Source organism: Bombina bombina, chromosome 4, assembly GCF_027579735.1.
Source record: "Bombina bombina isolate aBomBom1 chromosome 4, aBomBom1.pri, whole genome shotgun sequence".
NCBI lineage: Eukaryota > Metazoa > Chordata > Amphibia > Anura > Bombinatoridae > Bombina > Bombina bombina.
This window is the reverse complement of record NC_069502.1, coordinates 1,016,880,488-1,018,033,920: the sequence shown is the minus strand read 5'-3', so window position 1 is coordinate 1,018,033,920 and position 1,153,433 is coordinate 1,016,880,488.

The window sequence follows — 1,153,433 nt, the reverse complement described above, 5'->3', positions numbered from 1 at the left end:
GTTAAATATAATTTTTATCTAACGAAATAAATTAACTCTTATTAAATAACTTATTCCTATTTAAAGCTAAATACTTACCTGTAAAATAAATCCTAATATAGCTACAATATAAATTATAATTATATTATAGCTATTTTAGGATTAATATTTATTTTACAGGCAACTTTGTAATTATTTTAACCAGGTACAATAGCTATTAAATAGTTAAGAACTATTTAATAGTTACCTAGTTAAAATAATAACAAATTTACCTGTAAAATAAATCCTAACCTAAGTTATAATTAAACCTAACACTTCCCTATCAATAAAATAATTAAATAAACTACCTACAATTACCTACAATTAACCTAACACTACACTATCAATAAATTAATTAAACACAATTGCTACAAATAAATACAATTAAATAAACTAGCTAAAGTACAAAAAATAAAAAAGAACTAAGTTACAGAAAATAAAAAAATATTTACAAACATAAGAAAAATATTACAACAATTTTAAACTAATTACACCTACTCTAAGCCCCCTAATAAAATAACAAAGCCCCCCAAAATAAAAAATTCCCTACCCTATTCTAAATTAAAAAAGTTACAAGCTCGTTTACCTTACCAGAACTGAACAGGGCCCTTTGCGGGGCATGCCCCAAGGATTTCAGCTCTTTTGCCTGTAAAAAAAAACATACAATACCCCCCCCCAACATTACAACCCACCACCCACATACCCCTAATCTAACCCAAACCCCCCTTAAATAAACCTAACACTAATCCCCTGAAGATCTTCCTACCTTGTCTTCACCATCCAGGTATCACCGATCCGTCCTGGCTCCAAGATCTTCATCCAACCCAAGCGGGGGTTGGCGATCCATTATCCGGTGCTCCAAAGTCTTCCTCCTATCCGGCAAGAAGAGGACATCCGGACCGGCAAACATCTTCTCCAAGCGGCATCTTCGATCTTCTTCCATCCGGTGCGGAGCGGGTCCATCTTGAAGCAGGCGACGCGGATCCATCCTCTTCTTCCGATGTCTCCCGACTAATGACGGTTCCTTTAAGGGACGTCATCCAAGATGGCGTCCCTCGAATTCCGATTGGCTGATAGGATTCTATCAGCCAATCGGAATTAAGGTAGGAATTTTCTGATTGGCTGATGGAATCAGCCAATCAGAATCAAGTTCAATCCGATTGGCCGATCCCATCAGCCAATCAGATTGAGCTCGCATTCTATTGGCTGATCGGAACAGCCAATAGAATGCGAGCTCAATCTGATTGGCTGATTGGATCAGCCAATCGGATTGAACTTGATTCTGATTGGCTGATTCCATCAGCCAATCAGAAAATTCCTACCTTAATTCCGATTGGCTGATAGAATCCTATCAGCCAATCGGAATTCGAGGGACGCCATCTTGGATGACGTCCCTTAAAGGAACCGTCATTAGTCGGGAGACATCGGAAGAAGAGGATGGATCCGCGTCGCCTGCTTCAAGATGGACCCGCTCCGCACCGGATGGAAGAAGATCGAAGATGCCGCTTGGAGAAGATGTTTGCCCGTCCGGATGTCCTCTTCTTGCCGGATAGGAGGAAGACTTTGGAGCACCGGATTATGGATCGCCAACCCCCGCTTGGGTTGGATGAAGATCTTGGAGCCAGGACGGATCGGTGATACCTGGATGGTGAAGACAAGGTAGGAAGATCTTCAGGGGATTAGTGTTAGGTTTATTTAAGGGGGGTTTGGGTTAGATTTGGGGTATGTGGGTGGTGGGTTGTAATGTTGGGGGGGGGTATTGTATGTTTTTTTTTACAGGCAAAAGAGCTGAAATCCTTGGGGCATGCCCCGCAAAGGGCCCTGTTCAGGGCTGGTAAGGTAAAAGAGCTTGTAACTTTTTTAATTTAGAATAGGGTAGGGAATTTTTTATTTTGGGGGGCTTTGTTATTTTATTAGGGGGCTTAGAGTAGGTGTAATTAGTTTAAAATTGTTGTAATATTTTTCTTATGTTTGTAAATATTTTTTTATTTTCTGTAACTTAGTTCTTTTTTATTTTTTGTACTTTAGCTAGTTTATTTAATTGTATTTATTTGTAGCAATTGTGTTTAATTAATTTATTGATAGTGTAGTGTTAGGTTAATTGTAGGTAATTGTAGGTAGTTTATTTAATTATTTTATTGATAGGGTAGTGTTAGGTTTAATTATAACTTAGGTTAGGATTTATTTTACAGGTAAATTTGTTATTATTTTAACTAGGTAACTATTAAATAGTTCTTAACTATTTAATAGCTATTGTACCTGGTTAAAATAATTACAAAGTTGCCTGTAAAATAAATATTAATCCTAAAATAGCTATAATATAATTATAATTTATATTGTAGCTATATTAGGATTTATTTTACAGGTAAGTATTTAGCTTTAAATAGGAATAAGTTATTTAATAAGAGTTAATTAATTTTGTTAGATAAAAATTATATTTAACTTAGGGGGGTGTTAGTGTTAGGGTTAGACTTAGCTTTAGGGGTTAATACATTTATTAGAATAGCGGTGAGCTCCGGTCGGCAGATTAGGGGTTAATAATTGAAGTTAGGTGTCGGCGATGTTAGGGAGGGCAGATTAGGGGTTAATACTATTTATGATAGGGTTAGTGAGGCGGGTTAGGGGTTCATAACTTTATTATAGTAGCGCTCAGGTCCGCTCGGCAGATTAGGGGTTAATAAGTGTAGGCAGGTGTCGGCGACGTTGAGGGGGGCAGATTAGGGGTTAATAAATATAATATAGGGGTCGGCGATGTTAGGGGTATCAGATTAGGGGTACATAGGGATAACGTAGGTGGCGGCGATTTGCGGTCGGAAGATTAGGGGTTAATTATTTTAAGTAGCTTGCGGCGACGTTGTGGGGGGGCAAGTTAGGGGTTAAGAAATATAATATAGGGGTCGGCGGGGTTAGGGGCAGCAGATTAGGGGTACATAAGTATAACGTAGGTGGCGGTCGGCAGATTAGGGGTTAAAAATTTTAATCGAGTGGCGGCGATGTGGGGGGACCTCGGTTTAGGGGTACATAGGTAGTTTATGGGTGTTAGTGTACTTTAGGGTACAGTAGTTAAGAGCTTTATAAACCGGCGTTAGCCAGAAAGCTCTTAACTCCTGCTATTTTCAGGCGGCTGGAATTTTGTCGTTAGAGCTCTAACGCTCACTTCAGAAACGACTCTAAATACCGGCGTTAGGAAGATCCCATTGAAAAGATAGGCTACGCAAATGGCGTAGGGGGATCTGCGGTATGGAAAAGTCGCGGCTGAAAAGTGAGCGTTAGACCCTTTCCTGACTGACTCCAAATACCAGCGGGCGGCCAAAATCAGCGTTAGGAGCCTCTAACGCTGGTTTTGACGGCTACCGCCGAACTCTAAATCTAGGCCCTAGGGTGGCACGCCAGATTCTATATCTAAGTAAGGAAGATGAAGGGCTGATGTCCCTAACTTAAGAAATTATTACAAGACAACTTTGTTAACAAGAATCATTGCTTGGAACCATAACAATCCCTCTAAACTTTGGATCCAAATAGAGGCATACTTGTCCTCTCTAAATTGTATGAGAGATGTCTGTTGGATGCCTGGACAATACAGGTCAGAGCGAATCCTACATAACAAACTCATAAAGGCTACCTTAGATGCATGGGATAGTGTAGTTAAATCAGTCTCAACACCGGTATCACCTCTGACCCCACTATTATATAACCAACTCTTCTTCTTGGACTGCCCCTTCCCATATAAGGCTGAGAAAATAGAACACCAAAACCTCCCTATCTACTTACTAACAGAGGAACAACATATTAAAGATAGAAAAACACTTAATGACTCCATAGGCCCACAATTTAATACATGTTATGCATATCTACAGACCAGACACGCAATCTACACCAGTCTACATAAACATAATATTTTACGGCCACTTACCATATTTGAAAACCTGTGTATCAACCCTAAAATTTGTAAATCACACCTAGCCATCACATACCTCACTTCTCATAGAATTAGAGAGATATTCACAAATGCCTCATCTAGCTTCTGGAGGAGATGTGGAGGAATAGGTACTCACTCTCACATATGGTGGACCTGTCTCAATCTCAGACTTTACTGGTCCCAAGTTGAGGTATATAATAATAACACACTAGGAACTCAAATCCCTTTGACAGCTGAAATTGTACTCCTTAATTTTCCCACCACTATCCCCTGTATGTACAGACAAAAACCTTTTCTGGTTAATGGTCTCCTGTGCCAAAAGACTGATCCCAAGTTTTTGGAAGCAACACATCACACCAACTCTGGGGCAATGGATATCCGAAATAAACCATGTTTTATCTCTAGAAAAGATGCATTATTGTTTCATAGGCAGACGCAATTATATTCTATATGTCATGTTTATTTGGGACAGAAGAAAAACCTAATGTCCTTATTCTGTACTAATAGATTATATGGCCGTTACATCACAAATCCCAACTGTATCTATGTGTACTCTGGTACTCTCCCACCCCCCCTTTTTTCTTGTACCCTTTCCCTAACCCCACCCCTAAAAATCCCAAAACTTTTTATGTAGAAGTCTATAAATAACACGTCTGTGTAATGTGTCAATATTAATATTTACTGTAAATTGTGACTATAACCTAATAAAAAATTATTGAAATTAATTTAAAAAAAAAATCGATATTAAAGATTATTCAATAATGTAAGAGAATATAATATTATCTCCAATTAAGAAAATAAATTCCTAATATCAGATAATCCCAAAACAGCCACCATATATTTTTAATACCTAAAATACATAAAAATATCAAATAACTCCCAGGAAGACCTATAGAGGCCAATTTAACAAATCTCTTGCGGACCTGATCCGACAGTTTGGATCAGGTCCGCAAGACATCGCTGAATGCGGACAGCAATACGCTCTCTGTATTCAGCATTGCACCAGCAGCTCTTGTGAGCTGCTGTTGCAATGCCACCCCATGCAGATTTGCGGCCAATGGTCCGCCAGCAGGGGGTGTCAATCAACCCGATCGTACTCGATCGGGTTGAATTCCAGCGATTCCTGTCTGCCTGCTCAGAGCAGGCGGACAGGGTTATGGAGCAGCGGTCTTTGTGACCGCTGCTCCGTAACTTGTGTTTCTGTCGAGTCTGAAGACTCCCCAGAAACACGGGCCCTCAAGCTCCATTCAGAGCTTGATAGATAGGCCCCATAGTCTCCGGAAATGAGAGCCTAACAGAAAATCATAGATCAGAGACTAAGGGAATATCTATACACGCTAGTATCCTACATCAGAGATACAACAGAGGTACTACAAAAATTACAGAATATCCATGTTTCTCAACAAACATGGATGGTTGTAGCAGATGTGGAATCACTATATACCAGTATCAAACACACTGATGTGATTAAAGCTACAAAATATTTCCTATCAACCAATAATGACAACAATTCTGATCATAATGTATTTATCATCAAGCTTCTAGATTTCATTCTAAGGCATAATTATTTTACCTTTAAAGACCTTTTATTTATTCAAACACAAGGCACAGCAATGGACACAGTGTGGGCCCCTTCATTTGCAAATTTATTTCTAGGCCATTGGGAACAAAAATCAGTATTCACATATGAAAATGATGAATACATGGATCTCATCCCTTTTTGGGAAGTAAATCATGACAACTTAGAAACATTCATTAACAAAATCAACAATAATGATTCCAATATAAAACTAATATTTCAAGCCACTCAAACCAGCATTAACTTCTTAGATCTCACCATAGAAAAAACAGATAACGGTACCTTAGAAACCAAAGTCTACCAAAAAGAAACAGCTAGTAATACCTTATGACATATGACTAGTGCACATGCCAATGGCACAATCAAAGCTATACCACAAGGAGAATTCCTTAGACTAAGACGCAACTGCTCAAGCACTGAAATATATCAACATAAAAGTAAAGCACTAATATTGCGTCTAGTACAGAGAGGATTCAGTAAAAGACAAATCAAAAAAGCAAAATATAAGGCCCTAAAAACAGATAGACAAGATCTGTTACAATCCCAACAGAAAAAGACTGAGAATGAGATTTCTAATTCAGCCTCAAGATTCATAACCACATACTGTCCACAAACCAGAAGTCATAAAAATTATAAATTCCAATTGGCAAATTTTAAAAAATGACCCTATTATAGCTAGCTCAATTGGAGACAAAGTAACCACAGGATACAGAAGACCCCCAAATCTAAAACAACAACCTGTCCAAAGTCATTATATACACCTACCAAAACAGATACTATTGAATCCTGGAATGCATCCCTGTGTAAACTGTTCAATCTGCAGTTATGTCAAAACCATGAATTCCATAACAGACAAATCTGGCTTTACACACTCAAAAGCAAAGTACCCAGGATGGCTCAATGTCATGCTAAAAATAGATTTATTTTGGGCATTTAAAATATAAGCGTGGGCACGGGCATACTCATAAAAGAAGGAGAGGCAGGGTTCCCCAACTGATGCGTTTCGGGATTACCCCATACTCATAGATAAAGGGGAACTCCCATAACTGCATGTTTAAAACAGAGTACTATCTTGTGATTGGTTATTGGCATACAAAACATTCATGTATTGCAAAACATTAAATAGCCAGCAGACTGATACTACATAGAAAATGTCTGAGCTGCAGCTCGCATTATTTATATATACATATACTATGTTTTACACAATCTTCACAAATGTGTAGATCAGCTGCATATGAAAGATCTTTTATGACTAGACATATATTGTAAGTAGTCACATATGTATAACTTTCTTAAAATTACACATAACAGAATGGCTATTGAAATTATTATTTGCAATACATATAAAGTTTATCATCATATATAATATACCACACATATCATTTGTTACTTATATGATCGAGGTAAACTAAAGCTATAAATGCATAATTACCCCTAAGTTACTTATCTTATAGCTACATCCTAAGTACCGCAAATAGTTAGTACTAGGTTATTCCAGGCAGAATATAATTTATGTGAGTATAGTTGCATCAATCATTAACAGTGTTTCGATATGTTACATCCTAATTAAAGCCTCTTGGATATCTGGTGCACAGTTTAAAAAAACAAAAGAGTTTAGTCTTATCTCCACCTCTAGAGGGACATGTTACATATTTTATTGCCTGCCATCTGAAAGTTTCAACCTTAGTGTCATGCACATGAATACAAAGAGCTGAACATTCCCTCTTACAGTTTATGTTACTCAAATGTTCTCTAATCCTGGATCTCACCTCTCTAGTGTTGAGACCCACGTATTGTAATTTATATAAGACACATGAAAATAAATATATGACAAATCCCCTGGTACAATTAATACACTGTGATGTCTCATACCGCATCCCTGTCCCATATGATTCAAAATACCCGGTCACTGAAATGAAATCACATGCTTTACACTGGGAGCTACCTCATTTATATGTTCCATTTATAGGTTTCCTTATGAGTTTTGGATTTTCAAATTGAAAACAAGAATACCCTTTGGGCTCAATATGGGCTCAATTCCTATTACGATTTAATAAACTTTTGGGAATAGGTTCTGCTGGCTCTATTATATAATTAACCAACATATAAAATATTCTGTTTAATACTTTGTTCTCTGATTCAACATGGTTTGGTACTGTGTGTTTATGCAATCATTGCAAAATTCATGGTCTTTACTCTAAGTAGAAGATGAGTAAGGGCATATATATGCTCCCCTGATGATTTGAGAACAAAATATAACAAGGATATTAGAATGGATATTTTGTTGTAAAATGAATGATGCTGCAGTACTTGTGCTCTTTATTCAAGTTATGTACCTTAAAACGTCAGTCAATTACAATATTAGTAAAAGAGTACATTGATACATTTTCCTATGAATAAGGAACACAATGGGGCCTAGTTATCAAGCCGTCAACCTCAAATACGCTGGAATACCGCAGCGTATTTGTGGCGAGGCTGATTCGCCTTAGTTATCAAAGGCTCGAGACCGGCAAAAGTAGAATTTTGTGACGTAAGCATCGATCCGCCGGACTCAGTCCGACACAGATCGATTCTTACGTCACTCCAGATGTTCCGCACACAAGTGCGGCACAATCTCACTACTTTGCTAGCTATCAAAAAACTAGCAGGTACGCTCGGCACTTTTACGGCCCAGCGTACCTGGTTTTCAATCTGCCACCCCTGGAGGCGGCGGATCCCATAGGAATCAATGGGAGTCTGACCATAGCGAAAGTACAAGTTCGCTGCTCACAGACATCCCATTGATTTCTATGGGAGCTGTCTACACCTAACACCCTAACATGTACCCCGAGTCTAAACACCACTAATCTGTCCCCCCTACACCGCCGCAACTAAATACAGTTATTACCCCCTAAACCGCCGCTCCCGGAGCCCACCGCAAGCTACTCTATACTTATTAACCCCTAAACTGCCGCTCCCGGAGCCCACCGCAACTATAATAAATGTATTAACCCCTAAACCGCCGCTCCCTGAACCCGCCGCAACCTATATTAAATGTATTAACCCCTATCCTGCCCCCCCTACACCGTCGCCACCTATAATAAATTTATTAACCCCTAATCTGCCCCCCCTACACCGTCGCCACCTATAATAAATTTATTAACCCCTAATCTGCCCCCCCTACACCGTCGCCACCTATAATAAATTTATTAACCCCTATCCTGCCCCCCACTACGCCGCCGCCACTGTCATAAAATTATTAACCCCTAAACCTAAGTCTAACCCTAACCCGAACGCCCCCCTAACGTAAATATTAATTAAATAAATCTAAATAAATTAACTCTTATTAAGTAAATGAATCCTATTTAAAACTAAATACTTACCTTTAAAATAAACCCTAATATAGCTACAATATAAATAATAATTATATTCTAGCTATCTTAGGATGTATATTTTATTTTACAGGTACCTTTCAATTTATTTTAACCATGTACAATAGCTATTAAATAGTTAATAACTATTTAATAGCTTACCTAGCTAAATAAAGAGAAATGTACCTGTGAAATAAATCCTAACCTAAGTTACAATTACACCTAACACTACACTATACTTTAATAAATTATTCCTATTTAAAAATAAATACTTACCTGTAAAATAAACCCTAAGATAGCTACAATATAATTAATAATTATATTATAGCTATCTTAGGATTTATATTTATTTTACAGGTAACTTTGTATTATTTTAGCTAGTTAGAATAGTTATTAAATAGTTATTAACTATTTAATAACTACATAGCTAAAAGAAATACAAAATTACCTGTAAAATAAATCCTAACTTAAGTTACAATTAAACCTAATACTACACTATCATTAAATTAATTAATAAACTACCTACAAATAACTACAATTAAATACAATTACATAAACTAACTAAAGTACAAAAAATAAAAAAAGCTAAGTTACAAAAAATAAAAAAATAAGTTACAAACATGTTACAAATATTACAACAATTTTAAGCTATTTACACCTAATCTTAGCCCCCTAATAAAATAACAAACCCCCCCAAAATAAAAAAATGCCCTACCCTATTCTAAATTAAATACATTTCAAGCTCTTTTACCTTACCAGCCCTTAAAAGGGCCATTTGTGGGGGCATGCCCCAAAGAAAACAGCTCTTTTGCCTGTAAAAGAAAATACAACCCCCCCCCAACATTAAAACCCACCACCCACATACCCCTAATCTAACCCAAACCCCCCTTACAAAAACCTAACACTAATCCCCTGAAGATCATCCTACCTTGAGTCGTCTTCACTCAGCCGAGCCACCGATGGAACTGAAGAGGACATCCGGAGCGGAAGAAGTTAATCCTCCAAGCGGCGCTGAAGAAATCTTCCATCCGATGAAGTCATCTTCCAAGCCGGGTCTTGAATCTTCCTTCCGCCGACGCGGAACCACCTTCTTCACCGACGGACTACGACGAATGACGGCTCCTTTAAGGGACGTCATCCAAGATGGCGTCCCCTCAATTCCGATTGGCTGATAGGATTCTATCAGCCAATCGGAATTAAGGTAGGAAAAATCTGATTGGCTGATGGAATCAGCCAATCAGATTGAGCTCAGCATTCTATTGGCTGTTCCGATAGAATCCTATCAGCCAATCGGAATTGAGGGGACGCCATCTTGGATGACGTCCCTTAAAGGAGCCGTCATTCGTCGTAGTCCGTCGGTGAAGAAGTGGTTCCGCGTCGGCGGAAGGAAGATTCAAGACCCGGCTTGGAAGATGACTTCGCCCGGATAGAAGACCTCTTCAGCGCCTCTTTGAAGATGACATCGGACGGATCGAAGACTTTTCTTCAGCGCCGCCTGGAAGATGACTTCATCGGATGGAAGATTTCTTCAGCGCCGCTTGGAGGATTAACTTCTTCCGCTCCGGATGTCCTCTTCAGTTCCATCGGTGGCTCGGCTGAGTGAAGACGACTCAAGGTAGGATGATCTTCAGGGGATTAGTGGTTAGGTTTTTGTAAGGGGGGTTTGGGTTAGATTAGGGGTATGTGGGTGGTGGGTTTTAATGTTGGGGGGGGGTTGTATTTTTCTTTTACAGGCAAAAGAGCTGTTTTCTTTGGGGCATGCCCCACAAATGGCCCTTTTAAGGGCTGGTAAGGTAAAAGAGCTTTGAAATTTATTTAATTTAGAATAGGGTAGGGCATTTTTTTATTTTGGGGGGGGTTTGTTATTTTATTAGGGGGCTTAGATTAGGTGTAAGTAGCTTAAAATTGTTGTAATATTTGTAACATGTTTGTAACTTATTTTTTTATTTTTTGTAACTTAGCTTTTTTTATTTTTTGTACTTTAGTTAGTTTATGTAATTGTATTTAATTGTAGTTATTTGTAGTTAATTTATTTTATTAATTTAATGATAGTGTAGTATTAGGTTTAATTGTAACTTAAGTTAGGATTTATTTTACAGGTAATTTTGTATTTCTTTTAGCTAGGTAGTTATTAAATAGTTAATAACTATTTAATAACTATTCTAACTAGCTAAAATAAATACAAAGTTACCTGTAAAATAAATATAAATCCTAAGATAGCTATAATATAATTATTAATTTTATTGTAGCTATCTTAGGGTTTATTTTACAGGTAAGTATTTATTTTTAAATAGGAATAATTTATTAAAGTATAGTGTAGTGTTAGGTGTAATTGTAACTTAGGTTAGGATTTATTTCACAGGTACATTTCTCTTTATTTTAGCTAGGTAAGCTATTAAATAGTTAATAACTATTTAATAGTTATTGTACATGGTTAAAATAAATTGAAAGGTACCTGTAAAATAAATATAAATCCTAAGATAGCCAGAATATAATTATTATTTATATTGTAGCTATATTAGGGTTTATTTTAAAGGTAAGTATTTAGTTTTAAATAGTGATTCATTTACTTAATAAGAGTTAATTTATTTAGATTTATTTAATTAATATTTAAGTTAGGGGGGGCGTTAGGGTTAGGGTTAGACTTAGGTTTAGGGGTTAATAATTTTATTACAGTGGCGGCGGCGTAGTGGGGGGCAGGATAGGGGTTAATAAATTTATTATAGGTGGCGACGGTGTAGGGGGGGGCAGATTAGGGGTTAATAAATTTATTATAGGTGGCGACGGTGTAGGGGGGGCAGGATAGGGGTTAATAGGTTTAATATAGGTTGCGGCGGGTTCATGGAGCGGCGGTTTAGGGGGTTAAACTATTTATTTAGTTGCGGAGAGGTGCGGGGATCAGCAGGATAGGGGTTAATAATTTTATTATAGAGGGCGACGGTATAGGGGGGGGCAGGATAGGGGTTACTAGGTATACTGTAGGTGGTAGCGGTGTCCGGGGAGCGGCGGTTTAGGGGTTAATACATTTATAAGGAGTTGCGGCAGGGTCTAGGAGCGGCGGTTTAGGGGTTAGTAACTTTATTGAGTTGCGGGAGGCTCCGGGGGCGCCGGTATAGGGGGTAGAACAGTGTAGTTTAGTGTGAGTGCTTAGTGACAGGCTAGCAATAAAGCTGGGAAAAAGCCGAAGCTGGATGAGTGATAACTGTCACAGTCCGCTGCTCATCGCCCCGCGGCTTTTTGACAGCTTTATTTGATAACTTAGGCGTATTTTTTCAGGTCCGCTGCGGCGAAGGTAGGCGAGCTTAGGCGGGCGTATTGGGGCCGGCGAAGCAAGAAAAGTAGAACGGCTTGATAACTACCCCCCCAATGTTCTGAGCGTTTAAAGATTGAAAACTTGTTATAATTAAAGGTCTAATGTTGCCCTGATATACAGTGTGTTGTATGATGAGCACTGATACTGGCAAACATATATATCCAAGATTTTGTTACAATATATATTCCTGCTGTTATTCTGGCATTTTAGATGTTTATACCACCTAAGAGTTTAGAGGTTCGAAGGTATAGGTTGTTTCGTTTAATGATGTTTTATCCAATCAGTGAAAGATCCCCTTTTATAACTTGTGACAGGTGTGATAGAGCACAAGGCTATGACACTTCACCAAAAACGCGTAAGCCGTGCTTTTCACACAACCTTCTTCCTCCTTGGTGTATGTGTCTCCTATTTTTACTGTGGATTAACCTAATAAAAGTGAAGTTGTACTCATCGAACTTTGGTGCTTGAACGTATCTTTTTTGGATTTACTATTATTTTTAGCACAGCTCATTGGCAAACACACCCCCTTCCACTACCTGCAGCTGTAAGTCCTGTGAAGATTTGGAAATCACACAGGCTGTGATGTCATTCAACGGCGACCGGAAGAGCAGATAGAGAGGCTGACAGAAAGCCACATGCGGTAGATGAAAGGGAGACGAGGTTTCCAGGAGTAAGGAGAGTAAGGTGTACACATTCCTCATAGAGGTGCAGTGTGTGCGGCCTCCTTACAAAGAGATCCGGACTTGATGCTCGCCTGTTCCGCAGTACTCCTTTCGGCTCCAGAGGTCTGGTAAGAAGACACTGTGTTTAACTAAGGGACATACACGTTGATATTTGTTGAGGTCACAACACTTTTTTTTCTGCATTGACATTTATTTTGGGTACACGCTGAATGTACCATTAGTGTCTAGGCCTCTCTGTTGTAGGAGAATATTTTGTTTGCAGGGGGTGTTAAATATTAAATATGGAGATCACACCACAGTTGTTTTTGTTAATGCAGTTATGGCTAGAAAATGTGTATCAGAACCTAACCGCATATTTTTCTGAAAAAGTCACAGATATGTCTTTAAGTGAACTCTTTGATAACATGTGAAACAATCAGCTAGATTACGAGTTATGCGTGCTATAGGAAAATTAACTAACGCAACAAAATTTGTGTTATTTAACCCCCTATAGCGCAGCTATTACAAGTTTTTAAAAAACCGGCTTGTGCGTGCGATATGGTGCTTTTAAGCTCCATACCGCACACAATTCAAGCGCTGTTTTGACGTGCTCATGCACGCTTTCCCCATAGTCATCAATGGGGATAGTGGGTCAGTAAAAAGTCTAATACCTGCGATTGCGGCATGAAAGCTCCGTAATGCAGCCCATTGATGTCTATGGGGAAAAAATTAAGTTTAAACCTAACACCCTAACATAAAACCCATATTTAAACACCCTTAATCTGCCCGCCACCGACATCGCAGCCGCCTACATAATGTTATTAACCCCTAATCTGCCCCTCCTGATATTGGCGCCACCTAAATAAAAATATTAACCCCTAATCTGCCGCTCCCGATATCGCTGCCACTATACTAAAGTTATTAACCCCTATTCCCCTGCACCCCAACATCGCCCACACTTTAATAAATCTATTAACTCCTATTCCGCCACTCCTCGATATAGACGCAACTAAATAAAACTATTAACCACTAAACCTCTGGCCTCCCACATCACTACAACAAAATAAATCTATTAACCCTTAAACCGCCAGCCCCCACATCGCAAAAATCTAAATTAAACTATTAACACCTAACCCTAATCCTAACGAAATTATCCAAAAAAATAAAAAAATATTCCTATTCTAATACCCTTTAAAAAAAAAAAAAAACACCCCAAAATAAAAAAGCCTAATCTAGAATTAACTACCAAGGGCCCTTAAAAGGGCCTTTTGTAGGGCATTGCCCTAAAGTTAACAGCTCTTTTGCTACAAAAAAACCCAAACAACCCCTAACAGTATGCAAACCTCCACACCCCAGCCCACAAAATAAAAAGAAAGTAAAACCTAAACTACCAATTGCCCTGAAAATGGCATTTTTATGGGCATTGCCCTTAAAAGGGCATTTAGCTCTTTTGATGTCTAAGCACTAATCTAAAAATAAAAACCCATCCCAAAACGAAAAAAATACATTACACAAAATAACAAATGATCAAAAATAATAAAAATTATTCCTATTCTAATACCATTTTAAAAACAAACCCACCCCAAAATAAAAATACCTAATCTAGAATAAAGTGCCAATGGCCCTTAAAAGGGCCTTTTGTAGGGCATTGTCCTAAAGATATCAGCTCTTTTTATGAAAAAAAAAAAAAAATACAAAGACCCACTAACATTACAACCCCCTTCCCAAACCCCCAAAATAAAAAAAAAATATCTAATAAAACCTAAGCTAACCATTGCCCTGAAAAGGGCATTTGTAATGGCATTGCCCTTAAAAGGGTATTTAGCTCTTTTATAAGCCCAAACCCTAAATTAAAACAAAACACCCCAAAAACCTTTAAAAAAACCCTGAAGATCCACTCACAGTTTTTGAAGTCCTCCCGGCGGTGAAGTCCTCATCCAAGTGGCGAGAAGTCTTCATCCAGGCAGCCTCTTCAATCTTCATCCAGACGGCATCTTCTATCTTGATCCCGGCAGAGCAGAGCAGGTCCATCCTGAAGACATACAGCACGGAGCATCCTCTTCATACGGTCGCCGCTGTACTCTGAATCTTCAATGCAAGGGAGCCATTTCAAAATGGCATCCCTTGTATTCCTATTGGCTGAAAAATTTGAATCAGTCAATAGGAATTAGAGCTGCTAAAATCCTGTTGGCTGATCAAATCAGCCAATAGGATTTACTCAGCTCTCATTCTATTGGATGATTCAAATAAATTTAATATAGTATTCGGTTTATAGGTAGTTAATGGGTTTTAGTGTACTTTGTTGCAGTTTAGTTATGAGTTTTATGTAACAGATTTGTAGCGTAAAACTCATAACTAATGCTTTTAGATGGCGTTACGGATCTTGTCGTTTTAGGCTGTAATGCAGGTTTTTAGCCTCACCACAAAACTCGTAATGGCAGTGCTATGGGAATCCCATGAAAAAACTTCATTTTTACGAGTGTGGTACTGACATTGCGTTACAGGCTAAAATGCTTGTGGTATAGATATACTGACAAGACTGGCTGCGGTGCTGTTTTAACGCTGAAAATTCAATTTGTTCAGCGTTAAAGACAAACGCACAACTTGCAATCTAGCTGATTGTTAATTAAGGAAATTAAAATTCAATGGGACATATGGACTTTTGACAGCTACACAAAAATGCAAATTATATCAAGGAGTCTAAAGATCTACATATTCCCTACGTTTGAAATCACTGATATAGACTTTATCAATAACTGGAACATGATATTATCTGAGTGTTCCTCACGTTTAATGATGATGTTGCTTGATTACAAAAAACATTTGTTGACAGGTATATGTAAAGAAATTGATGTATTTCAGCATGAATTGAATATACGTAGCCAGTATCAGGAATTTGCTAAATTTGATGAGATTCTTAAGAAAAGTTTTAACATGTGAAAAAAGTAACATTATGAAAATTAAGCATATTTAGTATGTACGAGATAGGTCCTGATTATACTAATAATACTGTTTACATCTGGAACAAGCAAGCCAGAAACAAATACAGACAAACACACAAGAAAAATAGTGCCAAAAAATTTAAGTTTAGTGACACAGACATGTACTCAGATGACACTGCAGGTACAAGTGGAGATGAAAACTTAACATCTAATAATGTGAGCATACTTAAGAACACTAATTCTGCTACCGAACAAGGTCAAGTAGTGAGACCTAAATAGTCAATTAATTATGGGAATGCAGAGCAGGCAGATCTCAATCAGGTTTTTCCCCCACTAACGCCAGTTGAAACAGGGGGAGGGAATGTCAAACAGCCCCATGAGAGATATCCCTTGAGAGGGAACTGCTCCCAAAAAAAATACAAATAATTAATGCGGTTTTAAACCTGTCAGACACAACCTTAAGTGATACACAATACAAAATCCTTGGTTATGGTCTTAACTTTTCACCAAGTACAGGTTTTTAAACTTATTCCAGACTATACTGGATGTCAACAGGCTCATCCGAACCATTACCCTAAGAAAACATTTTCAGGGGTCTAATGAGGACCAAGATGTATAGCTATCAGATGGAGCCCGCTATGACAACCAGTATTAATGATTTAACTTTTTCTGAAAAAGTTGATGTTTTCACTATGGATACCTTATACGGTAAGGGTAATGTTGAGGAAACCTCAAATAAGACAAGTCGTACCTTTAAAAAGAAGTCGGATTTCTATCCCATACACAGTAGGGGGCAGTATCTGGAATATTCTTTAAGAGGGTAGAAAATGATTTAGTACATCTTAAAGAGACAGCCACAACACCCTAAACACAATCTAATTAAGGAAAAACACCTAGCACTGATTAAATTACAAAACTCCCAATGACCTTGTCATTAGAAATGCCTGACAAGGGGAGGTACTATAGTCCGTCCAGAACAAAAGCGACTATGTTAGAGAAGCATTACGACAATTGTCTAAAAGATCACGTAGTTGTCTAATCTCAATGATTACCAAGTCTTGACTAAAAATCCTACTGCGTTGTATAAAAAAAAACTACGTGATCTTTTGAACAATTGGAGTAGAACAAGGTTTTCATTAACACTGACATGTTGCCCTATCATAAGTGGGATAGAATCCCTTACCAAGCCCTCTCTCAATGGTTGGCACTCATTGCTATAGCCTTTAGTGGCCAGACAACCAAGCTACTTGAGAGACACCAAACATGTAGTACAAGTACTGGAGAATTTTAAGTGGGGTGAAGGTTTTGCTTGGCTGACCATTGATGTTGTGGCTTTGTATACATCCATACCTAATGCGTGTGGCTTGGAAGCAATTGCTGAGACTCTGTATAGAGATATTAATTTCACTCCTGCATTCAGGAATTCATCCTGAGAGTTAAAGCCTTTCTTCTTACCCACATTTCTATGAATTTGAACAAGTGTTTTATTTGCAAAAGAGAGGCACTGCCATGGGGTGCTAAATTTGCGGCCACTTTTGCAAATTTGTTAATGAGGCAGTGGAAAGAAAGTACATCTTTTGGGTATCCCTCTGGATACAGCCAAAATATGACATATTTTGGTAGATTTATTGATGATCTGCTTATAATGTAGTCAGACAGCGAGAAAGAGGCATGTGACTTTGTGAAACATCTGATGAAAATTATATGGGTTTACAGTTTACCTACCAATACAGTAGGGAAACGGTAAACTATCTGACATAAGCCTAGTAGGCAGTAATGATGGCTGAATTGTATCCCAAATTTATCGTAAACCCATTACTGGCAACACGGCCTCTCCATGTGAAGAGCTGCCTCCCGAAACACGTACCACATGCAATTGCAAAAGGGCATTTCATTCAAACACGTAATTGCTCTGATTTCAATGTGTATAAACAGGAAGCTGACAAACTCGAGTGCAGACTGAAACAGAAGGGGCTATAAATATAGCAAGATAAAAAGAGCTAGGAGGGCTGTTTGACTCTATGGACAGAAACTTCTCTTTTAAGAGAAAAGAGAAGGGAGCGGCCATGTAACCAATTTAAAGGTGTTAACTTTATTACAGACCACAGCAACAATTACACAGAAGTATGTAATATTGTAAGAAAGCACTTTGGTGTACTTGTGGCTGATGACAGATTGACAGAATTTGTTAAAAATGGCCTTAGATGTTCATATAGGCGAAGCAAAACAATTGCAATCTCATCTCACCCTCTCCGATCAAAATCACTAGCCCCACCAAGTTCATGGTTTCAACATAAAGGGAATGTTTAGATGTGGGCGAACGTAATGCAAACCAGTGTGAACATGTCCTAGTTACAGATAATTTTTCATCCACTAAAACCAAGCAAGTGTTTAAGATTGATACTTGCCTGAATTGCAGCTCACGTATGTGATCTATCTATTGATTTGCAATTTATGTGACATACAGTACGTAGGCCTCACAACACAGGACATCAATTTTAGAATTAGAGAGCATCTATCGACTATAGGTGCAGGTAAATCCACAACCCCTCTTGTTCAGCATGTTGCGATACACCACAATAAAAAAGTAGATTCACTGAGATGGTGTGCAAGTAGAACAAGTCCAGCATCCCCAAAAGAGAGGGGGTGATCGACAAAAGATGCTACTTTATTGGTAGGTAAACTGTAAAACCCATATCATTTTCATTCAGATGTTTCACAAAGTCACGTGTCCTTAATAATTGCATATGTTTATCATATATATATATATATATATGTGTGTGTGTGTGTTTGTGTATATGTGTATAATATATCTGTTGATTAGTGTATGTATGTGCGACAAATATATATATATATATATATATATATATATATATATATATAAACACACATATACGTGTATATATAAAGGAGTGCAGAATTATTAGGCAAGCTTGTATTTTTGAGGATTCATTTTATTATTGAACAACACCATGTTCTCAATGAACCCAAAAAACTCATTAATATCAAAGCTGAATAGTTATGGAAGTAGTTTTTAGTTTGTTTTGTTATAGCTATTTTAGGGGGATATCTGGTGTGTGCAGGTGACTATTACTGTGCATAATTATTAGGCAACTTAACAAAAAACAAATATATACCCATTTCAATTATTTATTTTTTACCAGTGAAACCATATAACATCCTCAACATTCACAATATATCATTTCTGACATTCACAAAACAAAACAAAAACAAATCAGTGACCAATATAGCCACCTTTCTTTGCAAGGACACTCAAAAGCCTGCCATCCATGATTCTGTCAGTGTTTTGATCTGTTCACCATCAACATTGCGTGCAGCAGCAACCACAGCCTCCCAGACACTGTTCAGAGAGGTTTTACTGTTTTCCCTCCTTGTAAATCTCACATTTGATGATGGACCAACAGGTTCTCAATGGGGTTCAGATCAGGTGAACAAGGAGGCCATGTCATTAGATTTTCTTCTTTTATACCCTTTCTTGCCAGCCACGCTGTGGAGTACTTGTACGCGTGTGATGGAGCATTGTCCTGCATGAAAATCATGTTTTTCTTGAAGGATGCAGACTTCTTCCTGTACCACTGCTTGAAGAAGGTGTCTTCCAGAAACTGGCAGTAGGACTGGGAGGTTGAGCTTTGACTCCATCCTCAACCCGAAAAGGCCCCACAAGCTCATCTTTGATGATACCAGCCCAAACCAGTACTCCACCTCCACCTTGCTGGCGTCTGAGTCGGGACTGGAGCTCTCTGCCCTTTACAATCCAGCACGGGCCCATCCATCTGGCCCATCAAGACTCACTCTCATTTCATCAGTCCATAAAACCTTAGAAAAATCAGGTCTTGAGATATTTCTTGGCCCAGTCTTGACGTTGAGCATTGTGTGTCTGTGTTCAGTGGTGGTCGTCTTTCAGCCTTTCTTACCTTGGCCATGTCTCTGAGTATTGCACACTTGTGCTTTTGGGCACTCCAGTGATGTTGCAATATGATGTTGCAATATGAGTTGAAATATGGCCAAACTGGTGGCAAGTGGCATCTTGGCAGCTGCACGCTTGACTTTTCTCAGTCATGGGCAGTTATTTTGCGCCTTGGTTTTTCCACACGCTTCTTGCGACCCGGTTGACTATTTTGAATGAAACGCTTGATGTTCGATGATCACGCTTCAGAGCTTGCAATTTTAAGAGTGCTGCAGTCCCTCAGCAAGATATCTCACTATTTTGACATTTTCTGAGCCTGTCAAGTCCTTCTTTTGACCCATTTTGCCAAAGGAAAGGAAGGTTGCCTAATAATTATGCACACCTAACATAGGGTGTTGATGTCATTAGACCACACCCCTTCTCATTACAGAGATGCACATCACCTAATATGCTTAATTGGTAGTAGGCTTTCGAGCCTATACAGCTTGGAGTAAGACAACATGCATAAAGAGGATGATGTGGTCAAAATACACATTTGCCTAATAATTCTGCACTCCCTGTATATATGAACACACATATACCTGTATATATATATATATATATATGAACACACATATACCTGTATATATATATATGAACACACATATACCTGTATATATATATATATTGAACACACATATACCTGTATAATATATATATGAACACACATATACCTGGTATATATATATATATATGAACACACATATACCTGTATATATATATATGAACACACATATACCTGTATATATATATATGAACACACATATACCTGTATATATATATATATGAACACACATATACCTGTATATATATATATGAACACACATATACCTGTATATATATATATATATGAACACACATATACCTGTATATATATATATATATATATATGAACACACATATACATGCACACACACTTTTGATCCCTACCCAGTCAAATACCTTGAAATATACAACAACATTTTTAAACAATTTTAACGTGTGTTTTTTTAAGAAATACTTGAAATTCCAATGTTTTTTACTTAGAAGAAAATGTTCTTTTTCTTTTTAAAGGGTCATGAAACTCAGCATTTTTCTTTCATGATTCAGAAATAGCATGCAAATCTAAAAACTTTCTATTTTACTTCTATTTTCAAATATTACTTTAATCTCTTATGTTTTGTTGAAAAGGTGGATATAAGCTCAGGATCATGCACGTGTCTGGAGCACTATATGGCAGCAGTTTTCCAAGAATCTTATCCATTTGTAAGAGCACTAGGTGGCATGTAGTGCTCCAGACCCCTACCTATCTGTTTCTCTTCAACAAAGAATACAATGGGAACCAAGCAAATTTGATAATAGAAGTAAATTGGAAACTTTTTAAAATTGTAGGGATATCTATGAAGCCGTCAACTTTGTTGCATTCAATGGCACCAATACGCTCGCCTAACATCGCCTAACATCACGGCCGCGGACCTGAATACGCTCTCCATATTTATTAAAAAGCTGCGCTCCAAGTACGGGGCGATGAGCATCGGACTGTTGTTAACTAACAGTCATCAATCTCGCTACTATTCGGCTTTTTACCAACTTTATTTATACCCTGTCACTAAACGCCGCCACTATACTAAAATGTTAAACCCCTATCCCGCTGCTCCCGGACCCCGTCGCCACCTAAATAAAGTTATTAACCCCTATTCTGCCGCTCCTGGACCCGCACACCACCTAAATAAAAAGTATTAACCCACATTCCGCCGCTCCCGGAACCCGCCACAACTAAATAAAAGTATTAAACCCTATTCCGCTGATCCCGGACCCGCCGCAACTAAAAAAAAGTATTAACCCCTATTCCGCCAATCCCGGACCTGCCGCAACTAAATAAAAGTATTAACCCTTTTCTGCCACTCCCGAACCCGCCGCAGCTAAATAAAAGTATTAACCCCTATTCCGCCGCTCCCGGACCCGGGTGGTACGGGAGCGGCGTGGTGAGTTTTACTATTGGGGGTGTTTGTATTTTTTTTTTTTACAGGTAAAAGAGCTGATTTCTTTGGGCCAATGCCCCGCAAAAGAACCTTTTAAGGGCTATTGGTAGTTTATTGTAGGCTAGGGGTTTTTTTTATTTTGGGGAGGGGGGTATTTTGATAGGGCTATTAGATTAGGTGTAATTCGTTTTTATTTTTGATACTGTGGTTTGTTTGTTTTTTGTAACTTAGTGTTTATTTTTTTTGTAATTTAGTCATTTTTAATAGTAGATTTAAATAATTTGAGTAGGGTTAGGTTTTTGTAATATGTAATATAGTTAATTTAATTGGTAATTTAATGTAATTTAAATATAATGGTTAGGGTAGGTAAATTAATAGTTTAATATAGTTTAATTTAATTCTACAGGTATGTTTTAATTTATTATAAGATAGGGATAATGTAATTTTAATGTAAAGTTAGCAGGTTGTTAGGTTTAGGGGTTAATAGCTTAATTTAGTTTATGGTGATGTGGGGGGCTGGCGGTTAGGGGTTAATAGGTTTAGTTAGTGGTAGTGATGTGGGAGGCCAGGGGTTAATACGTTTATTTAGTTGCGGTGGGGTCCAGGAATGGCGGGATAGAGGCTAATACTTTTAATTTAGTGTGGCGGGGTCTGGGAGTGGTGGATAGGGGTTAATAACTTTTAAAGGTGTCAAATACTGCTGAATGTGTATTCAGAACATCTGTAATGACTTAAGCATCGATCTGTGTCGGATTGAGACCGGCGGATCGTATGTTACGTCACAGATTTAAACTTTTGCCGGTCTGTAGGCTTTGATAACTAGGTTGAATCAAGCTTGCTACAATTACGCTGGGGCTAGTGCTCCAGCAGGAGCGAATGGAGAGCTTCTTGATTATGCCCATCATCATTGTGAGTGCCCATAATTTTAGAAATTCTGGCACGTGAATGGGGGCCCATTGCTGCTTTGCCCAAAAAGACTGAGGCTTAGCAGCACGGAATTGCTGGGCATATACATTAGTTTGGGAGACAATGTTCCCCAAAACATCATCCCCAAAAAAAACTGCATAAATTGAAGGGGGTAAATCCTGTGACATCCAGATTGATGCCAGGATTTTCTGTGAAAGGAGGGATATCTGGCCTCTGGAGATTAGGCACTACCCACTCCTCAGCAGCTGGAGCAACACGTCTCCTTCTGGCAGGGGGCTCAGCAGCCATAGATACATCACTAGCGCTAGATACATTTCTAGATACACATATTTCACTAAATTATGTATTTGAGCACTAACCAGGTTCAAAATCAGAGCCGTGCAGTCAGAGGCAGAGGCACAGAATCTGAAGCGAGGATGGCATAAGCCTCATCAGGCACTATAAAAACGTTCCATTCGAATAGATCGAGCTTTAAATATTAAATTACTAACTAGACCATACGTATTCCTTTTGAGTAATGTCCCTAAGATTAAATGTAAATTACGAGCCAGGCTGTTAATCATTATGCTCAATTGTGCTAGGAGATTAATCCCTAGAAACTGGAAATCAACAAAAATACCCTCTCTTTCTGATTGGAAATCGTTTGTCACGCAAACGCTATCACTTGAAAAATATCATTATACAATCACAAAAAGGTTAGATGACTTTCTGAACATGCACTTTATCTGGGATGAGTACTGTAACCTGAAAGGGTAAAATGTTTTTGTCTATGTTTAGGCCTACTTTTATATTATATGTTTATATTTATGATTTAAGGTCAGGGGGACGGAGAGTGGTTTAGGTATAAATGTATGCTTACTACAAACTGATGTAGAGTATTGTAAAGAAAATGTTGTAAGCTAACCAAATCTCCAATACTTCACCTACTGTACATTCCATGCAACCCTCCCCTTGGCATACTTTGTTTTTCATTCCTTATAATATGTACTGATACCCAACAACCCTTTATATTGGATATTGATGGACACAGTGACCCCAGGGATGTGTCCTGCATATGTTTTTGGTTCAGGTTCATCGTATCTTGTTTCTTTTTTCTCTGTATATTTGATTTCTTCAATAAAAAAAAACAAAAAAAAACAACAACAACAAAATAACAAAAACGAGCTGTGCAGTATAAATATTTAGAGATCAAGTGCCTAAAGACAGTGATCTACAGCAAAAAGGGGTTAATGGCTCGGTTAGTAAGAGACTTACAATAAACATAAATAAATATAAACCAATGCCTAAAGCAGTGATCTATGCACAGAAGGAGTTAATGGCTCTTACAAAAAAATTCAATACATTTATTACCAATGCCTAAGTAGTGATATCAATGACTAAAGCAGTGATCTGTGGCACAAAAGGGGTTAATGGCTCTTAGAAGAGACTTTGGGTCTTACAATAAAATTAAATAAATATAAATCAATGCCTAAAGCAGTGATTTACGCACAGAAGGGGTTAATGGCTCTTTGAAGAGCCTTTATATCAATGACTAAGCAGTGATATTAACGGCTAAAGCAGTGATCTAAAATTAAATAAATGTAAATCAATGCCTAAAGCAGTGATGTATGGCACAATAAAATTAACAAAAAAAAAAATGTTTTAAATCAACCCCTAAATAAATGCACATACAGCAAAACAAAAGGGCTGCTGTGTGCTCTTGTGCAAGATCAATGATAATGCTTATGCAGTGATCAGTGGCAGGAAAGGGGTTAAATATATATATATATACATATATATATACTAACAGTATAGTGGCTTTGAAAAGTGCCTTTGGGTCTGACAATGCTCAAATTTAACTCTCACTAACACTCTCCATCTCAATACAGATCTGTCTCTCTCCCTCATTAACCCACAAGTGAGGAGAGGGAGGCAGATCCATGGTAGTCAGAGTCAATATTTACAAATATTGACCTGATCAGGCAAATGGTGATCACTCTAATGAGTGATCACATTTAAGGGCAATCTCTGAATGGAGGTTCCTAGCCCACCTCTAATGATGAGGCAAGATAGGAACACCCTTCAGACTGAAGCCATGCCCTTAGAAGGGCAGCACTGAGCACCATCTTGCCTACAGACACTATCTTGTCTGCAGGCAAAATATATAACTTTTTTTTTATTATTATTATTTTATGTTAAAATTGTTTTACTTTTTATTACATTTACTGAGTGCCTCGATCCAACAAGGCACTCAGCATGTTAGCCACCAGCATCGGAAATGATCAATCGCTTCCGATGCTCTAAACTGCCGGATGTTTCATATCAGAAGCTCCCCGGCAGTTTAATTAGGTATTGCACAATGCCTTAATATCCAGGCATAGTAGCAATATGGTAAGAGCAGCTGAAAGCGATTCACCGTTCGCTTCCAGCGTTCGTTTACCAGAAGGACTTACCAGGTACTCCTTTGTCATTAAGGGACACTCAATTCAATAATTAAACTTTTATTATTCAGATAGAGCTTGCCATTTTAAACCCTTTCCAATTTACTTATATTAAGCAAAATGTGCAGTCTTTTTATATTTAAACTTTTTGAGTCACCAGCTCCTACTGAGCATGTGCAAGAATAAGTGTGTATGCATTTGTGAATGGCTGATGGCTGTCACATGGTATGTGTATGCATTTGTGACTGGCTGATGGCTGTCACATGGTACAGGGGGAGTGGAAAAATATATAACTTTTAAAATTGTCAGAAAAAAAAAAACTACTACTCATTTGAAGTTCCGACTAAGTGCTTATTGCATTGGTCTTGTTATCTTGCATTTGTTGATTTTGCAAATCTTACTGTGTTGACTGGTCCTTTAAGTGATAATTCTTCTGGGACGTACCTGGTACGTCCAATGCCATTAAGGGGTTAATATTAATCAAGCAGATATTTTTTCAAGAGAATCAGCAAGCCTTTAGCATTTTATTGCATTGTTTTTCCTTTTTTTTTAGCTACAGAAGGATTAAAATAATCAAACTTGCTTTAAAATTCCATTTATTCAAATTTGTTAAACACCTTTTTTTGGCGTTTGATAGCTCTTTTTAAAATTCTAAGCCCTTCCATTAAAAAACACCCTTCAAGCCATTTTGCATGATTTTTTAATGTTTTAAATGTAAAATTGATACACTTTGTGTTGGCATTTCTCATATAGTATGTCTAGCTGATAGCAAAGCTTTTTTCTGATGACATTTTTACACATTTTACACATGCACAGTTCACATTAGAATGTCCTTATTTTAGCAAGAGTAAGAGAAGCTAGCCTCACTTGTTGTCCCTCTTTCGAGTACAGCTTCATATATAGGTTGATACCTGTGTATGAAGCTGCACTCGGAAGAGGGACAACAAGTGGGGCCAGCTAGAGAAAAGTACTCTGCCAATATAAGAGGAATTAGTAAAAAAGTCTTATCTTTTTATTACGGCTGGGACAGCAAGGAGAGTGATTACTGTCCATTAAATGTTGTAGTGAAGGGGGTTTAAACGAAACAGAACTGCTAAAAAATTAAAATTCTTTATTCCACTTGTAAAAATTGTATCACATGTTAGATAAACTAACATGCAGACATGTCAGGCCAGTCTGACGCGTTTCGGCAGCTGACAGCCTTAATCATAGACTCAATTTTCTGTTGACACCTGTGGAGCTTAAATACGCTCCCTCACAATCTCATTGGTTGCCCCAATGTCTATATCAACTTCATTACTTGGACTTAAAGTGACAGTGTACCTCCATCAAAAGACACTTTCTTTCATAAAGTGCATTAACACTTGTTGGTATACCATTAGATATATCCTACCCTAGTTGCAATTGCTGCATTATTGCTCATCTATTCCCTAATGTTGATTGGTTACTATGCATTAATTCATTGGTTTAAATCTATGTCCAATTGGACCATGTTGAACTTTTATATTTGCATCATGTCACCATATTGGTTTTTATCACCACAATTCTCATTAATAGGGATAGGACAGCCACAATTCTGTATTACCAGTACTAACCTAATCCATTATATATCTGTTAGGTAGTAAAAATACACTAAACTTAAATGTCAGTGTCAGGGAGTTAGTACTGTGAGTATATGTGTTTAGGAATCTACTGGAATATATGTTGAATATTACTAACATTAGACATGAGCTGAACCTCATTTTTAGAACTATATTATCCAAAAAATTAAAAAAATGAATAAGTAATTTGACAATGTTTGTTGTGTCATCAAATATTCTCTATTGCCAGAAATTAATAATATATCACTCTTTGTTCATACCATGGGGTCTATGTGTTTTTAATGTGAAGATCCAATACACTTACTTTTTGAATAGATCCTCTATTCTATCACCACCTCTTGGTTTTCTTCTCTATAGATCAATTATCATCCAATTAAATGTCCTAGTGTCAGCCTGGTTTTCATATTTGTAGTGTTTTGCAGCTCCTGTAGTGGTTCTTCCATTCTCTATGTCATTAAGGTGTTCCCTTATCCTGACCCTTGTTTCACGTGAAGTGCACTAGACATGTGCATGGCGGTAAAATTTGGTTCGGTTCGGATCGATTCGGATGTTTTTGAATTTCGTTCGTATCGATTCGAATTTCGGAAAAATTTGAATGAATTTGTTGCGGATTCGTTTCGATTAATTCGGATTCGAATAAATTTGGCTGTATTCGGTTCGGTTCGATTCGGAAATTCTGAATTTCGGTATGTGTTAGGTGGGATGTGCTGTGTATTAGACTAATATTATGTACTGTATATTAGGTGTAACCCATAGCAGAGTGATATAACCTAATATACTGTACAATACTAGTGTAATCCATGGCCATCTGAATCTACTGAATAAATCCGAACTAATTTGGATTTATTTGGTAGATTCGGTACTACCGTAATTCGGAAATTCGAATTGATCCGAATCGCCGAATTTAACAAATTTGGACGAATTTCGATTCATTCCGAATCAAAACGCATATGTCTAAAGTGCACCCTATATACTGTTTCTGGCAGATCATGTATGATATCATGTATACTGCTTAATCCAATTTACAATTTGTGCAGAAACCACAATTAAATACTTTCTATGTGCTAAGGGACTGAAAGATTGTACTGATCTATGTAAAATCACACATTGTGCAACTGCGTATTTTCATGTTCCTCTTTGAGACAAAATTATACCCTTTCTCTATTACTTGCTCAAGGTGGTCGTCTGCTCTCACGATTTGGAGATTCTTCTTGATTATATCACAGATGTTTTTGTATTGATTATTATAAGTTGCCACAAAAGTGACCCCACTCTCTTTTGTATACAATTCATTTTCCTTCACTGATTTCTTGGGTTTTCAGTAAGTCTTCCCTGGGTGTATCATTGACTTCTCTATAAGCTCTCATAATTGGACCTTCAGGATAGCCCAGTGCCCTCAATTTGCTTAATGATACTTTGCTCTCTGCTTGAAATGTGCCCTCTTCTGAACAATTACGTTTGACTCTGGTAAGTTGGCTCTTGGCCACTCCATAGTGCATATGTCGTAGGTGACAACGTCTTGCATGAAGCAAAGCATTTGCAGTGATTGGTTGCAGTGATTGGTTTGGTATTGAGAGATGTTGTAATTTCTCTAGTTGTTGGATTACCTTCTAATGTGACATCCAGATATGGTACCTTCAAACTGTCAAACACCAACCTGAATTGCAGTCCTTCCCTATTCTGGTTCAAATATGTAACAAACTGTTCACTCTCTGACTGTGTACCACACAAACAACAGGTCATCAATAAATTGCTTATAACCTATTACTGACCCTCTAAATTGATTCTCATCTGCATAGACATGAGATAGCTCCTACCAACCCATAAAAAGGTTGGCATTTGTGGGGCAAATTTTGCCCCCATAGCTGTCCCACTTCTCTGCAGATAGAACATATTTTCAAATTCAAAGTAATTGTGGGTCAACAAAAAACTCACAGTTCTTAAGATTACATTTTTCAATGCCTGATCATAAACACTAAGGAGGTCCATCATGTGTTTTAGTGCACTAGACCATCCACATGTGGTATTGCTGAATAAAGGCCCACCATATCTACAGTGAGTCAGCCATAGTCCTCCTGAAAATACTATTGATCTGTTAAATTCAGTAGATGTTTTGTGTCTTTAATAAAGAAGGGAAATTTCCACACTAGGGGTTTTAATTGGGATTCTACCAATTATATAGGTTCTCAAAGAGCGAGCCTATCCCTGACATGATAGGTCAGTCCCTTACATCAGTGATGGACTTGCGGACCTTCAGCAGATAGTGAAATATCGGGTACCATCAGATCATCAACATATGTGAAACTCAAAGGTCAACAAGTCCATCACTCCTGACTCCAACCCATCATCCAACAGATCTCTAAGTTCCATTTGAAATTGTAAAGTGGGGTTAGTGTGTAGGACTTCATATGCATCTTTGTCATTCAATTGCCCTAGTGCTTCTTGCACGTATGATGTTTTATCCATAACCACTATCGTACCTCCCTTATCTGAGTTTTTTATAACTATCCCCCCCTCTTTCTTTACATTTTTTGAGACCTAATCTATTCATTTGGGTAAGATTGTTTTTATGATTCTTTGTGTCTAACTTTAGTTGTACCAAATCTTTCTCAACCCTCCTATGAAATGATTCCAATAAATTTCCCCTGGTCTGAATAGGGTAAAAAACTGACTTGCGTTTGAAACCACTAAGAGCACTTTTAACCCTCTCTGGGGGATGACTCTCTCCAATTGATATAGTGTTACAAAATCTACAGCATCACTGAATACAAAGTGGTCATGCACAACCATCCTCTCCACAGACTCCAATGTGTCATCTATCTCTGCTCCTCTTTTCTCACTATGGAAGTGCTCGAACAAATTTGTTAACATCATTCAACATTTTAAAAACATTGAAGTCTGTTGAGGGAACAAAATTCAGACCCAATTTTAGTACTTTTAATTCTTCTTCACTGAGTTGTTCTGACAACAGATTAATTATTCAACACATAGGGTAAGAGATAGAATTGTTGAACACAAGTCTAACATTCGATGTGGAAATAGGGATGCCCCAGTCTCAAACCATTTCTTACAGGCAGGTCATACTATCTCTCAATTGAGATATCAGGTCATCGAACAGATTAGGAGACCCAGGAGGGGGGGTGATAGACAATGTATACTTAAAAGTAGAGAAACATTCTGGATCTACACACTGCAAACACTTACCCCTTTGGGAATGAATAAGGAAATAGACTGGCAAGTAACACTATGAATATCTTTTCAATAATGAGTGATATATATTTTTAGTTGTATGGATCTGAATAAGTAATTATTAGAAGGAGGTGATAGTCGTTTCATAATTGAACCATCTGTATCATTGATGTTTTAATAATGTATATATTTAGATTGTGTCTTACAGGTCATTATAGAGGTTTAAACTGAGGTGTCTTTACCCAATAGAGGGAGTATGAAAATTGTATCTTGCATTGTATAAGAAAGGGTTAACTATAAAGCTCCACACCTACACAGGTATTTGTAACCCCTCCCCTTATGGCTATTTAATGAGTGTGTTTGGACATTTCTGTATACAACATGATTAAGGTCAGGTGCTGACCGAAAACGTTTTTTTGTTTTTTTTTATGTTTCTTCATCAAAAGCAGATAATAAGCCTTATATTTTGGTGCTGCTACCTTTTCCTCATATTGGAACAGATTAATTATTCTCAGATCTTGTACTTGTCTCCCCCTCCTTAATGGGTATTATTCCCTCTGGGCCTGTGGTTATTTTCCCCTTCCTCCTCCTCCTCCTCCTCCTCCTCCCAGGGACATGCACTCAAAGGAGGCAGGGGAGGCAGTGCCTACCCTGCCATATGTGGCCAAAGCTTAATTAAATTTTAATTAAAAAAAAAAAAAAATTAAAAAAAAAATATTTTCCCCCCATGTAATGCTATGGAGAGGCAGGTACAGGAACGCTTCTCTTCCATTGCAGTACATGGGTCAAAGGAAAAGATGTGCTGCAGCGCCACCTGTGTTCTGTCAATATATTAGCAGCAGAAATTGGTACCAATAGGAGGCACCCCTCTTGATGCCTCCTAGCAAGTGAAGGAAATATAGAATAATCAGGAGGATGCAGTGAGCAGGGTCATGTGACACAACTGGAATCTGAGGTAACCTAAGAACAGATGACACCAAGCAGAAGAGTAAAGTAGTATTCTACATCTCTTGTGATTCACAAATTGTGTTCAGATACAGCTAATTAACAGGGGGGACAGTAAGTGAGCATAACCCAATACTGACATAAAGTCAAAGGGTCAATTCAAATTAAATCCATAATTTAAAACCCAAGTTTGAAGTTAAGTGTGCAGTGTCCACATTATTTAAATTAAAGTTTTTGACATTGAATATAGCTAAGCCTCCCTTTTTCATTGTTATTTGATTTAATTAGGTACAAACTCCATATATGTTATGTCTGTTTAGTCAGAGGATGCAGTATCTATTTATTTTTCTCTGTGTCTCCTTTTATTTAAAGACTTCTGTTAACTTGTAATTCACAAATCAATTGAAAGCTGTTGCATTGTGTTTTTAATATGTGCTACTTTTATACAAGTTTATATTAATAAAAAGGAGATAATGACTCATTAAAAAATATATGTAATTATTGCAGTTAAATGTTTTTAGAAATAATGCCACTGTAAAGTAACTGGTTAAACACATAGTCAAAGGGAGACATTTAAAATTAAACTTTCATGATTGAGGTAGAGCATGCTATTTTAATAGACTTTTCTAGTTATTTATATTTTGAGAATTAGCATCAACTGTTACGGGCCCCATGTCAGCAAATCAAATTAGTTTTTGAAAGGAACATGAAAGTCATAATTACATTTCCATCATTCAGATAGAAATTGCACAAAAAAATAAATAAATAAGCTTTCTATTTTACTTTTATTATTATGTACTTCATTCTTTTGGTATCCTTTGGTGTCCTTTGTTGAAGAGCATACCTAAGTGGGATGTGCACTTGTGTTTCTTGAACAACCATATTGCGAGCAGCTGTGTTGGCAGTATTGATAACTTGTCCTTTGTGTAAAACTCGTATGGTAAATTATTTCTATTTTTACAATACAGTAGTGAGTAGAGAAGAGATTGTGTATCATTCTAATTGCTTAGTAACTGGCACTGTGCCACAGAATTGTGTGAGTGTGTATGTGAGCAGAGTGTGTGTGGGTGTCAGTGAGCAGAGTATGTGTGCTTTATTCTCCAGGTAATCAATACATTTCCGATGAGCTGCTGCTTTAGTGCAGTGTTTCTCAACAATGGTCCTAAAGTACCCCCAACAGGCCAGGTTTTAATTTTATAGCTGAATCATTGCACAGGTGAAGTAATCAACTGATCAGTAACTCAGTGGTTACTAACTTGCTCTCACCCATCACCTGATTATGTCACCTGTGCACTGGTTCAGCTATCATTTAAACCTGCCCTGTTGGGGGTACTTGCGGCCCTCTGTACATGTGCTTCTCTGGCGTATCATATCTAGTGCCTCACCAGTCTCTGACCTCACTGCAAGTCCACTGCCTCCTCCTCCCTGCCCCCTTGCCTCTTCTTCCAAAAAACCTGGGTATCTGTGTTATTTGCTCTTAAATTTGGGGACGGTTGTGAGCCTAGGGCCCTAGTGTACTCCCAGGTTTAAGGATTCCTGAGGACATCACTGCTTAGGAGGAGGAGGAATGAGTCAGACTAGTTGTAGATGGAACAGTCGTGGGACTCTCATTAATTTCTTGTGTGTAGCCCTCCTCTTCTGAGGATGTGCCACTTGACATATATTCCACAAAGTTACAAACTCCTCTATTTTGTGGATTTTCACAAAAAGAAGAACAAAGCAATCCCCAATTTGAAAAGCTTTATATTATGTTGGCTTGTAACTATAGAGCCTGATAACTGCGCTGCAGCTTTAGAGCATAAATTGCATACATGAACAGACAAAAAAAGTTTACGCTGTAGTTCAAGGTTACCATACTGCTCACAGTGACTACACCACCTTGAACATCTCTGTAAGCCATTCCTCACCTCTCACATTTTCTTGTTCCTCTGTGCTGTCCCCTGCTCTATTCTGGTATAGCTGGTATGAATGCAACAAGTGGAAATCCCCCTAACTCCTCTCAGCATGGAGCTACAATCCACTATCAGCGTCTCACGTGACTTCTGTATCATGTGACCGCAACTCAGCCAATGATACTACCGCTTGCTCTCACTCCTGTAGGGAACTGTGGATGGTATCCCTGGCAACCTCTCTGTGTGTCACTGATCAAGGCAGCTGTTAGTTAAAATCCGACCCGGAGACTCAATGGGTCGGTGAGCGTGTATCTATTCTAGCAGTTAACCCACAGCATTCTCCATTGCTGAATAGTACAAAACATTGGAGTCTGTGGAGAGGACGGTTGTGCATGATCACTTTGTATTCAGTGATTCTTTAGATGTTTTAACACTATATTAATTGGAGAGAGAGAGTCATCCCCAGAGATTATTAAAGTGCTCATAGTGGTTTCAAACCCATGTCCGTTTTTTATCCTATTCAGACCAGGGGAAATTAATCATTTCATAGGAGGGTTGAGGAAGATTTGGTATAACTAAAGTTAGACACAAAGAATCATTAAAACAATCTTACCCAAATGGAGAGATTAGGTCTCAAAAATTAAAAGAAAGAGTGGGGATAGTTATAAAAAACTCAGATAATGGAGGTACGATAGTGGTTATGGATTAGGCAATTGAACGACAAAGATGTATATGAAGTCCTTTACACTAACCCCACTTTACAATTTCAACCTGAACTTAGAGATCTGTTGAATGATGGGTTGGAGTCAGGACTGATGGACTTGTTGACCTTGGAGTACACATATGTTGATGATCCGGTGGTACCGATATTTCACCATCTGCTGAAGGTCCACAAGTCCATCACTGACGTAAGGGGCAGACCTATCGTGTCAGGGATAGGCTCACTCTTTGAGAACCTATCTAATTGTATAGAATCCTTATTACAACCTCTAGTGTGGAAACTTCCCTCCTTTCCCTAAGACACTAAACATCTACTGAATTTGATGGATCAAATAGTACACTCAGGAGACAATGGCTGGCTCACTGTAGACATGGTGGGTCTTTATTCAGCCATGCCACATGTGGATGGTCTTAGTGCACTAAAACACATGATGGACCTCCTTAGTGAATACGATCAGGCATTGAAAAATGTAATCTTAAGAACTGTGAGATTTTTGTTGACCCACAATTACTTTGAATTTGAAAATGTGTTCTATCTGCAGAGGAGTGGGACAGCTGGGGGGGGGGGATTTGCCCTCGCATACGCCAACCTTTTTATGGGTTGGTGGGAGCTGTCTCACGTCTATGCAGATGAGAATCCATTTAGAGGGTCAGTTTTAGGTTATAAGCAATTTATCAACGACCTGTTGTTTATGTGGTCAGGTACACCGAGTGAACAGTTTGTTACATATTTGAACCAGAATAGGGTAGTACTACAATTCACTTTGATGTTTGACAGATTGAAGGTAGCATATCTGTCATAAAATACAACATCTCTCTATACCAAACTAATCACTGCAACCAATCACTGCAAACTTTACCCCATGCAACCAACACTGCAAGCCCCCACCACAAAAATTATAACCCCCACAAAACCCCTTAACACAACATTACTAACTCCTTTAAGTAAAAATAAATGAAATTTGCTTATAATTAAATACAAGCTTTAAATCTGAACAAAATAAATAAACAAATTCCCGAAGACAAACTACTTCCAGATACCATGTAGTTTCCTTTTTCTTAGTCTATCAAGAAATGTGCAAGCTAAGGGGCCGATTTATCATATGTCTGTCATCGCTTCACCGACAGACATCGCTGAATGCCGACAGCACACGCTGACGGCATTTAGCATTACACAAGCAGTTTTGGTGAACAGATGTATTAGGCACCATACGGTGCATAATAATTCAGCCCCATAGTATTAAAAATAGTTCCTCCTATTGTAGGTATGTTTTTTTATTCTTTTATCAATCCTGACTGTTACTCAAGTGCATCAACTAATTTTTACCATTCACGATTGTATATAGTTAGGGATAACTGACAAAATTGAAGCGGAACCAATATTCTGATTGGTTCATGAAATATGTCAATCTAGAATTGTAGGTGAGTTCAACTTTAAAAGATCTCTGTCAGTGTATCAAAACCTCATGAAAATTGGCCAAGAAACTTAGAAAAAGTGGTGTCAGACCACAAATTAAAAACAAAACAAAACAAAAAAAACTAACATCAGATGTAGGAATTAGGTAAAAAAAACCCAGATTGTATCTTAAGTGTTGATCAGGCATTTAATAGAGGTGGAGACAATGCCAAAAACCATATTACAATTGCCAGGCAAGAGGTCAGTGATACAATTCTGTCTAGGTTAGTAATGGGCAAAGCAGAATCAGTATCCGATGCAAGCCAGAGGTTAGTAACACAGATCAATCCAGGTAAATAAAAGGCAAGCTAAAGTTCAGTAAAATAGTTTAACCCAGGTAAGCCAAAGCAGAATATCTAAGAGGCAAGTTAAAATTCAGTAACAATGTTAAATCCAAAAAGTAAAGAAAAAAAGCATAGACAAAGTAAAAATCCAAGCAAAAGTAATTATCAAAGAACAAACATAAAACCAAAGGCCCAACATGTCTGCCCACATTTCTATAAAGTGTAAGTTTAATTAAACCTTAGTATAACAATATATATTCAAGTTTCCCAAAGTGTTTGTCTTTCCCTCCTCTAATGGAGGTTTATTTCATGAATCTAGTGCCTCACCAGCCTCTGACCTCACTGCGAGTCACTGCCTCCTCCTCCCTGCCACCTTGCCTCTTCCTCCCAAAAAACCTTGGTATCTGTGTTATTTGCTCTTACATTTGGGGAGGGTAGTGAGCCTAGGGCCCTAGTGTACTCCCAGGTTTAAGGATTCCTGAGGACATCACTGCTTAGGAGGAGGAGGAATGAGTCAGACTAGTTGTAGATGGAACAGTCGTGGGACTCTCATTAATTTCTTGTGTGTAGCCCTCCTCTTCTGAGGATGTGCCACTTGACATATATTCCACAAAGTTACAAACTCCTCTATTTTGTGGATTTTCACAAAAAGAAGAACAAAGCAATCCCCAATTTGAAAAGCTTTATATTATGTTGGCTTGTAACTATAGAGCCTGATAACTGAGCTGCAGCTTTAGAGCATAAATTGCATACATGAACAGGCAAAAGAAGTTTACGCTGTAGTTCAAGGTTACCCTACTGCTCACAGTGACTACACCACCTTGAACATCTCTGTAACCCATTCTCACCTCTCACATTTTCTTGTTCCTCTGTGCTGTCCCCTGCTCCATTCTGGTATAGCTGGTATGAATGCAACAAGTGGAAATCCCCCTAACTCCTCTCAGCATGGAGCTACAATCCACCATCAGCGTCTCACGTGACTTCTGTATCACGTGACCACAACTCAGCCAATGATACTACCCGCTTGCTCTCACTCCTGTAGGGAACTGTGGATGGTATCCCCTGGCAACCTCTCTGTGTGTCACTGATCAAGGCAGCTGTTAGTGAAAATCCGACCCGGAGCCTCAATGGGTCGGTGAGCGTGTATCTATTCTAGCAGTTAACCCTCAGCATTCTCCATTGCTGAATAGTACAAAACATTGGAGTCTGTGGAGAGGACGGTTGTGCATGATCACTTTGTATTCAGTGATTCTGTAGATGTTTTAACACTATATTAATTGGAGAGAGAGAGTCATCCCCCAGAGATTATTAAGAGTGCTCATAGTGGTTTCAAACCCATGTCCATTTTTTATCCTATTCAGACCAGGAGAAATTAATCATTTCATAGGAGGGTTGAGGAAGATTTGGTATAACTAAAGTTAGACACAAAGAATCATTAAAACAATCTTACCCAAATGGAGAGATTAGGTCTCAAAAATTGAAAGAAAGAGTGGGGATAGTTATAAAAAACTCAGATAATGGAGGTACGATAGTGGTTATGGATAAGGCAATTGATTGACAAAGATGTATATGAAGTCCTTTACACTAACCCCACTTTACAATTTCAACCTGAACTTAGAGATCTGTTGAATGATGGGTTGGAGTCAGGACTGATGGACTTGTTGACCTTGGAGTACACGTATGTTGATGATCCGGTGGTACCGATATTTCACCATCTGCTGAAGGTCCACAAGTCCATCACTGGCGTAAGGGGCAGACCTATCGTGTCAGGGATAGGCTCGCTCTTTGAGAACCTATCTAATTGTATAGAATCCTTATTACAACCTCTAGTGTGGAAACTTCCCTCCTTTCCCTAAGACACTAAAAATCTACTGAATTTGATGGATCAAATAGTACACTCAGGAGACAATGGCTGGCTCACTGTAGACATGGTGGGTCTTTATTCAGCCATGCCACATGTGGATGGTCTTAGTGCACTAAAAACACATGATGGACCTCCTTAGTGAATACGATCAGGCATTGAAAAATGTAATCTTAAGAACTGTGAGATTTTTGTTTGACCCACAATTACTTTGAATTTGAAAATGTGTTCTATCTCTGCAGAGGAGTGGGACAGCTGGGGGGGGGGATTTGCCCTCGCATACGCCAACCTTTTTATGGGTTGGTGGGAGCTGTCTCACGTCTATGCAGATGAGAATCCATTTAGAGGGTCAGTTTTAGGTTATAGGCGATTTATCAACGACCTGTTGTTTGTGTGGTCAGGTACACCGATGTGAACAGTTTGTTACATATTTGAACCAGAATAGGGTAGTACTACAATTCACTTTGATGTTTGACAGATTGAAGGTAGCATATCTGTCACAAATACAACATCTCTCTATACCAAACTAATCACTGCAACCAATCACTGCAAACTTCACCCCATGCAACCAACACTGCAAGCCCCACCACAAAAATTATAACCCCCACAAAACCCCTTAACACAACATTACTAACTCCTTTAAGTAAAAATAAATGAAATTTGCTTATAATTAAATACAAGTTTTAAATCTGACAAAATAAATAAACAAATTCCCGAAGACAAACTACTTCCAGATACCATATAGTTTCCTTTTTTCTTAGTCTATCAAGAAATGTGCAAACTAAGGGGGCCGATTTATCATATGTCTGTCATCGCTTCACCGACAGACATCGCTGAATGCCGACAGCACACGCTGACGGCATTTAGCATTACACAAGCAGTTCTGGTGAACAGATGTATTAGGCACCATACAGTGCTTAATAATTCAGCCACATAGTATTAAAAATAGTTCCTCCTATTGTAGGTATGTTTTTAATTTTTTTATCAATCCTGACTGGTTACTCAAGTGCATCAACTAATTTTTACCCATTCACGATTGTGAATAGTTGAGATAACTGACAAAATTTGAGCGGAACCAATATTCTGATTGGTTCATGAAATATGTCATCTAGAATTGTAGGTGAGTTCAACTTTAAAAGATCTCTGTCAGTGTATCAAAACCTCATGAAATTGGCCAAGAAACGTAGAAAAAGTGGCGTCAGACCACAAATTAAAAAACAAAACAAAACAAAAAAAAACTAACATCCGATGTAGGAATTAGGTAAAAAAAACAGAATGTATCCTTAAGTGTTGATCAGGCATTTAATAGAGGTGGAGACAATGCAAAAACATATTACAATTGCCAGGCAAGAGGTCAGTGATACAATTCTGTCTAGGTTAGCAATGGGCAAAGCAGAATCAGTATCCGATGCAAGCCAGAGGTTAGTAACACAGATCAATCCAGGTAAATAAAAGGCAAGCTAAAGTTCAGTAAAATAGTTTAACCCAGGTAAGCAAAGCAGAATATCTAAGAGGCAAGTTAAAATTCAGTAACAATGTTAAATCCAAAAAAGTAAAGAAAAAAGCATAGACAAAGTAAAAATCCAAGCAAAAGTAATTATCAAAGAACAAACATAAAACCAAAGGCCCAACATGTCTGCCCACATTTCTATAAAGTGTAAGTTTAATTAAACCTTAGTATAACAATATATATTCAATTTTCCCCAAAGTGTTTGTCTTTCCCTCCTCTAATGGAGGTTTATTTCATGAATCTAGTGCCATCACCAGCCTCTGACCTCACTGCGAGTCACTGCCTCCTCCTCCCTGCCACCTTGCCTCTTCCTCCCCAAAAAACCTGGGTATCTGTGTTATTTGCTCTTACATTTGGGGGAGGGTAGTGAGCCTAGGGCCCTAGTGTACTCCCAGGTTTAAGGATTCCTGAGGACATCACTGCTTAGGAGGAGGAGGAATGAGTCAGACTAGTTGTAGATGGAACAGTCGTGGGACTCTCATTAATTTCTTGTGTGTAGCCCTCCTCTTCTGAGGATGTGCCACTTGACATATATTCCACAAAGTTACAAACTCCTCTATTTTGTGGATTTTCACAAAAAGAAGAACAAAGCAATCCCCATTTGAAAAGCTTTATATTATGTTGGGCTTGTAACTATAGAGCCTGATAACTGAGCTGCAGCTTTAGAGCATAAATTGCATACATGAACAGGCAAAAGAAGTTTACGCTGTAGTTCAAGGTTACCCTACTGCTCAAAGTGACTACACCACCTTGAACATCTCTGTAACCCATTCTCACCTCTCACATTTTCTTGTTCCTCTGTGCTGTCCCCTGCTCCATTCTGGTATAGCTGGTATGAATGCAACAAGTGGAAATCCCCCTAACTCCTCTCAGCATGGAGCTACAATCCACCATCAGCGTCTCACGTGACTTCTGTATCACGTGACCACAACTCAGCCAATGATACTACCGCTTGCTCTCACTCCTGTAGGGAACTGTGGATGGTATCCCTGGCAACCTCTCTGTGTGTCACTGATCAAGGCAGCTGTTAGTGAAAATCCGACCCGGAGCCTCAATGGGTCGGTGAGCGTGTATCTATTCTAGCAGTTAACCCTCAGCATTCTCCATTGCTGAATAGTACAAAACATTGGAGTCTGTGGAGAGGACGGTTGTGCATGATCACTTTGTATTCAGTGATTCTGTAGATGTTTTAACACTATATTAATTGGAGAGAGAGAGTCATCCCCCAGAGATTATTAAGAGTGCTCATAGTGGTTTCAAACCCATGTCCGTTTTTTATCCTATTCAGACCAGGAGAAATTAATCATTTCATAGGAGGGTTGAGGAAGATTTGGTATAACTAAAGTTAGACACAAAGAATCATTAAAACAATCTTACCCAAATGGAGAGATTAGGTCTCAAAAATTGAAAGAAAGAGTGGGGATAGTTATAAAAAACTCAGATAATGGAGGTACGATAGTGGTTATGGATAAGGCAATTGATTGACAAAGATGTATATGAAGTCCTTTACACTAACCCCACTTTACAATTTCAACCTGAACTTAGAGATCTGTTGAATGATGGGTTGGAGTCAGGACTGATGGACTTGTTGACCTTGGAGTACACGTATGTTGATGATCCGGTGGTACCGATATTTCACCATCTGCTGAAGGTCCACAAGTCCATCACTGACGTAAGGGGCAGACCTATCGTGTCAGGGATAGGCTCGCTCTTTGAGAACCTATCTAATTGTATAGAATCCTTATTACAACCTCTAGTGTGGAAACTTCCCTCCTTTCCCTAAGACACTAAACATCTACTGAATTTGATGGATCAAATAGTACACTCAGGAGACAATGGCTGGCTCACTGTAGACATGGTGGGTCTTTATTCAGCCATGCCACATGTGGATGGTCTTAGTGCACTAAAACACATGATGGACCTCCTTAGTGAATACGATCAGGCATTGAAAAATGTAATCTTAAGAACTGTGAGATTTTTGTTGACCCACAATTACTTTGAATTTGAAAATGTGTTCTATCTGCAGAGGAGTGGGACAGCTGGGGGGGGGGATTTGCCCTCGCATACGCCAACCTTTTTATGGGTTGGTGGGAGCTGTCTCACGTCTATGCAGATGAGAATCCATTTAGAGGGTCAGTTTTAGGTTATAGGCGATTTATCAACGACCTGTTGTTTGTGTGGTCAGGTACACCGAGTGAACAGTTTGTTACATATTTGAACCAGAATAGGGTAGTACTACAATTCACTTTGATGTTTGACAGATTGAAGGTAGCATATCTGTCACAAAATACAACATCTCTCTATACCAAACTAATCACTGCAACCAATCACTGCAAACTTCACCCCATGCAACCAACACTGCAAGCCCCCACCACAAAAATTATATCCCCCACAAAACCCCTTAACACAACATTACTAACTCCTTTAAGTAAAAATAAATGAAATTTGCTTATAATTAAATACAAGTTTTAAATCTGAACAAAATAAATAAACAAATTCCCGAAGACAAACTACTTCCAGATACCATATAGTTTCCTTTTTCTTAGTCTATCAAGAAATGTGCAAACTAAGGGGCCGATTTATCATATGTCTGTCATCGCTTCACCGACAGACATCGCTGAATGCCGACAGCACACGCTGACGGCATTTAGCATTACACAAGCAGTTCTGGTGAACAGATGTATTAGGCACCATACAGTGCTTAATAATTCAGCCACATAGTATTAAAAATAGTTCCTCCTATTGTAGGTATGTTTTTAATTTTTTTATCAATCCTGACTGGTTACTCAAGTGCATCAACTAATTTTTACCATTCACGATTGTGAATAGTTGAGATAACTGACAAAATTGAGCGGAACCAATATTCTGATTGGTTCATGAAATATGTCATCTAGAATTGTAGGTGAGTTCAACTTTAAAAGATCTCTGTCAGTGTATCAAAACCTCATGAAATTGGCCAAGAAACATAGAAAAAGTGGCGTCAGACCACAAATTAAAAACAAAACAAAACAAAAAAACTAACATCAGATGTAGGAATTAGGTAAAAAAACCCAGAATGTATCTTAAGTGTTGATCAGGCATTTAATAGAGGTGGAGACAATGCAAAAACATATTACAATTGCCAGGCAAGAGGTCAGTGATACAATTCTGTCTAGGTTAGCAATGGGCAAAGCAGAATCAGTATCCGATGCAAGCCAGAGGTTAGTAACACAGATCAATCCAGGTAAATAAAAGGCAAGCTAAAGTTCAGTAAAATAGTTTAACCCAGGTAAGCAAAGCAGAATATCTAAGAGGCAAGTTAAAATTCAGTAACAATGTTAAATCCAAAAAAGTAAAGAAAAAAGCATAGACAAAGTAAAAATTCAAGCAAAAGTAATTATCAAAGAACAAACATAAAACCAAAGGCCCAACATGTCTGCCCACATTTTCTATAAAGTGTAAGTTTAATTATACCTTAGTATAACAATATATATTCAAGTTTCCCAAAGTGTTTGTCTTTCCCTCCTCTAATGGAGGTTTATTTCATGAATCAAACCACCCTTCCTGTGACACAATTTAGTGAACACAGCCAAAAGATTACAATATATGGCCTAGATTTAGAGTTCGGCGGTAGCCGTCAAAACCAGCGTTAGAGGCTCCTAACGCTGGTTTTGGCCGCCCGCTGGTATTTGGAGTCAGTGATTAAAGGGTCTAACGCTCACTTTACAGCCGCGACTTTTCCATACCGCAGATCCCCCTACGCCATTTTGCGTAGCCTATCTTTTCAATGGGATCTTTCTAACGCTGGTATTTAGAGTCGTTTCTGCAGTGAGCGTTAGAGCTCTAACGACAAGATTCCAGCCGCCTGAAAAAAGCAGGAGTTAAGAGCTTTCTGGCTAACGCCGGTTCATAAAGCTCTTAACTACTGTACCCTAAACTACACTAACACCCATAAACTACCTATGTACCCCTAAACCGAGGTCCCCCCACATCGCCGCCACTCGATTAAAATTTTTAACCCCCTAATCTGCCGACCGCCACCTACGTTATACTTATGTACCCCTAATCTGCTGCCCCTAAACCCGCCGACCCCTATATTATATTTATTAACCCCTAACTTGCCCCACACAACGTCGCCGCAAGCTACTTAAAATAATTAACCCCTAATCTTCCGACCGCAAATCGCCGCCACCAACGTTATCCAATGTACCCCTAATCTTCTGCCCCTAACATCGCCGACCCCTATGTTATATTTATTAACCCCTAATCTGCCCCCACAACGTCGCCGACACCTACCTACACTGTTATACTTATGTACCCCTAATCTGCCGAGCGGCACCTGAGCGCTACTATAATAAAGTTATTAACCCCTAATCCGCCTCACTAACCCTATCATAAATAGTATTAACCCCTAATCTGCCCTCCCTAACATCGCCGACAAACCTACCTTCAATTATTAACCCCTAATCTGCCGACCGGAGCTCACCGCTATTCTAATAAATGTATTAACCCCTAAAGCTAAGTCTAACCCTAACACTAACACCCCCCTAAGTTAAATATAATTTTTATCTAACGAAATAAATTAACTCTTATTAAATAAATGATTCCTATTTAAAGCTAAATACTTACCTGTAAAATAAATCCTAATATAGCTACAATATAAATTACATTTATATTATAGCTATTTTAGGATTAATATTTACTTTACAGGTAACTTTGTATTTATTTTAACCAGGTACAATAGCTATTAAATAGTTAAGAACTATTTAATAGTTACCTAGTTAAAATAATTACAAATTTACCTGTAAAATAAATCCTAACCTAAGATATAATTAAACCTAACACTACCCTATCAATAAATAATTAAATAAACTACCTACAATTACCTACAATTAACCTAACACTACACTATCAATAAATTAATTAAACACAATTGCTACAAATAAATACAATTAAATAAACTATCTAAAGTACAAAAAATAAAAAAGAACTAAGTTACAGAAAATAAAAAAATATTTACAAACATAAGAAAAATATTACAACAATTTTAAACTAATTACACCTACTCTAAGCCCCCTAATAAAATAACAAAGACCCCCAAAATAAAAAATTCCCTACCCTATTCTAAATTTAAAAAGTTACAAGCTCTTTTACCTTACCAGCCCTGAACAGGGCCCTTTGCGGGGCATGCCCCAAGAAGTTCAGCTCTTTTGCCTGTAAAAGAAACATACAATACCCCCCCCCAACATTACAACCCACCACCCACATACCCCTAATCTAACCCAAACCCCCCTTAAATAAACCTAACACTAAGCCCCTGATGATCTTCCTACCTTGTCTTCACCATGCCAGGTTCACCGATCCGTCCTGGCTCCAAGATCTTCATCCAACCCAAGCGGGGGTGGCGATCCATAATCCGGTGCTCCAAAGTCTTCCTCCTATCCGGCAAGAAGAGGACATCCGGACCGGCAAACATCTTCTCCAAGCGGCATCTTCTATGTTCTTCCATCCGATGACGACCGGCTCCATCTTGAAGACCTCCAGCGCGGATCCATCCTCTTCTTCCGACGACTAGACGACGAATGACGGTTCCTTTAAGGGACGTCATCCAAGATGGCGTCCTCGAATTCCGATTGGCTGATAGGATTCTATCAGCCAATCGGAATTAAGGTAGGAATTTTCTGATTGGCTGATGGAATCAGCCAATCAGAATAAAGTTCAATCCGATTGGCTGATCCAATCAGCCAATCAGATTGAGCTCGCATTCTATTGGCTGTTCCGATCAGCCAATACAATGCGAGCTCAATCTGATTGGCTGATTGGATCAGCCAATCGGATTGAACTTGATTCTGATTGGCTGATTCCATCAGCCAATCAGAAAATTCCTACCTTAATTCCGATTGGCTGATAGAATCCTATCAGCCAATCGGAATTCGAGGGAACGCCATCTTGGATGACGTCCCTTAAAGGAACCATCATTCGTCGTCTAGTCGTCGGAAGAAGAGGATGGATCCGCGCTGGAGGTCTTCAAGATGGAGCCGGTCGTCATCGGATGGAAGAACATAGAAGATGCCGCTTGGAGAAGATGTTTGCCGGTCCGGATGTCCTCTTCTTGCCGGATAGGAGGAAGACTTTGGAGCACCGGATTATGGATCGCCAACCCCCGCTTGGGTTGGATGAAGATCTTGGAGCCAGGACGGATCGGTGAACCTGGCATGGTGAAGACAAGGTAGGAAGATCATCAGGGGCTTAGTGTTAGGTTTATTTAAGGGGGGTTTGGGTTAGATTAGGGGTATGTGGGTGGTGGGTTGTAATGTTGGGGGGGGGGGGGTATTGTATGTTTTCTTTTACAGGCAAAAGAGCTGAACTTCTTGGGGCATGCCCCGCAAAGGGCCCTGTTCAGGGCTGGTAAGGTAAAAAGAGCTTGTAACTTTTTAAATTTAGAATAGGGTAGGGAATTTTTTATTTTGGGGGTCTTTGTTATTTTATTAGGGGGCTTAGAGTAGGTGTAATTAGTTTAAAATTGTTGTAATATTTTTCTTATGTTTGTAAATATTTTTTTATTTTCTGTAACTTAGTTCTTTTTATTTTTTGTACTTTAGATAGTTTATTTAATTGTATTTATTTGTAGCAATTGTGTTTAATTAATTTATTGATAGTGTAGTGTTAGGTTAATTGTAGGTAATTGTAGGTAGTTTATTTAATTATTTTATTGATAGGGGTAGTGTTTAGGTTTAATTATAACTTAGGTTAGGATTTATTTTACAGGTAAATTTGTAATTATTTTAACTAGGTAACTATTAAATAGTTCTTAACTATTTAATAGCTATTGTACCTGGTTAAAATAAATACAAAGTTACCTGTAAAATAAATATTAATCCTAAAATAGCTATAATATAAATGTAATTTATATTGTAGCTATATTAGGATTTATTTTACAGGTAAGTATTTAGCTTTAAATAGGAATCATTTATTTAATAAGAGTTAATTTATTTCGTTAGATAAAAATTATATTTAACTTAGGGGGGTGTTAGTGTTAGGGTTAGACTTAGCTTTAGGGGTTAATACATTTATTAGAATAGCGGTGAGCTCCGGTCGGCAGATTAGGGGTTAATAATTGAAGGTAGGTGTCGGCGATGTTAGGGAGGGCAGATTAGGGGTTAATACTATTTATGATAGGGTTAGTGAGGCGGATTAGGGGTTATAACTTTATTATAGTAGCGCTCAGGTCCGCTCGGCAGATTAGGGGTTAATAAGTGTAGGTAGGTGTCGGCGACGTTGTGGGGGGCAGATTAGGGGTTAATAAATATAACATAGGGGTCGGCGGTGTTTGGGGCAGCAGATTAGGGGTACATAGGGATAACGTAGGTGGCGGCGGTTTACGGAGCGGCAGATTAGGGGTTAAAAGTGTAATGCAGGGGTCAGCGATAGCGGGTGGCGGCAGATTAGGGGTTAATAAGTGTAAGGCTAGGGGTGTTTAGACTCGGGGTACATGTTAGAGTGTTAGGTGCAGACGTAGGAAGTGTTTCCCCATAGGAAACAATGGGGCTGCGTTAGGAGCTGAACGCTGCTTTTTTGCAGGTGTTAGGTTTTTTTTCAGCTCAAACAGCCCCATTGTTTCCTATGGGAGAATCGTGCACGAGCACGTTTTTGAGGCCGGCCGCGTCCGTAAGCAACTCTGGTATCGAGAGTTGTATTTGCGGTAAAAATGCTCTACGCTCCTTTTTTGGAGCCTAACGCAGCATTTGTTTGAACTCTCGATACCAGAGTTAAATTTATGGTGCGGCCAGAAAAAAACCCGCGGAGCGTTAACAGCCCTTTTACCGCCAAACTCCAAATCTAGCCGTATGGGTGGTAACATGCAGAATAACGTTATAAAACCTGGCATGCAGAATAGCTGGTGACACCAAAAAAGAATGACAAACAAAAATCACGACACAAAAAAAAAACAATACTTGCTGACAATTTGACTAGCCATAGGCCAGAAAGTATATAATCTCCAACATTCTTGTCATCCAAGATACATCCTTTTTAGCCTACTATATCTGACATGTTTTAGTACATCATAAATGTTAAATTTGTTAAATTTGCCAAGTTATAGCTTTCTACCATTTCTACACTACTCAGTCCCTAAAATGGAACACATTCCCTCAGTAATTAACAAGCCTCCCCTGCTCAGCCACTGCCACCAGCATTTCCAAACCACTACCATTTAACTGGTAAAGCCACAATATGAATCTTCACCCCTCTCAATCTGTATTTAACCAGACATAGCCACTTTCAAAGACCCTGCCCCCTTCACTAATCCTTAATAGGAACTACCCCTCTCAATATCTTAACTACTCTCAAGATTCTAATCCCAAATGACCATGCCCCTTTTTTAGTATTCACAATAACACCAAGTTATCAAGCATAGCCGGATCCCTGTTGAGTTGTCCATGTGACTGTTGTTTCTATAGTAACAAAAATGAAACATAGCAACTATGGCTAAAGGCAAATAAATTACTTTGTCATAGATTTATGATCTATCTCTATAACATTTGATTGATAACCACCTTTTCTCATAGTAATTATCTTTTAATTGCATACAGCAGTATTTCTGAACATATTTATATATGTAGCATCTGAAATACCAATATAATAGACATGCGAGTTGTAATACTATTTAAAGGGACAGTCTAGTCCAAAATACACTTTCATGATTCAGATAGGGCATGAAATTTTAAACAATTTTCCAATTTACTTTTATCACCAATTTTGCTTTGTTCTCTTGGTATTCTTAGTTGAAAGCTTAACCTAGGAGGTTCATATGCAAATTTCTTAGACCTTGAAGGCCACCTCTTTTCAGAATGCATTTTAACAGTTTTTCACCACTAGAGGGTGTTAGTTAATGTGTTTCATATAGATAACACTGTGCTCATGCACGTGAAGTTATCTGGGAGCAGGCACTGATTGGCTAAACTGCAAATCTGTCAAATGAACTGAAATAAAGGGGCAGTTTGCAGAGGCTTAGATACAAGATAATCACAGAGGTTAAAAGTATATTAATATAACTGTGTTGGTTCTGCAAAACTGGGGAACGGGTAATAAAGGGATTATCTATCTTTTAAAACAATAACAATTCTGGTGTAGACTGTCCCTTTAAGATTTGTATATTTTTAATCGTAAGTTAATATTATTATTTGCTGTTTTTTTTTTTAATAAAAAGACAATCACCTAGATTACGAGTTTTGCATTAGCCTTAAAAAGCAGCATTGAGAGGTCCCAACGCTGCTCTTTTCCTAACGCTGGTATTACGAGTCTGGCAGGTACAGGTGTACCGCTCCCTTTTTTTCTGCAAATCGAACATACCGCAAATCCACTTACGTCAATTGCGTATCCTATCTTTTCAATGTGATTTTCTTAACGCCGGTATTACGAGTCTTGGAAAAAGTGAGCGGTATAGCCTCTCCTGTCAAGACTGATACCGCATTTAAAAGTCAGTAGTTAAGAGTTTTATGGGCTAACACCGTAGCATAAAACTCTTAACTAAAGTGCTAAAAAGTACACTAACACTCATAAACTACCTATTAACCACTAAACCGAGCCCCCCCCCCACACACACACACATCGCAAACACTTAAATAAAATTTGTAACCCCTAATCTGCCGACTGGACATCGCCGCCACTTTAATAAATATATTAACCCCTAAACCGCCACACTACTGCCTCGCAAACACTAGTTACATTTTATAAACCCCTAATCTGCCGTCCCTAACATCGCCGCCACTTAACTACACTTATTAACCCCTAATCTGCCACCGCCAACACTATAATAAATATATTAACCCCTTACTCTAAGTCTAACCCTAACACCCCCCTAATTTAAATATAATTTAAAATAATCTAAATAAAATTACTTTAACTACCTAAATTATTCCTATTTAAAACTAAATACCTACAAAATAAACCCTAAGATAGTTAAAATATAACTAATAGTTACATTGTATCTAGCTTAGGGTTTATTTTTTATTTTACAGGCAACTTTGTATTTATTTTAACTAGGTACAATAGTTATTAAATAGTTATTAACTATTTAATAGCTACCTAGCTAAAATAAAGACAAATTTACCTGTAAAATAAAAATAAACCTAAGTTACAATTACACCTAACACTACACTATAATTAAATTAATTCCCTAAACTAACTACAATTAAATACAATTATATACAATTATTTAAATTACAAGAAAAAAACACTAAATTACAGAAAATAATAAAATAATTAAAAAAATTTAAAACTAATTACACCTAATCTAAATCCCCATAATAAAATAAAAAAGCCCCCCAAAATAAAAAAAAGCCCTAACCTATACTAAATTACAAATAGCCCTTAAAAGGGCCTTTTGCAGGGCATTGCCCCAAAGTAATCAGCTCTTTTACCTGTAAAAAAAAAAATACAATACCCCCCTCAACATTAAAACCCACCACCCACACACCCAACCCTACTCTAAAACCCACCTAATCCCCCCTTAATAAAACCTAACACTTGAAGATCACCCTACCTTGAGACGTCTTCACCCACCCAGGCAGAAGTGGTTCTCCAGATGGCAAGAAGTCTTCATCCTATCTGGGAAGAAGAGGTCCTCCAGACGGGCAGAAGTCTTCTTCCAGACGGCATCTTCTATCTTCATCCATCCGGAGCGGAGAATTCTATCAGCCAATCGGAATTAAGATTGGATCAGCCAATAGGATTGAGCTGGCATTCTATGATCTGATTGGAACAGCCAATAGAATGTGAGCTCAATCCTATTGGCTGATTGGATCAGCCAATAGGATTGAACTTCAATCCTATTGGCTGATTGCATCAGCCAATAGGATTTTTTCTACCTTTATTCCGATTGGCTGATAGAATTATATCAGCCAATCGGAATTAAAGGGATGCCATCTTGGATGACATCACCTAAAGGTACCGTCATTTAGTGTTAGTCGTTGGAAGGAAGAGGATGCTCCGTGTCGGATGTCTTGAAGATGGACCCGCTCCACTCTGGATGGATGAAGATAGAAGATGCCGTCTGGATGAATACTTCTGTCCTTCTGGAGGACCTCTTCTGCCCAGATAGGATGAAGACTTCTGGCCATCTGGAGGACCACTTCTGTCCGGTTGGGTGAAGACATCTCAAGGTAGGGTGATCTTCAGGGGGTTAGTGTTAGGTTTTATTAAGGGGGGATTGGGTGGGTTTTAGAGTAGGGCTGGGTGTGTGGGTGGTGGGTTTTAATGTTGGGGGGGTATTGTATTTATATGTTGTGGGGGCTTTTTTATTTTATTAGGGGGATAAGATTAGGTGTAATTAGTTTTAAATTTTTTTAATTATTTTATTATTTTCTGTAATTTAGTGTTTGTTTTTTTCCGTAATTTAGATAATTGTATTTAATTGTATTTAATTGTAGTTAGTTTAGGGAATTAATTTAATTATAGTGTAGTGTTAGGTGTAATTGTAACTTAGGTTTATTTTAATTTTACAGGTAAATTTGTCTTTAATTTAGCTAGGTAGCTATTAAATAGTTAATAAGTATTTAATAACTATTGTACCTAGTTAAAATAAATACAAAGTTGCCTGTAAAATAAAAATAAACCCTAAGCTAGATACAATGTAACTATTAGATATATTGTAGCTAGCTTAGGGTTTATTTTATAGGTAAGTATTTAGTTTTAAATAGGAATAATTTAGTAATTAAAGTTATTTTATTTAGATTATTTTAAATTATATTTAAGTTAGGGGGTGTTAGGGTTAGGGTTAGGTTTAGGGGTTAATATATTTATTATAGTGGCGGCGACGTTGGCGGCGGCAGATTAGGGGTTAATAAGTGTAGTTAGGTGGCGGAGATGTTAGGGATGGCAGATTTGGGGTTTATAATATTTAACTAATGTTTGTGATGCGGGAGTATGGCGGTTTAGGGGTTAATAACTTTATGTTAGTGGCGGCGACGTTGTGGGCGGCAGATTAGGGGTTAAGAAGTGTAGGTAGGTTGTGGCGACATTGGGGGTGGCAGATTAGGGGTTAATAAGTATAATGTAGGTGGCGGCGGAGTCCGGAGCGGCAGATTAGGGATTAATAATATAATGTAGGTTTCGGCGTTGTCGGGGGCGTCAGATTAGGGGTTAATAAGTGTAATATTAGGGGTGTTTAGACTCGGGGTTCATGTTAGGGTGTTAGGTGTAGACATAACTTTTATTTCCATATAGGAATCAATGGGGCTGAGTTAAGAGCTGAATGCTGCTTTTTTGCAGGTGTTAGGGTTTTTTTCATCCGGCTCTGCCCCATTGATTCCTATTGGGAAATCGCGCATAAACGCGTTTAGCCAGCTCACCGCTACCGTAAACAGCACTGGTATTGAGGTGAGATGTGGAGCTAAATTTTGCTCTCCACTCACTTTTCTGCGGCTAATGCCAGGTTTAAAAAAACCCGTAATACCAGCGTTACTGTAGGTGAGTGGTGAGCTGAAACTGCTCGTTAGCCCCTCAAGCCTTACTGACAAAAACGCGTAATCTTGCCGAATGTTTTTACAACCTGGTTTTAAACTTACACAAATCTCTGTGTGTATGTGTATGTGTATTTGTTCTGTTTAGTCTGATTTTATAAATCTGTATTTCTTTTTTACCAGGACTCAGTGTCATTATGCACCAATACTTATTTACCCTGTTCTATGGTGGCGCTAATAACAATAATAATAATGGTGTATTTAAATTTTTTGCTGTTCTAGGCACATAGATATCTGTTATTCCTTTAACCATTATACCAAGCAAATTTAGCTCATATTTATTTCACATATTATATGGAAGAGTTCTGCACTTACTTAACCAGGGAATAAAACATTTTAAGAGCATAATAGTGGGAAGGCCTCATGCCAAAGAAGCACCTCTCAAAATGTGATTCCCCCCTCAATTCCTGCTGCCCTAGGCACATAACTAGTTGGCATAGGCCAAAATATACTAATAATAACCATAGTTAATAGAATAACGTATAGTAATACTGTAGCAATATTATTACCAGACTGTTACTAATATCAAACATTAAATAATGTCTAAATCAATTGAATAATAAGGATTCATAAAAATATTCTATAGTGCTGCAACAATGTACATTTGATTAAATAGTGGTTGTGCAGGAATAGGCAAAACTGTTGTCATCTGCTGGGAACAACTGTTTGTTATGTAGTCCTAACTAAACTAATGTGGATGTGAACTAAATCAGAGATCCTTTTGTCATTATTATGTTTCATAAAATGTATATACAACAGAAAACAGACTACCACAAGCCACTTAAGGGAAATGTCATTGTTAGGAACAAAAACAAATTAAAATAAATTATGTGCATCCTTGTCTCAAGTTAAGATGATGAATTGTAACCTTTGTTCTTGTCACAGTTTCATGAGGACAAAAGCTGACTTAGCTTTTTTTTTTTATCAGGTCACCATAAGTTTTCAGAAACCTCCTATCACATTGTAAACAATTACACAGTCATGTTAGAGCACAGTTACAGGAACTTTAAATGTTCCATGTTTAAGGACATTTAGCTTGACCCTTAGGTCAATCTATAGTACGTAAGTGGAAATAACAATGATGTTTATATTTGGCATCCTCATTTATTTAGGAATTCTTATAAATGTTTTTGTAATGTATTATTATAAAATGATTAAATAATTAAAAATTTAAAATTCATTATGCAATGTTATGCATTCTAAATCATGCTGACATCTTGAAAGTTTATTTGAATTATTAAGACAAAGCATTGCTTTTATATAGAGATTTTAGAGATTTGTTGTGCTTCGGACGAATCATTTTTTTTTAAAATTGATTCAAACTTGGCAATGCTTCCACTTTAGAAGCAGATGAATACATTTTTGGATAAAACAGACAAAGAACAAAATATTGCTTGATCAAAACAATTTGTTCGTTCATACTACCATTTGCAACCAAAAAAGTGCAGTAAGGGGCAGGAAAACTAGAAAGATAATATATATATGTTTTACTAATAAGATACATATGGCTAGATTACGAGATTTGCGGTAAGAGCGGCTCGGTGCTAACTTGCAAGTTATTTCCACCGCTCACCTCTCTATAGCGCTGCTATTACAGGTTTTCATAAACCCAGCGCTAGCAGGCAATATTGCAGCTTTGAGCAAAATTGAGCACCATACCGCACACAAATACCAGGGCTGCTTTGAGCTGGTTTTACGTGCTCGTGCATGATTTCCCCATAGACATCAATGGGGAGAGCCGGCTAAAAAAAAGCCTAACACCTGCAGTAAATGAGCATATCTCCGTAACGCTGCCCCATTGATTCCTATGGGGAAACAAAAGTTATGTTTACACCTAACACCCTAACATAAACCATGAGTCTAAACACCCCTAATCTGCCGCCCCCGATATCGCCGACACCTACATTATACTTATTAACCGCTAATCTGCCACCCCTAACATTGCCGCCACCTACATTACACTTATTAACCCCTAATCTGCTGCCCCTAACATTGCCGCCACCTAAATTATACTTATTAACCCCTAATCTGCGGCCCTGACACCGCCGCCACCTACCTACACTTATAACCCCTAATCTGCCACCCCCAATGTCGCCGCCACCTATCTACACTTATTAACTCCTAATCTGCCGCCCCTAACATCGCCGCCACCTACATTACACTTATTAACCCCTAATCTGCCTCCCCCAACGTCGCCGCCACTATACTAAAGTTATTAACCCCTAAACCTAACCCTAAGTCTAACCCTAACTCCCACTAACTTTAATATAATTAAAATAAATCTAAATAAAAATTACTATCATTAACTAAATAATACCTATTTAAAACTAAATACTTACCTGTAAAATAAACCCTAAGCTAGCTACAATATAACTAATAGTTACATTGTAGCTAGCTTAGGGTTTATTTATTTTACAGGTAAGTTTGTATTTATTTTAACTAGGTAGACTAGTTACTAAATAGTTATTAACTATTTACTAGCTACCTAGTTAAAATAAATACAAATTTACCTGTAAAATAAAACCTAACCTGAGTTACAATAAATCCAGGGCATTTAAATTATTCAAAGAAAATAGTACAGTCTCAAAATTCCATATTTATAAGGAATGTAACAAAGCATGCAAAAAAAGCAATCAAATTAGCCAAAATTGAAAATGAAAAATTAATTGCAAAGGATTCTAAATCTAATCCTAAAAGGTTCTTTAAGTACATAAATAGCAAAAAATCTAAGAAAGACAATATAGGTACATTAAAATGTGTGGAGGGTAGCATGATTAACAGTGACAGGGAAAAGTCTGAGATACTAAACCAGTTTTTTTCTTCAGTATACACAAGCGAGGAACAATTGGATGATATTTTGGAACAAAATAGAACATGCCAGCCCATACCACTAACTGGGTTAAGTATAGAGGATATCAGGAACAAATTGGATAATATTAAGGTAAATAAAACTCCAGGCCCAGATGGAATACACCCAAGGGTGTTAAGGGAATTTAGCACTGTTATAGACAAACCTCTACTTAATTTTTCAAGACTCATTATCCTCAGGCATGGTACCCAAGGATTGGCGTAAAGCTGATGTGGTGCCACTCTTCAAAAAGGGAAGTAGGGATGATCCAGGAAGCTATAGACCAGTTAGTCTGACATCAATAGTGGGGAAGATATTTGAAGGGATTATAAAGGATTATATTGATGAGCATATTCGTGTAAACAAGATTATGAGTTCTAATCACCATGGTTTTATGAGAAATAGATCATGTCAAACTAATCTAATTAGATTCTATGAGGAAGTAGGTAAAACTATAGATAAAGGGGAATCAGTTGATGTGATATACTTAGATTTTGCAAAGGTGTTTGATACAGTGCCACATTAGAGATTAATGCACACAATTAAGGGACTGGGAATAGCTGAAAATGGTATCTTATGGATAAATAACTGGATAAAAGATAGGGAGCAATGAGTAGTAGTAAATGGATCATACTCAGATTGGACAAAGGTAGTGATATCGCGAACATAAAAATTTGGGTTCGCGAATGGCGAACGCGAACTTCCGCAACTGTTCGTGAACGGGCGAACCGGGCGAACCTCCATAGACTTCAATAGGCAGGCGAACTTTAAAACCCACAGGGATTCTTTCTGGCCACAATAGTGATGGAAAAGTTGTTTCAATGGGACTAACACCTGGACTGTGTCATGCCGGAGGGGGATCCATGGCAAAACTCCCATGGAAAATTACATAGTTGATGCAGAGTATGTTTTTAAGCCATAAAGGGCATAAATCACCTAACATTCCTAAATTGTTTGGAATAACGTGCTTTAAAACATCAGGTATGATGTTGTATCGATCAGGTAGTGTAAGGGTTACGCCCGCTTCACAGTGACAGACCAAACTCCCGTTTAAAGGGAAAGTCAACACCAGAATTTTTATTGTTTTAAAAGATAGATAATCCCTTTATTACCCATTTCCCAGTTTTGCATAACTAAAACATTTAAAATAATATACATTTAACCTCTGTGATTATCTTGCATCTAAGCCTCTGCAAACTGCCCCTTTTTTCAGTTCTTTTGCCAGACTTGCAGTCTAGCCAATCAGTGCCTGCTCCCAGATAACTTCTCGTGCATGAGCACAGTGTTATCTATATGAAATACGTGAACTAACACCCTCTAGTGGTGAAAAACTGTTAAAATGCAATCTGAAAGAGGTGGGCTTCAAGGTCTAAGAAATTAGCATATGAACCTCCTAGGTTAAGCTTTCAACTAAGAATACCAAGAGAACAAAGCAAAATTGGTGATAAAAGTAAATTGGAAAATTGTTTAAAATTACATGCTCTATCTGAATCATGAAAGTTTATTTTGTCCTAGACTGTCCCTTTAATGCACCGCAAACAACCGCAAACAGTCCATTTGCACAACCGCAAACTCCCCATTTGCACAAGATTGGATACCAAGCTAGCCATGTCCCATTCCTTGTCCTCACTGATGTCATTGAAGGTCTCTTCCTCCACCCAGCCACGTACAACACAAAGGGTCCCCGAAAGGTGACAACAAGCCCCCTGGGACGCCTGCTGTGTTTGGTCTTCCACCTCCTCAAAGCCACCTTTCTCCTCTGACTCCTCTTCTTCAGATTCCTCTCTCTGCATTGCCTCTCTCTGCGTTATTATAAGGTGTGTTAAGTAGTACTATTCCTATCAGTTTAATCCCTGTTACGTCCCCTATCAGGGGACATGTATATGGCATCGATTATAGGAACCAGGAGATGGAAAAAGATGCTTGGTCGGTCCTCCTACTTCAAATTTGGGGCACTGCGCGTGCAATCTAATGTGCCACCAGATATGAGTGGTGTGTTAAGTAGTTCTATTCTTATCAGTTTAATCCCTGTTACGTCCCCTATCAGAGGACGTGTATATGGCATCGATTTTAGGAACCGGGAGATGGAAAAAGATGCTTGGTCGGTCCTCCTACTTCAAATTTGGGGCACTGCTTGTGCAATCTAATGTGCCACCAGATAGGAGTGGTGTGTTAAGTAGTTCTATTCTTATCAGTTTAATCCCTGTTCCGTCCCCTATCAGGGGACGTGTATATGGCATCGATTTTAGGAACCGGGAGATGGAAAAAGATTTTTGGTCGGTCCTCCTACTTCAAATTTGGGGCACTGCGCGTGCAATCTAATGTGCCACCAGATATGAGTGGTGTATTAAGTAGTTCTATTCTTATCAGTTTAATCCCTGTTACGTCCCCTATCAGGGGACGTGTATATTGCATCGATTTTAGGAACCGGGAGATGGAAAAAGATGCTTGGTCGGTCCTCCTACTTCAAATTTGGGGCACTGAGCATGCAATCTAATGTGCCACCAAATAGGAGTGGCGTGTTAAGTAGTTATATTCTTATCAGTTTAATCCCTGTTACGTCCCCTATCAGTTGACGTGTATATGGCATAGATTTTAGGAACCGGGAGATGGAAAAAGATGCTTGGTCGGTCCTCCTACTTCAAATTTGGGGCACTGCGCATGCAATCTAATGTGCCACCAAATAGGAGTGGTGTGTTAAGTAGTTCTATTCTTATCAGTTTAATCCTTGTTACGTCCGCTATCAGGGGATGTGTATATGGCATCGATTTTAGGAACCGGGAGATGAAGAAAGATGCTTGGTCGGTCCTCCTAGTTTAAATTTGGGGCACTGCGCGTGCAATCTAATGTGCCACCAGATATGAGTGGTATGTTAAGTAGTTCTATTCTTATCAGTTTAATCCCTGTTACGTCCCCTATCAGGGGAAGTGTATATGGCATCGATTTTAGGAACCGGGAGATGGAAAAAGATGCTTGGTCGGTCCTCCTACTTCAAATTTGGGGCACTGCGCCTGCAATCTAATGTGCCACCAGATAGGAGTGGTGTGTTAAGTAGTTCTATTCTTATCAGTTTAATCCCTGTTACGTCCCCTATCAGGGGACGTGTATATGGCATCGATTTTAGGAACCGGGAGATGGAAAAAGATTCTTGGTCGGTACTCCTACTTCAAATTTGGGGCACTGCGCGTGCAATCTAATGTGTCACCAGATATGAGTGGTGTGTTAAGTAGTTCTATTCTTCTCAATTTAATCCCTGTTACGTCCCCTATCAGGGGACGAGTATATGGCATCGATTTTAGGAACCGGGAGATGGAAAAAGATGCTTGGTTGGTCCTCCTACTTCAAATTTGGGGCACTGCGCCTGCAATCTAATGTGCCACCAGATAGGAGTGGTGTGTTAAGTAGTACTATTCCTATCAGTTTAATCCCTGTTATGTGCCTTTTTTATTTGGTATTTGAAGCCACAGTGCAGCACCAGAGGCCAGAAAAATTAGGCATGTACACATGCCTGAAAAATTAGGTAGTAGCGGCCAGAAAAATTGATGTTTGTTTCCCAGGCAGAAAGTGCCCTAAAACATTGCGGCTTGAACCCGAGTTGGTGGCGGATAAGTCACGCAAGTCATCCGGCATTCAGAGATCAAATACAGCAGCGTGTGGACCATTTTTAGCCCAAGGCAGCTCATCTCATCAGGCCTTTTTTAGTCGAATGTATCGCCCACTGTCAGTCCCTTCGGGATCCATCCCTCATTCATCTTAATAAAGGTGAGGTAATCTAGACTTTTTGACCTAGGCGACTTCTCTTCTCAGTGACAATACCTCCTGCTGCACTGAAGGTCCTTTCTGACAGGACACTTGAAGCGGGGCAGGCCAGAAGTTCTATCGCAAATTGGGATAGCTCAGGCCACAGATCAAGCCTGCACACCCAGTAGTCAAGGGGTTCATTGCTCCTCAGAGTGTCAATATCTGCAGTTAAGGCGAGGTAGTCTGCTACCTGTCGGTCGAGTCATTCTCTGAGGGTGGACCCCGAAGGGCTGTGGCGATGTGTAGGGCTTAAAAAGCTCTGCATGTCCTCCATCAACAACATGTCTGTAAAGCATCCTGTCCTTGCCGGCGTGGTCATGGGAGGAGGAGGATTACGTTCACCTCTTCCCCTGTTAGATTCCCGTTGTGCTGTGACATCACCCTTATACGCTGTGTAAAGCATACTTTTTAATTTATTTTGGAACTGCTGCATACTTTCCAACTTGCAGTAATTCGGTAACATTTCAGGCACTTTATGCTTATACCGGGGGGTCTAGTAGCGTGGACACCCAGTACAGGTCGTCTCCTTCAGCCTTTTTATACGATGGTCCCTCAACAGGCACGACAGCATGAAAGACCCCATTTGCACAAGGTTGGATGCCGAGCTACTCATGTCACGTTCCTCGTCCTCAGTGATCTCACTGAAGGTATCTTCTTCCCCCCAGCCACGTACAACACCACTGGTACCAGATAGGTGATAACGAGCACCCTAGGATGCCTGTTGTGGTTGGTCTTCCTCCTTCTCCTCAAAGCCACATTCCTCCTCTGACTCCTCTTCAACACAATCCTCTTCCAGCGTTGCCGCTGGTACAGCAAGCAATGCTGATAAGGCTGTTTCTGGTGGTGATGGTGACTACAACTCTTCCTCTTCACGCTCATCTACGGCCTGATCCAGCACTCTTCGCAGGGCACGCTCCAGGAAGGAAACAAATGGTATGATGTTGCTGATGGTGCCTTCGGTGCAACTGACTAGGTTTGTCACCTCCTCAAAAGGACGCATGAGCCTACAGGCATTGCGCATGAGTGTCCAGTAACGTGGCAAAAAAATTCCCAGCTCCGCAGAGGCTGTCCTAGCACCCCGGTCATACAAATAGTCGTTAACGGCTTCTTCTTGTTAGATCAGGTGGTCGAACATTAGGAGCTTTTAATTCCAACGTGTCGGGCTGTCGCAAATCAAGCGCCTCACTGGCATGTTGTTTCACCACTGGATGTCTGCAAAGTGCGCCATAGCCGTGTAGGAATGCCTGAAATGGCCACACACCTTCCTGGCCTGCTTCAGGACATCCTGTAAGCCTGGGTAATTATGCACAAAGTGTTGTACGATCAGATTACACACAGGTGCCATGCACAGCACATGTGTCAACTTCAATGCCGCCACCAAATTTCTTCCGTTGTCACTAACCACTTTGCCGATCTCCAGTTGGTGCAGAGTCAGCCACTGATCCACCTGTACGTTCAGGGCGGACAGGAGTGCTGGTCCGGTGTGACTCTCTGCTTTCAGGCAAGTCAACCCCAAGACGGCGTGACACTGCCGTATCCGGGATGTGGAATAGTACCTGGGGGGGGGGGTGCCGTTGATGTGGAGCAAGACACAGCAGCAGAAGAGGACTCAGCCGAGGAAGTTATGGAAGAGGATGGAGTAGGAGGAGTAGAGGAGGTGGCAGCAGGCCTGCCTGCAAGTCGTGGCGGTGTTACCAACTCCTCTGCAGAGCCACGCATTCCATGCTTGGCAGCCATCAGCAGGTTTACCCAATGCGCAGTGTAGGTGATATACCTGCCCTGACCATGCTTTGCAGACCAGGTATCAGTGGTCAGATGGAACCTTGCCCCAACACTGTGTGCCCGACATGCCATTACTTTTTTTTTCACAATCGAGTACAGGTTGGAGATTGCCTTTTGTGCAAAGAATTTTCGGCTGGGTACCTTCCACTGTGGTGTCCCAATAGCTACTAATTTTTTGAACGCCTCAGACTCCACCAGCTTGTATGGTAAAACTGGCGGGCTAAGAGTTAAGTCAAGCCAACTGTCAGATGCCAGGGAAGGGGGTGACTTTGTGACATTGGCTTCTTACGCTCAAACATGTCCTTGACAGACACCTGACTGTGGGCAGATGAGCAGGAACTTCTCAAGGCGAGACACGGAGTGGCGGATGGTTGAGAGGGGGCAAGGAGGACAGCAGTGGTTGACGTGGCTGAAGATGCTCGACCAGGAGGAGGATGGCGGCTTTGAGTTTGTGTGCTGCTTGTACTCATGTGTTGATCCCATAGGCGTTTGTGATGTGCGTTCATGTGCCTTCGCAAAGCAGTTGTACCTAGGGGGGTGTTGGACTTCCCACGACTCAGTTTCTTTTGGCACAGGTTGCAAATGGCATCGCTGTTGTCAGAGGCAGACACACAAAAAAATGCCACACTGCTGAGCTCTGCAATGACGGCATTCTGGTGGTGGCAACAGCATGCGTTGATTGGCGTGCTGTCTGGCTGACCCCTGGTGCCGATGCATGCTGTCTGACTGTACCACTAGCTCCTTGTGATGACCTCCACCTCCTTCCAACTCATCTCCTCCTCCTCTCTGTCTCCCCATCTGAACTTTCCCCCTCTTCTTCTTCTCTTCTAGCGGGCACCCACGTGACATCCACGGACGCATCATCATCATCAATCCTCCTCCTCCCATGACAAGTCAACAAAGTAAGCAGCAGCGGGTACAACATCATCATCATAACACCGTACGTCCATGTGTGTAATTCTGCCTGACTGAGACATATCCCTGTTATCTACATCCTCTTGCAATAATGGTTGTGCATTACTATCACTCATTTCTTCCAACTGATGTGTAAATAACTCCTCTGACAGATCAAGTGAAGCGGCTGTGGTGCTAGTGTTGGTGGTGGTGGCAGGCGGGCGAGTGGTAACTTGAGAGGTGCCCGAAGCTAAACTGGAGGAGGATGGTGCGTTAATGTTCCGAGCGGACGCTGTAGAAGATTGGGTGTCCTGTGTTAGCCAGTCAACTATGTCCTCAGAAATGTTCGAGTTCGGGGTACGTGGCCTCTGAACACTGGGCATTATTCTAGGGCCAAAGGGAATCACAGCACCATGAACACGACAGCCCCTGCGGGTGGCCTGCCTCTGCCTGTCATTTTTTTTTCTGATTAGTGGTACTATGCGTGCAAGCTACTGTGACAACAGATATGAGTGGCACTGTGCACTGGCAGAAGTTGGCAGAGTAGACGCTGTAGGCCTGACACACACGCTTGCAGACAACTAACTGCTATTCAATCTATTTCAGTCAAAAAAATTTTTTTTTTAAAGGTACACCACTGTTACACCAGATATGAGTTGCACTAGGGTGACACTGTGCCCTGGCAGGCAGGCACTGAAACGCACACGTGTGATGGAAACTGACTGCTATTATTTAACACAGTCAAAAAAAGTGTTGTTTTTTTAAAATCTACACTACTGTTACACCAGATATGAGTTGCACTGGGGTGACACTGTGCCCTGGCAGGCAGGCACTGAAACGCACACGTGTAAAGGAAACTGACTGCTATTATTTAACACAGTCAATAAAGTGTTGTTTTTTTTTTAAATCTACACTACTGTTACACCAGATATGAGTGGTGGCACTGGGCAAGTGGGCACAGTATACGCTGTGAGCCTGACACACACGCTGGCAGGCAGGCAACTGCATTTAGATTACACAGGGAAAAAAAAAGCAGACATGTTCTAGCCCTAAAAAGGGCTTTTTGGGGTGCTTTCCTTACAGCAGAGATCAGATGAGTCCTTCAGGACTGTAGTGGACACTGAATACACTAGCCTAGCCATCGATTTCCTTATTCAATCAGCAGCAGCTACACTTTCACTCCTCTCACTAACAATGCAGCTTCCGAATGAATCTAAAATGGATGCTGTCCAGGTGGTAGGAGGGTCTGGGAGGGTGGGTCTGCTGCTAATTTGCTGGAATGTGTCTGCTGACTGTGAGGTACAGGGTCAAAGTATTACTCAATGATGATGAATAGGGGGCGGATCGAACATCGCATATGTTCGCCCACCACGGCGAATGCGAACAAGCTATGTTCGCCGGGAACTATTCACCGGCGAACTATTCGCGACATCACTAGACAAAGGTAATCAGTGGAGTCCCCCAGGTATCAGTACGGGGCCCTATTCTTTTTAATATTTTTATAAATGACTTGGAGCAAGGATTAAATAGCGACATCTCTATTTTTGCAGATGATACTAAGTTAAGTAAGGTCATTAGGTCAGCGCAGGATGAACTTTCGTTACAAAGGGACCTGCAAAAATTAGAAGTATGGGCAGGTAAATGGAAAATGAGATTTAATATCGGAAAATGCAAGGTTCTACATTTTGGAAGTAAAAATAAGCAGGCAACATATTATTTAAATGGGACAAGACTTAGCCAAACACAGGAGGAAAGGGATTTGGGGGTAGTAATAGATAACAAGCTAAAGATGGGTGCAAAATGCAGGGCAGCAGCTTCAAAGGCTAATAAGATACTAGAATGTATTAAAAGAGGCATTGATTCAAGGGAGGAAAGCATAATTCTGTCACTCTATAAAGCCCTGGTAAGACCTCACCTTGAGTATGGAGTGCAGTTCTGGGGACCAATCGCAAAAAAAGATATTGCAGAACTAGAAAAATTTCAGAAAAGGGCCACAAAGCTAATAAGGGGATTGGAGAATTTAACCTATGAGGAGAGGCTAGCCAAACTTGGTCTGTTTTCTTTAGAAAAAAGGTGCTTAAGAGGTGACATGATTACTTTATATAAATATATTCAAGGCCCATATACAGAGATGACAGAAGCTCTGTTTATTCCAAGAAAATTGTTTGTGACCAGAGGTCACAAATTAAGGTTGAAGGAAAGGAGATTTAATCTCCTGCAACGGAAACGTTTTTTCACTGTAAGAGCAATAAAATTGTGGAACTCATTACCAAAGGAGGTAGTGAATGCCAATACCCTAGATACATTTAAAAATGGTTTGGATACATTTCTGTCTATAAACAAAATTCATGGATATGATTCCTAGTATTAAATGGGTCACCTTTTAGTGGGATTATTTAAGATTAACTGGAGCTTTTTGTATATATTTTAGATTTGATAAGGTTGAACTCGATGGACTTCGGTCTTTTTTCAACCTCATCTACTATGTTACTATGTTACTATGTATATTACGCTAACACCTAACCTTACACTACAATTAAATAAATTACATTTATTAAATACAATTAAAGGGACACTGAACCCAAAAATGTTCTTTTGTGATTCAGATAGAGTATGAAATTTTAAGCAACTTTCTAATTTACTCCTATTATCAAATTGTCTTAATTCTCTTGATATCTTTATTTGAAATGCAAGAATCTAAGTTTAGATGCTGGCCCATTTTTGGTGAACAACCTGGGTTGTCCTCGCTGATTGGTGGATAAATTCATCCACTAATAAAAACTTGCTATCTAGAGTCTGAACCAAAAAAAAAAGCTTAGGTGCCTTCTTGTTCAAATAAAGATAGCAAGAGAACGAGAAAATTTGATAATAGGAGAAAATTAGAAAGATGCTTAAAATTGCATGCTCTTCTGAATCACTAAAGAAAAAATGTGGGTTCAGTGTCCCTTTAAATAAATTACAAAAAAACAAAACACTAAATTACACAAAATAAAAAATAAACGATCAAATATTTAAACTAATTACACCTAATCTAATAGTCCTATCAAAACAAAAAAGCCCCCCCAAATAAAAAGAAACCCCTGGCCTACAATAAACTACCAATTGCCCTTAAAAAGGCATTTTGCGGGACATTGCCCCAAAGAAATCAGCTCTTTTACCTGTAAAAAAATAATACAAACAACCCCACAACAGTAAAACCCACAACCCACACAACCAACCCACCCAAATAAAATCCTATCTAAAAAAACTAAGATCCCCATTGCCCTGAAAAGGGCATTTGTATGGGCATTGCCCTTAAAAGGGAATTTAGCTCTTTTTCTGCCAAAACCCTAAGCTAAAAATAAAACCCACCCAGTAAACCCTTAAAAAAACCTAACACTAACCCCCGAAGATCTACTTACAGTTTTCGAAGACCAGACATCCATCCTCAATGAAGCCGGGAGAAGTCTTCATCCAAGTGGCAAGAAGTCCTCAATGAAGCCGGGAGAAGTCTTCATCCAAGCGGCAAGAAGTGGTCCTCCAGATGGGCAGAAGACATCCGCGCCGGATGTCTTCAAGACATCCGGCGTGGAGCATCTTCTTCTTTCCACGGCTCTTCAAGAATGAATTCTCCTTTAAATGACATAATTCAAGATGGTGTCCCTTGAATTCCGATTGGCTGATAGAATTCTATCAGCCAATCGAAATTAAAGGTAAAAAAATCCTATTGGCTGATGCAATCAGCCAATAGGATTGAGCTTCAATTCTATTGGCTGATCCAATTAGCCAATAGGATTGAGCTCGCATTCTATTGGATGTTTCAATCAATGGAGCATGATCTGCGCCGGATGTCTTGAAGATGGAGTCGCTCCGCGTTGGAAGAATGAAGATAGAAGATGCCGTCTGGATAAAGACTTCTGCCCGTCTGGAGGACCACTTTTTGCAGCTTGGATGAAGACTTCTCCTGGCTTTGTTGAGGATGGATGTCCGGTCTTTAAAAACTGTAAGTGGATCTTCGGGGGTTAGTGTTAGTTTTTTTTTAAGAGTTTATTGGATGGGTTTTATTTTTAGCTTAGGGTTTGGGCAGAAAAAGAGCTAAATGCCCCTTTAAGGGCAATGCCCATACAAATGCCCTTTCAGGGCAATGGGGAGCTTAGGTTTTTTTAGATTGGATTTTATTTGGGGGGGGTTGGTTGTGTGGGTGGTGGGTTTTACTGTTGGGGGGTTGTGTCATGATTCCACCTTTACTCATTGCTGTCCACCTTAACAATTGCTCTATATAAATCTATCACAGACACCTGTTCAATGCTTGATTATTGTTGTGTGAATCAGATGAACTTCCTGCATTCAGCTACTTTTCCTCATCAAGCCTAATCCTTGCTTTGTGCAGTCACCATATCTGACTATTTTTTGTGCATTCATATCCTATTCAATCCGGAATCTACTCAATAAATCTGAAACAGGTAACTACCTTGCCGTTTCCCATAGCTGACTCTGCTGACGTCATCACTCTCAGACTGCCAGCTGAGTCACACACTTGTCTGTGGTACCTCTGAGCCAGCCGGCACCTTGTTGTGTCTGTCCTGCTGTGTGGCCACAGCACACGCCATCTACGGAGTTCCTGTCACTCTGCCAAAAGCCGACTCTGTTCACAAGTCAGCGCCGCTGAGACGCGGAACACACGCTTCCCTGCAGAAATCCTGTCTGCTCTGCAAACTCCAGTCAGGTATTTTTTCACTCTATTCCAGAACTGTGATGTTTGGTATTTGTGCCTCTTTTGTTTAACCAAAACAACGAACTACCTTTCTGCATTACTCCATTTAACCCTCAGAGTGTTTATACATTGTACCAAGTATTCCAGCATATTTACTTTTGTGTTTTGATTCTCAAATATAGCAAATAAGTTTTTAAGCGCATGTCAGCTTAAATCCTCTTCATTCAATTACTAATAACAAATTCTGCTTAATCCTTTTTCTTCAGACATCTAAGCTATATGTTCTGAACATAGGATCAAGCTACAAACATATTTTTATAATTATTAATAATTTGATCATTACAGAATAATCAAGCCCAAAAAAGTGCTAGGATTCACACTGAATTATGGATCCTGCAGCCATGGCAAATGAAATCTCTAGTTTAAACCAGAAGGTAGAAATTTTGGCTCAGGGTTTAACTGAGTTAAAAAATGAAAATAATACATTGAAGCGTATCTTAAATGACTTTGTTACACAAAAGGCTACTGAACACCCTGAACCAAAAATTAACCCTCCAAGTGTCTTTTCGGGTGTTCGCACTCGTTTTCGCGAATTTCGCAACGCCTGTTTACTTATGTTTTCTATGAAACCTAAAACATATTTTTCTGACAGAGTAAAGGTATGTACTGTGATATCCTATTTAAGTGGTGAACCCAGGTTATGGGCTGATAAATTTTTTGAAGTTAATGATCCCATATTAGGGTCTTTGGAGGATTTCTTTAATGCAATGGCCTTACTGTATGAAGACCGCAACACCCAACTTACAGCAGAAAACAACCTGAGAACACTTAAACAAGGAAAACGACCAGTTGAAGACTACGTTGCAGAGTTTCAGCTATGGGCCACAGAGTCTCAATGGAATTCTGTCTCCTTACGTAACCAGTTTCGCCTGGGACTGTCCGAACATCTAAAGGATGAGCTCTCCAGAATTGAGTTTCCAGACACCCTTGAGTCACTTATAAAGATTTCCATATTTATGGATAGGAGATTCAGGGAACGCCGAGCTGAAAGGGTGCCATCAGAAAACTACCCAAAGAAGTACCACCTACCTATAGTGGAGAAACCTGCATCTGGTTCTATACCCATGGAAATTGGAACAATAAAGGGACCATTGACTTATGAAGAAAAACAACGAAGAAAGAATTTGAATCTATGCATGTACTGTGATAACAAGGACCATACTGTATCCACTTGCCCGATTCTACTGCGACAGAAGAGGGGTAAGATAATGATAGTTAACCCCCAAATAAACTCTAAATTGATATCACACTTAACCATTTCATTGTCTTTGCAGTGGGACCAACAACTTCTCCAGAATGAAGCCATGATTGATTCAGGGGCTTTCGGTATTTTCATGGATCAAAGTTATGTTACCAAAAATAAAATACCCTGTGTGTCAAAGCAATTTCCTGTGTATATAAAAGTTATTGATGGCACCACTCATTTAAAAGGTCCAATAACACATCACACTATTCCACTACTCACTACTACTGGTAATGGGCATACTGAATATATCACATTCGATATACTACCCAAATCCATACACCCTGTTATTTTAGGTTACCCTTGGTTACATCAACATAACCCCAACATAGATTGGGCTACTAATACATTACAGTACACCTCTAAATACTGTAACTCTACTTGTTATCCTACACTTTTGTTGAATCACATACAACCTCAGATACCCTCAGATTACATTAAATTCTCAGATGTGTTTAACCTAAAAGAGGCAGAAAATTTACCGCCACATAGGCCATTCGATTGTCCTATAGACACTAAACCTAACACTACTATACCTTTCGGTAAAATATATCCTATGTCTAATAAAGAATTGCAATTCCTTAGAGAATATCTTGACGATAATTTAAGAAAAGGATTTATATCAACTTCCACTTCTCCAGCAGCTGCTGGAATGTTTTTTGTGACCAACAAGGATGGTACATTACACCCAATCATCGATTATAGAGGTTTAAACGAAATTACAGTAAAAAACAGATACCCGCTTCCACTCATCCCCGAACTTCTTGAAAGATTAACTGATGCTCAAATCTTTACTAAACTTGATTTGAAAGGCGCATATAATCTCATTTGGATGAGAAAAAGGGATGAGTGGAAGACAGCATTCAAAACAAGATATGGCTTATTTCAGTATAATGTCATGCCATTCGGGTTAACAAATGCACCAGCGACATTTCAATTTTTCATTAATGAGATATTCAAAGATCTATTAGACTCTTGCGTAGTGATATATTTAGATGACATCTTGATTTATTCGAAATCCATGACTGAACACATTAAACACGTACGTTGGGTATTAATGAGATTAAGAGAACATCATCTTTATGCAAAATTAGAGAAGTGTCAATTCCATGTAAAGACAATCAAATTTTTGGGTTATATCATCTCCCCAAATGGAATAGAAATGGACCCTGACAAAGTGAAGGTTGTTCTCGAATGGCCCGTCCCTACCAGTTTAAAGTCTCTGCAGAAGTTCCTTGGATTTTCCAACTTTTACAGAAGATTCATTCAGGGATATTCATCCCTTGCTCAACCCTTGACTAAATTAACAGGAAAAAATAAATTTCATTGGACGAAAGAAGCAAATTATGCTTTTGAGCATCTGAAAATACGTTTCACTACAGCGCCAATTTTACAGCTACCCGATCCTGAAGCAAATTATACCTTAGAAGTGGATGCCTCAAACATTGGGGTTGGGGCCATTTTATCCCAACAACGCACGGAATCACAGGAAAGACACCCTGTTGCCTTTTATTCAAGACTTTTAACACCTGCAGAAAGGAATTATTCAGTAGGTGATCTTGAACTCCTGGCAATAAAGGTTGCCATGGAACACTGGAGACATATCCTAGAAGGCACATCCAAACCCTTCCTAGTTTTAACTGACCACAAAAACTTACAGTACCTTAAAAGAAACAAAACGTTATCCTCACGACAAGTCCGTTGGTCTCTTTTTCTCGATCGTTTCAATTATCTGATACACTAGAGACCAGGATCAAGAAATACTCAAGCTGATTCTCTATCCAGAATTTTCCAAAATATTCCCGAAAAAGAAGAGGTGCAAAATATCATACCTCCGCATAAATTCTTATCCTCTATTACTTCGTTTCATTCTGATCTATTAACAGCTCAACTTACTGATTCAACAATTCCTACATTTTGTAAAAAATATTGGAAGACTGATTTGTGGTATTATGGCAAATGTCTTTATGTACCACCAACACTGAGAAAACAATTACTTCAACTATTCCATGACAATCCTTTATCAGGACATCCGGGAATATCTAAAACCCTAGAATTGTTGAACAGAGAATATTGGTGGCCCAAGATGAAGCAAGATGTATATAACCATATCACAGATTGTCACGTTTGCTCCCGAAACAAAAGAGTAGCACATAAACCATTCAGTTTATTGAATCCGTTACCCATACCAGACGCACCTTAGCACATGATATTGATGGATTTCATCATAGAACTACCCCCCTCAAAAAATCATACCTGTATCCTAGTTGTTGTGGATCATCTTACTCGTATGGGACATTTAATTCCCCTTAAGAAGATACCTACTGCTACAACCACAGCAAACTACTTCATTTCTGAAATTGTGAAATTACATGGTCTACCTCTTTCTATAGTTACTGATAGGGGTACACAGTTCACCTCCAGATTCTGGAGGGAATTGTGCCGTTTGATGAAAATCTCACCCAGATTCACAACTGCTTTTCACCCACAATCTAATGGTTTAACAGAACGTTTAAACCAAACCTTGGAACAGTATCTCAGATGCTATATCTCACAAGTTCAAGATGATTGGATAGACTTGCTTCCAATGGCGGAATTCGCCTATAATAATTCTGTTAACACCTCCACTAAAATGTCACCTTTCTTTGCTTCTTATGGATACCATCCGAGAACGATACCCACAGTTAACATCACATCTACCTCTCCTTATGCTAAGGAGTATTTCACCAAATTGAAGAAATCTATACCTCTTTTGAAAAAACATTTGGAAATTGCGAAAGAGACGCAAAAACGTTACTTTGACCAGAAGCATATGCTTCCTCCTCCATACAAACCTGGTGATAGAGTATGGTTGTCAACCAAAAACTTAAAACTAAAGGTGCCCTGTAAGAAATTGGCGAACCAGTTTCTTGGGCCTTTCCGTATAAAGAAAATTCTAAATGCTAACGCAGTAGTTCTTCAATTGCCGGGACATCTACGGATTCATCCATCATTTCATGTATCTCTCTTAAAACCCTATTTGGGTACTTCGGATTCTTTAACTGAGGAGGTTGATTCCAATACCTCTTTGTGTGTTGACCAATCTGAGTTTGAAGTGGAAAAGATCTTGGATTCCCGCAACCGTTGGAGACAGGTGGAATATTTAGTTTGATGGTTTGGATATGGTCCCGAAGATGACTCCTGGATACCTCTGCGTGACCTACACGCTCCTGATCTCCTGAATGATTTTCATCGTCTTCATCCTACCAAACCTGGTTCGGTGCCCCCGTGAGGGACACTTTGAAGAGGGGGATCTGTCATGATTCCACCTTTACTCATTGCTGTCCACCTTAACAATTGCTCTATATAAGTCTATCACAGACACCTGTTCAATGCTTGATTATTGTTGTGTGAATCAGATGAACTTCCTGCATTCAGCTACTTTTCCTCATCAAGCCTAATCCTTGCTTTGTGCAGTCACCATATCTGACTATTTTTTGTGCATTCATATCCTATTCAATCCGGAATCTACTCAATAAATCTGAAACAGGTAACTACCTTGCCGTTTCCCATAGCTGACTCTGCTGACGTCATCACTCTCAGACTGCCAGCTGAGTCACACACTTGTCTGTGGTACCTCTGAGCCAGCAGGCTCCCAAACCATCCGGCACCTTGTTGTGTCTGTCCTGCTGTGTGGCCACAGCCCACGCCATCTACGGAGTTCCTGTCACTCTGCCAAAAGCCGACTCTGTTCACAAGTCAGCGCCGCTGAGACGCGGAACACATGCTTCCCTGCAGAAATCCTGTCTGATTTGCAAACTCCGGTCAGGTATTTTTTCACTCTATTCCAGAACTGTGATGTTTGGTATTTGTGCCTCTTTTGTTTAACCAAAACAACGAACTACCTTTCTACATTACTCCATTTAACCCTCAGAGTGTTTATACATTATACCAAGTATTCCAGCATATTTACTTTTGTGTTTTGATTCTCAAATATAGTAAATAAGTTTTTGATCATTACAGGTTGTTTGTATTTTTTTTTTTACAGAGCTGATTTCTTTGGGGCAATGCCCCGCAAAGTCCCTTTTATGGGCCATTGGTAGTTTATTGTAGGCTAGGGTTTTTTTTTTTGTTTTATTTTGATAGGGATATTAGATTATGTGTAATTAGTTTAAATTTTTGATAATTTATTTTTTATTTTGTGTAATTTAGTGTTTGTTTTTTGTAATTTAGTTAATTGTATTTAATTAATGTAATTTATTTAATTGTAGTGTAAGGTTAGGTGTTAGTGTAACTCAGGTTAGGTTTTATTTTACAGGTAAATTTTTATTTATTTTAGCTAGGTAGCTAGTAAATAGTTAATAACTATTTAGTAACTAGTCTACCTAGTTAAAATAAATACAAACTTCCCTGTGAAATAAAAATAAAACCTAAGCTAGCTACAATGTAACTATTAGTTATATTGTAGCTAGGTTAGGTTTTATTTTACTGGAAAGTATTTAGTTTTAAATAGGAATTATTTAGTTAATGATAGTAATTGTTATTTAGATTTATTTTAATTATATTAAAGTTAGTGGGTGTTAGGGTTAGACTTAGGGTTAGGTTTAGGGGTGAATAATTTTAGTATAGTGGCTGCAATGTTAGGGACAGCAGATTAGGGGTTAATAACAGTAATGTAGGTTGTGGCGATGTTAGGGACAGCAAATTAGGGGTTAATAACAGTAATGTAGGTTGCAGCGATGTTAGGGACAGCAGATTAGGAGTTAATAATATTTAACTAGTGTTTAGGGGTTAATATGTTTATTAAAGTGGCGGTGATGTCCAGAGCATCAGATTAGGGGTTAATAATTTTATTTTAGTGTTTGCGATGTGGAAGGGCCTTGGTTTAGGGGTTAATAGGTAGTTTATGGGTGTTACTGTACTTTTTAGCACTTTAGTTATGAGTTCTATGTTACGGCTTTGCAACATAAAAGCCATAACTACTGATTTTCAGTTTACGGTATGGATCTTGGCCGGACAAGCAAACTCGTAATACCAGGGCTATGGAAGTCCCATTGAAAAAGGACTTTTTGAAAGCTGCGGTAGTTACGTTGCGTTACGGACAAAAAAGTGTGCGGTACAGATATACCTGCAAGACTCGTAATACCAGCAGTAGTGAAAAAGAGCCATAACGCTGCTTTTTCACTCATACCGCAAAACTCGTAATCTAGCCGATTGTTTGTAATGATGAACAGAAGCTCTGACTATTCATGTGTCCTTGTCCCATGTCCAATCCTGCCATTGTATTACTAATGATTGTCCAGTCAAGCCTTAACCTGTCATAGGAAGATGGGAGACTAGGGGACTCTCAGACATTCTCAATCACTTTGACTAAAAAGGGTTGGGTGCAAATCACGAGGTTTCAAGAAAAAATGTCCATAGACTTAATAGTAAATTATGTAGAAAAATCAATACATAAAGTTTTATGATTGTATTTAATAGGTTTGAATTTTATAAGATTTTAAAATTAGTTGTAAATTTGTCATTTCCATTTGAAGTAACGGTAACAACAAATCTGAAAGCAATATGCTCATATGTCTATAAAACATCTAATAAAATAAGACATAATTAAAATATAAAAAAGAAAAGAAAATTACCATGCTAGTTTATTTTTTTTAATCTCCCATTATAAATTGTTATCATAATATCAATCTTGTTCTTTGAAGCAATACAAAAAAAATCTTCAAAGAACAGTGCACTGTATATTTTAGACCATTTGGGGCCAGATTACGAGTAGCGTGCTAACAGTTATGCACAAGTTAAAAGGGGTTTATCACACCTGATAGCTATCATTGGGTGTAGCACTCATAATACAGATTGAAAGTAAACGCAATCGCTTAAACCCAATTGAAGTTAATGCTTGTCGGGATATTGCATCCTCAGAGCTCTGGTTAACTGTTTTGCGAAACTAAAAATTGTCACAAAACACATCAAAAATACATTTAAAAGTAAATTTTCACTCATAATAACGCTAATAAAAATGATTTTAAAAAAAATATTGCACAAAAAAGTTATGTGGGCTCAAAGTTATGAGGTCTCAGGTCTTAGGGAAAAAAAGGCAGGCAAAAGGCTTTAACATTGAGATACAAACATATACATGTCTAAACCTGTATATATATATATATATATATATATATATATATATATATATATATATATATATATATATATATATATATATATATATGAAAAAGATATATCTCACAGCACAATTATACATATAAGCCAGAGTAATCAACCATGATCTGCAGTGTGAGTATGTAGCAGACCAAGGATGCTGGACAGTAGTGTCGTATAGGATAAAAGACAAAAAGGCCCATTTATTAATCAGTGCAGGCTATAGTAGACTTGTGGTTTTTAAACCACTTTTTCTCTTTTTGTCTTTTATATATATATATATATATATATATATATATATATATATATATATATATATATATATATATATATAAAGAGAGCAATAGGTCCAGCACAAGTAACAGTTCAGAGTTGGTTAGCAAAGTGCACGGTAGCCAGAAGGTCCTGCTCACCTCTCATATATAAGTCCAAAAGGAAAAAAGTGAATGGCTCCAGCACTGTTTCTTTAAAAGTGAAAAAACCTTTATTAAGGTGACAAAATGAACAGACAGCGACGTTTCGGGTAACGCAGACCCTTAATCATGCTATGTATTGCTCTGCAGCACAGCTTTAAATAGGCCAGATGGCTTAATTACAAACATGTTAACTCCATATTGGCTAAACTTTTTTTGACCATTGATAGAGATTACTACTGCCATCTATTGGGCCAATTCATGAATTACACATATAGAAAAACATATTTTTTTTAAATCTAAACAAAAATGTTAAGTACATAGGTAAAGTTAAACACATGAGCAGTGATGCAAAGTTTAATCATGACATCCAAAATTAAAAATGCATATATATATGAAGAAAGATACATTTATAAAAACAAATGGAGATCATAATCTCTATTCAGACCTACTGGATGTAGAGTTTTTAGTTGTTGAATCCACCATATCTCTCTCTTTTTGAGTTCAAGTTCCCTATTCCCTCCTCTCCTAAGTTTAGGGATATGATCTAATATTTGTTACCTGAGTTGGCTGACAGTGTGTACCATTTCAAGAAAATGGGAAGAAACTGGAAGGGTTTTGTCTTGGCATCTAATTGAAGATTTATGCCCACTAATCCTATCTCTAATGGGGCGTGTAGTTTCCTCTACATAGCCGCTCCCACACGGGCATTTTAATAGGTAGACTACAAAGTCTGTGTCACAGGTATAGTACCCATTAATTTCTCGGATTGAAATTCAATCCGATTGGCTGATAGCATCAGCCAATAGGATTTTTCCTACCTTAATTCCGATTGGCTGATAGGATGCTATAAGCCAATCAGAATTCTAGGGACGCCATTTTGGATGACGTCATTTAAAGGAACCTTCATTCTTTGTTAGGACTTTGTTTGAAGAGGATGCTCCACATCGGCTGGATTGAAGATGGACCCACTCCACTCCGGAAGGATGAAGATAGAAGATGCCACCTGGATGAAGATTTCTACCATCTGGAGGACCTCTTCTGCTCCGATCGGATGAAGACTTCTGCCATATTGAGGACCACTTGTGCCCGGCTGGGTGAAGACGGCTCAAGGTAGGGTGATCTTCAGGGGGTTAGTGTTAGGTTTTTTTAAGGGGGGATTGGGTGGGTTTTTGAGTAGGGGTGTGTGGGTGGTGGAGAATAAGGTGAGGTAGCCAAGCGCTATGACAATCCCTTTAGCTGAATACAAATGAAGGGTCTAACCAACCCCCAAAAAAAATGAACAGGTAGTGAAGGAATATGTACAGCGCCAATACAGGCTAAGGGATAAATATAAACACTAAAATATACAATAAAACACTAAAGAAATCAAATATATACCTGCTAAGGCTAAAAAGGATTTATTACAAATAAATAGGTACCGATAGAGGATAAAATGCTTAAAAACAATGGTAAGATAGAGTCACAAAGTGCAAATGACAATGAAGGGTTTGTTACAAGTAAAAAATATAGGTACCAATAGAGGATAAATATTTGAACACAATGGTAAGATGGAGTAATGTTCTAAAAAACTCACTCACAAAGTGCAAATGACAATGAGGGTATAAGAAACTATAATGGTGAATTCACATGTGGGTGTGGGTACACAAATGGCAAAGTGTTTATGCAACAAAATGTGCAAAAATGTGTTTATGCAAAAATTGTGCAACTTAATACAAGCATGGATGTGCAAATGTATTTATGAAAATAATAGTGGCATGGATGTGCAAATGTATTTATGAAAATAATAGTGAACACTAATAATCAAAAAATCACAAAAAATCACAAAGAATCACAAAAATTATATATAAATATAGTCCTGAAAACACTGCAGTGTAAAAATAAGTCACAGGTAACTTAATACCAACAGGTGACAAATGTGAAAAAAGGTGATGTGAAAACAAAAATAATCATAAAATAATCAAAAAATCCAGTGAAGAAAACAAAAATCAAAAAAACAAAATGATGTTCAACAAAAGATCAAAAGAGAACAAAAAACGGGGTATTTGTAATCCAAATAACAGTAACTTAAAAAGGGATCAAATGAAGGAACCTTGAATCCTGAGGGGGAGAGTTCCCAGGCAAATCCTAACAACAGTCAGCTCTTTATCCAGTGTCCTAAGAATGTCCCTGTAAAAAAAGAAGTAACATAGCGTAACAAGTCCTCAAAGTGGTTAGAAAACTTGGAATAGTGCTTACCAACAGGTCTACGCGTTTCGGCCCCAAAAATAAGGCCTTTATCAAGACTGCTGAAGTGGTAAGCTAAGTGCCTTTAAATAACAGTGTCACTTAAATGACCGGATATGGCTCTAGGGTGCACTTCCGGTTTCGCCATAAGTAAAAAAGAGTTAAACAGAATTTTTACCATGTGTAAAATGTATAAAAATGTATAAAAATGTCACTTGGAGATGGAATAGTCTTATATTTCAAATTTGTGTATCTGTATTCCATATTATTTAATTACATGTGTTTTGAGCTCCCACGATCATGATGTCACTTCCGGTTTACCGGAGTACACATTTTATAAGATCCTACGTTTTGGTGGCATCAGTTTAGGAACTTTAATTAAAGGATATACTTCAGAGATGTATTTTAGTATATTTGATGCTCAATCACCTATATTTTGGTGGTGACGATTTTATAGTGATTTGATTGGTCATGGCATCGTAATCCATTTCTATGATCCTATTGGTTTAGGAAAAAGGTGTGTGGGTAATAGTCCTCCTGATTGGGTATTGTGATGTCAAATAACTTTCTGACGAAAGGGGACAATTTTTTCGATAACAGAGGGGATAAAAAGGGTGATAGAGATCAAAAAGCCCATTTTGGCATTAGAGAAGCCCATTAGCTAAAATAAAAGCCATTATGAGTAATTAGCCGTTTCAAAATAGAAAATAGGAAACGGCTCTAGATTAATTGGAGATACTTAATATATCTTCTCCATTATTAGTGCATAATTCATGTATTCTATATCGAGATATAGTTTTGTATATCTTATCCCATATTATGTACTTTCTCCAATGTATATGTGCATAGTAATAAACGATATGCTTTATATTTGATTAAATGAGGTCTATTTTTCTTCTGTAGACTAGTGCTGCTTTAGGTATTTGTGAATGTTTATAAGGTACAGCAGCATAGTGGGAAATATTAAAACATCAAAGTTGGAAAAGATAATCCAAAAGTAACATAGTGGTAGAATAATGTAACAAAAAGGTCACTATAAACTATAAATAATCTTACACTGTCTTGAACAAAAGGGCTGTGGTTTTCTAAAAAAAACCACAGCCCTTTTGTTCAAGACAGTGTAAGATTATTTCACGCACTGCTAAAGCATATCTTCTCTTAAACATGATTAAACTATGTGATTAGCTTTATAGTGACCTTTTTGTTACATTATTCTACCACTATGTTACTATTGGATTATCTTTTCCAACTTTGATGTTTTAATATTTCCCACTATGCTGCTGTACCTTATAAACATTCACAAATACCTAAAGCAGCACTAGTCTACAGAAGAAAAATAGACCTCATTTAATCAAATATAAAGCATATCGTTTATTACTATGCACATAAACATTGGAGAAAGTACATAATATGGGATAAGATATACAAAACTATATCTCGATATAGAATACATGAATTATGCACTAATAATGGAGAAGATATATTAAGTATCTCCAATTAATCTAGAGCCGTTTCCTATTTTCTATTTTGAAACGGCTAATTACTCATAATGGCTTTTATTTTAGCTAATGGGCTTCTCTAATGCCAAAATGGGCTTTTTGATCTCTATCACCCTTTTGTATCCCCTCTGTTATTGAAAAAATTGTCCCCTTTCGTCAGAAAGTTATTTGACATCACAATACCCAATCAGGAGGACTATTACCCACACACCTTTTTCCTAAACCAATAGGATCATAGAAATGGATTACGATGCCATGACCAATCAAATCACTATAAAATCGTCACCACCAAAATATAGGTGATTGAGCATCAAATATACTAAAATACATCTCTGAAGTATATCCTTTAATTAAAGTTCCTAAACTGATGCCACCAAAACGTAGGATCTTATAAAATGTGTACTCCGGTAAACCGGAAGTGACATCATGATCGTGGGAGCTCAAAACACATGTAATTAAATAATATGGAATACAGATACACAAATTTGAAATATAAGACTACTCCATCTCCAAGTGACATTTTTATACATTTTTATACATTTTACACATGGTAAAAATTCTGTTTAACTCTTTTTTACTTATGGCGAAACCGGAAGTGCACCCTAGAGCCATATCCGGTCATTTAAGTGACACTGTTATTTAAAGGCACTTAGCTTACCACTTCAGCAGTCTTGATAAAGGCCTTATTTTTGGGGCCGAAACGCGTAGACCTGTTGGTAAGCACTATTCCAAGTTTTCTAACCACTTTGAGGACTTGTTACGCTATGTTACTTCTTTTTTTACAGGGACATTCTTAGGACACTGGATAAAGAGCTGACTGTTGTTAGGATTTGCCTGGGAACTCTCCCCCTCAGGATTCAAGGTTCCTTCATTTGATCCCTTTTTAAGTTACTGTTATTTGGATTACAAATACCCCGTTTTTTGTTCTCTTTTGATCTTTTGTTGAACATCATTTTGTTTTTTTGATTTTTGTTTTCTTCACTGGATTTTTTGATTATTTTATGATTATTTTTGTTTTCACATCACCTTTTTTCACATTTGTCACCTGTTGGTATTAAGTTACCTGTGACTTATTTTTACACTGCAGTGTTTTCAGGACTATATTTATATATAATTTTTGTGATTCTTTGTGATTTTTTGTGATTTTTTGATTATTAGTGTTCACTATTATTTTCATAAATACATTTGCACATCCATGCCACTATTATTTTCATAAATACATTTGCACATCCATGCTTGTATTAAGTTGCACAATTTTTGCATAAACACATTTTTGCACATTTTGTTGCATAAACACTTTGCCATTTGTGTACCCACACCCACATGTGAATTCACCATTATAGTTTCTTATACCCTCATTGTCATTTGCACTTTGTGAGTGAGTTTTTTAGAACATTACTCCATCTTACCATTGTGTTCAAATATTTATCCTCTATTGGTACCTATATTTTTTACTTGTAACAAACCCTTCATTGTCATTTGCACTTTGTGACTCTATCTTACCATTGTTTTTAAGCATTTTATCCTCTATCGGTACCTATTTATTTGTAATAAATCCTTTTTAGCCTTAGCAGGTATATATTTGATTTCTTTAGTGTTTTATTGTATATTTTAGTGTTTATATTTATCCCTTAGCCTGTATTTGGCGCTGTACATATTCCTTCACTACCTGTTCATTTTTTTTGGGTGTGTGGGTGGTGGGTTGTAATGTTGGGGGGGTATTGTATTTTTTTTTTTTACAGGTAAAAGAGCTGATTACTTTGGGGCAATGCCCCGCAAAAGGGGATTTTTTTGGGAGGGCTTTCTTATTTTATTAGGGGGATTAGATTAGGTGTAATTAGTTTAAAATTCTTGTAATTCTTTTTTTATCTTCTATAATTTAGTGTTTTTTTTTCGTAATTTAGTTTATTTAATTTAATTGTAATTAATTGTAGGTAGTTTAGGTAATTAGTTTAATGATACTGTAGTGTTAGGTGTAATTGTAACTTAGGTTAGGATTTATTTTACAGGTAATTTTGTACTTATTTTAGCTAGGAAGTTATTAAATAGTTAATAACTATTTAATAACTATTCTACCTAGTTAAAATAAATACAAAGTTGCCTGTAAAATAAAAATAAATCCTAAGATAGCTACAATGTAACTTTATTATAGTGGCGGCGACGTTGGCGGAGGCAAATTAGGGGTTAATAAATTTAATATAGCTGTGGCGATGTTGGGGGGCAGATTAGGGGTTAATAACTATAATGTACATGTCGGCGTTGTTCGGGGCAGCAGATTAGGGGTTTATAAGTATAATGTAGGTGGCGGCGGTGTCCGGAGTGGCAGATTAGGGGTTAATAATTATAATGTAGGTGTCAGCGATAGCAGGGGCGGCAGATTAGGGGTTAATAAGTCTAAGATTAGAGTGTTTAGACTCGGGGGTTCATGTTAGGGTGTTAGGTGCAGACGTAAATTTTCTTTCCCCATAGGAAACAATGGGGCTGCGTTAGGAGCTGAACGCTGCTTTTTTGCAGGTATTAGGTTTTTTTCACCCAGCTCAGCCCCATTGTTTCCTATGGGGAAATCGTGCACAAGCACGTTTTGCCAGCTTACTGCTACCATAAGCAATGCTGGTATCGAGTTGAGATGTGGAGCTAAATTTTGCTTAACACTCACTTTTCTGAGGCTAACGCCGGCTTGCAGAAAACTCGTAATACCAGCGTTGTTTAAAGGGAGCAGTAAGAAAAAAAGGAGCTTTAGCACCACACAGCCTTATCGACAAAACTCATGATCTAGCCGTTTGTGTCCTGCCTCTGCGAAGTGTCTGGTCACTGTTTGATCAGATGGTCCCTTTTCCAGTGCTGACCTTATTGCAGACTGATGGCTGTCCATCCTTGTAAATCATCCACCATCTTTCCAACATAGAACATTCCACAAATACACTTCAGTAAATAGACAATATATTTTGTCGTGCAAGTTACTATGTTTTATCTGGAACTTCTTGGTGGAGTATGGGTGGCTGAATTTGCTCCCTGTGGTCAAGCCCCCACAGGTGGTGCATCCTAAGCAGCGAAAGCAGCCTGGTTTAGTTTTCAGCCAGGTGGTATTTGTGTAACAGTTGACAGGGTCAGTTTTTATCAGTTGGTCGTGAAGAGATCTTGCCCTACGAAATCCAATTCTAGGTGGCTGCATATTCTTCAAAGGTAAATCCTTGTCAGAAGTCAGGAGGGACCAGTTTTGGCATAAGGTCTCACAATGCCATGTTTGCCTAACGTGAATGTTGTGGTAAAAGTCTATCGGCTAGATTACGAGTTTTGTGGTGTGAGTGAAAAAGCAGCGTGGAGGCTCTTTTTCACTACCGCTAGTATTACGAGTCTTGCAGGTATTTCTGTACCGCACAATTTTTTGTCCGTAATGCAACATAACTACCGGATTTTAAAAAAATTTCAATGGGACTTCCATAGCGCCAGTATTACGAGTCTACCTGGGTGGGCAAAAAGTGAGCGGTACAGCCTATACTGTCAAGATCCATACCGTAAACTGAAAGTCAGTAGTTATGAGTTTTACGCTACAAAGCCGTACGATAAAACTCATAACTAAAGTGCTAAAAAGTACACTAACACCCATAAACTACCTATTAACCCCTAAACCGAGGCCCTCCTACATCACAAACACTAAAATAAAATTATTAACACCTAATCTGCCGCTCCGGACATTGCCGCCACTATAATGAATATATTAACCCCTAAACCGCCGCACTCCCGCATCGCAAACACTAGTTAAATATTATTAACCTCTAATCTGCTGCCCCCAACCTTGCCGCCACCTACATTATACTTATTATCCCCTAATCTGCTGCCCCTAATGTCGCCGCCACCTACATTACAGTTATTAACCCTAATCTGCCGCCCCCGACACCGCCGACACCTACATTACACTTATTAACCCCTAATCTGCCTCCCCTAACATCCCCGCCACCTACCGACATTTATTAACCCCTAATCTTCCGCCCCCAGCGTCGCCGCAACTATACTAAAGTTATTAACCCCTAAGTCTAACACTAACCCTAACACCCACTAACTTTAATGTAATTAAAATAAATCTAAATAAAACCTTCTATTAATAATTAAATAATTCCTATTTAAAACTAAATACTTACCTGTAAAATAAACCCTAAGCTAGCTACAATATAACTAATAGTTACATTGTATCTAGTTATTAACTATTTACTAACTACCTAGCTAAAATAAATCAAATTTACCTGTAAAATAAAACCTAACCTCAGTTACACCTAACCTTACACTACAATTAAATAAATTACATTTATCAAATGCAATTAACTAAATTACATAAAAAACAAACACTAAATTACACAAAATAAAAAAGAAATTATCAAATATTTAAACTAATTACACTTAATCTAATAGCCCTATCAAAATAAAAAAGCCCCCAAATAAAACCCTAACAAAAAAAACCTAAGCTTCCCATTGCCCTGAAAAGGGCATTTGTATGGGCATTGTCCATAAAAGGGCATTTAGCTCTTTTTCCACCCAAATCCAAAGATAAAAATAAAACCCACCCAATAAACCCTTAAAAAAACCTAACACTAACCCCCGAAGAACCACTTACAGTTTTTGAAGACCCAACGTCCATCCTCAACGAAGCTGGGAGAAGTCTTCATCCAAGCGGCAAGAAGTCCTCACTGAAGCCGGGAGAAGTCTTCATCCAAGCAGCAAGAAGTGGACCTCCAGACGGGCAGAAGTCTTCATCCAGATGGCATCTTCTATCTTCATCCATCCAGCGTGGAGCAGCTCCATCTTCAAGACATCCGGCACGGAGCATCCTCTTCTTTCCACGGCTCTTCTCGAATGAAGGTTCCTTTAAGTGACGTCATCCAAGATGGAGTCCCTTGAATTACGATTGGCTGATAGAATTATATCAGCCAATCCGAATTAAAGGTGAAAAAATCCTATTGGCTGTTCCAATCAGCCAAAAAGAATGCAAGCTCAATCCTATTGGCTGATTGGATCAGCCAATATTATTGAAGCTCAATCCTGTTGGCTGATTGCATCAGCCAATAGGATTTGTTCACCTTTAATTCCGATTGGCTGATAGAATTCTAGGGAAGCAATCTTGATGACGTCACTTAAAGGACCCTTCATTCGAGAAGATCCGTGGAAAGAAGAGGATGCTCCGTGCCAGATGTCTTGAAGAAGGAGCCGCTCTGCGCTGGATGGATGAAGATAGAAGATGCTGTCTGGATGAAGACTTCTGCCCGTCTGGAGGACCACTTCTTGCTGCTTGGATGAAGACTTCTCTCGGCTTCGTTGAGGATGGATGTCGGGTCTTCAAAAACTGTAAGTGGATCTTTGGGGGTTAGTGTTAGGTTTTTTTAAGGGTTTATTGGGTGGGTTTTATTTTTAGCTTAGGGTTTGGGCAGAAAAAGAGCTAAATGCCTGTCAGGTTAGGAAATATCCAGAAGTAGACCCAAATGCAAGGGCGAACTTAAACAACACCCTTGCACTCTGAGTTTAATCCAGGATGTGACCCCACGACAACCTCCAAAAAACTAAGTACTCACGATATGGAGCAGGGTTAGCCTGTGCCAAAGTAATTCATGATATCAGCCAGATAGACTTCTGAATAAGGAACTGGTTTCAGGAAATGCCTTCCACAGAATCAGGAGAGCAGGGGTAGTCACTTATACTCAGACAGAAGAAGGGTAAAACAGGAAACAGTTAATAATGCAGGAGTAAGTCATTTGTTATCAGGCAGTCTGAAGGTTAACACTGTGTAGACAGTCTTTGCAGAATATGCAACAGGTAATCAGGCAGTTTGAGGGTTAACACTAAGTAGACAGTCTTTGCAGAGTATGCAACAGGTAATCAGGCAGTTTGAGAGTTAACACTGTGTAGACAGTCTTTGCAGAGTATGCAACAGGTAATCAGGCAGTTTGAGAGTTAACACTGTGTAGACAGTCTTTACAGAGTATACAACAGGTAATCAGGCAGTTTGAGGGTAAACACTGTGTAGTCAGAACTTGCAGAATTAATAACATGTAATCAGGTAGTTTGAAGGTTAACACTGTGTTGTCAGAACTTGCAGTGATAGCAACAGGTAAGCTGGTAGTTTGAAGGTTAACACAGATAATCAGTACTTGTGGAGATTGGCAACAGGATATCCAGCAGTTTGAAGGTTTACACTGAATATTAGTATTTGCAGAGTTTGGAAACAGGTAAACATGCAGATTGAAGGATTCACAGAAATAACAGTATTTGAATAGTTTGCACTACACAGAGTAGTCTGAATATGCAGGGTTTGCAGCAGGTAAACAGGAAGTTTGAAAGTTTCACAAAACAAACAGTACTTGCATTGTTTGGAGACAGGTATTCAGGAGGTTGAAGGTTAATCCAGCATAGTAAGTCCTTGAAGAGATTAGCAACAGAAAAGCAGCAGTTAGAGAGATTCCTCAGCAAAATCCTAACAGAAGCCTAAAAGTTAACAAACAAACGGACACTGGAGAAACAGGAAGCCAGAATAAAAAGCCTGGTTGTGACATCATCAGGAAGGGGTGGCTCAGACACCTGTCAATCAAGCACACAGAGAGGACTGCAGAGCTTCCCAGCAGCTGAGCGTGACAGTGCCCCCCTCCTCAAGGACCCCTCCGGGGGACCCGACCAGGCCAGGCAGGGTATTTCTTGTGAAAAGACTTGACAAGAGCTGGAGCATGAACATGAGAGGACGGTTCCCAAGATCGTTCAGAGATAGGATAACCCTTCCAATGGACCAGGTAGTACAGCCGATTGCCCCGTAGCTTGGAATCGAGAATCTGGCTGACTTCAAACTCAGAAGTTCCCTCTACGGAAAGTGGAGGAGGTGGTTTACTCTTGATAGAGTACCGATTGTAGATGACTGGCTTGAGTAGGGAGACATGAAACACTGGATGGATCTTGAGAGTCTTGGGTAAGGCCAGGCGGTATGCAGAAGAACAAACTCTGGAAACAATTCGAAAAGGTCCAATGTACTTAGGACCCAACTTGGTACAAGGTTGTTTCTTATGTCTTAAGGAAGAAGAGAGTAGATTTTGACGAATGAGTTGCCAGTGATTACTGAGATTTTTCACTATACGATCTGCTCCAGGGACTTCAGTAGAACTGGTAATCATAAGAAAGGTTCTAGGTTCAAATCCATAAGCTGCCTTAAAGGGAGAGGTCTGTAATGAGGCGTTATAACGTGAGTTGTGAGCTAATTCCGCCAAAGGCAATAACTGAGACCAGTTGGAGTGGTGATGGTCTACATAATGTCTTAGAAGAGATTCCAAGGCTTGATTTACACGCTCAGTCTGTCCGTTGGATTGAGGATGGTGTGCAGTAGAAAGTGATATGTTGATTCTGAAGTGTTTACAAAAAGACCTCCAAAATTTGGAAACAAATTGGACTCCACGATCTGAGACTATGTCAGTGGGAAAACCATGTAAACGAGATATATGTAGAACAAAGAGTTCAGAAAGTTTTTGAGCTGTAGGCAAGCCTGGAAGAGGTATGAAGTGAGCAGACTTGGAGAACCGATCCACCACTACCCAAATGGTCGTATTTCCAGCAGAAACAGGAAGATCTGTAACAAAGTCCATGGATAAGTGAGACCAAGGGTAATGAGGAATAGGAAGAGGGTGTAATAGACCAAATGGTCAATGAGAAGATTGTTTGTTCGAAGCACAAGAACTACAAGCAGCAATATAATCCTTAACATCCCTCCTCATAGTGGACCACCAAACATGCTGCTTCAGTTTCCACAATGTATTGGTTATTCCCGGATGACCTGCTGAAATGCTGTCATGAGCCCAACGTAGAAGCTGAAGACGTAATCCTTTGGGTACAGGATACCAGAAGGTAGTTTACAAGAAGATGGTACCCGGACTTGAGCAGCATGTAAAGCCTGTACTGGAAAAGAGGATACTTGAGCCAAAACTTTGACTGGACGTAGTATAGGTTCTGAATCCAATGGAGAGGGTTCAGAAGATTGGAAATGCCTAGATAAAGCATCTGCCTTGGAATTTTTTGAACCAGGAACATAGGAAAGTACAAAATTAAACCTGGAGAAGAACAAGGCCCACCGAGCCTGACGAGGATTGAGACGTGTAGCTATTTGGAGGTATAAAAGATTCTTGTGATCTGTCAGAATGAAAAAAGGTTGACTGGTACCCTCTAACCAATGCCTCCATTCATCCAAAGCTAATTTTATAGCCAAAAGCTCCTTATTGCCCACATCATAATTTAACTCGGCAGGATTGAATTTTTTCGAAAAGAACGCCACAGGATGTATCTTGCTGGTAGTCGGATCACGTTGGGAGAGAACAGCTCCAGCTGCTATAGAGGAAGCGTCAACCTCCAAAATAAACTGGAAATCAGGAATTGGATGACTGAGAAGAGGTGCAGAAGAAAATGCTGATTTTAGCGTTTCAAAAGCCTGTACTGCCGAAGAGGACCAGTTCTTACAATTTTGCCCTTTCCTAGTAAGAGAAGTGAGTGGAGACGTGATGTCAGCAAAGTTCTTTATAAACTTTCTATAGTAATTGGCAAAGCCAAGAAACCTCTGCAGGTATTTGAGAGTAGTTGGTCTGGGCCAGTCCTTGATAGCCGACAGTTTAGCAGGATCCATCTCAAAACCTGATTCAGAAATGATATACCCCAAAAAGGGGATGGAACTCTGATGAAAAGAGCATTTCTCCAATTTAGCGAACAGGGAATTGTCTCGTAACCTCTGAAGAACCAGTCTTACATGATGTACATGTTCCTGTAATGTTTTTTAATAGATTAGAATGTGATCGAGGTAAATGATAACAAATTGATTTAGATAATCTCTGAAGATTTCGTTAACAAAGTGCTGAAATACTGCTGGTGCATTGCACAATCCAAATGGCATTACTAGATACTCATAGTGACCAAATCTAGTGTTAAATGCCGTCTTCCATTCGTCTCCTTTACGGATTCTGACCAGATTGTAGGCCCCACGGAGATCTAACGTGGAAAAAATAGAAGCACCTTGAAGACGATCGAATAACTCAGAAATGAGCGGCAAAGGATAGCAGTTTTTGACAGAAATCTGATTCAAGGCTCGATAATCAATACAGGGACGAAGACCTCCATCTTTTTTCCCAATGAAGAAAAAACCTGCACCCACAGGTGAAGAGGAAGGACGAATGAATCCTCTGGCTAAGTTGTCCTTTATGTATTCCTCAAGAGAGACATTTTCTTGACGAGAGAGGGGATAGGTCCTTCCCTTAGGTAGAGGAGCCCCTGAATACAATTCGATAGGACAGTCAAATATCCGGTGTGGAGGTAACGTCTCAGCCTATTTTTTAGAAAACACATCACTAAAGGCATGATAGTAATTGGGCAATGATTCAGGAACTTCCACCATAGCTACGACAGGACAGGATGGTTTAGAGGGATTTTGCAGGCAATGTTTGAAACAGGTAGTTCCCCAGGAAATAAGTTCTCCTTTAGACCATGAGAAAACTGGATCATGAAGCTGCAACTAAGGTAACCCCAGAATCAATGGTATGTGGGGAGAAGAGATGACATCAAAACGAATAATTTCAGAATGAAGTATGCCCACAGTAAAAAGAAGAGGAATGGTAGAATGTTTTATGATACCAGTACCTAGAGGCTGTCCACTGACAGCAGTTACCTTAATTAACTGTTTCTTGGCTTGAAGAGGAATCCTGAGAGAGTCAGCAAAGTTTGAATCAATGAATACTCCAGCAGCTCCAGAATCGATGAGAGCTTGAGCTCAAAACTTGGTGTTTCCAAAAGAGATAGTTACAGGAACAAAAAGTTTAGAATTGAGGGAAGACATGGGATTCTGGCTTAACTCTGTCCCTCTATCAAAAGTTAAGCCTTGGCTTTTACTGGCCGGATAGGACAGTCCTTCAGTAAATGTCCTTTGGTACCACAATACAGACATAACCCAAGAGTACGCATTCTATGGCGTTCAGCTTCTGACAATTTAATAGCTCCTACTTCCATGGGTTCCACAGACTCAGGAGATTGGGAATTATTATTAGAAAGACTTGAGGTTCGAATAGGAGGACGAAATAAAGATTTAACAAAGGATCTCTGATTCCTATCTCTCTCCTGAAGACGTTCAGAATGCCGGGCGTCAAGAGTAATACATAAATTGATAAGACCCTCCAATGAATCGGGGAGTTCCCGAAATACTAGTTCATCCTTAAGGCGTTCGCAATGTCCTTTGCGAAAGGCTGCCCGTAAGGCTCCATGGTTCCAATCAGTTTCTGCGGCTAAAGTCCTGAATTCAATAGCATATTGAACTACCGAAAGGGATCCCTGTCTCAGATCCAACAATCCTGCCTCAGCAGCTGCAGACCTCCCAGGCTTGTCAAAAACAGAAGAAAAAATGGACACAAATAATTCCACATCCTGTAGTAATGGATCATTCTACTCTAAAAGAGGGGACACCCAGGCTAGAGCCTTACCCTTCAAGAGAGAAATAATAAAGGTGATTTTGGAAGTAGAATTGGAAAAAAACTTGAGGATTGTTTCTGAAGTGTAAATGACACTGATTAAGGAATCCACTGCATTCTTCAGGATTACCGTCATATTTATCTGGAAGTGGGATTCGTGGTATATTCTGTCCAACAGTTTGAGGTGGATTAAAGACAGCATTGGTGCTAGTAGCAGTGGCAGCAGGAGTCACCATCGCTTGAGAAGGAGCGGAGAGGTTATGTAGCAGAGCAGTAATCTGGTCAAGCTTGGAATCCAAAGATTGCAAATGAGCAGAATGATTTCCTAGAAGTTGCCCTTGTAGAGCCACAGCCCTGGATAACTCGTCAGGGTCCATATTATGGTCCGTTTGTACTGTCAGGTTAGGAAATATCCAGAAGTAGACCCAAATGCAAGGGCGAACTTAAACAACACCCTTGCACTCTGAGTTTAATCCAGGACGTGACCCCACGACAACCTCCAAAAAACAAAGTACTCACGATATGGAGCAGGGTTAGCCTGTGCCAAAGTAATTCATGATATCAGCCAGATAGACTTCTGAATAAGGAACTGGTTTCAGGAAATGCCTTCCACAGAATCAGGAGAGCAGGGGTAGTCACTTATACTCAGACAGAAGAAGGGTAAAACAGGAAACAGTTAATAATGCAGGAGTAGGTCATTTGTTATCAGGCAGTCTGAAGGTTAACACTGTGTAGACAGTCTTTGCAGAATATGCAACAGGTAATCAGGCAGTTTGAGGGTTAACACTGAGTAGACAGTCTTTGCAGAGTATGCAACAGGTAATCAGGCAGTTTGAGAGTTAACACTGTGTAGACAGTCTTTGCAGAGTATGCAACAGGTAATCAGGCAGTTTGAGAGTTAACACTGTGTAGACAGTCTTTGCAGAGTATACAACAGGTAATCAGGCAGTTTGAGGGTAAACACTGTGTAGTCAGAACTTGCAGAATTAATAACATGTAATCAGGTAGTTTGAAGGTTAACACTGTGTTGTCAGAACTTGCAGTGATAGCAACAGGTAAGCTGGTAGTTTGAAGGTTAACACAGATAATCAGTACTTGTGGAGATTGGCAACAGGATATCCAGCAGTTTGAAGGTTTACACTGAATATTAGTATTTGCAGAGTTTGGAAACAGGTAAACATGCAGATTGAAGGATTCACAGAAATAACAGTATTTGAATAATTTGCACTACACAGAGTAGTCTGAATATGCAGGGTTTGCAGCAGGTAAACAGGAAGTTTGAAAGTTTCACAAAACAAACAGTACTTGCATTGTTTGGAGACAGGTATTCAGGAGGTTGAAGGTTAATCCAGCATAGTAAGTCCTTGAAGAGATTGGCAACAGAAAAGCAGCAGTTAGAGAGATTCCTCAGCGAAATCCTAACAGAAGCCTAAAAGTTAACAAACAAACGGACACTGGAGAAACAGGAAGCCAGAATAAAAAGCCTGGTTGTGACATCATCAGGAAGGGGTGGCTCAGACACCTGTCAATCAAGCACACAGAGAGGACTGCAGAGCTTCCCAGCAGCTGAGCGTGACAATGCCATTTTAAGGGCAATGCCCATACAAATGCCCTTTTCAGGGCAATGGGGAGCTTAGGTTTTACTTTTGGGGGGGTGTTTGTATTTTTTTTAAAGGTAAAAGAGCTGATTTCTTTGGGGCAATGCCCCACAAAAGGCCCTTTTAAGTGCTATTGGCAGTTTAGTTTAGGCTAGGATTTTTTTTTATTTTGGGGGGGGGGCTTTTTTATTTTGATAGGGCTATTAGATTAGGTGTAATTAGTTTAAATATTTGATAATTTCTTTTTTATTTTGTGTAATTTAGTGTTTTTTTAATTTAGTTAATTGTATTTAATAAATGTAATTTATTTAATTGTAGTGTAAGGTTAGGTGTTAGTGTAACTCAGGTTTGGTTTTATTTTGCAGGTAAATGTGTATTTATTTTAGCTGGGTAGTTAGTAAATAGTTAATAACTATTTACTAACTAGTCCACCTAGTTAAAATAAATACAAACTTAGCTGTGAAATACAAATAAAACCTAAGCTAGATACAATGTGTAACTATTAGTTATATTGTAGATAGCTTAGGGTTTACAGGTAAGTATTTAGTTTTAAATAGGAATTATTTAGTTATTAATAGAAGGTTTTATTTAGATTTATTTTAATTAAGTTAGTGGGTGTTACGGTTAGGGTTAGATTTAGGATTAATGGTTAATAACTTTAGTATAGTGGCGGTGACGTTGGGGCAGAAGATGAGGGGTTAATAAATGTAGGTAGGTGGCTGCGATGTTAGGGGCAGCAGATTAGGGGTTAATAAGTGTAGGTAGGTGTCGGTGGTGTCAGGGGCGGCAGATTAGGGGTTAATAAATATAATGTAGGTGTCAGCAATGTCGGGGGAGGCAGATTAGGGGTGTTTAGACTCATAGGTTTCCTCATAGGAATCAATGGGGCTGCGTTACGGAGCTTTACACTAATTTATTGCAGGTGTTAGGCTTTTTTTCAGCCTGCTCTCCCCACTGATGTCTATGGGGAAATCGTGCATGAGCACATAAAACCAGCTAACCGCAGCTCACCGCAGCACTGGTATTGGAGTGTGGAATGGAGCTCAATTTTGCTTTACATTGCAATATTGCCTGCTAACGCCAGGTTTTTGCAAACCTGTAATACCAACACTGTAAGGAGGTGAGCGGTGACAATAACTTGCAAGTTAGTACCAAGCAGCTCTTACCGCAAAACTCGTAATCTAGCTGATTCTTTATTCTTCTACTTGCGCCTTCGAGGTTTCCAACAGTTCAAATTGAGTATTCTGTTCAGAGAGTTCTCTCTTTTTTTTCAGAGTTTCCCTGTGGTACCCTCTCCATCTGAACCTGACTTCCATCTTCATCATCTTTTTGGTCCTCAAGTGCATATCCGTGTTGTTGCGTGAAACTCTCTTCAACTGAGAGATTTGTAGTGCTTGTTTCAGGCTAGGCAGATGGCAGCTAGCTGCAACATAGGATAGAATTTTTATCAGTAGGCTTACTGTATAATGTGGTCATGAGTCTGTTATCTTTCTTGAGAATTCTCAGGTCCAAAAAATCAATTACCTCTCGGCTGTAGGTGATTTTGAACTTGACCATTGGATGTGTCATATTCAGTTCCTCGAACCAGAGTAGTAGATCCGCCTCTGTTCCCCTCCATAGGAGGAACAGATCATCAATGTACATCTTGAAAATGTGTATCCTGGTGTCCTTGAAGAGATAGGTACCATTAGATTCCAGTTCTGCCAGAAACAAGTTGGCATATGATAGGGCCATATTGGACCCTATCGCCGTGCCTGCTATTTGTAGGTAGTAACCCCTCTCAAACCTGAAATAATTCAGCTTTAAGCACATCCTTAAGTATTGCTTCAACTGGTGGCCCTATGAAGGGGTATTTGTATAGTTGTCATCTGACAGCTGCTATCCCTTCATGATGGGGGATCACCGTATAGAGACTGGTCACACTAGAATCATGTCATCATCCATAGGTGTTACTTTATTAGCTCTCTGATCATCGTTATAGAATCAAGTAGAAAATAGGGAATATTGCGGACAAGTGGTTGCAGAATATGATCCATGTAGGTGGCGATAGACTGCAATAGGGAACCTACAGCTGAGACTATAGGTCTCCCTGGAGGTGTCTTCAAACATTTATGCACCTTCGGCGGCATATACAAAACAGGAATTCTGGGAAAATGTGTAGTCATATATACACTGGTGTCCTTGTCAATATAGTTGTGAAGTAGTAGGACCTGTATCATGTCATCCATTATGCTTTTAAAGCTTTTTGTAGGGTCTCCCTTTACGGGTGTGTATGTATCCTTGTGTTGGTGTTGTCGCATTACCTTCTTTTTGTAATCTTGTAGAACAACAGCACCCCCCTAATGTGCTTCTCTTACAACAACAGAGTTGTCTTCTTGGGGTATTTTGAGTGCTTGGCAATCTTTATGTGTTAGATTGTGCCTGTATTCCGTAGTATCTGCACATTCCTTATTGGTTTCTTGTAGTAGTAATCTTGTGAATATTTTGATTGATGCATTGTTGCTATTTGGATCATAAGTGGTTTTCCCTTTGAATTGTTTAGCTTCTCCGATTTTGTTGCCAAAGTGTTCCTTTAACCTCAGGTTTCTAGAAAAAAAATTTGCACGTCCACATATAGGTCAAATTCACCGGCCTTGGTTGTAGGCATGAATGAGAGGCCCTTATTGAGCACACTCCTTTCTTCACTCATCAGGATGTGCCCACTGAGGTTGATGATTAGTTCCTTATTGATCTCCCCCTCTTGGGGGGTCTGGGTGGACTGCTTGTAGCCCCCCTCCTGGTATGGGTCCTCTGCCTCCCTCATTTTTTTACCTCGTCTGCATTCCCCCTTTGGTCTCTATCTGTGTAGATGTCATTCTGTTGGCCCCATCTGAATCAGAGCTTTTGCCCAAGCTGTCCACTGTTCCCATAGATCTAGCTTGATTGTACTTATGTCTCCATGTTCTGTTTGCTCTGTATTGTGTCCTCTCCTCCGGACTCGTCTGCCAGCTATACACGCTTTAATTTTTGTAGTCTTGTGTCACATCATCAAGTTTCCGATTTTTAAAAGCTATCAGCTCATTTACATATTTTTCAACCTCCTCTTTTAGTTTGCTGAGCCAATTTTGGCCTTTTTCAGCCTCTAAGTTGCCAAGATGTTGATCCTCATATAGTTTTGTTTCTTTTCTATTTAGCTCCAGCAGTCTGTCACTAGTAATATTTGGTACAGGGAGCACTTGTTCATTATACTACACCATTTAGCACGAAACAACAGGATTATTTCTCCCAATAGTGGGTGTATTTCTGATCCTAAAACCCCTAGGTATACATTTTCCTCTGTGATATTCAGAGAGGTATGTAGAGTGTAATATCAGGTCTTTTTCTTTTATCTTAAGTTTGGCCAATTTTTCATGGATTTGTGAGGTTTGTTCCACCCTCTGTGGTATAGCTAAAAACTGGATCCAGAGGCATCCTTTTCTGTAAAGTAAAACTCCTCTGCCCCCTTAATATCCTCATCCATACCAATATCCTCATCCTGCAAAGTCTCCATAATAACACAAGCATACAATGTATGCTATACAAAAGTCTTACTTGTAGGGAACTGTAGATGCTTGTAAATAATCTGGGTGCTTCAACAAGAAGAATACAGTATTTAGAAAGGTAAAATCACTCCTGGTAAGTCTGCAGCAACTGCCTGTAATGCCCTAGGTGCACTTCAATAGTAATATGAGCAATGCAAAAATGGAAGGCACTCGCAGGGTCTTAGTAATTAAGATCAATTTATTAACTGATGTTTCAGGGTCTCCCCCATTCTCAAAGTAAGGGAACAAACATAAGCCAAAACTCACCCTTTTATCAACAGTACCCGCCTCAATTACGCCATCTCTGGAGGCGTCCCGGAAGTTGCCAGCATCACGTGACCTTTACGTAAAAATCTCCATCATCATGGCAACCAGACGCCACACCAGGATCAGCTGTGTAAGTTAAAAACATAGGAGAAGTGTTAAAACAGTAGCATAATGCATATCAACATAAAGTTCAAACACTAGTATATGCTGGAATATGGAGGATAAACAACAAGGGAATAAGTAATAATATAATCAGTGATATCACAATACTAGACCATCATCTGCATAAGAGAAACAATTAAGTTAACATATTACAAGAGTTATCGCTACCTAGATTGACAGGCTTCTGGAATGTTACATTTCTCTTGTAATATGTTAACTTAATTGTTTCCTAAATCAATGAGGAACTAATCATCAACCTCAGTGGGCACATCCTGACGAATGAAGAAAGGCCTGTCCTCAATAAGGGCCTCTCATTCATCCCTATAACCAAGGCCAATGAATTTGACCTATATGGGGACGTGCAAAAACATTTTCTAGAAACTTGAGGTTAAAGGAACACTTTGACAACAAAACCGGAGAAGCTAAACAATTCAAAGAGAAAACCACTTATGATCCAAATAGCAACAATGCATCAATCAAAACCTTCACAAGATTGCTACTACAATAAACCAATAAGGAATGTGCAGATACTATGGAATACAGGCACAATCTAACACATAAGGATTGCCAAGTACTCAAATACCCCAAGAAGACAATTATCCCAGAATTCCTGTTTTGTATATGCCTCCGAAGGTGCATAAATGTTTGAAGACACTTCCAGGGAGACCTATAGTCTCAGCTATAGGCTCCCTATTGCAGCCTATCTCCACCTACGTGGATCATATCCTGCAACCACTTGTCTGTAACATTCCCTCTTTTCTACTTGATTCTACAACGATGATCAGAGAGCTAATAAAGCAGCACCTATGGATGATGACATGATTCTAGTGTTACCAGCCTCTATACGGTGATCCCCCATCATGAAGGGATAGCATCTGTCAGACAACACCTAAACAAATACCCCTTCATAGGGCCACCAGTTGAAGCAATACTTAAGGATGTGCTTAAAGATGAATTATTTCAGGTTTGAGAGGGGTTACTACCTACAAATAGAAGGCACGGCGATGGGGTCCAATGTGGCCCCATCATATGCCAACTTGTTTATGGCAGAACTGGAATCTGATGGTACACACCTCTTCAAGGACACCGGGATACACATTTTCAAGAGGTACATTGACGATCTGTTCCTCCTATGGAGGGGAACAGAGGCGGATCTACTACTCTGGTTCGAGGAACTGAATATGACACATCCAACTGTCAAGTTCAAAATCACCTACAGCCGAGAGGTAATCAACTTTTTAGACCTGAGAATTATCAAGAAAGATAACAGACTCATGACCACATTATACAGTAAGCCTAATGATAAAAATTCTATCCTATGTGCGGCTAGCTGCCATCCGCCTAGCCTGAAACAAGCACTACCAATCTCTCAGTTGAAGAGAGTTTCATGCAACAACACGGATATGCACTTGAGGACCAAAAAGATGATGGAGATGGAAGCCAGGTTCAGACAGAGAGGGTACCACAGGGATACTCTGAAGAAAAAGAGAGAACTCTTTGAACAGGACACCTATCTCGAACTGTTGAAAACCACGAAGGTGCAAGTAGAAGAGGTAAGAATTACGTTTGCCATGACATCACATTAGGCAAACATGGCATTGCTGAGACCTTACACCAAAACTTATCCCTCCTGACTTCTGACAAGGATTTACCTTTGAAGAATATGTAGCCACCTAGAATTGGATTTCATAGGGCAAGATCTTTTCTCAACCAACTGATAAAAACTGACCCTGTCAACTGTTACACAAATACCACCTGGCTGAAAACTAAACCAGGCTGCTTTCGCTGCTTAGGATGCACCACCTGTGGGGGCTTGACCACGGGGAGCAAATTCAGCCACCCATGCTCCACCAAGAAGTTCCAGATAAAACATAAAGTAACTTGCACGACAAAATATATTGTCTATTTACTGAATTGTATTGGGTGGAATGTTCTGCGTTGGAAATACGGCGGATGGTTTAAGAACAAGGATGGCCAACCATCGGTCTGCAATAACGTCAGCACTGGAAAAGGGAACATCTGATCAACCAGTGGCCAGACACTTTGCAGAGACAGGACACAGCGTGTCAGATTTAAAGTAAATCATTATCGACCATATCCCACCACTATCCCCTGGTGGTGACAGAGCGAGGATGCTCTTACAAAGGGCGTCTAGAAGGATATACAACATAGGCACTATGGCCCCACGAGGACTCAATGTACTTCTTGACTGCCATTGCTGCTTGTAAACTCTCCTTCTGTCTTTAACCAGTGTGGCTTTGTTGGTGTTGCTTAACATGGAGTATTCCCCTGATAGCCCTGTAATCCCTTTGCTGCTCGACACCATGAGCATATTGATATTCCCCTCCCATAACTATGCTTTCACTAGGGATTGATGCCACTTATGATTATGTTTTTTACTATAATTCCCTGTATAGACTTATGTCCCTTATTTGATGGTCTAATATTGTGATATCGCGGATGTTATGTTCTCATTAGAAATTGATGCAGCTTATTTACTACTGTTTTCCCCTACATAGCCTTAGGGCCCTAATTTGATATCCAGGTGTAAAGTTATCGCTACCTAGATTGACAGGCTTCTGGGATGTTAAATTTCTCTTGTAATATGTTAACTTTATATGTTATTTTTTTTTTTTTTATCTCCTCTCTTATGCAGATGATGGTCTAGTATTGTGATATCAATGCTGATATTATTACTTATCCATTTGTTGTTTATTCTCCATATCCCAGCATATACTAGTGTTTGACCTTTATGTTGATATGCATTATGCTCCTGTTTTGACACTTCTCCTATGTTTTTAACTTACACAGCCGATCCTGGTGTGGTGTCCGGTTGCCACCATGATAGAGATCATGACGTAGAAATCACGTGATGCTGGCAACTTCCTTGACGCCTCCAGAGACGGCATAATGTTGGCGGGTACTGTTGATAAAAGGGTGAGTTTTGGCTTATGTTTGTTCACTTACTTTGAGAATGGGGGAGACCCTGAAACGTCAGGTAATAAATTGATCTGAACTATTTAGACCCTGCGAGTGCCTTCTGTTTTCCTATATATAATCATATATATATATATATATATATATATATATATACAGGGAGTGCAGAATTATTAGGCAAATGAGTATTTTGACCACATCATCCTCTTTATGCATGTTGTCTTACTCCAAGCTGTATAGGCTCGAAAGCCTACTACCAATTAAGCATATTAGGTGATGTGCATCTCTGTAATGAGAAGGGGTGTGGTCTAATGACATCAACACCCTATATCAGGTGTGCATAATTATTAGGCAACTTCCTTTCCTTTGGCAAAATGGGTCAAAAGAAGGACTTGACAGGCTCAGAAATGTCAAAAATAGTGAGATATCTTGCAGAGGGATGCAGCACTCTTAAAATTGCAAAGCTTCTGGAGCGTGATCATCGAACAATCAAGCGTTTCATTCAAAATAGTCAACAGGGTCGCAAGAAGCGTGTGGAAAAACCAAGGCGCAAAATAACTGCCCATGAACTGAGAAAAGTCAAGCGTGCAGCTGCCAAGATGCCACTTGCCACCAGTTTGGCCATATTTCAGAGCTGCAACATCACTGGAGTGCCCAAAAGCACAAGGTGTGCAATACTCAGAGACATGGCCAAGGTAAGAAAGGCTGAAAGACGGCCACCACTGAACAAGACACACAAGCTGAAACGTCAAGACTGGGCCAAGAAATATCTCAAGACTGATTTTTCTAAGGTTTTATGGACTGATGAAATGAGAGTGAGTCTTGATGGGCCAGATGGATGGGCCCGTGGCTGGATTGGTAAAGGGCAGAGAGCTCCAGTCCGACTCAGACGCCAGCAAGGTGGAGGTGGAGTACTGGTTTGGGCTGGTATCATCAAAGATGAGCTTGTGGGGCCTTTTCGGGTTGAGGATGGAGTCAAGCTCCACTCCCAGTCCTACTGCCAGTTTCTGGAAGACACCTTCTTCAAGCAATGGTACAGGAAGAAGTCTGCATCCTTCAAGAAAAACATGATTTTCATGCAGGACAATGTTCCATCACACGCGTCCAAGTACTCCACAGCGTGGCTGGCAAGAAAGGGTATAAAAGAAGAAAATCTAATGACATGGCCTCCTTGTTCACCTGATCTGAACCCCATTGAGAACCTGTGGTCCATCATCAAATGTGAGATTTACAAGGAGGGAAAACAGTACACCTCTCTGAACAGTGTCTGGGAGGCTGTGGTTGCTGCTGCATGCAATGTTGATGGTGAACAGATCAAAACACTGACAGAATCCATGGATGGCAGGCTTTTGAGTTTCCTTGCAAAGAAAGGTGGCTATATTGGTCACTGATTTGTTTTTGTTTTGTTTTTGAATGTCAGAAATGTATATTTGTGAATGTTGAGATGTTATATTGGTTTCACTGGTAAAAATAAATAATTGAAACGGGTATATATTTGTTTTTTGTTAAGTTGCCTAATAATTATGCACAGTAATAGTCACCTGCACACACAGATATCCCCCTAAAATAGCTAAAACTAAAAACAAACTAAAAACTACTTCCAAAAATATTCAGCTTTGATATTAATGAGTTTTTTGGGTTCATATATATATATATATATATATATATGTATAGATATATATTGTACCAAAATACCATAATATATATCTAGAAATATGTATTTATGAATACATAGAACATATTCTGCTATGTGAAGAACATTGGGATGTGAAATATTAATATTTTAATGTCAGATTAGCGCACTTAAGAATATGCAATTGGGTTTGCTTGCACCATGGACTTCTATCTACGCAAGCACAATATTCGAAGTTTTGGTTTTTTCGCACGTTGAGTTAGTGTGCAAGAGAAAACTTTTTACTTTCAACTTGTAATACGAGCACTAACCGACGTGCGCAAAAAACCTTACTTCTAGCAGAGTTAGCGCTCGAGTGGGAGCATTAAATACTGCTCCATTTCTAATCTGGCCCTTTTAGTGTTTTCCCAATTACTCATTTTACCTACTGGAGTATATTGAATTGTTTATTTTTTATCTTTAAACTAAGGGCTGTTTCTTTTTTAGTTTTTTTTAGTTTATGATTTTATCTCTAACAATTTAGAGTAATTCACTACCAGATGCCCTTTTCAGGGCAATCTATTTTTTAGGTTTGAGTTTTATTTTTTGGGCAGCAAAAGAGCTGTGGGCACTGCTCTACCAAATGCCCTTCTAAGGACAATGCCCAACTAAATGCCCTTTTCAGGGCAATCTTTATTTTAGATTAGGTTTTTATTTTTTGGGCAGCAGAAGAGCTGTGAGCACTGCCCTACCAAATGCCCTTCTAAGGACAATACCCAACCAAATGCCCTTTTCTGAGCAATTTTTATTTTTATATTATGGCTATAATATATAATATATATAAATATTTTTCATGAGGGTTTTTATTTTGGGGGGTGGGGGGGTTACTTTAATTTTAGAATGGGGTTGTAGCATTTATCTGAAAAGAGCTATGTCACTTTAGAGCAATGCCCTAAAAAAAAGCCCTTCTAAGGGTTATTATAGTAAATTTTAGTTTAGGGTTTTTTATTTTGGGGTGAGTTTCTTTTTATAATGTGGTCCTTAGTTTTAGTATAGGCATAACTGTGGGTTTTTTATTTTTGGCAGTGCTGTATGTTTTTTTTTTTATAATGTTAGGTTTTGTTATTTTTTTTGTAAATGTAGTGTTTGTTATTTTGTAACTTGGATGTTTTTAGGTGGGGGGGTTAGGTGTTAGGTAGTTAAGTAGTTTAGGGATAGTTGGTGGGTTGTGGTGGTGTAGGGGTTAATAGGTTAGGGGTATTGGCAATATAGGGGTTAAGTAGTGTAGGGGTTATTGCAGTGGACTATTGGCTGTATAGGGGTTGAGAAATGTAGGGGGTGTTTGTGGTGGCCTATTGACTGTATAGGGTTTAAGTAGTCAGGGCCGGATTGGGCTATCGGGATGCCGGGACTTTTGCTGATAGGTCGCAGTGGAAAGCAGGGCAGCTGCCATCAGGGGGTGACCAGAGTCAGGGGCCCGTTGAATGCTGGATGCCCTCCCACCCGGGCGCCCGAGCAGCACACAATTAGATTTTTACTGTGAACAGCTTTTTATGTATGCTGCGAGCTCTGCATATGTCATTGCCCAAAATGAAATGCGGAGATGCAACGAAAGCCCTGCGCTGCCTCTGTCTCACCCATAACTTCCGGAAGGGGTTCAGGCAGACTACTAGTGTAATGCTGTTGCTGTGCAGGACAGTAAGTTTAGGAGGCGGGAACTCTAAGTGGGGCTGGCACAGGCATTTCACCTGTTGGATGGTGATAATCGGATCGCTATGAGTTCATTATGGATGGAGGTAGGCAGGCCAGGGCAGGGGGCCTTAAAAGAAAGGGAATTTGCACTGCTCCAACCATTATATTTCTTTTTTTTAATAGTATTTATTTTTATCGTGAGCTGGCTATTGTAGATGGAAGAAAGTGAGTGTAGGCAGCTTTAAAATAATTAAATACTGTATATTTATAGTTTGTAACTGAGTCTCCCCTGTCACTTTTCTATGAAAGATCATGTATAGCTTCTATCAATGTTATTGGGGCTATATATAGTTTGTATCTGTCATATCTGTGTTATCTTATTAACCAGTAATGAGTTTATATATAAACAATGCTGCCAAAATCTTCTAAGGATTCTTTAGTTTTATTGCTGTTCATTCACACTTAACTTGGAGAGAGTGAGAGACAGCAAGCTTCCAATCTGCAGGTGTGCAGGGAGTTTGAACTATATTTTCTATAAAGTCTCAGCTGGGGCAGGCAAATATTTGTTTTATATATATATATATATATATATATATATATATATATATATATATGTGTGTGTGTGTGTGTGTGTGTGTATTTGTGTATGTGTGTATATATATATACCACTATGTTAGCTCTTGCTAAGTCATTCTCATATGAAACCCATATGTGTGTATATATATATATATATGTGTGTGTGTGTGTGTGTATAAGCATATAAGTGAAACGCGACCGCGTCAGGGTCTCCGTGTTTATTTTAACTGCACTCTGTTAATTTCAGACTATCTACTAATTGATATTTTTTATTTGTTGTTGTAACATTTGTTGTAACATTTGGGGCATATTGTGGGAAGGATGGGGAAGGGAAATATAGTATATTTAGTGTAAGAAAATGGCTTATCTGCCCTAATATAGGGCAATACAGGACACAGTTCCTAAATAGAGGCTCTTACATTTACCTAATATCGTTGATTATTTCCCCTCCTCCTCATATGTGATAGACAATCAAAAATCAGCAACATTGAAGTACTTTATACAAGTCACAGTTACAGAGTTGTGTTTTTAACTATTTTTCTGGCATGCTAGATACAACTTCTATTTCTGCTGCTTTTTTTAACTATAACTAGTAAAAGTAAAATTTTAAGTGGAAAAATATATACTTTATGTGTAGAAAGAGCATACTTTTCCGTATTCTCTTAATAAGGTTTTTTCCTTGATTTAAATGTTGTAATATGCTCTAACACTCCCAGCCAGTTACCTCTTTCTATATTATAGACAACAAGGTCAGCTGGGAGACAATATCTGGGATATATATACAGGTATATATATATATATATATATATATATATGTGTATATATATATATATATATATATGTGTGTGTGTATATATATATATATATATATATATATATATATAAATCTTTTATGAATTATAGGACTGTTGGGCTAGTCTACATACAATTTTTCAAGGGCTGCTTTGTATTCCCAGTCCGGCCCTGCAAGTAGTGTAGGGGTTGTTTGCAGTGGGATATTGGTGGTATAAGGGTCAAGTAGTATATAATTGTAGTGATATAGAGGAGCTTGCAATATGGTTTTATTCACTAATGGTAACTGTGATAAGGAATTGGAGTGTTAAAAAAACACTAAAGTCAAAATTAAACTTTCATGATTCAGGTACAGCATGCACTTTTAAATAACTTACCAATTTACTTCCATTATCAAAATGTGCACAATATCTTTACATGCACACTTTCTGAGGTAGCAGCTCCTACTGAGCATGTGCAAGAATTTATGTACATTCGTATTTATGCATTTTGTGATTAGCTAATGACTATCACATGATGCAGGGAAAGGAAAATGAAAATTTGACAGAACACTCATTTAAAATTCAGACTTTTGCATTTTCTTTTTTTATGCATTTGTTTTTTGTGCAATTCTAATGTATTTAATAGTTATTGAAGAATGTCCAGTCTGCCTTTGTCCCTGCAATGTGGCAAGCAAGCTTGCAATCTAATATTATTTAATGATGAGTGCGGTTAAGAATGCATTGTTTGTCCTTCTTCCTGCAGTGTGGCAAAAATAGCTTCCAAAATTTTATTTTTATTTTATAATTTAAACTGAATTGTAAGATTGACTTCAATTTTATTTTTTACCTTTATTGTAGATACTGTTCAATATTAAATTTTATGGTGCAAAAATTATTGTTACTATTAGAACAATGCATGAAAAAGCAAATATAAGACAGTTTGGTATTCTGTGAAGATGGAAATTATTTGTATAGCATGCATTCACTTTACTACAATAGCTTTTGTTGTCATCAATCATTAACACTCTAATCTCATAAGATTTATGTCTTTGCACTGAAGGGAAACATCCATGCCTGTACTAAATTACATGCACTTAAGAATGTCAAATATCCATGTTTTTTATTTTAGATCTTTAAAAACTGTTGATGACTAGAAAAATGAATTGTTTAATGGTGCAATGTAAATAGAAAATACAAGCGCACAGCTGTGGAAAGAAATAGCAGCCAGACAACATTTAACTAGTCTGTGTTTTTTCCTGCATGTTTTTCACTGTCTGTCTATTATTGTCATAGACTAAAAGAAGTTATTAAATAATCCATCACTTGACAAATTATGACACAGTTGTCAATTACACACATCTCTCTCTCTATAGCCTAGCAAATATTCAAAGCTAATAATAATTTTACAACATAACCTAAAACAAGAATACTTGCACAGTCTAGAGTCCCTCTCCAAACGCCTAATTAAAGTCTGGCCAGACACAACACATTTCAAGGACACACCACTTAATCAGGTGACTTTTTATGGTCACCAAGGAATTTATAATTGTTTCAAGATAGCGGCATTAGCGTATTTTTATTGGTTAATTATCCCTTTTTTCTTTTAGTGTACATTGTTAAGTATTTACATATATATATATATATATATATATATATATATATATATATATATATATATATATATGGCCAAGTAGGAGCCAGTTGAAAAAAGGGGGAATTGGGGGAAGTAGGGCAAGAAGGGGTTAATTAGCACTCATTACATTTAATATTGTTTCGATTGTTGAAACAAATTCAACTAATAGTTGCAAGGATAGATTAATTAAAACTTACTATTTTATTAAACCACTACTAAAATGTAATTAATATTACAACTGGGAAAGTTCCCATATACCTCTTGGTTAACCACACACACAGAAATTCATTACCATCTGCAATGTACCGAGAAAATGAGCGTAGCTCCAGCCACCCCCCTGTATTCCTGGCCAGTAACAGGATACTCTGGCTTCAGGTGACAGGGATGGCCTTATTGCCACGCTCTAATCTCTTGCAGACAAATTCCTTATTTGGTGGATTAATCAATATAAGAGTTTAAAATCAAAAACACATTCACACTAGCATACCAAACACACAAACGCGTTTAGGCCGAGTAGCGGCCCTTCTCAATGTGTATAATCAACTGACAAGACAAGTGTTACACTGAGGATTCTTTAAATACCCTATGGGTTAATGTCTTGACCAATCCCGTCACGTGTTGTGTACACGCCCATCCATTAGCGAATCACAAGCGACATTTATTCGGCTGAATTACACACGATGTGAAGATTATAACAGATAGCAAACTTGCTTACATACAGATGCTGTCCTTTCTATCACTCTGTTGGTGCATTATCGCTGAATTATGTTTAATATAGGTTATCCAAATAATCACATCAAAAAAACTTTCCCATCATGAGAGTCCACCGATGCTCATAAATAACTTATTAATATCGGTACGTCTAGTTACCCCCTCTGATAACATCTAAGAGAATACACTCTCCCAACCTGCAACGCCATGTATGCAAAGTGATCACAGCCATGCTATTAACATTTGACTGTTAAAATCAATTCATCTGTGATAATTTTATTGTTTTAAATAAACAACTCTGTATGAGTCCAATATTGACGCCTTCCTCCATACTTATAGTTAGTGACTGTACGGTCTCATTGTCTCTAAGTATATTATTACCGTTTCTTATGATTAGATGTGACATGATATATTCCTGCAATGTTCTTTAGTGTATACATTTTATTTTTACTGTGGTTATGAGAAACCCAAAGAATGAAGATAAAGAACAATTATTGCCATGAGAATATATTACAATCTGATTGTTTATTGTCATCACTAGTAATGTAAGAGAAATTAAAGACATTGCGTGCCAACAATCCCACACATAAGAGAATATATAGGCGTAATAGAGTATGCATAAAATATTCACAGTGAAGATGTTTATATTGAACCTAAGCAACATGAATAGTGACATCATATTAATCATGTTGTTCTGCAAGTTATAGTATTGTGACATAAGATGTCATTTTAATATAAAGTCATATATTTATATATTATGGATATACCTAATGGAACTTCTGGGTGCACGTTTTAAAAAAGGTACCAATTCAACGTATATAAGATGTATCTTTAAGGTATTGTTTATGAAGTTGAAGAGTTAAAGAAATGAAACCTTTGTTACAGGAATGCCCAAAAATTATTATTCTCATTCATGGCATTTGGCATTACAGTATTTAAATTAAATATCCATTTAGCTTCTTTCTTTAATAGAATTTGTTCCATGTCCCCGCCCCGGATACCTGGACGTACTGCTTCTAGTCCCCAACATCTAAATGTACCAGTTTTCCCATTATGATGGTTTAGATGTTGGGGACTAGAAGCAGTATGTCCAGGTATCCTGAATACGTTCTTCATGTTTAACAAAAAAGCTGACAAAAACCCGAGCACCAAGTACGGGGCGATGAGCAGCGGACTGTTGTTAACTAACAGTCATCGATCTTGCTGCTATTCGGCTTTTTCCCAGCTTTATTTGTATACTGTCACTAAACACCCACACTATACTAAACTGTTTAACCCCTATCCTGCCGCTCCTGGACCCCGCCGCAACTAAATAAAGTTATTAACCATAAACTGCCGCTCCCGGAGCCCACGCCACTCTAATAAACTTATTAACCCCTATACCTCCACTTCCGGAGCCCACCGCCACCTACATTATACTTATTAACCCCTAATCTGCCGCCCCCTACACCGCCACCACCTACATAAAGTTATTAACCCCTATCCTGCCGCTCCCGGAGCCCACCGCAACTAAATAAATGTATTAACCCCTAAACCACCAGCCCCTCACATCGCCATAAACTAAATTAACCTATTAACCCCTAAACCTAATAACCCACTAACTTTATATTAAATATTAACTCATCCCTATCTTAACTTATCTTTAGATTTAAAGGGACAATATACACTCATTTTCATATAACTGCATGTAATAGACACTAATATAAAGAATAACATGCACAGATACTGATATAAAAATCCAGTATAAAATGGTTTAAAAACGTACTTAGAAGCTTTCAGTTTAGCTCTGTTGAAAATGCAGTTGGAAAGCCCACTGCAAGTGGGAAATAAGACACTCCCCCCCCCCTTCTTTTGCATATGAAAAGACCCTTTACACAAACAGGAGCAAGCTGGAGAAGGTAGCTGACGGTATTCAAATAAAACTTTGGGGCTTGGTTAGGAGTCTGAAAATCAGAGCAATGTTCTTTAAAAATAAGCAAAATTATACATTTAAAAAAAAAAAAACTTTATGGGCTTTATAAATAGATCATCTACAAAACATGTATGCAAAGAAAAAATGAGTGTATAATAGCCCTTTAAATTAAACTATCTTAAACTATTAATTAACCTATTCTAACTATTATAATAAAATTACTTTAAACTATATTAAATTAATAATTAACCTACGCTAACTATTATAATAAAATTACATTATACTATATTAAATTAATGATTAATCCAACCTAACTTTTAAACTAAAATTACATTAAACTATATTAAAAGAAAAATTAATCTAACCTAACTTTTATACTAAAATTACAATAAACTACAAATTATACAAACTATATTATATATATTTAAACACCTAACCCTACTCAAATAATTTAAATCTACACTAAAAAATTACAAAGTTACAAAAAACTAACGGCTAGATTTAGAGTTCTGCGGCCAAAGGGGTGCGTTAGCTAAGCATGCTTTTTTTCCCCCGCACCTTTTAAATACCGCTGGTATTTAGAGTTCACAGAATGGCTGCATTAGGCTCCAAAAAGGGAGCGTAGAGCATATTTACCGCCACTGCAACTCTAAATACCAGCGCTGCTTACGGACGCGGCCAGCTTCAAAAACGTGCTCGTGCACGATTCCCCCATAGGAAACAATGGGGCTGTTTGAGCTGAAAAAAAACCTAACACCTGCAAAAAAGCAGCGTTCAGCTCCTAACGCAGCCCCATTGTTTAATATGGGGAAACACTTCCTAAGTCTGCACCTAACACCCTAACATGTATCCCGAGTCTAAACACCCCTAACCTTACACTTATTAACCCCTAATCTGCCGCCCCCACTATCGCCGACCCCTGCACTTTATTATTAACCCCTAATCTGCCGCTCCGTACACCACCGCAAGCTACATTATAGCTATGTACCCCTAATCTGCTGCCCCTAACACCGCCGACCCCTATATTATATTTATTAACCCCTAATATGCCGCCCCCGCTATCGCTGACCCCTGCATTTTATTATTAACCCCTAATCTGCCGACCGCACACTGCTGCCACCTACGTTATCCCTATGAACCCCTAATCTGCTGCCCCTAACACCGCCGACCCCTATATTATATTTATTAACCCCTAATATGCCGCCCCCAACGTCGTCGCTACCTACCTACACTTATTAACCCCTAATCTGCCGAGCGGACCGCGCCGCTATTATAATAAAGTTATTAACCCCTAATCCGCCTCACTCCCGCCTCAATAACCCTATAATAAATAGTATTAACCCCTAATCTGCCCTCCCTAACATCGTCGACACCTAACTTCAAGTATTAACCCCTAATCTGCCGATCGGAGCTCACCGCTACTCTAATAAATTTTTTAACCCCTAAAGCTAATTCTAACCCTAACCCTAACACCCCCCTAAGTTAAATATAATTTTATTCTAACAAAATAAATTAACTCTTATTAAATAAATTATTCCTATTTAAATCTAAATACTTACCTGTAAAATAAACCCTAATATAGCTACAATATAAATTATTATTATATTGTAGATATTTTAGGATTAATATTTATTTTACAAGCAACTTTGTATTTATTTTAACCAGGTACAATAGCTATTAAATAGTTAATAACTATTTAATAGTTACCTAGTTAAAATAATTACACAATTACCTGTAAAATAAATCCTAACCTAAGTTACAATTAAACCTAACACTACACTATCAATAAATTAATTAAATAAAATACCTACAATTATCTACAATTAAACCTAACACTACACTATCAATAAATTACTTAAATAAACTACCTACAATTATCTACAATTAAACCTAACACTACACTATCAATAAATTAATTAAATACAATACCTACACATAAATACAATTAAATAAACTAACTAAAGTACAAAAAATAAAAAAGAACTAAGTTACAAAAAATAAAAAAAATATTTACAAACATTAGAAAAATATTACAACAATTTTAAACTAATTACACCTACTCTAAGCCCCCTAATAAAATAACAAAGCCCCCCAAAATAAAAAAATGCCCTACCCTATTCTAAAATTAAAATAGAAAAGCTCTTTTTACCTTACCAGCCCTGAAAAGGGCCCTTTGCGGGGCATGCCCCAAAGAATTCAGCTCTTTTGCCTGTAAAAAAAAAACATACAATACCCCCCCAACATTACAACCCACCACTCACAAACCCCTAATCTAACCCAAACCCCCCTTAAATAAACCTAACACTAAGCCCCTGAAGATCTCCCTACCTTGTCTTCACCACACCGGGTCCCGATCTGTCCAGAAGAGCCTCAGATGTCTTGATCCAAGCCCAAGCGGGGGGCTGAAGAGTGACGTCCATCCTCGGGCTGAAGTCTGGATCCAAGCGGCGGCTGAAGAAATCCATCATCGGGCTGAAGTCTTGATCCAAGCGGGCGCTGAAGAAGTCCATCATCGGGATGAAGTCTTCTATGAAGCAGCATCTTCAATCTTCTTTCTTCCGGAGCCATCATCTTCCAGCCGACACGGAACATCCTCTTCTACCGACGCCTACTCGCCGAATGACGGTTCCTTTAAATGACGTCATCCAAGATGGTGTCCGTCGAATTCTGATTGGCTGATAGGATTCTATCAGCAAATCGGAATTAAGGTAGGAAAATTCTGATTGGCTGATGGAATCAGCCAATCAGATTCTAGTTCAATCCGATTGGCTGATCCGATCAGCCAATCAGATTGAGCTCGCATTCTATTGGCTGTTCCGATCAGCCAATAGAATGCGAGCTCAATCTGATTCGCTGATCCAATCAGCCAATCGGATTGAACTTGAATCTGATTGGCTGATTCCATCAGCCAATCAGAATTTTCCTACCTTAATTCCGATTGGCTGATAGAATCCTATCAGCCAATCGGAATTCGAGGGACGCCATCTTGGATGACGTCCCTTAAAGGAACCGTCAGTCCAGGGCGGCGGATTGCAAACCAGGTACGCTGGGCCAGAATAGTAGCGAGCGTACCTGGTAGTTATTTGATAAGTAGCAAAAGTAGTCAGATAGTGACGAATTTGCATTTGGAACATCTGTAGTGACGTAAGCATCGATCTGTGTCGGACTGAGACCGGCGGATTGTATGTTACGTCACAAAATTCTACTTTTGCCAGTCTGTAGCCTTTGATAAATAAGGTGAATCAAGCTCTCCACAATTACGCTGCGGAATTCCAGCGTATTTGCGGTTGACGGCTTGATAAATAGGGGCCATAGAATTCATAAGAATAGCAGCACCACCTAAATAAAATAGCAACATTCTTAATTATGCCAAAAAAAGTTAAAAACATGTTTTTAAATAACACTAATACTACTTAAATACTTAAATAACACTAATACTGTAAAATGCAAAATTATGTTTTTAAAGTAAATACATACATATAACAAACAATATACAATACACACACCCCTAGGCCCTCTAGGTTAATTATTCTTTTTTTTTTTGTTCTTTATTAACAATGATCATTGCATACAAAGTAAATGTATAGGTGTTCCATGGGAGTAACCTGAATTTTATTGGGGAAACATTGCTGCTAATTTCTAATGTTGTAAACAATATCAACCAGCTTATATGCACCTTTTTCAAATATATCTGTCTTGCCACCCTTTCAGAAAGAAATATGCTGAATGTATCTAGAAACAGTTTGCATATCTATTATTTGAACAAGCACTAAACATAAACCATTTTTCAATTTAGTAATTGCACATTCTATGTTGTGTAAAGATGTTTTGAAAACATGCCCCCCTCACACTGCCGAGATACGCAGTCAATGGCAATGTGGGTGGATTGTTAAACAGGCAACAATCCCTATAGTTTCCTACTAAAGACACATCATTTGGAATGCAAAGGTCAGTCCACTTTTTTACAACATTTTGCCTGGCGGATAGATTGCAAGACTAACAATACTGAAATAAGGATTTCTCACAAATGTGCATGTTCTTTAAACATCCATCTGGATTCAAGAGCCCAATGCCTTGAACTGGGTTCCTATCTTCTGATCATCTTCTTTTATAGACTGGGCCTTCATCATTTTCTGTCTCCTCTTCAGGCTTCTTAACAACCTCTGACCACCATGAAACATGCACATTTAAGGAGAGCAAGGATTCATGTTGCAGATAACCTGTGTGATAAGATAATCAAGGAAAACTGTACCTAGACCAAAACAACTTTTTCCATTGTGCGTATGCATTTTTTGGGCAGTATTTTGGCACAGGGCCAAAAGTAATTATCTCATACATTTATTGTTTAAAGGACTTTTTAGTGATAACATTTCATGTTTACCAAAATGTTCTAGGAAAAAGTCCAAAATTATTACCGGAAGTTAGAGAAAGAAACGTTTTAATTGCTAGCAAATGTTTTTTAAGATAAAATGTTTAGAACTAAAACCAAAATATTGAGATATTCTATTCCTCTCACAGTTTCCAAGCTGCTGTGTAAAATAGTTTTGGGCAACCAGCGATAATGTCAACAGTTAACAAAGATTCTTATTCAAAAGTGAAGTAATTCAGCTTAGAGGACAAACTGCTATTTGTCAAACTTAATAACTAGACTGGTAAAGAAGGGATATAAACAGCGAAAAAGGCAATGAGTTGTGAAGAGTGATAATTGGAAAGTTTCAGATTTTCAAGGTTTTACTTTTTTTTCTGAATAACATATGATCCTGCTTATATTGAGCCAAAGAAAGCAAGTAGAAATCCTCAAGTAAACCACTTTGTACATATGTAGAAAATTTAATTCCTTAGAGCCTTCCAAATCTGGTAATCTGAATTCTCCTGACATGTCTTCCTCAGTTAAATCTTGCATGCTATAGTAGGTTAAAAAATGTGCTGTTTCTCCTGTCACCAAATATTCACTATATAATATGTCAAATGCAATGAACACTTTATCTGATGAAGTTGATCAAAAGAGATCACCGTTCTATTTCTAAATTCCTGAAATCAAAATGATGGCCTCCATTCAAAGTATAATAGTGGGGCAGCTCCCATTATCCTTTTTTTTTTTTTTTTTTTTTTTAAACCATCTAAACCAGGGTTCTTCATACTTTTTTTCCCAGGACCCATTGCCATCATACCACATACCTCTATTACCCTATTTTTATGCTTGGTCTGAAAATTTTTGAAGTAATATACAGAAAGATAGCGGCAATTTTTGGCAAAGTAACTAAAATGTATGCATACTTTATACCTGATTGTAGTCAAACTTGAAAATGTTGTAAAAGGTGATAACACACACAAACTGTCATACAACACACACCACACACATTCTCATGCAACATACACACATTATCATAGAACACACACACTCACAGAACACACACACATTCTCATAGAACACACACACTTATACAACACACACACATTCTCATAGAACACACACACACAAACTCTTATACAACACACACATTCTCTTAGAACACACACACACTCTCATAAAATACACACATTCTTATAGAACACACTCATACACACCACACACACTTGCATACATCACATACATTCTCATAGAACACACACATACTCTCATACAACACACACCACCCACACTCTCCTAGAACACACACATACACATCACACACACACTCATACAACACACACATTCTCATACAACACACACACACACACACATTCTCATACAACACACACACACACATTCTCATAGAACACACACCACACACACTCTCCTAGAACACACACAACAAGTCCCAACCCAGTAAACAGAGTGTTGTGACCCAGTAATGGGTCCTGACCAGTGGTTGAAGAACCTTGATCTAAACCATTAAAAGACTTGTTGTTTGAATCAGTAAAACTGCTCAAATTAGTAAATGATACTAAAGGAAAATGTGCAGTTACAATTAGAGCATGTCATTTTTCAACTATTATGGTAATGATGACATGTATAATATAAATATAAATGTATAATATAATATAAATATATACTGCCGTAGGCAGTTGCACACACATCCTCAATGGAATGTTGGCAGCGCGAGGCAGCCCACAGAATGTGGGCTGCGCGCGGCCAAAATAATTCACCTGGATGCACCGAAGCTGCATCCAGGTGAATTCTGAAAATGGCAGGGTGGTGAAAGAATCCACCAAAGGTGGATTCTTTCACCACCCTGACATTTTCAGAATCCCCCTGGATGCAGTGAAGGCAAACGGAGCATTACACACAAAAAAAAACTGCACCCGCACTAAGTATAACAAAAAAAACTAACCTCCCACACAAAGTATTAATACATACACCGCAAACCCACACATCGCAAAATAATAAAGTAATTAACCCCTTAATCCCTTAACCATCAACCACCTATATCGCAATAAACCTAATTACCCTATTAACCCCTTAACCGCAAAACACCCACATCGAAATAAACCTAATTACCGTATTAACCCCTAAACCGCAAAATCCCCACATCGCAATAAACATTATTAACCTATTAACCCCTAAGCCGCAAAATCCCCACATTGCAATAAACCTATTTACCCTATTAACTCCTAAACCGCAAACCCCCCACATAGCAATAAACCTAATTACCCTATTGACCCCTAAACAGCAAAAGTCCCACATCGCAAAAAACCTAATTAACCTATTAACCCCTTAAACCGCCAACACCCACAATGCAAATAACTTATTAAATTACTAAGTCCCCTAACCTAACACCCCCTAACCTAACACCCCCTAAATTAACACAAATTAACTAAACTAAAAAATACTAAAGTTAAAAAAAAAGCTAAGATTACAAAAAATAAAAAAGGCTAACATTACAGAAAATAAAAAAAACAAATTACCAAAGTTTACAAAATTAAACCTAATTGCTATGAAAATAAAAAAGCCCCCCAAAGTAAAAATACCCCCTACTCTAAAAATACACTGCCAGTAGCCCTTAAAATGGCTTTTGCAAGGATTTTCCCCAAGATAAACAGCTCTTTTACATAAAAAGTCCCCCCTAACAGTAAACCACCCACCCACCAAACCCCCAAAATAAAAGAACCTGAAGTTCGGTGGAGAAGGTCCTGTTCCAGGTGGTGACCTCTTCTTTCTTCTTCCGGGAACAATCCGGCACAGAGCAGAGGAGCTGAAGACCGGAGACCCTGGAACTGAAGACCGGCGACCCTGGAACTGAAGACCGGCGATCCTGGAACTTTAGACTGGCGACCCTGGAACTGAAGACCGGCGATCCTGGAACTGAAAAACGGCATCCCTGGAGCTGAAGTCCTTCGACCGCGGAGCCATGAAGCGTGGAGGATCCTCTTCATATGATCGCCACCATACACTGAAAAGTGAATTCAAAGTATGTGATTAAAGATGGTGTCCCTTGAATTCCTGTTGGCTGATTTGATTCTTCAAATTCAAAGCAGCCAATAGGATTAAAGCTACTGAAATCCTATTAACTGATTTCAGTAGCTTTATCCGGACCGCCTGGAACAGAAACTTTCTCTGCCGGACTTCAGGAACGGTGAGTACCAACCTGGGGGTTAGACTTAGGTTTTTAAAAAAAATTTTTTGGGGGGTTGTTTTATTTAGATTAGGGATGGGCAGTAAAAGAGCTAAATGTCCTTTTAATGGCAAAGCCCAAACAAATGCCCTTTTCAGTAGCTTTCATCCTATTGGCTGATTTGAATTTGAAGAATTAAATCAGCCAATAGGAATTCAAGGGACGCCATCTTTAATCGCGTACCTTGAATTCACTATTCAGTATATGGCGGAGATTGTACAAAGAGGATCTTCCATGCTCCATGGCTCCATGGTCGCCAGTCTTCAGTTCCATGGTCGCCGGTCTTAAGTTCCAGAGTCGCCGGTCTTTAGTTTCAGGGTCACCGGTCTTCAGCTCTGCTCCGCTTCTTCCTGGAAGAAGAAAGAAGAGGTCGCCGTTTGGATGAAGACTTCACCGCCTGGAATATGACCTTCTCCACCATACTTCAGGAATGGTGAGTACCAACCCGGTTGTTAGACTTAGGTTGTTTTAAGGGTTTTGTGGGGGGGGGTGTTTTATTTAAATTAGGGATGGGCAGTTAAAGAGCTAAATGCCCAAATAAATACCCTTTTCAGGGCAATAAGTAGTTTAGTTTTTTTAGTTTTGGGGTTTTTTTTACTGTTAGGGGGGACTTTGTGTATTTTTAATGTAAAAGAGCTTATTTATCTTGCGGCAATTCCCTTGCAAAAAGCACTTTTATGGGCTTCTGGCAGTTTATTCTTAAATTAGGGGGGTGTTTTTATTTTGGCGGTGCTTTTTTATTTTCAAAGGGATTAGGTTAAATTTTGTAAACTTTGCTAATTATCGCCTAGATTTAGAGTTTTGTCTGTAACGACCCGCGTAGCTAACGCTGGCTTTTTTTCCCCCGCACCTTTTAAATACTGCTGGTATTTAGAGTTCACAGAATGGCTGCGTTAGGCTCCAAAAAGGGAGCGTAGAGCATAATTTACCGCCACTGCAACTCTCAATAGCAGCGGTGCTTACAGACGCGGCCAGCTTCAAAAACGTGCTCGTGCACGATTCCCCCATAGAAAACAATGGGGCAGTTTGAGCTGAAAAAAAACCTAACACCTGCAAAAAAGCAGCGTTCAGCTCCTAACGCAGCCCCATTGTTTCCTATGGGGAAACACTTCCTACGTCTGCACCTAACACCCTAACATGTACCCCGAGTCTAAACACCCCTAACCTTACACTTATTAACCACTAATCTGCCGCCCCCACTATCGCTGACCCCTGCATATTATTATTAACCCCTAATCTGCCGCTCCGTACACCGCCGCAACCTACATTATACCTATGTACCCCTAATCTGCTGCCCATAACACCGCCGACCCCTATATTATATTTATTAACCCCTAATCTGCCCCCCACAACGTCGCCGCCAGCTACCTACACTTATTAACCCCTAATCTGCCGACCGGACCTCACTGCTACTATAATAAATGTATTAACCCCTAATCCGCCTCACTAACCCTATAATAAATAGTATGAACCCCTAATCTGTCCTCCCTAACATCGCTGACACCTAACTTCAAGTATTAACCCTAATCTGTCGACCGGACCTCGCCTGCTACTCTAATAAATTTATTAACCCCTAAAGCTAAGTCTAACCCTAACACTAACACCCCCCTAAGTTAAATATAATTTTATTCTAACTAAATAAATTAACTCTTATTAAATAAATTATTCCTATTTAAAGCTAAATACTTACCTGTAAAATAAACCCTAATATAGCTACAATATAAATTATAATTATATTGTAGCTATTTTAGGATTAATATTTATTTTACAGGCAACTTTGTATTTATTTTAACCAGGTACAATAGCTATTAAATAGTTAAGCTAATAGTTACCTAGTTAAAATAATTACAAAATTACCTGTAAAATAAATCCTAACCTAAGTTACAATTAAACCTAACACTACACTATCAATAAATAAATTAAATAAACTACCTACAATTATCTACAATTAAACCTAACACTACACTATCAATAAATAAATTAAATTAAATACCTACAAATAAATACAATTAAATAAACTAACTAAAGTACAAAAAATAAAAAAGAACTAAGTTACAAAAAATAACAAAATTAATTACAAACATAATAAAAATATTACAACAATTTTAAGCTAATTACACCTACTCTAAGCCCCCTAATAAAATAACAAAGCCCCCCAAAATAAAAAAAATGCCCTACCCTATTCTAAAATTAAAATAGAAAAGCTCTTTTAACTCACCAGCCCTGAAAAGGGCCTTTTGCGGGGCATACCCCAAAGAATTCAGCTCTTTTGCCTGTAAAAAAAACATACAATACCCCCCCAACATTACAACCCACCACCCACATACCCCTAATCTAACCCAAACCCCCCTTAAATAAACCTAACACTAAGCCCCTGAAGATCTTCCTACCTTGTCTTCACCATGCCAGGTATCACCGATCGCTCCAGGCTCCGAAGTCTTCATCCAAGCCCAAGCGGGGGCCGGGGATCCATCATCCGGCTGAAGTCTTCTATCAAGCAGCGGCTGAAGGGGTCCAGAAGAGGCTCCAAAGTATTCATCCTATCCGGGCAGAAGAGTAGATCCGGACCGGCAACCATCTTCTTCCAAGCGGTGACAAGCGGCTCCATCTTGAAGACCTCCGGCGCGGATCCATCCTCTTCTTGCGATGTCCTAAGTCCGAATGAAGGTTCCTTTAAATGACGTCATCCAAGATGGCGTCCGTCGAATTCTGATTGGCTGATAGGATTCTATCAGCCAATTGGAATTAAGGTAGGAAAAATCTGATTGGTTGATGGAATCAGCCAATCAGATTCAAGTTCAATCTGATTGGCTGAACCAATCAGCCAATCAGATTGAGCTTGCATTCTATTGGCTGATCGGAACAGCCAATATAATGCAAGCTCAATCTGATTGGCTGATTCAATCAGCCAATCAGATTTTCCCTACCATAATTCCGATTGGCTGATATTAAATAATTTAATATAGCTGGCGGCGGGGTAGGGGGATTAGATTAGGGGTTAAATAATTTAATATAGCTGGCGGCGGGGTAGGGGGATTAAATTAGGGGTTAATAATTTTAAAATAGATGGCTGCGGGGTAGGGGCTCACTTTAGGGGGTAGTTTAATATAGTTGGCGAATGTGTAGGGGGATCACATTAGGGGGTAGTTAATGTAGGTGGCGGCGGGGTCCGGGAGCGGCGATTTAGGGGTTAATAACTTTATTAGGGATTGCGGCGGGGGATCGCGGTTGACAGGTAGATAGACATTGCGCATGCTGAAGTCTCACTGAAGCTACAGTTAGAGTCTGATTTAACATTAGATGGGGCTATTAGGATGGTCCGCCAGAGTGAACTGGTGAAAAAGCAAAGTGCTGATCTGAGGTCTGAGAGTATTGCGGATGAATTCAGCAGGAGAGTTGTTAGTGAAAGGCACAGTGTGAGCAGTAGACCTAGGGCAACAGATAAGCCCAGAAGTGGATGGGCGCAGCATGCCCAATGCACATGGTGCAACCGTGCCTATGATCAGAGTGTCATATGCCCTGCTAAAGACAAAAGATGTAGAAAATGTAACAGGATGGGCCATTTTGAAGTGGTGTGTAAGACTGAATATATTAAGGAAATGCAGGTGGATAGCGACCAGGAGGGTCAAGAAGTGTCCTTTGTGGGGTCTGTTGATGAACGGCCAAGTTCAGAAGATGATTGGAGGGTTACCTTTACTGTAATGGGAGCCAAAGTTGCCTTTAAGATTGACACAGGAGCAGACATCACTGTAATGTCTCTTGCAGCATTCATAAAACAGCCTCGACAGCCCCAGCTGGTGAAAGTTACAACAAAAGTCCATAGCTGCGAGTACAAGCAAAAGAAATTCACCATGTGGGTGCATGTGATTAGAGGTCAGTGTGTTAACAACTTATTGAGCAGAAAAGCAGCCTGTGGTTTGGGCCTAGTGGCCAGAGTGAATGAGATCTCAGAAGACATGTTTGGTGAATTGGGCCTACTGAATTGCAACCCTGTCCGTATATCACTTAAAGGTGATGCAGTCCCATACAGCATTACCACTCCCCATAGAATTCCGTTCCCGCTCATGCCTCAAGTGGAGAAGGAGCTGCTGCGTATGAAGAATATGGGGGTTATTGAATAGGTTGTTGAAGCAACTGACTGGTGTGCCCCCATTGTGCCCATTGCAAAGATAAACGGGAAGGTAAGCATCTGCCTAGACTTGAAAAGGCTGAATGAGGCGGTGAAGAGAGAGAGAGATATGTGCTGTCGACACTTGAAGACATAGCTCTGAAATTGGTGGGGGCGAAGTTCTTCTCTACATTGTATGCTTCTAGCGGCTTCTGGCAGATACCTCTAGATCCAAAGTGCCGCAAACTGACTACCTTCATTACACCAGTAGGTTGGTTTTGTTTTTGCAGACTCCCCTTCGGGATATCCTCTGCTCCTTAAATCTTCCAAAGAGAAATGTGTTCTCTCCTAAGAGACCACGTGGGCACGGCCGTCGTCATGGATGACTTCTTAGTGTATGGGTCTACATTGGAGGAACATGATCAGCGATTGAGCTTTGTGCTGCAGACTATCAGAGAGTCTGGGCTGAAGCTAAACAAAGAGAAATGCCATTTTGGGAAAGCTGAGTTATGTTACTTTGGGCATATCATCAATGGGGATGGCATCAAGCAAGACCCCGAGAAAATTTGTGCTATTGAACAGATGAAAAATCCTTCTGATGTACATGAGCTGAGACAAATATTGAGCCTTGTAAATTATGTGGGCAGGTTCCTTCCAGATTTTTCCACAATACTGCACCCTATCACAGAGTTGCTAAAGAAAGATGTTGCCTGGGTCTGGGGACCTTCACAGGAAGAATCTTTTATGCAGGTCAAGTCCCTGCTGGGGTCTGCCCCAGTGTTTGGGCTCTACGACCCTTCCCAAAAGACTGTGGTTAGTGCTGATGCAAGCAGTTACAGGTTAGGGGCCGCCCTCCTGCAGCAGAATGAAAACAAACTACAGCCCATCGCCTACTGTTCCCGTACACTGAACACCAAATTGAGAAAGAGTGCCTGGCAGCAGTTTGGGCCTGTGAGCGCTTTCATCGTTACCTAGTGGGTTTAGAGAAATTTAGTCTGGAGACTGATCATAAACTGCTAGTCCCTCTAATCAATTCCTACGATATTGACAAAACACCCATAAGATGCCAGAGACTTCTAATGAGGCTGCTCAGATTCAATGTTCAGGCAGTGCATGTGCTGGGGAAACAACTGGTTGTAGCAGATACACTATCCAGGCTCCCGCTGGCTGCTGCTGAAGAGTCTTAAACGGAATCAGATGTGAAGGTGTATGTAGATTCAGTTCTGGCCTCCAAATCGATTTCTTCAGGGAAGCTGGAACAAATAAAGAAAGAGACATATTTAGATACAAACCTTCAAGAAGTTATAATGTACATAAAAGAAGGTTGGCCCGAGAGTCGGGCAGCCTGGATGTCTTTAAGTTCTTACCAGTCAGAAAGGTCACAGCTCACTGAGCTGGATTGGTTGGTGCTGTTCCAGGACCACATTGTTATTCCTGTCAATATGTGGCAGGAGATGTTAAACAGGATTCACGATGGCCACTTAGGCATTACAAAGTGCAGAGAAAGGGCAGCTACGGCAGTATAGTGGCCTGGAATCAGTTCCAACATTGCAAGCCATGTGTCTAAATGTGCCTTTTGCCGGGAACGCCTGCCTACTCAGAGAAGGGAGCCCTTGATTTCAACTCCGCTGCCTGCAGGCCCATGGCAGAAAATAACTGCTGATTTGTGCAAAGTGCACAGGGAAAAGTTCTTAGTTGTGATCGACTACTATTCCAGGTATTTGGAAATTGCACCTTTGAATGAATTCACAAGCCAAGCCGTTATCACTTGTCTAAAGAGCTTGTTCGCCCAGTGGGGCATACCAATGGAGCTGGTGAGTGATAATGCAGTTCACTTCCACAGAGTTCAGTTCTTTCAGCAGGGAATATGATTTTATACATTCCACGTCAAATCCACATTACCCGCAGGCCAACGGAATGGCTGAAAGGGCAGTTCAAACAACAAAATTCATTTTAAAGCAATCTGAGCCATACCTGGCCCTCTTGTCCTATAGGGCAACTCCCATTCAAGCCATGGGGTTTAGCCCAGCACAGCTGATGCTAGGACGCCAGATTCGCACCACCATACCCTCTGTGGGTGTCTTCCAGCCAACTAGCTCTATTCCTCGGGACGAAGTCCTTAGGAGGGATGAAGAGGCAAAAAGGGGCTATCGATTCTTCTACGACAGGAGGCATTCTGTGAGGCCCTTGCAATAGCTGAATGCGGGGCAAAGTGTCAGAATTAAACTTGATGATGAGAAGAAATGGAAGATGCCTGCTAAGGTAATTGGATGCTCTCCAGAACCAAGGTCTTATGTAGTCCTTACTGATGGAGGGACAGTTACACGCTGTAACCGAAAACATCTTCAGCCTGTACCTGACAGTTTGGAACTGGATGCCTCAGTACCACCGTCGGTGGGATCCCCTGTTTTAAAAGGGGTGCCTTCCCCTCAGCAAGATCACAGCGGGGATATGTCTTTGTCTCCAGCAGACTCTCAATCATCTTCTTCTGTATCAGAGGACAGTTCATGTAGAGTTACATTAAGCGGAAGAGTGGTGAATCTTCCGGCCCGATATCGGGATTAACTTTAGTTAGAACAGTGACTGGAAGTATGGGCAGAATAATCCCATGGTCACTGTGGACTAGGGTAGTCTACCCCGATGTTCAAGTCAGGATGTAATTCATGTTGTTTATATTTTCTGTAACTTGTTATTTGTTATATACTATACAAAATTGTTGTTGTATACTTTTGTTATTTGTTATATTCAAATGAAAAAAAAAATGTATGCTTTGTCCTTTGAAAAAGTTGAAGATGTGATTAAAGTGGGAAGTGACGTCACGAGATTGGGGGCGGGGCTTAGGCCCGTTTGTCTGTGTCGCAGTTAGCTAGTGAAATCAATGCTACCAGATGTATATTTCCATGCTCTACAATAAAATAGAGTTGTACCATCTTTGCTGTGTCCTGCATGTGTCCTGCATCTCATGACAATGACAATAAACAGTACATAAAATAACCTAACTGTTCTCTGCTCTTCACTGCAGATACGTATTTATTATAGTAGAGGTACATTTACTCGTCGTCTTTATTTAATTTATTAATTTATCAATTATTCTTATGCATTTTTTTTTTCTTTATACTAATTTTTATTCTTAAATGCATAATTTTTTTCAAAAGTCTTTTGTAACTTAATTATATCTTCCCCTCTGACCCTTTTTCATGTGTACCCCTCTTTTTTAATTTAGTTCCAGCAGGTTTTTCTCTTGTTTCACCTACTAATCTGCTTCACACTTACAATCCCAACTCTCTCCAATGTTGCATCACCCATTTAGTGGACCATCATTCCCTTCCAGTTTTCTGTTGCCTTTTTAACTGCCTTTGATCGCTCATGCTATTACGGCCTCAATTTTGTAGACCAGCTTTTCCTCTCCATTTAAATGACATCACCTTAGCCACCCTTTTTATTTCTGTAAATAGAAATTGTTTCAGGTCCATATTTTACATTCTTTTATATTTTCATTGATATTCAATCCTTAAAATATTATGTCCTCACAAAAGTATATAATAAAGGATAAAAGATCTACTATACAACAACTTGCTAAGCTTAGGAAATATAATAAAAAGAGAAGCACATTTTATCTTTATCTAAGAAGAATACTACCTCCAATGTATGCCTGCTTCATTTGCCGATTCAGTGTTGTATGTATGCAGTCATCATGCATTAAAAGGACCCTCAGGTCAAATTAATTTTTTTTCTATGATTCAGATACAGCATGTAATTTTAAGCAACTTTCCAATTTACTTCCATTAAAAAAAATGTGCACATTCTTTTATATTTACACTTTTTGAGTCACCAGTGCCTACTGAGCATGTGCAAGAATTCAGACTATACGTATATGCGTTTGTGATTGGCTGATTGCTATCACATGGTACAGGGGAAGTGGAAATATACATAACTTTGAAATTTGTTATAAAAAAATCTACTACTTATTTGAAATTTAGAGTAAATGCTATTGTTTTGTCTTGTTATCTTGCATTTGTTGATTATGCAAATCGACTGTGTTTACTGGTCCTTTAAGTACAAATGCAGAAACCAGGCACCTCCAAGTCTTACTCACTATATATTAATACATATTATGACTCTAGTCTGCCAAAAAGAAAAAAAAATATTCTTCTTCTTCTTCACCTAATTCCTCCTTATACTTAGAGAAAGATTAAAATTCTGTTAAACCACTTTAATAAGATTTTTCTCATCAAGATTTTATCACAGATGATTTCATAACAGACATAAAAAACTCTAAAAGAGTTAGGCTGTGAACTGATTGCCATGGATGTGCATTTAGTAAATGGTTTCCAATTTGGATGGGACAATAGTCCTTACCTAAAGTGAATACCGCCAAGAGAGCATAGATCCCAAAAGTTACCTGACATTACCCACCTGAATTGAGGTTGGTTTTGACGCAGCAGGGTGTTAGTCATTTTGGTGTGTATCAACTCTCCACTGAAGATGTACACTGTGTGACACTGGTGAATACATGTTTTTGTTGTGTCTTGCTTAAGACCTTGTATACCAATAATTTTACATATCTGTATGTTAAATTTAATAGAATGATATATTCCCTTACTTTTCTATGTTGGAGTATTATCTCTATACCTATTTCTCTCTTTTTAGATGAAACATAAAAAAACTCTTAGGTTAGGTCCCAAAACGTCTCCAAACAAGCCTTTTTTGATATTTGCGGCAAACATTTATTCAGACCTGCTGAAATAATTAACCCAAAATTGTTGACTTCAATATTCCCAAACCTCTTTCAAGGAATAATTTCAAATTGCCCCCACCCTTCCTTTCCCAGCAATTATACAATAACAACTGATAGCAAACCAAATATTATAAAAATTTACATGAAACTAGCAGTAAGTGCCAGATTACGAGTGCCAGGCTGCCAATTACGAGCTAGCGAAAAGGAGTTTATCAAGGGTGTTTGCGTGCATTGGGTTTAACACTCGTATTACAAGTTGAAAGTAAACACGAGCATATCAGCACAATAGTGAATAACGCTCCAATGATTACATCGTCCTCAGTGTTTAGGTTAACTGTTTTGTGAAACAAAAAAGTGTCACAAAACACATAAAAAAATACATTACAAAGTACAGTTACACTCATAACAACACTATCTAAACAAATATTTTTTTTAAAAAATTGCATAGGCAAGTTATAAGGGCTGAAAGATATGAGGTCTCAGGTGTTTGAAAAAAAGGCATAAAAAGGCCTTTAACATAGAGATACACGCACATATATATATATATATATATATATATATATATATATATTTATGTTTATATGAGTGTACATATGTATTTACTGTATTTGTGTGTGTATATATATATTTTTATATATATATATATATATATCATATGTTTCGCTCCATAAGACGCACCTGATCATAAGACACACCTAGGCCTAGATTTAGAGTTTGGCGGTAGCCGTTAAAACCAGTGTTAGAGGCTCCTAACGCTGGTTTTAGGCTACCGCCGGTATTTGGAGTCAGTCAGGAAAGGGTCTAACGCTCACTTTCCAGCCGCGACTTTTCCATACCGCAGATCCCCTTACGTCAATTGCGTATCCTATCTTTTCAATGGGATCTTTCTAACGCCGGTATTTAGAGTCGTGGCTGACGTGAGCGTTAGAAATCTAACGACAAAACTCCAGCCGCAGAAAAAAGTCAGTAGTTAAGAGCTTTCTGGGCTAACGCCGGTTTATAAAGCTCTTAACTACTGTGCTCTAAAGTACACTAACACCCATAAACTACCTATGTACCCCTAAACCGAGGCCCCCCCACATCGCCGCCACTCTATAAAAAATTTTTAACCCCTAATCTTCGGCTCCGTACACTGCCGCCAACTACGTTATCCCTATGTACCCCTAATCTGCTGCCCCTAACACCGCCGACCCCTATATTATATTTATTAACCCCTAATCTGCCGCCCCCGCTATCGCTGACCCCTGCATATTATTATTAACCCCTAATCTGCCGTCCGCACGCTGCCGCCAGCTACATTATAGCTATGTACCCCTAATCTGCTGCCCCTAACACCGCCGACCCCTATATTATATTTATTAACCCCTAATCTGCCCCCCTCGACGTCGCCTCCACCTGCCTACACTTATTAACCCCTAATCTGCCTCACTAACCTTATAATAAATAGTATTAACCCCTAATCTGCCCTCCCTAACATCACCGACACCTAACTTCAAGTATTAACCCCTAATCTGCCGATCGGAGCTCACCGCTACTCTAATAAATTTTTTAACCCTAACCCTAACACCCCCCTAAGTTAAATATAATTTTATTCTAACTAAATAAATTAACTCTTATTAAATAAATTATTCCTATTTAAATCTAAATACTTACCTGTAAAATAAACCATAATATAGCTACAACATAAATTATAATTATATTATAGCTATTTTAGGATTTATATTTATTTTACAGGTAACTTTGTATTTATTTTAACCAGGTACAATAGCTATTAAATAGTTAAGAACTATTTAATAGCTAAAATAGTTAAAATGATTACAAAATTACCTGTAAAATAAATCCTAACCTAAGTTACAATTAAACCTAACACTACACTATCAATAAATTAATTAAATAAACTACCTACAATTATCTACAATTAAACCTAACACTACACTATCAATAAATAAATTAAATACAATTCCTACAAATAAATACAATTAAATAAACTAACTAAAGTACAAAAAATAAAAAAGAACTAAGTTACAAAAAATAAAAAAGAACTAAGTTACAAAAAATAAAAAAATATTTACAAACATCAGAAAAATATTACAACAATTTTAAACTAATTACACCTACTCTAAGCCCCCTAATAAAATAACAAAGCCCCCCAAAATAAAAAAAATGCCCTACCCTATTCTAAATTACAAAAGTTCAAAGCTCTTTTACCTTACCAGCCCTGAACAGGGCCCTTTGCGGGGCATGCCCCAAAGAATTCAGCTCTTTTGCCTGTAAAATAAACATACAATACCCCCCCCAACATTACAACCCACCACCCACATACCCCTAATCTAACCCAAACCCTCCTTAAATAAACCTAACACTAAGCCCCTGAAGATCTTCCTACCTTGTCTTCACCTCGCCGGGTATCACACCGATCCGTCCTGGCTCCAAAATCTTCATCCAAGCCCAAGCGGGGGCTAGACATCCATCATCCGGCGGCTGAAGAGGTCCAGAAGAGGCTCCAAAGTCTTCATCCTATCTGGGAAGAAGAGGCGATCCGGACCGGCAACCATCTTGATCCAAGCGGCATCTTCTATCTTCATCCGATGAGGACCGGCTCCATCTTGAAGACCTCCACCGTGGACCCATCTTCTTCTGACGACTTCCCAACGAATGACGGTTCCTTTAAGGGACGTCATCCAAGATGGCGTCCCTCGAATTCTGATTGGCTGATAGGATTCTATCAGCCAATCGGAATTAAGGTAGGAAAATTCTGATTGGCTGATGAAATCAGCCAATCAGAATCAAGTTCAATCCGATTGGCTGATCCAATCAGCCAATCAGATTGAGCTCACATTCTATTGGCTGTTCCGATCAGCCAATAGAATGCGAGCTCAATCTGATGGACTTCCGACTTCAGCCAATGATGGATTTCTTCAGCCGATGATGGACTTCCGACTTCAGCCTATGATGGATTTCTTCAGCCGCCGCTTGGATCCAGACTTCAGCCCGAGGATGGACGTCACTCTTCAGCCCCCCACTTGGGCTTGGATCAAGACATCGGAGGCTCTTCTGGACAGATCGGGACCCGGTGAGGTGAAGACAAGGTAGGGAGATCTTCAGGGGCTTAGTGTTAGGTTTATTTAAGGGGGGTTTGGGTTAGATTAGGGGTATGTGGGTGGTGGGTTGTAATGTTGGGGGGGGGTATTGTATGTGTTTTTTTTACAGGCAAAAGAGCTGAATTCTTTGGGGCATGCCCCGCAAAGGGCCCTGTTCAGGGCTGGTAAGGTAAAAGAGCTTTTAACTTTTTTTAATTTAGAATAGGGTAGGGCATTTTTTATTTTGGGGGGCTTTGTTATTTTATTAGGGGGCTTAGAGTAGGTGTAATTAGTTTAAAATTGTAATATTTTTCTGATGTTTGTAAATATTTTTTTATTTTTTGTAACTTAGTTCTTTTTTATTTTTTGTACTTTAGTTAGTTTATTTCATTGTATTTATTTGTAGATATTGTATTTAATTAATGTATTGATAGTGTAGTGTTAGGTTTAATTGTAGGTAATTGTAGGTATTTTATTTAATTAATTTATTGATAGTGTAGTGTTAGGTTTAATTGTAACTTAGGTTAGGATTTATTATACAGGTAATTTTGTAATTATTTTAACTATTTTACCTATGAAATAGTTCTTAACTATTTAATAGCTATTGTTCCTGGTTAAAAAAAATACAAAGTTGCCTGTAAAATAAATATAAATCCTAAAATAGCTATAATATAATTATAATTTATATTGTAGCTATATTATGATTTATTTTACAGGTAAGTATTTAGCTTTAAATAGGAATAATTTATTTAATAAGAGTTAATTAATTTCGTTAGATTTAAATTATATTTAACTTAGTGGGGTGTTAGTGTTAGGGTTAGACTTAGCTTTAGGGGTTAATACATTTATTAGAATAGCGGTGAGCTCCAGTCGGCAGATTAGGGGTTAATGTTTGAAGTTAGGTGTCGGCGATGTTAGGGAGGGCAGATTAGGGGTTAATACTATTTATTATAGGGTTAGTGAGGCGGATTAGGGGTTAATAACTTTATTATAATAGCGGTGCGGTCCGCTCGGCAGATTAGGGGTAAATAAGTGTAGGCAGGTGGAGGCGACGTTGTGGGGGGCAGATTAGGGGTTAATAAATATAATATAGGGGTCGGCGGTGTTAGGGGCAGCAGATTAGGGGTACATAGGGATAATGTAAGTAGCGGCGGTTTACGGAGCGGCAGATTAGGGGTTAATAAAAATATGCAGGGGTCATCGATAGCGGGGGCGGCAGAATAGGGGGTTAATAAGTGTAAGGTTAGGGGTGTTTAGACTCGGGGTACATGTTAGAGTGTTAGGTGCAGACTTAGGAAGTGTTTCCCCATAGCAAACAATGGGGCTGCGTTGCGGCTTTTTTGCAGGTGTTAGGTTTTTTTTTTCAGCTCAAACAGCCCCATTGTTTCCTATGGGGGAATCGTGCACAAGCACGTTTTTGAAGCTGGCCGCGTCCGTAAGCACCGCTGGTATCGAGAGTTGAAGTTGCGTTAAATATGCTCTACGCTACTTTTTTGGAGCCTAACACAGCCATTCTGTGAACTCTCAATACCAGCGGTATTTAAAAGGTGCGGCCAGAAAAAAGCCAGCATTAGCTACGCACCCCTTTGGCCGCAGAACTCTAAATCTAGGCGCTAGTTTTTAGAGAAGGAAAACAAGAAAAAAATATTCTGAAATGCCATATAGTGCTCTAGACATGCCCACACTCCTGAATCTACCTAATTTCAACAAAGGATACCAAGAAGAGATTGGAGTAAATTTTAGAGTACAAGTAAATTATAAACTTTCTTAAAATTGTATGAATCAGAAGATGTTGGATTTCATATGCCTTTATTTGCCCATCACTGCTTTAGTGTTTTAAAAGGTTTAGCAATTCCTACATGGTATTATTATTTTAATCTCTCTTTGTGTTTTAATAACAGAGTAGTTTTATTTATATTTTTAAAATGAAGAGCAGGGTACATAAGTCTGCAGGTCAAGAAGACACATACGTTCCATAACTTGTTAACTCTCTCAGTCTTTGCTTTGATTACTGATCCGGTGCCGCAAATTCAGTAGTACTGTGTAATTGTATTGACAGTGCAATTACACAGTACTACTGAATCTCCGTCACCGGATCAGTCATCAAAGCAAAGACCGAGAGAGTTAACAAGTTGTTCTGAATCGGATTACTTATCAGCGGTCTAGTTTCAATATTTTATAAGTTATCTGCTTGCCATAGCAGAGAACTTATAAAATATTGAAACCACTGATAAGTAATCAGATTCAACAGGCAGACCCTAAAGGCAGACCTTAAACTTACAAAATGGATGCTCCTTCCACCTACAGCAGACGAGTTCAAGAATTGTTCAACTCACAGTGTCACACTCTCCAGTCTCACACAACGATGTGTTGTCTTTGCCCGCGCTATCTCAACTGAGCAATGAGGGCAATTTGTCGCGCTGGTGGCTCCAGACTAAACAACCCCCATTTGGTGCACGGGAATAATTAACAAGTGCGCTGGGTCATTAAAATCAATGCACGGCCGTGCTCATTAGAAGGAACATTGCTATGCGGTGTCATTCATTTAATATTTTTTTTTATCAGTCACATTCGCTCCATAAGATGCACAGACATTTCCCCTTACTTTTGAAAGGGAAAAAAGTGTCTTATGGAGCGAAACATACAGTATATACACAGAATCTATAAATGAAATCAGACAATTTATAAATTGTAAATCTAATAATGTTATTTATCGTTTGTACTGTCCATGTCCATTATTCTATACAGGCAAAACAAAGAGAATTTTGAAAGACAGAATAACTGAGCATCGCAATGATATTGCTAATGCAAGAGAGGGGATCATAAATAGCAATATAGCACTACATTTTAAAACCTGTCATAATTGTTCAACTGAAGGTCTAAAAGTTATTGGGATTGAGAAATGCTCCCTATATGGTAGAGGTGGAGACATTGATAATCTATTACTTAGAAAGGAGGTAACATGGATATATAGATTAAAAACGCTGTCTCCAAAAGGATTAAATGAGAAATTAAACTTTGCACTTTTTCTTTAAAAATCCAATAATTCTAATAATAATATATGATCCATCTCTCACTAAAAGTGTTGCCATCGATATAATAAGCTAGCAACTTAGAAATTCTGTGACTATTATCTGCATTATACGCTTTGTTTAATATGTAACATGTCTATGTTAGTGATATACTAATATAGCTGTCTCACTGCTCATCTTTTTCTCACGAAGGCTGACATCGATGTACAAAGCTATAATTAAAACTCCAGATAACAAAGGACTGGTATTTTTCTATTTGAATGTATAAACATATCTGTATTAGTCTGTTTTAGTAGGCTTTTTTTGTATTATTATTTTTTAAATTATTACACAATAAGTATTTCACCAATCCGAAATAAGGGCAGGATTTAAAAGGCTTACACATGGAGGTCTGTAATGTACGCCCTGAGGAAGCCCCTATGACGTTTGGTCACGTGGGGGGGTGAAACGGCCATTGGCGTGTGACGTCAGCATCTTAAGCGGTGAACCGGCTGTCCAGTTTACATGGATGTTTGTATGTGCAGCTGATTGAGCGAAAAGCTTTGTCTTCAAACATTTGCTGTCGTTTCCCAAAGTGGAGGACTCCTGTGATGATTAAAGCCAACAGTAACATATTAACGAAATAACTGTGTAGCTGTTTACTACAAGATGGCTTTGGAAACAAATGCTTCAAACTAATAAGCACCACACCTGCAATTAAGTGCTGAATTTCTGACATCAAATCAAACTGATACACTTACCAGCACTATGTGGAGTTCTTGGGAACTTTGGCATTGATACAATGTTTGACTCAGCATTTACAATGCAAACTTTTTTATTGCAAGCTTTTGGTTGGTTATTATTACCATGATAGCAAGTACCTTCTAAATTTGAGTGGTGCTATCCTCTGGTTTTGGTGTTGTTCATCTAGTATAAATGCGTAAATTGTATTGACCTATTATTGTATACGGCTATATGTCAAGTAAAACTGTTTATGTTACATAGTTACTTGGTCATTGGTATAGACCCTCTGGTTGTCTCTCATGATAACAGATTTCCAATCTTTTTTGGGTTATCCTCTGAGAGACGTGTTGCCATTTATTAGTCATTATAACGTACTTGCATGGACCCCCATTTATATAACTATGATAGCAGATTCCTGTGGGAGTACAGGGCTACCCTCTGGTAGGGGTGTTGCAAGTTTAGCAATCGTCTGCAATTTTTGTAAACTGGTTGTAAGATGGTCATGCTTTTTTAACCTAAGGTGTAATTTGTATATTACACAATAAGATATGCATTATAAACATATTTATGTAATTACTATGGATGTGGTTCCTTCTGGGAGATCCGCTTGTTGAGTTTATGCACCTGAGTGAAAGTAACCAAAATAAATTACTAAATAGTTTGAAACAAATCTGTGTGATAAAGTTATTTATAAATATATAAAACTTTTTGAGTGCTGAAATCCCTGGCTTTTGAGAGGCTACGTAAGTGTATCCTCTTTCTTTTCTCTCTTTTTCTTTAAGAATATATAAATGTTTTCAGGGCCTGCACCACACTAAAACTAATTAAACTTAACTGCTAGTCTCTCTCCGCATTTCCTTGTTTTATATATATATATATATATATATATATATATATATATATATATATATATATATATATATATATATATATAAAGAGAGAGAGAGAGCAAAGATGAGCACTCTCACTTCAAACTTCAGCAGCCAGGGTGCTAGTAGGTAATAGGTATATATGGCAAGAAACTTGCACTCACTGGACTTTTTTTCAAAACACCAAAATTTAATGTGACGTTTCGGAGATAGAGTATCCCCTTCCTCAGGTCAGATACTCTATCTCTCTATCTCCGAAACGTCACATTAAATTTTGGTGTTTTGAAAAAAAGTCCAGTGAGTTCAAGTTTCTTGCTATATATATATATATATATATATATATATATATATATATATATATAGAGAGAGAGAGAGATAGAGAGATATAGATATAGAGAGATATAGTTATATATATATAGATATATATATATAGATATATATATATAGTTATATATATAGATATATATATATAGATATATATATATAGTTATATATATAGATATATATATAGTTATATATATATATAGATATATATATATAGTTTTATATATATATATATATACACATACATATAGTTTTATATATATATATATATATATATATACAGTTATGGCCAAAAATATTGGCACACCTGCATTTCTGTCAGATTATGCACCACTTCGCCCAGAAAATTGTTGCAATTACAAATGTTTAGGCATTCTCATGTTTATTTATTTTGTTTGTATTGGTATGACACAAAAAAGTGGAGAAAAAAAGCCAAATCTGACACATTCCACGCAAAACAAAAATGTACTGGACAAAATAATTGGCATCCTCAATTTAATACTTGGTAGCACACTCTTTGGAAAAAATAACTGAAATCAATTGCTTCCTGTAACCATCAATGAGTTTCTTACACCTCTCTACTAGAATTTTGGACCCCTCTCCTTTTGCCAACTGCTCCAGGTCTCTCGGATGGGAAGGATTCCTTTTCCCAACTGCTGTTTTGAGATCTCTCTATAGGTGCTCTATGGGATTGAGATCTGGACTCATTGCTGACCTGTTCAGTACTCTCCAGCGCTTTTTCTTAAACCATTTCTGGGTGCTTTTTGACGTGTGCTTTGGGTCATTTTCCTGCTGAAAGACCCATGACCTCTGATAGAGTCCCAACTTTCTGACATTGGGCCCTACATTGCACCACAGAATTCTTTGGTAGTCTTCAGATTTCATAATGCCGTGCACACAGTCAAGACACCCAGTGCCTGAAGCAGCAAAGAAACCCCAAAACATCAGTAAACCTCCACCATGTTTGAATGTAGGGACTGTATTATTTATATATATATATATATATATATATATATATATATATATATATATATGTGTGTGTGTGTGTGTGCTAAGATTAAAAGCAAAAATGGAAGGGTTAGTTACCTGGGCTTCTCCCATTTGGCCAAATGCGGTAACTAACCCTTCCATTTTTGTTTTTAATCTTAGCTGTGAGCTTGTGAGTGCTGGACTTTATCTGTGTGTTGTATTAATTTGTTTTGTAATTTTTCCTATGGTTTTAGCACCCAGACCTGTTTGGGGTTAACGGCCTGTGACTCTGGTGACAGCACAGCTTCCTGTGAGTGCCAGTGTGCACCCAGGGCTGAGCATGTTGCAGGGTCATGGGATGTGTACCCAGTCCAGTCTGAGAGTGCAGTCACCTTCCATGTTTTGTATATGTCTAGGGTGATTACATAAGCCTGTGCATTCTTCACTTGTTCCCAGCTTGTTGGATTGAGAGCTTGCATCGTGTGGCTGTTTTAGGATCCCAGGTTTTGGAAGGGACCTTGACGTGGTACCTGGGCTTGTTCAATTTGGCCAAATGCGGTAACTAACCCTTCCATTTTTCCTTTTAATCTTAGCTGAGAGCTTGTAAGTGAGTGCTGGACTCTGTGTGTTGTATTCATTTGTTTTGAAATTTTCCCTATGGTTCTTGCACCCAGACCTGACTGGGGTTAACTGCCTGTGACTCTATATTAACTCCTCTAAGTGAATCCACCCTCCTGGGCCAACTGCCTGGGTGCAAATATGTAGTGTATACAAGCCAAAAAAGATGCACTTACATCAGAATGATGAAGGGGATCATTTAATCCCCAAAACAAATACATTTTTTACACTTTGGTTGAATAAGTCCTGTGAGTGTACCTTTTTTTTTACTTGTATGTGTGTATATATATATATATATATATATATATATATATATATATATATATATATATATATATATATATATATCAGCTGCAACTGTCTCACAGACTGATTTCTGTTTGGCAAACAGAAATCAATCTGTGAGAGGGTTGCAGCTGAGCCCTCTAACAATGCTCACTGGATAAACAGCTAGTGGTTCAGATACAGGCAAGCTCCCAGTGGGGCAATTCCTGAGATGATACACACCACAGGACCAACAGAGGTTTCAGCTATGGCATTCCCCAAGGGGGCACAGAGGTGAGCCGTTGAGGCAAACTACAATCTAGGTAGGTGCAGAAATAAAACTGTGATGTGAATATATTTATAGGAGATGTGATTTTCCACCCTGCAAGGTAGGTGTCCTCATTATGTTCAGCTGTAATACCTTGGGGTATCATGAATCGCTCCTTGTATCGGTATACCTACCTGTGATGAACTTTTGCAGTGCTCAATTAGTATAAGCTGTATTTATCAATGTTGATCGCGTGAGCGATGAGCCTTTAATTTTTCTCCCATTTTGCAAAGAACATTCTAACATTGCCCTATTACTATCATAAATTTGAGTTAACAGAGATTATTATCCTTATGTTGAATTTACACTTTGGATACAATCGTCACGGGATTATTGAAACTAATGTTTAATTATTTGATTAACCGTCAGGTTAACCTCTAATCTTATAAGTGGGCCCACGTTCGTTTATATATTTTCTTTTCTGTGCAATTTCTGGTGGCAATTAATGTATCACTTAATGTATAAGTAGAATCGATTTGCAGAGTGTGATATAATTATTGATTTTCTTTGTCAGTTATATTTGGGAACTTCATGGGGAGCTCTGTTTTTACCAGATGTTACTAGTTAGTTTGAAAGTAACCTTAAACTCTGATGCCGGAAAAAGGGAACTATATGTGTGTTCTGTTTAGGCCCATATATTTTCTTCTTTCATGTAACTATATATATAAATATATGCTCGTGCACGATTTTCCCATAGGAACCAACGGGGAGAGCCGGCTGAAAAAAAGTCTAACACCTGCCAAAAAGCAGCGTAAAGCTTTTTAATGCAGCCCCATTGATACCTATGGGGAAATACATTTTATGTCTACACCTAACACCCTAACATGAACTCCAAGTCTAAACACCCCTAATCTTACACTTATTAACCCCTAATCTGCTGCCCCCTACTTATTAACCCCTAAACCTAAGTCTAACCCTAACACCCCCTAACTTAAATATAATTTAAATAAATATAAATAAAATTGCTATAATTAACTAAATTATTCATATTTAAAACTAATAACCTATAAAATAAACCCTAGCTAGCTACAATATAGCTAATAATTACATTGTATCTAGTTTATGGTTTATTTTTATTTTACAGGCAAGTTTGTATTTATTTTAACTAGGTAGAATAGTTACTAAATAGTTATTAACTATTTAATAAACTACCTAGTTAAAATAAATACAAAAGTACCTGTAAAATAAAACCTAACCTAAGTTACAATTACACCTAACACTACAGTATAATTAAATTAATTCACTAAACTAAATACAATTAAATATAATTAAATAAAATTAGCAAAAGTACAAAAAAAACCCTCACTAAATTACAGAAAATAATAAACAAATTACAAGATTTTTAAACTAATTACACCTAATCTAACCCCCCTAACAAAATAAAAAAGGCCCCCAAAATTAAAAAAAGCCGTACCCTACACTAAATTACAAATAGCCCTTAAAAGGGCCTTTTGCGGGGCATTGCCCCAAAGTAATCAGCCTGTAAAAATTACAAATCCCCCCCAACATGAAAACCCACCACCTACACAACCAACCCGACTCTAAAACCCACCCAATACCCCCTTAAAAAAACCTAACACTAACCCCTTGAAGATCAACTTACCGGGAGAAGTCTTCACCCAACCGGGCTGAAGTCCTCAACGAATCCAGCAGAAGTGGTCCTCCAGATGGGCAGAAGTGGTCCTCCAGACGGGTAGACATCTTCATCCAGACGGCATCTTCTATCTTCATCCATCCAGCGCGGAGCGGGTCCATCTTCAAGACATCTGGCACGGAGCATCCTCTTCTTTCCACGGCGACTGAAGAATGAAGGTACCTTTAAGTGACGTCATCCAAGATGGCGTCCCTTCTATTCCGACTGGCTGATAGAATTCTATCAGCCAATCGGAATTAAGGTAGAAAAAAACCTCCTATTGGCTGATGCAATCAGGATTGAGCTGGCAACAGCCAATAGAATGCCAGCTCAATCCTATTGGCTGATTGGATCAGCCAATTGGATTTTTCCTACCTTAATTCCGAATTCTAGAATTCTATCAGCCAATCGGAATCTAAGGGACGCCATCTTGGATGACGTCACTTAAAGGAACCTTCATTCTTCAGTCGCTGTGGAAAGAAGAGGATGTTCTGCGTCGGATGTCTTGAAGATGGACCCGCTCCGCGCCGGATGGATGAAGATAGAAGATGCCGTCTGGATGAAGACTTCTGCCCATCTGGAGTACCACTTCTGCCGGATTCGTTGAGGACTTCGGTTTGGTTGGGTGAAGACTTCTCCCGGTAAGGTGATCTTCAAGGGGTTAGTGTTAAGTTTTTTAAGGGGGTATTGGGTGGGTTATAGAGTAGGGTTTGTTGTGTGGGTGGTGGGTTTTAATGTTGGGGGGGATTTGTAATTCTTTTTACAGGTTAAAGAGCTGATTACTTTGGGGCAATGCCCCGCAAAAAGCCGTTTTAAGGGCTATTTGTAATTTAGTGTAGGGTAGGGCTTTTTTTAATTTGGGGGGGATTTTTTATTTTGTTAGGGGGATTAGATTAGGTGTAATTAGTTTAAAAATCTTGTAATTTGTTTATTATTTTCTGTAATTTAGTGGGGGTTTTTTATACTTTAGCTAATTTTAATTGTATTTAATTGTATTTAGTTTAGGGAATTAATTTAATTATAGTGTAGTGTTAGGTGTAATGTAACTTAGGTTAGGTTTTATTTTACAGGTACTTTTGTATTTATTTTAACTAGGTAGTTTATTAAATAGTTAATAACTATTTAGTACCTAGTCTATCTAGTTAAAATAAATAAAAACTTGCCTGTAAAATAAAAATAAACCCTAAGCTAGATACAATGTAACTATTAGTATTAAATAGGAATTATTTAGTTAATGATATGAATTTTATTTTGATTTATTTAAATTATATTTAAGTTAGGGGGGTTAGGGTTAATGTTATACTTAGATTTAGGGGTGAATAACTTTAGTATAGTGGCGACTTTGGGGGCAGCAGATTAGGGGTTAATAATATTTAACTAATATTTGCAGGGCGGGAGTGTGGCGGTTTAGGGGCTAATATATTTATTATAGTGGTGGTGATGTCCAGTTTGGCAAATTAGGGGTTAAAAAATGTATTTTAGTGTTTGCGGTGGGGGGGGTGGCCTCGGTTTAGGGGTTAATAGGTTGTTTATGGGTGTTAGTCTACTTTTTAGCACTTTAGTTAAGAGTTTTATGCTATGGCATTATAGTGTAAAACTCTTAGCTACTGACTTTAAAATGCGGTACCAGGCTTGACAGGAGAGGGTGTACCGCTCACTTTTTGGCAGACTCGTAATACCGGCGCTATGCAAGTCCCATTGAAAAAATAGGATACGCAATTCTTGTAAGTGGATTTGCGGTATTTCCAAGTCTGGCTAAAAAAAGTGAGCGGTACACCTGTACCTGCAAGACTCGTAATACCAGCGGGCGTTAAAAAGCAGCGTTGGGACCGGACAACGCTGCTTTTTAAGCCTAACGCAAGACTCGTAATCCAGCCAAAAGAAAATACCCCCATCCTTTCAAAACAAGGTATGAAAATAGCCTATACAACTTATGACAATTCTACTGTATAAGCCAAATGTTTTTGTAAAAATGTTTAATTTTGCCCCATTATTAATATGAGAACACTAAACATCTTTGTCTCTTATCATCATTTCAAACTGGAGGGCATTCTTCTTCTTGTTTAGAATGTATCAATACCAATGATGTTTAGCTAGTTTTCCCAAATCACCCTTCTAATTGGAAATATCTTACGGCTAGATTACAAGTTTTTGTCGGTAAGGCTTGCGGGGCTAACAAGCTTTTTTTTCCCACCGCTCCCTTAAGACAACGCTAGTATTACAGGTTTTTTTAAACCTGGCGTTAACCGCAAAAAGGTGAGCGTGGAGCAAAATTTAGCTCCACATCTCACCTCAATACCAGCGTTGCTTAAGTCAGCGGTAAACTGGCTAAACATGCTCATGCACAATTTCCCCATAGGAAACAATGGGGCGGAGCTGGTTGAAAAAAAACCTAACACCTGCAAAAAAGCAGCGTCCAGCTTCTAACGCAGCCCCATTGATTCCTATGGGGAAAGGAATTGTATGTCTACACCTAACACCCTAACATGAACCCCGAGGCTAAACACCCCTAATCTTACACTTATTAACCCCTAATCTGCCACCCCCGCTATAGCTGACACCTGCATTATATTATTAACCCCTAATCTGTTGCTCCGGACACTGCCGCCACGTACATTATCCCTATGAACCCCTAATCTACTGTTCCCAACATCGCCGACACCTACATTTTATTTATTAACCCCTAATCTGCCCCCCCAATGTCGCCACAACTATATTAAATTTATTAACCCCTAATCTGCCGCCGCCAACGTCACCGCCACTATTATAAATTTATTAACCCATAAACCTAAGTCTAACCCTAACCCTAACACCCCTCTAACTTAAATATAATTTAAATGAAACAAAATAAATTTACCATCATTAAATATATTAATCCTATTCAAAACTAAATATTTACCGATAAAATAAACCCTAAGCTAGCTACAATATAACTAATAATTACATTGCAGCTATCTTAGGATTTATATTTATTTTAAAGGCAACTTTGTATTTATTTTAACTAGGTAGAATAGTTATTAAATAGTTATTAACTATTTAATAACTTCCTAGTTAAAATAAAGATAAAAATACCTGTAATATAAATCCTAACCTAAATTACAATTACACCCAACACTACACTATAATTAAACTAATTACCTAAACTACCTACAATTAATTACAATTAAATTAAACAAACTAAAAAAGGAAAAAAAACAAACACTAAATTACAGAACAAAAAAAGAATTACAAGAATTTTAAACTAATTACACCTATTCTAATCCCCCTTATAAATTAAAAAAGCCCCCCAAAATAATAAAATTCCCTAACCTACACTAAATTACAAATAGTCCTTAAAAGGGCCTTTTGAGAGGCATTGTCCCAAAGTAATCAGCTCTTTCACCTGTAAAAAAATACAATACCCCCCAACATTAAAACCCACCACCCACACACCCAACCCTACTCTAAAACCCACCCAATCCCCCTTAAAAAATCTAACAATACCCCCTGAAGATCTCCCTACCTTGAGCCGTCTTCACCCACCCGGGCACAAGTGGACCTCCAGAGGGGCAGAAGTCTTAATCCGATCCGGGCAGAAGAGGTCCTTCAAGCAGCAGAAGTCTTCATCCAGGTGGCATCTTTTATCTTCATCCATCCGGAGCGGAGCAGATCCATCTTCAATCCAGCCGACGTGGAGCCATCCTCTTCCATCGACGTCCTAACAAAGAATGAAGGTTCCTTTAAATGACGTCATCCAAGATGGCGTCCTTTGAATTCCGATTGGCTGATAGGATTCTATCAGCCAATCGAATTAAGGTAGGAAAAATCCTATTGGCTGATCCAATCAGCCAATAGGATTGAACTTCAATCCTATTGGCTGATTGGATCAGCCAATAGGATTTTTCCTACCTTAATTCCGATTGGCTGATAGAATCAATGATTGAGCAGCATATTAAAGAAATTGAAACTATACCCAGGCAATCTATCCTAAAGGGTCAATATAATAAGAATAAGAGAAAGGAGAAACTTGAGAATACGCGTATGATTTTTGTATCCCAATTTAGCCCTTTAAGTGGAATAATTACTAAGATCATTAAAAGACATTAGTCTATTCTTAAAGATTTGAATCCTTATATTGTAGAATTCCAAGAGACACCTATGCCTGCTTATAGGCGTTCTAAGAATATTAGAGATATACTGATTAAAGCAGACATTGGTTCAAATAAAAGGAGTATCCAGTCTGTCCTCTCTACCCCCAAATTAGGTTGTTTTCCTTGTTTAGGATGCTGTAACTGCAACAATATAATAAAAGGAGATATTTTTGTCCATCCATTAAATGGGAGAAAGTATAAAATTTCAGGGGTTTTTTACTTGTAATTCGGATTATATTATTTACCTTATCAAATGTCCTTGTTCCAAAATCTATATTGGGGAGTCCACTAGAAGGATTAGAGATAGGATAAATGAACACAAATCTAATATACACCGTGGTAATAGGGAGGCTCCGGTCTCCAATCACTTTCTAAATGCTGGGCATAATATCTCCCAACTAAGGTTTCAGATAATAGAACAAGTTAAGAGACCGAGAAGAGGAGGAGCCAGACAAAAATTGTTAAAATGTAGGGAAACTTTTTGGATTTATACCTTACAATCTCTTATCCCCTTTGGTATGAATAAAGAAATAGATTGAATGTTACATTGTACATTTTTCTCTGTACTGTTGCTCATATTATCTTTGTTTGATTGTGATACATTGGATTTGTTACATTTATCCACATTTTATAGAAAATTATGATGTATAGAAAACTATAAGTAAATTTATAAAAAATTAATGATTGTGGTATTCTAAGTAACCACTAGATGGAGTTGTAAGTTTTCTGTGATTGAATGTTTAATATACACCTGAACAGGTAATAGACACCTCCTCTTAGTTAGGTATAAAAGGAGTGGTCTTTGGGTCCTGTTCTATAACACATGATTAAGGTCATCTAGACCGAAAAGTTGTGTTGCTGTATTTGCTGATGTCCCAATAAAGAAGATTTTACTTGCTTCCCTGTATGGTGCTGTTCCTTTTTGGACTTTGATCCAAGACTCGTAATACCAGCGTTAGGCAAATCCCATTAAAAAAGATAGTATACGCAACTGAGGGGATTTACGGTAAGCTCGAGTTGCGGAATAAAAGTGAGCGGTACACCTGTACCTGTCAGACTCGTAATACCAGCGGGCGTTAAAAAGCAGCGTTGGGACCTCTCAATGCTGCTTTTAAGGCTAACGCAAGACTCGTAATCTAGGCGTTAGTTTTTTTCTAGAACAGCTGCCATAGTAGATTTAATTTATCCTCATTGTGGTCAGCCCCTGGGAGATTTACCAAAATCCTGAATAATATTACTATTTAATAGAATTGGTTAAGATTATGGGGAATTTGTCTAACTATTTAGATGACATTCTCCTGATGAACCAGTATAAGCCTCCCATTAAGACCAAATAAATCTGACCAGCTTCTTTTGTAGGGAATTTTGCTCTTTTAACCAATGGGCAGAAATTGATTCTATCTCCCACTTCCTTATTTTTAAGATCCATTTTGCTTTAAACTAGCAAAATACGAGTTTCAGAACTTCTAATAAAATTCTGGTTGTACTATTTTTAGTGTATAGTTAATTTAGTTTTTTTATTGACAATTCTTTCCCTTCCCAGCTTTGCCTTCTTCTCAAACTTTAATTTCTTTCACTTGTGTTACTAAACAAAAAAGAAAACATTTAATATAAGAAACCCAGTACTTTTCTTATATTCTTGTATTTTTATTTTCAATAAATTGACCATTCAGTACTTCTTTTTAAACTATTCTAAAAATAACCTTTAAATCTTTCTGCTTAATGCTGTCCTGGGATCATTTTACTCGGCTATATTTTTCTGGATCTATTGTCACTTTTGTTACTGTTTTCCTGAACATTTTAACTTATGTTCCACTAGGGTTTAAATATCCATGCTATTTATATGTGGATGCAGAAAAAAAATCTTATTATAAAAAACAGCAATGGGTTTCAACATTGGTTAATTAACAAACCTGATCTATTACAGTTTAGAGACAAGTGCAGAGGAAAAAAATATGCTTACTGCATAGTTGTAGCTCAATGAAAAAAAACCTAATTGGCTAACATTAATTAAAGCTTAATCATTTATGTGAAGTTTACCTTATCAGTGGGGGTTTAGAGTTTTCCATAAAATACACAGTCTCACACACAAGGGTAGCGCTACATGAGGTGGGGCCATAAAGCATATAAAATAACCACATCTTGTCAAGGAGGCTGTCCTAACTGAATAGAGAAGTCAAGATACTGGCAAGAGTGAGACCAGGGGTAAATTAAAGGGCCATGATACCCACATTTTTTCTTTCATGATTTAGAAGGATAATGCATTTTTAAACATCTTTCTAATTTACTTCTATTATCTAATTTGTTTTATTCTCTTGATATTCTTTGCTGAAAAGCATATCTAGATATGCTCAGTAGATCTGATTGGTTGCTGCACATAGAAGCCTCATGTGATTGGCTCACCCATGTGCATTGCTTTTTCTCCAAATAATGATATCTAAAAAATGAAGCAAAATAAATAATAGAAGTACATTGTAATGTTGTTTAAATTTGTATGTTCTATCTGAATCATGAAATAAAGATTTTGGGTTTAGTGGCCCTTTAAGTGGGTATATTTACAATGAACCCAAGTGAAAGAAACCACGCTATTGATAAGTATTAAACAAACCTACACAAATCTGTGTTATTAATATTTATGTTCTTTGCATTTATGCTTTAAGATTTTTATTTTGATCAAATTAGCTAATCCGCTCTGATTTACCTTTAAAGGGACAGTCTACACCAGAATTTTTATTGTTTTAAAAGATAGATAATCCCTTTATTACCCATTTCCCAGTTTTGCATAACCAACACAGTTATAATAATATACTTTTAACCTCTGCGATTATCTTGTATCTAAGCCTCTGCAAACTGCCCCTTATTTCAGTTCTTTTGACAGACTTGCAGTTTAGCCAATCAGTGCCTGCTCCCAGCTAACTTCACGTGCATGAGCACAGTGTTATCTATATGAAATACGTGAACTAACACCCTCTAGTGGTGAAAAACTGTTAAAATGCATTCTGAAAAGAGGTGGCCTTCAAGGTCTAAGAAATTAGCATATGAACCTCCTAGGTTAAGCTTTCAACTAAGAATACCTAGAGAATAAAGCAAAATTGGTGATAAAAATAAATTGGAAAATTGTTCAAAATTACATGCTCTATCTGAATCATGAAAGTTTATTTTGGCCTAGACTGTCCCTTTAACAGCTACAAACGGTTTTCTTAGGTACTTCCTGAAAATCTGGTGTTGTCTGTTTTCTTATGCTTTGCCATGGTTTTTAGCTTACCTTATTCTTCCCAGCTATGCAGAGAATTTAAATAACAAACATTTCTGTTGATATCTTAAGCACACAAGCTATTGCAAATAAAAATAATTTAGTGAATGTTTTCATTATCTACCCTAAATCATTAAATCATTTGTAGTGATGCATGTTTATTTATTTGCTTTATTTAAATATTGCTTATTATTTTCAATCATTCTTTTAATGGAAAGGAAGAAAGTGAAGAAGTTTCTGTAACCCCATCCCAATTTATATTAATGTTTTTAATAATAAAAGGCTAGATTACAAGTGGAGCGCTAATTTATCGCATGCCCACAAATGGGCAAATTTGCACTTTTGCAAGCGCACAATAAATAACCAGCCATTACAAGTGGCTGGTTATTGCTACTGCAAGCTCGCGTTAGCAATTAGTACTTGTGTGCTTAAATTATGATTTATCCTGTGAATATCTAACACGATTTTTATTCCTGAGTAAATTACATACAAATTTAACATTTTTGATCAAATACGATTTTTGGTGAAGAATATTTTTACGATTTTTGATGCACTTTAACAATTATTCAATTATTATTTTTGTAAGATTTTTAAATGACAAATTTTATTGAGCACTTTTATAATGTCCGCATCTCCTCCCCATGTGAAAATGCAGTATACACCCCTTACCGAGACACTCTGTTTTCAGGGTAAAAAGTGTCAGTGTTTAGATCGGTCCACCAGTTAAACAGACGGACTGGCAAACATTCTTAAATAATCTCACCAGCCCAGAGACCTTTAGATCATAGGGACCTATGTCTGTAAACTGGGCTGTTTACCATTTCAAGTGCAAGTATTTTGGTTTTTAAATATAGTATTTTAAAATATTTTAATATATCTTGAGCAATACGAAGTTTGTTTAAAAATGGAAGGTTACAATTGTTAATTAATATTTAATAATTGCAATCTCAATTTGAGCGAAAGTTGGTAAACAATGTTCTGAATTCTCACTGTTTATTGACACATTTTTATGGCCATGTTCACAGTTAGAAAGACTTAGTATACCCCCAGACAACACTTTTTAACTTATTACTAGGTCCCCAAAAATGTTATCTGATGTAGCACTGCTTTTGTGAATTGACATTGCCCTGTCATGTTGGCCTATAAAAACGTATTTGTTAAACTAATATCAAACAGTAAAAATTGCTGCAGCATTGGCACTTAAAAATGGGACAATTAAAAAAAAGATTTGTACCGTCCCGTCGGTAGATCATAAAACCAATGGAGTTATTTATATCTTGCAGCCGTTACCTTCTCACTGCACAGAACAAGTTTTAATGTGCAGGAAAGGCAAATATAAATTAAAAAACCCATTACAAAACAAATTAATAAAAATAAAATAAAACAACCTCTAGATATTGATAAGATAAGCAAGTCTGTTCTACCTGCAGGCTCAACCCATTTGAGTGGGAACAATCTAGAAAACAAAGGTTGTTGTTACAATGACCATCAACTATTTCTAATAAAAATTAAACCTAAATTAGTAATTTCCCATACTTTTCCTGTGGTTGGTAGAAGTCATTTGAAATACATAAACGGGAAACAATTTTAATATCTGAGAACGGCAAAGCATCTAGTGTTGTCATGGAAATGCATACAGAGTCACAATTTGTTGAGCCTGTTAAATATCACCTACTTGCTTTTGGTCACCTGAAAAGAAAAAAAAGCTAATCATAATACATAAAAGAGACTGAATAATAAAAGAGTATAAAGTGCAAATATAAGCACCTCTTTCATTTTTTTTAATTTTCATAAATACACTAATTAAAACACTGACAATTAACTTAATTCATGTAATTGGCAAGAAATACAAAAACGTAAGGCAACTCTAATTTAATAAGCTTTTATCTATGTCTTGCAAATTACTGTCCCCCGTTCTAGTCCATTAGTTATTACCAGGCATTATCTTTATTCAGCTAAAGATTTTTGGCTTCCTTTAGTATGATAAACCTTTCCATTAGGAGCTTCACTAGTTAAGCAACCAAATTATATTGCACACAAACCCGATCGCATATTTTAATGTGCGCTAAACCGACATGCAAATATGAATATTTCACATCCCAATATTCTTCACATACAACAATATCTTCTATTTATTCATAAATACATTATATATGAGATGGTATTCTGGTACTATAAATATATATATATATATATATATATATATATATATATATAATGGTATTTTGGTACAATATTTATTTATTTATATATATGTATATATATATATATATATATATATATATATATATATATTTATATATAGGTATAAATACAAATATATAGGAATATCTATTTAAAAATACATATAACATGTGCAGAACATTGGAATGTCAGATATTTACAGTATATGCAAACTATAACACTTTATTTTTTATATATATATATATATATATATATATATATAGACATGCACATCTCAAATATACAGTCTGAAATATACAGTATATATATATATATATATATAAATAAATATAAAAATAACATTTCATCCTACGTGAAAAAAAGGAGTGTAACAATTATTACTCACTTCGGATTAGCGCTGTAGGTGGTGGGTTATTGCAAGAGATAGGTATAGAAAAAGTTAGCATGTGTCGGTTTTCACTCACATGCAATTTACTTTTAACTTGTAATGCAGGCGCTAACCCGCGCTTGTTAAAATTTACTTCTGGCGGTGTTTGCGCTTGCTAAATAGTGCACCACTTGTAACCTGGCCCAAGGTGCTCGCAATCGGAAATAAACAAAATCTGAGCACTTTCTGACCCTTGATTGGGTGACTGGTGCATCCTAGAATGTCTAAATAGAATATTTAGCTTTACATGCTCTACCAGTCACCACAAGAACTATTATTTAGTTAGCTATATGCTTTTGTTATTATATAATGTAGGCATCTTTTAAACTTTTTTTTTTTGTTTGTTTGATTATTATCCACAAGGTTAAACCTGTATAGCTAAAAGTAGACACAGGGTCTGTTTTGTATATTTTGATACTGTCCTTCAATATGGAATACAATTGTTTATGCTAATTTTGAGCTACATGCATCATTTGGCATCTGTGTTTATCATTTATTTTTGCATTAGCTCCCAGAATTCAAAATATGTTCCTTTTTTTTTTCTCTCACTGAGCCAACATCAGAAATGTTACAGTAATGGGGGAAATATGTAAATTATAATTCAAAACTAATATACAACTTCCTTTCTATATCGTATACACGAAATTAGTAGAAGCTGCTCGCGCTTTATGGATTGGAACTCTTTACATGATTTGTTTTAATAAATTAAAGTTGAAGAATTGCATGTGAACGTTACACTAAAATACACTGAAAAGCACGAAAGATAAATCATTACATGAATCTGTTTCTATAGCAACTAATGTTTACCTGAATACCTTATAGATTGTTTAGTATGAATGAACTATTTTATTATTGTTAAAAGCATTATAAGTTCTGGATCTTTTGTTTTGTAGTTCAATTTCTGAGCTTGCTTCTGGTACCACCCTAAAGCCTTAAAAAGGCATTGCCAAAGAGCAGTGTTCCCCACAGGATCTATATAAGGCTAGCATACAAGTGGATCACAATCAATAGTGTATTACAAGTGGATGGTTAAATATTTTATCTAAAGATAAAACTTTTAAACATGCCTTATACTTTTAATGTATAGCACAGGGAGAGCTATTTACACATTCATTGCCCCAACATTACAAGTGGCGAGTTAAAGAGAAATGAAACCCCAAATTTTACTTTCATAATTCACATAAAACATACAATTTTAAACATTGTTCCAATTTACTTCTATTATCTATTTTGCTTTGTTCCTTTGGTATCCTTTGTTGAAAAACATACCTAGGTAGGCTCAGGAGCTGGGATGCTAGTTGCTGATTGGTGGCTTCACATATATGTCCCTTGTTATTGGTTTACCAATGTGTTCAGCTCGCTCCAAGTAGTGCATTCCTGCTTCTTCAACAAATTATACCAAAATAATTAAGCAAAATTGATAATAGAATTCAATTCGAATGTTTAAAAATGTTTGCTTTATTTGTATCCTGAAATAAAAATGTTAGGGTTCATGTCCTTTTAAGTGCTTTACTCAAATTCAATTCAAAATACAGCTGTAAAATTAAGTGCTTTTAAGACCTAAGGTAACCAATTGTAATTAAAAGGACATAAAACCCAAACATTTTTCTTTCATGATTCAGAAAGAACATATGATTTTAAGCAACGTTCCAATTTACTTCTATTGTCAAAGTGTCTTTGTTTTCTTGTTATCCTTTGTTAAAAAACAGGAAACAGTTCAGGAGTGTGCGTGTCTGCAGTACAGCAGCAGTTTTGCAACATTTTTATACATTAGCAAGAACACTAGACGGCAGCACTATTTCCTGTCATGTAGTGCTCAAGCAATGTGCAGGCTACCTATCTAGATATCTCTTCAAGAAGGAATAACTTGAGAAGATTGCAAATTTGATACAAGAAGTAAATTGGAGACTTTTTAAAATGATATTCTCTATACGAATCATGAAAGAAACATTTTGGGTTTCATGTCCCTTTAATAGTATAGCACATAAATACAGGAATAACTCCACCACTTGCTCACCCCTTCCTCACCAGTTTAAAAGTTTATTATACAAGGGATTTAGCACACCACACTATTCGGCATTGCTCATGAGATTAAAAATAACTTTGGTCTTTGTAACATGAGCACAAACATAGATGCGCTATTGATTGTGCTACAGCGATGTTACAAAAAGACTAATAGTTTTGCTGTCCACTTGTCATCTAAGCAATTATTGGGCACACCACCAGGCTGATTTTAGTGAACATTAGGCTGAAATGTAAGCCAATATTAAAGGGACATGAAATTCATTTTGTTCTTTCATGAGTCAGATAGAGCATACAATTGTGAATGGCTTTAGAATTTACTTCTAATAATATTTAAGCCTTATTCTCTTGCTATCCTTTCTTGAAAGAGCAGCAATGCACTATACTGGGAGCTAGCTTAACACTTCAATAAGCCAATCACAAGAGGTATATATTTGCAGCCACCAATCAGCAGCTAGCTCCCAGCTCCTGAGTCTACCTAGGTATACTTTTCAGCAAAGGATACCAAGAGAACAAAGATAAAATAACTAAATTGGAAAGTTGTCTAAAATTGGTATGCTCTATCTAAACCACAAAATAAAATGTATGGGTTTCATGTCCCTTTTTAATAATATATATTATTATTTTTTTTTTCTTCAAAGTTTGTTACACAAATAATTATTAAAACAATGTATGTAAAATGATGCAATTAATTTATGCTTACAATAGCTTAAGTAATATTTATTAATAACAGAAAATGTTATAATATTGAAAAGTATTACCCCGTACCCCGGCCGGCTATAATGCCACATGGCTGACAAATTTTTCTGTGAAGAAAACTTAATACGGATGCTGTTGCTGTTGTGGAAGGAAGTTTAAAGCATCCAGCTGAAGCAGTGATTTTCTGGTCATCACATTAATGATGTTGGCTTTATTCATAGTCTGGCATTTATCAACTGCCGGACGGACAGTGTTCGCTCACGTGAATTTGTCCGCCCAGAATCGCAGAATGTTGGCAGTGTATTGCAGAAATACACTGATTGTATTTAACATTGTAAAAAGTGTTTGCTTGTGCAATTCCACCCACTGCTCGTGCTAGCCCACTGGCACTCAAGTAGGGGTTTGTCAATCACACTGGGTGGAACATACGCAGAGGGATTTAATCCATGAATTTACAAGATGGCGTACTGGTTAGGAAGCTGCGTACTGATGACGGATGCTACCTAAGTTTCAGCTGCAGGCTTGCTCATGTGAGACTGCAGTGATGGGACCCCGGAGCGGCATAAGCAGCTTGATAAAACGGGGCCATAGAAACCTCAAGTAGGTGATGTTTGTGTATACTGAGATTTGATTGACATAATGAATAGATAAGTTGCAATGCATAATTTGTCTGAGCAAGCATCTTAGGAAAGGTGATTTCAGGTTGACATTCATTAATTAACCATTCGAAGAATTCATTATGATATAAAAGTGTAAAGTTGCCTAAAGGCTTGACTAACTAATACTCTGGCTCTTAAAGGGGCAGCAAATAGCTTAAGATTTTCAAATAAAAATGTTATCACATTATGCATATATGCGTGTTTTGCAATGTGTTTCATTACTTATCTTAACCACATGAAATTTAGTTCTGAAAAGTGCAAATGTTCTAATCCTCATTACTGCAAATGTACACTGCAGACTTCTTAAAGGGACAGTGTCCTGTAAACTTGTATCTCCCTTTAAATTTAGTGTATTCATTTGTTTACACTTATCTGTTACCTTTATTTTGGCATTTTAAATAGCCGTTGTTGCTTGTGCTATCCCCACCTATACTAAATATTTAAATACAGTGTACTGTAAAATTGGTTTCTCCTAATGTGTTCCTATGGCTTGTTGTACCAGCTGCATAGTGTAAAATGTATGTTAAATTGCCCATTTGTGTATATTTTTGTAAATTAAATAGCTAGATTTGTTCTTTCAAACCACAACCCATCAAAATAGGCTAGGCTTGCAGAGAGATCAGACCTCCTTGTGGTATCACTCAAATGCGTCCCTTTCTTATCTCTGTCTCATATACAATTGAAAATTCACTTGTTAACTTTATCTATTACACTCCTACCTGGGAGTGTAATTTCTGCTGCTGGCTGTGTTTATATAATTTGTCAATAGCCGATTCTTAAGTATAGAAACTTTCAGTATAGGTAGGTATACCACAGGCAAAATCAGCTATTTCACATGCTGATATAAAGTCAAAGGATTAATTTGTGAACAATTTAATACACTCCAGCAGGTAAAGTGGATAATTCGGAAGAAATTAAAAAAGAAAAATTTAGGGCAAACTGTCCCTTTAAGTATTGGCTATAGGAAAGCTCTATGCAAATAAATCCAGCAGAAGAAGTAGGAGAGAAAATAAATAATTTTTTTTTTTTTTTTTTTTTTATAATTTTTATTGAGGTTATGAAAAGATACAGCATGTGTAAAGTGCCACAAAATATAGATATCAAACTGTAAGATAAACGGAAACACTTTGATTAAAGCAAAAATAAAACATTCAATCTGTGTGGCTAGTCATCTTAAACCTCTGTTTTATATTATATATTGAGATGAGTTCCTCTATGTAAGCAACGGGCTACTTTTGAACCCAACCAAGCTGATGGTCACTGCGAGAGGAAATTGGCATTGAGAATGGTCTCTTTTGGACCTAGTACTGAAAAGAGCGAGATGGGGAAGATCAGCAGACCCTAGCTGCTTTAAAGAGATGAAGAAAAGGGGGAGAAGAAAAAGATGAGAAATAAAAAGGATGGGAAAGAGAAGGGGAGCGTGACCTATAGCGTAGGGGCATAGTGAAGTTATTATAGTATGACTTTGCAGTATCATTACTAAGGACATTATACATCTAATGAAGTGGTTAAGAGAGTGACTGGGTATTCAGGAAAGAAATAAAAAAAAAATCCAAATAGAAATAAAAATATTGTGTTATCGTTTGAGGTGTGGGATTTGACTCTATTATATACAATGTTCTAGTGTATTACCTGGGGCGTAATTATTAAGATGGGGAGAAATATATGAACGTATGGACATAAAAGCTTGATGAAGTAATTTTCTCAGATGAGGGACATATGCTGCGATTACCTAGGTACATGGACAGTCTATTCATAATAAGCCATATGACACACTATAATGACATTAGACTACCTCACTTACATAGGGTGTATATGATCTCCCGGTGTGATAGGAGATAGGTGAGGTTAGAGGGGAGATGGCTAGGCCTGGGATAGGTTGTTTGTCGTCCTGGGGGGGTTGCATAGAATGTCAATATAAAAGAGGCTTAGAGGCTATTGTTATGAAGGGAGGAAAGTTTCAGGTGTGTGTGTCGTCATATGGGCTAGCAGGGATGTGCATGGTGTCCCAATAAAGTGATGTGTAGGAGTACAAATTAAATGGGGGTGACATATAACTTAGGCCATTAATATGAGCTTAATCAGTGCTATAAAGATTCTCCTTTGAGCTGAAACATCTAAAATGGGTTGCATATATCTCTAATTATAAGTATAGATATTATACATAATGATCCCTTATATGCTACTGACAGGTAATGCTAGATTAATTAGAGTTTACATCAGTACTGTGTTCACTGTTATAGGTAAGGTTATTACATACATTAGAGCTAAGGAACATAAACTATCTCTGTGAGGTAGGGGGAAACATTCAACACTGATCTCTTCTAGGTTGAGGAAGGTAGCATATAACAATAAGGAATTTCCTCTATATATACTTATCCCAAGTTAGGAGATCTAATAAAAAGTTAAAACATATTCCCATATCTAGATTAAAGCTAACAGGCAACAGTGGGCATTAGCCATCGCATGGTCATTTAGTAAGCAGCATAACATTAACTTTGTCTATATTAAAACTATAGTATTGAGCAATACAGAAACATAGTGCAAAGTGTTCAAGGCTCAGCTCAATGTCCCTTATACCGGATTTCGGGAGAGCATCTGCCTAACCCACCCCGGTATCTTGAAATTGTTCAAGGGGAACCCCTCCGGGTTGGGGACGTGTGTTAGCCAAATTTAACTTCAGCACGATTGCTGCTTTCATTCGATCCAAAAAAGATATAGGGAGTAGCGCTATAGGCATTGCGCCAAATCCAGAGGTGAGCGTATACTGTGGCCTCCGTTTCTTTCTTGTAGGGGTGTCTGGCGAGATCCCGGTAGTGGGCTTATTTACTGTGATGTCTAAGGGGGCTCTCCTGCGCCAATATGCTGCTCTGTTTATCGGTCTTGATCGTGGCGTCTCTGTGATCATCTCGGCGCTTGGGTCCTGTTAGTCTTGTCCACTCTTAAAAGGCTCTCTGAGAGGCGACATAGGTGATCTGTGGAGTCCAAGTCTGCCGCGGCTGTACTGGGAGAGCTGCGGTAATCCTCCCCTTCACTTGGCTTCTAGATCTCCGTGGGGGATGAGCGGTAAACTGTGAATTATTCCATTCTTGGGAGGCAGCTTGAGGAGTATAGTTGGGATAATTTGGCCATGTAGACTGACGAGATGTTGTTTTGAGATCTTCCGACAATGTCTCGTGTAGTGGGACTATCGGCTCCTTAATGGCAGGGGTTTCACTAGTTGGTCTCACCATTGCTGTTGTTAGCGTGTTAGTCAGGCTCAAGAATTGATCGTCCATCCGACGGATCAAATCTTGCAGTAAGGTCTGTAATAAACTTTGATCTTCTTTTGTAAAAGTCATTTTTCTTCCCACACTGGCTAATAGGTCACTTAGGGCTAGGATTATAAACGGCGCACCGGGAGACAGGGCAGAGAATCCTGTGAGTTTAGGCCTTATCTGATTAAATCATATCAGAGGCGTAGAAAAGTTTATAACGCTGAAAAGTTTTATGATCCTCGGGCTTAGTGTATAGAGATAAACTCGATTCTATCTTATAAGCTAACTAATTTTCAGAGAAAATAGAGGTATTTAAAGTCTCTAGTTGGAGTATGCTTATTTTGTGACTTCTCCCGGTGCTGCCTGGCCACGCCCCCCAAAATAAATAAAATTTTAATTTTTAATTGATTTCTCTAAGTATTGTACTTTGAAATACAGACAGAGCTAAGATAAGGAACTGTTTTATGAGCGCTAAAAGTTATTAAATATGGAGATCTGATACCCCTGCAAGCTCAGACCATTTTAATAGGTTGTGGTGTCAAAGAACAAAACCAGCTATTTAATTTACAAAAATAAACTTAAATGATCAATGTCTCATGCATTTTATACTCTGCCGCTGGTATATCAAGTCATGTGAAACACATTAAGTGGAAACCAAATTTATAGTAAACTGACGCTTTAATACTAAACGTGCTGCAAATCTTTCAGCTTATACTAGCATTATAACTGTCGCGATCGCTCAGCTACTAATCGCTTCCTCTGTCTCAGCGCTGTAGCGCTTTCATTGGCTGCTTAGCAACCCTGTTCCTGTCGGCTCTTCCGATGACGTCAGGAGGCCTTCTTATTCCGGCGTCTCCTCTCATCGGTGCCTGTTTGTTGTTACTCGTGGGCTATGTGAGTACAAATTTATTCTTGTGATTCCTGAATTTGTGCCTGCTTATTCTAAACCCCTACCTGCCTGATATCATTGCTGGACACTGCTTACCTGACTACTCTATTGGTTAACCCCTGCCTGCCTGATAATACGTTGCTGGACACTGCTTACCTGACTACTCTATTGGTTAACCCCTACCTGCCTGATAACACGTTGCTGGACACTGCTTACCTGACTACTCTATTGGTTAACCCCTACCTGCCTGATAACACGTTGCTGGACACTGCTTACCTGACTACTCTATCGGTTAACCCCTACCTGCCTGATAACACGTTGCTGGACACTGCTTACCTAACTACTCTATTGGTTAACCCTTACCTGCCTGATTACACGTTGCTGGACATTGCTTACCTGACTACTCTATTGGTTAACCCGTACCTGCCTGATAATACGTTGCTGGACATTGCTTACCTGACTACTCTATTGGTTAACTCCTATCTGCCTGATTACCCGTTGCTGGACATTGCCTGCCTGACTACTCTATTGGTTAACCCTTTCTACACAAAGTTTCTTCTCCTGACCCTGCTGTGTCATCTTCCAGTCTATTACTGTGAGTATATTATACTACAGCTGTCGCAGGGTCAGGTCCTGGCATATACTCACTGTGCTAGGGTGTTATTAACCTCATTCTAGCATTTGGGTCTAACTCTGGACTTTACCTATCCTGACAATAACCGTAGCTAAGCATGTCTTCCACAGAAGTGAGCCCCAATTGTCTCCTCCAAATAAGGCAAAAGGTGGGTCGAGTGTGGCTGTTGAAAAACAACTGCAGCAAATGAGACACTCATTTATTTTAAATTGTTTTGACTTTGATTTCTAAAGCAAAACAAAAGGAATATCTTGTATTTACAAGTTGTATATTTTCCCTTTAAACAATAATGTTTCCACATGGGACCTTTATTTTTATTGTTTGTAGCATACATAAAAGTCATGTCAAAATATATTAACAAGAACTTGGCTATACCCAAGCATAATAAATAACATTAATATGTGTCACTTCTTTTTAAATTCAGTAGGATGTACAGCTTTGTGGTAATTTTCCTCTGCTGCTAATATACCTCCATTCTTACTTTTCTATAGCAAATGGGAGTAATTCTGAACAAAAAAATAAATCAGAACTAACTCCAGTATGTAAGACACCTTTAATTCATTTCTTCTTTATACATCTTTATCATACAAAAGAATATCAACACTAGAGTTACCATGGAACCCCTACTGCCAGTATTTAGTTTTAGAACTACCAGGTGTCCATTATTTGACTAAACATTCTACAACTGGGTATCCAGTAAATTATATGCAGAAATCTGTAAACTGGTTGGGTCTGAGGTCTGAAGTGGGAGTATAATGAAAATGTTCAAAATGTGTTTTTACCTGAGTATAGACACATGCCTGGGCAGGAGCTGACTGCCATGGATCTGATGTGAAGTCCAATATGGGTAATGGGTTCTGAACTGAGGTGGGATTTAGCCTAATATTTTTCCTGGTCACCAAACTGGCCTTCCAGTATTTCTGTGGATGACAATTGTCTATTATATACCTAAAAAATCTGCTGAATTATTTACCCTAGTCCAGCCAAAATCAACTTGACAAAAATGAATCCTTTATGAGGGTGTGGGTATTTGTGCATCAACCACCTGAAACGTCACTACACTACAGAAAGTAATAAAACCATAGGCATACAGATATAAAGTTTTGTAAATTGGAGGTTATAGTTTGAGGTTATAGCTCTATAGTTTTCCATATATACAGTGTGTGTATATATATATATATATATATATATATATATATATATAAAAATATATATGAGATGAATATCAGCGCATAGAGTAAATATATGCAGGACTAATTATCTATAAATATATAATATCACAACACTTCAATGTGTATATTCAATATGAATTAATAGTGTATTTAGAAAGATGTTAATCTCACTAGTCCATGCACAGTTTTGAGTGGATAGTCCTTGGAGCAGTAACTTTAATTACAGTCCACGGCTGTAATGAATCCACTCTCTCAGAACCAGCTAAATGGTTTATACAGGGAGTGCAGAATTATTAGGCAAATGAGTATTTTGACCACATCATCCTCTTTATGCATGTTGTCTTACTCCAAGCTGTATAGGCTCGAAAGCCTACTACCAATTAAGCATATTAGGTGATGTGCATCTCTGTATCTCTGTAATGAGAAGGGGTGTGGTCTAATGACATCAACACCCTATATCAGGTGTGCATAATTATTAGGCAACTTCCTTTCCTTTGGCAAAATGGGTCAAAAGAAGGACTTGACAGGCTCAGAAAAGTCAAAAATAGTGAGATATCTTGCAGAGGGATGCAGCACTCTTAATATTGCAAAGCTTCTGAAGCGTGATCATCGAACAATCAAGCGTTTCATTCAACAGGGTCGAAGAAGCGTGTGGAAAAACCAAGACGCAAAATAACTGCCCATGAACTGAGAAAAGTCAAGCGTGCAGCTGCCACTTGCCACCAGTTTGGCCATATTTCAGAGCTGCAACATCACTGGAGGCCCCAAAAGCACAAGGTGTGCAATACTCAGAGACATGGCCAAGGTAAGAAAGGCTGAAAGACGACCACCACTGAACAAGACACACAAGCTGAAACGTCAAGACTGGGCCAAGAAATATCTCAAGACTGATTTTTCTAAGGTTTTATGGACTGATGAAATGAGAGTGAGTCTTGATGGGCCAGATGGATGGGCCCGTGGCTGGATTGGTAAAGGGCAGAGAGCTCCAGTCCGACTCAGACGCCAGCAAGGTGGAGGTGGAGTACTGGTTTGGGCTGGTATCATCAAAGATGAGCTTGTGGGGCCTTTTCGGGATGAGGATGGAGTCAAGCTCAACTCCCAGTCCTACTGCCAGTTTCTGGAAGACACCTTCTTTAAGCAGTGGTACAGGAAGAAGTCTGCATCCTTCAAGAAAAACATGATTTTCATGCAGGACAATGCTCCATCACATGCGTCCAAGTACTCCACAGCGTGGCTGGCAAGAAAGGGTATAAAAGAAGAAAATCTAATGACATGGCCTCCTTGTTCACCTGATCTGAACCCCATTGAGAACCTGTGGTCCATCATCAAATGTGAGATTTATAAGGAGGGAAAACAGTACACCTCTCTGAACTGTGTCTGGGAGGCTGTGGTTGCTGCTACACGCAATGTTGATGGTGAACAGATCAAAACACTGACAGAATCCATGGATGGCAGGCTTTTGAGTGTCCTTGCAAAGAAAGGTGGCTATATTGTTTTTGTTTTGTTTTTGAATGTCAGAAATGTATATTTGTGAATGTTGAGATGTTATATTGGTTTCACTGGTAAAAATAAATAATTGAAATGGGTATATATTTGTTTTTTGTTAAGTTGCCTAATAATTATGCACAGTAATAGTCACCTGCACACACAGATATCCCCCTAAAATAGCTAAAACTAAAAACAAACTAAAAACTACTTCCACAAATATTCAGCTTTGATATTAATGAGTTTTTTGGGTTCATTGAGAACATGGTTGTTGTTCAATAATAAAATTAATCCTCAAAAATACAACTTGCCTAATAATTCTGCACTCCCTGTATGTTGCTCTTTTGTGAACAATTCCTGAAAACACTATCTCTTTTCAACAGAAAAAGTCACAGTGAGCAGTTAATAGACAGTAGGATTGGTTATAAAATAATCTCTGGAGTAACTGAGATTTGAATAAAACCAGGCAAACACTCAATGAGATAGAGATTTGATTATAGCTTGTATAATGTTGATGATTTTCAGTTAAAGGTTCAGTTTGCTTCACACACATTCACCCATAAAATATATACAGACTCACTCACTCCATAAGGTTAAATCGGACTTAAGTTTGTTCACAGAATGCACAGTCTTATCACACTGTTTACTACGATCAGTAACGCTTTGATATTAACTCCAATAGCGTGTGAAATAACAGCAGTAGATGGATATATGTATTCCAATCTGAGAGTTTAACAAGGAGAAAGGCAGACTGACTTAAACAATGTAACCGTTGATCTGTAGATATGTTTACCTGAGCGTGATGTGAGGAGCTGCCAGCACTAGCAGAGCAAGACTTGCATGACTCACTTCCGGTATTATGATCCAGCGTCGGGATAGCTGCAGCGGCACCTGAGTTCCGAGTCAGAGGAGGGTAAGAGCTGCAGAGAGAGATCTGATGCAGAGCTTGCTTTTGTGAGATATATTCACAGGCTGGGATAAGCTGAGGAATAAATGTACAAGGCAAAATAGTTAAATCCACTTGGAGACAAAAAGTAAAGTAAAGGTGATACTCCAATGAGGTAAACCATTAGGTAGATAGGAGACCTGAAGACTTAGCAAAGGTACTGCCTCAAGGCAGTGTAACTTCAATAATCAGGCGAGGAATGAATGTAGGAGGCTCCGTTTTAAAGGATCAGAGAGCATGAAGGGAGATACCTTAAAGGTATATCACATATCCCCCACCTTAAGGGTGGACACCAGGGGTGCAGAGATGCGGCTTCCCAGGATAACGATGATGGAAAGCGGACAGCAGATCAGGAGCATGTACATCCTCATGCGACTCCCAGGAGTTGCTTTCAGGACCATAACCCTTCCATCGAATCAGGTACTGCAACTTACCGCGACGTATCCGGGAATCGAGAATAGACTCCACTTCATATTCCAACTGATTCTGATGATAAATAGGTGGAGGTGGATCCACCTGACGCACTAAGGGATTGCCTTCGTAGGGCTTGATTAAAGAAACATGAAAAGTTGGATGAATTGCAAGATCCTTAGGCAAGGTCAACCGGACTGCGTTCGGGTTCACAACAGATTCAATTGGAAATGGACCAATAAATTGGTTAGCCAACTTCTTACAAGGCACCCGGAGCTTCAGATATTTAGTGGATAAAATAACTGAGTCTCCTATGTCATAGGTGGGACTGGGGGAGTGATGCAAGTCGTAATATTTCTTTTGATGTTCTGGTGCTTCCAACAGATGTGTCTTAATCAGTTGAAGCCGGTCCTGCAAGGATGTAGTGAAATCTGTTACGGCAGGAAAATTCACGGTAGTATGAGATATCGTGATGGTGGTTGGGTGGAAACTGTAAGTGGCAAAGAATGGCGATACTTTAGTTGAAGAAGAGATGGAGTTATTGTAGGAGAACTCTGCCATCGGGAGATAATCAGCCCAGTTATCCTTGAGATGACTTAGATAGCAATGTAGAAACTGCTCCAAGGTTTGAGTCAGACGTTCAGTCAGCCCATTTGATTGGGGATGAAAGGCAGTGGTATATCGTGAGTCAATTTGCAAAAGTTTACAGACAGACCTCCAGAAAGCTGAGGTGAACTGAGTACCTCTATCAGTGATTATAGTGGAAGGTAGTCCGTGTAGTTTTACTATGTTATCCAAGAAGACTTTTGCAGTGATTATTGCTGTAGGTAGGCTTTTTAAAGGAATGAAGTGACCCAGTTTATTTAAATGATCTATCACCACTAAAATGGTAGTGTAATGTTGTGAGAGTGGTAGATCTATAATAAAATCAATTGATATGGTGGACCATGGCAACTCTGGTATCGGCAAAGTGGTTAATAAACCAATAGGTTTTTTGTGTGTTACTTTATTTCTTGCACAGGTATCGTAAGATTTTATGTAATGTATGACATCTTGCTTCATCTGAGGCCACAAAAAATATCGTTTGATCAAGTCAGTGGTCTTTTGTGCACCTTTATGTCCGGACAAAACATTGTCATGATAGTGATTCAAAATTATATTTCTAACAGCTTTGGGTACATATATTCTATTATTACGACACATCAACCATGATGTGGAATCTCTCACACAACAAGTAGGATGATCATTCTCGGTTTGTGTTTCGAGAAGTATTTCTTTCTCTAAGTTTGAAAGTGAGCTAATAAATTTCTTTTCTGGAATGATGGGATTAAGAGTCTCAGAAGTATTGGCAGGGTCAAACATTCTAGAGAGAGCATCAGCTTTTATGTTAGAGTGTCCCGGTCTGTAGGTAATCAAAAAATTGAAGCGATCCAAAAAGAGAGACCATCTGACCTGACGTGCTGATAGGGTCTTACTTCTTTTCAAATACTCAAGGTTTTTGTGGTTAATGAAAATCAAAAAAGGTTCTTTAGACCCTTCTAATAAATGCCTCCAGTGCTCTAGTGAACTTTTGATTGCCAAAAGTTCTTTATCTCCGATACTGTAGTTAGTTTCAGCTGGAAGTAAAGTTCTGGAAAAGAACGCCACAGGGTGTGTTTCTTGAGTTTCTTTACTTTTTTTGTGATAGAACTGCACCTATTCCAGTGTTAGAGGCATCCATCTCTAGTATGAATTGTGAGTTATAGTCTGGTAATGTCAGAACTGGAGCAGTGGAGAAGCAAAGCTTCAATTTGGTGAAAGCCCTCTGAGCTTCATCATTCCAGTGGTACCTATGAGACTTCCTTGTGAGTTGGGTTAACGGTCTTACAATGGTAGAGAAATCTTTAATAAATTTTCTGTAAAAGTTCAAAAACCCCAGAAACCTCTGTAAGGCTCGAACAGTACGGGGTATGGTCCATTCTTGAATTGTGTTTACCTTTTCAGGATCCATTTGAATCTTTTTAGGAGATAAGATATAACCGAGGAATTTAATCTGTTTAACATGGAAGTTGCATTTTTCCAGTTTAGCGAATAATCTGTGTTGACGAAGGCGGGTGAGAACCCATCTTACATGTTTTTCGTAATCTTGCAGATTTGTGGAGTAAATAAGAATGTCGTCCAAATAAATTACAACACATATGTCTGTTAAATCTCAAAATATTTCATTTATAAAGTGTTAGAAAGTTGCTGGTGCGTTATTTAATCCAAACGGCATGACATTGTACTGGAATAGCCCATAACGCGTTCGGAAAGCTGTTTTCCATTCATGCTCCTTTTTGATCCGAATTAAATTATATGCACCCTTCAAGTCTAGTTTGGTGTATATGGTGGCATCTGTAAGTCTTTCCAACAATTCTGGTATCAAAGGTAAAGGATAACGGTTTTTAATTGTAATTGCGATTAAAGCTCTATAATCTATTATTGGTCTCAAACTTAGATCCTTATTTTTTACAAAAAATATACCAGCTGCTGCTGGTGAAGTTGAGTGTGTAATGAAACCTTTCTTAAGGTTTTCATCTAGATACGTACGTAAGTGAGTGAGCTCGTCTTGGGACAGGGGGTATATCTTGCCATAAGGTATTTGAGACCCTGGTATCAACTCAATAGGACAGTCAAATTCTCGATGTGGTGGCAATGATTCAGCCTCTTTTAAATCAAAAACATCTACCAAATCAGAGTATGCCACTGGTACACCAGTCTCAATGGAAGATATAGAACAATGTGGATAACAAGTATTTATACAATATGTAGATGTTAAGCTAATTTCATCTTTTGACCAGTCAATACTCGGATTATGTGTTTTTAACCAAGTGTATCCCAAGATTACACTGTGTCTATCTATAGGGATGATATCATAAGTAAGATATTCAGTATGACCATCTTTTGTTTTGTAAGTATGGGTATAGTGTGGTGTGTGATAGGACCTTTCTGGATTAAAGTACCATCTATTATTTAACAAAAACCGGTTGCTGTTTACACACTGTGGGTATTTTATTTTTCTTAACAAACATAACATCAATATATATTCCTGAAGCCCCAGAATCTATTAATGCGTCACTCTGGATGTGAAGTCGATCCCACTGTAGGGAGAGAGAAACAGTGAGTTGAGTAGTAGTAGACAGGTTAAGTAATGATACTACATTCTTTGTCTTACCCTTCTTTTGTTTTGATAGTAGGGGAAAGGTTGCAACTGAATGCTCTTTGTGAGTGCAGTAAAGGCATATATTACCTAGTCTTCTCCTAGTTTTCTTCTCTTGAGTCAATGGACCCTTGATGGCTCCAATCTCCATTGGGGTGCTAAGAGGTTGGTTTCTTTCTTGGGTAAATGATGTTGGATAGGAGCGTCTGATTGATGGGTCATACATGCTCTTTTCAGCTTTCCTTTCCCTCAGACGTCTATCCAATGTGGTACTTAGTTTGATTAATCCAGTGAGTGTTTCAGGAAGTTCCAAGCGAGAAAGTTCATCTTTTATTGACTCTGACAAACCGAGACGGAACTGGTTACGCAGGCTTACCTCATTCCAAAGTGAGTCAGAAGCCCACATCTGAAAATCTGTCGTGTATTCCTCTACGGTCCTTTTCCCTTGTTTGAGTGAACGTAGTTTTGTCTCAACTTGTATTTGGCTATTTGAGTCCTCATAGAGATTTGTCATGGCTGAAAAGAAATCAGTTAGTGAATCTAGGATAGGATTGTTTTGTTAAAAAAACCTGTTAGCCCAGGTGCGCGGTTCTCCCATCAGATACGATATTGTGGTACATACTTTAATCCTTTCTGAATGATAGGTGCAAGGTTTTAGTGAAAATAACAAACTACAAGCATTTTTAAAATCACGGAACTCAGACCTTTTTCCAGAAAAGGATACTGGCGTATGCACTTGTGGTTCTGGTATTTCCACTTGTTTAGCTGTTATACATTCTTTTAACATTGCTTTTATGGTTGTATTCTCTGTCTGGACCTCTTGTAAGGCATGTGCTAAGTAGTCTAGTTTCTGATACACATTAGTGAATTCATTTTTTATTTCTGTGGGATCCATGTTTAAATTGAAAACAGGAAACAATGGCCTGATTATTATGTAACGAATCCACTCTCTCAGAACCAGCTAAATGGTTTATCTGTTGCTCTTTTGTGAACAATTCCTGAAAACACTATCTCTTTTCAACAGAAAAAGTCACAGTGAGCAGTTAATAGACAGTAGGATTGGTTATAAATTAATCACTGGAGTAACTGAGATTTGAATAAAACCAGGCAAACACTCAATGAGATAGAGATTTGATTATAGCTTGTATAATGTTGATGATTTTCAGTTAAAGGTTCAGTTTGCTTCACACACATTCACCCATAAAATATATACAGACTCACTCACTCCATAAGGTTAAATCGGACTTAAGTTTGTTCACAGAATGCACAGTCTTATCACACTGTTTACTATGATCAGTAACGCTTGATATTAACTCCAATAGCGTGTGAAATAACAGCGGTAGATGGATATATGTATTCCAATTTGAGAGTTTAACAAGGAGAAAGGCAGACGGTATACTGACTTAAACAATGTAACCGTTGATCCGTAGATATGTTTACCTGAGCGTGATGTGAGGAGCTGCCAGCACTAGCAGAGCAAGACTTACGGTGAATGCGTGACTCACTTCCGGTATTGTGATCCAGCGTCGGGTAAGCTGCAGCGGCACCTGAGTTCTGAGTCAGAGGAGGGTAAGAGCTGCAGAGAGAGATCTGATGCAGAGCTTGCTTTTGTGAGATATATTCACAGGCTGAGGAATAAATGTACAAGGCAAAATAGTTAAATCCACTTGGAGACAAAAAGTAAAGTAAAGGTGATACTCCAATGAGGTAAACTGTTAGGTAGATAGGAGACCTGAAGACTTAGCAAAGGTACTGCCTCAAGGCAGTGTAACTTCAATAATCAGGCGAGGAATGAATGTAGGAGGCTCCCTTTTAAAGGATCAGAGAGCATGAAGGGAGATACCTTAAAGGTATATCACAACGGCACTGGTTCCTATGTGCCTGAAGCCTCAGCAGTTTGTCTGAAACAGAGTTATCCTCTTTGCAGTGAGGTCCCTCCAAGAAAATCTGGTAAAGTGTAAGAATAGACATGCGCACGAGAGGCACTCCTAGTGTAATATGTCTTAAAAAAGATGCACATATAAATAAAAATAAATATCTGCACTCACTTGGTTCCACCTTATTCACTATGAGGTATTTAAACAGCTCAGTGGTAGAGATGATGTTTCATCGATATAAGCCCTCACAGTCCTCCCAGGGTCTCCTTCTGTGGTTGTTTGGATCCCAGCTTGTACTGCAGTGCATTCACTCCAATGATAATAAAGAATGGGGTACGCAGCTAATGATTAGAGGGTTCAGGGACTAATAGTAAAGTAAAGCTTTATCAATATGTACAAAATCTATGTTTATTTATAAAACAAAAGATGTTGCTCGAATATACAAAGTTCAATAAAAAGTCCAAGCATGGAATTGCTCTCCAGTCGAGGAGGTACAATCTAAAAATGATATGGCTAGCACACAGTTAACCTACCAATCAGTACTGAACATGGCAATCCAGGAGTATATATATTGACACCATGGGATGTCAGCTATATTGCGCTCTGTGTTTTGAATCCAAAAGGCTAGGAGCGTAAGGGCATCAACACTTAATGTACTTTAAAATGTACAACAGCTGATGCACTATTCCACTGCGTGTGTAACCTGTGAGTCGTGACGTATGGCGGGGGGCAGAGTCTAACACGTTTCACAATACCATTGGTTGCTTCTTCAGAGGTGACACCCAGACCTTGGATATAAAGCATTAGTTACCTGGCAAACTACATGTTATCTGCCCCTAGTCGCCATCTTAGTTATTGACAAATAGACTGCATTATTAGTTCAGCCCTATATTAAAAATATAGATATATAAAATTATTTTGCATCTGTTTAAAACTTGTACCTAGCACCTAAAATCTACATAGTATTCCTAGAAAATTAATTCATTAATTCCTAAAACATGCTCTTCAGTTATATGCTTAAATAAAATACATTATACATTAATCATATTTTTAAAAATTATTTAATATTGCCGCTGTACTATCAAGTTTAGAGTTACTTCCCTGAATTCATATGGCAATTTTCTATTCACAGATTTCTATATTATTAAATATTTCTATCTCCAAATTTTTGTTTTACAAAAAAGAAGTAAAACATGATATTTATTCCATTATCATAGTTCTGTATTAAGAATCAATATGATGTTAGCATTTTTATATTTAGTTTATATGTAACAACTGGGATTTGGAGGTCTATATAAATACTTAATATTCATTCAAGCAGTCATATTATAGAAAGGCTGCCAAATCTATATCTTTATTTAACCCTCTGGGTTCCAAGGTGTTTAGTGCATAGATCCAGAAGGTTTCTCTTTTTCTCAATTCTAATAATCTACTTCCCCATCTGCTACCTTTCTGAACCTGTTCTATTGCCTTAATGATGAAATCATCTTTGCTATTACCATGTACATGTGAGAAATGGGGGGGGGGGGGGGGTTTTAAAATACCGACCTCTATATTTCTCATATGTTCAAGACATCGGATTCTAAGACCCCTCTTAGTGCGTCCTATATATCTCATAGGATTATTTCACGCACATTCTAACATTTTCACTCCGTAATCAGATTTGCAATTTACCATACTTTTTATTGGAAATGTATCTACCCCCTTTCCACTATCAATACATTTATTAAACTTTTTAGTTTATGGGTATGTTCACAGCAAACACAGTTTTTGCGTAAGCATCTAAAGAAGCCTTTTACATTAGCTATCGTCCCATCAAGAAAAAGAACAATGGGACGATAGCTAATGTAAAAGGCAGAGGGGGAAGTAGATTATTAGAATTGAGAAAAAGAAAAACCTTCTGGATCTATACACTAAACACCTTGGAACCCAGAGGGTTAAATAAAGATATAGATTTGGCAGCCTTTCTATAATATGACTGCTTGAATGAATATTAAGTATTTATATAGACCTCCAATTCCCAGTTGTTACATATAAACTAAATATAAAAATGCTAACATCATAGTGATTCTTAATACAGAACTATGATAATGGAATAAATATCATGTTTTACTTCTTTTTTGTAATGCAAAAATTGGGAGGTAGAAATATTTAATTATTTAGAAATCTGTGAATAGAAAATTGCCATATGAATTCAGGGAAGTAACTCTATACTTGATAGTACAGCGGCAATATTAAATAATTTTTAAAAATATAATGATATATGTATAATGTATTTTATTTAAGCATATGACCGAAGAGCATGTCTTAGGAATTAATAAATTAATTTTCTAGGAATACTATGTAGATTTTAGGTGCTAGGTACAAAATTTAAACAGATGCAAAATAATTTTATATATCTATATTTTTAATATAGGGCTGAACTAATAATGCAATCTATTTGCCAATAACTAAGATGGTGACTAGTGGAAGATGACATGTAGTTTGCCAGGTAACTAACGCTTTAAATCCAAGGTCTGGGGGCGTGGCCCTCACCTCTGAAGAAGCAACCAATGGTGTTGTGAAACACGTTAGGCTCCACCCCCATCATACGTCACAACTCACAGGTTACACACAGAGCGGAATAGTGCATCAGCTGTTGTACGTTTTAAAGTGCAATAAGTGTTGATGCCCTTATGCTCCTAGCCTTTTGGATTCAATACATGGAGCGCAATAGCAGACAACCAGTGGTGTCAATATATATACTCCTGGATTGCCATGCTCATGCTTCATACTGATTGGTAGGTTAACTGTGTGCTAGCCATAACATTTTTAGATTGCACCTCCTCAACTGGAGAGCGATTCCATGCTTGGACTTTTTATTGAACTTTGTATATTCGAACCACATCTTTTGTTTTATAAATAAACATAGATTTTGTGCATTTCGATATAGCTTTACTTTACTATCAGCCCCTAAACCCTCTAATCATTAGCTGCGTACCACATTTTTTATTATCATTGGGAGAGGATGCACTGCAGTACAAGCTGGGATCCAAACAACCACACAAGGAGACCCTGGGAGGACTGTGAGGGCTTATATCGATGAGACATCATCTCTACTACTGAGCTGTTTAAATACCTCATAGTGAATAAGGTGGAACCAAGTGAGTGCAGATATTTCTTTTTATTTATATGTGTATCTTTTTAAAGACATATTACACTAGGAGTGCCTCTCTTGCGCATGTCTATTCTTACACTTATATACACTTATATATATCTCAAAATAACAAGAGTATTGCATTGTATACACAAGAATGTCTTCCTTCCTTATTGCTTCAGACTTGAAAAAGGAAGACATTCTTCCGAAATCTTGTCATCTTATAAATGTATAGTTAGTCCAATAAAGCATATCATTGCTCAATGCAATACTTTTTTGCTGCCCCCCCCCAAAAGACATCCTGCACCAGTTTTGGGATATGTGTGTATATATATATATATATATATATATATATATATATATATATATATATACGGAAAACAAGGGTGTAGGTGACCAGCGCTCTGTAAGATCTGGTAATGGATATTAAGTCAGATATCTAGGTACAAGTATGGATTGAACAAACTGTGTCTGTAGATATCTGTTATTTATGTGTGGTATTGTGCAGCTGGACCAGAAAAAATGTGTACCCCTAACACAATGGGTGAAAAAATAATAAGGGTTTTTACAGGCTGTGGGACCCTCTGGACATGTATAATGTGATAAAGCTATGAATTACTACACAAGCGATTCTTCCTGTAGATCTGCTCTGTATCAGCTGCCACCTCCTGCATTCACAAAAATGAGAGCCTGAGAGATCCTAATCGAAGTACCATACTCCTATGAGTCACTGAGACTCCAACTATCTGAAAAGTTTCTATCGGGCAAAGACCATATATACAACCACAGAGACGGACCCTGAGAGGGAAATACACTTCCCCGGCTTGGACCTATACGTCTGCGACATCTGGACCAGTGGTCACTAAAGACAAGACAAAGACACTCCTTACATGATCATACCTTACCTCATACAATTGGGGTAACATCCGGTAAGGAGACATCCTTTCACCTATCTACATATATAAATATATATGCAGTAGAACTCTACTAAGATTATTTCCACTGTGGATAATAACAGCTAATAAGATACTAGACTGTGTTTCTACTCTGAGCTGTATTACCCAGATATATCTTTTCTCTTTAATTTATTTATATATATATATATATATATATATATATATATATAAATACATACATACATACATACATACACACACACACACGTGTGTATGTGTATATATATATATATATATATATATATATATATATATATATATATTTATACATACACACACATATACTATATATAAAGATATATATATATATTTCCACAGGACAGTGATTTAACTCAGGTTTAGTTTAATTCATTTTTAATTCAGGTAATCAAGGCATGAAAGGACTACATTGCCATTAGCTGTTACCTTGGCAATCATGGGGTTAAATCACGCTTGCATAACAAACTTAATTTGTGCAAGACTATCAGGGGGTGGAGATAAGGGCTGAGGTGGAAAAAAAGGCTAATTATTTTAACATTAAAGTGAAGGTAAAGTTACAGCGTTCATTTTGCAGTATTGTATTTTTAAGCATATGAAATACAGAGTCGCTAAGTTATTTTTTTGAAAATATTAATTATTTATATAATATTGGGCTTTGTTTTTTCCCTACCGTTCCGTTTGAAACTCCTCCCATTAGCCATTTCCTGTGTTTTGATATTGTAATGTATAGAGCGGTCCCACCCGCTCTATAGGTGTCTACAAGGCTCGTGCACGGCGAGTATACAAACTGCGCATGCGCATCAACTCTCTGATGCTCAACAATGCGCATGCGGTAATCCCATCCTGTATGTTTTACAGTGCAATTTGTATTAACCATGCGCGAAGCGGGGCCGCGCTCGCCTTGTCAGTATGACCAAAAAAAACTAACGCATGCGCATATCGTCCAAGACCATGCTGACGTCAAATGACGGCCGCCTAACGGCCATAAAGTCAATTGGCTGGTGAAAAAACGTGACCAGCAGGTAGAAAAAAAAGAAAAATAACGGGCTGATTTATGAGATAGCGAGCTGCAAAATAAAAACGGAGATAACAAAGGATCAAAGTAAAAATATAAATTTTAATGAATGAAAGTGCCATTTATTTGTATTGATATGTATAGGATTTCATTCAAAACAATCGAACTTTACCTTCACTTTAACAGCGATTAAGAGCAATAAATTATATAAAAATAAATTGTATGTGTGTTGTTATATATATACTGTATACATACACACACACATGTTGCAGTCTATGAAAAATATATTGTACATAATTTTCACTGCAAAATTTAGATATTATGAACATTACAATTTTATTGGCAGAGATTTAACAGTAAAAAATATATACTTATTAAACAAACAGCTTAAGCCCCTTGACTGTCAGAGAGGGCTGCATATCTGCTAGACTTATGGCTCACTCAGAGTCACAGCCTAGATATGATGACATTCCACAGGGCTGGGCTTCCCTTCTTTCTCCCTGGGCTCTTACTTGGATGCCTCTCTCTCTGCACAAAGCAAAGATGCCCCTCCCTCACAGCACCACGGACAGAGAGCTCTGACAGCTCATAAAAAAACAGACACAGCCAGGACTTCTAAAATGTAACACTGCGCAGTGTGCACTGGGAGGGAAGTCACTGACTGCAGGAAAGTGAAACTGAACTCAGACGGACCTCAGCACAGTTTCACTGCCTCTGCGCTTAATTTCCTCTGTTCTGCAGTCCTGCTTACAAATCTAAAACCCAGTCAGGCTGACAATGTAAAATAAATACGTAATGTACAGCCTGCATTAGCCTCTCCAGTCATAACTTGTATGAAATAATGCCAGGTCTGCCGGACATATACAAACAGCAGCCTACTGATGCTCTGCTTGTTGGCCCCCAGGGCCCCACCGCTCTAGTAGTTCTACCCCTGCTGAATAATGAAACTCAAGATTTACTAACTTGGTGGCTGCAGGTTGCCTCCCTCACCCTCTTCTCTCCTGCTGCTGCATGTGGGGCGCACTACCCTGGGAAGAAGTGATGGGGGGAGCGGGAGGCCACATGACACAACACGTCACTTTTCAGTTCCCCCAAACCAGGCCATTATAGATCTCATGGGCCCCTGTTGCTCCTCCCACCCTCAGCCGGTCAGTAGAAGCATGTCCTCAAGTGCATGCAGCGACTGTGAGACAAACCTGCAAGTAAGTAGATGCTCAGTCTCACAGCCGCTGTATGCAAGTAGTCTGTGTCTGTCCTCTGCCTCCTCACTCACGGCCGTGCTGTCCTTATAAGGCGGCCGTTTTACAGTCAGTGCAGAATATTCACACCAGCACATTAACATTTAACACACTATAGTAGTATAATAAACATTTTCACTCGGTATGCACAGAAAAATAGTGGGCGGGGCTAAGATAACCGGCCGCCCACCGGGCTTTTGCCCGGTATGCCCTATGGCCAGTCTGGGCCTGAATATGTGTGTGTGTTTGTATTGTGTGCAGTGTATGAATATGTATGTATATATACATTTGAGTCCTTTTCATTTAAACACCTTGTAATATACCATATACCTTTTAACCTTTATAACTTTTTTCAATACTTACATGAATAATATTATTAGATAGTGAATATATGAGTGTAACTATAAAATGTAACATATTTTTGTTCTGTTTAATGCAACTTATTTTTTTTAACCCTAACCCTTTACGTGAGGCCTTCAGTCACACTAACCCAACAAGCGCAAATTTAATTTGCGCAAATGCGGTCGCATTCACTTTCAACTTGTAATACGTGTGCAAGTTAACGCAGGCAGGAAATTTTACTATTGTGCGCTAAGGTTTGTGTTTATGTAGCAGTAGCATAATACAGTGTGGGCATGTGTATTGTGAATATAATGTGAATATAGTGTGTGTGTATACTTAGTGTACTGTAGGTGTACTCTTTTGTATGGGCTTTGTGTGTTTATGTGTTTGTGTGACTAGTGTATGAGCTGACTTCCACTTTTTATATTTCAATAACCAAAGCTTGTTTGTTTAATATTCACCAAACAGAAAAGGCATATGCAGTCTAGGGATGGGCGAATGTTTCTAAAAATTCGAAATTTAAAACAAATTTTGATACATTGGTTCATTTGAATCGAATTTCGAATGTTTATATAACATTCTAACATTCTATTTTCAAATTTTCGTTTTCAAATTTTTCAATAAAATTCGAAAATATTTGTTTGAATAATAGAATGTTTAGCTATGTATTCATTCAATTTCGAAATGTAATATTCGAATTCGAATGTGACATTCAAATTCGAATGTGACATTCAAATTTGAAATAGTATTTCTAGTCTACAACTGTGTTTAATAAATGTAATATTCGAATTCGAATGCTACATTCGAATTTTAAATAGTATTTCTAGTCTAATACTGTGTTTTAAATGTGATATTCAATTCGAATGTGATATTCGATTCGAATGTGACATTCAAATTCGAAATAGTATTTCTAGTCTAATACTGTGTTTTAAATGTAATATTCGAATTCGAATGTGACATTCAATTCGAATGTGATATTCAATTCGAATGTGACATTCGAAATAGTGTTTCTAGTCTACAATTGTGTTTTATAAATGTAATATTCGAATTCGAATGTGATATTCGAATGTAAAAATTTGAATATGACATTCGAAAACTGTAAATAACATTCGAAAATTGAATTTTTAAGAATATTCGTTCTTATCAACATTCTATTATGTAAATCGAATTTCTACAATAACATTTGTTCTAACATTTGAATTTGGATATAAACACATTCGCCCATCCCTAATGCAGACCATAAAATCTATTTCTATTCCAAATGTTATAAAGATTTGTGCAGCAAATATAAATATAAACTTATCACTGTAATATTTTTTCTTCATACATATATACTGTATGTATGTATGTACATATATATAAATATATACAGTATATATATATATATATATATATATATATATATATACTGTATATACAGTAAAACATGTTTATAATAGACTGTATATTTTTTGTGTGAAGGGTGTGATTATGATGGAAGAACAAACCAAGCGCTTGGGGTGATCCCTAAAGTCGCTCTACACAAAGGTGCTCTAGCTCACCTATGAGGGGTAATGGAAATCAAATAAACAACGTGTAGAGCGCCAATAGGTTAAACAAGATATATATAGGTTTAATATAAAAAGATAAAAGTATATAAAAACATATGGTCTATCTAACCATCTGAGGATATATCCAAACACGGTCACAATAAATAGAACATTACACAATGCTATGCAATAGTAAAAAAGCAAAAATTGGGTGCACCTAAAAAAGTATAGAAAAACGTCTAAGATAAAGGCGGAGATATGTCCTAATCCCTGTAATCCATTTAGACAGAAACAAAGTCAAATACAATGTCAATTGTGTCCAGAAAGTAAATAAAGTGATGAGTGGCTCCGGTATGTGTTCGTGAGTAATCCAGTGAGTGTACACAAAAATAGAGATAAAAATAAAAATATAAAAAAGTAAAAAATATGAAAAATCTCAGGAAGATGTGTTAAACCTTCATGAGGGATCCATATGTGACAAAATCTTGAAAAATCGTGAAAAGTGATAAAATATGTGTTAAAAGTGAAAAATATATAAAAACAAAATATAAAATATATAAAAACCAAAACGATAAACAGAAAACAAAAAACAATCCAAAAAGGAACTAGTGGTTAGTGATCAGAGGACGTTCCTTTGATGTATGAAATCTTCTATTAATCTTCAAATACCTGTGGAAAATAATATGACATAGTGCAATATTGCTAGTGACCCAATATAACAAATTAAACCTGTGATAAGTCTTGATAAAGGCCTATGATAGAAGGCCGAAATGCGCCAACAGTATTGGTAAGCCTTATTTCAATTTGTTATATTGGGTCACTAGCAATATTGCACTATGTCATATTATTTTCTACAGGTATTTGAGATTAATAGAAGATTTCATACATCAAAGGAACGTCCTCTGATCACTAACCACTAGTTCCTTTTTGAAATGCTTTTTGTTTTCTGTTTATCGTTTTGGTTTTTATATATTTTGTTTTTATATATTTTTCACTTTTTACACATATTTTATCACTTTTCACGATTTTTCAAGATTTTGTCACATATGGATCCCTCATGAAGGTTTAACACAGCTTCCTGAGATTTAGATTTTTCATATTTTTTACTTTTTTATATTTTTATTTTTATCTCTATTTTTGTGTACACTCACTGGATTACTCATGAACACATACCGGAGCCACTCATCACTTTATTTACTTTCTGGACACAATTGACATTGTATTTGACTTTGTTTCTGTCTAAATGGATTACAGGGATTAGGACATATCTCCGCTTTTATCTTAGACGTTTTTCTATACTTTTTTAGGTACACCCAATTTTTACTTTTTTACTATTGCATAGCATTGTGTAATGTTCTATTTATTGTGACCGTGTTTGGATATATCCTCAGATGGTTAGATAGACCATATGTTTTTATATACTTTTATCTTTTTATATTAAACCTATATATATCTTGTTTAACCTATTGGCGCTCTACACGTTGTTTATTTGAAGGGTGTGATTAGGTCATTGAAATATTAGATAAACAGGACTATTAAACTGGTTAATTTATTAAATTACTGTTTACAGACAGAAAATAAACTTAAAGCATGTCAAAATAAAAAGAGCACACACACAGAATAAAAAAGGGGCTCCTTTGCTCAGCAAGGAATATAGTGAATGTCTCAAGTATAAAATTATACTGTCTGACTACGAAAAAATAGCATAATAGTTTTTCTCAAAATTTTTTATATTTCTTTAAAAGAGATATTTAATTGGAAAAGATGTTTGAAATAAAGATGAATTGAATGTTTTTAAAACCATTATTAAAGGGACAGTGATGTCAAACAAACTTCAGTGAACTGGATGGAGCATGACATTTGAAACTCAGGAGTGTGCATTTGTCTTTAAACAACTGGCAGCAGTGTTTGCAACAATGTTTATACCAATGTAATACATAGTTTCAAACACTGCTAAAGACACGTACATGAGCATACTCCGGAGCTCCTATGAGCTTACCTAAATTTACTCTTCATCAAATGATACACACAAAACAAAGGCGGTAATAGAAGTAAATTGGAAAGCTGTTTATAACAGTATATTCTTTTAAAACCATGAAAGTTTAATTTTGACTTTACTGTCCTTATAAAAAAAGGTTCTGCTAACATAGACAAATCCTGACATTTAAATAATTCAAGAGAGGGACCTGGTCCTCATTAAGATAAAATTTAGATGTTGCTTAGAACTGTTTTAACAAATTTTGGGTTTGATCACAATCTTGTGCTTGTTTTCGCATAACGAGTTCTGGTCTTCAGCCTTTGTTATTTCTCCAGTGATTGCAATCTCAAAACACTTCTGCTGTTTATACCTTTGCCGCTGCCTCCTAAAAACAACACAAAATCATTATCTGTGTTCATAATTTTGTGATTTATACTAGAAAATTAAAATGTGCACTATTAGGGGCCAATTTATCAAAGGCTGAATGGCCCCTGATGCCCCTGTTTCTGCGCGAGCCTTCAGGCTCGCCGGAAACAGCAGTTATTAAGCAGCGGTCTTAAGACCACTGCTCCTTAACTGGTCCGTCTGCTCTGAGGCTGCGGACATCAATCCACCCGATCTTATACAATCTGGCTGATTGACACCCCCCGCTAGCGGCCGATTGGCTGCAAATCTGCAGGAGGCGGCATTGCACAAGCAGTTTACAAGAACTGGTTGTGCAATGATAAATGCCGACAGCGTATGCTGTCGGCATTCATCGATGTCTGTCGGACATTATCCCTTAACCTCAAAAAATGACTGATTTAGTAATCACATCACAGGCTAAATGACCTCTATGTTGATTCACCTCTTTCAATAGTGTTTAGTGATGTTAATCGATCAGAGTGCAATAAACCTGCTGTGCTCCAAAACCATAGAGATTATTAATATAAGGCCAGATTACGAGTGGAGCGCAGACAGTTGCACCAGAGTGATGGTGTTCTTCGGTCTTTCTGCTGGTATTACAAATTGAAAGTAAACTCAGACCACTTGAACGCAATCGCCATTTATGCGTGAATGATTACTGCATCCTCAGAGCTCTGGTTAACTGTTTCTTTAAACAAAAAAGTGTCACAAAACACAAAAAAAAATACATTACAAAGTACAGTTACACTCATAATAAAACCATCTAATAAAAAAATATTCAAATAATATTGCACCACAAGTTGTAAAGGCTTAAAGATATGAAATATCAGGGGTTAGAAAAAAAGGCAGGCAAAGGGCTTTAACATACAGATATATACATATACATATTTAAAATGTGCAAATCACGGAAGGGGACTGCACTCTCAGACCGGACTGGGTACACATCCCATGACCCTGCAACATGCACAGCCCTGGGTGCACAATAGCACTCTCAGGAACTATTAGAAAAGAGAGGTAGAAAGGTGCGCTAGGCCAAACTGATAACCATACACCCCCTTAGAAGACAAAATCCCTGCAGTTGTCTAAAATAAAGTGAAAGATAAAATAGTAATAAGGGAGGCGCTCAAAGCCAAAGGTATCAACACTAAAACAAGTTTAATAAAAACAAAAGAATAAACAGTAGTACATATATAAAGGGACGTCTCCCCAGACTTAAATAAAAGCTATAATCCTAAAAGGTCTAATATGACTGATAAAACTTCCACAGGTCTAAAAAACAAACATTAGTAATCAGCAGTACTTATATAGTTTGTTGCAATTAGTATAAATGTTAATGTCTTTTCTCCATATAAAACTGAATCGGTAGTTAGCGTTCCGTTATTTAAAAATACCACCAAGCTGCCAAAAAGAGTAAAGCCGTAGCTGCCAAATATAGTGTCTAGAAAAAGTACATTCGAAATCCAAAGCTCTCTTACTGTGTAAGATATCTTTAAGCCAAAACCATTAAGCCGTGTACTTTACCAGATATTGATTCGTAAGGTGATTTCCCCCTCGCCCGGTCCTCACCTCGAGCGGGGCTGACTGCAACTTTTGGCATCTGACGTCACAGAAAGGTGTTCCGGCTAGAGGAAGAGGCCGATTCCTGCGCTCACTTCTATGCGCTGTGATCCCGGTCCTCTTTGATGAGCCCTGCACTTAGTGCTAATAGCACGCAGGGGACTGGATAACAGGGTGATGTAATAGATATCCAAAACTGTATTCCCAAACACAGAGGCTTTGCTCCTTTTGAGAAAGAAAATGTCCCAAAAGTATAACCCGGGTTATTAAATGAGATTCCAAAGATAAGATAAAGCCCATAGGAGGGCGAAACGCATAGTATGTGTTGGCAGTGTTGTTGTTATCACCTTTTTGACAACTAATCATATCTTTGAAATCTCATTTAATAACCCGGGTTATACTTTTGGGACATTTTCTTTCTCAAAAGGAGCAAAGCCTTTGTGTTTGGGAATACAGTTTTGGATATCTATTACATCACCCTGTTATCCAGTCCCCTGCGTGCTATTAGCACTAAGTGCAGGGCTCATCAAAGAGGACCGGGATCACAGCGCATAGAAGTGAGCGCAGGAATCGGCCTCTTCCTCTAGCCGGAACACCTTTCTGTGACGTCAGACGCCAAAAGTTGCAGTCAGCCCCGCTCGAGGTGAGGACCGGGCGAGGGGGAAATCACCTTACGAATCAATATCTGGTAAAGTACACGGCTTAATGGTTTTGGCTTAAAGATATCTTACACAGTAAGAGAGCTTTGGATTTCTAATGTACTTTTTCTAGACACTATATTTGGCAGCTACGGCTTTACTCTTTTTGGCAGCTTGGTGGTATTTTTAAATAACGGAACGCTAACTACCGATTCAGTTTTATATGGAGAAAAGACATTAACATTTATACTAATCGCAACGAACTATATAAGTACTGCTGATTACTAATGTTTGTTTTTTAGACCTGTGGAAGTTTTATCAGTCATATTAGACCTTTTAGGATTATAGCTTTTATTTAAGTTTTGGGGAGACGTCCCTTTATATATGTACTACTGTTTACTCTTTTGTTTTTATTAAATTTGTTTTAGTGTTGATACCTTTGGCTTTGAGCGCCTCCCTTATTACTATTTTATCTAGCACTCTCAGGAAGTTGCACTGTCCCCAGAGTCACAAGCAGTTAACCCCAGACAGGTCTGGGTGCAAGGCCCATAGGGAAAATTACAAAAAAAAATAATACAGCACATAGAGAAAGTCCAGCACTCACTTACAAGCTCTCAGCTAAGATTAAAAGCAAAAATGGAAGAGATAGTTACCGCATCTGGCCAAATGGGATAAGCCCAGGTACCATGTCAAGGTCTCTTCCAAAACCTGAGTCCCTAAACAGCCACACAATGCAAGCTCTCAATCCAACAAACTGGGAACAAGTGAAGGGTGCACAGGTTTATGTAATCACCCTAGACATATACAAAACACGGAAGGGGACTGCACTCTCAGAAAGGACTGGGTACACATCCCATGACCCTGCAACATGCACAGCCCTGGGTGCACACTAGCACTCTCAGGAAGCTGAACTGTCCCCAGAGTCACAGGCAGTTAACCCCAGACAGGTTTGGGTGCAAGGCCCATAGGGAAAATTACAAAAAAAAATAATACAGCACATAGAGAAAGTCCAGCACTCACTTACAAGCTCTCAGCTAAGATTAAAAGCAAAAATGGAAGAGATAGTTACCGCATCTGGCCAAATGGGATAAGCCCAGGTACCATGTCAAGGTCTCTTCCAAAACCTGAGTCCCTAAACAGCCACACAATGCAAGCTCTCAATCCAACAAACTGGGAACAAGTGAAGGGTGCACAGGCTTATGTTATCACCCTAGACATATACAAAACACTGAAGGGGACTGCACTCTCAGACCATACTGGGTACACATCCTATGACCCTCCAACATGCACAGCCCTGGGAGCACAATATCACTCTCAGGAAGCTGCACTGTCTCCAGAGTCACAGACAGTTAACCCCAGACAGGTCTGTGTGCAAGGCCCATAGGGAAAATTACAATACAAATTAATACAGCACACAGAGAAAGTCCAGCACTCACTTACAAGCTCTCAGCTAAAATTAAAGGCAGAAATGGAAGAGACCTTGACATGGTACCTGGGCTTATTCCATTTGGCCAGATGCGGTAACTAACTCTTCCATTTTTGCTTTTAATCTTAGCTAAGAGATTTTAAGTGAGTGCTGGACTTTCTCTGTATGCTGTATTAATTTGTTTTGTAATTTTCCCTATGGGCCTTGCACCCAGACCTGTCTGGGGTTAACTGCCTGTGACACTGGGGACAGTGAAGCTTCCTCAGAGTGCTATTGTGCACCCAGGGCTGGGCATGCTGCAGGGTCATGGGATGTGTACCCAGTCCATTCTGAGAGTGCAGTCCCCTTCCGTGTTTTGTATATGCCTAGGGTGATTATATAAGCCTGTGCACCCTATATATATAGGTTTAGATATATATAGTACAAAACACCATTATATATACATACATATATATATATATATATATATATATATATATATATATATATATATATATATATATATATATATATATATATATATATATATATATATAAAGAGTAGCCGGTAGCCTAGCACTCCTTCCACTCTTGTACAACCATGGCCCGTGTGCAGTCCTCAGAATAATGAATAGGTTAGCTAAGTAGATGAAGGGCACTCACAGGACTTATCAATATTTTTGTGCTACGTGCACTGAAGTTAATAAAAATCTGTCTTGAAGAAGGCCTTTGAATGGGCCGAAACGTCGACATTGTTTGAGTTATTGTTACTTTTGGAAAATAAAGATTACTGTCTTTTATCTATTCTACAAGTCCTGTGAGTGCCCTTCATCTACTTAGCTAACATATATATATATATATATATATATATATATATATACAGTTAGTATATATAGTATATATACTGTATATATATTGGAATGCAAAATATTCATATTTTCATGTCAGGTTAGCGCACCTGAGAATATACGATCAGGTTTACATGAGTTAGGTGTTTTTTTTACACTTTTTTCGCCTTTGACTTCTATGGGATAATAAGTGAACATGCACGCGATATTGTAAGTTCAGATTTTTGCGCTCGTCGGGTTAGAGTGCTTGCCAAAACAGTTTACTTTTAACTCATAATACGAGCGCAACCCAACAAGTGCAAAAGCTTACTTCTAGCACAATTAACGCTTGAGCTGGAGCATTAATTAGCTCTCCACTTGTAATCTGGCCAATAGTAGGCATGTGTGCTTGTTGAATTATTAATTCAATTGTATTAATTTGAAAGTGCTTGTTATTATTTATTTTTCAACTGTAATTGTAGGAAGTGTTGTGTATATGTTGATTAACAATGTAATTCAACATAGTGGATGTACAAACCAAATGATACATTTAAAAAAAAATTCAAGTATTCATTAATAAGTTGAAAATTGTTGTCGACGATTTATCAAGTTAATTTGGCTGTTGAATTTTATAACCGAAAATTGTTCCATAAATGTATCATTAGGTATAAAGAATTTGGATTAGAAAAACCAAACTGGAACATGTTAAAGGGACACTGCACACTAGATTTGTCTTTGCATAAATGTTTTTGTAGATGATTCATCTATAAAGCCTATCTGGGAGAGCTTTGTAACAATGTATAGTCTTGCTTATGTTTTAATAACATTGTACTGATTTTCAAACTCCTAACCAAGCCTAAAGTATCAGATGTAGACCCAAGTCTACAAACTCCTGCTTGCTCCAGTTTGTGTAAGGGTCTTTTCATATACAGGTGAGGGGAGAGTGTCTGCTCTTCCTGCCTTCTCAGCCCTTTTCAGTAAGTGTCCCAGCCTAACCTCATCAAAAGTGCTAAACTGGGACCTTCTAAGTAAGTTTTTAAAAGGTTTTATTATGAATTTTTAGATCAGTATCTGAGAATATTCTTCTTTATAGTAGTGTCTTTAACATGCAGTTTTATTAAAATTGGTGTATACGGTCCCTTAGGGCCATTTTTCACTGAAAGAACAATAAAAAGGCTGCCAAGAAACAATAGAAATGGCTCATTGTGATTATGTCAAAAACAATTAACATACACAGGGGTGACTTTTAAAAAGAAAAAGAGGAAAAGTTGTCTTAAGGCAAGGTTATGAATACCAGAGTGACTTTTAAATTGTTTTTGCATTATCAGTTTCAGGCTTTATTTTCTCTCAAGGAGAACTGCTTCTTTTTGAATGTTTAAGTGTTTAAGTAACAGCAGAGATGCTAAGTCTTGGATAATATCTTTGGAAACTATATAAAAGGATAAAGATCTGCTTGTCAACAGTTTCTCTTTTCACATGATCTTAAAGAAGAATAGATGCTTTGAAACCTGAACAGATAGTTTGAATTTTACTTAGTTCATCTTCTCTAGAACTGACAGTGTGATATTCCTTTTTTTTTGTTTAAGGTAAAATTAAGCTGGCACAATTTATTTTATTTTCAATTTTGGATAATGGTAAACAAGATTTTTTCCTTTTCGAAAATCAATTAAAGTTTTTTCACATTAAATTAATCAAAATATTTTTTATTACAATAATATTTTGTAAGAGCACTGTAAACACTTATTAATTGTTTGCTGCATTTTTTTTTATACTTTTTATCCTTTTTTTTTTAACATGGAAAGATCTGTCAAAAAAATATTAAGTCATGCTCACCTGCAATGCCTGCCAAAAATAATGATAAAAAGGTAAACATAGTAGTGAGATCATGTTAGAGGGCTCACAAGATCAGTGGAAGATGAGCTCTATTGGTCAAGATGCACAACATTTGGTAAAGCAAAATTTCCAAATAATTATGCCACAACTAAACAAACAAAAAAAGATCTAGCACCCCTCTCAAGTGAAGTTAGAATTTGCAAATAGAATAGTGTATCTTATTTAGAGGATGGATCTACCAAACAACATAAAATATTACAGGAACTGAATAAGAATTAGATGAGTACAAGGATAGAGCTAGAAGAAATGACATTAGAATAATAGGTCTCACAGTATATTTAACATTCTCATCAATACAAATACCAAAAATGCTGAATATAAATTTTCCTTCTCAAGGTCTAATTGTAAAAAGAGCACAAAAAACAGATCCTGAAAATTCCCAATTTGCCCGTTTGTGAGAGCGCAATAATTAACCAGCCATTACAAGATGCTGGATATTGCTTCCGCAAGTTAAAATGAACCAGAGATTAGATCTATGGTTAATTTTGTAAAAGTGCCCTAAATGTACTCAAAATAGAGGGCATTAGTACTAAATATTTTTATGCACTAGGGATTTTTTGGTGCTTTAAAGTCGGTGGGAGTCCGGTGTTAGAAAAATCAATGGCACTGAAAAGTGCCTTTACATTGCGGTCTTTGTGAACTGTTCCCATAGACGACCTCAATGTACTTGTCAGTATATTTATGAAAATCTTAGTGGTATTCTCCAAACAATGTTTGAGTATATGGCAGGGAATATATTATTTATTTATTTTTTTAAAAATAATTTTTTATTGAAGTCGTGGTCAGATACAATATATAAAAGGTATGCCCAAAACATTTACAAATAGATGTATACACAGTACCATTAGTAGAGTAACATATTCAAATATTTCAGGCGTAACTATAAAGTGTGGGCTATCTTATAAAGGGACTTCAGTTTTGTCATAGAGTATCATAAAAGTAACAGAAACAAAAATGGACCTCTCCCAGCTAAATAAGAGGAAGATTACGATATCTACTCATATAAAAACAGGACTAGGGAGGGGATAGCTCTAAAGTTTTATGGGGAGGGGGGATGCAGCGGGCAAGAGCCGCTCAATATAAAATAGGAGAGGGGGGGGGGAGGGCAGAGCCAGGTAGCATGTGAAATTTGTAAATGTACTAAGGAGTTCGAGCTGTTAAGTATTCTATTAAACAGAATTCTAACGATATTGTTTAGAAACATCTAAGTAATGTATTTTTTCGCCTGGGAACGGACAGACCAATTATGAACAATAGATTTAAATATTTGGGATAATTATAGGTTATATGCCAGAACAAGAGGTACCCCTCCACAAAATTTGCATAGGGTAGTATTGAGTTAGTCAAGAAGTGAGATACATCCAATTCGTGGCGATATATAGGAGTTTGAAAAGAGCCTATACCAATAGTGGATAAGAATACTGGGTTATATATATAATACTAACTATTGTAGGAGCAACATGGTGATAGTCTGTTGAAACATAAATATAATGAGGCTTGAAACGTAACTCTCGCTGTGAAGGTATGTTAGATACCGGAACCTCATTGAAAGCTTCACATCTAACATTTGAAAAAACAGAGTAGGCTTTAATAACACGCCAAAAGGGAGTAGTATACTAGAGGGGTTAACATGGTAGGATCTGGGGAGGAGGGCACTGGAGTATACTCTGGAGCTATTCACACATTGTCTCATGTTACAAAGATAAGCTTACCTCCATGGCTATATAAACTAGTGGTGAATCATAGGCATACATGGTTAAACAGACACACACAATATGAACTCAAAACATAATAACTATTATAACCAAAAATAAATAGCATTGTCTGGGGTGCTGGTAATCAAATCCTGCACAATATTCAGCTATCTGCCAGTGTCCCTGAACACCACCCTATATGTAGGAAGCCCTCCTAGAGAAGCTAGTAAGCATATTCTATCCTTGTAGCCCAGAGTCCGAGTCCGATATTCTTAAGTAGATGAGTAATAGTTAAGCCTATGCCTAGGGATAGATATATATAGCGTTTACTGTTTCTCTAAGGTGTGCATCTGCTAAACAAAGATGAAGTGCAGAGTGAATCCAGAGGCTCAATTCCATGTATGATGTAACGGGCTACTGTGTCTGCGCCTTTCGTTTAAGTCATGTTGGCTCCTAACAAGGCTAAAAGAGTACCCAACCGCCTGGGTCAAAGGGGTCCTCCATTCGTTCAAATAAGGCTGGATAAAACAGTATTCGAGTACTCTGCCGCCAGCTTAACCTCTCAATCTCAAGGAAATGGCCGTTGCGGCTATTCAGCCCCACAATCGGAGTAGTGTGTGTATAACTTTTCGGGAATGGCTTCCTGTAGATTTTTGCCATTTTCAGTGGTGTTTGTGAAGCTGCAGGTCTCAGAGGTTTCTCTGGATCTGTTGGAGCGTATACAGCGTGTGCGATAGATTGCACCGTATCCTCCAAACAAAAGGCCTAGATTTGGAGTTTTGTCGGTAAGGACCCGCGTAGCTAACGCCGACTTTTTTCTGGCCGCACCATAAAAATAACTCTGGTATTGAGAGTCCACATAAAGGCTGCATTAGGCTCCAAAAAAGGAGCGTAGAGCATTTTTAACACCTGCAAAAAAGCCGCGTTCAGCTCTTAACGCAGCCCCATTGTTTGCTATGCGGAAACACCTCCTAAGTCTGCACCTAACACCCTAACATGTACCCCGAGTCTAAACACCCCTAACCTTACACTTATTAACCCCTAATCTGCCGTCCCCGCTATCGCTGACACCTGCATTTTATTTTTAACCCCTAATCTGCTGCTCCGTAAACCGCCGCTACTTACATTATCCTTATGTACCCCTAATCTGCTGCCCCTAACACCGCCGACCCCTATATTATATTTATTAACCCAATAATCTGCCCCCCACAACGTCGCCTCCACCTGCCTACACTTATTAGCCCCTAATCTGCTGACCGGACCGCACCGCTATTATTATAAAGTTATTAACCCCTAATCCACCTCACTAACCCTATAATAAATAGTATTAACCCCTAATCTGCCCTCCCTAACATCGCCGACACCTAACTTCAAACATTAACCCCTAATCTGCCGACCGGAGCTCACCGCTATTCTAATAAATGTATTAACCCCTAAAGCTAAGTCTAACCCTAACACTAACACCCCCCTAAGTTAAATATAATTTTATTCTAACGAAATTAATTAACTCTTATTAAATCAATTATTCCTATTTAAAGCTAAATACTTACCTGTAAAATAAATCCTAATATAGCTACAATATAAATTATAATTACATTGTAGCTATTTTAGGATTAATATTTATTTTACAGGCAACTTTGTAATTATTTTAACCAGGTACAATAGCTATTAAATAGTTAAGAACTATTTAATAGTTACCTAGTTAAAATAATTACAAAATTACCTGTAAAATAAATTCTAACCTAAGTTACAATTAAACCTACCACTACACTATCAATAAATTAATTAAATAAAATACCTATAATTATCTACAATTAAACCTAACACTACACTATCAATAAATAAATTAAATAAAATACCTACAAATAACTACAATGAAATAAACTATCTAAAGTACAAAAAATAAAAAAGAACTAAGTTACAAAAAATAAAAAAATATTTACAAACATAAGAAAAATATTACAACAATTTTAAACTAATTACACCTACTCTAAGCCCCCTAATAAAATAACAAAGCCCCCCAAAATAAAAAAATGCCCTACCCTATTCTAAATTACTAAAGTTCAAAGCTCTTTTACCTTACCAGCCCTAAACAGGGCCCTTTGCGGGGCATGCCCCAAGAAGTTCAGCTCTTTTGCCTGTAAAAAAAAACATACAATACCCCCCCAACATTACAACCCACCACCCACATACCCCTAATCTAACCCAAAAACCCCTTAAATAAACATAACACTAAGCCCCTGAAGATCTTCCTACCTTGTCTTCACCCTGCCAGGTTCACCGATCGGTCCAGAAGAGCTCCTCCGATGTCCTGATCCAAGCCCAAGCGGGGGGCTGAAGAGGTCCATGAGCCCGGCTGAAGTCATCATCCAAGCGGGAGCTGAAGCGGTCCATGATCCGGCTGAAGTCTTCATCCAAGCGGGGCAGAAGAGGTCTTCCATCCGATTGAAGTCTTCATCCAAGCGGGATCTTCTATGGTCATCCATCCGGAGCGGAGCGGCAGGATCCTGAAGACCTCCGACGCGGAACATCCATCCTGGCCGACGACTGAACGACGAATGACGGTTCCTTTAAATGACTTCATCCAAGATGGCGTCCCTCGAATTCCGATCCAATCAGCCAATCGGATTGAACTTGATTCTGATTGGCTGATTCCATCAGCCAATCAGAATATTCCTACCTTAATTCCGATTGGCTGATAGAATCCTATCAGCCAATCGGAATTCGAGGGATGCCATCTTGGATGACGTCATTTAAAGGAACCGTCATTCGTCGTTCAGTCGTCGGCCAGGATGGATGTTCCGCGTCGGAGGTCTTCAGGATCCTGCCGCTCCGCTCCGGATGGATGACCATAGAAGATCCCGCTTGGATGAAGACTTCAATCGGATGGAAGACTTCTTCTGCCCCGCTTGGATGAAGACTTCAGCCGGATCATGGACCTCTTCAGCTCCCGCTTGGATGATGACTTCAGCCGGATCATGGACCTCTTCAGCCCCCCGCTTGGGCTTGGATCAGGACATCGGAGGAGCTCTTCTGGACCGATCAGTGAACCTGGCAGGGTGAAGACAAGGTAGGAAGATCTTCAGGGGCTTAGTGTTAGGTTTATTTAAGGGGGGTTTGGGTTAGATTAGGGGTATGTGGGTGGTGGGTTGTAATGTTGGTGGGGGTATTGTATTTTTTTTTTTACAGGCAAAAGAGCTGAACTTCTTGGGGCATGCCCCGCAAAGGGCCCTGTTCAGGGCTGGTAAGGTAAAAGAGCTTTGAACTTTAGTAATTTAGAATAGGGTAGGGCATTTTTTTATTTTGGGGGGCTTTGTTATTTTATTAGGGGGCTTAGAGTAGGTGTAATTAGTTTAAAATTGTTGTAATATTTTTCTTATGTTTGTAAATATTTTTTTATTTTTTGTAACTTAGTTCTTTTTTATTTTTTGTACTTTAGATAGTTTATTTCATTGTAGTTATTTGTAGGTATTGTATTTAATTTATTTATTGATAGTGTAGTGTTAGGTTTAATTGTAGATAATTATAGGTATTTTATTTAATTAATTTATTGATAGTGTAGTGGTAGGTTTAATTGTAACTTAGGTTAGGATTTATTTTACAGGTAATTTTGTAATTATTTTAACTATTTTAGCTATTAAATAGTTCTTAACTATTAAATAGCTATTGTACCTGGTTAAAATAAATACAAAGTTACCTGTAAAATAAATATTAATCCTAAAATAGCTACAATGTAATTATAATTTATATTGTAGCTATATTAGGATTTATTTTACAGGTAAGTATTTAGCTTTAAATAGGAATAATTTATTTAATAAGAGTTAATTAATTTCGTTAGATTAAAATTATATTTAACTTAGGGGGGTGTTAGTGTTAGGGTTAGACTTAGCTTTAGGGGTTAATACATTTATTAGAATAGCGGTGAGCTCCGGTCGGCAGATTAGGGGTTAATAATTTAAGTTAGGTGTCGGCGATGTTAGGGAGGGCAGATTAGGGGTTAATACTATTTATTATAGGGTTAGTGAGGCGGATTAGGGGTTAATAACTTTATTATAGTAGCGGTGCAGTCCGCTCGGCAGATTAGGGGTTAATAAGTGTATTCAGGTGGAGGCGACGTTGAGGGGGGGCAGATTAGGGGTTAATATATATAATATAGGGGTCGGCGGTGTTAGGGGCAGCAGATTAGGGGTACATAAGTATAACGTAGGTGGCGGCGCTTTGCGGTCGGCAGATTAGGGGTTAATTATTGTAGGTAGCTGGCTGCGACGTTGTGGGGGGCAGGTTAGGGGTTAATAAATATAATATAGGGGTCGGCGGTGTTAGGGGCAGCAGATTAGGGGTACATAAGTATAACGTAGGTGGCGGTCGGCAGATTAGGGGTTAAAAAAATGTAATCGAGTGGCGGCGATGTGGGGGGACCTCGGTTTAGGGGTACATAGGTAGTTTATGGGTGTTAGTGTACTTTAGAGTACAGTAGTTAAGAGCTTTATGAACCGGCATTAGCCCAGAAAGCTCTTAACTACTGACTTTTTTCTGCGGCTGGAGTTTTGTCATTAGATTTCTAACGCTCACTTCAGACACGACTCTAAATACCGGAGTTAGAAAGATCCCATTGAAAAGATAGGATACGCAATTGACGTAAGGGGATCTGCGGTATGGAAAAGCGCGGCTGAAAAGTGAGCGTTAGACCCTTTTTTGAGTGACTCCAAATACCGGAGGTAGCCTAAAACCAGCATTAGGAGCCTCTAACGCTGGTTTTCACGGCTAACGCCAAACTCCAAATCTAGGCCAAAGTTTCTCCCATGACCTCATAGCGCTCATGTTCTCCCCGCTGCATTTGTCTGTCCCGTAAGAGATCCGGAGGGTCATTGGTGGTATAAAGGTCGGCTAGTGGGGAAAGAGGTGAACCAGCCGGAGCCTGCAGAGCGGCCGCGCAAGCTACATAGTGCTGGTCTAGGCGGGTGGAGATATCTGCCAGGAGAGAAATGATTTGTCTCAGGGTGCCTGTCGGGCACACAGCATCATGGGAGCTCTCCATGCTAGTGGAACAAGCTGCAGGCAGTATGTTTGTATTCTGTTATGTTACACAGGTCACAGGTTTTCAATTTCCATCTGAGCCCAAATAAGCGGAAAAGAGTCCTATATTTGCGATAGTGACATAGGGATGTTTCTAGGGTCTTTCAAGCGGTTGCGTGTATCAATAATAGATCCAATTATTATAGCCTAATACTATAGTCCCATGTGGGGGTGCACAGAAGATATGTTGCGATAGTATATTATAAGTTGCTGCATAACTTTCTATCTGTTGGAAGATCTGCTTGGAAACACCATCTCTTTCCTCTGCCATCCTTTGAAATTTGAACATACATCGCACAATAGGCCTAGTGCATCTTCTCACTTTCCTTAACGTAACTTCACCATCTTTGTGTGCAACCCCTCCAAAGTTATATCCATATGTTTATAGCATAATCCTGTGTCCGGTTCTCACTATGATGGCTTGATTAGTACCCAGAGTTTAACTAAAAAGTATGCAGGAAGAGTCTGTAGCTATGGAGCTTCACTTTTTAGCGGCCATACTGGATGACGGCTGACTCCGCCCTCGCAGGGAATATATTTAACAATCTTCCTTTAGACTGAACCCACAATCAATATACTTCTACTAAGACAACAAATAAAATTAATATAAATACCTGAACTCTTTTATTTAGTTAATATCCATGAACATTTTTTAAATATATTTGCAATAAAAGGAATATGAAATAATATTATATGCGCTTGAAAACTATTTAAATATGCTATGCAAAGTTAATACACGCTTACCTTTAAAACCAACCTTATTTATAAATAGCCTTTAACATCCAAGCCAAAGTGCTTATAATCAATAGGGTAATATATATATATTCTGTTATTTAACTGCAATTTATCCTAATACAAAATTAACTTACAATATCAGAACTTGCACAGATGAGTTACTTAACAAATCAGATACAGATTTAAACAATATATAGGCTGTGAAATGCTAACTTAAAATCCAAACTATTTCTTAACTGCTACATACAGTAATAGTAAATGCTTACTTTAAAGTCTTGCATACAAATAGGCAGGCTAAGAGCTATCTAAAACAATGACACACAGTTTAAAAGTATAATCTGCTCTTTAAATCTATTAACTGTAATGGCTATGCATATAACTTATCTTACAATAAAACTTTGTATACATCACCAAATAAACAGCAATCCAGTTTCCAATGTTTCTTAACAGATCCAATTTCACCTCAGAAATGCAAAATTTGGGGATAATGCATATGGAGTCCAATAGTAGGTGTGTGCTTTAATAATAACTGCCGTAGTTATTCCTTCAGGAGTCAGCCAACCACCTATCAGTCTCTATGCTGGGGTTTAAATCATCTGATTTCACCCCTCCCCGTTTTTGATTATTATCAGTCATAGGTGAATATTGGAAACGCCCATTGAGCCTTGTCCCTTGTCATTGGATAATTGGAATATCTTATTTTTAACAGCCAAAAAGCCTTTTGGTTGTAGTTCTCGTATGGAAACACTGGGTGGCAGCATTATAATCAGACACAGCAATATATGCAGCAATACCATTTCTAAAAATTTGAATAACTTAAATCAGTATTTCTATGAAATGGTTATTCATTTTATCATAATTTACATCATAATCACTGTATGATATCCTTCCCTAGACACAATGTCTGTGTCACGTGTATTCTGGTGTTATCAGCCACACAGCCTGAGTCACTTAACAGGCAGCTGTCAATTTTCAGCTCCTTTGTTGGCAGGAAGTCCATATATGAGTGTGTATCCAGGCTCTTTGTCTCTTGCTCACCACATGGGGTACAGAGTGCTATGAAATTTGCACTTCCTAATTAAGAAGCAAATGTTTTCCTTTTGTTTCTTGGGACCTGTTGTCTGTAGCTCAGCCTGGAGATGTATATTCAATTTGTGAAGGTTTCTGAGTCAAATCCTGACATCAGAATTTAAACCTTATTCCAGTAATATCTGATACAAATATGGTTTCATACTTAAACATATTTCCCTGTCCTATTGACATACATATATATATAAATATGTATTTACCTGTGCCCTGACATAATTCCCCCTTTCAAATTCAAATATATGTAGGACACATGTATTTGAATTGGATCAAAGTCAGTGGTACTCGGTGAGGATATTGGTCGTATACATCATAGGCAGTCCTTTAAGTAGAAAGTCCGTTATTTTTGAGCCAGTCATCTTCAAACTACAGTATGTCTTTAGTGCAGTTGGGGATATGACACTTCATTCTCCCTCTATAACTTGTAGTTGGGATCTTGGATGACATGTTCGCAATTGATTGATATGGACCCATTTATCTATGAAACTTTCATTTTTGGGGATCCGTATTTTATAGGCCATTTAGTAATGACAAAAGGACCTTTCCATGAGGGAAGAAATTTCTTCTCCCTAACCTGATCTCTTCCAAAGTTATAAAGATAAACTTTATCATTTATTTCATATTCCTTTTTGGATGTTTTCAGATCATAATAGGTTTTAGTGGCAGTTGCGGCTCTTTCTAAATTCCTTTGAGCAAATGCAAAGGCATATTGCAGGTGCTTTCTTAGGCCTAGATTTGGAGTTTGGCGGTAGCCGTGAAAACCAGCGTTAGAGGCTCCTAACGCTGGTTTTAGGCTACCGCCGATATTTGGAGTCACTCAAAAAAGGGTCTAACGCTCACTTTTCAGCCGCGCTTTTCCATACCGCAGATCCCCTTACGTCAATTGCGTATCCTATCTTTTCAATGGGATCTTTCTAACTCCGGTATTTAGAGTCGTGTCTGAAGTGAGCGTTAGAAATCTAATGACAAAACTCCAGCCGCAGAAAAAAATCAGTAGTTAAGAGCTTTCTGGGCTAATGCCGGTTCATAAAGCTCTTAACTACTGTACTCTAAAGTACACTAACACCCATAAACTACCTATGTACCCCTAAACCGAGGTCCCCCCACATCGGCGACACTCAATTACATTTTTTTAACCCCTAATCTGCTGACCGCCACCTACGTTATACTTATGTACCCCTAATCTGCTGCCCCTAACACCGCCGACCCCTGTATTATATTTATTAACCCATAACCTGCCCCCCACAACGTCGCCGCCAGCTACCTACAATAATTTACCCCTAATCTGCCGACCGCAAAGAGCCGCCGCCTACATTATACCTATGTACCCCTAATCTGCTGCCCCTAACACCGCCGACCCCTATATTATATTTATTAACCCCTAATCTGCCCCCCACAACGTCGCCTCCACCTGCCTACACTTATTAACCCCTAATCTGCCGACTGGACCTGAGCGCTACTATAATAAAGTTATTAACCCCTAATCCGCCTCACTAACCCTATAATAAATAGTATTAACCCCTAATCTGCCCTCCCTAACATCGCCGACACCTAACTTCAATTATTAACCCCTAATCTGCCGACTGGAGCTCACCGCTATTCTAATAAATGTATTAACCCCTAAAGCTAAGTTTAACCCTAACACTAACACCCCCCTAAGTTAAATATAATTTTAATCTAACAAAATTAATTAACTCTTATTAAATAAATTATTCCTATTTAAAGATAAATACTTACCTGTAAAATAAACCCTAATATAGCTACAATATAAATTATAATTATATTATAGCTATTTTAGGATTAATATTTATTTTACAGGTAACTTTGTAATTATTTTAACCAGGTACAATAGCTATTAAATAGTTAAGAACTATTTAATAGCTAAAATAGTTAAAATAATTACAAATATACCTGTAAAATAAATCCTAACCTAAGTTACAATTAAACCTAACACTACACTATCAATAAATTAATTAAATAAAATACCTATAATTATCTACAATTAAACCTAACACTACACTATCAATAAATAAATTAAATACAATTCCTACAAATAAATACAATGAAATAAACTAACTAAAGTACAAAAAATAAAAAAGAACTAAGTTACAAAAAATAAAAAAATATTTACAAACATTAGAAATATATTACAACAATTTTAAACTAATTACACCTATTCTAAGCCCCCTAATAAAATAACAAAGCCCCCCAAAATAAAAAAATGCCCTACCCTATTCTAAATTACTAAAGTTCAAAGCTCTTTTACCTTACCAGCCCTGAACAGGGCACTTTGCGGGGCATGCCCCAAGAAGTTCAGCTCTTTTGCCTGTAAAAAAAAAAATACAATACCCCCCCCAACATTACAACCCACCACCCACATACCCCTAATCTAACCCAAACCCCCCTTAAATAAACCTAACACTAAGCCCCTGAAGATCTCCCTACCTTGAGTCGTCTTCACCCAGCCGAGCCAAATTCTTCATCCAAGCGGAGCAAGAAGAGGTCCTCCATCCGGTAGAAGTCTTCATCCAAGCGGGGCAGAAGAGGTCTTCCATCCGATTGAAGTCTTCATCCAAGAGGCATCTTCTATCGTCATCCATCCGGAGTGGAGCAGCAGCATCCTGAAGACCTCCAACGCGGAACATCCATCCTGGCCGACGACTGAACGACGAATGACGGTTCCTTTAAATGACGTCATCCAAGATGGCGTCCCTCGAATTCGGATTGGCTGATAGGATTCTATCAGCCAATCGGAATTAAGGTAGGAATATTCTGATTGGCTGATGGAATGTTCCGATCAGCCAATAGAATGCGAGCTCAATCTGATTGGCTGATTCAATCAGCCAATTAGATTTTTCCTACCTTAATTCTGATTGGCTGATAGAATCCTATCAGCCAATCGGAATTCGAGGGATGCCATCTTGGATGACGTCATTTAAAGGAACCGTCATTCGTCGTTCAGTCGTCGGCCAGGATGGATGTTCCGCGTCGGAGATCTTCAGGATGCTGCCTCTCCACTCCGGATGGATGACGATAGAAGATGCCTCTTGGATGAAGACTTCAATCGGATGGAAGACCTCTTCTGCCCCCCCGCTTGGATGAAGACTTCTACCGGATGGAGGACCTCTTCTTGCTCCGCTTGGATGAAGAATTTGGCTCAGCTGGGTGAAGACGACTCAAGGTAGGGAGATCTTCAGGGGCTTAGTGTTAGGTTTATTTAAGGGGGGTTTGGGTTAGCTTAGGGGTATGTGGGTGGTGGGTTGTAATGTTGGGGGGGGTATTGTATGTTTTTTTTTTACAGGCAAAAGAGCTGAACTTCTTGGGGCATGCCCCGCAAAAGGCCCTGTTCAGGGCTGGTAAGGTAAAAGAGCTTTGAACTTTAGTAATTTAGAATAGGGTAGGGCATTTTTTTATTTTGGGGGGCTTTGTTATTTTATTAGGGAGCTTAGAGTAGGTGTAATTAGTTTAAAATTGTTGTAATATATTTCTTATGTTTGTAAATATTTTTTTATTTTTGTAACTTAGTTCTTTTTTATTTTTTGTACTTTAGTTAGTTTATTTCATTGTATTTATTTGTAGATATTGTATTTAATTTATTTATTGATAGTGTAGTGTTAGGTTTAATTGTAGATAATTATAGGTATTTTATTTAATTAATTTATTGATAGTGTAGTGTTAGGTTTAATTGTAACTTAGGTTAGGATTTATTTTACAGGTAAATTTGTAATTATTTTAACTATTTTAACTATTAAATAGTTCTTAACTATTTAATAGCTATTGTACATGGTTAAAATAATTACAAAGTTACCTGTAAAATAAATATTAATCCTAAAATAGCTATAATATAATTATAATTTATATTGTAGCTATATTAGGATTTATTTTACAGGTAAGTATTTATCTTTAAATAGGAATAATTTATTTAATAAGAGCTAATTAATTTCGTTAGATTAAAATTATATTTAATTTAGGGGGGTGTTAGTGTTAGGGTTAGACTTAGCTTTAGGGGTTAATCCATTTATTAGAATAGCGGTGAGCTCCAGTCGGCAGATTAGGGGTTAATAATTGAAGTTAGGTGTCGGCGATGTTAGGGAGGGCAGATTAGTGGTTAATACTATTTATTATAGGGTTAGTGAGGCGGATTAGGGGTTAATAACTTTATTATAGTAGCGCTCTGGTATCGAGAGTTGCAGTGGCGTTAAATATGCTCTACGCTCCTTTTTTGGAGCCTAACGCAGCCATTCTGTGGACTCTCAATACCAGAGTTATTTTAAAGGTACGGCCAGAAAAAAGCCAGCGTTAGCTACGCGGGTCCTTACCGACAAAACTCTAAATCTAGCCATTAGGTTCTCCACATATTGATGTGTATTGGCAGCGTTTATCAAGTTTTGGTCTGATGTACGGTACAGCAGATGCTGAGGTAGAACCATTCTTCTACCAGTCATCAGTTCAAAAGGTGACATCTTGGTAGCACTATTTGGAGTTGCTCTTAATGCCATTAAGACTAGAGGTAGTTTTACATCCCAGTCTTTACCCGTTTCACTCACAAACTGTTTGAGGATTTTAACAATGGACTGGTTGTAACGCTCTACACCACCACTTGAGGCAGCTCTATAAGCAATATGGAGCTTTCTTTTAACCCCTAATATTTTCCACATTTTGGTCATCACTTTGCTAGTGAAGTGGGTCCCCCGATCTGACTCGATTCTTTGGGGCAAACCAAATCTGGAAAATACATGGTTGATGAGCAATGCTGTACATGTTTCAGCACTATTGTTAGGTGCACTAATGCACTCTACCCATTTAGTGAACAGGCATGTCACTGTTAACATGTACTTTACCTCTTGATGACCTTGTTACCGGACCAATAAAATCAATTTGTATATCTGACCATGGCATTAGCATCCCCCTTTTCTGCAATGGTGCTCTATGCATTGGTGCAGTGGGTTGAAACTGTGGGCAGATTAAACACCCTTGACAGTAGGTTTGAACATCTTTCAACATGTGTGGCCAAAAAGCGTAATCACGTAATATTTCATACGTGAGTTTGGCACCACGATGACCAGATGTGGGAGCATCATGGGCATGTTGAAGCATTAGACCTCTGAACTTGGTGGGTACTACCCACTGCTGGATGCCAGTTTTGGAGGTTCTAATTAACAAACCATCCCATAACTTGAATTGTGATCTAGATTTTATTAAGATTCTAAGATCTTCTTTGCCAATACAATCATCTTTTGAGATGGGGTTGCTTTCAGGATCTTCTATGTGTTTATAGAAGATGCCTACAATGGGGTCTTCTTTTTGACTAGTGATCAGGTCCTCACTAGGAGAATCCTGACTCCATTGTACCAAGTTAGGCTCACTCTGTTGTTTTGCCTGGTTTCTGGTAATGGTTTCTACCTGAATTGCACCCATTAAGTGGTCAATATTAAGGAGTTCTCCAGTTATGGCTCCTTGTTTGGCTAATGAATCCGCAAGGTCATTGCCTTCCTTATCCGGACCTAGAACTCTGGAATGACCCTTGGTCTTTTTCCAGTCTATGGTTAAATTATTGGATACCCCCAGATTATCAATCTCGCAAAACAACTTACCATGCTCGACTGGTTTGTTATTGCTTTTCTGCATGCCATTTCTTTTCAAAGTTGGCAGGTATTCAACAAAACTGTCACACACATAATTTGAGTCAGTTATGATCACAAATTCATGAATACCATGTTCAATAGCCATTTCAATGGTTTTGAAAACAGCAGTTAGTTCTGCAACTTGACTGGATCTTGGTCCAATGTTGAAACCTATAGATATATTTGGGAATCCATTTGCCCCAGTTATACCAATGCCAGTGACTAATCTGCGCTCATTATCAATAGTCTCATGGTAAGAACAACCATCAACATACACCCAAGGTAATGTTTGACAATGGTCCTCATTGTACATTTTATATGGGGAAAGCAATTGTTCCTCCAGAAAATCATCTTCTGATAATTCTTCCCCTGGATCTCTGGCAGTACAGTCGTGGAGCTCAGCAAGCAACTGCGACTGATTTCTTTTTATTCTGCTTGTAGCGAATTTCTAATGGCCAGCCTTGCAAGGAAAGAGTCCACGCTGTTATGCGGCTATTCGACAAATTCCCATCTCTTATTCTTTCACTTTGCAAATATAGCAAAGGCTGGTGGTCCATTTCTACAATAATTTTCTCGCCCTGTATATAGCTGCAGAAATTTTGTAGAGCCCATACAGTAGATAAGAGGGCTTTTTCGCAATCGTTAAATTTTATTTCTACTGGGGATAGATTTTTGCTCGCATAAGCAATGGCTTTGTTCAAATTATCATGCTTTTGGTATAAAACAGCACTCATGCTTATATCTGTGTAACCTGTCTCTAAGAAAAAAGGTTTACCACCTTCAGGGTATGCTAAGCAAGGTGCTTGAGTGAGTTTTCTCTTCAGCTCTCTGATGGCTGTCTCTTGAGACTCACTCCAGTGCCATTTCACATCTTTCTTTAGAAGAAGTAGTAGTGGTTTAGCTAATTCCACATAATTATCAATGAATTTGCGAGAATAATTTGTCATACCCAGGAATGATCTCAATTCCTTTAAGTTAGTTGGGTTTTTAGAATTCACTATAGCTTCCACATTTTTCTTCTGGGGATTTAATCCTTCAGAGGTAACTTCATGTCCCAAGAAATTTACACGAGTGCGGCACCATTGAGCTTTTTGTAGGGATAATTTGACACCTGCCCTTTTAAGTTGGCTGAGGACGTGTTTAAGCTCTGCGACGTGTTTTTCAAAGTCTGTGCTTTTGATTAAAACATCATCAACATAAGATAAGGTCTCCCTTTCCAGTGCATCAGGCATAGCCTTATGCATGAATACAGCAAATTCATGTCCAGAATTTATGTATCCAAAAGGAAGTCTTTGAAATGCATATTGAACCTTTTGGAAGGAGAATGCCAGCTTATACTGGTCCTCTTCATGTACCTTTATGGTCCAATATCCCTGTGCACAATCAATGGCAGTGAAAATTTTTGATCCCTGCATTTGTGCTAGGCACTGGTCAATGTATGGTACTGGCCAACCAGACATGTACACTCATTTGTTTAGCTGTCTTTAATCAGCACACAAACGCCATTGTCCATTGGGCTTAAGGACACCTAGAATAGGATTATTATAAGAGCTATGCACCTGTCTGATAATACCTCTTTCTTCCAAATTCCTTATGATCTCTGCAAGAGAATCATATGAGGCTAAGGGAAGTCTGTATTGTTTGACAATTACAGGTGGCGCATCGGGATCTGTTTGTATTCTTGCAATGTGCAAGTCTGTAGTACCACAGTCATAAGAATCCTTAGCAAAAATATCCTTGTACTCCATCAGGATATCTTGCAGCTGTTGGCGTTCATCATCGCTGGAACAGCCATTAGCTAAGGATATTTGCTCTTCGACTATTTGCTGAAATCCTGTAAAGATTTCAGGCTGTCCTATTTCATAGGCTTCTTCCAGCCTAGAGGTGAGATCCCCTTGATTATAATTTATATTGCCCCCATGACTCTGGGAATTGGGGTAATCTTGCTGTTTGATTGGCTGATCAAACACTAGAGAGGCTTCTTCAATTTTACAGATGCCTTCCTCTGAGCTGAAGGGATAAATGGACTGAATATTAAATAGACCCTCTGGCATAGATGCAAAGGATTGTTCTATTAATTGTTCTTCAGTTAAGTATCCTTCAGGTATTAGCCCAATTACATTATTCTGGAATCCAAAAGTGTAATAACTTGATTCCAGTGCATATCCTATGGTAGTTCCCTTGGATAATGTTATATCCTGTGGGGTCATGTTATGCCCAACCATATGTATGGGAACAGTTCCAATATTCACCATAGGAGTGTAGGTCACTGTGACACCCAGATTTTGTATTCTATGGGAGAGGCAAATCAGTGTTTCAGAAGTTTTTAACTTCTGACCTCTCTTTACCTGTAAGGGTAAAAGAAATTTGTCAGCCCCAGCAGGGATTATAACATCGCTAGACACCTGCATTTTTACAGCATATGGCAATTGCTGGTTTGATTTCAGGGCTGCATTTTCATCCTGAAATACTCCAGGGTCCCCCTTTAACCTGCTCCAGAGGCAAGAGTTAATCAAATCTATTTGTATGGCATATCTATGTAAGATATCATTGCTAATGTATATTTGAATATGGGGAGTATTTAAAACTAAAAACAGGTGCTTCACTGACTTATTACCAATAGAGATAGATAATAAGCACTTAGCTGTGATGTTATAGCTTTCAGACCTGTCATCCAGGCCGTTGACACAGTGGTCTTGGGGAGAAAGATATTTAATCACTTTAGGTTCTACTATCTGCGCTAATAAACCTTCGCTTATATAGCTGGCTTCCTATTTTAAGTTTATTTTAGCATACTTGTTTTTACCAAGGTCATGCACTTGTATAGGGATAAATAGATCCTCTTTAACTCTCTCAATCCCTGTGAGGTATTGAGCGTGGCCTCCCCCCTTAGGGATTTTATGATCCCCCTTGTGGAGTGATATGGTTAATACATCGCCATCTAGGGAAATATTCGCTATATTTCCAGGCGAAATTTTAAAAGTATTACCATCAGAGCAACTAAATGGAGTCTGATCATCTATTTGTAAAATAGTGATTTCAGGTACAGAGTTATTCCTGAAATGAATCTCCACAGCATCTGGTTTCTCTTCCACCACGTGACAGCTATGTCGGGTGCGAGATATACCAGATCTTTCATAATTGATAGGCCGTTTAACTTGTGACCAAATTACATTATTCATGCAATCAATTATGGTGCTTAATCGCTTCAGGAGATCACTACCAATAATTAAATGATCAGTTGGCAGATCCACTATAATGACAGGGTGTCTTATGACCCTGTTCCCCAATTTAAATTTTAACCAGGCAGTACCATAGACTTTTAGGGAGTCACCCCCAACACCTATTAGAGAACCGTCAAATTCTTTTATTTTAGGTTTGTGGGGTGTTAGCTCATTTAGCTGTGAGTAGTAGCTGTGGGATAAGATAGTTGCCTGTGACCCAATTAATCCCCTGATAGGGTTGGAGACTGAATATTGCAGCTCAACTAATACATAATACCTTCCTGCAGTTTCTACCATTTCACACATAAAGTTGGCGTTATCATACATTTTTGGGCTTCGCCACGTGTTACCTGAGTTTGCCATGCTTTCCGATGCAGAAGAAGCTTCATACCTACCGGTCTCCTCTATGACAGGTTCGGCTGGATTCTTGTGTACTGCATCTGTGGAGATAAGGTTAAGAGAGTGCTGCAAGGGAAGAGGTTTGTTAATTTTTCCCGGATGAGGTTGCCTGTCATCACAGCTAAATTGTCCGTTTTCGGTCTGTGGGGAGAAAATATGATTAGAATCATTGATATTTATTACTACATTTTTTATATCTCTGCAGTATTTATGACTGTGCCTGTGGTCCACTGCTGACCACTGGCTGCACCCCTAGAAAAGTATTGTTTGGTTGCTGAGCCATAGAAATTTGACTCATATTAGCGAATTGTTCGCTCAACCGATTTAACTGGGTAAACAGCATATCTATCTGATTGTATAAGTTACCTCTGCCCCTGGGCCTATCTCTTGGTGCCCCATAATAATGATTCCTGGACCATTGGGTTCCCTCAGAATCAGGGCCGCTATTTCTATTCTGGCGTGGTTGCCCCTGGGGTTCAGCTTGCTCAGTATTAGTACTTTGGGGAGCATTATATACCTGGGGTGTCTGGTTACCCTGAGAATATCTTCGCCATCTATTGTATCTACCCTTGCGCGGATACCAATTATTTGGTGAGTATTCTCTTTGTGAGTAATTATTCACCTGATTATGTCCCCCACTTTGGTTATAGTCTCCCTGCGCCTCAAACTGTATAGGGGAGGAGGCAGAGTTAGACCTCTGTGGAGATGGCCTGTTTTGACTGGCCACCTCCGCATAGGTCCTCTTTTATGACTCCAAATTGAGGGGGCTAGGTAACACCCTAGTTTCTGCTACAATTTTGGGTTTTGACTCCTTTTTCACCCCCTGTTCACTGGACTGCTGAATAGAGTATAATTTTGTACTCTCTTTGATCAGCCATTCCAATGAGCAGTCTTCATCAAAATCTCTAGCTAAGTTAATTTTGATGGGTGTAGGCAATGCTTCAAAAAATAAATTTACAAATTCTGAGCCATCAAATCTGGGATTATCTTCAGCCATACTGTACGCATTTTTCAATACAGAAAGGAATTCGATTGGACTCTGATTCGCACAACACTTTAAACCATATACTGCTATTTTTTCGGCAGTTTTAGTGCGATATTGCCCGAATTATTTTCTGCATTGTCATTTTATCCCATTCCAGGAATGAATATTCATATCATTTAGTGAAGCAAAGAATTTGTGATGTTTACTGTCAAATACCCAAGGCAGAAATTCCATTTTCAATTTCTCACTTGTAACATTCATTATAGCTAACACATTTTCAAAAGCCTCTAAATGATCAATTACAGATGTTGTTCCCTTATTGGAGAATATAGGTACTGCACGTTGTACGAAGGTGATTATTTTATGGGAATCGTATACTTTATTAGAATTATTTTGGGATTCTCTGTTAGAGTTTCCCTCCCCCGCGCCAGCTGCGTTACAGCATTCCTCTGGATTGCTATCATGAGGTGACTGCCTATTTGGGAAATCTATTTCTGACCCATTAGGGGTCATTTGTCTATACTGTTCCATATATTTCTGTACCTCGTCCCTGACGCGTTCGCTAAAGGAGTTAGCATTATCTGCATTATTCTCACTGTTAATATAAGGGTTTTCATTATGGCGATATGACCTTTTTAAATCGCTTAATTCTCTCTGGCTTTGCGCAAGCTGTTTATTTAAATCTTGTATCTGCGCGATTAAGTCTATATTATGCTTATCTAAGGTGGTTAGGTTTTGGGCAAATTCATCCATTTTATTTTTGGCTATTTTTAAATCCTCTTCGCGTCTGCGTGAGGAACGAATACTATTTTCTAGCTCCTGTATTTGCAATCGTTTGTCTGTGACACAAAACGACATTTCGTCAATAATGCATATTAAAAGGGGCCAAGATTTTAGTATTAGTTCCTCTCGCTTTTTGGGAGTTTTGCATTTATTAATCATTAATAATTCCTGGAAGAATTCATTCTCTTCATTCCACATATTATTATTAACGGTAATATTTTTAGCTCTAGTTTCAAGTATATCCACAAAATCATTTAATTTACCAGCAATATTTAACTTCCCTTTAATGTAACTTAAGATATCTTTCTTAAGGACCTGACCTTTAGTAATAGGTATGGTAATGGGACCATTTTCATCGCTATGTATAGAAATGAATGAGTCACTTCTGGCTACAGACATTATTGTATTGGTTTAGTATTTAGTTGAATTAAAACGCTAATACAATTTTTGCCAAAAAAGAGAGAAAAGAAATTTATATTTCCAAAAAAATATTATTAATTTTGAAATATGAAAAATTAATATTTCGAAATATGAAAATTAATATTTTTGATTAACTTTGAAAATATGAAAAATTTATATTTTTGATTAATTTTTAAATATGAAAAATTAATATTTTTATTAATTTTTCAAAAATTAATCTTTAACAATATTTCAAGATATTAATATCAATCTCGAAATATGAAAATCAATATTTCAACCTTTCAAAATTTATATCTTCAAAATATTAATATCGAAATATGAAAAAAAAATTATCTTTTATAATAATTTCTATTTACTACAAATATATTATATTAAATATGATGAAAATTAATAAATCTCAGCAGTGCCTCCATATTATTATGTCAGTATATTTATGAAAATCTTAGTGGTATTCTCCAAACAATGTGTGAGTATATGGCAGGGAATATATATCTTCCTTTAGACTGAACCCACAATCAATATACTTCTACTAAGACAACAAATAAAATTAATATAAATACCTGAACTCTTTTATTTAGTAAATATCCATGAACATTTTTTAAATATATTTGCAATAAAAGGAATATGAAATAATATTATATGCGCTTGAAAACTATTTAAATATGCTATGCAAAGTTCATACACGCTTACCTTTAAAACCAACCTTATTTATAAATAGCCTTTAACATCCAAGCCACAGTGCTTATAATCAATAGGGTAATATATATATTCTGCAATTTAACTGCAATTTATCCTAATACAAAATTAACTTACAATATCAGAACTTGCACAGATGAGTTACTTAACAAATCAGATACAGATTTAAACAATATATAGGCTGTGAAATGCTAACTTAAAATCCAAACTATTTCTTTAACTCTGCTACATACAGTAATAGTAAATGTTTACTTTAAATGTTTGCATACACATAGGCAGGCTAAGAGCTATCTAAAACAATGACACACAGTTTAAAAGTATAATCTGCTCTTTAAATCTATCAACTGTAATGGCTATGCATATAACTTATCTTACAATAAAACTTTGTATACATCACCAAATAAACAGCAATCCAGTTTTCAATATTTCTTAACAGATCCAATTTCACCTCAGAAATTCAAAATTTGGGGATAATGCATATGGAGTCCAATAGTAGGTGTGTGCTTTAATAATAACTGCTGTAGTTATTCCTTCAGGAGTCAGCCAACCACCTATCAGTCTCTATGCTGGGGTTTAAATCATCTGATTTCACCCCTCCCTATTTTTGATTATTATCAGTCATTGGTGAATATTGGAAACGCCCACGAAGCCTTGTCCCTTTTCATTGGATAATTGGAATATCTTATTTTTAACAGCCAAAAAGCCTTTTGGTTGTAGTTCTCATATGGAAACACCGGGTGGCAGCATTATAAACAGACACAGCAATATATGCAGCAATACCATTTCTAAACATTTGGATAACTTAAATCAGTATTTCTATTAAATGGTTATTCATTTTATCATAATTTACTGCAACAACTATTCACAATATTTGTTTTGGATAAGTTATATCTTAATTAATTTTCTGATCATTTTGATATGAAACATCAAACACATCTAACATTATATTAAAATAATTTATATTTCATTTAGCCTAACAGAAAATTTATATTTCATAGTCATATCACATCAAAGTAACTTCCATATCTTCATCTCACTATATTTTAAGAGATGTATTTAAAACTTTATAAACATTTATTGCACATTCATATGATATGACTTATTTCATTTCATGCAGGCATTCCATCTCTTTCTAAGTGCATAGATTGATGCCCATGACCAAAGGCTGTCTGCAATAAAAATAGAAATAATTATTAGAAATGATCCAAGCATTCATATGTATTTGATGTAGTCATTACACAACATAGCAATCATTCATTTAATATCAAATGTCTCAGTCCCATATATATACATATCTGGGTTATTTGAATTTTTCCAAACACATATGAAACTACTGTTGTTCCCTTTGCAAAAATGTATTTATTTTTATTTAAAATCTAAGTACAGTTGCTTTGAAATCATAATGTAAGCCATGTGCCTTCACTGTATGCTATCCTTCCCTAGACACAATGTCTGTGTCACGTGTATTCTGGGGTTATCAGCCACACAGCCTGAGTCACTTAACAGGCAGCTGTCAATTTTCAGCTCCTTTGTTGGCAGGAAGTCCATATATGAGTGTGTATCCAGGCTCTTCGTCTCTTGCTCACCACATGGGGTACAGAGTGCTATGAAATTTGCACTTCCTAATTAAGAAGCAAATGTTTTCCTTTTGTTTCTTGGGACCTGTTGTCTGTAGCTCAGCCTGGAGATGTATATTCAATTTGTGAAGGTTTCTGAGTCAAATCCTGACATCAGAATTTAAACCTTATTCCAGTAATATCTGATACAAATATGGTTTCATACATAAACATATTTCTCTGTCCAATTGACATACATATATATATAAATATGTATTTACCTGTGCCCTGACATACTGTATGCTTATTTACATCTATCTTTGTGTTAATATGTGTATATACACATATTAACACATAAATACATATGTATATACATATGAATGTGAATATGAGTATTCCAATGTTCTTTACATACCAGAATAGGTTTTATTTGTTTATATATATATATATATATATATATATATATATATATATATATATATATATATATATATAGACATATACACAGTATATATTAAATATGAATATTGCATTGCATAGATATGCCTTTATATGTTTTGAGCTAATTGACAGCAAAGGTCTCCAATGCACTTTTATACATATATATTTATGTGTTTATATGTGTATATATATCTGTAAATACATATGTTTACCTATATAAATATATATATACATATGCACACTACTTCCAACACGCACATAGTCGCAATATAGCCATTTTCACTTGCGTGCAACAGTTAGTGTGCCACTTGTAATATAGTCCTATATTGGTAAGCTAACAAAGAAAACTCAAACCTGGGAATTACAGCTCTCAAACCAACTAAGGAATTCATTCATTACATTTGTTAAAATCCCTAAAATTAATAATTGGGAAATATATAATCATAAAAAAAGAAAAATACTTTTTTAAGTGAAAAATGGATCCAAGAGGAACTAAAAATTAGAGCACAGTATTATACTTTTGGGCCCAAACTAAGTAGGACACATGCAAATTAAAAAGAAAATTGAATACCGTGGAATCGATTAAAATTATTAATCACCTAGATTACAAGTTTTGCGCTATACTGGGTGTAATAAAATGAGCGGTCCGCACTTTCCATAAAACTGCTATTAAGAGTTACTGAAAAACCTCCTGTGCTGTGCGGTATGGTGCGTTAAGCTCCATACCACACAAAAGCCATGGGCTGAGTTAACGTGCTCATGCATGCTTTCCCCCATAGACATCAATGGGGAGAAGGTGTTAGAAAAAAATTAACACCTGTGATCGCGGAATGGTAAATCACCGTAATGCAACCACATTGATGTCTATGGGGGAATGGGGGAAAGAACGTTACGGTGAAACCTAACACACTAACATAAAACCCTAGTTTAACACCCCTAGTCCGACGGTCCCCAACATCGCCAACACTAATAAAAGTTATTAACTGCTAATCTGCCACCCCCCAAAATCGCTGACACTAAATAAAATAATTAACCCCTAATCCGCCACCCCCCGACATTTCTGACATCAAAATAAAATTATTAACCCCTAATCTGATGTGCCCCGAATCTCTACACCTAAATAAAGTGATTAACCCCTAAACCGCCGCTCCCTGACATCGTTGACACTAAATAAACCTATTAGCCCCTAAACCGCTGCCCCCACCACAATGCAACTAATAAATAAACCCAATAACCCTTAAAACAGCGGACCCCCACATTGCAAAACACTAAATTAAACTATTAACCCCTAAACCTAACACTCCCAAACTTTAAATTAAATGTTACAAAATAACTATCTTAATGTAAATAAAAACATACCTGTGAAATAAAAAAAAACTAACATTAAACTATAAATTAACCTAGCATTACTATTCTAATAAAATTAAAAAACTACCAATTAAAAAAACCTAAATTAAAAATTTTAAAAACCTCACTATGAAATTTTTTTAAAAAAATCTGACATTACAAAAAATAATAAACACAAAATTAAATATTTTTTTTATAACTCTGATTACAAAAAATAATAAACAATATTATAAAAAAAACAATTACACCTTATCTAATAGCCCTATAAAATAAAAAATCCCCCCAAAATAAAAACACCCCCTAAGTTACAATAAACTACCAATAGACCTTAAAAGGGCCTTTTGAAGGGCATTGTCCTAAGTTAAACAGCTACTATTACTCAGAAAAAAAAAAAATACAAAGTCCCCCAACAGTAAAACCCCCACCCAACCAACCCCCCAAAATAAAAAACCTAAGTCTTAATAAAACCAAAGCTACACAGTTCCCCTATAGGGGCATTTGTATGGGCATTGCCCTTAAAAGGGCATTCAGGTCTTTAACTGCTCTTAAAAGGGCATTCAGCTCTTTTACTGCTCTTAAAAGGGCATTCAGCTCTTTTAACACCCCTATTGTAGGTTAGGGAGTGTTTTTATTTGGGGGGTATTTTTATAGGGCTATTAGATAAGGGGTAATTGTTTTTATTTTTGATAATTTCATTTATTATTTTTTGTAAGCTTAGAGTTTTTTATTTTTAGTAATTTTAGTGTTTTTTATTTTTTGTAATGTTAGATTTTTTTATTTTTTTCGTAGTGGTAGGTTTTTTTAAAATTGTAATTAAGGAATTTTAATTGGTAGTTTTTTAAATTTTATTAGAATAGTAATGTTACGTTAATTTAAAGTTTAATCTTAGTTTTTTTTTATTTCAAGATTATTATTATTATTTTTTTTTTAAAGATTTTTATTGAGAAAAATAAATGCAAACATGTGAATAAACAATATCCGCGCAGGGATAACATTTGTTCCAATAAACAAGTAACTTCAGATATAGTCGAAGAAGACATTCAGTCAATAATACATTATAACAAACAGTCGTAGTGGGGATCTGACATCGTAAGACTATCTATGTGGAAAAAGGGTAAAGGCCCAAACTTAATGACTGACATGACACTGGTAAAAACATGACCTAAGGTTACATAAATGATTTCTCATTTTCTGATAATTATTACTTATGTGCAGGAACTTGCATTTTCTCATGGTTCTCGTAGATGGGGTGTATGAAGAGAGAGAGAGAAAAAAAAAAAGGGGGGGGTGAAGGAGGGGGGAATGAGGAGAGAGGGGAAGAGGAACGAGGATGAAGGCTTCGGGGAAAGGAGTAGGGAAAGGGGAATCCAAGGAGGAAGATTAGGTTTCTGAGGGAGTGAATTTCTCTACCCATGGGCGCCATATGTCAAGGTAAGTGCCAGATGAATCTATGGCCACATGTGCGTAGGATTCCATCTTGTGTATGAATGAAGCAGTGGCTATGACCTGTCTGATGGATGGGGGGGGGATTTCTGCTTCCAGGCCTTCGCTATCTCTAGTTTGGTGGACATTAGTAGGTATATCGTTAGGTATTTTTGTGCAGTAGTGAGCGGAGGGAACTCTAAATGTAGAATACATGTCTGGGGACTTAGGCCTAGATTTGGAGTTCGGCGGTAGCCGTCAAAACCAGCGTTAGAGGCTCCTAACGCTGGTTTTGGCCGCCCGCTGGTATTTGGAGTCAGTGATTAAAGGGTCTAACGCTCACTTTTCAGCCGCGACTTTTCCATACCGCAGATCCCCCTACGCCATTTGCGTAGCCTATCTTTTCAATGGGATCTTTCTAACGCCGGTATTTAGAGTCGTTTCTGAAGTGAGCGTTAGAGCTCTAACGACAAGATTCCAGCCGCCTGAAAATAGCAGGAGTTAAGAGCTTTCTGGCTAACGCCGGTTTATAAAGCTCTTAACTACTGTACCCTAAAGTACACTAACACCCATAAACTACCTATGTACCCCTAAACCGAGCTCCCCCCACATCGCCGCCACTCGATTAAAATTTTTAACCCCTAATCTGCCGACCGCCACCTACGTTATACTTATGTACCCCTAATCTGCTGCCCCTAACCCCGCCGACCCCTGTATTACATTTATTAACCCCTAACCTGCCCCCCACAACGTCGCCGCCAGCTACTTAAAATAATTAACCCCTAATCTTCCGACCGCAAAGCGCCGCCACCTACGTTATCCCTATGTACCCCTAATCTGCTACCCCTAACACCGCCGACCCCTATATTATATTTATTAACCCCTAATCTGCCCCCCTCAACGTCGCCGACACCTGCCTACACTTATTAACCCCTAATCTGCCGAGCGGACCGCACCGCTACTATAATAAAGTTATTAACCCCTAACCCGCCTCACTAACCCTATCATAAATAGTATTAACCCCTAATCTGCCCTCCCTAACATCGCCGACACCTAACTTCAATTATTAACCCCTAATCTGACGACCGGAGCTCATCGCTACTATAATAAATGGATTAACCCCTAAAGCTAAGTCTAACCCTAACACTAACACCCCCCTAAGTTAAATATAATTTACATCTAACGAAATAAATTAACTCTTATTAAATAAATTATTCCTATTTAAAGCTAAATACTTACCTGTAAAATAAATCCTAATATAGCTACAATATAAATTATAATTATATTATAGCTATTTTAGGATTAATATTTATTTTACAGGCAACTTTGTAATTATTTTAACCAGGTACAATAGCTATTAAATAGTTAAGAACTATTTAATAGTTACCTAGTTAAAATAATAACAAATTTACCTGTAAAATAAATCCTAACCTAAGATATAATTAAACCTAACACTACCCTATCAATAAATTAATTAAATAAAATACCTACAATTACCTACAATTAACCTAACACTACACTATCAATAAATTAATTAAACACAATTCCTACAAATAAATACAATTAAATAAACTAGCTAAAGTACAAAAAATAAAAAAGAACTAAGTTACAGAAAATAAAAAAATATTTACAAACATAAGAAAAATATTACAACAATTTTAAACTAATTACACCTACTCTAAGCCCCCTAATAAAATAACAAAGCCCCCCAAAATAAAAAATTCCCTACCCTATTCTAAATTAAAAAAGTTACAAGCTCTTTTACCTTACCAGCCCTGAACAGGGCCCTTTGCGGGGCATGCCCCAAGAATTTCAGCTCTTTTGCCTGTAAAAAAAAACATACAATACCCCCCCCCCCAACATTACAACCCACCACCCACATACCCCTAATCTAACCCAAACCCCCCTTAAATAAACCTAACACTAAGCCCCTGAAGATCTTCCTACCTTGTCTTCACCATCCAGGTATCACCGATCCGTCCTGGCTCCAAGATCTTCATCCAACCCAAGCGGGGGTTGGCGATCCATAATCCGGTCCAGAAGAGGCTCCAAAGTCTTCCTCCTATCCGGCAAGAAGAGGACATCCGGACCGGCAAACATCTTCTCCAAGCGGCATCTTCGATCTTCTTCCATCCGGAGCGAAGCGGCAGGATCCTGAAGACCTCCAGCGCGGAACATCCATCCGGACCGACGACTGAACGACGAATTACTGTTCCTTTAAGGGACGTCATCCAAGATGGCGTCCCTCGAATTCCGATTGGCTGATAGGATTCTATCAGCCAATCGGAATTAAGGTAGGAATTTTCTGATTGGCTGATGGAATCAGCCAATCAGAATCTAGTTCAATCCGATTGGCCGATCCAATCAGCCAATCAGATTGAGCTCGCATTCTATTGGCTGATCGGAACAGCCAATAGAATGCGAGCTCAATCTGATTGGCTGATTGGATCAGCCAATCGGATTGAACTTGATTCTGATTGGCTGATTCCATCAGCCAATCAGAAAATTCCTACCTTAATTCCGATTGGCTGATAGAATCCTATCAGCCAATCGGAATTCGAGGGACGCCATCTTGGATGACGTCCCTTAAAGGAACAGTCATTCGTCGTTCAGTCGTCGGTCCGGATGGATGTTCCGCGCTGGAGGTCTTCAGGATCCTGCCGCTTCGCTCCGGATGGAAGAAGATCGAAGATGCCGCTTGGAGAAGATGTTTGCCGGTCCGGATGTCCTCTTCTTGCCGGATAGGAGGAAGACTTTGGAGCCTCTTCTGGACCGGATTATGGATCGCCAACCCCCGCTTGGGTTGGATGAAGATCTTGGAGCCAGGACGGATCGGTGATACCTGGATGGTGAAGACAAGGAAGGAAGATCTTCAGGGGCTTAGTGTTAGGTTTATTTAAGGGGGGTTTGGGTTAGATTAGGGGTATGTGGGTGGTGGGTTGTAATGTTGGGGGGGGGGGTATTGTATGTTTTTTTTTACAGGCAAAAGAGCTGAAATTCTTGGGGCATGCCCCGCAAAGGGCCCTGTTCAGGGCTGGTAAGGTAAAAGAGCTTGTAACTTTTTTAATTTAGAATAGGGTAGGGAATTTTTTATTTTGGGGGGCTTTGTTATTTTATTAGGGGGCTTAGAGTAGGTGTAATTAGTTTAAAATTGTTGTAATATTTTTCTTATGTTTGTAAATATTTTTTTATTTTCTGTAACTTAGTTCTTTTTTATTTTTTGTACTTTAGCTAGTTTATTTAATTGTATTTATTTGTAGGAATTGTGTTTAATTAATTTATTGATAGTGTAGTGTTAAATTAATTGTAGGTAATTGTAGGTATTTTATTTAATTAATTTATTGATAGGGTAGTGTTAGGTTTAATTATATCTTAGGTTAGGATTTATTTTACAGGTAAATTTGTTATTATTTTAACTAGGTAACTATTAAATAGTTCTTAACTATTTAATAGCTATTGTACCTGGTTAAAATAATTACAAAGTTGCCTGTAAAATAAATATTAATCCTAAAATAGCTATAATATAATTATAATTTATATTGTAGCTATATTAGGATTTATTTTACAGGTAAGTATTTAGCTTTAAATAGGAATAAGTTATTTAATAAGAGTTAATTTATTTCGTTAGATAAATATTATATTTAACTTAGGGGGTTGTTAGTGTTAGGGTTAGACTTAGCTTTAGGGGTTAATACATTTATTAGAATAGCGGTGAGCTCCGATCGGAAGATTAGGGGTTAATAATTGAAGTTAGGTGTCGGCGATGTTAGGGAGGGCAGATTAGGGGTTAATACTATTTATGATAGGGTTAGTGAGGCGGATTAGGGGTTAATAACTTTATTATAGTAGCGCTCAGGTCCGCTCGGCAGATTAGGGGTTAATAAGTGTAGGCAGGTGTCGGCGACGTTGTGGGGGGCAGTTTAGGGGTTAATAAATATAATATAGGGGTCGGCGGTGTTAGGGGTAGCAGATTAGGGGTACATAGGGAGAACGTAGGTTGCGGCGGTTTACGGAGCGGCAGATTAGGGGTTAAAAAAAATATGCAGGGGTCAGCGATAGCGGGGGCGGCAGATTAGGGGTTAATAAGTGTAAGGGTAGGGGTGTTTAGACTCGGGGTACATGTTAGGGTGTTAGGTGCAGACGTAGGAAGTGTTTCCCCATAGGAAACAATGGGGCTGCGTTAGGAGCTGAACGCTGCTTTTTTGCAGGTATCTGGTATCGAGAGTTGCATTTGCGGTAAAAATGCTCTACGCTCCTTTTTTGGAGCCTAACGCAGCATTTGTTTGAACTCTCGATACCAGAGTTAATTTTATGGTGCGGCCAGAAAAAAGCCCGCGGAGCGTTAACAGCCCTTTTACCGCCGAACTCCAAATCTAGGCCTTAGTGGGCAGGTGATGCATAATTGTCCGAGTATGTTGAAGAGTTGGGTTCAGAGGGGAGTAATAAGTGGGCAAAACCACCAAATGTGACTCTGTGTGCCTAGATGACCACAGCCTCTCTAGTAGGTAGGTGGATGGGTGGTATATATCTTGTGGAGAGTGACTGGGACTAGATGCCAATGTACTGTTATTTTGAAATGTAGTTCCCACAAAGTGACACAGTGAAGGATTTTCCTAGCAATTAAAATTTCTCTATGCCAAGTATATATATCGCAGATAAAACATAACTCTTTTTCCCACGCAATATGTTGGGATATTTTATGAAGTGAGTATGGGTCAATGAGTGAATTATAGTGATATGAAAGAGCTCCTCTGATCTGTAAAGAAAGCGACCAACGTCTTTCCCAGTTTGTTGTTTCCCTGAGGGCTGTGTTGGGAAATCTCCACGATTTAAGAATAGAGCAGAGGCGAAAAGCCTCAAAATTCAAAGAACGAGGCAATTGAAGGTTTCTGCATAAGTTAGTATGAGAGAGCGTATTAGATCGGTCATATAGGTCTGAAATGCATTTAACATCATATTTAGACCATGTAAATATATGGGAGTCTGGTAGACATATGAGAGTGCTAGATATTGTCTGTTGTGGGGAGGGGTGGGGAGCTATATTAGGGGAGTGCCTGATTTGGTCCCAAAACTGTAGGGTCTCAAAAATTACTGGATGAGTCAATTTAAGGTCTTTTCTATAGTGTGTGGGTACCCAAGGTAGATCCTGTTGCTGGAGGCCGTCAGGTAGTAGAGGCCAAGTTAGATGAATAACTCCAGCTTAATAAATGAGTGAGGCGGGCTGCTTGGCAGTATAATATGATGTTAGGAAGACTTAAACCGCCGTCAGATACATGTCTCTGGAGGGTGTGTGTGGCCGTCCTGGGTTTTTTGCCTTTCCATACGTAGGATGTGATAAGACTCTGCATTTTGTTTAAAATCGATCTGGGTAAGTTTATAGGGAGGGACCCAAAAAGATATATAATTTTAGGAATGAATGACTTCTTGATCGCTGCTATCCTACCTGTCCAAGATATCTCCCAGAATTCCCATGAATCTAATAGCTTACGCCACTCAGGGAGCCTGTTAGAATTTTTTTTGGAGATAACAATGGAGGTATCCATACTAAGGTGGGCTCCTAACAATTTGCTGTGCAGACCAATGAAAATTATATAGTCTCTGTAGGTGGATGAGGTCAGAAGGCGGTATGTGTACATATAGAGCTTCCGTCTTAGAGAAATTTAATTTATAATAGCTTAGAGAAGAGAAGCGCTTGAGTAAGTCGAACACCGCAGGAAGGGACCGAAAGGGTTGTGTTAAAAGTAATGTGATGTCGTCAGCATAAAATGATATTCTATGCTGTGTTCCCTGGGTAGAGAACCCCTCAATATTCGAGTCTAGTCTAATTGCCTGCGCCATGGGTTCTATTGAAAGCGCGAAAAGCAAGGGCGATAGAGGACACCCCTGCCTAGTGCCATTGGATATTTTAAAAGGGTCAGATTGGAATCCCACACCCCTAACCATGGCAGAGGGGCTTGTATAGAGTGCCTGTATGGCCGTAATAAAGGCAGTTGGGAATTGATAAACTTTCATGGTTTCCCATAAATAAACCCATCTCACCCTGTCAAAGGCCTTCTCGGCGTCCAGTGACAGGGCAAGCATGGGTATCTCTAATTCGGCTGCTTGAATTAAAATGTCCAATACATATCTGGTTGCATCAGGTCCCTCTCTCATGGGGATGAATCCAACCTGATTAGGGTGTACCAGGGACGGAAGTAGTTTGGATAAACGATTAGCTAAAATTTTAGCATACAACTTTGTGTCAAGATTCAACAAGGAGATGGGACGGTAGCTCCCACAATCTAGAGGGTTTTTACCCGGCTTAAGAATAGTAGTAATAGATGCCACTAAATATTCTGCACGGAAGGAACCTTTTCTCATCACCTCGTTGAAGACTCTGCATAAAACAGGGGCTACTATGGCAACATAAGTCTTATAGAACTGGCCTGTAAATCCATCTGGGCATGGAGACTTAGAGATTTTGAGATCTTTAATGTTATCACTAACTTCTTTCAGGGTGATCTGGACAGTGAGGTCCTGAGAGAGCTCCGGATTAACCAAAGGAAGGTTAAGAGACTCTAAGAACTTTCGAATCTCCTGTGTCTCAAGGAGAGGGGTTGGATCTGAGTCTGATAGATTGTACAAGTCTGAGTAGTATGCTCGGAAGGTCTCCCCAATGTCCTTTGGTGAAGTGACCACACCGCAACTCGAATTAATTCATACGATTTTGGTCTGTGCGGTTCTGTGTCTTAGTTTAGAAGCTAAAAGGGAGGAAGTCTTATTACTTTTATAGTAGTAGATTTGTTTAAATTTTTCCAAGTTTACCTGTGTTCTCTGTAGTTCTAAGTCCTTGATCTGTCTTGTCAGATCAGAAATTTGAGTATTTAAGTCAATAGTATAAGAGGTAGCGAGGCAACTTTTAAGTGATCTAAGATGACAAGTTAGTGTGGCTAGGGATGAGTTTTGTGCCCTTTTAAACTGAGCTTCCTTAGTTATGTAATGCCCCCTCAAAAAAGCTTTTAGGGATGCCCATATTACTTCTGCAGAGATATGAGGAGTATCATTGACTTCAAGGTAATTCCTTATTAAATCTAAGGATTCAAGTTTGAGTACTGGGTGAGTGACTAAATAGTTTTTAAGTCGCCAGGTATAAGGGGGAATGAATGTGGGGTGTAGACCCAATGTAAGTAGGACGGCGTCATGATCAGACCAAGAAATTGGGTGTATATTAGTTAGAGTCACTTGTTCTAAAGCCCGTGAGCTCATAAAGAAGAAGTCAATACGACTATAAGAACGATGTGGTGGGGAATAAAAGGTAAATACCTTGTCGAAAGGGTGTAATGCCCTCCACACATCATACAAATCAAATTTTGCGAGCAGTTTCTGAAATGATACTGAGAGAGGGTGTGTGGATCTCTCACCTGACGAGATTTTTGGGCCTAATCTATCTAACATTTCATATTCATATCACCTCCCAATATCAGCTCACCCTGCTGGATAGTCAACACTAAGTCTAGTAAATGTCTGAGAAATCTAATTTGTTTTGTGTTGGGTGTGTATCCGTTTACAATGGTAAAAAGTTTATCATTTAATCTACATATTAACACAATGAATCTGGCTTGCGGGTCAATTTCTGTGTAGATTGGCTCGTAAATTACCAGAGAGCTAATAAGGACTGCGACCCCTCTAGATTTGGTGTTGAATGAAGCTTCAATAATTATTGGGTATTTCTTATATCTGCGAGAAGGGACCGCGTTGGCGAGCCAATGTGTTTCCTGCAGCAGAGCAACATCTATCTTAGTGCGTTGTAGCATATTTAACATAAGGCTGCGTTTGGTAGGAGAGTTGAGGCCCTGAGTGTTAAGGGTTAGGATACGTAATTGGGCCATAACTACTATATGGGATAGATAGAGAAGGTGAGAAGGGTAGGGTAAAAGAGAGGGAAAAAGGAGAGGGGAGAGAAGAAAAAAAAAAAGAAGAAGAATTTATATATAACCTCAGTGAATCTACGAGAACAACCAATTAAACTGTATGCACTATAACACTATTAAAGTCGAAGTAGAAGGAATGGATGGTCAGCGGACGAGAGCCACTCGAAGGTTAAGGAATTGGGAGGTAATGAAGGGGTTAGGATAATACAGATTTAAAGTAACTATTAAATTAGATGGAATAGCTTAAGTAGTACTTTATTTAAGTAGTAGGAAATGGGAGATGAGGAATGAGGGGGTTAGAATGATACGTAATTATAAATATAACTAGGCCAGGAAAAACATCATTACAAGTACGCAATGTTATAGAGATGTTTGTAAACCAAGTGCTATAAGGGAATATAAGTGGAGAACGTAAATTAGGATGCTTGTATATCCAAGCTGCAAATACTAGGAATTAGTATAAGGAGAAATAGGTAAATGTAATGATAAGGAGGGGGGAGAAAAAGTATGAAAAAAGTATGTAAAAATAATAAACCAAATTAAGCAGGAGGGAGGAGAAAAAGTATGCATATCAGTCATATTTACATAATATAGTTGATCATATAGCATATATCGATGTTGAGATATAACAGGATCTATGTAAATAGACAACAGTAGCAAAACTGGCAATGTAATAACCACATAACAGATAAGAAAAAAAAAAGAAAAAAAAAGAACAACAAAAACAGGAAAACAAAGCTAACATCACTACATTACCATCTTCAGTGTGATTCAACCATATGATTTCTGGGGTGAAGATTGACTAAGTTATGTTCGTTTAGTAGGAGGGTAGAGGGAGATAGTTAATGTGTGGAGAGTTCTGCACATAATTGATCATTATAGCTTTACTGGTAATTCAAGTAATGTATTTCCCACTATGTGACTGTGCCTTTGAGGTATTATCATAGGTTAAGACAGTATGGGTCATATATTAATATTGAGATATGACAGCATTTATGTAAATAGACAACAGTAGCATAACTGACAATGTATTAACCACACAACAAATAAGAAAAAAAAGAACAATAAGAACAGAAAAACAAAGCTAACATCACTACATTACCATCTTCAGTGTGATTCAACCATGTGGTTTCTGGGGTAAAAGATTGATTACATTATGTTCATTTAGTGAGAAGGTAGAGGGAGGCAGTTAATGTGTGGAAAGTTCTGCACACTTTTGATTAATATCAAAGGCCTTCTTGTAGAGAGTGAAGTTCTTTTCTTTTAGCTTGATAGCTGAACCATTGTGGGAGGGGCCTCCACTCTGGAGCAGTGGCATTAAGTTTCTCAGAAGAGGCTGCAGGATCTTTGGGTGCATTTTGGGAACGAAGGAGTCCTGCTGTATGAAGGATTTTGCAGCCTTGTTCAAGAGTGGAAACAATGTATGATTGCTCTTCTATCTGGAAAAATAGCTTAACCGGAAAGCCCCATCTGTATTTAATATTGTTTTGATGTAATATCTGAGTTATTTGTTGAAAGGAGCGTCTTTTGTTCAGCGTATGCGTGGATAGGTCGGGAAAGATCTGGATAGATTGGTATGGGTCTTTTAGCTGTTTATTTTTATATGAAGCTCTGAGTATTTTTTTTTTGAACGTAAAAAAATGTAACCTGAGGATGACGTCTCTGGAAGAGCCAGAAGGTGCAGTTCTCGGCCGTAGAGCACGGTGTGCTCTATCAATCAGGGCCTCCTGTTCCTGGACTGACCCCAGTAATTCTTTGAACAGATCTAAGAGATATTTGGGGAGGTCAGCAGTGCCCACTTCCTCTGGTATGCCGCGGATTCTTATATTGTTGCGGCGGGACCTATCTTCAAGGTCCGCCAGTTTCGTTTCCAAATCTGTAATCATTTCCGCTAGTGACTGCGTATATGCCAGCAAATTAGAGTGGTCTAGATGAAGGTCTTCTTGTTTTTTTTTCTAAATTTTCAGTCCTTTCGCCTAGAAGGGAGATGTCTCTTTTAAGTTCTGAGACTGAGGCTTTTAGTTCTTGTTTTAGTGAAGAATGATGGGAGTCCATCTTGTCAGATAGATCTTTGATAGATTCTTAGATAGAAGAGTGTTGGGTCAGCGACCTGTCAGTAGGGTGGGAAGCAGATCTATGAAGGTCTTTCGTGGTGGTAAGGGATTCCCTGGAATCCTCATCTGACATGTCTTGTTCGTATGTAGACTTGTGTAGAAAATGGTCAGAGAGGGTTCTTTTCGGGAGATCTGTATGCTTTGTCTTCTTTTTTTGTGAATGAGACATGTTCGGTGCAAGATAGATAGAAGGTAGTGTCAGAGGTACCAGTTGAAGGCTACGGTCTCCAATGATAAGTATTGAATGTAGAATGAGTAGAATTAGTGGTTAATGAAATGGGGGGTGAGGGTTATTATGCCTGTATTATATCTATAGCGCGGTGGCCAAAATAAAGTTCTACCTCACTCACCAGGGGTATGCGCTCTCCCTGAGCAGGTTAGGTAAAGGGGATGTGGGGTATGACCCGTAGGTAGTTGGGGCCTATTGGAAAGGGAGGTGAGGAGGTAGGGAGGCTGTACCTGATAGATAAGTGGCTCTCAAAAAGAGGGCTCAGAGGTTTTGGCCTTAGAAACTGGATTCCTGGTCAAATGATTATGGCATTAGAGAGTTATTCTTCTGGTGTATATCTCTTTAAAAGCTGCCAGGAGGAACATCCAGCAGACCTCCTTAGTCTGAGTTAGAGATACAAAATGAATTCAACCAATTATAATATCAAATGCAGGTAGGTCAAACCAGCGTTTTTTAGCCAGAGAATAAAATTATTGATTATGGGACTGCAGCTGTGTAATGTTAATGCTGCTAACTAAGCTGCAGAGCGTCTTTTTCTTTTTCTTTTTGATCCCCCTCACACACAATCTAAAAAGGTACCTTTGTCTCCACAAGAGCCGTAAAAGTTAAGCGGTTTCAGGGGACTTATGGGGTTAAGGAGTTAAAATGAACCCCAGTCGTGGTTTTAGACTGCTCAGTACCGGGAGCTTGAGAGAGGCCTTATGAAGCAGCCACGTGGGTGCGGTTCAGGGGCACAAGTAACAAGTAAGTCTCTATTTCTATTAGGAGCTCTCCCTTAATAAATTTGAGAATACCTGTGTGCGGTAGGAGGAAGCTGGGGTCCTAAAGATACTGTAGGTCACGGAGCCAAGGGCTATTAAGCCGGATCGTTCAGTGTTGGCTCCAAGTTTACTACGCCTCCGTCGGGAGGTATGGAGGCCTATCTTCTCCGAGGCGGAGTTCTCTCAGTCTGGGCAGTGTAGAGCGGTGTGAACGTAGGAGCCGCTGCTTGTTAGAACCTGGTAAGGGATCTTGGGTTAGAGTAGAAGTTGCTCCAGGTTGCAAGATGTAAGTGGCCAGGGGCCGTGGTAGGTGCCCGCTCTGTTCCAGTCAGCAGTAATTAGATGCGGCTGCGGCCTGACCTCCCAGTTCTTTTATGGGGCTCTCAGTTAGCCTACTACTCTCTCTCAAATGTGCTGGCTCGGTAGATAGATGCCAGAAAGCTTAGGGAAGCAGGTGAGGTTGGGGTATTAGTCGAAATCAAGAGGTTTAAAGTAAATAATAGCACTTGGGATATGGAGTAAGTTAGAGATGCGTCCTCTCAGTAGTATGGCTGGCTCCGCCACCATTTCAAGATTATTTTAAAGGGACACTGAACCCAAATTTTTTCTTTTGTGATTCAGATAGAGCATGCAATCATAAGCAACTTTTTAATTTACTCCTGTTATCAATTTTTCTATGTTCTCTTGCTATCTTTATTTGAAAATGAAGGCATCTAAGCTTTTTTTTTCATTTAGAACTATGGACAGCACTTTTTTATTGGTGGATAAATTTATCCACCAATAAGCAAGAACAACCCAGGTTGTTCACCAATAATGGGCCGGCATCTAAACTTACATTCTTGCATTTCAAATAAAGATACCAAGAGAATGAAGAAAATTTGATAATAGGAGCAAATTAACAAATTGCTTAAAATGTCCTGCTCTATCTGAATCACAAAAGAAAAAAATTGGGTTCAGTGTCCCTTTAAGATATTCTAACCTTTAACTTAAAGTTAGGGGGTGTTAGGTTTAGGGGTTAATAGTTTAATTTAGTGTTTTGTGATGTGGAGAGCCAGCAGTTTAGGGGTTAATAAGTTTAGTTTATTAGTTACGATGTGGGGGGCTGGGGGTTTAGGGGTTGGTAGGTTTATTTAGTGTTGGCGATGTTGGAGGAGCGGCGGATTAGGCGTTACTAGATTTATTAAGTGTTGGCGATGTGGATGGGCGGCAGATTAGTGATTAATAGATTTACATAGTGTTGGCGATGTTGGTGGGCAGCGGATTAGGGGTTAATAGGTTTATTTAATAGTCGCAATGTGGGTGGGCGTCAGATTAGGGGTTAATAGGTTTAATATAGTGTTTGTGATGTGGGGGTATGGCGGTTTAGGGGTTAATAGGCAGTTTATGGGTGCTAGTGTACATTTTAACATTTTAGTTATGGGTTTTGTGAAACATTTTTGTTTTGCAAAATCCATAACTACTGGTCTCAGATGGAGGAATGGCTTGTGACGATATAGGCTATAATTGTTGTTGAGAGTTTATCAAGTTAATTTGGCTGTTGAATTTTATAACTGAAAATTGTTCCATAAATGTATCATTAGGTATAAAGAATTTGGATTAGTAAAACCAAACTGGAACATGTTAAAGGGACACTGCACACTAGATTTGTCTTTGCATAAATGTTTTGTAGATGATTCATCAATAAAGTCTATCTGGGAGGGCTTTTGTAACAATGTATAGTTTTGCTTATTTTTTAATAACATTGTACTGATTTTCAAACTCCTAACCAAGCCTAAAGTATCAGATGTAGACCCAAGTCTACAAACTCCTGCTTGCTCCAGTTTGTGTAAGGGTCTTTTCATATACAGGTGAGGGGAGAGTGTCTGCTCTTCCTGCCTTCTCAGCCCTTTTCAGTAAGTGTCCCAGCCTAACCTCATCAAAAGTGCTAAACTGGGAGCTTCTAAGTAAGTTTTTAAAAGGTTTTATACTGAATTTTTAGGTCAGTATCTGTGCATATTATTCTTTATAGTAGTGTCTTTAACATGTAATTAAATAAACATTGGTGTATACGGTCCCTTTAAGAATAGGGCCATTTTTCACTGAAAGAATAATAAAAAGGCTGCCAAGAAACAATACAAATGGCTCATTGTGATTATGTCAAACAATTAACATATACAAGGGTGACTTTTAAAAAGAAAAAGAGGAAAAGTTGTCTTAAGGCAAGGTTATAAATACCAGAATAACTTTTAAATTGTTTTTGCATTATTAGCTTCAGGCTTTATTTTCTCTCAAGGAGAACTGCTTCATTTTGAATGTTTAAGTGTTTAATTAACAGCAGAGATGCTAAGTCTTGGATAATATCTTTGAAAACTATATAAAAGGATAAAGATCTGCTTGTCAACAGTTTCTCTTTTCACATGATCTTAAAGAAGAATAGATGCTTTGAAACCTGAACAGATAGTTTGGATTTTACTTAGTTCATCTTCTCTAGAAGAACTGACAGTGTGATATTCCTTTTTTTTTTTTTTGTTTAAGGTAAAATTAAGCTGGCATCATTTATTTTATTTTCAATTTTGGATAATGGTAAATACATTTTTTTTCCTTTTAGAAAATCAATTCAAGGTTTTTCACATTAAATTAATCAAAATATTTTTTTTATTTTTTATTACAATAATATTTTGTAAGAGCATTTACTTTAAACACTTATTAGTTGTTTGCTGTTTGTTTTTATACTTTTTGTCCTTTTTTTTTTTTTTTTTTTTAACATGGAAAGATGTGTCCCAAATATTAAGTTATGTTCACCTGCAATGATTGCCAAAAATAATGATAAAAAGGTAAACATAGTAGTGAGATCATGTTAGAGGGCTCATAAGATCAGTGGAAGATGAGCTCTAATGGTCAAGATGCACAAAATTTGGTAAAGCAAAATCTCCAAATAATTATGCCACAACTAAACAAACAAAAAAAGATCTAGCACCCCTCTCAAGTGAAGTTAGAATTTGCAAATAGAATAGTGTATCTTATTTAGAGGATGGATCTACCAAACAACATAAAATATTACAGGAACAGAATAAGAATTAGATGAGTACAAGGATAGAGCTAGAATAAATGATATTAGAATAATAGGTCTCACAGTATATTTAACATTCTCATCAATACAAATACCAAAATTGCTGGATATAAATTTTCCTTCTCAAGGTCTAATTGTAAAAAGAGCACAAAAAACAGATCCTGAAAATTCCCAATTATCGTGTTCCCGTAAATGGGCAAATTTGCCCGCTTGCGGGAGCGCAATAATTAACCAGAGATTACAAGAGGCTGGATATTGCTTCCGCAAGCTAAAATTAACCAGTGATTAGATCGCTGGTTAATTTTGTAAAAGTGTCCTAAATGTACTCAAAATAGAGGGCATTAGTACTAAAATATTTTTATGCACTAGGGATTTTTTGTGCTTTAAAGTTGGTGAGAGTAGAGTGTTAGAAAAATCAATAGCACTGAAAAGTGCCATTACATTGCGGTCTTTGTGAACTGTTCCTATAGACGACCACAATGTAAATATATATGTACTGTATGCTTATATACATATATCTTTGTGTTAATATGTGTATATACACATATTAACACATAAATACATATGTATATATACATATGAATGTGAATATGAGTATTCCAATGTTCTTTACATACCCAAATAGGTTTTTTTTTTGTTTGTTTTTTGTTAAATAATTTTTATTGAGGTATTCAGAACATACGGAAACAAAATCAGATATTACTCGTGGCAACACACCTATAGACAAGCAGCAGGATTCATACATATAATACATAGGCATGTCTGAGAAACCTTGAACAACAGTAGATTCTCAACAGGAGAATATGCACAGAGCCACGTGTGCTACCTCATTTTATGTATAAACATGTTAGCTTGGACAAGTCAAAAATAACTCAATAAGTGTAGATTCTGAGACCTGGCATTTGTAGAAGGGTTTTGAACAAAAACATGTAGGTCCTTATGCGTCCACATCTTTTACCATCAGATATTGTAGGAAACATCCCTCTAAGATATAAAAAGGGCACATACCCCATTAAAGGGATAAGTGGTGAGGATTACAGTGAGAGGGCGGTAAGTTTAGTTTCTCCAAATACCCTAATGGTTACTATAGGCTTGTTTAAGCCTTAAATTACAAAAAAATTAAGTAAAGTACTAAAACCTGCTAGCAAGTGCATAAAGAATATAACATCACTGGTTTCATACAGTTACATCAGAACATTCAAACAACAAGAAAATTAATATTATAAATTGCATATATTTTGTTCTAAAAAACATGAACTTAATAATTAAACATTTAGTCCCCAGAAATTTAAACTTACTAATAGGCAAAGGAGACTACTTATGGTCCAAACTCAGCCACTAAGCTAATATGAAATTATATGCCAGAACAAAACAGAGTAAACTTCCCCTGGACTTAGAGAAAAAACCCACACAGAATACCGTGGATTCTAGGGTAGAGATTTACTCCATCCCAAAGGGAGAAAGGTATGGGTCCTGCCACACTATGCAAGCTCCATCTGCACCCAAACTAGTTAATGAGCTTAGGGTATATCTAGGCCACGTGCACAGACAAAATTCACCTAAGATCTCTATGTATCTCAATACATTACCAGAGCCCTGGGGAAAAATTATGGGCCACACATACTGTCTCGGCCGACGACAGCACGTTAAGGCTACTAAAAATTATACTGAGGCATAGAGACCCATCTAGGTAACTTAATTAAATCTTGTGGCAGATTAGCTATAGTGAGGTGTAAACCCCTACCCACCCCTACCAATGGAGGCACATATATGGCAAGTTCAGCCAAAGTCAAACAGTATACTGAGGAAAGGGTTAAATTAAGGTCAAGGTGCTATTGTATCCAAGGGAATATACTTATGAGGTTGCAGTATGGTTCAACAGGAATAAACAACTGAAATAATGCAATGTATATTAAAAATATAACTCAGCATAAAGTTCCAAAATTAGCATCGAGAATTGCTGGCGATATCCAGAGGACATACTGGGCTTTAACAATTAATCTTGGCTATCACAGTTGTAAATGAAAGAAGTCACATAGATCCCACTCTCTGATCACACAAATACCCCCAGGCTTTATAACGTGAGAGCTCTGTCCTTGCAGGTTTCAATGCGGTACAGTTCACACAGTCCGGCAGGCTAAAGGGATCCTGCCGGGTCCCGGTCTTTTAGTTCACAGTTTACCCAACCCCAGATCTCACCGCCTTCAAGGTATAGGGGGCCTCAGGGCCCTTGGACCACCATCGCTCCCGGCCGGCCTTAACATAGAGTAGGACCAATTCGTCCCCATCCAGATCTTGGCATCGGGAGTCAGGAGGGCAAGTAGATGATCTGTAATCCTTGTGACAGCCCTCTGAGATATGTATAGCTGTCACAGTGTGATCTTTCACTAGTCCAGTTCTCCCGGTACCTGCGTCGCCCCTGGTAAACTCAGCAGAACAAGCAGGAGCCGGTCGCCCGGCCACAGAGGCCGCAAAGCGTTTCCTTGTATTTTGCACTGGGCGCTCCGTTGCACATATTCCCATATCTAGGTTAGGAGAACCAGCCTGAAATAATTCTTCCACGTCTAAGTGCCTTGGGGCAAACCCCTGGGCCTCACTCTGCCGTGCATCTTCCATTTGCGCAGCAGGTGGGGTTACAATACGGTCAATCCTTTCACATATCCTCCTTCCATGCTCCTCCAACAATTCCCGAAGCAGAACAAGTAGCTCCTCCATTATATGAGGGTTATCGAAAATCTTTGACAGAGGATGTCAGTATACTCTGTTTACCCGGTTGCCCGGGGGGGGGAGCTGAGATCTCTCTCCTTGGAGGCCGCCAGAGACACTCAGCGGTCCGGTTTGGGAAGTCCTGGTGTTACTTAGCAGAGAAATTTTTATATAGTGACATTCAGCTAAGTGTCCTCTATGATATAAGATATAAATTATTGTTGGATGGCTATATAATCCACAGATTACAGGCGGAATGTAACTCTGACTAGCAGAGCTCCCAATTTAGCAGCCATCTTAGGCCATAGCCCGGACACGCCCCCCACCAGAATAGGTTTTATTTGTTAATAAATATCTCTCTCTCTCTCTCTCTCTCTCTATATATATATATATATATATATATATATATATATATATATATATATATATATATATACAGTATCTATGTTTATTATTAAATATGATTATTGCATAGATATGCTTTTACATGTTTTCAGCTACTTGACAGCAAAGGGCTCCAATGCATTTGTATAGTTTATATGTGTATATATGTCTGTAAATACATATGTTTACCTATATATAAATAAATATATATATGCACACTACTTCCAAAGTGCACTACTTCCAACACGCACATAGAGCCGCAATATAGCCATTTAGCCATAACAGTTAGTGTGCCACTTGTAATATAGTCCTATATTTGTAAGCTAAAAAAGAAAACTGCCTGGGAATTACAGCTCTCAAACCAAATAAGTAATTCATTCATTACATATGTTAAAATCCCTAACATTAAAAATTGGGAAATATATAATCATAAAAAAAGAAAAATACTTTTTTAAGTAAACAATGGACCAAGAGGAACTAGCAATTAGAGTGTAGTATTATACTTTGGGGCCCAAACTAAGTAGGACACATGCAAATTAAAAAGAAAATTGAATACCGTGGAATCGATTAAAATGAATAATCACCTAGATTACGAGTTTTGCTCTATACCGGGTGCGTAAGGAACACAATAAAATGAGCGGTCCCGCACTTTCCATAGTGCTGCCATTACGAGTTACTGAAAAACCTCCTTGTGCTGTGAGGTATGGTGCGTTAAGCTCCATACCACACAAAAGCCAAGTGCTGAGTTAACGTGCTTGTGCACGCTTTCCCCATAGAAATCAATAGGGAGAAAGTGTTAGAAAAAACTAACACCTGTGATAGCGGAATGGTAAATCACCGTAATGCAACCACATTAATGTCTATGGGGGAAAGAAAGTTACGGTGAAACCTAACACACTAGCATAAACCCCTTGTCTAAACACCCCTAGTCGACGCTCCCCAACATTGCCAACACTAAAAAAAGTTATTAACCCCTAATCTGCCGCCCCCAAAATCGCTGTCACTAAATAAAATTATTAACCCCTAATCCACCACCCCCGACATTGCTGACATCTAAATAAAATTATTAACCCCTAATCTGATGCCCCCGATATCGCGACACCTAAATAAAGTGATTAACCCCTAAACCGCTGCTCCCTGACATCGCTGACACTAAATAAACCTATTAACCCCTAAACAGCTGCCCCCCCACAATGCATGCAACTAATAAATAAACCAATTAACCCTTAAACCAGCAGAACCCCACATCGCAAAACACTAAATTAAACTATTAACCCCCTAAACCTAACACTCCCTAACTTTAAATTAAATGTTACAATATAACTATCTTAAAGTAAATAAAAAATTACCTGTGAAATTAAAAAGAACTAACATTAAACTATAAATTAACCTAGCATTACTATTCTAATAAAATAAAAAAAACTACCAATTAAAAAACATAAATTAAAAATTTTAAAAAACCTAATACTATGAATTTTTTTTTTTTTTTAAATCAATTTTTTTATTGAGACATTGAATGAAAATAACAAAAGAGAGGGTATGTCCCAGCACGAAACAAATACAATAAAAATAACTGGTACATTTCACATATGGAAGGTATATAATAATTTTAACATTGGTGTGCTAATATAGTATTTGTAATAGTAGTATCTAGTCAATAGAAGTTCAATATTTATATAAAAGTAAAAGTCAATGACATGAAAAATAGCTGGGTCGGAAACAGAGGGATAGCAGTTGACATAAATTATAGCACCACCTTTATGACCTTAAATATGAAGTGCAAACAGTATAAACAAAACATGTGTGACTGGAACATATAGGAATGAAGCCTCAATTTTTTAATAGAGGTAACAAGTGGTCCCTACTCCCAGATAAGAGGTGTTCTATAAGCTAAAAATAGTGAGAGGAAGGGAACTGGGTTCTATCAGGCCTCCCGTAGGCCTGAGTGTATGGGGGGTTGGGAAATGCAGCGGGCAAGAGCCGCTCATAAAGGAGGGGAGAGGGGAGGAGGGGAGGAGGGGAGGAGGGGGGCGGAGCTAGTTAAATTGTTATGAAAATGCAGACTACAGGGCTATTTAAAATGGAATGAAATTGGATCTCAGGGCTTTTGAGTACCTTCCTAGACAACACCTCTAGTAAATTAAAACTAGGGCATGTGGGAGTAGGGGTAGATTGCCAGAGAGGATACAAACAGGGGGGGGGGGGGGGCATTTCTGTAGATACGAAAGGTAAAGAACTACTGCATGAGCCCCTCTCCTGGGGAGGTGCCAACTATAGGCGATGCGGGTAAAAGGAGTAGGGATATGACCCACAGGTAATAATCGCCGGCGGGAAAGGGAGGAGAGGGGTCCGATGTAGATGGGAGGTGTCTGAGAAAGTTATATCCTGAAAAAGCTATAGGTCCCTCATGTAGAAGCTTAAAAGAAGTTAGTGTAGACATAAAATGTATAGCAATACCTAGGATAGCGCGTGGTATATTTTTGCCCTTATAATAAGGCTTGCAATATGGCTCACCCATATATCCCCAGTTTATAAAAGATGGGATACACATGGGAGCCATAAATAGAGTGGGAGCACACTTGGGGATTTTCCCTTAAACTATGAAAAAAATTTAAAAAATCTAACATTACAAAAAATAACAAACACTAAAAGCCCCCCCAAAATAAAAACACCCACTAAGCTACAATAAACTACAAATAGCCCTTAAAAGGGCCTTTTGAAGGGCATTGTCCTAAGTTAAACAGCTCTTTTACCCAGAAAAAAATATACAAAGTTCCCTAACAGTAAAACCCCCACCCAACCAACCCCCCAAAATAAAAATCTTAAGTGTTAATAAAACCAAAGCTACACAGTTCCAGTAAAGGGGCATTTGTATGGGCATTGCCCTTAAAATGGCATTCAGCTCTTTTACTGCTCTTAAAAGAGCATTCAGCTCTTTTAACACCCCTATTGTAGGTTAGGGAGTTTTTTTATTTTTATAGGTCTATTAGATAAGGTGTAATTGTTTTTATTTTTGATAATTTCATTTATTATTTTTTGTAAGCTTAGAGTTTTTTATTTTTAGTGATTTTAGTGTTTTTATTTTTTGTAATGTTAGATTTTTTATTTTTTTCGTAGTGGTAGGTTTTTTTTAAATTGTAATTTAGGAATTTTAATTGGTAGTTTTTTTAATTTTATTAGAATAGTAATGTTACATTAATTTATAGTTTAATCTCAGTTTTTTTTTATTTCAAGATTATTTTAAGATAGTTATATTGCAACTTTTAACTTAAAGTTAGGGGGGTGTTAGGTTTAGGGGTTAAAGGGACACTATAGCCAAACATTTTCTTTCATGATTAAGGTAGAGAATATAATTTTAAACAACATTCCAATTTACTTCTATTACCTAATTTGCTTTATTCTTTAGATATATTTTAATGAAGGAGGCATTTATGTGCAGCTACCAATCAGCAGCTACTAAGCATATCTAGATATGCTTTTCAGCAAAGAATATCAAGAGAATGAAGCAAAATAGATAATAGAAGTAAAATAGAAAGTTGTTTATAATTGTATGATCTTTCTAAATCATGAAAGAAAAAATTTGGGTTTCATGTCCCTAGTTTAATTTAGTGATTTGTGATGTGGGGAGCTGGCAGTTTAGGGGTTAATAGGTTTAGTTTATTAGTTACAATGTGGGGGGCTGGTGTTTAGGGATTAGTAGGTTTATTTAGTGTTGGCGATGTTGGAGGGGCGGCGGATTATGGGTTACTAGATTTATTTAGTGTTGGCGATGTGAGTGGGTGGCGGATTAGGGGTTAATAGGTTTACATAGTGTTGGCAATGTGGGTGGGCAGCGGATTACGGGTTAAAAGGTTTATTCAATAGTTGCGATGTGGGTGGGTGGCAGATTAGGTGTTAATAGGTTTAATATAGTGTTTGTGATGCGGGTATGACGTTTTAGGGGTTAATAGGCAGTTTATAGGTGTTAGTGTACTTTGTAACATTTTAGTTATGAGTTTTGTGAAACATTTTTGTTTCGCAAAATCCATAACTACTGGTCGCATTTTAGCCAGACCGCAGAATCTGTAATACAGTACTATGTTACAGGCTAAAATGCTTGTGGTATAGCTATACAGTTGCGACTCGTAATATGCATTACCGGCCATTCCAGCACAATGGCCAATTTTTTAGCAGTAATAGCCATACTGCACTGTAACGCAAAACTCATAATCTAGGCAACTGTAAAATATACCTCACAGAAAAAATCAGCTGATATTTTTTAGATTATTTTCAAAACCTTTTTAATTTTTACAAGATTAAGGAGCATTATAAAAAAAGATTTTTGGAGTAATATTAATCTGGCTAAACTGATAGAAGAATAGATTCAGCAAATTAACTCGTCAGTGACTATTAAAAAGGCCTCATTAAAGGGACAGTATATACCAATTTTCATTAACGAGATAAGCCTGGGACACCCACTGAAAGGGGCTGATAGCAGAACCTCCCCTGCATATGAAAAGAACCATTATACAAACAGAAGCAGTCTGAAGTCTGTATACATCAGTCTACATCTAACACTTTGGGGCTTGGTTAGAAGTCTGAAAATCAGCACAATGTTATTTAAAAATAAGCAAAATTATAAATTTTTCCAACATACCCAGATGGGCTATATAAATGGATCATCTACAAAACATTTATGCAAAGACAAATCTAGTGTATAATGTTCCTTTAAGGCATCGGTTTTAAAACCTGCACTCAGGCCTCCCTAACAGGCCACATTTTGAGGATATCTGAACTAGGGCACAGGTGAAACAATCAGCTGATTAGTAAACATATGGCTAGATTACGAGTTTTGCGTTATGAGTGAAAAAGCAGCATTATGGATTATAACGCTGCTTTTTCACTACCGCTGCTATTACGAGTCTTGTCAAAAAAGCTGTACCGCACACTTTTTTGGCCGTAACGCAAATTAACTTACGCAATTTGCGTAAAGTCTTTTTTCAATGGGACTTCCATAGCGCCGATATTACAAGCTTTTTCTGGGAGGCCAAAAAGTGAGTGGTACAGCCTATACCGCAAGATTCGTAACGCAATCTAAAGTCAGTAGTTATGAGTTTTACGCTACAAAGCTGTAGCATAAAACTCATAACAAAAGTGTTAAAAAGTGCACTAACACCAATAAACTACCTATTAACCCCTAAACCGAGGCCCTCCTGCACCACAAACACTACAATAAAATTATTAACTCCTAATCTGCTGCTCCCAACATCGCCGCCACTATAATAAACATATTAACCCCTAAATTGCCGCACTCCCGCATCGCAAACACTAGTTAAATATTATTAACCCCTAATCTGCTGCCCCTAACATCGACGCCACCTACCTACATTTATTAACCCCTAATCTGCCGTTCCGGACATCGCCGCCACTATAATAATCATATTAACCCCTAAACCTAACCCTAAATCTAACCCTAACACCCCCTAACTTTAATATAATTAAAATAAATCTAAATAAAACCTACTATTAATAACTAAATAATTCATATTTAAAACTAAATACTTACCTGTAAAATAAACCCTATGCCAGCTACTAATAGTTACATTGTATCTAGCTTAGGTTTTATTTTTATTTTAAAGGTAAGTTTGTATTTATTTTAACTAGGTAGAATAGTTACTAAATAGTTATTAACTATTTACTAACTACCTAGCTAAAATAAATACAAATTTACCTGTAAAATAAAACCTAACCTGAGTTACACTAACACCTAACCTTACACTACAATTAAATAAATTACATTAATTAAATACAATTACCGAAATTAAATACAATTACCTAAATTACAAAAAAAACACTAAATTACACAAAATAAAAAAAGAAATGATCAGATATTTAAAATAATTACACCTAATCTAATAGCCCTATCAAAATAAAAAAGCCCCCCCAAAATAAAAAAACCCTAGCCTAAAATAAACTACCAATAGCCCTTAAAAGGGCCTTTTGCTGGGTATTGCCCCAAAGAAATCAGCTCTTTTACCTGTAAAAAAAATGCAAACAACCCCCCAACAGTAAAAACCACCACCCACACAACCAACCCCCCAAATAAAATCCTAACTAAAACAACCTAAGCTCCCCATTGCCCTGAAAAGGGCATTTGGAGGGGCATTGCCCTTAAAAGGGCATTTAGCTCTTTTACAAGTGCCCAAACCCTAAACTAAAAATAAAACACACCCAATAAACCCTTAAAAAAAAACTAACACTAACCCCCGAAGATCCACTTACAGTTTTGAAGACCGGACATCTATCCTCAACGAAGCCGGGAGAAGTCTTCATCCAAGCGGCAAGAAGTCCTCAACAATGCCGGGAGAAATATTCTTTCAAGCCGGCAGAAGTTGTCCTCCAGACAGGCAGAAGTCTTCATCCAGATGCCATCTTTTATCTTCATCCATCCGGCGCGGAGCGGCTCCATCTTCAAGACATCCGGCGAGGAGCATCCTCTTCTTACGATGGCTCTTCTGGAATGAAGGTTCCTTTAAGTGACGTCATCCAAGATGGCGTCCCTTGAATTCCGATTGGCTGATAGAATTCTATCAGCCAATCGGAATTAAAGGTGAAAAAATCCTATTGGCTGATGCAATCAGCCAATAGGATTGAGATTGCATTCTATTGGCTGTTCCAATAAGCCAATACAATGCAAGCTCAATCCTATTGGCTGATTGAATCAGTTATTAGGATTGAAGCTCAATCTTTTTGGCTGATTGTATCAGCCAATAGGATTTTTTCACCTTTAATTCCGATAGGCTGATAGAATTCTATCAGCCAATCAGAATTCAAGGGACGCCATCTTGGATGATGTCACTTAAAGGAACCTTCATTCCAGAAGAGCCGTCGTAAGAAGAGGATGCTCTGTGTCGGATGTCTTAAAGATGGAGCCGCTCCGCGCCGGATGGATGAAGATAGAAGATGCCGTCTGGATGAATACTTCTGCCCGTCTGGAGGACCACTTCTGCCAGCTTGGATGAAGACTTCTCCAGGCTTCATTGAGGACTTCTTACTGCTTGGATGAAGACTTCTCCCAGCTTCGTTGAAGATGGATGTCCGGTCTTCAAAACTGTAAGTGGATCTTCGGGGGTTAGTGTTAGGTTTTTTTAAAAGTTTATTGGGTGGGTTTTATTTTTAGGTTAGGGTTTGGGCACTTGAAAAAGAGCTAAATGCCCTTTTAAGGGCAATGCTCATCCAAATGCCATTTTCAGGGCAACGGGGAGCTTAGGTTTTTTTAGTTAGGATTTTATTTGGGGGGTTGGCAGTGTGGGTGGTAGGTTTTTCTGTTGGGGGGTTGTTTGTAATTTTTTTACAGGTAAAAGAGCTGATTTCTTTGGGTCAATGCCCCGCAAAAGGCCCTTTTAAGGGCTATTGGTAGTTTAGTTTAGGCTAGGGTTTATTTTTATTTTGGGGGGGGGGGTTAATTTGATAGGGCTATTAGATTAGGTGTAATTAGTTTAAATATCTGATCATTTCTTTTTTATTTTGCGTAATTTAGTGGGTTTTTTTTGTAATTTAGGTAATTGTATTTAATTAATGTAATTTATTTAATTGTATTGTAAGGTTAGGTGTTAGTATAACTCAGGTTAGGTTATATTTTACAGGTAAATTTGTATTTATTTTAGCTAGGTAGTTAGTAAATAGTTAATAACTATTTACTAACTTATCTACCTAGTTAAAATAAATGCAAACTTACCTGTAAAATAGAAATAAACCCTAAGATAGCTACAATGTAACTATTAGTTATATTGTAGCTAACTTAGGGTTTATTTTACAGGTAAATATTTAGTTTTAAATAGTAATTATTTAGTTATTAATAGTATGTTTTATTTAGAATTATTTGAATTATGTTAAAGTTATGGGTGTTAGGGTTAGGGTTACATTAAGGTTAGACTTAGGGTTAGGTTTTGGGGTTAATATATTTATATAGTGTTAGTGATGCGGGAGGCCAGAGGTTTAGGGGTTAATAACTTTAATATTGTGGCGGCGACATTGGGGGCTGCAGATTAGGGGTTAATAAATTTATTTAGGTGTCGGCGACATTGCAGATGGCAGGTTAGGGGTTAATAAGTGTAGGTAGGTGGCGGCAACGTTGGGGGTGGCAGATTAGGGGTTAATAAGTGTAATGAAGGTGGCGGTGATGTGAAGGGCAGCAGTTTAGGGGTGTTTAGACTCAGGGTTTATGTAAGGGTGTTAGGTTTAAACACACATTTTCTTTCCCCATAGACATCAATGGGGCTGAATTATGGAGCTTTACGCTCCGCGATTGCAGGTGTTAGGCTTTTTTTAGCCGGCTCTCCCCATTGATGTCTATGGGGAAATTATGCACGAGCACGTCAAAGCAGCTCAAAGCAGCGCTTGTATTTGTGTGCGGTATGGAGCTCAACGCAACCATATCGCCCACACAAGCCAGGTTTTTGCAAACCTGTAATAGCAGCGCTATTAAAGGTGAGCAGTGGAAATAACTTGCAAGTTATTACCGAGCCGCTCATAACGCAAAACTCGTAATCTGGCTGACTGATACTTAAAAGGTAAAGACCCAGAAAGTATGTTCTCCTACTGACTATAACATCTTGACAACTATTATTCAAAAGCTTGAAAAAATATTGAATGGATTAATACATGAAGATCAGGTAGGGTTCATGACAGGCAGGAATCCATATTTGAATATTCACAAAGCTCAAAGAGTGTTAGATTATTATTGGAAAAAATAAAATAAAGAGGAGTTTGTAATGTTGATAATAGATGCTTAAAAAAGCATTTGAAATGGTCTCTTGAGACCATTTACAGAAATCTTTAATTGAATTTGACTTTTCTGGTTACTTTAATCAATTTATAAATGCAATTTATAACAATGCTTTCTCAACTCTTCTGATTGATGCCATCTGAACTGAAAGATTTTTCCAGGAGAAAGGTAAAAGACATGGGTATTGTCTCTCCCTGTTTTTATGTATTCTAGGGATAGAACCATTTGTTATTCTTTTAAGGAGAAAAGAGATAAAATTGGTATTCTATGCTGAAGATGCTTAGTTATTTCTTAGAAATCCCATACCAGTTTTTTTTTTATATCTAGCTACTCATTTCGGTTCATCTGCAGTATATAAAATAAACATACAAAAAACTGAAATATTATGGATAAGTAAAAAATTGCACGATGGGACAAGCTTTTCCTTTCAAGGTAGTAAAAGATAAAATTAAATAATAGGTTATTATGTTAGAAAACCCCCCAGATAAATGGTATCAATCAAATATAATGCACTATTTAATACAATTTATATTCGTATTTCATCCCATCAGCTTATATATCCGATTCTACTCCTATTGTGATACCTAACCAATTTTTTTAAAAACAAAGAAGAGCTAAGCACAAAATGCCCCAAGGGTATGGTAGAAACAACTAAGAGGAGAAGTTTGTTTGTTTCTACCATACCATTGGCGTACCTTGTGCTTAGCTCTTCTTTGTTTTTAAAAAAATTAGGTTAGCTATCACAATAGGAGTAGAATCTGATATATAAGCCGATAGGATGAAATACGAATATAAATCAGAGGCTTTTTATCTTTAGATTTAAGATTTGTTTGCTACACTAGCAACATTCTCCTTTCAGTGTGTTCCTTACTAGCATGCACTTATGCTTTTTATGACAGGTGGATCCCTGATACTGCTGCGATCTTAGACTGACATAGTGTCCATACGTTACCATGGTGATCTCAATAATACTCAATATGCCAGCTGAAGAATGGTCATATACAGGCAACTGGCTGTTATGCTGTATCGTGCACATCTGCTGGCTCTGAGTTCGGCAATCACCATGATGACGGACCTGCTCTGATGATGTCCACAACGCATATGTTTCCAGTTTGGATTGATGCGATGAGTCACGCGGTGGTGTTTGCGGTATATCAGTTTATTCCCTGTGGGTATATTAGGCATTTTTGTAGGGGTGTGTTATTTTACAGTGTTTGTGTATTACTATTCATGTGACCAAGGCCTCTGTGGGGGACCGAAACATTATGTGTTTGACACAATAATGGTGTTTGGAACAATCTGTGGTGCCTGCTTATATGTTGGGCAGTTGGGATCTTTGCCGAGTCCTGTTCAGCATACCTGTCTAATTTGTTTTTAGCAGAGCATACAGTGGTTGGAGGTGCTGGTGAGTGCTGATCTACTTGGATTTTTATATATATATATATATATATAAAGAAATTCACACTGAAGTAGGATAGGTAGGACCCGGTGGTGATCCGTTTGGTCCCACGACAAAGAAAGCCAGCACCAGAGATTAATGTATCACCAGTTTAATGCCAGATAAGCATAACGTTTCAGCCCCCACTGGAGCCTTGATCACATGCAGCAATTCACAAGAAAAAAATGTTCACATTAAAGGTGACTGATTTTCACAAGACCTTTGGAGTGCTTTTCTGTCTGACAACATATATATACAGGGAGTGCAGAATTATTAGGCAAGTTGTATTTTTGAGGATTAATTTTATTATTGAACAACAACCATGTTCTCAATGAACCCAAAAAACTCATTAATATCAAAGCTGAATATTTTTGGAAGTAGTTTTTAGTTTGTTTTTAGTTATAGCTATTTTAGGGGGATATCTGTGTGTGCAGGTGACTATTACTGTGCATAATTATTAGGCAACTTAACAAAAAACAAATATATACCCATTTCAATTATTTATTTTTACCAGTGAAACCAATATAACATCTCAACATTCACAAATATACATTTCTGACATTCAAAAACAAAACAAAAACAAATCAGTGACCAATATAGCCACCTTTCTTTGCAAGGACACTCAAAAGCCTGCCATCCATGGATTCTGTCAGTGTTTTGATCTGTTCACCATCAACATTGCGTGCAGCAGCAACCACAGCCTCCCAGACACTGTTCAGAGAGGTGTACTGTTTTCCCTCCTTGTAAATCTCACATTTGATGATGGACCACAGGTTCTCAATGGGGTTCAGATCAGGTGAACAAGGAGGCCATGTCATTAGATTTTCTTCTTTTATACCCTTTCTTGCCAGCCACGCTGTGGAGTACTTGGACGCGTGTTATGGAGCATTGTCCTGCATGAAAATCATGTTTTTCTTGAAGGATGCAGACTTCTTCCTGTACCACTGCTTGAAGAAGGTGTCTTCCAGAAACTGGCAGTAGGACTGGGAGTTGAGCTTGACTCCATCCTCAACCCGAAAAGGCCCCACAAGCTCATCTTTGATGATACCAGCCCAAACCAGTACTCCACCTCCACCTTGCTGGCGTCTGAGTCGGACTGGAGCTCTCTGCCCTTTACAAATCCAGCCACGGGCCCATCCATCTGGCCCATCAAGACTCACTCTCATTTCATCAGTCAATAAAACCTTAGAAAAATCAGTCTTGAGATATTTCTTGGCCCAGTCTTGACGTTTCAGCTTGTGTGTCTTGTTCAGTGGTGGTCGTCTTTCAGCCTTTCTTACCTTGGCCATGTCTCTGAGTATTGCACACCTTGTGCTTTTGGGCACTCCAGTGATGTTGCAGCTCTGAAATATGGCCAAACTGGTGGCAAGTGGCATCTTGGCAGCTGCACGCTTGACTTTTCTCAGTTCATGGGCAGTTATTTTGCGCCTTGGTTTTTCCACACGCTTCTTGCGACCCTGTTGACTATTTTGAATGAAACGCTTGATTGTTCGATGATCACCCTTCAGAAGCTTTGCAATTTTAAGAGTGCTGCATCCCTCTGCAAGATATCTCACTATTTTTGACTTTTCTGAGCCTGTCAAGTCCTTCTTTTGACCCATTTTGCCAAAGAAAAGGAAGTTGCCTAATAATTATGCACACCTGATATAGGGTGTGGATGTCATTAGACCACACCCCTTCTCATTACAGAGATGCACATCACCTAATATGCTTAATTGGTAGTAGGCTTTCGAGCCTATACAGCTTGAAGTAAGACAACATGCATAAAGAGGATGATGTGGTCAAAATACTCATTTGCCTAATAATTCTGCACTCCCTGTGTAGGAACCCACATGTACATAACTAAAACATGACAATGTATTGAAATTAAACTAATGTGGGTAATTGTTAAATGCCATCCTATACTTAAAGAAGAATGGTAACTCTATAGATTGATAATTTTACTAACTATCTTATGTAGCTGACTAGAACAAAGGCATAAGAAATCAGTGATACAGTTATAAAAATATAGAAAGTATTAATATACTGAAAACTTACAGATATAGGTATATAAATACCACTGTGGTAAAACAACAACCGTAGTCACAAACCACATTTGTAGAAGCCAGGGTGATGACACAGCCATAAGAAGCAGGCAATTAATCTCTCTATATTGGTAATACCAAAACCTTTCACTTATCTGTGCCAATAGTTTATTATGTCAAATTCTGAGTTGAATTAAGGCAACCGAGTTTATGTATCCAATATATCTCTTGCCTGGAGAGTATATGGAATTTATCGCCCCCTCTCGGGGGTTTACCAATCTGCTCAATTGCCTGCCACCTGAAGGAGCCAACTTCCCCATCATGTACCTCAAGAAAGTGTTTGGATAAAGCTGACACTGCTCTATCATTAGAAATATAGGACAGATGCTCCTTAATTTGTGTTCCTATCTCCCTCGTAGTTCTCCCTACGTATTGTCTACAGCACGTGGTACACTCCACCAGGTACACTATAAACTTGGTACCACATTTAACACAACCTCTGGTCTCAAACTTTTCAGCACTATTGGCTGAAACAAATGTGGATGACACATTAATGTGGTCACATGATCTACATGACCTTTTACCACACTTGAATGTACCCTTAAAGTGTAACCACAAGCTCTCACGCTCCTCTTCCTTGAGTGAACTAGGAGACAGTATGTTCCTTAGATTCAGGTTTTTCTTGTAGACGAAATTACAACCATCATTAATCACCTCACATAGACCTAGATTTGGAGTTTGGCGTTAGCCGTGAAAACCAGCGTTAGAGGCTCTTAACGCTGGTTTTAGGCTACCGCCGGTATTTGGAGTCACTCAAAATAGGGTCTAACGCTCACTTTTCATCCGGGACTTTTCCATACCGCAGATCCCCTTACGTAAATTGCGTATCCTATCTTTTCAATGGGATCTTTCTAACTCCGGTATTTAGAGTCGTTTCTGAAGTGAGCGTTAGACATCTAAAGACAAAACTCCAGCCGCAGGAAAAAAGTCAGTAGTTAAGAGCTTTCTGGGCTAACGCAAGTTTATAAAGCTCTTAACTACTGTGCTCTAAAGTACACTAACACCCATAAACTACCTATGCACCCCTAAACCGATGTCCCCCCACATCGCCGACACTCAAATATTTTTTTTTAACCCCTAATCTGCCGACCGCCACCTACGTTATCCTTATGTACCCCTAATCTGCTGCCCCTAACACCGCCGACCCCTGTATTATATTTATTAACCCCTAACCTGCCCCCCACAACGTCGCCTCCACCTACCTACACTTATTAACCCCTAATCTGCCGACTCCACCTACCTACACTTATTAACCCCTAATCTGCTGCCCCTAACACCGCCGACCCCTATATTATATTTATTAACCCCTAATCTGCCCCCCACAACGTCGCCTCCACCTGCCTACACTTATTAACCCCTAATCTGCCGACCGGACCTGAGCGCTACTATAATAAAGTTATTAACCCCTAATCCGCCTCACTAACCCTATAATAAATAGTATTAACCTCTAATCTGCCCTCCCTAACATCGCCGACACCTAACTTCAATTATTAACCCCTAATCTGCCGACCGGAGCTCACCGCTATTCTAATAAATGTATTAACCCCTAAAGCTAAGTCTAACCCTAACACTAACACCCCCCTAAGTTAAATATAATTTAAATATAACGAAATTAATGAACTCTTATTAAATAAATTATTCCTATTTAAAGCTAAATACTTACCTGTAAAATAAATCCTAATATAGCTACAATATAAATTATAATTATATTATAGCTATTTTAGGATTAATATTTATTTTACAGGTAACTTTGTATTTATTTTAACCAGGTACAATAGCTATTAAATAGTTAAGAACTATTTAATAGCTAAAATAGTTAAAATAATTACAAATTTACCTGTAAAAGAAATCCTAACCTAAGTTACAATTAAACCTAACACTATACTATAAATAAATTAATTAAATAAACTACCTACAATTACCTACAATTAACTTAACACTACACTATCAATAAATTAATTAAATACAATTCCTACAAATAAATACAATTAAATAAACTTGCTAAAGTACAAAAAATAAAAAAGAACTAAGTTACAAAAAATAAAAAAATATTTACAAACATAAGAAAAATATTACAACAATTTTAAACTAATTACACCTACTCTAAGCCCCCTAATAAAATAACAAAGACCCCCAAAATAAAAAAATGCCCTACCCTATTCTAAATAACTAAAGTTCAAAGCTCTTTTACCTTACCAGCCCTGAACAGGGGCCTTTGCGGGGCATGCCCCAAAGAATTCAGCTCTTTTGCCTGTAAAAAAACATACAATACCCCACCCCAACATTACAACCCACCACCCACATACCCCTAATCTAACCCAAACCCCCCTTAAATAAACCTAACACTAAGCCCCTGAAGATCTTCCTACCTTGTCTTCACCTCACCGGGTTCACCGATCTGTCCAGAAGAGCTCCTCCGATGTCCTGATCCAAGCCCAAGCGGGGGGCTGAAGAGGTCCATGATCCGGCTGAAGTTTTCATCCAAGCGGGAGCTGAAGAGGTCCATGATCCGGATGAAGTCTTCATCCAAGTGGGAGCTGAAGAGGTCCATGATCCGGATGAAGTCTTCTATCAACGGCATCTTCAATCTTCTTTCTTCCGGATCCATCTTGCAGACCTCCGACACGGAACATCCTGCTGGCCCAACGGACTAACGATGAATGACGGTTCCTTTAAGGGACGTCATCCAAGATGGCGTCCCTCAAATTCCGATTGGCTGATAGGATTCTATCAGCCAATCGGAATTAAGGTAGGAATATTCTGATTGGCTGATGGAATCAGACAATCAGAATCAAGTTCAATCCGATTGGCTGATCCAATCAGCCAATCAGATTGAGCTTGCATTCTATTGGCTGATCGGAACAGCCAATAGATTGCGAGCTCAATCTGATTGGCTGATTGAATCAGCCAATCGGATTGAACTTGAATCTGATTGGCTGATTCCATCAGCCAATCAGAATTTTCCTACCTTCATTCCGATTGGCTGATAGAATCCTATCAGCCAATCGGAATTCGAGGGACGCCATCTTGGATGACGTCCCTTAAAGGAACCGTCATTCATCGTTAGTCCGTTGGGCCAGCAGGATGTTCCGTGTCGGAGGTCTGCAAGATGGATCCGGAAGAAAGAAGATTGAAGATGCCGTTGATAGAAGACTTCATCCGGATCATGGACCTCTTCAGCTCCCGCTTGGATGAAGACTTCATCCGGATCATGGACCTCTTCAGCTCCCGCTTGGATGAAGACTTCAGCCGGATCATGGACCTCTTCAGCCCCCCCCGCTTGGGCTTGGATCAGATGGATCAGGACATCGGAGGAGCTCTTCTGGACAGATCGTTGAACCGGTAAGGTGAAGACAAGGTAGGAAGATCTTCAGGGGCTTAGTGTTAGGTTTATTTAAGGGGGGTTTGGGTTATATTAGGGGTATGTGGGTGGTGGGTTGTAATGTTGGGGGGCTTGGGTATTGTATGTTTTTTTTTTTACAGGCAAAAGAGCTGAACTTCTTGGGGCATGCCCCGCAAAGGGCCCTGTTCAGGGCTGGTAAGGTAAAAGAGCTTTGAACTTTAGTTATTTAGAATAGGGTAGGGCATTTTTTTATTTTGGGGGGCTTTGTTATTTTATTAGGGGGCTTAGAGTAGGTGTAATTAGTTTAAAATTGTTGTAATATTTTTCTTATGTTTGTAAATATTTTTTTTATTTTTTGTAACTTAGTTCTTTTTTATTTTTTGTACTTTAGCAAGTTTATTTAATTGTATTTATTTGTAGGAATTGTATTTAATTAATTTATTGATAGTGTAGTGTTAGGTTAATTGTAGGTAATTGTAAGTAGTTTATTTAATTAATTTATTGATAGTATAGTGTTAGGTTTAATTGTAACTTAGGTTAGGATTTCCTTTACAGGTAAATTTGTAATTATTTTAACTATTTTAGCTATTAAATAGTTCTTAACTATTTAATAGCTATTGTACCTGGTTAAAATAAATACAAAGTTACCTGTAAAATAAATATTAATCCTAAAATAGCTATAATATAATTATAATTTATATTGTAGCTATATTAGGATTTATTTTACAGGTAAGTATTTAGCTTTAAATAGGAATAATTTATTTAATAAGAGTTAATTAATTTTGTTAGATTAAAATTATATTTAATTTAGGGAGGTGTTAGTGTTAGGGTTAGACTTAGCTTTAGGGGTTAATACATTTATTAGAATAGCGGTGAGCTCCAGTCGGCAGATTAGGGGTTAATAATTGAAGTTAGGTGTCGGCGATGTTAGGGAGGGCAGATTAGGGGTTAATACTATTTATTATAGGGTTAGTGAGGCGGATTAGGGGTTAATAACTTTATTATAGTAGCACTCAGGTCCGCTCGGCAGATTAGGGGTTAATAAGTGTAGGCAGCTGGAGGCGACGTTGTGGGGGGCAGATTAGGGGTTAATAAATATAATATAGGGGTTGGCGATGTTAGGGAAGAAGATTAGGGGTACATAGGGATAATGTAAGTAGCGGCGGTTTACGGAGCGGCAGATTAGGGGTTAATAATAATATGCAGGGGTCAGCGATAGCGGGGCGGCAGATTAGGGGTTAATAAGTGAAAGGTTAGGGGTGTTTAGACTCAGGGTACATGTTAGAGTGTTAAGTGCAGACGTAGGAAGGGTTACCGCATAGCAAACAATGGGGCTGCGTTAGGAGCTGAACGCGGCTTTTTTGCAGGTGTTTGGTTTTTTTTCAGCTCAAACAGCTCCATTGTTTCCTATGAGGGAATCGTGCACAAGCACGTTTTTGAGGCTGGCCACGTCCGTAAGCAACTCTGGTATCGAGAGTTGAAGCTGCGTTAAAAATGCTCTACGCTCCTTTTTTGGAGCCTAACGCAGCCATTCTGTGGACTCTCAATACCAGAGTTATTTTTATGGTGCGGCCAGAAAAAAGCCGGCGTTAGTTTTTCGGGTCGTTACCGACAAAACTCCAAATCTAGCCGATAGGTTTTTATCCCCTTCGTAGAATGTGTATATTTTTCCTTATGACATTGCATACTTGATGATACTGATAAGAGTATGCTGTCACTAAGGTGGGTTACTGTTGACCCCTACAGCCCCTCTTTGTTCTTGTTTTTGGAACAGAACAGTTGGGACCTATCCATTTGGTTTACTTCCCAAAGTGCTCTGTTCACCAACTTTTCCGGGTAGTTTCTGACCAGCAGACGTTGTCTGAGTTTCTCGCTCTCTCCATGGAAATCATCATTCAGGGAACAATTGTGTTTAATCCGCATAAATTAACCCTTAGCAATCCCTCTAAACACATGATGGTGATGGCTGCTGTTGGCATGCAGAAGAGTGTTCCCTGAGATGGGTCTCCTATAGAGAGATGAGATTGTCCTCTTAGATTCAATGGCTGCAGTTAAAGTGACATCCAAATAATTAATGGCCTTGTCGTGCCATTCAAAGGTAAATTTTAAACCAACTTCATTATCATTTTGATAACCCACCAATTCCTGAGCTTGCGACTGACCAGAGGCCTAGATGATCAACAGATCATCAATGAACCTCATATATTTGATGATATATCCAGATAACCTGTTTCTATCTCCATAGACTAGAGGTTGGCATAGGAGGGGGCAAATTTAGCACCCGTTACAGAGGACTCCGGAAGGGGCGGAGGGTGTAGGAGACACGGAAACCAGCACACCACTTGCTCAGCGTGCCACAGCTATCCCATAATGCCATTATCCTTGGCCGATAAGGGATACTACAGTCTGGATTAAGGGACCTATCAGGTACGCGTTGAGGAGTCTTTCCATAGCCTTGGTGGCTCATTAGGCCGAGCACCCTCTGAGCCCCGCACCTGGTCTGATAACTTCATACTCAGAGGCACGTCAGGAGCTGCAAAGCAAGTTGAGTACTGTGAAGCTGGAGACGGGTAAATCCCGTGGATTTTTGGACTCTGCCATCACGGTTCTGTAAAAAACATCCACGGTATTAGGAACTTCAGCATGCTCAGTGCCTCCAGCTGATTCCAGGTATGGATAGATGGATAATGTTTTACTCCACACACATTGCATGTAAATGACCCCCTGCTTATGGAAACTAAACAATCGTTACACTGATCAGAAATTGGGAAGACTGCTGATATAAAACATACTTGTGTATATTGAATTGTAGTTGAGAGTGGCGCTACTAAAAGCTAAAAAGTATTAAAAACTAGGATATGAAATAAATATGTTACCTACTGATTTTATGTATATATTTTACCCAAATTAATAAAAAATCAAATTTCCTTAAAAAAATACGTATACCTCTGATAGATTATGAATTTAGAAAAAACACAAATGTTCTATTCATATAAATTTCAAATACATTTTAGTATAATCAAAAGTTTTTATTAAATTACAATCATATGCTAAGAAAAAACTAAAATTTATCAGATAAAATACACAGCTGTATATCTATATATATAAAATATTTCACTAATGACTCACAAAGTAAAAACAGATATTAATGTGATAAAATATGGATGAGAGAGCCCAGATAATTTTGAGTCTTTCCTAGTAAAGTAACGATGTCCACAAATATTACTTAGAGATGTGGTCTGTATATTGAAACAAAAGGATTTGTTGAATTTGTTGAAAAGATCCTTTTAGTACTATAATTGTTTCAAACAGTTCATATAGTGTCCAAGTTCAATTGATAAAGTATCAAAGCACAGATGATTAGGGTGGCAGAATTCCCGAATAAATGTTAAAAATCCAGTGTTTAGCAGGGCAACAGTCTTGCTTGTGTGTTATTTACAGTAGACTTAAATGACACTTTATGAGGTATATAACTTTAAGAGGTGTATCTTAGCCGCTATATAAGTGGTCTTACCTCCTCCTTCACGAGTTAACCCCGCTTCATGGGTGGTCTTACCTCTTTATGAATGGATTTGAAGTCTCTAGGCTTACCGGTCTTTTTAGTTTGGGTAAGCGTAGCGATGCAGCGATTCGGTTTTCTTCAGCTTGCGCAAGCTCTCCTATAAACCGATAACTTCTTCACCTGCTCTTAGTACACTGGTGTACGCAGGTGTAGATCTGTGTGAGGTCCGTTAATCTTCCTGCACTTAGTACTCTTTGTACGCAGGTTCCAGACAGGTGATTGGTTTCTTTAGCTCCGACCAGTATGAAAAAGCCCGGAACGCGGGTGAAACGCATAGAAAACTGTGATAAAAAGTTGTATTACAAGGAATCCCTTTGCCAACCCAGACTGTGGAACCCATTACAAAAAGGTGTATTATCATACTGGTCGGAGCTAAAGAAACCAATCACCTGTCTGGAACCTGCGTACAAAGAGTACTAAGTGCAGGAAGATTAACGGACCTCACACAGATCTACACCTGCGTACACCAGTGTACTAAGAGCAGGTGAAGAAGTTATCGGTTTATAGGAGAGCTTGCGCAAGCTGAAGAAAACCGAATCGCTGCATCGCTACGCTTACCCAAACTAAAAAGACCGGTAAGCCTAGAGACTTCAAATCCATTCATAAAGAGGTAAGACCACCCATGAAGCGGGGTTAACTCGTGAAGGAGGAGGTAAGACCACTTATATAGCGGCTAAGATACACCTCTTAAAGTTATATACCTCATAAAGTGTCATTTAAGTCTACTGTAAATAACACACAAGCAAGACTGTTGCCCTGCTAAACACTGGATTTTTAACATTTATTCGGGAATTCTGCCACCCTAATCATCTGTGCTTTGATACTTTATCAATTGAACTTGGACACTATATGAACTGTTTGAAACAATTATAGTACTAAAAGGATCTTTTCAACAAATTCAACAAATCCTTTTGTTTCAATATACAGACCACATCTCTAAGTAATATTTGTGGACATCGTTACTTTACTAGGAAAGACTCAAAATTATCTGGGCTCTCTCATCCATATTTTATCACATTAATATCTGTTTTTACTTTGTGAGTCATTAGTGAAATATTTTATATATATAGATATACAGCTGTGTATTTTATCTGATAAATTTTAGTTTATTCTTAGCATATGATTGTAATTTAATAAAAACTTTTGATTATACTAAAATGTATTTGAAATTTATATGAATAGAACATTTGTGTTTTTTCTAAATTCATAATCTATCAGAGGTATACGTATTTTTTTAAGGAAATTTGATTTTTTATTAATTTGGGTAAAATATATACATAAAATCAGTAGGTAACATATTTATTTCATATCCTAGTTTTTAATACTTTTTAGCTTTTAGTAGCGCCACTCTCAACTACAATTCATTTTAATTTCGTGACCAGGAAGGGGGTTCATAGAGAGAGGCAAAAGTATTTTAAGTCCAAGCGCTGTTTTATATATATCTTCATCCATACTTGTGTATATTAATGCACCCAAAATACATACACAGGTCTTGGCTCCCATAACCTATTATTGGTAGGAGCCTAACAACATGTGGGACTGCGGTGCTCTGTGTAAGAGAGGACGCCAACATATAATACAATAAGAACTCCACTGTGTCCTGGGAACACTGTGTCTATAATCCTGGTTAATAAGAGCCTCTCTGAGCTGCTAACCCGGACTCTCACGGGTCAATCTAAGTCTCCTCTATTATTGCTGGGTAAAATATAACAGATGGGAGGTTGACCCACAACAACACCAATCTTACAGATTCAACCTGTGAAATTTGCGTGCACTAACAAACAGCATATAGGAATAGTGACTGTCCTGCTATTAATATACTGTCTCCCATAACCCTAATCAGGGTAGGAGAAGAGACTGGGGAACTCTGACTTCACAAATATATGCCTAACAGAATATTCTGCAAATATAACAAATTATTTTTGGCTATATCTATACTAACATTGCTATGCATGTCTATAGCTATTCTTGCTCTGTCACTCCTGTTAGTGCGTGTGACCATACAGGATTACTGAAGGGACAATGAGAAGCAAACAGTAGGACATGACTCACTGTATCCTGACATAGGCCTAGATTTAGAGTTTGGCGGTAGCCGTGAAAACCAGCGTTAGAGGCTCCTAACGCTGGTTTTAGGCTACCTCCTGTATTTGGAGTCACTCAAAAAAGGGTCTAACGCTCACTTTTCAGCCGCGACTTTTCCATACCGCAGATCCCCTTACGTAAATTGCGTATCCTATCTTTTCAATGGGATTTTTCTAACTCCGGTATTTAGAGTCGTGTCTGAAATGAGCGTTAGAAATCTAACGACAAAACTCCAGCCGCAGAAAAAAGTCAGTAGTTAAGAGCTTTCTGGGCTAACGCCGGTTCATAAAGCTCTTAACTACTGTACTCTAAAGTACACTAACACCCATAAACTAACTATGTACCCCTAAACAGAGGTCCCCCCACATCGCCGCAACTCGATTAAATATTTTTAACCCCTAATCTGCCGACCGCCACCTACGTTATCCTTATGTACCCCTAATCTGCTGCCCCTAACACCGCCGACCCCTATATTATATTTATTAACCCCTAATCTGCCCCCCACAACGTCGCCGCCAGCTACCTACACTTATTAACCCCTAATCTGCCGTCCGCACGCCGCCGCCAGCTACATTATCCCTATGTACCCCTAATCTGCTGCCCTAACATCGCCGACCCCTATATTATATTTATTAACCCCTAACCTGCCCTCCCTAACATCGCCGACACCTAACTTCATTTATTAACCCCTAATCTTCCGACCGAATCTCGCCGCTATTCTAATAAATGTATTAACCCCTAAAGCTAAGTCTAACCCTAACACTAACACCCCCCTAAGTTAAATATAATTTTAATCTAACGAAATTAATTCACTCTTATTAAATAAATTATTCCTATTTAAAGCTAAATACTTACCTGTAAAATAAATCCTAATATAGCTACAACATAAATTATAATTATATTATAGTTATTTTAGGATTAATATTTATTTTACAGGTAACTTTGTATTTATTTTAACCAGGTACAATAGCTATTAAATAGTTAAGAACTATTTAATAGCTAAAATAGTTAAAATAATTACAAATTTACCTGTAAAATAAATCCTAACCTAAGTTACAATTAAACCTAACACTACACTATCAATAAATTAATTAAATAAAATATCTACAATTACCTACAATTAAACCTAACACTACACTATCAAAAAAATAAATTAAATACAATACCTACAAATAACTACAATGAAATAAACTAACTAAAGTACAAAAAATAAAAAAGAACTAAGTTACAAAAAATAAAAAAATATTTACAAACATAAGAAAAATATTACAACAATTTTAAACTAATTACACCTACTCTAAGCCCCCTAATAAAATAGCAAAGCCCCCCAAAATAAAAAAATGCCCTACCCTATTCTAAATAACTAAAGTTCAAAGCTCTTTTACCTTACCAGCCCTGAACAGGGCCCTTTGCGAGGCATGCCCCAAGAAGTTCAGCTCTTTTGCCTGTAAAAAAAAACATACAATAACCCCCCCCCAACATTACAACCCACCACCCACATACCCCTAATCTAATCCAAACCCCCCTTAAATAAACCTAACACTAAGCCCCTGAAGATCATCCTACCTTGTCTTCACCATACCAGGTTCATCGATCCGTCTTGGCTCCAAAATCTTCATCCAACCCAAGCCGGGGCTGGCGATCCATCTTCCGGCGGCTGAAGAGGTCCAGAAGAGGCTCCAAAGTCTTCATCCTATCCGGGAAGAAGAGTAGATCTGGACCGGCAACCATCATTTTCCAAGCGGCATCTTCTATCTTCATCCGATGAGGACCGGCTCCATCCTGAAGACCTCCACCGCGGACCCATCTTCATCCGGCGACGTCCAACTGAAGAATGACGGTTCCTTTAAGGGACGTCATCCAAGATGGTGTCCCTCAAATTCCGATTGGCTGATAGGATTCTATCAGCCAATCGGAATTAAGGTAGGAATATTCTTATTGGCTGATGGAATCAGCCAATCAGAATCAAGATCAATCCGATTGGCTGATCCAATCAGCCAATCAGATTGAGCTCGCATTCTATTGGCTGATCGGAACAGCCAATAGAATGCGAGCTCAATCTGATTGGCTGATTGGATCAGCCAATCGGATTGAACTTGATTCTGATTGGCTGATTCCATCAGCCAATCAGAATATTCCTACCTTAATTCCGATTGGCTGATAGAATCCTATCAGCCAATCGGAATTCGAGGGACGCCATCTTGGATGACGTCCCTTAAAGGAACCGTCATTCTTCAGTTGGACGTCGCCGGATGAAGATGGGTCCGCGGTGGAGGTCTTCAGGATGGAGCCGGTCCTCATCGGATGAAGATAGAAGATGCCGCTTGAAAGATGATGGTTGCCGGTCCGGATCTACTCTTCTTCCCGGATAGGATGAAGACTTTGGAGCCTCTTCTGGACCTCTTCAGCTGCCGGAAGATGGATCGCCAGCCCCCGCTTGGGTTGGATAAAGATTTTGGAGCCAGGACGGATCGGTGAACCTGGTATGGTGAAGACAAGGTAGGATGATCTTCAGGGGCTTAGTGTTAGGTTTATTTAAGGGGGGTTTGGGTTAGATTAGGGGTATGTGGGTGGTGGGTTGTAATGTTGGGGGGGGTATTGTATGTTTTTTTTTTACAGGCAAAAGAGCTGAACTTCTTGGGGCATGCCCCGCAAAGGGCCCTGTTCAGGGCTGGTAAGGTAAAAGAGCTTTGAACTTTAGTAATTTAGAATAGGGTAGGGCATTTTTTATTTTGGGGGGCTTTGTTATTTAATTAGGGGGCTTAGAGTACGTGTAATTAGTTTAAAATTGTTGTAAGATTTTCCTTATGTTTGTAAATATTTTTTTATTTTTTGTAACTTAGTTCTTTTTTATTTTTTGTACTTTAGTTAGTTTATTTCATTGTATTTATTTGTAGATATTGTATTTAATTAATGTATTGATAGTGTAGTGTTAGGTTTAATTGCAGGTAATTGTAGATATTTTATTTAATTAATTTAATGATAGTGTAGTGTTAGGTTTAATTGTAACTTAGGTTAGGATTTATTTTACAGGTAATTTTGTTATTATTTTAACTAGGTAACTATTAAATAGTTATTAACTATTTAATAGCTATTGTACCTGGTTAAAATAATTACAAAGTTACCTGTAAAATAAATATTAATCCTAAAATAGCTATAATATAATTATAATTTATAGTGTAGCTATATTAGGATTTATTTTACAGGTAAGTATTTAGCTTTAAATAGGAATAATTTATTTAATAAGAGATAATTAATTTCGTTAGATGTAAATTATATTTAACTTAGGGGGGTGTTAGTGTTAGGGTTAGACTTAGCTTTAGGGGTTAATACATTTATTAGAATAGCGGTGAGCTCCAGTCGGCAGATTAGGGGTTAATAATTGAAGTTAGTTGTCGGCGATGTTAGGGAGGGCAGATTAGGGGTTAATACTATTTATTATAGGGTTAGTGAGGCGGATTAGGGGTTAATAACTTTATTATAGTAGCGCTCAGGTCTGGTCGGCAGATTAGGGGTTAATAAGTGTAGGCAGGTTGAGGCGAAGTTGTGGGGGGCAGATTAGGGGTTAAAAAATATAATATAGGGGTCGGTGATGTTAGGGCAGCAGATTAGGGGTACATAGGGATAATGTAAGTAGCGGCGGTTACGGAGCTGCAGATTAGGGGTTAATAATAATATGCAGGGGTCAGCGATAGCGGGGGTGGCAGATTAGGGGTTAATAAGTTTAAGGCTAGGGGTGTTTAGACTCGGGGTACATGTTAGAGTGTTAGGTGCAGACGTAGGAAGTGTTTCCGCATAGCAAACAATGGGGCTGCGTTAGGAGCTGAACGCGGCTTTTTTGCAGGTGTTAGGTTTTTTTTCAGCTCAAACAGCCCCATTGTTTCCTATGGGGGAATCGTGCACGAGCACGTTTTTGAGGCTGGCCACGTCCGTAAGCAACTCTGGTATCGAGAGTTGAAGCTGCGTTAAATATGCTCTACGCTTCTTTTTTGGAGCCTAACGCAGCCTTTATGTGGACTCTCAATACCAGAGTTATTTTTATGGTGCGGCCAGAAAAAAGCCGGCGTTAGCTACGCGGGTCCTTACCGACAAAACTCTAAATCTAGCCGATAGAATATAAAGTTGTTGTAAAAAGGTGCTCCCAAGACCCTGATGCAGGACAGGAGCAATCACTTCTCTGTCCAGATGATAGTGTCTGGTATTTGTTAAATATTCTGAGATTATACTAAATAGAAATAGCTGCCTTCAGAAATACTAATCGGTTACTTGAAGTTTGAACTTGTCTGTAGCTGACTTTTGTCCCACTGTTTTTCTCTTTTCTTTCCGCTCTTCTGCTTCTATTCCTTTATATGCATGGTAATATTGTTAATAACCTGAATATTTGGTGTGATCTGTTCCTTTAGAGAGACTGAAATTTAAGTAACTAAGCTTATCTGCATCTAAACTGATGGTGCTAAGTGCACCTAATAACTTAATTCTATTGTGGGCAAATGGACATATAATACACTTTTTTTTTTTTTTTTTTTCACGCCCTGTCTCTGCCCCTGCCCCTTTTGCTTTTTGCGTGATTTTTTTTTTGTAAATTGCTAATATGCTGCTCTCCATCGAGCCCTAAACAGATTTCAGAACACACACACACTGCACTCATTAGTTCAGCACCGTTCTTCTAATCGTCACAACACAAATAAAGTGTTTATACCCATAGATAGATTTGTGTCACAATCTAAAGGTAATTCACCAGCCATGGCCCCCAAGAATAGAGAAAGAAAACGCCTAAACCCTTAGTTATTAATTCTGACTCTTTTTCTGAACAGAATGAACGTCTGCCGCTAAATTGGGAATTAACAGAAGTAATCACACAAATATCACATCTAATTACTCCACAATTAGAGAGTCTTAAACAAGAAATTAAAATGGATATTAACAATTTAACTACTGAAGTGAGACAATTTTCCTCTAGGATCACCGAGGTAGAGACTAGAGTATCAGAATTGGAGGATAGAGCAAATATAATAGAAGAAGACAGTCTGTCCTATGATAGGAAGTTATCCGCAGCCCTGTTGAGGCTAGAGGATCTTGAAGACCGCTCATGGCGGAATAACCTCCATATCATAGGATTACCTGAAACTCCTGAACATCAGGATCTCTTGGAATTTGCGGCAATAAAACTCCCAGAATTATTAGGAATGCAAGATATAGGCACCCCAATACAAATCGAAAGAATTCATAGGGTTGGCACACAACGAAAAAATGTGAATGGCACCTCTAGACCCAGACCAATAATCATGAAATTCTTGAAATTTCAAGATAAGTTAGCGTATCTTGCTCAGTATCCGAAAATTACATCTCTTATGAGTGGTCAGAATAAAATTCTCTTATTTCAAGATTTCTCTGCAGATACTTCTTTAAAAAGGAAAGAAATGTTGCCTTTTTGCACAAGGTTACTGAAAACAAATTTCAATGTCAGAATGCTTTACCCAGCAAAACTGTTACTCCATATGGATGGAGAAAATAGAATCTTAAACACTCCTGCTGAGGCTAAGCAATTCTGTATAGATAATGGTGTGGAATACATTTTATGTATTCTAGCTTGAAATGTTATAGGAGTATATCAAGAATGGTGTTATTGTTATGTTTTGTATTTTTTATTTGTTTGCCGCTCGTTTCCCTTTTTTTCTCTCTATATTTTGTCCCCCCCCCCCCTGCTACAGCTCCGACCACTTGTATGATGTCTCACTGTTTATTATTTTATAAACTGCATCAAGGGGTCACTTAAGATACTATCCTGGAATGTGGGGGGGTTACATCCCCCATTAAAAGGAAGGCTATAATCAAACTTTTAGGGGTGCATAATCCAGATATAGTTTTGTTACAAGAGACCCACCTACAACTTCAAGAATCGGATAAGTTTAAAAATAGATTAGTAGGGGAAGTAATTGCTGCACCAAGCCAGTCAAGAAAGAATGGGGTACTGATCTTAATAAATAAGCGCTTAACACGCAAAATTATTGACCATAGGGCTGACCCGGAAGACAGATTCCAAATGATCAATGTTAAAATAAATACGGCATTAATTAGCCTCTGTAACATATACGGCCTCAATAACATTGATAAAAAAATTTGGGATGACCTGGCCTTAATATTATTTAAATATAATGGACAGAAACTAATTATTGGTGGCGATATGAATCTCACATTTTTGCCTAACATAGATAAAATGTCCAAAAAGAAAGAGTTTAAACGTGAACGGAAAGTGCGGATTCTTAACAAATTTTGTAACAAAGTTGGGGTGAAGGATATTTTGCGTATCCAAAACCCCAATCTTAAAGCCTATACCTGTATGTCTAAGACTCATCAATCCTTGTCAAGGATTGACATGTTCTTAATATCGTAACGCTTGCTCGGATTAGAAACAAAAGCCGAGATTGAAGGGATTGTTTTGTCAGATCACACCATTATATCCTTAGAACTTAAACTCAGAGATATCCAAATAAACTCTATCAATAACTTTTTTTCCCTAAAATACTTAATCCATAATAATACATTTCAGAACTGGTTAAACCATAAATGGAATGAATTTATGCAATTTAATAGTACATATTTAGATAAAATAGAGACCCTGTGGGAGACTAGGAAATCTGTGCTGAGGGTAGAAATCAAGGCCTATTTGTGTACGCTTAAAAAAAAGTAAAACAGAGGGAAATTCAAGTATCTAATAGAGTGAAAAATAGCTATAATGCATATACTGCCAGTCCTACGAGAGAACTCTGGGATAGATATATCAATCGTAAAACTCAGAGATCTAATGTTGAAACAAAAATGTGCTCTGGAAGACATACGTTTAAGATCTTTGTATGGCGGCTTTAGGGGTAGAGCTGCCAAATTCCTGGTAAGAATGACTAAATATAGAACTAGTAATTATATTCCAGCAATTGAAATCGGCCAGAAAAGGGTAATAACCAATCTATAGATACAGAAGGTCTTTTTTGAGTTTTTCCAGAATCTGTATAAGGCTGGTGTTCCAGATGAAGCTCAGAGATTCAGATTCTGGAATAATTTAAAAATACCAAGGATTCCACAGGAAGCAATGACCAAATTAAATCTCCCAATCACACGGGAGGAGATTTTAAACGGGATTATGCATGCAAAATTAAATAAGGCCCCGGGCTCAGATTCACTTCCTGTTGAGTGTTATTGAATATTACAAGAACAAATTATACCTTAAAAAAAATATCACCTTAATATTAAAAAAGGATAAGAAGGCAGAAGACCTAGCATCATATAGACCTATATCCTTGCTTAACTTCGACTACAAACTACTCCCTTCTATAATTGCCAAGAGATTAACCCCATATTTATCTGAGATAATACATACAGACCAATCAGGTTTTATGCACAGTCGGAACCCTGTTAAAAATATACGAAAATCCATGATAGTAATGGATTATTATTGGAATAGGTATAAGGCAGATCAACAAAAGATATCAAAGGCCGCAATATTAATGCTTGATGCAGAAAAAGCCTTTGACTATATTGACTGGGACCATCTTTTCTATACATTACATAAATTTGGATATACAGGTAATATTAAACATTTTATACAGTTAATTTATAATAAACCCTTCTCAGCTATTATTGTTAATGGGGAAGTTTCTGAAATATTGGTGTTACATATTTAATTTGGCATTGGAACCGCTAGCAATTCTATTATGACAACAGTTGGAAGGTATACGTATAGGTAATAAGCACATTATTCTTTCACTTTATGCAGATGATTTGCTTTTGTTCCCGGGTAATGTAGAATCAGATCTAGACAAATTGCTTTGCAATATTCAAGTATTTGGATCATTTTCCGGATATGATATTAATTTTGGAAAGTCAGAACTCCTTCGGCTAGGCAAGTCACCAATTCATGCCTTTAAGCATCCATTTAAGAAAGTAAATTAAATTAAATACTTAGGTATAATGCTGCCAAGGAATCCTGATGAGTGATACTCGTTAAACTTCCCCAGTTTCTTTACGTATTGTAAAAAGAAATTATCTGACTGGGGAAATTTACCGATTTCGTTAGTAGCATGAAGCAACCTGATTAAAACAATCCTGTTCCCTAAATTACCTTATCTTCTTCAGAGTATAGCAATTTTTCTGCGTATGTCAGATATAAAGGACTTTAATCAGGTATGTACAAATTTTATATGGAAGGATAAAAGACCGCGCATCACTTTGAACAAGTTGACCCGTCGCAGGGAGGTAGCAGGTCTAGCGTTTCCAAATATTAAGTATTATAACTTGGTGACAATCCTGAAGTTTGCAGTCGACTGGATAGCAGAAAAGGAATATGTGACGTTGTTAGCATGTGAAGCAGATTTAGCTGTGCCATTTGACTTAAAAGCTATTCTACATTGTCCAATACCAAAAATACCCATAAACGTCACTTGCTTGATAACTCTGAAAAATGTAATTATCGCATGGCAAAAATACTGTAATGAAATTAATTTAAATCCACACTGGACGAAATTCCTCCCAATTGTAGGTAATTCAGAATTTATTCCAGGTATATATGACCCTATTTTCAAAGATTGGAAGAACAAAGGTTTAACACAGGTTAGACAACTTATTTCATATGAAAACATTATCTGTCCTTACCATAATATTATGAATCGTTTTCAATTAACGCAAAGGAACTTTTTCGCCTTTTTGCAACTGAGACATTATATAGTTGAGCTGAGAAGCAAATATGACTCTGATTAGTCCTTGGGTCTACTGCATAATGGGATTAAGTTATACCAAGATGGAATATACTCTATCTCTCATTTTTATAATATAGTAAATACTTTCGCAGATTCACGGCAGTGGGTAGATATTGTAGCGAAATGGAGGAAGATTTTTCCTGAAATTGAGCTACAAAACATCCAAAATAGTTTTAAGTTGATATATAAATCTTGGGTTCCAACCTCATGGCAAGAATCACATTTAAAATTAATTAATCAAACTTATATTACCTCAGATAAGTTAACTAAATGGTATAGATACCAGGTTTACTGCCTAAGTGCAATTGTGACCATGCAGATATTTTGCATTATTTCTGGACATGCCCTAAGATTGTTGCGCTACTCAATAACAACTATAAAATCCTTTTGACTATTCTAGCAAATAGACTTAAAAAATCCCTAGGGACCTTAATCCATGAGGGTCAAGTTGGATTTATGAAAGGCAGAAATATTTCTAAAAGAACTCTTATGGATAAAGACCCCAATTAAAAATAACTATCAGGTACCTTTTAGAATAATGGATACCATTAACTACCTAGGAATTAAACTCAGTAGAGACCCAAACAAGTGGTATCAATTGAATTTCCCTCCTATACTTTCCAAAGTGGATGAAGACCTCACGAGATGGTCTCAATTGCCAATTTCTTTGTCTGCCCGTGTTTATTTAATTAAAACCTTTATATTTCCTAAAATATTATATCTGTTACAGAATCTCCCGTGCTTGATAACTCGCAAAGATATCCACAAATTTAACAACAGTGCAGCTAAATTTTTATGGCAAAAAAAAAATAAGAATCTCAGCTATGAAATTAAGTTTATATAAATCGGCGGGAGGACATAGGCAAGGAATATGTCTACAATATACAACTAGAAACTAATTTAATAGCACCATTTTCATTAAAAGCCATCATACATTACACACATATGGAAAATTTGAAACAACTTTTAAAAATGTATGTATTTAAAAGCCCACTGTTAGCCTGGCAAAGGTACACCCAGGAAATTAAGGTTGATCATAGAGTATCTAAATATCTCCCGATAAAGGGTAACCCTGAATTCCTTCCGGGAACTTTCTCCTCTGTATTCGAAGACTGGAATAGAAAATGCCTTATAAACTTAATCCAAATTAAAGAAAAAATAATAATAAAATCATTTAAAAATCTTAAATAAGAATACAACATCCACAAACATATTTTTTTTTGCATATTTACAGTTAAGACATTTTTTTTACCACCATATAGGTAAATGTGAGCCTAATTGGGACTTGGGAAATCTAGCTCCAGTAATAGATCTTTACAACCAGGGATTATATACTATCTCCTTCCTGTATAATATTTTGATTAAGAACCTGGGCACAAGACATCTGAATTGGCTACAAACCAAATGGGCCAAAGATTGTACATATATAACAGCAGATGAAATAGAAAGAAGTCTAGAAATAGTAAGCAGATCTACTAGAATAGAATCATGGAGAGAATTTCAATGTAAAATTATAAATAAAATCTACATAACACCCGCACAAATAGGTAAATGGACACCTAATAAACTAATATTCTGCTCTAGATGTAATAACCCCAAATCAGATCTTATCCATGCTTTCTGGAATTGCCAGAAGATTAAACAATTCTGGAATAAAGTCAATTCTTGGTTAAATAAGACATTAGAAAGAAAGCTTGACTTTTTTTCTCTGTACACCAGATAAACACAGAAATTTTAAATTAATAAATACAGTAATTTTATTAGGAAGGAAATTAATATTGGCAAGTTGGAAAGCTAAATATGCTCCTACTCTATCTATATTTATCAGAGAGATAAGAGACCTTATTATTATGGAACAGTATCTTCTCTCTCCTACCATCAAAAAGGCTCTAAAAATCTATTTTGGAAAATGGCTAGGACCAATAAAAAAATTTCCGCTAGAGGATCAATTACAATTAATAAAACCCCTGAAGAAGCTTGAGGCATTTGAAGAGCTGATACAAAAGGAAATTCTTCCTGAGAGCTGGAAACATTAATAACCGGGGGGGAGGAGGGAGGATTCCTCTTTTTTTTTTTTTCCTCTCCATTGGAGCACTATAAGAAAGAATTATGTAACTTCAAAATTAACATTTGTATATTTATTTTCTTTTTTTGTATTTAGGATAAAAAAGGAAAACACATAATTAATTTAAACGTTTGAAAATTATTACAATCAATTTATCTTTTTTGTTCTCTTTAATATGGCCCTGAGAGGCGCAGATTGATAAATGTTAAAAAATGTTAATCTTGTTATGGAATAAATAAAAGATTTAAAAAAAAGATTGTTCAGCTATGAGATTAATTACTGGATAAATAATGTACTTGGTGTAGATTTCACTGTCTCCTCTCGGCACATCTTTTTCTTAGCTTCCTACTCTGAAATAGGTAATAATCTCGATCTGATTAACACAATCATTCTATTAGTACGAAATCTCCTGTTAAAGAACTGGTAAGCGAGTTACGCGCCCAAATTTACTTATTTCAAAAAAGAACTAATTAGACAAATGATATTAGAACAATATAATATTCAGAATCCTGAAAATAAGCGTTTGAAGTACTTCTTCTCCAAATGGCTTAAAGTCATTCAATCATTTCCAAAGGATTCCCAAATTCAACTAGTTTGGCCTTTTAATAAGACAGAATATGTACTTCAGAGTATTCATGCAGGGTATTTCCCTATATTTTGGGCCCAATAATTACAGAGTCACTATAATGAATTATGACACTTTGTGGTCAGGAATACAAAAGGACCTAATTTATGTGGTGGGTAGGGAGGGGGACGGTGTGCGTGGCTTCTCTTCCTCCACCCCTTTTTTTTTGTCTGCTTGTTTTATTATGTTCTGGCTTACTGAGGTGCCAAGCACACTTATATGTTTATTTTGGACAGACTGTATCAGCTAGAAATACCACACGGATTCTGTTGGTGAATGACCTGTGTTTATTGGTACAATAAGCTAACTAGGTAATTAATTTTTCTTTCTTTCTTTCTTTTTTGATTTTATGCTTTTGTGTTGATATGTATTTTGACCTGCGATTATCTAGTGATAAAATGGAAAATATCCCAACAAGGTGAATGTAAAATGACAAAGATTTATGTTTTGGATTAAGTTACTGATATATGGATGCTGTATATATGAGATGTACTTAAATGCCATTTTGCCCTGTGTGGCATCAAATTTTGTGTTTATGTTGTACTCACTTTGTTGGGGTGAAATAAATAAAAATATATAAAAATAAAAGAATAATATCTTTTGAAACATCCAATTTGTAGCATGTTGCTAGTATCAGCCGTAATGGTAGTGAAATACAAAGGATTCATTACTAATTATATGGTTAAATAAGGTATATGCATTACATGTTTGACAAATTATGTGGTTCAATCAATATATATATATATTTACTATTAAGGGTTACATATGTGAGCACATTTTTCTTGGCAACTCCTAAGGGAGGAGTTTAGAGCTTTTAAATATGTCACACCTGATACTATGTTTTATGTCTATGACTACAGTCTACTTGGCCGAAACCTTTCAGACGTTACTTTGTTAGCACATATATTTTTTGTATGGAGTCTGCTACTACCATTTTTTATATATGGATTAAATAAAGATTTTTGATGTTTTAAACAAGATATCCACTGGCATCTCTTTCCTTGCATGGACACCTTTTGGTAACTTTTTTTAACCTCATTATTTATGGAGTACTTGGACTCCATTCCTATGCTTTGTTCCTAAGCAAGACAGGGCTGTTCTAAGCGCTTCCATCATACCTGGAGGAGGAGATACTGAGCATGACATGGAGCGGAGCTGAGCACAGTGGCGTCACTAGGGGGGGGCGGGCCGCACCCGGGTGACACCCTCCAGGGGGTGACGCCAAAAAATTTTTTTTTTTACATTTTATTGAAATTCAAAGAAATACAATGTTGAGATGCATAGATTTTTTTTATTAGAGGGGCTGGCATTTGTGAACATTGGTGGGACTGGGGAAGTTGTAGCCCCTTGAGCCAGTGCTGCAATTTCAACAAATAGTTTTCCCGGCTGCTTTTGCTTGTTTGTACTTTGCTTCTCCCCTGCCCAATTTCGCTATGAATGTTGTGGGCATGCTGTGGGGCTTGCAAAGTTGCGCTGCTAGCCTAAACCTGCCTGCCTATCTGTGGTCACTGCTCAGTGACATGTGGAGCAGTGGAGTCACTCACTGCTGTGCTGTCTCTCTAAACGGGAACTGGCAAATCATGAGGGGATGCCTGGCACCTGACCGCATGACTGTTTGACACTGTCTTTAAAGTGAAGGAGCCACGTATGATGCCCACCAGACCATTACGGTTACGGTACACTAAGTGCACACTGAACAGGTAGGAGGGCGGGCGGGGGTCTGGGGTGGGCAGAGTGCAGAGGTGATTGGCCATAAGAAGCGGTAGGCACGCGGCCCAGGGCTGTGTACTGACAGGCTTGGAACAGAGTCAGAGAGCAGAATTTTCATAGTTTGCGCCTAAACCTTTTCTTTAGTGAATTATTTTTAGAGTGCTCTGTTTATCTTTCATTTGATGCTCTGCTGAGCCAGGGAGCAGCTCTAGGCATGCGCTTTATAATTAATGCAGTGCCGTTTACATATTTTGTAAGTGTGTGTCTGAGTTTTTGTGTGTGTGTGTGTCTCAGTGTTTGTGTGTGTGTGTTTTTGTGTGTGTTCCTGAGTGTGTTTCCGAGTGTTTGTGTGTGCATCTGAGTATGTTTTTAAGTGTGTCTGAGTGTTTGTATGTGTGTGTGCCTGTGTTTTTGTGTGTGTCTGCTTTCTGGGGGGGGGGGTGACACCATAACTTACCGCACCGGGTGACACCAACCCTAGTGACGCCACTGGCTGAGCAGAGTTGGAGTGTGTAGTAACAGAGAAGGAGACGCTGCAGCAAAGCACCCACTAAGAGGAACATAAAGGCTGGATTGAGGGCTCCATTTGTACGGCTGACTGAGAAGAATTGTATGGTAAACAAAGTTTTTAAGTTGTAAGGCTTTACTAAGGAGGTGGGCACAACTCTATAACAAGGGGGCTGGATACCGCTAGCTGTGGACCTCTGAGTTTAAAATAAGTGGTTGTTACTCTGCCTCGTAAGCCTATTTGGAAAATTTACCACATATACACATGTTTACTGAACATCTAATAACTCATTTTGGTACATAGCCTGTACGTGCCCTCAGCATTGCAAATGTATTGCACATGAACTGCATAATATTTTCTAAAGCTATACTCCCTCTGCATGTTGCGTATGGTAACGACTCCAGACTCTAACACTCTCACATCACATTACACTGAATTTTGCTGTTCTCTGTGTCATTATATAAATGAGTACTTGAGACAACTCAATGACACTACTACATACCTGTGTTTGTATAAAAATCCATTTAATGTTTTTAAAAATGAAATTGAGACATTTGTAAAAACTGATTTCAGGAAAGGAAAACTTCTTGATTCCTAGATTGCCTTGTAAAAACTGGTTTCAGGAAAGGAAAACTTCTTGATTCCTAGATTGCCTAATATTCCAACTTTTGATGTACTTCCAAAAGTACATAAAGATGTACTCAACCCACACTGTAGACCCATAGTTTTTGGGAATTAATTTGATTACTAGTAACTTTTCACATAACATCAATAAATTATTACAACTATACGTCATAGAGGGAAAATTCTATTTAAAGGATACACTAAATATGTTGCAAATCTTAAATAACACTTTGTGGGAACCAAGGTGGTGGTTGAATGGTGACGGCTGACTTCACCTCACTACATACTATAATAGAAATAGACAGAGGTTTAAAAGCCGTTCAAACCATCATCCTTGAGGCCGCGAATGCCATAGAAATCAATGGGAGTCTAAAAACACAGAAAGGTTATGTTCGATGCTGCAAGACAATGAAGCATATTAGATAATAAAAGTAAATTAGAAACTTTATTAAAATTGTATACTCTTTCTAAATCATAAGACAAAATATGGGTTTCATGTCCTTTTAAGTTTATTTTATTTAGCCCTTATTACTAAATAAAATCAAGTAGGGAGACGTTACCCTACTTATGGATTATGTTACATCTTTGTCTCTCATTACAAAGCAAGGGGACAATATTATTGCTTCAAATTTGGTGCAAAGTATTGCTTCCAATTTAGTGCACTAGTAGATATAGGGATAAAAATTAAATAAATACATTACATAATATAGCTAACTTCCTTTTTTTGATAAATCTATTTGCACCATGTTTAATGCATGTAATACAAGTTCCACTCTCCAATTCGCACCAAATTTGACGCAACACTTTTCGCACTAAATTTGACGCAATACTCAAACTCCTGAGCAAAACACAAACTAGTAAAGTTTTCCACAACTTCTTATTGGTAAATGCATAATCATGTGATTAATGAAATCAGCCAATCTGATTGAAATATACATTTTCTATTATCACTAACAAATCAAATTGCTCTATACTTGTCATGATTCTGTCTTGCTCTCTCAGTGTATGCCTTTAAGACCTTACCAGTCAGCTATTTAAGGCTCCTCCCCCGGTTCCACTTTGCTAGGTAATTTGCTTCAATGGTGGAAGTTCTGCTAACAACTTCCGCTACTAGCCTCTGAGACGCTGTCTCTCTGAACACTTAATTGTTTGTGATCACTCCTGTCTCTTTTGGTACCTTAAACCTCGCTCCTGAAAGTAATTGGGATCTTCACTCTTACTCTGCATTTGTCTCCCGCAAAGTCCAGTCTCATCTTCACTCTGGATCTACTGTGTTTGCAAGCAGTCTCCCTGTCAGCCGCATCTGACGTCATCACCGCTGCGGCTCAGCTTCTCCCTTACAGCGCGTCAGGCAGACGCTGAGGATTGTCCGATGCAGAGGAACTGGTAACTTGTATCACGCTCACTGCTTTCTCCTGTGCTACTTTGATACTCATTTTCTGACTGTGACTTACCCCTAATTTTGCGTGCACCCGGTCATCCTGAAATCAGCAACGAATATTTAACTATTGCCTATCAACTATTGCTAATACCGTGTGAGAATCAGGAAACTTGTGTAGTGTGTGAGTGTGCTTACCTTGGTCTCCCTGTACGCCATCCTAAGTACTTTTCCTGTATTTGCCGCTATCTGATGGTTGAGATTAACTACTAAGTAAAATTTTATGATATGAACTATTGAGCATTGGACTTTCCTCAACTATATCTTTTACATGATTGGTGACTGTTTTGCTTAAGGAAACTTAAAGGGACACACGCTATCTTATGATATGAACTATGGAGCATTGTGACTTTACTCAACTATATCTTTTACATGATTGGTGACTGTTTTGCTTAAGGAAACTTAAAGGGACACACGCTATCATATCACACTAATTTTGGTTGCATAAACTCTAACCTATATTCTGTGTACTATTCTCTGTAAAATGACTATATCGTCATCCCCCAGTCTGTGAGCATATCAGAACTCTGATTTACTATCTATAGAGTTCAAGGTTTGGTGTGAGACTGGGTGGTAAGAACAGGTTTAGTTCACAATCAGGTCTCTATAGATTAGGAAGAAACATGGTCATTACATATTACCTAGCCCTAAAATATAATCTATCTGAGACCTGTATTAGCCAGTATGGATTTCACAGAACTAGCCAATCGGGTTGGCACTCTCTCCCATAATATGGATTTAATGTTACAGGGGTTAAGAGAGATCCAGACAGAACATTAACAGTTAAGAAAATGCATAAGTGATCACATTCCCCCTACAACGCCTACAGCTAACAGTACACCCGAACCACAGGTGTCCCCCCCAGAAAAGTTCACTGGGGTAAGTGCTCATTTCCGGGATTTCAAAAATTCTTGTACACTCTTTTTCTTGTTAAAACCAAGAACCTACCCCACAGAGAAGGTTAAGGTCTTGACAGTTATATCCTATCTTTCTGGTGAACCCAGGAGATGGGCCAACACTTTTTATGAAAATAATGATCCCATCTTAAACTCGCTTGATAATTTTTTTGACGCAATGTCAATCCTCTATGAGGACTGTGATAAACAAAACACGGCAGAAGCCTCAATACCCTCCCTCCGCCAAGGGAGAAAACCAGTAGAGGAGTACATAGCCGACTTTAAGCGTTGGGCACCAGATACTCAGTGGAATTCAGCTGCTTTAAAAAAACAGTTCCGTTTTGGCCTCTCCGACCCTGTAAAGGACGAGCTAGCTTGCACAACCCTACCCACAGACTTAGACACACTTATATTGCTATGTATCTTTATTGACCACCGCCTTCGTGAAAGGAGGTCTCAGAGGGGCCCTTCAGACGTAACCATCAAGAAGTCTTACTACCAAACACCATCAACCCCGAGCAGGGCTGTTGAGGAGCCCATGGATGTGGCATTTGTCAAGGGGCCGAGAAGAGGTCGTGCTGCTACAGGGAACTTCCACAGGAAGGCAGAGGATAAGGGGAACAGACCAACTCCAAAAGATAGGGGTGTGTGAAGCCAACCAAAAAGCCGAGGACAGCCGCAAAGACTCAAACAAAAAAGAAGGATGGCTACTGAGCAACATATAAAAAATAAATTTATTCCACTATAAAAAAGGAGAAAGACACAGCAAGTCAAACAAGGGTATTAGCTATCTAACATGTTTCTTAAATAACACTTTGTGGGAACCAAGGTGGTGGTTGAATGGTGACGGCTGACTTCACCTCACTACATACTATAATAGAAATAGACAGAGGTTTAAAAGCCGTTCAAACCATCATCCTTGAGGCCGCAAATGCCATAGAAATCAATGGGAGTCTAAAAACACAGAAAGGTTATGTTCGATGCTGCAAGACAATGAAGCATATTAGATAATAAAAGTAAATTAGAAACTTTATTAAAATTGTATACTCTTTCTAAATCATAAGACAAAATATGGGTTTCATGTCCTTTGAAGTTTATTTTATTTAGCCCTTATTACTAAATAAAATCAAGTAGGGAGACGTTACCCTACTTATGGATTATGTTACATCTTTGTCTCTCATTACAAAGCAAGGGGACAATATTATTGCTTCAAATTTGGTGCAAAGTATTGCTTCCAATTTAGTGCACTAGTAGATATAGGGATAAAAATTAAATAAATACATTACATAATATAGCTAACTTCCTTTTTTTGATAAATCTATTTGCACCATGTTTAATGCATGTAATACAAGTTCCACTCTCCAATTCGCACCAAATTTGACGCAACACTTTTCGCACTAAATTTGACGCAATACTCAAACTCCTGAGCAAAACACAAACTAGTAAAGTTTTCCACAACTTCTTATTGGTAAATGCATAATCATGTGATTAATGAAATCAGCCAATCTGATTGAAATATACATTTTCTATTATCACTAACAAATCAAATTGCTCTATACTTGTCATGATTCTGTCTTGCTCTCTCAGTGTATGCCTTTAAGACCTTACCAGTCAGCTATTTAAGGCTCCTCCCCCGGTTCCACTTTGCTAGGTAATTTGCTTCAATGGTGGAAGTTCTGCTAACAACTTCCGCTACTAGCCTCTGAGACGCTGTCTCTCTGAACACTTAATTGTTTGTTATCACTCCTGTCTCTTTTGGTACCTTAAACCTCGCTCCTGAAAGTAATTGGGATCTTCACTCTTACTCTGCATTTGTCTCCCGCAGAGTCCAGTCTCATCTTCACTCTGGATCTACTGTGTTTGCAAGCAGTCTCCCTGTCAGCCGCATCTGACGTCATCACCGCTGCGGCTCAGCTTCTCCCTTACAGCGCGTCAGGCAGACGCTGAGGATTGTCCGATGCAGAGGAACTGGTAACTTGTATCACGCTCACTGCTTTCTCCTGTGCTACTTTGATACTCATTTTCTGACTGTGACTTACCCCTAATTTTGCGTGCACCCGGTCATCCTGAAATCAGCAACGAATATTTAACTATTGCCTATCAACTATTGCTAATACCGTGTGAGAATCAGGAAACTTGTGTAGTGTGTGAGTGTGCTTACCTTGGTCTCCCTGTACGCCATCCTAAGTACTTTTCCTGTATTTGCCGCTATCTGATGTTTGAGATTAACTACTAAGTAAAATTTTATGATATGAACTATTGAGCATTGGACTTTCCTCAACTATATCTTTTACATGATTGGTGACTGTTTTGCTTAAGGAAACTTAAAGGGACACACGCTATCTTATGATATGAACTATGGAGCATTGTGACTTTACTCAACTATATCTTTTACATGATTGGTGACTGTTTTGCTTAAGGAAACTTAAAGGGACACACGCTATCATATCACACTAATTTTGGTTGCATAAACTCTAACCTATATTCTGTGTACTATTCTCTGTAAAATGACTATATCGTCATCCCCCAGTCTGTGAGCATATCAGAACTCTGATTTACTATCTATAGAGTTCAAGGTTTGGTGTGAGACTGGGTGGTAAGAACAGGTTTAGTTCACAATCAGGTCTCTATAGATTAGGAAGAAACATGGTCATTACATATTACCTAGCCCTAAAATATAATCTATCTGAGACCTGTATTAGCCAGTATGGATTTCACAGAACTAGCCAATCGGGTTGGCACTCTCTCCCATAATATGGATTTAATGTTACAGGGGTTAAGAGAGATCCAGACAGAACATTAACAGTTAAGAAAATTAATAAGTGATCACATTCCCCCTACAACGCCTACAGCTAACAGTACACCCGAACCACAGGTGTCCCCCCCAGAAAAGTTCACTGGGGTAAGTGCTCATTTCCGGGATTTCAAAAATTCTTGTACACTCTTTTTCTTGTTAAAACCAAGAACCTACCCCACAGAGAAGGTTAAGGTCTTGACAGTTATATCCTATCTTTCTGGTGAACCCAGGAGATGGGCCAACACTTTTTATGAAAATAATGATCCCATCTTAAACTCGCTTGATAATTTTTTTGACGCAATGTCAATCCTCTATGAGGACTGTGATAAACAAAACACGGCAGAAGCCTCAATACGCTCCCTCCGCCAAGGGAGAAAACCAGTAGAGGAGTACATAGCCGACTTTAAGCGTTGGGCACCAGATACTCAGTGGAATTCAGCTGCTCTAAAAAAACAGTTCCGTTTTGGCCTCTCCGACCCTGTAAAGGACGAGCTAGCTCGCACAACCCTACCCACAGACTTAGACACACTTATATTGCTATGTATCTTTATTGACCACCGCCTTCATGAAAGGAGGTCTCAGAGGGGCCCTTCAGACGTAACCATCAAGAAGTCTTACTACCAAACACCATCAACCCCGAGCAGGGCTGTTGAGGAGCCCATGGATGTGGCATTTGTCAAGGGGCCGAGAAGAGGTCGTGCTGCTACAGGGAACTTCCACAGGAAGGCAGAGGATAAGGGGAACAGACCAACTCCAAAAGATAGGGGTGTGTGGAGCCAACCAAAAAGCCGAGGACAGCCGCAAAGACTCAAACAAAAAAGAAGGATGGCTACTGAGCAACATATAAAAAATAAATTTATTCCACTATAAAAAAGGAGAAAGACACAGCAAGTCAAACAAGGGTATTAGCTATCTAACATGTTTCGCGCAAACAAGCTCTTACTCATAGATGCTAAATGCAAGTAAGGACAGCTGTTGCATTTAAAGGGCAAGGCACCAATGAAACAGTTTGTCTGTTTTGTGACGTAATTCAATGAGTGTCACACAGGCTCCTAGTAATAGTTTAAAGTGCCCACCCTATAAAAGTGCAAAAGCTTGAATATTAAAAACATACACATATTACTTGTGAAGAAATGGCAATACTTGGCACATTAAAAGAGCAACAATTATATAGATATATGAATAAAAATGTATAAATTCATATGATTCAAAAAACAGTATTCATGATAATAGAAATTGTTCTCATATCAATGCATAAAATTCTGAAATACAATAAATTTGATAATGCATATAATTATCTATGTATGACAAAATTATATTAAGATATGTATACATGTGAATCAAAAATAACACTGATGGAAATAGTAGTGATTAACAGTTCATGAAAGACAACAATATAACCATATGAATAATGCATTCCCTTTATAGAAAACATAATGACAGAAAATATGTTGATGGAAAATAAAGCATAATTGGCAAAATTAGCAAAAAGAGCACATATGGATGTATGAGTAATATTCTACTCCAAAATTAGTCTATCTCATATAGATAAGCATATTGGTATGCATATATGTGTGTACATATGAGTTTGTGACCATATGAATGTATAACCATATGGGACTGTCCTACTGTCCAGATACATTTGGGTAAAGTCGAGTTGTCCATACAAGGGGTATATAGTGAAATGCATACTAATATGAAAATATATGTATGGATACCAGTATATTTGTTTAACTATCTAGTCGACAAAATACCTCATATCCCATTCCAGATTCATGCCTGATGGTGATTTGGATTTCAATTTATATATAAAAAAAAAAGCTCTTTCTTATCTAATACCTTGGACACATTGCCATCACGTTGGGGAGTTCTGGCTATGTCAATAACCTTGATTCTGAACTTAGGTATATTAGTGAAATGGAAGAGATTAAAATGTTTCGCTACAGCTGAGTCTTTATTAAAATTCTTTATATCTCTCAAATGTTCTCTGGTACGGTCTCTAAAAGTTCTAGTTGATTGTCCCACATATTGGGCCCCACAGAGTTGGCAATCAAGTAGATATACTATATAATTGGTAAGGCAAGTAGCATAAAAGTCAATCTCAAAACATTCAACCATAGCTGTGCTGCAGAACTTATTAGTGTAATCCATGGTCTCACATGTTAAGCAGTTGGAAAAATGTGCTCTGAAATTTCCTTTTCCTCTGAGCCAATTGGCATCTGTCCTAATCTTAGAATTCACTAGGCTCGGCGATAGCTTGGAAGCTAATGTTGGTGGTTTCTTAGCAACAAATCTACAATCCTATTTAATAAAAGGCCAAGTGTGTTTGTCCGAAGCTGTCATGCGCAGTAGACAGCACAGCACGAGGACAAACACACCTGGCCTTTGAGAGTCCCTAAGTCTCTGCTCTGCAGTGCGAGCAGAAATGTGCGTGACCGAGCGTGGCCGGGGGCATGGCCGAGCATGAAGGGGGCGTGGCCGAGTGCGAGGGGCGTGAGGGGGTGTGGCCAAGCGTGAAGGGGCGGGGCCAGGCGGCCCGTGAAAGGCTGTGCAGTGAGAGCTCAAAACAGCTCAAAAGAGGGGAGAGAGGGGGTAGGGAAAAGATAAGAAAGGTGAGAGAGAGAGAGAGAGAGAGAGAGAGAGGGGAGAGAGAGATCAAGAGGGGAGATAAAGGGAGCATAAGAGAGGGAGTAAAAGAGAGGGGGAGAGACAGCAAAAGAGAGGGGCAGGGAGAGCAAAAGAAAGGGGACAGAGAGATCAAAAGAGAGGGGGGGAAGAGAAAGAGAGGGGGAGGGGGAGAGAGAGAGGGGAGGAGAGAGAGAGAGAGAGAGAGAGGGGGAGGGAGAGAGAGAGGGGAGGGAGAGAGAGAGGGGGAGGGAGGGAGAGAGGGGGATGGAGAGAGAGAGAGAGGGGGAGGCAGAGAGAGAGGGGGAGGGAGAGAGAGAGGGGGAGGGAGAGAGAGAGGGGGAGGGAGAGAGAGAGAGGGGGAGTGAGAGAGAGAGAGAGGGGAGGGGGAGTGAGAGAGAGGGGAGGGAGAGAGAGAGGGGAGGGGGAGAGAGAGAGGGGAGGGAGAGAGAGAGGGGAGGGGGAGAGAGAGAGGGGAGGGAGAGAGAGAGAGGGGAGGGAGAGAGAGAGGGGAGGGGGAGTGAGAGAGAGAGGGGGGAAATAGAGAGGTAGAGAGAGAGAGGGGAGAGAGAAAGGAGAGAGAGGGGGGAGAGAGAGAGAGAGGGGAGAGAGAGAGGGAGAGAGAGGGGAGAGAGAAAGGAGAGAGAGGGGGGAGAGAGAGAGATGGAGAGAGAGAGGGGAGAAAGAGAGAGAGGGGGAGAGAGAGAGGGGGATAGAGAGAGAGGGGGATAAAGAGATAAAGGGGAGAGATAGAGGGGAGAGAGCGCAAAAGAGGGGGGGAGAGAGAGTGCGCAAAAGAGGGTGGGATAGAGAGAGCACAAAAGAGGGGGGATAGAGAGAGCGTAAAAGAGGGGTGGAGAGAGAGAGCGCAAAAGAGAGGGGGAGAGAGAGTGCAAAAGAGAGGGGGAGAGAGAGAGCTCAAAGAGAGGGGAGAGAGAGAGAGTGCAAAAGAGGGGGGGAGAGAGAGCGCAAAAGAGGGGGGGAGAGAGAGCGCAAAAGAGGGGGGGAGAGAGAGAGCAAAAGAGAGGGGGGGGAGAGAGATCTCAAAAGAGAGGGGGAGAGAAAGCGCAAAAGAGAGGGGGAGAGAAAGCGCAAAAGAGAGGGGGGAGAGAGAGCAAAAGAGAGGGGCACGGAGAGAGCGCAAGGGTTGGGACTGCTGTACCCTGCAAAAAATGGCCCGTGTGAACGGGCTTTAGGACTAGTCTTTAATAAAAGGCTGCAAAATTTCTTCACCCTTTAATACATGTAGATGTTTTTTAATAATGCTACATATTGAATTATATTGAAGTGAAAATTCAGTTGAAAAGACAATACTATGTTCGTCCAAATACTTTTTACCAGTTCCTCCCTTGGTCACACCAATGCTACTGATGTTATCTATCGGGGGGATTGATTCTTTCAATTTTGGTTTCCAATATTTAGTCTCCTCAAACACTTTGTGTAGTTCTCTTTCATTGTAGCCCCTAGCTTTGAGTCTCATAATTAGATCCTTTCCACCTTGAATATAGTTTTCAAGTGTACTGCCATTACGCCTGAGCCTGATAAATTGACTCCTGGGAATTTAATTTACTAAATGCTGAGGGTGGCACGAAGTGACATGAAGAATGGTATTGCCCGACGAATCCTTTCTATAAGTACTGGACAAAATTTTATGTGTAGTAATATCGCCATATAAATGAAGATCTAAAAAGTTAACTCCCTCATAGTGCAAATCCCCAGTAAACCTGAGATTGACATCATTGTCATTCATGGCAGTCAGAAAATCATCAAAAGGAAAGTCATCCTTCACAATAAAGATCAAATCATCGATATACCTCATGTACAATAGGATGCCAGACCTGAAAGGCTCCCCTATGTCATATATGTGTTGGAGTTCCCACCCACCCACAAACAAATTTGCATAAGAGGGGGTGAACTTTGCCCCCATAGCTGTTCCCTGACATTGTAAATAATATATAGAATCAAAAATAAAATAATTGTGAGTGAATAGGAACTCCAACACTTCCAAAATGAATTGTTTAACTTCATCTTTATAAGATGTATTTCTATTCAAGAAGAATTCCAAAGCCCGGCATCCATGCACATGAAGTATAGAAGAGTACAAGGATGCAGCATCCACTGTTACCCATTTATAGCCTTCCTGCCACTCAAAACCTTTTTAAAATGTATAAAAGATGGCTTGAGTTCCTAGTGTAGCTATACAGATTTTTCACCCAAAAGGGAGCCTATGCCTGAAATGATTGGACGACCTGGGGGGGACAAAAGACTCTTATGTGTTTTTGGAAGGTAGTGAAAGATGGGTGTAATAGCATGTGTGGGTAAAAGATGTTTGGATTGTTCTACTGTAAATATAACCAATGAAACTGCTTCCTCAAGAAGTTTGTTAAGTTGATTAGAAAAGAGGACTGTTGGATCAGACTCCAGTTTTCTATAAGTGGTTCTGTCAGATAACTGTCTGATAGTCTCTGTCATATAGTCAGACTTGTTGAGAACAACGACATTGCCCCCTTTGTCAGAATTATGAATGAAAATGTCGTAGTTCTCAGCCAAGTCTTTCACAGCCTGTCATTCTTGGGCAGTCAATTTTTGTCTATATTTATAATTGGCAGAATTGCATGTTTCCTCCAATTTTAACACATCCTCCTCTACACGCTTGTGGAAAGAATTAATAAGGTTTCCTCTGAACTGCCTAGGATAGAAATTAGACACATACTTTTTTGGAATAGGAAGAACCTCCCTTTTTGAACTGGTTATGTCAGCCTTGAGATTATCTATAGTTTCAATAAAACAAATATCTGAGAAAGAAAATAATTTATTCCAATCTACATTTTTATCAATGCTGTAAACCATAGGGTTAGGTACATCATATGTAATTTTGTACTCAGAATTGTGAAAAAATCTTTTAAGTGTCAGTTTTCTAATAAATTTATTGACATCTATAAGTGTCCTAAATGCAGAAAACTTATGTGTTGGAGCAAATTCTAGTCCTTTTTTCAAGACTTTTTCATGCTCCAAAGATAGTTGTGCATCAGAAAGATTAATGACATTTAAAGTTATTTCTTTTTCTGTGACTTCTGATGTTTCCCCAAGGTGCCTTCTCTTCTTCTTCCTTGATCTTCTTGTCCGTTTCCTAAAGGGATACTTGACTGATTTTGAGTCTTGGGACGGACAACCATTTCGTTGTTGCCTTTATCCTTCTTAGATGTAACCTGTAAAGACAAGGGAAGAGAAGAAGGATTGGGAGACACTGGAACAGATGTATCATCACTGGATCCTGTGGAGTCAGAGTCACGATCCATGGATTCAGGTTCAGTGGATGAGAAGACCACCCTACGTTCTCTGTCTTTTTTCAAGATAGGTTTGAGGGGTTTATTGTCTTCCACATCATTCGTTCGCTTCTTTGAAGGTTTTCTTTGGCGTTTGCGGAACCTCGACCAATCGTATACCCTGTTATTGTCATAATCTTCACGGTCACGTAAAAATTTGTTCTTTTTCCTAGCAGCAATTTCTGCATCTGCTTTTTTATCTTATCTTTCATTTGTAATTTTAATTCAGCATATTGTTCATCTGTCTTATGTGTTTTCAAATCTGCTTTTGTGGTCAGAATTTTTTCTTTAAGATTGTCTCTTTTCTGTTCCTTGCTTTTGATCAGGACCCCTAACAGTTTTAAAGAACATTCATTTAAAGCTGTATACCATTCATCCTGGAGATCACTATCTTCTAGGTCATAATTAGGGTATTTCTTTAGTCTGAGGCCCCTAGGAACTCTTTTGACATCAATATAGTGTGTTAGTGTGACAACATCCCACATAGATCACAGATCTGATAACAATAATTTTTCCAAAGTATTGAAAAGATGCTTTAAATCACCTTCACATGCAGTATTAGCAGAGGTTGAAAACATAGTATCAAAGAATTGTTTCCTGTTTTGAATATCAAAAAATGTGGCCAAGTTGCCGCCTTCACCCTCCATGACTGTGTGTCTTATATAATACTGGGAATATAAATATCTGTTGCTACTCACACAGAATAACTCCTAATTTAAATATTGGAATAAAGGGTAGTCTGTAACGTTACAATGTCCAATTCAACTGAGGTAACTTGAATCATCAAATGTTGTAAACAAAATCACCCCTTTTGTAAATCCAAAGAGAAATAAACCAACATAAAGGCCACTAGTTATCAAGCCGTCAACCTCAAATACGCTGGAATTCCGCAGCGTATTTGTGGCGAGGCTCATTCGCCTTAGTTATCAAGCCCTAGACACCGGCAAAAGTAGAATTTTGTAACGTAAGCTTCGATCTGCCGGACTCAGTCCGACACAGATCGATTCTTACGTCACTCCAGATGTTCGGCACACAAGTTCGGCACAATCTGACTACTTTTGCTAGTTATCAAAAAACTAGCAGGGACGCTCGGCACTTTTCTGGCCCAGCGTACCTGGTTTTCAAACCGCCGCCCTGGAGGCGGCAGATCCCATAGGAATCAATGGGAGTCTGACCATAGCGAAAGTTCATGTTCGCTGCTGCCAGATATCCCATTGATTCCTATGGGAGCTGTCTACACCTAACACCCTAACATGTACCCCAAGTATAAACACCCCTAATCTGCTCCCCCTACACCGCCGCAACAAAATAAATGTATTACCCCCTAAACCGCCGCTCCCGGACCCCGCCGCAACTAAATAACTGTATTACCCCCTATACCGGCGCCCCCGGAGCCCCCCGCAACTAAATAAAGTTATTAACCCCTAAACTGCCACTCCTAGACCCCGCCGCATCTATAATAAAGTTATTAACCCCTAAACCGCCGCTCCCGGACACCGCCGCAACCTACATTATACCTAGTAACCCCTATCCTGCCTGCCCCCCCTATACCGCCACAATCTATAATAAATGTATTGACCCCTATCCTGCGGATCCCGGACCTCGCCGCACCTAAATAAATAGTTTAACCCCTAAACCGCTGCTCCCGGACCCCGCCGCAACCTATATTAAACTTATTAACCCCTAATCTGCCCCCCCTACACCGTCGCCACCTATAATAAATTTATTAACCCCTATCCTGCCCCCCCTACACCACCGCCACTACAATAAAATTATTAACCCCTAAACCTAAGTCTAACACTAACCCTAACACCCCCTAACTTAAATATTAATTAAATAAATCTAAATAATATTTCTCTTATTAACTAAATCAATCCTATTTAAAACTAAATACTTACCTTTAAGATAAACCCTAATATAGCTACAATATAAATAATAATTATATTGTAGCTATGTTAGGATTTATTTTTATTTTACAGGCAACTTTCAATTTATTTTAAATAGGTACAATAGCTATTAAATAGTTATTAACTATGTAATAGCTATCTAGCTAAAATAAAGAGAAATTTACCTGTAAAATAAAAACTAACCTAAGTTACAATTACACCTAACACTACACTATACTTTAATAAATTATTCCTATTTAAAACGAAATACTTACCTGTAAAATAAACCCTAAGATAGCTACAATGTAATTAAGAATTTATTTTTCAGGTACCTTTGTATTTATTTTAGCTAGTTAGAATAGTTATTACATAGTTATTAACTATTTAATAACTACCTAGCTAAAAGAAATACAAAATGACATGGCGTCTTCAATCTTCATCCATCCGGAGCGGAGCGGAGCCATCTTCAGACGAGCCGACGTGGAGCAATCCTCTTCTTCCCAACGACTAAGGACGAATGATGGTACCTTTAAGTGATGTCATCCAAGATGGTGTGATCGGAACAGCCAATAGAATACGAGCTCAATCTGATTGGCTGATTGGATCAGCCAATCGGATTGAACTTCAATCTGATTGGCTGATTCAATCAGCCAATCAGATTTTTCTTACCTTAATTCTGATTGGCTGATAGAATCCTATCAGCCAATCGTAAATGAAGGGGCGCCATCTTGGATGATGTCCCTTAAAGGAACCTTCATTCGCCGTTAGTCGTCGGGAAGAAGAGGATGGCTCCGCGTCGGCTCGTCTGAAGATGGCTCCACTCCGCTACGGATGGATGAAGATTGAAGATGCTGCTTGGATGAAGACTTCAATCGGATGGAAGACCTCTTCAGCGCCATCTTGGATGATGTCACTTAAAGGTACCTTCATTCAGTAAGAAGACTCCGGATGAAGAGGATGCTCCGCGTCGGATGTCTTGAAGATGGACCTGCTCCGCGTTAGATGGATGAAGATAGAAGATGCCGTCTGGATGAAGATGCCGCCTGGAGGACCACTTCGCCCGGCTTGGATGAAGACTTCTCCCGGCTTCGTTGAGGACTTCGGCCCGGTTGGATGAAGACTTCTGCCGCTTCCTTGAGGATGGATGTCCGGTCTTCAGAACTGTAAGTCGATCTTCAGGGGGTTAGTATTAGTTTTTTTAAGGGTGTATTGGGTGTGTTTTATTTTTAGGTTAGGGTTTGGGCCTGCAATAGAGCTAACTGCCCTTTTAAGGGCAATGCCCATCAAAATGTCCTTTTCAGGGCAATGGGGAGCTTAGGTTTTTTTAGTTAGTATTTTATTTGGGGGGTTGGGTGTGTGGGTGGTGGTTTTTACTGTTGGGGGGGTTGTTTGTATTTTTTTTTTTTACAGGTAAAAGAGCTGATTACTTTGGGCAATGCCCCACAAAAGGCCCTTTTAAGGGCTATTGATAGTTTAGTTTAGGCTAGGTTTTTTTATTTTGGGTTTTTTATTTTTATTTTGATAGGGCTATTAGATTAGGTGTAATTAGTTTAAATATCTTGTAATTTGTTTATTTTCTGTAATTTAGTGTTTTTTTTGTACTTTAGCTAATTGTATGTAATTTATTTAATTGTATTTAATTTAGGTAAGTTATTTAATTGTAGTGTAGTGTTATGTGTTAGTGTAACTTAGGTTAGGTTTTATTTTACAGGTACTTTTGTATTTATTTTAGCTAGGTAGTTATTAAATAGTTGATAACTATTTAGTAACTATTCTACCTAGTTAAAATAAATACAAACTTGCCTGTAAAATAAAAATAAACCCTAAGATAGCTACAATGTAACTATTAGTTATATTGTAGCTAGCTTAGGGTTTATTTTATAGGTAAGTATTTAGTTTTAAATAGGAATAATTTAGGTAATGATAGTAGGTTTTATTTAGATTTATTTAAATTATATTTAAGTTAGGGGGTGTTAGGGTTAGGGTTAGACTTAGATTTAGGGGTTAATACATTTAATATAGTGGCAGCAACGTTGGGGACGGCAGATTAGGGGTTAATAAATGTAGGTAGGTGGCGGCGATGTTAGGGATAGCAGATTAGGGGTTAATATTATTTAACTAGTGTTTGCGAGGCGGGAGTGCGGCGGTTTAGGGGTTAATATGTTTATTATAGTGGCGGCGATGTCCGGAGCAGCAAATTAGGGGTTAAAAAATGTATTTTAGTATTTGCAATGCGGGAGGGCCTCGGTTTAGGGGTTAATAGGTAGTTTATGGATGTTAGTGTACTTTCTAAGCACTTTAGTTATGAGTTTTATGCTACGGCGTTGTACCATAAAACTCTTAACTACTGGCTTTAGAATGCGTTAGGGATCTTGGAGGTAGAGGCTGTACCGCTCACTTTTTGGCCTCCCAGGACAGACTCGTAATACTAGCGCTATGGAAGTCCCATAGAAAAAAGACTTTACGAAGTTTACGTAAGTCATTTTGCGGTAAGGCCAAAGAAGTGTGCAGTGCCCCTAAACCTGGAAGACTCGTAATAGCAGCGGGCGTAAAAAAGCAGCGTTAGGACCTGTTAACGCTGCTTTTTTACCTTAACTCACAACTCGTAATCTAGCCGAATATATCTGCAATATCGATAACTCTTATTATCAACAATCCGATGCTCATCATGCCATACTTGACGCACATGTTTTTGACAGGCTTTTTAATAAATAAGGCTGTTGCTTGTAGATTTGCGTCAGCAATGTCTGGCAATGTCTGGCGAGCGTATTGACTCCAGCGAATGTGCCGAGATTGACGCTTTGATAAATCGTCCCCACAGCGTGGAATTACTTGGATCCTCCTTAGCTTACCATTATAAGAACTATATCCTTTACAGATTTATGCACTTTTTGTTGGACATTTTATTTTAATACTGTTTTTGTATTTATGTGAACACTGCAAACTGTTTGGTCACGTTCAATAAAACGGAAATACTTCTACACATAAAGGGTTCATTTTAAATGAAAACTTTAATTAAAATAAAATCAACAGGCCTATGTAATCAGTCAAAGCTATACCCTCACTGCAATATTATTATTATAAAGCTCCAACTCTTTAACACTAAAATAAAGAAAAAGGAATTTTCTGGTCTCAAGAATGCTCTGTCAGGATTGGACTGGGGAAGTTGTACACATAATAGTCAGACCTCCTATTCATCACTGCAAACAAAGGAGCGGAATTGTCAATCAATCTCAGCTCCTTTTCCCTCTCATGTGGTCTCTGCCGGTGTATTTGGTACCCAAAATGCCAAATGAAAACTAAATGAATGTGACTAATAAACATGAAAAATTTTCTTACGGCCCTAATTCAGTCCTAATTTATTCATCTACTCACTATTCCACCGAATGGACAAATGGGCCAATAACACATCTGAAAACGAATGCACATATCTACTTCAGAGTATATCATACAGCTATGATAAAGCGAATAATACTATCAGAACATTTGATTTAGATATGTGTGTTTTGTTTTGGCCGAATTTTTGCTGATTCGGATATTCAAATACATACGATTTTCTGGATCGGCGCCATAACTAAAATCCAGAAAAATTCGGAAAAATTAATAAATCAGTTTACGAATTTTCAGTTCCATTATTCATATTCAGAATTTTTCATTGTTCTAATCTAAACCGCAGTTCCCCGACATCGCCGACACCAACTAAATCACTAAATAAAGCTATTAACCCCTAAACAGCAGTTCCTCAACATCGCTGACACTAACTAAACCTATTGACCCCTAAACTGCCGTTCCCAAACATCGCCAACACTAACTAAACCTATTAACCCCTAAACTACAGTTCCCTGACATCGCCAACACTAACTGAAACACTAAATAAACCTATTAACCCCTAAACCACAGTTCCTCAACATCGCTGACACTAACTAAACCTATTAACCTCTAAACCACATTTCACTGACACTAACTAAACCTATTAACCACTAAACTGCCGTTCCCAAATATCGCCAGCACTAACTAAACCTATTAACCCCTAATCCGCCGTTCCCAAACATCGCCAACACTAACTAAACCTTTTAACCCTTAAACCACAGTTCCTTGACATCGCCAACACTAACTGAAACACTAAATAAACCTATTAACCCCTAAACCGCAGTTCCTCAACATTGCCAACACTAACTAAACCTATTAACCCCTAAACCACAGTTCCCTGACATCGCCAACACTAACTGAAACACTAAATAAACCTAATATCCCCTAAACCGCAGTTCCCCGACATCGCCAACACTAACTAAACCTATTAACCCCTAAACCTCAGTTCCTCAACATCACCTACACTAACTAAACCTATTAACCCCTAGACCACTGTTCCCAAACATCCCCAACACTAACTAAAACTATAAACCCCTAAACCACCGGCCCCCACATCACAACAACTTAAACTATTAACCCCTAAACCTAACACCCCCTAACTTTAACATAGACCTAAATTAAAGTTACAATTATTAACTGACTACCGATTTAAAAATAAATACAAACTTACCTGTGAAATAAAAATAAAACCTAAGCTTACACTAATAAAACCTAACATTACTAAAAATAAAAAACTAACATTACTAAAAATAAAACAACTTAAGATTACTAAAAAATTAAAACTACAATTACAAAAAATAATAAACACTAAAAATACAAACAAAAAATACCATTACAAAAAATAACAAACAAAATTATCCAAAATAATAAAAAATAAAAAAAACACCCCAAAATAAAAAACCCTAATCTATAATAAACTACCAAGGGCCCTTAAAAAGGCCTTTTGTAGGGCATAGCCCTCAAGTTAACAGCTCTTTTGCAAACAAATAAAAACAAACACTACCAAACATTTCAAACCCCCCAACCCACAAAATAAAAAACCTAACTAAAAAAAACTATCTACCTATTGCCCTGAAAAGGGCATTTGTATGGGCATTGCCCTTAAAAGGGCATTCAGCTCTTTTACTGCCATTAAAATAAAAAAGCCCTAATCTAAAAAAAAAAAAACACCCCAAAAAAAACCTAACACTAACCCCAAAATCAGTACTCACAGTTGCTGATGTCCGGCGAAAGATCTTCATTCCAGCGGCAATGCATCTTCATCCAGGCGGCTCCATCTGTATCCATCGCGGGACCGGCATCTTCTATCTCATCCCGGCGGAGCGGTTGGTGGATGCTCGGAGACTGAGGTCCAGGTGGAGGTCCTCTTCATATGATCGTCTGCCGCACACTGAGGATTCAATGCAAGGTACCCTTTTTATATTGGGGTACTGTTGCATTCCTATTGGCTGAAAAATTTTAAGCTGTTCAAATCAGCCAATAGGATTTAAGCAGCTCTAATTCCTATTGGCTGATTTAAAATTTTCAGCCAATAGGAATGCAACGGTACCCTATTATAAAAGGGGTACATTGTATTGAATCCTCAGTGTGCGGCGGACGATCGCATAAAGAGAACCTCCTTATCAGACCAATGGACCTCCGCAGGGATGAAGAAGATGCTGGTTCCGTGATGGATGAAGATGGAGCCACCTGGATGAAGATGCTTTGCCGTTGGAATGAAGAGCGTTTTGCCGGAGTTCAGCAACTGTGAGTACCAATTTTGGAGTTAGTGTTTTTTTGGGGTGTATTTGTTTTTAGATTTGGGCTTTTTTTATTTTAATGGACCAAAAAAGAGCTGAATGCCCTTTAAAGGACAGTAAGAGAGCTGAAAGTCCTTTTAAGGGCAATGCCCATACAAATGCTCTTTTCAGGGCCAAGGGTAGATTAGGTTTTTTTTAGTTAGGTTTTTTTTATTTTGTGGGTTTGTAATGTTAGGGGGTGTTTGTTGTACATATTTTTTTAGCAAAAAATCTGTAAACTTTAGGGCAATGCCCTAAAAAATGCCCTTTTAAGGGCCATTTGCAGTTTATTATAGAGTAGCGTTTTTTTTATTTTGGGGGGAGTTTTTTTGTAAATAGGGTATTAGAATAGGAATAATTTATATTATTTTGGATGATTTTGTTTGTTATTTTTTGTAATGGGATATTGTTATTTTTGGGGTGTTAAATGCCCATACAAATGCCCTTTTTGGGGCAATGGGTAGATTAGGTTTATTTTTCTTTTGTGGGTTTGGGGGGTGGGGGTTTGTAAAGTTAGGGGTGTTTGTTTTTAATTATTTTTTTTTTCAAAAGAGCTGTTAACTTCAGGGCAATGCCCTGCAAAAGGCCCTTTTAAGGGCCCTTGGTAGTTTATTATAGATTAGTGTTTTTTTTTTGTTTTTTGTTTTTAAACAGGGTATTAGAATAGGAATATTTTTTTTTTTTTTATTATTATTTCGTTCGTTATTTTTTGTAATGGTAGTTTTAATTTTTCAGTAATATTAGGTTTTTTATTTTTAGTAATGTTAGGTTTTATTAGTGTAAGCTTAGGTTTTATTTTTATTTCACATAAGTTTGTATTTAATTTTAAATAGGTAATTAGTTAATAATTGTAACTTTAATTTAGGTCTATTTTAATTATGTTAAAGTTAGGGGGGTGTTAGGTTTAGGGGTTAATATAGTTTAATTTAGGTTGTTGCGATGTGTGGGCAGGCGGTTTAGGGGTTAATAAGTTTAGTTAGTGTTGGCCTTGTGGGTGTACGGTGGTTTAGGGGTTAATAGGTTTAGTTAGTGTTTTAGTTAGGGTTGGTGATGTTGGGGAACTGCGGTTTAGGGGTTAATAGGTTTAGTTAGTGTCGACTATGTGGGGTGATGGCGGTTTAGGAGTTAATAGCTTTATTTAGTGTCTGCGATGTGGGTGGTGGCGGTGGTTTTAGATAAAAGAATTTCGGCAATCCCCAGCACATTAGTTATGTTTATTGAACACAAAGTAGAATATCGCTAAAGACTTGCAAATATCCACTTAAAAGTATGCACATAAAGCACTCTAGGCCCAGACTGGTGGGCAGTAAATGAGGTACTAGGTTTATAAAATTTAACTTTTATTAACTTATATACTTAAAATAAGGGTAACACACAATTAAAAAACGACACAAACACTCTTTGGTGTGGTATAGAACTATATGTATCACACTTGGGGGAATTGATATTATATCAATGCCTATCTGTAGCTGAATATCTACTTCCCCAAGTTCAATAATGCTGGAATGTAATGTTGTATATTATGAATTTTATTGTTCTGATAAACAATTTATTTGTCACCGTAATATATTTGCTTCTCGTTATTCAAATATACTATTACAGTCGCTCTCATTAGTGTTTGAATACAACTTGTTCTATACTTAGTCAAGGTCTATGATTTAATATTGTAAATGCTCCTGTAATTATGTGCTGAAGCAGTATAAACGGCTACTAAATAACCTGGAACAACCATCATTAGGGACTGTCAATCACCGGGAGTGAACAGTGTATGAAGCAGCGGTCTAATGACCTCTGCTTTTTACATTGCGAGAAGCAGGCTCACAAGGGCTCCGGAGCAGCTTATGCTACATGTGTTTCTGATTTTTTTTTTTTGGGGGGGGGGAGGTACGGAATTTATAATAGATGTATATTGTATTCTCATTTACAGACACTGGGCTAGATTACAAGTGTTGCACAATTTAGCTGTTTAGTTTGAATGTAAACACTGCCAGAAGTAAACGTTTAATGCGCGTGAGTTAGCATGCGTATTACAAGTAGACAGTAAATGGTTTGCAGCACGAGTGAACTCCAACGCACGGATGTGCACCAATACTGTCTGTTTTGTGAAACTATTCAGTCTCATTGGCAGCACTATCAAAAAGTTTAATTACACTTTTTTGTAGGGTGGGCTTAACCAAACATTTTGGGCCAGTTTACAAGTGATGTGCTATTTAGTGTTTTCACTCATGCATAAACACTGCTGGAAGTAAACTTTTAATGTGGCTGGGTTAGTGGGCAGATTACAAATTAAAAGTGAATGGTTTGCACACTAACTTTAGGATATAGCAACTACAACTCAGTCCTCCTCCTTTCCCATAGTGTTACTAATGTCTGCCGCCTCTACTAAATGCGCACTACACAGATAAAATTGTTGCGCACGGCATGCAGGGGTGAAGCTGAGCAGCCAGATGATCATCAATATGTGGACCGGATTCTGGACTTACACACCCGGCCAGTCGACATATTGCATTTGCAGGGCAGCGCAGCAGTCGGTTCCAGTGTGCCAGGACTTGTCACTTACCTAACCGGCTCCTTCATATTAGTCCCTTCAAGGAAGTCACACGCTCGGATGCTTGCTTCAGCACTAACTATTAAGTAACTGTACACACTGCACACTTGACTCCACTTGACGGCCGCACATATGAGAGCCCCCCCCCATCAAGAAAAAAAAATTATCTAAAGGCCACTGGGCCCTCGGACAAGGGCCGATTTGCCCAACTTGTCAGTCAGCCCCTGATTAACGTTATCTCCCCATGACTATGATGGAGCTCGCTAAAAAAAAAAAAACTAATACATTGCTCACTCACAAATATGACTTTGCACTAGACCAAGTGTTCTCAACCCAAAGATAGTTATGAATATTTTACATTTAAATGTTCTTCACATAGAAGAAAATGTTCTTTTTATTTTAAAATATATATTTCTATATATATGATGATTTTAAATATATACATATATTTATATTTATACTTATAAATTTATATGACTATATACAGTTATATATATATATATATATATATATATATATATATATATGAATATAATTTTAAAAATACTAAAAACAGTTTCTACTATGTGAGGAACATTATAATGTTAAATATTTACAGTAAATACACAGTAAAACACATAAAATATAATTGATTAAAAATGATTAATTATTTTTAAGGTATTTGAGTGGAAAGGGCTCCAATATATATATATATATATATATATATATATATATATATATATATATATATATATATATATAGATTCACAGAAGAAATGTCCATAGTTAAGTACACAAAGACTGGCAGCAAAATACACAGGAAAAGTGCAGAGTAGGTTAGCTGTGTTCCCATGTGGCAGACATGTTTCGTGCCTGTATGCACTTGTTCACTGCTCATGGGAATCCCAGTATATCCCAGCTTAAATAGGCTCAAAGGTAGAAGAAATTTACATAATTAATTGATTAATTGTTTGCAACCTTTCTCTGAAAGCAAATTTTCTAAGCAGATACAACATCAATGTATATATCCATTTTATAACTTAGTGTTTAAATATTAAATACAATTCCTTTGATATGGTACTAAAAAACACAATCAGTTATATTAATTTATACACAAAGATCAATGTCTCGTCTAAAATTTAGTCCATATGGTACACTGCTGTTTAATGTAAAGATCCAGAATATTTCTCTTGTATCCAATTTAGTTTCTCTGTCACCCCCCCTTTTCCACATTGGGACATGATCAATAGCCTGTACTGTTAACAATTTAGTGTTAGAATTGTGATTTTCTCTGAAGTGTCGTGCTATGGGAGTGTCTGATTCTGGGTCCTCAATGGACCTAAGGTGGGCTAAGAACCTGTCCTTTAGGGGTCTCTTTGTTTTTCCAACATATATATATATATATATATACATGCATACATATTCTCACAATATAGCCCTTTCTATTCAAATTCCTTGTCATAAACCATATCTAGATTGCACTAGGCGGTTGTGATATTGCTAGTGCACCACTTGTAATCTAGCCCACTGTGTTTGATTTAGAATTCTCATCTAAGTCCGTGTATTGTTATGATTGAAGAATTTAACATGATTTTATTTATTTTTTGTCTGGATTATTTGTTAACGCCTAGATTTAGAGTTTTGTCGGTAAAGACCCTCGTAGCTAACGCAGCTTTTTTTCCCAACGCACCCTTAGGACAACGCTGGTATTTAGAGTTGTCTGAGGGGCTGCGTTAGGCTCAAAAAAGGGTGCGTTGAGCCTAACTTAGCTCCACTTCAACTCTCAATACCAGCATTACTTACGGTAGCGGTAAACTGGGAAAACGTGCTAGGAAACAATGGGGCTGAGCTGGCTGAAAAAAAACCTAACACTTGCAAAAAAGCAGCGTTCAGCTCCTAACGCAGCCCCATTGTTTCCTATGGGGTAACACTTTCTAAGTCTGCACCTAACACCCTAACATGAACCCCGAGTCTAAACACCCCTAACCTTACACTTATTAACCCCTAATCTAATCTGCCGCCCCCCCCCTGCTATCGCTGACCCCTGCATTTTATTATTAACCCCTAATCTTCCGCTCCGGACACCGCCGCCACCTACATTATCCCTATGAACCCCTAATCTGCTGCCCCTAACACCGCTGACCCCTATATTATATTTATTAACCCCTAATCTGCCGACCGGACCTCGCCGCCACTATAATAAATGTATTAACCCCTAAACCGCTGCACTCCCGCCTCGCAAACACTAGAATAAATAGTATTAACCCCTAATCTGCCCTCCCTAGCATTGCCGCCACCTAGCTTCAAGTATTAACCCCTAATCTGCCGACCGGACCTCGCCGCTACTATAATAAATGTATTAACCCCTAAAGCTAAGTCTAACCCTAACCATAACACCCCCCTAAGTTAAATATAATTTTAATCTAACAAAATAAATTAAATCTTATTAACTAAAGTCTTCCTATTTAAAACTAAATACTTACTGGTAAAATAAACCCTAATATAGCTACAATATAACAAATAATTATATTGTAGCTATTTTATGATTTATATTTATTTTACAGGCAACTTTGTATTTATTTTAACTAGCTACAATAGCTATTAAATAGTCATTTACTATTTAATAGCTACCTAGTTAAAATAATTACAAAATTACCTGTAAAATAAATCTTAACCTAAGTTACAATTAAACCTAACACTACACTATCAATAAATTAATTAAATAAATTAACTACAATTACATACAATTAAATAAACTAAACTAAATTACAAAAAAACAAACACTAAATTACAAAAAAAGATAAAAAAAGATTACAAGAATATTAGACTAATTATACCTACTCTAAGCCCCCTAATAAAATAAAAAAGCCCCCTAAAATAATAAAGGTCCCTACCCTATTCTAAATTAAAAAGTAACCAGTTCTTTTACAAGCCCTTAAAAGGGCTTTTTGCGTGGCATGCCCCTAAGTAATCAGCTCTTTTGCCTGTAAAAAAAAATACAACCTCCCCCCAACATTAAAACCCACCACCCACACACCCCTACTCTAACCCAAATCCCCCTTAAATAAACCTAACACTACCCCCCTGAGGATCTCCCTACCTTGAGTCGTGTTCACCCAGCCGGGCAACGATGGACCAAAAGAGGACATCCGGAGTGGCAGAAGTCTTCATCCTATCTGGGCAGAAGAGGACATCCGGACCTGCAGACATCTTCATCCAAGCAAAACTTCTATCTTCATCCATCCGGAGCGGAGCCATCTTCTTCCAGCCGACGTGGATCCATCCTCTTCAACCGATGCCTACTCGGCGAATGAAGGTTCCTTTAAATGACGTCATCCAAGATGGCGCCCCTCGAATTCTGATTGGCTGATAGGATTCTATCAGCCAATCAGAATTAAGGTAGGAAAAATCTGATTGGCTGATTAAATCAGCCAATCAGATTCAAGTTTAATCCGATTGGCTGATTCAATCAGCCAATCAGATTGAGCTTGCATTCTATTGGCTGTTCCGATCAGCCAATAGAATGCAAGCTCAATCTGATTGGATCAGCCAATCAGATTGTTCCTACCTTAATTCCGATTGGCTGATAGAATCCAATCTTGGATGACATCATTTAAAGGAACCTTCATTCGGTGAGTAGGCGTCGGTTGAAGAGGATGGATCCGCATCGGCTGGAAGAAGATGGCTCCGCTCTGCTCCGGATGGATGAAGATAGAATATGCCGCTTGGATGAAGATGTCTGCCGGTCTGGATGTCCTCTTCTGCCCGGATAGGATGAAGACTTCTGATGCTCCGGATGTCCTCTTTTGGTCCATCTGTGCCTGGCTGGGTGAACACGACTCAAGGTAGGGAGATCTTCAGGGGGGTAGTGTTATGTTTATTTAAGGGGGATTTGGGTTAGAGTAGGGGTATGTGGGTGGTGGGTTTTAATGTTGGGGGGTTGTATTTTTTTTTACAGGCAAAAGAGCTGATTACTTAGGGGCATGCCCCGCAAAAAGCCCTTTTAAGGGATGGTAAAAGAGCTGGTTACTTTTTAATTTAGAATAGGGTAGGGACCTTTATTATTTTGGGGGGCTTTTTTATTTTATTAGGGGGCTTAGAGTAGGTGTAATTACCCTAATATTCTTGTAATCTTTTTTTATTTCTTGTAATTTAGTGTTTGTTTGTTTTTGTAATTTAGTTTAGTTTATTTAATTGTATGTAATTGTTGTTAATTTATTTAATTAATTTATTGATAATGTAGTGTTAGGTTTAATTGTAACTTAGGTTAGGATTTATTTTACAGGTAATTTTGTAATTATTTTAACTAGGTAGCTATTAAATAGTTATTAACTATTTAATAGCTATTGTACCTAGTTAAAATAAATACAAAGTTGCCTGTAAAATAAATATAAATCCTAAAATAGCTACAATATAATTATTTGTTATATTGTAGCTATATTAGGGTTTATTTTACAGGTAAGTATATAGTTTTAAATAGGAATACTTTAGTTAATAAGATTTAATTTATTTCGTTAGATTAAAATTATATTTAATTTAGGTGGGTGTTAGGGTTAGACTTAGCTTTAGGGGTTAATACATTTATTATAGTAGTAGCGATGTCCGGTCGGCAGATTAGGGGTTAATACTTGAAGATAGGTGGCGGCGATGTTAGGGAGGGCAGATTAGGGGTCAATACTATTTATTCTAGTGTTTGCGAGGCGGGAGTGCGGCGGTTTAGGGGTTAATACATTTATTATAGTGGCGGTGAGGTCCGGTCGGCAGATTAGGGGTTAATAAGTGTAGTTAGGTAGCAGCGACGTGGGGGGGCAGATTAGGGGTTAATAAATATAATATAGGGGTCGGCGATGTTAGGGGCAGCAGATTAGGGGTTCATAGGGATAATGTAGGTGGCGGCGGTGTGCGGTCGGCAGATTAGGGGTTAAAAAATTTTATTATAGTGGCGGCGATGTGGGGGGGCCTCGGTTTAGGGGTACATAGGTAGTTTATGGGTGTTAGTGTACTTTAGAGCACTGTAGTTAAGAGCTTTATAAACCAGCGTTAGCCCATAAAGCTCTTAAAGGGACATGAAACCCACATTTTTTCTTTCATGATTTAGAAAGAGAATGCAGTTTTAAACATCTTTCTAATTTACTTATATTATCTAATTTGTTTTATTATCTTGATATTCTTTGCTTAAAAGCATATCTAGATATGCTCAGTAGCTGCTGATTGGTTGCTGCACATAGAAGCCTTGTGTGATTGGCTCACCCATGTGCATTGCTTTTTCTTCAACTAAGGATATCTAAAAAATTAAGCAAAATAAATAATAGAAGTAAATTGTAATGTTGTTTAAATTTGTATTCTCTATCTGAATCATGAAAGAAAGATTTTGGGTTTAGTTACCCTTTAACTACTGACTTTTTTTTGCAGCTGGAGTCTTGTCGGTAGAGGGTCTACCGCTCACTTCAGCCAAGACTCTAAATACCGGCGTTAGGAAGATCCCATTGAAAAGATAGGATACGCAATTGGCGTAAGGGGATCTGCGGTATGGAAAAGTCGCGGCTTGAAAGTGAGCGGTAGACCCTTTCCTGCCTGACTCTAAATACCAGCGGGTGACCAAAAGCAGCGTTAGGACCCCTTAACACTTCTTTTGACGGCTAACGCAGAACTCTAAATCTAGGCGTAATTTTGGCTATTTATGTGATGGAATGATTCTATACCTCAATAAAAAAAATAAAGATTTTTCACTTGCACAGTATTTTTGTTCAATTTTGGTATGAACTGAGAATACGCAGTCAGCAAAGCAAATGTTTTTGTAGCTTTGGTTTATATGACAATAAAATAATGAGAATGACAGTTTGCTCCTTTTTCATTACAGCAGTTGGGATATGATATGTAACATTCCAACGGGAAACTGTTTGTGGTTTTCTGTTGGCAGGAAGTCTCTGTTTTGTGCTGCAGCTTGAACTGATTTCTAACTGATCACTTAAGTTGGTGACAATGTAATTAGTGTATAGTAGAATAAAACACTCATCGAAAACCGTAATTTAAAGGAACAATGTACACTATTTATATGATAAAATAAATGGTAAGGTTTTTAAAGGGACGTGACACCCCAATTTATTTTTTTCATGATTCAGATAGAGAATACAGTTTCCAATTTACTTCTATTATAAAATATGCATCGTTCTCATGTTATTCTTTGTTGAAAAGATATCTAGGTAGGAAGCATGCACAAGTCGGAAGTACTACATGACAGAAAATAGTGCTGCCACAAAGTGCTCTTGCTGATGTATAAGATTGTTACAAAACTGCTGCCATATAATTCTACAGACACGTGCACACTCCTGAAATTACCTTTTTGCTACTCAACAAAGGACAACAAGAAAATGAAGAAAATTTGATATCTCACATCTTTTTAGACAAAAAAAGCCTAAAAAGCTCTTTAATATTGATGATGGATACTTTGTCACTTTAAATAAACATTAAACTTAAACGGAAATGAAACACATTTTTTTATTTCATGAATCAGAGCATACAATTTTAACTTTCCAATTAACTTCTATTATGACATTTGCTTCATTATCATTCATTGTTCAACAACAAACTATCTGGGAACTAGCTGTAAAAAAAGCCAGATTTTAGTGGCACGCTATTTAGCTCTATCGCTCGCCCACAAGCACAGTAAGACGTTCTTGTGTGTATTATAAGTTGCTTATGTACATCAATGCATTTCCATATGTTTTAATCTAAATTTATCTCTGTATTACATTGTCATTTGTTGCAGTTTAGTTTCAAAATGATTTGTAATAGACACCCCCAGAGTGAGTTGATCTTTTTATTATTTTATCTAATCACGCTGGTTTTCTACATATTTAAAGTATAGGTGTTCTTAGACAGGTTAGCCTATGATTATGGCTTGAAGCCAAAATGCGCCAGCCACCGCCCACCCAAGGGTAGAGTTCACGCAGTGTACCTGATTGCCATGTCTTCGTACAAGGTTTTGTTTTAACTTGTTCTAACAAAGACTTGTTTTCTATGGATAGTATACTGTGAACTCTCTAATTGTGCTGGATATTCTACTAATCACAGAGCATCATCTGGGGCATGCTACCAGATACAACTGATTTTTCCTCATGTTTGTCAGTATATTTATAAGAATCCTAGCAGTGCTCTCCAAATAATATGTTAGTATATGGCCGGGTTATAACTGATATAATTAGCCATCTTTCTATAAACTAAAACCCACAATCAAACATACATTAGCTAAGACAATAAAATTAATATAAATACCTGAATTCTTTATTATTAGTAAATAACTATGAACACGTTGAGATATATATATATATATATATATATATATATATATATATATATATATATATATTTGTAATTGTAAGGATCAAAATAGGAGTCAATATGATATGTGTTAAAACAAAAACTTTTTAAAATATGCTATGCAAAGCTCATGCGAATTTATCTTTAAAACCAGCCTTACTCACGATTGAATTTCATTCAGTTAACACAATGAGGCTAAATATAAACCACTAAACATTCAGACTGGCACTATTCTAAACAGTAGGACAGTCAATATACTCTAATTTAAACACTAGAAGTTATATATATTATTTATGTAAGAACCCAATTCTGAGTTATAACTATATATTTGCACAGATAAACAACTTAAAATTTAGGATTAGTTTAACCATATACAGGCTGAAAATAAGCTAAAATATAAACTGCTTTTTAACTCTATTAAATACAAATTGACTATGTTCTCGCCAGTAACCCTTGTTTCAAATTTAAAAGAAATTTAGAACAATTATACATCACCAATTTGAACCAATTTCTAGCGGTCTCTAGGTCATCTCATTTGAAGGAAAGTTATTGCATATATAAAGGTAAAGTTTTCAGCTTCTTGCTTAGTGAAATGTTCCCAGCAGCCAAAATCAGCTCACCAGTCTCAGCAAGTTACAGAACAACTGTCCCTTGTGCATTCACTACTCCTATTATATATAATCATTGATGACCTAGTTCGTTCATGCCCTTTGCTTGTCCCTTCTGATTGGTTCACCCTGTGAATGCAGGTTGCCAAGGAGATGCATTCTTTAACAGCCAATCATCTCCTGGCTGTAATACCTGTGTCGCAACACCGTACCTTGTCCATTGGGTGGCAGCATTACAAACAGACACATGTAGCATGACAAACAAACACAGCAATACATTTTCTACCCCACATTGAAAGAAAATATTTCTTTAAAATGTGTAATAAATGTCATAATTTCCTTACATTAATAAGTTATATGTTTGTATGCATTGGGCTAGGTCACAATATTTATTCTGATTATTTTGACATGAAACACAGTATGCCCTTAACACCATTATATTATATTAAAACAATTTATACTGCCAATTATTTTGAAATTAATGGCATTTATACATTCTGTTATATATGTTTTCACATAATTTAGTATGTTCTATGTCTCCGACAATTTCTGCATACATGAATTGATGCCTGCAAAAGAAATGGAAACAATTGTTAGAAATGATATAAGCATTCATTTGTCTATGGTTCGTCTGAAATAAAATTAAGTATTATTAATCATTTATTTTTAGGTTCACACATATCTTAAAAACACAGAGGCTAAGACCTTTTATGTTTTTAAAAAAAAAAAAAAAATATATATATATATATATATATATATATACACATTGATTTCTATGCAGATCTGAAATTATATAAAATCCAGCAGATTATGCATTGTTATATATCTATTCACCCAGATATCTCATTAACTCAGTTGCTCTTATAATTTTCATTAGATTTCTGGAGAACAGAGAAAATAAAAAGAGAATAAAAAATGTTTTTTTTTTTTTTGTTTGTTTTTTTGTAGTCCATAGTTCAGTGCTTGTATATTTGACACAGCATGGATTATTTAACAAGTCTATGTTAATGAACAGTTCCTAGGGATTTTTACTAGTTTATGCTCAGAACTTTGTCTCCATCCATTCTCTGTTTGTTATAAAGACTATGTTATCTTTTAATTAGGATAAACAGGTTTTCATTCAGCTAAAACTATTTGGCAAGGGGGGTTTTATAGTAAGTAGAATTGTTGTTATCCAAAACTTATGAGACACAAAATACAGATGGTTTTAGAGTAGAGATAGGGGTCAGCGATTATCTGATAGAGATTTTAAATTCACACCTCAGTGGGACATCTTTTGGGAACAGTCCTTCCTTTGAAATGATTTAATGGCCCTATCCTATCGCCACAGTTTAAACTCTGATCTTCCTCCAAGATAGAGGTTAATTAGACCAAACGTTTTATTGGATGCATTCTAAATTTTGTATACTGAATGTGGGAGGATGGGGCAGGAGTCTCAAGTAAATTTTCTGAATGAATTGAATCATTTTCTACTGATCAGTCAAACATATAATCAAAATATGTACAGGGAGTGCAGAATTATTAGGCAAATGAGTATTTTGACCACATCATCCTCTTTATGCATGTTGTCTTACTCCAAGCTGTATAGGCTCAAAAGCCTACTACCAATTAAGCATATTAGGTGATGTGCATCTCTGTAATGAGAAGGGGTGTGGTCTTATGACATCAACACCCTATATCAGGTGTGCATAATTATTAGGCAACTTCCTTTCCTTTGGCAAAATGGGTCAAAAGAAGGACTTGACAGGCTCAGAAAAGTAAAAAATAGTGAGATATCTTGCAGAGGGATGCAGCACTCTTAAAATTGCAAAGCTTCTGAAGCGTGATCATCGAACAATCAAGCGTTTCATTCAAAATAGTCAACAGGGTCGCAAGAAGCGTGTGGAAAAACCAAGGCGCAAAATAACTGCCCATGAACTGAGAAAAGTCAAGCGTGCAGCTGCCAAGATGCCACTTGCCACCAGTTTCGCCATATTTCAGAGCTGCAACATCAGTGGAGTGCCCAAAAGCACAAGGTGTGCAATACTCAGAGACATGGCCAAGGTAAGAAAGGCTGAAAGACGACCACCACTGAACAAGACACACAAGCTGAAACGTCAAGACTGGGCCAAGAAATATCTCAAGACAGATTTTTCTAAGGTTTTATGGACTGATGAAATGAGAGTGAGTCTTGATGGGCCAGATGGATGGGCCCGTGGCTGGATTGGTAAAGGGTAGAGAGCTCCAGTCCGACTCAGACGCCAGCAAGGTGGAGGTGGAGTACTGGTTTGGGCTGGTATCATCAAAGATGAGCTTGTGGGGCCTTTTCGGGTTGAGGATGGAGTCAAGCTCAACTCCCAGTCCTACTGCCAGTTTCTGGAAGACACCTTCTTCAAGCAGTGGTACAGGAAGAAGTCTGCATCCTTCAAGAAAAACATGATTTTCATGCAGGACAATACTCCATCACACGTGTCCAAGTACTCCACAGCGTGGCTGGCAAGAAAGGGTATAAAAGAAGAAAATCTAATGACATGGCCTCCTTGTTCACCTGATCTGAACCCCATTGAGAACCTGTGGTCCATCATCAAATGTGAGATTTACAAGGAGGGAAAACAGTACACCTCTCTGAACAGTGTCTGGGAGGCTGTGGTTGCTGCTGCACACAATGTTGATGGTGAACAGATCAAAACACTGACAGAATCCATGGATGGCAGGCTTTTGAGTGTCCTTGCAAAGAAAGGTGGCTATATTGGTCACTGATTTGTTTTTGTTTTGTTTTTGAATGTCAGAAATGTATATTTGTGAATGTTGAGATGTTATATTGGTTTCACTGGTAAAAATAAATAATTGAAATGGGTATATATTTGTTTTTTGTTAAGTTGCCTAATAATTATGCACAGTAATAGTCACCTGCACACACAGATATCCCCCTAAAATAGCTAAAACTAAAAACAAACTAAAAACTACTTCCAAACATATTCAGCTTTGATATTAATGAGTTTTTTGGGTTCATTGAGAACATGGTTGTTGTTCAATAATAAAATTAATCCTCAAAAATACAACTTGCCTAATAATTCTGCACTCCCTGTATATACATTCATTAATCTTTACACATACCTTGACATGTTCATTAACACTGGAGCTTTACCAGAGGCTTGAAACAATATCCCAGCATGTGAAATAAGTGAAGCTCCCTATTAGTACCTCACAGACATTGATTTGTAGACTCTTGACTATAAAGCAAGATATTTTTATTTTAAAGAAAAAAAAAATTCTATGTGAAGAACATTGGAATTTAAAGCATTTCTATTCAATACACATTAAAATGAAAACAAATTATTTTGCATGTTTAAAGGTATTTTACTGGGGAGGGCTCAAAAGGGTATACATATGTCCATATAAGTGTATATATATGTATTTATGGGTAAGCAAGTAGAATGTTACACACCAGATAATTGGAATGAAAACAAGCAGCACTAATAGGTATGCGCCAGCATATAAGAAGAAAAAGTTGCAGCTATTGGGATACAAATAGAACAGGTGTTAGTGAAAAACTTGTAAATGTAGAAGGAGGAAGGCTTTCAACAGCGCAAATATTTTCTATACTATAACATGAAAAAACATTAGAACATATAAAAACAAATATAAAATAACAAGAACAATGTATAAAAAAGTAAATATCAATGATAATTATCTCTGTATAGCTGATGATTCCAATATGAAAATTAGATGGATATGTATTTATGTAAATAAAAAGAGAGAAGCGCTCAACCTGGGAACAAACAACAGCATAATAGCTTGTTCTATGGCTAGTTACCACCCTAGAAGCAGTCTCTTTTTGCTTTACATTGGCCTTTCACAGAGAAGAACTTTCCTGAAGCATATCAGTCTGATCCTGACTTAACAGTACAGTCCAGCCCTGAAATGCCAGGCAATTCCTTTCAGAACGAGAGAAACTGCAAAACCCCAGACGTATGTTTCGGCCTATTGTGGGCCTCGTCAGTGAGGTGCAGCCATATCACTCTAGGCACACTGAGCAATGGGTCCACATCTGGATTCCCGCATCATACTTAGAGAGACTTACCTAAGAGTCATAATTTGCATAAATAAAAAGAGAGAAGCGCTCAACCTGGGAACAAACAACATAATAGCTTGTTACATGGCTAGTTACCACCCTAGAAGCAGCCTCTTTTTGCTTAACATGTGCCTTTCACAGAGAAGAACTTTCCTGAAGCATATCAGTCTGATCCTGACTTAACAGTACAGTCCAGCCCCGAAATACCAGGCAATCCCTCTCTGAACGAGAGAAACTGCAAAACCACAGATGTACGTTTTGGCCTATATTAGGCCTCGTCAATGAGGTGCAGCCATGTCCCTCAAGGCACACTGAGCAACGGGTCCATGTCTGGATTCCCACATCACACTTAAGGAGACTTCCCTAAGAGTCATAATTTGCATAAATAAAAAAAAGGAAAGTACTCAACCTGGGAATGAACAACAACATAATACCTTCTTCTATGGCTAGTTACCACCCTAGAAGCAGCCTCTTTTTGCTTAACATGTGCCTTTCACAGAGAAGAACTTTCCTGAAGCATATCAGTCTGATCCTGACTTAACAGTACAGTCCAACCCCGAAATACCAATCAATCCCTTTCTGAACGAGAGAAACAGCAAAACTCCAGACGTACATTTCGGCCTATTGTGGGCCTCATCAGTGAGGTGCAGCCATATCCCTCTAGGCAAACTGAGCAATGGGTCAACGTCTAGATTCCTGCATCACACTTAGGGAGACTTTCCTAAGAGTCATAATTTGCATAAATAAAAAGAGAGAAGCGCTCAACCTGGGAATGAACAATAGCATAATAGCTTGTTCTATGGCTTGTTATCACCCTAGAAGCAGCCTATTTTTGCTTAACGTGTGCCTTTCAATGAGAAGAACTTTCCTGAAGCATATCAGTCTGATTCTGACTTAATAGTACAGTCCAGCCCCAAATTACCAGGCAATCCCTCTCTGAACGAGAGAAACGGCAAAACCCTAGGCATACATTTCAGCCTATTGTGGGCCTCGTCAGTGAGGTGCAGCCATATCCCTCTAGGCACACTGAGCAATGGGTCCACGTCTGGATTCCTGCATCACACTTAGGGAGACTTACCTAAGAGTCATAATTTGCATAAATAGAAAGAGAGAAGCGCTCAACCTGGGAATCAACAACAGCATAATAGCTTCTTCTATGGCTAGTTACCACCCTAGAAGCAGTCTCTTTTTGCTTCGAATGTACCTTTCACAGAGAACTTTCCTGAAGCATATCATTCTGATCCTGGCTTTACAGTACAGTCCAGCCCCGAAATACCAATCAATCCCTCTCTGAACGAGAGAAACGGCAAAACCCCAGACGTACATTTCGGCCTATTGTGGGCCTCATCAGTGAGGTGCAGCCATATCCCTCTAGGCACACTGAGCAACAGGTCCATGTTTGGATTCCCGCATCACACTTAGTGAGACTTCCCTAAGAGTCATAATTTGCATAAATAAAAAGAGAGAAGCGCTCAACCTGGAAACGATCAACAGCATAATAGCTTGTTCTATGGCTAGTTACCACCCTAGAAGCAGCCTCTTTTTGCTTAATATGTGCCTTTCACAGAGAAGAACTTTCCTGAAGCATATCAGTCTGATCCTGTCTTAACAGTACAGTCCAGCCCCGAAATACCAATCAATCCCTCTCTGAACGAAAGAAATGGCAAAACCCCAGACGTACATTTTGGCCTATTGTGGGCCTTATCAGTGAGGTGCAGCCATATCCCTCTAGGCAAACTGAGCAATGGGTCAACGTCTAGATTCCTGCATCACACTTAGGGAGACTTTCCTAAGAGTCATAATTTGCATAAATAAAAAGAGAGAAGCGCTCAACCTGGGAACAAACAATAGCATAATAGCTTGTTCTATGGCTTGTTATCACCCTTAGAAGCAGCCTATTTTTGCTTAACGTGTGCCTTTCACAGATAAGAACTTTCCTGAAGCATATCAATCTGATTCTGACTTAATAGTACAGTCCAGCCCCAAAATACCAGGCAATCCCTCTCTGAACGAGAGAAACGACAAAACCCTAGGCATACATTTCAGCCTATTGTGGGCCTCGTCAGTGAGGTGCAGCCATATCCCTCTAGGCATACTGAGCAACGGGTCCACGTGTGGATTCCTGCATCACACTTAGGGAGACTTCCCTAAGAGTCATAATTTACATAAATAGAAAGAGAGAAGCGCTTAACCTGGGAATGAACAACAGCATAATAGCTTCTTCTAGGGCTAGTTACCACCCTAGAAGCAGTCTCTTTTTGCTTCACATGTACCTTTCACAGAGAAGAACCTTCCTGAAGCATATCAGTCTGATCCTGGCTTTACAGTACAGTCCAGCCCCGAAAAACCAGGCAATCCCTCTATAAATGAGAGAAACGGCAAAACCCCGGGCATACGTTTCGGCCTATTGTGGGCCTCGTCAGTGAGGTGCAGTCATATCCCTCTAGGCACAATGAGCAACGGGTCCACGTCTGAATTCCCACATCACACTTAGGGAGACTTCCCTAAGAGTCATAATGTGCATAAAAAAAAAGAGAGAAGCGCTCAACCTGGGAACAAACAACAGCATAATACCTTGTTCTATGACTAGTTACCACCCTAGAAGCAGCCTCTTTTTGCTTAACATGTGTCTTTCACAGATAAGAACTTTCCTGAAGCATATCAGTCTGATTCTGACTTAACAGTACAGTCCAGCCTCGAAATACCAGGCAATCCCTCTCTGAACGAGAGAAACGGCAAAACCCCAGATGTACATTTCAACCTTGTGTGGGCCTCGTCAGTGAGGTGCATTCATATCCCTCTAGGCACACTGAGCAACGGGTCCACGTCTGGATTCCCGCATCACACTTAGGGAGACTTCCCTAAGAGTCATAATTTGCATAAAAAGAGAGAAGCGCTCAACCTGGGAATGAACAACAGCATAATAGCTTCTTCTATGGCTAGTTACCACCCTAGAAGCAACCTCTTTTTGCTTAACATGTATCTTTCACAGAGAAGAACTTTCCTGAAGCATATCAGTCTGATCCTGACTTAACAGTACAGTCCAGCCCAGAAATACCAGGCAAAACCCCAGACGTACGTTTCGGCCTATTGTGGGCCTCGTCAGTGAGGTGCAGTCATATCCCTCTAGGCACACTGAGCAACGGGTTCACGTCTGGATTCCTGCATCACACTTAGGGAGACTTCCCTAAGAGTTATAATTTGCATAAATAAAAAGAGAGAAGCGCTCAACCTGGGAACGAACAACAGCATAATAGCTTCTTCTATGGCTAGTTACCACCCTAGAAGCAGTCTTTTTTTGCTTAACATCACACTTAGGGAGAGTTCCCTAAGAGTCATAATTTGCATAAATAAAAGAGAGAAGTGCTCAACCGGGGAACAAATAGCATAAAAGCTTCTTCTATGGTATTGGCTAGTTACCACCCTAGAAGCAGCTTCTTTTTTTTTAGCATGTACCTTTCACAGAGAAGAACTTTCCTGAAGCATATCAGTCTGATTCTGACTTAACAGTACAGTCCAGCCCAAAATACCAGGCAATCCCTCTCTGAACGAGAGAAACGGCAAAACCCTAGACATACATTTCAGCCTATTATGGGCCTTGTCAGTGATGTGCAGCCATATCCCTCTAGGCACACTGAGCAACGGGTTCACGTCTGGATTCCTGCATCACACTTAGGGAGACTTCCCTAAGAGTTATAATTTGCATAAATAAAAAGAGAGAAGCGCTCAACCTGGGAACGAACAACAGCATAATAGCTTCTTCTATGGCTAGTTACCACCCTAGAAGCAGTCTTTTTTTGCTTAACATTTACCTTTCACAGAGAAGAACTTTCCTGAAGCATATCAGTCTGATCCTGACTAAACAGTACAGTCCAGCCCCGAAATACCAGGCAATCCCTCTCTGAACAAGAGAAACGGCAAAACCCCAGACGTACGTTCCGGCCTATTGTAGGCCTCATCAGTGAGGTGCAGTCATATCCCTCTAGGCACACTGAGCAACAGGTCCACGTCTGGATTCCCACAACACACTTAGGCAGACTTCCCTAAGAGTCATAATGTGCATAAATAAAAAGAGAGATGCGCTCAACCTGGGAACGAACAACAGCATAATAGCTTGTTCTATGGCTAGTTACCACCCTAGAAGCAGCTTCTTTTTTCTTAACATGTACCTTTCACAGAGAAGAACTTTCCTGAAGCATATCAGTCTGATTCTGACTTAACAGTACAGTCCAGCTCAAAATACCAGGCAATCCTTCTCTGAACTAGAGAAACGGCAAAACCCTAGACATACATTTCAGCCTATTATGGGCCTTGTCAGTGATGTGCAGCCATATCCCTCTAGACACACTGAGCAACGGGTTCACATCTGGATTCCTGCATCACACTTAGGGAGACTTCCCTAAGAGTCATAATTTGCATAAATAAAAAGAGAGAAGCGCTCAACCTGGTAATGAACAACAGCATAATAGCTTCTTCTATGGCTAGTTACCACCCTAGAAGCAGTCTCTTTTTGCTTAACATGTACCTTTCACAGAGAAGAACTTTCCTGAAGCATATCAGTCTGATCCTGACTTAACATTACAGTCCAGCCCCGAAATACCAGGCAATCCCTCTCTGAACAAGAGAAACGTCAAAAGCCCAGACATACATTTTGGCCTATTGTGGGCCTCGTCAGTCTGGTACAGCCATACCCTCCACATATTCACCCTCCACACAGGAGGAGTGTTAACACCCATCACTATATCCTAAAGGTTTCTACCTATACCTTACATAGAAAAAGCTTACCATACTCCATAGAGGAGAAGTTTACTATACCTCATACACAAATAAGAAGTGTACCATACTCCGTGGAGGCGAAGTACATTACTCCACGCAGAGGAGAAGCTCACCTTATCTGACAGAGGAAGAGTTTACCATACTCCACAGAGGAGAAGTTCACCATACCCTCAACCTATTGGAAAAAGGAAATGCCACACTCCAGCTGATCACTCCGACGGTACTTGAAGAAGGAAGAACTCCGACCACAAGGGAACACTCAACTGATAAAATAGCTTTAACACAGATAGGGATTAAAATTCTCCCCACGCTTCCTACATACCTCACATGTTTGAGGTCTCAAAAGGTGAGCAATATTCTTTGACTGTTTTGTCATATAAAATACCAGTGTTTTCATACTGCACCATAATTTTTTTCTTTTTTTTTTGTTCTCTCCCTTCTATGAGCGCTGATATCTGAACCTCATACTATATATATATATATATATATATATATATATACACACATCAGAGCCCTTTCTAGTCAAACACTTTGCCATATACCATATCCCGTTTAACCCTTATAAAATTATATATATATTTTTTTTTTAAATGTGTATATATGTGTGTAATACTTTATTTTTTTATTTTTGAGCAACTTGTTTTTTTAACCCTTACAGTTTACTTCAGGTTTCTAGCAGTCAGCTATATTTTCCTTTCTTTGGTTGGTTTGTTTTACCATGGACTTGTAATATCAAAGTTGCACAATAATGGTAGCATGGTCCAGCAATGTTAGTTATTGAGCACAAGATATCATTAGCACACCACTTATAATCTAGCCTAATATGTTGCATCACTCACTACAGAGTTCCAAACTGTCTCTGTAAGCAACATCACCACAAGAACTATGTGTCAAGAGCTTTATTAAATGATTTTCCATTGCAAAGCAGCTGTACACAAGCCTCACATTAATATGCGTAATACTAAGCATCAGTTGTTATGGTGTCACCACTAGACTGAGACTCTGGAGCAGTGGAAACATGTTTTCTATCTAGAAATCTAATGGAAGAATCTGGGAATGGTGGTTGCCAGGAGAACACTACTTACCAGAATGCTCTGTGCCTACTTTAAAGTTTCGTGGAAGAGGGATAATGGTCTGAGGTTATTTTTTAAGGATTTGGCCTAGGCCCATTAGTTCCATTATTGGATCATCTTAATGCTTCATGAAACAAATACATTTTAAACCACTGGGTGCTTCCAACTTTGTGGAAACCGTTTGGGAAAGTATTTCTTGTTCCAGCATGACTGTGTCCCTGTACACAAAGCAAGGTCTATGAAGACAAGTTTGGTATGGACAAACTCCAGTGGACTGCACAGAGGTCAGTACCTTTTGGGATTAATTGGATTGACGATTCCAAGCCAGACAATCTCACAAATGCTATTTTGGCTAAATAGGCACACATTCCCATAGACAGACTCCAAAGTCTGCTGCCAAGTCTTCCCAAAAGCTGTTAAAGCTGCAAAATGGAGCCAACTACATATTAATTCCTATTGTTTTGTAATGAAATGCCCAACAAGCTCATATAATAGTAATGGTTAGGTGTTCACATACTTTTGGCCATGAAGTGTATATTATTACCTAGTCTATTTGGTCATACAAATCAAGATAAGAATCTAATACTCAAAATTCTTTTTAAAAAAAAAATATATATATTTTTATTTGAAAAACACATTTGCTTTTTGTTTTTTTGGAAAGAGGTTTTACTGAAAGTTGTGCAGCAACAACATTGCAAAGTTTAATTCACATGATATTAATTAACATAAGGACTGGTGAGACTAGAGAGGCTGAAGACCGTAACGCGCTACAGTTAGTGCACCACTCGTAATCTAGGCGATAGAAAGTGACAAGAATAAAACAATTTATTAACATTCACACATATTAGTGTGTTATAATAGTAAGTTCAGCCCTATCTCTTTCTATTCAAACTGGTACAACAACATTAATATAGATAGTATATAATAGTCCATGGGGCAGTATTAATTTCACCTTGAAGTAGTACATGATATTGTCTCTTTAATAAGCCTTTTCTCTTTATTTACTTTGTTTTCTTTCCCTAGTGTTTTTTTTTTTAATACAATATTTTAACAGGCTTATGAGGCTTTAGTGAGCCATTTTGAGTAATGTTTGTCCGTAGGCATTTTTATGCATATTTTTAAGTTGTGATCAGTGTTCCCTCTAAGGCTAGTTTTGTGTGCGGCCCAGCAGTGAAAGTGTTATTTAGGTAACCGCACTCTGCAATTAGCAAACACTGCACAATGCAGACTGCACGGTGTCGTTCTCTAATTAACTCTTTCACTGCTGAACCACACACAAAACTGGCCTTAAAGTGTTCACAAGTGGGTGGAAATGGCCACTGTATAGCCTATAGTAGGAGAAATTGCATCAGCATTGATACGGTCGCAAAGAAAGATGTGGGCAAGGCAATGGCATAACATTTTTTTTAAATTACGAGACAGCAAAAACAGATGCTGTTCCCACAAATGATGCAACAGTAAACAGCTTACAGGAAACCACAGCGAGACAGGTATCACAGTGTGACAGGTATTATAGGCAAGGTCCAAATATAACGCAATGTACACCTTAAATAGCAATTATAGTATCAGGTGTGGGAGAAGAAAAAGAAGAACAAAAAAGTTTAAAATATTTTTAAACATGTATTTCACATGCAGTTCTACTAAAATAATGTAATTAAATTCTGATACCTATGTTTGTATGTATAAAATTACTTTTCCATCCCTTTAAGTTTAGAATTACCTAGATTGTGTTCATAAATATAGCCACATAAATTCACCCATTTCCTGTCTTTTAATTACATTTATTAAGATCACATTTCTAGATTTCTTTAATATTATTGTAGGACATATATGTAAAACACAAATTAATTTAAAAAAGTTAATAGTAAGATGAGCAAACAATGTGTTGTGCCTCTTAATAAATATTGTGGGCTAGATTACGAGTGGAGCAAAAATTTTAAGCTTTTGCGAGCACAATATTTGTGCTCCACTCGTAATACCAGTGCATGCTATTGTGCGCTGGCATTAGAAGTGGTTCGCAATTGCATTCACATTGCATAGAAGCTTTGTGCTCACGAGAGCGTGCTTTCACAGGATACAATGGGAGCCTCATTCTCGTGCCAACAGACATGACATAAGAACCTAGCGCAGCAAAGGGGTTAGTCGAGCAGCGATAGGGCAGCAAATTGAAATATATATGTATATGTATATATACATATATATTTATGTGTTTATATGTGTATAGACAACACACAGCTCCCCATACACCGCTATTTAAAGGCATTTTTCAGTGTCATTTTTTTCTAACACCCTAGACCCACTCACCTTAACCGCTAAAAACTGCTTTGGGCAATTTTTGTGCAATTAAAAAAAAAAGTTTATATTTTTTATTTTAAAAAAGACACACCACACTGTATTTTGGGGCAATTGAAGCACTTTCTGAAAAATTAACCAGACAGCTAATATAATGATGGTTATTTATTGCAAATTAGCCCATTTACAGGTGTGTAATAAGTTAGCGCTCCACTTGTAATCTAGCCCTGTGTATTTTGGACTTGGAACTACTACAGACTGAATGTGTTATAAAAGTTCAGCTTTATATACAATCCAAGATTGTTATTAGAATTCCATTATACATTTTATGTTGAATAAATACAAACCACCCAAATTAAAAAAAATTATAGGAAACAATTGGCTAGATTCCGAGTTTGGTGTTAGGCTTAAAAAGGACTTCGGCCCGGTTAGTGTTAGTTTTTTTTAAGGGGGGATCAGGTGGGTTTTAGAGTAGGGTTGGTTGTGTGGGTGGTCGGTTTTAATGTTGGGGGGTGATTTGTACTTTTTTTTACATGTAAAAGAGCTGATTACTTTGGGGCAATGCCCAGCAAAAGGCCCTTTTAAGGGGTATTTGTAATTTAGTGTAGGGTAGGGCTTTTGTTTATTTTGGGGGGGCTTTTTTATTTTGTTAGGGGGATTAGATTAGGTGTAATTAGTTTAAAAATCTTGTAATTTGTTTATTATTTTTTGTAATTAAGTGTTTTTTTTTGTACTTTAGATAATTTTATTTATTTGTATTTAATTGTATTTAATTTAGGGAATTAATTTAATTATAGTGTAGTGTTAAGTGTAATTGTAACTTAGGTTAGGTTTTATTTTACAGGTAAATTTGTCTTTATTTTAACTAGGTAGTTATTAAATAGTTAATAACTATTTAATAACTATTCTACCTAGTTAAAATAAATACAAAGTTGCCTGTAAAATAAAAATAAACCCTAAGCTAGCTACAATGTAACTATTAGTTATATTGTAGCTATCTTAGGGTTTATTTTATAGGTAAGTATTTAGTTTTAAATAGGAATTATTTAGGTAATAATAGTAAATTTATTTAGATTTATTTAAATTATATTTGTTAGGGGGTGTTAGGGTTAGACTTAGATTTAGGGGTTAATAACTTTAATATAGTTGTGGCGACATTGGGGGTTGCAGATTAGGGGTTAATAATTGTAGGTAGGTTGCAGCGACATTGGGGCGGCAGATTAGGGGTTAATAAATATAATGTAGGTATCGGCGATGTTGGGGGCAGCAGATTAGGGGTTCATAAGTATGAGAGAGAGAGAGAGAGAGAGAGAAGAGAGAGAGAGAGAGAGAGAGAGAGAGAGAGAGAGAGAGAGAGAGAGAGAATCACAACGAGAATTACAACACGGCCCGTGTCAACGGGCTTTAGGACTAGTTATATTATAAAGCATTAAAAATTGCTTTATTGTTCAGTTAACCAACACATTGCAGTTTAACTTGTGCCTTAGTGTAATTGTCTAATTTAAAATTTAATTGTATTTAAAAATGATCTGCAGAAAAATTTTCACTAAAAAAATCTCATTGCAGAAAGTGAAGAAAAGTTCTGCCTCTGGGGTTAGGAGCTAAACGCTGCTTTTTTGCAGGTGTTAGGTTTTTTTTCAGCCGGCTCTCCCCCATTGATTCTTATGGGGAAATCGTGCACAAGCACGTTCAGCCAGCTCACCGCTAATGTAAGCAGCACTGGTATTGATGTGAGATGTGGAGCAAAATTTTGCTCTACGATCACTTTTTTGCGGTTAACGCCGGGTTTGTAAAAACCCGTAATACCAGCGCTGTCTGTAAGTGAGCGGTGAGCATAAACTTAGATTTAGGGGTTAATAACTTTAATATAGTGGCGGCGACATTGGGGCGGCAGATTAGGGGTTAATAAATATAATGTAGCTATCGGCGATGTTGGGGGCAGCAGATTAGGAGTTCATAAGTATAATGTAGGTGGCGGCGGTGTCCGGAGCGGCAGATTAGGGGTTAATCAATATAATGTAAGTGTCTGCAATTTGGGGGGCGTCAGATTAGGAGTTAATAAGTGTAAGATTAGGGGTGTTTAGACTCGGGGTTCATGTTAGGGTGTTAGGTGTAGACATAAATGTATTTTCCCCATAGGAATCAATGGGGCTGCGTTAGGAGCTAAACGCTGCTTTTTTGCAGGTGTTCGGGTTTTTTTCAGCCGGCTCTCCCCCATTGATTCCTATGGGGAAATTGTGCACGAGCACGTTCAGCCAGCTCACTGCTAACGTGAGCAGCACTGGTATTGAGGTGAGATGTGGAGCAAAATTTTGCTCTACGATCACTTTTTTGCGGTTAACGCCGGGTTTGTAAAAACCCGTAATACCAGCGCTGTCTGTAAGTGAGTGGTGAGCATAAACTGCTCATTAGCACCGCATAGCCTCTAATGCCAAACTCGTAATCTAGCCGAATGCTTTTTCCCTATTTTCTTTGTACCTGTTTTGTATATGTATTGTATATGTATTGTATTGTATATGTATTTCAAACATTATTGTTTTTTTAAAAGAATTAACCTCATTACATAAAACCGGAGCACAGTAATTGCTAATTCATTTTACATTGATGAATGCTATATTAAACAGACATTTATCTTCTTTTTGACACTAATTTCCATTTAAATGTTTTCTATTATTTTAATAGTTCATAACGTGGATTACAAATGTTTAAACATCTTGGCAACACTTCCTATTAATACTCTCATTTCTTGTGTTTGGATATTAATTCTTTACAAAATAATATTGTCTAGACAAACCAATATTAAACAGTGTAGTATTGCATAGTTAAGAAAAACACATTTTAAGGCATATTAAACATTTGTTCTAATATAAAATATAAAATTAAAATCATCTGTCCTTTATAAAGTCATTAACTGTAAGCGTTCAAACAAACTTTTTTCAATAACTGTATTAAAATCTCTTGCAATAAATACCTTTACTGAAAGCAATTAAGAAAAACACAGGGTTCCTTCTTCAGGCAAAATTAACAAACTCAGTTAAATGTATGAACTCTTGTTGCTGTACATCAAACAATTATCAGTAAACCCTCCTGTAATACTAATTTATAATCCAGTAAACTGCAGGGATAATAATAATACAATATCATATATACATTACAGAATAATTTTTATGATATTCTATTAAAGTCCAGAGATGTTTCATTCTTAAAAGCCCAGTCTTTTTTAACTTCTACTCAGATGGTCATGTCAGGTAGTGTAAAGCAGCAAAATTGCACTTGCCTTTAGTACTCTATGGCAGCAGAGTTTTCCAACATTATTTGTAGCTTTGTTGTACAATGTTGCAAAACTCTACTGACATAGGGCGAGATTACAAGTACCTCTGTAATTCTAAATTTTTTCGCTAGCAAAAAAAACGCTAGTGAAATGTTTTTTGCGCTTCTCGGGATCCGGTCGTATTACAAGTTGAAAAAACATTAATTTTATCTACAAAAAAAGATGGGGAAATAATGAAACAGCTTTGGTGCTGAAAAATGCGTTGCATGTAAATAAGGAGGGTCACCTAATGCCCTACCTTTTGGTTCCTGTTTTTATTGTTTTAATAAATTTTATTTTTATCTAACATTGGAACCTTTGCTGAGTGCGATATATATCTTTACCACCTTCCAATCATCATCACTGGGACCGGCTCTGCTTTATGTGGAGGTCTCTGTGTGTAATGTCCCTTTAAGACATTCCACTCAATTCCTCCTGCCTATAAAACCACTCACCTTTCTTCAGATCATTGCTTGATTATTTTGTTGCTTAGCCTGTTGTGTTCAACTTGTCCACATCAGCCACTTTCAAGTCTGACCTCTAATTCAAGTGCTTATTTTATTTAAGCAATCGCTATAGTTATTTACTGCTGTGTTACCTTGCTAACTTTTTCAACTCTGAAGGATTATTACTTTGGAACCTGCTTCTCTGCTTCAAGCAGCTCAGCATACTGGATCTTTTTCCTTTTGGATTCCTACGCCGCATCAAGTTCCGGCCGCAAGGATCACTTCCTCATTTCTGCTCACTTGCTGCTCACACTATCTGCAAAGCTCTCATCTGTTCCTCCCAGACCTAGCAGCAACCTCTACTTCTTACCAAGTTGTAAGTAGATTGTTATCTAAACATTGTTCACTGCTCTGAAAACCGGATCCAGTCCTTTCTTCATCTGCAACTAAGGTACAAACATTCATTAACTATTTATGCCATATCCTCCACCTTTTGCAGGCATAACAAGCTGTTATAACCTATCTGTTTGCTTAAGCTGCTTATTTCATCCATTGACTCAGTAATCACTTATGAACTCTCTTTAATGACCAAGTGAAATTCATTACCTGTGACTCTTTACCTAACAACTCCTGTTCATAGTCGCATGAGATTTCTAAAGGCACAGATTGTGATATTAACCTATATTTTGTCTGCTATCCATTATGTCTTATTAACTTGCTGGCACAGTTTTTACCAGTTGTTACAGAATAACATTCTGGTTTCTTGTCCAGCTACATTTACAGCCTTACACTGTGTGTAATTTGCAGCTTGCCACTGATCCCCTGTTGGCAGTCTATACCAGCTTTAGGATATTAGAGCCAAAGTGTTCCTGAAAGTCCAGCAAGCTGGGTTGCTGTTGATTACCCAGTCTGCGCCTGATAGCACTGTCTGAGTGCTCCACTAACATGTGCGTACACTGGTGTGGGTGAATATAAGCTGCTTAACCTGCTAAACTGGTACACACAAGCGCCTCTCTTTTTTCCCCCATCTTTTTTGTAAACTGTCATGAGATGCAGGACATATGTAGAACACAGCAATGATGGTACAACTCCATTTTATTACAGAGCATGGAAACATAGATATAGTCAGGTTGATTTCACTAACTGACTGCGACACAGACTACCGGACCTAAGCCCCGCCCCCAAACTAGTGACATCACTTCCTGCTCTCATCACATCTTCCCCCTTTTCAAAGGGCGAAGCATACATTTAAATATAACAAATAGCAGGGTATACAAAGAGCATACAACAACGTTTTTGAACAGTATATAGCAAATTGGTTACAGAAAAATAAACAACATTAATTACATTCTGACTTGGACATTGGGGTAGACTACCCTAGTCCACAGTGACCATGGGATTATTCTGCCCATACTGTTCTACCTAAAGTCAGTCCTTATATCGGGCCGGAAGTTTCACCACTCTTCCGCTTGATGTAACTTTGCATGAACTGTCCTCTGATACAGAAGGAGGTGAATAAGAGTCCGCTGGAGGCAAAAACAATATAGATAAAACCCCAGGTGCCTCTCCACGGAGGCAAGGGATATAACAAATCTATGAATTGAAAATAGAGTGCAGTACAAAAAATTACTTTAATACAACAGGCTTAAAAATCATGGATCCATGTTACAAGTAAAAACAAGATATAAAATCTAAAGGTAATAAACAGTAGAGTAGAATGCAGTTAATAAAATACAAAAATACAATCAAAAATGAAATAAGGCTTGGGGGGTGCTAATTCCCCACAATTGGTTGAAGTGCTAGAAAATAGTTTCAGAGGATAAATGTCCCATAAAAACTGATTCAGTTCATCTGTTAAAAAATATGTGAAAAAATAATAATATGAAGGTGCTGAAGTGTTCAATAATCCTCAGTGTAAAAAGCTTTCAAATCAAAAAAATGAATCCTCAGTGGGAAAAAAGTGATAAAAAAACTCCAGTGAAAAATACTTCAGTGCAGAAGATGATTAGATGTTAATGTGGAAAAAATACTACTGCGAAAGTCAGTGTGAAAAAAATGCTGGTGTGGAGAAAAAAATAAAAAAATTGATAATAAATCAATCCTAAAGTGTAAACAATTGAGGGGTGAAGGGGAAAAACTCTGAAGGCAGGGTGACTTGTAACTCAGTAGGATAAAAAGATACTGAGAATTATGAAGAAGGGATGCTGCTCATACGAAGTAACTGCTAATGAATCAGCAACTGATGTGTGAAATATCCTCAACCTAAAAGAGATAAATAAACACACATAGCGCAATAACGTACTAAAATCAAGGAAGTATAAGAATGAGGCTTACCAGTCGGTCTACGCGTTTCAGCCCGTGATAGGCCTTTATCAAGACTGGTTTTCAAGTAGTATCTGGTAGCCTTTTAAAGCCAAAAACTGGATGTGCAAAATTAATTGACTTTCGGTTTACAAAACTTGTGGTGTAAAAGTTTAAAACATATTGATAGTGTTAAACATATTGGAAATAAAAAAAAATTGACAATTCTAATCAGTAAATAATACTCACTTTAAACATAACGAGTGTAGATCGCAATGTTTAATAATGTGCCTTGTCTCCGTATTCAGTGTGACCTCACTTCCGGTCAGAAATAAGAACGAAATTATTTGATCTATAATCATACTATGTATAGGGGTTAACTGTATTGAGGAAAAAAGGTAAAAGCCGATGCCAAAATATTTTGATTGCTAGGTAAATTGGACTTTATTTTAGGTCCATAATTTTAGCTAGCTGATTGGTCATGACGTCACGGTAGGTGTCTGGGCTTGTAACTGTAGAAGAATGAGGATGGGATAAACCTGGTTATAGAATAGGGTAAAATTCATGTTTTATTTATAACATGTTAAAATGAGAATAGATAACTGATAACCAAGAATCTTAGACTCACAGTTTTTTATATCAAGTACAATTCCTTAGCTCAATATCCAAAGTAGTTCCGAACATTTATTATGACCGTCCTTTTTATTTTAATTTTTCTCTATTATTATTTTTTTTTCTTTATGTCACCTTTAGAAAATGGTCACCATTTGCCTCAGGTCACCTATTCCATATATTAACAATTAAGCATTGATCTCTCCTTATTTATAGAATGTTGTTTTAACATATAGGGATATCGCATTGGAATACATTCCAAATTATTTCATCCAATCAAATCTAGATAAACATACACACCCATCCTAGCACAATGGAAGTAGTACATAGGTTTGTCCAATCCTTCGATCAGGTTCATCTCACACCCTCATTTTCCTCCAATTACTAGTTCAGATGCCTAGTAAGACATCATGGCCAATCAACTAGCTCAAATTACGGACCAAAAACAAAGTCCGATTTACCATTCTAAATTTCAACATTTTGAGCTTCGGCCTTTATCTATTCTCATTTTAACATATTATGAATAAAACATGAATTTTACCCAATCCTATAACCAGGTTTATCCCATCCTCATTCTTCTACAATTACAAGCCCAGACACCTACCGTGACGTCACGACCTAGCTGAAATTACGGACCTAAAATAAAGTCCAATTTACCTAGCAATCAAAATATTTTGGCATCGGCTTTTACCTTTTTTCCTCAATACAGTTAACACCTATACAAAGTATGATTATAGATCAAACGATTTCGTTCTTATTTCTGACCGGAAGTGACGTCACACTGAATACGGAGACAAGGCACATTATTAAACATTGCGATCTACACTCGTTATGTTGGATTATTTACTGATTAGAATTGTCAATTTCTTTTATTTCCAATATGTTTAACACTATCAATATGTTTTAAAATTTTACACCACAAGTTTTGTAAACCGGATGTCAATTAATTTTGCACATCCAGTTTTTGGCTTTAAAAGGCTACCAGATACTACTTGAAAACCAGTCTTGATAAAGGCCTATTACGGACTGAAACGCGTAGACCGACTGGTAAGCCTCATTCTTATACTTCCTTAATTTTAGTACGTTATTGCGCTATGTGTGTTTATTTATCTCTTTTAGGTTGAGGATATTTCACACATCAGTTGCTGATTCATTATCAGTTACTTCGTATGAGCAGCATCCCTTCCTCATAATTCTCAGTATCTTTTTATCCTACTGAGTTACAAGTCACCCTGCCTTCAGAGTTTTTCCCCTTCACCCCTCAATTGTTTACACTTTGGGATAGATCTATTATCATTTTTTTTATTTTTTTCTCCACACCAGAATTTTTTTCACACTGACCTTCGCAGTAGTATTTTTTCCACATTAACATCTGATCATCTTCTGCACTGAAGTATTTTTCACTGGAGTTTTTGATCACTTTTTTCCCACTGAGGATTCATTTTTTTATTTGAAAGCTTTTTACACTGAGGATTATTATCTTTTGGACACTTAACACTTCAGCACCTTGATATTATTATTTTTTCACATATTTTTTTAACGGATGAACTGAATCAGTTTTTATGGGACATTTATCCTCTGAAACTATTTTCTAGCACTTCAACCAATTGCGGGGAATTATCACTCCCCAAACCTTATTTCATTTTTGATTGTATTTTTGTATTTTATTAACTGCAATCTACTCTACTGTTTATTACCTTTAGATTTTATATCTTGTTTTTACTTGTAACATGGATCCATGATTTTTAAGCCTGCTGTATTAAAGTAATTTTTTGTACTGCACTCTATTTTCAATTCATAGATTTGTTATATCCCTTGTCTCCATGGGTAGGCGTCTGTGGTTTTATCTATATTGTTTGTACCCCCTCTGGTGGTTACTAGGGACCACCACCCCCAGGCTTTTAAGGGCTCTTTAGTTGGCGCTGGTCTATATATCTCTCTTTCCGCTGGAGGCAAAAACATATCCCCGCTATGATCTTGCTGAGGGGAAGGCACCTCTCTTAGAACAGGGGATCCCACTGGCGGTGGTACTAAGGCATCCAGTTCCAAACTCTCTGGTACAGGCTAAAGATGTCTTCGGTTACGGCGCGTTACCGTCCCTCAATCAGTAAGGACTGCATAAGGCCTTGGTTCTGGAGAGCATCCAATTACCGTAGCAGGCGTCTTCCATTTCTTCTCATCATCCAGTTTGATTCTGACACTTTGCCCCGCATTTAGTTCCTGTAGGGGCCTGACAGAATGTCTCCTGTTGTAGAAGAAACGATAGCCCTTTTTGGCCTCTTCATCCCTCCTAAGGACTTCGTCCCATGGAACAGAGCCATTCAGCTTGAAGACACCCACTGAGGGTAAAGTGGTGCAAATCTGGCGTCCTAGCATCAGCTGTGCCGGGCTAAACCCGGTGGCTTGAATGGGCGTTGCCCTGTATGACAAGAGGGCTAGGTATGGCTCAGATTGCTTTAAAATGAACTTTGTTGTTTGATCTGCCCTTTCAGCCATTCCGTTGGCCTGCGGGTAATGTGGACTTGACGTGGAATGTACAAAATCATATTCCCTGCTGAAAGCACTGAACTCTGTAGAAGCGAACTGCATGCCATTATTACTCACCAGCACCATCGGAATGCCCCACCGGGCGAACAAGCTCTTCAGATGAATGATAACGGCTTGACTTGTGATATCATTCAAAGGTGCAATTTCCAAATACCTGGAATAGTAGTTGATCACAACAAGGAACTTTTTCCCGTGCAGTTCACACAAATCAGCAGCTATTTTCTGCCACAGCCCCACAGACAGCAGAGTAGAAATCAAGGGCTCCCTTCTCTGAGTAGGCCGGCATTCCCGGCAAAAGGCACATTTAGACACGTGATTTGCAATGTCGGAGCTGATCCCAGGCCACCACACAGCTGTAGCTGCCCTTTCTCTGCACTTTGTAATGCCTAAGTGGCCATCGTGAATCCTGTTTAACATCTCCTTCCTCATGCTGACAGGGATAATGATGCGGTCTTGGAACAGCACCAACCCCTCCAGCTCTGTGAGCTGCGACCTCTCTGACTGGTAAGAACTTAAAGACATCCAGGCTGCCCGGCTCTCGGGCCAGCCTTCTTTTATGTACTTTATAACCTCTTGCAGATCTGTGTCCAAGTATGTCTCTTTCTTTATTTCTTCCAGTTTCCTTGAAGAAATGGACTTTGAGGCCAGAACCGAATCAACATACACTTTCACATCAGATTCGGTTGAGGATTCTTCAGCAGAAGCCAGGGGGAGCCTGGATAGTGTATCTGCCACAACCAGTTTCCCCGGCACTGCCTGAACATTGAACCTGAGTAGTCTCATTAAAAGTCTCTGGCATCTTAAGGGTGTTTTGTCGATATCATAAGAGTTGATCACAGGGACTAACAGTTTATGGTCAGTCTTCAGACTAAATTTCTCTAAACCCACTAGATAACGCTGAAAGCGCTCACAGGCCCAAACTGCAGCCAGGCACTCTTTCTCAATTTGAGTGTATTTTGACTCAGCAGCTGTCAGTGTGCGGGAACAGTAGGGGATGGGCTGTAGTTTATTTTCATTTAACTGCAGGAGAGCAGCCCCCAACCCATAACTGCTTGCATCAGCACTAACCACAGTGTTTCTAGAAGGGTCGTAGAACCCCAGCACTGGGGCAGACCCTAGCAGGGACTTGACCTGCATAAAAGATTTTTCTTGTAAAGGTCCCCAGACCCAGGCAACGTCTTTCTTTAGCCACTCTGTGATAGGGTGTAGAACTGTTGATAAATCCGGAAGAAACTTGCCCATATAATTTAAAAGGCCCAATATCTGTCTCAGCTCATGTACATCAGAAGGACTTTTCATCTGTTCAATAGCACAAATTTTCTTGGGGTCTGGTTTGATGCAATCCTCATTAATAATATGCCCAAAGTAACATAATTCAGATTTCCTAAAATGCCATTTTTCTTTATTTAGCTTCAGCCCAGACTCTTTGATAGCCTGCAGCACACCACTTAAATGCTGATCATGCTCCTCCACTGTAGACCCATACACTAGAATGTCATCCATGATGACTGCTGTGCCCACGTGGTCACTCAGGAGAGAACTCATTTCCCTTTGAAAGATTTCAGGAGCAGAGGATATCCCAAAGGGGAGTCTGCGGAAGCAAAACTGACCTACCGGTATGATAAAGGTAGTTAGTTTGCGGCACTTTGGATCTAAGGGGATCTACCAAAAGCCGCTAGAAGCGTCCAATGTAGAAAAGAACTTCGCTCCAGCCAACTTTGGAGCTATATCTTCTAATGTCGGCAGCACAAATCTCTCTCTCTTCACTGCCTCATTCAACCTTTTCAGGTCCACACAGATGCGCACCTTTCCGTTTTTCTTTGCAACAGGAACAATGGGGGCACACCAATCAGTCGCTTCAACAACCTCTTCAATAACCCCCATAGACTTCAAGCGCATAAGCTCCTTCTCCACTTGAGGCATGAGCGGGAACGTAATTCTACGGGGAGTAGAAATACTGTATGGGAGGGCGTCAATTTTAAGTGCTATACAGACTGGCTTGCAATTCAGTAGGCCCAATTCGCCAAACATATCTTCGGAGATCTCATTCACTCTAGCCACGAGGCCCAAGTCACAGGCTGCTTTTCTGCTCAATATATTGCTAACACACTGACTTCGAATCACATGCACCCACATGGTGAATTTCCTTTGCTTGTACTCACAGCTCGCAAGACATTTCCCCGCACAATCAATGCAGCCACCAGGACTATGGACATTTGTAGTAGCCTTCGCCAGCTGGGGCTGTCGAGGCAGTTTCATAAATGCAGCGAGAGACATTACAGTGATATCTGCTCCTGTGTCAATCTTAAAATCAACCTTTGCTCCCATTACAGTAAAAGTAACCTTCCAATCTTCCTCTGAGCTTGGCCGTTCCACAACAGACCCCACAAAAGACACTTTCTGACCCTCCTGGTCACTGTCCACCTGCATCTCCTTAATGTATTCAGTTTTACACACCACTTCAAAATGGCCCATTCTGTTAAATTTTCTGCATCTTTTATCTCTGGCCGGGCATATAACACTCTGATCATGGGCATGGTACCACCGTGTGCATCGGGCATGCTGCGCCCATCCACTTCTAGGTCTATCCATTATTTTAGATCTACCGCTCACACTGTGCCTTTCACTAGCAGTTTTCCTAGACTGTTGCACTTCATCCACAATACACACAGACCTCAGATCAGCACTTTGCTTTTTCACCAGTTCACTCTGGCGGGCCATCATAATAGCCCCATCTAATGTTAAATCAGGCTCTAACTGCAGCTTCAGTGAGACTTCAGCATCTGCAATTCCAATAACTATTCTGTCTCTGATTTGCTCTTCTTTAGCAACTCCAAACTCACAGAATTCAGCTAGTTCATACAGGCTGCGCACAAATGACTCCACAGATTCTCCCACACGCTGATTACGTTTGTACAAGCTCTCTCATGAATCACATTTCTTTTGGGCACAAAGTGGGCACTGAGTTTATCCATAACTATATCAAAGTTAAATTCTTCCCCTTCTCGGAAAGTAAAAGCATTGAACACTGGCTCCACATCTTTCCCCATAGAGTATAAAAGAGAATTAACCTGTACTTAACCACTTTCCTTGTCCAGCTTGGAAGCAATCCTGAAGCGCTGAAACCGTTGACGCCATGTGGACCAAGCTGCAGGCTGAGAGAAGTCAAAAGGCTAAGGTGGGGTAAACTTTGACATTGTCCTCGATCAGGAACAGAATCGCAGGCAAGAACTTCTGACACCATGTCATGAGATGCAGGACATATGCAGAACACAGCAATGATGGTACAACTCTATTTTATTACAGAGCATGGAAACATACATCTAGTCAGGTTGATTTCACTAACTAACTGCGACACAGACTACCGGACCTAAGCCCCGTCCCCAAACTAGTGACATCACTTCCTACTCTCATCACATAGACGTCATACCCTTCTGATGTGAGGAGAGTGCAGCCTGCTTCTGATAAATTTCTACACCTCCGACAACTTATATACATCTGTTCCACAGATCCTTTCCCTTTCCCAGGATTTGGGTTCATCATTGGGACTATTTTAAATAGAGACTTTGTTATTATATTGTCTTGCAATTGTTCTTTGGAATACTGTATATACTTGTTCAGTAGTTTGTCACACTTACAGGGGGGTTTGTGCATTGTTTTATGCTATATGTGAGTATACAAAGCGCTACAGAATTTGGCGGCGCTATACAAATAAATGATAATAATAATAATGATATTCCTGTATCCCACTTGGTCCTGGCTTTATACCTTTATACACATATATCTATATAGGAACATAATATAGAATTACACTTGGTGTACCCCTCTTTTATTTCTCACATAGAGCGCCCCCTATAAGGATATCTTTTGAGAGATACCCATTGTTTAATTTTAACTAGCAGTAGCCCGAGAAGTGCAAAAATTGATAGCAGAGTTTTGGCGTGCTCGTTTATGTGTTCCCCCATAGAAATTAATGGATTACAATAAGCCCCTAGCCTAATAACCCCTAATACGCCATACTCCCCACATCGCTAACACTAAATAAAACTGTTAACCACTAAACCGCCTTCCCCCCACATTGCAAACTATCTAAATAAACTATTAACCCCTTAACTGCCATTCCCAGACAATGCAAACTAACACCTAGATTACGAGTTTTGCAGCACGGCTATACTGCTGAAAAATTGGCCATTGCGCGTGGAATGGCCAGTAATGCATATTATGAGTCACGGCAGTATAGCTATACCGCAAGCATTTTAGCCTGTAAGTAACGCAACGTCCATTCAGCACTTACTTACGTTTGAGTGCAGAATTTTCCATAGCACCGTATTACAGGTTGTGCGGTCTGGTTACAGCCTATACAACACTATCCATTCCGTGATCTGAGACCAATAGTTATGGATTTTGTGAAACAAAAATGTTTCACAAAACTCATAATTAAAATGTTACAAAGTAAACTAACACCCATAAACTACCTATTAACCCCTAAACCGCCACCCACCTGCCTCACAAATACTATATTAAATTTATTAATCCCTAATCTGCAACCCACCCACATCGCCGACACTATATAAACCTATTAACCCCTAAACCATCGGCCCCGCACATCGCCAACACTATATAAATCTATTAACCCCTAAAGCGCCGGCCCCCCACATCGCCAACACTAAAAATGTAATTATGACATTAAGATAACAGTACAAAATTGTCAATAGTGCACGTCATGAATTGATTTTATTTGTTAAAGGGACACTGAACAAAAATGTTTTCTTCCATGATTCAGATAGAGCATGCAATTTTAAGCAACTTTCTAATTTACTCCTATTATCAATTTTCTTTGTTCTCTTGCTATCTTTATTTGAAAAATAAGACATCTAGGCCTCAATCCAATATGCAGCGTCGCCCGCAAAAGCCGGCAACGCCAAATTTGCGCTGGTTTGGTATCTCATATACGGCGTAAGCTAGAAAGTTTACACTCGTATATTTCTGCCTTCAGCAGTGGTTTTTTTGGCCCATAGACAGGTATACCAAACCAGCACAGTTTGGTATCCAATATACAGCGTAAAGGACTTACGTGGCGAAAATGGAGAAATCTTACTCCATTTTCACCTCGCCACAAATTGCAGGCGTAGTAAGCCTTACGCTGTCTATTGGAGCCCCGTAACTCCCTAAACTACCTGCAAAATAAAACCTAACACCTAACGCATGCGCAATGTCTATCTACCTGTCAACCGTGAACTGCTAAATAAAACCTAACACCTAACGCATGCGCAATGTCTATCTACCTGTCAACCGCGATCCCCCGCCGCAATCCCTAATAAAGTATTTAACCCCTAAACCGCCGCTCCTGGACCCCGCAGCCACCTACATTAAATGTATAACCCCCTAAATGTGAGCCTCTACACCACCGCCATCTACATTACCTACCCCCTAATGTGAGCCCCTACACCGCCGCCATCTACATTACCTACCCCCTAATGTGAGCCCCTACCCCGCCGCCATCTACATTACCTACCCCCTAATGTGAGCCCCTTACACCGCCTACATTAACTAGCCCCTAATGTGAGCCAGTTACACCGCCGCCACCTACATTACCTACCCCCTAATGTGAGCTGCTACCCCGTCGCCAGCTATATTAAAATTATTAACCCCTAATCTAATCCCCCTATACCGCCGCCACCTATATTAAATTATTAACCCCTAATCTAATCCCCCTATACCGCCGCCAGCTATATTAAAATAATTAACCCCTAATCTAATCCCCCTATACCGCTGCCACCTATATTAAATTAATTAACCCTAAAATACTAAACTATCCGCTACCACTAAACCTAAGTCTAACTCTACAAATAGCCTGAAAAGGGCTTTTTTGCGTGGCATTACCCCAAAGTAAACAGCTCTATTGCCAGCCCTTAAAAGGGCTTTTTGCGGGGCTTTGCCCCAAAGTAAATCAGCTCTTTTACCAGCCCTTAAAAGGGCTTTTTTGCGGGGGCATTGTCATAACAGCTCTTTTGCCTATAATCTAAATCCCCCTATACCGCCGCCCACCTATAATAAATGTATTACCCCCTAATCTAATCCCCCTACACCGCGGCCACCTATATTAACTATATTAACCCTAATTGTATTAGGGTTTATATATAGTTAATAAGTTATTATATTATATATATATTAAGTATAATAACCCTAATTATATTAGGGTTAATATAGTCAATATAGTTATTATATTATATATTTATTAAGTATAATAACCCTATCTAACTCTAACACCCCTAACTAAATTCTTATTAAAATAAATCTAATTAATATTAATATTATTAATTAAAATATTCCTATTTAAATCTAAATACTTACCTATAAAATAAACCCTAAGATAGCTACAATATAATTAATAATACATTGTAGCTAATTTTAGGGTTTATATTTATTTTACAGGTAACTTGGTATTTGTTTTAACTAGGTACAATAGCTATTAAATAGTTAATAACTATTTAATAGCTACCTAGTTAAAATAATTACCAATTACCTGTAAAATAAATCTTACCTAAGTTACAATTAAACCTAACACTACACTATCAATAAATTAATTAAACTACAAATATCTAAACAAAATACAATTAAATACACCTAAACTAAATTACAAAAAAAACAAACACTAAATTACAAAAAATAGTAAAAGAATACAAGAATTTTAAGCTAATTACACCTATTCTAAGCCCCCAAATAAAATAATAAAGCCCCCCAAAATAAAAAAAAATGCCCTACCCTATTCTAAATTAAAAATTATCCAGCTCTTTTACCAGCCCTTAAAAGGGCTTTTTGCGGGGCATGCCCCAAAGCAAACAGCTCTTTTGCCGGTAAAAAAAACCCACAATACCAACCCCCAACATGAAAACCCACCACCCACATACCCCTACTCTAAACCCACCCAAACCCCCCTTAAAAAAACCTAACACTAAGCCCCAGAAGATCTCCCTACCTTGAGTCATCTTCACCCAGCCGGGCCAAACTCTTCATCCAATCCGGGCGATGTCTTCATCCAAGTGGCAAAGAAGAAGTTTGCAATTGCCGGCGGGTTATATTGGATAGCTCGAGTTGCGAGCTGAAACTACAGGCGGCGGGGGGTTCCCTCGCTTGCGCCGCAAACTACAATCTATATCGGATCGCGCCCCTAAGGTAAGGAGCCAGCCCATTTTTGGTTGAGAACACTGGACAGCACTTGTTTATTGGTGGGTGAATTTATCCACCAATCAGCAAGAACAACCCACGTTGTTCAAAAAAAATAGGCTGCCATCTAAACTTACATTCTTGATTTTAAAATAAAGATACCAAGAGAATGAAGAAACTTTGATATTAGGAGTAAATTAGAAAGTTGAATCATGAAAAAATTTGGGTTCAGTGCCCCTTTAAGTGGAAGATCCTGCACTCTCACACCTAAAGCATTCATCACTCATAATTATTTTGGCAATAAATCACTTTTTTAATTGATCCCCACAAAAATCTTTTTGAAAATTTTTACAAAAGACTATTTATAATAGTTTTATTTTAATTGTTTATATTGTTTATCCAATTGTATATTTTGGCAGGCTAACATGAAATATGCTTTTCAATGGACGCCTTTATACAATTATTTGATCAAAGAGCAGTTTTATGGCTTTAAATTAATACATAATTTGGTCCAGAAATAAAAGCAACTCTGGTTACCAAAGGCTAAGATGTGACTTTAAATTCATACAGTATGTCAATGAGAGCTCTAGATATACTGTACATTTACTGGTTATGTGTAAAAGTTTTAATTTATTTTTGGCAGCGTAAAATTCCTTAAAGAGTAAACAAATTTAATTTAGCTATCAACATGTTTATCTGTCTTGGCTCGTTAAGATGAACAAGAGGGTTTTTAACTGTCAACTCACCCATGAAACACTTAAAAAGATTAATTATCCAAGGTCTGTAAACAATACAATATCATAAAAAAAACTGAAGCCTAGAGATGTATTTTGTACAGAGGAAATTGTGGCGTTTGACCCTTTGTTGTCTGTGTTGTCTTCTATTCCTCATCATGGTCCAGATTGCGAGTGGAGCGCTAACAGTTATGCAAAGCAATAAGGGGTATAAGACTGGTGTTTGCACACGTCGGGTTTTCCCAGTGGCGTCACTAGGGTTGGTTTCACCCGGTGCGGTAAGTTATGCTGTCACCCCCCTCCCCCCAGAAAGCTGACACACACAAACACAAAAACACAGGCACACACACATACAAACACTCAGACACACTTAGACATACTTAAAAACATACTCAGATGCACACACAAACACTTGAAAACACACTCAGACACACACACACACACACAAACACTCAGGCAGACACACAAACACTTAGACACACACACACAAAAAACACTCAGGCACACACACAAAAAACACTCAGGCACACACACACAACACACACACACACAAAAACACTCAGGACATACACACAAAAACTCAGACACACACACATACAAATATGTAAACTGCACTGCATTAATTATAAAGCTCATGCTAGAGCTGCTCCCTGGCTAAGCAGAGCATCAAATAAAAGATAAACAGAGCACTCTAAAAAATAAATCACTAAAGAAAAAGGTTAAGGCGCGCAAACCTATGACATTTCTGCTTTCTGACTCTGTTCCAAGTCTGTCAGTGCACAGCCCTGGGCTGCCTGTCGCTTCTTATGACCAATCACCTCTGCACTCTGCCCACCCCCAGACCCCCCTCCCACCCTCCAATCCTACATCTTCAGTGTGCACTTAGTGTACCGTAACCGTACTGGTCTGGTGGGCATCATACGTGGTTCCTTCCCCTTTAGAGACAGTTTCCGACAGTCATGCGGTCAGGGTGCCAGGCATCCCCCTCATGATTTCCCGGTTCCCATTTAGAGAGACAGCACAGCAGTGAGTGACTCCACTGTTCCATACGTCACTGAGCAGTGAGCAACAGATAGGCAGGTAGGTTTAGGGCTAGCAGCACAACTTCGCAAGCCCCACGGCAACGCCCACAACATTCATAGTGAAATTGGGCATAGAAGGAGCAAAGTACAAACAAGCAAAAGCAGCCTGGAAAACTATTTGTGGAAATTGCAGCGCTGGCTCAAGGGGCAAAAAAATTAAGTGTCTACAACTGTTGGCCCCTCTAATAAAAAAATCTATGCATCTCTACATTGTATTTCTTTGAATTTCAATAAAATTAAAAAAAAATAAAAAAAAAAATTCTGGTGGTGTCACCCCCTGGAGGGTGTCACCGGGTGCTGCCCGCACCCGGCCCGCACCCCCCTAGTGGCGCCACTGGGTTTTCCACTTGTATTACAAGTTGAAAGTAAACACGATCACTTGAGTGCAATTCAAGTTAATGTTTGTTGGGTTAGCAAGTCCTCAGAGTGCTTGCTAACTGTTTTGTGAAGCAAAAAAGTATAACAAAACACATCAAAAATACATTACAACGTACAATCATAATAACAATATCTAATAAAAATTATTCAAAAAAAATATTGCACCAAAAAGATATAAAGGCTCAAAGAAATTACACCTCTGATGTTAGAAAATAAAGGTAGGCAAAGATATTTAACATTGAGATACATATACATGTCTAAAGATATGCATGTGTGTTTATATATTTATATATATATATATATATATGTGTACATATGTATTTATATATTTATATATGTATTTACAGACATATATACACATACACGCAAGTTTCAACTTCTATGGTGGAATAGGTTATCGATCACCTGATATTTGAGCTTGTCGGGTTAGCGTGTGAGCATAAACTGTTTACTTTCAACTCATAATACGAGCGCAAACCCAATGCACGTACAAATCTTACTTTTATCCCAGAAAACACTCGAGCGGTGAGCGTTAAATAATGCTCCAATTGTAATCTGTTCATTTATTTTATACTAGTATTTATACCCAAAGTGCTTTAGGTCACTGTGAGCACTTCTCACAACAACCTATAAGCAGTAATGTCACATTACAGTTGTGTTTATTGGGTCTGTTGTAAAGATCGGTTACTCCCGTGCATATATGTTTGTCCTTTTCTCCTTATGTCTGTATGTTAACTCATTACAAGGCTTTATGCCTACAGTATTTCTTGATCCCCAATAAGCTACATCTGCTACCTCAGACTTAAAAATCCAAGTACTGCAAAACCATGCAGTAAATGTTCTCAAAATCCTTTCATCTTGTAATTTCTCTAGTAATTTTAAGTTTCTGGGTAAAAGACAAGGTAAAAACAATCATGCTGCACCTCAATTCATTAATACAAACAAACATCTACTTATAAATGTGGAAGTGCCATTGTGAATGAGTGCATGGTCAAATTTTGATTATTGTATATGCCGAATTAATTCCTTCCAGACTTTATTCTTTTTTGTGCAATTAAAGGGAGAGAGGTTCTTCTGTTTGTGTCGTTAAAGGGAGTTTATTACATGTATTAAACAGGTAAAACATTATACCTGTTGAAACCACCACATATACTGAAACTTTTGATACGCACTAAATGGGAACAGAAAAGAGCAAGCTGTTTGTAATTATCCTCCAAGTGGGGAGGGATAGAAAGGTGCTTAAATGCTAATTTTCAATTTTCTCTCTAAGGGTCCCAATTGATCTAAAAGTTCTTTTCTTTGGTGAGATGATCTAAGAAGTCTCGTCATTATTGTGAGTTTCCTCAAAGAATTTTAGAAAGGCAAATTAAACACGTAGAGAATTGTATCAAACTTTTTGTAGTAAGATCTTTAGATTTGTCATTGTTTATCCTGGTGAAATAAATCTTCTGAAAATAGAAATATTACTGTATTTCATCTAAGTGGAGATACATTCTTTTGATTCCTTGCATTTTGACTCCCTTGAGTAATTTTTCCATCTAGTGCTTTTTTAGTGTCGTGCATACTACGTTGCTAGTGATTCTTCATTTGTAGCTACAGTCAATACTTTTGTAACTGAGCCTGAACCCCTTCAGGGATCTGCACCTCCTTTTATAACTTTTTACATTTCTGTGGGTCTGTAGAGAGACTCGAGGATTGGCGGAGGCCATATATAAGGGGGAACACTCCTATAGCCATATATTTTTTTTTTTTGTGATTTGTATTTTACAGTTTTGTTTATTTTTTTGGAACTATAAAAACATGTATGAAAGAAGAGAACAGTAGGTTAAAATTAGGACCACTAAATGCAGTAGAATTGCATATTAACCAAGTGCATAATAAAAATCAGTAGATTTCTTCTGGCAAATTTAGTTTTTTTCTCCCATTTCCTGTCCTCCCGTATCATGTGACAGGCATCAACCAATCACAGACTAGTATATGTATATCCTGCAAGCTTATGCACATGCTCATTAGGAACTGGTGCCTTAGAAAGTGTGCATATAAAAAGACTGTGCAAAATTTGATAATGGAAGCAATTTAGAAAGTGTCTTTAAAACTGCAATGCTCTATCTGAATCATGAAAGTTCATTTTGACTTTAGTGTCCCAAGTCTAGTGGTAGGGATTGTTAGGAATGTGTGGGGATTGGTCCAACAATGATACAAGGAGGATACATTAGTGAAAGGCAGATTTCATGTGAAACTTCTTTATTACAAAACCTCCCTATAACCAGCACCAGTGACATGGTTACTGCAAAAAATCAGACTGCTTGGGTGAAGGTGGTAGATCTTCATGAGCTGCAGTGTTTAGTGACAGCAGCTACAAATAACAGTGTACTCTCCAAATTTATTTTAAGAGACTATTTACATATAAAAGTTGAGACTGTAAATCAAATTTGTAATTGAATAGGAACTTGGTGATTTTATTGTTTTAATGTTTTTGTATTGTATGTATTTGTGCACATATTTTTTATATATATATTAATTTGTATTGCTTTTATGAGATAACAATACAGAGTTACCAGGTACAATAATTTGGTATTATACCAGTTCTAACAAATGTAGAGTTTGGTATGCAGAGGAACAAGTGTCCATTATACTCTTTCTTATAGTTCTTGGTGATAATTGTAAACGTCCTTGTAGATTGTTTCTGATTGGTTGACTCTGTTCCGATGTATGGTCAACATTTCCTCTGTTAAGATCTATCTGAAATTGGAAAGGGACTTGGAGGGGTTGATGGGGTCAAGAGAGGAGGGAGGGATATTGGATAATGATGGGCAGAAGAGGAGGAGAGACCTCCACCCGGAGTATTGCTTGGCGAGTTATTTAGATTGTGCCGATTATGATGTTTCTAATGTGTTTTTGTTATGCTGAGATCATCCCAAAGGAATTGTGCTTCAGCGTAAGAAGTGTTTTTGTTGTATCTCTTATGGTCAAATTCCTTTAATGATAATAAGTCCTGCATTTTTTTCTAACCCACATAGATTCGGTGGGTGTAAACGCTGTTTTCCAGTGTTTAGCTATCAGATTTTAAGCTGCATTGATACCATTTGAATGAGGAGTAATGATAAATTTACATGGTATTTTTGGTAGTTCATTGAAAAGAGTAATTCTTGGAGTTACTGTTAGGTCTTTGTGTAGTAACATTTTAAAATGTTTTTCTACTATCTGCCAGAGGGAGTGAATGTTGTCGCAATGCCACCACATGTGAAGTAGAGTACCATTATTTCCACATCCTCTCCAACATCCAGCTGAGGCCCCAGGGTAAATGCTGTTTAATTTAGTAGGGGTAAGATACCATCTAAGGAGAATGTAGTAAATCATTTCTAAGATTTGTGGGGAGGTGGAGGATTTGCAAGTTTATCTATTTTTGTGGTAAGGTCTCTATGCTACCTAGCAGTGTATTCAGGGAGAAGGGTGTGTCTAGTTGTTTGTAATATTTTTTTTGATAGGGAAAGATGATTTTGAATTGGTTTTTGGTGGTGGCAAAGAGATTCAAATGTAGTCAAGGGTCTGAGTAACTCTGTTTTGTATGGGCTTGTATTAATGAAGTGTGACATCTGGGCGTATTTAAACCAGTTGGTGGAAAAAATATTCTCTTGGTTGGAAAGTTGTTCTCTACTTAGCAATTTGCCATCTTTGATGAAGTTGGCTATAGGGACTGTGTGTTCCTATTCTTGTACTCTTTGATAACCTTTGTCTATACCACCCACTAATTCGGCATTTAGGGGAATGGGGAACATTGATGAGCGTGTAGATGTAATTTGGCACCCCGATATAGCTATGTGATCCCATTTGTGAAAGTGATGTTTGTAGATATCTAGTTGGTAGCATTGGGGGGAGGTCTGGAATCTCTTGGCACCCAGCAGAGTGCACCTACCCTTGGGACTTTCAAAATATCTGAGTCTAATGAAACCCACGCCTTTGTATCTGTTGATATGTGCCAATCTAATACTTTTTGCAAGGTCACCGCATTGTAATAGCCTTGAATGCACAGGAGACCCAGGCCTCCTGCCTCTGTGGTTCTGTAAAGTGTTTGTAGTTTGATACGTGGTTTACTTTTCACCTAGACATATGCGTTTATTGTTCTCTGTAACTGCGAAATATACCAATTTGATAGATGTATTGGGATGGATTGAAAAATATACAGGATTCTTTGTAAAGTCATAATTTCAATGTACTGTATATGTCCCCACCATGAGATGGGTTTTAAAACTCCATTATTTTAAGTCTGTGTGGATATTACGGAGTAGCGCTGTGGAATCTGTTGGCGCTCTACAAATAACCGCTAATAATAATAATAATAAATAGTGTGGTGTATTTTTTTGAATGAGTGTTATGTTGCTGGAATATATATAAGTTCTCAAGTATTTAATGGCTTCTTTTTGTAACCAAAGTGGGCATAAAGTTTTTAAGTGGTCAAATTCTGACTGAGAAAGAGAAATATTCAGTATTTCTGATTTCTGCATATTTACCAAAAAAACAGAGAACCCCTCCAAAATGGGTAAGTTGTTTACAGATCTCCTGAATCGAACCTTCAGGCACTGTAGCAGTGAACAAACGTTGTCTGTGTAAAGCCCTATTTTGAAGTCATTATCTCCTATTTTTATTATTGAGGCTAGTATTTCCATTGATAAGATAAACAATATGGGAGATAGGAGACATCCCTGTCGGGTACCATTGTTAATTTGAAAAGGTTGGTTCCATTCACTTTAACCTTGGCTGATGGAGCAGAATATAGGCTAAATATATGCATTACCATAGTGTCTCCAAACCCGAAGCCCTCCAGTGTCTTTTTTAGGAATCCCCAGTCTATCCAATCAAAGGCCTTCTCTGTGTCGGTGGCGAGAAACACTGATTTATTTTTCTATCATGGTCATTGTCTCTATTATAGTTATTGGACTAAATAATGTATCAGCTTGTGTTCTTGTAAGTTTGGGGATGTCTGCTCTTTGTATATACTTCAAAGAAAAAGGGGTTGACAAAGACTGACGTTAAAAAGTTCAATTTATTTAAATATAAATGTTGACAGGCAGAGGCACTCTCTAAAACACCAAAGGCTAGGACAGCAGTCCCTAATTGGCTGCTCTGTATATACTTGTCTCTGTTATCTGTATGTATTAGTGAGTTGTTTTATCCAAATTATATAAAAGCTTATAATATTCACTGAATCGATCTGCTATCTTTTTCCTATCGTATTTCAAAGAACCTATCACTAATTTTAATTTGTGTATATGGTATTCAGTAATAGCTGCTTCTAATAGTTCTGGCTAAGAAGCTACTCGCACAATTTCCTTAGTAAAAGAAAATGTTTCTTATATATAGGGCTTTTCTTTGTGCTTCTTTCATCAGAATGAAGCTTAACTCTTTCCTTGCCGCTGTTAAGGATATTAGTGTCTTGGTGTCTTTAGGGGTGAATTTATTGTATGCATTCTTCATTGCCGCTGCTTGTTTATAACTGCTTTATGTGCCTCACATACTGTGAAGGGTGAAATATCTGTAGTGGTGTTAAGGGCAAAATATTATTTGATGTTTTTTGTGAGGTGAGTGAATGTCTATGGGTTAAACAAGAGGGAGACTTAAAATGTCCAAATGTATGGGGTTATTGGGCAATTGGGCCAGTCTAGTGTAAGTGATACTGATGCAGGATCTGACCATACTATTGGACCAATGTCTGAGTCCTTGGCTAGGTTTGTTTGGTCTATAAATAAGTAGTCGATTTGTGAGTATTGGGCCCATGGATTGGAATAAAAGGTATAATTTTGTTGCATGGGATGACAGATCCTCCAAACGTTTATTAAGCCTAATTGTTTTAAGAGATGTTATATTATGTTGAGGGGTCTGGATGTTGGGTTTGGTTTAGTGAATGAGGAATCCAGTGTAGGATCTAGGATTAAATTGAGGTCTCGTCCCATAATCAATACTCCCTTCTTATGTTCTAAGATTAATGCTAGAAGTTTTCTTAAAAAGGAAACTTTGTTCTTGTTTGTGGCGTATAGATTTACCAGTGTAACTGGGCATTTGAATAGGAGGCCTGCTAATATTAGTATCCTGCCATCTTTGTCTGTTATTTTATTATTTAATTGGAATGGAATTTGACTATGAAAAAGTATTTCTACATCATTTTTTTTAACGTCTGTAGAGTGATAATAACCTAGTAGGTGTGTTTTGGAGGTGAACTTCGGTTCTGCGTTTATGTTAAAATTTGTTTCCTGTATAGAGATTATTGAGTCTTAGGGGCCAAATTATTAATGTATGTCCTACACGATACGCTGTAGCGCATCATGTCCAATAGACATCGCTGAATGCCAACAGAATATGCTATCAGCATTTAACATTGCACAAGCAGTTCACCAGAACTGCTTGTGTAATGCCGCCCCTTGCAGATTTATAGCCAATCGGCCGTTAGCAGGGGGTGTCAATCAGCCCAATCATATAGAATAAGACGGATTGCAAACCGCAGCCTCAGAGGCAGTAGACAAGTTATGAAGCAGCGGTCTTAAGACAGCTGCGTCATAACTGCTGTTTCCAGCAAACCTGAAGGCTCGCATAGAAACAGGGGCATCAAGCTCCATTCGGAGCTTGATAATTCCGCCCCTTTGTGTTTTCCAAACCATTTTAAAGCTACTGATCTTTTCGTGGGTGAATTTAGTCCTTTTACATTTTGGGAGATAATCTGCAGTGAGTGTTTTTTTATTTGTATGTTATCTGCCATTATATGTGAGTGGTTGGTACTTCTTACCTATCACTCTGGACAATCCAGGATCTCCTCCTCTCCCGGGATAAGAAAAGGGGATGGGTAGGGGTCAGGGTACTGTTTTGTTGAGGTAACTATGTGTTCTCTCTATATGAACATAATATAGTTAGCCATATAACAGACAACGAGTAACAATAAATACAAAATTATAAACTTTCAACATTTGCATGTCAAAAACTGATAACATACATAAACTTATCTAGCCATAACACTGGGATAAGCTAGAATCAAAGATAATTTGGGGGGTTGAGGGTAAGGGCATACCAATATTGACTAGTGTTAGTCTTTCATGTGCCATGAAATAATAACTTCTATGTGCGGCTGTAGAAGTAAAGGGTGGTATAATGAGTTGGGGTTATTGACCGTTAGGATGAGTTATGAACATGTTCTTGTTTAGAAAGTGTGGGATTTATCTAAAGGCTGTGTTTCATTATAAACAAGCATATTAACATTCTAATTGTTACTTATCTAAGTAGGTTGACATTTCAGTCAATTCTAGGTGAATTATAAAGAGTTCTCTCAATTATCTTTGTCAACCTAGTGTCTCAGGTAGGTGCTGTTGGATGATGTAAAGATGTTTGTTGTAGTTGTGACTGGCTTTTCTCTTCTTCTTTGAAACTTTTATCCAGGATGAAGATTGTGGTTTTGTTACTGTTGACTGAAGTTTAGAGGTGTTCTCTTGTCCTTTTAAGTATGGAAGTTTTGGCTGTGGTATGTTCAAACAAAATTCTGCAATGTCATCTGGTTCTTGGTATATTATCAATTTGTTGTCCTTGATGACTCGGAGTGAGAATTGGAACCCCAATCTGTATGGTATAAATGCCTCTTGTCATTTAGTTAGTGTCACTGGGTTGAGGTCTAGAAATATTTGTAGCTCTGAATCTTCGAAAGAAATAGAGGCCTTTTTTCTGTCAGCTGCAAGGATATTTTCTTTATCTTGAAAATTATGGAATCTGATGATGATATCCCTTGGAGGGTCTGATTATGAGGGTTTGGGTCGTAATGCTCCGTGAGCTCTGTCCATTAACATGCTTTCAGGTTCTCTGGTTGTTAATAAGTGGTTAAATAATGACTGCAGATATTGAGGGAGGTTTATAGCAGAAAAATCTTCTGATACACCCCTCATTTAAGTTTATTGTGATAGAGTGAGTTATAAGAAACCCACAGTTCTTTCTCTTTTCTTATGTTAGGCCCATGAAGTAGTTTTATAATTAATGCTGTTATGCCATCCACAATAGCTATGTGTTCATCGCAGTTTGCCCTTTTTTTGTCCTTTTCTCATTTATTATTAAATAGATTAAGGGATCATTTTACATCCTAAAAGCTGACCCAATATTAGGAGATGCACTCCCTCACAAACCAAGATTAATTTTTAAAAAGACAAAAAAATTTAAAACAATACTTGCGCCTAGTTCACGTGAGACAAATCAGAAACCAAATTTCATACAAAAAGATTTACAAGGGGGAAAAATTATGCAAGGCATGTACACATAGTGATAAAAGGAAAGTTATTACCATTCCAAATTCAGGAGAAGAAATCACTATTAAGCAATGCATTAGATGCACTACAAAGGGGGTAATTTATATTCTTAAATGCACATGTAATTTGTTTTATTTTGGGGAGACTAAGCGTATGATCAAAGACAGGATAAGAGAACACTTATTATGCATTGAGAAGGGAATGGTAGACACTAATTTATATAGGCACTTCAAATCTGTACATAAGGGCAATACCAAAGATTTAAAGTATTGGGGTATACTTCAAGTTAAGCAGAATTGGAGGGGGGGGAATTTAGAAAAAATTCTAAAAATCAAAGAGGCTGAATTGATTTATAAACATAACACTCTGTTCCCGGCTGGTCTAAATTCTGAACTAGATATTTCCCCATTTTTATTTGACTAATAGCAGCTATGTAATGCACGTTTTTGCACCTTATTATATTACACATATAGTATTAATTTAGACCCACAATATGACTATCTTTACTATGCTCCAAGTACTCACTGTTCTTAATCATTGTTTTTTATAAATGTTCTTATTAATTGTTTTTAATTAATTGTTTTTAATAAATGTTTTAGTACATAACTTTAATAAAAATAATTGTCTAAATAGACACAATATTAACTATAGGGATCATTTTTAAGGGAGCTCTGTGAAAATTAGTGATAGAGACTACTCTTCTCTATATAGTTGCTTGCCAATACCATCTTAAATATTAAAGACCGCCTTAGGTAATACTCCCAGGTGTGTTATAACCAATAAGAAGCAAGCTATACCTTTAAATGGAGATACACCTGTTGCAGATCATTCATCTTGAGAAAGCCCTGTAAAGGGAGAAACGCGTTGATGTACTGCAACAACCACTAAGATTTACTACTTGTAGCTGGAGCTACCAAAGTGTTCACTGAGGATTGTGCAAATTCGCTAATATAATTAGCTATTGGAAAGACTTGCAACTAACTCTCTGAACTCCTTATCAGATAATCAAGTCCGCTCACAGCTTTTATTTTGTACCTTGCGTGCTATCTAGCACTAAGAGCAGGTATCTGTCACTGGAGGATTGCTATACCATAGCTAAAAGAGTCACTATTACCGCTGTCGGCTGGTTCCGAATTTGGTCCAATCAGAGAGCCCGTCTGGGACAGCGCCCACATAAGGGACGTCATCGCGCTAACGGCTGTAACTTACCCACAGAGAACATCGAGTGGAAGGTCTGGGGTAAGCCCTTGTTTGCTAGCAAACCAACACGGAATAGAGCAATTGTAAGTGTACACTGGACTATTTCTATTTGCACCACGAACTCTTTCTGCTATTGCAATATTTATATGGCAGCAACTTAAGAAGTTTTTACTTACGGAGACATCCGTTTTTACTTGTTATTATTTTTGTCAATTAAATTGTGTCTCATTTTAGATACGTTATTGTCCCTGTCATATTTCCAAGTATCAAACATATTGTCTTATTTTTTAGCACCTTTAGCTGTAGCGCTCCTGGTTCATTCCCCCTTTCTGATCATTTTACCCTCATGAGCCTTGTGGCTTTTACTTTAGGCTCCAGGCCTCTAATATGGCACCGTTCAAATCGGCATCTTAATCGTGGCCGTAGAGGTTGGTGTGAGATGTCTGAGGTCGTTCTCGGGTGTCTTTATGTGGGAGGTTTAGCGGTGATCTCACTTGTGGATAGTTTTTGTTATTTAATTAAGTGCTGTTATCCTGCAAGGTCCATTGCCGCTCCAAATTTGTAGGCCTCAAGACGATGTCCTGCACCAGTGTTAACCAGTGTCTAGTGATTCCAGAGTTACGCCAGTTTTGTCTCTAGGTGTTGATGTAATCCTGGCTCTATTTTGCTGTGTGCTTGTTCTACAGCTTCCAGGACAGCTGATGCACATGAGGTCAACACGGAGTTTACTCTATCATGGCCATCTTCCTCGCCGGTCTGCTCCACCCCCAAAAATTATTATTTTAAACGCAAGTTGAATAAAGTATGTAGTCTTTAACTTGATTAAATAAAAATAATGTACCACCCCAAATTTTACAAGGTACTGTCAATTAATGCATGCCCGTATTCTATGTATCCTACCTTGTGCACATATTTTTATAGTAATATAATATATTAAACAAAAACATTAAAAAGCTTTGACTAATACTGGTATTTAGACAGGAGAAAGATTAGTTTGTAAAACATACTTTGTATTAAGCAGACTGTAATTTTCCTTTTGTTGTTTCACAATTTCTTCTCTTCATATTTTGTAAAGAAATCTCTTCATAATTTTATAAATATTTTATTATATCTTTTCATGTAACAACACTGAAGAAATTACACTTTGCTACAATGTAAAGTAGTGAGTGTACAGCCAGTATAACAGTGTAAATTTGCTATCCCCTCAAAATAACTCAACACACAACCATTAATGTCTAAACCGATGGCAACAAAAGTGAGTACACCCCTAAGTGGAAATGTCTAAATTGGGCCCAAAGCATCAATATTTTGTGTGGCTATCATTATTTTCCAGCACTGCCTTAACTCTCTTGGGCATGGAGTTCACCAGAGCTTTACAGGTTGCCACTGAAGTCCTCTTCCACTCCTCCATGACGACATCACAGAGCGCTCCCGCACCTTCCGTTTGATGATGCCCCACAGATGCTCAATAGGGTATAGGTCTGGAGACATGCTTGGCCAGTCCATGACCTTTACCCTCAGCTTCATTAGCAAGACAGTGGTCGTCTTGGAGGTGTGTTTGGGGTCGTTATCATGTTGGAATACTGCCCTGCGGCCCAGTTTCTTAAGGGAAGGGATCATGCTCTGCTTCAGTATGTCACAGTACATGTTGGCATTTAAGGTTCCCTCAATGAACTGTAGCTCCCCAGTGCCAGTAGCACTCATGCAGGTCCAGACCATGACACTCCCACCAACATGCTTGACAGTAGGCAAGACACACTTGTCTTTGTACTCCTCACCTGGTTGCCGCCACACATGCTTGACACCATCTGATACAAATAAGTGTATCTTGGTCTCATCGAACCACAGGACATGGTTCCAGTAATCCATGTCCTTAGTCTGCTTGTCTTCAGCAAACTGTTTGCGGGCTTTCTTGTGCATCATCTTTAGAAGAGGCTTCCTTCTGGGACAACAGCCATGCAGACCAATTTGATGCAGTATGCGGCATATGACAGACAGACCCCCCACCCCTCCAACCTCTGCAGCAATGCTGGAAGCACTCATATGTCTATTTCCCAAAGACAACGTCTGGATATGATGCTGAGCACGTGCACTCAACTTCTTTGGTCGACCATGGCAAGGCATGTTCTGAGTGGAACCTGTCCTGTGAAACCGTTGTATGATCTTGCCCACTGTGCTGCAGCACAGTTTCAGGGTCTTGGCAATCTTCTTATAGCCATCTTTATGTAGAGCAACAATTCTTTTTTTCAGATCCTCAGAGAGTTATTTGCCATGAGGTGCCATGTTGAACTTCCAGTGACCAGTATGAGAGAGTGTGAGAGCGATAACACCAAATTTAACACAACTGCTAACCATTCACACCTAAGACCTTGTAACACTAATGAGTCACATGACCCAGGGGAGGGAAAATGGCTAATTGGGCCCAATATGAATATTTCCACTTAGGGGTCTATTCACTTTTGTTTCCAACGGTTTAGACATTAATGGCTGTGTGTTGAGTTATTTTGAGGGGACAGCAAATTTACACTATTATACAGGCTGTACACTTACTACTTTTCATTGTAGCAAAGTGTCATTTCTTCAGTGTTTTCACATGAAAAGATATAATAAAATATTTACAAAAATGTGAGGGGTGTATCCCACTAGTAGTCAAATACAACCCTACTATTGAAGGAATATGAAAAATCATAAAAGACTTTCTTCCACTACTCAAAGAAGATGCCACACTCAAAAAAATATTTCCACAAACCCCTATCCTGACATTCAGACAAACACCTAACCTAAAAACTGGTCCACCTAAAATCTTTCCACAACCCCCTATCTTGGCAATCAGACAACCACCTAACCTAGAAACTGGTCCACAGGAAGCTACCCTTTGAGAAAAAGAACAACTCAAATCACAATAACAAATCTTATGGCATTAAAGGGGCATACTCATATATATCTGCAAATGTGGTATACATGATACATTGCACTGCATGTGAATGGTGATGTTATATTGGAGAAACAAGCCAAAATCTGCACTTTCAGATGAACTTACGCAATGAATCAAAAATCGCTGTGAAACAAAATACTGTTCCCCTGTTGGTCACCATTTCACCCAACCGGACCACTGCATCCAAAGGGGGATATTTATCCAGCCGTCAACCGCAAATACGCTGGAATTACGCAGCGTAATTGTGGCAAGCTTGATTAGACCTAGTTATCAAAAGCCTACAGACTGGCGAAAGCTCATGTTCGATGCTGCCAGATATCCCATTGATTTCTATGGTAGAAAACCAGTAATGTTTAAACCTAGCACCCTAACATAAGCCATGAGTCTAAACACCCCTAATCTGCCGCCCCAACATCGCCGCCACCTACATAATGTTATTAACCCCTATCCTGCAGCTCCCAGACTCCGCCGCAACCTAAATAAAGTTATTAACCCCTATCCCGCCGCTCCCGGAACCCTGCCGCCACTAAATAAAGTGATTAACCCCTAAACCTCTGGCCTCCCACATCACTACCATTAACTAAACCTATTAACCCCTAAACCGCCAGCCCCCCACATTGCCATAAGCTAAATTAAGCTATTAACCTCTAAACCTAACAACCTGCTAACTTTACATTAAAATTATAACATCCCTATCTTATAATAAATTAAAACTTACCTGTAGAATTAAAATAAACTATATTAAACTATTAATTACCCTACCCTAACTATTATACTAACATTACATTAAACTAGAAATTAAATTAACTATGTTACATATTAAAAAACCCTAACCCTACTCAAATTATTTAAATCTACTATTAAAAATGACTAAATTACAAAAAAATACAACACTAAATTACGAAGAAAAAAAAAACACAGTATCAAAAATAAAAACGAATTACACCTAATCTAATAGAAAAGCCCCCCCAAAATGAAAACCCTAGCCTAAAATAAATTACCAATGGCCCTTAAAAGGGCCTTTGCGGGGCATTGCCCCAAAGAAATCAGCTCTTTTACCTGTAAAAAAAAATACAAACACCCCCCAACAGTTAAACCCACCACACACCCAACCAACCCCCCAAATAAAAAGCCTATCTAAAAAAAACTAAGCTCCCCATTGCCCTGAAAAGGTCATTTGAATGGGAATTGCCCTTAAAATGGTGTCCCTTGCATTCCTATTGGCTGAAAGGTTCAAATCAGCCAATAGGATTAGAGCTGCTAAAATCCTATTGGCTGTTCCAATCAGCCAATAGGATTTGAGCAGCTCTCATCCTATTGGCTGTTCCAATCAGCCAATAGGATTTGAGCAGCTCTAATCCTATTGGCTGATTGGAACAGCCAATAGGAATGTAAGGGATGCCATCTTGGACAATGCCCTACAAAATGCCCTTTTAAGGGCTATTAGTAGTTTATTGTAGGATGGGGTGTTTTTATTTTCTATAAATAGTAGAGAGAAAGTAGATTTCACAAAATACGTGAAATCTAAAAGTCTAGGGCCTAGATTTAGAGTTTGGCGGTAGCCGTCAAAACCAGCGTTAGAGGCTCCTAACGCTGGTTTTAGGCTACCGCCGGTATTTGGAGTCAGTCAGGAAAGGGTCTAACGCTCACTTTCCAGCCACGACTTTTCCATACCGCAGATCCCCTTAAGTCAATTGCGTATCCTATCTTTTCAATGGGATCTTTCTAACTCCGGTATTTAGAGTCGTGTTTGAAGTGAGCATTAGAAATCTAACGACAAAACTCCAGCCGCAGAAAAAAGTCAGTAGTTAAGAGCTTTCTGGGCTAGCGCCGGTTTATAAAGCTCTTAACTACTGTGCTCTAAAGTACACTAACACCCATAAACTACCTATGTACCCCTAAACCGAGGCCCCCCCACATCGCCGCCACTCTATAAACATTTCTAACCCCTAATCTTCCGCTCTGTACACTGCCACCAACTACATTATCCCTATGTACCCCTAATCTGCTGCCCCTAACACCGCCGACCCCTATATTATATTTATAAACCCCTAATCTGCCGCCCCCGCTATGGCTGACCCCTGCATATTATTATTAACCCCTAATCTGCCGTCCGCACGCCGCCGCCAGCTACATTATAGCTATGTACCCCTAATCTGCTGCCCCTAACACCGCCAACCCCTATATTATATTTATTAACCCTTAATCTGCCCCCCTCAACGTCGCCTCCACCTGCCTACACTTATTAATCCCTAATCTGCCGAGCGGACCGCACCGCTACTATAATAAAGTTATTAACCCCTAATCCGCCTCACTCCCGCCTCAATAACCCTATAATAAATAGTATTAACCCCTAATCTGCCCTCCCTAACATCACCGACACCTAACTTCAAGTATTAACCCCTAATCTGCCGATCGGAGCTCACCGCTACTCTAAGAAATTTTTTAACCCCTAAAGCTAATTTTAACCCTAACCCTAACACCCCCCTAAATTAAATATAATTTTATTCTAACGAAATAAATTAACTCTTATTAAATAAATTATTCCTATTTAAATCTAAATACTTACCTGTAAAATAAACCCTAATATAGCTACAACATAAATTATAATTATATTATAGCTATTTTAGGATTTATATTTATTTTACAGGTAACTTTGTATTTATTTTAACCAGGTACAATAGCTATTAAATAGTTAAGAACTATTTAATAGCTAAAATAGTTAAAATAATTACAAAATTACCTGTAAAATAAATCCTAACCTAAGTTACAATTAAACCTAACACTACACTATCAATAAATAAATTAAATACAATTCCTACAAATAAATACAATGAAATAAACTAACTAAAGTACAAAAAATAAAAAAGAACTAAGTTACAAAAAATAAAAAAATATTTCAAACATTAGAAAAAAATTACAACAATTTTAAACTAATTACACCTACTCTAAGCCCCCTAATAAAATAACAAAGCCCCCCAAAATAAAAAAATGCCCTACCCTATTCTAAATTACAAAAGTTCAAAGCTCTTTTACCTTACCAGCCCTGAACAGGGCCCTTTGCGGGGCATGCCCAAATACCAAGTTACCTGTAAAATAAATATAAACCCTAAAATAGCTACAATGTAATTATTAATTATATTGTAGCTATCTTAGGGTTTATTTTATAGGTAAGTATTTAGTTTTAAATAGGAATATTTTAATTAATAATATTAATATTAATTAGATTTATTTTAATAAGAATTTAGTTAGGGGTGTTAGGGTAAGATAGTGTTAATATAGTTAAGATATATAATATAATAACTATAATAACTATATTAACCCTAATATAATTAGGGTTAATATAATTAATATAGGTGGCGGCGGTGTAGGGGGGTCAGATTAGGGGTTAATCTATTTAATATAGGTGGCGGCAGTGTAGGGGGATTTAGATTAGGGGGTAATACATTTATTATAGGTGGCGGCGGTGTAGGGGGATTAGATTAGGGGGCAATACATTTACACCCTGTTCCAAATTATTATGCAGTGATATATTTCTCATTTACCTAATATTAATGTAAACAAACAGTCAGCATCATTCTCATGTATCAACAATTAAGATTACAATTCAAATTTTATTGAACAAACCTCCTAATGATAACAGTATTTTTTTTCAAAATAAACTTACAATGCACTGTTCCAAATAATTATGCACAGTAAGTTTCAAAACACTTTAATAGGTTTAAAGAACTGAAAATTGTCTTTTGTTGTGTTTGCAGCATATTTACTGAAATCAAAAGCTATTTCAATCAAACTTTAAACAACATTTTAACTTTTTAAACATTTTAACTGGTCATGTTACATTTTAACATAGGACCCCTTATTTGATAGCAGATTCACAAGTCTTGCATTCATTGAACTTGTGAGTTTTTGGACAGTTTCTGCTTGAATTTGTTTGCAAGATGTCAGAATAGCCTCCCAGAGCTGCTGTTTGGATGTAAACTGCCTCCCACCCTCATAGATCTTTTGCTTGAGGATGCTCCAAAGGTTCTCAATAGGATTGAGGTCAGGGGAGGATGGAGGCCACACCATGACTTTCTCTCCTTTTATCCCCATAGCAGCCATTGATGCATAGGTATTCTTTGCAGCATAAGATTGTCATGCATGAAGATGATTTTATTACGGAAAGCATAGTTCTTCCTTCTGTACCAGGGAAGCAAGTGTTCAGTCAGGAACTCCACATACTTTACAGAGGTCATCTTTACACCTTCGGTGACCCTAAAGGGGCCGACCAGCTCTCTTCCCATGATTCCGGCCCAAAACATGACTCCACCACAGCCTTACTGACGTCGCAGCCTTGTTGGAACAGGGTGGCCGTCCACCAACCATCCACTACTCCATCCATCTGGACCATCCAGGGTTGCACGGCACTCATCAGTGAACAGGACTGTTTGAAAATTAGTCTTCATGTATTGTTCTGCCCAATGCAGCTGTTTCTGCTTGTGAGCATTGGTTAGTGGTGGCTGAATTGAAGGTTTATGCACAGTTGCAAGACTCTGGAGGACTCTATACCTTGATGTCTGTGGGACTCCAGAGGCACCAGCAGCTTCAAATATCTGTTTGCTGCTATGTAATGGTATTTTAGCAGCTGCTCTCTTGATCCGATGTATGGATCTGGCAGAAATCTTCCTCAATGTTCCTTTATCTAAATGAACCCGTCTGTGCTCTGAATCAGCCACAAATCTCTTAATAGTGCAATGATCAGGCTTAAGTTTTCATGAAATAGCTAATGTTTTCATACCTCGTCCAAGGCATTGAACTATTTCACTCTTTTCGGCAGCAGAGTGAGACCCTTTTTCTTCCCCATATTGCTTGAAAATGGTGCTCTGCTTAATAATGTGAAACACCCTCCTTTAGTAGTTTTTCCTTTAATTGGGCTCACCTGGCAATCCAATTATCACAGGTGTCCGAGATTGTTTTCAGTGGTCAAAAGAGCCCTGAGACACAATGCCATCCATGAGTTAAACTGAAAAATAAAATATTTAATCTTTGTGACACTGAAATAGAATTTGCATAATAATTTGGAACAGGGTGTATTATAGGTGGCGGTGGTGTAGGGGCATTTAGATTAGATGCAAAAGAGCTGATTACTTTGTGACAATGCCCTGCAAAAAGCCCTTTTAAGGGCTGGTAAAAGAGCTGGTTACTTTAGGGCAATGGCCCGCAAAAAGCCCTTTTAAGGGCTGGCAATAGAGCTGTTACTTTGGGGCAATGTCACACAAAAGGCCCTTTTAAGGGCTCGTAATAGAGGTGATTACTTTAGGGGGATTAGATTAGGGGTTAATAATTTTAATATAGGTGGCGGCGGTGTAGGGGGATTAAATTAGGGGTTAATAATTTTAATATAGCTGCAGCGGGGTAGGGGGATTAGATTAGGGGTTAATAATTTAATATATGTGGCGGCGGTGTAGGGGGATTAGATTAGGGGTTAATAAGTTTAATATAGGTGGCGGCGGTGTAAGGGGGTCAGATTAGGGGTTAATATAGTTTAAATAGGTGGCTGCGGGGTAGGGGGCTCACATTAGGGGGTAATATAGTTAAAATAGGTAGCGGCGGGGTAGGGGGCTCACATTAGGGGGTAACATAGTTAAAATAGGTAGCAGCGGGGTAGGGGGCTCACATTAGGGGGTAATATAGTTAAAATAGGTAGCGGCAGTGTAGGGGGCTCACATTAGGGGGTAATATAGTTAGCGGCGGTGTAGGGGGATCATATTAGGGGGTAATATAGATAATGTAGCTGGCGGCGGCGTCCGGAGAAGCGACGGTTTACGGGGTAATATATTATTATTTAATAGTGAGAGGGGGGATAGCGGATAGAGGGGTATACGTGTCTGGCTATGTTTGGGAGGCGTGTTAGACAGTACGGGTGATTTAATAACTTAGTCAGGTTTTTTATGCGGCAGCAGTTTTTAAAGTGCCCTAAGTCACTGGCGACTCCAGAAATTTGTACTTACCCAGATTTCTGGACATCGCTGGTTTGTTAGACTTACAGCACTTTAGCCTCTGACGGCGCTGTATATGTGATAGCTCGAGTTGCGAGCTGAAACTACGGGCGGCGCAGGTTTCCACGATTGTGCCGAAACCTGCACCGTATATCGGATCACGCCCCAGATAAGCAACACGGAGCTCTTCTTCATGCGGTCTCCAGCCACACACTGAATAGTGAATGCAAGGTACCCTTTTTATATGAGGGTACCCTTGAATTCCTATTGGCTGATTTGAATCTTCAAATTCGAATCAGTCAATAAAATGAAAGCTTTTTTCTTTCATTCTATTAACTGATTTGAATTTGAAGATTCAAACCAGCCAATAGGAATGCAATTTCCTTTCATTCTATTAACTGATTTGAATTTGAAGATTCAAACCAGCCAATAGGAATGCAAGGGTACCCCTATATAAAAGGTTACTGGGGGGGGTTTCACCAAAAGATCTAATCGCCTTAGGGCAATGCCCTACAAAAGGTCCTTTTAAGGGCTATTGGTATTTTATTTTAGAATACAGTTTTTTTTATTTTGGGGTTGTTGTTTTTTTAAGGGGTATTAGAAAAGGATTACTTTTTTATTTTTAGTTAGTTTTTTTATCTTGTGTAATGTTAGTTTTTTTTCTGTAATGTTAGTTTTTTTCTGTAATGTTAGATTTTTTGTGGAATGTTAGGTTTTTATTTTTAAAGGTAAGATTAGGTTTTTATTTAATTTTACAGGTAATTTTTTTTTGTTTTTTTTAAGGTAGTTAGGATTTTTTTTTTAAATTTAGGAGTATTTTAATTTGTGTTAAGTTAGGGGGTGTTAGGCTAGGGGGTTTAGATGTTAATTTATAACTGCATTGTGGGGGGTAATGTTTAAAGGGTAATAGTTTATTTAGGTACTTTGCAATATGGAGGATGGCAGTTTATGGTTTATAGTTTTAAATTAGTGTTTGCTATGTAGGGGGGTTGCGCTTTAGGGGTCAAAAGGCTAGGGAATTCTATGCTAGGGGGCTTATGATAGGTTGTCTAGGGGGAATGCAAAAATTTGAGGTCGTTTGCACGAGTAGGATTTTTTCCCACTTTTTTTTTTTTCAGCCGTATGCAAAAACTCTGCTTAGGATTTTTGCACTTTTCAGGTTACTGTTAGTGAAAGATAAGTTATTTTACAACTTGTTAAACCAGCGGAACCCAACAAGCGCAAAAAGCCTAACACTAACGCAAATATTTTTTTTTTACCACAGCACTTGCAGTCTCCATATACACATCAGAATTCCCATCCAATACATATGAAGTGGTACATTTTGCCCATTGTTATCCAATATTACTAAAAAAAAATAGTTTGTATAAGAAATAAATAATTTATGGCCACTATTATGAACGCTTGATACTCTCATCATAATTTGAAAATATTGTGTAATTGTAACACACCTGAAATGATATTAAAATTATTAGTTAAATCTATTCCTACCCGCAATATCTATCCCTCTGCCCGTTTGTTCTTCTAGCTGTAGTGGAACAAAAAAAATGGTCTCACCTACTCTATACTCTCTATACTTGCACCCATCCTAGATCAGGCAGGATCTTTATTTTTGTAAAAACGTATTGTGGTGGCTGCTCGGCATCTGGAAGCTACAAACAAGCTAACAAGGATTTAAAGGGACAGTCTACAATAGAATGTTTGTTATTTTAAAAGATAGATAATCCCTTGAATACCATTTCCCCAGTTTTGCATAACCAACACAGTTATATTAATATACTTTTTACCTCTGTGATCACCTTGTATCTAAGAACCTTCTGACAGCCCCCTGATCACATGACTATGTATTATCTATTGACTTGCATTTAGCATTGTGCTAAATCTTAAATAACTTTCTGTGCCTGAATATAGTGTTATCTATATGGCCCACATGAACTATCAAGTCTTTTGTTGTGAAAAGCAATTTAAAAAGCATGTGATTAGAGGCAGCCCTCAAGGGCTTAGAAATTAGCATATGAGCCTACCTAGGTTTAGTTTCAACTTAGAATACCAAGAGAAAAAAGCTAATTTGATGATAAAAGCAAATTGGAAAGTCAATTAAAATTACATGTCCTATCTGAATAATGAAAGTTTCGTTTTGACTAGACTGTCAATTTTAGTAAACAGTGAATTAGAATATGATTGCCTACTTCCTGTTTGCATCTACAAGATTTTGTGGCCATGCAGCACGCACACAAATTGAATCTAAAGGCTGCAGACTATAAATAGGGGGGGGAGGGAGTTGATTATATGGGAACAGGGGGTTGGGGCCAAGAATATTCAAGAAAGTTTAATTTATTTACAATAGTTTAAAAGAGCTTTATTTAATAAGAAAAAAGGTGTTCCAATAGCACAATATCTCAATTATAGCTCAAATCACCCTCCTCAGTAGTACTGCTTGAGGAAGCAATACCATAATTATTGCAAAACGGGTTCAGCATTATTTGTTTTTAACAAAGCTATTGGCCTCTAGTTATCAAGCCGTCAACCGCAAATACGCTGGAATTCCGCAGCGTATTTGTGGCGAGGCTGATTCGCCTTAGTTATCAAAGGCTAGAGATCGGCAAAAGTAGAATATAGTGACGTTAGCTTCGATCCGCCGGACGCAAGGTCGGCACAATCTGACTACTTTTGCTAGTTATCAAATAACTAGCAGGTACGCTCGCCACTATTCCGGCCCAGCGTACCTGGTTTTCAATCCGCCGCCCTGGAGGCGGCGGATCCCATAGGAATCAATGGGAGTCTGAAAGCAGCGAAAGCTCATGTTCGCTGCTGCCCGATATCCCATTGATTTCTATGGGAGATGTCTGCACCTAACACCCTAACATGTACCCCGAGTCTAATCTGCCGCCCCGCCACTGCTGCCACCAACATTATACCTATTATCCCCTAAACCGCCGCTCCCGGACCTAGCCACAACTATAATAAATATGTTAACCCCTAAACTGCTGCTCCCGGACCCCGCCGCAACTATAATAAATATGTTTACCCCTAAACCGCCGCCCCCGGACCCCGCCGCCACCTACATAATACCTATTAACCCCTAATCTGCCGCACCCTATACCTCCGCCACCTATATTACATTTATTAACCCCTAAACCTAAGTCTAACCCTAACCCTAAGACCCCCTAACTTAAATATTATTTAAATAGATCTAAATAAAATTACTATTATTAACTAAATTATTCCTATTTAAAAATAAATACTTACCTAAAAAATAAACCCTAAGATAGCTACAATATAACTAATAGTTATATTGTAGCTATTTTAAGATTTAATTTTATTTTACAGGAAACTTTGTATTTATTTTAACCAGGTACACTAGTTATTAAATAGTTATTAACTATTTAATAACTACCTAGCTAAAATAAATACAAAAGTACCTGTAAAATAAACCCTAACCTAAGTTACAATTACACCTAACACTACACTATCATTAAATAAATTAAATAAATTAACTAAAATTAAAAATTCAATTAAATAAACTATAGTACAAAAAAAACAAACACTAAATTACAAAAAATAAAAAAATAATTACAAGAAGTTTAAACTAATTACACCTAATCTAAGCCCCCTAATAAAATAATAAAGCCCCCCAAAATAAAAAAAATGCCCTACCCTATTCTAAATTACAAAGTAATCAGCTCTTTTACCAACCCTTAAAAGGGCTTTTTATGGGGCATTGCCCCAAAGTAATCAGCTCTTTTACCTGTAAAAAAAAATACAACCCCCCCAACATTAAAACCCACCACCCACATACCCCTACTCTAACCCACCCAACCCCCCCTTAAAAAAAAACTAACACTAACCCCCTGAAGATCACCCTATCTTGAGCCGTGTTCACCCAGCCGGGAGTGAATTCTTCATCCAAGCGGGGCAAGAAGAGGTCCTCCATCCGGGCGAAGTCTTCATCCAAGTGGGGCAGAAGAGGTCCTCCATCTGGGTAGAAGTCTTCATCCAAGCGGTGTCTTCTATCTTCATCCAACCGCGACTCCATCTTGCAGACCTCCGACGCGGTACATCCTGCTGGCCTGACGACTACCCGACGAATGCAGGTTCCTTTAAGGGACATCATCCAAGATGGCGTCCCTCGAATTCCGATTGGCTGATAGGATTCTATCAGCCAATCGGAATTAAGGTAGGAAAATTCCGATTGGCTGATTCAATCAGCCAATCGGACTGAAGTTCAATCCGATTGGCTGATCCAATCAGCCAATCGGATTGACCTTGCATTCTATTGGCTTTACCATACACTTGTGGAACATGCTATGGTTTACTGACGTTAATCTTAAGGATCCTGGTTACCAGAGAACAGAGGTGAGCTAGCTGGGGAGCTCTGGAATTGCCCAAACTTTGTGGTAGGAGCATTTTGCTAGTGAATACCCTTCCTTTGGGAGCACTACTGATGAGGGTGATTTGGGCTATTGGAGCAACTTTTTTTTTTCTTGTTGTTTCAGTGAATTGGATGCTTGATTTTAAGAGGAGTTGACCGTGGCACAGAATTAAAGAAAAATCAAGAACTATCATCTATGGCCTTATAGTGGTGCCTCTGTTTTATCTTATGGATCAACTTAAGAAAGTGGGACTAAGAGATTTTTGTAACCCTTTTATGTTATTTACCTAATAAGAATAAATGCTTTATAATTGAATAAAAGATAATACTACTATTTTATTCACTATCCTAATATATTATTTACAATTACTTCAGGAGGAAGTAAATCAATCAACTTTAATTTTAATGTTTCATAAGCAAAATTTACTGTTTCCTATTTTACATGCTTCTCTAATACTGTTATTGCGCCTCCTTTTCTGTGTCACCTGTCTGTGGACCATGCCAAGTTGTCTAAAAAGTAAATTGTACACTTGTTTCTCCTTAGCTGTTTTTTAATAATAAAAATTTTAAGTAACTGAAGTGTTACGCATTATGTAAAACAATGAATAGCTAATAGCGTATGTCATGTAACAAAACTGCAACCACTAGATAAGGAGACAAGTTTTAGGTCTTTGTTAAATTTAAATTAAGGATTCTCTAGACTAATGTGCTTACACTAATATTCATACAGAAAGTAGTTTAATTATAATGTAATGTATTTAAAAATATTGAAAAAAAATGTATTTAAAAAAAATACATAAATACATATGTACACACACACACGCACACATATATATATATATATATATATATATATATATATATATATACACAGTATCAATAAAAGAAATAGTCCTGACTGACTCATCAATGCCCAGCTCAAACTGTTTAACCTAGGAATGTAAAATTTGAAGGTACATTGTTTTTATGATGTAGGAACCCACTAATGAAGAATTTTTGGAAATTACGTCCCCAAGGGGGTGAAAAAGGGGGGTGCATTTTTGTATGAGAATACCTATATCTCAAAAACCGAAGATGTTACAAACATTAAAATTGGTATTTAGATTCTCCTTGAAAAATAAAGAAACATATGTTTTACCATTTCCCCAAAATCCACTTAGGGGGTCAAAAGGCGGGGCTGATGTCTGAGGATACCTATAGCTCAAAAACCAAATATGTTACAGATGTGAAAATTGGTAATTATGTTCTCCTTGAAAAATAAAGAAACTCTTTTTAACATTTCCCAAAAATACAGTTGGGGGGTCACAGGGCGTGTGATATATGAGGATACATATATCTAATAAAAATATATATTACAGACGTGAAAATTGGTATTTAGAGTCTCCTTGAAAAATAAAGAAACACAGGTTTTACCATTTCCTCAAAATTCACTTAAGGGGGGTCAAAACAAAAGGGGGGCTGATTTATGAGGATACCTATATCTCAAAAACCAAAGATGTTACAGATGTGAAAATTGGTATTTAGATTCTCGTTGAAAAACACAGAAACACGTGTTTTAACAGTTAAGAAGATGAAAACATGTAAAATCATATTATACAGTATTCATATTTAATAATGTGTTATAGTATGTATTTATTGTAAATATTTCACATTCCAATGTTCTGCACATAGCAGAATATGTTCTATGTATTTTTAATAGATATTGCTGTATATATCTATACTTATATATAATCATCTATATATAGGTATAGATATATATTGTACCAAAGAACATCAGATATATGTAGAAATATGTATTTACAAATAAATAGAACATATTCTGCTATGGGAAGAATATCGGAATGTAAAATATTCATATTTTCATGTCGGGTTAGGATCTATCTGATTCAGAAGATACTTCCTCAGACATTGACACTGACAAATCTACTTATTTATTTAAAATAGAGTATATGCGTTCTTTATTAAAAGAGGTGTTAATTACTTTGGATATTGAGGTAACCAGTCCTATTGACGTTCAGTCTAATAAACGTTTAAATGCTGTTTTTAAACCTCCTGTGGTTTCCCCAGGGGTTTTTCCCATTCCTGAGGCTATTTCTGATATGATTTCTAGAGAATGGAATAAGCCAGGTACTTCTTTTATTCCTTCTTCAAGGTTTAAAAAATTGTATCCTTTACCAGCAAAATCTATAGAGTTTTGGGAAAAAATCCCCAAAGTTGATGGGGCTATTTCTATTCTTGCTAAACGTACCACTATTCCTATGGAAGATAGTACTTCCTTTAAGGATCCTTTAGATAGGAAGCTTGAATCCTATCTAAGGAAGGCCTATTTATATTCAGGTCATCTTCTCAGACCTGCTATTTCTTTGGCTGATGTTGCGGCTGCCTCAACTTTTTGGTTGGAGAATTTAGCGCAACGAGAATTGGATCCTGACATATCTAGCATTACTCGCTTACTGCAACATGCTAATAATTTTATTTGTGATGCCATTTTTGATATTATCAAAATTGATGTTAGGTCCATGTCTTTAGCTGTATTAGCTAGAAGAGCTGTGTGGCTTAAATCTTGGAATGCTGATATGACATCTAAATCTAGATTACTATCTCTTTCTTTCCAAGGTAATAATTTATTTGGTTCTCAGTTGGATTCTATTATTTTAACTATCACTGGAGGAAAAGGAGTTTTTTTGCCTCAGGATAAAAAAACCTAAGGGCAAATCTAAGGCTTCTAACCGTTTTCGTTCCTTTTGTCAGAATAAGGAACCAAAACTCAATCCTCCTCCCAAGGAATCTGCTTCTAGTTGGAAGCCTTCCTCAAATTGGAATAAATCAAAGCCATTTAGGAAACCAAAGTCTGCCCCTAAGTCCGCATGAAGGTGCGGCCCTCATTCCAGCTCAGCTGGTAGGGGGCAGATTAAGGTTTTTCAAGGATTTTTGGATACAATCTGTCCAAAATCATTGGATTCAGAGCATTGTATCTCAAGGGTATCAAATAGGATTCAAAGTAAGACCTCCTGTGAATCCAGTAAAAGCTCAAGCTTTTCTGAAGTGTGTTTCAGACCTGGAGTCTTCAGGGGTAATCATGCCAGTTCCTCCTCAGGAACAAGGTTTGGGGTTTTATTCAAACCTATTCATTGTACCAAAGAAAGAAAATTTGTTCAGACCAGTTCTGGATCTGAAAATTTTGAATCGTTATGTAAGAGTACCAACTTTCAAGATGGTGACTATAAGGACTATTCTGCCTTTTGTTCTGCAAGGACATTATATGTCCACAATAGACTTGCAGGATGCATACCTTCATATTCCGATTCATCCAGATCACTATCAGTTTCTGAGATTCTCTTTTCTAGACAAGCATTACCAATTTGTTGCTCTTCCATTTGGCCTAGCAACAGCTCCAAGAATCTTTTCAAAGGTTCTGGGTGCCCTACTATCTGTAATTAGAGAACAGGGTATTGCGGTGTTTCCTTATTTGGACGATATCTTGGTACTAGCTCAGTCTTTACATACTGCAGAATCTCACACAAATCAACTAGTGTTGTTTCTTCGGAAACATGGTTGGAGGATCAATTTACCAAAAAGTTTCTTGATTCCTCAGACAAGGGTCACCTTTTAAGGTTTCCAGATAGATTCAGTGTCCATGACTCTGTCTCTAACAGACAAGAGATGTTTAAAATTGGTCGCAGCATGCCGGCACCTTCAGTCTCAGTAATTCCCTTCAGTGGCTATGTGCATGGAAGTTTTAGGTCTCATGACTACAGCATCGGACGCGATCCCCTTTGCTCGTTTTCACATGAGACCTCTACAGCTTTGCATGCTGAATCAATGGTGCAGGGATTATACAAAGATATCACAATTAATATCCTTGAATCCCAATGTACGACACTCTCTGACATGGTGGATAGATCACCATTGTTTGGTTCAAGGGGCCTCTTTTGTTCGGCCAATCTGGACTGTGATCTCAACAGATGCGAGTCTTTCAGGTTGGGGAGCTGTTTGGGGATCTCTGACAGCACAAGGGGTTTGGAAATCTCAAGAGGCGAGATTACCAATAAATATTTTAGAACAATTCTCAGGGCTCTTCAGTTTTGGCCTCTGCTAAAGAGAGAGCCTTTCATTTGTTTTCAGACAGACAATATCACAACTGTGGCTTATGTCAATCATCAGGGTGGGACTCACAGTCCCAAAGCTATGAAAGAAGTATCTCGGATACTTGCTTGGACGGAAACCAGCTCCTGTCTAATCTCTGCGGTGCATATCCCAGGTGTAGACAATTGGGAGGCGGATTATCTCAGCCGCCAGACTTTATATCCAGAGGAGTGGTCTTTCCATCCAGATGTGTTTTCTCAGATTGTTCAGATGTGGGGTCTTCCAGAGATAAATCTCATGGCCTCTCATCTAAACAAGAAACTTCCCAGATACCTGTCCAGGTCCAGGGATGTTCAGGCAGAAACAGTGGCTGCAAAATCAATTTCTCCTCCTTGGAGTCTTAATTTGGTTCTGAAGGTGTTACAGGCTCCTCCATTTTAGCCTATGCATTCTTTGGACATTAAACTACTTTTGGCTATCTCTTCTGCTAGAAGAGTTTCTGAGCTATCTGCTCTTTCTTGTGAGTCTCCTTTTCTGATTTTTCATCAGGATAAGACAGTTTTGTGGACTTCTTTTAAATTTTTACCTAAGGTTGTGAATTCTAACAACATTAGTAGAGAAATTGTTGTCCCTTCCTTATGTCCTAATCCTAAGAATTCTTCGGAGAGATCCTTACATTCTTTGGATGTGGTAAGAGCTTTGAAATATTATGTGGAAGCTATCAAAGATTTCAGGAAGACTTCCAGTCTATTTGTTTTATTTTCTGGTCCTAGGAAAGGTCAGAAGGCTTCTGTTAGTTCCTTGGCTTCTTGGTTGAAACTTTTGATTCATCAAGCTTATTTGGAGTCGGGTCAGTCCCCACCTCAGAGAATTACAGCTCATTCTACTAGATCAGTTTCCACTTCATGGGCTTTTAAGAATGAAGCTTCAGTTGATCAGATTTGCAAAGCGGCGACTTGGTCCTCTTTGCATACATTTACTAAATTCTACCGTTTTGATGTATTTGCTTCTTTGGAAGCAGTTTTTGGTAGAAAAGTTCTTCAGGCAGCTGTTTCAGTTTGATTCTTCTGCTTTTGATTTAAGTTTTTTTCTTTCAAAGATGAAATAAACTTATTTTTGTTTTGGGTTGTGGATTAATTTTTTCAGCGGAATTTGGCTGTTTTTATTTTTATTCCCTCCCTCTCTAGTGACTCTTGAGTGGAAGACTCCACATCTTGGGTATTGATATCCCATATGTCACTTGCCAATTACATGAAAGAAAACATAATTTATGTAAGAACTTACCTGATAAATTAATTTCTTTCATATTGGCAAGAGTCCATGAGGCCCTCCCTTTTTATGATGGTTATGATTTTTTGTATAAAGCACAATTATTTCCAAATTTTCTTTGTTAATGCTTTCTACTCCTTTCTTTATCACCCCACTGCTTGACTATGCGTTAAACTGAATTGTGGGTGTGGTGAGGGGTGTATTTATAGGCATTTTGAGGTTTGGGAAACTTTGCCCCACCTGGTAGGATTGAATATCCCATATGTCACTAGCTCATGGACTCTTGCCAATATGAAAGAAATGAATTTATCAGGTAAGTTCTTGCATAAATTATGTTTTTACTTCCCTTAGCTATCAGAAGATGTCCCCCAGTGCCATTATCTCAAAATACACAGAAACCAGTAGAATCCTGGTACACCCATCTACTGTCTGGAGAAGTGATCTTCATAGAAGACCTGCTGCCAAAAAGGCATATGTTTGATGTGGAAACAATGCCTAGTGACTCAACTATGCATGAAAACACAGAACCTGGGGTGCAGAAAAATGGCAGAATGTACTCTGGTCTGCAGGTTATCCACGAATCACTCTTACTGAAATAGTATAGAGTTAAATTCCTAAATAAAAAAGTCTGTGTGCTTCAGTGTATAGGGAATCATGCAATGTGGTGCCCATTTTCTTATATTTAATTTTGCAAACAAATTGGCATATTTTACCTGAGACTGAAAGTCACAACACTCATGGAAATTTGAAGTAAATATGTCAATTGATTTTGTATTTGTCAAGCTATTAAGATGAAACAAATATATGCCACATTGCCAGCTAAGGATTTCTAGATATAATACAACCAACCAGAAGATAGATCTAATGATCGAGTTTTGATTTTTTATATTAAAACTATGCTCCCAGTTGCAGTGATTTGTTATGTTTTAGCACATATTTATATATTTATCTACAATACATTATTTGTAATGATAAAAAAACAAACAAAAAAAATAGAAAATATAATGAACTTTAATGCATTGTTACATTTAGGCCTAGATTTAGAGTTCGGCGGTAGCCGTCAAAACCAGCGTTAGAGGCTCCTAACGCTGGTTTTGGCCGCCCGCTGGTATTTGGAGTCAGTGATTAAAGGGTCTAACGCTCACTTTTCAGCCGCGACTTTTCCATACCGCAGATCCCCCTACGCCATTTGCGTAGCCTATCTTTTCAATGGGATCTTTCTAACGCCGGTATTTAGAGTCGTTTCTGCAGTGAGCGCTAGAGCTCTAACGACAAGATTCCAGCCGCCTGAAAAAAGCAGGAGTTAAGAGCTTTCTGGCTAACGCCGGTTTATAAAGCTCTTAACTACTGTACCCTAAAGTACACTAACACCCATAAACTACCTATGTACCCCTAAACCGAGGTCCCCCCACATCGCCGCCACTCGATTAAAATTTTTAACCCCTAATCTGCCGACCGCCACCTACGTTATACTTATGTACCCCTAATCTGCTGCCCCTAACCCCGCCGACCCCTATATTATATTTATTAACCCCTAACTTGCCCCCCACAACGTCGCCGCAAGCTACTTAAAATAATTAACCCCTAATCTTCCGACCGCAAATCGCCGCCACCTACGTTATCCCTATGTACCCCTAATCTGCTGCCCCTAACATCGCCGACCCCTATGTTATATTTATTAACCCCTAATCTGCCCCCCACAACGTCGCCGACACCTGCCTACACTTATTAACCCCTAATCTGCCGAGCGGACCTGAGCGCTACTATAATAAATGTATTAACCCCTAATCCGCCTCACTAACCCTATCATAAATAGTATTAACCCCTAATCTGCCCTCCCTAACATCGCCGACACCTACCTTCAATTATTAACCCCTAATCTGCCGACCGGAGCTCACCGCTATTCTAATAAATGTATTAACCCCTAAAGCTAAGTCTAACCCTAACACTAACACCCCCCTAAGTTAAATATAATTTTTATCTAACGAAATAAATTAACTCTTATTAAATAAATGATTCCTATTTAAAGCTAAATACTTACCTGTAAAATAAATCCTAATATAGCTACAATATAAATTATAATTATATTATAGCTATTTTAGGATTAATATTTATTTTACAGGCAACTTGGTATTTATTTTAACCAGGTACAATAGCTATTAAATAGTTAAGAACTATTTAATAGTTACCTAGTTAAAATAATTACAAATTTACCTGTAAAATAAATCCTAACCTAAGATATAATTAAACCTAACACTACCCTATCAATAAAATAATTAAATAAACTACCTACAATTACCTACAATTAACCTAACACTACACTATCAATAAATTAATTAAACACAATTGCTACAAATAAATACAATTAAATAAACTATCTAAAGTACAAAAAATAAAAAAGAACTAAGTTAAAAAAAATAAAAAAATATTTACAAACATAATAAAAATATTACAACAATTTTAAACTAATTACACCTACTCTAAGCCCCCTAATAAAATAACAAAGACCCCCAAAATAAAAAATTCCCTACCCTATTCTAAAATACAAAAATTACAAGCTCTTTTACCTTACCAGCCCTGAACAGGGCCCTTTGCGGGGCATGCCCCAAGAATTTCAGCTCTTTTGCCTGTAAAAAAAAACATACAATACCCCCCCCCAACATTAAAACCCACCACCCACATACCCCTAATCTAACCCAAACCCCCTTAAATAAACCTAACACTAATCCCCTGAAGATCTTCCTACCTTGTCTTCACCATCCAGGTATCACCGATCCGTCCTGGCTCCAAGATCTTCATCCAACCCAAGCGGGGGTTGGCGATCCATAATCCGGTGCTCCAAAGTCTTCCTCCTATCCGGCAAGAAGAGGACATCCGGACCGGCAAACATCTTCTCCAAGCGGCATCTTCTATGTTCTTCCATCCGATGACGACCGGCTCCATCTTGAAGACCTCCAGCGCGGATCCATCCTCTTCTTCCGACGACTAGACGACGAATGACGGTTCCTTTAAGGGACGTCATCCAAGATGGCGTCCCTCGAATTCCGATTGGCTGATAGGATTCTATCAGCCAATCGGAATTAAGGTAGGAATATTCTGATTGGCTGATGGAATCAGCCAATCAGAATCAAGTTCAATCCGATTGGCTGATCCAATCAGCCAATCAGATTGAGCTCGCATTCTATTGGCTGATCGGAACAGCCAATAGAATGCGAGCTCAATCTGATTGGCTGATTGGATCAGCCAATCGGATTGAACTTGATTCTGATTGGCTGATTCCATCAGCCAATCAGAATATTCCTACCTTAATTCCGATTGGCTGATAGAATCCTATCAGCCAATCGGAATTCGAGGGACGCCATCTTGGATGACGTCCCTTAAAGGAACCGTCATTCGTCGTCTAGTCGTCGGAAGAAGAGGATGGATCCGCGCTGGAGGTCTTCAAGATGGAGCCGGTCGTCATCGGATGGAAGAACATAGAAGATGCCGCTTGGAGAAGATGTTTGCCGGTCCGGATGTCCTCTTCTTGCCGGATAGGAGGAAGACTTTGGAGCACCGGATTATGGATCGCCAACCCCCGCTTGGGTTGGATGAAGATCTTGGAGCCAGGACGGATCGGTGATACCTGGATGGTGAAGACAAGGTAGGAAGATCTTCAGGGGATTAGTGTTAGGTTTATTTAAGGGGGTTTGGGTTAGATTAGGGGTATGTGGGTGGTGGGTTGTAATGTTGGGGGGGGGGTATTGTATGTTTTTTTTTACAGGCAAAAGAGCTGAAATTCTTGGGGCATGCCCCGCAAAGGGCCCTGTTCAGGGCTGGTAAGGTAAAAGAGCTTGTAATTTTTGTATTTTAGAATAGGGTAGGGAATTTTTTATTTTGGGGGTCTTTGTTATTTTATTAGGGGGCTTAGAGTAGGTGTAATTAGTTTAAAATTGTTGTAATATTTTTATTATGTTTGTAAATATTTTTTTATTTTCTGTAACTTAGTTCTTTTTTATTTTTTGTACTTTAGATAGTTTATTTAATTGTATTTATTTGTAGCAATTGTGTTTAATTAATTTATTGATAGTGTAGTGTTAGGTTAATTGTAGGTAATTGTAGGTAGTTTATTTAATTATTTTATTGATAGGGTAGTGTTAGGTTTAATTATATCTTAGGTTAGGATTTATTTTACAGGTAAATTTGTAATTATTTTAACTAGGTAACTATTAAATAGTTCTTAACTATTTAATAGCTATTGTACCTGGTTAAAATAAATACCAAGTTGCCTGTAAAATAAATATTAATCCTAAAATAGCTATAATATAATTATAATTTATATTGTAGCTATATTAGGATTTATTTTACAGGTAAGTATTTAGCTTTAAATAGGAATCATTTATTTAATAAGAGTTAATTTATTTCGTTAGATAAAAATTATATTTAACTTAGGGGGGTGTTAGTGTTAGGGTTAGACTTAGCTTTAGGGGTTAATACATTTATTAGAATAGCGGTGAGCTCCGGTCGGCAGATTAGGGGTTAATAATTGAAGGTAGGTGTCGGCGATGTTAGGGAGGGCAGATTAGGGGTTAATACTATTTATGATAGGGTTAGTGAGGCGGATTAGGGGTTAATACATTTATTATAGTAGCGCTCAGGTCCGCTCGGCAGATTAGGGGTTAATAAGTGTAGGTAGGTGTCGGCGACGTTGTGGGGGGCAGATTAGGGGTTAATAAATATAACATAGGGGTCGGCGATGTTAGGGCAGCAGATTAGGGGTACATAGGGATAACGTAGGTGGCGGCGGTTTACGGAGCGGCAGATTAGGGGTTAAAAGTGTAATGCAGGGGTCAGCGATAGCGGGGGCGGCAGATTAGGGGTTAATAAGTGTAAGGTTAGGGGTGTTTAGACTCGGGGTACATGTTAGAGTGTTAGGTGCAGACGTAGGAAGTGTTTCCCCATAGGAAACAATGGGGCTGCGTTAGGAGCTGAACGCTGCTTTTTTGCAGGTGTTAGGTTTTTTTTCAGCTCAAACAGCCCCATTGTTTCCTATGGGAGAATCGTGCACGAGCACGTTTTTGATGCCGGCCGCGTCCGTAAGCAACTCTGGTATCGAGAGTTGCATTTGCGGTAAAAATGCCCTACGCTCCTTTTTTGGAGCCTAACGCAGCATTTGTTTTAACTCTCGATACCAGAGTTAAATTTATGGTGCGGCCAGAAAAAAAACCCGCGGAGCGTTAACAGCCCTTTTACCGCCAAACTCCAAATCTAGCCGTTAATGTTTAATATTGTTTATTAAGTTCACAATGAATCTCCATTTTGTATAAAGCGCAAATAGTAAAGTAAATTCATGTAATAACGTCAGCTATTAAGTACTAATCTAACCAAGTTCTAAGATGGGCAATATATGCACATATATATATGTATGTAAATTAAAGTTTGGTTCCCATAGGGTTAACCTTTACACAACACGTTCTTTATTTTTAACCAATCAAAGAGATCCTGTTGCTTTTTAAGAAACACAGGTGCACAGTCCTTTAGCTATGATTACGGCCTGAGGGCCGAAACATGTTAGCGGACACTCGTGTTGTGTACTTGTGTTGTGTACTTGTGTTGACCCCTGGAGTGCTTTTATGTTTTCAACAATAAAGATGAAGTTTTATCAACATTGACCGTTGTCTGCACAATTCTTCTTTGGTTGTGCACTTTCAACTGGGTTGCAGCAGCGGTCAAAGGACTTTAAGCTCCAAGGTTCACGGAGGCATTTCCAAGCATTACAGATCGTTTCTCCAATTGGCTTACGGAAATCACATGATGCCAGAGGATCGGAACACACCCCCTCCCGCTTAGTGGGACGCTCTGCCGAAGACGCTACAGCCTCTGGATAAGTCAGCTCTAATGTCTAAGGGACGCTGAACATACACACCAGACGAGAGGTAATCGGTGCACCCGTGTGGTGGTGAGTTGAGGCGGTAGTGCCTCCTGGGAACACGGTTTCCCCCTGATTTTTTACCTGATACCTGTGTGTGGCTTGATACATATAAATCTGCTGTTCATTAGAGCTGTGAATTACTTGCTGTCGTTTGCTGTCTATTACTAATGTGCAGAGCGTGTAAAGGGGGAATTTCTACTGCATCATTACTTTTGCTACCTATTGGTTTATGAACATTGTATCCTCCGGAGTCAGAACTTTGTTTCAATATTTAAAGGCTTAAATATTCTACTTTGAACATTCTTTGGATGTTGCAGTTATCATACTTTACTGTTTCTATTTTCAAGTGTATTACCCAGTTGCACTTTACTGCTTTCATCCACTAATCCGAGCAGTCCTCTTTTCTCCATGGAGGTCACACATTTTTACTCTTTATTGCCCACTTCTGAAAGAGACTGTACCTCTAATGAAATTGAAAGAATTTTTTCAACTGACAAATCCAATTATTCTCTATCAGCCTTATTTGAGGAATTGGAGAAGCTTTTGATAAGAGAGCATAAGCTCCAATGGGACATATGGACACTTGAGACCTACCTTAAATTAAAAATTATTCCACGTGGGTTGAGACTGAGTAAATTCCCCACCTTTGATGTAACTGATATTGTATTTATTAATGCCTGGAATGACATTCTATCTGACTGTTCAATACGTTTAATGATGCTATTGATATCATATAAATCAAATCTCCTCAAAAATATCAGAGAGGAGATAGGAGAGTTACAAGCTGAGATGAATTTACGTCAGTTAGAAGCTAGTTTTGCCAAATTTGACACTATTCTTAAAACTGTGGTAGCCAAAGTAAAAGATTCGGTCCTTGAGATTAAACACACAAAATTTGTAAGGGACCAGAATGATTACAACAATAATTTAGTATATATTTGGAAACGTTCAGATAAGGCTACATTCAAAAGACAGGGTAGGGGAAGGCCTAGAAATAGACGGAACAACAGTAACAACAAAGGTAAAGGACAGACACCCACACATAATTTAGAGACTAAGAGGGTTACTTATTCTGACACTGATTTCGAATCAGGGGAAGAAACTGGTGCATCTAGTGGAGATGAGCTTCCTAGAAGCATTCTCAAAAAGGGCCAGTCAACTGTGACACATAATACTAATGTTCCGATTTCCTCAGAACATCACCATTTGCAAGTGGCCACTAATGGAATACACTATGCTGAGTCTAATAACTCTGCCTCTAATTATGCTGAAGAGAATAGTAGTATGGTGGCAACTCAGGCACATGCATCGGTAGATGATCAGAGGAAAATTGAACAGGTTTTTTCTCTTCCTCCCCAACGCACCGGGATAGGACAGGTGAACCAGGGGCATTATCAGTTGAGAGGTCGGAGAGGAAAGCAGAAGTACAAATAAACAATGTTATAAATCTGTCTAAATTTACATTAACAGATTCTCAAATTTCCCTTCTGAGCCGAGGTCTTAACTTTGCACCTACAAATCACTTTAATATCTTTAACACTATTCTCGATGTAAATAAACTAATACGCAATATGACATTACAGAAACATTTTTTTACTGAAACACATGAACTTGTAGGTAATAGAGTGGATTCTGATTTGAATGTACCCACTCAAGGTCAGTATACTAGCAAACTGACATTTAATGAAACTTGTGATGTAATTAATATGGAAAACTTGTCTAGGGAGGCTTTGACTGACACTAATAAAGAGAGTACAAATGCATCTGGTAGTTTTCAAAATAAATCTTGGTTTTACCCCATTCAGTCAAGAGGCAACACCCTGGAAACCTTTTTCAAACGTGTGGAGCGTGACCTAGTTAGGCTTAAAAATAATACTAAGTATCAAGCTCCCAATCTGTCCAGTCAGGAGAGGGCCGCCCTTAAAGAGCTACAAGAAAATCATGACATAGTCATACGTTCAGCTGATAAGGGTGGCTCTGTCGTTGTTCTGGACAGATTGGACTATGTAAATGAAGCCCTACGCCAGTTGAACAATATTGAAGACTATATTCCGCTTCCCAGGGACCCCACAGTTGGATTTAAAAGGGAACTTCTGGATATATTGGATGATGGATTGGAGGGTGGGCACTATGACCGTAAAACATTTGAGTATCTGGTGGTAGATCACCCGGTAGTGCCTATCTTCCACCATCTGCCAAAGGTCCATAAATCCCTCGAGGAAGTTTGGGGGCATCCTATTGTTAGTGGAATAGGGTCACTAATGGAACATGTCTCGCAATGGGTGGATAGTCTGCTGCAGCCTTTGGTGCAAGGGCTGCATAGCTACATCCGAGACACTAAAGACATCATATGTACAGTGGAGCAACTTAGTTGGCAACCTAGCTATAAGTGGGCTACTATTGATGTAGTGGCATTATATTCCTCCATTCCACACGAGGAGGGTCTAATAGCGGTCAATTTCTTTTTGGAGTATTTTTCAGATTTTTCTTTTGAATTCAGACAATTTATTCTTAGAGTTCTTAAGTTTTTACTCACGCATAAAAAAATTTCTTTCGAGGGTGGTTTCTATCTACAGAGACGTGGGACAGCGATGGGGGCAAAGTTTGCCCCTTCCTACGCCAACCTGTTTATGGGTTGGTGGGAGCTGTCCCACGTCTATGGGGATGGAAACCCCTTCAGAGAGCATATTTACTTTTATGGCCGCTATATAGATGACCTACTCCTCGTGTGGAGTGGAAGTGAGTCACAATTTATGTCCTTTATCACATACTTGAATTCCAATAATATTGGAATTAAGTTTACGTGTGATCTCCAGGATGATGAGATAAACTTTTTGGATATTACTATCATAGGTACAAGGGATAGAAAGGTAGAGACAGAAATCTATAGGAAGCCCATAGCAGGGAACACCCTATTGCACGCACGAAGCTGTCACCCTAGGCACGTACCGTTTGCTGTGGCTAAAGGCCAGTTTATTCGGGTCAAACGCAACTGCTCTTTGCCTAAAAAGTGCACTGAGCAGTGTGATGATTTGACCAAAAGGTTAAAAAACAGAGGATACAATACCAAAGTGATTAGGAAGGCCAGGAGCCAAGTGGATCCTTTAGAAAGGTCTGCGGTTCTAAACAAGGATGGCATTAATAATAGGTCCAAAGTAGAGCATAAGGGAGTGACTTTTGTTACTGAATACAGTCAGGAATATACAGATATATGTAAAATTATCAAGAAACATTTTTCATTTTTGGCGGCTGATGACAAACTGGAGCACTGCATTGCTCAAGGTTTGCGTTGCTCTTATAGGAAGACAACTACTCTTGGTAATCTATTGTCTCCCTCTGTTTTACCCAAGACTGACCAGGGACAGAGCTCCTGGCTGACCCATAAAGGCATCTTTAAGTGCCTGAATAAATGTAGGGTGTGTGAATTTGTACTACAATCTGATAGTTTCAGATCAGAAGTTACTGGAGAGGTTTACTCCATACAGTCCTGCCTTAAGTGCACCTCCACGTATGTAGTTTATGTTTTAAGTTGCACTACGTGCCATCTACAATACGTTGGGCTCACGACCACTGAGGTGAAAGTACGTATTCGAAATCACTTGTCCACTATCCAAGCAGGTGTTGCATCCACTCCTTTGGTGCAACATTTTGCGAAATTTCACCAGAAAAGTGTGGAAACACTTAGGCCTAGATTTAGAGTTTGGCGGTAAAAGGGCTGTTAACGCTCCGCGGGTTTTTTTCTGGCCGCACCATAAATTTAACTCTGGTATCGAGAGTTCAAACAAATGCTGCGTTAGGCTCCAAAAAAGGAGCGTAGAGCATTTTTACCGCAAATGCAACTCTCGATACCAGAGCTGCTTACGGACGCGGCCGGCATCAAAAACGTGCTCGTGCACGATTCTCCCATAGGAAACAATGGGGCTGTTTGAGCTGAAAAAAAACCTAACACCTGCAAAAAAGCAGCGTTCAGCTCCTAACGCAGCCCCATTGTTTCCTATGGGGAAACACTTCCTACGTCTGCACCTAACACTCTAACATGTACCCCGAGTCTAAACACCCCTACCCTTACACTTATTAACCCCTAATCTGCCGCCCACGCTATCGCTGACCCCTGCATTACACTTTTAACCCCTAATCTGCCGCTCCGTAAAACGCCGCCACCTACGTTATCCCTATGTACCCCTAATCTGCTGCCCTAACATCGCCGACCCCTATGTTATATTTATTCACCCCTAACCTGCCCCCCACAACGTCGCCGCCAGCTACTTACAATAATTAACCCCTAATCTTCCGACCGCAAATCGCCGCCACCTACGTTATCCCTATGTACCCCTAATCTGCTGCCCCTAACACCGCCGACCCCTATATTATATTTATTAACCCCTAATCTGCCCCCCTCAACGTCGCCGACACCTGCCTACACTTATTAACCCCTAATCTGCCGAGCGGACCTGAGCGCTACTATAATAAAGTTATTAACCCCTAATCCGCCTCACTAACCCTATCATAAATAGTATTAACCCCTAATCTGCCCTCCCTAACATCGCCGACACCTACCTTCAATTATTAACCCCTAAACTTCCGATCGGAGCTCACCGCTATTCTAATAAATGGATTAACCCCTAAAGCTAAGTCTAACCCTAACACTAACACCCCCCTAAGTTAAATATAATTTTTATCTAACGAAATAAATTAACTCTTATTAAATAACTTATTCCTATTTAAAGCTAAATACTTACCTGTAAAATAAATCCTAATATAGCTACAATATAAATTATAATTATATTATAGCTATTTTAGGATTAATATTTATTTTACAGGCAACTTTGTAATTATTTTAACCAGGTACAATAGCTATTAAATAGTTAAGAACTATTTAATAGTTACCTAGTTAAAATAATAACAAATTTACCTGTAAAATAAATCCTAACCTAAGTTATAATTAAACCTAACACTACCCTATCAATAAAATAATTAAATAAACTACCTACAATTACCTACAATTAACCTAACACTACACTATCAATAAATAAATTAAACACAATTGCTACAAATAAATACAATTAAATAAACTAGCTAAAGTACAAAAAATAAAAAAGAACTAAGTTACAGAAAATAAAAAAATATTTACAAACATAAGAAAAATATTACAAAAATATTCTATCAGCCAATCGGAATTAAGGTAGGAATTTTCTGATTGGCTGATGGAATCAGCCAATCAGAATCTAGTTCAATCCGATTGGCCGATCCAATCAGCCAATCAGATTGAGCTCGCATTCTATTGGCTGATCGGAACAGCCAATAGAATGCGAGCTCAATCTGATTGGCTGATTGGATCAGCCAATCGGATTGAACTTGATTCTGATTGGCTGATTCTATCAGCCAATCAGAAAATTCCTACCTTAATTCCGATTGGCTGATAGAATCCTATCAGCCAATCGGAATTCGAGGGACGCCATCTTGGATGACGTCCCTTAAAGGAACCGTCATTAGTCGGGAGACATCGGAAGAAGAGGATGGATCCGCGTCGCCTGCTTCAAGATGGACCCGCTCCGCACCGGATGGAAGAAGATCGAAGATGCCGCTTGGAGAAGATGTTTGCCGGTCCGGATGTCCTCTTCTTGCCGGATAGGAGGAAGACTTTGGAGCACCGGATTATGGATCGCCAACCCCCGCTTGGGTTGGATGAAGATCTTGGAGCCAGGACGGATCGGTGATACCTGGATGGTGAAGACAAGGTAGGAAGATCTTCAGGGGCTTAGTGTTAGGTTTATTTAAGGGGGGTTTGGGTTAGATTAGGGGTATGTGGGTGGTGGGTTGTAATGTTGGGGGGGGGGGGGGGTATTGTATTTATTCTTTTACAGGCAAAAGAGCTGAAATTCTTGGGGCATGCCCCGCAAAGGGCCCTGTTCAGGGCTGGTAAGGTAAAAGAGCTTGTAACTTTTTTAATTTAGAATAGGGTAGGGAATTTTTTATTTTGGGGGGCTTTGTTATTTTATTAGGGGGCTTAGAGTAGGTGTAATTAGTTTAAAATTGTTGTAATATTTTTCTTATGTTTGTAAATATTTTTTTATTTTCTGTAACTTAGTTCTTTTTTATTTTTTGTACTTTAGCTAGTTTATTTAATTGTATTTATTTGTAGCAATTGTGTTTAATTTATTTATTGATAGTGTAGTGTTAGGTTAATTGTAGGTAATTGTAGGTAGTTTATTTAATTATTTTATTGATAGGGTAGTGTTAGGTTTAATTATAACTTAGGTTAGGATTTATTTTACAGGTAAATTTGTTATTATTTTAACTAGGTAACTATTAAATAGTTCTTAACTATTTAATAGCTATTGTACCTGGTTAAAATAATTACAAAGTTGCCTGTAAAATAAATATTAATCCTAAAATAGCTATAATATAATTATAATTTATATTGTAGCTATATTAGGATTTATTTTACAGGTAAGTATTTAGCTTTAAATAGGAATAAGTTATTTAATAAGAGTTAATTTATTTCGTTAGATAAAAATTATATTTAACTTAGGGGGGTGTTAGTGTTAGGGTTAGACTTAGCTTTAGGGGTTAATCCATTTATTAGAATAGCGGTGAGCTCCGATCGGAAGTTTAGGGGTTAATAATTGAAGGTAGGTGTCGGCGATGTTAGGGAGGGCAGATTAGGGGTTAATACTATTTATGATAGGGTTAGTGAGGCGGATTAGGGGTTAATAACTTTATTATAGTAGCGCTCAGGTCCGCTCGGCAGATTAGGGGTTAATAAGTGTAGGCAGGTGTCGGCGACGTTGAGGGGGGCAGATTAGGGGTTAATAAATATAATATAGGGGTCGGCGGTGTTAGGGGCAGCAGATTAGGGGTACATAGGGATAACGTAGGTGGCGGCGATTTGCGGTCGGAAGATTAGGGGTTAATTATTGTAAGTAGCTGGCGGCGACGTTGTGGGGGGCAGGTTAGGGGTGAATAAATATAATACAGGGGTCGGCGGGGTTAGGGGCAGCAGATTAGGGGTACATAAATATAACGTAGGTGGCGGTCGGCAGATTAGGGGTTAAAAATTTTAATCGAGTGGCGGCGGTGTGGGGGGACCTCGGTTTAGGGGTACATAGGTAGTTTATGGGTGTTAGTGTACTTTAGGGTACAGTAGTTAAGAGCTTTATAAACCGGCGTTAGCCAGAAAGCTCTTAACTCCTGCTATTTTCAGGCAGCTGGAATCTTGTCGTTAGAGCTCTAACGCTCACTGCAGAAACGACTCTAAATACCGGCGTTAGAAAGATCCCATTGAAAAGATAGGCTACGCAAATGGCGTAGGGGGATCTGCGGTATGGAAAAGTTGCGGCTGAAAAGTGAGCGTTAGACCCTTTAATCACTGACTCCAAATACCAGCGGGCGCCCAAAACCAGCGTTAGGAGCCTCTAACGCTGGTTTTGACGGCTACCACCGAACTCTAAATCTAGGCCTTAGATAGCAGGCTATTGAGAGAGTGTTCTGTCCACCTAGAGGGTGTAACAGAGACAGGCTACTGCAGAAGAGGGAAATGTTCTGGATTTTTAAATTGCAAACACGTGTACCCAAGGGTTTAAATTCGGAATATGACTTGATCAATTTTTGGGAGTAATGTCCCTTCCCTCTTGTGCAGTGGTCTGTTCTATTCTTGCCAAAATAACACTTTTGTTATTTGGTATAGTCTCTAGGCACACATAGTCTAGTGCTATAACTATGCAACATTACAAAGTGTCCATGTTTCAGTTTAACTACAGTACTATATATATATTCTCTAGGCGCCCCTGGTTCCCTGCATTGCACTATGTAGAGTGCACTCTGAAGGGTTTGTCTCCAATGATGGTATAATATTTCAATATAATTTTTCTAATGTTCCTTCCCTCCCCCCCCTCCTCTTTTAGCTGACAATTTAAGTTTTCAGCAATTTAGATTTCATATAATATGATTTAGAAAATAAACTCTTTCTTACATTTCTATGTTACACCACGTAGGTACCGTATATGATGTTAGTTTAGTATAGTTTGGTTTAGTTCACTTTCCTAATATTCTAGGCTTATAACATTTGACGTTTAAGATACATACTTTTTGCATTGCTTAAATTGTATACTAGCGAGATTACCCTGTCGATAAATATCGTATGGTATTATAGAATCATGAATTTTATAATGAACTTTAATGCATTGTTACATTTAATGTTTAATATTGTTTATTAAGTTCACAATGAATCTCCATTTTGTATAAAGCGCAAATAGTAAAGTAAATTCATGTAATAACGTCAGCTATTAAGTACTAATCTAACCAAGTTCTAAGATGGGCAACATATGCACATATATATATGTATGTAATTAAAGTTTGTTCCCATAGGGTTAACCTTTTACACAACACGTTCTTTATTTTTAACCAATCAAAGAGATCCTGTTGCTTTTTAAAGAAACACAGGTGCACAGTCCTTTAGCTAGATTACAGCCTGAGGGCCGAAACAATGTTAGCGGACACTCGTGTTGTGTACTTGTGTTGACCCCTGGAGTGCTTTTTATGTTTTCAACAATAAAGATGAAGTTTTATCAACATTGACCGTTGTCTGCCACAATTCTTCTTTGTTGTATATATATATATAATTGGAATATTGAGATTTCTTGATTATAGACTGAAATTTGCAACCTTATTGACTGAGAATCCGTTTTTATTTACTCCAATGTCTTGATATCCCTGTGTCATTTGCATAATTTTATAAAATTTAAAGTTATTCCATTAGATATTTATTTAAATAGAGTATTTGATTGAAACATTTAGAAGCATGTTTTTTTCAGTTTGATGAATATTTATAAGTTCATTTGTTTACCACATTCCAAATGTTAGCATACATGTCAGGGCCAATATTAATTGAAATGATGTTGGTATGTTTACTAAGGGAAAGCTATTTTGAATTACAAATGAGCTGTTCTTGTTAAGCTAAAAGCCTTGACTCTTTAAAAATAAACATTTTTTATTCTAGATGTTATATACAACTGCAATAATTACTACTTAATTAAATAAATTAAACTTAAGTGTATGGCTTATTTGCTTCCAAATGAAAATGACTCTCATATCCCTACTTTTTGCCACTACTCGATACAATCAGAATTCCCATGTGCGAACATCATTAGGCAGCCTTGAATGATTTTTCTTTTTTCTACTAAAATATTTCAAGCAATTTGGCCACTAATTAAAATATTCTAGTTTGTTTTTGGTAACACTGTACTTTTTAGGTGGCTGTCCACTTTCTGGAATCAATTTCTGTGTCTGTAAAGCATTTTTTTACTCCATCAATGTTATTTATTGACACAGCTTGTGGCCTTCTTCTCTAAACTGAGTTTGTTCTTCTTTACTTGCTGTTTTTGCCTTTTGTATTTGACATCTGTTTTGTTTCCAGGCCATTGTGCTGCTTGCTGTTGCAATCAGCCAATAGGACTGAGCTTTCATCCTTTTTGGCTGATCCAATCAGCCAATAGAATGTGAGCTCAATCCTATTGGCTGATTGGATCAGCCAATAGGATGAAAGCTCATCCTATTGGTTGATTGCAACATCCAATAGGATTTTTTCAACCTTAATTCCGATTGTCTGATAGAATTATATCAGCCAATCGGAATCTAAGGGACACCATCTTGGATGGACGTCACTTAAAGGAACTTTCATTGGTCGGGTAGTCGTCGGTCAAAGAGAGGATGCTCCGCGTCGGATGTCTTGAAGATGGAGCCGCTCCGAGCCAGATGGATAAAGATAGAAGATGCCGTCTGGGTGAAGACTTCTGCGGGCTTGGAGGAAGACTTTGGCCGCTTGGATGAAGACTTCTGTCGAATTCGATGAGGACTTCTGCTGCTTCTTTGAGGATGGATGTCAGATCTTCAAAACTGTAAGTAGATCTTCAGGGGTTAGTGGTTAGGATTTTTTAAGGGTTTATTGTTTGGGTTTTATTTTTAGATAGGGTTTGGGCCGCAATAGAGCTAAATGCCTTTTTAAGGGCAATGGCCAATCCATATGCCCTTTTCAGGGCATTGGGGAGCTTAGGTTTTTTTAGTTATGGTTTTATTTGGGGGGTTGGTTGTTGTGGGTGGTGGGTTTACTGTTGGGGGGGGTATTTGTATTTTTTATTTACCGGTAAAAGAGCTGATTTCTTTGGGGCAATGCCCCACAAAAGGCTCTTTTAAGGGCTATTTGTAGTTTATTGTAGGTTAGGTTTTTTTTTATTTTGGGGGCTTCTTTATTTTCATAGGGCTCTTAGATTAATGTAATTAGTTTAAAATCTTTGATAATTTCTTTTTTTATTTTGTGTAACTTAGTGTTTATTTTTTTTGTAACTTAGTTGTTAGTTTTTTTGTAACTTTGTAAGTTTTTATTGTAGATTAAAATTATTTGAGTAGGTTAGGTTGTTTAATTATATAATATAGTTAATTTAATTTGTAGTTTTATGTAGTTTTAGTATAATATTTAGGGGTAGATTAATTATTAGTTTAATATAGTTTTAATGTAATTTTTAGTATAATAGTTAGGGTAGATTAATTATTAGTTTAGATATAGTTTAATGTAATTTTAGTATTACAATTAGGGTAGGTTAATTATTAGTTTTTAATATAGTTTATTTATTATTATAGGTAAGTTTCAAATTTATTATAAAGATAGGGATGAGTTAATATTTAATATAAAGTTAGCGGGTTGTTAGGGTTAGGGGTTAATAGTTTACTTTAGTTTATGGCGATGTGGGGGTCTGGCAGTTTAGGGGTTAATAGGTTTAGTAAGTGGTAGTGATGTGGGGAAGCCAGGGGTTTAGGGATTAATACATGTATTTAGTTGCGGTAGGCTCCGGGAGCGCGGGATAGGGGTTAATAAGTATAATGTATGTGGGCGGCAGTGTCGGGATGGCAGATTAGGGGTTAATTAAGTATAATGTAGGTTGGCGGCGGTGTAGGGGGCGCAGATTAGGGGTGTTTAGACTCGGGGTTTATGTTAGGGTGTAAACGTAACTTTTATTTTACTGTAGAAATCAATGGAATATTGGGCAGCAGTGAACATGAGCTTTCGCTGCTTTCAGAACTCCCATTGATTCCTATGGCATCCGCGGCGGATTGAAAACCAGGTACGCTGGGCCAGAATAGTGGCGAGTGAGTACCTGGTAAGGGTATTTGATAAATAGCCAAAGTAGTCAGATAGTGCCAAATTTTGCATTCAGAACATCTGTAGTGACGTAAGCAATCGATCTGTGTCGGACTGAGACCGGCGGATTGTATGTTATGTTCACAAATTTCTTACTTTTGCCATTCTGTAGGCTTTGATAAATAAGGGGATTCAGGCTCACCACATTTACGCTGTGGAATTCCAGCGTATTTGCAGTTGACCGGCTTTATAAATAGGGCCTAACAGTTAAACTAAAGATGGAGGAGGAATTGAGGCAGATTTAGGTATCACTTTTTGACCCTTGAATACAAATTGAACATATTGAGGAGTTACCCTGCACTATAACATTATAAAAATACTGAGCTCCGAGATTAGACAATTGTATATGATAATTGAATGACTATACTGACAAATAAAACACAAGATTGTGGTTTTAAATCTGCAAGGATACATGTAGAAGGGGGAACCCCCAAGCAATAATAGGGAGTTTACTACTGAACACCTGCAAAATATTGGGGTGCTAGGGGTTATTGTCTAAAAAGTCCTAATTAAGGAGTAAATAAATATTAAAATGGGAGAAACCTGGGTTGTCCTTGCTGATTGGTGGATAAATTCATCCACCAATAAAAAAGTGCTGTCCAGTGTTCTGAACAAAAACCTTTGATGCCTTCTTTTTCAAATAAAGATAGCAAGAGAACGTAGAAAATGTGATAATAGGAGTAAATTAGAAAGTTACTTAAAATCGCATGCTCTATCTGAATCACAAAATAAAACATTTGGATTCAGTGTCCCTTTAAAACAAGAGAAGCCTGGGATACAATTTCAATAAGCGCTTGTGTAAAAAATACTGGTTTCCATTCAAAAGAGGGTGGCTAGGCTGCAGGATGGGGAATGTGCATATGGCTTAAAAAGGAGTTACTGAGGGATAATGAGATGTGGAGTGCAACGTAGTTGTAGGACTGCAAAAGAAGCAATATATACCATGAAAATCTAAAACAATACAGTAAGAGATTAAAAGTGAACATAATAAAAGAACATTAAAGGGATATAAGGCCCCAAAAAAATATTTCATGATTCAGATAGAGCATGTGATTTTAAACAACTTTCTAATGTACTTCTATTATCAATTTTTCTTCATTCTCTTGGTATCTTTTGTTAAAAAGCAGGGTTTTAAGCTTAGGAGCTGGCCCATTTTAGGTTCAGCACCTAGGTAGCGCTTGCTGATTGAAGACTGAACCAAAAATGAGCTGGCTCCTAAGCTTACATTCCTGCCTTTTCAAATAAAGATAACAAGAAAATTAAGAAAAGTTGATAATAGGAGTAAATTAGAAAGTTGCTTAAAATTGCATGCTCTGTCTTAATCATGAAAGAAAAACATTGGGTTTCATATCCCGTTAACTTGTTGTAAGCATATTATCTGATCTCACTATATTATTAAATCAATCCCTACGACGCAGGCATAGTAGCCATCAAAAGGCTAGATTACAAGTGCCGAGGTATATAAAAATGTTGTGCTAGCAAAAACACCACTAGCATTATGATTTTTGCACTTCTTGGGTTCCGCTCGAATTATAAGTTGAAAAAAAAAATCATTATTTTGTGCTAGTGGTAGCCTGAGAAACTCAAAAATCGCTAGCAGAGTTTTCGTATACATGTGCATGTGTTACCCTATAGAGATTTTTTTTTAAATAACACCCTACTCCCCAAAAACGACTAAAAAAAAGAAAAGAAAATTGAATTTTTAAAAAAAAAATTAAATAAAACTATTTACACCTAAACTGTCACCTCCATATCGCCAACCCTAAATAAAACTATTAACCCCAAACCACAATCCCCCCACATTCCAAACTATCTAAATAAACTATGAACCCCTAAACTGCCATCCCCCATAATGCAAAGTAATTAACATCTAAAACCCCCTATCCTAACATTCCCTAACTTAACCTAAATTAAAATACCCATAAATTAACAAAAAAAATAAAATAAAAAAATTCCTATTCTAATATCCCTTAAAAAAAAACTAAATAAAAAAGCCCTATTTTAAAAATAAACTACCAATAGCCTTTAAAAGGGCCTTTTGTAAGGCTTTACCCTAAAGCAAACAGCTCTTTTGCTTAAAAAAAATACAATAACCCCTAACAAAAAATTCTTGGATACATAAAATATTCCGCATTTCATGAATACGTCATGGGGCTTTGCGCAACAACTCAGGGTGATAGTGTTTTTTATTTTTTATTTGTCTTCTCCATTGACTTCTATGGGGGAATACGTGAACGTGCACGCAATATGGCTTTTTGGGATTAAGCAGGTTGACGAGTGCGCCAAATAAGTTATTTTTCAACTTGTAATACCTACGCAACCCCAAATGCAAAAAAAAACCTTAACGCTTGCATTGTTTTCGCAATTTGCGAAAAACAAATTGCAGCGCGACTTGCAAACTTGGCCAAAATTTGATGCAACGTCTGGTGTTCTGTAATCTAATATGTCTTAAATGTTTGTACACGATGAATATGCATAAATATGAAGTGAATATGAACAGTATGCAAAACTACTTAATGTTAAATTGAAGTAATATTTTGTTATAAAGCAATTATATTTACTTGCGGCTAGATTTGGAGTTTGGCGGTAAAAGGGCTGTTAACGCTCCGCGGGTTTTTTTCTGGCCGCACCATAAATTTAACTCTGTATCGAGAGTTCAAACAAATGCTGCGTTAGGCTCCAAAAAAGGAGCGTAGAGCATTTTTAACTGCAAATACAACTCTCGATACCAGAGTTGCTTACGGACGCGGCCGGCCTCAAAAACGTGCTCGTGCACGAATTCTCCCATAGGAAAACAATGGGGCTGTTTGAGCTGAAAAAAAACCTAACACCTGCAAAAAAGCAGCGTTCAGCTCCTAACGCAGCCCCATTGTTTCCTATGGGGAAACACTTCCTAACGTCTGCACCTAACACTCTAACATGTACCCCCGAGTCTCAACACCCCTAGCCTTACACTTATTAACCCCTAATCTGCCGCCTCCCGGCTATCGGCTGACCCCTGCATTACACTTTTAACCCCTACTCTGCCGCTCCGTAAACCGCCGCCACCTACGTTATCCCTATGTACCCCTAATCTGCTGCCCTAACATCGCCGACCCCTATGTTATATTTATTAACCCCTAATCTGCCCCCCACAACGTCGCCGACACCTACCTACACTTATTAACCCTAATCTGCCGAGCGGACCTGAGCGCTACTATAATAAAGTTATTAACCCCTAATCCGCCTCACTAACCCTATCATAAATAGTATTAACCCCTATCTGCCCTCCCTAACATCGCCGACACCTACCTTCAATTATTAACCCCTAATCCTGCGACCGGAGCTCACCGCTATTCTAATAAATGTATTAACCCCTAAAGCTAAGTCTAACCCTAACACTAACACCCCCCTAAGTTTAAATATAATTTTTATCTAACGAAATAAATTAACTCTTATTAAATAAATGATTCCTATTTAAAAGCTAAATACTTACCTGTAAAATAAATCCTAATATAGCTACAATATAAATTACATTTATATTATAGCTATTTTAGGATTAATATTTATTTTACAGGTAACTTTGTATTTATTTTAACCAGGTACAATAGCTATTAAATAGTTAAGAACTATTTAATAGTTACCTAGTTAAAATAATTACAAATTTTACCTGTAAAATAAATCCTAACCTAAGATATAATTAAACCTAACACTACCCTATCAATAAAATAATTAAATAAACTACCTACAATTACCTACAATTAACCTAACACTACACTATCAATAAATTAATTAAACACAATTGCTACAAATAAATACAATTAAATAAACTATCTAAAGTACAAAAAATAAAAAAAGAACTAAGTTACAGAAAATAAAAAAAATATTTACAAACATAAGAAAAATATTACAACAATTTTAAACTAATTACACCTACTCTAAGCCCCCTAATAAAATAACAAAGACCCCCAAAAATAAAAATTTCCCTACCCTATTCTAAATTTAAAAAGTTACAAGCTCTTTTACCTTACCAGCCCTGAACAGGGCCCTTTGCGGGGCATGCCCCAAGAAGTTCAGCTCTTTTGCCTGTAAAAGAAAACATACAATACCCCCCCCCCCAACATTACAACCCACCACCCACATACCCTAATCTAACCCAAACCCCCCTTAAATAAACCTAACACTAAGCCCCTGATGATCTTCCTACCTTGTCTTCACCATGCCAGGTTCACCGATCCGTCCTGGCTCCAAGATCTTCATCCAACCCAAGCGGGGGCTAGACATCCACTGAAGAAGTCCAGAAGAGGGTCCAAAGTCTTCCTCCTATCCAGCAAGAAGAGGACATCCGGACCGGCAAACATCTTCTCCAAGCGGCATCTTCTATGTTCTTCCATCCGATGACGACCGGCTCCATCTTGAAGACCTCCAGCGCGGATCCATCCTCTTCTTCCGACGACTAAGACGACGAATGACGGTTCCTTTAAGGGACGTCATCCAAGATGGCGTCCCTCGAATTCCGATTGGCTGATAGGATTCTATCAGCCAATCGGAATTAAGGTAGGAATTTTCTGATTGGCTGATGGAATCAGCCAATCAGAATCAAGTTCAATCCGATTGGCTGATCCAATCAGCCAATCAGATTGAGCTCGCATTCTATTGGCTGTTCCGATCAGCCAATACAATGCGAGCTCAATCTGATTGGCTGATTGGATCAGCCAATCGGATTGAACTTGATTCTGATTGGCTGATTCCATCAGCCAATCAGAAAATTCCTACCTTAATTCCGATTGGCTGATAGAATCCTATCAGCCAATCGGAATTCGAGGGACGCCATCTTGGATGACGTCCCTTAAAGGAACCGTCATTCGTCGTCTAGTCGTCGGAAGAAGAGGATGGATCCGCGCTGGAGGTCTTCAAGATGGAGCGGGTCGTCATCGGATGGAAGAACATAGAAGATGCCGCTTGGAGAAGATGTTTGCCGGTCCGGATGTCCTCTCTTGCCGGATAGGAGGAAGACTTTGGACCCTCTTCTGGACTTCTTCAGTGGATGTCTAGCCCCCGCTTGGGTTGGATGAAGATCTTGGAGCCAGGACGGATCGGTGAACCTGGCATGGTGAAGACAAGGTAGGAAGATCATCAGGGCTTAGTGTTAGGTTATTTAAGGGGGGTTTGGGTTAGATTAGGGGTATGTGGGTGGTGGGTTGTAATGTTGGGGGGGGGGGTATTGTATGTTTTCTTTTACAGGCAAAAGAGCTGAACTTCTTGGGGCATGCCCCGCAAAGGGCCCTGTTCAGGGCTGGTAAGGTAAAAGAGCTTGTAACTTTTTAAATTTAGAATAGGGTAGGGAATTTTTTATTTTGGGGGTCTTTGTTATTTTATTAGGGGGCTTAGAGTAGGTGTAATTAGTTTAAAATTGTTGTAATATTTTTCTTATGTTTGTAAATATTTTTTTATTTTCGGTAACTTAGTTCTTTTTTATTTTTTGTACTTTAGATAGTTTATTTAATTGTATTTATTTGTAGCAATTGTGTTTAATTAATTTATTGATAGTGTAGTGTTAGGTTAATTGTAGGTAATTGTAGGTAGTTTATTTAATTATTTTATTGATAGGGTAGTGTTAGGTTTAATTATATCTTAGGTTAGGATTTATTTTACAGGTAAATTTGTAATTATTTTAACTAGGTAACTATTAAATAGTTCTTAACTATTTAATAGCTATTGTACCTGGTTAAAATAAATACAAAGTTACCTGTAAAATAAATATTAATCCTAAAATAGCTATAATATAAATGTAATTTATATTGTAGCTATATTAGGATTTATTTTACAGGTAAGTATTTAGCTTTAAATAGGAATCATTTATTTAATAAGAGTTAATTTATTTCGTTAGATAAAAATTATATTTAACTTAGGGGGGTGTTAGTGTTAGGGTTAGACTTAGCTTTAGGGGTTAATACATTTATTATAGTAGCGGTGAGCTCCGGTCGGCAGATTAGGGGTTAATAATTGAAGGTAGGTGTCGGCGATGTTAGGGAGGGCAGATTAGGGGTTAATACTATTTATGATAGGGTTAGTGAGGCGGATTAGGGGTTAATAACTTTATTATAGTAGCGCTCAGGTCCGCTCGGCAGATTAGGGGTTAATAAGTGTAGGTAGGTGTCGGCGACGTTGTGGGGGGCAGATTAGGGGTTAATAAATATAACATAGGGGTCGGCGATGTTAGGGCAGCAGATTAGGGGTACATAGGGATAACGTAGGTGGCGGCGATTTGCAGTCGGAAGATTAGGGGTTAATTATTTTAAGTAGCTTGCGGCGACGTTGTGTGGGGCAAGTTAGGGGTTAATAAATATAATATAGGGGTCGGCGGGGTTAGGGGCAGCAGATTAGGGGTACATAAGTATAACGTAGGTGGCGGTCGGCAGATTAGGGGTTAAAAATTTTAATCGAGTGGCGGCGATGTGGGGGGACCTCGGTTTAGGGGTACATAGGTAGTTTATGGGTGTTAGTGTAGTTTAGGGTACAGTAGTTAAGAGCTTTATGAACCGGCGTTAGCCAGAAAGCTCTTAACTCCTGCTTTTTTCAGGCGGCTAGAATCTTGTCGTTAGAGCTCTAACGCTCACTGCAGAAACGACTCTAAATACCAGCGTTAGAAAGATCCCATTGAAAAGATAGGCTACGCAAATGGCGTAGGGGGATCTGCGGTATGGAAAAGTCGCGGCTGTAAAGTGAGCGTTAGACCCTTTAATCACTGACTCCAAATACCAGTGGGCGGCCAAAACCAGCGTTAGGAGCCTCTAACGCTGGTTTTGACGGCTACCGCCGAACTCTAAATCTAGGCCTTGATTTACAAAAAATATACATAAAATTACCTGAATAGAGGCAATGCTTTTAACTTAAAAAAAAGTGTAGTTGCCTATTTTATTAGGCATTATTAAAAATTTGCAGTACGTATTCTTTGTGTTATTGTTTATTTTAACTTCAATTATTACACTGAGAGCATCATTTGTTCAGTATTAATTTATTTCTAGATGTCATACTAAAATTATGTAGACTTATGTCCTATAAATTAAATGATAGGATGAAAGCAGAATATAAAATAGTTGTAGATTTATGCTTTCATAGCTCAGTATGAGCCAATACAACAGTCTGATCTAGCTTTGTAACCATCATAATCCCTAGAGATAAATATAACATTTATCATTGACAGACACAGAGCCAGGCCCAGCGATGATCAAGAATTTTGTCAAATTAAATGTTGTAACAATAAATACGTTTTAATAAACACTAATGAAAAAAATGTAACTTTGTTCTTTTCTAATGTGATGTAGACAGTAATATACTGCTTGAAAATATGCCTGATGATAACATCTTAAATGGGAATTAACCTAATACATTTCTACCATGCATATTTATTTTTATTTTGAAATAAAAGATGGTCCATAAGATAGCAGATCATTGGCTAATAAGGAAAATTTAAATTACAAAACAAAAAAGTGTAATTGCACATCCTACCACTAGAGTCCACAAATGTATAGCATATCTAAATATACACTTCAAGTTGCTAAATATACTTGCATTGTTCAAATAAGATTGGGAATAGACATCTCACAATAATATTGACTTATATTTGTAGTTGCAAAGAATATTATCAGATAAATATGCTTTTAAATAAAAATGGGATCTTAGTCACACAATATGATGATATTCTGCTAAGCCAGTCACCACTTACAAGGTGTCCAATAATAGACTGGTCCAACACTAATTAGTGTCCACAATGCAGCTAATCATGTCTACACAGAATGCCTCAGCTTTATATATATACCACTATTACTAAACTGGAACACACCTGAGCTGGGTGGTGTGCATTAACCAAAGAAGGGATTGGTCAACTCCTTATTCAGAAAGAAGAAATAAGGGGGTTATTTGGTCAAGCACACCACAAAAAGACTGTTTGCAACTTAGCACACACATTGTGGGAGTGCCACCAAGGTGACCAACAATTATTTAAATTACAAAACAAAAAAGTTTAGGTGCACATCCTACCACTAGAGTCCACAAATTTATAGCATATCTAAATTAGATATGTGCATGATCGAAAACTTTGTTTCGGTTCGGTTCGGATTGATTCGGATTTTTTCGAATTTCGGTTCAGATCGATTAGAATTCGGCAAAATTTGAATGAATTCGTTTCGGATTTATTTGAATTCGAATAAATTCAGCTGAATTCGGTTTAATTCGGTTCGGTTCCAAAATTCGGAATTTCGGTATGTGTTAGGTGGGATATGCTGTGTATTAGACTAGTAATATGTACTGTATATTAGGTGTAACCCATAGCAGAGTGATATAACCTAAAACCTAATATACTGTACAATACTAGTGTAATACACGGCCATCCGAATCTACCGAATAAAGTCAGTAGTTAAGAGCTTTATGGGCTAACGCAGGAATATAAAGCTCTTAACTACAGTGCTACAAAGTACACTAACACCCATAAACTACCTTTGAACCACTAAACCAAGGCCCCCCACATCGCAAACACTATCATAAAATTATTTAACCCCTAATCTGCTGACCGAACACCGCCGCCACCTACATTATAGCTATGAACCCCTAATCTGCTGTCCCTAACATTGCCGACACCTACATTTTATTTATTAACCCCTAATCTGCCCCCCCCCAACGTCACCGCAACCTAACTACAAGTATTAACCCCTAATCTGCCGACTGGACATCGCCGCCACTATACCCCTACTTTAACCCACCCAAACCCCCTTAAATAAACCTAACACTACCCCCTGAAGATCTCCCTACCTTGAGTCGTCTTCACCCAGCCAGGCCGATGTCTTCATCCGATGGGGCAGAAGAGGACATCCAGACCGGCAGAAGTCTTCATCCAAGCGGGGCAAGAAGAGGTCTTCCATCCATCAGAAGTCTTCATCCAGGCGGCATCTTCTATCTTCATCCATCCGGAGCGGAGCGGCAACATCCTGAAGACATCCGATGCAGAGCATCCTCTTCTTTCTTGATCCGACGACTAAATGACGGTACCTTTAAGTGATGTCATCCAAGATGGGGTCCCTTGAATTCCGATTGGCTGATAGGATTCTATCAGGGAATCGGAATTAAGGTAGGAAAAATCTGATTGGCTGATTCAATCAGCCAATCAGATTGACCTCACATTCTACTGGCTGTTCCGATCAGCCAACAGAATGCAAGGTCAATCTGATTGGCTGATTGGATCAGCCAATCGGATTGAACTTCAATCTGATTGGCTGATTGAATCAGCCAATCAGATTTTTCCTACCTTAATTCCAATTGGCTGATAGAATCCTATCAGCCAATCGGAATTCAAGGGATGCCATCTTGGATGACGTCACTTAAAGGTACCATCATTTAGTCACTGGATCAAGAAAGAAGAGGATGCTCCACGTCGGATGTCTTCAGGATGCTACCGCTCCGCTCAGGATGGATGAAGATAGAAGATGCCGCCTGAATGAAGACTTCTGATGGATGGAAGACCTCTTCTTGCCCCGCTTGGATGAAGACTTCTGCTGATCTGGATGTCCTCTTCTGCCCTATCGGATGAAGACTTCAGCCCGGGCTGGGTGAAGACGACTCAAGGTAGGGAGATCTTCAGGGGGGTAGTGTTAGGTTTATTTAAGGGGGTTTGGGTTAGAGTAGGGGTATGTGAGTGGTGGGTTTTAATGTTGGGGGGGGTTGTATTTTTTTTACAGGCAAAAGAGCTGATTACTTTGGGGCATGCCCCGCAAAAAGCCCTTTTAAGGGCCGGTAAAAGAGCTGATACTTTGTAATGTAGAATAGGGTAGGGACTTTTATTATTTTATTTTTTTATTTATTTTATTAGGGGGCTTAGATTAGATGTAATTAGTTTAAAATTCTTGTAATATTTTTTTATTTTTTGTAATTTAGTGTTTGTTTTTGTACTTTAGTTTATTTAATTGTAGGTACTTGTAGTTAATTTATTTAATTTATTTAATGATAGTGTAGTGTTAGGTTTAATTGTAACTTAGGTTAGGATTTATTTTACAGGTAATTTTGTAATTATTTTAACTAGGTAGCTAATAAATAGTTATTAACTATTTAATAGCTATTGTACCTAGTTAAAATAAATACAAAGTTGCCTGTAAAATAAATATAAATCCTAAAATAGCTACAATGTAACTATTAGTTATATTGTAGCTATATTAGGGTTTATTTTACAGGTAGGTATTTAGTTTTAAATAGAATTAATTTATTTAATTATAGTAAATTTATTTTGTTTTATTTAAATTATATTTAAGTTAGGGGGGGTGTTAGGGTTAGGATTAGACTTAGGTTTAGGGGTTAATAACTTTATTATAGTAGCAGCGACGTTGGGGGTGGGAGATTAGGGGTTAATAATTGTAGGTAGGTGGCAGCGATGTTAGGGAGGGCAGATTAGGGGTTAATACAATTTATTATAGTGTTTGCGAGGCGGGAGTGTGGCGGTTTAGGGGTTAATACATTTATTATAGTGGCGGAGATGTCCGGTTTGCAGATTAGGGGTTAATACTTGTAGTTAGGTTGCGGCGATGTTGGGGGGGGCAGATTAGGGGTTAATGAAATTTATTATAGTGTATGCGAGGCAGGAGTGCGGCGGTTTAGGGGTTTATACATTTATTATAGTGGCGGTGATGTCCGGTCGGCAGATTAGGGTTTAATACTTGTAGTTAGGATGCGGCGACATTGGGGGGGGCAGATTAGGGGTTAATAAATATAATATAGGTGTCGGCGATGTTAGGGACAGCAGATTAGGGGTTCATAGCTATAATGTAGGTGGCGGCGGTGTCCGATCGGCAGATTAGGGGTTAATGCTTGTAGTTAGGTTACGCCAATGTTGGGGGGGGGGCAGATTAGGGGTAAATAAAATTTATTATAGAGTTTGCGAGGCGGCAGTGCGGTGGTTTAGGGGTTAATACATTTATTATAGTGGTGGCGAGGTCCGGTCGGCAGATTAGGGGTTAATACTTGTAGTTAGGTTGCGGCGATGTGGTGGGGGGCAGATTAGGGGTTAATAAATATTATGTAGGTGTCAGCGATGTTGGGGGCAGCAAATTAGGGGTTCATAGGGATAATGTAGGTGGCGGCGGTGTCCGGAGCGGCAGATTAGGGGTTAATAGTATAATGCAGGTGTCAGCGATAGCGGGGGTGGCAGATTAGGGGTTAGTAAGTGTTAGATTAGGGGTGTTTAGACTCAGGGTTCATGTTAGGGTGTTAGGTGTAGACTTAGTGTTTCCCCATTGGAAACAATGGGGCTGCGTTAAGAGCTGAACGCTGCTTTTTTGCAGGGTTTTTTTCAGCCGAAACTGCCCCATTGTTTCCTATGGGGGAATGCCGAATTTACCGAGCTAATTCGGATTTATTCGGTAGATTCAGCAGCTAATTCGGATTTATTCGGTAGATTCGGGAGCTAATTCGGATTCATTCGGTAGATTCGGCAGTATTTTAATTCGGAAATTCAAATCGATCCAAATCTCCGAATTTACCGAATTCTCCAAATTTCCAATTCAATTCGAAACAAATCGCACATGTCTAATCTAAATATACACTTCAATTTGCTAAATATACTTGCATTGTTCAAATAAGATAAATATGCTTTTAAATAAAAATGGGATCTTAGTTACACAATATGATCATATTTTGCTAAGCCAGTCACCACTTACAAGGTGTCCCATAATAGACTGGCCCTAACACTAATCAGTGTCCAATCATGTCTACACAGAATGCCCCCTTATTGCTCATTTCTGAATAGGGAGTTGACCAATCCCTTCTTTGGTTAATGCATACCACCCAGCTCAGGTGTGTTCCAGTTTAGTAATAGTGGTATATATATAAAGCTGAAGCATTCTGTGTAGACATGATTAGCTGCAGTGTGGACACTGATTAGTGTTAGGACCAGTCTATTATGGGACACCTTGTAAGTGGTGACTGGCTTAGCAGAATATGATCATATTGTGTGACTAAGATCCCATTTTTATTTAAAAGCATATTTATCTTATAATATTCTTTTCAACTTAAGTATAAGTCGATATTATTGTGAGATGTCTATTCCCAATCTTATTTGAACAATGCAAGTATATTTAGCAAATTGAAGTGTATATTTAGTTATGTTATAAATTTGTGGACTCTAGTGGTAGGATGTGCACCTACACTTTTTTGTTTTGTAATTTAAATAATTGTTGGTCACCTTGGTGGCACTCTCACAATGTGGTGTGCTCGACCAAATAACCCCCTTAATAAGGAAAATTCCCAGCTCCCAAACTCATTCTTGACAGTGCATAAATTATTGAACTTGTAATCTGGAATGAGCTTTCGTGATTGGGAGTTCAATAATATATGCATTGTCGTAAGGAAGTGGGGTCTATATTTACAGTTTAAAAGAAGTGAAAATCTTGTTTAAAACAGTTATTAAAAATGTTAGGTATAGTCACTCATATCCGTCATTTTGTCTATAGTTCATGCCAAAATGAAACTAGGCTTTTAAAAACAAACACAAAAATATGATTTAAAAGAATCCTTGTTATGAATAGTTGTCAAATGCCCATAAAGCAATAGAAAAACAGTGCATAGATTGCACTTCCAGCTAACCTAATAGATGCATGAAGATGGGTTAGCAGTGGTGCAGATGAAAATGGATTGCAAAAGTTAACTAAGAACGATACAATTATGTTATCTGCTGTGAAAACCCTAATCTTATAACATCAGTACGACAATGGGCCAGTGGATTGCTATTTAGCGCTTTCACTCCAGTGATTACACCACCAGAAATAAAGATTTTGCGTGGGGTCTAGTGTCTCCAAACAAACTGGGAACAAGGGAAGGATGCACAGGCTTATGACCCCAGTAATATACAAAACACGGAAGGAGACTGCACTCCTAGACCGGACCGGGTACACATCCCATGACCATGCAACATGCTTAGCCCTGGGTGCTCAGTGGCACTCACAAGAAGCTGTGCTGTCACCAGAGTCACAGGCAGTTAACCCCAGACAGGTCTGGTTGCAAGAACCATAGGGGAAATTACAAAACAACTTAATACAACCCACAGAGAAAACCCTGCACTCACTAGCAAGCTCACAGCTAAGATTTAAAAGCAAAAATGGAAAGGTTAGTTACGGCATCTGGCCAAATGGGACAATCCCAGGTACCACGCCAAGGTCCTTTCCAATACCTGGGACCCTAAAACAGCCACACAATGCAAGCTCTCAAATCCAAACAAACTGGGAACAAGGGAAGGGTGCACAGGCTTATGTAATCACCCCAGTAATATACAAAACACGGAAGGGGACTTAACTCCTAGACCGGACCGGGTACACATCCTATGACCCTGCAACATGCTCAGCCCTGGGTGCTCAATGGCACTCACAAGAAGCTGTGCTGTCACCAGAGTCACAGGCAGTTAACCCCAGACAGGTCTGGGTGCAAGAACCATAGGGGAAATTACAAAACAAATTAATTCAACACACAGAGAAAACCCTGCACTCACTAGTAAGCTTACAGCTAAGATTTAAAAGCAAAAATGGAAAGGTTAGTTACGGCATCTGGCCAAATGGGACAAGCCCAGGTACCACGCCAAGGTCCTTTCCAATACCTGGGACCCCACAGAGAAAACCCTGCACTCACTAGCAAGCTCACAGCTAAGATTTAAAAGCAAAAATGGAAAGGTTAGTTACGGCATCTGGCCAAATGGGACAAGCCCAGGTACCACGCCAAGGTCCTTTCCAATACCTGGGACCCTAAAACAGCCACACAATGCAAGCTCTCAAATCCAAACAAACTGGGAACAAGGGAAGGGTGCACAGGCTTATGTAATCACCCCAGTAATATACAAAACACGGAAGGGGACTTAACTCCTAGACCGGACCGGGTACATATCCTATGAGCCTGCAACATGCTCAGCCCTGGGTGCTCAATGGCACTCACAAGAAGCTGTGCTGTCACCAGAGTCACAGGCAGTTAACCCCAGACAGGTCTGGGTGCAAGAACCATAGGGGAAATTACAAAACAAATTAATTCAACACACAGAGAAAACCCTGCACTCACTAGTAAGCTTACAGCTAAGATTTAAAAGCAAAAATGGAAAGGTTAGTTAACGCATCTGGCCAAATGGGCTTGTCTAATAAAAAGTATTCACATAAATATAATAAAAACACGTTGTAAGGTTTTTAATTTATATGGTATATGACAATGTTTTTGACTGAAAGGGGCTATTATTTATATATATATATATATATATATTTATATATATATATATATATATCGTATATAAAAATACACATACATGTAAATGTCTAAATATATATGTGTGTGTGTGTATATATATATATATATATATATATATATATATATATGTACATGTATAAATACATACATATCTATCTATCATCTATCTATCTATCTATATATATATATATATATATATAAACATAGTAAAATAGTAACATAGAAGATGAGGTTGAAAAAAGACTGAAGTCCATCGAGTTCAACCTATACAAATCTAAAATACTTACAAAAAGCTCCAGTTAAACTTAAATAATCCCACTAAAACGTGACCCATTTAATACTAGCAATCATATCCATGAATCTTGTTTCTAGACAGAAATGTATCCAAACAATGTTTAAATGTATCTAGGGTATTGGCATTCACTACCTCCTTAAGTTCCACAATTTTATTGCTCTTACAATGAAAAAATGTTTCTGTAACCCTTAAACCTAACGTAACCCTAAGCCTAAGTCTACCCCTAACACCCCCTAACTTAAATATAATTAAAATAAATGTAAATAAAAATTACAATTATTACCTAAATAATTCCTATTTAAAACTAAATACTTACTTATAAAATAAAACCGGAGCTAGCTACAAAATGAATAATAGTTACATTGTAGCTAGCTTAGGTTTTATTCTTATTTCACAGGTAAGTTTGTATTTATTTAAACTAGGTAGACTAGTTAGCAAATAGTTATTAACTATTTACTAAATACATAGCTAAAATAAATACAAAACAAATCCTATTGGCTGTAGGTGGCGGTTATATCGGGAGCAACAGATTAGGGGTTAATAAGTGTATTTAGTTGGCGGCGATGTTAGGGGCAGCAGATTAGGGGTTAAAAAGTGTATTTAGGTGGTGGCGATATCGGGAGCGGCAGATTAGGGGTTTATAGTTTTATTTAGGTGGTGGCGATGTTAAAGGCAGAAGATTAGGGGTTAATAACATTATGTAGGTTTCGGCGATGTCGGTGGTGGCAGATTAGGGGTGTTTAGACATGGTTTTTATGTTAGGGTGTTAGGTTTAAACATAACTTTTTCTTTCCCTATAGACATCAATGGGGCTGCATTATGGAGCTTTTTTTTCGCAATCGCAGGTGTTAGGCTTTTTTTTGCCGGCTCTCCCCATTGATGTCTATGGGGAAATTGTGCACGAGCACGTCAAAACACTGCTTGTATTTGGGTAAGGTATGGAGCTCAATGCAAACATATCGCCCACGCAACCCGGGTTTTTAAAAACCTGTGATAGCAGCGCTATAGGGAGGTGAATTAACAATGCTTTTGTGGCGCTCGTTAATTTCCCTATAGTGCTGAAAACTTGTAATCTAGCTGTTTATTAGGTAGCTTGCGATGTGGGGGGTGGCGGATTAGGGGTTAATAGTTTTAATAGGTAGATTGCTTTGTGGGAAATGGCCATTAAGAGGTTAATACCTTTATTAGTTATTGGGGTAGGGGGATGGTGGATATAGGGGTTTTAAGTGTCAGTTTAATTTTTTTGAATGCGGGTTACATTTTTATGTGTTAATTAAACTTTATTTTTCTTTTACTTAGGTGCCGGTAGATCATATACTGCCGTAAGTCACTGGCGACGCCAGATATGTGTATTTCTGCACATTTCTGAACGTTGACGGTTTGTTTGACTTACGCTAGTATATCAACAGCCGGAGCAGTTTATGTGATTCTCTAGATGTGCAAGGTGAACTTTGGGGTTTCAGCAGTTGCACTGAAACTTACACCATATATGTAATCTCGCTCCCAATTCCAGTTCTGGTACCCCCTTGAAAATTAAAAGTAATTAACTTTCATTAGTCAAATTTTTCATCCTGAAAAAATAAGTAGTGAATATCTCAAACAATCTTAAGTATCTGTAAATGTTTATTATTGCACTAGCTCATGCAAAGGTTAACAGACTGTTAAAGTGAGTTTCAGAGCAGCAATTCTTTACTGGGAACTAGCTGAGCACACATGGTTAACCAATAAAAAGTGGTAAATGTGTGCAATAACCAAAAAAACAACTAGTACATAGCAATGCATTGCTCCTCCTGAGCATAGCTAGGTATGCTTTTCAACATATGATGCAAAGTGAACAAAGTAAATTTGATCGTGGCAGTATATTGAAAAGTCTCTTAAAATTCTGTGTATTAGCGGAATCACATACGTTTAATTTTAACCTTTATGTTCCTTTGTTATGCTGGCAAAGCTTAATTAAAAAAGGTATATCCATACCTGATACTAATTAGACTTCTACTTTAAATGAGCGGACATGAGCAATGTTACAGTTAGTTATATTTAAAGCTTTATGCCGATGATTTTATTGAACAGGTCTGAAGAAAATCGTGTGGTATATTTATTTGTCTAAAAAAAAAGCATAGCAAAATCTATTTACTATTTTTGCTGGTTTAATTTTTTTCATTTGTTTTTTAACAAACTGTATAACTGTAAAAAGAAAGAGATGTGTGTTTTATTATTGAAACCATAACAAAAAAAATATATTTTTTCTAAATTTGTTGCAGAGACTGGAGGAGCTATTTGATATCACAAGATGAGATGGGTCTACTTGACAGACTTGTCTAAGCTGATCCAGTTGATTAAAAGAAATAATAACTGACAGATTTCTTTTTTAACAAGTAAACGTGTGAATATGCTACAGATATGTTTCACCGAAGTTTCATCTGTGCTGAATTGAAAACATTTAACCAGGTTTGCAACAGAAACTGCCAAAGGAATTTCCTTAAATGTTACATGGTTTGGGGGGATTAAGGCTTCTTTAAAAACATAAATTTTTTTATTTTTTTTTTGTATAAATAATTTGCCAACACCAATTTATAATGATTTGCTTGCACCAACTTACTTAAATACATTTGGAAAACTTAATAATGTAATGCGTCCACAGTAATGCTTTTCTACACTTAATAATCATAAGATGTTTTTTTTACACATATATAGTTATGCCTGGGTCAGCTAATGAAATATTTAGGGGTGACTTTCTTATTTTAAAATTTGCTTAATGTGCATACATGTCCCTTAAAAAAGTAAGGGCTAGATTACGAGCGGTGCACATGAAGGGGTCTATTTAATATTGTGCGGACGGAATGATACAATGTAGCAGACTTGTCTTAAATTTAATATTGTGCAGACGGACATGATATAATGTAGCGTATCATGTCCGACGCACATCGATAAATGGCGACAGCATACTCTGTTGGCATTTATCATTGCACCAGCAGTTCTTGTGAACTGCTGGTGCAATACCGCCCCCTTCAGATTCGCGGCCAGTCGGCCGCTAGAAAGGGGCTGTCAATCAACTTGATCGTATCTCACAAGAGCTGCTGGTGCTCTCTGCATTCAGCGATGTCTGTCGGACCTGGTCCGACAGACATTTGATAAATTGGCCTCCAAGCCTGAAGGGCCCTGAAGAGTGCATGGAGTTCTAAAACATTAATTGGCAACCTCATCTCACCAGGATTCCTAACTCTGCTGTCAGAGACCCCGAGACAATTCCCAAACCTGAAAGACTTGCATATGTGGGGATCACAGTCCAGGTAGGGCAAGCAAAAAAAGCCCCCTAAATAAAAGACTGGTGATTTATCCACCAAGTCAGAGATAGGTTCATGTTGGGATGTAAGAATATCATTTTGGGTATCAAAATATAGAAATCCTTGCACCATTGGCTCAGCATACAAAGCTATAGATATCTCATATGAAATTGCGCAAATGGAATTGCATCCGAAGCTGCAATCATGAGGCCTAGTACTTCTATACACAAAGCCACTGAAGGGAATGAGAGAGTCTGACGGTTCAGACAAGCTGATATCAAATGTATTCATCTCTTTTCTGTCAGGGAAAGAGTCATGGACACTGAATATATCAGGAAACCTAAAATGGTGACATTTGTCTGAGGAATCAAGGAACTCTTTGGTAAATTGATCATCCAATCTTGTCTTTGAAGAAACAACAATAGATTAAGCCAGTATCAAGATATTGTCCAAGTAAGGAAATAATCCAGTGCCCTGAGTTCTGATTACAGACAAAATGGCTTATAGAACCTTAAATATACTTGGTGCTGTAGCTAGACCAAACGGAAGAGCAACAAACTGATAATGCTTTTCCAGAAAAGAAAACCACAGAAACTGGTAATGATTTGGGTGAATTGGGATGTGAAGGTAAGCATCCTGTAAATCTATTGTGAACAAAAAGTGACCTTGTTGAAAGAAAGGCAGAATAGTCCTAAAAGTTTCCTTTTTGAAATTTGGTATTCTTACAAATTTGTTTAGAGTTTTCAGATCTAGAATTGGTCTGAAAGAGTGTTCCTTCTTTAATACACTGAAGAGATTTGTATAAAATCCCATCGCCTGTTCCTGCAAAGGAACTGGAGCAATTACTCCCATATCTTCCAGTTCTGAGACAGATTGAAGAAAAGCTAGAGCTTTTATTGGATGGTTTGGAATATGGGTTAGAAAAACTTTCCTGTAGGAGGTCTTATTTTGAATCCAATTTAATACACCTTATAAATAATGTTTTCAATCCAGGGATTTTGAACAGATTGTAACCAAGCTTTCTGAAAAAGTTTTATTCTACCCCTTACCAGGGGGCAGGGCCGTAACTTCATGTGGTCTTAGAGACTAGATTAGATTTCCTATTCTGTTTGGATTTGTTCCAATTTGACGTGGGTCTCCAAACTGAGCCAGAGGGTTTAAGGGAGGAGTCAGTTTTCTGTTCTCTATTCTTACAAAAAGAAAGAATGAAAAAGATTAGGAGCTCTGCATTTTCCATTGCACTTTATGTCTTGAGGAAATTATTGTAGAAATGATAATTATCTAGTCTTAAACACCATGTCAGCATTCCAGGATTTAAGCCATAGGGCTCGTATGGTAAGTATAGCTAGAAATATGCTTTTGATGTTAATTTTCATAACATATAATACTGCATTGCAAATAAAATTGTTTACATTTTGAAGCAAATTCAATAGATTAGAATATTCCGTATCAGTGGACAATTGCTGCGCAAGCAATATATATAGCTTGTCTATGTTTATAGACAGTATGTAAAAATGCCTTTCTTAGATAAGATTCAAGTTTTCTGTCTGAATAGTCTTTAAAAGAAGTACCATCTTCTAGAGGAATAGTAGTGCATTTAGAGTGGAAATGACCCTATCAACTTTGGGAACCATTTCCCATAACTCTATCGCCTAGAGTCTTGCGTTAGGGTGAAAAAGCAGCGTTGAGAGGTCTCAACGCTGCTTTTTTCCTAATGCTGGAATTTTTTTCCGCGACTCGAGCATACCACAAATCCCCTTGCATCAATTGCGTATCCTATCTTTTCAATGGGACTTGCCTAACGCCGGTATTACGAGTCTTGGAAAAAGTGAGCGGTACACCCTCTCCTGTCAAGACTCCTACCGCATTTAAAAGTCAGTAGTTAAGAGTTTTATGTTACGGTGTTAGCCCATAAAACTCTTATCTAAAGTGCTAAAAAGTACACTAACACCCATAAACTATCTATTAACCCCTAAACCGAGGCCCCCCCCACATCGCAAACACTATATTAAACATCGCCGCCACTTCAATAAATGTATTAACCCCTAAACCGCCGCACTTCCGCCTTGCAAACCTTAGTTAAATATTATTAACCCCTAACCTGCCGACCCCAACGCCGCCGCCACTATATTAAATGTATTAACCCCTAAATCTAAGTCTAACCCTAACCATAACACCCCCATAACTTAAATATTATTTAAAACATTTGAAATAAAATTACTACAATTAAATAAATTATTCCTATTTAAAACTAAATACTTACCTATAAAATAAACCCTAAAATAACTGCAATATAACTAATAGTTACATTGTAGCTAGCTTAGGGTTTATTTTTATTTTACAGGCAACTTTGTATTTATTTTAACTAGGTAGAAAAGTTATTAAATAGTTATTCACTATTTAATAACTTCATAGTTAAAATAAATACAAAAGTACCTGTAAAATAAAACCTAACCTAAGTTACAATTACACCTAACACTACACTATAATTAGGGCCTTTTGCTGGGCATTGCCCCAAAGTAATCAGCTCTTTTACCTGTAAAAAAAAGTACAATACCCCCCCAACATTAAAACCCACCACCTCCATACCCACCCAATACCCCTTAATAAAACCTAACACTAACCCCTTGAAGATCACCCTACCTTGAGAAGTCTTCACCCAGCCAGGCCGAAGTCCTCAACAAAGTCGGGCAAAGTGGTCCTCCAGACGGTCCAAAGTCTTCATCCTATCTGGGCAGAAGAGGTCCTCCAGACAAACAGAAGTCTTCATCCAGGCGGCATCTTCTATCTTCATCCATCCGGAGCAGAGCGGGTCCATCTTCAAGACATCCGACGCGGAGCTTTGTCTTCGTTCGACAGCGAATGGAACAATGAAGGTTCCTTTAAATGATGTCATCCAAGATGGCTTCCCTTCAATTCTGATTGGCTGATAGAATTCTATCAGCCAATCAGAATTAAGGTAGAAACAATCCTATTGGCTGATCAAATCAGCCAATAGGATTGAACTTCAATCCTATTGGTTGATTAGAAAAGCCAATAGGATTGAGCTTGCATACTATTGGCTGATTGGAACAGCCAATAGAATGTGAGCTCAATCCTATTGGCTGATTGGATCAGCCAATAGGATTTTTTCTACCTTAATTCCGATTGGCTGATAGAATTCTATCAGCCAATCGGAATTGAAGGGACGCCATCTTGGATGACGTCATTTAAAGGACCCGTCATTGTTCCAGTCGCCGTCAAATTAAGAGGATGCTCCACGTCGGATGTCTTGAAGATGGACCCACTCTGCTCCGGATGGATGAAGATAGAAGATGCCGCCTGGATGAAAGACTTCTGCCCGTCTGGAGGACCTCTTCTGCCCGGATAGGATGAAGACTTTGGACCGTCTGGAGGACCACTTCTGCCTGATTGGGTGAAGACGTCTCATGGTAGGGTGATCTTCAAGGGGTTAGTGTTAGGTTTTATTAAGGGGGGATTGGATGGATTTTAGAGTAGGGTTGGGTGTGTGGGTGGTGGGTTGTAATGTTGGGGGGTATTGTCTTTTTTTTACAGGTAAAAGAGCTGATTACTATGGGGCAATGCCTCGCAAAAAGCCCTTTTAAGGGCTATTTGTAATTTAGTATAGGGTAGGGATTTTTATTATTTTGGGGGGCTTTTTTTATTTTATTAGGGGGATTGATTAGGTGTAATTAGTTTAAAAGAATTGTAATTATTTTATTATTTTCTGTAATTTAGTTGTGTTTTTTTCGTACTTTAGTTTATTTAATTTAATTGTAATTAATTGTATTTAATTTAGTTAATTTATTTAATTATAGTGTAGTGTTAGGTGTAATTGTAACTTAGGTTAGGTTTTATTTTACAGGTATATTTGTATTTATTTTAATTAGGAAGTTATTAAATAGTTAATAACTATTTAATAACTATTCTACCTAGTTAAAATAAATACAAAGTTGCCTGTAAAATAAAATTAAACCCTAAGCTAGATACAATGTAACTATTAGTTATATTGTAGCTAGCTTAGGATTTATTTTACAGGTAAGTATTTAGTTTTAAATAGGAATTATTTATTTAATGATATGAATATTTATTTAGATGTATTTAAATTATATTTAAGTTAGGCGGTTATTAGGGTTAGGGTTAGACTTAGATTTAGGGGTTAATAACTTTATTATAGTGGCGGTGACGTTGGGGGCGGCAGATTAGGGGTTAATAATTGTAGGTAGGTTGCAACAACATTGGGGGCAGCAGAATAGGGGTTAATAACTTTAATGTAGGTGTAGACGATGTTGGGGGCAACAGATTAGGGTTTCATAAGTATAATGTAGGTGGCGGCGGTGTCCGGAGCGGCAGATTAGGGGTTAATAATATAATGTAGGTGTCGGCAATGTCGGGGATGGCAGATTAGGGGTTAATAAGTGTAAGATTAGGGGTGTTTAGACTCGGGGTTCATGTTAGGGTGTTAGGTGTAGACCTAAAATGTGCTTCCCCATAGGTATCAATGGGGCTGCGTTAGGAGCCTTGCGCTGCTTTTTTGCAGTTGTTAGTTTTTTTTCAGCTGGCTCTGCTCCTTTGATCCCTATGGGGAAATCATGCACAAGCACGTTTTACCTGCTTACTGCTAACGTAAGCAACGCTGGTATTGAAGTGAGATGTGGAGCTAAATTCTGCTCTACGCTCACTTTTTTTGCGGCTAACGCCGGGTTTGTAAAGACCCATAATACCAGCATTACTGTAGGTGAGCGGTAAGGAAAAACTGTGGGTTAGCAACGCACCACCTTACCGACAAAAACTCATAATCTAGCCTTATGTTAGCAGCAGGTAAAGGATATAATTTCTTAAACCTTGTAGAAGGATTAAAAGAGCCACCTGAGAGATTGACAACAGTTTTATATACCGAATTTAAACAATTACAGCGTTTATCATTAGAAGGTTTAGATTCCTCAACCCCTAAAGTGACTAACACTTCTTTCAAAAGAGAAAGAAAATGTGCAATTTTAAATAAAAAAGAGGAATTATTAGGATATATGTCAGATGAGGAAGCCTCACTGTTTGAAGATACTTCAGAATTTTGTAGGTCAGGAGTTATATTACTGGTAGAAGGTAAAATGTGAACTGACATTTTTTGCTTATTTAAAGGCAGTAATGCTGCATGTGTAAAACTCAAAATAGCCAGTGAATAATACTTACAGACCACCATGTGATTGAACAAAATAAATTAATTAAATGCAAAAATAAGAAACAGTTTATTATTGAATATATATTTAAATTCTATGAGAGACGTCTCTTAAAGGGGCTAACAAGTAAAGAAGCTAGCTAGTAGATTGCTTTTGAAAAGAGGAAACCTACAACACCTCCATCAGAGGGCAACCCCACAGGATTAAAGGGACATAATACTCATATGCTAAAACTGATGCAGTATAACTGTAAAAAAGCTGACAGGAAAATATCACCTGAGCATCTCTATGTAAAAAAGGAAGATATTTTACCTCACAATTTCCTCAGCTCAGCAGAGTAAGTTCTGTTTAAAAAGTTATACTTAGCTGCTCCCAGCTGCAGGTAAAAAATAATATGAAGAAATGAACAGCAGCCAATCAGCATCAGCAGTGCTGAGGTCATGAACTCTTTTACTGTAATCTCATGAGATTTGACTTAACTCTCATGAGATTTCATAGTAAGCTGAATAGGGAAATAATGTGAGAGTGCACGAGGCTCATCCGCTAAGCTGTCCCAGGACAGACACATTAAAATGCTGCTTAGAACTCCTTTACAATGGGATGTGGCTACTGAGGAACTTTTGAGGTAAAATATCTTTTTTTTTTTACATAGAGATGTTCAGGAGATATTTTGTAGTCAGCTTTTTACAGCTATGCTGCATCCCTTTCAAGTGTTTAAACATCTGGGTATTATGGCCCTTTAAATAGGGATATGTTGCCATGAAATACAAATGAGGATCTATGTAGTAACCTCAAAATCGAAACATATATAGTTCATTTCATAACAATTTAGAACAAATGTAAAGATGTGAAACTCTTCTAAAGTTTCTAAAAAGAAAATTTACAACACCTCCATCAGAGGGCAACCCCACAAATTCATATCAAGGATATGTTGCCATGATATTTAAATGAGGATCCATGTAATGACCTCAGAAGCTAAGTGGTATTAAGAGATAATTCATACACATCTAAAACACATATGAGAATACATTGCATATTCACGGATTTGTTATTGAGATAACTTAACACTTTAATCAGAGGACAACCCCAACATAAAGGGTATAGTTGTCATGATATAAACACAAAAGGATCTATATGCTAGTTATAAATATAATGTTACAAAGAAAGACCAGAGCTGTAATTGAAAGATGGAAACAACGCAAAGACTATCGCCTAGATTACGAGTCTTGCGTTAGGGTGAAAAAGCAGCGTTGAGAGGTCCCAACGCTGCTTTTTTCCTAACGCTGGTATTACGAGTCTGGGAGGTACAGGTGTACTGCTCACTTTTTTTCCTCGACTTGAGCATACTGCAAATCCCCTTACATCAATTGCGTATCCTATCTTTTCAATGGGATTTGCAGAACACCGGTATTACAAGTCTTGGAAAAAGTGAGTGGTACACACTCTCCTGTCAAGACTCCTACTGCATTTAAAAGTCAGTAGTTAAGAGTTTTATGGGCTAACGCCATAACATAAGACTCTTAACTAAAGAGCTAAAAAGTACACTAACACCCATAAACTACCTATTAACCCCTAAACTAAAGCCCCTCCCCCCACATCGCAAACACTATATTAAAATTTTTAACCCCTAATCTGCCTAACCGGACATCGCCGCCACTTCAATAAATGTATTAACCCCTAAACCGCCGCACTCCCACCTCGCAAACATTAGTTAAATATTATTAACCCCTAATCTGCCGTCCCTAACATCGCCGACCCCTACCTACATTTATAAACCCCTAATCTGCTGACCCCAACGTCGCTGCCACTATATTAAATGTATTAACCCCTAAATCAAAGTCTAACCCTAACACCCCCCTAACTTAAATATTATTTAAATAAATCTAAATAAAATTACTACAATTAACTAAATTATTCCTATTTAAAACTAAATACTTTCCTATAAAATAAACCCTAAGATAGCTACAATATCACTAATAGTTACATTGTAGCTAGCTTAGGGTTTATTTTTATTTTACAGGCAACTTTGTATTTATTTTAACTTCCTAGTTAAAATAAATACAAAAGTACCTGTAAAATAAAACTTTACCTAAGTTACAATTACACCTAACACTACACTATAATTAAATTAATCACCTAAATTAACTACAATTAATTACAATTAAATTAAATAAACTAAATTACGAAAACAAACAAACACTAAATTACAGAAAATAATAAAATAATTACAATTTTTAAAAAAATTATTACACCTTATCTAATTCCCCTAATAAAATACCACTACCCTCTTGAAGATCACCCTACCTTGAAACGTCTTCACCCAACCGGGCAGAAGTGGTCCTCCAGATGGTCAAAAGTCTTCATCCTATCCGGGCAGAAGAGGTCCTTCTTCCGGGCAGAAGTCTTCATCCAGTCAGCATCTTCTATCTTCATCCATCAGGAGCGGAGCGGGTCCATCTTCAAGACATCCGACGCGGAGCATCCTCTTCGTTTGACGACGACTAGAACAATAAATGATGGGTCCTTTAAATGATGTCATCCGAGATGGCGTCCCTTCAATTCCGATTGGCTGATAGAATTCTATCAGCCAATTGGAATTAAGGTAGAAAAAATCCTATTGGCTGATCCAATCAGCCAATAGGATTGAAGTTCAATCCTATTTTCTGATTAGAACAACCAATAGGATCGAGCTTGCATACTATTGGCTGATTTGAACACCCAATAGAATGCAAGCTCAATCCTATTGGCTGATTGGATCAGCCAATAGGATTTTTTCTACCTTAATTCCGATTGGCTGATAGAATTCTTGGATGACGTCATTTAAAGGACCCGTCATTGTTCCAGTCACCATTGAACGAAGAGGATGCTCCGCTTCGGATGTCTTGAAGATGGACCCGCTACGCTGTGGATGGATGAAGATAGAAGATGCCGTCTGGATGAAGACTTCTGCCGTCTGGAGGACCTCTTCTGCCCGGATAAGATGAATACTTTGGACCATCTGGAGGACCACTTCTGCCCGGTTGGGTGAAGACGTCTCAAGGTAGGGTGATCTTCAAGGGGGTAGTGTTAGGTTTTATTAAGGGAGGATTGGATGGGTTTTAGAGTAGGGTTGGGTGTGTGGGTGGTGGGTTGTAATGTTGGGGGGATATTGATTTTTTTTTTTACAGGTAAAAGAGCTGATTACTTTGGGGCAATGCCCCGCAAAAGGTCATTTTAAGGGCTATTTGTAATTTAGTATAGGGGAGGGATTTTAATTATTTTGGGGGACTTATTTATTTTATTAGGGGGATTAGATTAGGTGTAATTAGTTTAAAAAATTTTTTTTAATTATTTTATTATTTTCTGTAATTTAGTGTTTTTTTTTTCTTCGTACTTTAGTTTATTTAATTTAATTGTAATTAATTGTAGTTAATTTAGTTAGTTTATTTAATGATAGTGTAGTGTTAGGTGTAATTGTAACTTAGGTTTGGTTTTATTTTACAGGTATATTTGTATTTATTTTAACTAGGAAGTTATTAAATAGTTAATTATTATTTAATAACTATTGTACCTAGTTAAAATAAATACAAACTTGCCTGTAAAATAAAAATAAACCCTAAGCTAGATACAATGTAACTATTAGTTATATTGTAGCTAGCTTAGAGTTTATTTTACAGGTAAGTATTTAGTTTTAAATAGCAATTATGTATTTAATGATAGGTATATTTATTTAGATTTATTTAAATTATATTTAAGTTAGGGGGGTGTTAGGTTAGGGTTCGGGTTAGACTTAGATTTAGGGGTTAATAACTTTATTATAGTGGCGGCGACGTTGGGGCGGAAGATTAGGGGTTAATAATTGTAGGTAGGTTGCGACGACATTGGGGGTGGCAGAATAGGGGTTAATAACTATAATGTAGGTGTTGGCGATGTTGGGGGCGACAGATTAGGGGTTCATAAGTATAATGTAGGTGGCAGCGGTGTCCGGAGCAGCAGATTAGAGGTTAATAATATTATGCAGGTGGCGATGATGTTGGGGATGGCAGATTAAGGGTTAATAAGTGTAAGATTAGGGGTGTTTAGACTCGGGGGCATGTTAGGTTGTTAGGTGTTGGCATAAAATGTGTTTCCCCACAGGAATCAATGGGGCTGCGTTAGGAGCTTTACGTTGATTTTTTGCAGGTGTTATTTTTTTTTTTCAGCCGGCTCTGCCCCATTGATCGCTGGGGATATCGTGCACGAACACGTTTTACCTGCTTACCGCTAACGTAAGCAATGCTCGTATTGAGGTGAGATGTGAAGCTAAATTCTGCTCTACGCTCACTTTTTTGCGGCTAACGCTGGGTTTGTAAAGACCCATAATACCAGTGTTACTGTAGATGAGTGGTAAGGAAAAACTGTGCGTTAGCAACGCACCCCTTGCTGAATAATCTAGCCATATGTTTCTTATATTGAAGCACTGTGTTGTATCACTTGTTGCAATCATCCAGATTGAAGTCCTTACTTCAATTGGCACATCTGGATGTAATGAGGCCAAACGATAGCTCCATAGAAGAAAACCAACGTAACTACGTAGAGTCAGTAGGCAAATCTCCCAAGTCGGCGTCTCATCAGAGTCAACAGCTGCTGCCTACACGCATTTTATCCCCCTCAGGGATGACGTCATAGAGAAATCTCCAGCCTTTTATAGGCTGAACAAGAACACGCCTCCAAGAAAAATGATGAAATATTCACCACAACCATAAAACAATAAGAAATATAACATAAATAATACAATACAAATAAATAATGAAAATTAGTCAATATATATATATATATATATATATATAAATATATACAGTATATACACACAGTTTCTAAGTTTTATAGTTAATTATTTAGCGTTCAGACACATGGGTAAATATTACCAAATTTATAGGGATAGCCCTGCCGGGCGAGAGTCTCATACCGAAAGACAGAAACTGCAGACAAAGATTACAATTCATACATAGAACTATATGCTAAATCTAAATGGATATATTTAAGAAATCTAATCATTTCGAAAAAAGTATTTTGCTTCACCTATTCACAAAATGACATTAGGGAAATTACAGAATTGAACCAGGAGATATTAAATATTCAACCTCATTAAAATGATCTTATATATATAAGTCTTAGTCCCCTAGGCCACTCACTAGAACACCACATATGGTGGATGTTTCACATAGAAATATAGCCCTAATAAAGTAAGGGAATGCATAATATATATATATATATATATATATATATATATATATATATATATATATATATATATATATATATATATATATATATATATATATAAATATAATATAATATAATATAATATATATATATATATATATATATATAAGAGCAAAGATCTCAGCAAAAGTCCTAATATAAGTCTTCGTTCTGTTTATTATAATGACTGATGCAAGTCAAAAAAGAGAGAAGAGAAAATGGGAGAGGATAAATACCCCATCAACTATAAGGATAAAAATTATATTCAAATCAAAAAAGAGACAGGATGGGACGAAAAAGGCTATACAAAAAAGAGCAAATGCAGGCCAACCGGAGCACATGTCCATAAGCGATAGATCTAACCCATCTCTTTTTGAAGAAGACATTTATCCTAATCACCTCCTCTTTTATGTGTCAAGCCTACATCAATGCCAATAACTTTAAGTAGGTCAGAATTAGAGTCATGACATGATTTAAAGTGTTGTGCTACACTGCTAGTCATCATCTCTGTGTTCTCTTACCCTATCTAAGAATTGTCTCTTAATTTTTTTCCCACATAATACAATGGGCATGGACAAAAAAGGAGATAAACAACTCCAAAGGTTTCGACAATTTATCAGATGGTTAATACAGAAAGTTTTACCTCCAGTTGAAAAATTGTTAGTTTTAACAATATAACTACATGAAATACATTTTTCGCAAAAGAAGAAACTTCCTTTTTGTGATTGGTGCACTGTAAGCCAATTCTGTTAAGGGGTCTTAGTAAAGTGGCTACTTACGAGACTATCTTTAAATGAAAAGCTTTTCTAGCAGTAAAAAGAGGACGCTCTCCAATCCTTCCTGCAATTTTTTTATCAGCAAGTAAAAAGTGCTAAGTTGTGGTCAGTATGTGTCGAATCTTATCACAGTGGCAATTATACTGTGTAATGAATCTTACATTGGATTCTTGTTCAATCTGTTTCTCACTCTTTAAAAACGAGGTCTCATGACGTTTCATTTTTCTTACTCCACTCAAAGAGCTATTTACAATATATATTTTTTTTATATCTTTATTTTATACCAGCGTGAATATATACAATGACAACAAAAGAAAATCAATTTTTAGAGCCATTATACAAAGTGTTGAAACCGTATATCAATCCTAAACATCTCCAAACAAAAACCAGACATTTAATTAACCCAACTAAATCAGTGTCTTCTTATTGCTCTAAATAATGGGAAAACAAAACAACAAAAGCATCCATATGTGTTCCATTAGTCTAATGCTGGAACTAGCCATGCTGGTAATTTTCTGAATTCTATAACACCCACTAAAACAATATGAAAATAAAGAGAACAACAAAACAAAGAAAAAGAGAAAAAAAAAAAAAAAAAAAAGGGGGAGAAAAGAACAAATAATCTCAGATACTATCCTTTCATCATAATTTCCTAAACCTTTATGTCTCCGGCTACCTAATAGCTGCTGTCATGTTTCTAAATGGATACATTATCTGTTCCTGTTGTATTTTACCCAGGGATCTTATCAATGGACCCCACTTTTTAAGAAACAATTTTACCTCATTTTCTTTGAAAGCTTGTGTTGCGTGTTGTTCTAAGATCAACTGTTTCATAAGGAAATTCTTCCATTCCGGGAAACTAGGTTTTTTTTTATTTTTCCAATTTTTAAATATGATATTTCTAACCGTTAACACCACTATGTTAACTAGATTAATATCTTGAATCCAAACCTCTTTCTCAACCAAAAAAATAATTTGCTCTAGGTTGAAATGAATCTGTCTATCAAGAATATTAGAGAGCCAAAATTCGATCTTTCGCCAGAATTGTTTGATAATAGGGCACTCCCATAACATGTGAATAAGATCCACTGCTAGCATTTTACATTTGGGACATTTATCAAACTCTTTATTTCCCCAATCTGAACCTTTTTTGGGAGTATAATAAACTTTATATAATAACTTTGTATGCGCCTCCCTCCACGTCTCTGATAACGTTATTTTAGCCACACTTTGTATTGATTTTTTTAAATAGTCTGGATCTATCTGAAAGTGGGAGCTCCACTTTCCAGCTATATACTCTAAGTTAGCAAGACCTTCTTGTATGGATAACATTTTATACCATGGTGATATTGAATAGACTCCATGCTTAACCATTCCTATCCAAGATTGGATTTTCTCCCAATTCCAATCGTATCCGTTATTTCTAACCAATTTATCTGTATAATGTTTTACTTGTAAATATGCATAGAAGTTTTTTTTAAGTAAGCCAAACTCTTCTTTTAACATCTCAAAGGATTTCACAAATTTACTCTCTAAGTTTAAAATTTGATGTATATATTTGAGACCTTTTCTTTCCCAATTTTTAAATATTGCAGAATTTATGGCTTCAGGAAAAGCCGGATTATTCTGAATTTCCAAATATTTAGATATCTTAAATTGAACCTTAAGCTTTTCACATATTTTTTGCCATGCCCATATAGGATAATATATCGTTTTTAACCTCTTCAATTCTATTGGTAATTCTGGTCCTGCTATGTGCAGAAAATTTATCATTTTAAATGGAGGGAAGAAATATAATTCTATTTCGGGTATTGTATAATATGCAGCTTTTGTGATCCACTCTATCACTATCCTACTCAAAACTACCCAGTTATAATATTCTAGATTCGGGAGTGCCAAAACCCCGCTTTCCTTTTGTAGAGATAATTTTTTCATTGAAATTCTAGATTTCTTTCCATTCCAAATAAACTTTTGAATGTCTGATTGTAATTTTTTTAAATATTTTTTAAAAATTGGTATTGGAATACTTTGCATAGTTTAAAGTATTTTAGGGAAGGTTATCATTTTGTATAAATTTATTCTACCCACAATAGAGAGAGGTAGCGTAGACCAAAATTTAAGCTCTTCACTAATTTTTTTAAACAGAGGAGTAAAATTCATGCTATACCACCTGTCTTCCGAGAGAGAAATATGTATTCCTAAGTATCTTATACCTTCAGGTGAATTTTTAAAATATTCCTTAATTTTATTATTAATTTGCCCTTTGATCATCATTAATTCCGACTTAATTGAATTTATTTTATAACCAGAAAACGTGCTGAAATTATTTATTATTTCCATTATTATAGGAATATTTTTTTCTAAATTACTTACAAACAAAAGCAGATTGTCTTCATATAGGGTGATCTTGCATTCATACTGCTCTATTTTGATTCCCTCTATCTTCTCTCTTAAAACACATGCTAAAGGTTCTATGACAATGTCAAATAACAAGGGTGACAAAGGGCATCCCTGTCTAGTTCCTCTCTTTAGGATGATATCCCCCGAAATTTGACCATTAACTAATAACGCTGTGTGAGGAAAATTATATAACTTTTCAATCAGCTTAATTATCATTTCATGAAAGCTAAACTGCCTTAAAGAAGTGTATAGATGGTTCCAATCTATAGAATCAAACGCTTTATGAGCATCTAATGCGATAATAGCGGCATCACAGATCCTATCTCGTATCTTCATATTACTTTGCTTTTTAAAATGATCTAAGACAAGAAAAACTTTTCTAATATTGGATGCAGAATTTCTACCTTTTAAAAAACCTGTTTGGTCTTTATGTATTACATGTTTAAGTACTGTTTGGAATCTCTCCGCTATTATACCAGTTAACAACTTATAATCTACGTTTAGTAGAGATATAGGTCTATATGAATCCATTTGATCACTTTTTTTATTTGGCTTTAATATTAAAGAGTTCCAAGAGGCCGTAAAGTTAGTTGACATTTCTTTCCCCTCACAGAAATAAGAGTTAAAAAGGGACTTAAGATTAGGTATTATGTGCTCCATTAAAATTTTATAATATTCATTTGGCAATAAATCTGGCCCGGGTGACTTATTATTTTTGAGATTTTTTATTGCCTCTTCGATTTCCTTCTCTGTAATTGGTTCTAGTATTTTGTTCATCTCATCCCTATCTACCATTGGAATTTTTAGGTTAGACCAAAATATTTCTTTATTACCGAGGTTTAAATTTTCAGCACTATATACCTTTTGGTAATATTCTTCTAATGCTTTCATGATCTCCTCTGTTTTAGTCAATATTACCCCTTCTTTGTTTAAAGTGGCAATAAAATTATGTCCTCTAGATTTATTAGCTAATTTCGCTAATATTTTTCCAGATTTATTCCCATACCTAAAATACTTAGAACTGGCTTTAATTTAATTTTTTAATTTAATGTTGTGCGGTGTTGTTTAATAACCACATATCTCTTGCTTCTTTGGCCTCTCCATACTTCTTCCAATTAGTTTTGGAAGGTTCACTTATAACTTTATTATATGATAGCGTGAGTCTTCTAGAAATTTCCTTCTCTCTTTTTTTTGTTTTTGTTTTGATCATACATAGATATGCTATGATTTCTCCCCTTAATACAGTTTTAGAAGCCTCCCAAAAAAGTTCAGGTCTGTTAAAATATTCATAATTATTATGTACATAATTTTGCAGCTAAAAATGTTTTGAACTTCACATTCTCCAATAAATATGTTGGAAAACGAAATATTTTAATTATAGAATTGTACATATTTATCTTCAGATTTAGTGTTATCGGAGCATGATCTGACAGAATTATGTCTCTTATTGTAGTATCTGCCTCAATATCAACCAATTTTTCCGAAATTATAAACATATCTATCCTAGAGAGGGTTTTGTGTGTTTTCGACACGCAGGTATACTCTTTACTCACTGGGTTATTTTCCCTCCATATATCTTTAATATTTAAATTATTCATAAGTTTTTTGAGAAGTTTGGATTCGAGATTATCCCTTTTACTCTTTTTAATAATTTCACCATCTTTAAATCTAGACTATCAATTGGTACTTGACAGGCCATATTAAAATCTCCGCCCAATATAAGTATGCCCTCTGATTCCATCAGTATATGTGTCTGGAGATCTGCCAAGAATTTGGGGGAATGCTCATTTGGTCCATATACATTACAAATAGTGATAGTATTCCCCTTAAATTCTATTTTTAAAAGTATATATCTCTCATTTGGATCTAAAAAACAAGTCTTCAGTTTAAAATCTAATTTTTTTTTTATTAAAATAGCTCCACCTCTCTTTCTACTTTTACAGGGAGTTCCTAACATCGTTCCTACCCAATTAGTTTTCAGTTTTTCCAATTCCAATTTCTTTAAATGAGTCTCCCTGAATTCTTAAAATTCTACTAGGTGCAGGGATAAGTGGAAATGTCCATAGTAATACAACTTTCACTTTAAACAAATCTGACAGTTGAGTTCTAACTTGTAGCCAATACACATTGATTTTGCTTTATTTACTTCATATATAGTTCAGCCTGATTTATATTTTCTAACATTTTGATTCCCTTTGTCTCTTGTATTCGAATCCTGGCAGGATATATTAAAGTAGCGTTCAACCCACTGTTTATTAATTGAGTGCATATCGGTGCCATCTCTCTACGCTTATTAGAAACTTCAGCGGAAAAGTCTTGGAAAATGAAAATTTTTCTATCCTCAATAATTACTTCCTTTTTCTTCCTGTAATAGTAGAGCATCTTTAACTTATCTTGGAAGTTCAGGAATTTGGCAATTATGGGTCTCGGTCTATCACTACTTCTTTCTTCTCTCAGTGGGCCTATCCTATGACTTCTCTCAATTAGAAAGGGTAATTCATTAGCAGGGATTTCTAATATCTCAGGGAGAATGATAGATCCGTCTGGCTCTATTTTCTTGATAATCAACTTTAATCTGTAAATCCTTTATATTTTTTTTCCATACTGGTTATTTTAGTCTCATTTATGATATTACTGTCCTCTATATCCGAAATCCTTTGTTCCGCTTCAGTTAATCTTCTGGAGAATTGCCTAACTTCAATTGCAAGCCCTGAGATTTCAGCTTTAACTTGATCAAATTGAGGGATAAAGATCTCTGATATATTTTTAATCAATGTCTGAGTATCTATCTGGTTAAAACTCTCATTATTTATCTCAAGCATAGTTTCACTATTTCCTTTATTTTTCTTATCCCTATTTCTGGCTGCCATTGCTGGAGATTTGTTCTTTGTCTGTGCCAAAAATTTATCCATGTATGTGTGTATTACCCTGACTCTTCAATCATGCAGGGTTGTATGTGTGAAAAAAAAAGAAAATTAATAAATCAACCAAAACTTTCAAACAGTGGAATATTATATTCACAGTGCCCACCCTCCCCCTGTGACCCTCCCCTTTTTTTTTTTTTTAAAGTAAATTCAAATATATGATCGCTTACAATTCAGTATGTGAAAATAAGACCAGCCTCTGTCAGCCAGACAGGAACACTTACTAATCTAATCTAATAAATTATCTTAGACAATTAGCCTTACCCAGATCCTATCATAACCATTATCATGTATTTCTTTTTTCTGGGAAAGATTTTTTTTTTTTTCTCTTTCCTTTCTTCTCTCCCTTTTCTTTCTTTTATCAAATATACAATTCAGGTAACCCAGAAAGAAAAGAAAAAGAAAGAATTTGAGATATTACTTCACAAAAAACAAATATAGATACAAAGTTATTTTTTCTCCTTGATTCTTAGATCACTAGTTGAACTTTTGCCAGAGACAGTGTATCAATCACAGCCCATTGTTAGCTTAGGGTTGCATGTTCTTTCTGTCCAAAGACAAACGATTTAATAAAGAGCCAGAGTCTTTGATTCTTATAACCAAAATTAAGTCACTTTAAACTGAAAGTCCAATCCATCCAATTTCTCTTACAGCAATTTTTTCCCCCCAGTCTTCCCTTCTCTTTATTTCCACCTTTCTCTATCTCTTCCTTTCCCCCTTGTAAACTTTACTTGTGTCAGGGAGAAATATGGAGGGGGATATAGATAAAGAGAGCCTTCAGCTCGAACAAATTTTCAGTTTAATTCCCTGATAGCCGACCTATCTCCAGCCAAATATACCTTTGTCTCAGCCCCATCGAAAAGTCCTTTTTGTAAAGTATGGGCTTACCGTACCTCTCGTTGTCTGTACCGGTGTGTTCCTCTCATGGGATATGGAGCCGATCACACTTTGTTTCCTCTGGGGTACTGAGGGCACGCCATACACTGAACTCTTTGCTGGGCTGAGATTGTCGAGGCGGCTGTGGATGATGACGTAGAACGATGCGGCCTCTCTCTCTCCTCCTGTAAGCCGCACCGCGTCCCAAAAGACCTAGATTTGCTTAATGAAGATGGGGAAAGAAAAAGACACCACCGCTGGCACTCAGAGCTCTATTCACCTGATCCGACCCTGAACCAGGCGGGCCGCTTCACAGGTAAGTCCGTGTTTTGTCCAGCATCAGGAAAACTCTGCAGGTCAGTAAGCCATTCCACCTTAAACTGTTTATCCGCAGTCTTCCTTCTTTGGGGCACTACTCTTCAGCATACGGTGCCTGAGTGATGCGCCCTCTTCTTAGCTTCTTCTTTTTCCAAGCCGGACACCCGGCATCGCTGTCCGTCCTGTGAGTGCTTTAGCTGTTGAGACAAGATACCATGTACCCAGTCTCCTGATTTCAGGCTTTATGTATACCACTCGCTGTCTTGTAATTCGTCAGCCATGTATTGTCATTTGTTCCAGCCTTATACTTTTTCCACTCTCCGGCCAGTGAATCCTTTTATCCTGGATTCAAGCCCCAATCCTGGGCTAAGGTTACAGTGTTTAGGGGGAAGGGAATGGTTTCCTTCTAGCAAAAGCCTACACGGAGCAGCAGCGCACCTACACCTGCTTGCTCCACCCATCTGCCACACCTCCTAGAGCGTCTTACAATTTTTTTTTAATATCCTCTAGAGAGGAACCTTTCTTTTATTTTATTTGCGTTAAAGTTAAAGCTAGAATTTGTTGAACAGTTTCTGCGTAACCACAGAAACTGTCCATAATGGATACCCTTTTTCAAGGAATGAGAATGGTTACTCTGTGCTTGTAATAAACTATTAGTAGCTGTAGGTTTACGAAAATTCTCAGTCTGCAGATAGCTCCCTTTCGACTAGATTACGAGTTTTGCGGTAGCTGAAAAAGCAGCGTTAACAGGTGCTAACACTGCTTTTTTACTACCGCTGGTATTACGAGTCTTGAAGGTTTAGGGTCACCGCACATTTTTTTGGCCTTACCGCAAAACAACTTACGTAAACTTCGTAAAGTCTTTTTTATATGGGATTTCCATAGCGCTGGTATTACGAGTCTGTCCTGGGAGGCAAAAAAGTGAGTGGTACACCCTCTACCGACAAGATTCCTATAGCATTTTAAAGTCAGCAGTAACAACGCTGTAACATAAAACTCATAACTAAAGTGCTAAAAAGTACACTAACACCCATAAACTACCTATTAACCACTAAACTGAGGCCCTCCCGCATTGCAAACACTAAAATAAAATTATTAATCCCTGATCTGCCACTCCGGACATCGCCGCCACCTACATTATATTTATTAACCCCTAATCTGCCGCCCCCAATGTCGCCGCAACCTACCTATACTTATTAACTCCTAATCTGCCACTCCCGACATCGCCGCCACTATAATAAACATATTAACCCCTAAACCGTTGCACTCCCACCTCGCAAACATAGTTTTTATTATTAACCCCTAATATGCTGCCCCAACGTCGCCGCCACTATATTAAATGTATTAACCCCTAAACCTAAGTCTAACCCTAACCCTAAAACCCCCTAACTTAAATATAATTAAAATAAATCTAAATAAATATTCCTATCATTAAACAAATGATTCCTATTTAAAACTAAATACTTACCTATAAAATAAACCCTAAGCTAGCTACAATATAACTAATAGTTACATTGTATCTAGCTTAGGGTTTATTTTTATTTTACAGGCAAGTTTGTATTTATTTTAACTAAGTAGAATAGTTACTAAATAGTTATTAACTATTTAATAACTATCTAGCTAAAATAAAGACAAAAGTACCTGTAAAATAAAACCTTACCTAAGTTACACTAACACCTAACACTACACTATAATTACATTAATTCCCTAAATTAAATACAATTAAATAAAATTATCTAAAGTACAAAAACCCCCCACTAAATTACGGAAAATAATAAACACATTACAAGATTTTTAAACTCATTACACCTGGCATCAGCCAATAGGATTTTTTCTACCTTAATTCCGATTGGCTGATAGAATGCTATCAGCCAATCGGAATTGAAGGGACACCATCTTGGATGACGTCACTTAAAGGTACCTTCATTCTTCAGTCACCATGGAAAGAAGAGGATTCTCCGGCCCGGTTTGGTGAAGACTTCTCACGGTAAGGTGATCTTCAAGGGGTTAGTGTTAGGTTTTTTAAGGGGGTATTGGGTGGGTTTTAGAGTAGGGTTGGTTGTGTGGGTAATGGGTTTTAATGTTTGGGGGGATTTGTAATTTTTTTACAGGTAAAAGAGCTGATTTCTTTGGGGCAATGCCCTGCAAAAGGCCCTTTTAATGGCTATTTGCAATTTAGTGTAGGGAAGGGCTTTTTTATTTTGTTAGGGGGATTAGATTAGGTGTAATTAGTTTTAAAATCTTGTAATTTGTTTATTATTGTCTGTAATTTAGTGTTTGTTTTTTTGTACTTTAGATAATTTTATTTTATTGTATTTAATTTAGGGAATTAATTTAATTATAGTGTAGTGTTAGGTGTTAGTGTAACTTAGGTTAGGTTTTATTTTACAGGTATTTTTGTCTTTATTTTAGCTAGTTAGTTATTAAATAGTTAATAACTATTTAGTAACTATTCTACCTAGTTAAAATAAATACAAACTTGCCTGTAAGATAAAAATAAACCCTAAGCTAGATACAATGTAACTATTAATTATATTGTAGCGAGCTTAGGGTTTATTTTATAGGTAAGTATTAAGTTTTAAATAGGAATCATTTGTTTAATGATAGGAATATTTATTTAGATTTATTTTAATTATATTTAAGTTAGGGGGTGTTAGGGTTAGGGTTAGACAGGTTTAGGGGTTAATACATTTAATATAGTGGCAGCGACATTGGGGGCGGCAGATTAGGGGTTAATAAATGTAGGTAGGTGGCGGCGATGTTAGGGACAGCAGATTAGGGGTTAATAATATTTAACTAATGTTTGTGAGGCAGAGTGCGGCAGTTTAGCGGTTAATATGTTTATTATAATGGCGGTGACATTGGGGGCAGCAGATTAGGGGTTAATAAATATAATGTAGGTGGCGGCGATGTTGGGGGCGGCATATTAGGGGTTACTAAGTATAATGTAGGTTTCAGCGATGTCTGGAGCAGCAGATTAGGGGTTAATCAATATAATGTAGGTGTTGGAGAGGTTGGGGGCGGCATATTAGGGGTTAATATGTTTATTATAGTGGCGGTGATGTCCAGAGCAGCAGATTAGGGGTTAATAAATATAATGTAGGTGTTGGCGATGTCAGGGGTGGCAGATTAGGGGTTAATAACTGTAAGATTAGGGATGTTTAGACTCAGGGTTCATGTTAGGGTGTTAGGTGTAGACATAAATTTAATTTCCCCATAGGAATCAATGGGGCTGCGTTACTGAGTTATATGCTATTTTTTGGCAGGTGTTAGACTTTTTTTCATCCGGCTCTCCCCGTTGATTCCCATGGGGAAATCGTGCATGAGCATGTTACACTAGCTCACCACTGACTTAAGCGACACTGGTATTGAAGTGAGATTTTGAGCAAAATTTTGCTCTACGCTCACTTCTTGTCTTTTAACGCCGGGTTTGTAAAAACCTGTAATACCAGCGCTGTAGGAAAGTGAGTGGTGACAACGTGATTGTTAGCACCGCACCCCTGTTACCGCAAAACTCGTAATCTAGCCATTTGTTTTTTTACTCAAAATGTCAAGGAAGGGTAATGCGCAAGTATTAGCTTCATAAGTCAACAAAATATTGTAACTATTGGTATTCAAGATCTTAACGAAAGCCTCTAAACTTGACATATCACCCTTCCATAACATGAAGACATCATCCACATAACGTAACCACAATTGGACTGATCTCTCAACAATGTCATTATGTCTACCAAAGACTTCGGAAAGTTCCCAAATTCCTAAGTGAAGACAAGCATAAGTTGGAGTCCAAACAACAAAAGGTATTCCAGCCTCCAGAAAATTTAAAAAGAACCTTTATTTTTCTTACATAGGGTCCCTTTTGGAGTAACTTTTTAGATTTGCTTCTAGTTAGAGCCGCTGCGTAGCGGTCATCAGAGTTAGTACTGCAAGTTAACTTATGTAGGCCACAAGTAGGCCGATACTGTTGCCTAAATCAAGGTATGCTAATTGCTCTACTGTCAGGAATCATGCAGGTCAGCACTCTCAAGGAAAGAGGTCATCAAGTGTTTTTAGCGCACAAGTAAGTTATGGAGTTTATAATGGGCAGTTGATTATCCTTGATTTGCTCTCAGTGTTTGTGGGCCTGTTATCTTGTTTTCTAAATCTGTTAACTTGTTTTCTGCGTAGTACACAACGTAGATGGCACTAATGCGTGCCGGGAACCGCTTAAAGTATAATGTTGTAGGCAGGCCCTTTTTATATGTTTTGGGCTTATGGTAGAGTGCCTAATGGTGTAAAGTATAATAAGGTTGGACTATACCTTAGGAGGGGACCGTTGTTTCTGCTTCTGCAATCTCTTGCTAGCAGTCTGGGTTTCAAGGCCTTCTTCCTGCAGACCGTTGTTGTATCACGGGTCAGGATCGGCAGCAACAGGGTTGGGATCTCTTTGTTCCTGCTTGCCAATGTTCGTTTAGTGGGGTGTGTTTGCAGGTGTTTACCCTTCTGCTGTGATGAGCATTGTCAGCCGTGTCACGGGGAGTGTTGCTGGTCGTGGGGTCTCCAAACTCTGTGGGATTAACTTTTTTCATTTTCCCTCGATGAGGAAAGCTTCTTGAGTCCAGGCTCTATCAGGTAGGGTAGGGAAGGGTAAGGGAAATGCCAAATTCCCACTTTGCCCACCTATGTCAGAGAAGTTAGACAATCTAATTATGGATGAAGATGTAATTTTGTTTTCCCTAGATGTTGAGGGTTTATACTTATCAATCCCCCATGAGGTTGGTCTGGCGGCCAGTAGATCGTTTTTAGATTCTCGTGGTCATTCTTTTAAAAAACATACTGATTTTGTCATTTCTCTATTGAGATTTGTGCTTGAAAATAATATTTTCTGTTTTGATGGAAAGTATTTTAGACAAATACATGGCATAGCAATGGGGGCAATTTGTGCTCCAACTTATGCTTATAATAGAAAAGGTTTTGGAAAACAGGCTTGTGGGGCACGGAATGTAGGACCTGCCAAGTCCCAGGATACAGTCCAAACAACAAAGGTATTCCAGCCTCCAGAAAATTTAAAAAGAAACTTTATTTTTCTTACATAGGGTCCTCAGAAGAAAAACATACAACGTAAGTAACTTAAACCCTCAGACAACCTCAAGCCCTATAGCCCTTTGTGAATATTCCTAATACATAAACTGTTGGGACTCACTTTTGTATGCTAAACTATTGCTAAGGGCAGAAATCTATTTTATACAGGCCACACCAGTAGTACCAAAAAATACATCTCGCTGGACCCCTGATAGTGATAAACTCAATATTCAGTGATAAGCTAATGAAACCTGCTGCACTGAGAGCTGAGTAGCTTAACAGAAACTCATCTGGGTAATGCTTAACCTGTTCATTAAGGAACTCAAGCTGACAGTTCCACAATCAACTAACAGCCAACAGGGAATCTACCTTATTGCATACCATCTGAAATTGCAATCCCAGTTACACACGGGTGAAGTCACAGTGTTATGCCTATCAAAAAATAAAACAAAGCAGAAAAAATACACCGTCAAGACCACCTATCAAATATCTAAAACAAGATGAACAATCTAAAGACTCAACATCAGAAGAAATGGCTAACCGCCAAAAGGCGACTTCAGCATAAGTACATCAGGTTGATCAACAACCGCAACACCTTATTAAATATGACCTACAGCATCTCTCCTCAAAAAAGACATCAGAAACGTTATGAAGGAAATGCAAAGCCTTTTTAATGATCTATGAAAAGATATTAACACCCTGGACACAAGAGTGATACAGGTCGAAGCTGCACAGACCACTGCTGTTTCCGCCATTCAACAAACTTCTACAGAGCTCCAACTCCATAAAGATTCGATACAAGCCCTCACAGATTAATTGGAAGACCTTGACAACCGTTGGTGCAGGAACAACATAAGAATTAGGGGAGTCTGTGAGACAATACACCCACCAGCAATAGAGGGTTCTTTACAGAACCTTTACCGCACAATAAAAGGGACCCCTACCTCACCTAAAATTATAATGGAGTGAGCTCACAGAGATTTGCAGTCTAAACCACCTCCCAAGGCACCCCCCAGGGACATTAAAGTTACGTTCTTGAATTTCAAGGACAAGGAGAAACTCCTCAAATACGCAAGAACAAAGCACCCAATATATCATGCTGGAGAAGAAATACAGCTGTTCTCAGACCTTTTCACCAACAACTCTCCAAAAGAGAAGAGATCTTGCACATATCACCGCAACTCTGAGGTCCAAAAAAATTCAATATTGCTGGGGATTCCCAGTTTCTTTGATTGCCTCTCATAATAACAAAACTTCAATATACAGACCTGGATCTGACCTGCAAGCCTTCTATATGGAACTATCTATTGAAACAGGTCACATACAATCTGTAAACAACATATAAACCGAAGATACTACAATAAACACACCTGCCTAACCTGATGATCAGGAGATGAAAAGATGACAGCTCACCCTAGATATGGAGTGTCTCATTATCCTTTTTTTTATCCTATATGTCTGGCATGTTACTGACATAGTCAACCAGATATAAATACTTTAAAGAAATATATATGGACAGACTAATCAGATAAGATAATGTAATCCTTTTCAATATGATGTCCTTGTGTATCCATTGTGTTTGATTTTCTTATCTACTTTCTTTCCCCACTTAGTTATTCTAGGTAAATGCAAAAATTGGCCCCTTCTAAAAGGGTACTCATGACACAATACTTATGATACAAGCATGAGTCGACACTCACTCACTTACTGGACTATCTTAACAGAGGGGTTAAAGGCCATAGAGTACATTAGAAGACATAGCTAAAGACCCATACCTCTATTTTAAATTGTTTTCTTTTAGGATGCTCGTACATAAATGATGGGACCCACTGACATTATATAACCCCAACGATCACAGAGACACATGCAATAATACACCCATAGTACCCTAAATGGGGACATATATTGGATTCAAACACTGGTACCATCACGATCTTGAGTTCAGGAATGTTATAAAATAATTATACCAATACCCTCCCTTCATTCCACCTTTCCCTCTCCTCTCCCCTCCCCATGCCATAACTAATCTACTACCCAGGGTTGTGAGTTAGCAACTTGTGGGAACATTATGTTATTATTAAGTTATACCTGCCTAAGGGTTACTACCCCTATTGAATTTTGCTTACTGTTATATGGATATTCTGTTTGCGGATAGAACTTTACTTGTTTTATTTACAGGAATACCCTACTGATTATTTCTACATTTGATTTTTGCCTTGTGTGTCATGCACATCTTACAACTATATATAATTTTTCATAACACTTTTTCTCTTACTACATCTCAACTTCTCACTTTCCTTTTCTCTTATATAACTTATCTCTTCCTTCCCCTCTCCCTCCCTTTTTTTTCTTTTCAGAATTGCCAAACCAGTAAGTTCCGAACACATTGTCTCACATTCACCACCATTAATGCAAAGGGTCTCAACAACCCAGGTAACAGATCCATAGCTTTTCGAGAGCTAAAAAACATACACAGCCATATAATATTCCTGCAGGAGACACATTTTTGTAGAGGTAGAGAACCAAAATGGTATAATGCATATAACGGCATATTTCTCCTCAGGGCTCTCTTAAAAGTGTGGAATGGTAATCCTAAGACACCATTCAATCCCTCTAAAACCTACATACATTGAAAAAGACTCAGAAGGACGTTACTTTGTCCTAATTAGAACACTTTATGGTCATCCCATAACATTAGTGACAGTGTATACACCAAACGTAGCCCAACATCAATTCATTAAACAAATTTCCAAGGTACTTTTGGACCATGCAAAGGGGCCAGTGTTCCTCACAGGGGATTTCAACCTCCCCCTAGATCTGCAATTGGATACCTCCACCGGTACTGCCAGCATTTCTGACAGAACGACTAAAATTGTCAAGACAACTCTATTTGACCTTGTGTTACACTATGTCTGGAGAGTATTACACCCAACTAGTAAAGATTATACTTTTCACTCTCCCCCGCACAATAAATACTTGCATATCAATTACATTTTTACAGATTCTATGGGATTAGAAATGATCAATACACGTGATATTGGCCTAATCACATGGTCTGACCATGCCCCAGTTACCTGCACAGTCCAATGGCCTGAAATACCACCAACGACATACATTTAGAGGCTAGAATACCCCTTATCGAGACAGAACTTCAGAAGTCTCTTTCAGATTATCTCTCACATAACGACCCCAGCCCCATCTCATTGATAAATACGTGAGAAGCCCACAAGTGTGTAATCTGAGAAGAGTTTCTTAAATATAAAGCAAGATTGCTTAAGCATTATAGAGAAAGACACACGCAACTTTTAAATTCTATCACCACTAGACTTGTGCGTGGCAAAAAAAATCTTTTTGTTTTGGACCAATTTGGATTTTTTTCGAATTTCGTTTTCGGATCGATTCAAATTCGGATACATTCGAATGTATTCGTTTCGGATTCATTCGGATTCAAATAAATTTGGATGTATTTGGTTCGGATTCGTGTTAGGTGGGATGTGCTGTGTATTAGACTAGTTTTATGTACTGTATATTAGGTGTAACCCATCTGAATCAACATAAGTACCAACCTCACAGGTACCAGCTACACAATATGCACAGAGCTAGCAGAGGTATATAACCTAATATACAGTACATAATACTAGTGTAATACACAGCACATCCCACCTAAGTACAAACCTCATAGGTACCAGCTACATAATGTGCCCTGCACAGAGCTAGCAGAATAATATAACCTAATATACTATACAATACTAGTGTAATTGTGATTAGTCCATGGCCATTCAAATGTAATAAATGAATCCAAACTAATTCAGATGTATTCATTACAAATGCATTCTGATTAGTTTAGTTTCGTTGCTAGGGTAATTTGGAAATTCAAATCGATCCGAAGCTCTGAATTTGACAAATTTGTCCGAATTTTGATTCAAACTAAATGAAACGCGGTTGGAGGCTCCTGGAGGAGTGAACTACCGCACTGGAAAGCTGCCTCACCACACGGACTAGCTCATCTCTTCTAGGGTACTCTGATCGCTGACGACAGTACCCGGACCCCTAACCTAATTGGAGGTGATTAGAAAAAGTGCCTCCATTACCTGCACATCCGTGGTGATTAGAATTTAAAAGGCGCAAAGACCGCCATTCCGGAGTGACGTCATCAGGCGGCGGGGTAGACAGCGGAGGCCCGACCTGTGGAGTGGAAGCGATACCGGGATCTGTGGCACTTGCGGAGGTTCTTCTGCTGGGACACTGCCAGGCAGGTTGGTTGACACGGAGGGGGAGTGGAGGAGGCCAAGTGGGGTAATTGACTGAGGCGCATTGCGTTCCGGAGGGTCGGGGCTCCGCTCCGGAATGCTCACCCACGTGGCTGCTGGGCTCTGAGTCCATAACCAATTGCCTATCCATCAGCCTAATCTGCCTAAATCAACCACAGCCCTAACACCGGTCACAGTGTCAGAGACCCAAACAGACCCCTGATTACAGGCATTGAAGGTGGGCTTACTAGACTCGGCTCTGCTGCTGCCCTCTCTTATGCAGTGACTAAAGTACAGCCTCAATACTGAAGCACCATTATAAGCCTGGCTACATTCCCTACCAGCAGGCACAATGAACCCATACTCAGTTTTCTGCTGCCCCAGATACTACTCCCAATCACTATATATGGAGTCATCTACTCACCAGCACTGGGGGATCTACAGAGAGTAGCAGGGCAGGCCTCCTATTTCTCAGGCTCCTCTACCTCTATTTCAAATATAACGCCTGAGCAACAGCAGTGAACTGTCAGCTCTGAAAGCCATCCATTTCTCACCTCAAATCAGGAAAATTTCTATGTGTTTTGTGCAGCTACTTGTAATTTACAGTTTATTGCTAAAATAATTGCAGATATTGAAGCTCTATCTATAACACCTGCATCACTCCCAGTGGCCACCCCTCCACTCAGAAACAGGGACCTCCTGTCTATACCCACAACAGCTTGTGGGCTCAGGGACTCACTGCTACATCTCACACGACTCTGATCTTCCTGACTTGTCACAACTTAAAAGCCAAGATCCCCATCTACACCCCAGATTGACACAGCTCTGTAGTGTCTCTCCTCTTCCTTTCCCGCTCTGCTCCCCAGAGCGGGTCATAACCTACATCCCTTTCCCGGCTGTGCCCAATGGTGGCATTTTTTCCCCAGGGGAGAGACACGCTCTACCAGGGTTCACTGCTCCCAGGAGCCATCTGACCTCTGCCCTGCTGCCTGCTTATCCTGCAGCCAACCGCTGAAGCAGCTTTGTAAAAGGTACTTTTTCTAACTATCTGACATAAGCAACGTAGCCATGATGTGCTAAGCCTTGTGGAGCCCCTCCCTGCCGGTGTGAGCCAGCTGAACCTGCCAGGTTACCTTGCAAGACCCTTTCCCTGCAATCACATCTCAACACACCACCCACTACCTGCTACAGTCCCTGGTATACAATGTCACAGCAAAGTCAAAGTGTGAGGAGCTTGCGACCCTCCCGCAGGCAGGCTGAAACAATCACCATGGATTCCATGAAACTATTACTGGATCAGCAGACTCAGTCATTCACGAAAAGATTTGACAAACTGGAGAGGTCCTTCGATGATCTCAGAAAGGACATTGTCACAGTTAATGAACGAACGGACATTATAGAACGCAAACAGGAAGACCTGCTAGTGGACCATACAAACTGGGTCAGCTATACACAAAATCTGGCGGATCAGGTGTCCTCCCTGGAGGCGAAACTAGCAGACCTAGAAGACCGTTCCAGAAGGAACAACATTAGAATCCGGGGAATCCCGGAGTCTGTGGGTCCTCAAGAACTAGAAAAATTTGCCCAAGCACTGTTTAGAGCTATCATAGGACCATCAGGGGAACAGGATGCGAGAATCGACAGAATTCACAGGGCTGCTAGGCCGCAAAACCTCCCTATGGATAAGCCCAGAGATACCATAGCCAGGTTACATTATTTCTCCTTCAAAGATAGACTCTTGAAAGTCACCTTGAGACAACCCCAACTTCCGGAACAATTTAATGATATCTCATTGTATCCTGATCTGTCCTCATTCACGCTACAACAAAGAAGAAGTTTCAGCGAAACCACTAGAGCTTTGAGGGCCGACCAAATTCGATACAGATGGGGATTTCCTACTAAGTTGATCATCACCAAAGACGGTGCCCAGCACACTGCTCTTACTCCACGTCAGGCGCAGGACCTGCTGAGAGTCTGGAACTTACCAGCTGTAAATGGAAATGAAGATTCTCCCCGACCGCATAGAGTAGGGCCCCTGCTGAGAGTGGGGGCCCAAGCCTGGAACCCAGACAGACAGGAGGCACCTCGACAAGATCCTGGCCGATGACCCATAACTCCCTACGCCACCCACAGTGGTCTAATGATTACCTACCTGCCCCTTTGGGGGTGGTGTGTAGACTCCCTACTATTGTCCAAACTTTCCAAGAGGACTGTGACATCTCCTGGCACCATAGTGGTGCTGAAGATATGGTAATGTACAACTGACTGGCCCTCTTGTATATTACTCCTTGCTCCAAGTCTCTTTTTTCCCTTTCCCCAACCACAAGTTGCGAGAGTCCTGTTAATTCTGTTCCCACACCTCCAGAAGACTGAGATATGGCATGCCTCTAGTAGTCCATTTCTCTATGAGGACTGTGACTGCTTCCGAGATCTGGAGGTAACCAGAGAACTGGTAACGTACATGTGAAAAATCGTCTAGTTCAAGTTAAATGTTTGTTGTTTATATGAGTTAAATTTGCACTCTTAGTTTTGTACAATGCCCCACCTATGACTCCAAGTTAATGTTTTTCATAGTGGTGCCTCTGATGATTATGTTTTCTCCTCCCATCTCTCCTCGTCTCTATCATCTCTCCCTCTGCTCTCCCCCTCTCCCCATACCCTACTTCTCCCACTACCTTTCCTGACTCTAATGCCTTCCCGCCACCCTACTCTCTCTTCCCCCCCATTCCTCCCTTCCCACCTGGAATGCTGATACCCCCCTACCACCCGCATACACCCACTCCGTTCCCCTCTGCTCTTCCCATCTCCCTAATCCTGCGGCCATACTCCTCTTGCTCCTCCCGACTCTCCTATTTTTTTTTTGCCAGTGTTGTTTGCTCAACCCACTATCATTTTCCCTGAACTTGAGGGAGGACTTCCCTGGTGAGGGGTGCCGAGGAGGAGATATGTTATAGGGCAAATGTTAAATGTCAAGAACATATTGCTTTTTTAAAAGTCTATATGAGTTTAATTTGCACTGTTAGTTTTGTATAATGCTCCATAATGGTGTTTTGGATGATTATGCTTTCTCCTCCCATCTCTCCTCATCTCTATCATCTTTCCCTCTGCTCTCCCCTTCTCCCTGTACCCCACTCCTCCCACTACCTTTCCCAGCTCTACTGCCTTTCCCGCTACCATATTATCTCCTCTTCCCCCATTTCTTCTTCCTCACCTGGAATGTTGATGCCCCCTTGCCATCCGCCTACCCTCCCTCCCTTTCCCTCTGCTCTCTCCCACCTCCCCAATCATGCTCCCTCTCTCCTCCCGTCACTCTGCTTCTTCGGTTCTTTCTTTTCAGCCTCTCTCTGTCCAACTCTCCTGTTTCTTTACCAGTGTTGATTGCTCAGCCCACTATCATTCCCTCTGGACTTAGGGGAGGACTTCCCTGGTGGGAGGTACTGAGGAAGCGATCTGTCATATGGGCAATGTCAAGTGTTGAGAACATATTGTTATTCTGGTGTATCTCTGATTTACCACATCATCCGTTTCTCCCTTCAGATATTGCTGCCTTTCCCCCTTTCTTTCCACTCAGCTCTCCAGTTTGCCTCTCCCCTTCCCCCCTTTTCTTCTCTTGTTTTCATCAGTACCTTCGTCGCACCTTACCTCTTTCCACCTACCTTTTCGTTCCCTGATCTCTCCTCAACCTTACCATCAGAATCCACTCCACCTCCCTTTCTTCTTCTAGGTACTCTCACTCTGTGCCCACTTTGGGCCCACCCATTACCTATTACCTACCAGTGTTATTTCAGGTTATGTGTTACAATTGCAGTTGTCTATATACATGCATGTACCTACCCACTCTATAAGACCTACATGAGCTGCCTGACTCCTGATACGGGCCTTAAGAAACCTCTAGATTTTCCACCCCTTTCAACTCCCTAAGGTCCGGAATATAGCATAGGTACATCGCTCCCTCCTAATCTGCCTAGACCCTCTGCCCCTTCCCTCCCCCCCTCCTTCTCCACTGCATTTTCCCATTATCCCTTTCCCCACCCCACCCTTAAGGTTACCTGGCTACAGGTCCCTATGTAAGTTGATTAGTGATAAAATAACACACACCGGTAGTTGAGGGGAGCCCCCGAGTTCTCTCCTCCTTCACTACCTCTTTTCCCCCTCCCCCCTCAGGGGGTGTATCTTCGATGCAGTAAGGGATTATTTATTCTATCCTCTGCACCCTCTATTTGGCAGAGTGTAGTAGCCTCTGCCCAGCCCGGAGAACCTAGTGAAACCTAGTGTATAACCCTCCCCTAGTTCCCATAGTCTTTCAAAAAAGTGCTAGTATATAATTAGTGCGCCAATGGTCTGAAAATCCACTGTCTGTATGACAGTGAGACACAATCACAGTGTTAAAAATCTAAATATATAACTATACGATACAAATCGTTATAGAAAAATACCCCAATCAAATTATATTAGGATACAAATGAATTCTTAAGAAACAAATAAATTCTTCTTAGATATTAAAAGTGATAACATAATATAGTGGTGTCTTTGCAGCAAACACCCCAAAATAATAAGGTGATAAAACTGCAAGGGCACTGTAAATAATAAACACAGCAATGTGATAGAATTGTAAAATATTCTAGTGAAAAAGTCCCAATGATCAAAGTTCAAAGTGTTACATATATGATGGGCGTAATGTCCAAATCACAGTAGGCAGGCTCTTCTCCAAAAGATCCCTGTTGGTGACCCAGGGGTGGATACTATATAGAAAAAAAGATAAAAGAAGGCGCCAACATAGTGCGGTTTACCTAACACCCCCTTTCCTTCCCCCTTTTTTTTTTTTCTCTCACTTTCCATAATGAGAGTGGGCACGCTGAACATTAGAGGCCTGAATTCCCCCACAAAGAGAAGCTTACTTCTTAAATTTTTGAAAACTCAACGCCTCGACGTTGTGTACATGCAGGAGACCCACTGGACGGAGTCTCGGGCCGCCATATTCCACCCCAGAGACTTCCCGGTTCGTTTGTCCTCAACGTTCCACAAAAAGGCCAGGGGAGTAACTGTCCTAATTGGTAGACATGTCTCCTACGAGCCCATCTACCTTGAATCGGACCCTTCCGGCCGCTATATAATATGCGTCTGTCGGTTAGATAACAATCTTGTCACGCTAGTCGCTCTGTACTCTCCCAATGTTAACCAGACCCACTTCCTCGGCAACCTGCTAGGTAGGGTCGGCCGACTCAAGCAGGGCTATGTTATTATAGGTGGCGACTGTAATCTGGTGTGGGACCCGCGTAGGGATAGAAAGTCACAAAGACAAGGTCCTCCACATCGAGGAGAGGAACATTACTCCCATCTCTTTAGGAATGTTGTTTCACAACACTCATATCACGACGTCTGGAGGGCCCTACACCCCAATGTCGACGACTACACCTGTTACTCGTCCCCCTCCCGGTCTTTTTCTCGGCTTGATTATTTTTTTTGTCACTCGTGGACATTGCAGGCGGTTGTGGTGGCCAGGATCGTACCTTGTGTATGGTCAGACCACGACGCACTCTTGGCGTCTACCAGAATACCTCCTCGCGGACCCTCAAGTCCCACTCTGGACACGGGAAATAGAGGGGTTTCTGAGTATAAATGACACGGGATCTACATCTGCGCTGACCCTGTGGGCGATGCTTAAGGCCTACCTCCGCGGGATCTTTATGCAAAAGTCCTCAGAGATTAGAAGACGCAAAGGGGCCAGCTTAGCCCAACTATATCATGATTACTCTATCTCCAGGATTCAGCTTAGAAGGGCTAGAACAGACTCCCTGGTTGGGAAGGTCTAGACTCTCAAAAAGCAGATCGAAGCTTGTGAACTGGAGAGGGTTCAGAGGGGACTCTATCTTCTGAAACAGAGATACTACCACAAAGGGGACAGGGCAGACAGGCTTCTGGCCCACAAACTCCAACAGAGAACCTTACTGAACAAGATAGCTTATATCACAAGAGATAACAGGAAATTTTATTCTCCTAGTGATATAGGAGATGTTTTTGCAGACTACTACAGTGGTTTATATCAGATATCAGCTGACCCCTGTTCCCACTATAAGCCGGCACACGCTATCTCCGAGTTCCTCGACAAGCTCCAATTGCCGCAGGTTCCGGATGATATGAGAGATCTTCTCACTGCCCCTATCACAGTGGAGGAGATTGAGAAGACGATTAAGAGTCTTAAGGCACATAAATCCCCAGGGCCGGACGGCTTCGATGCCATGTTTTATAAAAAAATTGTTACCCCACTGTGCCCTCTTCTTACTCGTGTGTTTGGTGAGGCCATGGACGCTGGTAGTTTCCCCCAGGACTTCTTATAGGCGTCAATCATAACTATACCCAAACCTGGGAAGAATCCTGAGTTCTGTGAGAGCTACCACCCAATATCTCTTATTAATGGAGATGTAAAGCTATACGCAAAAATCCTAGCCTCAAGGCTAAATAAAATCCTCCCGGTTTTGATCCACCAGGATCAGGTGGGATTTACCCCGGGACGCCAGGGCTCAGACAACACCAGGCGTCTGTTGAATATCTTTTTTGAGACAGCCGCACTTAGAATCCCACTGGTTACCCTGTCATTAGATGCTGAGAAAGCATTTGACAGGGTCCGGTGGGAATACATGATCGAGGTTCTGCGCTCTTTTGGATTTCCTCCTGCTTTTATCACGGCGGTAATGGCCCTATACTCAGGCCCATCCGCTAGAGTGAGAGGACTGGGGTTTGTATCTAGAGCTTTTGAGATCAAGAATGGCACGAGGCAGGGGTGTCCCCTGTCGCCACTCCTTTTTGCTCTAATAATGGAACCGCTGGCAACAAGACTCCGGGCAACCCCGTCTATCCAACCTCTGGTGTTGCATGATATCCCGCAAGTCCTAGCGCTATTTGCAGACGACTTGACGATATTCCTAGCGGACCCGGAAGAGTCGCTCCGTGAACTGTTCAGGATCTTGACAGAATTTGCTAACCTAACATACTATAAGCTCAATTATACCAATACGGAAGCCTACGCTATTGGCCTACCGGAGACCACTCTGGAGACCCTGAGGAGATCATACCCATTTACATGGTCAACTGAAGGACTGAAACACCTGGGGGTAATGCTCTCTCATGACCCTAAGAGAATAGTGACTGCAAATTACGGGTCACTGCTCAAGGAGTTCCAACAGATTGTCTCTAGCTGGAAGGTACCGGAGGTCTCTTGGACGGGTAGAGTCGCGGCTGTGAAGATGCTCCTACTCCCAAAGCTGATCTATTTCTTTTGATGCCTCCCGGTTCCTGTCCCGGCATACCTCCTCAACCACTTCCAATCTATCTTCACAAAATACGTGTGGAAGGGGCGCCACGTGCGGCTACCCCTGACCCAACTACAAAAACCAAAAAGATGCGGAGGCATGTCGATGCCAAACATCGCATTATACTACAAGGCTGCTATGCTCTTGCATATTGCTGCCTGGGGGGTGAAGGACTGCTCCGCAGGGTGGTACCAATTAGAACAAGGCTCGCTGCCCACTGGAGTGGACTTAGCCAATCTTATATGGATCCCAGATCATGCAGAGGTGCTGAACGGAATACATTGCTGCACAATCAAGACCTGCCTGAAGCTCTGGAGAGAGCTACGGTCTCTTGACTCAGTAGCCCCGCATCCCTCCCCTATACACTCTATCAAGGCTTTACTACAGTGCCTTCCTGAATCCCACCCCATGAAGTGGGAAGCCTTAGAGATCAGACTACTCTCGGACCTATATAGGGGAGACGTCCTGGCCATCCCGCCCCAAACTTATCCGACGGACAATTTCCCTAGAGAGCTGCAATTCAAATACCTCCACCTGGTTTTGCTCCTTCTATCCTGGGGATTTCAGAAAGCTAACATGAGAGCTCTCACCAAATGGGAGAGGAGATGGTTGGCTGGTAGACCCCTACGGGGCTCCCTATCGTTCCACTACAGAACACCCTCTTAACTCCCCTCACTTCTTAAAAACTCGGTCCACAGAGGACTGGGAGAGAGACTTAGGGGCAGTGACATCAGAAGGTAAATGACAACGTGCTCTCCAGGATGTTAGCGCAGCGGTGCGCTGTTCCAACCTGTTTGAATTATATCTTAAAATCCTACTTAGGTGGCATTGGGTCCCGACCAGGTTGCATAGAATATATCCCTCCCGTTGTAGAGGCTGCGCCCAGCGAGGTACCCACCTCCACATATGGTGGGAATGCCCCAAACTGAGCCACTTTTGGACCCAGGTGGCGAGGCTACTCCAGAGGTTGGGTCTTGTCAAAAAACTTATGGGAAATATGGCGCTCTTTCATCTTGGACTGCAGGGCCTCCCAAAATCATCCTGTCTACTAGGTGTTGTCATCCTCTTAGCGGCAAAACTCGTTATAGCTAGACAGTGGATTAAACAAGCCCCTGTTACGCTTACCCCAGTCCTTGAGTCCTTGGATTACATCCAAAACATGGAAGAATACGCGTTAAGGGTTGAAGGCCGATATGACTTCTATTGTTCTATATGGTTGGCATGGGAGGAGTTTAGGAGACCTGATGAAGCTGGTGTTTCGGTGGGCGACCGGATAGATGTGCAGCTCTAGAGACTGGGCTGCGACCCTGGTGGCCCGATCACTCCTCCAGCCTTCAGTGGCCCTCTCCCCCCCCCCTGGCCTTTTTTTTTTTTTTTCTTTCCCATTACCTCTCTCCTTCTCCCAACCATCCCCTTTCCCCCACCCCCTGACAACGGTTCTCCAGGATATACCCCTTCCCCATAACCATATGTTATTCTCCAATTGTTTCCCGCATACGAATTTAACAACCCTCACAGTGTTTGTCTTCAGACGATTGCAATTACCTAGCACTTGGTTTTTTTTCTATATGATTTATATTGAGAATCTTTAATCCCGAGAGTTCTGTCTTCTGATGAGTACCAGTTTACAGGTCCCATAAGTGGACCTATTTCACACTGTTGACGCTTGCATGTTCTGTTACTTATTTATAAGAAAAGAGGCATCATTAAGGTCAATACCATGTTCCCATTATTGCTCAGTGTATCTATGTCCGTATGAAGGAATTACTGTCATGTAATACTGCTTGAGATATTGTCCTTTATGCTGTGTTTGTACTCTGACTTGTTTCATTGCCTCAATAAAAATAAAATTTATAAAAAAAAACAAAAACTAAATGAAACGCACATGTCTAATCTCCACTTTAGAAGATAACATAAGCAGAATCCCCTTGAAGAAAATAACATAACAATTCTGACACAAACTAGAGTAGAACTTAAACAACACTTAATGGAGGATTATCAACGTAGAGCGTTAACAATAAAACAACAGTACCATAACGGGGCAACAAACCTGGGAAATTATTGGCAAGATCAATCCGTAGAAAACAACTAAAATATATATATATACACTGTATCAATTCTGCAGATAACATGAAACTAAAATGTTGCACGCAAATTGCCAAAACTTTCCATGCCTATTATAGTACATTATATAACATCACAAAACCAACAAACGAGAGTACACAATCAGATAATTTACCTTCAAAACAGCAAGCTATCAAGAATTACCTTGACTCCTTGGGATTGCCCCAACTAGATAAGGTGGACGCACAGTCAATCAAAGATTTACTCAACGGGAAAAGCCCTTGCCCAGACGGGCTTACCCCAAGATACTATAAAACATTTCTCTAATCATTAGCCCCTATAATGCTTCAACTTTTTAATAGTCTAAGTGAACATCCCTATCTTGGTACAATGCTTGAAGCAATATCACAATTATCCCTAAACCAGGCAAACCCCCAGAAAATTTTAGACCAATATCATTATTAAACACTGATATCAAAATATTGGCTAAAGTCCTGGCAAAACGCCTAAACAAATTTCTGCCAGATCTCATATCAACTGATCAAGTGGGTTTTGTCCCAGGCAGGGAAGCTCAGAATAACACCTCCAAAGTTCTACAGCTAATAAACTTTGCTAGGGTTGAAGGTGTGCCTTTGGCCCTCTTGTCAACTGACGTGGAGAAGGCCTTCGACTGTGTCGATTGTCTTTTTCTGCGTCAGGTAATGAAGGCAATGAACTTTGGTGACTCTTTCTTAAATATGATGTTTGCCCTATATTCTACCCCAAACGCTTGGGTCAGGGTGAATGGGATAAAAGAAGGAGACACAGAGCATAAATAAGCATTGTATGTGGATGACAAAAGAGGACAGATGTGCCACATGGCCCAATATTGTTTTATATAAAAAGACAAATATTATGTGTGTCAGATACACTCACATGTGATAAAGCACCTATAATAGTGCAAAAGGAGCAGTCTGGGGTCAATAACAGTCACCCAGAAGACCTCTCAAAGATGTCCTCTCAGAGATGTTGGATATCTGTGAATGATAGCAGAAAACACAGGGTGCCTATATGGCCTAGTACTGTTTGACCCTTGCAAGATGGAATAGAGTATCTATAATGCACTCACATTTGTTAAAGCATCTCTTGTGATGCTGTAGGAGCAGGCTGGGATCAATTTAGTCACCCAACAGACTTTATCACCGGTAGTCAGGAAACTCCAAAAAGTCCAGCGATGAAAATAGATATTCCAATGTGGTATTCCAAAAAATAAAGTAATGTGGCAGCAAGTGGTAAAAGTAATCAACTTACTTTATAAAAAATATTTAAAACAAGCAATGCGTTTCTCAGCCACCCTCTCAGTTTCTCAATTTCATCAGTATGCGGATGATATACTCTATACTCTTACAAACATAGACACTTCTATCCCTGAACTCCTTAAAGAAATAGAAACATATTGTGCACTTTCTAATTTCCATCTAAATCTCACAAAATCTGAGCTCTTAAACATTAGCTCCCTACAAGAACATATACAATACTTGCAGACAAAACATAAAGTTTCCATAGCAACTAAACAATTGAAGTATCTGGGTATCTACCTCACAGCAAATTCTCAAGATGTATACAAAAATAATTACTTAAAATTAAGAGAAGAAATAGTTAGAAGAATGGACATATAAACCACTTTCATGGCTGGGTAAAATTGGAGTGATTAAAATTAACCATCTTCCGCTAATTTTATATGTTCTGCAGACTGTCCCAGTCTCTCTACCGAGAGACTTTTTGCCACAGCTACAAAAAAAACATAGAGCAGTTCGTATGGACAAGCACAAGGCCAAGGTCCCCAGAAAAACTCTGCATGAGTGGAAAAATTACTGGCCACTTGTACATAAATCTCATCTAAACAGTCGCCTATGCTACCTATTATAGAAAGCTGAACTGCCATATTACAAACTGGGAACTCGGATGAGTAAACCCTACAGTCTTAGAAAAGGTACTTTGCATTTTGCAACTGAAAATGGGAAATTACGTTCACAACAGCAAATGACAGAAATGTGCGGGCTTTTTTCTCTTCTTGGATGAGATATAACAAACTAACACACTATCTGAAACACCATACGCATAGAGACTCAAATTGTTAAGCAGATGTTATCTTACTCTGGTAAGACTTCATAATTACTTCCCAATGGCAAGCCCCTTATGCTGGAGGGGTTGTGGCGAGGTGGGCACACTTCATATTTGGTGGTCCTGCCCGAGACTCCAGGGTTTCTGGGCAGGAGTGATAGGCCTCATATCTGAAAAACTATAAACCTTAGTACCATGCTCACCAGATAGAATACTTTTTCTTAACCTACCCAAAATCAGAGAAACATATAAACAGGCTCTCCTTGTAATAATGCTCATGGGAGCTAAAAAACTCATTTTAATATAATGGAAATCACATGATATACCAAGCGTGAATGAATGGCAGGCCTCGGTTAATGATTTATTAATCCTAGAGAGATTTCACTACCTCAAAATTAATCAAATTGTCACTTACAAAATGATGATGTGTCTGTGGAAAGATACCCAACTATGATATACAACACTACCCCAAATATTCCTCATTCAAATAGAATATTGGCTTCATTCCTCGTGTGGGGGGATGCTGCCTTGCCCCTTTTTTCCCTGTCCCCCCTCCTCCTCATCCTTCTTCATCACTATTGCCTAACACTTCTCAAACCTTCTTCTTGACCTCGACACACAGTTCAAAAGATTATGTTTGTTTAAGCTTGTAATTATTTAAAAAAAAATAAAAAAATGCCAAAACTAGAAACACACAAACTATGGTTAATATGGAATTATAAGCTTTTACCAATTTTTTTGTGCTTTTATTGTTCTATAGGGACTGATCCTACTGTAAGAAATGACTTACCACTGTCTTGTACACAAAAACGACACATCTGTTGGTAATACAAATAGTTTCTTTTTACTGTAAATCTAATCATTAAGATCGATAAAGCTTGTTTTGAAAAAAAGAAAAAAAAATTGCCCCCAAACAATCTTCTTGATGCACGCTTCCTGTGGGTAATATGGCGAGCAAATCTAATGAGTATATTATGCGTCCTATTTGATTTGTGTGTGTAAAAATGTTTTCACACAAAAAACAAGCAAGGGACATAGTATCTGTCCCAGTGCCACATATACACACGCACACACATATATATACAATATATATATATATATATATATATATATATATATATATATATATATATATACTTAAACTTTTAAACATTCAAATCTTACTTCAATCACCTCCATCAAAGGCAAATTAAAAACTAAGGTATGGGTGAGGTGGGAGGGTTTTTATAGGCTTTTGAGGTTTGGGAAACTTTGTCTCCTCATGGTAGCAATGTATATCCCATACGTAACAGCTCATGGACTCTCGCCACCTATATGAAAGAAACACTGTTGTAGACTAAGGTTTTTTTTTTAGAAATGCCAGGCATTCAAGGGCAAACAACTCCAAACCTGTCCGCCTGGCAGTACAGTTAATTGGCAGCAATAAGCTGCTTGAATTTACAATTGCACAAGCGTCTGCTTGTGCAACACCACTTCCTGGTCATGTGTGTCCAATTGCATGTGAGCAGGGGCTGTCAATCACACCAGTAAAACAAATCCCGTAGGTTTGCAAATCGCCATCTCAGAGCCTACAGCAGAGGTGCTTCAAAGCTGCATCCGCAGCTTCTTAAAAAAATCATCAAAGCAAACACTGTGCTGCATGTTGTTGGAACAGGGAAACACAGTAGACTTAAAAGCACATGAGAGAGAGAGAGAAGAGAGAGAGAGAAGAGAGAGAAAGAAGAGAGAGATGGATGTATAAATATATATTTGAGCAAAATACCATCAGATATATGTAGAAACTATGTAAAAATAGAACATATTCTGCTTTGTGAAGAACATTTGAATGTGAAATATTCACATTTTCATGTCAGATTGTCACTTGAGAATATGCGATCGTGTTTGCGTGTGAGTAGGGTCTTCGTTTTTTTTCCTACTTTTTTTTGCTACATGGACTTCTATAGGAAAATACGTTATCGCACGTGCTGTATTCTAAGTTTGGCTTTTTGTGCTCATTGGTTTACCACTCATGCAAAATCTATTTGCACAAAGTTTACTTCTATCGAATACCACTCCACTTGTAATCTGGCCCTGTATGCAAAGCAGGAAATCATAGTTAAACATAGTTAAAGGTGTAAAAGTCGACACCAGAGCAGCAGTGCGCTACTTGTACCTAGTTGAACCTATCTGGTAAGACAACGACAAGAGGCATATGTGTGTAGAATTAAATTGTCAGCTAGCTCCCAGTAGAGCATTACTTTTCCTGTGCCTACCTTGGTATACTTTTCACCAAAAGATTTCAAGGGAATTATGTAAATTTGATAACAGATGTAAATTGAAAAGTCTTTTAAAATGCATGCTCTGTCTGAGCAACGATAGTTTAATTTTGATTTCCATGTTCTATTAAAGGGACAGTCTACTCCAGAAATTGTATTGTTTAAAATGATAGATAATCCCTTTATTACCCATTCCCCAATTTTGCATAACCAACACAGTTATATTATTATACTTTTTACCTCTGTAATTACCTTGTATCTAAGCCTCGGCAGTCAGTCCCCTTATTTCAGTTATTTTGACAGACTTGCATTTTAGCCAATCAGTGCCCTCTCATAAGTAGCTCCACAGGCATGAGCACAATCTTATCTATATGTGTCACATGAACTAATGTCCTCTAGCTGTGAAAAAACTGTCAAATGCATTCAGATAAGAGGAGCCTTCAAAGGCTTAGAATTTAGCATAAGAGCCTACCTATGTTTAGCTTTCAACTAAGAATACGAAGAGAACAAAACAAAGTTGATGAAAAAAAGTAAATTAAAATGTTGTTTAAAATTATGTGCCCTATATGAATCATGAAAGTTTAATTTTGACTAGACTGTCCCTTTAAAGAGATACTCAGCTACACATATTTTAACATTTTATGTGGGATTTAATGACTTTTTAAGAAGACAGAACCTTGTGGTTCTAAAAACTCTACATATGAATCACAATACAAAGTAATACAGTTCGTCTTATCCTCAGTTCTAGTTTTGTATATATTATTTTTGAGGTTTTTTAAGACATTTTGGTTTGAACTGGTAAGCATGGACATTGTGATATAATAATGTGGAGAACATAAAAAAAATAGTTTATACCAATTTATAGATCATTAGACCCCCATCTTGAATATTGTGTACAGTTCTGAAGACTGTGGGGCCGATTTATCATGGCCCGAATAGGGCCAAATACCTGTTTCCACATGAGCCTTCAGGCTCGCCGGAAACAGGAGTTAAGAAGCAGCGGTCTTAAGACCACTGCTCTTTAACTCGTCCACTGCCTCTGAGGCTGCGGACATCAATCCGCCCAATCGTGTACGATCGGGTTGAATGACACCCCCTGCTAGCAGCCGATTGGCCGCAAAACTGCAGGGAGGAGGAGGTTAAATGCCTACAGCGTATGCTGTTGCTCGGCCCCTGTATCTGCAGAAGAATAAATTAGATACTTGTCAAAATGAAAACTAAAATGGTACAATATCTAAAAATAAAAGTTACAAGGCAAGACTTAATATGTATAACTTAAAGGGACACAAAACCCACATTTTTTCATCCATGATTCAGATAGAACATGCAATTTTAAGCAACTTTCTAATTTACTCCTATTATCAATTTTTCTTTGTTCTTTTGCTATCTTTATTTCAAAAGCAGGAATGTGATGCAAAGGAGCTGTCCCATTTATGGTTGAGAACCTGGGTTATGCTTGCTTATTGGTGGGTAAATGTAAGCCTCTAATAAGCAAGCGCTATCCATGGTGCTGAATCTAAAATGGGCTGGCTGCTAAAATTTACATTCCTGCTTTTAAAATAAAGATAACAAGAGAACGAAGAAAAATTCATAATAGGAGTAAATTAGAAAGTTAATTAAAATGTAATGCTCTATCTGAATCATGAAAGAAAAAAAAACGGGTTCAGTGTCTCTTTAAAGGAGATCTATATAAACAATGCTTAACATGTCTTCTACATGTGGAATAAATACAATTGTGTTGTATATTTTGATTTTAACACTGTCTCCTTTTATTTGTCTATGTCTAAATCCACCCCTTAATAAATAAAGAATTTATTTTTTCTTACCCCTGAACAAAGATTTGTGACCTTAAATGGCAGAAATTAACATGGTCCGTTCTGGAGTAATTTTAGTAAGAGCTTCTCTACAGAAAGACTGGTTGATTTATAGAAGAACATTTATTAAAGATAGTAATGACAAATACTTTTTGGAGAATTCAGTAATAGCTGGGATAACAAGGCTATGCTAATGATTTATTACAAAATATGTGCTAGATTACGAGTTAGATCCTCCAGCTAATCGCACTCTCCTACTTGCCAACTGTAACATTCAAACAGTTAGTGCAACCAGGGACATCAAAAACTACTTGTATGTTATAATCCAAAAGTGCCTATACACACATAAATTCATATGTGTACATATTTAGACATATATCAACAGTAAGTGCATTGGAGCCCTTTGCAGCAAAGTAGCTGAAAACTTTAATAAAACTTTAATAAAGTAATATAGTTCATATGTACTGTAAATATTTCACATTTCAATGTTCTTCATAAAGGGAAATATGTTCCAAGTATTCAAGTACAGTATTGTTTAAAATATATAGATATGGTGTGTGGATGCATAGGATCTACTGTCCACCTAGCTCCCCTGTGCATTCCCTTTCTGACATAGGCCATCTCCTTAGTGAAGCCATAGCTCAAACCCCAAAAAGTGAAATTTTGGTCTTTGGAGATTTTAATATTGATTGGCTGAATCCTAAAAACAATAGTTATTGCTCACCATTTAAGACTTTGCAGCTAACACAGCTAACACAATTAATCTCCTCCCCAACTCGCATAAACATTAAAAGTCATAACCACACTCTCCTAGATTGGATTCTCTCCACTTCCCCTGACCGAATCCAGGAGGCAGGTGTGCTCCCCAACAGTTTCAGTGACCACTGCTTAGTATACTCTGTGCGCAAAATAAGGGCTACTAAATCCTCTCCCAAGGTTAAAATCACTAGGTCCTTCAAAAAATGTAATCTTCAATCATTTCTAAGTGACATCAAGAACCTCCCCTGGCACAGATTAATTCCAGATTTAGACTCTGCAGTTGAATTCCTTCAGTCCGAACTCCTACAAGTTTGGAATTTGCATGCCCCGCTGCGTAAGGTGAGAGTAAAAGGAGCGCATATGAATTGGATCACAGCTGACCTCGTTCAAATGTACCAATTTCGGGATTCATTGTGGTCAAAGTTCAGGCATACTGGCTCTATGAACGATCACTGTGTATATAGAAAATTGCGAAATATATGCACTAAACAAACAAAATTGGCCAAGGCCCAATATTTCTGTGAAAATCTAAAAAATAGAATATCAAACCCTAGAAAGTTTTGGAAAGTCATAAATAACTTACACACTCCCCCAATCCACTCCCAACCCTCCACTGTCAAAGTGGATAACCAAACCCTGCAACTTCCCTTAGAAGTAGCAAATGCCTTTAACAATTTTTTTCTCCGATGCTCCACCACCCTGATTGACAAACGAATAAATGACACGCATCCTGAAACTACAAATGTGGATCAGGCCCCACTAAATCTACAAAGGCCAAATATAGATAAGTTCAATTTTACACCTGTACCCATCAATGTCATTAAGAAACAACTTAATAATCTAAAAATGAAAAACCAGTCTGGACCTGATCAAATCCCAGCAATGCTGTTGAAGCTCAGCTCATCAGCAATTGCTAAACCTGTCACAACCCTAATTAACGAATCCTTGGTGTCTGGATAAATACCCAAACTTTGGAAGACTGCAAGAGTAGTGCCTATCCATAAAAGTGGTGAGTTAACCATGGTTACTAACTATCGCCCAATATTATTGCTCCCAGTATTGTCAAAAATCTTTGAAAAATGCGTCCATACGCAACTATGTGAGTATTACCAACAATCTAGCTATACAGGGAGTGCAGAATTATTAGGCAAGTTGTATTTTTGAGGATTAATTTTATTATTGAACAACAACCATGTTCTCAATGAACCCAAAAAACTCATTAATATCAAAGCTGAATAGTTTTGGAAGTAGTTTTTAGTTTGTTTTTAGTTATAGCTATTTTAGGGGGATATCTGTGTGTGCAGGTGACTATTACTGTGCATAATTATTAGGCAACTTAACAAAAAACAAATATATACCCATTTCAATTATTTATTTTTACCAGTGAAACCAATATAACATCTCAACATTCACAAATATACATTTCTGACATTCAAAAACAAAACAAAAACAAATCAGTGACAATATAGCCACCTTTCTTTGCAAGGACACTCAAAAGCCTGCCATCCATGGATTCTGTCAGTGTTTTGATCTGTTCACCATCAACATTGCGTGCAGCAGCGGGGGGCGTGTCCGACCATCGGCCAAGATGGCTGCTTAATAATTCTGGCTGTTTGAAGGAGAAGATAAATCCACTGTTTACTTCACCTTACGTCAATAACCTAGTATTTTTTCAAGGACCTGTGGATAGCGAATTCGTGTGGAGCTGATCTACATTATTTTGATATTAGTTTTAAGCCCAGCAGCCTGAAATAGATGTGGTGCGCAGTGGAGGCCTGACAGCGGCTAAGAGCTGCATCTACCCCCCCAGTATTCTGAATACTCAGATTATCCAGTCATTTGTACTGCAGTATGCCAAACTAACTTTAGAGCACCCTGATACTAGTACGTCGAGAAGATGACAGATCTACTTTTGCAAGAGGTCAGCGATCTGTTAGACACCTTTCAAAAGAAATTCATTGAAACCCTGCATGCAGCTTTGCACCCTGGGTCGCTAGATGAGGACTTTGTATGTATAACCAATGGGCATGGAGGTGGCAGTGTTTTGGGGCCCCAGCATCAGTCACCTGCCTCCCTGTTTGCTAATGGCGCTCTGGACACTAGTCACATGGCCCGTGAAGTGACTGGGAAGCTGCCGGAGCTGAGAGATGGCGGAGTTATGGTACTCACAGAGGGAGCGCCTGCAACATTGAGCTCCGAAGCTTAAGGGGGATCGACTAGAGTAATGCACGCAATACTAATTTCCTCAGCTTATCAGAGGGATGTCGCCCCGCCGCAGATATTGTTGAGGCCTACCGGATTTCAGGTATTACGGAGCTCGGCTGAAGTGCAGCGGTTGCGCTTGGAAGATACTGTGCAGCCATTGTCCGGGAGACCATGTTCCGTCTTTGTGAGCTACACTGAGTTGATCTGCACACTATCATTGCTGCAGATCTCTGGTGTCCATGGAACTGCATTCGGCAGCGTAAGGGTGATTGCCACCGTCGCATCTTTCTTGCTATGTTTCCTCTGGTTTACCGGACTGAGCCCTTTCACCAGAGCAGGCTGCCGGTCCTTGTCTGACAGAGCTGGAGTAGGGTAACTCTCTGTTAACATATGTGGACTGATATATGGCTATTTGACTACACTGTTTTTCTCCTCTTATACCCCCTATTTACTGGAGATGCCGATTACAATTTGGGACAAGTTACTCTTATCTATATTAACCAAATGCTGCTATTATGCAGCCTCACAGACTTCAGTGAATATTATAGAGGGCTTAATTTGTTTGCTTGGATATAAGAACTACAGGGGAGGGTGTGCATTACTTGTGTTCTTACTTTTTCCTATATGTAATAGTATTTCTAATATGTTCTGTCTTGAAGTGCATGGAATATGTATATTTAGAATAGCTGGTGGTAACTTCCAATCTTTACGTACCTATCTCTTAAACAGTACGCTAATTATACTGTTACTTTCTGTGTAGTTTATTTTTTGCATTACTGCTGTTATATATGTGTTTGACCCATAAGAACCTACAGCTATGAGGGGTTACATAACTTCTTCAAAGTTAACGCCATGTTTATATTTAATTAAAGCTGAGCAAATTATAGCAAATAAGTGCCTATTTGACACCACATTTAGCCATATACTGGGAAATGTTACTGTATGTGACATTGATCTGTTCTGCACCCTAGTTTTGGAAATTTGTAAGCTTATTTTAGACATTGATCTTTACTGGTTATCATACCTATATTCTGGTCTTTACAGGCAGGGAATTGGATAGATCTTTTTATGTGCATTTTTGGAATAGTTCTAGTTACTGTTAAGATTATTTGCTGTCTATTTTTTCTTGATCTGTGTTCATTTTTTTTGCATTGCTGCTGTTGTATATGCTTGACCCATAAGAACCTATAGTCACGAGGAGTTACATAATTTCTTCACTGGTAGCATTATGTTTATATTTAATAGATCCGATTTTATTTTTATTATATTCCTTCACCATAGAGCTTTAGGGAAAACAGAGGGCTTAAGAGTCAACTTGATAGCCTAATACAAATATGCAACAGCTCACAATATAGTTGATTTATTTTTATAACCCCATCTAGGCTTTACAGTTTTAGTTTTCTATCCAGCATCTCACTGTGATCAAAGAATTGTGTCAGAGCCCTAGAGTTTTTTTTGTATTTTCTTAATATTAGATCTATGTAGATCAATTACATTCTCCCCAATAGAGATAATACAAGTGATGCATCCAATATTTTATATATATTCTGGGTCCAGTTTCAGCAGTTGCTTCTAAAGAATGAAATATCTTGATGCACACAAATTTGTTTGCATAAATGTTAGTCTACCATTATTTATCCAAAAGTGGCCCTGTATATTCAAAGTTCATAAGTGACCCCTACTATACCCCCTATTAATACTCACTATTGTTAAAGGCCCAGGTATTGGTGATCATCTGCTAACCTGGTTTCGATCATATGTATCGGATCGATCACAGTATGTCTCCATTTCTGACAGTGACTCCCTCCCTCTCCCAGTCACGTGTGGTGTTCCCCAAAGTTACATTCTCGGCCCCCCATCTATTCACATTATTTATAAATGATCTGCCAAATGTCTGCAAATCCTCAACTGTAACCATGTAAGCAATCGACACGGTAATCTATGCAAACAAACCCGATCTGCCGCAGCTTGAGCAGTGCTCCAAAACCAATTCACAGAGGTAGAAAAGTGGATCTCAAAAAACAAACTCTTCCTAAACACTGGCAAACTTTCACAACGATCTTTGGAACAGTACCTAAATTACACAAACTACAAAAAGTCCCATCTACGCATTAAAAAAAAAATCAAATGGCACACTGACCGCAGTCCACTATTTCAAATACTTGGGTATGTTGTTACACCCCAATCTATCTTTTGGCCTCCACATAGAAAAACTTGCATCTAAACTCTATCCAAAACTACGTGCCTTGTACAGAAACAAATCCTGCCTCAGCCCTACAGTAAAGGAAAAGATTGTACAGCAAATGCTGATGCCAATCATGGATTATGGAGACGTAGTATATGCACCTGCACCGCAAACTCACCTTAATTAACTTAATATATTTTATAACTCGTTCTGCCGCTTTGTGCTACAATGTAACTACAGGACCCACCATTGTGACATGCTAAAAGAACTAAACTGGCTGTCGCTGGAATCCAGACACACCCTCCATCTTTCCTGCCTTGGGTTTAAGAGCCTTTCTGGGAAGCTCCCACCCTACCTGAGCAGAATTCTCTCCCTGGCTGTTCCCACCTCCCATAACCCCCGATCCAGTAGGAGTACATTACTTAGTTTGCCTCCATACAAAAAGAAAGCTGCTCGATCCTCCTTTTCCTACAGAGCACCACAATTATGGAACGACCTCCCGCACACTTTAAAACCTTCCCCAAGTCTAAAATCCTTTAAGAGATCCCTCTCTGCATATCTCAAAACAGAATGTGCCTGTCATGGTTGATTTTATATTTCCTACCTGTTCTATGTTAAATTCTGCATATGTTATTTATTAATATTGTTTTTATATTATTGTACCCTACTGTATCAATGCAATGTTTTGTGGACCCAGGACATACTTGAAAAAGAGATAAATCTCAATGTATCCTTCCTGGTAAAATATTTTATAAATATATATATATATATATATATATATATATGCTTATATACATAAATATGTATGTATATAAGCATATATATATATATATATATATATATATATATATATTTATAAAATATTTTACCAGGAAGGATACATTGAGATTTATCTCGTTTTCAAGTATGTCCTGGGTCCACAAAACATTGCATTGATACAATAGGGTACAATAATATAAAAACAATATTAATAAATAACATATGCAGAATTTAACATAGAACAGGTAGGAAATATAAAATCAACCATGACAGGCACATTCTATTTTGAGATATGCAGAGAGGGATCTCTTAAATATTTTAGACTTGGGGAAGGTTTTAAAGTGTGCGGGAGGTCGTTCCATAATTGTGGTGCTCTGTAGGAAAAGGAGGATCGAGCAGCTTACATAAATATGTATGTGTTAATATGTATATATACACATATTAACACATAAATATATATATATATATATATATATATATATATATATATAAAAACAAGATGAATCAGTTGCACTCTCACAAACAATTTTCCAAGGGCCAGGGTGCTAGAGTAGGTGAAATGTAGTAGAGAAGAAAACAGCACTCTCTGGACTTAACTTAAACAGATAGTTTAATCGGTAACGTTTCGGGGAATGCTCCCCTTCATCAGACCAACAACATACAAGTGAACCAAACTTTTAAACACACATAGACCCCTCCCCCTAGTGCAAAAAACGCCAAAACTGGTTGCCATGGCAACCATACATACAGTGCCAAGTATATACAAATGGAAAAGCAATAGTCATAACACAGAACCCAACCACATACATAATCATGATACATGGGCAGCTATGCAAAGAGCCCTTGAAAAGGTACAATTTAAAGCCCTTGAAACATGCAATTTAGAATAGTGCATCCATCCCCATATCACATGTTAATTTATATTATATAGGGAGATGTAACAAAATACCATTCAGCTTCAGGCTGTGTAAGCCCATCATATAGATCACAGTTGGTAAACCTGTAAGCAAACATGCCTCATCACTTCAGTAATTATTGTTAGTGTCAAAACTGTCTTATACTGCACATAATATTGATACAGTAGCGATCCGTTATATCAGTGATCAGCGAACCTTATTCATAAATGGAGGGATAATATGTTAGCTGCATTCCCCTTAACCTGCTATACAGCAGGGATACAAACGTCAAGGCAAATAGCACAATATCAGTCCTACCTTATCCTAACTGAGGCCTAGAGCAGCCATCCCGTGCGGCCGTACCATCTGCAGGCTAATGTCAGCGCTTACAGTATGCCCCGTATCAAGCATGTATTAAATGGTGCGCATGCGTATCGCGCCGGGACGGACTGCCCCCGATACGCCCCAACAGTGATTTCATTGGTTCTAAAGGACAAGCCCCCACAAGGATCAATGTAAATTAATGACCAGCGGGTAATGGCTATACAAATAAGAGGCTGATATTGGCACTGCGTCTGTGCTACATAGGGAATACACACATACGTGCCAAAGTTAACTAGATCTAGGTAGTGAGGGACAAGAGGATAAGCCATTGCCGAATAGGCAAGTTAGTACCTCAGATTATTAAGAGACAAAGCCTGTATTGAGCAAATGCCCCCATATAGGACCGGAGACAGTCATAACGCTCAGCCATGGTATCTACATTTTCATTGGTCCTAGTGGTGCAGGACACACCACATCCCCGTGTAGTATCATACATTATCAGGATGGCACCCACAGAGATATGGCACGGGGAAACCTAGAACCTGAGCAAGATCAAATCTTGCTCCAAGCATTTGCACGAGCAATCAAAGTAAATATTATCAGAAGAAAATACAAAAATAAAAAATACATATAAAAAAAATATACATATAAAAAAAATACATATAAAAAAGAGTGTTATATTACATCATCCCCAGACCCGTCAAAAAGAAATATCACATAATCCTCAAGGCCAGATACTAGTAATACAGCCAGCTCCAAGAGGTGCATGATATGTTCATTACTAGGAGGGGGTTCCTGGGTTACGTGGAAGCAGTATATAACATAAAATAACCCATCTACGACTCTAGTAAGTCAAAGGTCACTAATGGCAGCAGGGTGAGTACTCCCAAAGTCCTCCATAAGTAGGGTAAGCTAGGAAAGGGCATATGAATCAGAGAAGAGTACAATCTATTAGTGCACACGGTGCAGTCAAATATTGAACAATCATAAAAAACAGTGCCAGTCTATTCCCATATTCAAACCTCTGGGGTATATGGTGTCCAATTTAAAGATCCACTCCGCTTCTTTTTGTAGGAGACGAGTGTCCCTATCACCGCCCCTAGGAAGTGGGGGTACGTGGTCAATGAGCTTAAATCTAAGGTCAGCAACAGAGTGACCCTCCTCCATGAAATGTCTGGCCACCGGCTGATCACTCTTCCCTTTTTCAATCGCTGTCCGAATCGCACTCCTGTGGCTGGCACTGTTTTTTATGATTGTTCAATATTTGACTGCAGCGTGTGCACTAATAGATTGTACTCTTCTCTGATTCATATGCCCTTTCCTAGCTTACCCTACTTATGGAGGACTTTGGGAGTACTCACCCTGCTGCCATTAGTGACCTTTGACTTACTGGAGTCGTAGATGGGTTATTTTATGTTATATACTGCTTCCACGTAACCCAGGAACCCCCTCCTAGTAATGAACATATCATGCACCTCTTGGAGCTGGCTGTATTACTAGTATCTGGCATTGAGGATTATGTGATATTTCTTTTTGACGGGTCTGGGGATGATGTAATATAACACTCTTTTTTATATGTATTTTTTTTATATGTATATTTTTTTTATATGTATTTTTTATTTTTGTATTTTCTTCTGATAATATTTACTTTGATTGCTCGTGCAAATGCTTGGAGCAAGATTTGATCTTGCTCAGGTTCTAGGTTTCCCCGTGCCATATCTCTGTGGGTGCCATCCTGATAATGTATGATACTACACGGGGATGTGGTGTGTCCTGCACCACTAGGACCAATGAAAATGTAGATACCATGGCTGAGCGTTATGACTGTCTCCGGTCCTATATGGGGGCATTTGCTCAATACGGGCTTTGTCTCTTAATAATCTGAGGTACTAACTTGCCTATTCGGCAATGGCTTATCCTCTTGTCCCTCACTACCTAGATCTAGTTAACTTTTGCACGTATGTGTGTATTCTGTATGTGGGCACAGACGCAGTGCCAATATCAGCCTCTTATTTGTATAGCCATTACCCGCTGGTCATTAATTTACATTGATCCTTGTGGGGGCTTGTCCTTTAGAACCAATGAAATCACTGTTGGTGCGTATCGGGGGCGGTCCGTCCCGGTGCGATACGCATGCGCACCATTTAATACATGCTTGATACGGGCATACTGTAAGTGCTGACATTAGCCTGCAGATGGTACGGCCGCACGGGATGGCTGCTCTAGGCCTCAGTTAGGATAAGGTAGGACTGATATTGCGCTATTTGCCTTGACGCTTGTATCCCTGCTGTATAGCAGGTTAAGGGGAATGCAGCTAACATATTATCCCTCCATTTATGAATAAGGTTCGCTGATCACTGATATAACGGATCGCTACTGTATCAATATTATGTGCAGTATAAGACAGTTTTGACACTAACAATAATTACTGAAGTGATGAGGCATGTTTGCTTACAGGTTTACCAACTGTGATCTATATGATGGGCTTACACAGCCTGAAGCTGAATGGTATTTTGTTACATCTCCCTATATAATATAAATTAACATGTGATATGGGGATGGATGCACTATTCTAAACTGCATGTTTCAAGGGCTTTAAATTGTACCTTTTCAAGGGCTCTTTGCATAGCTGCCCATGTATCATGATTATGTATGTGGTTGGGTTCTGTGTTATGACTATTGCTTTTCCATTTGTATATACTTGGCACTGTATGTATGGTTGCCATGGCAACCAGTTTTGGCGTTTTTTGCACTAGGGGGAGGGGTCTATGTGTGTTTAAAAGTTTGGTTCACTTGTATGTTGTTGGTCTGATGAAGGGGAGCATTCCCCGAAACGTTACCGATTAAACTATCTGTTTAAGTTAAGTCCAGAGAGTGCTGTTTTCTTCTCTACTATATATATATATATATATATATATATATATATATATATATATATATACAGTATAGTCATATAGATCTTTATTTACAATTTGCTGCCATCGCTGCGCGACTTACCCCCTTTGCTGCGATAGTTCTCATGCCTTGTATCATGGCATGAGAACGAGGCTCCCATGCTTTAATGCTTCCCAGCACTGCGAACCTGAGCTTGCATTGCTGTCAACTTGTAATCTGGCCCTAAATAAACGCTAGATAGAATGATGTATTCAAAGAAAAGATTAGTCTGAGAATAACATGTAGATGTATTTTTAAAAGTTTCATTAGCTTTTTTAAATAGTGACAAAATAAGTGTAACGTTTTAGTGTCTATAAAACAATGGGAGCTGCCAATTGTAACTTAGGTTACCTTCTCGGCTGTGGCCATCTAGGGACAGGTATAAGTAGGTCACTTGAGTGTGCAGCCAATGGCTGTGTGGACAGTGTTCTGCACTTCCTTGTCTATCAGGAAATTAAAAGATCACAATTTAAGGAAAAGGGCACAACATATTTAATGAAAGTATATTGTTTTTATATATATACGATTTATCATTTTGTGAAACCACATCAAAGTGTTTAATGTAACTTTAAGCAAATGCTTTTATCAGCTCATATACTGAATTTTACAACATATAAGGAAGCTACAATGGGCAAAAATGTACATCAGGTGAGTTAAGGTGGTTAACAAACGGTGATCCCCTCCCAATTGTGGATAAAAATACTATTTTGAAAAAATGTTTATGATATGTATTAAAATTAGTATCTGGATAATATAAATAAAATAGCAATTCTGGAATATACAATTACATTCTTGCTCATTTTACTTAATATATGGGGGCCGATTTAACAATGTGCGGACAGACATGATCCGCTGTAGCTGATCATGTCCGCCGCACATCGATAAATGCTGGCAATTTATCATTGCACAAGCATTTCTAGTAAAATGCTTGTGCAATGCTGCCCCCTGCACATTCATGGCCATTTGCCTGCTAGCAGGGGATATCAATTAACACGATACCAGAGGTGGCGGATGAGTTAAAAAGCAGTGGTTGGAGTGGGTTCAGAAGCAGCATCCGCTGCTTCATAAATTGACCCCTCGGTATCCATAAGTAAGTAACACCAGCAGAAAAAAATAGCACAAACACTTTATACTTGAAAGCTCTCAAAAAACACAGTATTCAACAGTTATAGTATTGAGAAGATCAAATGGCAGGAAACAAATTGGATAACATCCATAGGCCCCAAGTTATCAAGGTCTGTCGGACCTGATCCAACAGTGTGGATCAGGTCCGACAGACCTCGCTGAATACGGCGAGCAATACTCGCCGTATTAAGCATTGCACCAGCAGCTCACAAGAGCTGCTGGTGCAACGCCGCCCCGGGTTGATTTCCGGCGATGTCTGTCCGCCTGCTCAGAGCAGGCGGAAAGGTTATGGAGCAGCGGTCTTTGTGACCGCTGCTTCATAACTGCTGTTTTTGGCAAGTCTGAAGACTCGCCAGAAACAGGGGCCATCAAGCTCCTTATGGAGCTTGTTAAATAGAGGCCATAGAGTGTAAGGTTAGTGTGTGCCTTGTATGTTTTTAACTGTGGAAATAAATTGTGATTTTATTTAAGCACAATGCTGCCTTCTGCATGCTACATTATTAGGAATGAGACTGCTAAAGACCACTCCTTGCCCTGAAATTGTGGTTCTTCACAGTGTTTGTGCCTTTGTTCTGCTTCCTGAATTCCTTTTGGTGATTTCCTGCCTTCTGAACTCAGCTTGCTGATTGACCATTATTCTCGATTTTCCCTGAGCTTGATAAAAGATTGGACTGCTTTCCTGGTACTCAGACCCTTTAGCATCTCTTCTTCTATTCTCGTGTATCCAGTCTATAGCCTGTTACAGCAGCACCTGTGTCTCCAGCTTGTCACAGCAGTACCAGTGTTTCCAGTCTCAAGCCTGTCACAGCAGTACCTGTGTATCCAGAGTACCCAACCTCTCTCAGCATTACCAGTGTATCCAGACCCCAAACAATATAAGGTGTGTAAAGTCATAAACTTGGTACCTGAATCCAGGGGAGCAACGCTGTCATCCTTAGGCATTAGGTACAGCACCCTATTCCAATCAGAACACCGAGGAGTGCCTCCAAAGTTAAATGCAAGTTATGTTCCCCTGCTGGAGGATACATTCATACATTAATAAACATGTTCCCAAGCACAATAGTTAAAGTGTGAAAACTTACTTTATTTGGATCATAATAAAAATCACACCAAACTCAAAATTGGAGCTTAGGAGCAGCAGAGCCATGACATTCCAGACGCATTTCAAGCCTGACTGGCGCTTTGTACCAATCTTTGACAAAGTGCCAGTCGAGCAGGAAACACTTAAGATGATGTCACGGCTCTGCCACTCCTACGCTCCTATAGAGTTTGGTGTGATTTTTAATATGATCCGAATAAAGTAAGTTTTAAACTTTAACTACTATGCCTGGGAACATGTTTATTCATGTATGACGTTATCCTGCAGCAGAGGAACATAACTTGCAATTATTCAGTACCCAGCCATTCACAGCAGTACCTGTGTATATAGTCTCCAGCTTTTCATAGCAGTACCTGTGTATCCTGTGTCTCCACCCTGTCACAGAAGTACCTGTGTATCCTGTGTCTCTAGACTGTCACAGTAGTACCTGTATATCCAGTCACCAGTTTGTCACAGCAGCACGTGTGTATTATGTGTCTTCAGCCTGCCACAGCAGTTGTCATGTGTCCTGTCTCTCCTGCCTGTCACAGCAGTACCTGTTTATCCAGTCTCTAGCCTGTGACAGCAGTACTTGTGTATCCAGCCCTAGTGGAGCATGCCAATCTTCAGCCTTAAAGAGGGCATTACTTTAGTCTTCAGCCCTAGAGTGGGCACTCCAGTCATCTGCCATAAAGGGGCAATATTTCAGTGTTCAACCCTAGAGAGGGCACTCCTATCCACAGACCTTAAAAATGGCATTATTCCTATGTTTAGCCCATGGACACTCCTGTCTTAGGCCCTAGAGAGGGCATTACTCCAGACTTGGTTCTAGTTTGTGCTACATAGATGCCAGCCACAGACCTGCCAGAGACCATAGTCCTGTATTCTGTCACAGTCACCACGTTCTATTTTAAGTCCAGTGTATCACTACCAATCTGCAATTCCCAATCTGTCTTACTGTAAATATGTGTGATAATATGTGGGCTCAATATATGTTAATGTTTTGATGAATACTATTTTATATTCTCTTTTGGAAAAAATTGGATGTCGAAACTTGTTAAGAAATAAATATGATCCTTTATTTGATTGTGGTAAATTTACCCAATAATAGTGTTGCTAAAAGTACAATTGAGCAAAAATTGTTACAAATTCCTTCAAAGTTTAAAAAAATGACACTGGTGTCTCTATGTATAAAAATGTACGTAATATATAAAAATATATGAATATATATAAAAAATTAAAATAATATCGTTGAAATATTGCAATTTATACAGTTATAGGTTTATCACAAGTTGTAATTTCTAACAAAATGTTTGTAAATACAATTTTATAGTGGATAAGATAATAGTTGCTGTATGGTTCATATAGGATACTTTGTTTCAAGTTCAGCTGTGCAATTGAGATCTTATCTTAGGTAACTATATATCAAGTGTAGAGGTATGTTGGTGCGATTTTCATCACACTATGATATACGTATATGAATTTGTACCTTGAAGTGTATCTGTTTGATATCACTTTTGTGAGATGATTGCGGTTAAATAAGCGCCGCTATGCCAATGATTTGCTTAGGTTTCTAGATCAAGCTGGTGGCAGTTCTATATGAGCTGCTGGCGGTTAAATAAATGCTGCTTTGGTTTCCTCTTGTTAGGTGGGCTTATCTGTTTGCTGCGAGAAAATTCACTTTTATGTAAATGCTTGTGTAGTTGCCGTGGCCGCTCTGTTATCTTGTCCTTTGTCGGTCAGTGACCGATCGCGCTCTTAAGGGTTTCTTGGTGGGATCTTCGTTGCAGTTAGGTGCTAACCGTTTGCTGATGTTTTTCTATTCTGTGGCTTGTCTGTGGGTCAGTGACCGATCACGATGGTATGGTAGTTGGATAATCTCCTGGTGTGGAATATTTGCGTACCTCTCCGGTCCGTTGTTCCCAGGTTTCTTAGATGTCGGTCAGTGACCGATCTGGGTACTGAAATGTGGTTGTGGAATAAGTAGAAGGTTTGTGGGATAAGTAAAAGTTTGTAGGATAAGTAGAAAAAGAATTTCTAGTTATCAGTGTGATCTTTGCGGTTAAATATATGCCGCTAAGTGGGGACTTGAATATTCAACAGGGTATAGCTGGTATTCTCTTTGTCTTCTCAAATCCTGTGCAGGTGTGCTCTGGTATCAACGCGTTTCGGCTGGACAGCCTTTTTCAAGATACCAGATGTGGGGATTCAACTCTATTTAAAGCCTCTATAATTTAGCAATAAATCACTAATTGGTGATATGCATAAAAATAAAAAAAAAGTTCAAGAACATTTAAAATTGCTGCTTTATTATATAACATAGGTTCCATTGGGTCTTAATTATAATATAGTAGGGTGACTTTATGTAGCGATAAACATTATATATGATTACTTTTAAAATAGAGATATTGTTTATCTTAATGTCAATCACTTTTAGAGTGTTTATTTTAATCACTCTATGAAACAAAGGATATTGTTAAAAGGTTACTGTAATTAGAGCGTAATATTAGAGTAAAATAATTTGTCTATACTTATCATTGTATGGATGTTTAACCATAAAGTATAGTTAAAAGGGCCAATGGTGAATAAAAAATAGAAGGGCCAAAAGAGAATATAAATTATAAATTTTAATTACGGTTTGACTCAAGTTAAATATTTCTATTAGTTATCAGTGGGCTATAATTACCCGTGGTGGGTATTGTAAACAACTATAGTAAAGAGCTATATGGAATCTAAAATAGTACTTTTAGACCATTATTTAGATACAAGTGTTTTAATAACCTTCTAATATGTTAAATGGATATATAGCTATGCGTATTAAGTTATCATGATCCATTAAGATGTGCCAATATTTTCCTAGTTTTTGTGGATATTAGTATTATCGATTGAGAGATTAGCCATCTTGTATGAATTTTTAAAATTATTGTAGGAATTTTTTTAAATTTCAAGTTGTGTGTCCTTGGACTGTAAAACTAAGCGGTAATTGTGTCAAATATATATATATATTTTATTTTAGAATTCTATTGTATTTAATCAACTTGGTTTGTTAGTATGATGGCTTGGTTTGTTATCTTAATCTTTATAAAATGGCCTATGTGTTAGTTTGAATTTCAAGTGGTGTGTCCTTAGACTGTAAAACTATATACTTATTTATGATATATATATATATAAATATTTTCTTGAGTAGTTTTATTATGTTAAATCACTATGTTCTAATGGTGTGCTTGTGTGTTTTTATGATATTTATCTTATAGAATTGCATTGAGGTCTAGTTCGCTATTGAGGCCTTTTGGGTGTAGAGTTTTCATTTTGAAAATCAATTCTGCTTCATGGTATAGTAGCTTCTTTTCCATATTTCCACCTCTACCATCTGTCTTTATTTTCTTAATGCCCCAAAATTTCATGTCATTTGGGTTACCTTTGTGGAATTCTTTAAAGTGGGCATAAAGTCTGGTATTATCTTTTTCTTTTTCTATACATCTGATATGCTCTCTTATTCTTTCTTTCAGTTTCCGCCCCGTTTGACCTAGGTACTGTAGTTTACATGAGCACTGAATTAGATAGATTATATTGGTGTCTATCTAATTCAAAATTTATAATTTATATTCTCTTTTGGCCCTTCTATTTTTTATTCACCATTGGCCCTTTTTAACTATACTTTATGGTTAAACACCCATACAATGATAAGTATAGACAAATTATTTTACTCTAATATTACGCTCTAATTACAGTAACCTTTTAACAATATCCTTTGTATCATAGAGTGATTAAAATAAACACTCTAAAAGTGATTGACATTAAGATAAACAATATCTCTCTCTATTTTAAAAGTAATCATATATAATGTTTATCGCTACATAAAGTCACCCTACTATATTATAATTAAGACCCAATGGAACCTATGTTATATAATAAAGCAGCAATTTTAAATGTTCTTGAACTTTTTTTGATTTTTATGCATATCACCAATTAGTGATTTATTGCTAAATTATAGAGGCTTTAAATAGCCTTGAATCCCCACATCTGGTATCTTGAAAAAGGCTGTCCAGCCGAAACGCGTTGATACCAGAGCACACCTGCACAGGATTTGAGAAGACAAAGAGAATACCAGCTATACCCTGTTGAATATTCAAGTCCCCACTTAGCGGCATATATTTAACCGCAAAGATCACACTGATAACTAGAAATCCTTTTTCTACTTATCCTACAAACTTTTACTTATCCCACAAACCTTCTACTTATTCCACAACCACATTTCAGTACCCAGATCGGTCACTGACCGACATCTAAGAAACCTGGGAACAACGGACCGGAGAGGTATGCAAATATTCCACACCAGGAGATTATCCAACAACCATACCATCGTGATCGGTCACTGACCGACAGACAAGCCACAGAATAGAAAAACATCAGCAAACGGTTAGCACCTAACCGCAACGAAGATCCCACCAAGAAACCCTTAAGAGCGCGATCGGTCACTGACCGACAAAGGACAAGATAACAGAGCGGCCATGGCAACTACACAAGCATTTACATAAAAGTGAATTTTCTCGCAGCAAACAGATAAGCCCACCTAACAAGAGGAAACCAAAGCGGAATTTATTTAACCGCCAGCAGCTCATATAGAACTGCCACCAGCTTGATCTAGAAACCTAAGCAAATCATTGGCATAGCGGCGCTTATTTAACCGCAATCATCTCACAAAAGTGATATCAAACAGATACACTTCAAGGTACAAATTCATATACGTATATCATAGTGTGATGAAAATCGCACCAACATACCACTACACTTGATATATAGTTACCTAAGATAAGATCTCAATTGCACAGCTGAACTTGAAACAAAGTATCCTATATGAACCATACAGCAACTATTATCTTATCCACTATAAAATTGTATTTACAAACATTTTGTTAGAAATTACAACTTGTGATAAACCTATAACTGTATAAATTGCAATATTTCAACGATATTATTTTAATTTTTTATATATATTCATATATTTTTATATATTACGTACATTTTTATACATAGAGACACCGGTGTAATTTTTTAAACTTTGAAGGAATTTGTAACAATTTTTGCTCAATTGTACTTTTAGCAACACTATTATTGGGTAAATTTACCACAATCAAATAAAGGATCATATTTATTTCTTAACAAGTTTCGACATCCAATTTTTTCCAAAAGAGAATATAAAATAGTATTCATCAAAACATTAACATATATTGAGCCCACATATTATCACACATATTTACAGTAAGACAGATTGGGAATAGCAACTTGGTTTGCGCCACCTACCACAACTAACTATAACTCTTTAAACTTTGGGATACAGTTTACTTCAGGTGTGCTAGATTCCCCACCAACTAGACAGTCTAACCCTACCAAACATATATCACTACCAATCTACTTGTGTACTATTTATTTCTCTTACTAAATTATTATCTGCACTTATGCTTAAAAAGGGAAGAAGATCAGAAAAACATAATTCCCTAGCCCCTTTTTTGCTTTATGGAATCCCCTAAGTCAGGCACCTTTACACCTTAGCTCCAAACCCCTGAACCTGCTAAATCCATTGAGCATGACAAATCATAAGGGATGTGCATTTGACAGTTTTGTCAGAAAATTAATGCCGAAGGAAAATGGCGGCAGTCAGCAAAATTCGACTTCAAAAATAGATAAATACCTCTGGCGGCCTACATCTTTGCCATTTGTTTCCTCACGAAAATGCCAAATGCACATCCTAATAATCACTTTGATGTGAACTTTCCTTTCCAAAACAGAGAGTGAGGCAAATTCATCCAATTCTGGAAGTCATCATGGATGATCTTAAATATTTATATTTAGTTTGTACCACATTTCAGGATCCCAAGTTAGATTTATTCCCAGATACTTTGTTAAATATATGTGTGCCACAATTATTGGCAATACTTTGTGCTACCTCCCTTGGCAAAAATAACAGCTCTAAATGTTCTCCTACAATGCCTATTGAAGTTGGAAAATACATGGCAAGGGATCTGAGACCATTACTACATACAGAATCTCTCCAGATCCTTCAAATATTGAGATTGACACTGGTGGACTCTCCTCTTCAGTTCGCCACACAGGATTTCTATGGGGTTAAAGTCAAGGGACTGGGATGGCCATGGCAGGAAATTGATTTTGTGGTCAGTAAACCATTGTTTGTGTTGATTTGATGTATGTTTTGAAACATTGTCCTGCTGGAAGATCAAACCACGGCCCGCTTTAAGTTTTCTGGCAGAGGTTGTCAGGTGTTCATTTAATATCTGCTGATATTTGATAGAGTACATAATGCCATGTATCCTAACAAAATGTCCAGGTCCTCTGGCAGAAAAACAGCCCCAAAACATTAAAGAGCCACCACCATGGGCATGAGGTACTTTTCCATATGGCTACCTCTCTGTGTGAGTCAAACCTACCTCTGGTTTTTATTGCCAAAAAGCTCTATTTTGTTTTCATCTAACCATAGAACCCGATCCCATTAGAACTTCCAGTAGAATCTGGCAAAGTGAAAATGCTTGAGTTTACTTTTGGTTGAGAGTAGAGGCTTTTTTCTAGAAACCCTTCCAAGCAACTTGTGGTGAGTTAACGTTGGATTGTAGTTTTGGAGACTTTCTGACCCTTAGACGCAACTAACCTGCAATTCTCCAGTAGTGATCCTTGGAGATAGTTTGGCCACTCTAACCATCCTCTTCACAGTGTGGTGAGATAATATAGACACACATCCTCATCCAGGATGTTTCATAAATTTTCCAGTTTACTTACCTCTTAATTATTTTCTGATGGTGGAAAAGGTCATTTTCAATGCTTTTGCTATTTTCTTATAGCCACTTCCCATTTTGTGAAGCATAACAACCTTTTGCCGCACTTTGTTACTTCATATTTATATCCTAGTGAAACAGGAAGTCATGGTTCAACAATCCTGTTCCTAGTCACACAGGTGTGCTAAAAAAAAAAAATATTAATAGGAATAAGCTTCAAATATATATATATATATATTTCTCCTAGGTATTCATAGGGGTGCCAAAACGTGTGCCGCACAAATATTTAACAAAGATTTTAATTTTTTTGGATCCATGAAAACAAAGTGTTTTTTTGTATTTTTATTTTAACAAAAGATCAAAAGGTTTTTTTCATTTTTCATAGCCTTCTTTGCTCATATTTACCAAGGGTGCCAATATAAGTGGAGTGCACTGTATATTGTATATCTACAAACATATTCATGTCTAAATATGTGTAGGTATGAATATGTATATACTGTATATTAATAGTTTAATATGAATATATGACTGTCAATAAATATATATAAACACATATAAATACATTAATATAAAATAAACACTCTAAAAGTGATTGACATTAAGATAAACAATATCTCTCTCTATTTTAAAAGTAATCATATATAATGTTTATCGCTACATAAAGTCACCCTACTATATTATAATTAAGACCCAATGGAACCTATGTTATATAATAAAGCAGCAATTTTAAATGTTCTTGAACTTTTTTTGATTTTTATGCATATCACCAATTAGTGATTTATTGCTAAATTATAGAGGCTTTAAATAGCCTTGAATCCCCACATCTGGTATCTTGAAAAAGGCTGTCCAGCCGAAACGTGTTGATACCAGAGCACACCTGCACAGGATTTGAGAAGACAAAGAGAATACCAGCTATACCCTGTTGAATATTCAAGTCCCCACTTAGCGGCATATATTTAACCACAAAGATCACACTGATAACTAGAAATCCTTTTTCTACTTATCCTACAAACTTTTACTTATCCCACAAACCTTCTACTTATTCCACAACCACATTTCAGTACCCAGATCAGTCACTGACCGACATCTAAGAAACCTGGGAACAACGGACCGGAGAGGTACGCAAATATTCCACACCAGGAGATTATCCAACAACCATACCATCGTGATCGGTCACTGACCGACAGACAAGCCACAGAATAGAAAAACATCAGCAAACGGTTAGCACCTAACCGCAACGAAGATCCCACCAAGAAACCCTTAAGAGCGCGATCGGTCACTGACCGACAAAGGACAAGATAACAGAGCGGCCATGGCAACTACACAAGCATTTACATAAAAGTGAATTTTCTCGCAGCAAACAGATAAGCCCACCTAACAAGAGGAAACCAAAGCGGAATTTATTTAACCGCCAGCAGCTCATATAGAACTGCCACCAGCTTGATCTAGAAACCTAAGCAAATCATTGGCATAGCGGCGCTTATTTAACCGCAATCATCTCACAAAAGTGATATCAAACAGATACACTTCAAGGTACAAATTCATATACGTATATCATAGTGTGATGAAAATCGCACCAACATACCTCTACACTTGATATATAGTTACCTAAGATAAGATCTCAATTGCACAGCTGAACTTGAAACAAAGTATCCTATATGAACCATACAGCAACTATTATCTTATCCACTATAAAATTGTATTTACAAACATTTTGTTAGAAATTACAACTTGTGATAAACCTATAACTGTATAAATTGCAATATTTCAACGATATTATTTTAATTTTTTATATATATTCATATATTTTTATATATTACGTACATTTTTATACATAGAGACACCGGTGTAATTTTTTAAACTTTGAAGGAATTTGTAACAATTTTTGCTCAATTGTACTTTTAGCAACACTATTATTGGGTAAATTTACCACAATCAAATAAAGGATCATATTTATTTCTTAACAAGTTTCGACATCCAATTTTTTCCAAAAGAGAATATAAAATAGTATTCATCAAAACATTAACATATATTGAGCCCACATATTATCACACATATTTACAGTAAGACAGATTGGGAATAGCAACTTGGTTTGCGCCACCTACCACAACTAACTATAACTCTTTAAACTTTGGGATAAAGTTTACTTCAGGTGTGCTAGATTCCCCACCAACTAGACAGTCTAACCCTACCAAACATATATCACTACCAATCTACTTGTGTACTATTTATTTCTCTTACTAAATTATTTTCTGCACTTATGCTTAAAAAGGGAAGAAGATCAGAAAAACATAATTCCCTAGCCCCTTTTTTGCTTTATGGAATCACCTAAGTCAGGCACCTTTACACCTTAGCTCCAAACCCCTGAACCTGCTAAATCCATTGAGCATGACAAATCATAAGGGATGTGCATTTGACAGTTTTGTCAGAAAATTAATGCCGAAGGAAAATGGCGGCGGTCAGCAAAATTCGACTTCAAAAATAGATAAATACCTCTGGCGGCCTACATCTTTGCCATTTGTTTCCTCACGAAAATGCCAAATGCACATCCTAATAATCACTTTGATGTGAACTTTCCTTTCCAAAACAGAGAGTGAGGCAAATTCATCCAATTCTGGAAGTCATCATGGATGATCTTAAATATTTATATGTAGTTTGTACCACATTTCAGGATCCCAAGTTAGATTTATTCCCAGATACTTTGTTAAATATATGTGTGCCACAATTATTGGCAATACTTTGTGCTACCTCCCTTGGCAAAAATAACAGCTCTAAATGTTCTCCTACAATGCCTATTGAGGTTGGAAAATACATGGCAAGGGATCTGAGACCATTACTACATACAGAATCTCTCCAGATCCTTCAAATATTGAGATTGACACTGGTGGACTCTCCTCTTCAGTTCGCCACACAGGATTTCTATGGGGTTAAAGTCAAGGGACTGGGATGGCCATGGCAGGAAATTGATTTTGTGGTCAGTAAACCATTGTTTGTGTTGATTTGATGTATGTTTTGAAACATTGTCCTGCTGGAAGATCAAACCACGGCCCGCTTTAAGTTTTCTGGCAGAGGTTGTCAGGTGTTCATTTAATATCTGCTGATATTTGATAGAGTACATAATGCCATGTATCCTAACAAAATGTCCAGGTCCTCTGGCAGAAAAACAGCCCCAAAACATTAAAGAGCCACCACCATGGGCATGAGGTACTTTTCCATATGGCTACCTCTCTGTGTGAGTCAAACCTACCTCTGGTTTTTATTGCCAAAAAGCTCTATTTTGTTTTCATCTAACCATAGAACCCGATCCCATTAGAACTACCAGTAGAATCTGGCAAAGTGAAAATGCTTGAGTTTACTTTTGGTTGAGAGTAGAGGCTTTTTTCTAGAAACCCTTCCAAGCAACTTGTGGTGAGTTAACGTTGGATTGTAGTTTTGGAGACTTTCTGACCCTTAGACGCAACTAACCTGCAATTCTCCAGTAGTGATCCTTGGAGATAGTTTGGCCACTCTAACCATCCTCTTCACAGTGTGGTGAGATAATATAGACACACATCCTCATCCAGGATGTTTCATAAATTTTCCAGTTTACTTACCTCTTAATTATTTTCTGATGGTGGAAAAGGTCATTTTCAATGCTTTTGCTATTTTCTTATAGCCACTTCCCATTTTGTGAAGCATAACAACCTTTTGCCGCTCTTTGTTACTTCATATTTATATCCTAGTGAAACAGGAAGTCATGGTTCAACAATCCTGTTCCTAGTCACACAGGTGTGCTAAAAAAAAAAAAAATATTAATAGGAATAAGCTTCAAATATATATATATATATATATTTCTCCTAGGTATTCATAGGGGTGCCAAAACGTGTGCCGCACAAATATTTAACAAAGATTTTAATTTTTTTGGATCCATGAAAACAAAGTGTTTTTTTGTATTTTTATTTTAACAAAAGATCAAAAGGTTTTTTTCATTTTTCATAGCCTTCTTTGCTCATATTTACCAAGGGTGCCAAACATATTCATGTCTAAATATGTGTAGGTATGAATATGTATATACTGTATATTAATAGTTTAATATGAATATATGACTGTCAATAAATATATATAAACACATATAAATACATTAATATATATGTACACATATATAGACATATCTATATATATACAAATACATCTTTAGCAATGTTTATGTATGTGTCTCAATGTTTGAACCCTTATAACCTTTTTGTCCAATACATTTTAAAATATTTTTTAGTAGACCGTGTTAATATGAGTGTAACAGTATTTTTGAAGTGTTTTGTGCAACTTTTTTCTTTCTGAAAAAAAGTTAACCACAGCTCTGAGATTGCGGTAAGGCTTGAAGTGTAAATAGCGATTGTGCTAGTGCAATCGTGATTTTGATCAACTTGTTATATCAATGCAAAGAAAATGGCTTGCAAAAACACGATTATGCTAGCGCAAACACGGGTGTCGGGTTAGCGCACATGAAGAGCTAGTAATCTTAAATCATGGTCTTGAAATATTACCTATAAAATAAAAAAATATTAATGGTAATTATATTACATCTTTAAAATTGATATAGATATATATATCTGCATATATACACACTGAGCATGTGCAAGATTTCACAGTATATACATACATGCATTTTGTGATTGACTGATGGCTGTTTCAAGGAAATTTGAACTAAATTTGAAATGTACTACTACCACCACTCATTTAAAATTCAGAATACTTGCTTTTGCATTGTCTTTTTATCCTGTATTTTCTGATTATGCAAATATACTGTGTTTTAATGGACCCTTAATATGTCTCTCTCTCTCTCTCTCTCTCTCTCTCTCTCTCTCTCTCTATCTCTATCTCTATCTCTATCATCTCTTTTAATGTGTGTGTGAAATATTTTAGGTTAACATATTATTAATGTGTTTTGTTATGCTTGTATTCTAGCCCCAACACTTTACTTCAGCTCTCACATGCAACAAGTGACTTGCCACTTGTAAGATGAGCAATGATAGCAGACCCTGCGCTATTCTGTAAAAGTATAGGGCACACTAATAAAATGTAGGCCGCGCTTACATTTTCTGGTAAACCTCTTATGCCATTATCTGTTAATACCATATTTTGTTCTATTCTTAGACCAGGGTTGCAATATGGATAGCACTCCCTACGCAATCAATAGAGCTCCACTTGTAATCTAGGTCTTTATGGGGAATAACCTTTTGAGTTTGATGTTTCCAACCATATTGTGTTATCAACATTTATATATAGTATATTTACTTGTGTATTTATTTTTAACTGTTTGCTAACTGTATCTACTTTAAAAGTCCAAGGGCCAGATTAAGAGTGGCCTGCTAACAGTTACGCACAAGCAATATCTGGCTTATTGTGGTTGTTTGTTAGTGTCAGATGTATCGCTCATATTACAAATTGAAAGTAAACGTGATCGCTTGAGCGCAATTGAATTTAAGTGCTCAAAAATATGAGGTCTCAGGTATTAACAAAAAAAAAGCTGCAAAGGGTTCTAACATAGAGATACATACAAACCCATATCTAAATATGTATATGTATGTGTGTATATATGTATGTGTATATGTATATCTATATATATATATATATATATATATATATATAATATCGTCCAGTATACAGGTTATACCCTCCTTTTGTCATCTGCCTGGGTGCAGAAATGCAATAAATACTCCTTGTAAATAACTGCACTCACAGGTCTTTTTCAAGTGGAGAACAAAAAAAGTCTCTTTTAATCTAACGTTTTCAGGGAACTGGTCCCCGTCATCAGCATAACAACAGTGTCAAATTTACACATTAATATACCACAATGTTAATTAGACAAATTAACAATACCTGTGAACACTCAGTGAGAAAACCGCCAAACTTTCGTGTTTGGAACGCTCTGTTTGCGCTCCACTCTATCAAACCGGAAGTATTATCAATCACATGACTTCCGGTATGTGCTGTCAAAATATTTATGTGAAATAAACAAACAAAATTGGTTTAAATAAAATTGGTTAACATGAACTTATCAAAGTGCTATTATAATCCTGTGTTTTGTGTCTTATAGTTTATGTGCCTTGATCTGTTACTTATGTTTAAGTGTTACTTTTCACAGTCCGTTTTCCCTTACTATTTGATACGGTTCTGTGATTACCTTACATATTTTTCTGTCTGTGCGCCAATATTATATCCTTTGTGTATCTACTATACATTGTGGGCTCTTATTGGTACTGTGATTTGTGCCCATTTCTAGATCTCCTATCCCCTTAACGACACATGTCGTACAGGGTATGTCGCACACAACCTGGTCTTTAAAGACCAGCGACGTACCCTGTACGACATTAGGGTTTAAAGCTTTCCGGTTATTGCAGTGATGCCTCGACATCGAGGCATCCTGCAATAACGCTCCTTGGCCATCCGATGCAGAGAGAGCCACTCTGTGGCCCTCTCTGCACCGGACATCGATGGCCGGTATCGTTGGTGGGTGGGAGCCAGTCTGGGAGGCGGGTGGGCGGCCATCGATGGGCCGTGTGATGTGGAGGGGGGCAGGATCGCGGGCGCGCGCGCACAGGAGCGCGCGCGTGCACAGGGCACGCGCATGGGAGCCGGGAACCGGTAGGGAGCGGGTGGGGACCGCTACACTACGGAAAAAATGTGAAGCAAAAGTAGGGAAAATAAATAAATATAAAAAATGCCCTAAGGGATCACGGAGGGAGGGAGGTGGGGGGCAAGCTACACTACAGAAATTTTTAAAAAAAAATAATAAAAAAATATATTTTATTGTAAACTGGGTACTGGCAGACAGCTGCCAGTACCCAAGATGGCTACTAATACGTTAGAGGGGGAGAGTTAGAGAGCTGTTTGAGGGGGGATCAGGGAGGTTGGGGGCTAAGGGGGGATCCTAAACATTAGCATATGTAAATATGCAAAAAATAAAATAAAAAAAAAATTGAAATACCTTTTATTTTAGTACTGGCAGACTTTCTGCCAGTACTTAAGATGGCGGGGACAATTGTGGGGTGGGGGAGGGAAGAGAGCTATTTGGGAGGGATCAGGGGGGGTGATATGTCAGGTGGGAGGCTGATCTCTACATTAAAGCTAAAATTAACCCTGCAAGCTCCCTACAAGCTCCCTAATTAACCCCTTCACTGCTGGGCATAATCCATGTGTGGTGCGCAGCTGCATTTAGTGGCCTTCTAATTACCAAGAAGCAACGCCAAAGCCATATATGTCTGCTATTTCTGAACAAAGGGGGTCACAGAGAAGCTTTTACAACCATTTGTGCCATAATTGCACAAGCTGTTTGTAAATAATTTCAGTGAGAAACCTAAAATTGTGAAAAATTTTACGTTTTTTTTCATTTGATCTCATTTGGCGGTGAAATGGTGGCATGAAATATACCAAGATGGGCCTAGATCAATAATTGGGGTTGTCTACTACACTACACTAAAGCTAAAATTAACCCTAGAAGCTCCCTACATGCTCCCTAATTAACCCCTTCACTGCTGGGCATAATACACGTGTGGTGCGCAGCGGTATTTAGCGGCCTTCTAATTACCCAAAAGCAACGCCAAAGCCATATATGTCTGCTATTTCTGAACAAAGGGGATCCCAGAGAAGTGTTTACAACCATTTATGCCATAATTGCACAAGTTGTTTGTAAATAATTTCAGTGAGAAACCTAAAGTTTGTGAAAAAATTTGTGAAAAAGTGAACAATTTTTTTTATTTGATCTCATTTGGCGGTGAAAGGGTGGCATGAAATATACCAAAATGGGCCTAGATCAATACTTTGGGATGTCTTCTAAAAAAAATATATACATGTCAATGGATATTCACGGATTCCTGAAAGATATTAGTGTCCCAATGTAACTAGCGCTAATTTTGAAAAAAAGTGGTTTGGAAATAGCAAAGTGCTACTTGTATTTATTGCCCTATAACTTGCAAAAAAAGCAAAGAACATGTAAACATTGGGTATTTCTAAACTCAGGACAAAATTTAGAAACTATGTAGCATGGGTGTTTTTTGGTGGTTGTAGATTTGTAACAGATTTTGGGGGTCAAAGTTAGAAAAAGTGTGTTTTTTCCATTTTTTCCTCATATTTTATAATATTTTTTATAGTAAATTATAAGATATGATGAAAATAATGGTATCTTTAGAAAGTCCATTTAATTGCGAGAAAAACGGTATATAATATGTGTGGGTACAGTAAATGAGTAAGAGGAAAATTACAGCTAAACACAAACACCGCAGAAATGAAAAAATAGCCCTGGTCCTTAAGGGAAAGAAATTGAAAAATGGCCTTGGTCCTTAAGGGGCTATTATAGATCTCTTGTTGCGGGCGTGTTATATACGGCTTGCCAGGTTACCATAGCAATTCTGAAGTGCTGATTCTGTAGAGCGTATTGATTTTTATACTGAAGTGTTTATCTGATCAGCTGTAGTGTACTGCATTACGCTGTTCTTGTCTGTCACTCGCTTAAAGGTTTTGCCCCTGTTATTACTCTGCTCACACTTAGTCTGTGTGATATTGGCTACTGTTATTCAGGTCTTTCAATATGCTCTCCCACTTGTAAGTTTGTACGTAAGGTTAGAATTAGAACATTTATAAAGCACATATATATACATGAACAGGACACAGGACTGATCTCAATGTACATATATTAGCACTCAATTTCCTTTAAAGGGACACTGAACCCATTTTTTTTATGATTAAGATAGAGCATGCAATTTTAAGCAACTTTCTAATTTACTCCTATTATCATTTTTCTTCGTTCTCTTGCTATCTTTATTTGAAATAAAAACCATCTAAGCTTTTTTGGGTTAAGAACTCTGGACAGCACTTTTTGATTGGTGGATGGATTTTTTCCTCCAATCAGCAAGGACAACCCAGGTTGTTCACCAAAATGGGCCGGCATCTAAACTTAGATTCTTGCATTTCAAATAAAGATACCAAGAGAATAAAGAAAAATTGATAATAGGAGTAAATTAGAAAGTTGCTTAAAAATCCATTCTCTATCTGAATCACAAAATAATAAATTGGGTTCAGTGTCCCTTTAACTATAAAAATGTTACAAAAAATTGAGATATGTTAAAAGTTTACTTTTATTGTGTCAAATTAAAACAACGGAAACATTAAAACCACAGAGCAACTAAGCTGGGACATTAAAGTACTTGGATAAGTGTACTGGAGGGTGGACAATGATTATTCCTTTTGGACAGTACTGACAATACTTTACTCGTTACTGACCGATAAAATCCATTGTTTAATTTATAATAAGTAAATCACTGACTATAATGATGTCACTTATTACAGCAGTGTGTTACTCCTTGCAAGCTAATAATAGTGGTAAAATGAACTAATTTGAATATAGCTAGACAGACCATGGATTACAATCTACATTCTAGGCCTCTCCAAAAGGAATAATCATTTTACACCCTCCAGTACACTAATCCAAATACTTTAATATAATGTTCCAGCTCAGTTGCTCTGTGGTTTTAATGTTTCCATTGTTTTAATTTGACACAATAAATGTTACATTTAAACCTATCTCCATTTTTTGTAACATTGTTCAAGTTAAAGCCTTTAGGGAAATTAAGTAGTAATATATATATATATATATATATATATATATATATATATATATATATATATATATATATATATATAACTCCAATCGCACGTGTTCCAGCACTCCAACTTTGGTAATTTAATAGCGGACCTGGGTGCAATCCTCTAGATACATGTAGATACAAAAATAAATGATTCTTTATTCATACAAATCCTGAGAGTGCCCTCCCTTTCCTGTTTTTGTAGATATATATATATATATATATATATATATACATACATACATTGAGATCAGTCTTGTACTGACAACCCATTCATATTTGAATCAGTACATAGCACCTGGAACCCAAATCATTACTATACTTTACAAACATTTGTAAATATATAAGTATCTAAGGGCATTCCCATATCTAATAAAGATGTAGTGCCATTAGTTGTTTCTTTTTCACTTATACTCTGGGGTCTGTGCTGAGTTAGCAGCTTGTTGAATCTAAACTCAGAGTTCTCTCTCTTTAAAGTCAGTTTTGCATTGTCCGCATAAGGATTAGCATGTGTCCTTTACTCCACCATATTTTTTTCTCTCCTGTATTTCACTTGAAGTTAAAAACAACTGGTGAAAACGCCTATAAAACAACTGTTAGTAAAGTGATTTAGAATATAGATTGTCCTCAAACTCCCCTCTGATGATAAAAGGAAAAATAGAAATATATTATATTGATCTTAGGTTCTTATATTTTTATTTATTTTTATTATTTATCATTGCTATTTTGATTCACTTTTATAGATTGCCTAATGCTAAATGTAACTATAGCAATCAGCAGAAAAATATCAATATTACGGATTGAAGTTTCAAGCTAAAATTGTTATATTTATTCCATTTATGTATCTGACATACGAAAAGATGATTTCTATAGTTCTGTGTTAGTTAGTTTGTTTCCTTCACCTAAAAGCAACTGTTCCAAAGTGGAGGAAAAGGCAGGTACCATATAGAGTTAAGTTGGACAAAAATAAACCATGTCTTCTTCAGATGCTTCTGTAAAACTAGTTTAGGAAAAGTAATTTCACATTACTCTCCTTATTAAGAGTGTGTAAAATTAAGTATGTAGTTCCAAATGATTTTATAATATTTGTGGATTTGGGGCTCCATTTTAATCTCTAAAATGTACTCTGATTTATTGATATTCAAGTGGAAAAAGCATTTCATTATGTATCATTTGACACTAGCTATACTTTTCAATTTCTCATAATATTTTTCCTATAGTGTAAGTAAAAATAATTTTCGTGGTTTGCTGCAAAAGACTGGAGCTTCCATGATTTGGCTTAGTGACTTGGAACTCTGGTACAGCAAAATTCTTTCCTTTTCTGGAGGAACACAACCTTACTTATCCTTCTTGAAATCTTAATTATAGCTTTCCCTTTTTGCTTTTTTTTTTCTATAAATCATATGTTACACTCCCCTAATTTCTTAATCACATATAACATTAATAATATCTATTTCACTTTCCAGTCATCATTCGAAAAGCATACACTTAAGCCTCACCAAAGCCCACACATAAAATTACCTACCAAACAAAACATGATTTAAATTCAGCAGGAAAAATGCTTCTGTAATTCACTCAAATATTTTCAGAGAAACATTTGGGGAATAAATGTACCTGTAAATTATACATACTATGAAACCAGTTGAGGATGGAAGGATAGGCATTAAATACAGGTGAAGTTAGGTGTAGTTATAATCTTTAGTACACAGCAAAGAAACAGCATGGGACAGTGATGAGATATGATGATGCCATTCTAATTGTAAGGACAGTTGTTCTAGTGTATATTTAGGAAGACATATCTGAAAACATAGACCTGCTGCTAGGTACTAAGGATCACGTTTTGGAAGTGCTCAGGATGGAACACGCTCCCGCCATCAGTTCTTTCTGAACTGAGCAGCAGGAGACTGAGAGCAATAGTGCTGTGTTTTACCTCTGGAGCTTAGTGTATGGATATTTAGGGTCACTGCATGATGACGTCTGGGTGATGTAAGAAACAGCTTGATGGCGGTAGCATGGTTCTGAGCACTTCGAAAACGCCATCTGTAAAGAGGTGGTTTCACAAGGATATGGCTGTTAAAAGGACATTTGGGACACCTGAGAGTTTGCCATATCCCAGGAAACATTGGAGAAACAATAATGGAATCCTGTGAAGCTTGGCAAGAAAGAACCAGCAGTCAACAGATCCATTTCTATTCTTAAAGGGTCGGTCTAAAAGCGCCCCTCTCTTGAGCTCATCACTTACATCATAAGATTGGGGTAAGTAGTCATTTTAGAAGATTACCACTAGGATTATAAAGTTTATACAATCTATATCTACACTGGATTTTTAAATGAACCGTTGTTCTATTATGCACAACTCTATCCCATAATTGCTCAAAACTTGGACATTTTGGGGCTTTATTATTGCCATTTAATGTGGTTTTTTTATATATATTTTTGTGTCAAATTATATTTTTGTGTCAAGTTACATCACTCCGTTGACAATTGATTATCAACTTATATCTGACATAGGATTAAAACTGAATACCTACTGCATGAGATTTTTCTGATAAAAGTATATTTAAATTTCACTGTGACATTCACTATTAGATACCTATTAATGGTAACATTCATCATCTGTCTGATATTTTCCATATTGATATAGTTATATATCATATATTTATTTGACACCAGATGTAGCGCCATTTAACCCCATTCTGTTCTCTTTATACACGTATAATCTAGGATTTTAGAAGGTTTTCTTCTAATAATACCTATATTGGGGTTGAGCAGCTTGTAATAGTCTAATTTCTGGAAATCTGTGAGATATTATTTAGCTACACCCTTAGTATTATTCTCTCCTTTATTTTAGCACATTCATTCTTTGTTCTCTTTTTGTTTTATTTATTTATTTATTTATATATATGTAAAAGAAAAGAGAACAGGCAAGAGATATTGTTAGACAAAAAACAAGCAGTAGTTGTAACATCAACCTCTGAGTATAATATACATAAAGAAATGACTCATATAATATATAAGCCCATAGTAAACATATAGAAAAGTCTCATGGATAACAAGCCACTAGCTCCAAAAGGATAACCCAAGGACAACAACGTGGCAATAATCCCCAGACTGTTCACAAAGGGGTAGTATGATTAGCCCCTAGATGCATAGAGCTTTGTCACTAAGAGTCAGATGTATATAGTCCAAATCAGTCTCTAGCTCCAAGAAGATTTTTCAAGGAGAACAACGTGGTGCTGATATAAGGACAGTATTCAAACGGACTGAGGAATTCTCCACTAGGTCATATAGACACAGCGTGGAGGTAGATCCCGGTTCACTCACCCCAGAAGCGTAGCCAGTTAAGCAATTTTCTAACTGATCCGGCGTTCATCAAGGCTCACTATTTCCGGAGTCACGTGACCGTCTGTTATCCAATTAGGAGCGAGTTAGAAGAACCAGGCGTATTAGTATCAGGTAGCTGTCCACACCTCCTCTCATTAGGAACACGTCAGAGCAGTCCTCTCACCAAGCCTGTGTAGGCTGTGTGATACACCAAGGGATTGTGTGACGTGCACTGGATCCGCAATAGTATTAAATAATACCAGCAAACTTAGGCATCCAAATCCATAAATGAGGTACAGGCACAGGAAAAAAACGCTGCTTTGTATTGTCATAAATCAGTTGAAAAGGTAAAAAGAGTCCTGGGGTATAATGCTGTAGCCAGAAGTAGACATCCCAAAGTCCATGTAAATAGGTTAAATATAAAAGAGAAAATCCAACAAACAGCTGTAGGTAAACCAAACGATGTATAGCTTTATTCCAGATTAAAACAGGTAGGACATGTTGTTAAAGTTCCAAACAATAGTCTTATCGGTTTCGGTCTCTGACTGTAATCATAGACTAATGACTAAAATGTGTAACACTCATTTAAAAAACATGTAGCATCTCCTGATTGGCTAAAATCAATATGATATGAAATTTAACTCCATGTATACCAAAACATTTTTTTATGTATATAAATTCATCTAAATACATAGACTAAAATCAATAGTAAATAGTGAAGACATGATCATATTTATAGACTTAGACATTTATAGATAGAGGTCATATAAAGTGGTTAACCAAAGGCTAGGGATATTTAGATATTCACAATACATATCAAGCAAAAAAACTAGAATATCTAAGTAATACATACATATACAAGAAGAATAGTAGTATAATACAACATATCTTTTTTTCCCCCAGTACAGATATAGCAGACAATATGCAAGGAAAAACATACGCCTATATTTAGAGTTCTGCGTTAGGGTTAAAAAGCAGCGTGAAGGGGTCCTAACACTGCTTTTTAACGCCCACTGGTATTTAGAGTCAGGCAGGAAAGGGTCTACCGCTCACTTTCTTTCTGTGACTCGAGGCTACCGCAAATTCCATTACGTCAATTGCGTATCCTATCTTTTCTATGGGATTTGCCTAACACTGGTATTACGAGTCTTGAAAGAAGTGAGTGGTACAGCCTCTACTGCCAAGACTCCAACCGCAAAAAATAGTCAGCAGTTAAGAGTTTTATAGGCTAACGCCGGAACATAAAGCTCTTAACTACTGTGCTATAAAGTACACTAACACCTATAAACTACCTATGAACCCCTAAACTGAGGACCACCACATTGCAAACCCTATAATAAATGTTTTTAACCCCTAATCTGCCGACCGGACATCGCCGCCACTATAATAAATGTATTAACCCCTAAACCGCCGCACTCTCGCTTCGCAAACACTATAATAAATTTAATTAACCCCTAATCTGCCCTCCCTAACATCGCCGCCACCTACCTACAATTATTAACCCCTAATCTCCCGCCCCCAACATCACCGCTACTATAATAAAGCTATTAACCCCTAAACCTAAGTCTAACCCTAACACCCCCCTAACTTAAATATAATTTAAAATAAACAAACTAAATTTACTATCATTAAATAAATCTAGATAAAATTACTATAATTAAATAAATTATTCCTATTTAAAACTAAATATTTACCTATAAAATAAACCCTAATATAGCTACAATATAACTAATAGTTACATTGTAGCTATTTTAGGATTTATATTTATTTTACAGGCAACTTTGTATTTATTTTAACTAGGTACAATAGCTATTTAATAGTTAATAACTATAATAATAATAATAGCTACCTAGTTAAAATTATTACAAAATGACCTGTAAACTAAATCCTAACCTAAGTTACAAATACACCTAACACTACACTATCAATAAATTAATTAAATAAATTACCTACAATTATCTTAACTAAAATACAATTAAATAAACTAAACTATAATACAAAAAAACCCCACTATATTACAGAAAATAAAAAAATTACAAGAAGTTTAAACTAATTACACCTAATCTAAGCCCCCTAATAAAATAAAAAAAATAAATAAAAAAAAAAAAAAAATGCCTTACCCTATCCTAAATTACAAAGTAATCAGCTCTTTTACCAGCCCTTAAAAGGGCTTTTTGCGGGGCATTGCCCCAAAGTAATCAGCTCTTTCACCTGTAAATAAAAATACAATACCCTCCAACATTACAACCCACCACCCACATACCCCTACTCTAAAACCCACCCAAACAGTCCTTAAAAAAACCTAACACTAACCCCTTGAAGATCTCCCTACCATGAGTCGTCTTCACCCAGCCAAGCCGAATTCTTCATCCAAGCGGGGCAGAAGAGGTCCTCCATCCGGTTGAAGTCTTCATCCAAGCAGAATCTTCTATCTTCATCCATCCAGAGCGGAGCGGCAGAATCCTGAAGACCTCCGATGCAGAACATCCATCCTGGCCGACGACTTCCCGACAAATGACGGTTCCTTTAAATGACGTCATCCAAGATGGCGTCCCTCGAATTCCGATTGGCTGATAGGATTCTATCAGCCAATCGGAATTAAGGTACGAAAAATCTGATTGCCTGATTCAATCAGCCAATCAGATTGAAGTTCAATCCGATTGACTGATCTAATCAGCCAATTGGATTGACCTTGCATTCTATTGGCTGTTCCGATCAGCCAATAGAATGTGAGGTCAATCGGATTGGCTGATTGGATCAGCCAATCGGATTGAACTTCAATCTGATTGGCTGATTGAATCAGCCAATCAGTTTTTTCCTACCTTAATTCCGATTGGCTGATAGAATCCTATCAGCCAATCGGAATTCGAGGGACGCCATCTTGGATGACGTCATTTAAAGGAACCGTCATTTGTCGGGAAGTCGTCGGCCAGGATAGATGTTCCGCTTCGGAGGTCTTTAGGATGCTGCCGCTCCGCTCCGGATGGATGAAGATAGAAGATTCCGCTTGGATGAAGACTTCAATAGGATGGAAGACCTCTTCTGCCCCGCTTGGATGAAGACTTCAACCGGATGGAGGACCTCTTCTGCCCCGCTTGGATGAAGAATGAAGAATTCGGCTCAGCTGGGTGAAGACGACTCAAGATAGGGAGATCTTCAGGGGGTTAGTGTTAGGTTTTTTTAAGGGAGGTTTGGGTGGGTTTTAGAGTAGGGGTGTGTGGGTGGTGGGTTGTAATGTTGGGGGGTATTGTATTTTTATTTACAGGTAAAAGAGCTGATTACTTTGGGACAATGCCCCGCAAAAAGCCCCTTTAAGGGCTGGTAAAAGAGCTGATTACTTTGTAATTTAGGATAGGGTGGGGCATTTTATTATTTTGGGGGGCTTTTTATTTTATTAGGGGGCTTAGATTAGGTGTAATTAGTTTAAACTTCTTGTAATTTTTTTTTATTTTCTGTAATTTAGTGTTTGTTTTTTTGTATTATAGTTTAGTTTATTTAATTGTATTTTAGTTTAGATAATTGTAGGTAATTTATTTAATTAAAGTATTGATAGTGTAGTGTTAGGTGTATTTGTAACTTAGGTTATGATTTATTTTACAGGTAATTTTGTAATTATTTTAACTAGGTAGCTATTAAATAGTTATTAACTATTATATAGCTATTGTACATAGTTAAAATAAATACAAAGTTGCCTATAAAATAAATATAAATCCTAAAATAGCTACAATGTAACTATTAGTTATATTGTAGCTATATTAGGGTTTATTTTATATGTAAGTATTTAGTTTTACATAGGAATAATTTATTTAATGATAGTAAATTTTGTTTGTTTTATTTAAATTATATTTAAGTTAGGGGGGTGTTAGGGTTAGGGTTAGACTTAGGTTTAGGGGTCAATAACTTTATTATAGTAGCGGCAACGTTGGGTGCGGGAGTTTAGGGGTTAATAATTGTAGTTAGGTGGCGGCGATGTTAGGGAGGGCAGATTAGGGGTTAATAAAATTTATTATAGTGTTTGCGAGGTGGGAGTTCGGTGGTTTAGGGGTTAATACATTTATTATAGTGGCGGCGATGTCCAGTCGGCAGATTAGGGGTTAATAAGTGTAGGTAGGTGGCAGCGACATTGGGGGGCAGATTAGGGGTTAATAAATATAATATAGGTGTCCGTGATGTTAGGGACAGCAGATTAGGGGTTCATAGCTATAATGTAGGTTAAGGCGGTGTCCAGAGTGGCAGATTAGGGGATAATAATATAATGTAGGTGTCAGCGATAGCGGGGACGGCAGATTAGGGGTTAATAAGTGTAAGGGTAGGGGTGTTTAGACTCGGGGTTCATGTTAGGGTGTTAGGTGTAGACTTAGAGAGTGTTTCCCCATAGGAAACAATGGGGCTGTGTTAGGAGCTGAACGCTTTTTTTTTGCAGATGTTATGTTTTTTTTTCAGCCAGCTCAGCCCCATTGTTTCCTATGGGGATATCGTGCACGAGCACGTTTTTCCAGCTTACCGCTACCGTAAGCAACGCTGGTATTGAGAGTAGAAGTGGAGCTAAATTATGCTCAACGTTCACTTTTCTGAGGCTAACGCAGCCATTCAGACAACTCGTAATACCAGCGTTGTCTTAAGGGTGCGCTGGAAAAAAAAGGCTTGTTAGCACCACAGGTCTTTACCGACAAAACTCTAAATCTAGCGGATAGTATTATTCACAAAGAGGATATAAATCATGAACCCTAAGTTAATCAATATCTCTTGTGCAACCATAAAATGAGAATATTCAATTGCTCAACCAGATATGCTCAAACAAACTGCTCTCGAAACAAAAATTAAGATAAAGCAGATTATTAGCTATCCTGGTAAAGATAATAGGAACAGTCTCAGTCATATTGAAACTTATGTAGATATGCTATAAAGTTCTTATTACTCCCAAAGTAAACACTGAGATAAAACATAAGGATAGTAATCATGATAAAATAAAATGAGATAGTAAACCAAGCATGTTTATTCCCCAAGTATGGAAAAGTAAGATTGAGAATAATTTAAAATCCAGAAAATTATTCTTATCAATAGTGTTTAAGAATAACATAGCTATAGACCAAATCTTGAGCTCTCATCTCTTTTGCCAAAAGTTTATAACATCAAACTCAGAGTTGAAACCTCGGGGCAATAAACTTTCCATCTTAAATATCCAATATGTCTCCTGTTTACAAAGAATAGGAAATATATCACCCCCTCTAGGGGTTTTTTTGATTTGTTCTATAGCTTGCCATCTCAATGTTTTAGTATTTTGGTTATGAACCTCAATGAAATGCTTAGAAAGGGCCAAGCATGGTGATTTGTTATATCCTGTATATATTATATACATATATATTAAAACATGAAGGTTAGCACTCTCTGGATCTCTTCAGTAGTTTTATTGCTCAAACAAACAGACGTGACAGTTTGGGGATGTCACCCCTTCCTATATATATTTATAAATACAAATACAAAGTCTAGTTTAGCACACCTTACAAAAAGTTTGTGACAGAGTAGCTACACAAAATTGGGGGTATTGGCGCACATCCATTTGCAAATAAACAATACATTTTAAATGCCTGCAAAAACATCTATTCATTTGAATAAAATTGGGATCTTAGTCACACAATATGGCCATATTCTGCTTAGCCAGTCACCAACTTACAAGGTGTCCAAATATTGACTGGTCCTAACATCACAGTCTTTTCCCTTTAAGGGCTGAATCATTCCTGCTTTTTTTCTTCATAATAGAATGAGACTCCCTGGCTTTATATACGCAACTACATTACACTGTCATGAGTACACCTGAGCTTGGGTGGGGTGCTTTAACCAATGGAAAGATAGTCAGTCTCCCTTTTACTTTTAAATACAAAATTTGGTCTAGCACACCTTACAAAAAGTTTAGATACACATCTTTGTTAATGCTGCCAATGTGACTACTTGGTACCGTTATGTCCTCTCAGACTTTTCTCTCTTCCTAATGCTGATCTGTTTGCCTATTTTCAATTAAAACATTATCGGCTAGATTACAAGTTTTGTTGGTAAAAACTTGCGTTGCTAACAAGCCTTTTTTTTCCAGCGCTCACTTTAAACAACGCTGGTATTACAAGTTTTCTGAATGTCTGCGTTAGCCTCAGGAAAGTGAGCGTTGAGCAAATTTAGCGCCACTTCTCCTTTTAATACCAGCGTTGCTTACGGTAGCGGCAAGCTGGCTAAAGCGTGCTCATACACGATCTCCCCATAGGAAACAATGGGGCTGAGATGGCTGAAAAAAAGCAGCGTTCAGATCCTACGCAGCCCCATTGTTTCCTATGGGAAAGTACTTTCTAAGTCTACACCTAACACCCTAACATGAAACCCGAGTCTAAACACCCCTAACCTTACACTTATTAACCCCTAATCTGCCGCACCCGACATCCTCACCACCTGCATTATACTATTAACCCCTAATCTGCCGCTCCGGACACCGTCGCCACCTACATTATACCTATAAATCCATAATCTGCTGCCCCTAACATCGCCGACCCCTACATTATATTTATTAACCCCTAATCTGCCGCCCCCAAAGTCGCCGCCACCTAACTACAATTATTAACCCCTAAACTGCTGACCGGACACCGCCGCTACTATAATAAATGTATTAACCCCTAAACCGCCGCACTCTTGTCTCGCAAACACTAGTTAAATTTTATTAACCCCTAATCTGCCCCGCCAAACGTCGCCGACACCTACCTACAATTATTAACCGCTAATCTTCCGACCCCAACGTCACTGCTACTATAATAAAGTTATTAACCCCTAAACCTAAGTCTAACCCTAACCCTACCACCCCTAACTTAAATCTATTTTTAATAAATCTAAATAAAATTACTATAATTAAATAAATTATTCCTATTAAAAACTAAATACTTACCTGTAAATTAAACCCTAATATAGCTACAATATAACTAATAGTTACATTGTAGCTATTTTAGGATTTATTTTTATTTTACAGGCAACTTTGTATTTATTTTAACTAGGCACAATAGTTATTAAATAGTTATTAACTATTTAATAAATACCTATACATGTAAAATAAACCCTAACCTAAGTTACAATTACACCTAACACTACTCTATAATTAAATGAATTACCTAAACTACTTACAATTATATACAATTAAATAAAAGTAAATATTAGTTATATTGTAGCTATCTTAGGGTTTATTTTATGGGTATTTAGTTTTAAATAGGAATAATTTATTTAATTGTAGTAATTTTATTTAGTTTTTTTTTAAATTATATTTAAGTTATGGGGGTGTTAGGGTTAGGGTTAGAGTTAGACTTAGGTTTAGGGGTTAATACATTTAATATAGTGGCAGCGACATTGGGGTCAGCAGATTAGGGGTTAATAAGTGTAGGTAGGTTGCAGCAATATTGGGGGTGGCAGATTAGGGGTTAATAAATATAATGTAGGTGTCGGTGATGTTGGGGGCGGCAGATTAGGGGTTCATAAGTATAATGTATGTGGCGGTGGTGTCTGGAGCGGCAGATTAGGGGTTAATAATATAATGTAGGTTGCGGCGATGTCGGGGGCGGCAGATTAGGGGTTAATAAGTGTAAGATTAGGGGTGTTTAGACTCGGGGTTCATGTTAGGGTGTTAGGTGTAGATATAAAATGTGTTTCCCCATAGGTATCAATGGTACTGCGTTAGGAGCTTTACGCTGCTTTTTTGCAGGTGTTAGACTTTTTTCAGCCGGCTCTCCCCCATTGATTATTATGGAGAAATCGTGCACAAGCACGTTTTGACAGCTCACCGCTGACTTAAGCAGCGCTGGTATTGAGGTGAGATGTGGAGCTAAATTTTGCTCTACGCTCACTTTTTGCGGCTAAAGGTCGGGTTTGTAAAAACCCGTAATATCAGCGCTGTCTGTAGGTGAGCGGTGAGGGAAAACTGCTAGTTAGCACCGCACAGCATTACCGACAAAACTCGTAATCTAGGTGATTGTTTCTAAAACCTTATGTAGCTATGCTATTCCCAATTTAGTAAAACTACTGAACTGCTGGATCTTTTCAACATACTTCCTGTACTGTTGGAAGCATTTTGCAAAGTGCATTTTCAAAATATCTTACATGTGTTATTATTGTGTTCAAAAACACATTAGTAGTTAAATAAAATTCCCATAAAATGATATGCAAGTTAATGGTTCCAAAATGTTTTTGTACAAGAGCTCTTATATTCCTAATGTCACTAAATGCATTGATTGCACACCTACAGCCATTTGTGCACCATCAGTTTAACTTATGGCATTCAAAGAACATTCCGTCTGTGTGTCACCAGAACTTCAAAACTATTTAATTTCCTTCTGGGTACCTTGATTTTTTTTAAATAAAGAGTTTGCTAATAAAAATAAAGCATTGAATATAAAATTAAAGAATATTTGTAGTTAAAATTATTAAACAAGGGGGGCAGATCCTGGAAGGCAACCAAGATGGACACTTTAGAATTGAGCTCCGTATTAGCAGCTGCTGTTTGGCGATGTGATAGCCTTTAATCCTCACACATCTGCTCACAAACAGTTTACATAGATAACCGGTAACAAAGGGCACCAGCTGATCTAAGTTTAATAGCCGTAAACTGGGTACAAATGGAGCGGCTATTGTGCCGCAATCAGAACCTGCACCGCGTGGCCTGATGGAGTTATGTGACTGAGTGCTGTGAACCCCATATCTGAACCGATGTGAACCCCCGTGTCTCTGTTGTATCGCAACACTAAGACTGCACTACATATGTAACACCTCTCACCATGGAGGAGCAAGCATTTTATATTGCCTTTAGAGCTCTAATGGAAATGGCCTTATCCACTTGCTAAAAGCAGCATGCACACAAGATGACGGCAGCAAGACAGAAAATGAGGCAACACAGAAGCAGACACAGCCCCTTGTGTTGCCATCAGCCTGCAAGAACCCGCAACCTCACAGTGGAGACTTTGATGATCACCAAGACATGCTGTGGGACAAGCACTCCTATCATTGGCAGAGCTCCTTCTACCAGATTCAATTCAAAGAAATTAGGTATTTCACTCCTGCATCTCTAAGACTCTGCTTGTTTTTTATGGAACCTGACCTAGCCATTAACGACTGGGGTCTCCTGTTCGATCATTGAAGAATACGGGTCACCCTGCTATCGGTGCTGCATCTTAAAATGTTTGGAGTGTGTCATGCTCGCAGGGGGATCAGCTGACTATTTGCTGTATGTTAAGTGCTGCATTGAAAGCTCACTTCTTAGACTTATGCAGTTTCATCTACTATGCAATTTTCTGGGTCTGTTGCTTTGAAAGCTTCCAACTGGATCGTTTGACTGACCTTTTGCTCTGCCTTATCTGATATGCCGTATGTCTTTGAAAGGAGTCTGATTACTTTACTTGTGCTGCTTACCTACAGTCCAATAAGCCTTTCAGAATTCTGAGCTCACTCTTCTACCTTTATTATTCGTGTATATATTTTTTTTTATTGAATCTTATGTCTTGTATGCATGTTGCAAAAGATACAGCTATGTGTAGTGCATAGCTATATTGTATAGTTTATATGAGGATAATTTCCATATAGGGTCTATGCCCTTAGGGTTATCTTTGTTAAATAATCCTCTGTGTCTGGGTGATTGTTAGACATATATAAATATTACTTAAACTCCAGGTTTTTTATGCACTGTTCATATGTATATATTATACACATTATCAGCCTATATACTAAAGGGGGACATCATTGTCTAGTTAGTAGTGGAAGGCAGAACATGTCATAGTTTTCTACATTGGGAACTTCCTTGATCTCCCATATTCAAGGGCTAAGGTGGAGATGGTTTATTCTAGTCTTTTTAGGCATCTTGTTATTAATTTAGCTAAATTTAGATTTATAGCTACCCGCGTGTCTAAACTCAGTTATAGGGGTTTGCTATGTCCATGTAATTTATGTTTCGATATTTGTATAATATGCTACTTGTGCATATATAACACTGTATTTGGCATACATAATCTCATAGGGATAAAGTATCCAGCAGCAGCTATTTACTTTATATTATTCTGTTAGAATATTTGACTGCTTCTTTGTCATCTGCAGCCGGGATGAAGGAGTCGCATATGCTGCCTTGTCCAACCCTTTTAAAATATATTATCGATGTCATGTAATGTGTTTGATACAACATATTTGTATTTCTTTATATGAAAGGAGAATGGCCCCTCCAATATTAGTAATATAATTGCTTAACCTTTGTAAGCTTTAATGGTAACTTTGCTTAGCTATAATGAGTTTAACTATTCTACAGTTAGTCTGTATCTACCTATGTTTAAATTGTGGGCTTTTTGGTGTTATGTAGAAATAGGTAGATAGGAGCGCCACAAATAGGCAAGGTCTTGTAAAGTTATAGTTATAGGTTTAATGCTAGACCATGGGTTAGAATAACGTTTGGTAAATGTATGGAAAAAGTCTCTAGATGAGATTATATAGCACAGGGATAGGCTCAGATGTTTGATATAAAATTGTTATAAAATTTATTACATTCAGCACAAAGTATCATATAATTAAAAACAATTATGTACATGGATCCATGTTGACAAAATCCTATATTATATAAGTATGTCCTAAATAGTCAAATTTTGCTGTTAGAGTATTAAATTATGTATGAGTCTCACACATATAATGGTGTGGTCACTCTGGTATGTGACCTCCCTAATGTAGTCTACACAAAAATTTATGTGATTATAAAACCAAAGAAACAACAATAAATGTCATATAGGGATGGGAACAGTAAATTGCATAATGGACAAAGATGTGAACGTTGTGTTCAAAATATTAAAAACAGGTGTCAAAAAATGAGATCTACAAAAGTAGTTGAAACAAACATGTAAATATAAATACAAATACAAAATGTGATCCACAAAAATATATATATATACTCAGTCCAGAGTTGTGAGAGCAAATCCAAAATATATAAAAATGTGAAAAAATTTTGAAAAAAATCTTTTGTGAGCAACTAGTGTGTACACAAGCTAGTAAACGTGATTAAAAAGTCCTTTTGAAAGTGTGATAGAGAATTTGAAGGTTCCTGGATTTTACTTCATTTGTTGGAATGTCCCTTTATTTGTAATCCTAGAAGATGGAAAATGCTTGGAGATCAAATATAAAAAATATATAAAAATGTGAAGATAAAAATGTGAACAATGTATGGTAAGAATAAAAATAAAAATAAAAATAGAAGTAAATCTGGGAATTCCTCAAGACCTGTAAATGAAAAATAATGACATAGTATAATACTGTTTAGGTATTTTAAAATTGAAAGGAATAGAACTCACCATATATCTGTCAACGCGTTTCGGCCTGCCAAGGAGGCCTTTTTCAAGACTAATATATGGTATGGGTGAGCCAAGACTTATATACCCTTGTCTGACCAATCATCTCTACATTGATTGCGCCAAAATTTTGCGCCAAAAACGTTAAACCGGAAATGGTAAACCGGAAGTGGTTAGATGTTCAACCGGATGCTGTTCAATTGTAATCATCCATCTCAGCAAATTACTGATCTGAGAGATATAGTATCTAATTGTCCCACATTGTCTAGCTATTATATTTGGTTTCCCATTGATGTATCTTTATCACCTATCTGGTGTTTGTTTATTGGGCTTCCAATATATTATCGGGTACCGTAACTCCGAAAAACCGGAAGTGTGTGTGGTAATTGACTTCCGGTATGATTCTCTAAAACCGGAAGTGAGAGAGAAGACATCCGGTTTCTCCCGGATGTTTACATTGTATCTAATTGTATGATCTATTTGTGCCACTTTATCTAGATTTTGAATTTGGGTTCCCATTGATGTATCTTTATCACCTATCTGGTGTTTGCTTATTGGGCTTCCAATATGGGTACCGTAACTCCGAAAAAACGGAAGTGTGTGGGGCAATTGACTTCCGGTATGATTTTCTAAAACCGGAAGTGAAAGAGAAGACATCCGGTTTCTCCCGGATGTTTACATTATGTTAATATAGTATGAAATAGATTGGTTAAGATAAGGATAGATGATTCCAAAGTTCATATGTGTGTGAAACATACAAATCAGAAATACGTTATATTTTGTCATACAATTGATTAACATGTATCATTCTAGATTGTCATATTAAAACACATACTTTTGATTACGTGCAAATCAAGGGTAAGTCTCACATATGGAATTAATGTGGTAGATAGCAGCCGGCTTTTTGGTGTTAACCACGGAGGGTTTAATGGATATGCTAGTTGATATATTTACGGCAATTTTTTTTTTATGTAGTCACAATGAATGGTACAGTCCCACTGTGGGATTTGGATGGGATCATTCTGTGATTTTAATGTTCCCGCACTTATTATACAATATGTCATGTAATTTCCTAAACTTTACATTTTGGCTGTGCAATTTATTTAATTCCATGTCACTCCCCCTTAGCGAACAGTCATAACTCCCTCCCATAGTCCCACTAACAGATACCTATTTATTTCCCCACTTTCTCAGTTATTGACACTTCCTGAGTGGTTCAGGATTTTGAAACTAATTATGTGTAAAGGAGCTTTACCATATAAGACCTATAAGTGGTCTCCTTTTCTTCAGTATACCTTCTATTAAAATTGTTATCCTGTTTTATATGTATAAGGTCCAAGAGTGGCTTCCAGGTACTTCCCCCCACGCCTGGAACTATTGCGGGCTTATTTTATTCCAGCTTCAAACTATACCTGTGCTGGCTAAAGACATACAGTGCCTTGCTCATCTATACCTTTTTGGGCATCTATAAAATTGTTGCTTAACCTGCCTTCATAACCTACAGATGTGAACACATTAGCTCTAAAGTAGTACCACCTGTCCTGCTTAGGTAACTAATAGACACGGCTATCTTGGGTTTTAGTATATGTGTTTTTTTATATGCCAATCTTATAATTAGAATACTTCTTCACTTACTAAATAGGTTATAGTTCTGACCCTGATTTTTACTTCTGCAACTAATAAGTGATAAAGGCATTTAATATTCCTAGAGATCCTACAGTGACTTGTGTAATCTAAATAGTACTATTTATGAGTGGGCTACTTATTATAGTAATTTATCAGAATGTTTTTTGTTCTTTGATACCTGTTGTATATATATAAGTTGATACTATATCCCTCAATAGGCCTACAAGACTGATCTAAGTGGGTATTTGAAGCCTTATATGTCTTATCTGGCCAGTATAATCTAAATACCCCTGTCTTTGAGGGTACCATTTAAATACTTTCTATGGCAATATATATAATAACTTTACTGCCCTTGGACGGAGAGGGTATGGTATTTATTAAAGTAGTGAGCTATTGCTCTGCTGAGCTCCGCCCGCACACTTGGAATTAGTGTGAATAGGGGTATTCAATACTCTCCACAATTCCAGGCAGAGTTAGGGAGTCTCTGACCTATCCTAAGTGCTATCCACATAAAAAATAATATTAGGTTCTACCTTTTAGTCGGGATCCAATAATGGTCCCTTATTTCTCAATGGCCTTCTATATGTTTCGGAATGTGAAGGATTAAAAAGTAACCCTAACTTTTATTTAGAAGGCATATCATCATGTACAGTACAATGTGAATACTATTCAATGTGATTGTTAACATTGTTTGCAACATGGGGGAGGGGAGCATAGCACCTCCCATTGTATGTAACTGTGCATATCTCTATTAGTCTCTCACATTGCAAGTTGTGTTTGTTATGTTTTATTTTCTTTATATCTGTACTGCCTGGTGAACCTTAATAAAAATTATATAAAAAAATTAAAATAATATTAAACAAAATACTAGCATTTACCTCAACCTAGAATGAGGACATCGCTTTCAGACCTTTTCTTCTAATCAAGGGTCAGGGAAGGTGAAAGAAAATATTTATCTGTCACAGATCAGTAAAGATTGATAACACTCTGTATAATGCTCAAATGATCTTATCTAGTGTGGTTATTGGGCACCTTTCTTGGATTCTAGACCAAGTAAATCAATTGTGAATTAATAAAAAAGTGTTGTAAAATCAATATCATACAGCGTTACCTAGCAGCAAAAGTACTGTATTATATAGCTTACATTATATATAAAGAAATTAATTTCAAATGTTATTAAAAATATTTTCAGTTTTATCTTTTCTAACATAATTGCTCACCAACAGATCTAGGACACTAGTGTGAGAGAGAATTTTTTTTTATGTAGTGATGTGAAAACATAAAAATACTACTTTCATGTCATTGCTATTATTTGTCCTTCAGTATGTATACCATGTCATTCCAGGGTTTACAACTTATCAATAAAAAAATATCTATTTTTTTATTCCTTCCTTTCTCATTTGTCCCTATTTTTTCTTTCTTTATTCATCATATCATAACATGTATCCCTTTCAAAGTATATTGTTTTAGGAATATAATATACATCTTTATTTTATATATTTTTATACTACTACTCCCAGTATTTACTTTACTTCCCATTTTTCTGTATATATTGCATTTTATTGCAACCCTTTATCCCATATATTTTACTATATGGGGCCGAATTATCATTGTGCAGGCCGACCTGCAGGCATATGCTGTCAGCATCTATCATTGCACAAGCATTTTTGGTGAACTGCTTGTGCAATACCGCCCCCTGCAGATTTGCAGCCAATCAGCCGCTAGCAGGGGGGGGGGGGGGGAATCAACCTGATCATATCAGATCGGGCTGATTGCTGTTCGCCGCCTCAGAGGTGACTGACAAGTTAAGGAACAGCGGTCTTAAGACACCACTGCTTCTAAACTAGTGTTTCCAGCGAGCCTGAAAGCTTGCGCCGAAACAACTGAATATGGCTGCATTCGGGGGTTGATAAATCAACCCCTAAATGTTCTCTTTCAACAATAGGAATGTAACTATTTATTTTCCATTTTTATATTGTCAATGATGTAGACTGATTTCAAAATGTAGCAATAATCAGTCTTACACGTTTAATCATAACTAGAAAAAAGGAAAGTGAAGGACCTATTTAGGGATGCAACAATTTAAGGGGTCATTTCTTTGGGAGAAAGGAGAGATAGGAAGGGGTTAAAAAGTGGTTTCCTGCTAGGCAGCAGGAGTGTGAGGGGGTGGAGATACAGAGGTGTTAAAAAGAACTGCAGGCAGGAAATGAATCACTAACCTGTTTTGTCTTGCAGGTTTCAGGATGGAGAGATCTCAACGCGCTGTGAAGGCTCCCAGGAGGTAATCTGAAGAGAAGGAATCACCTGCAAGAGAAAAGAAGAGCAAGGTTTCAGCATCTGTTGATACCGTGGCTACTGGTGATATTCCCCCTTCTGCTCTGGCTTCATCTATTTATGGTCCTGTATCTGCAGCTTCTTTTTCTTCACCTGCTTTGGGCTCATCTTTATCTGGTGTTTTTCTTCCTATATATTCTATTTCCCTCCCCCCTGTTTCTTCTGCCCCCCTATTCTCTTCCCCTGCTGTTTTTCCCTCTGTTTCATTTTCTTCTGCTTCCCCTATTACCCCCTTTTCAAGTGTGTCTGACTTTATTTCTTTGCCTCATTTTTCTGTTTCCCCTTCTACCGGTATGTCCTCTGGCCCCTTATGTTTTCCACTGCCACGCTCTCTGGTAGCATCATTTGCAGTCGACTTGGCTATGATAACTCACAGTATAGCTGAGTAGCTGCTGCATTCTGCGGAACTTTAGTTTTCACAGGGGACTCCTGGAGGATCTTCTTCGCCCACTTTCGTTCCTGGGCAACAGGAGATGGAAGGGAGGTCTTGCGTGCCATTTTTAGATGTGCAGGGCCTAAGGACTTCAGTTCAGGGTTCTCCTCTTGGTGCGATGTGCATGCCCAGCTTGGCCCGCCCACCGCACAACCGGCCGCCATCTTGGACAATTGGTTCGCAGTTCATTCTGCAGCGGTGGCTGGGACATTGGTGCCGGGTGTGTCATCGCTCCAACAGGGCATCAGGCCTCTTCAGGGATTTAGTGTTCATGTAGGTGGAATAACAGGGGGGAATAGTGTGCCCGGAGGGTCTCACACTCAGTTGGTTGATGGAAGGGGCAGAGGCAATAAGGGGTCAAAAGGTAAGGGATTCATTTGCAATAAGGCAGTAAATAAAAAAGGTAATAAAAAAAGGATCATCAGGGCCTTTTTTAACTCCTGCAAGTAGCAGTACATAGCTGTAGGGGTACATAGCTGTTAGCTAGACATATTTCAGGACAACCAATGGGGGCAATGCATACAGGGGGGTCAGCTGGGGGGTCCTCTGGACATTCTGTTGCTCCCTGTGTTGCTCCCACTGTTATTTGTGTACCTCAGGCTAGCAAGAGCGTTCCAGACATGGAGAATGTGACACTTGGCAGTGTTGAAATGCAAAATACCAACAGCGGAGGAACGGTGGCTGGAGGAGAAGCGGTTGCAGGAACATCAGGTGCAACGCCGGTGGGGACAGTTAAAGGCGCTGCAGTAACAGCATCATGAGGTGGTGAGTACGTAATTGCACCACACATTAGAGATGAGGATTCATACACATGAGGGAATTCAGATAGTTCCACAGGGCTAAAGGATGAGGGACACCGTAAATTATTCAGGATTATTCAGCCCCACCCACCGTATGTCTGGTTGCCATCTTGGACGATAAGTTTTGCAGTTCATTCTGCAGCAGTGGCTGGGATATTGGAGCCGGGTGTGTCATCACTCCAACAGGGCATCAGATAAATAGTGTTCAGGTAGGTGGAGTACCAGGGGGGCATAGTGTGCCCAGAGGGTCTCACACTCGGTTGGTTGGGGGAAGGGGCAGAGGCAATAAGGGGTCAAAAGGTAAGGAATTAATTTGCAATAAGGCAGCAAATAAAAAAAGTTAATAAAAAAGGCTAGTACAGGTTTTGGGGTATATTTTAACGGTTGCTGGTATGCATCAACTTGGCCCCCTGAGTGGGCCAGTGTAGGCCTGGTCAGGAATCTGACACTCCTTGAGCTATTCCCTATCTTAGTAGCTGTTGAATTGTGGTGGGATCGGTTGCAGAATAGCACAGTAGTTTTCTGGTGTGACAACCAAAGCATAGTTTATGCCATTAACAGGCTTTCTGCAAGTTCTACACCAGTGGTGAACATACTTAGGCAGGTAGTGCTTAGATGCTTACATCATAAAATCGAGTTTAGCGCTAGACATGTGTCGGGGGTTCACAATGGGTTAGCTGATTCTCTATCAAGGTTTCAGTGGGCTAGGTTTAGAAAGTTGGTGCCAGGCGCAGACAGTGAAGGTAACTTGTCTCCAACATATTTTTGGCAGGTGGTGAGTTCTGGGGAGCTGCATTAAGGCTGCTTAGAGGTTCGCTGGCACCTAGGACTTGGCAGTAGATATGTGCATGGCTAAAAAATTTGGTTCGTTTTTGGTTCGGATTGATTCAGACTTTTCGAATTTCGGTTCGGATCGATTCGAATTCGGCAAAATTTTAATGAATTAGTTTTGGATTTATTCGGATCCAAATGAATTTGATTTGGATTTATTCGGATTCTAATAAATTCGGCTGAATTCGGTTCGATTCGGTTCGATTCGGTTCCGAAATTCGGAAATTCGGTATGTTTTAGGTGGGATATGCTGTGTATTAGACTAGTATTATATGTACTGTATATTAGGTGTAAATACTAGTGTAATACACAAATCTACCGAATAAAGTCAGTAGTTAAGAGCTTTATGGGCTAACACCGGAATATAAAGCTCTTAACTACAGTGCTAAAGTACACTAACACCCATAAACTACCTATGAACCACTAAACCGAGGCCCCCTCACATCGCAAACCCTATAATAAAATTATTTAACCCCTAATCTGCCGACCGGACACCGCCGCCACCTACATTATAGCTATTAACCCCTAATCTGCTGTCCCTAACATCGCTGACCCCTACATTATAGTTATTAACCCCTAAGTCTGCACCTAACACCCTAACATGAACCCTGAATCTAAACACCCCTAATCTAACACTTATTAACCCCTAATCTGCCGCCCCTGCTATCGCTGACACCTGCATTATTTTATTAACCCCTAATCTGCCGACCGGACATAGCCGCCACCTACATTATAGCTATTAACCCCTAATCTGCTGTCCCTAACATCGCCGACCCCTACATTATAGTTATTAACCCCTAATTCCCCCCCCCCAACGTCGCCGCAATCTAACTACAAGTATTAACACCTAATCTGCCGACCGGACATCGCCGCCACCTACATTATAGCTATTAACCCCTAATCTGCTGTCCCTAACATCGCCGACCCCTACATTATAGTTATTAACCCCTAATCTCCCCCCCCCCAACGTCACCGCAACCTATCTACAAGTATTAACCCCTAATCTGCCGACCGGACATCGCCGCCACTATAATAAATGTATTAACCTCTAAACCGCCGCACTCCCGCATCGCAAACACTATAATAAATTTTATTAACCCCTAATCTGCCCTCCCTAACATCGCCGCCACCTACCTACAATTATTAACCCCTAATCTCCCACCCCCAACGTCGCCGCTACTATAATAAAGTTATTAACCCCTAAACCTAAGTCTAACCTTAACCCTAACACCCCCTAACTTAAATATATTTTAAATAAAACGAAATAAATTTACTATAATTAAATAAATTAATCCTATTTAAAACGAAATACTTACCTGTAAAATAAACCCTAATATAGCTACAATATAACTAATAGTTACATTGTAGCTATCTTACGATTTATATTTATTTTACAGGCCAATTTGTATTTATTTTAACTAGGTACAATAGCTATTAAATAGTTATTGACTATTTAATAGCTACCTAGTTAAAATAATTACAAAATTACCTGTAAAATAAATCCTAACCTAAGTTACAATTAAACCTAACACTACACTATCATTAAATAAATTAAATAAATTAACTACAAGTACCTACAATTAAATACAATTAAATAAACTAAACAACAAAAAAACCCCACTAAATTACAAAAAATAAAAAAATATTACAATAATTTTAAACTAATTACACCAAATCTAAGCCCCCTAATAAAATAACAAAGCCCCCCAAAATAAAAAATGCCCTACCCTATACTAAATTACAAAAGTTAACAGCTCTATTACCTTACCAGCCCTTAAAAGGGCCTTTTGCGGGGCATGCCCCAAAGAAAACAGCTCTTTTGCCTGTAAAAAAACAAAACACAATACCACACCCCAACATTACAACCCACCACCCACATACCCCTACTCTAACCCAAACCCCCCTTAAATAAACCTAACACTAAGCCCCTGAAGATCTCCCTACCTTGAGTCGTGTTCACCTAGCCGGGACGAAGTCTTCATCCGATGGGGCAGAAGAGGACATCCAGACCAGCAGAAGTCTTCATCCAAGCGGGGCAAGAAGAGGTCTTCCATCCATCAGAAAAGTACCAAAAAAAAACAAACACTAAATTACCAAAAATAAAAAAATATTACAAGAATTTTAAACTAATTACAACTAATCTAAGCCCCCTACTAGCTATTAATATAGCTACAATATAACTAATAGTTACATTGTAGCTATTTTAGGATTTATATTTATTTTACAGGCAACTTTGTATTTATTTTAACTAGGTACAATAGTTATTAAATAGTTAATAACTATTTAATAACTACCTAGCTAAAATAATTACAAAATTACCTGTAAAATAAATCCTAACCTAAGTTACAATTACACCTAACACTACACTATCATTAAATTAATTAAATAAATGAATCCTATTTAAAACTAAATACTTAACTGTAAAATAAACCCTAATATAGCTACAATATAACTAATAGTTACATTGTAGCTATTTTAGGATTTATATTTATTTTATAGGCAACTTTGTATTTATTTTAACTAGGTACAATAGTTATTAAATAGTTATTGACTATTTATAGCTACCTAGTTAAAATAATTACAAAATTACCTGTAAAATAAATCCTAACCTAAGTTACAATTAAAACTAACACTACACTATCATTAAATAATTTAAATAAATTAACTACAAGTACCTACAATTAAATACAATTAAATAAACTAAACTAAAGTACAAAAAACCCCCCACTAAATTACAAAAAATAAAAAAATATTACAAGAATTTTAAACTAATTACACCTAATCTAAGCCCCCTAATAAAATAACAAAGCCCCCCAAAATAAAAAAATGCCCTACCCTATACTAAATTACAAAAGTTAACAGCTCTATTACCTTACCAGCCCTTAAAAGGGCCTTTTGCGGGGCATGCCCCAAAGAAAACAGCTCTTTTGCCTGTAAAAAAAAACACAATACCCCCCACATTACAACCCACCACCCACATACCCCTACTCTAACCCAAACCCCCCTTAAATAAACCTAACACTACCCCCCTGAAGATCTCCCTACCTTGAGTCGTGTTCACCCAGCCGGGCCGAAGTCTTCATCCGATGGGGCAGAAGAGGACATCCAGACCGGCAGAAGTCTTCATCCAAGCGGGGCAAGAAGAGGTCTTCCATCCATCAGAAGTCTTCATCCAGGCGGCATCTTCTATCTTCATCCATCCGGAGCAGAGCTGACGACTAAATGACTGTACCTTTCAAGATGGCGTCCCTTGAATTCTGATTGGCTGATAGGATTCTATCAGCCAATCGGAATTAAGGTAGGAAAAATCTGATTGGCTGATTCAATCAGCCAATCAGATTCAAGTTCAATCCGATTGGCTGATCCAATCAGCCAATCAGATTGACCTTGCATTCTATTGGCTGTTCCGATCAGGTACTTGTAGTTAATTTATTTAATGATAGTGTAGTGTTAGGTTTAATTGTAACTTAGGTTAGGATTTATTTTACAGGTAATTTTGTAATTATTATAACTAGGTAGCTATTAAATAGTCAATAAATATTTAATAGCTATTGTACCTAGTTAAAATAAATACAAAGTTGCCTGTAAAATAAATATAAATCCTAAAATAGCTACAATGTAACTATTAGTTATATTGTAGCTATATTAGGGTTTATTTTACAGGTAAGTATTTAGTTTTAAATAGGATTCATTTATTTAATTAATTTAATGATAGTGTAGTGTTAGGTGTAATTGTAACTTAGGTTAGGATTTATTTTACAGGTAAATTTGTATTTATTTTAGCTAGGTAGTTATTAAATAGTTATTAAATATTTAATAATTATTGTACCTAGTTAAAATAAATACAAAGTTGCCTGTAAAATAAATATAAATCCTAAAATAGCTACAATGTAACTATTAGTTATATTGTAGCTATATTAGGGTTTATTTTACAGGTAAGTATTTAGTTTTAAATAGGATTAATTTATTTAATTATAGTAAATTTATTTAATTTTATTTAAATTATATTTAAGTTAGGGGGTGTTAGGGTTAGGGTTAGACAGGTTTAGGGGTTAATAACTTTTATTATAGTAGCAGCGGCGTTGGGGGCGGGAGATTAGGGGTTAATAATTGTAGGTAGGTGGCGGCGATGTTAGGGAGGGTAGATTAGGGGTTAATAAAATGTATTATAGTGTTTGCGAGGCGGGAGTGCGGCGGTTTAGTTGTTAATACATTTATTATAGTGGCGGCGATGTCCGGTCGGCAGATTAGGGGTTAATACTTGTAGTTAGGTTGCGGCGACGTTGGGGGGGCAGATTAGGGGTTAATAACTATAATGTAAGGGTCAGCGATGTTAGGGACAGCAGATTAGGGGTTAATAGCTATAATGTAGGTGGCGGCGATGTCCGGTCAGCAGATTAGGCGTTAATACTTGTAGTTAGATTGCGGCAACATTGGAGGGGGCAGATTAGGGGTTAATAACTATAATGTAGGGGTCAGCGATGTTAGGGACAGCAGATTAGGGGTTAATAGCTATAATGTAGGTGGCGGCGATGTCTGGTCGGCAGATTAGGGGTTAATACTTGTAGTTAGGTTGCGGCGACGTTGGGGGGGCAGATTAGGGGTTAATAAATATAATATAGGGGTCGGCGGTGTTAGGGGCAGAAGATTAGGGGTTCATAGGTATAATGTAGGTGGCGGCGGTGTCCGGAGCGGCAGATTAGGGGTTAATAAAATAATGCAGGTGTCAGCGATAGCAGGGGCGGCAGATTAGGGGTTAATAAGTGTTAGATTAGGGGTGTTTAGATTCAGGGTTCATGTCAGGGTGTTAGGTGCAGACTTAGTGTTTCCCCATAGGAAACAATGGGGCTGCGTTAAGAGCTGAACGCTTCTTTTTTGCAGGTGTTAGTTTTTTTTTCAGCCGAAACTGCCCCATTATTTCCTATGGGGGAATGCCGAATTTTACCGAGCTAATTTGGATTTATTCAGAGATACGGCAGCTATTTCGGATTCATTCTGTAGATTCGGAAGTATTTTAATTCGGAAATTCGAATCGATCCGAATCTCCGAATTTACCGAATTTTCCGAATTTCCGAATAAATCCGAAACGAATCGCACATGTCTACTTGGCAGGCCTACAGTGTTGCTTGGAGTAAGTGGGGTAAATTCTTGAATGTATTCAATGCCACATGGAGGACTTCTTCAGTTCAGTTATTCATTAGCTGGTTAGGTTCCCTGGAGATTGCGGGATTATCACCAGGTGCAATAGGGGGCAGGGCTGCAGCAGTAGCCTTTTTCTTCAAGTTGTACGGGGTGGAGGATGTAACTAGGAGCTTTTTAGCTAGGGCAGTTAGGTTATGGGGTAAAAGGACATATCTGAAAGAGCCAATAACTAAAGAAAGGCTAGCGCAGTTAGTAGGGCAACTAGGATATATCTGTGTCTCTGGTTTTGAAACATTGTTGTTCTCCGTAGTATTTTCACTGGCATACTTTGCAGCCCTTAGATACAGCGAACTAGTAGCTTAATTCAGGACAAACCCAGGCTCAGGTTTATTGTGGGAACATGTGAGATTGGAGGGTCAGGCAGTTTTGGTATATGTAGGAAGAACCAAGATGGATCAGGCAGGGAAGGGTAGATGGCTCAATTTGCTTTCGCAGGTGGAGTCATCCATCTATCCGGTGGTGCTGTGCAGGAAATTTATAGCAACTAGGCCAAAGGTGGAAGGACTATTCCTGGAGCATAACGATGAGTCATACCTATCACAATTTCAGTTTCGAACCATACTGAGTAGGGTGGTGCGCAGCTTAGGATGGGACCCAGCGGTGGTAGCTCCTCAATCTTTCCGCATTGGGTCGGCCATGGATGCGGCCATGTCTGGGTGCTCGGAGGGGCAGATAAAGGCATTAGGACGTTGGTCATCAGGGCAATACAAAAAATATATCAGGTCTTTGAAGTAGGGTTAGGTGTTGGGGGTTGTTGTTGTAAGTTTTTGTTTTTTTATTACGTGTTAAGTTAGTTTCTTGTTGTGGTAGTGTGTGTTGTTGTGGAAGCCAGGACATTATAGTTTGTTGCTGTTCTTTAAAGGTCAGGCCGCAGGGAGCAGGAGAATATGGATTTTGGGCCACTCTTACATTCATTGGGTGGCTATTCGGGCTGCAGCGCAGCCAGGAGGCCAACAGCTGGGACTGCTATCAGAAAAGATTAACATCCTAATGTTGGATAGGCAGGAGGGGTATGCTGTGGTCACATTTGCCAGAACAGGTTGCTAAGGCCAGGAGAAGATGGGGTAGGCCAGATGTAATTCTCCTTTATCTAGGAGGGAATTAAGTGGGGACCATGCCAATGTTAGATTTGGCAAGTGTAATGGTATCTGATATCAAATAGTTGATGACACAATTCCAGGGAGTGACCATCATTTGGTCTAACATTATTTCCAGGAACATTTGGAGACATATGGCCACCAGGAAGGCAGGTTTCCATGTTAAGAGAAAGCTTAATGGAGACGTGAGTAGGATGGTGCTGGCTTCAGGAGGAAAGGTGGTCTTGTATAACAATATAAGGATTGATTATGTGGGTTTGTTTCGAAGAGACCAGGTGCACCTGTCTGACAGGGGTACATATTTGTTTCTGGGTAATATCAAGGAGGTCCTGGCTTCTTGTTATGTTTAGTGGCGACAAGAGTACCTTGTCCTCTTTGGGTGGCGGAAAGGGGTGTGGCAAAAAATTACATAATTTGCAGGAACAATTATAGAATGAAGGTACAGTGGGTGTTTAGGACCCTAGTCACTGAGGGGCTAGAGATAGGTCAACCCGCTGGTTTATCTTCCTTGAGCGGATACATAGGCGGAATGAGGGCATCCTCATTCCCAGGGCGGTCACACCCCTTATAGTGTTTCTTTGGGTTGATAGGACAAGATCATCTTTCCAGCTGGTAGCAGTTCATTGGTTAAAAAGTTATTTTTTTTATTTATTAATAAAGCTACCCCTCCCCCCATTGGGGGATGTGGGTTTTTCCTCCCAACTCTGAGTGTTTTGTCTTTATTAAATGTTATGGTTGGTTAAAATGGGTAGATTGTTGTTATCTAGACTGTAAACAACTAAAAAATGTAACCCCTTGAGGCTTTTTAAAATGTCAGCTTTTACTTTCAACTTTACACTGTAATTTGCTTCATTATCTTGGTATCCTTTCTTGAAGGACTACTGGGAGCTAACTGAACACATCAGATGAGCCAATGGCTATGTACAATCACCAATCAGCAGCTAGGTCCCAGTAGGGTAATGCTGCTTCTCAGCCTACATATCAAAAAAGGATACCAAGTGAACAAAGCACAGTAGAAAAAAGAAAAGACAAAGGTTTTTCCCAATTTCAGTACTTATTTTTACCATAATTATACACATATTATACACTTTTTTTTTAAACAAACAGGCCTTTCTTGTGATACCCTATATGGATGCATAAAATGACAATAAATTGGAATTTAATACTGGAAAATTGGGGGGTAACCCTTTTTTCATCAAAATAATTTCTACAAAAATAGTGCAGCTAAAGAAAAATACCTAAAAATAAATTCATTATGTTGTTCTGATTTTAGGAATTTTTCATATGTCTAGGTCTCCAAGTAATTCATAGAAAATATAGGCCAAATACTACAAGGGTTTAATGCTAGCAGTTGCTATGCTTGGAAGTAAGCTTATAGAACCACTAAACACAGTAGAATAGCATAATCAATAAATGCATAATAAATAGACAATGCAAAAGCAATTACTTTGAATTACACATGAGCAGTAAAAAAAATCTGAAAAATGTTAGTTAGTTTTTTATTTCCCACTACATTATGTGACAGCCATCAGCGAGTCACAAAATGCATATATATGTATATTCTGTGAATTGTCACACATGCTCAGTAGGAGCTGCTGCCTCAGAAAGTGTGCATATTTAGATAATTGATGTTAAGTTGTTTAAAATTCTGTGCTCTATCTGAATCGTGAAACTTGAATTTTAATTTTAGTGGTCTTTTAATACTGGTCTCCCATTACTAAACCACTACACAAAAGCATATATTTGGAGAAACTAGAAATCTCTGGGAATTTACATAAAGACATTTTGACACTTTCAGCCAGATTACGAGTTTTGCGTTATGAGCGGCTCGGTAATAACTTGCAAGTTATTTCCACGGCTCACCTTTAATAGCATTGCTATTACAGGTTTTCAAAAACCTGCGTTTGTAAGCAATATGGCAGCGTTGAGATCCATACCGCACACAAATACCAGCGCTGCTTTGAGCTGGTTTTACATGCTCGTGCACGATTTCTCCATAGACATCAATGGAGAGAGCCGGCTAAAATAAAGCCTAACACCTGCAATAAAGGAGCGTAAAGCTCCGTAATGCAGACCCAATGATTCCTATGGGGAAAGAAAATGTATGTTTAAACCTAACACCCTAACATAAACCCTGAGTCTAAACACCCCTAATCTGCTGCCCCTGACATCGCCGCAATCTACATTACACTTATTAATCCCTAATCTGCTGCCCCCAACTTCACTGCCGCCACTATATTAAAGTTATTAACCCCTAAACCTCTGGCCTCCCACATCACTAACACTAAATAAATATATTAACCCCTAAACCTAACCCAAAGTCTAACCCTAACACCCCTATCTTTAATATAATTAAAATAAATCAAAATAAAACGTACTATTACCTAAATAATTCCTATTTAAAACTAAATACTTACCTATACAATAAACCCTAAGATAGCTACAATATAACTAATAGTTTAGATTAGATTATGAGTTTTGCGTTATGAGGGGTGCAGTGCTAACTTGCTCGATATTCTCACCGCTCACTTGCCTGCAGCGCTGGTATTACGTATTTTTATCAACCCAGCAAGAAGTGAGCGTACAGCAAAATTGAGCTCCACACTGCACTCCAATACCAGCGCTGCTTAAGTGAGCGTTGAGCTGGTTATATGTGCTCATGCACGATTTCCCCATAGACATCAATGGGGAGAGCCGGCTGAGAAAAAGTCTAACACCTGCAAAAAAGCAGCGTAAAACTCAGTAATGCAGCCCTATTGATTCCTATGGGGAAACACATTTTTTATGGTTACACCTAACACCCTAACATGAACCCCGAGTCTAAACACCCCTAATCTTACACTTATTAACCCCTAATCTGCCGTCCCTGACATCGCCGACACCTGCATTATATTTATTAATACCTAATCTGCCGCTCCGGACATCGCCGATACCTATATTATATTTATTAACCCCTAATCTCCCTCCCCCAATGTCGCCGCAACTTACCTACATTTATTAACCCCTAATCTGCCGCCACTATTCTAAATGTATTAACACCTAAACCTAAGTCTAACCCTAATCTAAACTATCAATAGCCCTTAAAAGGGCCTTTTGCTGGGCATTGCCCCAAAGAAATCAGCTCTTTTACCTGTAAAAAAAAATACACACAACCCCCCAACAGTAAAACCCACCACCCACACAACCAACCCCCCAAATAAAACCCTAAAAAAAAAACTAAGCTCCCCATTGCCCTGAAAAGGGCATTTGGATGGGCATTGCCCTTAAAAAAGGCATTTAGCTCTATTGCAGCCCAAAGCTCTAACCTAAATATAAAACCCACCCGATACACGCTTAAAAAATCCTAACACTAACCCCCAAAGATTCACTTACCGGGAGAAGTCTTCATCCAAGTGACAAGATGTCCTCAACAATGCCGGCAGAAGTGGTCCTCCAGACGGGCAGAAGTGATCCTCCAGACAGGCAGAAATGGTCCTCCAGACAGGCAGAAGTTTTCATCCAGACGGCATTTTCTATCTTCATCCTTCCGACGTGGTGCGGGCCCATCTTCAAGACATTCGGCGTGGAGTATCCTCTTCCAACGACGACTACCCAACGAATGAAGGTACCTTATGACGTCCCTTAGATTCCGATTGGCTGATAGAATTCTATCAGCCAATCGGAATTAAGGTTGAAAAAATCCTATTGGCTGATGCAATCAGCCAATAGGATTGAGTTCACATTCTATTGGCTGATTGTAGCAGCCAATAGAATGCAAGCTCAATCCTATTGGCTAATTGGATCAGCCAATAGGATTGAAGTTCAATCCTATTGGCTGATTGCATCAGCCAATAGGATTTTTTCAACCTTAATTCCGATTGGCTGATAGAATTCTATCAGCCAATCGGAATCTAAGGGACATCATCTTGGATGACGTCACTTAAAGAGACATTCATTCTAGAAGAAGACTTTGTTGAAAGAGGATGCTCCACGCCGGATGTCTTGAAGATGGACCCGCTCCGCGCCAGATGGATGAAGATAGAAGATACCATCTGGATGAAGACTTCTGTCTGTCTGGAGGACCACTTCTTCCGGCTTGGATGAAGACTTCTCCTGGCTTCGTTGAGGACTTCTCCCGGCTTCGTTGAGGATGTCTGTTTTTTCTTGATCTTCTAGGATTAGTATTTTACAGAATTCTTTCACATTTTTGAGGAAACTAAACTACTATCATCTAAACCTCAAGTAAATTTTTCCATTTTGGTTCTAACTTGTTTGTTGAAAGGCTGGATCTCAGACAACTGCATCAATAAAAAAAAGCCATTTCCTTTTCTAGTCTAAAATTGTATCCACCAGTCCTGCAGACTGAAAATGTCTTTATAGCCAAATATTCTGTCATATGGCACCTTGTTTATACCTCAAAAATAATAAAAAAAAAAGGATTACAGTGCAAATACTTGTTGAAGATTAACAAGTTTTCATAAAATCCAGATTTTAAAGAGTGTACAAACTGCATATGGTATCTGACAAACCAGTGCCTATTACTAGTATATACTGTAAGTTATAATAGTTAAAAAAATGTGGGATAATTTTACAGTGACTAAATCGATGTCAGTATCAATATCAGGTACTCATTTAATAAAATTATTTTTTCACTAATAAACTGTCTGTAAAACACTAATATGGTGTTAGGAAAGGTACTACTTTCTCATTTTTCAGATTTGTCTGGAAATTATTGAAAAATTACCTGGCAGGGATATAAGTGATAGTGGGGTACGGATAAGCAAAAGAGATCAGTTAAAGAGATATGAAATAATTTAGATGAGACTATATAACAAAAAATAAATGATAAAAATATAAAATTTTGCAATATTCTTTTATTATTTTCTTTGCCCACTCTTACTGTAATTGAACACTGAGATTTGGAACAGCATACTGCAAACTTCACAAGTCTAACTCTGCTACATAACTATTCCTAACAATGAAATACAATGCACATTTTAAAAAATGACAGGGGATATTCTTGTCTAATTCAATAAATCCTTATTGGCTCCTTTATATAACAGAAGTGGTGAACATTCCAGAATTTAAAATAAATTGAAGTTGCTTTGACGTGATTGGGAATTAAATTTTATGTGCCTCAGGCTTTGGCTAATTTCTGTGAAAGGCATAAGTAAAAAACAGTGGGGATTTTAAAGGGATCTGAATTATGAGAGATATTTACACCAGCTAGACAGACTGCAAGAACATAAAAATGAGACCTGCAATAGATTAAATGATTTTGAGTTTTGGGCAACTATTGTTTTAGTGATTAAAAAAGGATTAGATAGTAAGGAAGAGGAAAGTTAATCTTTTTTTATAGCCACGAGACACTGAAGATGAAAACCATACTAAGCAAGGAATGCGGAGTCCAACAAAAGGAATATACTTGTGAGCATTACATAAAATAAATATTTACTTGCCTTGCTGTCTGTTTCTATGCTTATTCATAATTCCTTTAATATTTTATGATCATGATTACTAACTAAAAAAAATTGTCTAAACGTAGAAATCAACTTTAAACATTCAACTTATTCAGCCAGAGAATACATTTTTAAACAACTTTCCAATTAACTTATATTATACAATTTGCTTCATTCTCTTGGTATCCTTTGTTGAAGAAACCACAATGCACTAATGGAAGCTAACTGAATTCACTGGGTGAGCTCCTGAGTCTACCTATGTATAATTAGATTATAGAAGTAAATAGGAAAACTGTTTTAAATCACAGTCTCTATTTGAACAATGAAAGAAAAAAAATTAGTTTCATGTCCCTTTAATAATGTACACTTTAAATGACCATTAAATACATTAGAATTACATTATTAGCAAGTGCATTATGAAAAGACAATGCAAAAGCACTTTTCATTCTAATTGAGCATTAGATTTATTTCATGTAATTAGCAAGAGTCCATGAGCTAGTGACGTATGGGATATACATTCCTACCAGGAGGGGCAAAGTTTCCCAAACTTCAAAATGCCTATAAATACACCCCTCACCACACCCACAAATCAGTTTTTACAAACTTTGCCTCCCGTGGAGGTGGTGAAGTAAGTTTGTGCTAGATTCTACGTTGATATGCGCTCTGCAGCAGCTTGGAGCCCGGTTTTCCTCTCAGCGTGCAGTGAATGTCAGAGGGATGTGAAGAGAGTATTGCCTATTTGAATTCAATAATCTCCTTCTACGGGGTCTATTTCATAGGTTCTCTGTTATCGGTCGTAGAGATTCATCTCTTACCTCCCTTTTCAGATCGACGATATACCATTACCTCTACTGATTCTCGTTTCAGTACTGGTTTGGCTTTCTACTACATGTAGATGAGTGTCCTGGGGTAAGTAAGTCTTATTTTTGTGACACTCTAAGCTATGGTTGGGCACTTTTATATAAAGTTCTAAATATTTGTGTTTAAACATTTATTTGCCTTGATTCAGGATGTTCAATATTCCTTATTTCAGACAGTCAGTTTCATTATTTGGGATAATGCATTTGAATAATCAATTTTTTTCTTACCTTAAAATTTGAATTTTTTCCCTGTGGGCTCGCGGGGGCTGAAAATGCTTCATTTTATTGCGTCATTCTTGGCGCTGACTTTTTTGGAGCAAAAAAATTTCTTTGTTATTTCCGGCGTCATACTTGTCACCGGAAGTTGCGTCATTTTTGACGTTTTTGCGCCAAAAGTGTCGGCGTTACCGTATGTGGCGTCATTTTTGGCGCTAAAAGCATTTAGGCGCCAAATAATGTGGGCGTCTTTTTTGGCGCTAAAAAATATGGGCGTCATTATTGTCTCCACATTATTTAAGTCTCATTGTTTATTTGCTTCTGGTTGCTAGAAGCTTGTTCACTGGCATTTTTTCCCATTCCTGAAACTGTCATTTAAGGAATTTCATCAATTTTGCTTTATATGTTGTTTTTTCTATTACATATTGCAAGATGTCTCAGATTGACCCTGAATCAGAAGATACTTCTGGAAAATCGCTGCCTGATGCTGGATCTACCAAAGTTAAGTGTATTTGCTGTAAACTTGTGGTATCTGTTCCTCCAGCTGTTGTTTGTAATGAATGTCATGACAAACTTGTTAATGCAGATAATATTTCCTTTAGTAATGTTACATTACCTGTTGCTGTTCCATCAACATCTAATACTCAGAGTGTTCCTGTTAACATAAGAGATTTTGTTTCTAAATCCATTAAGAAGGCTATGTCTGTTATTCCTCCTTCTAGTAAACGTAAAAGGTCTTTTAAAACTTCTCATTTTTCAGATGAATTTTTAAATGAACATCATCATTCTGATTCTGATAATGATTCCTCTGGTTCAGAGGATTCTGTTTCAGAGGTTGATGCTGATACATCTTCATATTTATTCAAAATGGAATTTATTCGTTCTTTACTTAAGTCTTAATTGCATTAGAAATAGAGGAATCTGGTCCTCTTGATACTAAATCAAAACGTTTAAATAAGGTTTTTAAATCTCCTGTAGTTATTCCAGAAGTTTTTCCTGTCCCTGATGCTATTTCTGAAGTAATTTCCAGGGAATGGAATAATTTGGGTAATTCATTTACTCCTTCTAAACGTTTTAAGCAATTATATCCTGTGCCATCTGACAGATTAGAGTTTTGGGACAAAATCCCTAAGATTGATGGGGCTATCTCTACTCTTGCTAAACGTACTACTATTCCTACGGCAGATAGTACTTCATTTAAGGATCCTTTAGATAGGAAAATTGAATCCTTTCTAAGAAAAGCTTACTTATGTTCAGGTAATCTTCTTAGACCTGCTATATCTTTAGCGGATGTTGCTGCAGCTTCAACTTTTTGGTTAGAAGCTTTAGCGCAACAAGTAACAGATCATAATTCTCATAGCATTGTTAATCTTCTTCAACATGCTAATAATTTTATTTGTAATGCCATCTTTGATATTATTAGGGTTGATGTCAGGTATATGTCTCTAGCTATTTTAGCTAGAAGAGCTTTATGGCTTAAAACTTGGAATGCTGATATGTCTTCTAAGTCAACTTTGCTTTCCCTTTCTTTCCAGGGTAATAAATTATTTGGTTCACAGTTGGATTCTATTATTTCAACTGTTACTGGGGGGAAAGGAACTTTTTTACCACAGGATAAAAAATCTAAAGGTAAATTTAGGTCTACTAATCGTTTTCGTTCCTTTCGTCACAATAAGGAACAAAAGCCTGATCCTTCCCCTACAGGAGCGGTATCAGTTTGGAAACCATCTCCAAGGTGCGGCCCTCATTCCAGACCAGCTGGTAGGGGGCAGATTACGATTTGTCAAAGAAATTTGGATCAATTCGATTAACAATCTTTGGATTCAGAACATTGTTTCACAAGGGTACAGAATAGGCTTCAAGATAAGGCCTCCTGCAAGAAGATTTTTTCTTTCCCGTGTCCCAGTAAATCCAGTGAAGGCTCAAGCATTTCTGAAATGTGTTTCATATCTATAGTTGGCTGGAGTAATTATGCCAGTTCCAGTTCTGGAACAGGGGCTGGGGTTTTACTCAAATCTCTTCATTGTACCAAAGAAGGAGAATTCCTTCAGACCAGTTCTGGATTTAAAAATATTGAATCAATATGTAAGGATACCAACATTCAAAATGGTAACTATAAGGACTATTCTGCCTTTTATTCAGCAAGGGCATTATATGTCCACAATAGATTTACAGGATGCATATCTGCATATTCCGATTCATCCAGCTCACTATCAGTTTCTGAGATTCTCTTTCCTAGACAAGCATTACCAGTTTGTGGCTCTGCCGTTTGGCCTAGCAACAGCTCCAAGGATTTTTACAAAGGTTCTAGGTGCCCTTCTGTCTGTAATCAGAGAACAGGGTATTGTGGTATTTCCTTATTTGGACGATATCTTGTTACTTGCTCAGTCTTCACATTTAGCAGAATCTCATACGAATCGACTTGTATTGTTTCTTCGAGAACATGGTTGGAGGATCAATTTACCAAAAAGTTCATTGATTCCTCAGACAAGGGTAACCTTTTTAGGTTTCCAGATAGATTCAGTGTCCATGACTCTGTCTCTGACAGACAAGAGACGTCTAAAATTGGTTTCAGCTTGTCGAAACCTTCAGTCTCAATCATTCCCTTCGGTAGCCTTATGCATGGAAATTCTAGGTCTTATGACTGCTGCATTGGACGCGATCCCCTTTGCTCGTTTTCACATGCGACCTCTTCAGCTCTGTATGCTGAACCAGTGGTGCAGGGATTATACAAAGATATCTCAATTAATATCTTTAAAACCGATTGTACGACACTCTCTGAAGTGGTGGACAGACCACCATCGTTTAGTTCAGGGGGCTTCTTTTGTTCTTCTGACCTGGACTGTAATTTCAACAGATGCAAGTCTGACAGGTTGGGGAGCTGTTTGGGGGTCTCTGACAGCACAAGGGGTTTGGGAATCTCAGGAGATGAGATTACCAATCAACATTTTGGAACTCCGTGCAATTTTCAGAGCTCTTCAGTCATGGCCTCTTCTAAAGAGAGAGTCGTTCATTTGTTTTCAGACGGACAATGTCACAACCGTGGCATATGTCAATCATCAAGGAGGGACTCACAGTCCTCTGGCTATGAAAGAAGTATCTCGAATACTGGTATGGGTGGAATCCAGCTCCTGTCTAATTTCTGCGGTTCATATCCCAGGTATAGACAATTGGGAAGCGGATTATCTCAGTCGCCAAACGTTACATCCAGGCGAATGGTCTCTTCACCCAGAGGTATTTCTTCAGATTGTTCAAATGTGGGGACTTCCAGAAATAGATCTGATGGCTTCTCATCTAAACAAGAAGCTTCCCAGGTATCTGTCCAGATCCAGGGATCCTCAGGCGGAGGCAGTGGATGCATTGTCACTTCCTTGGAAGTATCATCCTGCCTATATCTTTCCGCCTCTAGTTCTTCTTCCAAGAGTAATTTCCAAGATTCTAAAGGAGTGCTCGTTTGTTCTGCTGGTGGCTCCAGCATGGCCTCACAGGTTTTGGTATGCGGATCTTGTCCAGATGGCCACTTGCCAACCGTGGACTCTTCCGTTAAGACCAGACCTTCTATCGCAAGGTCCTTTTTTCCATCAGGATCTCAAATCCTTAAATTTGAAGGTATGGAGATTGAACGCTTGATTCTCAGTCATAGAGGTTTCTCTGACTCTGTGATTAATACTATGTTACAGGCTCGTAAATCTGTATCTAGGAAGATATATTATTGAGTCTGGAAGATTTACATTTCTTGGTGTTTTTCTCATCATTTTTCTTGGCATTCTTTTAGAATTCCTAGAATTTTACAGTTTCTTCAGGATGGTTTGGATAAAGGTTTGTCTGCAAGTTCCTTGAAAGGACAAATCTCTGCTCTTTCTGTTCTTTTTCACAGAAAGATTGCTAGTCTTCCTGATATTCATTGTTTTGTACAAGCTTTGGTTCATATAAAACCTGTTATTAAGTCAATTTCTCCTCCTTGGAGTTTGAATTTGGTTCTGGGGGCTCTTCAAGCTCCTCCGTTTGAACCTATGCATTCGCTGGACATTAAATTACTTTCTTGGAAAGTTTTGTTTCTTTTGGCCATCTCTTCTGCTAGAAGAGTTTCTGAATTATCTGCTCTTTCTTGTGAGTCTCCTTTTCTGATTTTTCATCAGGATAAGGCGGTGTTGCGAACTTATTTTAAATTTTTACCTAAGGTTCTGAATTCTAACAACATTAGTAGAGAAATTGTGGTTCCTTCATTGTGTCCTAATCCTAAGAATTCTAAGGAAAGATCGTTGCATTCTTTGGATGTAGTTAGAGCTTTGAAATATTATGTTGAAGCTACTAAAAATTTCCAAAAGACCTCTAGTCTATTTGTTATCTTTTCCGGTTCTAGGAAAGGTCAGAAGGCCTCTGACATTTCTTTGGCGTCTTGGTTAAAGTCTTTGATTCATCATGCTTATGTCGAGTTGGGTAAAACTCTGCCTCAAAGGATTACAGCTCATTCTACTAGGTCAGTTTCTACTTCCTGGGCGTTTAGGAATGAAGCTTCGGTTGATCAGATTTGCAAAGCAGCAACTTGGTCTTCTTTGCATACTTTTACTAAATTCTACCATTTTGATGTGTTTTCTTCTTCTGAAGCAGTTTTTGGTAGAAAAGTACTTCAGGCAGCTGTTTCAGTTTGATTCTTCTGCTTATAATTTCAGTTTTTTTCATTATAAGATTTAAACTTTGTTTTGGGTGTGGATTATTTTCAGCGGAATTGGCTGTCTTTATTTTATCCCTCCCTCTCTAGTGACTCTTGCGTGGAAGATCTCCATCTTGGGTATTCATTATCCCATACGTCACTAGCTCATGGACGCTTGCTAATTACATGAAAGAAAACATAATTTATGTAAGAACTTACCTGATAAATTAATTTCTTTCATATTAGCAAGAGTCCATGAGGCCCACCCTTTTTTGTGGTGGTTATGATTTTTTTGTATAAAGCACAATTATTCAAATTCCTTATTTTTTATGCTTTCACACTTTTTTCTTATCACCCCACTTCTTGGCTATGCGTTAAACTGATTTGTGGGTGTGGTGAGGGGTGTATTTATAGGCATTTTGAGGTTTGGGAAACTTTGCCCTTCCTGGTAGGAATGTATATCCCATACGTCACTAGCTCATGGACTCTTGCTAATATGAAAGAAATGAATTTATCAGGTAAGTTCTTACATAAATTATGTTTTTTTCTGACAAATTTCAAAATGTATTTAAATTTGCCGGCCCCCTGTATCATGTGACAGTTATCAGTCAATCTCAGACTTGTATGTGTATATACTGTGAACTCTTGCACATGTTCATCAGTAAATGTGCACAATTTGATAATGGACGTGTATTGTAAAGTCTCTTAAAACTGCATGCTCTATCTGAATCATGAAAGTTTAATTTTGACTCAAGTGTCCTTTTAAAGGGGTTGAGGGTTGTAAAGTGTTCACATTTAAAAAACACATTTTGTAAAACCTTAAATGGACATTAAACACTTTGAGATGGTTATATAAATTGATAAGTCCTATATACGTATATTTTAAAAATCTGCAATATACTTTCATTATTTCTTTTCTCCCCTTTTTCTGTAATTCCATTCCGAAATTGTGAGCTTTTCAGTTCTTGTTAGAAATGGAAGTACAGAACACTGTTATATTCGACCAAGCTATTAGTTGCACACTCTAGTGACCTATTTATAACTGTCCCTAATTGGCCTCAGCAGATATGGTAACCTAAGTTACAACATGGCAGCTCCAATTGTTTTATAGACACTAAAACTTACACGTATTTTGTCAATATTTTAACAGCTAATTAATTATTTATTTTTTTTAAAATAATTTGTATTTGAGGTTTGAAATAAGGCATACATGGAATTTGTAATAGTATAACACAATAGTAATATTGGAATACAGACAACATATGATATGATATGATATTGTAAATTTGTAATATGCATTCATGGAAAAAGAAAAAAGGAAAGGACACAATGTGCAGATATTATGCCTAATATTCTAAACACCTCCAATATGATAAATAAGGCCACTTTTGGATCTCCTCTCTAAATAAACAAGTTATTGGAGGTTAATACCAACAAAGGAGACCACTTTTGTATCTCAACTGAAAAACCTCATTTCCGATTTTTACTGGTAGGTTACACAGACTTATAAAATATAGTAATATGTAAAATGAGACAAAAAGCAGATAATACATAATAGTCTGTATGAGCCCACAATAGTCATAATGTATTATATGTCCTTTGAGGCACGTGAGTTGCAGACCCAACACTAACATACATTGCTGCCGTCCAACATGTACATACATTAATCTTTAAACCAATATAACAAGAGGTGATATGCAAAATAACGGCTAGATTTAGAGTTCTGCGGCCAAAGGGGTGCGTTAGCTACGCGTGCTTTTTTCCCTCCGCACCTTTTAAATACCGCTGGTATTTAGAGTTCACAGAATGGCTGCGTTAGGCTCCAAAAAAGGGAGCGTAGAGCATATTTACCGCCACTGCAACACGAAATACCAGCGTTGCTTACGGACGCGGCCAGCTTCAAAAACGTGCTCGTGCACGATTCCCCCATAGAAAACAATGGGGCAGTTTGAGCTGAAAAAAAAACCTAACCCCTGCAAAAAAGCAGCGTTCAGCTCCTAACGCAGCCCCATTGTTTACTATGGGGAAACACTTCCTAAGTCTGCACCTAACACCCTAACATGTACCCCGAGTCTAAACACCCCTAACCTTACACTTATTAACCCCTAATCTGCCGCCCCCGCTATTGCTGACACCTGCATATTTTTTTAACCCCTAATCTGCCGCTCCATACATTATACCTATGTACCCCTAATCTGCTGCCCCTAACACCGCCGACCCCTATATTATATTTATTAACCCCTAATCTGCCCCCCACAATGTCGCCGCCAGCTACCTACAATAATTAACCCCTAATCTGCCGATCGGATCTCGCCGCTAGTCTAATAAATGGATTAACCCCTAAAGCTAAGTCTAACCCTAACACTAACACCCCCCTAAGTTAAATATAATTTAAATCTAACGAAATAAATTAACTCTTATTATATAAATTATTCCTATTTAAAGCTAAATACTTACCTGTAAAAGAAACCCTAATATAGCTACAATATAAATTATAATTATATTGTAGCTATTTTAGGATTAATATTTATTTTACAGGCAACTTTGTAATTATTTTAAACAGGTACAATAGCTATTAAATAGTTAACTATTTAATAGCTAAAATAGTTAAAATAATTACAAAATTACCTGTAAAATAAATCCTAACCTAAGTTACAATTAAACCTAACACTACACTATCAATAAATTAATTAAATAAACTACCTACAATTACCTACAATTAAACCTAACACTACACTATCAATAAATTAGTTAAATAAAATACCTCCAAATAAATACAATTAAATAAACTAACTAAAGTACAAAAAATAAAAAAGAACTAAGTTACAAAAAATAAAAAAATATTTACAAACATTAGAAAAATATTACAACAATTTTAAACTAATTACACCTACTCTAAGCCCCCTAATAAAATAACAAAGACCCCCAAAATAAAAAAATGCCCTACCCTATTCTAAATTAAAAAAGTTCAAAGCTCTTTTACCTTACCAGCCCTGAAAAGGGCCCTTTGCGGGGCATGCCCCAAAGAATTCAGCTCTTTTGCCTGTAAAAAAAAACATACAATACCCCCCCCCCAACATTACAACCCACCACCCACATACCCCTAATAGTGATGTCGCGAACCTAAAATTTTCGGTTCGCGAACGGCGGACTCGAACTTCCGGTATTGTTCGCGAACCCGTGAACCGCGCGAACCGCCATTGAATTCAATAGGCAGGCGAACTTTAAAACCTACAAGGACTCTTTCTGGCCACAATAGTGATGGAAAAGTTGTTTCAAGGGTACTAACACCTGGACTGTGGCATGCTGGAGGGGGATCCCTGGCAAAACTCCCATGGAAAATTACATAGTTTATGCAGAGTCTGCTTTTAACCCATAATCGGCCTAAATCAACTACTGACAGTCAAAACAGTGATGATTGACAATTTTTGCAATACTGTTAAAAAAATATGATTGCTGGCAATAATTGGCTATGTGGGCCTGGCACACAGCAGGCTGCAAGGCAGGAGGAAAGTGCAATTCAATGGCACCAGCAAACTGAGGATTCACAACAACTATTACCAAAAATTTTAATTTGTAATTATTAGGAATACTGTGACAACAAATATGATTGGTGTAAATATTTTGAAAGTAGGCCTGGCACACAGGCTTGGAAGGCAGTAGAAAAGTGCAATTCAATGGCACGAGCAAACTGAGGATTAAGATCAACAATCAAATTTTTTTAAATTTTAATTAGTAACTATACTGTCTGTGACAACAATTATGATTGGTGTAAATAGTTGGCTAGACGGCCTGGCACAAAAGGCTGGCAGGCAGGAGGTAAATGCAATTCAATGGCACTAGGAGACTGAATATTTGCAGTCCAAAAAATTATGATTTTTATTTTTTTATATACTGTTACAAGAATTATGATTGGTGCAACTAATTGGCTAGTTGGGCCTGGCACACAGGCTGGCAGATATGAGTCGTGGATGGTAGGTAGGGCAGCAATTTAACACAGTATGCTGTGTAAGTGACAAAAACACAGGCCTGATAGAAAATTAAGTTAGATTACACTAGCAAAATATTTTAAAATTTTAGATTTTAATATTAAAATTATGTTAAGAAGTGCAATGCACATATGAGTGGTCGCACTGGCTGGCTGCTACGTAGGGCAGCAATTAACAACAGTATGCTGTGTAAGTCAGATAGACAGTTAGACACAGGCCTGATAGAAAATAAAATTAGATTACACTAGCATAATTATTTAAAGACTTTTTTTGGGGAATTTAAAGAAAAAGGTTAAGCACATACATATGAGTCGTGGCTGATAGCCTTGGAAGGGCAGCTATTAAAAACAGTAGGCTCTGTAAGTCAGATACACACACGCCTGATAGAAAATACTATTAGATTACACTAGAAAAATGATTGAAATTATTTTTTGGCGGGGGGAATTAAAAAAAGGTTAAACACATATGAGTCGTGGCTCATAGACTAGGGAGGGCAGCAATTAAACACAGTAGGCTCTGTATGTCAGCAAAAAACACAGGCCTGATAGAAAATTATATTAGATTACACTATCAAACAAATTTAAACTTTTTTTTTTATATTTAAATTAAGGTGAAGAAGATATGAGTGCTGGGTGGCTGCCTGGCACAGACCAATTAACAAAAAGACTGAAAAAAAATGAGGTATATTAATGCTGAGTGAGCCTGACAGACACAGGCCTGATAGTAAATGTAATTAGATTACACTAGCAAAATATTTTTTATTTTTTTTTTAATTTAAAATAATGTTATAAACGGATATTAACACAGGTGGCTGGCACAGAGCAATGAACCAGAGTATATGCTGTGTGAGGAGATGGGACTAGCGCCTACTCTAAACCCTTAGCTCGGGGGAGGGGTGTACCTAGTGACCACCAATAGGAATCAAGTGATAAAGGGGACCCCCCAAGCGCCTACCAAGCTGGAGGCAAAAGGGGATAGTAAATATGTTCAATAAAATTGTTAAAATATTAAAATTCTAAAATTTATTAACAATGTCTAAAAACATACAGTGTAAATCATGGATCCATGAGAATAAATGAGTAAAACAATAGTAAAAGCAATGTGCAAAATATCAGCAACAGATAGTAAGCAACAAATAATCACAGATGTCAGACTGAGAATGCACGGGTTGGGGTAATGAGGATACTCAGAAAATTGTCAACAATACATCAAAAATATACAAATGTCTAGTGTCCAGAAATAGTCAATAGTGTGAAATCCAAAAAAATAGTGTGAAACCCAAAAAAAATAATGATTGTCATGGGGAATGACTCAATATAAAAATAGAAAAATGTGTCTATGGAAAATCAATATGTGAATTGCAATTCAGTGACGAAAAAATCAAAATGACAAAATGAAAAAATTAAAAAATTCGGTGTATATAAAGTGAAAAAAGTCACCCAGACCTAGATGGATATTCCTTGTAGTGATCCCACAGTGTAGATTTATCCTTGAGGGTGTGAGGGGAGGAAGGGCTGTGTCCACAGGAGTGTGAAACAGGATTAGGGTTTGAACCAGATTGGCCCAACAAAACGATGTCCACCTAAAAATATAAAGAAAAATATGGTGCAGATAGCTTCACACAACAGTGCATGAAAGGGATTAGGCTTACCAATACTCAGTCGACGCGTTTCGGCCCCAATAAGGCCTTTATCAAGACTGAGTTTATTTAGGAGAATGTGTCCTTATAAAGGGTATTGTAGCCAATGAACATGTTGAATTTTTGCGCCAAAACTTTAAGTTCCTCCCACTTCCTGTTAACTGCATTATGGGTATGGGCATTGTGTTCATAGTATGGGCATTCTCTCCAATATTATTTCTATATTGGTCCTAGCTGATTGGTCTATATGCACATATGTTTTCAGATTCACACAGAAAAGGGCAAATCTATTTGATTTGCCCTTTTCTGTGTGAATCTGAAAACATATGTGCATCACATTAATCTTTTGTATTGATATACATAACTTACAGCCAGCCTGGAGGCAACCGTAACAGGTCCCCATCTAGTAGAAGAAAATATTGCAATGATATATTCTTACAATTGGTATTCTCCACCGCCCCGGCCACAGGCAGAAGAACAACACCATGTATACACTGAAGATGGAGGTAAGAGTAACAAGAAGCACGGTGAGAGTTATTGAATAGCTATTTTACTAAAATAACATTTATTCTGAGTACTAGATAAAATTGGTAGAAGATGTGACTTTATAAGGTATCAAGAAGAAAATCGGGGTGACTATTCCAGGATAAAACTGTCCTAGTAGGCAACATTATAAAAGAGGAATATATAAAAGAAACCTAAATAGCTTTCATGCATCCTCTAATATTTTTAGTGCCCAGCATGGTTTCTGTTATCGTAGAAAACACAGGATAGTTCATAATGGGTAGTGATTTAACTCTTGGTGTAATTTAGTGCCTATACTCTCGACATAAATAGCATGAAAGTGTAAAATATGTCTATTGCAAGAAAGAATACGGAAAAATGGAAAGAAATTGACTTTTAGATAACATATCAATCCCCTTAACATATGAAATGCTGAAAACACATAAAAAAACAAACATGGATGTTGCAAGTTAAGACATAATAGGGCCTAATTAACAAGGTGCAGACGGACCAATATTGATCCAATATTGCGTATGCTGTCTGCATTTATTATTGCACCAGCAGTTCTTGTGAACTGCTGGTTCAATGCCGCCCCCTGCAGATTTGCGGCCGCTAGCAGGCGGTGTCAGTCAACCCGATCGTATTGGATCGGGTGGATTTCTTGCGGGTTCTGTCCGCCTCCTCAGAGCAGCCGGACAGGTTATGGAGCAGCGGTCTATAGACTACTGCTTCATAACTTGTGTTTCTGGCGAGCCTGAAGGCTCACCAGAAACACGGGGCTTCAAGCTCCATACGGAGCTTGATAAATATGCCCTATAAACTAATATAAGCTGCTGTAACTTTTATAATGGGTATGCCAGTGCACAGTATATTTGCATATTTGTATTTGAAGTCATGGATGCCGCAGTAAACTAAGTGTAAAAGTCCTTCAGTTATTTCTTAGCCTGTTCGCTCGCTTAGCTTATCCCACTCCAAACCTTATGGTGACGAGAATATTATTCACAGAGAGAGGTGCCGCTAAGCAAGGCTCATAAGTAGGTGGTATGTCAAATGTTCCTTCAAACTCCAAGGTCCCTGGAGCAATATGATCAATTACCCAGGGTTCAACAAACAACATCGTTGCTTTTAACTCAGTGAGATTAGCAGTGTGTTGTATGGATGAAGTGTTCCATCTTCCCTCACCTACTTTTCTCAGTTCTGTATCAGGCTCTAGAGGGTCTGAAATAGCACAAATCTCTGCGTGGTTGGTTTGGCACCTTTATGATTCACTAGTAGATCGGAGTGTATTCATATCTCTTCACCACAGGCCCGTTGGTCTTTGGGCTTGAGCACAATCAGCTCATCTGATTGTGCTGGCCCCTCTGTGCCTTCTGTTTCAAGTGTGGTTTGTGTACTTAGCCAAACTTGTGGTTCCCCATTCTTGAGTGTGAGGTTGCATGTAGTGTTCCATGCAGTAGAAATTCTGTCCGTTAGACGTTGGAAGTGTTGGTCTAACAGATGCATTACAGCACTAAGCAAAACCCTGTCACAGGGCTCCATTTTACAATCCTATGTAATTGAAATTTCATTTCGATCCTTTGATGGTTTAGCAACATAAAGTTAACTGTTAGTTGATGTGATTTGATACACTTCAGGTGATTTATAACAATGGAGGCCAAAAGACGCTGTGCCATGGGATTTAATTAGGAGGCCGGAACCTCAGATAGGCTCCAATTAGTTGAAATTAGTAACAATCTTGGTAATAGAAGTTGCTATTTGATGTTTTTATCTGCTGTATCGCATATGCTATTTACTGATGTTTGATGGCGTAAATATAGAATGATTTTTGAAAGATTACTTGAGAGACTTAGAGAAGCAAACAATAAAGCGACCTGTCATGGCCGCCACCCGGAAGTTCCCCCCAGCTTATAGAATTTAAAAAAAATACATCTACCTACTTGTTATTCACAGAATATTTTCTAAGAATGCTTCATTCTATCTAGCATTTTTTAGGGCTAGATTACATGTGGAGTGGTATTTTGCGTTTCCGCTATAACGATAATTCCGCTAGAATTAAGATTTTTGCGCTAGTCGGGTTGCCTTTATATTACAAGTTGAAAGTAAACTGTTTTTGCTCTAGTGGTAACCCGACTAGCATAAAAATATGAACTTAGAATATCGCATGTGCGTTCACTTATTCCCCCATTGAATCAATTGAGAAAAAAAAGTAGAAAAAAAATCTAATACCCCCTCTCCCGCAAACACCATCACATATTATCATCAGCACTAAGCCGACATGAAAATATAAATATTTCATATTCCAATATTCATAAATAAATATTTCTACATAAATCTGATGTTTTTTAAACAAATATATATTTATAACTATATATATATATATATATATATATATACACAATATATATATATACTGTATATATATATAGATGATTATATATATATATATTGATATTTACAGATATACAGTATGTAGGAATATCTATCTTAAAATACAAATAACATATTCTGCTATGTACAGAACATTGGAATGTGAAATATTTACAGTAAATACATAGTTAAAACCTTTATAAGATATGAATATTGCATAAATATGTTTTACATGTTTTCATCTACTTAAAAGCAAAAAACTCTAATGCACTTATACAGTATATTTGTCTGTATATGTGTACATATATATATATTTGTGTTTGTATGTGTATAGTGTCTGTAAATACATAATTGCACATATAAAAACATAAATACATATGTACACATAGATAGATGATAGATAGATGTACATCATCAGACATGTACTGTATATGTAGGTATCTCTATGTCCTTTGTCAGCTTTTTTTTTTTTTTCTTACACCCGGGATCTCATATCTTTGAGCCCTTATAACTTTTGTGTGCAATATTTTTTAAAAAATATTTTTTATTAGACAGTTTTATTATAAGTGTAGATTTTACTTTGTAGTTTATTTTGAAGTGTTTTGTGCAACTTTTTAATTTTGTCAGTTAACCAGAGCTCTGAAATCACAGTAATGATTCTAGCGTAAATCACAATTGCACTCACGCAATGGCGTTTACTTCCAATTTGTAATACAAGTGGTAACCCGATGAGCGCAAACCCTCGCAATATACCCCTTATAGCTATGGCGCAAACGATTAGTTCCACTTGTAATCTAGCCCTTAGTGTTTAATATCATATTAACGTATTGCTAACTTCTCAAAAAAACATTATGAGATTTTATGTATCAGACTTTTGAAGTCACCACTTTCAAACAAAAGCTCTTTTTTCCCTTAATGTGTTTCCAATGACTGGTTATACCAGCAGCAGAATATAAAATGTATGAGAAATTGCTCCGTGAGCTTTAATTTTGTATATTAAATAGCTGGTTTTGTGTTTTGACACCACAACCCATCAAAATAGGTTGAGCTTGCAGGGAAATCAGATCTTCTTATGTTTTCACTTTCTGTACACATAAATTCTTCCTTATTTATCTCTGATTGTATACCAAATCCCAATACTTAAAAAGAACATATGAAAATTAACATTGTATTACTTATCTTGCCTGCCTCCCACTGGGAGTGTAATGTCTGCTGCTGGCTATGTTTACACAGATTTTTTTATAGCCCATTCGTACGTATAGAAAATTTCTGTATAGGTAGGAATACCATAGGCAAAATCAGCTATTTCAAATGCTGATATAAAAGTAAATGAGCTATTAGTAACCAGTTTAATTATTGGGAACAAATTAAAGGGAAAGAAAAATTAGGGTAAACTGTCCCTTTTCAAGAACTATTAGAAACTAGTACATATAAATACATAATACATGAAGATAAAGGGACACATATGAAAGAGCATAAATTAAATATTAAAATACTTAATATCAGGAACATCTTGAGTAACAAGTGCCTTAACCACTAATTAAGCTATTATTATTATTATTTATTTGTAGAGGGCCAATAGATGAAAGGAAAAGCAAATGTATTAATTCAGTAAGGTGCAATGAAAAAAAGTAGGTTTTAAAATATGTTTTTTATATGCAACAATCAAACCTACTTCCATTTATGTTAAGATAAAATTTGTAGCTTATCTTTCCTTATTTTTTTCTTGCAACTTAATGTAACTGGAAGTAATAGCAGTGCCCTGCATGATTATTCTGTTATCAGCCAGAAATATATGGAATTTCCTGAATTCACAATTTTTCAAGCGGTAAGACATTTTTTATTAGCACTATAAAATTGCTAGGAACAGTCTATATATGTTTCAGCAGACTATAGGTTGTTAGTGTATTATCTCTTTCTTTTTATTTAATTGTATTTGGCGGTGAAAAATGTTGTATTAAATATACCAAAATTGGCCTAGATCAATACTTTGGGTTGTCTGCTAAAAAAAATAGATACATGTGAAGGGTTATGCAGGGATTCCTGACAGATATTAGTGTTCCAATGTAACTATTGCTAATTTTTTTAAAAAAAATTTGGTGCTACTTGTTCTTATTGCCCTATAACTTGCAAAAAAAAGCTAAGAACATGTAAACATTGGGTATTTCTAAACTCAGGACAAAATTTAGAAACTATTTACCATGGGTGTTTTTTGGTGGTTGTAGATGTGTAAAAGATTTTGGGGTCAAAGTTGGAAAAAAAGTGTTTTTTTTTTTTAATTTTTTTTCATTATATTTTATCATTTGTGTTATAGAAAATTATATAATATGATGAAAATAATGATATTGTTAGAATATCCATTTAATTGTGAGAAAAATGGTATATAATATGTGTGGGTACAGAAAACGAGTAAGAGGAAAATTACAGCTAAACACAAATACTGCAGAAATGTAAAAATAGCCCTGGTCCTTAACTGTAAGAAAATTGAAAAATGGTCTGGTCACTAAGCTTAAATGCAATATTTTAACAGGTTTGGGAAATTTCATTTTTCTGTAGGTTGCAATGAATTATAGTCTAACACAGGATCTCCCATGCTGATTATACCTCTTTAAATATAGGGTTATGCACCTCCAATGGTCTGTTATGGAGAGCCCTGCCTGCAGAGTACATTGCAACCTCCAGGAATATGTTATAGAGATTTCTGGCTGCAGTGTACTTTGTCAGAATATTTACAGCTGCCACAAAACACAGATGATTGCTGACTGACAGTGCAGGGTAATTAGTGATGTGCAGTTAGGTCAGAGGCTGGTGAGGCACTAGATATGATATGCCGGAGAAACACATATACCGCGGCCACAAGTACCCCCAACAGGGCAGGTTTTAATTATAGCTGAATCAGTGCATAGATTAAATAATCAGCTGATGGGTGAGAGCAGGTTACCATGGTGTTACTGATCAGCTGATTATTTCACCAATGCACTGGTTCAGCTATAATGAAAACCTTCCCTGTTGGGGGTACTCAGCGATTTTGTATTTTACAAATGCACACATAAATAAAAACCACTAAAATACCAACTGATGAACCATCCTTTAAAGAATAAAGATTGTTCTAATTAACTCATAAGGAATATTGTCATTCTTCCCACCGCCTAGAGACCGTGTCCACTCCACAAAACAAATAAAATGTTTAAAAATATTTGTACCTCAAGTAAAAAACAGGTATCAAAAAGAACATCTACACCAATTCTCCAAAATGACAGCAGCAGCCAAGATAAAAGATAAAAATTGTACACACAGTATAATAATTATATCAAGAAAATACATTACTCATATACACATACTGTATATACATCAGTAACTCACTAAAAGACAAACACTTCACTGCCCAGTAAGGCCAGTCAAATGCACCATGATGATCAATGAGATTATGGATTACAGAGGGGGAAGCAAGAGGTGGAAATTGTACACACACAGTATAATAATTATATCAAGAAAATACATTACTCATATACACATATATACATCAGTAGCTCACTAAAATACATACACGTCACTGGCCAGTAAGGCCAGTAAAATGCACCATGATGATCAATGAGATTATGGATTACAGAGGGAGAACAAGAGGTTGAAATTGCCTTCAAAAAAACGACAGGAGATCAGTGAAATGGCTGTTATTGTAAAACCTGCTGATTCATGGCCATACTGAGCAGTGACGTGTATGTCTTTTAGGGAGCTACTGATGTCATGAAGGAGCAGAGAAAGTTTTCAGACTAGTACAACATAAATGTACATTTTAGGGTAACTTTGGTTAAAGGGACATGGAACCCATATTTTTTTCTTTAATGATTCAGATTGTGCATACAGTTTTAAACAACTTTCCAATGTACTTATATTGTCTAATTTGCATCATTATCTTGGTATATTTTGTTAAAGAAGCAGCAATGCACTACAAGGAGTTAGCTGAATGCATTGGGGAGCCAATAGCACCAGACAAACATGTGCAGCCACCAATCAGCAGCTCCTGAGCTTACCTAGGTATCCTTTTCAACAAAGGATATCTAGAGAACAAAATGAAATAGATATTAGAAGTAAATTGGAGAGTTGTTTAAAATCACAAGCTCTATCTGAATCATGGAAAAAAAAGAATTGGGTTTATGTGTGCTACAGAAATACTAGAGTAGATACTTGTATATCTCACTAAATCCCAAAACGTCTTAAAATAAATAAATATTACGGCACTCCAAAGTATGTTACTTGATTTATCATAAAAGACAGAAGTTTATTAAAAAAAAAAAAAATGATTAAAAAATAACTATCCAAAAAAAAAAAAAGTTGGCATCAAATGGATTGTTGGTTTGTTGGTGTAAATGAATACATATGTTATTGCAATTTGTCTCCCAAAATATGTCTTATTCTAAAATGGAATTCTTTAGTAGGGGGGTAAGGATGAGTTAAGGCACCTAACAGAATTAAAACAGATGCACACTTGCACAGACAGAAAACAAAACTGTGAAATCATGGTTGTCAGCAACCATGTTGTAAACTTTATGAAAAATAGGAGAAAAAAGGGGCGCCTCATGTGTGTATCGATATGTAAAGCCAAATTATAACATATAAAACGCCAAGTGGGTACTCACATTTGGCCTTAGTACACTTATGTACTAGTAGGTGCGGGCTGGTAACTTGGAGTGTGCCAGCTAACCCTCTCCAGATGTAGAAAGGCCAAAGCAGAAGATGCCTACTCTTCCGGATGGTATTGTGGACAGTCAGTTGTAGCAGTATGGACTGCTATATATGAAGGTAAACCAATGCTTGTATTATAAAAATTAATTTATTAAAAACAAAAAAAACAAATCCTGTTTTGGCCTATCTACATCTGGAGAGGTTTAGCTGGCACACCCCAAGTTACCAGCCCGCACCTACTAGTACATAAGTGTACTAAGGCCAAATGTGAGTACCCACTTGGCGTTTTATATGTTATAATTTGGCTTTACATATCGATACACACATGAGGCGCCCCTCTTGTCTCCTATTTTTCATATAGCTCTGGATATATCTGTGAGGAGGAGAGCAGCCGTATTTCTGGTTCTTAAAGGTTAGCCGGTACACCTAGAGTTACCAGCCTGCACCTACTAGTACATATGTGTACTATGGCCTAATGTGAGTACCCATTTGGCAATCTATCCTGTCTTTTTCTTAATTGACATACTGATATACACATGAGGCGCCCCTCTTGTCTTTTCTTATTTTTCATGTTGTAAATTTTGCTGCAAACTAACGGCTAGATTTAGAGTTCTGCGGCCAAAGGGGTGCGTTAGCTACGCATGCTTTTTTTCTCCCGCACCTTTTAAATACCGCTGGTATTTAGAGTTCACAGAAGGGCTGCGTTAGGCTCCAAAAAGGGAGCGTAGAGCATATTTACCGCCACTGCAACTCTAGATACCAGCGGTGCTTACGGACGCGGCCAGCTTCAAAAACGTGCTTGTGCACGATTCCCCCATAGGAAACAATGGGGCTGTTTGAGCTGAAAAAAAACCTGACACCTCCAAAAAAGCAGCGTTCAGCTCCTAACGCAGCTACATTGTTTCCTATGGGGAAACACTTCCTAAGTCTGCACCTAACACCCTAACATGAACCCCGAGTCTAAACACCCCTAACCTTACACTTATTAACCCCTAATCTGCCGCCCCCGCTATCGCTGACCCCTGCATATTATTATTAACCCCTAATCTGCCGCTCCGTACACCGCCGCCAGCTACGTTATCCCTATGTACCCCTAATCTGCTGCCCCTAACACCGCTGACCCCTATATTATATTTATTAACCCCTAATCTGCCGCCCCCAACGTCGCCTCCACCTACCTACAATAATTAACCCCTAATCTGCCGACCGGAGCTCACCACTACTATAATAAATGTATTAACCCCTAATCCGCCTCACTCCCGCCTCAATAACCCTATAATAAATAGTATTAACCCCTAATCTGCCCTCCCTAACATCACCGACACCTAACTTCAAGTATTAACCCCTAATCTGCCGACCGGAGCTCACCGCTACTCTACTAAATTTTTTAACCCCTAAAGCTAAGTCTAACCCTAACCCTAACACCCCCTAAATTAAATATATAACTTTTATCTAACAAAAAAATTTAACTCTTATTAAATAAATTATTCCTATTTAAATCTAAATACTTACTTGTAAAATTAACCCTAATATAGCTACAATATAAATTATAATTATATTGTAGCTATTTTAGGATTAATATTTATTTTATAGGCAACTTTGTAATTATTTTAACCAGGTACAATAGCTATTAAATAGTTAATAACTATTTAATAGTTACCTAGTTAAAATAATTACAAAATTACCTGTAAAATAAATCCTAACCTAAGTTACAATTAAACCTAACACTACACTATCAATAAATAAATTAAATAAAATACCTACAATTATCTACAATTAAACCTAACACTACACTATCAATAAATTAATTAAATACAATACCTACAAATAAATACAATGAAATAAACTAACTAAAGTACAAAAAATAAAAAAGAACTAAGTTACAAAAAATAAAAACATATTTGCAAACATTAGAAAAATATTACAACAATTTTAAACTAATTACACCTACTCTAAGCCCCCTAATAAAATAACAAAGACCCCCAAAATAAAAAAAATGCCCTACCCTATTCTAAAATTAAAATAGAAAAGCTCTTTTAGCTTACCAGCCCTGAAAAGGGCCCTTTGCGGGCATGCCCCAAATAATTCAGCTCTTTTGCCTGTAAAAAATAAACATACAATACCCCCCCCCAACATTACAACCCACCACCCACATACCCCTAATCTAACCCAAACCCCCCTTAAATAAACCTAACACTAAGCCCCTGAAGATCTCCCTACCTTGTCTTCACCTCACCGGGTTCAGCGATCGATCCAGAAGAGGGTCCGAAGTCTTGATCCAAGCGGCGGCTGAAGAACTCCATCATTGGGCTGAAGTCGGAAGTCCATCAACGGGATGAAGTCTTCTATCAAGCGGCATCTTCAATCTTCTTTCTTCTGGAGCAGAGCGGAGCCATCTTCTTCCCAGCCGAAGCGGATCCATCCTCTTCAACCGACGCCTACTCGCCGAATGACGGTTCCTTTAAATGAAGTCATCCAAGATGGCGTCCCTCGAATTCCGATTGGCTGATAGGATTCTATCAGCCAATCGGAATTAAGGTAGGAATATTCTAATTGGCTGATGGAATCAGCCAATCAGATTCAAGTTCAATCCGATTGGCTGATCCAATCAGCCAATCAGATTGAGCTCGCATTCTATTGGCTGATCGGGACAGCCAATAGAATGCAAGCTCAATCTGATTGGCTGATCTAGGCCTAAATCTGTGAAGGGCACTATATTTTAATGTAGCATAAAAAACAAAGGACAATATGCCCACAAATTATCATTTAAGGATTAAAGAAATGATTAGGACTCATTTACTCGCCCATAGTAAGTAAACTGCATCTCACGAGTCAGACATCCAATTTGTTAACAAGACTATTAATTTTTGCCTTGTGTAGCGATGTCCTTGTCAGGGTGACTTTAATGCTGGGACATTTTCACATTCCCAGTTTTTAATCAGAATTATAAATATGATTAAAATATATCTAGTGGATGTGTGGTATTAAAAAACAAAAATAACAGATATGCAGACTAGAGAGCCAATAATTTAATAAAGGAAGCCAGGAGAGATGTTACAGCAAACAAGCAAACTTTATGTATATATTAAACATTAGACCAGGTGAACACCTGAAACATACTGCATCTGGCCATCTGATCTGATCATCTGGATGTGCATTTTTTTACATTATAAGGCACTGAAGGCAGTGACACTACTCCGAGTGTGTATAGTACTAAGACCTTCGAAGAACAAATACAAAAGAATGCAATTGCAATCATGGACACCGTGACCTACCTAACCAACTCTAGTAGTAGTATCAGTGTCAGTTCAACACAACACTGAGTAATCGTCAACGGCTTACTTAGTCTTATATGTGGTAACGGCTCGGCTGGTTCTCACTGAGACAGAGAACTTCAGTTCTTCACTCCTCCTCCACTGTCTGCTCACACGTGACTGCTCACTGCTGCTTGCCTCTATCTGCTCTTTCCCACCCGGCACCCAACCCCAGTCCTACTAGGAAAGCAGAGCGCTAATTTGCTGTGCTCCTGCCAAGGCTGCTAATAAACATAGACTCTATTGAGCAATATGGGCCCAGTGATCTAAAGAGACTTAAGCCTTAAGGGCCACTAGGTGGCAGTCTCTAGCGGCTCATTTGCTCAATGTCTCTAACACATCAATATTGCATAAAGCCTCTCCTTTACGCAATATGGATATATGGAATCTTCATGTCTTGTACCTTGGATCACAATAGTTATGTTTAATTTTGCTGCGGTGGTGGTGCTGGCTGCGGGGGGTGGGGGGGTACCTTGAGATACCCCCAAAAAATAAATATAAAATCTTAAAAAAAATATGTATATATATTTTTTAAAACATTATTAAAAACTTGTAATTACACACATAGGACAGGTTAGGCACTGCCTCACCTGCCTCCTATGACTGCACGTCACTTAATTAAAATAAAAAAGAAATGAGTAAGGGATATATGTATCGTACTTGCAAATTGAAGACTAGACTGCTGTTTCAATCGGTTTAGCTTACATCAATAGTAACTTAAAGGGACATTAAAACCCAAATGTTTTCTTTCATGATTTAAAAAGAGCTGGCAATTTTAAACAACTATCCGATTTACTTTTATTATCTAATTTGCTTCATTCTCTTGATATCATCTAGATATGCTCAGTAGGTGCTGATTGGTGGCTGCACATAGATGCCTTGTGTGATTGGCTCACCCATGTGCACTGCTATTTCTTCAACAAAGGATATATATAAAGAATGAAGCAAATTATTTAATAGAAGCAAATTGGAATGCTGTTTAAAAATGTATTCTCTGTCTGAATCATGAAATAAAAATTTTGGATTTCATGTCCTTTTAAGGTATAGTTGAACCAAAGTCTAGTAAACTTTCACCTCTTCTTCTGGTTTTTGGTTCTTCACAAGCTTGGAGTGTGTATGAGTGTGTGTGTGTGTGTGTATATATATATATATACACATATACTTATAAATATATATATGTATATTCCTGTGAGTGCCGGTGAGCACCCAGGGCTGAGCATATTACAGGATCATGGGTTACCCAGTCCGGTATGAGAGTGCAGTCCCCTTCCGTGTTTTGTATATGTCTAGGGTGATTACATAAGCCTGTGCACCCTTCCCTTGTTCCCAGTTTGTTTGGATTTGAGAGCTTACATTGTGTAGCTGTTTTAGGGTCCCAGGTATTGGAAAGGACCTTGACATGGTACCTAGGCTTGTCCCATTTGGCCAGATGCGGTAACTAACCTTTCCATTTTTGCTTTAAATCTTAGCTGTGAGCTTGCAAGTGAGTGCTGGACTTTCTCTGTGTGTTGTATTAATTTGTTTTGTAATTTTCTCTATGGTTCTTGCACCCAGACCTATCTGGGGTTAACTGCCTGTGACTCTGGGGACAGGACAGCTTCCTGTGAGTGCCGGTGAGCACCCAGAGCTGAGCATGTTACAGGGTCATGGGATGTGTACCCGGTCCGGTATGAGAGTTCAGTCCCCTTCCGTGTTTTGTATATGTCTAGGGTGATTACATAAGCCTGTGCACCCTTCCCTTGTTCCCAGTTTGTTTTAATTTGAGAGCTTGCATTGTGTGGCTGTTTTAGTGTCCCAAGTATTGGAAAGGACCCTGACGTGGTACCTGGGCTTGTCCCATTTGGCCAGATGCGGTAACTAACCTTTTCATTTTTGCTTTTAAATCTTAGCTGTGAGCTTGCAAGTGAGTGCTGGACTTTCTGTGTGTGTGTATATATATATATTATAACTAATTGCATCCATTATTTCTCAGCTTCAGGTGTTTTATTATTATTTTTGACAGATAGTTTTAAATAATATTTAAGGCTCAAATCATACCTTATTATTAACACATTATTTGATGTTTTACTTTGTGAATTTAATGTATTTTTTAAAATATACACATTTTAAATCTGATGGCTGCAACACACTGTGTAATATCAACTTTTCTTTTAATAACACTTATTAAGCATTTGGGCACTGAAGACACCAGTTGGTTAAGTTAAGCAAGTGGCATTTTCCCCCATTCATTGGTACAAGCAAATAACTGTGCATAAAGGTCAAAATTACCAGTGTACTATATTATTAACATTATTTAAAATTATTTTGGTCCCATGTATAATCTACTTGCTAATGGATTTCTAGTCTAAGGTTGTCGCTTTAAATGTGGTCCCGGCAACACACAAATATGTATGCTGTTATCTACATCAGCAGTTACGTAGGTTAGGTAACCGTTTTTATTACTCATTTGGACTCCTATTTTTGTTGATACATTAACAGTTTGTGCAGAGGTATCAGTATAAATTTGATTGTTTATTTTTGTCACTTATATATAGTTCACAAAATGTTTTCACACAAGTTGTTTGTTACCATGTTGACTAGGGAGCTTGAGTATCACAAATTAAAAGAGAACCTGGGAACGAACAATAGCATAATAGCTTGTTCTATGGCTAGTTACCACCCTAGAAGCAGCCTCTTTTTGCTCAACATGAGCCTTTCACAGAGAAGAACTTTCCTGTAGCATATCAGTCTGATCCCGACTCAACAGTGCAGTCCAGCCCCGAAATACCAGGCAATCCCTCTCTGAACAAGGGAAACGGCAAAACCCCAGACGTACGTTTCGGCCTAGTGTGGGCCTCGTCAGTGAGGTGCAGCCATAACGCTCTAGGCACACTGAGCAACGTGTCCATTTCTGGATTCCCGCATCACACTTAGGGAGACCGCCCTAAGTGTCATAATTTGCATAAATTAAAAGAGAGAAGTGCTCAACCTGGGAATGAACAATAGCATAATAGCTTGTTCTATGGCTAGTTACCACCCTAGAAGCAGACTCTTTTTGTTCAATATGTGCCTTTCACAGAGAAGAATTTTCCTGTAGCATATCAGTCTGATCCTGACTTAACAGTGCAGTCCAGCCCTGAAATACCAGGCAATACCTCTCTGAACAAGGTAAACGGCAAAACCCCAGACGTTTGGGGCCTCGTCAGTGAGGTACAGCCATAACCCTCTAGGCTCACTGAGCAACGGGTCCACGTCTGGATTCCCGCATCACACTTAGGGTCACACTTAGGGAGACTTCCCTAAGTGTCATAATTTGCATAAATTAAAAGAGAGAAACGCTCAACCTGGGATCTAACAATAGCATAATAGCTTGTTCTATGGCTAGTTACCACCCTAGAAGCAGCCTCGTTTTGCTCAACATGTGCCTTTCACAAAGAAGAACTTTCCTGTAGCATATCAGTCTGATCCTGACTCAACATTGCAGTCCAGCCCCAGCTTGAGTATCACGTGAGACATCGTGTCTAAGGTGTAGTACGTACATGACGTTTACACTAACAGGGTATGCTAATTCATTTTGATTATTGTCTTTGTTGTCTGAAGAAGGGGTTAACTGCCCACGAAAAGTCACAGAATTAAAAACACGTTTTTGCACAAATCCTGGGAGTGACGACTCCCACTTATTAACGTTGTGGGTTTGTTTGGATATTATATATATATATATATATATATATATATACACTCACACACATATATACAGTATATACTATATATATATATATATATATGTGTGTGTGTGTGTGTTTGTGTGTGTTATATATGTGTATATATATATATATATATATGTGTGTGTGTGTTTGTGTATGTGTGTATGTATATATATATATATATGTGTGTGTATGTATATATATGTGTGTGTATGTATATATATATATATATATATATATATACAAGTATTTTGAATTTAAGTTAATGAAAAAATGTAATTTGGAGGGTGGATTTATTATTACATTGCTATATATATATATATATATATACAGTGGGGCAAAAAAGTATTTAGTCAGCCACCAATTGTGCAAGTTCTCCCACTTAAGAAGATGAGAGAGGCCTGTAATTTTCATCATAGGTATACCTCAACTATGAGAGACAAAACGTGGAAACATGGAAATCCAGAGAATCACATTGTCTGATTTGGAAAGAATTTATTTGCATATTATGGTGGAAAATAAGTATTTGGTCACCTACAAACAAGCAAGATTTCTGGCTCTCACAGACCTGTATCTTCTTCTTTAAGAGGCTCCTCTGTCCGCCACTCATTACCTGTATTAATGGCACCTGTTTGAACTTGTTATCAGTATAAAAGACACCTGTCCACAACCTCAAACATTCACACTCCAAACTCCACTATGGTGAAGACCAAAGAGCTGTCGAAGGACACCAGAAACAAAATGGTAGACCTGCACCAGGCTGGGAAGACTGAATCTGCAATAGGCAAGCAGCTTGGTGTGAAGAAATCAACTGTGGGAGCAATAATTAGAAAATGGAAGACATACAAGACCACTGATAATCTCCCTCGATCTGGGGCTCCACGCAAGTTCTCACCCTGTGGGGTCAAAATGATCAGAAGAACGGTGAGCAAACATCCCAGAACCACATGGGGGGACCTAGTGAATGACCTGCAGAGAGCTGGGAACAAAGTAACAAAGGCTACCATCAGTAACACACTACGCCGCCAGGGACTCAGTTCCTGCAGTGCCAGACGTGTCCCCCTGCTTAAGCCAGTACATCTCCGGGCCCGTCTGAAGTATGCTAGAGAGCATTTGGATGATCCAGAAGCGGATTGGGAGAATGTCATATGGTCAGATGAAACCAAAGTAGAACTGTTTAGTAGAAACACAACTTGTCGTGTTTGGAGGAGAGAGAATGCTGAGTTGCAACCAAAGAACACCATACCTACAGTGAAGCATGGGGGTGGCAACATCATGCTTTGGGGCTGTTTCTCTGCAAAGAGAACAGGATAACTGATTTGTGTACATGAAAGAATGAATGGGGCCATGTATCGTGAGATTTTGAGTGCAAACCTCCTTCCATCAGCAAGAGCATTGAAGATGAAACGTGGCAGGGTCTTTCAGCATGACAATGATCCCAAACACACCGCCCGGGCAATGAAGGAGTGGCTACGTAAGAAGCATTTCAATGTCCTGGAGTGGCCTAGCCAGTCTCCAGATCTCAACCTCATAGAAAACCTTTGGAGGGAGTTGAAAGTCCGTGTTGCCCAGCGACATCCCCAAAACATCACTGCTCTAGAGGAGATCTGCATGCAGGAATGGGCCAACATACCAGCAACAGTGTGTGACAACCTTGTGAAGACTTACAGAAAATGTTTGACCTCTGTCATTGCCATATATAACAAAGTATTTTGATGAACTTTTGATATTGACCAAATACTTATTTTCCAGCATAATTTGCAAATAAATTCTTTCCAAATCAGACAATGTGATTGTCTGGATTTGTTAACATATTTTGTCTCTCATAGTTGAGGTATACCTATGATGAAAATTACAGGCCTCTCTAATCTTCTAAAGTGGGAGAACTTGCACAATTGGTGGCTGACTAAATACTTTTTTGCCCCACTGTATATATGTGTGTGTATATAATATGTGTGTGTGTGTGTGTATGTGTATATATGGGCTCCATTTGAAAAAGGTCTAAGTGTAGACCGAAACGTTATGGGTTAAGGCCCTGCTGTTTTTCTTGATTGGATTAAAAAGGCTTGTTATCCAAATCTCCTGTGTTGCCTGCTCTTTTCCGGATACTTCATATGCAGTGTGCCGAGTGTGTATTCTGGATCATACACATTTGCTAAATTTTCTGCAGTGCGCCAGGTGGCTGTTGTGTTGGTGTGTGCCACTTCTTCTTCACCTATATATATATATATATATATATATATATATAAAATCTTTAAAAATATGGTGGAGATAAAAGCATGAGATTAAAATCCTCCATATCGCAAAAGTAAATCAATATAAATTATTGCACAGGCAATTAGCACATCTAGGCAATAAAGGCAAGAGGGGATACTTGCCTAGATGTGCTAATTGCTTGTGCAATGATTTCTATTCATTTATATATATATATATATATATATATATATATATATATATATATATATATATATATATATCTCAATGTAATAATGAATCCTCCCTCCAAATCGGAAGCAAAGCATGAATGGCCCTTGTTAAATCTACCCCTTAGTCTAAAGTTTCATAATTGTATGTGGATTTTATTTTAAATATAGGAAAAAATTATTGTTGTTTTTTTTTGTGTCCAATACCTAAGTATTAGTGAATATAGCCTTTATTAGTAATATTTAATGGCCCTTGTTCCCCTTTTTTCCAATGGGGAGCTTAGTTTTTTAGTTAGGCTTTTATTTGGGGGTTTGGTTGTGTGGGTGGGGGTTTTTACGGTTGGGGGGGTTGTTTGTATTTTTTTTACAGGTAAAAGAGCTGATTTCTTTTGGGCAATGCCCCGCAAAAGGCCCTTTTAAGGGCTATTGGTAGTTTAGTTTAGGCTAGGTTTTTTTTATTTTGGGGGGGCTTTTTATTTTGATAGGGTTCTTAAATTAGGTGTAATTAGTTTAAAGATCTGTAATTTGTTTTTCATTTTCTGTAATTTAGTGGGGTTTTTTGTGATTTAGCTAATTTAATTTAATTTATTTAATTGTATTTAATGTAGGTAATTTTTTTAATTGTAGGGTTAGGTAAGGTGTTATTGTAACTTAAATTAGGTTTTATTTTACAGGTAAATTTGTATTTATTTTAGCTAGGTAATTATTAAATAGCTAATAACTATTTAGTAACTATTCTACCTAGTTAAAATAAATACAAACTTGCCTTTAAAATAAAAATAAAACCTAAGATAGACACAATGTAACTATTAGTTATATTGTAGCTAGCTTAGGGTTTATTTTATAGGTATTTAGTTTTAAATAGTACTAATTTAGGTAATGATAGGAATTTTATTTAGATTTATTTAAATTATATTTAAGTTAGGGGGTTTTAGGGTTAGGGTTAGACTTAGGGGTTAATACATTTAATATAGTAGCGGCGACTTTGGGGGTGGCAGATTAGGAGTTAATAATTGTAGGTAGGTTGCGTCGACATTGGGGGCAGGAGATTAGGGGTTAATAAATATAATGTAGGTGTCGGTGATGTTGGAGGCAGCAGATTAGGGGTTAATAATTATAATGTTGATGGCGGCGTCCGGAGCGGCAGATTAGCGGTTAATAAGAATAATGTAGGTGTTGGCGATGTCGGGGGCAGCAGATTAGGGGTTAATAAGTGTAAGATTAGGGGAGTTTAGGCTCGGGGTTCATGTTAGGGTGTTAGGTGTAAACATAACTTTAGGATATGTTTAGAAAATGGAGCCCTCATTTTAGCCATATAGATGTAGAATCTCTGAAAGACTCACTTAAAGGGACACTGAACCCAAATTTTTTCTTTCATGATTCAGATAGATCATGCAATTTTAAGCAACTTTCTAATTTACTCCTATTATAAACTTTTCTTCGTTCTCTTGCTATCATTATTTGAAAAATAAGGCATCTAAACTTTTTTTTGGTTTTAGTACTCTGGACAGCACTTTTTATTTGTGGATGAATTTATCCACCAATCAGCAAGGACAACCCAGGTTGTTCACCAAAAATGGGCCGGCATCTAAACTTACATTTTTGCATTTCAAATAAAGATACTAAGAGAATGAAGAAAATTTGATAATAGGAGTAAATTAGAAAGTTGCTTAAAATTTCATGCTCAATCTGATTCACGAAAGAAACATTTTGGGTACAGTGTCCCTTTAAAAGTGTGGTGATGAAGTGGAGTAAATAAAAATTATTTCAACTAAAAGTGTGGTTAAAACAACATTATCAGAGACATGGAGGGTGGCCCACATGAAAATTTTACATAAAATGTATTATACTCCTAAAAAGGAGCTGAATGGGGTAACAAACAATTTGATAAATGCCCTAAATGCAGTTGACATGAGGTGGATCTAATTAATGTGATGTGGGATTGTCCAATAATTAGACAATTTTGGTTAAAAATTGAATACTGGTACATAAAATACTTAAAAGACAAGGTCATTTTAGTTTGGAACAAATAATACTGCTGATTAGGAACAGTGATATGGGGCAAGATGGTAAATGTATTAATATGGTTGTGCTCTCTGCTAGAAGTATATTATTAAAACATTTGAAGAATAAACAGAAACTTAATAATAAATAATAATTAATAATTGAACAATTTGATACTCAAGTACATAATGAACACAAAGTGAATACATTTTTTAAATAATAGGGCGCATTGATAAGATCTCTTAGTAAACTACAACAGAAACAGATACTATACCCTTTCAGGAACACGATTTCTGCTATCTTTTTGGCATCCGGTTCGGAAGATTAATTTTAGTTTTTTTTTTTTTTTTTTTAAATAATAATGTGGGGACAAAGTTTTGTGAGGTTAAATTAGATTGGATATTGTTATAGGTATAGATGATTTGACTATGGATTGTATACCGAACTATATGATATTTTTTTTTTAATCCAGAAGCTAAATTGTTTAAATATTGACGAGCTGGATTGTATATTTAATATGGATTGTAAAATTGTATTTAATTTTTGTTGATGCAAGATAAACAACCTCACAATAAAAAAAATAAAAAATTACTATTTGTAGTGGATGGAGGAAGGGAAGAAAAAAAAATTAGACTAAACTTTCATAGTATTAATAAGTGTGCGATCACTAAAGCTGAAACCCTAGTGAAAACAATATTACAGACAGAGCCAAAAAACTAGCCAGTGAAATAGTAAATATCCCATTCAAAGTTCATTCCTAGGGGGAATCTTGTTTTTAGCTTAACTATCCAGAAGAGTTCCCTGCTGGTAAATAGCTTATGATGCTCTCCCCCTCTGGGTTGTCTAAAAGTCCTGTCTATAATTTTTACCCCAAAGTCTGGAATATTGCTGAAATGTATTCCATAAAAATGTTTTGCAAGAGCTGAATCTTTATTATAATTCTCCACATAAATTGCCCATTTGGCACGGCAAGTAGCATGCATGTTTATCTTAAATGTATGTTGGGTTACTGAAGATCTAAATTTCTTTCCTATGGTTAGAACTGAACATGACTTGCAGTTGTAATTAGTACACATAAAGTTCCCCTCAGAATAGAGCCATGTAGTTCTATTTCCATCTAAATCTTTAGTTGTAATCATGCTGGGAGAGAGCTTAGACCCTAAGGTCACAGGACGTTTGGAAACAAAGTTACAGCTCTTTACATAGGGTGCCAATAACTTGTCATTCTCTAACAAACTGAGGTGTATTTTTAAAATACCCACAGTTTTATTGTACTGTGGAGAATAAGGGCTAGATTTATTAAGCCCTTACGGCAGCAAGTTCTCACAAGAACTTGCTCGCCGCAATTTAACAAGCAGCAGTCACCAGACCGCTGCTTCCCTAAACTCTTCGCCACCTCTGAACTGGCGAAATTCTCCTGCCCGCGCGTGATTGGTTGTGCGCGGGCAGGGGGCGGGATTGCACGCGAGCGCAAAATTGCGCTCGTATGCAATGTTAATTACCTACAGGTAATTTCACCCCGCCAAAGGCGAGCTGAGGCGTACAGGGGCGCGTATACGTGCCCCTGTACGCCTCAGCTATGATAAATCTAGCCCTAAGGGGTAGTAAACACAACAGATTTTTTAGATTGCTTTGAATTAGATATTTGCCTGACTTCATCTTGTGCTTTATCCAGGAGATCCTTAGAATAACCCCTCTGTAGAAGCCTATTTTTTTAATTCATCTGACTGTGTTTGATATGTTGAATCTTAATTTGTATTTCTTTTAAGCCTAATAAATTGGCTTTTAGGTATAGATCTAATCAGGCGGGGTGGTTGAGCAGACTTGGCATGTAAAATGGTGTTGCCAGATGTGGGTTTACGATATGTTCTGGACTCTATGGTTCCATTAATTGAATCACCTTGTAATGTAAAATCAAGGAAATTGCTGGTGGTCAAATTTGCTTCTCCAGTAAATCTCAGTCCCAAATGATTGTTATTTAAGTTGTTAAGCAGATCCTGGAAGAAGTTATTAGCTTTCCCATCATCAAGATCAAGGACAAAGACCATGTCATCAATAAAATGTCTGTACAGGACGATGTCATCCACAAAAGTGTTAGAATCTAAATAAATGTAGTGGAATTCCCACAATCCCACAAATAAATTGGCATACAATGGGGCGAATTTTGCCCCTATCGCAGTGCCGCAAAATTGAAGTTAAAACGCACCATCAAACATAAAATAGTTGTGGGACAGAACAGTCATCTCCCTATCTGTACATGAATACAGAGATTCTATATCCACAACAACCCAAGTGTAACTTTTTTGCCCTTTAATCCTATCAGTATCATTAAGAAGATCATTAGAATCTCTTATGTAGCTATACAGTTTTACCAGAATTGACCTATTCTGACATGGGTTCCAGTAATGAGCCGATCCCGGACACTATGGGTCTGCTGGGCGGGGTTTAGTTAAATTTTTGTGAATCTTTGGTACATGGTGATATATTGGTATTATAGGGTGTTTAGGAACAAGCTGTTCAAGATGACTAGAATTTAATATATCAGTAAGATCCCTCCTAAATTTGGCCGTTGGATCTTAGAACAATTTGCGATAAGTGTTGGTATCTGATAACTGTTTATTAGCTTCTATAATGTAATCAGTTTTATTTAAAACAACAATAGACCCCCTCTTGTCTGCATTACTTATGAGTATGTCTTTATTTTCTCTAAAGGTTTTTAAAGCCAAATATTCTTTCTTGTGGAGATTATTCTGTATTAGATGGGCATGGTCCCTATTGGTTTCCATTGCTAGTTTTAAAATATCTTGTTCAAATTTTTTTGAAAAATGTTGATATGGGGACCCCTGATCTGTATAGGATAAAAATCCTGATTTCTTGATCTAGGAGGGCAGATCGTATAGGCTAATTGATCACAGCTTTGATCATTGCCTTCTGTTAGAGCTTTCACCACCTCCAAAGCACAGCAGTCCTTAAAGTCCCAAATTGGATCAATGGAACCTCTGTCATCCTGAGGCACTGGGTCACTTGTATCTTCTTACATTTCCTGGATACTTGGACATGTATTTGTATCATGAAATAATTATTTGAGAGTCAATTTATGGACAAACCTATTGACATCCAACAGCGTGTCAAAAGCAGAAAATTTGCTAGTTGGCGCAAACCCCAGGCCTTTGAAGAGTAGGGAGGATTCTTCTGTCGACAGTTGGTATTCAGACAGATTTACAATAGTTAACCTATCATTCCTTATTTCTTTCCCTTCCTTGTATCCCGTGTTCCTTTTCTGGGACCTCCTTGTTTTACGCCTAAAGGGATGCCCTGTTTTTTTGTTGGATGAGCCATCTCTGGCTCCTTGTTCTTTATCCGTGTCCTCTGGTGAGGATGTGACTCCTGATGCCACTATCACCATCTGTAAACCCATAGGTTTCATTGCATGATGAAGTGGGATCCTGGTCTGATGAATCCACGTCTGTTGAAGAAAAATAAACTTTTATATCTTGTTTCTTTTTCAATATTGATTTGGGTATGTTTTTATTATTCTTATCTTTTCCCTTATCTGCATCCCTGGATTGGGCCTTGAAGAAATGTCTATGGCCTCCCATATTATAATGTGGCCAATGGTAGACATTGTTGGATTCATAATCCTTATGATCTCTGTCATATTTGGTACCTTCGAATTCTGCTAGCTCTGGATCCAATTTGTTGATATTTTCCTTCAACTATCCTTTTAAGACATTATAACTTTCATTATTCTTAAGGGATTTTAATGACTCCTTTTCGGATGTTATTTTTTCCTTCAATTCATTCCTTCTCCTCTCTTTGTCCTTGCCTAGGATTGACATTAGAGTTTTAGAACATGTAGTCAAGGTGTCTATCCATTTATCCAAAAGGTCGTTATGACTGAGCTGATATGTAGGGAACTTTTTTATCCGTAGGCCCCTTGGGACACTATTGGATTCTAGGTAGTGTTCAAAGGTTACTATGTCCCACATAAGCCTCAAATCTGTTACCATTAATTTATCCAAGGCTGTAAATCTAGGTTTTAAACCTGGTGCACTTTCTCTATCTGTGTCTTCTAAATTGAATACTAAATCAAAGAATGCTTTTCTCAGTACTACTCTCAGTATCTAATAGTGCACTAGTAGATCCAACTTTTTTCCCCTGCATGTTTGCATATAATGTGTAATAAACTCTATTACCCTTGATTATATAACAATAATGATCTGCTAAATTTAGGGCTGTAGTTATATAAATTGATACTCCTGAATTAGTAGGTCATGGAAACAGGTTAAAGTAAATGGTCCTTCTTTAAAACACATTCGTTTTTAAATAATGATCATCATAATGGCTGATTAGTTAATATGCTAACAGTACACAATTAGTATTGTTCTTTGCAATTCTCTGTTAGTAAGCCGTATCTCATGTGTGTAAAAACAATGTAGGCTGTCATTGTCTGTCCATGAACATTCTATGAGGCAGTACTGTAACAGCAAACAAGAGTTAATAGAAAATAAATATATATATAACTTGCAGTAATTCAGAGTAAAACTTACTCTTCAGATGCTTCACAGCGCTGCTTCTTTACCTTCAACCTGGTCTCCGGTCTGTGCAGGCGAAAGAGAAGTGTTCCCAGAGTGTGACGTCATCAACGGTAGCTGCCGCTACTCGATCCGGAAAGGCATGTTAGAAGCTTTGAAGCTACAATGCCCAATCTAGCTAGAGCGGTGCTCCAGAAATGCGGAAGGAACCAATCTGCATATCCCCAAAAAAACGGAAGAAGGGATCCATGCACTCCAAAGGGAAACTGTGAAATATAACTTTATTTTTAGTTTAAAACAGCAAACATCTGTTATGCAGGTAGACGAGGCAGGTAACCTCTGACGCATTTCACGCTGGTGTAGCGCTTAATCTTAGGTGATTACTACAGAAGTCCACCTGGTCCTTAAGGCTGGCCCCTTCAATCACAACCTTTGGTACAGACCGCCTCTTTCCCTGCATTTAAGGTGGACTGAAATAATATAAAACAAAATAAGGTAATAAAAAAAATATTTTGTGCCTAAATAATGTTTAAACTTTTCTAGGATAGTGTGGACTCTTTTGAGTTCTAGGGTGTGTATTTGTTTAGTGACAGATATAAGTTTGTCGTTTATAGTGTTAGAGTAAGATATATTAAGCTGGTGTCTTAGGGTCCTTAGTTATGTGGTGAGTTCAGAGAGTGGGGCTCCCTGTTTTATGTGTGTATCTGCGTCTTTCTTAATAAAATGTCCTCTAAGATATGCTTTAAGTGAGGCCCGGACAGTCTCTGCCGAGGTTTGGAAGTTGTTGTTGATATTTAAGAATTCAAAAATCTTTTCTTGGAGTTCGAATTTATAGATAGGGTCTGTGGCTAACCAATCTTTGAGGCGCCATGAAGGAGGGTAAGTGTTCGTTATATGTGGGCTGAGTTATAAGGTTAAGGCATCGTGATCTGACCAAGAGATTGGGGAGATTCTGGTATATGAGATATGGTCAAGCATTCGAGCGCTTGTGAAAAAGTAGTCTATACGTGTATGTCATTTATGAGGAGAGGAGAAAAAGGTGAACTTGTGGGTGAAATTACCTCCAAGTATCATATAGGTCGTATTGACTTACAAGCTTCTGACAGGCTCTAGAAAGGGGGTGGGTCGATCTATCAGAAGAGGAAATATTTGGGCTTGACCTGTCTAAAGTATGGTCCCATATGAGATTGAAATCTCCACCAAGAATTAATTGACCTTGCTTCATGGCTGACACCGAGCTCAGGAATTTCCCCAGAAACCGAATTTGTTTAGAGTGACTAGGTTGTCGTTTAATTTACATATCAGTATGATAAAGCAGGCTTGGTGGGTCACACTCTACATAGATGGGGACATATTTTATATTATTACTTATAAATATGGCTACACCTCTGGTCTTGGATTCGAAGGAGGCTTCAACTACTATTGGGTATTCTTTGTATGTTTGTTTTGTACCTGGAGTTGAGATCTAGTGGGTTTCCTGAAGGAAAGCTATGTCCGTTTTAGTCTTCTGTAGGCAAATCAAGACGGAGGCCTTCCATTCTGTAGGGAAGGAAAAAAAAAGGGAGAAAGATAGGGTAGAAGAAGAAAGGTAGATTTTTATTGAGTGGGAATCAGGAAATTGGGTAGTGATTATACCAAGATGTATTGAAAGTAATAGTTATAAATAGATATAACTATAGTGCTGTTATAGTTGGGGTAGAGCAGCGGTCGAGAGATGTTTTAGATTGGAGGGAGGTTTAAGTGGGAGGGGAGAGTATAACAATGTGACCTTGAATGAGTTTAGGTATATTAGAATGGTATGGAGCAACTGGAGCAGACAGTGCAGGTGGATGAGGAGCAATAGTCCTGTTTAGTCAGTTAAAGGGATTGTGAGAAAGCTATTTATGAAGACGGAGTGGGGTAGGAGTTTTGTTGGATATAATGGATATAATATGGAGTAGGAGAGGGGTGTTATCTGAACAGAGGTGAGATATATCGTGAAGGTTTTGAGTAGGGAGGATAAGATGGTGGGGGGTACCGGAGGAGGGTTGTACCCACAGTTATGGTATAGTATGTGATTAGGGAGGTCGTATGGGAGTGGCCTTCTGAGAGATGAGGTGAGGTGAGTGTATGATTAGGAAAATTATAATGTAGAGGTTACATTCATATGGTGAATATAGGAACATCTGTCAGCTAAAAAACAACAATGCTAAATAGGCTTTGGAGTGAACAATAGGGATAAGAGGACCAGGTAACATATTTTTAAGCATAAGTCCCAGTCCTGAGTCTTGTCTAAATGTGGAATCAAAAGTAAAGAAAGAACTATTTTAAGCTTTGTTTGACAAGTGTTTACTATAGACAAAGTGAGGATTAGGGGTCAATTTATCAAAGGCTTTGCAAGTCTTTCGACCCACTACGGCAACAGGTTCTCACAAGAGTACATGCACGCCATATTTAACAAGCAGCGGTCACCAAAAACGCTGTTTCCCTAATCTTTCACCACCTCTAAAGTGGCTAAATTCAATCTCTGTGGTCTAGTCTGATCGGGGAGATTGACAGCTCTTGCCCATGCATGATTGGCTGTGAACGGGCAGGGGGAGGGATTGCATGCGAGCGCAAAATAGCGCTTGTGTGCAATACTGAATTCCGCCAGGGGAATTCAGCCTGCCAGAGGCGAGCTGCGGCAGACAGGGCATGTAAGTGCGCTCCTGTCCACCTCAGCTTGATAAATCACCCTCTTAATATTTGGTGTGAAACCTTAGTAAATCTAGGAGCTCAAACTAAGGGTACAGTAGTAAAAGGGTGACAAGTATATAAGACTTAGAGTAACTGCTAACTTATTATAATAAAAGTTAACTGTATTGTAGTGCTTAGACTAGGTTAGAAAATATGGGAATACCTGTCCAGCAAGACAATATAGCCAGGGAGACTTTTTGATGAGCAAAAAAGGATTAACCAAACCCAGTGAAAAACTTTCAAACATAAATAAACATCCTGAACCCTGCCTACACCAAATACCATCCAGTTACATGTAGGGATTCTAAGTACATACAGGGCCCCAAATAAGATGAGTATATAGCTGTAATGGAAAACTCTAAGAAGTGGTAAAGCCATATGTGTGAGAATATTTATATGTACATTTGAGCAGTATGAGGCTATGTTATTAATCTTCAGTGGGTCTAGGGTTTTGGGATGAGATTATAGATGTGAATATACATCTGAATGTAGAACTTGCAATAGGAATGTACCAAGTACTGTAAAGGTTAACACCCTGGATGCACCCAGAAATTTGATATGGAGAGTATTTTCAAACGTAGGTCTACGTCTCAGACCTAATTAAGATGAAATTATATCTGAATCTAGAGATCAACATGTGGTCTGATACTTTGCATGTGAAATTAACTATGTTAACTCCTAAATAGTAATAAACTAACTAATTGTAATTACAATTAGGAAGCGGGACCTTCTCTTGGCTAGTGTATTTGGAGAGAGATATGGGAAGATTTGGATATTGTTATATGGGTTTTTCAGGGTTTTTTTGATGAAAGAGGCTCTGAGAATTTTCTCTTTGAAAGTATAGTAGTGCAATCTAATGATGACATCCCTTGGTGTTTCTGAAGCTGAATTTCGGGGGGCGACGGGCCCTATGGGCTCTGTCAATAAGGGGTTCTGGATCTTGAAGGGTTCCAAGTAATTCTTTGAAAAGGCCAGTAAGATATTCAGGCAGGTCTGTGGAGCCAATGTCTTCAGATATGCTCCGTATTTTGAGATTATTATAACGATGCCTATTCTCCAGGTCCGCCAATTTAGATTTGAGGTTTGAGATTTGTTCTGCTAAGTTCGGGGTATAAGACAGTAAGTTTGCATGATCAATATTAAGATCTTCATGTTTCCTTTACAAAGTTTCTGTACTCTCTCCTAAGGAGGAGATGTCCATTTTGAGCTCAGTAACTGAGTGCTTTAGATTTTGCTTAAGAGATGTGTAGTGAGTATCCATTTTGTCAGATAACGCTTTCATGGAGTCAAGTATGGATGATTGTGAGAAAACAGAACAATCTGTGGTTGGATTTTCAGATTTAAGATCTCCTCTAAGGGAAGTAGTGGAATCTCTGAAGTCTTCATCTGAGACATCTTGGTCAAAGAGATTTGTACTGTTGAAGTGATTTGTCAGAGTTCTTTTAGGGTTTACTTGGTGCTTTTGTTTTTTCTTCATGGTATGAGCCATCTTGGAAGGCCCGTTTTTTAATCAGGCTTAACCCCTTAAGGACAAGGCCATTTTTCAATTTCTTTCCCTTAAAGGGACATGAAACCCAAATTTTTTCTTTCATGATTTAGAAAGAGCATGCCATTTTAAACAACTTTCTAATTTACTTCTATTATCTAATTTGCTTCATTCTCTTGATATTCTTTGCTGAAAAGCATATCTAGATATGCTCAGTAGCTGCTGATTGGTAGATGCTCATAGATGCCTCGTGTGATTGGCTGACACATGTGCATTGTTATTTCTTCAACAAAGGATATCTTAAGAATGAAGCAAATTCGATAATAGAAGTCAATTGGAATGTTATTTAAAATTGTATTCTCTATCTGAATCATGAAATAATTTTTGGGGTTTAGTGTCCCTTTAAAGACCAGGGCTATTTTTATATTTCTGCAGTGTTTGTGTTTAGCCTTAATTTTCCTCTTACTCATTTACTGTAACCACACATATTATATACCGTTTTTCTCGCCACTAAATGGACTTTCTAAAGATACCATTATTTTTATCATATCTTATAATTTACCATAAAAAATTATAAAATATGAGGAAACAATGGAAAAAACACACTTTTTCTAACTTTGACCCCCAAAATCTAATAGTTTCTAAATGTTGTCCTGAGTTTAGAAATACCCAATGTTTCTTTGCTTTTTTAGCAAGTTATAGGGCAATAAATACAAGTAGCACTTTGCTATTTCCAAACCTTTTTTTTTTCAAAATTAGCGCTAGTTACATTGGAACACTGATATCTGTCAGGAATCCCTGAATATCTCTTGACATGTATATATTTTTTGTTAGCAGACAACCCAAAGTATTGATCTAGGCCCATTTTGGTATATTTCATGCTACCATTTTACCGCCAAATGCGATCAAATAAAAAAAATTGTTCACTTTTTCACAAACGTTTCACAAACTTTGAAATTATTTACAAACAGCTTGTGCAATTATGGCACAAATGGTTGTAAATGCTTCTCTGGGATCCCCTTTGTTCAGAAATAGCAGACATTTATGGCTGTGGTATTACTTTTTGGTAATTAGAAGGCCGCTAAATTCCGCTGCGCACCACACTTGTATTAGGCCCAGCAGTGAAGGGGTTAATTAGGTAGCTTGTAGGGAGCTTGTAGGGTTAATTTTAGCTTTAGGGTAGTGTAGTAGACAACCCAAAGTATTGATCTAGGGGCATTTCGATATATATCATGCCACCATTTCACCACCAAATTCAATAAAATAAAAAAAAATCATTCACTTTTTCACTAACTTTGGGTTTCTCACTGAAATTATTTACAAACAGCTTGTGCAATTATGGCAAAAATGGTTGTAAATGCTTCTCTGGGATCCCCTTTGTTCAGAAATAGCAGACATATATGGCTTTGGCATTGCTTTTTGGTAATTAGAAGGCCGCTAAATGCCGCTGTGCACCACACTTGTATTATGCCCAGCAGTGACAGGGTTAATTAGGTAGCTTGTAGGGAGCTTGAAGGGTTAATTTTAGCTTTAGTGTAGAGATCAGCCTCCCACCTGACACATCCCACACCCTGATCCCTCCCAAAGATCTTTATTCCCTCCTCCACCCCACAAATGTCCCCGCCATCTTAAGTACTGGCAGAAAGTCTGCCAGTACTAAAATAAAATGCTTTTTTTAAAAAAAAAAAAAAATGTTAAGCTGTTAGCCCCCAACCTCCCTGATTCCCCCCAAACAGCTCTCTAACCCTCCCTGCTACCTATTTGCTGCCATCTTGGGTACTGGCAGCTGTCTGCCAGTACCCATTTTGCCTCCCAAAATAAGTTTTTTTTATTTTTTTTATATAATTTAAAAATTTCTGTATTGTAGCTGCCCCACCTCAATACCCCCTTCCTCTCCCGCTTCCAGATCCTTTTTAGCATTATTTTCCCCCCTCCCTCTCCCTCCTTCCCATTCAAATACATTGGTGGCAGTGGTTGCTGCGCGCGCACACATGTGCACACGCACGCCCCCTGCAGGCCCACCCCGCACGCTCCCGGCACCCGGCGTGCACATTGCACACACAGGAACCGGATGCCAGGTGGCGATGGGCCACCCACCCACCTCCCTGCAGCTGCTCCCACCCACCAACGATCGGCACAATCGCTACCGGTGCATTGGTCTTGGAAAAAAGGTATTGCAGTGATGCCTCAATATCAAGGTATCACGGCAATACCTTGAAAGCGGCTGGAAGCGATCAGGATCGCTTCCAGCCACTTTAAACCCCTAACGACGTACAGGGTACGTCGCTGGTCTTTAAAGACCAGTTTGTGTGTGACATACCCTGAACGATTTGAGTCGTTAAGGGGTTAAAGGGACACTGAACCCAGTTTTTTTCTTCTTTCATGATTCAGATAGAGCATGCAATTTTTTTTCATTTTTAAAGTTTTTTATTATTCAGCATATAAATTTCCAACAATTTGATTACGCCGTGCAAGGCAACAGAAAAAAAGGAAGACATAGCTTTCTTGCAGCTTGGTTTTCTTAAATATACAACTTAAATTATACCTAGGTAAATTAACAATTGTTAACAGGGTGATACCACAAAAGTACATACATAACAACTGCTAATAGTGTAATCAACCCCTTAGCCCGTCCAAATCAAACAATCAGTACTCCTGCACACAGTTGTCAATTATATACTGCTGACTTCTTTTTATCCCCTCTAATACCCTCGAATCATGAGCAATTAGCCTTTTATAGGGCCGTTTTTTCTCAGGATGACTTTGGGCCACGTCCCCGCCCTTCCACCCCCCCCTCGAGCTGCCAAGAAGAGAGAAAGAAAGAAAAAAAAAATATAGCGAGGGAGTCTACCACATCCCTAGTAATACTAATTCCGAATTTCTAAAGGGAAATATCATGTAGTCTATTTCGGCTAATGTGAAAATTTTAATGAATAAAGACCACTTCATAAAAAACTTTATTATGTCCTCTTCATCATTCATGTTGGTATCTATCTGTTCTAATATGCACTGTTTTTTAAGGCAGTTTTTAACCTCATTGACCGAAGGGGTTGCCAACGTTTTCCATTTTTTTAAAAATTAAGTATCTAGCTGTTATGATTACCATATTAATTAATTTGTGTTGGGGATGTAGCTTCTCCCTATCTTTCTTTAGAAATACCATATAGCTCAGGGATAGATCCAGAGGGCAAATCTTGACAGTGTTTTTTAGCCAATATTCCACTTTCCTCCAGAATTGACCTATTCTAGGACAGCTCCATATCATGTGTACCAGGTCAGCACCATATTTTGAACATTTTGGGCATTTAATAAATTTAATAAATTCCCCATGACCAAGCTAAGTTCTGGCTATAAGACAGTAACCGCTAGATTTGGAGTTTTGTCGGTAACGACCCTAAAAACTAACGCCGGCTTTTTTCTGGCCGCACCATAAAAATAACTCTGGTATTGAGAGTCCACAGAATGGCTGCGTTAGGCTCCAAAAAAGGAGCGTAGAGCATATTTAACGCAGCTTCAACTCTCGATACCAGAGTTGCTTACGCAAGCAGCCAGCCTCAAAAACGTGCTCGTGCACGATTTCCCCATAGAAAGCAATGGGGCTGTTTGAGCTGAAAAAAAACCAAACACCTGCAAAAAAGCTGCGTTCAGCTCCTAACGCAGCCCCATTGTTTGCTATGCGGTAACCCTTCCTACGTCTGCACTTAACTAACATGTACCCCGAGTCTAAACAACCCTAACCTTACACTTATTAACCCCTAATCTGCCGCCCCCGCTATCGCTGACCCCTGCATATTATTATTAACCCCTAATCTGCCGCTCCGTAAACCGCCGCTACTTACATTATCCCTATGTACCCCTAATCTGCTTCCCTAACATCGCCGACCCCTATATTATATTTATTAACCCCTAATCTGCCCCCCACAACGTCGCCTCCACCTGCCTACACTTATTAACCCCTAATCTGCCGAGCGGACCTGAGCGCTACTATAATAAAGTTATTAACCCCTAATCCGCCTCACTAACCCTATAATAAATAGTATTAACCCCTAATCTGCCCTCCCTAACATCGCCGACACCTAACTTCAATTATTAACCCCTAATCTGCCGACTGGAGCTCACCGCTACTCTAATAAATGTATTAACCCCTAAAGCTAAGTCTAACCCTAACACTAACACCCCCCTAAGTTAAATATAATTTACATCTAACGAAATTAATTAACTCTTATTAAATAAATTATTCCTATTTAAAGATAAATACTTACCTGTAAAATAAATCCTAATATAGCTACAATATAAATTATAATTGTATTATAGCTATTTTAGGATTTATATTTATTTTACAGGTAACTTTGTATTTATTTTAACCAGGTACAATAGCTATTAAATAGTTAAGAACTATTTAATAGCTAAAATAGTTAAAATAATTACAAAATTACCTGTAAAATAAATACTAACCTAAGTTACAATTAAACCTAACACTACACTATCAATACATTAATTAAATAAACTACCTACAATTACCTACAATTAACCTAACACTACACTATCAATAAATTAATTAAATACAATTCCTACAAATAAATACAATTATATAAACTAGCTAAAGTACAAAAAATAAAAAAGAACTAAGTTACAAAAAATTAAAAAATATTTTCAAACATAAGAAAAATATTACAACAATTTTAAACTAATTACACCTACTCTAAGCCCCCTAATAAAATAACAAAGCCCCCCAAAATAAAAAATGCCCTACCCTATTCTAAATTACTAAAGTTCAAAGCTCTTTAACCTTACCAGCCCTGAACAGGGCCCTTTGCGGGGCATGCCCCAAGAAGTTCAGCTCTTTTGCCTGTAAAAAAAAACATACAATACCCCCCCCCAACATTACAACCCACCACCCACATACCCCTAATCTAACCCAAACCCCCCTTAAATAAACCTAACACTAAGCCCCTGAAGATCTTCCTACCTTATCTTCACCCTGCCAGGTTCACCGATCCGTCCTGAAGAGCTCCTCCGATGTCCTGATCCAAGCCCAAGCGGGGGGCTGAAGAGGTCCATGATCCGGCTGAAGTCTTCATCCAAGCGGGAGCTGAAGAGGTCCATGATCCGGATGAAGTCTTCATCCAAGCGGGAGCTGAAGAGGTCCATGATCCGGATGAAGTCTTCTATCAACTGCATCTTCAATCTTCTTTCTTCCGGATCCATCTTGCAGACCTCCGACGCGGAACATCCTCTTCTCCCGACGCCTACTAGCCGAATGACGGTTCCTTTAAGGGAAGTCATCCAAGATGGCGTCCCTCGAATTCCGATTGGCTGATAGCATTCTATCAGCCAATCGGAATTAAGGTAGGAATATTCTGATTGGCTGATGGAATCAGCCAATCAGAATCAAGTTCAATCCGATTGGCTGATCCAATCAGCCAATCAGATTGAGCTCGCATTCTATTGGCTGTTCCAATCAGCCAATAGAATGCCAGCTCAATCTGATTGGCTGATTGGATCAGCCAATCGGATTGAACTTGATTCTGATTGGCTGATTCCATCAGCCAATCAGAATATTCCTAACTTAATTCCGATTGGCTGATGGAATCCTATCAGCCAATCGGAATTCGAGGGACCCCATCTTGGATGACGTCCCTTAAAGGAACCGTCATTCGGCTAGTAGGCATCGGGAGAAGAGGATGTTCCGCGTCGGAGGTCTGCAAGATGGATCCGGAAGAAAGAAGATTGAAGATGCAGTTGATAGAAGACTTCATCCGGATCATGGACCTCTTCAGCTCCCGCTTGGATGAAGACTTCATCCGGATCATGGACCTCTTCAGCTCCCGCTTGGATGAAGACTTCAGCCGGATCATGGAACTCTTCAGCCCCCCGCTTGGGCTTGGATCAGGACATCGGAGGAGCTCTTCAGGACGGATCGGTGAACCTGGCAGGGTGAAGATAAGGTAGGAAGATCTTCAGGGGCTTAGTGTTAGGTTTATTTAAGGGGGGTTTGGGTTAGATTAGGGGTATGTGGGTGGTGGGTTGTAATGTTGGGGGGGTATTGTATGTTTTTTTTTACAGGCAAAAGAGCTGAACTTCTTGGGGCATGCCCCGCAAAGGGCCCTGTTCAGGGCTGGTAAGGTTAAAGAGCTTTGAACTTTAGTAATTTAGAATACGGTAGGGCATTTTTTTATTTTGGGGGGCTTTGTTATTTTATTAGGGGGCTTAGAGTAGGTGTAATTAGTTTAAAATTGTTGTAATATTTTTCTTATGTTTGTAAATATTTTTTTATTTTTTGTAACTTAGTTCTTTTTTATTTTTTGTACTTTAGCTAGTTTATTTAATTGTATTTATTTGTAGGAATTGTATTTAATTAATTTATTGATAGTATAGTGTTAGGTTAATTGTAGGTAATTGTAGGTAGTTTATTTAATTAATTTATTGATAGTGTAGTGTTAGGTTTAATTGTAACTTAGGTTAGTATTTATTTTACAGGTAATTTTGTAATTATTTTAACTATTTTAGCTATTAAATAGTTCTTAACTATTTAATAGCTATTGTACCTGGTTAAAATAAATACAAAGTTACCTGTAAAATAAATATAAATCCTAAAATAGCTATAATATAATTATAATTTATATTGTAGCTATATTAGGATTTATTTTACAGGTAAGTATTTATCTTTAAATAGGAATAATTGATTTAATAAGAGTTAATTAATTTCGTTAGATGTAAATTATATTTAACTTAGGGGGGTGTTAGTGTTAGGGTTAGACTTAGCTTTAGGGGTTAATACATTTATTAGAGTAGCGGTGAGCTCCAGTCGGCAGATTAGGGGTTAATAATTGAAGTTAGGTGTCGGCGATGTTAGGGAGGGCAGATTAGGGGTTAATACTATTTATTATAGGGTTAATAACTTTATTATAGTAGCGCTCAGGTCCGATCGGCAGATTAGGGGTTAATAAGTGTAGGCAGGTGGAGGCGACGTTGTGGGGGGCAGATTAGGGGTTAATAAATATAATATAGGGGTCGGCGGTGTTAGGGGCAGCAGATTAGGGGTACATAAGGATAATGTAGGTGGCGGCGCTTTGCGGTTTGCAGATTAGGGGTTAATAAGTGTAGGCAGATGGAGGCGACGTTGAGGGGGGCAGATTAGGGGTTAATAAATATAATACAGGGGTCGGCGGTGTTAGGGGGAGCAGATTAGGGGTACATAAGGATAACGTAGGTGGCGGTCGGCAGATTAGGGGTTAAAAAAATGTATTCGAGTGTCGGCGATGTGGGGGGACCTCGGTTTAGGGGTACATAGGTAGTTTATGGGTGTTAGTGTACTTTAGAGTACAGTAGTTAAGAGCTTTATAAACCGGCGTTAGCCCAGAAAGCTCTTAACTACTGACTTTTTTCCTGCGGCTGGAGTTTTGTCGTTAGATGTCTAACGCTCACTTCAGAAACGACTCTAAATACCGGAGTTTGAAAGATCCCATTTAAAAGATAGGATACGCAATTGACGTAAGGGGATCAGCGGTATGGAAAAGTCGCGGCTGAAAAGTGAGCGTTAGACCCTATTTTGAGTGACTCCAAATACCGGCGGTAGCCTAAAACCAGCGTTAGGAGCCTCTAACGCTGGTTTTCACGGCTAACGCCAAACTCCAAATCTATGTCTAAGTTTGCATGATCAATATTAAGATCTTCATGTTTCTTTTACAAAGTTTCTGTACTCTCTCCTAAGGAGGAGATGTCCCTTTTGAGCTCAGTAACTGAGTGCTTTAGATTTTGCTTAAGAGATGTGTAGTGAGTATCCATTTTGTCAGATAACGCTTTCATGGAGTCAAGTATGGATGATTGTGAGAAAACAGAACAATCTGTGGTTGGATTTTCAGATTTAAGATCTCCTTTAAGGGAAGTAGTGGAATCTCTGAAGTCTTCATCTGAGACATCTTGGTCAAAGAGATTTGTACTGTTGAAGAATTTTGTCAGAGTTCTTTTAGGGTTTACTTGGTGCTTTTGTTTTTTCTTCATGGTATGAGCCATCTTGGAAGGCCCGTTTTTTAATCAGGCTTAACCCCTTAAGGACAAGGCCATTTTTCAATTTCTTTCCCTTAAAGGGACATGAAACCCAAATTTTTTCTTTCATGATTTAGAAAGAGCATGCCATTTTAAACAACTTTCTAATTTACTTCTATTATCTAATTTGCTTCATTCTCTTGATATTCTTGCTGAAAAGCATATCTAGATATGCTCAGTAGCTGCTGATTGGTAGATGCTCATAGATGCCTCGTGTGATTGGCTGACACATGTGCATTGTTATTTCTTCAACAAAGGATATCTTAAGAATGAAGCAAATTCGATAATAGAAGTCAATTGGAATGTTATTTAAAATTGTATTCTCTATCTGATTCATGAAATAATTCTTGGGGTTTAGTGTCCCTTTAAAGACCAGGGCTATTTTTATATTTCTGCAGTGTTTGTGTTTAGCCTTAATTTTCCTCTTACTCATTTACTGTAACCACACATATTATATACCGTTTTTCTCGCCACTAAATGGACTTTCTAAAGATACCATTATTTTTATCATATCTTATAATTTACCATAAAAAATTATAAAATATGAGGAAACAATGGAAAAAACACACTTTTTCTAATTTTGACCCCCAAAATCTGTTACACATCTACAACCACCAAAAAACACCCATGCTAAATAGTTTCTAAATGTTGTCCTGAGTTTAGAAATACCCAATGTTTCTTGCTTTTTTAGCAAGTTATAGGGCAATAAATACAAGTAGCACTTTGCTATTTCCAAACCATTTTTTTTTTCAAAATTAGCGCTAGTTACATTGGAACACTGATATCTGTCAGGAATCCCTGAATATCTCTTGACATGTATATATTTGTTGTTAGCAGACAACCCAAAGTATTGATCTAGGCCCATTTTGGTATATTTCATGCTACCATTTTACCGCCAAATGCGATCAAATTTTCACAAACTTTGAAATTATTTACTAACAGCTTGTGCAATTATGGCACAAATGGTTGTAAATGCTTCTCTGGGATCCCCTTTGTTCAGAAATAGCAGACATTTATGGCTGTGGTATTACTTTTTGGTAATTGGAAGGCCGCTAAATTCCGCTGCGCACCACACTTGTATTAGGCCCAGCAGTGAAGGGGTTAATTAGGTAGCTTGTAGGGAGCTTGTAGGGTTAATTTTAGCTTTATGGTAGTGTAGTAGACAACCCAAAGTATTGATCTAGGGGCATTTTGATATATATCATGCCACCATTTCACCGCCAAATTCGATAAAATAAAAAAAAATCGTTCTCTTTTTCACTAACTTTGGGTTTCTCACTGAAATTATTTACAAACAGCTTGTGCAATTATGGCAAAAATGGTTGTAAATGCTTCTCTGGGATCCCCTTTGTTCAGAAATAGCAGACATATATGGCTTTGGCATTGCTTTTTGGTAATTAGAAGGCCGCTAAATGCCGCTGTGCACCTCACTTGTATTATGCCCAGCAGTGACAGGGTTAATTAGGTAGCTTGTAGGGAGCTTGAAGGGTTAATTTTAGCTTTAGTGTAGAGATCAGCCTCCCACCTGACACATCCCACACCCTGATCCCTCCCAAAGATCTTTATTCCCTCCTCCACCCCACAAATGTCCCCGCCATCTTAAGTACTGGCAGAAAGTCTGCCAGTACTAAAATAAAATGCTTTTTTTTTTTAAAAAAAAATGTTAAGCTGTTAGCCCCCAACCTCACTGATTCCCCCCAAACAGCTCTCTAACCCTCCCTGCTACCTATTTGCTGCCATCTTGGGTACTGGCAGCTGTCTGCCAGTACCCAGTTTGCCTCCCAAAATAAGTTTTTTTTATTTTTTTTATATAATTTAAAAATTTCTGTATTGTAGCTGCCCCACCTCAATACCCCCTCCCTCTCCCCCTTCCAGATCCTTTTTAGCATTATTTTCCCCCTCCCTCTCCCTCCTTCCCATTCAAATACATTGGTGGCACTGGTTGCTGCGCAGGCCCACCCCGCACGCTCCCGGCACCCGGCGTGCACATTGCACACACAGGAACCGGATGCCAGGTAGCCTTTTATAGGGCCGTTTTTTCTCAGGATGACTTTGGGCCACGTACCCGCCCCTCAACCCCCCCCCCACCCTCGAGCTGCCAAGAAGAGAGAGAGAAAAAAAAAAAAGTAGCGAGGGAGTCTACCATATCCCTAGTAATACTAATTCCGAATTTCTAAAGGGAAATATCATGTAGTCTATTTCGGCTAATGTGAAAATTTTAATGAATAAAGACCACTTCGTAAAAAACTTTTTAATGTCCTCATCATTCATGTTGGTATATATCTGTTCTAATATGCACTGTTTTTTTAAGGCAGTTTTTAACCTCATTGACCGAAGGGGTTGCCGACGTTTTCCATTTTTTAAAAATTAAGTATCTAGCTGCTATGATTACCATATTAATTAATTTGTGTTGGGGATGTAGCTTCTCCCTATCTTTCTTTAGAAATACCATATAGCTCAGGGATAGATCCAGAGGGCAAATCTTGACAGTGTTTTTTAGCCAATATTCCACTTTCCTCCAGAATTGACCTATTCTAGGACAGCTCCATATCATGTGTACCAGGTCAGCACCATATTTTGAACATTTTGGACATTTAATAAATTCTGTGTTCCCACATTTAAGACCTTTCTCTGGAGTGAGGTATACCTTGTACATGTGTTTCCCTCCAGGTGGAAGAAAGTGTCGTCTGAACTAGTCTTGTAATAGAACCTTGTACCAATTGAGCGTCAATATTGCTCTCTGATATTAAGTTATTCCAGTCTGTCGAAAGTTTCTCGAGATTTGAAGTGCCCCCGAGGGAGACAAGAAGGTGGTAACATGGGGAGATAGACATTAGTCCATTTCCTACCATTGTTAACCACCCCTCCAATCCTCCCCATGACCAAGGGGAGTTTGTATCCTTCAAGAGTTCCACTACAAAATGTCTGGCTTGGAGGTAAGCAAATAATTCCTTGTTTGGAAGATCAAATTCGTGTCAAAGTGATTCATATGCTTTTACAGCATAATTCTCTCTATCGATAAACTGAATGACCCTTGCCAATCCTACGTTCTGCCATCTTTGAAATACTGCTGATTCTATTCCCGTCGGGAATTTAGGGTTACCTAAAAATAGAGCAAACTTTGATATGTTACAGTCCAGAGATAGAGCCTTACCCATTCTCCACCAGCTCTGAATAGGGATATAAATAGTTTTGAATGTCTTCAACCCCTGAGCTATTAGTTTCGGTTTACAGTATGTTAGAGCTGCCGGTAAAAATGGGTAGCAGATATTGATCTCTAATTCATTGTTTGTGACGTAGTCTTTAGTAAAAAAACAGTCTGCCACTATGCGTGCTAAGAAAGCGTAATTGTACATCCGCACGTCAGGAAGTGCAAATCCCCCCTGACTCCGAGGTAGTTGTAGATTAGAAAGAGCGATTCTAGGCTTTTTATTTTGCCAAATGAATCTTCTCAGAAGCATATTCAGCAACCGAATGTCTTTCGCTTTAAGTAGAATGGGAAGATTCTGCAAGATATATAACAACTTCGGAAGTAGAACCATTTTAAACACCGCTATCCTACCTGATATAGATATTGGAAGACTTTGCCAGTTTGATAGACTCTGTTTAATCTCTGTCAGAATTGGAGGAATATTTAACTCATACAGCTTTTCTATATTCAATGGTATTAGGATCCCCAGATATTTAAATGCATCTGACACTATCTGGAAAGGAGTAACAACAGATGAGTTTTTATTTCTCTTTAACCAAAGAAGTTCCGATTTTGAGGTATTAACTCTGTAGCCTGAGAAGGATCCAAATTGTTTAATAATTGATAATAGCTTTGGCAGATTATCTTTGATGTTTGATAAATAGAGCAGGATATCATCTGCATAAAATGCAATTTTGAGCTCCTTTTTCCTAACCTTGATACCTTCTAACTGATGTCTAACCATGATTGCTAGGGGTTCTATTGATAGATCAAAGAGCAGTGTTCCCCTTTCCAGAGTAATCTCTGGCGAAAGGGTACCATTGACCAAGAGTTTAGTACAAGGTTTATTATATAAATTTGTTACAAAATGACAAAAATTACCTTCAAAACCAAATTTGATTAAAGTCTCGGTTATGTGATCGTGATGTACCGAATCAAATGCTTTTTCTGCATCAATTGAAATAACCGCATAGTCCGAGATGTCCTGCCCCTCCCCGCCCCTCATGCTTTCCTGAGAAAAATAATCCACAATGAGCTCCGTCCATGCAGGAAACCTGCTTGATCCCTATGTATAATAGTGGGTAGAATCCGTTGTAATCTATATGCTAGAATGGAAGTTAAAATCTTATAATCTATATTCAGGAGAGCTATGGGTCTATAAGATTCTTTTGTGCTAGGGTCTTTCCCCTGTTTGGGAATTAGAATTGTGTTTGATGCAGAGAAAGAGGGGGGATTGGGAGCCCATCTATATAAATTGCATTAAATAACCTACACAGACTTGGAACTATTGCTGGCACAGGAATTTTGTAAAATTCGTTGGGCAACGAGTCAGGACCGGGAGCTTTCTCCAGTGCGAGTTTATTTATAACTCTTTCAATTTCAAGCTCACCAATAGGGGCATTTATAGTCTCTATCTCGTCTGCCCTAAGAGTTGGAATTGTCAATTGTCTCCAGAATTGAGCCGATTGGGTTTTATCTGAGTCTTTCAGAGAGTATATCTCTTGATAATAAGCTGAAAACAGATCAGCAATATTTTCTGAGCTTGTTATTGTTTCCCCCTCCTGTTGAAGTGATTCAATCACCACTGACCCTTTGGCTCCTTTAACTAGTTTTGCCAAGAGCTTTCCTGATTTGTTTCCAAAGCTATAAAATTTTGCTTGTGATTTTAGTTCTCTTTGTGTGGCCTGATATGTTAGATAGGTATCTCTTTCATTTTTTATGTAGAAAAAAGGAAATTATAGGCGCTAAAGGACAGTACCCAGCTTAACTAGTGAATTCCCCTCCAAGAATACAAAGTGGCAAAAGCAATGTGAAAAAGTGAAGTTAAGCGCTCAAAGCACGGGTATATCTAAGAGATGTGTATTTAAATAAAGGGACCAGTGTCCAGTATGTAATCAACGAAAAAATATATTCATCAAAGTATTTATATGTAATAATATATAGGAAGGAATATATATATATGTACCAGAACAGAGACAGAGGCGTAAATATAGTTCAAATGGAAAATTTCCAAGGCAATTTATTATACTAATAAAACAGAGGTGTCAAGATGTCTAAAAAGATACAAAATGATACAATGTAAAACAAAGGGACGTCTCCCTTAATAAATGTATAGATACATAAAATAAGCATAAAAGAACAATGAGAAAAAGTACTTGCGCTTTAGCGAAAAATGTACTGATGTCCCAAGATATTGACTTGCCAAGTGACAAGAAAGTAACTGTCCAGTTGTAGGCTAAAATGCCTGTATATGGTGGTTGGCGTTACTGGATGAGAGAAAGGGCGCCTTTTTGTGTAAAGGTGACGTGACGTCACGTTTTAAAATGGTAGGTGATGTTGCAGTGGCAACCCCTATTCCTAAATCTGTAAGGAAATCCTGGGGGATCTAAAGATAATCTTTGTGCTTACGAAAGATGATAGCTTTGTTGTCGTGAGGAAAGACTAGCAGGATCTTGAAATTTAGAAATGGGTCTTTGCGGTCGCTAGTAGCGACTAGTTTATCCTTTGTTGAAGGACTTGGCGGTCGCAAACAGCGACTAGGAGAAACATATAGATCCTTCCAGTTGAAGATAGGGTGGTCGTTAGTAACGACTTGAGGATCTTTTAAGAAGTGTAGGTTGGTCTTTGCGGTCGCCGGTAGCGACTGGTTTATCCTTTGTTGAAGAACTTGGCGGTCACAAGTAGCGACTAGGGAATTCTTTGGTTTAGGATGAGGTGGTCATTAGTAACGACTCGCGGATCTTTTAGGATAAGTAAGATGGTCTTTTGCGGTCGCTGGTAGCGACTGGGTTATCCTTTGTTGAGGAACTTGGCACAGCAGTTGGTGGAGTTAGTTGTCAGTTGGTGCCAGCATGCACATAGAAATGTCTTGATAAAGCCTGTGGGCGAAACGCGTTGACCTGACACTGTGTTTTATGCTATTGATTTTATCCATCATTATTGTTATCTGTTAACAATTTTATGCTTCAAAGGACTTTCCATTTGAATTTCTATGTGCATGCTGGCACCAACTGACAACTAACTCCACCAACTGCTGTGCCGTTTGGCACCAACCTTGCTACAAAGAAACTCCTAGTCGCTACTAGCGACCACAAAACCGACTGTCTCCTAAGAATTTCCTAGTCGCTCCCTGCGACCGCCAAGTTCCTCAACAAAGGATAACCCAGTCGCTACCAGCGACCGCAAAAGACCATCTTACTTATCCTAAAAGATCCGCGAGTTGTTACTAATGACCACCTCATCCTAAACCAAAGAATTCCCTAGTCGCTACTTGCGACCGCCAAGTTCTTCAACAAAGGATAAACCAGTCGCTACCGGCGACCGCAAAGACCAACCTACACTTCTTAAAAGATCCTCAAGTCGTTACTAACGACCACCCTATCTTCAACTGGAAGGATCTATATGTTTCTCCTAGTCGCTGTTTGCGACCGCCAAGTCCTTCAACAAAGGATAAACTAGTCGCTACTAGCGACCGCAAAGACCCATTTCTAAATTTCAAGATCCTGCTAGTCTTTCCTCACGACAACAAAGCTATCATCTTTCGTAAGCACAAAGATTATCTTTAGATCCCCAGGATTTCCTTTCAGATTTAGGAATAGGGGTTGCCACGGCAACATCACCTACCATTTTAAAACGTGACGTCACGTCACCTTTACACAAAAAGGCGCCCTTTCTCTCATCCAGTAACGCCAACCACCATATACAGGCATTTTAGCCTACAACTGGACAGTTACTTTCTTGTCACTTGGCAAGTCAATATCTTGGGACATCAGTACATTTTTCGCTAAAGCGCAAGTACTTTTTCTCATTGTTCTTTTATGCTTATTTTATGTATCTATACATTTATTAAGGGAGACGTCCCTTTGTTTTACATTGTATCATTTTGGATCATTTTAGACATCTTGACACCTCTGTTTTATTAGTATAATAAATTGCCTTGGAAATTTTCCATTTGAACTATATTTACGCCTCTGTCTCTGTTCTGGTACATATATATATATTCCTTCCTATATATTATTACATATAAATACTTTGATGAATATATTTTTTCGTTGATTACATACTGGACACTGGTCCCTTTATTTAAATACACATCTCTTAGATATACCCGTGCTTTGAGCGCTTAACTTCACTTTTTCACATCTCTTTCATTTTTAACCTTTATATGTTTTAACCAATTTGCCTTTGTTTTTGCTGAGAGGTATTGGTTATAGGTATTGGTCAATGCGTTGGTTACTTCTTTCTCTCTGGTTTTGATTTTTTTCTGTATCTTAGCTACATAAGATATTATTTCACCCCTTAGGACAGCTTTTGCAGCCTCCCAATATATCATGGGATGCTTACAATATTCTGCGTTATGCTCCACATAGTCTTTAAATTTTGAATTAGCCAGTTTTTTAACTTTACATCCTTTGCTAGAAAGATAGGGAAAAAAACAAGCTTGGTTAAATCTTTTATCCGATTCCTGGACTTGAAGAGTAATAGGAGCATGATCCGAAATGGAGATAGGTAATATATCTGTCTTCACCTTTGAATTTAAGAGCTTAGCATCCGTAAGGAATAGGTCAATCCTGGAGAATGATTTGTGGGCCCTAGACATACATGTAAAATTTCTTGCATCAGGATTTTGCAGTCTCAAAGATGTCTTTTACTGCCAGATTCTATGTAATTTTTTTGATAATCTTAGATTCCAAGTTGTCCCTTTTGCTTTTCAGTTGCTTGGAGCCTAACCTCATTCTATCTAGTGGGTATTGTGGGGCCATATTAAAATCGCCTCCACAGATCAAAAACCCCTCCTGAAAAATCAGGATCTTGGTCTGTAAAGAATCCCAAAACAATGGGTCTATGACATTAGGTGCATAAATGTTACACAATGTATAAATGTTTTTTGCCAGCTTAATTTTTAACATGATATATCTACCCTCTGGATCTACCCCCACCCCAAGAGTCTCTAACCATTTAGCCATTATTTTTTTTCCCAAGAGTGTGGCAACACCTCTTTTCCTGTTAAGACTTGGAGTAGCATAAACCTCCTTTACCCAGGCTTTCTTTAATTTCATAGTTTCTTCAAGTTTCAAGTGTGTTTCCTGAAGAAATGCAATGTCCGAGTTTATCTTCCTTAGTTGGTTTAAGATGGCTTTCCTTTTAATTGGGGATGTAAGGCCCCCAATATTCCAAGAAACAAAATTAACACTCTCTAATCTTACCATGCTCTTGATTTATAAAAGGGGAGACAGGGTAAGAGACAGGAAAAAAAACAGACACAAAAAAAAAAATTCAGAGAGGAAGAAAAAGAAGGGGCAGAGGGGGGGGGGGAAAGGGCGACAGGAGCCCGACCCTTGGTCCATTAATAGTTCTAGATCGGCCATCACCCATGATCCTGTCTGCGAGCAAATCCCCAGGGCCCCGCATAACCCTTGATAACCCTTGATAACCCTTGGATCTTGCGTCATGTGTCGGACAATACTGTCTAAAGTGGTGGATCTAAGGTTACTACACTTTCTATCGCCTATTATCCTGTTCCTCTATCTCTTCTGCAAATTTTTCCCCTTCTTGAGCGGATTAAAAAAAATGAGCTTCACCATTAATTGTAATCTTAAATTTAGCTGGATAGATTATTGTGGCACGGTGTCCACCTTTAATGAGTTTTGTGCAAATGGGCGATAATTCTTTCCTTTTCCCTGCTGTTTCTGCGCAGAAATCTTGAAATAGATAAATGTTAGATGACTCTAATAAGATAGGCTGTTTTTTCTGATAGTATTGAAAAAGCACATTTTTATCCTGGAAATTCAATAGTTTTGCTATTATTGGTCTTGGTCTTATTCTCCCCCTCGCCTCTTCTGTCTGACGCCCCAGTCTATGCACCCTTTCTACTATTATTGGGGGGTACGACGGAGGCAGGCCTAGTAATTGAACTAAAGTGACAGATATAAATTTTCCTAGGTCCTCAAATTGTTTCCCTTCAGGGACCCCAATTATTCTTATGTTGTTCCTCCTGGAACGGTTCTCCAGTTCCTCTATTTTGGCTTGCATTTTAAGTAAGGTTGTATCTATAGTTTTTAGCTTAGAGCTGTGGATTGTGCTGTTATCTTCCAAGTCTGAAACTCTCTGTTCGACTTCCTGGAGTCTGTTTGAAAATTGTCTAATTTCGTTAGTTAGGGAGATAATGTCTTGTTTAATCTCAAATTTTATAGAATCAAATCTCGGCGCAAGTGCTTCTGTTATGCGAGCTACAAGTGTTTGCGTGTCTGGTGCTTCTTTATCGTGCGGGAGATTGGTGTGACTAAAGTGAGTGTCCATCTGAATTTCTGTTGTGCTCTTGTTTTTCCTTTCTCTGTGCTTAGTCGCCATGGTTGGTGAGGGGGTTTTAGTGTGTACGTGGAGGAATTTATCCATCAATTAGTAGTGTAAAGCCAAAAACAGTTAGAAGGGGGGGGAAATTTTCCCCCTCAATGTGCAATAGTTAGTGAAAGGGAAAATTGTGAGGACGGGGGTGAAGTGAATGACTGTGAGGGAAGAAAGAAGGCCCCGGAAGCAAAAATAAAAAAAAGGGGGGCAAAAGTGTTCTAAGTGCTTAGTTTATTAACCTATGAGGGTATGTGGTCTTTAATTAATGCTTACTCACTAGTATCTGTATTCCTCGCTTGCGCCAAGATTGAAACCCCTGCAGAGTTCCTCCACAATTAAATATTTTCCTAGCTTCAGGAGAGAGACTTATAGTTTGCTTACTGTATTTTTGAATCTAGCTACAATGCTAAATATCAATTTTAATCGTAACTATGTTTTATATGTGGGGCAGCCCGATATCTAGCTCCTTGGTAATACCCGAGCGAGAATAATAATGGTTTATTTTCTCAGACTTAATTTCTCTGGCCTACTCTTTTCTATTATTGGGTTATCGCAGGTGATTTGCCCAGGGAAGAAAGGGGGGGGGGGTCAATTAACAATAAACAACCTCCCTTTAGTTATCTTCTGGCTGGATAGAAAAACTGTATCCAATGAATCATGGGTTATCTGCTACCCCGCTTTATGCTGCCCGCTAAACCTTAACTTAGGGGGGTACCCTAATCCTTAATTACTAGACAAAGAAGTTACCAGTGTTACGATGTCTAGTTTTACCTTTCTAGATTAACTGTAACTGATGCTATGCTAAATATCCAAGATTATACCTCTGTCCTGGAATGAGATACCGTTTTCTATGTATACCAGCTATAGATTATTTGCTAGTTATACCTACAAAAGGCTATCCAAAAGTAACACAGGAAAAGAACAAAAGAGAAATCAAAAGAAAAAAAGAAAAAGAAAAAAAGAAGTCAAAACCCTTTCCAATGTTGCATTGATCAGTTAATGCCTTAATAAACACAGGTGTTAACATAGAAATGCAGAGCAGTTATTTAATTTTTAGTGAAGTTAGTAGCATGCATGGGTTATAACATGCCTGTAGCCATCTCCATTACTAAGTACTGAGCCACCGTACAATATTTCTTGTTTCCTACTATAATAGGATACTCTGTATCTACGTGGAATTGTGTGTAGTTATTTTTCTAAAAAAAATGGCACAGAAAAATCGAAACTAATTCCAATGTTGCAGTGCTTAATAAATGCCTTGGCAGGTGCAAACGGTGAAAAAGTTACACATGCCAATTATTTAACTTTTAGAGAGGTTAGTAACATACATAGGTTTATACACTGCATGTGACCTTTCCCATTTACCAGAATTAAAGAGCAATACAATGTTTCTTGATTCCTAATGCAATAGCGTACAATACTTTGGTGATTTAATTAAATTCTGTTATTTTAGTGAGATAGTAGATTATGTGCTTCCAGCTAGAACCTGTTTCTCCACAGGCACTAGCTATTGCACACAGATAGCTCTACTTAATAGAAGAAATAATTTTTTTTATTTTTTTTTTTTACTTACACCTTGTTTTTTACCCAAGTACAATTTTATATAAACAGCCAGCTTACATAGCTAAAATGTTAGTGTTATCACCTGAGGCAAGGTAAGTATGCCAAGCTCAATTTGGAATAAGCAGCAGTTAAGTCGTTATAGGGTAAAAACACAGAGTAACGTTTCATAAATACATTGGGGCCTAGTTATCAAGCCGTCAACCTCAAATACGCTGGAATTCCGCATCGTATTTGTGGCGAGGCTGATACGCCTTAGTTACCAAAGGCTCGAGACCGGCAAAAGTAGAATTTTGTGACGTAAGCATCGATCCGCCGGACTCAGTCCGACACAGATCGATTCTTACGTCACTCCAGATGTTCCGCACACAAGTGCGGCACATTCTCACTACTTTTGCTTGTTATCAAAAAACTAGCAGGTACGCTCGGCACTTTTACGGCCCAGCGTACCTGGTTTTCAATCCGCCACCCCTGGAGGCGGCGGATCCCATAGGAATCAATGGGAGTCTCACCATAGCGAAAGTACAAGTTCGCTGCTGACAGACATCCCATTGATTTCTATGGGAGCTGTCTACACCTAACACCCTAACATGTACCCCGAGTCTAAACACCACTAATCTGTCCCCCCTACACCGCCGCAACTAAATAAAGTTATTACCCCCTAAACCGCCGCTCCCGGAGCCCACCGCAAGCTACTCTATACATATTAACCCCTAAACCGCCGCTCCCGGAGCCCACCGCAACTATAATAAATGTATTAACCCCTAAACCGCCGCTCCCTGAACCCGCCGCAACCTATATTATATGTATTAACCCCTATCCTGCCCCCCCTACACCGTCACCACCTATAATAAATTTATTAACCCCTAATCTGCCCCCCCTACACCGTCGCCACCTATAATAAATGTATTAACCCCTATCCTGCCCCCCACTACGCCGCCGCCACTGTAATAAAATTATTAACCCCTAAACCTAAGTCTAACCCTAACGCCCCCCTAACTTAAATATTAATTAAATAAATCTAAATAAATTAACTCTTATTAACTAAATGAATCCTATTTAAAACTAAATACTTACCTTTAAAATAAACCCTAATATAGCTACAATATAAATAATAATTATATTCTAGCTATCTTAGGATTTATATTTATTTTTCAGGTACCTTTCAATTTATTTTAACTAGGTACAATAGCTATTAAATAGTTATTAACTATTTAATAGCTTACCTAGCTAAAATAAAGAGAAATGTACCTGTTAAATAAATCCTAACCTAAGTTACAATTACACCTAACACTACACTATACTTTAATAAATTATTCCTATTTAAAAATAAATACTTACCTGTAAAATAAACCCGAAGATAGCTACAATATAATTAATAATTATATTATAGCTATCTTAGGATTTATATTTATTTTACAGGTAACTTTGTATTTATTTTAGCTAGTTAGAATAGTTATTAAATAGTTATTAACTATTTAATAACTACCTAGCTAAAAGAAATACAAAATTACCTGTAAAATAAATCCTAACTTAAGTTACAATTAAACCTAATACTACACTATCATTAAATTAATTAAATAAACTACCTACAAATAACTACAATAAAATACAATTACATAAACTAACTAAAGTACAAAAAATAAAAAAAGCTAAGTTACAAAAAATAAAAAAATAAGTTACAAACATGTTAAAAATATTACAACAATTTTAAGCTACTTACACCTAATCTATGCCCCCTAATAAAATAACAAATAACCAAAAATAAAAAAATGCCCTACCCTATTCTAAATTAAATAAATTTCAAAGCTCTTTTACCTTACCAGCCCTTAAAAGGGCCATTTGTGGGGGCATGCCCCAAAGAAAACAGCTCTTTTGCCTGTAAAAGAAAAATACAACCCCCCCCAACATTAAAACCCACCACCCACATACCCCTAATCTAACCCAAACCCCCCTTACAAAAACCTAACACTAATCCCCTGAAGATCATCCTACCTTTAGTTGTCTTCACTCAGCCGAGCCACCGATGGAACTGAAGAGGACATCTGGAGCGGAAGAAGTTAATCCTCCAAGCGGCGCTGAAGAAATCTTCCATCCGATGAAGTCATCATCCAGGCGGCGCTGAAGAAAAGTCTTCGATCCGGCCGATGTCACCTTCAAAGAGGCGCTGAAGAGGTCTTCTATCCGGGCGAAGTCATCTTCCAAGCCGGGTCTTGAATCTTCCTTCCGCCGACGCGGAACCACCTTCTTCACCGATGGACTACGACGAATGACGGCTCCTTTAAGGGACGTCATCCAAGATGGCGTCCCCTCAATTCCGATTGGCTGATAGGATTCTATCAGCCAATCGGAATTAAGGTAGGAAAATTCTGATTGGCTGATGGAATCAGCCAATCAGATTCAAGTTCAATCCGATTGGCTGATCCAATCAGCCAATCAGATTGAGCTCGCATTCTATTGGCTGATCGGAACAGCCAATAGAATGCGAGCTCAATCTGATTGGCTGATTCCATCAGCCAATCAGATTTTTCCTACCTTAATTCCGATTGGCTGATAGTATCCTATCAGCCAATCGGAATTGAGGGGACGCCATCTTGGATGACGTCCCTTAAAGGAGCCGTCATTCGTCGTAGTCCGTCGGTGAAGAAGATGACTTCGCCCGGATAGAAGACCTCTTCAGCGCCTCTTTGAAGATGACATCGGCCGGATCGAAAACTTTTCTTCAGCGCCGCCTGGATGATGACTTCATCGGATGGAAGATTTCTTCAGCGCCGCTTGGAGGATTAACTTCTTCCGCTCCGGATGTCCTCTTAAGTTCCATCGGTGGCTTGGCTGAGTGAAGACAACTAAAGGTAGGATGATCTTCAGGGGATTAGTGTTAGGTTTTTGTAAGGGGGGTTTGGGTTAGATTAGGGGTATGTGGGTGGTGGGTTTTAATGTTGGGGGGGGGTTGTATTTTTCTTTTACAGGCAAAAGAGCTGTTTTCTTTGGGGCATGCCCCCACAAATGGCCCTTTTAAGGGCTGGTAAGGTAAAAGAGCTTTGAAATTTATTTAATTTAGAATAGGGTAGGGCATTTTTTTATTTTGGGGGGGTTTGTTATTTTATTAGGGGGCTTAGATTAGGTGTAAGTATCTTAAAATTGTTGTAATATTTTTAACATGTTTGTAACTTATTTTTTTATTTTTTGTAACTTAGCTTTTTTTATTTTTTGTACTTTAGTTAGTTTATGTAATTGTATTTAATTGTAGTTATTTGTAGGTAGTTTATTTAATTAATTTAATGATAGTGTAGTATTAGGTTTAATTGTAACTTAAGTTAGGATTTATTTTACAGGTAATTTTGTATTTCTTTTAGCTAGGTAGTTATTAAATAGTTAATAACTATTTAATAACTATTCTAACTAGCTAAAATAAATACAAAGTTACCTGTAAAATAAATATAAATCCTAAGATAGCTACAATATAATTATTAATTATATTGTAGCTATCTTCGGGTTTATTTTACAGGTAAGTATTTATTTTTAAATAGGAATAATTTATTAAAGTATAGTGTAGTGTTAGGTGTAATTGTAACTTAGGTTAGGATTTATTTAACAGGTACATTTCTCTTTATTTTAGCTAGGTAAGCTATTAAATAGTTAATAACTATTTAATAGCTATTGTACCTGGTTAAAATAAATTGAAAGGTACCTGTAAAATAAAAATAAATCCTAATATAGCTAGAATATAATTATTATTTATATTGTAGCTATATTAGGGTTTATTTTAAAAGTAAGTATTTAGTTTTAAATAGGATTCATTTAGTTAATAAGAGTTAATTTATTTAGATTTATTTAATTAATATTTAAGTTAGGGGGGCGTTAGGGTTAGGGTTAGACTTAGGTTTAGGGGTTAATAATTTTATTACAGTGGCGGCGGTGTAGTGGGGGGCAGATTAGGGGTTAATAAATGTATTATAGGTGGCGACGGTGTAGGGGGGGCAGGATAGGGGTTAATAGGTTTAATATAGGTTGCGGCGGGTTCAGGGAGCGGCGGTTTAGGGGTTAAACTATTTATTTAGTTGCGGAGAGGTGCGGGATCAGCAGGATAGGGGTTAATAATTTTATAATAGAGGGCGACGGTGTAGGGGGGGCAGGATAGGGGTTACTAGGTATACTGTAGGTGGCAGCGGTGTCCGGGAGCGGCGGTTTAGGGGTTAATACATTTATAAGAGTTGCGGCAGGGTCTAGGAGCGGCGGTTTAGGGGTTAATACATTTATAAGAGTTGCGGCAGGGTCTAGGAGCGGCGGTTTAGGGGTTAGTAACTTGAGTTGCGGGAGGCTCCGGGGGCGCCGGTATAGGGGGTAGAACAGTGTAGTTTAGTGTGAGTGCTTAGTGACAGGCTAGCAATAAAGCTGGGAAAAAGCCGAAGGGCAGCGAGATCGGATGAGTGATAACTGTCACAGTCTGCTGCTCATCGCCCCGCGGCTTTTTGACAGCTTTATTTGATAACTTAGGCGTATTTTTTCAGGTCCGCGGCGGCGATGTGAGGCGAGCTTAGGCGGGCGTATTGGGCCGGTGAAGCCAGAAAAGTAGACGGCTTGATAACTACCCCCCATTGTATCTATCTCAAGAAACAAATTAGTTAGTTGTACCCAACTTAACACAAAGTGATATTTTGCAATAGTTAGGGTTTGTAGTTTTCTTTCCCTTCTCTTTATATTATGCCGTTGGGCCCCCACTCAGTTATAACATATTATGTACTGTTGCCTTTCCCTCCTATTGTGATTACTTAATCATTTTTGGACACAACTGAGGCAAAAAAGAGAAATAACAACCAAAAAAACAACATCATAGAGATTCAAACAAACTGTGTTATCTTAAAAATAAATGTCCTTGTTGTATATCAGTTCCAGTGTTTGATGTCTCCCCAGGGTCCCAGTATCAACGCGGGGGAACAAGACAAAAATAAACAAAACAAGAAGAGAAAAAAAAACCCAAAAAGAACAACAACAGTACCTGAGCCAATCTTCTGGGGATCTTATCCCGTGAAAAGACACTTCAACCTCGTTAGCAGACAGAAACCCCTTAGGCTATATCAGTGAAAGGGGGTGAGTAAGGATAGCCGGCTTCTGCAGTTCTTGCAGAGGCACCAACCCCCGCAGTTTTGTCTGTGACCAGGCCAGACCACCACCGTATCTCGAACCAGCCCCCCCTCTTGTAAGAGAGAGAAACAAGGAGCACACCAAGGCACCGGCCCCAACCAGCGGATCAGAAAAAGTGGTAGACAGGCTATGTCCAGGTGGTTATCCACTCAGTAGATCTCCTGCAGCAAACGCAGGGCAAGACTCTTTGGCACAGATTATCTCCTGTTGTCTCGATATCGCTTCCGTCGGCGCTTCAGGCTCCCAGCGTGTCAACCTCCAAGACAAGCCCCCTCACGCAACACCGGTGGGAGGGGGAAGGAAGCGCCACTCAGGACTAGCCCGGAGCCGCAATCCCCGACCAGGCAGGGTCGCAGCCAGGTAAGCAGGGGGGGAGATAGAGATGTAGGCAGGAAAATGCAGCTTTACTGCTCACCACCCGGCTTCCGCGGAAGACACATCTGATCTCAGGTAAGGGCAATTGTTCTGCCGGAGTCCCTCGAACCAACTAGTGTCAACTCCTATTTGCGACACACTGAACCAGGCACCCCCTGCTTGATGAGAGCCGATTCCCCTTCTGAGTATTCTCAACTTGTACCGTCCAATATTTTTCTTTTTTCCGCTCCTTATTCTGATTGTTAGCCAGTGCGGTAAAGCGTATCTCCCCCACACCGGGCCCGTGTGGGGGGGGAAAGAAGGAACACTCCCGTTCCAGCAAACCTTGCAGCTGTACTTATTGCTCTATATATGATGGTTGAGCAAGTAGAAAAGTACCAATATAGGGGGGTAGTTATCAAGCCGTCAACTTTTCTGACTTCGCCGGCCCAATACGCCCGCCTAAGCTCACCTACCTTCGCCGCCGCGGACCTGAAAAAATACGCCTAAGTTATCAAAAAAAGCTGTCAAAAAGCCGCGGGGCGATGAGCAGCGGACTGTGAGAGTTATCACTCATCCGATCTCACTGCTCTTCGGCTGTTTGACAGCTTTCTTGCTAGCCTGTCACTAAGCACTCACACTAACTACACTGCTCTAACCCCTATACCGGCGCCCCCGGAGCCCCCCGCAACTAAATAAAGTTACTAACCCCTAAACCGCCGCTCCTAGACCCTGCCGCAACTATTAAAAATGTATTAACCCCTAAACCGCCACTCCTAGACCCCGCCGCAAGTCTTATAAATGTATTAACCCCTAAACCGCCGCTCCTAGACCCTGCCGCAACTCTGATAAATGTATTAACCCCTAAACCGCCGCTCCCGGACACCGCTGCCACCTACATTATACCTAGTAACCCCTATCCTGCCCCCCCCATACCGCCGCCCTCTGTAATAAAGTTATTAACCCCTATTCTGCTGATCCCGCACCTCGCCGCAAATAAAAAAATTGTTTAACCCCTAAACCGCCGCTCCCTGAACCCGCCGCAACCTATATTAAATTTATTAACCCCTATCCTGCCCCCCACTACACCGCCGCCACTGTAATAAAATTATTAACCCCTAAACCTAAGTCTAACACTAACCCTAACACCCCCCTAACTTAAATATTAATTAAATAAATCTAAATAATATTTATATTATTAACTAAGTTATTCCTATTTAAAACGAAATACTTACCTATAAAATAAACTCTAATATAGCTACAATATAGATAATAATTATATTGTAGCTATCTTAGGATTTATTTTTATTTTACAGGTACCTTTCAATTTATTTTAACTAGGTACAATAGCTATTAAATAGTTATTAACTATTTAATAGCTACCTAGCTAAAATGAAGAGAAATTTACCTGTAAAATAAATCCTAACCACAATTACACCTAACACTACACTATACTTTAATAAATTATTCCTATTTAAAACTAAATACTTACCTGTAAAATAAACCCTAATATAGCTACAATGTAATTCATAATTACATTGTAGTTATTTTAGGATTTATATTTATTTTACAGGTAACTTTGTATTAATTTTAGCTAGTTAGAATAGTTATTAAATAGTTTTTAACTATTTAATAACTACCTAGCTAAAAGAAATACAAAATTACCTGTAAAATAAATCCTAACCTAAGTTACAATTAAACCTAACACTACACTATCATTAAATTAATTAATTAAACTACCTACAAATAACTACAATTAAATACAATTACATAAACTAACTAAAGTACAAAAAATTAAAAAAGCTAAGTTACAAAAAAAAAAAAGTTACAAACATTTAAAAACATATTACAACAATTTTAAGCTACTTACACCTAATCTAAGCCCCCTAATAAAATAACAAACCCCCCAAAAATAAAAAAATGCCCTACTCTATTCTACATTAAAAAAGTTCAAAGCTCTTTTACCTTACCAGCCCTTAAAAGGGCCTTTTGTGGGGGCATGCCCCAAAGTTCAGCTCTTTTGCCTGTAAAAGAAAAATACAACCCCCCCCAACATTAAAACCCACCACCCACATACCCCTAATCTAACCCAAACCCCCCCCCTTAAAATAACCTAACACTAATCCCCTGAAGATCATCCTACCTTTAGTTGTCTTCACTCAGCCGAGCCACCAATGGAACTGAAGAGGACATCCGGACCGGCAGAAGTTATCCTCCAAGGGGCGCTGAAGAAATCTTCCATCCGATGAAGTGATCCTCCAAGCGGCGCTGAAGAAATCTTCCATCCGGGCGAGGTCATCTTCCAAGAGGCGCTGAAGAAGTCGGGTCTTGAATCTTCATCCCGCCGACGCGGAACATCCTCCTTTCCCGACGAACTACCGACGAATGAAGGCTCCTTTAAGGGACGTCATCCAAGATGGCGTCCCTTCAAATATAAAGTATAGTGTAGTGTTAGGTGTAATTGTAACTTAGGTTAGTTTTTATTTTACAGGTAAATTTCTCTTTATTTTAGCTAGGTAAGCTATTAAATAGTTAATAACTATTTAATAGCTATTGTACCTAGTTAAAATAAATTGAAAGGTACCTGTAAAATAAAAATAAATCCTAAAATAGCTACAATATAATTATTATTTATGTTGTAGCTATCTTAGGGTTTATTTTATAGGTAAGTATTTAGTTTTAAATAGGATTAACTTAGTTAATAATATAAATATGATTTAGATGTATTTAATTAATATTTAAGTTAGGGGGTGTTAGGGTTAGTGTTAGACTTAGGTTTATTGGTTAATAAATTTATTACAGTGGCGGCAGTGTAGGGGGGGCAGGATAGGGGTTAATAAATGTATTATAGGTGGCGACGGTGTAGGGGGGGCAGGATAGGGGTTAATAAATTTAAGATAGGTTGCGGCGGGTTCAGGGAGCGGCGGTTTAGGGGTTAAACTATTTATTTATTTGCGGCGAGGTGCGGGATCGGCAGGATAGGGGTTAATAACTTTATTACAGAGGGCGGCGGTATAGGGGGGGCAGGATAGGGGTTACTAGGTATAATGTAGGTGGCGGTGGGCTCCGGGAGCGGCAGTTTAGGGGTTAATACATTTATTATAGTTGCGGTGGGCTCCGGGAGCGGCGGTTTAGGGGTTAATAGGGATAGAGTAGCTTGCGGTGGGCTACGGGAGCAGCGGTTTAGGGGGTAATAACTTTATTTAGTTGCGGCGGTGTAGGGGGGCAGATTAGTGGTGTTTAGACTCGGGGTACGTGTTAGGGTGTTAGGTGTAGACAGCTCCCATAGAAATCAATGGGATGTCTGTCAGCAGTGAACTTGTACTTTCGCTATGGTGAGACTCCCATTGATTCCTATGGGATCCGCCGCCTCCAGGCTGGCGGTTTGAAAACCAGGTACGCTGGGCCGGAAAAGTGCCGAGCGTACCTGCTAGTTTTTTGATAACTAGCAAAAGTAGTCAGATTGTGCCGCACATCTGGAGTGACGTAAGAATCGATCTGTGTCGGACGGAGTCCGGCGGATCGAAGTTTACGTCACAAAATTCTACTTTTACCGGTCTGAAGCCTTTGATAACTAAGGCGAATCAGCCTCGCCACAAATACGCTGCGGAATTCCAGCGTATTTGAGGTTGACGGCTTGATAACTAGGCCCCATAGAGTAGAATAGTTGACAGAGAATCAGTTCTGTTCAAAAATTGTGTTAAACAGTATAGTGCGTTGGTATGGCACTAATAGGGCTCCGGTAGTGGTAGATTAGGGAACTAAGCAAGCCACCCAAGGTCTGGGTTTTTCCGGCGCGAAAATCCTCCATCAACCGCTCACTGGGAGACACAGAGCAGGTGTTTCACCTGACCTTCCACACACGCTCCTCCCCCGGACGCTCTTGAGCATTTCATTTTAAACAACTTTCCATTTTTCTAGAGCATGCAATTTTAAGCAACTTTCTCATTTACTCCTATTATCAATTTTCCATCATTCTCTTGTTATCTTTATTTGAAAAGCAAGAATGTAAGTTTAGAATACGGTACATTTTTGGTTCACAACCTGGGTTGTTCTTGCTGATTGGAGGCTAAATGTCAGCCACCATTACACAAGTGCTGTCCAAGGAGCTGAACCAAAAATTGTCTGGCTCCTTAGCTTAGATGCCTTCTTTCTCAACTAAAGATAGCAAGAGAATGAAGAAAAATTGATAATAGGAGTAAATTAGAAAGTTGCTTAAAATTTCATGCTCTATCTGAATCATGAAAGAAAAAAAATTGGGTTCAGTATCACTTTAAAGGTAGAAATGGATCAATCCTTGCAGTGTGGTCCAATATTTTATATTCCTATAGGGGATATCTGAGAGATCTTAACACAGTTATAGATTTAAAAAAAAAATTCTTCTGAATGTGGCCCCCCTTCTGGGGAAGTGCCCCCTATGGGCGAAGTGGGTAAAAGAAATAAGGGTATGACCCGCAGGTAATGAGGTCCTGCGGGAAAGGGAGGAGAGGGGCTTGAGTAGAGTACAAGTGGATTATTAGAAGATAAATTATTTTGTGAAGTTATATGGGGGTTCAAAGAATTTCAGTTTTGTCTAGAAAGATTAAAGTCTCAGAGGTACTGGACAAGTATGAGTATTATGGGTAATGCAGCTTTTTTCAAAAATACTGAAGAGGGGTAATTGAATGTGGGTGATGTAGGAATCCTGATTCTGGAGAGGGGTGGTTTGCACTTAAGTGTGTGGATGTCTTGGAGAGTGCTCAGGCAAATTTAACTCCAGTAAGAATGAGGGTGATATTATGTTCAGGAACATAGATGGAGAGGCCTTAGCAGTTTCTTCACCATCTAGGCCATGCCTAGCCGTATGAGGTGTTAGAGGAGGTTAGGTCTGATTGTTGGGCTACTAGGATGTGTGCCAATAAATCTGCCTGTATTAAATGGTGAAAACTGGGTCTTCAATTAGGTGGGGAGACGCACCTTAGATCTCTATGTTAACTATGCTGTGTTTTAGTAATGTGAGAGTGAGGTGTCTCTATGCTGTTAAGAGAGGGATTTTCTTTGAGGACGCTACAAGGTGGAGTGTGGGGTCTAGTCCTGGATGTATGCAGTAACCATAAGCCCCCTCAGTATAGTTATAACCATGAAACTCTGCGCTGGGCTTCTCCGCCACAAAGTATGTCAGGAAACCTCCCCACCCTGCTGCTAAGTCTGGCAACGTGGCCATTGCAATGTGGGTCCATCTGTCCCCAACAGCGGCTCTGTCTATGAGCGGGTAGCCAAGGTAAATTACAGTTTAGTGCCCATTATGTGCGAGTTCTGGAGTATCCTGTAATCAGACCGCGGCTAGCTGGATGTAGCTCCAGGCTCTATGTGCCAGATACAGATGTTGCCATTCTGTTATTATTAGGGTAGGATAACCGGATAATCGGATATATAAATTATTTTTTATAAAGATGGAGTTGAAATCAGACAGGCACTTCTTGCTTCTATATCTTTATTATACTACACTGCTTCTGCTTCCTGTGTCAGGAGAAAGGAGGAGGTAACAACATAAAATAAACTTTATTTACCACTTCTGTTAACATACAATGTATATAGGCTACAACACTGTAAGAGCACTTTTAGTTTATATCGCAACACTTGCTCTCAAGTGTTTAATTTTGCATGTTTCCCCCTTTTAAACATATTCATACATTCCAAACGTATAACTCAAAAACTTTTCTAACTTGAATTTTGTTGCAGGCTTTGTCATAACATCTGCTACCATCTTGTCAGTTGCACAATACTCAAGAACTATGTTACCTTCACTGATCACTGATCGAATGAAGTGGTACTTGATATCAATGTGTTTACATCTCTGACGGCAAGCAGGATTCCCTGAAAGAGCAATTGAACCCTGATTGTCTTCAGAGATTTGTATTGGTTCATAATGACACCCTTTATCCATTCCTTTGAGTAACTGCATAAGGTACAGACTTTCCTGTGTAGTCGCAGCCAATGCCATGTATTCAGCTTCACATGTAGATAAAGCTACTGTGGGCTGTTTCTTTGATTTCCATGCAATCAGTGGACCATTCTTGGTTAGGCTAAAGCAGTATCCAGTCATACTCCTCCTATCATTCACATCAGAGGCCCAATCAGCATCACTATACGCCTCGAGTTTCAAGTTTTCACTACATTTTCTGTAGCACAACTCATAGTCAATAGTACGCTTTAAGTACCTCATCACATGCTTAGCTGTGGTTAGATGTTGTTCTGTTGGCTCTGATTAGTATTGTGACAGTTTACTGATCACCCAGCTTAAATCTAGCCTTGTACAGGTCATGACATACAGCAAGCTACCTACTGTCTCTCGATATTCTTTTGCATCTACTGGATCATTGTGATAATTTTAGTCTAGTTTTTGCTCACATGGTGTCGATCTGGGTTTACAATCTATCATTCCAAATTTCTCCAGAATCTTTAATATGTATCTCTTTTTATTCATCTTTACCAAACCATCACTTTGTTCAAAATCTATACCTAGGAAATGTTTGATCCTTCCAAGAGCTTTCATCTTAAATTTTGCTGTAAGCGTTTTTTTCACGTCAGTAAGTACTGTTTCTTCATTGGCACCGATAATTAAATCATCAACCCATATTAACAGTATTACTCTATCATGTCCAAATTGTTTGACATATACACAGTGGTCTGCTGGATTTCGTTCAAACCCATTCTCATTTAAATAATCATGCAGCATCTTGTTCTAATTTATACCCGATTGTTTTAGACCATACAATAACTTCTTTCATTTTAAAACTAGTTTCTCATTTTGTTTACACCTTACCTCAAATCCTACAGGTTGTTCCACATAAAGCTCACAATCAATTGGGGCATGTAAGTAGGCTGTTTTCACATCCATCTGGTGAAGAAGTAAATCGTACTGTGCTGCCAGTTGCATAAAAATACGTACTGATGTAATATTTGCAGTTGGAGAAAAAACTTCCTTGTAATCTATTCCCTTTACTTGACTATAACCTTTAGCAACATATCTGGCTTTGTATGTTTCTGATCCTTCAACATTGTTTTTAATGCATATACCCATCAACCCCCTCACTGAACGTTTACCTTCTGGTAAAATGGTCAAAGTGAATGTGTCATTCTCTCTTAGTGAATCCATTTCCTCTGTCATGGCATTAAACCAATTCTGTGACTGAGGTGAGCTCATAGCTAGTGATGTCGCGAATTGTTCGCAGGCGAATAGTTCCCGGTGAACATAGCTTGTTCGCGTTCGCAGCGGTGGGCGAACATATGCGATGTTCGATCCGCCCCCTATTCGTCATCATTGAGTAAACTTTGACCCTGTATCTCACAGTCTGCAGACACATTACAGCCAATCAGCAGCAGACACTCCCTCCGAGAGCCTCCCAGCTCCTGGGCAGCAGCTATTTTAGATTCATTCTGATCCTGCATTGTTAGTGAGAGGAGGGACAGTGTAGCTGCTGCTGATTTTCTAGGGAAATTGATAGCTAGGCTAGTGTATTCAGTGTCCACTACAGTCCTGAAGGACTCATCTGATCTCTGCTGTAAGCACAGCACCCCAAAAAGCCCTTTTTAGGGCTAGAACATCTTTTTTTTTTGCCTGTGTAATTTTGACTGTGAAACATCAGTCTGCTAGTGTAATCAAATTGCAGTTGCCTGCCTGCCAGCGTGTGTGCCAGGCCCACTTGCCAACTAGTGCTTCCACTCATATCTGATGTAACAGTAGTGTAAATATTTAAAAAAAAAAAAAACATTTTTGACTGTGAAACATCAGTCTGCTAGTGTAATCTAATTGCAGTTGCCTGCCTGCCAGCGTGTGTGCCAGGCCCACTTGCCAACTAGTGCCACCACTCATATTTGTTGTAACAGTAGTGTAAATATTTTTTAAAAAAAAACTTTTTTGACTGTGAAACATCAGTCTGCTAGTGTAATCTAATTGCAGTTGCCTGCCTGCCAGCGTGTATGCCAGGCCCATTTGCCAACTAGTGCCACCACTCATATTTGTTGTAACAGTAGTGTAAATATTTAAAAAAAAAAACTTTTTTGACTGTGAAACATCAGTCTGCTAGTTTAATCTAATTGCAGTTGCCTGCCTGCCTGTCAGTGTGTGTGCCAGGCCCCCTTGCCAACTAGTGCCACCACTCATATTTGTTGTAACAGTAGTGTAATTTAAAAAAAACAACTTTTTTGACTGTGAAACATCAGTCTGCTAGTGTAATCTAATTGCAGTTGCCTGCCTGCCTGCCAGCGTGTGTGCCAGGCCCACTTGCCAACTAGTGCCACCACTCATATTTGTTGTAACAGTAGAGTAAATATTTTTTTTAAAAACTTTTTTGACTGTGAAACATCAGTCTGCTAGTGTAATCTAATTGCAGTTCCCTGCCTGCCAGTGTGTGTGCCAGGCCCACTTGCCAACTAGTGCCACCACTCATATTTGTTGTAACAGTAGTGTAAATATTTAAAAAAAAAATTTTTTGACTGTGAAACATCAGTCTGCTAGTGTAATCTAATTGCAGTTGCCTGCCAGCGTGTGTGCCAGGCCCACTTGCCAACTAGTGCCACCACTCATATTTGTTGTAACAGTAGAGTAAATATTTTTTAAAAAAACTTTTTTGACTGTGAAACATCAGTCTGCTAGTGTAATCTAATTGCAGTTCCCTGCCTGCCAGTGTGTGTGCCAGGCCCACTTGCCAACTAGTGCCACCACTCATATTTGTTGTAACAGTAGTGTAAATATTTTAAAAAAAAACTTTTTTGACTGTGAAACATCAGTCTGCTAGTGTAATTTAAAAGCAGTTGCCTGCCTGCCAGCATTTGTGCCAGGCCCACTTGCCAACTAGTGCCACCACTCATATTTGTTGTAACAGTAGTGTAAATATTTAAAAAAAAAACTTTTTTGACTGTGAAACATCAGTCTGCTAGTGTAATCTAATTGCAGTTGCCTGTCTGTCTGCCAGCATGTGTGCCAGGCCCACTTGCCAACTAGTGCCACCACTCATATTTGTTGTAACAGTAGTGTAAATATTTGTAAAAAAAAAAAACTTTTTTGACTGTGAAACATCAGTCTGCTATTGTAATCTAATTGCAGTTAACTGCCTGCCAGCGTGTGTGCAAGGCCCACTTGCCCAGTGCCACCACTCATATTTGTTGTAACAGTAGTGTAAATATTTAAAAAAAAAACTTTTTTGACTGTGAAACATCAGTCTACTAGTGTAATCTAATTGCAGTTGCCTGCCTGCCAGTGTGTGTGCCAGGCCCACTTGCCAACTAGTGCCACCACTCATATTTGTTGTAACAGTAGTGTAAATATTTTAAAAATAACTTTTTTGACTGTGAAACATCAGTCTGCTAGTGTAATCTAATTGTAGTTGCCTGCCTGTCAGCGTGTGTGCCAGGCCCACTTGCCCAGTGCCACCACTCATATTTGTTGTAACAGTAGTGTAAATATTTAAAAAAAAACACTTTTTTGACTGTGAAACATCAGTCTGCTAGTGTAATCTAATAGCAGTTGCCTGCCTGCCAGCGTGTGTGCCAGGCCCACTTGCCAACTAGTGCTACCACTCATATTTGTTGTAACAGTAGTGTAAATATTTAAAAAAAAAAAAAATTTGACTGTGAAACATCAGTCTGCTAGTGTAATCTAATTGTAGTTGCCTGCCTGTCAGCGTGTGTGCCAGGCCCACTTGCCCAGTGCCACCACTCATATTTGTTGTAACAGTAGTGTAAATATTTAAAAAAAACACTTTTTTGACTGTGAAACATCAGTCTGCTAGTGTAATCTAATAGCAGTTGCCTGCCTGCCAGCGTGTGTGCCAGGCCCACTTGCCAACTAGTGCTACCACTCATATTTGTTGTAACAGTAGTGTAAATATTTAAAAAAAAAAAAAATTGACTGTGAAACATCAGTCTGCTAGTGTAATCTAATTGCAGTTGCCTGCCTGCCAGCGTGTGTGCCAGGCCCACTTGCCAACTAGTGCCACCACTCATATTTGTTGTAACAGTAGTGTAAATATTTAAAAAAAAATCTTTTTTGACTGTGAAACATCAGTCTGCTAGTGTAATCTAATTGCAGTTGCCTGCCTGCCAGCGTTTGTGCCAGGCCCACTTGCCAACTAGTGCCATCACTCATATTTGTTATAACAATAGTGTAAATATTTAAAAAAAAAATTTTTGACTGTGAAACATCAGTCTGCTAGTGTAATCTAATTGCAGTTGCCTGCCTGCCAGCGTGTGTGCCAGGCCCACTTGCCAACTAGTGCCACCACTCATATTTGTTGTAACAGTAGTGTAAATATTTTTTTAAAAAAAATCTTTTTTGACTGTGAAACATGAGTCTGCTTTTTTGTGTCAGGCTCACAGCGTATACTGTGCCCACTTGCCCAGTGCCACCACTCATATCTTGTTTAATAATAGTGTAAGTGTACATTTAAAAAAAAAAAAAAATAGAGGAAGAGTTGTGGTCACCATCACCATCAGAAACAGCCTTATCAGCATCGCTTGCTGGACCAGCTGCAACGCTGGAAGAGGATTGTGAGAAAGAGGAGTCAGAGGAGGAATGTGGCTTTGAGGAGGAGGAGGAAGACCAACCACAACAGGCATCCCAGGGTGCTCGTTGTCACCTATCTGGTACCCGTGGTGTTGTACATGGCTGGGGGGAAGAAGATACCTTCAGTGAGATCACTGAGGACGAGGAACGGGACATGAGTAGCTCTGCATCCAACCTTGTGCAAATGGGGTCTTTCATGCTGTCGTGCCTGTTGAGTGACCCTCGTATAAAAAAGCTGAAGGAGAACGACCTGTACTGGGTGTCCATGCTACTAGACCCCCGGTATAAGCATAAAGTGCCTGAAATGTTACCAAATTACCGCAAGTCGGAAAGGATGCAGCTGTTCCAAACTAAATTAAAAAGTATGCTTTACACAGCGTATAAGGGTGATGTCACAGCACAACGGGAATCTAACAGGGGAAGAGGTGAAAGTAATCCTCCGACTCCCATGACCACGCCGGCAAGGACAGGACGCTTTACAGATGTGTTGTTGATGGAGGACGTGCAGAGCTTTTTAACTCCTATGCATCACCACAGCCCTTCGGGGTCCACCCCCAGAGAACAACTCGACTGACAGGTAGCAGACTACCTCGCCTTAACTTCAGATCTCGACACTCAGAGTAGCGATGAACCCCTTGACTACTGGGTGTGCAGGCTTGACCTGTGGCCTGAGCTATCCCAATTTGCAATAGAACTTCTGGCCTGTCCCGTTTCAAGTGTCCTGTCAGAAAGGACCTTCAGTGCAGCAGGAGGTATTGTGACTGAGAAGAGAAGTCGCCTAGGTCAAAAAAGTCTAGATTACCTCACCTTTATTAAGATGAATGAGGGATGGATCCTGAAGGGACTGACATTGGGCGATACATTTGAGTAAAAAAGGCCTGATGACTCTGAGATGAGCTGCCTTGGCCTAAAAATGGTCCACACACTGCTGTATTTTATCTTCGAATGCCAGATGACTTGCGTGACTTATCCGCCACTGACTAGAGTTCAAGCCGCAAGGTTTTAGGGCACTTTCTGCCTGCGAAACAAACATCAATTTTTCTGTGCTGCAACAATACCTAATTTTTCAGGCATGTGTACATGCCTAATTTTTCTGGTCTCTGCTGCAGCACTGTGGCTTCAAAAACCAAACCAATAAAAAAAAGCATATAACAGGGATTAAACTGATAGGAATAGTACTACTTAACACACCACTCCTATCTGGTGGCACATTAGCTGGCACGCGCAGTGCCCCAAATTTGAAGTAGGAGGACCGACCAAGCATCTTTTTCCATCTCCTGGTTCCTAAAATTCATGCCATATACACGTCCCCTGATAGGGGACGGAACAGGGATTAAACTGATAGGAATAGTACTACTTAACACACCTTATAATAACACAGAGAGAGGCAACACAGTGAGAGGAGTCTGAAGAAGAGGAGTCAGAGGAGGAAGGTGGCTTTGAGGAGGTGGAAGACCAAACACAGCAGGCATCCCAGGGGGCTTGTTGTCACCTTTCGGGGACCCTTGGTGTTGTACGTGGCTGGGTGGAGGAAGAGACCTTCAATGGCATCAGTGAGGACAAGGAACGGGACATAGCTAGCTTGGTAACCAACCTTGTGCAAATGGGGATTGTGGGGTTGTGCAAATGGACTGTTTGCGGTTGTTTGCGGTGCGTTAAAGGGACAGCCTAGGCCAAAATAAACTTTAATGATTAAGATAGAGCATGTAATTTTAAACAATTTTCCAATTTACTTTTATCACCAATTTTGCTTTGTTCTCTTGGTATTCTTAGTTGAAAGCTTAACCTAGGAGGTTAATATGCTAATTTCTTAGACCTTGAAGCCCACCTCTTTCAGATTGCATTTTAACAGTGTTTCACCACTAGAGGGTGTTAGTTCACGTATTTCATATAGATAACACAGTGCTCATGCACGAGAAGTTATCTGGGAGCAGGCACTGATTGGCTAGACTGCAAGTCTGTCAAAAGAACTGAAAAAAGGGGCAGTTTGCAGAGGCTTAGATATAAGATAATCACAGAGGTTAAAAGTATATTATTATAAATGTGTTAGTTATGCAAAACTGGGAAATGGGTAATAAAGGGATTATCTATCTTTTAAAACAATAAAAATTCTGGTTTAGACTGTCCCTTTAAACAGGGAGTTTGGTCTGTCACTGTGAAGCGGGCGTAACCCTTACACTACCTGATCGATACAACATCATACCTGATGTTTTAAAGCACGTTATTCCAAACAATTTAGGAATGTTAGGTGATTTATGCCCTTTGTGGCTTAAAACCAGACTCTGCATCAACTATGTAATTTTCCATGGGAGTTTTGCCATGGATCCCCCTCCGGGATGCCACAGTCCAGGTGTTAGTCCCCTTGAAACAACTTTTCCATCATTATTGTGGCCAGAAAGAGTCCCTGTGGGTTTTAAAATTCGCCTGCCCATTGAAGTCAATGGGGGTTCACCCGGTTTGCCGGTTGGAAATTTTTGACGAAGTTCGCGTTCGCTGTTCGCGAACCCAAATTTTTAGGTTTGCGACATCACTACTCATAGCATCTTTAAAGGTTTGTGGTACATCAAACACTCTGTAACAATAATCAATGTTTGTTAGTATCTGATCATCACATTCAAAATCTGAAACATAGTCTTCCAAGTATTGAGGAGTTTTTCTGTCACTTTTAGGGTAACGTGTATTATGGTCACTCCCTGCCTGTCCATTGTTCTCACTCTTCAAAGTTTCTATTTCAGAAATTTGGACTATCTCTGTACACTCAATTTCAGTCTGATTAGTCTTTAGTATAGTGGGTGCATAGCCCTCCCTATGGCAATCCTCGTCATCATGTAAAAGATCAGTTTGTGTCTGTCTTTCAACAACTTTCTTTGTGATAAACCTCACAAGCCTGTGTTTAAAGACCTTTCCAGTGTCTGGATAAAACACTAGATAAGAGGGGCTGTTCTTGTCACATCCAATAAAAATCCCTCTCTCACATTTTGAGACATTCTGCCATATTTGTATGCAAAACACTCTGACCCAAAAACTCTCATCTTAGAAAGGTTAGGTTTTTTGCCTGTCAAAAGGTAATAAGGGGTTTGTGCTAACCGGTTATTAAAGCACCTGTTTAGAATATGAGCGGCAGTCATTACTGCATATGTCCATAACTCTTTTGGTAATTTACTCTCAACTAACAGACATCTTGCCATTTCAAATAGCGATCTCCAATTTCTCTCAGCAGTCCCATTCTGATGGGGTGAGTAAGGTCATGTCTTATGCCTCGCTTACTTAGAAGTGACTTAAAACTATTTGCTACAAACTCAGTACCATTGTCAGATCTTATACATTTTAAGACTCCATATGGGGCTGTGTCAGCAATAAACCTTTCAGTTCAGTGGCTAACACTGCATCACTCTTGTTTTTCAGAAAATATACAAATACTGCACCAGAATAATCATCAGTGAAGGATATTGTGTATTTGAAACCTTCTCTAGCTTGTGGTTCTATAGGACCTACTAAATCAGTATGTACTCGTTCTAATGTAGCTGGGTATCAAGTTCTCTGTTCCTACTCTAAACAAATTTCCCCTGAGTGCAAACTTCACAGTTTAGACTAGACTTATCAATCTTACCTTTAATTGTCATTCCTTCTACCACATTTTGTAGTTTTGCAATATCATCATAATTACAGTGACCTAAAATTTCATGCCACATTTGAATATCATAACATCCATGACAACTGTCATCATTTTCAACAAAAGTATTCAGATAGTAAAGTCTACTATATTTCTGGATCGTGAATTTGGTACTGTTCTTATGAATTAGTTAATTCCTGCCTTGCTTGAAGTTAGCTGATGTTCCACTGTTTGTTGCTGTCTCTACAGAACAGATGTCTTGAGGGTATGTAGGTATGTACAATGCATTCTTCAGTGTCATCATCATTCAGTTCCCCTCGCTGTCAAGAAGACAAATCTCCACATCGCCTCTTCTCAGTGCCATGCCTGTTGTCTTTTTCCCATCTGCGAGCTCCATTGTATGTTTCTCCGGTTTAAACGTTTTGTCAAAGTTTTTAAACTTTCCAATATCAGTAATTATATGGGATGTTGCTCCTGTATCAACCATTAGTCCTTTTTGTATTATCCCATCTAGCTGGTTATCTTTAATTTTGAAAGCAAATGAGTGTCTGTCGTCTGCGTTATCTGTTGCTTGTCTGACATTGTCTCTCTTTTTGCTCCTGCAATTTGCATCTTTGTGTGTTGAGCTCTTGCAATAGCTACACCACAGTGATTGACCTTTATTTGTATTGTTTGAACACTCTCTGGCCCTGTGTCTCTTTTTGCCGCAATTGTAACAAACAATGTTAGAGTCCTTTCTCACTTTAAATCTTGAAGTTGTGTTACTCACTTTTAACACATTGGGGGATATTTAACAAAGGTCTGTCGGACATGGTCCTACAGTGTGGATCAGGTCCGACAGACCTCACTGAATGCGGAGAGCAATACGCTCTTCGTATTCAGCATTGCACTAGCAGCTCTTGTGAGCTGCTAGTGCAATGATGCCCCCTGCAGATTCAAGGCAAAACGGTCGCTAGCAGGGGGGTGTCAATCGAGTATGATCAGGTTGAATTGCGGCAATGTCTATTCGCCTGCTCAAAGCAAGTGGACAGGTTATGGAGCAGCAGTTCAGAAACACGGGCCCTCAAGCTCCATCCGGAGCTTGATAAATGGGCCCCATTATCTTTATTTGTACTAGTGGGGTATTTTTCAGTATCAACAAAACTTCTCAACGGTGTTTTAAACTCTGCAAAAGTTACTTTTCCATCACCCTGTGTAATGTGTATGGTAAACGGTTTAAATGATTCAGGCAAACCTTTCAAAATCATTGCAATTAACAATCCGTCACTTTCGCCTAGATTTAGAGTTTTGCGGCCAAAGGGGTGCGTTAGCTACGCGTGCTTTTTTCTGGCCGCACCTTTTAAATACCGCTGGTATTTAGAGTTCACAGAATGGCTGCGTTAGTCTCCAAAAAAGGAGCGTAGAGCATATTTACCGCAACTTCAACTCTCGATACCAGCGGTGCTTACGGACGCGGCCAGCTTCAAAAACGTGCTCGTGCACGATTCCCCCATAGAAAACAATGGGGCTGTTTGAGCTGAAAAAAAACCTAACACCTGCAAAAAAGCCGCGTTCAGCTCCTAACGCAGCCCCATTGTTTTCTATGGGGAAACACTTCCTATGTCTAAACACCCCTGACCTTACACTTATTAACCCCTAATCTGCCGCCCCCGCTATCGCTGACCCCTGCATATTATTTTTAACCCCTAATCTGCCGCTCCGTACACCCCCGCCATCAACGGCATCTTCAATCTTCTTTCTTCCGGATCCATGTTCATCCCGCTGACGCGGAACATCCATCTTCACCGACAACTTCCCGACGAATGACGGTTCCTTTAAGGGACGTCATCCAAGATGGCGTCCCTTGAATTCCGATTGGCTGATAGGATTCTATCAGCCAATCGGAATTAAGGTAGGAAAATTCTGATTGGCTGATGGAATCAGCCAATCAGAATCAAATTCAATCCGATTGGCTGATTCAATCAGCCAATCATATTGAGCTCGCATTCTATTGGCTGTTCCGATCAGCCAATAGAATGTGAGCTCAATCTGATTGGCTGATCGGATCAGCCAAGCGGATTGAACTTGATTCTGATTGGCTGCTTCCATCAGCCAATCAGAATTTTCCTACCTTAATTCCGATTGGCTGATAGAATCCTATCAGCCAATCGGAATTCGAGGGACGCCATCTTGGATGACGTCCCTTAAAGGAATCGTCATTCATCGGGAAGTCGTCGGTGAAGATGGATGTTCCGTGTTGGCGGGATGAACATGGATCCGGAAGAAAGAAGATTGAAGATGCCGTTGATAGAAGACTTCAGCCGGATCATGGACCTCTTCAGCCCAACTCTAAATCTAGGCCTTTATGTTTCTGCAGCATTTCTCAGTGCTGTAATGGCTGTCTCTGCCCGTATAATATAGTCTGTCACACTCTCATTTACAGTTTTCTGATGAGATGTCAGTTCAGTGTATAAACTAATTATGTGGGGCTTTCCTTTACCTGCATAATAGTCTCTCAATATTTGAAGAGCCTTTCTTCCATCATCAGCTGCTTCTCTCATAATCAGAGACAAACTTTTATCATCTAAACACTGAATTAATTCAGTATAAGCTTCCTCATTCTTACTGTGATCTTCATCCTCCTCTTCACTGTCTGCAGGCACACTCAGGATGGTTTCTTTCAGCTTCAGCAATCTCAGATGTCCCAAGAATTTAGTCTCCCAAAGTTAATAATTCTTTTCATCTCCATCAAAGCAAAGTCTGCTCCATCAGTTTCCTGCATCCCTCCTGGGCCCATAACCTGTTGCCATTCTGTTATTATTAGGGTAGGATAACTGGATATAAATTATTTTATATAAAGATGGAGGAAAGATCACACAGGCACTTCTTGATTCTATGGGGCCCATTTATCAAGCTCCGAACAAAGCTTGTGGGCCCGTGTTTCTGGCGAGTCTTCAGACTCGCCAGAAACAGCAGTTATGAAGCAGCGACCTAAAGACAGCTGCTCCATAACCCTGTCCACCTGCTCTGATGAGGCAGACAGGAATCGCCGGAAATCAACCCGATCGAGTACGATCGGGTTGATTGACACCTCCCTGCTGGTGGCCGATTGGCCTCGAGTCAGCAGGGGGCGGCGTGGCACCAGCAGCTCTTGTGAGCTGCTTGTGCAATGTTAAATGTGGAGAGCGTATTGCTCTCTGCATTCAGTGAGGTCTTGCGGAGATGATCCGCACTGTCGGATCAGGTCCGCAATACCTATAATAAATCGGCCCCTATGTCTTTATTATACTACACTGCTTCTGCTTCCTGTGTTAGGAGGAAGGAGGAGGTAACAACATAAAATAAACTTTATTTACCAATTCTGTTAACATACAATGTATATAGGCTACAATGTATATAGGCTACAACACTGTAAGAGCACTTTCAGTTTATATCTCAACAACAGAGCTGAGGCAAGGCAGCAGGCAGCGAGCCCGAGATTCAGCTCCACAATCCAGCCACAATCCCCAGTAGTGATAGGGAAGGTAGATGGTGGGTTTAGAGAGTGATGGTAGTGCTTAGATGGGTGTCTCCACTGTGGCTGCAATCGCCAATCCGTGATGTAGCTCCCAGCTAACTAAAGACTCCTATGTGGGTCTCCGGAGCATATTATCTGTACTCTGTAGCTAGTTAGGAATATAGCTGTAAGGTAGTTAGGACTTTTTGGGGGATTATAAAGCTTTATATGGGGAAGGTTTTCTTATGTAGCAGAGGAGCTCTGCTCTGCTGCGTCCAGTCAGCTCTGTAGTTAGCTCCGCCTCTTTGTTTGTGCAATATTTAAGCAGCAGAACAAATATTTATAATTAAGCAAAACAAAACCACAAACTGTTTGAAAAGAGGTAGAACTAGAAAGAGTCAGACTATCACTGTTTATAACATTCTCTTATTCACTCTTTCAAAAACTTTTCATTGAAATGCAAAAGTGTCAACATCTTGAACTCTTTAGGGGAGAATGTCCAGAAGTTTTCTGAAGTAATCTTCTGGGATATTATACCAGGCTTCTTTCAGCACTTCCCAGAGTTCTTTAGATTTAGGCTGTCTATTATTTCTTTCTCTGCCCAGGTGATCCCATATTGACTCTATAATATTCAGGTCTCTGCTCTGTGGAGGCCAGTTCATGACTGTCAGTGTTTTACCAGCTTTTTTTCTCTCCAAATATGATTTCACCGCATTAGCAGAGTGTGTGGGATTATTATCATGCTGAAAATAAAACCATTCCCAATCCGGTGCTTTCCAGAAGGAATGGAATGATTAATTAAAACCTGTCTGTATTTTTCAGCATTCATGATCCCATCAATTCATATAATATTGCCAGCACCGCTGGCAGAAATACAGCCAAAAAAACAGAACAAAGCCTCCACCAAGTTTCACTGAAGGCCACAAGCACTCATACTTCCATCTCTCTCCAACTATTCTTCTCACATATGGTCGATGATTGGACCCAAAAATTTCAAACTTGGATTTATTGCTCCATAATACTCTTTTTCTCTGATCTTCATTCCAATCTTTGTGACCTTTAGCATATCTTAGCCTTTTCACCCTGTTCCCCTTCTGAAAGAGTGGTTTCTTGGTTGCTAACCTTCCACAAAGACCGTTCCTGATCAAGCTTCTTCGGACTGTAGAAGGGTCAAGTTGGCATCCTGATGAAGCTGCCAAATTCTGAGCCAGGTCCTTGCTTTTTCCGGTATCTCAAAGAAGAAACTCTGAGAAACTTCTCATCAGATTTTGAAAGTTTTCTTGGCCTTCCAGTCTTTATTATTTTTTGTCCACGACTTGTCCAGATTTGTTACATTTCTTTATAACAGCTTGAATACCACATCTAGAATATCCAGTTTGTTTGCTGATTTCCCTTTGAGAGTGGCCTTGTTGAAGCAAAAGTATGATTTTATGTCTGTCACATTCTGTGATCTTTGGCATTTTGAATGGATTGATGTAATTGAAAGTTGATCTTATTAGTTCCCAATTAATTAAACTCATACCACATGTGTATGCAACACTGGAGCATGTCTTGCACAAACCTGGTATAATAGACCTTTTCACAGCAGTCATTTACACATGAAATAATAGAACAATTACAGGTGTTCGCAATCACATTAATTAGGGTTCCATTCCATTTAGGTTTAAGAGACCCAGGTTCCTGTTATTGCTGAAGTGTAAGGAGAGGTCACATTAAGTACTTGCCACTTTTTCTGATTGATTTCTGGGGAGGTTTATACTGCATACAAATATCCTGTATTTTCTGGTTGTATTCTTATAAAGAGACTGAGAAATAAATATATATGGTCAGTATACCATTGCTAAAACAACAAATCTAATGGTGGCCCACGACGTTTGTACAGTACTGTGTGTATATATATATATATATATATATATCCCACAAGGGGTCTGTGGATCCTGAGACATCACAGTATATATATATATATATATATATATATATATATATATACACACATTATTTTTGTTTTTTAAAAAGTCTGGATTTAGTGATAATTCTGGATTTTAGCACTTGTACCTGCAGTAAAAAGTAAACAAGTGATACTGCTGTATTTGTTTCACTTTTAAAGGATTTTACTTCCCATATTTTCAGGGGGGGGGCATTGTTTATATGCTTCTCTTTTAACAATATTTTGAGTACAAAAGTAATTTTAAAACTTTCTTTCTGTATATGCTAACAGATAATGAAGTTCATGCAAAAACTTTGCCATACTTAGAACCATTTAATTTAAGCATATGTTTCATTAGACTGCAGCCTTCCTCTCCAGCAAATGGTATAGCTGATTACAGAAAACATAGCTTTATAGAATACATTTACGTTTAGGAACCCTTTGATCCTTTTAAAGGTTTTACTAACATACCAGTAAAATGCACTTTTTAATATGATAAAGGAAGAGTTTATATTTTTGCAGTACATTGATGAATCATTATCTTCCTACATAACACTTAAAAATGTAACTTAATCCCACATTGCTTTGATGTTTAATGAGTTTATTTTCCACATTATACTGTGTCAAACTTTTACATGGTCTTCTATAACTGAATGCCACTATTGTTCTTTGTAAGTAGTGTCTGTTTTATCATCCCATTGATTCTTGTTTTTTTTTTTTTTCCTTTTAAGTCCTTTACTGTAATGTTTACCTTATATGGCAGAGTTTCCTGGAAACAAATCATACAGAGATCACCCAACAGGTTCAAAATCCAAAGAGTAATAAAAAAACTGAAAAAATAACTAATATAACATTAAGTTACAATATTTTTTTTCTAAATGAAAACCAAAATATGTCCAAAAGTAAAACACATTAATATTTAGAAATAGCAAATTTACATTTTATATGGAACACAGGTTCCTCTGCAAAATATTTCAGTATTCAAATATTAGAGAGCTTTCAGAAATAAAAAAAATATATATTTAAACATGTAGGCATTTTGCCTAAAAAAAAAAAAAAGCAGTAAAGTAAAAGCTACTTTAAATTTAAATTAGCACACCACTTAAATGAATTTGCCTACAGGTACTTCCTACTAATACAGAGTCAGTTAACATTAACAAAAGTACCAGCCAATGAGCATTAGTTCAAAGTGATTATTAGCCAATGAACATTTAGGAATTTAGGAGTTACACAACCACTGCAATTGTAATAATTTCCATTCAAATTTAAAAAGTGTTTACCTCATTTTTTATAGAAAAGACCGTTCCTGATCAAGCTTCTTCGGACTGTAGAAGGGTCAAGTTGGCATCCTGATGAAGCTGCCAAATTCTGAGCCAGGTCCTTGCTTTTTTCGGTATCTCAAAGAAGAAACTCTGAGAAACTTCTCATCAGATTTTGAAAGTTTTCTTGGCCTTCCAGTCTTTATTATTTTTTGTCCACGACTTGTCCAGATTTGTTACATTTCTTTATAACAGCTTGAATACCACATCTAGAATATCCAGTTTGTTTGCTGATTTCCCTTTGAGAGTGGCCTTGTTGATGCAAAAGTATGATTTTATGTCTGTCACATTCTGTGATCTTTGGCATTTTGAATGGATTGATGTAATTGAAAGTTGGTCTTATTAGCTCCCAATTAATTAAACTCATACCACATGTGTATGCAACACTGGAGCATGTCTTGCACAAACCTGGTATAATAGACCTTTTCACAGCAGTCATTTACACATGAAATAATAGAACAATTACAGGTGTTCGCAATCACATTAATTAGGGTTCCATTCCATTTAGGTTTAAGAGACCCAGGTTCCTGTTATTGCTGAAGTGTAAGGAGAGGTCACATTAAGTACTTGCCACTTTTTCTGATTGATTTCTGGGGAGGTTTATACTGCATACAAATATCCTGTATTTTCTGGTTGTATTCTTATAAAGAGACTGAGAAATAAATATATATGGTCAGTATACCATTGCTAAAACAACAAATCTAATGGTGGCCCACGACTTTTGTACAGTACTGTGTGTGTATATATATATATATATATATATATATATATATATATATCCCACAAGGGGTCTGTGGATCCTGAAACATCACAGTATATATATATATATATATATATATATATATATATATATATATATATATATATATATATCAGTATATATATATATATATATATATATATATATACACATTATTTTTGTTTTTTTAAAAAGTCTGGATTTAGTGATAATTCTGGATTTTAGCACTTGTACCTGCAGTAAAAAGTAAACAAGTGATACTGCTGTATTTGTTTCACTTTAAAAGGATTTTACTTCCCATATTTTCAGGGGGGGGGGGGGGCATTGTTTATATGCTTCTCTTTTAACAATATTTTGAGTACAAAAGTAATTTTAAAACTTTCTTTCTTTATATGCTAACAGATAATGAAGTTCATGCAAAAACTTTGCCATACTTAGAACCATTTAATTTAAGCATATGTTTCATTAGACTGCAGCCTTCCTCTCCAGCAAATGGTATAGCTGATTACAGAAAACATAGCTTTATAGAATACATTTACGTTTAGGAACCCTTTGATCCTTTTAAAGGTTTTACTAACATACCAGTAAAATGCACTTTTTAATATGATAAAGGAAGAGTTTATATTTTTGCAGTACATTGATGAACCATTATCTTCCTACATAACACTTAAACATGTAACTTAATCCCACATTGCTTTGATGTTTAATGAGTTTATTTTCCACATTATACTGTGTCAAACGTTTACATGGTCTTCTATAACTTAATGCCACTATTATTCTTTGTAAGTAATGTCTGTTTTATCATCCCATTGATTCTTGTTTTTTTTTTTTTTCCTTTTAAGTCCTTTACTGTAATGTTTACCTTATATGGCAGAGTTTCCTGGAAACAAATCATACAGAGATCACCCAACAGGTTCAAAATCCAAAGAGTAATAAAAAAACTGAAAAAATAACTAATATAACATTAAAGTTACAATATTTTTTTTCTAAATGAAAACCAAAATATGTCCAAAAGTAAAACACATTAATATTTAGAAATAGCAAATTTACATTTTATATGGAACACAGGTTCCTCTGCAAAATATTTCAGTATTCAAATATTAGAGAGCTTTCAGAAATAAAAAAAATATATATTTAAACATGTAGGCATTTTGCCTAAAAAAAAAAAAAAAGCAGTAAAGTAAAAGCTACTTTAAATTTAAATTAGCACACCACTTAAATGAATTTGCCTACAGGTACTTCCTACTAATACAGAGTCAGTTAACATTAACAAAAGTACCAGCCAATGAGCATTAGTTCAAAGTGATTATTAGCCAATGAACATTTAGGAATTTAGGAGTTACACAACCACTGCAATTGTAATAATTTCCATTCAAATTTAAAAAGTGTTTACCTCATTTTTTATAAATATATATATTTTTTTTAAATCAATGTAATTCTGCACATAAATGACAAGATTTGAGTACAATGTCCCGTTAACGTGATGGTAAAGTTGGGCTGTGTGAAATAGGTAGTTAGCTTAAAGGCAATATATATAATCAAGTCACTAACACCTAAATTACGAGTTCTGCGTTAGCTTTAAAAAGCAGCGTTAAGGGGTCCTAAAGCTGCTTTTTAACGCCCGCTGGTATTACAAATCAGGCAGGAAAGGGTCTACCGCTCACTTTTTTTCTGCGACTTTTCCATACCGCAAATCCCCTTACGTCAATTGCGTATCCTATCTTTTTAATGGGATTTTGCTAACGCTGGTATTACAAGTCTTGGAAGAAGTGAGCGGTACAGCCTCTACCTCCAAGACTCCTACCGCATATAAAAGTCAGTACTTAAGAGTTTTATGGGCTAACGCCGGAACATAAAGCTCTTAACTAAAGTGCTACAAAGTACACTAACACCCATAAACTACCTATTAACCCCTAAACCGAGGCCCCCCACATCGCAAACACTAGAATAAATATTTCTAACCCCTAATCTGCCGACCGGACATCGCCGCCACCTACATTATACCTATGAACCCCTAATCTGCTGCCCCTAACATCGCCGACACTTACATTATATTTCTTAACCCCTAATCTGCCGTCCCCAACGTCGCCGCCACCTACTTACACTTATTAACCCCTAATCTCCCGCCCCCAACGTCACCGCTACTATAATAAAGTTATTAACCCCTAAACCTAAATCTAACCCTAACACCCCCTAAGTTAAATATAATTTAAATAAATCTAAATAAAATTTCTATAATTAAATAAATTATTCCTATTTAAAACTAAATACTTACCTATAAAATAAACCCTAATATAGCTACAATATAACTAATAGTTACATTGTAGCTATTTTAGGAATAATATTTATTTTACAGGCAACTTTTTATTTATTTTAACTAGGTACAATAGCTATTAAATCAGAGCTTTCCAAACTTGTCATGTTGGTGACACACATTTTTAGAATTACATAATTTTGCGACACAGTAATTTAGTTGTACTAGCAAAAAGGAGGTTAAACTAACTTGTTTTAAGAGATACAGACACATACATAAATTATATAATAATGACATATATTTACAAGTAACAGTAAGTATGTGCAAGAATAAAAAAAAGTTTAACACCAATAGCTATTACTATTTTAATAGGATGTATGAGGTTGATGGGATGAACACAATTTCTGAATATTTGGTGTAATATTAGATAAAGACACTCGCATTTCATCATCAAGCATTTTTAAGCTTCCACTTCCCATCCATATATCAAGAGCAGGAGCAGCAATGCACTACTGGGAGCTAGTTGCAAAAAAACCCCACTGACTTCAACTCAGCGTTTAAGCTGCCGCCCTCAGAGCTCGGTGAGTCCAATTGACTACTGCCCGCGCTGCATACACACTGCTGTTCCACTCACTGACTATACATGCAGTCACGAGCCAATTAAGGAAACTACACGTGCAGTCAGGAGCCAATGTGCCGCCAATGGGAATAGTTTCAGTTCCCACTGAGCTGTGCCAATAGGTTAAGATGATCTGTGTCCCCCTAGGTATCAATCACGAGTCAACCATGTGATATGCGTAGCAGGCAGGCGGAAAGTCAGAAACCAAAAAAAAAATGTGTGCTGAAGCAGGGACACACCTACACACTGCTGCCGACACACTAGTGTGTCCCGACACACAGTTTGGAAAGCACTGTATTAAATAGTTAATAACTATTTAATAGCTACCTAGTTAAAATAATTACAAAACTACCTGTAAAATAAATCCTAACCTAAGTTACAAATACACCTAACCCTACACTATCAATACATTAATGAAATAAATTAACTACAATTATCTAACATAAAATACAATAAAATAAAATAAACTATATTACAAAAAAACAAACACTAAATTACAAAAAATAAAAAAATATTACAAGAAGTTTAATCTAATTACACCTAATCTAAGTCCCCTAATAAAATAAAAAAGCCCCCAAAAATAATAAAATTCCCTATCCTAAGCTAAATTAGAAAGTATTCAGCTCTTTTACCAGCCCTTAAAAGGGCTTTTTGTGGGGCATTGCCCCAAAGTAATCAGCTCTTTTACCTGTATAAAAAGAAATACAATACCCCCCCCAACATTACAACCCACCACCTACACACCCCTACTCTAAAACCCACCCGTTCCCCCCTTAAAAAAAAACTAACACTACCCCATTGAAGATCACCCTACCTTGAGCCATGTTCACCCATCCGGGCACCGATGGGGCAGAAGAGGGGTTAATAGTATAATGCAGTTGGTGAGGATGTTGGGGCGGCAGATTAGGGGTTAATAAGTGTAAGGTTAGGGGTGTTCAGCCGATTCTGCCCCATTGTTTCCTATGGGGAAATCGTGCACAAGCACGTTTTGCCAGCTTACCGCTACCGTAAGCAACGCTGGTATTACAGGTAGAAGTGACGCTAAATTTGCTCAACGCTCACTTTTCTGAGGCTAACGCAGCCATTCAGAAAACTTGTAATACCAGCGTGGTTTAAAGTGAGCGCTGGAAAAAAAAGGAGCGTTGGCAACGCTAGTCTTTACTTGTAATCTAGCCGTAAGTTAATTTTTAAAAATGTATTCCTAAATATTTATAACTAGTCCTAAAGCCCGTGCACACGGGCCATTTTTTATAGTACAGTGGTCCCACGCCTTGCTCTCTCTCTTCCCCCTCTCTTTTGCTCTCTCTCCTCCTCTCTTTTGCTCTCTCTCCCCCATCTCTTTTGCGCTCTCTTTCTCCCCCTCTCTTTTGCGCTCTCTCTCTCTCCCCTCTCTTTTGCTCTCTCTCCCCCCTCTCTTTTGCTCTCTTTCTCTCTCCCCCTTTCTTTCTTTTGCTCTCTCTCTCTCCCCCTCTCCTTTGCTCTGTCTCCCCCTCTCCTTTGCTTTCTCCCCCTCTCCTTTGCTCTCTCCCCCTCTCCTTTTGCTCTCTCCCCCCTCTCCTTTTGCTCTCTCTCCCTCTCTCCTTTTCTCTCTTTCCCCCTCTCCTTTGCTCTCTCTCCCCCCTATCCTTTGCTTTCTCTCCCCCTCTCCTTTGCTCTTTCTATCCTCTCTCCTTTGTTCTCTCCCCCCTCTCCTTTGCTCTCTCCCCCCTCTCCTTTGCTCTCTCTCCCTCCTCTCCTTTGCTCTCTCTCCCCTCTCTCCTTTGCTCTCTCTCCCCTCTCTCCTTTGCTCTCTCTCCCCTCTCTCCTTTGCTCTCTCTCCCCCTCTCTCCTTTGCTCTCTCTCCCCCTCTCCTTTACTCTCTCTCCCCCTCTCATTTGCTCTCTCTCCCCCCTTTCCTTTGCTCTATCTCCTCCCTCTCCTTTGCTCTCTCTCCCCCTCTCCTTTGCTCCTCTCCCCTCTCTCCTTTGCTCTCTCTCCCCTCTCTCCTTTGCTCTCTCTCCCCCCTCTCCTTTGCTCTCCCTCCCCCCTCTCCTTTGCTCTCTATCCCCTCTCTCCTTTGCTCTCTCTTCCCTCTCTCCTTTGCTCTCTCTTCCCTCTCTCCTTTGCTCTCTCTCCCCTCTCTCATTTGTTCCCCAGTGTTCTGGGGATTTTGCCAAAAACCAAAAAAGAATATCCCCAAACTCTGAAAAGTATCTTCGTTCCACTCCTTCCATAAAGGCGGCAGGCTCCATCATACTTTAAAGGGAGAAGGAACAATATTTTTTTACAGTTTTAAACAACTTTCAAATTTATTTCTATTATCAAATGTGCTTCATTTTCTTGGTATCCTTTGTTGAAGGATCAGCACTGCTCTACTGGGAGCTAACTAAACACATCAGTTAAACCATAGACAAGAGGCATATATGAGCAGCCACAAATCAGCAGCCAGCTCCCAGTAGTGCATTGCTGCTCTTGAGTCTACCTAGTCTTTTTAAAAATTGATACCAAGAAAAAAAGCAAACTAGAAAGTTATTTAAAAATGTACATGCCCTATCTGAATTATGAAATACATTTTGTTTTCATGTAGGATATTTACAAAGAATACTAAGATAAAAAAAATAATAGAAGAAAATTGAACAGTGATGTTGCATGCTGTCTGATTCATGACATTTTAATATATATATTGCAAAGTTCATTAAAATACTATTCTGAGGCTGTAATGTCCTGCATATTAATAACTAGCGTCCCTTCAAAGATCTGATATGCTAGCTCTTAAAATATATTAGCTAAAGTAGGCTTGTTAAACCTGAGCATTTAGGGCCACAGTGCATCATACCAGTTCATTTTATCTGGAACTTAATTTTTCCAAATCCATTCCTAGCACTGTGTGTGGCAGCAACAAAACCGATTGTTCTATGCTTTCATATCAAGGTAGAAGTATTTCTTTTCAACCAGCAAATGTGTACTCAAGGAAACAGAAATTAGAGGATATGCCTTATATATGTCCAGGGACAGACTGGGACCAAAAATAGGCCCGGGCATTTTAAGGCAAATCAGCCCACTCCCCCCCCAACACTTCTTATTTAAAGGTACATGAAACCCACATTTTTTCTTTCATGATTTAGAAAGAGCAAGAAATTTTTGAAACAACTTTTTAATTTACTTCTATTATCTAATTTGCTTCATTCTCTTGATATTCTTTGCTGAAAATCATATCTAGATATGCTCAGTAGCTGCTGGTAGATGCACATAGATACCTCGTGTAATAGGCTCACCTATGTGCAGTGCTATTTCTTCAACAAAGGATATCTAAAGTATGAAGCAAATTAGATAATAGAAGTAATTTGAAAAGTTATTTAAAATTGCATTCTCTACCTGAATCATGAAATAATTTTTTGGGGTTTAGTTTCCCTTTAACCATATAATAGATGGATTATATATATATATATATATATATATATATATATATATATATATATATATTTACACAGACACATATATATATATATATATATATATATACACACACATAGATATACATACAATATACACACACATAGATATACATACAGTATATGTGTATTTATGTGTGTAAATATGTGCGACACAAACAGATATACAAACACCCACATCCATGCACAGGTACACACATGTAGTACACTCACACATAGACAGATACATACAAACACACACATACACAGATACACACATGTACATACTTACACACACATCCATACACAGATACATAAATGCATACAGATACACACATAGGTACACAAAAAGTATACACGCACAAACATACACAGTTAGAGACACACACATACACACACACACAATCCCTAGGTACAGGTTAGTCAATTGTTCCCTGCCTTTTCCACTTAATAGTCACTGGTAATATCACCACTAATGTCAAGTAGTGACGTGCAGTGACATCAGAGGCTGGTGAGGCAGTGGCTAGGATACGCCTTCATTCTTTAGATATCCTTTGTTGAAGAAATAGCAATGCACATGGGTGAGCCAATCACATGAGGTATCTATGTGCAGCCACCAATCAGCAGCTACTGAGCATATTTATATATTATTTTCAACAAAGGATATCAAAAGAATGAAGAAAATTAGATATTAGATGTAAATTGGAAAGTTTTTTAAAATTGCATGCTCTTTCTAAATCATGAAAGAAAACATATGGGTTTCATGTCCCTTTAAATGGTGTCTTGGAAAACTGGTCAACTTAGTAAACATCTGATTTTAGTCTAAAGGATTGTAACAGAAACTCTTGCCAGATAACAAAATGCTTGCTCTTATTATGAGATCTAGAAATCCATGCCCATTAAAATATATGTTTAAAACATACTTTTTACTTTAATGCTGCAAATTATGCTTATAGATTATTTCATTATTCAGTAAATATACAAATGTCTTGATCCAGTGGCGGCTGGTGAAATTCAAAGATGGTGGGGCGCTTGACCCCAACCCTTTAAATAAAGCCACACCATCAGATGGCACTACCAATTCATTAATTAAATAAATAAAAAGTAGACAGGAACACAGAAAAGCACTCGGGGGAAGAGGGAGAGAGAGACGGGGGGGAGAGAGAGACACAGAGGGTTAGAGAGAGAGACACAATCACACACAGAGGTTTAGAGAGAGAGAAAGAGAGAGATACACAATCACACACAGAGGGTGAGAGAGAGAGAGAGAGAGAAAGAGAGACACAATTACACACAGAGGGTTAGAGAGAGAGAAAGAGAGAGAGACACAATCACACACAGAGGGTTAGAGAGAGAGAGAGAGAGACACAATCACACACAGACGGTTAGAGAGAGAGAGAGACAATCACAGACAGAGGGTTAGAGAGAGAGAAAGAGAGACACAATCACACACAGAGGGTTAGAGAGAGAGAGAGAGAGAGAGAGAGAGAGAGAAAGAGAGACACAATTACACACAGACGGTTAGAGAGAGAGAGACAATCACAGACAGAGGGTTAGAGAGAGAGAAAGAGAGACACAATCACACACAGAGGGTTAGAGAGAGAGAAAGAGAGAGAGACACAATCACATACAGAGGGTTAGAGAGAGAGAGACACAATCACACAAAGAGGGTTAGAGAGAGAGAGAGAGAGAGAATCACACACAGAGGGTTAGAGAGAGAGAAAAAGAGAGAGAGACAATCATACACAGAGGGTTAGAGAGAGAGAGAAAGAGAGAGAGAGAGAGAGACACAATCACACACAGAGGGTTAGAGAGAGAGAGAGAGAGACACAATCACATACAGAGGATTAGAGAGAGAGAAAGAGAGAGAGAGACACAATCATACACAGAGGGTTAGAGAGAGAGAGAGAGAGACACACAATCACACATAGAGGGTTAGAGAGAGAGAGAAAAAGAGAGAGAGACAATCATACACAGAGGGTTAGAGAGAGAGAGAAAGAGAGAGAGAGACACAATCACACACAGAGGGTTAGAGAGAGAGAGAGAGAGAGAGACACACAATCACATACAGAGGATTAGAGAGAGAGAAAGAGAGAGAGAGACACAATCATACACAGAGGGTTAGAGAGAGAGAGAGAGAGACACAATCATACACAGAGGGTTAGAGAGAGAGAGAGAGAGAGAGAGACACAATCACACATAGAGGGTTAGAGAGAGAGAAAGAGAGAGAGAGAGACAATCATACACAGAGGGTTAGAGAGAGAGAGAGAGAGAGAGAGAGACACACAATCACACATAGAGGGTTAGAGAGAGAGAAAGAGAGAGAGAGAGAGACAATCATACACAGAGGGTTAGAGAGAGAGAGAAAGACAGAGAGACACACACAATCACACACAGAGGGTTAGAGAGAGAGAGAGAGAGAGAGAGAGAGACACAATCACACACAGAGGGTTAGAGAGAGAGAAAGAGAGAGAGAGACACAATCATACACAGAGGGTTAGAGAGAGAGAGAGAGAGAGAGAGAGACACTCATACACAGAGGGTTAGAGAGAGAGAGAGAGAGAGAGAGAGACAATCACACACAAAGGGTTAGAGAGAGAGAAAGAGAGAGAGAGAGAGAGACACAATCATACACAGAGGGTTAGAGAGAGAGAGATAGAGACACACAATCACACATAGAGGGTTAGAGAGAGAGAGAAAAAGAGAGAGAGACAATCATACACAGAGGGTTAGAGAGAGAGAGAAAGAGAGAGAGAGACACAATCACACACAGAGGGTTAGAGAGAGAGAGAGAGAGAGAGAGAGAGACACACAATCACATACAGAGGATTAGAGAGAGAGAAAGAGAGAGAGAGACACAATCATACACAGAGGGTTAGAGAGAGAGAGAGAGAGAGAGAGAGAGAGAGAGAGAGACAATCATACACAGAGGGTTAGAGAGAGAGAGAGAGAGAGAGAGACACACAATCACACATAGAGGGTTAGAGAGAGAGAAAGAGAGAGAGAGAGACAATCATACACAGAGGGTTAGAGAGAGAGAGAGAGAGAGAGAGAGACACACACAATCACACATAGAGGGTTAGAGAGAGAGAAAGAGAGAGAGAGAGAGACAATCATACACAGAGGGTTAGAGAGAGAGAGAAAGAGAGAGAGACACACACAATCACACACAGAGGGTTAGAGAGAGAGAGAGAGAGAGAGAGAGAGAGAGAGAGACACAATCACACATAGAGGGTTAGAGAGAGAAAGAGAAAGAGAGAGACAATCACACACAGAGGGTTAGAAAGAGAGAGACACAATCACACACAGAGGGTTAGAGAGAGAGAAAGAGAGACACAATCACACACAGAGGGTTAGAGAGAGAGAAAGAGAGAGAGACACAATCACAATCACACACAGAGGGTTAGAGAAATAGAGAGAGACACAATCACACACAGAGGGTTAGAGAGAGACATAAGGGATGAGAGAGTCAGAGGGGGAGGAAGAGAGCCTGAGAGAGAAAGAGACCATTGGGAAGAATGACACATAAGGAGAGAGATGGATAGATAGAGAGAGAGAGAGAGAGAGAGAGAGAGAGAGAGAGAGAGAGAGAGAGAGAGAGAGAGAGAGACACACAATGGGGGGGAGAGAGGGACCACTGCATGTTTAAGTAATTAAACAACAGAGCTACAGAGAGTTCATAAAGTTAGACTATATATTAGTGTGCAGTACAGAAACAAGCTGCTAGTGTAAATTTTGAGTAAACAAAATACAAAACGGTCCTTAAACTGCTGTAAAAGAGTAAAAAAACAAAAAAACACTAAACCACATTTATTAAATTATCATTTTCACTAACAGAATCCCTTTCAGCAAAATCTAAGGTTGCAGAACTTACTTTAATAAAATGTGGCTTAAACACTGCAAGTCTGCATCTCTTCCTGGCTGCTCTGTAAGGAAGTGACAGTGGAACATTCCACTGCACTTAGAGGGGTAGTACAGAACTCTCTTTTTCACTTTAGCAAAGCTTGCAGCTTCACAGGACAGCAACAAATAAATGAAAGTTGTTTTTTTCTGTTTTTGTTTTGTTTTATATGACTTAACATCCAGCCCCAACCCTAAGTTCCACTTACTAATGCCTCTCACTGGATTGGTTCAGCCCAAATAGGACTGCCTCAAATAAGCAGTTATGGGCTATGCAATAATCTTAACCACTTTCATCCAGTAGGTGACGCAGCATGTTGTGTAATGGTGGGCAGACCTGCTTGTGCATCTCCATTGCACAACATGTAGCTGTGAAAAAAAAATGCTGGAAGAAAAAAAAAACAATTTTTTTTTTTAAAGCCAATAAAAAAAATATATTTTTGCCCATATGAGAGGTGAAGCTCTGCCTCACCTGCTTCTAGTGACTGCACATCATTCAACAAAAGCACATAGTTGATGATCCTAAACATTCTTTTCTATATAGATTCCTTTCTATCAGCAGATAAGGAGAGTATTACAAAGACTATTCACATAATCATCTTGAAAGGTATCCCTTGTAGACATGTCACCCCTAGGCAATTGCAAACATTGCCTAATTAGAAATGTCCCTGAACATGTGTATAATATTGCAATTGGGCTTGTAAATCAATTCCACATGCCCATAGGTCAGTAATGGAGAAATGAAGCAGATTGCTGTAAAAAAGGCAGGCAGCTATTCATATAGAGGCTTTTAGGTTATCACTTATCAGCTTCCTCTGAAGGCAGAAGGTGCATATGTGTCTGGCCACTGATGCTCTGTACTGCAGACATGGCTGTCCTGTCCACCCACCCAGGCAGTCCTCCCCCAGGAGCAGGAAGTGGACTCCATCTGCACATCTTAGAGAACTGTGCAGGCATTTAAAAAATATATCCCGCGCTCTGCATTCTCTCTCCTAAATCCTCAGGCCTGTGCAGTATGACTTTGTTGCGCGCTCTCTGTCAAATTCTCTTCCCTGAGTCCTACTGTGATGACATGCTTTCTAGCTTGTGCTGTCTCCTTCTGCTGCATGTAAATAGCGCGCGCCACGCACTCCCCACCTGCTGCATGCAAATAGCATACCATCCCCTGACCACCACATCCACATTTAAACAAATAGGAAAGCCCTTAAAAATACATTTATTTTATTGTTGTGCTGGAAAAAGAGGGTGGGCAAGGTGGTGAATTAGCTGCCACAATTTCCAGAATGCCATAGCTGACTTGATGGGTCTGAGATAGGGATTCTCACTCACCTGCTCTTTAAGATCGCAGCTCACAATCCATCCCATTCATGTGACATGGCAGCCGGCGTGTATACAACAGTACAATTGCAAATCTGCAGTTCCCAGGTGGTGTATTTTACTGCACTGTGCCTGTCTAGTCTGGACTCTGGCTCCCACAGTCACTCCAAACTTTTGAGGGCAAGTCCCACTCCCTCACACATGCTCGTCTACTGTCTACATGTCATTTTGAGGCTTGCAATAAGGTCGGGTAATGGTGGGCGGGGTTAAGGGATCCAGCAGCCCAACAGCCGCACCAAGCTAGTAAGTCTAAGTAAGAGCCACAAGTGAAGCAGAAGCACTGTGTGTGTGGTAATGGTGGACGGGTCACGGGGCTTAGGGTACCAGCGGCCCACTGGGCATGGCAGCCCACCAGGCAATAGCCCGGTGTGCCCTATGGTCAGTCCGGGCCTGTTGTCTGTGTCAGTTTGTACAATAAAACTATTACAAAAAATTATCATATCAAATAGATATTTGCACTTTTGCAGGACAAACCAGTGGTATTTTGCTAAAACATCAAAACAATATGTTTTTGTTTCAATAAGTCATATTTCTAAAATTTTCACATCAGTCTTCTTAGTGAAAAAGTACAATGTAGGCCATAATGTGAAATGGTTGAATTACCCTTTACTAAAGAATATAAAGAAAATCTTTCAAATTAAAATATTTAACACTAATAGTTTCCATAGTTCAAAATCAAATAAAGCAAACATGACAGTAATATGTAATAATGGAAAAAACATTCATATAGCAAACAAATGTATAAAGAATTAAGTCTGTGACACACTGCAAGCGGAGCTGTGCGCAGCGTGTAGATGCAGCTGTGCGCGCTCAGTGTGTCCTGCCTTTTCATCTCTGAGCACTCTGCTGCATCAGGTCACATAGCTGAGCACTCAGAGATTAAATAATTGAACTTCAGAAGCAATGTGACGCGGTGCAAAGCAGCTGCATCGCCTTGCGCCGCATCGCTTGCAGTGTGTCACAGCCTTTAATGCCAATATGTGGTTCACATGGTATTCCCAAAATACAGTTATTGTAAGTGCTGTACATGTATCAGAATGTCACACACACAGAAACAGACAGACTTTCTTTTTTTTTTAAATAACCCAGCGTTGCCAATTTTGAGTCTAATCAAACGATCACATACCCGGCGCAGCATACAAGTTACGCGCATATATTTTACATGGCGTGCACAATTTTTACTCCCATAAAATAACATAGAACTGGCGTCGCCAGTCGGTATCACATATGCAGCGCAAGGACTTACGCAAGCAAAATTGAGATATTTTACTCCATTTTCTGCTCGCCACACATAGGCAGGTGCAGCAAACCTTGTGCATAGTAAAAAAGCACCGTAGCTCCCTAGAAGCCATAACAAACACCTAAGGCATGTGCAATATCCACACCTAAACCACCATCCCCCCACATTGCAATGTCTAATAAAAGTTATTAACCCCTAAATCACCATCCCCCCCACATTACAATGTCTAATAAAATGTATTAACCCCTAAACTTCCACCACCCCCACACTGCAAACACTTAAACTATTAACCCCTAATCCGCCAACCACCCACATCGCAAACACCTAATTAAAATATTAACACCTAAACCAACATCCCCCCCACAATGCAACGTATTAAACTAATATAGAAGTATTTTCTATAAGAAAAAACTAAGGGGACGCGCTGTAGTGTTGATAGAAATTGTGTTGATGTGAATGAAATTCCTCTGGTATCGTGTGAGTTGAACCGTGACAGATAAGTATGTGAGAGTAGAGGTGTATATGTGTATATGATTGAGTGAAATCTTGTTAATCAAAGGAGAATGTGTGACTTGTTACAAACCGTAAGACTTGAAACAATTGTGATACATAAGCAAAAAATCATGAAACAATTGTGATACCTAAACAAAAAATCAGTTTGAATATTGCAAAGAACTAAAGACTTGCAACAAAATATGTGAACAGTTGAATTTGATTAAACTCAAAAAACTGAAAAGTCCAATATGTGATAAGTGTTCAGAGATAAAAAGTCCAAATTCAATGTAAAGGATATATAAAGAACAAAAGTTCAAAGGATCAAAACAAATGGCTTGCTCCGCTTGAATCCAAGGTGTGATGAATCAGGAAATCTAGGAGGATAGAAAAACAAGGGGCGCCAACATAGTGTGAATCAGTTTGGAAAACTGGAAAACAGTAGTTATAATAAAATCTACTCACAAGTGGAGTGGCACCTAGAACCAACTGGGTGCATACAGGCAGGCTGACATTCAGGACCAGCAGTCAGTACACTGGGGGTCTCACCCGGGAGACCTGTGGGTGGGTCAGATGAGGTAGATGGAGTCGGCTGTGTATCGTCTGGTGAGCCGGATCGCCACTGTGGAAGTCCAAAGGGCTGTGTTGTTTATTCCAAAAGGGTAGCTGCTCACACGATCAGCCTTGTTTCCAAACGAGTTTCCAATGTCAGTGTATGGAACAAAGGGATAAAAACCAAACTGGGTATAACCACTGCAAACTGTGGTAATATTAAAAAGGCACAGAAAACCGGGTCTGTCTAAAAACAAGTATTTAATTGCTACGCGTTTCTCAGTCTGTAAAGGACCGTTTCCTCAGGCATATACAAAGGTGTTCAACAGGCTACCATTTATACCTGACAGTGACCCGGAATCAAAATGTGGAGGTCATCTCCAAAGAATTGACAATAAAATGTTAAAAAACAAAAATACAATAAAAAATGGAACATGTATCAAAATTGTGTTTGAGCAGCAATCAGATAATATATTCATATCATGAAAAAACAAAAAACAAAAAGAACAAACATAAAAACAGCATGTATTTGCATTGATGAGTAACACCTGTGATAGTGTTTCTGAAAAAAAAAAAAAAAAAAAAAGCTAAACCTGTGTATGTATCCTATCCTATAGATAAACATGTTGTCACCTCAAAAGACTATTGGGTTATATGAAAATAAGATCCCAATGGTGACTATTGTTTAGTGTGCAAAACAAATCTGTATATAATCAATAAAGAATATATATAAACTAGAAACAATATATATATGTTTTCCTCTGGGTTGGGCTCGAACCCTTGACCTTGTGTATGCTAGGCTTTTACTGATCTAAAAGAGCTATTCAGATATGACAACAAATGAGATTGATATCACTCGTAATATACCAAACAATAGTAGATAATATGGATGTATTAGAAATATGAGTTTGCAGAAAACATTGTTCTTGTAAAGAGCCCTCATATCTTATATTCTAGAAAACAAAAATAAGATGGTTATGGTCGATAGATTCTAGATAGAACAAGAAAATTGGTCTTTTATGTATCTAGATAATGATTTAAGGAACGCTATCTCAAACTAGCGGTCCCAAATATAAATTAAATATCTATGTAAATGTTGAAGGTGTTGGATGAAGATTAAATGAAAGAATATAGCAATCCTTGTTTGGAGAGATATAAATACGCTAAATGCTAGCTGTTGTAATACTGGTAAAAAAGTGATGTAAAAATGGTAAAAAATGGTTCATGGAAAAAACCTATTGAGAAATATTAGAAAATTGTATATATTAAAAAAACTAATGATATACTGCTAAAAAGTGTGTATATATAAAAAGAACCTTCGTTTAAAGCATATATTTTTACTAAATGCTAGCTGTGAAGGTTCTAGTGATACTGCTCATGATATTCTTTTTCTAACCTCATATTGATAATAAATTGTTTCAATTATTTTGGGTGGGATACGAAACCGTGTCTATATATGTAAGGACCCTATGTTTAGTCCAATGAGCTATCTGGAAATAGCAAAGTATATAGGAATCTTAGTGTAGTTGACTCTAAACTAATCGATATAACATTAAAAATGCTGTACACTAATAGGAGTGATTCAACTCATTGATTCTTAGTGTTTGTGTGTATCTCTGATGGTGATGTCTTGATTAATAAATGTATTAGAAAATGTTGTAGAGAATCTATTGATGTAAACTGGATATGTATATGAGATCTAAATATGATGTATGTATCTGAGAAAATGTCGTAATAATGAATGTATGAAAAATATTGTTGGAAATCTGTTGTTGTAAACTGAATGTAGTATGTAATGTGATCTCTGCAAAGGACGGACTTATATGAAAGCAGCCAAATCAACATTGGCATTCAAACCCAGTGGATACAAAGTTTTGAGTTTATGTATCCAGTAAGTTTCTAATTGTCTAAGTTTAATTAGACGATCATAATCAGTGGATGGAAGTACATGGTCTTAAAAATATCTGCTCTACCATCATGTATTGTTTCACAGTGATTTGGAACACTGTGATTAATCTTACTTTTTTTACAGTTTTTTTACAGTTTTTACAATTCCGATAGTGTTCACCCCAACGGGTGCGTACGTTCCTAATGGTACGCCCAATGTATTGGACCCCACAAACACAATTTAAAAGATATATAATATACTTAGATTCGCAATTGAGGCGATGTGATATCTGATAAGACAAACCAGTAGTGTTAGATTTAAATGTTTTTTGAGAACATATAAATTTACACATATTACATCCTCTTTTGTCACATTTATATGAACCATATAATCTCAAAAAACTCTGTGTTTTTTTTTCAAATTACTTATAGATGATTGGCTGTGTTTTACCCTTTTGCTAGGTGCTAGTTTGTTCCTAAGGGTTGGTGCCCGTCTGTAAACAATTTAGGTCTCTCCTTAACTATATTTTTTAAAAAAGGATCCTTTTGAATAATGTTCCAATGTTTGTTGAGTATATTGCAAATTTTTTTATGATTGCTGTTGTATTGTGTTATAAAGAGAGGTTCACTATTGGCATCCCTATTAATTGTTTTGTTTGAATTGGTTGTGTTATTTTCAAACTTTTCAAAAAAGAGATCTCTATCCAAGTCTCGTGCTTTTTTTAAACATCGATCAAGTAAATCAGCTGGGTAACCTTTGTCCAAAAAACGTTGATACAAAATCATGCTTTGTGAGTCAAAGGTATCTAACTCTGAACAATTCCGACGAATTCTTTGGAATTGACTAAAAGGGATATTTCTTTTCCACCCAATGTGGTGGTTACTGGAATAATCAAGGTAACTGTTGCTATCCACCTTTTTGAAAAAGGTTTTGGAGACAACATTCCCTGTACTACACCAGCTCAACAATAAATCCAAGTATTCTATTGAGGAATTAATAACTAAGCCCCCTAACCTAACACCCCCTAACTTAACTAAAATTAAAATACACCTAAATTAAATTAAAAAGATACTAAGTACAAAAAAAATTACTAAAAAAACTAACATTACACAAAATAAAAAAACCTACTCTTACACAAAATAAAAAAACCTAACATTACAGAAAATAATAAAAAAACTACCATTACAGAAAATAACATAACAAATTAAATTATCCAAAATAAAAAAGTTATTCCTTTTCTAATACCCCCGTAAAAAAAAAAACCCAGAATAAAAAAAACCTAATCTATCAATAAACTACCAATAACCCTTAAAAGGGACTTTTGTAGGGCATTGCCCTAAAGTTAACAGCTCTTTTGCCAATAAAATAAACAAATTACCCCCTAACATTACAACCCCCCACCAACCCAAACCCCCAAAATAAAAAATAAAACTAACTAAAAAAAACCTAATCTGCCCATTTCCCAGAAAAGGGCATTTGTGTGGGAATTGCCCTTAAAAGGGCATTCAGCTCTTTTGCAGCCCATGAAAAATAAAAAAAGCCCTAATCTAAAAAAAAGCCCACCCCAAAAAAATAAAATAAACCTAACACTAACCCCAAAATAGGTACTCACCATTGATGAAGTATGGCGATCCATCTTCTTCCCGGCTGCATAAGGTCTTCATTCAGGCGGCTCCATCTTCATCCAACGCGGGACCATTTTCTATCTTCATCATGGGGGCGGCGGCTGCTCTGGCGAGGTCTTCTGCGTGGTTGGTCCTCATCTTCATCCAGGCGACACGAAGGTCATCATCATGGGATCGCCCGCCGCACACTTAAGATTGAATGTAAGGTTCTCCTTTTATATAGCGGTAACCTTGCATTCCTATTAGCTGAAAAATTCAGCCAATATGATGAAAGCTGCTTACATCCTATTGGCTGATTTGACTTTGATTCTTTTATTAGTGATTGCAATGTGGGGGGATGGCGGTTTAGGGGTTAATAACTTTTATTAATGATTGGGATGTGGGGGGATGGCGGATTAGGGGTTTTGAATGGCATTTTGACGTGTCTGTTTAATTTTTATATTCCGGTTTCGATTTTTACTGGTAAATTCAACATTTATTTAATTTTAAGTTACACGTGCAAGATGATAAAATGGTTTAAGTTACTGGCGATGCCAGAAATGTGTAGTTGCAGAATAGTTTGTAACCCAACTTAAAGGGATAGTAAAGTCCAAATTAAACTTTCCTGATTCAGATAAGGCATGATATCTTAAACAACTTTTCAAATTTACTTTTATCATCAAATTTGATTTGTTCTCTTTGTATTCTTAGTTGAAAGCAAATCCTAGGTAAGCTCATATGCTTATTTATATGCCCTTGAAGGCCGCCTCTTATCTAAATGCATTTGACTTTTTTTCACGGCTAAAGGTCGTTAGTTCACCTGTTTCATTTAAACAACATTGTGCTCACGCACGTGGAGTTATTTAAAAATCAGCACTAATTACCTGAAATGCAAGTCTGTCAAAAGATCTGAGATAAGCGGGCAGTCTGCAGAAGCTTAGATACAAGGTAATTACAGAGGTAAAAAGTATATTAATATAATAGTGTTGGTTATGCAACACTGAGGAATGGTAAATAAAGGGATTATCTATCTTTTTAAACAATAACATTTTTGGTGTTTACTTTAAGTTGGGCATCTTGTCTGCTAACCACCAACAAAACATAAACCAAATATTGAACTTTTCAACCCTCAGTACTTAAAGGGTCACTAAACCCAAATTCTTTATTTAATGATTCAGATAGAGCATACAATTTTAAGCAACTTTCTAATTTAATAATTTTATCAATTTTACTTCATTCTCTTGCTTTCTTTATTTAAAAAACTGTTATGTAAAGCATAGGAGCCGACCCATTTTTGGTTGAGAACCTGGGTTACGCTTGCTAATTGGTGGCTAAATGTCAGCCACCAATAAGCAAGTGCTATCCATGGTGCTGAACCTAAAATGGGCCAGCTCCTCAGCTTGACATTCATGCTTTTTAAATAAAGATAGCAAGAGAACAAACATTTTTGATAAAAGGAGTAAATTAGAAAGTTGCTTAAAATTGCATGCTCTATCTGAATCACAAAAGAAAAAAATTGGGTTCAGTGTCCTTTTAAAAAGCTAACAACAAACATGTAATCGTTTCTCTCACAGAACTCTGCCAAAAAAAACAATGCTAATACGTATTAAACAACCTCTTGCTTTTAATCAATCCGGTGAGTTGAATATAGAGTGTGTTAAATCTTGTATTGGATTCCTTACCTGCAGCTCTCAGCCTTGTATAAACTGCGGAGTGGAACAAAGACCAAAACACAAACAGATAGATAGATGGATAGATAGACAGACAGACAGATTTTCAATATATCTGAACTAAAGGACAGGAGAATGTCCTTAGGACCCCCTGACATATATATATATATATATATATATATATATATATATATATATATATATATATATATATATAGATCTAGATAGAAAGATAGTTAGACATACAGTAGATAGATAGATAGATAGATAGATGATAGATAGAGAGATAGATAGAGAAAAGTGGTTTTCAAACCTGTCTTCAGGCTTCCCTAACAGGCAAGATTTTCATGATATCTGAACTGGAGGACAAGGGAATAATCAGCTGCTTAGTAAACATTTGCCTAGATTACGAGTTTTGCGTTACGGTGCGGTACCGCTATTACCGCTGAAAAATTGGTCATTGCCCTGGAATGGCTGGAAACGCATATTATGAGTCGGTATAGCTATAACGAAAGCATTTTACCCTGTAACGCAACGTCCATTCCGCACTCAAAAAAATTAAGTTTGAGTGCAGGATTTTCCATAGCGCTGTATAACAGGTTGTGCGGTCTGGCTAAAATGCTTGCGTTATAGCCTATACCGACACGAGCCATTCCACCATCTGAGACCAGTAGTTATGAATTTTGCAAAACAAAAATGTTTCACTAAACTCATAACTAAACTGTTACAAAGTACACTAACACCCATAAACTACATATTAACCCCTAAACTTCATGTTTTAATCACAAGTGTATTTAATGTTGCTAATGAAGCTATTTTGTATCCGTTTTTTCTTACTGCCTGATGAAACGACCTGTTTAACGGTCGAGAAACGCGTTGCAAGAGAACTATAAAGCATTGATTTTATATTTTATCCTTGGGAAGTTGTTTCATACGCTGACCTGGTTCAGCTTTGTTTTTTTTACAACATTGTGCTGATCAACCCCTCCCTGCAGGTATAACAATAGAAGATTGCCGAATGCCGAATTCTCTCTTGGATTGCAGCCTTGGGATCCACTATCAGTGTATTAGCCTCTGGAAAGTTCTAGCCTGCTCTTAAGCACCGGTCATAGTACAGTGCAATATCATCTGGTGAGCCTAATATCATTCGTATACCTATACATTGATTTGAATGAAATACACTATGAGGTGCCCTCTTCTTTTTTTATCAATTTTACAGATTGCCCAACACACTGGGTTTTACATCGCTATCGGCATATAAGGTTTTATTCTGACTTTAATATTTAAACACACTTTTGCAACCATCATTCGTATTATAATATTTTGCATTCTGTTGTGTTACCACTAAACACATGCTAGTGAAATTCTTTGGTGTACGATTTTCGTTTGAAGACTTTTAGGTGCACCCCCATAGGATACCCTCTTGGGTTCCCCTTTTGTTGCTAATAAATAAAACCTATTAACCACTAAACCGCCAGCCCCCCACATAGTAACTAATAAACTAAACCAATTAACCGCCAGCCCCCCACATCGTAACTAATAAACTAAACCTAATAACCCCCTAAACAGATGGACCCCCACATCACAAAACACTAAATTAAACTATTAACCCCTAAACCTAACACCTCCAAACTTTAAATGCCCATCCAAATGCCCTTTTCAGGGCAATGAGGAGCTTAGGTTTTTTGAGTTAGGGTTTTATTTGGGGGGTTGGTTGTGTGGGTGGTGGGTTTTACTGTTGGGGGGGTTGTTTGTATTTTCTGTTTCAGGTAAAATAGCTGATTTCTTTGGGGCAATGCCCTGCAAAAGGCCCTTTTAAGGGCTATTGATAGTTTAGTTTAGGCTAGGGTTTTTTTTTATTGGGGGGGGGCTTTTTAATTTTGATAGGGCTCTTAGATTAGGTGTAATTAGTTTAAATATCTTGTAATTTGTTTTTTATTTTGTGTAATTTAGTGTTTATTAATTTATTTAATTGTATTTAATTTAGGTAAGTTATTTAATTGTAGTGTAGTGTTAGGTGTTAGTGTAACTAAGGTTAGGTTTTATTTTACAGGTAAATTTGTATTTATTTTAGCTAGGTAGTTATTAAATAGTTAATAACTATTTAGTAACTATTCTACCTAGTTAAAATAAATACAAACTTGCCTATAAAATAAAAAATAAACCCTAAGCTAGATACAATGTAACTATTAGTTATATTGTAGCTATCTTAGGGTTTATTTTATAGATAAGTATTTAGTTTTAAATAGGAATTATTTAATTATTAATAGTAGGTTTTATTTAGATTTATTTTAATGATATTTAAGTTAGGGGGCATTAGGGTTAGGGTTAGACTTAGGTTTAAAGGGTTAATAAATTTAGAATAGTGGCGGCAACGTTGGGGACGGCAGATTAGGGGTTAATAAGTATAATGTAGGTGGTGGCGATGTGCGGAGCGACAGATTAAGGGTTAATAAGTATAATGTAGGTGGCGGTGATGTTAGGGGCGGCAGATTAGGGGTTAATAATATTTAACTAGTTTTTGCAAGGCGGGGTGCGGCGGTTTAGTGGTTAACATGTTTATTCTAGTGGCGGCGATGTCCGGAGCGGCAGATTAGGGGTTAATAATTTCATTTTAGTGTTTGCAATGCAGGAGGGCCTCGGTTTAGGGGTTAATAGGTAGTTTATGGCTGTTAGTGTACTTTTTAGCACTTTAGTTATGAGTTTTATGCTACAGCTTTATAGTGTAAAACTCATAACTACTGACTTTAAAATGCGTTAGGAATCTTGGCGGTACAGGGTGTACCGCTCACTTTTTGGCCTCCCAGGACAAACTCGTAATACCGACGCTATGCAAGTCCCATTGAAAAAAGCCTTTATGAAATTTACGCAAGTTGGTTTGCGGTAAAGCCAAAAAAGTGTGCGAGACTGCAAGACTCGTAATACCAGCGGGCGCAAAAAAACAGCGTTAGGACCTGTTAACGCTGCTTTTTCACCTTACCGCAAAACTCGTAATCTAGCCATCTGAGATTACAAATCAGCTCTTTTACCTAGAAAAAACTAACACTAACCCCAGAATATCTACTCACAGTTCCTGAAGTACAGACATCCATCTCCATCCAGGTGGCGAGAAGTCTTCATTCAGGTTGGGAGAAGTCTTCATCCAGGCTGCGGCATCTTCATGCTGGCGGTGCGGAGCGGAGCTATCCAGGACCGGCCGTGACATCCTGCCCAGAGTGTCCTCTTCATACAACCACCGCCATGCGCAAATAGCCTCCTAAGACACCCCGCGATGGATGAAGATGTTGCCGCCTCGATGAAGACTTCTAGCTGCCTCAACGAAGACTTCTCGCCACCTGGATGGAGATGGATGTCCGGATTTCAGGAACCGTGAGTAGATATTCTGGGGTTACTATTAGGTTTTTTTGTTTTTTTTTAAAGTGCTATTGGTAGTTTATTGTAGGTTAGGGGGTGTTTTTATTTTGAGGGCTTTTTTATTTTTATAGGGCTATTAGATTAGGTGTAATTTTTTCATTTTTATAATTTTGTTTATATTTTCTATTAGGTTTTTTAAAATTTGTAATTTAGGTTTTTAATTTGGTAATTTTTTTTATTTTATTTGAATAGTTATGTTAGGTTAATGTCCGGATTTCAGGAACCGTGAGTAGATATTCTGGGGTTACTATTAGTTTTTTTGTTTTTTTTTAAGTGCTATTGGTATTTTATTGTAGGTTGGGGGGGGGTTATTTTGGGGGCTTTTTTATTTTTATAGGGCTATTAGATTAGGTGTACTTTTTTATTTTTTATAATTTTGTTTATTATTTTCTATTAGGTTTTTTTAAATTTGTAATTTAGGTTTTTAATTTGGTAATTTTTTTTATTTTATTTGAATAGTTATGTTAGGTTAATTTGTAGTTTAATGATGTTTTTTTTTTATTTCATGGGTAAGTTTTTATTTATTTAAAGATAGTTATATTGTAACTTTAAATTTAAAGTTAGGGGTGTTAGGTTTAGGGGTTTATAGTTTAATTTACTGTTTTGTTATGTGGGGTCCGGCAGTTTAGAGGTAATAGGTTTAGTTTATTAGTTACGATGTGGGGGGCTGGCACTTTAGAGCTTAATAGGTTTATTTATTATTTGCGATGTGTGGGGTCGGTGGTTTAGGGGTTAATAGGTTTATTTAGTGTCTGCGATGTCGGGGAGCGGCAGATTAGGGGTTAAAAACTTTATTTAGGTGTCGGCAATGTCGGGGAGTGGCGGTTTAGGGGTTGATAACTTTATTTAGGTGTCGGTGATGTTGGGGATTGGCGGATTAGGGGTTAATAACTTTATTTAGTATTGGCGATGTCGGGAGGCAGCAGTTTTGGGGTTAATATAATTTATTTTAGGTGTCGGCAAAGTCGGGGAGTGGTGGATTAGGGGTTAATAACTTTATTTAGTGTCGGGGATGTCGTGCGGTGGATTAGGGGTTAATAACTTTATTTAGGTGTCAGCGATGTCAGGGAGCGGATTAGGGGTTATTAACTTTATTTAGTGTCTGCGATGTGGGGGGCAGTGGATTAGGGGTATTTAGACTAGGGGGCATATTTTTCAAGCTCCATATGGAGATTGATGCCCCCTCTAAAGACCGCTGCTCCATAACTTGTCCACCTGCTCTGAGGCCACGGACAGAAATCAACCCAATCGAATACGATCAGGTTTATTGACACCCCCGCAAATCTGCAGGGGGCGGCACTACACCAGCAGTTCGTATCATGTCCGCTCGCACATTATTAAATATACCCCTAGGGGTTTATGTTAGGGTGTTAGGTTTAAACGTAACTTTTTTCCCCCATAGACATCAATGTGTTTGCGTTATTGCGATTTGTCCTTCCGCGATCGCAGGTGTTAGATTTTTTCTAACACTCTCTCCCCATTGATGTCTATGGGGGAGCACTTAAACTCAGCCCTTGGCTTTTGTGAGGTATGGAGCTTATCGCACCATAAGGAACAGCACAAGGAGGTTTTTCAGTAACTTGTAATGGCAGCGCTATGGAAAGTGTGGGACCACTCATTTTATTGCTTTCTTTACGCACCCTGTATAGTGCAAAACTTGTAATCTAGGTGATTGTTATTAACCTGCTTTCACTAAAGGTAATCCGGAAAATCTGGACTGTTAGTGAGGCTTTAGGACATATTTAAAAACCCCTGATATAGACAGATATATAGATAGATAGATAGATAGATAGATAGATAGATAGATAGATAGATAGATAGATAGATAGGAGGACAGGTGAATGTTAGGAAGGCCTTAAGAAAGGTTTAACAATCCCTGATATAACTCTTATCAATTTACTTTTATCATTAAATTTACTTTGTTCTCTTGGTATTCTTTGTTGAAAGCTAAACCTAGGTAGGCTTGTATGCTGATTTCTAAGCCCTTATCTCAGTTTTCACAGCTAGACGGTGCTATTTCATGTGTGCCATACAGATAAAATTGTGCTAACTACTGTGGAGTTATTTATCACTCAGCACTGTTTGGCTAAAATGCAAGTCTGCCAAAAGAACTGAAATAAGGAGGAAGTCTGCAGAGGATTAGATACAAGGTAATCACAGAGGTAAAAAGTATAGTAATATGACCATGTTGGTTATGCAAAACTGGAGAATGGGTAATAAAGGGATTATCTATCTTTTTAAATAATACAAATTCTAAAGTAGACTGTACCTTTAAATACAGCAAAGCAAGGAAACAAAACAGGGAGCAAATAGGCAGGAAATAACAAATAACAGAAAAGGTAGCAAAGGATATATTATCAAACAGTTAACGTAAAAACAGCTCAGACAAATACAATATTAATCCACTTTGTAATGTCTCAGGGAAAACCCAGTCGAGCCAAGAGTCAAATACAAAACCATATTATCAGGGAAGGGCAATGTCTCTAGGGAAAAAATATTTAAACCAAGAGACATACAAACCAAATTGTTAAAATAGCAAATGCCTGAGTTTCTCGAATACAAAAGCATTATAGTTCCAAAACCCTATTGAAGGGGGATAATCTTTGATACTGAGCTCTGTTCTGCTGTCCATCTGACAGTCATAATTCCCTATTTACAGAATTTCCCTTAGCCACACCCACTGACCACCCAGATACACCCACAATCCTACCCACTAACCAGCAATGATCCCACCCCTCCCCACACAGCTGCACCCACAAAATGGTGACCCCCCCCCCTTTACCTCCTGAGTCCCTAATACTCAGCCACAAATGTTGGGAGTTATGAAAACCTCTAAAACACAGCACAAAATAGAGACTTAGAACATAGAATACAAACAGGAATCACAAGTACAGAAGAAAAATACACAAGCAGCCCCCTACTGCACACAAAAGATAAATATATAGATTACTGCAGCTCAGGCTGATAGAATCTCTCAGGCCTACACAGACAATAAAACAGTACACATTATTACAAACAAACTACAGATATTGTAGGATTGTAATCTTAACCAAGGTGAACACAGGATTAAGGAAACAAGTGGGAATCCACTAAATCAAATTGTAAAGTCTTTTCATGTCCTGGACCCAGGTTAACATATATAGGAACAGTCTCTTTCAAAACAGGGCCAGATGTCATGGGACAGCTATTAGCAACAAACAACTGGATTGGAGTAGCCTTAGATTGTAGAACAATCCCCACATTAACTGTTAAAGTGGTGTCCATAAAACAGTCAATTGCATTAGAGTCAACAATTGCTTCAAACTCTGTTGTCTCATTTAGCCACTGCAGAGAGATGGTAACAGACAAATAGGAATAAACAGGAACAGAAGTATTAAGTAGCACGTCTGCAGGTTACACTTTACCTTACTTAGACTCATTTGTAGGCCTCCCAGGACAAGAACGCAGTAAATAACCTGACTTTCTACAAAAGAAACACAAGTTCATATTTTTTCTCTTAACATGTTCAAAAGAAGAATTTGGCCAAATTATAACCCTTATCTGCATTGGTTCTTTATGTGGTAAAAACTCATAAGTAAAAGCAAAGACTGGAGACAATGTAAAACATAGGAGAATTTATTGTGGAGCTAACCTCTCTTGTTGTCTCTCCTGTAGTCTTTCCTGTAATCTCATGTTAATTTTAATTACTATGCAGATCAGACGAACAAGTACATCATTTAATTATTTAGAGAGGCCGAGGTGAATTGAATCCAGCGGAGCATTGCTGTGGACATTCTACATTACTAATTTGCTATATGCAGGTAAAGCAGAGATCTATTTTTACTCATGTCAGTAGAGCAATGGCACCACTAACGGGCAAACTCACTAATATTATTTAAATTGTTAGGTTCGTTACCTGATATTTCCTTGTAGGGAGGGGTGCTTCACACAATTCAATTATTTAAGCAAATATTGTGGGAATACAAGAGAGATTCCCACTAAAGGATGCGATTTTAGCACTCACTGCCCTGACTACTAGGCAGAATATATGGACAACTAAATTAAAATATAACTTTTAATATTGCTATAGAAAAAGGGGTGAAAGAATATTAAAAACAATGGAAGGATAGTTCCAATAAGATAACCATAATATGTAAATACGATTTTAATAATAGGCCTCTGAGGTATGATAGCCTTGGTGAATATTAGGATATAAATTACATTCGCTCCAACTTATATAAATGGCAATAAGGGTCAGGTGCATATGATCCAATAGGCGTAATGGATATAGTATTGCGCTATGCACTTGAAATACAGTATACTATCATCTATTGTGAGTAGCATGGAGGGCCTTATGTGTAGGACCCAAAAAGTATAATGTTATGCTTTTACACGTGTGTCATAGTACGATTTCAACCGAAACTGTTGGGCACCTTTTAGAGGACAGAATATTAAGGGTTAAATTATGTTTTTGAATTACTGCTACTGTAAGTAAGTATATTGTCAGTAGCCAGCATCTAAATGGTTAATTAGGTCATAGTCATATAGCCATGGAGGTGGCATTAGTTATCTATTTGTGATGATCCGTAAATCACACTTGTATTTCTAGTATATTAGATGCATACAATGTTAGAGATAATAATAGTTGCTTTATATATTAGATCATAATCTAAAGTATGCAGTGTCTTTGAGTTTGTCACTTGTCATAGACAAATTGACTTAGAATTACTAGAGGGTAATTATAGGCAACTATTACAACTTTACACCTCGGTAACTGTTAGGGAGATCTGTGTAATTAACCTCAGTATACAAGTCTTCAGTGGGACTTTAGTGGTTCTTACATCACAAGTCTCACTGGGATGTCAAGTTCAAATATTATGTGCATAAATCAAAGTGATACCGGATGGTAATATTGTATGTTGAAATGATTATTAAATATCCAGTATAGTTTTCCATGTCTCGTAACATGGATATGATTGGCTATGTAACCATGGTAAGATTATAAGTGACTTTGTGTAACTAGTCTCTACTGTAAGTTAAATCTATGCGTTTCAAGTAAGGTATGCAACTCGTTTGTTAAAGCGTGATACACTTGTACTAGTTCAGCATTATCTCTAAGTATTGCTATGGTTCAAAAGGTCACGCTTAAAAATCATATGCTGCAGGCCCGCTATGCCATATGTAGGTATATGTAATGTGTGCACGTCAGGTCTCCTTGTCAGCATAAGTCTGACCATCAGTTAACGCTACCCAACTCAGGCCAGTAATTTTAACAAAAGCGATATGTCTATAGATCAGGTATATAATATTATTTGTTTGCTGTGACAACGTCTACTCCTATCCTTTTTTTTAAAAAGAGCTCTCACATGCTCTCTAGTAACTCCTCACACGTTTCGCCCTACTGAGCTTTATCAAAGGGCAGCCAGCTGCCCGTACTCAGGGAATATAAACCCGGCAAAAACCAGAAGTTCCGCCTCTGTATTGTTCTCATTGAGGGACATGGCGGACAATCTGTATCGCAGTTATCTCCGTATTGGATGTTCCTAGACACAATATGTGTTCATCTAACGTGGAATGAATTGATCTCACAGTCCTGCAGTTAAGATGGACTTGTGATTGTATTGAATATCTCCAATATTGATGTATAGTCAGACTGATCAGTACAGTACCATATAAGGAGAATTGTTCAGTTAGCTTAGATCATGTATTCTGTGTGATACTGAATATACATTATGAATTGATTAATAAGTACATAGTATATTGTTAAAATTATAAGGTTTCCAGTATGTGAAATGTAATATACAGTACCTGTAGAGCTATATATAGTTTCTATATTAGAGTATGTAACCAGGTTAGCCATACGGGAGGATATTGTACTTATATATAAAATTATCTCATTACGTTGTAGCAAATTATAGCCTAGTATTGATTCCGAGTATATACGAATTGGAAATTTCATATTATCCTCACATATAAGAGTTCTAATAATTTACAAAAATAAATTGCTATAAAATGGATTGAAGAATCCTATTACAACTCATACTATTTGTACATATATATATATATATATATATATATATATATATATATATATATATATATATATATATATAGTAGTCATTTGATTTCATACTAATGTTGTCTAATGTAATTTCTTATTGCTCATTGTATTGGTAGGATTACCAAGGATATTAGAATTTGGTAGTAGGTTATTAGGGATCATGTTCTTTTAAATAGACAATGATAATTTACTTCTAAAGTTCTAAATACATCAACCCGTGAGTAGTGTCTATATTATTTATAATTCCAAGGTAATGACTGTAAATTCGAAAATATCTAGTATCTAGGGATTACATTGTAAATGTGGATTAGAAATGCTTGCATTAATTAAATAAATTAGTGAAGTGTGCTATGTGCTAATATTATGAACAAGTGTGCAAATGAAATAAAATAAACCAGAAAACAACAAGGTGAAAAAAAGTGTGAAACAACGTGATAATGTGGTGGATTGGATGTGTTTATACTGACCATGCAGTGTGGTATTGCACTAGTGATGATTTTAGAAAAGTGGTTGTAAGTGTATGCGTGGGAGAAATTCCTCTTGATTAAATCTTGGTGCTCATACATTGGATTGTGGAAAATAAATGTAACATCCCTTTCTAATGTGTCATTGACCCTTATTGATTGTCAGTGCAATTATTATTATTATTATCATTTATTTGTATAGCGCCGCCAAATTCCGTAGAGCTGGATACAATGATAGGGGTATACAATGACAACATTTCGATAAAAATACAAAATATAAAACTAAACAAATCTGGTACAGAAGGAAGAGGACCCTGCTCCGGAGAGCTCACAGTCTACAGGTTTAGGGTGCAGAGACGTAAGGTTGGGGTAGCTTGTTACATCGGTTGTAGTTGCAGTAGAGTCAGGCAGTTCATGTATTAGTTTGGTTCGGATGAGGGATGGAGGAGATATGGTACGCCTCTCTGAATAGGTGGGTTTTCAAGGAGCGTCTGAAGCTATACAAGGTTGGAGACAGTCTTATGGAGAGTTCCAGAGGACAGGAGCAGCACGTGCAAAGTCTTGGAGGCGGGAGTGGGATGTAGAGATAACAGGAGTGGAGAGACGTAGGTCAGAGGTTGATTGAAGAGGACGGGATGGGGAATATTTCATGATAAGAGAGGAATTATAGTTGGGAATTAGACTGTTCAGTGCTTTGTAAGTTAGGGTTAATACTTTAAACTGTATTCTGGAGTGTATGGGGAGCCGGTGTAGAGACTGGCAGAGCGGAGTCGCTGATGTAGATCATTGACTTAGGTGGACGAGTCTAGCTGAAGCATTCATAATAGATTGGAGGGAGGAGAGGCGGTGTTTTGGATGGCCATTTCAGAGTAGGTTGCAGTAATCAATGCGTGACAAAATGAGGGAATGAATAAGTATTTTGTCGTTTTTTGAGTAAGGAAGGGACGAATTTTGGAAATGTTGCGTAGGTGTGACTAGCAGGATTTAGTAAGCGCTTGTATATGTGGGTTGAATGTGAGCTTTGAGTCTAGTGTGACCCTAAGACAGCAAACCTGGGGTGAGGTGTTGAGAATAGAGTCTCCAACTGTTAGAGAAATGTCAGGTGTTGGATGTCTCAAAGAGGGGGGAATAAGAAGCAGCTCAGTTTTGGACAGATTGAGTTGGAGGTAGTGTGAAGACATCCAAGAGTAAATTGCAGAAAGGCAGTTGGAAATCTGGTTGATTAAGAGGGAGAGATATCAGGAGACGAAAGATAGATTTGGGTATAAATGGTACTGGAATCCAGAGGAGGCTATAAGTTTTCCAAGGGAGGATGTATAGAGAGAGAAAAGCAAGGGACCCAAGACAGAGCCTTGCGGTACTCCAACTGAGAGAGGCATAGGATCACAAGATATGTTGTTAAAGGAAACTGAAAACAAGAGGTTTGAGAGATATGAAGCAAACCAGGAGAGGGCTGTGTCTCGGATGCCAAATGAATGTAGTATTTTTAGGAGGAGAGGATGGTCGACTGTGTCAAAAGCAGAGGATAGGTCAAGAAGAATTAGTAAGGAGTAGTGGCCTTTTGCTTTAGCTGATAACAGGTCATTTGTTACTTTAGCAAGAGCAGTTTCTGTTGAGTGTTTTGGGTGAAAACCAGATTGTAGTGGATCAAGTAAAGAGTTAGTTGTGAGAAATTGAGTTAGCAGATTGTAGACCAGTCATTTCAATAATTTTGAAGCAAAGGAAATTAAGGAGACCGGTCGATAGTTAGAGGGAGTTGAAGGGTCAAGCTAGGGCTTTTTTAGGATTGGTATGATTGACGCATGCTTGAATGTATCCGGAAATGTGCCAGCGGTGAGAGATTGGTTTAAGAGATGAGTTAGGGTAGGGGTTAGTGAAGCAGAGTGAGAGGAAAGAAGTTGTGAAGGAATAGGGTCAAGTGGGCAGGTTGTGAGATGAGCCAAGGATAGGAGTACAGAGATGTTTTCCTCTGTTACAGGGGGGAAGTAGCATAGAGTTTTGTTAATAGAAGGGGTGGGTAGGATTGCTGAGTTTGAAGAGTGTGAGGTGCAGATCTCTTTCCTAATGGTGTCAATTTTATTTTTGAAGTGATCAGCAATAATCTGAGCAGTGAGGTTGGTAGTGGGCAGCGGTGCAGGTGGACGTAGAAGGTAATTAAAAGTTGAGAATAGCTTTCTGGGGTTAGATGCATGAGATGACACAAGGGAGGAAAAATAAACTTGTTTGGCCAGGCTGAGTGCAGAGTTGTAGGACTTAAGGATGAATTTATAATGACGGAAATCAGCACATGTGCGTGATTCCCTCCACTGCCATTCAGCAGCCCGTGAACATCGCTGAAGATATCTGGTCTGTTTGGTGTGCCACGGTTGCCGTCGAGTGATTGATGTATGACGAACAGTGGAGGGTGCAGCTATGTCAAGTGTTGATTTTAGTGCTGAATTGTACTGTAAAGCAATGAGGTTTGGGCGAAAGAGGGATGAAATGTCAGAAAGCAGAGGATTCAGTTGCGTGGAAAAGTCTGTGAGATCGAGATCCAAGTCCTTTAAATTCCTGTAAGGTAGCAGTTTCTTGGGGATTTGCAAAGATGTAGCAGGTAGAGTAAAAGAGAAAGTTAATAGATGCTGTTCAGAGAGAGGAAAGGGGAAGTTAAAGCACCAGTAAACACAGCAGATTTGCATAATCAACAAATGCAAGATAACAAGACAATACAATAGCATTTACTCTGAATTTCAAATGAGTAGTAGATTTTTTTTATAAAAAATTGCAAAGTTATGTATATTTTCACTCCCCTTGTACCATGTGACAGCAATCAGCCAATCACAAATGCTGTTAATTCTAGCACATGCTCAGTAGGAGCTTGTGACTCAAAAAGTGTAAATATAAAAGAATGTGCACATTTTTTTAATGGAAGTAAATTGGAAACTTGTTTAAAATTACATGCTGTGGTCAGTCTCCAGGAGGAGTGGTTCCGGAGGAGGAGCTTAACGCACGTTGGAAAGTGTTGGCTCAGAGAGCTCTAGTCCCTAAGCTACTGGCAGAGTTTCCCGCGCCTCACCCCAGGTACCTGGGGTAGCTACTTGGACAGCTGGCTACATCGCTACCGGAACCAAGGCAGTGGAAAATCCATCCCACTGCGACAGTTAGAAAAGACTTATACCTGCTATACACCAACGCTTAATATAGGGCTCCTTCCTTATGCAATATTTTTTTACACCTCTCCCTCCTCTCCCACCGGTGCTGCGAGAGAGGAGGTATGAGTAACATTTCTTTCAGCGATATTCTGTGAGAGACACTACCAACATTTATTCTGAAAAACACCCTCTAAAGTGCAAGGGGGGAGGAAAGAGGACTTCAGATAATACTGGCCGGTATTTCCTGGCGTTTTGCTAATAACGCTTACAGAAGACTCCCAAGTGACCACCTGTGAAAACAAGCAGAGGGCTGATACACTGCTGAAAGCTCCAGCCAAGTAGAAAGTGGATGTCGAGAAGGCCCGGAGCTTTGAACTTACAGTTTGATCTGCTGAGAACATCACCCGAGGTCGGAGGCTTCCTGAGTAGGAGACGTAACGGCCCTTTCGAGTTGTGACGCGCGTCACTTGGAGTAAAGCGGGCGGAGTCGACTTGGTACCGCTGCTCGAGGTATTACCCGGCTTGTCTCTCCGCTCTGTTCACCCGGAGCCACACTCTGTTTCCCCCTCCTCCTCTCCCACCGGTGCTGCGTGAGAGGAGGTTGGGGGTCTGTTTTTGAGCAGACCATATATGAGTGATCATTGCTCCAGGCTGGGCTCCTCTCTGTTTCCCCAGTTCCAAGTGCCTGGTTCGCTTGCTGCTGGGAGCTAATTCAACGGAAAGAAGTACCGGTGCAGTTTCTTATGTGCACAGATCCTGAGGGATAAAGCTGCTGGGAAAGGTTGTTTCTTTCCTCCTGAACAGAACTGGGCCCGCTGGAAGGTACTGTAACTAACTTAGCAAGTATATGTATTCAGGGGCCCTATCATAGGAAAATTTGCAAGGTGGCTCTACATAAGACACTCTCTGAGAAAGGAAGTAAAGAATGTCTGGCCTTGCTATAATATAACATCTTAAGCAAGGAGTGAAGGACACTTTGATAATGCAATATTTTGTTCTTTTTTCTATGTCTGAACTAATTTCACTCAAATATAAATTACTAGCCAGTAATGAATAGATTTTAGCCTAAACAATGCAATATATATAATGGAATCTGCTTTGTTTTTTGTTGTCTCTTTGATGCCTTTCTTTTGTTGGATGCAGGCATAGCTCAGTATCAGCCCTATATAAACTGATGATTATAAAGAGATAAAACTTGTCTCACAAGGGATTGCAACATATTGTAACGAATTGCATTTGTTGTGAAGTGGTGTTACACAACTCTTAGAGGCTAAAGTACTACATAATCTAGGAAGGTTATAGAGAAATTGTTGTTTTATATAGCTTTGAAACTAGTTTCTTAAAAGAGAATTTACTGTTCTTCACTTTTTGTGGATCTTGATGTAAACTAATTTACATTTTGTTGTTGAAGGGGTTAAAAATATCAGCTAAACATATGCTTATGTTCTGTGTCAACTAAAGCCTGACATAGCTTGCTGGTAAAGTTGTAATAATCTAGACAAGGGGTGCAATAAGATAAGAAGGGCCTCAGGAGTAAGGCATAAAGAAGCAGAGACACAGTTTTTAGAACTCTGACTTAACGCTCAATTAGGTGAAATAACTTTTTGTATCCTCTTTTCTTACACTATATTTATATATAGTTATATGTCCTAAGGTATATTTTCTCTCTTATATATAACATCAGAGCTGAATTCAAACCAGATTAACTAGGGTATGTTTGCTGGTGTTACTAATAATGCCTTCCTGTATTCTAAGCCGCAGATACTGAAACAGGGCGACTTTTAAAAACCAGATTTACTACCCCTAGGTCTGGTTAATTGACCTGACATAGTCTTGTGATTACATTATCCTCTAGATCTCGCATCCGTGGTTGGACTTCTTCACTTAAACTAACTAAGTATCACCGTTTTTTCTTTTTTTTCACTTCCCCTCTCCCCCCTAGGTGAGGGGTCTTCCCCCCCTCCTTTTTTTTTTTTTTTTTTTTTTCCCTCCCCACTTTATTGTCACTTACACATCCCCATCCTCACTTGTCTATTTGCAAACGTTTTTTGCTCTTAAATACACAATCACTTTTATTTCTGCACCAATTTCACGTATTTTCGTCGTAATCACTCTTCCTTCTTACGTAATTTTTCATCTATTAGCACATGGATAAATTCCTTCACGTTTCACCTAAGATTCTTTCTCCAGCCATGGCAGCGAGGCAGAGAGACAGAAAAATGAAAGGAAACCAAGAGACAGTCATGGATACACAAGCAGCCTTATTGAATATGCCAGGGATACAAGAACCTATCAATATTCATAGTCTTGTTGCTAACATATCTGATGCGCTCTCTCCTAAATTTGAGGCTCTTAAAGCTGAAATCAAACAAGACCTCTGTTCTCTAACGCAAGAAGTCCGTCAATTCTCCAACAGGTTGCAGGAAGTCGAGCAGAGAGTCTCGGATCTAGAAGACCTAACAATAGCGCATAGCTCTAATCTTGAAGTTGTGAATACAAATTTACAAAAAATACAAAATAAGCTAGAGGACCTAAAAAATTGCGCCAGGAGAAATAATATAAGAATAATAGGTCTTCCAGAAGAACAGCAATATGATAATCTTGTTAATTTTGTATCAGAAATGTTGCCTAAAATCTTAAAATTGCCATCTACTTTATATCCTATTCCAGTGGATAGAGCGCACAGGATAGGCTCATTTCGTATAGAGAATAAAGCTAGAACCAAGCCTAGGCCGGTTATAGCTAAACTGCTAAACTTCCAAGACAAGCTCACTTTACTTCAGTATTTTCGTAAGCAACAGCCAGTTAAAGTTGGAGGTATTACAATTCTTATGTTTCAGGACTTCTCTGCTGAAACTGCAGCCAAAAGAAGGGAGCTTGCTCCTATTTGTACCAGGCTCATACAAAAAGGATATCAGGCAACCATAATATTCCCTCATAAATTAAAGGTTAAAATCAATGATACCGTACATTTCTTTGAAGAAGCCCATCTAGCTGAGAGCTTCTATAAAACACTGGACCCCCCGGTTTGATAATAATTGAATGTAATATTTAGGCCCTAGATATGGTAAAAAATGTGGGTTTTATTTATTTTTCTTTTTATGTTTAGGTTAGATGGGTGTTTGTTTGGACATAAATTTCAGTGCTTAACTTCCCCCGGTGCGGAGAGGGCTTATATTTTTTTTTTCCCCTGCCCCTTCTCTCCTGCTCCTCACTTCTCTACATATAGATGAAATTTTACATATAGATGAATACACGTAGTAATAAATGTAAAATAGTATCATGGAATGTGGGTGGCATAACCACTCCTATTAAAAGAAAGGCAATTCTCACTCAGCTCCAAAAAATTCAGACCGATATTGGTTTTATTCAAGAAACTCAACTGTCAGTAGAAGAATCTATAAAACTTAAGACAGCTTGGGTAAAGGAAATATATTTTGCACCCAGTGTGAAGAGAAAGAGGGGGGTAGCAATACTAATTGGGAAAAAAATTAATACTGAAGTTATACACTTTGAGGCTGATCCAGCGGGGAGGTATGTCATGCTGAAGGTGAAGATTTCTCAGAAGATGTATACACTGTGCAATACATATGGCCCTAATGTATTTGACCCAAATTACTGGATCTCTCTCCAGTCTAAACTTTTAGCTTACACAGAAGGATGTCTGATTCTGGGAGGAGATTTAATTATATGGCACCACAAAGTCCAATTGATAGGTTAAGACGAGAGGTTAAACAGTTGAAACAAAAAAAAGATAATCTAGAGTGTAAGATGTTTAAAAGAATCTCGCAAAATCTAGCGCTTTGAGATGTTTGGAGACATCAAAACCCCTCCATTCAGAGCTTTACTTGTCTCTCGAAGGCGCATAAAACACTCTCTAGAATTGATATATTCCTAATTGATGAACGTATGTTAATGAATGGGGTAAAATCAGATATAATGTCAATTCTCCTCTCAGATCATGCACCAATTGTGCTTGAATTTCAGCTCTCACATTCACGTCCTGCTGTATCGCGCTTCTTTTTTCCCTACTATCTGAAGTCAGAGATAAAGTTCAAGAACTGGCTTTTAAATAAATATATGTACATTTCAATAAAGAATTTTTGAGCCGCCCTGAATTATTTTGGGATACTGCAAAGGCAGTAATGAGAGGGGAGATACTTTCATATAATATTGCTTTACAAAAAAAAATTATATCCAGAGAAAAGGAGTCGTGTCAATGTTTGACTAATACTTATAATCAATACCTGCTTGATAAAACACCATTAAACTGGGCAAAATATGTTAAGGCAAAAAATGAGAGAGATACCTTTGTACTGGCACAAGAAACACAAAGAGAATTAAGAATGGAGGCCAAGCTATATACATATGGGAATAAATCGGGCAAGATGCTGGCCAAACTAATTAAAAATGAGAAAAAACAACCTGTAATAGACAAATTGCATGATAAAGGGCTACAGATCTCAAAACCAGAGGACATCTCAAACGCATTTTACGAATATTACCAAGAGTTGTACTTATTTAAAATAAGCGATCCACAGAAATCTTTGGACTTCTGGAGGGATATTAAACATCCCAAAATTACATTAGAGATCTCCAATAGTTTAAATGCTCCTATCTCTATAGAAGAAATAGAGAAAATAATATCTGAACTCTCTTCAAATAAAGCAGCAGGTCCAGATGGTCTTCCCGAATGAATTTTATAAGATCTTGTCTAGTAAGGCTACCCCGCATCTCTGTACTCTTTTTAACACTTTTTTTATAAAAGGTAATCGTATCCCTTCTTCATTTTCTAGTTCATATACAACTCTGATACTAAAGAGCGGAAAGGACCCTAAATGTAAAGAATCTTATAGACCAATCGCTTTGCTAGATTCTGATTATAAAATTCTCACTGCGATTTTAGCATCTCGACTTCAAGGAATCCTCTCAGAGATAATTCATACTGATCAATCAGGCTTTATAAATAACCGTAACTCGGCTGCAAAAATTAGAGAAGCACTATTGGTGACGGAATACTTTGAGGTTATGTCTAATTTAAATAGCGGGGGAGAGGGCAAACCTGATCTTGTCATTATTTCTATCGACGCTGAAAAAGCCTTTGATTCAATATTTTATGATCACATTAAAACCTCACTAAGGCATTTTGGTATTGGGGGCAATTTTCTTGAATTTATTGAGAATTTATATAAACAGCCATCCACAAAACTGATAGTGAATAATACTATCTCTTCTTCTATCTTCCTAGGCAGAGGGACGAGACAGGGCTGTCCTCTCTCCCCGCTCTTATTTAATATCTCCATTGAGCCTCTGGCAATTAAAATTCACCATCTTCTAGATGGTATAAAAATTTGCAACACTGAAATAAAAATTGGCCTCTATGCAGATGACCTGCTGCTTTACTTTGCAAATACTAAAGAAAACTTACCAAAACTCTTTCAGATTTTGGAACAAATCGGCTCATTTTCCGGATATATAGTAAATATGGCTAAGTCGGAGATATTTTGGTTGAGGAAAAATAGTACCTCTATACTGAAAACTCCCTTTCATCAAGTAATAGATTCTTTTAAATACTTAGGGATTCATATCCCGAAAAGAAGTTCAGACTTATATGCTTTGAATATCCCTCCGGTAATAAAAACGATCAAGGAAAAACTTTTGATCTGGCAAAAACTCCCAATATCACTCTCTGGAAAGATAGCTCTTTTTAAGATGGCTCTTCTCCCAAAATTATTGTACATACTCCAAAATATGCCGATAATTCTCCTAAGAAAGGATATTCGATCAATAAATACCTCTCTTATTCAGTTCTTGTGGCAGAATAAAAGGTCAAAACTATCCCGTTTGAAACTTTCAGTACAAAGAGAAAGTGGAGGCCTTGCTTTGCCTGATATAAGGTTCTATCATTTTTTATTTTCTAGCTCGTAATGTAGTAGACTGGATCTCGTCTAATAACTATGTACTGAATAATGATCTTGAGTCTAGTGTTTGCTATCCATATTCTTTGGTCGCGTTAACACATTTAGAACCAAAAGAAATTCCAGCGGAAATTAAAAGATTTAAAACTATCCTTAACCCACTCAAAGCTTGGCATAAAATATCATCTATTTTATCAATAAATAAAAGAGCATCACATTTCTTACCTATAATAGGCAACCCCATTTTCCAAGCAGGCTTGGATTCGCAGGTCTTTAGAAAATGGCAGGCAGCTGGATTAACAAAGATATCTCAAATTATAGACACAGAAGGAAATATATTAAAACATTTCAGAATTTAAAAATGGATTTTGATTTGTCCAATAAGGACTTTTTTGCATATTTGCAATTAAGACACTTTACTCAAGATCTAATCAGAAAAATGGGCTGGGAATGGGGATTGGGTATAATGGAAAATTGGTTGGTTTTAACAAGAAATGGCCATATGTCGATTGCGCCGTGTTATTGTCTTCTGAGTATAAATAAAGGAACTTCGGTATTGACAAACCTGGTTGCTTATTGGAATCTATTAATCCCACAGAGTAATATCGAAACAAATACTATTCAATTATCAATTAAGAAAATTGCTCAAATAACATTGTCTGCAACCTGCAGAGAGGTACATGTCAAACTCTTACATGGGGCATATTTTACCCCTAAGAGAGGTTTTAAATGTGTCAATAGCAGGTTTAATAAGTGTCCTAAATGCTCGCTTCAGGCAGCTGATTTAATTCACATGTTCTGGCAATGTCCAAGGATTAACAATCTTTGGGCCAAAGTTGAATACTGGCTCAAGAATGTGTTAAAGATAGCATGTCCTTCATTAACATTGTATCAGATAATATTCTGTCTAAAGAAAGAACCTGGTAGACTAAATAATGAAAGAATAGTAATTTCTACCATCCTCGCTACCAGATACTTCATTTGAAAAAAGTGGAAAAAACATGCAATTCCAAGCATCTCTGAGATCAAAAATTGCTTGAAAAAGCAATGCATTTTAGAACAGAGAGATACAGATATAAATAATGACCAGGACATCAAAAGACTTTTTGATAAATGGGCAGTCTTTTTAAGAATATTCTCTGCAGTAGAAATGAATCATATAATCTTTCCTTTTAGGAATACAGAAATTGTTTTGCTAGAGAACTGGTAGATATTAAGAGAGGAGCAGTGGTAGAAGTGGCTTTTCCTTTCCTTCCCCTCCCCCCCCTTTTTTTTTTCTTTTTCTCTCTCTGCAATTATGGCTTGGTTGAATTGTTTCTCCGCACGGGGGGGGGCATATGGGGGTGGGTTCAGGGGGGGGTGGAAAAATAAAAACTCCAAGTAATGTCAATGAGTAAGTTGAATATGTTATATTAATATGCTGATTAGTTGAAATATATACGTATGCATAGTTAAATACAGTATTATATGAAAAAATTTATGTATAATTTATGGATTATATTATGTGTTCAATGTTTATTTTTGTTCTCGGACATTGTCTTGGTTAATAAATAAAAGTTAAAAAAAAAAAAAATTACATGCTGTATCTGAATCATGAAAATTTAATTTGACATGAGTGTCTCTTTAAGGAAGTTGGAAATCGCACAGAGATTAGTGAAGACCAGGTCTATGAAGTTGCCTTCACAGTGGGTTGGAGATGTTGTCCACTGGGACAGGCCAAAAGAGGTGGTAAGGGATAGAAGTTTAGAGGCAGCAGGCATGTTAGGATTATCAACTGTTATGTTAAAATCCCCTAAGATGAGAGAGGGGACATTAGAAGAGAGAAAATGTGGAAGCCAGGCTTCAAAGTGGTCCAGAAATTGTGTTGCTGGGCCAGGGGGCCGATAAATAACTTCAACACGAAGAGCCAGAGGGGAGAAGATGCAGATAGCATGAACTTCAAAAGATAAAAAGGTAATAGAGGGGGTGAAGGAATGCAGTGAAAGGTACTGTGTGGAGACAGGAGAATTCCTACTCCCCCTCCATATTCTAGTGCCCTTATGTTGCGATTCAACTTCTTTGTGTGATATCTATTGTCCGAGTTACCCTATTATATTAGGAACAAACTTTAAATCTTGGGTAGGCTACTGTCTCTAGGTTATATAAGACCCAGGTTATATTGGCTTAAAAAAGAAATAGTATAAGTTCTATGGTTGAGAGAATTCTCATTTTTTAGGTATTCTTATTAATTCATGTCTTCCAGTATCTAAAAAAATATATAATAATAATGAAATAAATAAATAGGGATTTATTCCCCCTATGATTAAGATATCAGATATCAGCATGACTCCTTATATCAATTGGTATAGTGATGTATAGGGACGTTATTTCCCAGTAATACATCACAGACATACATAGTAGTTGTTTTGTTTGTTCAGTCCCGATGGCTGTACTGAATTGAGCAGATAAATCCATCTGCTCTCTGTCTTCAATAAGGCTCTTTCTAGGTTTCCGCCTCTTATACCCATACTGACTTTTTGAATTCCCCAACATTGAATATCTTCTTTTTTTGGAGTTATGGAAATCCAGAAAGTGTGCAGCTACAGTGGTGAGGGTTTTGCCCTTTTCTTTGTCTTTCACTGCATTTTTGATATTTCTTAAGTATACCATGAGTCGTATCCTCAGTTTCCTTGTGGTCATACCCACATAGTATTTGCCACATTTACAATGAAGAACATAGACTACCTTTTCTGTGTTACAACTAATATAAAGAAATCCAAAAGGAGTAGCAGCAACTCCTTTTGGATTTCTTTGGATTGATGTTTGAGAGACTGGAGTGGGTCTCTTGAGTAGCTGGCAAAGGGGCCGTTGTGTGCTGAGTCATTGACTTTGAATTTTACAACTAATATATCCATGAATTTTATGGGTTTTCCCAAATCTGTGTGATACAGAGGGGGTCTTCCATATATATTTACAGGTACTGCAGTTTCCACACTTGAATAAGCCAGGATTGAAAGCTGTTTTGGTTTTCTTCCATTGGAAATGGCTACTGGTTATAATATCTCTCAAATTCTGTAACTTATGGCTGGTTTGTCACCTAAACATTTCTTTAATGATAGATACGTCATCAGGATCTCCCAGTGTTTGGATATTATTTCAACTATTTCAGGGGTATTAAAGTTATATCTAAGAATCAATCTGGGCATATTGTTGTTGGTTTTTGTTTTTTTATATAGAAGTTCTTGTCTATTGCTTCATTGAGCCCTTATTTTTGCTCTTTTTGTACTTCTTTTACTGAAGCCTCTTTCTGTTAGTCGCGTAGTTAGCTGATCAGCTCAATGTTGAAATGTGCTCTCATCTGAGCAATTTATACGTACTCTAAGAAACTCTCCCATTGGTAAACCCCTGATAGTCCCTGGTGCATGTGCCCTGGTACTAAATAGGAGACTGTTAGTCGCTGTTTTTTTTCTGTACAGATCCGTTTGAATATCACCATCAGTACCTTTCTTAATTGTTAGGTCTAAGAAATTGATGTTACTTTGACTTGCCTCATAAGTTAGTTTAATGTTGAGGTTGTTTTTATTTAATATTTCCAGGAATTTCAATAGTTCTTCTCCAATTGAAGAAGTAGTCGTCTATGTACCTTAACCACATCAGAATCAGGTCTGTATATGGAGTATTGGTATCAGTAAAGACTTCTACTGCCTCCCACCATCCCAAGAAAAGATTTGCATAAGTTGCATAAGCGGTGCCCATTGCAGTGCTTCAGGTTTGTAGATAATGTTGGTTATCAAATATGAAAGAATTGTTTGTTAATACAAATTCCAATAGTTTTAATATGACATTGTCATGTTCTTCCTATTTTGTTCTAGGAAATAACGAACAGCTTGTATTCCAACATTGTGTTTGATTGATGTATATAGCAATTCTACATCAGTAGTCACCAGCCAGGTTGTTGAATTTAGAGTGATATTATTTAGCCTCTGGAGTACCTGCATGGTATCTTGTACGTATGAGGGAAGTTCCGCAACACATTGACGTAACCGATAATCGATATATTCACTTGCCTTTTCAGGCATCCAATACCCAACAAGATTGGCCTGCCGGGAGGGGTTTCTTGGTTCTTTTGTATTTTCGGTATCAGATAAAATGTTGCTGTTTTAGGCTTAAATACATTCAGATATTTTTTCTCTTTTTCATTTATTATTCCCTTATCCGCTGCCTTGGCTATCAAAAGGTTGTATTTTTGGTGAATACTTGCCATAGGGTTACTTGGTAGTCTGGTATAACAATCTTTATCTTTAAGTTGTTTATAGACTTCCTTAAGATATATCAACAGAGGCCATACGACGATGTTTTCTTCTTTGTCCGAATTGCGGATGACAACTTCATCCCATTGTTGGATTTCTTGCAATGCTGTTCTTTCTTTATAAGTCAAGTTGTTACTTTTTTGGGAGTGCATTGAATTTAGTGATATCATTACAGACCATTTAGTTAAACATGTCCAATTGTGGTGCATTGATGTTTCTCGGTATAAATGTGGATTTGTTGGAAATTTTATTTCTCCATTTTTTATTGCTGGTGGGATCAATCTAATTTAGTAAGCTTTCAAGATCTTGAATAGTCTGAAGTTCTTCTGTATTCCAACCCAATTCTGATTCTTTGCTGAAGATATCCTGCGACACGATATCCTGTGACCTGATATCCTGCGAGATGACTATAAATCAGTATTGTAGATATTCAATACAATCACAAGTCCACCTTAACCGCAGGACTGTGAGATCAATTCATTCCACCTTAGATTAACACATACTGTGTCTTGGAACATCCAATACGGAGATGACTGCAATACAGATTGACAGCCATGTCCCTCAAATTATGAGAACAGCACAGAGGCAGAACTTCAGTTTTTTACCGGGTTTATATTCCCTGAGTACGGGCGGCTCGCCACTTTTGATAAAGCCCAGTAGGGCGAAACATGTTAGGTCTTAATAGCGAGCATATGTGAGCTCTATTTTTTTAAAAAAAGGATATGAGTGGACGTTTTCACAGCAAACAAATAATATTATATACCTGATCTATAGACATATCACTTTTGTTAAAATTACTGGCCTGGGCTGCGTATCGTTAACTGACGGTCAGACTTATGCTGACAAGGAGACCTGATGTGCACACATTACATATACATATGTCATAGCGGGCCTGCAGCATATCATTTTTCAGGGTGACCTTTTGAATCATAGCAATACTTAGAGATAATGCTGAACTAGTACAAGTGTATCACGCTTTAACAAATGAGTGGCATACCCTACTTGAACCACATAGATTTAACTTACAGTAGCCAGAGACTAGTAACACAAAGTCACTTATAATCTTACCATGGTTACATAGCCAATCATATCCATGTTACGAGACATGTAAAACTATACTGGATATTTAATAACTATTTCAACATACAATAATACCATCCGGTATCACTTTGATTTATGCACATGATATTTGAACTTGACATCCCAGTGAGACTTGTGACGTAAAAACCACTAACGTCACTAGGCATTAAAGTGTTACTCTATTCCAATGTTACAATAAGCATAAGCGCATAACCCTCCAGTCCAACTGAAGACTTGTATACTGAGGTTAATTACACAGATCTCCCTGACAGTTACCGAGGTGTAACGTTGTAATAGTTGGCTATAATTACCCACTAGCAATTCTAAGTCAATTTGTCTATGACAAGTGACAAACTGAAAGATACTGGGTACTTTAGATTATGATCTAATATACAAAACAACTATTAATTATTATCTCTAACATTGTATGCATTTAATATACTAGAAATACAAGTGTGATTTACTGATCATCACAAATAGATAACTAATGCCACCTCCATGGCTATATGACTATGACCTAATTAACCATTTAGATGCCGGCTACTGACAATATACCTACTTACAGTAGCAGTAATTCAAAAATACCTAAGTCTCATTGAACATTATTTCATACTCAAGCTATCAATATTAAGTGATTTACAGAATATTGACTTAAGCTTGTGCGCTTAAACATAATTTAACCCTTAATATTCTAAAAGGTGCCCAACAGTTTCAGCTGAAATCGTACTATGACACACGTGTAAAAGCATAAAACTATACTTTTTGGGTTCTACACATAAGGCCCTTACTGCTACTCACAATATAATCGATGATAGTATACTGTATTTCAAGTGCATAGCGCAATACTATATCCATTACGCCTATTGGATCATATGCCCCTGACCCTTATTGCCATTTATATAAGTTGGAGCGAATGTAATTTATATTATACTATATGATCAATCTATATTTACTTTAAAAATCTATGCTGTTTATTTTACCCTAATATTCACCAAGGCTATCATACCTCAGAGGCCTATTATTAAAATCGTATTTACATATTATGGATATCTTATTGGAACTACTCCTTCCATTGTTTTTAATATTCTTTCACCCCTTTTTATATAGCAATATTAAAAGTTATATTTTAACTTAGTTGTCCATATATTCTGCCTAGTAGTCAGGGCAGTGAGTGCTAAAATCGCATCCTTTAGTGGGAATCTCTCTTGTATTCCCACAATATATGCTTAAAACATAGATCTCTGTCTACATCTGTACCCTGGTAATATGTTTGGTTGCTGAGAATGACTTGTTCTTTAAATAGCATAAACAAAAGAGCCTCAAGTGTTGAGTACTTCACTATTCTTTTGAATTAAATTGTGTGCCTAAATCTAAGGTTCACAGTAGTGGTAAATTAGGTTCAGGAAATAACAAAAGTCCTGTTTGCTGTGTACCAGACGTAGTAGGCTGGCTTTTACCCCTAGCAACTGATAAGCTTACAGCAGACGGGTTTGCAGTAACTCCTATAGCAGTCGTGTATGAGCTTGAAGTTCTTCAAAAATCTGTAGTACATTTGAAACATGCAACTCTTGCATTGAATAAGTAAGGAATGCGTGTTGCTGGAGCTGTCAATCACCATGATTGGACTAGGGTACCTGAGAGCTGACAGAGGTTAAGAAACAATTTCTGATGATCACTGCTTCTTAACTGTTGACTGCAGACTCGCATCAAAGGTGCTCCAAAGCTGCATCTGCCAATAGCCTGTACATCATTTCAATCCAGTCACATTTTACAAAACTACCTCAGCATTATCCCCAAATTCATTTGAAAAACTGACTTAGTACCTTATTGTAACCAAAATATGTAAGCTCTCCTGTCTACTTCAAAGCAAATACCACAGGCAATTGATACTCAAATACATTTACATCTCTGTATTTAACCCCTTAACGACTGAGGACGTGCAGGGTACGTCCTCAGAAAAAAGGCAGTTAACGCCTGAGAATGTACCCTGCATGTCCTCAGTGTGGAAAGCAGCTGGAAGCGATCCTGCTCGCTTCCAGATGCTTTCTGGTTATTGCAGTGATGCCTCGATATGGAGGCATCCTGCAATAACCTTTTTAAGCCATCCGGTGCAGAGAGAGCCACTCTGTGGCCCTCTCTGCACCGGAGATCGGTGGCTTACTGCGTTGGTGGGTGGGAGCCGGACCGGGAGGCGGGTGGCGGCCATCGATGGCCCTGTTGATGTGAAGGGGGGCGGGGGTGGCTGGGGGCGCGAACAGGCGCACGCGCGTGCACGGGAGGGTGGGGGCGGGCGCGTGCATGGGGAGGGAGCGGGTGGGAACCGCTACACTACAGAAAATGATGGAAATAAAAAATATTAAAAAAATGTCAAAATGTAAAAAAAAAACGATCAGCAAGGTGGTGGGGGTTTGTCTGTGTGGGGGGGGGGGAAGCTACACTACAGAAAAAAACAAACAAACAAAAAAAAGCACTTTTTATTGTAAACTGGGTACTGGCAGACAGCTGCCAGTACCCAAGATGGCCCCAATAAGGCAGAGGGGAGGTTTAGAGAGCGGTTTTGGGGGGGATCAGGGAGGTTGGGGGCTAAGGGGGGGATCCTACACAGTAGCATATGTAAATATGCTAAAAAAAATATTATTTTTTTAAAACCCTTTTATTTTAGCACTGGCAGACTTTCTGCCAGTACTTAAGATGGCGGGGACAATTGTGGGGTGGGGGAGGGAAGGGAGCTGTTTGGGAGGGATCAGGGGGTGGGATGTGTCAGATGGGAGGCTGATCTCTACACTAAAGCTAAAATTAACTCTGCAAGCTCCCTACAAACTCCCTAATTAACCCCTTCACTGCTAGCCATAATACACGTGTGAGGCGCAACAGGATTTAGCGGCCTTCTAATTACCAGAAAGCAACGCCAAAGTCATATATGTCTGCTATTTCTGAACAAAGGGGATCCCAGACAAGCATTTACAACCATTTGTGCCATAATTGCACAAGCTGTTTGTAAATGATTTCAGTGAGAAACCTAAAATTGTGAAAAATTTTACGTTTTTCTTAATTTGATCGCATTTGGCGGTGAAATGGTGGCATGAAATATACCAAAATGTGCCTAGATCAATACTTGGGGTTGTCTACTACACTACACTAAAGCTAAAATTAACCCTACAAGCTCCCTAAAAGCTCCCTAATTAACCCCTTAACTGCTGGGCATAATACACTTGTGGTGCGCAGTGGCATTTAGCCGCCTTCTAATTACCAAAAAGCAACGCCAAAGCCATATATGTGTGCTATTTCTGAACAAAGGGGATCCCAGAGAAGAATTTACAACCATTTATGCCATAATTGCACAAGTTGTTTGTAAATAATTTCAGTGAGAAATCGAAAGTTTGTGAAAAAATTTGTGAAAAAGTGAACGATTTTTTGTATTTGATCGCATTTGGCGGTGAAATGGTGGTATGAAATATACCAAAATTGGCCTAGATCAATACTTTGGGATGTCTACTAAAAAAAAATATATACATGTCAAGGGATATTCAGGGATTCCTGAAAGATATTAGTGTTCTAATGTAACTAGCGCTAATTTTGGAAAAAAATGGTTTGGAAATAGCAAAGTGCTACTTGTATTTATGGCCCTATAACTTGCAAAAAAAGCAAAGAACATGTAAACATTGGGTATTTCTAAACTCAGGACAAAATTTAGAAACTATTTAGCATGGGTGTTTTTTGGTGGTTTTAGATATGTAACAGATTTTGGGGGTCAAAGTTAGAAAAAGTGTGTTTTTTTCCATTTTTCCTCATATTTTATCATTTTTGTTATAGTAAATTATAAGATATGATGAAAATAATGGTATCTTTAGAAAGTCCATTTAATGGCGAGAAAAACGGTATATAATATGTGTGGGTACAGTAAATGAGTAAGAAGAAAATTACAGCTAAACACAAACACCGCAAAAATGTAAAAATAGCCTTGGTCCCAAACGGACAGAAAATGGAAAAGTGCTGTGGTCATTAAGGGGTTAAAGTCATACATAAGGGAAAAATCCCACATAAGAACAGGGGTAGGCTTTTTATAAACAAGAGAAAAACAATTACCTGTGCACAATACCAAAGCGTTTATTAAAAAGGGGGATTAAGGTACCATATTTTGGCTCAATTATGTAAGTTCACCTGGCCACATCAAGGCAAACCCCATATTTCAAGAGTTGACCCTTTTAAAATCAGTTTTAGTAGAAATTCAGCCACATTTTACAAACAGTTACCTGCAAAATATCCCCAAATGTGTCTGAAAATGGGCTTGTTTATACCTCACCCAGGGCTAGTGCAAGGGTTTCATGTTCCCTTAAAATGTGTGCGCTATCTGTATTCCATATCATCCATATTCCCATCTATCCATCATCTGCATAACATGACAAAAAAAAAGGACCTTTTCTTTTGGTTCACTGGCCCTGACAATACAGATTAAAAATGACACACTGGCTGATAGACAAATGAAAAGAGGTACCTAATAGGGGGGCGGGGCCAACCGCCGTAGCTGCTGGACGCATATCTACAGAGCTCCAGACTCCCAGTCGGGATTATTAATATTTATTATTACCCTGGACACTGCAGAAACTATTCTTCATGGGACCAGTACATCTATTGAGGCTGTGGACACTGATGTGCTAAAATAGAACTTTCTTAGCATCCTTAAAGGCTTATTCAGAGAGGAGCTGAAGTCAAACAACAGAAGCGCGAATCGCCATCTTGGTTTCCAGCTGATCTGTTTTACACGCAGTAAACCTCTCTGTAAAATGCTGAAATCATCTAACCCAGGCATGACTACTTCTCAAGATCTACCCTCTCTCCCAGTGTGCCGGGATCTGCAGCATTTATATAAGACAGCTAATATCCTTCCTAATCCAGCTAACGTTAGGAAACCACCTAACTCAGCAAAGCAGCCATCTATTCCGTTGGGGTGTGGGGAGCCGCACATTCTGGTCATGGAAACTGTGAGTAGATGGGAGCTTAAGATGGACCGGCTGCTGCAGAACCACTTTCGGAGCATGAAGGCAGAGATTAGTCGGCTCCTTCTCATAGCGCAACCTGACATGGATACGCCACAGACAAGATTAACGCTGCTGCCTTCTAGGAAGCTGTCTACCGTAACTGACCTGTCTAATATGAAGATCCTCCCTCCCTACACTTCGAAGGCAGACAAGAGATCGCTACCCGATCCGGTACCCCAAACAAAGACCTATAGGACATCGATAATTTGGTCTGACATAGCAGGAGAGACCATGCCTGCAGGTGATCCCCAAGTTATACTTAAAGCTGCAATCAAGCGCTGGTTTCACTCACTCACTCACTCCACAACACCATGAGCCTCTGGTCTCTCCTCTCCGGTTCTCTGTCCCCCTCGAGATCAACGGTCAGAGTTTCTACCTGGAGCCAGTTCACTCCTGGCTTGACAGCTTGCCGCTTAGCATCATACCCTACAAGATGAGCTGTGCTGCTGTGTGGGACCCTGGGGGCAGCTGGTTGAACGCGACAGCGGTGCAGCAACCATGACTCTGCCTAAATATACCGCACTCATTGAAACAACTGTGGGACACTTCTAATGCTCTTATTTGGAAAGAACTTCCAGCACTGCTAATTATTTCTTTTGGTATTTGTTTTTCGCATTTTTTTTTTTTTAATGTATTTAGCCTTAATGCCAGCAATAACTTAGCCCAATAATATATCAACAGAAACTTGAACTCCATTGGGCCCTACAATAGGCTGTAAGTTTATAACTAGATTTAAGAAGATACGCAGCTACTGGAAACCTGGTAAACATTACTGCAAAGTTACTCCGGACTATTGCCTACTTGCTTTGCTGATACCTATTAGCTAATTATAACTAGTAATGTAGAGTTGTTTGATGTTTCTTTGTAATATTTCTCTTTACATTAACCTGAATGGACTGTACCCTACTGATATGTTTAAAACAGTTGCTAGATGGAGTCTGCGACTATGTATGGGGATAGATCTTAGTCTTAATTCTTGAATTTGCTGCAGTACCCAACAACATTCACATCTACATTTGCCTAAACATACCATTTGAAACATTTGAATGCATGACATTACTGAAGGCTCTATATACATTTTGATAGCACCTGACTTGCTTCTGACTCTGCCTATATACGACGTTATTCCTACTCACCATAAAATGATTATAACAGTGGTTTTACCATCTGTTAAGGTTGCATAAATCCTTTGAAGCCGTTATTTAATTACTAGCGTTATTAGAGGAAGATTCAGGATCACTGGAGATTTATATTGTTATATTAAAGTCTACACAGGCTAGATTCCCATACCCCTACCATGTATAATGAGACGAAGTGCCATAGGTATGGTTATGTCGTAAGGTATATGTCTATTTATCGTCTGCTATACGTTTTTGCCCTGTAATCATAATTCTCATAATAGTCCATATAGACATGCATCTAGGACCTCCCTCATACTATGAAGGTACATTTATGGGACTTACATTATAATACTCACCATGCATGATGGACTGAGACATATTAGCTTCTTATATTCTTCTATCAAAATGTCCTAACATTCTCACTGCACAATTTTTTATATGGCTTTCATTAACACCCTTTATATAACCGTTAGTGACCTACACCCTATACACTGTTTAGCATTCTTAAGCTGACTCATACTCATGTCTTATTAGGTTGATTTTTGCCCTCTTAACTCTGGTTTAGCGATATTAAAATATTATCTCTCGCTGATAGCTAGCTTAGAGGCGCTTCTCCCAGTTCTACATGGGTACTGATTATTATCCTCTTGACATTCAGCCCCTATCTTGGAGTTCTCTACCCTATAAAGTTAAATGGCCCTCAGTTTGTACTTTTCTAGTATCCTGGTTGGCCCCGCCCTCCCCCCTTTTTCCCCCCACTGTGAGCGGCTTTTGCCCGCTGAATTCCCCCCCCCCCCACATACTTAGGCCTACGGGAGGCCAGACTAAAGCTAACTCCCTACCTCTCACTTTTTTTTTTTGTTGCCTTACAGTATATTTGTTATCTCGGGGTTGGGATCATTATTTGAGTGATATAAAAAAAAAAACCGAGGTTTAGTTTTTATATGTTCCAGACAACAGAGTTTTATATACACTACTATACTTTTTATACTCATACTGTAAAGGTGGTGTTGTGACTCATGTCATTTGTTATTGATCTAGCTATATTTTATATCACTTGCTTCTATATCTATACAAACATCCTAACGCTATCGGTTACGTACTGCGATATTTAATGTCATTTTAATGCACCAATGTCTCAGCCTATGTCTATTTCTTATCTGAGAGTTGTGTAAACATATTTATCACTTCTGTTCCATGTCTGGACATATTTTATGATTTATTGTTTATTACTTAATACCTCAATAAAAAAATTATTTTGAAAAAAAAAGAAAAAAAAAGGTACCTAATAAAATATATTTGCAACTAAAAATGTATGAATGACAAAACTAATCAAGCAAAGTCCAAATATTTTGAACCTTTGATTTACTTGTTAGCGGAAGCTAAAATCCCCTAGGTTGGAAGGCTCCCCTAGGATCTTTGCACCCTGGGCGACCACCTAGGTTTACCTTATGGATTGACAGGCCCTGACATCACCCAGTTAACCCTTTAAGGATCATACACGTGGGGTTGTTAAATAACACTGGATACATAATGCAAATGAAAACTGGAAGAATATACACAAATCTCTATATTAATAAACAGATACCTGCTCACTATCCTTAAACTTAGTGAGTCCTATTCTAATGCATTTCAATATGTGATACACCCATAACTCATGTTGTCTCTGCAACCTCTATAAAGTATTTCTAATGAGAACAGGCTTATTTATACATCAACCAGTTAACCCTTTTAGTGTCATACAAGTGACTGGCTGTGAGGTAATACTGGTTATATATTGCAAGTCAGCACAAGAAATATAGGCCTAGATTTAGAGTTGGGCGGTAGCCGTCAAAACCAGCATTAGAGGCTCCTAACGCTGGTTTTTACCGCCCGCTGGTATTTGGAGTCAGTCAGGAAAGGGTCTAACGCTCACTTTCCAGCCGCGACTTTTCCATACCGCAGATCCCCCTAAGCCATTTGCGTATCCTATCTTTTCAATGGGATCTTTCTAACGCCGGTATTTAGAGTCTTGGCTGAAGTGAGAGTTAGAAATCTAACGACAAAACTCCAGCCGCAGAAAAAAGTCAGTAGTTAAGAGCTTTCTGGGCTAACGCCGGTTTATGAAGCTCTTAACTACTGTGCTCTAAAGTACACTAACACCCATAAACTACCTATTTACCCCTAAACCGAGGCCCCCCACATCGCCGCCACTCTATTAAAATTTTTTAAACCCTAATCTGCCACTCCGTACACCGCCGCAACCTACATTATCCCTATGTACCCCTAATCTGCTGCCCCTAACACCGCCGACACCTACATAATATTTATTAACCTCTAATCTGCCGCCCCCGCTATCGCTGACCCCTGCATATTTTTTTTAACCCCTAATCTGCCGCTCCGTACATCGCCGCAACCTACATTATACCTATGTACCCCTAATCTGCTGCCCCTAACACAGCCGACCCCATTATTATATTTATTAACCCCTAATCTGCCGCCCAACGTCGCCTCCACCTACCTACAATTATTAACCCCTAATCTGCCGACCGGACCACACCGCTACTATAATAAATGTATTAACCCCTAAAGCTAAGTCTAACCCTAACACTAACACCCCCCTAACTTAAATATAATTTAAATCTAACTAAATAAATTAACTCTTATTAAATAAATTATTCCTATTTAAAGCTAAATACTTACCTGTAAAATAAACCCTAATATAGCTACAATATAGATTATAATTATATTGTAGCTATTTTAGGATTAATATTTATTTTACAGGCAACTTTGTTATTATTTTAACCAGGTACAATAGCTATTAAATAGTTAATAACTATTTAATAGTTACCTAGTTAAAATAATTACAAAATTACCTGTAAAATAAATCCTAACCTAAGTTACAATTAAACCTAACACTACACTATCAATAAATGAATTAAATAAAATACCTACAATTATCTACAATTAAACCTAACACTACACTATCAATAAATTAATTAAATACAATACCTACAAATAAATACAATGAAATAAACTAACTAAAGTACAAAAAATAAAAAAGAACTAAGTTACAAAAAAATAAAAAAATATTTACAAACATTAGAAAAATATTACAACAATTTTAAACTAATTACACCTACTCTAAGCCCCCTAATAAAATAACAAAGACCCCCAAAATAAAAAAATGCCCTACCCTATTCTAAATTTAAAAAGTTCAAAGCTCTTTTACCTTACCAGCCCTGAAAAGAACCATTTGCGGGGCATGCCCCAAAGAATTCAGCTCTTTTGCCTGTAAAAAAACATACAATACCCCCCCACCAACATTACAACCCACCACCCACATACCCCTAATCTAACCCAAACCCCCCTTAAATAAACGTAACACTAAGCCCCTGAAGATCTTCCTACCTTATCTTCACCATGCCAGGTTCACCGATCCGTCCACAGAAGTCTTGATCCAAGCCTCCGAAATCTTGATCCAAGCCCAAGCGGGGGCTGAAGAGTGACGTCCATCCTCCGGCTGAAGTCTTGATCCAAGCGGGCAGAAGAGGACATCCGGACCGGCAAACATCTTCATCCAAGCCGCATCTTCTATGTTCTTCAATCCGATGACGACCGGCTGATCTTCAAGACCTCCAGCGCGGATCCATCCATCTTCACCGACGACTTCCCAACCAATGACGGTTCCTTTAAGGGACGTCATCCAAGATGGCGTCCCTCGAATTCCGATTGGCTGATAGGATTCTATCAGCCAATAGGAATTAAGGTAGGAAAATTCTGATTGGCTGATGGAATCAGCCAATCAGATTCAAGTTCAATCCGATTGGCTGATCCAATCAGCCAATCAGATTGAGCTTGCATTCTATTGGCTGTTCCAATCAGCCAATAGAATGCAAGCTCAATCTGATTGGCTGATCGGATTCAAGTTCAATCCGATTGGCTGATCCAATCAGCCAATCAGATTGAGATGGCATTCTATTGGCTGTTCCGATCAGCCAATAGAATGCGAGCTCAATCTGATTGGCTGATCGGATCAGCCAATCGTATTGAACTTGTCTCTGATTGGCTGATTCCATCAGCCAATCAGAATTTTCCTACCTTAATTCCTATCAGCCAATCGGAATTCGAGGGACACCATCTTGGATGACGTCCCTTAAAGGAACTGTCATTCGTCGGGAAGTCGTCGGTGAAGATGGATGGATCCGCGCTGGAGGTCTTGAAGATCAGCCGGTCATCATCGGATTGAAGAACATAGAAGATGCAGCTTGGATGAAGATGTTTGCCGGTCTGGATGTCCTCTTCTGCCCGCTTGGATCAAGACTTCAGCCGGAGGATGGACGTCACTCTTCAGCCCCCGCTTGGGCTTGGATCAAGATTTCAGAGGCTTGGATCAAGACTTCTGTGGATGGATCAGTGAACCTGGCATGGTGAAGATAAGGTAGGAAGATCTTCAGGGGCTTAGTGCTAGGTTTATTTAAGGGGGGTTTGGGTTAGATTAGGGGTATGTGGGTGGTGGGTTGTAATGTTGGGGGGGTATTGTATGTTTTTTTTTACAGGCAAAAGAGCTGAATTATTTGGGGCATGCCCCGCAAATGGCCCTTTTCAGGGCTGGTAAGGTAAAGAGCTTTGAACTTTTTTAATTTAGAATAGGGTAGGGCATTTTTTTATTTTGGGGGTCTTTGTTATTTTATTAGGGGGCTTAAAGTAGGTGTAATTAGTTTAAAATTGTTGTAATATTTTTCTAATGTTTGTAAATATTTTTTTATTTTTGTAACTTAGTTCTTTTTTATTTTTTGTACTTTAGTTAGTTTATTTAATTGTAGTTATTTGTAGGTATTGTATTTAATTAATTTATTGATAGTGTAGTGTTAGGTTTAATTGTAGGTAATTGTAGGTATTTTATTTAATTAATTTATTGATAGTGTAGTGTTAGGTTTAATTGTAACTTAGGTTAGGATTTATTTTACAGGTAATTTTGTAATTATTTTAACTATTTTAGCTATTAAATAGTTAATAACTATTTAATAGCTATTGTACCTGGTTAAAATAAATACAAAGTTGCCTGTAAAATAAATATAAACCCTAAAATAGCTACAATATAATTATAATTTATATTGTAGCTATATTAGGGTTTATTTTACAGGTAAGTATTTAGCTTTAAATAGGAATAATTTATTTAATAAGAGTTAATTTATTTTGTTAGATTTAAATTATATTTAATTTAGGGGGGTGTTAGTGTTAGGGTTAGACTTAGCTTTAGGGGTTAATCCATTTATTAGAGTAGCGGCGATATCCGGTCGGCAGATTAGGGGTTAATTATTTTAGGTAGCTGGCGGCGACGTTGTGGAGGGCAGATTAGGGGTTAATAAATATAATATATTTAATAGCTAAAATAGTTAAAATAATTACAAAATTACCTGTAAAATAAATCCTAACCTAAGTTACAATTAAACCTAACACTACACTATCAATAAATTAATTAAATAAAATACCTACAATTACCTACAATTAAACCTAACACTACACTATCAATACATTAATTAAATACAATACCTACAAATAACTACAATTAAATAAACTAACTAAAGTACAAAAAATAAAAAAGAACTAAGTTACAAAAAATAAAAAAATATTTACAAACATTAGAAAAATATTACAACAATTTTAAACTAATTACACCCCCTAATGAAATTACAAAGCCCCCCAAAATAAAAAAATGCCCTACCCTATTCTAAATTAAAAAAGTTGAAAGCTCTTTTACCTTAGCAGCCCTGAACAGGGCCCTTTGAGGGGCATGCCCCAAGAAATTCAGCTCTTTTGCCTGTAAAAAAACACATACAATAACCCCCCCCAACATTACAACCCACCACCCACATACTCCTAATCTAACCCAAAACCCCCTTAAATAAACTTAACACTAAGCCCCTGAAGATCTTCCTACCTTATCTTCACCTCACCGGGTATCACCGATCGGTCCTGGCTCCAAAATCTTCATCCAACCCAAGCGGGGGCTGGCGATCCATAATCCTGCGGCTGAAGAGGTCCAGAAGAGGCTCCAAAGTCTTCATCCTATCCGGGAAGAAGAGGCAATCCAGACCGGCAACCATCTTGATCCAAGCGGCATCTTCTATCTTCATCCGATGAGGAACAGCTCCATCGTGAAGACCTCCAGCGCGGATCAATCTTCTTCCAACGACGTCCAACTGAAGAATGACGGTTCCTTTAAGGGACGTCATCCAATATGGCGTCCCTCGATTTCTGATTGGCCGATAGGATTCTATCAGCCAATCGGAATTAAGGTAGGAAAAATCTGATTGGCTGATGGAATCAGCCAATCAGAATCAAGTTCAATCCGATTGGCTGATCGGATCGGCCAATCAGATTGAACTTGATTCTGATTGGCTGATTCCATCAGCCAATCAGAATTTTCCTACCTTAATTCCGATTGGCTGATAGAATCCTATCAGCCAATCGGAATTCGAGGGACGCCATCTTGGATGACGTCCCTTAACGGAACCGTCATTCTTCAGTTAGACGTCGTCGGAAGAAGATTGGTCCACGCTGGAGGTCTTCACGATGGAGCCGTTCCTCATCGGATGAAGATAGAAGATGCCGCTTGGATCAAGATGGTTGCCGGTCTGGATTGCCTCTTCTTCCCGGATAGGATGAAGACTTTGGAGCCTCTTCTGGACCTCTTCAGCCGCAGGATTATGGATCGCCAGCCCCCGCTTGGGTTGGATGAAGATTTTGGAGCCAGGACGGATCGGTGTGATACCGGGTGAGGTGAAGATAAGGTAGGAAGATCTTCAGGGGCTTAGTGTTAGGTTTATTTAAGGGGGGTTTGGGTTAGATTAGGTGTATGTGGGTGGTGGGTTGTAATGTTGGGGGGGGTATTGTATGTGTTTGTTTACAGGCAAAAGAGCTGATTTCTTTGGGGCATGCCCCGCAAAGGGCCCTGTTCAGGGCTGGTAAGGTAAAAGAGCTTTAAACTTTAGTAATTTAGAATAGGGTAGGGCATTTTTTTATTTTGGGGGGCTTTGTTATTTTATTAGGGGGCTTAGAATAGGTGTAATTAGTTTAAAATTGTTGTAATATTTTTCTAATGTTTGTAAAAAAAAATTATTTTTTGTAACTTAGTTCTTTTTTATTTTTTGTACTTTAGTTAGTTTATTTAATTGTAGTTATTTGTAGGTATTGTATTTAATTAATTTATTGATAGTGTAGTGTTAGGTTTAATTGTAGGTAATTGTAGGTATTTTATTTAATTTATTTATTGATAGTGTAGTGTTAGGTTTAATTGTAACTTAGGTTAGGATTTATTTTACAGGTAATTTTGTAATTATTTTAACTATTTTAGCTATTAAATAGTTCTTAACTATTTAATAGCTATTGTACCTGGTTAAAATAAATACAAAGTTACCTGTAAAATAAATATATATCCTAAAATAGCTATAATATAATTATAATTTATATTGTAGCTATATTAGGATTTATTTTACAGGTAAGTATTTAGCTTTAAATAGGAATAATTTATTTAATAAGAGTTAATTTATTTCGTTAGATTAAAATTATATTTAATTTAGGGGGGTGTTAGTGTTAGGGTTAGACTTAGCTTTAGGGGTTAATACATTTATTAGAATAGCGGTGAGCTCCAGTCGGCAGATTAGGGGTTAATGTTTGAAGTTTGGTGTCCGCGATGTTAGGGAGGGCAGATTAGGGGTTAATACTATTTATTATAGGGTTATTGAGGCGGGAGTGAGGCGGATTAGGGGTTAATAACTTTATTATAATAGCGGTGCGGTCCGCTCGGCAGATTAGGGGTTAATAAGTGTAGGCAGGTGGAGGCGACGTTGTGGGGGGCAGATTAGGGGTTAATAAATATAATATAGGGGTCGGCGGTGTTAGGGGCAGCAGATTAGGGGTACACAGGGATAATGTAGGTAGCGGCGGTTTACGGAGCGGCAGATTAGGGGTTAAAAAAAATATGCAGTTGTCAGCGATAGCGGGGGTGGCAGAATAGGGTGTAAGGTTAGGGGTGTTTAGGGGTGTTTAGACTCGGGGTACATGTTAGAGTGTTAGGTGCAGACGTAGGAAGTGTTTCCCCATACCAAACAATGGGGCTGCGTTAGGAGCTGAACGTGGCTTTTTTGCAGGTGTTAGGTTTTTTTTCAGCTCAAACAGCCCCATTGTTTTCTATGGGGGAATCGTGCACGAGCACGTTTTTGAAGCTGGCCGCGTCCGTAAGCACCGCTGGTATCGAGAGTTGAAGTTGCGGTAAATATGCTCTACGCTCCTTTTTTGGAGCCTAACGCAGCCATTCTGTGAACTCTAAATACCAGCGGTATTTGAAAGGTGCAGCCAGAAAAAAGCCAGCATAGCTAACGCACCCCTTTGGCCGCAGAACTCTTAATCTAGGCGTAAGGAAGTGTTTCCCCATAGGAAACAATGTAGCTGCGTTAGGAGCTGAACGCTGCTTTTTTGCAGGTGTTAAGTTTTTTGTCAGCTCAAACAGCCCCATTGTTTCCTATGGGGGAATCGTGCACGAGCACGTTTTTTAAGCTGGCCGCGTCCGTAAGCAACGCTGGTATTGAGAGTTGCAGTGGCGGTAAATATGCTCTACGCTCCCTTTTTGGAGCCTAACGCAGCTGTTCTGTGAACTCTAAATACCAGCGGTATTTAAAAGGTGCGGGAGAAAAAAAGCCAGCATAGCTAACGCACCCCTTTGGCCGCAGAACTCTAAATCTAGCCGTTAGTCTGCACACAATCCTAATCTTAATAGGTTCCTACAAGAACCAAGTCCAATAACATTTTACAAATAAGAGAAAGTAAACACCACTGCACTAAAATGTGAGGAAAAATGTTTTTGTTCCATTTGATTACAATATTGAATGAAATTATTGGAATTTTCACTGAGTGGGAAAATATAACGCTTGTTGAACAGCTGTCAAAAGGCTGGGATACATAAATAGTTTTACAATTTTTTTTTTTTTAATTATGTGCAGCTTTATTCATGAGCCAATAACATCAAATGATAAGATAAGAACAAACATAGAAGTGAGTATCTGTCTCTGGCAATTTGGAAAAAAAACATTAACATATGTATTGCTGTACTATTGACTTTCCTAGTATTCCTAAAACTAAATTATTGCATAAGTTTTCAGCCAAAATTCCAACTACATACAGAACTCTTATTGTTCTCATCTTTATTTAATAAAAAATGTCATTAGTTAGGAAATGGAAAAAAAAAACGATAGAATTCCAAGTTGAAAAGAATTTGTAGGTTTATTGCACAAAGTGCAATAAAGGAAAAAGATGGTTATAGACCCCTAAACCTTTATTCTAAATATAAGCATAGATGGAATAATCTATTTATTCATTGGATGATCAAAGAATAGCATATTATAAAACAATACAAAAATAGATAGTACAAGATATTTTTTTCTTTGTTCCCTTCCCATTAACTTATTATGGCCTAGATTTGGAGTTTGGCGGTAGCCGTGAAAACCAGCGTTAGAGGCTCCTAACGCTGGTTTTAGGCTACCACCGGTATTTGGAGTCAGTCAAAAAAGGGTCTAACGCTCACTTTTCAGCCGCGACTTTTCCATACCGCAGATCCCCTTACGTCAGTTGCGTATCCTATCTTTTCAATGGGATTTTTCTAACTCCGGTATTTAGAGTCGTGTCTGAAGTGAGCGTTAGAAATCTAACGACAAAACTCCAGCCGCAGAAAAAAGTCAGTAGTTAAGAGCTTTCTGGGCTAACGCCGGTTCATAAAGCTCTTAACTACTGTACTCTAAAGTACACTAACACCCATAAACTACCTATGTACCCCTAAACCGAGGCCCCCCCACATCGCCGCCACTCGATTTAATTTTTTTAACCCCTAATCTGCCGACTGCCATCTACGTTATCCTTATGTACCCCTAATCTGCTGCCCCTAACACCGCCGACCACTATATTATATTTATTAACCCCTAACCTGCCCCCCACAACGTCGCAGCCAGCTACCTACAATAATTAACCCCTAATCTGCCGACCGCAAAGAGCCGCCACCTACATTATAGCTATGTACCCCTAATCTGCTGCCCCTAACACCGCCGACCCCTATATTATATTTATTAACCCCTAATCTGTCCCCCTCAACGTCGCCTCCACCTGCCTACACTTATTAACCCCTAATCTGCCTCAATAACCCTATAATAAATAGTATTAACCCCTAATCTGCCCTCCCTAACATCGCCGACACCTAACTTCAATTATTAACCCCTAATCTGCCGACTGGAGCTCACCGCTATTCTAATAAATGTATTAACCCCTAAAGCTAAGTCTAACCCTAACACTAACACCCTCCTAAGTTAAATATAATTTTAATCTAACGAAATTAATTAACTCTTATTAAATAAATTATTCCTATTTAAAGATAAATACTTACCTGTAAAATAAACCCTAATATAGCTACAATATAAATTATATTTATATTATAGCTATTTTAGGATTAATATTTATTTTACAGGTAACTTTGTAATTATTTTAACCAGGTACAATAACTATTAAATAGTTAAGAACTATTTAATAGCTAAAATAGTTAAAATAATTACAAATTTACCTGTAAAATAAATCCTAACCTAAGTTACAATTCAACCTAACACTACACTATCAATAAATTAATTAAATAAAATACCTATAATTATCTACAATTAAACCTAACACTACACTATCAATAAATAAATTAAATACAATTCCTACAAATAAATACAATGAATTAAACTAACTAAAGTACAAAAAATAAAAAAGAACTAAGTTGCAAAAAATAAAAAAATATTTACAAACAGAAATATATTACAACAATTTTAAACTAATTACACCTACTCTAAGCCCCCTAATAAAATAACAAAGCCCCCCCAAAATAAAAAAATGCCCTACCCTATTCTAAATTACTAAAGTTCAAAGCTCTTTTACCTTACCAGCCCTGAACAGGGCCCTTTGCGGGGCATGCCCCAAGAAGTTCAGCTCTTTTGCCTGTAAAAAAAACATACAATACCCCCCCCAACATTACAACCCACCACCCACTTACCCCTAATCTAACCCAAACCCCCCTTAAATAAACCTAACACTAAGCCCCTGAAGATCTCCCTACCTTGAGTCGTCTTCACCCAGCCGAGCCAAATTCTTCATCCAAGCGGAGCAAGAAGAGGTCCTCCATCCGGTAGAAGTCTTCATCCAAGCGGGGCAGAAGAGGTCTTCCATCCGATTGAAGTCTTCATCCAAGAGGCATCTTCTATCGTCATCCATCCGGAGTGGAGCGGCAGCATCCTGAAGACCTCCGACGCGGAACATCCATCCTGGCTGACGACTGAACGACGAATGACGGTTCCTTTAAATGACGTCATCCAAGATGGCGTCCCTCGAATTCCGATTGGCTGATAGGATTCTATCAGCCAATCGGAATTAAGGTAGGAATATTCTGATTGGCTGATGGAATCAGCCAATCAGAATCAAGTTCAATCCGATTGGCTGATCCAATCAGCCAATCAGATTGAGCTCGCATTCTATTGGCTGTTCCGATCAGCCAATAGAATGCGAGCTCAATCTGATTGGCTGATTCAATCAGCCAATCAGATTTTTCCCACCTTAATTCTGATTGGCTGATAGAATCCTATCAGCCAATCGGAATTCGAGGGACGCCATCTTGGATGACGTCATTTAAAGGAACCGTCATTCGTCGTTCAGTCGTCGGCCAGGATGGATGTTCCGCGTCGGAGGTCTTCAGGATGCTGCCGCTCCGCTCCGGATGGATGACGATAGAAGATGCCTCTTGGATGAAGACTTCAATCGGATGGAAGACCTCTTCTGCCCCACTTGGATGAAGACTTCTACCGGATGGAGGACCTCTTCTTGCTCCGCTTGGATGAAGAATTTGGCTCGGCTGGGTGAAGACGACTCAAGGTAGGGAGATCTTCAGGGGCTTAGTGTTAGGTTTATTTAAGGGGGGTTTGGGTTAGATTAGGGGTATGTGGGTGGTGGGTTGTAATGTTGGGGGGGGTTATTATGTTTTTTTTTACAGGCAAAAGAGCTGAACTTCTTGGGGCATGCCGCATGCCCGCAAAGGGCCCTGTTCAGGGCTGGTAAGGTAAAAGAACTTTGAACTTTAGTAATTTAGAATAGGGTAGGGCATTTTTTTATTTTGGGGGGCTTTGTTATTTTATTAGGGGGCTTAGAGTAGGTGTAATTAGTTTAAAATTGTTGTAATATATTTCTAATGTTTGTAAATATTTTTTTATTTTTTGTAACTTAGTTCTTTTTTATTTTTTGTACTTTAGTTAGTTTAATTCATTGTATTGATTTGTAGGAATTGTATTTAATTTATTTATTGATAGTGTAGTGTTAGGTTTAATTGTAGATAATTATAGGTATTTTATTTAATTAATTTATTGATAGTGTAGTGTTAGGTTTAATTGTAACTTAGGTTAGGATTTATTTTACAGGTAAATTTGTAATTATTTTAACTATTTTAGCTATTAAATAGTTCTTAACTATTTAATAGCTATTGTACCTGGTTAAAATAATTACAAAGTTACCTGTAAAATAAATATTAATCCTAAAATATCTATAATATAATTATAATTTATATTGTAGGTAAGTATTTATCTTTAAATAGGAATAATTTATTTAATAAGAGTTAATTAATTTCGTTAGATTAAAATTATATTTAACTTAGCGGGGTGTTAGTGTTAGGGTTAGAATTAGCTTTAGGGGTTAATACATTTATTAGAATAGCGGTGAGCTCCAGTCGGCAGATTAGGGGTTAATAATTGAAGTTAGGTGTCGGCGATGTTAGGGAGGGCAGATTAGGGGTTAATACTATTTATTATAGGGTTAGTGAGGCGGATTAGGGGTTAATAACTTTATTATAGTAGCGCTCAGGTCCGGTCGGCAGATTAGGGGTTAATAAGTGTAGGCAGGTGGAGGCGACGTTGTGGGGGGCAGATTAGGGGTTAATAAATAAAATATAGGGGTCGGCGGTGTTAGGGGCAGCAGATTAGGGGTACATAGGGATAATGTAAGTAGCGGCGGTTTACGTAGCGGCAGATTAGGGGTTAATAATAATATGCAGGGGTCAGCGATAGCGGGGGCGGCAGATTAGGGGTTAATAAGTGTAGGGCTAGGGGTGTTTAGACTCGGGGTACATGTTAGAGTGTTAGGTGCAGACGTAGGAAGTGTTTCCCCATAGCAAACAATGGGGCTGTGTTAGGAGCTGAACGCGGCTTTTTTGCAGGTGTTAGGTTTTTTTTCAGCTCAAACAGCCCCATTGTTTCCTATAGGGGAATCGTGCACGAGCACGTTTTTGAGGCTGGCCGCGTCCGTAAGCAACTCTGTTATCGAGAGTTGCATTTGCGTTAAATATGCTCTACTCTCCTTTTTTGAGCCTAACACTGACATTATATGGACTCTCAATACCAGAGTTATTTTAAAGGAGCGGCCAGAAAAAAGCCAGCGTTAGCTACGCGGGTCCTTACCGACAAATCTCTAAATCTAGCCGTTTGTTACTTACATGTTAATTTTAGTCTTCATAAACTAATATTATACAATAACAAGAACAGGACATTTTTACTCTAGCTGTTTGTAAATATAAAGCTCACTCTTAAATTAAAGCTTAACATGCATTTAATATACATTTAAAGGGACAGTCAAAAATATTATTGTTTAAAAAGATAGATAATGCCTTTACTACACATTCCCCAGCTTTGCACAACCAATATATTATTTTAATGTACTTTATAACATTTAAACCTATACATTTCTGTCTGTTTCCAAGCCACTACAGACAGCCTCTTATCACATGCTTTTTTATTAGCTTTTCACAACAAAAGACTGCTAGTTCATGTGGGCCATATAGATAACATTGAGCTCACGCCTGTGAAGTTGTTCACAACACAGCACTAATTGGCTTAAATGCAAATCAAAAGATAATAAATACAAATTCATGTGATGAGGAGACTTTCAGAAATGGTTTAGATATAAGAAAATAACAGAGGTAAAAAGTATATTAATATAACAATGTTGGCTGTGCAAAACTGGAGATTGGGTAACAAAGGGATTCTCTATCTTTTTAAACAATAAACATTTTGACTGTCCCTTTAAGGGCTCCATTTGACAAATTTAGGCGGACAAGGTTCACTGTCATCATTATTAACTGCTCATCCTCACAGCAAACAGGCAGTAGTACGCTGCCCGAATTTAACATTGCACAATCCGCTGATTGTGCAATGTTGCCCCCTTCTTCCGTGTGACCAATTGCCACCTAAAGTGTCATGGACAGGTTAAGTAACAGTGGTCATTAGCGAGCCTGAAATGTTGGGGCTTTGAAGCTGCTATCGCAGTTTGGTAAATGGAGCTCAAAGGGTCTAATTACCTAAATTTGTTAGCAAGACATTATGAAGAGCCTTGCATAAGAAAACTTCATGGTGAGTAGTAGTGAGCTACCACTCATACGGCTAGATTTAGAGTTTTGTCGGTAATGACCCGCGTAGCTAACGCTGGCTTTTTTCTGGCCGCACCTTTAAAATAACTCTGGTATTGAGAGTCCACAGAATAGCTGCGTTAGGCTCCAAAAAAGGAGCGTACAGGCATATTTAACGCCACTGCAACTCTCGATACTAGAGTTGCTTACGGACGCGGCCAACCTCAAAAACGTGCTCGTGCACGATTCCCCCATAGGAAACAATGGGGCTGTTTGAGCTGAAAAAAAACCTAACACCTGCAAAAAAGCCGCGTTCAGCTCCTAACGCAGCCCCATTGTTGTCTATGGGGAAACACTTCCTACGTCTGCACCTAACACCCTAACATGTACCCCGAGTCTAAACACCCCTAACCTTACACTTATTAACCCCTATTCTGCCGCCCCCACTATCGCTGACCCCTGCATATTATTTTTAACCCCTAATCTGCCGCTCCGTAAACCGCCGCTACTTACATTATCCCTATGTACCCCTAATCTGCTGCCCCTAACACCGCCGACCCCTATATTATATTTATTAACCCCTAATCTGCCCCCCACAACGTCACCTCCACCTGCCTACACTTATTAACCCCTAATCTGCCGAGCGGACCGCACCGCTATTATTATAAAGTTATTAACCCCTAATCCGCCTCACTAACCCTATAATAAATAGTATTAACCCCTAATCCGCCATCCCTAACATCGCTGACACCTAACTTCAAACATTAACCCCTAATCTGCCGACTGGAGCTCACTGCTATTCTAATAAATGTATTAACCCCTAAAGCTAAGTCTAACCCTAACACTAACACCCCCCTAAATTAAATATAATTTAAATCTAACGAAATTAATTAACTCTTATTAAATAAATTATTCCTATTTAAAGCTAAATACTTACCTGTAAAATAAATCCTAATATAGCTACAATATAAATTATAATTATATTGTAGCTATTTTAGGATTTATATTTATTTTACAGGTAACTTTGTAATTATTTTAACCAGGTACAATAGCTATTAAATAGTTAAGAACTATTTAATAGCTAAAATAGTTAAAATAATTACAAATTTACCTGTAAAATAAATCCTAACCTAAGTTACAATTAAACCTAACACTACACTATCAATAAATTAATTAAATAAAATACCTACAATTACCTACAATTAAACCTAACACTACACTATCAATAAATTAATTAAATACAATATCTACAAATAAATACAATGAAATAAACTAACTAAAGTACAAAAAATAAAAAAGAACTAAGTTACAAAAAATAAAAAAATATTTACAAACATTAGAAAAATATTACAACAATTTTAAACTAATTACACCTACTCTAAGCCCCCTAATAAAATAACAAAGACCCCCAAAATAAAAAAATGCCCTACCCTATTCTAAATTACTAAAGTTCAAAGCTCTTTTACCTTACCAGCCCTGAACAGGGCCATTTGCGGGGCATGCCCCAAAGAATTCAGCTCTTTTGCCTGTAAAAAAAAACATACAATACCCCCCCCTCAACATTACAACCCACCACCCACATACCCCTAATCTAACCCAAACCCCCTTAAATAAACCTAACACTAAGCCCCTGAAGATCTTCCTACCTTGTCTTCACCATGCCAGGTATGACCGATCGTTCCAGGCTCCGAAATCTTCATCTAAGCCCAAGCGGGGGCTAGACATCCATCATCCGAGGGCTGAAGAAGTCCAGAAGAGGGTCCAAAGTCTTCATCCTATCCGGGAAGAAGAGTAGATCCGGACCGGCAACCATCTTCTTCCAAGCGGCATCTTCTATCTTCATCCGATGAGGACCGGCTCCATCGTGAAGACCTCCAGCGCGGACCCATCTTCTTCCGGCGACGTCCAACTGAAGAATGACGGTTCCTTTAAGGGACGTCATCCAAGATGGCGTCCCTCAAATTCCGATTGGCTGATAGGATTCTATCAGCCAATCGGAATTAAGGTAGGAAAATTCTGATTGGCTGATGGAATCAGCCAATCAGAATCAAGTTCAATCCGATTGGCTGATCCAATCAGCCAATCAGATTGAGCTTGCATTCTATTGGCTGAGTTTTTGAGAAACAGACCCAAAATCATGACTAGCTGCAAATCTGCATGTGCATTTGATTCCTTACGAAAGTACATTCATTAAAAAAAATGGATATTTGTCTTGTTTTAACAAAACCAATATCTGAAAGAATGCAGCCCAAACTTTAAAGAAAATGAAGAAATAATGCAGAATTTGTCAGTATTTATTTGCTTTAAATAGTTAAAAACACTTACCAAAGTGGGCTGAAGATCCGCTCTAACCCGATCCTCTTTGTCACAGAGTCCTGGTTGCACTAACAGGAGACATAGCCTGGTGGTTCCATTGAAACTATAAAGGAGTGCAAATTTATGCAAACGAATTTGCATTAATTTAAATACTGCTCCACTTGTTATATGACGTCAAGAGCAAAAATACTGCAATCTTGATTGTTCTCCATCCATAATTTAGCCCTAAATGTACATTCATTTAACAAAAACAAATGTAAAAGTTCCCCAAATAGTCAGTATTCATTTAGTTTAAAACAAGAAGAAAACCGAACAGCACGGGCATCAAATATTTTAGAAATACAAAGTATTTGGAATACAGATGGCCCTCGATTTACACCAGTTCAATTTGCGCCGTTTCAGAATAACAACCATTTTTTCAGTCATGTGACTGCTATTGGAAAGCATTGAGAAGCATTGCATTGATTAAAATATCCAGTAGGTGGAGCTGTCCGCTTGTGTTGCAGAAAAGATATGCAAAGTCAAGCACAGAAACAGGCTGGAATTAATTAGTCTACCTAGACATGAGCTATCGAGCAGCTTTCATAGGAACAAGATCTTCCTGTCTATAAATCAGTCCAGATTGGAATGCATAGAAAGAACTGTTTGCAGAAAACTGCAAGTAAAGTCTGTGTTGTGTGATTATTTCATAAGGTTTATAATGCAGTTTAGCAAATGTTTTTGTTAATTTAAATTAGTTTAATTATATTCAAAAAATATATGGAGAAAGAAAATAAGGATAAGTGATCCTTATAAAAAGATAGGGAATTCAGCACTCTCCACTACACATTGAGGAAAATGGATATAAGTAAAAATCCTTAATATCTATATATAGAGATGAGTGTGGAACCTTGAGCCCTGAGGAAGTCCCTGTCAGTCAAGGGGATGAAACGCGCGTAGGCAGTTGCAGCAGCTGATCTCTCTGATGAGACGCCTACTTGTGGGATTTGTCTTTATTTCTGGATTGTTTAAAGTGACTTATTGTTTGCTTCCAACTTCAACACTTACCGTATTGCAGCAGCTCAAGGATTCAGGATCTCATCATATTGAAAAGATTGTCGGCTAGATTTAGAGTTTTGCTTTAGAAGGGGTGCGTATCTAACGCTGGCTTTTTTTTCCCCGCACCTTTTAAATATCGCTGGTATTTAGAGTTCACAGAAGGGCTGCGTTAGGCTCCAAAAAGGGAGCGAATAGGATATTTACCGCCACTGCAACTCTCAATACCAGCGGTGCTTACGGACGCTGCCAGCTTCAAAAACATGCTCATGCACGATTCCCTCATAGGAAACAATGGGGCATTTTGAACTGAAAAAAAACCTAACAGCTGCAAAAAAGCAGCGTTCAGCTCTTAACGCAGTACCATTGTTTCCTATGGGGAAACACTCCCTAAGTCTGCACCTAACACCCTAACATGAACCCCGAGTCTAAACACCCCTAACCTTACACTTATTAACCCCTAATCTGCCGCCCCCGCTATCGCTGACACCTGCATATTTTTTTAACCCTTAATCTGCCGCTCCGTACACCGCCGCAACCTACGTTATCCCTATGAACCCCTAATCTGCTGCCCCTAACACCGGAGACCCCTACATTATATTTATTAACCCCTAATCTGCCGCCCCCAACGTCACCTCCACCTACCTACACTTATTAACCCCTAATCTGCCGACCGCACCTCACCGCTACTATAAAAAAGTTATTAACCCCTAATCCGCCTCACTCCCACCTCAATAACCCTATAATAAATAGTATTAACCCCCTTAAATCTAACGAAATAAATTAACTCTTATTAAATAAATTATTCCTATTTAAAGCTAAATACTTACCTATAAAATAAACCCTAATATAGCTACAATATAAATTATAATTATATTGTAGCTATTTTAGGATTAATATTTATTTTACAGGCAACTTTGTATATATTTTAACCAGGTACAATAGCTATTAAATAGTTAATAACTATTTAATAGCTACCTAGTTAAAATAATTACAAAAGTACCTGTAAAATAAATCCTAACCTAAGTTACAATTAAACCTAACACTACACTATCAATAAATTAATTAAATAAACTATCTACAATTATCTACAATTAAACCTAACACTACACTATCAATAAATTAATTAAATACAATACCTACAAATAAATACAATGAAATAAACTAACTAAAGTACAAAAAATAAAAAAGAACTAAGTTACAAAAAATAAAAAAATATTTACAAGCATTAGAAAAATATTACAACAATTTTAAACTAATTACACCTACTCTAAGCCCCCTAATAAAATAACAATGCCCCCCAAAATAAAAAAATGCCCTACCCTATTCTAAAATTAAAATAGAAAAGCTCTTTTACCTTACCAGCCCTTAAAAGGGCCTTTTGCAGGGCATGCCCCAAAGAATTCAGCTCTTTTGGCTGGAAAAAAAAAACATACAATACCCCCCCACCAACATTACAACCCACCACCCACATACCCCTAATCTAACCCAAACCCCCCTTAAATAAACCTAACACTAAGCCCCTGAAGATCTTCCTACCTTGTCTTCACCACGCCGGGTTCACCGATCCGTCCAGAGGAGCCTCCGAAGTCTTGTTCCAAGCCCAAGCGGGGCTGAAGACGTCCATCCTCCGGCTGAAGTCTTGATCCAAGCGGCGGCTGAAGAATTCCATCATCGGGCAGAAGTCTTCATCCTATCCGGGCAGAAGAGGAGATCCGGACCGGCAAACATCTTCATCCAAGCTGCATCTTCTATCTTCTTCCATCCGATGACGAGCGGCTCCATCTTCAAGACCTCCAGTGCGGATCCATCCTCTTCTTCCAACGTCCTAAAACAGAATGAAGGTTCCTTTAAGGGACATCATCCAAGATGGCATTCCTCGAATTCCGATTGGCTGATAAGGTAGGAAAATTATGATTGGCTGATGGAATCAGCCAATCAGATTCAAGTTCAATCCGATTGGCTGATCCAATCAGCCAATCAGATTGAGCTTGCATTCTATTGGCTGATCGGAACAGCCAATAGAATGCGAGCTCAATCTGATTGGCTGATTGGATCAGCCAATCGGATTGAACTTGAATCTGATTGGCTGATTCCATCAGCCAATCAGAATTTTCCTACCTTAATTCCGATTGGCTGATAGAATCCTATCAGCCAATCGGAATTCGAAGGACACCATCTTGGATGACGTCCCTTAAAAGAACCTTCATTCTGTTTTAGGACGTCAGAAGAAGAGGATGAATCCGCACTGGAGGTCTTGAAGATGGAGCCGCTCGTCATCAGATGGAAGAAGATAGAAGATGCAGCTTGGATGAAGATGTTTGCCGGTCCGGATCTCCTCTCTTGCCCGGATAGGATGAAGACTTCTGCCCGATGATGGAATTCTTCAGCCGCCGCTTGGATCAAGACTTCAGCCGGAGGATGGACGTCTTCAGCCCCCGCTTGGGCTTGGATCAAGACTACGGAGGCTCCTCTGGATGGATCAGTGAAACCGGCGTGGTGAAGACAAGGTAGGAAGATCTTCAGGGGCTTAGTGTTAGGTTTATTTAAGGGGGGTTTGGGTTAGATTAGGGGTATGTGGGTGGTGGGTTGTAATGTTGGTGGGGGGGTATTGTATGTTTTTTTTCCAGGCAAAAGAGCTGAATTCTTTGGGGCATGCCCCGCAAATGGCCCTTTTAAGGGCTGGTAAGGTAAAAGAGCTTTTCTATTTTAATTTTAGAATAGGGTAGGGCATTTTTTTATTTTGGGGGGCTTTGTTATTTTATTAGGGCGCTTAGAGTAGGTGCAATTAGTTTAAAATTGTTTTAATATTTTTCTAATGTTTGTAAAAAAATTTTTATTTTTTGTACTTTAGTTAGTTTATTTAATTGTATTTATTTGTAGGTATTGTATTTAATAAATTTATTGATAGTGTAGTGTTAGGTTTAATTGTAGATAATTGTAGATAGTTTATTTAATTAATTTATTGATAGTGTAGTGTTATGTTTAATTGTAACTTAGGTTAGGATTTATTTTACAGGTACTTTTGTAATTATTTTAACTAGATAGCTATTAAATAGTTATTAACTATTTAATAGCTATTGTACCTGGTTAAAATAAATACAAAGTTGCCTGTAAAATAAATATTAATCCTAAAATAGCTACAATATAATTATAATTTATATTGTAACTATATTAGGGTTTATTTTACAGGTAAGTATTAAGCTTTAAATAGGAATAATTTATTTAATAAGAGTTAATTTATTTCGTTAGATTTAAATTATAGTTAACTTAGGGGGGTGTTAGTGTTAGGGTTAGACTTAGCTTTAGGGGTTAATAAATTTATTAGAGTAGTGGTGCGGTCCGGTCGGCATATTAGGGGTTAATACTTGATGTTAGATGTCGGCGATATTAGGGAGGGCAGATTAGGGGTTAATGCTATTTATTATAGGGTTATTGAGGCGGGAGTGAGGCGGATTAGGGGTTAATAACTTTATTATAGTATTGGGGAGGTCCGGTCGGCAGATTAGGGGTTAATAATTGTAGGTAAGTGGAGGCGACGTTGGGGGCAACAGATTAGGGGTTAATAAATATAATATAGGGGTCGGTGGTGTTAGGGGCAGCAGATTAGGGGTACATAGGGATAACGTAGGTGGCGGCGGTGTGCGGTTGGCAGATTAGGGGTTAAAACATTTTAATAGAGTGGCAGCAATGAGGGGGGACCTCGGTTTAGGGGTACATAGGTAGTTTATGGATGTTAGTGTACTTTAGAGCACAGTAGTTAAGAGCTTTATAAACCAGCGTTAGCCCAGAAAGCTCTTAACTCCTGACTTTTTTCTGCGGCTGGAGTTTTGTCATTAGATTTCTAACGCTCACTTCAGCCAAGACTCTAAATACCGGCGTTAGAAAGATCCCATTGAAAAGATAGGATACGGAATTGGCGTAGGGGATCTGCGGTACGGAAAAGTCGCGGCTGGAAAGTGAGCGTTAGACCCTTACCTACAAGACTCTAAATACCAGCGGTAGCCCAAAACCAGCATTAGAAGCCTCTAACGCTGGTTATGACGGCTAACGCAGAACTCTAAATCTAGCCGTGTGAGTGCACAAGAAATATATGATATTACATACAGGCAGTGGAAATTCACTTCTTCTTTCCTCCCGCACAATAAGTGGATGCCTGGCTTGCGCTTCTCACAGCCGGTCTGGAAGGACTGATTATCAGCTCTTTTTCTTATGCTTTTGAGTCATATTAAAATGGTTTCACATTGTTCAAACCTGCTGCGCAATACCGATCTTTAAACACATAGATCCTATGCTTGTATCATGACAGTATTAACCCTTCCATTTGGGACTGTCCTCTGATTTTGGTGTTGTGTTTAAGATTTGGTATAGTGAAATTGTTGTATTTGTGTCACTTTTCGCATAACGATTTAACTGTGGTTTTACTTTCAATTCTGGCTTTATGTCTAAGTGAACTGCATAGATCCTCAAGATATTATTATGACAACATTACCCTTATATAAGCAATAACTTTGGGGTTGTCCTCTGATAGAGGTGTTGCAGTATCACCATTATATCAAGCCACTTTATTAGTTATGCCTATATATATGACCTATTTTCCCATGAGACGTCTCTCTCTTAGATATTAAGCTTCATATATATAAATTTTCATTTTCACTAACTTTTGCTTTTTGTAAATAATAAACTATTGGTGCTTTGAACGCATGCTAGTTGTCAAGTTTCTATTCTTTGTACCCACTAGGTTCCACACTCATCTCTATATATAGATATTTAGGATTTTTACTTATATCCATTTTCCTCAATGTGTAGTGGAGAGTGCTGAATTCCCTATCTTTTTATAAGGATCACTTATCCTTATTTTCTTTCTCCATATATTTTTTTATTATAGTATTATAGGGTCTGTACCTCTGTTGTAATGATACACATATCCGAAATTATTCAACAGCTCCCTTATTCCCATGTTTTTAGTTTAATTATATATTCACTTCCCATTGACTTACATTATAAACTGGGTTTCAATTTACAACAGTTTCGATTTACAACCATTCCTTCTGGAACCTAACCCCAGCGTAAACTGAGGGCTACCTGTATTTGGAACTAAAGATTCAGCAGAACCTAAAATTTCACTTGTGCACATCTCTAATCTTAATGGATCATAAATAAAAGTTGTTTTGAATGCATAATATTTCCAGAATATGTTGTATTTGGTTTCTTGCAGAAACTCACTAAAACAGCACAGTATTTATTAGTATTTATTAGAACAAAAGTCAGATGGTGACATTTGGAGCCGTGACTTTTATTCATGCCAGCTAGATGATCAAAATTTTGTAATATTACTTTTGACCCTATGTATTAATAAAAGTGATTAAGGAAACTGTGCTTTATCAGTGACCTTGTCCAAAATTGTAGTCTAATGGTCTGCAAAGAATTAACACAAAATCTTTTTTTAGACCTTGAATTGTAATGTAGGAGTCTCTGTTTCACATAATGTATGCTACATAGCAAAATAAACATTTATCAAGATAACATTTGTGTTGCTGTACTGACAAGACTTCTTAGAATATCTCTCCAGAGTGGTGAGGTTTTGAATATCAGGTCCTAAGAGACTAATGGCTAGATTACAAGTGAAGTGATAATTACCGCTCAAATGTTAACTTCGCTAGAAGTTAACTTTTGCACACATCGCATAGCACTGGTATTATAAGTTGAAACTTATATTTTTGTGCTTGCACGAAATCCAACACTTGCAAAAAGTTAACCAGAGTATATTGCGTTTGCAATATCACAGTAACTCCATTGAATTTAATGGAGTAGCGATGTTCCAAAAAACCTACCACCTACACTCACATGTTAACCCCCTCACAATAAGCCCTCTATTCTAACAATGTCTAAACTGCCACACACCCCTATCACAAACTACCCTGCTACACTAGATTAGAAAGAGAAGGGGCACCTTATAGTGAACTCTGTTTGCAAATATGGTCAAAGGAGATAAAAAATAAAACAATTGTGGTGGCACTTACAAAGTGCAAATAGGCAGGCTGACACTCTCAGTAGTCAGCTAACTGGATACTTCTCCCATATAAGGGCGGATATATTCTCTGATCAGTGTCTACACAGGAACAGGATAGTATGTAGCTTCCAGCATGCACAGGTCGGCAATGAACTTGATGAAAGTCCCTTGTATAGTGATAACATACAAAGTTACTTCCGTGGAAGTAAAAAGGCAGACACCTACGTGATAAAGATTAAAAACAAGGTTTAATATTCGCAAATTCATTGCCAACCTGTGCTTGCTGGAAGCTACATACTATCCTGTTCCTGTGTAGACACTGATCGGAGAACATATCCACCCTAATACGGGAGAAGTATCCAGTTAGCTGACTACTGAGAGTGTCAGCCTGCCTATTTACACTTTCTAAGTGCCACCACAATTGTTTTATTTTTTATCTCCTTTGACCATATTTGCAAACGGAGTTCACTATGAGGAGCCCCTTCTCTTTCTAATCTAGATCATCACGGTGAATTTAGATCTTTCTCCACAAGCGGAGCTGCCTTATATCTTTCCAAGAATTGGAGTCTGACTACCATTAATCACCCCTCTACAGACCATCCCTTCCCCCTTTTTATCACATGGACTGTTTCCATTTAAGAATTAACAAATATTTTTAGTTATTTCAACACTTGTGCATATTGTATTATACTTGTTTAGTTATATTTTTTTACAATATCAATTTGTGTATATATACAGTAGTATTTTTATTAACTATATCCCCATTGATCCAAATTCCTTTCTATCTTTTCCACTAAGAGTGCACCACCTCCCTAGGTTTTTTTTACCTAGTAATAGCATTACCCTGCTATACTATTAACCCTTAAATTGCCACACACCCCCACCACAATAAACTCCCTACACTATTAACCCTAAAACTACCACACATCCCACCGCAATAACCCCTACTCTATTAATCCCCTAACCACCACAATCCCCATTGCAAACTACCCTCTAAACTATTAACCCCTATAACTGCCCAAACCCCCCATTGCAAACTACATCCTATCAGCTAACCCCCCCCCCAAGACTCCTAACCTAAGACCCCCTAAGTTACAAAATATAAAGAACACTAGCATTACCAAAATTAAAAAACCTTTCCAAAAAATAAAAAACCTCCAACCATTACAAACCCTAATCCTAAAACTAAAGTCCCCTTAAAAAATGTGCCCCCCTTAAAAACCCTAAACTAAAACTAAAGCTTACTCTAAAATTGTCCTGAAAAAGGCATTTGTTGGGTTGTGTCCTAGGTGTAGTAATCAGCTTTTTTGCATCAAAAAACCCTATGCTAGAACCAAAATAATCCCCCCCCCCAAAAAAAAAATCTTTTAAAATAACGTAACCTTAAAATTGTACTGAGAAGGGCATTTGTCAGGCATTGCCCTAAAGAAATCACAACTCTTTTGCTCACACATTAAAAAATCTTTAAAAAAAATCCTAATCTAAAAAAAGATATCCTAAAAAAAATGCCCTTAAAGTTTAACTCTTTTGCCAAAAAAAAAACTAAACTAAAAAAAACCTGTTTATATTTGTTTAAAGCTGATTTTTTTCTCAGCTCAAACCCTTAAAGGGACACTGAACCCACATTTTTTTTTCTTTCGTGATTTAGATAGAGCATGGAATTTTAAGGAACTTTCTAATTGACTCCTATTATCAAATTTTCTTCCTTCTCTTGTTATCTTTATTTGAAATGCAAGAATGTAAGTTTAGATGCCGGCCCATTTTTGGTGAACAACCTGGGTCGTTCTTGCTCATTGGTGGATAAATTCACCCACCAATAAACAAGTGCTGTCCAGTGTCTTGAACCAAAAATTGGCTGGCTCCTTAGCTTAGATGCTTTCTTTTTCAAATAAAGATAGCAAGAGAACGAATAAAAAATTATAATAGGAGTAAATTAGAGAGTTGCTTAAAATTGCATTATCTATCTGAATCATGAAATAAAAAATTTGGGTTCAGTGTCCCTTTAAGCAAACTTTCAATGTGTTTGCTTCTGAGGGATCGCATTTACTTTCAACCTGTAATACGAGCACACTTTTGCGCTTGATGAGGCACATTGAAAGCATAGGTAGCACAAATGATATCAAATTCGTGCAAACTTGCAGTAATTTAAATACCCCTCCACTTATAATACGGAGCCGAGCGCAAAAAATACCACAATCTCGATTGCGCTCCATTCCTAATCTAGCCCTAAATTTGAAAAATATGTGTAATTAAGTTATTAACCCATGCAATATAATTTTGTGGTGATAAATTGCTATAACCCAAAATTGTGCAAATAATTAATTAATGATTAAAATTTCAGTCAATCATATTTTATGTGTGAGCAGGTTTTAAAGTTTGAAAGTATGTTTTATTTATTTTCATGCAAATAGATATGAACAGCCTTAATGTGATCTCTGAATCAAAAAAAAGTTTGCTTTTACAAAAATAAAAATAAAAAGTTAAAAAAAAGGTTGTGAAATGTATTTTCTGATTTGTGACTGATGCAATGCAAAGTCATTTAAAAATCAATTGAAACCATTGGAATAGCTTTATGCAAAATACTTGTGTAGCACATTGGATTAGACTGCATACCGTTTTTGTAAGAACATAGAACATAGAAGTAATACATAAACCTTAACGACCTAAAGTACCCTAATATGTTTTTATAGAAATCATCATAACATGACGGAATAATACATATTAGCTGTTGAACGATATGGAATGAGAGACATTCATTTTGTTTTTTTGGATATCAGTTGAAACTAATTTATCAGCCTGCTACTGGAACGCGGTCAAAGAGATCTAAGTAAAAGTGCTAATCTCCCCTACAGCAAGCAGAGGTTGTAGTTTTCCAAAAACAGAAAATTAATCCAAAAACACAATGTGAAAAAAACAATTAATCTGTCATATAGTAAAAGTAATAAAAATGAATTATCCTTTCCACTACATCTTTATTTTTCTGCCAAACAGGTCATAGTTTATTAAACATAATAAATTGATGTATTTTTTAACACATTAAGGCCTAGATTTGGAGTTCGGCGGTAAAAGGGCTGTTAACGCTCCGCGGGCTTTTTTCTGGCCGCACCATAAATTTAACTCTGGTATCGAGAGTTTAATCAAATGCTGCGTTAGGCTCCAAAAAAGGAGCGTAGAGCATTTTTACCGCAAATGCAACTCTCGATACCAGAGTTGCTTACGGACGCGGCCGGCCTCAAAAACGTGCTCGTGCACGATTCTCCCATAGGAAACAATGGGGCAGTTTGAGCTGAAAAAAAACCTAACACCTGCAAAAAAGCAGCGTTCAGCTCCTAACGCAGCCCCATTGTTTCCTATGGGGAAACACTTCCTACGTCTGCACCTAACACCCTAACATGTACCCCGAGTCTAAACACCCCTAACCTTACACTTATTAACCCCTAATCTGCCGCCCCCGCTATCGCTGACCCCTGCATATTTTTTTAAACCCCTAATCTGCCGCTCCGTAAACCGCCGCAACCTACGTTATCCCTATGTACCCCTAATCTGCTGCCCTAACATCGCCGACCCCTATATTATATTTATTAACCCCTAACCTGCCCCCCACAACATCGCCGCCAGCTACTTAAAATAATTAACCCCTAATCTTCCGACCGCAAAGCGCCGCCACCTACGTTATCCCTATGTACCCCTAATCTGCTACCCCTAACACCGCCGACCCCTATATTATATTTATTAACCCCTAATCTGCCCCCCACAATGTCGCCGACACCTGCCTACACTTATTAACTCCTAATCTGCCGAGCGGACCTGAGCGCTACTATAATAAAGTTATTAACCCCTAATCCGCCTCACTAACCCTATCATAAATAGTATTAACCCCTAATCTGCCCTCCCTAACATCGCCGACACCTACCTTCAATTATTAACCCCTAATCTTCCGATCGGAGCTCACCGCTATTCTAATAAATGGATTAACCCCTAAAGCTAAGTCTAACCCTAACACTAACACCCCCCTAAATTAAATATAATTTTTATATAACGAAATAAATTAACTCTTATTAAATAAATGATTCCTATTTAAAGCTAAATACTTACCTGTAAAATAAATCCTAATATAGCTACAATATAAATTATAATTATATTATAGCTATTTTAGGATTAATATTTATTTTACAGGCAACTTTGTAATTATTTTAACCAGGTACAATAGCTATTAAATAGTTAAGAACTATTTAATAGCTACCTAGTTAAAATAATTACAAATTTACCTGTAAAATAAATCCTAACCTAAGATATAATTAAAGTGAAAAAGTTATGGAGATTAGGCGCTTAATCTGCAAAAGGGATAAAGGTGTGTATGGAGGTCGTTAGCTAAATATGTAGAAAAAACTGGACCTTGGACAGAATAAGTGAAAAATTCTTCTACAATTTATTTTCAAAATAAAAACATGATAATACCAAGATAAAATAAATCACAATCCCTAAGTGTTGCAACACTATATCGATCAATTCATAAAATTTCTAAAATTCAGATATACATTTGTTTCATACACAAATAAAAGGATTTATCTGCTCTTTTGTATCCTTTGTTCAAAGATTTTAGATAGAATGTATTCTTTTATTTCAACACAATTAATAATATTTGTCTCTATTTGATATTTTATATCTATATTTCATCAACTTTAAAATTACAAATATGTAGCAAAAACTAACAATTAGTTAAAACAATTTAAATGCAAGATTATAAATGGTGTCCCCACAATGGCTGTTTACTTATATTGGTTGTAATTTTGTGTATCTAAAAAGTTCATCAAAGCATTTGTAAGTAATTGGAGATAAATTACTGAGGGCTGTGTTCTTTATCCTTATATTTATGTTGTGATATATTAAGGTTTCACAGTTACCTCTTTGTATCCTCAGTGAGCTTAATTTGTAGAAAAGGAATGTTCCAAACAGTGTTTAGGGGTGATTTTCTTACCCTCTCTTGTGAGCTGTTACTACTCACGGCTTCCCAGCGGTTCCTATGTGTCCTCAGTTTGACTCTCAGACAAGGGGTTCCGGTAGGTAATTTTCTTTGTGTTACCTTGTCACTGGTCTTTGTAGAAGTGCTCTGATTACAGCACCAAACTGTAGACAATCCTTTTGTTTCTGTAACTTGCGCAAATAAATCCTTTTATTTGTGTATGAAACAAATGTATATCTGAATTTTAGAAATTTTATGAATTGATCGATATAGTGTTGCAACACTTAGGGATTGTGATTTATTTTATCTTGGTATTATCATGTTTTTATTTTGAAAATAAATTGTAGAAGAATTTTTTCACTTATTCTGTCCAAGGTCCAGTTTTTTCTACATATTTAGCTAACGACCTCCATACACACCTTTATCCCTTTTGCAGATTAAGCGCCTAATCTCCATAACTTTTTCACTTTATACACCTTTCTATCTGGGAAGTAGATAGTAGGAGAATAGGGCAAGGGATATTAACTCTTAAGCGCTAGTTTATTTAACCCCCTTTTTTTGCTAAGATATAATTAAACCTAACACTACCCTATCAATAAAATAATTAAATAAACTACCTACAATTACCTACAATTAACCTAACACTACACTATCAATAAATTAATTAAACACAATTCCTACAAATAAATACAATTAAATAAACTAGCTAAAGTACAAAAAATAAAAAAGAACTAAGTTACAGAAAATAAAAAAATATTTACAAACATAAGAAAAATATTACAACAATTTTAAACTAATTACACCTACTCTAAGCCCCCTAATAAAATAACAAAGCCCCCCAAAATAAAAAATTCCCTACCCTATTCTAAATTAAAAAAGTTACAAGCTCTTTTACCTTAACAGCCCTGAACAGGGCCCTTTGCGGGGCATGCCCCAAGAAGTTCAGCTCTTTTGCCTGTAAAAAAAAACATACAATACCCCCCCCCAACATTACAACCCACCACCCACATACCCCTAATCTAACCCAAACCCCCCTTAAATAAACCTAACACTAATCCCCTGAAGATCTTCCTACCTTGTCTTCACCATCCAGGTATCACCGATCCGTCCTGGCTCCAAGATCTTCATCCAACCCAAGCGGGGGTTGGCGATCCATAATCCGGTGCTGAAGAGGTCCAGAAGAGGCTCCAAAGTCTTCCTCCTATCCGGCAAGAAGAGGACATCCGATCAGCCAATAGAATGCGAGCTCAATCTGATTGGCTGATTGGATCGGCCAATCGGATTGAACTAGATTCTGATTGGCTGATTCCATCAGCCAATCAGAAAATTCCTACCTTAATTCCGATTGGCTGATAGAATCCTATCAGCCAATCGGAATTCGAGGGACGCCATCTTGGATGACGTCCCTTAAAGGAACAGTCATTCGTCGTTCAGTCGTCGGTCCGGGTGGATGTTCCGCGCTGGAGGTCTTCAGGATCCTGCCGCTTCGCTCCGGATGGAAGAAGATCGAAGATGCCGCTTGGAGAAGATGTTTGCCGGTCCGGATGTCCTCTTCTTGCCGGATAGGAGGAAGACTTTGGAGCCTCTTCTGGACCTCTTCAGCACCGGATTATGGATCGCCAACCCCCGCTTGGGTTGGATGAAGGTTGGATGAAGATCTTGGAGCCAGGACGGATCGGTGATACCTGGATGGTGAAGACAAGGTAGGAAGATCTTCAGGGGATTAGTGTTAGGTTTATTTAAGGGGGGTTTGGGCTAGATTAGGGGTATGTGGGTGGTGGGTTGTAATGTTGGGGGGGGGTATTGTATGTTTTTTTTTACAGGCAAAAGAGCTGAACTTCTTGGGGCATGCCCCGCAAAGGGCCCTGTTCAGGGCTGGTAAGGTAAAAGAGCTTGTAACTTTTTTAATTTAGAATAGGGTAGGGAATTTTTTATTTTGGGGGGCTTTGTTATTTTATTAGGGGGCTTAGAGTAGGTGTAATTAGTTTAAAATTGTTGTAATATTTTTCTTATGTTTGTAAATATTTTTTTATTTTCTGTAACTTTAGCTAGTTTATTTAATTGTATTTATTTGTAGGAATTGTGTTTAATTAATTTATTGATAGTGTAGTGTTAGGTTAATTGTAGGTAATTGTAGGTAGTTTATTTAATTATTTTATTGATAGGGTAGTGTTAGGTTTAATTATATCTTAGGTTAGGATTTATTTTACAGGTAAATTTGTTATTATTTTAACTAGGTAACTATTAAATAGTTCTTAACTATTTAATAGCTATTGTACCTGGTTAAAATAATTACAAAGTTGCCTGTAAAATAAATATTAATCCTAAAATAGCTATAATATAATTATAATTTATATTGTAGCTATATTAGGATTTATTTTACAGGTAAGTATTTAGCTTTAAATAGGAATCATTTATTTAATAAGAGTTAATTTATTTTGTTAGATAAAAATTATATTTAACTTAGGGGGGTGTTAGTGTTAGGGTTAGACTTAGCTTTAGGGGTTAATCCATTTATTAGAATAGCGGTGAGCTCCGATCGGAAGATTAGGGGTTAATAATTGAAGGTAGGTGTCGGCGATGTTAGGGAGGGCAGATTAGGGGTTAATACTATTTATGATAGGGTTAGTGAGGCGGATTAGGGGTTAATAACTTTATTATAGTAGCGCTCAGGTCCGCTCGGCAGATTAGGAGTTAATAAGTGTAGGCAGGTGTCGGCGACGTTGTGGGGGGCAGATTAGGGGTTAATAAATATAATATAGGGGTCGGCGGTGTTAGGGGTAGCAGATTAGGGGTACATAGGGATAACGTAGGTGGCGGCGCTTTGCGGTCGGAAGATTAGGGGTTAATTATTTTAAGTAGCTGGCGGCGACGTTGTGGGGGGCAAGTTAGGGGTTAATAAATATAATATAGGGGTCGGCGGTGTTAGGGGCAGCAGATTAGGGGTACATAAGTATAACGTAGGTGGCGGTCGGCAGATTAGGGGTTAAAAATTTTAATCGAGTGGCGGCGGTGTGGGGGGACCTCGGTTTAGGGGTACATAGGTAGTTTATGGGTGTTAGTGTACTTTAGGGTACAGTAGTTAAGAGCTTTATGAACCGGCGTTAGCCAGAAAGCTCTTAACTCCTGCTATTTTCAGGCGGCTGGAATTTTGTCGTTAGAGCTCTAACGCTCACTTCAGAAACGACTCTAAATACCGGCGTTAGAAAGATCCCATTGAAAAGATAGGCTACGCAAATGGCGTAGGGGGATCTGCGGTATGGAAAAGTCGCGGATGAAAAGTGAGCGTTAGACCCTTTAATCACTGACTCCAAATACCAGCAGGCGGCCAAAACCAGCGTTAGGAGCCTCTAACGCTGGTTTTGACGGCTACCGCCGAACTCCAAATCTAGGCCTATGGATGGTGTAGAGTACAATACTTTTATGAAGGTAGGTTTCCTGTGCATATATATATATTTTATTTTAATTTTTCGTGTATATATACTGTACATGTGTATATATATTTATATATATATATATATATATATATATAGATATATATATATATACAGTATATATATATATATATATATATATATATATATATATATATGTGTGTGTGTGTGTATCTGTATATATTAAGCCCCTAACCTGTTAACCCCTACTCTGCCCCAACCCACCAACGCAAACTACCCCTACACAAATTAACTACCTAATACCTAGCCCCCTAACCCCCCTCTAAGTTAAAACCCCCTAAGTTTACAAGAAATAACAAATACCAAATTTACAGAAAATACTTTACACAACAGAAAACACATAAAAACACTACTAAAAAAAGCTAATAAAAGTAAGACCCCCTTTTATAAAAAAAACTAAACTAAAAAAACTAAAAGAAAAAAAAAATAACAATCTTAAAAATATAAAAGCCCACCCAGGGCAGTTCTCTTCATCTTCATGGTGGCAGGTCCTCTTCTTCCATCTTCTTCCATTTTCCATCCAATCCTTTTTTTCTTCCAATATTCTTTTCTTCCAGAGGTCCTCTTCATGCGGTCAACGCCACACATTGGAGCTTGAATGCAAGGTTCCTCCTTATACAAGGGTGCCCTTGCATTTCTATTGGCTGATTATTTTAATTTTGCGGTGGGCTATTGGCGGTGTAGGGCTTAAGTAGTGTAGGGGGTGTTTGAGGTGGGCTTTTGCCGGTACAGGAGTTAGGAAGTTTATTGCAGTCTGCTATTGGGGGTTTAGGGGTTAATAGGTTAGGAAGTTTATTGCAGTGGGCTATTGGCAGTTTAGGGGTTCATAGGTTAGGAAGTTTATTGCGGTGAGCTATTGGTGGATTAGGGGTTAATAGGTTAGGAAGTTTATTGTGGTGCCGATGTTGCCTATAATATTGTGCCAGAATCAGCACCCATTGTGATGTATAGTAAAATGCCCCTCTGTGCTGCTGTTTTTAAAGAGTACTTTTGAATATTTTGCCTGCATTCTTAACATTACATCAGATACCTTTTGAATAGATCCCTGCCTCACAGCACTTTCAATTACAGGAGCCAGAGAGTGAATCTGCATGGTTGTTCCTGAGAGAGAAAAATTATCTCAGAGCAAAAATGTAAAGGTTCTATAGGGGCGCTGAGGGGTGCTATGCACCTCCAAATACATGTGTAGCAGCCCTATTGAGCTACAAAAGGCTTAATATATTATGTGTGCTTTGTCTTCACCACCTTTGTTAGCCTCCCAAATATTAAATTCTAGAACCACCACTGCCACAGGTCTGTACAATATTAATTTTGGGCCAGATTACAAGTGGAGCACTAAATATTGCTTTCATGAAAGAGATATACTGTGTGTGCTTCACTGTGAAATACCAGTGCATGCTGGTATTACAAATTGTCAGCAATGCAAACGCGAGCTCGCGTTTGCATTGCTGGGAAGCATTGTGTTCAGGAGAGCGCGCTTCCATAGGTTCTAATGGGAGTCTTGTTCTGATGCCGTCAGAGATGGCATCAAAACCTAAGTGCAGCGATGGCAGCAAATATAAATATATATATGCTTATATAAATATATATTTATGTGTTAATATGTGTATATACATATATATTTACTGTGAACATATAGTTCCCATAGACCGCAATGTAAAGACACTTTTAGTGCAGTTTTTTTTTTTTTCAACACCCCACTCCCGCCCACTTTACCTCTAAAATACTGCCTAGTGCCGTTATTTTATTAAAAAATAATGATGCTGCTATGTTTCGGCTAGATTACGAGTTTTGCGTTATGGCTCATAAAGCTACTTTTTTACTACCACTGCTATTATGAGTCTTGCAGGTATCGCTGTACCACACACCTTTTTGGCCGTAACGCAACGTAACTACCGAACCATTCAAAAAGTCCTTTTTCAATAGGACTTCCATAGCGCCGGTATTATGAGTTTTGCCTGGGAGGCCAAAAAGTGAGCGGTACAGCCTATACTGACAAGATTTGTACCGCCATCTAAAGACAGTAGTTATGGGTTTTGCGCTACAAAGCTGTGGCATAAAACTCATAACTAAAGTGTTACAAAGTACACTAACACCCATAAACTACCTATTAACCCCTAAACCGAGGCCCTCCCGCATCGCAAACACTAAAATAAAATTATGAACCCCTAATCTGCCGCTCCGGACATCGCGAGCAAATATAATAAACATATTAACCCCTAAACTCCTGCACTCCCGCATCGCAAACACTAGTTAAATATTATTAACCCCTAATCTGCTGTCCCCAACGTTGCCACAGCCTACATACACTTAACCCCTACACATCTTTCCCGTCTACATCACTAACGCAAAATTAATATATTAACCCCTAAACCTAACCCTAAGTCTATATAGTTATTAACTATTTACTAACTACCTTGTTAAAATAAATACAAAGCTACCTGTATAAACCTAATCTGCCTCACACTAACACCTAACATTACACTAAAATTAAATAAATTACATTAATTAAATACAATTAACTAAATTACAAAAAACACACTAAATTACACAAAATAAAAAAGAAATTATCAAATATTTAAATTAATTACATCTAATCTAATAGCCCTATAAAAATAAAAAAGCCCCCCCCAAAATAAAAAAAAACCTAGCCTAAACTAAACTGCCAATAGCCCTTAAAAGAAATCAGCTCTTTTACCTGTAAAAAAATACAAACAACCCCCCCAACAGTAAAACCCACCACCCACACAACCAAACCCCCCAAATAAAATCCTATCTAAAAAACCTAAGCTCCCCATTGCCCTTAAAAGGGCATTTAGCTCTTTTTGTTGCCCAAAGTCCCTAATCTAAAAATAAAACCCACCCAATAAACCCTTAAAAAAAACACAGTTTTTGAAGACCGGACATCCATCCTCATCCAGCCGGGAGAAGTCTTCAGCCACACAGCAAGAAGTCCTCAACGAAGCCGGGAGAAGTCTTCATCCAAGCGGCAAGAAGTCGTCCTCCAGGCGGGCAGAAGTCTTCATCCAGACGGCATCTTCTATCTTCATCCTTCCGACGCGGAACGGCTCCATCTTCAAGACATCCGGCGTGGAGCATCGTCTTCTTTCGATGGCTATTCAAGAATGAAGTTTCAATGAAGACTTCTTCCGGCTGGATGAGGATGGATGTCCGGTCTTCAAAAACTGTAAGTAGATCTTCGGGGGTTAGTGTTTTCTTAAGGGTTTATTAGGTTAGGGGTATTTAGACTCGGCTTTATGTTAGGGTGTTAGGTTTAAACATAAATTTTCTTTCCCCATAGGAATCAATGGGGCTGCGTTACGGAGCTTTACGCTCCTTTATTGCAGGTGTTAGGCTTTTTTTTAGCCGGCTCTCCCCATTGATGTCTATGGGGAAAATCGTGCACGAGCACATAAAACCAGCTCAAAGCAGTGCTGGTATTTGTGTGCGGTATGGAGCTCAATGCTGCCATATTGCCCACAAACTTAGGTTTTTGGAAAACCTGTAACAGCAGCTATATTAAAGGTGAGTGGTGGAAATAACTTATTACCGAGCTGCTCATAACGCAAAACTCGTAATCTGGACGAGAATTTTTTAATAAAATACACTACACTGTATTTTGGGGGCATTTGCAACATATTTATAAAATTAACCTTTACGGGCGGGCGATAATTTAGGGCTTTACTTGTAATCTAGCCCTTTGTGCTTAAATTATTGGCTATGGATTAGCTGACCAACTGTAGTTAGTTATGTTTTGAAAGTTAATGCTCAGAAGAGTTAGGATTTTTTTTATGTGAGCCTGTTTAAATAAAAGGCTTTTGCAACTTTTAAAGACTGTGTGGTATAGCTGATCCCTGGACAAACAGCAAGAGGTACTTTTGTCACAATACATAATTATTTTAATAAAATAATAATTAAATGATGCTTAATTTATTGCTAAATTTGCCATAATATTGGGGAGTGTTCTCTTTTACCTTCAAAACCTAGTTCAATAATTCTGTGAATAAATTATTATTTGTCTAATGGTTATGAATAAGAACACAGCAGTGAATCAATTGTGAAGCATTTAAAATATATGGGGCCAGATTGCGAGTGGAGAGCTAACAGTTAAGCGCGAGCGATAAGGGGTTTATCGCGGTTGTTTGCGCTCATATTTTGCTATGTGAAGAACATTTGAATGTGAAATATTAATATTTTCATGTCGGGTTAGCGCAATTGAGAATATGCGATCGGGTTTGTGCGCAAGTAGGGTTTTTTTTCACTCCTTTTTTTATTGCTCGTTGGGTTAGTGTGCAAGTGAAAACAGTTTACTTTCAACTCATAATACGAGCGCTACCCGACGAGCGCCAAAAGCTTACTTTTAGTGTAGTTAACGCTTGAGCAGGAGCGTTAAATAACTCTTCACTGTTAATCTGGCTCCTAGTCATTAGGTTGCTGAATTAAATTAGGTAAATTAAACAAAATAATTTTTTAATATTATTGGTGTAGTAAATTCCTCTAAATAAATTGAAAAAGTACAGTAATTCTGGAGAAGAGGATGGTCATTTTTATTGCAGCACTTTTTTCTGTACTCTAATTGGCCCTATTTATGAGGCATCCATTAAAATGTATGCACAAATAACAATTCAAAGTTATCAATCTTTGCTTCCAATAGAAAATTACTACACAATTGTGGTCTGATATGGATAAGTGAGATTCATACTTGACTGAATAAGGAAAGTTATTTTTTATCAATGCTCCTATTAGTTAGTTTCAATCAACAAACGTTTTTCTCTGGCACATCTGAAGACATGATTAGCAAACAGTAGGCAAGACCTATGTCTGGCAGAAAAAACAATAGAAGGATTTGAGTGAATGTGTTTAAAGAGCATACTACTGTACCCCTTTATTTGTTGTCTCTGCTGAACAGTTTACTCTTCATCAGGCCGCCATCAGGGGGTGACAGGGGTGACTCCTGTCAGGGGCCCAATGGGCCAGGGGGGCCCCATGAAGCAAGAACTTAAAGAAAAAAAAAAAAAAACATTTTGGCAGCCACCAGTGGGTACTACAGCAAAGTGCTAATTAAGCATGGGAGATGTTAGTACAAGGAGTAAAGTATTAGCATTTGAGAGGATTTCACAGTGTGAGAAAGACTTGGCACTTTGTACAGTGTGTGCGTACCACAGCTTATGGTTCCACCAATATCATATAGAGTGCAGCATTTTCAAAATCCATAAGTACAGCTGACAGATGGGAACATTTGTACACTATATTTGAAGTGGTGCTCTTGGTTGGGGAAAATGTAGAAAAAACAAACAAACATATGTCAACCTTTTAAAAGTACTTTTCTTCATCTAGCCATCTACCCAGATCATTAATGTATAATTTTGAATTCACAGAATTATTTTTGTTTGCACATTTACAAATATGATTATTTAAAAGTGATCTCTTAATTTCTGCAATTTTTTTATCATGCATATCACACACTGTTGATTTAGGGGATGCAATGTGCATAAATGTTTCCTCCTGTGAGTGTTTCTGCGGGTGTCTGTGTTTATGTCTTTGTGCTTTGGTTTGTGTCTTTATGAGTGCGTATGTATTTTTTTTTCTGTGGGTCTCTCTGTGAAGGTGGGTGTGTATGTCTTTGTGCATTTTCTGTGGATGTCTGTGAGGGTGTGTGCATGCATATGTCTTTGAGCTTTTTCTATGGGTGTCTCTGTGAGGGTGTGTGTATGTTTGTCTTTGTGTATTTTCTCTCGATGCCTCTGTGAGGGTGGGTGTGTATGTCTGTGTTTTCTGTAGATGTCTCTGTGAGGGTGTGTGTTTTCTGTGGGTGTCTCTGTGAGGGTGTGTGTATGTCTTTGTGTATTTTCTGTGGATGTCTCAGTGAGGCTGTGTGTATGTATGTCTTTATGTGTTTTATGTGGTTGTCTCTCTGTGTGTATGTCTTTGTGTGTTTTCTGTGGATGTCTCTGTGTGTGAGTATGTCTTTGTGTGTTTTATGAGGATGTCTCTGTCAGTGTTTCCTTGGGTGTATGTGTAAGTTTGAGTTTGTGTGTGTCCATTGTCTGTTCCTTTTTAGGACATTTTGACATTACTTGATTATTCACATCTTTCTACAGACTTTAAGACTAAGTAGACCTTTCCGGAAGTCACCAATCTACCATTTAACCTTTAAATTATTGTTTAGGCAGTTCAGGGCCCTTCCTTTCAGCCACTGAATGCTGTTGTCATCATTTAGTTGGCATCTTCCTTTACAAAAAGATCATCAGAACTCCATATTTTGTTTTCTAAATCTCCTTTTTTTTTATTTACAAAACTGTCTGTTTGGGTGTCTGTGTCTGAGTGTGTGTTTGGGTGTTTGTGTCTGAGTGTGTTTCTTTGTGTGTCTGCTAGAGTGTCTATATGTGAATCCTTATGTGTGAGTGTGTGTGTTTCAGTGTATGAGTGTGTCTGTGTGTTTGTATGTTACTACCTTTACAACATTTCCAAGTTTAAATAGACACTTAAAAATAAAGTGCATATACATTTTAGTCACTTGGTCAAAAATTGCACATGTCAAAGGAGGGGGGGGGGGCTGATCAATGGTTAAGTCAGGGGTCCCAAAATTTCTAGTGGCGGCCCTGCTCATCATCAATATGCTGGTGTCTCTGATTGCTTCTAAAAAATGTCTGACATGCCCTACAGAAAATGCACAGGAGACAGCCAAGGGTTTTCTTCCCCATATGTGGACTACATGCCCTTACACATAGGGAGATGATACAGAAATTGTGTTTCATAAGGGTCTTTATAATCTTACTATGAGGAAATATGACATTTTCTGAAGCTACTCCTGGCAATTACTGAGGCCCTCCAGTGAATGCGAAAACAGCTGACAACATAACATTTTATGTCCACAGTATCCCTTCAGTCAGTGTACAGTGGGCCCTTAAAATGAGCCAGCCCCCCTCCCCTTTACTTTTAACTGAACTGTGATTATGCATTATATTACGAAAGACTTCCTATTACAGCTGGAGAGGGGCATGTAGTGAGGGTTAACTTAAGTCACCAGAATACCAGATATACTTGGTGTCATTGACAGAACATGTGGTATTAAAACCACCATGGAAGAGAGAGAGAGAGAGAGAGAGAGAGAGATTTATCATGGTTTATAACTCTCAAGTGAGGATTATACATGTGCAGTAATCTACACCCATCTATATTATGCATACAAATTTAAGATGATATTTGTCTGCTGCATACTGCATAATATCTCCATTCAGCTGGGGAGTCTTACGCCTAGATTACGAGTCTTGCATTAGCCTTAAAAAGCAGCGTTGAGAGGTCGCAACGCTGCTTTTTAATGCCCGCTGGTATTACGACTCAGGCAGGTACAGGTGTACCGCTCCCTTTTTTTCTGTGATTTTCGCATACCGCAAATCCCCTTACGTCAATTGCATATCCTATCTTTTTATGATAAAATATTTTTTATTGAAATAACATTGTTAAACAACATACATGTCTTATACAGTTGATTACATTGTCATCTCATCAGTTATTTGAGCTTAATAGTTTCCATGTTTGACAACTAATATTCTTTATTCCTTCTTGTGGATTTACAATATTCAATGGAATTATAAAATTGGTAGACCATACCTGAGATATTCCTTCTAAAAGACAATTATCACTTATATGCTATTTTGTAACAATAAAAGAAAATCAAACAAACATAACCATTGGTCACATGAAATTAAATAATCACGTCAATACCTTCTTCAACACAGAGCAGTCTATCCTATCTTTTTAATGGGATTTTACTAACGCCTGTATTACGATTGCTGGAAAAAGTGAGCGGTAGACCCTCTCCTGTCCAGACTCCTACCGCATTTAAAAATCAGTAGTTAAGAGTTTTATGGGCTAATGCAGTAACATAAAACTCTTAACTAAAGTGCTACAAAGTACACTAACACCCATAAACTACCTATTAACCCCTAAACCGAGGCCCCCCCCCACATCGCAAACACTTAAATAAAAATTTTAACCCCTAATCTGCCGACCGGACATCACCGCCACTGTAATAAATATATTGACCCCTAAACCGCTGCACTCCCGCCTCGCAAACACTAGTTACATTTTATTAACCCCTAATCTGCCGTCCCTAACATCGCCAACACCTATCTACATTTATTAACCCCTAATCTGCCGCCCCCAACGTCGCCGCTACTATATTAAATGTATTAACCCCTAAACCTAAGTCTAACCCTAAGTCTAACCCCCCTAACTTAAATATAATTTAAATAAAACGAAATAAAATTACTACAATTAAATAAAGTAATCCTATTTTAAACTAAATACTTACCGATAAAATAAACCCTAAGCTAGATACAATATAACTAATAGTTACATTGTAGCTAGCTTAGGATTTATATTTATTTTACAGGCAACTTTGTATTTATTTTAACCAGGTACAATAGTTATTAAATACTTATTAACTATTTAATAGATACCTAGTTAAAATAAGTACAAATTTACCTGTAAAATAAATCCTAACCTAAATTACAATTACACCTAACACTACACTATCATTAAATTAATTACATAAACTAACTACAATTAACTACAATTAAATTGAATAGACTAAAGTACAAAAAAACCCCACTAAATTACAGAATGTAAAAAAATAATTACAATTTTTTTAAGCTAATTACGCCTAATCTAATCCCCCTAATAAAATGAAAAAGCCCCCCAAAATAATAAAATTCTCTACCTTATACTAAATTACAAATATCCCTTAAAAGGGCCTCTTGCGGGGCATTGCCCCAAAGTAATCAGCTCTTTTACCTGTAAAAAAAAAATACAATATCCCCCCACATTAAAACCCACCACCCACATACCCAACCCTACTCTAAAACCCACCCAATCCCCCTTAAAAAACCTAACACTACCCCCTTGAAGATCACCCTACCTTGAGACGTCTTCACCCAGCCGGGCACAAGTGGACCTCCTGAGCGGCAGAAGTCTTCATCCGATCTGGCCAGAAGAGGACATCCAGACCGGCAGAAGTCTTCATCCAGGCGGCATCTTCTATCTTCTTCCATCCGGAGCGGAGCGGGTCCATCTTGAAGACATCCGACGCGGAGCATCGTCTTCCATTGCAATCAGCCAATAGGATTGAGCTTGCATTCTATTGGCTATTGGCTATTGCATCAGCCAATAGGATTCTGATTGGCTGATAGAATTCTATCAGCCAATTGGAATCTAAGGGACACCATCTTGGATGATGTCACTTAAAAGAACCGTCATTTATTAAGAAGACGTTGATTAAAGAGGATGCTCCGCGCCGGATGTCTTGAAGATAGGCCCACTCAGCGACGGATGGATGAAGTTAGAAGATGCCGTTTGGATGAAGACTTTTGCCCGTCTGGAGGACCACTTCACCCGGCTTGGATGAATACTTCTCCCAGCTTCGTTGAGGACTTTAGCCCGGCTTGGATGAAGACTTCACCCGGTAAGTCGATCTTCAGGGGGTTAGTGTTAGGTTTTTTTAAGGGTGTATTGGGTGGGTTTTATTTTTAGGTTAGTGACTTTGGGCTTGCAAAAGAGCTAACTGCCCTTTTAAGGGCAATGCCCATCCAAATGTCCTTTTCAGGGTAATGAGGAGCTTAGGTGTTTTTAGTTAGTATTTTATTTGGGGGGGTTGGTTGTGTGGGTGGTGTGTTTTACTGTTGGGGGGGTTGTTTGTATTTTTTTTAGGTAAAAGAAAGGATTACTTTGGGGCAATGCCCCGCAAAAGGCCCTTTTAAGGGCTATTGGTAGTTTAGTTTAGGCTAGGGTTTTTTTTTATTTTGGGGAGGCTTTTTATATTTTGATAGGGCTCTTAGATTAGGTGTAACTAGTTTAACAATCTGTAATATGTTTATTATTTTCTGTAATTTAGTCTTTGGGTTTTTTTTTGTACTTTAGCTAATTTAATTTAATTTAATTTAATTGATTTGATTGTTGTTAATTTAGCTAGGTAGTTATTAAATAGTTAATAACTATTTAATAACTGTTGTACCTAGTTAAAATAAATACAAGCTTGCCTGTAAAATAAAAATAAAGCCTAAGCTAGTTACAATGTAACTATTAGTTATATTGTAGCTATCATAGGCCTAGATTTGGAGTTTGGCGGTAGCCGTGAAAACCAGCGTTAGAGGCTCCTAATGCTGGTTTTAGGCTACCGCCGGTATTTGGAGTCAGTCATTGAAAGGGTCTAACGCTCACTTTTCAGCCGCAACTTTTCCATACCGCATATCCCCTTACGTCAATTGCGTATCCTATCTTTTCAATGGGATCTTTCTAAATCCGGTATTTAGAGTTGTGTCTGAAGTGAGCGTTAGAAATCTAACGACAAAACTCCAGCCGCAGAAAAAAGTCAGTAGTTAAGAGCTTTCTGGGCTAACGCCGGTTTATAAAGCTCTTAACTACTGTGCTCTAAAGTACACTAACACCCATAAACTACCTATGTACCCCTAAACCGAGGTCCCCCCAACATCGCCGCCACTCGATTAAATTTTTTTAACCCCTAATCTGCCGACCGCCACCTATGTTATACTTATGTACCCCTAATCTGCTGCCCCTAACACCGCCGACCCCTATATTATATTTATTAACCCCTAACCTGCCCCCCACAATGTTGCCGCCAGCTACCTACAATAATTAACCCCTAATCTGCCGACCGCAAAGAGCCGCCACCTACATTATAGCTATGTACCCCTAATCTGCTGCCCCTAACACCGCCGACCCTAATCCCTAATCCCCTAATCTGCCGAGCGGATCTCACCGCTACTATAATAAAGTTATTAACCCCTAATCTGCCTCACTCCCGCCTCAATAACCCTATAATAAATAGTATTAACCCCTAATCTGCCCTCCCTAACATCGCCGACACCTAACTTCAATTATTAACCCCTAATCTGCCGACCGAATCTCGCCGCTATTCTAATAAATGGATTAACCCCTAAAGCTAAGTCTAACCCTAACCCTAACACCCCCCTAAGTTAAATATAATTTAAATCTAACGAAATAAATTAACTCTTCTTAAATAAATTATTCCTATTTAAAGCTAAATACTTACCTGTAAAATAAACCCTAATATAGCTACAATATAAATTATAATTATATTATAGCTATTTTAGGATTTATATTTATTTTACAGGTAACTTTGCATTTATTTTAACCAGGTACAATAGCTATTAAATAGTTAAGAACTATTTAATAGCTAAAATAGTTAAAATAATTACAAAATTACCTGTAAAATAAATCCTAACCTAAATTACAATTAAACCTAACCCTACACTATCAATAAATTAATTAAATAAAATACCTACAATTACCTACAATTAAACCTAACACTACACTATCAATACATTAATTAAATACAATACCTACAAATAACTACAATTAAATAAACTAACTAAAGTACAAAAAATAAAAAAGAACTAAGTTACAAAAAATAAAAAAATATTTACAAACATTAGAAAAATATTACAACAATTTTAAACTAATTACACCTACTCTAAGCCCCCTAATAAAATAACAAAGACCCCCAAAATAAAAAAATGACATACCCTATTCTAAATGACAAAAGTTCAAAGCTCTTTTACCTTACCAGCCCTGAACAGGGCCCTTTGCGGGGCATGCCCCAAAGAATTCAGCTCTTTTGCCTGTAAAAAAAAACATACAATACCCCCCCCAACATTACAACCCACCACCCACATACCCCTAATCTAACCCAAACCCCCCTTAAATAAACCTAACACTAAGCCCCTGAAGATCTTCCTACCTTGTCTTCACCATGCCAGGTATGACCGATCGTTCCAGGCTCCGAAATCTTCATCTAAGCCCAAGCGGGGGCTAGACATCCATCATCCGATGGCTGAAGAAGTCCAGAAGAGGCTCCAAAGTCTTCATCCTATCCGGGAAGAAGAGTAGATCCGGACCGGCAACCATCTTCTTCCAAGCGGCATCTTCTATCTTCATCCGATGAGGACCGGCTCCATCTTGAAGACCTCCACCGCGGACCCATCTTCTTCCGACGACGACTTCCCGACAAATGACGGTTCCTTTAAGGGACATCATCCAAGATGGCGTCCCTCGAATTCCGGTTGGCTGATAGGATTCTATCAGCCAATTGGAATTAAGGTAGGAAAATTCCTTTAAGGGACATCATCCAAGATGGCGTCCCTCGAATTCCGGTTGGCTGATAGGATTCTATCAGCCAATTGGAATTAAGGTAGGAAAATTCTGATTGGCTGATGGAATCAGCCAATCAGAATCAAGTTCAATCTTATTGGCTGATCCGATAAGCCAATCAGATTGAACTCGCATTCTATTGGCTGATCGGAACAGCCAATAGAATGCAAGCTCAATCTGATTGGCTGATTGAATCAGCCAATCGGATTGAACTTGATTCTGATTGGCTGATTCCATCAGCCAATCAGAATTTTCCTACCTTAATTCCGATTGGCTGATAGAATCCTATCAGCCAATCGGAATTTGAGGGACGCCATCTTGGATGACGTCCCTTAAAGGAACCGTCATTCGTCGGGAAGTCGTCGTCGGAAGAAGATGGGTCCGCGGTGGAGGTCTTCAAGATGGAGCCGGTCCTCATCGGATGAAGATAGAAGATGCCGCTTGGAAGAAGATGGTTGCCGGTCTGGATCTACTCTTCTTCCCGGATAGGATGAAGACTTTGGAGCCTCTTCTGGACTTCTTCAGCCATCGGATGATGGATGTCTAGCCCCCGCTTGGGCTTAGATGAAGATTTCGGAGCCTGGAACGATTGGTCATACCTGGCATGGTGAAGACAAGGTAGGAAGATCTTCAGGGGCTTAGTGTTAGGTTTATTTAAGGGGGGTTTGGGTTAGATTAGGGGTATGTGGGTGGTGGGTTGTAATGTTGGGGGGGTATTGTATGTTTTTTTTTACAGGCAAAAGAGCTGAATTCTTTGGGGCATGCCCCGCAAAGGGCCCTGTTCAGGGCTGGTAAGGTGAAAGAGCTTTGAACTTTAGTAATTTAGAATAGGGTAGGGCATTTTTTTATTTTGGGGGTCTTTGTTATTTTATTAGGGGGCTTAGAGTAGGTGTAATTAGTTTAAAATTGTTGTAATATTTTTCTGATGTTTGTAAATATTTTTTTATTTTTTGTAACTTAGTTCTTTTTTATTTTTTGTACTTTAGTTAGTTTATTTCATTGTATTTATTTGTAGATATTGTATTTAATTAATGTATTGATAGTGTAGTGTTAGGTTTAATTGTAGGTAATTGTAGGTATTTTATTTAATTAATTTATTGATAGTGTAGTGTTAGGTTTAATTGTAACTTAGGTTAGGATTTATTTTACAGGTAATTTTGTAATTATTTTAACTATTTTAGCTATTAAATAGTTATTAACTATTTAATAGCTATTGTACCTGGTTAAAATAAATACAAAGTTACCTGTAAAATAAATATTAATCCTAAAATAGCTATAATATAATTATAATTTATATTGTAGCTATATTAGGATTTATTTTACAGGTAAGTATTTAGCTTTAAATAGGATTAATTTATTTAATAAGAGTTAATTAATTTCGTTAGATTTAAATTATATTTAAGTTAGGGGGGTGTTAGGGTTAGACTTAGCTTTAGGGGTTAATAAATTTATTAGAATAGCGGTGAGCTCCAGTCGGCAGATTAGGGGTTAATGTTTGAAGTTAGGTGTCGGCGATGTTAGGGAGGGCAGATTAGGGGTTAATACTATTTATTATAGGGTTAGTGAGGCGGATTAGGGGTTAATAACTTTATTATAATAGCGGTGCGGTCCGGTCGGCAGATTAGGGGTTAATAAGTGTAGGCAGGTGGAGGCGACGTTGTGGGGGGCAGATTAGGGGTTAATAAATATAATATAAATATAATATAGGGGTCGGCGGTGTTAGGGTCTGCAGATTAGGGGTACATAGGGATAATGTAAGTAGCGGCGGTTTTTTTAAGCTGGCCGCTTCCGTAAGCAACTCTGGTATCGAGAGTTGAAGTTGCATTAAATATGCTCTACGCTCCTTTTTTGGAGCCTAACGCAGCCATTCTGTGGACTCTCAATACCAGAGTTATTTTAAAGGTGCGGCCAGAAAAAAGCCAGCTTTAGCTACGCGGGTCGTTACCAACAAAACTCTAAATCTAGCCGTTAGGGTTTATTTTACAGGTAAGTATTTAGTTTTAAATTTGAATAATTTAGTTAATGATAGGAATTTTATTTAGACTTATTTAAATTATATTTAAGTTAGGGGTGTTAGGGTTAGGGTTAGACTTAGATTTAGCGGTTAATAACTTTAATATAGTGGTGGCGACATTGGGGACGGCAGATTAGGGGTTAATAAGTATAGGTAGGTGGCGGCGACATTGGGGGCAGGAGATTAGGGGTTAATAAATATAATGTAGGTGTCGGCGATGTTGGGGGCAGCAGATTAGGGGTTCATAAGTATAATGTAGGTTGCGGCGGTGTCCGGTGCGGCAGATTAGGGGTTAATAAAAATAATGTAGGTGATGGTGATGTCGGGGGTCAGCGATAGCGGGGGCGGAAGATTAGGGGTTAATAAGTGTAAGATTAGGGGTGTTTAGACTCGGGGTTCATGTTAGGGTGTTAGGTGTAGACATAACTTTTGTTTCCCCATAGGAATCAATGGGGCTGCGTTACTGAGTTTTATGTTGCTTTTTTGCAGGTGTTAGACTTTTTTTCAGCTGGCTCTCCCCGTTGATTCCTATGGGGAAATCGTGCGTGAGCACGTACGACCAGCTCACCGCTGACTTAAGCAGCACTGGCATTGGAGTGCGGTTATGAGCAAAATTTTGGTCAACACTCACTTCTTGCCTTTTAACGACGGGTTTCTGAATACTCGTAATACCAGCGCTGCAGGTAAGTGAGCGGTGAGGGAAAACTGCTCGTTAGCACCACATAGCCTCTAGCGCAAAACTCGTAATCTAGGTGTAAGTTTTCTTAAATAGATATTCTAATACATATCTTTATATATACTATACCTATATATTTGACTTTTGTGATTAAGTCAACAGCTATGTGAAATCTCTGCAATTATTTTAAAATACGTTCCACTTTATATGGAGACAATAGTTTGTAATCTTTATTGTCAAGGGGGAGGCGACTGACACCAAGTATAAGTTATAGTATATGATATATAGTATCTAGTGTTGTTAGGACACCCAAACCATTTAAGTATTGGTTAACTTTAAATAGCATTTATATATACGGTATAGTACATTTAAGTATGAAGACTCTTAGTAAGTAATCCATATTTACTTAGGTCTAAATTCTTTATCTGGGACAAAAGCTTACAATACTTTTAATTAAGTATCAATAAATTGAATAGATCACTGAAGCCTGTATGAGTTGGTGATATATATATACATTAAGCAGGATAGATGTAATTTTTTTAATATTTTTATTTTAAAATAAGGATATCCAATGGTTTAAATCCATTGTTGGATATGTTTTTGATTTACAGTACATTGATTTCTCAATATTAAGTCTACATTCATTAATTAAATTTGTGGTCTTTTTAAGTGTGTGCATCTCTATTATAATCCAAGAGAATAGGTGGTTTAGTTGTAATGTATAGTGTATAGACTAATTCAAATTATACCATTGTATAATTATTAGTTAATTTTAAATTTAATAAAACATTAAAATAGGCTAAATGATATAGTTTACTTTCATATAAAATATTTTAATTCTTTCTTTCTATCTTCTAGTAAATTATTTATTTGTTTTGATATAATGAATTAACAGGTACTGTTTGTCTTTCTGAATAATAATGGTGTTTTTTTGTTTTGACTAATTAGTACTATGAAGGTTTAGGAATAGGGAAGGTAGCTTTGGAAAAGTAGACCTGGTATTAAGGAACTTTCTGGTCAAAATTACATCTTTGAATAGAAACATATGTGCAATATACATGCGTTAGCAAAAATGCTTCTAGTAAAAGTTATCACTGTTTTAGTGTTAACATTTTTCTCTGCAAGTGCATGTGAAGAATAGCTATATATTATCAGTGCACTAGCATTTTAAATACTGAAGCTGCTTTGAACACCAGTGGGACTTGTATGATGTCAGCAATTAATTAATTGAGTAATTACCAGATGGTACAAGCATTTTGGGCTCTTTGAGCAAGTACTGTATTTAAATTGCTGGTGCACGGTGCATACTTAAATACACTTTTGAAACAGCTATATCTTATATTAGAAGCATTTTTGCTAATACATGTATATTACAAAAATACTTCTATTCAAAACTGAAATGCATCCATGTGGATTCCAGTTTTGGCTGGAATGTCCCTTTAAGCCTATAGCTGAAAAGCATTTACACTAATACAAGGACATTGTTATTGTTATTTTGATTTTCCCTAGTAAAGATTTTTTTTTATTATGTGAGGTGTTGCCACTGACTGTACAATTTTAGCTAGTTGCGATTACTGTTGTAATAACAAAATTTAACATTAGATGGAGCCTGAATATTTATAAAATCTTACACATAGATGAGAGGAAGGCAATGCGCAAAAAAATAAAGGAGCGAGTAAAAATAAGGTTAGAGTTCTAGGAACAATCATAAGACACAGATCTAAGCTGCAGAGACTATGGGAAAAACTGATTAGTGGAAGAGAAATTTAAAACCAAAACCAAAGATTAGAGGAAAATATGAGGGAATTAGGTCTGACCATAAACTGCAGTCTGAAATTCAAGATTCTTTGTGAGATTTTTTTGTTATAATGTTGCTCCAAAAAATGTTGCAGAATGAGATTATAGAATGATATCATAATAGCAACAGAACCAGATAGCATATAGAAATAAATGCATATGTGGCCTGCAAAGCTTTTAATCTAGTGGAAGGAATGAAAACAAATTTTAATCTCCAACCTGCCCCCTTCAGAATTCATCTTAATTCCCTATCCATTACCATGGCCCTACCCAACAACAGTATTATACTTTAATTAGGGCACAGGACCACATCTCCAAGAAATCCTAATCGTGACTCATTTGCACCAGCCCTCATAGCACTTAGTCATATCCAATCTAGCCTCACTTCCCTGCTACAAGCCTCATGTAACCTGCCCCCAATCCTCCTCTTAACACCATAGGACCACAATATTGTAACTACCCTACCAAAAACATCTCTAACACAAAATCACTCAACACTTAAGTGTCCCTTCTCAACACTAAATAAAGAGAAAATTAAACTTTCTCTTCAACCTCTTCTGACCACCAACAGCAATGTCTTATTTGGTTCAGATTAAAATATAATTTTTTGTTCTATTTTATTACTTGCAATTTAAATATTATTTAAATATTTAATAATATGCAACACATATCCTTAAACATAACCGACCTATAGGTTTAACAGTTACACTAAATTAGAAAAAAAATGTAGTTGTAATAGATAGAAAATAGTAACTTTCTATTTTACTCCTATTATCAATTTTTCTTTGTTCTCTTGCTATCTTTATTTGAATGTAAGCATAGGAGCCAGCCCATTTTTGGTTCAGCACCTTTGTTGCGCTTGCTGATTGGTGGCAACATTTAGACACCAATCAGAAAGTGCTACCCAGGTACTGAACCAAAAATGGGTCAGCTCCTATGATTACATTCTTGTTTTTTAAAATAAAGATAGCAAGAGAACAAAGAAAAATGTATAATAGGGGTAAATTAGAAAGTTGCTTAAAATAGCATGCTCTGCCTGGTGTGGTTTCCGGAGGAGGAGCACAGGTGTGTGGTCAGGTGCTCAGGTGCCGCACCTGTGCTGATCTAACCTTCCACACAAGCCCTTGGCGAGATTCGCGCCCAAACCCTTTGATCCTGGGCGGCTTGGAGCAAGAAATTATCGCTCCGGAAACCCTATAGTGCCATAACAATGCACTAAGGCTGCGCTCTGCAGCTACTGATAGGACCCGACTATGTCTAAATATCAGCATACCTTTTGCCTACCACCTTAGCTCTTATATTGCAAGTACTCTGATTGCATGGAGCCCGGTCCTGTACGCTAACCGATAGTTTCCAAGACGTTACTGCAAACCGACAGAATTGGCTGGTATCTCTATTACCTAGAACCGTACAGACGTACTCACTTTTACTCTTCACCTATCCCGGTTCTTTCTACACGGCTGAGAAAGCCGCGCAACTTATACTCTCATCCTGTTCGGGACTGATGTTTGGCAATTCCTGCTATATGCCGTATAGATTGCTGTCTAACTAAGGATGACTTTACCTGAAACACCAGGGGCTTAACTGCCTGCTCTATCTTTGTCCCTAAGAACAGAGAAATACATCCGTGGAGTCTGCCTGGGTTGAAGCTGTTTCCTCTGCCCCCCCCCCCTCCCACCGGTGCTGCGTGAGGGGTTAGGGCTTTCCCTGCGCCCTGGTGCGCTTTCCTGGATCTACGAGTCCTTGGTGCTGTACCTTTTGCCATACTTGAAATACAGGAGACATACCGGAGGAGCTCGAGTGTCTTGCTTCTGTTCCTGCTGCCTCCCCCTCCCACCGATGCTGCGCGAGGGGGGCGGACTGTCTCCACGCCTGGTTGTGCTTCGGCGGATTGCCGCCCGTCTCCTCTCTCCTGCTGGTAACAGATATTACGGCCGGGACTCTTCTGACTGGTAACTGGAAATTGTTCTTTGTTCTCTGAATTGGCGCTCTCCCTCCCACCGGTGTTGCGAGAGGGAGATCTGCCGCGGTCCTGCTTGCCTTTCTCCACAGGTCACGACAGGTGTTCCTGGACTTTTTTCTTTTTTTGCTTCTTAATAATAACTTAAAAAGGTTTTTGTTTTTGCTTAGCCACGGATCTACCCAATTAACTAACTGTTGTAAAAGTTGATTGTATAAGTATACCTGTTAATAGGCTGACATTTCTGTGCGCTACAAAAGATTCTTTGTATCAGAAAGCAATGTTTTTCTTATCATTATAGAAACGTTAAGATTATTAAGCTACTCTAGGCAGTTTAAGTTTACTGCAGCCTAAGTTTAATAGACCCACCAATGTTACTAATTGTTACAACTTGTTTATAATATATCTGCTAAAGTGTAGGTATCGAAACAGAAAACCATTTAACACTTACTTGAATGACCTCAATCTGTTTAAATCTTATATGGTGCATATACCAATAGTTATATGTGTTCACCTCACGCTTTCTCACCTTTTTTTTTTTTTTGTGTTTCCCTCTATAGCTAATAGTAACGTTAGAAAACAAAACCTCTCTAAGTATAAGTTGTTGTATGATGTGAGGTCTTTCCCTCTCTTTGTATAAGTATTCATTCAATTAGAATATACTATTTTCCTGAAGTTGGAAATATTAGTCTTGCTTACTTTAAAGGAAAGTTATTTATACAGGAGATATACTCTACACCTTAGTGTTTGAAAAGAGTCTTCTTATAACTTCTTATAACTATAGGCCTTATAGCTCCCTGTGATTTCTTAAACACCTACTACTTGCTCAAACATAAATTCAACGTATACCTATTTCCTATTTTGTTTTTAGTATATGCTTATTTGTATAGTTGAGTAACATTTTGAACCTATACAAAAATTATATTGAACATAGAAAGGGAAGGGGAAGGCGAGAGAGAGGGAGAGGGATAAGAGAAGGGAAATAGACACTAACTCTCAGGGCTATATACATTAGACACAGGCCATATATTTTACTTTAAGATATCTCAGAAAGACATATTTAATACACTTATTCCCTTAAATCTAATTTTTTCTTATACCATATATGCAACTATAAATTACATTTAAATTTACTCTAAAGGTATTCCAAAACCTCTCTAGAAAAATTAAGAAATACTGAATTGAAAGGAGGGAGGGAGCAGAAAGCGGAAAAGGAGGAGACTAAGTATAAGCAACTGAAGCTCTCTGTAATAGTGGCCCTATATATAAAATAAATATATATCCCCTTGCTGACAACTTGACTGTCTCCCCTTACTAATTAATTCACCTCACTTTGTTGCAATTCACATTTTTCCTTTTTTTTTTTTCTTCACGCACCAACTCACATTTTTTACACTCTAATTCACTCACACACTCTCTTTTTTTTTTTTTTTTTTTTTTTTTTTCTCTTCACCCACCGGGGTCTTACCCCTCTTTCTTTTCTATCATTTTTTGCCCTTCACCAAACACACAACTCCACCAATATATGGACAAATTTGTACACTTGCACTCTAAAAATTCACCCTCAGTCATGTCGGCTAGGCAAAGGGATAAAAAGCAGAAAAGTGCTTCAGAAGCCCTAACAGAGGTGCAGACACCTTCTCGTGACTCTCATAGTTTACATGAGCCCTACGATATGCAGTCTCTAGTCCTCAATATATCTTCGGCTCTTACACCCAAGTTTGATTCTCTTAAATTAGAGATCAAACAGGACATAGCTCAGTTAACCTCAGAAGTTAAACAATTCTCTGAAAGATTCACTGAGATAGAACAAAGAGTTTCAGATCTGGAAGATAACATTTTAACTTATAACACTAAGCTTGAATCCATGTCTGTGGCCTTGCTTAAAGCACAAAACAAAGTAGAAGATCTAGAAAATCGCGCAAGGCGAAATAACTTGAGAATAATTGGGGTTCCCGAACTACAACAATTTGAAGATCTGAATAAGTTAATTACAAATATACTTCCGGCCTTATTAAAACTTCCTGAGACCTACCACAACATCATTGTAGAACGTGTACACAGGATAGGATCACTATCCCTTTCTAAAAATAATACCAAACCTAGACCAATAATAGCTAAATTTTTGAACTACCAGGACAAACTTACTTTCTTACAGGCCTTTCGCAAACAGCAACCTATATATCTGGGTGAAACTAAAATACTATTATTCCAGGATTATGCAGCAGAAACAGCTCTAAGAAGAAGAGAATTAGCTCCAATATGCACAAAATTCATACAGAAAGGGCTCCGAGCAACTATTTTACACCCTGCTAGGCTTAGGTTAGCGATTCACAATACGATACAATTTTTTGACACTGCCTCTGCAGCAGAATTATTTTTTAATAAAAATTGTTCTTCTGGCCTAGTGACCTCTTAGAGCTAAGTGGTAAAGCATAAGATTAATCTTTTTTTTTTTTATTTATGTCCCGGGTTCTCCAGTGCTGGGAATCAGACGACATAGACGATTGCCGTCTGTTATGTGTATGTTTTTTCATTATAATTCTTTGGGTTTTTTTTTTTTTGTTTTTTTTTTTCTTCTCTCTCCTCTCCCGTTCCTTTCCTTCCTCTCCTTCCTCTCTCTGTCCCTCCCCAATCCTATAGATGACATATATGCACAATAGAGTTAAATTTACATCCCGGAACATAGGTGGTTTAACATCTCCTATAAAAAGAAAAACGATAATAAATTATCTTAAGAAAATTAACACCTCCGTGGCACTCTTACAAGAAACCCATCTTAAATCCGAAGAAGTTCTTAAACTCAAATCCACATGGGTTAAAGAGGTCTTTTTTTCCCCTAGTATAACACGCAAAGCAGGAGTGGCCATTTTACTTGGTAAGAAACTTAACTATGAAGTTGTCTATAATGAAACAGATCCTGAAGGAAGATATCTTATTCTTAAAATTAAAATTCTTAATACATTATATACGCTATGTAATATATATGCTCCAAATGTTTTTAATTTGACCTTTTGGGACACTCTACAGGCGAGGCTCATGTCATGTGTGGAGGGTTTCCTGATTATGGGAGGGGACTTTAATATGGCACCTCAGTATCCTATGGATAGGCTCAGGCAGAAGGGCTTTTTGGGAAAAACAAAAAGAGATAATCTTGAGTCAAAACTTTTTTCTAGAATGTTTAATAACCTACGTGTGCGCGACATTTGGAGACTTCATAACCCCGATACTCGGGAATTTACATGTCTCTCTAAAGCACATAAATCTCTCTCGCGAATTGATCTATTCCTTGTGGATGAAAGATTATGTAATCAGAAGGCCCTTCCTCAAATTTTGCCTATTACGATATCTGACCATGCTCCTATCTGTTTTGAGCTCGGCATTGTTAGAACTCCCACAATTAATCGTTTTTTTTTCCCTACTTTCTTAGCCTCAAATGCTAAATTTAGAAACTGGCTCGAACTTAAATGTCGTGACTTCGCTCTATTTAACATCGAGGCTAGAAATCGTCCTGACTTATTCTGGGAGACTGCTAAAGCAGTCCTAAGGGGCGAGATTATGTCATATACTATTAGGCGTACCAAGAAACTTAAACTTCGAGAGAATCAATTAGTACGGACGGTTACAAATGCATACAATCGGTACCTAATTGAAAAAACCCCACAGAACTGGGCCAAATATACTACTGCACTGGGAGAGAGGGATACATTTCTATTATATAAAACCACACAAAAAGATACTGGGTTTCATGCAAAATTGCATAAATATGGGAACAAGACGGGCAAACTCTTAGCCAAACTCTTTAAACAGGATGTAGGTTCCCAGGTAATAGATTCTTTACTAGTAGAAGGCCAAAGGTTTAGGACATCAGAAGAACTCACTCAAATTTTCTTTGACTATTACAAGGACATATATTCCCTCAGAACTTCTAATATTAAGGAGCATGAAGATTTTTGGAGTAAGATCTCTTACCCGTCACTGATGCCCTCATCACTCCAGGATCTTTACTCTCCTATTACCGAATTAGAAGTGTCCAACTTAATTAAAAATCTTCCACATAATAAAGCTCCTGGTCCAGACGCACTCCCCAATGAATTCTATAAGATACTTTCCCCTACTATAACACCTTATATTACTTCTTTATTCAACCATATATACACTGATGGGAATGAGCCTACATCTAATTTTTCAGCTTCTTACACGACTCTGATATTAAAGAAGGGAAAAGATCCAGCTATGAAGGAATCCTACAGACCTATCGCCCTTATTAATACAGATTACAAAATATTAACTTCTATATTGGCCCAACGTCTCCAATCTCTTCTCCCTACCATTATCAATATGGACCAGGCTGGCTTCATGAAGAATAGAAACTCTGCAGCCAAAATTAGGCAGCTATTAATTACGATAGATTACTTTATGGGAGGCGAAGGTTGTGAACAATCACACAAAGAAACCAACTTAGATATGGCCATTTTAGCCATAGATGCCGAAAAGGCTTTTGATTCAGTACATCATGATCACTTGTTATTTTCCTTGGAACAATTTGGATTAAAAGGGAATTTTATCAAATGTATCGAAAAATTATATCAGAAGGCCTCTACATGTCTAATAGTGAATGGCCAATTATCTCCTCCCATAACCTTGTACAGAGGAACTAGGCAAGGGTGCCCATTGTCCCCCCTTCTTTTCAATATATCAATTGAACCTTTAGCGATATCCATTAGACACCAACTAGAAGGAATAAAAATACGTAACAAGGAATTAAAAATTTCACTTTACGCAGACGATATACTTATCTACTTGTCTAATACTTCCGTCAACATACCTAGATTTCTTTCAATAGTACAACAATTTGGATCTTTTGCCGGTTATAAAATAAATACAACAAAATCCGAATTGCTTTGGATTAAACAAGCAGCTAATTCATCTATGAATATACCTTTTACTATAGTCCATGATTCCTTTAAGTATCTAGGTATAACTGTATCTTCTAATCCAGATAGATGGTACTCTCTTAACATAATCCCAATTCTAAATAAAGTTAAAGATACTTTTAAAAATTGGCACTCCTTCCCTCTCTCCTTGTCGGGACGTATAGCAGCATATAAGATGATTCTTTTACCCAAAATACTATATGTATTTCAGAATATTCCCCTTCTTTTAAAGAAGAAGGAATTAATGTTATTTAACTCCCAGTTGACCTCTTTCTTATGGCAGAATAAGAAGCCCAGAATTTCTTTGGCAAAACTCTCTCTCCCAGTGCAATATGGTGGTCTCGCTTTGCCAGATCTTAAACTTTATAACTATGTTTTTCTAGCTCGCATAGTGACCGATTGGCTGTTCTTAAAAAACTATGTGACTGATAACGATCTCGAAAAAAATATTTCGAGTCCTCTCTCCCTTGTGGCTCTTATCCACGCTGACACTGCTTGTATTCCGTCTGAAATAAAAAAAGCGAAATCCTTATACAATCCAATCTTAGCATGGAGAAAGATCTGTAATTTCCTAGCTATAGAATATCGTGTATCGAGGTATATCCCATTTTTAGGGAACCCTCAATTTCAGGCAGGTCTTCTCTCCACTATCTTTGCAAAATGGAGGGAGAAGGGCTTATCTGAGGTACATCAGCTATTAGATAGGGGAAAGAACTGCATTAAGTCATTTGATATGCTTAGAACAGAATTTAACCTCCCGCATAGAAATTTCTTTGCTTACCTGCAGGCTAGACATTATGTTTTAAAACTTACAAATGATTATGGGTGGAACTGGTCTTTAGGTACCCTGGAGAACTGGCTAGTACTAGTTAAAAATGGACTTATATCAATCACTCACGCCTATACAATCCTAATTTCTAAGACAGGTACAATCAACACTGATAGAATCTCTCTTAAATGGGCTACACTACTGAATTACGAATTGGATCCTAAAATGCCTTATAATTCAATCCAAGAGGTTAATCGTGCAACTCCTTCCGCGGATTGGAGGGAGTCGCACGTGAAATTACTGTATATGTCTTATTTCACCCCAGAAAAGGGATTCAAATGTGGGACTATAAACTTTAGTATTTGCCCTAAGTGTTCCCTCCCACGGGCGAACCTTCTGCACATGATATGGACCTGCCCAAAGATTAGAAATATATGGCTCAAAGTTCAATTTTGGCTGCGTAAAATTCTTACTGATACTTCCATACGTTTATCAGCAAAGAATGTAGTTTTTATGTTAAAATCGGGAAAGGACCAATCTGGTATTAAACTTATTAATCTTGTTATACTGACTGTTAGATATCTTATATTAAAAAAATGGAAAATGCATACAGTTCCTAGTATCTCGGAAATTAAAAATTGTTTAAAAAAACAATGCACTCTCGAACAACTTGATATCAACATCGATAAAGAAGAAGAGATTCTTAGATTTTTTCTTAAATGGTCACCATTTATTAAAGCATTCCCATCTTCCGAAATTGAATATTTAATATATCATCTTCGCAACTCTGATCTGGTCTTATTAGGAACCTGGTAAACAATTTTTCTTTTGTCCACTCCCCATGCTCCTTCCCTCCCTTCCCCCTCCTTTTTTTTTTTTTTTTTTTTTTTTCTCCCCTTGACTTTGTCTTGGTTTGTTTTTTTTCTGTTTGGTTTTGTCTTGTTCTGTTTTTGTCTCTGTATAAAACATGGAAAAATCAATAATGTGTAACTGAAACCTGTAAAAGTTATCAAATTACATGCAATTATATTCTGTATTTTATTATTTTATTTTGAATACCCCGTTTGGGGTCTAAATTTACTTATACATGTATTACGCATTATTGTAAATAAAAGATTTATAAAAAAAAAATAGCATGCTCTATCTGAATCATGAAATTTTAATTTTGACTAGACTTTTCCTTAACCTTTTTTTTTTTTAGGTAATAATAGTATCAGACATACAATAGTCACAACAGGTTTTATTGGAATCAAATTTGTACATCAACCACCAGTTATGTGAATAACAAAATACATTCAAATAGAGTAATACTTAAAATTACATCTAACCTAAGTTTTAAAACGTTGCAAAAAATACTTATGAGGTATATGTCACAGGATTATAAGCATGATTTTAAAATGGTTGCATCTGTATATGCCTGCCTCCATTTGCTCAAAACCAGGCCATTTGTGGGCCTTATCAAACATATTAATTATTTATTGCAGGGAGGTAAAAAGCAAAGATCAAGAGGTCTCTTGAGGACCCAGATACTTAGAGTTCAGAAGCTAAAGGTGAAGGCTACCAGAATAAAATTAACTAGGGCAAAATCATAATTCTATCTGCTATAAAAAATAATAGATTATGGCTTGAAAAGCATATATAATATCATTATGCTGACACAAAGGGATAAAATAGAGATTACTGTAGGCAAGGCATTTTGAATAAAAACAAGAAGAAAAAAACGTAAACCCGTCTAGGGTACTTCTCTTGCAGAACAGGTAGCTGTAAAGATAACATACCTCTATTAGGTAAACTAGGTAATAGTTTGCATTGTTAAAGGCTAGTTATAGTTCTCATGTGCTAAAGAAAATAATGTAAAATAATCTATGAAAACACTCCTACATATTACCCAGTATCAGCATTAAAGTAATTTTAAGATAATACTAAGATCCCTTGAATTAAGCTAATAAAAGCTACAATAGTTATTAACTAAGCACCAATCCAGGAAGACTGGGCTCACTTTATATAGAGGTTAATTGTCAATAGAAACTATAACCCATAGCTGCATACATGTATTTAATACTGGCAATATCAATATCACGTCTAAGAATAATATATGTATGTGGTATAAAAAAAAAAAAAACATAAATAAAGCATTATTAATATTGAAAAAAAAAAGCTGTATATAAAATAGCACAGACGGACATCTAGTATAGAAGTAGTTATATTATTCTCTCTAGGCTAATATCTGTCACAGAGATACATTCTAATCACTACCAGGGAGTCAGCCTAAGCATATATAAAATATATGTAAATTGTTGAGTCCAAGCAGGAGAAACATAGCAATAAGAGAAAGCTTCCTTGGAGAGTCAAACCGACTTGTGAAAACTGACAGTCATAGCTATGTAGGTAGAGTGGCTCAACTATTAGAGGTACATACCTCTAGGAAGTGTCCAGCATGCATCTCACTCACACTGATTCTAAAAGATACAGAAGAGCTCACAGAGAAACAGTTTAAGCTGATATATTTCTCCACATATTCAACTCTCTCTATTAAACCAACTCTTTCAAAGACTGCTCCATAAAACAGATAGCTGGTTTAATGTTAACATTTTAAATGTTTGATATATTATTTTTTAATATGTAATTAAAATGTTTCATTTCTAGGACATTGCAAAAACAACCTTTATTAGATGGAAGTCTTTGTTTTATTTAACTGTAAAGAAGGGGTCTCCTGGCTACTCAAAAGACATTGATGTAAACAACATGCAAATGTTCACTTACATTCCAATATCTTGTTGGCTTCTTTTTTTTTTTTTTTTTTTTTTTTTTTACAAGGGGCATGAGGCATATAGAATAATACTTAAAAATACTTTTATTCTTTAATAAATACTTTGAAATTATTTTTATAAACAATTATATAGAATATTTAACAAAAAATAATTTAAAGGGGTTTCTAGTTTTTAATTAACAATTACATATATGTAACAAATCACAATCTCGAACAAGTAATCTTGGTACAGGGCAAGGTATTTGCCTGATCTTCATAAACTTTATCTAATATGTTATATATATATATATATATATATATATATATATATATTATTATTATTACTTTAAAAACTAATATAAAAATCTTAACGTTTGTTATGTGTAATATACATTATCCTAATGTTACTTACTTTAAAGTTTAAATTATTAGAGTCTATCTCACATGTGATCAAAATGCCACTTGAAATGGCTGGTTATTTATTGTGTGCCGGCAAGTTTGCCCGTTTGTGGGCGTGCGATAAATTAGTGCTATGCTTGTAATCTAACCCCTAATGTTAAAACATTTAGGATATTGACCCATTCATTATCACAGTTTTTATTAATTTCATTAAAATCACTTTTCACAAAGATGCATATACCTTATATGTATTGTCAATGTAAAGCTAAAGATCTAATCATAAACAAGTATAATTATTTAAAGTGTGTTCTTCTATATTTTGCAGCATTTACTGTAGAAAAACAGGAAGAGAATTAGGTTATTGAACTATAAACTGAGTTATTCGCAGAAATTCCAATTTGGATGCACCGTGCTACCAAAAGGACTTCAAGACCTGTCATATAAACATCAAACAGCACTAAGTAAAAGTAAATATTTTGGCATGAAAAGAAAAGAGTTAAATCTGCTCATTTCATTTCTGAAAATTTACAAGTGAATTTGCTTAAACTCACTGTGTTTTCAGTAATTTGTTTTTGTAACTTAACTTATAGGGTCCTGTGTGTGTTTAGAAACATAAATAAAAAATAAATTAGGTAGGTGGCAAATATCTGTAGGGAAAATACGTGTGGCAGTAAGAAGTGTGAAATAATCCAACATTCATGCATCAGTCGATGAGTTGCATATATCAGCCTAAACCGTTTGAATTTAAACAGAGGCTTGAATGCTGTTACAGAGATGTTTAGTACCAAAGTATAAAAAATAATGATTTGTGTAACTATAAGCAATGGAAATAATGTGTGGAACACATGTGTAATCAGTATTATTATTCTTTTTATTATTATAGTTCTCAAACTCTGTAGCTCTGGGTATATGAAAAGGGGTATGCAATAACACTTATTTATGTTAAAAAGAAATAGATGCATAAAACAAGCAAGATAAATTAAATTAATAAATGGATTTAAAAGTTCACTAATTAATTGATAAAAGAGGATCAAAACTATAAAAACAGTCTACAGTGTTTATGGGATAAAATCCTATTTTTATATAAGTGAGTAGTATATGTTTTACACAGATTAAATTATATTTATATTTAATATTAAAAATCATACTTCATAGATAACAGAATAATATTAAGTTTAATAGAAAATGTATTTTAATTTATTTCTTTTGTCGTTCTTAAAGTACACAAGATGTTTGCCTATATTGATCATATAATTTACATGGTACTGAAAATAAAATTATACACCAAAATAGTAAACATCAAATAAGAATGGGGTAGGTCTTATTTTATGGGGTTGTTCACTTAGTCTCCACCATTATCAAATATTATGTTATCTGTGTTAAATACAGCATATATATCACATCTTATATATAATTTATTTATAATGTAGATTTAATGTATTATTATTTTGATCTACTCATTTATCGCTTTAGTATTTTGGGGGTATATTATATTATTTATATAATTAAGGCCTTTAAGATACTTTGTTATTCTATAATATATGTTGTCACATGTGCATGTATCCTCTATAAAGTTCTAGACACAAGCAATAACACATATTCAATGTTTTGCTTTTAATCATTACTGTGTCATATTTTGTTGTTAATCTTGCTAAGTTTTATTAATGAGATGGTCTAAAGTCTTTTTCATTTGTTTGTTTGATAATACATCTGAATATTTTTGACTGACATTCTGGTCATGTGACACTATCGTCTATTTTAATTGACCATATTTTATGTTTATGTTTTAAGGAACATTATTGGAAATTTTAGTCAAGTGTTTCTGGCTAATTGTTAGCTACAGACAAGAGAAAACAGGTACCTGTGTGCTATTCAAACTTATAAGAAAAATTTGGTTTTAAGTACCATATTAAAAAAGAATAATTGTATTTGAATAATTTAAAAGTTTGGCTTTCTAGTGTTAATATGTTTTCAATTGGGAAAAAAAAATTGTTATATAGAAGAGAAAAAGATATTTATATGAATATTTTAAGAAAGAATAGTAAAAGCTTTTCTTTTCTTTTGGACTGTTTGTAACAGAAATATACTGATATTATGATGTTACTATGGAAAAAAATAGTGATATTTATGATGTGCAATATTACACTCATAAAATAGGACTTTTTGCAATAGGAATGTAGCGATAGTGTGATGTTACAATATTAATAAATAATAAATAGTGATATTAATTGCATTATTAGTCTTTTTGAACCAGTGGGCTCTATAATTTTGTGGCGCTATATAAATAAATAATAATAATAATATATAATGGGAATAAAGTAATAATCTGATGTACGTAACCATGGGAAAAAATGAATAGCTATATTTTTTGGATTTATTTATTAGGCCTTTAAAAAGAGGGGAAGTTCAATGCAATTTTTTTTTAATTACAATATTTTGGTTTAAAATTAAGCAAAACAAACTTGAAAAATACCAAAGTTTTACTCTTCTAAAATTAAAATACAATCTACAGCCAAATTGTGAACAAGGATAATATAATATGTTTGAATTTAGCATTCCTTTATAAACTAGCCTTTTTCTATCTGTAATATTGTAGAAACTAGAATTTATTTATCTTCTGACTGCTATTTTATTTTTATGGGTGACCTATATGGATACATTCTTATATGTTCTTTGAACATGAAAAGTTCCCTTTATTAAGATATTAAGACCTGTTTATAATTATAAAAAAAAATATTGTTCTATATTTGTTTTTTTTCTATTATGTATCTCTATTAAAATTATATATATTTTTATTTTCCTAGGATACATTATTTATACATACTTAAACTGTCTCTACTATCTTGGCGAGTGTAATTTGCACCAGAAAAGTTATGTCTTGTATAATTTAGAGCCAAATTTGGAAAAGCGGTGACTGTTGTTTTGGCAACCTCATCTTGTTTGCTAAATATCATCAACATGATTACTTGAAAACATTATAAAACCAGTGATTTAGGTTGAAAGTCCTAGACAAGGGAGATTAGTGGTTTTAAAACAAGTCTTTTATCATATCAGTTAGGCTTAGACACAGAGTTACTTCTACATTTTATTCAAGCACATGCATAGTCCAAACACACACTCCTTAAAGAAAACAAACCACTTACCCTATATATCCCTATACCCATCTTTACACAACCCTTGTGCATATATATGTATGTGTGTATATATATATATATATATATATATAAAGAGAGAGAGAGAGAGAGAGAGAGAGAGAGGGGAGGGGGGAGAGAGAGAGGGGGGAGAGAGAGAGATTAACAAAAAACACATTCTTGACCATCCATAACTGTACACACCATTCCATTCCCTTTATCACATGTCCCACTTTATTTAAACTGCATATTTAGTTATGTTAATATTTTATTGTTGGCATGTAGCTTGGAGGTGAAGAGGAGAGAGAAGTAAAGATTAGTACCACAAGTTAAGGAGAAATGAAGAGATGGAGAGGGAGGGATGAAAAGGCAAAGGAGTAGAGAGTGGGAGAGAAGTTCTGGAAAACAGGGAGAAAAGTAGAAGGGTAGAGAGGAGGGTGAGTATTTTTCCTCAGCTATGTACATCAACAGAAGGGGTAAATGGATAGTTATGATTGCCCAAAGTGGTGGTTACAGCTAGGAAGGCAACAGTTTGAAGGTCATGGACTTAGCAAAGTTACAATCAATGAGGATGAATAATACAGTCAGGGATACTGTGTAATTCCTCTAAAAAATCAACACAGCCTTGGGTACATTAAAGGGACATTAAACCCAATTTTTTTCTTTTATGATTCAGATGGAGAATACCATTTTAAACAACTTTCTAATTTACTTCTATTATCTAATTTGCTTCATTCTCTTGATATTCTTTCCTTAAAAGCATATCTAGATAGGCTCAGTAGCTTCTGATTGGTGGCTGCACATAGATGCCTCATGTGATTGGCTCACCCATGTGTATTGCTATTTATTTAACAAAAGATATCTAAAGAATGAAGCAAATTAGATAATAGAAGTAAATAGGAATGTTTTTTAAAATTGTATTATCTATCTGAATCATGAAAGAAAATTTTGTGGTTTAATGTCCCTTTAATTTCATGACTGAGCAAAGAAGCTCAAGTAACAGTTGTCTAAGAGGCAATGGTGAAAGCAAACTATTCATTATACAACAGAAGCTGGTTAGGATTTAGGATGTTTAGGAAGTTTGTTATGGGTTGAAAAGCCTTAATCAAGAGAACATCACACAGGTAACAGTTCAACTCTAATTTAAAGAAACATTGAACACCTTGAAACTCTAATATGAAATGTTTAATTATGTAAAGAAAAAACTTTGCAATTTTGTTTATTAAATATATTTCCCCATACATACACTTTAGTGTAATTTATCTATTAAAATTATGAATGTTCTACCCCAGCAACAATATAGGCAAGTGGTGAATAGTTTGGCTGTTGACAAAACATTTGCAGTGTTAATTAATTCAAGCTTTTCTTTCACTCACAATTTATTGTATGACAACAGCAAAATATAGTAATTAAAATGTGTTTACTTTAAAAAGTTCTTAAATGAAAGTATACAAAAATAAACAAACTTTGGAACACAGGTAGTTTCAATTAAAAAAAATGTGTAAATGATAAATAATATATCTCAACTGTTATGCATTAGTGTGTGGATTTATAGGGACAGTCTAGTCCAAAACAAACTTTCATTATTCAGATAGGGCATGTAATTTTAAACCATTTTCAAATTTACATCTATCACCAATTTTTCTTTGTTCTCTTGGTATTCTCAGTTGAAAGCTAAACCTAGGAGGTTCATATGCTAATTTCTAAGCCCTTGAAGGCCGCCTCTCATCTCAGGGCATTTTGACAGTTGTTCACCACTAGAGGGTGTTAGTTCATGTGTTTCATATAGATAACACTGTGCTCATGCACATGGAGTTCCTAGGAGCCAGCACTGATTGGCTAAAATGCAAGTCTGTCAAAATAACTGAGATAAGGGGGCACTCTGACGGGGCTTAGATACAAGGTTATCACAGAGGTAAAAAGTGTATTAATGTAACTGTGTTGGTTATGCAAAACTAGGGAATTTGTAATAAAGGGATTATCTATCTTTTAAAACAATAAATATTCTGGTGTAGACTGTCCCTTTAAAACAATCTACAATGATTAAAATGTATACATTACATTGTATGCCATATCATTTCAAAATCCATTTTAAAACCTAGTTGTAATCTATTACATTATATATAACACAATCAAGAAGTTAACTATCATTTTAGTCACATGTGGCAATAATAAAATAAAAGTAATTAGCAGAACCATTTTTATATTTCTGACAAAATACATGACTTTAATATTTTTTTTTTATTGCTTTATTTACAAAGGCAATAGAGAAGAGGTGGAAATGCGAAGTGGCAGAGAAGAACTTGACTATGCATTAGGGACCCAAATGTGTCCAGATCTCAAGTCCTTCCTAGGGCATAGACTCTTTATTATGACAAATGTTCCAGCTGAGCTCAGCAATTAACCTACCTCCCCTCTATTAATATAGCATTTTTACCTCTTCATGTTTCTCCTTTTAGAAGAAAGAACTTCTGCTGTAGCTGTCTATAAGAAAACTCCATGTGCTATGACAATATCCTATTGATTACATTTTCACCACCAATGCTAGCAGCCTCTTCACCAGCAGGTGACACAGCACTTGCACCTGATCATGAAAATATACTGTTATTTATTTTCTAAGAATAGACAACATATTTTATGAATGGTGAAGGAATAAACCATAATTTATAAATTGGGTTTCATATCTCTTTAACATTGAAGGGTGTTTCTAACATGAGTGTGTAACAATCTATTATTATCAAAATTGTATTTTGCATATATAACTTAAAGGGCATTGAAATCGTTGATTTCTGCATCCATTCTAAGCTCTGCTACTTTTTTATCTTCCTACACTGTCCATTTAATATCAATTGCCAGAGTTTCAGCCATTAATGATTTGTATATTAGGCTAAGTAAATTATATTAAAAACATATTTGCAGTGAGTGTCATTAAGATGAATCAGATAATAAAACCAAATTAAATGATCATAAAATCAGTTGATTGCATAAAGTAAATTACATCAAACCTTTATCGATAAATACATAAATACAAATATAGTGTATTTATTGTAAGAAGAAGAAAAATTGGTCAGCTTTTAATTATTAGCATTGTAAATGCTGAAACCTGCAAAATAACTAGGAGAAAGAATAATTTATCTATACACCATTTCTGCTTTATTAAACAGTATATTAAACCAAACATAAATGTTACTAATATTACTTGTTAGTGAGTGAGCAATATTTCTGAATTTTTAACATTGTCTTGAGTGCTGTGTGTATTAAACAATTTGTTATTAGAAATTGTGCCTGCTTAGAATTATGCAAATAAGTGCCTTTATATAATGCTTAGAGGATTTCATTATATAAAAGTTTTAGAATAATTTGATTCTAATTCTTTTGTCAGGAAGAGAGAAAAGAAAACATAAAATGATTTTAAAAGATTATTCATGTATCTGGTTTATGTGAAAATTTTAGAGAATGTTTCATTTATTTTGAAAGTCAACTCTCATACATACATGACTGCAGTAATGTGATACAAATCATACATTATGCTGCAGTGAGAATATGAAAGTATTATGTGCAAGATTAACTACATTGGGCCAGATTACGAGTGGAGCACAAACAGCTACACGGAAGCCATAAGGGTTTTATTGCAGGTGTTTGTGCTCATCAAGTTACCTCTGGCATTACAAGTTGAAAGTAAATGTGATTGCTTGGGCACAATTGCGATTTATGCTAGAATGATTAGCGTGTTGCCAGAGCTCTGGTTTACTGTTTCACAAAACATAAAAGTGTCACAAAACACATAAAAAATACATTACAAATTACAGTTACAACTCAAAACAAAGGTATATCTTCAGGTACTCCAAAAAAGAGGGTATAGCAGCTTAACAATGGGATTGTCCTCTACAGCCAATCCCAGAGGGTACAAATCAAAATAGAAAAAAGTTAAGTGCGCATAAAGATAGCAACCTCTCTAAACAGTAAGGATCCATAAACAAATTATCTCATATATAAAATAAATTATCTCATATAAAAAAGGGAACATAGGTAAAGAGAAAATATATAATATTGATTTACTGATAAAACACAAGTTTAAAAAACATACAAATATCAAGTTAAATATTTAAAACATATTATCTAGATACTCTCCAAATCAACTGATATACGTCAAAAGCCAAAAGTCCACAGTTCATTCCAACTTAATAGAACTCTTGTGGCAATATTTCTATTATAGCAATATTTCTCTGTATTTATCATTCCTTTCTGCAGGGCAATATGCAAGAAAGCTGAGTTACCACATTCACATTCCTAGCAAACAAGAGGAGACTTACAGAAGGCTTGACTAATAATTACCCCTTTAGTGGTCACCCGGTACAGCGGAACTCCAAGGGATGGAGCAAATATTTTTACTACCTCCGACCCAGGGATTGAAACATTCATTCAGAGCCCCAATAGAATGCAACACATTTCTCCGCTGGCACAGTGGTTTCCTCAGGCATAAAAAATACAGGTATATCTCTAAATGAATGTTTCAATCCCCTACATTTAACTATTATTTTAATTTGAAAGCAAGTTTTATATTAAAATCTTTTTGAATGATTTTAACACCTACGCTTCTGGTCTGCTGCTACATCCTGTCCTACTGATCGTTGCAGTGAGCTGTCTACCACTATGCAGTTAGCTGGAGCACTGAGGGTCTCCAGAACACCCCCATAAGCACAACAGAGTGCTGCCACACATTGTGAGTACCCTGTATGATTGATACAATAAGTGTTCATTGGTTTACTTATATGCATATGAAGTTCCCTCTGCTTTGCTTATCTAGGTAGGACATAAAAAAGCTGCCACTAGGATTGTTACTTTTTTTTTGTTAAGATTTTAGTAAATAACATTAAAAATAGCCAGATAACCACTGTTACTACTGTATTTACATTACTAAGGGGTCTTTTCCATTGAGTTATTAAAAATGGAAGCATAAACTACTGTAGTTGCCGACAGCTAAAAGTAGTTTACAGCCCCATTTTAGTACCTGTTTTGCATTTAAATATTTTACGCAGTGTGTGCAGTCGGTCTTTTCGTGTGTGTGTAAGTTAACGTTGTGTTAACGCTTCTATCTGACATTGGTTTTTTTGAAAATCGCAGTTTAACAAGTCAGTTGCTATGGTAACTCGACCTAAAACTATAAAAGGTATGTTTAACACCTGCGCTCCTTACCCTCTTTTGCTCTCTCCCTTCTTGTGCTCTCTTTCTCCACCTCTTTTGCTCTCTCCCCCCCTTTTGGTCTCTCTCTCCTCTTTTGCTTGCTCTCTCTCTCTTTCCCCCTCTTCTGCTCTCTCTCCCCTCTTTTGCTCTCTATCTCTCTCACCCTCTTTTGCTCTCTCCCCCTCTTTTGCTCTCTCTCTCCCCTATTTTTCTCTCTCTCCCCTCTTTTGCTCTCTTTTCCCCTCTTTTGCTCTCTATCCCCTATTTTGCTCTCTCTCTCCCCTCTTTTGCTCTCTCTCCCACCTCTTTTGCGCTTTCTCTCTCCCCTCTCTTTTGCTCTCTCTCCCACTCTCTTTTGCGCTCTCTCCCCCTCTCTTTTGAGCTCTCTCCCCTTCTCTTTTGCGCTATTTCTCTCCCTCTTTTGCGCTCTCTCCCTCTTTTGTGCTCTCTCTCCCCCTTCTCTTTTGCGCTCTCTCTCCCCCCTCTTTTGCGCTCTCTCTCTCCCCCTCTCTTTTGCTCTCTCTCTCCCTTTCTTTGGCTCTCTTTCTCTGCTCTCTTTTGCTCTCTCTCCCCCCTCTTTTGCTCTCTCTCTCCCCATCTATTTTGCTCTCTCCCCCTCTTTTGCGCTCTCTCTCTCTCGTCTCTTTTGCTCTCTCTCTCCCCCTCTCTTTTGCTCTCTCTCCCCCTCTCTTTTGCTCTCTCTCTCCCCCTTTTGCTCTCTCTCCCCCCTCTTTTGCTCTCTCTCTCCCCCCACTTTTGCTCTCTCTCTCCCACCTCTCTTTTGCTCTCTCTCCCCTCTCTTTTTCTCTCTCTCCCCTCTCTTTTGCTCTATCTCTCTCTTCCCCCCTCTTTTGTTCGCTTTCTCTCTTTTTCTCCTCTATTTTGGTCTCTCCCACCTCTTTTGGTCTCTCCCACCTGTCTCCCGTTGGCCATGCCCCTTCATGCGCACTCCACAAGGCCACGCCCCCTCACCATGCACGCCAGTCACACCTCCATCACGCCACACCGGTCACGCCCCCATCACGGCACATCCAGCCACGCCCCACCAGGCAGCTTCCGCAGTGTGCACTCCTCTGCTGCGCATGACTGCATCTGACAAACTTACCTGGCCTTTTATTATATAGGATATGTAAATACATATTGATATTTAAATAAAAGCATAACTCCAACTAGTCCTTTACCTAGGCCAGCAATAAATATTACAAAAACAATTTTTAACAATTTATAAAGTGAAACACTTGCATTGTTTGTAAACTTTAATATCTCAATGGCCATTAAGCCTCAAGAAGCTTATTTTTATCAACAGCTTCCAATAGTGTTTTTCTCTTTGCACGTACAATCGAAACCAAGTGTAATTTTTTATTTATTTTTTTCAATTAATTTTATTCACTGCCAAAAAGCAAAACATAACTCCGACATCTCATTTTTGTGCCACGCAGGACACTATCCATCTTACATCTTCATACACAATTATATCAACAGCATATACATATCACAACAGACAATGAATTGAGTCTTCATATTACTAAACTATAAATCTTTTGCTTTCTGGCATTTTTCTGTTTTTTTATTACTAAATGTCAAATGACTAGATTACAAATATGTTTCCCTATAATTCGAAATCCACGTCTCTGGGAACACGCCCAATAAGACTATGTCCGCAAAACTTATGGAGGATGAAAAGGGGAATAATAACTGTTTTTGTAACATTGGAAACGACTTAATAATTAGGGCCCAACTTCCCAGAAATCGTTTTATTCTTTTCTCAGTTGCTAAATACAAATGAAATGATTCATAAACAATTTGAGATTGAATTCCTTTCAATATTTGAGAAAAGCTCGGGATACGGTTAGCTTTCCAATTTTTTACAATAAAGTATCTAACTGTCATTATAATAGTATTTAAAATAGTTGCCTGAAAATTGACACTAGCACTATGTACTAAGAAAAGAACCACTTCTAATGACAAAACAAAAGTCGTGTCATGTATTTTATTAAACCAATATTGGACTTTTTGCCAGAGTTGTTTAATTCTAGGGCACAACCAAAACATATGGGCCAAATCTGCATCCTCGTTAGCACATCAAGGACAAGCCAATGAATTTGAAGGATAAAATTTGGATATTTTGAGAGGAGATAAATAAAAATCATTAATAAGTTTCATGTGTGATTCCTTCCAACTTACAGAAATTGGACATTTGGCTAAGATATTAAAACTTTGTTTAATTTTATCAACATCTATTGTAGGAATAACAGGTAACCAGAAATTACACAGTCTATCCAAAAATATATCACTCTGTTTTGACAGAATAATATCATATATTAAAGAAATTGAAGCTTTACCAGAACTGCATTTCTGAATACAAATCTTGACATCTGACCAGATGACCTCCAAAGAAAAAGCCCACTTCTGAGAGAGAATATAATGTCTCAGTTGAAAATAAGCAAATAGGTTGTTATGAGGGAGATCATAATGTTGAAAGATATGCCCCGAAGGTAGTATTTGACTATTTTCATCCAATAATTGCTGAATGTTTCGAAGTCCCTTCTCTGACCAGACTTTAAAAACCTTTTGATTCATACCTGGAGTAAATTGCGGGTTACCCATTATGGGTACAAATTCTGAATAGGTAAAGTCAATCTGCAACAAGGAGCAAAACGTATGCCAGGCCAGAATTATGTTCTTAAATGAAGGAAGAGCCACATCATTTGAGGGTAAACTCTGTAATGGGCAATGTAAAATGGCTTTCCGAGACCACGGAGCTACAAAATGTGATTCTAATTCAATAGAGGAGACTATATTAGACTCTGTGACCCAATCTATGACGATTTTAAGCATAGCAGCCCAATTAAACCAGTGGAAGTATGATTTTGCGTGAGTTTATCAAGGGATATACAAGCTTTTATATCATCCCATATAAATTTGGAGAACCATGACGAGAGCTTACCCAAATCCTTCTTCAAGATGAAGAGGGGTACATTTTGAAGGGGATATAAAATACGAGGAAAAATGATCGTTTTAATCAGATTAACCCTAGCCATAATAGAAAGCGGAAAAGATGTCCACAATTTAAGGTCTTCTTGGATCTTTAGAAAAAGAGCTCTAAAATTAGCTTTATACCAGTGTTTGGGATTTCTGTGTATTTCAAGACCTAAATAGTCCACTTCTCTAAATGGCAGATTCAAAGATTTCCTACTCTGTTTCCCAATCCACATCAGTTCGCTTTTCTCCAAATTGACTCTATCCAGAGAATGAGCTAAACTCCTCCAGACACTGCATTGTAGCTGGTATTGATTGTGAGGTATTTTCTAAAAAGATCAATAGATCATCCGCATACAATAATGTTTTCAGGGTGAGGGTGCCAACAGCAATCCCTGTTAGCACACCTCTCAATCGCACTGCTAAAGGTTCTAAAGCTATATTAAAAAGAAGGTGTGACAGGGGGCACCCTTGTCTCGTACCTTTCTGCAACGTAATTCCCGTTGATACAGTGCCATTAACTAGGAGAAATGATATTGGCTTCAAATATAATTTCTTGATAAAACTCACAAAATTATTCTTAAAGCCGAAATTGGCTAATTCTCTAAATAGATGTCTCCACTTGATGCATTTAAATGAATTAACTGCATCTAGCGTTAGAATGGCCAGATCTCTATAAGCAGACTTTTTTTTTTTTATCTGAATTCACATAATCTACTAGAGTAATACATTTGCAAAATGTTTTAGCAGGATTCCTAGAAGGCATAAAACCAGACTGATCAGGGTGAATAAGTTTATCTAGAGAAGATGCAAGTCTAGAGGCAATAATAGAAGCTAGAATTTTATAATCTGTGTTTAGAACTGAGATAGGTCTATAGGAAGCTGGATCTTTTTTGAGAATCAATGAGATATTAGCAGAAGAAAACAACACCGAAATAGGCCTATCTGAAATAAAAACAAAATTTATGCTTACCTGATAAATTTCTTTCTCTTGTGGTGTATCCAGTCCACGGGTTCATCCATTACTTGTGGGATATTCTCCTTCCCAACAGGAAGCTGCAAGAGGACACCCACAGCAGAGCTGTCTATATAGCTCCTCCCCTAACTGCCACCCCCAGTCATTCGACCGAAGACAAGCAAGAAAAAAGGAGAAACTATAGGGTGCAGTGGTGACTGTAGTTTAAAAATAAAAAACACCTGCCTTAAAAGTGACAGGGCAGGCCGTGGACTGGATACACCACAAGAGAAAGAAATTTATCAGGTAAGCATAAATTTTGTTTTCTCTTGTAAGGTGTATCCAGTCCACGGGTTCATCCATTACTTGTGGGATACCAATACCAAAGCTTTAGGACACGGATGAAGGGAGGGACAAGGCAGGAACTTAAACAGAAGGCCCCACTGCCTGCAAGACCTTTCTCCCAAAAATAGCCTCAGAGGAAGCAAAAGTATCAAATTTGTAGAATTTAGAAAAAGTATGAAGCGAAGACCAAGTCGCCGCCTTACAAATCTGTTCAACAGAGGCCTCATTTTTAAAAGCCCATGTGGAAGCTACCGCTCTAGTGGAATGAGCTGTAATTCTTTCAGGAGGCTGCTGGCCAGCAGTCTCATAAGCTAAACGGATTATGCTTCTCAGCCAAAAAGAAAGAGAAGATGCCGAAGCCTTTTGGCCTCTCCTCTGTCCAGAGTAGACAACAAACAATGCAGATGTTTGACAAAAATCTTTAGTAGCTTGTAAATAAAACTTTAAAGCACGAACCACGTCAAGATTGTGTAATAGACGTTCCTTCTTTGAAGAAGGATTAGGACACAGGGACGGAACAACAATCTCCTGATTGATATTCTTATTAGATACCACCTTATGAAGAAACCCAGGTTTGGTACGCAAAACTACCTTATCTGCATGGAAGATCAGATAAGGGGAATCACACTGTAAGGCAGATAACTCTGAAACTCTTCGAGCCGAAGAGATAGCTACCAAAAACAGAACTTTCCAAGATAAAAGCTTGATATCTATGGAATGCAGAGGTTCAAAAGGAACCCCTTGAAGAACTTTAAGAACTAGATTTAAACTCCATGGTGGAGCAACAGGTTTAAACACAGGCTTGATTCTAACTAAAGCCTGACAAAACGCCTGAACGTCTGGAACATCTGCCAGACGCTTGTGCAGAAGAATAGACAGAGCAGAAATCTGTCCCTTTAAGGAACTAGCTGACAATCCCTTCTCCAATCCTTCTTGGAGAAAGGATAATACCCTAGGAATCCTGTCCTTACTCCATGAGTAACCCTTGGATTCACATCAATGAAGATATTTACACCATATCTTATGATAGATTTTCCTGGTGACAGGCTTTCGAGCCTGAATCTAGGTATCAATGACCGACTCGGAGAAACCATGTTTTGATAAAATCAAGTGTTCAATCTCCAAGCAGTCAGCCGCAGAGAAATTTGATTTGGATGTTTGAATGGACCTTGGAGTAGAAGGTCCTGCCTCAGCGGCAGAGTCCATGGTGGAAAGGATGACATGTCCACCAGATCTGCATACCAAGTCCTGCGTGGCCACGCAGGTGCTATCAAAATCACTGAAGCTCTCTCCTGCTTGATCTTGGCAATCAGACGAGGGAGGAGAGGAAATGGTGGGAACACATAAGCCAGGCTGAAGGACCAGGGCACTGCTAGAGCATTTATCAGCGCTGCCTGGGGATCCCTTGACCTGGACCCGTAACAAGGAAGCTTGGCATTCTGACGAGATGCCATCAGATCCAGTTCTGGTTTGCCCTATAGTTGGATCAGCTGGGCAAATACCTCCGGGTGGAGCTCCCACTCCCCCGGATGAAAAGTCTGCCGACTTAGAAAATCCCCCTCCCAGTTCTCTACTCCTGGGATATGGATAGCTGAGAGATGGCAAGAGTGAACCTCTGCCCATAGAATTATCTTTGAAACCTCCAACATTGCCAGGGGCGTCTTGTTCCTCCCTGATGGTTGATATAGGCTACAGTCGTGATATTGTCTGACTGAAATCTGATGAACCTGACCACAGCTAGTTGAGGCCAAGCCTGAAGAGCATTGAATATCGCTCTCAGTTCCAGAATGTTTATCGGAAGGAGGGCTTCCTCCCGAGTCCATGAACCCTGAGCCTTCAGGGAGTTCCAGACTGCGCCCCAGCCCAGAAGGCTGGCATCTGTCGTCACTATAGTCCACTCTGGCCTGCGGAAACTCATTCCCCTGGACAGATGGACCCGAAATAACCACCAGAGAAGAGAATCCCTGGTCTCTTGATCCAGATTTAGCAGAGGGGACAAATCTGTGTAGTCCCCATTCCACTGATTGAGCATGCAAAGTTGCAGTGGTCTGAGATGTAGGCGGGCAAACGGAACTATGTCCATTGCCGCTACCATTAGGCCGATTACTTCCATACACTGAGCCACTGATGGCCGAGAAGTGGAATGAAGAGCACGGCAGAAAGTTAGAAGCTTTGATAACCTGACCTCTGTCAGAAAAATTTTCATTTCTACTGAATCTATCAGTGTTCCTAGGAAGGAAACTCTTGTGAGAGGGGAGAGAGAACTCTTTTCTTCATTCACCTTCCACCCGTGAGACCTCAGAAAGGCCAGAATAATGTCCGTATGGGACTTGGCAATTTAAAAAGTCGAAGCCTGTATCAGAATGTCGTCTAGGTAAGGAGCCACCGCTATGCCTTGTGGCCTTAGAACTGCCAGTAGGGACCCTAGAACCTTCATAAAGATTCTTGGTGCCGTGGCTAGCCCGAAAGGAAGAGCCACAAACTGGTAATGCCTGTCTAGGAAGGCGAACCTGAGGAACTGATGATGATCTCTGTGAATTGGAATGTGGAGATAAGCATCCTTTAAGTCCACGGTAGTTATAAATTGACCCTCCTGGATCATAGGGAGGATGGTTCCGATAGTCTCCATCTTGAAGGATGGGACTCTGAGAAATTTGTTTAGGATCTTGAGATCTAAGATTGGTCTGAAAGTTCCCTCTTTTTTGGGAACTATAAACAGATTTGAATAGAAGCCCTGCCCTCTTTCCTCCCTTGGAACTGGGTGGATCACTTCCATAACCAGTAGGTCTTGAACACAACGTAAGAATGCCTCTCTCTTTATCTGGTTTACAGATAATTGTGAGAGATGAAATCTCCCCTTTGGAGATGAAGCTTTGAAGTCCAGAAGATATCCCTGGGAAACAATCTCTAATGCCCAGGGATCCTGGACATCTCTTGCCCAAGCCTGAGCGAAGAGAGAAAGTCTGCCCCCTACTAGATCCGGTCCCGGATCGGGGGCTACTCCTTCATGCTGTCTTAGAGGCGGCAGCAGGTTTTTTGGCCTGCTTTCCCTTGTTTCAAGCCTGGTTCGGTCTCCATACTGGTTTGGACTGGGCAAAATTTCCCTCTTGTTTTGCATTACAGGAAGCTAAAGCTGCGCCACTCTTGAAGTTTCGAAATGAACGAAAATTATTCTGTTTGGTTCTTAATTTATTGGACCTGTCCTGAGGAAGGGCATGACCTTTTCCTCCAGTAATATCAGAAATGATCTCCTTCAGGCCCGGCCTGAATAGGGTCTTTCCTTTGAAGGGGATGTTAAGAAGCTTAGACTTTGAAGTAACGTCTGCTGACCAGGACTTAAGCCATAGCGCCCTGCGTGCCAGAATGGCAAAACCTGAATTCTTAGCCGTTAGTTTGGTTAGATGAAAAACGGCGTCAGAAATAAAGGAATTAGCTAACTTGAGAGCTTTAATCCTGTCTAAAATATCATCTAATGGGGTCTCCTCCTCAAGAGACTCAAACCAAAAAGCCGCTGCAGCAGTAACTGGGGCAATGCATGCAAGAGGCTGGAGAATAAAACCTTGATGGATAAAAATTTTCTTAAGGAGACCCTCCAATTTTTTATCCATAGGATCTAAGAAAGCACAACTGTCCTCGACGGGGATAGTTGTATGCTTAGCTAGGGTAGAGACTGCTCCCTCGAGTCCCGTATGGCGGTATCTATGGGAAACATCATTTTAAAAGCAGGAGGGGGAGAGAACGGTACACCTGGTCTATCCCATTCCTTAGTAATAATTTCCGAAAACCTCTTAGGGACTGGAAAAACATCAGTGTAAACAGGCACTGCAAAGTATTTGTCCATTTTACACAATTTCTCTGGAACTACAATGGGGTCACAGTCATCCACAGTCGCTAAAACCTCCCTGAGCAATAAGCGGAGGTGTTCAAGCTTAAATTTAAAGGCTGTCATTTCAGAATCGGACTGAAGTAACGTCTTCCCTGAATCTGAAATCTCACCCTCAGATAGCAAATCCCTTGCCACGGCTTCGGAGCATTGTGAGGGTATATCGGACATAGCTACTAAAGCGCCAGAAAGCTCTGTATATGTTCTAGCCCCAGAGCTGTCTCGCTTTCCTTGTAACCCTGGCAGTTTGGACAATACCTCTGTGAGGGTATGATTCATAACTGCCGCCATGTCTTGTAAGGTAAACGCATTGGACGCGCTAGATGTACTTGGCGTCACTTGAGCGGGAGTTATAGGTTCGGACACGTGGGGAGAGCTAGATGGCATAACCTCCCTTTTGTCAGTCTGAGAAACCTCTGGTGATAAATCTTTAAATGCCATAATATGGTCTTTATAAGTTATAGAAATTTCAGTACATTTGGTACACATTCTAAGAGGGGGTTCCACAATGGCTTCTAAACATATTGAACAAGGAGTTTCCTCTATGTCAGACATGTTTAACAGACTAGTAATGAGACCAGCAAGCCTGTAAAACACTTTAATAAATGTGAAACAGCAGTTAAATAAAAACGGTACTGTGCCTTTAAGAGAAAAAAACTATCACATAAACTGCAAAACAGTGTTAAAAAGTAGTAAACTCTTCTAAATTTTTACAGTGTGTATAAGGGACTAAAGCAGCATTGCACCCACTTGCAAATGGATAATTAACCCTTTAGGCCCCAAACCGGATTTGAAAAACGTTAAAAAACTTTAATAAACAGTTAAACACCTTGCCACAGCTCTGCTGTGGCTCCTACCTGCCCTCAAATACGATTTAGGAAAGGAATAAGCCCTCTATAGTGTTCCTCAGATGCCAGAGGACTCCTTTAGGGAAGCTGGATGTCTCAGTCTGAATATGAACTGCGCATCTAGAGCGCGAAAATAGGCCCCTCCCACCATGCACTCGATGTCAGAGGGCCTTAAGAAAATACTCCTAGGAGTATCTGACTAGCCATGTGGAAACTAGGCCCCAAAAAAACGATTTATCACCCTCAGAGAAAAAACATTTTTTCTATATAACATGTAAACGTTTTGTCACTAAGAAATATGAGTATTAACATGAATATTACCCTTTTTGTAAGCATGATCCCAGTCATTGTTAAATCACTGCATCAGGCTTACCTCAATTATACAAGGCTCTGTCAGCATTTTCTAGATCTTATCACCTCTCTAGAAATAAATATACTGAACATACCTCAAAGCAGGTACTCTGCAAACCGTTCCCCCAACTGAAGTCTTTCCCATACTCTTCAGTTATGCGTGAGAACAGCAATGGACCTTAGTTACAAACCGCTAAGATCATCAACCTCCAGGTAGATTCTTCTTCTAAATTCTGCCTGAGAGTAAAACAGTACAACGCCGGTACCGTTTAAAAATAACAAACTTTTGATTGAAGGTAAAACTACACTAAGTAACCACATATCTCTTGATACTTCCTATCTTGTCGAGAGCTGCAAGAGAATGACTGGAGGGGGCAGTTAGGGGAGGAGCTATATAGACAGCTCTGCTGTGGGTGTCCTCTTGCAGCTTCCTGTTGGGAAGGAGAATATCCCACAAGTAATGGATGAACCCGTGGACTGGATACACCTTACAAGAGAAATAACTATTATAAAGCTTCTCTAAGGTGGGGATCAGTTCTTCAGTTAAACTTTTGTAATATTCAACTGGGAGACAGTCTGGACCAGCCACTTTATTTAATTTAGAGTGATCTATTGCCTTACTGATCTCCTCCTTAGTAATTGGAGCATTAAGAACCTCTAAATCCCCCCTCTATATTTTCAGTAATATTTTCGGTGAGATCAAAAAACCTCTTGCTTATGACTATTTGTGTCCCCCTCTGCATATAGTTGTTGATAATAGTTAAAGAAAGTATTGCTGATTTATTTTTTATCAGTAGACCATCTTTCACCATTTTTAATAGTCAATATATAGTTTTTCTTTTTCCTATTTAGGACTAGTCTAGCGAGATTCTTAGCTGAGCAACCATGGAAGCTCCTAAAATGGAGATTGAGTTTTGTTTCCTCTTCTTGTGCTTTTTGTATCAAGAATAGGTCTCTCTCCTTTTTCATCTCTATATATTTATTCCAGTTTATTTCTGAACGAAGTGAAACATATTTTTTTTGTATGCATTCCTAAGTTGATTGGATAGTTGAAGTTCATGAGCACTCTTCTTTTTATGCCAAATATTTAAATAAGTTTTAATTTCCCCCCCTTACCACAGCTTTAGAAGCCTCCCAAAAGACTTCTACTTTATTAAGATATGAGATGTTATGCGTATAATAATCTTTCCATTTTTGTTTTAACCAGATAACAAATTTAGGGTTATTATAAAGATAACACAGGTAGACTAACATTGAAGTTTTAATTGGGGTTTTACCAAAAAAAAAAAAAAAAAGTCAGAGAAATAATTGCGTGGTCCGATATCAAGATCTCACCTATATCAGCTTCAGCTTTATGGATAGATAGAGATTCCGAAATTAAGAACAAGTCAATTTGAGAAAAAGTTCTGTGAGCTTTTGAGTCACAGGAAAAAAGCTGGACATCAGGATTAAGAGTTCACCAGATATCAACTAATTTTAATTAATAGCAAAATTTCTTAAGATATTCAGCTCCTTTCTTATATTCTAACATGTTTTTTCTGGACAGTCTGTCTAATTTTGGACACAAAGTCAAATTAAAATCACCGCCTAATACCAAATTCTCCTTAATAAATGGGAATATTTTAATTTTAATCGTCTCCCAAAATGCCATAGAAAATTTATTTGGCCCATATATATTGCAAAAGATCATTTTAGTATCATTTACCAGTGATTGAGCTATTATAAATCTAGCATCTGGATCTAAGTCAACATGTATAATTTTATAATCAAGTGCCTTATTAATTAAGATCGCCACTCCACATTTTCTACTAGCTGATGTGGAAGTAATCACTTCCCCTACCCATCTTATCCTTAATTTAGCAGCCTCCACAGAATTAAGATGTCTCCTGAAGAAAGACAATATTGGGTTTAAACTTTGTTAAAGACTTAATAATTAGTTTACGCTTTATGGGGGAGGATATACCTCCTACATTCCATGATAAAATTTTGAGATTAGTCATTACAGTATAAACATGCAATTCCTTCTACCAGGGACCAATCCAAGAAAAAATAGGGAGGGGGAAGGAGAAAGAGGAACACACACACACACACACACAAAAAAGGAAAAGGAAAAAAAAGTATAACACGATCCCTACCCAGCACACACAAGGGAGCAGCATAGACTACCTCTAAATATACATAGGAACACATTATCTCTGAGGCTAATTTTTGCTTCTCCAGCATCGCCAACACAACAGGACAAGCAAAAGACAAACCATCCTGTACTCCATTAAATACCATGAGATATATATATAGAGATTGAAGTCATTGTTTCATAGCAATATATTTTTTAATTTCTGAAACATCAGAAACATCAGAAACATTTTTAATTTCTGAAAGTCTGCCTAGATCCATTGTCCTCAACAACAATTCTGGCAGGGTAAACCATCTGGGCAACCACCCCTTTATTGATTAGTTGAGAACAATATGGGGCCCATCAGCTTCCTTCTCATCGACGTTTCACTAGAAAAATCGTGAAACAAAAGTATTTTATAGTTCCCAATCATAAATGGAGCACTTTTTTAAAAAAAAAAACTTTAACAACACTAGTTTGAAAATACACATCCTATTTTTGGAAATCCCTTCTGCAAAAACGTTCCTGGTGCGTATTCTATGGGCCCTTTCAATCTCCAATGGTAACTGTTGGGGTGGGATACCTAACGCTTGGGGTAGTGTGATGGATGTAAATTGTATGAGATCGTCAAATTCTTGGATTTCCAGTAAACCGACTATTCTAATATTGTTGCGTCTTGAGCGATCCTCAAGACGCAGCTGCATAGTGTTAATTTTAGAATCCTGACTAACAATTATGTGTTCTTGAACATTAACTTTATTCTCTAGAGCAGAAATCCTATTCTCTGTCTCTTGAATTCTTATAGAGAATTGTTTAATCTCTGAGGACAGGGAGCTTAAATCTGAGGAGATTGAACCAAGCTCTTTGTGATTTAGGCCTGTATTACATAAGATGGAAACAATGGAGCAACCAAGCTTATTTTCTTTCAGATACTCATAAAAAAATTGACTCTTATGGCAGGATGAACCCAACTCTCCTAAGAACAATTAGCTACATTTATATATATGGATACAACTAGGCGCAACCTGACAATAAAGATCCCTGGCACCACAAACATTCATTTCTAAAATAACCTTTCAGCATATACCTGGATTCTAATAGAAAACCATTGCTATAATTCAACCAGATAGATATGTTTAAATAATAATTCTTGCAACAAGACCTCTGATATAACCCCTAATATGGAGACAAGCTGATTTCCTAAGATTTCTTTTTTGTATTATTTTGATATGGGGAATGATATTATCCTTAACTAAGAAGGGATTAAACTAAGAAGTCCAACAAAAGTTATTCAGAATGTTCGCCTTGCAGGGGAGATTAAATAAAGTTCAAAGTCACATTTATTTATTACTCATCTGAGCAAAACTTCTCCTTTCCTTTTTTCGATCCCCATTAAGAGATTGGATCATGCTTGTTAACCCCCCTTATCTTATTCCCCATTTTCCCCTTGGTTCCTCCTTCTCTCCAACTTTTCCTTTTCCCTTTTATTTCTCTTTATCCTAAGGAGTCAGAGAGCCACTGAGGAACTGTATAAAGTAATGTTCCTGCCAAAACCTTCAATGAAATTGTGCAAAGTAATATACAGTCTCGCACTACGCACAGATTCTTTATCCCACACTGCTTAATATTATTTGGGAAAAGTTTTTTTTTGTTTTGTTTTTTGCAGGGAGAATGTACATGTGAGGGTCTCAGCAGTAACCCCCCCCCCCCCCACACACACACACACACACTTTTCCTTTCTTTTCCCCTTCAATCTCTTCCAGCAAAGATCTGTCCCACTCCAAGCCCATGGGGGATAACCAGCTGGTCAGAATGAGCACCCCTTATGTCTGCAGAGCTTATGTGGCCAGACGTTTTAACTTTAGTAAGGACAACAAGACATTGGAGCTCAGCGTCAAGCCAGTATCTTACCCGGATTGGTTTCCAGAGGTTTGGAGAGCGATGTTGTAACACTGCAACCTTGAATGGCAACTCCGTTTGTCTGGACTGGACTTGAAAATTCTTTCTTCACCTGCAAGAACCGAGCGTGGTGTACAGATCCCTCTGCACACCAGCAGCTCTGCTCTCAAGCAGTACCACAGTCGGTTGTTCTCCAGTCACAGACTCCTTTGGAAACTGTTGATAAGCGTAATGGCTTCCAAAAGTAGTTTTTTATTTTGTGACCTTGCAAAAACACAATTGAGGCTCAATAGAAACAAGCCTTAAATTGGATGGTTTAAAAATTTGAAAGCTGGGCCCTCACAGGCTTTTTTGACTTGTAAAAAAAAATATGGGGCCACTTTGTGTCAGAGTATAAATAAAGGTAAATATTTTTTTTTTTAAATAACTGGTCCACTATAAAGTAAACTTTGTTGGCGTTCAGTTAACATTTCATTTATTTATTATGTGTCCATAAATGTCACCCTCCCAGGTAAAACCCTATGTTGTGTGTTTGCAAATATCTATTATTTTTGGGGGGGTTGTCTTTTATTTGATAGAGCAGGTGATTTACTTTCAAATGAGGGGTCTTCATTGTCTGTAACTGCTAAGGGATAGAAATTGAGGATATCCAGCTCCATTGCAGCTACACTAACCCTTCCTTTTTGATGTCTCCAAACATTAGTGGCAACGTCACTGACACTTCCTTTGAGGGCCACCAACGACTCCCAGCCTGCAGTGCCAGGTATTGCAAATGTTGACCAGAAAGTTGGAATAGTCGTCAATGCTGTTACATTTTTTTGTGGTAAGATTTTGGATACATAAACAGACTGTCTATATAAATATTTTACCTCATACCTACTTTCAATCTCTTTGCATTAAGCCGTTGATTTTAGCGCATTTGATATATTTTTTTCTCCATATGTTTCTTTCAACAAAAGACAGTATACTTTCAGATATCCCCACAAAATACAAATATATATATATGATATCATTGAGTACACAGTAAATACTTGAGTACAAGTCATTCTTTTCTCAATTTTGCAATTAAGCACCTTATTATTTCACATTTAGAACCAAAAACAAACAGAAAGATCACAGCGCACTGAGATCTAATGCCTGGGGGTGCTCACTCTTTTGCAAATATCACACTAAAAAAACAAAATCTTAGAAAACAGATAAAATGTAATTTCAAACAAATGTAGTGACAATAATATTTCTGCCATACTGATATAGTCTTAGATTCTGTAGGCAGCAACTTTCATTCTACAATACTTCAGAGGCATAGGAACAATGATTAAAAACTCGCCACCATGGAGAGAATAACGCAACATCTTTGGGGGCTTTTTAGTGTAATGAAATGTCTCTCCTTCAAATCCATGTATAGATAAACAGCTCTCAAGTTAAAATTTGCCTTTTTTAAACTTTTTGGGTTACCTCACGGTATTGATTGACAAGACTACTTAAAAAAATATTGTCATAGGGGAGAATGTTAACGCATAGAGCCCTTAGAACCTATAAAATATGGAAACAGTTGGAAGGTACTACATAGTGTACCAATTGGATAGGCAGAGTAAAAATGTTGCCCTATGTTCAATAAACCTCTTTTTTAAAAACAATATTTCACTTTAAAAATCGCTACAAGTTTGAAACTTGAGAATTGCATAAGTATTAAATCTCCCCTTATTTCAGCAATTTCTACTTCATTGTAATCAATGGACATATATTAGCCTTGCAACCATGTACTTTTAAACTCCTTCAAAACATTGCAAAACAAATTAATTAAAAAGGGGGAAAAATACCCTCTATAAAATGATCTACTCTTACATATGCAAAAAACTTGAAAAAAACTCATTCACATCTTCAAGTCTGCTAAGAGAATTTTTGTTCTATCCAGCAAAACTACTTTACCATAAAATAGACATTATTTAGTATGGGCAAGGTAGTACGTTAGGAGTTTTCTGCGTGCGATGTGGACTTTTCTAAATCAATTTCTATTGCGCAGGTATTGCAAGTCTTGAAAAATCGAGATTGTGTGCACGCATTCACCTTTTATGCAACAATCTTTTTCATGCTTAAAGAGCTGTAGTTAACAGCTTTGCAAAACAAATAATTTTCATGAAACACTTCAAAAATACATTACAAAGTACAGTTACACTCATATTAATACTGTCTAATAAAAATTATTAAAAAAAATATGGCACACAAAAGTTATAAGGGTTTAAATATACAAGATCTTGGGTGTTAGAAAAAAAAAAGCAGACGCTGGGATTTTATATTGACATACACATAAATACATACTCATAAATAGAGAAACATGGATTTATATGTATAGAGATATGTTTAACTATGGAGATAATGAAAATATTTCACATTACTTATCTTATGCACATTAAACAATATCTCAGATGTATTTTCAAAGAGATAATCGCATATAGATTTCGAGATATCTAGACACATATATATATATATATATATATATATATATATATATATATATATATCGCAATAAATAGATATATCAGTCTAAAAATCATCTCATATATAGAGAATTATTTATTTAAAATTAAATAGAACATATTCCATTGCAAAAACATTTTTGCAATATGAAATATTCACATTTTCATGTACACTTTTCAAGGAGAATACGTCATGGGCTTTGCGAAACAGATTAGGGTTTTTTGTGGGGGCTTTTCTATTTGTCTTCTCTATTGCCTTCTATGGCTATATAGTAGCAAGTGCCAATTTTGAGCCATGTTGTTGGAGATTCAGGGAGATCATTCCCCAGCTGCGGAGAGCAGGTGAGGAGATGTGGATTTAAAAGGGACATAATATTAAAATCTTTGCATGCTCCATTTCAGTTGTCAAATTATTAATTAATTATTAATTATGCAATAATTATAAAATAATATTATTGTTTTTATTATTATTATTATTTAAGTTTAGGATATGTGTTTCCAAAGTCTTTCTGTTTTTTTACATTGATAGATATGCTGCTTTGGAGTGCTAGACATCATGTACTGGACACCTTATGCAATTATATAAGTTAATTACAGAAATACCAACAAGTGCTAGACTGTTCAAGATAGGTATAGTGGAGTTTAATGAATTTCAAACATGATCATTTCTAAACAATAAAATCCTGATCAACTTCTATGAATGGGATTTTCACACAGATACTCAACCGACAACGTTGTCACTGACAATATCTTGAACAGTGTCAGAGAACTAATTAAACATAATTTTATATGCACAATCTGTGATGCATAAAACGAATGAAGACACTGGTAAAGCATCCAAAAGTCATCACGGTAGTAGAACTGCTGACATGTTTCTGCTAAAAACACATAATCATAGTTTTTGATTAATGCAGATTGATGTTAAGCAATTCTTTACAAATGGTGAACTATATGTTTAGAAGACAAAAGACTAACGGACCTCTAAATCTTATTTGCTATTTGTCAGATAAATACTCAGAAAGGTATTGCACCCAGAAATAGTGCACCATAGGTAAACAAGAACTCTAGTAAAGAGATTACTTTTTTATTATTATTTTGCATGTGAAGTGTCTTGCAAGGCTTTTCATTAATTCCAATCCACTGAAACTTAGTTATCATATGGCTTAAAACCAAAAGTACCCTTTTAGCTAATTTTTCACAGTATAGTTAATATTTTGTTAAATTATTATACAAGCTTTAACAAAATTAAAACAACATAGGTACCCCCTCTTCATTCTTTGTATATTCTAATAGCCCATATTTAGAAATATTATCAATATAAAAAATGTGTATGGGTTGATATCTTTTTACGTTAAAAAAAAAAAGAAATACATGTATAACCTTTGTCTTGGTGTCTTCACAAAACACCTGGATTATATTTCTACACATATCTTGACCTGCAGATTGTTCAGACTTTTGCTTTTCACAATATTCCTCCATTACATCTATGAGTTAGTCTATGTTGCTTTAATAAGTCTTCTAGTTTCAAATACTGTGGAGACTACTGAAGACTAAAAGAATGTCAGTAACTTTCCTGAGGCTATACTGGATTATTTCACTAGAATTATTGGGGCCCTTGAATCTTATTTTTAATTGAGCAAAAGTTCAGATTGGGTACTCCTGTGGGCCTCATTATATAGCTGCTAATCAAAGCCTAGATTATGTTTTACTGGTGTAAATAGCCAGCTCTTGAGAGTGTAACAAGAATATTAGGACAGAACAGTTTAAACGAAATCAGATAACAAATAAAAGAAAGTACAAAATCCGAACCTGTAATGTTTTAGAAGAATCTGATGTATACATCTTACCTAGAAACCATACCTGAAGCAACTGTACTATTTTAAACTTATAGTGCATAGCTGATTTCTACATGTAGTAGCTAGTAGCAAACAAACCTCAGAAATGCTAAAAAAATATTTTACTTTATATCTCATATACAAATTGTGCATTTAGGAAATGAAAAAGATATGTGTATATATAAAATGATATATATAATTGTCTTTACATTTGCAAAGAAAAATCATGCAACATTGGTTGGTGTCCTCCAGTAAAATCTTATATATTTAATTCTAATGTAAGACATTCATTTAATCTGGGATTTTTATATAGCGAGGCTTTAAACAGAGGTAAATGGTCCATATGCTTTCAACATAATTGTGGGTCAAGAATGAATCTATCAGTCCCCCCTACTAGATTTATATTCAATTTGGCATTTAAAAACAACAAAGAAAAGACAAGAAAAAAAATAGACACAAGAAAATATTTCACAAATTTTTCAACATACTTTTCCTTCTTGTATTATTTACGGATGGGAATCTTTCATCTATTTAAAATCAAAATAAATAAAATCTTTGCTTCGTGAGCACAAGAAAGCATGCACACGTTTATTCAACTTACAATTGCTTCAGTTGATTGTAAACTGCCTAATGCAAGAAAATCCAGTGTGTGGGAATTGAAAATCCTCAAAACAAATTAAATGTAGTACACTCATGATTTCAATTACACCAAATGAATATTATATATGTGCAGACTGAGGTCTCTGAGTTCCACAGCTAGCTCAAATCCAAATGGCCAAATAGCTTACATTCAGGCTCCAAATTAGTATAACAATAAAAAATGTTTATTAAAAACTGCATATACCTCGAAAGAACTATAGCAAGCTTGCTTAAGAAACTTACGGCTAGATTTGGAGTTTTGTCGGTAACGACCCGAAAAACTAACGCCCGCGTTTTACTGGCCGCACCATAAAAATAACTCTGGTATCGAGAGTCCACATAAAGGCTGCGTTAGGCTCCAAAAAAGGAGCGTAGAGCATTTTTAACGCAGCTTCAACTCTCGATACCAGAGTTGCTTACGGACGCGGCCAGCCTCAAAAACGTGCTCGTGCACGATTCTCCCATAGGAAACAATGGGGCTGTTTGAGCTGAAAAAAAACCTAACACCTGCAAAAAAGCCGCGTTCAGCTCCTAACGCAGCCCCATTGTTTGCTATGGGGAAACACTTCCTACGTCTGCACCTAACACTCTAACATGTACCTTGAGTCTAAACACCCCTAACCTTACACTTATTAACCCCTAATCTGCCGCCCCCGCTATCGCTGACCCCTGGATATTATTTTTAACCCCTAATCTGCCGCTCCGTAAACCGCCGCTACTTACATTATCCTTATGTACCCCTAATCTGCTGCCCCTAACACCGCCGACCCCTATATTATATTTATTAACCCCTAATCTGCCCCCCACAACGTCGCCTCCACCTGCCTACACTTATTAACCCCTAATCTGCCGACCGGACCGCACCGCTATTATAATAAAGTTATTAACCCCTAATCCGCCTCACTAACCCTATCATAAATAGTATTAACCCCTAATCTGCCCTCCCTAACATTGCCGACACCTAACTTCAAACATTAACCCCTAATCTGCCGACCGAATCTCGCCGCTATTCTAATAAATGTATTAACCCCTAAAGCTAAGTCTAACCCTAATACTAACACCCCCCTAAGTTAAATATAATTGAAATCTAACGAAATTAATTAACTCTTATTAAATAAATTATTCCTATTTAAAGCTAAATACTTACCTGTAAAATAAATCCTAATATAGCTACAATATAAATTATAATTATATTATAGCTATTTTAGGATTTATATTTATTTTACAGGTAACTTTTTATTTATTTTAACCAGGTACAATAGCTATTAAATAGTTAAGAACTATTTAATAGCTAAAATAGTTAAAATAATTACAAATTTACCTGTAAAAGAAATCCTAACCTAAGTTACAAATAAACCTAACACTAGACTATCAATAAATTAATTAAATAAACTACCTACAATTAACCTAACACTACACTATCAATAAATTAATTAAATACAATATCTACAAATAACTACAATTAAATAAACTAGCTAAAGTACAAAAAATAAAAAAGAACTAAGTTACAAAAAATAAAAAAATATTTACAAACATAAGAAAAATATTACAACAATTTTAAACTAATTACACCTACTCTAAGCCCCCTAATAAAATAACAAAGCCCCCCAAAATAAAAAAATGCCCTACCCTATTCTAAATTACTACAGTTCAAAGCTCTTTTACCTTACCAGCCCTGCGGGGCATGCCCCAAGAAATACAGCTCTTTTGCCTGTAAAAAAAAACATACAATACCCCCCCCCCAACATTACAACCCACCACCCACATACCCCTAATCTAACCCAAACCCCCCTTAAATAAACCTAACACTAAGCCCCTGAAGATCATCCTACCTTGTCTTCACCATACCAGGTTCACCGATCGGTCCAGAAGAGCTCCTCCGATGTCCTGATCCAAGCCCAAGCGGGGGGCTGAAGAGGTCCATGATCCGGCTGAAGTCTTCATCCAAGCGGGGCAGAAGAGTTCTTCCATCCGATTGAAGTCTTCATCCAAGCGGCATCCATCCGGAGCGAAGCGGCAGCATCCTGAAGACCTCCACCGCGGAACATCCATCCTGGCCGACGACTGAACGACGAATGACGGTTCCTTTAAATGACGTCATCCAAGATGGCGTCCCTCGAATTCCGATTGGCTGATAGGATTCTATCAGCCAATCGGAATTAAGGTAGGAATATTCTGATTGGCTGATGGAATCAGCCAATCAGAATCAAGTTCAATCCGATTGGCTGATCCAATCAGCCAATCAGATTGAGCTTGCATTCTATTGGCTGTTCCGATCAGCCAATAGAATGCAAGCACAATCTGATTGGCTGATTGGATCAGCCAATCGGATTGAACTTGATTCTGATTGGCTGATTCCATCAGCCAATCAGAATATTCCTACCTTAATTCCGATTGGCTGATAGAATCCTATCAGCCAATCGGAATTCGAGGGACGCCATCTTGGATGACGTCATTTAAAGGAACCGTCATTCTGCAGTTGGACGTCGCCGGAAGAAGATGGGTCCGCGGTGGAGGTCTTCAGGATGGAGCCGGTCGTCATCGGATGAAGATAGAAGATGCCGCTTGGATCAAGAACGTTGCCGGTCCGGATCGCCTCTTCTTCCCGGATAGGATGAAGACTTTGGAGCCTCTTCTGGACCTCTTCAGGCACCGGATGATGGATCGCCAACCCCCGCTTCGGTTGGATGAAGATTTTGGAGCCAGGACGGATCGGTGATACCTGGTGAGGTGAAGACAAGGTAGGATGATCTTCAGGGGCTTAGTGTTAGGTTTATTTAAGGGGGGTTTGGGTTAGATTAGGGGTATGTGGGTGGTGGGTTGTAATGTTGGGGGGGGGGTATTGTATGTTTTTTTTTTACAGGCAAAAGAGCTGAACTTCTTGGGGCATGCCCCGCAAAGGGCCCTGTTCAGGGCTGGTAAGGTAAAAGAGCTTTTAACTTTAGTAATTTAGAATAGGGTAGGGCATTTTTTATTTTGGGGGGCTTTGTTGTTTTATTAGGGGGCTTAGAGTAGGTGTAATTAGTTTAAAATTGTTGTAATATTTTTCTTATGTTTGTAGATATTTTTTTATTTTTTGTAACTTAGTTCTTTTTTATTTTTTGTACTTTAGCAAGTTTATTTAATTGTATTTATTTGTAGGAATTGTATTTAATTAATTTATTGATAGTGTAGTGTTAGGTTAATTGTAGGTAATTGTAGGTAGTTTATTTAATTAATTTATTGATAGTATAGTGTTAGTTTTAATTGTAACTTAGTTTAGGATTTCTTTTACAGGTAAATTTGTAATTATTTTAACTATTTTAGCTATTAAATAGTTCTTAACTATTTAATAGCTATTGTACCTGGTTAAAATAAATACAAAGTTACCTGTAAAATAAATATAAATCCTAAAATAGCTATAATATAAATATAATTTATATTGTAGCTATATTAGGATTTATTTTACAGGTAAGTATTTATCTTTAAATAGGAATAATTTATTTAATAAGAGTTAATTTATTTCGTTAGATTTAAATTATATTTAACTTAGGGGGGTGTTAGGGTTAGGGTTAGACTTAGCTTTAGGGGTTAATCCATTTATTAGAATAGCGGTGAGCTCCGGTCGGCAGATTAGGGGTTAATAATTGAAGTTAGGTGTCGGCGATGTTAGGGAGGGCAGATTAGGGGTTAATACTATTTATGATAGGGTTAGTGAGGCGGATTAGGGGTTAATAACTTTATTATAGTAGCGCTCAGGTCCGCTTGGCAGATTAGGGGTTAATAAGTGTAGGCAGGTGGAGGCGACGTTGTGGGGGGCAGATTAGGGGTTAATAAATATAATATAGGGGTCGGCGGTGTTAGGGGCAGCAGATTAGGGTTACATAGGGATAATGTAGCTGGCGGCGGCGTGCGGACGGCAGATTAGGGGTTAATAAGTGTAGGTAGCTGGCGGCGACGTTGTGGGGGGCAGGTTAGGGGTTAATAAATATAATACAGTGGTCGGCGGTGTTAGGGGCAGCAGATTAGGGGTACATAAGGATATCGTAGGTGGCGGTCGGCAGATTAGGGGTTAAAAAAATTTAATCGAGTGTCGGCGATGTGGGGGGACCTCGGTTTAGGGGTACATAGGTAGTTTATGGGTGTTAGTGTACTTTAGAGTACAGTAGTTAAGAGCTTTATGAACCGGCGTTAGCCCAGAAAGCTCTTAACTACTGACTTTTTTCTGCGGCTGGAGTTTTGTCGTTAGATGTCTAACGCTCACTTCAGAAACGACTCTAAATACCGGAGTTAGAAAGATCCCATTGAAAAGATAGGATACGCAATTGACGTAAGGGGATCTGCGGTATGGAAAAGTCGCGGCTGAAAAGTGAGCGTTAGACCCTATTTTGAGTGACTCTAAATACCGGCGGTAGCCTAAAACCAGCGTTAGGAGCCTCTAACGCTGGTTTTCACGGCTAACGCAAAACTCTAAATCTAGGCCTTAAATATCTGAGAAAGAAACTAATGTTTTTTAAACTGATATATCTTTAATAGGGTTGAAACCACGGATCTTTAAAAAAGACACACATAGTATCACTAAGCCACAAAACAGTCAACAATCTGAATCTTTTTATATTTTATTCTCACTTATGATAATCAATAATTGATTTAATCCATTTTAAATCTAATATTTAGGGACTATGTGCTAGATTACAAGCTATTGACGCTTTACGCACACAATCACAAGCTCGCAGTCATGATTTTAGCATCCACCCATGTTACGAGTTCATCGTGGTTCGATTAACACAGACTAAACTTTGCGAGCTTTTAAAAGATTACCTGTCCTATCTTTTTAATGGGCCATGAAAAACGCTTTTCTGCACTCGTATTACAAGTTGCTGGGTAAGTTGCATGTGACCGCTGGATCGTGAACATTTTGACTTTTAACCACAGCTTCCACCTCTGGTTAGTTCACAGATGGATTATACAGACAAGGGGTAGCAAATACATTCTGCGTATTAACATTCATGCCGGTTCCACCTCCTTGGCTGCCAGTAGTGTTTGCACCAGCATTCACACATGCTGCACTCACATTCCCTGATTCAGTAACCCATTGCATCACAGTAGTATTTGTAATTATTGTCCCTTCTTGGCCTATATATGTATTAACATGCATCATTGGGGCTTTTTGCCTATTAACCCCTGCATGTCCGATATTATTATTGTTTACCCCTGCATTAGCATCAATATTCTGATTAACCCCTTCATTTATGTTAACCCCTTCATAATCACTAATATTAGGCATTACATTTGAAACATTTGGCACCTCCTGCCCTCTTAATGCACTAAGATGCTGCCCTGTAACATCCTGCCTATTATTGGTATTTACATTCCCAGCACTCTGCCTGACAGACATTTGACCCCTCCGGCTACCGAATAGGCTACCTCTGGCTAAGGAGCGCTTGCGGTGCTCACCTGCCAGAGTGCCTCGCTGGACCGCATATCTCCCTCATGGGCTCCGTAAAGTGAGACTGTTGAGATCACCGGAAGTGACGTAATGTGTGACCGGAAGGCCTAATGGAACAGGCCCGGTCAGAGGCACGTGTGGCAGTAGAATGTTGGCGAGAGGAGCAACGGATATGTGCACCACCCCAGGAGGGGGATGGGTAACTGGCTCAGGGTTTAATGGCTGGGTGGGTGGTAAATTAGGAGTGGAGCCTAAAATTTGTTGAAGGCCGGATACGGCCATGCAGCCTACTTGATGTGAAGGCCCAGGGGTGCAGGGGTCAAGTCGAGCGGGAACGCATGGGAACAGAGTTCCTGCACTATTTTTGAAGGGGGAACTAAGTTCCCTCTGGACAGAGAGCATAAATGCTTCAATAAACACTGCTGCTCCTGGTGGGAGAAGCTAGAGCACAGTCTGGTTAGAGGGATAGTGAGATCCTCTAGTAATGGGCAGTAAAACTTCCTACAATACAGTAAATGAAAGCCTGTCAGCTGTCTGCTGTGTGATCACCCTGCACTGTGTGGAACACATGGTGCTTACATTTCTGTGTGGCTTGCTCTGGGACTCTTTGACAGAGGAGGAGTCGCAGGTCCAAAGGCAACAATTCAACCCTTAGATTATATACATACAAATAAATAAAGTATGTATAAATAAATACAGCGTGTGTGTGTGTGTATAAAACAATATTAAGTGTGAGGGGGTGAGGTCACTCACAGTTCAAAAAGTGTGACATTAGGGAGCCAATTATGCGAGACTGGCTTGAGAGGCTGGTGGCGGTTTTACCCAATATTTGTAGGATAGCTTATCAGGTTTTGCTTTTCAAGGCAGCCTTTGTTTTGGCATTTGCGGGGGCCCTACAAATTACAAAATTAGTATACCCTTCTAAAAAGCATTTAAATCACAGAGTGCAGTTAGACCATGTAAGGATTTATCCCTTTTCAGTATTGTTCTTCATTCTGCGATCAAAAACTGATCAGGAGGCCAAAGGAGCTTGGCTCACTTTCCCAGCTCAGGGGGATTCTTGCTGCCCTTTAGCTAGGCTTTCAACATCCTTACAGCGCAGGCCATCGGGGGTAGGCAGTGTCTTGTGCATGAGAATGGTGCTGCTCTCTCTTCTTATCAATTCCACAGGATTTTAGCAAAATCGGTGGAGATATCTGGTCTGGACCCCTCTAAAATATCATCCCATTCCTTTAGGATTGGGGCGGCCACTAATGCTGCTCTTCAAGGGGCGACATCGCATACTATCCAACAATTGGGGCGGTGGCACTCCAATCGCTATAAGTTATATGTTCGCCCAGTATAGTTATGCAATCAGTTGGTCTGGTAAAATGGTGTTTATTTCTTGTGCCCGGGTTTTGTTTGTTTAAACTCTATTACTATGATCTGTTAATTTTGTTTTGTTTTTCTAGATGCTCGCAAGGCTGCCTCAAAAGTGTGGATTGTTGGCCACTCTTTAATCCATTGGGCGGTGATCTGTGCCCTCACTACTCCTGGAGGGCAGAATTTGGGTTTTCTCACATCCAGGGTTTCTATTTGTTGTGCTGGCCCCAGCTTCTAAGTGTCCTAATTGAACCCCACAGGTGTTGGGGTAAACCCCACATTATTATAATCCACCTGGGAGGGAATGATATGGGCTCCATCCCTTCACTAGAGTTAACTAAGGTCATCCAATCTGACTTAGGCTGGATTAGGGCCTGGATTCCTGGTGTACCATTGGGTGGTCTAATGTAATAGCCAGACATCAATGGCGCCACATGGGGTCTTCTAGTGCAGCATAACGAGTCAGGAAGAAACTAAACCGGAATGTGGAGGCTTCAGTCACTGGTTCCCAGGAATTCATAGGGCTCTCGCTCCCTTCCTGTAAGTCAGGTCGGTAGGGTAGCGGCAAGTGATACCTGAGATGCTATCCCTTGTGGCGTGAGGTAGCGGCCAGGAGCGTATGGAGATGGTGAATGGGGGGGACTGATGGCCAGGCTGTTGAGGGTGGGGCCAATTACTTCAGTTAGCTGGAGTACCCCTCCCTCTGGTTAGGTAGACCAGGAGAACTCAGAACACCCCTAGTAGCATCTCCACCCGAGCAGAGTTACTCTGCTGTTATCTAGATTGGGCCGCTGACCTCTTCAGTCCGGGATTGGTTTTAGCTTCTCATTTGCATTTGTTTATAGTCTGTCAGTTATTTATTAAGTTAATATGTTAATAAAGGGGACCAGTAATAGTCCAATTTTTCCCAAAACTAAGTGTCTGTCTTCATTAAAGGTTGGCCCTTTGGGGTCTGTTAAGTTATTACTTAGATTTATAAGAGTTATGGGTTATTCTTTCCCCTCCTTCCTGGGAGCGACATGGTAAGCCTTTAATCTCTTACGGCTAGATTTAGAGTTTTGTCGGTAATGACCCGCGTAGCTAACGCTGGCTTTTTTCTGGCCGCACCTTTAAAATAACTCTGGTATTGAGAGTCCACAGAATGGCTGCGTTAGGCTCCAAAAAAGGAGCGTACAGCATATTTAACGCCACTGCAACTCTCGATACCAGAGTTGCTTACGGAAGCGGCCAGCTTCAAAAACGTGCTCGTGCACGATTCCCCCATAGGAAACAATGGGGCTGTTTGAGCTGAAAAAAAACCTAACACCTGCAAAAAAGCCGCGTTCAGCTCCTAACGCAGCCCCATTGTTTGCTATGGGGAAACACTTCCTACGTCTGCACCTAACACTCTAACGTACCCCGAGTCTAAACACCCCTAACCTTACACTTATTAACCCCTATTCTGCCGCCCCCGCTATCGCTGACCCCTGCATATTATTATTAACCCCTAATCTGCCGCTCCGTAAACCGCCGCTACTTACATTATCCCTATGTACCCCTAATCTGCTGCCCCTAACACCGCCGACCCCTATATTATATTTATTAACCCCTAATCTGCCCCCCACAACGTCGCCTCCATCTGCCTACACTTATTAACCCCTAATCTGCCGACCGGACCGCACCGCTATTATAATAAAGTTATTAACCCCTAATCCGCCTCACTAACCCTATAATAAATAGTATTAACCTCTAATCTGCCCTCCCTAACATCGCCGGCACCTAACTTCAAACATTAACCCCTAATCTGCCGACTAGAGCTCACCGCTATTCTAATAAATGTATTAACCCCTAAAGCTAAGTCTAACCCTAACACTAACACCCCCCTAAGTTAAATATAATTTACATCTAATGAAATTAATTAACTCTTATTAAATAAATTATTCCTATTTAAAGCTAAATACTTACCTGTAAAATAAATCCTAATATAGCTACAATATAAATTATATTTATATTATAGCTATTTTAGGATTTATATTTATTTTACAGGTCACTTTGTATTTATTTTAACCAGGTACAATAGCTATTAAATAGTTAAAGGGCCATAATACCCAAATGTTTAAACACTTGAAAGTGATGCAGCATAGCTGTAAAAAGCTGATTAGAAAATATCACCTGAACATCTCTATGTAAAAAAGAAAGATATTTTACCTCAAAAGTTCCTCAGTAGCCACCCCCCATTGTAAAGGATTTCTAAGCAGCATTTTAGTGTGTTTGTCCTGGGACATCTGAAGGGACTAGCATCGTGCACTCTCATATTATTTCACCAATCAGGTAAAGGAAGCTTACTATGAAATCTCATGAGAGTTAAGTCAAATCTCATGAGATCACAGTAAGAGTTCATGACCTCAGCACTGCTGATGCTGATTGGCTGCTGTTCATTTCTTCATTTTTTTTAATTTTTTTACCTGCAGCTGGAAGCAGCTGAGTATAACTTTTTACACAGAACTTACTCTGCTGAGCTGAGGAAATTGTGAGGTAAAATATCTTCCTTTTTTACATAGAGATGCTCAGGTGATATTTTCCTGTCAGCTTTTTACAGTTATACTGCATCAGTTTCAAGTGATTTAGCATATGAGTATTATGTCCCTTTAAGAACTATTTAATAGCTAAAATAGTTAAAATAATTACAAATTTACCTGTAAAATAAATCCTAACCTAAGTTACAATTAAACCTCATACTACACTATCAATAAATTAATTAAATAAAATACCTATAATTATCTACAATTAAACCTAACACTACACTATCAATAAATAAATTCCTACAAATAAATACAATGAAATAAACTAACTAAAGTACAAAAAATAAAAAAGAACTAAGTTACAAAAAATAAAAAAATATTTACAAACATTAGAAAAATATTACAACAATTTTAAACTAATTACACCTACTCTAAGCCCCCTAATAAAATAACAAAGACCCCCAAAATAAAAAAATGCCCTACCCTATTCTAAATTACTAAAGTTCAAAGCTCTTTTACCTTACCAGCCCTGAACAGGGCCCTTTGCGGGGCATGCCCCAAGAAGTTCAGCTCTTTTGCCTGTAAAAAAAAACATACAATACCCCCCCCCAACATTACAACCCACCACCCACATACCCCTAATCTAACCCAAACCCCCCTTAAATAAACCTAACACTAAGCCCCTGAAGATCTTCCTACCTTGAGTCGTCTTCACCCAGCCGAGCCAAATTCTTCATCCAAGCGGAGCAAGAAGAGGTCCTCCATCCGGTAGAAGTCTTCATCCAAGCGGGGCAAGAAGAGGTCCTCCATCCGGTAGAAGTCTTCATCCAAGCGGGGCAGAAGAGGTCTTCCATCCGATTGAAGTCTTCATCCAAGCGGCATCTTGTATCGTCATCCCTCCGGAGCGGAGCGGCAGCATCCTGAAGACCTCCGACGCGGAACATCCATCCTGGCCGACGACTGAACGATGAATGACGGTTCCTTTAAATGACGTCATCCAAGATGGCGTCCCTCGAATTCCGATTGGCTGATTCTATCAGCCAATCGGAATTAAGGTAGGAATATTCTGATTGGCTGATGGAGTCAGCCAATCAGAATCAAGTTCAATCCGATTGGCTGATCCAATCAGCCAATCAGATTGAGCTCGCATTCTATTGGCTGATCGGAACAATACCTAGTTAAAATAAATACAAAGTTACCTGTAAAATAAATATAAATCCTAAAATAGCTATAATATAAATATAATTTATATTGTAGCTATATTAGGATTTATTTTACAGGTAAGTATTTAGTTTTAAATAGGAATAATTTATTTAAGAAGAGTTAATTAATTTAGTTAGATTAAAATTATATTTAATTTAGGGGGGTGTTAGTGTTAGGGTTAGACTTAGCTTTAGGGGTTAATACATTTATTAGAATAGCGGTGAGCTCCAGTCGGCAGATTAGTGGTTAATAATTGAAGTTCGGTGTCGGCGATGTTAGGGAGGGCAGATTACGGGTTAATACTATTTATTATAGGGTTACTGAGGCGGGAGTGAGGCGGATTAGGGGTTAATAACTTTATTATAGTAGCGGTGCGGTCCGCTCGGCAGATTAGGGGTTAATAAGTGTAGGCAGGTGGAGGCGACGTTGAGGGGGGCAGATTAGGGGTTAATAAATATAATATAGGGGTCGGCGGTGTTAGGGGCAGCAGATTAGGGGTACATAAGTATAATGTAGGTGGCGGTCGGCAGATTAGGGGTTAATTATTGTAGGTAGCTGGCGGCGACGTTGTGGGGGGCAGATTAGGGGTTAATAAATATAATATAGGGGTCGGCGGTGTTAGGGGCAGCAGATTAGGGGTACATAAGGATAACGTAGGTGGCGGTCGGCAGATTAGGGGTTAAAAAATGTAATCGAGTGGCGGGGATGTGGGGGGACCTCGGTTTAGGGGTACATAGGTAGTTTATGGGTGTTAGTGTACTTTAGAGCACAGTAGTTAAGAGCTTTATAAACCGGCGTTAGCCCAGAAAGCTCTTAATTACTGACTTTTTTCTGCGGCTGGAGTTTTGTCGTTAGATTTCTAACGCTCACTTCAGACACGACTCTAAATACCGGCATTAGAAAGATCCCATTGAAAAGATAGGATACGCAATTGACGTAAGGGGATCTGCGGTATGGAAAAGTCGCGGCTGGAAAGTGAGCGTTAGACCCTTTAATGACTGACTCCAAATACCAGAGGGCGGTAAAAACCAGCGTTAGGAGCCTCTAACACTGGTTTTGACGGCTACCGCCAAACTCTAAATCTAGGCCTTATGCTTTTACAAATACTTCTTACCTTCTATTAAAACAGCTCCATACAGTAAATAAGCATATGTGCTTGTTGTGCTAAATATAATAGCACGTTACAATAACATGTTAAAATGACTGTTTTCTAAAGATATGTCTTACACAATCTTATATAATATCTTTGGACATTTCCTACCCTCTTAAATAAATATATACATTTTCATATTTACTTAAGTAACAAAAAATGTTTATTTTAAAGGTCAAATTATAATTTAAGAAAGTACACTGTCCCTTTAAACACATCAAAATCAGTTGTCATTTGAATGCTAGTTATTTACATAGTGCACAATTCTTAGTGTTATGTACACAGTGTTATCTAAAAAGGAAGAAGCAATAAGACCCTGTGGAGTACTGAATCATTGTAGCTTGTGCACAACGAAAACAGTTTTTGCACATTGTTTAAGTGCTCTATAAATGTCAGCATATTAATCTGCAATTTCAGGATGTTAATGTTAAAGTGTAATATTGAACATCATAATGTAAATTATATATTGCGCATCCATAATGGTAATATATTAGTATAAAACGAGGAAACGCAATTGCTCTGTAATCAGTGTTCGTTTGAAAACTACTGATCGCATCCATCATGTTTATGACATATAACCCCGCCCACGCTAATTTTATTTTTTTAGCCAGCATTGCAATTGCTCTATGTAATGCGTTAAGTAGCACCTTTTTATCTAACGTATCTGAGTTGCCCACACACCTGCATGTATTAGAATCTTCTCAAATCAGAGCAACAATTAAAGGGCCAACCTACATTATGATTTACCAACCTATACTAAAATGTTTGGGTCTTTGGAAAAGATAGAAAGTATTTAAAATTACCTTTTTTATACAAACACTGTTAAAGAAAGTGCCTAAAGTGGGAATGTATCCTTTGTATCTCAAAGTAGTTTTATTTCTATACTTAACCACAGGCTACTGATAAGCTAAATAAAGTCATCCCTCTTTAAAATTGGCACTACCAGTCTTGACAAAGCTCATAACATATTACAATGAGCATCTAACTATGAAAAAATTAAATATTTTTTGTGTTTTCATATTAAAACTAGAGTGTTTGTAAGCATGAATGTGTACATAATAATACATGACTTCACATATTGAAATTACATCCCCTTAACTACTTGAAGTTCCAAACACCAGACCAGCTATTTCATATTTAACAATTACACTTTTTTTTTTACATTACATATATACAATAATGCTTCACACTCTGTAAAGCATGTAGACCTTTACAATTGTTGTTTTTTTTAAATGTAAATTTTTTATAAATATAAAAGTAAAACCTTTAGACATTTTTAAATTGAAAATATTTTTATGTATGCATACATTATCTAATTATAGGGATATTCAACTAGATCTAAAACTTTGTATGCAAAAATTAGAATTTCAACAAACTAAGTTGCTTCACAATAATATGAACTATTATAGAAATTAAAGAATCATTTGAAACTGTATAGTTAATGAGTGTTGTGTTCGCCATGTCAAAATGAGTGGTTCATAATAGCATCCATTTGCTGGTTAACACAAGTCACATTTCTAATTTTGTACACATGTACATTAATGAACTATAAGTGCATGCATTTAGTTAACGAAACAACACAAGGTAGTATGGCTCAACTCAAAAATCTATAATACGTATTCTATTTGTTAACAACTTTTTTGGTTACAACTAAAATTTCTTCACATTTTGGGTCCAGGACATTACACGGAGCTGTAACATAGGTCTACATAACACATATGTAAGGTTACTTGAGTTATTCCTAGTACATGTTGAAATGCAATATAATAAAATCTAATGTATGAGTTTAATATCCCTTTAATTGTAATATGAGATCAACAGTCTGAACCTCATCACAACAAATGAAATAAAGGTGTAAATTTACACTTGTAGAACATACTCTGCTAACAATATGTCTCCATGACCCCAATCCCAGAGATACATATTGCAGGCAGAGTATGCTCCAAATGCGTGAGGATACCACATCTTCCCATACACAACAATATGCTTTTGTGACCTTATAAAAAAGAAATGACTATATATACACATGTGTTTGGTCTGACCATTCTATCGTTCAGCTGCAACTAGGCGACCTACATGATCCAAAGAGAACTAGATCATGGACTTATGACCCCTCCTGTCTAAAAGACCCTATTATACTAAACAGAATTAACAGAGAATGACAGAATATTAAAATATTAATACTGACACCACAAACAATCCCATCTCAACATGGGCAGCTCATAAGACATATCTTCAGGGCCTCTTAATAAAAGAAAAATCTCTACTAAACAAACAAAAACATTCCTGCATAAATCGATTAAAGAGTGAGATAGAGACATTGGAAAAACAGCACAAATTAAAACAAACAGACACTGTTCTCCGACAATTACAAAACAAACGTTCGGAATTGCTAAATATATACATTGACTACTCTATCAGAGTGGCCCTAAAATTAAAAACACACTATTCTTTATATGTCAATAAGCCTGACAGATACTTACGGCTAGATTTAGAGTTTTGTCGGTAAGGACCCGCGTAGCTAACGCCGGCTTTTTTCTGGCCGCACCATAAAAATAACTCTGGTATTGAGAGTCCACATACAGGGAGTGCAGAATTATTAGGCAAATGAGTATTTTGACCACATCATCCTCTTTATGCATGTTGTCTTACTCCAAGCTGTATAGGCTCGAAAGCCTACTACCAATTAAGCATATTAGGTGATGTGCATCTCTGTAATGAGAAGGGGTGTGGTCTAATGACATCAACACCCTATATCAGGTGTGCATAATTATTAGGCAACTTCCTTTCCTTTAGCAAAATGGGTCAAAAGAAGGACTTGACAGGCTCAGAAAAGTAAAAAATAGTGAGATATCTTGCAGAGGGATGCAGCACTCTTAAAATTGCAAAGCTTCTGAAGCGTGATCATCGAACAATCAAGCGTTTCATTCAAAATAGTCAATAGGGTCGCAAGAAGCGTGTGGAAAAACCAAGGCGCAAAATAACTGCCCATGAACTGAGAAAAGTCAAGCGTGCAGCTGCCAAGATGCCACTTGCCACCAGTTTGGCCATATTTCAGAGCTGCAACATCACTTGAGTGCCCAAAAGCACAAGGTGTGCAATACTCAGAGACATGGCCAAGGTAAGAAAGGCTGAAAGACGACCACCACTGAACAAGACACACAAGCTGAAACGTCAAGACTGGGCCAAGAAATATCTCAAGACTGATTTTTCTAAGGTTTTATGGACTGATGAAATGAGAGTGAGTCTTGATGGGCCAGATGGATGGGCCCGTGGCTGGATTGGTAAAGGGCAGAGAGCTCCAGTCCGACTCAGACGCCAGCAAGGTGGAGGTAGAGTACTGGTTTGGGCTGGTATTATCAAAGATGAGCTTGTGGGGCCTTTTCAGGTTGAGGATGGAGTCAAGCTCAACTCCCAGTCCTACTGCCAGTTTCTGGAAGACACCTTCTTCAAGCAGTGGTACAGGAAGAAGTCTGCATCCTTCAAGAAAAACATGATTTTCATGCAGGACAATGCTCCATCACACGCGTCCAAGTACTCCACAGCGTGGCTGGCAAGAAAGGGTATAAAAGAAGAAAATCTAATGACATGGCCTCCTTGTTCACCTGATCTGAACCCCATTGAGAACCTGTGGTCCATCATCAAATGTGAGATTTACAAGGAGGGAAAACAGTACACCTCTCTGAACAGTGTCTGGGAGGCTGTGGTTGCTGCTGCACGCAATGTTGATGGTGAACAGATCAAAACACTGACAGAATCCATGGATGGCAGGCTTTTGAGTGTCCTTGCAAAGAAAGGTGGCTATATTGGTCACTGATTTGTTTTTGTTTTGTTTTTGAATGTCAGAAATGTATATTTGTGAATGTTGAGATGTTATATTGGTTTCACTGGTAAAAATAAATAATTGAAATGGGTATATATTTGTTTTTTGTTAAGTTGCCTAATAATTATGCACAGTAATAGTCACCTGCACACACAGATATCCCCCTAAAATAGCTATAACTAAAAACAAACTAAAAACTACTTCCAAAACTATTCAGCTTTGATATTAATGAGTTTTTTGGGTTCATTGAGAACATGGTTGTTGTTCAATAATAAAATTAATCCTCAAAAATACAACTTGCCTAATAATTCTGCACTCCCTGTAAAGGCTGCGTTAGGCTCCAAAAAAGGAGCGTAGAGCATATTTAACGCAGCTTCAACTCTCGATACCAGAGTTGCTTACGGACGCGGCCAGCCTCAAAAACGTGCTCGTGCACGATTCCCCCATAGGAAACAATGGGGCTGTTTGAGCTGAAAAAAAACTAACACCTGCAAAAAAGCCGCGTTCAGCTCCTAACGCAGCCCCATTGTTTGCTATGCGGATACACTTCCTACGTCTGCACCTAACACTCTAACATGTACCCCGAGTCTAAACACCCCTAACCTTACACTTATTAACCCCTAATCTGCTGCCCCTGCTATCGCTGACCCCTGCATATTATTATTAACCCCTAATCTGCCGCTCCGTAAACCGCCGCTACTTACATTATCCCTATTTACCCCTAATCTGCTGCCCTAACATCGCCGACCCCTATATTATATTTATTAACCCCTAATATGCCCCCCACAACATCGCCTACACCTGCCTACACTTATTAACCCCTAATCTGCCGACCGGACCTGAGCGCTACTATAATAAAGTTATTAATCCCTAATCCGCCTCACTAACCCTATAATAAATAGTATTAACCCCTAATCTGCCCTCCCTAACATCGCCGACACCTAACTTCAATTATTAACCCCTAATCTGCCGACTGGAGCTCACCACTATTCTAATAAATGTATTAACCCCTAAAGCTAAGTCTAACCCTAACACTAACACCCCCCAAGTTAAATATAATTTACATCTAACGAAATTAATTATCTCTTATTAAATAAATTATTCCTATTTAAAGCTAAATACTTACCTGTAAAATAAATCCTAATATAGCTACACTATAAATTATAATTATATTATAGCTATTTTAGGATTAATATTTATTTTACAGGTTACTTTGTAATTATTTTAACCAGGTACAATAGCTATTAAATAGTTAATAACTATTTAATAGTTACCTAGTTAAAATAATAACAAAATTACCTATAAAATAAATCCTAACCTAAGTTACAATTAAACCTAACACTACACTATCATTAAATTAATTAAATAAAATATCTACAATTACCTACAATTAAACCTAACACTACACTATCAATACATTAATTAAATACAATATCTACAAATAACTACAATGAAATAAACTAACTAAAGTACAAAAAATAAAAAAGAACTAAGTTACAAAAAATAAAAAAATATTTACAAACATAAGGAAAATCTTACAACAATTTTAAACTAATTACACCTACTCTAAGCCCCCTAATAAAATAACAAAGCCCCCCAAAATAAAAAATGCCCTACCCTATTCTAAATTACTAAAGTTCAAAGCTCTTTTACCTTACCAGCCCTGAACAGGGCCCTTTGCGGGGCATGCCCCAAGAAGTTCAGCTCTTTTGCCTGTAAAAAAAAACATACAATACCCCCCCCCAACATTACAACCCACCACCCACATACCCCTAATCTAACCCAAACCCCCTTAAATAAACCTAACACTAAGCCCCTGAAGATCATCCTACCTTGTCTTCACCATACCAGGTTCACCGATCCGTCCTGGCTCCAAAATCTTCATCCAACCCAAGCGGGGGCTGGCGATCCATCTTCCGGCGGCTGAAGAGGTCCAGAAGAGGCTCCAAAGTCTTCATCCTATCCGGGAAGAAGAGTAGATCCGGACCGGCAACCATCATCTTCCAAGCGGCATCTTCTATCTTCATCCGATGAGGACTGGCTCCATCCTGAAGACCTCCACCGCGGACCCATCTTCATCCGGCGATGTCCAACTGAAGAATGACGGTTCCTTTAAGGGACGTCATCCAAGATGGCGTCCCTCGAATTCCGATTGGCTGATAGGATTCTATCAGCCAATCGGAATTAAGGTAGGAATATTCTGATTGGCTGATGGAATCAGCCAATCAGAATCAAGTTCAATCCGATTGGCTGATCCAATCAGCCAATCAGATTGAGCTCGCATTCTATTGGCTGTTCCGATCAGCCAATAGAATGCGAGCTCAATCTGATTGGCTGATTGGATCAGCCAATCGGATTGATCTTATTGGCTGATTCCATCAGCCAATCAGAATATTTCTACCTTAATTCTAATTGGCTGATAGAATCCTATCAGCCAATCGGAATTCGAGGGACGCCATCTTGGATGACGTCCCTTAAAGGAACCGTCATTCTTCAGTTGGACGTCGCCGGATGAAGATGGGTCCGCGGTGGAGGTCTTCAGGATGGAGCCGGTCCTCATCGGATGAAGATAGAAGATGCCGCTTGGAAGATGATGGTTGCCGGTCCGGATCTACTCTTCTTCCCGGATAGGATGAAGACTTTGGAGCCTCTTCTGGACCTCTTCAGCCACCGGAAGATGGATCGCCAGCCCCCGCTTGGGTTGGATGAAGATTTTGGAGCCAGGACGGATCGGTGAACCTGGTATGGTGAAGACAAGGTAGGATGATCTTCAAGGGCTTAGTGTTAGGTTTATTTAAGGGGAGTTTGGGTTAGATTAGGGGTATGTGGGTGGTGGGTTGTAATGTTGGGGGGGTATTGTATGTTTTTTTTTACAGGAAAAAGAGCTGAACTTCTTGGGGCATGCCCCGCAAAGGGCCCTGTTCAGGGCTGGTAAGGTAAAAGAGCTTTGAACTTTAGTCATTTAGAATAGGGTAAGGCATTTTTTTATTTTGGGGGGCTTTGTTATTTTATTAGGGGGCTTAGAGTAGGTGTAATTAGTTTAAAATTGTTGTAATATTTTTCTTATGTTTGTAAATATTTTTTTATTTTTTGTAACTTAGTTCTTTTTTATTTTTTGTACTTTAGTTAGTTTATTTCATTGTAGTTATTTGTAGGTATTGTATTTAATTTATTTATTGATAGTGTAGTGTTAGGTTTAATTGTAGGTAATTGTAGGTATTTTATTTAATTAATGTATTGATAGTGTAGTGTTAGGTTTAATTGTAACTTAGGTTAGGATTTATTTTACAGGTAAATTTGTAATTATTTTAACTATTTTAGCTATTAAATAGTTCTTAACTATTTAATAGCTATTGTACCTGGTTAAAATAAATACAAAGTTACCTGTAAAATAAATATTAATCCTAAAATAGCTATAATATAATTTTAATTTATGTTGTAGCTATATTAGGATTTATTTTACAGATAAGTATTTAGCTTTAAATAGGAATAATTTATTTAATAAGAGTTAATTAATTTCGTTAGATTAAAATTATATTTAATTTAGGGGGGTGTTAGTGTTAGGGTTAGACTTAGCTTTAGGGGTTAATACATTTATTAGAATAGCGGCGAGATTCGGTCGGCAGATTAGGGGTTAATAATTGAAGTTAGGTGTCGGCGATGTTAGGGAGGGCAGGTTAGGGGTTAATAAATATAATATAGGGGTCGGCGGTGTTAGGGGCAGCAGATTAGGGGTACATAGCTATAATGTAGCTGGCGGCTCTTTGCGGTCGGCAGATTAGGGGTTAATTATTGTAGGTAGGTGGCGGCGACGTTGTGGGGGGCAGGTTAGGGGTTAATAAATATAATATAGGGGTCAGCGATGTTAGGGCAGCAGATTAGGGGTACATAGGGATAATGTAGCTGGCGGCGGCGTGCGGACGGCAGATTAGGGGTTAATAAGTGTAGGTAGCTGGCGGCGACATCGTGGGGGGCAGATTAGGGGTTAATAAATATAATATAGGGGTCAGCGGTGTTAGGGGCAGCAGATTAGGGGTACATAAGGATAACGTAGGTGGTGGTCGGCAGATTAGGGGTTAAAAATTTTTTATCGAGTTGCGGCGATGTGGGGGGACCTCGGTTTAGGGGTACATAGGTAGTTTATGGGTGTTAGTGTACTTTAGAGTACAGTAGTTAAGAGCTTTATGAACCGGCGTTAGCCCAGAAAGCTCTTAACTACTGACTTTTTTCTGCGGCTGGAGTTTTGTCGTTAGATTTCTATCGCTCACTTCAGACACGACTCTAAATACCGGAGTTAGAAAAATCCCATTGAAAAGATAGGATACGCAATTTACGTAAGGGGATCTGCGGTATGGAAAAGTCGCGGCTGAAAAGTGAGCGTTAGACCCTTTTTTTGAATGACTCCAAATACCGGAGGTAGCCTAAAACCAGCGTTAGGAGCCTCTAACGCTGGTTTTCACGGCTACCGCCAAACTCCAAATCTAGGCCTTAGTGAACAAATTTTGAGAAAAATAATGGGCCTCCTCGATACCATACATTCAAAAACTAGACGGTACATCGATGTTACTCCCTCAAGATATAGTGGACTGTTTTGAAAATTATTATAGTGACTAACATATACACAGACGCAACAAATCATGTCACCTGAACCCCTCAGATGGTATCTATGCTTACAGATCATGTCTACCATTAACAAATATGTTCTAAAAATCCCCTCTTAGCCTAGCACCACTTTAGAAAAATTGGTTAGTGTCTCTAACAGATCGAAAAGAACAATTTCTCTTTTATATGTGGCCTTACAAACTACTTCTAACAGCACTAAATCTGCTAATATACTTAAATGGGGGACAGATATCGGAAAATCCGTACACATTCACAAATGGAATGATCTATTTTAAACATCCTGCAAAGGTTTGCTTAGTTCAGATCTAAAAGAAAACTGCTTTAAAATCTCTTTCCGTTGGTATATACCACCACTAAAACCTCACATTTTGTCAGTAGGGGGTCAAGAAATTGCTACAGAGAATGCAAAACAGAGGGCACTTATAAACATATGTGGTGGTACTGTCCCAAAATACAATCCATTTTGATCTCCCTATCCAATTTTATGTGTAGCAGTGGTGGTGTGCTCTGAGGATAAGCAGCATGACTCTTCTTCTGCTAGTGCAGGGGTTGCTTCCAGTAAGGGGCGCGGGCGTGATGTCCCTTGCACAAGACCAGAGAAGGCACCCTCCGTATGGGCTGCAGCTGTTCCCCAGGAAATCTCTATGTCAGTGGTCAGTGCACACTGAAGTGGTGAACAGACTTTTCTGAAATGCTAAAAGGTACGAGACCGTTGCACTTTGGAAACATGACTGTCGGCCAACATGAGTGAAAGATACTGGGACAAGCACCCACAGGCTTGTCTGGCACTTAAATCAGTGTAAACAATTTGATGAGGGAGATATATCAATGTTGAAACTGACAGGGTGTACAATATTTAAGGGTGCGAAAATCAGCGAAACAAGGACCCTGACAATACTGGGACTATTAAAGATGGGAGTTGGCCGACCTTATATATATCACTAGCCTTCTTCCTCATGTGTAGGCAGAGTGCCCAGAGAGGGACTGGAAAACTGTCCTTTTTAAGTCTCAAGCCTTTTTAAATCCCAAGTTTAGCCTTACTTTTCCTCAAGCATTCTGTACTTTACACTGGTACAATGTTTCCATGAAGCTTACTAGCTGAAAAATAAGAAGACATATCTGCATGAACATATCCTCAATATTTGCAGTCACTGATACATTTTGAAGGACTTTTCAATGGACTTTTCTACAAGGTTTACAATCCTATTACTACTTCTATATACCATGCAGGGAATATATCTTATTCTTTATATTGTATTTGCACCTGTACACTATACCTATCCCTGCAAGTAATAGCTTCACTGCTGTAATTATCCTGCTGCCCCTTTAAGTTTGGCCCTCTTACTTCACCCTATTTAAGCTGTAACTTCCCCTGGCACTCTGCTTATGTATCTTCTACTGCAGAGTTTCCTGTTGTGCCTTAGTTACTGGAACCACACCTTGTTTACTACTACTAAGCCTATACCTGCAGCCTTTCTACTTCCCTGCTGTCCTTCCCTGCAACCACTTAACTCATCTGCACTGCCTCTAAGAAGCTAAGTATTGTTACCTTTTTTTCTAGTAGTTAAGACATTGTTTTCTCATCTGCATAACCAAACCATATCAAATGCTGTTCTTCTTAAACTGCTTCCTGAAAACTGACTGCCTGTTTTACTGTTGTTTAAACTATCTAATGCGCTTATGGGGGTGGGAAGGGGTGCCATAACTGTGGGAATAGAACTCAGGTCTATGGCTAGAGGAGGCCCTGCAGGCCCTGTGTACCGCCTCAAATCCCATGTGGGGTTTATTTCCCAGGGGAAGGGAGGTGTGATGAGATTTTACTACCCGTTTTTTGAGTGGCAGGCCTGGATTTTTTTGAGGAGAGGCGTGTGGTGGGGGGAGCGGTGAGCAGGCCAGATGCATGAGGGGGAAGGTGCCCCCAGGCCTTTATTAGAGGGCCTACCCCTGGCGGGGGTCTTATTATGCCCAGTGAATGGTGGGAGGGATAATTATTTTTATTATGTATGGCAGGGGAAGGAGCCTCCCTGTCTATGTTTGCGGGCCTACCCCTAGTAGGGGTCACATATTTCCCTGAGGATTTCCCCTGTGATGCCCGGGATTGGCGGTTCAGTGGGACCGGAAGCGATAACCCACTTCGCTTCTGGTGCCGTGTGGCTGATGGGGGAACCTTGATTGTTTCCCCCTCCACACCTGGTCGTTTTGTAGGGGAGGGAGCGGAGAGCTCGACTGTCTCCTCCGCTCCCCTGAGCTGAATGAATGCATCGGCGTTCCGACCCAAAACCGGAAGTCGTGGTCGCTTCCGGTTGAGGGACTGGTGGGCGGGGACTTTGGAGGACCATCGACGGCCGGATGCGCATCCGGATATGCGCCTAGAGGAGTGGGCAGCTTCTGCTGCTTTCCTCTTTTCCCATTGTCCCTGGCATTTACTGTGCTCCCTGCTTAAACAGCACTCCACACTCAAAAACTGACTGCCTGTTTTACTGTTGTTTAAACTATCTGCTTCCTTCAGAACCTGCTGCTTTGATGCTATGTTTATGAACTGCCTATACAAACTAAAGCTATCTGTTTGTTCAACATATGCAACTGCTTAATCGCTTGCTCAATAACCAAGCCTTATGAAATGCTGTTCTCCCACAAATTGCTACCTGCATACTGACTGCCTGTTTAAGAACTGCCTATACAAACTAAGGCTATCTGTTTGTCTAACATTTTTAACTGATTTAATTGCTTGCTGAATTGTCCTCTAATCTGAGCATGCATATTCAGCTGCTCACTTACATTTAAATCAATTGCAGTATTCCTCATGGGGAGTCTGACCAGTGATTCCACATTAACAACTATTGCTAACAAAACCTATATTAATCCTGTATGACAGAATACATAAGCACTTTGACCTCTGCTCATATCATAACTGAGCCCCCTATTAGTCCCCCAGAAAAATTCTATGGAGACCGATCCCAATTTAAAGATTTTAAAATTGCATGTAACCTACTCTTCATGATGAAGCCAAAAACCTACCACAATGACCATATTAAAGTTTGTACAGTTATATCATACTTACGTGGGAAACCGAGGACCTGTGCTAATGCTTTTATTGAAAACCAAGAACCAATTCTAAATTCCCTGGAACAGTTTTTTTCAGCATTGACATCATTATACCAGGACGTGGATAGTCAAATAACTGCTGAAACTGCCCTTAGGACAGTTAAACAAGGGAAAAGACCTGTCAAAGATTATGTTATTGAATTTAAAAAAATTAGCGCGGGACTCCAAGTGGAATGATATTAGTCTGAGGAATCAGTTCAGACTCAATCTGTCTGAGACCCTTAAGGACAAACTCTCTAGAACGTAGTTACCACCCACTCTTGATGAGCTCATCAAAATGGCTAAGTCATCGACAGAAAAATCAGGGAAAGAAGAGCTGAGCGCATTCACTCTGAGCACTCCTTGAAGAAAAGCTACCATCAGGATCCAAGGCCACATCAGATCCAACCTGAGCCTATGGAGTTAGGTGTTGTCTGTGGCCCTTTGACCCCTGAGGAGAAATGTAGAAGAAGTATTCAAAACCTTTGCTTGTACTGTGCTTCGAATGTACATGATGTTCACACTTGCCCACTTCTCAAGAAAAAAGTACCCAGTAAGAGTCTCCACTCAGTTTACTGCCTATCCACATGTCTTCAAATTTCTTATTACTATACACTTTCTGTGTCTTTGTAGTGGGATCACAATCTCCTTCATCTGCAAGCAATTATTGACTCAGGAGCTTGTGCTAACTTCATTGATTCAACTGTGTTAAAACTTAATACAATTCCTACTATTCAGAAGTCTAGCCCTGTGTCTGTTAAAATATCTGATGGTTCCCCAATCCCTAATAGTCCTATAACCCATAACACGATACCTATACAGATGTGCACGACCTCTGGTCATACTGAACATATTTCCTTTGACATCATCTCCTCACCTCTATACCCTTTAATACTGGGTTTGCCCTGGTTATGCTTGCATTGCCCCTCCATATAATGGGAAGACCTCCAAGTTTATTTCAACTCTGAGTACTGTAACAAGTGGAAAGATTACAGAAGGCCAACATTTTCACGAAACTCGATCTAAGGGGAGTTTATAACCTAGTGCGCATCAAAGGCGGAGATGAATGGAAAACAGCCTTTCGCACCAGATATGGCCTTTTTGAATATTTGGTCATGATTTTTGGCCTATGTAATGCCCCCGCCACATTTCCACATTTCAGTTTTTTGTGAATGATATTTTCCGTGACCTACTTGACATATGTGTTATCATCTATTTAGATGACATCCTCATCTACTCATCTACAGAAGAAGAATATATTAAACATGTTCGCTGGGTCCTTGATAGGCTACAAAGCCATCATCTGCATGCAAAGTTAGAATAATTTATATTCCATTCTGTCAACATCAGTTTTCTTGGATATAAGCTCACCCCCAGTGAAATCCGAATGGAGGATGAAAAGATTAATTCCATACTTAAGTAGCCTACTCCTGCTGATAAAAAGTCACTGCAACACTTTCTTGGATTTTCAAACTTCTACAGAACGTTCAGAATAAACTACTCTCTCATAGTTAAACCATTAACTAAACTAACTGGTGTCACTACAGGATTTAAATGGGATCCTGAAGCACAAATCGCTTTTGATAAACTCAAAAAAGCCTTCACTTCTGAACCTACACTTAAAATACCAGATCCTACTCTACAGTACATTAGAGGTGGATGTTTCAGAGTACGCAATTGGTGCAATACTTTCCCAAAGGGTATGTCTCAGTACTCCACTACATCCCATTGCCTACCACTCAAGAACTCTCACATCAGCTGAAACAAACTATACAATTGCTGAGAAGCCATTAAAGTCATCCTAGAGAACTGGAGACACCTATTAGAAGGAACTCAGCTGCCTATACTAATCTATACCAATAACCGCAACCTGGAGTATCTTAAATCCACTAGGACTTTATCATCCAGACAAGTTAGATGGAGTCTTTTTTTGATAGGTTCAATTACCTAATAACCTATCAACCTGGTTCTGCTAATGTTAAGGCCGACTCTCTTTCCAGGATGTTCCCCAGGCCACATTGCTCCACCACTACTACCATAATACCCACAGACCAGATTATTGGCCTATTAGCTGGCTTACCTTCAAGACTAAAACAAGCATTAAGCAATGATCCATCTCTACCATCTACCCACACACTTATAAAAAAAATCTGATCAGCTACTCTACAAGGATGATAAATGATATATCCCTCCTGATCTTTGCCTCAAAATCCTACAAAACATACATGACAACCCATTGCCAGGACACCCCGGACACTACAAAATGATGGAACTCCTTAAAGAGATTTTTGGTGACCAAATATGCACAAAACAACCTATGACTACATCAGAACTTGTACAGTTTGTGCAACTTCTAAACGAGGGTTAGTGCCTCCATATGGACTCCTTATGTCATTGCCTATCCTGGTTAAACCTTGGAACTCAATCTCAATGGATTTTCTTGTTGATTTACCCCCTTCATCAGACTACACCACCATCCTAGTGGTCATTGACCAATTCCCTAAAACGGTACATTTTGTCCCATTAATTGAACTTCTGACTGCCCTCAAAACTGCACATATCTTCATGCAAAATGTAACGCATCTCCACGGGGTGACCAGCTCCATTACCTCTGACAGAAGTGTTCAATTTACCTCCAAGTTCTGGAGAGAGCTATGTAGACTCCTCTCCATCCAGAACAATTTTACTAGTGCTTACCACCCCCAATCAAGTGGACTCTCGGAAAGAGCTAACCAGTGGTTGGAGCAGTTCCTGCATTTTTATTGTTCTCACCTACAAGTTGACTGGTTAACAGTCCTACCCTCGGCAGAATTTGGCTACAATAACACCCTCAGTTCCACTACTAAACTCATCCCTTTTTATGCCAATTATGGTTACCACCCGACCTTCCATTATTTAAAACAATCCAACTGTAACTGAAACTTTAGATTGTATCAAATCAGGATTTGAAACAATATGCAAAAATATCAAGCAAGTTCAATTGAAAAAAAGCATTACTTTGATCTACATCAACGCCATCCACCAGCATACAAAGTTGGTGATAAAGTTTGGCTTTCGACCAAAAATTTGAAACTTGGAACTCCATCAAAGAAACTTAGTAGCTTGTTTATTGGGCCTTTTTTAATTGCCAAGGTGATAAACCAAAATGCTCTTCGCTTGATGTTGCTAACACATCTCCGTATTCATCCCACCTTCCATGTTTCCCTCCTGAAACCACACCTGCAGAATACATTTCCTAACCGCTCTCTTCCTCCTCCAGCTCCCATTGTTGTTGATGGTGATCTAGAAAATGAAGTTGCACGCATACTGGATTCTAGAATTCGCAGGGGGCGGCTTCAATACTTAGTCAGATGGAAGGGCTATGACTCATCTGAGGACTCCTGGATACCCCTCTCTGACCTTAAAGCCCCTTGTCTTTGTTCTAACTTCCACAAACGTTACCCTTTCAAACTCACACAGCCTTGAGTAGGGTTGCCACCCGTCACATGGCTGAGGTGGGAACCCTAGCCTTGAGGTCTGCCTTACTCGAGGGGGTCCTGTAATGATCCTGCTGCCCTTTTAAGTTTGGCCCTCCTACTTCACCCTATTTAAGCTGAAACTTCCCCTGACACTCTGCTTATGCATCTTCTACTGCAGAGTTTCCTGTTGTGCCTTAGTTACTGGAGCCACACCTTGTTTACTACTACTAAGTCTTTACCTGCAGCCTTTTTACTTTCCTGCTGTCCTGGAAGCTCAGCATAACAACCATTTAACTCATCTGCACTGCCTCTAAGAAGCTAAGTACTGTTACCTTTTTTTCTAGCCGCTAAGACATTGTTTTCTCAGCTGCATATCCAAACCATATCAAATGCTGTACTGCCTCAAACTGCTTCCTGAAAACTGACTGCCTGTTTTACTGTTGTTTAAACTATCTGCTTCCTTCAGCACCTGCTGCATTGATGCTGTGTTTATGAACTGCCTATACAAACTAAAGCTATCTGTTTGTTCAACATATGCAACTGCTTAATTGCTTGCTCAATAACCAAGCCTTATGAAATGCTGTTCTCCCACAAATTGCTATTTTTACTGTTGTTTCAATTAATTGCTTGCTCCAACACCTACTGCATTCTCCCTATGTTATAGAACTGCCTATACAAACTAAGGCTATCTGTTTGTATAACATTGTCAACTGCTTTAATTGCTTGCTGAATTGTCCTCTAATCTAAACCTGCATATTCAGCTGCTCACTTACATTTAAATCAATTGCAGCATTCATCATGGGGAGTCTGACCAGTGATTCCACATTAACAACTACTGCTAACAAAACCTATATTAACCCTGTATGACAACTGCAGATTAAGTTTTCCCTAACATACCATGCCATGCTGTGATAGTACATTAGGTTGAGGGTGCCGTTTATGTAATATATTGTAACTCATTTATTTACTCTATATTAAAATGCTTTCTATGTTTATGGGAGTAATATTGTGTATTTGATAGTAGTATACACTCACCTGTGACATCCCTGTGCTCGAGAAGACTGGTGGCTGTGTTGTGGATGCATTCTCACCGTAGCATATAGCCGGCATAATTTGTTATTTTATATAGCCTATTCCACTGATGGCTTGGATGAGCCCCAGCAGAGCCTATCGTTAAAGACATGTTATTCCCCCCCTCCCATACTCAACTATACATATGTGCAAGTAGTGAGTACATAGAATATACTTCTAGAGCTAAGACTTATTTGGAGATGTACTATCGCTCTCCTTTCATAGTTTCATAGATACTCTTGTTACTCTTGTTATATGAAGTCACTCCATAGCTTAGATCAACCCTGTGTTTCCAAGAGGGGCCTAAAACATCATATTTCATACGACTATGTTATAGTTTTTGTACCTCGTAAGACCTGACACTTTACGCTAAAATGGCCCTTATATAGCTATTTACAGTTTTCGTCACTGGAATTTTCCTATATATTAGAGATTGTACAACTCTGCCTAGCTATAAGTTTAAAGGTTATGTGTTCCTACTAATCCATTGTGTATTTAAATGGTTAATATATTAGATTTCTCTTATGCTATATTGTTCTAAATATCAATTTTATTGGAAGGTCCAAGAGTAGCCCTATATTCTCAAATATCCTCCTACAACTGTCATCTATAATAGAACTGAAAGTCCAAGAGTGATTTCAGCTTGACAAAGGAGGTGCAAGATCTAAAAAAAAATTATTTTAAAAAGAGGTTTCAATTTTATAGGTCATAAATGGTTATATAACTCTAATATTCATATATTTATCAATACCTGTGGGGTGTGCTTTTTTTCCCTCTTTCTCTTATTTGTAACACAACTGTTTATATAACCTTACTGCTTAATACCTATGTATTTGACATTGTTCTGACTATTGTGAGTTTTTGTAATACCAAAGAAATGTAATACTTCCGTGGCTTGACCTAGATTAATTGTTATATCGTTGCTTAAACGGTTTAAGCAACGATATAACAATTAATCTAGGTCAATACTGCAATTGACTTATTAAGGTTTATTTTGCTTTTAATATTCTTTTATTAAGGTTTAAGTTAAACCTCAATAAAAGAATATTAAAAACAAAATAAACCTTAAAACGTTATAATAACTGAGCAGAACCACCTTAAAGGAAGTCAAGAAGGGAGGGCTTCTGCTTCAATTTCTTCTGCTGTCTATGTAAAGGAAAATACAGATTCATATGCAATATACATGCACAGGGTTATGATTGATATGTTACCAAGGGTCTTTTTAGTTAAAATTAGTTAAAAGGAAAAGCAGAAAGATATATTAAATTGAGAAAAGAAAAGCTGCATTATTTTTTTGCAAAATACTTCTCAGATAGGAATCTTTATTTTATGTAACTTCTAATTTCTCTTTGGAAAAAATATTTCCTTGAGGAGAAATACTCAGATACTAAAGTATGACATCAACATAACTCTCTTCACAGTGAGATAATTACATTAACTAGACATGTGCGATTCGGTTCGGTTCGATTTGGAAATTTGGAAAATTCGGCAAATTCGGAGATTCGGATCGAACCGAATCTCCGAATTAAAATAGCTTCGGATTTATTCAGATTTATTCGGTAGATTCGGATGGCCATGGATTACACAAGTATTGTACAGTATATTAGGTTATATCACTCTGCTATGGGTTACACCTAATGTACAGTACATAATACTAGTCTAATCCCACCTAACACTAATTCCGAATTTCCGAACCGAATCGAACCGAATCCAGCCGAATTTATTTGAATCTGAATGAATCCGAAACAAATCCGAACTGAATTTATTCGAATCCGAATGAATCCGAAACAAATCCCAACCGAATTGATTCAAATTTTTCCGAATTCAAATCACTCCGAATCGAAATTCGAAAAAATCTGAATCGATCTGAACCGAACCAAATTTTTTCGCCATGCACATGTCTATTAAATACCATGTTTATTCAGATGCTAATTATTCCTCTTAAATGCATAATTTATGTTTAATGTATTTATTTGTTTATTTCAAATTCTGTAGGGGCAGTTTGTCTGAAATGTTTTCTATATCTGTTTTAAATCATGGGCTAGATTACAAGTGTGGCAAAAACGGTTTTGCGCAAGCAAAATCATCTTTTCACAAGCCTTTTTAGATGCGTTGAGCTTCAATCGTTACCACAATCTCAGAGCTGTGGATAACTGTTTTCTGAAACTAAAAAGTTGCACAAAACACTTCAGAAAATTTCAAAGTACGGTTACACTCATATTAACACTGTCTAATAAAAATTATTTTGAAAAAAGAATGCACAAAAAAGTTATAAGGGCTCAAAGATATGAGATATTGGGGGTTAGGAAAAAAAATCTGCAAAAGTACTTTAAAATAGAGATACATAAAGATACATTGCTAAAGATGTATTTGTATATATATATATATAGATATGTCTCTATATGTGTACATATATATTAATGTATTTATATGTGTATAATTTTATTGACAGACATATATAGACATATAAACACATTAATATATACAGTATCTCACAAAAGTGAGTACACCCTTCACATTTTTGTAAATATTTTATTATATCTTTTCATGTTAGAACACTGAAGAAATGACACTTTGCTACAATGTAAAGTAGTGAGTGTACAGCCTGTATAACAGTGTAAATTTGCTGTCCCCTCAAAATAACTCAACACACAGCCATTAATGTCTAAACCATTGGCAACAAAAGTGAGTACACTCCTAAGTGGAAGTGTCCAAATTGGGCCCAAAGTGTCAATATTTTGTATGGCCACCATATTTTCCAGCACTGCCTTAACCCTCTTGGGCATGGAGGTCACCTGAGCTTCATAGGTTGCCACTGAAGTCCTCTTCCACTCATCCATGATGACATCACAGAGCTGGTGGATGTTAGAGACCTTGCGCTCCCCGACCTTCCGTTTGAGGATACCCCACAGATGCTCAATAGGGTTTAGGTCTGAAGACATGCTTGGCCAGTCCATCACCTTTACCCTCAGCTTCTTTAGCAAGGCAGTGGTCGTCTTGGAGGTGTGTTTGGGGTCGTTATCATGTTGAAATACTGCCCTGCGGCCCAGTCTCCGAAGGGAAGGGATCATGTTCTGCTTCAGTATGTCACAGTACGTGTTGGCATTCATGGTTCCTTCAATGAACTGTAGCCCCCCAGTGTCGGTAGCACTCAAGCAGGCCCAGACCATGACACTGGTCTGTACATTGTAGCAAAGTAATAAACGATAGTGATTATCTATTCAGTTGGGCAGAAATAAGCTCACCTTTAAAAAACTTATCCCAACGGTTTTGAGTGTAAATTAAATCCAAAGATAGGTGGCGCAAGTTAATGCAGTTCTGACTTTAGTGGTATGAATGTAAATATTGTCTCCCTATGGGTCCAATAATGTTCTCACTACACAGTGTGCAAGATTATGTGGAAAAGTAGGTAAAGTCCCTCTGGGACATACAAATAAAACCTCTAAACTCAAGTTCCACAATACAAACAAGTATTTATTGAATAAAGATTTTAAAATTATATAAGATTCGATATAGCAGTCTATTCACATATTAAAATTCTGTATACTATACAATTATAAAAAACCTGTGTTATTCCATATACAAAAAAGCTGTAAAGAACTAAAATAAAATAGTACAAACAAGCGGGTATAAATGCAAAATAAAAACAAGATAAAAAAGGGGACTCTTTTACCTCTAAGCAAAGGACTGGCAGTTAAAAAATCATATGTGAATACATAAATGAATACATGCACCATGTGTCTAGTGTCTGTTAAATCAGCATAAAAACTGCACAGGTATTAAAGAGTTTTGCAAGTATTTAACAGTTCCTTATAGGCTCATACTCTGGCAAACAGGGGTTGCTATTCTTCCGTCACTAATATCGTATGTGGAAACAAATGTGACAAATGTAGCCTATTGTGGTATTTCAGATTCACGGCTAATAATAAGTTGCTGCAATATTAGTTCTTAAGTTTCAGCGTCTCTGTTATTTGACCAGAGGTAAGTTACATACGGTTTCACGCTGAGTGTAGGGATTCCTTCCTTCGAACAGTGCACTGTTGACGTCTTCCTTCTGCTGTGCAGAAAAAGCCGGTGGAGTGCTATATCCCTTAGCCTCCATTTACCAGCGGTGTTGGTAATACAGAGGAAAACGGAACAGGAGCGTAACGGACCGGCATTGAGATACAGGAACCGGAGGTACCGGATAAGACTACAACAAAGTCACACTGTTTTTAGGACTTTGTTAGTGTTATCTTTGCACACACAGATCTAAGGCTGTGATAACAGTGAGGAGACCGGTGAAAGCAAATACCGAGTCTGGGTTAAACACTCACAAAGACAGAAGTAAGCTGTGGATCGGAGCTCACGAAATCACCACCAAGGCCCGCTACTGGGGAAGCGGCAATCCGAGGAGAAAATGACCAACACCGCTGATAAACGGAGGCTAAGGGATATAGCACTCCACCGGCTTTTAGCAGTCTATTCACATATTAAAATTCTGTATACTATACAATTTTAAACACCGGTGTTATTCCATATACAAAAAAGCTGTAAAGAACTAAAATAAAATAGTACAAACAAGCGGGTATAAATGCAAAATAAAAACAAGATAAAAAAGGGGACTCTTTTACCTCTAAGCAAAGGACTGGCAGTTAAAAAATCATATGTGAATACATAAATGAATACATGCACCATGTGTCTAGTGTCCGTTAAAGCAGCATAAAAACTGCACAGGTATTAAAGAGTTTCGCAAGTATTTAACAGTTCCTTATAGGCTCATACTCTGGCAAACAGGGGTTGCTATTCTTCCGTCACTAATATCGTATGTGGAAACAAATGTGACAAATGTAGCCTATTGCGGTATTTCAGATTCACGGCTAATAATACGTTGCTGTAATATTAGTTCTTAAGTTTCAGCGTCTCTGTTATTTGACCAGAGGTAAGTTACATACGGTTTCACGCTGAGTGTAGGGATTCCTTCCTTCGAACAGTGCACTGTTGACGTCTTCCTTCTGCTGTGCAGAAAAAGCCGGTGGAGTGCTATATCCCTTAGCCTCCTATGCAATCTAGTCAGTTATTTGTTGATTAAGTTTGGTTAATCTGTTTGTTGAATATGGGTATTAGCTCAGGGACCATTAGGTTGCCAGTATGTATGGGTTCAATTTTATTTTTCATTCTACTTATGTGTATTGCCTAGCGAGATTGTTAGCCTTCAATTAAGGGTATTCTATCAGATTAGTGGCTGTTTACACAGGGACTTTATGCTGGGCAGTATTTGTGTGATTGATCACATTCTATTTCTGTCACATGTGGTCTGAAATCAGATAGTTGTGCTACATGACTTTTGAAAGGTCTGTACTTGTGAGATTCTATGAATGGTACATATAAGTTGTTTATTCAGTATAGGAAATGGATACAGGTTATTTCTCTACACTGGTGGGGTGTGAAACATGAGATTTTACCCTTGACTGATGATTATGTTTTGTTTAGGTATATGGTTATGCACACATTTGTGATGTTTCATGTTTTATGACTGGTTAAGTTGGCCATATCTTTTGAACTGGTAAAATCTAGCGTGAATAGGTATTTAATTTTCTTTTTAGTCAGCATAGTGAGAGTTGTGCTTCACATGTTATATGCTTAATTAGTAGCAGTTATTAGGTGCTTTAGTTTGAGTGAGAGCTAATCCTTTCTTTCTTCCTTGGTTTTTAATAAGATGAGCTCTGATATGAGCTAGCGTGTCTCTTTTCTGTGGTGAAGGGTTGTCACTGTTGTATTTAACTTTTAATATGTGTTTAGTATGCTGTATGTTGTATTGTTCACTTACATTCCAATAGTATATTTTGTATTTTTGTCAGATCATAAATTGTCTTGAAGAAGGCCCATAAATGGGTCGAAACGTCAACATTTAAAATTAATGTGAAACTAATTTGGAAATAAAATTGCACTGTTCTTTACTTCAATGCAAGTCCTGTGAGTAACCTCCCACATCTAGACATTTATATATATATATATATATATATATATATATATATATATATAGAGAGAGAGAGAGAGAGAGAGAGAGAGAGAGAGAGAGAGAAAGAGAGAGAGAGAGAGAGAGAGATAGAGAGAGAGAGATGATTATAATAGGTATAGATATATACAGATATATATCGAAATATCTATTTAGAAATAAATAGAACATTTTCTGCTATGTGCAGAACATTACAATGTGAAATATCTACATTAAATACATAGTTAAAACCTTTATTAAAAATTAATATTGCATAAATATGCTTTTACATATTTTCATCTACTTAATGGCAACAGGCTCTAATGCAATCTAGTTAAAGGGGAAAAGGCTCCATTACACTTATATATATGTCTTTATAGGTGTACATATATATTAATGTTTATATGCGTATATATATATATATATATACATATAAATGCATTAATACATATGTACACATATATGCACACACACATATATATGTTTATGTATATAAATATGTACACTTATATGCACACATATATTTGTATACATATATATATATGTTTATTTATGTATATATATTTATATATATACATAAACATCTTTAGATATGTATATGTATGTATCTCAGTATTAAAGCACTTTGCCTGCTCTTTGAGGACTTATAACTTTTTAATGCAATTTTTTTTTTTAAATAATTTTTAGTAGATGGTGTTATTATGAGTGTAAATATACTTTGTAATGTATTTTTTTATGTGTTTTGTGACACTTTTTATTTTCTGAAACCAGTTAACCACATATTCTGAGATAATAAGGTTTCCAGCATAAATTGCGATTGCAATAGCGCAATCGCGATTTAGCTTAACTTGCAATATGAGCGCAATTAAAACGGAGTGCAAAGGATCGCGAAAATCCTCACAAAATTGTTTGCGCCTCAGTTGTTATCTCGCCATTAGTATTTAGCAGGAGTTACAGCTTGAAATTATTTAGCAACGTTCTTATTCATGCAATCAATTATTTGACCAAATCATTTTAGTTAAGAAAAATATTCATATGCAATGTTTTTCTGTTTCTTGTCTTTCAGCACATACTTTATTCAGCCAATTCAAGCACATATGACCTTCTAGTATAAACCCTCATCTGTAACTAATGGCTTTAAGCATATGTTTATCAACCTTTATTTTGTAACTCATGTTTTCTTCATTTTAAACCTTTATAAAGGAAATCGCTATGGGAAATGTTCTTTTCTTTCATAACAGAGAGAAAATAATTATTTCTTTTGTTTGAAAAGTGTTGGTTACCAACAATCATTACTTAAATCAAGCTGCAAATACAGTCCCCTTTCCTGGAATACATCCATACATTCATGGAAGTATATTCACAGCACACTGAAAAACATATGGCACCTGGGACAAGTACAAGTCTGGATAAAATAATTTCAAGTGATGTGATAACACATTTCTCTGACCCCTGGGTAAACTGTATAATTTCAGAAGTATACAGAAGGCTTTTCTCATCAGCCTCTAAGAGACAGACCCTTTCTTTCCAAGAGCTACAAATGTTTAAACATTGAAGCTATTTTCCTTTCCCATTTAAGAATAAAATATTTCTTTAAAGGAACATTAACCCCTCTGCTACCTGGAATTTCAGAGAAAAATATTTAGCATTTTTGTTTTCACTTAAATTAAATATATATATAATATACAGTGTACTAACCCTAGCTAAGCATAAAAGCTGTACAATGCAGCAGTGATATGGCATAAAGGGAAGTCTGTCTTAAAAAGCAGGCTAAAAGTAAAAAGGTGAGCCATTGTAAACCTCATTTGCATATCTTACCCAGATTCCTTTGCTGCATTGGAAACAGTGTAGTCAGAGAGTTTTTGGGTTTAAAGCAAGTCTTCTGACTTGTTTAGATTTGTAAATGGTTTACTCAATGAGTTATTTTCTCTATATTTTGTATTTAGTGGAGGATTTTAAACTCACTTTTTGCCTCCCCATAATTTTAATTGTTGTATATATATATATATATATATATATATATATATATATATATATATATATATATATATATATATAAACATCAAATATGAGGGCACTCACAGGACTTAGAGGCCGATTTATCAAGCTCCGTATGGAGCTTGTGGGCCCGTGTTTATGATAAATCAGCCTCTCTGTATAAATTATTTATTCATCAAAAATCACTTCATCAAAGAATATAAATCGACGTTTCGGCTTATAACTTCAGCCGTCTTCAAGACCATCTAAAATACAAACAGTACATTATATTGTACAACAAAAATATACAAAATTTATACAAGAAAGAAAAAGTACAAAAATCCATTAGTAACATCCATTAAACTTATAACTTATGTGAATACTAGTGTGCCTTCAAAGGTTTAAACACCCTATTTGGATTATCAGTGTTAATTCATTAAACTCTGTCTTGTATTGGCATAGATCAATTATTGTGTTAGTGGGGGTTGTAACAAATGTAGCAGTATACTGCATAATCCATCATTATAGAAATTTGTGATATAAAGAAACATTATTGTTACATTAACATACCTTTAAAAGTTCCTGTTTATAAGTACTGTGTTTCCAAAGAAAAAAAGGGGGTACTAAGGCACTACTAAGGGATAACGTCAAGAATATTATTAAATGATGGGTAAATCAGCTTACTCAGTCAGAAAAAAAGGGGGTACTAAGGCACTACTAAGGGATAACATCAGGAATATTATTAAATGATGGTTAAATCAGTTTACTCAGTCAGCTGTAAGATAATATAAGTTATATCAAAGGGGGGTGCTGTGTACCAATACATGAACAAAATAAAATAAGTAAGGAACTGATATTATAGTACACCTTGATAGCACTCTCATTCCTGGATAGTTCAAGACATTGGTTGGTGGGAGCACCAAGCTAAACTAAATTAAAAATTAACCTTTAATAGATACATTAAAATATTTACACAAAAACACACTTTTAAAATTTACGTCTGATTCCTATAAGGGAAAATATATAGATACATTCCTGTAAAATATGCGGATAGATGTGAATACAGAGACCAAATGTTGCAATGTATTTTGATTATTATAGAGCCGGTATGGCACTAGTATGATATGTAAGTTGTTGGTAAACGTTCGGATGTCTACTCGGAGAGTATGGATGGTTAATGTAATAGCTAAAGTTACTGGCTTGTACAGTAAGTTCAATGGGATACTTGATCCATATAGACACTTGGAGATTCTCCTTGCCATTAATTGTATATATTGACAGAGGTAAGTATAATTTATGCTAAGTCAAGCATCTGTATCTAAGGTTATCCAGAATATACCCGCCTGTACTTTAGATTCTATTAACTACTGAATCAGTATAGATTCAACATTTATCCGTTTACTTATAGGTTGCTGTACATAAATGCAAATACATTTAACTCTGAATGAAGGATGAATATTATAGCCACTAATAACGTACCGGCCTATAGCTTTAAGGTTGAACACTCCTTATAAATGCATTAATGTAAATATTTGAATATATAATAGCTTGTGCTAATACCGGCCTATACCTTTAAGGTTACTTGCTTTTTGTAAATTCCTTTACATAAATATTATAGTAGATGCTTATGCATGGATATTACTGTAATGGCTTGTACCTATACCGGCCTATACCTTTAAGATTGAATAGTAAATATAATAGCTTTAAGTATATATATTAATGTAACTGCTAGTACCAATACCGGCCTATACCTTTAAGGTTAAAAACTTTTTTATAGAGGAATTTAAGCAGATATTATTGTTGTAGTATGTACCTATACCGGCCTATACCTTTAAGGTTAATAGCTTGTTATAAATACATTTAGGCAGATATTATATATTAACTTGTGCCTATACCGGTCTATACCTTTAAGGTTGAATACTGATTATACGTGCACTTGTACTGTTGTTTTTTTGTTTTTTTTTAATAATTTTTATTGAAGTTGCATGAAAATAAAACAAAATAAATGTGTCCATAAACAAGATAACATAAAGTTAGGATGTACATTATAGTCACATTAACAGCAAGACATAGATAATAGATTACTATCTGAAACACCAAGACTGTGCTCTAGTATGACAAGGTATATATATAATTGGTGTAGAAGCCATATCTTCAAGATATAAAGCAATTTCTAACAGTTGGAATTTTTGAGTGGAGAACTAGAAATCTAGGGTATGAAGTGGATATATGTAAATGGTGTTCCAGATGATATAACGCTGAGGTGATAAATAGGAAATAGGACTAAATCTAAAAGAACTTCAGTTTTATGTTATATAAAAGGAAAAATGTTTCCCACATTGCTGTAATAAACGCTCATTTAGCTCCATCTAGACAAATATATATTTGGGGTGTGGGGAGTTGGCCTTTTGTTTTGGTCACCTTTAGACCAAATTGTATATAGAGAAAGGGGGTAAGTCAATGGACCAGAGCCGTTCAAAAAGGTGGGGGGAGAAATGGAGGGGCGAAGCTTGGGAATTGATATGATGTTGTATCTAATAGAGTGGAAGGGGCATGTTCACTATGAGGAGGTGGAGGGAAGTATATATTGTCCTGTATCTATCTTTTAGCTGTACCCATTGCACTAGATATGAGATCAACCTTAAAATATCTATGTAACATAGGTCACAAAATACTTACAGCTAGATTTAGAGTTCTGCGGCCAAAGGGGTGCGTTAGCTACGCATACTTTTTTCCCCCCGCACCTTTTAAATATCGCTGGTATTTAGAGTTCACAGAAGGGCTGCGTTAGGCTCCAAAAAAGGGAGCAAAGAGCATATTTACCGCCACTGCAACTCTAAATACCAGTGTTGCTTACGGACACGGCCAGCTTCAAAAACATGCTCGTGCACGATTCCCCCATAGGAAACAATGGGGCTGTTTGAGCTGAACAAAAAACTAACACCTGCAAAAAAGCAGCGTTAAGCTCCTAACGCAGCCCCATTGTTTCCTATGGGGAAACACTTCCTAAGTCTGCACCTAACACCCTAATATGTACCCCGAGTCTAAACACCCCTAACCTTACGCTTATTAACCCCTAATCTGCCGCACCCGCTATCGCTGACCCCTGCATTATATTATTAACCCCTAATCTACCGCTCCGTACACCGCCGCAACCTACGTTATCCATATGTACCCCTAATCTGCTGTCCCTAACACCGTCGACCCCTATGTTATATTTATTAACCCCTAATCTGCCGCCACCGCTATCGCTGACCCCTGCATATTATTATTAACCCCTAATCTGCCGCTCCGTACACGGCGCAACCTTCGTTATCCCTATGTACCCCTAATCTGCTGCCCCTAACACCGCCGACCCCTATGTTATATTTATTAACACCAAAAGAAAACCGATGCAGGTATAAAACTTAAAATGTTTTTTATTTCTCCTTCTTTAAAACACAGCTTGTTGTTTAAAATCAAAGCACAGATCTGGTAGACATGTCTAATTAATTAATAATATTTATTAACCCCTAATCTGCCGCCCCCAACATCGCCTCCACCTACCTAAAATAATTAACCCCTAATCTGCCGACCGGATCTCACTGCTACTCTAATAAATGTATTAACCCCTAAAGCTAAGTCTAACCCTAACACCCCCCTAAATTAAATATAATTTAAATCTAACGAAATAAATTAACTCTTATTAAATAAATTATTCCTATTTAAAGCTAAAAACTTACCTGTAAAATAAACCCTAATATAGCTACAATATAAATTATAATTATATTGCAGCTATTTTAGGATTAATATTTATTTTACAGGCAACTTTGTAATTATTTTAACCAGGTACAATAGCTATTAAATAGTTAATAACTATTTAATAGTTACCTAGTTAAAATAATTACAAAATTACCTGTAAAATAAATCCTAACCTAAGTTACAATTAAACCTAACACTACACTATCAATAAATAAATTAAATAAAATACCTACAATTATCTACAATTAAACCTAACACTACACTATCAATAAATTAATTAAATACAATACCTACAAATAAATACAATGAAATAAACTAACTAAAGTACAAAAAATAAAAAAGAACTAAGTTACAAAAAATAAAAAAATATTTACAAACATTAGAAAAATATTACAACAATGTTAAACTAATTACACCTACTCTAAGCCCCCTAATAAAATAAGAAAGACCCCCAAAATAAAAAAATGCCCTACCCTATTCTAAAATTAAAATAGAAAAGCTCTTTTACCTTACCAGCCCTGAAAAGGGCCCTTTGCGGGGCATGCCCCAAAGAATTCAGCTCTTTTGCCTGTAAAAAAAAACATACAATACCCCCCCCCCAACATTACAATCCACAACCCACATACCCCTAATCTAACCCAAACCCCCCTTAAATAAACCTAACACTAAGCCCCTGAAGATTTTCCTACCTTATCTTCACCGCGCCGGGTTCACCGATCGATCCAGAAGAGCCTCCGATGTTTTGATCCAAGCCCAAGCGGGGGCTGAAGATGTCCATGATCCGGATGAAGTCTTCATCCAAGCGGGAGCTGAAGAGGTCCATGATCCGGCTGAAGTCTTCTATCAAGCGGCATCTTCAATCTTCTTTCTTCCGGATCCATGTTCATCCCGCCGACGCGGAACATCCATCTTCACCGACGACTTCCCGACGAATGACGGTTCCTTTAAGGGACGTCATCCAAGGTGGCGTCCCTCAAATTCCGATTGGCTGATAGGATTCTATCAGCCAATCGGAATTAAGGTAGGAAAATTCTGATTGGCTGATGGAATCAGCCAATCAGAATCAAGTTCAATCCGATTGGCTGATCCGATCAGCCAATCAGATTGAGCTTGCATTCTATTGGCTGATCGGAACAGCCAATAGAATGTGAGCTCAATCTGATTTGCTGATCGGATCAGCCAATCGGATTGAACTTGATTCTGATTGGCTGATTCCATCAGGCAATCAGAATTTGCTTACCTTAATTCGGATTGGCTTATAGAATCCTATCAGCCAATCGGAATTCAAGGGACGCCATCTTGGATGACGTCCCTTAAAGGAACCGTCATTCGTCGGGAAGTCATCGGTGAAGATGGATGTTCCGCGTCGGCGGGATGAACATGGATCCGGAAGAAAGAAGATTGAAGATGCCGGTTGATAGAAGACTTCAGCCCGATCATGGACCTCTTCAGCTCCCGCTTGGATGAAGACTTCAGCCCGATCATGGACCTCTTCAGCTCCCGCTTGGATGAAGTCTTCAGTCGGATCATGGACATCTTACAGGCAAAAGAGCTGAATTCTTTGGGGCATGCCCCGCAAAGGGCCCTTTTCATGGCTGTTAAGGTAAAAGAGCTTTTCTATTTTAATAGGGTAGGGCATTTTTTTATTTTGGGGGTCTTTGTTATTTTATTAGGGGGCTTAGAGTAGGTGTAATTAGTTTAAAATTGCTGTAATATTTTTCTGATGTTTGTAAATATTTTTTTATTTTTTGTAACTTAGTTCTTTTTTATTTTTGTACTTTAGTTAGTTTATTTAATTGTATTTATTTGTAGGTATTGTATTTAATTAATTTATTGATAGTGTAGTGTTGGGTTTAATTGTAGATAATTGTAGGTATTTTATTTAATTAATTTATAGATAGTGTAGTGTTAGGTTTAATTGTAACTTAGGTTAGGATTTATTTTACAGGTAATTTTGTAATTATTTTAACTAGGTAGCTATTAAATAGTTATTAACTATTTAATAGCTATTGTACCTGGTTAAAATAAATACAAAGTTGCCTGTAAAATAAATATTAATCCTAAAATAGCTACAATATAATTCTTATTTATATTGTAACTATATTAGGGTTTATTTTACAGGTAAGTATTTAGCTTTAAATAGGAATAATTTATTTAATAAGAGTTAATTTATTTAGTTAGATAAAAATTATATTTAACTTAGGGGGGTGTTGGGTTAGGGTTAGGGTTAGAATTAGCTTTAGGGGTTAAAAAAGTAGCGGTGAGCTCCGGTCGGCAGATTAGGGGTTAAGGCTTGAAGTTAGGTGTCGGTGATGTTAGGGAGGGCAGATTAGGGTTTAATACTATTTATTATAGGGTTATTGAGGCGGGAGTGAGGCGGATTAGGGGTTAATACATTTATTATAGTAGCGGTGCGGTCCGGTCGGCAGATTAGAGGTTAATAAGTGTAGGTAGGTGGAGGCGACGTTGGGGGCAGCAGATTAGGGGTTAATAAATATAATATAGGGGTCGGCGGTATTAGGGGCAGCAGATTAGGGGTACATAGGGATAACGTAGGTGGCGGCGGTGTACGGAGCGGCAGATTAGGGGTTAAAAAAATTTAATAGAGTGGCGGCGAAGTGGGGGGGCCTCGGTTTAGGGTACATAGGTAGTTTATGGGAGTTAGTGTACTTTAGAGCACAGTAGTTAAGAGCTTTATAAACCGGCGTTAGCCCAGAAAGCTCTTAACTACTGACTTTTTTCTGCGGCTGGAGTTTTGTCGTTAGATTTCTAACGCTCACTTCAGCCAAGACTCTAAATACCAGCATTAGAAAGATCCCATTGAAAAGATAGGATACGCAAATGGCGTAGGGGGATCTGCGGTATGGAAAAGTCACGGCTGCAAAGTGAGCGTTAGACCCTTTCCTGACTGACTCCAAATACCAGTGGGCGGTAAAAACCAGCGTTAGGAGCCTCTAACGCTGGTTTTGACGGCTACCGCCAAACTCTAAATCTAGGCCTTAGTTTGGCAAAAATAAATATCAGTAGGTTACCGAAATTTTGCAGTGTATATAGTTCAATCTACAAATAGAAACTATGCCAAACATACAGACAGTAGTATACAATCTAGAAAGAGTTTAGTAATATATACATTACTCACATACAGGAATGTTAAACTGTGGTCTAAGGTGGATGTTATTTTACCCTGATGATCATTATACTAATTATTTTCCAGTGCCTCAAGAAAATGTATATGTACTGTAACGCACCACCTCATCCCCAATGGTAGTTGGTCTGTAGACAAAAACTGTACATAGCAGGCTAGTAATATAATATACATCTCTAAGAGTTACACAACAGACCAGCTCATGCACCTGGGGTGAAGTTGAATTGACCGTGCAACTAACAAATATGACAATGAGGAAAGGTCAAACATGAACTAGAGCTATGGTTAACATATTATTAAATATAAGTCCTTTACAATAGAGATATAGGGATCAATATATAGGACATAGACTCTGTCACAGTATATCATGTCTGCAATAAGCTGGCGATGGCATGGTTAAACAATTTATGTTGTGTCTTGTGAGTTGTAACATCAATCTGGGAAGTGTAAAGAACAAAGAATGGAGTTCTCAAATAGCATAAACTCTGTGCATTAGGTGGTTTAGTAAACAGGACAGAAGCTAAGCACCCCTCAACCTAACAAACACACAAAAAGGAAGATTGAGCCTTGTATAAAAGTGGATACAATATAGTTCTCAACTGTTAATGAAGGTTATATACATTTAAGGATCGAGTATCGGACTTAGTAGTCATCATCTGAGTGGTGAGGCTAAGGTCAGTGTCCCAAGGTAGAACTCCATTAAGAAATAGAAAGTCTTAGGGAACATTACCCAATGCCTATCTTGATGCAATCCGCACAGCTGGTAGATAGTGGAACACTCTCCCTCGTTCTAATCAAATTAAGGGTGGTGGTTTGAGATGCCGACATCATCCGGAGGCCATGTAGCTCCCTTTCCGGTGACAATGTCAGCTTCCTCCTTAAAAGATTATGGGATTTTGAGACCTCAAGTCCTGTGAGCTTATATTGCGGTGTATTGGGTTTCTCCAATATTCGTTTGGTATCGCTGTCTTTAGGAAACTCTATCCCTAGAAAAGTAAGTCCAGAATGTAAACTGTTACAGACCAGCTCCTCCATAATTTGCTCATAGCGATCGCACACGTGGCCTCCACAATAATCAACCATTCCACTATCAACATCTGCGGGTTTGTCCTCAGCAGCTAGGGTCCCTGTGTAAGGGAAATTTATAATCTCAAGAACAGGTGGGCTGTTTTTAAGGGTCTCTGAAGTTGCTTCTAATGTTCCCTGCATAGGGGTAAAGGCAGACTGAATTTCCCGGCTTAACTTGTAGTGATGAGTGTCAAGCTTGCTGATTAATGCGCATATGACTCCATAGTGGGGAAAGGAGTCATTGTAAATGTTCAGCTGCAATAGAAATACTGAACAGCGTGAAGTCCCTGTTTAGTTTGTCTCAGGTTCGTTGGGAAGTTTTCCCCTGCTAAGAGTCCGGCTCTGTCCGTCTATTGCGTATGAGCGTAGTATGTTTAATAGTAAGCTGTCTTAATAGTTCTCCGGTAGACAAAAGTTAAGCCTTATTAGCCCTCAGGAGTCAAATGAAGAGATTGTTGCATAGTTTGCTGACCCTTCTTATAGAGCGCTGTTAGCTGTACCCAATTCGGCACTTACCATAAGCACCTCATGGTCTGAAAAATGGCCGCTCCTCATCAGAGGCGTATGAGAGCTGTGGCGGTTTAAAATATAGCCTGCTCTGATCCTTTTATTCAGGTCTCTGTTCCTTCACTGAACCCACCAGCACTGGCATCTCAGTCATCGGTTACAATTCTGTGGTATGTTAGGTGATACTGAGCGGTCATATTGTTAAATTCAGAAATTGTATGAGCGGAGCTCTCTCAGTTTGTGACCGCTCAGATGCCTGGCTTGCTCCGCCCCCCCCCGCACTTGTACTGTTTAAAAGTACTGCTCATCGGTCGCCATTGGAAAAACTGCTTGCGATCTTTGCATATTGGGCAATTATTTAAACAGACTGCTCCAATCTTATTGGATATAGCGTCATATGATGCATCAAAAGGGGAGGGTCTAATAGTAAGAAAGACATAACTGTATTAATCCAAAGTTAGCAATAAATAATCAATCACGTATGACATTTGAATAACCATAAATAAGGCGTTATTAGTTAGACTTGTGCGCAGCGGAAAAATTTGTTTCGGATCGATTTGGATGTTTTCGAATTTCGGTTTTGGATTGATTCAAATTCTGATACATTCGAATGCATGTTTTTCGGATTTGTTCGGATTCAAATAAATTTGAATGTATTTGGATGTTTATTGGTTCGGATTCGATTTGTAAATTCGGAAGTTCAGTATGTGTTAGGTGGGATGTGCTGTGTATTAGACTAGTATTATGTACTGTAATATTAGGTGTAACCCATAGCAGAGTGATATAACCTAATATACAGTATAATACTAGTGTAATTGTGATTAGTCCATGGCCATCCGAATGTTACTAATAAATCCAAACTAATTCGGATTTATTCATTAGATTCGGTGCTACGGTAATTCAGAAATTCGATTCGATCCGAATCTCCGAATTTGACAAATTTGTCCGAATTTAAATTCGGAACGAATCGAAACGCACATGTCTACTATTAGTGGCTATAGATTAACTCATAAATACACACATCAGTAAGGTTTATTTCTGGGTCGCTTATCATCCATTGGGTTATGTCATGATATGACGTTTCAGAAGGGGTGGAGACAGAGCATTATACCAATCTAAAACAGATATGGCATCTTACATATCAACATTCAAGTCAAGACTTATGTTACATAGCAATAAAACAAAGTTATGATTTGCAACATTATTATCAATGCCGCTATATATAGTAGGTACTAACTGTGGACTTTATGCGACTCTAGGTACTACCCAAAGCAACATATCATATACACATATCATAGATTTATAACAAGATGGCACATTTTTTGTATCAATATTTGTGTACATATTAACAGTTACAGAATGGTTAAGATATTTAAAATATTGATAAAAAAAAATGTGTCATCTTGTTATGAATCTATGATATGTGTATATAATATGTTGCCTTTGGTAGTACCCAGAGTCGCATAAAGTCCACAATTAGTACCTATATATAGCGGCATTGATAATAATGTTGCAAATCATAACTTTGTTTTATTGCTATGTAACATAAGTCTCGACTTGAATGTTGATATGTAAGATGCCATATCTGTTTTAGATTGGTATAATGTTCTGACTCCTCCCCTGGAAATTCCGGTGTTGACTGTCCCTTTAATAGTAATTTATCAATATTTTTTTTCTGTAATGTAGGGATCTCCTAAGCTTACATTCTGTTTTGTTTCATATAAATCATTGTTTGTACATCCCAATATTCTATCTTATACACAATCCTGACCTTAGTCAAAAGTTTTATACAATATAATATCTTGCAACTCGCTGGTTTTCACCTGTTGTCTTATACCTAGGAAATACTTCCCCAGCAGTTAATGAGCCAAATAGAGCCACTTTTAATTCAGCTTATTATTTGGAATAATGTAAAGCAGCTGTTCCCTAGTTGCCAAATATTGTTGACACATTGCTTTCACATGGCTATAACACCAATTTACCCCATAAAAAATGTTAGTTAAGAGTTACTTCACAATTCAAGTCCAGAAGTGGTCTTTGTTATTTTTTTGTTTTTTTGTTTTTCTGTTTATTTTTCCTTTTTTGTCTGTAAAAGGTCTTAAAAGGTCTTAGTTTGACCTTTAAGTTATACTGACCCTTGGATTATTTGTATATCAATATATCAGAGGTCCAAGAGAGATCTATATGATACAGAAAAGGGCAAAAAACGGTAACTTTATAAATTCAATGTTTTCAATTCAAGAACTATATATACATTTGATGTTAAAAATATCCCTTATAATTGTCTGTAAATGTGTCTGTGTCCCAGACTGTCTGCCAGTACCTAAGATAGTGTAACATATCTCAGCCTAATGTCACTATCCCTTTAAGACTTCCTTCTCTGACTGCTGCATTTGGGCAGTATTCACATTCAGCTTGCTTGCCTGCCTGATTAATCATTCATGCACCTGATTACCTCAGCCTCTTTTTAAGCCTTCTCAGGTCTAATGTGCTGGGCATTAATATTGAAGTTGTGATCCTGAACAACAGAGGTCTGTGACTGTTTCCTGTATGAATTTACCAACTATTTCAACCTACAGCATTTTCTATTCCAATGCCTAAAATCATCAAATCGCTAGTATCCAAATAATTCCATTTTCTGTTTCCTGGACACTGCTACTTAACAAACTCAGAATTTATTATAAATCAAGCATACTTTTGGTTATCATCACTCTCTAATTACAACAGCATCTTACTCAGAACTTTATAACTATTTCTCTGCTACAAGTTGTCATTGCTGAAATATCCTGCTGCAAATATGTTAACATATTCTGAACTCTGCATCTATGTGTCCAATAAAAAGCTTTCATGTGATTCTCCAATATATGTTCAAACAGTAATTGATGCCTTAAACTTAACTTTCACCTGTGCTGCTCTGCTAATTACTGACATACAGCTCTTTATAATATTATATACTGTGAACCTGCAACAAACCAAGACCTAGATTTGGAGTTTGGCGTTAGCCGTGAAAACCAGCGTTAGAGGCTCCTAACGCTGGTTTTAGGCTACCTCCGGTATTTGGAGTCACTCAAAATAGGGTCTAATGCTCACTTTTCAGCCGTGACTTTTCCATACCGCAGATCCCCTTACGTAAATTGCGTATCCTATCTTTTCAATGGGATTTTTCTAACTCCGGTATTTTGAGTCGTTTCTGAAGTGAGCGTTAGACATCTAACTACAAAACTCCAGCCGCAGGAAAAAAGTCAGTAGTTAAGAGCTTTCTGGGCTAACGCCGGTTTATAAAGCTCTTAACTACTGTACTCTAAAGTACACTAACACCCATAAACTACCTATGTACCCCTAAACCGAGTTCCCCCCACATCGCCGCCACTCGATTAAATTTTTTTAACCCCTAATCTGCCGACCGCCACCTACGTTATACTTATGTACCCCTAATCTGCTGCCCCTAACACCGCCGACCCCTGTATTATATTTATTAACCCCTAATCTGCCCCCCTCAACGTCGCCTCCACCTGCCTACACTTATTAACCCCTAATCTGCCGACCACAAAGCGCCGCCACCTACGTTATCCTTATGTACCCCTAATCTGCTGCCCCTAACACCGCCGACCCCTATATTATATTTATTAACCCCTAATCTGCCCCCCTCAACGTCGCCCCCACCTGCCTACACTTATTAACCCCTAATCTGCCGACCGGACCTGAGCGCTACTATAATAAAGTTATTACCCCCTAATCCGCCTCACTAACCCTATAATAAATAGTATTAACCCCTAATCTGCCCTCCCTAACATCGCCGACACCTAACTTCAATTATTAACCCCTAATCTGCTGACCGGAGCTCACCGCTACTCTAATAAATGTATTAACCCCTAAAGCTAAGTCTAACCCTAACACTAACACCCCCCTAAATTAAATATAATTTACATCTAACGAAATTAATTATCTCTTATTAAATAAATTATTCCTATTTAAAGCTAAATACTTACCTGTAAAATAAATCCTAATATAGCTACAATATAAATTATAATTATATTATAGCTATTTTAGGATTAATATTTATTTGACAGGCAACTTTGTAATTATTTTAACCAGGTACAATAGCTATTAAATAGTTAAGAACTATTTAATAGCTAAAATAGTTAAAATAATTACAAAATTACCTGTAAAATAAATACTAACCTAAGTTACAATTAAACCTAACACTACACTATCAATAAATTAATTAAATAAACTACCTACAATTAACCTAACACTACACTATCAATAAATTAATTAAATACAATTCCTACAAATAAATACAATTAAATAAACTAGCTAAAGTACAAAAAATAAAAAAGAACTAAGTTACAAAAAATAAAAAAATATTTACAAACATAAGAAAAATATTACAACAATTTTAAACTAATTACACCTACTCTAAGCCCCCTAATAAAACAACAAAGCCCCCCAAAATAAAAAATGCCCTACCCTATTCTAAATTAATAAAGTTAAAAGCTCTTTTACCTTACCAGCCCTGAACAGGGCCCTTTGCGGGGCATGCCCCAAAGAATTCAGCTCTTTTGCCTGTAAAAAAAAAACATTTAATACCCCCCCCCAACATTACAACCCACCACCCACATACCCCTAATCTAACCCAAACCCCCCTTAAATAAACCTAACACTAAGCCCCTGAAGATCATCCTACCTTGTCTTCACCTCACCAGGTATCACCGATCCGTCCTGGCTCCAAAATCTTCATCCAACCCAAGCGGGGGTTGACGATCCATCATCCGGTGCCTGAAGAGGTGCAGAAGAGGCTCCAAAGTCTTCATCCTATCCGGGAAGAAGAGGTGATCCGGACCGGCAACCATCTTGATCCAAGCGGCATCTTCTATCTTCATCCGATGACGACCGGCTCCATCCTGAAGACCTCCACCGCGGACCCATCTTCTTCCGGCGACGTCCAACTGAAAAATGACGGTTCCTTTAATGGACGTCATCCAAGATGGCGTCCCTCGAATTCCGATTGGCTGATAGGATTCTATCAGCCAATCGGAATTAAGGTAGGAATATTCTGATTGGCTGATGGAATCAGCCAATCAGAATCAAGTTCAATCCGATTGGCTGATCCAATAAGCCAATCAGATTGAGCTCGCATTCTATTGGCTGATCGGAACAGCCAATAGAATGCGAGCTCAATCTGATTGGCTGATTGGATCAGCCAATCGGATTGAACTTGATTCTGATTTGCTGATTCCATCAGCCAATCAGAATATTCCTACCTTAATTCCGATTGGCTGATATAATCCTATCAGCCAATTGGAATTCGAGGGACACCATCTTGGATGACGTCCCTTAAAGGAACCGTCATTCTTCAGTCGGACGTCGCCGGAAGAAGGTGGGTCCGCGGTGGAGGTCTTCAGGATGGAGCCGGTCGTCATCGGATGAAGATAGAAGATGCCGCTTGGATCAAGATGGTTGCCGGTCCGGATCGCCTCTTCTTCCCAGATAGGATGAAGACTTTGGAGCCTCTTCTGGAGCTCTTCAGCCACCGGATGATGGATCGCCAACCCCCGCTTGGGTTGGATGAAGATTTTGGAGCCAGGACGGATCGGTGATACCTGGTGAGGTGAAGACAAGGTAGGATGATCTTCAGGGGCTTAGTGTTAGGTTTATTTAAGGGGGGTTTGGGTTAGATTAGGGGTATGTGGGTGGTGGGTTGTAATGTTGGGGGGGTATTGTATGTTTTTTTTTTACAGGCAAAAGAGCTGAATTCTTTGGGGCATGCCCCGCAAAGGGCCCTGTTCAGGGCTGGTAAGGTAAAAGAGCTTTTAACTTTATTAATTTAGAATAGGGTAGGGCATTTTTTATTTTGGGGGGCTTTGTTGTTTTATTAGGGGGCTTAGAGTAGGTGTAATTAGTTTAAAATTGTTGTAATATTTTTCTTATGTTTGTAAATATTTTTTTATTTTTTGTAACTTAGTTCTTTTTTATTTTTTGTACTTTAGCTAGTTTATTTAATTGTATTTATTTGTAGGAATTGTATTTAATTCATTTATTGATAGTGTAGTGTTAGGTTAATTGTAGGTAATTGTAGGTAGTTTATTTAATTAATTTATTGATAGTGTAGTGTTAGGTTTAATTGTAACTTAGGTTAGTATTTATTTTACAGGTAATTTTGTAATTATTTTAACTATTTTAGCTATTAAATAGTTCTTAACTATTTAATAGCTATTGTACCTGGTTAAAATAAATACAAAGTTACCTGTAAAATAAATATAAATCCTAAAATAGCTATAATATAATTATAATTTATATTGTAGCTATATTAGGGTTTATTTTACAGGTAAGTATTTAGCTTTAAATAGGAATAATTAATTTAATAAGAGTTAATTAATTTCGTTAGATTAAAATTATATTTAATTTAGGGGGGTGTTAGTGTTAGGGTTAGACTTAGCTTTAGGGGTTAATCCATTTATTAGAATAGCGGTGAGCTCCGGTCGGCAGATTAGGGGTTAATAATTGAAGTTAGGTGTCGGGATGTTAGGGAGGGCAGATTGGGGGTTAATACTATTTATTATAGGGTTAGTGAGGCGGATTAGGGGTTAATAACTTTATTATAATAGCGGTGCGGTCCGCTCGGCAGATTAGGGGTTAATAAGTGTAGGCAGGTGGAGGTGACGTTGAGGGGGGCAGATTAGAGGTTAATAAATATAATATAGGGGTCGGCGGTGTTAGGGGCAGCAGATTAGGGGTAAATAGGAATAATGTAAGTAGCGGCGGTTTACGGAGCAGCAGATTAGGGGTTAAAAATAAAATGCAGGTGTCAGCGATAGCGGGGGCGGCAGATTAGGGGTTAATAAGTGTAAGGTTAGGGGTGTTTAGACTCGGGGTACATGTTAGAGTGTTAGGTGCAGACGTAGGAAGTGTTTCCCCATAGCAAACAATGGGGCTGCGTTAAGAGCTGAACGCGGCTTTTTTGCAGGTGTTAGGTTTTTTTTCAGCTCAAACAGCCCCATTGTTTCCTATGGGGGAATCGTGCACGAGCACGTTTTTGAGGCTGACCGCTTGCGTAAGCAACTCTGGTATTGAGAGTTGAAGCTGCGTTAAAAATGCTCTACGCTCCTTTTTTGGAGCCTAACGCAGCCTTTATGTGGACTCTCAATACCAGAGTTATTTTTATGGTGCGGCCAGAAAAAAGCCGGCGTTAGTTTTTCGGGTCGTTACCGACAAAACTCCAAATCTAGCCGCAAGTTTGCATCTAAATGCACAAACAGTAATTAATGCCTAAACTTGCAGCTTGTCTAAGTACCTGTGCAGCTGTGCTTAAACTCTGACATACAGCTTTATATAATATTATGTACTGTGAACCTGCAACAAACCTTAGTTTGCATCTAAGTGTCAATATTTTACTAGATTACTCTGAAGCCTGAACATTCCACATTGCTATATTTTTTCTCTCATTGAATCCTGCAGTTACTTCTATTAACTAACTATAAGTCACAGTGAAGTCAGAATATATTGTATACAAATGTTGCACTCTCCATTTATTCTACAATAACTTCTAGCAACTATGAATAACAGAATATCATCTATCCACGTCCAGGATACTCTTCCCTGGGTCAGGAGTCGGTGTCTTCAAATCCCTACCACTGCCCCGAGGGTCTGTGTCCTGAGCGCATGTACACCGGATCATGACAGAATGTTAATGCCTAAAAAAGGGATCCGCAGTGGTAGTGGATGCACCGACCCTCAAAGGAAAATAAAAAATTACAACATAACTCAGACCCAAGCAATCCCTAAAGGAAAAACAGAAGATTTTCAAACTTTAAAAAATGTAAAGACACAGTCCATTCTAGACAATCCTCTACTCATGTTCGTGGTTACCATTTTGGTGAAACTGATCCTGAATCTGACTATGAAAATGAAGAGGATTTAACCATAGCTTCAGCAGAAAAAATTCAGATTTTTAAAGATTTAAAGAGACAGAACCACTTTTCTAAAATGTCATCTGTTCCTCAATTTCGTGCTTACCATTTTGGTGTAAATGATCCTGAATCTGACTATGAAAATGAAGAGGATTCAACCATAGCTTCAGCAGAAAAAAATCAGGCTTTCAAAGATTTAAAGAGACAGAACCACTATTCTAGAATTTCATCTGTTCCTCATGTTCGTGATTTCCATTTTGTTGAAACTGATTCTGAGTCTGACTATGTAACTGAAGAGTATGCATTCATAGATTCAGCAGAAAAAAATCAGACCTTTAAAGATTTAAAGAGACAGGACTACTGTTCCAGAAAACCATCTACTCCTCCTGTTTGTAATTCCTATCCTGGTGATACTGATTCTGAGTCTGAATATGTCAACATGGAGGATGACTTCACAGATCCAGCTGAACTGGCATTAGACTGGTATGAGCGCAACTTTAATTCGCCACAAACTCAGGCAAAACCTCAACCTATTGGCTATAATGACATCCTTGGTTGTTATATTTACAATATGGAAGATACAGACAGCTCCCATCATGAAACTTCTCATGGAAATACTTATCTTCCTATTTCTGATATTACCATGGATTCGTTTGATTGGACAGATTCAGAGCTGCAAGAAAAGACATCTGGTTTACAGACTGCTGTTTGGAGAAAAGGTCCCCTCAACTACTATGCTGATTTATCACATCAGAATTATGCATCCAGTGATGAAGAAGATTTCTGTTCTCAACAAGCCACAATGGCAACAACCTAAGAAGCCTCATACTGGGAAGAAATCTAAGCTCTCTAAGAAAAAGAAGAAGAAGAAGAAGAAAATCCTTCTGCCCACAGAAAATCAGAAGTGCAAAGAGGAAACTCAGCCTGATTCCCCTGTTTTAGTTTCTGATGTACCAGACTCTCTCTTGCCTCCTGACACTGTCAACACCAAGCTGGATGATGTCTATAGTCACTATCAGTCTGTTCTTAAAGCATCTAATGGTATCTCTTCTCGGACTCTACAACAACTACAAAAACTGTTTCCAACTATTGATTTCTTGCATCCCTCTCATGCTGCCTCAATACCTGTAAACCCTGTGCTAGAAGCAAAAGATAATTCTGTTCCAGATATACAACCTTTCAGTTTACCAGAGATAATCCCTGGAGAATTTAGCTCTGATATTAAAACTCAAATAAGCATGCCTGCTGAACTCCAGATAACTTCTCAGTCAGAATCTTGTGTCACAATTCCTCCGCATCTACCTGAGTGTGGCATATTTCAGTACACTTCACCTTCTCAAAATTCTTCTGTTACTGCATCTAAGAAATTGTTTCCCTTGGGAGATACTTTGCATCAACCTACATTTTCTACTACATCAGTTTCCTGTACAGGAATTCCTGATACTGAATCCTGTGATGACAACTTTAAACCAAGTTCGCAAGTGGACATTCTTGAACCTGAAACTTGTACAAAAGTTCTTCAAGAAGATTCTCCAGTGCCCATTCCTGTTCCTGTTTTCCCTGATTATACTACTAAACCTGACATTAAGGTGGACTCTACTGTTTTTAACCCTGGTATGGGTATTCCTTTGTTTAACCCAGAAATGGGTGTAATAATACTTGATCCTGAAGATAGCCATGCCCTCTACTCAGAAGAGAGTATGGTTCCTGGCTCTAAAGTGGGTTATTTTTCTTTCTCTATAGTTGAACCTTGCCCTGGCATGGGCATTCCTTTACCCGATCCTACTGAGGATATTCCTGAACCTTGCCCAGATGTGGGTACTTCCGAACCTTGCCCTGGCATGGGCATTCCTTCACCTGATCCTACTGAGGATATTCCTGAACCTTGCCCAGATGTGGGTACTTCCGAACCTTGCCCTGGCATGGGCATTCTTTCACCTGATCCTACTGAGGATATGACTGAACCTTGCCCAGATGTGGGTATTCCTGAACCTTGCCCTGGTGTGGACATTCATATACCTGTTCTTAGTGAGAACACTTTTGATTCTGAATCCAGTAAGGAGACATTTCATATTGAATTAGAAGATGGCAAGAACTGGACAAATCTTGCACTCTACACTCCTATCTCCTATTTTGAAGAAAGCCCTGCTATTGCGTTAGAAGTGGCTATAGCTTTTTCTTTTGGAGTATATCTAATCCTCAGCCAAGAGGTTAATTCTGAGGATACTCAAATCTCTGACCCAAAGGTGCTTAATCTGGTTATCAATCCAGAATGCTGCATCTCTATTTCTGAAGCTGAGGAAAGCCTATTCATTTCTCTAGGACTGGCTGCCTTTTCATTGGCTATGTATATGGTCATCTATCATGAAGAACATCCGCCTATCTACCCTCAGGATGATTCTGTGGTAGGAAGCTCATTGTATGTTACGTTCATGCATTCTCACGATGACTACAAAAAAGTTGACTTCAAGTTTTGCTCTCATCATTGTCAAGATCTTTTGATACCTGAATTACATGGCCTTTACTTCGTCATTCAACTTTTTCAAGAGATATCCAACCCTCCTTTCTTGATTTCCGATTGGACTCACTACCTCCATACACCTACTACCGGTACTCCATGTCATTTTTGTTCTCTCTCCTTTTGGATTGTGTTGGGCGCCCGGAGGTCGCCTTTGAGGAGGGCGATCTGTAACATATCTCAGCCTAATGTCACTATCCCTTTAAGACTTCCTTCTCTGACTGCTGCATTTGGGCAGTATTCACATTCAGCTTGCTTGCCTGCCTGATTAATCATTCATGCACCTGATTACCTCAGCCTCTTTTTAAGCCTTCTCAGGTCTAATGTGCTGGGCATTAACATTGACGTTGTGATCCTGAACAACAGAGGTCTGTGACTGTTTCCTGTATGAATTTACCAACTATTTCAACCTACAGCATTTTCTATTCCAATGCCTAAAATCATCAAATCGCTAGTATCCAAATAATTCCATTTTCTGTTTCCTGGACACTGCTACTTAACAAACTCAGAACTTTATTATAAATCAAGCATACTTTTGGTTATCATCACTCTCTAATTACAACAGCATCTTACTCAGAACTTTATAACTATTTCTCTGCTACAAGTTGTCATTGCTGAAATATCCTGCTGCAAATATGTTAACATATTCTGAACTCTGCATCTATGTGTCCAATTAAAAGCTTTCATGTGATTCTCCAATATATGTTCAAACAGTAATTGATGCCTTAAACTTAACTTTCACCTGTGCTGCTCTGCTAATTACTGACATACAGCTCTTTATAATATTATATACTGTGAACCTGCAACAAACCAAGTTTGCATCTAAATGCACAAACAGTAATTAATGCCTAAACTTGCAGCTTGTCTAAGTACCTGTGCAGCTGTGCTTAAAGGGCCACTAAACCCAAAATCTTTCTTTCATGATTCAGAAAGAGAATACAAATTTAAACAACATTACAATTTACTTCTGTTATTTATTTTGCTTCATTTTTTAGATATCCTTAGTTGAAGAAAAAGCAATGCACATGGGTGAGCCAATCACACAAGGCTTCTATGTGCAGCAACCAATCAGCAGCTACTGAGCATATCTAGATATGCTTTTCAGCAAAGAATATCAAGAGAATAAAGCAAATGAGATAATAGGAATAAATTAGAAAGATGTTTAAAATTGCATTCTCTTTCTAAATCATGAAAGAAAAAATGTGGGTTTCATGTCCCTTTAAACTCTGACATACAGCTTTATATAATATTATGTACTGTGAACCTGCAACAAACCTTAGTTTGCATCTAACAGGCCCATTTATCAAGCTCCGTACGGAGCTTGAAGGGCCGTGTTTCTGGCGAGTCTTCAGACTCGCCAGAAACACAAGTTATGAAGCAGCGGTCTATAGACCGCTGCTTCATAACCCTGTCCGCCTGCTCTGAGCAGGCGGACAGGAATCACCGGAAATCAACCCGATCGAATACGATCGGGTTGATTGACAGCTCCCTGCTGGCGGCCGATTGGCCGCGAGTCAGCAGGGGGCGGCGTTGCACCAGCAGCTCTTGTGAGCTGCTGGTGCAATGTTAAATGTGGAGAGCGTATTGCTCTCCGCATTTAGCAAGGTCTTGCGGACCTGATCCGCAGTGTCGGATCAGGTCCGCAAGCCCTTTGATAAATGGGCCCCTAAGTGTCAATCTTTTACTAGATTACTCTGAAGCCTGAACATTCCACATTGCTATATTTTTTCTCTCATTGAATCCTGCAGTTACTTCTATTAACTAACCATAAGTCACAGTGAAGTCAGAATATATTGTATACAAATGTTGCACTCTCCATTTATTCTACAATAACTTCTAGCAACTACTGTATGAATAACAGAATATCATCTATCCACGTCCAGGATACTCTTCCCCGGGTCAGGGGTCGGTGTCTTCAAATCCCTACCACTGCCCCGAGGGTCTGTGTCCTGAGCGCATGTACACCGGATCATGACAGATAGTGAGAATGGTCTAGCTGCAGACTGGAGCTCCACTCTAGAGAGGAAACATGTGACCTCCACTAAAAGCTTTTTTTTAAAAAAAAACAAAAAAACTTTAATATAACTAACAACCTATAGACAATCATTCTGAAAACGAAACATTTTGCAGCTTTCTTGTTCTTCTTAATGTGCACTCACAGTGGTTACCTTATAAATGACAATCAGCATAAGCCCCTGTGAGTGCACTTAAGAAGAACAAGAAAGCTGCAAAATGTTTTGTTTTCAGAATGATTGTCTTTAGGTTGTTCGTTGCATTAAAGTTGATTAAAAAAAAAAGCTTTGAGTGTAGGTCACATGTTTCCTGTCTAGAGTCAGCGGAGGTCACATGTTTCCTGTCTAGAGTCAGTGGAGGTCACATGTTTCCTATCTAGACTGGAGCTCCAGTCTGCAGCTAGACTACTTTGAAGATAGTGGGGAGGAGTTGGGGGGGATGTGAGAAGAGAACTGTTTGGGAGGGATCAGGGAATTGGAGGTGTCCGGTGAGAGGGTAATCTCTACTCAAAAATTAACCTGTAAAATTAACTGATTAACCGCTTCACTGCCAGGAATTTCAAGTGTGGTGCATAGCAGCAATAAGCATCCTTCTAATTGCCAAAAACTAATTGCAAAGCCTTGCATATCTGCTATTTCTGAACAAAAGGGACTCCAGAGAAGCTTTTGCAACATTTTTTCTTATGACTGCAGTAGTTGCATCAAAATAATTTCAGTGAGAAGCCCATAGTTTGTGCAAAAATTAAAAACATTTTGTTAATATATGATTATATTTGGTAGCCAAATAGTGGCATCAAATATACCAAAATGGGCCTAGATTAATATCTTAGGTTGTCTGCTTAATTTTTTTTATATAGTTTTCATAGTTAAATCAATAAAAAACACAAACAAACAAAGGCTCTATTTCAGTGTAAATGGAGTGATAGCAAAAATGATAAAAATTCTCTATTACTAATTTATTTCTCTGAAATTCCCGTTAGCGAACCGGGTAAAGGGACCCATATGATAAATCACTTGAAAGTTATGCAGCATAACTGTAAAAAGCTAACAAAAAATATCACCTGAAAAAGAAGATATTTTACCTTAAAAATTCTTCAGCTCACAATGGTAAGTGCTATGTGACAAGACAAATAGGACTACTTTAGAGAACATCCTGGAGTCATTTGATTATCAACCTACTTGAGAAGTAATTTGCACATCATCAGGCTTGTAGTTATCAGCTAAGGTAAACAATTCTGGGTGATGTCTTCAGAATGATTAGAAGATTACCTTACTTATTACTTCACAAGCATGAACAGCCAGTGAATGAATCTAGAGTCATCTCATTTAAATATTTTGGCTTTTGTGCATACTTCAGGATGGCTTCTCGTGACTAGCCTTGAGTCATCAATTACTTCACAATGACTCCAGGAAGATCATCCTTTTTGACAAGGGAAAACAAAAACAGCCAACCAGCTTCATCAAGTGCTGATGTCACACTTTTATAGTTATTCCTATTAAATGTTGAAATGTAATATTATAAAATCTAATTTATGAGTTTAATATCCCTTTAATTTTAATAGGAGAGCAACAGTCTGCACCTCACCACAATAAATAAAATAAAGGTGTATTACTCTGCTAACAATATTTCTCCATGGTCCCAGTCCCAGTGATGCATATTGCATATATTACCCCATCCTCACATACAAAACAGTAGGCTTTTGTGACCTTATAAAAAAGAAATTACTTCTTCCTAACACTCTTCAAATGACCTTAAGGCTCTAGAGGGGCCTCATGCAACCTCAGTCTTGTCCTCATTGGGGATAGTGGTAGAGAAGGAGGATACATTTTCTGACTTGTAGGAGGCAAAGGCTGAGGGGATGGAGAAGGCACTTCATGCTGAATTGGAGACACAACAGGGACTGCAGTAGGACCACTAATGAGTGCTGCCTCAGGTTGTCACCTTACTATGTCAACCTCAAGTATTAGTAGAGGCAACTTAGGCTCTGGGCCTGGTATATAAGCATCAGCAGGGGAGGCAGTATGAGAAACAGCATGAGGGGACAGACAGCATGAGGCTGATCTTGCTTCTCTCTGTGCAGCAGTGGAGGTGTGCTCTGATTATGAGTGTTATGACTCTTCCTCCGCCAATACAGGGGTTGCTTCCAGGGATTGGCGCTGAGGTGAGTTCCCTTGCGCTCCACATGAATAGCCAGCATAATGGGAGTCACTCTTACTTGAGTATAGATGGGTCGGTGTTAGATTGCTTTCATGCTCCTATGTGGCTCTCTCCTCTGATAAAGAGACTGAATATTTTGTGAATAAATAAATATTTAGTTCACCATATTTGACATGTAAATCCTCGCAAATTCTATGTATTATATGTATAATTTCATATAAAATCATTGATTTATGTATTTTAAATTTCATTTGAATTGTATGTACTCTTGATAACATAACTTAAACGCTTAACAGGAATTGAAATTCGCAAATCGCAAACAATAATAACATTTTATTAATCACAAGTTACGTTTCATGCCAAATACATTTAAGTGATTTTCTCTAGTAAGTGAAGAGAAAAAAGGCTTGATGCATATATTGAAGCCAATTAATATGGGTGCAGTATACTCACTCCATAAGATTAATCTTTACAGCTGAAAGGGAACGTAGCGTCAGATGGCAAGAGTCCACGGGTTCCTGGAGTCAAATACTGAATTTTCAGGTTTATCCAAAAGTGGACTATAAATGAATAGAGACCCAAATGACAAAAGTATCCAGTGTGTAATTAAAAAAATGTAGTAACTTACTCCATAAATAAGGAGATTCCAGCTCAGCACAGCAAAACAAGATCTTCAAAATCTTTCAACAAAGGATAAAAGGTTTTATTTGCTCAACGCGTTTCAACGTATTACACGTCTTTATCAAGAGCATACATTAAAACAAGTAAAACAGGTAAGTAAAACCAAGTATTGAGTCTATCTATACACAGTCACAAGGGAGAGACTGCAAGAAGGCTGCGGTCTGACCTAAAGGAGAGTATCAGTTCTTAGTTCATTTGTACAGAATATTGTGTGTTTTTTTCCATCTTGCACCTCTGTATATTGTTTTCCTTTTTCAAATACATTTAAGTACATTATTATGCATTGAAAACAAAATTTAAACAAAAACCAAATAAAACCACGTTGTATGTAATGGATTGGCACATCCAAGGATTAAGTTGCGCAATGTACAAAATGTTTTCCAAAATGTGTCTAATGTTTACATAGTTTTGAAACCAGCTGCATGTTTAACAAAATACCTAGGGCCCCATCCGATAAGCAGCATCGCCCACAAAAGCAAATATAAATGCGGCACGTATATTTCACCTGTCGGACGTAGATTTTTCACCCATAGACTAACATATAAAACCCGCGCAATTTGGTATCCAATATCCAGCGCAAGGCCTTACGTGGCGTAAATGGAGAAATCTTACTCCATTTTCACCTCGCCATAAAATGCAGCCGTAGCAGGCCTAGCGCTGAGTATGGGAGCACCGTAACTCCCTAAAATGCCTGCAAAAAAACCTAACGCATGTGCAATGTCTATCTACCTGTCAACCGCAATCCCCCACCGCAATACCTAATAAAGTATATTAACCCCTAACCGCCGCTCCCAGAGCCCACCGCCACCTACATTATATGTATTAACCCCTAAACTGCCGCTCCCGGACCCCGCCGCCACCTACATTAAATGTATTAACCCCTAATCTGACCCCCTTACACCGCCGCCTCCTATATTAAATGTATTACCCCCTAAACCTAAGTCTAACCCTAACACCCCCTAACTTAATTATTATTTAAATAAATCTAAATAATATTAATATTATTAACTAAATTATTCCTATTTAAAACTAAATACTTACCTATAAAATCAACCCTAAGATAGCTACAATATAATTAAAGGGACACTGTACCCAATTTTTTTCTTTCGTGATTCAGATTGAGCATGAAATTTTAAGCAACTTTCTAATTTACTCCTATTATAAAATTTTCTTCATGCTCTTGGTATCTTTATTTGAAATGCAAGAATGTAAGTTTAGATGCCGGCCCATTTTTGGTGAACAACCTGGGATGTCCTTGCTGATTGGTGGATAAATTCATCTACCAATAAAAAAAGTGCTGTCCAGAGTACTGAAACAAAAAAAAAAAGCTTAGATGCCTTCTTTTTCAAATAATGATAGCAAGAGAACAAAGAAAAATTGATAATAGGAGTAAATTAGAAAGTTGCTTAAAATTTCATGCTCTTTCTGAATTACAAAAGAAAAAAATTGTGTACAGTGTCCCTTAATAATTATATTGTAACTATTTTAGGGTTTATATTTATGTTACAGGCAACTTTGTATTTATTTTAACTAGGTACAATAGCTATTAAATAGTTATTAACGATTTAATAGCTACCTAGTTAAAATAATTACAAAATTACCTGTAAACTAAATCCTAACCTAAGTTACAAATACACCTAACACTACACTATCAATAAATTAATTAAATTAATTAACTACAATTATCTAAAATAAATACAATTAAATAAACTAAACTATAGTACAAAAAAACAAACACTAAATTACAAAAAATAAAAAAATATTACAAGAAGTTTAAACTAATTACACCTAATCTAAGCCCCCTAATAAAATAAAAAAGCCCCCCGAAATAATAAAATTCCCTATCCTAAACTAAATTACAAATAGCCCTTAAAAGGGCCTTTTGCTGGGCATTGCCCCAAAGTAATCAGCTCTTTTACCTGTAAAAAAAAGAAATACAATACCCCCCCAACATTACAACCCACACACCCCTACTCTAAAACCCACCCGATCCCCCCTTAAAAAAACCTAACACTACCCCATTGAAGCTCACCCTACCTTGAGCCGTCTTCACCCAGTCGGGCCGAAGTCTTCATCCGATGGGCCAGAAGAGGACATCCAGACCAGCAGAAGTCTTTATCCTATCCGAGCAGAAGAGGACATCCAGACCGGCAGACGTCTTCATCCAAGCGGCATCTTCTATCTTCATACATCCGACGAGGAACAGCTCCATCTTGAAGACCTCCGACGCGGAACATCCTTCTAGGCCGAAGGACTAACGACAAATGAATATTCCTTTAAATGACGTCATCCAAGATGACGTCCCTCGAATTCTGATTGGCTGATAGGATTTTATCAGCCAAATCGGAATTAAGGTAGGAAAAATCTGAAAATCTGAAAATAAACGCTATTGTGCTCAGATGATGTACACTAGAATAATTACCGCAACTTCAGAGCTCTGGTTTTCTGTTTTGCGAAACATAAAAGTGTCAGAAAACACATAAAAAATACTTTACAAAGTACACTTACACTCATTATAATACCAGGTAATAAAAAATGATTTTTGAAAAATATTGCACACAAAAGTTATAAAGGCTCAAAGATAGAAGGCCTCAGGTAAAAGGCAGGCAAAAGGCTTTAACATTGAGACACATACATATACATATATAAAGATTTATCTGTATATATATATATATATATATATATATACAGTATATATATATATATATATATATATATATATATATATATACACACACACAGTATACAACAGACGTGAGTACACCCTCAAATGATTCAAAATTGTATAACCTAACAGTAACTGCATTATGTCTTGTTACAGTAGGGTATTTGCTTGTATATAAAATTAAAAACTAACAGTTTAGATTTACTATATTAAAAATACTGAACCCAAAGCAGGAAATCAATGCAACAAAAGTCAGTGCACCTTTCATTACTGAGATTCAAATCTTTTATTTTTTTCAATACTTTGCATGTCCATCTTTAATTTTGATGACAGACTCAATCCTCCTTGGCATGGAGGAAACAATGTCATACAAATTTCTGGAGAGATGCTCTGCCCTTCTTCAGAGATAATTTTTTTCAGCTGCTCTTTGCTGGAGGGGTTGTGTTGCTCTACCATTCTTTTTTAAAATACCCCAAAGGTGTTCTACTGGATTCAAGTCAGGTGACATACTTGGCCAGGCCATAGTTTTCACTTGTTTCTCCTTTAGAAACTCCTTTGTAATTTCGATTGCAGTGTGCTTTAGATCGTTATAATGCTGGAATATTTGTACCCAGTTTACAATGTAAGTCAATGGGAAGTGAGGGAGATAGGTTCCAGGCCCCTCTCAAAATTGTCATAAGTAACACCTAATACATTATTTTTAAAGCTTTGAAATGAAGACTTTAAATGCTAAACAGCATTATAAACCTAATAAAATAATCACGCAATACAGACTTCACTTGCATTTTTCTGCAAACAGTTCATTCTATGCATTCCAATCTGGACTGATTTATAGACAGGAAGATCTTGTTCCTTTGAAATCTGCTCGATAGTGCAGGTCTGGTTAAACTGATTAATTTCAGCTTGCTTGGCTTTGCTGCAACACAAGCGGACAGCTCCACCTACTGTCTATTTTAATAAATGCACTGCTTCTCAATACTTTTCAATAGCAGTCACATGACTGGAAAAAAAGGTTGTTATTCTGAAATGGTGTAAATTGAACCGTTGTAAAACGAGGGCCACCTGTATTCACTTTTGTTGCATTAAGTTTCTACAAGTGCACCACTATATTTCTAAACTTGCAAACAAGTTGTATATGTAAATCCCCAATTTTCTTTTAACTCTATGCAATAGAATTTTTAAATTATTGAAATACTTGCCTTTACTCTTTAAGTTCTTAAATATTTAAGACCGGTCATAAAATTAGGATTTTACCTATGAGTTTATTGAAATAAATGTGTTTGTATTTTATAAAAAATTTTCTTTATTGATTTCATAATATATTCAAACAACATTTGCCTATATCAGTGACACATTCCCTGCTGCTGTTTAGCACAATCGAACCAATTAAGGATTTTACCTATGTGTTTATTGATATAAATGTGTTTGTATTTTTTCACTTATTTGCTTTATTGATTTTATATATTTGCCTATACCAGTGACACATCCCCTGCTGCTGCTAGCGCACTCTCACCAATTTATATATTTCTTGTATCTTTCCATTATATATCTGTCTTTGGGAGCAGATAGGTGATAGTGCAAGGGGCAATTTGCGCACCATTAAGAATTCCATAATCCGTTAAATGAACATCTGTCTGTCTCTGCCGAAAAGCTTAAAATGGGCCTTGGTTGAATCTTCCAGCAGGACAATGATTCAAAACATACATCAACATCAACAAACAAATGGTTTACTGACCAAAAAAATCAAAGTCCTGCCATGACTATCCCAATACCCTAACTTAAACTCCATAGAAAACTTGAAAGGTTAAACAATAAAGGCAATTTTTCACAGCCTTCTTTGCTCATATTTACCATATTAGTGTAGAGCACTGTATGTATTTATATGTGTAAATATGTATTTACACACATATATACACATATAAATACATATGTATACATATATAGACATATAAAGAAGTGCATTTGAGCCCTTTGCTGTTAAGTAGATGAAAACATGTAAAAGCATAAGTATGCAATATTCATTTTTAATAAAGGCTTTAACTATGTATTTACTGTAAATATTTCACTTTCCAATGCTCTGCACATAGCAGAACATGTTCAATGTATTTGAAAATAGATATTCCTATATATCTGTATATATCTATATCTATATATAATCAGGTATATATATATATATATATATATATATGTTACCAAAATATCATCAGCTATATATAGAAATATGTATTTATTAATAAATAGAACATATTCTGTGATGTAAATAACATTGTAATATGAAATATTCATATTTTCATGTCGGCTTAGCGCAAATGAGAATATGCAATCAGGTTTGTGTGAGAGTAAGGTTTTTCCCTACTTTTTTCTCCTTTGATGTCTATGGGGGGATTTTTGCGTACGTCAGGTTAGGGTGAGAGCGAAAACAATTTACTTTTAACTCATTATATGAGCAATTAACGCTCAAGCAGGAATTATTATTATTATTATCAGGTATTTGTAGAGCGCCAACAGATTCCGCTGTAAACATAGTCAATATACCGGATAGCTTTTGCAGGGATTGAGTGGGTAGAGGGCCCTGCCGAGAGTTTCACTGTTGTAGTCGGCTCTTATGAAGGTGAGCTTCAAACAGTTGGGCTCATAGGCTTAAATTCTAAGGGGTTTAAGGGGAAAGCAATGGAGTTAGGAAAGGTTAGTGTTGGTTGTAAGCATCCCTGAATAGTAGAGTTTTTAGGGAGCGCTTAAAGCTGTTAAAACTAGTGGAGAGTCTTGTGGAGCGAGGCAGGGAGTTCCACAAGATGGGGGCCAGTCTGGAGAAGTCCTGTAGACGGGAATGTGAGGAAGTAGCAAGAGAGGAGGAGAGGAGGAGATCCTGAGCTGATGGAAGGAGACGGGAGGGAGAGTATCTGGAGACAAGTTCTGAAATGTAGGGGGGAGCAGTGCAGTTGAGAGATTTATATGTCAGAGGATTTTGTGTTTAATCCTAGAGGCAAGAGGAAGCCAGTGAAGGTATTGGCAGAGAGGCGCAGCAGATGAAGATCGATGAGTAAGGAAGATGAGCCTGGCAGAGGCATTCATAATGGATTGTAAAGGAGCTATGCGGCAGCTAGGTAGACCAGAGAGGACGGAGTTGCAGTATTCGAGGCGGGAAAGGATGAGAGAGTCGATTAAAATCTTAGTTGTATCTTATATAAGGAAATGTCTAATTTTAGCAATGTTTTTAAGTTGGAAGCGCCAGGTTTTAGCCAAGGACTGAATGTGAGGAGTGAAGGAAAGATCTGAGTCAAGTGTGACCCCAAGACATTGGGCATGCGGGGTAGGAGTAATGATGGAATTATCAACAGTTATAGAAATTTTGGGGGTGGAGACATTGGAAGAAGGGGAAAATAAGAAGTTCAGTTTTGGAGAGATTTAGCTTAAGGTAGTGAGAGGACATCCAAGATGAGATATGAGAAAGACAGTTAGTGATACGGGTTAGTAAGGAAGGAGGTAGGTCTGGTGCAGAGAGGTAGATTTGGGTGTCATCGGCATACAAATGATATTGAAACCCATGGGACTTTATTAAGGAACCTAATGATAACGTGTAGATTGAAAAGAGAAGGGGACCGTGGACAGAGCCTTGAGGTACCCCAACAGAAAGTGGTAACAAGGCAGAGGATGCTCCGGAGAAGGCTACACTAAATGTACGGTTAGTTAGATAGAAAGAGAACCACAAGAGAGCTGTGTCGCAGATGCTGAAGGATTGGAGGGTTTGGAGCAGAAGAGGGTGGTCAACAGTGTCAAAGGCTACAGACAGGTCAAGGAGGATAAGCAGAGAGAAGTGGCCTTTGGATTTTGCTGTAAGAAGGTTGTTGTTAACCTTGACAATTGCTGTCTCTGTAGAGTGATGGGGACGAAATCCAGATTGCAGTGGGTCAAGAAGAGAGTTTAGTTTAAGGAAATGGGATAGACATGCGTATACTAGCTTTTCTAGGAGCTTTGAGGCAAGAGGGAGTAGGGAAATAGGGCGGTAGTTGGATGGGGAGGTTGGATCGAGGGAAGGTTTTTTGAGGATAGGTGTGACTTGTGCATGTTTTAGAGATGAGAGAAATATACCAGTGCTGACGGAGAGGTTGAAAATGTGTGTGAGTATGGGGGTGAGGGTAGAAGAGAGGGAGGGGAGTAGCTGTGAGAGGATGGGGTCGAGGGGACAGGTAGTGAGGTGGGAGGACAGTTTAAGGGCAGAAACTTCATCCTCGTTAACAGGGGCAAAAGAGCTGTATTTTTTGATATTTGGGTTTTTGATGATTGTGAGCTTTTGAGGGGGTGGGAGATTGGTAGTATGTTGAGAGATGATTTCACTTCTGATGGAGTCAATTTTGTTTTTGAAGTGGCTGGCAAAATCTTGAGCTGAGATAGTTGTTGTATTAGGAGGTGGGGGTGGGCGGAAACTTTTTTATCTCTGCTGTTGGGTTCAAAGGGGATGCCAGAGGATCGGCGGGCACCTTCCTTGAACCCCCCAAGCAGAGGCAAAAAAATACTGTAGATGGGGAATTACATTACATCGGGTTTTACTCACAGCCACTTGGGTAATGTCAGGTTTATCCGGGTAATCTTAGGATTATGTGGATTTCTGACTTTTCCCGTAACATATTTAAATATATATATATATATACATTTATTTAATTTTAACAATTTTGTCGTCTCAAAGAAATAAAAACACTAGTCACAAACCTAACATGTGTATGTATTCGTAACCTGATGGTTAGCAAAGCCCACAGTGGATATAGAAATAGAGTAAAAAGACAATGATAATTAAAGGGGGAAATGTTTTTTAACAGCTGCCCTTTTCGGATGTTTTGTATTAGGCACAGATTATGCTGATCTTGCTCAATGTTGTAATATATATATACGTCTGATGCATTTTATAGATTGTAAAGTGTAATCCAGTATACCAAGTTTCTTTGTTGACAGTACACATGTGCCTTCATTTTCAAATGTTTGCTATTTTTTAATTTAGCAGAAATACAATAAACAAGCAGCCCATTGTAATGCAAAAAAAGTGTTGATTTAGTAATAGTTAAAACTATTACTATAAAAGCCAGAGAGACTGTTCTACAGACGAGAACTATCCACTAATGTCTTTGTCAGCTGATTATTCCTGTATTAGACAATAAATGGTCTTGGCTGATCCTGATTAGGGGATGGCTAAAAAAAATTAATAAAGAAATAAAGAAAACTAACATGTAAACCTAACACCCTAACATAAACCCTACATCTTAACACCCCTAATCTGCTGCCCCCAACATCGCCGATGCCTGCCTACAGTTATTAACCCCTAATCTGCCGCTCCTGATATTACGCCAACTAAATAAAGGTATTAACCCCTAATCTGTTGCTCCCGATATATAACCCCTACACTTACCCCTAAACCTAACCCTAACCCTACCCCTAAACCTATCCCTAAACATAACCCTAACCGTAACCCTAACGTAACCCTAACACCCCCTAATTTTAACATAATTAAAATAGATCTAAATTAAACTTACAATTATTAACTAAATAATACCTATTTAAAACTAAATACTTACCTGTAAAATAAAACCTACGCTAGCTACAATATAGCTAATATTTATATTGTAGCTAGCTTAGGTTTTATTTTTATTTCAAAGGTAAGTTTGTATTTATTTTAACTAGGTAGACTAGTTAGTAAACAGTTATTAACTATTTACTAACTACCTAGTTAAAATAAATACAAACTTACCTGTGAAATAAAACCTAAGCTACCTTACACTAAAACCTAAAATTACAAAAAATAAAAAAAACTACCATTACAAAAAAATAAAAAAACCTACCATTACAAAAAAAAACAACTAGCTTTATCTAGAATAAACTACCAAGGGCCCTTAAAAGGGCCTTTTGGGGGCCCTTAAAAGGGCTTTTTGTAGGGCATTGCCCTAAGTTAAACAGCTCTTTTGCTACAAAAAACAAGCACCCCCTAACAGTATACAAACCCCCACCCCCAAACTACCTGGATGAAGACTTCTCGCCGCTTGGATGAGGACTTCGAGGCCGGGATTAAAATTGAAGAGGCTGTCTGGATGAAGACTTCTTGCCGTCTGGATGAAGATCGTTCAAGCGGGACTTCAAAAACTGTAAGTGGATCTTCGGGGGTTAGTGTTAGGTTTTTTTTAAGGGTTTTTTGGGTGGGGTTTTATTTTAGATTAGGGTTTGGGCTATTCCTAAAAAAGCTAAATGCCATTTTAAGGGCAATGCCTATCCAAATGCCCTTTTTAGGGCAATGGGTAGCTTAGGTTTTTGTTAGAGTTAGGTTTTTTTATTTTGGGTGGTTGGTTGGGTGGTGGGTTTTACTGTTGGGGGGTCTTTGTATTTTTTTTTACAGGTAAAAGAGCTGTTTAACAATGCCCTACAAAATGCCCTTTTAAGGGCTATTGGTAGTTTATTGTAGGCTAGGGTTTTTTATTTTGAGTGGGCTTTTTTATTTTGATAGGGCTATTAGATTAGGTGTAATTCATTTTTATTTTTATAATTTCAATTGTTATTTTTCGTAATTTAGTGTTTGTTATGTTTTGTAATTTAGTCTTTTTTATTTTTTGTATTTAGATTGTTTGTAATTTTTAGAGTAGTTTTAGGATTTTTTTAATGTGTAGTTTAGTTTAATTTAATTGGTAGTTAGTTTAATTGTAGTTTAATAATTATATTAGTTTAATTATTAGTTTAAACTTAGTTTTTTTAATTTGATAGGTAAGTTTTAATTTAATTTAAGATTGGGAAATTGTAATTTAGGGTTATGGTTAGGTTTAGGGGTTACTAGTTTAATTTAATTTATTGTGATGTGGGGGGCTTTCAGTTTAGGGGTTAATAGTTTACTTTAGTATATTTCGTTGTGAGGGGCCTTGTGGTTTAGGGGTTAATAGGTTTATTATAGTGGTGGCGGTGTAGGGCTTAATAACTTTAGTATAGTGGGGGCGATGTGGGTGGACGGCAGATTAGGGGATAATAATATTTAAATAGTGTTTGTGATGCGGGAGGGCAGTTGTTTAGGGGTTAATAAGTTTATTATAGTGTTGACAATGTCGAGGAGCAGCGGAATAGGGGTTAATAAACATTTCAGTGATGGCGATGTCAGGAGCAGCTGATTAGGGGTTAATAAGTTTAATATAGTATTTGCAATGTGGCCTTGGTTTAGGGGTAAATAGGTAGTTTATGGGTGTTTAGTGTACTTTGTAACAGTTTAGTTATGAGTTTTATGTTACATTTTTGTAGAGTATAACTCATAACTACTGACTTTAGATGGCGGTACGGATCTTGTCATTTTAGGCTGTAACGCCGTTTTTTTTAGCCAGAACACAAAATTCGTAATACCTATGGGAATCCCATAAAAAAATTTCATTTTTAAGAGTGCGGTACTGACGTTGCGTTACAGGCTAACAGGCTTGTGGTACACCTATACCGACAAGACTTGTAATGGCTGTGGTGCTGACCATATTTTCAGCATTAAAAGACAAAAACACACAGACTTGTAATCTAGCTGTTTGTGAATTATTGTATTTTATTATTAATATAAAATTAATTTTAGCAATATATCTTCTTCACTTAAATAACTTTTATTCTATAGGCTGCATTTATCGACCTTGAACTCGCCGATTGTGGATTGATGCTTCATGCATGAGAGCAGCCAATCGCTACAATCAGATCGAGATAATTACAATCTGTCACCTAATGTGTCGCGGATAGGTTAAGTAGCAGCACTCTTACGACCACTGCTACTTGACTAGTGTTTCAGGCTTCCTCTGAGCGAGACTTAAATGCTGGGGCTCCGTAGGAGCTTTTTCGCTGCTTGTTATATGGAGCCCCATGTCTTTCCATATCATTGAAATGGCATTCATTTTGTCATCTAACTATTTTTAATCTAGATACTTCTTATTAATATTTCATTTCCATTTGTGTTGGGCTGCTTAAATGGACTACGTAGAAATAGAATTTATGCTGATCATTAACCCATGAAACCCAAATATATTCTTTCATGTGTCAGATGGAGTTAACAATTTTAAACAACTTTCCAATTTACTTCTATTATGTAATTTGCATTGTTCTCTTGGTATGCTTTGTTGAAAATAATACCTCAGGAGCAGCAAGGCACTGCTGGGAACTAGCTGCTAATTGGTGGCTGCACATATTTACCTCTTGCTATTGGTTCACTGAATGTGTTCAGTTAGCTTCCTGGATTGCAATGCTGCTCCTTTAATAAAGAATACCAAAGGAATGATGCAAATTTGCTAATTAAAGTAAATTAGAAAGGTGTTTAAAATTGTATATCCTATCTGACACATGAAAGAAAAAAATTGGATTTCATGCCCCTTTAATGAGTAAGCTTTCATTTTAATGATATGTACTGTGTGTTATTTTTTTCGTAAGCATACATCCATTTTTTTATACACCTTAAGTCACAGAATGCAACGTACAAAGAACGGAGGAGGAAAAATATTATCTGAAAATGTATTATATATTCCAGCTTGTCACTTTATCTTGTGTGCCTTTGGGGGATAGAGATAATTATATTTCCAAACCAAAATATTCTTTAAAATAGGGTTTCTATTTAAATTAATAAAAACTGTAGGAATGCAAATTGCTTTTCATTTTTCTGAACTGAACAAGCAGCCACATGGAATTATGGTAGAGAATTATCTTCATTAAATATTTGTCTACTAAAAATGAGTCAACTCCCTATGACAAAGTAATGAGCAAAAACAATATATCAATCTATTCACTAACCCCTTTTCATAACTAGTATATGAGATGTAACACATTTCTATTATTCACAAAGAATTAAATGTTATTTAAATACAAATTTGTATTCAGATGCTGTCATTTTTTTTTTTTTTTTTTTTATTTCTACTTTTTTCACTCTCAAGGGAGATTAAGGAGACCAGTCTAAAGATGAAAACCACAAAACAAACTTATATAGAATACATTCTACAAAATCTGTTGGTTTTCTGTGTAAGGGATTGCAAATATACAAGTAAATAGGAATATGTGACTGGATTAAGTAAATTAAAGGGACAGTCTACACCAGCATTTTTATTATTTAAAAAGATAGATAGTCCCTTTATTACGCATTCCCCAGTTTTGCATAACCAACACCATTATATTTTAATACACGTTTTACCTCTGTGATTACCTTCTATCTAAGCCTCTGCAGACTGCACCCTTATCTCAGTTCTTTTGAAAAACTTTGCCTTTTAGCCAATCAGTGCTGACTCCTAGGTAACTCCACAGGCGTGAGCACAGTGCTATCTATATGGCACACATGAACTAACACCCTCTAGTGGTAAAAAAACTGTCAAAATGCATTCAGATAATAGGCGGCCTTCAAGGACTATGAAATTAGCATATGAGCCTACCTAGGTTTAGATTTCAACTAAGAATACCAAGAGAAAATTGACGATAAAAGCAAAATAGAAAGTTGTTTAAAATTACATTCCCTATATGAATCATGAAAGTTTATTTTTGACTAGACTGTCTCTTTAAGAAATTACATACAATGCATAATTACATTTGCATCACTTATGAAATTGAATGTGTATTATTATTGTATTAACAGTTACACATATAAAAGTATTATTTATGCTCACGTCAAGAATTATTGAACTTTTACTGCAGTGTAAGGGAAAACTGAAGAAAATTATAAGAAATATAGATATCATTGATCTGCTCAACAAAAGTCCTTGGATCATTGACATACACTATAAAGATAAAAAGGATGTGTTTTTATTACTTTAAATTTTTGTAGCTCTATTTACTTGACAGATAAAAAAAAAAATAAGTAAGTAGGAAGTGACTTTTTTTTTTACGTGTTTCTGAAGTCAGGAGAATTTCTGCTATGTAAATTCATGTTTCTCATCTACAAAATTTTCAAAGTACATTGCATGAAGAGTTTGCACTTAAGGTGAGTGAAAAAGAGACACCCTGAACAGTAAAATTCATTTTTCAAAGCAAGAATAAGCTTTGAAACTCACTGCCCAGATAGCTTTAAATGTTAATTATCTACATACATTTAAAAATATGTAAGCTTTATTTTTTTAGCTGACAATTATTTTAAACTTATAGGGCGAGATTACATATGTGGCGCAAGCTTCAGCATAACTGCTGAAACCTGCGCTGCCCGTAATTTCACCTTGCACATCAGGAAATCGCATAAACCCCGCTGTCAGTTCATAAAGTGCCATAAGTCGGATAAACTAGCGATGTCCAGAAATGTGCGTAAATACAAATTTCTGGAGTCGCCAGTGACTTACGGCTCGTTAGAAACCGCGGGAGTCTAAGAAAATTTTATTTTTTTTAAATCTCCCGTAAAAGTCTAACACGCCTCCCAAAAATAAACCTGACACATAAAACTTCTATATCTGCAATCCTCCCACATCGCATCTAATAATATATGTATTAACCCCTAAACTGACAACCCGCCACAATGCAATATGCCTAATTAAACTATTAACCCCTAATCTGCCATTCACCCACATCGCGATCTACCTAGTAAAAATATTAACCCCCAAATTCTCCAACCCCAACATCGCAAACTACCTAATAAATGTATTAACCCCTGACTTTTGTTACACAATTCAGCAATCGGTATCAAGATGTGTGGAGTATTTTGAGAAAGCACTTTCCCCTCCTCTTTGCTGACGATGGTTTAGTTGTTACAGTGCAAAAAGGTTGCAGGTACTCGTACAGAAAAGGGGTAACTATATTGAATCTGATGGCTCCTACAGAGCTAAAAGACATCAGAGAAATTAATACCAGTGGGAGTTCCTGGCTTATCCATAAGGGCACCTTTAAATGTGCTTATACAAAATGTAAGGCCTGTGAATTTGTGGCAACAGGCAATGGTTTCCAAAGCATGGTTACTAAGAAAAGTTTTGAACATGATAGGTGTCTTAACTGAAGGACAACCTTTGCAGTGTATCTATTGACCTGTGAAATTTGTGAGTGAGCTACAATATGTAGGACTCACTACAAGGGACGTGAGATCCCACATAAGGGAACACTTACTAAATATCACTAATGGTGTTTTGACAACTCCTCTTGTGAACCATTTTAAAGAGTTTCATGATAAAAGCACAGATAGGCCTCTATTTATCAAAGTCTGGAGGACCTGATCCGACAGTGCGGATCAGGTCCGCCAGACCTCGCTGAATACGGAGAACAATACGCTCTCCGTATTCACATTGCACCAGCAGCTCACAAGAGCTGCTGGTGCAACGCCGCCCCCTGCAGAATCCCAGCAGGGGGGTGTCAATCAACCGATCATACTCGATCGAGTTGAATTGCGGCGATGTCTGTCCGCCTGCTCTTTAGACCGCTGCTTCATAACTGGTGTTTCTGGCGAGCTTGCAGGCTCGCCAGAAACACGGGGCCTCAAGCTCTATCCGGAGCTTGATAGATATGCCCCAGTGTCTTAAATGGACAATAATAGAGAGAATAGACAGCAAACAGAGGGGAGGAGATCAGGAAAGACTGCTTGCCAAAATGGAAATATTTTGGATACACAATCTTCAGACCCGAGTACTAAATGGTTTAAACTCGGAGTTTGATTTAATTAATTTCTAGTATTGATAAACTTCCTTCCTCACCCATAAACAAATTGTATATGCTTGGAAATTTGTTCCCCTTTTTTCCTATATAAAATACAAATTATATAATATGTACATGGAATCAAAAGTTTAAACTGTCTGAGAATGTGGACATGGTTTACCAAGGTTTTTCATGTTATAACATGAGACCCACGTTAAATATATGTAGATATATCTTTAAGAGCAAACAATAGTTTTAGCAAACTCCCCTTTTATATATAAACTGTTTTAGCTAGTGCTAGTTTAAAAAAATTAGCTTTTTTCGGAATACGTATATGGTGGCCAAATATTATCCTCTAATGAAATGAAATTTAATATAGTGTTTAAATGAAGAATTCGAATTTGCTATAAGCTACAGAGAAAGTATATATAACAGGACTTTGAGATGTATAGATCAAATATAATGTATTAAAGAGAAACTGAACCCAATTTTTTTCTTTTGTGATTCAGATAGAGCATGCAATTTTAAGCAACTTTCTAATTTACTCCTATTATCAAATTTTCTTCATTCTCTTGGTATCTTTATTTGAAATGGAAGAATGTAAGTTTAGATGGCGGACCATTTTTGGTGAACAACCTGGGTTGTTCTTGCTGATTGGTGGATAAATTCATCCACCAATAAAAAAGTGCTGTCCAGAGTACTGAACCAAAAACTTAGATGCCTTCTTTTTCAAATAAAGATAGCAAGAGAACGAAGAAAACTTGCTAATAGGAGTAAATTAGAAAGTTGCTTAAAATAGCATGCTCTATCTGAATCGTGAAAGAAAAAATTTGGGTTCAGTGTCCTTTTAAGTACTAAAGTTTATATACCTGTTTGGTTGCCAGAGACAACCAACAGTACACAGGTGTATAGTGTGCGATGTCATTATTGTTTTAACCTATTAGCATGAAGGGTGCTCTTTATATTAAAATAAGGTGCATCTGGCTATTCACAGCTATGATTATGGCGTAAAAGCCGAAACACGTCAGCTGGGTAGCTGACATCTACAGGATAACACCTGTTCTTTTTGCAATGTTCTGTATTATGCTATTTTTAAACTGAACAGAATAAACGTGATGTTTTAAAATTAAAGAGCTCTTCAAACCTTCTTTTTGCATTGGAGTCTACCTAATAAATGTATTAACCCCAAATCTGCCATTCACCCACATTGCAAAGTCCCTATTAAAACTATTAACCCACATTGCAAAATACCTATTAACCCATAATCTGCTATTAACACACATTACAACAAACATTATAAATTTATTAACTCCTAATCCGCCAAACCCACACAATGCAATAATCCTAATAAAACTATTAATCCGCCAAATCCCCACAACGCAAGTACACTAATTAACCTATTAACCCCTTATCCGCCAAACCCCCACAATGCAAATAACTAATTTAATTACTAAGCCCCCTAACACCCACTAAATTAACCCCAAATTACATAAAATAATAAAATACTAAATTACAATTAAAATAAAAAAATCCTAACAGTACTTAGAAAAATAAACATAAGATTAAATTAAAATAAATTAATCTAAAATTACCAAAAATAAAAAAGAATTATCCAAAATAAAAAATTCAACATAATCCCAATGAAAATAAAAAAGCCCCCCAAAATAAAAACACCCCCTAATCTAATGCTAAACTACCAAAAGGGCTTTTTGTAGGACATTGCCCTAATTTAAGCCCTCCCAACAGTAAAACCCACCACCCACCAAACCCCCCAAAATAAATAAACCTAACACTAAAAAAGCCTAAACTACCCATTGCCCCTAAAAGGGCATTTGTATGGACATTGCCCTTAAAAGGGCATTCAGCTTTTTTTATAATTACCCATTAAAACCCTAATCTAAAAAACAAAACAAAAAAAAAACCCACCCAAATAGGTACTCACCGTTCCTGAAGTCCAGCAGAAAAGGTCCTGATCCAGGCGGTGAAGTCTTCTTCCAAGCGGCCGACTTCTTCCAAGTGGAGACCACTTCCTTCTTCAACCAGGACCAAGCCGCCGCGGAGCGGAGATGAGAGCGGAGCAGGACTGGTGACTGTGGAGCCGTGGAGCGTGGAGGATCCTCTTTGTACGATTGCCGCCGTACACTGAATAGTGAATTTAAGGTACACGTTTAAATATGGGGTACCTTGAATTCCTATTGGCTGAAAATTTTAAATCAGTCAATAGGATGAGAGCTACTCAAATCCTATTGGCTGATGAACAATAATTTTGTTTATTATTTTCTGTAATGTTAGACTTTTTTATTTTTGGTCATTTTAGATTCATTTATTTTAATTTAATCTTACGTTTATTTTTCTAAGTACTGTTAGGATTTTTTATTTTAATTGGAATTTAGTATATTATTATTTTATGTATTTTGGGGTTAATTTAGTGGGTGTTACGTTAGGGGGCTTAGAAATTAAATTAGTTATTTGCGTTGTGGGGGTTTGGTGGATTAGGGGTTAATAGGTTAATTATGGTACTTGCGTTGTGGGGGTTGACGGATTAGGGGTTAATATGTTAATTAGGTTACTTGCATTGTGGGTGAATGGCAAATTAGGGGTTAATAATAAAAAAATATATTTTTTTTAGCATTACAGATATTGTTTTATTCCAATGAAGTTCACAAAGGATTATGTCTGCTTTACAACAACACTGTGTTTAACCTTTTTTTTTTTTTATTGAGAAAGGTTTAGGTCTATTACAATCAGGTAACTGCTACAACATACTTCCAAATGCATCATAGTCCTGATATAAAAATAACAAAGTAACATGAAAGATATACATGTGTTAACAGAGAAGAAAAGAAACAACAAAAACAAAAAAACAAGAGAGCAGCATTAGCATGCAATATAACCGTTAGCATACCGTAAACCCTCAATAAGATCCACGTCTAACATTAACAAAACGGCTTACTTAACAAAGCTTCCAGTGTTTTTATATCACACATTCACTACTTATCTTCAGTAATATCTTCTTACTAATTTGATCTTTGTACCTTCTCATTTTTACTGAGAACCTTTTTAGGTAGCAACAAGATTAGTATAATTCTGGTTTAATATGTCAAATTATAGAATGAGGTATATAAGAAATAAGAAAAAAAAAAAAAAAGAACAAACATTCGTCCCCCCTTCTCCCCTCCCCTACTGCGTACCTTCTCATGCCAACCCGGGTCATTATTGAGATCCATCAGTTAATCACCTTTACGCCACTATCCCCTCTGAAATATCTTCCAAAGAACTCCATCCTCCTCTCAGCCTGTCCTCTTATAAGATTTCTGTATGTGCAAAAGGTAATTAAATTTGTCTTTGCATTTCTCTATCCAATCTCCTAATGTAAAAGTGCAATTTGTGGAGGAAGCTTTCAATCCGTTTGGATAATCCCATTTAGTATCCCACTGTTATATCAATAGTTGCACATCCAAAGCACTTCAGTCACCAGAAGAAATCATTATTTAAAAGACCATTATTTTCATTAGTTGGGTCCAAAAACTTAGAGATACAACGTTTCAAACCTACAATAGGCTCTTAGTCATGTTTTTTTTTCAGGTGTGCTTAACCAAACCCTCTTGTATTTCTTTCATTTCAGGGAGCTGACCAAATCCCTTTGGTTAAAGCACACCACCCTGCTCAGGTGTGTTCCAGACAATGTGATTGTGTTATATATATATATATATATATATATATATATATATATATATATATATATATATATATATATAAATCAATTAAAATTATGGGGGGGAGATAAAAAACTGAAATTAAAATCCTCCATGTCTCAAAATTAAATCAATGTAAATATTTGCATAGGAAATTAGCACATCTAGGCAAGATTCCCCGCTTGCTTTTTCCCAGAAATACCTCATATACAATGTTACCAATGCACAAGAGAATTCTGGGTAAGATATGCAAATTAGATATGCAAATTCACAGGTTTTAATTGATTTTGGTTTAACCTTGAAAGTAGCTTTACCAATGCAGCAACCAGAAATCTATCTCCTACTGATGAGTTCCAAAAAGAACGAAACAGGCTGTCTAGTGACTGATTTCTGGTTTGCTGCAATAATCCTGTTAAAAGGATCGCTGTGTTAAAACAGTATTTTGAAGCAAATCTGCATATCTAATTTGCATATCTTATCCAGAATTCTCTTGTGCATTGGTTACATTGTTACATTGTATATGAGGTATTTCTGGGAAAAAGCAATCGGGGAATCTTGCCTAGATGTGCTAATTTCCTATGCAAATATTTACATTGATTTTTTTATATATATATAAAGCTATGGAGACTCATTCTGTGCAGACATGATTTGAGGCATAGTACTGCAGTGTTGGAATTCTGTATTTGAATTTTAGAATCAAATGATTCAGCCCAGCAAAGCTAAACTGTATAGTGTTAGGACCAGTCAATCTTTGGACACCTTGTAAGTGGTGACTGGCTGAGCAGAATATGGCCATATTGTGTGACTAAGATCCCAAAGAATATTTAGTAGTAAAATTATTTGCAGTATATTTAAATATGAAATTAATATGTAAAAAAATATAGTGAACTTTAGTGTTTGGATGTGCGCCAATACCTGTTGTCATATTGTATTTTGGTCATTTTGGCAGCACTCCCACAATATGAGTGCTAATATATAAAATCTTTGTTTTTTTTCAGGTGTGCTTACCAACCCTCTTGTTGTATTTATTTAATGAAAATAAAGGTCTTTTAAATAAAGATTTCTTCTGGTGGCTTTGGATGTATGACTATTTGGATTGACAAGATTTGGCAAATCTTACTCCGTGCCCCACAAACAGGTGTGCTGTTCTCCTTCCCTTTTGATTTTCAATATCAATAGTTGCCTCATTATTTTATTCTTTAACTGAGGAATTATTGGTTTGGTCCTCACTGTCTAGAACTCTAAGATACATTTACGTGCTAAAGTATAAATTACCGTAATGAGTTTCTGCCCTCTGTCTGGTTTTTTATCCCACAGAAATAGACATATTTGGGATACTCCCAACATGACATCAATTTTAAGATGTTGTTTAATCCAGTATTGAACCTTGCACCAGAAGTATTTAATCTTTGGGCATAGATAAAAATGATGCATATAATAGGCATTCTCCCAAAGACATTTAACACATCTATTAATGCAATCATGATTCCACTTCGATAACCTACGAGGGGTAATTTAGTCATAGAGGGCAATTTATCAAAGGTCTTGTGAACCTGATCCAACAGTGCCGCAAGACCTCGCTGAATGCGGAGAGCAATACGCTCTCTGTATTTGCACCAGCAGCTCACAAGAGCTGCTGGTGCAACGTCACCCCCTGCAGACTCGCGGCCAATCGGCCACCAGCAGGGAGGTGTCAATCAACCCGATTGTACTCGATCGGGTTGAATTGCAGCGATGTCTGTCCGCCTGCTCAGAGCAGGTGGCCAGGGTTACGGAGCAGCGGTCTTTAGACCGCTGCTTCATAACTGCTGTTTCTGGTGAGTCTGAAGACTCACCAGAAACACAGCCCTTCAAGCTCCATTCAGAGTTTGATAAATGGACCTTATTGTCTCAACTGAGATTCTCTAAGAGATGTATAGAGTGTCGGTTTTTAACCAATTTTAAACTATCCACAATTTGAGAGGGCATCAGATTCTCTGCAACCTCTAGACTCCATTTACCCACAAGACTGTTCAGTATCTCAATATTCCCTTTGTGATTCAGAATTTTATAAAAGCCTGATATAGAAAAGAACCTGTAAAAAAAGGATCTTGTCTTATTAGACCCCTTATATAATGTCTTGTTTGTAAATATGCATAAAAGTGGGAACTGGGTACCTCTCTCTTCATTTAAGGAATCTATACAGTCACCAATTGTCCTTAGTCCTTTCATCTTCCAAAGTAGAAAAGCGTTAGTATCTATACCTGGTGGAAAGTAAATATTCCCTATTAATGGAATGTACCTAGCAGAGGGGTAAGTGTGCTTTAAGAATTTATGAGCCAACCACCAGGCACATAATGCATCCTTATAAAGGATTGTGTCTGTATATTTATCGGTAGATCCTTCCGCAATATATAAGGAAGGGAGGGAAGTTCTGGTTTACCTAAGACAGATTTCTCTAGTACCTCATCATAGAAATGTCCCATACCTAGCTGCCAATCTAATACATTACGAAGCAGTGCTGCCCAGTTGTACAATTTAAAATCAGGTAAGGCAAGTCCGCCACTAAGAAATGGAGCGTGTAGTTTACTAAGGACTATTCTCACTTTTCTCCCCTTCCATAACGCTTTAAGTCCCCTCTAGTAAGAAGTATTGGGAGCATAAGCAAAGGGTATAGTAATTTTGGTAAGATGACAATTTAGACAAAGTCGACTTTGCCAGCTAACCATAACGGCAGATGATGACAACTTTCCAATAATGCAGTAATTTCTCTACATTGTTTGGAGATATTTAAGTTTTATATCAAATTTGGGTTATTAGATAAATGGATACCCAGGTATGTTAAAGAGCGACTAACTTCTTTAAAGGGAAAGTCATATACAGCCTTGTTATATTTATGACCAGTATTAAACCAACAAGGGTTGCTGGTTTAATACTAGTCCTAGAAACTGCAGGCTGACTGTGTTTGCTACTCTCACCTGCTGGTTCATTAATACCTTTACTGGGCTCCCCTGTCTGCTGATAACCCCCAGCCTCTCTCACCTTGCTGGGCTCACTCAGTGAATCACAAGCAGCAGTCATTCTTTTTACAGATACTCCAGACATTGTCACAGGTTTTGCCAAAACAGAAAGAATCTCAGGGAGCATATCCATACAGCCAGGAGTGTGATATAGGGATGTGATCCTCGACTTGATCTCAATCTACGCTTTATCCTTACCTCATTTTGATTGAGGGTTGTTCCTGTGAGTATATACCCTTAGGGGTTTGTGTAGAATCTTCTGACTCTACAGATATATTTGAACACTTGGGATTTGTTTTTTCTAGGTCTCACATTCACATTGTTGATACCACCAATACGTGCACCATATTGGATTGTTCTTGTTCTTATTATATATTTGGACTCTTTATTTTATTTTACTTTATGTGAATCGCTTGTTTCATAACTCTGTTTTAACAGTATTATTATTCTATTATTCTTTTATAGCACATTTTATAGTACATTTTATAGCACATTTGGTGTTTGTAAGTGTAACTGTGTCTTTTTCTTATCCTACATTATGGTTGTTTTTGCCCTTCCCTTAGTGTTAGTGTGTAACCATATTTAGCACTTTTCACAGCCCCTACTTTCTTCTTTCCTACTTTTGTTTATGATTAACAATATCTGGAAAAGGATATTCCGCTTTTGGGGGGTTCTTGTGTTTAGCAGTTTGTATGGGGACACATTGACACTATTCTAGCTATAAGGGACATTGCATTTTATAGGGGGAATTGTTGACATTGTATACGTGTGTATATTTACATATTTGTATATTGATATATAGGTATATTTATATGTGGGCATATGTGTGTTTTATATAGACTCTTAATAATTTCTCATATGTATTTACTTTTAATCAGCTTTTGTGTATAGAGTTATTTAATTCACTTTAAGCTATTTTTTGTGTGATCACCTGCAGCTGTGCTCTATTAGCTTCAAAGTTTATATCACATATTCACTCAATTGAAAAATAAACTGAAATCTTCTAGGTGGAGGGAAGTAAAAATAAAAAAAATAATATGGTTGCATAAGTGTGCACACCCTCTTATAACTGGGGATGTAGCTGTGTTCAGAATTAAGTAATCACATTCGAAATCATATTAAATGTAAGTCAGTACACACCTGCCATGATTTAAAGTGCCTCTGATTAACCCCAAATAAAGTTCAGCTGTTCTAGTAGGTCTTTCCTGATATTTTCTTAGTCGCATCCTACAGCAAAAGCCATGGTCCGCAGAGAGCTTCCAAAGCATCAGATGGATCTCATTGTTAAAAGGTATCAGTCAGGAGAAGGGTACAAAAGAATATCCAAGGCATTAGATATACCATGGAACACAGTGAAGACTATCATCATTAAGTGGAGAAAATATAGCGCAACAGTGACATTACCAAGAACTGTATGTCCCGCCAAAATTGATGAAAAGACGAGAAGGAAACTGGTCTGGGAGGCTGCCAAGAGGCCTACAGCAACATTAAAGGAGGTGCAGGAATATCTGGCAAGTACTGGCTGTGTGGTACATGTGACAACAATCTCCCATATTCTTCATATGTCTGGGCTATGGGGTAGAGTGGCAAAATGGAAACTTTTTCTTACAAGAAAAAAAAAAACATCCAAGCCCGGCTAAGTTTTGCAAAAACACATTTGAAGCCTCCCAAAAGCATGTTGTGAAAGGTGTTCTGGTCTGATGAAACCAAGGTTGAACTTTTTGGCGATAATTCCAAAAGATATGTTTGGTGTGAAAACAACACTGCATATCACCAAAAGAACACCATACCCACAGTGAAGTATGTGGCAGCATCATGCTTTGGGGCTATTTTTCTTCAGCTGGAACTGGGGCCTTAGTCAAGGTAGAGAGAATTATAAACAGTTCCAAATATCAGACAATATTGGCACAAAACCTTCAGGCTTTTGCTAGAAAGCTGAACATGAAGAGGAACTTAATCTTTCAGCATGACAATGACCCAAAGCATACATCCAAATCAACAAAGGAATGGCTTCACCAGAAGAAGATTAAAGTTTTTGAATGGCCCAGCCAGAGCCCAGACCTGAAACCAATTGAAAATCTGTGGGGTGATTTGAAGAGGGCTGTGCACAGGAGATGCCCTCGCAATCTGACAGATTTGGAGTGTTTTTGCAAAGAAGAGTGGGCAAATCTTGCCAAGCCAAGATGTGCCATGCTGAAAAACTCATACCCAAAAAGACTAAGTGCTGTAATAAAATCAAAAGGTGCTTCAACAAAGTATTAGTTTAAGGGTGTGGACACTTATGCAACAATATTATTGTACTTTTTTGTTTTTACTTCTCTCCACCTAAAAGATTTCAGCTTGTTCTTCAATTGAGTTGTACAGTTTATAGGCCACATTAAAGGTGGAAAAAGTTCTGAAATGATTTATCGTTGTCTCATTTTTTTACATCACAGAAACCTGACATTTGAACAGGGGTGTGTAGACTTTTTATATCCACTGTATATATATATATATATATATATATATATATATATATACACATACACACTTAAATATTTAAATATATATATATATATATATATATATATATATATTATATATATATATATACATACATACACATACACACACACACACACACACCTAGTGTGATGTGTGTAATTTTAATTAGGTAACAGCCCCCACACATATGGTAATTGCTTTTGGAGCCAATCATGGCAGCTAATGTTGATTCACCGGTTAACAATTGCTATCTCTTCAAACATGATTTTTTTTTAAAGCTCATCCACTCTTATTTAGAAATCAGAAACAACTTCATAACATCAGATTAGCCTCATTATATGTGTTCTAGTGATTGTATTTAAACATGTTTAAACATTTCCAGTTTAAGTAATTTACCACTAATAACAGATATTATCTAGTACCTATAACTGATATAAGATTGTACTTATTTATTTAATACAAAAAATAATAATAACAAATAAAGAAGGTGTATTTTCTATGAGCCATCCATGACTTACCATTCCTCTCTCCATACCATGATTATGGCGACATTATCTTATTATAAATTAATTTTAAATTGTGATCACTTCCTGGGAGATATGATAATAAAGATATAATTTGGTACTTGTTATCACAGACAATATTAATAAAGTAGCACCCTTACCAATTCATGTACACTACATAGCTCATAATTGTTGCACATATTGTTACAAAGGAGCAGTCATTACAAGAAATGTAGTTTGGTAGACCATATATTGATTACAGGATGATGTTTTGATTGGCACCCATTCTCTTTATTCTGTAATGTTCTTTGATTGCATCTAGATTGAGAAACTCCACCAACAATACATGTCTATTGAAAACATCCAGATGTTAACAAATACAAGCTATTTAGTAATAATCCTGTTATTGTGGGTTTGTTTAATTTTTGCAGATCATTTCCCATTTATATATAATAGGATGAAACTGAGCAAGAACATACAACTGCATGACCAAATTGATCAATTCCTTTTTCTGCACTATTTTCCATAAAAAAATAAAACATGCAGGAATTGTCTGGAAAGGAATTTAGTCATACAGGCTTGTCCAATCAAGTCTTAACTGTAATGCTTGTGGGATATTACACTATCAGACCGAACTTGTCCAGTAGTCTTCTTATTCTTATCACCTATAGATCCTTTGAGAAACATACATAAGTGCAGGATTCGCGCCACAGGCGTTCGACTGGCATCAGAGAGAGATAGAGGAGCGTGCAGCGATGACGTCAACGTCGCACACATCTGGACCCAACACAGCCCCTAGCAACGAGCAGGGAAGGAGACGGAACGGTTAGAGCGGTGTGGCATGACATAGCCCCCCTCTCAAGGGTTCCCTCCGGGAACCAGCATCAGCCTCAACGGATGAGCAGCATGGAATTTGGAGACCAAATATGGAGCATGCACATCAATGGCAGGAACCCAGGAACGATCCGCCACAGAGTAACCCTTCCAATGTATCAGATACTGCAGTTGTCTGCACCTGTATCTGGAGTCCAGGATCTTAGCTACCTCATATTCAGGGTCACCACGTACCATGAGTGGAGGAGGAGGAGCTTGGAGCCGGGTATATCTATTCTTGAGTAGTGAGATGTGGAAGACTGGGTGTATGCAGAGGGTTTTGGGCAAGGCCACTTTGTAGGCAACAGGAGACAGTCTTTTCAGGACTTTGTAAGTACCGATAAACCTAGGCCCCAATTTGTGACAGGGTTGACGTAGACGAATATGTTGAGTAAAGACCCAAACACGGTCACCTACTGAGATGGCACGTACAGAAGCTCTATGATGTTCAGCAAACTTTTTATATCTAGAGACAGTTGAACATAGCTGAGAGCGAATACATTGCCAATGAGTGGTGAGTTCAGTAATGTGTCAGTCTGCAGTAGGAACCTCAGTAGACTGAGCAGAAAGAGGGAAGACACAAGGTTGATACCCTGCTGTGGCGTGAAATGGAGAACATCGAAGAGAAGCGTCCCAATGAGTGTTTCTTACCAGCTCAGCTAGGGGAAACAACTCAGACCAGTTGGTATGACAAGCGTTGACAAAGGCTCTAAGGTAGGCTTCAAGATCCTGGTTTACTCTCTCAATTAGTTCATTGGTCTGAGGATGGTAGCCAGAAGACAAGGAAACAGTGGTTCCAATCAACTTACAAAAGGCTCTACAAAAGGTAGAGATGAACTGTGAACCTCTGTCAGAAATAATATTCACAGGAATGCCATGAAGTCATACCACATGCAAGAGAAAAAGAGATGATAATTCTTGGGCAAAAGGCAGTTTTGTTAGGGGTACAAACTGAGCCAGTCTGGAAAAGCGATCCACCACAACCCAGATAACTGTATGGTGGTCAGAAGGTCCACAATTAAATCCATTGTTATGTGTGTCCATGGACAATGGTTGGAGCAAGCTGGGAGACAAGGGGGAGTTTTGTTGGCAGCACAAGTTGTGGAGGCTTTCACATACTCTTGAGAGACTTCATAGTAGGCCACCATACATGTTGGGAAAGACGCTTAAAAGTCCTAGTCAAACCAGGATGTCCTGAGAGTTTACTATCATGAGCCCAGGATAGCACAGGGGTGCATAGGTTCCGAGGTACAAAGAGGATATTGGAGGCCATGGGGGCTTCAGGAGGTTTACTAGACTGGGCACATTGCAGTCTTGGCAGAAGGGTGGTATTTAGTTGAGCAACCACACAGGAGGGAGGTATGATGTGTTCAATAGGAGCTTCAGAGGAATCACCTAAGTGAGGGAACTGACAGGAAAGGGCATCTGCCATCTTGTTCTTGGTCCCAGGAAGATAAGAGACCACAAAGTAAAAACGGGAAAAGAACAAGGCCCATCTGGCCTGTCGAGGATTGAATCGATGAGCAGTCTCTAGGTAAGTCAGATTCTTGTGGTCGATGAGAATCTGAATGGGATTGGCAGTGCCCTCTAACCAATGACGTCATTCGGTCAAAGCCATCTTAATGGCTAAGAGTTTACGATTACCCACATCAAAATTCCTCTCTGCAGGAGTAAAGCGTTTAGAGAAAAATGCTACAGGGTGTGATTTGGAAGTCAAAGGATCCCTTTGGGTTAGAACTGCTCCAGTCCCTATCTCGGAGGCATCAACCTCTAAAGTGAACTGTAGTTCAGGATCAGGATGGCGGAGCACAGGAGCAGAACAGAAAGCCTTCTTTGGGCGAGAGAAGGCATTAATGGCTTCAGGAGGCCAATGTTTACAGTCTTTATTTCGTTTAGTCAATTCAGTGAGTAGAGCGACTGTTTGAGAAAAGTTCTTTATAAACTTGCGGTAATAATTGGAGAACCCCAAGAATCTCTGTAATTCTTTTAATGAAGTAGGTTGAGGCCATTCTAGAACTGCGGTGAGTTTAGCAGGATCCATGGCAAAACCCCCATTCGAGATGACATAACCTAGGAACTGGATCTGAACTTGGTCAAACTCACATTTTTCTAGCTTTGCTACCAAAGAATTGTCTCTAAGGCGTTGAAGTACCTGTCTCACGTGCTTATGATGCTCCTCCAGAGTGGAAGAGAAAACAAGGATGTCATCCAGATAAACAATGACAGTGCAGTTGAGGAGGTCATGGAAGACGTCATTGACAAATGCCTGGAAGACTGCAGGGGCGTTACACAGTCCAAAGGGCATTACAAGGTATTCATAATGCCTGGGAAGATATGAATCAGGTTGTATGCCCCACGTAAGTCTAGCTTGGTGAAGAAGCGAGCATCCTGGAGTGAGTCATACAGTTCAGTGATCAAAGGAATGGGATAGTGATTCTTAATAGTTATGTTGTTCAAGGCCCTGTAGTCGATGCAGGGTCTGAGTCCACCATCCTTCTTACTGTTGAAAGCGAAGCCTGCCCCAGCAGGAGAGGAAGAAGGGCGAATGAAACCTTTAGCTAGGGTCTCTTGGATGTACTCCTCCATAGATTTGGTTTCAGCTTTGGAGAGTGGATAAGTCCTCCCTTTAGGAAGTGGGGCTCCGGGAAAGAGGTCAATTTTGCAGTCATAAGGACAGTGGGGTGGCAGCACGTCGGCTGCTTTTTTCTCCAATACATCTGCAAAGTCTGCATATACTGAGGGAAGGTTTGGAGGAGTCTGTATACTGGCTATGGGAATGCGGAGCAGAGGAGTGACTTTAGAAACAGGAGGTACCCCAGGCCAGTTGTCCCTCCGCCGAGTCGAACTGTGGATTGTGTATCCGAAGTCAAGGAAGACTAAGGATGACAGCGTGTGCTGGGGAATGAATGACCTTGAACTGCAGCTGTTCGGTATGAAGGACTCCCACAGTCAGGGTTAGGGGTGCTGACTCAAAATGGATCAACTCTGCACCAAGGGGGGTGCCATCCAGAGTAGTTATTTTGAGACAATGTCTTTTCTGCAGAAGAGGCAAGCCAGCTTGAATCATAAAACAGTGATCCAGAAAATATTCAGCTACCCCTGAATCAATGAAGGCTTGAGTGTGGAGAGTATTCTGAAGGAAGGTAAGGGTAACAGGTACCAGAATCCGAGAGGAGTGAGGGGATTTAGTAGAGATCATGCTTAGATATACCCCAGTGTTATCCCCTAAGCATTGGCTTTTCCCGGCCGAATATCACAGTTCTTTAGTTGGTGGGAGTTAAAACCACAATAAAAGCATAGTCTCAATCTCCTTCTCTGTCTTTCAGACTCTGAGGGTTTGAAGGAGGAACGATCCATGGGTTCCTCTAAAGGGGTGGCTGGAGAAGTAGAAGGGGTAGAGGACACTGCAGAAACCGGATGAATAGCAAGACGGGAGGGAAGGATTCTCTGAGCTCTGTCTCTCTCGGCTTGTCTCTCCTGGAAGCGAGAAACTAGACTGAAACAAAGTGTTATAAAGTCATCAAAAGAAGAGGGAATATCACAATAAGCGAGTTCATCTTTGATGCGTTCATGCAGATCCCTCCTAAAGGCTGCCTTGAGGGCACTGCCATCCCAACTGGTCTCTAGTGTCAAGGTGCAAAACTCAATGGCAAATTGTGCCACAGTCCTATTGTCCTGGCGGAGATCTAAGAGAGAATTCTGCAGCAGAAGTACGGCCAGAAGTCCCAAACACAAAAGTAATTGCAGAAATGAATGCATCAGCGTCGTTCAGGAGTGGAGCGTTCTGTTCTAAAAGGGGAGACACCCAGGCTAGGGCCTTGTCTTTCAGTAAGGAAAACGATAAAGCTGACCTTTGTCTGGTGAGACTGAAAGGTGTGAGGATCATTGTGAAAGTGCAGCCTGCATTGGTTAAGAAAACCCCTGCAATCAGTAGTACCTTCATACTTGTCAGGCAATGGTATCCAGGGTATACTTCCAGAAGCAGAGGAAGAAGCCGCAGTACTTGGAGCAGAGACTGGCAGTACAACAACAGGAGCGGTATTCCTCACTGTAAGTAGTGAAGAGAGTTGAATGGTTATAGCTGCTAGTTTGGAATCCATACTCTGAAACTGTGTGGTATGGGTTCCCAACATCTGTCCCTGAAGATAAACTGCTCTTGCCACCTCATCTGGCTCCATGGCCCAAGTATAATGTAATGCTCATGGGATATTCCACTATCAGACCGAACTAGTCCAGTAGTCTTCTTATCCTGGTGTCGAGCCGGAATGATAGGGAAAATCCCAGAGCAGAGAAAGTTCGCAAGATGAGGTAAATGGCACTCACCTTAGGCAGGATGGTCTTCGGCGGCAACAGGCAGGGAATCAGAAAGGCAGTGCAGGGGTTAATCACCAGAAGGGTCAGGTAGACAGGGTCTGGCAACGTCAAAGCAGTCCAAAGTTAAACCACTAGAATGGTCAGGCAGGCAGGGTTTGGCAATGGTAAAACAGTCCAAGGGTAAGCCCCTAGAATGGTCAGGCAGGCAGGGTTTGGCAACAGAGAGGCAATCCAGAACAATAGGGGTTAATCAAGCAGAGTGGTCAAACAAGCAGAGTTCAGCAGCAGTATATCAATCCAGCAATTCAGGGGTTAACAGGCAGAGTAGTCAGACAGGCAGAGTTCAGTAGCAGTATATTAATCCAGCAATTTAGGGGTTAACAGGCAGAGTAGTCAGACAGGCAGAGTTCAGCAGCAGTATATCAATAAGGCAATCATAGAAGTAACGATCTATCACAACCAGGATCACACAAAGTAACACCTATACTTGGAAAGTGATAGATCCTTTGAGAAACTTACATAGCTGCAGGATTCATGCGACAGGTGTGCGACCGACATCAGAGAGAGAGAGGAGCATGCGGCGATGATGTCAGTGCCACACACATCCGGACCCGACTCAGCCCCTGGCAACGAGCAGGGAAGGAGATGCCGCGCCTCTAGCAATGGCTAGAGCGGCGCGGTGTGAAATTGACCTATCATAGACAGGTGTGAGACTAGGCGACATTGACTTTGAATATTTCGGATGAAACAATTTTTTTTGCCTAGATTATACTGCTCTTGATCTCCAATCTAAAAAAAAGACATTGTAGACTTTGAAAAAGTTCATAGAAGGGCCACAAAACTAATAAGGGGAATGGAGAATTTAAGCTATTAGGAAAGGTAAGCCAAATTGGGTCTGCTTTCTGTAGAAAAAAGGTGCTTGAGAGCGAGGAGACATGATTTCTTTATATAAATATATTAAAGGCCCATATACAGAGATGGCGGAAGCTCTTTTTATTCCAAGAAAAATTTTATGACAAGAGGTCACAATTTAAGGCTGGAAGAAAGGAGATTTAGGGATATATTACAAGTGGAGCACTAAATTATTGCATGCCCGCAAACGGCAAATTTGCCTGTTTGCGGGTACACAATAATTAACTAGCCATTACAAGTGGCTGGTTATTGCAACCGCAAGCTCACAGTAACAATTAGCACTCAGAAAATGAACCAGAGATCCGATCTCTGGTTAGTTTTCTAAAAGTGCCCCAAATGTCTTTAAAATAGAGGGCATTATAGTTTTTTTATTAAAAGAAGTTCCCTCTACTATGTTACTATGTTACTATTTGTGAATACGGTAATTTTAAACCTAAATCTGAATTATGATGATAATTTTAATTTGTTGTGATTATGACAAATAGTTCATCCTTATCTGTGCTAATTTCAAGGGTAGCTGCCTTTAAAGATGACATCATGCAGTTGTTTCAACCTTAATAGTTGAGTTTCAAATAGAGTATTTCTTCTTAAAAGTTGTAAGCTATAATTTTTTTCTTATTCCTCAAATCTAATCAGATCATACGGGGTGACTAATTTGCATTGGGTCTCTCAGATATAATTCATTAAATTGATCAAAGGGGATTTAGGGTGTTTGATTGTTTCCAGATTTCCTGTTGGCATGGTTGGAGATTGTATCTAAAAGAAGGTGCAGGGATGGTGTGGCCTTTTGAACACAATATTTTTGGAACATGTATACTTATTTTGAGAAGACTGGGACTAGTGTTGTTAATATTTGAAAGGGTTGCTGGTTCCTCATCTACCTAGCTGAATTTGGGATATGTCATCAAATAATAATAGGCATGACCACAGGAGTCACAAGAATTCTATATTGTTATGTCTATGATTTCTGTCTTCATTCTCTGAAGTAAAGGAAACCAAAATTATATATCTGTCTATTCATTTATTGATAATAACAATGGATTCAATCCAGGATCAGGACACAATCAGTTTCATAGTCTGACAGAGGTCCTGAGCACCATATGTATAATTAATTCACAATATATAAAATCATAGAAATAGGCATGAACCCAACAACTCCCCCTCTGCTCTCTTGACCTGCATAGTTCAGTCATCACCCCAACATCCACATTTCTAAATGGAACCATGACAGTTTAATTAGTGCCTTCTATACTCACAATATTGCTTGACTGCAGTAACTATTATCCTCACTTTTTTTCTTTTATTATAATTTATCTTTTGTAAACAGCTTGGGATCACACACTGCCTTCAGATAGTCAAATATGAATTGCAGAGAACAAAAAAGAGAATTTAATATATGTTGGAAAAGGGCAGATTATCCTGAGTGCTGTTCCTATATTCTTTCAATTTGAATGAATGTTTTCTAACAGCAAATGACTGTATGACTCAGCAGGTAGCTTTAATATTCAAAAAAACAAACCAAACAATTTGAAGATAATTAAATTCAACCAAGTCTAATAAGAAGGAAGAATGAAAGATCCTGGGTGATTTTTATTTATATATGTATACAAACACAGCTAGGTAGATAGGCAGACAGACAGGAGTATATATACAGAAATACAGACATTTAAACACACACACACATAATATTAGCAGAACAATAAGAAGAAAGAAAAGAAAGGAAGATAATGTATGATATATACTGATATATACACAGATAGATAGATAGATAGATAGATAGATAGATGTGTGGACACCCTTGACTGAAATTTTTAAGGGCCAGATTATGAGTGGAGTGGTATTTATTGCTCCCGGGCTAACTCTGCTAGAAGTAAGCTTTTTGCGCTCATCGGGTAGTGCTCATATTACAAGTTGAAAGTAAAAAAAAAATTGCTTACACACTAACCCAATATGCAACCCCGTTAACGTATTCCCCCATAGAGGTCAACTGAGCAAAAAAAGTGGAAAAAAAGTAACCTCACACATTCTCAAGTTCTCTAACACAACATGAGAATATTAGTAATTCACATTTGAATGTTCTTCACATAGAAGAATATGTTCTATTTATTCTTAAATACATATTTATACATATATCTGATGGCATATACTGTATATATATATATATATATATGATTATATATAGGTATAGATAAATACATATATATATATATATATATATATATATATATATATATATATATATATATATATATATATAAATATTGAAATTGGAAGAAGTTGGAAATCACTAAAAACAGTAACTTCCTAAGTCTATTATTGCCTGCACTGGTAATTTCTATTATTTTAAAGACCCTAGAGGATTGACACCCCTGAACAAAATTACAAAGAGAGATCGTTTTCACCAAACTGTATACTAAAGTGTAACATCAAAAGGATATTCCCAAAAATCCATTCATCTAAGATATGTGAATATGCATAATAGTGCATAATAGTGCAATCATCAAAAATAACAAAATAATAAAACATAAAACTTAAAAACTCTAAGCAAGGTGTGTCATGCTGCCCTAGTGACCGGTCACTGAATACAAAAAAACTCCCTAAAAAACAATGGGAGTAAGTCCTTTATGCACTTGTCCATCCAGGTATAAATGTCCCTTTATCAAGGTAATTTGTTCACAGTGTCCTTTTTATATCCCAAATTGTGAGCTGAGTCATTATGATTACCGTGAAATTAACACCTGGTGTCTGAGGGAGTAGTGTAGGTGTAATCAAATTATAACGTGCATTGTAAATCTGGCTAAGTGACGACCTAAATCTATGTGATAGTGCGGGTAGATATGAATCCATAGATATCTGGAAAAGTGACATTAAATATTAGGAAAATAAAATATTCTTCCTAAAATTAAATGGTGTGGGCCCTAAAGAATATTATAGGGAAATAGAGAACTAGGGGAAACAAAATCCTCGAGTCCCAATCGGATAACAAATACTACAAATCATAAAGAGCATAAAATGATCTTAAGAAGATCTCATTCAAATTCATTTCATTAGTGATCATATACATAAAATTCACATTAATACACTGTGGTGTAAAAAATTGTGGTTTTAAAAATAAAATTCATTAGTCTACAACCAGAAAATAATATACTCCATCGGCAGGACATATTGGATCCACAAGCCAAAGACAACCCATGGCTAAAAAGCAGCCAAATCCACATTCATATTCAGTCCTAAAGGATGGAGTGTGCTTAGCTTGTGGATCCAATATGTCTCCCTCTGTCTAAGTCTCAGAAATTTATTATAAAGATATGATAGAGTTATACTTCCTATAGGGGTAATAGTGTAACAGCCAGGATTGCCTCTATGTTTTGAATGACAATGTCGCATAACACTATGCGATTTTTTGTTATTAGTTAGACTGAGATAATGTTCGGACCATCTATGGCTAAGGCGCTTAATGGTACGGCCTATATATTTTATATATTGAATCCCACATTCACAGGGCAATAGATAAATCACAAATGGCTAGATTACGAGTTTTGCGTTATGAGTGAAAAAGCAGCGTTATTGGTTATACCTCTGCTTTTTCACTCTTGAGTCTTGCAGGTTTAGGGGCACCGCACACTTTTTTGGCCGTACCGCAAATTAACAAGCAATTTGCGTAAAGTCTTTTTTCAATGGGACTTCCATAGCGCCGGTATTACAAGCTTTTTCTGGGAGGCCAAAAAGTGAGCGGTACAGCATATCCCGCAAGATTCGTAACGCAATCTAAAGTCAGTAGTTATGGGTTTTACACTACAAAGCTGTAGCATAAAACTCATAACTAAAGTGCTAAAAAGTACACTAACACCCATAAACTACCCATTAACCCCTAAACCGAGGCCCTCCAGCATCGCAAACACTAAAATAAAATTATTAACCCCTAATCTGCCACTCTGGACATCGCCGCCACTATAATAAACATATTAACCCCTAAACCGCCGCACGCCCGCCTTGCAAACACTAGTTAAATATTATTAACCCCTAATTTGCCGCCCCTAACATCGCAGCCACCTACCTACATTTATTAACCCCTAATCTGCCACCCCCAACGTCGCCGCCACTATGCTAAATTTATTAACCCCTAAACCTAAGTCTAACCCTAACCCTAAGACCCCCTAACTTAAATATAATTAAAATAAATCTAAATAAAACCTACTATCATTACCTAAATAATTCCTATTTAAAACTAAATACTTACCTATAAAATAAACCCTAACGCCTAGATTTAGAGTTCTGCGGCCAAACGGGTGCGTTAGCTACGCGTGCTTTTTTCTGGCCGCACCTTTTAAATACCGCTGGTATTCAGAGTTCACAGAATGGCTGCGTTAGGCTCCAAAAAAGGAGGGTATAGCATATTTACCGCAACTTCAACTCTCGATACCAGCGGTGCTTACGGACGCGGCCAGCTTCAAAAACGTGCTCGTGCACGATTCCCCCATAGAAAACAATGGGGCTGTTTGAGCTGAAAAAAAACCTAACACCTGCAAAAAAGCCGCGTTCAGCTCCTAACGCAGCCCCATTGTTTTCTATGTGGAAACACTTCCTACGTCTGCACCTAACACTCTAACATGTACCCCGAGTCTAAACACCCCTAACCTTACACTTATTAACCCCTATTCTGCCGCCCCCTGCTATCGCTGACACCTGAATATTTTTTTAACCCCTAATCTGCCGCTCCGTACACCCCCGCCACCTACATTATCCCTATGTACCCCTAATCTGCTGCGCTAACATCGCCGACCCCTATATTATATTTATTAACCCCTAATCTGCCGCCCCCAACGTCGCCTCCACCTAACTACACTTATTAACCCCTAATCTGCCGACCGGACCTGAGCGCTACAATAATAAATGTATAAACCCCTAATCCGCCTCACTCCCGCCTCAATAACCCTATAATAAATAGTATTAACCCCTAATCTGCCGACAGGAGCTCACCGCTACTCTAATAAATTTATTAACCCCTAAAGCTAAGTCTAACTTTAACCCTAACACCCCCTAAATTAAATATAATTTAAATCTAACTAAATAAATTAACTCTTATTAAATAAATTATTCCTATTTAAAGCTAAATACTTACCTGTAAAATAAACCCTAATATAGCTACAATATAAATTATAATTATATTATAGCTATTTTAGGATTTATATTTATTTTACAGGTAACTTTGTATTTATTTTAACCAGGTACAATAGCTATTAAATAGTTAAGAACTATTTAATAGCTAAAATAGTTAAAATAATTACAAAATTACCTGTAAAATAAATCCTAACCTAAGTTACAATTAAACCTAACACTACACTATCAATAAATAAATTAAATAAAATACCTACAATTACCTACAATTAAACCTAACACTACACTATCAATACATTAATTAAATACAATACCTACAAATAACTACAATTAAATAAACTAACTAAAGTACAAAAAATAAAAAAGAACTAAGTTACAAAAAATAAAAAAATATTTACAAACATTAGAAAAATATTACAACAATTTTAAACTAATTACCCCTACTCTAAGCCCCCTAATGAAATTACAAAGCCCCCCAAAATAAAAAAAATGCCCTACCCTATTCTAAATTACAAAAGTTCAAAGCTCTTTTACCTTACCAGCCCTGAACAGGGCCCTTTGCGGGGCATGCCCCAAGAAATTCAGCTCTTTTGTCTGTAAAAAAACACATACAATACCCCCCCCCCAACATTACAACCCACCACCCACATACCCCTAATCTAACCCAAACCCCCCTTAAATAAACCTAACACTAAGTCCCTGAAGATCTTCCTACCTTATCTTCACCTCACCGGGTATCACCGATCGGTCCTGGCTCCAAAATCTTCATCCAACCCAAGTGGGGGCTGGCGATCCATAATCCTGCGGCTGAAGAGGTCCAGAAGAGGCTCCAAAGTCTTCATCCTATCCGGGAAGAAGAGGTGATCCAGACCGGCAACCATCTTGATCCATCTTCTATCTTCATCCGATGAGGAACGGCTCCATCGTGAAGACCTCCAGCGCGGATCAATCTTCTTCCGACGACGTCCAACTGAAGAATGACGGTTCCTTTAAGGGACGTCATCCAAGATGGCGTCCCTCGAATTCAGATTGGCTGATAGGATTCTATCAGCCAATCGGAATTAAGGTAGGAAAATTCTGATTGGCTGATGGAATCAGCCAATCAGAATCAAGTTCAATCTGATTGGCTGATCCTATCAGCCAATCAGATTGAGCTTGCATTCTATTGGCTGATCGGAACAGCCAATAGAATGCGAGCTCAATCTGATTGGCTGATCGGATCAGCCAATCGGATTGAACTTGATTCTGATTGGCTGATTCCATCAGCCAATCAGAATTTTCCTACCGTAATTCCGATTGGCTGATAGAATCCTATCAGCCAATCAGAATTCGAGGGACGCCATCTTGGATGATGTCCCTTAAAGGAACCGTCATTCTTCAGTTGGACGTCATCGGAAGAAGATTGATCCGCGCTGGAGGTCTTCACGATGGAACCGTTCCTCATCGGATGAAGATAGAAGATGCCGCATGGATCAAGATGGTTGCCGGTCTGGATCGCCTCTTCTTCCCAGATAGGATGAAGACTTGGAGCCTCTTCTGGACCTCTTCAGCTGCAGGATTATGGATCGCCAGCCCCCGTTTGGGTTGGATGAAGATTTTGGAGCCAGGACCGATCGGTGATACCCGGTGAGGTGAAGATAAGGTAGGAAGATCTTCAGGGGCTTAGTGTTAGGTTTATTTAAGGGGGGTTTGGGTTAGATTAGGGGTATGTGGGTGGTGGGTTGTAATGTTGGGGGGGTATTGTATGTGTTTTTTTACAGGCAAAGAGCTGAATTTCTTGGGGCATGCCCCGCAAAGGGCCCTGTTCAGGGCTGGTAAGGTAAAAGAACTTTGAACTTTTGTAATTTAGAATAGGGTAGGGCATTTTTTTTATTTTGGGGGGCTTTGTAATTTCATTAGGGGGCTTAGAGTAGGTGTAATTAGTTTAAAATTGTTGCAATATTTTTCTAATGTTTGTAAATATTTTTTTATTTTTTGTAACTTAGTTCTTTTTTATTTTTTGTACTTTAGTTAGTTTATTTAATTGTAATTGTTATTTGTAGGTATTGTATTTAATTAATGTATTGATAGTGTAGTGTTAGGTTTAATTGTAGGTAATTGTAGGTATTTTATTTAATTTATTTATTGATAGTGTAGTGTTAGGTTAGGATTTATTTTACAGGTAATTTTATAATTATTTTAACTATTTTAGCTATTAAATAGTTCTTAACTATTTAATAGCTATTGTACCTGGTTAAAATAAATACAAAGTTACCTGTAAAATAAATATAAATCCTAAAATAGCTATAATATAATTATAATTTATATTGTAGCTATATTAGGGTTTATTTTACAGGTAAGTATTTAGCTTTAAATAGGAATAATTTATTTAATAAGAGTTAATTTATTTAGTTAGATTTAAATTATATTTAACTTAGGGGGGTGTTAGGGTTAGGTTTAGACTTAGCTTTAGGGGTTAATCCATTTATTACAGTAGCGGCGAGATTCGGTCGGCAGATTAGGGGTTAATAATTGAAGTTAGGTGTCGGCGATGTTAGGGAGGGCAGATTAGGGGTTAATACTATTTATTATATGGTTATTGAGGCGGGAGTGAGGCGGATTAGGGGTTAATAACTTTATTATAGTTGCGGTGCGGTCCGCTCGGCAGATTAGGGGTTAATAAGTGTAGGCAGGTGGAGGCGACGTTGAGGGGGGCAGATTAGGGATTAATAAATATAATATAGGGGTCAGCGGTGTTAGGGGCAGCAGATTAGGGGTACATAAGGATAACGTAGGTAGCGGCGCTTTGCGGTCGGCAGATTAGGGGTTAATTATTGTAGGTAGCTGGCGGCGACGTTGTGGGGGGCAGGTTAGGGGTTAATAAATATAATATAGGGGTCGGTGGTGTTAGGGGCAGCAGATTAGGGGTACATAAGTATAACGTAGGTGGCGGTCGGCAGATTAGGGGTTAAAAAAAATTAATAGAGTGGCGGCGATGTGGGGGGTCTCGGTTTAGGGGTGCATAGGTAGTTTATGGGTGTTAGTGTACTTTAGAGCACAGTAGTTAAGAGCTTTATAAACCGGCGTTAGCCCAGAAAGCTCTTAACTCCTGACTTTTTTCTGCGGCTGGAGTTTTGTCGTTAGAATTCTAACGCTCACTTCAGACACGACTCTAAATACCGGCGTTAGAAAGATCCCATTGAAAAGATAGGATACGCAATTGACGTAAGGGGATCTGCGGTATGGAAAAGTTGCAGCTGAAAAATGAGCGTTAGACCCTTTCCTGACTGACTCCAAATACCGGCGGTAGCCCAAAACCAGCGTTAGGAGCCTCTAACGCTGGTTTTGGCGGCTACCGCCCAACTCTAAATCTAGGCCTAAGATTGCTATAATATAACTAATAGTTACATTGTAGCTAGCTTAGGGTTTATTTTTATTTTACAGGCAAGTTTGTATTTATTTTAACTAGGTAGAATAGTTACTAAATAGTTATTAACTATTTACTAACTACCTAGCTAAAATAAATACAAATTTACCTGTAAAATAACCTAACTTGAGTTACACTAACACCTAACCTTACACTACAATTAAATAAAATACTGTAAAATTACCTAAATTACAAACAAAACAAACACTAAATTACACAAAATAAAAAAAGACATTATCAGATATTTAAACTAATTACACCTAATCTAATAGCCCTATCAAAATAAAAAAAGCCCCCCCAAAATAAAAAAACCCTAGCCTAAACTAAACTACCAATAGCCCTTAAAAGGACCTTTTGAGGGGCATTGCCCCAAAGAGATCAACTCTTTTACCTGTAAAAAAAATACAAACAACCCCCAACAGTAAAACCCACAACCCACACAACCAACCCCCCCAAAAAATCCTAACTAAAAAAACCTAAGCTCCCCATTGCCCTGAAAAGGGCATTTGGATGGGCATTGCCATTAAAAGGGCATTTAGCTCTTTTTCAAGTGCCCAAAGTCCCTAATCTAAAAATAAAACCCACCCAATAAACCCTTAAAAAAACCTAACACTAACCCCCGAAGATCCACTTACAGTTTTGAAGACCGGACATCCATCCTCAACGAAGCAGAGAGAAGTCTTCATCCAAGCGGCAAGAAGTCCCCAACGAAGCCGGGAGAAGTCTTCATCCAAGCCGGCATAAGTGGTCCTCCAGACGGGCAGAAGTCTTCTCTTCATCCAGACGCCATCTTCTATTTTCATCTTTCCAGCGCGGAGCGGTCCATCTTCAAAACATCCAGCGTGGAGCATCCTCTTCAATCGAAGTCTTCTTCCAGAATGAAGGTTCCTTTAAGTGATGTCATCCAAGATGGCGTCCCTTGAATTCCGATTGACTGAGAGAATTCTATCAGCCAATCGGATTTAAAGGTCAAAAAATCCTATTGGCTGATGCAATCAGCCAATAGGATTGAGCTTGCATTCTATTGGCTGTTCAATTTTATCAGCCAATCGGAATTCAAGGGACGCCATCTTGGATGATGTCACTTAAAGGAACCTTCATTCTGGAAGAAGACTTTGATTGAAGAGGATGCTCCACGCCGGGTGATGTGTTTTACTGTTGGGGGTGTTTGTATTTTTTTTACAGGTAAAAGAGCTGATTTCTTTGGGGCAATGCCCCGCAAAATGCCCTTTTAAGGGCTATTGGTAGTTTAGTTTAGGCTAGGGTTTTTTTTTATTTTGGGGGGCTTTTATTAATTTGATAGGGCTATTAGATTAGGTGTAATTAGTTTAAATATCTGATAATGTCTTTTTTATTTTGTGTAATTTAGTGTTTGTTTGTTTTTGTAATTTAGGTAATTTTATTTAATTTAGGTAATTTATTTAATTGTAGTGTAAGGTTAGGTGTTAGGGAAAAAACCCTGACACTGAGTTACCCTGTTTTGTTTGCCATGTGCTGCTGGCAGCCATTTTACTCACCTCTCTTGCTGACTCTGGTGCATACTGTGTGATGCTGCTCATTTCCTGCACTTCCTTTTATGGCCAGACTGGTATACATCATCCATGTGAGACAGGATGCAGTCTCAGAATTGTGATGTCATCACTTATTATTTAAAGGGCCTCTGTTCAGTATGCTTTGCCCTTGTGTTGTCTCAGACCTGTTTGTGAGACATCCTGTGTATTACCTGGCTGTCTGACGTCCCTCCTGGTTCCTGATCCCTCGCTTGTTCCTGACTCTGCTGTTCTCCTTGTTCCTGATTCCGGCTCATCTGACTACTCACTTTGGCTCCTGACTCGGCTCGTCTGACTACCAGCTCTGGTTTTGATTCCTGGCTTGTTATTTGACTTGTGGACTTTTTATTATTTTTTGCTATTAATAAAGGTGTGATTATTTTTGCACTTCTCGTCTCAGTCTGATTCCTGGCACCCTGACATTACACAAGGGCCATGAATCCTGACGGTGCTAATAATCCACCTTTACCTGCCATAATTTCCAGGATGGATGAACAGGATCACCGCTTGGATCAATTTGCAATATCCCTGCAAACCCTGCTGACCCGCACTGCACATTTGGACCAAAGTGTCCCGCAAGTTATGGCTGCTCCTGTTTACGCTGTTGCACCTAGTCCTACCAGGAGCATGTCCGGTTCTGCACCTCTACCTCAGCGATATTGAGGCAATCCTAATCAGTGCAAAGGGTTTTTTAAACCAGGTGGACATTTACTTTGAGATGTTACCTCAGGCGTTTCCCTCTGACAGAGCTAAGGTGGGATTTCTCATCTCGCTACTCTCTGACACAGCTCTTGCCTGGGCTAATCCCTTGTGGGAGACTAATAAACCTGTGATTTCAAATTACCCTGAATTTGTGGCCTCCTTTCGAAGGGTATTTGCTGTTCCGGCTCGCTCCTCCTCTGCTGCTAAACAACTCATGTCCATTCAGCAAGGTACAAGATCTGTTACTCAGTATGCCATTGAGTTCTGTACGCATGCCGCAGAGGTAGGTTGGAACAATGAAGCCCTTGTTGCCGCCTTCTTTCATGGGCTCTCTGATGCGATTAAAGACAAAGTTGCTGCCAGAGATTTACCAGAAGATCTTGAGGCACTGGTGTCTTTTTTGATCTTAATTGACATCAGACTAAGTGAGAGGCCCTCTTTCAAGGAGCTCTTGCGGAAACCTCCTGTTCCGTTGTCTCCTACGTGTTCGTTCCCACCCATAACTCCCTCTCCTCCCATGCTTCCTGGTCCCGAGTCACCAGGTACTGCTGAGCCGATGCAATTGGGATTTACGTGTCTCTATGCGGCGGAGAGGGCCTTTAGGAGGAGGGAGGGGCTCTGCCTCTATTGTGGGTTACAGGGCCACATTTTGAAGTCTTGTCCTACACAGCCAGGAAATGCTCACACCTAAGGTCCTGTCGGGGGCAGACCTTGGGTGGTTTATCCTCGTCCCCGGAACCGCTAAAGGAGAAACCTTTGGTCATGGTTGTTCTTTCCTGGGTGGACTACTCCATAGTCACCCAGTCTCTTGTTGACTCCGGTGCTGCGGGCTAATTCATTGACAGTGCTTTTGTATCAAAGCACTCCATTCCTCTTTAGCCTCGGTCAGTTCCGCTTGCTATTGAGGCCATTGATAGCAGAACCCTTCAGCCCACACTCGTTACTCACGAAACTGCTCTGTTATCCATGGCTGTTGGGGCTCTCCATTTTGAAACCCTCCAGTTCCAGGTGATTAACTCTCTTCATTTTCCGGTTGTTCTGGGTTATCCCTGGCTCCAAAAGCACAATCCCATTCTCAACTGGCACAGGTCCAAAATTTTGTCGTGGTCTCCGCAATGTATTTCCACTTGTCTTCAGAAACCAGTTAAAGTCTTGTGCACTTCTTCGGTATCTCAATTGCCACAGGAGTACCAAGAGTTCCTAGACATTTTTGACAAGGTGCGTGCCGGTACGTTGCCTCCTCACCGGTCTTACGATTGTGCCATAGACTTGCATCCCGGAGCCATTCCTCCTCGGGGCCGGGTTTACCCTCAGTCTGTTGCGGAGAATTGTGCTATGGAGGAGTATGTTGCTGATGCTCTGTCACGGGGGATCATCCACAAATCCTGCTCTCCTGCAGGGTCTGGCTTCTACTTTGTGAAGAAAAAGGGTGGCGAGTTAAGACCATGCATCGATTATAAGGGTCTTAATGTCTTCCCATTAAGAATGCTTACCCTATTCCGCTCATTACGGAACACTTTGAACGCCTCAAGGGAACTACGGTCTTTACTAAACTTGATTTGAGAGGAGCGTACAATCTCATTAGGATCAAGGAGGGCTACGAATGGAAAACAGCATTTAACACTAGGAGTGGGCATTATGAGTATCTTGTAATGTCCTTTGGCCTATGTAATTCTCCTGCTGTTTTCCAGGAATTTATTAATGATGTCCTACGAGATATGTTGCAACAGTGTGTTGTGGTGTACCTAGATGACATCCTCATACACTTACCCACACTTGAGGCTCATCGTTCTGATGTTACACGGGTTCTTCAGAGACTATGTGAGAACGGTCTGTTTTGTAAACTCGAGAAATGTGAGTTCCATCAGACTCAAGTAACCTTCCTAGGTTATGTTATCTCCATTGCAGGGTTCTCCATGGATCCTGACAAGTTATCTGCAGTTCTGCAGTGGCCTCGCCCAGTTGGTCTTCGGTCTATTCAATGTTTTTTGGGGTTTGCTAATTACTATAGAAAGTTTATTAAAAACTTTTCTTCCTTGGTCAAACCTATCACAAACATAACCCGTAAAGAGAATGATCCACTCCATTGGTCACCTACTGCCATTAAGGCCTTTGATAGTCTTAAGACTGCCTTTGCTGCCGCTCCAGTTCTGGCTCATCCTAACCCTGTCCTGCCTTTAGTTCTTGAGGTTGATGCGTCTGAGACTGGAGTAGGTGCCCTCTTGTCTCAACGTCCTATGCCTGACAGTTCCTTGCATCCGTGTGGTTTCTTCTCTAATAAATTGTCTCCAGCGGAGTGCGATTATGAAATTGGCGACAGGGAATTACTGGCCATAATTTTGGCACTCAAGGAATGGAGGCATCTTCTCAAGGGTACTAGCATGCCAGTGCTCATTCTTACTGACCACAAGAATTTAACTATCTGAAGCAAAACGTTTGTCTCTGTCCAAGGAGGAGTCTGTACCTACTCCAGTTATACCTTCTGACCATATTTTGGCTACCATACGTACTAATTTGACTTCTCCCTTGGGGGAGGAGATCCTGGCTGCACAAACCAATGCATCTCCTGAGAAACCTAGTGGTAAGTGTTTTGCTCCTGAGAATCTTCAAACTAAACTTTTGCACACTTGCCACTATCCTAAAGCCGCAGGTCACCCAGGCAAGAACCAAATGATTTGGTCTGTCACTCGACAATTCTGGTGGCCAGCTCTTCGTTCTGATGTTGCTGCGTATGTTTTCTCCTGCTCAGTTTGTGCACAGAATAAGACTCCTCAACATCTTCCTTTGGGCTTCTTCAACCAATTGCTAATGGTGAGCGTCCTTGGACACAGCTTTCCATGGACTTCATTGCCGAGCTCCCTGTTTCCAATGGCAATACTGTTATCCTTACGGTGGTTGACCGTTTTTCTAAAATGTCAAATTGCATTCCCTTGAAGAAGTTGCCTACCGCTCAGGAGCTTGCTTCAATTTTTACCCGGGAGGTCTTCCATTTACATGGGTTACCCAAGGAGATAGTGTCGGACAGGGGTAGCCAGTTTGGTTCTAGATTTTGGCGTTCCTTTTTTGCTCAAATGGGGATCCAGCTTTCCTTCTCCTCAGCATATCACCCTAAATCCAATGGAGCTGCGGAACGGTCTAATCAAGCTCTGGAACAGTTCCTCCATTGCTATGTCTCAGATCACCACAATAATTGGTCTGAACTGTTACCTTGGGCAGAGTTTCCTCGTAATAATGCTATTAATGCTTCCTCCAAGTTATCCCCGTTCATGGCGAATTATGGGTTTCAACCATCCTTGTTGCCCGATTCATTCATGTCTCAGGGTATTCCAGCTTTGGAGGAGCATCTCCGGCAACTCTGTTCCATGTGGGTGCAGATTCAGGACTGCCTTCATCGTTCTATGCAGCGGCAAAAGTTCCAGGCTGATCGTAGGCGTCTGCCTGCGCCTTCCTACCAGGTTGGTAAGAGAGTTTGGCTGTCCTCCCGCAACTTGAACCTTCGTGTGCCTTCCAATAAACTGGCTCCCCGTTATGTTGGTCCTTTTCAAATACTCCGACGGGTCAATCCTGTGACCTACGCTCTTGACCTTCCTCCTACAATGCGCATCTCCAATGTTTTTCATGTCTCTCACTTGAAACCATTGGTTTGTAATCGGTTTACCACTTTGTTGCCTCGTCCCCGTCCTATCTTTGTTGACAACCATGAGGAGTATGAGGTCAGCAGCATTATTGACTCTCGTATGTCCAGGGGCCGCGTACAGTATTTGGTTCACTGGAGGGGCTATGGTCCGGAGGAGCGTTCATGGGTTCCCTCCTCTGATGTTCATGCTCCAGCCCTCCTTCGTGCCTTCCATGCCCGTTTCCCCAATAAGCCTTTTGTCCTCCCGCGGGGGAGGGGTCGTTGAGGAGAGGGTACTGTCAGGGGTTTTTCCCTGTTTTGTTTGCCATGTGCTGCTGGCAGCCATTTTACTTACCTCTCTTGCTGAATCTGGTGCATACTGTGTGATGCTGCTCATTTCCTGCACTTCCTTTTATGGCCAGACTGGTATACATCATCTGTGTGAGATAGGATGCAGTCTAAGAATCTTAGATGTCATCACTTATTATTTAAAGGGCCTCTGTTCAGTATGCTTTGCCCTTGCATTGTCTCAGACCTGTTTGTGACAGCTCCTGTGTATTACCTGGCTGTCTGACGTCCCTCCTGGTTCCTAATCCCTGGCTTGTTCCTGACTCTGCTGTTCTCCTTGTTTCTGATTCCGGCTCGTCTGACTACTCGCTTTGGCTCCTGACTCGGCTCGTCTGACTACCAGCTCTGGTTTTGATTCCTGGCTTGTTATTTGACTTGTGTGCTTTTTATTATTTTTTGCTATTAATAAAGGAGTGATTATTTTTGCACTTCTCATCTCAGTCTGATTCCTGGCACCCTGACACTCAGGTTAGGTTTTATTTTACAGGTAAATTTGTATTTATTTCAGGTAGGTAGTTAGTAAATAGTTAATAACTATTTAGTAACTATTCTACCTAGTTAAAATAAATACAAACTTAGCTGTGAAATAAAAATAAAACCTAAGCTAGATACAATGTAACTATTAGTTATATTGTAGCTAACTTAGGGTTTATTTTACAGGTATTTCGTTTTAAATAGGAATTATTTTGGTAATGATAGTAAGTTTTATTTAGATTTATTTTAATTATATTTAAATTAGGGGGTGTTAAGGTTAGGATTAATAACTTTAGTATAGTGGCGGCGACGTTGGGGGCGGCAGATTAGGGGTTAATAACTGTAATGTAGGTTGCGGCGATGTTAGGGACAGCAGATTAGGGGCTAATAATATTTAACTAGTGTTTGCGATGTGGGAGTGCGGCGGTTTATGGGTTAATATGTTTATTCTAGTGTCGGCGATGTCTGGAGCAGCAGATTAGTGGTTAATAAATGTAGGTAGGTGGCGGCGATGTTAGGGGCGGCAGATTAGGGGTTAATACTATTTAACTAGTGTTTACGATGCGGGAGTGCAGCAGTTTAGGGGTTAATATGTTTATTATACTGGCGGCAATGTCGGGAGCAGCAGATTAGGGGTTAATAATTTTCTTTTAGTGTTTGCGATGCGGGAGGGCCTTGGTTTAGGGGTTAATAGGTAGTTTATGGGTGTTAGTGTACTTTTTAACACTTTAGTTATGAGTTTTATGCTACTGCTTTGTAGCGTAAAACTCATAACTACTGACTTTAGATTGTGTTACGAATCTTGCGGTATAGGCTGTACCGCTCACTTTTTGGCCTCCCAAAAAAAGCTTGTAATATCGGCGCTATGGAAGTCCCATTTGCGTTAAGTCTTTTTCAATGGGACTTCCATAGCGCCGATATTACAAGCTTTTTTTGGGAGGCCAAAAAGTGAGCGGTACAGCCTATAACGCAAGATTCGTAACACAATCTAAAGTCAGCCAAAAAAGTCTGCAGTACAGCTTTTTTGACAAGACTCGTAATAGCAGCAGTAGTGAAAAAGCAGCGTTATAATCCATAACGCTGCTTTTTCACTCATAACGCAAAACTCTTAATCTAGCCGATTGTTTGGAGGAGTCAATCTGGGTTTCAGTCCACAGATAACAAGGCTAGTTACTGTCATAAAGTTTGTATAGAGTGCTTTGTTTTGCAGTTATTATCTGATTAATAGTGATGTCGTGAACTTAAAATTTTCCGTTCGCGAACGGCAGACACAAACTTCCGCAAGTGTTCGCGAACGGGCGAAACGGGCGAACTGCCATTGACTTCAATAGGCAGGCGAATTTTAAAACACACAGGGACTCTTTCTGGCCACAAAAGTGATGGAAAAGTTGTTTCAAGCATACTAACACCTGGACTGTGGCATGCCGGAGGGGGATCCATGGCAAAACTCCCACGGAAAATTACATAGTTGATGCAGAGTCTGGTTTTAATCCATAAAGGGCATAAATCACCTAACATTCCTAAATGTTTTGGAATAAAGTGCTTTAAAACATCAGGTATGATGTTGTATCGATCAGGTAGTGTAAGGGTTACGCCCGCTTCACAGTGACAGACCAAACTCTCCGTTTAACGCACCGCAAACAACCACAAACAGTCCATTTGCACAACCGCAAACTCCAAATTGCCACAAGATAGATAGATATGATAGATACATAGATAGATAGATAGATAGATAGATAGATAGATAGATAGATACATAGATTAGATGGATAGATCAATAGATGCAATAGATACATTTGATAGATACGATAGATAGATCGATAGATTTGATAGATCAATAGATAGATTTGATAGATAGATAATTTCCCAGACAAAGAATTACAAGACGTGCGGTCTGGGACCCATGGTAAGGTTCCCAGAGGCAGTTGCGGCGCCCGAGGCTCTGATTAGAACAGAGCACTCTGGAACGTATCTGCCCTCTGCCAAAATCGGAACATTCTTTTGCTTTCTGCCTGTCGGCCAAATGTCCGTCTGCCAAATGTCCGTCTGCCAAATGTCCGTCTGCCAAATGTCCTTCTGCATTTTGTCAGAGCACCGCGTGCAATCTACTGTGCCACCAGATATGAGTGGTGTGTTAAGTAGTACTATTCTTATCAGTTTAATCCCTGTTACATCCCCTATCAGGGGACGTGTATATGGCATGGATTTTAGGAACCGGGAGATGGAAAAAGATGCTTGGTCGGTCCTCCTACTTCAAATTTGGGGCACTGCGCGTGCAATCTACTCTGCCACCAGATATGAGTGGTGTGTTAAGTAGTACTATTCTTATCACTTTAATCCCTGTTACGTCCCCTATCAGGGGACGTGTATATGGCATGGATTTTAGGAACCGGGAGATGGAAAAAGATGCTTGGTCGGTCCTCCTACTTCAATTATTGGGGCACTGCGCGTGCAATCTAATGTGCCACCAGATAAGAGTGGTGTGTTAAGTAGTACTATTCCTATCACTTTAATCCCTGTTACGTGCCTTTTTTTTGTTTTGTTTTTTGAAGCCACAGTGCAGCACCAGAGGCCAGAAAAATTTGGCATGTACACATGCCTGAAAAATTAGGTATTGTTGCAGCCGCTGCTGTAGCAGCGACCAGAAAAATTGATGTTTGTTTCCCTGGCAGAAAGTGCCCTAAAACATTGCAGCTTGAACCCTAGTTGGTGGCAGATAAGTCACGCAAGTCATCCGGCATTCGAAGATAACATACAGCAGCTTGTGGACCATTTATAGCCCAAGGCAGATCATCTCATCAGGCCTTTTTTACTCGAATGTATCGCCCAATGTCAGTCCCTTCGGGATCCATCCCTCATTCATCTTAATAAAGGTGAGGTAATCTAGACTTTTTCGACCTAGGCGACTTCTCTTCTCAGTGAAAATACCTCCTGCTGCACTGAAGGTCCTTTCTGACAGGACACTTGAAGCGGGGCAGGCCAGAAGTTCTATTGCAAATTGGGATAGCTCAGGCCACAGGTCAAGCCTGCACACCCAGTAGTCAAGGGGTTCATCGCTCCTCAGAGTGTTGAGATCTGCAGTTAAGACGAGATAGTCTGCTACCTGTCAGTCAAGTCGTTCCCTGAGGGTGGACCCCGAAGGGCTGTGGCGATGCATAGGAGTTAAAAAGCTCCGCATGTACTCCATCAACAACACGTCTGTAAAGCGTCCTGTCCTTGCCGGCGTGGTCGTGAGATTCGGAGGATTACTTTCACCTCTTCCCATGTTAGATTCCCGTTGTGCTGTGACATCACCCTTATACGCTGTGTAAAGCATACTTTTTAATTTATTTTGGAACTGCTGCATCCTTTCCGACTTGCGGGAATTTGGTAATGTTTCAGGAACTTTATGCTTATACCGGGGGTCTAGTAGCGTGGACACCCAGTACAGGTCCTTCTCCTTCAGCTTTTTTATACGAGGGTCACTCAACAGGCACGACAGCATGAAAGACCCCATTTGAACAAGGTTGGATGCCGAGCTACTCATGTCCCGTTCCTCATCCTCAGTGATCTCACTGAAGGTATCTTCTTCCCCCAGCCACGTTCAACACCACGGGTACCAGATAGGTGACAACAAGCACCCTGGGATGCCTGTTGTGGTTGGTCTTCTTCCTCCTCTTCAAAGCCACATTCCTCCTCTGACTCCTCTTCCTCACAATCCTCTTCCAGCATTGTCGCAGGTCCAGCAAGCAATGCTAATAAGGCTGTTTCTGGTGGTGATGGTGACCACAACTCTTCCTCTTCACGCTCATCTACGGCCTGATCCAGCACTCTTCGCAGGGCACGCTCCAGGAAGAAAACAAATGGTATGATGTCGCTGATGGTGCCTTCGGTGCGACTGACTAGGTTTGTCACCTCCTCAAAAGGACGCATGAGCCTACAGGCATTGCGCATGAGCGTCCAGTAACATGGCAAAAAAATCCCCAGCTCCGCAGAGGCTGTCCTAGCACCCCGGTCATACAAATACTCGTTAATGGCTGTTTCTTGTTGGAGCAGGCGGTCAAACATTAGGAGTGTTGAATTCCAAAGTGTCGGGCTGTCGCAAATCAAGCGCCTCACTGGCATGTTGTTTCGCCGCTGGATATCTGCAAAATTCGCCATGGCCGTGTAGGAACGCCTGAAATGGCCACACACCTTCCTGGCCTGCTTCAGGACATCCTGTAAGCCTGGGTACTTATGCACAAAGCGTTGTACAATCAGATTACACACATGTGCCATGCACGGCACATGTGTCAACTTGCCCAATTTCAATGCTGCCAACAAATTACTTCCATTGTCAGAAACCACTTTGCCGATCTTCAGTTGGTGCGGAGTCAGCCACTGATCCACCTGTGCATTCAGGGTGGACAGGAGTGCTGTTCCGGTGTGACTCTCTGCTTTCAGGCAAGTCAACCCCAAGACGGCGTGACACTGCCGTATCCGGGATGTGGAATAGTACCTGCGGAGCTGGGGGAGTGCCGTTGATGTGGAGCAAGACGCTGCAGCAGAAGAGGACTCAGCCGAGGAGGTTATGGAAGAGGATGGAGTAGGAGGAGTAGAGGAGGTGGCAGCAGGCCTGCCTGCAAGTCGTGGCGGTGTCACCAACTCCTCTGCAGAGCCACGCATTCCATGCTTGGCAGCCGTCAGCAGGTTTACCCAATGCGCAGTGTAGGTGATATACCTGCCCTGACCATGCTTTGCAGGCCAGCTTTCAGTGGTCAGATGGACCCTTGCCCCAACACTGTGTGCCAGACATGCCATTACTTTCGCACAATCGAATACAGGTTGGGGATTGCCTTTTGTGCAAAGAAATTTCGGACGGGTACCTTCAACTGCGGTGTCCCAATAGCTACAAATTTTTTGAACGCCTCAGACTCCACCAGCTTGTATGGTAAAAGCTGGCGGGCTAAGAGTTCAGACAAGCCAGCTGTCAGACGCCGGGCAAGGGGGTGACTTTGGGACAATGGCTTCTTACGCTCAAACATGTCCTTGACAGACACCTGACTGTGGGCAGATGAGCAGGAACTGCTACAGAAGAGAGACGGAGTGGCGGATGGTCGAGAGGGGGCAAGGAGGACAGCAGTGGTTGACGTGGCTGAAGATGCTGGACCAGGAGGCGGATGGCGGCTTTGAGTTTGTGTGCTGCTTCTACTCATGTGTTCATCCCATTGGCGTTTGTGATGTGAGATTCGCAAAGCAGTTGTACCTAGGTGGGTGTTGGACTTCCCACGACTCAGTTTCTTTTGGCACAGGTTGCAAATGGCATCGCTGTTGTCAGAGGCAGACACACAAAAAAAATGCCACACTGCTGAGCTCTGTGATGACGGCATTCTGGTGGTGGCAACAGCATGCGTTGATTGGTGTGCTGTCTGGCTGACCCCGGGTGCCGATGCATGCTGTCTGACTGTGCCACTAGCTCCTTGCGACGACCTCCCCCTGCTTCCAACTCGTCTCCTCCTCCTCCTCTCTGTCTCCCCATCTGAACTTTCCCCCTCTTCTTCTTCTCTTCTAGCGGGCACCCACGTGACATCCACGGACGCATCATCATCAACCGCTTCACTTGTATCTGACAAATCAACAAAGGAAGCAGCAGCAGGTACAACATCATCATCATCACATTGTACGTCCATGTCTGTAATGCTGCCTGACTGAGACATATCACTGTTATCTACATCCTCTGTCAATGATGGTTGTGCATCACTAATTTCTTCAAACTGATGTGTCAATAACTCCTCTGAAAGATCAAGTGAAGCGGCTGTGTTGGTGGTGGTGGCAGGCGGGAGAGTGGTCACTTGAGAGGTGCCCGAAGCTAAGCTGGAGGTGGATGGTGCGTCAAGGTTCCGAGCGGAAGCTGAAGAAGATTGGGTGTCCTGTGTTAGCCAGTCAACTAGGTCCTCCTCAGAACTTTTCGTGTTCATGGTATGTGGCCTCTGAACACTGGGCATTATTGTAGGGTCAAAGGGAATCACAGCACCACGACCACAACAGCAACTGCGGGGTGGCCTGCCTCTGCCTGTCATTTTTTTCTAAATGTACACTTACACTACTATTAAACAAGATATGAGTGGTGGCACTGGGCAAGTGGGCACAATATACGCTGTGAGCCTGACACAAAAAAACAGACTGATGTTTCACAATCCAAAAAGTTTTTTTTTTTTTAAATGTACACTTACACTACTATTAAAAAAGATATGAGTGGGGGCACTGGGCAAGTGGGCACAGTATACGCTGTGAGCCTGACACAAAAAAGCAGACTGATGTTTCACAGTCCAAAAAGTTTTTTTTTTTTAAATTTACACTACTGTTACAACAGATATGAGTGGTGGCACTAGTTGGCAAGTGGGCCTGGCACACACGCTGGCAGGCAGGCAACTGCAATTAGATTACACTAGCAGACTGATGTTTCACAGTCAAAGTTTTTTTAAAAAAAATTTACACTACTGTTACAACAGATATGAGTGGTGGCACTAGTTGGCAAGTGGGCCTGGCACACACTCTGGCAGGCAGGCAACTGCAATTAGATTACACTAGCAGACTGATGTTTCAAAGTCAAAAAAGTTGTTTTTTTTTAATTTACACTACTGTTACAACAGATATGAGTGGTGGCACTAGTTGGCAAGTGGGCCTGGCACACACGCTGGCAGGCAGGCAACTGCAATTAGATTACACTAGCAGACTGATGTTTCACAGTCAAAACATTTTTTGTTTTTTTAATTTACACTACTGTTACAACAGATATGAGTGGTGGCACTAGTTGGCAAGTAGGCATGGCACACACGCTGGCAGGCAGGCAACTGCTATTAGATTACACTAGGAGACTGATGTTTCACAGTCAAAAAAGTTTTTTTTTTTTTTAAATTTACACTACTGTTACAACAGATATGAGTGGTGGCACTAGTTGGCAAGTGGACCTGGCACACACGCTGGCAGGCAGGCAACTTCAATTAGATTACACTAGCAGACTGATGTTTCACAGTCAAAAAAGTTTTTTTTTTTAAATTTACACTACTGTTACAACAGATATGAGTGGTGGCACTAGTTGGCAAGTGGGCCTGGCACACACGCTGGCAGGCAGGCAACTGCAATTAGATTACACTAGCAGACTGATGTTTCACAGTCCAAAAAGTTTTTTTTTTTTAAATTTACACTACTGTTACAACAGATATGAGTGGTGGCACTAGTTGGCAAGTGGGCCTGGCACACACGCTGGCAGGCAGGCAACTGCAATTAGATTACACTAGCAGACTGATGTTTCACAGTCAAAGTTTTTTTAAAAAAAATTTACACTACTGTTACAACAGATATGAGTGGTGGCACTAGTTGGCAAGTGGGCCTGGCACACACGCTGGCAGGCAGGCAACTGCAATTAGATTACACTAGCAGACTGATGTTTCACAGTCAAAAAAGTTTTTTTTTTAAAAAAATTTACACTACTGTTACAAGAGATATGAGTGGTGGCACTTAGCAAGTGGGCCTGGCACACACGCTGGCAGGCAGGCAACTGCAATTAGATTACACTAGCAGACTGATGTTTCACAGTTAAAATTACACAGGCAAAAAAAAAATTATGTTCTAGCCCTAAAAAGGGCTTTTTGGGGTGCTGTCCTTACAGCAGAGATCAGATGAGTCCTTCAGGACTGTAGTGGACACTGAATACACTAGCCTAGCTATCAATTTCCCTATGAAATCAGCAGCAGCTACACTGTCCCTCCTCTCACTAACAATGCAGCTTCCGAATGAATCTAAAATGGCTGCTGTCCAGGAGCTGGGAGTGTCTGGGAGGGAGTGTCTGCTGCTGATTGGCTGAAATGTGTCTGCAGACTGGGAGATACAGGGTCAAAGTTTACTTAATGATGACGAATAGGGGGCGGATCGAACATCGCATATGTTCGCCCGCCGCTGCGAACGCGAAGAAGCTATGTTCACCGGGAACTATTCGCCGGCGAACAATTCGCTACATCACTACTGATTAAGCAAATTATTGACAACTGTCTAGCAGAGTTAATCTTGAGAAGTTAGCAGGGTATATTTCAAGTTCTGAGAATGAGAAATTCCTTAATTTTCAGAGCTAAATTACATGAAAAGGGGCAAAATAAATAATACAAATATATTGCAAAGTTGTTTAATTACAAATAAATATTTTATATAAAATCTCAAGGTGTTTACTGTCCCTTTAATAATGATGTTAGTGTTTTCTATGTATCCTTAAAGGGACATTCCAGCCAAATTTGGAATGCACATGAGCGCATTTCAGTTTTAAATAGAAGCCTTTTTGCAATATACCTGCATTAACAAAAATGCTTCTAGCTGTGTCAAAAGTGTATTTAAGTATGCTCTGTGCACCAGCATTTCAAAACCAGCACTTGCTCAGAGAGCCTAAAGTGTTTGTATCATCTTGTAATTACTCACTTTGTTAATTGCTGACATGATACAAGCCCACTGGCCATCTAAACAGCTGCAGTATTTAAATGCTGGCGTAATGAAAATATTTAGTTATGTGTCACATGCACGTGCAGAAAAAAATGTTAACACTAATTCAGTGATAACTTTTACTAGAAGCATTTTTTGACCATACATGTACTGTATATTGCAAATATGTTTCTATTCAAAGATGTGAATCATCTATGTGCATATAAATTTTGACTGGAATGTCGCTTTAAGATATAACAACTGATTTACATTAGGATTTATTTAAATACAATTTTCAATGATATATTAATAAAATAATTACAAGTAGAGAAGGTAGGCCTTAGATATATTTCCATTGAATTCATTTTTTATACCTAGATAATATTTTTTACGTTTTCCCAATAGAACACACATCCTGCTTATTACTTTAACTTGATAAAGACTACTTTATTAGAAAAAAGATTTAGCTGCAAAACAGAAGAGGGTGATGGAACTAAATGAATTATTTAATTCTGCACATAATGAAAATAATGATCTGCATAACGTGAATGATTTGACCCGGTTTCTAAGGGAATTGCATAAAACATTATTCAAACAGTCTAAATGCGTGAAGAAATCATCACTTCTATGATAAATATATAAATCACAATCTGATCCCTTGTGGGTTTAGAATGAATTGTTCCCTGCTTTTGACTTTAAAGTTAATGCTCTTGCACATGAATTGGAAGAAACATGAATGCTTTTTCAAATAAAGATACCAAGAGAACGAAGAAAAATTGATAATGGAGTAAATTATAAAGGTGTATTAAATTGCATGCTCTATCTGAATCATTTACGTTAGGGAAGTCAAATTGAAAGAAGAAAAATGATAAACAGTTTTAGAAAATTATTATTGCTAACATACAGCTAGATTACGAGTTTTGCGTTATGAGTGAAAAAAGCATTGTTATGCTTCATAACGCTGCATTTTCCCTAACGCCGCTATTACGAGTCTTGTCTGTATTTTTCAATGGGACTCCCATAGCGCTGGTATTCCGAGTTTGCCTGGGAGGCCAAAAAGTGAGCGGTACACCCTATAACGACAAGATCTGTACCGCCATCTAAAGTCAGGAGTTAAGAGTTTTACGTTACAAATCTGTAGCAAAAACTCATAACTAAAGTGTTAAAAAGTACACTTACGCCCATAAACTACCTATTAACCCCTAAACCGAGGCCCTCCCGCATCACAGACACTATAATAAATTTATTAACCCCTAATCTGCCGCTCTGGACATTGCCGCCATTAAAATTTTTTATTAACCCCTATTCCGCCACTCCCGACATCGTCGCCACTATAATAAACCTATTAACCCCTAAACCTCCGCCCTCCCACATTGCAAACACTATTTAAAGATTATTAACCCCTAATCTGCCGTCCACTCCGCCGCTATAATAAACCTATTAACCACTAAACCGCAAGCCCCCACAACGAAATATACTTAAATTATTAACCCCTAAACCTTTGACCTCCCACATCACTAACTCTACATAAATATATTAACCCCTAAACCTTACCCTAACCCTAACGTAACCCTAAGCCTAAGTCTAACCATAACTCTAACACCCCCTAACTTAAATATTATTCAAATAAATCTAAATAAACCTTACAATTATTACCTAAAAAATTCCTATTTAAAACTAAACACTTACGGCTAGATTTAGAGATTGGCGGCCAAAGGGGTGCGTTAGCTACGCATGCTTTTTTTCTCCCGCACCTTTTAAATACCGCTGGTATTTAGAGTTCACAGAATGGCTGGGTTTTCAGTGCGTTAGGCTCCAAAAAGGGAGCGTAGAGCATAATTTAACGCCACTGCAACTCTAGATACCAGCGGTGCTTACGGACGCGGCCAGCTTAAAAAACGTGCTTGTGCACGATATCCCCATAGAAAACAATGGGGCAGTTTGAGCTGAAAAAAAACCTAACACCTGCAAAAAAGCAACGTTCAGCTCTTAACGCAGCCCCATTGTTTTCTATGGGGAAACACTTCCTACGTCTGCACCTAACACTCTAACATGTACCCCGAGTCTAAACACCCCTAACCTTACACTTATTAACCCCTAATCTGCCACCCCCGCTATCGCTGACACCTGCATATTATTATTAACCCCTAATCTGCCGCTCCCTACACCGCCGCAACATACATTATAGCTATGTACCCCTAATCTGCTGCCCCTAACACCGCCGACCCCTATATTATATTTATTAACCTCTAATCTGCCCCCCACAACGTCGCCGCCAGCTACCTACAATAATTAACCCCTAATCTGCCGATCGGAGCTCACCGCTACTATAATAAATGTATTAACCCCTAAAGCTAAGTCTAACCCTAACACTAACACCCCCCTAAGTTAAATATAATTTTTATCTAATGAAATAAATTAACTCTTATTAAATAAATTATTCCTATTTAAATCTAAATACTTACCTGTAAAATAAACCCTAATATAGCTACAATATAAATTATAATTATATTGTAGCTATTTTAGGATTAATATTTATTTTACAGGCAACTTTGTATTTATTTTAACCAGGTACAATAGCTATTAAATAGTTAAGAAATATTTAATAGCTACCTAGTTAAAATAATTACAAAATAACCTGTAAAATAAATCCTAACCTAAGTTACAATTAAACCTAACACTACACTAGCAATAAATAAATTAAATAAACTACCTACAATTATCTACAATTAAACCTAACACTACACTATCAATACATTAATTAAATACAATTCCTACAAATAAATACAATTAAATAAACTAACTAAAGTACAAAAAATAAAAAAGAACTAAGTTACAAAAAATAAATAAATATTTACAAACATTAGAAAAAAATTACAACAATTTTAAACTAATTACACCTACTCTAAGCCCCCTAATAAAATAACAAAGACCCCCAAAATAAAAAAATGCCCTACCCTATTCTAAATTACAAAAGTTCAAAGCTCTTTTACCTTACCAGCCCTTAAAAGGGCCCTTTGCGGGGCATGCCCCAAAGAATTCAGCTCTTTTGCCTGTAAAAAATACAATACCCCCCCCAACATTACAACCCACCACCCACATACCCCTAATCTAACCCAAACCCCCCTTAAATAAACCTAACACTAAGCCCCTGAAGAACTTCCTACCTTGTCTTCACCATGCCAGGTATCACCGATCGTTCCAGGCTCCGAAATCTTCATCCAAGCCCAAGCGGGGGCTAGACATCCATCATCCGGCTGAAGTCTTCTATCAAGCGACGGCTGAAGAAGTCCAGAAGAGGCTCCAAAGTCTTCATCCTATCCGGGAAGAAGAGTAGATCCGGACCGGCAACCATCTTCTTCCAAGCGGCATCTTCTATCTTCATCCGATGACGACCGGCTCCATCTTGAAGACCTCCACCGCGGACCCATCTTCTTCTTCCAACGACTTCCCGACGAATGATGGTTCCTTTAAGGGACGTCATCCAAGATGGCGTCCCTCGAATTCCGATTGGCTGATAGGATTCTATCAGCCAATCGGAATTAAGGTAGGAAAATTCTGATTGGCTGATGGAATCAGCAAAGGGCCCTTTTAAGGGCTGGTAAGGTAAAAGAGCTTTGAACTTTTGTAATTTAGAATAGGGTAGGGCATTATTTTATTTTGGGGGTATTTGTTATTTTATTAGGGGGCTTAGAGTAGGTGTAATTAGTTTAAAATTGTTGTAATTTTTTTCTAATGTTTGTAAATATTTTTTTATTTTTTGTAACTTAGTTCTTTTTTATTTTTTGTACTTTAGTTAGTTTATTTAATTGTATTTATTTGTAGGAATTGTATTTAATTTATTTATTGATAGTGTAGTGTTATGTTTAATTGTAGATAATTGTAGGTAGTTTATTTAATTTATTTATTGCTAGTGTAGTGTTAGGTTTAATTGTAACTTAGGTTAGGATTTATTTTACCGGTAATTTTGTAATTATTTTAACTAGGTAGCTATTAAATAGTTATTAACTATTTAATAGCTATTGTACCTGGTTAAAATAATTACAAAGTTGCCTGTAAAATAAATATTAATCCTAAAATAGCTAAGATATAATTATAATTTATATTGTAGCTATATTAGGATTTATTTTACAGGTAAGTATTTAGATTTAAATAGGAATAATTTATTTAATAAGACTTAATTTATTTCGTTAGATAAAAATTATATTTAACTTAGGGGGGTGTTAGTGTTAGGGTTAGACTTAGCTTTAGGGGTTAATCCATTTATTAGAGTAGCGGTGAGCTCCGGTCAGCAGATTAGGGTTTAATACTTGAAGTTAGCTGTCGGCGATGTTAGGGAGGGCAGATTAGGGGTTAATACTATTTATTATAGGGTTATTGAGGCGGGAGTCAGGCGGATTAGGGGTTAATACATTTATTATACTAGCGGTGAAATCCGGTCGGCAGATTAGGGGTTAATTATTGTAGGTAGCTGGCGGCGACGTTGTGGGGGGCAGATTAGGGGTTAATAAATATAATATAGGGGTCGGCGGTGTTAGGGGCAGCAGATTAGGGCTACATAGGGATAACGTAGTTGGCGGCGGTGTACGGAGAGGAAGATTAGGGGTTAAAAAATTAAAATATAGTGGCGGCGATGTGGGGGGACCTCGGTTTAGGGGTACATAGGTAGTTTATGGGTGTTAGTGTACTTTAGAGCACAGTAGTTAAGCGCTTTATAAACCGGCGTTAGCCCAGAAAGCTCTTAACTACTGACTTTTTTCTGCGGCTGGAGTTTTGTCGTTAGATTTCTAACGCTCACTTCAGCCACGACTCTAAATACCAGCGTTAGAAAGATCCCATTGAAAAGATAGGATACGCAATTGACGTAAGGGGATCTGCGGTATGGAAAAGTTGCGGCTGGAAAGTGAGCATTAGACCCTTTAATGACTGGCTCCAAATACCAGAGGGCGGTAAAAACCAGTGTTAGGAGCCTCTAACGCTGGTTTTGACGGCTACCGCCCAACTCTAAATCTAGGCCTTACTTACCTGTAAAAAAAAACCTAAGCTAGCTACAATATAACTAATAGCTATATTGTAGCTATTTTAGGTTTTATTTTTATTTCACAGATAAGTTTGTATTTATTTTAACTAGGTAGACTAGTTAGTAGTTATTAACTATTTACTAACTACCTAGTTAAAATAAATACAAAGTTACCTGTAAAATAAAACCTAACCTGCCTTACACTACAAACTAACATTACAATAAAATAAATTAAGTTATTAAAAAACAATTTTCTAAATTACAAAAAAATAAACACTAAATTACAAAAAATAAAAAAATAAATTATCAAAAATAAAAACATATTACTCCTAATCTTATAGCATTATCAAAATAAAAAGCCCCCAAAATAAAAAGGGCCTTTTGTGGGGCATTGCCCCAAAGAAATCAGCTCTTTTACCTGTACAAAAAAATACAAACATCCCCCAACAGTAAAACCCACCACCCAACCAACCAACCCCCCCAAATAAAAACCTTTCTAAAAAAAACTAAGCTAACCATTGCCCTGAAATGGGCATTTGGATGGGCATTGCCCTTAAAAGGGTATTTAGCTCTTTTACATTGCCCAAACCCTAAGCAGAAAAAAACCCACTAAAAAAACCCTTAAAAAAAACCTAACACTAACCCCCGATGATCCACTTAGTTATCGAAGTCCGGATATCCATCCTCATCCAGCCGGCGAAGTCATCATCCAGGTGGCAAGAAGTCTTCATCCAGACGGCATCTTCTATCTTCATCCATCTGGCGGGTCCATCCTCAAGACATCCAGCGCGGAGCATCCTCTTCTTATGATCGTCACAGAAAAATGAAGTTTCCCTTTAAGGTACGTCATCCAAGATGGCATCCCTTACATTCCTATTGGCTTCTATCAGTCAATAGGAATTAAAGAGGAAAATATCCTATCGGGAGCGGCAGATTAGGGGTTAATAGTTTTATTTAGGTGGCGGCGATGTTAAGGGCGGCAGATTAGGGGTTAATAACATTATGTAGGTTGCGGCGATGTTGGGCGCAGCAGATAAGTGGTGTTTAGACGTGGTTTTTATGTTAGGGTGTTAGGTTTAAACGTAACTTTTTCTTTCCCCATAGACTTCAATGGGGCTTAGTTACGGAGCTTTTGTTCATGCAATTGCAGGTGTTAGGCTTCTTTTTTGCCAGCTCTCCCCATTGATGTCTATGGGGAAATCGTGCATGAGCATGTCAAAGCAGTGCTTGTATTTCGGTGCGGTATGGAGCTCAACACCACCATATCGCCCGCACAAGCCTGTTTTTTTTAAACCTTTTGCTCTCTCTCCCCCCTCTCTTTTGCTCTCCCTCTACCCTCTCTTTTGCTCTCTCTCCCCCCTCTCGTTTGCTCTCTCTCTCCCCCCTCTCTTTTGCTCTCCCTTTCCCCTCTCTTTTGCTCTCTCTCCCCCTCTCTTTTTCTCTCTCTCCCCCTCTCTTTTTCTCTATCTCCCCTCTCTTTTGCTCTCTCTCTCCCCTCTCTTTTGCTCTCTCTCTCCCCTGTCTTTTTGTCTCTCTCCCCTGTGTTTTGCTCTCTCCCCCTCTCTGTTCCTCTCTCTCCAGCTCTCATTTGCTCTCTCTCCCCCCCCTCTCTTTTGATCTCTCTCTCTCTCCCCCTCTCTTTTGCGCTCTCTCTCCCCCTCTCTTTTGCTCTCTCTATCCCCCTCTCTTTTGCTCTCTCCCCCTCTTTTTTGCTCTCCCTCTCTCTTTTGCTCTCTCCCCCCTCTCTTTTGCTCTCCCTCCCCCTCTCATTTGCTTTCTCTCTCTCTCTCTCTCTCTCTCTCTCTCTCTCTTTCTGCCCTCTCATTTGCTCTCTCTCTCCCCTCTCATTTGATCTCTCTCCCCCCTCTCATTTGCTCTCTCTCCCCCCTCTCATTTGCTCTCTCTCTCCCCTCTCATTTGCTCTCTCTCCCCCCTCTCATTTGCTCTCTCTCCCCCCTCTCATTTGCTCTCTCTCCCCCTCTCATTTGCTCTCTCTTCCCCCTCTCATTTGCTCTCTCTCCCCCTCTCTTTTGCTCTCTCTCCCCTCTCTTTTGCTTTCTCTCCCCCCTTCTATTTTGCTCTCTCTCTCCCCTCACTTTTGCTCTCTCTTCCCCCTCTCTTTTGCTGTCTCTCTAGCTCTCATTTGCTCTCTCTCCTTTCTCTTTTGCTCTCCCTCTCCTATTTCTTTTGCTCTCCCTCTCCCCTCTCTTTTGCTCTTCCTCTCTTTTTCTCTCTCCCCCCTCTTTTGCTCTCACCCCTTTCTCTTTTGCTCTCTCTCCACCTGTCCTTTTTTTTAATTGGGGCGCTCCCACTGCCTCCCCTTCACTGCTGAGCCGCTATTTTTTTTAATTACAACACTCCCACTGCCTCCCCTTCCCTGCTAAGCTGCCCACCCGTCACCCGCTCACACCTCCCACCGGCACCGATCGCGCTCCGGCTCCATATGCGGCAGATGTCAGAAGCTTCAGAAGCTCCAGCTCTCAGCTGTTATGTTACAGCTGAGAGTTGGAGCTCTTGAAGCTGTCTGTCACCGCGAGGCAACTGCGCGCGCATCCAACATTCTTTTGAGGATGCGTGCGCAATTGCCGACGGAGACGGACATTACAAACACAATTATAGTATATGGTATAGATGGTTTGATGAATGCATTACATAATTTCTAAATTGTTTCACAAAATTCCCCCAAAAAATAAATAAATTATGAAGTGATTTCCAGCAGGCTTTGAACAGATACTTCAATGAGTCTATTTGGGAATATATTAAGATCAAGTATCAATTATTATTCAAGACTGTAACACATGTTAAAGCAAGGTAAACAGCCTCAGTATTCTTTCTATAGCCTGTCCATTTTAATGAATGTTTGTTTAGTAACAGATTAAAAGATTTTATATGACTCCGAGAAGATGACTGCTATACACAAAAAATATATACAACGGCTAGAGAAACACTGTTAAGAACAAAGTTCTAAAGAGAATCCATAGACTGAAAAATATGGAAAATAATAGATTTTGAAATTAAAGTGAATTCACTTTTTATAGAGGTTAGTGTCTGCTATCTAATGAGCTTCCAATAATATTCACCTTTTCGGCTCATTGTATTAAGGCTGGTGGAGAAGCTTCTCAACTTGAAAAGTTGTCCACACACCTTCTCTGCATACGGGCAGTGGATCTGTTTATCTGCTGGCCCATATGCATCATTACACACTTAGATGAGTTTGTAATACCCGTCCCTTCACACGGTCAACCAATCACGCAAGAGAAGGGTCTGTGAATCACCCACGAGTGAACGAATTCGGGGCAACTTCTTTTCGCCTCCTCAGAGGTGATGAAAAGTGTAAGAAGCAGCAGTCTAATGACCCTCAAGAGCTCTGGAGCAGCTTACACTGCTTTGTACATGAAGCCCTTTATATCTATTTAATAAAAACAATATTTTCTTGTTTTGATAAAAAAATCAAATAAAAATACAGCTTACAGTATCTTACAAAAGTGAGTACACCCCTCACATTTTTGTAAATATTTTATTATACCTTTTCATGTGAAAACACTGAAGAAATGACCCTTTGCTACAATGTAAAGTAGTGAGTGTACAGCCTGTATAAAAGTGTAAATTTGCTGTCCCCTCAAAATAACTCAACACACAGCCATTAATGTCTAAACAGTTGGCAACAAAAGTGAGTACACCCCTAAGTGGAAGTGTCAATATTTTGTGTGGCCACCATTATTTTTCAGCACTGCCTTAATCCTCATGGTCATGGAGTTCACCAGAGCTTCACAGGTTGCCACTGGAGTCCTCTTCCACTCCTCCATGATGACATCATGGAGCTGGTGAATGTTAGAGACCTTGTGCTCCCCCACCTTCCATTTGAGGATGTCCCACAGATGCTCAATATGGTTTAAGTCTGGAGACATGCTTGGCCAGTTCATCAGCTTTACCCTCAGCTTCTTTAGCAAGGCAGTAGTCACCTTGGAGGTGTGTTTGGGGTCGTTATCATGTTGGAATACTACCCTGTGGCCCAGTCTCTGAAGGGAGGGGATCATGCTCTGCTTCAGTATGTCACAGTACATGTTGGCATTCATGGTTCCATCAATGAACTGTAGCTTCCCAGTGCCAGCAGCACTCATGCAGGCCCAGACCATGACACTCCCACCACCATGCTTGACTGTAGGCAAGAAACACTTGTCTTTGTACTTCTCATCTGGTTGCCGCCACACACTTGACACCATCTGAACCAAATAAGTGTATCTTGCTCTCATCGGACCACAGGACATGGTTCCAGTAATCCATGTCCTTAGTCTGCTTGTCTTCAGCAAACTGTTTGCGGGCTTTCTTGTGCATCATCTTTAAAAGAGGCTTCCTTCTGGGACGGCAGCCATGCAGACCAATTTGATGCAGTGTGCGGCGTATGGTCTGAGCACTGACAAGCTGACTCCCACCCCTTCAACCTCTGCAGTAATGCTGGCAGCACTTATATGTCTATTCCCCAAAGACAACCTCTGGATATGACTCTGAGCACATGCACTCAACTTCTTTGGTCGACCATGGCGAGGCCTGTTCTGAGTGGAACCTGTCCTGTGAAACTGCTGTATGGTCTTGTCCATCATGCTGCAGCTCAGTTTTAGGGTCTTGGCAATCTTCTTATAGCCTAAGCCATATTTATGTAGAGCATCAATTCTTTTTTTTCAGATCAGCAGAAAGTTCTTTGCCATGAGTTGCCATGTTGAGAGAGTGTGAGAGTAATAACACCAAATTTAACACACCTGAGACCTTGTAACACTAATGAGTCAACATGACACGGAGAGGGAAAATGGCTAATTGGGCCCAATTTTGACATTTCCACTTAGGGGTGTACTCACTTTTGTTGCCAATTGTTTAGACATTAATTGCTGTGTGTGGAGTTATTTTGAGGGGACAGAAAATTTGCACTGTTATACAGACTGTGCACTCACTACTTTACATTGTAGCAAAGTGTCATTTCTTCAGTGTTGTCACATGAAAAGATATAATAAAATATTTACAAAAATGTGAGGGGTGTACTCACTTTTGTGAGATACTGTAAATCACATTTAGTTGTATGTTGTACCAAACTTGATTGTTTACCATATACATAATTCAAACAATTAAACAATTTTACTAATTCAAATGGCAGTTTTACTGGTGGATTTGCTTAGGAAAAGATCTAGAATGAGTTAATAGGAATACAAAGAGACCCATTTATTAACAGACAGGCAGACAAAGATCCCAGCTAGGAAGCTGTGGACCTGTGTTCAGGGCTTACAAGACAGAATATGTCACAAACAATTGTCATTGCACAACTGCTTGTTACTTTTTCAGCCCCACCCCATGTTCACAAAAAATCAGATCTTGTCAATCGTTCAGGATGTTTCAGTCCCCAGTGATTTGACTCTACCACTTATTGAGGGAACCTGCGCTGCAAGGGCTCCAAAGCTGCATGTGCAGCTTAATAAATGGACCCGAGTTTTTAGTATAACTATATAATATTAGCAATAAGGTCATATAGTCACCAAATACTTGTAGTGCATGGTGTTTCTATAGACTGCAGTTATATATGAGGTATTGTGCATTAACATTTATCTTTTATCATGAAATCACTGTTGTAGCTAAGAAACGGCTGGTTTATCTAACTATATGAAGAGTATACTGTATACAGCAAATCAAAGTATTAAATGAACATTAAAGGGACAGTCAAGTCAAAATGAAACTTTCATGATTCAGATAGGGCATGACGTTTTAAACAACTTTCCTAATTTACTTTTATCATTAAAATTGCTATGTTCTCTTGGTATTCTTTGTAAAAAGCTATACCTAGGTAGGCTCATATGCTAATTTCTAAGCCCTTAAAGGCTGCCTCTTATCTCAGTGCATTTTGATAGTTTTTTACAGCGCTAGTTCATGTGTGCCATATAGATCATAGTGTGCTCAGTCCTGTGGAGTTATTTATGAGTCAGCACTGATTAGCTAAAATGCAAGTCTGTCAAAAGAACTGAAATAAGGGGTCAGTCTGCAGAGGCTTAGATACAAGGCAATCACAGAGGTAAAAAGTATATTAATATAACAGTGTTGGTTATGCAAACCTGGGGAATATATAATAAAGAGATTATCTATATTTTTAAACAATAAAAAATTATGGAGTAGACTGTCCCTTTAAACTAAAAAAAATAACTTGCCATAAAATCTTTGACTATGCATAGTGAAAACTCTTTGCAAAGCATTTTCATTATTTATTTTTACTTTTTTACTTCCTTATGTGTTGCACAGTGATTGGTTGATACATGTAGGAGCTGATTTATACTAGTCCCTTATAGGCCTCAGCAAATAAAATAAGGTAAACAATATTCAAAAGACACAACTAAGATTTTAATCCCCTCTCTCATACTTTCCCTCCTCGACTACTGCAACTCCGCCCTCTCTGGTCTCCCTAGCTGCTGCCTAGCTCCTTTACAATCCATAATGAATGCCTCTGCCAGGCTCATCTTCTTTACACGTCGCTCTTCATCTGCTGCACCTCTCTGTCAATCCCTTCACTGGCTTCCTCTTGCCTCCAGGATTAAAAACAAAATTCTCACTCTGACATACAAGGCCCTCAATTGCACTGCTCCCCCCTATATCTCAGACCTTGGGGTCAAATTATCATGGGCCGAATGGCCCTTGATCCCCCTGTTTCCGTGCAAGTCTTCAGGCTCGCCGGAAAAAGCAGTTAAGAGCCAGCGGTCTTAAGACCACTGCTCCTTAACTGCTCTGCTACCTCTGAGCGGCAGACAGCAATCAACCCGATCAGCTACAATCAGGTTAATTGACACTCCCTGCTAGCGGTCGATTGGCCGCGAACCTGCAGGGGGTGGTATTGCACAAGCAGTTTGCAAGAACTGCTTGTGCAATTTTAAATGCAGACAGCGTATGCATTTAGCGATGTCGGGCGAACATGATCGCTACAGCGTATCATGTCCTTCTGACAGATGGTAAATTGGCCCCAATGTCTCCAGATACTCTTCCTCCCATCCCCTTCGCTCTGCTCACGACCTCCTACTCTCTTCCTCTCTTGTTACCTCCTCACATTCCCGTTTACAGGACTTCTTCACACTGGCTCCCATCTTGTGGAGCTCTCTGCCTCACTCCACAAGACTCTCCCCTAGTTTGGAAAACTCCAAGTGCTCCCTAAAGGCTCTTCTGTTCAGGGATGCATACAACCAGTTCCTCTCCTCCTGTAGTATCCATTCCCAGGATTAAACTCAGCACTCCTGTTTTCTTGTTTTCTGCTGTCACGTTCTTACCTGAATGGTATCCGTCCCTTTAATTTCCTCTGTAGCAACTTAATCCTTGACCACTAAAGGGCTCATCCTTTTGTGATTCCTGCTTGCTTGCACCTGTCTGGCTGCTCAACTATAAAGGGGCTGTCCCTTCCCCCATTTAGGTGCTCTGACATTATATGGATTCATCTGTATCCAGTCTGTCCAAACCTGTGAGGCCTGTAGTAAGCTGCATTTCAAACCTGTGAGTCTTGTAATCTGCAGTTCAACCTGTGAGTTTTGTAAACTGCAATCCAAGTACCTGTGTATCCTTCAGCCTGTTATTCACGCTAGTACGGTGAAGTGTTAATTCAAGTCTGTGTCCTGTCATACAAGCCAGTACTGTGAAGTGTTAATTCAAGTCTGTGTCCTGTCATACAAGCCAGTACTGTGAAGTGTTAATATAAGTATGTGCCCTGTCATACAAGCCAGTACTGGTTAGTGTTAATTCAAGTATTTGTCCTGTCATACAAGCCAGTACTGTGAAGTGTTAATTCAAGTATGTGTCCTGTCATACAAGCCAGTACTGTGAAGTGTTAATTCAAGTATGTGTCCTGTCATTACAAGCCAGTACTGTGAAGTGTTAATTCAAGTATGTGTCCTGTCATACAAGCCAGTACTGTGAAGTGTTAATTAAGTCTGTGTCCTGTCATACAAGCCAGTACTGTGAAGTGTTAATTCAAGTCTGTGTCCTGTCATACAAGCCAGTAATGTGAAGTGTTAATTCAAGTATGTGTCCTGTCATACAAGCCAGTACTGTGAAGTGTTAATTCAAGTATGTGTCCTGTCATACAAGCTAGTACTGTGAAGTGTTAATTCAAGTATGTGTCCTGTCATACAAGCTAGTACTGTGAAGTGTTAATTCAAGTATGTGTCCTGTCATGCAAGCCAGTACTGTGAAGTGTTAATTCAAGTATGTGTCCTGTCATACAAGCCAGAACAGTGAAGTGTTAATGCAACTCTGTGTCCTGTTATTCAAGTCAGTAATGTGAAGTTTTAATTCAAGTTTGTGTCCTGCTATTAAAGTCAGTACTGTGAAGTGTTAATTCAACCTGCATTGTTATTCAAAGTACCTGAGTATCCTGTTACATTGTTATAACTAAGTGCCTGAAGTATCTTGTTTCATTGAACTTTACCTTTGCTTGATATCAGTCTGTTCTGCAATAAAGAATCTGTGTTCTTCTGCATAATTATGCCTAGGTGAAATTCTTCTAAGATGAAAGAGGCTGTTTTGCTTGCTGAACCTAAAAGCACCACACCTGAGCTCCAACCTGAACACCTCCATTGCTATCCCCTTGAACCCCCTTAGCATGTAAGCCTAAGAGCCTAGCTGTTTGTAGATAGTGATGTCGCGAACCTAAAATTTTCGGTTCGCGAACGGCGGACTCGAACTTCTGGTATTGTTCGCGAACCCGCGAACCGCCATTGAATTCAATAGGCAGGCGAACTTTAAAACCTACAAGGACTCTTTCTGGCCACAATAGTGATGGAAAAGTTGTTTCAAGGGTACTAGCACCTGGACTGTCGCATGCTGGAGGGGGATCCCTGGCAAAACTCCCATGGAAAATTACATAGTTTATGCAGAGTCTGCTTTTAAGCCATAATGGGTCTAAATCAACTAACATTCCCAAAGTGGCTGTCTCAAAACATCCCGGACAGAAGATAGATTGATAGATAGGATAGATAGATAGATATACATAGATTGATAGTTAGATAGAATCGATAGAAGAGAAATAGATAGATTTGTTAGATATATAATTACCCTAATAAAGTCTAATAATTAAACATGCGTTCTTGGACCCAACTAGCTTGTGTTAATTAGTACTTTTCTTAGCACTTTAATCCCTGTTCCCTCCCCCTATCGGGGGTGTTCTATATGGCCTGACAGATTACCCTGAAAAATTATAATAATAAGACATGCGGTCTACTACCTATTTTAACTAGGTTGTGTTTTAAGTACTACCATTCTAAGCACTTTAATCTCTGTAACTCCCCCTATTTGGTGAGGTCTATACGGCCTGGATGATTACCCATACAAAATATAATAAGACATCTGCTCTTGGTATGCGACCCATGGTAACTATGTTGTGTTAATTAGTAATGTCCTTCGCATTTTAATAGCTGTTACTCATACTCACCCTATTGGTGGAGGTCTATATGGCCTGCATGATTACCCTTACAAAATATAACAACCAAACATATGCTCTGGGACCCATGGTAAGTCAGTTGTGTTAAGTAGTACTGTTCTTTGCAGTTTAATACCTGTTACAACACCAAATGGTGGCAGGTCTATCTGGCCTTCATGATTAGCTGCACCCAAACCCAAAAAAAAGCCGAGTGGTCTTAGACTAACACCCATGGCTAACTCGGTTGTTTCAATTAGTACTATTCTTAGCACTTTCATCCCTGTTACGGGTGGTCTACATGGCCATCATGATTAGCTGAACAAAATACTACAATCCAACCTTTGCTCAGTCTTCATAGGCCCTTCATTGTCTGTATTTTGATAGTACAGTTCTTATTATTTTTATAGCTGATACAACACCGAATGGTGGCAGCTCTATATGGCCTGCATGATTAGCCGCACCAAATACAAAAATAAATCCAAGCAGATTACCACCCATGGCTAACTCTGTTGTTTCAAGTAGTACTATTCTTAGCACTTTCATCTCATCATCCCTGTTACTTCCAGGACTCTCGGTGGTAGTCTACATGGCCATCATGATTAGCCTAACCAAATACTACAATCCAACCTTGGCTCAGTCTTCCTAAGGCCCTTCATTGGGTGTATTTTAGTAGTACTGTTCTTATTAGTTTTATAGCTGATATGACACCGAATGGTGGCAGCTCTATATGGCCTGCATGAATAGCCGCACCCAAAGCCAAAAAAAAGCCAAGCGGTTTTGCACTAACACCCATGGTTAACTCTGTTGTTTCAAGTTCTACTATTCTTAGCTCTTTCATCTCATCCCTGTTACTTCCAGGACTCTCGGTGGTGGTCTACATGGCCATCATGATTAGCCTAACCAAATACTACAATCCAACCTTGGCTCAGTCTTCCTAAGGCCCTTCATTGGGTGTATTTTGGTAGTACTGTTCTTATTAGTTTAATAGCTGATACGACACCGAATGGTGGCAGCTCTATATGGCCTGCATGAATAGCCGCAACCAAAGCCAAAAAAAAGCCAAGCGGTTTTGCACTAACACCCATGGCTAACTCTGTTGTTTCAAGTTCTACTATTCTTAGCTCTTTCATCTCATCCCTGTTACTTCCAGGACTCTCGTGGTGGTCTACATGGCCATCATGATTAGCCTAACCAAATACTACAATCCAACCTTGGCTCAGTCTTCCTAAGGCCCTTCATTGGGTGTATTTTGGTAGTACTGTTCTTATTAGTTTAATAGCTGATACGACACCGAATGGTGGCAGCTCTATATGGCCTGCATGAATAGCCGCACCCAAATCCAAAAAAAAGCCAAGCGGTTTTGCACTAACACCCATGGCTAACTCTGTTGTTTCAAGTTCTACTATTCTTAGCTCTTTCATCTCATCCCTGTTACTTCCAGGACTCTCGGTGGTGGTCTACATGGCCATCATGATTAGCCTAACCAAATACTACAATCCAACCTTGGCTCAGTCTTCCTAGGGCCCTTCATTGGGTGTATTTTGGTAGTACTGTTCTTATTAGTTTAATAGCTGATACGACACCGAATGGTGGCAGCTCTATATGGCCTGCATGAATAGCCGCACCCAAAGCCAAAAAAATGCCAAGCGGTTTTGCACTAACACCCATGGCTAACTCTGTTGTTTCAAGTTCTACTATTCTTAGCTCTTTCATCTCATCCCTGTTACTTCCAGGACTCTCAGTGGTGGTGGTCTACATGGCCATCATGATTACCCTCACCAAAATATAACAATACGTGCGTGCAGGGAACCATGGTAAGCTTACTTCCTTTCGCAAAATCGAGTATAACAGTTGCAGGCAGAGTTTCTGACCCTGCATTATGGCTGCACCTCTCCCTAAAAGAGGCATGCGTTACAGAGTCTGTGGGCATGTATGCAAAGAGCTGGCCTGCCTAAAAAGAGGAGCAAGGCTGTACAGGTTGTTCTCCTTCAGCCGTTTTATACACTGTCCCACGGCCACGACCCTCAACAACCACAACAGAATGAAACACCACATATGCCATCCTTTTGAACAACCGAGTACAGGTATGGCATTGATTTTAGTTACACGGCGATATTTATTATGAACCGTGAAATAGAAAACAAAAACATGATTGGACACCCAGTACAGTACAGGTCATTCTCCTTCTGCCTTTTTAGAATAGTGTTCCGGACCCCCAACAAAAACAACAGCATGAAAGAGGAGATATGTCATCCTTTTGAATAATAGATTACAGGAAAGGCATTGATTTTAGAATCCCAGAGATCATTTATATGACCCTTGAAATAGAAAAAAACATTCATTAGACACCCGTTACACTTATTTATCCTCAGGCATTTTTAATAAGAGGGTCCCGGAGCCTCAACCGAAACAACAGCATGAAAGAGGAGATATGTCATCCTTTTGAATAATAGATTACAGGAAAGGCATTGATTTTAGAAACACAGAGATCATTAGTTGCAACCGTGAAATCTCAAAAAACTTAGATTATACACCAAGTACACTTCTTTATCCTTAGGCCTTTTTAGCAGAGGCTCCAGGACCCTCCACAAAACCAGCAGCATGAAAGAGGACATATGGCATCCTTTAGAAAATTAGATTACATGAAAGGCATTGATTTTAGAAACACAGAGATCATTAGTTGCAACCGTGAAATCTAAAAAAACATAGATTATACACCCATTACACTTCTTTATCCTTAGGCCTTTTTAGAAGAGGCTCCCGGAGCATCAACAGAAACAACAGCATGAAAGAGGACATATGGCATCCTTGTGACTAATAGATTACAGGAAAGGCATTGATTTTAGAAACCCTGGGATAATTTGTTACAACCGTGAAATCTAAAAAAACATAGATTAGACACCCAGTACACTTCTTTATCCTTAGGCCTTTTTAGCAGAGGCTCCAGGACCCTCAACAAAACCAGCAGCAGGAAAGAGGACATATGGCATACTTTTGTAAATTATATTACAGGAAAGGCATTGATTTTAGAAACACAGAGATCAGTTATATGACCCGGGAAATAGAAAAAAACATTGATTGGACACCCAGTACACTTCTTCATCCTTAGGCCTTTTTATAAGAGTGTCCCGGAGCCTCAACAGAAACAACAGCATGAAAGAGGACATATGGCATCCTTTTGAAAAATAGATTACAGGAAAGGCATTGATTTTAGAAACACAGAGAAAATTTGTTACAACCGGGAAATCTAAAAAAACATTGAATAGACACCCAGTACACTTATTTATCCTTAGGCCTTTTTAGCAGAGGCTCCAGGACACTCAACAAAACCAGCAGTAGGAAAGAGGACATATGGCATCCTTTGTGAAAAAAAGATTATAGGAAAGGCATTGATTTTAGAAACCCGGGGATAATTTGTTGCAACCGTGAATTTGAATAAAAAAAATGACTGGATGGACACCCAGTACAATTCTTTCTCCTTAGGCCTTTTTATAAGAGGGTCCAGGACCCTCAAACAAAACACCAGCAGGAAAGAGGAAATATGGCATCCTTTTGAACAATAGAGTACAGGAAAGGCATTGATTTTAGAAACCCAGAGATCATTTTTTGCAAATGGAAATTTGAATCAAAAAAATGATTCGATGGACACCTAGTGCACTTCTTTCTCCTTACTTAGGCCTTTTTATAAGAGGGTCCTGGACCCTCAAAAAAACACCAGCAGGAAGGAGGACGTATGGCATCCTTTTGAACAATAGAGTACAGGTACAGCATTGATTTTACAAAACCAGAGATCATTTTGGTCAATTGTTAAATAGAAAAAAAAAATGAGTGGACACCCAGTACACCTCTTTCTCCTTAGGCTTTTTTATAAGAGGGTCCTGGACCCTCAAAAAAAACACCAGCAGGAAAGAGGACGTATGGCATCCTTTTGAACAATAGAGTACAGGTACAGCATTGATTTTACAAAACCAGAGATCATTTTGGTCAATTGTTAAATAGAAAAAAAAATGAGTGGACACCCAGTACACCTCTTTCTCCTTAGGCCTTTTTATAAGAGGGTCCTGGACCCTCAAAAAAAACACCAGCAGGAAAGAGGACGTATGGCATCCTTTTGAACAATAGAGTACAGGTACAGCATTGATTTTACAAAACCAGAGATTATTTTGGTCAATTGTTAAATAGAAAAAAAAATGAGTGGACACCCAGTACACCTCTTTCTCCTTAGGCCTTTTTATAAGAGGGTCCTGGACCCTCAAAAAAAACACCAGCAGGAAAGAGGACGTATGGCATCCTTTTGAACAATAGAGTACAGGTACAGCATTAATTTTACAAACCCAGAGATAATTTTGGTCAAATGTGAAATAGAAAAAAAAAATGAGTGGACACCCAGTACACCTCTTTCTCCTTAGGCATTTTTATAAGAGGGTCCAGGACCCTCAAACAAAATACCAGCAGGAAAGAGAACATATGGCATACTTTGGAACAATAGAGTACTGGTACGGCATTGATTTGTGAAACCCACAGATAATTGTTTGTAAAAGTGAAATAGCCCCAAAAACCATGCTTGGACTCCCACTCCAGGTCGTTCTCTTTCAGCTTTTTTATAAGAGGGTCCAGCAGCCTCAACAGAAACAACTGCAGGAAACACCACCACATATGCCATCCTTTTGCACAAGCGAGTACAGGTATGGCATCCATTTTAAAAAAACCAGAGATAATTGAGAGGAACCAGGAACATTTTTCTAAAAACTGGATGAGGCACCCATTACAGGTCGTTCTCCTTCAGCCTTTTTATATCATGGGCCACGACCCGCAACAGGCACAACAGCATGAAACACCACATATGCCACCCTTTTGCACAATAGAGTACAGGTATGGCATAGATGGAACACGGAGATAATTTAGAGCAACCAAGAGACGGATAAAGATGCTTGGTCGGTCCTACTCTTTCAAATTTGTGGCATTTTGCGTTCAATTTAATGGTCCACCAGATATGAGTGGTGTGTTAAGTTGTACAATTCGTAACAGTTTAATCACTAGTGTTATGTGCCTTATTTTTTTTATTTGAGTTTTGTACACACAGAGCTGCAGCAGAGGCCAGAAAAATTCGGAATGTACAAATGACTGAAGAATTGGGGTATTGTTGTAGCAACTGCTGTAGCAGCGGCCAGAAAAATCAATGTTTGTAAAACATTTATAAAGTGCCCTAAAAGCTTGTGGCTTGAACACTACTTGTTGGCGGATAAGTCAAGCAAGTCCTCCGGCTTTATAACAAAAAAAAAAAGGCCAGCCTGTGTTCCAGTTGTAGCCCAAGCCAGCTCATCTCATCATCAGGACTTTTTTATTCAAATGTATCGCCCAATATCAGTCCCTTCGGGATCCAGCCCTCATTAATTTTTATAAAAGTGAGATAGTCAAGGCTTTTTTGACCTAGGCGACTTCTCTTCTCAGTGACAAAACCTCCTGCTGCACTAAAAGTCCTTTCGGACAGGACACTTGAAGCGGGGCAGGCCAGAAGTTCCATTGCAAATTGGGATAGCTCAGGCCACAAGTCCAGCCTGCACACCCAGTAGTCAAGGGGTCCATCGCTCCTGAGAGTGTCGAGATCCGCAGTTAAAGCTAGGTAGTCTGCTACCTATCGGTTGAGTCTTTCTCTAAGGCTGGATCCCGAAAGGCTCTGATGGTGCATGGGAGTTAAAAAGGTACGCATGTCCTCCATCAACAAGACATCAGGAAAGCGCCCGGTCCTTGCCGCCGTGGTCGTGGGAGGAGGAGGATTAATTTAATCTCTTCCCCTGTTACATTCCTGTGGTGCTGTGATATTGCCCTTATACGCTGTGTAAAGCATAGTTTTTAATTTATTATGAAAATGCTCCATCCTTTCCGACTTGCAGGAATTTTTTAACATTTCAGGCACTTTATGGTTATACCGGGGGTCGAGGAGCGTGGACACCCAGTACAGGTCGTTCTCCTTCAGCTTTTTTATACGAGGGTCCCTCAACAGGCACGACAGCATGAAAGAACCCATTTGAACAAGGTTGGATGCTGAGCTAATCATGTCGCGTTCCTCCTCCTCACTGATCTCACTGATGGTATCTTCTTCCCCCCAGCCACGTACAACACCACGGGTACCAGAGAGGTGACAACAACGAGCACCCTGGGATGACTGTTGTGCTCGGTCTTCCTCCTCCTCATCCTCCTCAAAGCCACATTCCTCCTCTGACTCTTCTTCCTCACAATCCTCTTCCTGCGTTGCCGCAGGTCCAGCAAGCAATGCTGATTCGGCTGTTTGCGGGGGTGATGGACACCACAACTCTCCCGCTTCCTCTTCACGCTCATCTACTGCCTGATCCAGCACTCTTCGCAGGGCACGCTCCAGGAAGAAAACAAATCGTATGATGTCGCTGATGGTGCCTTCGGTGCGACTGACAAGGTTTGTCACCTCCTCAACAGGACGCATGAGCCTACAGGCATTGCGCATGAGCGTCCAGTAATTTGGAAAAAATATCCCCAGCTCCCCAGAGGCTGGTCTAGCACCCCGGTCATACAAATACTCATTAACAGCTTTTTCTTGTTGGAGCAGGCGGTCAAACATTAGGAGTGTTGAATTCCACCGTGTCGGGCTGTCGCAAATCAAGCGCCTCACTGGCAGGTTGTTTCGACGCTGGATATCGGACAAGTGCGCCATGGCCATGTAGGAACGCCTGAAATGGCCACACACCTTCCTGGCCTGCTTCAGGATGTCCTGTAAGCCTGGGTACTTATGGACAAATCGTTGTACAATTAAATTACACACATGTGCCATGCACGGCACATGTGTCAACTTGCCCAATTTCAATGCCGCCACCAAATTACTTCCATTGTCAGAAACAACCTTGCCAATCTCCAGTTGGTGCGGAGTCAGCCACTGATCCACCTGTTCGTTCAGGGCGGTCAGGAGTGCTGGTGCGGTGTGACTCTCCGCTTTCAGGCAAGTCAACCCCAAGACGGCGTGACACTGCCGTACCCGGGATGTAGCATAGTACCTGGGGAGCTGGGGGGGTGCCATAGATGTGGAGCAAGACGCAGAAGTTGAAGAGGACTCAGCCGAGGAAGAGGTTATGGAAGAGGATGGAGTAGGAGGAGTAGAGGAGGTAGCAGCAGGCCTGCCTGCAAGTCGTGGCGGTGTCACCAACTCTTCTGCAGAGCCACACATTCCATGCTTGTCAGAAGTCAGCAGGTTTACCCAATGCGCAGTGTAGGTGATATACCTGCCCTGACCATGCTTTGCAGACCAGCTATCCGTGTTCATATGGACCCTTGCCCCAACGCTGTGTGCCAGACATGCCATAACTTCCTTTCTCACAACAGAGTACAGGTTTGGGATTGCCTTTTGTGAAAAGAAATTTCTGCCAGGTACCTTCCACTGCGGTGTCCCAATAGATACAAATTTTTTGAAAGCATCCGACTCCACCAGCTTGTATGGTAAAAGCTGGCGGGCTAAGAGTTCAGACAAGCCAGCTGTCAGACGCCGGGCAAGGGGGTGACTTTGAGAAATTGGCTTCTTACGCTCAAACATGTCCTTGACAGACACCTGACTGTGGGCACATGACCAGGAACTGCTACGTAAGAGAGACTGAGTGGAGGATGGTTGAGAGGGGGCAAGGAGGACAGCACTGGTTGACGTGGCTGAAGATGCTAGAGCAGGAGGAGGAGGACGGCTTTCACTTTGTGTGCTGCTTCTACTCATGTGTTCTTCCCATCGGCCTTTGTGATGGGAGACCATGTGCCTTCGCAAAGCAGTTGTACCTAGGTGGCTGTTGGACTTCCCACGACTCAGTTTCTTTTGGCACAGGTTGCAAATGGCATCGCTGTTGTCAGAGGCAGACACACAAAAAAAATGCCACACTGCTGAGCTCTGCGATGACGGCATTCTGGTGGTGGCAACAGCATGCGTTGATGGGCGTCGGCGTGCTGTCTGGCTGACCCCTGGTGCCGATGCATGCTGTCTGACTGTGCCACTAGCTCCTTGAGACGACCTCCCCGTGCTTCCAAATCATCTCCTCCTCCTACTCCTCCTCTCTGTCTCCCCATCTGAACTTTCCCCCTCTTCTTCTTCTCTTCTAGCAGGCACCCACGTGACATCCACCGACACATCATCATCAACCACTTCACTTGTATCTGAAACATCAAGGAAGGAAGCAGCAGCGGGTACAACATCATCATCATCATCATCACACCGTACCTCCATGTCGATAATGCTGCCTGACTGTGACTGATCACTATTATCTACATCCTCTGTCAATGATGGTTGCGCATCACTCATTTCTTCCAAATGATGAGTCAATAACTCCTGTGACAGATCAAGTGAAGCGGCTGTGGTGCTAGTGTTGGTGGTGGCGACAGGCGGCGGAGTGGCACTGGTCACTTGAGACCTGCCCAAAGCACAGCTGGACATAGATGGTGCGTCAAGGTTAGGAGGACTAGCAGCGGAAGCTGAAGAAGATTGGGTGTCCTGTGTTAGCCATTCAACTAGGTCCTCCTCAGAAGTTTTTGCGTCCCCCCTGGCACCCGGCGTCTGAACAATGTGCATATTTGTAGGGTCTAAAGGAATCACAGCACCACGACCATGACCACGGAACCTGCGGGGTGGCCTGCCTCTGCCTGTCATTTTTTTTTAAATGGACACTAACAATACTATTACACCAATTGAGTGGTGGCACTGTGAAAGTGGGCACAGTATACGCTGTGAGACTGACAACAACAAAAAAGACAGATGTTTTAAAAATCAAAAATTGTTAATTTTTTAAAATATTACAACTTACAAGTACGGTGGCAACAAATATGATTGTTTGGCACTATTTGGCAAATGGGCCTGTCTGGCACACACGCTGGAAGAAAGGAAACTGCAATTCAATGGCACTAGGAGACTGAAGAATCACAGTCAAAACAGTTATGATTATCAAAAATTCCAATCCTGTTACAATAAATATGAGTGGTGGCACTAATTGGCTAGTTGGGACTGGCACACAGGCAGGCAGGCAGGAGGAAAATGCAATTCAAGGGCACTAGTAGACTGCAGATTGACAGTCAAAACAGTGATGATTGACAAATTTTGCAATACTGTTAAAAGAAATATGATTGCTGGCACTAATTGGATAGTTGGGCCTGGCACACAGGCTGGCAGGCAGTAGAAAAGTGCAATTCAATGGCACAAGCAAACTGAGGATTAAGATCAACAATCAAAATGTTTTTAATTGTAATTAGTAACTATACTGTGATTGGTGTAAATAGTTGGCAAGACGGCCTGGCACAAAAGGCTGGCAGGCAGGGGGTAGATGCCATTCAAGACACTAGGAGACTGATTACTGACAGTCAAAACAGTGATGATTGACAATTTTTGCAATACTGTTAAAAGAAATATGATTGCTGGCAACAATTGGCTAGGTGGGCCTGGCTCACAACAGGCTGCAAGGCAGCAGGAAAGTTCTATTCAATGGCACCAGCAAACTGAGGATTCTCAACAACTATTACCAACAATTTTAATTTTTAATTATTAAGAATACTGTCACAACAACTATGATTGGTGTAAATATTTTTCAAGTATCAACAATCAAGAATTTTTAAATTGAAATTAGTAACTATACTGTGACCAAAAATTATGATTGTTGTAAATAGTTGGCAAGACGGCCTGGCACAAAAGGATGGCAGGCAGGAGGTAGATGCAATTCAAGGACACTAGGAGACTGATTACTGACAGTCAAAACAGTGATGATTGACAATTTTTGCAATACTGTTAAAAGAAATATGATTGCTGGCAACAAATGGCTAGGTGGGCCTGGCTCACAGCAGGCTGCAAGGCAGGAGGAAAGTGCTATTCAATGGCACCAGCAAACTGAGGATTCACAACAACTATTACCAAAAATTTTAATTTTTAATTATTAGAATACTGTCACAACAAATATGATTGGTGTAAATATTTTTTAAGTAGGCCTGGCACACAGGCTTGAAAGGCTGTAGAAAAGTGCAATTTTAGAGCACAAGCAAACTGAGGATTAAGATCATCAACAATCAAGATTTTTTAATTTTAATTAGTAACTATACTGTGACAAAAAATTAGGATTGGTGTAAATAGTTGGCAAGACGGCCTGGCACAAAAGGCTGGCATGCAGGAGGTAGATGCAATTCAAGGACACTAGGAGACTGATTACTGACAGTCTAAACAGTGATGATTGACAATTTTTGCAATACTGTTAACAGAAATATGATTGCTGATAACAATTGGCTAGGTGGGCCTGGCTCACAGCAGGCTGCAAGGCAGGAGGAAAATGCTATTCAATGGCACCAGCAAACTGAGGATTCACAACAACTATTACCAAAAATTTTAATTTTTAATTATTAGAATACTGTCACAACAAATATGATTGGTGTAAATATTTTTTTAAGTAGGCCTGGCACACAGGCTTGGAAGGCTGTAGAAAAGTGCAATTCTAGGGCACAAGCAAACTGAGGATTAAGATCATCAACAATCAAGAATTTTTTAATTTTAATTAGTAACTGTACTGTGACAAAAAATTAGGATTGGTGTAAATAGTTGGCAAGACGGCCTGGCACAAAAGGCTGGCAGGCAGGAGGTAGATGCAATTCAAGGACACTAGGAGACTGATTACTGATAGTCAAAACAGTGATGATTGACAATTTTTGCAATACTGTTAAAAGAAATATGATTGCTGGCAACAATTGGCTAGATGGGCCTGGCTCACAGCAGGCTGCAAGGCAGGAGGAAAGTGCTATTCAATGGCACCAGCAAACTTAAGATTCACAACAACTATTAACAAACATTTTAATTTTTAATTATTAAGAATACTGTCACAACAAATATGATTGGTGTAAATATTTTTCAAGTAGGCCTGGCACACAGTCTTGCAAGGAAGTAAAAAGGTGCAATTCTAGGGCACGAGCAAACTGAGGATTAAGATCATCAACAATCAAGAATTTTTTAATTTTAATTAGTAACTATACTGTGACAACAATTATGATTGGTGTAAATAGTTGGAAAGACGGCCTGGCACAAAAGGCTGGCAGGCAGGAGGTAAATGCAATTCAAGGACACTAGGAGACTGATTACTGACAGTCAAAACAGTGATGATTGACAATTTTTGCAATACTGTTAAAAGAAATATGATTGCTGGCAATAATTGGCTAGGTGGGCCGGGCACACAGCAGGCTGCAAGGCAGGAGGAAAGTGCTATTCACTGGCACCAGCAAACTGAGGATTCACAACAACTATTACCAACAATTTTAATTTTTAATTATTAAGAATACTGTCACAACAACTATGATTGGTGTAAATATTTTTCAAGTAGGCCTGGCACACAGGCTTGGAAGGCAGTAGAAAAGTGCAATTCTAGGGCACGAGCAAACTGAGGATTAAGATCAACACTAAAAAAATTTTTTATTTAAATTACTAACTATACTGTCTGTGACAACAATTATGATTGGTGTAAATAGTTGGCTAGACGGCCTGGCACAAAAGGCTGGCAGTGGCAGGCAGGAGGTAAATGAAATTCAATGGCACTAGGAGACTGAATATTTGCAGTCCAAAAAATTATGATTTTTTTTTTAATTACTGTTACAAGAATTGTGATTGGCGCCACTAATTGGCTACTTGGGCCTGGCAGACAGGCTGGCAGATATGAGTCGTGGATGGTAGGTAGGGCAGCAATTTAACACAGTATGCTGTGTAAGTGACAAAAACACAGGACTGATAGAAAATTAAGTTAGATTACACTAGCAAAATATTTTAAAATTTTAGATTTTAATATTAAAATTATGTTAAGAAGTGCAATGCACATATGACTCTATGAGTGGTCGCACTGGCTGGCTGCTACGTAGGGCAGCAATTATAACAACAGTATGCTGTGTAAGTCAGATAGACAGTTAGACACAGGCCTGATAGAAAATACAATTAGATTACACTAGCATAATGATTTAAAGACTTTTTGTTGTAAATTTTAAGAAAAAGGTTAAGCACATACATATGAGTCGTGGCTGATAGCCTTGGAAGGGCAGCTATTAAAAACAGTAGGCTCTGTAAGTCGGATACACACACGCCTGATAGAAAATACTATTAGATTACACTAGAAAAATGATTGGAATTATTTTTTGGCGGGGGAAATTAAAAAAAGGTTAAACACATATGAGTCGTGGCTCATAGACTAGGGAGGGCAGCAAGTAAACACAGTAGGCTCTCTATGTCAGCAAAACACACAGGCCGGATAGAAAATTATATTAGATTACACTAGCAAACAAATTTAAACTTTTTTTTTTATATATATATATATATATTAAAATTAAGGTGAAGAAGAATAGATATGAGTGCTGGGTGGCTGCCTGGCACAGACCAATTAACCAAAATACTGAAAAAAAGGAGGTATATTAATGCTGAGTGAGCATGACAGACACAAGCATGATAGTAAATGTAATTAGATTACACTAGCAAAATATTTTTTTTTTTTTATTTAAAATAATGTTATAAACGGATATTAACACTGGTGGCTGCTGGCTGGCACAGAGCAATGAACCAGAGTATATGCTGTGTGACACTGGCCTGATAGAAAATGAAAAAAAATTACACTAGAAAAATAATAAAATTTTTGGGTTAGTTAAATTTAAACTAATGTTGTTAGGGAGATATCAGTGGTGGCAGTAGTCACAGCATATGCTGTGAGCCTTAAACACACAGCTGAAAGCCAGGCAAATGCTAATAAAAAAAAAAAACGAAAAAAAAAAAAACGGCACGAAATATAGCCCTAAAAAGGGCTTTTTGGGGTGCTGTGCTTGCAGCAGAGATGAGTGGAGTCCTTCTGGACACTAAATACACTAGCCTAGCTATGTTTTTCCTATTAATGTCAGGAGCAAAAACACAACACGTCCTCTCATTAAGAAAGCAAGGTCGTTATGAGTCTAAAATGGCGGATTCCGAGTAGCTGGGAGTATATGTGAGGAAGTGTCTGATGTTGATTGGCTCTAATGTGTCAGGCGGCTGTGACATAAAGGGTCAAAGTTTCCACAATGATGACACATAGGGGCGGATTGAACATCGCCATGTGTTCGCCCACAAACGCGAACGCGAACAAGCTATGTTCGCTGTGAACCGTTCGCGGGCGAACAGTTCGGGACATCACTATTTGTAGATCGCCTTCATAAGAGCTGACTACAACAGTGCGACTCTTGGCAGGGCCCTCTACCCATTTGATCCATATAAATGTTTCCTTGTATAACACCTATGTTTATAGCGCTGCGGAATATGTTGGCTCTCTACAAATAACTGATAATAATAATAACTTATTATTTGAATTTCATAGCAAGTGTTATTGCATTTTCTTTTAATTGTGCATTTCCAATTCTACCATATTTAATGGTCGTTTATGCTTTTATAGCATGTATTGTGCAAGCAGATATTTTACAATGCAGTGATTGAGTAATGTATTCTTTTTTATGTATACTTTACCTATCATAAAAGTTTTGATGTCTATGATCCGTATATAAGTAGTCATATAAATAATGCAAAAGAAAACACAAAGCACCTAGAGAAATATGGACAGGTTTATGATAATGAAAATAGAGAAATCCATGAAAAGAATGATAATTATATAGTTTACATCTAATCTAACAATAACGGGCTAATTAAATGCTTGGCATGTATAGTTTCATATGGTTGTGCATAAGATGATTTGGGTGCTTCAATAAATTGCGGCAAAAGGCAGAAAACGCTAGAAATCTCACAGATAGATGGTATTCTTATTATTGAAATTAGAATATGCTTGCAAAGGTTAATAGTGTAGCATGTGCCTGAAAAGGCAGAGAGTATGTCATTGGGCATCTCTCACCTTCCCACAAAAGGATGTGTATACAGTGCACAAAATGTGTGGGTGGTTTGAAATGTAGCTGCTTTACAGTAAACTACAAATGAAAAACAACTTGTTCTTTTAATGATTAAAAACCTACTGTATTACAGTTAGCTTATTAATCTTTTAAAAGCTCAAAAAAAACAATTTATAGAGCAATAAAATAAACAACTAACTTAAAAGATGTTTAGAAATATTCAATGGCTTTATTTAGCAGTGAGAATTGCTTGTATTGATTGCAAAATGATTGATTAGACAAAGCAAAGACATACAAGCTGTTTACGAATAAACACATAATTTAAGACTAAAATTCGAAAATAGGCACATCTCTTGTTTGTTTGTTTTTTTTAAAAAAAATCATTATACACAATTATCTTTATTGTTAAAGGGATATTACATTTATGTTTATATACGTATAGAAGATTTCCTCAATTAAGACCTGCATTGCAAAAGATCTGCATCCACAATAAATATTTTTAAAAGCAATTAAACTATCTTTAACCTGGGAATCAGTACTATTTTTAGTGGTGGGTAGTGAGTTGGAAAGATAAGGATAATGTTGGTTGGTTGATAGGATAATCATGTTGGCGAGGTAATTCTCTCCCACTGGTTGAATAAGAAGCCTCTTCTGTCAGGTAACTCATATATAATGTTAATAGACAGCTAAGAATAGAGCAGGCCAAAGTAAAGATATTTAAAGGCCTTTATAATAAAAAAATACTTAAATGCTCTAATTGTGTATGCAATTTTAAGACTAGAGGCCCCCCTACACCTCTATGTGTTTAACCTTTGCAAAAGTGTTAAACACATAGGGCTAGATTACGAGTGGACCATTATCGTTTGCGGTTTTCACGGCTGTTTGTGAGCAAGTTGAATCCACTCTTATTACAAGTTGAAAGCAAACCATTGAGTGCAATCTCAATTTACGCTAGAATAATTACTGTGACCTCAGAGCTCTGATGAACTATTACGATTAAATACAAAGTTACACAAAACACATCAAAATATCATTTAACAGTGCAGTTACTCTCATAATAACACTATATAATAAAACATTTTCGCCTAGATTTAGAGTTTTGCGGCCAAAGAGGTGCGTTAGCTACGCTGGCTTTTTTCTGGCTGCACCTTTTAAATACCGCTGGTATTTAGAGTTCACAGAATGGCTGCGTTAGGCTCCAAAAAAGGAGCGTATAGCATATTTACCGCAACTTCAACTCTCGATACCAGCGGTGCTTACGGACGCGGCCAGCTTCAAAAAAAAGGAACCATCATTCTTCAGTTGGACGTTGGAGGAAGAAGATTGGTCCGCGCTGGAGGTCTTCACGATGGAGCCGTTCCTCATCGGATGAAGATAGAAGATGCCGCTTGGATCAAGATGGTTGCCGGTCTGGATCGCCTCTTCTTCCCGGATAGGATGAAGACTTTGGAGCCTCTTCTGCACCTCTTCAGCCGCAGGATTATGGATTGCCAGCCCCCGCTTGGGTTGGATGAAGATTTTGGAGCCAGGACCGATCGGTGATACCCGGTGATGTGAAGACAAGGTAGGGAGATCTTCAGGGGCTTAGTGTTGGGTTTATTTAAGGGGGGTTTGGGTTAGATTAGGGGTATGTGGGTGGTGGGTTGTAATGTTGGGGGGGGTATTGTATGTGTTTTTTTACAGGCAAAAGAGCTGAATTCTTTGGGGCATGCCCCGCAAAGGGCCCTGTTCAGGGTTGGTAAGGTAAAAGAGCTTTGAACTTTTGTAATTTAGAATAGGGTAGGGCATTTTTTTATTTTGGGGGGCTTTGTTATTTTATTAGGGGGCTTAGAGTAGGTGTAATTAGTTTAAAATTGTTGTAATATTTTTCTAATGTTTGTAAATATTTTTTAATTTTTTGTAACTTAGTTAGTTTATTTAAATGTATTTATTTGTAGGTATTGTATTTAATTAATGTATTGATAGTGTAACGTTAGGTTTAATTGTAGATAATTGTAGGTATTTTATTTAATTAATTTATTGATAGTGTAGTGTTAGGTTTAATTGTAACTTAGGTTAGGATTTATTTTACAGGTAATTTTGTAATTATTTTAACTATTTTAGCTATTAAATAGTTCTTAACTATTTAATAGCTATTGTACCTGGTTAAAATAAATACAAAGTTACCTGTAAAATAAATATAAATCCTAAAATAGCCTATATTTTTAAAAACGTTGCATAAAAAAGTTATAAAGGCTCAAAGTTATGAGGTCTCACAGGCAAAGGGCTTTAGCATAGAGATACATGCATGTACTTGTCCTAAATATGTATATGCATGCATATTTTGTGTATATATATATATATATATATATATATATATATATATATATATATATATATGTGTGTATATATATATATATATGTGTGTGTGTATATATATATATATATATATATATATATATGTGTGTGTGTATATATATTAATGTATTTATGTAATTATATGTGTATTTATGTATTTACAGACATATATAATCCTTTAAATACATATATACTGCCCTTTGCAGTCAAGTAAATAAAAACATGTAAACACATATTTAAGCAATATTCATATTTAATAAAGTGTTATATAGTGTATTTACTGTAAATATTTCACATTCCAATGTACTGCACATAGCAGAATATGTTCTATGTATTAAAGGGACAGTCTACACCACAATTTTTATTGTTTTAAAAGATAGATAATCCCTTTATTACCCATTCCCCAGTTTTGCATAACCAACACAGTTATAATAATATACTTTTAACCTCTGTGATTTATTGTATCTAAGCCTTTGCAAACTGCCCCTTTATTTCAGTTCTTTTGACAGACTTGCAGTTTAACCAATCAGTGCCTGCTCCCAGATAACTTCACGTGCACGAGCACAGTGTTATCTATATGAAATACGTGAACTAACACCCTCTAGTGGTGAAAAACTGTTAAAATGCATTCTGAAAAGAGGTGGCCTTCAAGGTCTAAGAAATTAGCATATGAATCTCCTAGGTTAAACTTTCAACTAAGAATACCAAGAAAACAAAGCAAAATTGGTGATAAAAGTAAATTGGAAAATTGTTTAAAATTACATGCTCTATCTGAATCATGAAAGTTTATTTTGGCCTAGACTGTCCCTTTAAATATATATATATATAATCTGTATATATCAATACCTATATATTATCATTTGTATATATAAAGGTATAAATATATAGTTGTACAAAAATCCATTCTATATATATATCTATATCTATATTCTATAACTCTTTAAGAATAGATAGAACATATTCTGCTATGTGTAGAACATTGGATTAGGAAATATACAATATTAACTTCTTATGTTGCTCATTTAAATAACCGCAATGGTGTTTGTGCCACTTGTGGGTGATAAGGGTTTTTTCAGCTCCATTGAAGTCTATGGGGGAATGCGATTTTGCGTTTGCGACTTTTCAAAATCTATTTGTTACCGCAATGTTACGAAAGTGAGATTGCTTACTTTTTACTTTCCACTCATAATATGAATGTGAATCTTCCTGCGCAGAAAAAATAATACTTCTAGCGGTTTTAACACTTGAATGCGAGTGCAAACTACTGCTCTATTCATAATCTGACCCATTGCAGAAGTACTGCTTTGAAGCAGCAGGGCACTACTGGCCCTGGGCGGAAATTGATGCTGATCTAATTAACAGCACCAGTCACACAATCCAGCTGTGTAACCAGCACTACTGATTGGATCAGCAGCAGTTTCCTCTCAGGACCAGCAGTGCTCAGCTTGTCCCTAATGCTACTTTGCGGGTGTTAAACACATAGCGGTGCAGGGTTGCTATTCTTAAAATTCCATGCACTAATAAATTAGAGCAGGTACTTTTTGTGACTATAATGGCCATTTAATTAATGCCTAGGAATTGTCTTTAACACATGGAAGGAGTAAATCCTTTTCCTCCCAGCGACATACAGAGCCAGATAGTAGACCGCTTTTCCTCTTCTGTCTACTCTGTCACAATTGTGCGGTTAATGGTGCACTAAGGATGTGGGTTAGGGGCGAAGATGAGAGGGTCTGGGCTATGTTCCATGTTTTTTTTCTTAATATTTTTAGTTTATTTGTTTGACCTATTTATGTGTGTAGACAAACTCATACATAATAATTTTATATACAAACTTTATGGAATGTTATCAGGTTTCCTACTAGATGTCCTATTATAAGGTTATACGGTTAACCTGAGTGCAATAACTTATATGTTCAACATGCCTGTATTATGTTTTGTTTGTTTATCCTGTGTGTGACCTGGTTGTCTTTAAGCTATTTAAATAAAGTTTACAAAAAACAAAAACAATTAAACTACACATAGAGGGGTGGAAATTAAAATCACATCAATTCATGAGAATTCATATTTTTTTACTTTTTTCTTTTTTTTTTCTTTTTTATATAACTCTCTTACTAATTAAAAAAACAGAATGGCAATGGTATTTGATTATACTTTGCCCCAGCCACTTTTATTGCAGCACTATGTAATTTGAAAATGCTTTACAGATAAATTATAATAATAATAATTAGATCATTCTGCAGTGCTGGGTCATTTCATAATAATAATACAATTCCATAGATGACCTTAGTGTTTGAATGAACATACTTCAAGCTTTAAAAATATATTCATATTATGGTATTAGTAATTATTCACCAATCAGTAATGCACCAAGGAATCTGTTATGTCAAGTTTCTTTGAAATTACAGCAATCTATATGAAGACCTTACTGTAAGGATCACTGAAAATCAAATAAAGCATATTTAATACAGCATTCCATTAACAGTGTTTTCTTTGTAAATGTTTGATGCCCTTTAATGAACACTTACTGGCTACAATAACTAGCTCATAAATAATGTGTATAGAATATACTTTTATAATTAAAACTACCATATAATCTTAACATCATGTTGTACTTAACCCATGATGCCACATAAGGGATAATGCTGCATTTGTCATTCCCATCTACTTAAAACACTAACTACTATGGATACCTCTACCCAAAGCCACTCTTTCACACTCCAGTGCAATTTTTTTTACCGTTTATGGGCGTGCGATAAATAACCAGCCATTACAAGTGGCTGGCGATTGCTACTGCAAGCTCGCGGTAGCAATTAGTGCTTCGAAAATTAACCAGAGATCAGATCTCTGGTTAATTTTCCAAAAATGCACCAATTGACCCAAAATACAGTGTAGTGTAGTTTAAAAAAATAAAAAAGACTATATATTTTTTTTAAATAACATATAAACACATAAATAAATATATATACATTTGCTGACAATTGCTGCACAACTTACCCCCTTCGCTGTGCTATGTTCTCATGCTGTGTCTGACTGAGTCTATGGAAGTGCGCTCTCGTGAGTGCAAAGTTTCCATGAAATCCTAACGCGAGGTTGGGTTTGCATTGCGGGCCACTTCTAATACCAGTGCACAATTGCGTGCACTGGTATTACGAGTGGAGTACAAATATTGCGCTCGCGACCGCACAATTTTGCGCTCCATTTATAATATGGCCCTAAGATAGAGGATACGACCAAACCATGTTCATGAAAGTGACCTTGAGAATGAATAGGTTCTGGTGATATAAGTCTAGTTCCATGTAGCTTGGGGACATACTTGAGGCTCCTTATTTGAAGGCTGAACTCCTCACTTTTTTAAATGAATAGCCCTCCAGCTGTCAGGTGATTGCTATAATAATGACTAATGCCTCATTTTATTTTTCCTTTATTAGCCCCTCACCACAGAAATATATCATAAGATCCACCCTCATTTGAGTGCGGTGCCACCAGTCAAAAAAGGGGTTTCATGAGTTGTGAGCCGGGATCATTAACCCCTTGAGCTATTGGTACATAAACGGCTGTTTGATCGTCATAGCTGCGGGACTTTTCTATAGCATTTGGATTGAGGGCTGGGTTAACTGGCCAAAGTGCAGCTTGAAAGTACATTTATATACCAGGTCATTATGTCCAATATAGGCAATTCCAGAAAACAATATAAGCATAAAACCATCAACTGAAATATCATTTATTATCACAAATACTTTAGCAAGCATTAATATACTCTCCCCCCCCCCTTTAATGCTGATCTTTAGATAAGCAGGTCATAACCCCATATCCATTTCCCGTGATCGTCCTGTGAGGACAACATCCCCGGGGAGTAGTGTATTGCTGGGAAAATTGGCTCCATCATAAAGAAATAGTAACCTGCAAGAAGAAGCAGTGAAAGATCAGGAAAAAGATTTTATACATCCCTCAGCTTGATATATTGATGGAGTAATTAAGCCTTAAAAATTTGAGGAAGTCAGATTGTCTCAGTTACTTAAGCAGACATTTATTGCAAAAACACTTATATTTCCTACCCTGACCCACATTTCAACTCAGTATAGAGCCAGGAAAAGATTAGGAAATTTTACTGAAATAATTTTGTGCTGCAGCGCATAAGTCCTGATTTCTCACTAACAGCAGTGACTTTGCAAGTATAAATATTGAAAAGTTGACTGTTAAACATGCCAAATCCTAACAAATAAAATGAACGATGATATGTAATAGTGACGAATACCATCAATGATCTGACCTGAAGACCTACCTAATGTAAGACCTCCAAATATCAGCGTCATAGTGCATCTTGGTTATTATCACACAGCTAAGTTTTATTTTTGGTAGCATAATTTCAAATCCCTCCAAGAGTAGAACTTACAAGTCATTTCACAGGTTAATATTAAAATAATCTCAACATGGGGGGGCGGAGCCGGCAGCTGCAGAGATGGCAGCATAACTCCGGAGCTCCGCTGTAAAGGCCCATATATCATTATGAATCCTCACCATCCTTGCCCCTAAACTCTCCTACAACATTCCCCAGCACCTCTAAAACCTGTGGCAACAACTCTGAGGGATAATCCTTTCATCTCCCCCTGGACCAGAGACACCCAGCACTCCGGGCCGAATTCAGGCCACATCTGACATCAGGCAACAAATGTACCCCTTTGCTGGTCATCAGGGGCCACAACCAAGCTCCTAGGAAGGCCCACAATCTAAAACAAAGGGCCCCAAGACTGAAAAACAGCACCCGATTTTCGAGTCGGACCGGAAAATAAATTTAGCCCGGGGATTGGGCCTACTCCGGAACTCCGGAACTCCGTTTTCTCCAGGGTAAGAACTTTTTATAAACCCTACTAAATCAGCCTACCCACACTGAGACAGGCACATTCCCTAACTGTAATCTGGCCACAATTTATAATTAACAACTGCATGACCTCTGCAGGCCTCTGCAACACACTGAGCCTGGGGATTAGGCCTACTACAGGACCAGCTACAGACACAGACTAGCTGCGCACTCTAACCTAACTTTCATGCCTAATTACTGAAACAGGATCTGCAACTCAAATACTCCAAATACCCCTTTGTGCAAAAGAGGAAATAAATAACAGTTTTGCTGCTTTTAACCACTGACTCTGTTGACTCTGCAGCTCTTTTGAAACATAAATCCTCAGCAACATTCAATACCTGGCTTTCAAACTTAGCCTGGAGATAAAACCACTCTTTCCATGATTTGTTGCTGTGATTCTGATACATTCTAGTACAGACTTTAACCCTTCCAGCCGCAATACACCACCGCTGTGCATTTTTTATTTATTGGCAGTGATTACAAGATCCTTTTGCCTGTTTTGAGGACTTGTTCTAACACCTCCATATACCTCATAAGTGTTTCTTGACATAAGACAATCTTGGTGCAGAAGAACCACGAGTCACGCCACATGTATCTCTGGCCCAACATGACGGCTAAACGCAATGTTAAACATGACAAAATGTCAAAATCTCTTACAGGGAAATCAAGCCTTATGTCCTCTTTTTTGCATAGTTCAGACACAATGAATACCTCTCCTGCTTCCCAAAAAACTGGTGACAAAACCCCTCAAACCCTGTCACAGGAATCTCAACCAAACAGAACCTTACCAGCTGAATGCCAACTCTCTCCTTCATTTTTGCAAAATTTACCATCGAAAAAGGACATTGCGGACATAGTCCGTTCCTGTATTAGGGAAGAGCTGGCCGAATTAAAGCAGGACATTCACACCTTAGGTTTCCAAGTTGAATCTCTTGAAAGTAACCAAGAAACCATTAAAGAGGATGTACAGCAACTAACTGACCAAGTAACCTCTCAACAGGAGACCATACTTTCTCTTCAAGATAAGCTCGACGACCTCGAGAATCGAAGCAGACGCAAAAATATGCGTATCAGAGGAGTGCCAGAGTCAGTCTTGCCCAAGGATTTCCCAGTTTATTTGCAAGATCTATTTCGACATCTGAAAGAATCTTCCTATACTGAGGATATCCTATGGGTCAGAGCTCATAGAACTTTGAGACCAAAACCTCCTGACTCAGCTCCACCACGAGATATCGTGATCCGTTTAAAGAACTTTCAAGAAAAAGAAATGCTCTTACGACAATCCCGCAAAACTCAGCCTGTAAGATTTAGAGGCAATGTCTTACAATTCTTCCAGGACTTATCAACCCGCACCTTACAACGCAGGAAAGAATTTTCACCTCTTACTACCATGTTAAGAAATAAGAGAATCCCCTACAGATGGGGCTTTCCAACACATCTTTGGACTATCAGCAATAACACCCGTGTCATCTGCAAAACTCCAGAGGACACTCAAACTTTTTGTACAGCACTTGGCCTTGAACCACCTATGGAATCACTACCTGAACCACAGAACTCACAAATCTCCAAGGGACGAATCAATCCAAATGAGTCTTGGCATACAGCCCTTCCTAAGAAAGCCAAAGCAAAAGAAGCCACCACAAGAAGGCAACCCACTACCGGCTTGACCTCCTCTGAAGACTCACCTTTGTGAACTCTTTTACACCTATCTCAGTAATACTAAACAAATAGATGGACATTTTGGCGAATATTGCCCCTTTGGGAAAGGCAAGTACAGGTCATCATCATTTAGTCTAGTCTTTTTGCAACTCAGCAATTTAGAACCTTCTGCTATTATCAGAATGAGAGCAAAGATAGATTCCGACAACTCCTTTCCCATCATACCTACCTCATCCTCTCCCCCCTTCCCACCTATCCTTTCTCCTTCCTACCCACCCCTCCGACTTATCTACCTCACCTTCCCCACTTTAGGATTCCTATTCAATATAATTTAAAAAAAAAAAATGTCAACTTCTCAGGGCACTTTATGGTACTGCCCCCAACTTACTCTCAGTTATGACCTATGATAGGCAGAGAGATTTTTTGTTTTTGGTTAATATGTCAATGTTTTTTATGGTTAATAATGTTATTATGTTTGTTATGAGAAACTGTTTAAGTTATCACCTGTCAAATGAATGTTTTTCTCCTGCAGAGATGTGCCCACACATTTGTAAGATACGTATACGTAAAGTGCTCTATGTGACCTCATCCACACAATTAAACAACATACCCCAACAAACACACTATGTTGCCCAAATATAGGAACGATGAAACTCGTAAACTAACCCTTCTCACACAAAATGCTAAGGGACTCAACTCACCCCACAAACGATCTAAAGCCCTTTCCGACCTTTCAAAAAGACAGGTAGACATCTTATTCCTACAAGAGACTCATTTTAAAAAAAACAAAGAGCCCAAATATTTTGGGAACACATTCACCACTCACTATCACAGCTCCAACACCTCAAAAAGAGGTGGAGTCAGTATTCTACTGCATAAGTCTCTCCCCTTCACCCATATCCAAACCTCTAAAGACACTGAGGGCCGTTTTCTCGGCCTAGTAGGTCTACTTTATGGTAGACCTATTACCCTGGTAAATATTTACGCCCCAAATGTAAAACAAACCCCTTTCTTTAAACAAATATTTAACCACATTATAGACATCGCAAAAGGACCCATCTTTGTTGCAGGGGATTTTAATGTTCCCATTCACCCTACTAAGGATAGCTCCAATCCTACAATAGCGATATCAAAAAAAGTCACTAATGTATTATGGACAGGTTTGAGAAACCTTAACCTCCACGATACTTGGCGTTTTATCCACCAGGACACCCGAGACTATACCTTTTTCTCCCATCCTAACAGAACATATAGTCGCATAGATTACATTTTCACCAATCAACCTGCCCTAGCCTTAGTCAACAGATGCGTTATTTCCCCCACATCATGGTCAGACCATTCAGCAGTAAAACTAACCATATCATGGACAAACACCCCACTAACATCATATACGTGGAAACTAGACAACTCCCTTCTTAACAATCCAGACACAATTAAGAAACTTACTAGTACCATTGAAGAATATTTTAGATTGAATATCCCCTCAACGGCCAACAAATATACAATATGGGAAGCACATAAGTGCATGCTCAGGGGCGAATTAATTAAATTAAAGGCTTATTTCCAAAAATTACATCGACAGCAATATAATGAGCTATCAAACACCTTTGCCCGACTGGATCTGGCCCATAAACAATCCCCTACAAACCCTGATATACTGACTGACTTACAAAACGCTAAACAAGCATTAGACGGTTTCCTACAAATAGAATACCAGACACTTCGCACAAAAACTAACAGCATGTTTTATTATGAAAGCAATAGGTCAGGCAAGCTATTAGCAAGAGCCTTGAAAAAAAAGAGATTGAAATCTTATATTAACGAATTACAAACACCTAATTGTCCCCACACCCTAAAAACTACTAAAGAAATTCTACAATCCTTTCATGACTATTATTCCACCTTATATAATATTCAAAGAAATGCACCCTCTCAAGGCCCTACCCCAGCTCTGATCTCTTATATTTCCAGCGCACATCTACCCACTATAACAACTGATCAACTTAACACCCTTAACAAACCCATTAACCAAATTGAACTCACCACGGCCATAAAATCACTTAACAATGGGAAAAGCCCAGGGCCAGATGGTTTCACTGGAAAGTACTATCACACTTTCTCTTCTCAACTATCCCCTTATCTCACTCAATTATTCAACGAGGTAACGGACACTAACCCGTTCCCCCAATCTATGCTAGAAGCGCAAATAGTAGTGATCCCAAAACCAGGTAAACCCCCTACAACGCCCGCTAACTTTCGCCCAATCTCCCTCCTTAACATAGACATCAAACTTTACGCTAAAATATTAGCCACCCGCATCAACCTACTACTCCCAACAATCGTACATATTAATCAGGAAGGTTTCACTCCTCTTAGAGAAGCTAAAGATAATACGACCAAAATTCTATTACTAATGGAACATGCAGTTCACAACCATATCCTCTCCGCGTTCATTTCTATGGACGCGGAGAAAGCCTTTGATAGGCTAAACTGGCAATTTCTGAAGGAGACACTTACCCAATTTGGCTTCGACTCGACCTTCACTGGAAAAATATTCTCCCTTTATAACAGTCCCCAAGCCAAAATAAAGTTGAACAATACCTTGTCCCAACCATTTTCAATCACAAACGGAACGAGACAGGGATGCCCCCTCTCCCCTATATTATTTATCCTTGCAATGGAGGTCCTAGCATCACATATTAGACACAACACGGACATACAGGGGTTCAAAATTGCTCACCAGGAATATAAAGCTACCTTATACGCTGATGACCTCTTTCTCACACTAACACGACCTCAAAACTCACTTCCCCCCCTCATTCAAACAATACACCAATATGGCAATTTTTCAAACTTCAAAATAAATATTACCAAATCAGAACTGCTCCCACTTGGACTACAGACGGAGGAAATCACTGCCATACAAGCACTCGCTCACTTTCGCATACAACCGCGCGCTATAAAATACCTTGGTGTATATATCTCCCACCACACACAAGTCACACTGGACACCAATTATAAAGCCATAGCCGATTCAATCCAAAATATACTGCGCTCCTGGAACAATAAACCACTCTCATGGTTAGGCAGAATTAATTCAGTCAAAATGATTCTTCTCCCCAAATTACTATACCTCTTCCAAACACTACCGATCCCAATCCCCAAATCTGTGATACACAATCTTCAAAAATCCTTCATCTCCTATATATGGCAACACAAAAGACCTCGGATAGCTACTGCCACCCTTTATCACTCCAAAGAACTGGGCGGCCTTGGGATCCCAAACCTTACCCAATATAGACTGGCTAGCTTCTACACCAGAATAATACATTGGTGCAGACATTCAGTTCACAAAGAATGGGTTCTTCTAGAGCACTCGTTATCGAATACTTCACATCTTGGCAGCAAGTGCTGGCTACATCCCTCCAAAAGAAACTTACCTACATATCTACCAATAATCACTAGAGAAACTTTAAAACTATGGGATACATCCATAAAACAACATAACCATATCTCAACTGTACCCTCCCCACTAACACCCCTTTGTGAAAATCCAGATTCTCCAATACCATTCCCCACACAAACATCTCAAACACCTCACATTATAAACTCCTCTCCCTGCCTTACAGTCATTCAAAACGGGAAAATCAAACCCTTAACCGAACTGGCCCCCATCCTGGACAAAATACATATAGAATGGTTTAAATACCAGCAACTAACAGACTTCCTTGTCAAACATCCACATAAGCTATTACTTTTTCGCCCCCATACGGGTTACGAAAGCAGCTGCATCTATGACACCCTACACAGGGGCTTTCTATCTTTTACATACCAATTACTTACGCGACCGAGCAGCACATCTCTCCCCTCGTACATGCAAAAGTGGGAAACAGAGATAGGCATTACACAAACCCCTAAGGAATGGCAAAAAATCTTCTCTTGCATGACAAAATCCTCCTCATCCATTTATGTAATGGAAATGAATGTTAAGTTACTATATAGATGGTACTATACACCTCACCGACTTCACACCATTTTCCCCACACACTCACCGGAGTGTTGGAGAGGTTGCCACAACATTGGCACTCCCACACATATCTGGTGGACGTGCCCAACAGCCCAAACATATTGGGAAGCTATCAGAGTCGAATTCGAAAAAGTTCTATCTCTAAGTCTCAGGCTCGACATCTGGTTTTTCATCTTTAATAAATTTACCAAAATAACTTGCAAACTCCGACTAGCCCTACTGACCATCATGACAAACTCAGCAAAACGACTAATTCCCAAAAACTGGAAATGCAATACACTTCCATCTATTCAAGTCTGGAGAGAAACAACCACCCAATCTCTTCAACTAGAAAAATATCGCTTTACTCGTAACAAACAAGTAGCCGACTATGACTCGATATATTTTTTGTGGGAGGAATATCTTAATCAGACAACCCCCACATCCAAAACCACCACCCGAACATCCACTTCTTAAATGCATATTCACTGACTACCCTTAGCTGACAAGCCAGATGCCTTCTCCTATTACTTTGACTTGAACAGAAGGTCATTTCAAGAGCCCGATAATCACTGACACAACAATTTACGTTTCTGCAGGAATCATGTACATATGAATATACATTTATACATCCATTTGAATTGTTCATTGTATTTTCTCATTCACTTAATTGAATTGTTTCCTTTTTTTTCTTTTTTCTTACCTAGTTTAAATAACTTACCTATGCAATCTAAATTTGTCTATTGAACGATAAATATATCTACAACTCATATATGTCGAAACACTGTGTTATGTATATGGAATCATTGTAACCACATTGTTGCATATGTAACTGTTTTAATTCTGTGTTGTACGCAGTAATTTTATGTTCAATAAAGCTTTTGAAAAAAAAAAAAAATAATAATCTCAACATGAAGAGTAGAAGTCATGCAGTTAAAGATGTCTCCTACAAAAGAGATTTCTTCTTAAGACCAAAATGATTTGGATAATCAAAGCTCATCTGATATACCAAATAGAGAACTACTTCCACAAACAAAAACCACCAGGAATTTAAAACTGCTTTATTGGAAATAAAGAGAGACATTCAAGAAATAGGTCACAGAACGTCTGACCTAGAGGAGAAGCTAGATAATATCACAGAAGAGATTCCACAAATCCAGAACACTCTTCTAGATCATTCTATATACATCAAAAAAACTAGAAGATCAAGTAGAAAACCTAGAGAATAGGTCACGTCGCTCCAATTTAAGAATTAGAAATTTGCTGGAAAACTATAAGAAACTGCAAGAAGATGTTACCAATTTGTTTCATTGGCTAGCACCAGAGATAGAAATCTCTGTGCTCCTCATGGATAGAGTTCATAGAGCTTTAACTAAACCCACTCAGTCTGTAACTCGAGATATAATCGTAAAGATGCACTATTTCCATGTTAAAGAAGGGCTACTAAAAGCAGCAAGAGCAGCACGTAATCTCAAATATGAAGGAAATAATAGCCAGACATACCCAGATCTTTCACTAACTACATTACAAAGAAGGAGAGAGATGAAGCCAGTCATACAAGTTCTCATTAAGGAGAACATCAAATATAGATGGAACTTTCCTTTCAAACTCACTTTTGTTTACCAAAATAATACCCATTCCTGTTCATCTACAGAAGAAGGATTATGTCTACTAGATCATTTAAAGATATTTCAAGAAACAAACAGAAAAGTTCACCAAAACAACAAAGAAAATCTTTCCAGAAAGACTGTACTGCAATGGGGGAAAACAACAAATCCAAAAAAGCTAAGACAAGCCCAAATTCTGCCGGGGAAAATGGATCACCGGATAGAGAAAATACACCACCACCATAATTGAAATCTCTGAAGGGACATCTGATTTAATTTTCTTATTTTGAAAAGAGATTACTTGTGGGTTCCATGATTTGAGTTATGGGACATGCAAATTTTCACTTTTCTCAGCTGAAATGAGATAAAATTTGAAACTTTTTATTTGTTTTTCTTTTTATTATCCTCTATTCAAGCCATCCCCGCCAACTTCTCAAAATACTGGTATCCTTTGATATTGTTATATATTTTGTTCAGTTTGGAGGTCAACTTTTTATTCCTTTCCATATCTCTAGGTCCATTCCCATATCCAATTCCCCTTTTACCCCTTCCCATAACCTTACCCATTTCTCTCCCACCCCTTTCTTACCTCTTCAGGTATAAAACAATAACAAGTCATATCTCGTCACTATGTTTGACATGTTCAAAAAGAAAACATTCTTTTTTGTTATTTAAAAACGTTTATAGCTGTAATGTTATTATTATGTTTTTGTTGTTGGGATGTTCTATCTTCAACCATTGGTTTTTTTTTGCACAATTCGAGATGATAAGATATAGTGAGTACATCATCGGTTCTGATGTCTATGGGTAAGATTCTACTAAAAAATGTTCTTAATGCACATTAAACCACAGAATTGCTAAGAGTGTGTTCCCTTCTCCCAAAATGATTGGTGTTTTTCTTCTTTCTTATACTCAGAGGTCCAAAGATATTTCGCCCCTACACCCTCCTATGGAATGGTTATGCTACCCCATATGTTAGAAATATACAATGACAATTAAAATAATATCACATAATGTAAGAGGATTAAATTTGGACATTAAAAGAAAGAAAGATATTCTTGAATATAAAGCTGCAAAAACCAAATAGTCATGTTACAGGAGACCTATTTTACCTCACAGTGCACTCCCAAATACTGGGATAGAGTGTTTCCTATACAATATCATGTAATCAACAAAAAGAAAAAATGTGGTATCTCTGCTTCTACATACTTCACTTAGTTTTAAAGAAGAGGAAGTTATCAAAGATAAGGAGGGAAGAGTTCTTATTGTTAGGGGTTGCATTCAAAACACTCCAATACTCAAGGCCCATTTATGTCCAAGCTCAGTAAACATATAACACAATGGAAAAGATATAAAACTATTATGGGGGGGGGTTAATATGACTTTAAACAACAACTTGGATAGAACTTCCAAAGGCACTAGTTAACCTAGAGGACAAAAAATATCCCATCAATTTTTAAGAGACTTTCTTTTAGACCAAAACTTGATAGATGGGCTTCATAAGAGTTTAAGAGAATACACATACTTTTCTCCAGTACATAAAACTTACTCCAGAATTGATTATATCTTAATTAGCCAAATCATGATACCTTTACTAAATCAGCAAATATTGTTGGCTGCTTATGGTCAGACCACTCAATATTAGAAATTGCCTTATCAGGACTTTTAAACCCAAATGGAATCCAATCTAGGTCTTTACATCCCAGTCTTCTAAAAGATAATCTAATTGTACAAAAATTTAAGCAAGATATTTTTGAGTTAATTTCCATTAATGAAGGTTCTACTTCAAATCCAATTTTTTCCTGGGGGGGCCTCAAATTGTTTGCTAGAGGTCTTTTAATCTCTGAATCCAACAAAATGAAAATACGAAATAACACTAAAATAGACAAAACCCAAGCAAAGACATAGCTAAAAAAACGTAAAGATAATATGAAGAGTTAAACCAAATACTTGACAGAGAGGCGGTTCACGCCATTAAACTCATAGACTCTTAATATTACCTATATGGCAATAAGCCAGACAAAATGCTGGCCAGTAAGCTAAAAGAAGTCACACATAACCCTTCATTCCCACAAATACATCAAAAAGATGGTACGGTTACAAATGATCCTTTAAGAATTGCAAACACTTTTTCTGATTTTTACAATACTTTATATAATCTTACCACTACTGATAAGAACTTAGATAAAACTAAAGAGTTTGATGACTTTATGGAATCTTTCCAATTGACAAAAGTAGCAGAAGAGGATGAGGACTTAATTAAAGTTTTTAAATTAATTAATTAAATGCACCAATAATGCTTCAGGAAGTTTCTTTAGCTATTAAAGATCTTAAAAGAAATAAGACACCGGGGCCAGATGGGTTTCCAGGCTCCTTTTATAAAGACCTTCAACAAGTCCTTATTCCACAATTAGTTAAAGTATTTAATTTGATTATGCAAGGTACAGAAATACCCTCAGACATGTTATTAGCTTGAATTTCAGTTATTCCCAAACCAGGTAAAAGCCCACAATATTGTCAGAACTATAGGCCCATTTCCCTCATCAATCAGGACATCAATCAGGTCGGGTTTATTAAACAAAGAGAAGCTCCAGATAATATTCGCAAAAATATTGACCTTATAAATTATGCCCATGCCAAAGAAATGCCTTCTCTGTTTCTCTCACTGGATGCAGAGAAGGCATTTGATAGAATTAACTGGGATTATATGCACGCTGTCTAAATTTGGAATAACAGACCCTTTCATGACGCAATCTCAAAATTATACTCTAACCCTATCAGGAATGGAACTAAGCAGGATTGCCCCCCTTTCCCCTCTCCTATTTGCATTGGGTACTGAACCTTTGGCTACCAAAGTTAGAGACAATCCTGATATCTCTGGGATCCCACTTGATTCACAAAACTATAAATTATTATTATCGGTTATTTGTAGAGCGCCAACAGATTCCACAGCGCTAAATCTAATCTATATATATATATATATATATATATATATATATATATATATATATAAAATCTATAAAATCTCATTATTCACGATGATATTATACTCTCACTCACCAAACCACTTTTATCACTCCCACCTCTATACTCTATGATTTACAAATTTGGACAACTCTCAGGATAAAAAATTAATGAAGACAAGTATGAAGCACTTAGTATTCAACTCCCACAGCATACGAAAAAAATATTAGAATTACATTTTTCATTTAAATGGTCAAAAAAATCACTCAAATACCTAGGGATATATTTAACAGCTAATGTTCATAATTTATATATTGAAAACTATAAACCAATGTTCAAACATATCACAAAATTAATGGAAAAATGGTCTTAGTTTAAAATTTCCTTATACAGCAGAACTGTCACGACTGTTTCTATGTATAGCTTAGAGGAGAGAAGGGAAAGAGGTGATATGATAGCAACTTTCAAGTACATTAAAGGGTTTAGTAAAACTGAGGCTGTGGGTATTTTACATAAAATGGAAAATTCAAGAACAAGGGGTCATGAGCTCAAGCTAAAGGGTAGTAGATTCAGGAGTAATTTGAGGAAGCACTTCTTTACAGAAAGAGTGATTGATTTATGGAATAAACTTCCTCAAGAGGTAGTAGCAACAAACACTGTGGGGGACTTTAAAAATGCATGGGACAAGCATAGGGCTATCCTACGAACTAGATAAGTTAATACTGTTAGGTAAGGTCGGGCAGACTTGCTGGGCCTATGGCTCTTATCTGCTGTCAATATCTATGTTTCTATGTTAAAATGACAATTTTACCCATAATTTTATATCTGTTTCAGTCCCTGCCTATTTCGATACCTATAATTGAGCTCCGTAGAGTTCAAAAAGATATTCTAAATTTCATTTGCCAGATATTGGAAATCAGAACCCCCTTCTTTTTAATATATTATTACGTTAATTTGAATATCACTATCATATGAGTAGTTTAACAGCAACTCTACTGAATAAACAAAACCAATTCATTATAGATTGGGAACCGTATCTTATGTATTATGAGGAAAGGAAGAGTAACATTAGAAGAGGAACTTTATGTGATCCTTTTGTAGGATCTTGTTAATAGTAGGAACACTGAGGACTTATAGAAAGATACCTTGTATCTGTGGATTTAAATTTGAGGAACCATTAACCATATCAACTTATTTATGTCATAGTGATATTGACGCAGACATTGTGAGGAATTGAGAATATAATTTTTCACTCTGTTTTTCTTTTTTATTATTTTATTATTGTGCAATATCTCAATAAAAATGACTTCACCAAAAAAGGGGCTTCATATCTGTATAACCATCAAGTGGTAGTTGTAGTAATAATTATCACCTGGCAGCAACCACCAGCTTTATTTTGTTGGGTTCATGATGTTAGGGTTCATAGATCCATGGGCCCCTATGCATCAAGCTGTCAACTTACCTGCATTCGAAGGCCCCAATACGCTCGTCTAAGCTCGCCTAACATCGCCGCAGCGGACCTGAATACGTTCGCCAAAGTTATCAAAAAAGCTGTCAAGAAGCCGCGCACCAAGTATGGAGCGATGAGCAGCGGACTGTTGTTAACTGACAGTCATCAATCTCGCTGCTCATCGGCTTCTTCGCAGCTTTCTTGCTAGCCTGTCACTAAGCACCCACACTATACTATACAGTTATACCCCCTAAACCGCCGCACCCGGAGCCCCCCGCACCTAAATAAACTTATTAACCCCTAAACCGCTGCTCCAGGACCCCCCTGCAACTATAATAAATATATTAACCCCTAAACCACCGCTCCCGGATCCCGCCGCCACTATAATAAATATATGAACCCCTAAACCGCCGCTCCCGGAACCCGCCGCCACCTACATTATACCTATTAACCTCTAATCTGCTGCCCCCTATACCGCCGCCACCTACATAAAGTTATTAACCCCTATTCTGCCGATCCCAGACTCCGCCGCAAATAAATTAATTGTTTAACCCCTAAACCGCCGCACCCAGAGCCCGCCGCCACCTACATTACATTTATTAACCCCTATCCTGCCCCCCCTACACTGCCGCCACCTACAGTTTATTGATTAACCCCTAATCTACCCCCCCTACACCGCCGCCAATATATTAAATGAATTAACTCCAAAACCTAAGTCTAACCCTAACCCTAACACCCCACTAACTTAAATATTATTTAAATTAATCTAAATAAATATTCATATAATTAAATAAATTAATCCTATTTAAAACTAAATACTTACCTATAAAATAAACCCTAAGATAACTACAATATAATTAATAATTACATTGTAGCTATTTTAGGGTTTATTTTTATTTTACAGGCAACTTTGTATTTATTTTAACTAGGTACAATAGCTATTAAATAGTTAATAACTATTTAATAGCTACCTAGTTAAAATAACTACAAATTTACCTGTAAAATAAATCCTAACCTAAATTACAAATACACCTAACACTACACTATCAATAAATTAATTAAATCAATTAACTACAATGATCTAAATAAAAAGACAATTAAATAAACTAAACTATATTACAAAAAAACCAAACACTAAATTACAAAAAAATAAAAAAATATTACAAGAAGTTTAATCTAATTAGACCTAATCTAAGCCCCCTAATAAATTAAAAAAGCCCCCCAAATTAATAAAATTCCCTTTCCTAAACTAAATTACAAAGTAATCAGCTCTTTTACCAGCCCTTAAAAGGGCTTTTTGCGGGGCATTGCCCCAAAGTAATCAGCTCTTTTACCTGTAAAAAAAAGAAATACAATACCCCCCCAACATTACAACCCACCACCCACACACCCCTACTCTAAAACCCACCCAATCCCCCCTTAAATAAACCTAACACTACCCCCTTGAAGATCTCCCTACCTTGAGCCGTCTTCACCCAGCTGGGCCGAACTCTTCATCCAATCCGGGCACAAGTGGTCCTCCAGCCGGGCAGAAGTCTTCATCCGATCGAGGCAGATGAGGTCCTCCATCCAGCAGAAGTCTTCATCCAAGCGGCATCTTCTATCTTCATCCTTCCGGCGATGAGCGGCTCCATCTTGAAGACCTGCGGCGCGGAGCATCCTTCCAGCACGATGGACTAACGACGAATGACGGTTCCATTAAATGACGTCATTCAAGATGGCGTCCCTCAAATTCCGATTGGCTGATAGGATTCTATCAGCCAATTGGAATTAAGGTTGGAAAAATCCTATTGGCTGATGTAATCAGCCAATTGGATTGAACTTCAATCCGATTGGCTGATTACATCAACCAATAGGATTTTTCCTACCTTAATTCCGATTGGCTGATAGAATCCTACCAGCCAATCGGAATTCGAGGGACGCCATCTTGGTTGACGTCATGTAAAGGAACCGTCATTCATCGTTAGTGCAGCGTGCTGGAAGGATGCTCTGCGCCGGAGGTCTTCAAGATGGAGCCGCTCATCGCCGGAAGGATGAAGATAGAAGATGCCGCTTGGATGAAGACTTCTGCTGGATGGAGGACCTCTTCTGCCCCAATCGGATGAAGACTTCTGCCATGCTGGAGGACCACTTGTGCTCGGATCGGATGAAGACTTCGGCCCGGCTGGGTGAAGACGGCTCAAGGTAGGGAGATCTTCAAGGGGGTAGGGTTAGGTTTATTAAAGGGGGATCAGGTGGGTTTTAGAGTAGGGGTGTGTGGGTGGTGGGTTGTAAATGTTGGGGGGGTATTGTATTTCTTTTTTTTACAGGTAAAAGAGCTGATTACTTTGGGGCAATGCCCCGCAAAAAGCCCTTTTAAGGGCTGGTAAAAGAGCTGATTACTTTGTAATTTAGTTTAGGATAGGGAATTTTATTATTTTGGGGGGCTTTTTTATTTTTTTAGGGGGCTTAGATTAGGTGTAATTAGATTAAACTTCTTGTAATATTTTTTTATTTTTTGTAATTTAGTGTTTGTTTTTTTAATATAGTTTAGTTTATTTAATTGTATTTTAATTTAGATCATTGTAGTTAATTGATTTAATTAATTTATTGATAGTGTAGTGTTAGGTGTATTTGTAACTTAGGTTAGGATTTATTTTACAGGTAAATTTGTAGTTATTTTAACTAGGTAGCTATTAAATAGTTATTAACTATTTAATAGCTATTGTACCTAGTTAAAATAAATACAAAGTTGCCTGTAAAATAAAAATAAACCCTAAAATAGCTACAATGTAATTATTAATTATATTGTAGCTATCTTACGGCTAGATTTGGAGTTTTGTCGGTAACGACCCGAAAAACTAACGCCGGCTTTTTTCTGGCCGCACCATAAAAATAACTCTGGTATTGAGAGTCCACATAAAGGCTGCGTTAGGCTCCAAAAAAGGAGCGTAGAGCATTTTTAACGCAGCTTCAACTCTCAATACCAGAGTTGCTTACGCAAGCAGCCAGCCTCAAAAACGTGCTCGTGCACGATTCCCCCATAGGAAACAATGGGGCTGTTTGAGCTGAAAAAAAACCTAACACCTGCAAAAAAGCCGTGTTCAGCTCTTAACGCAGCCCCATTGTTTGCTATGGGGAAACACTTCCTACGTTTGCACCTAACACTCTAACATGTACCCCGAGTCTAAACACCCCTAACCTTACACTTATTAACCCCTAATCTGCCTCCCCCGCTATCGCTGACCCCTGCATATTATTATTAACCCCTAATCTGCCGACCGGAGCTCACCGCTATTCTAATAAATGGATTAACCCCTAAAGCTAAGTCTAACCCTAACACTAACACCCCCCTAAATTAAATATAATTTTAATCTAACGAAATTAATTAACTCTTATTAAATAAATTATTCCTATTTAAAGCTAAATACTTACCTGTAAAATAAACCCTAATATAGCTACAATATAAATTATAATTACATTGTAGCTATTTTAGGATTAATATTTATTTTACAGTCAACTTTGTAATTATGAGCTTTATGAACCGGCGTTAGCCCAGAAAGCTCTTAACTACTGACTTTTTTCCTGCTGCTGGAGTTTTGTCGTTAGAGTTCTAACGCTCACTTCAGCCACGACTCTAAATACCGGAGTTAGAAAAATCCCATTGAAAAGATAGGATACGCAATTTACGTAAGGGGATCTGCGGTATGGAAAAGTTGCGGCTGAAAAGTGAGTGTTAGACCCTTTTTTGAGTGACTCCAAATACCAGAGTTAGCCTAAAACCAGCGTTAGGCGCCTCTAACGCTGGTTTTCACGGCTAACGCCAAACTCCAAATCTAGGCCATAGAAAATAGTTAAATTATTATTAAAGGGACACTGAATCCAATTTTTTATTTTTTGATTCAGATAGAGAATGCAATTTTAAGAAACATACTAATTTACTCCTATTATCAATTTTTCTCCGTTCTCTTGCTATCTTTATTTGAAAAAGAAGGCATCTAAGCTATTTTTATGGTTCAAGAGCTGGACAGCACTTGTTTATTGGTGGGTTAATTTATCCATCGAACAGCAAGAACAACCCAGGTTGTTCAACAAAAATGGGCCGGCATCTAAACTTACATTCTTGCTTTTCAAATAAAGATACCAAGAGAATTAAGAAAATGTGATAATAGGAGAAAATTAGAAAGTTGCTTAAAATTGCATGCTCTAATATTTATATGATCAATTTTTTTGGATAGTGTTTATATGAGTGTAACTGTAATTTTCAATGTATTTATGCTGTGTTTGGTGCAACTTTTTTTAAGGTACTACCCTCAACGCAAGGTTCTCAGCTGCGCTAACCCAACGAACATAAAATGCAATTTCACTCTCGCAATCGCATTTACTTTTAACTTGTAATACGCATGGTATTTCCGACATGCGCATAAACCCAATATTGCTCGCACACAACAGTTAGAGCGCCACTTGTAATCTAGCCCTAAGTAATTTAATTTAAGTAATCTGAGAGCCCTCTGTTCAGCATATGTTTTAATGAAAAGTACTATTTCTCTGGAGCATTTTCCTGTATAAAATAAATTTGATGTATAATGCTAGTGTCATTTTCACAGTCTACTAGACTACTTCTTTTTAATATTATTGATAATCTGTTATATCTGTATAGAATGAATCTTATTCATGCTACTAAATAAGCATTGAACAGAATAGTACAGTATTAACATGTATAGCATTGCTAGCATTAGGCTTTTTGCGCTTCTCTGGTTCCGCTGGTATTACAAGTTTGAAAAAAAAACATATTTTGCACTAGCGGTAATCCGAAAAATACAAAAATCCTAAACAGAGTTTTTGTGTTAGCGTGCATGTGTTCCTCCATAGAAATCAATGGAGACAAAAAAAGTTGGAAAAAACCTAACACTCTACTCGCATAAAAAACCTTCCATTTTCATATTCCCAATAGAAATCAATGGAGAAACAACCCCTACCATAAGCCCCTAGACTAATAATCCCTATACCTCCATCCACCCCACATTGGAAAGTACCTAAATAAACTATTAACCCCTAAACCGCCATCCCCCTCACTGCAAGTAACTAAAGTATTAACCCCTAAACTACTACCCCCCAAATTACAATGTACTTAAATAAACTATTAACCCCTAAACCTCCATCTCCTCACATCACAATGTATGTAAATAAACTATAAACCCACAAACCGCCATCCACTAAATTAACTAAAATAAAAAACTTACCTGAAAAATTAAATAAAAACCTAATCTTACCTTTAAAAATAAAATCCTACCATTACAGAAAAAAATAACATTACAGAAAATAAAAAACAAAATTATCACAAAAAAATACCCCTTTAAAAATAAAAATCTATTCTAAATATAAACTACCAATAGTCTTTAAAAGGGTTTTTTGTAGGGCATTGCCCTAAAATCACTGATTTTCAAACCTGTCCTCAGGACTCCCTAACAGGCCACATTTTGAGGATTTTTGAACTAGAGCACAGGTGAAATAATCAGCTGATTAGTAAAGATGGTTATTTTACCTGCACTTATCCAAGGTAATCCTGAAATCCTGGCCTGTTGGGGAGGCCTGAGAACAGGTTTGAAAACCAGAGCCCTAAAGCTCTTTTGCTTAAAAAAAACACTACACTACATTGCAACCCCCGAAAATAAAACTAAAAACTAAATTACCCAATGCCCCAAAAAGGGCATTTGCATGGGCATTGCCCTTAAAAGGGCATTAAGCTCTTTTACTTCCCCAAAAAATAAAAACCCTACCGCTAGATTACGAGTCTTGCGTTAGCCTTAAAAAGCAGCATTGAGAGGTTCCAACACTGCTTTTTAATGCCCGCTGGTATTACGAGTCAGGCAGGAAAGGGTCTATGGCTCACTTTTTTTTTTAGCTTACCGCAAATCCCCTTACGTCAATTGCGTATCCTATATTTTTAATGGGATTTGCCTAACACCGGTATTACGATTGCCTAAAAAAGTGAGCAGTAGACCCTCTCCTGGCAAGACTCCTACCGCATATAAAAGTCAGTAATTAAGAGTTTTATGAGCTAACACCGTAACATAAAGCTCTTAACTGAAGTGCTAAAAGTACACTAACACCCATAAACTACCTATTAACCCCTAAACCGAGCCCCCCCCCACACATCGGAAACACTTAAATAAAATGTTTAACCCCTAATCTGCCGACCGGACATCGCCGCCACTTTAATAAATGTATTAACCCCTAAACCGCCGCACTCCTGCCTCGCAAACACTAGATAAATTTTATTATCCCCTAATCTGCCGTCCCTAACATCGCCGACACCTACCTACATTTATTAACCCCTAATCTTCCGACCCCAACGTCACCGCTACTATATTAAATTTATTAACCCCTAAACATAAGTCTAAACCTAAGTCTAACCCCCCCTAACTCAAATATAATTTAAATTAAACGAAATAAATTTACCATAATTAAATAAATTAATCCTATTTAAAACTAAATACTTACCGATAAAATAAACCCTAAGCTAGCTACAATATAACTAATAGTTACATTGTAGCTAGCTTAGGATTTATATTTATTTTACAGGCAACTTTTTATTTATTTTAACTAGGTACAATAGTTATTAAATAGTTATTAACTATGTAATAACTACCTAGCTAAAATAAGTACAAAGTACCTGTAAAATAAACCCTAACCTAAGTTACAATTACACCTAACACTACACTATAATTAAACTAATTACCTAAACTACCAACAATTAATTACAATTAAATTAAATAAACTAAATTACAAAAAAAAAACACTAAATTACAGAAAATAAAAAAATTATTACAAGAATTTTAAACTAATTACACCTAATCTAATCCCCCTTTTAAAAAAAAGCCCCCAAAATAATAAAATTCCCTACCCTATACTAAATTACAAATAGCCCTTAAAAGGGCCTTTTTCCGGGCATTGCCCCAAAGTAATCAGCTCTTTCACCTGTAAAAAAAATACAATACCCCCCAACATTAAAACCCACCACCCACACACCCAACCCCACTCTAAAAGCCACCCAATCCCCCCTTAAAAAAACCTAACACTATCCCTTGAAGATCACCCTACCTTGAGACATCTTCACCCAGCCGGGCACAAGTGGTCCTCCAGAGGGTCCGAAGTCTTCATCCTATCCGGCCAGAAGAGGACATCCAGACCGGCAGAAGGCTTCATCCAGACGGCATCTTCTATCTTCATCCTTCCGGAGCGGAGCGGGTCCATCTTCCAGACATCCGACGTGGAGCATCCTCTTCATCCGACGGCCAACGACTGAATGACTGGTCCTTTAAGTGACATCATCCAAGATGGCATCCCTTGAATTCCGATTGGCTGATAGAATCCTATCAGCCAATCGGAATTAAGGTAGGAAAAATCCTATTGGCTGATGCAATCAGCCAATAGGATTGAAGTTCAAACCAATTGGCTGATCCAATCAGCCAATAGGATTGAGCTTGCATTCTATTGGCTGTTCCAATCAGCCAATAGAATGCAAGCTCAATCCTATTGGCTGATTGCATCAGCCAATAGGATTTTTCCTACCTTAATTTCAATTGGCTGATAGGATTCTATCAGCCAATCGGAATTCAAGGGACGCCATCTTGGATGATGTCACTTAAAGGACCAGTCATTCAGTCGTCGGCCGTCGGATGAAGAGGATGCTCTGCGTCAGATGTCTGGAAGATGGACCCGCTCCCCTCTGCTCCGGAAGGCTGAAGATAGAAGATTCCGCCTGGATGAAGCCTTCTGACGGTCTGGTTGTCCTCTTCTGGCTGGATAGGATGAAGACTTTGGACCCTCTGGAGGACCACTTGTGCCCGGCTGGGTGAAGACATCTCAAGGTAGGGTGATCTTCAAGGGGGTAGTGTTAGGTTTTTTTAAGGGGGGATTGGGTGGCTTTTAGAGTAGGGTTGGGTGTGTGGGTGGTGGGTTTTAATGTTGGGGGGTATTGTATTTTTTTTTACAGGTGAAAGAGCTGATTACTTTGGGGCAACGCCCCGCAAAAGGCCTTTTTAAGGGCTATTTGTAATTTAGTATAGGGTAGGGAATTGTATTATTTTGGGGGGCTTTTTTATTTTATTAGGGGGATTAGATTAGGTGTAATTAGTTTAAAATTCTTGTAATTCTTTTTTTATTTTCTGTAATTTAGTGTTTTGTTTTTTTTCATAATTTAGTTTATTTAATTTAATTGTAATTAATTGTAGGTAGTTTAGGTAATTAGTTTAATTATAGTGTAGTGTTAGGTGTAATTGTAACTTAGGTTAGGGTTTATTTTACAGATACTTTTGTACTTATTTTAGCTAGGTAGTTATTAAATAGTTAATAACTATTTAATAACTATTGTACCTAGTTAAAATAAATACAAAGTTGCCTGTAAAATAAAAATAAATCCTAAGCTATGTAATACCTGGGACTACTAACCTGGGACTACTAAGGACATTAACATTAATTATTGGCTTTTTACATTACTTATTTACCTATATTTTTCTTACCCACTTTCCCCACCAAGTAGTGTATTTATTTCTCTATTTACTGGATTATATGTTGATTAATTATATGCCCACAGACTGCATGTTCATAACCTTTTTGCTTAGGTAGCTGATTATTATTATTATTTTTTGTATTATTTACTATTGCTACCTTAATTCCACCAAATATGGAGGATTTACCTAATCATGACAACACTTACTCATTTAAAGACATAGATGAAGACAATCTAGATAGTCTTGATTTGGAAGATGTGTTTAATTATGATGCACCTAATGTTAAACTTGGAGATTTATATCAGGATTATGAATACTTAAAACAGAAGGAACAAAGATTAAAATGGGATAAGTGGATACTGACGAAGTATTTAGCCTTAAAGATGATCCCCAGGGGATTGAGACTTAATAAATTTCCCACCTATGATATCAAAGATCAATCATTTATTGATAGGTGGAATCAAGCCCTGACTGATTGCTCACTTAAGCTTATTGCACTTCTTATCGAATACAAAGAAATATTGCTGTGTGATGTTAAACGAAAGATTGTAAATATTGAAACAGAAATGTCCAAATTTAGTAGCTGTGAAATTTATGCAAAGTTTGATCAGATTTTTAAACAAACCATGGAGGAATCCAAGAAACTGGTAATACAAACAAAGCATACCAAGTTTCTAAGAGATCAAAAGGATTACTCACTGGATATTGTTTATGTCTGGAGACGCAAACAACGCAGTAAGATCTGGTATAACCAAGATGATAGTGAGAAACCACAGTTTAGCAATAAGCCAAATAAAAATAACAAAAATAAGAACAAAAAAAGGAGGTACCATAGACGTAGACAACAGTCAAACCAAGATGCGGGGCTAGACTCAGCAAGTAAACTCAAAAAGGTCACATTCTCTGATTCTGATAATGATTTGACCGATGAGGACAGATTCGCATCTAGCTTTGAAGGTACCTCAGGGGGAGATGATTCCAATTCTGAAACAGACACAAATGTTACTATACCTAAATTAATGGTGAGTACTAACACACAAAAGGGCATCCTAAAGGGACACCCCAGTCAGGGAACCAGACCTAAAACTAATGGTCCTTTAGCAACCCATGCACCATCAGCTAAGGCTAATACCAACCCACAGGTTTTTCAGGAGGTCCCGAAACAATTTCAGGGGGGAGGAGGATCCATAGAGGAGACAAACATACAGACAAATACACAGCAGATGAGATATACCCTGAGGGGGAAACAAACCAAAACAAAGAAATACCAGTAAACATGGTGATAAATATTTCCTCTTATAATTTGACTGAAGAGGAAACTAGCTTACTTAATTTGGGCTTGGGCTTTGTACCCTCTAGGAAGTTTAATTTGTTTAAAACTATCCTTGACCTTAACAAACTAATCAGGAATCTAACACTTAGAAAGTTCTTTCAAAATTCTGATCAATTGAGAACTGAGGATAGTGATATTCCATCCATAGACTCAAGTGTCGCAAAAAATGTTTCTTTTGCAGATTCATGTGCCATCGTCACTCTTGAAGATCTAGATAGTGAGAATTTGGATAATGAACAATCCCAGATCTCAAGAATAAAACCTAAGCTTAAAGATAAGTCACAATTTTATCCAACACAGGCTAGGGGCAAATTACTTGAATTATTTCATGAACGGGTAGTTGAAGACCTTACTGATCTTTCAAACTCATTGGACCTTGGTCCATCAAATCTCTCGTTTAAACAGAGAGAAGCCCTATTAAATCTACAAAAGAATGATAAAATATAAATCAGGCAATCTGATAAAGGAGGGAGTGTGGTGGTTATAGACACGGTGGACTATAACCAGGAGGCATTAAGACAACTTGGTGATACCAACACCTATTCTGTCCTTTCCTCTAATCCAACTGCAGTATTTACACGAGAATTGTCTTATCTTTTGGATGAGGTGGTGGAGGAGGGTCTCATGGATCAGGATACTGCTAGGCTTTGCCTAGTTTCAGATCCAGTGACACCCATCTTCCACCACCTCCCAAAGGTACATAAAAGCCTAATCAACATTAGGGGAAGACCAATAGTGGCAGGTATAGGTTCCTTATTGGAGCCTCTATCTAAGTGGGTTGATGATTACCTACAGCCACTAGTTCACCTATTACCTAGCTATGTTAGAGACACATCACATGTCTTACAAATCATGTAGCCTCTGGCGTGGAGGGAGGAGTACAGTTGGCTCACCATCGATGTGGTGTCCCTGTACTCCTCCATTCCACATGTCCATGGTCTATTTGCAGTGGAATTTTTTCTTGACTTGTTTACTGATTTGTCATCCGAATCAAAAAAATTGATTGTGAGAATCGTACAATTTTTACTGGAGCATAACTTTTTCATGTTCTAGGGTCGCTACTACCTCCAGAGATGTGGCACCGCTATGGGGGCAAAGTTTGCCCCCTCCTACGCCAACCTTTTTATGGGTTGGTGGGAGAGGTGCCACATCTATGGAGGTGGTGGCGCCCCCTCTGAACATATTGTTCAATATGTCAGATTTATAGATGACTTAGTGTTAGTTTGGTCATCTGATACACAGAAGGCCAGTGACTTTGTTGCCATCTTAAACACTAACAATGTGGGATTGCAATTTACTTATGAATGGCATAAAACACAGATTAACTTTCTGGATGTCACCCTCTCAGGTGATGCCAAGTACAGTAAAGTGAACTCTGCTCTCTACCGCAAGCCCATCTCTGGCAACAGTCATCCACAGCATGTATTCAAAGGCATTGCTAAGGGCCAATTTCTAAGAGCAAAACAAAACTGTTCCCAGGAAAGTACCTTTCAGTCTGAGAGCAGAGATCTGAGAACACGCATGTTTAAGAGAGGTTATCCAAAGAGTACCGTCAACAAAGCTTATTTTTCTAGCAAAGAAATTGATAGAACCCAACTGCTAAATAGCAGGGGCAAGCCTGAGAAAAATGGAAGTAATCAAAATATGTCTAAACCAAAATTTATCACATCATATTCAAATCAATATGATGATGTATGTAAAATAGTTAAGAAAAATCTTCCCATTTTGATGGGAGAAAAAGGACTTAGACAGACTATCGAACAGGGTTGCATGTTCGTTCCTAAAAGGAATGTTACCTTGGGCAATATTCTTGCACCAAGCATGCTAAGGATTGATTCAACTTCTGGGTCATCCTGGATGAGGCACAATGGCACCTACAAATGTGGCCGGAAAAACTGTACATCATGTGATCATCTAAGTATTTCCAATACATTTAGATCCCATGTTACAGGAGAACAATATGATACTAAGGGATGCATAAACTGCAAAATCACCTTTGTTATTTATATCATTGAGTGCACCCAGTGTAGAAAACAATATACAGGGAGAACCACTAGAGAGGTTGGTAAACGAATCAGAGAACATCTGTCTTACATTACGAGCAAACGCAGATGCTCAGCACTCTCCTCACATTTTATAGACTGCCACCATCAAGATGTGACTCATTTTAAATGGCAGGCTATTGAACAAGTAAAAGTACCACCTAGAGGTGGAGACAAGTTGTCTATACTCTGTAAACAAGAAATATACTGGATTTTCAAAACCAGATGTTTAGTGCCATTGGGTTTTAATTCAGAGAATGATATCATCAATTTCTGGCAGAAATGATGTATGTCATTTAGACTTCATTTAATAATAATGATGAACTTTTCCTCCAGACCTTTCAGACTAGATATCATCCTGTAAGGGAGATATTTCATGAATAATATCATATATTACTAATTCTTAGGATTATTACACTCACCAGCTATTTAAGGTATACCATTAGGGGTCTCTTTATATAGGCTTCTTTAACGCTTTATCTTAATGTACGTTTCAATAGTGTTTTAAGAATAGATTTAACTATATACATATACTCCTTCTTACACAGACTAATCATAGGTATACCTTCTTATGTGCTATTATTATTATCTTGGATGTTCACATTCTGAGGGTGTTTTCTCTACACAGACAATAGGTGCCTAATAACCAATGTTTGATACATCATTTTTGGTGACTTTTAAGTCCCTTTATGTGTATGTGTATGGATATATATATATGTACATACTTATGTATTTATGTGTGTATGTATGTGTGTTTGCCCATACATATGTAAATATCCATCTGTTTTCCTCTACTTCTTTTTGCTCATCCCTGCCTATTGTTGATTGATATTTATCCATATTAAAATTCAAAATTCTTTGTTCATCCATGACCATATATGTGTATGTTTTGCGTAAATCTTTTTGCATATATTTGCATTTGCCAGCACACTTATATATATGTACATATATGTTTGTGTATAGGTGTTCTTATGTTGGCATTTGTGTTTGCGCATGCATACACATGTATTCATTTATGACTTGATGTTATATATATATATATATATATATATATATACACATTTATTCTACATTTTTCAATGCTATTATAACTCTGGTTTGTCATCCAATGTCTATTATCAATATTGTTTGATTGAAATTCAAATACTTTGTATAATATGTATATGTTAATCATTGTAAGTTTCCAAAGGGTTAAAAGTTGGCATTTGTTTTTAACCAATTAAATCATTGTGTGTTCAGCATAAAAGGGAGCACCTCCCTACAGGTGCTATTCTATGATTACGGTCAATACGACCGAAACCGGTCAGACTTTACCATGCTAACTACCTAACCACATGGTTTTGTATCTCCTATTACTTTTTAATGGAATAAAGTGAACAGATTTTATCATCACTTTGGCTTCGTTGGAACTTTTCTTTATTTATCACATATTAGTTATATTGTAGCTACCTTACGGCTAGATTTAGAGTTGGGCGGTAGCCGTCAAAACCAGCGTTAGAGGCTCCTAACGCTGGTTTTTACCGCCCTCTGGTATTTGGAGTCAGTCAGGAAAGCGTCTAACGCTCACTTTCCAGCCGCGACTTTTCCATACCGCAGATCCCCCTACGTCATTTGCGTATCCTATCTTTTCAATGGGATCTTTCTAACGCCGGTATTTAGAGTCGTGGCTGAAGTGAGCGTTAGAAATCTAACAACAAAACTCCAGCCGCAGAAAAAAGTCAGTAGTTAAGAGCTTTCTGGGCTAACGCCGGTTTATAAAGCTCCTAAATACTGTACTCTAAAGTACACTAACACCCATAAACTACCTATGTACCCCTAAACCGAGGTCCCCCCACATCGCCGCCACTATATTAAATTTTTTAAACCCTAATCTGCCGCTCCGTACACCGCCGCCAGCTAAGTTATCCCTATGTACCCCTAATCTGCTGCCCCTAATACCGCCGACACCTATATTATATTTATTAACTCCTAATCTGCCCCCCCCCAACGTCGCCGCCACCTACCTACACTTATTAACCCCTAATCTGCCGAGCGGACCGCACCGCTACTATAATAAAGTTATTAACCCCTAATTCGCCTCACTCCCGCCTCAATAACCCTATAATAAATAGCATTAACCCCTAATCTGCCCTCCCTAACATCGCCGACACCTAACTTCAAGCATTAACCCCTAATCTGCCGACCGGAGCTCACTGCTACTATAATAAATTTTTTAACCCCTAAAGCTAATTCTAACCCTAACCCTAACACCCCCCTAAGTTAAATATAATTTTTATCTAATGAAATAAATTAAATCTTATTAAATAAATTATTCCTATTTAAAGCTAAATACTTACCTGTAAAATAAATCATAATATAACTACAATATAAATTAAAATTATATTGTAGCTATTTTAGGATTAATATTTATTTTACAGGCAACTTTGTAATTATTTTAACCAGGTACAATAGCTATTAAATAGTTCATAACTATTTAATAGTTACCTAGTTAAAATAATTACAAAATTACCTGTAAAATAAATCCTAACCTAAGTTACAATTAAACCTAACACTACACTAGCAATAAATAAATTAAATAAAATACCTACAATTATCTACAATTAAACCTAACACTACACAATCAATAAATTAATTAAATAAAAACCTACAATTATCTACAATTAAACCTAACACTACACTATCAATAAATTAATTAAATACAATACCTACAAATAAATACAATTAAATAAACTAACTAAAGTACAAAAAATAAAAAAGAACGAAGTTACAAAAAATAAAAAAATATTTACAAACATTAGAAAAATATTACAACAATTTTAAACTAATTACACCTACTCTAAGCCCCCTAATTAAATAACAAAGACCCCCAAAATAAAAAATGCCCTACCCTATTCTAAATTAAAAAAGTTCAAAGCTCTTTTACCTTACCAGCCCTGAAAAGGGCCCTTTGCGGGGCATGCCCCAAAGAATTCAGCTCTTTTGCCTGTAAAAAAAACCATACAATACCCCCCCCCCAACATTACAACCCACCACCCACATACCCCTAATCTAACCCAAACCCCCCTTAAATAAACCTAACACTAAGCCCCTGAAGATCTCCCTACCTTGTCTTCACCTCACCGGGTTCGGCGATCGCTCCAGAAGAGGGTCCGAAGTCTTGATCCAAGCGGCGGCTGAAGAACTCCATCATCGGGCTGAAGTCGGAAGTCCATCATCGGGATGAAGTCTTCTATCAAGCCGCATCTTCAATCTTCTTTCTTCCGGAGCGGAGCGGAGCCATCTTCTTCCCAGCCGACGTGGATCCAACCTCTTCAAGCGACGCCTACTCGCCGAATGACGGTTCCTTTAAATGACGTCATCCAAGATGGCGTCCCTCGATCGGAACAGCCAATAGAATGCAAGCTCAATCTGATTGGCTGATTGGATCAGCCAATCGGATTGAACTTGAATCTGATTGGCTGATTCCATCAGCCAATCAGAATATTCCTACCTTAATTCCGATTGGCTGATAGAATCCTATCAGCCAATCGGAATTCGAGGGACGCCATCTTGGATGACGTCATTTAAAGGAACCGTCATTCGGCGAGTAGGCGGCGCTTGAAGAAGTTGGATCTGCGTCGGCTGGGAAGAAGATGGCTCCGCTCCGCTCCGCTCCGGAAGAAAGAAGATTGAAGATGCGGCTTGATAGAAGACTTCATCCCGATGATGGACTTCCGACTTCAGCCCAATGATGGAGTTCTTCAGCCGCCGCTTGGATCAAGACTTCGGACCCTCTTCTGGACTGATCACTGAACCCGGTGAGGTGAAGACAAGGTAGGGAGATCTTCAGGGGCTTAGTGTTAGGTTTATTTAAGGGGGGTTTGGGTTAGATTAGGGGTATGTGGGTGGTGAGTTGTAATGTTGGGGGGGGTATTGTATGTTTTTTTTTTACAGGCAAAAGAGCTGAATTCTTTGGGGCATGCCCCGCAAAGGGCCCTTTTCAGGGCTGGTAAGGTAAAAGAGCTTTGAACTTTTTTAATTTAGAATAGGGTAGGGCATTTTTTTATTTTGGGGGTCTTTGTTATTTTATTAGGCGGCTTAGAGTAGGTGTAATTAGTTTAAAATTGTTGTAATATTTTTCTAATGTTTGTAAATATTTTTTTATTTTTTGTAACTTATTTCTTTTTTATTTTTTGTACTTTAGTTAGTTTATTTAATTGTATTTATTTGTAGGTATTGTATTTAATTCATTTAATGATAGTGCAGTGTTAGGTTTAATTGTAGATAATTGTAGGCATTTTATTGAATTAATTTATTGATAGTGTAGTGTTAGGTTTAATTGTAGATAATTGTAGGTATTTTATTTAATTTATTTATTCCTAGTGTAGTGTTAGGTTTAATTGTAACTTAGGTTAGGCTTTATTTTACAGGTAATTTTGTAATTATTTTAACTATTTTAGCTATTAAATAGTTATTAACTATTTAATAGCTATTGTACCTGTTTAAAATAATTACAAAGTTGCCTGTAAAATAAATATTAATCCTAAAATAGCTACAATATAATTATAATTTATATTGTAGCTATATAAGGGTTTATTTTACAGGTAAGTATTTAGCTTTAAATAGGAATAATTTATATAATAAGAGTTAATTTATTTTGTTAGATTTAAATTATATTTAATTTAGGGGGGTGTTAGTGTTAGGGTTAGACTTAGCTTTAGGGGTTAATCCATTTATTAGACTAGCGGCGAGATCCGATCGGCAGATTAGGGGTTAATTATTGTAGGTAGCTGGCGGCGACGTTGTGGGGGGCAGATTAGGGGTTAATAAATATAATATAGGGGTCGGCGGTGTTAGGGGCAGCAGATTAGGGGTACATAACTAAAATGTATGTTGCGGCGGTGTACGGAGCAGCAGATTAGGGGTTAATAATAATATGCAGGTGTCAGCGATAGTGGGGGCGGCAGATTAGGGGTTAATAAGTGTAAGGTTAGGAGTGTTTAGACTCGGGGTTCATGTTAGAGTGTTAGGTGCAGACGTAGGAAGTGTTTCCCCATAGAAAACAATGGGGCTGCGTTAGGAGCTGAACGATGCTTTTTTGCAGGTGTTAGGTTTTTTTTCAGCTAAAACTGTCCCATTGTTTTCTATGGGTGAATCGTGCACGAGCACGTTTTTGAAGCTGGCCGCGTCCGTAAGCACCGCTGGTATCGAGAGTTGCAGTGGCGTTAAATTATGCTCTACGCTCCCTTTTTGGAGCCTAACGCACTGAAAACCCAGCCATTCTGTGAACTCTAAATACCAGCGGTACTTAAAAGGTGCGGGGGGAAAAACGCACCCCTTTGGCCGCAGATCTCTAAATCTAGCCGTCTGGGTTTATTTTATAGGTAAGTATTTAGTTTTAAATAGGAATAATTTAGTTACTTTTAGTAAATTTATTTAGATGTATTTAAATTATATTTAAGTTAGAGGGGTGTTAGGGGTAGGGTTAGATTTAGGTTTAGAGGTTAATAAAAAATTTATAGTGGCGGCGACGTTGGCGGCGGCAGATTAGGAGTTAATAAATTTAATATAGTTGCGGCGACATTGGGGGGGCAGATTAGGGGTTAATAACTATAATGTAGGTGTCGGCGATGTTGGGGGCAGTAGAGTAGGGGTTCATAAGTATAATGTAGGTGGCGGCGGTGTCCGGAGCGGCATATTAGAAGTTAATAATATAATGTAGATGTCAGCAATAGCGGGGCGGCAGATTAGGGGTTAATAAGTGTAAGATTAGGGGTGTTTAGACTCAGGGTTCATGTTAGGGTGTTAGGTGCAGACATAAATTTCATTTTCCCTTAGGAAACAATGGGGCTGCGTTAGGAGCTGAACGCTGCTTTTTTGCAGGTGTTAGTTTTTTTTTCAGTTAGCTCAGCCCCATTGTTTCCTGTGGGGAAATCGTGCACAAGCACGTTTTGCCAGTTTATCGCTACCGTAAGCAGCGCTGGTATTGAGGTGAGATGTGGAGCTAAATTCTGCTCTACGCTCACCTTTTTGCGGCTAACACCAGGTTTAAAAAAACCTGTAATACCAGCGTTGTCTTAAGGGAGCGGTGAGCTGAAACTAAGCGTTAGCAACGCACCCCTGTTACCGCAAAACTCGTAATCTCGCCGCTAATCTTTAAAAAATAAAAAAAATTCAACTCAGCCAATAAAATGAAAGCTGTTTCCTTTCATTCAACTGGCTGATTTGAACTTCTTTTTTTTTTTTTTTTTGAGGTATTATAATAGGATTATTAATTTTTATTTTTGCTAATTTCATTTTTTATTTTCTGCCATGTTTATTTATTTATTTTTTTGTAATGGTAGGGTTTTCTTTTCTCTAATGTTAGTTTTTTTACTTTTAAAGGTAAGATTAGGTTTTTATTTAATTTTACAGGTAAGTTTTTTTATTTTTTATTTTAAGGTAGTTAGGATTTTTATAAGTTAATTTAGGGGTATTTGGTTAGGGGGGTTTAGATGCTAGTTTATAACTCTGCATTGTGGGGGCATGGTGGTTTAGGGGTTAATAGTTTATTTAGATACTTTGCGATGTGGGGGGATGGCGGTTTAGGAGTTAGTTTATTTAGGTACTTTGCTATGTGGATTGGTGGTGGTTTAGGGGTTAATACTTTTATTTAGGTATGTTGCGATGTGGAGGGATGGCAGTTTAGGGGTTAATACTTTTATTAAGGTATATTGCGATGTGGGTGGATGGTGGTTTAGGAGTTAGTTTATTTAGGTACTTTGCTATGTTTGCTATGTGGGGGGTGGTTAGGGTTAATACTTTTATTTAGGTATGTTGCGATGTGGGGGGGATGGCATTTTAGGGGTTAATACTTTTATTAAGGTATATTACGATGTGGGGGGATGGTGGTTTAGGAGTTAGTTTATTTAGGTACTTTGCTATGTGGGGGGAATGGCGGTTTAGGGGTTAATAGTTTATTTAGGTATGATGCGATGTGGAGGGGTTTAGGGGTTAATAGTTTATTTAGGTATGTTGTGATGTGGGGATGGCAGTTTAGGGGTTAATAGTTTATTTAGATATATTGCGATATGGGGGTGGCAGTTTAGGGGTTAATACCTTTATTTAGTGTTTGCAATGTGGTGGAATGTGTTTTAGGAGTTAATAGTTTATTTATGGGTGTAAGTGTACTTTATAATGTATTTTTGTTGTGTTTTGTGCAACTTTTTATTTTCGGAAACCAGTTTACCACAGCTTTTAGATTGCGGAAAGGATGGAAGTGGAAAAGGCAATTGCATTAGCGCAAATACGATATTGCAGAAGTTGTAATATCAGTGAACTGAAAATGGCTCACAAAATCACTCTTGTTATCTAGCCCAAAATAATTATGTTTGACAATGATAAGACTGAAAATGTTTTTTTGGATCCGTATCAAGGCAAAATATCCCCAACAAGTCTGGACTTTTAATGGATACAAAGAGCTAAACTTATGTCTACAGCAGCTATACTTTCTCAAGGTCATTTTGATACACATTCCATGGTGACTATTAGGGAACCCATGGGAAGCCTATTCTTACATTTACTACAATAATCTATACAGGTCTGAGGTTTAAATATGTTATTTATTTTAGTTGACCTTTCATATAACCTGTCTAAATCTATATGGAATTGTAGAAGTACATTTCCAAACTAAAAAAAATGGAATTAAAGTGTCTGTTCAACAGATATATATTATTATAATATCATGTTAACAATTTCTTCCTAAATGGTTGTGTTTCATATTCACAGTTAATAAAAAATATATATATAATTTGAGATTATTATATATGAGATTATGTAATTCAGAGGACTGCATCTTTATTTTATGTTAACTGGACATTCCAGCCAATATTTAAATGTGCATAGATGAATTACATCTTTGAATAGAAACATATTTTCAATAAACATGTATTAGCTAAAATGCTTCTGGTAAAAGTTATCACTATTTTAATGCTAAGATTTTTCTCTGCATGTGCATGTGAAGCATAGATAGATATTCTCAGTGCACCAGCATTTAAATACTTTAGCTACTCAGAAGTTCAGAACGCAAGAGGGGCTTGTATCATGTAAACAATTAACAAACAGCTAGATTACAAGTTTTGCGTTATGAGTGAAAAAGCAGTGTTATGGGTTATAAAGCTGCTTTTTCACTACCGCTGCTATTACGAGTCTTGTCAAAAAAGCTGTACCGCATACTTTTTTTGGCCGTAACGCAAATTAACTTACGCAATTTGAGTAAAGTCTTTTTTCAATGGTACTTCCATAGCGCCGATATTACAAGCTTTTTCTGGGAGGCCAAAAAGTGAGCGTAACGCAATCTAAAGTCAGTAGTTATGAGTTTTACGCTACAAAGCCATAGCATAAAACTCATAACTAAAGTGCTAAAAAGTACACTAACACCCAAAAACTACCTATTAACCCCTAAACCAAGGCCCTCCCGCATCGCAAACACTAAAATAAAATTATGAACCCCTAATCTGACGCTCCCGACATCGCCGTCACTATAATAAACATATTAACCCATAAACTGCCACCTCCCGCATCGCAAACACATCGCCGCCACCTGCCTACATTTATTAACCCCTAATCTGCCGCTGCGGACATTGCCGCCACTATAATAAACATATTAACCCCTAAACCTAATGCTAAATCTAACCCTAACACCCCCTAACTTTAATATAATTAAAATAAATCTAAATGAAACCTACTATTAATAACTAAATAATTCCTATTTAAAACTAAGTACTTACCTGTAAAATAAACCCTAAGCTAGCTACAATATAACTAATAGTTACATTGTATCTAGCTTAGGGTTTATTTTTATTTTACAGGCAAGTTTGTATTTATTTTAAGTAGGTAGACTAGTTAGTAAATAGTTATGAACTATTTACTAACTACCTAGCTAAAATAAATACAAATTTACCTGTAGAATAAAACCTAACCTGAGTTACACTAACATCTAACCTTACACTACAATTAAATAAATTATATTTATTAAATAAAATTACCTAAATTACAACAAAAAAAACACTAAATTACACAAAATAAAAAAAGAAATTATCAGATATTTAAACTAATTACACCTAATCTAATAGCCCTATCAAAATAAAAAAAAACTAGTCTAAACTAAACTACCAATAGCCCTTAAAAGGGCCTTTTGCTGGGCATTGCCCCAGATAAATCAGCTCTTTTACCTGTAAAAAAAAAAAGAAAATACAAACAACCCCCCAACAGTAAAACCCACCACCCACACAAACAACCCCCTAAATAAAATCCTAACTAAAAAAAACTAAGCTCCCCATTGCCCTGAAAAGGGCATTTAGCTCTTTTTCAATTGCCCAAACCCTAATCTAAAAATAAAGCCCACCCAATAAACCCTTAAAAACACCTAACACTAACCCCCGAAGATCCACTTACAGTTTTGAAGACCGGACATCTATCCTCAACGATGCCGGGAGAAGTCTTCATCCAAGCGGCAAGAAGTCCTCAACGAAGCCAGGAGAAGTCTTCATCCAAGCCGGCAGAAGTGGTCCTCCAGACGGGCAGGAGTCTTCATCCATCCAGCGTAGAGCGGGTCCATCTTCAAGACATCCGGTGCAGAGCATCCTGTTCAATCAAAGTCTTCTTCCAGAATGGAGGTTCCTTCAAGTGACGTCATCCAAGATGGCGTCCCTTGAATTCCGATTGGCTGATAGAATGCTATCAGCCAATCGGAATTAAAGGTGAAAAAATCCTAATGGCTGATTGCATCCAATCAGCCAATAGAATGCAAGCTCAATCCTATTGGCTGATTGCATCAGCCAATAGGATTTTTTCACCTTTAATTCCGATTGGCTGATCTTCTTGGATGACATCACTTAAAGCAACCTTCATTCTGGAAGAAGACTTCGATTGAAGAAGATGCTCCACACTGGATGTCTTGAAGATGGACCCGCACCGTGCTGGATGGATGAAGATAGAAGATGACGTCTGGATGAAGACTTCTGCCCGTCTGGAGGACCACTTTTGCTTGGATGAAGACTTCTCCCGGCTTCGTTGAGGACTTCTTGGCACTTGGATGAAGACTTCTCCCGGCTTCGTTGAGGACGAATGTCCGGTCTTCAAAACTGTAAGTGGATCTTCGGGCGTTAGTGTTAGGTTTTGTATTTATTTTAGCTAGGTAGTTAGTAAATAGTTAATAACTATGTACTAACTAGTCTACCTAGTTAAAATAAATATAAACTTGCCTGTAAAATAAAAATAAACCCTAAGCTAGATACAATGTAACTATTAGTTATATTGTAGCTAGCTTAGGGTTTATTTTACAGGTAAGTATTTAGTTTTAAATAGGAATTATTTAGGTAATGATAGTAGGTTTTATTTAGATTTATTTTAATTATATTTAAGTTAGTGGGTGATAGGGTTAGACTTTGGTTTAGGGGTTAATAAATTTAGTATAGTGGCGGCAACGTTGGGAGTGGCAGATTAGGGGTTAATAAATGTAGGTAGGTGGCAGCGATTTTAGGGGCGTCAGATTAGTGGCTAATAATATTTAACTAGTGTTTGTGATGCAGGAGTGCGGCACTTTAGGGGTTAATATGTTTATTATAGTGGCGGCGATGTCCGCAGCGGCAGATTAGGGGTTAATAAGTATAATGTAGGTGTTGGCGATTTTGAGGGCAGCAGATTAGGGGTTAATAAGTGTAAGATTAGGGTTGTTTAGACTCAGGGTTCATGTTAGGGTGTTAGGTGTAAACATAAATTTTGTTTCCCCATAGGAATCAATGGGGCTGCGTTACTGAGCTTTACGCTGCTTTTTTGCAGGTGTTAGACTTTTTCTCAGCTGGTTCTCCCCATTGATGTCTATGGGGAAATCATGCACAAGCACGTAAAACCAGCTTTCAGCAGCGCTGGTTTTGGAGTGCGGTATGGAGATTAATTTTACTCTACGCTCACTTCTTGCCTGATAACGCCGGGTTTTTAAAAACCTGTAATACCAGTGCTGTAGGGAAGTGAGTGGTGACAATAACGTGCAAGTTAGCACCGCACCCCTCATAATGCAAAACTCGTAATCTAGCTGATAATTAGTAATTACCAGATGAAACAAGCACCTTAGGCTCTCTGAGCAAGTGATGCGTTTAATATACTGGTGCACATTTTTGCTAATGCATGTATATTACAAAAATGCTTCTATTCAAAACTGAAATGCATCAATGTGGATTTCAATTTTGACTGGAATGTACCTTTAAATACAAATAAATATACATCTGAAAACCAAACTCACATTTCATGCCATGCTATATATTCATTATATGAGCATTAAAAGCTGAAAAGCAATATAAAATAACTAAAAATGCTTTAGTTTCATAAACATATTCCACAAATTAAGGAAAACTCAAATATTTCATTGAATTTAAAGATACAACATATTTAGTGTTCAAGAAAAAGATGGGGGGAAACATTATATTACTGAACTTTAAGGGCCAATATATCTGTACTGACGACCTTTCTTACCTTACATTTAATATTAATTTACAAATCAATGCAACACATGAGTTTTGTTAGCTACTACAAAAGGGTTATAAATCATTTATATCTTCATAGGAAGCAAACTGATTGAAAGCATAAATGACAGTGTATTGTACAACAATGATTCTAGCTTTGGAGTGTAGGTTCAAATTAAAAACAAACATTTGCACATTATAAATAGGTTAAACAGATCAAAAAGAAAAGTTCAGTCAATCTGGTGAGCAATACAAATCCAATGAAATATTAGATTTAAACAAATAGCAGGTATAGAACCAAATCAGACAAAGCTGTGTGTTTTGCTTTCAAACCAAGCAACATTTTTATACGAATTTTACAAGCCCAGAACATTTTAATACCATCATTTCGCAATATTCTTATATTCACTGTAAGTTTTCATAGATATTTGCCATTAATACTATCAATGTAGATTTAATTTACCATAGGTAGCCCATCCTTATTCTGAAGATATTAACTCTGTATCATAATTGTAAACTATATAGGGACATGAAACCCAACATTTTTCATTCAAGAGTTAGCAAGTGCCCAGTTACTCATTGTGTGGCTCATTGAGCCTTCCCTAGCAGCTCACGTAAAGCCAGTGAGGGAAAAAAAAATGACAGATGCCCTCTGCAGCAGGAACCACTCCATCACATTATTTTCCCTATGGGTAAGTAGCGCTAGTAAGGGCCAGTCCCTACCCTCATCAAATGATCAGCAGACAGCTGCGCTGGTGGGTGGCCCTGGCCCACTGTGATAAGGCAAGTAAGCTAGCTGATTAACTTAGTGGTGACAAAATCAAATGTGTTTTTGTGCAGCCCACAGCCTAAGCCTTGACGTTTAATTGACCTGATCTGATGATGTGCAAACGTGCATTTGGTTTTGGCACCACTAAGCAGCTTTGCGCCCATGATAAGGGTACTCATTGACCTCCCCTAGGACTTAGTCCATAACCAGCAGGCTAAAAGGACTCTATCCAACTGCAGGGAGCAAACATGACCTCTAAACACTGTGCGGCAGTTAGTCAGCAAGACTAATAGTCTCAAGATGAGCTGATCAAGTTCTACAGGAGAGGTGGAATATGACTATTTATGACAGGCATCTTTTGACATTGCAGACTGTCTTCTTATGCAGAGATAGTAAAAAAATGTTTCTTGGCTACAGCAGAAATATTCTATGCAAAATTCACCAACAAAGATGCAATTATAAAGGAAATTAGAGGACTGCAGCTCTCTGATTCATCAATGAGACTGACAGACATTGGTAAAGATATTAATTAGTAACCAGTTAATAGCGTTGTGTTTCAGCATTGCGGTGGATGAAAGCATGGACATGAGTGATGTTGCCTAACTGTATATTTGGGTTAGGTTCCCGAAAGAAGATTCGTTTAGAGTAGAAATGCTGTGTTTACTGCCATTTCTTGGTCAAACAAGAGGAGAGGACATTCTGAATGCACTGCTTATATTTTTTTGAGAAAACAAAACTTAGTTGGTCACGTCTTGTAAGTGTATGTACTGACAGAGCTCCCAGCATGTGAGGGAAAGAGAAGGGACTTATTGGTCTTATGAGAAATAGAAACTAGATACCAAACTTTGCAACTTTTCATTGCATCATACATCAAGAGGCACTCATTTTAAAACTCAGAAACAAAAAGTTGCAAAATCATATGCAGTTGGTTGTGGTCATGGTCAATTTTATTGTCTCAAAAGCACAGAACCATCAACAGCTTTGGCAGTTGCTTGAGGACTATAAGACAGAGTATGGTTATCTTGTGATGCAAAAATGAGGTAAGATGTTTGGTTATCTTGCGACAGAGTTCTTGAGTCTACTTCCCAAAATACGTGAATTCCTTGACAGCAAGGGTGAAATGATGCAGAATTAGAAGATCCTGAATGGATTATATAGTTAGCCCATCCAACTGATAACCTGTCACCTGAACACACTAAACTTGTTGCACCAAGGAAGAGATAAGTTCCCAGGTAACATATTACATGCAAAATGACCACACTATATATACCTGGAAAAGATTTTGTTCACCTTCAAGATTGTGAAATGTTATAACAAATAACCCATCACTACCGCAACACTTTAGCTTCAGTAAATTTGTCAAAGTGTTGGAAGAGCTGAAGGGAGAATTTGAACCCAGCCTCAGAGATATAATGGAGTATGATGAGATTTGCAGCTTTATTGATGATAACCCCTTTAATGTTCCTGTGTCCTCCCTGACTCCAGTTTTAATACAACTCTACCATTCTAACCGTGCTACTCTTGAAAGTGAAATTGTTGAGTTGCAGGCAAAGAAGATACTCAAAGCAGAACTTGAACAGGAGTGGGCCACTTCTGGAATGTAGTTTCTGAATTGGACTTTCCAACCTTGAAGCCATTTGTAAGAAAAAAAAGAAAAAATGTCATTTTTTTGTGACCACGTATACTTGTGAATCAATATTCTTTACCCTGAACATTAAAAATAGGAAACTGAGAAACAGACCAGTTCCCATTTTGATTGACTCACAAAGATTGAAAGCCACAAATACAACATGAAGACAGTTAAAGAGATAAATGCATTCTTCCACTCATCTCAGTATTAAAGGGACATTAAAGCCATGTTTTTTTACTTTTCATGGTGTTTTCATTTGTGTTACAGTTTTTTTTCCCTTTCTGAAAATGTATGTGTGCTTTGTTCCATATATTTTTTTGTTCTTTTGGTTGTGGCACGTGTCACTGTCTAATGAGCAAAGGGTGTGTTCCTTATTAGCCAGTATGCCACTCTTCCACAGACCAGCTGTGCACTTTTTTAAAATCAAAATAAACCGTTCTGTTAACTTTTCTCATATTGTCTGCATTATATGTTTAAATTGTATGTTTTCTCTATCAAGAAGTTGTTTAACAGGTAGGCCACATGGATTTGCATTAAATGCGGCTCTCTTATTTGCTCTCTCTTGCCAGAGTGGCTCCCTTATAAAAAAACAGTGAGGAACACTGAGCTAGAGCATACAATTTTAAACACATTTTCAAATTTACTTCTATTATCAATTTTGCTTAATTTTCTTGATATCCTTTATTGAAGGAGCAGCAATGCAATAGTGGGCGATAGCTGAACACATCTGTATGACAACAGGCATGTATGTGCAGCCACCAATCAGCAGCTAGCTCCCAGATTCTGAGCCTATCTAGGTATTCTTTTTTAAAAAGGATATCAAAAGAACAAGGCAAATTAGGTTATAGAAGTCAATTGAAAAGATGTTTAAAATTGTATGCTCTATCAGAATGATCAAAGAAAAAAAATTGTTTCATGTTCCTTTAACTGTGATTTATATAAAATATATATACATAAAGCTGTAGAACAATATAAAAAATTATCCCAAAAACAAAAAGATAAATGTACATTTGTACTCAGGCGGAAAACTGTATTGCAAAGGAATTTTACATCTATAATACAACAATTAAAGGGACATCAAATCCAAATTTTTTCTTGTATGATTTAGATAGAGAATGCAATTTTAGACAACTTTCCAATTTACTCCTAATAACAAGTGTTTCATTCTACTGGTATCCTTTATTGAAGGAACAGCAATGCACTACTGGAAGCTAGCGGAACACATCCAAAAGCCAGTGATAAGAGGATATATGTACAGCCATCAATCAGCAGCTAGCTCCCAGCTCCAGAGACTACCTAGGTATGCTTTTCAACAAAGAGAACGAAGCAAATTAGATAATAGAAGTAAATTGCAAAGTTGTGTAAAATTATATGCTGTATCATGAAAGAAAAATTTTAGGTTTCATGTCCCTTTAATCAAATTTTTATAGTATCATATTGACATTAACATTTAAGAAAGTTCTTAAAGCAAAGTCATTGTTCAATCATAGGCGCCTGTTTTGATAATACTCATGGTCATGGTCCAATCATAGGCACCTGTTTTGATAATACTCATGGTCATGGTCCAATCATAGGCGCCTGTTTTGATAATACTCATGGTCATGGTCCAATCATAGGCACCTGTTTTGATAATACTCATGGTCATGGTCCAATCATAGGCACCTGTTTTGATAATACTTATGGTCATGGTCCAATCATAGGCACCTGTTTTGATAATACGCATGCTTGTGCCACACAAGATTGCATCAAAGTAATAGCAGAAGCTATTACATTTATAGAGAGGAACTATAACATACAAAGGACATTATGGACATATAAGAAGACACGTCAAGGGTTAAGATGAAGTGAAGCTGTTGCTACAGTCTGGAAGATGATGAAAAAAATAACATTCTTCAACTCAACTTCAGTAGCATTTGGGGTTATTTAAATTATAAGATATTTTGTTTAAGTTTAAAGGGATTTAGGAGTCAGTTGGGATCATGTGGGGAAGGTTGTGATAAAGGTATCAGGTTTTTAAGAGACTAATGTTGGAAACAATTTAAGTAGACAATAATAAAATTTTAGGGGCTGTATTAGGGGGTAAATAGATGAAAGGGTTTGTTGTTGAGGTTGCAGGAAATATGCTGGTAGCCGTCTAAAACAATAGGATATAATAAGGTTCAGTCACTGTTAGGGTTAATTTGAGGAAAGTGAAACAGCGTTTTCTTTTTTTTTTAAATTAATAAGGGAAATTATGTTTTATAAATGTTTGGCTAATATAATGTTATATAATTCTGCACTATGTGCAGAATTATATAACATTATTTTTAAGGTTTACTGTCCCTTTAATCTCCATAAGCAACACTACTTCTCTACTCATATCTCTAATCTTTCTTCAAACCCAAAACATCTGTTCTCCACTTTCAATATTCTTCTCCACCCTCCCCCACCTCCTAATACAACTTCTCTGTCAGCTCAAGACTTTGCCAGCCACTTAATTTACAAAATCGACTCCATCAGAAACGAAATCAGCTCTCAACATAATTCCATTCTCTCACCCCCTCAAATGCTCTCAATCAACCACAACCCACATAACCTTAAACTTAGCTCATTCTCCCCTGTTACTGAGGAAGACGTTTCGGCACTTATACTGCGCTCTCACCTCACTACCTGTCCCCTTGACCCTATCCCCTCACAGCTACTCCCCTCCCTCTCTGCTACCATTACCCCTATACTCACACACATTTTCAACCTCTACCTCAGCACCGGTATATTTCCCTCATCTCTGAAACATGCACTAGTCACTCCTATCCTCAAAAAACCTTCCCTTGATCCTACCTCCCCATCCAACTACCGCCCAATTTCCCTCCTCCCTCTTGCCTCAAAGCTTCTTGAAAAACTTACATCAAACTCCCTCCTTGACCCACTGCAATCTGGATTTCGTCCCCATCACTCCACAGAGACAGCAATTGTTAAATTTACCAACGGCCTACTTACAGCAAAATCAAAAGGCCACTTTTCTCTGCTTATCCTCCTTGATCTGTCCACAGCCTTTCACACTGTTGACCACCCTCTTTTGCTCCAAACCCTCCAATCCTTCGGCATCTGTGACACAGTCCTCTCATGGCTCTCTTCCTACCTGTCAAACCGTACCTTTAGTGTTGGCCTCCTCTGCCCCGTCACCACTTTCTGTCAGAGTACCGAAAGCTCTGTCCTCGGTCCCCTTCTCTTCTCAATCTACACATCATCACTAGGTTCCCTAATAAAGTCCCACAGTTTCCAGTATCATTTGTATGCCGACGACACCCAAATCTACTTCTCTGCCCCAGACCTATTTCCTTCCTTGCTAACCCGTGTCACTAACTGTCTTTCTCACATCTCTTCTTGGATGTCCTCTCACTACCTCAAGCTAAATCTCTCCAAAACTGAGCTCCTTATTTTCCCCCCTTCTTCCAAAATCTCCACCCCCAATTTGTATATAACTATCGACAACTCCATCATTACCCCTACCCCACATGCCTGATGTCTCGGGTCACATTTGACTCAGATATTTCTTTCACTCCTCACATTCAGTCCTTGGCTAAAGCCTGCCGCTTCCACCTTAAAAACATCTCTAAAATTAGACACTTCCTTACACAAGACACAACTAAGATTTTAATCCACTCTCTCATCCTTTCCCACCTCAATTACTGCAACTCTGTCCTCTCTGGTCTCCACACTTGCCACCTAGCTCCTTTACATAATCATAATGAATGCCTCTGCCAGGCTCATCTTCCTTAAACGTTGCTCTTCATCTGCTGCACCTCTCTTCCAATCCCTTCACTGGCTTCCTCTTGCCTCTAGGATCAAACACAAAATTCTCACTCTGACATACAAATCCCTCAACTGCACTGCTCCCCCCCTATATCTCAGACCTTGTCTCCAGATACTCTCCCTCCCATCCCCTTCGCTCTGCTCATGACCTCCTACTCTCCTCCTCTCTTGTTACCTCATCACACTCCCGTTTACAGGACTTGTCCAGACTGGCTCCCATCTTGTGGAACTCTCTGCCTCGCTCTACAAGACTCTCCCCTAGTTTTGAAAGCTTCAAGTGCTCCCTAAAGACTCTACTATTCAGGGATGCATACATCCTACGCTAACTTTTCTTTATACCAGTTCCTCTCCTCCATCACTATCCCCTGAATCCCCTTAGCATATAAGCCTGAGAGTTCAGCTGTTTGTAGATCACCTTCTTAAGAGCTGACTACAATAGTGCAACTCTTGGCAGGGCCCTCTACCCATTTGATCCATATAATTGTTTTGTTGTTCTCCGCATTTGTTTATAGCGCTGTGGAATCTGTTGGCTCTCTACAAATTACCGATAATAAATATAAATATATATATATATATATATATATATATACACACATGATTTATCATTTTATAGTACTATATCAAAGTGTTTAATGTCTCTTTAACTTTTTTATATTTTGTGAAAGATTCATTTAAGTATTTAAAATTTGAAACAGATTTGATTATTCTAGTGCTCAAAGAAACATTCTTAAAAAATGACCTCCTGCTGGACAGAATAAAATAGTGAACTAGTAAAATAGTTGTTAACATTTAATAAAAGAGGCCAAGACTTACTTCTATAGTGTAATGACAAATTGATCATCTAGAATTCTATGTGATGATTGATCATGATTAATATGATCTTATAAAACCTAAACATATTTCACTAACTTGTCAGCGGTCTTTCAAGATTTATCATGGGCTCTAAAGAAGTGTTTTAGTGTTGTTTGGGATGAAGCCAGCACTGCTTTTATTGAACTGTAGGCATCAAAGCAGTTCCAGTCTTTCTTCAAATTGGGGCATGGCTTAGCACACAGTGTGAGAAAAGAAGATGAAACGCCAGCTCTAGGGAGATTGGTATTAAATATAGAACAGAATATTTATAAAACATTCATCTGGTTATCTCAGTAATAGAGAATACAAAATGTATTCATAAAAGCACAAGATTATTTATATCATGTAAATGCTCTTAGTAACAAGACTTTTTACAATAAAAAAATCTGCCGTACAATTGAATTGAATTAGACATGAACAAGTGTTTGCAAATCTAATGTTAAAATTTAAAACAAATGTGACTCACACAAGTGGAACATTAACATTTATTTATGCTTTAAAGTGAATGTAAACTTTCATGAATTAGTGCCCGTTTTTTAAAAAAATACTATTATAATCAGGGGCACTTTCATTCATAAAAGTTTACATTGCAGCGTATTTTAACAAATACTTACCTTTCTCTTCAGGAAAGCCGGATCGGTGATCCCCTGCCCACAGTCTCTTTACCTACGTCAGCAATAACGAAACCGACTTCTTCCAATCATGGCTTCCCCCCCCAGAGCGTCCATCTTGTGAGGCCATGCCGTGATTGGAGGAAGCCAGTTTTGTCATTGCTATGTAAGTACAGCATGAGAAGCGGGCTGGGGATCGCCGATCCAGATTTCATGAAGAGAAAGGTGAATATTTGTAAAAATATGCTGCAGTGTAAACTTTCATGAATGAAAGTGCCCCTGTTTTTAATAGTATTTTTAAAAACTGGGCACAAATGAAAGTTTACATTCACTTTAAGCATTGTTAATCATAAGGAAAATAGAATACGAAGTGTGGTGTGAAAATATTTACATTCAGTTCATTTTTAAAAATAATTCAGAACAGACATATTCAAGACTTTATAAAAAAAAAAAAAAACGTATGTTTAAATATTATATACATTAACATAACTGTGAGAATGGAAAAAAAGAAGATGAGGAAAAAGTAATAAATAACACAACAGAGATTTAACCACAGATTCAAAAAATGATTGTTTCATAAGATGGCGAGAGTCCACAAGCCATCAGATGTGGGATTAAATTCCATTACTACAGGAGGACCGGTCCTACAGGACGAGGCAAAACATCCCACACAATAGAGCATTGATCCCTTCCACTTTCCCATGATTCCTTAGTCATCTTTTTTGCTCCCAGCAAGGATAATGGTGAAACTTGAATGGCTGTTCTACACATCAATTGAAAGGGGTTCTCAGACTGATGTGAGACCTGATATCTTCCTCAGAGAGATGGGGATAAGACAGAGAGGCATACAGGAGTACATTGACAGTGAGAGTAAATCTTCTGCAGGAGTTTGTCGCTTGCCTGCAGCCTCCTCCTGTTGGGGCATCAGAGTACTCATTCATTAGATCCAGTATCAGTGCATACTACACAAGATGTGCTTATCTACTAGAAGCAGGTCCCCTTCAACTTCATAAGCACAGTAGAGTGAGTGCTGACAGGTAAGTAGGTACTTGCACTCACATAGCCCACAGGCTAGTAGCCTTGAACATGTGCACATGAATAACATAGCCTGGGGTCCGGGACATAGTTACATACACCAGATAACACTACATACAGTTTTAGGCACTTTTGGACACTTTTACACATTTACAGTAAAATTAAGGTACTGTCTTTTTAAATTTGTTTTCTGGCATTTAGTAGGTACCAGTTCTCTGCTCCTTATTTTCAGCAGGCTTTCAGGTGATGAAGAATATTTATGTGCAGGGCTCAGGGAGTTAACTTTTTCCTGACAAAACTGTACTCTTTTTTTTCTCCTTTCACTCACAGACAGTCGTCATCTTTGAGAACACACTGCAATTTCTCCTCAGAGCCTTAGAGTGATAAGTACCCTTACATTTGTTTGCATACATTTATATTTATTTAACCCTTTATTGACTCAAATTGTCATATTTTATATTTTAAAGTACTTTTTTTTCTCTTAAAGAGACAGTACCTATTTTTTTCTGATTCCCTCTCAGGAACTTCAGTCTTACATTGTGCCAATATATCTGCGTTTCCCTGAAGGTATTAACCCTTTCTGTGCCTGTTATACTGTATTTCTGTGCTCCTATCTAATTTTAGATACTTGCCTATCCTTACTATTCTAAATCATTATGGAGCAAACTGGTGCAGCTAAAGTCTTAGGACATAACACTAATTCCTTAGAATGGTAACCTATATGCTGATAGGGCTAGATAGGGTTATGCAGTTCTACGGAGCTGTCTCCTAACTTAAAACAGTACATTCACTCTGCAATTTTACAACTGATGGCTTTCATGCCTCCACCAGTTCAATGCAAAGGCATGCAAAAGACAGAAGAGAACCCTGCACAGGCCCTGGGCTCAACTGGGACATCCCTATGGAGCCACCCGTCTAGGTACCATGTACCTTCCATGAGTACAGTTTATAGTTAGAATCCTTCTCTTGAGCTGAATTATTATTCTGAAACTCCCTTCTAAAAAAAAGTAGCAGAAGATGTGTCTTTAAATTTCCATTTGGAGCACTAACACTCTTTATTGCAGGAGGTTTTTCTTTCCTTGTATATTGGGGACCTGCCACCTGCAGACAAACTGTTAACGATGTAGACAAATATGTTAAGAAGATTGATAAATTCTTTAAGCCAGCCCTAAAAAAGGCTTTCTATCTTTCTGGGTCCTGATGCACTTTCTGGGCTTATTAGCAAGGAAAAGAACAATGCTTTTCACAGAGGAAAACTTTCCTGAAGTATATCAGTCTGATCCCACCTAATAAGGTCAGTCTAGCCCCAAAATACCATGCTACTCTCCTCTGAACAATGGTTATGTATTTAAATTATGACCCTAGGGAAGTCTCCCTAAGGGTTATGGGGGAATCCAGATGTGTACTTCTTACATAGGGGGGTAGTTATCAAGCCGTCTACTTTTCTGACTTTGCCGGCCCAATACTCCCGCCTAAGCTCGCCTCACATCGCCGCCGCAGACCTGAAAAAATACGCCTAAGTTATCAAATAAAGCTGTCAAAAAGCCGCGGGGCAATGAGCAGCGGACTGTGACAGTTATCACTCATCCGATCTCGCTGCCCTTCGGCTTTTTCCCAGCTTTATTGCTAGCCTGTCACTAAGCACCCACACTAAACTACACTGTTCTATCCCTATACCGGTGCCCCCGGAGCCCCCCGCAACTCAATAAAGTTACTAACCCCTAAACCGCCGCTCCTAGACCCCGCCGCAACTCTTATAAATGTATTAACCCCTAAGCCGCCGCTCCTAGACCCTGCCGCAACTCTTTTAAATGTATTAACCCCTAAACCGCCGCTCCCGGACACCGCTGCCACCTACAGTATACCTAGTAACCCCTATCCTGCCCCCCCTACACCGTCGCCCTCTATTATAAAGTTATTAACCCCTATCCTGCTGATCCCGCACCTCTCCGCAACGAAATAAATAGTTTAACCCCTAAACCGCCGCTCCCTGAACCCGCCGCAACCTATATTAAACCTATTAACCCCTATCCTGCCCCCCACTACGCTGCCGCCACTGTAATAAAATTATTAACCCCTAAACCTAAGTCTAACCCTAACCCTAACGCCCCCCTAACTTAAATATTAATTAAATAAATCTAAATAATATTTTTATTATTAACTAAATGAATCCTATTTAAAACTAAATACTTACCTATAAAATAAACCCTAATATAGCTACAATATAAATAATAATTATATTCTAGCTATCTTAGGATTTATTTTTATTTTACAGGTACCTTTCAATTTATTTTAACTAGGTACAATAGCTATTAAATAGTTATTAACTATTTAATAGCTTACCTAGCTAAAATAAACTGAAATTTACCTGTAAAATAAATCCTAAACTAAGTCACAATTACACCTAACACTACACTATACTTTAATAAATTATTCCTATTTAAAAATAAATACTTACCTGTAAAATAAACCCTAATATAGCTACAATATAAATAATAATTATATTGTAGCTATCTTAGGATTTATATTTATTTTACAGGTAACTTTGTATTTATTTTAGCTAGTTAGAATAGTTATTAAATAGTTATTAACTATTTAATAACTACCTAGCTAAAAGAAGTACAAAATTACCTGTAAAATAAATCCTAACCTAAGTTACAATTAAACCTAATACTACACTATCATTAAATTAATTAAATAAACTACCTACAAATAACTACAATTAAATACAATTACATAAACTAACTAAAGTACAAAAAATAAAAAAAGCTAAGTTACAAAAAATAAAAAAATAAGTTACAAACATGTTAAAAATATTACAACAATTTTAAGCTACTTACACCTAATCTAAGCCCCCTAATAAAATAACAAACCCCCCCAAAATAAAAAAATGCCCTACCTTATTCTAAATTAAATAAACTTCAAAGCTCTTTTACCTCACCAGCCCTTAAAAGGGCCATTTGTGGGGGAATGCCCCAAAGAAAACAGCTCTTTTGCCTGTAAAAGAAAAATACAACCCCCCCCCCAACATTAAAACCCACCACCCACATACCCCTAATCTAACCCAAACCCCCCTTACAAAAACCTAACACTAATCCCCTGAAGATCATCCTACCTTGTCTTCACTCAGCCGAGCAGCGATGGAACCGAAGTGGACATCCGCAGCGGAAGAAGTTAATCCTCCAAGCGGCGCTGAAGAAATCTTCGATCCGATGAAGTCATCATCCAGGCGGCGCTGAAGAAAAGTCTTCGATCCGTCCAATGTCATCTTCAAAGAGGCGCTGAAGAGGTCTTCTATCCGGGCGAAGTCATCTTCCAAGCCGGGTCTTGAATCTTCCTTCCGCCGACGCGGAACCTCCTTCTTCACCGACGGACTACGACGAATGAAGGCTCCTTTAAGGGACGTCATCCAAGATGGCGTCCCCTCAATTCCGATTGGCTGATAGGATTCTATCAGCCAATCGGAATTAAGGTAGGAAAATTCTGATTGGCTGATGGAATCAGCCAATCAGATTCAAGTTCAATCCGATTGGCTGATCCAATCAGCCAATCAGATTGAGCTCGCATTCTATTGGCTGATCGGAACAGCCAATAGAATGCGAGCTCAATCTGATTGGCTGATTCCATCAGCCAATCAGATTTTTCCTACCTTAATTCCGATTGGCTGATAGAATCCTATCAGCCAATCGGAATTGAGGGGACGCCATCTTGGATGACGTCCCTTAAAGGAGCCTTCATTCGTCGTAGTCCGTCGGTGAAGAAGGAGGTTCTGCGTCGGCGGAAGGAAGATTCAAGACCCGGCTTGGAAGATGACTTCGCCCGGATAGAAGACCTCTTCAGCGCCTCTTTGAAGATGACATCGGACGGATCGAAGACTTTTCTTCAGCGCCGCCTGGATGATGACTTCATCGGATGGAAGATTTCTTCAGCGCCGCTTGGAGGATTAACTTCTTTCCGCTCCGGATGTCCACTTCGGTTCCATCGCTGCTCGGCTGAGTGAAGACAAGGTAGGATGATCTTCAGGGGATTAGTGTTAGGTTTTTGTAAGGGGGGTTTGGGTTAGATTAGGGGTATGTGGGTGGTGGGTTTTAATGTTGGGGGGGGTTGTATTTTTCTTTTACAGGCAAAAGAGCTGTTTTCTTTGGGGCATGCCCCCACAAATGGCCCTTTTAAGGGCTGGTAAGGTAAAAGAGCTTTGAAGTTTATTTAATTTAGAATAGGGTAGGGCATTTTTTTATTTTGGGGGGGTTTGTTATTTTATTAGGGGGCTTAGATTAGGTGTAAGTAGCTTAAAATTGTTGTAATATTTTTAACATGTTTGTAACTTATTTTTTTATTTTTTGTAACTTAGCTTTTTTTATTTTTTGTACTTTAGTTAGTTTATGTAATTGTATTTAATTGTAGTTATTTGTAGGTAGTTTATTTAATTAATTTAATGATAGTGTAGTATTAGGTTTAATTGTAACTTAGGTTAGGATTTATTTTACAGGTAATTTTGTATTTCTTTTAGCTAGGTAGTTATTAAATAGTTAATAACTATTTAATAACTATTCTAACTAGCTAAAATAAATACAAAGTTACCTGTAAAATAAATATAAATCCTAAGATAGCTACAATATAATTATTATTTATATTGTAGCTATATTAGTGTTTATTTTACAGGTAAGTATTTATTTTTAAATAGGAATAATTTATTAAAGTATAGTGTAGTGTTAGGTGTAATTGCAACTTAGGTTAGTTTTTATTTTACAGGTTAATTTCTCTTTATTTTAGCTAGGTAAGCTATTAAATAGTTAATAACTATTTAATAGCTATTGTACCTAGTTAAAATAAATTGAAAGGTACCTGTAAAATAAAAATAAATCCTAAGATAGCTAGAATATAATTATTATTTATATTGTAGCTATATTAGGGTTTATTTTAAAGGTAAGTATTTAGTTTTAAATAGGATTCATTTAGTTAATAAGAGTTAATTTATTTAGATTTATTTAATTAATATTTAAGTTAGGGGGCGTTAGGGTTAGGGTTAGACTTAGGTTTAGGGGTTAATAATTTTATTACAGTGGCGGCGGTGTAGTGGGGGGCAGGATAGGGGTTAATAAATTTATTATAGGTGGCGACGGTGTAGGGGGGGCAGATTAGGGGTTAATAAATTTATTATAGGTGGCGACGGTGTAGGGGGGGCAGGATAGGGGTTAATACATTTAATATAGGTTGCGGCGGGTTCAGGGAGCGGCGGTTTAGGGGTTAATACATTTATTATAGTTGCGGTGGGCTCCGGGAGCGGCGGTTTAGGGGTTAATATGTATAGAGTAGCTTGCGGTGGGCTCCGGGAGCGGCGGTTTAGGGGGTAATAACTTTATTTAGTTGCGGCGGTGTAGGGGGGACAGATTAGTGGTGTTTAGACTCGGGGTACATGTTAGGGTGTTAGGTGTAGACAGCTCCCATAGAAATCAATGGGATGTCTGTCAGCAGCGAACTTGTACTTTCGCTATGGTCAGACTCCCATTGATTCCTATGGGATCCGCCGCCTCCAGGGGTGGCGGTTTGAAAACCAGGTACGCTGGGCCGTAAAAGTGCCGAGCGTACCTGCTAGTTTTTTGATAACTAGCAAAAGTAGTGAGAATGTGCCGCACTTGTGTGCGGAACATCTGGAGTGACGTAAGAATCGATCTGTGTCGGACTGAGTCCGGCGGATCGATGCTTACGTCACAAAATTCTACTTTTGCCGGTCTCGAGCCTTTGATAACTAAGGCGAATCAGCCTCGCCACAAATACGCTGCTGAATTCCAGCGTATTTGAGGTTGACGGCTTGATAACTAGGCCCCATAATATGCTTAGAGAATTGTGGCTGTACCTCACTGACAAAGCCTAAAGGATATCTTAGCCAATGGGCCTTTTCACAGGACCATTCTATCGGCCCTGGGCTATCCCCTTGGGGGTTGAGTCTTTGCTGCTATTGGGGGAACAGTATTGCCTGAGAATTGGTGAGAGTGATGGCAGAATATCTGGCCCTGAACTTCCCAACAACAGTACTTTTCCTGGCACTGAAGAAATTAAATCATGGTTTGGCATATGTGCAGATAATGCTAATCAAGCACATTTTGAATATGGATTGTGCCAGTTTATTTTGCGTGCCGAACTTTGAGTCGCAAGGGTAATATGACATCTTGTTCACTTTAGAGGAGCTGGTGACATGACCTCCAATCTACAAGAAGGAGGTCATGTTATGCAACAACGGTGAGTGGCAAGGGCTCCAAAGCCCTCAGGACTTTGGTGGAAGAGGTTAGGAAGTCTGATGAAGCAGCCATCCCTATCATACTATCTTCAGAGGCTGTGGAGGAAGAGACCTCATATGCTAATGTTTTGAAGCTACCTAAAAATTCTGTTACAGAGTTTCCTGAAACTGGCAAGGAAGACCTGCCTGGCTGTCACTAAAGGGGATGACATGGATTCATCTAGAGTTGTGAATCAGCAGTGGGGGGAGAAATCATCCCCAAGCAGTGACATTATCTTCAAGTACCCTCAAATTTGTGGGACATCAGGAGTTATTTCAGATTCCTACCTTACTGGATATCTGTTTTATATAACAGACAGGTAGAGACTTCTGTGGAGGTATTAAAGATGCCTAAGAAAAAAAACCATTGGAAATAGGGCAAAGTGCAAAAAGAGTAGCCGGAAGCCCTATTCACCATCCCCAGATAGACTGACCTGGAGATCGATGGAGCTCTAAAAAGGAAAGTCTATGGATGATGGTATATGATTCTATTTATGGGTTGTTGTTTTTTTAATGACTTTATATTTTGCATCTCTGAACGTAAGCAAATTAAAATGCTCAGTATTTTGTTTAAATGAGTGTTGGTTATCCTTCGACTTCAAAAAGCAAACTTTTTTAAATTGAATTAATTCTTTTTTATGGTTTGAAGAATGCCTTCAGAGTTAGTACGTTTCCTGTTAAAGGATTCACATTTTTTTAATGAAAGTGGAACCGGAAACTCAAGGATGGATTTTTTCTTTTTGGCCACGATTTTGTCAATTGTTTCCAGAATGTTGTGGTGCCTTTCATGGATCATGTTAGTTTTGAAGTGATTTTGGTGTATGGGAAGGGTGTGTCAAAGTTGAATGGGACTCTGTTGGAAGATGAAAGGTGTGAAAGAACATTTGGTTTGCAGAATAAATAGATGTGTAAGAAACAGGGTGGTTTTCTTAATGTGTTGCAGTGGTAGGAGTGGATGAGGTGTGGATGTAAGAAATCTTTTATTAAAAGGGGATGTGAGAAGACAAGGCATAAAAATGATTGAGTATGAAAGGTATCAGGTAAAATTTCAGTATTTGAAAAATTTGAGATTCAGGTATAGATCTGATAGATTAGTTGGAAGAAACAAAAGAGGATGTGAGCAAATGTTTTGTGGAGAAAGGTAGAAAGATTTCGTTGTAGGCTTGTTTGGAGGTAAGCAAGAAGGGGGAGAAGTGTTCAAGATATTTATTTAATGTTTTGTGGGTAAGGAAGGCATGCTTTGTGTGTGGGATAAGTGTGGGCAGGAAGTGAAAGTTTCAAGTGGGATTTTGAATGTAGTACATGAGGTTTTTTGTGACCTACGTGGTAAAAAACTTTTGGAGGAGTGTCTGTTTAAATTAATCTTGAGGGAGTTGGATGTTAAACTGGCAGATGTAGATGCATGTAAATTAGTGAGTGAGGTATCAGTAGATGAGTTGCATAGAACTGTAAAAACTATGAAAAAAATTAAAAACTCTAGAAATCAATGGCTTGCCTGTTGAATTCTGTGTGTGTTTTTAGCATATGGTTGCTTAGGATTTTTTGGAAGTATGCACATATGTGTTCGATAATAACCGGCTAGATTACGAGTTTTGCGTTATAGTGAAAAAGCAGCGTTATCAGGTTATAACGCTGCTTTTTCACTACCGCTGCTATTACGAGTCTTGCAGGTTTAGGGGCACCGCACACTTTTTTGTCCATAACGCAAATCAACTTACCCAAATTGCGTAAAGCCTTTTTTTAATGGGATTTTCATAGCACCGATATTACAAGCTTTTCCTGGGAGGCCAAAAGGTGAGCGGTACACCCTATACCGTCAAGATTTGTAACGCATTCTAAAGTCAGTAGTTATGAGTTTTACACTACAAAGCTGTAACATAAAACTCATAACTAAAGTGCTACAAAGTACACGAACACCCATAAACTACCTATTAACCCCTAAACCGAGGCCCTCCCACATTGCAAACACTAAAAGAAAATGATTAACCCCTAATATGCTGCTCCGCCACTATAATAAGCATATTAACCCCTAAACTGCCGTACTCCCGCATCGCAAACACTAGTTAAATATTATTAACCCCTAATCTGCCGTCCTTAACATCGCCGCCACCTACCTACATTTATTAACCCCTAATCTGCCACCCCAATGCCGCCGCCACTATACTAAAGTTATTAACCCCTAAACCTAAGTCTAACCCTAACCCTAACACCCACTAACTTAAATATAATTAAAATAAATCTAAAGAAAACCTACTATTAAACCTACTATTAATAACTAAATAATTCCTATTTAAAACTATATACTTACCTGTAAAATAAACTGTAAGCTAGCTACAATATAACTAATAGTTACATTGTAGCTAGCTTAGGGTTTATTTTTATTTTACAGGCAAGTTTGTATTTATTTTAAATAGGTAGAATAGTTACTAAATAGTTATTAACTACTTAATAACTACCTAGCTAAAATAAATACAAATTTAAAACCTAACCTGTCTTACACTAACACCTAACCTTACACTACAATTAAATAAATTACCTAAATTAAATTCAATTAACTAAATGAAATACAAATACCTAAATTACAAAAAACCCCACTAAATTACAGAAAATAAAAAACAAATTACAAGATATTTAAACTAATTACACCAAATCTAATAGCCCTATCAAAATAAAAAAGCCCCCTCCAAAATAAAAAAGCCCTAGCCTAAACTAAACTACCAATAGCCCTTAAAAGGGCCTTTTGCGGGGCATTGCCCCAAAGAAATCAGCTCTTTTACCTGTAAAAATAATACAAACAACCACCTAACAGTAAAACCCACCACCCACACAACCAACCCCCCCAAATAAAACCCTAACTAAGAAAACCTAAGCTCCCCATTGCCTTGAAAAGGGCATTTGGATGGGCATTACCCTTAAAAGGGAATTTAGCTCTATTGCTGTCCAAACCATAATCTAAAACTAAAACCCACCCAATAAACCCTTAAAAAAAAATAACACTAACCCCCGAAGATCCACTTACAGTTTTGAAGACCGGACATCCATCGTCAACGAAGCCGGGAGAAGTCCTCAATGAAGTGGCAAGAAGTCCTCAACGAAGCCGGTATAAGTCTTCATCCAAGATGGGAGAAGTGGTCCTCCAGACGGGCAGAAGTCTTCATCCAGACGGCATCTTCTATCTTCATCCATCCGGCGCGGAGCAGGTCCATCTTCAAGACATCCGGCGCGGAGCATCCCCTTCTTACGACGACTCCCAACGAATGAATGTTCCTTTAAGTGACATCATCCAAGATGGTGTCCCTTAGATTCCGATTGGCTGATAGAATTCTATCAGCCAATCGGAATTAAGGTGGAAAAAATCCTATTGGCTGATGCAATCAGCCAATAGGATTGAGCTCGCATTCTATTGGCTGTTCGGGAGTGCGGCGGTTTAGGGGTTAATATGTTTATTATTGTGGCGGCGATGTCCGGAGCGGCAGATTTGGGGTTAATAAGTATAATGTAGGTGTCGGCGATGTTGGGGGTGGCAGATTAGGGGTTAATAAGTGTAATATTATGGGTGTTTAGACTCGGGGTTCATGTTAGGGTGTTAGGTGTAAACATAAATTTTGTTTCCCCATAGGAATCAATGGGGCTGCGTTACTGAACTTTACGCTGCTTTTTTGCAGGTGTTAGACTTTTTTTCAGCCGGCTCTCCCCATTGATGTCGATGGAGAAATCGTGCATGAGCACGTAAAACCAGCTCACCGCAGCTTTCAGCAGCGCTGGTATTGGAGTGTGGTATGGAGCTCAATTTTGCTCTACGCTCACTTCTTGCCTGATAACGCTGGGTTTTTATAAACCTGTAATACCAGCTCTGTAGGAAAGTGAGCGGTGACAATAACGTGCAAGTTAGCACCGCACCCCTCATAACGCAAAACTCGTAATCTAGCCGATTGTAAATAAACATTGGTCTATACTAAGGTCATGTCATCCAGAAATAGAGAATTCACTAACCCCCCCCTCAACCTGCATTTAGAAGAAGGAGAAATTTGAGAGATGTATTGATTTATACTGATATTGGTAGTACAATATCAGTATAACGGCAGGGCTATATAACATTTTAAAGGAATGGAAGTTTTCCTTGCCTTGGTTGCGGGAATTGTAATTCCATGAGTAAAGGCCCAAATTTCACCCATCCATTAACAGGTAGAAAATTTGAGATTAGGGGTCACCATACGTGTAATACAACATACACTATATACCTTATTAAGTGCCCATGTGGGGTCATTTACATCGGAGAGACCACCCATAAGGTTAGGGATCGAATTAATGAGCACAAAATTAACATAAGGTGTAAGAACAAGGAAGCCCCTGTTTCCTCTCATTTTCTCAAATTAGGGTATAAAATCAGCCAATTAAGATTCCAGGTAATAGATAGTGTAATACATCCACATATCGGGGGTGATAGGGAAATTCTTCTAAAAAGAAAAGAGGCCTTTTGGATTCATACTTTAAATAGTATGCAGCCTCTGGGGATGAATAAATAATTAGACCTTTCTGTATTCTTGTGATCATTGTTTGCGGCTCTGTTTATGTCCTATGGGCATATGATCAGTTTTAAGTTTAGAATTTAAGTGTATTATTTAGGATTCGTGCAAGATTGTATTATTATAATTGATGTTTTTAAATTGTGTATATATGTGCAATAATTCAACCTGTACACTAGAGTGAGCAAGGAGGTGATATGTATATGATTGGTTGTTACCTTTACTACAGGTGTATAAATTCTGTCATTTCCTGTCACTGATCAGGCATGACTAAGGATTGTTAAGGCTGTGACACACTGCAAGCGATGCGGCGCGAGGCAAAGCAGCTGCTTCGCTCCGCGTCGCATCGCTTCTGGAGTTCAAATATTTCATCTCTGAGCGCTTAGCTACGCGACCTGACACAGCAGAGTGCTCAGAGATGAAAAGGCAAGACACACTGAGCGCGCACAGCTGCATCTACACGCTGCGCGTCGCTCTGCTTGCAGTGTGTCACAGCCTTTAATCTGAAACGTTGCTGTGTTCTGTTTGTTGATGTGTGACAATAAAGGTCCTTTTTAAGAAGTGCTGCTGTATTTCATGTATCGTATAATTCCAAATATGCCATTAGAGATTTATGATTAAACAAATATATTTTGCTCTATAGATACTGGAAAGAGAGAGATAGTGAAATAGAGAAGTAGAAATCTACAAAATATTAGGAAACCTTTACTTTGGAATAAACAATAGTTAGATGTTCAAGCAAATCCTTCAAAATCTAAAAAAAAACTTTATTGTTAGCAACAATTTTAGCAAGTAATAGATAAATGTATTATTGTATTATTTATACTTCTTAAAAGTTAGATATTAACAATCGGCAAGATTATGAGCTGTGCGGTGCTAACTAGCAGTTTTTTCTCACCGCTCACTTTCCTACAGAGCTGGTATTACGGGTTTTTACAAACCCAGCGTTAATAGGCAAGAAGTGAGTGTAGAGCTAAATTGAGCTCCATACCGCACTCTTATACCAGCGCTGCTTAAGTCAGCGGTGAGCTGGTCGTACATGCTCGTGCACGATTTCCCCATAGACATCAATGGGGAGAGCCGGCTGAGAAAAAGTCTAACACCTGCAAAAAAGCAGCGTAAAACTCAGTAACGCAGCCCCATTGATTCCTATGGGGAAACACATTTTATGTTAACACCCTAACATGAACCCTGAGTCTAAACACCCCTAATCTTACACTTATTAACCCCTAATCTGCCGCCCCTGATATCGCCGACACCTGTATTATACTTATTAACCCTTAATCTGCCGCTCCGGATATCGCCGCCACCTACATTATACTTATTAACCCCTAATCTGCTGCACCTAACATCGCCGACACCTACATTATATTTATTAACCTCTAATCTGCTGCCCCCAATGCCGCCGCAACCTACCTACACTTATTAACCCCCAATCTGCCGCCCCCAACATCACTGCCACTATATTAAATTTATTAACCCCTAAACCTAAGTCTAACCCTAACCCTAACACCCCCTAATTGAAATATAATTTAAATAAATCTAAATAAAATTACTATCATTCACTACATTATTCCTATTTAAAACTAAATACTTACCTATAAAATAAACCCTAAGCTGGCTACAATATAACTAATAGTTACATTGTAGCTAGCTTACGGTTTATTTTTATTTTACAGACAAGTTTGTATTTATTTTAACTAGGTAGAATAGTTATTAAATAGTTCTTAACTATTTACTAACTACCTAGCTAAAATAAATACAAATTTACCTGTAAAATAAAAGCTAACTTAAGTTACACTAACACCTAACACTACACTACAATTAAATAAATTACATTAAATTAGCTAAATCACAAAAAAACACTAAATTAAACACTAAATTACAGAAAATAAAAAACAAATGACAGATCTTTAAACTAATTACATCTAATCTAATAGCCCTATCAAAATAAAAAAGCCCCCCCCAAAATAAAAAAAACCCTAGCCTAAACTAAACTACCAATAGCCCTTAAAAGGGCCTTTTGCGGGGCATTGCCCCAAAGAAATCAGTTCTTTTTCCTGTAAAAAAAAATACAAACACCCCCCCAACAGTAAAACCCACCACCCACACAACCAACCGACCAAATAAAATACTAACTAAAAAACCTAAGCTCCCCATTGCCCTGATAAGGACATTTGGATGGGCATTGCCCTTAAAAGGGCATTTAGCTCTATTACAGGCCCAAAGCCCTAACCTAAAAAATAAACCCACCCAATACACCCTTAACAAAAACCTAACATTAACCCCCGAAGATTCACTTACTGGGAGAAGTCTTCATCCAAGCGGCAAGATGTCCTCAACGAAGCCGGCAGAAGTGGTCCTCCAGACGGGCAGAAGTCTTCATCCAGACGGCATCTTCTATCTTCATCCTTCCGGCGCGGAGCGGGTCCGTCTTCAAGACATCCGAGGCGGAGCATCCTCTTCAATTCTTCTTGCTGAATGAATATCTCTTTAAGTGACGTCATCCAAGATGGCGTCCCTTAGATTCTGATTGGCTGATAGAATCAGCCAATCGGAATTAAGGTAGAAAAAATCCTATTGGCTGATTGGATCAGCCAATAGGATTAAACTTTGATCCTATTGGCTGATCCAATCAAACAATTTACAAAGTTTACGTAAGTCGGTTTGCGGTAAGGCCAAAAAACTGTGCGGTGCCCCTATACCTGCAAGACTTGTAATACCAGCGTTAGTGAAAAAGCAGCGTTAGGACCTGTTAACGCTGCTTTTTCAGCTTACCACAAAACTCGTAATCTAGCCGTATATTTCTATATTGCAATACAAAAGTTGGCACAATAGTATCAATAAATATATGTCCATAAACATGCAAACTTCAAATATGGCTACATATTTTAATTCAATTTGTAAACAAAAAAATTAGACACATCTGAAGAATTAAAAATTATATTGTGGAGTTGATCACATTAACAATGCCTTTTTTTTCCGTCTTTTATCTGTATAGAACTTTTATTACAACAAACATATTAAAAAATCTGCATCTATGCAAACTGCAAATCAAACTAACTTTACATTTTTAACTTAACAAAACTTAATTTTAATTTATTGACAATTTTACATTTTTAAAAAATGGCTATCAACATAATGCGAGATTTCACAAATTAATACATGCAACAGGACCATTTACAGGAGATTATGTTACTTGGTAACCAGTAAGGATGAGGAGAGTTTAGAGTTTCACTGCAGGTGAAATGTTGATTTTCGTCTATGAGATAGTTTCCAAATGTTTAGGTGAGGTGAGGAGTGTGGTACAAGACGATTGAGACAAAATAATTTATGAGTTGAGGATGCACCGTTTCTCTAAAATAAAAAGAATAAGGCATCCATTTTTGAGATGCTATAGTGACCTCAAAAGAAGAGAACCAAAATATTATTGTGGAATTATGCGTCTTCTAAGGGCATGAAAGTTTGTGTGTTGTATAAAATTGTACACAATTTAGTAACCCTTTTTTTATTATTACAAAATAGAGGGCATTATAGTTTTTTTTATTTTAAAAAATCTAACTTTTTTTTTAATTAAAAAAAACTGCACTAGGCAGTTTTGGGTGGGAGTGGGGTGTTAGAAAAAAGAACAACACTGAAAAGTGCCTTTATATTGTGATCTAAGGGGACTGTGTGTTCCCATAGACCACAATGTAAATATATATGTATATGCTTATATACATATATATTAATTTGTTAATATGTGCATATACACATGTTAACACGTAAATATATATGTATATAATTATATACATATATATTTAAAAATGCTGCCCATCACTCCGCTACCTCCTTTGCTGTATTTGTGACGGCATCAGAACGAGGCTCCCATAGGAGAGAGCTTGCATTCACATTACATTGCGCTTAACTTGTAATACCAGCGCAGGATAAGCGATATTTAGCGCTCCACTTGTAATCTAGTCCTTAGTGTATTATTTCATTTCTCTAAAATCCTTAAATAAAAATTTCAAGCCACAAATCTATAGGCAGTGAAAAATGTTATCACATTAAAATTTAAAGAGACGGTTTTCTTTCACTCAAAAGTGTGTGTTATTAGTGTTACATTTTTTTCATATTGTGATAATTTTTTTCCATACAATACTTAGTCTCAAAGTAAGTAAAGTATACACATTTAACTATGACATAAATATGTGATGTGATTAGACTGTTCTGTGTACAATTACAGTTTCAAAGATGAAAAATAATATATACATCACACAATTGTAATCACAAATTTACCAAACTGATGTTGAGAGATGGAATACTCGCATATCTATACTATCTAGAACTAATATGGATATACATATTCATTTTATTATTGATTATTCTATCAATAAAAAAGTTTTTTTCTTTTTTCTTTTTTTATAAAGTTTTATATACTTTTTTTATATTCTGTTCTAAAAGAATACATACTGTAATTGGATATATTACTGTAATTGGATATATTGATCAAGTAGTATCTTTATATCAATTTTTATATTTATCTTTTTCTATAATCACTATATATAGATAATTAATCTTTATTTGGTTATACTTTACTTCTTCTGTTCATTATGTTACTGGGTAGTTTCTTAATCCTATGAGAAACTGGATATATATGAAAAAGTTTACAAAAGAATCTCAATTAGGCCACTGATAAAAACTAAATTATAATCTTTGGGCAACATACTTTCTCATTTATTTATTCATGCCACCTCTTTGTTTTAATGTTTTAATTCTATCCTGACCTCTTCTTTGTTTTGGTATGTGTTCTAGGATCTGAAACCTTAGTTGACTCACTTCAGGATTAATTTGTTTGAAATGAGCGGATACTGCCAAATCCAATGTTTCCTTTCATATGGTATATTTATATCGGGTAATTTGATCTTTTATTTTTTGACTGATTCCTCAATATAAATTAAACCACATGGACATTTTAAAAGATATATTACATTTAAATGACAAGTGTGAAAGCCTTTATTCTAAATCTTTTTTCCTGATTGAGGATGTACCACTGTGTTTTCTTTAATTACACTATTGAAGTGTGAGCAATTGTAACATGGAATAGTACCTTTTTAATTTGTAATCAATTGAATCTGTTTTTTACCTCCTAAATCAGTTTTTACTAAACTATCATATAGGTTTATTGGTCTTTTGTATGATAAAATAGGCATAGTTTGGAATTCCCTGATTTCTGGATAACTGTTTTTTAAGATATACCAATATTTCTTCACTATTCCTGAAATCTGTTTACTGTTTATGTTGTAGCTACTAGTAAAGGGAATCCTTTTTTTATTTTCATTCCTCTTTTTCTTTGTTCCTAATCACTTACTAGTCTTTTGACTATTGTGTATTGAGATTTTGGGAAAGATTTAAACGTATTTTCTGTGTGACAGCTGCTATAGGATTATAGCGTATTTTTGTCTGTTTCTTTGATGAAAATGTCTGTTTTAAGCTGTTACAATAGCAGGGAATGAAGGACACGCACCACTGCTGAATTAAAACATCGATTTATTCCAAATATTTAAAAACGTATATAGGACAGCAGTATCCTAATAAAAAGCGGGTTAGAAAGAGCAGAGCAAATTAGGGCTTACGTGTTTCAGCATAAAGCCGTAGTCATAGTCTAATACTTTGCTGACACCCTGAAGTTTAAAAAGCACACTCTAAAAGCTAATTGGGTATCTCGGTAACTCCTCTTTAACCCTTTCCTAACATGCTGATTGCTCTGTGATGATAAATATACCAAAAGGGTTTGTGTAACCATTGTGCTGTATATAGTTTTTGATTAACCCTATGTTACTTTAGTGTGAATTTACATTCCTATGCAAATAAGTGCAAGAGTATTTAGTAACCTGACAGTAAGATTAAACTATTCCTAAGTATGTTAAATTTTGAAACAACCTGGGTAGAAAAGTTCTATTGAATATAAAAATATAAGTTCAATTCATGTGTGTAATCCGACTGTCATAATATAGAGTCAAATCAAGTATAGTTCCTGCCTAGATGAGGAAATGGCTGTTTATTTGGCATATCATTAAACTCAGTATCGCCATATAGTAACAGTATTTCCCTGGGTCTATCTGTTTGTCTATGTATGACTCCCTAACCAAACTATGTTACATCAATAACCATTACTGATATATGTGTGTAAATGCATGGGGGATCATACTAGACTGCTCTCATTTTTATAACTTTAATTCAGTGAGTATAGTATGACCCATATAAGGAATAAAATAAAATAAACTAGAAACTAAGGGCGTACATGTTACAATCTTCTGCTAGTTTTTTCTTTATTCGTTTATGTGTTAATGTAGATAGTGAAAGGCTCCAGCTTAAATTTAGGGTTACCCTAGAGGGGCAAAAAATGCAAGTTCACCTGCGAAATGACTACCTCCAATAATTTATCAGGTCATATCTTGAGTTCATGCCCTCTGGATGTCTGGTTTTCAATCTGAACATCCAGAAGGCCTCTCTCTTTGCTAGTAATTTATCTACATCTCCCCCTCTCTTTGGTGTTCTGACTTTCTCAATAGCACACCAACGTAGTGTGTTAATGTCACCTTTATGTTTGTCCTTGAAATGCCACACCAAAGGGGTGTTAGATTTACCTCTACTGATAGTGGATAAGTGCTCTCTGATTCTTGATTTTATGTCTCTAGAGGTGAGACCTATATATTGCAATCCACATGTGTGGCAATATAGTAAGTAGATAACATCTGTAGACATACAGTTTAAACAGGACATTATCTTAAACGTCTCCCCTGTTGTGTGTGAAGTAAACTGCTTGGTTTTCATTAAGTAATGACATGGTTTGCATTTGTGATGACCACAGGGGTACATGCCCAGGCTAGTCAACCATGATGAGGGTCTATCTGATTCCATTTTCAAAAGGGAAGGAGACAACTGTGTTCCCAAAGTCGGACATTTTTTAGAGCTGCATCTCACCCCTGCTTTAACTAGGTCAACTAGTTTTTCGTCTGCCTCCAAAATGTGAAAATGTTTTTTTTATGATTTTGGTAATCTCTGGAAATTGCCTACTATAGTTGGTAATGAAATTAACCCCTTGGTATTGTTCTTCACTATTGTTTTTCTCTTTCAAAAGACTGGATCTGTGTAAACCTTCAACTTTTTTCCTAGCTATTTTTATGGCTTTGTTGGTGTAGCCTCTTTCCCTTAATCTGAGTTCCAATTCCTTTGCCTCATGGGAGAAGTCGCTCTCTAATGTGCAGTTCCTTTTAAGATGAATAAATTCTCCTTTGGCAACTGCTCCCATTGTATACTTGGGATGGCAACTTCTCCCATGAAGCAATGAATTGCCCGATATTGGTTTCCTGTAGATTTTAGTAATGACTGTTTTACCAATTACCCCCTTAAGGGTGATATCCAAAAAAAATTTTTATGGTGTCAGGATTAGTTTCATAAGTGAAACTGAGTCCCACTTGGTTGTTGTTCAAGAGTTGAACAAAATCCGGAATACCTTCCACCCTCCCCTTCCAAATGAAGAGGAGGTCATCAATATATCTTCCGTATAGGGAGATGTCATTTTGGTAGGTATTTCTATCTCCAAAGATGTAGAACCGCTCCCACCAACCCAAAAATAGGTTGGCATAGGAGGGGGCAAATTTCGCCCCCATAGCGGTTCCACATCTCTGGAGATAGAAAGTGTCTTGGAATTGGAGAAAATTATGGGTTAGTAGGAACCTGGTCACCCTAACCACATATTCTTGAAAACATACTGAAAATTCTGAATGAAATTTCAAGTAGTACTCTATGGCCTTAATACCTTGTTCATGCGGTATAGAGGAATAGAGGGCCACTGCATATACAGTGACCCAACAATATTCCTTTTGCCATGTAATCTCTTCCATTAGATTCAGTACTGACTTGGTATCCTTAATGTAAGAAGGCAGGGACTTGACAAATGGATGAAGTATCGAATCAAGCCATTCGGACAGGCGTTCGAAGATAGAGCCTATCCCACTAACAATGGGACATCCCTGGACTTGGTCCAGAGACTTGTGCACCTTCAGAAGGTGGTGGAACAGGGGTGTTCTAGGATGTTCAACATACAGACACTGGGCTGTTGTTGGGTCAATACACCCCTGCTCCACTCCATCATCCAACAGGTGACTAAATTCCTCTGCAAATTGTTTGGTGGGATCCCTGGCTAGTATTAAATAGTTCTCAGTATGGGTTAATTGTCTTAAAGCCTCCTGTACATAGTTAAGTCTGTCCATTACAACCACGGTACCCCCTTATCAGCATTCTTGATGACCAAGTCCCTATCTTGTTGCAAAGACTCAATGGCCTGCTTTTCTTTAAAGGATATATTAGATCTTGTGGAGTTACCCTTGAGTTTTAAATTAATAAGGTGTTTTTCTATCCTTGAATGAAAGGTTTCCACAATATCCCCCCTAGATTGAATAGGGTAGAACCTAGATTGGGGCTTCATGGTTGCACTTCTAGTTATGTTACCCTCCTCACATGGGGAATCATTTCTCAAATTATCAAGTGCTGTTACATCGCATTTTTCTTGGAAGGTTAAGTCAATAGAACCATTTTGTGTGTTGTAATTATGTGTTGATAGACTATTATCAGAAGCCGCACCTTGTTCTAGGAAATGTTTCTTTAGGGTGATGTTTCTAACTAGCCTATTGACATCTATCATAGTCTGGAAGATGTCAAAATCTTCAGAGGGGGCAAAAGACAATCCATAACTGAGAATTTTTATTTGTTCTTCATTCAACATCTTACTTGACAAGTTAATTACATTGCCTATTTGTACTTGCTTACTGCCCTCTGTCCTCTCAATGGGTACCTGTCCTGTGTTTTGTTCTGGGTCTCTGGAATTGTGGATAGGGCGGGGGCCTTGGGAAAAACCTGCTCTATATCTGAGCTATGCGACCCATGTGACTGCACAACTGTTGGAGTATATTTTGTTCCTGTCATCTGGCCTTGTAATACCCTCGGTTCTTTAGGCCTGACTACAGGCTGTTCTGTAATTGTTGTGGTGTTAGTGTTCTTAAGTATTCCTACAAAGGCAGTGTGTTGTTCTTCACTGCCTGATGATCTGTCTTCTGAAGAAAACTCAGGTTCACTGTCTGAAAAGGATACTGATTTACCTGGTGTCTTATTGGCCTGTTTGTTCTTATTTTTCTTTTTTCTTTTTATTTTTGTTCTTATTTTTACCAGGGTAATTGTTCTTTTGTCTGTAGCTAGCCCTTTGTTTCCTGTTCCAAACATAAACTGTTTTGGTGTCATAATCCATTTTATCTCTAAGGTATTTGGTATGTTTGTTTTCCATTACTATCCTTTTGTTGGTAGCCAGGGTCTGTCTTAGCATACTATCAAACCTAGGGAAATTTACATCATTCATTCGTTTGTTCATTTCAATCTGTAGGTTGTCTATCTCCTTTCTAATCTGAGTTAACTGATTCTTTTTATAATCTATCAATAACAGCATTAGTCTGGATGCACAATAAGAAAGAACACCATTCCACAAAATCAGAGTCACTTAAATCCACCTCAAAAGTGGGAAATTTAAAGATCCTCAGGCCTCTTGGTATCATTTTAGCCTGAATATATTTCTCTAGTGTCCACAGGTCCCACTGGAGCCTTGTTTCCTTAAGCAAAAGATTCTCCATCATATCGAATAGATTACTGAGAGTCAATATGCCCTTGTCATTTGAAAATATTATTTCACAGTCATTGGTATTAGCATTTCTGTCACAAGCTGGCGTAAGTGAAAAGAAGTTTGGATTACTGCTGTCCATGTCTGTGCAAAAGCCGAAAATATTCGTATAGCCCCTTGTTGTGGTGTTGCCGTAAACACCTTGTTATGAGAAAGTTAGCAAAAGAGTTAAACTTGGGGGTATACGGAGTAACTAATTTGTTACTAGTGTCTCTGTCCACAATATGAGATTGGAATAGTGAAAATCTTCAAGGAGCAGTACACCCTGTTCATATGAATCCCATCTGTGTACCTGTGCGGTATATATGAATTAGATAATGGCGTCAGTGAGGTGCAATTAAGGCTCAAATTTGTCAATCATGGCTGTTCCTGCAATCAGGCATATCATGTATCAACTGTATGGCTCAATAGCCCAAGATTTTCAATATCAGTCACCTTGATCAGAAACTTGATGCCACGGCGGGCCCACCTCACATACCTGTTCACAAAGTATAGATCTTTCTTCGGCTTTAAATTGCTCCTTCAGGATATCGGTGTGCGGGTATATCTGGAGTTTCACTGGAACCCGGTCCCCCTCCTATTCCATCCGCTCACCTGGAAAAGTTTCCTCCATCGGATCTCTCTCGCAAGACTCTGTGGCTGGTGTGTGACGTCAGTACTGGGGGTGTGTGCTCTCCATCCAATCCGTGGGCGGCTTTGTCGGCACAGTAAACCAGCGTGGTGCAGAAAAACAGCAAGTAATAATAGCAGGGAATGAAGGACACACACCACTGCTGAATTAAAACATTGATTTATTCCAAATATTTAAAAACGTATATAGATGATGTCTTTATGATATGGTTAGGAGATATTGACACATCCTAATAAAAAGCGGGTTAGAAAGAGCAGAGCAAATTAGGGCTTACGCGTTTCAGCATAAAGCCATAGTCATAGCCTAATACTTTGCTGACACCCTGAAGTTTAAAAAGCACACTCTAAAAGCTAATTGGGTATCTCGGTAACTCCTCTTTAACCCTTTCCTAACATGCTGATTGTTCTGTAATGATAAATATACCAAAAGGGTTTGTGTAACCATTGTGCTGTATATAGTTTTTGATTAACCCTATGTTACTTTAGTGGGAATTTACATTCCTATGCAAATAAGTGCAAAAGTATTTAGTAACCTGACAATAAGATTAAACAATTCCTAGGTATGTTACATTTTGAAACAACCTGGGTAGAAAAGTTCTATTGACTATAAAAATATAAGTTCAATTCATGTGTGTAATTCGACTGTCATAATATAGAGTCAAATCAAGTATAGTTCCTGCCTAGATGAGGAAATGGCTGTTTATTTGGCATATCATAAAACTCAGTATCGCCACATAGTAACAGTATTTCCCTGGGTCTACCTGTTTGTCTATGTATGACTCCCTAACCAAACTATGTTACATCAATAACCATTACTGATATATGTGTGTAAATGCATGGGGGATCATAGTAGACCGCTCTCATTTTTATAACTTTAATTCAGTGAGTATAGCATGACCCATATAAGAAATAAAATAAAATAAACTAGAAACTAAGGGCGTACATGTTACAATCTTCTGCTAGTTTATTCTTTATTCGTTTATGTGTTATTGTAGATAGTGAAAGGCTCCAGCTTAAATTTAGGGTTACCCTAGAAAAATTAGCTGGTAATACATACACTGATTGTTTACTACCTAGAGAGGGGCAAAAATGCAAGTTCACCTGCGAAATGACTACTCCCAATAATTTGTCAGGTCATATCTTGAGTTCATGCCCTCTGGATGTCTGGTTTTCAATCTGAACATCCAGAAGGCCTCTCTCTTTGCTAGAAATTTATCTACATCTCCCCCTCTCTTTGGTGTTCTGACTTTCTCAATAGCACACCAATGTAGTGTGTTAATGTCACCTTTATGTTTGTCCTTGAAATGCCACACCAGAGGGGTGTTAGATTTACCTCTACTGATAGTGGATAAGTGCTCTCTGATTATTGATTTTATGTCTCTAGAGGTGAGACCTATATATTGCAATCCACATGTGTGGCAATATAGTAAGTAGATAACCTCTGTAGACATACAGTTTAAACAGGACATTATTTTAAACGTCTCCCCTGTTGTGTGTGAAGTATACTGCTTTAGAAAGTCAGAACACCATAGAGAGGGGAAGATGTAGATAAATTACTAGCAAAGAGAGAGGCCTTCTGGATGTTCAGATTGAAAACCAGACATCCAGAGGGCATGAACTCAAGATATGACCTGATAAATTATTGGGAGTAGTCATTTCGCAGGCGAACTTGCATTTTTGCCCCTCTCTAGGTAGTAAACAACATCAGTGTATGTATTACCAGCTAGTTTTTCTAGGGTAACCCTAAATTTAAGCTGGAGCCTTTCACTATCTACATTAACACATAAACGAATAAAGAATAAACTAGCAGAAGATTGTAACATGTACGCCCTTAGTTTCTAGCTTATTTTATTTTATTTTATTTTATTTCTTCTATGGGTCATGCTATACTCACTGAATTAAAGTTATAAAAATGAGAGTGGTCTAGTATGATCCCCCATGCATTTACACACATATCAGTAATGGTTATTTATGTAACATAGTTTGGTTAGGGAGTCATACATAGACAAACAGGTAGGCCCAGGGAAATACTGTTACTATGTGGCGATACTGAGTTTTATGATATGCCAAATAAACAGCCATTTCCTCATCTAGGCAGGAACTATACTTGATTTGACTCTATATTATGACAGTCGGATTACACACATGAACTTATATTTTTATATTCAATAGAACTTTTCTACCCAGGTTGTTTCAAAATTTAACATACCTAGGAATTGTTTAATCTTACTGTCAGGTTACTAAATACTCTTGCACTTATTTGCATAGGAATGTAAATTCCCACTAAAGTAACATAGGGTTAATCAAAAACTATATACAGCACAATGGTTACACAAACCCTTTTGGTATATTTATCATCACAGAGCAATCGGCATGTCAGGAAAGGGTTAAAGAGGAGTTACCGAGATACCCAATTAGCTTTTAGAGTGTGCTTTTTAAACTTCAGGGTGTCAGCAAAGTTTTAGGCTATGACTACGGCTTTATGCTGAAACGCGTAAGCCCTAATTTGCTCTGCTCTTTCTAACCCGCTTTTTATTAGGATACTGCTGTCCTATATACGTTTTTAAATATGTGGAATAAATCGATGTTTTAATTCAGCAGTGGTGCGTGTCCTTCATTCCCTGTTATTATTACTTGCCGTTTTTCTGCACCACGCTGGTTTACTGTGCCGACAAAGCTGCCCACAGATTGGATGGAGAGCACACACCCCCAGTACTGACGTCACGCACCAGCCACAGAGTCTTGCGAGAGAAATCCGATGGAGGAAACTTTTCCAGGTGAGCGGAAAGAATAGGAGGGGGACCGGGTTCCAGTGAAACTCCAGATATACCCGCACACCGATATCCTGAAGGAGGAATTTAAAGCCGAAGAAGGATCTATACTTTGTGAACAGGTATGTGAGGTGGGCCCGCCGTGGCATCAAGTTTCTGATCAAGGTGACTGATATTGAAAATCTTGGGCTATTGAGCCATACAGTTGATACATGATATGCCTGATTGCATGAGCAGCCACGATTGACAAATTTGGGCCTTAATTGCACCTCACTGACGCCATTATCTAATCCATATATACCGCACAGGTGCACAGATGGGATTCATATGAACAGGGTGTAGTGCTCCTAGAAGATTTTCACTATTCCAATCTCATATTGTGGACAGAGACACTAGTAACAAATTAGTTACTCGGTATACCCCCAAGTTTACCTCTTTTGCTAACTTTCTTAAGCTGTTACATCCAGAACATGGCTAAATTGTATGGTAAATTCTATATTCTCAGTACTTGCATTTAATTCTGTCACAAATTGATTTAATGTGTCAATATCTCCTAACCATATCATAAAGACATCATCTATATAACGCCAACATACGCATGCAAATTGTTTAAACAGTTCATTAGAATACACATATTTCTGCTCATACATTCCCATATATATGCCTGTGTATGGTGGCGCCATATTAGCACCTATAGCAGTGCCTCTCTTTTGACTATAATAAGTGTCTTCAAATAAGAAGTAATTATTATATAAAACAGTTTCAGTAATTCCAATATAATTTTAACTTGGGGTTCTCTATATATATTCTGGTTTTCCAGAGAACTTCAAGAGGCATCTAAGCCTCCTAAATGTGGCATACACTTATATAGGTTGTTTTTTTTACGTCTAGAGTGACTAGTATTAAATGCATGACATCTTTCCATTCGAATTTCTCTAGATTATTTAAGAAATCAGTTGAGTCCTCTATGAAGGTTATATTAGAGAGGACTGAGTCAATGCTTTATGAATTTTCGGAGGAATATATATTACTGGAGTAATACATTCTTTTGTAATTAAATATTCTTAACGTTTTTTTTGTCAATGATTTTTTTCTTCATATGCTCTGTTAATTAAGTTATTAATTTCCACCTGGATATTTTTTAATGGATTACATGTCAATTTTTCATATACATTGTTATCCAATAATTGTTGATTTAACTCTGATACATATTCTGTTTAACCATTACGATAATTGCCCCTCCCTTGTCGGCAGGTTTTATGACAATATTACAGTTATTTACAATCTCATTTAGGGCTTTTTTTTCTTCTATTGTTAGATTATATCTAAAAGTTAAACCTTGATGTAATTTAATGTGATGTTTTAATTGTTCTATATCTGTGCTGACTAGGGAAATATATGTTTCTACCGGGTGGTAACTAGTTGGTGGAGTAAATTCTGATTTACTTGTTATAGCAAAGTTAGAAAATTTCAAATAATCATCTCTTATAGAAATATTAACAGAGTCCTCATGTTTAGGCATTTTGGAAAAATGTGCCTTTAAGCGCAGATTTCTAAAGAATCTATATATATATCAATGTCCAAGTCCAAGATATTCAAGAGGTTAGTTAGGCAAATTCCCAGCCCTTTGTTCAGTAAGTCAGTCTGTGTTTGGCTCAGTGTGATATGGGATATATTTACCACTAAGTTGTTTACCGTTTCATTCAGTGGCCCCTCTGCGGTCTGTTTGTGGCTTTGCAGGTGTTTCCGGCTGCCCCTCCTCCTCCGTCACATCTGCCTCCCTGTAAGGAAAAAGATGACTGCGACTGGGGTGTTATTGCTGCCAGGTTATCTCTTGATGAGTCGCTCATGTTAGATCTCACTGACCGATCTCTTTCACAGTGGTTCTGTCGTTGTTTCTGAAGGCTTGCGTATCATGAGATTCCCATCTGTACACGTAACTGCTTAGGTAATCATCCGCATTACAGAAATACTTTGTACGTTTGCGGTCCTCATTGGTCTTTCTGGATTCCTCTATGATTGCATCAATCTGATGTTTTAAGGTGGTAACATTTGTAGATGTTAATTTATCTTTAAGATAATTTTCCAGTTTGTTGATCTTTACCTAGTTTATTTGTATCTCTTTCTGGACACATTGAATTTGGAGGATCATAAGGAATACAGTTCCCAATTAACTTCTTTTTTCTTTTCTCTCTCCCATTGTTTGTAATTAATATCCGTGTCCAAAACAGCCAGGAAATCCAGTGATCAACTTACCAGGGTAGCAATAGCTGCAGCCTAAACATCAGTAAAGGTAAAAAAATCAGGTTGTACTTTCCTCACTTGATCATTTTAAAATTCTTTATACAGGAATTGTGCACTGGGTAGGTGATATTGATAAAGCCAAGAGAGTCCCAGCACTAATACATAAGTTGTTTTCTGGGTGCGATCTGTCACTGTCCCACCAAGACAGATAAAATATGTAGAGAAGAGAGGAAGACTGCAGCACTCCAAAGTTGCATTTAGTGATTTAGTTCAAGCTTACAAACATAGTTTCCATTTAGGGCTGTGCCCTTTCTCAAGCCAAGTGGTTAATGCATAGTTTAAGCCACAAATATATATATATATATATATATATATATATATATATATATATATATATAAATATATATATATATATATATATATAGTTCAATAGATCTATTTGATCCTAAAAATATACATTCTCTTGTTTATAAATCAATGTAGATAAGAAGAAAGAAACTGTGATGGAGGTCTGTCCTCCAAGGTATGTAAGGCCTATCCTGAACTTAACCTAGAAGTGAGGCCTCCTTTCCACTCTTGCCTTTGACACTTCTAGACAGGGAACTGTCACCACAGCCAGGATGTGTTAGGAGATTAACCATTGTAACCTCACCGCAAAGTATAAAGTTTGGGGAATTTGTTTTGTATTTTTAAAATAAATTAATGTAAATAATAATTAATCATTGAATTTTCTATACTGTGGACAGTGAACTGTTTGCACAGCCAAGACAAAGGTGTTATAGGAGATTAAGGATTTTATCCACCCCTAAAGGTATAATGTTTTGAGATTTTAATTTTTAAAGAGACAACATGTTACTTGGCTGTAAACTATCGCCAACACAACAAGGTACTGTGATTGTAGAATACATTTTCATATATAACAATCAATCTTTCTGTCTGTCTGTCTATCTATCTATCTAAATTGCAATCTGTAAAATTATTTTTAAATTCCATTTTATAGCTATATCTATGTAATTATATATTATAGATGATAATATTTACCATCCATGAAACAACAAATTATAAATATAATGGAAAGACAAACGGCTAGATTACGAGTCTTGCGTTAGCCTTAAAAAGCAGCGTTGATAGGTCCAACACTGCTTTTTAACGCCCGCTGGTATTACGAGTCTGGCAGTTACAGGTGTACCGCTCACTTTTCTTCTGCGACTCGAGCATACAGCAAATCCCCTTACGTCAATTGCGTATCCTATCTTTTTATTGGGATAACAATCAATCTTTCTGTCTGTCTATCTATCTAAATTGCAATCTGTAAAATTATTTTTAAATTCCATTTTATATCTATATCTATGTAATTATATATTATAGATGATAATATTGACCATCTATGAAACAACAAATTATAAATATAATGGAAAGACAAACGGCTAGATTACGAGTCTTGCGTTAGGCTTAAAAAGCAGCGTTGAGAGGTCCCAACGCTGCTTTTTAACGCCCGCTGGTATTACGAGTCTGGCAGTTATAGGTGTACCGCTCACTTTTCTTCTGCGACTCGAGCATACATCAAATCCCCTTACGTCAATTGCGTATCTTATCTTTTTATTGGGATTTGCCTAACGCCGGTATTACGAATCTTGGAAGAAGTGAGCGGTAGACCCTCTCCTGTCCAGACTCCTTTCGCATTTAAAAGTCAGTAGTTAAGAGTTTTATGGGCTAACGCCATAACATAAAACTCTTAACTAAAGTGCTACCTATTAACCCCTAAACCGAGCCCCCCCACATCGGAAACACTTAAATAAATATATTAACCCCTAATCTGCCAACAGGACATCGCCGCCACTTTAATAAATATATTAACCTCTAAACTGCTGCACTCCCGCCTCGCAAACACTAGTTAAAATTTATTAACCCCTAATCTGCCGTCCCTAACAACGCCGACACCTACCTACATTTATTAACCCCTAATCTGACACCCCCATCGTCGCTGCTACTATATTAAAGGTATTAACCCCTAAACCTAAGTCTAAACCTAACCCCCCTAACTTAAATATAATTTAAAACAATCTAAATAAAATTACTACAATTAAATAAATTAATCCAATTTAAAACTAAATACTTACCTGTTAAATAAACCCTAAGCTAGCTACAATATAACTAATAGTTACATTGTAGCTATCTTACACCTAGATTTAGAGTTTTGTGTTAGAAGGGGTGCGTTAGCTACGCATGTCTTTTTTCCCCTGCACCTTTTAAACAACGCTGGTATTTAGAGTTCTCTGAAGGGCTGCGTTAGGCTCCAAAAAGGGACCATAGTACATAATTCAACGCCACTGCAACTCTAAATACCAGCGTTGCTTACGGTAGCGGCCAGCTTCAAAAACGTGCTCGTGCACGATTTCCCCGTAGGAAACAATGGGGTGGTTTGAGCTGAAAAAAAACCTAACACCTGCAAAAAAGCAGCGTTCAGCTCCTAACGCAGCCCCATTGTTTCCTATATGGAAACACTTCCTAAGTCTGCACCTAACACCCTAACATGTACCCCGAGTCTAAACACCCCTAACCTTACAATTATTAACCTCTAATCTGCCGCCCCGGCTATCGCTGACCCCTGCATTTTATTATTAACCCCTAATCTGCTGCTCCGTACACCGCCGCAACCTACATTATCCCTATGTACCCCTAATCTGCTGCCCCTAACATCGCCGACCCCTATATTATATTTATTACTCCCTAATCTGACCCCCCAACGTAGCCGCTACCTACCTACACTTCTTAACCCCTAATCTGCCGACCGGACCTCGCAGCCACTATAATAAATGTATTAACCCCTAAACTGCCTCAAAAACCCTATAATAAATAATATTAACCCCTAATCTGCCCTCCCTAACATCGCCGACACCTAACTTCAAGTATTAACCCCTAATCTGCCGACCGGACCTCGCCGCTACTATAATAAATGTATTAACCCCTAAAGCTAAGTCTAACCCTAACCCTAACACCCCCCTAAGTTAAATATAATTTTTATCTAACAAAATAAATTAACTCTTATTAAATAAATTAATCCTATTTAAAGCTAAATACTTACCTGTAAAATAAACCCTAATATAGCTACAATATAATGAATAATTATACACACATACCCCTAATCTAACCCAAACCCCCCTTAAAAAACACTAAGCCCCTGAAGATCTCCCTACCTTATCTTCACCACGCCGGGTATCACCGATCCGTCCAGAAGAGGGTCCGAAGTCTTCATCCTATCCGGCAAGAAGAGGTCCAGAAGAGGGTCCGAAGTCTTCATCCTATCCAGCAAGAAGAGGACATCCGGACCGGTAGACATGTTAATCCAGGCGGTGTCTTCTATCTTCATCCATCCGGCGCGGAGCGGGACCATCTTGAAGCAGCCGACGCGGATCCATCCTCTTCTTCCGGCAACTCCTGATGAATGAAGGTTCCTTTAAGTGACGTTATCCAACATGGCGTCCCTCGAATTCCGATTGGCTGATAGGATTCTATCAGTCAATCGGAATTAAGGTAGGAAAAATCTGATTGGCTGATTGAATCAGCCAATCAGATTAAAGTTCAATTCAATTGGCTAATCCAATCAGCCAATCAGGTTGAGCTCGCAATCTATTGGCTGTTCCGATCAGCCAATAGAATGCGAGCTCAATCTGATTGGCTGATTGGATCAGCCAATCCGATTGAACTTGAATCTGATTGGTTGATTCAATCAGCCAATCAGATTTTTCCTACCTTAATTCCGATTGGCTGATAGAATCCTATCAGCCAATCGGAGTTCGAGGGACGCCATCTTGGATGATGTCACTTAAAGGAACCTTCATTCGTCGGGAGTCACCAGAAGAAGAGGATGGATCCGAGTCGGCTGCTTCAAGATGGTCCCGCTCCACGCTGGATGGATGAAGATAGAAGACGCCGTCTGGATGAACATGTCTACCGGTCCGGATGTCCTCTTCTTGCCGGATAGGATGAAGACTTCGGACCCTCTTCTGGACCTCTTCTTGCTGGATAGGATGAAGACTTCGGACCCTCTTCTGGATGGATCGGTGATACCCGGCATGGTGAAGATAAGGTAGGGAGATCTTCAAGGGCTTAGTGTTTTTTAAGGGGGGTTTGGGTTAGATTAGGGGTATGTGGGTGGTGGGGGGGTATTATATGTTTATTTAAATGCAAAAGAGCTGTTTTCTTTTTATTTTAGAATAGGGTAGGGCATTTTTTTATTTTGGGGGGCTTTGTTATTTTTTTAGGGGGCTTAGAGTAGGTTTAATTAGTTTAAAATTCAAGTAATTTTTTTTATATTTTGTAATTTAGTGTTTGTTTTTTTGTAATTTAGTTTAGTTGATTTAATTGTAGATAATTGTAGATAGTTTATTTAATTAATTTATTGATAGTGTAGTGTTAGGTTTAATTATAACTTAGGTTAGGATTTATTTTACAGGTAATTTTGTACTTATTTTAATTAGGTAGCTATTAAATAGTTATTAACTATTTAATAGCTATTGTACCTAGTTAAAATAAATACAAATTTGCCTGTAAAATAAATATAAATCCTAAAATAGCTACAATATAATTATTTGTTATATTGTAGCTATATTAGGGTATATTTTACAGGTAAGTATTTAGCTTTAAATAGGATTAATTTATTTAATAAGAGTTAATTTATTTTGTTAGATAAAAATTATATTTAACTTAGGGGGGTGTTAGTGTTAGGGTTAGACTTAGCTTTAGGGGTTAATACATTTATTATAGTAGCGGCGAGGTCCGGTCAGCAGATTAGGGGTTAATACTTGAAGTTAGGTGTCGGCGATGTTAGGAAGGGCAGATTAGGGGTTAATACTATTTATTATAGGGTTTTTGAGGCGGGAGTGAGGCGGTTTAGGGGTTAATACATTTATTATAGTGGAGGTGAGGTCCGGTCGGCAGATTAGGGGTTAAGAAGTGTAGGTAGAAAGCGGCGACGTGGGGGGGGTCAGATTAGGGGGTAATAAATATAATATAGGGGTCGGCGATGTTAGGGGCAGCAGATTAGGGGTACATAGGGATAATGTAGGTTGCGGCGGTGTGCGTTCGGCAGATTAGGGGTTAAAAAATTGAATTAGCGTGGCGGCGATGTGGGGGGAACTCAGTTTAGGGGTACATAGGTAGTATATGGATGTTAGTGTACATTAGAGCACAGTAGTTAAGAGCTTTATGAACCGGCGTTAGCCCATAAAGCTCTTAACTCCTGACTTTTTTCTGCGGCTGGAGTTTTGTCGTTAGAGTTCTAACTCTCACTTCAGCCAAGACTCTAAATACCAGCGTTGGAAAGATCCCATTGAAAAGATAGGATACGCAATTGACGTAAGGGGATCTGCGGTATGGAAAAGTCGCGGCTGGAAAGTGAGCGTTAGACCCTTTCCTGACTGACTCTAAATACCAGCGGGCGGCCAAAACCAGCGTTAGGACCCCCTAACGCTGGTTTGGACGGCTAACGCAGAACTCTAAATCTAGGCGTTAGAGTTTATATTTATTTTACAGACAACTTTGTATTTATTTTAACTAGGTACAATAGTTATTAAATAGTTATTAACTATTAAATAACTACCTAGTTAAAATTAAAGACAAATTTACCTGTAAAATAAATCCTAACCTAAATTACAATTACACCTAACACTACACTATAATTAAATAAATTACCTAAACTACCTACAATTAATTACAATTTAATTAAATAAACTAAAGTACGAAAAACAACAAACACTAAATTACAGAAAATAAAAAAATAATTACAAGAATTTTAAACTAATTACACCTACTCTAATCCCCCTAATAAAATAAAAAAGCCCCCAAAAATAATAAAATTCCCTACCCTATACTAAATTACAAATACCATTTAAAAGGGCTTTTTGCGGGGCATTGCCCCAAACTAATGAGCTCTTTTACCTGTAAAAAAAAAAAACAATACCCCCCCATATTTAAACCCACCACCCACACACCCAACCCTACTTTAAAACCCACCCAATCCCCCTTAATAAAACCTAACACTAACCCCTTGAAGATCACCCTACCTTGAGCCGTCTTCACCCAGCCGGGCACAAGTGGACCTCCAGAGGGGCAGAAGTCTTCATCAGATCCGGGCAGAAGAGGTCCTCCAAGCGGCAGAAGTCTTCATCCAGACGGCATCTTTTATCTTCATCCATCCGGAGCGGAGCGGGTCCATCTTCAATCCAGCCGACGCGGAGCCATTCTCTTCAAATGAAGTCAAAGCAAAGAATGAAGGTTCCTTTAAATGACATCATCAAAGATGGCGTCCCTTGAATTCCAATTGGCTGATAGGATTCTATCAGCCAATCGGAATTAAGGTAGGAAAAATCCTATTGGCTGATTGGATCAGCCAATAGGATTGAGCTCGCATTCTATTGGCTGATTGGAACAGCCAATAGAATGCAAGCTCAATGCTATTGGCTGATTGGATCAGCCAATAGGATTGAACTTCATTCCTATTGGCTGATTGGATCAGCCAATCGGAATTCAAGGCACGACATCTTGGATGACATCATTTAAAGGAACCTTCATTCTTTGCTTGGACTTCGTTTAAAGAGGATGGCTCCGCGTCGGCTGGATTGAAGATGGACCCGCTCCGCTCCAGATGGATGAAGATAGAAGATGACGTCTGGATGAAGACTTCTGCCGCTGGGAGGACCTCTTTTGCCCAGATCGGATGAAGACTTCTGCCCCTCTGGAGGTCCACTTGTGCCCGGCTGGGTGAAGACGGCTCAAGGTAGGGTGATCTTCAAGGGGTTAGTGCTAGGTTTTAATAAGGGGGGATTGGGTGGGTTTTAGAGTAGGGTTGGGTGTGTGGGTGGTGGGTTGTAATGTTGGGGGGGTATTTTCTTTTTTTTCAGGTTAAAGAGCTGATTACTTTGGAGCAATGCCCCACAAAAAGCCCTTTTAAGGGCTATTTGTAACTTAGTATAGGGTAGGGATTTTTTTTATTTTGGGGGGGTTTTTATTTTATTAGGGGGATTAGATTAGGTGTAATTAGTTTAAAATTCTTGTAATTATTTTTTATTTTCTGTAATTTATTGTTTGTTGTTTTCTGTACTTTAGTTTATTTTATTTAATTGTAGTTAATTGTAGTTAGTTTAGGTAAATAATTTAATGATAGTGTAGTGTTAGGTGTAATTGTATTTTAGGTTAGGATTTATTTTACAGGTAAATTTGTACTTATTTTAACTAGGACGTTATTAAATAGTTAATAACTATTGTACCTAGTGAAAATAAATACAAAGTTGCCTGTAAAATAAAAAAAATAAAAAATTTTACTTATATCTTTGGATTTTTTATTCTAGAAGCATTTTGTTAGTATTTTACTTTAAAGATTAAAGTTATTGCAATATGTATCCTATTTTAACATTGTTCTTGCATATATATTTTTTTAAATAATAAATAATTATTTTATAACTACTTTTTTGGAATTTCTTGTTAGATACAATAGAATATTATTTGTAATGGAAAAGGAAAATATTTAACAATAATTTTTTTATTAATTAAAAACATGAACGTAAAAAATGCAAACACAAGCACACACACATTGTAATAATAGAAAACATGAAAAATATGAATTTAACTATTAACATAAATAACATAACATAAACATTATTTTCTACTGCAATTTTGCGCCTAGATTACGAGTTTTGTCAGTAAAAACTTGCGGGGCTAACGAGCCTTTTTTTTTCCAGCGCTTACTTCAAACAACGCTGGTATTACAAGTTTTCTGAATGGCTGCGTTAGCCTCAGAAAAGTGAGCGTTGAGCAAATTTAGCTCCACTTCTACCTGTAATACCAGCGTTGCTTACGGTAGCGGTAAGTTGGCTAAAACTTGCTTGTGCACGATTTCCCCATAGGAAACAATGGGGCTGAGCTGGCTGGAAAAAAAACCTGCAAAAAGGCAGCGTCCAGCTTCTAATGCAGCCCCATTGTTTCCTATGGGGAAACACTTTCTAAGTCTACACCTAACACCCTAACATGAACCCTGAGTCTAAACACCCCTAACCTTACACTTATTAACCTCTAATCTGCCGCCCCCAACATCGTCGCCACCTGCATTATACTATTAAACCCTAATCTTCCGCTCCGGACACCGCCGCCACCTACATTATAGTTATAAACCCCTAATCTGCTGCCCCTAACATCGCCGCTACTATAATAAAGTTAGTAACCCCTAAACCTAAGTCTAACCCTAACCCTAACACCCCCCTAAGTTAAAATAAATATAATTTAAATAAAACGAAATAAAATTACTATAATTAAATAAATTAATCCTATTTAAAACTAAATACTTACCTATAAAATAAACCCTAATATAGCTACAATATAACTAATAGTTACATTGTAGCTATTTTAGGATTTATATTTATTTTACAGGCAACTTTGTATTTATTTTAACTAGGTACAATAGCTATTAAATAGTTAATAACTATTTAATAGCTACCTAGATAAAATAATTACAAAACGGATCGAAGTTCAATCCGATTGGCTGATCTGATCAGCCAATAGAATTGACCTTGCATTCTATTGGCTGATCCAATCCTATTTAATAGCTACCTAGTTAAAATAATTACAATCAGATCGAAGTTCAATTCGATTGGCTGATCTGATCAGCCAATAGAATTGACCTCGCATTCTATTGGCTGATCCAATCAGCCAATCGGATTGAACTTCAATCCGATTGGCTGATTAAATCAACCAATCTGATTTTTCCTACCTTAATTCCGATTGGCTGATAGAATCCTATCAGCCAATCAGAATTCGAGGGACGCCATCTTGGATGATGTAATTTAAAGGAACCTTCATTCTGCGTTAGGACATCAGAAGAAGAGGATGGCTCCGCGTTGGCTGGATAGAAGATGGCTTCGCTCCGGAAGGATGAAGATAGAAGATGCCGTCTGGATGAATATGTCTGCCGGTCCGGATGTCCTCTTCTGCCCGAATAGGATGAAGACTTCTGCCGGTCCGGATGTCCTCTTCTGCCCCATCGGATGACCACTGGTGCCCGGCTAGGTGAACACGGCTCAAGGTAGGGTGATCTTTAGGGGAGGAATGTTAGTTTTTTTTTTAAGGGGGGATCGGGTGGGTTTTAGAGTAGGGGCGTGTGGGTGGTGGGTTTTAATGTTGGGGGGTCTTGTATTTTTTTTACAGGTAAAAGAGCTGATTACTTTGGGGCAATGCCCCTTAAAAAGCCCTTTTAAGGGCTGGTAAAAGAGCTGATTACTTTTGTAATTTAGTATAGAATAGGGAATTTTATTATTTTGGGGGGCTTTTTTATTTTATTAGGGGGCTTAGATTAGGTGTAATTAGATTAAAATTCTTGTAATATTTTTTTATTTTTTGTAATTTAGTGTTTGTTTTCTTTTGTACTATAGTTTATTTTATTTTATTGTATTTTAGTTTAGATAATTTTAGTTAATTTATTTAATTAATTTATTGATAGTGTAGGTGTATTTGTAACTTAGGTTAGGATTTATTTTACAGGTAATTTTGTAATTATTTTAACTAGGTAGCTATTAAATAGTTATTAACTATTTAATAGCTATTGTACCTAGTGAAAAATAAATACAAAGTTGCCTGTAAAATAAATATGAATCCTCAAACATCTCTCTATAAAGCTGGAATCTCCTACGATTGCAATTTTACCATTTTTTAAGATGGGTCCCCAACATGTTCTGTAATTGTCTGTTATCCACCCTATAACCCCAAGGTAAGGTCAGCATTTCATTGAGTGCAGGATCCTCCTGTTAAGGCTGTGGTGGATCTAGTTCTTGCTGTGGTTGTTGCTGATGTGGCTGATCCCCTTCAGGCTGTTGAGGTTCTACATCTTGAACTTCAGGATAGGCAGCTAAAGGAGAATGTATTTAGAAATCCTGTTCTTGTCTTTGTGCTAGTTGTAAGAAATCTAGTGTTACACTTTCCTGTGCTGAAGATCCATTACTTTCCTCTTGTATAGGTACCAGATGAAGACTGACTTCTCTGGAAAAATAATCTTCCTCAGTTTTTAAAAAAAAAATGTAAATAAGAATTAATATAAATGTGTTGCATATGTCCACATAAAAGGCACATATCTTATCAAGCTTACTAAACTCATCTTACTGTATGGTATTATTGTGTATTATTTTAAATTAATGTATGTGTTACCCTATTCTGTATCATGTTTTTCTGAACTGGCTTAGACATACGTTAATTGTTGTCCAGTCCACCCAGAGAAATTACATTTTTGACAAAAGATACATTGGCACCTTATTTTGAACTTGCCTAGACATACTGTACACACTTTTTAGCCATCCAGATTAATACATTTTGTAAACTAATATGCATTGATACCTTGGGGTCGATTTATCATTGTCTGTCCGTGCAATGCAATCCCCCTACAGATGCCGTCCCCTACAGATTCGTGGCCAATCGTCTGCTAGCAGGGGGTGTTAATCAACCCGATCGTATAGGATCAGGCGGATTGAAGACTGCAGCCTCAGAGGCAGCGGACCAGTTATGGAACAGCGGTCTTAAGACCACTGCTTCATAACTGCTGTTTCCGGCAAGCCTGAAGGAGCTTGATAATTCGGCCCCCTTATCTTGAACTGGCCTAGACATTGGAAGAACTTTTAAGGATACCTGTTCTATAACATATGTTTGATAATCTCCAATGCCATCTTATCTTGAAGTGGCCCAGACATAAAAATAATATTTTTTTGCTAAATATAATAAGTATATTAGTACTTCATGTTTCTCTTTCTCTTTGTATGATATATACAGGAATACAGCATACATAATAGATGAATAGCCATCATTTTACTATGGCTTACTTTTGTTAAAGGAACATGACAATAAAGGTTTCAGATTAATGTCATACAAAATATAATTTCACATAAATACAATTTTTATTCTATTTTTTCAGATCAAGAACTGCAACATTGCAAAGTAAGAATTTTCTTTATTGCAAATATATTTCATACATTCTTACTTTCAAAAAGTCTTGGTGGATTTCTTAAAGGGACCTTCCAGTGAAAAATTAAATGCACATAGATTTATTACATCTTTGAATAGAAACATATGTGTAATATACATGTATTAGTAAAAATGCTTCTAGTAAAAGTTATTACTGTTTTAGTGTTAACATTTTTCTCTGCACGTGCATGTGAAGCATAGCTAGATATTGTCACTGCACCAACATTTTAAATAATGCAACTCCTCAGATCATTAGTGGGGCTTGTATCATGTCAGCAATTAACAAATTGAGTAATTACCAGATGGTACAAGCACCTTAAGCTCTCTAAACAAGTCATGTGTTTAAAATGCTGGTGCATGGTGCATACTTAAATACACTTTTGAAACAGCTATAGCTTTTATTAGAAGCATTTTTGCTAATGCATGTATATTACAAAATTGTTACTGTTCAATACCGAAATGCACCCATGTGGTTTCCAATTTTGGCTGGAATATCCCTTTAACACTGATCTAAATAAACGCCCAACATGAGCTGTATAGAAAATAAAATTAAAATTAAATTTAAAGTTTAATTATTATCAAGCATGAATTTCCAATGCTTAAGGGAAAACAAAAATTTCCTGTGCCTTTTCCTTCTGCTGTGTCTGAGGTACTACTCCGAATATAAGGCAATGTAGCTGCAGATGAGAGACTATGGCTGGTATTAGAAGTAAAGTGTACGTACTGTCCATATTGATGGTATAGCCTTAGCCGACTGTAGGGAGGTTGACGGACGACTACATGGGGCTGATGCTGAGGTAGATTGAGATGTTCCAGGCTCTAAAGGTTGCTAACCAGAGACACCTATAACAATAATTAAAATTGTTAATATAGTTATAAATTCACTTCTGTTATAAGTTTATTATACTATAAAATATGATACATTAGTAACTGGTAATGAGTAATAAATGGATTATATACTTTTTTTCAAGTAGATTGCCCCTTTAATGCAGAGCTCACTTTATAGTTCAATGCCAATGAAAGCATTATATGACAATGTTACTTTTTTGCCCATGAATATACTGGTTTTGCGTCAAAGTTGGGGTTTAAAAATAAATAATTGTCGGCTAGATTACGAGTTTTGCGTTATGAGGGGTGCGGTACTAACTTGCACGTTATTGTCACCACTCACTTCCCTACAGCGCTGGTATTACAGGTTTTTCTAAACCCGCGTTATTAGGCAAGAAGTGAGCGTAGAGCAAAATTGAGCTCCATACTGCACTCCAATACCAGCGCTGCTTAAGTCAGCCGTGAGCTGGTTGTACGTGCTCGTGCACGATTTCCCCATAGACATCAATGGGGCAGAGTCGGCTGAAAAAAAGCCTAACACCTGCAAAAAAGCAGCGTAAAGCTCCGTAACGCAGCCCCATTGATTCTATGGGGAAACTAAATTTATGTTTACACCTAACACCCTTACATGAAACACCCCTAATCTTACACTTATTAACCCCTAATCTGCCACCCCCGACATCGCCTACACCTACATTATACTTATTAATCCCTAATTTGACGCTCCGGACATCGCCGCCACCTACATTATACTTATTAACCCCTAATCTGCTGCCCCCAACATCGCCGACACCTACATTATATTTATTAACCCCTAATCTCCCTCCCCCAATGTCACCGCAACCTACCTACATTTATTAACCCCTAATCTGCCGCCCCCAATGTTGCCGCCACTATAATAAACATATTAACCCCTAAACCGCCGCACTCCTGCATCGCAAACATTAGTTAAATATTATTAACCACTAATCTGCCATCCCTAACATTGCCGCCTCCTACCTACAATTATTAACCCCTAATCTGCTGCCCCAACGTCGCCGCCACTATATTATATTTATTAACCCCTAAACCTAAGTCTAACCCTAACCCTAGCACCCCCTAACTTAAATATAATTAAAATAAATCTAATTAAAACCTACAATTAATAACTAAATAATTCCTATTTGAATCTAAATACTTACCTGTAAAAAAAAAAAACCTAAGCTAGCTACAATATAACTAATAGTTACATTGTATCTAGCTTAGGGTTTATTTTTATTTTACAGGCAAGTATGTATTTATTTTAGCTAGGTAGTTAGTACATAGTTACTAACTATTTAGTAACTATTCTGCCTAGTTAAAATAAATACAAACTTGCCTGTAAAATAAAAATAAACCCTAAGCTAGATACAATGTAACTATTAGTTACTATCTAGTATAGCAATGTGGTTAAGAAAAATCCTTGAAATCCTACCAGTCAAAACCAGTCAAAAAAACCTTAAAAATATAACTTTCATTTGGCAGAAGTTTCTATAATGTACATAAAATTAAGTAAATATGAAGTTAGCTTCCTATACCATCCCCTGCAAACAATGCATATATGTATTTGTGCCTAAATATTAAAAAGAATAAATTCACAATAAACAATGAGAAATATTGGCATTTTCTCAGTGTGTTTTGCAAGTGTTAAAATCTAATAATTCTTTTGAGTAATAAAACTTACTTTAATATTGGCACCCAAGGTTATAAGAAGGAAATGGGATTCTGAACAAAGGATAAAGATTTAAAGTTAAGTTCAAACAAATAAACAAGAATTCAGATCACAGAATGGAGACTCAAAGTTACGTTCAAAGGGATAAACAATTGCATTGTATATCTCTAAGACTTTTTTTTTTGGTAGAGATGATATTATTTGTTTTTATATAAACAACCCATGGTGTGTCATAAGTGCAGACTAGGTCATCAACCATATCAGATTCTCACTTAGCAGAAACATTAAACACACTGGTGCATACTGTAAGATTCAGTTTATGCCATACATTAAGCCATGCATGTAAATATTAATCAGATGAATGTTTGTGAATGGTACGAGATGAAAATGTTGTAGACATGATTAAAGGACCAGTAAATACAGTTAATTTTGCGTAACCCTGAAATACATGATAACAAAACAATACAATAGCACTTAAAGGGACATTAAACCCAAAAAATTCTTTCATGATTCAAATAGAGGACATCATTTTTAAAAATTTTCCAATTTACTTCTATTATCAATTTTTTTTCATTCTCATGTTATTCTTTGTTGAAGAGATACCTAGGAGTAGGTAGCGTGCACATGCCTGAAGCACTACACAACAGTAAATAGTGCTGCCATCTAGTGCCCCTGTTAATGTATAACATTGTTGCAAAACTGCTGCTATATAGTGCTACAGACACGTGCACACTCTTGAGCTTACATTTCTGAATAACAAGAACACTAAGAAAATTTGATAATAGAAGTAAATTAGAAAGTTGTTTAAAATGTAATGTTCTATCTAAATCATGAAATAAAAAAAATGGGTTTTATGTCCCTTTAAGGGCCAGTTTATAAAGCAGCGGATGCAGCTTATTCCGCGCAAGCCTTCCAATTGGCCGCGAATGTGCAGGGGGGCGGCATTGCACAAGCATTTTCACTAGAAATGTTTGTGCAATGTTAAATGCAGACAGCGTATGCTGTCGGCATTTAGCGATGTCGGACGGACATGATCCATTTGTTTTGAGACTTATTTTAGAAAGAAAGAAACAAAGAGAGTCCACCTTTCTTAAAGGGACAGTATACCGTAAAATTATTTTTCCTTAATGTGTTTCCAGTGACTTCTTATATCAGCACCAGAGTATTAAACGTATGAGAAATTGCATCTTTAGGTTGAATTTTGTATATGGAATAGCTGTTTTGTTTCTGACACCACAACCCATCAAAATTGGTTGAGCTTGCAGGGAAATCAGGTCTACTTTTGTTATCACTTTCAACTGCTTCCTTATCATATGTCTGCCTGTATACCAAACCCTAGTACTTAGAGAGAACAATTGGAAATTAACATTAACAATTAAATTTAGCCATCAATTAGCAAGTGCTACCGAGAGTGCTGAACCAAAAATGGGCCATCTCCTAAGCTTACATTCCTGCTTTTCAAATAAAGATACCTAGAGAACGCATAAGAATTGATAATAGGAGTAAATTAGAAAGTTGCTTAAAATTGCTTTAATTTTTTTTATCTGAATCATGAAAGAAAAAATGTGGGTTTCCTACCTTTAAGTTTAGAAACTTTCAGTATATGTAAGAATATCACAGGCAAAATCAGCTATTTCAACTTCCGATATGAAGGTAAAGGTGCTATTTGTAAACAATTTAATACATTCCAGCAGGTAAAATGGATCATTAGGAACAAATTCAATTTAGGATAAATTGTCCCCTTAAGTTGTGGGAATGCTTTTAATGGGGGATAATGGCAGCCACACCCAAGGATGTCACAACTTTACCCCTGGGTGTTGTAAGGATTAGGGAGATAACTTGGATGTAATTAAAGCAGTGTTTTTCAACCAGTGTGCCGTGGCACACTAGTGTGCCGTGAGAGATCCTCAGGTGTGCCGCGGCAGACTGACAACAGTGTGACATATTTTTTAAATTTTGTTTGTTTTTTATTCTGGGCCGTTTTCTTATTTTGAGTGAGATGATGACTGAGGGTAACAGCGCAGCGGTAGCTCGCTTCCCCGACCCGTGTTCACACTTGGAAGGAATCCCCACCTACCACAACACGTGTCTAGTGCCGGCTCTACACGCCGTGACACTTCAACTCCTCATGCATGCTGGCGCAGCTTTGCTCCTCCTCCAGAACAGTTCCAGCCAGCGGGGTGTCTCTCTTTCAAATTTTGAAATATTGGGAGGTATGTGAAAGGCTCATCAGGCATCATTTACAACCATGACATATTGACATTCATTCACAGACAATCATTATGATTGTTTGTGAATGAATGTCAATATGTCATGTATAGTTTGTAGGAGGCATGGCATGACAGCATAAGTGTGTGTGTGTGTGTGTATATATATATATATATATATATATAAAAACCCATCAGTTACACAGTGTTACCCTCCAATGGTCATCCGCCTGGGTGCCAACATGTAATCAATAATCCAAAAATAATGGTCGCACTCTCAGGTCTTTTAGTGAAAAAAACGTAGTAAATTTTAATGAAACGTTTTCGGGGTAATCTACCCCATCATCAGCATAAACAAACAGTGCATCAAACAAACTTAAATAGAAGCATGTTGCTCATTAAACAAATCAAAAGTAAATCAGAAATACCTGTGTGTATAAATTTCTCAGTGTGGTGTCTCCAAACAGTGTGTGTGTGGACCGCTTACTTTGCGTTCCACTGTGAGGACCGGAAGTGTAAAGTGTAGTGTTGTATCCGGTGTCCTCGATTTTATAAAAGACTTATATTGTTATTATATACATGTAAAGATCCTGTGTTGCTTGTTCTAAGCTACTAAATATGTGATAATGTTTCAAACTCTGTGTCTTTCTTGACAGTGTATCACACTCTAAGTGTATTGTAGCATTTGCGTACATTTATTTAGCCAGTGCCTAATATATTACACCTAAGCTCTTATATACATATATACATTACTTCCTGTTATCTGGATTACATCTCCCTTATTCGCATGTTACTGCTGCCTGTTGCGATGATCTGCGTGACAGGTTCGATAGAACTTGCTGTCATATTGCAGTTGTCATGGTGACCATTTGTTGTGCCGGTTCTACTTAGGCGGATTGATCTATTGGTTTACCTGTCTCAGTTTACGTTATCCTATAGCCGGTACATATTGCCTTCATGCCTCACTGTTAGCCTGGTTTTCATACATCTATATACCTCTTTTGCCTGTCCTAAAGTGTGTTAGTTAAAGGCATATATAGGGGCTGAACAGTATGCTCTGGCTCTTATTGTATATAGTGTCTGTATATTATCTCGAGTATGGGACATGTATTTCTAGAGCTGGCTATGTGGATTATGTGGTAGGTCCCCACCACTGAACTTTGATAACAGAAAAATAAAAGCATCAAACCATATAGCATGGATAGAAAATACAAGAATCCAGAAATAACTAGTAAATAAACAAATAAATAAACAGCAGCCTCTTTGTTGCTGCTGCATTGCACACTTAACTTTAGTAATGTATAGTTGGTTTTTGATCTTGTTGTAAATTATACTGTATCTATCTCTATTATGTCTGTATACACTTTACATCTAATACACACATCTTAGCTCTCTTAATGTATAATAAAGAAAGCTATTGTTGCCTTATAAGTCCATTTAGTTGCTCCGTATCATGTTGCTTATATAGTGATGTCCATCCTTAATGCAACCATTGGTTTCATCGTAGTTAGACAATCCTAGTGCAGTGTCCCTATTTCGTGATGTAGGCACAACCTGACCCTAGGGTGTATGGGGTATCATCCTTAGTTCCATGGTTGATGTCATCTCTTGTCATGGTTATATGCCCATGGTTCCTCGGCCTATGGCTTTTCTGATGTTCCTATCGGTTGTTCTCCGCACCTTGATGTTGTCACCTTAGATTGGTGTTAATGGATAATCTCTATGTGATTGCCATGGATGTAAAAGAAGCTCAGTGTTTTAAGACTACATGAGAACTTGTTGGCTATAGGCATTAATATACCGAGTATTATTGCATTGGAGGAATCATTACCATGGCTCCCCCAACACCAGATAGTGCACCCTGCCCTGCGTGGTCTACCCCCCACGAGGCCTGACCCTCAGTGCATTGTCACCAATTACTCCAGGTGTATCTGCCATGGCCCAGTATGTATCTCAGCTTAAATGAGCGTTCTAAAATCTGGGGGTGAGTTTAACCCTCCTGGGGCCACCGTGCCCAATCTATAGATCCATTCAGCTTCTCTTCTAAGCAGGGCCTTGTTTCTGTCCCCACCCCTATCGAGGGGGGGGATATGGTCAATCAGGATATATCTGATGGTGGACACCTGGTGCCCCATGTTGGCACAGTGTCTGGCCACTGGTTGATCCGATCCTCCTTGTTCTAAGGCCAATCGTATTGCCCGTCTGTGGTTAGCCATCCTATCGCGGAGTGTTCCGCTCGTCTTGCCCACATAGAACCGGGCACATGGACAGAATAATAGGTAGACTACAAATGTTGTAGTACAGGATATTGAGTGCTTGATCTTAAATACTTTATTCGTATGAGGATGGTGGAAGGTTTTAGTTGTTATGAGTCCATTACATGTTGTGCACCCTAGGCATCTGTATGAGCCTTTGATGTTAATATGGGCAGTATCCATGTAGCTTGATTTAGGGTCTGTGCGTACCAAGCTGTCCTTGAGGTTACTTCCCCTCCGGTATGCTACCATTGGTGTCAGGTTGTGCGTGAAGGTCAATTTAGGGTCAGACTGTACTATTGGCCAGTGATCTCTTAATATGTTACCAGTTTGTGTGGTGTTTGGTGAAAACGTTGTTGCCATTATCAATTTGTTCAGCTTCTCTGTCGGATTCCCCTTATATATCAGACTGTCCTGTGTATGTGGAAGGACTTCTCTTAGGGTACTATCCAGTATCTGTTGCTTGTATCCCCGCTGTAAGAATTTGTCCCGCATGAGCTGTAACTGTGAGACCCCTGTGGCTCTGTTTGAATTATTGCGCATTACTCTAGTCATCTGTGATTTGACTATCCCTTTTAGTAGGGCTGGGGGGTGACAGCTTGTTGCACTTAAAATGGAATTTTTATCAGTAGGCTTACTGTAGAGTGTGGTGCCTAGGGAGTTTCCATCTATGTAAATTGTGAGGTCGAGGAACTGTATCTCCTTATGGTGGTGCGTGATCTTAAATCTCACTGGTGTAGGGGTATTGTTCCATTTCATAAACCATTCTAGTAGCGCCTGTTGTCCGCCACGCCACACCATGAACACGTCATCGATGTATCTTGCGTAGTAAACAACCTGCGATGTGTCAGTGCTCCATAGGAATTGGTTCTCAAATTGAGACATATATATGTTGGCGTACGATGGGGCCATATTGGACCCCATCGCAGTGCCTGTGAGTTGCAAATAGAAAGTTGTCTCAAAGCGAAAATAGTTCCTAGTGAGGCAGTATTCCATTAGTGTCAACAAGTAGTCAATAGGCGGTCCCTCATATAGTGTACTGTCTATGAGGTGTTGTTTAGTAGCCAAGAGTCCTGTATCGTGTGGGATGATAGTGTAGAGACTGTTGACATCCAGGGTGACCAGGATGTCACCAGTCTCCACACGCACATCCCTCATCTTTCTAATAAGGTCGTTGGTGTCTGAAATGAATGATCTGACAGTCTTGACAATGGGTTGAAGAAATATGTCTATTACCTGTGCCACTGGCTGTGTGAGTGATTGTACCGCGGAGACTATGGGCCGCCCTGGTGGGTGGTGTAAGGTTTTGTGTATTTTTGGGGTGGTGTATAGTATTGGGATTCTTGGATGTGTTGTAGTGCAGTATTCAAAGAGTTGTTCCGTTAGGTATCCTTGTTCAAATCCTAATTTAAGGATACTATCCAGTTCTTGCTTGTATTTGACCGTAGGGTCACCTAGTAGCTTACTATAGGTGTTGTTGTCAGTCAATTGCATAAGTATGTCCTCTTTATAATCCTCATAATTCATTAGGACTATTGCCCCGCCTTTGTCCGCAGGGCGGATGACCAGAGCATGGTCATTTTGTAAAGTTTTGATAGCTGCTCTTTCTGTGTCTGTGAGGTTGTGTCTCCATTTATTGGACTTGATCTGTGTTTCCATATCCTGTGCTACTAGCCTCATAAAGGTCTTGGTGCTAGCACTACTGTTTGTTGGCTCAAATGTACTGGGCTTTTTGCACTTATGGATAGGATCAGTAAATTCTGGTCTAATTGGGGCGTTTTGAAAATATTCTTTAATTTTCATTGTACGGTTTAACTTATACAAGTCTAGTTTAAGGTCCATTTCATTGGTCGTGTGACTAGGTATGAATGATAGACCTTTATTCAGCATGGAACTCTCTGCTGCTGTGAGAGCATGCCTACTAAGATTGATGACTATGTCCTCTGTCTGTTGCGGCGCGTGGGTCTGTGTCTGCCCCTTAGCCCTCCTGATGTGTGGTCTATAATGCCTCCCCCTCCTCTGCGTGACCTCGTGGTAACCCCTAAAAAATGATGGTCTGGGGTGGATTGTCCCCTATGTGTGTATGGGGGGTGGTATGGGGGTTGCGTCTGGTATGTATTTGGTGATGTGGGTGTATGTCTTGTAATGCTAGTGTCTGTTTCAGATGAATCAGCACCGCTGGTGTCAACCGTTGTGAATTGTACTCTCCTAGGTCGGAAGGGTCTCCTGGCTCTACCTTCTGAGGAACTAGTTAACCACTTATAGACTCTACCATTACTGTAGTCTGCTTTCACTGACTCAAGTTTTCTATTTTTGAATACTGCTAATTCGGTTTTATATTTATCAACTTGTTGCTGTAATTTGGTGAGCCAGTTCTCTTGCTGATCTGCTGCAAGTGTTTAATTATGTATTAGTTCAAATGCCACTATCTCATTTTTAACCTTATTGAGTATTGTGGTGACTTCCTCTATTACTAGTAAGATAAGATCTAGGGAGCACTTATTTAATATATGACACCATTTCCTTCTAAATTCAGGATTATCACGGCCTATTGTGGGGATATTTTTTACCCTGAACCCCCTAGGGATATGATTCAACCTGTGATATTCTGAGAGATAGCTACCGTGTAGTGTTAGGTCTGTTTCTCGTTTTTTAAGTTTCAATAGGTTATGGTATATATTAACAGGGGTCTCACCAGTCGTTGCTCTGCTGATAGGGGCGAACAGGATTCTTGCCGCATCATCTGGGGTGTACGTGACTGTGCCGATCTGGGCCCCACGGGCTTGTGCTCCTGCATCCGGGTCGTGTTCAATGGTATTTGTCCCAGTGGGAGGAAGGGTCAAAGAAGTAAGGGGAACTGGTTCCATATCTGCACTTGCTGTAAACAATAACAATGTTCAGCGTGAATCCCAATATATTATAGTGTATGCACTGACAGCGAGGATCAAATGCCAACTCCAAAACTATAGTTCACCGAGTGAAAAAATCAGGCTGAGGGGGTCACTTGTATAAAAATATCAAAACCCATCAGTTACACAGTGTTACCCTCCAATGGTCATCCGCCTGGGTGCCAACATGTAATCAATAATCCAAAAATAATGGTCGCACTCTCAGGTCTTTTAGTGAAAAAAACGTAGTAAATTTTAATGAAACGTTTTCGGGGTAATCTACCCCATCATCAGCATAAACAAACAGTGCATCAAACAAACTTAAATAGAAGCATGTTGCTCATTAAACAAATCAAAAGTAAATCAGAAATACCTGTGTGTATAAATTTCTCAGTGTGGTGTCTCCAAACAGTGTGTGTGTGGACCGCTTACTTTGCGTTCCACTGTGAGGACCGGAAGTGTAAAGTGTAGTGTTGTATCCGGTGTCCTCGATTTTATAAAAGACTTATATTGTTATTATATACATGTAAAGATCCTGTGTTGCTTGTTCTAAGCTACTAAATATGTGATAATGTTTCAAACTCTGTGTCTTTCTTGACAGTGTATCACACTCTAAGTGTATTGTAGCATTTGCGTACATTTATTTAGCCAGTGCCTAATATATTACACCTAAGCTCTTATATACATATATACATTACTTCCTGTTATCTGGATTACATCTCCCTTATTCGCATGTTACTGCTGCCTGTTGCGATGATCTGCGTGACAGGTTCGATAGAACTTGCTGTCATATTGCAGTTGTCATGGTGACCATTTGTTGTGCCGGTTCTACTTAGGCGGATTGATCTATTGGTTTACCTGTCTCAGTTTACGTTATCCTATAGCCGGTACATATTGCCTTCATGCCTCACTGTTAGCCTGGTTTTCATACATCTATATACCTCTTTTGCCTGTCCTAAAGTGTGTTAGTTAAAGGCATATATAGGGGCTGAACAGTATGCTCTGGCTCTTATTGTATATAGTGTCTGTATATTATCTCGAGTATGGGACATGTATTTCTAGAGCTGGCTATGTGGATTATGTGGTAGGTCCCCACCACTGAACTTTGATAACAGAAAAATAAAAGCATCAAACCATATAGCATGGATAGAAAATACTATTTTCTATCCATGCTATATGGTTTGATGCTTTTATTTTTCTGTTATCAAAGTTCAGTGGTGGGGACCTACCACATAATCCACATAGCCAGCTCTAGAAATACATGTCCCATACTCGAGATAATATACAGACACTATATACAATAAGAGCCAGAGCATACTGTTCAGCCCCTATATATGCCTTTAACTAACACACTTTAGGACAGGCAAAAGAGGTATATAGATGTATGAAAACCAGGCTAACAGTGAGGCATGAAGGCAATATGTACCGGCTATAGGATAACGTAAACTGAGACAGGTAAACCAATAGATCAATCCGCCTAAGTAGAACCGGCACAACAAATGGTCACCATGACAACTGCAATATGACAGCAAGTTCTATCGAACCTGTCACGCAGATCATCGCAACAGGCAGCAGTAACATGCGAATAAGGGAGATGTAATCCAGATAACAGGAAGTAATGTATATATGTATATAAGAGCTTAGGTGTAATATATTAGGCACTGGCTAAATAAATGTACGCAAATGCTACAATACACTTAGAGTGTGATACACTGTCAAGAAAGACACAGAGTTTGAAACATTATCACATATTTAGTAGCTTAGAACAAGCAACACAGGATCTTTACATGTATATAATAACAATATAAGTCTTTTATAAAATCGAGGACACCGGATACAACACTACACTTTACACTTCCGGTCCTCACAGTGGAACGCAAAGTAAGCGGTCCACACACACACTGTTTGGAGACACCACACTGAGAAATTTATACACACAGGTATTTCTGATTTACTTTTGATTTGTTTAATGAGCAACATGCTTCTATTTAAGTTTGTTTGATGCACTGTTTGTTTATGCTGATGATGGGGTAGATTACCCCGAAAACGTTTCATTAAAATTTACTACGTTTTTTTCACTAAAAGACCTGAGAGTGCGACCATTATTTTTGGATTATTGATTACATGTTGGCACCCAGGCGGATGACCATTGGAGGGTAACACTGTGTAACTGATGGGTTTTGATATTTTTATACAAGTGACCCCCTCAGCCTGATTTTTTCACTCGGTGAACTATAGTTTTGGAGTTGGCATTTGATCCTCGCTGTCAGTGCATACACTATAATATATTGGGATTCACGCTGAACATTGTTATTGTTTACAGCAAGTGCAGATATGGAACCAGTTCCCCTTACTTCTTTGACCCTTCCTCCCACTGGGACAAATACCATTGAACACGACCCGGATGCAGGAGCACAAGCCCGTGGGGCCCAGATCGGCACAGTCACGTACACCCCAGATGATGCGGCAAGAATCCTGTTCGCCCCTATCAGCAGAGCAACGACTGGTGAGACCCCTGTTAATATATACCATAACCTATTGAAACTTAAAAAACGAGAAACAGACCTAACACTACACGGTAGCTATCTCTCAGAATATCACAGGTTGAATCATATCCCTAGGGGGTTCAGGGTAAAAAATATCCCCACAATAGGCCGTGATAATCCTGAATTTAGAAGGAAATGGTGTCATATATTAAATAAGTGCTCCCTAGATCTTATCTTACTAGTAATAGAGGAAGTCACCACAATACTCAATAAGGTTAAAAATGAGATAGTGGCATTTGAACTAATACATAATGAAACACTTGCAGCAGATCAGCAAGAGAACTGGCTCACCAAATTACAGCAACAAGTTGATAAATATAAAACCGAATTAGCAGTATTCAAAAATAGAAAACTTGAGTCAGTGAAAGCAGACTACAGTAATGGTAGAGTCTATAAGTGGTTAACTAGTTCCTCAGAAGGTAGAGCCAGGAGACCCTTCCGACCTAGGAGAGTACAATTCACAACGGTTGACACCAGCGGTGCTGATTCATCTGAAACAGACACTAGCATTACAAGACATACACCCACATCACCAAATACATACCAGACGCAACCCCCATACCACCCCCCATACACACATAGGGGACAATCCACCCCAGACCATCATTTTTTAGGGGTTACCACGAGGTCACGCAGAGGAGGGGGAGGCATTATAGACCACACATCAGGAGGGCTAAGGGGCAGACACAGACCCACGCGCCGCAACAGACAGAGGACATAGTCATCAATCTTAGTAGGCATGCTCTCACAGCAGCAGAGAGTTCCATGCTGAATAAAGGTCTATCATTCATACCTAGTCACACGACCAATGAAATGGACCTTAAACTAGACTTGTATAAGTTAAACCGTACAATGAAAATTAAAGAATATTTTCAAAACGCCCCAATTAGACCAGAATTTACTGATCCTATCCATAAGTGCAAAAAGCCCAGTACATTTGAGCCAACAAACAGTAGTGCTAGCACCAAGACCTTTATGAGGCTAGTAGCACAGGATATGGAAACACAGATCAAGTCCAATAAATGGAGACACAACCTCACAGACACAGAAAGAGCAGCTATCAAAACTTTACAAAATGACCATGCTCTGGTCATCCGCCCTGCGGACAAAGGCGGGGCAATAGTCCTAATGAATTATGAGGATTATAAAGAGGACATACTTATGCAATTGACTGACAACAACACCTATAGTAAGCTACTAGGTGACCCTACGGTCAAATACAAGCAAGAACTGGATAGTATCCTTAAATTAGGATTTGAACAAGGATACCTAACGGAACAACTCTTTGAATACTGCACTACAACACATCCAAGAATCCCAATACTATACACCACCCCAAAAATACACAAAACCTTACACCACCCACCAGGGCGGCCCATAGTCTCCGCGGTACAATCACTCACACAGCCAGTGGCACAGGTAATAGACATATTTCTTCAACCCATTGTCAAGACTGTCAGATCATTCATTTCAGACACCAACGACCTTATTAGAAAGATGAGGGATGTGCGTGTGGAGACTGGTGACATCCTGGTCACCCTGGATGTCAACAGTCTCTACACTATCATCCCACACGATACAGGACTCTTGGCTACTAAACAACACCTCATAGACAGTACACTATATGAGGGACCGCCTATTGACTACTTGTTGACACTAATGGAATACTGCCTCACTAGGAACTATTTTCGCTTTGAGACAACTTTCTATTTGCAACTCACAGGCACTGCGATGGGGTCCAATATGGCCCCATCGTACGCCAACATATATATGTCTCAATTTGAGAACCAATTCCTATGGAGCACTGACACATCGCAGGTTGTTTACTACGCAAGATACATCGATGACGTGTTCATGGTGTGGCGTGGCGGACAACAGGCGCTACTAGAATGGTTTATGAAATGGAACAATACCCCTACACCAGTGAGATTTAAGATCACGCACCACCATAAGGAGATACAGTTCCTCGACCTCACAATTTACATAGATGGAAACTCCCTAGGCACCACACTCTACAGTAAGCCTACTGATAAAAATTCCATTTTAAGTGCAACAAGCTGTCACCCCCCAGCCCTACTAAAAGGGATAGTCAAATCACAGATGACTAGAGTAATGCGCAATAATTCAAACAGAGCCACAGGGGTCTCACAGTTACAGCTCATGCGGGACAAATTCTTACAGCGGGGATACAAGCAACAGATACTGGATAGTACCCTAAGAGAAGTCCTTCCACATACACAGGACAGTCTGATATATAAGGGGAATCCGACAGAGAAGCTGAATAAATTGATAATGGCAACAACGTTTTCACCAAACACCACACAAACTGGTAACATATTAAGAGATCACTGGCCAATAGTACAGTCTGACCCTAAATTGACCTTCACGCACAACCTGACACCAATGGTAGCATACCGGAGGGGAAGTAACCTCAAGGACAGCTTGGTACGCACAGACCCTAAATCAAGCTACATGGATACTGCCCATATTAACATCAAAGGCTCATACAGATGCCTAGGGTGCACAACATGTAATGGACTCATAACAACTAAAACCTTCCACCATCCTCATACGAATAAAGTATTTAAGATCAAGCACTCAATATCCTGTACTACAACATTTGTAGTCTACCTATTATTCTGTCCATGTGCCCGGTTCTATGTGGGCAAGACGAGCGGAACACTCCGCGATAGGATGGCTAACCACAGACGGGCAATACGATTGGCCTTAGAACAAGGAGGATCGGATCAACCAGTGGCCAGACACTGTGCCAACATGGGGCACCAGGTGTCCACCATCAGATATATCCTGATTGACCATATCCCCCCCCTCGATAGGGGTGGGGACAGAAACAAGGCCCTGCTTAGAAGAGAAGCTGAATGGATCTATAGATTGGGCACGGTGGCCCCAGGAGGGTTAAACTCACCCCCAGATTTTAGAACGCTCATTTAAGCTGAGATACATACTGGGCCATGGCAGATACACCTGGAGTAATTGGTGACAATGCACTGAGGGTCAGGCCTCGTGGGGGGTAGACCACGCAGGGCAGGGTGCACTATCTGGTGTTGGGGGAGCCATGGTAATGATTCCTCCAATGCAATAATACTCGGTATATTAATGCCTATAGCCAACAAGTTCTCATGTAGTCTTAAAACACTGAGCTTCTTTTACATCCATGGCAATCACATAGAGATTATCCATTAACACCAATCTAAGGTGACAACATCAAGGTGCGGAGAACAACCGATAGGAACATCAGAAAAGCCATAGGCCGAGGAACCATGGGCATATAACCATGACAAGAGATGACATCAACCATGGAACTAAGGATGATACCCCATACACCCTAGGGTCAGGTTGTGCCTACATCACGAAATAGGGACACTGCACTAGGATTGTCTAACTACGATGAAACCAATGGTTGCATTAAGGATGGACATCACTATATAAGCAACATGATACGGAGCAACTAAATGGACTTATAAGGCAACAATAGCTTTCTTTATTATACATTAAGAGAGCTAAGATGTGTGTATTAGATGTAAAGTGTATACAGACATAATAGAGATAGATACAGTATAATTTACAACAAGATCAAAAACCAACTATACATTACTAAAGTTAAGTGTGCAATGCAGCAGCAACAAAGAGGCTGCTGTTTATTTATTTGTTTATTTACTAGTTATTTCTGGATTCTTGTATTTTCTATCCATGCTATATGGTTTGATGCTTTTATTTTTCTGTTATCAAAGTTCAGTGGTGGGGACCTACCACATAATCCACATAGCCAGCTCTAGAAATACATGTCCCATACTCGAGATAATATACAGACACTATATACAATAAGAGCCAGAGCATACTGTTCAGCCCCTATATATGCCTTTAACTAACACACTTTAGGACAGGCAAAAGAGGTATATAGATGTATGAAAACCAGGCTAACAGTGAGGCATGAAGGCAATATGTACCGGCTATAGGATAACGTAAACTGAGACAGGTAAACCAATAGATCAATCCGCCTAAGTAGAACCGGCACAACAAATGGTCACCATGACAACTGCAATATGACAGCAAGTTCTATCGAACCTGTCACGCAGATCATCGCAACAGGCAGCAGTAACATGCGAATAAGGGAGATGTAATCCAGATAACAGGAAGTAATGTATATATGTATATAAGAGCTTAGGTGTAATATATTAGGCACTGGCTAAATAAATGTACGCAAATGCTACAATACACTTAGAGTGTGATACACTGTCAAGAAAGACACAGAGTTTGAAACATTATCACATATTTAGTAGCTTAGAACAAGCAACACAGGATCTTTACATGTATATAATAACAATATAAGTCTTTTATAAAATCGAGGACACCGGATACAACACTACACTTTACACTTCCGGTCCTCACAGTGGAACGCAAAGTAAGCGGTCCACACACACACTGTTTGGAGACACCACACTGAGAAATTTATACACACAGGTATTTCTGATTTACTTTTGATTTGTTTAATGAGCAACATGCTTCTATTTAAGTTTGTTTGATGCACTGTTTGTTTATGCTGATGATGGGGTAGATTACCCCGAAAACGTTTCATTAAAATTTACTACGTTTTTTTCACTAAAAGACCTGAGAGTGCGACCATTATTTTTGGATTATATATATATATATATATATATATATATATATATATATATACTGTATTAGGCTACAATGTGTGATTTTGTAAAATTTTGGGAAGGTGGTGTGCCGCAGGAATTTTTAATGTAAAAAAGTGTGCCACGGCAAAAAAAGGTTGAAAATCACTGAATTAGAGTATTAATATGCGTAGTTTGTGATATTAAATACCCACAGATAGTGTGCTAAAGGGACATACTAAAGTAATATCAACATGAACTTAATTGTTAGAGCATGTCATTTTTTTCATGAATCACCTTAGCTATTTGTTTAACCACCACATATGAGTTAAACACACAGGTAAAGTCATGCTTTTGAGCATGAGTATTACAACTGATAACATCCAGCCAGTGGTTGCTACAAGCAAATGCAGGTCATGATTGACTCACTGGCCTTGTTCTGCTCAGGCACCATAATGCAGGACTTTACCATATTAAAAGTCAAGCAATACTGATCGCATGCAGTCAATTCCTTTGTTCTCGGCCCCACTACATTTTCATTGGTTAAAACAGAATGTACCCAATGACTTGATTCTTGCATGCACTAAATTAGCACATCCCATGCTTAAAATGGGTATGGGCATACTTATGTTATCCATTATTCATTTACTAAACAAATGCCAAATATGGCCATAAGGCAACGGGGTTTTGGCTCTTTTAGGTGCAAGATTTATTAGTGTAAAAGTGCAACACACTAATATCTGTGCAAATCAAGATAGCTGTGTTGTGCACTTTTACACTAATAAACTCAGCCCATGCTTAATAATCAACTACTAATGTTACTTTTTAAAAACTGAAACCCCCATACCCTTTAATGCATTTAACCCCTTAACCCACAACCATCCCCACAATAACCCCTGTGGCTTAAACCCATCTGCCCTAACAGCCACAATCTCCCCAAATAAACCCCTCCTCTATTAACCCAATATTGACTCCTAAACTGCCACACCCTGCGCTCTATTAACCTTTAAACTGTCAGACCCATCACATACTGTACAGATTACAATGTACTCAGTACATATCCATATGTAGCGTTTATAGGGTCTCCTAGCAACACTTTAAAGGAAAAGATGCTCCTTTGCCTTCCTGTAGAAACCACAGCCCCCTTGTAGGGCAGTGACACAAATTAAGTTAAACAAAGAAAAGAAATAAAAGATAAAATATTTTTATAACAATGAATACTACATATCGCAATGATTTATTTTAAGTATAGCCCACAACTTAGTGCTTATTTTATCACAACAAAATTTAATGTCTATTTAACGTTCTGTGCTTTTTTTTTTTTAAACAATTGTTTTCCCTATTACTATTTAGAGTTCTATCCATTCCTGAAATAGAATACATAGCTTTTAGGTGAAGACAACAGATGAATTGTTTCATAGATCCTGAAAATATTTAATCTCTTTCACAGAAAATAAAGAAGATTAAATTTTCTTAATGTCAAGAATGTGAAGTATGTTGGTTAATTTGCACTGCAATGTCACATTTGTTTATATAAAACTACACATCTCAATAAGGTATTATGAACATGTAATTATTTTTAGTAAAATAAAGTTTACTTTACACAAATATATCTGATGTCTACAGTGGGTATTGAAAAGAATCACCCCCTCCTTGAAAATAATCACATTTTGTTGCTTTGCAGCCTGAAATAAAGACAGACACAGTTTTTGTTTATCCAGTTGTAATAAAAACAATTCAAAAACAGAATTACTGAGTTGGAAAAAACTTGTCAGTATTTTGTTGAACCACCTCTTGCTTTAATTACAGCCGTTAGTCTGTTGGGATATGTCTCTACTAACTTTGCACATCTAGAATGTGCAATATTTGCCTACTCTTCTTTGCAAAACTGCTACAGTTCCATTAAATTTAATGGTGAGCATTTGTGGACTGCAGTCTTCAAGTCATGTCACAGATATTCAATGGGGTTTAAGTCTGGGCTCTGACTAGGCCATGCAATGACATTCACCTTTATCTCCTTCAACCACTGTGTGGTCATTTTTGCTGTGTAGAGGGCAGCAGATTTTCCTCAAGAATTTGACGTTTTTTTGCCTCATCCATTATTCCTTCTATCCTAACAAGTGCTCCAGTGCCTGCTGCAGAAAAACACAACCATAACAGGATATTACCATTTCGATGCTTTACTGTAGGTTTGGTGTTATTTGGATGGAGAGCTGTATTGGATTTCCTCCAGACATATCGTTTGGTGTTGAGGCCAATTAATTCAATTTTATTCTCATTTGACCATAACACCTTTTTCCATGTGGCCTCAGAATCTCCTAGGTGTGTTATGGCAACGCTCAGTTGTGACCACATGTGGTCTTTCTTAAGAAGTGGCTTTTTTCTTGCAACCCTCCCATAGAAGGCACATTTATGAAGAATGTGTGATATTGTTGTCACATGCACACAGTGACCACTCTTTGTCATAAATTCCTGCAACTGCTTCAGAGTTGCTGTGGGCCTCTCTGAACAGTTTCCTCCTGGCACTTTCATGCAGTTTGGAGCAACGTCCTGATCCAGAGAAGGTCTGTGTTGTACCAAATACCTTCCACTTCTAAATAATACACTTCACTGTGCCTCTAGGCATTGATAAAGCCTTTGATATTCAGGGCCGGTGCTTGCATATAGGCAAGCAAGGCAACCGCCTTATAGCGCCTCAGTATGGGGGCTCAAACTGCTGGTGGTGACAACCTGCAGCAGCAACAATTTTTTTATTTTTTTAACACAGTTCTTGTGATCCACCCCAAGACAACCTTGAATTTCCTTTAGGGTACTTGGGAAATTGGAGTGCAGACCATGCTAATACTGTTCCATTTCCATATGTAGCTTTAATTATTGAAATTACATTGTCTAAAAATGTTTCCCGCGCGCACAGGCTGCAACTGTTCAGTGCACGTGGGCTTCTGTAGGGAGAGGAGGAGGGGATGGAGCAGCTATGAAGGAGCTACGCTGTCCTGGCTGGAAGTGGAAAGTATTTGCCATTGCCAGTGTGTGTACCTCAGGTCTGATGACAGCAGACAGTCACAGGTAAAAAGCAAAGCCTGTACATAGATAAAAAGCAGTTACTATAGAAAAAACAAAGCCTGTCATTTAAAAGCAAGTCTTTATTTAAGCAAACAGCTCAGAAACTGCACCACGGAAAATAGCTCAGACAGTTACGTACACGTTTAATAAGTGGGTGGTAGAGTGGCGCACAAGGCTAAGTTCACAGATATAATAAGAGGTAAATACCAATATCCTTATAAGAATATATATATATATATATAAAAATGCTAATAAGCACTAATTAAACGTTGAATCAAAAGGGTAAATTTAATAACCAAATCAGAAAATAAATAAAACAAGTAGACACATGCTATTCATATAATAAAAATAAGATGAGTTAATTACGGCAGTTTAAAAATCAATACAGCTAATTTAAATTAGTAGGTTCCAATATGATGTGGCCACATTGTCTAAAATCAACTAATTAAATACTAAAACCAAGTAATTAATCCTGAATAGAAAATGCAGATAATAATAAAATGCGTGTTCTATAAGAGGCTAATACTACAATATATATTCGCTAAATACAAAAGGAAATTTCTCACAGATGTCATATGTATACATATACTAGCATTGCTGCTGACATTAGAGCATAAAAAAATGGCAATCCAATATAATGATTTAGGAAGTTCAAGTTCCCCTTTCTGTACACAAACAGAAAGTACCAAGTGCAAAAGTCACCAAAAGCAAATGTTAGAGTTGATAACTCATATGCTAGTGTGAATCTCAAAATGATGAGTCTCTCCGGGTACTTGAAAAATGTTGGTATAAATTACTGACCGGTCAGATGAAAACTAGCTCCAAAGGTAATAAGAATGTAGTTGTGCCTTTATCAAGACAACGTGCCGAAACGCGTAGAAGAGACTTACTAACTTCTGGACCCTACATTGGATTCCTTTTACTATTTCTACTGTAAAGTGACATTTGAATTCGGACCGCTTTCGGAGAGTCCCCATTGGATGTTAACTGTCAGGTGACGAAGTACGTACGCAGACAGTTAAGACGCTGGAGTCACGCTTGGGAGCAGGAAACAAGCTCAGCGTGTAGTGCTCACAGCTGCTCACTCTGCCGTGAGCGCGGATACAATATCGGAGCCACTCTTAGCCGCAAGCCTGTCAGGTACGTGGATTATATTTTCAACTACATTCTTATTACCTTTGGAGCTAGTTTTCATCTGACCGGTCAGTAATTTATACCAACATTTTTCAAGTACCCGGAGAGACTCATAATTTTGAGATTCACACTAGCATATGAGTTATCAGCTCTAACATTTGCTTTTGGTGACTTTTGCACTTGGTACTTTCTGTTTGTGTACAGAGGGGAACTTGAACTTCCTAAATCATTATATTGGATTGCCATTTTTTTATGCTCTAATGTCAGCAGCAATGCTAGTATATGTATACATATGACATCTGTGAGAAATTTCCTTTTGTATTTAGCGAATATATATTGTAGTATTAGCCTCTTATAGAACACGCATTTTATTATTATCTGCATTTTCTATTCAGGATTAATTACTTGGTTTTAGTATTTAATTAGTTGATTTTAGACGATGTGGCCACATCATATTGGAACCTACTAATTTAAATTAGCTGTATTGATTTTTAAACTGCCGTAATTAACTCATCTTATTTTTATTATATGAATAGCATGTGTCTACTTGTTTTATTTATTTTCTGATTTGGTTATTAAATTTACCCTTTTGATTCAACATTTAATTAGTGCTTATTAGCATTTATATATATATATATATATATATATATATATATATATATATATATTCTTATAAGGATATTGGTATTTACCTCTTATTATATCTGTGAACTTAGCCTTGTGCGCCACTCTACCACCCACTTATTTTCCATTTGACCATTTACTGGACTGTGTTTGAGAGATCACGGTTCCCTTAGAGTTGGTCAGAGTTCTTTTTAGTGTCTGTCCAGACTTATTCCGCACTGTTATGTACAAGTTTACTTTTACTCCACTGTCTGAGCTATTTTACAGGTGGCACGTTCTCAACTCAACAAAGACTTTCATTTAACCTCTTAAGGACATATGACGGAATTTTTCCGTCATAAAACAATTGAGCCAACTGAAAGCTGTGTCCTTAAAGGGTTAAAGAGGCTTCATTTTTTCTGATTTATGGCTGTTTTTTTAACCTTAGTGCCAGTTGTGGGAGTATCTGCTTAATGCAGCCCAAGCCCCGTGCAGAGGGATACTGTGCACTGTTCATGCAGAGTGAGATTACGATCATGTAACTGGGAACAGAAGCTCCTCATGGTAAGCAGAGGGGAGGCAGACAGGTGAGTGGGATAGGTAGGCAGATAGTTTTGCTCGGCTGTGTCTGTTCAATGTTCACTAAAGTGTTTAGTAGTTCAGCTCAACTTGGGGATATAAGATGTGAAGAGGGAGTTTTAACCCCTTAACGACATGCGTCGTACAGGGTACGTCTTGCACAAACTGGTCTTTAAAGACCAGCGACGTACCCTGTACGACGTTGGGGTTGAAAGCGGCTGGAAGCGATCCTGATCACTTCCAGCCGCTTTCCGGTTATTGTAGTGATGCCTCAATATCGAGGCATCACTGCAATAACATTTTTCCCCATCTGATGCAGAGAGAGCCACTCTGTGGCCCTCTCTGCACTGGACATCGATGCCGCGATCGTTGGTGGGTGGGAGCAGACGTGGGAGGCGGGTGGGCGGCGATCGATGGCTTACCGGTGGGCGGGATCATGGGCGGGATTGCTGGGGGGCGCGCACGGACGCGCGCGCGTGCACAGGGGAGGCGGGTGGGTGCGTGCACGGGGAGGGAGCAGGTGGGAACCGTTACACTATGGAAAAGTGTGGTTTTGTATTTAGAGGGAGAGAGGGGGAATAAATATGTTAATCAAAGTGATCTGGGAGGGGGTGGGGGTTTAGTCTTGGGGGGGGGAAGCTACACTACAGAAAAAGTGGGGGGAAAATAAAAAAATATAAATATTTTTTGTAAACTGGGTACTGGCAGACAGCCGCCAGTACCCAAGATGGCTCCCAATAATGTAGAGGGGGAGGGTTAGAGAGCTGTTTGGGGGGGATCAGGGAGGTTTGGGGCTAAGAGGGATCCTACACAGCAGCATATGTAAATATGCTCCAAAAAAAAAAAAGAAGAAAAAAAAGATACCTTTTATTTTAGTACTGGCAGTCTTTCTGCCAGTACTTAAGATGGTGGGGACAATTGTGGGGTGGGGGAGGGAAGAGAGCTGTTTGGGAGGGATCAGGGGGTCTGATGTGTCAGGTGGGAGGCTGATCTCTACACTAAAGCTAAAATTAACCCTGCAAGCTCCCTACAAGATCCCTAATTAACCCCTTCACTGCTAGCCATAATACACGTGTGATGTGCAGCGGCATTTAGCAGCCTTCTAATTACCAAAAAGCATTGCCAAAGCCATATATGTCTGCTATTTCTGAACAAAGGGGATACCAGAGAAGCATTTACAACCATTTGTGCCATAATTGCACGAGCTGTTTGTAAATAATTTCAGTGAGAAACCTAAAATTGTGAAAAAAATTACGTTTTTTTTTAATTTGATCGCGTTTGGCAGTGAAATGGTGGCATTAAATATACCAAAATGGGCCTAGATCAATACTTTGGGTTGTCTATTACACTACACTAAAGCTAAAATTAACTCTACAAGCTCCCTACATGCTCCCTAATTAACCCCTTCACTGCTGGGCATAAAACACGTGTGGTGCGCAGTGGCATTTAGCAGCCTTCTAATTACCAAAAAGCAACTCCAAAGCCATATAAGTCTGCTATTTCTGAACAAAGGGGATCCCAGAGAATCAGTTACAACCATTTATGCCATAATTGCACAAGTTGTTTGTAAATAATTTCTGTGAGAAACCTAAAGTTTGTGAAAAAATTTCTGAAAACGGATTTTTTTTTTTAATTTGATCGCATTTGGCGGTGAAATGGTGGCATGAAATATACCAAAATGGGCCTAGATCAATACTTTGGGATGTCTTCTAAAAAAAAATATATACATGTCAAGGGATATTTAGGTATTCCTGACAGATATCAGGGTTCCAATGTAACTAGCGCTCATTTTGAAAAAAAAGTGGTTTTGAAATAGCAAAGTGCTACTTGTATTTATTGCCCTATAACTTGCAAATAAAGCAAAGAACATGTTAACATTGGGTATTTCTAAACTCAGGACAAATTTTAGAAACTATTTAGCATGGTTGTTTTTTGGTGGTTGTAGATGTGTAACAGATTTTGGTGGTCAAAGTTAGAAAAAGTGTGTTTTTTTCCATTTTTTCCTCATATTTTATAATATTTTTAATAGTAAATTATAAGATATGATGAAAATAATGGTATCTTTAGAAAGTCCATTTAGTGGCGAGAAAAATTGTATATAATATGTGTGGGTACAGTAAATGAGTAAGAGGAAAATTACAGCTAAACACAAACACAGCAGAAATGTAAAAATAGCCCTGGTCCTTAAGGGAAAGAAATTGAAAAATGGCCTTGTCCTTAAGGGGTTAATTGAGTGACAAGACACAGACACTTATGCTGCACTGGATTTCTGCAACAACCCCTATTTGCTTACACCAGAAGTATGCTACTTGCTTTAGGCAGTTGTGGCATGTTGTAAATTAATAATATGGCAAAACTATGGGTGATGGCAGACATTAAACATTATGCTATATTAGTTTACACAATACAGAAGACGTGGGAAGTAAGCCTTCTAGCCTGTGATCACATTACTACATTTTGTTAAGTAGCAGGGTATATCATATATTTTTTTGGGGGGGTGGCAAAATGTTTCTTTGCCTGTGTAGCCAAAAATCCTAGCACCGGCCATGTTGATATTTTCTTGTATCTATCTCCTGACTTTTGCCTGTCCACAACATTATCCCGGAGATCTTTTGACAGTGCCTTGCCACCCATAGTTGAATGTTTGCTTCAGTTTCACTACCAGGGACTGAGATGCTCCAGGAAAACTATTTCCAAGCTGAGCTAATCAATATGCCCACAGCTGATCACAGTTCAAGGCCAAATGGCTTTGTGTGTGTGCTGTAGAGAAGGGGATTAGCTACACCTGATTGAGTTTACAAGTAATTTTAGGAGGGGTTGATCCTTTTTGCAAATCAGTGATTCTGTTTTTGAATTGTCTTTATTTTTGCCTGACATGTTGGTCTTATATCTTTCACTTGGATGTTATAAATTGCACTAAGTAATTACAACTTGATTAACAAAAACTGTGTCTGTCTTTATTTCAGGCTGCAAAGCAACAAAATGTGATTATTTTCAAGGGGGATTCTTTTCAATACCCACTGTATAATTAAAGGTACATATTAATAGAACTGTACTCTGCATTTCAATTATCTCAAACAATGAACTTGGTACTTACCAAACAAGTCTACAGAACTGATAAAAAGATAGCGTGTTTTCAATCCAATTAATCTGCTGACTGCCTATCTGTTTTTTTTTTCTCTTTTTTTATTCTTACTAATCAGTAGACATTACAGCCTATTTGAATCCATAGTGCATGCCAATGCATTGTACAGGTGCGCTCCTGCTTTCCCGGGTGTGTTTCTGCCTTTATGTTTCCACCGACAGTGGGGAAAACACGAGTGCTCTCTATAACTTATTTATGGGGCTAAAGATATGGCTTTTTAAAATTAACATTTGATGATACAGATAGAACATGTCATTTTAAACAATTTCCAGTTTACTTCTATTATCTTGGTATCCTTTGTTGAAGCGTATGTTCAGGACCGTGAACCAATGACAAGAGGCTTATACTTGCAGCTACCAATCACAAGCTAGTTCTCAACAGTGAATTGCTGTTCCTGTGTCTACCTAGGTATGCTCTACAACAAAGGATACCAAAAGACCAAAGCAAATTTAATAATATAAGTAAATTGGAAAGTTGCTTAACCCTTAATGGCGGCTCTCACACAGTTCTAGACAATCAAATTGTGCTATACGTCTCTAAAGAGTGGTTTCTGCATTTCTGTATGTGAAGACAAGCCCAGTGCAATATAACACTGCATGCAATGAGAGCTTGTTGATGGTGGTATTGAAAATGTGCTATTAAGTGTGTTTTATGGGTTGGTAATCCTGTCCAAAATTTAGATGTGACAGAGAATTGCAGGTGAGAAATCCAGTTCAGGTTTACCTTACAAGCTAAGGTTTTCTCACTTGCAGCTAAATAAAGTCAATTAGTTCTAATAAAATAGTGTGTACTGTATTAAAGAGACATAATTATGCTGATGTGGACTTCTGTCTAAAGGTTCTAGGCCTGTAAGTTTTAAAATTGTTTGAAATTTTTAGTTTTGTGGAAAAGTTACACAACTTTAGTTAGGACAGCTTTATTCTGTTTAGCAAGCACTATTTAGTGTTTATTTTGTTTTGTTTATGTTAAAATTATATTTGTGCTAATTGTCTGTGAATAAGTAGATTAAAGCTTTTACACCTAATAAAGTGGGTGTGGAATACGTTTCTGCTATAAAAAAAACTGTTCCCGGGAAAAAATCCTAACAAGAGGGGTATTTTTGTTGCAGTATTTAGATTTAGATAAAGCAGTGATTTTACAAATTCTGATTATGTTTTGAAGGCTTCTGTGTTAAATTAACAAACTAGGATAATACTTTGTATATTTCTACAAAATTACATTGAACTTTGTATTTACTCTAAAACTCAAACCTTCAGAGAGTGGGAGGGACAGGGGATTTCCCAGGGTATGTCGGAATTACTCTCACAAATCTCATGAAATGCTGTAAGTATTTTGCAAAAGCTGGTCTTACAAAATTACCTTTTCTGCTGTCTGCAGGGGAAGTTTGCTCAAAATTCACAATACACTTATTTGATTAATATATCAAACAAATATGTAGGTAGGGATCAGCACTCCCTTGCTGAAGTCTCACATTGCCATATCAGTGGGTGCTAGGTTATGGAGTTTGCCCCCTTGCTCCAGTGTATTAGTAAAGCATATAGAAGCTGCACATTCTTTTCCAAAAGTGAAAAAAACTTTTATTGACAAGCAATGTTTCGGGGCTCCTGCCCCTTTGTCAAGCTTGAAAAAGGGGCAGGAGCCCTGAAACTTTGCTTGTCAATAAAGGTTTTTTTCACTTTTGGAAAAGAGTGTGCAGCTTCTATATGCTTTACTAGAAAAGTAATACATACTAAACTAGAAGCAAAAGCAAGTTAAATTGTAGTAAAATTATTTCAGTTTAATTTGTATTTGCTGCAAAGTGAGCCTTTATACAAGGCCCTGGTGCGCTTCTGTTAACATCACTTTCCTCTGTGAAATTCTGTATGCCAGAGAGCATCATTACCTTCTGTGGAAGGCATCTCTCATCTCTCTAGGACTTCTAAGTTCTACCCTTTTTCTTATAGAATTCAGTGAGTTCAGCCCCTGTGACGTCTGCACAATAATTTCTCTCCAAACTAGACAATCTTTGCTTCATCAGACTCATAAAAAGTAATGTAAATATAGATAATCTAGGAAGCGCTAATAAGCTAGGGTCTAGGCTTCTTACTTGTGCTACTAAACAAAAGAATATGCATATACAAGAGAACAGGATATCTATATAAAACATATATTTACTCAGCAAAGAATATAAAAATACAATATACAGTGGGACCTCGGTTAACGCGCGCCTCGGTAAACGAAAAATCGGTTTACGAATTAAAATTTCAGAGGAAAAATGCCTCGGTTTACGAATTTTTCCCGCAATACGAAAAAAAGTGTCCTGGTTTATAGATCCGCCCCCCCTGCCCCATGCGTGATTTGGAGCCATTGGCAGCAGGTTTTGGAGCCTTTTGGAGCAGGTTTTGGAGCCTTTTGGAGCAGGTTTTGGAGCCTTTTTGGTGCATCTCAAGAAGTGGAAAGGTAGGGAGCTGAGCTTGGTTGTTTGCATGCCTTTTACTGTGTGTTCTGCATTCTGGGGGTGATTTCCATGCCAGCTCATGTTTTGTGCATGCCTGTTACAGCTCATCTGCTGTGCATGGCTGTTACAGCTCATCTGCTGTGCATGCCTGTTACAGCTCATCTGCTGTGCATGCCTATTACAGCTCATCTGCTGTGCATGCCTTTTAGTGTGGTTTCCATGCCAGCTCATGTGCTGTGCATGCCTTTTTTGCATTGTGGGGTTGTTTTCCATGCCAGCTCATGTGGGTGTAAAGCATTTTTAATTTTTTTTGCATACTTAGGGACGGTGGTGTCATGGCACCCAAGAAAGCAGCGGAAGCTGGGAAGAGGAAGAAGGAGATGATTCTGCTTGAGGACAAGAAGGAAATCATCAGGAAGCATGAAGGAGGAATGCGATTGACTGACCTTGCCAAAGAGTATGGAAGGAGTGCATCCACAATCGGTACAATCCTAAAAATGAAAGAGAAGATTACTGGGAGAGATGCAGCCAAGGGAGTCACCCGGGTCTCCAAGCTACGGCCACCTGTTCTGGAGGAGGTCGAGAAGTTGCTCCTGCTCTGGATTGAACAGAAGCAGCGTGCAGGGGACTCAGTGACCAAGGCGATCATCTGCGAAAAAGCCAAGGCCTTGCATGCTGACCTCCTCAAACAACAGCCAGGAACGTCAGCAGATGCAGAAGGCTTCAAGGCCAGCAGGGGGTGGTTCGAAAGGTTCAAGAACAGATCTGGCATCCACAGTGTGGTCAGGCATGGAGAGGCTGCAAGTTCCGATGTTGCTGCAGCTGAAGATTTTGCTACGGAGTTCCTGTAAGTCATAGTTTCAGAGGGCTACCTTCCTCAGCAGGTCTTCAACTGCGACGAGACTGGACTCTTCTGGAAGAGGATGCCAAAGCGTACCTTCATCACAGAACAGGAGACCTCATTGCCTGGCCACAAGCCGATGAAGGACCGTCTTACCCTCCTGTTCTGCGCCAACGCCAGTGGGGACCTTAAGATCAAGCCCCTGCTTGTCTACCATTCAGAGACCCCACGGGCCTTCAAGAAACACAAGGTGAACAAGGAGCAGTTGAGCGTTTTGTGGCAGTCTAACCCAAAGGCTTGGGTCACACGCCTCTTGTTTGTGAAGTGGGTCAATGCGGTTTTTGGTCCTGCTGTGAAGAAGTACCTTGTGGACAATAACCTGCCACTCAAGGCCATGCTGCTCATGGACAATGCTCCTGCCCATCCTCCAGGCCTTGAGGAAGACTTGCTGGAGGACTTTAATTTCATCAAGGTCATGTTCCTTCCGCCTAACACCACCCCACTACTCCAGCCAATGGACCAGCAGGTCATCTCCAATTTTAAAAAAATCTACACAAGGGAGCTTTTCCAGCGATGCTTTGAGATGACAGATCGCTCAAGCCTCACCCTCCATGAATTTTGGAGAGAGCATTTTGACATTGTGAGCTGTCTGCAGATTATCACCATTGCCTGGGCCGGGGTCAGCCAGACAAACCTAAATTCTGCTTGGCGCAACCTTTGGCCAGACTGTGTTGTAAAACCTGCCTCCAGTGCTTCTGCACCTGCACCAGAGTCAACAGTGTTGGAGGAAATTGTTTCCTTGGGGAGGACCATGGGCCTGGAGGTGAATGAGGAGGATGTCTACGAGCTGGTGGAGGAACACAACCGTGACCTAACCACCGAGGAGCTGGTGGAATTGCAGAAGGAGTCGATGGAGGAGCAGATCGCATTTGAGGAGGAGGAGGAAATGAGTGAGGAACAGCTCTCTTCCACGGAACTCAAGGAGGCATGCCAAATGTGGGTAAACCTACAGACTTTTGTACAGCAGCACCACCCATATAAGGCTCTAGCCCACAGACTTGTGAGCAGTTTTGACACAGACATCATGTCCCCTTTCCGAGGGATGCTTAAAAGGCGCCAGAGGCAGCAGACAATGGAAAGGTTCCTACAAAAACAGCCTAGACATGAAGAAGAACCTGCTTGTGTTAGTGCTGCCCAATTGCCCTCGTCCTCCTCATCTTCCAAACAGTGTTGAAATTGTTTTGCTATTTTCCATGTTTTCCCTGTTGACGTGTTATTTATGTACAGTTAAAGTGTACTGTACCATGTTACCAACAGTCTGCCATGTTTTAAAAGTTGATGTGTGATGTTTTAAAACATAAAGATGGATGTTTGAAATGTTATTGCTTGATTAATCATGTCCCTGTACAGTATTTATGCCTTTAAAGTGCACTTTATAAAGAGTTTTGAACAGATAAAATACTGTATTTGACTTTTTTTTCTCACCTCCGGAACACATTAATTGGTTTTCAATGCATTCCTATGGGAAACCGTGTTTCGGTTTACGAATTTTTCGAAATACGAAACGTCCCGGAGAACGGATTAAATTCGTAAACCGAGGTCCCACTGTATATAAAATTTAAGCTGTGGCCACAGCACTAGTTATTATAGCATAGATAGCATAAACAGCTATACATAAGGAAAAAGATACATAATAACAATTTATGAAGTGATTAAAAGAAAAAATGCCAACTGGGATAGGCGTAATTGTAAAAACGATAAATGTTTAGTTTAACTTCACACACGACCATCGGTTCTTCTTTACCAGGTTCCTCTCTGTGTATATTGCAGTTGTCCAGCGTCTCTCTGTATCAGTATAATAGTTGTCCGGCGTACCTGTGCTTCTCCTGGTTCAACGGTCCCTGTTCTGAACTCACGTGATCACTGGCCGACCTACAAATCCTCCCTGCAGTTACCCGTGCTCACATAACGGTATGAGTTGTTTTAAATCTTTATCACAATCTGTGAAGTCAAATTCCAACCGACCTTTTTCAAGTGTAGATCATGGTCTGTTTCAGGGTATAAAAATGTAAATAATGACATTATTAACAATTGTTCATAATGTAACAATTGATATAGAAAAGCATTGGGTGAACAAAAGCAAACAGTTAGATATCCTGTCATATGAATTTACAAATAACGTAATAATAGGATGTTAAACGTAACAATAGGATAATAAACCTGTCAGTAACGATAATACTTCTGCTTAGGTGTTGGCAATACACTATGCACTAGTAATACTTCATATATGGAGTATTACTAGTGCATAATGTATTGCCAACACCTAAGCAGAAGTATTATTATATATATATTATATCATTATTTACATTTTTATACCCTGAAACAGACCATGATCTACACTTGAAAAAGGTCGGTTGGAAAGACACAGGAGTGAGCAGCGCTCATTAATAATGGCTTAGCGGATCCATTTTGCCAGGCTCCATTAACTTGTGCACCAAGTGTAATACCAAAGCTGTGAAGTATTATAAGCCCAGTATACCACTTTGAATTATATCTTAGATTTAGACAGTAAAGATGAGAATTCAACAGCGGGTGCCTAACTTTGGTACATGCAATATAGCAGCGCAAATCTGAACGGGGATTTCGGTCACAGGTAGTTCCTGATTGTCTTAGTGATAAAAAGGTGTGTTCCACCAGCAAATGAAAATATCAGAAAATATCAGGAACTATTGGTGACATGATTGGCCTATTTGGCTGGAGGTGTGTACCAGCGCTGCTTAAGTCAGCAGTGAGCTGGTCGTATGTGCTTGTGCACGATTTCCCCATAGGAATCAACGGGGAGAGCCGGCTGAGAAAAAGTCTAACACCTGCAAAAAAGCAGCGTATAACTCAGTAACACAGCCCCATTGATTCCTATGGGCAAATAAAATGTATGTTTACACCTAACACCCTAACATGAACCCTGAGTCTAAACACTCCTAACCTTACACTTATTAACTCCTAATCTGCCGCCCCCCGACATCGCCGACATCTACATTATACTTATTAACCCCTAATCTGCCGCCACTATAATAAACATATTAACCCCTAAACCGCCGCACTCCCGCCTCTCAAAACATTAGTTAAATATTATTAACCTCTAATCTGCCGTCCCTAACATCGCCGCCACCTACATTATACTTATTAACCGATAATCTTCAGCTCCGGACATCGCCGCAACCTACATTATATTTATTACCCCCTAATCTGCTGCCCCCAACATCACCGCCACCTACCTACATTTATTAACCCCTAATCTGCCGTCCCCAATGTCGCCAGCACTATATTCAATTTATTAACCCCTAAACCTAAGTCTAACCCTAACCCTAACACCCCCTAATTGAAATATAATGTAAATAAATCTAAATAAAATTACTATCATTAACTACATTATTCCTATTTAAAAATAAATACTTACCTATAAAGTAAACCCTAAGCTAGCTACAATATAACTAATAGTTACATTGTATCTAGCTTAGGGTTTATTTTTGTTTTACAGGCAAGTTTGTATTAATTTTAACTAGGTAGCATAGTTATTAAATAGTTATTAACTATTTAATAACTACCTAGCTAAAATAAAGACACATTTACCTGTAAAATAAAACCTAACCTATGTTACACTAACACCTAACACTACACTGCAATTAAATAAATTAACTAAATTAAATACAATTAAATAAATTAAATTAGCTAAATCACAAAAAAAACACTACATTACAGAAAATAAAAAACAAATTAAAGATCTTTAAACTAATTACACCTAATCTAAGAGCCCTATCAAAATAAAAAAGCCCCTCCAAAATAAAAAAAAACCTAGCCTAAACTAAACTATCAATAGCCCTTAACCCCTTAACGACACGCGTCGTACAGGGTACGTCTTGCACAAACTGGTCTTTAAAGACCAGCGACGTACCCTGTACGACGTTGGGGTTGAAAGCGGCTGGAAGCGATCCTGATCGCTTCCAGCCGCTTTCCGGTTATTGTAGTGATGCCTCGATATCGAGGCATCACTGCAATAACATTTTTCCCCATCCGATGCAGAGAGAGCCACTCTGTGGCCCTCTCTGCACCGGACATCGATGCCGCGATCGTTGGTGGGTGGGAGCAGACGTGGGAGGCGGGTGGGCGGCGATCGATGATGACCGGTGGGCGGGATCGTGGGCGGGATCGTGGGCGGGATTGCTGGGGGGCGCGCACGGACGCGCGCGCGTGCACAGGGGAGGCGGGCGGGCGCGTGCACGGGGAGGGAGCGGGTGGGAACCGTTACACTATGGAACAGTGGTTTATATTTAGAGGGAGAGAGGGGGGATAAATATGTTAATCGAAGGGATCTGGGAGGGGGTGGGGGTTTAGTCTTGGGGGGGGGGAAGCTACACTACAGAAAAGTGGGGAAAAAATTAAAAAATATACTTTAAAAAAAAATATATTTTTTTTGTAAACTGGGTACTGGCAGACAGCTGCCAGTACCCAAGATGGCTCCCAATAATGTAGAGGGGGAGGGTTAGAGAGCTGTTTGGGGGGGGATCAGGGAGGTTTGGGGCTAAGAGGGATCCTACACAGCAGCATATGTAAATATGCTCCCAAAAAAAAAAAGAAAAAAAAAAAAGATACCTTTTATTTTAGTACTGGCAGACTTTCTGCCAGTACTTAAGATGGCGGGGACAATTGTGGGGTGGGGGAGGGAAGAGAGCTGTTTGGGAGGGATCAGTGGGTCTGATGTGTCAGGTGGGAGGCTGATCTCTACACTAAAGCTAAAATTAACCCTGCAAGCTCCCTACAAGATCCCTAATTAACCCCTTCACTGCTAGCCATAATACACGTGTGATGTGCAGCGGCATTTAGCAGCCTTCTAATTACCAAAAAGCATTGCCAAAGCCATATATGTCTGCTATTTCTGAACAAAGGGGATACCAGAGAAGCATTTACAACCATTTGTGCTATAATTGCACAAGCTGTTTGTAAATAATTTCAGTGAGAAACCTAAAATTGCGAAAAAAATTACGTTTTTTTTTAATTTGATCGCATTTGGCGGTGAAATGGTGGCATTAAATTTACCAAAATGGGCCTAGATCAATACTTTGGGTTGTCTACTACACTACACTAAAGCTAAAATTAACTCTACAAGCTCCCTACATGCTCCCTAATTAACCCCTTCACTGCTGGGCATAAAACACGTGTGGCGCGCAGTGGCATTTAGCAGCCTTCTAATTACCAAAAAGCAACGCCAAAGCCATATAAGTCTGCTATTTCTGAACAAAGGGGATCCCAGAGAAGCACTTACAACCATTTATGCCATAATTGCACAAGTTGTTTGTAAATAATTTCTGTGAGAAACCTAAAGTTTGTGAAAAAGTGAACATTTTTTTTTATTTGATCGCATTTGGCGGTGAAATGGTGGCATGAAATATACCAAAATGGGCCTAGATCAATACTTTGGGATGTCTTCTAAAAAAAAATATATACATGTCAAGGGATATTTAGGTATTCCTGACAGATATCAGGGTTCCAATGTAACTAGCGCTCATTTTGAAAAAAAGTGGTTTTGAAATAGCAAAGTGCTACTTGTATTTATGGCCCTATAACTTGCAAAAAAAGCAAAGAATATGTAAACATTGGGTATTTCTAAACTCAGGACAAATTTTAGAAACTATTTAGCATGGTTGTTTTTTGGTGGTTGTAGATGTGTAACAGATTTTGGGGGTCAAAGTTAGAAAAAGTGTGTTTTTTTCCATTTTTTCCTCATATTTTATAATATTTTTAATAGTAAATTATAAGATATGATGAAAATAATGGTATCTTTAGAAAGTCCATTTAGTGGCGAGAAAAACGGTATATAATATGTGTGGGTACAGTAAACGAGTAAGAGGAAAATTACAGCTAAACACAAACACCGCAGAAATGTAAAAATAGCCCTGGTCCTTAAGGGAAAGAAATTTAAAAATGGCCGTGTCCTTAAGGGGTTAAAAGGGCTAGTAAAACCCACCACCCAAACAACCAACCCCCAAAATAAAATACTAACTAATAAAACCTAAGCTCCCCATTGCCCTGAAAAGGGCATTTGGATGGGCATTGCCCTTAAAAGCCCTAACCTAAAAATAAAACCCACCCAATACACCCTTAAAAAAACCTAACACTAAGCTCCTGAAGATCGACTTACTGTTCTGAAGACCGGACATCCATCCTCAAGGAAGCAGCAGAAGTCTTCATCCAACCGAGCGGAAGTCCTCAACGAAGCCGGGAGAAGTCTTCATCCAAGCCGGACGAAGAAGTCCTCCAGACGGGCAGAAGTCTTCATCCAGACGGTATCTTCCATCTTCAAGACATCCGACACGGAGCATCCTCTTCATCAGGAGTCTTCTTACTGAATGACGGTTCCTTTAAATGACATCATCCAAGATAGCGTCCCTTAGATTCCGATTGGCTAATAGAAAATAACAAAAGCGATGTACAGGTGATACCTTTAAAAGCTAACTATTAGTGGATACAATTACAAGTTTTCAAGACACTGAGATCCTTTAGTCAGACACCCCAGAGTCCTGAAAGCTTGTAATTGTGTCCACTAATAGTTAGCTATTAAAGGTATCATTTTCTTACAAAAGGATTTTTATTTTCTTTAAATACACTGGCTAAAAAGGTACTGCTCTTTTTCTGCATGACCATCTATCTCTCTATTTCTCTATCTATCTGATGTTTTTATTAGAGCATTTTGCTTTAAACAAATTCTCTTTTTTTAGTCTTACTGCGGTCCTCAATTACCCCCAACACGCCAGGTTTTCATTATAGCTGAACTAGAGCACAGATGAAATAATCAGCTGATGGGTGAGAGCAGGTTAGTAACCATGGTTACTGATCAGCTGATTATTTCACCTGTGCTCTAGTTCAGCTATGATGAAAATCTGGCCTGTTAGAAGTACTTGAGGATTGCGGTTGAGAAACACTGTTCTAGAACACCTGCCATTCTGATCCAAATAAAAGGTATGGCCAAGGAATGGAATATTGCCACCTATAGCTGTTATTTGATTAGTTTAGTAGCTTTATGATCATCTGGTGTGGCACAGGAGCACCACTTTATGGGCTCCATTTATCAAGTTGCGATAGCAGCTTCAGAGCCCCGGTGTTTAAGGCTCTTAAAACCGCTGCTACTTAACTTAAAGTATGGCAGATTGCAATCATCCCAATTGGATGGGATTGGGATGATTGACAGCCCCCTCTTGTGCAATGCTGAATGGACAAAGTTCATGACAACAAACCATATTCACCCACCCTTTGATAAATGGAAAACTATGGGGCCTATCTATCAAGCTCATGAGCTTGACGGCCTGTGTTTCTGGCGAGTCTTCAGACTCACCAGAAACACAAGTTATGGAGCAGCGGTCACAAAGACAGCTGCTCCATAACCCTGTCCGCCTGCTCTGAGCAGGCGGACAGGATTCGCCAAAATTCAACCCGATCGGGTACGATTGGGTTGATTGACACCCCCCTCGTGAGTCTGCAGGGGGCGGCGTTGCACCAGCAGCTCTTGTGAGCTGCTGGTGGAATGCTGAATACAGAGAGCGTATTGCTCTCCGCATTCAGCAAAGTCTTGCGGACCTGATCCGCACTGTCGGATCAGGTCCGCAAGACATTTGTTAAATTGGCCTCTGTGTATTCAACCCTTTTCAGTGGCTAAACTCATAGTATGAAAGGAATGAGTTTTAAAATTAAATGCTTTAATGCTGCTTTAAAGGGACAGCCAAGTCAAAAAGAAGCGTTCATGATTCAAATAGGCGGTGTAATTTTAAACAACTTCCCAATTTTACTTTTATCACCAATTTTGCTTTGTTTTCTTGGTATTCTTAGTTGAAAGCTAAACCTAGGTAGGCTCATATGTTAATTTCTTAGACCTTGAAGGCCGCCTTTAATCTGAATGCATTTTGATAGTTTTTCACCACTAGAGCATGTTAGTTCATGTGTGTCATATAAATAACATTGAGCTCAAGCATGTGAAGTTACCTAGGAGATAGCACTGATTGGCTAAAATGCAAGTCTGTCAAAAGAGCTGAAATAAGGGGGCAGTTTGCATAGTCTTAGATACAAGGTAAACACAGAAGAAAATGTGTATTATTATAAGTGTGTTGATTATGCAAAACTGGGTAATGGGTAATAACATTGAGCTCAAGCATGTGAAGTTACCTAGGAGATAGCATTGATTGGCTAAAATGTATGTCTGTCAAAAGAACTGAAATAAGGAGGCAGTTTGCAGAGACTTAGATACAAGGTAATTACAGAGGTAAATTATTATAACTGTACTGGTTATGCAAAACTGGGGAATGGGTAATAAAGGTATTATGTATCTTTTTAAACAACAAAAATTCTAGTGTTGAATGACTGAAAAGGGTTGAATACACAGAGGCCAATTTAACAAATGTCTTGCGGACCTGATCCGACAGTACGGATCAGGTCCGCAAGACTTCGCTGAATGCGGAGAGCAATATGCTCTCCGTATTCAGCATTGCAAAACTGGGGAATGGGTAATAACATTGAGCTCAAGCATGTGAAGTTACCTAGGAGATAGCATTGACTGGCTAAAATGTATGTCTGTCAAAAGAACTGAAATAAGGAGGCAGTTTGCAGAGACTTAGATACAAGGTAATTACAGAGGTAAATTATTATAACTGTATTGGTTATGCAAAACTTTGGAATGGGTAATAAAGGTATTATGTATCTTTTTAAACAACAAAAATTCTAGTGTTGAATGACTGTCCGTTTAACTGTTATTTTTACATTATTATATTTAGAAATATACATTTGAGTCTCATCTTTCTTATGATCAGTTATATATCTATGTTTTTGTGTTAGCAAACAATAAATTGCAATGTTTTCCTTTGTGTTAAAGTTGTTTGTTGGAACATAATGTGAGGGCACAATAGGACATTCATTTTTCTTACTATTTTTAAAATAAACAAATAAATAAACCATTACAATATATATAGTAAGTAATACTAGGGTGATCTTTGTGACTCATTAAAAGTCATCTTGTGTCAAAACTTTACACACTGCAATTCTGGCCTATAAGTAGAAGACTTTTTTTTTCTTTGAAGAGCAATTATCAGTGAGATTTGAATCATGGACGATGACAACAGGAGACAAGGACATAATAATTAAATCATAGTAGCTGATTATTTATTAAGCTTTTTCACATTTAATTCTGTATCTAAAGAGACAAAAAACATTTTGGTCCATTTTTAAAACCAGCTGAAACATGTTATTTGACATCATCTAAATGCAGATATTATCTGCAGATTTACTTAGGCTTAAAACATTTCTGAAAAATGTTTAAAACTTTAATTTAAGCCTGTTAATTGTCACATTTCAACATCCCCTAATATAAACTAAGATGTATTTATAGTGTTTAATAATGTACCTCAGCTTCCCCATAATGTTTATAGATTCATTTCTAGGAGCCACGTGAACACATACTTTAACCTCATACAAGTCTAGATTACAAGTGGAGTGCTATTTATCGCTCCCGCTCACGTGCTAACTCCGCTAGAAGTCATTTTTTAGAATATCAGGACCATGTTAATGTATTCCCCCATAGAAGTAAATGGAGCGTAAAAAGTGTGGGGAAAAACGATCACCCTTACTCAAGTGCACTAACTTGACATGAAAATATGATTAACTCACATCCCAATGTTTTTTACATAGCAGAATATGTTCTATTTATTCATAAATAGATATTTTTATACATATCTGATGGTATTTTGGTAAAATATATATCTATACCTATATATATCTATATCATTATATATATATATATATATATATATATATATATATATACATATAGATATATACAGATATATATAGGAATATCTATTTATAAATACTCAGAACATATTCACCTATGTGAAGAACATTGGAATGTGAAATATTTACAGTACATACATAGTTAAATGCTGTATTAAATATGAATATTGCATAAATATGATTTTACATGTTTTCAGTTACTTGACTGCAAAGGGCTCAAATGCACTTATATATGTATACATTTGTATTTATTTGTTTATATATAGGACAAAAAAGGAAAGAGTTCCTGGAGCTTTATTGGAATACAAATTAAAATGAGCGCACAGTAGACAAAGAGTGCTGACTGGTCTTATGCGTTTTGGCTGGTGCCATAGTTATAGACCGTTGTTTATATATGTCTGTAAATACATATATAAACATATAAATACACAAATGCATATGTACACACATATATGCATATACACACATACAGTACATATACAGTCATGCGAAAAAGAAAGTAGATGCACTGAAATTTGGGTGCAATTGGGGAACATTTAGAAAATTAAACAGAGGTCTAACCCTCCCAACAGTAAAATCCCCCACCCAACCAACCCCCCAAAACAAAAGACATAACTCTAAAAAAAAAATAAAGCTACCCATTGCCCCTAAAGGGTAATTTGTATGGGCATTGCCCTTAAATGGGCATTCAGATCTTTTCACTGCCCTTAAAAGGGCCTTCAGCTCTTTTACACTTTGCCCAAAGCCCAAATCTGAAAAAAAAACACCCCAAAAAAATAAAAAAAATACTTAACACTAACCCCAGAATATCTACTCACGGTTTCTGAAGTCCAGACATCCATCTCCATCCAGGCGGCGAGAAGTCTTCAATCATCGCGTTTATTATTATTTTTTGTAATCTTGTTTTTTTTTATTTTTGTAATTTTAGTGTTTATTATTTTCTGTAATTTTAGAATTTTAATTATTTTTTTTTCGTAGGATTATTTTTTTTAAATTTGTAATTTAGGTTTTTTGTTTTTTTTATTTTATTAGAATAGTAATGTTAGGTTAATTTAGTTTTTTTTTTATTTCAGAGGTAATTTTTTATTTATTTTAAGATAATAATATTGTAATTTTAATTTAAAGTTAGGGGGTGTTAGGTTTAAGGGTTAATATTTAAATTTAGTGTTTTGCGATGTGGGGGGCAGCAGTTTAGGGGTTAATAGGTCTAGTTTAGTAGTTACGATGTGGGGGGCTGTTGGTTTAGGGGCTAATAGGTTTATTTAGTGGCGGCAATGTCAGGGAGCAGTGGTTTACGGGTTAATATATTTAAATAGTGTTGGCGATGTGGGTGGGTGGCAGATTAGGGGTAAATAAGTTTAATATAGTATTTGCAATGCGGGAGGGTGGCGGTTTAGGGGTTAATAGGTAGTTTATGGGTGTTAGTGTACTTTGTAACAGTTTAGTTATGAGTTTTGTGAAACATTTTTGTTTCACAAAATCCATAACTACTGCTCTCAGATGGCGGTATGGATCGTTTCGGTATAGGTTGTAACGCAAGCTTTTTAACCTGAACGCACAACCTGCAATACGGGCACTATGGAATTCCCACACTCAAACTAAATTTTTTTTTTATTGCGGAATGGACGTTGCATTACAGGCTAAAATGCTTTTGTTATAGCTATATCGTAACGACTCGTAATATGCGTTCCCGGGCATTCCACGTGCAATGGCCAATTTTTCAGCGGCATAGCTGTACCGCAAAACTTGTAATCTAGCCAAATGTAAACACAGAAGACTTCTTTCAATGTTTTCTGGAAGATGCAATGCAAAAAAGAGACAATTATTTCCTGCACTTCTCTAACAAACAAAAATAAAAGAGTTTTTCTATGCCAAGGAACAAAACTGTAGATCTAGGTTAATTTATACCTTAACAGAGAGTACAGAGAGTGATTATGTACATTGTGCACTAAGTATAGCAAGTCACCATGTTTAAATTATTTACTTTATATTATAGATTATTCTTTGGAATAAAACAGAATATTTTACACATATAATTACTGCCTACTCAAAAGTAAACATTAAAAAGGTACATTTAAGAACAACTTTTTATCTAGCTATAGATAAAAATAAAAAAAGCTCTGAAAGAAATAATCTGAGAAAGCAATTTACGTTTTGTAAAATAATTTAATAAAATGATTTAGAGCATATTTTATCATTTTAAAAATAATTATTGAAATAATTGCTTGCTATGAAAATTGTTACTTTTATAAGAAACAACAATTGCTAAAAAGTGATATAACATGATGGTGTGCATGTGTCCGCGTTAAACACTAATCATTTTAATATGGTAATATTTTTTTATTTTTTTTTATATTTCTTTTACAGCCAACAACAAAAAAACACTAAAGTCAAAATTAAACTTTCATGATTCAAAAAAAGTATGCAGTTTTATGAGACTTAACAATTTATTTCTGTTTTTATATGCATATTGTTTGAGGCACCAGCTCCTACTGAGCATGTATAGTTTACAGTCTATATGTATACTAGTCTGTGATTGGCTGATGGCTCTCACATGATATAAGGTGCCAGCAAATGGGGGGGGGGAATTATTTGTCAGAAAAAAATCGAATGCTTATTTTAAATTCAGAGAAATGTTGCAATGTCTTTTTATTATGCACTTATTAATTATGCATGTTAATTATGCAATTCTACTGTATTTAATGGTCCTTTAACCCAATAGAAGAAGAAAACTTACCATGCCATAATGTTTTAAGGATGTGTTTACATAGTTACTAATAATTAATTCTCCACGCTTAACATTATACCTTTTTTCTTTTCTAATGCTTCTAATTTAAGGGCCAGATTATGAGTGGAGCGCTATTTATCACTTTCACTAGAGCGTTAATTGCCCTAGAAGTAAATTTTTGTATGTATTGGGTTGTGCTGGTATTATGAGTTGAAAGTAAAAAAAATCACTCTCTCGCTAACCTGACGTGCGCATAAAGCCGAACTTATAATATTGTGCGCTCCATAACCTATTCTCCCATAGAAGTCAATGGAGAAACCCACGCAAACCCGATTGCATATACTTATGTGCGCTAACCCAATCTGAAAATATGAATATCTCACATTCCAGTGTTCTTTACATAGAAGAATATGTTATATTTATTCATAAATATATATATATATATATATAGGAAAAATAGGGAAGAAAGGGATACAAGAACCCCCTCTGGAGAATACACTTGTTAGCACTCAGGAGTTTGTGAAATTTATTGTGGGATTCAAATTTCTGAAATCACAAAATCAACTCACTCAAGGGGGTATGAACCTTGAAAAATAAGTAAAACTTAACTTTTAATGTGAAATACAATTAGGAACTTACAAAAATTAAAAACACACTGAGGGATATTTATCAAGCCGTCAACCGCAAATACGCTGAAATTCCATTGCGTAATTGTGGCGAGCTTGATTCAACCCATTTATCAAAGCCTACAGACCAGCAAAAGTTGAAATTTGTGACGTAATATACGATCCGCCACAGATCAATGCTTACGTCATTACAGATGTTCCGAATACAAATTCAACATTATCTGACAACTCTTGCAAGTTATCAAACTTCTAACAGGTACGCTGGCCACTATTCCTGCCCAGCATACTTGGTTTTCAATCCGCCACCCTGGAGGCCGCGGATGCCATAGGAATCAATGGGAGTATGAAAGCAGCGAAAGCTCATGATCGATGCTGCTAGATATCCCATTTATTTCTATGCTAGAATAAAAGTTACGTTTACACTTAACACCCTAACATAAGCCCCGAGTCTAAACACCCCTAATCTTCTGCCCGACATTTCCTCCACCTATATAATGTTATTAACCCCTATCCCACCACTCCCGGAGCCCACGGCAACTAAATAAATATATTAACTCCTATTCCGCTGCTCCCGGAGCCCACGGCAACTAAATAAATGTATTAACCCCTATCCCGCCATTCCTGGACCCCGCCGCAACTAAATAAATATTTTAACCCCTATTCCGCCACTCCCAGAACCCCCCGCAACTAGATAAATGTATAAACCCCTATCCTGCCGCTCCCAGACCCCGCCGCAACTAAATAAATATATTAACCCCTATCCTGCTGCTCCCGGACCCTGCCGCAACTGTAATAAAATTATTTATCCCTAAACCCCTGGCTTCCCACATCACTACCACTAACTAAACCGATTAACCCCTAAACCGCCAGCCCCCCACATCACCATAAACTAAATTAAGCTATTAACCCCTAAACCTAACAACCCGCTAACTTTACATTAAAATTACCTCATCCCTATCTTATAATAAATTTAAACTTACCTGTAGAATTAAAATAAACTAAATTAATCTATTAATTAACCTACCCTAACTATTATACTAAAATTACATTAAACTAAAAATTAAATTAACTATATTACATATTTAAAAACCTAACCCTACTCAAATTATTTAAATCTACAATTAAAAATTACTAAGTTACAAAAAAATAACAACTAAGTTACAAAAAATAAAAAACACTAAATTTCACACAAAAAATAAGAAATGATCAAATATTTAAACTAATTACACCTAATCTTATAGCCCCATTAAAATAAAAAAGCCCAACCAAAATAAAATAAAAAACCCTAGCCTACAAAAAAACTACCAATGGACCTTAAAAGGGCCTTTTGCGGTGCATTGCCCCAAAGAAATCAGCTCTTTTACCTGTAAAAAAAATACAAACACCCACCAACAGTAAAACCCACCACCCACACAACCAATCCCCCAAATAAAAACCTATCTAAAAAACCTAAGCTCCCCATTGCCCTGAAAAGGGCATTTGTATGGGCATTTCCCTTAAAAGGGCATTTAGCTCTTTTACTGCCCAAAGTCCCTAACCTAAAATTAAAACTCACCCAATAAACCCTTAAAAAAACCTAACACTAACCCCCGAAGATCCACTTAAAGTTTTCGAAGACCGGACATCCATCCTCATCCAAGAGGCAGAAGTCCTCATCAAAGCCGACAGAAGTCTTCATCCAAGTGGGCAGAAATCTTCATCAAAACAGCATCTTCTATCTTCATCCATCCGGCGCGGAGCAGGTCCATCTTCAAGACATCCGGCGCGGAGCATCCTCTTCTTACAACGAATCTTGAAGAATGAAGTTTCCCTTTAAATGACGTCATCCAAGATGGCATCCCTTACATTCCGATTGGCTGATAGAATTCTATCAGCCAATCAGAATTAAGGGGGGGAAATCCTATTGGCTGTTGCAATCAGCCAATAGGATTGAGCTTGCATTCTATTTACTATCAGTCAATAGAATGCAATAGGATTTTATCCCCTTCAATTCCGATTGGCTGATAGAATTCTATCAGCCAATCGGAATGTAAGAGACGCCATCTTGGATGACGTCATTTAAAGGAAACTTCATTCTTCAAGAGACGTCGTAAAAAGAGGATGCTCTACGCCGGATGTCTTGAAGAGGGAGCCCCTCTGCGCCGGATGGATGAAGATAGAAGATGCCGTCTGGTTGAAGACTTCTGCCCGCTTGGATGAAGACTTCTGCCGGCTTCGCCGAGGACTTCTGCCGCTTGGATGAGGATGGATGACCGGTCTTCGAAAACTGTAAGTAGATCTTCGGGGGTTAGTGTTAGGTTTTTTTAAGAGTTTATTGGGTGGGTTTTAATTTTAGGTTAGGGACTTTGGGCAGTAAAAGAGCTGAATGCCCTTTTAAGGGCAATTCCCATACAAATGCCCTTTGTAAGTGGATCTTCGGGGGTTAGTGTTAGGTTCATTAGATAGGTTTTTATTTGGGGGGGTTGGTTGTGTAGGTGGTGGGTTTTACTGTTGGGGGGGTATTTGTATCAGGTGAAAGAGCTGATTTCTTTGAAACAATGACCCGCAAAAGGCCCTTTTAAGGGCCATTGATAGTTTAGTGTAGGCTAGTGTTTTTTTTTTATTTTGATAGGGCTATTAGATTAGGTGTAATTAGTTTAAATATTTGATCATTTATTTTTTATTTTGTGTAACGTAGTATTTTTTATTTTGTGTAACTTAGTTGTTATTTTTTTGTAACTTAGTAATTTTTAATAGTAGATTTAAATAACTTGAGTAGGGTTAGGTTTTTAGAAATGTAATATGATAATTTATTTTTTAGTTTAATGTAAATTTTAGTATAATAGTTAGGTCAGGTTAATTATTAGTTTAATATAGTTTAATGTAATTGTAGGTTAATAGTTAGGGTAGGTTAATTAGTAGTTTAATATAGTTTATTTTAATTCTAAAGGTAAGTTTAAATTTATTATAAGATAGGGATGAGTTAATATTTAATATAAAGTTAGCGGGTTGTTAGGTTTAGGGGTTAAAAGCTTAATTTAGTTTATTGTGATATAGGGGGCTGGCGGTTTAGTAAGTGGTAGTGATGTGGGAGGCCAGGGGTTTAGGGGTTAATACATTTATTTAGTTGCAGAGGGGTCCGGGAGTGGCAGGATAGGGGTTAATAACTTTATTAGAGTTGCGGTGGCTCCAGGAGCGGAGGGATAGGGGTTAATAACTTTATTAGAGTTGCAGTGGGCTCCAGGAGCAGCGGGATGGGGGTTAGTAACTTTATTTAGTTGCGGCGGGGTCTGGGAGAGGCGGGATAGGGGTTAAACATTTTAGTATAGTGGCGGTGTTTAGTGACAGGGTATAAATAAAGTTGGGGAAAAAGCCGAATAGCAGCGAGATCGATGACTGCTAGTTAACAACAGTCCGATGCTCATCGCCCCTGTACTTGGTGCGCAGCTTTTTGACAGCTTTTTTTTATAAATAAGGAGAGCGTATTCAGGTCCACGGCCGCGATGTTAGGCATGCGTATTGGAATGCAGCATAGTTGACGGCTTGATAATTCGGCCTCACTGAGGCAATGTGTGCAGTCTAATTGTGACAGAGCAATGGTTAAATAAAGTATATATATATATATATATATATATATATAGATAGATAGATAGATAGATAGATAGATAGATAGATATAGATATATATAATGGTATTTTGGTACAATATATATTTATATCTATATATATATATATATATATATATATATATATATATATATATATATATAGCTGATTATATATAGGTATAGATATGTACAAATATATATAGATATAGGCATATCGATTTAGAAATACTTAGAACATATTATGCTATGTGCAGAACATTGGAATGTGAAATATTTACAGTAAATACACTGTATAAGACTTTTTAAAATATGAATATTGTATAAATAGGATTTTACATGTTTTTATCTACGTAACTGCAAAGGGCTCCAACGCACTTATATATATGTCTATAGGAATCAAGTCCAGCAGGAACACATGGGAAAGAGAATAGAAATTCTTCAGTAAACACTGTTGCTGCGGGTGGGAGGAGCACATTCTGGTTAGAGGGATAGTGAGATCATCTAGTAATGGGCAGTAACAGTTACTTCAATACACTAAATACAAGCATGTCAGTGGTCTTGCCGTCTGATCAGCCTGCACTGTGTGGAACACACAGTGGTTATATTTCGGTGTGGCTTGCTCTGGGTTTATTTAGCTACCCTCAGCAGAAATAGGACTATTGCACCTCAAGTAGGTTAGACTCTGACAGAGGAGGAGTCTAGAGTTGCTGTCAGACACAGAGGTCTTAGTCCACCCTGGAAAGGAAGGAGAGGGGAGGAAAGAGGGTGTGAGGAACTGAAGCAAAGCTGGCTATGCAACATGTGAGTTAAAAACAAAGTATGGATAGCCTGGATCTAAACATTAAACAGCAGGTATTCATATGTGTCTAGTTTAGTTATTTTAAAGTTGTTTTAAAATAAGTTCTATGTTTCAAAAAAGAAAAAATGTGCTCATCAAGCAGGAAAAAGTCATGTCCTTCCAGCTTCGTGCATCTCTCTGATTGGTATTCCTTTTAGTTCTTCCAGATATAGCTATGATGAGATTTGCAAGGGAAATACATGTGTACACACAAAGGAAAATAATCATTGCAATTAAAGGTGTTTTGTGAAACATCTTGAAGTAGTATAAGCCTAATTACATTATTTTATGCACAAATAGTATGTGAAGTCTGTTTATCTATGCTGGTGTCTGTATGTCAATCAATTTATGATCAGCAGGCCAGATTCTCCACAGAATGCTGACCTGTGCAAGATAATCTATTTTCTGCAGATTCAACCTTACCAGTTTCATTCCAAAGTACAAGGGGACCAGTTTTGCTTTCAATGTTACTGTGCATTCATGCCTCCTTCTTCCTCTGCCAGTGTTGCTTGCTTCACATTTACTTGGTATACGTGTTAATGGTAAAAGAAAATGACACGCAGTTGCCTTATGACCATACTTTTACTTTAAATCACATTATCATTGTTTTTACTGCATAATAATGGCTAGATTTAGAGTTTGGCGGCCAAAGGGGTGCGTTAGCTACGCGTGCTTTTTTTCTCCCGCACCTTTTAAATACCGCTGGTATTTAGAGTTCACAGAATGGCTGGGTTTTCAGTGCGTTAGGCTCCAAAAAGGGAGCGTAGAGCATAATTTAACGCCACTGCAACTCTAGATACCAGCGGTGCTTACGGACGCGGCCAGCTTCAAAAACGTGCTCGTGCACAATATCCTCATAGAAAACAATGGGGCAGTTTGAGCTGAAAAAAAACCTAACACCTGCAAAAAAGCAGCGTTCAGCTCTTAACGCAGCCCCATTGTTTTCTATGGGGAAACACTTCCTACGTCTGCACCTAACACACTAACATGTACCCCGAGTCTAAACATCCCTAACCTTACACTTATTAACCCCTAATCTGCCGCCCCCGCTATCGCTGACACCTGCATATTATTATTAACCCCTAATCTGGCGCTCCCTACACCGCCGCAACATACATTATAGTTATGTAACCCTAATCTGCTGCGCCTAACACCGCCGACCCCTATATTATATTTATTAACCCCTAATCTGCCCCCCACAACGTCGCCGCCAGCTACCTACAATAATTAATCCCTAATCTGCCGATGGGAGCTCACCGCTACTATAATAAATGTATTAACACCTAAAGCTAAGTCTAACCCTAACTCTAACACCCCCCTAAGTTAAATATAATTTTTATCTAACAAAATAAATTAACTCTTATTAAATAAATTATTCCTATTTAAATCTAAATACTTACCTGTAAAATAAACCCTAATATAGCTACAATATAAATTATAATTATATTGTAGCTATTTTAGGATTAATATTTATTTTACAGGCAACTTTGTATTTATTTTAACCAGGTACAATAGCTATTAAATAGTTAAGAACTATTTAATAGCTACCTAGTTAAAATAAATACAAAATTACCTGTAAAATAAATCCTAACCTAAGTTACAATTAAACCTAACACTACACTATCAATAAATAAATTAAATACAATTCCTACAAATAACTACAATTAAATAAACTAACTAAAGTACAAAAAATAAAAAAGAACTAAGTTACAAAAAATAAAAAAATATTTACAAATATTAGAAAAAAATTACAACAATTTTAAACTAATTACACCTACTCTAAGCCCCCTAATAAAATAACAAAGACCCCCAAAATAAAATAATGCCCTACCCTATTCTAAATTACAAAATTTCAAAGCTCTTTTACCTTACCAGCCCTTAAAAGGGCCCTTTGCGGGGCATGCCCCAAAGAATTCAGCTCTTTTGCCTGTAAAAAAAAACATACAATACCCCCCCCCAACATTACAACCCACCACCCACATACCCCCAATCTAACCCAAACCCCCCTTAAATAAACCTAACACTAAGCCCCTGAAGATCTTCCTACCTTGTCTTCACCATGCCAGGTATCACCGATCGTTCCAGGCTCCGAAATCTTCATCCAAGCCCAAGCGGGGGCTAGACATCCATCATCCGGCTGAAGTCTTCTATCAAGCGACGGCTGAAGAAGTCCAGAAGAGGCTCCAAAGTCTTCATCCTATCCGGGAAGAAGAGTAGATCCGGACCGGCAACCATCTTCTTCCAAGCGGCATCTTCTATCTTCATCCAATGACGACCGGCTCCATCTTGAAGACCTCCAGTGCGGACCCATCTTCTTCTTCCGACGACTTCCTGACCAATGACGGTTCCTTTAAGGGACGTCATCCAAGATGGCGTCCCTCGAATTCCGATTGGCTGATAGGATTCTATCAGCCAATCGGAATTAAGGTAGGAAAATTCTGATTGGCTGATGGAATCAGCCAATCAGAATCAAGTTCAATCCGATTGGCTGATTCAATCAGCCAATCAGATTGAGCTCGCATTCTATTGGCTGTTCCGAACTGGACAAAATTATTGGCACCCTCAATTTAATATTTGGTAGCACACCACTTGGAAAAAATAACTGAAATCAATCACTTCCTGTAACCATCAATGAGTTTCTTACACCTCTCTACTGGAATTTTGGACCACTCTTCTTTCGCCAACTGCTCCAGGTCTCTCAGATTAGAAGGGTTCCTTTTCCCATCTACTGTTTTGAGATCTCTCCACAGGTGCTCTATGGGATTGAGATCTGGGGCACATTTATTAAGCAGCAGTTGCTCGCCAGAAACAGGATTTATAAAGGTGGCGGACTGCATTCATCCTGATCTACTGGCGGATTGGCCGCAAATGTACAGGGGCGGCACCAGAAATGTTTGTGCAATTTTAAATGCCGGCAGCATCTGCAGTTGGCATTTAGCAATGCAGGGTGGACATGATTAACTATAGCGAATCATGTCTGCCCGAGGTATGATTAATCTAACCCCTGGACTCATTGCTGGCCAGTTCCGTACTCTCCAGAGCTTTGTCTTAAACCATTTCTGAGTGTTTTTTGAAGTGTGCTTTGGGTCATTGTCCTGCTGTAAGACCCATGACCTCTGATGGAGATCCAACTTTCTGACACTGGGCCCTACATTGAACCACAGAATTCTTTGGTAGTATTCAGATTTCATAATGCCATGCACATAGTCAAGATATCCAGTGCCTGAAGTACCAAATCAACCCCAAAACATCAGTGAACCTCCACCATGTTTGACAGTGGGGACTGTATTCTTTTCTTTAAAAAGCCTCATTTCTTTTTCTGAAAAAAGTAGAATGATGGGCTTCACCAAAAAGCTGTAATTTTGTTTTGTATGTCTACAGCACATTCTCCCAAAAGGATTTTGGCTTCCTCAGGTAAGTTTTGGCAAACTCCTTTTTTATGTTTCTGTGTCATCAGTGGGGTCCTCCTGGGTCTCCTAACATAGTATCCCATTTCATTTAGATGACGATGTAGAGTGCAAGCTGACACATTTGCACCCTGTGCCTGAAGGTCAGCTTGAATTTGTCTCAAAGTTGATCGAGGTTCTTTATCCACCATTCGTACAATCCTTAGTTTCAATCTTTGATCATTTTTTCTCTTTCGTCCGCGTCCAGGGAGATAAGCTACAGTGTCATGGGCTGTAAATTTCTTGACAATGTGGGCACAGGAACATTAAGATCTCTGGAGATGGACTTGTAACCTTGAGATTGTCCATGCTTTTCAACAATTTTTGTTCTCAAATCCTCAGACAATTCTTTGCTACTCTTTCTCTTCTTCATGCTCAGTGTGGCACACAGAGACACATAACAAAAAGATTGAGTGCATTTTTCACCATTTTAACTGGTATATTTTTGATGTGTTTTCCATAGCTCTGAAGACCCGCTAACCCAACGAGCATTAACTTGAATTGCACTCAAGCAATCGTGTTTACGCTCCACTCGTAATCTGGCCCTAAATGTCCCATAAATGGGATCTGCAAAAAGAATACTTTGCACCAAGTTTACAATGCAAACAAATATAATTTATCAATACCAAATGTTTCCCAAAATTGACATCTTACAAAAGGAAATAATATGGCACAAATATGAGACAACACTGTTTTATGATTTGTTTTAAGATTGTTTTATGATCTGGCAAGATTTTCTTTTGGTAATCAAATTAGTCTTTTTATTGTTATGAATCCGACAGCTCCTGCACATAAAACAAAAAAGGCGCACTAAATGAATGTTGTGAACAAGGTTCCAAAAACAATCCATGTTGGATGTTGGATTTTGTGTTTACTCAATAACACACAAGTCCTGGCTGAGTTTCAAAAGTCAAAGTACTGAATATGGCTACTGATTCAAGTCAAAGCATATTGCAGCTGGACCCACTGATATAATTTACCTTATGTAACTTTTATAATCAGGCTTAAGATATTTCCCAAAGTTAAAAGCCACCACAGTATGAATACTTATATTTTTTACATATCTATTTATAATTTTATAACACTGACCACATAAATTGTATCAACAGTTGCCATCATAAAGTAGAACATTTTAGCACAATTAAAGTTAACGTGCATCTTTTAGCACAATTAAAGTTAACGTGCATCAGGATAGCGCGTCTTCAGAGCTCTGGTTAACAGTTTCACAAAGAAAAAAAGTGTCCCAAAACAAATCAAAAATACATTACGAAGCACGGTTACACTCATAATAACACCATCTAATAAAAATGATTTTAAAAAAAATATTGCAGAAAAAAAGTTGTAAGGGCTTAAAGATATGAGGTCTCTGATGTTAGGGCGAAAAAAGTCAGACAAAGGACTTTAACATGGAGATAAATATATCTACATAACTAAATATGTATATGTGTGTGAATATATATATATATATATAAATATATATATATGTGTGTGTGTATGTATATATGTTTGTACATATGTATCCATGTGTTTATATGTGTGTGTGTGTGTATATATATATATATATATATATACGTATTTACAGATTGATATACACATATAAACACTTAAATACAGTGCAAAAGTGCAATGGAGCCCTTTGCAGTTAAGTAGATGGAAACATGTAGAAACATATTTATGCAATATTTATATTTAATATAATGTGTATTTACTGTAAATATTTCGCATTTCAATGTTCAGCACGAATATGTTTCATGTATTTTTACATAGATATTTCTTTATATATCTGTATAGATCCATACATATATATAATATAATGTATATATATATATATATATATATATATATATATATATATATATATATATATATATAGGTATAGATTTATATTGTACCAAAATGCCATCATATTTTTTTTAGAAATATGTATTTATGAATAAATAGAACATATTCGCTATGTGAAGAACATTGAAATGTGAAATATTCATATTTTAATGTCGGGTTAGCGCACTTGAGAATATGCAATCGGGTTTGCACGCAAGTAAGGTATAAGCTTTTTTCCCCATATGAGCTTGATGCCCCTTGTTTCCGGCGAGCCTGAAGACCGCTGCTCCATAACTTGTCCGCCTGCTCTGAGGCGGCGGACAGAAATATGATCGGGTTGATTGACACTCCCTGCTAGCAGCCGATTGGCCGCAAATCTGCAGGGGGTGGCATTGCACCAGCATTTCACAAGAACTGCTGGTGCAATGATAAATGCCGACAGCGTATTTATCGCATTTAACGATCTGCGGGGGTCATGTCCGCTCGTACATGGATAAATATGCCCCAATATCTTAAGTTTGGATTTTTGTGAGCAACAGGTTAGCGCTCGTTCGAAAATAGTTTACTTTTAACTTGTAATGCAAACGCTACCTGACACGAGGAAAAATATTACTTCTAGTGGAGTTAGAGCATGACCGGGACCGTTAAATACTGTTCCACTTGTAATCTGGCCCCTAAATCTGCACATCCTCTTATTATCTATAACTGGTATAATGCTTCTTCTTTGTGCATGTCCACAGCAAACTTCTAATGCACAGGAATTTCACAGATAAAGAAGACAATAATATTCAAATTGTTCTCACTGCAAACTTTAATGTAATGGATTGCATATCTACAATCTCTATTAGTTACCTTCCTCATGTACAGCCACAACATCCTCAGAAACCTTCAACCCCCTAAGTATGAATGATGACATGTGGTCAACATCTACACAATGTTTAAGTTCATATGACAACCAGCTGCTTTTTTGATGTGTGTTAAATGCAATCATGTAAAAAATATCATTAACTTTTTCACAAACTTTTGAGTTTCTCACTGAAATTATTTATTCACAAATTGTACAGTCATAAGACAAATGATTACAAAGCTTCTCTAGGATCCCCTGGTTCAGAATTAGCAGACATTTATAGTGGGTTTTTTATTGCTTTTGGTTATGAGAATTCTGCTAATCACACTTCTGAAAGAGGATTTTTACACACTTTATGGCAAAAGGTGTAGCGCCCATTTGGAATGGTGTAATGCCAGCAATTCTCACATTTGACCCACAAAACTATATATATTTGTAAAGTAGACAACCCACTGTATTGATATTGACCCATTTTGGCATATTTTATACAACTATTTGGCAGTCAAATGTATGCCAAATGCAATCATATCACAAAATCATTTTTTTCACATATTTTAGATTTCTCATTGACAATATTTACACACAACTTGTGCAGCCATAAGACAAATGGTTGTAAAAGCTTCCCTTTGTTCAGAAATATCAAACATGTATGGGCTTCTCATTGGTTTTGATAACTAAAAAGCCACTAATTGCAGCCCTAAATCCCAGTTCTGAAAGGGGATTTTAAAAAATGTTCAGGCAAAGGGTTAATAGGATATTTGTTATTGCATAACTGCCAAAATAAACTTTATATATTTTTTATTCTAGCTGACATTTTTACACACAACTTGTGAACCTATAAGATAAATGGTTGTAAAAGCTTTCCTTGGATGTTCGCTGTTCAGAAATAGCAGACAAGTATGGGCTTGCCATTGGTATTGGTAATTTTAAGACTGCTAACTGTAACTGTGAATCACAGGTCTGAAAGGGGATTTTTTTTTTTTTTTTTTTTTTTTAGAATCAAAGTTTTTTATTGAGGAATACCAGATATACAAGGGTAACAGACAATAAACATTATACATAGAATTAAAACACGTTACCTCTGAGGCTTTGTCAAGCCATTAACCTCTAACATAACATGAAGTAATCATATTCTGGCATTACCTCTTTTTCATTTTGTTTCCTATGTTATAACACAGAAAGAAGAAAAAAGAAAACCATTCACAGTTTAAATATCCATAACAACTTGTACATCCTATAGTATGGTAGACTAAATATAACATAAAGATGTATTTGAATTCTATATAAATAAAAAACGGATATAAGAAACACTTATAGCTATGTATTAACAATTGCGGATAAATACCGCTTATTTGTTCACTTACAGTAAGGGTGAACAGTAGCTAAAGGTAAAGGCGGGGGGGCGGAGCCATACGTTGTATTGGAGCTAATGAGTTACCCTGGTTGTCATCATGATGGCTGATCTCTAGGAGTATACTTAAGTGGACACCTGATAAAAGTCCCTGGGCTTTTGTGTATAAAATGAATACGATTACATTCTGGATCAGTTATTCTCAAAGAGGGATATACGAATGTATGCACCATGGGATATAAGACAAATGATAGCAGACATGGTATAAGATGAGATATAGGGGGCTTCTAGATGAGCTCCTCTCCTGGGGAGCTGCCACCTACAGGCGATGAGGGAAAAGGAAGTAGGGGTATGACCCGCCGGCAACAAGTACCGGCGGGAAAGGGAGGAGAGGAGCCTAACAAAAATAAATCATGTGCTCTAGTAATGAGGTGGTGCTGTGTCTGAAAGTGCATACCTACAATATCAGAGTTTGTAGGATATGGCAACTATATACAGGCTAAAACTTCTAGCGGGCACAGGCTATGTGATACCATAACAGGGACTGGGATATCAAAGGTTATCCCAGCTATAGGTCTACGTTTTAGTAAAAACAGAGGCATGCCAGAGCAGGGGGAGATTAAGTACAACTGGTAGTAGTGGTAGGAGCAATTAATATAGCATGTAATTCGAATCTGCCAGGGCCTAATGGAAGAGCAGCATCACATATATTTGAACCCTTAAAGCTATTAGTAAACCTCTCTTGGGAGCCCTAAGTATACTCAGCTATTAAGGAGGTATGAGACAAAGGGTACATACAACTGAGGATTTATAGGAATGTCAATGTCATCATGCATCCCATATTACTTGTATTAACATCTAAGAAGGGGTTTCTCAAGGTTGCATGAGCTAATATCGCAAAACTAAAGGGACCCATCAACAGGATCCCCAACTAACTTGCAATCACATATGAGATAGAGAGCAATATACCCTATGTAGTGGCAAGTAGACTGAGCAAATAAATACCCAGGGAGACTCACTTTACACTTAATGTACCATAATAGACCTTGTAATGAAAAGTGTATACTTAGAGCTAAACAGCGCTACTCATATAACAATCAATAAGCACAAAGAGCAATATGAGGGACATTACACCGACTCAAAATAAATAATAATTGTTAGTACAATATAGTTATAAATTGAGATGAATGTAGACATATGTAGCTGAGCCTGTAGAGAGATCAACAAAACATATTTAGACATGCTAAGATAGCAAGTGACAATAGGCTAATGTAAGATATAACTGTTCAGTATCATGCAAATGAAGTATGCTAACTCATACTATCAGCTATTATGCACTTCATGCGGGATGTGTGGCTATATATATAAATGGCGCTCCAGGCACTAGCTTAAAAGACACAGGATATTATATATACAGGGCTTTGGAGATAGCTTTGGGGTCTCGGGTAATCCCCTACTAGAATACTACAGTATGCTGCCCCGGCCGCAGGCAACACACTCCAGCACTTGACATAATAGGGCCATCCCATGTAGCTTATGTACCCTAATTTCCAGGGCACTAGTGATGAGATTATATCTCATATGCATATCTCTGTAATATCTCTAAATAGTCTGCCTGAATACCCCAAGGATGATGAAGTATAACCATGCTCCTCTAAACAACATATCACAAGAGAGCTGTCATTAACCCATCAGAGAACAACATGGAAATATAGAACAGTAATAATATTCATATCAAGTGCAAATGAGCTGTCAAGTTTATACTAATGTTATATTACTACCTCTAGAGGGGCTAAGGTGAGTAACAGAGGCAGTGCTCAAGTATCAAAATATGAGCCCAAGTGTTTGTCATTTTCCTGAGACTGGGTTTGAAGTGGCTACTCCCCCAGTGCAACCATGTAATCATGTCCATTGATGAAATACGTGCATCCTTTCCTCTCCTTAACAAATAGGTGCTGGGCAGTAGTTGGATATGTCACCGCTTATATATACCCTATTGACTTATATTACTACAAAACTTGAAGCAAGATTAATAATAGTCCATAGCCTATGTCTGGGAGCATAACCGTTAAAGAACAAATCTTTGTAAATGTCCCCAATGTATCTAGCTAAGTAGTGAACCATATAGGTAGCATATATCTCTATTAAACAGCGACTAAGCACAGAATGTTACAGCATGATATTCTTTACATATGCCTCTGTCACCAGCTAATTGCGATGATTGTAATAGCCTTAGCCACCAAAAGGAGTTAATCACCAGAATGCCTCACCCCCAGCTATATCTATGGCAATATGGAAACTTACAAAGTCGTAAAAATATCAAGTCCACTGAAAGCTTATATATAGTCTTGCTCCGAGTCTGTACCAGTAGAGTACAAGTCTAAAAAAGACATTCATTCATTAACCCACTCCATCTCTGAATGGTGGCTGTAAGGGAACCTCTGCATACCAGTTTTTGCTTACTATCTTTGAATGCTGTTCACTGAGCCACTTCTGGCGTTTTAACTTTGCCAATAAAGATGGATTTTATTTGCATAAAGCTGGATCCTATCCTTCTTCTTTGATTGCTTAACCGCACCAGTTTGGATCAGCTCAAAGGCCTTGTATATGAAGATTACCTGTTGTGAAACCCGGGTGAAGTAAGAGCACCGCCCCCTTACCGGAGATCCTGCTACGTCACAAACAGACATCGCAGTGCACCTGTGTTTAGCCTGAAGCGCTACTGGAGATTTTCTACTTTGCCGGTTGGTTTGGAGCAGACAGCCCACCGATCTGATTTCGGTTTGACCACGAAGGTCCCCCGGCTATTTTGAATTCCTGTCTGAGGTACTGCACGGCATATACAGATTCCGGGGGCGGCTAGGCTCCTTAAGGGTAAGTCCCGGACCCAACAGTATTTACCTGTATGCACCTTTTTGTTTTGCACTTACATATTGCATATTAGAAGAGGACTTCCCATATCTCTCTAAACCTCTGCATAAATCAGAAAATGGAGTGAGACACCATGTCTGTAGGCGATGACTGGTATACAATAAGCCGGACCGACCTTAGGGAGTTGAAAGTGGTGGCTAGTTCGCGCTTTAGTTCTGTCCTTGTTAAATTGACTTGTCGCTACCTTCCGCAGCATGACTTTTCTTAGAGGTGTTGCGTTGTTCTCAGTAGTGATGTGCAGTTCATGAACGAATCGTTCATTTGAACTGGTTCTTTTTACTGAACTGTATGAATCAGTTCACCAGACTGAACTGATTCGTTTGTAACAGTTCAGTTCCACAGGCAGCATGTAATATGAAATCAAGGGGTTTAGGAACAAAGACAGAAAATATAATATATCTTTCTTTCTTTAGGAATTTATTTTCTCCTTTGATACCTTGTCAAAAAAGATATGTCTTAATAAATGGGTACTCAAAAGGAGCAGTGCTTAAGCATGAAATACAATTTTTTTTTACTCAAGAGACATAAGACACACTATTGTGTCTAATGTCAGAAAGGTTATGCTTCTATACACTGTAACACACGTGTGATATTGAAGTTAAATTATAAAATATACCTTTTATTAGTAATAGTTAAAAAAGACAGCAATATTTTTGTGTTTTGCTGTTCTCACATAGGGTTAAAAACACTTCTCCATTACGTCAATATTTATGGTTTGTGAATTTACCAGTTGATATTCATATGCGAGCTATAGGTTTATGTGGGGTACTTAGTTGGTTATTATTGTTACTCTGATACAATTTGTAGCCTTATATTTGGCTTGTCTGAGAGTTAAATTTTTCCACCAAGTATATTAACAGGTTTGGTATTCCTGTATATTGCCTACAGTTCTAATGTATTGGTCTTCAAAAAAGGATAGCTTTCTAATGACTTTCAATGTTGATATACCTTTTGTGGTTATCAAAGTGTCTATTTCCTTATACTTGGGTGTGTGCTTCATATGGTGTTTGTGCACTTTGTTCAGAGCAGCATATTTTTACTGCTTAACAAGTTAGAAACTAATTAACGCTATTACTTGGCTTAGTATTACACTTCCAGTGACCAATGCTTAGACTTAAGACCGGATCTTACAATATACCATTGATCAAGATTGTATCCTAATACCACTTAATTGTAACAAGTTACTTTGTTAGTTTAACATGTACACGTTTTCCTTGCACCTCTATATGCTCCGGTTTCACCTGATAAGGATAAGCGCAGCGCTGCTGACATTGATACAAACTTTATATTGATACAATTGTGGATTGCCGATATTTTACTGTTTATATACTTGTAAATTACAGATATTTATCTGTTTGTATATAAAGGTAATATAAATAAATAATAAAAAACGGTTTTCTACTTCAAGCTTTTTAATTCAGCTTATTATTTTGCTGTTTGCTCTCACTGAGCCTTTGTATCAATGAGAGGTTAATTTTGTTTGTATAATTTCAGTGGTAATATATATCTACTTTGTGGCTGCGATGTGTAACCAGAGGGAGCCAATAATGCTTTCACAGTAGCTTTGTTTTATATATTGTACATTTCTAAGTTTTTGAACTTGTTCAAAATTTAATTTATATATGAGCGGTATTACTTTAAATAGGTGACCTAAGGAATATCCGTTCAGATCGCTGTGTTAACAGAAGGTCAAATAATATCGCTTAAAGTGTTGCTTAACTTGTCACTTCTATTAGTAGTTACTGTATTGTAACAGTTTACATGCAATAGCGTTTGCGTTTGCTGCTTTAGTTATACTAGCTTGCTGTCTTAACGTATCACCACCATTGTCCAAGTTTAACTAAATGGCACTTCTGTGCATAGCTAGTCTAAAACACTCCACTTAGAATTACTGCAGTTATATGTTATGTTTATTAGAAATTATTTACTATTAAAGACCACCAACTGTTTGTTAAATAGCTACTTAGTTTTTTAGGACATATAGGAGAGCAAAGTTAAAATAAGGAAACAAGGGGTTTCCTTATTTTAACTTTGCTCTCCTATATGTCCTAAAAAACTAAGTAGCTATTTAACAAACAGTTGGTGGTCTTTAATAGTAAATAATTTCTAATAAACATAACATATAACTGCAGTAATTCTAAGTGGAGTGTTTTAGACTAGCTATGCACAGAAGTGCCATTTAGTTAAACTTGGACAATGGTGGTGATACGTTAAGACAGCAAGCTAGTATAACTAAAGCAGCAAACGCAAACGCTATTGCATGTAAACTGTTACAATACAGTAACTACTAATAGAAGTGACAAGTTAAGCAACACTTTAAGCGATATTATTTGACCTTCTGTTAACACAGCGATCTGAACGGATATTCCTTAGGTCACCTATTTAAAGTAATACCGCTCATATATAAATAAAATTTTGAACAAGTTCAAAAACTTAGAAATGTACAATATATAAAACAAAGCTACTGTGAAAGCATTATTGGCTCCCTCTGGTTACACATCGCAGCCACAAAGTAGATATATATTACCACTGAAATTATACAAACAAAATTAACCTCTCATTGATACAAAGGCTCAGTGAGAGCAAACAGCAAAATAATAAGCTGAATTAAAAAGCTTGAAGTAGAAAACCGTTTTTTATTATTTATTTATATTACCTTTATATACAAACAGATAAATATCTGTAATTTACAAGTATATAAACAGTAAAATATCGGCAATCCACAATTGTATCAATATAAAGTTTGTATCAATGTCAGCAGCGCTGCGCTTATCCTTATCAGGTGAAACCGGAGCATATAGAGGTGCAAGGAAAACGTGTACATGTTAAACTAACAAAGTAACTTGTTACAATTAAGTGGTATTAGGATACAATCTTGATCAATGGTATATTGTAAGATCCGGTCTTAAGTCTAAGCATTGGTCACTGGAAGTGTAATACTAAGCCAAGTAATAGCGTTAATTAGTTTCTAACTTGTTAAGCAGTAAAAATATGCTGCTCTGAACAAAGTGCACAAACACCATATGAAGCACACACCCAAGTATAAGGAAATAGACACTTTGATAACCACAAAAGGTATATCAACATTGAAAGTCATTAGAAAGCTATCCTTTTTTGAAGACCAATACATTAGAACTGTAGGCAATATACAGGAATACCAAACCTGTTAATATACTTGGTGGAAAAATTTAACTCTCAGACAAGCCAAATATAAGGCTACAAATTGTATCAGAGTAACAATAATAACCAACTAAGTACCCCACATAAACCTATAGCTCGCATATGAATATCAACTGGTAAATTCACAAACCATAAATATTGACGTAATGGAGAAGTGTTTTTAACCCTATGTGAGAACAGCAAAACACAAAAATATTGCTGTCTTTTTTAACTATTACTAATAAAAGGTATATTTTATAATTTAACTTCAATATCACACGTGTGTTACAGTGTATAGAAGCATAACCTTTCTGACATTAGACACAATAGTGTGTCTTATGTCTCTTGAGTAAAAAAAAAAAAAGCATGTAATATGATCCTAGAGTGAGGTCTCTGTTATAACTCTGCTTCTGCTATGAATCACTGAGACCTCACTCTAGGATCATATTACATGCTGTTGAATCAGTGTACTGCATCAGTGTACTGTGTACTGTTAACTCAGTGATTCGTTAGCAACTGTGTTATAACTCTGGTTCTGCTATGAATCACTCAGTTGCTAATGAATCACTGAGTTAACAGTACACAGTACACTGATGCAGTACACTGATTCAAAAGCACAGCACTGAGTGTAAATGGCTAACTGCCCGATCCCACCCCCCCCCCCAGGTTTTTTTTTGTTTCCTACACAATGACAGTTACAAACAGGGTTTGATTTAAAAATAAATAATGCTTTAATAAAATAGTGTCAACTTATTTTAAAGAACATAAATAAGTGTAATAACAAGAAAAAATTGCACTTACATATTTACTTAACTTAAACAACACCAATGCAATTTTATTTAAACAATTTACATATATATATATATATATATATATATATATATATATATATATATAGTTTTGTTCTCTAAGTATCCTTAAGAGTCTCAAGCTGAACTGAAGCAACTAGCAGCAGAGAACAGTACAGACACAGTGACTCAGGACTCATTCTAAATGATTCAGAATCGCTGCGTCTGTACTGAATCTGCAATTCTTCTGCTCTGCCCCTCAAGCGCATCATGTGATCAGTAGGTGAACTGATGAATCGGTTCATGAACCGGTTCAGTTAATCGAACTGTCAGAAATGAACCGATTCATCAGGATGAACCGAACTTCACATCACTAGTTCTCAGCTCCCAACTTAGCTTCCTCTCTCAACCTCTCTATATACGCTGCGTGACACTGCATCGCCCCTGTGAGGGCGGGAAAGTGCTGTAAGGAATTCTGCCGCTCTTCTACATTCTCCCGTTCCCCCAACTCGCTACTGAGATCCTCCATTACTTTTAGGCACAACTCCACTGAGTCTCTGTGTGCCGGCTCAAACCATTGTGACAGGTCGTGATCCCACCAGACTATCTCCAATGCCTCTCCCCTGTATGTAGGTATGTACAGCAGTGGGTCCATAACAGCCCTCAGCTCCATGGCCAAGGCCTGCTGATAGGAATCTAGAGAGCACGCTAAATCTTGCAGTGCAGAGAGGATCTGTGCTTCCATCAAAATGCTGAGGGGGTAGGGATGCCGGGAGAATGAAACCTCTGTCAACCGAGTTGGTGCAGAGAGAACTTCAAGTATGGCAGTTTACACCTCACCGTGGTCACAAACACTTACCAGGCCCATGTACCGGAGTTTTATAATTAAAGCTGTACTTTTGTCCCAAATGGTGTAGCCCTTGTTCACATGTATATTAAGATCCAAATATAGTGAAAAGTAACTTCTTAATGTGCCATAAATTAATATTTTAGCGTTCAGGCTCCAGGAGCTCTGAGGTGGCACGTCTGGCTGCTTCAGCAGTTGGCTCCGCCCCCCTCCTGAAAGGGGATTTTAGACATGTAATGGCAATGGGTCCATGCTCAATTTGATAACACAGTTCTGAAAGGGGATTTTTAGATATGTTTCCGCAAAGGGTCATAGAAGGTCTCAAATTGCAGTTGTGCATCACAGTTCTGAAATGGGATTTTTAGATATATTTGGGCAAAGGGTCATAGAAGGCCGCTAATTGCAGCTGTGCACCACCGTTCTGAAAGCAGATTTTTTAATGATTGGGCAAAGGGTTAATGGCTTGTTTGCTATAGCATAAATGCCTGCATTAATTTATGTGATTTTCATGCCACCAGGCATCCGTATTTATGGCAAATGTGATAATTGAATTTTAAAAACCCGCAAATTTTGGGATTGTCAATTTTTTTATACAGCATTTTTATCAGTATTTTTCAACTGTATGATAAATTTCAAAGTGATTTTTGATACATAAACCAGGTTTTGATGGACATGTCATACAGTGAAAACGTGAATCTTTTCTCACAACCCTTTTTGAGCAAACGTTGCAGCGTTTTTTGGGATCAGGCCTTCTTTGCTATAAGGGGGATAGAACTGGAAAAATTTTTGGCAGTTAGTTTTGTTATGTCCTCGGGCAATTTCTGTATTTTCAAATAAAAGGGTGACAATCACCTCTGTTTAGTAATTTAGGAAAGAGAGCTTTTTGTCAGATGCACAGGATTTGTACAAGATGTAAGAATTAAAAAGAGCCATCTGAATCATATAGACATCAAATGTTTATTTTGGGCTAGATTACAAGTAAGCCCAATTGCGCCTATATAATACAAGTTGAACGCAATTGTGATTTACGCCATGATTCTTACTGCGATCTCAGAGCTGTGATTAACTGTTTTCCTAAACTAAAAAGTTGCACAAAACACTTCAAAAATACATTACAAAGTACTGTTACACTCATAATAACACCATCTAATAAATATTATTAAATTAAAGTTTTGCACAAAAAAGTTATAAGGGCTCAAAGATATGAGATCTCAGGTGTTAAAAAAGCAGCAGAAGTACTTTAACATAGAGATGCAAACAGATAGATTGCTAAAGATGTATTTGTATGTAAATATATATATATATGTTATCTGTGTATTTACTCTAAATATTAGAACATATTCTGCTAAGTGCAGAACATTGGAATGTCAAAGTATTTTTAAATAGATATTCCTATATATATATATATATATATATATATATATATATCTGTATATATCTATACCTATATATAATTATCTATTTATATAGGTATACATATATATTTATTTAAAAAAACATCAAATATATGTAGAAATGTTTAATTAAGAATAAATAGAACATATTCCATTATGTTAAGAACAATGGAATATGAAATATATATATATTTATGTTGGGTTAGCGCAACTGAGAAAATGCGAACGTGTTTGCGCAAGGTTAGTTTTTTCCCCCTTTTTCAATTGACTTCTATGCGGGAATGCTAGTCTGGTTACTGTTTGCCCAAAATACTTATTTTTTTAACTTGTAATACAAGCCCAACCCTGCTAGCACAAAAAGCTTAACTCTAGCAGAGTTTTCGCTATCACGAAAATGCAATATACGCACCACTTGTAATCTAGCCCTTTGTTTTTTTCTTACGGCAAGATAAAGCTTTATTATCTGGTCAGAGAAATCTACTACATCCATGTATTTGTTGTAACTGGTTTTTGCAGTTCTCTTATTTCACCTCTATAGGGTAACTACATTGGCTCCCTCATTGTGTATAGCTGTTAACATATACAAAGCTTTTCTGTCACTAAATGTAACTGCTAGCAGTTCTTCACTCCGTAATGCTGCTGTTTCTCCTGCCTTTTTATTCTTGGAAACAAATTGCTGTGGGAAACCTTTAAAAAAAATGTAATTGCTCCACAGGCTATGGTGTCAAAGAAATATAAAATTTTGAACAGGGGGATACAACATAAAGATGGTACAAATGTTCTAACAAAGGGATGGATGAGGTCCCAGACAATTTTCTCACTTGTAGTAAGGAAAGGTTGGCAGCCAGGTGTATCCAGTTGGCAGTATTTCCCTACATACACTCAAAAATGTTGTATGTAGCCTGTGGAACTCTCACACAGTTTATAAACCATAAGATGCTCTTTTGGAGGGGATATATTGTTTAAATTGTAATCTACCTTTGAAAAGCATTAGGTAGTTGTCAATACAAATATTTTTAGATGGAGTATACATTTCAGCAAACAACTTGTTAAAATAAGTGGTTCTATTTGATAAAATCTGTCATAATTTGGGTCACTCAAAGTTAGTGCCTGTGTGTTATCCATAAAATGGAGGAAAATGTGTAAAATTTCATATCTTGCTCTAGGCATTACTGCTGGGAACAGAGGTGTTAAAAATACGGGTGGGTAGACCAATACAATATTTTGTTTTACATTTTGATAAGTTTGTTGGGATCCATTTATAGTTTTGTAAAACTCTAGGAGATTTCTGGGCCAAACACTGCTCTGCATAAAGATTAGTTTGGGTAGCCATTGTTTCCAACTTTGGCCTCGCTTCCATTGAGTCGTTAAAAATGGAGCCGTAAGCTACCGAAGCGGACGACAGCTAAAAGTAATTTACGGCTCCATTTTAGTACCAGGTTTCCATTGAAAAGATTAGCGTGTTGCGCGCAGTCGCTCTTTTCGGCCGTACGTAAGTTTGCGTTGCCAACCGATGTCGGATTTGTCGAAAAGCGCGCCATAACAAGTGCATTGCCATGGTAACCCGACCTCTGTCTATAAGAATAACGGTTTGCGCCTGCGCTCTTTACCTGTGATCGCCTCTAGAGAGAAAGACACGGGAGCTAGTTGCGTTGGTAGGAGTTTTGGGTTTTTGAGAGTTGTTTGAGAGTTAGTGGAGAGTTTGATATTTGATTTTCATATATTCTTATTGTAGGCCTCATATAATATTAGGAACACACACACACATCCATACATTAGTTAATTAACACACATTAGTTTATACACACAAATACACACACACACACATACACACTTTTATTTGATACAAACACATTCACATTTTTTTTTTCCATTAACCCCCATCTTCCTTTATTACTCCTTTCATTAATCCCCTTATTCCACTTCCCATCCCCCCTTTGACTACCCTTCCCTTCCTCACTATATAACTTTTTTTTTATATATACATTTTTCCCATCCTATTTTTTTTTTTTTAGATCCCATATTTTTTGGTTCATTTGACTATATAGCTCACCCCTTTCTTCATTTGCATCCCTTATTATTTTTCTATAATTTTGTTCTAATCCTCCTTAGTTTTTCCTTTTTCATTTACATCCCTTTGTTTATTTTCACCCCCACAATTTATTTTTTTTGAGGGATATAGAATAGAGATAGTTAGGGTCTAGATAGGTTAGGTAGTTAGTTTTGGGGCTATTTAATTTAGGGTTTAGTTAGGTGAATTAGTGTAGTTAGGTAAGCTAGGGACTTTAGTGTTAGGTTAGAGTTAGGGAGGAAGGAGAAAGGGATGGATAGGCCTAGTGGAGTTGGGAAGGGGGTGGCTAGGGGGAGGGCAGTGGTGAGGGTGGATAGAGGGAGGGGGAGGGGGGAAGTAGGGAGTAGTATGGGCAGGAATAGGGGCCGAGGTTTGGGTGGAGGATTTGTCCTTCCTCAAACCCTGGCAGAGGAGGGAAGGAGAGAGGGTGGAAGAGGAGTGGAGGTGGGAGGAGTGAGGAGGAGTCAGCCTCAGCTAGGCACAAAAAGAAAAGGGAAAGTGGGGCAGACTGTGGCAACTGGGGGTGGGGCTGGTGGTAGCCTGTCACAGCCTGCAGGGACAGAGGAGGTAGAGAGGGCTGGTCCCCAGTCACAGGAGGGAGAGTCTGTGTCTGCTGGCCCTTCAGGTGTGAAGGGCAGGCTTAGAGAGGAGAGGTACTCTGAGGAGGAGAAGGAGGCTCTTGTTGAGGCATACTTGGAGAGGGCAGCTCAGCTGGAGAACCCTAACCTGAGGCCGGCTGTCCGGAATAAGCTGTGGGAGGAGATTCGAGTGGCAGTCAGCTGCTTAGGACGTAATCGTTCTACTGCCAGCATTAAACACCGCTATCATGACTGCAGGAGGGAAACCAAAGCTAAGCTGGCACAGCAGGCCAAATATGCACGTGGGACAGGTGGTGGTCCTAGCAAGAGAATACACCTAAGGTCATGGGAGGAGATGATGGCCAATGTCATCTCAGATGAATCTGTCCTAGGATGTAAGGGGACAATGGACACATCAGTGCCAGCTGAAGAGGTTCATGAAGGTGAATATTAAATATCATATGTAATAAATGTTTTATTTCTAACAAATATATGTTAACATCAGAAATATATATCGGCTTTGTTTTTAAAATATAAATGTAATCATACACATGTGTAATACAGAATATAGAATGTTCATATATTATATATGTTTAGTAATCAATTGTGTTCAAGCATCAGTGGAAAACATACCTAGGTAGGATTAGTACAAGTAATGTTTTACATGGTTCAAAGTCTAATTTGCACAGTAACTTAAAGTGATAGTAAACCCAATTGTTTTATTTCATGATTCAGATAGAGCAGCAATTTTAAGCAACTCTCTAATGTACTACTATTATAAATATTTCTTTGTTCTCTTGGTATCTTTATTTGAAAAAGTAGGAATGTAAGCTATGGAGACTTTGCATTTTTGGTTCAGAACCCTGGCTAGCGCTCGTGATTGGTGGCTACATTTAGCCACCCAATAAGCAACAGCAACCCAGGTTCTGAAACAAAAATTGTCTGGCTCTTAAGCTTTACATTCTTGCTTCTCAAATAAAGATACCAAGAGAAGGAAGAAAATATGATAATAGGAGTAAAATATAAAATGTTGACTAAATTTGCATGCTCTGTCTGAATCATGAAAGTTTAATTTGTACTTCATTGCCCCTTTAATGGCATCTTAACATAGTTGTAGTGGATATATTCATCCTGATTTCTGGAGTGGCTATCTGCTCAAACAAGCAAGGGTATAGATTTAAATTCTTTCTATCTATATCATATATATGGACTATGTGTAATACAAAGAGTCGCTTAGAGGCACAATCTTTAAATATACACCTCTGGTTAAATATGTTTAAGTTCATACAGAAATAATATATATATATATATATATATATATATATATATATATATATATATATATATATATATATATATAAAACTATATCTATATCTATAAAATTGATTTTCAAATGTTAGATGTTTCATCAGATTAATTTATAATTACAATTTATTTTTCAGAATTGGAACATGAGTATGAGTCCTCAACAAGACCGGAGGCCAGTGATGTTCCGGAATTCAGTGAGGAGGAGGAGGGGGATGTTATTGAAGCTGGATACGCCTACCTCAGCATACTTGAAGGAGATGAGCAACAGCCACTGGCCTATGAGGTTGAAAATGTTCCTGGCCCATCCCCATATTCATCTGGGAGGACATATCATCAGATGCAGCCTCCACCACCACAGCATTATCAGATGCATCCTCCACCACAGCATTATCAGATGCATCCTCCACCACAGCATTATCAGATGCATCCTCCACCACAGCATTATCAGATGCATCCTCCACCACCACAGCATCGGCAGATGCCTCCTTCATCACCACAGCATCAGCAGATGCATCCTTCATCACCACAGCATCAGCAGATGCATCCTCACCGCAGCATATGTACTATATGCCACCTCAACAACAGATTCAGCACCCTCCCATGGCACAACAAATGCCGCCACCACTACCACCACAACAACAATCACCACCCCCCCCCCCACCAATGTCTGTCCTCAATTGGATATTGAGCCACCCACACAGTCCCCAAGACTGAGTGACGACAACCTCACACAGAGCCAGGAATATGTGCCGGAGACACCTATACAGCCACAAGTGCCCCCCATGGAATCCAATATCCCCGCACAGTCCCAGCAGGATGCTCTACTGAGGCTCATTCACTCATTCCCAGCAGGATTTCAGGAGGCTACAGAGCCAGATGGACATACATAATGCCGCACTCGCCCGCCTGGCAGAGGCAGTGGAGAAGGTTGCAGATAGGCCGCAAACTCCCTCCTCACTCGCATCCTCCGTTATCTCCCTGCAGGACCCTGAATCGCATGTTTTAGCCTCCCAGTCAGCTGGTGTGCGTCGCCCAAGACGCCACACTTCCATCCCAAGTACCTCTCCTCCAAAGGCCAAATCCCGCCGCAAGCATTAATAAGTATTTTTCTTTTTAAATTATTTCCAGATATATAATATCTAATTTTTTTTTATGAAGCACTTTCTTAAGTGTGATTTCCATCTCATAAATATGCATATATTTTTCTAATCCAAATTAGAAAATATATTTCAAAATTGTTTTAATAGCTGTTTATTTTCAAAACATTAACAGCTTTATTCATTTTTATTTCACATGATGTCAATTAATATGCAGGTGTACATTGTTGATAAATGTATGTGTCCTTTTATTGAGGATATTATGCCGTTTAAGAATACTTGGGGATACGTGTCTGAAATTTATACAGTATATGCTATCTAACATTGGTCAACGTGACATGTGTAAATGTTATGATTTATATTCCACAAGCATATGTTGTTTGCTCCTTCAGATGAAGTTAATAAGGCTTATACAGTTATAGAAGAGTTGAAAAGTAAATATTCCTTCCTGTTGATATGGCCAAACACCTTGCATTCATTCTAGTCCTATGTGGAATGTAATATCTGAAATATATACCTATCATGACTAATACCTATCATGACTAATGCACTCCTTTTTGTCAAGATTATTATTCAATATTTAGAATAATTAGATAAATGTATCTTTATGATATTTAAGCAATGATGTATACACAACATATATGTGATTGCCATGATATAGAGGTGATTAATACATTTTAATTGACATCATATGAACAGACACAGACTCTCCCTGGGACCAATGCACAATGCACTTTTAAATTGTTTCAATAATTCCATGTTAAAGACAATACTTCATATCTCTTGAAGTATGGAATATTAAGCACTTATGTATTTTGGTTAATAGTCTAAATATTGCAAATGTATTATCTGCTTTAGCAGACATGACATTACATATATTTTATAAATATTAGTACTATGACACATAACTTTAATGTGTCATCGTTTTGTATTGAATAAATATGATTTTCACATTGAAAATTACATTTGAATGAGGGTAAATCTGTAATAATAAAACTCATCTTCATTATAAACAACTTATTTCCTTTGAATTATTTTTCTATATGTATTGAGATTATATATAGCATCCCTGGGCAAAGGTTTCATTTTGAATAGGTAGATATTTTATTTATATTTATAATATTTTACCAGGAAAGATACATTGAGATTTCTATAGTTTTCAAGTATGTCCTGGGTACACAAAACATTGCATTGATACAATGGGTACAATAAAAAAAAAAATAATAATAATACATATGCCCAAAAATTTAACATAGAACAGGTAGGAAATATATAATCAACAATGACAGGTGCATTCTGTTTTGAGATATGTAGAGAGGGATCTCTTAAAGGATATTAGGCATGGGGAAGGTTTAAAAGTGTGCGGGAGGTCGTTCCATAATTGTGGTGCTTGCATATATTTTTATATGCACATACATATTGAAATTTCTATGACAACATGGGTGCAAATATTCCTATACATAGGACCAATAAATGTAGCATATATAATGTTATTTGTACATTGAAACACTCATAAATTTTTTTTGATTTGCAATTTCAATGAGAAACAGGCCTCAAAAAGCTCTTTTTTCCTCCTTTACACCTAGTTGAGCTGGGGGTAATATGTCTCAATGTATCGACAGCCTCCGACAGTGTATTAACGGTTAGCGCTTTCAATGGAAACCTGGTATAATTTATCGATTAACGGCTTCTATTACTTTCTATGGGACGCGAAAATCTTTTCGGCAGCCGAAGTCCGGAAGCCGATATAGAGGTATAACGCGCCATTGGAAACAGTCGTTAAACGCTATTGCTTTCGACAGCATATTTAACGGTTTGCGAGTGCACGCAAACTGAATTACGACTCAATGGAAGCGAGGCCATAGCATCTGCCAAAAAATATTTTAAAATTGTTTTTTTGCGTTTTTTTTTTGCTGGAGTCTGTATCATTAACAATTTTGTATGTCTTCTCAACATTATAAAATATTTTCACTTGCTAAATATATAGTATATATATTGCTACAAAAAAAACAAAGTCTGGTAGTATGAGATAGTACAGAGTACTTCTGTGCTCTCTCTCACTAATATATATATATATATATATATATATATATATATATATATATATATATATATATAAATATATATATATATATATATATTTTTTTTATTAATTTTTTTTTGCTTCTCTTAGTAGAGCACCCAATTACTATCCAATACCAGGAAGCATTGGCATCAGCGGGCTTCCCACTGGTCAGCAAAAAATAAATATAAAAGACAGTATATCTATAGGTGGCAAAGTAATACATCTATAATCCTGTAAATCTATAGAGGGGAAAATTGCTTTTTATCAGATAGAATATATGGTATGATCAGTATATTGTACGGAGCAGTATTCCTTTTTGATCCCTCTCACACTCCGTACCTCCACACTGTATGTGATCACTTGCTTTCTGTACTGTAGGATCTCCCTTCCCTATATATATATATATATATATATATATATATATATATATATATATATATATATATAACAATTGTGTAGGCCCCCATCCCTTCCTCTCCCTTCAAAAAACAAGTTTCATAGTCTCCTTCCCCCCCTCCCCCTATATTTATTTTTTTTAGAGTAGGCCTGATCCCTCCCTTCTATATCAATGTGCCACAGTGTAGGGTCCCGCCCCATCCCTCCCTCCCAAAAGTATTTTCTGTAGTATAGGATCCCTTTCCTCCCTTCTTATACCACCCACTTCCCGCCTTCCCTACCACACCTCCCAATGGTATCAGCGTATGATCGTTACAGACAGTGATACACACAGTCTCACTGTATGCAATGATTGTGAAATCTGCCCTCATATGGTATGGCTACCATATGAAGGCAGATGCCAGAAGCCCACAAGCAACAAGCCTCAGTTGTCACTTGAAAACCGAGATTGCTTGGGCTTCCTGAAGCTGTAATGTAGATATGCGTTATGCGATATGATACGATGAGTTATGTAAAATATGATGTAGATTTATGTTGTTTTGGCCCAAGGGGTTAAGCAATCTGTATGCGGGTAAGTATTCAAATGCCTTAAACTCAACCCCCGTAAGCCATAGAAACCTTCAACACCCACCGTTGCCTGTCCCTTAGGGCTATAAAGTGAAAGCTAAAACAGCTAAAAAATTAAATACACTTATAACTGGTCATTATAAAGAGCCTAGAGTTCTGAAAGACCACTTGTTATGAAGCCCAGAAGCCCTTCTTTAAAATAAAGCCCCTATATAAATCAGGTGATCACTGTAGTAATATTAATCACCTGGTGTGAATAAATGTGCATTTGTTTGAGTAGAGTATATATATATTTGTATTCGCTTGTGACTGACCACATATTTTCTGCACGTTTTAAGCCATGAAGTTATCATACTGTGTAGTCTAAGTATTTGCCGGGATAGCAAATGTGTATTCGCCTCTTTCTTTGTCACAAACTAAATGCAAAACATTAGTGTAGAAGTTTGCATAATATCAGTCTAACAAGTGCTGATGAATGTGTATTCTAACCATGCCTGCAATCAAATCAACTTAAAATAAAAGACAGAATAAAGAAATAAAAACTCCTATTTTATAATTGCGCTTGAAGATGGAAGTCTTGCTATTTACTGTGGCAGCAACCCTTCAACTTAGAAGGCGCCATGGACAACGGCATGTTTTACAGTAAAGGGAGGAATTTATCTGTCTAGGATAACACATAATAGTATCATGAAATATACAGCTTTGAATTCATATAAAAATAAGGCAATAAAAACTTGTTCTATGTACAATTCCTAAACTGATAATACAATAAATATTAGTAGTAGGGTCAAGGTGGGAAAAAATGATCAGAGATATCAGCTTTTATATGTGTATAGTCCATAGATATAACAGCTATTTAAGGGACAATATATTTGTCTCCCATAAATGCTACCTTGCATAATAGACCTACATTTATAGCTCTGTAGAATCTGTTGGTGCTCTACAAATAACCGATGATAATAATAATAATAAAACCCATTTGAGGACTTCATTTCTCTTGGCGGAAAAAAACAACAACATAACATCGCAATATAAAAATGTATTATTTCATAAAAATTTGTACCCGCCCGGCGCTCATCACATCCTCTTGTTACTTTGAAATAACAAGACTACAAGATGAGATGCTTCACAGAGGTAAAAGTGTCTTTATGGATTCTGCATGCTGGGCCTAAGGGCAAGATTTATCATGAGGCGAATGCCTTGATCGGTTGCAGGCTCACTTATTTGAGCTTGCAACTGATATTTAAACCGCTGCTTCATAAACCCTCTTGCCAATTTGGAGTTGGTGGATGAAAATCACCCCAGATTCATTTAACCGGGGTGATTAACAAGCCCAATTGGTTGTGTGATTGTATGGGCGGGCGGCATTGCACAAGCAATCACCTGTGCAATATTGAATATGGGGAATAAATTTACCCCACAATCTGCAATCAAATGCAGAAAGGTTCACAACATATGAATCCTGTCTGTTCGCCCTTAGTGTAGGTGAAAGATTCCAACCACAGATCTAGAACACCCCAGAATGTCCCCTGTCAGCCCCTCAAGATGCCTTTTATTTTATCCAGGAAGACAACTTTACCACAACAAAGCAGAAATGCAAATATTTAACATTTATAAATATTTACATAAACCTTTTTTGCAAGTGTATTTCCTGTGTTACAGTAATTATTGTTTTTCAGTGTCTCTAGTGGTTCGCATTTGATGAGCGAAACATAATATATTGCACACCCCATATATCTATATAGAGGTTAATAGCAGGAACACCACTGCAGAAAATATAAGTGAAGTGCTGTTCAATTGATTTTTTAATATGATCTCGCCTTGACAACTAGGACCCCTGATAACCTTGCAAGCTCCTATGAATCTTGACCAATGTAAAGGACTCAGATAGGGATAGTTTATTTTATCCTCTTAGGGCAAGATTACAAGTGGAGCACAACAGATAGCACCGGGTGCGTTATCCTTACCATAACCTTGTGCAAAGAACAGCCCACAATTTTGTACTACAAGTGAATGGTAAAAAAAGGTTTACCTGAGAATATTAATGTGCCAATTTTTTTTAGCGCACCCTAAACTGTGAATGCATAGTGCAGGATATGTTATTATTGCTCATATTACAAGTGGTAGTTAAAGGGACAGTCAACACCACAATTTTTGTTGTTTAAAAAGAAAGATAATCCCTTTATTACGCATTCCCCAGTTTTGCATAACCAACACAGTTATAATAATACACATTTTACCTCTTTAATTACCTTGTATTTATGCCTCTGCAAACTGCCCCCTTATTTCAGTTCTTTTGCAAAACTTGCATTTTAGCCAATCAGTGCTCACTCCTAGGTCACTTCACGTGCCTGAGCTCAATGTTATCTATATGAAACACATGAACTAATGCCCTCTAGTGGTCAAAATGCATTCAGATTAGAGGCAGTCTTCAGGGTCTAAGAAATTAGCATATGAACCTCCTAGGTTTAGCTTTCAACTAAGAATATGAAGAGAACAAAGCAAAATTGGTGATAAAAGTAAATTGGGAAGTTGTTTAAAATTACATGCCCTTTTAAAATCATGAAAGTTTTTTTGGACTTAACTATGTCCCTTTAAGTTTTGGGCTCAAGCACAATACAAAATACAACTGGAAAATGTTGTGCTTCTGGAGAGTAAAGGGCTAAAATATGGATAACAAAACACATGTAAAATATATTAAAATAAAGTATTTCCCTCGTATTTATAACGTAAGAGCAAGGTTTATTACGAAAAAGGAATATGATCTATAATCAGGTGCAGGAGTTGGAAAGGTCTCAAAGGTGAAAATGTACAGTACATGTGTAAAGGCTAAACACCCTTATGACATTTTAGGTTTTTGAAATGCAAAGACAGAAATGGCAACAATGTAAATGCCATACTTTTTCCATCTGTAATGTGATCTTCAAAAAAAAAAAATACAGAGAAAAAACAAATAGTTAAAGGGGACAGTCTACTTGAATATTGTCATTGTTTAAAAAGATATATAATCCATTTATTACCTATTCCCCAGTTTTGCATAACCAACACTGTTATATTATATATTAAAGGGACAGTCAACACCAGAATTTTTGTTGTTTTAAAATATAGATAATCCCTTAATTACCCATTCCCCAGTTTTGCATAACAAACACAGTTAAAATTATACATGTTTTACCTCTGTAATTACCTTGTATCTAATCCTCTGCAGACTGCCCCCTGCAGAGAAGATGGAGATGGATATTATAAGGTCTCAACTATTGGGATGTAATGTGTAAGAATATATTACAATGGTCGGTATCCATGTTATCAATGGAAAATGCACAACTTGGACTGCTTTTAAAGAAATTTGATTTATTTCTAACAATGTCTCCAAAAAACATAAATGTTAAAATGTATCTAAAAATCATATATAGACTGACACCGGTGTCTAGCACAAAAAAATCAAATTAGATCAAGATTGTCGACTTGACACAGCTGCTTAAAAAATTGTAGTGGCTTTAAAAAATGGTTTAGAAAAATGAAACTCGTTACAAAATTGTTAGTATGCAAAGCAACTGCTTGTAAAAAAATTATCAAATCCAAAAAATTGCACCTTGTTTCACAATGTATAATATCTTTTGACCAGTTCTGATATTAGATCTGTATTTTTATTTTTATTTTTTTTCAAACATTGTCAACTAATAATACTGCTCAGAATGTAAGGTACCCAGTGAAATGACTGTAGTCTACTTCATCCGTGAGCCTAAGGTTGTGTATTGTGAAGATACGTGTGGTATATCATGGGAATAACATGCATAATAACATCATATTTCAATGTTAAACCTTACATGTGCAATGAAAAAATTTAACTGTAACTGATGACCCAAAATAATCTATGGGGTGTCGATCTACAAAGGGTTAGACTGCAATAATGCAGTATGAATATATGTCTAGTGAGTATTAGGGCTGGTAAATCCACAAGTCAATTGAAAGAAATGTAGCTAGTGATGTCGTGAATTGTTCACCGGCGAATAGTTCCCGGCGAACATAGCATGTTCGCGTTCGCCGCGGCGGGCGAACATATGCGATGTTCGATCCGCCCCTATTCGTCATCATTGAGTAATACTTTGACCCTGTACCTCACAGTCAGCAGGCACATACCAGCCAATCAGCAGCAGACCCTCCCTCCCAGACCCGCCTACCTCCTGGACAGCATCCATTTTAGATTCATTCGGAAGCTGCATTGTTAGTTAGAGGAGGGACAGTGTAGCTGCTGCTGATTTAGTAGGGAAATCTATAGCTAGGCTAGTGTATTCAGTGTCCACTACAGTCCTGAAGGACTCATCTGATCTCTGCTGTAAGGACAGCACCCCAAAAAGGCCTTTTTAGGGCTAGAACATCTGCTTTTTTTTTTTTTTTTCCTGTGTAATCTAATTGCAGTTGCCTGCCTGCCAGCGTGTGTGTCAGGCTCACAGCGTATACTGTGCCCACTTGCCCAGTGCCACCACTCATATGTGGTGTAACAGTAGTGTAGATTTAAAAAAAAACAACACTTTTTTGACTGTGTTAAATAATAGCAGTCAGTTTCCTTCACACATGTGCATTTAAGTGCCTGCCTGCCAGGTCACAGTGTCACCCCAGTGCAACTCATATGTGGTGTAACAGTAGTGAAGATTTAAAAAAAAAAAAAAACTTTTTTGACTGTGTTAAATAATAGCAGTCAGTTTTCTTCACACGTGTGCGTGTAAGTGCCTGCCTGCCAGGGCACAATGTCACCCCAGTGCAACTCATATGTGGTGTAACAGTAGTGTAGATTTAAAAAAACAACACTTTTTTGACTGTGTTGAATAATAGCAGTCAGTTTCCTTCACACGTGTGTGTTTAAGTGCCTGCCTGCCAGGGCACAGTGTCACCCCAGTGCAACTCAAATGTGGTGTAACAGTAGTGTAGATTTAAAAAAAACAACACTTTTTTGACTGTGTTAAATAATAGCAGTCAGTTTCCTTCACACGTGTGCGTTTAAGTGCCTGCCTGCCTGCCTGCCTGCCAGGGCACAGTGTCACACCAGTGCAACTCATGTCTGGTGTAACAGTAGTGTGCATTTCAGAGGCCACGTACCCCGAACTCGAACATTTCTGAGGACATAGTTGACTGGCTAACACAGGACACCCAATCTTCTACAGCTTCCGCTCGGAACCTTGACGCACCATCCTCCTCCAGCTTATCTTCAGGCACCTCTCAAGTTACCACTCGCCTGCCTGCCGCCACCACCAACACTAGCACCACAGCCGCTTCACTTGATCTGTCAGAGGAGTTATTTACACATCAGTTGGAAGAAATGAGTGATGCGTAACCATTATTGCAAGAGGATGTAGATAACAGGGATATGTCTCAGTCAGGCAGCATTACACACATGGACGTACGGTGTGATGATGATGATGTTGTACCACTGCTGCTTCGTTTGTTGACTTGTCAGATACAAGTGAAGCGGTTGATGATGACGATGCGTCCATGAATGTCACGTGGGTGCCCGCTAGAAGAGAAGAAGAGGGGGAAAGTTCAGATGGGGAGACAGAGAGGAGGAGGAGACGAGTTGGAAGGAGGGGGAGGTTGTCGCAAGGAGCTAGTGGCACAGTCAGACAGCACGCCAATCAACGCATGCTGTTGCCACCACCAGAATGCCGTCATCGCAGAGCTCAGCAGTGTGGCATTTTTTTTGTGTGTCTGCCTCTGACAACAGCGATGCCATTTGCAACCTGTGCCAAAAGAAACTGAGTCATGCCAACACCCACCTAGGTACAACTGCTTTGCGAAGGCACATGATCGCACATCACAAACGCCTATGGGATCATAAAACAGCAAAATCCAATAAGTGGAAAACAGCACACCTGAATCTTTCTCTTATGGGGCACGGAGCAGCAGACTTGCCAGGTCCACAGCACAATCACAAACTTCAAAAAACTCCAGCCACCATATCAATTTAAAAGACCTTTATTTTCTTATCCTGGGTCCAAACATACAACGTTTCAAGCCAATGTGGCTCTTAGTCATGTACATCTTAATTATACAGGTTCATGCTTTTTATACCCTCACCTGTTAATTATTCATCAACTGTTCATTAACCCATTGTGTGGAAAAACATGTATTGCAACATGCAATAGTGACACCTGTTGGTTGTAAAATATAGTACACTCTTTTTTACTTTTGATGTCTCTTTGTTTTTCAATAGAATGAGTGAACAGTGTACATATCATTTAAAATATAAACATAAAACCTATATACAATATTAAAAGAGGAGCATAAAATCCAAACATCCACAATGTCTGCACAGTCTACAGAGTATATTTACATCAATCAAGATTTATTCCTTAGCAGAGTGTATTTTTATTGAGAAAATTTCTTTCACTTTAATTGATTCATTTATCCTTTATTTTACCATTATAACACCCTGTTATTCACAAGCCATTTTTATGTGCCCATGATCAACCAGAAAATATACAAACAATCCTAACCTTATCCCTGTGTGATTTTCTTTAGTAAAATAGACTCCAATCAAAGTCTTTATTAAGGCCCTTGGGGATAAGGCAATCCAGTTTGTGAATCCAGAACATCTCCCTAACTTTTAGGAGATGCTCTCTATCGCCCCCCCTCCTTGGTTTCATCACCTGGTCTATGACTAAGAATCTAAGCTGACTTATGTTATGACCTGCAGAGAGGAAGTGAGAGGATACTGGTGCTTCTTTATTATTACACCTTATGTTAGATTTGTGTTCCGTTATCCTCTCCCTTACCTCTCTGCAGGTCTCGCCAATATAAATAAATCCACACGGACATTTAATCATGTAAATAGCATATGTTGCTCTACATGTAAAATGTTTGTTTATTGTAAACTTCCTACCACTCGTAGGATGGTAGAAGTATTTGCCTTTTATCATTGAGCTGCAATGGCTACAATTTAAACATGGATAGCAGCCATTATTGCTACTACCAATTGTTGATTGTATACTTCTCTTTCCAGGGCCTATGTCTGTGTGTATGATCCAATCCCTAATTCTTTTATTTCTCTTGTACGCAATCATTGGTTCTTTTTTAAATTCTTCCACCTGTGGATTGCATTCCCTAATAATGTGCCAATGTTTTTTTAGGATACCTGGGCGCATAAAAATGGCTTGTGAATAACAGGGTGTTATAATGGTAAAATAAAGGATAAATGAATCAATTAAAGTGAAATAAATTTTCTCAATAAAAATACACTCTGCTAAGGAATAAATCTTGATTGATGTAAATATACTCTGTAGACTGTGCAGACATTGTGGATGTTTGGATTTTATGCTCCTCTTTTAATATTGTATATAGGTTTTATGTTTATATTTTAAATGATATGTACACTGTTCACTCATTCTATTGAAAAACAAAGAGACATCAAAAGTAAAAAAGAGTGTACTATATTTTACAACCAACAGGTGTCACTATTGCATGTTGCAATACATGTTTTTCCACACAATGGGTTAATGAACAGTTGATGAATAATTAACAGGTGAGGGTATAAAAAGCATGAACCTGTATAATTAAGATGTACATGACTAAGAGCCACATTGGCTTGAAACGTTGTATGTTTGGACCCAGGATAAGAAAATAAAGGTCTTTTAAATTGATATGGTGGCTGGAGTTTTTTGAAGTTTGTGATTGTGCTGTGGACCTGGCAAGTCTGCTGCTCCGTGCCCCATAAGAGAAAGATTCAGGTGTGCTGTTTTCCACTTATTGGATTTTGCTGTTTTGTGGCCTTGGGATTAACGTGCACACCAGAAAAATGGCTGAAGGTACCATATCTAATATAATGAATAATGCACAGCTGGGACCTATGGTGTTTGGGTATGATGAGGAGACAGCCCAACACATCAATGCCACAATACTAGGTAACAGAGACTTTTTAAACATCACTCCCTCTGAAACCACAGGGAGACTCTTGGAAAAAGAGAGTAAGAAAAAAATGGTGCTTGAATTGCATGCTATAACCTTGTCATAGTACCACAAAGTTCAACGTATCCCCAGGGGATTGAGAATGTCCACTTGTCCAACTTTGTTTGCTGACAGGAAGGAATACACAGATAAATTTGAAAGTATACTTAACAAATGTTCCTTCGATATTATCACCTGGACAGTCGAGTTTGCCCAACAAGAAATAAATGCATATAAAGACAAGATCAATGTGCAAAAGGAGCAACTCGTAAAAAACTTACCCCTGGATGAGTACAAGAAACTGGTAATGGATGTGGAGAAGTCCGTGAGTGACTACAGGAAACAACTTGAGAGCCGTAAACGCCAGAAGTTCATCAGGGATGAGCAGGACTACAGTCATGGAGTAGTCTACAGGTGGCGTCAGAGTGCAGGATCAAACAAGAACCCCAGTAGTCAGATGCGGGGACAGAGAAGATTCGCTAGACAAAATGCCGCCCAAGGAGATGGCCACAGTGGTTCTGAGTCCTCTGCCAGTTTTTTAACCGAGGACTCGGACATCGATACCACCGGGCCGGGAGGAAGCACAGGAAACAGCGGAGTCGGCCTAGCGATGACGTCACAGCGTCAGCGCCCACGTCGCACACGTGGGATGCAGAGAGGAAGCTACCGGTACTGACGGAGGATGGAACAGAGGAGACGGGAAACCAGCCGAGGGGTTACAGGTATGAGAAGCCGAACAACACATTAGCCAACATACCTATACACCATACAAGTACACCGGCTGCCACCCGAGACCGATTACCCACAAGAAGTACACAAAGGGGGACAGTAAATGAAACTGCATCTGATAACACAAGCACATTTGATCACATTGCTCATAATGAGACTGGCAATACAAATAATGCGGATAAGATCAATTGTTGTATACAGAAACCCCTTGATGATAATAATAAGTGTGATATTGTTTGCAACAGTGACTCTCTGAACAAGGCTGTGTTGGGACATTTCTCAGAATCTAATACTAATCACGGTGTTTCACAAGTGGCTAGCTCACAGCTAGCATCTGAAGTTTTGTATGACAATGTTTTATTTGACACTAATAATTTAGTAACTAATTTATCTAATTATGTTCTCAGTAATGAGGAGCTCACAGCATTAAACAAAGGTTTATCATATTGTTTGGATGACACTTTGAATGATTTCACTGTTTTTCAGGATTTACACAGGTTTTTTTAGAAAATTAAAATTAAGGATATATTTTTCTTTACAGAAAGATGTTGGTCACAAGTTCACTGAAGGGACACAAAAAAACAAAATCAGATTTGATAATGTTAAAGATTTTGGTATTAATAGAAAGAGTAAATTTACACCCACAAGTACACATAGTATCACAACCTATATGAACCTTGTTCAGAGGGAGATAAATATCTTATTAAAGAAAGATGAAAAAAGGAAACTGGTACAAAAAAATAAGAAAGATAAATTAGCAATACAATCACTAAGAGGTAATACTGATATAATCATCAAGGAGGCGGACAAGGGTGGGGCGGTGGTTATACTTAATAAATCAGACTATATAGAGGAGATTGAACATCAACTAGCAGATAGTCAAGTATATGAAAAACTAACCAGAGACCCCACTATACAAATTAACAAGGAAATAGAGAACATATTGCAATCAGCAGTTAAGAGGGAGATCATTTCAGAGAAATTTAAAGATGATTTAATTGAGAAAAATCCCATTAGACCTGTTATTTACGTGTTACCTAAGATCCATAAAGCTATTAACAAACCACCTGGGCGCCCTATTGTGGCTGGAATAGGGTCTGTATTCTCAAATATTTCTGTCTTCTTGGACAAAGTATTACAACCCTTAATACAGAAAACTACCTCTTATATAAGGGACACAAATGATTTTTTATCCAAACTCAAAAATCTTGGGCAGGTTGGGGATAAATGCATATTATTTACACTAGATGTCTCCAGTTTGTATACCTCTATTAGGCATACTAGTGGAATTGCAGCAGTAGAAAATATATTGAAATCTAGTAGCACTTATACTGCCCAAGAGATTGAGTTTTTGATAAATCTGTTGACTATTATTCTCTATCAGAACTATTTTTTATTCATGGACACTTACTACCTCCAAAAACAGGGTACAGCAATGGGCTCCAACGTCGCCCCCACATACGCCAACATATTTATGAGTAGTTTTGAGGAACATTTTGTATACTCCAACATTAATTTTCAAACATATGGTATCTCCTGGTGGAGATTTATCGATGATGTGTTTGGCGTGTGGGGGGGCGACGTTGTGAGCCTTTTATCATTTATAGAAGATCTTAATTGTTCAGTGAATGGATTGAAGTTCAGTTTAAATATGAGCGAGGTAGGAGTAGAGTATTTGGATACTTATGTTTATAAGAATAAAGGTTTCTTGGAGACTGACCTGTACACAAAAAAAACTGATAAGAACAATTTGCTACAGTATGGCAGTTGCCACCCAGAAAGTGTGTTCAGAGCAATACCCAAGAGTCAGTTCACTAGAGTGAAGAGGATTGTCTCAGATAGTAGCAAGTGTAAACAGAGACTGGGAGAAATGGCTAATAAGTTCATTACTAGGAACTACCCAGAAAAATTAATAACAGAACAGCTTGTGAATGTTGAGGAGGGTTTAGGACAGAGCCAAAAACAGACAGACAAAAGAAATGAGAACAACATGATATTTGTAACACAGCATAATAGATTGAGTGGAAAGATTGCAGGTATCCTAAAAAAACATTGGCACATTATTAGGGAATGCAATCCACAGGTGGAAGAATTTAAAAAAGAACCAATGATTGCGTACAAGAGAAATAAAAGAATTAGGGATTGGATAATACACACAGACATAGGCCCTGGAAAGAGAAGTATACAATCAACAATTGGTAGTAGCAATAATGGCTGCTATCCATGTTTAAATTGTAGCCATTGCAGCTCAATGATAAAAGGCAAATACTTCTACCATCCTACGAGTGGTAGGAAGTTTACAATAAACAAACATTTTACATGTAGAGCAACATATGCTATTTACATGATTAAATGTCCGTGTGGATTTATTTATATTGGCGAGACCTGCAGAGAGGTAAGGGAGAGGATAACGGAACACAAATCTAACATAAGGTGTAATAATAAAGAAGCACCAGTATCCTCTCACTTCCTCTCTGCAGGTCATAACATAAGTTAGCTTAGATTCTTAGTCATAGACCAGGTGATGAAACCAAGGAGGGGGGGGCGATAGAGAGCATCTCCTAAAAGTTAGGGAGATGTTCTGGATTCACAAACTGGATTGCCTTATCCCCAAGGGCCTTAATAAAGACTTTGATTGGAGTCTATTTTACTAAAGAAAATCACACAGGGATAAGGTTAGGATTGTTTGTATATTTTCTGGTTGATCATGGGCGCATAAAAATGGCTTGTGAATAACAGGGTGTTATAATGGTAAAATAAAGGATAAATGAATCAATTAAAGTGAAAGAAATTTTCTCAATAAAAATACACTCTGCTAAGGAATAAATCTTGATTGATGTAAATATACTCTGTAGACTGTGCAGACATTGTGGATGTTTGGATTTTATGCTCCTCTTTTAATATTGTATATAGGTTTTAGGTTTATATTTTAAATGATATGTACACTGTTCACTCATTCTATTGAAAAACAAAGAGACATCAAAAGTAAAAAAGAGTGTACTATATTTTACAACCAACAGGTGTCACTATTGCATGTTGCAATACATGTTTTTCCACACAATGGGTTAATGAACAGTTGATGAATAATTAACAGGTGAGGGTATAAAAAGCATGAACCTGTATAATTAAGATGTACATGACTAAGAGCCACATTGGCTTGAAACGTTGTATGTTTGGACCCAGGATAAGAAAATAAAGGTCTTTTAAATTGATATGGTGGCTGGAGTTTTTTGAAGTTTGTGCCTATGGGATCATCACATGAGTACAAGCAGCACACAAACTCAAAGCCGCCATCCTCCTCCTGGTCCAGCATCTTCAGCCACGTCAACCACTGCTGTCCTCCTTGCCCCCTCTCAACCATCCGCCACTCCGTGTCTCGCCTTGAGCAGTTCCTGCTCATCTGCCCACAGTCAGGTGTCTGTCAAGGACATGTTTGAGCGTAAGAAGCCAATGTCACAAAGTCACCCCCTTGCCCGGCATCTGACAGCTGGCTTGACTGAACTCTTAGCCCCCCAGCTTTTACCATACAAGCTGGTGGAGTCTGAGGTGTTCAAAAAATTTGTAGCTATTGGGACACCACAGTGGAATGTACCCGGCCGAAATTTCTTTGCACAAAAGGCAATCCCCAACCTGTACTCGATTGTGCAAAAGGAAGTAATGGCATGTCTGGCACACAGTGTTGGGGCAAGGGTCCATCTGACCACTGATACCTGGTCTGCAAAGCATTGTCAGGGCAGGTATATCACCTACACCGCGCATTGGGTAAACCTGCTGACGGCTGCAAAGCATGGAATGTGTGGCTCTGCAGAGGAGTTGGTGACACCGCCACGACTTGCAGGCAGGCCTGCTGCCACCTCCTCTACTCCTCCTACTCCATCCTCTTCCATAACCTCCTCGGCTGAGTCCTCTTCTGCTGCTGCATCTTGCTCCACATCAACGGCACCCCCCAGCTCCCCAGGTACTATTGCACATCCCGGATACGGCAGTGTCACGCCGTCTTGGGGTTGACTTGCCTGAAAGCAGAGAGTCACACCGGACCAGCACTCCTGTCCGCCCTGAATGCACAGGAGGATCAGTGGCTGACTCCTCACCAACTGGAGATCGGCAAAGTGGCTAGTGACAACGGAAGAAATTTGGTGGCGGCATTGAATTTGGGCAAGTTGACACATGTGCCGTGCATGGCACATGTGTAATCTGATCGTACAACGCTTTGTGCATAAGTACCCAGGCTTACAGGATGTCCTGAAGCAAGCCAGGAAGGTGTGTGGCCATTTCAGGCGTTCCTACACGGCCATGGCGCACTTTTCAGATATCCAGCGGCGAAACAACATGCCAGTGAGGCGCTTGATTTGTGACAGCCCGACACTTTGGAATTCGTTGGAATTCGACCGCCTGATCCAACAAGAAAAAGCCGTTAATGACTATTTGTATGACCGGGGTGCTAGGAAAGCCTCTGCGGAGCTGGGAATTTTTTTGCCATGTTACTGGACGCTCATGCGCAATGCCTGTAGGCTCATGCGTCCTTTTGAGGAGGTGATAAACCTAGTCAGTCACACCGAAGGCACCATCAGCGACATCATACCATTTGTTTTCTTCCTGGAGCGTGCCCTGCGAAGAGTGCTGGATCAGGCCGTAGATGAGCGTGAAGAGGAAGAGTTGTGGTCACCATCACCACCAGAAACAGCCTTATCAGCATCGCTTGCTGGACCTGCGGCAACGCTGGAAGAGGATTGTGAGGAAGAGGAGTCAGAGGAGGAATGTGGCTTTGAGGAGGAGGAGGAAGACCAACCACAACAGGCATCCCAGGGTGCTCGTTGTCACCTATCTGGTACCCGTGGTGTTGTACGTGGCTGGGGGGAAGAAGATACCTTCAGTGAGATCACTGAGGACGAGGAACGGGACATGAGTAGCTCGGCATCCAAACTTGTGCAAATGGGGTCTTTCATGCTGTCGTGGCTGTTGAGGGACCCTCGTATGAAAAGGCTGAAGGAGAACAACCTGTACTGGGTGTCCATGCTACTATACCCCCGGTATAAGCATAAAGTGCCTGAAATGTTACCGAATTACTGCAAATTGGAAAGGATGCAGCAGTTCCAAAATAAATTAAAAAGTATGCTTTACACAGCGTATAAGGGTGATGTCACAGCACAATGGGGAAGAGGTGAAAGTAATCCTCCTCCTCCCACCACCACGCCGGCAAGGACAGGATGCTTTACAGACGTGTTGTTGATGGAGGACATGCAGAGCTTTTTAAGTCCTACGCATCGCCACAGCCCTTCGGGGTCCACCCTCAGAGAACGACTCGACCGACAGGTAGCAGACTACCTCGCCTTAACTGCAGATATTGACACTCTGAGGAGCGATGAACCCCTTGACTACTGGGTGTGCAGGTTTGACCTGTGGCCTGAGCTATCCCAATTTGCGATAGAACTTCTGGCCTGCCCCGCTTCAAGTGTCCTGTCAGAAAGGACCTTCAGTGCAGCAGGAGGTATTGTCACTGAGAAGAGAAGTCGCCTAGGTCAAAAAAGTCTAGATTACCTCACCTTTATGAAGATGAATGAGGGATGGATCCTGAAGGGACTGACAGTGGGCGATATATTGGACTAAAAAAGGCCTGATGAGATGAGCTGCCTTGGGCTAAAAAATTTCCACACGCTGCTGTATTTGATCTCTGAATGCCGTATGACTTGAGTGACTTATCCGCCACCAACTAGGGTTCAAGCCACAATGTTTTAGGGCACTTTCTGCCTGGGAAACAAACATCAATTTTTCTGGCCACTGCTATAGCAGCGGCTGCAACAATACCTAATTTTTCAGGCATGTGTACATGCCTAATTTTTCTGGCCTCTGGTGCTGCACTGTGGCTTCAAAAACCAAACAAAAAAAAAAGACATATAACAGGGATTAAACTGATAGGAATAGTACTACTTAACACACCACTCCTATCTGGTGGCACATTAGATTGCATGCGCAGTGCCCCAAATTTAAAGTAGGAGGACCGACCAAGCATCTTTTTCCATCTCCCGGTTCCTAAAATCGATGCCATATACACGTCCCCTGATAGGGGACGTAACAGGGATTAAACTGATAAGAATAGAACTACTTAACACACCACTCATATCTGGTGGCACATTAGATTGCACGCGCAGTGCCCCAAATTTGAAGTAGGAGGACCGACCAAGCATCTTTTTCCATCTCCCGGTTCCTAAAATCGATGCCATATACACGTCCCCTGATAGGGGATGTAACAGGGATTAAACTGATAGGAATAGTACTACTTAACACACCTTATAATAACGCAGAGAGAGGCAACGCAGACAGAGGAGTCTGAAGAAGAGGAGTCAGAGGAGGAAGGTAGCTTTGAGGAGGTGGAAGACCAAACACAGCAGGGGTCCCAGGGGGCTTGTTGTCACCTTTCGGGGACCCTTGGTGTTGTACATGGCTGGGTGGAGAAAGAGACCTTTTATTACATCAGTGAGGACAGGGAACGGGACATGGCTAGCTTGGTATCCAACCTTGTGCAAATGGGGAGTTTGCGGTTGTGCAAATGGACTGTTTGCGGTTGTTTGCGGTGCTTTAAAGGAACAGTCTAGGCCAAAATAAACTTTCATGATTCAGATAGAGCGTGTAATTTTAAACAATTTTCAAATTTACTTTTATCACCAATTTTGCTTTGTTCTCTTGGTATTCTTAGTTGAAAGCTTAACCTAGGAGGTTCATATGCTAATTTATTAGACCTTGAAGCCCACCTCTTTCAGATTGCATTTTAACAGTTTTTCACCACTAGAGGGTGTTAGTTCACGTATTTCATATAGATAACACTGTGCTCGTGCACGAGAAGTTATCTGGGAGCAGGCACTGATTGGCTAGACTGTAAGTATGTCAAAAGAACTGAAAAAAGGGGCAGTTTGCAGAGGCTTAGATACAAGATAATCACAGAGGTTAAAAGTATATTATTATAAATGTGTTAGTTATGCAAAACTGGGAAATGGGTAATAAAGGGATTATCTATCTTTTAAAACAATAAAAATTCTGGTGTAGACTGTCCCTTTAAACGGGGAGTTTGGTCTGTCACTGTGAAGCGGGCGTAACCCTTACACTACCTGATCGATACAACATCATACCTGATGTTTTAAAGCACATTATTCCAATTAATTTAGGAATGTTAGGTGATTTATAGTGATGTCGCGAACAGTTCCCCGGAGAACAGTTCCCGGCGAACATAGCTTGTTCGCGTTCGCCGCTATGGGCGAACATATGCGATGTTCGATTCGCCCCCTATTCTTTATCATTGAGTAAACTTTGAACTTGTATCTCCCAGCCTGATGACACATTTCAGCCAATCAGCAGCAGACACTCCCTCACAGACCCTCCCAGCTTCTGGGCAGCAGCCATTTTAGATTCATTACGATCTTGCTTTCTTAGTGAGAGGAGGTTTAGTGTTGCTGCTGCTGACATTATAGGGAAATAGATAGCTAGGCTAGTGTATTTAGTGTCCAGTACAGTCCTGAAGGACTCATCTAATCTCTGCTGTAAGGACAGCACCCCAAAAAGCCCTTTTTAGGGCTAGAACTTCAGTTTTTTCCAGTCTTTTGGTTAATTGCTCTGTGCCAGCCACCACTCATATCTGCTTAACAACAAAACTTTTAAATCATTTTGCTAGTGTAATCTAATTTCATTTTCTATCAGGCCTGTGTGTCAGGCTTACACAGCATATACTGTGGTTAATTGCTCTGTGCCAGCAGCCACCACTCATATCTGCTTAACATTATTGTAAAAAAAATAAAAAAAAACTTTGAAATCATTTTGCTAGTGTAATCTAATTTCATTTTCTATCAGGCCTGTGTCTCAGGCTCACACAGCATATACTGTGGTTAATTGCTCTGTGCCAGCCACCACTCATATGTGCTTAACATTTAAACCAAAAAACTTTTAATTCATTTTGCTAGTGTAATCTAATTTCATTTTCTATCAGGCCTGTGTGTCAGGCTCCCACAGCATAGACTGTGGTTAATTGCTCTGTGCCACCACTGATATCTGCTTAACATTATTGTAAATTTAAAAAAAAAAACTTTTAAATCATTTTGCTAGTGTAATCTAATTTCATTTTCCATCAGGCCTGTGTGTCAGGCCCACATCATATAGTGTGATTACTAGCTCTTTTTTCCACCACTTATATCTGGTGTAACATTAGTGTAAAATTTTAATAATTTTTTTTTTTACATCAGTCCTCTTCTAGTGTTATTTAATGTTAGTTGCCAGGCCAGCCTGGCTGCCATTAGTGCCAGCCTGTGTGTCAGGCTGCCATCATATACTCTGCCTACTTCCATCCTCAGTGCCAGTCCACCACTCCTATCTGGTGTAACATTATTTTAAATTTTGTAAAAAAAATAATTTTACATCAGTCTTCTAGTGTTATTTAATTTTAGTTGCCAGGCCAGCCTGCCACTAGTGCCAGCCTGTGTGTCAGGCTGCCAGCACATACTGTGCCTACTTCTATCCTGAGTGCCATCACTCCTATCTGTTGTAACATTACTGTAATTTTTAAAAAAAAAAATGTTTTACATCAGTCTTCTATTGTTATTTAATTGCAGTTGCCTGTCTGCCAGCGTGTGTGCCAGGCCCACTAGCCAACTAGTGCCACCAATCATATTTGTTATTACAGTAGTGTAAATATTTAAAATAAAAACTTTTTTGACTGTGAATCATCAGTCTGCTAGTGCAATTGAACTTCAGTTGCCTGCCTTCCAGCGTGTGTGCCAGGCCCACTTGTCAACTAGTGCCACCAATCATATTTGTTATTACAGTAGTGTTAATATTTAAAATTAAAACTTTTTTGACTGTGAATCATCAATCTGCTAGTGCAATTAAATTGCAGTTTCCTGCCTGCCAGCGTGTGTGCCAGGTCCACTTGCCGAGTGCCACCAATCATATTTGTTATAACAGTATTTTAAATATTTTAAAAAAAACTTTTTTGACTGTGAAGCATCAGTCAGCTAGTGTAATCTAATTGCAGTTGCCTTCCTCCCAGCGTGTGTGCCAGGCCCACTTGCCAACTAGTGCCACCAATCATATTTGTTATAACAGTAGTGTAAAAATTACAAAAAAAAATATTTTTTGACTGTGAAAGATCAGTCTGCTAGTGTAATCTAATTGAAGTTTCCTGCCTGCCAGTGTGTGTGCCAGGCCCACTTGCTGCCAACTATTACCACCAATCATATTTGTTATAACAGTTTTGAAAATATTTAAAATCAAAACTTTTTTGACTGTGAATCATCAGTCTGCTAGTGCAATTGAATTGCAGTTGCCTGCCTGCCAGCGTGTGTGCCAGGCCCACTTTCCAACTAGTGCCACCAATCATATTTGTTATAACAGTAGTGTAAATATTTAAAAAAAAAAAAATTTTGACTGTGAAACATCAGTCTGTTAGTGTAATCTAATTGAAGTTGCCTGCCTGCCAGCGTGTGTGCCAGGCCCACTTGCCAAGTTAGTGGTACCACTCATAACCCACGTTATTCCAAACAATTTAGGAATGTTAGGTGATTTAGGCCCTTTATGGCTTAAAACCAGACTCTGCATCAACTATGTAATTTTTCGTGGAGTTTTGCCATGGATCCCCCTCTGGCATGCCAGAGTCCAGGTGTTAGTCCCCTTGAAACAACTTTTCCATCACTATTGTGGCCAGAAAGAGTCCCTGTGGGTTTTAAAATTCGCCTGCCCATTGAAGTCAATGGCGGTTCGCCCGGTTCGCGAACATTTGCGGAAGTTCGCGTTCGCCGTTCGCGAACACAAAATTTTAGGTTTGTGACATCACTAGTGATTTATGCCCTCTATGGCTTAAAACCAGACTCTGCATCAACTATGTAATTTTCCATGGGAGTTTTGCCATGGATCCCCCTCAGGCATGCCACAGTCCAGGTGTTAGTCCCCTTGAAACAACTTTTCCATCACTATTGTGGCCAGAAAGAGTCCCTGTGGGTTTTAAAGTTCGCCTGCCTATAGAAGTCTATGGCGGTTTGCCCGGTTCGCCCGTTCGTGAACAGTTGTGGAAGTTCGCGTTCGACATTCGCGAACCCAAATTTTTAGGTTCGTGACATCACTAGTTGTAGCCACTAGGGCCATAGTAAGAGGAAGGTCTGTTAAGTGAAGAATGGGTATAAAGGAGCTGGAAGAGAGTAAGGTATGTACCCGTACGTAAGCTCCGGTATATCCTGAGTTGCAAATCTTCTCTTAATCAAAGTGGGACCGAATGATCATGACCAATGAGGCTTTCTGAGGGTAAGAAGTGTACCCGTATGTGAGCACTCATTGAATATGGGTAGCAGTGTTTAGACCAGGAGGTGGGCTGTGGGATGAGTTTTTAAGTGAGGTTTCTGAATTCATCCTAGACCTTTCTCTTCCCTTGTTGGTCTGCGATGGGGAACTGAGGCATTCAGGGACTCAGGAGTATTTTTGGCCTTGGGATTTGAGTCTCGAGGGGGAGACAGTCCCAGAGTGTGCAGAAGTTTCGAGCCCTGCTCTCGTGACGAGATCACATAAGAGTGGTCTTGATGTTGGAGGAAGATTTTCACTGGGAATCCCCACCTGTATTTCACATTGTGGTGTCTAAGAGCTTGGGTAAATTGCTGAAAGGTCCTCCTTTTGGCTAGCGTGTGCTGGGAGAGATCAGAAAATATCTAGATTTTTTGGTACGGCTCCTTGAGGGATTTGTTAGTGAAGGACGCTCGGAGTATTCTCTCCTTGGTGGTGTAGTAGTGTAATCTTAGGATGACGTCCCTAGGGGTATCAGAGGCAGAATTGCATGGGTGGAGGGCCCTGTGGGCTCTGTCAATCAGTAATTCCTGCGCTTGAGGTGATCCCAAAAGTGCTTTAAAGAGGCTATTCAGGTACTCTGTGAGCTCTGCTGTGGTGATGGTCTCTGGGACTCCTCTTATTCTCAGGTTGTTTCGGCGAGACCTATCTTCCAGATCCGCCAGTTTGCCCTCTAGATCAGTTATCTGCACTGCAAGGTTTTGTGAGTAGGAGAGTAAGTTGGAATGATCCATTGAAAGGTCTTCATGTCTCCTCTCTAATGTTTCAGTCCGCTCCCCTAGTGATGAGATGTCACGCTTGAGTTCACTGACTGACTGTCGAAGCTCCTGGTGGAGAGAGGTATAGTGGGTGTCCATCTTATCTGACAAAGTTTTCATGGCATCTAGAAACGTTGATTGGGATAGTGATGAGCAATCATTGCGTGGGTTGTCAGTTTTAGGGTTTCTACTGAAGGATGTAACCGAGTCCCTAGAGTCGTCCTCTGATAGTTCCTGATCTGAGAAAATGTTAGTATTAAAGTGATCTGTTAGAGTCCTTTTAGGATTCCCCTGGGATTTTTGTTTTTTCCTCATCGCCTGGGCCATCTTCCTGATTAGGTATCAGGGGATCTTCAAATTTGTCCCAAGAGCGGGGAGTAGGTGAAGAGAATTACGGTGGGGGATAGCTTCCCTAGATAGAAAGAGGGTTGGAGAGACCCGCCTGCACCCCTGTTACCTGTCCTTCAGTTCTGCATTCTGACTCATCCTGGTTTAAGCTTAGGTGAAGAGGAACCCTATTGGTATGGTGGGGGTTAATTATATACCCAGAAATGGGTAAGGGTAGTCATGTGGACTGTGAGGTTACTCCCGGCCAGAGGCTTCTGGTGCTGACCCCACTCCCGGGGAAGTGCCCCCTATTGGGCAAAGCTGGAAAAGGGGTAGTGGTTATGACCCGCTAGCCATGCAGGACTGCAGGAAAGGGAGGAGGGGGTCAGTGTGCAAACAAGAGATTTAATCAGCATTGTGGGGCAATCTGTATTGTGGGCTGGAGATTGTGAATAATATAAGCTCAGAAGAGCCAGATTAGATGGGAGTGTGATGTGGGCTCCCATTGGGAAATTATGTATTGTCGGACGCCTTAATCATGAGGAAAAGGCACCAGCTCACTACAGGTGAAACAGCCTCTCAATTGTCAGGCAGACCATAAGGCTTGTATAAAGCTAGTACCCGGTGCGTGGTGCTCGAGAGTCCCGTTAGGAGGGCTATAAAGCTGGCTGAGCTGCTGATGTAGGGCTGTGTTTCCCTAAATTACCTTTGTAAGTGGAGGGTAGAGAGCATCAATCTCTATTTTATTCCTTATATGATGTTACTTAGTGTATCCAATCTTTACAATTATGTGATGCCAGTTAGGGTGTGTATCTTATCGGTACGTTCCAGCAGCCTCGTGAGGCAATATCTGAAAGCTCTGTGTCACCTGGGCTCTGTGATCTCTTCTATCTGGTCCTGGAGTACCTAAATGATATGGCCGTTGAGGTGTATATAAAAGGCTATCAGGGATTGGGCTGTCTAGGCTGATCTGTGTCTCCAAATGTCTCTGGGCACCTTCGGCTAATTATACTCAGCCGACACACCGTCTAGGGCCTTTTACCCTACGGATCTATAGGCCACATGGTATCTGGCCTGACTAAGGCCCCAGCAAGAGGAATGAGAATGGCGTCTCCCGCCGGTAAACTTCTGTGCCCTGCGGTGCTGTCAGTATGTCAAGAAAGGGATTGTGAGGCGCGGCAGCTAATTATTAGTAATGTTCATGTGTGGAGCCCACAGTTTAGGTGTACTCTCAGTGTTAGCCCTGTTGTATTCACTGATCTTGCGTCGGAGCTCACGGAACCCCCTCAGTCCCTCTGTTCTCACAGCAACCTCTTGTGCATGTTGCCTCTTCTGTTGTCCGTTTGGCTGGTCCAATTCAACTCCGAAGCGGATCTCTGGCCCTCTGGATCAATTTTTTTTAGCTTTCCTTCTGAAGGCGGGTCTGCACCCAGCTATCCGCTGCTGTTCAGGAAAGTCTGCGTCAGCACCACAAAATCACTATTTGTTAGTGTCCGCCCACTAAACCTTCATTTCAGTATCTCTCTTCAAGCACTTCAGGGCAAAAGATAAGATTTAAATAAGAATATTTTAAATTTTGGCCAGGAGCTACAGATGTATACGTCTGCTCAGACCGGCTGTTGGCTCCGCCCCCTTAGATCTGTATTTTAATCCAATCCCTCAGACAAATCCTGAATAGTTCAAAGGGATATATATTCCAAAAAACATGGACAATGGCAATTGGACTTAATGAGTCAGTGGAATTTTGTGCAGATACATCTTAGTTATATCCTTGCTAGCAATTGTACATAGGAGTTAATAAGATTATCCACTTACCCAGTTCGTCCTATCAGGATGGCTGGTGGTTTGCTTGCCCTTTGCTTCCGAGCTTACTGGGATTTTTTTTCCCCTTTCCTCTGAGCCGACCAGATCGCACAGGTCTTTTTAAGAGCCAATCCCAGCAGCTCCGCCTTGGAGTGCGCTGAATCGAAATTCTTGTAGTTCAACAAGCCCTATGGCTAACAACTCCTACCGCTCACTCGGTCTGTTGTCTTGTTCGCTTGAGAGATTACTTCGGCTTCTGATGCAGCGGTCCTGGGAGTAATGGTGTAAATGCTTACTGGCCAGTAATTGCGTGTAATAGAGCTGTGTGCTGGAAATGGTTTTCTTTCTACGCGTTTCGGCTTTTAGAATCAAACCTTTGTCAAGAGTGCCGGATCCAGCTCCTCCTTGTTATTTAAAGGATTTCCTGTTAACCCTTTCATAGATTTTTCTCCTCTTTTATGATTTGTGTCCTTAAAAAATGGTTTTCTTGTAGTTGTGGTTTTTCTTAAGAAACAATGTGTAAGCATAGGTGATTCTAACATCGTTCTTCTGATTTTAGTAAGCAGCTGTGTGTCAATTGTAAACTTCTTTTTTTTATAGGTCACATCACATCTAGAAGTATATTTGTTAAAAAATATATAGAACAATGACATCCTAAATCATACAATAAACCTCTGTTTCTGACCTGCTAAATTGCCCATATTGATGTTATATATTATTTAAGCCTAACTTTATATATTAAGTTATCGACCAAAATAAAAACAGACTATATGTAGATTGGGAACTAATGTAACACGTTACTAAAATTAAGTTCTTTTCCCATTCGATATTCTTGATAACATTAAGAAAATGTGTTGAGTCAGAGAGGTATGACGATAAATATTTAACATAATTCTGTAAAAAGACATCTATGTATTGTGATAAGTTTGCTGTGATGGAGTCTATCCCGGATATTATTGGACGTCCTGGTGGATTATTCAAACTATTATGAATTTTCAGAAGAAAATAGAAGATTGGTGTTCTGAAATCATTAATCACTAAACAATTGTACTCAGACTCTGCTATAAGATTTGATGTTTTTGCTCCTTCTAGTCATTTTATACGTTTTTTCTGATAATCATCTCCCGGGTCATTTTTGAGTTTTTTATAGGTTGTAGTGTCATTTAGTAATCTATATGATTCATCAAGGTAATAGGAACTATTCATTATTACTACTTTGTCCGCTTGTTTAATTACTATCGGCTAGATTACGAGTCTTGCATTATGAGTAAAAAAGCAGCGTTAAGCCTCATAACGCTGCTTTTTTACTACCGCTGGTATTACGAGTCTTGCAAATTTAGGGGCACCGCACACTTTTTTGGCCTTACCGCAAATCAACTTATGCAAATTGCGTATAGTCTTTTTTCTATGGGACTTCCATAGCGCCGGTATTACGAGCTTGTCCTGGGAGGCCAAAAAGTGAGCGGTACACCCTATCCCGTCAAGATTCGTACCGCATTTTAAAGTCAGTAGTTATGAGTTTTACACTACAACGCTGTAGCATAAAACTCATAACTAAAGAGCTAAAAAGTACACTAACACCCACAAACTACCTATTAACCCATAAACCGAGGCCCTCCCGCATCGCAAACACTAAAATTAAATTATTAACCCCTAATCTGCCGCTCCGGACATCGCCACCACTATAATAAACATATTAACCCCTAAACTGCTGCACTCCCGCCTCGCAAACATTAGTTAAATATTATTAACCCCTAATCTGCTGTCCCTAACATCGCCGCAACCTACCTACATTTATTAACCCCTAATCTGCTGCCCCCAATGTCGCCGCCACTATATTAAATTTATTAACCCCTAAATCTAAGTCTAACCCTAACCCTAACCCCCCCTAACTTAAATATAATTAAAATAAATCTAAATAAAATCTACTATTATTAAATAAATAATTCCTATTTAAAACTAAATACTTACCTATAAAATAAACCCTAAGCTAGCTACAATATAACTAATAGATACATTGTAGCTAGCTTAGGGTTTATTTTTATTTTACAGGCAAGTTTGTATTTATTTTAACTAGGTAGAATAGTTACTAAATAGTTATTAACTATTTAATAACTACCTAGCTAAAATAAATACAAATTTACCTGTAAAATAAAACCTAACCTGTCTTACACTAACACCTAACCTAACCCTAAGATTAAATAAATACCCTAAATTAAATACAATTAACTAAATTCAAAACAATTAGCTAAATTACAAAAAAAACACTAAATTACAGAAAATAAAAAACAAATGACAAGATCTTTAAACTAATTACACCTAATCTAATAGCCCTACCAAAATAAAAAAGCCCACCCAAAATAAAAAAAAACCTAGCCTAAACTTAAAAGGGCCTTTTGCTGGGCATTGCCCCAAAGAAATCAGCTCTTTTACCTGTAAAAAAAAATACAAACAACCCCCCCAACAGTAAAACCCACCACCCACACAACCAACCGCCCAAATAAAACCCTAACTAAAAAAACCTAAGCTCCTCATTGCCCTGAAAAGGGCATTTGGATGGGCATTGCCCTTAAAAGGGCATTTAGCTCTATTGCGGCCCAAAGCCCTAACCTAAAAATAAAACCCACCCAATACACCCTAAAAAAACCTAACACTAACCCCCGAAGATCCACTTACCGGGAGATCTCTTCATCCAAGCTGCAAGATGTCCTCAATGAAGCCGGCAGTAGTGGTCCTCCAGACGGGCAGAAGTCTTCACCCAGACAGCATCTTCTATCTTCAACATTCCAACATGGAGCGGCTCCAACTTCAAGACATCCAGCGCGGAGCATCCTCTTCAATTGACGGCTTCTTCTGGAATGAATGTTTCTTTAAGTGACGACATCCAAGATGGCGTCCCTTAGATTCCTATTGGCTAATCTGAATTAAGGTTGTAAAAATCCTATTGGCTGATCCAATCAGCCAATAGGATTGAGCTTGCATTCTATTGGCTGATAGGTGTCGGCGATGTTAGGGGCGGCAGATTAGGGGTTTATAATAATTTTTTTTTTTTTTTAAATATTTTTTTTATTGAGGTTTTGCATGTCAAACAGAAAACATAATACGCTTCTTTTGAAAAAGTTACAAACAAAATTGAACAAATCATTTTAACAGTTATGTAGAGCATTAATGATAGGCTAATGAAACCTCAAATTTTCAATTATATGGCATACATGACTGACCAGATGGAAACACACTATTAGGCCCAATGGACCCACATTGTAAAGAAAGAAGAGAAATATCTGCTGATCAGGAACTCAGCTCTACGAGAGCTTCCAGAAGAGAAGGAATGCACATATAGTAGGGGGGAGGGGGGATATTCAGCGGATAAGCACCGCTCTAAACATAGGGGAAAGGGTGGAGGGCAGAGCCATGGTATATACCTGGGGTGGTGAGAGACTTCTCACGCATAGCCACTAAAGGAGCTTATTGCAAACTGTATGTAAGCTATGCACAACCCTAAGCTCTTAGTAATATACAGATTAGAACTTTGAATTAGCAATCTTCTGCAGGGGACTGAGGTTGTCCTACTTAATTGGAATGTAGGTGTAGGGTCTAGTAATTAAAGCATAGAGCATAGATATATTAGCGGGGTATACACAGGATACACACTATAACCATAGGCAGAAGTTAAGCTAAGAAAAGGAATTATATTAATTATTAGGAGACCTGTATATAATTAGTTTAGAAAGTAACTAGCAAAGAGGCTACATCCTATGTAGGATTGACATGGCAGCATCTTGCAGACAGTATATTAAATATCCTATCTATATCTTAGTCTGGAGAAGGGCCTCTTACAAGCCTGCCACTTAATCATATTCGAGTCATACTACTCAGGAATCTACAACCATCCCATTATACAGAACTCCAAAATAGTACTACCTGGTGCAAATCCATAAAAATACTTGGAAAAATAGAATCAGTACCGTATATTATGGATATTTCTAACAGGTCAACAGTAAGAAAGGTATTAGTGAGTTCCCTATTGTCTTAAATCAAATACACCTGGATACTTAAATAAGTGTCAGTTTTAAAATATGGTAAAATGGTTGTTGCTGACTAGCAGAACTGCAATTTAATATAGCTGACCTAAACACTATTTAGGGACTCACAGTAAACACTGTACGTACAGGAATAGTGTACAAGAGGAGCATTACATATGGCATGCTAATGTGGAATTTAGCTCGAATGTATGCCAAGTCTACCTAAAGGTCATGTGTAGAACCCCAGTGTGACGTTAGTTAATAGCATAAATGTTAATTGATGGGAGTTACCTCTAAACATAATATGGTTCTTGCTAGAAAGCAATTGATATTTGTAATATATATGAGAGCAAAGGAAATATACATTGAGTCGGGTGGCATTACCCACATCTCAGCCACTAACCATGCAAAAAGCTTAACCAAAAAAAAATATATATATGAGAGACTATTCTCTAAAATATTGGAGTACATGAGGAGCTAAAAAACTATATAAATTATTCTGCAGAATCCAGAGTTTAGGCGCCATAAAGTAGGCACAGGGGGTAATGTCTTGCCATAAGTACTATAGAATAGTATAATATATGCACATACTACACAGATCCCACAGTGGGAATTTTTAGGAGATAGGAAAGGCAGTACCTGGCCTTATAAGAATAGCATGTTAACTCCATGTCTCCTGCTCTCTTATACAACTAGTACGATTGTCTAAATCAAGTACATATCTAAACATTTTATATAAACATTTTATATATAGGAGGGACTAAAACATTTTGATCTAACTTGCTGCGTCTGGTCACCTATTCTAATGGAATATAGGGGTATAAGGGTATATTTCAATGGGGAGTTAATACCCTCTGTAGCTGGTTAGGAAACTGCTCTATGCACATAGCAAATAGAAACTACCTAATAAACAGACATCCTTAGTAGTATTTGACTGTGGGTAGCCCTACTCTAGTAAAATATCAAAACAGTAGTGAACATCTAGTATCCAATGGTTCCCCTATTCAGAAATCTAGGTAACAGAGGGCAGCAAAACATAGTATGCTAAAACGTCCAGTACTGTGATCAGATGTGCAAAGCAAACATAAACCAATGCACTCTGGTACCTGTAAAAGAAACATATTAGAATACAAATGTATTTACTGGGGGTACTTCATCAAATATTTAAATGTTAATAAAGATGGCTAAACATGTTATGAGCTGAGAAGCCTAGCTAGGAGTGGTTTAGAGAGAGGAGGTTAGGTACATGACTTGACCAATATACTAAGATACACTGATTACCCCTCCTAGATCCTATAATAAAATACAATAAAGTGGAGTTCTATGGAAGCAAAAAACAGTATAACCATAGGATCACAGTAACTACACCTCCATTATTGGCAACAGAGCTGTACATATTTATAGTTTGGAGGGAGATAGAACATTTTAAATTATATAAAAATGAGATGCTCTTAAGCATTGTAATTTAGGAAATAGTCCGGTGCGAACTGTTCATGTGTATTGGAGTCTTTTATTTACCAGGGGTAGCCAAAATGATGATAAAACAAAACGAAAGATAGAAAGGTCCCAAAACAGTAGCAGCAGTCCACGCTTGTAGCCTGAGGCACTACTACGATTCACCCGATGCCTAGCTTAGGCGATATCTCTATTAGAATCATAGAAGTCAAGGATCTTTGCCATGCAGAGTGATATAGTGGGTAGGTGAGTAGCTTAGCAAGCCGACCTGAAACTTGTAAAAAGAGGCCGAAGCTATGAGGAGAAGGGTTAATGGGATAGCGTGACCTCCGTTCAGATGGGTTAGAGCGCTTGGGATGAGGGTCAGATTGTGTTCTGGATCTTCTGCGAATAGGCTTCTCTGGATCTGACTGCTGTAGTCCGGGGTATTTCAAAGGCGGCTTGTTCTGTTCCACTCCCGATGCAGCCATCTCACATGACTGGGCCCTAATTTCTGCAGGAGAACTCCCGGAGGGACTCACATAAGTAAGAGCTATCAGCAGTGAACTGCATTCATCAGACGATCCAGGCCGTTGTGTCTGTAGCTCCACAGGATATGTTACACTATGCCGCTCTGGCTCTGTGGGTACTGATAGGAGCTGTAAGGCACTGTCCTGTAAAAGCATATCCGGCTGCTCTGGTCTCCTCGTACTCAAGACCTCCCTGCCTGCTATAACCCAGTCCACCAAGTCCCGGGGGAAATCTTTATCGCATTGCGAAGGGTACATTTCAACCAGGCAGACTCCCCCCCGGTTTGCTCCTGCAGGGTTCTATTATGGGATGGGGCCGCAACGGCTCTCAATTCAGCCACAAGGGCTTGTTGGTGTTCATCCATGGAGCTCCCTAAGGCGAGTAGCGCCGAATAAATTTGTAGCTCCATTAATCTAGAGAAGGAAGATATAGGAGGTATTTTCCTGTCCATGAAGACAGCGGGTGGGTATCTTTAAGTGAGATGATAGGATCTTAGCCGCGGTCTCCACTAGTTAGTAGGCCTCTGAGCTAAGAATATGTTATTTTAGTTCAAAACTTCACAAACCACATCCAAATATGTGTTAGGAACCTAGTAGGTTAATATTTAGAGTTTTATAAGTTCTTAGGGAGCCATAAAATAGCAATTTAAAGTTTAAATTTCAGGAGCTCTGAGATGGCCCGTCCTGTAGCTTCGGCAGTTGGCTCCGCCCCCGGGGTTTATAATATTTAACTAGCGTTTGTGATGCAGGAGTGCGGCGGTTTAGGGGTTAATATGTTTATTATAGTGGCGGCGATGTCCGGAGCGGCAGATTAGGGGTTAATAAATATAATGTAGGTGTCGGCGATGTCGGGGGTGGCAGATTAGGGGTTAATAAGTGTAAGATTAGGGGTGTTTAGACTCAGGGTTCATGTTAGGGTGTTAGATGTAAACATAAAATGTGTTTCCCCAAAAGGAATCAATGGGGCTGCGTTACTGAGCTTTACTCTGCTTTTTGACAGGTGTTAGACTTTTTCTCAGCCGGCTCTCCCCATTGATGTCTATGGGGAAATTGTGCACAAGCACGTACAACCAGCTCACCGCTGACTTAAGCAGCGCTGGTATTGGAGTGCAGTATGGAGCACAATTTTGCTCTACGCTCACTTCTTGCCTTTTAACGCCGGGTTTGTAAAAACTTGTAATACCAGTGCTGTAGGTAAGTGAGCGGTGACAATAACGTGCAAATTAGTACCGCCCAGCTCATAACGTAAAACTCGTAATCTGGCCGTATATCTTTTCTGGATTGTAGATCCCTTTTCTTTCAAACTCAAATTCCAATTTTTCTTTTTGTGTGTTCAACATCTAGTTTATCTAAATCTTGTTTACAAGTTTTTCAAATGATTCTATGAAGTTTCCCTTCTCCTGTGTCAGAAAAAAAAGTGGATTTGGACTTTAGTCCTGTATGTAAATATTCTTTGTTTGTTTTCTATCGCCGAGATTACGAGTTTGGCGTTAACAGGGGTGCAGGGCTAACAAGGCTTTTATTTCTAATGCTACCTTAAGCCAACGCTGGTATTACAGGTTTTTTTAAACCTGGCGTTAGCCGCAAAAAGGTGAGCATAGAGCAAAATTTTGCTCCACATCTCACCTTAATACCAGCGTTGCTTAAGTCAGCTGTGAGCTGGCTAAACGTGCTCATGCACGATTTCTCCATAGGAAACAATGGGGCTGAGCTGGCTGGAAAAAAACCTAACACCTGCAAAAAAGCAGCGTCCAGCTTCTAAAGCAGCCCCATTGTTTCCTATGGGGAAAGAAAAAATATGTCTGCACCTAACACCCTAACATGAACCCCGAGTCTAAACACCCCTAATCTTACACTTATTAACCCCTAATCTGCTGCCGCCACCATCGTCACCATCTGCATTATACTATTAACCCCTAATCTGCCGCTCCGGACACCGCCGCCACCTACATTATAGTTATAAACCCCTAATCTGCTGCCCCCAACATCCCCGCCACCTACATTATAGTTATTAACCTCTAATCTGCCCCCCAACGTCGCCGCAACTATATTAAATTAATTAACCCCTAATCTGCCGCCGCCAACGTCGCCGCTACTATAATAAAGTTATTAACCCCTAAACCTAAGTCTAACCCTAACCCTAACACCCAAAATCCAATAGGGGGAGTGGTTAAGGTGTATGCACTGTATAAAGAAATGTATAAATAGTCCTGAAACCAATTCCTTGTAAGGCCACTGCACAACTAGACTGTTTGTAAAGGAAAGAATGTGGCGGTGTTCCCCAAAACAACCCCCACACTAATATCATTCACAAGGGACCACTCCCAAACATCCGTATATACACCAAATAAAATGCTTGACTCACCATTCTTCAATCCCTTGCTGTGGTGTTCTTTCAGATCAGGATGCTGAGTCCAGTACTGGTGTAAAAAGTTGAGTCTTGTATTCCAGGATTCTTACTCTCTGCCCATTATTCCATTTTTTAGGGCCCTGAAAGACTTCACCTATGTCCCTTAGATGAAAAGACAGTCAGTGCAGTGTGCCTCAGGCCCACCTACCGCAATATGTATCCAAAACCTGTGCTCACTGTTTGGCCAAGTGATAAGCAAAGCATCAAAAGAAATGTGTAACAGGAGCACCAAGTATATGGATAAAAAATAAACTTTATTTAGAACATAAAGGGTATCTTGACCCTAGGGTAAGAACATACAATTATAGTTAAACAGATGACAAAAAAGGCTGACCGGTTTCGGCTGTTGCCTTACTCCTAGCCTGCTTAAAACTGTCTGTCAGTTCTCAGATTTAAAAACCATCATCTGAAATCCTATTGGTTCAAAAAAAAACACACCCCTCATTGTAACTCCCTTCAGCTGGGATTAATTGACCCTCCTTATCAACATAGCTGCACTAGTCTATTTACTCAATATTATTAAATTACAAAAAAGACTGAGTTCCTAACCTCCTATTTATCATTGGTACTCAATATTTAATAAGTGCCAAACAATGAATAATGTTAAATGACAGTTTTTATTAATTGGGTCTATTCAGCAATTATATTGCATCCTTGTATAGAGAAACTGTCTCTAAGCTGAAACCGCTTGTATAAAGAGTCATGTATAGACACTAGTACTGTGTGTTCTGATATTTAACCTTTTCTCATTTAACAGCTCTCAGGTTTATGGTATGCTTCTAAATCGTCTATATTATAGTTGAAAAAGTAATGTATATGCTAAGATTCCGTGTTTGTTCGTGATAGCTATTTACCATTAGAACCTGCTTCCTTAACCTCATTGGTTGGTAACCGTATATGTTAGCCAATCCGGTGCGGTCTACCATATCCCAATGCTTTGCAGGGAGTTATGTGTGTAGCTATTGGTCCCTACCTACTAAGTCCTGATTGGTCGAATATCGTATGTGTACACCAATCAAAAAATGTAGCCTGTCGCGTCACACCTCGCTGTCAGTCACCGCTCTCCTGTGCTATCACTGCTAAATGTCTATTACTTGTGTACAATGGAACAATTCCATGCTGTGCTAGCGTGCTTTGCCTGTCAAACCCAAAAAAGTAGCAACTCTGTTGTGTTTTCTCCCTTGTGTATCACATCCCGATATAAACACATTAAACATTATTTTGAGGGGCTGGTGTATTGTACTCTAGCATTAAGCTCATCTCCAGAGGTATCCCAAATAAGTAGTAAATTTTAAATTTTAAATTACTATTTAGGTATATATAGCCAAAGTGTATTCCGGTCTATTGTGCCTGGCATCAAAGGTTAATAAGCTACTTGCTAAACTAACAAATATCTCCTTTGTTATGGTGTACACTTAAGAACCCCAATTCTAGTACACCCATAAATACACATTATAAACCTTATAAAGTGCCTAGTGTGTTATGCTCTAACTATGTGTTTGTTAGTAATAAAATTCCTCAATAGGTCGTGAACCCTTGTTTCTTATTTTAGGTGTATTTAGCTAGAGTTATTCTGGTTCATTACATTTAGCTTCCAAGTGAGCTGCTATTTACCAAGGACCTTTGGTGTTCATACACTAACTATGTATTTAACCTTAGTATTTCTGTCTGTCTATGAATGTGCTGCTTCCTACCAAGCACCTGGAGTCTATTGTGTTTATTAGTGTTTTGATATTGGGTGTTTACTCTCTATATATAAATACATAGGTAAATCGGGTTTACAAAGTAATCATATTGTTACCTAAATACCCCAAATACGTGGAGTGTTATTCCTAATGTACACTACCAAAAATTAATGAGGTCAAATTCAGAATTGAGGCCGCCTGGAATCCTTGTTTTTAAGCGAAAGATCCAGAAGGCCTCCCTTTCGCCTAGTTTACGGGTTCTGTCCCCCCCTTTCATCTGGACTGGTACCTTCTCTATGATGGTCCAGGAAAAGAATGAATTATCTTTATTGTGTGTAATTGAAAAATGTTTAATAAGTGGCGTTGTGAGTACCCCTTCTTTGATATCCGCTAGATGCTCTTTTATTCGTACCCTGGCTTCCCTTGTCGTGAGGCCTACATACTGGAGGGCACAGTGTGTGCATGAAATCAAGTACACTACAAAGGTCGACCTGCAGTTAAGACATAAATTCTTCTGGAAGTGTTCCCCCGTAACTAGAGAGCTGAAGGAGTCCCCTACAGTGACTTTCTCGCAAGCTTTGCAGGGTAAATAATTGCACCTATAGGTCCCATTTAATCTCAGCCAGGAGGGCCCATCTGTCTGTTCCTTCCTCAACCTTGTAGGTGCAATTATATTGCCTATTGTTCTGTTTCTTTTGTATGTACATCTGATGCCCTCAGATACTGTCTCTTTTAGAGCATCATCTGCTGATAACAGATGGTAGTTATTTCTAATGATCTGACATATTTGTGTGTACTGCTGTGAATATTCTGTCGTAAATGTAATTTTCCTGTCCTCTGTCCCTTTTGTTCTCTTTATATACTTTGTGTTCTTCTGTCTTAAAAGATCAACTCTGTTAATTTTGGTAACAGCGTTTCTCTCTTTTGTAATTATTGACCCTGGATAGCCTCTTTCCATGAGCCTAACAGATAGTTCATCGGCCTGTTTCTCATATGTACTTTGATCAGTACAGTTTCTTTTTAGGCGAATGAACTGGCCTCTGGCTACACCCCTAAACACTCTTCTTGGGTGACAACTTGCAGCGTGCAGCAAAGAGTTCCCTGTAATTGGCTTCCGATATGTCTCTGTGGTAATCTTCTGACCTACTTCTCCCTTTAGTGAGATGTCCAAAAAATTAACTGAATGCTCTTGTATCTCGGACGTAAAGCTAATGCCTACATTGTTGTTGTTAAGTCCCTCTACAAACCTCTCTAGATCATTATGGGAGCCCTGCCAAATAAAAAGGAGATCGTCAATGAAGCGCCTATACCACACTATCTCCTGCCTGAACCGGTTCCTCTCTCCAAAGACGTGGGTGAGCTCCCACCAACCCATGAAAAGGTTGGCGTAAGAAGGGGCAAATTTTGCCCCCATCGCTGTCCCACGCCTCTGGAGAAAGAACTCCCCCTCAAACAGGAAATAGTTGTGGGTAAGGAGAAATCTGGTTACTCTCAATAAGTATCCAATAAAATCCTGATCACTTGGATACTCTTTTGACAGAAAGAATTTTATGGCTTCCAGGCCCAATGTCACACGAAAACAAAAAAAGGCACTGGATGGTCTAAGAGATAACAATGACCTAGTGATTAGGTCAGCCGATAAGGGCGGAGCAATTGTTGTTCTTGATAAAAAGGATTTCATTCAGGAAGCTTTTAGACAGCTGAGAGTGGAACAGGATTATGAGATATTGTCTTTTGATCCAACATGCAAATTCCGGAGACAGTTGGTCTCCCTTGTAGACGATGGGGTAGAGATGGGTTATATTAACCAAGAAACCAAGGATTATCTTCTGGTACAAAACCCAGCCATTCCTGTGTTTAATCACCTACCCAAGATTCACAAGGCTACTGACAATGTCCAAGGGAGACCAATTGTAAGTGGAATAGGCTCCCTACTGGAACACCTGTCAGAGTGGTTGGATGGCATCCTGCAGCCCTTGGTAAGCTCCCTTTGGAGTCACCTGTCGGATACCAAACATGTATTGAATTTACTTTCTGGTGTGGTATGGCAGAGCGACTATAAGTGGTTGACAGTGGATGTAAGATCCCTGTATTCAACCATACCACATGATAAGGGCCTGGAAGCCATAAAATTCTTTCTGTCAAAAGAGTATCCAAGTGATCAGGATTTTATTGGATACTTATTGAGAGTAACCAGATTTCTCCTTACCCACAACTATTTCCTGTTTGAGGGGGAGTTCTTTCTCCAGAGGCGTGGGACAGCGATGGGGGCAAAATTTGCCCCTTCTTACGCCAACCTTTTCATGGGTTGGTGGGAGCTCACCCACGTCTTTGGAGAGAGGAACCGGTTCAGGCAGGAGATAGTGTGGTAAAGGCGCTTCATTGACGATCTCCTTTTTATTTGGCAGGGCTCCCATAATGATCTAGAGAGGTTTGTAGAGGGACTTAACAACAACAATGTAGGCATTAGCTTTACGTCCGAGATACAAGAGCATTCAGTTAATTTTTTGGACATCTCACTAAAGGGAGAAGTAGGTCAGAAGATTACCACAGAGACATATCGGAAGCCAATTACAGGGAACTCTTTGCTGCACGCTGCAAGTTGTCACCCAAGGAGAGTGTTTAGGGGTGTAGCCAGAGGCCAGTTCATTCGCCTAAAAAGAAACTGTACTGATCAAAGTACATATGAGAAACAGGCCGATGAACTATCTGTTAGGCTCATGGAAAGAGGCTATCCAGGGTCAATAATTACAAAAGAGAGAAACGCTGTTACCAAAATTAACAGAGTTGATCTTTTAAGACAGAAGAACACAAAGTATATAAAGAGAACAAAAGGGACAGAGGACAGGAAAATTACATTCACGACAGAATATTCACAGCAGTACACACAAATATGTCAGATCATTAGAAATAACTACCATCTGTTATCAGCAGATGATGCTCTAAAAGAGACAGTATCTGAGGGCATCAGATGTACATACAAAAGAAACAGAACAATAGGCAATATAATTGCACCTACAAGGTTGAGGAAGGAACAGACAGATGGGTCCTCCTGGCTGAGATTAAATGGGACCTATAGGTGCAAATATTTACCCTGCAAAGCTTGCGAGAAAGTCACTGTAGGGGACTCCTTCAGCTCTCTAGTTACGGGGGAACACTTCCAGAAGAATTTATGTCTTAACTGCAGGTCGACCTTTGTAGTGTACTTGATTTCATGCACACACTGTGCCCTCCAGTATGTAGGCCTCACGACAAGGGAAGCCAGGGTACGAATAAAAGAGCATCTAGCGGATATCAAAGAAGGGGTACTCACAACGCCACTTATTAAACATTTTTCAATTACACACAATAAAGATAATTCATTCTTTTCCTGGACCATCATAGAGAAGTTACCAGTCCAGATGAAAGGGGGGGACAGAACCCGTAAACTAGGCGAAAGGGAGGCCTTCTGGATCTTTCGCTTAAAAACAAGGATTCCAGGCGGCCTCAATTCTGAATTTGACCTCATTAATTTTTGGTAGTGTACATTAGGAATAACACTCCACGTATTTGGGGTATTTAGGTAACAATATGATTACTTTGTAAACCCGATTTACCTATGTATTTATATATAGAGAGTAAACACCCAATATCAAAACACTAATAAACACAATAGACTCCAGGTGCTTGGTAGGAAGCAGCACATTCATAGACAGACAGAAATACTAAGGTTAAATACATAGTTAGTGTATGAACACCAAAGGTCCTTGGTAAATAGCAGCTCACTTGGAAGCTAAATGTAATGAACCAGAATAACTCTAGCTAAATACACCTAAAATAAGAAACAAGGGTTCACGACCTATTGAGGAATTTTATTACTAACAAACACATAGTTAGAGCATAACACACTAGGCACTTTATAAGGTTTATAATGTGTATTTATGGGTGTACTAGAATTGGGGTTCTTAAGTGTACACCATAACAAAGGAGATATTTGTTAGTTTAGCAAGTAGCTTATTAACCTTTGATGCCAGGCACAATAGACCGGAATACACTTTGGCTATATATACCTAAATAGTAATTTTAAATTTAAAATTTACTACTTATTTGCGATACCTCTGGAGATGAGCTTAATGCTAGAGTACAATACACCAGCCCCTCAAAATAATGTTTAATGTGTTTAATGTGTTTATATCGGGATGTGATACACAAGGGAGAAAACACAACAGAGTTGCTACTTTTTTGGGTTTGACAGGCAAAGCACGCTAGCACAGCATGGAATTGTTCCATTGTACACAAGTAATAGACATTTAGCAGTGATAGCACAGGAGAGCGGTGACTGACAGCGAGGTGTGACGCGACAGGCTACATTTTTTGATTGGTGTACACATACGATATTCGACCAATCAGGACTTAGTAGGTAGGGACCAATAGCTACACACATAACTCCCTGCAAAGCATTGGGATATGGTAGACCGCACCGGATTGGCTAACATATACGGTTACCAACCAATGAGGTTAAGGAAGCAGGTTCTAATGGTAAATAGCTATCACGAACAAACACGGAATCTTAGCATATACATTACTTTTTCAACTATAATATAGACGATTTAGAAGCATACCATAAACCTGAGAGCTGTTAAATGAGAAAAGGTTAAATATCAGAACACACAGTACTAGTGTCTATACATGACTCTTTATACAAGCGGTTTCAGCTTAGAGACAGTTTCTCTATACAAGGATGCAATATAATTGCTGAATAGACCCAATTAATAAAAACTGTCATTTAACATTATTCATTGTTTGGCACTTATTAAATATTGAGTACCAATGATAAATAGGAGGTTAGGAACTCAGTCTTTTTTGTAATTTAATAATATTGAGTAAATAGACTAGTGCAGCTATGTTGATAAGGAGGGTCAATTAATCCCAGCTGAAGGGAGTTACAATGAGGGGTGTGGGTTTTTTTGAACCAATAGGATTTCAGATGATGGTTTTTAAATCTGAGAACTGACAGACAGTTTTAAGCAGGCTAGGAGTAAGGCAACAGCCGAAACCGGTCAGCCTTTTTTGTCATCTGTTTAACTATAATTGTATGTTCTTACCCTAGGGTCAAGATACCCTTTATGTTCTAAATAAAGTTTATTTTTTATCCATATACTTGATGCTCCTGTTACACATTTCTTTTGATGCTTAACCCTAACACCCCCTTAACTTAAATATAATTTAAATTAAACTAAATAAATTTAACAAAATTAAATAAATTATTCCTAATTAAAACTAAATACTTACCTGTAAAATAAACCCTAAGCTAGCTACAATATAACTAATAGTTACATTGTAGCTAGCTTAGGATTTATATTTATTTCACAGGCAACTTTGTATTTATTTTAACTAGGTACAATAGTTATTAAATACACCCTGTTCCAAATTATTATGCAAATTCTATTTCATTGTCACAAAGATTAAATTATTTTTTTTTTTCAGTTTAACTCATGGATGGCATTGTGTCTCAGGGCTCTTTTGATCATTGAAAACAATCTCGGACACCTGTGATAATTAGATTGCCAGGTGAGCCCAATTAAAGGAAAAACTACTAAATGTGGGTGTTCCACATTATTAAGCAGAGCACCATTTTCAAGCAATATGGGGAAGAAAAAGGATCTCTCTGCTGCCGAATAGAGTGAAATAGTTCAATGCCTTGGACGAGGTATGAAAACATTAGATATTTCACAAAAACTTAAGCGTGATCATCGCACTATTAAGAGATTTGTGGCTGATTCAGAGCACAGACGGGTTTGTGCAGATAAAGGCACATTGAGGAAGATTTCTGCCAGATCCATGCATCGGATCAAGAGAGCAGCTGCTAAAATACCATTACATAGCAGAAAACAGATATTTGAAGCTGCTGGTGCCTCTGGAGTCCCACGGACATCAAGGTGTAGAGTCCTCCAGAGTCTTGCAACTGTGCATAAACCTGCCATTCGGCCACCACTAACCAATGCTCACAAGCAGAAACGGCTGCATTGGGCAGAAAAATACATGAAGACTAATTTTCAAACAGTCCTGTTCACTGATTAGTGCCGTGCAACCCTGGATGGTCCAGATGGATGGAGTAGTGGATGATTAGTGGGTGGCCACCCTGTTCCAACAAGGCTGCGACGTCAGCAAGGCAGTGATGGAGTAATGTTTTGGGCCGGTATCATGGCAAGAGAGCTGGTTGGCCCCTTTAGGGTCCCCGAAGGTGTAAAGATTACCTCTGCAAAGTATGTGGAGTTCCTGACTGACCACTTCCTTGACTGGTACAGAAGAAGATCTTCATGCATGACAATGCACCATTTCATGCTGCAAAGAATACCTCTGCATCAATGGCTGCTATGGGGATAAAAGGAGAGAAAGTCATGGTGTGGCCTCCATCCTCCCATGACCTCAATCCTATTGAGAACCTTTAGAGCATCCTCAAGCAAAAGATATATGAGGGTGGGAGGCAGTTTACATCCAAACAGCAACTCTGGGAGGCTATTCTGACATCTTGCAAACAAATTCAAGCAGAAACTGTCCAAAAACTCACAAGTTCAATGGATGCAAGACTTGTGAAGCTGTTATCAAATAAGGGGTCCTATGTTAAAATGTAACGTTACCTGTTAAAATGTTTAAAAGTTAAAATGTTGTTCAAAGTTTCATTGAAATAGCTTTTGATTTCAGTAAATATGCTGCAAACAGAACAAATAACAATTATCAGTTGTTTACAAACTATAAAGTGTTTTGAAACTTACTGTGGATAATAATTCGGAAAAGTGCATTGTAAGTTTTTTATTTAAAAAACAATACTATTATCATTAGGAGGTTTGTTCAATAAAATTTGAATTGTACTCTTAATAGTTGATAACATGAGAATTATGCTGACTGTTGTTTACATCAATTATTTAGGTAAATGAGAAAGATATCATTGGCATAATAATTTGGAACAGGGTGTAGTTATTAACTATTTAATAACTACCTAGCTAAAATAAGTACAAAATTACCTGTAAAATAAAACCTAACCTAAGTTACAATTACATCTAACACTACACTATCATTAAATAAATTACCTAAACTACCTACAATTAATTACAATTAAATACAATAAACTAAATTACAAAAAAAAAAAAACCACTAAATTACAGGGGGGAAAAAATCACAAGAAGTTTAAGCTAATTACACCTAATCTAAGCCCCCTAATAAAATAAAAAAGCCTCACAAAATAATAAAATGCCCTACCCTATACTAAATTACAAATAGCCCTTAAAAGGGCCTTTTGCGGGGAATTGCCCCAAAGTAATCAGCTCTTTTACCTGTAAAAAAAAATACAATACCCCCCCAACATTACAACCCACCACCCACACACCCAACCCTACTCTAAAACCCACCCAATACCCCCTTAAAAAAACCTAACACTACCCCATTGAAGATCACCCTACCTTGAGCCGTCTTCACCCAGCCAGGCACAAGTGGTCATCCGATCCGGCCAGAAGTCTTCATCCGATGGGGCAGAAGAGGTCCTCTAGACCGGCAGAAGTCTTCATCCTATCCGGGCAAAAGAGGACATCCGGACCGGGAGAAGGCTTCATCCAAACGGCATCTTCTACCTTCATCCATCCGACGAGGAGCGACTCCATCTTGAGAACATCCGGCGCGGAGCATCCTTCCAGCACGACGACTAACGACGAATGACGGTTCCTTTAAATGACGTCATCCAAGATGGAGTCCCTCTAATTCCAATTGGCTGATAGGATTCTATCAGCCAATCGGAATTAAGCTAGGAAAAATCTGATTGGCTGATGCAATCATCCAATCGGATTGAAGTTCAATCCGATTGGCTGATTGGCTCTGCCAATAGAATGCGAGGTCAATTCTATTGGCTGATCCAATCAGCCAATCGGATTGAACTTCAATCCGATTGGCTGATTGCATCAACCAATCGGATTTTTCCTACCTTAATTCCTATTGGCTGATTGTTAGTCGTCGTGCTGGAAGGATGCTCCGTGCCAGATGTCTTCAAGATGGAGTCGCTTCTCGTCAGATGGAGACTTCTGCCGATCTGGAGGACTTCTTCTGCCCCATCGGATGAAGACTTCTGATTGGATCAGCCAATAGAATGCAAGGTCAATTCTATTGGCTGATCCGGATGTCTTCAAGATGGAGTCGCTCCTCGTCGGATGGATGAAGATAGAAGATGCCGCTTGGATGAAGCCTTCTCCCGGTCCGGATGTCCTCTTCTGCCCGGATAGGATGAAGACTTCTGCCGGTCTGGAGGACCTCTTCTGCCCCATCGGATGAAGACTTCTGGCCGGATCGGATGACCACTTGTGCCCGGCTGGGTGAAGACGGCTCAAGGTAGGGTGATCTTCAATGGGGTAGTGTTAGGTTTATTTAAGGGGGTATTGGGTGGGTTTTAGAGTAGGGGTGTGTGGGTGGTGGGTTGTAATGTTGGGGGGGTATTGTATTTTATTTTTTACAGGTAAAAGAGCTGATTACTTTGGGGCAATGCCCCGCAAAAGGCCCTTTTAAGGGCTATTTGTAATTTAGTATAGGGTAGGGCATTTTATTATTTTGGGGGGCTTTTTTATTTTATTAGGGGGCTTAGATTAGGTGTAATGCTCTTAAACTTCTTGTGAATTTTTTTTTCTGTAATTTAGTGTTTGTTTTTTTTTCGTAATTTAGTTTATTGTATTTAATTGTAATTAATTGTAGGTAGTTTAGGTAATTTATTTAATGATAGTATAGTGTTAGATGTAATTGTAACCTAGGTTAGGATTTATTTTACAGGTAATTTTGCACTTATTTTAGCTAGGTAGTTATTAAATAGTTAATAACTATTTAATAACTATTGTACCTAGTTAAAATAAATACAAAGTTGCCTTTGAAATAAATATAAATTCTAAGATAGCTACAATGTAACTATTAGTTATATTGTAGCTATCTTAGGGTTTATTTTACAGGTAAATATTTAGTTTTAATTAGGAATAATTTATTTAATTTTGTTACATTTATTTAGTTTAATTTAAATTATATTTAAGTTGGGGGGCTAGGGTTAGGTTTAGACTTAGGTTTATGGGTTAATACATTTAATATAGTAGCGGCGACGTTGGGGGTGGCAGATTAGGGGTTAATAAATGTAAGTAGGTGTCGGCGGAGTTAGGGATGGCAGATTAGGGGGTTAATAAAATTTAACTAGTGTTTGCGAGGCAGGAGTGCGGCGGTTTAGGGGGTTAATACATTTATTAAAGTGGCGGCGATGTCTGGTCGGCAGATTAGGGGTTAATAATTGTAGGTAGGTGGCGGCGATGTTGGGGGCAGCAGATTAGGGGTTAATAAATATAATGTAGGTGTCGGCGATGTTAGGGGCAGCATATTAGGGGTTCATAAGTATAATGTAGGTGGCGGCGATGTCCGGTCGGCAGATTAGGGGTTAAATAATTTTATTATAGTGTTTGCGATGTGGGGGGTCTCTGTTTAGGGGTTAATAGGTAGTTTATGGGTGTTAGTGTACTTTTTAGCACTTTAGTTAAGAGTTTTATGTTCCGGCGTTAGCCCATAAAACTCTTAACTACTGACTTTTAAATGCGGTCGAAGTCTTGACAGGAGAGGGTCTACCGCTCACTTCTTCCAAGACTTGTAATACCAGCGTTAGGCAAATCCCATTAAAAAGATAGGATACGCAATTGACCTAAGGGGATTTGCGGTAGCTTTGAGTCACGGAAGAGAAGTGAACGGTGAGCCTCTACCTGTCAGACTCGTAATACCAGCATTAGGTAAAAAGCAGCGTTGGGACCTCTCAACGCTGCTTTTTAAGGCTCACGCCAAACTCGTAATCTCGCTGTATGTTTCTATTGAATTATTATATGTTACTGGATGTTTGACAAAGTATTTTTTCAGGGTTAACTTTCTTATGAATTGGTTAATGTTAATGAGGTGTTCAATTTTGTTTAGTTTGGATGTTGGGGCAAAGGACAATCCTTTGTTAAGAATATTCTCTTTATAGTCTCTTTAATTAAAGGTATGTCACTTATGTTAAAAATTCCTTTATTGGCGATCTCATTTGTTGGTCTATTAATATTGGTATTTAGTCCTCTCCCTCTGTTCCCTCTCTTCTGTTCCCTCAGAGGGTCCTGGGTTTGAAGTGGAGTATTCTATATAGTCATTGTCATGCCTCAAGGCTTCATATCGGTTTTGGACAGGTATTCTCCAATTTTGTTGTATCTACTCTGTTCTCTTATTATTTATGCTTCTTTGTTTGATAATTTCCTTATCTTTATTGAACCAACCCCTACTATTAGGTCTATTTCCATCCCATCTATGACGGTTTTCATTTTGTTTTCTATTATTATGATACGCTCTATTTTCAAATTTTTGATGATATGAGTTATAATCCCTATAATTATATTGATTTGACTCTTTCTTATACTAAGGTCCATGTTCCTTATATTGGGAATAATATTGATCATTATGATTGGGAGAGCATTTTTCCCTATAATTGGGGTGTCTGCTTGTTTAATTACTATATCTTTTCTGGATGGTAGATCTTTGAGTATTCCCTTTTCTTTCAAAGTCAAATTCCAATTTATATTTTTTGTGTGTTCAATATCTAGTTTATATAAATCTTGTTTTACAAGTTTTTCAAATGATTCTATGAAGTTTCTCTTGTATTGGAAAAAAAGTGGATTTGGGCTTTAGTCCTGTATGTAAAACTATTTGTATGATCATATATATACACACACCTTTTGGCTTAGCACTTGATTGATACCCGACATGAGTTTTTCGCTGCACACCCATTAATCTATTATGTCAGGGATATAGTTCACCCAAACTATCAGATGTTAGCGGGCCCTACATTCACTCGACTTCTAATACATTACTTCATTATTGGTTGTGCTCAAATTATGAAAGCTTAAAATAGTGCTAATACTTTTGCCCTCCATTTGTAATCTGGGCCTTAGTGTCTTCTCATCAGGAGTATGCAGTATTATCTCTTACCCAACTTAAAACACCAAGAAACCACTTATATTTGAATGGCTCATATATATATTAATCTTCAAGCAAGAAGCACTCTCACCTAACCAGTCTTTAAACACCAGGGAGCAGCAAGTAATAATATGCTTTCAAGAAAAAAATAGTACTCACTGGTTTTGAAAGCAAGCAGTGTTTTACTCGCGTAACGTTTCTGTGTATTCACCCCTTCCTCAGAAACGTCACGCGAGTAAAACTATTTGTTTTCAAAACCAGTGAGTACTATTTTTTTTTAAAGTATATATATATTCTCTATTTACTTGATTCAAATAGCAATTAAATTATAATTGAAAATGTACTTTGACTAGAACATAGTGCAGCTATTTTGGCAATATGGTGAAGTCTTCCTAAGCCCATGAGATAATTATCCAGGAATTGCTCATGACTTTAATTAAAAATGTGTATCTTTAGGTTTAGCTGAGAGTCTCTTTATGTAATTTCACATATGTAAATACCTTAACAATTTATCCCTATACTTGTACATCACAGGACAGATAATTAATGTCAACTTTATCAATACCTCTCTTGTTTAGAAAGGATTTGTGTTGGATTTATAGCTACATGGTACATTTTACAATACATATTAACAGTCATGGCACTTCATTGATCTTACTAAATTAAATGAAAAATATGTAAATTATTGTGTAATCTCTATTATTTTATCTTTGTCATTTTTTTCTTATCACCCAAAAACTTCAAAAGTCCACAAGAAGTTCTGCTGCAGCACATCAAACTTCCTATCTTGGAAATAGATATCCATTTATGCACATAAAGACATAGCAGAGCCACATCAACCACTATTAACTTGACTAAATGGTGAACAAATCTGACAAATTAGACTGGCATAAAAGTCCATTAAGGAAATTGAAAAAACGTTTTACCTTAAAGGAACGTTAGAGTGATTCATCAAGTTTAAATCATCACTTCCAATTTCAAACAAGCAACGCATTTAAGGGAAGCATTTAATATGTTCATGTTTTATTGAAGGATTTTTTTTATTCAATATCCTCTTGTTTTTTCAATCTCCAGTTTGCCTCCAACAGCCGTTTTTATTTTTCTTTAAATTTGGACTGCAGGTGCTAAAAAAGGCCTCAAATGTCTCATTGCTTAAGGGGATAGAGACAATAAGTATGCTCCATGCTAAGGCTACAAGCACTTGAGAACTTGCTTCAGTTGAGAGTAATGGCTTACACACCATGGTCTATGACTGGATATAGCACCTGCATCCCATTTTCAGAAAAAAAGGTGCAAGTGACCACATGCTGGATGCAGCAAGAACAGAGTAAATGTTGTTTAAATATGCATAAATGAATTATAGCTACCGTATATTAAATTGTTCTTGATAATGCAGTAATCTAAGTGACCTGGAAGAGGTGTATTAACATTAATGCATCAGTTTAATATCCCTTTCATACTGCTTCTCTCCAGGAAGCAGAACACATCTAATACAAGCAAAGAAAAAGTGAATTGTTAAAATTGTATGAAATAACTTACAAAATTGAAATAAATGCACACTATGTAAGCAGCAATGGAGATTGAGGAACAAAGCCTACACTGATAGTGTCCATGTATTAAATAAGAAAAAAGAGAAGATCAGGTCCGGGAGCGTCAGTTTAAAAAAGTAGTCCTTTATTTGATGAGACAGTTAAAAGTCACGATACACATATACAGGATAGCAGAACACATATGTGTAGGCTGTGGCTGTGAGATCAGCTGACGCGTTTCGGCAGTTATGCCATAGTCATAGCTTATTATCTCACAGTCACACCCTACTTACATAGCCCAGTCTGGGCTGTGATTGCGTAAGACAAACTTTAAAATGATGCCCATGCATTACCTACTGCCATACTGTTCTCAGTGCACCTGAATGTGTCTCAATTTTTAAGCTACGCTGGGCCAGGTCTGGTCAGTATTTGGATAGCAGATGTCTTAAAGGGAAAGGACCCACCCCCCAAAAAAAAGTGAATTTAAAAGTGTCTTAAAATTACATACTCTATCTGAATCCTGCAAATTTAACTTTGACTTTCTTGTCCCTTTAAGTAGATCTTGCAATGAATATGCATATGATCAATGCAGTGGGATGTGAAATCAAATGTCAGATGACCCTTGAAACAGGAATTGATTTCATGCCACTGGAACTGACACAGGAATGACAGATGGCTTGTAATGAAGTTGTTGCATTACATTTGTCTTGAATTCTAACTAGAAAAAGAAGCAGACAGCATATGGTATTAGGTGTAGATGTTTCTCTAGGAATTAAAGTAATAAATACAAGTATACAAACATAGTTATGCATCATGGCGCAGCTACAAAGCACCCACCACATCAGAGAACTTAAAACCTGTTCTGGTGACAACAGACATCTTATAGTCACCACCAGAGCTTGGGTTAGCAGATATCTTGTAAATTTACATCATACTGATGTCATATACTTTATAATAAAGGATGATGACACTACAGAACATATTTGGAGTTCATTTTTTATTTATAATTTGTAAATATAATAAAAGCATCACAATATATACTCCTCAACATATCTGTTAAAAAATTATTTTGATATAAACTCTGGGTAAAAATATGAATACAAACTTCAAATACATACATTGTCAGTGCACTTACTGAACTCATTCAACACCAACATGGGTGCACAGTAATCAGTTATAATAAAGTTCCCAAAACCACTCACTCATGATTTTTTGGTCAAATTATATACAAATAATAGTACATTTTTTCTTTTTGAATAGTTAGTATTTCAGTCCTATTCTGAACCTTTGTCAAGACCCGAATTGCCCTTAAAAACATAACAAACATACTATCAAATACATATCCCCAAAAATATTAAAAATTTAAGACAACCTGCTAGGTGATACATCTTTTTGGAGTCAAATTTCATATTCATGACTTAATTCACATGTACCAATCATCTGTAAAACAATGCTGCCACGGTTATAGCTATACCTAGATCATCTTAATTTAATGTTAAAGTGAATGTAAATTTTGATGCTAAAGTGCCCGGTTTTTAAAACTTTGATTAAAAACAGGGGCACTTTAATTCATCAATATTTTCATTTCACTCCTGTTGTGAAAATAAACTTACTTTTTAATCTTCACAGCAGCTCCAGCTTCCTCCACCTGTTTCAAAGCCTCTTCCTGGGTCTAAAATGAGGTATCTGGCTTCCTCCAATCACAGCAGTGAATCAGACACTGAATCCCCCGGGGGGGAATCTGTGATTGGAGGATGACCTATCAATCATTTCTGACATCAGAAATGGCTTGTAAGACCGGAGGAAGCAGCAGCTCCTGTGAAGTTTAAAAGGTAAGTTTTTTTTCACAACAGGAGTGAAATGTAAATTTTGATGAATTAAAGTGCCCCTGTTTTTAATCAAAGTTTTAAAAACCGGGCACTTAAACATCAAAATTTACATTCACTTTAATATTGCTCCAAAATTGTTCATACTTTCAATGTATATTGATAATAACACTATCTATTATGTTTATCAAAAGTAGTAGATTTGTGTATGTTGTCAATGAGTATTACTTTAAAGCCCTGCTGTTAACTTCCTTTGTTCAGAGAAGAATTGCCTGGTATTTCGGCGCTGGACTGTCATTGGGCAGGATCAGACTGATATGCTTCAGGATTTTTTTTCTCTGTGAAGGGGCATAGTGTGCTAAAAGAACGCGCACCCTGAGTTATAAATTTAAATGAACAGGCATGGAAGTTATTCTAGCTTTTGTTCTATCTCAGGGGTGCTGTTCTCTTTTTTTCAAATTTATGCAAATCTCTTGGGTCACCCTAAGAGTAATGGGTAAGCCAGACGTGGAGCCCGTGCACACATGCCTTTAGAGAGATACAACTGCACCTCACTGACGAGGCCCACAGAAGGCCGAAACGATCGTCTGGGGTTGTTGCTTCCCTTGTTCAGAGAAGAATTGCCTGGTATTTTGGCGCTGGACTGTCATTGGGCAGGATCAGACTGATATGCTACAGGATATTTTTTCTCTGTGAAGGGGCATAGTGTGCTTAAAGAACTTGCACCCTGAGTTATAAATTTAAATGAACAGCCATGGAAGTTATTCTAGCTTTTTTTCTATCTCAGGGGTGCTGTTCTCTTTTTTCAAATTTTTCAAACTTCAGTTGACAGTCATGTCACAGGTGTGGTCCAACTCTCAATCCAACTGTTGACTAGCAACTTAATTAATATTAATATATTTGCAATACAACAGTGTTAGTATTAGGAATGTGCAGGGCAAAAAATGTATTTTCGGACAAAATATTTGTAACAAATATTCAAGGAAATTTGTTTCCCCGAATATTCGTTCCCTGCACTACTCGGTGCGATACCTTAATTATTTACATCTGTTTTAATTATAACAAATTCAAATGTTTCAAAGCTGCAGGTGAAAAGTTCACCTGTAGCTATTTACTTACCCTAACGCGCTCGGGAGAACGCTTTAACCTGATCCTCTTCTTGCCAGAGTCATAGCTGCACTAACAGGAGTCTTAGCAGTTCGGCTCCCAGGACCTACACTAAAGTTAGTGCAGATTCTGGGTGCTGAGCGCACTCAGCCTCCTGTTACCATGGCTCTGACAAGAAAAGTATCAGGTAAGCGCACGTTAAGGTAATTATAAAGCTTTAAAAAAATTATTTGAAGGAAATAAATAAATACTAACAAATGTCATCAGTATTCTTAGTTTTCTTTACATTTTGTTGGCGCATTCATTCAAATATTCGTTGTCATTGGTATGAAAACAGATGCAGTCTAGCTATTATTAATGCATAAACCTCTGCATATATCTTTTTTTAACCGTATAACCACTAACGCAGCATTGATAATCCATTATTAAATGTCACTGTATCAAAAATCTGAACAAACAAATTACAAATAGGTTACTATTATTTTAAAGACTGTTCTTGGTTTTCTTTTTTTTTCTTTGTTTTTTGAAAAAGGATTACATTTTATATGAACCATATATTTAACTAAACATATGTATCCAATCTTTTAAATTACATAAGCAATTTACAACACTTATTCTAACCAACCATTTTCAGAGCATGCTTATATATGGCATTCACAGTTATACGTGTGATATGATCTGCTGTGTACATTTACTGTTAATGAAAACAGTAGTTTTAAAGAAAATGCTAATCAAATTAATTATTTTTTTAATGGATTGGAATATAATCGTTACATAGGCCAATGTCAAAGGGACATAAAACAAAAAAGTTTTCTTTCGTGATTCAGATAGAACACACAATAATAAACAACTTTCCAATATGCTTCTCTTATCTAAGTTGCTTCATTCTCTTTGTAGTTTTTTGTTGAAGGAACAGCAATGCACTACTGGGATCTAGTTGAACACATTGGCCTCTAGTTATCAAGCTCCGTAAGGAGCTTGATGGCCCGTGTTTCTGGCGAGTCTTCAGACTTGCCAGAAACAGCAGTTATGAAGCAGCGGTCACAAAGACCGCTGCTCCATAACCTGTCCGCCTGCTCTGAGCAGGCGGACAGACATCGCCGGAAATCAACCCGATCGAGTACGGGTTGATTGACATCCCCCTGCTGGCGGCCGACTGGCAGCGAGTCTGCAGGGGACGGCGTTGCACCAGCAGCTCACAAGAGCGTATTGCTCGCCATATTCAGCGAGGTCTGGCGGACCTGATCCGCAGTGTCGGATCAGGTCCGCCAGACCTTGATAACTATGGGCCATTGGATCAACCAATGACGAGGCATATATATACAGCAGCAAATCAGCAGCTAACTTCCAGTAGTACATTGCTGCTCCTACGCCTACCTAGGAATTGTTTTAAACAAAGAATACCAGTAGAACTAAGCAAATTAAGTAATAGAAGTAAATTATAAATTTGTTTAAATTGAATCATGAAAGAATCAGATTAGGTTGTATGTCTCTTTAGGTATCTGGCTTGTTTTGGTCCAAAGCTCCTAAAAGGACTGAAAAATACAGTTAAAATGCTATAATGGTTTAGAATTTAAACAGCTTATCAGACTGCAGACGTATGTCCAAACTTTATCAGCAAGATTAAAATATGCCCAGATGTGTTGTTTGACATGATTATTGTACTCCACATGCATCTTTTATAATTTAAAGATGCTTTTTCTAATATTTAGAGCTCCCAAATTATGAATATAGAGTTCCCATTGTGAAGAAAAACAAAAATGTATGCTTACCTAATAAATTATTTTCTTTTGGAATGATGATGGTCCAAAGTCCCTCATAACATATGAGATATATTTCCCGCCACTAAGAGGAGGTCAAGAACCCATACAAAAGCTTTAAAAATCTCTCTTAATTTTTCGTATAGCCGAGTAGAGAATAGGAAAGAAAGGTAGGAAAGGCAAAGCAGGGTCTATAGAGGTGTCATTAGAACTGTCACCCAAAACATTTAATGGGTGGGCCCTGTATAACATCATCATTCTGAAAGAAAAGAATGTATTTTCTTTCGTAAAATGATGAAGGTCCACAGTCCTCAATAACATATGGGATTACTACCCAAGCCGATGGTCTATGTTACAGGATGGGTGGGACAATTTTTCTGGAAGTTCTCATTTAGCCAACACTTCGGCCCAAAGGACTTTCCTGACAAAAGCTGCTTGTTAAAAATGAAGAAAGAGCTGTAATGCTCTTAGAAAGGTGACCTTCCAACCATCAAGAAAGTAGAGAATCCTTTCTTTAAGAGGCTTTCCCCCCCCCCTTACTAGATTTAATATTGAAAAAACTAACTAGAAGTATAACTGAAATCTATAGCTGCTTGGAGATTGAGCTTCAAATCGTTTACTACCTAGAGTTAGCACGATCTGAACACAATGAAAAAAACGCTCTCTCTTGATTGGTATTTCCTTTAGGAAGAAAATCATATTTAGTACAAAGTATAGCCTTCACATTGTGATAGTGAGAAATGTAGAATCACAAACAAGGTTAATGATTTAGAAACTCTTTATGCTAAAGAGATTGCTAAAAGAAAGAATACTTTCCCAGTTAACAAACAATAGCAATGTAATGCAAATGTTCAAGAGAAGAACCTTGTAATATATAGAAAAGTAAGTTCAGATTCCAGGGTAAAGAAAAAGGTTCCATTAGTGGACTAATTCTATGAAAAAAGAGATAAGGTAGAAGATAGTGTACATCCAATTGACAAGGACATCCTAAAAACTGAAGGATTCTAGGAATTATAAAGGATACTAAGAAAGCCGAAAATTAAGTGGGGAGAGGAGCACTAAAAAAGCTAGGATAGCTAAAAAAGCTAAAGATAGGACATATAAGGGTTACAAAAGTATATTTGTGATGACATTAAGATGATTAAAAATAATGAAAAATGTATATTGCATAGGTACATATTACCCTTTAAAGAGATGTAGAAAACAAATTTTAAAGGAATTATAACTAATAAAGTGCAGTGTCTTGTTGAAAGTGTAACAGTGTGTAAACAGAAAATCTGTGCACTGTAAAGATGTGTGTATACAGTAATTGCGTCCTACCCATATACAAAATATGAAACTAGAATAACAACATAAGTGTCCACACAGTCCAAATGAATTCAAAAATATGAATGCAAAAATCCTTTAAAGTGCCAAAGAGGTAAGTGTTCCAAAGGTAAATAATCCACAGATAATTATTCAAAAATTGTATCCAAATATCCAAAGATTTATCCAAAAAAATGTGTAAATTAAGTGTCCAAAAAATTAAAAATTAAAATTAGGTGTACATCCAAAAATAATGATCTGTTATAGAGATCTTGCTTATAGGAGGAGCCTGTATAGACTTTGGCGCAGTGAAATCCCAATTGTTTTTGATACTAAGAAAGCCCTCTGGAAGAACACCTATCAAAGTATGTCTTGCAATCTTATGTAAAATCTCTTGTGTTACAGGCTTTCTGGCCTACATTAAAGATTCAATGACTAAATCAAATAAATCTCTATGTTCCAAAACTAGGCATTCATACTCCACACCATTAAAATAGAGATTTGAGATATTGATAGAAAAGAGAACCTTGAAGCAATAGAGTCTGTCTCAGAGGAAAAGAGCTATGATAGCAAAGGACATATGCTCTAGGTCCGCATACCAAGTCCTGTGGTGCCAGGCTGGAGCAACTAATATTACTAACGTTGACTCCTGTTTGATCCAAGGAAGACTCATGTAATAAAAACAAACAAAGGAAACAGGTATGCAAGATGAAAATCCCATGGATATACCAAGGTAACTAAAAAGTGAACCTAGGATCTTGTCATCTTGCACAATAGCTTGGAAGTATGAGATTTAAGAGAGGGGCCATTAGAACTATGTCATAAAAACCCACTGGATCAATAATAAATCAAAAATGTCCTATGGAGAGACCCCACTCATGAATGGACCGATCAACTGCTGGAATGATCCACCTCCCAGTTGTTCACACCTGGTATTGTGATTGCCAATAGGGATCTATAATTCCTCTCTTCCAAAGAGAGAGTAATAGACACTGCCTGCATGGCTAGTGGACTGTAGCTACTCTCCGTGTTAACTATATAGGCCAGCACCATGATGCTGTCCGACTGTAGACGGATAACCTTTCCTCCTTCAATAGAGGCCAGGGCTAACTATCCCGACGATCACTCAAAGTTCCGGAATGTTGATTGATAACCTTGCCTCAAGGTGATACCAAACTCCTTGCAATCTTTGAGAAACCCAGACCACCCAACAGGCTAAGAGACTAGCGAAGGAAGGATGTCCCAAGGGACAAATACAGACTTTGGGCCCCATGTATTAAAAGGCATGCAGACAGATTCTCAACTTGAGAAGCTGTCTGTACACCTTCGCTGCATACGGACAGTGGATCTGTTTGTCTGCTGGCTGGTATGCATCATTACACAAACACAATTCAGTGAGTGTGTAATGCCCGCCTCTTCACTCGCTCGACCAATTACGCAAGAGAAGGGACTGTTAATCATCTGTGATTTCTCTTTGCCACCTCTGAAGAGTGTAAGAAGCAGCAGTCTAATGATCGCTGCTTCTTACATTGTAGGAAGCAGGCTTGCATATGTGAATCTGTCCCGCAAGGGCTCCAAACCAGCATACGCTGCTTCGTACATGGAGCCCTTTGTGTCTTTAAGAAAAAGATTGACTGATGGAGAAATCAAAAGCAATGTAGCACAGCCATTCAAGGGGTCTCGAGTGAAGAGGGGGCTAACTGCGACTGAGCAGCAACCAAAAGACCCACAGCCTTCATGCAATGAGCTACATATGGTAATGATGCAAAGTTCTGTCAGGAAAATAGATTCATAAGGATTGAGCCTAAAATGACTCCTGTAAATGTTATCCTCATAGCAGGATATAAGGAGCTATAGGACAAACAGGGAATCCTCTCAGAAGAAAACAGAGATTCTAAAGTTGTGGATAAAAGCAAACATTCTTTATTTCCTCATAAAATAAAAAAGTGCAATAGCTATAAGCCAAATGCGTTTTGTCATTAATGTCGTAACTTTCTCAATGACTCTTAAACTAAATGACCGGCATAGCTGCGTATAAAGCTCTAAATCCCGCCTTCTTTTAACACTTTAATTGTTAATTGCATGTTTTGCCAGAATCATTTAGATTAATGGATACTCATGTAGTACATATTATTTATTCACATTCAATATGTGCTTAAACGTGTATTTCTAAATGTATCGCAACTATAGCTTATCACCATCATTCTAAATATGTTATATACAGGTTTCTATGTTATTTCAGACACTATAACTCACATCAACATAGTAGTTTATCTAGTTAGTTATTCATTTCTTTTATACACCATTTAGTTATAACATTTAAACTCATATACACTCTCTTATGTGATTTTTGTGACTCTGATGTAATTTTTGTTTAACTTCAATATATCTTTACTTTATTCAACAGTTTTACATCCCTTTCGGAATTAAGACCTACTGGCATTCTGGTCCCTAACTGGAAAATACAGTACACCTCTTGCTTTTTTAGTCATTTAATTATTTCTCCCCCTCTTGGGGTGTCTCTCTACATGCTCAATACCCTGAACCAACAATAAAGAACTATCAGATTCATTGGTATTTCAAAAATGTAGCGCTATAGTGGTGGTTGAATTATGTTCTTCAATTGCCCTTAAGTGTTCCAGAAAACAATCCTTTATAACTTCTTTCCACAGCCTGTGCATGTAAGCAAATAAACTACAAATTTAGTATTACAGTTTATTTATTGCCTTATCTTATACACTTTTCGACCAAAAGGAATAGGAAAACCACACACCTCACAACAGGAGAAACAGCCCAGATATCCAAGGAGGCAGAAACAGGCTCTGAGAAAGAAATACATATGAATCATCAGAATGTCATTAATTTGTTATTTTATGAACTAATTGATAGTGAGATTAGGGTCTTACCTCTAGGATGATTGTTGATGTAATTAAATTTATTAGATCATTGGTATTGTAAAAAAAAAAAATGTTGATTCACAGCAAATAGCTTCATCTACCCTTTCAACACAGGAAAATCCAATACAAAGTGAGAGTAATTTAACCTTTTATGATAAATGTGCAGAATTGGAATTTTTATCCCTGCAGGTTGAGAGTGAGGGAGTAGATAAAAATCTAATGATAAAAGAACCAGCTGTGTCTGGGTTTAAAAATAAATCTACTTTTTTAAAATCTATATTATGCCATCATAAAGTAGGGATAATCTGAATTGCAAGACCATATTTTGCTTATTTCATAATTTGACAAATCTAGGGGTGTCTACAAAATGGGGCATTAATATGGGAATGACCTGCAGAAATAGCACAATGTGTGGCTGAGAGTTAAGCAGACCTTGATCAGAAAAGAGCTTAATAATTAACATTTTTATTCACCTAGGATAAAATAGGAGCCAGGTGTATTTCAGAAAATCAAAAATTCCACTTAAAGCAGGTTAACAATTATTATCTTTGAATGCCTGGGGCCCATGATTCTTGCATGAGAGTCTTGAAAGTCATTCAACAAACCAAAATCCAATGAATTGTCTAAGCATTTCTATCTATATTTATATTTATTTGGATGTCTGTCCAGAACCATTAGGGGAGGATAAAAAAGAGGGAGGAGAATAAGTGATTTGTAAGATGGTTTACAAGAGATACAAGAGATGATTGCAAAAGCTAAAATTGACTAGGGGAAGGGGGGGTGATGATCAGGGAAATCGGAATGAATTACAATCCAAATCATTCTGGAAATCAATGCAAAAAACAGTGTTGAATCAGGGAAGGTTTGAGGAAGGTGTCAATCATAGCTGCTTCAAGACAAGGGAGCCTGCTGAAATATGAAATAAGTTGAAAGTTTCATCAAGATCAAAAATGTTGAGATGAAAAGGACCTCTCAGGGAATTCTATAGCTTCCAGTCATTCAACACCAATTTGTTACTGAAAATGTATAAACCATGAATTTATTGTGCTTTGACTGAAATGTTAATGTCCAGGCAAAAATGTATGTATTTATTGGTGATATTGGATACAACTCTGTTTGTTACTACAGAGATGATTTGGATACTGAACAGTGTGGTACTGTCTATTCAATAAAAAATAGTTCATTTTCGCATAAATTTTGAGTTCAAATAAACCCCCTAAAGGCAATTGAAATAACTTTTCTTCTATGAAGTTTATTTGCCTCCCATGATAAAGGAACATCAGCAAGTAGGTGTTAAACACGTAGATGTGCAGGGTCACTAGTCTTAAAATTACATGTTCAATTAGAGCACGTTATTTTTGTTTTTCCTACAATGCAACTTTAAATATCCATCCAATCACAAATGTGTGAAAGCTGACCCTCATAATAATGCTTGTCAAAGTCCTGAACTCCTATTATACAAGCTGTATAACTATTTTATTTTTTATTCTTGGCTTCTATTATTCCCATAAGAAATTATATATTTTCTTTTCCAATTTTTTTTATTATTCAAAATAAATAAAACGCATTAAAGAAATAAGAACCTTGGTATCAAATGCATCTAAATTGCTTTTATCCTACCAATCCATGAGATGGAATTTTTAGATCACTTATCCAAATTACTTAACATTTTTAATTTAACAATTGAGCCAATAGATTTTTAGTGTAGAGTGAGATGGCGTATGAGCCTCAAGAATTAATTTACTAGACTATATCCCATGCATCATTAAATTACATATATACTTAAGCAGTGTATTAGAAAATTTGGAAACATATTGTTATATTTGGATGAAAATGTATGTGGTCCTGTTGCTTTTTCTTGACTTAGTTATTTTATGACCACAAATATTTATCTTTCCAAAATTTTTTTATTTAGATATTTAATATTGTCATAACTTGGCTTATACATCTGGTAATATTCAATTAACATGTCAATGTCATTATAGTTAATATCTGAACCCATACATTAGCATATTTTATAATGTCTGGCTCCATCTAGCTAAAATGCAATTTTTTTCTCTTAATTATGATCTAATATTAATTGAATCAGATATGCTATTTATTCGCTATATTCAAATTGTCATAGAAAATACATTTTCTATCAATTTCATAGACCTTCCATAAGCCTGGATCAATGTCTGATTTATTTGGCACTTCAGGTATATTGTTTTACTCTTATTTACTGGGATAAAATTATTGCTTATTAAAGCAATCTTTAAAAAAAAAATCCTTAGGATAAAAAGCAACTCTTTAAGCCCTACAAATATATTAGCTTCCCCTGCCTCTCAGGGAGTTTGGTAGATAACATATACCTTATCAGGGAATTACATTATTAAAATATATATATATATATATACACAAACACAAAATCCAGGTAATCCTCCCGCCTGGCTCTAGCGATCCGAGGTTACCCCAAAGCAGACACAAACACAGGAATTTTCCAAATTACCTTTATGTAATAGTAAGCAAAAAACATGGGCCTAAACCCAGACGTTTCGGCTCTCGCAGGAGCCTTTCTCAATGGAGGCCGTAAAGACATAATAAACACCCCAAGAACCCACACCTAAATACTGTATCTCTAATTACCTTAAACCCAATCAGATGGTGCTGAGCAGAACCGCACAGACATTCCCCCTCAATGTCAGGACACCACGCGTGGCGGCTAAAGACACCGGATGATAACATCATCCGCCAGCGTCAGCCTAATCCAATAGCAGTGTGATGGGTTGCCATAGCAATAGCATAAACAGACTAGCCGGCACAAGCCTGTCTGTTGAGAGGAACCTGTACGACCACGAGCAGAGCCATCCAGGCAGAAATTTACACACAAAAGGGATATATACAAATCATGTGTAGCTGCACCTACACAGCACAGATTAGGGGTTAATAGGTTTATTGTAGTGTTGGGGGGTCGGTGGTTTAGGGGTTAATAGGTTTTTTACTATTGGGGGTGATGGTTTAGGGGGGTTAATAACTTTATTTAGTGTCTGTGATGTCGGGTGGCGTCGCATTAGGGGTAAATATTTATTTACGTATTACCGATACGGGTGGGTGACGGTTTAGGGGTTAATAACTTTATTTAGTGTGTGTGATGTTGGGGCAGTTGTTTAGGGGTTAATAACTTTATTTAGCGTTGTCGGGGGTGGCGGTTTAGGGGTTAATAAATTTAGTTAGTGTTGGCAATGCGGGAGCGGCGGATTAGGGGTTAATAGCTTTATTTAGTGTTGGCAATGTCGGGGGGGGCGGCGGATTAGGGGTATTTAGACTAGGGGTTTATGTAAGTGTGTTAGGTTTTTACATAACCTTCTTGTCCCCATAGACATCAATGGGGATTGCGTTATAGCAATCGCTATTCCGCAATCACAGGTGTTAGTTTTTTTTTTTTTTAACACTTTTTCTCCAGTGATGTCTATGAGAGAAATCGTGCACGAGCACGTCAAGCCAGGACTTGGCTTTTGTGCGGTATGAAGCTTATCGCACCATATCGCTCAACACAAGAAGGTTTTTCTGTAATTTGTAATGGCAGCGTTATGGAAAGTGCGGTACCGCTAAATTTTGTGTTATTTATGTGGCAGGTTAAGCGCATAACTTGTAATTTAGGTATGTGTATTCATTTTTTTCCAAAAACAACAACATAAATAAGGGTCATGCCCCTGATCACCAATAGAAATTTAGGAATTCTTTTTTTTTTAGCCAATAAAAAAACATTCCCATGTATACATTGAGCACACATATACTTTTTCATGGACATACATTTAAAATGCTTAATTGCTGTTCTTTCAAATACATTATAAAGGAGTGGTACAATAATACCAAGAGGGGACGCTAGATTCAGAGCTCAGTTAAAGATAATTACATATGAAGATTGCCAGATTATAAGGGTTTCATTAAACTTTATAAATTGTAACTTGTACCAATGTCCAGTAAGGATTAAGAAATAATCACAAGACAATTACATTGTTTCTCAAACTAATATATACCCCACATAAAAAAAAGGAAAGGAAAAATAAAAGGAAAAAAAATACAACATGGCTCAATAAATTAGCATTTTAAAGTGTTTCATCTGCATTTACATCCAGTGGATCCATCATCTTTAAGCACCCAAACGACATATATAAGTTGTGTAGCGTGTGTGTATATACATGTCCCCAGGCTATGTGAATTATGTGTACATGTAAATTCTAATAGCAGGTGGGCTGTTGAATGTGTAATATACTTAACTGTCAGCATCTTTCGTTACTGTGCTTACCACAGCTGCTGAAGACTGATTTCAGTAGAATGCAAGCACAGTGCCAAGGATCTCATAAGAAGCAACACACTGTATACCTGGGGATTTGCGAATAAATCCACATTTCTCCTGGGACGCCTGTGAAATCTTCACACTGGGAGAAAATTTTCACTGCCTGGCTGAACTCCTGTCTTCCCCTCTGGAGTTACTCTGAGGGGAAAATTTGGTCCCAGATAGGTTAGAGAACCCCTGTCAATGAAGTATAGATCTGTACTTCAGAATTCATCTCACTCCACCTTGGAGGTAAACATTTGACTGAGGGATTCTGAGAGAGAGGGAGGGTCTATAGCGATGGTATGTAGGGGTATATTTGCCTCCTTCTAGTGAACTGGAGTGTAATCCCATGATCATGTTGTAGAAGAAATATACACATCACACACTTTTAGATGTTATAAAGACTCAATAAGAATGCATAAAGCTGATATTTTTATATTTACCTAAAAATGTGTACACTAGGGTTATACAGCAACGTGACTTCAGAGAACTTGTATAAGAGTATTATTTCTTTACAGAGCGTAATACAGACACTGCACACAAAAAAGTTTTCATTTGAATTAGATATTTTTAAACATTTTCCAGAAAACGCACAACTTATTGAAAATAAATATGGAGAATGAAATAAAAAGCTCTGTAACCCTTTTATAGATGACTAGTCCTAAAGCCCGTTCACACCGGCCATTTTTTGCAGTACAGTGGTCCCACCCCTTGCGCTCTCTCCCTCCCACTCTCTTTTGCTTTCTCTCTCTCCCCCCTCTCTTTTGCGCTCTCTCTCCCCCTCTCTTTTAAGCTCTCTCTCTCCACCCTCTCTTTTGCGCTCTCTCCCCCCCCTCTTTTGCGCTCTCTCTCTCCCTCTCTCTCCCCTCTCGCTCTCTCTCCATCTCCCCTCTCACTTTCTTTCTCTCCCCTCTCTCTCTCCATATCCCCCCCTCTCTCTCTCTCCCCTCTCTCCCTCTCTCTCTCTCTATCTCCCCTCTATCTCTCCCCTCTCTCTCCCCTCTCTCTCCCTCTCTCTCTCCCCTCTCTCTCTCCCTCTCTCTCTCCTCTCTCTCTCCCCTCTCTCTTTCTCTCTCCCTCTCTCTTTCTCTCTCCCCTTTCTCTCCCCTCTCTCTCTTTTTCTCTCCCCTCTTTCTCTCCCTTCTCCTTTCTCTCTCTACATCTCCCCTCTCTCTCTCCTATTTCTCTCTTCTTTTGAGCTGTTTGAGCTCTTTTCACGGCCCCGCCCCCTTCGCGCACCTTCATGCTAGGCTCCGCCCCCTTCATGGACCTTCATGCTAGGCTCCGTCCCCTTCACGGGCCTTCATGCTAGGCCACGCCCCCTTCACAGTCACCCACACCCCCGCGCATGCTCGGCCACGCCCACTTCTGCTTGCGGCAGTTGACAGATCAGGTAGGGATTTAAGGCCAGGTGTGTTTGTCCTCGTGCTGTCTCTACTGCGCAACACACTTGGCCTTTTATAGTATAGGATGACATTTTTCAGAAGTTTAAAATGCAAATCAACCGGCCTTTTTATTTTACTGAAAGTCCATAAGAGTTTAGCTATAGCCCCATATCAAACATTTTTTTTAACATAGTATTGCTAAATTGAGCTATTTTTTTCCATTTTCAATCTTTATCTATATCCCCCTTATCAATATCTCTGTCTCCTTTTATTCTTTATGACTCTCTCAGTAACATTTCTTCCAGCTGTGCTTTCCAATATTTCTGTATTTTCTTCCCAACTGACTCTGCTCTACCCCACCAGTGTCTTTTCCCTCATCCTTATTACCCCTGCCCTTTGCCCATTATCTCTGTCACATTTTTGCAAATTTCTCCCTCATCAAATCTGACCTCTCAGCCCTAGGATCTGCACCCCCACATTTACCCCAACACCTCTCCTTTTAATCCCGCCCTACGTCATCATCCCCTCTTGTATTACCATTTTTCCTTCATCTCTTTAATATTCATAAGTCATGGCTTTCCCTACCACACTCCACCAAATCATTTCCCCTAGAAAATTTAAATGTATTACTATTTATTCTAATGCTTATTATTATTATTGAGAGGGAAGACCATAGATGTGACATCATTTCCTCCACTGCGATCACATGGCTGCAGAAGCAGAGCCAGAGGGAACATGGAACGACTTTGTATATTAGTGGCAATGATTCCCATACCAGACCATTTACAGGGAACAAGAACCAGAAGGGATAAGTATTATCATATGTGATCTCCTACACTGGTTGTTAACAAATTTTAAAAAATACATTCTTGTGGCATTTTTAAGTAATAAAGGAGGGGGTTATTTTTAAAATAATTATTAAAATAAAATAATAGTACTGCTTAATCTGTACATAATATCATTCTTCCATTTCCTATACACTTATTTATCATTCCAATTCTCCTATATTTTCTCCTAAAAGTTCTAATGAGAAATAATTCCCCTATTTATCATTCAAAAATACACCTAAAATGGGGAAAGTTCTACTATAAAATCCTCCTACTCTGTTCTCAATCTCCTTGGAGAACATGTTCTCCAAAAAAAGGGTTAAATTGGATCTTTTTAGTCGTATTTCATATAGGGCTCTATTTATCATTCCAATTCTCCTATATTTTCTCCTAAAAGTTTTCATGAGAAATAATTCTCCTATTTATACTAATCCTAAAATTGGGCAAGTTCGGCTGTAAAATTCTCCAACTCTGTTCTAACTCTCCTTGGAGAACATGTTCTCAAAAAAAAAGAGTTAAATTAGATCTTTTTAGTCATATTTCATATAGTTCTCCTAATAATTCTCCTAGTTACAAATTTATCATTTATATTCTCCTCTGGAGGACTGAAAATTCTCCTGCAAGTTCCTACCTTAAAGTTCTCCATAGCTAAAGTGGAGAACAGCATTAGAAATCTATTCTCTACCAGTTGTAGAAGCAGTTACACACAAAAAAGGGCTCTACAAGGTGCAAAAATTATCTATAACAAAGCACAATAATAATGGTTATTGGAGCGCAATAATAATTTATGATGGAGTAAAAAAATATATATAATGGAGCACCAAAATAATATATAACAGTGCTAAAATTGAAGCACTAAAACAATGAAAATGTAGAGATCTATTTTCTTATATGAAAGTTTTCTGAAGAGGGGCGTTAAAAAACTACTAGGAAGGCTGTATAAAGATTTCTATTGGTTTATATATGATTGACATGGAGAATAGTTGCTTATTTTTTAGTGATAAATAAGGAGAAGATACTAATCCGACTGGAGAAATTTATCATTAGTTCTCCCCAGATCTCCATGGAGAAAAAAACAACTTTTTTATGATAAATATGGGCGCACATGTGCGCCTCTTCTAAGGAGAGCTGTGGAGAACTGATAGGAGAACAGAAAGGAGAATTCACCAAATGATTGATAAATGGAGCCCTATAGTTCTCATAATTCTCCTAGTTACAAATTTATCATTTATATTCTCCTGTGGAGGACTGAACCTTCTCCTGCAAGTTCCTGCAGTAAAAAGTATCCATAGCTACAGTGGAAAACATCATTAGAAATCTATTCTCTACCAGTTGTAGAAGCAGTTAAACAAAATAAAGGGCTCTACAAGGTGCACAAATTATCTATAACAAAGCACCATAATAATGGTTATGGGAGTGCAATAATAATTTATGATGGAGTGAAAAATATATATATAATGGAGCACCAAAATAATATATAACAGAGCACAAAAATGATATCTATTGGGGCATAAAAATAAGATATAAAAAAGCACTAAAACTAAAGCACAAAAACAATGAAAATGTAGATCTATTTTATTATATGAAAGTTTGCTAAAAATGGGCGTTAACAAAGCTACTAGGAAGGCTGTATAAAGATTTCTATTGGTTTATATATGATTGACATGGAGAATAGTTGCTTCTTTTTAGTGATAAATAAGGAGAAGATACTAATCCGACTGGAGAAATTTATAATTATTTCTCCTCAGCTCTCCTATGGAGAAAAAACAACTTTTGTATGATAAATACGGGCGCACCTGTGCGCCTCTCCTAAGGAGAGCTGTGGAGAACCAATAGGAGAACAGAAAGGAGAATTCCCCAAATGATTGATAAATGGAGCCCTAAACAGTTGACCTCTTCTCCAAATTGCAAGACATCACTTGAGATTAGAGTATGCACAAAATGTATATTATCAGTGGGTCACATGCAAAGTAAATGTAATAAAAATGTTGGGAAAACTAACAACAGATTTGTATTGCAAAATGGCTTGAATCAAACTTGAAATGTCCTACTGTAGATTTCCAACTTGTCTTTCATGTTCCTTTGAGCTGTGCAATACAGAGAATAATTATATAAAGAGGGATATTTAAATTTAGTAGGTTGTTAATCATTGTATGCCAGATTAATTTAGGGCTCAGTAGTTTTTAATCCATTACTCAATTAAGTTGCAGTTGAAATAAAGTTAAAATTCTCCATGAATGAATTTATGTAAAAATATAACCACATTATATAAGGTTTTACAGTCTCTAAAAGGAATTTGTGCATCACTGTTACACACTAGGTTTAATACAACATTTAAAAGAACATATATATATATATATATATATATATATATATATATATATATATATATATATATATATATAAAGAATTTTAGGGAATTAACATGCATGTTACCTTAAACAAAATTTAGGGAACTTTGAGACTGACAAATATTTATGCATTCTTGTAGATAAATGCCTTTGTTGCAGGGCACATTACCTGCAAATCACTGAGAAGAACATACATATATTATCTTGCATAATAGGACATAAATGGGAAGAAAGGATTATTTCTCTATTGCATATGTTCTTTATGACACCTTGTGATATTGAGGATGGCTTTGAACAGCACTCTTTATCAAAAGACATTATGTAACTAAAAAATGTTCATAGAAAAGAACTCAATTTAATAAAAAAAAGGTAAATCTTATGAAGAAAAGCTAGGAACATTAGATTTGCTTTCTACAGAAAATGGTGTTTGAAAGAAGATATGATTTTTATGTACATATATATCCAGGGTCATACTGTGAATTTGTTGTGAAACATTTGATTGAAATTCAACCAGCCTTGAAGTTTACAATTTTATAATTAACCGAGCAAAGAAACAGTTTTTCTAAATCTGCAATAACTTCTAGCAGGACAGTTTAAGAATTATGTTTTATTATATAAGCTTGGAAAAAACAAGTGTTACAGTGGGTTATGAAAGGAATTTAAACACAGAAAAGTGATTCAGTTAAAAAAAATATATGTTAAAGTATGTCTTGTATAATTATATCTCATATGAAATTACGAATGTTATAAACCTTCTTATAAATAACAGAAAAAAAATATCCTTACCCAATAAACTGATTGTTTAATAATGGTGAGAGTCCATGAATCGTTACATGAGTCATATAGTCCTGTCTACCAGCAGATAAATTCCACATATCATGATTGGTGCACTCTCAATGTCATTTGAAAGAAGTATAATCAGTTTAGTATTCCATGGTTGTATGTTTATTCATAGGGGCCAAATTATCAAGCTCTGAATAGAGCTTGATGTCCCTGTTTCCGTGCAAGCCTTCAGGCTCGCCGGAAACAGTAGTTATGAAGCAGCAGTCTAAAGACCGCTGCTCCATAACTTGTCCGTCTGCTCTGAGGCCACGGACATCAATCCACCTGATCCTATACGATCAGGCTGATTGACAACCCCTGCTAGCGGCGTTTGGCCGTGAATCTGCAGGGGGCGGTATTGCACAAGCAGTTCACAAGAACTGCTTGTGTAATGATAAATGTGGACAACGTATACTGTCGGCATTTATCGATGTGCGGCTGACATGATAAGCTACATTGTATCATGTACGCTCACACAGTGTTTTTGAGCTTGGACCTCGTTTCCTGACTACAGTTTTGAATTGTGACTGAACTGAATGCTTGCATGAATGATGCACTATCTGTGGTCTGTTGACTAATCTTTTATCAGTAGCAGCAATCTTTCTCTTCTGCTACCCCAAGTATTCAAGTAACTTTCTACATCTGTGGTTTGTCTTCTGCAGGGCCCCTTACTTAACCATTGATCAGCCTCCCCCCCCCCCCCCCCCCCCCCCCACCCCCCCCCGAACATGTGCAATTTTGGACCAAAGTGACTAAAATGTATATGCACTTTATTCTTAAGTGTAGTCAAACTTGGAAATATTGTAAAGGCAGTAACACACAAACACAGAAGCACACAGACACACTCATGCACTGAAACACACACTCACACATAAGGATTCACATATAGACCCTCTAGCAGACAAGCAAAGAAACACACAAACACACACAGACACAGACACTCAGCACTTGTTTTACATTGACCTGACAAGTAATGAGGGTAGACTACAGTTTTGTCAAAAAAGTTGATATTTTTCTCAATGAAGATGACAACTATATGATAACAACAGCATGCAGTGGCTGAAAGGAAGGGCCTAAATAATAATTTAAAGGTTAAGTGGTGGATTGGTGACTTCCGGAAAGGTGTCATTAGTCTCAAAGTCTGTAGAAAGATGTTAATAATCAGTAGTAGGGTCAAAATGTCCTAAAAAGGAACTGACAATGGACACACACACACACAAACTCAAACACAAACATACACCCAAGGAAACATCCACAGAGACAGCCTCAGACAACACAAAAAGAAATACACATTCATAGACACCCACAGAAAATGCACAAAGACATACACACACACACTCACAGAGACTCACAATGACACCCACAGAAAACACAAACACATGCACACACCCTCACAGAGACACCCACAGACAATACAGACATATGCACACACCATCACAGAAACACCCACAGAAAACACACAGGCATATGCACACACCCTCACAGAGACACCCACAAAATACACACAAACATATGCACACACCCTCACAGAGACATCCACAGAAAACACACAAAGGACATACACACCCCAACCTCACAGAGGCATCCACTGAAAATACCACAGACATACACACACACACCCTCACAGATACATCCACAGAAAATGCACAAAGACAGACACACACACCCTCACAGAGAGACCCACACTTTATAGAGACATCAACAACAAGCACAACTATATAAACACAGACACCCACATGAGGGTAACATTTCTGCACATTGCCCATCCCCTTAAATCAACAGTGTGATAAAAAAAAAAAAAATAGGCACAAACAAGAGATCACTTTTCGAAAGAATCATATTTGTAAATGTGCAAACAAAAATACTTCTGTGAATTCAAAATTGTACATTAATGATCTGTCATGAATGGGTAAGATGAGAAAAAGTACTTTTGAAAGGTTGACATATGTTTGGGTCCCCCCCCCCCATTTCCCCCAACCAAGAGCACCACTTCAAATCTGGTGTACCAAATGTTCCCATCTGTCAACTGTACTTATGGATTTTGAAAATGCTGTACTCTATATGGTCTTGGTGGAACCATAAGCTGTGGTACTCATACCATATATATCTGGTTAAATGCGAGGATTTAGGCTTGTTTGTATGTATTTCAAAATTAAGTCCGCTGTTAGTGTAAACTGAACAGTGTTAAGTTAACCTGTCTCATTCAAACACTGAGCAATCTTAGCCTGGGAGTATAACATTTTATGCAGATGTAAAAAATATTAGAAAAAATGCCCTCCTGGCATCTGGGAAGTCTTGCATAAATGGGCAGTACACTGGAATGTAATTATAATATATATATATAGTATAAGTGAATGAAGAAAATGCACTCTCTGGATTTAAAAGTTTCAATAAGCTTTACTGTGTGACATTTTGAGGGCTTTCACCCCTTCCTCAGACAAAAAAAATGTGAACAATGAAACAATATAATATAGTACATATATACAAATGTGATTCTATAGTGTTTTAATTATAAGCTTAATACCTGTATAGGCCCTATTTAAAGATCCCTTATGTTATGACTAAGCAGCAGGGAAATGGGATGGGTCAGTGACTGAAAATTCTCTAAACCGCATTTAGCCCTATATTAAATGATGAGTAACAAAGAATACATATGGTTTTAACATTGTGTTTAGACACTATTGATGTATATCATGATGCCCAACTCTGTGTATGTATTATAAACCCACACTGGGGATACCTGAAAAGCATTGCAGAAAACAATGTGTAGGAAGCCCAGGACACCATCCATATCAAATGCAGGGTAAACCTCGCCAACTGTGTTCGTGGGGTAAACAGGGGGCATGGCTTATCCGGCGTGTGTAATGACATAACCCTCAGCAGGTCAATCAATAGCAGAGTAGTAAGAAGAACCCTGCCATTACTAGTAAACATAGTGTAGTGAAAAAGATGGACTGACACCTGTCCAAGATCCCTTACTATACAGGAGCTTACATTGCCTTCGTTAGTGCGTTATAGACATGGAGCAATGGAAATTATTTTATTGTGTCGAAACTATACAAAATGTAAGGATAAACATAACATGGTCTGCGGGTAAATGTCTAAGTACCCTTACAAATACATTTGCAAAAATGGATAAATAACACAATGGACACAGGTGTATGCTTAGCTACTACTAAACAAAGGATGGTAATACCCAATATACAATCAAGCATAATACAATGTTTAAGGGGAAGCAGAAAGATCAATAATTATTGAGTTTGCAAGTATGTGTAATAAATAAACCTGCTGGAACAGCCAATAGAATGCAAGCTCAATCCTATTGGCTGATTGGATCAGCCAATAGGAGTTGAACTTCATCCTATTGGCTGATTGCATCAGCCAATAGGATTTTTTCTACCTTAATCTGATTGGCTGATAGAATTCTATCAGCCAATCGGGAATTTAAGGACGCCATTTTGGATGACGTCACTTAAAGGAACCGTCATTCAGTAAGAAGACTCTGGATGAAGAGGATGCTCCGCTCGTCGGATGTCTTGAGAGTGGAGCTGCTCCGCATCGGATGGATAAGATAGAAGATGCCGTCTGGATGAAGACTTCTGCCCATCTGGAGGACCACTTTGCCCGGCTTGGATGAAGACTTCTCCTGGCTTTGTTGAGGACTTCGGCCCGGTTGGATGAAGACTTCTGCTGTTTCCTTGAGGATGGATGTCCGGTCTTCAGAACTGTAAGTCAATCTTCAGGGGGTAGCATTAGGTTTTTCTAAGGGTGTATTGGGTGGGTTTTATTTTTAGGTTAGGGTTTGGGCCTGCAAACGAGCTAACTGTCCATCCAAATGCCCTTTTCAGGGCAATGGGGAGCTTAGGTTTTTTTAGATAGTATTTTATTTGGGAGGTTGGTTGTGTGGGTGGTGGGTTTTACTGTTGGGGGGGTTGTTTGTATTTTTTTTTTACAGGTAAAAGAGCTGATTACTTTGGGGCAATGCCTAGCAAACGGCCCTTTTAAGGGCTATTGGTAGTTTAGTTTAGGTTAAGGTTTTTTTTTATTTTGGGGGGGCATTTTTTTATTTTGATAGGGCTATTAGATTAGGTGTAATTAGTTAAAAATATCTGTAATAATTGTTTATTTTTTCTGTAATTTAGTGTTTGTTTTTTTTGTACTTTAGCTAGTTTAATTAATTAGGTAATTGTATTTAATGTAGTTAATTTATTTAATTATAATGTAGTGTTAGGTGTTATTGTAACTTAGGGTTAGGTTTTATTTTACAGGTACTTTTGTATTTATTTTAGCTAGGTAGTTATTAAATAGTTAATAACTATTTAATAACTATTTCTACCTAGTTAAAATAAATACAAACTTGCCTGTAAAATAAAAAAAAACCCTAAGATAGCTACAATGTAATTATTAGTTTATTGTAGCTATCTTAGGGTTTATTTTATAGGTAAAGTATTTAGTTTTAAATGGGAATAATGTAGTTAATGATAGAAATTAAGGATTTATTTAAATTATATTTAAGTTAGGGGGTGTTAGGGTTAGACTTAGGTTTAGGGGTTAATACATTTAGTATAGTGGCAGCGACGTTGGGGGCGGCAGATTAGGGGTTAATAAGTGTAGGTAGGTGCGGCGATATTAGGGATGGCAGATTAGGGGTTAATAATAATTAACTAGTGTTTTGCGAGGCAGGAGTGCGGCGGTTTAGAAGTTAAATATGTTTATTATAGTGTCGGCGATGTCAGGGGCGGCAGATTAGGGTGTAATAGGTAGTTTATGGGTGTTAGTGTACTTTTTAGCACTTTAGTTATGAGTTTATGCTACCAGCGTTGTACCATAAAACTCACTGATTTTAAAATGCGTTAGAACTCTTGACGGGGTAGGGTGTACTGCTCACTTTTTGGCCCTCCCAGGACAGATTCGTAATACCAGCGCCTATGGAAGTCCCATAGAAAAAAGACTTTACGAAGTTTACGTAAGTTGTTTTGCGATAAGGCCAAAAAAGAGTGCAGTGACCCTAAACCTTCAAGACTCGTAATACCAGCGGGCGTAAAAAAAGCAGAGTTAGGACCTGTTAATGCTGCTTTTTTACCCTAACACAAAACTCGTAATCTAGCCGAAATGATATTAACACTGCATATGAAATCATCCATAAGGAGTATTACAGGAAGCAATGCATATCAATATTGGCATTGAGACCCTTTTGGATGTAGTGTATCCAATCTAAAGGGTGCATCAAGCCTCAATCTGCAGCAATTTATTTTTCCAAGGGAGGGGGCATCGTCTATCAGTATAAACCTTAGGTCCTTGACAGTATGTTTGGCTTCTAGAAAATGGCGTGCGACTGGTTGATCAGTCTTATTAGGTATCCAAAGCTGCCCTGATCGCACTTTGATGATTGGTGATTGGCCATCTCTTCCTAATATCATCATCAGTCTTTCCCACATAAAATTTCCGCAAACACAGCTCAATAAGTAAACCACAAACTTGGTTGAGCATATCATGTAATGTCGAATTTTATACTGTTTGTTATTATGTGGGTGCCTGAATGTAGAGCCTTGTATCATGGCACTGCAAGTTGTGCAATTTGGACATCTGTATGACCCTTGTTTCTTCGTCCTTAGCCACTGTTCCTACTTATAGAAGTGTGTTGGGTCAGTTTTCATCAGGAGATCTTTCCAAATTGCTGTTCCTTTTATATCCCCATCTTGGTACCGTGCTTCCTGTAATGGTAAGCTGGGGTCAGTTTGGAGAACTCTTCTGTATACTCATTTCACTAGTAGGTGTGATGTAGGACCAAATGTGGTGGTCATCGGGAACTCTCTCTTCTGTGTCACGTCTCTCCTTACCAGCAAGTAAGATTCTTGATCCTTTTTAGTGACCTCTTCCTTAATGGCTTCTATCAATGGTTTGGCATATCCTCTCCTAAGGAATTTATCAGACATCTCCTGCACTTGCATAGATGCCTTGTCTGGTAATGTGTTGTTTCCTCATCACCCTGGTCAATTAAGCTTTAGGAATGGCTCTAATTAGTGACTGGGATGATTGCTGGTAGCCAGAAGGATTGAGTTGCGGTCTGTAGACTTTTGATATAGAGTTGTGGCCAATTTAGCTTCATTTTTGAATATCCTTAGATCCAAAAAAGTCGATCCTTTTGTCATTAAACACAAGTTTGAATTTCACTGGAGTCATCATAGAATTGAATTCTGAGACCCATCCTTCTAGGTCATCGCTATGTCCATTCCATATGAGGAAGATATCATCAATATATCTTATATAGAATGATATGCTGGGATTGTCATATACCTTCATTTTTATTGCTTCATAGTCAGCCATATAGAGGTTGGCATATGACGGGGCATACTTGAGCCCGTAGCCGTGCTGTAAGTTGCATGTAGAAGGTGGTATGAAACGGAAATAATTATGTGTTTAAGCACAGATGTAGAATCCTGCAAATATATTCTGGGTCTGGACCGTCATATTTGCTCTCTCTCTCCCCCCTCTCTTTTGCTCTCTCCTCCCCCCTCTCTTTTACTCTCTATCCCCCCTCTTGTTTGCTCTCTCTCTCCCCCTCTCTTTTGCTCTCTCTCCCCCTCTCTTTTGCTCTCTCCCCCCCTCTCTTTTGCTCTCTCTCCCCCCTCTCTTTCTGCTCTCTCTCCCCCCTCTCGTTTGCTCTTTCTCCCCCCTCTCATTTGCTCTCATTCCCCTCTCTCTTGCTCTCTCTCCCTCCTACATTTGCTCTCTCTCTCCCCTCTCTTTTGTTTTGCTCTCCCTCTTCTCTTTTGCTCTCTCTATCCCCTCTCTTTTGCTCTCTTGTCCCCTCTTTTGCTCTCTCTCCCCATCTCTTTTGCTCTCTCCCCTCTCTTTTGCTCCCTCTCTCCCCTCTCTTTTACTCTCTTTCCCCCCTCTTGTTTGCTCCTCTCACTCCCCCTTCTTTTGCTCCTCTCTCTCTCTCCCCTCTTGTTTGCTTTATATCTCCCTCTCCTCTTTTGCTCTCTCTCCCCCCTCTCTTTTGCTTTTCTCTCCCCCCTCTCTCTTTGCTCTCTCTCCTCCACTCTCTTTTGCTCTCTCTATCCCCTCTCTTTTGCTCTCTCTCCCCCATCTCTTTTGCTGTCTCTCTCCTCCCCCTCCTCTTTTGCTCTCTCTCTCCCCTCTCTTTAAACTCTCTCTCTCCCCTCTCTTTTACTCTCTCCTCCCCCTCTTGTTTGCTCTCTCACTCCCCCTTCTCTTTTCTCTCCTCTCTCTCCCCTCTCTTTTGCTCTCTCTCTATCCCCCTCTCTTTTGCTCTCTCTCGCTCTCCCCTCCTCTTTTGCTTCTCCTCTCTCCCCCCTCTTGTTTGCTTTATGTCCTCCCTCTCTCTTTTGCTCTCCTCTCTCCCCCTCTCCTTTTGCTGTCTCTCTCCCCCTCTCTTTTGCTCTCTCTCTCCCCCCTCTCTTTTGCTATCTCTCTCCCCCCCCCCTCTCTTTTGCTCTCTCTCCCCCTCTCTTTTGCTCTCTCTCCCCCCTTTCTTTTGCTCTCTCTCCACTCTCTTTTGCTCTCTCTCCCCCTCTATTTTGCTCTCTTTCTCCCTCTCTTTTGCTCTCTCTCCCCCCTCCTTTTTGCTCTCTCTCCCCTCTCTCTTTTGCTCTCTCTCCCCCTTTGTTTTGCCTCTCTCTCCTCCCTCTCGTTTGCTCTCATCCACCCTCTCTTTTGCTCTCCTCCGTCACTTCTCTCTTTTGCTCTCTCTCCCCCTCTCTTTTGCTCTATATCCCCCTCTTGTTTGCTCTCTCTCTAACCTCTCTCTTATGCTCTCTCTTTCCCCTCTCTTTTTGCTCTCTCTCCTCTTGCTCTTTCGCTCCCTCCTTTGCCCTCTTCTCGCCCCCCTCTTTTGCAGATAAAGGACTTCATACGAACAAAAAGCAAAGAAAGATTGCAAAACTTTTATTATCTTCAAAACTTCATGAAACCATTGTGTAAATGAGTGTTTGTGGATTAAAATCACAAAGAGACTCGAATTTGCATTACATTTAATGCTGTTAGGGCACTGATAACTGAGGGCGTAGTAAAAAAAGTACCACTATGTTAGACGTGTTAAGATAATGGTATAGCAATAAGAATTATTCCTATATTCCTCAATCGCAATTATTAACTGAATTATGAATTGTGTAGGTCTTTTATTATCACTGAGTAATCACCTTTCTATTTGTTCATATGTATATACTACATAAGGTAGAATCTTCTGACTATCTATAAGTACTATACAGGATATCACAAATGATTTTATTGCATAATATGCCCGATATTATTGGCTTGTGTAATGCTTCAAAGAATATGCTGATAATTGCACCACTAAGGGGTGTAAATGTACTGGGAACTGGACCCAGGAAAGTATTCTTGAGATTAAGAGGTTGTTCACTAAATATCTTCAGTAACTTCTTCTTGTAATATCTGCTGACAATATTTGGAGTATGGGACTGAGTATAAATTGAATTAATTCTAGAGCATTCACACTAGTATGCTAGTAAGTGTGCTCAATTTATTACTCGCTATATGATGAAATTCACAAAGCTCAGCGAGAGTCTGTCAACATGTCTTAGATGATATTCTTAGAATAATATGGTAAATGCTGCATGTTTATTGTAATACTGCAGTAAAATAATGGCGCTAATATTTAATGGGTTAATATTCTTTCAAGAGTTTATTCTCTGTAGTCTTGTCGGATATATTGGATTGGATTCAAAATAAATAAAACACCTGTCTTTCAATCTAAAGCAGCTATTGTACTTGATTACTGTTGTACGTTATTATATATATGTATCTTTATACTTAGAACAAAATACAGTGGTTTAAGTCTTTTAACAATCAGTTAAATACTAGTTGGGGATGCCCCCATGATACTATGTATAACACCCTCACTATAATAATTTGGATATCACGTATTTATGTGTATCACTGTATACTGAGCACTCATAATGTTTTGGAAGTGAGTGTGCCCCAGTTTATTTCTGTATTTACTCAACCTGTAAATGCTTTTTGAAAAAGCCGAGATCTAATCGGCGAAACATGTTAAGGAAGGGTATTTTTTTAATACCCAGTTTGTTTTTTTAACTAGCATAGAGACCCGATTAGCAAATTCATTAAGAAATGCAATAGGCACTGGTAGAAAATGATTAATAGAGTATACAATACTAACATACCAAAACTGAAGGCAATCATATAACCTCACTGCTAACCAAAGCGAGACGTGAGACTTGGTACATCTTTTTCAATACTACTGCACCCGTATCTAAAAGCTCCAAGATACTGTATAGTTTACATAGCTACAATAGCAGCAGTAAAACCTGTGGCGTTTAAGTATTTTCAAATAATACTAGGAGAGAGCCTGAGCCAGTTTAGGACCTGACACAATTACAGTGATACTATCCAGCAAATTTAAACGCAAACGGCGATGTTCACCTGTGAACCCCAATTTAGTATTACGCTACTATCCTAACACTTGTTCACTATAACTAAGAGGGGGGCACTTGTAATATTGCAGTATCACATTTACGTTGTTCTGTACTCTATAGTATAAAAAACACAAAACTTTATACAACAGCATTTAATATTTAGCGCTTGTCACTGTGGCCTGTACGATCAGGACTATATTTATTGAATCACAATTCAAAGCTGCCTTAGCAAGCATAAGCTGTGCAAATACAAAAAAACTGGGCACCTCTCGATTGTAGAATACCATGAATGCTTAGTATATAGCGACTACATCAAATATGTGCTATTCACACGCAGCATACAGAAGGTGTGAAATATAGTACAAATTGAAAAGACTTGTTCACAATTTGTGGAGCTAAAACAATTCTAAATAAAGCCTAGTAGAGAGTCTGAGCTGTTATAAGACGACACAATTGCAGCAATACTATCTAGTAATTTGAATGCAACACTGTGTCAACAAGTGAACGACAATTCAGTATTGCGCTATTATCCAAGACTTGTTCACCATAACCTAAGAGAAGGGCACTTGTGTTGATGCAGTGTTGTATTTGCATTGTGCTATATATCCTAATAGAACAAAATAAAGAATATATATAATAGCACTCAATATTCAGTGCTTTTCACTGTGACTTGTATGACCTAGTACCCCACTTAACCACAATTTTTTAAGTTACCACACAGCATTTACAGGCTAAGTAAATACAGAAATAAATTGGGCACACTCAATTCCAAAACATTATGAATGCTCAGTATACAGTGATACACATAAATACGTGATATCCAAATTATTATAGTAAGGGTGTGATACATAGTAAATATAGAAAGGAATAAGAGGAGCACAGGCAAGGGTAAGTTGCAGGTAAAAATAAATTTATTGCAAGTCGCGCAATTGCGCAATATGAGTGAAAAAACACGTTTGTAATAACAAAAAACAACAAACATGAACAAACACAGTGTGAGGGGGGAAATAACCACCCCGGGGTTAGAAACTACACAAAAATCTATCTTACAAGCTGTAGACAAGCAGGTAGACGCGTTTCAGCATAATGAGTAAGGCTATTTGCTGAAACGCGTCTACCTGCTTGTCTACAGCTTGTAAGATAGATTTTTGTACAGTTTCTAAACCCCGGGGTGGTTATTTCCCCCCTCCAAACTGTGTTTGTTCATGTTTGTGTTTTTTGTTATACAAAAGTGTTTTTCATTCATATTTGCGCGACTTGCAATAAATTTATTTTTACCTGCAACTTACCCTTCCCTGTGCCTCCTCTTATTCCTTTCTATATTTGCTATTAGTGGCCTTCTCTTTGAGTGAGCAAAGGCGCCGGGTGGTTACAAGTTCCTGACCGCTAAGCACGCACATCGCCAGGGGACGCAAACAGGAGGAGGAGCTACTTGCCGCACCGACAGTGGAGGTTATACGGGACACTCGCACGCAACCTTGATACGGACAGAGGCACTGGATACACTGGAGGTGAGCGGCATCTTACAGACTGCTCTAAGTGAATGTTTTAAACAGTTCCTTTGGTTAACGGAAGGTATGTGCATCTATGATCCGATACTTTACAGCTTATTATTGCTTTTCACCCTCTTGGGACATTACCTACTAAGAAGCAATGGGATTGTACTGTGAGGGTAGGAAAACCTAATAGGGGCATTGATCCTCCTCGGCTATTGCAACGTAGCTCAACACGGAGTGCACACGAACTGTATGAGAGTTGAGTTGAAGATTGTTTTTCAGCGGCTTTGCTGTGTTTCCGTTTGGGGTTACTCTTCCAACAAACTTTTCCTAACTTTTGATCATATTGTGATACATAGTATCATGGGGCATCCCCAACTAGTATTTAACTGATTGCTAAAAGACTTACACTACTGTATTTTGTTCTAACTAAATATAAAAGGATACATATACAGGTGGCCCTCGTTTTACAACTGTTCAATTTACAACCCGTTTCAGAATAACAACCTTTTTTTTCCAGTCATGTGACTGCTATTGAAAAGCATTGAGAAGCAGTGCATTTATTAAAATAGCCAGTAGGTGAGCTGTCCGCTTGTGTTGCAGCAAAGCCAAGCAAGCTGAAATTAATCAGTTTAACCAGACCTGAGCTATCGAGCAGAATTCAAAGGAACAAGATCTTCCTGTCTATAAATCAGTCCAGATTGGAATGCATAGAAAGAACTGTTTGCAGAAAAATGCAAGTGAAGTCTGCGTTGTGTGATTATTTTATTAGGTTTATAATGCTGTTTAGCAAATGTTTTTGTTCATTTAACTTAGTTTAATTATATATTCTGTGTTGTGTGATTATTTTATTAGGTTTATAATGATGTTTAGCATTTAAAGTCTTCATTTCAAAGCTTTAAAAATAAAATATTTTGAGAGGGGACTGGAACCTATCTCCCTCACTTCCCATTGACTGACATTATAAACTGGGTTTCAATTTACAACGGTTTCAATTTACAACCATTCCTTCTGGAACCTAACCCCGGCGTAAACTGAGGGCTACCTGTATATAAATACGTACAACAGTAATCAAGTACAATATTGCTCTAGATTGAAAGAAAGCGTTTTATTTATTTTTGAATCCAATCCAATATATCCAACAAGACTACAAAGAATAAACTCTTGAAAGAATATTAACCCATGAAATATTAGCGCCATTATTTTACTGCAGTATTACAAGAAACATGCAGCATTTACCATATTATTCTAAGAATATCATCTAAGACATGTTGACAGACTCTCGCCGAGCTTTGTGAATTTCATCATATAGCGAGTAATAAATTGAGCCACACTTACTAGCATACTAGTGTAAATGCTCTAGAATTAAATCAATTATACTCAGTCCCATACTCCAAATATTGTCAGCAGATATTACAAGAAGACGTTACTGCAGATATTTAGTGACCAACCTCTTAATCTCAAAATACTATCCTAGGTTCAGCTCCCAGTACATTTACACACCTTAGTGGTGCAATTATCAGCATATTCTTTTGAAGCATTACACAAGCCAATAATATATAATATATGCAATAAATCATTTGTGATATCTGCATAGTACTTATAGATAATCGGAAGATTCTACCTTATATAGTATATACTATATGAACAATAGACCTACACAATTCATAATTCAGTTCATAATTGTGATTGAGGAATTATAGGAATAATTCTTATTGTATACTATTTATCTTAACACGTCTAACATAGTGGTACTTTTTTACTACGCCATCAGATTATCAGTGCCCTAACAGTATTAAATTTTATGCAAATTTGAGTCTCTTTGTGATTTTTAATCAACACACACTCATTTACACATGGTTTTATGAAGTTTTGAATATAATAAAAAGTTATGTTTTAATATATGAACCCCAATCTTTTGCTTTTTTCGTTCAGTATGATGTCCTTCATCTGAGGGGTGTTAGAAGTGCTACTAAGTGCATTCTTTTGAGTCCAAATCCCTTTGATATATACACATAAATATACTATATACATATGTATATATACCTTGGAGCCCTTTCCACTCAAATACCTGAAAATAAGAAAAAAAACTAAAATTTATGCTTACCTGATAAGAATCTTTTCTTTCAGGATAATGAGTCCATAGGAATTCCATAACATGAGGGTATACTTCCCGCAACAAGGAGGAGCTTTAATCCTTCCAACCTCCCTTCTCTCCTCAGTTTAACCTATAGCCGAGTAGAGAAAAGCAAACAGATAGGTAGGAAAGAAAAAAAGTAGGATCTACAGAGGTGCAAATTAGAACTGTCGCCCAAAATTTAAATGGGCGGACACTATGGTCTGTTATCATCCAGAAAGAAAATAATTTTTCCAGTAAGCATACATTTTGTTTTCTTTAGTATGATGATAAGAGTCCATAGGAATTCCATAACATGTGGTATTTAATACCCAAGCTGAGAGTCCATGTTAAGGAAAGGGAGGGGCAAGATAAGGCAGTTCCTATTTGTAGGCCTTGCGGCCTGAAGGAGTTTCCAGCAAAACAATTTTCCCAAAAAAGCAAAACATCAAAATTTTTAATGTGTGGAGAAAAAATGTTGCAGATTGCAAATATGCCTCCAAAGGATGCATAATTTATAACAACCCAGGAAGTAGCAACTGAACAGGAAGAATGAGCCTAGAAGAAGACTTCCCTGCCACCAAGAAGTTATGAGAATCACTTGATTTAACCAAGAGCTAAGGCTACCAGTAGCCTTCTTGTCTATATGGAAAACCATAATAGAGAAACTGAACTTTGTTTGGGATCCTTAGTAGCTTAAATAAATATATTAAATGTGCTTAGACTAGGATCCAAATGAGCTATAACAATTTCCAGTTTGAAATTTTCTGCAGAAACAATTTTGGAGAAAATGATACTGGTTAGAAGAACAGTCTTATCCTTATGAAAAAGAAAGAAGATTAACAGGAAAGCAGAGAATTCGGAAAATTCTTCTAGCTTCGAGAAAGATAATAAAAAGAACCTCCTGGTATTTTCTGTAGATCTCCAACCATTAAATTTGATATAATCACAGGGGGAACAGACATGTTAGACTCCATAAAAATAACAAAAACTGTTCAGCTATAGCAATGTGAATAATGAACAATAAGGGGACGATTTATCATGGCCCGAATGGGGCCCGTATACCCCTGTTTCCCCGCGTGAGCCTTCAGGAATTCAGAAATAGGAGTTAAGAAGTAGTGGTCTATGTATTGTATATATATATATATATATATATATATATATAGGTATACCCCGCTCATACAGCGGGTTAGGGACCGGAGCCCCGCTGTAAAGTGAAAACCGCCTTAAAGTGAACTTGAAAACATGTTTGAACTAACATATATTAGGTGTGCAATAGCGCTAAGTTTAGTTTAACACTTGCACAGCACAGTTTTCAATAAATACTGTACCTGTAAAATAGTGACAATTACTGTAGTAAAATTTGACAGACTATAGCACTGAGACACAGATTGCACTTTAATGCTGTAAACAGAGTGAACTAAGCATAACACAACGGTGCCAGTCACTTTTCTTGCAATCTCATGATGAGTACAGCACTGTTTCAAAATCCTTGGAAGTTGAACTTCAGCTCCACAAAGCGCTGTATTACCGAAGTGCTGTAAAGTGAAGCGCTGTAAAGTGAGGTATACCTGTAGATAGATATAGATATTTTACAACAAATACATCATATATATATATATTTACAAATACATTTATTTTTTTCTATGTGGAGAACATTGGAATGTAAAATATCCATAGCTACCTTCGGGTTAGTGCTGTTGGTTTAACTTCTGTTGGGTTAGTGTGTTTTTTCCAGTTTGCTCTCTCCATTCAAGTCTATGGGGAGAAGACGTTAGTACGGTCAGGTTTTGCTCGTGTGTAAACATTTTACTTTCTACTTGTAATATGTTCACTAACTAGTGCGCATTAAAAAGTTTGCTTCTGGCGGTATTTACACCCAATGAAAGCGTTAATAGCGTGCCACTTTTAATCTGGCCCTTTGTTGCTTTGCTTGACATACTTTATCTTTTTTTGTAATAGCAAGAATTAAAAATTTATGAAGTTATTGTTTTTGAGGTAAAATAACAAATTATGCTTACCAGATAATTCCCCCTCAACCCCCAGTCATTTTGCAGAGGGGAACAGGAAAAGTAGGAGAAAAATCAGAGTGAAAAAAGGTTCCCTTCTAATACAGTGAGAGTCCACAGCTGCATTCATTACTTGTGGGAAATTATACCCAAGCTACAGAGGACACTGAATGCTAACAGGAGGGCAAAAAAAGAGAGGCGGCCCCCATCTGAGGGCACCACAGCCTGCAAAACCCATTCTCCCCGAAGGCTGCTTCAACAGAAGCAAAAGAAACAGAAAAAACTCTTTGGAAAAAGAAGGCAAGGAGGGCCCAAACAGCCGCCCAACAATCAGATCCATAGTGATCTCATGACAGAGACCCAAGATGACGTCACTGCTCTCAAACTGAGCTGTAAACCTCTGAGGAGGCTGGAGTCCCCGCTGTCTCCTATGTCAAACAGAAGACACTTCTCAACTAAAAATAAGGAATTCGACAATGCCATTAGACCCTTGTACTTCCCAGATACAAATATTCAACAGAGAAAAACTGTCTATTCTTATGTAGCCTGAAAAGACATCAAGGACAAGATTCCCTAAAAAAAGGGAAAACCTTTTCCATCTAGAGAAGGAATAGAACATATAAAAAAAAATTAAAAAACACAATCTCTCGATTGAAGTCCCAAATAGACACAACCCTAGAAAGAAAACTCAACTAAGCTTGTAGACCAGCCTCATAGAGAGAAAACCCTAATAAGGATTATGTATTGCAAAGTTGCAACACAGAGACTATGCACATAGAAGCAATCTACAGATGGAGCGGATCAATGAAGATAAAATTCAAGGACCAATTCCTGCACAAGTACAAAATTAGCACGATACAACCCCTAAAAAATAAGATCTAAGCTCCAAGAAGGAGCATCAGATTGACTCACCAGCCTAAGCGCAGTCAGTGCCCTAGCAAAAAATCTGAATGCCCGGAAGCTCAATGAGCCTCTAGAGCAGAAGGAACAAACAGGGCCCAGAAACTGTCCCTTCTCCAGATCATCCTGAAAAGGTAACCTTGGTAGGTCAGATAGATTGCCAAGGCGAATCTTGCTCTTCCCGACAAAGGGGTCCTCCACACCTATGAGAGATGACGAGGAACCAGCTACGCACTGAAGGAGAAGACCGTAACCTCTCAGAAAAAAAAACCTTTCTCTGTAAAGACCTCTTGTAGTCCGTCTCAAAAGAACAAGTTTCAATGACGAAAAGGGGCCTTGATTCAGTAGATCCTTGCAACAAGGTAACCCCCATAAAGGCAAAGCCTTCTACATCGTGAATATGATCTTGTGGACACAAACGGAGCAATCAGTCTCACTGATGCCTATGCCTGCTAGGAACGAGCTATCACTCGAAAAAGAGTGATATGGCAGAAGAAAAAATACAGATACAAACATCCAAAAACCTTCAGATAGAGACCTTATCCCCAGATCAAGGGAAAGATGGTAGGGAACATACGTCCCTAAAGATCACAATCCGAGAGTGGATCGCTGACAACGAGCAGTAGTGGGTCTCCGCCCACTACCAAACTCAAATTACTACCCTCTACGCAGGAGAATCTCTCTTTCTCAGAAAGAGATCTAAGCCCCTGAAAGAAGAAGTGCTGACTGGAATCCATACACTGGGACAAACCCAGAGGGCCAAATCCTCATAGCAAAAAGCTTGCCTAAGGAGCCATAAGAATAATAGGGTGGGAATCTCCTGAATCTCCACTCCCTCATAGGACACACTCTCCTCAAACTGACAGGCTAATGACTTAAGTCAAAACCGCCCCGAGAGAGCTAAGAGAAATGTCTTTCAAGACAGGGAGATCTGGAAAAAAGTGAACAACCAGCACCCGATGGTGGATCTGAACCCTGGACCTTTTAGCTTGCAAGCCCAGTGAGCTAGCCACTAAGCCACAACAGAGCATTCCAGAACACTGAAGATTGATTCTCCCCAACCGGTATTCCAGGTAAATCTGATAAGACAGATTCAAAACAGCACCATGCCGATGTCTCGGTCTCGACTGAGATGAGACCTGTCAAGGAAAGAACCCAAGAAGGGCCCCATAAAAAAACAATTTTAGCTTCCAGGGATCCCCCTGGCACCTACACCAGAGAACTCTGGTCTAGATCCATCTCTGAGGATCGGAGAAGACAGAGGAAAATCCCTAAAAGTCTTCTAACAGATGACGGTAAGTAAACCAAAATCGCCAACACCAGGGAGCTACTGATAAATCTGGAATCAGGATATTGCCAAATTAAACCACAGATCCCAAAAAAAAAAAGTTCGATCAGAAACAAGGTTTACAAAGAACCGAATTTCACCAGAAAGGTATGAAAAAGGATATCCTTCTCGACAGTGATCCTGCAGAGTCCAAGGTAGAGGTAACCATATATTCTCCCTCAAGAAGGAGACATAATAAGCTCTGTTTAAGTACCGTAGAATCCAAATAGGAGGGGAAACCCCTCCCTATTGGACCCTGAAACAACAGTGAAATGAAAATATTCTCACACTGCGACAGGTACGGGGACAATGACTCCAAAAGTCACCTGAAAGGTTTCTCTGCTAAAGACAAAATCAAGAGAAGACAAACTGCCCAGAAAGGCAGGATGTGAAGCCTAGCTCTCTAGGACTCCTGGATCCGATATGATAAAGAATCAAGCATACATCCAAGATAATACCTAAACCAGGTCCGCACTGTCATCTAGGATAGATGGGGTTGCCCTGAACTGGAATAGCAAGAAATAACTCCTTCTCTCGAGTCGAAGGAAAGAGTAGACTTAACCGACAAATTTGCCAGAGTAACTCAAGGACTAAACAGAAAATTCTGAAGTTCCAGCTTATGCTAGAAGGCTGAGAATAATCCAAATAAAGAAGAATAAGCTCCATGGCTTAAATCTCTCTCGCAAAATATCGAGGGAACCATCACCTTGACTGAGACCGAGACGCTTCTACTGGAAGACTCCAGACATTGCGACAACCAAAGTCATCAGTATCTAATATCCCATATGGCGAAACATCTTCTTAAAAAGAGTTTCTACAACAACCAAGAGCTCTAAATGAAAAACTATCCTGAAACGGTATAGAAAAAGAAAATACACAAGCACGCAAAAGTGATAGCCAAGAAGGAATGTGTAAACACAGGTCCTGCCTGTCATACGACACAAATCCGCCTATAGAGCTCTGAAAGGGGATTCTGAAATCAAGATCGCTATCTGATTTAGAAGACTGAGATTCGACTAACAGATCAGTACTAGGAATCTCTAACTTCGCCAAAACTTATCTCAGAAGCAAGAACAAGCGTGCCATTATAAATCTAAATGCTAAATCCTCTTCAGACGGAGGAATCAAATCAGTAAACTCCGACCCTGGAGGTCCTGCCTCTGAAACCTCACAGGGAACCGCATACCCAGATGACTGATCGGATACAATCGTCAATTTACCACGACGGTCCCTGGGCAGGAGTGCATGGATTAACCCTTTGCTTTCACGTAGCAGGAAGAGGCAAAATCGCTAAGGGCCGTAGAGATGGCCATACGGAACTGCACAGTAACCTCTGGTGGAAAAAAGCCCCCTTCAGGTGAAGGAGCAGTGGTAACGGGGAAACTGCATGTGTAGGAATAGAAGATTCTAGGGAACACACCTCACAAGATGAAGAATCCTCAGAGGCGGACGGCTCAGTGGTCTCTGACATCTCAACTTTGGTTGAAGAGAACACCCTGATGCGGCATACGAACATAATTGAGAGGGCTGGACTACCCGGGCCTCCTCACAATATACACAGGTATCAAATTCTGCATTAGAGGGATCCCCTCAAAATTATCAGAATCATCCATAACTCGTCTAATTTAAATTATAGAAAAAACAACTTGCACCTTATACACCAATGGCTGGGGCACTCATCACCTCCTATGACCCAGACAGATAGAGAAACTCGCTCCTCGACCACTCGGTCAGGAATAGGAAATGGAAAAAACTTGACCATTCCCGGTCACCACGGTGCGTCATGCAGGACCGCCCATGCTAAGGAAAAAGCGCGCCAGCTTAAGAAAACTGCGCAGCTCACAAATATGAATAATAAAATAAAAAATAACCTGTACGTTCTGTATAAGCCTATGAACCCCACTGTTCAATAATCCCCCTCAGGGGATATTAACCCTTGATTCCAAAAAGATAAAAGGAGTCCCACTGTAACCCTGTTTTCTATTGTTAACATATTTATGCCATGGAACAGAAAACACGATCCAACAAAGTTTGACAGACTGTAGCGTTGCTTCTGACATGGACTTGAGTAAGGAAAAAGCAGGCAGCGAAACTTGTCAATACTGATTGCTTATTTGCTGTTAAAAATCAGTCTGGATGTTTCACAGAAAGACTCTCCCTGCATCTCCAGACTCTAACTTTCATCAATGCTCTCACTGAGAGCTGACAAGACTACTTACAATTCCCAGTCCCCATCTCGAAGGGTAGATACCCTTCCTAAGGAGGCTACTCTGAAATCTTCTGACACTTCTCCTGCCAACCTCATGTCCATGAAAGGCAGAGAATGTCTGGGGGATGCAGTCAGTTTCCTTCACACATGTGCGTTTCAGGCCTGCCAGGCACAGTGCCACACCAGTGCAACTCATATCTGGTGTAACAGTAATATACATTAAAAAAAAAAAAAAACTAGAATTGGACTGTGAAATAATAGCAGTCAGTTTCCTTCACATGTGTGCATTTCAGGGCCTGCAGGGCACAGTGTCTCACTAGTGCAACTCATATCTGGTGTAACAGTAGAGTACATTTAAAAAAAAAAACAACACTTTTTTGACTGTGAAATAATAGCAGTCAGTTTCCTTCACACTGTGTGCGTTTCAGGGCCTGCCAGGGCACAGTGTCACACCAGTGCAACCTCATATCTGGTGTAACAGTAGTGTACATTAAAAAAAACTAGAAATTTGACTGTGAAATAATAGCAGTCAGTTTCCTTCACATGTGTGCGTTTCAGTGCCTGCCTGCCAGGGCACAGTGTCACACCAATGCAACTCATATCTGGTGTAACAGTAGTGTACATTTAAAAAAAACAACACTTTTTGACTGTGAAATAATAGAGTCAGTTTCCTTCACACGTGTGCATTTCAGGGCCTGCCAGGGCACAGTGTCACACCAGTGCAACTCCATATCTGGTGTAACAGTATGTACATTTAAAAAAATATATAGAAATTTTGACTGTGAAATAATAGCAGTCCAGTTTCCTTCACACATGTGCGTTTCAGGGCCTGCCAGGGCACAGTGTCACACCAGTGCAACTCATATCTGGTGTAACAGTAGTGTACATTAAAAAAAAAAAATAGAAATTTGACTGTGAAATAATAGCAGTCAGTTTCCTTCACACGTGTGCGTTTCAGGGCCTGCCAGGGCACAGTGTCACACCAGAGTAACTCATATCTGGTGTAACAGTAATGTACATTAAAAAAAAAACTAGAAATTTGACTGTGAAATAATAGTCAGTTTCCTTCACACATGTGCGTTTCAGGGCCTGCCAGGGCACAGTGTCACACCAGTGCAACTCATATCTGGTGTAACAGTAGTGGTCGTGGTTGTGGTGCTGTGATTCCCTTTGGCCCTAGAATAATGCCCAGTGTTCAGAGGCCACGTACCCTGAACTCGAAAAGTTCTGAGGATATCAGTTGACTGGCTAACACAGGACACCCAATCTTCTAAAGCTTCCGCTCGGAACCTTAACGCACCATTCTCCTCCAGCTTAGCTTATTGTACCACTCGCCTGCCTGCCGCCACCACCAACACTAGCACCACAGCTTCTTCACTTGATCTGTCAGGGGAGTTATTACACATCAGTTGGAAGAATGAGTGATGCGCAACCATTATTGCCAGAGGATGTTAGATAACTGGGATATGTCCTCAGTCAGGCAGCATTACACACATGGACGTACGGTGTGATGATGATGATGTTGTACCCGCTGCTGCTTCCTTTGCTGAGTTGGTCAGATACAAGTGAAGCGGTTGATGATGACGATGCGACCATGGATGTCATGTGGGTGCCTGCTAGAAGAGAAGAAGAACAGGGGGAAAGTTCAGATGGGGGATACAGAGAGGAGGAGGAGACGAGTTGGAGAGCAGGGGGAGGTCATCGCAAGAGCTAGTGGGCACAGTCAGACAGCTTGCAGTCGGCACCCGGGTCAGCCAGACAGCACGACAATTAACGCATGCTGTTGCCACCCTACCAAATGCCGTCATTGCAGAGCTCAGGTCCAACCTTGTGCAAATGGGGAGTTTTGCGGTTGTGCAAATGGACTGGTTGTCGGTTGTTTACGGTGCGTTAAACGGGGAGTTTGGTCTGTCACCAGGGCCGCCATCAGGGGTGGACAGGGGTGACTCCTGTCAGGGGCCCAATGGGCCAGGGTGGGGGGCCATGAGTGAAGAACTAAAAAAAATTTTTTTTTTTTTTTTAAATTTTGGGGCAGCCACCAGTGGGTACTACAGCAGAGTGCTAATTGAGCATGGGGAAATGTTTATTACAAGGAGTAAAGTATTAGCATTTGAAATTGATTTCTGAGTGTGCTCTAAACCACTATGCACAGTGTGAGACAGACTTGCACTTTGTTTGTACAGTGTGGTTCCTGAGTCAGACGGCAGATCACTTTCATTTGCAGAGAGGGTACGACTTACTTAGGAAATGTTTTTTATTTCTTTGTGCAATTTCGGATTGTAACTTCAGTGTGGTAGTAGTTGTATGGTGGGGGCCAGGGGTCCATAAAAACATTTTTTTTATAGCAGCAGTGTATTTATGATTATTTGACAATGCTGTAGAAATTCTATATTTAAAACCATGCAGAAATGTTTCCTCCTCAATACACAAATGGTAGGTGCCCTTTTGGCAGATATGCATTTATATATATATATGATTTAATTTTGAGACATGGAGATTTTAATTTCAGTTTTTTATCTCCCCCCCCCCCCCATAATTTTAATGAATTTTGGTTTAACCATGAAAATAGCTTTTCCAATGCAGCAACCAGAAATCTATCTCCTACTGATAAGTTCTAAAAAGAACGAAACAGGCTTGTCTAGTGAGTGATTTCTGGTTTGCTGTCTTATTCCTGTTTAAAAGGATCGCTGTGTTTAAAACAGCATTTTTGAAGCAAAAAACCTGAGAATTTGCATACCTAATTTGCATATATATTCCCACAATTCTCGTGTGCATTGGAAACATTGCATATTAAGAATTTCTGGGGGAAAGCAAGCGGGGATACTTGCTTAGATGTACTAATTTCCTATGCAAATATTTACATTGAATTAATTTTGAGACATGGAGGATTTTAATTTCAGTTTTTTATCTCCCCCCCCATAATTTTAATGAATTTTGGTTTAACCATGAAAATAGCTTTTCCAATGCAGCAACCAGAATCTATCTCCTACTGATGAGTTCTAAAAAGAACGAAACAGGCTTGTCTAGTGAGTGATTTCTGGTTTGCTGTGTTAAAACAGCATTTTGAAGCAAAAAAACTGAGAATTTGCATACCTAATTTGCATATCTTACCCACAATTCTCGTGTGCATTGGAAACATTGCATATTAAGAATTTCTGGGGGAAAGCAAGCGGGGATACTTCTCCTACTGATGAGTTCTAAAAAGAACGAAACAGGCTTGTCTAGTGAGTGATTTCTGGTTTGCTGTCATATTCCTGTTTAAAAGGATCGCTGTGTTAAAACAGCATTTTTGAAGCAAAAAAACTGAGAATTTGCATATCTTACCCACAATTCTCGTGTGCATTGGAAACATTGCATATTAAGAATTTCTGGGGGAAAGCAAGCGGGGATACTTGCTTAGATGTACTAATTTCCTATGCAAATATTTACATTGATTTAATTTTGAGACATGGAGGATTTTAATTTCAGTTTTTATCTTCCCCCCCCCCCCCATAATTTAATGAATTTTGGTTTAACCATGAAAATAGCTTTTCCAATGCAGCAACCAGAAATCTATCTCCTACTGATGAGTTTCTAAAAAGAATGGAACAGGCTTGTCTAGTGAGTGATTTCTGGTTTGCTGTCATATTCCTGTTTAAAAGGATCGCTGTGTTAAAACAGCATTTTTGAAGCAAAAAAACTGAGAATTTGAATACCTAATTTGCATATCTTACCCACAATTCTCGTGTGGATTGGAAACATTGCATATTAAGAATTTCTGGGGGAAAGCAAGCGGGGATACTTGCTTAGATGTACTAATTTCCTATGCAAATATTTACATTGATTTATATATATATATATATATATATATATATAACATTCCAGTTTACTGCCCCTTTATGCAAGGACTTTCCAGATGCAAGGAGGCATTTTATCTAAGATTTTTACATCTGAATAAAATGTTATACACTCAGACTAAGATTGCTCAGTGTTTGAAATGAGACAGGTTAACTTAAAACTGTTGAGTTTACACTACAGCTGACTTACGGCTAGATTTAGAGTTCTGCGGCCAAAGGGGTGCGTTAGCTACGCATGCTTTTTTTCTCCCGCACCTTTTAAATACCGCTGGTATTTAGAGTTCATAGAAGGGCTGCGTTAGGCTCCAAAAAAGGGAGCGTAGAGCATATTTACCGCCACTTCAACTCTCGATACCAGTGGTGCTTACGGACGCGGCCAGCTTCAAAAACGTGCTCGTGCAAGATTCCCCCATAGGAAACAATGGGGCTGTTTGAGCTGAAAAAAAACCTAACACCTGCAAAAAAGCAGCGTTAAGCTCCAAACGCAGCCCCATTGTATCCTATGGGGAAACACTTTCTAAGTCTGCACCTAACACCCTAACATGTACCCCCGAGTCTAAACACCCCTAGCCTTACACTTATTAACCCCAATCTGCCGCCCCCCCGCTATCGCTGACCCCTGGCATATTATTAATAACCCCTAATCTGCCGCTCCGGTACACCGCCGCAACCTACATTATACCTATGTACACCTAATCTGCTGCCCCTAACACCGCCGACCCCTATATTATATTTATTAACCCCTAATCTGCCGCCCCCAACGTTGCCTCCACCTACCTACACGTATTAACCCCTAATCTGCCGACCGGAGCTCGCCGCTACTCTAATAAATGTATTAACCCCTAAAGCTAAGTCTAACCCTAACACTAACACCCCCCTAAGTTAAATATAATTTAAATCTAACGAAATAAATTAACTCTTATTAAATAAATTAATCCTATTTAAAGCTAAATACTTACCTATAAAATAAACCCTAATATAGCTACAATATAAATTATAATTATATTGTAGCTATTTAGGATTAATATTTATTTTACAGGCAACTTTGTAATTATTTTAACCAGGTACAATAGCTATTAAAGGGACAGTCAACCATAGAATTGTTATTGTTTTAAAAGATAGATAATCCCTTTATTACTCATTCCCCAGTTTTGCATAACCAACACAGTTATATTAATGTACTTTTTACCTTTGTGATTACCTTGTATCTAGGAACCTTCTTCCAGCCCCCTGATCACATGATTGTCTTAAATTTAGCATTGTATTGTGCTAGATCTTAAATAACTTTCTGTGCCTGAACACAGTGTTATCTATATAGCCCACATGTACTTTCTGTCTCTTTGTGTTGAAAAGAGATTTAAAAAGCATGTGATAAGAGACAGCCCTAAAAGGCTTAGAAATTAGCATATGAGCCTACCTATGTTTAGTTTAAACTAAGAATACCAAGAGAAAAAAGCAAATTTGATGATAAAAGTAAATTGGAAAGTCAATTAAAATTAAAAGTCCTATCTGAATAATGAAAGTTTAATTTATACTTGACTGTCCCTTTAAATAGTTAATAACTATTTAATAGTTACCTAGTTAAAATAATTACAAAATTACCTGTAAAATAAATCCTAACCTAAGTTACGGTTAAACCTAACACTACACTATCAATAAATAAATTAAATAAACTACCTACAATTATCTACAATTAAACCTAACACTACACTATCAATAAATTAATTAAATACAATACCTACAAATAAATACAATGAAATAAACTAACTAAAGTACAAAAAATAAAAAAGAACTAAGTTACAAAAAATAAAAAAAATATTTACAAACATTAGAAAAATATTACAACAATTTTAAACTAATTACACCTACTCTAAGCCCCCTAATAAAATAACAAAGCCCCCAAAATAAAAAAATGCCCTACCCTATTCTAAAATTAAAATAGAAAAGCTCTTTTACCTTACCAGCCCTTAAAAGGGCCATTTGCGGGGCATGCCCCAAAGAATTCAGCTCTTTTGCCTGGAGAAAAAAAACATACAATACCCCCCCCCAACATTACAACCCACCACCCACATACCCCTAATCTAACCCAAACCCCCCTTAAATAAACTTAACACTAAGCCCCTGAAGATCTTCCTACCTTATCTTCACCACACCGGGTATCACACCGATCCGTCCTGGCTCCGATGTCTTGATCGGAACAGCCAATAGAATGCGATCTCAATCTGATTGGCTGATTGGATCAGCCAATCGGATTGAACTTGAATCTGATTGGCTGATTCCATCAGCCAATCAGAATTTTCCTACCTTAATTCCGATTGGCTGATAGAATCCCATCAGCCAATCGGAATTCGAGGGACGCCATCTTGGATGACGCCCCTTAAAGGAACCTTCATTCGTCGTCTTGTCGTCGAAGAAGAGGATGGATCCGCGGTGGAGGTCTTGAAGATCAGCCCGGTCGTCATCGGATGGAAGAACATAGAAGATGCGGCTTAGATGCAGATGTTTGCCGGTCCGGATGTCCTCTTCTGCCCGCTTGGATCAAGATTTCAACCGGAGGATGGATGTTTTCAGCCCCCCGCTTGGGCTTGGATCAAGACATCGGAGCCAGGACGGATCGGTGTGATACCCGGTGTGGTGAAGATAAGGTAGGAAGATCTTCAGGGGCTTAGTGTTAGGTTTATTTAAGGGGGGTTTGGGTTAGATTAGGGGTATGTGGGTGGTGGGTTGTAATGTTGGGGGGGGGTATTGTATGTTTTTTTTCTCCAGGCAAAAGAGCTGAATTCTTTGGGGCATGCCCCGCAAATGGCCCTTTTAAGGGTCTGGTAAGGTAAAAGAGCTTTTCTATTTTAATTTTAGAATAGGGTAGGGCATTTTTTTATTTTGGGGGGCTTTGTTATTTTATTAGGGGGCTTAGAGTAGGTGTAATTAGTTTAAAATTGTTGTAATATTTTTCTAATGTTTGTAAATATTTTTTTATTTTTTGTAACTTAGTTCTTTTTTATTTTTTGTACTTTAGTTAGTTTATTTCATTGTATTTATTTGTAGGTATTGTATTTAATTAATGTATTGATAGTGTAGTGTTAGGTTTAATTGTAGATAATTGTAGGTAGTTTATTTAATTTATTTATTGATAGTGTAGTGTTAGGTTTAATTGTAACTTAGGTTAGGATTTATTTTACAGGTAATTTTGTAATTATTTTAAACTAGGTAGCTATTAAATAGTTATTAACTATTTAATAGCTATTGTACCTGGTTAAAATATTACAAAGTTGCCTGTAAAATAAATATTAATCCTAAAATAGCTACAATATAATTATAATTTATATTGTAGCTATATTAGGGTTTATTTTACAGGTAAGTATTTAGATTTAAATAGGAATAATTTATTTAATAAGAGTTAATTTATTTTGTTAGATTTAAATTATATTTAACTTAGGGGGGTTTTAGTGTTAGGGTTAGACTTAGCTTTAGGGGTTAATACATTTATTAGAGTAGAGGTGAGATCCGGTTGGCAGATTAGGGGTTAATTATTGTAGGTAGGTGGAGGCGACGTTGGGGGCGGCAGATTAGGGGTTAATAAATATAATATAAGGGGTCGGCGGTGTGTTAGGGGCAGCAGATTAGGGGTACATAGGGATAACGTAGGTTGCGGCAGTGTACGGAGCAGCAGATTAGGGGTTAATAATAATATGCAGGGGTCAGTGATAGCGGGGGCAGCAGATTAGGGGTTAATAAATATAATATAGGGGTCGGCGGTGTTAGGGGCAGCAGATTAGGGGTACATAGGGATAACGTAGGTTGCGGCGGTGTACGGAGCGGCAGATTAGGGGTTATAATAATATGCAGGGGTCAGCGATAGCGGGGCGGCAGATTAGGGGTTAATAAATATAATATAGGGGTCGGCGGTATTAGGGGCAACAGATTAGGGGTACATAGGGATAACGTAGGTGGCGGCGGTGTGCGGTCGACAGATTAGGGGTTAAAATTTTTTTATAGAGTGGCGGCAATGTGGGGGGACCTCGGTTTTAGGGGTACATAGGTAGTTTATGGGTGTTAGTGTACTTTAGAGCACAGTAGTTAAGAGCTCTATAAACCGGCGTTAGCCCAGAAAGCTCTTAACTCCTGACTTTTTTTCTGCGGCTGGAGTTTTGGTCGTTAGATTTCTAACGCTCACCTTCAGCCAAGACTCTAAATACCAGCGTTAGAAAGATCCCATTGAAGATAGGATAAGCAAATGGATACGCAAATGGCGTAGGGGGATCTGCGGTATGGAAAAGTTGCGGCTGCAAAGTGAGCGTTAGACTCTTTCCTGACTGACTCTAAATACCAACGGTAGCCCAAAACCAGCGTTAGGAGCCTCTAACGCTGGTTTTGACGGCTACTGCCAAACTCTAAATCTAGCCGTTAATTTTGAAATACATACCCAACAAGCCTACATCCTGCATTTAACCAGATCTAATGGTATGAGTACCACAGCTTATTGTTCCACCAAGACCATATAGAGTACAGCATTTTCAAAAGCCATAAGTACAGCTGACATATGGGAACATTTGTACACTATATTTGAAATGGTACTCTTGATTGGGGAAAATGGGGAAAAAACAAACATATGTCAACCTTTAAAAGTACTTTTCTTCATCTAGCTGTCTACCCAGATCATTAATGTACAATTTTGAATTCACCAGAATTATTTTTGTTTACACATTCACAAATATGATTCTTTAAAAAGTGATGTCTTAATTTCTGCGATTTTTTTTATCATGCATGTCACCACACTGTTGATTTAGGGGATGCACTGTGCATAAATGTTTCCTCCTGTGAGTGTTTCTGTGGTGTCTGTATTTATGTCTTTGTGCGTTGGTTTGTGTCTCTATGAGTGTGTATGTATTTTTTTCTGTGGGTCTCTCTGTGAGGGTGGGTGTGTATGTCTTTGTGCATTTTCTGTGGATGTCTGTGAGGGTGTGTGCATATGTCTTTGAGCTTTTTCTATGGGTGTCTCTGCGAAGTGTGTGTATGTTTGCCTTTGTGTATTTTCTCTGGATGCCTCTGTGAAGGTGGGTGTGTATGTCTGTGTTTTCTGTGGATGTCTCTGTGAGGATGTGTGTTTTCTGTGGATGTCTCAGTGAGGGTGTGTGTATGTATGTCTTTCTGTGTTTTATGTGGTTGTCTCTCTCTGTGTGTATATCTTTGTTTGTTTTCTGTGGGTGTCTCTGTGTGTGTGTGTGTGTTTGTGTGTGTGTGTGTATATGTCTTTGTGTGTTTTCTGAGGCTGTCTCTGTTGGTGTTTCCTTGGTGTATGTGCAAGTTTGTGTGTGTGTGTGTCCATTGTCTGTTCCTTTTTAGGACATTTGAACCTTACTACTAATTATTCACATCTTCTACAGACTTTGAGACTAATGAGACCTTTACGGAAGTCACCAATCCACCATTTAACCTTTGAATTATTATTTAGGGCAGTTAAGGGCCCTTCCTTTCAGCCACTGCATGCTGTTGTCATCATTTAGTTGGCATTTTCCTTTACAAAAAGATAATCAGAACTCAATATTTTGTTTTCTAAATCTCCTTTTTTTTTTTACAAAACTGTAGGTTTACCTCATTACTTGTCAGGTCAATGTAATCAAGTGCTGAGTGTCTGTTTGGGTGTCTGTGTCTGAGTGTGTTTGTGTGTTTCTTTGCGTGTCTGCTAGAGTGTCTATATGTGAATCCTTATGTGTGAGTGTGTTTGTGTGTTTCAGTATATGAGTGTGTCTGTGTGTTTGTATGTTACTACCTTTACAACATTTCCAAGTTTAAATAGACACTTAAGAATAAAGTGCATATATGTTTTAGTCACTTGGTCAAAAATTGCACATGTCAAGGGGGGGGGTGCCCTGATCAATGGTTAAGTCAGGGGCCCCCAAAAATTTCTAGTGGCAGCCCTGGGGATGAGGGAAGTGGGGGGAGGTATTTAAGCCTTTGTTTGGGGTGTCTTTGCCTCCTTCTGGTGGCCAGGTTCAGTATCCCCACAAGTAATGAATGCAGCTATGGACTCTCCCTGTATTATGAAGGAAATTTATGGGGAGGGGGGGGTCCAGCAACATGAGAATTACAACAACAAAAAAAAACGTATTGGTACATATTCAAACAGTTATAGGGACAATAAATAAAAAATTAAACTTTCAAGTTTCAAGTAGAAAATGGAACTTTAAACAACTTTCCAAATTACTTTATCAAATTTGCTTTGCTCTCTTGGTATCCTTTGTTGAAGAGTATATCTAGGTAGGTTCATAGGAGCTCAAAAGTGTCTACATATCTTTAGAAGTCTAGTCTATGGCAACATTGTTTTGTGATATTGATTATAGCAGTGTTATACATTGTTGCAAACAGGGGCATAACTACAGGGGTCTCAGAGGCCTCAGTTAAGACAGGTCCCACAAATCTAGTGGGCCCATCTAGCTCTGAACTCAGTAGGGGCTTTGCTATAGGAGGACTCACAATCTACAGAAAGTGTATGAATTAGTCTTTACAAATATGGTAACATAGTTTCCAATATGGCTGCCACAATGTTGTAATGAAAAACTAAAGACTAACTAAGTCTTCTTACTCCTATGTGACTGCTGACTCAGTTTTTCAAACAGCCAGAAAGGGGGCTATTGAAATGGGGTCCACCACAGACTTTGCCCTGGGGCCCCATGAGGTCTAGTTACACCCTTAGCTGCAGACACTGCTGACAAAGAATTCTAAAGATAGGTGCACACTCCTGAGCTCCTATAAGCGTACCTATATTTACTTTTCAACAAAGGATACCAAAGAACAAACCAAATTTCTCATTAGAAGTAAATTGGAAAGTTGTTTAAAATGTATGCTCTATCTGAATCGTGAACATTATTTTTTACTTTTCTGTCCCTTTAAGGCAAGTAATATTTGATTTAATCACATAACATTTTATTTAATCAAACCCTGGAGCATCAATTTTGGTCAATTAAGTCATTGAAAAATATAGGGGAGCTGAGCTTGAAAAGGGTTGCGTCAATGTAAAACAGAGACCTTTTTGCATGCCAGCTATGAAGGTACAGAAGTAATTGGAAAGCAAAGAAAAATGTGTGGGAAACAGGTTCAATATAACATAGGTTTATTCAGAATTGCCTGTAGGTTTTGAAAAACATTTACTAATAGCAATGCCATGAAACAAAATATCACTTCATCATCACTGGCCCTAATTTTTAAACTATCATTCTAGTTTCCCTTGGGGGGAAATATTGTATAATACATTTCTCCTGTATTCACAGCACAAATAATCCCCCCACAACAGTGTGAAATGGTTTTGTCTTTCTGAAATGGGTCTTAAAAAGGTGTTGCAAACGTTTGCACATCTGAAGTCTATTAACACCATATAATAATAACATGTTTAGATAATGAAGAATGATTTTAAACAGTTTGTAAAATAATGGCAACAGCACATAATTCACTCAATAATAAAATACTAACCGTGATGTTGAATCCAAAGCAGGTTCAATCTGCTAACAGATAACAAATCACTCTTAGCATTCCTATATTGATAGTTTAACTCTCAATGGACACATTTACTAAAAAATATATTTAAAAAATGACATGAATTGCATACAAAGTAAGTGCATTATGAATTATCTGCACTTAGTAATCATATACTACGTTGCTACAAAATTATACACTTGTTAAATATATGAGCTGTATTATCAAAATTATATCAATTTTACACAAATACAAAGCTACAAATATATTTTTAATAACTACTAGAAGTGCAAAAATACATGAACAATAAATACCTAGAGGGTTGGGACTCTTCTAAGCTATTAAAAAAATGGTTATGTATTTGATGACACAGTAATACTGCTTAAGGCCAAAATGAGAAAATAAATAGATTATGTACTGTATGCATTACTTTCAAATAATATAATTATATAATAATCAGACTATATGCTGTGTTCTTTATGAACATGCATTGTATTTGCTAAATTAATAGTAATTCAACATTTCTTATTTAATCTAAAGAATTGGATTTATGAATGATATTCATAATATTTTGATTAACTTTATAACACAATAACCTTTTATCTTTTAAGTAAGAATGACTATTGCTGCTCTTAAGTACAATGAATATAACAATACAAAAAAATAAAATAGAGTCGATGAAAAAAAGCAGCTTTGGACTTAGTTTAGTTTAAACCATACAGATTTATTGAGTGTCATTATCCATGTAAAAGAGAGCAGAACTAAAATATTTACTTTTTGTACTCCGTAAATTGCATTGTTGCAGATATATTTGTGTAAATATGACCATAGTTTAATTCTGTACAATAATACAATATAGTAAAAATATTTTACAGTATTAGATTTCTTCTCTCTCTCTCTCTCCCCCCTCTCTCTCTCCTGTGTTGCGAGGTGTGTGAAGCTATACGTATATATATGGCATTTTTTTGGCCTAGGCAAACAAGGCACTTACCTAGGGTGGCAGATTGGAGGGGGGGCAGTAACGTGTTTGGTTTTATTTGTAAATGGCTCACAGTTGTTTAGAAGTATTATACAGACATAGGGGCCTAGTTATCAAGCCGTCAACCTCAAATACGCTGGAATTCCGCAGCGCATTTGTGGCGAGGCTGATTCGCCTTAGTTATCAAAGGCTAGAGACTGGCAAAAGTAGAATTTTGTGACGTAAACTTTGATCCGCCGGACTCAGTCCGACACAGATCGATTCTTACGTCACTCCAGATGTTCCGCACACAAGTGCGGCACAATCTGACTACTTTTGCTAGTTATCAAAAAACTAGCAGGTTCGCTCGGCACTTTTCCGGCCCAGCGTACCTGGTTTTCAATCCGCCACCCTGGAGGCGGCGGATCCCATAGGAATCAATGGGAGTCTGACCATAGCGAAAGTACAGGTTCGCTGCTGCCAGACATCCCATTGATTTCTATGGGAGATGTCTACACCTAACACCCTAACATGTACCCCGAGTCTAAACACCACTAATCTGTGCCCCCTACACTGCCGCAACTAAATAAATGTATTACCCCCTAAACCGCCGCTCCCGGAGCCCACCGCAAGCTACTCTATACATATTAACCCCTAAACCTCCGCTCCTGGAGCCCACCGCAACTATAATAAATGTATTAATCCCTAAACCGCCGTTCCCAGAGCCCACCGCAACTATAATATATGTATTAACCCGTAAACCGCCGCTCCCTGACCCTGCCGCAACCTATATTAAATTTATTAACCCCTAATCTGCCCCCCTACACTGTCGCCACCAATAATAAATTTATTAACCCCTATCCTGCCCCCCACTACACCGCTGCCACTGTTATAAATTTATTAACCCCTAAACCTAAGTCTAACACTAACCCTAACACCCCCCTAACTTAAATATTAATTAAATAAATCTAAATAATATTTCTATTATGAACTAAATTAATGCTATTTAAAAATAAATACTTACCTATAATAATTATATTGTAGCTATCTAGGATTTATTTTTATTTTACAGGCATCTTTCAATTTATTTTAACTAGGTACAATAGCTATTAAATAGTTATTAACTATTTAATAGCTTACCTAGCTAAAATAAAGAGAAATGTACCTGTAAAATAAAAACTAACCTAAGTTACAATTACACCTAACGCTACACTATACTTTAATAAATTATTCCTATTTAAAACTAAATACTTACCTGTAAAATAAACCCTAAGATAGCTACAATATAAATAATAATTATATTGTAGCTATCTTAGGATTTATATTTATTTTACAGGTAACTTTGTATTTATTTTAGCTAGTTAGAATAGTTTATTAAATAGTTATTAACTATTTAATAACTACCTAGCTAAAATAAATACAAAATTACCTTAAAAATAAATCCTAACCTAAGTTACAATTAAACCTAACACTACACTATCATTAAATGTATTAAATAAATTAACTACAAATAACTACAATTAAATACAATTACATAAACTAACTAAAGTACAAAAAAAAAGCTAAGTTACAAAAAATAAAAAAATAGGTTACAAACATTTTAAAAATATTACAACAATTTTAAGCTACTTACAACTAATCTAAGCCCCCTAATAAAATAATAAACCCCCCCAAAATAAAAAAATGCCCTACCCTATTCTAAATTAAAAAAAGTTCAAAGCTCTTTTACCTTACCAGCCCTTAAAAGGGCCTTTTGTGGGGGCATGCCCCAAAGAATTCAGCTCTTTTGCCTGTAAAAAGAAAAATACAACCCCCCCAACATTAAAACCCACCACCCACATACCCCTAATCTAACCCTAACCCCCCCTTAAAAAAACCTAACACTAATCCCTGAAGATCATCCTACCTTTACTCGTCTTCACTCAGCCGAGCAGCGATGGAACTGAAGAGGAGACCCGGAGCGGCAGAAGTTATCATCCAAGGGGCGCTGAAGAAATCTTCCATCCGATGAAGTGATCCTCCAAGCGGGGCTGAAGAATTCTTCCATCTGGGCGATGTCATCTTCCAAGCGGCGCTGAAGAAGCCTTCTATCCGGGCGATGTCATCTTCCAAGCGGGGTCTTCAATCTTCAATCTTCATCCCGCCGACACGGAACATCCGTCTTTACCGACGGACTACCGATGAATGAAGGCTCCTTTCCGATCAGCCAATAGAATGCGAGCTCAATCTGATTGGCTGATTGGTTCAGCCAATCGGATTGAACTTGAATCTGATTGGCTGATTCCATCAGCCAATCAGATTTTTCCTACCTTAATTCCGATTGGCTGATAGAATCCTATCAGCCAATCGGAATTGAAGGGACGCCATCTTGGATGACGTCCCTTAAAGGAGCCTGCATTCGTCGGTAGTCCGTCGGTAAAGAAGGATGTTCCGCGTCGGCGGGATGAAGATTGAAGATTGAAGACCCCGCTTGGAAGATGACATCGCCCGGATAGAAGGCTTCTTCAGCGCCGCTTGGAAGATGACATCGCCCGGATGGAAGAATTCTTCAGCGCCGATTGGAGGATCACTTCATCGGATGGAAGATTTCTTCAGCGCCCCTTGGATGATAGCTTCTGCCGCTCCGGGTCTCCTCTTCAGTTCCATCGCTGCTCGGCTGAGTGAAGACGACTAAAGGTAGGTGATCTTCAGGGGATTAGTGTTAGGTTTTTTTAAGGGGGGTTTGGGTTAGATTAGGGGTATGTGGGTTTTAATGTTGGGGGGGTTGTATTTTTGTTTTACAGGCAAAAGAGCTGAATTCTTTGGGGCATGCCCCCACAAAAGGCCCTTTTAAGGGCTGGTAAGGTAAAAGAGCTTTGAACTTTTTAATTTAGAATAGGGTAGGGCATTTTTTATTTTGGGGTGTTTGTTATTTTATTAGGGGGCTTAGATTAGGTGTAAGTAGCTTAAAATTGTTGTAATATTTTTAAAATGTTTGTAACCTATTTTTTTTATTTTTTGTAACTTAGCTTTTTTTTTGTACTTTAGTTAGTTTATGCAATTGTATTTAATTGTAGTTATTTGTAGTTAATTTTTTTAATTTATTTAATGATAGTGTAGTGTTTAGGTTTAATTGTAACTTAGGTTAGGATTTATTTTACAGGTAATTTTGTATTTCTTTTAACTAGGTAGTTATTAAATAGTTAATAACTATTTAATAACTATTCTAACTAGCTAAAATAAATACAAAGTTACCTGTAAAATAAATATAATTCCATTATTAATTACATTGTAGCTATCTTAGGGTTTATTTTACAGGTAAGTATTTAGTTTTAAATAGGAATAATTTATTAAAGTATAGTGTAGTGTTAGGTGTAATTGTAACTTAGGTTAGTTTTTATTTTACAGGTACATTTCTCTTTATTTTAGCTAGGTAAGCTATTAAATAGTTAATAACTATTTAATAGCTATTGTACCTAGTTAAAATAAATTGAAAGATGCCTGTAAAATAAAAATAAATCCTAAAATAGCTACAATATAATTATTATTTATATTGTAGCTATATTAGGGTTTATTTTAAAGGTAAGTATTTAGTTTTAAATAGGATTAATTTAGTTCATAATAGAAATATTATTTAGATATATTTAATTAATATTTAAGTTAGGGGGGTGTTAGGGTTAGTGTTAGACTTAGGTTTAGGGGTTAATAATTTTATTACAGTGGCGGTGTAGTGGGGGGCAGGATAGGGGTTAATACATTTATTATAGGTGGCGACGGTGTAGGGGGGGCAGGATAGGGGTTAATAAATTTAATATAGGTTGCGGCGGGTTCAGGGAGCGGCGGTTTAGGGGTTAAACTATTTATTTAGTTGTGGCGAGGTGCGGGATCAGCAGGATAGGGGTTAATAACTTTATTATAGAGGGCGACGGTATAGGGGGGGCAGGATAGGGGTTACTAGGTATAATGTAGGTGGCAGCGGTGTCCGGGAGCGGCGGTTTAGGGGTTAATACATTTATCAGAGTTGCGTCAGGGTCTAGGAGCGGCGGTTTAGGGGTTAATACATTTATCAGAGTTGCGGCAGGGTCTAGGAGCGGCGGTTTAGGGGTTAGTAACTTTATTTAGTTGCGGGGGGCTCCGGGGGCGCCGGTATAGGGGGTAGAACAGTGCAGTTTAGTGTGAGTGCTTAGTGACAGGCTAGCAATAAAGCTGGGAAAAAGCCGAAGAGCAGCGAGATCGGATGAGTGATAACTCTCACAGTCCGCTGCTCATCGCCCCGTACTTGGTGCGCGGCTTTTTGACAGCTTTATTTGATAACTTAGGCGAAATTTTTCAGGTCCGCGGCGGCGATGCGTATTGGGCCGGCGAAGGCAGGAAAGTTGACACGTTGATAACTACCCCCCATAGAGTGCATACAGTGAGAGAGTTTGGCCAAGAAGCTTACATTCTAAGGGGTATAATAATCGAGTGCCCATGGAGCTTACATTTTAGAAGTAACTGTTAACCTAGCTTTTGTCTTTAGTTTTTTTGGCTTTCAGCACTCAGTATTGTGTTTGAGGAAGTATTGTTTTGTGTTTGTTTTTTTATATATGTTGCAGCAATAGATAGGTATGTGTGTGTTTGTGCGTGCGTGATTGTGTATATTTGTGTGTGCCTGTGAATATGTGTATGCAAGCACTGGTGAACATTTACTTTGGAAATGCTATGAAAAAAAATATTCACATTACTCCTGAGCAAAAAATATTATGGCCAAAAAAAGCCTAAAAGCTTTTTTTGGGGAGGTGGGAGCAGAATTTTGAGTGCCTAGGGCAGCACAAAACCTAAATATGCCACTGATATATTATCTATCTATCTATCTACATCCTAGGGTACTCATACGTAAGGGTAGAAACATGTTTTGGTCTCCACCTTGAAGGAATTATTTTCATTACGGGCCTGATGATCTAAAGCTCTCTGCTCTAGCAAGGTTACCTAAAACATCTCGTCAGAGACACATTTTATGAAGGAAAATTTATTTGAAATAATTTTTATTGATTTTAGGCAGTAATACAGAGTTCTACTAATTTACATGTACAAAATAAAGTCTCTTTGACACAAATCTGTAACTTCTGTCATGTAAACAATATGATACAAAAACTTTACAGCAATGGCCTAGGCCAGGCACTTCTACATTCTGCCATTTTGGGCATTTACCAACATATATTAAGAAGTTTAACTCCACAACCTATAAAACTTATCCCCCCACCCCCCTTCTTCCAGGCTGTTACAACATGTCTCCTCCCCATAAGAGGGTTATTATGTTTCTCTAACCTTCCTCATAACTGTCCCTTATTAAACGGGAAATGTCACCATTGCCTATGCTAACAACTTTCGCTTCATCTCTCAAACACTACCTCTTGTTCACTTATAGTCCACCCTGTACTCACAGATTCTGTATCTCACCCTTCCTTAACATCCAGTAAAACCATATCTTATTAAACTGCTCCAGCTGACCTTGCGACCATGCCGCCACCTCTGATAAGTGGAAGGTGTCTACTATTTTATCTGTCACTTCCTGCCATGTGGGTGTCCCTGCCTTCCAATGTCTTGCGACACATATTCTCAGACACGTACAAAGGATTCTAATGAAGCAATTAATTGAATTGTTGAAGGGTTTCACCCTGTCTTGTAGCAATACCTGTGATATTGTAAGTGTAACTCTTTCATTCAGGAGCTGGCTCACCAGCTTTGACAATTTTACCCAAAGTGTCTGGACCCCTGGGCAGTCCCACCACATGTGTCTAAATGTCCCCTTCTTCCGACATCCTCTATAGCAGTTACCGTCAAGTGTTGGCGCATAGTGCGCCATTCTGGTAGGCGTAAGGTACCATCTGAATGACACCTTGATAGTATTCTCTCTCAGGTCAGCGCTGATTAAACCTTTACCTGCATCCCTCAATAAGACCTCCCATTCATCCTTCTCTCTCACTTCGCCAATATCCCTTTCCCATCTCTCCATTAAGGGTGATTTAGACCAGTGACGTGCAGTGACGTCAGAGGTTGGTGAGGCAGTGGCTAGGATACGCCTTCATTCTTTAGATATCCTTTGTTGAAGAAATAGCAATGCACATGGGTGAGCCAATCACATGAGGTATCTATGTCAGCCACCAATCAGCAGCTACTCAGCATATTTAGATATGATTTTCAACAAAGGACATCAAAAGAATGAAGAAAATTAGATATTAGATGTAAAATTGGAAAAGTTATTTAAATTTGCATATGGGTTTCATATGGGTTTCATGTCCCTTTAAATGGTGTCTTGGAAAACTGGTCAACTTAGTAAACATTTGATTTTAGTCTAAAAGGATTGTAACAGAAACTCTTGCCAGATAACACAAATGCTTGCTCTGATTATGAGATCTAGAAATCCATGCCCATTAAAATATGTTTAAAACATACTTTTAACTTTAATGCTGCAAATTATGCTTATAGATTCTTTCATTACATAAGGGATGAGAGTCAGAGGGGGAGGAAGAGAGACAGAGAGAGAGAAAGAGACCATGGGGGAGAACAACACATAAGGAGAGAGATGGATAGAGAGAGAGACACACACACACACAAGGGGGGGACCACTGCATTTTAAAGTAATAAAACAGCAGAGCTACAGAGAGTTCAGAAAATTAGTCTATAATTTAGTGTGAAGTACAGAGGCAAGCTGCTAAGTTAGTGGGTGTAAAGTTTGAGTAAACAAAATACAAAAACGACCTGCTGTAAAAAAGTAAAAAAACACTAAACCACATTCATTAAATTATCATTTTCACTAACAGAATCCCTTACAGTAAAATCTTACTTCAATAAGATGTGGCTGAACAGAAACATTGCTCTCTGTGCCTCTCTCTTCCTGCTCTGTAAGGATTCAGGAAGTGACAGTGGCACATTCCACTGCACTTAGAGGGGAAGAACAGAACTCTCTTTTTCACTTTAGCAAAGCTAGCAGGTTCACCAGGACAGCAACAAAATATATGAAAGTTGTTTTTTTCCGTTTTTGTTTTGTTTTATATGATTTAAACATCCAGCCCCAACCCTATGTTCCACTTACTAATGCCTCTCGCTGGATTGGTTCAGCCCTAATAGGACTGCTCAAATAAAGCACTTATGGGCCATGCAATGATCTTAACCACTGTCATCCAGTAGATGGCGCAGCATGTTGTGTAATGGTGGGCAGACCTGCTTGTGCCTCTCCATTGCACAACATCTAGCTGTGAAAAAAAAATGCTGGGGAAAAAAAATTACAATTTTTTTTAAAGCCAATAAAAAAAAATATATTTTTGCCCATATGAAAGGTGAAGCACTGCCTCACCTGCCTCTAGTGACTGCACATCACTGATTTAGACCTGCCCCTCGCTCCTTGCAGTAGCAAATAAATTCGGGAGATCAGTTTTTTCCCCCTGAATGGAGCACCTAACATTCTCTCCAGATCAGTAGGTGGTGAACACCGTTGTGTTGACATGTAGGTGTGTATTGATGAACTAACCTGTAAGTATAAATACCAATGTAGGGGTTCTGGCTCTATTTTGTCTCTGATCTGATTATATGTGAGTAGTTTTGAATTCTGTAGGAAATCTGCCACTCTGTACAAACCTTTATTTTCCCATTTTCTCACCGACCTCCTCAGATCTCTAGGTATCAGAAATTTAATGGGTTTCAACAAGGACCCTGGTCTACATAGTTGTAATCCTCTCATGGTTTTTGTCCATAAGCTTAATGCCTCCCTTGTGACCGGTGATTTATATTCTTTAACTTTCAAAAACCTCTCTTCGTCCCATATAATGTCTGCAGCCCTATCATTTCCTACTATTTCTGCCTCTATCCTAGGCCAAATTAGTTCATTGTCACTCTTCCCCATTACAACCGACTGAGCTAGCCTAGAGGCTCTATAATATTCAGCCAGATTTGGAACCCCCACCCCCCCAAGTGTCTATGTTGTTTTAACACCTGTGCCGCTATCCTAGTCTTACCGTCCCCCCTTAAAAATTTAACTAAATCATCCTGTAAGGCCTCTAGGTCCTTAATTGGGACACCAATGGGTAAAGCTCGAAAAAGATACATTAATCTTGGAAGGAGGTTCATCTTGATTGCCATCAATCTGCCGTACCATGAAAAGTTCCCTTTTTTCCATTTTACCAAGTCCCCTCTAATGGCTCTGTAAATTGGGAGGTAATTTAACTTATATAAGTCTGATAAGCTATCACTTAATTTGACCCCTAGATAGGTGATGTGTTTTTTCTCCCCCGCAATATCAAAGTTTAATTCGATTGTCTTTTTCGTGTGTGCTGGTAAACAAATTTGCAGTGCTTCGCACTTGGTTGTGTTGATCTTGTAGCCCGAAATTGAAGAAAACTCTTCTAAGGTTTTGTATAAGTGTGGGAGTGAATGCAAGGGTCTGGTCAAAGTTAGTAATACGTCGTCCGCAAACAACATTAATTTATATTCTGAGTCTGCCACCCGTACTCCCGAGATGTCTGTCTCGTTCCTGATGTAAGAGGCCAGTGGCTCTATGCAAAGGGCGAATATCAGTGGCGACAGTGGGCATCCCTGCCTAGTCCCATTAAAGATTGTTATTTGTCTGGATGTGTGACCCGCCGCCCCTACTACCGCTGTTGGGTCAGAATAAATGCCCCTAAGTGCTTGTACAAAGGTCCCCTTGAACCCCATATCCTCGAGTACTTTAAACATGACACTCCAGTCTACCCTGTCAAACGCTTTTTCTGCGTCTAGTGACAGGAATAGAGCTGGAGTCCCCACTGCGCTCACATAATCTAACAACGTGATAGCTCTTCTAACGTTATCTGGGGCCTCTCTGTTTTGTATAAAACCCACCTGATCTTGGTGGATCAATGTGGGCAAAATCACCTTTAATCTATTTGCCATTATTTTGGTAAAAATTTTGATATCGTGATTTAACAGGGAAATCGGCCTGTAATTCTGACAATACTTGTTATTTTTCCCCCCTTTTGGAATCACTATAATTTTTGCCTTAAGTGTCTCCCTAGGTATCTCCCATCCATCCATTATACCATTACAAAAGTTGACCAAATGGGGTACCAACTCTTTTTTGAAAAGTTTATAATACTCTCCTGTCAGTCCGTCAGGACCTGCAGCCTTACCAGATTTTAAATCCAAAATTACCTTTAAGACCTCTGAACTATTTATTTTCTTGTTGAGACTCTCTAAATCATCCTCCGTGATTTTTGGCAGTTTCGCTTTTTCTAAAAAGTTTCTCGTCTTAGCGGCTATATCACCTCATCCTAATTTGTTCCCGTCATACAGTTTCTCATAATACGTTGCAAAGCTGTCTGATATTTTTTGTGGGTGTGTAGTGAGTTCTCCCTCATCTGTATAGAGCTTAGGAATGGAGAAAAATGTATTCCTTTCTCTCAATTTATATGCCAGAAATCTGTCGGGTTTGTTGGCATAGACAAAATAGTGAGCCCTCAGCCGCAGGGCCGCCCTGACAGAGGCGTCATTTAAAATCTTTGCCAACTCCCTCCTCTTTGCCAATAGTAGTGTGTAATTGTGGGTGGATGTATTGCGCTGATGATTCATCTCTAACTGTTCAACTTCTCTCTGTAGGGTATCAACCAATTTTGCTGTCGCTTTAGATTTAATTGACTTTTCTTTTATAAACAGACCTCTAATATATGGCTTATGCGCCTCCCAAATCACCAGTGGGTTATTAACCGAACCAGTATTCACGTCCCAATATTCCTTGAGTGCCCTCTGTGCCTTCCTGAAAATCTCTGGATCCCTTAACAATACCGGATTATATGTCCATGAGCGCTGTCTAGTGAAGTCAATGAGATTCGTCAGTTCTGCATAAACCAGGGAATGGTCCGACCAGACACAGGCCTGAGTGCCCACCCTCACTAATGAGGGCGATATAATTTGGCTAACATATATGTAGTCCAGAGTGGTATAAAGTTTATGTGCTGGGGAATAATAAGTGTAGTCATGATCTTGTCTGCCTACCGCCTCCCAAGTGTCCACCAGACTGTGCTCATCAAGTGCGTTTTTAATGGATTTGACTATGCTATTGTGTCTGTGTTGTTTGCTTGTGAGTGTGGTTTTCCCTGTTCCTTCCTTAGCGGTCATTGTAACGTTAAAGTCCCCGGCCAGGATCACTCTAGTCTGTGACCACTGTGTAAGTAGGGAAGATACTTTGGTAAAAAAAGCATTTTGGGTCTCGTTAGGGGCATAAACATTACATAGCGTCACATTTGAGCCCTGAATTGTCCCCTGCACTATAACATAACGTCCGTCTTTGTCTGTAATTACCCTATCAGTTACTAGGTCAAGAGATCTATGTATCAATATCGTGACCCCCCTTTTTTTCGAGTCAGAGGTTGAATGGAAATGATGGGGAAAATGGTGCGACCAAAACTTAGGGATAGATGACTTCACAAAATGGGTCTCTTGTAAGAATATGATTTTGGCCTTCACTCTAAGATATTGGGCTAAAGCAGTTCTCCTCTTAGTGTCCGTGTTCAGCCCCCTAACATTGTGAGTAAGTATAATTGTGTTGTTTGGTGTCATTTTACAATACCTTCTCCTCCCTGTCCCTTCTCATCCCCTATAATCCCTAGACCCTCAATTTGAACATCAAATTTACCTCTAGGAGACCCAGCCTGGAAGAATAAAAACAAAAACGAACAATAACATTTTATAAAAACAGTAAATACGCCAGTCTCACTTAAATAAAACATCAAGATAGACTTAAGAAGCAGCCAAATATTTCTCTTCTATATTGAACCTTAATGGCGCACATTTCAACATAGCCAGTTTCGCAACCTTATTAGAGATGACCTTCTAGTGAAATGAGGACCAAAGTCTTTTTCAGTTCCACAACTTAGTTCAACAGTAAATAACATTCTCCTTCGGAGATTTAGTCCTCAGTCCAACAAAAACAATTAACACAACCTGCAAGGAAAACATAACATTAACAACTGTGAATACTCATCTGTCCGGCGCTCTTGTTCCAGCATGTCCTTCTCATCTTGGTCGTGCAAGTCCCGCACGGCTATGCCTAAAAGCAGAGCACCCTAGAGCTTCATGCATCTTGCACACTGTAATAATGAAACAGAAAAAGGAAAGGAAAAACAGGTTTCTGTCTCTTTATGTCTTCCTTTTCTTTTCGGGGACACGTGTCCATTTCCTTTGAGCTGGTATTCTGTTACCCTCTTCACCCCCTGCGGAGGGTCTTTGCTGTTGAAAGGATGGCGGGTCCAGTTTCATCCTTCTGCAAGTCTCTGAAATCTCTGTTTGGTCCCTTATTGAAATGATTTTGTTTTCCCAAGAGATGTGCAAAGCAAATGGGAATCCCCATCTATATGGGATTTGATTTTTCTCAACAGGGCTGTGAATGGGCGAAGTGCTCCTTTTCTCTGTAATGTTCTAACACATAAGTCCTGAAAGAACTGGACTACATTGCCCTGATGCTTATATGTCGGGTTTCTGCGTGCCGCCGCCATTATTTCCTCTTTCTCTTGGAACCTGAGCATCCGAATTATAATATCCCTAGGCGGGTCATCGCCTTTAGGTTTCGGCCTGAGTGCCCTGTGAGCCCTTTCTATTTGGAATTTCTCCTCGTCTTCAACCCCTGTAATACCTTGGAATAGATTGAGTAGATACATATTTAGATCTTTTGGGGTCACCGATTCAGGGACACCTTTCAGGCGTATATTGCAGCGGCGACTGCGGTTTTCGAGATCTTCGAGTTTGTCGTGTATATCATCCAGTTCTTTCTGCTGAGCTGTCGTTTGAGTTGTAATATCATTCAGGCCTTCCATTAGTGCTTCTCCGCTTTCTTCAAGAGAGTCCACTCTAGAGCCTAATTCACCCACTTCCTGCTTAAGTTCCGTCAAACTATTAGTGACTGTGTTCTGGAGTGTTTCAATTTTCTCAAGAAGTCTCTCAAAATTTGTGGAAATGTCTTGTTTTGACACCAGTTGTTCCAGGTCAGCTCTGGTTAGGGGTTCATGGTGACCCGCTCCCCCGTGGGGGTTTGTGTCATTATCTCCGTCTCTGTCTGATTGGGGTGAATGTTGTTCTGGCGATTTCTCCCCCCTGTTAGCTTTGAAAAAGATGGGTGCCGTAGACTGCTTGGCAACAGGTGTTGCTTTAATGTTCCTTTTGGAGGTCATTATCACGGCTTCCCAGTAGCCTGGCAATATCTTTCTTTTGTAGATTTCAGCTATTACACCTACAACAGTCTTTTAGCCTCTTTAGTGCCCTTTGTTATCACACTCAGCGTTGTTCAAAATAAAGCAGACATATATATCAGCTCCCCCTGTCTACTGAAGGAAGTCTTAGTAGTTTACAGTCCCTCTTCTGGCCCTCTTCAGATATTTAGTGTCCCATTCCTTGGGTTGTGCATCATCTTAGTACTCACTGATGAGAAGTGTCAAATTTGCTCATTTTTCTCCCTGCAGCCCTTTTACGTTATTCCTCGGTATTTTCCCTGCTGGTTCTTAATAGCTGCAGCCCTTCCATAATAGATGCAGGCCTCTCTGTGGACCTCCGCCTGCAGCGAGTTCACCCATCAGCTTAGCCCTTACTGTGTGGCCCCACGTGTGGACACCCACTACCTCTCAGAAAAACATCACCGCTTACTTGCGGCAGTCGCCACTACTCACTTCTTCACCTTTCCGCTTAGCCCGGCACCGCTTTACAAGCAGAAAGTTTTCTCAGGTCGCCACGTGGCCTTTTATCATGGCCGCTGTCTCCCTGTATCCGCTTCACTTCTTGAGCTATTTCTCTGCCGTGTATTATGTGCGGCACTCCGCCGCAAGTCTCACTCTGCTCTGACCGTCTGGGCTCACCTCTGATCCTCTTATAGCTGGCTTACATGAGGCTATCTGCTCATAAACGCCTATAAGCTTACTTGGCTGCCTGGAGCTTCACCTTTATGCGGCCATTCCGCTCTCCCTCCAGGCTCCGCCCCCATTATGAAGGCAAATTTAAAGGTACAGCAAAGTCAAAAATTAAAACTTTCATGATTTTAATAGAGCATGCAATTTAAAACCATTTTCCTATTCACTTGTTATTTAATTTGCTTTGTTCTTGTTGTATCCTTTGTTTAAAAGAACCCTATGTATGTGCAGGAGCAGCAATGCACTACTGAGAGCTAGCTGCTTGTTTATCTAGCTCCCAGTAGGAAATTGCTGCTTCTTCAATAAAGCAAATTTTATAATAGAAGTAAATGAAAAGCTGTTTAAAAACATTATTTATGTAACAACTTACCTGATACATTAATTTATTTCATGGTGGCGAGAGTCCATGAGCTAGTTACTGATGGGATATATATTCTTACCAGGAGGGTGCAAAGTTTCCCAAACCTCAAATGCCTATAAATATACCTCCCGCCTCACTCATACCTCAGTTTATAGTATAGCCAAGTTAGTGAGGTGTATAAGGAGTAAAACCATAAAAAGAGGAACAGGATAAATAATGTGCTTTATACAAAAAATCATAACCCCCCCCCCAGAAATGTGTTGGTCTTGTGGACTCTCACCACCATGAAATTAATTTATTAGGTAAGTTCTTACATAAATTATGTTTTCTTTCATATAGGTGGCGAGAGTCCATGAGCTAGTTACTAAATGGGATATAATACCCAAAATGTGGAAGTCCACGAGTAACTACTGTATAGAGGGAGGGATAAAATAAAAACAGCTATTTCCGCTTAGAAATTAAATCCAAAAACAATAAATAAGTTTTCTTAAAAATTCAAAAAACTTAAATCATAGACACTAAAATCAAACTGAGCCAGCTGCCAAGATGTAGAATGAGCTGTTATTCTCTGAGGCGGAGACTGCCCCGCTTCCAAATAAGCTTTGTGAATCAGAAGTTTCAACCAAGAGGCTTTCTGACCTTTTCTGGAAGCAGAAAAAAAATAAAATAAATAACAAATAGACTAGAAGTCTTTCTGAAATCTTTAGTATCCTCAACATAATATTTCAAAGTTTTTACCACATCCAAAGAATGTAAAGACTTTTCAAGAGTATTCTTAGGATTAGGACACAAGGAAGGAACAATTTCTCTATTGATGTTGTTAGAATTCAAAACTTTAGGCAAATATTAAGACGAAGTCCGCAAAACAGCTTTATCTTGATGGAAAATCAGATAAGGAGACTTGCAAGAGAGAGTAGACAATTCAGAAACTCTTCTAGCAGAAGAGATAGCCAAGAGAAATAACACTTTCCAAGAAAGTAGTTTAATGTCCAAAGAATGCAAAGGCTCAAAAGGAGGAGCCTGCAAAGTCTTTAACACCAAATTTAGACTTCAAGGAGGAGAGATAGAAACTGTAGAATCCTAGGAATTCTAAAAGAATGCCAAGAATAATCATGAGTGGAACATCATGAAATATAGGTTTTCCAAACCTTGTGATATATTTTCCTTGAAACAGGCTTATGAGACTGTATCATAGTGTTAATCACAGAGTCAGAGAAACCTCTAGGCCCCTTGAACAATAAGGCGATTGTTGGGATTTAAGTATATCAGTTGTGATATCTGAGTATAATGCCTGCACCATTGGTGCAACATGCAAAGCTGTAGAGTTCTCATATGAAAACAAGCAAAAGGAATTGCGCCCGATGCTGCAAACATGGCACCTAAAACTTCCATGCACATAGCCACTGAAGGAAATGATAAGAAACTGAAGGTTTAGACAAGCTGAAACCAATCTGAAATGTCTTTTTTCTGTTAGGGATAGAGTCATGGACACTGAATCTATCTGGAAACCTAAAAAGGTGACCTTTGTCTGAGGAATCAAGAAACTCTTTGGTAAATTGATCCTCCAAACATGTCTTTGAAGAAACAACAGAAATTGTTGTGTGTGATATTCCGTTAAATGAAAAGATTGAACTAGTACCAAGATACCGTGCCAATAAGGAAACACTGCAATACCCTGCTCTCTGATTATAGATAGAAGGGCACCTAGAACGATTGAGAATATTCTTGGTGCTGTTGCAAGGTCAAACAGAAGAGCGACAAATTGGTAATGCTAGTTTAGAAAAGAGAATCTCAGAAATCTATAGTGATCTGGATGAATCGGATTGTGAAGGTAAGCGTCCTGTAAGTCTATTGTGGACATGAGGTGACCTTGCTGAACAAAATGCAGAATAGCCCTTATAGTCACCATCTTGAAAGTTGTGATTTAAAACTTTCATGATTCCAATAGAGCATGCAATTTAAAACCATTTTCCTATTCACTTCAGTTATTTAAATTGATTTGTTTGTTTATCTAGCTCCCAGTAGGAAATTGCTGGTTCTTCAACAAATGATACCAAGAGAATAAAGCAGATTTTATAATAGAAGTAAATGAAAGTTGTTTAAAAACATTGTTTATAGTATAGCCAAGTTAGTAAGGTGTATAAGGAGTAAAGAAAATAAAACGAAATGTCAGTTGCTGTTATTTAAATAAAAAGTCTCTTTATTGAAAAATAATTAAAATATGGAGGGTGCATACCCTATAGAAAAGAAAGATAGACTAACATGTTTCGGCCTGCGCCGTATTCATAGTCCTAAAACACCAAACACACACTCAAGTTTAAAAACCCACCTCTGGAATTTGATTGGTGGAAATCCTAAGCATCAATTAGGGTATTTAAAGAAACAGTATATAAGTATTTATATCCATTGACAAAGTAGAAATGGATTTTACATATATTCACATTCACAGTTTATACTGTGCACATTGGACAATATCTTGGACCAAATATATACCAAAATGTTCAAGAAAATTATTCAAAAACAATCCTTCTTTATATTATTATTTTTGTTACATTAATAGGTCCATTGATTTGTCCAAATCGTGTTCAAAATCTATGACCGATATTGTTCAACTTAAATTTCATGTAAATAAACTTCCTGGTATTAAAGAATATTATGTAGTATATAGAACATTTAAAGTTAAGAATTCCAAATGACTTCCATTAATAAACAAATATATATATAGATGGAAAAAAGAGAGATTCACAGTTATATATAACAGCTCCCTCAATAAAAGTAATGATACATTTTATTATTGTTAATGGGATATTTTCAACTGAATGGGCCACATACATGTCCTAAACTAACATGCATCCTAAATTATATATATAGAGGTATACTCAGAACTGATTCATTTGATATGTACATAATGTAGTTATAAGAATTTAAGGCATGGGACATAATGTTTATGTTTACTATGTATAGTGTCTTTATCATAAAGATATAGGTGCAATAAATTGTTAGCTTATAGACGGTTGTTAACTTAAATATTTGTCTTTTTTAGTTTCGGCATGAAAAATGATGCACATCACTAAGAGGCCCAGAGGGGGTGGGGGGGCAGATTTAGTTCCAATGGTTGATAAAGTCATATTCAGAGTTCAGACCCAATGGAACTTTGGTCTGAAGTCTGAGAATCCAGTACATCTCCTGCCTGGATAAAACCTGAAACTTGTCCCCCCCCCCCCCCCCTCTGCCGAGCCTGAACTTTTTCAATAATCATCCATCTCAAGCTTGTGCAATCTTTGTCATGTGTGTTAACAAAATGGTTAACTAAAGGGGTGCTGCTTTTACCCACTCTAATAGTGGATAGGTGTTCACGTATCCGTGAACGCACCTCTCTTGTTGTTAACCCTATGTATTATAAGTTGCAAACTGTACACCATAAAAGGTAAATACAATAGGTAGATCTACAATTCACACAGGTAGTCACATCAAAAGTTTCCCCTGTGGTGCAGGACTGAAAAGAGGAGCCTATGTGAAGATGTTCACACGCTTTGCATTGGGAATTCCCACATCTATAGGTGCCCCTATGTCTAAGCCAGGAAGATTGAGTGGATGAGGCAGGCTTTCTAAGCTGTGAAGGGGATAAAATGCTCCCCACAGATCTATTCCTCCTATATGAAAACCTACAACCTTCACTAACTGCATCCACTAGACCATCATCGGCCGCAAGCAATCTGAAATGCCCCCGGATTATGTTACAGATTGTGTGGTATTGTTCTGAATAATCCGTTACAAAAGTCAATTTACGTTTGGAGTTACTGTTGGGTCTCTTATGATCTATCAAGAGAGAGTCTCTCCCTATTCTGTCTACTTCAGTCCTTGCTCTCTTAAGGACTTTATTACTGTAACCCCTTTCCTTGAGTCTATCCTGCAGCGCTTTAGCATGGTATTCATAATCTTTGATTTGCGTACAATTTCTTTTGACGCAAATGAGTTGTCCCTTAGCCACAGAATATGGCACCTGCCGAGGGTGACAGCTCTTCGCATGCAAGATACTGTTGCCTGAAATAGGCTTCCTATACACTTCAGATGTGATTTTACCTGACTGCCAACCTCTGAGCTCAACATCCAAATAATGAATTTTTTGTTTATTTGTTTCATGAGTAAAGCGCAGATTGAAATCATTCTGACCCAGATATTTCACAAATTCATCTACTGAATATTCCTCACTATCCCAAACAAACAACAAATCGTCTATGAAACGATGGTATGTCTTGATCGCAGGCCGAAAGGTAGAGGTAACAAAACTGTTACTTTCTCAGACAGTGAGGCAGAATCTGGGGATGATAACACACACTCAGGTAATGAGGAAGAGACCCTACAGGACACTGTCAATAGAAACACTAACTACAATAGATTTTCTGGACGGGGGAATATGTATACCAGGATGGAGATAAGACAGGGCCCCAACAGAGTCCATGCGGCACAACAGTTAGGTAGACCTAGGTTTTCGCAACAAAATACACAACAACAGAGAAAGTATCAACCATCTGAGAACCCTGCTCCCTCTTTAGGACAACAATCTACAAATATGACAGTAGAAAGAGATGATGAATTCTCACAGATGGAGCAGGTTTTTCACATGGGACAGCGCTCCAGGGGTGGTGGGACGGCAGCTATGCAACCCGAACAGGGGAGGTATCCAGTAAGACAAACCAGGATGCCATCAAAATACAAACCGTCATAAACTTATCTGATTATGTCCTAACAAAGGAGGAGTACAGAGTGCTAAGTTTGGACCTGTGTTTTGTACCCACTGTAAACTTTAATTTGTTTAAAACAATGTTAGATCTTAACAAATTTGTGCGAAATTTGACACTCTGTAAACACTTCAAAACGGACAATTCAGAGAGGTCTATAGAACAACCCCAGGGGCAAACAACCTCTAATGTGTATCAAGGGTTTCACTTCCAGGATATGTGTGACCTCCTAGCTCTGAGGGGTTTGGAACAAGAGACAGGGATAAATATTGTAAATGAACAAACCACTTCTCATAAGAAATACAAAAAATCCCTCCACCTTCTACCCCATTCAGAGCAGGGGCAACACTATAGAAACCTTCTATAGGAGGGTAGAGGCAGATTTAAGAACGCTTAATCACACAAAAAAACCTGTCAAGAGTAATCTAAATATACATGAACAACAAGCCATGAGATCACTAAGTGACAATATGAATATTGTCATAAAGCAGGCAGACAAGGGGGGCTCTGTGGTCGTCATGAATAGGTCAAGCTACATTGCTGAGGCCTTGAGGCAATTAGAGGATACCAACAGTTACACAAAACTTAGGGGTGATCCAACTAATGTGTTTCAGAGACAACTTATGCACCTTTTGGATGGGGCTGTGGAAGAAGGTTTTATTGACAACGATACGTGTCAATATTTATATGTTAAACATCCTATCACTCCGATATTCCACCACCTGCCTAAGGTGCATAAAAGTATAGAAAACGTACAGGGTAGGCCAATAGTTAGCGGAATAGGATCTATGCTAGAACACCTTTCAGAGTGGCTTGATGACTTACTACAACCACTCGTATTTGCCCTCCCTAGCTATATTAAGGATACCAAGCATGTTCTAAACATAATTGATCAAGTGAAATGGACACAGGACTCTGTGTGGCTCACTGTGGATGTCACAGCATTGTATTCTTCAATTCCCCACCATCTAGGATTGAAGGCTATTGAATACTTTTTAATTCATGAAACAACATATAGTGAGCCCTACAGAGCCTTTGTGTTGGAGGTCACGGAGTTCCTACTGACACATAACTTTTTTCAATTTGAGGGTGATTACTATCTGCAGAGTTGTGGGACCTCTATGGGCGCCAAGTTCGCCCCCACCTATGCCAACCTATACATGGGTTGGTGGGAGTGGTCCCACATCTATGCAGATAGTAACACCTTTCGGCCTGCGATCAAGACATACCATCGTTTCATAGACGATTTGTTGTTTGTTTGGGATAGTGAGGAATATTCAGTAGATGAATTCGTGAAATATCTGGGTCAGAATGATTTCAATCTGCGCTTTACTCATGAAACAAATAAACAAAAAATTCATTATTTGGATGTTGAGCTCAGAGGTTGGCAGTCAGGTAAAATCACATCTGAAGTGTACAGGAAGCCTATTTCAGGCAACAGTATCTTGCATGCGAAGATCTGTCACCCTCGGCAGGTGCCATATTCTGTGGCTAAGGGACAACTCATTCGCGTCAAAAGAAATTGTACGCAAATCAAAGATTATGAATACCATGCTACAGCGCTGCAGGATAGACTCAAGGAAAGGGGTTACAGTAATAAAGTCCTTAAGAGAGCAAGGACTAAGGTAGACAGAATAGGGAGAGACTCTCTCTTGATAGATCATAAGAGACCCAACAGTAACTCCAAACATAAATTGACTTTTGTAACGGATTATTCAGAACAATACCACACAATCTGTAACATAATCCGGGGGGCATTTCAGATTGCTTGCGGCCGATGATGGTCTAGTGGATGCAGTTAGTGAAGGTTGTAGGTTTTCATATAGGAGGAATAGATCTGTGGGGAGCATTTTATCCCCTTCACAGCTTAGAAAGCCTGCCTCATCCACTCAATCTTCCTGGCTTAGACATAGGGGCACCTATAGATGTGGGAATTCCCAATGCAAAGCGTGTGAACATCTTCACATAGGCTCCTCTTTTCAGTCCTGCACCACAGGGGAAACTTTTGATGTGACTACCTGTGTGAATTGTAGATCTACCTATTGTATTTACCTTTTATGGTGCACAGTTTGCAACTTACAATACATAGGGTTAACAACAAGAGAGGTGCGTTCACGGATACGTGAACACCTATCCACTATTAGAGTGGGTAAAAGCAGCACCCCTTTAGTTAACCATTTTGTTAACACACATGACAAAGATTGCACAAGCTTGAGATGGATGATTATTGAAAAAGTTCAGGCTCGGCAGAGGGAGGGGGGGGGGGACAAGTTTCAGGTTTTATCCAGGCAGGAGATATACTGGATTTTCAGACTTCAGACCAAAGTTCCATTGGGTCTGAACTCTGAATATGACTTTATCAACCATTGGAACTAAATCTGCCCCCCCACCCCCTCTGGGCCTCTTAGTGATGTGCATCATTTTTCATGCCGAAACTAAAAAAGACAAATATTTAAGTTAACAACCGTCTATAAGCTAACAATTTATTGCACCTATATCTTTATGATAAAGACACTATACATAGTAAACATAAACATTATGTCCCATGCCTTAAATTCTTATAACTACATTATGTACATATCAAATGAATCAGTTCTGAGTATACCTCTATATATATATAATTTAGGATGCATGTTAGTTTAGGACATGTATGTGGCCCATTCAGTTGAAAATATCCCATTAACAATAATAAAATGTATCATTACTTTTATTGAGGGAGCTGTTATATATAACTGTGAATCTCTCTTTTTTCCATCTATATATATATTTGTTTATTAATGGAAGTCATTTGGAATTCTTAACTTTAAATGTTCTATATACTACATAATATTCTTTAATACCAGGAAGTTTATTTACATGAAATTTAAGTTGAACAATATCGGTCATAGATTTTGAACACGATTTGGACAAATCAATGGACCTATTAATGTAACAAAAATAATAATATAAAGAAGGATTGTTTTTGAATAATTTTCTTGAACATTTTGGTATATATTTGGTCCAAGATATTGTCCAATGTGCACAGTATAAACTGTGAATGTGAATATATGTAAAATCCATTTCTACTTTGTCAATGGATATAAATACTTATATACTGTTTCTTTAAATACCCTAATTGATGCTTAGGATTTCCACCAATCAAATTCCAGAGGTGGGTTTTTAAACTTGAGTGTGTGTTTGGTGTTTTAGGACTATGAATACGGCGCAGGCCGAAACATGTTAGTCTATCTTTCTTTTCTATAGGGTATGCACCCTCCATATTTTAATTATTTTTCAATAAAGAGACTTTTTATTTAAATAACAGCAACTGACATTTCGTTTTATTTTCTGAGCTGGAATCTTTTGCCCAGGTCAGTTTGCTGTTATATCACCTAAGCTGCACTGCGGTCCGGATTTGCCTAAACCCTCTCCCTGGATAAAGACTTTTTGGCTCCCCAAATACTACAACATAACAGCTTCTATAAAACATTTGGAACATATTGTTGGAGATATCGTCACACTGTTTCCCATATGTATACGTACAGTGGGATTTGAATGACAGTCAGAAGGAATACGCCGATTGGTCCACGCTCCCTCAGGCTCCACGCCCAGTGTACCTATCGAATACCGCAAACAGGCAGGAGGACCCGGAAGTGACATCACGCCACACGTGGGTGAGACGGAAGACGCTGAATCCGCATGGTGTGGACGGACGAGGGTCCAGAACAGCGCACAGAGGACCAAGGAGCTCAGGTCAGAGGTACTGGGGCACGGAGGGAGCGGAGGTACGCATAGTGTACATGGGCAACAAAAATTGATCACGGATTACCTGACTTTGTCATATATATATGTGGGACCTTCCTTGAATACTGTTTTGCTGATTTGGCCACGCTGGGTCATAAGTTGTGAATCGGGGATATGCTGAGCATAGTGACTTAGTTAATGAATAGCGTATTATACAAAGAAAGATAAATATACAAAATATAACGCTTACCTTTGGTCTTTACTTTTTCCATGAGAGAGGGAGGCATAACATTGCAATTGCATTTTTGATTACCACTGGGATCACAAAAAGAATACACATGTCTTTTTTATATCTGGACTTTAAGTTAAAGCAGTAAATAGTTTGTTTTGTTGCGTTGAACCATTTTTCTCTTCTTTTGGTATAAGGAGTAAAACCATAAAAAAGAGGAACAGGATAAATAATGTGCTTTATACAAAAAAAATCATAACCCCAACAAAATGGGTGGGTCTTGTGGACTCTCACCACCATGAAATAAATTAATTTATCAGGTTCTGACATAAATTATGTTTTCTTTCATATAGGTGACGAGAGTCCATGAGCTAGTTACTGATGGGATATAATACCCAAGATGTGGAAGTCCATGAGTAACTACAGTATAGAGGGAGGGATAAAATAAAAACAGCTATTTCCGCTTAGAAATTAAATCCCAAAAAAATAAATACGTTTTCTTAAAAATTCAAAAAACTTAAATCATAGACACTAAAATCAAACTGAGACAGCTGCCTGAAAAACCTTTCTGCCAAAAGCTGCTTCCGAAGAACCAAAAACATTAAAATGGCAAAATGTAGTAAATGTATGCTAAGAAGACCAAGTGGCTGCTTTGCAGATTTGATCAACTGAAACTTCATTCTTAAAAACCTAAGATGTGGCAACTGATCTTGTAGAATGAGCTGTTATTCTCTGAGACGGAGACTGCCCCGCCTCCATATTAGCTTTGTTAATCAGAAGTTTCAACCAAGATGCCAAATAAATGGCAGAGGCTTTCTGACCTTTTCTGGAACCAGAAAAAAAACAGATAAAATAACCGACTAAAAGTATTTCTAAAATCTTTAGCAGCATCAACATAATATTTCAAAGCTCTTACCACATCCAAAGAATGTAAAGACTATTCAAGAGTATTCTTAGGATTAGGACACAAGGAAGGAACAATAATTTCCCTATTGATGTTGTTAGAATTCACAACTTTAGGCAAATATTTAAATGAAGTCTGCAAAACAGCTTTATCTTGATGGAAAATCAGATAAGGAGACTTGCAAGAGAGAGTAGACAATTCAGAAACTCTTCTAGCAGAAGAGATAGCCAAGAGAAATAACACTTTCCAAGAAAGTAGTTTAATGTCCAAAGAATGCAAAGGCTTAAAAGGAGGAGCCTGCAAAGTCTTTAACACCAAATTTAGACTCCAAGGAGGAGAGATAGAAACTGTAGAATCCTAGGAATTCTAAAAGAATGCCAAGAATAATCATGAGTGGAACATCATGAAATATAGGTTTTCCAAACCTTGTGATATATTTTCCTTGAAACAGGCTTATGAGACTGTATCATAGTGTTAATCACAGAGTCAGAGAAACCTCTAGGCCCCTTGAACAATAAGGTGATTGTTGGGATTTAAGTATATCAGTTGTGATATCTGAGTATAATGCCTGCACCATTGGTGCAACATGCAAAGCTGTAGAGTTCTCATATGAAAACAAGCAAAAGGAATTGCGCCCGATGCTGCAAACATGACACCTAAAACTTCCATGCACATAGCCACTGAAGAAAATGATAAGAAACTGAAGGTTTAGACAAGCTGAAACCAATCTGAAATGTCTCTTTTCTGTTAGGGATAGAGTCATGGACACTAAGTCAATCTGGAAACCTAAAAAGGTGACCTTTGTCTGAGGAATCAAGAAACTCTTTGGTAAATTGATCCTCCAAACATGTCTTTGAAGAAACAACAGAAATTGTTTTGTGTGAGATTCTGTTAAATGAAAAGATTGAGCTAGTACCAAGATACCGTGCCAATAAGGAAACACTGCAATACCCTGCTCTCTTATTATAGATAGAAGGGCACCTAGAACTATTGAGAATATTCTTGGTGCTGTTGCAAGGTCAAACGGAAGAGCGACAAATTGGTAATGCTAGTTGAGAAAAGAAAATCTCAGAAATCAATAGTGATCTGGATGAATCGGATTGTGAAGGTAAGCGTCCTGTAAGTCTATTGATGACATGAAGTGACCTTGCTGAATAAAATGCAGAATAGCCCTTATAGTCACCAATTTGTGATTTAAAGTTTTCAGATCCAAAATTGGTCTGAAAGAATTTTCCTTCTTTGGTACAATGAATAGATTTGAATAAAAACCCCAATCCTTGTTCCTGCTGTGGAACTGGGATAATTACCCCTGAAAGTTCTAGATCTGAAACACATTTCAGAAAGGCTTGAACTTTTACTGGGTTTTTTGATACATGGGTAAGAAAGAATCTTCCCAAAGGAGGTCTTATTCTGAATCCTATTCGATACGCCTTAGAAATTATATTCTGAATACACTGATTTTGGACAAAGTCTGTCCAAACTCTTTAAAATAGCTTTAGTCTTCCCCTACCAGAAGAACTGGCTTGAGGGTTGCACCTTCATGTAGGTTTAGGGGCAGGATCTGGTTTATTATAAGGCTTGGATTTATTCCAATTTGGAGATGGTCTCCAATTAGAGCCAGAGGCCTTAGGGGAAGGAGTGGTTTTCTGTTCTCTATTCTGATGAAAGGAATGAAAATGATTAGGAGCTTTAAATTTACCCTTAGATATCTTGTCTTGGGGCAGAAAAACTCCCTTACCCCCAGTAACAGAGAGCTTAATAGAATCCAATTGTGAACCAAAAAGATTTTTACCTTGAAAAGAGAGAGATAATAATCTAGTTTTAGACACCATGGGGCCTAGTTATCAAGCTGTCAACCTCAAATACGCTGGAATTATCAAAGGCTAGAGACCGGCAAAAGTAGAATTTTGTGACGTAAGCTTCGATCCGCCGGACTCAGTCCGACACAGATCGATGCTTACGTCACTCCAGATGTTCCGCATTTGGTAATTATCAAAAAACTAGCAGGTACGCTCGGCACTTTTCTGGCCCAGCGTACCTGGTTTCCCTGGAGGCGGCGGATCCCATAGGACCATAGCGAAAGTTCATGTTCGCTGCTGCCAGATATCCCATTGATTTCTATGGGAGCTGTCTACATCTAACACCCTAACATGTACCCCGAGTCTAAACACCCCTAATCTGTCCCCCCTACACCGCCACAACTAAATAAACTTATTAAACCCTAAACCGCTGCTCCCGGAGCCCACCGCAAGCTACATTATACATATTAACCCCTAATCTGTCCCCCCCCTACAACGCCACAACTTAATTAATGTATTACCCCCTAAACCGCCGCTCTAAGAGCCCACCGCAAGCTATAATAAATATGTTAACCCCTAAACCGCCGCTCCCGGTCCCCGCCGCAACTATAATACATGTATTAACCCCTAAACCGTCGCTCCCAGACCCCGCCTCCACCTACATGATACCTATTAACCCCTATCCTGCCCCCCCTATACCGTCGCCACCTATAATACCTCGCCGCAACTAAATAAATAGTTTAACCCCTAAACCGCCGCTCCCGGACCCCGCCGCAACCTATATTAAACTTCTTAACCCCTAATCTGCCCCCCCCCTACACCGTCGCCACCTATAATAAATTTATTAACCCCTATCCTGCCCCCCTACACCGCCGCAACTGTAATAAAATTATTAACCCCTAAACCTAAGTCTAACACTAACCCTAACACCCCCTAACTTAAATATTAATTAAATAAATCTAAATAATATTTCTCTTATTAAAGAAATTAATCCTATTTAAAACTAAATACTTACCTTTAAAATAAACCCTAATATAGCTACAAAATAAATAATAATTAGATTGTAGCTATTTTAGGATTTATATTTATTTTACAGGCATCTTTCAATTTATTTTAACTAGGTACAATAGCTATTAAATAGTTATTAACTATTTAATAATTACCTAGCTAAAAGAAATTCAAAATTACCTGTAAAATAAATCCTAACCTAAGTTACAATTAAACCTAACACTACACTATCATTAAATTAATTAAATAAATTAACTACAAATAACTACAATTAAATACAATTACATAAACTAACTAAAGTACAAAAAATAAAAAAAGCTAAGTTACAAAAAATAAAAAAAATAAGTTACAAACATTTAAAAAAATTACAACAATTTTAAGCTACTTACACCTAATCTAAGCCCCCTAATAAAATAACAAAGCCCCCCAAAATAAAAAAATCCCTACCCTATTCTAAATTAAAAAGTTCAAAGCTCTTTTACCTTACCAGCCCTTAAAAGGGCCTTTTGCGGGGCATGCCCCAAAGAATTCTGCTCTTTTGCCTGTAAAAGAAAAATACAACCCCCCAACATTTAAACCCACCACCCACATACCCCTAATCTAACCCAAACCCCCCTTAAAAAAACCTAACACTACCCCCCTGAAGATCATCCTACCTTGAGTTGTCTTCAGCCAGCCGACCATCGATGGAACCGAAGAGGACATCCGGAGCGGCAGAAGTCATCATCCAAGGGGCGCTGAAGAAATCTTCCATCCGATGAAGTCATCATCCAGGCAGCGCTGAAGAAGTCTTCCATCTGGGCGATGTCATCTTCCAAGCGGTGTCTTCAATCTTCATCCATCCGGAGAAGAGCGGAGCCATCTTCAGATCGGAACAGCCAATAGAATGCGAGCTTAATCTGATTGGCTGATTGGATCAGCCAATCGGATTGAACTTCAATCTGATTGGCTGATTCAATCAGCCAATCAGATTTTTCCTACCTTAATTCCGATTGGCTGATAGAATCCTATCAGCCAATCGGAATTGAAGGGACGCCATCTTGGATGACGTCCCTTAAAGGAATATCCATTCATCGGTAGTCGTCGGGAAGAAGAGGATGGATCCGCGTCGGCTCGTCTGAAGATGGCTCCGCTCCGGATGGATGAAGATTGAAGACGCCGCTTGGAAGATGACATCGCCCGGATGGAAGACTTCTTCAGCACCGCCTGGATGATGACTTCATCGGATGGAAGATTTCTTCAGCGCCGCTTGGATGATAACTTCTGCCGCTCCGGATGTCCTCTTCGGTTCCATCGATGGTCGGCTGGCTGAAGACAACTCAAGGTAGGATGATAATCAGGGGGGTAGTGTTAGGTTTTTTTAAGGGGGGTTTGGGTTAGATTAGGGGTATGTGGGTGATGGGTTTTAATGTTGAGGGGGGTTGTATTTTCTTTTACAGGCAAAAGAGCAGAATTCTTTGGGGCATGCCCCGCAAAAGGCCCTTTTAAGGGCTGGTAAGGTAAAAGAGCTTTGAACTTTTTAATTTGGAATAGGGTAGGGATTTTTTTATTTTGGGGGGCTTTGTTATTTTATTAGGGGGCTTAGATTAGGTGTAAGTAGCTTAAAATTGTAATATTTTTTAAATGTTTGTAACTTAGCTTTTTTTATTTTTGTACTTTAGTTAGTTTATGTAATTGTATTTAATTGTAGTTATTTGTAGTTAATTTATTTAATTAATTTAAGTGTTAGGTTTAATTGTAACTTAGGTTAGGATTTATTTTACAGGTAATTTTGTATTTCTTTTAGCTAGGTAGTTATTAAATAGTTAATAACTATTTAATAACTATTCTAACTAGCTAAAATAAATACAAAGTTAGCTGTAAAATAAATATAAATCCTAAAATAGCTACAATGTAATTATTAATTATATTGTAGCTATCTTAGGGTTTATTTTACAGGTAAGTATTTAGTTTTAAATAGAAATAATTTATTAAAGTATAGTGTAGTGTTAGGTGTAATTGTAACTTAGGTTAGGATTTATTTTACAGGTAAATTTCTCTTTATTTTAGCTAGGTAGCTATTAAATAGTTAATAACTATTTAATAGCTATTGTACCTAGTTAAAATAAATTGAAAGTTACCTGTAAAATAAATATAAATCCTAAGATAGCTACAATATAATTATTATTTATATTGTAGCTCTATTAGGGTTTATTTTAAAGGTAAGTATTTAGTTTTAAATAGGATTAATTTATTTAATAAGAGAAATATTATTTAGATTTATTTAATTAATATTTAAGTTAGGGGGGGTGTTAGGGTTAGGATTAGACTTAGGTTTAGGGGTTAATAATTTTATTACAGTGGTGGCAGTGTAGTGGGGGCAGGATAGGGGTTAATAAATTTATTATAGGTGGCGACGGTGTAGGGGGGGCAGATTAGGGGTTAATAAGTTTAATATAGGTTGTGGCGGGGTCCGGGAGCTGCGGTTTAGGGGTTAAACTATTTATTTAGTTGCGGCGAGGTCCAGGATCAGAAGGATAGGGGTTAATAACTTTATTATAGAGGACAGCGGTATAGGGGGGGCAGGATAGGGGTTACTAGGTATAATGTAGGTGGCAGCGGTGTCCGGGAGCGGCGGTGTAGGCGTTAATACATTTATAAGAGTTGCGGAGGGGTCTAGGAGTGGCGGTTTAGGGGTTAATAACTTTAGTGAGTTGCGGGGGGCTCCAGGGGGCGCCGGTATAGGGGGTAGAACAGTGTAGTTTAGTGTGAGTGCTTAGTGACAGGCTAGCAATAAAGCTGTAAAAAGCCGAAGAGCAGCGAGATCGGATGAGTGATAACTCTCACAGTCCGCAGCTCATCGCCCCGTACTTGGTGCACGGCTTTTTGACAGCTTTATTGATAACTTAGGCGAAATTTTGCAGGTCCGCGGCGGTGATGTGAGGCGAGCTTAGGCGGGCGTATTGAACCGGCGAAGGCAGGTAAAGTAGACGGCTTGATAACTACCCCCCATGTCAGCATTCCAAGATTTAAGCCATAAAGCTCTTCTAGTTAGAATGGCTAAAGACATGGATTTGACATTGATCTTCATAACATCAAATATAGCATCACAAATACAATGATTTGTATGTTGAAATTAAACAATAATGTTAGATAATTCAGAATCTGAAGACAACTGCTGTGCTAAACTGTCTAACCAAAAAGTAGAAGCAGAAGCAACATCAGCCATAGATATAACAGGTCTAAGAATATAGCCAGTATGTAAATATGCCCTTCTTAGATACGTTTCAAGCTTCCTATCTAAAGGATCCTTGAAAGAAATACTGTCTTCCATAGGAATAGTAGTACATTTGGCAAGAGTTGAAATTGCCCCATCAACTTTAGGAATTATTTCCCAAAGTTCTAAATTGGCTACAGGTAAAGGATACAATTTCTTAAACCTAGCAGAGGGGTTAAAAAGAGGTACCAGGCTTAGACCATTCTTTAGCAATCACATTAGAGATATTGTCAGGAATAGGAAATACTTCAGGAGTAACAACAGTAGTCTTAAAGAGACACTGAACCCAAATTTTTCTTTCATGATTCAGATAGAGCATGCAATTTTAAGCAACTTTCTAATTTACTCCTATTATCAATTTTTCGTTCGTTCTCTTGCTATCTTTATTTTAAAAAGAAGGCATCTAAGCTAAAGAGCCAGCTAATTTTTGGTTCAGGACACTTGTTTATTGGTGGGTGAATTTATCCACCAATCAGCAAGAACAACCCAGGTTGTTCACCAAAAATTGTCCGACATCTAAACTTACATTCTTGCTTTTCAAATAAAGATACCAAGATAATGAAGAAAATTTGATAATCGGAGTAAATTAGAAAGTTGTTTAAAATTGAATGCTCTATCTGAATCATGAAAGAAAATGTTTTTGGGTTCAGTGTCCCTTTAAATACAGAATTTAGACGATTACTAGCTTTATCATCAGAAGGTTTAGACTCCTCTATACCCAAAGTAAACAAAACTTCCTTTAAGAGACAACAAATATATTCAATCTTAAATAAAAAAGATTTGTCTATATCTGTCTCTGATGTGGCATCCTCTGATTTAGTATGCTTAAGATCAGAACTTAATTCACTAGGTTTAGGAAAATGTTGCAAATCCCTTTTACATTTATTTGAAGGCAGAATAGCAGTCATTGCCTTCTCTATAGCTGCAGCAATAAAATCTTTCATTTTTGCAGTAATGCTATGTACATTAGATTGAGATGGAATAACAGTGGGTGTATTTGTACTCATAGATATATTATCAGCATTTAACAATTTGTCAAAACAAGAGTTTTGAGCTGAAGAATTTAGATCAGCTTTATTACAACAAACACACTTAGCTTTGGTAGATACATGTTTAGGGAGCTTAAATCTTATGGTAACATCAGAGGCAGGTTCAGTTTGAGACATAATTGCAACAACAACAAAAATTGAAAAAAAATAAATTAATTCTGCAAATTTATATCCATGCTCCTATATATGATATATATATATATATATAAGAAGTAAGTGAGTTGAATCCAGCACCATAGGTTTTAGTAAAGTTTCTTTCCCACCTGTGTGCACGTTACCAAGGAGTATCAGCCAAACTCCAGTGTATACAGTCCATGTAGAAAATAAGGTAACAGCACCACAGCACACAATCTTCTTTTAAAGGTGAAAAATCTTTATTTGAGGTTTAGCAACCAGTAAAAAAGCGACGTTTCGGACCTACATAGTCCTTAATCATGCATAAGTTAAAATCAAACAAACAGACTTTAAAAAGGGTATCTGGACCAATCATGCTTCAATTCTCAGTGTTAATTGGTTTAACCCATACCTATCCAGGTTTGTAAATTTCAACAACACAGTGACCTCTAGTGGTACCAGAATATATTCCATCATTTAAAACCATTATAAAAACAAATACAAATCATAATCTCTATTCAGACCATATGGATGTAATGTGTTCAGACGTTTAATCCACCATACTTCTTTCTGTTTTAGTTTTAGTTCCCTATTACCCCCTCTTCTATGATGGGGGATATGGTCAATCACTTGAAAGCGAAGCTGGCTTACTGTATGGCCCATATTTGTAAAATGTGCTGATACTGGAAGTGACATATCTTTTGATTTAATGGATGCTTTATGTTGACTAAACCTATCCCTGGCGGCTTGGGTGGTCTCGCCAATGTAACAAAGGCCACATGGGCATTTAAGTAGGTAGATTGCATAGTTAGTTTGGCATGTATATAACCCATTGATTGTATATTGCTTTCTTTTGTCATTTTGTGCTAAGAATTTCCCTTTAATAACTGAATTACATTGGGCACAGTGTAAGCAGGGGTAACAGCCTTTATTAGGGGTAGTTAAGTAATTTACATCAGACATTTTAGTTGTACCTATGTCAGCTTTTACTATGTGATCCCTAAGATTTTTTACCCTTCTATATGATGGCATAGGAGGGAGTTTAAATGATTCTATCTCTGGATTATATTTTGACAAAAGGTGCCAGTGTTTTCTTACTATTCTAAAGATGTCATTACTCTTGTCACTGTATTCCATTGAAAGCACTAATCTATCTGTTCCTTTCTCTGTTGGTTTTTTATCATGTATTCTATCCAAATCCTGAATGTTTTTAGCGATATTTTCTTTTGGATATCCTCTTTGGATAAATTTATTGCCCATAGACACTAGTCTTTCTGGCAATACTTTTTGATCTCTAACTATTCTTTTAGTACGCAAAAGTTGACTCCTGGGTATGGATTTAAAAACAGTATCAGGATGGAAACTTTCATATCGCAGCAGAGTATTTCTATCTGTGGGTTTTACATATAGATCTGTACTTAATGTATTTCCATGTCGATATACAGTTGTATCCAGAAAGTTAATCTTTTGGATAGAGTAAGTAAGGGTAAATCTTAGGCCTATCATGGAGGCATTGATATCCTCAACAAACTGTATCAGGGACTCCAATGAGCCCCCCCATATGCCAAAAATATCATCTATATACCTTAGCCACAGCTTACAATGGCTGATGAATGGCTGATTAGTGTAGACAAATTTGTTCTCAAAGCCACTCATGAACAAATTGGCATATGAGGGGGCTACATTGGAGCCCATGGCTGTTCCCCGCTTTTGCATGTAGTAAGTGTCTTGAAAGAGAAAATAATTGCAATATAGGACAAGTCTTAGCATGTCATCAAAAAAATCAATCTGAGATAGATTATATAAGCCACTGTCACTCAAAAAGCTTTTCACAGTCAATAGGCCTGCCTCATGGGGAATAGAGGTATATAAATTTACCACATCCAGTGAAAAAATTAACCAAGTATCCTCTATTTCAATCCCCATAAGTTTTGAAAGAAAATCATTTGTATCCTGAATAAAGGATTTTTGCTGTTTGACAAATGGAAAGAGGACTTTGTCCAGAAAGATAGAGATATTAGAAAAAATAGAATCGGTACAGGCCACAATAGGGCGTCCTGGTGGATGTAATAAGCTTTTATGGACTTTGGGTAATGTATAAAAAATTGGTGTTATAGGGTATTTGTTATACAAAAAATCATAGACCTGTTTAGAAATAATGTTATGTGTCAAAGCTCTATCTAATATGCCCTTAAGCTCTCTTTGTATTTCTTTAAGAGGATCATGATCCAGTATTTCATAAACCCCTCCATCTGACAGCTGTTGTAATATCTCCTGCACATAATAGTCAGTGTCTAACACTATTATTGCTCCGCCCTTGTCAGCATTTTTTATGGTGATATTTTTGTTATTTTTCAAAGTAGATATAGCCTCCCATTCCCCTTTTGTGAGGTTATGTTGTTTTGTGTAAGGATTTAATCTAGTTTTTTTCATTAGATTAGCAACATCTTGTTGAACAAATTTAACAAATGTTTCTACACCTGAGTTGCTTGTTGGAGGTACATATGAAGATTTTTTGTGCAGATTTAACTTTTTCAAATTCAAACATTCACTCTGCATATCATCTTCATTTATTGCATTAGTTTCACTTACATTGGCTACATTTTTACCACCATATATTGTTTTCAACCTTAGCAGTCTGAAAAATTTGTATAGATCTTTATCAATTTCAAACTCATCACAATCTTTCACTGGACAGTATGACAAGCCCTTCATTAATAAGCTATGCTCATTATCTGTAAGCTTATATTTAGAGATATTAATAACCAGATTAGTTTCAACATTTGCCTGTGGACTAGCATTGGGTATCACTGGTATAAACTCAGACAGTGTACTATCTACTATGTCACATTCTAGGGAGTTAATTTCAGGCAGTTCATTTTCCCTTATTATACCACACTCTAAGAGGTTAATCTCAGGCAGTTCATTTCCCTCAAGTGGATTTTCAGATAACACTGGAGTACTAGCAATATTAGACAGTTCGTTCCATTCATTTCCCTTTATGAAGTTAGTAACAGGCAGTTCATTTTTGTTAAACAGTAAGGGGTTAACAACCGGCAACTTTTTTACCTCTGTTGTTGCTTTCTCATACCCCTGCGATGTCTGGCTCCTCTCCGTGACCGCTGCGGCTGCCCTTGCTGGTTCCAGGAACTCCGTGTGTGCATCTTGTACTCCCTTTGATCGGCGGTGCTTCCGCCCTCCCCTCCGGTGTCGCCTTCTGAGCCTGTGTCTAAAAAACTCTCGCCGGATGATGAGCTGTCTTCCTTTTCTTGCGCTGCTGTAATTCTCGGCTGTCTCCTCCAGCGTGGGCCCTCACGTCGTGACGTCTGGTCATGTGACCACTGGTACACTCGGTTGTTAGCATAGTCCGTTTCATCCCGTATGAATTTAACCCTTTTCCTTTCTTCCAGGTCTGAACGGTATTGTGCCAGTAATGCATCTACTTCTTCTTTAGTAGTTTTCAGCATATCCAGGGTGAGTTTAGTTTCCATTATTCTTTCCACTTCTGATACGGTTTTTTTCTGTTTCTCAATTTCCAGTTGTAGGCACTCCACGGTCAAGACGATAAGGTCAAATGAGCACTTATTCAGAATGCTCTCAAATTTACTTTTATACATTTCATTGTTAGATAGAATGGTGGGCCTCAGTTTAACTCTTAAGCCTCTGGGGATCCTTTTAATACGGTAGTATTCTGCAAGTGTCACAGAATGCAGTTCCAGAGATATCAATTTTCTTTTTGTTCTCTCATACTCTTTTTTAGTGTCTGCTTCTGCAGTGACCCTTAAGAAATTCCTTGATCCCAGGGCCAATGAGGTGATGCGTGCTGCATCTATGTCTGAATAGGAGAAAGTAGAAGGCTGCTTGTCCTCCATTATGTTTTCACTCACTACAGGTGCTCGTGACTCTGCTGATTCCATGAACAAGAAGTAAGTGAGTTGAATCCAGCACCATAGGTTTTAGTAAAGTTTCTTTCCCACCTGTGTGCACGTTACCAAGGAGTATCAGCCAAACTCCAGTGTATACAGTCCATGTAGAAAATAAGGTAACAGCACCACAGCACACAATCTTCTTTTAAAGGTGAAAAATCTTTATTTGAGGTTTAGCAACCAGTAAAAAAGCGACGTTTCGGACCTACATAGTCCTTAATCATGCATAAGTTAAAATCAAACAAACAGACTTTAAAAAGGGTATCTGGACCAATCATGCTTCAATTCTCAGTGTTAATTGGTTTAACCCATACCTATCCAGGTTTGTAAATTTCAACAACACAGTGACCTCTAGTGGTACCAGAATATATTCCATCATTTAAAACCATTATAAAAACAAATACAAATCATAATCTCTATTCAGACCATATGGATGTAATGTGTTCAGACGTTTAATCCACCATACTTCTTTCTGTTTTAGTTTTAGTTCCCTATTACCCCCTCTTCTATGATGGGGGATATGGTCAATCACTTGAAAGCGAAGCTGGCTTACTGTATGGCCCATATTTGTAAAATGTGCTGATACTGGAAGTGACATATCTTTTGATTTAATGGATGCTTTATGTTGACTAAACCTATCCCTGGCGGCTTGGGTGGTCTCGCCAATGTAACAAAGGCCACATGGGCATTTAAGTAGGTAGATTGCATAGTTAGTTTGGCATGTATATAACCCATTGATTGTATATTGCTTTCTTTTGTCATTTTGTGCTAAGAATTTCCCTTTAATAACTGAATTACATTGGGCACAGTGTAAGCAGGGGTAACAGCCTTTATTAGGGGTAGTTAAGTAATTTACATCAGACATTTTAGTTGTACCTATGTCAGCTTTTACTATGTGATCCCTAAGATTTTTTACCCTTCTATATGATGGCATAGGAGGGAGTTTAAATGATTCTATCTCTGGATTATATTTTGACAAAAGGTGCCAGTGTTTTCTTACTATTCTAAAGATGTCATTACTCTTGTCACTGTATTCCATTGAAAGCACTAATCTATCTGTTCCTTTCTCTGTTGGTTTTTTATCATGTATTCTATCCAAATCCTGAATGTTTTTAGCGATATTTTCTTTTGGATATCCTCTTTGGATAAATTTATTGCCCATAGACACTAGTCTTTCTGGCAATACTTTTTGATCTCTAACTATTCTTTTAGTACGCAAAAGTTGACTCCTGGGTATGGATTTAAAAACAGTATCAGGATGGAAACTTTCATATCGCAGCAGAGTATTTCTATCTGTGGGTTTTACATATAGATCTGTACTTAATGTATTTCCATGTCGATATACAGTTGTATCCAGAAAGTTAATCTTTTGGATAGAGTAAGTAAGGGTAAATCTTAGGCCTATCATGGAGGCATTGATATCCTCAACAAACTGTATCAGGGACTCCAATGAGCCCCCCCATATGCCAAAAATATCATCTATATACCTTAGCCACAGCTTACAATGGCTGATGAATGGCTGATTAGTGTAGACAAATTTGTTCTCAAAGCCACTCATGAACAAATTGGCATATGAGGGGGCTACATTGGAGCCCATGGATGTTCCCCGCTTTTGCATGTAGTAAGTGTCTTGAAAGAGAAAATAATTGCAATATAGGACAAGTCTTAGCATGTCATCAAAAAAATCAATCTGAGATAGATTATATAAGCCACTGTCACTCAAAAAGCTTTTCACAGTCAATAGGCCTGCCTCATGGGGAATAGAGGTATATAAATTTACCACATCCAGTGAAAAAATTAACCAAGTATCCTCTATTTCAATCCCCATAAGTTTTGAAAGAAAATCATTTGTATCCTGAATAAAGGATTTTTGCTGTTTGACAAATGGAAAGAGGACTTTGTCCAGAAAGATAGAGATATTAGAAAAAATAGAATCGGTACAGGCCACAATAGGGCGTCCTGGTGGATGTAATAAGCTTTTATGGACTTTGGGTAATGTATAAAAAATTGGTGTTATAGGGTATTTGTTATACAAAAAATCATAGACCTGTTTAGAAATAATGTTATGTGTCAAAGCTCTATCTAATATGCCCTTAAGCTCTCTTTGTATTTCTTTAAGAGGATCATGATCCAGTATTTCATAAACCCCTCCATCTGACAGCTGTTGTAATATCTCCTGCACATAATAGTCAGTGTCTAACACTATTATTGCTCCGCCCTTGTCAGCATTTTTTATGGTGATATTTTTGTTATTTTTCAAAGTAGATATAGCCTCCCATTCCCCTTTTGTGAGGTTATGTTGTTTTGTGTAAGGATTTAATCTAGTTTTTTTCATTAGATTAGCAACATCTTGTTGAACAAATTTAACAAATGTTTCTACACCTGAGTTGCTTGTTGGAGGTACATATGAAGATTTTTTGTGCAGATTTAACTTTTTCAAATTCAAACATTCACTCTGCATATCATCTTCATTTATTGCATTAGTTTCACTTACATTGGCTACATTTTTACCACCATATATTGTTTTCAACCTTAGCAGTCTGAAAAATTTGTATAGATCTTTATCAATTTCAAACTCATCACAATCTTTCACTGGACAGTATGACAAGCCCTTCATTAATAAGCTATGCTCATTATCTGTAAGCTTATATTTAGAGATATTAATAACCAGATTAGTTTCAACATTTGCCTGTGGACTAGCATTGGGTATCACTGGTATAAACTCAGACAGTGTACTATCTACTATGTCACATTCTAGGGAGTTAATTTCAGGCAGTTCATTTTCCCTTATTATACCACACTCTAAGAGGTTAATCTCAGGCAGTTCATTTCCCTCAAGTGGATTTTCAGATAACACTGGAGTACTAGCAATATTAGACAGTTCGTTCCATTCATTTCCCTTTATGAAGTTAGTAACAGGCAGTTCATTTTTGTTAAACAGTAAGGGGTTAACAACCGGCAACTTTTTTACCTCTGTTGTTGCTTTCTCATACCCCTGCGATGTCTGGCTCCTCTCCGTGACCGCTGCGGCTGCCCTTGCTGGTTCCAGGAACTCCGTGTGTGCATCTTGTACTCCCTTTGATCGGCGGTGCTTCCGCCCTCCCCTCCGGTGTCGCCTTCTGAGCCTGTGTCTAAAAAACTCTCGCCGGATGATGAGCTGTCTTCCTTTTCTTGCGCTGCTGTAATTCTCGGCTGTCTCCTCCAGCGTGGGCCCTCACGTCGTGACGTCTGGTCATGTGACCACTGGTACACTCGGTTGTTAGCATAGTCCGTTTCATCCCGTATGAATTTAACCCTTTTCCTTTCTTCCAGGTCTGAACGGTATTGTGCCAGTAATGCATCTACTTCTTCTTTAGTAGTTTTCAGCATATCCAGGGTGAGTTTAGTTTCCATTATTCTTTCCACTTCTGATACGGTTTTTTTCTGTTTCTCAATTTCCAGTTGTAGGCACTCCACGGTCAAGACGATAAGGTCAAATGAGCACTTATTCAGAATGCTCTCAAATTTACTTTTATACATTTCATTGTTAGATAGAATGGTGGGCCTCAGTTTAACTCTTAAGCCTCTGGGGATCCTTTTAATACGGTAGTATTCTGCAAGTGTCACAGAATGCAGTTCCAGAGATATCAATTTTCTTTTTGTTCTCTCATACTCTTTTTTAGTGTCTGCTTCTGCAGTGACCCTTAAGAAATTCCTTGATCCCAGGGCCAATGAGGTGATGCGTGCTGCATCTATGTCTGAATAGGAGAAAGTAGAAGGCTGCTTGTCTTCAGGATTTGGATAGAATACATGATAAAAAACCAACAGAGAAAGGAACAGATAGATTAGTGCTTTCAATGGAATACAGTGACAAGAGTAATGACATCTTTAGAATAGTAAGAAAACACTGGCACCTTTTGTCAAAATATAATCCAGAGATAGAATCATTTAAACTCCCTCCTATGCCATCATATAGAAGGGTAAAAAATCTTAGGGATCACATAGTAAAAGCTGACATAGGTACAACTAAAATGTCTGATGTAAATTACTTAACTACCCCTAATAAAGGCTGTTACCCCTGCTTACACTGTGCCCAATGTAATTCAGTTATTAAAGGGAAATTCTTAGCACAAAATGACAAAAGAAAGCAATATACAATCAATGGGTTATATACATGCCAAACTAACTATGCAATCTACCTACTTAAATGCCCATGTGGCCTTTGTTACATTGGCGAGACCACCCAAGCCGCCAGGGATAGGTTTAGTCAACATAAAGCATCCATTAAATCAAAAGATATGTCACTTCCAGTATCAGCACATTTTACAAATATGGGCCATACAGTAAGCCAGCTTCGCTTTCAAGTGATTGACCATATCCCCCATCATAGAAGAGGGGGTAATAGGGAACTAAAACTAAAACAGAAAGAAGTATGGTGGATTAAACGTCTGAACACATTACATCCATATGGTCTGAATAGAGATTATGATTTGTATTTGTTTTTATAATGGTTTTAAATGATGGAATATATTCTGGTACCACTAGAGGTCACTGTGTTGTTGAAATTTACAAACCTGGATAGGTATGGGTTAAACCAATTAACACTGAGAATTGAAGCATGATTGGTCCAGATACCCTTTTTAAAGTCTGTTTGTTTGATTTTAACTTATGCATGATTAAGGACTATGTAGGTCCGAAACGTCGCTTTTTTACTGGTTGCTAAACCTCAAATAAAGATTTTTCACCTTTAAAAGAAGATTGTGTGCTGTGGTGCTGTTACCTTATTTTCTACATGGACTGTATACACTGGAGTTTGGCTGATACTCCTTGGTAACGTGCACACAGGTGGGAAAGAAACTTTACTAAAACCTATGGTGCTGGATTCAACTCACTTACTTCTTGTTCATGGAATCAGCAGAGTCACGAGCACCTGTAGTGAGTGAAAACATAATGGAGGACAAGCAGCCTTCTACTTTCTCCTATTCAGACATAGATGCAGCACGCATCACCTCATTGGCCCTGGGATCAAGGAATTTCTTAAGGGTCACTGCAGAAGCAGACACTAAAAAAGAGTATGAGAGAACAAAAAGAAAATTGATATCTCTGGAACTGCATTCTGTGACACTTGCAGAATACTACCGTATTAAAAGGATCCCCAGAGGCTTAAGAGTTAAACTGAGGCCCACCATTCTATCTAACAATGAAATGTATAAAAGTAAATTTGAGAGCATTCTGAATAAGTGCTCATTTGACCTTATCGTCTTGACCGTGGAGTGCCTACAACTGGAAATTGAGAAACAGAAAAAAACCGTATCAGAAGTGGAAAGAATAATGGAAACTAAACTCACCCTGGATATGCTGAAAACTACTAAAGAAGAAGTAGATGCATTACTGGCACAATACCGTTCAGACCTGGAAGAAAGGAAAAGGGTTAAATTCATACGGGATGAAACGGACTATGCTAACAACCGAGTGTACCAGTGGTCACATGACCAGACGTCACGACGTGAGGGCCCACGCTGGAGGAGACAGCCGAGAATTACAGCAGCGCAAGAAAAGGAAGACAGCTCATCATCCGGCGAGAGTTTTTTAGACACAGGCTCAGAAGGCGACACCGGAGGGGAGGGCGGAAGCACCGCCGATCAAAGGGAGTACAAGATGCACACACGGAGTTCCTGGAACCAGCAAGGGCAGCCGCAGCGGTCACGGAGAGGAGCCAGACATCGCAGGGGTATGAGAAAGCAACAACAGAGGTAAAAAAGTTGCCGGTTGTTAACCCCTTACTGTTTAACAAAAATGAACTGCCTGTTACTAACTTCATAAAGGGAAATGAATGGAACGAACTGTCTAATATTGCTAGTACTCCAGTGTTATCTGAAAATCCACTTGAGGGAAATGAACTGCCTGAGATTAACCTCTTAGAGTGTGGTATAATAAGGGAAAATGAACTGCCTGAAATTAACTCCCTAGAATGTGACATAGTAGATAGTACACTGTCTGAGTTTATACCAGTGATACCCAATGCTAGTCCACAGGCAAATGTTGAAACTAATCTGGTTATTAATATCTCTAAATATAAGCTTACAGATAATGAGCATAGCTTATTAATGAAGGGCTTGTCATACTGTCCAGTGAAAGATTGTGATGAGTTTGAAATTGATAAAGATCTATACAAATTTTTCAGACTGCTAAGGTTGAAAACAATATATGGTGGTAAAAATGTAGCCAATGTAAGTGAAACTAATGCAATAAATGAAGATGATATGCAGAGTGAATGTTTGAATTTGAAAAAGTTAAATCTGCACAAAAAATCTTCATATGTACCTCCAACAAGCAACTCAGGTGTAGAAACATTTGTTAAATTTGTTCAACAAGATGTTGCTAATCTAATGAAAAAAACTAGATTAAATCCTTACACAAAACAACATAACCTCACAAAAGGGGAATGGGAGGCTATATCTACTTTGAAAAATAACAAAAATATCACCATAAAAAATGCTGACAAGGGCGGAGCAATAATAGTGTTAGACACTGACTATTATGTGCAGGAGATATTACAACAGCTGTCAGATGGAGGGGTTTATGAAATACTGGATCATGATCCTCTTAAAGAAATACAAAGAGAGCTTAAGGGCATATTAGATAGAGCTTTGACACATAACATTATTTCTAAACAGGTCTATGATTTTTTGTATAACAAATACCCTATAACACCAATTTTTTATACATTACCCAAAGTCCATAAAAGCTTATTACATCCACCAGGACGCCCTATTGTGGCCTGTACCGATTCTATTTTTTCTAATATCTCTATCTTTCTGGACAAAGTCCTCTTTCCATTTGTCAAACAGCAAAAATCCTTTATTCAGGATACAAATGATTTTCTTTCAAAACTTATGGGGATTGAAATAGAGGATACTTGGTTAATTTTTTCACTGGATGTGGTAAATTTATATACCTCTATTCCCCATGAGGCAGGCCTATTGACTGTGAAAAGCTTTTTGAGTGACAGTGGCTTATATAATCTATCTCAGATTGATTTTTTTGATGACATGCTAAGACTTGTCCTATATTGCAATTATTTTCTCTTTCAAGACACTTACTACATGCAAAAGCGGGGAACAGCCATGGGCTCCAATGTAGCCCCCTCATATGCCAATTTGTTCATGAGTGGCTTTGAGAACAAATTTGTCTACACTAATCAGCCATTCATCAGCCATTGTAAGCTGTGGCTAAGGTATATAGATGATATTTTTGGCATATGGGGGGGCTCATTGGAGTCCCTGATACAGTTTGTTGAGGATATCAATGCCTCCATGATAGGCCTAAGATTTACCCTTACTTACTCTATCCAAAAGATTAACTTTCTGGATACAACTGTATATCGACATGGAAATACATTAAGTACAGATCTATATGTAAAACCCACAGATAGAAATACTCTGCTGCGATATGAAAGTTTCCATCCTGATACTGTTTTTAAATCCATACCCAGGAGTCAACTTTTGCGTACTAAAAGAATAGTTAGAGATCAAAAAGTATTGCCAGAAAGACTAGTGTCTATGGGCAATAAATTTATCCAAAGAGGATATCCAAAAGAAAATATCGCTAAAAACATTCAGGATTTGGATAGAATACATGATAAAAAACCAACAGAGAAAGGAACAGATAGATTAGTGCTTTCAATGGAATACAGTGACAAGAGTAATGACATCTTTAGAATAGTAAGAAAACACTGGCACCTTTTGTCAAAATATAATCCAGAGATAGAATCATTTAAACTCCCTCCTATGCCATCATATAGAAGGGTAAAAAATCTTAGGGATCACATAGTAAAAGCTGACATAGGTACAACTAAAATGTCTGATGTAAATTACTTAACTACCCCTAATAAAGGCTGTTACCCCTGCTTACACTGTGCCCAATGTAATTCAGTTATTAAAGGGAAATTCTTAGCACAAAATGACAAAAGAAAGCAATATACAATCAATGGGTTATATACATGCCAAACTAACTATGCAATCTACCTACTTAAATGCCCATGTGGCCTTTGTTACATTGGCGAGACCACCCAAGCCGCCAGGGATAGGTTTAGTCAACATAAAGCATCCATTAAATCAAAAGATATGTCACTTCCAGTATCAGCACATTTTACAAATATGGGCCATACAGTAAGCCAGCTTCGCTTTCAAGTGATTGACCATATCCCCCATCATAGAAGAGGGGGGTAATAGGGAACTAAAACTAAAACAGAAAGAAGTATGGTGGATTAAACGTCTGAACACATTACATCCATATGGTCTGAATAGAGATTATGATTTGTATTTGTTTTTATAATGGTTTTAAATGATGGAATATATTCTGGTACCACTAGAGGTCACTGTGTTGTTGAAATTTACAAACCTGGATAGGTATGGGTTAAACCAATTAACACTGAGAATTGAAGCATGATTGGTCCAGATACCCTTTTTAAAGTCTGTTTGTTTGATTTTAACTTATGCATGATTAAGGACTATGTAGGTCCGAAACGTCGCTTTTTTACTGGTTGCTAAACCTCAAATAAAGATTTTTCACCTTTAAAAGAAGATTGTGTGCTGTGGTGCTGTTACCTTATTTTCTACATGGACTATATATATATATATATATATATATATGATATATATATATATGATATATATATATATATATATATATATATATATATATATATAACAGACTTGATAGAAAGGGAAACAGAGTGAAAATTTATAGAAAAGAAAACTGATTTATAAAATAATGCTGCAAGAAAACTCTATAAGCGTTTTCTGAGAACACTGAATGAGCTAGTGGCAGAGTTTATAACCGCAATTTAGGCGGGAAATATTTGGTGCAAAAAAACTGGAGCAAAATGATGACACATCACACTATGACATAAATAGCATCATCACATATGCAAGATGCAAAGCTCTAGTGGATTTCTAATACACCTATCACTCTAAAAATCAGGTAAGAATTTTTATTGTATTTACAGTACAAAAAAACAAAATGTACCTAAATAAAGCCTAATGGATACTTCTATTATAGCTGCATAAAATGTGATTATCAACATTCCAAGAGGCTAACATAAAACTTAGCATCCTAACTTATAAATAAATTACTAGCGCCAAAAAAAAAACCTGTAATTTCACAGACTCTACCAACCTTGACAAATATTTAGCTACAAATAAAGTCGCTAAAAAAGAGCACTGAATTGCTGACTCAAGGCATGTATACAAACAATATATAACAACTTTACTTAAGGAGTGCCCAATCCGTAGCTGAGAGTGTCTTATAATAAAAGTATATACTTACCGTGTAAGACACCCATCCACATACAGCAGACAGCCAAACCAGTACTGAAACATATCAGCAGATGTAATGGTACAAGAGTATATTGTCAATCTATAATATTAAAATACAAATATTAAAATATAATGCCAATCTATAAAGGGAGGCAGCAGATGAATCCACATGACCAATTTACAGGAAGCCTTATTAAAAGCTTTCCCATAGGCAAAAACATGGTATCATCAGGCAATACTCCCTTCACATCCCTCAGAAAAACACTGCACTTAGAGACGAAATGGGCTTCAATATGCTTAGAAGTGCCTTTCACTGAAGAAATCAAGCAAATCATGCTTCACCACCTCCTAAGGAGGCAACAATTTTAAAACTGAGGTATGAGTGAGGTGGGAGGTGTATTTATAGGTATTTGAGGTTTGGGATACTTTGCCCCCCCCCTGGTAGGAATGTATATCAAATCAGTAACTAGCTTATGGACTCTCGCCACCTATATGAAAGAAATTGTATTCCGTGTTTGAATCATAGAAGAAAATGTTTGGGTTTTATTTCCCTTTAAACAGAGACGTGTTTATTTTGCTATGGGAGGGTTCTTTATGCCAGCAAGTTTTTTTTGTTTTGTTTTGTTTTTTTAATCATTACATACCATTGTCTATTTCAATGAATTTCTAAGGGATTTTGAAAGTGATTCTTTGCAGTCCACAGAGTATTGTTTAACTGACTAACCACACAGTAATGACGTAGGTTGGTTTTATTAACATGAGACATTTTATTCAAACATTGATATTTACATGGGAAATGTACATTTTCCAAGTACAGAAATAAGTAGTGGTTCTTGTTTGTAAAAACAATTCTCCTGGGCATATATTTTTGTAGTAAATTTAACAGCTGCAATATAATCTAGGCTAAAAAAGCTTTCTAGTCATAAAAGAACACGTTTGTGCATCCAGATTACTTGTTTATCATACAAACAAGAGCTGCTAATAAATATCTTAATTTTTTTAAAAAAAATATTAAAACTTGGCTCACACAGTTTAAAATGTATGAGTTGTAGACATGCCGGGCACGTCTTACCAAAATCGATTTTTGTATCCCACCAAGAACAAGGGATCAGTGTTGGAGGCTTTTTATAAAAGGGTATAAAAAGACCTTTTAGTCTTACATAGAAAGGGTCATAATCATAAAAAAAAATCAGAGTCCCCAAGAACAGGAAGGCCTTAAACTTAAAACTTAACTTAGAGATAATATTATTATTAAGGGCAGCACTATTTTTGTCCTAGATAAACACAATTACATTAAAGAAGCATTGAGACAACTTGCAGATACAGAGGGACCCTACAAAAATATTTCAGGTGGAACTTAAGGACCTATTAAATGATTAAATGGTCTAGAACAGATAATAATTGACTTGTGGACCTTTGAATATCTTTATGTAAGTGATCTTGTGGTTCCTTTTTTTTTATCACAAAGTCCACACGTCAATTTTGGAGGGAAAAGGGAGACCAATAGTATAGTGAATTGGTTCCTTTTTGAGAATTTATTAAATTGGGTAGAGTCACTTTTACAGCCATTAGTATGGAAGCTCCCTTCCTTTCTTAGATATACAAAACACCTGTTGAATTTAATGGGTGATTTTACATGGATGAAAGAGTTTAGCTGGCTAACGGCTGATGTAGTAGGTCTTTATTCTGCTACACCACATATTATTATTATCAGGTATTTGCAGAGCGCCAACAGATTCTTCAGCGCTATGAACAGAGGCGGTATACAAGATAAAATTTATAGGCATCAAATGGGTAGTGGGCCCTGCCGAGAATTGCACTGTTGTAGTTGGCTCTTATGAAGGTGATCTAAAAACAGCTGGGCTCACAGGCTTACATGCCAAGGGGTTCAAGGGGATAGCAATGGAGTTAGGAAAGGTTAGAGTATGTTGTATGCATCCCTGAATAGTAGAGTCTTTAGGGAGCGCTTAAAGCTTTCAAAACTAGGAGAGAGTCTTGTGGAGCGAGGCAGATAGTTCCACAAGATGGGAGCCAGTCTGGAGAATTCATGTAAATGGGAATGTGAGGAGGTAACAAGAGAAGAGGAGAGTAGGAGATTTTGAGCAGAGGGAAGGGGATGGAAGGGAAAGTATCTGGAGACAAGGTCTGAGATATAGGGGGAACAGTGCAGTTGAGGGCTTTGTATGTCAGAGTGAGAATTTTGTGTTTAATCCTGGATGCAAGAGGAAGCCAGTGAAGGGATTGGCAAAGAGGTGCAGCAGATGAAGCGTGATGTGTAAGGAAGATGATCCTGGCAAAGGCATTCATTATGGATTGTAAAGGAGCTAGGGGCAGCTAGGGAGACCATAGAGGATGGGCTTGCAGCAGTCGAGGCGGGAAAGGATGAGAGAGTGAATTAAAATCTTAGTTGTGTCTTGTGTAAGGAAATGTCTAATTTTAGAGATGTTTTTAAGGTGGAAGCGGCAGGCCTTAGCCAAGAACTGAATGTGAGAAGTGAAAGAAAGATCTTAGTAAAGTATGATCCCAAGACATCGGGCATGCGGGGCAGCGGTAATGATGGAGGTATCAACAGTTATAGAGATTTTGGAAGAAGGGGGGAAAATAAGGAGCTCAGTTTTGGAGAGATTTAGCTGAAGGTAGTGAGAGCACATCCAAGATGATATATGAGAAAGACAGTTAGTGAGGGCTTAATAGCTGTTGGATATATGATGGATCACTTCCATGACTATGACTAGTACTAAAGTCTTGTGTTGAGAGTATTGCAATTTTTTCTAACACACAATTACTTTGAGTTCAACCAGGTATTTTAACTGCAGAAATGTGGGAAAGCGTAAAGGAACTAAACTTGTTGTCACTTAAGCCAAGCTTTTTATGGGTTAGTGGGAGCTGTCCACATTTACTCAGATAGTAATCCCTATAGTAGAGCCCTGGTGGGTATATAAGGTATACAGACAATCTATTATTTGTATGGCCTGCAACTGAAAAAGAGAGTGGTGAATTTGTTCAGCACCTTAACAATAATGGAGTGGGTCTGCAGTTCACTGCAGCATATCAAAACACCCGAATTCCCTATTTGGATGTTGTTTTGGCTGGTGATTGTACCTCAGGAAGGATTATAACATCTCTTTACTCATGCCGATTACAGCTAATGCTTTTCTTCACGACAAGAGTTGCCGCCCACGACATATGAAGTATGGAGTGGGAAAGGAAAATATCTCCTGATTAGGCGTATTTATTCAAAAGATGATACTTTCTTGGCGGAAAGCAAAATGTTGCTGTCTAAACTAAGAGCATGTGATTACCCAGATGAGCCTATTGTAATTAGTCTTTGATGAGGTTAAAAGCATGAATAAATACACTTTGCACCAATTGTAGATCTGACCATGCGATCTATATGATCCTGTGTATGGTCTGCAATATACAATATGTAGGGTGTACTACACATACTAGAATAAGTGAACTAAAAGATATTGAGAAAGGGGATTGATGCTCCAGAGTGGCTAAACATCTAATTTATTAATATTCCCAGAAGATGAATATGTTTATTTGAATGGTTATAGATATACTAAAAACTAAACCACGAGGGTGTGACAGATTGCAGGACCTCCTCAGGAGAGGTCTTTTGAATATTCACCCTCAGAACCTGTAGGCCTCACGGTATGAATATAGTTGGAGACATTATTAGCTTTTACAAATAACTAAATCTGCTGTTACTGAGACCTGTTTGAGTAGAGATATGCCCCCATAGTAATTATAAATGTTATATTGTGGTTCAACATGAGATTTTGTTATTCACCTTTGGCAATTAAAAAAAATCCCAGGTTACAGACATGTTCCTCATATTAATCCTTGATGAGATTTTTGGTTTATACTGTGGTTAAATATGAGACCTTGCCATTATCAGAGTGTCAGCATTTGTAAATACCAGTGTAAATTCATGTTTTTTTTAAGTATAATGTTTTCAGGCTTGAAATATCTTTAATATAGCAAGGTATTAATTCACTTTATATTGGTATCGGAACTGAGATTAAGCTATATCCAAAGTAACTTAATCAAAATGTATTGTAATGCAATGATAACTTTGCAAGCGTTGATATATTAGATTATATAACATAGTTGACATTGATTTTGTATCCAAAGTAGTTGAAAACAATTAATTAAATATGTATTCACATCTTAGAGTTATGCTAATATAATTACATATAATGTTACATGTATAGCTGTTATTATGTTTAAATGTACATCTTAAGTAACTGAATTGTAATTTATTTGCTCCCTAGATCAGGGGAGAGCACTATTACTTTAATCATTTTACTATTACTTTAATCAATTGGAGAACCCCAAGAATCTCTGTAGTTCCTTTAATGAAGTAGGTTGAGGCCATTCTAAAACTGCCGTGAGTTTAGCAGGATCAATGGCAAAACCCTTCTTCGAGATGACATAACCTAGGAACTGGATCTGAACTTGGTCAAACTCACATTTATCTAGCTTGGCTACCAATGAATTGTCTCTGAGACGTTGAAGTACCTGTCTTACATGCTTATGATGCTCCTTCAGAGTGGAAGAGAAAACAAGGATGTCATTCAGATAGACAACAACAGTGCGGTTGAGGAGGTCACGGAAGACATCATTGACGAATGCCTGGAAGACTGCAGGGGCTTTACACAGCCCAAAGGGCATTACAAGGTATTTGTAATGCCCTGATCTTGTGTTGAAGGTGGTCTTCTATTCATGGCCTGCCAAGATAAGAATCAGATTGAATGCCCCACGTAAGTCCAGCTTGGTGAAGAAGCGAGCATCCTGGAGTGAGTCATACAGTTTGGTGATTAATGGAATGGGATAGCAATTCTTGATAGTTATGTTGTTCAAGGCCCTGTAGTCGATGCAGGATCTGAGCCTACCATCCTTTTTACTGACGAAAAAGAAGCATGCTCCAGCAAGAGAGGAGGAAGGGTGAATGAAACCTTTCACTAGGTTCTCTTGGATGTACTCCTCCTTGTATTTGGTTTCAGCTTTGGAGAGTGGATAAGTCCTCCCTTTAGGAAGTGGGGCTCCAGGAAAGAGGTCGATTTTGCAGTCATGGTCGGCTGCTTTTTTCTCAAACACATCTGTGAAGTCCACATATACTGAGGGAAGGTTTGGAGGAGTCTGTATACTGGCTATGTGAACACGGGGCAGAGAAGTTTTAGGAGGCCAGTTGTCCTTAAGCCTAGTTGAACTGTGGATTGTGTATCCGAAGCCAAGGGAGACCAAGGATGACAGGCTGTGCTGGGGAATGATTGACCTTGAATTGCAGCTGTTCAGTATGAAGGACTCCCACAGTCAGGCTCAGGGGTACTGAATCAAAATGGATCAACCCTGAACCAAGGGGGGGTGCTATCCAGAGTAGTTATCTTAAGACAATGTCTTTTCTGCAAAAGAGGCAAACCAGCTTGAATCATGAAACGGTGATCCAGGAATTTTCCAGCTGCCCCTGAATCAATGAAGGCTTGAGTATGGACAGTATTCTGAAGGAAGGTAAGGGTAACAGGTAACAGGATCCGAGAGGAGTGAGGGGACTTAGTAGAGATCATGCTTAGAGGTACCCCTTTGTTATCCCCTAAACATTGGCTTTTCCCGGCCGAATGTCACAGTCCTTTAGTTGGTGGGTGTTAGATCAACAATAAAAGCATAGTCTCAATCTCCTTCTTCTCTGTCTTTCAGACTCTGAAGGTTTGAAGGAGGAGAGATCCATGGGTTCCTCCACTGAGGTAACTGGAGCTGCTGAAGGGGTAGAGGATACTGCCGAAACCAGATGAATAGGAGGATGGGAGGGAAGGACCCTCCTAGTTCTGTCTCTCTCGGCTTGTCTCTACTGAAAGCGAGACTCCAGACTGATACAAAGCGTTATAAAGTCATCCAAAGAAGAAGAAACATCATGATAAGTGAGTTTATCTTTGATGCGCTCATGCAGACCTCTCCTAAAGGCTGCCTTGAGAGCACTGCCATCCCAAGTGGTTTCAAGTGCCAAGGTGCGAAACTCGATGCAAATTGTGCCACAGTTCTATTACCCGGGCGGAGGTCCAGGAGAGAAAATTCGGCAGCAGAGGTACGGCCAGAAGTCCCAAACACAGAAGATAATGCAGAAATGAAAGCATCAGCATCATGCAGGATTGGAGCATTCTGTTCCAAAAGGGGAGAGACCCACGCTAGGGCCATGTCTTTCAGTAAGGAAATTATAAAGGTGACCCTTGACTGGTGAGACTGAAAGGTGTGAGGATCATTGCGGAAGTGCAACCTGCATTGGTTAAGAAAACTCTTGCAATCAGTAGTACCTTTATACTTGTCAAGCAATGGTATCCAGGGTATACTTCCAGAAGCAGAGGAAGAAACCGCAGTACTAGGAGTAGAGACTTGCGGTACAACAACAGGAGCGGTATTCTTCGCTGTAACTAGTAAAGAGATTTGAGTGGTTATAGCCTCTAGTTTGGAATCCATATTCTGCAACTGTGTGGTATGGGTTCCCAACATCTGTCCCTGAAGATAAACTGCTCATGCCACCTCATCTGGCTCCATGGCCCAAGTATAATGTAATGCTGGTGGGATACTCCACTATCAGACCAAACTCGGCCAGTAGTCTTCTTATCCCAGCATCGAGCCGGAATGATAGTGAATATCCCAGAGCAGAGAAAGTTTGTAAGATGAGGTAAGCGGCACTCACCACTGGCAGGATGGTCTTCGGCAGCAATAGGCAGGGAATCAGACAAAGGCAGGCAGGGTTTGGCAAAGGTAAAGCAGTCCAAATGTAGACCACTAGAATGGTCAGGCAGGCAGGGTTTGGCAACGGTAAAGAAGTCCAAGGGTAAACCACTAGAATTGTCAGGCAGGCAGGGTTTGACAACAGAGAGACAATCCAGGACAATAGGGGTTAAAAAAGCAGAGTAGTCAGACAAGCAGAGTTCAGCAGGGGTATATCAATCCAGAAATTTAGGGGTTAACAGGCAGAGCAGTCAGACAAGCAGAGTTCAGCAGCGGTATATCAATCCAGTAATTGAGGGGTTAACAGGCAGAGCAGTCAGACAAGCAGAGTTCAGCAGCGGTATATCAATCCAGCAATTTAGGGGTTAACAGGCAGCCTAGTCAGGCAAGCAGAGTTCAGCAACAATAAGACAATCAGAGAACAAACGATCTATCACACCCAGGAGCACAAAAAGTAACACCTATACTTGGGCAGTGATAGATCAATTTGAAAAGACTTACATAGGAGCAGGATTCGCGCCACAGGCGTCAAGACTAGCATCAGAGAGAGAGGAGCGTGCAGCGATGACATTAGTGCCGCATGCATCCGGACTTGACACAGCCCCTGGCAACGAGCAGGGAAGGAGACGCTGCGCCCCAAGCAACAGCTAGAGTGGCACGGCATAACACTGTCTGTATGTATGAGTTCCTATACAAACGGATATTGCAAATTAGTGAGCGCTGATTAATGTTAGCTCTGTGAAATTCTTTTTTTGGAGTGTGATTACAATATAGGTCACATATTACAGATGGAAGGAGTGGCTCGTGGCAAAATCTAGACAGAGGACTGAAGACTTTGTCCCATGTGAGTCTGTGGGGATGTACCGTTGGATCTCGCCATTACAGAGATTGACCACAATGAGGTGAGAAGAGCACTTTAGATGATCAGTAGCTTAACCAAGAGTGGAGCAGTTGGAGTCAGCCAGCTTGGACAGAGTTTCTGGGAGTTTGTCTTCCCAAATGGATATGGTGACAGTTCTTGTTTTGATTATTGATTCACACTCGGCTAGCATACGAGTTTTGCATTATGAGTGAAAAAGCCTCATAACGCTGCTTTTTCATTACTGCTGGTATTACGAGTTTCCGTAACGCCACAAAAATCACCATCTACGCTCAAATTCATACTGCTCACAGAGAGAGAGATGATATATCAATAACAAAAACATCCACGAATCACTTCAAAAACATTACACAAAGTACATTTACACTCATACAAACACTCGACAATATTTATTTTTCATATTAAAATTTTTCATGTCAAAATAGAACGGATAAAAGTTACGAGATCTCGGGTGTTTGAAAAAAAATGCACACAAACCCATTTTACATTGACTTACATAGACATACGGGAACATACACTCATCTAGCTACATCTAACTACAAATATTATCACTTACATACACAAATCGATAGATACAAACAATATACAGCACATTACATACGCAAAACATATTTTTATTATGAAATACACAACACAATTTAGCTACTTTTTCACAGAAGGACATGACGTCACTCACTTTACACTCAACACAAGTTACTCTACTCCATTGACTTCTTTGGGAAGACGTGCTTGTGACCGGCAGATTTACCTAACGCACGCAAAATGCATAGACTTTAAAACTCTTAATACCAGCGTTAGTCCCGCTATGACAAATAGATCAAGAAATTACTATTTCCCTATGGAGTTATGGCTTTTACTTGTGTGAACATCACTACAACATCAAATTCTTAAAGGATTAAGAATTACATTAACTATCGTCACCAATACGAAATCGTTTTTTAAAAATTAAATCAGATTTAAATGGGCAGAAAATTATTTTATACATTTCATTATTCACAAACAGTAGCCAATTGTAAACACGTATCATTTACGTCTATTATAACATTTCATTTATTCAACTCATATCCTTGGATGAACAGCATATCTACATAGGCTCACCAGATGATGATTGATGGATGCACATACATGCCTTTTGGCATTGACTCATACATGTGCATTGATATTCAGGAAAAAAAACACATATAAACAATGAACACATTTACATCATACAACTACATTGGAAGGTTGCTTAACATTGGATTCTCTCTCTGAATCACAAAACAGAAATTATGTATTTAGTGTCCCTTTAACATCACGATTCACTCATAATATACCATTAGAAATTACGTACAAAAATAACATATCGTTAGAAAATATTAGAGCTGTCATTTTTTTGGAAGGAACAATGCTATACTGCTTTATATAAATCAGCATATGTGGGAGATAATCACAATATATACATATATGTATATAACACACATCACACAACAACAAAGCACGCATTTATCTTTTTAATCAGCACACAATAAGAATGTTGTTAAATACAACAACAGAATGAAGATTTGCTAACTAGACAGGCAGGTTGCTAATATGATGATGTCATTCTGAGCTTCAACCATACAGATTACAGCATTAGGACTGTACCGCCCCTTTCAGCAGTTTCTCACTCAATACTACATATACGTACATGTACGTAACGCAGGGGTTGAAAGATCTTCATTATTATTGCGATTTCAATGGGACAAGTAAAATATTGACATCTTACTAATCACTTATATATAGAATATTACAGATGTCACCCATTACCTTATCGTTTTGAAACAATATTGCAGCAACATTGATCAATCAGATTCTATGCCATGTCTATGCACACATTATACACAAGTATGCACTTTCATTCAGGTTAGCGTGGACGTGTGCTTTTTACTATAAGATTGCGTTTAATAAATATTTATTACGCATATGAACAAACATCACGAAGGTACACTGTATATGGTATATTTTACACTTTCACATTAAGATTCATTGGGGGGGAATAAATTTCATCAAACACAAGAAAATCTGCCCACTTTGAAAGCATTCATGGCGCACACATACAATCAAGTGTATACAATCAGCAATCATTGCGAACACGCTACCATAGGACATATTGCACTATAAATCCCCCAAACAACATGGCCAAAGTGTCCCTTGTGATCGACATTGTATCAAATCGCTTTAGTGTTTTTGCATACCTTGTTACTACTTGTGTGTTTGCTCTGCTGTTTGGCTTTGTGCTACTTAGCTTGGCAAATATGGATTATCCACAGTTAGTTGGTGCTGGTGCTGTTGCACGAGTTGTGTTCAACCGAATCAGGCGTGCTCAGTGTCTCCAAGAGAGACAAAGGGCTCGTCTGGTTAGAGGTCCTCGTATTGAAAGGTTGAGGCCCACCTTGGATAACATGAGCGACTTCAATGTTTATGACAAGTATAGGCTCAATCGCGATCAGCTCATTAGCCTTTACGATGTACTTAAACCTCATCTGGAGCCACGTAGACGTATGCGGACTGCAATCCCTGGCATGACCAAGATGCTAAATTGCATACATGTCCTGGCCTTCGGAAGTTTTCAATCCGGAGAGGGGTACATGCATGGACTGTCTCAGGGTACCTTCTCTGTGGTTTTTGACAACTTTCTGGATGCCATGGTACGAGTCAGTAAGCTTTATATAGGATTCCCTCAAAATGATGGCGATTGGAGGCGCCTGAAGAAGGAATTCTATGCAATAGCTCGAATGCCCAATGTCTTGGGAGCAATAGATTGCACCCACATTGCGCTGCGTGCTCTAGCAGATGATCTGCCCTTCCAAAATCTCAAACATTTCCATAGTCTGAACGTGCAGTTTGTTTGCGACAAATGGATGTGGATTATGCTGGTGTGTGCAAATTTTGGCGGGTCTTGTCATGATGCCCGCATCCTCAGGCAGTCGTCCCTGTGGTGGCACTTTGAGGGCAGACAGCTTCCCCATTGGTGGCTCGTTGGTTAGTACTTGTGCACAACATGCTTAAGTAGTTACACAATTGCCACTGTAATCTTCAAAAACAGTTGTGTTTGTGTAATGTGCAGCTCTAGGATGTGCTTTAACCATTTATTTGTCTCTTTCTGCAAATATCTAGTTTTAGTTACAAACATATATGTAGCATGTCCTAGCTTAAATGTGCAGCTCTAGGATGTGCTTTAACCATTTACTTGTCGCTTTCTGCAAATATCTAGTTTTAGTTACAAACATATATGTAGCATGTCCTAGCTTAAATGTGCAGCTCTAGGATGCGCTTTAACCATTTAATTGTCTCTTTCTGCAAATATCTAGTTTTAGTTGCAAATAGATATGTAGCATGTCCTAGCTTAAATGTGCAGCTCTAGGATGTGCTTTAACCATTTACTTGTCGCTTTCTGCAAATGTCTAGTTTTAGTTAAACAGATATGTAGCATATCCTAGCTTAAATGTGCAGCTCTAGGATGCAATTTAACCATTTCTTTCTCTTTTAGCAAATGTCTTGTTTATGCGAAATACGCATATGTAGCATGTCCTAATTTAAATGTGCAGCTCTAGGATGCGCTTTAACCATTTAATTGTCTCTTTCTGCAAATATCTAGTTTTAGTTACAAACAGATATGTAGCATGTCCTAGCTTAAACGTGCAGCTCTAGGATGCAATTTAAACATTTCTTTCTCTTTTAGCAAATGTCTCGTTTATGCACTTTTCATGTACACAAATGCATTGTATCTTATAAAAATGTATTGTAATTTAATATTTTTTAAGATATTTGTAATATTTGTTATGTTAATTATTTATAGGTGATTCGGGTTACATGAGTACATGCGTAACCCCACAGACGAGGCCCAGGAGCGCTACAATCGGGTGCACAAGTGGACTAGGGCTGTAGTGGAGAGGATGTTTGGGCTCCTCAAAATGCGGTTACGAAGCCTAGACAGGTCTGGAGGAGCCCTTTAATACAGCCCTAGTAAGGTGGCAAAGATCGTTATAGCCTGCAGCGTCCTGCATAACATAGCTCAGCAGGCTGGGATACTGCAGGCCGTCCAAGTGCCCCGAGACCTCCTCCAAGATGAGGAAGATGACCCTGTTCTAGACATGAATAAGGACATGGGTCCAAAACGTTGTCTGTTTTTAGTGGCACAATAAAATCATGATGTTTTAATACAGTTGGTGGTGCAGCTATATCATTATTTTTGGACTGACTTCTTGGGACCTTGGTGCAGGTCCAATAGTTGGCACACCTGCAAACAAGTTTTGTTATACCCTTAGTGCTTGGGCAATTCTTTGCTTTCTACCTGTTC